This window comes from Coccinella septempunctata, chromosome 4 (assembly GCF_907165205.1).
Source record: "Coccinella septempunctata chromosome 4, icCocSept1.1, whole genome shotgun sequence".
Lineage (NCBI taxonomy): Eukaryota > Metazoa > Arthropoda > Insecta > Coleoptera > Coccinellidae > Coccinella > Coccinella septempunctata.
This window is the reverse complement of record NC_058192.1, coordinates 5174675-6328107: the sequence shown is the minus strand read 5'-3', so window position 1 is coordinate 6328107 and position 1153433 is coordinate 5174675. Positions and strand designations below refer to the sequence as shown.

Below are 1153433 nucleotides of genomic sequence, written 5' to 3'. Positions count from 1 at the left end.
CAAGGTGCGGATGATCTTGTACATCATACGGTCATTACACTCACACCAGTTGCACTGTTGAAGATGAGCAGGTCAGAGAGTCCAAGAGAGGTTACTTCCTCGTTAGTTCTTGCTGTTTCACGTCTACAAGAAGTAGAATACTGTATTCATTTCTATTTGGAGGTTTTTCATATTGATATATTTTCTCATGAAATTTATCTTGACGTTATAACCGTCAGATCACTCCTACTTCTGGAGTAGATCAAGAGATTATTACTTAAGAAAACACTGAAGTCTTCTGCCTGCTTTTTGTATGGATCCTTCGTGTAATCCTCTATAGGAGGGAAAACATTCTGCATTTCTTCATACATCTTTGTCTTTGCAAGGTTTAGACAGTTTTCTCGAAAACCTAATTGAGGGATTGAGTTGGTACCACATTATTATAGTCTTTGAGTAGAGAATAATTCTTGTTTAGCGTAAGAGAGGCTCATGGAGAATGTCCTCGCTTGAGTAATGTTTATTTACTGTGAAATTCTCAAAAACACACAAATTAAATGAATTGGACAAGAAGATATTTCTTCTTATTGCTTTCGCCTTGCAAAACCAGAGAAAACCTTCTGCTATCTCTTGACATTTTCTCACGAATGGAGAAGTTGGGCTCCTTTAAAAATTACACAGGGTTGATTATTGTCAACTGTCGATAACTGTCGAGTCTTATCTCGGTGAGTGAATTGAAAATTTCCGCAATCAACCTTCGAATCGACTGTGGTTTTTGTAGAAATGAGGAGCCTTCTTTTATCACTTCTCCAACTGTTTTCACTGATTGAAAACTGTTTTCACTGATTGAAAACAGTTCTGTGAACTATTCGCTCAATTATCAAAGTTGCTTGATTTCGTGATCATCAATGTTATGATTCAAATATCGCCTTTCTTCTCAGCAGTTACTTATACCAATATTTCCAGGCCTACCCTAAGTACGAGTTCAAATATGGCGTAGCAGATGGACACACAGGAGACCAAAAAACCCAGAGCGAAATACGTGACGGAGACGTTGTTAAAGGATCCTATTCTCTTGTAGAACCTGATGGTACCATCAGAACCGTATCCTACACTGCCGACGATCACAACGGGTTCAACGCTGTGGTGACACGTGCTGGTCACGCTTCTCATCCAGCTACTCCCATCGCAGTTGCCCAGAAGGTTATAGCAGCACCAGCCTACGCTGCAGCACCGGTAGCCCTTGGCCATGCCTATGCCGCCAGTCCCTTGACGTACTACAAAGGCTAAACAAAACGCAAATCAGTTCTATAATACGCCGCCTCAAGCCAGAAATGTGCAATATTGAAATAATATCTTCATGGGATATTATTTCAATATTGTGACTGAAAGGAAAATAAATCTTTGATATGGAAACTCATATTGAGGGAGAATATCATGACTTCGATTTCCAGATTCGCATTTCTGTTGCACTGCTTAATTTTCACTCTTGAATTTTATCGGTGTAAGGTGTATGTGATATTTGTCAAGCTGCATCTACAACTTACTTATTCTTTTACTCTGGTTTGATGTGCAGTGCTTCTGACCGCTTTGCCAAATGTTCTCTGGCTTTTATGTTATTGTATATATTATTTATCATTTTATATTATCCCATTATTGTTCTCATCTCTTCGCCATAAAATAAATGTGTTATTGATCAGCAGAAGAGTTTTTATTTCATGTTGTTGCTTGCCCCTTTCGCACTATTACTATTCAAAATATAAGGGATACTGAAATTTCATGATTAAACTTGAAATATGAACATAAAATAGCCGATAATTCTAATAGATAATACTGCCACTCTCACACTATCACTGAAGTCTACACACCTGAATGTAGCTGTATTGTGTTACTTGAAAAAGAAATTGAACTGATACGTTTGTATGATTTCAAATGAGTCTAAGTGACTGATCAACATATAAAGGAAATGAAACGAGTTCCCTCAACACCAATATTATTTCCTAACTGGTGGTACTTTAGCCTTAAACATATTTGACATTTTCGAATCTAAAAAGCGATCTTTTGTGTTTCAATATTTCTATTCAACTTCATGATCAATCTGCTTGTTTGTGAGAACATTGGGTCTGCCTAATTTTTGTAGGAACTACAATCCACCACATTCGAAACGAAATGCAATTGGCATAATAAATCGAACGCAACCTTATAGTTCTCATGCAGTAGCCTCCTATATTCGTTGTACGTAATTTCATTACTTCGATTCACTCAACCCAAGAAAGGACATATCACAGATCGCATTCTGCAATTTTCCGGCAACTAACATGCAGAATTATATAATATAATTTACCGACGAATAGAGAGAACTCGGCTACAATAAAATTCACCCATGCATGGCCATTTTACGTACTTCCGGAAGTTCTTCGTATACGTATTGCAAAATCGATACGTTTGCTAGGTTGGAATTTGAAATTTCGTATACTTTTTAGCTGCTTCGAACTGAGCAACTGAATTCATAACGAAATATTGTTTAGGCAACAATAACAAGTGTGGTTCAATTTCAACAAGAACTATTCTATTATTTCATTTTTATATGATACATTGAGAAGCATACGAGGTATTTGAGTGTTGTTATTCATCTTTGAATATGATGAAGAGTTGGTATCAATAAATGAGTTGAGGGGTAGAGCTGTATGCAGTATAATATCCTGTAACTTGTCCTCCACGAAGATTGTTTTTCCCCAATTTCTAGAATTCCTATTAGAGCTAGCATATGGCATATTATGGATCACCTCCACAAGATAACCAATCATGCAAGTATTGCACAAGTTCTTAATGGTATCTAAAAGACCATAGAAAAACAACCACGACAGGTATCCAGAAAACAATTAATTACAAATTACACGTACCAAGTCCCAATAGCGAGAAAATAGGTTACCTAATTCGTCACAACCATAAAATCTAACTTAACGATTTACTTTTCCCATTGTCTCAAAACAGAGTTTGAGATTGTTTTTGACAAGGTCACATACTCCTGTCCCTAATAAGATCTTGAGCAATCAGGCGAATTCAAAACAAAGAGACGTAGAAGTGGATCTAGATCATTACGAAACTCTATCGAATGGCCGATGTATTCAGAATATTCAGATAATTAGTTAATGACTTCATTAATCGTGAATGTATGCATGAGGGAAGAACTTGGAGCCTGGAGACTAGTGCTCCAATCATCAATCTTGAAATATCATTAAACAATAGATGGAGAGATTAAATATTCTCGAAATGCCTAGGGCTTTCAGCTCCGTTCAAAGTTTCCTCATATCAGAAGCAGCCTGATCGAGTTAATGATGGAATAACGCATCTTGTAGGTCAAACATATGTTATCTTAAATTCTGACGGTCCAAATTTTTCCAATTTCCAATACTGGATCCACTTTACTTAGTATGCATATGGATTCTCTACTTCCCTAGCAAGCAATGAAGATAGTTTGCCCTATGAATTTTTATCGAATACCCTGTTAGAGTAGCCCTCTCCGAAGAGAGAATAGGGATAAAATTTGGCAGAAATGATAACCTTGTTGAAACACTCATAAATGTTTCCAACAAGATGTGATTGAACACTATTGATCTCACGTTTCTGAGAAAATCGAAAATGTTTGTTTGAACCAATAGAAGTCATTGTTTTTATTTTACACCCTCTTAAATGATTACCTCACCATAAAATTTATAATGAATGAATGTGTTTTAATTTTTTTGCCTAATTGGTCGAATAGGTGTTCTCGAACATTACCATCTATCAGAAATCGAGCTAAGAAAGCGCTGTGAGCTATTATTTAATAATTACAGCTGTAATTCTTTGGGCTGCCGCGTTCACAGTTGAACGAGCAAACAGCGTCAAAAATCTAGTAGGTGGTGATTTTAAGGAAGTCGGAAAAAATCTTCGTACACTTACGTTGATCTTACGATATCCAGACCTTGCTATTGTCGTAATGCACTTTCGAGTGTGCCTTGGGTTCATAATAGCCGAGTGCATTCAGATTTTTCTATAAGTAATCTTAGGTGAACGTTTGGGTGCATAATATATAAGGTTGGTGGGTCTGAGAGAGGAATCAGTATCTTCAAATAGCTCAAAAGTGAACAATCAAAATGATGGCTAAGGTGTGTAGTGCCTCCAGTACTCAGTTCTTATATTGGATTTACTTTCATCGTCGATTTGGAGAGGATGCTCATAAACTTGTTCTGGCAAATTTTCGAACAAAAATTCTTTTCCACATTCTCATTTCATAGGAAAATGTGTATTCCAAATTTTATATGGAGTGTTTTCCAGCAAGGGGTGCTAAAGTGCGAAGAAACGACTATCCCGATATTAAAAATATGTTTAGTGTAATTTTCGTCTTTTCAAACACTTTTTCGAAGAACCAAATGGATATTCAGTGATGTGATATTTCATTCTTCTTTTTCTTATGTTACCAATTTTTAATTTTTCTTGAGAATCTCTCGGATATTTCTTGAAAAAAGAACAAAACAGTGTTGAAATCACATTCATCTGGAGGAATCCTATAGTTCGAAGAAAAATATCCGATTTTGTAACAAAACAATTTGGATAAGTGAAATCCACACATCATTTCAGAAGTTTGAATTCAACAAATACTTATTATTTCAATCTCTAGTGAAAAACTATTTAAATTTCGTTTTTAGAACTTTCCTCTTCCCTAACTATCAAACGAAAACAAAAAATTCCATTGTTCCGGGTACAATTCAAACATTTTAATCAATACATGATTTTTTTCTGCAGATCCTTGTAGCATGTGCCTTTGTGGCCTACGTACAAGCAGGTTTCATAGGGGACAGTGGACATGGATCAGCTACATCTTATGCGAATGCTGAAGCAGCCTCCTACCATTCTGCTCCGGTGGAAGTGGCTGCACATTCTGTTTCTGTGGAAAAATCTGTGGATTACCACGTGAGTATAGTGTTTAAACTGAAACTGAATGATTCTTAAGTTGAGTCTTTTCGTACTTACAATTAGTTTTTCCCACACTTTTTAATCACAAGCTATTCATTTCATTACAGTTTTTTTACCTATTCTATAGATCGATTTCAAAGATTGTGGGCAAAACTCCCAGCTGTTCTCTTTCAAGCTGCCTCATTTGACTGAATGGGTGGAAATCAGCGACTTCATGATGAAGAAATTGGTTACATAAGCTCACTGCAAATTATGATTGACCTAATGCCGGGTATCTTTAAAGAGCTCTATTTGTAATAGGTTTATTTTATGCACTCGTGAATGCATAATCGTTTGCAGCAGCGCATAGCAAAATGACGGTTTTGATGAATTTACCAAGGAATTCGACCGCATTTACTACTTCTTGGTTCTCAGTGTAAAATACCCGGTGATAATTAGTCCTCGCGGCTATAGGATATAAACGAGTGACCGTTATTTAGACGGTGATAATGATCAAGAAGAAAAACAACCAATTTCACCCGCATAATGATCTTGACTTCATACAGAATGATGAGGAATTAATTTAACTAAAATATTGCGTAGAATATTTTAGTCTGTATGCTCTGGTTGAAATGGTCGATGAAACAGTTTTCAAGTTTCTCTAATTAATGTCTAATTTACATTTCACCTTCAATAATATTATTCTTCTTAAATTTATAATTTTTCAGGCATACCCTAAGTACGAATTCAACTATGGGGTAGGTGACGGTCACACCGGAGACCACAAATCACAAAAGGAAGAACGTGATGGTGATGTGGTCAAAGGCTCTTACTCCTTGGTTGAGCCTGATGGTACAATTAGAACCGTCCACTACACCGCTGATGACCACAACGGTTTCAACGCAATCGTTACCAGATCTGGCCATGCCATCCACCCACAGCCAATCAAAACGGTGATAGCTGAACCCGTGGCCGAACATGGAGGTTACGAACAAGGAGGCTACGAACATGGTTATGGACATTAGATCTCTCGTTGTTTAGACTGTTTTGTATGATTTAGTTGTAGATATGTACCTCATTCTTTCTTCGTTCATTTATATTTGTTCACTTATATCGTTCTCCATGTGTATATGCCATACTATTAGTATTTATTTTTATTATTAAAAGATTTATGAAAACTGACAGATTTCGTTCATTATTGATTCGTACCTCAGCAATTCTCCATCTCGTTTATTGTCTAACATCCTACCTTGCAACTGAATCGATGTTCATTCAATTTCGTTTTGGTAAATTAATTGGGAGGACTGTCAAATGTAATTTTCGACAAAACCTCATTTTTTCCGGATTCCTCTAATATTCTGAAGAAAATTTTTCAAGGGAAACAATGATATTGTCGAGCCTTTCATTTGCAACAATATACACCGTTAATATCAGCAGAAAAATTTCGAATTAATTACCCCTACTATGATTTAGGGAGTTTAAGCGTGAAGCACATTTTACAGTTACTTATACAACAAGTGAGTAGGTTTATTTCATCGAAAGAATGAAGATTTATATTATAACTCACGTGTTGTATGCAAACAGAATTTTATTCCATTTCGATTAGTATCCAAATGATAACAATCTCTAGAGAATTATCTAATTCATAAAATGACATAAAAGGTGTCATTTCGATTGATTGTTGCTAGGGTATTATTCAATCCATAGCAACAACAGCAAGATGACTTTTATAAACTCATGCCTCGTTTGGTATTTCTATGCTCATGCTCATGTTTTTTCATTTCACTGAATAGATAAACGTCAACTTACCCTTGTTGCTATGGGTTAAGAAATGGCGTCCTTAAACGTCAAAATGGAATGAAAAAAATTACTATTTCACCTCGTACTCCAACTGCAAAAATTATTAATCTCTTAAATTATGATAATAATAGAATTATCAAAAAGTGCTGTATAGAGGCTTGTCTTCAATGCTGAAATCACCATTCTTGAAACATCGAAAGCATTTTCCATACAATTTATCCCTTGAAGTATTACCACAATAAACTTCCATGAGCTTTCGATGCATTTTAGCTTCCCTTTTCTTCCGATTTAAGCAGAAAATTAAAACCTCCGGCAAAAAATGAAAGTGTAATCAGATCTCCTGTACATCAGCTGAAACTGAACATAGAAAACAATGAATTAACAATACGTAAACGTGAACCATATACATACATTATTTCGAAAAATTCATAATTCGAATCAATTACAAAAACCATATCAAAAAAGAGTTCAGACATGAAGGCATTTATGAGATAAAAATATTCTTAGGAACTATTTCGCATGTTTTGTTCACTATTCTGCATTGTTCATTTCATATAATCTTCATAATACAGTTCATTTTCGATTTTGAGCTTGCAGTAAATACCTAGATGATATAGAAGTGGAATAATTGAATTTATGTTCAATTATCTACTTCCACTTATTAGAAAAACATCCATTTCAAGGATTCAGTTCGTCCGTCCAACATAAATAATTGTATACTTGGTATTCCTGAACAGTGTTAGCAATTTATCACGTCTAGCTTTCCGTTTTTCTGTAAGAGTGATATGTTCCTCGTTTTAGAGAACAAAATGAGGAAAATTGCAAAATTTTACTACTTGTGAATTCATTGTAAGGTTGAGACACACTTTCTTCCGACATTTGATACAGTCGCGCTTGTATGAACGAGTGGCTAAGTTGATGATGCTTTCGGAAAAATACTTTTTCAACAAGCGTGCTCGTTCAGCCCTTTTCCCGCACGCATTTCAAGTTGCAAAAAGTCATTTTCCGAAACGGTGCGATAAAAAGACTGCTCTTTCTTTCCCGCACGAATATACGAAATAGCAGGAGTTTTTCCTGCACTGACATAATATAGAGAAAATTCAATTCTGTCATGTTTATATGTACCGAACGCCAACTATAAGATAACCATGGTGCATAAATATGAATTAATTCATTCAAACCATACCCTTAATATAGGTAATATAATAATGAAAAATATTCATGACCATTTCACACATTCTCTTCAATCAAGAACGATGTTTTATTTTCAGTGATACCCTGTATCATTGATATTGATACTCATATTCAGTATCTAAGCATTCATATCATTTTAAGGATAGAGGTTAATTAATAAGATCTAAATTGATTCAACCTTCCTCAAATGCAGACCAAAGACCCTGATAACAGAATCGATCGAATCTTTCAAATAATCGGTTCTCTTGATGATTTACACAATATCTGCTTATTAAAACAAGTTGTGAGGTAATTTTTGCTTTGTTTGCTTTGATCGAATAGCAATAATCGAATTAAATAATGTGGATGTTCGTGTTCTTATTGAAGCTGAATATTTCAAAGCAGTTATCATTCAAGATGATAAAACTATTTCAAAACGATTAGCTGCTTCTATGAGAAATATGAGTGAAGTTTTCTTGGTTTTTATACATCAAGTGTTTCTATAAATCAATAAATAGTTGAATAGAGATATAGAAGTGAAGTATATGAAAGTCGGAACTTTGAGGGTTTGAGGATAGAATCTTCCTTATTTTCTATATGCATCGTTTCACTGAGGAATGCAGTTCAAAAAACTCCTGAAATTACAATATTAAATGATGAAAATTCACATTTTTTTAATTTAGCATTCAGTGATATTAAAAATGTGTGAAAAATCACTCAGTGATGCAAAAATATGGAATAAAAAAATTTAATGAACTCTTGAAATCTAATGGGTGTTACATAGATAACTTATTCCAAGAATTCGTTAGAAATCCGTTGAAGATCATAAATAATCATCTCCATCAAATCATCGCAGTATTTCATGGATGAAATTCGGGCCAAATTAAGACCCCTTCTTCTGGTGCGTATGTGCATAACAATTGGTAAACCTCCGGTGACTTTTATTGCTTCTGTATGAAGATTTCGTATATAAAAGACACCATTTCCACAATAAAGCCAGTTTCACCAAACAATCCAAACAATCAACATTACCAAGTTATTCAGTATGTTCGTCAAGGTGTGTAATTTGGTTTCTGTGATTTCGTGCAATCGCGGAAACGGATTTGTGTGTTCACGGAATTTAGATTAATTGAGGAATTTAACTACTCGAAGAAGTCACTCGATATAAACTCTCTTTCGACCTGACAAAATTGCAAATAATATGCTAGATCTGATCGTATCGAAGCAATGCATTTTAAGTGCTGTTGCACATATCTATAATATTGTCGAGGTTTTATGTTATATATTTCCTGTTTTGATTCGCACATCTATTGATTCACTAAAAGTCCGATAGATATAAGTCGTCATTTATGAAGTCACTAAAGAATTACAACAATCTATATTCATTTTGCTTGAAAAAAATATAAGTAACTAAATGAAGTATTTTTATTGGCTACAATACATTATTGGCTTTACACTAACTTGGATTTGTGTAAATTTTAGAACTCAGATAGATAGGAAACAGAAGATGGAAACGCGAAAAATGATTTTCCAACTACTGTTTTTTTTTTCAGATCTTCGCAGTTTCAGTGTTGGTAGCAGTTGCCCAAGCCGGAATTCTGCACGGGGGAGCCACCAGCTATGCTCAAATATCATCTACTCCAGAGCATGGTCATGCATATAACGATGGCCATGCAGTAGATTATTATGTGAGTTGAACTAACACTCTTTACGCCTTGTTTGAGTTGTTCCATTTATTTTTTACAAATAATCCTATTGGAATAGAGGATAATAATTCTAGTCTCAAAATGAGTTCCATACGATTCTCTGAAAAACATTCACAACATATTTCAAAGAGTTTCTATATGCCCTGGTTGCAGAATGGCGAATGCGCCAGAAGTCCTGTAATGTTTTAAGTTTGATATATTGGAACATTTCCGGATATGCTCTTATAAGATTCAGTTTTTAAAATTGAAACTAATGGTACATTGATATAATAAGTTTCTAAACTGAACTGCACCTATAATTCTGATCGTATTCTTACAGAGCCACCCCAAATACGAATTCAACTACGGAGTGCAGGATCCCCACACTGGCGACCACAAATTCCAGCAGGAAACCCGCGATGGAGACGTTGTGAAAGGTTCTTACTCCCTTGTGGAACCCGATGGTACCACCAGAATTGTCCACTACACAGCCGATGACCACAATGGTTTCAACGCTGTTGTGGAGAAACAAGGACACCCCTTCCACTACTAATCCAATCTCGAACGAAGCATGCTGACTCTTTCATACTTGTATTCCTATTTATTTTTTGTATTCTGTTGAATAAAGGATGTTTATTTTTCTATTATTTCGCTTTATGAATGAAGGCAACAAAAACATATTCCTATGAACGAATGAAATGTGAAAAGTAGGTTCAAGAAAGGGATCAAACATCCAGTAAATGAACCTCTGAGGTCCTCCAGTTGATGAATGATTTTTTTAACATTTTACATTAAATTTCCATAATTTCTACATTCCTGGAGAGAGATAGCATTCAATATAAATGGTCGACAATGTTGGAATCAATGAAATAATTTTTCTTAATACATACATGCAGTGAAATATGAGATACTCCAAGAATAACCAATGAATACTGCACTAATAAGTTTTAAAACAAAAAATAATACTCCTTCGAATGAACTCGATCTAAATCCAAAGAATTTTACCTTATGTGCTTTTGAAAGTAAGTACTAACACTCATGGAAAGATTCAGAGTTCAACCTTAATATTTAGAAAAAGATCTAATATTTTCATCTTTATTTCCATAGGCTACGTTTTTGAGCTTTATTTTGCGACAATCCCAAAAATGCCATTCGACTGAGATCAATAATTTTTTCTGCTCAGCGATGGCTTGTTCAGAAGTCTTTTTTATTTTTGAAGAAAAAATATTTTTCTTCTCTTCAAAAATAATATCTCGGTAGAATCCAACCAGAAAAATGGGGAGTGTTAGACATGGATGAATTAGTTCGAACTGTATTCATAGGAAACTTCTCGTATATTACACCATAAATACATGCAAGTGCGTGCAAAAGATGACACCAATGATATTTTAGAATATATGTTATTATGGGATATGGTTACGTTGCACATGTAGTTAATAATGGGTATATGGAACAGTTATCATCCATTAATATAGAAATCGAACGAGAACTACGTGTAATGAATATTCTTCCTATCAATAAATCAATCGAATTCTTGATCATTAGAAATACAAAAGGCCAATGATCGAAGCCTGGCACTATGTTGATTATTCAAATTCAAAAAAATTAAGGCATTTAATCTTTGAATATCCCTTGCTTAGACACAGCTCATTGAATATTGGCACCTGAAAAACAATTTTTTATTTCTCTCTTAATTAAACTATTAAACTTGTACAGAAATTAAATTTGGCAGACATTCTATGAAAACAAAAAAGTGATCAAAAACAATTTTGGCGGTGTTTCCCTATAAAAAAGAATTACCCTGGAAAAAGGAAATAAATCGTTGTCGATGTCCTAATTGTCTGATCTGAGAATAAAATCTGTCCTATACCCTGAGATTAAAAATTTCTTTTCGGTTGGAATTTTTAGGCAACTAAGGAATCCCTAAGCAGTGTCTGCTCAAAAAAAAATTTATATGAAATACTCGAAATTTCTGACAAGGAAATTCCGCTTTGAGGTATTCGAATTCAAGCAGGGACCGAGAAATCTGCATCATCATAGTATTTTGATATCATATTATGAAAGTTCAAAGTATTTTATTGTCGAAATATGCCACCTACTAGCAATCAAAATCCAGTAAGATCCAGCAAGTAGAACACCATGACAATGCGTTTTTCGGTCTAATGATAAAATGGACCATATTATCGGCTCCATGACAATCTATTCCTCAGCTGTTCATAAGAGGCCCAACTGAGAGACTAAACTTGCGAAACTCATGAATCTTGCAGTCGAATTACATGATGTAAACGGATATACTGCCTCTTGATGGACGTGTTGTAATACCGATAAAGTGGCAAGCTGAAGTTTCAATGTCGCGGCCTTCGATGTGGGTCGTTTTTGGGGATACTCCTGCTTCCACCACCAGCCTTACGCAGGAATTCTTCGTAAAAGGATTCTCCTACTGGACGGTATAAAAGAATGCATGCCCGCAGTAAGAGGTATCAGTTTCGTTTGAAATCGAAGTGAAGTACAATCAGAATGTTCGCCAAGGTTCGTTAAGAATTGATTTTAAATTACTCAACTCACCACAGACGTCTTACCTGGAAATTAACTAAAATTACCCTTATTTGTTGCAGGTTCTTGCTGTATCTGCCCTTGTGGCTTTTGTTCAGGCTGGTCTCTTACCTGCTGGTCACGTAGATGAACATGCCGTGGACTATTATGTGAGTATACATCACACACATAAAACTTAGTTGTTATCGATATGAATAACTAAACATTTTTTTTTATTATCGATGCAGAAATCAGTTGGGAATATAAATGATTTTTTCAGGCTCACCCAAAATACGAATTCAACTACGGTGTCAAAGATGGACACACCGGTGACCAAAAATCTCAACACGAAGTACGTGACGGTGATGTAGTCAAAGGATCTTACTCCCTTGTTGAACCTGACGGTACCTTGAGAACTGTCCACTACACCGCTGATGACCACAACGGTTTCAACGCTGTCGTAGAGAAATCTGGACACGCTGTACACCCAGCTCAAGTTGCTCATGCCGTACCAGTTGTGCATGCCGCCCCTGTTGTACACGCCGCCCCTGTTGCCCATGCCCCTATCTACTACCACCATTAATTTCGTTGGAAAATGTGCAATTTTTGTTCTGTGAATATTTGTGATTTGTTGTTCTATTAAAATGTAAATATTTTTTCAAGTTATGGCTTTGATTTGTTGTTCATCCCTTTGGGGATCAATAGGTAGAAGGTGGATTTGCGGGTCAATATGCCCTTGAGTATTGATAACACACTTATGGAATCAGATATCGATTGAAATTTATTCTGGGAGGATTCTGCATTTCCTAATAAACTTTTTAGGGTTTTCACTCCCAATCTCTGAAACAAAATCAATTAAAAAATGAAATAAACGATTTGCTCCTGCGTAGATAGATAGATAGATGGATAAATCTTCTTTATTTCAAATCTTACAAAGATGTTAATATAAGAAATGAAATGACGTCAAAATTGTTGCACTAATTTGTTAGGAGCAAATCAACTAGAAAAAATTGTTGCCTGACAATGAACTGAAAATAAAGAACGTTGAAATTATAATTTTATATTGTAACGTTTCGGAGTCTATATCAGACTCCTTCATCAGACGAAAATCAATTTTCGAAAAACTGATGAAGGAGTCTGATATAGACTTCGTAGTAGATATAGAGTCAGTAATATAAATAAAATACGATAGCTATCTATAATGATTATTTTACAGAAGTAAGATGATGAAAAATAGATACTTCTGTCAACGGTAGTGTTCGAATTGTGAACCATCATAAGATAAGCATGCCAAGCATCGCGAGAACAAACAATGGCAAATTAATCATCGAAATATTTATTCAGCAATCCGTTATTTCAATCATAGAGGCTCAGGTTCACAAAATATAATGCATATTCAACGGTTGCTATGGTAACCCAGCCTATTTATAATTCAACAGAGAATCGAACAGAAGGAAAAAGTATTGAATTTTTTTCTCGTGTACCTTTCATGTGAATAGCAACATATGATACATTTTTGAAATCAGCAAAAAAAATGCAGCAAGATGAAAGAACTTTCAACTATAGTTTACTCTTGAAAAATCAGAAATTTCTGTCGTATCTCGAAAATGACTAGATCGAAAAATTTCTTAAAATCATATTCGAATTCCTCATAAAAAAGTGCCTGTAGAATGTAACAACGGATTTCGAATACGAGTTCAAATAAGCGAGTTATTCAGCTTCATTGAAAATGACAATTTCTCAACTTTCGTTCATAACTCAAAATCTATGACCGTTAGGCTGGATCTGTTTTCAGATTTGGAATAGTAAGGAGAAAAGAGCTCAAGAATGTGTCATCCGTTTTCTTCTAGCTGCTATAGTTCTCGAGATCCCTTCAGTAGACGATGAATTTTGCTCACCCTGTACTCCCTTTCAATGAATTACGAGAAATACATTTCTATGGCTAGTTCATTTTCTGCTTCATCTATTGGTATTCCTCGAAAAAGGCTGAACATTTTTCACTTCAATTCATAGTAAATTATAAGCTGTATTCGGGTTCTGCTTTCAGACAGTCCGAGAATGGTTCTAGAACTGCCCAGAGGATTTTATACTAGAGCGCAACAGTTTTGCGCAGTTTTAGAACAATTCTCGGACCGTCCAAAAGCCGAACCCGAATACAGCCAGCGTCTCTCCCAATGTATGACCATACTCTATACTTTTATACACAATTGAAAGTGATAAAAAATTTTAGACGAATGAACTGCGCTTATTATTTCCATTGAAGGGTCTTCACATGACGATGAGGGCCACTTCATTCAATTTATTACCACTTAAGTGTCGTAGGCGCCTACCTTCAATCTTCCAAGAAAAATGTACACGTGTACGCAGGTTAGCTTTGTGGCAATAGGGCCCATTATCTGAACCACATACGTCGACAGGAATTTGTCCGAAACGGTCAACGTGTTTTTATTGTCCTTTTTTGTATAAAGTAACCATTAAAGTCTCTTCCAATTCATTACCTCATTTATGGCGCGAAAACAATAATATGACATCATAATGTACAGTTCATTTATGGGTTCTTAATCTGAAGCTGACAAACATCCGTAAATTCTCAAGTTTGAAACGACGACCAACACATAGAAATATTGAGAATTATACGTTTGTACCTACATCTCTTCATCGCATAAATTCATATACCATCATATATGACTTTGGGAACATGTACAATTCATATAGATTCTATCGAATATTTCTAATCCCAAGAAAAAAAATTGTATTCGCTTTTATGAAATCGAAGTCTCAAGGTCCCATGAATGTGTATCAATTTTTGGCACATTTCCTCCACTCGTTATTGCAACGCAAGAATTCCCCGTGAAAGAATGCTGGGGGGTATAAAAGAATGCATACGGTAGTAAGAGGTATCAGTTTCAACAAGCACTAAGCGTGGAAACAATTACTGCAATGTTCGCTAAGGTGAGTCCACTTGAAATACTCGATGAGAAAAACTGTTCAAGAAGGGGAAATGAGAAATCGAAATGCCAAATGTATAATATCGTTCGTATTTTTGAAATTCTCCATTTGTCTTTCAGATTCTAGCCATCTCCGCCTTCGTGGCTTTCGTACAAGCTGGATTTGTGCCTGCAGGTCACTTAGCAGAAGAACATTCTGTAGATTATTACGTGAGTAAATTTTCCACTAATTTTAACGAGTACAAAATATTATTTTGCAAACATTACTACTTTGTAATGCAAGACCCTCATAACTTCCACACAGATCTATTCCAATTTAAAATCTTTCAGGCCCATCCAAAATACGAATTCAACTACGGTGTCAAAGATGGACACACCGGTGACCAAAAATCTCAACACGAAGTACGTGACGGTGATGTAGTAAAAGGATCCTACTCCCTTGTTGAACCTGACGGTACCTTGAGAACTGTCCACTACACCGCTGATGACCACAACGGTTTCAACGCTGTCGTAGAAAAATCTGGACACGCTGTACACCCAGCTCAAGTTGCTCATGCCGTACCAGTTGTGCATGCCGCCCCTGTTGTACACGCCGCCCCTGCTGCCCATGCCCCAATCTACTACCACCATTGATTTCGTCTAAAAATGTGCAATTTTTGTTTTGTGAATATATGTGATCTGTTGTATTATTAAAATGTAAATATTTATAAGTTTGAGTTTAATTTTTTTGCGATATTTCCATTTCATGTTATTCGTTTGTCAGCTTTTCGCAGACTTGGAGGAAATTAGACCTGTCTGCAGCACTATATTTCCTTGCTTCTTAACTAGTTGTGATATGAAATCGTTAAATTAATGCCTACAATGCCGTCAAACCTGGAATTTTTATGGTTTCCTTGACTAAGTGCAACCGGAGGTTATATAGTGATTGCGTAGCTTACGATATCATAGAAGCGGAAATATGACGAAAATTATTTCAGAATAAAATGGAGAAGCGACGGATGTTGAGCTATTGGTGACTTAATTAATTTTTGCTGGCCGTTACAGTTTTATATCGAAGACCGTAATAATAAAAATTGCAATATTGGATGTTTCACTGCGGTTTTCTCGCCAAAGCAGGATCATTGATGAATCGTTTGTGCGATTATGGATAATGTCCTGCATTTTGGAGATCTGAAATTCATCCATGAACATTTTCTGAAATTTTGGTCGATATTGTATACAGATGATTCCATCTGATTGAATGTACACAACGGAATTTTCCAATTAGGCTCATCATCCAATTAACGAATGTGAGTTGATTGTCAGGCTTTATTTGATTATCTGATAAAACAGGGGGTCCTTATAAACGACTGTAACATCGCAGTTGGTTTTCAATTATTCTGTGGTGCTTATAGAGTTTTGGACTAAATATCATTGGATTTCAAAATTGTACTACGATGTAACAATCTCATGGGGACATGTCATTCGTCTTAACAGTAACATTCTGAAATGGTGATCGATTGGTTTTTGTTGAGAAAGAGATGTGTTCTGTTGAATATTCTACTTCTTTTTAACATCCAAAACTGCTACATTAAATTCTTGTATAGGACTTAGTTTAACAAGGCTTTATCGACGAATCTACGTTTTCAAACTGCGAATTCATTATCCCTAACATCCTTGCATCCTGATCGATAGATTAGGGATACCTATTTTATAGAAAGATTACAAACATCGTACAAAATTTTGTTGTGTTGAATGCGCATCTTTCAAGGGCTGTAGATTGAATACAGCTAAAATATTGTCAAGAATGCCCTACACAAGATTGTCGAGCGCATTTTCTGGCACCCTGTATAGGGTGCCAATTAAAAAAAAGTGATTCTATGGCAGAATTTCAATATCTCCTCATTGATATTATGAATAATCATTAATTTCGTTTACAATCTATATAATTATGTGCCAAATGGTCGAATATTTTCAATTCGTATGAAGTAGAGCATTGTTAATATAATGCAGTTCAATATTAATATATTTGATGTACCAAAATTAATGCAACAAGGCCCCCTATTTCAGAGTTACAGCCCCTTGAATTCCACCCCTAAAAATTCATATTGTGGCCACTATTTAATGAAATAGTGTCTTAAGAGGGCGCCAAAATAGGTAGCGCTATGAGATAAAGCATTCAAGGATTTTAAATCTTGATTTAAATTGTTAGGGGCGAAATTCAAGCTGAGGTAAATCCGAAAGAAGGGAGAAAACTGAATAAAGGGGTCCCTCAATTTTGTCACTAGAATTTCTGACCAAATTGTATTGCATTCAAAGTAGTAATTCAAAGTAGCGTGCTGAAACTCGAACAAAAATTCCCAAAAAATCCTGAGTGTGGATTCTTTCTACATATACTACGTCAAATAGTTATTTAATTACACGCCTCATATATATTGACCTGCTTAATTTCAGGATTGAGCAACTCCCAGCAGTTGGCTCACAAGGAAACAATTGAGAGTAAAAATTCGAACGCCTCCAATATTTCATTATCAAGGACATCCGTAACTCGATCAATTTCGGACAAACCCCTCCTTTCTCCGTAGGAGCTGTTGAGAATGTAATTGTATTCTTACTTTTCACTATTCGGTATAAAAGAATGTATTTTCGAGCTTATTGAATCAGTTTCGAACACGTTCAAGCTACAGAACCACCAGTAAAATGTTCGCTAAGGTAGGTCCATCTTTTTGGATTTATTCGTTAAAAACATTCATCATTGGATTTTTTCCAGATCCTTGCAGTTTCTGCCTTCGTGGCTTTCGTCCAAGCTGGACTTTTGCCGTCTGCCCACTTGGTAGATGAACATGCTGTTGATTATTATGTGAGTGGATATTCTCGATCCTTGTTGCAGATCTCAATTTTAACTTCTTCGTAAACTTGAACGGATTTTTTTAACAGGCTCACCCAAAATACGAATTCAACTATGGCGTCAAGGACGAACACACTGGTGACCACAAAACCCAACACGAAGTACGTGATGGTGATGTAGTCAAAGGATCCTACTCCGTTGTTGAACCTGACGGTACCTTGAGAACTGTCCACTACACCGCTGATGACCACAACGGTTTCAACGCTGTCGTAGAAAAATCTGGACATGCTTCACACCCAGCTCAAGTTGCTCATGCCGTACCAGTTGTACATGCTGCTCCTGTTGTGCACTCTGCTCCAGTATACCATGCTGCTCCAGTTTACCAAGCTGCTCCAGTTTACCATCAGGCTGCCCCTGCTTACTACCATCACTGATTCAATTGTTCAAGAGATTCGATTTTGTTTTGTGAATATGATTTGTTTTGTTAATAAATGTAAATATTTTCCTTACGTTATCTTTTTTCTTATTCACACATGATGAATGTAAGGAGGGTTAAAGTTGTGAAGGTTTTTCACAGATCATCATACTGCTTGTTTCGAATATCAGCCGAAATAATGGATATAAAAAGATATACAGAACTTTTTCATCATCTACCACTAACAGAAATGAATGACCATTTCCATTCGATATTTGGCCGAAAGAAGCAATATCCCAGTCTACTCTGGTACCCATTGGAATAATGGGTACTGGGATATTGATTTTTTCGAATAAAAATCAACACCATTTCGGCTTTCTTTCTTAAAGTTAAAATTCAGTGGAATAAGTGAAAAATATCTGAGATCGAAGAGAAAATAAAGAGTACAAAATATTATTCAGATTTCAAACTTTGGCTAATGTTTACACCTAGAAGGTGATAAATGTTCTTCGTACCATCGCCAAAGAGCTAAAGATCAACCACAAAACATTTTTAAACCATTTGCATAAGGCTACATTCAAAAATAAGCTCAACGCCACACCAATTGGATCAAAAATCATGATGAATCGAATTTCTATATCTGCGCATCCATGGCGAAACGGAAGGAATTCGACCTATTCTTAGTTTTGGAGATTTTTAAGCCATCTTTTTAGGAATTTAGAGTATCGCCCAGAAAAATTATCATAGATCTGAATTCGAAAAACATTCCGTTTTAATTGAACACAACTTTTTGGGAATTTTTCGAAGGTCATTTTTCGAGTCGCTTATCTTCCAGGAAAATTATCATAAATATAAACGTGATACATATTCTAAAAAAGCAAATCTTCTTGTAATAAATCTCGAAGTTTTATCGAGCTCGGTGTCACCGTTCGATCTTGAGGATTTTTTTACTCACCCCACGTTTTTGGCAATTTTTCGACAAACGTATATCCCAGAAAAATGATCATAGATCTGAAGCTTATGCATATTCTAAAAGAGCAACTCTTCTAGTAAACAAATCTTGAAGTTTTATCAAGCTCGGTGTCACCGTTCGGTCTTGAGGATTTTTTTTTACTAGACCCATGTTTTTGGCAATTTTTCAAAGGTCGACAGGGGTAAAGTCCAGGAAAGCTCTGCTGCCCATTTGATGGGATTAGAAAGGAATGATTTATGATCAGTTGCATCCATTTTGAATTCAGATATCTAACTGTCAACGATTGAAGATAGCAATTGACCAGAAACGGCCAGAATTGGCCTACAGGAGAGGCATAACGCATAACGCATAACGCATTACCACACACTTTCCAGAAACTCCAGTAACTTGAGTGGGAAATTTGGATGCATCCACCATATAGTCCGGACCTGTCATCAAGCGATTACCATGCATCTCTTGTATTATAAAACTTAACCTTAGTGAAGAAAACTTGGAATCAAAAGAAGATTGTTAAAAGTGCTTACGAGAGTAAATACGGACCAATGCTTCTATAATTGGTGGCATTATGATGCTACCTTCAAAATGGCAATTGATTACACAGTAAACCGATGCATGTTCGACCTAAATCGAACAATCCAAAACATGTCAAATAGAGTCTTGAAGTTCACAAAAAATAATAGATTTTGTTCAGTTAAGGTGACCACTGTTTCAAAAACCAGCAGTACAAAATGGATTCTGCATTTTTCCATCGAACAAAAAGAACATGCACCATTTCGATTATTATTTCACAAATGACGAATGCTTTGCTGACCACGATTCTGTTCCACTTCCTCAAAACTGACCCCAATTTGTTCATGTCATAATTGATTCAGGGACATGCACGAGGGAAAAAATTCATATTCGCTGTAATTAATCCGTATTACTCACAGTTCGTGTCTTATTGATCCGAAGGTCAGGAATAATCGACCAATATCTCTCGAATACCGTTTGCCGAAGAACAAAGAGCAGATTTCCTCAAGGGTCAAATCCTCCATATATTATAATCCGTTTAGCACAATGGGAAAAAAGATTCTTGCGTGCGTATTTCTCAACTTCCTGCTTAAAATAATCAACGAATAATTATCGAGACAATGCGTCGATTCATCATAATTAAATCACCTCAAGAATTAGAATTGGCAATAAAATTTGGGTATCTTTTCCATCTGGCCCGGACGCATGCCGAAATCAGCCAATTTTCAGTTTCAAAATACTTTCAATGTTAACTCTTTGTTATCGGATGGTGGGTATATGGTTTTGCCTTCGATAGCGGGTGAACGTTGGAGCTTACATATAAAAGAACGCTCTGGTAATCACACAATCAGTTCAGTTTTGAATTCGATACTTGTCTTATCACAGTCATGTTCTCAAAGGTGTGTAATTGATAGTTCATGATTTATTTTTGACCCCATTCCGTTCAACGGGTGGGCAAATATAAAATCAACGTTTACCATCACAGATTATTTAAATTCAATTAAAATCGACATATTTTTTTATTCATTTTAGTAATCTGGTAGACATTTTTCTTAATAATGAAATAATAATTTACTTCAATAATTTCAGATCGTTGCCTTATCCGCCTTCGTGGCTTTCGCACAGGCTGGACTTCTTCCAGTGCACTCTGCTGCAACCTCTTATTCTTCCACCAACTTAGTGACATCTCACGGTTACGCTTCTCCTGTTGTGGCCCATGCTGCCCCAATATTGACACACGCCGCCCCATCTCTTGGATACGCTGCTGCTCCAGTACTCGCCCATGGATACGCTTCTGCTCCAGTTGTTGCCAAGGACTACTACGTAAGTATTCGGGAATTAAAAAATATCCCAATGGTGATAATATAAGCAATGCAGTAATGAAAAATCATCAGCAGAGATGAGTGGGATCTACATTCAGGAGAGCTCAGTGAACTTGATCTCTCCTGAAATAGAATTTCGTTGTGTTACACGTGTGGCATCATCCAAGATTTGAAGTATCATTGTAACCTCGGAGCATTCTTGATTTTCGTGGATAAAAATGTGTTACCTTTTCAGGCTCACCCTAAATACGAATTCAACTACGGAGTTCAAGACGGACACACTGGTGACAACAAGTCCCAACATGAAGTACGTGACGGCGATGTTGTGAAAGGATTTTACACCGTTGCTGAACCTGACGGTACCTTGAGAACTGTCCACTACACCGCTGACGACCACAATGGTTTCAACGCTGTTGTAGAAAAATCTGGACACGCTGTACATGCCGCTCCTGTTGTAGCCCATGCCTCTCCAGTCATCGCAGCTTCTCCTTACGCCAGTCATGGACTCTACCATCATTAGGGCCTAACATAATGTTCGTTGATTTTTGTTTCGGTTTGTAAATATGCTTGTTTGTGTTCATTTTGATTTTTACACCGAAAATATATATTTTTGATAGTCGTAGCCAACTGTTTTTATTTCTGTTCAAACATAACAATTCAAAGTCAGATCGTATAGTTAGAGTACTCTCTTGTCTAACTTGAGTGCTTGGTATAGGTTTTATCTACTTCACCCACTTGTAACTTTTGAAGTAATTGTGATAGCAAGAGGGGATTTGGACTAGAATTCATTACAACCGACTCAGCAATTCAAGACTCCATTCTAGATCTTTCTGAGGACGTCTTCACCATCGATATCAAATGTTCAGAGGTCGTGTATTCCAAGAGCTACTTCTACAGGGTTAGAACTATTTAGAGGGGAACTACAGGGATATCGAAAACCGTTAGAAATACTGGGTAGTTTAAATTACGAAAAAGTTGCGTTATCCAAAGATGAGTGGGTGGGTGTAAACAGTTCCCAAATATCTCAGATGGTTCCTGAGATATCTCGAAAAAACTGAAAATCAAGATTATCATTTTTTCTTCTTAACTCATTTGTTTCTGGAGATAACTACAAGAAATTCAGTGTGTAGTCATAATCCTATGTAGCGATTATACTGGTGAACTACTTTTTTTGTAATTTAAGCCACCCTTAATTTTTAACGGTTTTCGATATTCCTCAGTGTGTATATGGATTCTGACAAGACAGAGACGGATGAACAATCTGACATTATGTGTCAAAGTAAACAGACGCACGCGTATAATAAACATTCGCCATTGAAGAAGGTATATGTGAGTTTTTGTTTTGAGCTGAAATTAAAATATGGATATGGAATTACGATTAAGCAGCACATATAGTCTGCAGCTACTAAAATAATCGTGATTTTTCTCAACTAAGGGGATTTTTATAAGTAATCATGATCGAAGTTCATTATACCAAACATCTTAAAAAAAAGACTGACCATTACAAATCGGAATTGAAAAAGGACTCTTCTAAATGAATATTGTTTCGTACTATTTCAAATCGAGATTGATTCGAAACCAGAGTTACCCTTCTTTGGTCTAACCGATTATCCAAAAAAAAACATTCGATTTACTCATATTATTATCAGGATTATCAGGATATGAATTTTTCACATTTTATGCCTCGATAATCCGCTCTCAAAATGATTCTCATTATTTCCAAAGAAAAACCTGGAAAGAGCTTATATGGAACGAATAAATTACATATCTTCTTTTCTGTCTTTCTAACTGTTATAATTGCGAGTATCAGTTTCTTTGATTATAATGTGTCCATTTTCCCGAATTTACATAGGTACTCATTACCGAAAGAAAATAACAGATATACCTAGCAACTATATAATATATTTAGTCAATAAATAAATCAAATTTCTTTGTACATCATTGAATATTTCCACAATTTCTCCGAACAAAAAAGCCTTTCGTGTTCAGTAATGATGCAGACCGTATGTTGGGTAAGGTGCAGATACAATTAAAGGAGCAGCATGTGCCAAGGGAGCTGGATGTACAGCATGTCCACTTTTTTCAACAACAGCGTTGAATCCATTATGGTCATCAGCGGTGTAGTGGACTGTCCTCAAGGTACCATCAGGTTCTACAAGGGAATAGGACCCTTTCACCACATCACCATCGCGTACTTCATGCTGGGTTTTATGGTCACCAGTGTGTGGGTCTTTGACGCCATAGTTGAATTCGTATTTGGGGTAGGCCTTCGAAGTAAATTTAGAGTTGATTTCTAGTACAACAAATGATTTTTATATTCGTACTCACGTGATAGTCCTCCCCATGAGCTGGAGCGTAGGCGTATGATTTCGTCACTGCTGGTACAATATAACCATTTCCTACAAGGGGTACTCCATAGCTTTCGACCCCATATGATCCATAAGCAGCAGAAGGGTAGCTAGGTAGAAAACCGGCATTGGCAAAAGCCAAGAAAGCAGATAACGCAAGAACCTATAAAAAAGTAGTAACTGCATTGATTTGGCTAAATGATTGAATGAGAACATAATATTTCCTGCTTCATAAAACATATATGAAATATTATCCATCTACCAACCTTTCTGAACATTTTTCGATACTCTGCTGATAGAACGCTGAAGTGAACTGATTTTGAAGTAAAATGGAACGAACTTATATACATATATTTAAGACTTGAAAAAATTCAATTATTCAGCTGTAGGTCAACAATGAGCAGAGTTCGGAAGGATTTCGAAATTGCTTAAATAACCGCAAATTCCTCGGTTCTAATTATGATTTGAACTTGAGACTTGCATCATGATACACTGTTGAAATTATGTATGGTAGTGACGACAAATGAAATCATTGATGCTGATGTCTTTCTGAGTTTCTGAGTTGAGGGTAGTTTGGAGAAAGTCGTAGAAAAATTGACGCCAACTATGATGTTATATGTGAGGATCATTTACAAAGATCCTGGTATCCTCTAGACTCTTAGGATAACGTGAGCTGTTGGGTTTTTTTGGGTGCATCGCAATCTACGTGACATTTCAAGTTCTTAGGGACATCATCACGAACTTGAAATGGCAGTATAGTTTATTTCCTTTCTCCTTTGGATAAATTAAATTCTGTAGTACTTGTCTGGAAATACACCAAGTATATGTGCCATTATTTTAAATTTTTTGCTCAAGAAATAATATTGTAGCCCAAAATCTTGTGCTATCTATTGATAGTTAACATATCTTAGCGATTTCGTAGAACTACCAGTGGCGTAGCGAGCTTAACTCGCGCCCGGGGCACAATACCCTTCCAATTTTGAAATTATCCAGCAATTGTTTAGTTTTGTGAACCATTTGGCGCCCCTTTGTGAGTAGCGCCCGGTGCATGATGCCCCCCCTTGCCCCCCCCTCACTACGCCTCTGAGAACTACTTGAATATATTATTTGCTGACTGTCCAATTGCAAATCTGACCGGTCTCAAATTGATTAAAAAGTATGCATCTTTTAAAATCATCAATTATCACCGTCAAAAGTGAAAACTTCCATAAGTCATACGGCAGGAGCCAAAAATCTTACTCGAAAAATACTAACAACCGAAGACAAGACCCAATTAGAATCTAATATGCAAATATTCGCGCCAGCAAACAAGATGCATTGCGAAAACCGTATGTGTCGAATATTAATAAATCAAAATAGAGGAAAAACGACGAATTCAATTTATGGGGCAACCAGTCCAAACGGATATCTGTTTACAAGGTAAGTACTCCTTATGCGAAATATTCGCAGGCATATTTTCGATTTCGAAATCTTCTATCGTACTGTACGCATTGTTGAGCAGCAATTTTTGGACGAGATGCATGGTTTAAGTGAACGTTCTAAGCCGCTATAAAAGAAGGTTGTTGTGATAACAGTGGTCAGTTCAGTTTCGAATTGGATCCCCGTAGTATCACAGCAATGTTCTCAAAGGTAAGTGAGGGTGTAATCTTGTAATCAATAATTGAATTGATTTTCCCTTTTTGGGGGAGTTATACTTTATAAAAACCCAAATCTTTATTTCAGGTAATCGCAGTTACGGCCGTTTTGGCTCTGGCCAATGCTGGTTTCCTTCCCCTTCAACAAGCTTCGTCTTATGCTAGCACAAATTTGGTTGCGTCCGGTATTCATGGGTATGGAGCTCCAGTGATTGCTCAGAGTTACGCAGTTCCTGCTGTATCACATAGTGTTGACTACTATGTGAGTATACTCTATAAATTTTGCCCAGAAGAATCTATTTTTGGTTGGACACAAATCCTCAATTGCTCTGTCAATCTGCATTATCAAGATCAATTCGAAATTCCTGATTTTCACTTGTTTTTAGGCTCACCCCAAATACGAATTCAACTACGGAGTTCAAGATGGACACACTGGTGACCACAAGACCCAACACGAAGTACGTGATGGGGATGTAGTCAAGGGATCCTACTCCGTAGCTGAACCCGATGGTACCTTGAGAACTGTCCACTACACCGCTGATGACCACAACGGTTTTAACGCAGTGGTCACCAGATCTGGTCACGCTGTTCATGCAGCTCCTGTTGTCCATGCTGCTCCCATTGTTGCAAGTATCCCATATGCTTCCCATGGATTGTACCATTAGGAATAAGTCAAGGCTAGGAATTTACAAATCTGACGCTGTTTTGAGGCGCGTCATATGTTGTTTGAAGTTGTACAAATATTGTTTCAGAGAATGTTTTCAGTGAAAAGAAATAAAAGTCTTTTGACAAAAAAGAATGTTTCAACCTTAAGTTTCAAAGTGTACTCAAACATGAAAGACGAAAAGAAAATTCCAATTTCTCGAAAACAGGGTCAAAGAATCGAATATTTGGTATGATAATGAAGGGTTTCGAACCTTGAATAGATTACATATAATAATGGTCAAATTATCTGTGATATCACTCGCTATATCAGCCTGGTACTATTGAGAGCTCTGGGTTCATAATCAGGATTTCATCCCCTGGTGGAATTCAAGAAAAATGAAAGATATTCCGAAAAATTGAATATTTATCAAAATATTATCGATTCGTATAAAAATAAAAAATCTTCTATATACAAAACACTTGCATCCGAAAGTTCTATCTTCAGTCACCGTAAGACACTGGCTTCTCCCCTGTTTTATGAACAACAGCTCTGAACCCGTGAATTGGATCTGCCACGTACTCCACTGTACGAATGGAACCATCTGGTTCGACGAGGGAATATGAACCTTTAACTACGCCGTTTTCTCTCACTTCGTACTGTGTTTTTCTGTCCCCAGTTTTTTCATCTTCAACGCCATACTTGAATCTATAATCCGGGTTATCCTGAGAAGAAAATATCGAATTAGTGGAAATGATTAAAATTCCACCTGCAATGCATAAAATGCTGAGGAGAAATAAAGTGAACTTTCGTTAAATTCTTGGATAATTATTCCAGTTTATAGCAAAAATTATTGATTTATATTTCCAGCCATAAATTCACCATATTTGTCTCCAAAATGTTGGTTGCGTGAACGTTAATTCCATACAATTAAATTTTTTTTAACTCACGTGAATTCCAGAGTTATCTAGGTAATGTTGGAAGCTCTGCTCGTAATCGTTATTATAGTCATTTCTTGAACCCTGAGGATGTTCCTGATAGGCGTAGGAACTTCCTCCTGGAAAGGATGTGCCATACTGAGATGCACCATTTTGAGAGTCACCGTGGTGTCCTTCAGTTTGATATGGAATCTGATGAGTATTTTGCACGTGAGCAGTGGCGAAAGACGTTTCTAACTTCTTCTCGTTGCTGAGAATCTGGCTCAAGTAGCCTCCTCTAACACGGAGAACCACATAGCATATCACAGTCAACTGAAAAACATGAAAAATAAAAAATTAAACTTCACCCATTTTTCGCAGTACTGATCTTCATGAAAATTTCTTTTATCATGAAAAATATATGAATTGGTTCTAAAAAACCGATTTCGTAGAAAAGGAGCATTATAAGTTGCTTTTTGTATTTGAGATTAAACTCGTCAATGAAAAATTCTTCTACCTACCCTGAACAACATGTTTGTCGAAGTTCTCAAGTAACTACTGACGAATATTAAGGTCTACCTTCTTATATAGGTGTCTAATTGGACAAATTCACAAGGATGAGCATAAGAGCAATCAAAAATCTGTGTAGCAATGTACCATATACCCTGGGAATGAAACTGCATATAATGCAAACAACGGATTATTCTCCTCTAATCTAATTGTATTAATGAATAGAGAAATACTAAGTGGTTGTATCATGAATTAGTTCTCTTATTTGTTAAGAAACTAGACATTATATAAGTACTCGAAACAATAATGAATTGGCGAAATTTACCATTGTAAGTAAATGATCCGCACTTGAAATATCTCAAAATCATTTTACATCAAGATATTCGTTTCATAAGTCACTAACAAAGATGGGCAAGGTAAATGACAAGTATTTACATTGAAACCTGAATTTAATATTTAGTTGTAAGTTAACTACAATTAAGACCCTTTGAAACAATAAAATCTGTTATGAAAAATATAAAAACCTATTCAATGTTTCTGAATCATTAACAAACCTGTGAAGCAAAGATTGAATATTTTTCAATTCTAGGTTGGAAGCTCAGGCAGAAAATACACTTCCTCTATTGGTACCTGATGTCCTTTGAGTGTAATCTAAACCATAATCTTCAAATCATTCTTATGTAAACAACACCTACACCAGTCCCATATGAAGTTCCCAGAATCCTCAAGTTCAATGAAAACCTCCTTATTTTCCTAGCATCCTCATGAAAACATGTTTAACCAGCATTTCTCGCTTTGCATCCTCATAGTTGGGATGGTCGAGTTCAAGTTCAATAAAAGACATTTACCGAGAACTTAATTGAATGGTTTCAAATAAATTCTTCCGATCCTGTTCGTTTGACATTATCTTCTACGAGTTTGATGACCGGCTAAACCAGCATTTTTGCATCCTTATATTCAATAAATGGAGTTCAAGTTCGATATGATCCAAAACCAGAGTTTAATGAATATATGTAGTAGAAGATGAGGAATTTGAATCTGAAGTTATATTACGTATTTACCTGTGTTTACAGTTCCCATTTTTAGTGGCCCTTGAAAACTGGAATGGAGGAAATATTTGAAGAACTCAATAAGGTTTTTCTTCCCCGAGGAACGAAAATCACTTCTTCGGTCCATCAGAGATGCGGTCACATAGAGGTATTTCAACAAAATGTCCAGTTCTCTACTTTTACGGACAGCATCCAGTGAAATTTCATCTATCTTTATTCGGTTTCTCAACATTATACACACGCAAATTCTCCATAGTTTCAACATTGTCCGAGATAGATTGACAAATTATAATGGACATCATTTTACAATACAACATAAATTGTAATCTAATTAATGAATTCATATACAGATTCCGATATTTATCCGGGTCATTTTTGGTGGAGCACGTTGTTGCATAAGTAGTTTTGCCCAAAGCCTGGCTTGCGTTTCCAAGAAGTTGCGTTCCACTCGTCTTATCAAACATATAAAAAGAAATCGGGATCATTTCAGAATCAGTTTCAGCTGATAGTTCGAGCACCACAGAAATACAAAATGATTGGAAAAGTAAGTTCACTTATCGTGAATCCATAGATAGAATAGCCTAATCTAATTCATTATTTGTTCACAGGTATCGTTCCTCCTTTTCTTATCCTGTGCTGCAGCAGTTCCTCTTTTTGAGGCTTCAGCTCAATCATACTCCACACAAACAAAACACACAACAGTTCACACCGGGGCTGCTTTAGTCAGTCATGTAGCTCCTGTGACTGCAATTCAAGCTCCAGCCAACTCCTACTCTACAGTTACTTTTGGACACTCTGCTGTGCATGCTGCTCCAGCCATAGCATACTCTGCTCCAGTTGTGCATCACGCTCAAGTTTACCAATCTGCTCCAATCGTTCATGCTGCTCCTCTAGTCCACACTGCCCCTATTGTCCATACTGCTCCTCTAGTCCATACTGCTCCTATTGTCCACTCTGCTCCTCTCCTCCACACAGCCGTCCATTCCGTTCCAGTAGTCAAATACGAACAGGAACAATATGTAAGTTGAATTTTTCTTCTATTTCTCGACTTATCAAAACTAATTTATCGTGAATTACTCAGGCTCCAGCCAATTACCAATACAAATATGGAGTTGAGGACCACCACACCGGTGACATCAAGTCTCATGAAGAATCTCGTGAAGGTGACCTAGTCAAGGGTTCCTACTCCCTCCACGAAGCTGATGGTACCATCAGGACGGTACGTTACACCGCTGATAAGAACGGTTTCAACGCTGATGTGCAAAAATCCGGACATGCTGTAGTCAGTCATGCTGTTCCAACTAATACTTTAGTTGGTGTATTGCACCATTGATAATGTTATTTTTCTGTTGTTGTTGCAATTTTGTTTTTCCTGTATTGTGATTACTGTTTTTTATATCTTAATGTGAATAAAATTTGTTAAAGAATTAATTCGAGTTTTTCACTTCCCCACATGTTATGGATAGTTTCCTTCCAAAGCTTTCGGTTTCGAATATTCATAAAATATGATGGCATTTTTCAATTCCTCTCCAAAAATATTTGCTAAGGGAAATTATGGAAAAAAGTTTTTCATTCAGTATTTAGTCATAGTCTGAGATATTGAATTGATGTGAATATTCAGTTCTCTAGTTCAATTGAAACTTTGGAAACGCAGGCTTTACTTCTTATCAGAAAATGATATCAAAATACGAACTTCGAATTGACTTTGAATCTGAAGCAACACATTGCTGTATACATACTTAGTTTTTGTCTCAAATGAAGAAATTTACAGTCTTTCATTTCAGAGGTATAAATAGAACACGTTCATCATTGTCATTCTAGTCATCGAAAGTAAGACATCCATTTGATCACACCAAAATCATCATTAATACCACTAAAACTCGTTTCCACTTATGAATAAATGAATGAGCTTTGAGAAATATTGATACCAATACCATTTTTTCCGAATTGTATAAGAGTCAACCTTGACAACTGCTATACATAACCTAATTCATTTCCATCAGATTGAATGAAATTGGATTGAGGATTTGGCAAACTATTTCGTGTTTGATATATGCAGAAGTTCCATCTCATTTATAAGTACCTATTTTGAAACGATAGTCGATTAGTCTTATAACCAGCGCAAATTTTCTACAAAATTTGCATCAGATCTCTTCTATATCGAATAATAAAGTATTTACATATAATTCAAATAGCGAGTAATGATATTTCATATCAAAAAAGTGAAATTCGAATGGAATCATTACATTGGATTTTTGGATGATGAATTGATATATGTAAACTTGGAAAATTTCTGTTGTTCTCGTTAGAATTCAGCACCTATTCAAAAGCTGAAACTATTAATTGTAAAGTGTAAAGTAAGGACCATTTCTCTTTCAATGAGGTCTTGTGATCGAATAGACAGAGTGTCAAGGTAAGAAATCATAGAAAAGTTACCTACACCAATAACATTTCGTATCAAGAAAATCTGAAGATACTTATGAGATCTTATTTCGTTTCCATTCTTAACACTTTTATAGAAATTGCTTATTTCTATAGTGGGGTTCAAAAACTATCAATATCATCTGATACCAAAGACTATCTTAGCGTATTCTGAATGGGACACGGTTTTCGTAGAACAAAAAAAAAATTGATAATTCCATGAAAACTTATACTCTATAGTAGTCTATAGGAACCTCTGAAACAATCAAGTTAAAAATAAAACTTGTGGCAGTCAATATACTTGAATTTGAGGGTTGAGATCTGAAAATTTACCGTGTTTTCAATCATGCTACATGAATAAAATTGAAAGATAAGATTCTCTCTTTTCTGGATTCATCGTGGACATGGCATTTTTTATTGTAAATAACAATCTGTTATATTCGTTTTTCCAATTATATCTGCTCTGTTGGGTATATGGATAAATAGAAAATATTCACAGATCAACCATTTTGTCACTTGTGTATTCCATGATACTCCAGAGAACCCATTGAGAAAAAAATTGGGTTTCACTTATCTGAAAATGATATGAACTCATTTTTTTTAAATGATTTCAGGAACGTATACACAGTAGAAATTGAAGAATGATTATATAGAAGAAAACATCCTTAAACCTTAAAATTGAATAATAACCCAATCGACAGACAGGAATTATGAATTAATTAATAACTTATTCAGATAAGTGAGTCACCCATTGATGGATTTCGATATTCAAACAGGTCTTAAACTAGATTTTACATAACGCATTGCACACTCCATACTCCAGAGGTTCAATGTGAGCATTCCTCCTTTTAATGGTAGATATAAAAATCGTACAACCCAAAATTGAATCAGTTCGTGTCTAGAGATCCAGTGTACCTAAACCAATATGATCAGCAAAGTGAGTTGTTGTGAGAAACTTAGATATAAGTTGAATTGAAAAATACCCCAGGATGAATTGGAATACTTTGAAGTTTTTTTCGTTGAAGAATACAATGATGTTGATCGGCTCCTGGCATTCAATAATCATTACAAAGAAGCTTATTTCAAGACCGAATCTTAATAGAGTTTTTTCACAGATCTCCATCCTCTGCTTGGTAGCATGTGCAGCAGCTGTTCCAATCTTCGAACCTGCAGCTCAATCATACTCCACTGAAACTAAGCACACCACAGTGCACCACGGATCAGCACTTGTGAGTCATTTGGCTCCTGTTGCTGCAATTCATGCTCCAGCTAATTCCTATTCTTCTGTCACCTTTGGACACTCTGCTGTACAAGCTGCCCCAGCCTATGCCTACTCTGCCCCAGTTTACCACGCCGCTCCAGTTGTACATGCTGTTCCAGTGGTACACTCTGCTCCAGTGGTACATACCTCAGTCCATGCTGTTCCTGTTTTGAGGCACGTCGAAGAAGACAACTCCGTGAGTATAGGGAAACAACGAATGTCTGGAATAAAAATTTCATAATCGTATGTTTGCAGGCTCCAGCTCACTACCAATACAAATATGGAGTTGAAGACCACCACACTGGTGACATCAAATCCCAAGAAGAATCTCGTGATGGTGACGTAGTCAAGGGTTCCTACTCTCTCCACGAAGCTGACGGTACCATCAGGACTGTGAACTACTCAGCTGACAAGAATGGATTCAACGCAGACGTACAAAAGTCAGGACATGCTACTATCAGTCACGTACAGGCACCTAGTCATATCCTTGTGCAACATTGAGGTGTTATCGAAGATTCTTTACTGTTTTCGAAACGAATTCAATAGTGAAGGATGCTGCTATCCAATATGATCATCGTAGACGAGTAGAGAATGAATGATAAGCATATTGACATCATTAATTTTTCACTACTGATTTCGATTCAAATTGTAAATATGCCACTGCATTGTTGTTGTTATTACGCTGTTTTTGTTTTTTTCTGCTTTTATCAATAAAATTTTCAATATATTTTAATCTTTTTCTAACGACAGAAATGACCTGTAATTTCTACTACTGATAATAATTTTCAGAATTTGAATTGTGGAAATCATAAGTCGCATTCACGCACTCTAAAAATAGGTACAATTTTTATACCTATATTTTGGCGTAATGAATCGCATTCTTCCCATCATTCACCTAAACTATTTACAATTGGTAACTTTAAGAAAACTCCGCCATCATATAGTCTTAAGTCTCCAGACTATATGAAAAGCTTTATGACCAGAGCTTGTTTTGAACCCGTCACCTAAGAATTAATGACATTATTGCCGGAATTCATTAAAATTCAAATCCTCCATTATTCCCTTGAAAAACGACAGTTTTAAATTTTTGGGATATTGAATTTCTGCAACTGGGCCTCAGTCTAATGATACTTGTGAGAAATTCAATTCTTATTTCAATATTTGGACCATGTTAATTTAAATTCAGTATGATAATAAAGTAGACAGATACAGAAGACTATAACTGTAGTCTATTTCTATGTTTAGTGATTCCTGCAGATTTCATTCTTGACTCTCATCTCTGAATAGTGTCTAGGGAATTATCCAAAATGGAGATAATCTGTTAAGAATGTAGCTTCATTTAATAAGCAGTGAAACCTGAGATCACCAACATAGGTATTATTTTGGTGTTTGCATTTAACATCTGACATATTACAATAATTATTTGTGGCAAATGACAAAATGTAGAATAAACCTTCATTGCCTACTCTGGAATGATTTCCGAATGAGAATTGAAGAATTTTTCAGTGCTTGTTAAGTCATGCTGTGTCATGATATATTTAGAGCACAATTTTCAAAGGATTGATGATTTGGGATGAAGGTACAGCGGTTTTCACAAAATTTAATCGTTTGCTCAACAATTCGATAGTCACTAGATATCGAGAATGAAATGCTGAATCTTTCAGTTTTTGAATATATTGAAGAATTACCATTGATTATCATTGAATCATAATTTGATGCAAGTATAAGATTCTCATGACCGAATTACCGATTGCGAACAATCTAATATTGGTCCATCAATCAAGCATTGATTCCCTGATCAAGCTTTGTGAAACCGGCAATCCAGTGAACTACTTTTTCAGACGGTATTTCAAGAAACTTCCATTTCAATTGTTTCCAGGAGGGTGGAATGTCCAATATTCGTGTATGAAAACTTTAATAAGTTGGATACATTCAGATACTTCCAGAGCCCAGGAACAGTATAGCAACAGACAATTTGGCACCAAATTCCTTTCAACCAATATCGAATCTTCAGCTGCCGGAGAAAGTGGCGCACCTTACAATCATAATGTCGGAATACAATTCGTTAATGAAGGCAAGCTCTGATCTTGACATTGAACCGAAACTGTACCCGAATGCATGTTACTGAATTATTATGACATATTTTGGTGATAGTGGAGAATGTTGTCCATTATGTTAATGAATACATTCGCAGACGTTATTATTCATTGAGGCCATTTTTCGTTAAGCTCCATTTTTACATAAGACCCGAAGTGGTAAGATATGATTTAGGGATCAATATAAAGGTGGCAATTTGGATATCAAAATCATCAGTTCAGATCAAACGCTCAACTGTGTCGAATCTCATAATCAAAATGATCAGTAAGGTGAGAGTAATTAAATTTTAGCGACTAAGTTCTCGATTAAACCGTTGATATAGTGAATAAAGATAGTGGTGTAGCAAATAAATGATGATTTCACAGAAATAAATAAGTGATTTCTTTTTCCAGATTTCTTTCCTTGTCTTCGTGGCATGCGCTACTGCAATTCAAGTTTATGAACCATCAGCTCAATCATATTCTTCTCAAACCAAACACACCACAGTACACAGTGGTGCCACTCTTGTCAGTCACTTAGCTCCTGTTGCCGCTGTTCATGTTCCTGTACATGCTGTGCATGCTCCAGCTAGTTCCTACTCCACTGTCTCCTTTGGACACTCTTCAGTACAAGCTGCTCCTGCTATAGCTCACTCTGCTCCAGTTTATCATTATTCCCCAGTTTACCATAGTGTGCCAGTAGTACACTCTGCTCAGCTCATCCATGCCGTTTCTAACGAAAAACAGAATGAAGAAGAACACTATGTAAGTATTTTGTCTAAACATTGATTCAAAGGGGGGATCAATCACAAAAAACGTTCATAAGTTCATAAATTTCATTTTTTTTTAAGGCCCCAGCTCACTACCAATACAAATATGGAGTTGAAGACCACCACACTGGTGACATCAAATCCCAGGAAGAATCTCGTGATGGTGACGTAGTAAAGGGTTCCTACTCTCTCCACGAAGCTGACGGTACCATCAGGACTGTGAAATACTCAGCCGACAAAAATGGATTCAATGCTGACGTACAAAAGTCAGGACACGCTGTTGAAAGTCATGCAGCTCCAACTCATACTCTCCTTCATTTCTAGATCAATACGATAAGGCTGTGTTTACAATATTGTTACCTTGTTTTATGTGTTAAATTCTGATTGTTCTGTTTTATCTTTGAATAAATGTGTAGAATACAAAATCCAATTTTCATATATGGTACCTACTTTCTTCTCTGGAAAAAATGAATGTTCATCAACAACCAAAAATCTTGCTATAGAAACATTGTCATCGAACTATCTTGTTGAAAGAAACTCATTCTATAGGTTCTGTCTCCTGAACCTGAAAAATATTCGAAACACTAGGTATATTTTTCTTACATAAAAAACAGTCAATATTCTCTTCGTAGAATAAAGGCGTAATATATGACCAATAGCCATTATCATGATAAATTTTGAAGTTTCTTCTTTGAGATCAAAGGGACTTCAAAATTGATTTCAAAACTGTCTGTGAGGGAGTTTTTGAAAGCATATGGTTAAATTCAACCGGGAGTTATAAGCCAAACATAGCAAGGTGAACAAACTGTGGAAAATATACACGAAAAATGTCAAGAGATTTTTTTCCCTCCGACCATACAAGCGGTGGTTGGATGGTTTTTTCATCTTATCCTCAAAACTTGACGTAGAATCATGAATTCACGTTCTCCGAGGTATACTGCAGGTGTAGATTTCTGCCAGTCCGAGTTATGTAGTAGAATCATTCTTATATTCCACATATCTATTCAATATTACAAATAATTAACCAAAACCTCCATATATGATTATGAAGCGAGCACTTTAAGCACCACTCAAATTCGAACAATAGATTTTTTTATTCGTCTCATCAATACTATGAAAATCTCTATCCAAAAAAAACAAGAATATTTGGTTAATTCTTCCATTGCTATCGAGAACACTCAAATTTTCGATCAAAATTCAGAATCGGTGTAATATTTCAGTATTTTGATCACTAAATAATACGCACTGGTAATGATGTAGAATATCAAGTGTGATCAACTAATTCTCAATGAAAGAATTCATTCGAATTGATCCCAAACAATAGAAGAAAGCGAGAAACCACGGAGACATCAACGCCAGAGTAAGCGAGTTAATATTGTAATGTGAGAGATATATGAAAAATTAAGTCCCTAATACCAACTCTGGTTTTGGGATGTACAATTTAGGTCTATTGCTGCAAAAAAAATCTTTCCACATAACTGGGTGTCCTGTATACTCCTAGTAGGACTAGCTGATTACGGATTGACTATAAAAAATTGATTTCTGGCTTTCCCCAGAATGCTATATTATATAGGGTGATTTTCGAAACTCATGGAAATACTGAGACCCCCATCAAAGCCAAACTTATTGACGGAATTTATTGAAAATTGAGAGAAAATTGATTGGCACATACTGAGATCGAATCGGGTAGATATCAATTATTTCAATATTCCAGAGCCGGACTCATTAATCCTCATTTAAAGGGTTCGGCGTGAAAATATCACTTTGTACTTAGAATTTCCAATACCTAATTGTTTCGCTTTTTAGAACCTTAATTGAGCTTACATACGTAGTACGACTTGAAGTTGTCACATTTAGGTATAATTCTTTTTTATGAATTTTTGAAAAATTGAATTTATTCACATAACCCTTACAAACTGAGCAAAATTTAGGAGAAAGGAATAGAATAATGTATAGCTAGTCAGCATTCTACTCATAAAATCCACTTCTGGAGAGAAGAATTTTGAGCTTATTACGAAATTATACCAGGTATAGGCGGTAGTGTTCAACAAGATGGTATAATTAAGTTATTTCAGGCAACAATTCATTATAATAACTGTAACCTTGATAATGGCTTGCTATATGATACAGAAGTGGCCGAATATATGAAGTCGTTGCGAGATATTTCAGTGACAGTGAATTCTTAACGAGTAAATGGATATATACGCAGTGTTAATTATTTATTGGGGTCATTTTTCGTAAAACTGGCTCTTTACATAATACGACTTGAAATTAGATGGTAGGATATAGGTACAGAGCAAATAGAATTTCTTAAAGATATATAAAAAGGGATAGGACACCTCTTGAAATCAATTCAGTTCTGTGTCTCAACCAGCAACAGTAGCAAAGATGATCAGCAAAGTAAGAATAACACGAAAATCGTTACTATGAGCTTTTTCCGAAAACTGCGGAATTTTTCTCAACTTCACCGTACTTTTTTCCAGATCTCCATCCTATGCTTGGTAGCATGTGCTGCAGCTGTCCCAATCTTCGAACCTGCAGCTCAGTCATACTCCACTCAAACTAAGCATACCACAGTGCACCACGGATCAGCACTCGTGAGTCATTTGGCTCCTGTTGCTGCAATTCATGCTCCAGCTAATTCCTATTCTTCTGTCACCTTTGGACACTCTGCTGTACAAGCTGCCCCAGCCTATGCCTACTCTGCCCCTGTATACCACGCCGCTCCAGTTGTACATGCTGTTCCAGTTGTACACTCTGCTCCCGTAGTACATACCGCAGTCCATGCTGTTCCTGTTTTGAGGCACATCGAAGAAGACAACTACGTGAGTATAATGAAACAACGAATGTCTGGAATAAAATTTTCATAATCATATGTTCGCAGGCTCCAGCTCACTACCAATACAAATATGGAGTTGAAGACCACCACACTGGTGACATCAAATCCCAAGAAGAATCTCGTGATGGTGACGTAGTCAAGGGTTCCTACTCTCTCCACGAAGCTGACGGTACCATCAGGACTGTGAAATACACAGCTGACAAAAATGGATTCAACGCTGACGTGCAAAAGTCAGGACATGCTGTTGTTAGTCATGTGGCTCCATCCCACGCTATCTACACTTCCTTATTGCATCACTGAAAATCATGAACCTCACGTTTTCATGATATTGATTTGTAAATAGTCTTATTTTTCATTTTTCTCATTGAAGTCTATGTATATTTCACCTACTTCATTTCATCGTTATTTTCTTTCTTGTTATATGTTGTTTGTTTATGAAGTCCTGAATAAATTCTCTTGATTGTAACTTACCCTTTTCTCTGGAAACTGAATCCTCGGTTCTCTCTGCACTATTCAACCTCAGAGTTCAATCAATCGATATCGATATATTCTTCGATATAGCAGACAAGAATGTGACATTATCAAATAAACGACTCTGCTCTGAATCTATTTACTTTTCGAAATTATCGCATAATTTCAGCTTCCATGAAAAACTCTTTAGGAAATCGCAATGATGATAATTATAGAAGCATAGAAGAACTGTAAGTTTTGATCACCAGATTTTATTTAAGAAGGATGTTTCCAAACTGTTTCTTCCTTATCATTGAGATATACTCATAGAAAAGGTGCACTAGAACATTAAGATCGTTGACCTAGGAAGCATCTCAAGGATATGGAGCCAACTTCTTAACCATTGACCACTTTCATCGTTTTTCATCTTGAATTGAATATGTGGTTATGTGCTATGTATAGGAGAATACATATCCTACTGATCAAAAAAGAAACTCAACTTATGAGTTGATAGTTCACGAATAATAAACGATATATTTGAAGTAGCTTTCATTTTCGGTCGCCTGTCCTGTAGCTTCTCCTGGAGATGAATCTATAATATAGATTTTTTCGAGGAACAAAATCTACATCTACAAAAAATATCATAAATTTTTTATTAATCAGTTCAAGAGCTTTATTGTATGGAGAGATTGAACAAAATGATACAAGGAATGATGTAGTAATACCATCTCAACACATATTCAAACTAATTATGAACACTAAAACCGAGTTAGTTGGTTGCAATGAGTTAAATGAACTGAATGAGTAAATCTTCATAGTCACCCAAATTTTGACTCTTCATGCTTTGAAAGATACTGAACGAAGGATAAAAATATCCTTGCACTTGTTTTCAGACTTTCTTCTGTTGAAGGAGTTAAATCGATGAAATTCAAACGAAAAGCTGGATGCCAACCATAAAGATCATTTTAGCTCCACGGTTAAATTTTGAGGTCCAAGATATAGATACAGAAACAATATTATTCTCAAGTACATTCAAAGAATAATTATATACATAGTTCAATATTATTTGAATCGTAATATTCAGGGTAGGTACTGCCTGAGTACAATTCTGTGAAATATTCGAAGACAGTAGGAGATAAAATATAAAGGAATAGGTATAACGTACAAATAATAAAATGAATTTTGCTACAGACTGAAACGCTCGCAAAAACATTTGATATCTATTTTTATTACCTATCTAATTCAAATTGTAACTTTACAACGAAAAATTTGGTAATAGGGTGAGATTTACCAACTTCAAATACCTCTTGAGCGACCTTGAAAATTATCGGCTTGAGTTTCGGACGTAATAAATTATGAAAGAAGCCGGTGATAGTGAATTGAAAAGTAATGAGGTGAATTGTGTAGGTCCGAACGGAAATATGTGGGTCAGTTTTCATAAAGCTTGATTTTTACATAAGAATCATCTGAAGTGGATGAAAAGTGGTCAGAAGGAGGTACGAAATTACTGTTTTGGGATATAAAAAAGAAGAAACCCTTTTTCGAATCAGTTCAGACTTGCTACTCACCACCTTCACAACCAAAATGATCAGCAAAGTAAGGCACCTGCTTAAAATATCGTTACCATTAGATTCAAAGTCAATGAATATCCTAATTGAATCGATCAATTCAGTTTTCCTTGTCTACTCATAGAAGTGAATTCAATGATTATTAAGCGCTAACTGTATATGGCGTTTCTTTATAAAACTGCACGTAAAAATTATACATTCTTCAATTAATTCTACTGAATGTTCTATATTCATTCAGATTCAAAACCTATTTTTATGTTTTCACAATTATTTCCACAGATCTCAATCATCTGCTTGGTAGCCTATGCCTCAGCAGTTCCAATCTTTGAACCTTCAGCTCAAACATACTCCACTCAAACTAAACACACCACTGTCCACCATGGAGCAGCACTTGTGAGTCATTTGGCTCCTGTTGCTGCAATTCATGCTCCAGCTGATTCCTATTCCTCTGTCACCTTTGGACACTCTTCTGTTCAAGCTGCCCCAGCCTATGCCTACTCTGCCCCTGTATACCACGCCGCTCCAGTTGTACATGCTGTTCCAGTTGTACACTCTGCTTCCGTGGTACATACCTCAATCCATGCTGTTAATGTTTTGAGGCACATCGAAGAAGACAACTACGTGAGTATAGGGAAACAACGAATGTCTGGAATAAAAATTTCATAATCGTATGTTCGCAGGCTCCAGCTCATTACCAATACAAATATGGAGTTGAAGACCACCACACTGGTGACATCAAATCCCAAGAAGAATCTCGTGATGGTGACGTAGTCAAGGGTTCCTACTCTCTCCACGAAGCTGACGGTACCATCAGGACTGTGAAATACACAGCTGACAAAAATGGATTCAATGCTGACGTACAAAAGTCTGGACATGCTGTTGTTAGTCATGTGGCTCCATCTCACGCTATCTACACTTCCTTGTTGCATCATTGAAACTCATCAATTTCCCTAAGTTTTTTATTGTTATATCTTTTTAGTGCTATTGAAATGGAAGAGTGTTGAAATCCATAATCTACAAAAAGTATTTTTTGTACTTCACTGCCTCTATTTCAGTCTTCATTTTTTTCTTGTTATTTGTTATTTGTTCAAAAAATTTCTAATAAATTCTCCTAATTGTATCTATTCTTTGTTTTTCCCCAAAACTTAATCATTTTCTTCGTATTGTTAGGAGTTCAATCAATAGTTTTCATTACACTTTCATAAACCAAAACAAGTTATATCCTCCAGTTGCTTAATTTAGGCTTACATGCAATTTTTCATAGCAATGTATCATTGTATATTGAATAATAGAAGAGAGTGGTTGAATGAATAGCAGTAATATAAATGGAACAGGAAATTAATATAGTATTAAACGTATCCAATCGTTATTTCTGAACTTTCTTCATTTTTCAGTAGAGTATAGGTATAAAAAATGTATTGAAAAACTTTGAAATTGAACCAATTTTTTAATCAAGGGTTTCTTATATCCCAGAAACCTGCGTTGTAATCTTTCCCGAAACTACATATACATTTATTTAACTTCTTCACTGATGAAGCTTGTGGTCACCAATTCTTCTTCACAAAAAGAAATAAAACGATGACAAAAATCATCGTTTATTATATTATATTCAAAATACGATGATTTGAGAGAATACTGCGTGGTAGCTGAATTTGTTCTTATCGAAGAAACTTTGAAGTTGGTTCTGTAGTAGCCTTGAGTATTGAATACTCAAAGGTAGTAGGTAGGTACTCATAGAGATCATTGAAATATATGTTCTGTCTGAAACGAATGGCCTGATAGTTGAGACTTTAAACATCCCATAGGGGAAGATTACTTCTAATGCTGGAAAAATTATATTTGGCTGAAGTTTCAAGAATTGGATAAATTTCTTTGAACATTGGTCTATATTTCCACTCAACAATACAATTCATACTTGAACTTGACTCCACATGGCAGAAATTTCATCTGCTATCATCGTATCTATCTTACTGCTAACAACTTCAGACTTAAAACGTCATTTACCTCAAGAACTTCCATCTAGGGTCATGTCATGTTTTGAATTCTTTGGAGTTTTGAAAATGGGCAATAACTCGAAAAATTTATGTAAACAATAAGTTATGCCTGAGAATTTTAAGTGAAATGTATACCCCTCACCTCTATTGTTTTTTAATGTTTCACTCAAATGATTTATCACAAAATCCATTTCAGATTTGTTCATAGCATGGTGGACAATCCTCAAAAATACGATAAGTAAAATTTAAGGGGCTGTGAAACAACTATTGGAAGAGCAAATCATAAGGTAGATGAAAAGGTGAAATATGTATCAATTCTTGTAATTTGATCATTTTACAGAGCAAAAAGCTTCTCGAAATAGCTTTCACGTCATTCGAAAGTCTACTGAAATTAAAATTTTTCAAAAACAAATTCTTTACATCCCGTAATACGACAAAATTTCTCAACTTCGAATACCTCTTGATTATTGACCTTGAAAATCGCTTTTCGGCTATCGATCGTAATAAATTATGAAGTAAGCCGGCGATGTTGAATTGAAAAGCGGTGAGGTGAATTGTGTATATGTCCGAATGCAAATATGTGGGTCAGTTTTCTTAAAGCTTGAATTTTACATAATAGTCATTTGAAGTGGATGGAAGGTGTTCTGAAGGAGGAGCAATATTATCGTTGAGCATATAAAAAGAAAGAACCCCTTTTTCGAATCAGTTCAAAGTTGTTTCTCGACCGACCAAATTCACAGCAAAAATGATCAGCAAAGTGAGTTCTTGAGACGTTTAATTACTATATTGTTCAACTGAAATTAATCGAATGCATCAATTCCCACTACCTAGATCGGCATAGAAAAAATTTCTTGATATTTTTTGATTCTGATGAAGACTTGGAATATCTCATACATAATTCAATATTTTTAATTTTTTTTTTTTACAGATCTCTATCCTATGCTTGGTTGCATGTGCAGCAGCTGTTCCAATATTCGAACCTGCAGCTCAGTCATACTCCACTCAAACTAAGCATACCACAGTGCACCACGGATCAGCACTTGTGAGCCATTTGGCTCCAGTTGCTGCAATTCATGCTCCAGCTAATTCCTATTCTTCTGTCACCTTTGGACACTCTGCTGTTCAGGCTGCCCCAGTCTATGCCTACTCTGCCCCAGTATACCACGCCGCTCCAGTTGTACATGCTCTTCCAGTTGTACACTCTGCTCCCGTAGTACATACCGCAGTCCATGCTGTTCCTGTTTTGAGGCACATCGAAGAAGACAACTCCGTGAGTATAGGGAAACAACGAATGTCTGGAATAAAAATTTCATAATCGTATGTTTGCAGGCTCCAGCTCACTACCAATACAAATATGGAGTTGAAGACCACCACACTGGTGACATCAAATCCCAAGAAGAATCCCGTGATGGTGACGTAGTCAAGGGTTCCTACTCTCTCCACGAAGCTGACGGTACCATTAGGACTGTGAAATACTCAGCCGACAAAAATGGATTCAACGCAGACGTACAAAAGTCAGGACATGCTACTGTCAGTCACGTACAGGCACCTAGTCATATTCTTTTGCATCATTAGAATTGTTTAATTGTTCAGTAAATTTCTCTTCGAACTATTCAGTAGTGAAATATGAAGGCGTATGGATATTCCATCTTATTTCACTGCAAATTGTGAATATGCCATCTGTTATTTGTTGTTATTCTTATTCTGTTCACCATTTCTTTATTAAATAAATATTATTTTTTATAAGTCTGGTCTCCTTTCTAAAAAAAGCTGATATTCCTCCCATTTTCCATTTCTTTCATAGATTATATTAGTATTTACTATGATGACCGTACAAAACCTGCAGAATTCTTTTCCAAGAAGTTGGCTTGTTGGCTACCTCGATTTTGGCAATAAGTTCTTACAACATGCATTTATTTATCCATATTCTCTCATGTTATCGAAACCATAAGAAATTTTTAATGGAACTGGATTCGAACTGAATAGTAGGTTTTTGAGAGATTATTAGGTCAGAATACTAACTTAACTCACGCCTCACAGTGACATGTAACTTATTTAGTATTATTGAGCCAATCACTCTAATCTTAGACTAGACTTAGACTCTAATCTTAGACTATAGTCTAATTAAAATTCTTTCGCAAACAAATTTCGAGTTGGAAGCATGTTGTCAGAAAGAACTCCAGTTTAGAGATTGCGCAACACTGTGATGGGAGAGAAGAAATATCCATAGACAGCTACTTTTGAGTAGCCATTTATGAGCAAGCTTAGGTGTCGCATAGATTTATTGGATACTTTTATGCGGCTACTGAATTTCATCAAAAGGTGCTCTACTTTATTTGATCGGCAGTATCGGCACCGTTGGTTGAGTTATGCGAGCCCAAATAAGAGCGAAACCGGTAGGCAGAATACCTGGCAGACCGATTATTTTGATAGTCTTTGATTTGATAGCCTTATCTATGTTAAACTCAACCTATTCAAACATTGATGTTACGATTGGGATGAATGAATCAAACAACAATAATGAAGGAACCCAGATTAAAATAGATATATTTCATTGAATATGTTGTGTACATCTGTATTTTCAAGAGATCCTTGGTCGGTTATTTTATTTTACTTATATGCACCTATATAACATAAGTCTCATTGAAAACATATTTAAAATGAAGGTATATCAATTGAAATTCCTCGGTTTGAGTTGATACAAATTGATAATCAAGGTAATGTTTTTTCTGTGATATTTCATGAAATACTTCGTGTTAATATGTCGACTTTTTACTGTCTTTTAAATGAATGAAAGAGAAAGAAAGATTTCTTTCTGAAGTGAACTTTTGGATGGGACTTCAATAGCCTGATTTGGAATATTCCACGATGAATGAAGATTCAAGATCATAGTTAACTACATCACAACATTTGGTGCAAAATGCATACCCAAAACAAATATTTCAACAAAACATTCAAAAAATGAAGGAAAAATGAAAAATCTAAGTGAAAATAATACTGCCGAAAAATCTTTTACCTACCCTTATCAAAACATCTTATTTCCACAATCATCTGTTGAAAAATTCATCTCATTAAAAAAGGAAGTTCATACAAAATTCAAAAATTTCCAAAAATATCAGAAACAATCTGTGAACGATCTATAAAAATGTCCTTACTGGTCAGATGTACAAGATCTAATTATCATAACACCATTCCAGCTGATTGTGAATGGAAACGTGGGTTTGATTACAAATGTGGGTCGTTCTGAATGAAGCTTGATTTTACATAATATTCGTACTGGATTCTTTTGAAGGTGCACTGAAGGGGATATCAATCCTTCGACGATATAAAATGGTATGCATTCCTCTTATCAATCAGTCAGTTTTTCGTGAATCAACTGTGAAGACCAGAAAAATGTTCAGCAAAGTAAGACCCTCGTCAAAAAAATATTTTTCGATCGACAACTTATTTTCATTTTCAGATATCCCTGTTATGCTTGGTGGCATGTGCCTCTGCAGTACCAATTTTCGAACCATCAGCTCAGTCGTACTCCACCCAAACTAAACACACTACAATTCACACTGGTGCTGCCATCCTTGGTCACTTAGCTCCTGTTGCCGCTGTTCATGTTCCTGTACATGCTGTGCATGCTCCAGCTAGTTCCTACTCCACTGTCTCCTTTGGACACTCTTCAGTACAAGCTGCTCCTGCTTTAGCTCACTCTGCTCCAGTTTATCATTATTCCCCAGTTTACCATACTGTGCCAGTGGTACACTCTGCTCAGCTCATCCATGCCGTTTCTAACGAAAAACAGAATGAAGAAGAACACTATGTAAGTATTTTGTCTCAACATTGATTCAAAATACGAATGTACCACTAAAAATGTTCATAAATTCATAAATTCGAATTTTTTTCAAGGCCCCAGCTCACTACCAATACAAATATGGAGTTGAAGATCATCACACTGGTGACATCAAATCCCAGGAAGAATCTCGTGATGGTGATGTAGTAAAGGGTTCCTACTCTCTTCACGAAGCTGACGGTACCATCAGGACTGTGAAATACTCAGCCGACAAAAATGGATTCAATGCTGACGTACAAAAGTCAGGACACGCTGTTGAAAGTCATGCAGCTCCAACTCACACACTTCTTCATTTTTAGAGCACTATGATAATTAGGCTGAATTTTCATTGTTATTTTGTTTTATGAGTTGATTTCTATTGTTTCGTTTTTATATTCAATAAATTTCTATATAGTGAGACATTCTTTTTAATCCACCATCCTAAAGTTCCTACCGAAACATAGCTCTTCGTTGGTGGTTAAATGTGTCACCTATTTCAGAATAACGCAATCTTTTATGTACATTCCGTTCTGATAATAACAGACATAAATTCATTAACAAAAGTATTCGAACATAAGTTTGCAAAAAATTATGCAAATTGCGAAATATGCATCTGACAAAAATTGTGACATGTTCTACTATTGGTTATCACTCAATTTCTCTACTTATTATTATGAAATTTGAGAGAAATAATACAGGAGAATCTTCAAATATCAAAACCTCTGATCAAAAAGTTTTCATTTTCGACTAGGGAAGGTTAATAATAATTATTAAATTAATAATAAGAATTCAGGAATCTAAGTGTCCTCAAATACATAATTCCTCAAGTTCTTCTTCAAATTCATCGAGTTTGAAGTCGTAGTGAATAACTATATAGATATTTGAAAATATATTTTCACTTTTTGAAGTAGATCCTACATTTCTAAATACTCTCTTTGCAACAAACAGAGCACTCTAGGCCAAGCTAACGATCTAGCATATTTGAATTATACCTATTCAATTCAATAAGCTTTCACAATTTTTAGTTTATGTCTACCATGATTCCGCAGCTAATTTTATAAATCTGATGAGAAGATATAAATTTTCATTTCTATTCTCCAGATTTCGAAAGTGAACAGAAATTGATAAAAAATTGATGGACATCAGTAGATCGTGATGTTTTTAATCAGGTCTATCACTTATTCATTACGAAAGAGATAGCTACCGGAATGAATTATATTTATATATTCATACGTAAGGCCAAAATTATAAAATACGCCCATTAAATCAAACTATAACCTGGTCCAATGAAATATTACGTTCATTTCACTAATCCTATGCATAATTTCAACATTCCTCACATTGTCGTCAAAAATTTAGATTCAATTGTGAACTGCTACCTAATCAATCAATCAATAAGGGTATTTCAATAACTAATCAGGTCAATCATATCCTATAAAGGAGGCAATGATGTTACATAAAATTATTGATGCCTGAAGCATTTTTAAATTGCTGAAGCATTCTCAAGTGACTTATCAGCATCTAATTGGTCCACTGATTTGAAATGGAGAATAATGATCTGACTTCTGACCGATGAAGTGAAGAGTTCACAAGTCACCACAAGAATATTCTGTTCTTCAAACAATTGGCGTTGTGTAATAACTGTTGGAAATAGCAATATTCGGAAAGAATATATTATAAATCACAATACAAAAAATGACCAATAGGTAATAAGTAAATTTGTCTTTTTTGCATGCTACCATACAAAAAAGTGTGTACCTATTCTATTCGATCATTTCGATTATAGCACAGCTCGTGAAATGTGTTTCGATTTCTTCAATTACCTACAGGACCATTGAACCGTGAAGGTATCGCATTCGCTTTTTCTTCATTTCTGGTACGAAATTCTGTGGTTTCACCTCAATTTCAAGGTCGTAAGGACTCTTGCGAACTGTGATAATGAATAATAAAATTTTGTTGCAATTGAAAAAATGTAACATGATTTCGTATAAATACCACCCAAAATATTGAAATGATCAGTGTCAATTGAAACAGTATCAGTTCAACATGATCTCTAAGGTACGTCTTCCTATTTGAAAATACATAGGGAAGAATTTCCCTTGAATTTTATTATACTTCATTAATTGTAATAATTTCCCACGGATACTTGTGGTGTGGCAAATCAAAAAATGGCAGAAATGGAATTATTCTATAGTCAGTTTATTTCGAATTAAGAATTAATATTTACAAGTTAATGGCATCTAAACTAATCCACTCAGCTGTTCATTTGAGTTTTTCGGTCGAAAAAGAATTTCAAAAATGAAATTACCCACTATAATTCACAATTATGCTAATTCTCCCTGGTTTAGGAACCTGTTCATGTTATAACGACCAAATTGCATCTAGACCCTGTGTAGACATACCAATTTTCGTGTTATAATGGAGCATTTCGACATCGCTTTTGTACGAAAACCGCTAACCGGTAAATTAACATCATGAAATCGATCGAAAATGGTCAGAATGATAATATTTTGCTCTCACCTCGACTTATCCGTATCATAAATATGTCTCCAGGCCACAGACATGCTGGAAAACCAAAACCCCTTACCCTCAAAAGATGTAACGCTCGAAATAAAATGTATAGTACGAAAATTTTTAGTTTTCATCACTTTGTTTCAGGTTATTAGTGTTCTAGCTATTGCTGCATGCACAAATGCTGTGATTTATCCAGCAACCAGCTATAGCAACGTTTATAATACAGGAATACATGGAGCATATCCAGCGCCCATTTCTGCAGGATTGGTTGCGCCTTACGCAGGATATGGTAACAACGTTTATGGTTACGGAAAAAACCCCATCTATGAAAACGATTATGCTGTGAGTATATTAGCCCATTTGTGTTCACTGCCAAATAATAGTTTTAAACATCATTTATACAAAACAGAAGCATATCTTAAGTTAGCAAGCTATGAAAAAATACTTCTTTCTAGACATATCCCAAGTACCAATACGAATATGGAGTGAACGATCCACACACTGGAGACCACAAAACTCAGCATGAAATCAGGGATGGAGATTTGGTCAAAGGATCGTACTCAGTTGCTGATCCCGATGGTACCTTAAGAACTGTCCACTACACAGCTGACGACCATAACGGATTCAACGCTGTAGTAGAGAGACAAGGACACGCTGTACATCCTGCTGTTTATGGCAAAGCAGCATATGGTGCTTATGCTCCTTATGGTGGCTACTCAGGCTACGGCGCCCACGGAAGCTACGGCTACTATTGAAGATAACTTTTGGTTTTTTGTGAAAATTGTATATAGGGAATGTAGAAATTATAGATAAATGTATGAACTAATTAAGAGTTTGTTTCATTACCCAATATACTGCCATCGCGTTTCAAAAGAATTTCGAATAATGGAGCTGATGTGTGTATTACTTTTAGCTCTACGATGATTTTTCTAGGAGATACGAATGTCGAAATTTGCCTCCTCAAAAATGCCGATCCAAGTCGAATGCAATGTAGGGCTTCTGTCCATATATGACTCAAATGGCTCAGACTAATAGATTATTATGATAATTCATACTTTCAAATTGCCATGATTCCAATAAATTCATTACCTAATGAATTGAAATGTCGATTTTTTGAACAAGTGTAGGACATTCATCGGGTACCTAATTAGCTAAATTAGAAATTAGGACTATACGGGTAGGTATAAAAGCATCTGTGATTGATTGTCCGACATCACTACCACTGAATCAAATCTGATATCAACATAAGTTGTTTTACTCCATAAATTCAAAATGTTCAAATACGTAAGTAAATAAATGATTAACATTGTATATTTGATATAATATGGTGTGGTTATTCGGCTTCAGAAGTAATCATCCTAATTACATTTACAATAAAGCATAAAGCATAAAGCATATTATATTATCTTTCATCAACTTGCTCCTTATCTTCAAATTACGTAAGGGGTGTAGTAGCCCCCATAATCATAATATTATAGAATTTCGGAGACTATTAATTGTTAGTGCAAAGTGCTTTTATTTTCACATAACTACATCATCCATCGAAACAAATTTTTGCTGTATTGTTAGAAGAAATGGAACTGTAGACTGTAGCTGTTGGTTCTAGATAAATGCCAGATCCATTAATTGTTTTAACATACTCATCTTCTTCAGATCCTTTTAATTGCACTCGTTCTTGCAACTTCCAACGCGGGAATAATTGGATCAATAGGAATAGATAGCTACCACGGAGGCTATGGAAGTTATGGAGGCTATGGAAAATATGGAGGCTATGGAAATTATGGAGGCTATGGAAAATATGGCGGCTATGGAAATTATGGAGGCTATGGAAAATATGGCGGCTATGGAAATTATGGAGGCTATGGTGGTTATGGCAGCCATGATTATGGTTATGGGGATAGTTATAGTATATAGGAGGTGGAATCAGACTTGGAGATCATATCTGATGGAATCAGCTTGGGTGAAGCTATTCATTGCGGACACAAAGTTAAGGTTGTTGATTATTATATGAGCTACTATAAATAAAAATAATTGTTCTCAAAATCTACAGTGTGTCTTTGAAAAGTATTGATGAAAACCTACCATTAATTCACGGGAATATTCTCCATATGCTATTTGAAATTATCCTCAACTATATGTATACTTGCCATGAAAGGCATACAAATCTTCAATCGACTTGTGAACAGCTCTTTGAACAGAATTAGGTAGATTTTTACTTTAATAAGAACAGAAAATTTTCAAAACTATGATCCATCTATTAAGTTATTATCAATCATAAATAATTATTTTACTTTGCCGCACGTGACTACGGTTGAGAGAGCAGAACCCAAAAAATTTTTCGAAGTATACAATAAGAGTTCAGCGCAGAAAAGAATAGTGATGTTAAAGGTGCAAGGGATACCGAGGGTAAAAAAAAAATTCGAACTGTACTTAAATATTTATTTAAAAATTTCCTGCGATGCAAATTTCCAACTGATTTGAGATAAAAATCAAATATGCAAACATTGCTTAATATTGTAAACTTCGTTTTGTTCTTATGTCATCTAAAACAGCTTGCAGTTCTTCATCCTCAAATCTTCCTTCCAATGATGGAATAAGAGACTTAGCTTCCTCTGTACTTTCGGGACATAAGTTAGCTATAGCAGCCAATTCAAATTTGTGAAGTTTCTTCTGCATCAAGAGGCTGTTGAAAAAAATATCAATAGAAAATAATTTCTTCATTTCATCTTCCGAAATAATATGAAATCTATGAGTAAAGGGAGTCTGTTTGTAATTTCCCAATATATGACAATTTATGAGAGTAGATAATCACTAAACTACTCAAGACTTCTCTGTGGTGTGGTCAGATAGCAAACCCTTACTCACTTACGAACTGCTGATATAGTTTCTTTATTCTTGAACTTTCTGAAACGATTTGTGTAAGTTAAAGTCTTCATAAATACATCTGAGAATTCTTGTTCCTCCTCAGCTGACTCATTTTGGGCCTTCCTGTGCTCTAGTAACATGTGTACCTCAGAAATAAGAAGAGTTTCTGCATTCTCAAATTCTGAAATTATCAGGTAAATCAAACAGTATCGGGAAAAAACCTAATTTAAGGAATTAATAGAGAACCCCACAACAAAATGAATCTCTGGAATGTTTGAATTATATTCAAGTAAGGAAAACACAAAAAGTTAATAATAACACCCTTTGATATGGATGAACATTTCATCACATTCATATTTTCTAATTAGCGAAGATGGGTACTAGGATTTTATCTTCATTGATACTCACCATTCAAATGGGATAAAATACAAATAGGAAAATTGGAAATGAGAATTCCTCAGTTGATCAGCTTATATTTTGAATTCCATTAGGCAACATATTATCACACTTAAGTATCACAAAATATAAAATATAATAAAATATGTACATTGGGACAAGTTGAAATTTAAATACACCTTTTCAACTTTATGTATCAGTCATTTCTCCTTAGCAGTCTTATGGTTTGCTGATGAAGCCTTCCTCCACTAAGAAATCATATAGCTTTCTTGTTTTATTGACATCGATTTTCAATAATCTTCTAGCTGTCTGCAACTTCAGGTGACCCATCTTCTTATTCTCAGAAACTAATAGGTTTTTCAATTCAAAATATAATGTAGGTGCCAATCTAACATTCGAACAGAGATCTCTTTCTTTTATGGACAATTTTTCATATCCAGGCATTCCTAGGATATCTAACGGTGCAAATGTAGGTCTTCTTTTATTCACAAACATATCAGATGCTGCTGGAATAATTTGTGGTACTTGTTTCCAATTATATTTACTCTGTTTTTGAAAGAGTTTAAGGTCTTTTTTGTATTCTTCATGTTGGTTTTTCAGTTTTAGATACAGTTGGGCACCTCCCAAAGTTGTGATTCCCTTTGAACGAAAATCACAAAGTCTGGAATAAGAGAATTTCATAAGGAAATAATGAAAATTTATTCACATCAATGCATTACAGAATATTGTAGATTAATCAGAAAATTGTATTAGTTGTCACTGAGATTTTCATCTGGCTCTTTCAAGAATGGTTTCCAAATGGGAACATAAATATGATATACAGCTGTTGTTACAAACATCACAAAAACTGGATAATGCCTTCTGAATTTAGGGAAACTGTTTGTTCCCCATAATTTCATATTCATTGTATGTATCTGAATGTTGCAAGAATGAGAAATAACCTCTGCTCTTTTATGAATCGATCAATTTTGTCAATTTGAAGTATGAATGAGTGCTGTACTTTCAAAAACCACAGAAATCAACAACACAGAAGTTCAAATGTACTTCAAAATCTGACGAAATGGTGCAAATTTATTTTCTGATGAATTTTAATAGTCTCATACCCAAAGCTACAGAAATTTTTTCAAAATGAATTTTTAGCAGTTAGAATTTTCAACAGAGAAACTATTTATGATCAAAAATTCTATTTTTAAAACTTGGTTCCATGAAAATTCAAGGTTTGGCTGATATATTTAGTTGTTCACAGTTGAAGGAAATATTTCCATAGATTGTGGCACAATATTGAATGAATCAATGATGGAAAAGACTGAAATGAACTCATGACTTCAATATATACAGTTTAAAATTTGATTGTTCGATTAACTCACCTTGAGATATGCAATTTCAGTTCACCCACCCTGTGTAATCCTTCCATGAAAAACTCAAAATGTTCAGGTTCACATAGTTGCATAAATCTGATTAGTCTCATGTATACAGGTTTTGTGATTGTTACATCATATCTACTGAGCCAACTCATACATTTACGAATTAAAATTAATCCATGTTTTCTCATGATGGCTTTCCATCTTTGCCGTTCCCTTAATCGCCTATTGTAGCACTGAATAACAGCACACTGCATTTTTGTCAGTAACTCATAATGCGGATCAGATTCGTCTATAGGCTTCAGATTGGACAGCAAATCCTCGGCATTCCCATCATATTCGCATTCAAAGTCTGATCGAGCTGGATTGTAGCCAGCCAATGCACTATATCCATTAGTGTTAGGTTGGAACCGTGGAGGTTCTTCAGTATTATTTATTTTCAACCTATAAGGCACTATTGGTTCTGGGAACACAGCACTTTGTGTTTCTTCAATTTTCGGAAGAAGCTTTGACCCCTTTCTTTTGAGGTAAAAATAATCATAATGTTCTTTAATTTCTTTCACATTTCTTTTAGGTAATTCATTGGCTACTGAATTCCAATTTCCATACCTGAAAATCCAATTATTACTGTCTTATAAACCATTCCAAATGTCTTCTCTCGGAGTGGAAATAGTTTCAGTAGAGGCACGAAATTTAAATTGCAAACAGAATTTTATGTCTGTTGGAACAATTCAAAATAATCTTTCTCGAGCCTGTACCTATCATTGGTAGAATATTTTCACGACTATGGATATTTTAGAAGTGAACCTGTTTCCACTTCTTGTGAACATTTAATATCTTACCTCAACAGTGCTTTCAACATAGTCACTTCTTCTTTTGCTGTCCAATCGGAATTCTCAAACAATATAAAACTATCCTTCAGAATTTGGTAGTCGTGATCATTTTTATGAACAGAGAATTCAGCACCATTACAGAAACAATGGGAGCAAATAGGGATTCTACACTGTACGCAAAAGAAATAAGGCGCAATCAAATCGTTTAGACAGTTAGAGCAAGACGTTTTATATTCACTCGTTAGAAATTTTATCGATTCAGAATTATTTTTAAAATTCGATATTTTTGATGTGGGGTTCTCCTCTGAAATTACAAAACTCAAATAGTAACGAAAGTTTATGAACATATAATTTCTTCTGCGGGCCTACCTTTAGGGAATTGCAAATCGGCAGCATCTTCCTCAGTGAGATCAATCTGGGCGTGAGACATTGCTGAATGTAATTAATATTTGATTTACCAATAGGTATCTGAAAATATCTGTAGGAATGTATATCGAAACTCAATCGGCTTGATTGAGTACCTCAATTGGTCACTTATTCAGTATAATACAATGAAAATTACCAAGCAAACAAGGTCACAACTCAAAAGTTGAGGTTAGAATTCGCTGCAGATACAAAGTCAGTACATTTGCACTACTAACATCTTTGCTAATATCTTCTTCTTATTGATTTAGTCACAGAGCAAGTCTCTACTTTGATTCATCTTTATCTTCGAATGAAAATTAAAACTATATTCATAGTGAAAAACCGATAATGATGTCCAAGTCTTTATTTTATCTATATTTATCACTAAACTCTTAAAATTCTCACGTCAATTTCTTGTGCACAAATTTACTGTGAAAATGTTATATTTCCAGTGAATCACTCAATGCATAGTAGTATCCACGAAGAAAATCAGAAATGAATAAGCCGTTTTCAATATCTGAAAAAATGTTAATCACTGATGATATAAAAGTTTTTTTCTAATCAGGCACCTTTATAAGAAAAAGATGATTCAAGGCAGCTATTGGCCTCAGTTTCAACTTCACTGGTTGACCCAATGCTTCGAGAAACATTTTGAAGTTAATCCTCTCTCTTCTTTCTTTAATATTGTACCATTTACTGCTATAAACTTTCTCTGAAAGCTTGGAGCTCTACAATAATTCATTCTTTATTGATGATGACTTGTTTTCTTTCAACTCTTCACTTACCTCATGTTGTAGACGTTCTCCCAACAAGCACAAGGCAAAATAAGGAAAAATCCAAGCAGCAAGACATATCAATGAAAAAATATCATGGGTCTGAAAGTAAGAAAAACTAACTCTGCCGATACTGATAATTTTTTAGTTTTAATTCGGTAAGAGACAAAAGAATGAAAAAAAAGTGAAAATAACTCACCAAAACAATTTGATATGTATATAGCGCAATTATAACTGGCAAGAAAAGTTGCAATGGAAGATGGTCATAGCCAAGGCTGTTGTTCATAACACGGATGCATCTAAAATAATTGTAGGTGGAAAACTGGACCTCTTGTCCAATCAAGAAATAAGAGATGAGGGAGAATATTTGAATTATACTCACTCCACAATTTCGGCATGATATTTGATGAAAAAGATCAATTGTTCTCCTTCAAGTGGTTTTTCCCCTGAAGTATCATTAAAACGAAGAATCAATTTTTCGAGCTCGCGTATACGCATCAATGTCAGATAGCTTGTAGTCAATGGGCTAAAGATCAGAATCATAAAAACTGGCAAACGTGATGCTGAAAGATAAAGCATGCATATCCGTATGATGAGATGTATCAGCGGATAATCCATCTTGAAAAAGTACAATAATGGAACGTATGTTCCGCAAATGTAACCATAGTCTCCCTCGAATTCCGGATCGTAGCAGAAATCCTCTTTTAAATAAAGGGTAATAGAATGAATCGTTGTTCCAATTTTTGCGGAATAAAATGCACAGAAGCATAAAATATCCATTCTTCGCATAAATCCTCTGCTTCCCATCGGAGCTCCGTGTACATATTTTCTCATACGATCAATACTGATCATGTAGTTCTTTGCATTGCTGATAAATATTATAAACACCAGAACTGCGGTTAACATTTGCATCAGGTAAATGAGCGGAAAAAGAGGCTGTGGCCACAGGTTGCCTTCAATAAAAAATAAAATGACTAAAATGAGAATATTTCCTGGAGTTGGATTTCCCCGATTTGCTTCATCATATATTACTTTATTTCCAAGATTTTTTAGAATATTACTGCATTATAATCTGCAGGGTGAGCAATAATACAGACAAACTTGATATTCAAATTACTTTTATTTTCTCATAAATGCAGCAAATCATAGGGTGAACAGAAGTCTGACCTTTACCTAAAAACTTACGTGTGAATGCAACATACAGATATCCCACTGAACCAACTAAATAAGGTATTCCTCCCAGTATAAGAGGCAAAGAAAATTTCAAAATTCTACTGAAACTTAAAGAGAAAACATCTCCTACTGGCAAAACATAATTGTCCTGCAAAATTTGTCTCAATGTTGCCAGTAATGGCAAAATTTCACATTTGCCTTCTTCAGTAACCATTCCGATGACTGACTAAAGACGTGAATGAGTACAAATTGTTTGCTATCCACAAATTTTATTTGTAACATGCATTGAAAAGCAAGATGATGGATTGATAATTCATTGATTATATCATAAGAGAAATTGAGCGTTTTTAATTGGGAATTGATGAAGGCTCACTAATTGAAAACTATTATCTGATGTATTCGTTGTAAACATCGATTAATTAATCGAATAATATCTTCATTTCGTTTGTTTCCAACTCAATTAGTAACCTTATTGAATACTCAGGTTACATTTGAATATATCCCAAGTTATACAAAGTTCTAGTCGAAATGAGTATCGGCTAAAAATAGAGGAAAAGGATGAAATAATTCGTGAAGAATTTGGCGACCTGATTATAGCGAGAAATCTACTAGAATTTCAGGTAAAACACCATCTTGAACAAATAAAAACAATTGGATGGAGGTGACTGTTTCAAAGTGGAGGTATGCTGCAAAAAAGTATATAAAATTGGTGGAAATGAGTTATTTTCCCTATAATAAGGTGTATTAAAGAAGAATACGAAACTGCTTACATTCCTACCAAAAATGTGGATGAATATATCAGTTTTAAAATGCTAACTATCAAATGAAAAATCTGTTATTAAGTAGAGGTTGATCCTATAACGACAAGAGAAAGAAACAAATTCAGCAATCAGAAATACGGACAAAGCGACAAAGTAATATCTATTTCCTATTATCTACTGCTCAAGTATACCAAGAAAGTATATGTTCCTTTGAGTATCTGAAACGAAAATATATAAAACACGTTTCTACTTGTATCATAATTCATTTTTTAGTTACCTCGCTAAGGAGAATATTACTCATTTCTGAGCTTGGTTTCACCTTGATTCTCATCGGAAGTGCCAACTTTCCCATAAATAAATGGTATGTTTTCCTCAGTTTTACATCCATGTAATACCAAGGTATATCATTGAATTCTGTGTAGAGGGAGCTTCTCTGTATAAATATCAGTAATCAGTTGCCAGGACCAAAATTTTTCTATGCGATATTCTAATTTTTCCTCAAGAAAAACATATTTTATCCCATTTCATATTTGTCGAATAATTTTGTCACTGAGGTAGTACGCCATGAGGGAGAGTGCGAACTAGCTGTGTTGTCCTGGTCACTGTCACCAAAGATTCCTTGATTGCACTCAATTAGGAGTCGAAGATCATAATACATTCGTCGAGATGGATTTGGAACAGTGACAAGACTGCTACAGTGACTAGTGCACACTCACCCCAATTTTGTGAATATTGAAATAAGAACATTGATCACATTTATTTATTTTATGTAGTTACCTCAAATTCCAGATGTTCACCTAGTGAACAGAGGAATATTATAGACATAAACCAGGGTAAAAGAGCGAACAACGCTGCTGGATCTTTCTGCTGCAAATTATATATCAAGTAATCAATACAATAATTTTTTGAGATGCCAGACTCACGTTGATCAATTTGAACAAGTGAAGAGCAGTTAATACAGGCAAAAGCATGCGATATGGTAGGTGAATGTATCCCAAATCATTGTTCATTGCCTCTACGCAGCTGGAAAAAAAAGAATGTTTTTTTTAGGTGTGGTGTATGACGAGTGTACATAGAAATAGAATTATATCCACTCACTAAGAAATCTCTGCGTGGTACTTGATGAAAAATATAAGTTCCTCACGCTTTATCGTTTCATTACATCCACCTTCCTTAGTGTTTCGATGCAGCAATCGCTTAAGTTCCCTAATCCTGTATATCGAAAGATGGGTTGAGGTAACAGGTATCGCTGTTAAGACGAATAAAAGAGGAAAATAGAACAATGCCACAGCAATAAAGCATATCCACAAAAATATTACTCTTCCAAAGGTATTCATCCTTATCGGGTACCACAGTGGAAAAGGTAAGTTGCAGACATATCCGTCATCATCAGTAAGTCCTGTATTGGTACAAAAAGAGTTGTCGAATACCCTCAAAAATCCATAAAATAAGCATAGAACTCTAACTCCGTTGAATAATCTTGGTATAGTATAATCCAGTTTTTTGGATAAAACGATACATTGAGATGGTATGCCAAAAGCGAATGTATTCATTCGATCTATGTGGACAAGGAAGTTTCTCCAGTTATTCAACCACAGTAATAATATCATAATCATAATCAACATTTGCACCAGAAATATTATGGATTCAATTGGTTCAGGCCAAAGTGCTCCTTGAAAAAAAAACATATTCATATTATTCAATAACGAAGTTCCAACATACTGGTTTGGTTTATGTGTTGTAGGTATGTTGAATTTTACCACATTATTTTTCTATGTTTTTGAGAAAAGTTTCTACGTGTTTTTTGATGACAAGGCATATATCTAACGAAATAAGATTCACCAAACTATTGAATCGAAATGACATCAGTTCTGGCATGAAAGTGTTATCTTAACTTCATTCTCAGGAAATTTTAGGGAATGTCGCACATAAAATCAAATTCCCACAATTGTTTTCTATATTATACAAATAATGGATTCACTCACGTTTCAGTGTTATATAAATATGGCCAGCTATACCAACCAGAATAAAAGATCCGAAAAGGATTCCGGGTAAACAAAATTTCAAGAATAATTTCCAGTCGTACGTTTTCTCATCTTGAGGATAGGCATAATTAGCTTGTAAAATTTTTAGAAGAGATTTCAAAACACAGATTTTTTCAGTTTTTTTCTCTGGGAATGAAAACATGTTCGATTATGTGCTTGTATTCTTTGTTTGTCGTGGTTTTATACAGCGAGCCTCATAATTTATTCTAGTAGTGATTAAAATAAATGAAAATACATAAGAAAAATTCTTGTGTAACACATGTAACAAACATACTATATTCTCATACTTTAACGATAAATGGTAAATTGAAGATATCAATCAAAATAATGGCTTCCAATTTTTCAATTGAAACGTTTTCTTGTGACTTAGCTTTTGACGTTCCCAGTTTTTCAATTTCCGCTTTTTTCGGTAGGATCTGAATATAAATAAATATTCCATACTTATTTTTAGCCCAAGTTTCAATCGGAAAATATGCATTTTTCTTACTTGGTGTCAATTTGGAAAATTTCCTACATCTTTGCTTTCACAGCTGTTGTTTATGTTGTGACTGGCTGAAGTCGTTAATCAGATTTCGATCTAAAAATAGGAAAGATATATTTGAGGATCATTATTCGATATTCACCTTAATGAGGGAAATCTTTGAGCAGGAGAAATTCTTATAATTTTAAAGTAATATAGTTGAATTCAATAAGTAGGCAAGGATATTGTGTTATTGTGAAGTCATTATCATGCCATATTCCATGGATATTTATTTGGATGGAAAGAATTTCTGTGCCTTGAATTTGTGAAAGATAAGAATACGTAACATGGGACAGAAATATTTCATTCCTAGTGCTTGAATTGATTTTTAATTTCACTCATAAAGCAACACGGACTCAAAATTGCATTGTAGCGTTTATAAATTGAGTCAATGCCCAACTTTGAAGCTGGCTTAAAACGATGTGTTGGATACAAAGGCAAAGTTTGGTGAGGAACGTTTCAGGGTGATTGTTTCATATTATCAATCTACTTCACTGCTGTCAGAGAATATTCCCAACTTCCCAACTCCCAATCCTATTACAGATTACAAAAATCATAATGATCTTTTACTTTTCAGAGGCAGAGAATGTGCAGATATTGTTCAAACCGGAGAAACAGCTTCGTGAAAGGTATGGAAAAAACTACAACGATAATTCTACACAATTTAGAATTTTTTCTTTTGGTACTATCGCACCATCCGGTATTCACCGTAGGATTTTTACCCGATGTCCAGAAATTCACTGATATGAATACTGAATGGTACCTATGACACGTGTTCAAGTTCACTAGTAAATTTGCTCAGAATTGAAGCAAGATTTCAAGGAGATCGATGAGACGGAGAATCAGTCAATTATTACACAACTGACCTCGAAAGCCTGATGTGTCAGAGGCACCGTACGGATAAAACCTGATGAATAATTCTTCATCAGGTCGTCTTCGAGTAAAAACCGGATGCTGCGTAAGGAGTCTAAGAGGTCGAAAATCCTTGGGTTTTGGGCAGAAATTGTTTGTTTTCCTTTCAAAAGGGGCTGAAATTGTTAATACTTTAATTCTTTCCGTATCACCATTATTCAGAGTCTTGATGGTTAGTTCTCGTGCGGTTAATGCTGAAAGAATATAATTTATCGCTCGTCGGATTGTTACATAAACATGAATTTGATAAAGCGATAATTTTTCGCCTCGGTTCGAGTTCAAAATCAGCGTCGAACAATCAACCTCGTAAGCACTTTATTGACAAAGAATGAGACCTGGAATTATGCGATATCAAAGATAAACGTCTAATGGGAAGAAGTTTCGTCAATTAAATTGCCCGGATCAGTGCTTGATCGCACATAATTTATGATTATATGACAATAAATTCATTTGTTTTCAATTAACTTGACGTTGGCGACGCAGTTGCCGAAAGCTGCCGAAGGTGCTCGACTTTGTTCGTATCGCCGCGGCGCCAACTATACCAGTTTTCTTTCCGACCGTCTGTCGATAGGATGCGGGGCAATCTCGATAACCCGATAATTCGTTTGCGCTGAATTCACTCCCATTGGAAGATTATCCGGCTCGAAGGACCAAAATTTTGACGACCGGATACAACACGGCGCTACTTTCTGTGAACGTTCACCAAATGAAACGTTAGACTTTGAAAGTTCGATCGCGTTCATGGATATGCTGATGAGACGCGGTTTCTAATGTGTTTCATGTTAGTTCAATAAGATAACTTCGAAAAAATCCAGGAAATTGGTTTGGATCAGGTGAGTTTCTTGGCGAATGACGAAAGTCCTGTCGGTTCTGATTCGCGAAGTCGAATGTGGTCTGGAAAATATCGCTTATTTTAGAGCAGTTTGTTTGTAAACAACTAGGTTGATGACAGGCCACTTGATACATTGAAGCTCGTCCAGTATAAACGATAAAATTTATGTTCAATTCATGTCATCTCGAAAAACCGATTTGATTCAGCTCTTTGCATGTTTTGAACCAAAAAACTATTAGTCCTCCCAACAGAAGTAGAAAATATCCTGCTCCTCAAGCTTTTTATGGCTGATTTTCCATATTTCAATCGAATTAATGAAAAAAAGGAATAATTGATTAATTCATGATAAAAGTGAGAGACATATATTCACAGAGCCAAACTGTTAATTTGCTCTAATTATATGAATAGACATTCCACAAACTCTCGGTTATTAGACTCAATATGTTTAGCAAGAGAAATTATACTTCAAATATGAGATAACAAATGCACCAATTGCCAAGTAACAGTAATTGGTGATTAGGTAATTGGTAAAAACTGAAGGATTCATCTCATTCCAAACCCGCCGTCCTTGACAGGAATTGATCATATTTCAGAGTAATTCCATCAAAGATAAGCCAATGTCAATATTAGCATCGTAAAGCTCATTCAAATCTGTCTATATCAAATGCTTTTTGCTGGTGAAGAACTGAGCAGTAAAAGATTTTTCTGTACTAAACAAATAATATAAAAAGAAGCAAAATCAACATGAATGAATTTTGTTAGTTGATTATCCGAAACAAATTTATATTGATGCTAGAATAGAGTCATTCAGATATTCAACTACATTCCTGAATAGGAAAAACACTGTTTTAATAACATGTGGATGTTTCTCGTAAGAATTTATCTTCCTTTATCATGCCTTGAGGCTGAATCATTGATAACTTCTCTCGTTTCCAAACATCGATATTCACTGGAATATAAATGTTTGCTTGTATATTATTTATCATTTGATGATATTCGCTGAAGTAAGTTGCTACAGTGAGATAACACCATATCATTCATCCCAATTCAATGTATACGAGGGGCCACAATATTTGCATTATTCACACAACAGTTCATCGTTTCAATGAATAGATAAGTAACTTTTTGATTGTCTTCGAAATTTTAAAATGTGCGACTGGGAAACCACATATATTTATGTATGAGTCTAGGAAGTGCTCGACCTGCTTCGCCGATTGTTTATTTCTGGGAGTTTTGAGTATTGAAGAATGTGTCCTCAGGATGGGTGCTTATATTGTGCAAGAATCTCAACTTTGTACGGTTTACCGTTTGGGATGAACGATGATTAACAACAACAAGAGTTTATGCAATTGGAAATTAAGGTGGATACTTGAGAAGAACACGTGAAAATCCAACATAAAAAAACCGGAATCACATGATTTTGTCTTGATATACAGCCATGAAAGCTTTTATCAGTACGACATACATTGAGCGACATCACAATATGTCTCTGTCTCCTAAAGGTGTTTTAGACAGAATTCAAGGTATATGGATAAGAACGGCAATTAATTGACTCAGTTTTATTTGAAAATCCAAAGTGAATTGCCATTTCTACCCGCAATAATTCTGAGCAGCCATATTGTCTCTGCTGCAAAGCAATGAGTACCTAATTACCTACTTCCATAAATAATCGCCTAGCTCAATGCGGTCTCTTTTCACTGATAGATAATTGAGGATAACGTCTTTTGCCACCTTAATTATGAAACTGAATTGCACGACTCTCAACAGGATGAATTTTATACCACTACACTTCAGCTACCTGAAGAAGCCTTGTTTTGTTGATAGCGAAACACGTGTAGTGGTAAAAACTCCAACTGAGCTCAATATATTCACCCTCACCTTGTCTTTTTACTTTTGTCCTACCATATAATTACAAACTAAACAAAATTTCCATATCTCTCCCTTATGAGACTTGTTTAAATTCGATTCAATGTCTGATTGAAAAATAATCATCATTTTAAAATCTTTCATGAAGGATATAATTCACGTTTCCCGTTAAAATCAATCCTTTATCAGTTCGGTTATCGCACTTTACGTTATACAACTGTTTTAAAAAAAAAAACCATTCACTATGTGAAAAATCTCAGATAAAGGATGCACTATTGTTTGCTTGCAATAGTACTTATCTAGTGTCGATTATTGATAAGTCAGTTGACATTGATATTTGCAGCAACAAAAGCATTCACATGATGGCAACGGATATATGATATATATGATATATATGAGTTGTGGAACCAAAATACAAAGAATAATCTCCTACCTATATTAAATAGCAGTCCAGAGTACGGAAAATCCAACACATTTTGAAGGAAACGTTGGCTGTAGTTGTAATTCAAACTAATAATGTTCCACCATAAAATTCATGCATTAGATCTCGAATTTTCTGCGTATCGAGACATGCATTTTATATGCATCTCGATCGAAACAGAATTCCTTTCATAAATCACAAATTACCTATTTTTAAGTAACATCAATTCTAACTTGTCTCGAAATACATTACACTGACGCACATTTATAGGTGAAAGAGTATATTTTGAGGATTGATACGATGGAAATACTCCTGCAATGAGGAATAACACATTTATAGTCCACGAAAATCAACGCCTCGTAGGTTAAGTCGGAATTATTCAACTTTTAGATCGATTGTTTTAAATTCTTCGTTCACCGTTCACCGACCTGATCATTTCTTTATATATTCGCTATTTCATCGAGGCAAAGAGGACACAACTCGTTGGGAATCGACCTCAGGATCGATGACATTACATTGATGAACAATAAATCTAAACATTGAAACCTTGTTAATAATAAAAAAATTTCCATATCTTATAGAGGAATTTACACGTTCAATTCCACCCATATTCCAGATATAATTACCAACGGTATATACGAAAACCAATAACCCTATTCGAAATTGAAATTGCCGTATCCTGTTGCGCACGATAAAGACTGACACAATTATTTCCCATTCATATTCAGCGCCCGGAAAAATCAATACGAACAACTTAAGCGACGTTTTTCACGATATTAAAGAATTAACACCCGGGGGTTGAGTAAACGTCCAATCGATTAATTTCAATTTGCATTTCCATTTTGCTGCCCCGTTGATATGTATCAGATAACGGGTATATGATAGTCACAGTGAATTGGCCCCATTCTATTGCTGGCGCTGTTTCCATTATCGCAATTTTATCCGTTTCGAAAATCTATCCGGTAGCTGTATTCCGACCCTCATTCCCTTAAGTAATGCCGTACTCGATGTTTATTAATTCCAACAAATAAACCCTAATTTCGAACCCATCTAACAGGCACAACCAGGAAATACAAAAGTTTAAAGTGCGCCACAGAGGGTAAATCGAGAGGGCAATCCATCTGTCCTTTTATTTTCGTTCCTTCCCTTCCCTCGTTCATTGCTTGAAATATGCACATTTATGTTATTATCTGTACTAAATTTCGTTAGGAACGTACGATTCTTCTCCTCAAACACTTGGATTTCAAGCCCTGCATGTATTGCCACACCAGAAGTGGGCTTATATAGAAAGAGTAGTTACTAATCCAGTACTAAACTAGAACACATATCAGCCTGGAGGATAAAACTCTAGAACAGGTCGAGCTGTTCAAAAACTTGGGAAGCTTCATAAACTAGGGCTAACCTGGACACGGAAATACACAACCATATCAATTCGGCATCACGGGCATTCTGGAAGCTAAATGTCAGAGTGTTTCAAAATCACGACCTCAATCTGAAGACCAAGACAGCTGTTTACAAATCAGTCGTCCTGCCAACGCTTCTTTACGGAAGCGAAAGCTGGACGCCCTACAGGCGACATATTGAACAGCTTGAACAAACGCAACAACGTCATCTAAGACAGATAATGCACATCAGTTGGTTCCACAAAGTTTCGAATGCAGAAGTCTTGCAACGCGCTAGTTGTACAACAATTGAGACTCAAGTAACGAGGGCCCGACTCAGATGGAGCGGCCACTTTCTGAGGATGCAAGACACAAGACTCCCCAAAATAGCTCTGTATGGCGAATTTACAGAGGGAGACCGGAAACCAGGAGGCCAGCATAAGCGGTTTAAGGATAAACTACATAAATCCCTAAAATCAGTTAATGCCAATCATAACTGGGAACAACTAGCGTTAGACAGGTCACAGTGGAGGTCTTTGGTACACAGTTATAATGGAGACTCGAGAAGAATACAGCGGCGGCCAGAAATGCGGTTGGTGACTATCCATGCCCGGAGTGTGGAAGGATCTGTAGGTCACAGTTGGGTCTCTTCAGTCACAGAAGGGCTCACAGTCCCAATAAGCCCTAAGAAATTATAAGTCTGTTCTTTTTGTACATTTATATTTCATCAAAAAATGAAGATGTTTATAATTAAATATTTTTCCATAACTCCTCCCAAAAAATAATATTACTCTTCTTGTCCAAATGGGTAAATAGGTATTTGATTTTTTTTTGATTTGGAATTCTCCCTCACATCGAAACAAATGTCTTTTCGTCCCTTTCTATTTCGCGAAGTAAGGAAGGAAGGAAAATGAAGAAATAGCTTCATTTATACGAGGTTATCGATACCTACATAATGTTGACTGTTGTTTCTCCAACAGTTTTATTGTTGGAGGCGTATTAGTGGAAATCCTTTCTCCCATAAAATGAAAACGTATCAATTGGTACGAATTCCTTTTTTATTGGTCGATAGCGAAACAATATTCGAAGCAGAGATTATGAGAGGCTCTCCAAGTCAGAAAGTGGAGGAATACACGCTTTTGTTATAGAATATCTTTCAGGAATACTCGAGATCTACCAGTTACTTCAATTCTGATTCCATGTTGAACTTGATACGAGTTACGAATGTTTCTCTTTATTATATTTTTACCGGAAACATTCGAAGGCACTCATCTCATGTAATAACCATTCGTTCAGATTTGTAATCCAGCAAAGAGTATAAATATGTACTTATTTTTGATTGGATCTGACGGTGGAGCTATCATCATAATTTAATGAACCAAATTTCAGGTAGTTTAATGAATGTTTTGTTCAATGGTTGAATGTATTGTGCAAACACTCGAAAGTTCCAAAAAAATCTTCTGCCATATCTCAATTTATACAGTTTGGGGTCAAAGTAAATAGACAATCTATATACATACAAAAATTTGTCTAGTAGAACTGTGAGCTCGAAATTTTCATGAGCAGATACGTGTTTCTTCCTGGAAAGAGTGAATTTTCATTGAATATGATGTCAGAAACTATGGAAAAATATTATTTTTTTGCTGCCGTATTCTGAACTACTCACATGTGAACGTTTACGATCTGTATGATCAATAAAGCGGACAGGATTGCTGCCAGACTTCTTGTTTAAGTTCTCCGCGTCATTTACTCCCATGTTTAATAATTTAACTTGGCGAACGTACTGCTTCAGCCCTAAACTGAAGCAAATAATGTACCCACCTCCAATGTCTAATCTCGGAAACATGCACAAAGTACACGTTTCAATAATTAAGTTCGTAGCACTACGTCGACACTGAAGTGAATATGGTTGTCGCGGTAATTTGGTCCCCGATGATAAAATTCTTGAAACAATTTATACGAGTTGATATCTGCTTTGTTGTCCATACACAACAGGGTAAAGTTGATGTAAACTCTCTGTTGCGGGACAAATAATAGTGGGCAGTATGTTTAAAACTATTTCGAACAACAGAAGGACTTCTTCCTCTATTAATATAGTGACTAACCAAAGTTTCAGCAGTGCCTTGTTGCAATTGATATGGTGAAATAACCTATTATTTAACTGCTCGCCAATGATTAAGTTTTTCCCTTCAGAATAACCCAATTTCCTTTTGAAATATGAAGAGGTTTCAGCTTAGAATGACTATATTGCAAAAAATGATGTATTCACAGTTACTTCTTGGCATTCTCTCTGCATTTTTTCCTCCAAGAAATTAAGGAAATCTTACTCAATTTTTTGCCAAAAATGTGGTAAAAGTTCCCACATCTTTGGAAGCGTTTGAGGCTGTGTTCATCAAGGGCTCTTGGTTATTGGTTCCAAATGTCCAGGGGATTTTGGAGATAATTTCAGATGTGAATTATCCTGGTGGTCTCTAGCAGTAATCTATGTGGCAGAGCATAATCTTGCTATAATGCTGCGTGAAAAAATTAAGTCATCCTCAACTTTCGACAAGCAGTTTATATATTTACGTATATATACCTCTGAACTTTTAGCCTTTGGATGAACTCCTCTATTCATCACCAGGGTACAATACATCTCAAACAAACAAAAGTGACTTCAACTGGCAGAATCCTCAGGATAGAATAATTCTCCCATAGATAATTTCCATACACGAAGTGTATCCAGATATCGCGAACTCTATTTCGAATATTCGAATGGCAGCAGTAACATTTCGAACATTGATAACAAGTTATTGTGCTCGTTAAGAACAGCCTTGATGTGAATGTCTTCAGCGGTTCAGCTAGTCAAAGCCGATGCAGTTCAACTAAGGTCAAGGTCGTATCTTGTAATTATGCGAATGAGGTTGACTGCTTTCGATGGTTCCTTTCAGATGGATTGCCTCAAGTTGGAATTTAGCATTCTTCATGAACTGTGCTTTAGCTACCTTGTGGACGAGAAGAGATTGGTTAATTTCCATGTAGACTTTAATTTTTACCGCATAAACTGAATAAGTTGAATGAATTCCTTCAGTAGATGTGATGTAGTGTTGTTTCACTATACTACACTCTTAAAGATCGGATTATATCGAATAATTCAATAAAAACTTACTTAATCGTCTTGTCTATTGAAGTTTCTGTGATGAAAATAAGGATGCTGCTCAGTTTTCATTATTCACTAGAGTATGTATCTTCCATTCATCTGAAATATTCACACTAACACTCCAAATGTTTGTTTCAGCCGTTTCCTTTCAGGAACTACCCTTAAACTCCTTCAAAAGCCATAAATCTAAGACCAACCGATTTTTCTTGATCCGTAGGTACCATTAAATGGTGTTATCTCGGGTGTTATATACTCAAACTTGGGATTTTATCATCACTTCATAATGACGCTTAGGGAGAGAAATGAAATATAATATTTAATGGTTCCATTCGAATCGGTTCGAAGAGCTTTTACTGTGTGTTATTACGTTACGGTTATTTCATACTGGATCTGTTATTAGACTCCAGATGAAATATCTAATGAACAAATGTAGGAACTGAATGGTCTTTCTGAAAAAATTCATGAACACTTTTAATTGGAATGGAGTTTTTCAGCGAACAACTATTCTGAAGTTCGCCCACGAAATACGTATACATGACGAGCAAGAACCAATCAAGGAAACCTCATTAAAAAGATTTCCCAAAGCTGGAAAAACCATTTCATTAAAATCTGACACAAAGGGGATGAAACAAATAAATTCCATTTCATTTCACGCTCAAGATGTTCCTCGAAGACGGTTCAAAAGGATATAATGGAAAAATATTCATGAGCTAATGTACCTCGTCATCCTCACAAATATGATCGATAATGGCAAGTTACAGAGGTTTGTTTATACCGAATAATGTCGATCAATGTTCGGAGAAATGGAAATTTCGAGTAATGAAATTGTTTGCTATATAGGTAGTCTAGTATATCGCAACGAAGATAATTGATAAAATTTGTTCATTTTAGGTTGGCACTTGAAAAGAGGGTTTCAAGTTTTGTTTGTGTTTTGCTTAGCGTCTACTGGTAGAAATGAATGTTTCCCATTGGTTTTCTATCTCATGAATGCCCATAGAAAGCTATCGACAGATAAGAATATGAACGCCCACGAAAATTACCAGATTTCCCAATCGTTGTGAATCTCGAAGAAACTTCAATGCTTTTTGCCTTCGGACTACAAACGACTACGTCGAAAAAATCCCACAACTTGCTTCCTATGGGCATAATATACTATTAATTTTAATCATCGTGAAGATATTGAGAAATCCTCCAAAATATGAAACTATTTCACAGAAATTCTTCCCCCAGTGAAACCCTGAAAATTAAAAAACAGAGCTACATACTACCAACCGTATTTACATCATTCCTTGTTTCCCCTACTTAGGATCAATCTCTCTATGAAAGCAGACAAATATTGGAGAGTAAACTATCAAACTAAATTTTGTCAACACAACCGAACGTTCAAAGGGATGGGTTCGTGAAAATGAGTCGGTTCTGAGTGTCACACAAGTCAACTTTACATCGGGATTTTCCTAGTTTTCATCAAGTAACTTCGTCGAGCTTCCTAGCTGATGTTTCATCCCAGATCTCCCTCTAGAGACCACAAAATTCTTGGATAATTCAAATGATATTCGTATAAACCTGCAAACCTCTTCTGAACATGAGATTTTCGTCGGAGGTATTACGAATTACTTGAACCTTGCAATATTTCCCCCGACTCCATGGAAGTTCAGAACTAGGAGTTGAGCCGAATCAAACAATAAAGCTAGTTGGAGTAGTGCTGGTAGCCGTAAGTAAGGATTAAAACGAAAGAGCAGGAAATCGTAATTGACTTTGGTTAAACTAATCTAGCACAAATGTTACAAGCGGCTGTTGACATTAGAAAGGAATAAATTGAAGAGATGAGACTCCGTGCAACATCACCAACTTATAGTGGTTTCAAGGCGCTTGGAACATCGCTACATTTTTCGAGAGGCTTCTTAGAACATTCCCCTGAAATTGGGCAAATACCCTTTCTTCCTCCCAACAACAATTCATGAGATACCGTATAGGACCTAATAAATTTTGGGACGAAAAAACTTATCCAAATAACTGGGGAGTAAAACTTCAGCTTCCGCAAACTTCTAAAACCCTTCGGACATCAAATTCCTCGGGGAATTTGTGCTTTTGTAGGTAGGATAAAATCAGCACGAAAGTCACCTGCAATTAATCGTCGTAATAAATACTTCCGAAGATTTTCCTGATAACTCCTGGGTATCAAGTTGAAATGTCTTTCCCCTCAACTAACGAGGAGTTCTCGTGATCTAACAGATTACGATTTCGCAGAAGGTCAAGCGAATGAACTATTTGTTTCGGAAGGACTTCAAAACGGTTCTTATTCCCGTCATAAGATATAAGATGAAAAATACCGGATCGTTTGAATCTGACACAGATCAGAGGAATCGAATTCCATGAAAGATAAATCTATCTTATCACGAAATTTTATACCGTTCTTGTTTGGGAAGAATACAAAAGTTTCTGGTCAGTTAACATGACGAAAAATGGACAACTAGTAGCAGAGGTTATTACTGTTTTCATCAAATACCATTTGAAGCAGAAAAAGAATGAGACCTCATTAAAATATGTATGTAGATCTGGGTGTTTTTTTGAGTCCTTGCTGAGCAGTTCGAGAGATCAAGTGAGTTCAGAAATGTTTTAAATAGTAAGGACCGGAGTCATGTCAAGTTTGTATTTCACTCAAAAGCATTACATTGAATTCCCGGCATCTTAAAAATTTGGTCCCATTTAGGACTGAACAATTCAGTATTTTGCCACCTGGAAATAAAAAACTTCGTAATGCCATCTGGTGACGAATTGGATAGGCCAAATAAACCAACGATTCCCGAACAACGTGACTTGAATTTTTGCACTGAATTTTCCAGATATCACGATCTGTGTCCAAACTGTAATCATTCTAAATTTGGCCATCATTTCCCTTTATGGAATCGATCCTTAGACTCGTGCTTTAATTATATACCTAGCCGTGAGGTTTGAATCCAATCAAAGATATTGCCTCTAAATTGCACCAATACATCAAGAAAGGAACAGAACATTGTACTAGTATGAAACTACTTTAATTAGTTGACCATTTCAGACTACCAACTCCAATAATTGCCACTATAACAATTAAATATTCCAAATAGTCTTCCGAATGAACCTACGTTGAATTGATCAGACTCTATAATGAATTAATTCGGATGGGTGAATAAGAAGAGGAAGCATCTTTTGGGAATGGATTCGCGTACTTTTTCGCTATCAGTTGTTTGTACCTAGAATACCAGGAAGGAAATGTTGATTTTGTTTTTGAAGAGGAATTTTAATGATACTTAATTTTTTTCTCATATTTCCTGATTGCTTTAGAAATAATTATGGAATTAAGGTGGGAGTATTCATTAATTGCATGCTCAAACTCCACCTGATTTCTCGATACTTTGAATGAATGGTTATGTGCTAAAAAAAACCAGAAGTCAGTCAAAATGCAGATAGCACTGACGTAAAGTTGAGAATTCTCAACAGGGGATCAACCATCAAGACGTTTGAACCGTCCAAAGCTGCTTGGAGCCAAAAAATATTCTCCCAATACCCATCAAGATGAAAACATTATTAAATACCTAACAGTTGACACTTCTTTATAAAAAAACACCAGATTCTGACACAAGAAATGAAATATCTCTAAAAAAACGACCGAATATCATTCTCATCAACCCCGATTCAACCAGGGTCAGATCTCCCAGTTCCGCGAAGCTGACAATTGGGATCCAAGGGCGTACCCAGGATTTCAGCAAGAGGGGGGCAGCTCATACCTGAGAAGATGGTCGGTCGGGTATATTGAAACAAAAAATCATCAAAATTGACTAGATATATATATATATTAATTTAACAGTAATCTTCTCGGATTTGCCGAAAACTTGTCTATGATGGTCTTTTCAATAAACTCACTGTTTTCTTTTAAATAATTGCGATGTACGCTCATCAGACATAAACCTGTAAGCCTTTCTTCACCCATGGTGCTTCTAAGCCACGTTTTAACCCTTCGCAGCGTACTGAAGGACCGTTCTACGGTCGCCGTGGTGCATGGGATAGTGCTTAAAATAATCAATGCCTTTCTGACAGCAGGGTAAAAAATGTTGGTTTCGTTGAACAGATCAACTACTTCTATGTCCCTTAATTGATCATCTGTTAAAGCCTTCTTCACCCATAAATTATGCCAAAGGTTCAGTTCTCCGGTGATATCCAGGTTATAAAATTCTTGGAATGATTCTGCGTTCTTGTGTAAGTCTGTAATGCTGGTTTTGGTCATATACAAGGGATGTAGCTTACTTAAAGCAAACGCCGGAGTATTTTCTTGGGAGAATCGAATATTCAACGATGAAATGAGTGAATCAATGTATGGTATTATCAGGGAACGCCGCCAATATTCGTTATCATTGTCTGATGGCGGATTACTTCTATGTGTTTGCTTGTGAGCAAGACGTGGAATCGAAATTTCTATGTTCAAATCCATTGCAACAGCTCGGGCTCTTTGAAGCATTTCATCACTCATTCTATTAGGAAACTCGCGGTCATTTCTTAGAAATTTAAATTATACTGCGTCGCCAACAGTATACTATCTGGAGTGTTGTAAAATATATATTTAATTATAGATAAAAAAAATTTAAATCAAAATATCTGACTGTGAAGATATTCTTTTCCAACACTTTGCGCAGAGTAGGTAACACGTTTTATTTCCCACTTGCCAGGAAAATTAACGTTTATTTTATCTTCAAGGGGGGGGGCAGCTGCCCCCCCCTGCCCCTACCTGGGTACGCCCATGTTGGGATCCCTAAAAAATTCAATTTCCCCATATACCAAACTTCTTGTCGTTCATCAATTCCCCGCCGTCTACCAATACAAGCGCCCTTGCAGTCAGTTTTAATGAGATATCCTCTGCGTCTGGGAAATATCCAATGGAGAAATAAACTTCCTTCATTCATCATCCGGTATTTCGATCTGTATGAAAATCATTCATTTCCGGAATACTTCAGGGTACCTGGTGACCAAGATTCCCTTCCGGGTAATTTCGTTCGGAATCGATATGAAAGCGGAAATAGGGATTCCTCCCGATTTATTTGATGAATTTTTGAGTGTTATGAAATTCAATGCACATCAACAATAAGGAGCTGTAGTCCAATTGAAGCTGTGAGTTCAACACAAAGATATCTTTCACACCAATCTGGAATGAAATGTGCAAAATGAAGATTCATTTGCAAGATCTTTAGTGTAAGAAACAACAAGAGATTAAGTGTTGAAATTATTTTGCAAATTTTATTGTGTCCAGGGCATTGTTTGCACAGATGCATAGGATGCAGTAGATTTATATTTTTCAGGTGAATTTCTTTAAAAAGAGCCTGCCATCCATCCAGACATTCCTGCAATAATGTTTTTGATTTAATTTTTTTTGTATTGTGTCATTTTTCACATCGTACTCTCCATTGACCTTTCAATTGTTTCTGCCTCAATTTTCAATGTAAATGATAAAAAAATCTTGTGAGGAATATACATCTTTCCACACGAACAGCAAACTACATTATACGCAATTTCTTCAATTTATCATCATTCTATTCACATTTGTGGTATCGTTTTGCATTTCAGGCAATCTCTGTCTCGTATCTTGCGGTTACCTGATAGCATTGATAGGTGTTGCTACAACGTATTTGAAATAGAGAGTTAATTTGTTTACGCTGAAATTGAAATCTGAATATGTTGGTTCGACTATTGGAAATCTTGTGTTTTTATCTTATACCTACACTACTCAACGATTGATAGGGATTACTCCGCTACCATCGATTTATTTCAAGAATATTCTCTTCAATATGTTTATTTTGATCAGGTACCCGAGTATGTTTAATTGATACTCCTGATTTTTCTAGAAAAGAGTGGAGAGTTTCATAAAACAAAATTTTGAATCGAAAATATGAATAATTCTAGGTTTGTAATGAAATATCTGTCTTTTTTGCGAATCCTTTAATTAGAACATCACCAGATCCATCGAAAGACCCTAATTGAAAGCAAATAGAATCGAGTCAAAGCAGAATTCAGTGCACCAATTAGCGTGGTCGAAAACTGAAGTAAATTCACCACAACGTGTTAGAATCCCATTTGGCCAAGGAAGTTTTCATTAAACGTCACGTGGGTTTCCATAATTTATGAACTTCCACTGCTCCATCGGAACTGGGTGTTTTATGTACCAGCAGAATAACTTATTCACAAGGGTAGAGACATTGCACATCATAAGAATTTACCTTGCGGCGTTAACGTTGACGTTTCTACTTAAATTTACATGAATCACCATAACAAATTTCGGAATTTTCTAGCATTATGACTCGGCCTGTCTGATGAGGGGATTCTCTAATGAATTCACTCTCCTTTGCTGATGAGTAGCAAACAACTCAAGTTCATAAAAACACACATCAATTTGTGTAGGACGTCTTCATTGCTTGTCCACGGACAGTTTGATGTATTTTAATAAATTATTTCGTTTGGCGTGTACATTTGCCATTGCTTCAATTTAGATAAGACCCTTACTGTATATAATTTCAGTGAGCAGAGTCAAATTGGACTGATTCAGGTCTCTGGAGTTTCCAGTTGCCAGCGGAGCGAAGGCGTGGGGATTTAATTTTAATTTTGATAGTATGGAGTCAGTATTCTAGTGTCACATAGAAATGTCTCTCTGGAAAGAGATGAACAAATATGCGGCCTTAACTTTTCAGACAACCATGAATTTTAAGGTCTCACGTAAGCTACAGGAACTACAGCTTAGGGCTCTTTTTTGTCAGAGTGTAGGTCTACCAAAACCATATATGGTTTATCTACATCAAACAGCTTAGAGCCCTATTGCATGGCACCACAGGCAATGAAGTCTCCCAAGGATATTTCTTCTAAAGTTACTTCACATTCAGTCAGGATATGCTCAGACCTAAGTATAGTTGAAATGCAGCTAATTTATGCCTGCACTTCACAGATTACTCTATAATATCCATGTCCATAATATGGAAATTTTTCTTTTATATGGACTCCATATAAAAGAAAAATTTCATTTGTGAGTTGTCCAAGTATTGAGAAAAATTATCTGATTTTGAAGGATCACAGCCCTGAATCTTTTTTCTGTATAGTTGGGCTTTTCTGTGGTTTCTCTCTATATTTGACAGAGGCTCCACAGCGTCACTGAAACACAGATGTTGTTACGAATATTGGAATAAATTACCCGCTTCGAATACAAATTACGAGTACATAAAAGCTCATGACGGTTAATTTTGAGCTATTAAATCGTATACAACCTGTGCTCTTTCGGATACAGGTATAATTTGGCATTCGGAAATCCATTAAACTTTTCTGAAAATCGACGTGTCTTGAATGTGTAAAACGCCATAACCTGATGGTCTATTATGAGATGAGCCCCAAAAAACATATTCTATAATGTTCCAAACACATATATACCATATACACAAATATACCAGATTCAATGATTCAAGTTCCTTAATGAAGCAACAATCCACATACTTTTTGATCCTCGTTTTGATCGAAATAAGCAATTGCATTGTGTGATTTTAATCTCAGAATATTCATCTGTTGGCTTGTATATTCATATAAAAGTTAATGCATTTTGATTTTTGCTACAAAAAAAAGTATACTCCGAGAAACACAGAAAAGGCTGGAAGCTTCCAATTCGTCATGTATCAGAACTACTAGCTACTCTAAGTCAGGTATTCTTATATTTTCGTGGAAGTGGACTGAAATCGAAACGAGCTGTGAACACCAACATTTCTATCTAGAACGAAGCCCTCTAAATAAACGACTTCGATCAGTCCCTTCAAGAACAGGGAAAATGCGATCCCTAGAATACTATTTTCCAGTAAAAGCTTTCTTCTCTCCCCCACACAGAAAATACAGGTGTATTAACACCAACCTTTCGCCGGTTCACTCAGCACTCGTCTGTGGAAGGAATTGCAGCTGACATCAGTAAACCGCGTGACCTAGTGGTGTCGTACATAATATAAACCAAAAGGAAGGAAATCACAAACTTCGAAAGGGATTGTTCCGGCAGACTGGTACAGAGAAAAATTGAACCTTTCTCCGAGTTACATTCGAATATCGCAAATATGAATGGTAGCGGATTGAAATATACACAATGGAAATTCAATAGCCCCAAGAGAGGTTTGAGGCATATATGCGATTGAGAGTTGGGAAAAGCATAACCGTGTAGCAACGAGGAAAAGCAAATAGGTAGAATCAGGGCTCCTCATATGGGATCATCTAGTTTGGTTTTGAAGATGAATCCGGATACTGTTGTTTATTAAGGAAATTTCCTTCGCGATTCTATATCCAGGAAATAAGGACATTCGGATAGACTTCCACTAAACTTTCTTTGGAACAGTGATATAGTTCATTGGCCTTTATAAAAGCAGTAAGTTGGCCAAGGTAAAATTTTCCTAGCTTTTTGTAACTAACATGAAATAATGTCGTTTATGTCAACACGAAGTTTCCGCCAGAACAAGAAGATATAGCAAAGGCATAGACCTAATAAAGCGTGGACTGGCCTTGAGACAGAGAATATTGACCGAAGAATGAGAATACTTTTGGAGACTGTCAAAATAATGAGGTTAATCTTTGTTTACCTGCGTTCTATGTTATACACTGCGCAAAAAAATTAACGCACATTCTGAAAATCCCAATTTTAATGGAAGTTAACACTACATTGACTTTATAACTTATTTTTTATGTTCTCTCGGGAAGGTTTTGAACGAAACAAGACACATTAAATGAAAGAAAAATTCAGGATTTCACCGAATCTTATGTGAAAGAAGAGAAATGAACAATTTTCAAAATACTGAAATGCTGATAAGTGATTTAATACCATATAGTATTTCCACCTCTTGCGTTAATTACAGCTCGGCAACGACGGTTCATACTCAAAATGAGTGATCTTAAAATGTTCTGATCTAATCCTTCCAGATTTCTCCGAGTTGGATTCCTAAGTCATTAAGAGTAGCTGGATGATTTTCTGAACTTCTCAGTCTTCTATTGAGGTTGTCCCAAACCTGCTCAATCGGATCGAGATCTGGACTTCTTGCTGGCCATTCCATTCGAGAGACTTCAACCTCTTCAAGGTACTCCTGAACGATGCGCGTACGATGGCATTATCGTCCATAAAAATGAAATTTTCACCAATGTATAGGGCAAATGGCACTACATGCTCTTCAAGAATGTTCCTTATATACTTATCAGCATTCATAGCTCCATTATCAACGACCACTAGGTCTGTGCGAGCAGTCAAAGATATTCCACCCCATACCATAATCGATCCTCCGCCGAAACCAGTAGTATTCAGGAAATTGCACTGAGCATATCTTTCATGTGGACGTCTGTATACAAGGGAACGTCGATCACAATGGTAGAGGCATAATCTAGACTCATCTGTGAAGAGAACTCTTTCCCAATCGGCCTCTTCCCAATGGATATGCTCTCTCGCAAAATCCAAACTCGCCCTTCGATGGACTGGGTTAAGAGCTGGGCCTCTTGCCGCGACACGAGGCCTTATATTATATTCTCTGAGGCGATTTCTTATTGTCTGAGTGCTAATTTGCACCTCATGAGTTCGCTCAAGCTGAATTTGAAGGAGGCGAGCGGACATTCATACCTGTCTCCCTGAATCGCTGCAACACTTTGGACACACTTGTATGGGAAACTTCAAACCTTTCTGCAATTCTTGTGTATGTCCACCCTTCTTCTAGCAAAACTACCGCTTGGGCACATTCCTCTTGGGTCAAATTGCGTGTTTCGCGTTGCATAGCGATCGAGTGTAGAAAATAAAACGAAAGAAAAACTATTGATCACTAGAATTGATCGAGAACAACTGATTTTAGAATGGAGCCAATACATTCAAAATCTGATAATATCATCTTTTTTTTATTCCTGCTGGGAAAAAACATCTGTATTGAAGAAAACCGTTTAAAGTGGATAACATATGCATGCATAATTTTGATAAAAATAATTATCATTGAGAACACCTTCAGTTGTAGAATAAATTTGAGATTTCCATAATGTGCGTTAATGTTTTTGCGCAGTGTATTTTCAACTTTCGGCGATATTCGAAGTGATGTAAGCGATCTGCTATTTTTTGCGCAATAATTGTTCTTTACCAGTATTTTTTAAGAAAAAGGTCATTCAAAAAGTCAGATGGTATTTTGAAAGATGAGAAATCTGCCAGATTCCAAGTAAAGAGTACCTACTTTCGATATATATATTTCTACTCGACAGAATTTCCCGAATCTTGAAACCTGAACCCCGAAGATAAACATCCCGATATTCAAATTCAGATTGTCTGGTTCAGTAATACCATCCTCCTCGCCTGGGGCAATAATAAACTGAGTACCAAAACAATCCAATTTAATTAATGCTCAACATCCACACATCAACGTGTTTTACTGGGCCCGTAGGATAATGAGATACATTAACTGAAATTGAATGAAGAGGATTGAATAGATCTATTTCATTAGTAGAAGGAGGAATTCACTGGAATTACCTTCCCTTTCTCGTTATTGCGATGGACGATTTTATGTTTGACCTAAAGTCAGTTCAACCCTGCTACACCTTGAGCATTCCAGATTGGATTCGATGTCAACATGGGTGATTCGATGGCAAAATTCGGTTTTATTTGATATTTTTTGTCGAGCAGATAATAAGACCAGCTGTTCTGAACGAATTCTCACAAAAAATCCATGTTTTCCATCAAGACGACAAAAGCTTATTCTTTATATTTGTCCCTTCGGGAAAAGGAAAACCTATGTCACCCTGTTGGCGCCCCAAACAGAAATGGGAAGCAGAGAACAAAAGGATAGAATCGAATGAGGACGAAGGTCTAATATTCAGAAGACTGCAATAAAATACAGTTTCCAGAAAATAAGTTGGAAATATAATACTGGTACATGAATTCCTGGTCTCATCAGAGCTTTATTAGCTAGAATGAACTGCTCTGGCGAGAAATATTTTCTAGTTTTGAATAGATATCTCAGGTGAATCTACCATGTGTGCTACCCTCCAGACCGTAGAATTAACAGTCAGGAAAAGAAGATGTATGGACTCACCTGGTTGAAGCAGGTGATTCTCCATCATCGCCATTGTCATCTGGGTTTTCAAAGCATTGAATCGAGAATAAGGATTTGTTTGTTTCCTCGAAATCATCGTTCAAGGAATCGATTTGCACTCGTGCGCTCTTCCAAGAATCGGGAAAAACTTCTTGCTTTTATGGCATGTTGAACAATTTACAGATAACAAGTGTCAGCTCTGGTAAACACTCCTTGAACGGAATAGCAGTTATCCCGTCTTTTCTGATTTATTTCTTGGTATTAAGCTCATTGAACATCCGTGGTTTGAAGCATACATCCCTCAACCTTGATGAAATAGTTGGGAGGGTTGAAGGTTCCACTGCAGATGAGTCCAAAGTAGTGTTAGCAGTAATGGACTGAGCGAAAAGATCTGCATGGACTTTTGGCCTAGTTTCGAGGGAATGACCCTTTTTTTGATTTCTTTGAATATTGAATGTGGCTTTGTATTTCCAACAACAAAAATAGAAACTGCGAAAGAGAGAACAATTGTTATCATTAAACCTAAAGAACACATGTGAATAGGGTCTCGTAAGCGTTCAGTGTGGAAGGCATTTTCAAATTCTTCTGAACCCTTTCCAATGCTTGGCCTACTTTCTTTCGGTACATCAAAGGGATGTTTGTTTTGATGTGCACGAGATTGAAATGTTATCAGTCCTAGATAATTATGTCGAATCGATTCAAATCTTTTTGACTAATTGGCAAATTCGACAGAGTTTGAGCTTTGGTCAGGACGCCTCATTGATATAGATAAGTAGGTACTTGCTTTTTATGCAGGTTGTTCTATCACTATCCTAGGATATGAAGTGTATATAGGATTGTTTCATCTATTCCAAACAACCAAACACACGGAGCATTTCAAAATGAACTAGAAAATATGAAAAAAATTGTTTCTCGAAGACACGAAGATTTGGTATCAGAATATAGGTTTTCCAACACCACCTTATAAGTGAAGTTGAAGTATCACCAATAAGGAGACCTTCCTTTATCCCTCGAATTTCTTGCAATTTTCGCTTCACCCCAAATGGAATTGAGTAACAACCCTCCGGTCCTTCGCGATCAGATTCAATCATTTTAAATGCGCGTCTTTCATTTGAATCCTCCCGTACCTAAACAATTGATTCCACGGCAGCCCAGGAGTTATTTACGAAGAGTCCAAGGATAAATATAGGAGATGTTCAAGCTTGCGATCCGTTGAGATTCCCCCGGAAACTTCTCCCCATTCGTATTCCGCTCGAAAAACTGGCATCCCCAGAGATATTCCGAGTTTATCACGGTGATTGCGTAAAAGCAGGAACTCCCAGTCTCTCCACATATTCAGGAGTGTTCATTACCGACGAAAAGATCGTTGTGGGGAAGGAAGACTTGCGAGACTCTTGTTAACAGGAATTTATTCAACAATGTCTTCGCGCAGTTCTGAAGCATTGTTTCCTTGATACAATGTCGTTTCTTTCGGGGAAGGTGAAAAATAAATCGCTATTAATGTTTCTCTTTGTGTTCTAGAAGATGCCTGTGCGGCCTTTGGGATTATGGGCGGTATTTTTAATGGGTAGGGAGTAGAGAAGTTAGTAGAGGTCTCCAATGTATTGTATACTGTGGCGTTAAACGCATGAGGTCAAAGGATGACCTACCCTTACATTATTTTTCTTGAGTGGATTGTCGTTAGGCTTCAAAGGGAACAGTTTCATGTTTTCTTCGTGATCTGGTATCCTAATCTGATGTTTTCTCAGGAATAACTCGTCAGTGGATGTCTTTTAATGCCAATTCTTTTCGGTGCATTTGTTAGCCGAGTTATATATATATATATAAGATTTCCTCCGACAAATTCATGCAAAAAATTTGTTAACCATTGCAAACAGACTCTCTTTATATAATGATATATGTATATATATATAAGCATTTCGATCGCCATCGTTTTCTATCCCTCCATTCATCCTCAGCTATTGCTCTATCTCTCATTGTATTTTCTATGCCCTTCATCCATGATATTGCTGGTCTTCCTTTCTTTCTTCTATTTATTGGTGCATAATTGAGAGCTCTCTTCGGCCATCTCATGTTATCCATCCTCATTACGTGTCCATACCATATAAGCTGTCTCGTTTCTATTCGTTCAGAGGTGGTGTGAACTCTCTTTGATCTTCTTCTTATCTCTGCATTTGGGATATGTTCCAATCTAGACACCCTATTTGCTCTTCTGAGAAAGTCAACCTCCACAGTATCGATGCTCCTCTTGTTCTTTACGGATAACTGCCAGCACTCTGATCCATAAGTCATTATGGGCTCTACAATCACTCTGTAAATTGTCATCTTTGTATTCAAACTTATCTAACTGGACCAAAGTAGAGAATTTAATATTCGCACGCATTTCTTCCCCTGTTGAACCCTATATGCTATGTCGTTATCCGATGTTCCCTCTTTTGATATGATGCTTCCCAAGTATTTGTATTCTTTGCACGATCTTATCTCTCGCAGTTGTAAGCTGGGGTCTTCTTCTTCTTGTTCTCCTCCTATATGCAAGTACTCTGTTTTCTTCATATTTATGTTCAGCCCCCATTTTTCGTACTCTTCCTTAAGTTTTCTTAGCATATAGTCGATATCTTCTTCACAGTTCGCAATGATTACCTGGTCATCAGCAAAGAATAAGGTTGTTAAGCAGGATTCATCGATCTCTATTCCCATTTTGGAACATTTTCGTCTCCAATTTTCTAAGGCTTCTTGGATGTAAATTTTGAACAAAGTTGGCGAGAGACAACAATCCTGCTTCAGGCCCTTTGTGACTTTGAATGATTTTGATATCCTTTTTCCCATCTTAACAGCGCTCTGTAGGTTCTTATAAATGTTTTGTATTGCACGAATATACACTCCTCTCAGGCCAATCTTCGTTAGGCTTTCAAACAATTTGATCAAGGGCACTGTATCGTAGGCTTTTTCGAGATCTATGAACACGAGATGTGTGGACAAATTCCGGGCTTTCCTCTTTTCTATTATTTGTTGAAGTGTAAACAAATAATGATACAACAATCCAATATAAACATAAAATTATTGGGAAATAAATATGTTATGGATCAATTTCACCTGAAATGTTATGAATTTCTGTGTGAGTGCCTCTATTCGATAAAATATATCGAACGCATACGACGGTAATGCAAATAGCGGCAAATATTCACATTCAAAATTCAGAAAATGCTTTGGGGTCGTGCATCAGGATGGTGTGGGGCTAAACAGAGACAAATAGTGTCCCTGAAGTGTCGGAGTCGTTTATCATCCGCATCTATGAAAATGCACAACCGAAGTATCGACAAGAAGACTGAGCTCTACATATTTCATGGATGGAATTTGAATGAGATCCATACTCGGAGTTTCATCTCGGTGGATAATTTTTCTGGGTATATGTCAGGGACGAGCGTTAGCTGAAAGTAATTGTGACAGCCTGGGTATGTATCTGGGTGATTCCTGTTTATCGTTTCTCATCTACTCAGTGGCTGTCAGTAACATCAAGCTATGTTAGTGAGTTTGAAACTTACCCTAATTCATATTCAAACCTGTAGCCACTGTTGAAGCGAAAGGGAAGGATAAAAGAATAGAATGCTTAGTTAAGACAACAAATGTATTCATCTCATATGTTTTTTATCCATCTGTTTTAATGAGTTTGCGATATTCTAATTCTCTGCTGCTGATTAAGCTGACTAAACAAAGTTCATGAGCTGATAACCATGGTTATTAATACTTTAAAAACCAGTAGGAATAAAAATTTATGTATCCCGGAAAAATTCGTTAATCAAAAGTTATATCCTTTAATTTGCTCGTTAGAACTCAATCTGGTTTGTACGGTCCTGAAGTGAATAGAGACCGTTACAAACATCTCCTTTATTTCTGTCTCGTTGGATTCGCTCTTAATTTTCCAGTGATTTTCAGCTCGGCTTCCTTTCCGAGGCACTTTAGTCCGCATTTTTCAAATCGCTGCCAAAATGATTCGAACGTGAACAACGAGCTCAGCGAAAATACGTATTATTATCCCAGTTGTAATTCCCACAAAAAAAGAAAAACATTTTAATCGTAAAACATGGCGAAGTTCATTTTCACTGGTCTTGAAAATTTCGGTCATGTCATGACAAAACAAGTCTGACAGTTAAAGTGGTTGGGCATCTCGTTCATGCTGTAAACAATGTCACTCGCCTAATCCGTTACAAGCAGAGTTCAATCCCACATAACGTTGGGAAGTTGATAGACTAAATTTGCAAATGCTAATTCTTCCTGAATATTGATTGAATGTGTACAGGGTGGGCAGATTTCGATAGGATTGAATGGTAACTTTGTAACTGTAAGAGCTAGGGAGGAATGGACATTTCTGACCTCGATTTTCAAAATTTTCAGTTTATGTTTTACGTAGATTCTAAAAATGACCAAAAGTAGTTCGTCGTCATCCGTTGGGGGCCAATATTTGGGAAATATTGCCGCTAGACTTGTGAAAACCGAAGTATTGTAATAATAACATAGTGTCTAACATAATTTTCCTGTAAAATTAGCAAAAAACGTTGAAAGCCTTTCAAAATCTATCTTTGAAATGTGATTCAAATCAATCAGTAGAGTGTGAAGTGAATATGTGTAACGTTTCCTGTTAAACGAATAGGATATATTGGATAGCGTCTGGATATCCTGAGAAATCAATCATTTGAGGAATCAGTTTGATTGCAGAAGTACGGTAACTTCCAGTTCCCTATTTTTAACAAAAGTAAAAGCTCATCGTCTGGAATCGATAGTTAGCTCTTGTTGTTTTCTAAAAGCAAACTCGTGAAATTGGATTCGCTTTGTGTAGAGAGCATATTCAGTTTCGACTTATTTTATTTCACAGGCAGGGTAGAATTAACCGTTAAGAAAAGTGGGTTGTTACGTTCTGTGTAGCTTTCATCTCGTGGAATTTCATATTGAATTGAAAACGTGGAAGGTCATGCTAGGAATATAGAAGGGAGCAAAGGCTCAATTCTAGAATAAAGTTTTTGCAAGGATGGTATTTCATTTGGCTCCATTTTATTCTTCTAGTTGCCATATACCTTTAAAGGAAGGAAATTTGTAAAGAAAAAGAAATAAAGGATAATCACATCTATACGAAAGCTGAACTGCGAAAGAATTGTCGAAAAACTTTACAACCAACAATTTGAACCAAATGAGAACCCCAATGGAAATTGAAAATTCCATTTTCCTGCCTCTGAGTGTTATTACACAGGTACTTCGAATTTCAAGAATCCATCATGAACACAGAAAATATAATATTATTTTTTCTATATTTTACACTTTCAATTTCGATCATCAATAGATTCTATTTTTCACACAGCAGAGCCAGATGAAAAGCTTGTGTCGGTTTTCATTCTGTATATTGATGAAATCGGTTTCATTCAAGGATCAACAGAATGGTGGCTGAATGCAGAGCTGATTGGCAATTCATCAGGCATTCAGGGTTTGTAATAACAAGTCATAATTTTGGACGTGGCTCATTAATGATCTATTCAAATATCTGTGATAGCTTTTATATTTGCTGATTTTAGCCTAATAGAGAAATCTTAATTACTCTTATTTTCTTTTTCATTAGAACGTGATATCCAATAATTTTTGACGGTGTTCGTTATGATATAGCATTCCTGAGCTTGGAAGATTCTGAAATCTTAGAGAATCGATCCTCTCAAATAAAGAGAAAAACAAACTTCAGTAGGATTATGGCAAAAAATCTGCCAGCTACCATTTGGATCCACCAACTCCACCGAGATTAAAGGTCTGACAACGTAGACACGTACTTTTTTCTCATGCACACTATAAAAAAACGCCGGATCCGGAACGCAACTAATTAATGGAAAATCCTACGCTGCAAAAATCCTGATCCTGGAACAATTCACTCCCAAATGAACTGTATTTCATTCCGGATAAATTCAGATCTGAGATCGATCCGGCCATTTATCCAAATTATGCCGTTGCTTTTCAGGTAAAACTCTAGCTGGCACATTCAATCCTTTAAAAATGTTCGAAACCATTTGTTCCAACAAAAAACCCGAGTACGATGGATTGTGCCATTCGATGGAACCTGGCTTTCGTAATCATAATTCTGGCCCCCAACGCTGGGCGATAATGGGCCTCGACAGTGTAGAACGAACGGTCTTAGCACAAAGGGTTTGATGAGAACCGCATCACAGACGAAATTGCGAACAAAACGATCTGGAATGAATGTTCATTTCCGGACTGAACTCTTCTCGGGCAAGGATCATCCCATGTTTCGGGCTGGAATTGAAGGTCTCACAATGGGCCAGTCGAAAAAGGAATTCTGTAACGCCTTTAGTTGTGAATTTACACAAGATTTCGATGTATCTCGAACATATAAAATCCCCCAAATAAACCATTGATAACCGTTCATAAAAGACCAGCTTTGGACATTTCCGTTTTCGATCCTTTTGATGTGTAACATCACGCTGAAAAGGGCAGCATTCTATCACATTTACTTGTCCGATCGAAGCTTCTAGTCCTACATATGAGAAGGGGCTCTTCTTTTTGTGTTTTGGGGTCGATTTTCTCTGTTGAACCAAGCTGATCATCCTTGTGCATCTTAAGCAGTGTAGAGAATAATACTGAACCCCTAGGTACATCTATGCTCATACGCTGATTGCCAGAACGCACCTATCGTCAAGAAAACTCTCTATTAATACATACAAATGTTATTTTCTTTGAAATCTTGGTACTTGAGGAAGCAGATGAGAATCTTTTTCAGGATTTTTCGATGGTCAGGTTTCGAGTGGTTTTTCTCTCAATAAAAGTAACCGTAGATCGATATGTGATACATGTTCTGAAAGAGAAACTCTTCTAGTAATAACTCTGAGAATTTCATCTATTCCGGAGCAACTGTTCGGTCTTGACGAATTTTTAACTGGACCCATCTTTTTCAGGATTTTTCGATGGTCAGGTTTCGAGTGGTTTTTCTCTCAATAAAAGTAACCGTAGATGGAAATGTGATACATACTCTGAAAGAGCAACTCTTCTAATAATGAATCTGGGAATTTCATCCATCTCGGTGCAACCGTTCGTTCTTGACGAATTTTTAACTGAACCCATCATTTTCAGGATTTTTCGAAGGTCAGCTTTCGAGTGGTTTTTCTCTCAATAAAAGTAACCGTAGATGGAAATACGCAGATGAGAATCTGCGAAACGTCGTTGAGTATATACTGTAGAATTAATTTAGTTGTTTAATGCTCATTTTCCCATAAAATTCCCTCATCTTCATTGATAAAAATAACAACAACTTGCACATCGATCGTGATGCCTGAAATTCAGATACTCAACATTCCCCTTTTCAGTCTGATCTGACGAGGTTCGCACAATGCGTCAAGGGGTTCCTGCGAACCACAACACAGACGAGGTTGCGAACAAAACGAGCTGAAATGAGGTCGATTCCAGTGGTGAACCCTTTTGAGACTGAGGGTCATCCCTAGTTTCGATGCCGGTTTGGATACAGCCTCATAGAACGCAGGCCTAGAATATTTCGCGATGGCTTTGTTCCAGATTTCCTCCCACATGATTTACGCAGAGCGAAATATTTCGGTGGGGAAGGTAGGATTGTGGTGTCTATCCTTGTCACGTTGATCAAATTCGTCTTATCGATGCTTCATGCATGGGGGACGACAGAATCACGGCTTTATGGAAGTATGTGAAGCGTTTCCTTGGTGGGATTTGGTTATATAGGGTGTTTGGTGCTGTGAAATGATGAAATGGTATTCACTTTACCAGAAGGGTTCTCACTAGAAGTTCAAGAATAGTTAGAAGACATTCTGAGCACCTAAGTTTGAATCCTAGAATTGATAGAGTAACTCAGAGTCGGAAATATCTGAGTTCGTTTATTCCAAGAGTTACTATAATCATAGGGAAATATTTTATTACACTAGACCACCCGATGCTCAAGAGCCACAGCAGCCTTCATTATGTAATATTTGTGGTGACCATTGATTCGGTTGAAGAAAAATGCATTCTTGAGCTCAAGACAATAGAAAGAAGGTATTTCATCTCACTTTATCGCAGATAGATTGGATTTTTTCTTCTCACTTTTCTCTCAGGCATTCCCCTCCCTAAAATTCAAGATAACGGTCCCAGAGCAGTTCCGAAACGCTGTGATGGGAGAGAAGAAATGTACGCAGATATCTAATTTCGAGTAGCCAAGAGAAAGCTTTGATTGCTGAACGCCCGGTGTAAATTTATATAGTATTTCGATGCGGCTACTGGATTTGAACGAAAGGTCCTCTTCTTCAATTAGTCGGCATCGTTGTTTGAGTTATGCGATACTGACGAGCTCAAACAAGAGCGAAACCGGTCTATCGTTACTCTCCCTCGATGTTGGCACTTTCTCTTTGGTGTACCTGGGATGTAGATTTTTGCCGGACCAATTGGTTTGATTTTGAATATGTAATTTTGATTTTCTCTTCGTTTATCCACTCGGGAAAAGAGAAACTGATGTTTTCCCATCATGTGAGCTGGTCTCCATAAAGTCTCGAGAAAACATGTTGTTTATGTTTGGTTCTCTATCTCTTGAATCGTTCTATTTTGAGGTTCAATTCAACAGAACTCATTCCGCCATAATCAAGGATTGAGCGAAAACTTTTTGTGCATCTTCTCCTCTCCGAGAATGGAATTCTTCAGCGTTCAATCGAGCGACCATTTACAACGTGTCCAGAAGCCGTTTGGTCCACATTGTGAGGCGGCATCAGGCTATCGATCACCTTATATTTTTAGGCAGTAAGCCGGATATACGGTCTGAAATCACCGGGGACCGCAGAATCCCATGACCCTTGAAATGAGTGTCGGGGCTGACTGTGATGCTCGAAGCGTTTTGCATCGAAAATGTCGATACGCATTATCTTGTCGTTCGCGTTTAAGGGCGCAAATTTGGGTTTGGAATCCGGAAGTTTTCACTCCACGTCATCGGATAATGATTTCGCACTCATATTGGATTGGACGGCGAAGAGAAATTTGTCAGTTTTGGCTAAACAACCAAAATACGAGGGAACGAAGTTGGCTGGAAATGGAATTGGATGACATTAATTATCGGATATAGCTATGTGGAGCTGGCACCCCCAAATGAGGATTTTGAAACAAAAATTTCAGGGGCGTTTGTCCATCGTAGGTCCATGTTTGTCCATTCTTTTTTCATTTGTTCAGGTACCGTTGTAGAAATATTGGAAACGAACTTTTTTCGGTGCATTTTCTGAGCGGCTCAGCCAAATTGCGAAAACGATGATAAATATCGTTTTTCCAACGTTAGTCCACTTTTGTTCAACTCCTCTGGTAATAAATCTGAGAATTTCATCTATCTCGACGCAACCGTTCAGTCTTGACGAATTTTTAACTGAACCCATCTTTTTCAGGATTTTTCGAAGGTCAGATTTCGAGTGGTTTTTCCCTCAAAAAAAGTAACCGTAGATGGAAATGTGATACATATTCTGAAAGTGATGCTATTATAGTAATAAATCTGAAAATTTCATCCATCTTGGTGCAACCGTTCGTTCTTGAAGAATTTTTAAATGAACCCATCTTTTTCAGGATTTTTCGAAGGTCATCTTTCGAGTGGTTTTTCTTTCAATAAAAGTAACCGTATATAGAAATGTGATACATATTCTGAAAGAGAAACTCTTTTAGTAATAAATCTGAGAATTTCATCAATCTCGGCGCAACTGTTCTACCTTGACGAATTTTTAACTGAACCCATCTTTTTCAGGATTTTTCGAAGGTCAGATTTCGAGTGGTTTTTCCCTCAAAAAAAGTAACCGTAGATGGAAATGTGATACATATTCTGAAAGTGATGCTATTATAGTAATAAATCTGAAAATTTCATCCATCTTGGTGCAACCGTTCGTTCTTGAAGAATTTTTAAATGAACCCATCTTTTTCAGGATTTTTCGAAGGTCTGCTTTCGAGTGGTTTTTCTCTCAATAAAAGTAACCGCAGATGAAAATGTGATATATATTCTGGGAGAGGAACTATTCTAGTAATTAATCTGAGGATTTCATCCATGTCGACGCAACCGTTCGGTCTTGACAAATTTTTAAGTGAACCCATCTTTTTAAGGATTTCTCGAAGGTCAGCTTTCTAGTGGTTTTTCTCTCAATAGAAGTAACCGTAGATGGAAAAGTGATGCATATTCTGAAAGAGGAACTCCTCTTGTGATAAATCTAAATTAAAATCTTCTAATGAAATTTCCAATCGAGCACGCTAAAATTGTCAGTAATATCTAGTGAATTTTATACCGGTATCTTCCTGAAAAAATAACCTGGCAGTTGAACGCCTCTGATTGACGATATAATTAATTGAGTAGTCACTGAATGTATAGAAATAATAGTGAGAAAGTCTTTCATATCGTTTTTAACTAGATGAATAAATAATTTTTCAATCTAAACTTTTCTGCTCGAAAAGATTAACTTCAATCTTAGTCAACCGCCAGAGGCGTCGGAGTGAAGCCCCAAAAGCCCATCAAAATCACTTACACAGAGGTGCCAACAAGTTAATATGACGAAACCGCCATCCTAATTCGCCTATTCAACCATCCTCGCCGCAGGACTTGATTAAATAATGTATGGCATGGATTCAAGACATTGCTTTGAATAAATCCTTCCCAGCTTTGTAACACGAGTAGGCCGTTTTGCAAGACCTCAGGGTCCGACCCTTTCGAACAGAATTTAGGAGTCACAAACGGGAGTTCGAAGATGTTTATCGAATCATCGTTACAGAATATTTCATAATTCTACGTTTGTCGAACCATTGAAAAAAAATAAAAATTCTGACCCATTTTCCATTGACGAATACTTTTCTCTCTGGAAAAATGCAGATGATATCACTTTCGAAAGCTTATCTTCTTTCAGCTCTCAAACACCCATATTTTCACAGTAAATCACCAACATTCTGAGAGAATAATTCACTTTAGAGCTGACCTGGCGACTGAATTCTTCGCAGATTTTTCCATTGTCTAAGTTATATGAGTTTTCCCGAAAAACTCCAGCAGAATTACGACAGCTAATTTAATTTTCCTCTCTTTGGTGTCACAATCTCCAGGAGATTACCAATTAACATCGAATTACATGTTGGGGAGTGCTCCTTCCATTTCGTGATATGTTCTCTGGAATGAGAGCCTTTTAGCAAAAATATGTCCGAGTGAATTTTGTTACATTTAATTCGGTTATATTATTTTCAGGTCTGCACATTCAATTGAAGAAATATCAGATAATTCATTAAATAAAAAGGTTTTTTGAAAACGCAAAGTACCTCTGGCTAATGTAGCACGATTTTCCAACCTCAAGTTTCAAAGTTTTCGAAACAGCCCATCTCTGATCTCCGAATAAAATTTTCAGGTAGTAGATTTGTTTCATTCAGTGGTTTTTCTGGGGTTGTCAACGGTTTTCCACACTCCGCTTGTAATCCAGACTCCGACACACATTTTCATCAAAAGCACCATTCACAGCCCCTGAATCGTATTGGAACGAAACGAGAAAGGCGACCGAAACTTTTTTCCCTTTGAAAAGACGTGAATTGATGGCCGGTTTTATCCTTTGTCATTCGAGAATGTCTCTTTTGTGTACCATTGAATCTGAAGTATCGATTGAATGATTCGGAATCACTTTCATTGGAATGTGTGTTACTCTGCTCGAAATCTCAACGCAAAACACTTTCAAAATGTCCTTGATTACTTGACGATGAATTTTTTTAACCTTGATTTCATTTGCTTCCATTCCTGAGTAGATTCATAATATGTAACCAATATAAAATGATGAGAATCTAATTATGTTCTATGCTTACGGGTTAACGAATCATGAGGAATATTTAGCAGAGAATATGAACTATATGATTCTGCCAACGAGTTTGACAAAGCACTGTTCAAATAATATATTTCAGTGTACTCACTCATATTTAACGAAGACCGGCCAACCATGCGGAATTTGACCTCTCTAATTTCTTCTATTCTTCGCCAATGCAATGACGTCAGAAAAGCATTCATTCGTGAAAAATAACTTGCAACGACTCCACACAGAATGTTAGGTTGCTTCGGTACGGAAAATAGTTTTAACCAGTGCCCTTGGTGACGAATATCATAACCATAAAGAATATTGCTGGGAAATTCCAATTGGGATGACGATATTTCACTCAAAGTATTATCAATATGCTGTCTGGAAAAATAAAGCAATTGCTGGCGTACTTCATCGATCCAGGCTGGGTATATTCCCGGGAATTGGAAAGTTAAACCGTTCTGTACTTTTTTCATACCTTTAAGAACACCTTCGATAAATTGGATATGGTCTTGCATACCATACCGACGTTTCATCCTTATGTTTATACACTAAAAATAAGAACGAATTGAATTTTCCGGAATGGAATTTTCTAGTGTGTCGCTCTGGGAAATGAACACACGAGAGATGGCTTCAATTCATTATTTAGGCCAATTATATTTGTATGCTTGTTGAAACATGCCGCATATAGACAGCTGGAAAGTTCAAGTGGAAACAATAATATATGCCTGAGCTTTATGCACGGTGTAATTTGAATTTCCACCCTTTTTCTGCCAAATATAGACGCAGCGGACTACAAACGCATGCCTACAGAAAAAAATATGCATAATTATATTATATGAACTTCAAGGAAAAATGTAATGAGGCGATTTCCAAACAACCCTATTAAGTGAAAATAGTGACAGAAATTTCTCTTCTCATGTGAGATATAACTTTCATTTGTATACATTGACTGACATAAAATATCTTCAATAATTTACAGGGTGCTACAAATTGAAATCTTTTTTTTATTGTCATCAAGGTGGGTGCATTATAACATTGGGCTTCAGTTCTAAATCACATTCTTGATACAAATGAGTATTTGCAGTGGAGAAGATTAGGAAGAAGTACAGAATCTCTAGGAATTTAATCTGAGTGCTGACAGGAAATTGAAGTAGATAGGCCAATGACTGACGATGTCTTGCAAGCCAGACTACCTTGAAACCGGAACATTCCTCGTAAAGGTCACTGTTTCACTCTGTATCTAGTTCCTGATAATCAACATCGTACTGAACAAGTTGATGCTCGGTACTCCTCAAACGATGTACCTACTATAGTTTTTTTTCACTGGAGAACTTATTGGTTTGAAGCTCTTATTGAAAAATGAAACAAAATGTTGTCGCAAAGACACATCCTTTTAGCCAATCACAAAACTTCAGTGTTCTGTTAGGTAGGTATATCAAAAATAGCGTGATGTTGGGTTAGTCATTTTAGTTATAGTTATAGTTTGATTATATAGTGACCTAACGAGACATTATTGTTCTTGCCTATTTCATTGAGTTTCCTACGACACTCCCATATCAGCTTTGAGTCCATGACATGTTCAGTGCTTTGAAAGCGGCTTGACTATCAGAATGGTTCGCTATGTCACATCCTTGATAGAAACATCGTCGTCCACTTCTCCATTTATGGTTTCATGTCGGTTTCATGTATCTATACATGTAAAAGGGCATTGATGAACACGAATTTTATCCACTCTGATTACCTGATGCAACTGGAATATCCTTAGAATATTGTTTGTTGACGAGATATGCCGATTGTTATACGTGGCTCATAAACATAAATCGTTCAAGCATGATTATTCGCTCTAGTTGTCTTCACACAGAAATGATCTCACACCTTTGTATCCTCATCGTTTACTCAAATTAATTAGATCAATAGCAGTATACCGGCTAGTTGTATTATATTCCTCATTACACCAGTAACTGGTTCACTCCCACGGATATTAATATTAGTATATCAGGTTCTGTGGAAAATTGTTTTTGTAATAATAATCATGAAAATAATTTTCATCCTCCATCGATGGATAAATTGTTTATATTATCCGTTTCCTTGAGAATTATGACATTCGTTAATAACTTGTGACTTATGCATGGATCACTATTCAGTGGATTATCAAATATCGTTGTCAGAATCACAGACAGATGCTCCCAACATAGCCATATTGAAATGTCAGTAACAGTAGCTAGTATTGAGATATTAAAATGAATACCAATAGATATGATTGACAATTAAGTTAATATTCCACTAGCATATTATGACGCTTGGTTGTCATCTGCTTGAATGATACCCATCATTATATGTTCGTTTAATAATAGGCTATTCTTATAATGCCATCTATAATCATCAAATTCTGCTTTGCCTAGAATTAACAAACTCTACTTTTCGGATGTGCATGCATAAACTATTGAAAACATTGAAACACATGGATGTAGTGGTAAATATTCATTCTCATCACATAGTAATCCCTCAGAAAATATAGTTCATCATTTTGATGAAACATGTGTATGAATTGGAAACGAACTGAAAGTTTATACAAGGGGATGGTTTCCTAAATCGGATTGAGTTTTCATATAAAAAACTGCATCAGTTTATCCTTTTCGAAATAACCTAAACCGATTGGAATATAGAGAATGGTTTTGTTTTTTCTAGTTTTGTTTACAATAATTATCAATAGGGAAATGTAACTCTGTATAAATATAAAGAGTTATGTAATTTTCAACACAATTGTTTTTATTTAAACTCTTCTATTTGTGGAAAACTCATTTTGATACACATTTTCAACGATATTAAATATAAGACGACTGAATTCATATTTTGAAAGTCATTTCTATTATCCACACTACACCTATTTATAATTGAGGTTATCGCAAGCATACAAACTTTCTGTTCGTGAGTCGCACACATTTCCAAACCTTTCGAAGTGATTCCTTTCAAGCGAGATATATACTTCATTCAACTTTATTTTAGCAGTCGGTTGGCCATGGAAATTTGACACATTTCACTCTGTATAGTACGACAATGTGGGGTTATGAAGCTTGTCAAAACATTTTTGGGTTTGAAATCCACGCTATGTTGCCCGTTCTACGTAAAAGTTTCTGTTATTACGTAATTTATCACAATGTCGAATCTATTCGGAAAATATGTGACGAACATAAGTTTATACAAACTGATTAAAGGCATACCAAATCCAGTTATTTGCATGGAAAATACAAGAGATCAGTATAATATCATAATATGCACTAGCTTGAGGAGAGTTAATGTTCGTTATCTTCTTTGGCTTACATCATTTGTAGATTTCAAAAATACTAACTCGAAGATGAAATGCATATGATGCAGAGGTTGGGAATGGGTATCTCCCGAAGGAATCAACAGATAATAACAAGAATGTTAAATTCTTCAACAAAAATCATCTTGCATCAATATAAGTAAAAGGAGTTGAAGGAAATTTCAAGTTAAGATGCAACTTCACCGTTGAACAAAAATTTCACATGAATAAACAAGTAACAGGTCAACTTGCGCGTATTTGTGGCTATTCATCTTAATACATTGATGTAATTATAATAATTAGGTATTTATTAGTACCTTAAGACATTTTCATTGTATAGGACAAGTCAAATGAAAAATAGAAAAATCCATTTTAGGGAACTTATTCTCCGATGACATTTATCGAAAATCCTGTAGTAAACTTTTCGCAATAATTCACTCAAACATAAAATTCCGAAATGCTACCACTTTTTTGGGTGTCCCAATAGAAGGAAATTCTTTGTCATACTCTTCGTTCACAATCTTTCTGATTGTGGAAATATTCAGCTGAAATATAAGTCTTTTAGATTCATATAAATTCTCTTACATTGAATATGTTCGCTATCGTCTGACGTATTGTGGATTTTAGAATATCAGGGTATAACTATTTGAATGAGCGGACCTGAATTCTGAATAGCACTTCCTGAAACCCGGTCTCTTTTTTTTCAATCACTTTCGGCATTTTCGTAATGAAAATTGATATTAGTTGTGGCAACGGCGTTATGACATTAACGACATTTCATGAGTGCCAACCTAACTTCGTTCTAGTTACAAAAACTCGAGAAAATTATTTCATGGCCAACCGACTGCTAAAATAAATTTGAATGAAGTATACTTTCCCTTTGATACACTCGAATTTGATCTTCGAGATATTCAAAACACAAAAGTTAGAGGTATTAAGTGACTTTTCCATCTTTTCAATTCAACTTTTCCTCGAGGAAACGCGGGGAAGAATTCTTATTCATGGAAACGCTTTTCACTCCCTCAAGAGATATGAAAGTTGTTCGTTTGTTCGTGTAATTTATTCTCTGCGTATTCGGAATTTTCACGTGAGAAACATCACGCCATGGATAAACACTTCACTGGTGGAAGTTCTTTCTGATCGTTGGAAATGACGCTTTTACTAGGTTCTGGAAGAACTATGGAATTGAATACCAATGAAGAATTCATTAATTAAGCTTCAAGTAACAGTAATTCATTGCCTTTGTTAGCTTAGCTGCTGTGGCGCATTCGCCATTTTGTTTTATTATAATATACGACACTGAGATGGTCAGAGAAGTGGAGGGATGGAGAAAAATCGAGCTTTTACTTCTTATTCCATTGAGGCATTGAATTTCAAGCAACGAATTAATTAATACTGGAGCACTTTTCGTGAAAGTAATAACAAACTACTCAAATTGATTGAACGAGGAGGTATCCTTTTCCACGATGGTTTCCAACATCGATTCTGGCGCCTTTCAACAAGACCCCAACTTTTCGAACCGAATTCATAACATCTCCTCAGGTCTAGGATCTGAAGATTGGGTTAAATTGAATTATGCCCCGGACCTTATTAATTAGAGATATTCAACTACGAATGAATAGCCAGGGGTAAACTTTCGAGGGGATGCGTTACGTTTATATCAAATTATTCAGAGTGGCTGCCAGTTGAACGTCCCGGTACAGACGTGAAGCTACGGACGGAATGTCTAAATAAATCACTTTTCTCTATACCTTCGTCCTTCGCAGCGAACTGAAATTGGGAACATTCCAGCAGACAACTACGGCTGTGACATTCTATTACTTATTTAGTTTCAGTTTGTACGATTTGTCTTAATGGACTGAGAATTTCCAGTTGTCAGCAGAGGAGGAACTTTTAACACTATCAAGACAACATATTCTAACAATCTAGGAGTGATTTATTAAAGGGTCCCTCATTTGATATTGAAAACAAGTTACTTTAAATCGGATGTGCCTTAAACTTGTTTGGATGAAAGTTCCAATATATAATGAAAAAGTTATATACACTGCGTAAAAAAAATAACGCACATTATGGAAATCTCAAATTTATTCTACAACTGAAGGTGTGTGCCCAAGCGGTAGTTTTGCGAGAAGAAGGGTGGACATACACAAGAATTGCAGAAAGGTTTGGAGTTTCCCATACAAGTGTGTACAGAATGTTGCAGCGATTCAGAGAGACAGGTATGAATGTCTGAAGACCAGGACAGGGTAGACCACGGGTAACAACTGCCATTCAAGAACGTTACTTGAGAGTTTCTTCGTTGAGACAACGGTTTGCAACCGCTCGCCTCCTTCAAATTCAGCTTGAGCAAACTCATGAGGTGCAAATTAGCACTCAGACAATAAGAAATCGCCTCAGAGAATATGATTTAACCTCGTGTCGCGGCAAGAAGCCCAGCTCTTACCCCAGCCCATCGAAGAGCGCGTTTGGATTTTGCGAGAGAGCATATCTATTGGGAAGAGGCCGATTGGGAAAGAGTTCTCTTCACAGATGAGTCTAGATTCTGCCTCTACCATTGTGATCGACGTTTCCTTGTATACAGACGTCCACATGAAAGATATGCTCAGTGCAATTTCCTGAATACTACTGGTTTCGGGGGAGGATCGATTATGGTATGGGGTGGAATATCTTTGACTGCTCGCACAGACCTAGTGGTCGTTGATAATGGACCTATGAATGCTGATAAGTATATAAGGAACATTCTTGAAGAGCATGTAGTGCCATTTGCCCCATACATTGGTGAAAATTTCATTTTTATGGACGATAATGCCAGACCCATCGTGCGCGCATCGTTCAGGAGTACCATGAAGAGGTTGAAGTCTCTCGAATAGAATGGCCAGCAAGAAGTCCAGATCTCAATCCGATTGGTTTGGGACAACCTCAATAGAAGGCTGAGAAGTTCAGAAAATCATCCAGCTACTCTTAATGACTTAGGAATCCAACTCGGAGAAATCTGGAAAGGATTAGATCAGAACATTTTAAGATCACTCATTTTGAGTATGAACCGTCGTTGCCGAGCTGTAATTAACGCAAGGGGTGCAAATACCAAGTATTAAATCACTTATCAGCATTTCATTATTTTGAAAATTGTTCATTTCTCTTCTTTCACATAAGATTCGGTGAAATCCTGAATTTTTCTCCCATTTAATGTGTCTTGTTTCGTTCAAAACCTTCGCGAGAGAACATAAAAATAAGTTATAAAGTCAATGTAGAGTTAACTTTCATTAAAATTGAGATTTTCAGAATGTGCGTTAATTTTTTTGCGCAGTGTATTTCATTTTCCATTTATGGTGTAGAAAAGTATTTCTTATGACTAAATATTTGTACGATTCAAAGACTCACTCTGTATAGACTAAGAAACCATGAAATTGGAATATTAGCATGATGAAGCATCCTAGCATAACCAGTTCATGCAAGAAATTTACCCATTTGCTAATGCCAATCTGATACAATTTCAGTGAAACTACAAAAACCCATTTTGGGCACAACAAGAATATCTCCTCGCTTCAAACCCAGTCACATCGGATATCTTAGCGTAAACGAGAAGCTGGATTTTAATGAGTTTCCCCCCAGATCTCTATGAGAGGCAACATATTGAACCAATTCTGATCATTGCCGGCAAGATACCGGACCAATTTAAATTTCCGAAAGCCTGCCTGTGAATTCCTTCAAGCTCGCGGAGTATTAATGCTCGGTACAGCGCCATGAAAACTAATTGTTTCCGCTTCGAAAATACATTGTTTACACGGAATTTTCATCCCGAAATTAATGAACCATCACATTAATTGTGTGCTCTCATCCTGTTCGCCAATTTATGTCGAAGCACTAACAGCAGTTTCTGAATGGTTGTGATAGTCGAACGAAGCGATTTTTCGCCAGACAGTGAATCTTTCTCTTAGCCTGTTGGTTCACATGCTCTGACACAGACAATTGCAATAAAGAATGAAATCGAATCGACAGGGTATGCAATAATTTCACTCCTGGGTGAAGGTGAGGTGGCATCATGAGATTATTTTCTGCTCTGATTTTGCAAAAGGATATTGCGACATAGGGGTGCGAACGTTTGTCAACGACCTGGACGACCTGGGTCTCTTACCGCACCATGGTAATTACAATGAGCCCGGTATCAACAACAGTGACGTCATGACGTCTCTCCAGGCGTCCCCTTGGACGCCTAGGGCTTTGCCGACGTGTCCTGTTTAGTCGGTTCACTTCATTATCTTCTATATCTCCTATAACAGGAATCTTTGCATGGATTGACGAGATGATGGGGAGGAAACCAAAGAAATCGATTCTGAATTAGCTCTGTGTTCAAGACATCTTGGGGAATGATAAATAAATAAAGAGTTTATTATGTCAGGAAACTCAAAGAGGCGCTGGTTTGTGAATAATGATTTTAATAATTCAAACTGGATGAATATCCCGGAGTCGGCTTTTTTAAACTAATAATGTTGAAGTCTTTATGAATTATACTCCCAATTAATTTTAAGCTCGCGCACCCAAAAAGAAATATTGTTTGGCGAAAACTGAAGTACAGAAAAAATTGAATCAGCTTAGTTGCGATGGACAGACCAGTTCAATCTACTCGCTTCCGAAAATGGAGTTTTGCTATATTTCATTACATCTCCTTCTCCACCTGATCGTCTCTCTGTGAATATTGAAATTTGACTGGAATATTCAAAAAAATCGAGTTCCGATTCAATTAGACACTAGACCTATAGTATCAATATAAAATACATTCATCGTGATATAATTTGATTCCTATGACATTTGTTGGTTCACCGTTGTCGGTTCATATTACATGGATTGTCCAAAGTTACCGCAGCAATCTGAAGCCTCAACTATTTCATAGTTGAATGTTGAATTCGGTATTAATCATAATCAAAGCGTCGCCTATATCTCAAAATAACACATAATTTCACTTTGGTATTCGACAAACCACATTGTTCCGGACTAATTCAACCTGACTGCGAATGAACCATATACACATGATGAAATTATTGAATTCCCATAGCAAGCTCAAAATACAGAGCAGTTTGTTTCAACTACTGTGGAGTTCTCGGAAAACCAATCACATTCAAGCAAGATTGCATTGCTCAAACTAAAAACTCTCCTGTTATCAGAGATTTTTCATCCTTGCCAACATATTCAGTTCATAATGGGCTCAAATTAATTTTCTTTTTCGGGTAGTGAATAGGGGAGGTTTAGAGATTACATTCCACATTTTACTGCATTTCAACACGACACACGTTATATGTCGTGTTATAACTCGTGAATATTGAAACATCTGTATACCTGTTGAATTTTATCACGTGCCACATCAATTCTACACTCGACGATGACGTCAATTCGAATGACATTCCCAGGTATGCCCGCTCAAATATCCCTTTTCAAGGAATTCGTGATATCGTTGACTGGCTTGCTGTATTACAACATTATTATGTTCTTTGTATACTCTTATAGAGGTTTTTCATTGAATTGGGTCTTGGAACTTCGCAGACATGCAGCTAGTGATTCTAAAATCTATAGGTACAAACGATATGATAATAACACTGGCGTTGGGTTTTCCTGCACCTGTTTCTATTACAATTTGGTGTCGTAGTGCTCAATTTTTCTAAGATCAAAATTCATGGCCATGTTTCCAATGATTACAAGAGAGAAACTGTCACTAATCATCGTAATCTGACAGGATATGGCCTCCTACAACTAACAGTCCAGCTGAATGAACATTAATATATTTGTAGCTCAGGATTCTATGATTGATATATTTCCAATTAGTGATATACATACCATGAATCATATACCTCATTTATCATCATCATCATCATCATCGTTGCTGTATCCCGTTACCGGGAATGAATCTACAAAACAGACTTATAGTTTGATAGGGCTTATTGCGAATGTGTGCCCTCCTGTGACTGAAGAGACCCTACCGTGACCTACAGATCCTTCCACACTCCGGGCATGGATAGTCACCAACCAGATCTGGCCGCCGCTGTATTCTTCTCGAGTCTCTATTATAACTGTGCACCATAGTCCTCCACTGTGACCTGTCTAAGGCTAGTTGTTCCCAGTTATGATTTCCATTAACTCCTGGTTTCCGGGCTCCCTCTGTCAATTCGCCATACAGAGCTATTTTGGGGAGTCTTGTGTCTTGCATCCTCAGAATGTGGCCGCTCCATCTGAGTCGGGCCCTCGTTACTTGAGTCTCAATTGTTGTACAACTCGCGCGTTGCAAGACTTCTGCCTTCGAAACTTTGTGGAACCATCTGATGTGCATTATCTGTCTTAGATGACGTTGTTGCGTTAGTTCAAGCTGTTTAATATGTCGCCTGTAGGGCGTCCAGCTTTCGCTTCCGTAAAGAAGCGTTGGGAGGACGACTGCTTTGTAAACAGCTGTCTTGGTCTTCAGATTGAGGTCGTGATTTTGAAACACTCTGACCTTTAGCTTCCAGAATGCCCGTGATGCCGAATTGATACGGTTGTGTATTTCCGTGTCTAGATTAGCCCTAGTATTTATGAAGCTTCCCAAGTATTTGAACTGCTCGACCTGTTCTAGAGTTTCATTCTCCATGCTGATATGTGTTTGAAGGCTTTCTGGCGGACTTACCAGGATTTTGGTTTTGTCGATATTGAGTCTAAGGCCTAAAGCTTCGTATATTTGTTTATAACCTACCCATTGTCGAAGCCAGACTCTTGAAGCTCTAAATTCATCGATATTACCTACTTTTTCTCTAGGAAAAAACAAACCATGGTTTTTTCATGCAGACGTTAATAAATCTCACGTTCACTATCTTCCCTTTTATCAGATTTTCGATGATTAATTCAGAATCTCTTCATCATACTTTTCAAAACGCTTTCCCATTAACAGGATGTCGTTTATTGTGCTCCACCTTTTAAATATTGGCCATTTAGGATTTTATCTTCTCAAGTCTCAATTACGCCTTCTCGAGAACTTTTTTCTATTTGCTTTCATCCTTGATTTCACCTAAAAAATATTGAGGGAAAAAATCTCAACCCCACCGGTTTATCATAAATTCGACGATATTCTGAGATCAAAGTGGAAAACCTTCAAAACATACTGATAATATTTTTCTATATATTTTTTTCATTGAAATAAGAAGGATCTTCCATAGCAACGCAAACCAATAATTCTCCTGAAGGATATCTCGATTTTTTCGAAAGACATGTTTTATTCAAGGAGCAGAAAATGAGCATTTCTCTAAAAAAACTGAAAATAAATTCTCTCTAAAATATGACCTTCTTATTCGATGAAGAAGCTTCGAACGTCGTTCTAATGATCCCGCGGGAATGAAGTTGGAACTCGGGACTCCTTTGAAGTTGGTTTATGGGTGAAGTGGACGTGTTCGACGTTGCCATGTAATTTATACAGGGTTTCGTAAACGACGGTGGAAGTAATACAAGTAGGAAAATGTTGGTGACTTCGGAATATTAAGTTGCCGTACAGGAGTTTTGCACAAAATTAACTCGGTGTTTAATTGAGGAATCCAGGAAGGCTTATGAAGGAAACACTCATAGAACTGTGTCTTCTTCGAGGTTATGACGTATCACATCTTTTCAGAAGTAGGTATGATATTACGTTCGCAAATTCACATCGTTTTCACAAATTTTGTTTGCTAGGAGGAAATGCCGTTTTTTCTTCTGTGATGGTGGTATTACTCGCATCGTTAGATACGATATCTCATCAAAAACATTTTCAATTAAATGTTGCCTAGAAGAGACCGGTCAAAAAGTGATCAAATCCTATGTACAGGGTGGGCAAATTTCGATGTTTTAGCACTACAGCTTTTGAACCAGAGGAGATAGACAAAATCTGATACCCCATTCTCGTTCTCTTTTTCAGAGAAACTAACAAGAGTAGTAGTCATTTTTGGCCACCTTCTCTTGTTTTCGAGTTATAAGCGAAAATTGGAAAAATGGCGATTTCGAAATAAATTTATATCTCCGCTAATACTGATGATAGAGCTCTGAAACTGAAACATTATACAGGCACTTTTTTGAGTAGAATCCAGTGGCCTGCTTGCCTTTTTAGCAGGATTTTTAATTACGAAGCTATGACCCAAAGTTATGTTTTTTTAAATGGGAACACTAGATTTATGTGCAATTTTTTGAAAGCTTAATTTTTACTGATTTCAAAAATATATAACATCATATGGTTTGCATCGATATAAATAATAAAAAATGGTCAAAAACCTTTTTTTCTCAATATTTCTATGATTTCAACTTTTGATGAGCACAGAAAAATAGAGCTTCCTATAATAGGGCAGTCTCCTTCCGGAAATGTCATTATTTCTATGCTTTTTACCAATTTTCATGAAATTTGAATCTTGGAGAAATTGAGTAAGAAGCATAGAAATGAAAGGAATAATAGAAGGAGACTGTGGTAATAATAAGATGCTACATTTTTCTATTCTCAACGGAAGTTGAAACCATAGAAATATTGAGAAAAAAGGTTTTTGACCATTTTTTATTATTTATATTAATGCAAACCATATGATGTTATATATTTTTGAAATCAGTAAAAATTAAGCTTTCAAAAAATTGCACATAAATCTAGTGTTCCCATTTAAAAAAACATAACTTTGGGTCATAGCTTCGTAATTAAAAATCCTGCTGTAAAGGCAAGCACGCCACTGGATTCTACTCAAAAAAGTGCCTGTATAATGTTTTAGTTTCAGAGCTCTATCATCAGTATTAGCGGAGATATAAATTCATTTCGAAATCGCCATTTTTCCAATTTTCGCTTATAACTCGAAAACAAAAGAAGGTGGCCAAAAATGACAACTACTCTTGTTATTTTCTCTGAAAAAGAGAACGAGAATGGGGTATCAGATTTTGTCTATCTCCTCTGGTTCAAAAGCTGCAGTGCTAAAACATCGAAATTTGCCCACCCTGTACAGCCAAGCTTCTAACTCCACACCCCCTTACTCCACACCTTAATCAAAATATTCTATCACAATATCGCCAGTCTGAATCCAAAAATTACGATTTGATTCCAGACTGAGAATCATGCAATAATCACAGAATCATAGCCACATATTTTCTACATGAAAAATTTTCCGTGTATTCATAAAGAGTTGTGAAGATATGCACATCCAATGAGAACTGAACCGTTCGTTCTGTTCGAGTTTAATATGCCTTTGAAAAACTTTTCAGCGTTTCATCTGGTCACCGTTGAAAAAGCAGCATATGAAAGGTAAATGTCCAGTTTACACGATGCGATTGCTTCCTCTCAATTCACTTTGTTTCGTTTCCCTTTCGCTTTGAAGTGTTGGAATTGCCTTCTTGTTGGGAGCAATATTTCGTTTCATGTGGTTTTGATTCATTTGCTCTTCGGAAAATGTAAAAATTGTATGTTTTTCAGGTTTGAAATATGCTCCCACGTGCAAAGTGAAACTAAACGTTCTTATTTCGTGTATTTTCAAGTTGAAGCACATAAAAATAAAAGTCTCCCCTCTCAATTAGGTTCATTAGAGTGTTTTGACGTTACTTCATTTCGAAATACCCTAATATTCACTGCTTATTGTCATGAATTTCGAAATTGAATGAGAAGAACTGGAGCATTCGCCATTTTGTTGCTAGTCATCGAGATATTCAACAACTGGGCTAATTTGTAGGCATTAAATGACTCTGTAAAAGCTGTAAACTGACTGTAACAATATATGAATCTTGTTAGGTTAGAACGATGAATGTTAGATTAGTGAACTTCAATACCCTATAAATTCCAAACGAAGCATTTTTGGCCTATAGCTTATTGAAAAAATAGGGTTATTTTTCTATTTTGAATCCATGTACAACGTTCAACAAACTCACAAACTATAGCAGACTCATTGAATACAACCGAATGAAACCTTCGATATCCAGTAACTACCATCAGAATTGAATTACAGCATCTAATTTGCATCAACCGATATAACTGGCGTTGTTGTGGCAAATAATTCAGATAACATATCCGCGTCCAGTAATTTTATTGCAATTTATGGCTTGAGGTGAATAGGTACAGGGGGGGGGAGATGCACCAGATTTCATTACATTTACAGGCAACCGGGAATCTCTGGAATGAATGTGAGGATATGTCGAAAATAACGAATATTGATTCAATATTAGCACGATTATAAAAATTCCTTTTTTTAAATTTTAACTTTGCAGTCGGGGTGGACATCAAAGCATAGCCGAATAACCCTGTATATCAACCCCGTTAATCACGGTATTAAATTCGTGAGTCAGTGAGAGCCGTTCATTAATTCATCATTGCAGTATTATACGATTATGCTGGCACGGCTTAGCTTCCATTTGGGACAGATTGCTGTATCTACAACAAGCCGTAGATTTCCAAAACATGATCAAAGCCAAGCTCCTCGCCCTGAAAATTCAATTGGGAATTCAAAAAAGCGTCAGAATGAGGCGAGAACAGAAAAAAATCAATAGGTGACGAATCATAATTGAAAGAATATCAATAACAGAAATTTTCAATCAGAAGTCTTATCTTCTGTTGAACTTTGTTGCTAATTATGTGACTTCGAAGCGAAAATTAGTACTTTATTTATATTTGAAGAGCATTGGGCTATTCAACAGATTTCTTCATTTCAATCCTCCGTTAAACGGTGTTTATACCCTCAATTCACCTATGTATCAGAAATATCATTATACGCATTGATTGAAACTCTTCCCAAAACAACTGGTACAAAATTAATTGCCTTTTGATTTGAACATCAATCTATAATTCCAGAATTCATTGCAGCGGAAAAATAATCAACGAAATTGGAACAAAATGAGGAATTGACTAATTGATGAAATTAAAAAAATGAGGTTTCGATTCACAAAATATTCCGGTCCATATTAACTGAATCTACTCGCTGATGATATTTGCAAAGTACCTTCCCACGTATTTGATTTGGCAGCGCTGGCTGTTTTACCCGACATTCAATTCAGAAACGAAGGATCATCAAAGGGGCTCAGTTTTTCTGTAATTTACGAGTTTATAAGAGGTGGCTTGGCTCACTGTGATTTCAACTGAGAAACTGGCTTCTCTCACAATGTGAAAAAGTAAAAAATATTCGTATATTTAGAGCATTTATTAGAACTTGCCAAAGTGAAAAAAAATTTAGCTAAAGGAGGTAATAAACAAGACTAGGCTATCTTACTTGATGAAGTTTTAATTATTTGTATGTTATCCTGATTTCGAGAGTCTTCTCACTCTGTACAACGCATTCTGGAACCTGGAATAAGGCTAGCTATTTTCAAGAATCAACAGGTTCTGGTTGGGTATCGAAGAAAGATTAGAACATGAGATAATGAAAAAGAGGATCCGCAATTCAGTGCACAACACTGTCCCTCAAGCTCTAATCTACTGTGGATACAGCACAATCCACTTTTCCATCAATATTATCCTTTTCTCAATTGTTCAAAACTTTGAGGAATAACAATTATATTTTAAAACTAGTCTTTATTAGTCTTAACAGTATGTTTCAGTGATACCTTCCGAATAACTATATCAATTTTTTTTTCAGTTTCATGATGACCACACGACCCAACATGAACTCTTCTTCCTGGACCAACAGACCGACCAGCAAAGAGGCCGAATGGGGCTCATTTGTGCGATGAGCCTACGGCCTCGTTTCCCATGGACCTCCCAACGACGGTGCAAGTACACTTCAGCGTGGGGCCGCGCCACGAAATCGCGCTGTTTCGTTCTGACACGCCACTGGAGCAGATCAAGGGTGAGTTTCTTCCCAAAAACATTTTCCTCAGAGTTCACTTATAAAATACATAGAATGGCAGTCAATTAGCCAATCGGTGGACGATGAAGATAATAATGAGTAATAGCGTTCTCCGAAAGCGCTGACTGAAAGGCGCTGGCTGAAAGGCGTTGACTAAAAGGCGCTGGCTGGAAAGCACTGACTAAAAGGCGCTGACTGGAAAGCGCTAATTGAAAGGCGCTGACTGGAAGGCGTTGACTAAAAAGGCGCTGGCTGAAAAGCGCTGACTAAAAGGCGCTGGCTGGAAAGCGCTGGCTGAAAGGCGTTGACTGAAAGGCGCTGGCTGGAAAGCGCTGGCTGGAAAGCACTGACTGGAAGGTGCTGACTGGAAAGCGCTGATTGAAAGGCGCTGGCTGAAAGGCACTGGCTGTAAAGCGCTGATTGGAAGGCGCTGGATAAAAGGCGCTGACTGAAAGGCGCAGTCTAGAAAGCGCTGACTGAAAGGCGCTGGCTGAAAGGCGTTGACTGAAAAGTGCTAGCTGCAATTCTGATTGTTTATTATTTGCCTAATTGCGAATACCCTTTATAACTATTCTTTTTATCTATACACTCATCAAACAATAAATTCCTTCAAGTTTTTTTTTTTCAAGAAGTCATGTATCTCGCCGCTGTATCCGGATAAGTTTTATGTATAATGTTTTTGCCACATGTGTAAAAATTCCTCAGGTTTTTCCGCCAAATAGGCCCAGCTTGAAGTTATACGATCAGTAAATCTATACATGCTCCAATAAATAGGCAAAACGACGCCATTAACAGAACACCATAATTTTTTATGGATCCGATCCCAATTCTGATATAATGGTGACATGAATTCCTTGCTTCAAATCTGGGATGAGATATTCCATCGGTGACATTGCCACTACGAATCGTGACCATCATCATAAAAGGGGCCGATAAAGTTGTACTTTTCCTGTTTTGTCATAAATTGCGAATTGGGGATTCGTTTTCGTCAATTCTTCTTTCATATATAGTTAAATTTTATGATGCTTCATCAGAATGAAGCCTTGATCATGAAATCATATCTCGAATCGGCCATCGGCGTTTTTATCTCCTCTGAACAAAGAAAGGAAGAGGAGTTCCATCGATTCCACAATTGAGAGTTTTATGATTATTTATTTTCATCATCTGACCACTGTTATATTCCATGGCAACTATAGATGCCATGAAAAGATTGATTCCAGGACAAATTGAACCTCCTTGTTTTATTTTCGGATGAAAAACATCGTAAAAATATTAATGCTACACGACTTTGATCAATCAGCGGTGAAGTGAGAAGGTATTCGTCTCTAATGTATACAATGACGTGTCAAAAGAACTTCAATGGTTCTATTTGATGAAAAATCCGGCATTATCTTTCACGATTGAGTTTTTGATCACATGCCAGACGTATACCGACTTAAAAAAACTTAAAACTGAAAAGGGAGAAAAGTTACCTTTTCTACAATCAAAAAGTAACAGATGTCGATGGCGAATTGAACATACTGGGGAGATTTTTCGTCATTTCTGAAATGATAAATTTCCAAGTATTGCAGGTTGAATTCAGCAGGCCTCGTATACGAAAAATGAGCTCCAATAAAAACGCGAATTACTGGGTAATGCTCAGTTTTTCTCCCGGATGATTAGTAGCCGTCAGGGTTAAATTGGTGTGATTAGTTTCCATTAGTCTGATGTATTTCCATTGTCACTGTTTTTGTGGCATACCTTCGAAAAATTTCGTTTCGTTTTCTACTTCAGGTCAGTTAAAAATTCGTCAAGACCAAACGGTTGCACCGGGGCCAGAGATTTGTCGCTACAAGAATTGTTTTTTCAGAATATGTATCACATTTGGACCTGCGACGATTTTTCTGGGAGATACGTGAGTTGAAAGTTGACTTTAGAAAAATTCCCAAAACTACGAGGTTGCTTTTTGATCAGGTAGAAAACTATTTCTTTTAACTCATCGTTACTATTTCCACAGGGTATCATACTATTTGCTTTTGCTGTTGATTCTTCTCGGTTACAAATGACTGTTTTAATAATGTTGTGAAATGCATAGAACAAATAAATAATAACGAACAATTTATCATTGAACTAATAGTGAAAAATGTATTGTATTTACTGTATATTTGTGAATTGACGAGAAGTATGTGATAGCGAATACCAATTCCATTCGTCCAATTCTAGGTTCCGATGAACATTGATTGGCATCGCATAGATAAACATAACTGTATCGGCTCAAATTAAAATCCGAATAGGAGAACTGCCTTTGCGTCGGAACAGCGCCCCAATGTTTTAAAAATCAAACCAAATGTATGTTCAGGATCTGCAATATTGTGTATTTCGCATGCACAGATCTCCCAGGATTATTGGTGATGTTTTTGCATTGCACGTGTACTCTCTGATTGAATTGCTCCAACTTTTGCGGAACATTTTCCGAGTATGCAATAAAATGAAAGGATTCCCTACAATCATTTCTATAGAATAAGTCTCCTATGAAACAACAATCGTTTCCATAATCGCCATTTTTCAATATCCCCACGCAATGATAAAAAAAAAGTTATTTCACCATATTTTGTTGAAGAGAAATTTAATGGAACTAGACACATCATTCTGGTTTTTGTCTTCAGCATTGCCCTGTAAACTGCGGACAGTTTTTATTGAAATATATACCCGGTTTGCTGTGTCCAATGCAAAAATATATGGGGTCATATAGCCGTCGAAACTCGTAAATATGAATCAGCGCATGAGTCCTTCCTAAAATAAGTTCCTATAAATCCTCATGAAAGTGGGTATATAACAGGAACTACTACATCTACGGATCCTGCATTATGGAAACCCATTTGGATGGAACAATCAATTCAAAATCGCAGAACTCGGTGATCCGCAATATTTTTGAGAGGGCTGAAATCTAACAGGCTTAAAATTCTACCACATTCTTTGGTCCGGATATATTGTAATAATTTGTCACCCTTGAATATGGCTCCTGGGAATTCACGATATGTATATCCTTCTGCTAAAGACACTTTTCATATCTGTAAAAGTTATTCTATCGACGTTATAGCAAGTGAAGTGAGCTGTCTTGTTTAGTTTGAACAAGTTGTGCAGAAATTCGATGAAGGAAGAACACAGAAAACATGAGAAAAGGATCTTGAGTTATTCTTTCGAAACGAACGAGGATACGAGGTACATAGATGAGGGAAGAAAAGAGAAGACGAATTCCATGTAGACGAATGTTCATTCTCAACAACAACAACAATATCTTCAGCAAAGGAGACTGTTAATATCGGGTAGTTTGAAAAATAGAAGAATTTTCCAATTGAGCTGATTTCTTTCAGTGAACAAATGTGTCTGCAGTTATTTTATATGGGTCTAACCGTTTGAAAGCTTTCGTTGCAGGTGAACAAACTGTAGCCCTCAACATATTCAAAATTAATTCCTCATACTCTCAAATATTGACGGAGTTAATTATTCGACCTCTGCATTCCCGAGTACTCTGAATGCTCGGCTACATTCTCTTTCCATCGTTTATTCAACATCTTCGTAGAGCTTTGTCCCTCAGCATCCAGCGTCGTTATAATGCTCGAAAACGCACAAAATTTTCTGAAGCATAACTCCATTTAACGATGTATCCCTCGCGAGATATTTCCCCCTATATACCCCATTCGAATTGCTCCGATGATTTTCCGAAATATTCCTTTCGCCTGACCGAAAGGCATAATATGGCCATCGTTTTTTCGGTCCTGTGAGTTCATCTTTAATGTCATCTCCGTCAATTTCCAGTGCAGCGAGGACGTTCTCCCCAGGATGTTGTTGCTAACGGCTTGATCGTGGGAGTGAATGTAATATGCCTGAAATTTCTGATGTGAAACAGATTGGCGAATGCACTGAGTGTGTCAGGATTTTATTTTAGCTACCAATTCTGCGGAAATCGTGGAAAAATTCGAATATATTGTACCTATATAATACTACTATTTATTGATGTTTTTAGTTGAGTATTCAACTCTATTTACCTAATACTCAATGCTAATAATAAGATTGAAAGTTTCTCTATCTGACTTTCGATCGTATCAACTCAATCGATGACACTGGCAGTTTTTTTTTAGATCTATTCAGATCAGCAGCAGAAGCTGGTCCGAACGATATCCTTAAGCTGTACGACGTCGACGGCCATCTTCTGAATATCAGCCCTAGCCTTCCTTCCAACAAGTCCAGCAACCGTTACGTTTTGAAAGTGGTCGCAGCCAACGGCCTAGCAATGCTCGAAGAATCTGCAGGTAAAGTAGAGGGATTATGTAGTCAACAGAACTCTTTTCTGTCTGATTTCTGCTTCAAAATCTGAAAGAAATTCATTCATTTATTCTTATCTTGTTATATGAGGCAGAGATGGTCGGATGGTCGACTTTTTTCTTTTATCCCTCCTCATCTTATGTCAGGTTGAAGGAGAAGTTCAACGAGCAATCGTCAAAATTTTTATAAAACCTAAAGTACAGCAGTAGTTTGGTTTGATCTCATAGCAATCATATAATATTGAATAAACTTTATTTGATGTTTATTGAACTTCTTTGCGGCTTGCATTTGGCCACCTACTAATTTACTGGATAATACGATATTTTCGATAATGTTTGTTGTTTTTAGGTTCAACTTTAAAATCGTTGGAAGCTAGAATTTCAGCTATAGAAAGGCAACTGAAGTCTGATCTTCCTCTACCGCCGGCTGTTGAGGAACTCAAACGTCAAGTAGATGCTTTCAGAGAAAAACTAGAAACGTCAGAGAACCTGAGCTGGCTCGGTAAGTTTCTATACGATATAATTTTTTCTTGTTGTACAAAACTCGACATGTAGTGGTATTTATTGGGCGGCATTCGCCAGCCGTATTAAGGGAATCTTTTCCTATTGAGGGAAGAAGGTTTTCTTTCATTCACTAATTGTCAGATCTGACAGTTCTTTTTATCAAATAATCAATGGTTGAGTTCAGAAACCAGCCTTGTGAATATTCCACAAAACACTCAACACTCACACTGGGAACAAATTTCATTCAACAATAATTGGGAAAGCGCCGACTATCTAATCCAGGTGATATAAATTTATATTGTGTTTCAAAGTAAGTTTTTGACATAATTTGGGTTTTTTTCTGTGTTTTGTGATGGTTCCGTTACAGAACAGCATAGGCATAGAGACATGGACTGTGCTTTCCCATTCTATGTATGTATGAAATACGGTCAAAAAAAGTGACAGAAAGAAACTGAACATCGAGTATGCAGTTGTCTTTTTCTAGAATTTTGATTGGTCCACACTCACCTCTATATGAACAAAAAAGAGACAGGTAAATGCCCGATGATCATTTCTCACTTTCTATGAAATAGACAATTTCATGTTGGCATTGCTCAGTCCATGTCTCTATGTCTATGCAAAACAGCTACTGAATTGTCAAAGTTAGTTATCAAAAATCAAAAAGATGAAGAAAGGAGGTGCAATTTAGTATGTATACAATTCAGCAATCCGTCGGAAAGGTGATGACGTAGATGGAGACTAAAGTCGAACTAGAGGAAGAAGAACTTTAGCAGTTGACGTGTTCTGTGACACAAATGTAAGAACACAACCAGAAAAACTGCCAAATAACGTCAAAACTTCCCTTGAACATAGAATATAAATTTTATATCATCACATATCTGATAGTCGGCGCTTTTCCAAGGATTGAGGCACATTGAAAGCATATATGATGCTCGAAACTTTCAAACGGCAACGTACGGTTCGATAACTGGAGCACTTGCTCATGAAGCACCAACGGCAAAATTTTCTGATCCTTCTGAATTTTCAAGGGCTCGCTCTGTGCCGCCCCAATTATAACGCTGATCGACACATCAATTATCTATGGCCTTAGTCAAACACCCCGAGATTAAACGGCGCCCAGAATCCGCAAGAAAACGATAAATAATGCTTAGTAGCTTAATCAATTTTCTGTTTCCCAATAACCGAAATTACAATTGTGAGCCCAAGTGATCATATCAGAGCCGACAGGAAACGGTGATGATTACACAGCTCATGGTACGCTTTCAGTGTTCCAGTAATTACAAAAGGTTCGCTTTGATCTGTGAACACACGCATTATAATTACGAGTTCTCTGGTTGGTACACTCCATTAATTCCTCGGAAATCTTTGTGTCGTAGTGAAAGCGAGCTCTCAGGAGAAAACGTCAGAGGAACTTCTCTTTTAAGGGCGTCTCGGAAAGATGTAATTACGTTTAAGTTGCCGAATCAAAATTGTGTACCCACATTTCGCATTCAGTGTTCCATTGAACGTATTTTCATTCAAAGTGGTTTCGACGAGTTCAACCACCTGAATTACAACGAATTCGCGGTTACATTTGAGGGAATTAATTTTTCGACGAATCGATAAATGAATTGTTGAACCACGAATGAGAGTGTGGATGTCGTGCGGAATTCAATTTTGGCATAATTAAGATTGATTCGGCTCCCTTTGTTCAGCGCCTACGAAAAGCTTGTTGTATGCTCAAGCCACTCTGCCTTGGGCTAATTTCCAAGTATCGTGCCGAACTGCAGAACCAACTACCCCTTAAAACACCTTAACACGTAGAACATCCGATGTTGAAAGAATTCGAAAATCCAAACCATAAGACGCGCAAAAACTAGTCTACAAAGTCGCCAAAACAGCATTATCTTCGGATGATGTTGTTGCCCCTAGGATAACCCTTGATGGCGGTAAACTTCAACGTCTCAACTTTCACAATTACATCCCTGATCCCGGCGTGTCTTCCGATACTGCATCACCGATATTTCACAGCTTAAGCCAGAACCGTTTTGCTCTTCCGGATAAAACTCGGTTTATTCAATTTAGCTTCACATAATTACCAACGGGATCCCTTCTCTCCTGGAAATTGATAATGAAAGGAATTTATATGGGATAAAGCTTCGACGAATTCAGTTGAGCCGCTTTTGTGCGTAGTTTAAAGCCGAATTATAATTCGCAGAAAACCTGGCTTTTGAAGAAGAGAGGATTTCGAATCTTTCCAATCTGTGCGAAATTATGGAGGGTGAGCCGGTAAACTTTGATGTCTAATACCACAAAACGAATTGCAATTAGTCTTCTTAACGTTCGCTTTCATCGGCATAAGAACCTTCGAGCCTGGGGGGATATTTTCAAGTTATAAAAATCAGAATCAGATAAAAGGAACGTTTTTGAGAGAAATTATCCCTACATAGAGATATTTCCCCTCTGAATGTTGAGGATAAAGCGATAAAGACAGAATATCGTGACGTACCTACAGGATATTCCACCTGAAACGCTCTCTGTTTGTTTGAAGGGGGTATGATGAGCAAATCTTCAATTTTACGAATTTTTAGGAATCGTCAATTAAGTATATCTATTGATTCTAAAAAGGACCTTTAACGGTCATCAATAATGATAAAACTTTATCAGAATGACAAATGATGATCGTGTTATAACGACAAAGTTGTAATGACGAGCACTAATGATACCGTAAATGGTCCAAAATGAGGTCTGAAATTCAGTTCTATCGGTGAAAATATTAATTGGGAAATATTTGTGACAGCTCATGAGGATGAGAGGATCCTCATCAAAATACATTTCTTTCATATTTATTAGTGAAATCCACTGGATTCATCAGGCTTAAATTGATTATTTCAAGCTCTTCTTTTTCTTGGGTATGTAGAACAACTTTATTTAACTAACAAAGATCTTGCCAACGTCCCTTACCAAATCTACATCAGGGTTACACATTTGAGGAATACACTATACATTATATGTACAGAGGACAAAAAAGCCAGTACCTATCCATCAAAAAGATCGTCATTTTTCATCGGATCAAGAAAAACAACCTAAACCTTCCCGGTATAACTTCATCGACTGCTTCTCTAGAAAATTCAATTCTATTCCATTTCGAAATGTTTACATCGCTTAGGATTACATTGAAATGATGGCGAACAGATATTTCGAATTCGATCTACCTCCTAGAAAGCTTTCTCTTCGAGTAACCAAGTTGCATACAGCTTCACTTCCTTTGTAGCCTTTTTTGCGGAGAAAAATAGAATGGGCTGTCTTTTTGTCGATGTACTTATCCCTTGAAAGTTTTATGACGCGGAAAACATCGTCCTGAATAAGACTGCGAATAGGGATTCTTAATTCTAAAACACATTGTTATCAAATTGCTCTGAATATTCCTCGAAATTATGCAAATACATTTTTGTTTATATCTTCCAAGTGGTGGAAAGGATGCGATTTGCAATGGGGCAAGATGAGGAAGGATAAATAAATAATCTAGGCGTCATAAAAGATACAACGTCGGTAAATCTCTTGCTTGTTTCTGGAGGAAAATTTTCCCGAATACACTGAATTATGCATGGAAATGCAGGGTCCTGATGGAACGAGCAAAGATTAGATCCGTAGAACGGATAGAGAGATATATTTTCAGTATTAATAAGAAGGTAACCGTGTAATATGCATTCATAATTGACGAAGGAAAAAACGATGAAGAGTATATTGGATGTTTTATGGATAACGAAATCAGAAGAGTTTATTATTTGATCGACTCGGACTGTACTTGATTGAAGGTCATTTTCCAATTTGTATGATTCGATCATTGATATAAATTCCACAGGATGAGAACTGAATTTTATTGAACAAATCGAAGTCAATATCCTACTGAACTTCTGAAGTAACTGACTGAATTTGTTGGTGAACAAACAAGAAAAATGGCAAATTATCTCGATCGTAGGATATACGATAAATAATATTGCCCCTTGGTACTTGTATATGTATATGTATAAGACTAATACAAACGCTAAAATTTTTCCAGAAAATGCTTTCGAAATGTTCTCAATAAATCGAAACTATTCATTGTGAGAGCAACAGTATAGGATCTTTTGGTATTGCCTGCAATCACCAAGTATCAACATTATGTCAGGACTGAAAATAGTGCACTACTTTACGTATTCAATAGGGTAATTCAATAGGAAAATAGAAGTAGCTTCATGGCCAAACCACAAACATGAATACTTTCCCATTATATCTATAGAAAAAAGTTATCTATACAAAAATATTTAATTAATTCTAATTCCATATAACTGATGTTTTGTATAAAACGTTTTGGAAAAATTCGGCTGAACAGAATATGACTCATGCGATATTTTTCTCGGTGTTCAGTATAAAATTTTCCATGGAGAATAAATTGCACCGGTATCATATAGTGTGAGAAACGCGCAATTTAATATGAAACCTTGCTCCAAGCCATTTTGTGTTTTCTCGGACCAAATAATATGAGGAATATAAAATCTCGTTCGCTCCAGGAGAACGTTCAATGTACCTATTGTTGAAAAATACAAGAGACACCGCTACGGAAAATTGAGCATGCGAGGACGTAGCAATCACATTATATGTAATATGTACCTTCGTGGTGCTTGACAAAAATACCCATTTTTCCAAGGTGAAAATATTTCATGATTAACATACAAAGGATCAGAAAAATGGGGAAAATATGGTTTGGCAAGTGTAAGAAGAAAAGCAAATTGATGTTATTCTTACGAATCCTAGTGCATGGATACTAGGACCTTTGCTTTCAGCCCTATAAAACACTGTGAATAGAGTACAAAACTGTTTCACCATCTGACATAAGAACTACAATATTATTCAGTTTGAAGAATTCGCCATTTAAGAAATACGATCCAATAGGTACTATTCGAGCATCCTACACTAGAATAGTAGATATATAACCTTCTGGTTAACCCAATCTACTATTTTTTGTGTCGAGTGATGTTTCATCTGCGATCGGAGGCCTCAGATTAGAAATCATAATAGAATTTCGCATTTTCCTGAAAATAGCTCGGAATACAAATCCTTATAACATCAACCTCAATCTCCTAGAATATGTAAAACGCTACAGAAGGCGTGCTACTAATGCAGAATAGCGGGTTACTTAAATCTCGGCAACTTGATAAGCTCTTAAGATTCCGTGCCATGAAAACGTCCCCCATCGATTAAAAACGAGCGAAGAATTTACGAGGCTTCGATGGAGAATGGAAATTTTTTTTGCCCTCGGTTAGGGGAGCTAATGTGGCTTTTTCATTTATTAAAAGATTACCCAAAAAACTCTTCTTAATAGGAAATCAATCGAGAATACTAAATGAGTATCTAGATTGTAAACAACGATCCAAAATCTAGAAAAAAAATCGTCGAATTCATCACATTGAAGTATTCGACTCTATTTCCTGAAACTAAGCGATCGATGTTGATTCCAGGTTTTTATAAACAGCTTCCGGAACCCTTGTCGACCGAAGAATGCAGACGTTTGCAGTACCGCCGCAAGAGCGACTCCCTCAAGAAGAGAGTTAAACAAAATTTCATGAATATTTGGTGAGTATATGGAGTGGGTATCACACTGTGCGATAATTAAAATTCCGACCGAATGTTGATAATTTTAATTAAAACAAGCTTACGACCAAAACCCCTAGGGAATGTTCGTCATAAGCTGAGGTCTTAAAATGACGGATTTTTGTAGTTGCTGAGGTGTTGTGAAATTGACTCTTCGTGGAGTATTTTTAATTTTGTCATTCCCTAGTTTATATAAAAAAAGTTTAGGGGGTTTTGCAATGCTGCAGTAGGTATTATATAGACTCGAACGATTCTGGGAATTCCACTATTTCCACTTATTATGCCATGTTGTCCTCAATATCGGGGGTAACAAGCATGCTGATAAAAATCACACATGGATTATTCTTCGTGATATAATACTCGGACATTTTCTCGAATGTCAATCTGCTTTTTGAGTCCAGTATTCATTTTTATAATTTTCGGACAAAATTTGCTTGTTCTGTTATATATTAGATCACCCTCACTGCTCATAGTGGATTAAATCGGTGTCTAGGATCAGAAATTATTAAAAATGGAGCTGAAAAAAGGACTCATGTGCCAGCAAAATCGTAGAAACTATTCAGATGTTCGAAACAAACTTTCTGCGATGTCTGAGCGTTCTCAGGTTCTCAAGAGTTATTTATCTGATTATTACCAAATTTCCCTATAGGTACGCTATAACCTAATAAATTTCACGATGCTACAGTACCATAAGATCATGTTTTATTCTTTCAATGATATCTGGTACTATTCTCAATCTATTGTTTTCAATAGACAACGTGACTCGTCCCGACCACTCAAGTAATGAAAATTGTAATGTTTTATACCCATCGAGTCACCCTTTACGATATAGCTAAAAATATGTTGTCTTCAGTGATGCTGAGGTGGCTGAATCTGTGAGGCAATGGCTGCGCCTGCCAACGTTCGATGCTAGTCCATGGGAAGATGAAGAACTTCTACTGCTGTTACAAACCATGTTCCTGGAGTTCGATTTGTGTTCCAAGTTCGCCATAGATATAAGTACCCTGAGGAATTTCTTATACGAAGCCTACAAGAACTACAACGATGTCCCGTTTCATAATTTTCGGCATTCTTTCTGCGTTACTCAAATGGTAAGTTGAAATCTTCAGTACGCGAGGCTTGTACTTGTATTCACTGAATTCCTGTACGAATCTTCACGTATTTAGCTGTCTCCAGTTGATTTAGCTCGCGTCCCATTAATAGTAGGCACGATCCACTGTCGTTCCGATTCTCGAATTGCAATTAAAACGTTTTCCCTAATCATGTTACTCATGGAAAATCCACATCAATGTCCCAGGGAACATTTTATGCACCAAATGAAAGGGCAAGCAGCCCGCGATCAACCTGAGTGCTGGAATAATATCTGTCTTTCTGCAAATTAGAGAATTGAGTTGATGCGGCACATTCGGGAAGGCGGAGGGGTAATTTGGCTGTGGGATAATTGGGGTACCAAAACGCACCACAATTATGGTTACTCGAAATACCAACATTTCCGCAACGTTTTTTCCGCTGACTCGAAGTATCCAAGTGGGGATAACTGCGGGCTTAATTTCCCCCAAACCTTCCACTTTCTCATCATTTTATTTTTGTTTCACGCCGTCTACATCGGTAAGACTTTTTGGTTTTGGCTTTAGGCTGTCTCCTTACTCCTCGTTTTCACGAGATAAGGAAAATGTTGATTTTTTATAATTGTCATCCCTGTCCATTAGCTCAATTAACTTAATTAATAAGGGTTTTTCTATAGGAAAATGTTACGACTCGTCGTAATCGTAAGCCTGAAAGACAGACAAGATATGGCCAGTTTTCTTATTCATTTTCTTTTTAATCTTCACGGCTCAAAACTGTGAAATGTCAGAGAGGTTAACGATTTTTTCCATGCTTGATTTCAAAGGTAATAATCAAACAAAAAGGTTGAGATTGTGGTGGAGAAAAACATTCCATAAACGCCTGTTTCATCAAATTTTACCTGTGCCTCTTTTGCACATTTCACACGACTTTTGAAGGAGACATATATCTGTTTCCTCATATCTGCAAGAAGTTGAAGAGGTTTATTATTCTCGTAGGCTGGCTTCCTGCCAGTAGTTCCTCAAATGATGAATCGATAACCTCAATACAGCTCTTTCTCATGAGACCAGTTTTGTCTTTCTAGATATGCCAAATTTCAAAGTAGATATGTGAAATTTTTTGTTGAGACACCTCTAAAACCTCAAAAAATTGATTTCAATAAGCCTACGAAAGGTTTCACGATGAAAATATGTGGGTAATACGAAAATAATTAAAAGAAAAATCCATGTCTCGTAAGCAGTTCGACCTTGAATATACCGAAATAAAATCTGAGAGGCAGCCATCCTGAATCATATTCTTTTCAAGGAATCTCCACAAATTCATCATTTTCCCTCCACTCCTAATGAGAGTACTTCCAGCGATATTGCATATTCATTTTTATGATTTCTTTTCATTTTCATGCTCCACATCAACGAAGAATACCTGACATCAAGGGGATCTTCTCTTTTAAAGCATAATGATTATGTAAATTCTCGAGCACTGGAAAGTTTCTTGGAATGATCCAAAATCTCTCCAACTTTTATGAATATTAGAGAAGAGAATGATAAGAGAAAATAATAGAATGTTCTCATGTTCAAATATTATAGTCGCTTGCTGATCGTCTTCAATATTTAAATCAGATGTTTTCTACAAAATAGATGATCTCATGGCGAATGCTCCTTGCGAATTATGAGTATGAAGAGTTCAAAACAAAGCTGTTGGGTCTCCATTCTCCTTTTTTTAAAGTCCATTTTTGATCAACTTCTTCATGTATGAACTAATATGATTTGAATGAATTCATTATTTTGTTTTACCTTAAATCCAATGCGAGTACAATAATCGTTCTCGACAAGAATGATTCGCTTGCATAATCAGAATATCTATTTCCACAGATGTACTCAATATCCAGAAACGTCAATATACCAGATAAAATAGGCGATCTTGAACTCTTAATCCTACTCACTTCTTGCATTTGTCACGACCTCGATCATCCTGGCTACAACAACATCTACCAGATAAATGCCAAAACCGAATTAGCTATTAGATACAATGATATTTCACCGTTGGAGAACCACCATTGTAGTGTGGCTTTTCGGATATTGGAAAACGAGGAATGCAACATTTTCAAGTCGTTCAACAGCGAGGAATTCAAGCAGATCAGGGAAGGAATCATCAGGTGTATTCTGGCGACTGACATGGCTAGGCATAACGAGATTCTGACAAATTTCAAAGAAATCATTCCAGTATTTGACGTAAATGACAAATCACACGTTAATCTGGTGAGTACATTTACTATTTTATGACTGAAAGTGATTATAATTTTGAAATTTTTTTATAAAAGGCTATTTCCAGAATTATACTAAAGTCAAACTCACTTCTGGTAGTGGGCATAGAACGAATTCAATCAGGCCAATTAATTTTTGGCTTCTTCACATTTTCAATGGCTAGTACGTATTCTACAACTGAAGGAGAACCCACTAGCTGCTTACTCAGACTCCAATTAAACCCCAACTGATTATACAACCTTGAGTTCTCCCAACTCAGCAACGTTTCCAACCCATAATGAGTATGTTTATTCAGATAAACGCTAGGCCACAGCGATACGCCCAAGGTACAGCAAACCATGAAGCAACCGCATAGGAACCATTTCATATTCCTCTGTATGTTTTCATCCAGGAAACTGTTGATCCTGTCGATTGTTTCCTTGTACTCCTCCGGGGCCACTTTGGAGTGCAATTTTTGGGGTAATTCTGTGCTGAATCTGTTGTTCAAACCGAAAAGAACTATATTTCCATTTCCTTTGATGATGGTCGGTTCTTCTGTCAGGTAACTCAATTCGTCATGAAGGTTCATTGTGGGACGACTGGGTGAAGATATTCAGAAGGATTTATGTCATGTGTTTGCTTTTGACGTTTGATGACAGCTCCATTTCTAGTAAAGAGAGACATCGAGTATCTGATTAGGTTACCGTATGAGATTTTGAGGTAGTTAGGCACTTGATCATCAACTCCCAGAGATTGTGAACGCAGCAAAACACAATATCAATGAAATTGGTTTTCTTTTCGAATACTCCATTGGAGATTTTCAAGATCATGTTTCTCCCTCCATTTCCGAAATATTCTGGAAATGACCTTCGTATACCAGAGAACCATTAACTTTGCTTAATTTCTCAGCTATGCATGGTACTCATCAAAGTTTCGGATATTTCCAATGAAGCTAGACCAATGGAAGTTGCCGAGCCTTGGTTGGACAAACTACTCATGGAATTTTTCAAGCAGAGTGATGCGGAAAAACTCGAAGGTTTGCCAGTTACCCCCTTCATGGATAGAGATAAGATTACAAAACCATCTTCACAATGTTCCTTTATCGGCTTAGTTTTACTACCGCTGTTTGAAGCTCTCGGCGATCTTTTCCCAGAACTAGTTGTAAGTTTATCTCATTGAATTTGAGATCTGCTAATCCATAGTATGTTGGTTTAATTTTTCGGATTCGTAGGATCTCATAGTCCAGCCTGTAAGGGATGCCCTGGATTACTATCGTAGACTAAATGAGGCAACACGGGAAGAGAGACTCCACAGAAAGAGCATCGTTGCTGAATTGGCTGAGCAAAATACTCCCACTTCTCAGAGCTCCGACAGTTCTTCAACAGTAACCAAATCGTCCTCCAACACAAGTGTCAAAATGAAGAAAAGTTTGAGCTTTCAACAAAATCGTTCAAGGTATGTGAATTTCTTCTTCTCCTGGTGATCCATTATTGTGTTTCTGTTTTGAAATTATAGATCTCGATCTACCGACGAGGATCCAGAATTGAGCTTGGGCAGTGCCAACGCTCTCAACGACGGTCAGAGTCTAGAAGACGTGGCTGAGGACTCAGAAAGCGGAGACTCAGAAACGGCAACCGAGGTGGAGGTCTCGGAGAAGGCATTAAAGTTCAAAATTTCCACGGAAAGTAGTCTGGGGACCGGGAGGAAAAGTTATCCAGGTTCGCGCAAGGGAAGTCGGGAAAAAGTTCAAAACTTCAATAACTCCGATTTCGCTCGGATGATGCAGAGGGGAAAGCTACGCGCAGGCGCGTTGAGTTTCGATCAACATTGTTTGAGCAGCGGGAATAAGAAATTGTCTTTCGATCCTCCGGAGTTCCTAGATGAATACGCCATCATCCTCAAGAAGAAGTTCGAAGAGGGACTCTGTAATCAGTATGACGACGACGATGACGACGATGTGGCCAACTACCAAGAGTGCGTCCTGTCCAAGGAAACGCTGAACTTGAATAAGAGAAACTCCGAACATTCTGTCAAGTTATCCACGGGTTCGGAAGAAACTCGGAGTATCCTCAAATATTCGGAAAATATATACAGTAACTCAGATAAGTTGAGGATGAACAACTCCCAAATGATAGACTCCAAGTGCAACAGTGAAAATAATACTAGCGTAGAAACTGAAAGTCCCCAAAGACAGTCCGATAAAATTTTCTCAATAAACGATCAGAGTGACAAACTGAGTGAGATTAGTTTATCTGCCAAAGAGGAGAAGGAGCAAATAAACGATTGTGAAACAAAACCCAAATCTATATTCGCTAGATTCAGACAATTGACTGATAGACTGGGGTTTTCAGTGGACAAAGACCCAAAGAATAAATTAGCTAAAACTAATTCCTTGAAAAGCACAAGTACGCGAAACACTACACCTACTAAAGTTAAGAAACGAGTGGATACTTCAAAACCGTGTAGTAAGAGTCTCGAGGAGATCACTGAGAGGAGGGCCAGCACTCTACCCAAGATCAAGAAGACAGGAACGCATAAAAAAGGTTGGAGACTTCTGGGTATAGGAAGAGAAAAGGAATGTTGGGCTTCAGATGCCGCTGTAGACAAGCTCAAAACAGCCTGTTCGACAGATATGACTGACTTGATAACTACAACAGCATCCCAGCATAGTGTACTCGACAGTCCCAAAACCACTGAAGATATTCAACATTTTTCTAAATCTGTTTTAGAGAATAGGGAAGATGATTCTTCTTACAGTGACTCGAAGATGAATCAGAAATTCATTAACGCCCAGAATATTTCTGAAAAAGGTCCTTTCGTTGTGGCTACAAGCGATAAGGATCCCAGTTTTATTTGACATGAGTTGGAGTCCCCAGGGCGGGAGGGCTTCACTAGGTATATTTTCTGTCGGTGTTGCAAATACAAACCACAGTTTAGGGAAAATGTTTAGATAGTGCCAGATGTAATTTGGGGTATTTATGGTTGTTGACATAATGGATGTCTGTTGAAATATGTATTGTTAGATGATTTTTCCAGATGCCTACATGTGGCTATTCGATACAGGAATAAATCATATTAATGATCTCCTTTTCCTTTGCACTATTCAAAAGGTAAGCAGCGAATTCAAGGTGAGTTGAATATAATAAAAAATCTATATTAGGAATTGAATATGACAACATCACCTGATATTCTAGTCTCAAAATAAGACCTCCCTTTTCTTGGAAAGTTCGTTAATATGATTTATTACGTACCTCAAACTCACGTCTGCACCCAGAAAATTAATGAAAAAGTGAATTCAAAGTAGTTTCTCAAATTTCAAAAATGTTTCTTCCGATTACCTTATTTTCGAGTAGTATTGATACCACCTTGTTATCATTTGGTTGACATCCGTTTGCTAAAGCTTTCTCAATATCGAACTATCACCACATGAGTTTGATATGATCTGAGATGAAACAACAGAAATAGACTTATATTCAACTACCTCGTTTCTGATAAAATCTACTGGATTTCCCTTTCATTCTAAATGATTATTCTACTATACCAATTCTATTGAAGTGTTGCCAAATAATAGTTTGAAGTATTCGAGACGCACATATCCGTAAAGTAATTAAAGATATGGAGAAATCGAACGAAATAAAAAAAAATCAATTGAACTTATGATATTAAAAGATATCCACTGAACCAATAATTCTTCTTTCAATTTCCAAAAATGTGATTCTAGTCGATTGTCTATAGTTGTATATTTAATTTTATATTTAGGATTAGTGATTTAATTTGAAGATAATATAGATTGTATTTTCAGTACATTACTTCAGATATTATTTATGTGACGTAGTTTCTACAAATTGTATTTGTTGCGTTGAAAATCTCTCACAATCAGAAAATTCCGGTATTTCTTGAGATTAATCGGGATTCGTAAAATTGATATCAATGATATTCCCGTTCATAAATTATGAAAGACTCCCTTAATTTTATGCTTTACATTGATTCAGTTTCTTACTGAATCTAGATAGAATTAATACAATATATATTTATGACTAAAAAAATTTCTAAAGTGTTATAAGATATAGATTTAAATATATTCAAGAACAAATTTCACTTATGAAAAATTAAAATGTGATTTTTTGCCATAATTTTAATAATGCACTTTTACTGCTGAGCGGTATTCGTGACAACATCAAAACAAGGCTGAATATAGATGACTTTATATGTATAAATTGTTGTAATTTTGAATATATCGCATTTGAATTTCACTGAATTTTTCTGCATTCATGCTTGCATCATTATAGAAAAAACACAGTTTTCATGAAATGTGAAATAATCATGGTAACAGCCGGATTCCCTGATTTTCGGGAGAATTTCATGATGAACTCCATGTCCTTTTATCATTATCTCTCACTCACATCCCTTGCGTCCATTTAATAAAGGTAATATCATTCGAAATATAGATAAGCGATCCATTCGCTAGTTGTTCAGAAACATGTCATTCATGCGGAAATCATTTTCTTTCTGCTCACCTCTTAAATCTTTATAAATTTTTTCCTTACTCATTTCTTAATTTGGAGTCAAAGGTAGTAGGGTGACAATGTTCATTTTATCTCGTAATCATCAAACATGAATGAAAAGCCTATTCCCCACTAATTGAATACCAAGATGTATTCTCAAGCGATATATTTTCTTATCTTCATGTATCTATCACTAGCTCAGTACACCGAATCCAATCAAAATGAAATGTCCAAATATATTTTACTTTCCCAAATAGAGGCATGTCATGAAATAAGATCGAACTGGTAGCTCATATTTAGTGTAAGCAAATGTGAGCATGCTAATACTATGAATATGTAAATATATGGAATAAATGTGTACAAAGTAATGGAGATATTTATTTGGCTGAAAATTTTATAGGTCCCATTAATTAATGAAATTAGTATTATTTCTCCTAATAGACTTCTGGGCTGCTTCATTCTCTCTACCGTATATATTGATGTCGAACAAGTAAAATAAGTAAGTAATATCACGATACTATTACCAGGAAGTCAGTGAGAAATCCGTACATATCCATTGGATAGAAAATAACTTTAAAAAATGAGAAAATCATTTTTATTCAACCGAATGAGAAAAGATTCATCTTGAGAAATAATTCTCGTTGTCCTTCTGAGAGGTAATATCACTAATTATCCTAGAACCTACCTGTCGTCTAGACGGCGGATTGTCAAATTCGGGGTTCTGAATGAAAAAAAATGTGATTTCGATATTTATTCTTCGATAATATTACATTGGCACCTAATGAATAGCAGCCACCATTTTTAATGTTATTTACATCAATAACCTATTCGATAAATACAAACCTATCTATATTCATCGTTACAATGCAATTCAGTTTCAGTGTTTTTATTTTATCCGCTTTTTCCCGAAAAATATTAAATATTGAGCATATGGTATTAGTTAAAGCAGGGTAGGAGAAAGATGTATGATTTGTTGTCCTGCTGCCTCATAGGTTAAATTAATTCGATCAACGATATGAGCTGAAATCGTGGAAATTGGATAATGAGGCAGTAGGAGAGATCTATGTAGCTAATAATTAAGAAAATTTGAAATGAACACTGAGCTAAATTCGCAATGGATGATCAAAAAGGTGGTTTCAAGAAAGCAGGGAATTGCTAGCAGTATTTTCCCCCAATAGCTTGAATATTTGATATTCAGTTCTTTCGATTCTGTTTTGAGAATCGAATAATTGCTTTTCTTCTATTGGGTTAATTTGAGATAGTCACCCAGCAGTTGGGTATTCTCTATGAAGCTTAAATATAGTTGAGTCAACCAACTATCAACAAAATTCGCTCAATAACTGTTATTCACAAAATGTAAGTAGAAAACATTAACAATTTTACATTATGAATTGAACAAATTGTCGAAGAGTGCGTAAAATGCTTGTGCTAATGAATTGCACCTAGTTTATGAAATCGATAACACAGAGATAAGTGATAACATTTTACCCTCATTCTAAAAGATATAATAGTTTTAGATATTGTGTAAAAAATTCTTTATTTCTTCAACAATAGAGCACTAATTCCACACTTCAAGAAAATTGCAGTTTCTACCTAATGAAATATTGCATACAGACCTTCGAATGTTCTCGTTAGAAAGTTGGTTTTTATAACTTGAGTCTTAAACTCTGAATTAATTTTATATTTTTCTGAAACAATAAGGGTATGTGGTAATTATTCTGAAATTGGTGCTCCATTGGGAAATGCTCGCATAATTTGAAGGGTTCATTAGTGAATTTACCGACAAAACTTCATGATGGATAATTTCGAATTATCATATTCGGTGTTTACAAGTAATATAGCCATATGACCGTATGGTGCAAATAATGGAATACATCTAACATTCAATCAGCACAAAAACAAAAAATGTAATTGTGATATGAGTTGAAAGTGCCTCGTATATTTAACATACAAATCGAAAATGTCCGTCGTTTGTGAAAGGTCACAGTATTTCAGTTTCGTAAACCTTGTTAGTAGTACTAGAGTTATCTGTTTTTGAATCTTCACTATTTTTCGAGTTACTATTCGTATTTTTCGAAGCAGTTTTTGTGGAGACATTCGCCATCGTATTCGGTAAATTCGTGAGGGATCCAGTCATTTGAGAGGTGGTAAGATGTAGTCCCATTTTTTGAAGCAGGTTAGATTCGCTTCCTGTTTTTTTCAGGAGTGTATCAGGGGGTGGTGGTACCACTGCTGTATTGTTACTTCTCTGTAGCTGTTGCAACCTCGCGTACTGCTCCTGCAGAGCCTTCTGTTTCCTGAGGAGTTCCTGGTGACGTTGTTCCAACTCCTCTTTTCTGGTTTTCTTAGAGCCATCCTGGGAATTGACGCTTTCACAACTACTACTGTTACTCGCAGAGATTGCATCGCTATCGGATACTTGCAGAGTTTGAAGATTCGAACCAATGTTCCTGGGTAAAGTTTGAGCCTTCTCCTTTAGGATACCTCGACTCGCTATGTTCCTTCGAAGAGTGGATAAACCGAGGCTTTGCGTTGCTTGTTCAAACTGCGATTGGTAGGGCTTGTCCACCATATTCTGTACATTTTGGATGTGCTGAAGACCTGCGGCTGGAGATCTGGGGGGTAGATTCGGTGACGTGGGAGAGTTCAAGGGACTCTTTGAGCTCGTTCTTGGGGGTGGAGGAGGGGGTACTCGCTTCCCGGCGATCTGCTGGCTGAGGTCGGAATTTCTCTCTGGTAAAGGAGGCTTATTCTTCGTTAAGTCTCGTTGGATGGGTTGTATTGGTGGACTATTGTCTGTGTCCGATCCACTTGGATATGAATGTAAACGTCTTAAGCTACCGGTGGCTGTGCTCACTGTTAGGTTCTGTGTGCTTAGTAAGGTCGACGAATCAATGCTACCTTTTCTTCCTATCTCAGATACGTGCGGATGGTGGCTGCTAGGTGGGATACCTTTAACGGGTATTGCGGGGGGGTTAACGTCTTGAGGTATTTGGGTGCTCGTCAGGGTAGGGGGCTTTGAGAACGTTTGTAGTTCGTCTAGCAGAGCGTCGAGTGCGTTCTCTGGACGCTGGGAACAGTCGGAGCTGCTGTCTCCTCCTGAACTGATCGACCCCAAGCGTGAACAGGAAGGGAGCTGCGGAAAACAACTGAATTACAAAAGAATAGTGATTCTTGCAAATCACTAAAATCTTCTCATTTCCTTTAGATATCACACAAATGGATTGAAGGAAACGACAGTTTAAAAGGGGAACAACCAGCCTAAGGTAAAGCAAGTTAAATAAAGGCAATGGTCAAGGAGTTCATTCCACGAAAAAAGTAGCTAGGTATTCAAAAATGAAGTCTGTCACTCGACGAGAGGAAAGAAGTCATTGTGGTTACAAAGTTGCTAAACTCGAGCAGAATTTTTGATATCTCAGCAGCTTTAGGAAGAGTAGAGCTGTTATAATCACAACAAAGTTGCTCAATTTGATGAGGTTTGAATCTCTATTCCAGAGTAACAAAATTTCATTTCTTTCTGACTTTCTGACTCTATATTTTCCTTAGCAAGTCCACGAAATCAGTGACGATAAAGAAGTTAATACTTATTTTCAAAGGAAGATGTGCCTCAGTCTTTCAAGTATAAAGAAAAATTTGGAAATCATGACTACTAAATGAAATTAAAGACTCCTTCGTAAAAAAAAGTGTAAACAGAGGTATTGCTGATGTTTTCTTAAATTTCTTGATTAAGTTCAAAGGAGGTCGGACCAATAAGACAATGACTCTTTTTCTATTCATCGAATTGGGCAATTTTGTCATATTTTCGATCCTCTAGTTCATCTCGAATTGTAACCACCTTGTTGTATTTAAATTTATATGATTCATTTTATTCTTTTTGAATTCTCCAATTTCTATGTATGATCTGCAATGTTTCAGAGACAAACCGCATGCTTGACCAAAGTTATCAATTGTCTAAAATCATAAATGAATCGACGCACAGTATAAGGAACATTCCTTAGCTTACTCAAGCAAATCAATATTCAAACAGGCAAATATCAGTAGGTCGAACAATTGCTGATTGAACTATACATCGCAAAGTTCCTCGCACTCGGGTTCAAGCAGATGCGAAAGCAAAAAAAGATAGGATTGAGAAGCGAAAGTCATCATAACTATAGTATATATAGAAAATGATAAGATTCTGATGATCTTCGAAGGGACATGCAGGGCATGCATCCAAATAACATGCATCTTCAAGAAATGTCCTTCCCTTATAGTAAGGCTAAATGAGGCCAAAATCGGTTAACTACTGTCAATACGTCAGTTCAAAATACTTTAAGCGGAAGCTACAAACAACTCAAGCTACAGATTCTCATGTACTTATTTTTCAGTCTACGCAAAATTCTAATAGAGTGAAGTGATTCGAATAAGGCTCAAGAGTTTTGCTCAGTAGCCTTTGAATTTGAATATTTATATTTTGTTCTATATTGATAAGCTTTTTTATTCTTTATTCTTTTTCCGATGTTTTTCTTGTTGTGAACTTGATATTTGAACACTGAGTGTTCTCGGTATTCATGCAAATTCTTAGCATATTTTACTTCATCATTCAGCGAGTAGAATTAATCAAATGAAGCATATAGCACATTGAGTTTTTCCTTACATCCTGTATGATTCCAGGAAAAATAAAAAAAAACAGTTAAATTAAATTAATCAATTAATGACGGTTCGATAAAATAGGTGAAAGGGCTCATACAGATGTTTGAGTATGCATGTTTTATTCTTCATCGTATGATATTTCTTTGATATTTTCAGAGAACTCATCAAACATGCATGTCTTCTTAATGTCCTTACGCCTCCCAACGCATAATTAGTCACCAAAACCTTGAGAATATAGAACCACCCTTGAAAATAATAATCAGGGTGGCATTTCTCCCTTTGAGAGAAATTATACTGAGCAATAAAATAGTTGAAGAATTGAATGTTCAAAATTCGAAAGATTCTGGAAAATGGCATGTATTTATATAAATATTCAAATTCTCAACTTTCATTCAGTGACAGTGCCAAATTGACGGTGGTTAACTATTCCTACGGTTGAAAAATAAAATAAATGTGATAACGCAAAATTTACAAATGAAGCTCTGTAAATAAAAGCCATGAAGAAGTGATCAGTTTGAAAGCTGGAGTTAATATTGAATTGTTGAATTTGGTGGTGGGAAAATTCGTTTATTCGGATACTATTCACATTTCCAATGAGACCTTACTATAAGGAAAAGGAATAATAAATAATATACATTAACATTTCGAAACGTTATTTATTGGTCTTTCTGTTTTGGAATGAATAAAATAAAAATTATACGGGACATAGCTTCATTACAGCTAAAAGTATCTCTGAGACTTATTCATTCGTATATTCCACCACCACCACCATCTGAAAAAAAATCCACGCATAATTCGTGAGGTAAATTCAAATTTCTAATGTGCATTACTCAACGTAATTCTACCACAATGTCTGGAAATAATTTTCATTTTGTCATGCCAGCTCACAAAAACTACTCTTCATCTTTTGTACTTCCTACACACAAATGCGATTGTATACCTGAGGAGCATTTAGAACTTCGCGGATATGTATACAGTTCAATATTGGATGGTTAAACGACATAGGGTAGGTACATACATATCCTTCTCAAATATACTACCGCAAAACTAAAATATCAGGAAAACTTCCTCAAGATGAAGCCTGAAGAGATTTTTCAATGAGGCTTCACATACATTTTCATTCCATCGACTACTTTGAGTAACCTTTCATGAGGTTGGAATTTAGTTCAGCCGAGGCAGGATTGTGAATTGTATTAGACGACTTTATAGTACCTAAATTTGTCATTATCATAAGTATTTTAATATATACAAAGTCAGTTTCCTAAAAAGCCAAATGTCCAACTAAAATTTGGTTTACATACAGTCTGTGCATGGAAAAGAAGAAGTGAAGAGAAAAAGGTTTCAAAAATATTGGAAGTGAGTAGAGGTGAAAGCTTAGGCTATAATCGAATTAAGATGTTATGGAATTGGTGGTAGGGATATCAGTAACGGGCAACCATTCTTATCAAAAAAGTGACAGAAATGTTATGAATATTCAATTGATGATTGAAAACCCATACCCTTCATTAGCTGGATTAATATCATCCAATCAACTGACCAAATGTTTCACCCGAAAATCTACAAGATTCATTTGCCTGTGTTCTGTCAAATCAAAAAACAAGTTTTACGAGCGTGGAATCATGTCGTAACATGAACTATATTTATAGGTTCCGAACTAATGAAGGTATATTATAAAGACATATATTTCTGCGAAATGGTGCCGATGGTGCAATGAGAAGACCAATAAATTATCAAAATATCTCAAGGTTCAGGCTAAAATATCGAATGAACAGCTCCATATCAAGAACATTATCACGTACGACTCAGAAAAATAAATTGCAAGCATTATTTGAAAACGTAGAAATTTTTTACTCGTTAGTGGTAATAGCCTCCTTGAAGTTGGAGCTCCACTTCCAGTCATACTGAATAGAAATGAAAAAAAAAATTCAGTAATCCGTTAACAATTTCTAGGGAATAAGTTTCTGTTTGAGATTCTGTATCAACAGTATACGCGGTGTAAGAATGTAGCCACAGATGAAAACCAGCTCGATAATAACCAAATTCATTCTTAACTTTTATCCATATTTGATAAAATGGAATGGCAATATTATTTTTCTGTTAAATTTTCGACTTATTCTGAGGTAAAGATACTGACAATTAGTTCGATCTGGCTTTCATCTTTGTGTTTTTCGGATAAATTAGCTGCACATGGTACACCGCAAGAATTGCAAAAGTTGTGCATTCCAAGGGTATTCTTGTGTTATGTTGAGTGAAGAGGAATTTTTGAGGGGCTTCTAAATTGCGCTCTACAGCAAGATGAGCCTTTGCTCATGCACATACTTGTAAAAATACTCTTGATCGATAATTTTACCCCATTAAGATTCGTTCATGGATCGAAAACATATTCAAGAGATAATTTTCACAAATATGATTAGAAAGGTTGAGGCATATATAGCTAAGGTAACATTGGAAATGCTCATTACATTATATATCACCTCGTTTATCTGAAATAATTCTTGGTTAGAGCTATGCTGAAAAAGAATCAATTTATATAATAGATAGGTATCCTATAAATGATGCTACAGTTACCTGAAAAATTGTCATTGTCTGATATAAATTGATTCACGATTCACAAGGCATGCAATTAATCGTGTAAATCTGTACCTTGCTCTGCGTGGCTGAGCTTGGGGTGATTGGAGGAGTTTCAGAAACGGTGGGAGATAAGCGACCATCTCCTGTCGAATTCGAAGATGGTAACCTTTGTTCTTGAACACTCGCAAGCCTGAAAAATTCATGAAAACATGAGTTCACATATAAAATTAATTCAGAAATGATGTTTAAATATTCCTTTACCTTTTCAGCGTGACCAATGTACCAGTCAACTTTTTACAGCGACGTAGTGCACTTTCCAATCGTTCAGGCTCCTCCTTCAAGAACTTTTCTTCCCTAACCATTTTGTCCATTTCGGAATTCAGGAAACTCTTCATAGTGTCTTGAAGGTTCGGGAATCTGTTGTGTGATTTGGGACACATTTAGAAATAAAGCTAGTACATTATATAACGCCAGAGGAAAGGGGGAAGCTGCCTCACCTCGAGTCTCAAACCTTTTGAAATATAGTGTAAAACACGAAAATCACAAGACGGATTTGAGAGAGAGTATCGTTTTCCCATCCTTAGTAGGTATAAAGGCTGGTTGCTTTGCCCCTCCCTTCCCTGGCTGGCGAGGACCTTTAGTACAAACTTTCAATAATGATTTACCGAAGTTTCAAATCAGCCACTGTTTTCGAACTTTTGCTCAAGACAAGAGCCATATTTTCGACATCAGACATGTTCACCCGCGTCTTCCGATTGATAACGTTTCCTCTGAGTTCTTCGACTGTTGATTCAAGATCCGTTAAGTCCTTTTCTAGCCTGAGCATCTCCTGTTTGTACAAATCTTCTTCCCTAGATAATCGTATCCTTTCCTGGTCTGTCCCTGTGGAAATAAAATAAAGTAATTTATTCAGGGGTACTTCGACTTTTACTTTTATACAACAGACTCACCGGCTTGCCATATTTGATCCCCACCGGCCATCAGCATGGCCCTTATTTTAATGAAAGTGTCCCGGATGGTTTCTCTCACTGTGTGAGCTTGAGCCTGGGACATTCTCCTCAGATTCCGTACTTCGGCTCTCAGATCTTTCGCTTTCTTCTGCAAAGTGCGCAACTGATTGTACATTTCCGGTGTCAACTGGAGGTCCCTGTAGATATTTCGACTCTCGTATCCTGGCGATAGAGCAGACGGTTTAGGCGGAGGAGCTGGTTTCAATCTGGCATCACGATCTACGAAAAAAACACTATCAAATGAATCGGGGCGAACTGAATCCCATCATGATTCGATGAGCCTACATTCCCCAATAATTGGATCAGTACACCTACTCCTAAACGTTAACAGATTATTAAGATGAAGGAGAAGATGCCTCTGCTACTTCAGGGTGTAGGGTTTCGCCAAATTGATTCATTTGTATGATGTTTGTAGTCAAAATATCTAACTTCTGATATGCACACAATATTCAGGCAATTAGTTCGATGAAAATGATTAAATTCCTCAGTCAATCCTTATATGAATGGAAGGGATATGTTGCTGGGTAAGATAAGATGAATAATCTTCTAAGTTTAGCTAATTCATGCTAATCCTAGCAGAGGAATCTATGCCGAAAATCAGGACAATTTCTCTGTTCGGCATTCGGGTTACATAAGTCGAATTTTCGTAAACCTGAATAGAAGAATTGTACTCAACATCTTGCATCCTATACTACTGATTTTTCGATGACTACACGGGACACTTTTTTTACTCTACTCTTTAAATAGCACCTGATCTTACCCTGTGAAGACATCCGTGGCAGAGTTGAAGATTTGATTGCAGGCTTAGTAGGCTTAGAATCCGCTGAAATATATATTTTCGTTATGTTCACCAATGTTTTTTTTTCGATTTCATTTCAAAACGACAACAAATATATCTACGTTCAAAAAGCCTTGAAATAGCCTATATCATCTAAGTTACATGAGAACATTTCGTTTGTAGATGCAATTTTTCTCAAAATCTTGTTTTTACCTGCATGTTGCGGACTGTGCTGTTTCGGAGAATTCATATCAGGGGGCTCATCACTGAACGACACCGATTTTTCGAAAGAAACCGATTTATCTAAAACATAAGTTTCAATTAACAGTCTTGGAAACCAGGATAATATAAAAAAGAAATCTAGAATTCATTTTCCATCCGTTGTCAATATCTGAAAATGAAGTTTCACCAAGACTTTGATAGAACATCATAATCAAATTGAGATTCGAAAGAATTCAAGGGGGGGGGGTTATCATGCCTTTAGGATCTTTCTTCAAAATTCCTGTGATTCGAAATTGGAAAAGGGTGCTGTTAGAAATATTGTCGAAAAAAAACTCGCAACCACATGCTAGAATAACCCGTTTAAGATTTTCAAAAATTGAGTAACTGAAGTCCTGAAAGGAAAATATTCCAGAAAACCAAGCAATCTTCCTCTGATTTGACTGTTTACTTATGATTCGATTTTTTTGAATCTCGCTCGGTGAACCATTCAGTCGTATTTAGGGATGGATTTTCAGTTTGCACAAGAATTACGTTATATTGGGTAGTTCTTGAAATTTTGAGGGCAAAAACAATCAGCTAAGTTTTTTTGGAAGAAATAATTGGAGATTTTATATAATTCCGTCAATATTATTCAAAAAATGAATGTTAATCATTGCAGATGGTTTTCATCATTTCAGATTGAGATATTATCAATATGTGATGTTGATTCGTTTAATTTTGAAAGGATACCTGTTAAATTCGTTGAAAAAAAATTGAAAATAGTAATAATCTCCAGATGGAAAGAGGAAGTTATACCATATGAGAGCACGTGTCACTTCAAAGTAAAAATATCTCAAAAATAAATAGGGAATCTGAGGTTACCATAGTAAACATCAGTAAAATCGTCCTACATTCTAGAACTGGTAAGCAGTAGGGACTAGTTTAATGAAGAATCCATTCGCTTAAGCACCAATACATCTAAGAAGTTTAAGATAGTATACAGGGGGGGATCATGACATAAACACATGCCTAAAATGTATAAAAGTGAACTTACGACAGCCGCTTTTACCCAATTTGGGTGCTTTGCTGTCAGAGCGTAGAAACGTGTCATCTGCCAACATAGATAGAAATCAAATCGTTAATAATTTCTTGGATATTTAGTTTTTATGTTTGCGACAAGGTGATCTTTATGGATTCTACGGATCATACATTTATTAAGCTACATGCAGTCAAAACATTTACATTATGGCAATATCAACAGTAGATACATCCTAATTCGAGATGTAGTAAATTTTTCGGTCTTCTGAAATGTTCCAATCAAATATTTTGAAAAAGCATACCTGAGCATTTGGAAAAAACAATAACCATTTTCTTGAACTTTTTACATTATTATTTTTGAATAGAGGAGCAATAGTATTCATAATGAAATACTGGATTCAGTAAATGAAAGAGAATCCTCAAAATAACGTCTGATTCATCAAAATATAATAAATTTCAATCAATTATTATACGGCGAATGTGTATTGACGAAATAATCACAAAATTCAATTTCAGTATACTAAGTACTCAATACATCTATTACATGATTGTTGAACAATTCCAATGATGAGATTCCGTTCTAATTTCGCATTTTTCAACTTTCACAATTAGTGGAAATGAAGCTCCAAAATCAAAGTATAACACAACAGAGGTACACGAAATATATCGTCCTTGAATAACTGAACATAAGCAATACAAACCTGGTAAGGATGTTGAGCTAGCACTGGAACTCTTATCGAACTCATCTGATTCTGAAAATGGTGACCTTAGCAATCATGAACTAGCAAAAACAGTGCATTTCAACATTTGCCAGAGCATCCTCTCAACGAAGCAGGATTGGTACATGAGTGAGTGGATGATGTGAAAATATAACAACTAGGATATTTCGATAAATCATTTTCGACACATTCACTTTTATACATTATTCGACCAATGGGTTCGATCGAAATTTACTATCTAAGGATTTAACTGGATATTATAAGTTTGAATCCTGCAATCCAGTTGCATACCGTAATATGTATTAATTCAGTTCTCGACTATCTCCATGTTTTATTCATAAAGTATGTGTGATCTCCATGATGTTCATAAATGATAAACATGCTTTGAAACGAAATGAGTATAAGGGTGATCCAAACTATATATTCAGGAAAATTACCTCTTTTGTTAGTGGATTTACTGATGCTTTCTTTGTCTTCTTTCTCATATTCAATTGAGAGATTTCATATAAAACCCAAACATAATGAATAATCAACCGTATGCCAAAAAGTATTCACTAATAATAAGGCCTCTGCATCGAGCAAGAAGGATAGATATTGAAATGTGAATTATTACGCGAAGTTTTCTGATGCTGGCAAATTGAGAAACGAGAAAGAGAATTATACCTACACCTGAATGAAAATATGAAAATGAATAAAAGAGCTATTTGGTAAACTAGGAAAAAATAGGGTGTTATTATCTTTCAGAATCTAGAGAATGTCAATACTAACCGCTTCATCACCAAATTAATCTGCAGATACAATACCCTTATTAACTTCTACTTACTGCAATGGAGCGATGAACAAAAATGTCGGTTTTCTTATAACGTGGTCGATATCATGCTTCACTAGACCTACTGTTGAAAAAAACATGAAGATTGCGACTGATGCAATAGTTCGTGTGAAATTTTCGAAGTTTGATATGGATGTGAAAAGCAATCGTGGTTAAAAATTAAAAAGTCTTAATTCCAATCGTATGAAAATGAGGAATACCTCTATAGCCATCTCTTCCAGGAACTGTAAGATGGGAAGCAGGTTGGGTCAGTGCTTTCTGTACCAGCCCGGTCAAGTTGGCTAACTGTCTCTCCATATTTTCAACACGTATCCTGAAAGTTTTATTGGTCTATAGAGGAGTCAGATATAATCATTCTATAGACATCTCTAGGTCGACTAAAGCCAAAAAATATCTATGATTAGAAAGTTTCTATGTCACAAAACCAAGATAATTTGGATTGTTGGACATTTAATGGCTTAAAGTTAAAATAAGAAGAAATACCTGGTGGCATCATAAGCAGGAGTTGTGGCAGGTGAAACAAATGGTATCCTTGGAGGTGGTCTTGTACTGCCTGGTCCAGGTGGAAGCTTAACTCCATATAAAGAGTATGAATCTTCAAGAAGTTCCGTATCGCTGTTAAAAAAAATTTGTGATCATCGAATAACCAGATTTCAATCAACACAGGAATATCTAATTTTCTCTTGGTATATCGATCTTGTTAATAATGCATTTTTCACTTGGCCGACATTAGAACAATGTTATTTGTAATCTTCGAAAGAATTTGAAGCAAACACATTATCATATCGTTATTTAATATCTTTCATTATGCCGCATTTCCACACACTATTACAAGAATATCATTGTTTCATGAAATATTGAACGATATTTTATATATTCATTTTCTCAAGACGTAACCGAATAAATTTTTCATGGGCTAATGAGGAAGATTCGTTATCTACACCACAATAGATGTCAGATTAATGAAGCTGAAAAAATTGGGAAATATTGCGCAGGGTAATTTATAACTCGATGTAAACGGAAATCCTTCCTTCGTAACTCAGGACTATTAATCAAGTGTACTTTAGGGATAGGAGATTAAACTAATACTGAACCGAATTAACGTTAACCTTATAGAAATCCAGATATCTGTGAAGTTTTGTTCCTATGTTACAGACAGGGTGGGATTTGTTGATGCTCACCTAACTTCTTCATCTATAACCGGTGTTATTGACCCTGATCTTGTTCCATATTGACTATAATAAGGATCCTCATATCTCGAACCTCTCTCAGGAGACGACATATAACCATCTATGTAAATAAAGTATTAACATAGTACAAACTACAAGAATTTCTATCAGTTTAAAAAAATTACGATTCAACATTTCAACTGCACACACACTGGCAGAAGTGGGGTGGGGATATTATTGAAGATTCCATTCACACAATTTTAATGTCTCTAAAGCATGCTTGGCTCTCAAAAACTTTCACAGGACGTACATGCCTTTTTTCCAGTATAATTTCCCATACTATAATCAGTTGTAGTAGTTCACGCTAAACCAGAAACCAGTAAACAAAAACAAAACAAAATGAAGCAAGAAAAAATTATAAAATAAAAACTCATTATCTCAGTTGATTGGATGACCATTTGATGCTCACAAAACATTCAAATTTTGATGCATATCTTCAACATTAGATTCTCTAGGTGAACCTTAATGAAAGAGTACCTAATTCAATTGAAATTGTTGTTCCTTTCCCTCGCTATATTGATCATGATCAAAAGAAGTATCTCCCAATATGGTCGAATTTAATTTTCCAACTGAGATAATGCAATGTTGGTGGTTTAAACCCACCTGGAACGGTATAAAGTGGATTAGCAGGCCTTTGAAAGGGAGTGAACCGATCAGCAGGTCTAGGTTGACAATCAGACGGTCGTGGTGGACCAGTTGCATAGGCACGTTGAGGTTTTGGGGGAGCACCTTGCAAAAACACTCTATTTTATGATGAAATAATCTACAACGACAATTCTGATTAATGCAAATTCCTGACATCTTTGCCTCAGACATTCGAACAATCTAATCTGGTTATTTCATTACGGTAAGTATACCAGCACAGAATCAGTTCCACTGATTTTCTGGTTAAACGCTTTTTATTATGGTCTAGTACTAAATAGGTTCACTTATGTAACAATGGCTAAGCATTCATAATCTTATTGTCATGACGAAAATTAAACGATAATATACTTGAAGTATCTGAGAGAAAACATTAATTTATTCAAAAGAAACTGGACCCCCAGGATATTTTTTTTACATAGCGTTCTCACTCGTTTCCCTGTGGCATATGTTTACATCAAATTCGTCTAACCATGTGACAATCTTCAACCATCTGAAAATGCTATTGTGACGTCTAAGACGTGTAGTGGTAAGAAATTCATCTACAGTGAAGATGGTTCTACTGGTATCGTTTTGAAACCTGCTCCATGCCTCTGGCAAAGATATCATGAATCTATTCTACTTCAATTAAACGTGTTGAAACATAAAATCAACCCACAGATCATACCCTCCTACATAAATTTCAATGAAAGCCATTCCTCAAAGGATCGAAGAACAATGAAGGTCTTACCTGTGGGAAGGGGTTTCAACCGATCTGCCGGTATAGGCCCAGGTGTATATGTCCGAAGTAACGAAGCACCCCTAGGTAAACTCGTAGTCGATCCCATGTAATATGGAGCTTTGCTCGAACTACCCTGAAAATAATAAGGAAGTAGTAGGAAGTGTCCCAAAATTATAGATTCCATTCGAAATTCGAACTTAACGCATACAATAGACACTCTTAACTTGTTTTCTTCAAAATCGAATAATAAACAAGGATCTGAAAGAAGCCATCCCTCTTTTGTTTCATCAAAACGTTGTTTTTCCTTAATTTATTAAATTTGGGACAAATTTCAAACGCTCTGACAAACAAGTGGCACCTTTATCTACTATCTTGAATGGAAAACATCCACTATATCTATGGAAGATTGTTTTCAAATGAAAGGGTTTTGTAGCTTTTATCGAACACCTGAAGAAGAAAAAGGTCACCCTTTTTTCTAGAACAGACCTGGTTCCCAATCGAAAAAACATAGTTCAAGAATTTTGAATCAAAAACAAAATTTTCAATGACAAAAGACAAAATTAAGATTTCATCAAACTTGTGAATGATGAGATTGTACTCCTCACACTAGAAGAGGCGAACAACTCCTTAAAACAATTTTTTTCATGCTTTTTAGGTTGAGAAGTCATAAATACTTCGCATCAATTCGATAAAAACTATACTATTTCCTGTTTTTTCGCTTTTTATTACCTTTTTAGTTCGAGATTTAACTATGAGGTGTTGAGAGGAAAGAGAAAATTTATTGCGATGAAAAAGTTGCCCTTCAAACATAAATATGTCAGGGTATTCTGTAAACAAATTGAAAATTATTACACTTAATGGAGGAAACAGATTTTTTCTTGTTTTATGTCTCTTTGCTATTGCAGTCTTGTAATTTATCATAGTACCTATGTATTTTACTGTTGGAACAGAATGGGTTTGAAGAATGTGGAAGGTGAACCTCCCAAGATGAAAACAATTAGGTAGAACCTTCTTATCTGAATTTATGGCGCATAAATTTCGATCTCCTAGTCAACTGTCATGGGTTAGAGGAACCGCACTAATATTTAAAATGGGAACAACTGTTTATGCAAATTGAAATTGATGTGCGCCTTCAAATCTTCCAAGAAAATAGGGCACGTGCATGCATGCTGAAAAGCTTTCAGGATATAAAAAGTCTTTATCTTAACGATATTGTGTCCCTGCTTTAAATTTACATTTTTTTTAAATTAGATTAACAGGACTATATAAGTACTCCATCTCTTTCAACTTGACGATTCAATTGGGATTATTTAATGTAGTGTGATCTTTTTCATAAATAATTTATAATAGAACAGGAATAAATGTCAGCGTATCTGCTTCTGTCGGTAATTTTTTTCGAAAGTTAATAAGTTGATTTAGTGGATTTAAACAGGATATTTTGTTCTCGTATCCGATGTCATATATAAACGGACAAAAATTGTTAGAGTGAGTTGGTCGATATGCTGATAAGTTGTCAAGCATGATTTACATTCTAAAACTGGATATAAACAATTGAGGAACTTTTTCTGAATATTCAATATGAAAGGTCATGCTAAATTTCACTTGACAGGTCCGCCTAATCGAATAGAAAGTCAAGAGTCGAGGTTCTTCATCATTTTTTATGGAATTCCATTTTTCCTATGTGTGGGTCCCCACTGTCAGGAGAATAAAATCAACACATCCAGAAATGGACATAGTGTCATGAGAAATTTAAGGTTCGGAAGGAAAAATATTTTGGGTATTTGGGATCTTTGATCTTGGGTTGATAATCATCGATTGAGCGCAACAATGAAGGATATACCGAAAAGAAGTATGCAATATGTGTAAATCAAGTTTATATAACTCTTATGATAATGGATTACGAGCCTATATGAATTGGATTATTCCGAAACACTTTGGCAACGGCGAACACAGAACACAAAGAATCTTATCACAGAAAAGGAAATTGATGTCGATCGAAAGTGTTCCCATGGCTAAACATTCGTAACAGACCTCATGCTCCATGAAAAAAATATAATAATTATCGTTCATTACACGCGCACGCACTCAATCGAGTTAATAAACTGGTAGAAACAGTTCCGGCAGTATTTTTCTTACTTTTTCAAACAGATTCAATCATTAGCGAATGTTGATTTTGCGTGAAAAAAAGAGAAAGGCAATTTGAAGACATGATGAATTACACCATCGACTCTGGACAATTATTATTTCGGCATTTCTTGTACCAACTTATTGGGGTCCAAAGAATCGAGATAAATCAGATTTACGCATCGAATGAGGGGAGAAAGTAGAAAAAAATACTACCCACATCTTCGAAAAAAATTATTAATTTGAGCGGGTGTTGAAATATGTCTATTAAAATATAGGAACTCAAGAGTTAGTACATATAGGTATTGCAAGAACGATGCATTTGCGTAGAGTTTATAGCTATTGTTTCCCGAAGCCAATTGGTTTTATTTAGGTTTAGGTATTTTAAAAAACTTTTCAATTAGCCAATTATCCACCGCAATTGTGGTTTCCGGGCTTGTTAGGTATATCTTGGTGTTGTGTTGCTTTCTAGATAGGAATAGAGTAGTTCGGCGATATACTGTCACTATCTATTCGACCCAGCAGAGATCAAACTTCATTCCTGCAGATTTCTGAACAGACTCAGTAATATCGAAGAGGTAAATCTCTGTCAAAAACATCTCGAACAAGCTACAGATGAGGTAAGATTTTTTTATCTGAAACTTCTAACACTTGGGTATCTACTTATCTCCACTGAAATAAGTTTTCTTATATAACTGTTCCCAATTATAGATACATTTCATTTGAACTTGCTGAGATGGAGGTAAAGTTATTCATTTTGGTTTTTTCTCTCATGTCTCAATATAGGTTAAGTCTTTGACTAGATCAATTATTTTAACAGTAGATTATTGAGGTCAAAAGAAACACTTTCCGATTCGGCACTGATAAAACAATATAGCCATTTTAAGTTTTCATAATGAGCTATGCCACCCCTAGAAAAACAGAATTACTTTCAGAATAACTAGCTGAATCTGTGACAATACTCATCTGTGGATCGTTTAAACATAGTTGTATTCAGCCAAAGTACCCAATTTTTCAATTATCATAGATACTTTTTAATTTTTAACATAAAAAAACGGCGCATTATCCTAGAAAATATGAGGAATACTTTCATTTCACAAAACGTTCAAATATTCAATAGATAGCGTCTAACTTAGTTTCCAGGGTTGGGTTCTTGGAATTTTTGGTATTTTTTGGTACGTAATGGTTATAATGAGAAAACTGGAAGACGTGGGTGATATCTTCTGTTCGAAAAAGATTCATCAAATGAATGGAAAACTATATTCCGAAATTCATTCCAATCGATAAAACCCTTTGTGAGATGAAACTAAAAATAAATCACATTTGAATAAATCCCCCACGCATGATTTATGCATGCTCGACAAGGAGGTGATGGATGAATAGGAAATAAGAGAAATCCTGTGGTTCCCCTCCAATCGAAAATACCATCAAAATTTCAAGAATCAGGATATGGCACCGACCCAGTCACGAAAAGTGTGAAGAATTAGGATTCAGAGCCATCAAGAACATTGACGCATATATCGACTTTCATTGCCCACATAGTGACAGTACCTACATACATGTTTTTGAGGAACTCAGCTGGCAGTTTCAGCGGGCAATGTTACGTCAATAAAAAAAGGAGCTTACCGTACCACCATTCTCGTACCAATTGATAGGCACCTTAGTTATCTGGAAGTTGAATGGATATCGTATGCGATGTCGGATGTAAATGATACGTTCAGTGCATCAACCGGCTTTCTGTGGTTTTTCCGTGCGTGAAATGTAGTGATTTAGTTTTTTCAGGAAAACGCTCAAACTTTTCGTATTTTGATCTGAAGGTGAGTACATTTTATATCGTTAAATTATTCGAATAAAAAACTTCAATTATGTTGAAAGTATCCTAGATTTTATTTTACGAAGAATAAATCATTGAAATACCGTTTATATTTTGATGCAGTTGACACATTTGAATTTAGACAGGTGCATGAATGGGAGTCTGGTTTAGCGTGGTCCTATCGGTCCATAACTCTTAGAAATTTTGGTCTTGGGGAATGATTGAAACTTTGCCAGAATCAACAAAATTAGAGCATTGGCTGAAACTAGTTTTGACTATATGGAGTGGTCTAAAAGTGGTGTAACACACATCAGCCTCCTTTATATCTCTGAATCAACGTAGGCCACTTTTGTATCAACAGATCGATCACTGTATAATTTTTTTTACTTTCGATTCTTTTATACTGATCAGAGGCATGGTTTTTTGAAGAATATTCCATCAGAATTAAAAATTGGCGGCCTATTTGGTTGGGACGCCATCCATTAAAACACAGAGGGCGTTTCGAATTTCTTTCAGATTAAGAAAAAAATTTATTGTATGATAACTTCAGTGACGAAACGGGATATATCGAAGAAGAAATAGTAAAATGAAAAACAATCAAATTCCAGCTCTTCGATGGACCACACAGTCGGTATCTCAACACCTATGTGTCGAAAAATTACAATTTTAATTTTTCTTGGAGTTCTCCTCCGAAACTGTTACGGAACATATCGTAACGGAGTCTGGCAAAGCAGTCCCACGAATTCTCTGCTGACCAAGGTGCAGTTGACCCAAAAAGGATATATCCAGGTGAGGAATATCAGATTTTTCTCTTCAGTCTGAATTCAGAACTTTGTGAAGGAGAATTCAATGATATCTGTTTTTTTTTTCAGTTTTTGCGATACGTAGAAGATGTACCGTCAATGACTGAATACACTTTTTGCATTTGGATGAAAAGCTTTGATCTGTCACGCTCTCATCCCCTCTTATCGTATTCGAGTAAGTAAAAATTTTTTCAACTTGAGAATCATGGAAAGTTATGCAAATATTCATGACGGTCATGAACCACCCACTAGATTCAAAGCCTGTTTACCTTAGTTTCACTCAACTACATTGACGACGTTATATATTCCATTATATGCTTTCGTACTGATCTATATGTATATATTTTACCCTTATTTAGGTCTAACCTGCGTGGATAATTCATAACAATAATCCAACCATTTCTGGGCTTCACTTTATTACTCAGTAAATTCGGAAGTTCAGCATTTTTTTTTCTGTTGTAGTTATGTTGTCATTTTTGATCAAAGTAGGCAAACATATATAGTTCTTTACTGCACTTTCATCTTTTATCCTATCGTAGAAATAACCGAATGATATTCTAGATCGCATTTGTTAATTCAACCGAAAACTCTGACAAATAACGCAAACATGAAGGTTTCTGTCGTACACAATTCACTGCATAGTTAATTATGCATGTATGCCATTTGTTCCGATCGCTGTTAGTTGTTCATGCATTTCAATTTCGGAGAAAGTAGTAGATATAAGTTTGTTTCGTTTCAAGTCATTTCATTCAGATCAAACCACAATTCTGATATGAACGAATATAATAAGTAAAAGATGAGGATTTCAATATTTGAGACGGCCCAATTCTTAAATCGATGAATCATCAACTTTAAAGACCATGTCCAGTACCGTCTCGGAACAAGTTCATGATGTAATCGAAATTTAAGGGGCCTTCAAGGAATCGACTTAAGTAATGTTGGAACCTTCATTTGGTGAAAGCTGCAAAGAGAAAGATTTTTAGTTTGACACCCATCAAAAGAATCGTTAATGTTTTTTATTCTGCAATTCTGTTGAAGATGCATCGAAAGTATCTTGGGAGATGCATTGTTGAGTAAATCGATATGGATATAGTGAAAACTTCAACACTTAAGCTCTCAAGAAACAGAAAAGATCAGAAAAATGAAAGGGAATTGTTCAACAATAGAAGGGTTTTATGTTTATGCTAAGATAGTCTTCAATGAGTACAACCTTTCCATTTACATAAATTCAAATATTAATTTTAAGTAGATACCTACTTCCTTCATTTCCAGTTAACAGAGTAATGAGGTGAGAAATGACCACTAGAAATAATAAAATGGACTAGTCTCGCTGAAAACTGACAAGAGAAGGGAATTTTTGTAAAAACTCCTAACAACCAACTTGTTAATCAACGGTTGAGTAAGAAAATGAGGAATATTCATTTCAATTTTTTTCAGAACACGAGAAGGATCGACTTATAAGAGTCTGGATTTCTCCTAGAGGAAAATCTTTAAACTTAGAACTTCACGGCCGGCCTGTATTTGAAATTCCCACTAATTTCAAGGAGCATCGCTGGTATCACATTTGCCAATCGTGGGATTCAGGGTCTGCCACTTGGGAAGTTTTCATCAACGATAAGAAATTTAGAGGGCGTGCTCCAAAGGTAAATAATTCGGCCAAATACAAAGGCTTATTTGATATAACTTGGGATTTTCGTGCTTGAGTAAAGCAGTAAGCAATCGGTATTTAATTTATCCTTATTATTGGTCGAAAAATGTCACTTGTATTACTTTATTCAATATTCTGTCAATGATGAAGATTTACACAAGGAAATATTGACTTTAAAGAAGATTCCTGAGCTCAAACGAAATACTTTTTCTCCTCACCATTTTGTCCAATTTTGCTCAGTTGAAAAGACACAAGGTTTTGAAAATCTATAATCTATATTTTCCCATTATGAGAACTCAAAATGGGCTATATCTCTCCAACCAGACGGAATTGGAAAAAAATGGTGAACGATAAAAGTGTTTCTTTTGTTTTGACCTCAAGAATCAATAATTGTTGAAATATATGTACATGGTGGGCAAAATTCGTTGTCTACTGAGGGGATCACGAGAACTATGGAAGCTAGAAAAAAACAGATGGCACATTCTCGAGCTCTTTATTCATGACTGATCCAAATCTAAAAACAGATTCGGCCTATCATTATCAGATTTCGAGTTATGAACAAAAATTGAGATTTTGACGATTCCGAAAAGTTTTCATAACTTATTTGTCTTCGAAGTTATAGATCTGAAACTCAAACCTTCTTAGGCACTTTCATACGTAGAATCTACTGACAAAAGATTTTTTTCCAATTCAAAAATAAAAAATTCAATAAAAGTTTGCATTTAAAAAAATTAAAGTTCACCTAATGATTCGAAATGAACAAATATTTTGAGCTCATCGGTGGATTCTACGTAGAAAAGTGCCTGCAGACGATTCAAGTTTCAGGTTTGTAACTTCAAAGACAAGAAAGTTATGAGCACTTCACGAAATTGTCAAACTCAAAAACGAAGTATCGTAGGAGGCTGTGGTTTTCACCATTCTTTTTTTCTCCGAAAATGAGCACGGAAATGTGTCATCCGTTTTCTTCTAGCTGCTACAGCTCTCGAGATCCTCTCAGTAGACAACGAATTTTGCCTACCCTCTACAAGTCGAAGACATTCCTGAATATGCTTTCTTTTTTTTTAGTTGACCGGTCTGATCATCGAAGCTGGGGGTGATATTGTGGTCGCTCAGGAGTATACGGACTTCGATAAGGGTCTGGAAGATGGCATCGAAGGCCAAATATTCGGCTTCAACTTCGTTCTTTCCGCCACTTCGAAAATGCAGAACTACGGAAAATATTCGGAATCCCCTGCAACATCAATGGTTGGTTATCGAGGCCGTCGTTCATTTGAGCCTTCTAGATCTCGATACACTCCTTTCCGTCCGTCAGATATGAACGGGAAAACGCCCACTTTTCTGAATTTCCCTCTATCGTGGGAGAATTCCTACATGTCATCGTTGGAAAACATCCGTCACAGCAATATACCCCCGCAAAAACTACGAGTTCGGATTAATGCTCCGAAAATCGTCAAAATGAACCGTCCCAATGAGTTGTTTCAAACGTATTTGGCTACAGACCACGTAGCCGGAGGCAAAAAACCAGAATCGACTGGATTGATGCTGGTGGAAATGAGCAAAAATTGCAGAATTGGGAAAGGGGGGCCGTTGCGGGGAGAAAAAGTGTTGATAAATTGGGCGGAGACAAAAGTGCGCGTTTTTGGTGGTGCCATAGTGAAACATGTGGAACCATTTTGTTGAGGGAAGGATTCAGATGTAATTTATTGAACTGGTCCTGACAGAACGAATGTGAATTCAAAATCATTCAATAGCAGTCATTATTTCATGAAAGTATTTTTTGCATGCTTTAATTTAAGTAAATTATTGTAAATAGTATTAGAATTTTGTTTATAATGTTGAATTAATTGAATTAATTCTGAGCCTGGTAACGTTTTTCGTAACCTCATATGAAAGGTAGATTTTTGAGAAGAGACACACTTTTTTTCTATACCATTTCTTCCAATTCGGTCTTGATAAAAAGATACAATTTTAAGTTTTCATAATGAGCTGTGCCACCCCTAGAAAAACAAAATTAAATTCGGAATAACGAGCTAAATCTGTGACACTACACATCTATAGGTCTTTTAAACAGAGTTGTATTCAGCGAAAGTACCCAATTTTCCAAATTTCACAGACAATTATGCTAGAAAATATGAAGAATACTTTTATTTTACAAAACGTTTAAATCTTCATCAGATAGAGTCCAACTTAGTTTCAAGAGTTGGGTTCTTCGAATTTTTGGTATTCTTATGGTAAAATTGTAAAGAAAAAAAGTGTTTTTTTTGACCCCAAAAATCTACAGTCAAAATATTCGTACGAGTCAAAGACTCACCCTGTATTTATTGAGGTGAATTCATCGTAACTGTGATTAGATTATTTCGCTCAATCAAGTATCAACATAGATTGATATTGTAATAATAAACCTATAATATATTGTAGGTATATGATTATGTAGATATGTGTAAATATGTAATTAAAAATTAATACTTTATCAAACATTATTGCATCCGTTTTGGGTGGTGGAATATCTTTGAATGGGGAATTCTCCTCAATTTGGGTTATCACTCCATATGCAAGTTTAAACTGAATAATTATGAGTTTCATTCATGATTTTTTCAAATTCACCGCGGAAACCATTCAAAATCATCCTTCAAATATGGGGTTTTAAAATTTAAATCGCTTTGTGCGGAGTTTACGATTTGGCAACTGCGCATACAAGACAATGAAAAGAACAATGTCCGATCAGCTTGTTTATAAAATAACAGCTGTTGATCAACAGGTGCGTACTTACTGGCGAGCTTCAACTCCAACCGGCCATAAAAATCCCATAAAATTTTACGATCTTCCTCGTTCGTCGCAGACTTCATAGACAGCCATCTTTGTCTATCTCATCAAGATAATGTGTTTGTTGTCCCTTATTATCAAGGCATATCTGAGTCGAGGTTGCCAGCTTGTGCAATTCTCACAAAACACTTTAAATACCCATTTTTATTTTTCATTTTGAAGTGCTTCAAATAATTTTTTTTGGGAAACGGTTGAAATGGTTATTTCAAAATGTGATGTTTCAAAGATATTCAATCAAAAATACATCATTTTCGTCAGAAGGAGAGTAAATTAGATGTAGCTAAGCAGGGAGAAGATTTCTTGTCCCAAAACTTTTCATTTTTGAAAGCCCATATCTCTGAAGCTATGGACATGTTTTCGGAAAAGGAATCTCCTGCTGCATCTTCAATAAACACCGTGTATTATATCAAATACTAAGTCAAAGTTTCACTATCTACTGAATATGCTGCATTTTAGTTTTTTTCTGAATCGATCCACTTGGGGTTTTGTTGAATCTGGGACACAAAATGTCTGTACATCCCTCGTAGAACTGGAACCTAGATGATTCCTATGCAAGTACCCAAAAAAATTCAATTTAAACTTTGGCCGTTATACAGTCAAGACCTCCGCCAAGAGTACGTTCCAACGGAAATCATTTCCATTCGGAGGAGCTTCATAATTCGATTTTCCATCCAAGGGGCCGTCATAATTGAATCTCAACATGAAAGGTCACGCCTAGGGCGGATATAAGGACTAATGATGCCTTCGGAAATAAAATAGCTAAGCCATGAACCGTTCCACGGACTCCTAGAATAGCAAATACGCCATTGGAACTTTGTATTGCGATAACAATGTAAAACCTTGGGAAACGCTTGACGTCGACAGGGTGCTAATAACCTGATCGATTGTCAGAAGGTTTGTTTCAATAGATACCCCAATAATAGGCCTGCCTGACAAGTGTGTACGGGAGGTGACATTCAGGTGCAAATTCGGCCCTACGTTTTTTCGGGCAAGGAATCACCTCCTGTCATTTTTCCCCATCTTCGGTGAACACTCTGTATGTGTTATGTGTACAGCTCAAATCAGTAGGTATTAAATACTTGGGAAACTCCAACTCAGAAGGTTTAACTTGATGTTAATTGTTAGAAAATTCAATTTATTTTCTTACTTATTATGGGAGATGGAAACTAGGATCCACCAAATTACAGAATATTGTGGAAGATCACCAGGGCCGTTCCTCGTCAGCTCAAGATTTTGCCGCCCCTATGCCTACACTATAAGTAAAGAAAAGACGCAGAAAACTAAAAATCGCATACTGATTAATTTTCCAAAATACTGATCCTAGAAAAAATCTAATTGCATATTCCTGATCTACGACCTTGAATTAGTTAGAAGAATGACCCGGGTCGATATAACGAAATGAATAATTTTTTGTTCGGATTAATTCGGTGCTGGAGCGGGGGTAAAAAACACAAAGGAACAAACGGAATTATTCGATTTTTTTTATTTTTCGAACTTTATCGACCTGGGTCATTTTTTTGACTAATTCGAGGTCGCAGATTACGAATATGTATCAAGATTCTTTCTAAGATCAGTATTTTAGAAAATAAATCACTTTCAGTGAAAAATTTCGAAAAAATTGATCGACTTTGAGGAGCTGTATCAGCCAGAAAAATGGCACTAGACATATGCTGATTTTTTGACGATATATTGATCCTTCACGAATAGAAAAATCTAATTCCCATTCACCTAACGCCAACAGTTTAGATTTTATAAGTTCCAAAATTTCGAATTTTCCATCGACCATAACTTGAAAATTAATCCTTTCAGCAGAATTCTGTTTGCATATTCGTGATGTACGCCCTAGATTCAGTAAATACTCCAGTTTTGGTGGAAATTGGGAAGATCAAAAATTTTTCAAATTTTTCATGCATATGTATGGAAAAATTGCGATTTTTTTGAAAAATATTTTTTGTCTCCGATCGAAACCAAATTTATACTGTCGACTAATTCGAGGGCGAAGATAACGAATATGCAAACAGATATTTAAAAAAAAATTATTTTTCAAGTTATGTTCGATGAAAAATTGGAAAATTTGGATATTCGCGGAAAAAATCATGAAATCCAAACTGTCAGCAATAAATGAATGAAAATTGGAATTTTCTATTTGCAAAGGATGCATCTATCATAGAAAAAATCAGCATATGTCTAGTTCTCTTTTTCTGGCTGCTACAGCTCCTCAAATTTGACCAATTATTTCGAAATTTTCCACGTAAAGTGATTTATTCCCCAAAATATTGATCCTAAAAAAAATCTAATTGCATATTCCTGATCTACGACTTCGAATTAGTCAAAAAAAATAACTCCGGTCGACATAGCTAACTGAATAATTTCGGTGGTAGAGCGCGCGCGGGTAAACACAAGAAGCAGATGACATTCTTCTGAATCCAATTTTTTTTATTTTTCGAACTCTATCGACCGTGATCAGTATTTTGACTAATTCGAGGTCGTAGATCAAGAATATGCAATTAGATTTCTCCAAGGATTGGAATTTTAAGAAATAAATCACTTTTAGTGAAAAATTTCGAAAAAATTGGTCAAATTTGAAGAGCCGTAGCAGCCAGAAAAGAGGCACTGAACATGAGGTGATTTTTTTGGTGATAAATTGGTTCTTTGGAAATAGAAAAAACCAACTGTGATTCACCTACCGCAAACAGTTCAGATTTTATGATTTTTTTCGCGAAGGTCCAAAATTTCGAATTTTTCATCGGCCATAACTTGAAAACAAACTCTTTCAGCGAAATTCTGCTTGCATATTCGTGATCTACGCCCTCGATTTAGTAAATAGTTCAATTTAAGTGGAAATCGCGGACATCGAAAATTTTTCAAACTTTCCATACATATGCATGGAAAAATTACGAATTTTTGAAAAAAATTTTTGGTCTCCGATCAAAACCAAATTTATACTGTCGACTAATTCGAGGGCGAAGATAACGAATATGCAAACAGATATTTTTTTAAAAATTTATTTTTCAAGTTATGGTCGACGAAAAATTGGAAAATGTGGACCTTCGCAGAAAAAATCATAAGATCTGAACTGTTCGTGGTAGATGAATGAAAGTTAGAATTTTCGATTTGCGAAGGATCCATCTATCATCAAAAAATCAGCATATGTCTAATTCTTTTTTTCTGGCTGCCACAGTTCCACAAAGTTGACCAATGTTTTCGAAATTTTCCACGTAAAGTGATTTATTTCCCAAAATACTGATCCTAGAAAAAATCTAATGGCATATTCGTAATCTACGATCTCGAATTAGTCAATGAAATGACCCGGGTCGATATATTTTGTACTATTTAACGAAAAGTTGGGGCACGCGCTGCACCCCCGCTAAGAACGATCCTGGAGATCACCAGAGAATTTATGGTGGGCTTATGAAACCTCTGTAGAACTAAGACTTAAGAGTGAAGAATTATTGGCAAGTTTATCCACACCAGTTTGCCATCATTGCGAATATTTTTGAATAAAACAGGTTGACGTTTCGAAGGGTTTTTTTCTCTGATCAGTTGGCAAATTACGGGACCATTTTTCAGCCTGTTCATCCCTCGAAGAAGTCGAATGTACCAATACCACAACTCCAAAGAAAAAAATTCCATTCCAACTTCCATACTCGATATTGAAAAATTTAAGAAAAAAACAATTAATTGAATTCGGTGAGCTCCCGGACCTGGGGAGCGTCAAATGGCGTCATCGCCATGGCGTGGCACCGGTGTCAGCCACGAAAATGTGGCGCAGACTTCACAGCTGAGCGAATTTCCAGTGTATGCAGCTTATTCCGCACGTTGAGATTCCCGCGCTGGGCCAGTCATGGGAAGCACCGAGGAGGAAGGTTTGTTTATCGATCGCTATTCCGAATACGCCGTGGCCGAAGGCATGGAGGCGTGCTTCACCGCATTCGATAAAGACTGGTAAGCAGAACACAGAAATTATTGTTGCTTCTTTCAAGTCCTGTAGTCCATATTGTTCAATTTTATTGTATTCTCGTTTGGTTCGCACATTTCCACTCAGCTGTCACCGAACTGTCAAACTCATCACGTATATCCGGGATTCACCGGTTGGAGGATTTTTGAAAACTGGCTCGTTTATGTGTGAAACAGATAAAAACTATTTTTTGGTCCTGTCACATCCAATAACTCTTCATTTTCCACATGTTTTGGAATTTATTCATTCATTTTACTTTAACTCAATATATTTCCAAAACCACAAAGAACATAGTTTTCTTTATCAGCTATCCACTAGAAATTATGCGATTTAAAGCCAAGAAATTTTGTACCTACCAATATCGAACGATATCCAACAAATAAATGATGGAATATGAATAAAAAAATTTCGAAAAAAATCCAGGAGGATTAAAGAATAGAAGGCATAGTCGAAGCCTGGAATATTTTGAGAATCCCTAGGTTGGTGCCAACAGAAGATGAAGGAGTCAGGAGTCAGGCAACCTTTCTTACTACAAGGTTGTGGAATACCATTCGCGTCAAAATTGGATATATCTATTTGAAACTTGGAACAGAGGTCCATGAGGTGCAAAAATTTATCAGTTTAAAATTATCGATGAGTTCTTATCTTCACTCGCCAACTCAATAATTTCAACTCTTGAATTATTATATTAAAAGTATAATTAATATTTTAAAGTACTTGAAATTTCCTACCAATTTACACAGAAATCGAATATTCCGATAGAAACCAACCTGGTCACCTTTCTCCATAGATATGAGTAGAATGCTTTGAACTCATATTCTTACCTACTCTATTCGTTCATAGATGGCTGTCTCATGAGTGCGATGAATTTATTGCATTTTCAAAAACTTCACGATCTCACTGCATAGATCGAAAGATTCAAGCCTGAAAACCCGTATGTTTCCTCATTTCACAGGTTAAAACTCGTTTTATCGATAGCTAATGTAGAAACTATCAACCTATGAAAAATGTTAGGACAACATTAGAACTCTTCGCCGAGGAAGCACTAATATAAGAAATATCTCAATTTTCAACAAGGCAACAAAATATTAGTCAATTTTCGTATAATTCAATAAAATCCTCCAGTCATTGTTATTCTGGGAGTGCTTAATTGTCTGATCAACAATTTGCCAGAAAAAAATAGTAGTATCATAGCAATATAATATTGATCAAGCCTTCTGAACTTGTTAATCAATCAATTTGTAACCTATGCTAGATTATCTGTTAGATTTCTTTTTGTTAATCGGTTGTTGATTTCTCCCAATTAGTTTTTTCTGCGATGAAAAAAATCTGTCTCATATAAACGGAACTAGGCATAATCAGGAACAATTATCATTATGTTCGAAAGAACAGAGAGAATGATGACCCAGGATAATATCTACGAGGATCCATCAGAATGGAAATTATGTAAATTTCGCTCGGAAGTTCAGTTTTTACAGTAGGTAATCGCAGCAATGTATCTGATGGGCTTTATAAACATATCCTCGATTCGTAAATCACGTGCTTATGTAAAATAGTTTGTAACTAATTTGTGTTGTTATGATATAAAAAGTAGAGTTTGAACATGCGCCCTTTTATTTTCCCTTTTCGATACCTTGGAGGAATCCGGACATAATGATGACAAACTGCTCAAAATCATGAACGAAATGGTTGAGTGAAAAGAATATGTCAAAACGCTTGGAAAGGGTCGGATGAAGTTCTTCAACTTCTGAATCAAGTTTTTCTCAGCATTTAGCTCCAACAAATGGATAATTCACTGAACCTTCTCCTACTCCAATTCAGATATTTTTTTTCGACATATCGACCCATGTTTCCTGACGTGAAAAGAAAAATTTAATAAATGAAAACTTCTTAAAGAATGTTTTCTGTTGCAGTGATGACAACCTCAATCTTAAGGAATTCGAAACATTATGCAGAGCCCTTTTCCGAAATGGCAAAGATGAGAGCTATGACATCGATCGAAATCATTTGGAAGGAATCTTTGAAGTGTTCGATAAAAATGGTAACGGACTAATAGACAGGGAAGAATTCGCCACTTGCTGGAATGACTGGATAAAGATAGTAAGTCGTAGATGATGCCACTTATCGTCCGTCTTTGTACACCAAGGAAATTAGACAGAAAAGTTCACTGCAAAAATTTTCCGAAATTTTTTTCAGATTGTCAAACCGGTCTCCGCGGTGGTCATGGTGGATGTGCAGAACGACTTCATATCGGGCAGTCTCGACGTTCGAAAATGTCCGGCAAGTCAGAACGGCGAGGAAATCATAGAACCCATCAACAATCTACTGGAGACGGTGCAGTTCGAGGCCATCTTCTACTCTCTGGACTGGCATCCGATCGACCACGTATCCTTCATCGAAAACGTGCACAACAGACCGATCCACGAATCCAGTCCCGTGACTGCTGACAACGCCAAGGTTTTCGACACAGTCATCTTCGACGGCGATCCACCCATCAAGCAGAGGCTGTGGCCGAAACACTGCGTCCAAAACTCCTGGGGTGCTGAACTGCACAAGAATCTCAAAGTAAGTGGCATTCACAAGAAGCGTTTCGACATCAGCATTCTTGACACTATCAGTCTGATTCTTCTTTGCCGTGAGGCTTAGATCAGGTTGGGACTCGAATATTGTTCTTTTGTTCGAAGATTGCACCTGCAGTTCAGAGTAGAGAACATCTTAGGTGTCACAACCTTCAACTCTTCGAAATAAGGATAAATCAGACATCTTGTTCAAAAACTGTATGACCAAGGGTTGAACTTTTCCCAGGTAGTTAGAATTGGTGATTTAAGAGCAAGTCCAGTCGTCTCTTATCAACATATATAAAGACCAATTTATGTTATGTTTGAAGCTACTGTTCATCATCCCCTAAATTCACTCATTCATAACTTTTCAGGTAGCAATTTATGTTATGTTTGAAGCTACTGTTCATCATCCCCTAAATTCACTCATTCATAACTTTTCAGGTAGCCGAAAATGCTATAAAGATATACAAGGGCACAAACCCAGACATCGATTCGTATTCCGTTTTTTGGGACAATATGAAATTGTCTGACACAAAGTTGGATGCACACCTCAGAGCAAATAAGATAACAGATGTTTATATTTGTGGCTTGGCCTACGACGTCTGTGTTGGTGAGTATCAATATAGATTGGCTATAACTTCGATTTCTCGAATTCAAGACAATGATTTCGTGGAAATGTACCGACTAAACTTTTCCCATTATTACTATATTTTCTGTGGAAAATCTAGATAATTTTCTATGTGTTCAACAATGGCATAATGCCGAAATTTTCCCACCGGTATGCAATAATCCAGAAACATCAACGAAATACGAAAAGTCAGCAGGATAACGTCTTTGAATCGCGTCCAATTTCAGGAGCAACAGCAGCTGATGCCTTGTCAAGCGGTTACCGAACCATCCTGATGGAAGATTGCTGTCGAGGTGTAGACCTCCTGAGTATGGAGCAAACGAAACAACACGTCCTAGGCAATCATGGGGTGGTCGTGAGTTCCAAGGATGTGGCAGATATGGTCTCCGGTAAAAACAGGAGACCCGAATTGGGATACCAATTGGCGATGACCTTGAAGAAGAGAATTTAGAGAAATTTAGATAGTTTGCCTGATAGCCTATCGATGTCGAGCCAAGTTAGGATCATCAGTATTCTTATTCAAGTATTATAGTTTAATATTTTCTTATCCTTTAGTGAGATTGTGAAGATTTTCGATGCATTTTTCTTGTTATATTTATTTGAGTAGTTCCTGCAGTTGTTTTCGCGTGGGGAATATTTTGGTTAATGTTTGAGTTGTGAACTGTCTTCTGCTCAATAGAATAATAACGAAAGATGAAGCAATAAAATTGTTCGAGGAATTACTACACTAAACCTTTATTTCTGTTAATCTATTGACATGTATGGATGGAATCAGAATTCCGAGGTTTGTTAACTATAGTATTTAGTATATTTCACAACAAAAAGCTGTGAGAATTTTCAGCTGGAAGAAGTGGTTTAATATTAATGAAATAATGATCACCGGTACTCCAACTAACAAAATAATGAAGGCGCAAATTGTTATGTGATAAATTCATATCCACTCTCTGCCGGAAATAATCATCTGCATAACTCAATCAGCTCGTAGGTAGATATATTGAATGGCTGGATGTGATTCAATTTATTCAGTTTCAGTCGAACCACTTAAAGTGGCCGCATTCATCGAAAATTTCATGTTGATGAATTCCTATCGAATTAAATCGCTGAAATATGTTTTGATAATGAAATTCTTACTTTCCACATTCAAAAATCCGCTTTCTACCTCAAATCCCACATGTTTTATTCAGTGAAAAGAATTTATACTGTGATATCCTACTACCCAATCCAATTAGAAGATACCTATTTTCATTCGAAAAAAAAAATTGATGTATGGGTATCTTTCTGACTTAGGATGAAGCAGAAGCGTTGTTATTCTGAAGTATTTTGAATCGATATTTGCTACCCTAGCCTAGGACTTCATCGTGGAATTTTTTGGTTTAGTGCTTGTATACACAATTATACCTTCCTTATTTCCTTCCGAAACAATGTTCGTATCAATGAATACACCCATAATCTACAACCAGAACTGTTTTTCCACAATGAAAACTCTCTAAAGTGAACTCAAAACCTAAAATATCAGTAGAACCCTGAAAAAGTCTACAAGGCCTCAATTTCATAAGTTTTTGACCTTCGACTTTCAAGGGAGATCTACGCATACATTCATTCTAAGAAGGAGTTCCTTATCTCGATTTGGAAGGATAGGTAGGTTATTTCCCAATTGGTCTGCGTATTGCGAAATTCATAACTTTTATGATTTATCAGTCACAAATTACATCATTGATTAATCTGATCTCAGACGAGGTTACTTCGAAATTCAAGGAAACTGGGTGGATGAAAACAAAAGAGATCCGCCACAGCCACTGGGTATATGACGGTAATTCGGCATTCAAAGCACAAAGTCACGAGAAAAATGACATATCTGCGTGGGAGTGAAAAGAGTTCGAAGGTGAGATGAGTATGTGAACCGTTCAGTTCACGCTCAGTATGAATATTATATAATTATAGTTAGGAGGTGCTTACTGATCTTGTCATGACCAATTCATGCCACTGTCAATCAACTAACAAAAGTACGAGAACTAGATACTTTCGATTACTCATGGTATTCGCCCATTTCGAAAGAACTCTGAAAATATTAATTAAGTTGAGTGTTGCCAATAGAAGAATGTCAATTACGTACATAATAACATGATATACCTTAACGGAACATTCCGATATCTGATAACGAGAAAATACACCTATCAATTAAGAAGTTTATAATAATAATCGGCAAATCCTTATAAATCACCAATTCCGAATGTTGAAGGAGTGTTTATAGGCATTTAGTCAACCGATTCGCAATACAAACCAAAATAAATATATATCATCGATACACATTTTCATAGCTATGAAAAGAGTGCTGAACACATAATGTTCATTATTACAAAAATTGATGAAACATTAGCAGGTAATATGGGTAAATATTGTGAAAATTGGAAAATACGTTGTGCACAATTTAAAATGTTCATTTTCTATCTGAAATAGTCATTCAAGACAACCAGCTATTCGCCAACCCACTAAATGTTTATATTTATACCACAAAAGATACTTCAAGTTGCTGTAACTTGTAACTGAAGCTACAGTTACTTCAAGCAAACGTCAAACGTTATATACTAGACTAGATCATAAGTGTATGGAATACATACTAAGAAATTCCAATTTCTATTTATCTATTGGTTCGATGGTGAAATATTGGCCAGCTTTTTCCTGGTTTCCTGGCTTGCTCTAAAACCCCGAATCGCAGTTGTTATGGATGAATCCAACAAAAATGGTTTCAAATTTTTATATGACATGCTTATGAAAGAGGGCTCCTTTCACTGACAAACATGAATTTCAATGCATAAAGCCCCATTTCTTTCCTATATAACCTCAACCATCTTGCGAGAAATAGAATATCAAGAGTGCGTCTCTTTCTAAATATCCGTGAGTCTATCATAAGAATTTTGCATTATAAATTTGCCAGACTAGTCTGGCAATTCATCATCTGGTTCCTGGTATAATTTATGCGAATATTCAAATCAAAGAGATATTTTTCTCTCTCATCTCAGAAATAGCGGAATGAGAATATAAAATGGAGTAAATGCCATATGGTGCCTAAGCCAACAATCTGCATAGAAGACTCAGGAATGTCTTTTTCTTTGCTGCGGAGACATTTCAAACTCTATGAACAAATGTCGATATCATCCTGTACGAATCCTTTGTGTATACCCTCTCTTTGAATCTTCATACACAATTCGAATGATACGAAAGGTTAAATTGAAACTATTCTGTCTGCATCTTCCAACAGCAACTTCAGCTGACGTTTCGACCTACAAGAAATATAAGGAGCGGTGCTATCGCAACCTACGATGACAATTCCAGACGTTAAACATCCAATTAAAAACCAGAATAGGCTAGACAAGAACATTTTAATCTTCAGTTGCATAACGCAGAACGCAATGTGTCGAATCGACTAGAATGATACGCAAATACACCTTTCACCAGAATTCATAACGAAAATGGGAATTCTCGTGAATTTATCCATTGATTCGACGACATGGTTCCTCGACCCAATCCATTGGATAACCAAATAATAAGTTATGTAATGTAGGCAGACGTGTGCGATCCCGTTACTTCGAAAGTAGTTCAGCTGTCGTGCCACATCCTCCGTTTTTGTAACGAAGTGAAAATCGATATGCGAAAAATTCCGCCATAAAGCTCCCTCAAACATCTGTCAACTCAGGCCGACAAATGAGAAGTTGCACAGGTCAGGCAGTTCCTCTAGAATTTCTCAGATGAGGCTCTCTACATTGAAAGTTGAGATTTCAGGATCAATGCTGAAAAATCCAATGACCAAGCATCATAATATTGACTCTCTGAGGGAACTTTTGACTGCTGTACGACGATCACTAAAACTTCTTGAAAAACGCCTGTTGACCAATGGATTACTGCCAGAAAATAATTATATGAGACCTCTGGAAATATCCTGCAACTGCTACTGGTTCTTTTAATTATAAAAGAGCCAAATCAAAGAAGAATATGCACATGTATCAAAAGAGTTATTTCTTGATATATTTATTTGACTCTTCACTACTTTATCTTATTATTCGCAGGAAGAAATCTGTATAAAATAGGAAAATACCGCTCTGACACTGAATGAGTTTGAAATCATCAGTAATAAAACGCTAGAGAAAATGATGTCAAAATTAAGCTAGGTTCAACCTTGAACTTGGCTTGAAAATGGACTGCTCAACCAGGCCTTGATGTAGGATATGGTGAGATCTGCTATAAGGATTACGTTGCCAGCCCTAAGATTTTTGACAGGTTTTCAGATCTCCGACAAAGCTTTTATTTAAAATTGTGCAGAGACGCTATTTTTCGCACATTTTTACACCGATCAATAATATTGCCCTGAAGCTCTTCGAATTCCTTCAAGTTGTAATATCATGAGGCCAACTTAGGAAATCTCACTCCAATTCATGTTCCAAATAAACATTATCATTACGGAAACTGGGACAGCCATACCGAATATTATAGCGAAATCGATTCTTGCAGCACAGATCATAAAAAGCGATCGATTCCTCAACATCCCTGTCCGTTGTCTCAATGACAAAATGGAGATGCCATTAAAATTACTCTTAGGTATCTTTACGGGTTATTCATTTCCATTTTAAATCGGTTGAGAATACGAAAGTGGTATGTATTGTCGAATCAAACCACTTTTACTACAGCCTGAGGGGGAATTATAAATTCGCATAATGCAACTCACCTGTGCGAGCTGTCGGAAATTTCATTCTGCTTACCTGAAAAGAAATGACATCGATTAATAAGGACAAAAGCATTCGAAAGTTTGTGTACGGATATCAGAGGAATATGCCAAAAAACAATTGAAAGGATGGCGTTTTAAGAAAACTAAACGTATTATTGTTCTGAAAATTTATTAACGACTGGCAGGCTAATTTCGTAGCACTGTAAATTGGCTGTTTACCAGATCCGGTCTCGTTGTCAACATTGACGGTAGCAGAAATCCAACAGAATAAGTGAAATGATAGGAGACATAAGATCCTTTCGTTTGCATAAAAAGTGTAGCACTTTTCTACACTCGATTTGATTTACACTAGTGTAGAAGAGGTGTAATTCATCTACACCTCCTTTTGACTAGGTCCAATCAGCAAACGAATACTAAAATCGAGTGTAGAAAAGTGCTACACTTTTTATGCAAAAGAAAGGCACTAGTATATTTGGCTTTTTAAGCTACATCATCTGGAGAAACAAGCATGATCACTGAAGAGATGATGCGAAAACTTGACATCATAATTCCAGGAATGTTGAAGAGCCTCAACTCCTACAGGACTATGTCCTTAAAAAAGGGGGAAAAAAGGATAAATGATAATTTCGAGATACCTTGAAAATACACAGGATATTCCAATTAGGTTGATTTCAATTTAAGTAGGAGCGTAGCTAAAAATATTGTAGATCGATCCGACAATCCAATTTTCAGAACAATCATTCATTGCTTTTTCTCAAAACCCCTCATAGGCCTTCTACCCCGAGAGACACTCTGTTTTGTAAACATCATTACTCGTATCATTATATCCTTGAATTTAATCTTCCTCCCTTCACAATTTAAGTTTCCTTGAAATTCATGGGGCAATTTATTCATCAATTAATCTCTTGTGCGATACGAAAGAACATTTCCAGTAATTAATCAGACTGTGATGGGACGGGGACCATTCAAATTGAACCATACATTTTCCGCTATCTCTGATTATTTCCAACATTTTTGGATGATGCGTTTACCAATAGGAAATGAAGCATTGTTTGCAAATCCCACTCGGAGCGTTATGGAAAAGATTAATATATTGGAGCACCAGAAAAGATGTTAGCATCTTGAATGAATGAAAGTTAGTAGTAATAAGATTGGGAAATAACATGTATTGATTGTGTGATTTATCGTGAAATGAACACCCTGTATTTCTTCACCCATCCATGTTCTAATTTATTCCTGTGGTAATCATATAATTTATAAGAATCCAATGATCTCTTTCAATGATGATGGATGTTAATATAGTGATGTTATAGTTAATGACCATTCTCGTAACTCCAAACAAACAATAATATAATTTGCTTATTCGTTTCCTCTTCCGAGCTAGAGGAAACGATATAATTCCATTACTGAGGAAGCTCCAGTTGACTGATAATGATAGCGAGAATCGAAAAGTCTTAATTAACGAGATCCGACAAATACCAAAGCACTAATGAAATTCCATCGATTTCTCATAAAGATCTACTCACGAGACCATCGATGGCGTAACTCCCATTGACTAGAAGGTATTCAGACTATGGATCTATTTCCAAAAGGACGGGGATCTCAAGAAACCATATAATGTATGCCGACGATATTGGTCAATCAGTCAGTCGGTTCAAATATCTCTTCGGATAAGAACTGAGGTAAATCAAGAAAGGAAAGTGATCCCCACTAGTACCTTCCACACACAAGTGGCGTTGAAATTACACAATTCGTAATCTGAAGAAAACGGGAAGCAAGAACTCCAGTTGATTTCTTCAGTTTATCACATTCGGGCGGTTTGTGAGAGCTTTCCCAGCTCAAGTTGGTGCCAACTCGTTATTGGATTGTTTTGACTTGAATGTAAGTGCTTTACTGATATGAGAATAATAACTAATCAATCGAATTATTATTTGAATGAAAGAATATGAGAAACTAATTGGTTTTTACTTAAAATTTATTGTGAATTTGTGAAGAGGGAGATAAAAATTTGAATTAATTAAAAATTATTCAATTCAATGCAATTCTGGGAAGTAGGTAGATAGCTTATTTGCACCAGAGTGGGTTCGAAGGAATATAAGGAAATTATACTTGGAACTATCACTGCTAGGCCTTCCAGTTATACAATAAATGCATGTCAATTATGAATAGAAAAAGCAACCGACCAAGAATGAATGGCATCGGAGACACGACAAGAATAATTCAATATATAATGTCCCTATTACAAGGAATTTAAATTAATAGAATGAAAGCGTTTATAAATCTCCAGAATTAACAATTCTGACAAAACGTTCGGATAGTGAAAGTTATTTTCGCGTGTTCGAGAATATATTGTTGTAATTATAATTTGGTCATTATAACAACCTCGTTCCTTTTTAGGATGAAATCTGCCAAACTGTCGATTTGACGCCGAGATAATACAAAGTGAAATTTTAGAAAAGATGTTGCTACAAGTCACCTCACTCGTTTTGGCGGTTGTTTTCCACCTAGCCAACTGTATTCAGCAGGACGACTGGCAGCCCTTCCAGCCAATATCACAGAGCTATGGCGGTATTTCAGCTCAAGATTACCAGCAGCAAGCCCCTGGTGGCCAATGTGAAATATTCAAGGTCGGTTTCACGCAGGACCTTTATTTCCAGTATGTTCAGTACAAAACCGAGATGCCAGATTTGAAGGAATTCACCCTCTGTTTCTGGAGTAAATTCACGAATCACTCCAACGATCACCCATTGTTCTCCTACGCAGGTTAGTTAACCTAATTATAATGATATCTTCATATAGGAAACGGTAAAACTCGGTGAGTAAATGTTTCACCAGTTTCTGTACTTGAAGAGGCGTCTTTTACCTTTTAACCAAATGCTAAAACTCTCAACATCTGAAATGATCGACTTGACAATGAAACGATATCGTTTGATCTTCACTCGAGCGAGCAGAAATTAATTTACTGCTGATGGTATTGTTTTAGTTGCTTGCTGTGATCTATAAATATTATCTCAGAACTTGTTTGTCTCAATTAGTGGCAACTTCAGCTGAAAATTGAATGAGTCAACTCCTCATAGAAATCCGCAACGTTTTACGTCTTCCAGAACTAAGGATAGGACAATTAAAACATATAATTGTCAGATAACAGAAGAAAAGAGCGGATGACAGCAATGCTCAATTTCAATGACTCCTCCCAAATTTCTGTCAACATTCAAAAGGTCAAACAAGTCATGCCCTAGAATAAACTTCTCTAAATATCAAGCTGTGACCAGCCCTTATACAACCTCTCTTTCTGACACCCTATTTCTTGAATTAAGAAAGTTCTTTTCAAAGTGCGAAGCTGAAATCTGGAAATCGCTCATCTCCACCTTAATGTAAATCGAAATCCGAACTTGTCTCATCCTCCGAAATGAAAAAACCGAATTATTGGCCCTCCATCGTCGATTCCTCAGATGCGAATGTCAACACCAGTCTAACTATACATCTGGCTGGGTAATCCTAATAAGGGCCGACCAATATTTAAATTCTGCCCGTGAAACGTCTGGGTGAGAATCTAATAATGGAGGAGAGATAGACCCCTGGATAAGGCAGTGGGTAGTTTCCGATTGCTCCACGACTGACGGGTTTTTCCAGACTTTAGTTACGGACGCCTGATAATGATTTTCCAAGAGAACTCGCCCAGCACTTGAAATGTCTTGTTTTCCCGATATTGGATTTCAGAATGACGCTCTCGTGAAGGTAATAATCAATTGGTGTCGCGATAACACTAGAAGAAAATGTATTCGTAGAAGAAACTATTGATTATGCCCGGATCTGGGATAAATTGTTTGAAAGGATCATTTCAATTTATCCTGGGGAATGTGAGTTGCCTCAAGCATGTAAAACTATTCATGGAGTTGGAATTCTATGCTAGAATACTATGGATTAAAAAAACGGTTTTTTGGTCCACTCAGCTGGGGATTGAATGGCATCCATCGAAATAAACATCCTATTCGGTTTAAAAGTCAAAGAAGGTTACAGAGCTAACATTGAAAGTAAGATATTATAATTATGCCTCAATTATTATATGTAATTATTCATATGATGACTACATCGGGAGTTTTTTCTTGATCAGACGCGTGTTGGCACTGGCAACAGTTCGCGAAGAGAACCACAAACTCTGAAAAAACAAGTAAATCATGGAAAAACTAGCAATACCTCAAAAAAAAAGAAGATTAGTTTTTTTAGTTTATTCTTTTTATTTCAGCAAAGATTTCTTGATGCTCCAAGTCATATTACTCAAAGATTATATAGAGTTAGGTTACTCTATAATCTTTGATATTACTGAATGCATTCAATTCACACTGTGAAGAATGGAGGATTGGAATAGGAATTCGCATGAATACTTATTATCTTCAATGTTAAACTTCATTATAGGAATATTTGAAAAATTTCAGTATGACAATCCAAATTCAATCAGCGATCGGCAGTTTGTGATCCTCGAATAATTTAGCAAACTTTAGATGTCAATTTGAGTAAAATAGTGGCTCTTCGCCTCTCAAAGATAAAGATATACATTATAAGATGAAGCGAAATTTCAAGGAAACAATTTCCCATTTTCTCGGTAACGTACTTCGTATTGAGCCTGCACAAACAAGAGGTAAGTACATCATTGATGGCGAGGGGCAGTAAAATAAATCCGAGCTACTCGGTTTCATTACCCAAATGGTACGTTTTATTGGGGAAACAATAAAATCTTTTATTGCTACAGGTTAGTGCGCGTTACTGTAGAAGCTGTTTCGCTTTCATAAACTTCCTGCGTGGTTCAGGTTTGCTTCCTTTCATCAACTCAAGTTGCAATGTTCAAAAAGGCTACTTATATCAGTTACTTAACTCCGATGTTTCACTTTCTATCGGTTATCCTTGAAAACGATTTTCTGTCATTATATTTAATGACATGAATATTCCGGTCGTACTTTTGGTCTTTTTTCCGTTAATGACGGATTATGAAGTTTGCGGTATCAATTTCATTCATTATGCAACGCGCACGGACATACAGAATGAATGGAGTTTTCTGCGGTGGTTGTAGTTATTGGGGTATGATATACTTTCATTAAGATCTAATTACGATATTGTTATAATTAGACAGATCATAGTTCAAGATATCTCCTGACCTATTTCGATACGAAATCCAATGTCAAGTGTATAATTCTGTTATGGTTATTTTTCGTAGTTCAACCACAATGATGTCGAGAGTTGTGAATTGAACTGAGGGTGATTTGCTTTATATACCACGAAATTTAATCGACTTTTTGGAAATTTTTCAAAGGTCTACTTTCGAGTGTGCGTATCTCCCAGGAAAATCATCATAGAGCCTTATGTGATACATATTCTAAAATTGCCTCTCGTCTAGTAATAAATCTCGAAATTTCATTGACCTCGGAGCAACTGTCCGGTCTTGAAGAATATTTTACTGACCCCATCCTTTTCGGACTTTTTCGAAGTCATATTTTGACACGCAATCATCTACCTTTGCTAACAACACATTGAATTCCAACTGTCCATGTTTCGTGATGTATTTCCGGTTCCAACCGACCTCTATGATCATAGATTTCCATATCGTAATCACGAAATTCAATCAAAAGCTCTCGGCGATGGCTAGACCATACAAACTCTGTCCTAACCACCATACATTTCCAGTTGACGGACAACCACGTGCCATATACTCCTGGATAGCCAACACGGAGCGATCCAGCTACTTCAGTATGTCCGTGGAGGGTCATACATTCTACCGTCTGAATTATCCACTCAGGCTGAACAAATGGTATCACACTTGCCAGAGTTGGAACGGCAAGACCGGAGAATGGCAAATATGGGTGAATGCGGAGAGAGTGGGACGTGGATTCCACAATAGGGTGAGTACATTTCCTTGTTTCGGGTTCATCCGGTCATCGCGATGACGGGAAATAAATAATTTATGAATGAACGCCTAATTGCCCCCGTTTCTACGTCAGAAAGGTCGGCTTAGCCCCGAAATAGCAAGACGAAATCCATCGGGAAGGTAACTCCGTTAACGATTTTTTTGACCTGATTTTTATACGGTAGGGGAAAGGATATCATTTAGGTGACTTTCATAAGAATTGGTTGATTCGAATACATTGTATTTTAGACTGTGTTAGCCTTCCTCCTCTAAGAATCCATGTACAAAGACTTAAGACCACATGCATTGGGCAATCTAATCTAAGCTCCTCAATCCTCATCCTTCATCATGATGTGTTGTGACTCGTACTAGTCTACTAGACCAAATGCTACCCCTGTTTACAACAGAGAAGGAGACCATACCGAAATACTGTAGGTACATTATGTTCTCCATGTTCAACTTCCATTCCCCTGTCGTTTTCACTTGGGGATGCAAATTTCTGGAATATCTATACATCGGAATATCGACATACCTTGTTAAGTAATGGACTTCGTTGCCTTCAATATCGTATAGTGTCATTCGATATACTGCATGGAAGAACAGAATAAGAAGTAGCCTATAAATATCTCAAGGCTTCGAAAAAATTTGGGATGTTTCTACAGCCCCCTTCTTCCAGTTTTTCTAAACTCCCCTAACCTTACAAAATGAAACCGAAACCGAAATGTATCTTAACCTAAGCTTACTTCACGTGCGAGTTCACGTATCTGAATTCTGAATAGAGTCATTCATTAATCAATGGTTCCAAACAATCACATAAATTGCAATACGAAGCTCTCCTGCATGAATTGAATTGAACCGTTTTATCAGAGTTATCAGAGATCGCATGATCTGCAACAGTTAGATGTCTGACGGATCGCAAAGACTCGAATATTGGTTTATGATGAGTCTTGGCACTTTGTTGCCATTTTGCACGAAGGGAATAACTGTAATTATTGTTCCCTGAAGTTTCCTCATTGATCCTATAGATTCAAATGATATCAATATCTGATAACGACACAAATTTATTCATCCATCATTTTGTTTTTGTTTCGCAGTTGGTAGGAAGCAAAATACCAGGAGGTGGAATTGCAATCAGTGGACAGGGCCAAACCCAACTCGGAGGAGGCTTCCAAGAAGGTGCTCAAGCTCCAAAAGGTAACGTAATTCCTAGAGATTTTCCATACCTAAACTACATGTAATATTTTTAAAACGAACACGGAAATTATCCAATCTTCTAATCGTCGAAGAAGTTGTAACATATCGAGAGAAGTTTTCCTTCAAATTACCTACCTACGATCTCAATTATAGAAATGCATTCGTCCACTTTTCCGTATTCAATTGCCGTTGGAACCGTCTAAAGTAAAAGTGAGTAGCTCGAGCCGAAAGATAAATCACGTAGGTACCTAACTATCTACTCCAATTCGCGATCAACATTTTTAAACCGCAAATTGAGTCTTGCTATCATAATTGCAGTCCTCGGCCGTAATAAGGATCGGAAAGATATTGCATTCTCCTCTTCCGAGTCTTAATTACAGCACTATCACGACAATGAGGAATGATAGTAGAGCATTTCCTACAATCTGTTAAACGTCTAGACCATTTCTCTTCCAGCTCACTTCGTGCTGTGAATAATTTGAGGAAGTGTGTAGAGTGCTCTCAATTCAACAAAAAATTGCCTGAATTGAATTCATTACCACAATTTCAGTTCCGATTGTCTAGAATCTGGATGGAGGAAAGAAAATACAATTATAAATTCTAATTAAGAAATTAATTCAGAGATGGTTTCGATCTTAACAGAGTAAACTACGAAAGAACTGGTCACATTTTGCTCACTAATGCAAACAAGGTTTTTTACATCGATTAGATTTAATAGTATTTTTCAAAAATCCTACGCTTTCATAGTTCCGAAACATGTTTGATACATTTCTCTATCTCTATCAGTTCTAAATTTGTCTAATTTTCTGTTAACTATGTTTTTTCTTGGCTATAATAGAAAATTGTTTTTGTTTAACTCTTCGTCATTCGGTAATGAAAATTATATAAGTCAAAGAAGTCTTTCCCCATGTTCAGTTAATTCTTCACTTGTCCCAATTAGTATTTTTCCTTAGCAGGTGAATGCAAGTGACCACAAAATCTCATTCTATCAACTTTTTAGGATCTGGAGGGATGCTGGGAGAGATCACGATGGTCCAGCTCTATAACGTGGCTCTCACAGCCGGTAAGGCACATAAGGATCACAAGCACCATCACGCCCATCAATTCGACCACGATGGAGCTCCGATAACCACAACGCCAAAACCGACCACACCACCCAGTCAAACCCTTCCTCAGCACCCTCTTCTGACCGGAGGTCAGTTGAACCGTGGACTCAGGCTCAATTTGGCTGGTGGTCAACAACCACAACTCATTCCAGTACCCGGCCAAAATTACAACGCTCAGTACGTCAACGGACAATTCGTGGAAAGCATTGTTGCCAAACAGTTCCAGTCAGGAAAAGGACCACAGGCTCAATATGTGCAGATACCACAACAGCAACAGGTACTTTTGCAGTCGTCGCAGTTACAACAGGGAGGACAGCTGTTGTTGCCAACAGATGGAGGGTCTTACTCCTCCCAGTCGTTGTCCTTCGGAGATAGTCCAGTGATTGGTGCCAGCATCATCCATTCCGCGGCCAAACGCGACACCTCACAGAAGAGCAAGAGGGAAATCATCCTGGCTGGAGGTACCATCTTGGACGGCAGTCTTGGAGCTGACGAAATATATTCGCAGAGTCTGCTCGAAGGTTTAGCTGGCATTGGGGACAACCAACCGATTCTCAACCTACAGAAACAGAGCGAAGAGAGGGAACCGGCAGAGGCGGAGGTTAAGGCGGTGATGAACGTGTGTAGTGGATGTGAGGAGGAACCTTTCGAGAAGGCGCTAGTGTTCGGTTGGAGGACTGTGGCGAAGAAGTTATATTCTGGTGCCTTCTACCTTCCCGCAGTTCCGCAGTGCAAGGCGTTCTAGTATTGTAGCCCAAGAATTGTGTTGTTGAGTTTTCTATTTTTATACGGATAATTTATTGTAGGTTTTTAGTCTAATTAATATACATTAAACCAATCATGTGTTTCGAATATGACCTGTTGCCTTACGCTGTTAGCTATAGAGCTGAGTGGTCTACCAGTGGATGGTTCACTCGATGACTACTAGCATATTACATTCAGCGAAAAGTGGTCTACCAAAAAATCTTGAAACCCTTCTGAAATTTTCATAGTCTTCAATTATATTCTGAGAATAGTAGAGTTTTCCATCACTGGCTTGGTCAGCATCTACTCGAGATGCTGACGATCTTTCTTTCGGCATCCTCAGTAATGGTGGATTGCTAGATGGTGTTAAGCATCTAAATATCTTTTAATTATTGGCTTATACTCCCCTGCTCTCGAAAAGATTATAGAAATTTCGTGGTAGAGGACTTGATTTCCAGGGAAGCTGGACGATCTCGAAAACTATACAGGTCGAGCGATAAAAACTTGTCCACATTTCTAATTATGAAATAAAAACATTTCCTTACCTTGCTTTTGTGTATGTGTTGGTGCTGATATTCCGAGTCGAATTCCGGTTCGGAGAAGTAGCTTGGATCCTCAAAATGGCCGACCCCACCGGCTATTCCGATACCCGCCATGGGTAAACCACCCGATACGTCAGCTGATTCGAACAAGCGCAACACTGATCGGTCGCGTATTTCACGTAAATGGGACCTGAAAAGAAGAAATATAAGGTAAGTTGAAAGGAATAAGACATCTGGTTCTGGAAAACATGCACTCTAAAGGAGACTATGATGATGTTTGATCAAGAGATTTACAGCCCCATATTTATGTTAAATCATAGCACATTTTGATCTCATATTCGAAATGATATCCACTATAATACAAGGTGACAATTTGAAAACTTGTCAGGCCAATTATGTAGCGACAAGAATGTTTTCAGAGAAAATTTTTATTCGGAGGGGGACATATTTTGAGCAGAATTGTAAGCCGAAATCTCCTCAACCCTAGGTGTAGGGGCTATCACCCCTAAATTCTTCATAGGGAATAGAGGGTCCTAGAGGGTCCCCTACACCTAAGATTGAGGAGATTTTGGCTTACAATTCTGCTAGAAACATGTCTCCCTCCGAATAAAAATTGACCTGTACCGGCAATTTCTCTGGAAACATCCTTGTCGATACATAATTGGCCTGGCAAGTTTTCAAATTGTCAGCCCCTGTAACTGCTTCAAGGACTGAATAAAAATTTGCAAACCATAGTATTTATGTAGAGGGTCAAGTGATATATCAATTGAGGTATAGCTCACCCCCTATTCCCTATTGAGAATTTAGGAGTGATAGATTCTACACCTAGGGTTGAAAGGAGATTACGGCTTACAATTCTGTTCAAAATATGTCCCCCTACGAAAATAAATTGACCTGTTCCGGCATTTTCTCTGAAAACATCCTTGTCGTGACATAATTGGACTGGCAAGTTTTCAAATTGACACCCTGTATATTGATAGGAGATTCTGCGCCTATCTTCAGCTATCAAAAAGACGTGGAAATGAACCCACAAAGAAGATATCAGAAATGCAACATAGCGATAAACACATACTCCAACTGAAGAAAAATGAACAAATCAATTTGACGAAATATTACATTGTTCACTGATTTCTTCTTGTTTTCACTCCCTTTTTTCTGTGAGTGATGTGATTCTAAGATGGAAAAAGCAGAAGATGTTATGTTTCAATTCAAATGATTCCATTCCATATAAATGTGTCAGTTCATTATCTTCCTGAAAGCTTATTAAGATAAGTACCTACTTAAAATTTGAAGCTACAAAAGAATGAGTCATACTAAAAGTGTGAGAGTATCATATTTAATCTTAATCCTACAACATCGAAATGTACGGTTTGACTACGTATATGTAGGCACACTTGATTGAATAAATACGAACCAATCGATAACACTGTGGACTAAATTATTCAGGGCGACTTTACCAATACAAATTGGGGGCATTCTCGTTATGAAGTACTGGCACAAGGAACTCATTTCGAGCATGAAATTGGAGATAACGAGAATGTACGAAGGACAGCTTGGAGCCCTGCGATATTTCCCAAAATCGATGTTCCATTAAATTAGCGACATGACAAAAATCCATACCGGCAAGAACGGTTTCATAAAACTCGATCCCTCCCAACGTAAGCGTATCAAACTTCCATTGTAAACAGATTTCAAGTTCGAGAGTTTGGGGAAATATTGCCAACCAATTCTCCGATCTTTTTTCCACACTTTTTCCCTCTCGAGAAATCAAACCGGGAAGTTCCTCGGCTACGGTAATCCACATAGTGATAAACTCTAACTTCTGGAGCAGACCGAATTCATGAATATTTTCAAGCGTCATTAATGAAAATGCGGTTTCCATTGGAGGCAGTAAATTCGTTTCGTTCCATAGTTTCTCCGACATAGAGTGTGAGAAGGAATCGGGAATAAAGCTTTGGTAACTGAATGGGGATGCATATCGAATAGAGTTTTATTTTATCTGCGAAATCTTTCACTACGTTGTCAGTTCATTGAGAGACGAACAATCTCATCTGTTGATCTGTTCTCTTTTTTTTGCCGTAGAGTGGTCAGTAATGTCGAATAGTAATCTCCGGTTATTGTTCTACCCTTATCCAAAAAATCAATCATGATTACTCCATGAAAATCCCAAAAAACTGAAGCAAGAACTTTTCCAGCAGATTTTTGGACACGAAACATCTTAGGTTTTGGAGAACCAGACTGTCGCTATTCCATCAATTGTTGCTTTGTTTCTGGATCGTAAAAATATACCCAAGTCTCATCCATAGTAACAATTCGGTTCAAGAAGTCTACATCGTTTTCAAATCGAGCACAGATCGAACGCGATGCTTCTATCATTGCACGCTTTCGGTCAACATTCAAACATTTGGGGATTCATTTTGCAGAAATTTTTCTCATGTCCAAATTGACGTGAACCATATGATGAACGCGATGAAATATGAAATATTCAGTGCTTCTGATATCCGTTTCAGCCCAATTCGACGGTCTGATAAAATCATGTCATGGACTGCAACGATATTTTCGGGGACTGACACAGAAACTGGCCTTCCCGATCGGTCATCATCTTCAATGGAAAATTCACCTCTTTTGAAGCTTGCAGTCCAATTTGTCACGGTCGTATAGAAAGGCCATTGATCACCAAGGGTATTAAGCATATCTTCGTAAATCTGCTTACCTCTTAACCCTTTTAAATACAGGTACTTGATGATGGCTCGATTTTCGATTTTCACAATTTCGGTGGACATCTTCTTTCTTTTAATTTATTGCATAATTCTGGTTTACTTTTAGACCTCAAACTTCACACTGATACTTCTGATGAGTTATTGTTCGTTGCTATGGTAACGCAATATTTTTTTATGCATGGAACTGGTCTAGGCTTACTAGATATCAACACATCCCCGTACGTCATCAGTATCAGTACCTTGAGACTATAGTGGCAATACAAACCAACAAATTATATCTCCTTCCATTAACAACAATTCTCAACTGAATAAAAATAGATATTCTGCCCTTGTAGTATAACGTTTCGTTTCTATTATAAATATTCCTTCCTATCGTTAATGAAGACAAGCCTGCGGATATGTTTACAAGTTCACGTTGATGCTGTCAGAAGGAAAGGCAAAACTCTTGAGTCTAATCTATTTTTACCAGATTCTTGATTGATTTGTACTCCAGTTTCTATAAATATCTTTTCTTAAACATCACAAGTAGACAGTTTATGCTTCCGGAAGAGGTGTTCAGGTTCAGACATATTAAAATGTTGTGGTTTCGTAAGAAATCTACTCTGAGATTTGTTTTGCTTTCAGTCAAAACATCAGAAACAACCTAGTCTTTGGACGAATAATATTTTATAAGCCTTTCGGTCTCGATCTGAGACAATTACAAGATGTTGTAACAAGATAGACCGTTCTTTTCACCATTTTCCAGAGAATCAACGGTATTGAAGTCTGGGAAATGATCTGGTCTGCCTAATACTTTGAATTTGAAATTCTCCATATAGAGAAAGGAAATTGGCTCTGAAATGAAGTTTCAGAGTTTTTTTGGTGGTTTCTGAGGAAGAACTACTTGTGTGAATGGTTCTAAAAATGCATCTATGTCAAAAAATTTTGATGAAAAGATTGGATTCATATCCAACAGAGTGGGCGAAGGGTAAAAACACTCACCGTAAATCCTCCAGCTCGTAGAACATATCCTTGGAAGAATCGTGGATGTAAATTTTAACGTTTGGCGAATCCAAATATTCCATCGTTAGCTGCTTGGGAAAGGACCTCACGAACAGGGCCTTCACGGTATCGATGGAGGTGATTTCGTTAGGTAGAAGCGCCCGTTTCGTCTCGTTCCGATATTGGAGAAATACCAGGCCTGGAAGAGAAGCGGAATACGATTAGGTGAACTTTGAACCCCGCCAGATAGTTGGGGTCGTTAGCACATTCGTGAATTAAATAAAAATCTCTTTCCGGGTGATAGAACGGGGTTTTATGTTCGCCCCGAAGCGAGCGATAGATCGAAATGTGAGTTGGAGCTCCGACGATAGTGAATTTTTTTGTCCATAGATTCTAGATTCTGATCTACCGAAGGAATTCAGCTTCGAAAAGAGTTTTGTTATTTTCTTTTTTCTCTGTTGATATGATTTACCTCAAGGATGTTAGGTGCCAGACATTTGAAAAGTATTCAAACAAAAGACCTAAGCTCATTGTTAATTTTCTTGAGCGCTCCTTCCACTCGAGAATATTTCCCTTTTCAATTTAGCAGAAAATACTTCCATGAGGAGGATATAGGTATTATATATAATGTAATAAATAGACTTTGTGACTAGTTCAAATTCGCGGTATGATTCCTACGAACTGCATTTTTATACAAGGTGAGTCTTTGTTTGATTTTTTTCATTTGGTTACTCTCTTCATATACTTCTCCCATAAAATTGCATGGTCTTCTAGTCTGATTTTTTTTCAGTGGAATCAACTGGATAATCTTGGGTCAGTTGTCGAAGGCAAACTCCATTTTCCACGCAGATCACTAATTACAAATTCCCTGATATTTTGTTAAAAACATATCACATTTTGATACAAAATTTACATAATTTGTCCTCTGAATAAGAATCAGCGAATCCTAATCCTATCAATTTTTGTCCTTCTCAACTTCGATGTGATCGGTTACAAAGAACGTGAGAGGGGGTTGGGATGGGGTAAATCTATATTAGCCAAGACTCACCCTGCATATTCAGTAGACATGGATATCGTGGGTCATGATGTTGAAGTGACTCAGCTTGGGGGAATAAGAAACCAATTCAATAAATAAGTTAGGAAAAGAACACTATTTATCAGAAGAACAGATAAAAAAGGCAGTAGTGCTAAACGATTTCTTCACCCTGAATTTTCTCTCTTCTAGTTGTGCTCAGCATATTTTTATCAAAGCTTTGTCCTTTCCAATCGAAGACACTCGAATCGAGTATATCCCTTATTTTTTTCACGACTTGTTTCATAATCAAATTAATCTGTTAGCTTCCTTTAGTGAGATTTATGGTAGAACTAAGGAAGCTTTAAAATTGAAGAGACTTTGAGTTTCATTATGAAACCGGCCGCTATTATTTTCAAGGGGTGAATCAAAATTTTACTCACCTAACGGCCTTTCTAAGGTTTTGCTAGGTGTTCGAACAACTGGCAACGAACTTCTCTGTTTTCCTCCTCTCCTGAAACCCGTGGAACTTGTCTCCACTTCCGACATTATCCCAGGATCATCGTCGAAGAGCATGGCGTTGGAGGATTTTCCATATCCGCAGGGTTGACCCTGAAAAAAATATAATACCCCAAATGATATCAACTAAGCTACTAAGTAAATTTAGAAGAACCTATTTGGATTTTTATCTATTTTGGAGTGATTTGTCACTCTGATTGACTACCCTCCACTACTAGTGCTTGGAAATTCTACATTCTCATTAGGGTTCTGTAATCACCTCTTCGAGAAGGGGTCCGTTCAGATTTTCGACACTTCTCAGCAGTATCCTGAGGCTTAGTGGATTTCGTCCGTCGAAACGTAAGGGAAAAGAAGTTTCGGCCAGTTTCACAGCCGCCCTACCGTTTCCTAGATCCGTTAACGACGTGGTTCTTCTCGAATGAGCCAGGGGGGCAGATTTATGGTCACAATGTAATTTAACTTGACGCGATTGCTTTTTATCTACTTCATCAGCTAACGAGCCCGATTTCCGGCTGTTAGAATCCTCCTTGGCTGTCGAAGGAGACTCCATGTTTTGGTGAAATTGGAAGTTCGCAATCACAAAGTTTAACCACACAGAAAAAAGATACCTACTTATTTTTATGACAATCAATTCGCATCTGCTTTTACCTTTCCTTCACAATTTTACCCATTCCGCTAGAGGCATTGTCTAAATACTACGTTTCATACCAAGCTCATTGATACACATAATATCAACCTTCATAAGTCCATGGACCACCACTAGACCACGATTTTTTTTCAAATATTCGTTATTTCAGACTTGGTTGAACATTTCGGAGCCTCTAATAATGTTCTATATTTCTTCCAGAGAAAAATATTCGAACAGATGAGTAGCACTGGTTCACTACTGGCAAAATTTCAAGGATCGGGATTGCTATACGAAAAATATATTATTTTTCTTCCATAGAATGGCCACTTCATGAATGAAATTGAACCAACTAAATGATTTTCTAGCTATTTTTTTCAACCTTACACGGTATTGAACCTGAGGCCAAATGTGATGACTGCATACTACTGAATTTTCGATATGGGACTGATTCACTCGGAAAAGAACTAAAAATTGAAGACTAATGTAAATAATTTCGAAGTTGTAGGTAAATATTGAACTAATTTCCAATATATTTCACATGGAAAAGCTCGAAACAGTTTTCGGTCTTAGTACAAGGTTGTCAGTGGTCCAGGATTCCTTGATCTATCCATCTGGAGCATAATTCACTTTTCTTGATGATTTTCATGAGGACGAAACACGTAACTACAAAACAAATTCCTGTGTCCGCCAGTGCTACTCTGCACCACTTGCATTTCCCTAGTATAAACTCAATGAAATTGCCTGTACGTAAATTTGAATATCGATCAATTTTTGCCTAGCCACCGAATCGAGAATTAAAATTCCACTGCAGCACCGTAATGTATGCACTTAAAGTACATGCTCCACTTGGTCAAGATTAGACACTTCGAAATGAAACACACATGACGTGTTGCACTTGAGTAGTTGAATGGAACTGAATATGAAATAATGATAGTAATGGGACAGTGGGAATGTCATAAAATTGTAGATGTGTCCGTTATACGGGAATTAATTGAATCCAACTATGTGTTTTATGTGACATCACTCGAGTAATTAGCGCCGGAAGTATTGTGAAGTTGGAAATTTCACAGTTCAAATTTTCTATTTCCCTTCTGATCCACTACTGCTAACTCCTGAAACGATTTCCAGACTAGGAATCGGTTTAAATTATGACCCTCGTAGATATTGATGCAAGTAGATTAATAACAGCCTTGAAACTATTTGCAGCACATTGTAAAATGAATATTTTTTAAGCGTTGAATTAAGAACTATTCTCTCAATATAAATTTGCCCAGAATAATCGATGGGATCAGACACAAAATTTTCAATACAACAGGTGGAATATTAAACTCTGCTTGTTTGTGCCTGCCAATAACCAGAGGTCAATATTTGTGGTGTTTGATGAAGGTTTCACTTTGCCATATTTAACGTTAAAAGCTATCAATAAATATGATTCCACATCATATCAATGATCGTTTCAATTTGAGTATGGTCGTGATTATGATTTCAACCTTTGAGTGAACGCATTAAAATTATGCACAGAAATGAATTATTGACCTCTCATTCCAAAACTGAATCAAAAAATGCGAAAATCTGAACGAACACAACATGAAGATTCTCTTTTCATATGTTTCCATTTTGATGCTAACTCGAAGAAACAGATCATCTGTAATTTTCGGAAATTTTTGAAATTATTGAAATTATTGAATTATTTCTCCAGATGATTTTGTTGTTTGCTCGTGAACTCAATAGGTCCAGCATCTGATGATGTTCAGATTCTGGAAACTACACTGCGCAAAAAAATTAACGCACATTCTGAAAATCTCAATTTTAATGAAAGTTAACTCTACATTGAAGGTTTTGAACGAAACAAGACACATTAAATGGAAGAAAAATTCAGGATTTCACGGAATCTTATGTGAAAGAAGAGAAATGAACAATTTTCAAAATACTGAAATGCTGATAAGTGGTTTCATACTTGGTATTCCCACCCCTTGCGTTAATTACAGCTCGGCAACGACGGTTCATACTCAAAATGGGCGATCTTAAAATGTTCTGATCTAATCCTTCCCAGATTTCTCCGAGTTGGATTCCTAAGATATTAAGAGTAGCTGGATGATTTTCTGAACTTCTCAGCCTTCTATTGAGGTTGTCCCAAACCTGCTCAATCGGATTGAGATCTGGACTTCTTGCTGGCCATTCCATTCGAGAGACTTCAACCTCTTCAAGGTACTCCTGAATGATGCGCGCACGATGGGGTCTGGCATTATCGTCCATAAAAATGAAATTTTCACCAATGTATTGGGCAAATGGCACTACATGCTCTTCAAAAATGTTCCTTGTATACTTATCAGCATTCATGGATCCATTATCAACGACCACTAGGTCTGTGCGAGCAGTCAAAGATATTCCACCCCATACCATAATCGATCCTCCCCCGAAATTGCCCTGAGCATATCTTTCATGTGGACTTCTGTATACAAGGGAACGTCGATCACAATGGTAGAGGCAGAATCTAGACTCAGCTGTGAAGAGAACTCTTTCCCAATCGGCCTCTTCCCAATGGATATGCTCTCTCGCAAAATCCAAATGCGCCCTTCGATGGGCTGGGGTAAGAGCTGGACCTCTTGCCGCGACACGAGGCCTTGAATCATATTCTCTGAGGCGATTTCTTATTGTCTGAGTGCTAATTTGCACCTCATGAGTTTGCTCAAGCTGAATTTGAAAGAGGCGAGCGGTTGCAAACCGTTGTCTCAACGAAGAAACTCTCAAGTAACGTTCTTGAATGGCAGTTGTTACCCGTGGTCTACCCTGTCCTGGTATTCGGACATTCATACCTGTCTCCCTGAATCGCTTCAACATTCTGGACACACTTGTATGGGAAACTACAAACCTTTCTGCAATTCTTGTGTATGTCCACATTTCTTCTCGCAAAACTACCGCTTGGGCTCATTCCTCTTGGGTCAAATTGCGTGTTTCGCGTTGCATAGCGATCGAGTGTAGAAAATCAAACGAAAGAAAAACTATTGATCACTAGTATTGATCGAGAATAACTGATTTTAGAATGGAGCCAATACATTCAAAATCTGATAATATCTTCTTTTTTTATTCCTGCTGGGAAAAAACATTTGTATTGAAGAAAACCGTTGAAAGTGGATACACCTTCAGTTGTAGAATAAATTTGAGATTTCCATAATGTGCGTTAATTTTTTTACGCAGTGTATTAAAAGCCTCTTATTGCGAACCTTCTCGATTGTTCGACACCAGCTTTAAATCATTTAAGAGAGATAAATATAGCGTAATGAAATTAGACTAGAGGCTATAAGAAACATTTACTACTTCTTTGAGCGGAGAGTAAAGCTCGCCATCTAATTCAAGTGAAAATACATCGCTTTTTCTCATTTATGCATACCTCAAGATCCATGGTTCTCGAGAGTGGACCACCCTGGACGGACATTCCAAAATATTGTTGGTCCCCACCCAAGGTATGACGTCGAGGATCGTCCCTCCTGTTGCTACGAGTTCTTCCTCTCACCTCACCTTCATTATCACTTCGACCTGCAAAAAATTTGATAAAATTCAATATAAAATGAAAAAAATTCTAAATTGAGGTACCGAAAAACACTAGTAGGCCGAGGTGTAACATGAATTCTAATAATAAAGTCTCGTTCTATAATTTTCGAATCATTTTGAGTGTATTTTTTCAGTAAATCGATATGATTTCTATCGAATTCGTCTAATACAGGAAGCTTCTACTAGAATCAATAATTGCATTATACTCTTCCCGTTGAACGTCAGTTTTGATGGATTACTAGATCCAGAAAGTAAACCTGGTAATTGATGACCCAGAAAATCGGTGATCTAGGAAGAACCCACCAGAAAAACTCAATTACGATAAGGGCAATCATTACGTTAAGACATTTCGATTAAGCTTTATTTGATGAGGTTTGATAGACGTATATGGCAAAAAAAAATGCTTATTGTGTGTCATGTATTGTCTGCCAAGGATTCTCTAATGTCAGATCACTGAAAATTCACTTGTGAGACCCTTCAAAAATGCAATTTCGTTCTAAAACAATGCTGGAATTGTCTTAAGAGGAAGAATACATCGAGTTAGCTGTTCTTCCATTATTTCCCTGTTCTATGTCCATTTCAGAATCCTCAGCGTGAAGTTTCATACCCCAAAACGTACTTAAAATGGCAGATTCTTACAAGTTTACTATCATAATAAAAATTTCGAAAGGTGGAAGTCATATGAGAAGGTTATTATACAGTATGCAATAAAGGAGTAGTTGATGAGCTCATTTGACTTTCATGCCCCAAACGTTCCACTCAGAACTAGGGGATGGAAGTCATAAAACAATTTCATTGTGCCATAAAGAGTGGCAATCCTCGTAGAGAAAATTTATATCACATAGTTATAATCCCGATAAGCCTTCGTTTGGCTATAAACTTTTCAGGATGAACATCTTCTGATTCAGATCGACTATCCTCAAAGCTGGAATTAATTTATTCATAGAAAAATACGTGAATATTAAAAGAGAAAGAAAGACAGAAAGATCCCTTGATACCTATTTAGGATATTATTTGATGATTTGCCTTCATCACCTGCTGTGTTACCAAAATCAAAAACGTAGAATGTTAATCATCAAATCACAAACATTATTTTCTACAATAGTGGCAGAAAAATTGAAAATTTCGTGACAGCTGATATGATTTATTCAATAAAGAAACTCAGATGCACTTTTCGACATAATACAGTGTCTTTATAGAAACTTCCTTCTATATTGATGTGAGATCATGAGACATTTGAATATGATTCCTATGTTTCTCTCGGCGAAACTTTATCTCTCTTATTTCTTCTAGATTTGGACTTCCCATTTAAACTTTTAGCCATCCACTCGATGCAGTAATAATCAGTGGTGGTCAGATGCTCATACATTTGTTGTGACATATTTTTTTTACTCGATTCAATTGAAGAGTTTTGCTTTTGGTCAATTTCTCTCACAGCAATTTCGTTGCTCCTCATAACCTCATTTTCAGGCTTCGATTTCCTCTTTCTCGCTGTTTTCGACTTCACGAGATGCCTTGAATGATTTTTCACTCTAGGCTCTTCAATGCTTCTCATTCTGTCCAACGCGCACTGGTCCAAATTTAGAGTAGCGATTTTTCTAGATGAAGTGTAGTTGACAAGCTTCGATCTTTTCTTCTGCGTACTATTCGATGTTTTGAGCATCTTTTTGGCATCCTCCGCGCAGTTTCTTTTTCCTTCAGCAGAAACGGTTTCGTTCAAAGATATAAAAGATATGAGTGATACGTTACTTTTGACCAGAAGGTCGGAATCTTCCATCAGTTCTTTAAGAGTCTTGGGAAATATTTCCCTAATAGGCATTACCCTGCTATGATTGGGAAGCAACTTCAGCTTTGGTATTTTAGTGTATTTTAGAGGGGTTGGAAATTCCCTGGCAATCATTATTGAGAATTTTGGATGCCTATTTGAATAAAAAAATACTCTGACTTATGTCAACCTGTGACATGAGTGAATTCTCAGTCGATATTTTTTGAAAGACAAACGCTCTGAATACTGCAAGTATTGTAAATGAAAATTTTATTTATAAAACAAAAAAATAATTAAGAAATACTTCAATGGAATTCTTGTGTTTGTCCCAGAATGTATCACCCCCAAAACGACTACTAGTTCCAGAATTCTAATAACCCTTTCGGATTTCTCATTAATTAAAATCCAACACGTTGTGCTATTTTAATGACAGACATCATGAAGACATCCCACCAATGGAGACGGTCAAGTTCAGGCATAATAAAATTAGATTCTCAGTTCGAACAGTTCATAGAGAAACTGTGTCATGAACAGAAATATAAAATAGTGTGAGCTAGACGCGTTGCTATGTAATATTGAATTTCAGAGATTGTCCTTAAAAAAATAATGAGACTCTCTTTTCGTGTTATGTTTTTTTTTTAACCCATGTCGAATTTACTTTTCTGTATTACTACACTATATGCTTAACGTATTCCATGGATGAATTGAAAATGTTAAACCTCGGAGCGATATTATGAAATTTGAAAATTTGCCAGAAACTTTATTTACGATTTCTAAATTTAATTGTCATGAGAAACTCTTTCATTTCCGAATATACGAGTGACCCATTTCGAACATCAAGGGGATTATAGAACTCTAACGGAAGATCGCTTTGCAAACTAAATGGATTTCATTAATTTTCGTTCTTTTTATCCAGAGCAGTACAATTTTTCTTTGTTCATTCGTTTCATAAATGAACGATTGCTATTATAATTGGAAATTGTGTAACGAACTAGAAGCTTGTTCTCCTATCCAGTTTCATTGTCTGTAAAATCAGTTCAGCCCGTCCAACTACTGATGAACATTCAGTGATTGAAAGATTGAATCATCAAAAAGTCTCCCATACAGTGCGGTAGGATTTTTGAACTTGATACTGCATAAATCTGTACTCCCAGTATGAATATTTAACTTTCATTTTATTTTTTGAGGATATGTGAACATTATCTAGATATTTCAAACCTTTTTTTCACGCTGTGTTATGTGTTTGCAAAAAAAAAGTATAATTATTGTAGATACCCTATTTATTTCTGTTTTCAAGGAGAATTTTCAGGTTGCTCCTATTGCTCAAAACATAATCGAAATGTCTTCAGAATTAGACAATTGATGACACCTCTCTGGAATTGAGAAGAATAAGCTGTTAACATAACGTTATCATAAATATGGAATATAAAACCAATTCCCCAAGCCAACAAAGCTACGTTTAGAAAACTTTCTACATTGTTTATTTTTATATTTCCGACTAGAAGGTACACAGGAACATAAAGTGTAAGTGTAATGGGAATTCCTTCTTCTTGCACTTCCACTTGATTGGTTGAACCCTTTTTGTTTATATTATCTGCGGCGTAATGAATAAAACAGAAGACTGCAGACGTACACGACCGTTGCTCACATTTGGTCTATGTTATTTATCGCTTCTTCCAGTTCTTGTTCCGCTCAACCTCGTCCACCCCTCTTGCTATCGACTGAAATATTCAGGAGGGGGAATTGGCCCAAATTTTTTTATTGGGACATGAATTATAGGGAAGTATGTGATAAATAAATCGTTTTTATGATTCCTTCAGAAATAGAAGCAGAATAAACTAGATAGCTTTTTGAATAATCAGAAAATAACCTGAGCTTTCATCCCCCAAGATCGAAATCTGTACAGAGAACATCATTTTCTGTTTTTCTGCATGAAAAATCATCAAATTTTCATTTTTGAAGAATATCTATCGAATTCAATACATCAGCGTAAATGTATTTTATATATTATGAAATAAACATAGTAAAAACCATCAATAATATATTTTCAGATTAAAATCAATCTTCATTTCAATTGAAAAAAAGTGTTTAAGGAGTGTATTTTGAATCATCTGCGTTGAAATATGTATTCCAGTATTTGTCTTCTACGATGTAATCTATGTCACCTTTGATATGGTTTCGCAGATTCTTCATAATCTAAATATTGGATAATCTCAAAATTTTTTGTATGATTCTCCTCCTATGACTTCAAGTTTGCGCTTATAAATGTGTAAACAAGGAAAATTCACGATACTTGTAATCCTGCAATTATTCATTAAGTCATGCAGTGAGACTGAATCAAGGCAGATACAGCTATTTTTCGTAGGGGTGGGGGGGTTAATCATCTAGATAAACTTTGACGTAAAGTATGGACTTTCGTCTTTCAGATATGTATTACTTCTAGCTCTACGATGATTTTTCTAGGCGAAACGCTTGTCGAAAAATTCCAAAAAAGATGGGGTCACTTAAAAATTCATCAGGAGCACACAGATGCAACGAGGTCAATGAAATTTCAAGATTTATCACTAAAAGAGCTCCTCTTTCAGAATATGTTCAATTTTCAGCTCTACGATGATTTTTCTGGAAGATACGCGACTCGAAAGTTGACCTCCGAAAAATTCCCAAAAAGTTGGGTTCAGTTAAATCTTCCTCAAGACCGAACGGTTGCGCCGTGGTGGATGGAATGTTGAGATTCATTACTAGAAGGGTTGGTGATTGATATTTTAGAAACGTCTTCGAAATTGTTCAGAAAATAATTAAAAAAAAAAACTTTTTATGCCCATATCCCCGAAAATCTTTTTAATTTCAACAGAATGGAACTCGAAACTAATACAATCGTTATTCCAACTCCAGAAATGTGGTTTTAATTATCAATTTGTCGAACGCTCAACTCAATTGAAGAGACGACAATTCAAATACAATTTATAGCACTGAAGACAACATTGTATACTCCTTGAAAAGACCTCGAATTCTTGTCGAATATCACTCCCTATCAAATCGAATTAAATTATCCCCTCCCCTCTGGGGGGAGAACACGAGGAAGGATACTCAATGAAAAAATCGACCTACCCCACTGTCCGGAAACACAAAATTTCCAACAAATTCCCGACGTAGAAAAATCACAACAAAACCACCGTCAACAATAATCTCGTGTTATTAGTCCAACACTACCGATCACAACTCGCACCCATTTTCAGAGCGAACTCACGAAAACTAAGCGTGTAGTTAATTCTAGGCGTACAGAGATGAGTAAGCGTCGCGTAAGCGTGGTCATGAAAAGCCGGCGGACACGGACGGCTGGCGTCGCGGCGCCCTCAAACGCGGAACCGAAGGAGACGTAAAAATTGGGGGCATGTCGCTTCTTAAAACGCACACCTCGCGCACGCCCCATGTCAATTCGAGTATTACTACTTCGTATGTCGATATGTGGGGTTATTTCCACCTCACTTTTAGTCTGGATGCTTTTACTATCGATATTTCACATTTCACCCCTCTGCCATTAGTTATTCCTCGACGTACACGTGATACGTGAAGTCGTCTGTGTCACTAGGGCTCATTATCACATCAATGGTGTGCAGTAGGGTCAACGTGGCTATTCAACAATGAACGTTTCGTTTGTTCTTATTAAAATGAGGCCAATGAACATCAATGCGGAAAAAAACTAAACCTCCACACTTCCACATCGAAGAGAAACAAGGTAGAAGAAGAATACCGTCATGGGTAGAATTGGCCTTATGTATAGGTACTCTATTCATTTTCATTTTAGCAGTCGGTTGGCCATGGAATTTGACACATTTCACTCTGTATAGTAGGAAAATGTGGGGTTATGACGCTTGTCAAAACATTTTTGGGTTTTAAATCAACGCTATGTTGCATGTTGCCCACTCTACGTAAAAGTTTCTGTTATTACGTATTTTATCACAATGTCGAATCTCTTCGGAAAATATGTGACGAACATAATTGAAGTTTAAACAAACTGATTGAAGGCATACCAAATCCAGTTATTCTCATGGAAAATACAAGAGATCAGTATAATATCATAATATGCACTAGCTTGAGGAGAGTTAATGTTCGTCATCTTCTTTGGCTGAAGTTTGAATACATTAAATCAGTTGTAGATTTCAAAAATATTAACCCGAAGATGAAATGCATATGATGCAGTGGTTGGGAATGGGTATCTCCCGAAGGAATTAACATATAATTACAAGAATGTTAAATTCTTCAACAAAAAATCATCTTGCAATATAAGTAAAAGGAATTAAAGTAAGTTTCAAGTCAACATGAACTTCACCTTTGAACAAAAATTTCACATGAATAAACAATTAACAGGACAACTGGCGCGTATTTGTGGCTGTTCATCTCAATACATTGATATAATAATTAGGTATTTGTTGTCAAATGAAAAATAGAAAAATCAATTTTCGGAACTTATTCTACGTTCTACGATGACATTCATCGAAAATCCTGTGGTAAACTTTTCGCATTAATTCACTCAAACATAAAATTCTCAAATGCCACCACTTTTTTGGGTCTCCCAATAGAAGGAAATTCTTTGTCATCCTCTTCATTCACAATCATTCTGATTGTGGAAATACTCAGCTGAAATATAAGTCGTTTAGATTCAGATGAAACATCTCATTCTCTTACATTGAATATGTTCGCTATCGTCTGACGTACTGTGGATTTTAAAATATCAGGGTATACTGGGTATAACTATTTGAATGAGCGGACTTGAATTCTAAATAGCACTTCCTGAAACCCTGTCTCATTTTTCAATCACTTTCGGCATTTTCCCCATAAAAATTGATATTAGTTGTGGCAACGGCGTTATAACATTAACGACATTTCATGAGTGCCAACCTTACTCCGTTCTTGTTACAAAAACTTGAGAAAATTATGTCATGGCCAACCGACTGCTAAAATAAATGTGAATGGAGTATAGATACATAAATTTCGAAGCTCATGATTGCTGATTGTCAAAAGTATGGAGTAAATGTGTATTCCGATTTTGAATCTGCTACCATCAACACTAAAAATAGGAAAGGATTTTCATTGGATGAAGGGTAAACTAAGAATAGTGTAGATAAAAAGAATAATACTCATTATGATATTCCGTGTTTTCTTCCCGGTTATTTTATTCATAACAATCCTAATTTCTACACGAAGTTAGAGTTCATGAGCTATCTCACGTTCATGCAATTTTTCCTTTGAACTAATTTTCTCTTAGCCTCGCTAGATTGGATTCCTGAGGAATAAAATTCATTTGCATATAATTTTTACTCACCTCCATCGCTACTGAATCCTCTTCCGGATTTGCTGTCTGAATTCCATTCTTCCTCTGGAATGTAATAAGAAAATATATTATCTACATGAATGTATCATTGTGCATAAATTCTTCAAGCAAAATTCAGATTGGCGCCATTTCTATTGAAACTCTCTAGTAGCCATCTAGTTATTGCAAGAAGAAAATTGAAGAATGTGTGTACATCAAGTACACCCTGTCTCAATAATAATATCAATCATCAATGGAAAACGATAGATATTAATATTCGCATCACTCTCGAAGATATGTTTCTGTACGAACAACTCTAGTTCGTATAGTAAATAAAAAAGTTTTGAATGTTGCCATAACTCACCCCCATCTCTTCCAATTTTCCGTTTCTTCTTCGAACCGGAACTTTGTTTTTGATTTGCATTCTTATCACTTTTCTCCTTGTCCTTATCCTTATTCTTCCACCTTATCAGCATGGCCGAACGATGTTGAGCTCACTAAGTACGTGAAGAATTCATTCTCACTGTAAAAATTACCATTATGACTGCTCTAAATTGCCAACAGCTATTCGTACACTATCATGTGCTATTTTTTCTACAATTATTGAATTTGATTCACATAGTTCACATTCTCAGTTTCAAAATTCGCATTTTTGGTCCCTTCATCCGAATTTTGAATAGGAGGAAGCTGCCATAATAATTATTTAATATTTCTGGATGAATCATCAATATGAATCTACTCTTGTGGGAAAATTTGAACTGAAACAACATGCCCTTCTGGCTTATCAGGGATCAAATCGGTCACGCTACTCGGAAGAAAACATAATTCTCAAATCGATAGAGTTGATAGCTCTCGTAGAAACCTTCTAGTTGTTGTTATCTTTCCCATGGAATCCTGAGTTTTATTAAAAATCTTTGAAATTTTGGAACATTCATTCATTTCCAAGGCCTAATATAGATTTAAGTATGCATAGACAAAAAAGTACCTGATACCACTGGTCAAACAGCCGATAGATCTCAAGTGGCTGCATGTTAGCAAACGGCTGCTAACTTCACACCGGTACTTTTTGTATCTGCAGATAATTTATAACCGAGAAATTTAGACAGAAATTGAGTGAAACATATAGTCAAGTGTTAAATTTCCCTTATTAGTGTAGAAACAATGTTTCACCATGAGATTAGCGAGGAATCAATGTCGAGAATCATCTTTTTTAGAAGATTTCCTCCAATTGAAAGAAGCGACCGTACTATGTGAGTTCGAAACTGAAAACAAATAGAACTCTATATTTCTCTTCCAAATAGAAACAGGAGTTATGGATCCGTTAAACTTGACTGTTTGCGAACTAAACTTCAAGAGTCCAAACTTCAGAAGGCACTCAACAAACATTGAGACCATCAGATAGACATCCTACAAGATGGCACTATTTAAAAACATCAAGTAATTCGAAGTAACCTTCACTTATACCAGAGAAAAGTGCCTTAAAAATGGCAATCTCGTAAATTGATAATCCCTATCTTCAGCTCAGTATCTCTTAATTTTATTTAGTTGAAAATGCTGCATCAAATAATGCCAAAGGGATTTGTGAAACAAAAGGAACTATTTCGATCCCTTGTGTATCTTTACACTATATAACATGGTTCTTCCACTTGGAGAGAAGGGTTGTGGGTTAGGTTTTTCAAGTATTGAAGGTTGAAGGTGGTTGCAAGTCAAAAATTAATATTCATACCCCCTGGTAGTGTTATTCACTACGAAACATGGAAAATTTCAATTTTACATGGACCTGCCTGAGCTTTTTCTTCTCTATGGAAGTCATAGGTATTATGAAATTTATTGCACACTTTTGAGTCTCGATATAAGTCTTTATACAAGGGCAACTGACTTTTCTCATTGAAGCCGCTATGGATATTTTGAACCAGGAATTTTAGAATCCTTCTCGAACCGAGGAAAGTTTTTAATTTCAGTACCAATGTGAATTGTTTCACAGAAAATGAAAAATGAAAATTTAATTTTCATGGGGTCATTTTGTAATATTGAAAATATCTCGAAATTGTTTTTATTTTGATATTTTCAACTTGCGGGTTGAAAGGTCAGTATTTCATCTAGATATTGGAGATGATAGTCCAGGAAAAGACACAAAAAGTTTGGTTAGCTACATATCAACAGCAACGTAGTTTTTCTTGCATCAAAAACCAAAGGGTACTCACAGAACACACAGAAAAAACCTTTTTGATCCGCGAATATACTGTCTGCCGAAAACCGCCACTACATGTCGAAATCACTTAGTTATTCCACGTATAACACGAACATCATCAGAGGTTATTAATGCAAAAGTATCCGGAAAATTTAAGGGAAAACGCGAAGGCTAAGGACGATACCTATCCTGAGTTTCCCACTACATCCAGCATCCCTTTTGACGTAACAGAAGGAATCGATAGGAGCGCTCTCGGCTGCTAACGTTCATTTCGTGAACCAAGGGGGTGAACGCCCCAGTTATACACGCCCTTTAGCGAAGATCCGGGAAAATATATTATTTTCTAATCATCGCATCGAGATGGTCTTCGATGGGAAAAATATCGGAATTATTTTCCGCAATTTCACCACTTTTCAATGCAGGCACCGTGGGAAATTAAACGGACCGTTTTGTACTCCTATCGACATATTTCCCTCCCGATTTCCTTCGTTAGAGATGGTGCTTGCGTGGATAGCTAAATGTAGTGATGTTATAATTCGAATTAAAAATAATCGTTAATCCGATTATTGATATAATCGGCATCATCCGATTATTGAAATCGAGAATTCGAATGAAAAATAACCTGATTACAGAACCTAACTTTAACCGTGTTGCATCGTTACATGGAGATTATGGAGAAATCGGTGAATGAAATAACCTGAAATCTAAAACATTTGGATTTTGGGCCTCGGCACAAGGGTGTAGAGAATCGGGCAGCTGTGAATGTAGATTCTAGAGCTCATGTAAAGGTTGTTAATGGGCATTTAAGTCTTATTACTTCTTTTAACAGGCGTGAACTAAGACATTTCTCATCTCGGAATTTATTATTCGGAATTGAACGGAAATTAAAACTTCTTTCATTTCCGACTGTATTCAATGATATTTTCGGTAGAACTTGGTCTACTGTCAATGACGATAATTGAATGGCAAATCGGTCATTCTACCGATAATAATGAGGTAGGAAGAAATGAAAAAAACTCTTTATTTTGGATGCTAAATTCAAAACATCAGTAATAAAACTAATTGATATTGCAGTCCGGTCCTTACCGAGCTTCGAAACTCGATCGAGATAGTTTCGTTTCGAAAACATTCAAATTATGAGATGAATTCGAATGTCTGCTCGACAATCTGCTGCAACCCCACCGTCACCATTTGAATGCTCGATTCTTAGGTTTCAGGTTATTTTTAATTCGAATGATCATTCGATTATTGAGATCATTCGAATCGCCATAATCCGATTATTGAAATCATCCGATTATGAACAACACTAGCTAAATGTGGGATAACATTTTTCTGCTTGTTTATTCAGGAAATGGGATTATTGGGAACAACCTTCTTCTTGTTGATGTATTAGATGGTTTGTGGGGGGATATACTACTGCATCTTATCTTGGGATTTGAAAGAATTATTGTTTCAAATTAGGATGAATACAAGTAGAGTTATTATATTTATATTATAGAGACACCACATCATAACAGATTTTACCATTATGCCATTATGCTGGCAGTGTTTTCCTGAATTACTATATGAGTTGACATCGTTGATTTTGTAATTATACCCTCAAATATTAACGAAAATGGACAAAGCAAAAAAGTGTTTTCGAATGGGAATTAACTATGCAACAAAATTCAACTGGCAGATAGGCAGATTTGTGCTACATCCCATAATACAACTTTGAAAAGGAGCTTTTGGGGAGGATTTTCTACTTATGCAGGATAATTCCCTACAGCATACTATCAAAAATATCTTGAAGCCGAAGGATGAGAGTGTACTATATATACTGGCACTTTCTTCCTACCCTTAATTCTATCGAACCTTTGGGGGAATTGGAAGTATCATGGAACGCATGCCTTGATGATTTCGTATTTGCTTCTAGGCAAACAGTGAAAGGTAGTTTATCCATTAAATTTTATTTTGTTTCTGATTCTTTCAAACGTTGCTGCTAAAGAATTAGGCTTCTTATTTCAAACTATGGTGTTTCCTCCTTGAATTATTTTCTAAATATCACTCGCTGTAATGAATTCTGCTAATAAATATTTCGAAATGAGACGGTACTCTTCTAATACCAAAAAACATCTCTTGAATGATATAGATCGTTTCAGTTCAATTTTTCTTGGTATTTTTTAATCGAATATTAGATACAAACTGAGTCAGTACATTCAACTGTTGGCTATTTTATAACAGATACTCAGATAGATTTTGCTAACCAATACTGGCTCTTGCAGTATTTTTTCTTAATTTTAATCAATTGAAAAAAATTATTACATCATTACCTGTTCTAAAATTCACATCATTCTCATTTTTGGTGGATGCGCAAAACGCCGTGAATTTACAGAATGATAACAAATTCAGTTAGTGATTGAAACTGGGTCATTCATTCGGACAAGCTCTGAAATTTTTTTTCGATATTTTGTTCAGAAGAATCGGTAACTGAGAAAAGTGTGGTTAAAAAAAGACGTAAGGATATACAAATATTTTATTGAATTAAAATAAATAAAGATGAAGCCATTACTGAACATTAATTCACATAAATAACTTATTTACAATTTCTACATTTCTACCCAGGATACAAACAACATATAAAATGGAAATCACTGGATCTTGGATACACATAATCATTTCTCAATATAACTCTGCATTACAAAAATACTCTATGTATATATTTACAGCCAAAATTGGAATAATTTTTTTGAGGAATAAACTGTGAAAAGCAACAATAACATAAGCATCGAAGATCGTATGGATTCATAGATATAATTTCAGATATTAAGTATAAAAAAGTGCATGATTATGTTTTCTGATTAAAACCTGACAGTTATCAGATAACAGGATATTGCTTTACTCAGACTTCGGACTCGGAACAAAAGCTTAGGTTTAATTGAAATTGCACAAAAAATCAGACTGCTTCTCCACTATACTGATTCATTGACCACCTCTAGAAGAAATAAAAAGTCATGTAAAAACTGTACAAGAAGTCAAGTGGACTGAACTCACCCTAGTTTGCGATCGAAATTCAAAACAACTTATTGAAATCAATATCTGAAGAGTGACATAAAAATTTGTATATGTGAAGATCTTCGAATTTGAACCTGAAGGAACTACAAGGCAAGCATAATAGTTTAAGAACATTCATCATATAACAGCAAATTGTTTTATTTCTTTTTCTTCTTCGAAGAATTATTTTTTTTCGAATTCGTGCTCTTATCGTTGGGCATCACCTTTCCACTTGGTGGTAGAGGGGGAAGGGGTCTTACTGAACCCCTGGAGGAATGCATCTGAGGAATTTCATTCTGCATTTCAATGTGGCTATCATGAAGCTGGTAGTTGTTATGCCTTCGATACAACATGTCATTGCTACTCGCTGTTAACCTTGTACCTCTCCTAAAACTCGTAGGAGAAGTTGGTAATTCCTGTAATTGACCCATGAGGACTCCACTCGCTTGTATTCCACCCTCCATAGCTCCAACATCATGAATTCGACCATACATATCACAGACTTTGTTTCTTACGGTTACTTGTTTGGGCCTGGAAGCATATAAGGGCTCTGGAATATTGGGATTGTTGTTTACTGTATAACCGTAAGGTGAACCAACGAAATCGTTGCGATAACCTATGTGCTGACCATAAATATTATCAGTAATCAGAATTTCTCGTCTAGGAGATATTCGGCTCTGACCCACCGGTGGACGGTTATCTCTAACAACATTATTGGGTTGATACTTTCTGTTTCCTCCATACTGAGTCGCATAACCGTATGGAGGCTCTGGTAATTGTATGGATTCATGTCTTGTCAATCTGGGTACAGGTCTGTTTCGTAGATCTGGTTGACGTGCTGAATTCGCCTGAGCGTTCCTCAAATTCTCCATCTCTTGTCTGCTGAGAGTTCTGTAGTAACGTCCACCATACACAGCTTCTGAGTCTGAGTTATAATTAGCCGGTCTCACCATCTGCGATCGCCCAGCGTAACCATACAAATTCTGCCCGTATATTGAATCCGTATCCGAATTGTAGTGGTTTCTCACGACTTGATTTTGACCATATATAACTTGATGCTGCTGCAATGGAGCCTGTTGGGGAGGCAGAAAAACATCGTCTTCCAATGGTGCGTTGTTACCAAGTTTCTCCAGCCTCCTCTGTGGAGGACTCCTCGTGAAACCATTCTTAGTAGGCCAGGCTTCGACGTTGGCTGGTTGTTGCGAATTCGAAAAGCTGACCTTTTTGTTCGTTTGCATTGTCTGAGGAGCACTACCGCCACCAGTCAAGCTGCCTCTACGAAAGATCGGTTTGTATGTTCCATAATCCCCGTTGGTCTGTCTTTGAATGTTCGAGTTTCGTGAAGATGAAATTTGGGAGTTTCTAGCTGGCAAATATCCGTATATATTTCTGTCTTGCATGTGATACGCAACGGTGTTAGTTTCTGGAATTGCCATCTTGAGAACGTTAACGTTTTGTTGATGTTCGAAGGGTTGGTGTTGTCTGGGATTCCTCGGTACACTGGAACTCCTTCTACTTCGATTTTCTTCAAGTCCTCGAGATCTTCTGGTAAGAATTGGATCCTCGGCGTATCCTCTCTGGGAAAAATGTAGTTGTGACAAGTATATCTCGTAATCTTCCTGCTCTTTTATCTTCTTTATTTCTTTCCAGTAATAAGCCTCTACACTCTTTCTTATCTCATCTTTATTAGGTGAAGATGGAGATTTATTGACGTTGCTTTGGGATCCATTTCTTCTAACCACTGGATGCTTTTGTCTCAACTCAACATCTGGAGAAGGTTGTGGAAACATTCCAGGTTGTGGAGAAGCACAATTCACTTCCAACATTTTAGTTGGAGGTAATGGAGAGAGAGTCATTGAAGACCTAGGACTGGTCAACAATGTACCTCTCGGGGAAGACGTCGGATTCGAGTAAGAGTCCTTGTTGATCCTTCCAGTCCGACTGGGCGTCCGTTCTGGTGATTCCTCATGAGAAATGTTCTGTAACGTTTGTTTGATCTGGTCCAGTTCTTCGTTCAATTTTTGACTGTTCTCTTCGAATTTTTCACGCAGGGCGTTCAACGCCTGGCAAGTTTTGTTATCTGGAGTAGACTCTGCTTGGGGATTGAACGATTGTTCCTGTGAACTAGGTCGGGGTTGAGCTCCAGAAGGGCTGGGGGTACTTTCTGGTTTTTTATCACTCGAGTTTGTATTTTTAAGAAGCTCTGTGGCGATTATCTTCTCTGTACTGATACGAGAAGTAGGCAGCGGGGATTTCAGTCTCGGTTGTAAGGGAGTGGTATCCCTGTTGGAAGGTAGGCGTAGCTTGGAACCTTCCAAAGATGGCGATCGGGGTGATCTTGGAATTGGTGATTGCGTTTTTCTGGAATCTTGCGATGTTAATGTCGACGTACGATTCGAATTACATTTCCTGGTTTGGTCTATCGCATCAAAAACAGTCCCATATATGTCCATGACCTCTGGACGAGCCTTATCTTCAATGTCAAGGGTTACAGTGGTATCGTTAGGTTTACCATCAGGTTCCTCCTTTTCATTATGATATGGATTTGGAAGTGGTCGTCCAGAATTAATCGGTAGTCTGGCCCTAGGTTTCACAATGTTCACTGGCTGATAAGTATCTGTTGCCCTTGGAGGAGTATCCCTTCGAAAAGAATCGTTCCTCACTATCTTTGACCTTTCCATTCCGTTATTATCTCTTTTTAACTGTTGTAGTTCAGCCTGAGCAATCAGAGCATTCTGGTAAGTATTGAACCTTTCAGATTCCATCGTACTAGTGGTGGAAGAACTTGTATCGATGTATTTAATAACATTAGCGTGTTGTACACTCGGTTCGTTTTGATTTGGTGGAACTCCATTTTTCAGTTTCCCCAAATCTTCATCGGGGTTTTCGAAACTCTGCCGAATTTTGTTGAACCTATTGATGTGATTATTTGCATACCGCATCAGTACTTCTGGTGGGGGATCTTCCTCGATGTTTTTAGGAGGAAGCGGTTTACTCTCGTAACCTTTTTCTCTTTTGTAATGATCACAGCCTACTGTATGCCTTTGGGGAGTATTTCTGATGAACGAATTGCTATGGGTTTCGTTCTGGTAATTGTCAACATAGTCAGAACTCGGGGAATTGTTAACATCTGGTTCCTTCACTTTCTTCTTTTTATCTTTTCCGAAGAATGACACGGAGAACAGTTTTCGAAAACTGTTGGTTCGTTTTTTGTCTTTCTTCCTTGTGTTATCCATTATGAAATTCGACAATTCTTTTTCGATTTTATCGACAGTATCCACCGATTCCGATCTCAGGACACATGGCACGTAATCCACATACTCTTCTTCACTGTGCTTATCTTCCCTTGCTCTGAACCTAGAGTTCGTTCGGTTCGTCCTGTTTTCTTTGCTGGATCTTCTATGGAAATTACTGAATAGTTCGAACCTCCCCAAACTCAAGGTACTCAATCTAGGATTCGGATTTTTGTGGAGTTTCGAATAAGCTGACCTGTTGATGGCGGTATTTTTATCATTCCTCAAAATCACGATATCTTCCTCTTCGTTTCCTCTGGTAGCATGGTCCTCTGACCCGTTCACGTCAATTGTGATTTCTGTTTTGTATATGGGACTTTTGTCGTCGAGTGGCAGGTGTGCATCGTCAGGCGGTACTTCTTCATTTCCGTTATTCTTTTCACTGGTGTTTTCGGTGCCAGTCATTGTCAATGGATAGAGTGGCCAAGGTCTCCTGAAACAAGAAACGTTTATTTAGTACTGTGAGACTTCGGTAAATATTAGAGCTACGTTTGTTTCGGCGAAGAAAAGAAAACAATGGGAGTTTAGTCAATATTGTGGAGTCAAATCGAGCATATTTGCATATTTGTTCATTATTTTCAACAGTGGATATTAGGACCGGAGTAGAAAGAATTGAAAATGAATAAATATTTGTAATTCCCTTTTCGAAATCCATTGATTATTTTCGAATGGATTACAACCTTCAACTCCTTAAAAAGATGATAAACTGGACATTACTAACGTTCTTAAAACTAGGCATCCGACAAAATGCAGCTTGCGGGTTAAAAAATAGAATAGTTTTTTGAATATTATAGTCTATGAACCCACTGTTCGTTTCTATCTTCCTATCAAAACGTAATAATATTTCTTCACCAAAATTATGAATCCGAGTTGAAATTTACATCGGAATTTGAAGTAAACAAAGTAATATTCCTCGAACTATGTTCGTAATATATGGTCACGTAGGAATTCTAGCATAACATGTATCAGCTCTTACGCATTTGTTCAACTGAATGTGCTCGTGAAAATTTCAATGTTGAGATAGAAGGACCCTTAGATTTCTTCATTCAGTCGAATGAAAAATTCCGTCAAGCGTTCAGATGTTCACGACACATCAGAAAACCGTTTCAGGGACAAAGACACTCAAGTCTGGGTATAGATTCAGAGTGCTGTGTTTTATATTGAACAGAAGAACACATAAACAGAGCCAAACTACTCACTAACAATTATAAATTGAAGCACCTTGCAACACCACTAGCACGACTTTGGCGAAAATTCACGGACAGTAATTCTGTAAAAGTCGATAGAACCAAGTTTATTCGAGATAAAACTGATAAGATAAGGAGGTGAAATTATTGACATACGTATGAATTCGATTAGGGCATATATGTATATCGACATTAGTCACTGACGACACAAATCTACCTTTCTGAAAAAGCTTATCTGAAAAATCGAGACTGCGAAGTGGGGAAGGTACAAAAGCGCTCATATTCTGAGAAAATATCTTTCGAAGGATGGAAAACAACTTATTTTAATTCGATCCAAATGATGAAGAATTAAGATTAGATCTCTAGATGTGTGAAATGAGGTATCCACTGAATTATTTATTGCCTAGATGATATCTGACTGCTACCAACCTCAATAATAGATAGTTAATATCAATTTTTATCACAAAACAGAAAACTTTCTTGTTAATTTTCAATTGATCTGGTGGAAGACACAAGAAAAGCACTTTTCACTAAGAGATTTCACAAAAAAATGGATATTCATCCAACGAAAACTTCGATATTACACAAGCCATTACGAGATTATAAAACATGAATTATTCAAGAGAAAATGGAAGCTTTTACTGCATAGCATTCGTAATACTGTTATCGGAACCTTTAATGACAGAAAGTTGTCCTGATATTATTAATGTGCTACAGTGATATTCTCTAAACATTTTGAGAAGATTCCATATCGTGGTTTCTTTACGTATTCAAGAAAAACACAATCTTTTGGAAGAGGAAAACACCAAAGTAACTACGAATCTATATATATACTTAAAATAATGTGTCATATCAACAGCGAAAATATATTATTTCATTATCAAACTCACTATATACCTACACCTATTTATAATGATTTATAATATGAGTGAGGAAATCAATATCACTATTCGATTGCAGTTTTTCCACTTAAATGAAGTGTTTAAAATGAACAGTAACTTGACCTGAAACACAGTGACAGCGACTATAAATTCTAGTGGAGTAACAAATCTTCTGAAAACAATTTCTATTCAAAAATATTGAACTCAGGGAGGGTAGATGAACATGTTTGAAAAATTCTGAAGAATTCCTTTTGTTACAAAGTATAAAAGATGATGAAATTTTCCTGATAATCCAAAGCAATTTTGTTGTTCAATTTGAGAAAATCTCTCAATAATGCTTACACCTAATACAATTTTCTTCTGAGAAAAAACCCTACGGCCTGTGATAAAATTAGCAACCAAAGGTGTCAAATATACAATTGGCCACCCCGTTTTGTGCAGCAGTCTGACAGGTAAATTTATACCTGTAGTACTTCGACGGTGCTGTAAACTCAAATGGTATGCGGTGACAATAACTCTGTGAAACGTGTGGTTAAAGATGCTTAAGAAGAAGTGGGCGAAGCAATCTTGGCCGACAACAGCCTTTCAAGCTCGGGAAACAGTATAATGCACATGAATCGATTGTTGAAGATTCAACATATCGAATGTGTGTTTAACATTCTAGGCACATAACCTTGTATCACGTTGATATGTGCCATAGCACAGAAGGAAATTTTTCTGAATAAGTCGAGCAAAATGTTATATGAGGTGATTTTTCTGCCGCCCAACTCACCTAAATACATATTTGTATAATATCCTTCGAATTCAAATTGCTTTATAAATATTCTGTATTGAAGTTGGTAGGTACCTGTAATTGAAAAATAATATTTATCTTTGATCCCTATTCACGTTTATAATTATATCCCCTTCCATTTCTGATGTTGGTGCTCATTCCCATTACCAAGTTGCATGATTATTGATGCTGAATAATTATGCAATTGTAGAATTATTCATTTCGTCATGATGATTATCCATTTTCAGAACTCAATCTCGCAAATTCTGTCTCAATGCAGATATATTTTCGGAAATCCTCGTTTAAGCAGAAGGAATATTGAAAAATTTGAATGGAAGCATTCTCTGCAATTCTGCAAATGACATTTTCTGAATTTAAACCGCGATTGAAACAGATTCTTCTCAGTAATTTTTCACCACAAAAGGAATACACCGATAAATTTGGTCAATGTTCAAAAATTCAAAAAGAGGTTTCTATTAATTCGATACGAGCATCATTTCTTGGAAAAATTTGAAATTTATCTAGTCTACACTATATTGGATTCACATTTCCCAACTCAAATTCGTGTTTAGTAATCGAAATTCAAATATACGAAACTTAATCCTTGATATGGGTAATCTCCATAAATTATATAAACAAATATTTATCTTTCTTCGACTCACGTGTTCTCTACATACACAAAAATGTTCTACAGTTCTCGACAGATAAGTAAATTAATAATGAACTGGTTTTAATGTAGTTGCCACCTCAATAACGCATTTCGTAAGAATAGCGTCATAACTAATTCCTGAACTCCAAGCACGTCTCAGAAGATTACGGGAAGATTTTTTTTCGATGAGTAAGGAAAATAATAGAATGGTTAGGAATGCGGACTGGGAACAAATCAATATGGACTAGATTAAGTAACACATTATGAGTCAGCTACAGAGGGGACTCCGAGTTAAAAAGTCGACTTAGCGATGTGACCCTTGAGCTTTTCAGTATTCCAGTTAGCTATTACACGTTATGTCTGGGCTCTTGAGATGATTATTGTAAACATACACATTTCTTCGTGAGTCGAGGAGCTACATTGTTGATGAAGCTGTCTCTCTTTCTCTCACTACAATGTCTTAACCAGTTAAGTAGTAAGTTTTCCACACATTGCCTTCAATAAGCATATTTCTTCTCATACAAAATATAACAGGAGAACGCTGCAGTAAAAATTAAATCAAGATTTGAATGTCTACCTACATCTTTTCATCTAGGCCCATTCGGCAAAAATGGAACTAGAAAAAGTATTTCAAGAATCTACCGTTGATATTTACACACGTTCAAATACGATGCTAGAAATTCTTGTAATACGTAGAACCTGTGTATTTTAATTCGAGAGAATCAAATTTGTTGATCGTTCAACAATCATCATTGATCTGGAAGGGAAAGAAATGCTTAACGTACATGAAGAATAAGGTCTTTCTTTCTTGAATCGATTTCTGTCATTTCTTTCACTCACCTCGAGAATATCTCCAATAGAATGTGAATCACACAGTAAAAAACTGAATGAAATTCACAGTTAATGCCTGATTCAGAACAGCATTCCAACATAACTTACATTTCTTTCGCATAGAATTCGAACAGAGCAGCAACGTAAAAACAGTTTCTATCGATTGAGGTAAATAGACTCGGAAATAGGATAGCTACCAGTAAATTAGTTCTACAAAAAAAAATTCGATTCTCGTTCTCAAGGTTTCGCTGTCGATGGACAAATGCAAGTACACGATTCGTCTCACAATTTTGACCCAAAATTCCTAGATAATACATATAATACTTGAATAAATATTAAGTTGAATTGGCTTCTCCAGAGTTAATGCTACTCAGAACTGTTATTACCTGGGTATATCGATTGTAATATGACCTTTTCCCTTCTTCGAATGACGTCCACGGGTAATTTCAAAATTGCGACAATAAAAATACGATCATAAATGAGATGGAACGTGCCAAAAACCAGCTGAAACTACTTAGGCACTTAGGGATACCCAGTAGAACAATCTCAATATTTGTACTTCCCCACCTTATTAGCATGAAGCCGACAAAACATCGTAAATCATTGTCCGAGAAAAAACAAAGATTTATGAACGGCAAGAAATTTTTTATACAAGCCTAGAAGAAAGGTGCGTCATGTTAGGTGGACGAATCTTGGTAGGTAATAGTACAGTAGGTATTTATTTCCAGGCCCTCGCCCCACACTGAAACAGCTGCCCGGGTAGATTTAGTACGATCATCAATTAAATTTATTGCTTTCTTCCTGTTGTCTGATGGACTTGAGAATGGGATGTATTTCAATGCATGAATGATTTTCAAGAAATCGATACACATACCGCAGCCTGATTTATTTTATGCTAATACAAAAAGACAGATTGATATACTTTTTGTTACAAAAATGTATCACCTTACAGTTGCTTCCTTTCAATTCACATCATATTATTGAATACGATGAAGTAGAGGATGTCCCTTGTTGGATTTCAAGTAACAAAACGTCTTATTAATTACTGAGGGAAATAACCATAATGTTTGAGATTTGTTCAACACTATTTACGAATACCATAAAAAACTTTTCGGTGTGAGAACCTTCAAATTCCAAATATTTACTTGGAATCAATTGAGATTTCGTTTTTATCGAGGTTTTTATGGACCTATCGTTAAATTTGAATAAGGTCAAAAACAGACCACTCATTCAATTTCACCAAATAAACCGTGTGATTATTGACCTTTCATGATGTAGGTAACCTCATGTGTTTATTATCAATAAATTTATTCGAAATACAGCCAGACATAGCGTGGTACCTACACGGAATTTCCACTAGAACTACAAAATTATACACCAATAATATCAATAACGTGGAACTAATTTCACTTTGATTCTTCAATTCGAACCTCCTGTTCCCGTTTTCAGGGAAAATACACAAATTTCAATGAATAAAATAGTAATTATTACATTCCCTAGCCTTTAGGTTTCCAGAAAATTATTTTGATTCAATATTTTGAAAAAATAAGGATATAGAGTAGGTTTTTGAAATATTATTAATTGTTGGTTCAATGCAATACATTATTGATAGCTTTAAATGTATAGATAATCGAGATTTTAGTTTTCAGTATTGTCTTTCAATCAAAATTGAAAATTGGACATGTCGAATCTTGCTCAGAATCGTGGAACCCACAAATTGCGTGTTTTTAGAGAGATTTTTTTACCACACCGCCACAGGTAATAACAGTTTGATAGCTTTCAGGTAAACTCTAATACAAAGGGGATAACGAAATATTTTTCCAGCAGTTAGGAAGAACCATTTTGGGACTCTGTTAATGAGACGTTTTATTTTATTGAAATCGTTTTTTTTAAATCAAGGAAAACTGTGGAAATTTCAGGAATGATTATAATTATTTCATAATGTGTTCCGAAAGTGTATTATTAAAAATAATTCGATAACACACATTGAAATTTTGTAAGCTTTTCAATAACCGCATATTTTTGCTCATTCGATATTGAAAGATTCGATATTTTGGAATCAAAAAATAACTCTTTAGTTTTAAAAGGAAAAATACCAATGAGGTATATGGACACTGAAAAACCATTCGAATAATGATGTTTTTTGGTCAATGGACGAATTTAATTGCTCTATAATTGACTAATTATGAAAATAATTGACTTTACAGGAATAAATATAAAATTGTGTACTGAATATGAGCTCTTTGGTTTCTCTATGTATCAATATAAAAATTGGGTCGACTGAACTCACCATTTTCGTAGATGTAGTGGTGCTTTCACGAATAATGAAAACAAATACTGCAACGAGCCGGTCCGTCAGTTCTCGCTATATGTTCGACCTTCGTAAAATTGGTAATCCTTAGCACAAATAACGAGGTACTAGTGCACATCCAACAATATTTACGTCGCAATTGAACAGGGCCAACAGAGGCACTCTTTGTTAACGCACCAAGATTCACAGCACCAAACCAATCTTTGTTCAATAGCACTGTCACCTAGCTCACACTTGCTTGTGATTTTACCGAGATTGCTGTTGGTACTTAGTTCGATCCGTTGAAAATTGAGATCTGCATTAACAGCGTACTTCGATTACACGTGATGTGGGGCGACTAAGCCAGTTTCTTACTTGAGACCTGAGAGAGAGAATAGGAACTGAAAGCTTAATAGGTTCGGGTACCTCTAGATCTACCAGCTGTGCGGGTACAATCTTCGCGTTGCCTAAGGGCTTTAAAAAGATTCCTTCCTTTGCGGGGATACAGTGTGTTATAAATAACCGTTGCGATTTCTTGGATGGTCCTTAAATTCCCGAGTCGTGAGGAGTATTCTTATATGGCGCTTTATCATGCTTGATTGGATTGTTTACTATTCAGAGTTAATTGTTATTGAATTGTCCCCTATTAAGATATCGAAAAAATCTCTTTGATGTGGCGAGTAAACATGTCTCATTGTTATGTAGATCACTGCCACTAGTCAGATATTTCTATTTTTACTATAATAATATAATAATCGGATGCTGATCCGATAGAGCGATAAATTTGGTATAAATTCACCATATATTATCAAAGGTGCGTGTACACGACTATTATTTATTGATATAGGTACACTTTCACCCAATACTCATATCTTAAACACCTTATTTTCAAGTTTAGTGCATACAAACTGTTTCAAGAATAAAAGTATATTGAATTGCCACCCCCACCGCTTCTTTTATGTTTCGTGTAATATTTTTCATTGTTATAATAAAACACCACTGTTTTTTTTTCGAATAAATATTATTTCTAATATTGTCCCTCCCCCATCCATGAAAAAAATTGATATGTCGAACTTTTTTCACGGTATGCTATGTTCGATTCAAGAAGTATGATGCATTCATCTGCTTGTCTTCATGCAAGTCTCAATTTTACAATAAACCTTTGATAATTAACCAAATCACCTGGGTAAGAAGACATGAAATTCCAGTGTAAATGATGTTATATACCTATTCTGCATATTCAAATTCACTCTTCATAATGTTGTCGCTGATTTGAATTCAATGTAATAAGTACTAACCTTTTTGTATTATAATTTCTTCAAAATCGGTAAAAAAAATCCTCAATCAAAAGAATTTTATTTTCGAATTCGGATTTTCAATAAGTGAAATATTAAAAAATGTCTAGCTAATTCATGAAATTCTGATTTGAAAGTATGTACGACTCTTTCAATTGAATTTTCGAGTAAAAAATTTACCTCTCATTACAAAGTATAAAAATTTCTACTGAAGGGCGAAAATGTCGAGATTTATTATTGAAAATAATTAACCAAAATCAGTTCTATTCAAGTGAAAAAGCGAAAATATTTTTGTGGCATTCCTTTTCTCACGACTATGGGCATCTTATCAATAATCCGTCGGATAACAATATTTTATCTGAAAATAATTTGTTTCAAACTTATCACATAGTATACCTTGGAGTTACTGATAAAAATAAAAACTATTCAGAATTCTCCCATGGGTTTTGAAGTGACTGAAAGACGTAATAGATATTTCTGTCAATTGTGGCTTGGATATACTATGTAAAATAAAATCTCAACTCAAGATCTACAAGATCACACCTAAAAAGAAAGGAGGGGCAGGAAAATGAGATATTCATTTCAATTTATTCCATATTTATTGTCTTGAGTTATTGAAAATGCTTAATATATAATGAAGAGTTAATTACACTTTATTATCAGAAGGCATTTTTATTCGCTACTTAAAGAAAATAATTTAAACATAATTTAAGTTCCGAAATAGGATAAAAATTTAAAAATTTGATTAAACATTTCCGCTTCCACGGATGAACGGAATGAAATCTCAACAAAATTCAAGTAACAAAATAAAATTTCACGAATATCCTGTCGATAAAATAATACAAAAATCAAGTGTAACAAAAATACAGCAACAAGCACGAACTGAATCAATTGTATTTAGCACCAATATAAAGATAAAAATTAATCTTTCTCAAAAGTACAAATCTTGGACCGTCACTTTTGATATCCCTCTCGAGGTTGGTATACAATAGTTTTCAATATTAGAATTTCATTCTAATCTATCACTAAAATGGCACGAATCTTAAATGTACATTGTATATTTATTTAATTATACAAAAATAACTATAAAGGGACCAGAAAAATGGCAGTTGAAAAATATACAGAACAGAAATGGAGCATTTAAACTTATGTAAGAACGAAAGCCTTAGAATAATTAGCTTATAGAAATAGTCATAAAAACAATAAAATGAACACAGACAGAGTGAACACTCAATTGGATCAAGAAATATAAAGATCTGCTCTACAAAAAAAAGTGGACTGCCTAATAAAGTATTCAGTTTGTGAAATTATCTTCTTCCTGATCGTCATGAGAATATATTCCTTCGTATCTGAAATAAAAAATACGCATTAAAATTGGGTAGATCCTGTAATCCTTACATGTTTCATATGAAAGAAAAACGGAGGCAGTTCAACAGAACATCGTTTTCTCAAAAAATCAGCCGAAGCCGTCAGAATCTGAAAAAAATTTGAATTCCCCGAAAACTCAACCACGTTTTCTCATTTTTTTCCACTCCTGTGGGCTTTCACCTACTTTTCCGGACTCATTTCAGTTTCTACAGTTTTTCGCAATGGTGTGGGAAATTGAAACTTCAGAATCTAAAATGAGTGAAGGAAAATAGAGAAAATATGACGAACAAAGAATTGAAATATAACTAGATTCATTCTTTCAGAACGTATGAGGCTGAGTGTAAACTATCCAGTGAAATGAATATCATTTTCAATAGGTAGTCAAGGTTGTAAATGTAAATAAAAGATGTGATAAAGCAACAACTCAGGTATCGTTTCTCATGCGTATATATTACCCTTACCTTATTCAATTATCCAGTCCATTGCAATGCATTTTAATACAAAATAGCATCAGTCGATATTTACTTACAATATTTACATGAATACCTAACGCTAATTCTCCAAAACATATCGTGGAAGAAATATGGACATGATTCATTTTCTCTTTCTTCCCATACAATGTCAGATATTCAAAGTAGGTAGGTAGGTACTTCATATATAATATTATGACCAACACAAATATAATTATTCTATCTCTGATGAATTCCGACTTCTTGTAGCCTGTACAGCTTTGAATGAATAGTGGAGATCGTCCTAACTTATTGTTATAAAATAAATAGTTTTTATGAATAATCGACATAATGATCACAAAACTTTGTGCGTAATTGGTTCATTAAGTCTCGAAAAATCTCTACATCATCTGCTTTTGACTTCAGCCAAAAAAAAGTCAAAAAAGACCTATACCCTGTCTGTTTACCACATACGACGGATAAAATACGTATCGTTTGGAGATTTCTTCCACGATACCGTCATCAGAATATGATTATCAGATAATGCATTAGTCTAAACCAAAATAATACTGTACCATATGAGAATTCTCTCTTACCACAAAAAAGTAATCACACTTTTTACTATAAGACTGGAAGAACATTTCAGTATTGTGAAAAAAAAGTATTATTAAAAATATAAAATTAGACGAATGCATTAACTGCTATAATAACAGCATAACATTTTCATAGGCTTGAGCTTCATTTAGATATCGCATCAATAATCTTCAAATAAATCAACTCTTAGTTAAAATAACATCGTAATCAACGATTGATATGTCATGATATTGTCTAGAATATGTTATAGTTAAAGTCACTGCAGTCAAAGACTAAAAAATAATATCACAAATATGAAATAATGAAGTCTACGATTTTTCGTCAGATGTCCTTGACTGTTGGATGGTTTGGGATGGATTATATTTACTGGAGGGGGCTCTACAAACTCATCGAACTGATCAGGATCTGCGAAAATTAGTGAGGACGGAATCCATCGTCTTGCGAAAAGAATGTGGGGAAACAAATTAATATTTTCCATAATTTCAACGAATCGGTTAAGATTCATATTATGATCTTCGTTCGAAAATTTTCTAAATACATATCGAAAATATAATGAATCAAGCAGCAGTAATTCTACGCCCAATAATCATGAACTAGCGAGCTAGCAATTTAATTACCACCTTATACCTTGAGCACTTCCATAAACCAGTATACACCTCAACTTATTAAAAAAAATAATCTTATTCTTACCTCGAACAAGCTTTGACGTTAAGACCAGAAATTGCTCTTCGACCAAGATCGATTTGTTGACTTCCTTGCAATTCAAAGTTATGTATGCATCCTTCGAATCCGTTTCTGTATCTATTTGCAGTCATGAAGTTTATATCAGGCGTGCCACCCAAGTAGATGTTTCCCCTACAGTTAAGGGACGTGGCACTTCCAACCGAGATGTCACTCTGGGTATATTGACGATCTATTTCTATAGAACCGGACTTTCCTCGTCGCTTAAGGATCACCAAATGCCTTTCGCCATCGTTAACTTTGACCTCGTTGTTGTATATGATTGCGGGGCCAGAACCCAAATCGTAGCTGAATTGTAAGTTGCCATTTTCCACTAAAAGAAGATTGAAGTTGAAGGTTCGAGAAAAACAACAGAAACGGAATATAAAACTGTTGGAGATGACTTACAAGATAAGGCCAAATAATCTTGTCCTTGTGCATCTTGGTTTGGAGATTGTCCATGCCATAAAATGAGACCATTCGAGCTGTTGGTTGATAGTTCTAAAGCTATCACTTCTTCTTCATTCTCGCTCTGGTGTGGCAGCATATCCCTGCCAAACTCCAAATATCCGTTGCCATCAAAGTGGGCATCAGTCTTTAATTCAGCTCCTGAAAGTATGAACATTTGAATATACTTGATCAGCTTCACTCCATTTATTGAAAATGAATTGAATGCTTACTTTGTTCACAGTTTGTACCAGTGAATCCAAGAGGACAGTCACAGGAGTAGTTAGTGGTGTTTCCTTTACAAGCACCATTATTTTGACAGGGTTTCAGATAATCGCATTGGTTGGGAGCCGCTTCACAGTCTTTTCCGCTAAATAAAAGAAAAAACATCACTGAGTTCAGGCAATCTTTATCATTATGCAGAATTACCTATATCCATTCACGCAATTGCATCGGTATTGAGTGGGGGACAAGGGCATGCAGATTCCATCATTTCTGCAAGGGCTGCTTGAACAACCCGTCTCGTGGTAGTTGTAAGGGGTGGGTGACGATCTTTCGTTGTCGATGTAATTATTGTTAACGTCGTTATTGTCGCGAACAACACTACTACAATCTTGGATATTCGACGAATCCACTGCAGACTGAATCATGTGTATTTCAGTGCCACCAATATTCACCTGTGAATCCGATTTACAGATTAACTATTGCTATGAAACAAATGAATAAAAATAACGTACATCGGATATGCAACCTCCGAATCCAGACGAAACGCCAACTCCTTCATTCACTTTAACCTTCTGCTTATCAACACCTCCCACATAAAGGTAAGTTAAGAGATTAGGCGTTTTGTTATTTCCTGGCGATCTTTCAACAACTGGAGCATCACCACTAACTATCAATCTTCCTTCACTCAGACTTCTACTAGCTGTCACAGCCACCCATTCTCCCACATTGATCTGCCGCGGGCTTCGTATTACAGTAGGCCCTGGAATTCACCATTATCCAACAAAATTATCGCCAAATCAACAAACCAAATACTTTAACCAACAACTTTTTTTTGGTTAAGGTATAATGCTCACCGTTTCCTACATCGAATCTGAACTCAACGTGTTGATCCTTCATGGTCAAACTTGCGAAGTCTCCATAGCCCTCCTCAGTTTCTCCACAGTACAGCAAAACACCGTCTTCGGTACTGTTGGGCTTGAATTTCATGGAATATTTGAGTCGCCTTTGTTTTGGTACACTGTAGGCAATGAAGGCATTCTTATTGAAAGCTGGTTGATCAATCTGGATCTCCCTTTCACATCGTGGGCCAGTTTTTCCCATGGGGCACATACATTCAAAGCCTTCTTCATTGTCAACGCATCTGCCGGTTCCGCAAGAATCTATAAAAGGGTACCATGAAAATACTCAAAGGAATTATGAAAAGTCACAGCTAAAATAGTACTCTTTTCTGGTTGACCTCGACTTACATGGGGAGCAAGCTTCACCCTTCAGTTTGTTACACGTGGCCCCACTGAAGCCAGAATGGCAAATGCATACATATCCCTCGTTCGTTAATGATTCTTGACAAACACCCTTGTTCTGACACCGATTCTCTGAACAAGTCTCACAGTTAGTGACCCCCTCTTTTTCTATGGCATCTCTTACTATATCTTGTACAGCATGTCCCATCTTGAATCGACTTATGCATCCTGTAATGGACCAAAAACAATGCAATCATGAATATCCTTCCAATTCACCAATAATGTTTCAGAGCTACATCATGAAATTCAGATCAACTAACCTACAAATCCTGTGTCCATCTCAACTTCCGGTGATATTCTGTCGAATCTTGGTACACCACCCAAATATAAGTTTTCTCTAAGGTCCAATCCAATGAATTTTCCATCAGCAATAGCTGTATGTGGTCCTTCTCCGTCAACATACATTGTAACTGTGAAAAAAAATTGGTGAAAGTCTTTGTTATTGTAAATATATTAGTATATCTGAATTATTCACTCCATTTCCATCAACTGCTGACCTTTCTTTCTGTTCCTGACAATTTTAACTGTATGCCATTGGCCGATTGAAATTGGAGCACTTCTGATTGTGGTGACTGAATAGCCTAAATTATATTTGAATACTGGAGATCCTTCCACTAATGAGAGTGAAATGAAGTCACCACCACGTTCTCCCAGTTTGTTTCCATTGTACAATATCAAGCCTACAAATTTAATCAGGGTTGTAAAATCCATCTGAAGAAAGATCCATCAATTATATTACCATCTTCCCTTTCTGGTTTGAAGGATATTTCGAAACTGAATTGTATGTAAGGATCCATGAGCGTTGGAAGAGCAATATAACTAACTGGTGCTTGTGAAAAGTATGGGACAATGCCTGTTATGACTAGTATTACCGGTACTTCAACGGACCTGTAGTTGTCTTTGGCTGAACACAAATAAGCTCCGGCATCAGAGCTTGACAGATCATTCAACTGAATGGTTCTCTAAAAAATTACATTGGCTCAGAAAAATTTGATTAATTGAGTCATAAAACTCAATTATGTTTTCGGTTTTTTTATTCTCCTTACCGAGTTGGGATCAATGTATCTTGGCAACTCTCCACCAGCTTTGGACCAAACATAAGTGATTGGTTCTTGAAGATTTGTTCGGCATTCTAGTACAACACCGGAACCTTTAGGGGCTATCTTAGTCTCTACTTCAGTTTTGGAGTTAGAGTTATCCTCTGTAAAATAAAAGTTATTTTTCTTTATCTCAGACGCCAATCAAAATGTACACATCACCAACCTATGATTTGGAGGTTGTAGTCCTTATGATAAACTCCTTGGTAACCCTGTGCTTCACATCTGTAAACTCCAGCATTTTCCTGTTTCAATTTCAAAATTCTCAAAGTGCCGCCAACGCTCTGGACGTTATCATCTAACCATCCAGAAGGTTTGGACCAAGTTGTGATTGCGCCTGGCTGATTGCTCTGACAATGTATATCAATATCTTCGCCAATTCTGTACTCCCTTTCGGGTGGTGAAATATTCAACATAGGTTGATTCATTTCTGGTGGTGACACTGCAAAAACAAATATCATTCAGAGTATGCAATGAATTAGAGGTTATAAAGCCCCAGAAAAAAGAACTCAAGGGAAATTATTCGACATATTCTGGTCTCCTCAGTAGATTCAACAAAAATTGATTGTTCTGGTTGTATAGAATTCAGAAGATGTCAAATTTCCCATTGAACTGATACTACTAATTTCAAAATTGAGACCCAAGGTGAATTCCGCTCTGAAGAGATCACAAAATCTAGAGATTTGGGGGAAGAAAAGCTTAGTAGGAACATTACACAACAATATTAGTAAAATTCAATATATGATATATACACGCTAAAGAGTAGATAACACAAAAAGGCTTCTATGTAAGCAATATAATGTGTGATGAATACAAGATCCTTATTCAATCTCGTAAAAGGCTTCAATTCTGTTTTACCTTTACGAGCTTCTACCCATATTCGAGTAACAGATAGATTTATACAGTTTTATACATAGGAAAAATGCGAATAGTACATTTTTCTAAGCATATTTCTTGTTCAATATAGTAAATTGTAGAAGTACAAGAAGGAATTTTTCTCGGAAAGCTAAAGCTGTATATTTACAAAAAGTTTTTGGAGGTTATTGCACATTGGTACCTAGGTACTCATTATAGACAGCACGCACTCACTTAAACCTGCTGTAGGAGATTGAAGAGCTATTGTATATTTGTATATTACATAATGGTAATGGTCTTTTGAGATGAGGAATCCAACATTTTAGAGCACATTCGAAACTTTTCATGCCAGTTTGATCAGAAAAAAAGTGAAGTCGCCCATACTTGCATAATAGATACAGGTTGTTTCGCATTTGAATACAATAATTCGAGGGGCACAGTCCTTGAGTAATTTTGAGGCGGAAAGAGAAAAATTGAAGCGGATTTTCATTTATGTGAACTTTCTGCCTTAAAATTACTCAGGGAATTATTGTATTGAATTATGAAACCCTGTATATATAAGATAGAACAAAAGTAATATTTTTATGCATTTGCTGAATGTCATCAAACAAGCACTGCTACATCTCATTTACTGAAAGAATTGAAGAGATCCGATGATATCGTCAGAGGCTTATGAAGATCAATCCCAGCACCACATGGAATGTAAGACAGGATACACGAAAGAGCAGCTAGCCTAAAAAACAGGTAAAGCTTCTATCAATTGACAAACCCCGTCGATATCTCGCTTTGCATTCCACTTCGTCACTTCCATCGGTACAGTCGTCTCTTCCATCGCAGATTTTCTTGTAGGATATACAGTTGAAATTCCTACATTGCCATTGGTCAGGTGAGCAAACCCATGGCGCATCTAACATACACACAGTAATGGTAACTCATATGTATTTTCTCATCGAAAAAGACATGAAATTTGTTATTGTTTTCCAAGGATATCTTTCAAGTTCTATTGACCACTAACAATTCTGAATAATTGTATTATTTGATGATGCACGTAAAATAACGAAAAATTGATGTAATATATAAATTTCAAATGCAGTTTTACCTGTTACTATGAGGTCCACAAAATCTTTTGCGTAACCAGCGATCTCACAATAATACCTTCCTTCGTTTGATGGTTGTGCATTATTAATTTGTAAGTTCCTTTCTGGAGTTATGTATGAGTTTTGTGGAAGAGGCGCATTTTCTTTGGACCAACGGATATCACCGCTGGTGCTGTTCTCAATTTGACATTGCAGTGTGACAGAAGATCCTACAGGAACCACAGGAGATTTGTTGATGGCTGTAATTGATGGCCTGTATCTGGTTTCTGAAAAGTCAATATTTCACCATCGAATAGTATTTCTCGGAGAAATTTGAATCTGCATACCTTGAACGAAAACGTCTGCAACTGCATCTGCTTCACCAGCTGAGTTTACTGCTGTACAACGGTATCTTCCAGCGTCGCTGAGTTTGATGTTATTGAATTGTAAGAGACCATTCCTTACACTGACTGATGATGGGAATTCTCGCCCCATAGGGGACCAAGTAATTGTTATGGGTTGTTGGCCAGTAGCGCTGCACTGAATGTAGGCATTAGCGCCAGGTTGTACTACTTGTCTCTTTGGTTCCAGTGTTATATTAGGAGGTGCTAGAAGAGAGAATAAATATAAGGCAAGACATTTTTTCGAGTTTCATCTGCGAAAATCTCAGTTCATACCCAGTCAAAAACTTACATATGACATCTAAATATGCATTCAAGGTGAATAATAGTTGTCCTGTTGATCTCCTTGTACCCAAACAGCTGTATAAACCCTTGGCCGATTCCTGGACATTATCGATAAACAATGTTCCTCCACGTACGAACGCATTTTCCGGTAATGGTGAATTATTTGCTCTCACCCATTTGGTATCCACTTGTTCTAAGCCTGTTGAAACCAATTTCATGTAAAATATCGGAAATTTTAGGAAACGCAAGTTTTTACCGTTGTTGAGAGGAGCAATAGAGCATCTCAGTTCTGCCTGTGTACCTTCCGGAGCTGTATATTTATTGACGTCCTTGTCATTTCCGGAAGGAATCAAATCTCTGTAGCCATTACCTGATGTAGCATCTTCACCTGAAATATTGAGTTCAAAAACTGATCTTTTATACAGAGTGCTAATGGGAGATATTCACAATGATTCCTCAGTTATGGAATATTTGAGAATTTTTGCTGCAAGTTTTTTTGTGTGCAAATATTCAAATATAGCCTAGATTTAAAATCTGATTTGCCTACTTTAGAGGCAATAGTCAGATAAAACGAACGGCCTATTGAAATTGAATTATTGGATTTTTCAAAGTAACTCACCTTTCTGACTTCGATTCCCTATATCAATGATTGTTTGAAAAATCAAGTTAATATTTTGTTGAAATGTAAAAGAGATACTAAGGGATTATTATTTTTATATCTTTATGAACTTTTTGTGCACTGAAATATAGTAGAAAATAGTTATTACCGGTAATGTCACCTCTTGTTGGTAGAGACTCCAAAAATAGCTGAATTTGTGTTTGAGTAGTTCCTGCATCACTAGTAGCTTGACAAATATAAACGCCTTCGTCATTTCTTGTTAGCTGTCTGAATTGGAGCACAGCATAATCCCTTCTGAGAGAAGGCGCAGAACCGCTATAAATAAAGGTCATAAAAACTAGGAAACATAGATTATGAGCGGAACATACCTTATTATAGATGCGGCGGGATATTTGGACCACGAAACAGATGGCGCAGGTGAACCACTAGCCATACATTGAATCGTTAGAGGTTCTCCGATCCTTCTGTAAATGACTTTCTCGTTCGGTTCAATTCGAATTTCTGGAGGAGTTTGGACGTAAATGCTAGCCAAGGCTGAAACTGTTCCAGCTTCATTTTCCGCAGTGCAAATGTATTCTCCCTCATCGTTCTTGGATACCCTGTTGAACCTTAGGGTTCCCCTTTGGAGCTGCTCAACATCTCTTCCTAGAGGCATGCCATTTCTTCTACCCCACATCACTCTAGCAGGACTTCCCCCTTCTGTGATACATTCCAAATCAATTGAGTGGCCTTCAATAACGTTCTGTGTCGAATTTGGGTAAATTCTAACGATAGGAACCATGCCCCCTGAAGATAAGAAAAAAAATATACCTAGTGAACCACTGAGATCTTGAAAGATCCAGTTTTACTCACTGGTGACTGAAACAGTAACGTGAGCACGTGCCAACCCCTTAGAATTGACGGCTACGCAAACGTAAGTACCAACATCAGATTCATCGGCGTTTCTTATGTATAACACCGAACCAATTTGTTCCACATGATCCGTCATACTCCTGTCTACTCTGGTCCATTGTATGGTTGGTGTGGGTGAACCATATGCATCGCATCTCAACTCTGCTGATGACCCTCTGGAGATACTGAGTGTTTCTGGTGCTACTCTGACTGTTGGAAACTCTCTGGAACGTATTGAATAGACTATATGTTGCTCGAGGAAGAAATGTTTTCCTTACCCTTCACTTTCAATTACTTCAACGATAGCTGAGCCTTGGCCTGATGCTCCAGAAGAATCAGTAAGAGTACAGACGTAGACGCCAGAATCTTGTTGATTTGCGTTAGACACCATGAGTAAGCCCCCTTCTTCTCGGGCGTTGTATGGTAGACGACCGTTTTCTTTGCTCCATCTCGCGTTTTGATAGTTTTGAGACAGACATCTCAGACTGAATGATTGTCCGGAAGTGACCCTTACAGAGGATGGTTCGATAGTTACTTGAACAAGACTGCCAATTCTTACATCTACATCGAAAGTTGCTGTATCAGATCCGTATGGATTCTCAGCGATACAATTATAACGTCCAGCGTCTGACAAGGTTGCCTCGTCAATTCTGAAGATGCCGTTCTCGAAGTAGTGCTAAATGAAAAATAGATAAATGAGACTGCAAAACGTGCGAATCGAAAAACTTTAAAAAGCAGTTAGATTAACCATTGGCCTACTCTGCTGACATCAGCTTATCTTTGAATGAACATACCCTTGGATTCAATAACTGATTATCTGCGCGTTGTAAAATGAAGTTGGGGGTAGGATTTCCTGATGCTGCACATTGGACTTCTATTCTCTGTCCCTCTTTGACATCCACATAGGGGTTGTTGACCACGACTCGAGGACGAACAGGAGCTGACGCTGAAAGAATCATCAAATCAGGATATTTTCGGTAACACCTCAAAAAAATTTTGTCAATATATTCAGATATGTACCTGAACTCTCACGTAAAAATTTAATTGCTGCTTAGGGCTTTTTATTTCATTCTTGAAAATCCCTTATGAGAGGCAAAGAGTTATTGGCATACTTTGATGAACTTACTTATCAAAGCAACTCAGCCAAACAAGCAAGACCTTCAACGAAAAATCAGAATAAAGCGAAAGTAGCTCTCTTATTTACCCAAAACGAATGAATGAGACTCACGAATTTCTACAATTCTAGTATATTTATAAGAACTGGCCGGGAACTGAAGTTTGTGTTCATTTACCTGATTTGTTCAATGCAGAAAGCGAAATTTCTGAGAAAGGCATGAAACAAAGGGAAATTTTTGAGAAATGATTAGTAGATAATTTACGTGGAATCAGAAAGATACTCACTGCCTACTGTGACTGTCACATCTTTTGTAACGATGGAATAACCATCCTGAGCTTCACAAATGTATCTGCCAGAGTCAGAGACCTTTAGGTTGGTGATGATGAGGATGCCTCTTCCATCATCTATTGCAGTTTCTGGTAGAGGGCCACCGTCTTTGGTCCAGTGAATTAATGCAGGCTAAAGAAAGAGATATAAGAAATGAAAAAAGTGCTATTCGTAAGGGGTAATCAAAGAAATTTCGCTATTGAGCAGTTGGCCCCAAATAATTTGAATGAAATAGGCTGCGGTTGAAATAAACTACAGAATTTCAAGTTATGCTTCACATTGTTCGAAGAAGAAAACGTTTGTTATCCTTACCACACGAAAACCTAAGAAAATGGTGGATAAATCATTTCACACTACGATATAAAACTTACACTTTGTGTCCTGTAAGATATTGCTGAGCAATTGAGACGCAAAGTGCTTCCAATCTCGAAAATCCTAATATTTGGGGCAGTTACAGTTACATTGATAGTGACTGGGGGCCTGTTGCTTGAACCACCGTTAGTATCAGTGGTATTTTGCTCGCCTAAAACAGTTATAAAAAAAATTAGGAAAATTTACATTGATGAAAATTGATCTGAATCAACTGATCGTTATTCAATTTTTCATGATCATTCATTTATCCCTTATTAAGCAACACTCGTGTGCTATTAGAAACATTTTATGCAACCGCGAGTATAATTAGTATTATTTCTTGAATTCACTTGACAATAGTACAATCTTTTAATAGGCTGGTCTATTATGACGATGGGGAATAATTGAATAACGATCTAACCAGAACATTGAAGTGCACTGACGAAGATTGCTAAGGTGTTCAACTTTATACTTTGTTGAATCAAAGATATAGTTTTTACTAGGACTAAACATTTATGTTAGTACCAGTGAGTTAGTATATGGAAGGTAAATTTCGTAAGCATATAAATAAGTAGTTAGGGTGCTTTTCAGTTCCAAGTAGGGTACATATAGAAAGGATTTTATTACTGAGACAGAAAATTAGTAAACAAGATATACCTATATTTTCTCTACACTATGTCCGCTTTTCAATTACCACATGAAGGATGAGTGGTCACCACAAATAAATTAGATTTACTTCACAATTAGGTACAAATCTAATACACTGATTAACGTACATATAGATTTTTAGAGACTTCGCCAGCCTACGGTGGACAATATACATTAAGATTTTAAAACAAAAGCCTCCTTGATCTAAAAATATAGTCAAACCTCTTCCGAGCGGCGAGATCAACGTTGAAATCAAGCCTACAATGTTATTTTCCTTCGTTCTGAGCAGGCATTGGACAATGTGGGGACTGCAATCAACAGTGGAGGTCCACTTGATATATGGCTCATAAGTTACTTCCCTGACAGTTCCATATTCCATAACGCTTAATTGTAAGAAGTCCTGATGCGTGTAGTTACAACTAAATGATACCACTGTACCTTCTGGTTTGACCACATTTTGTGGTTTCATCTCGATTTTTACACCTTCATCAATTAAAAATGTATGAAAGGTTTGCTAATGCAACGGAAATGATGGTTTTTCCATGTTTGTCAAATGGAAAGAGATCATTGATGAATTGCTATCACACCAATTCAGGTCGATTCACCATATATGTACCTACATATCAGTATATCAATTTTTTTCGAATTGGTTTAATATTCAGTTGTTTTAGGTGAATATATTATATAACCTTATCTGTCACTCAGATGATTTGGCGAAGTTAATCTCAATCTGATTACCCGAGAAGTATGTACTATCGATTCTGGTTCGAGAGCTACAATGAAATCATCTATATTCGATGAATTGTATACATATTCGGTTGATTTTTAACTCCATACACTGGCAGAACATGTTTTAAATTAAATATTTTAGTAGTCCTGGACCAATTGAACATACATGCAATTCATTCGATTCAAACATGCTTTTAATGGAACATTGCGAAAAATTTGGTAAATTTCAGAAATGAAAATTCAGACAGGCAGATGAATGAAGCTTATCGATCGAGCAATGGTTAACCCGGATTCTGTAGAACATGACGAACATGTTTCTGGAAGGTAAATAACTTTAAGCTTTTCTGAATTCAGGACTCCAATCCACAGAATTAATATGGGGTACTTCATTTCTGAATTCAAATTTCAGTAAAAGGTTTATAATCAAGACTTACCGAAATTCTCGCATCTACTGCCTGTATAACCTTGGGTACAATGACATACGACATAGTTGTCGGGACCCATGCTACATCCATGGGCATTTTCAGTACATGGACATCGGACGCAGGTGCCTAAACGACTTCCAGATGTATCTTCCACATCTCTGTAGTATCCTAGTACACAAGATTCGCAAGAGGTTCCTTCATACCCTAGAGGGCATCGACACATTTCGACGTTAGTTGCTGTCCCCTTTGATGTACTAGGTTCGATGGCGGTGTCCAAAGTAACATCGCTTATTGACGATGACTGGGTCGAGTCAGTCGGTTGTGCCCTTATGAGTATTTCTCTAACATTCGACAAAGCAATCATGATGTCTTCTCGAGATGCAGGTCGGGGTCCAGCCATTCTGTCCAGTCGTTGCCATCCTTCTGATGCACTCAAGGTAACAGAGATTTTCTGAAAAATATTGATAAAGAAGTAGAAAGCAAACGAAATAGGCAAAGTTGAAGTGTCATGTGGAATGAGAGTGATGATATTGAAATGCTAATTATTTTTGTTCTTCATGCTAAAAGTTTACTCACATTCTGAATACCGGGAGTCAAAGGAACCGGATTGGTCCAATAAATAGTCAGTTTCTCTCCAACTATTATGACGTCTTGATCTTGTATGGGTCTACCACGACCATATTCTTCGAACCTCTGACGGAACTCCAACTTGCCACCGTACGACCTGATCTGATTTCCAGTTAGAATTTGTGGCATGGACCAGTACAACCTGGATTCGCCAGGTCCGAATCTGTAGGAAATTTCGTTGATTGCGAAGTTGAATTGGAAATTGTCCGTGATCCTCCTCTGTAAGTTTCTGTAAGAAGAATTAAAAAATTCAGTGATAGCATTCCCGCCAGGAATATGAAACCTCTATCCTGTACAACTGTCAACACTTCTGCTCAAACCCGAACCCCTTTGTGGGCTTGAGCAAGACCAATATAACGTAACGATCAAATAGCAATAGAAATCTCTCCTGAGAAACACTCCTTGACTCACAAAAACCACAATATTTGTGGTGCCTTTACTGATCGTGAAAGCTTCTGAAACTGACACAAGAGCTCTGTGTAATTGCGGGACACTGTCGGTAAAAATATCTTTTGCTCCGCATAAGAAAGTCATCAGATGAGACATACAGATTCTGTAGATTGGAAAAATAAACAGCTGAGCATATATAGGATGCAAGATCCAGAACCGACGTGCTTATAAACCATACATATTAGCAAGCCAGTGCTGGATCCTTATGAAGTAACAGCCAAGGCTGTTTCTATAGTAAAACTAAAAAACCAAGAAGTCACAGTGCTGAAAGACTGAGCTAAGTTGAACGTCACCGATTCAATACTAATAATAATAATAGCATTCCCAAGAGTCATCAATTACTCCAGAATGATGCTGACTATATATGGGTTACTTACTGATCAGTTAGAGTGAATCCATGATTATTTTGATCCAAGATTTGTGTGGGAATTTGTTCAATGAACAGATTACTCTCACTGCATTCCCTTGCCACTCCAGAACAGAAGCAAGTTTGGCAACCTTCAACGTTGTTAAAACTCAATCCAAAAGTGCCTGGACGACATCTATCACACAAATTTCCTTGGACGTTTTGCTGGAAAATTGAAAATAATCATTTGAAGTTTATTTATACTTGTAGGTAATTGAATGATGATATATTATCAACTATATTGAACTTACTTTACAACTGCACACTCCGTTGTAGCAGTCATTTGATAATGAACCTCTAGGATCGCACTGGCAGGTTCCTTCTCTGTATCGGCATGGTATGCCTTTCTGAGGATCACCTTCATAGCCTGGTAAGCATTTTTCACAATATCTTCCTGTGGTATGATCTCTGCAATTCTGTAGATTCCAAAAAGAACGTAAGTCACAAAATTGAACAGGCTCTTCGATGACAAGAAACTTACGATACATTCTCCAGTTTCTGGATGACATTCGTTGGAGTGTCCATTGCAGCTGCAGGGTTCGCAAATACCTAGATATAGTCCATTCACACCACGAGTATATCCAAGTGCACAATCTTCACAAGATGATCCTTTGTATCCTTCGGGACAGTAGCATTGTTCAACTGCAGAAGCTCTTTCTGGCGATCCTGTGTTCCGGACATTGGCAGTGTCCAAAGATACCGACACAAGTCTGCGATAAAAAAGAATCTTCATTGTACGAATTTATACGATTCAAGTCAATTTTGATTTAGAAGTTTGGTCTATGTATTATATTCATTCAATTTGTGATGAAGTTGAATAATGACAAACTTACGCTGCCTCCATTGTGTTTGTAGTGTAAGTTGCCTTTATATATATGGCCTTCAAGTCAGCCAATGCCATCAGGAAATGTTCTCTGTCAGCTACTTGTCCATCACTTCTCTGCCAGTATTGTTCTAATAATGGAACGATAAAGGTTTGAGCCTCGTTACTCGGTGGAGATTGTTCTTTAGCATAATACAATAAATCGATGTGGTTTTTCTGGAAAATTAACGTTTTCTGTGGAATTAATGCGAAAAAAATGGGAAATATGAGCTTACGCTGATAAGTTGAACGTCAGCCGCAGAATTTCTGGAACTTTGACCTCCAGGCAAAGGTACATGTTTCAAGGTGTACCTAAGGAAACCTCCGTACGATGTCAACTTGTTTCCTAGATACCTTGGAGGCAATGACCAATAGAAGACATTCTGCGATGAGAATGAGCTGTAAAGAATTTGTCGTGTTTGGGAGTCTAGTTGGATTCCGTCAGTTATTGCAGTATCCCTGTCATCTATATCAACAATGGAGAAGTCGTTGGTTGAGCTAGTGAATGCTGAGCTTAACTGCAAAAAAATCATGAGTATGAATTCTGAATCTTCGCATAAAAGTAACGAAATAAATGCACCTTCTAATTCTTTCCTTCATAAAAATCATTGACTCTATTTATCTAGATATATGAGGCTTACCTGATCTCTGTACCAAGTGGAGCTGACACACTGAGACGAAACGCCCATACAAAAGCAGGAGATACATCCAAATTGATTCTCAACGCTAAGATCGAATGTTTTAGGTTTACATTGGTTGCAAGTTGGTCCATCAACATTATCCTGAACAGGAAATTATTTCTCTCAAGATGCATTCCAATACAGACTATTTACTATTCAACTGGTAGCATGCAAAACACAACTCCTACCTTGCAGTTACATTTCCCATCAATAGGATATGCTTCTTTAGATCCAGCTTTGCTGCAGAGCTCTTGAGGTCGAGGCCTGCAGGAATCCCCAGGTACTGTTGGGTCACCTTCATAGCCAGCACTGCATTGTTCGCAGCGTCTACCAGAGTAACCTATAGGACAATCGCATACGGCGTCACCATCTGGGCCAAGATAACATGTCCTTCCAAACCTAAAATAGCACAAAATTCACAGTTTTGAAGTAGTTTGAAACTTGTCTGATACTCACTGATTCGAAGGATTAGTTAGAGGACATGGACAAGTCTGACAATCTATTCCGCGTTCAGGATCACCATAGGTACCGGGTGGACATTCTTTTTTCGCTTTGTAGCACTGTCCAAGCCAGGGTCCATTACTTTGTCTTTCGTAACCGTCATCACATCTCTACAAGGAGGAAGAATTTGAAAATTTATATAAGAGAACACTTCTTTTTAATATTACTTCACAAGATAGTCCTGAATATCCCACAGGGCATGTACATTCTTCAACATAGGATGCTGCTCCTAAATTGTTGTCAGGCACGGCCGCAGATTCCATTACTATATTAGACAGGGTTGTATTCAGTGCACCTTCGTTGTACTGCAGTTTTATCAGGAGGTTATTGATGTTTGCCAAGGCCATCATGATTTCCTCTCTGGTAGCTACCCTTTCAGGGGCATTATCTGACTTGATCACCCATTCACCTTCAAAGAACCTAACAGCTCTATTTTCATCTCTGTAACTTTCCGGCGCTTGTCTGCTCTGGTGAAGAAGGACATAGTTGTTTCCCTAAAATTTCAAAAACTCAAGATTTCTGCAGAAATACTGGTGGAATTTTCTCACAGTTAGAATGACATCTGGTCCAGGAACTTCATAGGCTCTGTTGCCATGATTCACGGTGTACCTAAGATAAGCACCGTAACTCTTGAGTTGGTTGCCATGGTAATTTTCTGGCATTGCGAAATATGGAACGAGGTTGGGCTGGATTGGTTCAGCTGAAGGCAAGTAACTGTTAACTCCCTGTAGGCCTACCGGGGTGAGTTGAGGTGCAGAATTCCTGTAAATTGGTTCATCCCTTATTGACACCGCTCCAGTAATAGGGTCTACTCTAACTCCCATGATTTTCAGGTTGTCGAATGGTGGTTGATACTGAAAGAATTATCATGATTACATTAGAGTTTACTGCTTTCAGCATGTTTTATTTGAAATAAGGTGCGAACTCACATGATAAATGAAGAGGTCTGCAGACCTACATTGACCACCGTGTCCGAAACAGAAACACTTGATACATTCTGCCTCAGACCGGGCATCGCTATTGAAATATCCTGGTCGGCAGACATTCTCAGTCTTAACCATCAATATTGTGTCGGGACTTGCGAATGTGGTTCCTTTGATGTTGATAGATTCGCAAGAATAGGCTCCTTGGTCTTCAGGCTGAATGTTTGGACAGGATAGAGTACCGACTCCATCAATGCTGGTAGTTCGACATTTTGCCGGTATGTGTCCCCAGTTACGTCTCCAATTTATCAAGGGAACAGGTACACCCACAGCTGTACATGAAATTTCGAAGAGATCTCCAATAGATAATGTTACCATAGGTGGTGCTGGTCTGGATATGACAGGTTTGGCTGAAAGGCAATTAATTGAAACATTCATTTAAAATTTTCAAACAGAATCAGCTACCCCAGCAAAAGCACTCAACTGGGGAAAATTATAATAAATATTCTATAGCAGAATGGCGGCACTTACAGCATCCTATTTCATCACTTCCATCCACGCAGTCTCTTTCCAAGTCACACTGGAAACTCTTGGGGATGCACTGGTTGTTCGAATGACATGCGAAATGGTGATAGGAGCACATCGATCCCGGTGGATTGGGTTCACATTCTTTTTCATCAGAGCCGTCTAAACAGTCGTCGTCTCCATCGCATTTCCAAGTCTTCAGGATGCATCGTTTGTTCGCACACCTGAATTCGTTCGGTTCACAGCCGTTGGGTTCTGAAGAAAAAGTGAATTTATTCTGGGAACTAAAGGGAATTATTCACCAACTCATGAGCAGAGGTTTTTACTTACTGCAACGTAATTCATCAGAGCCATCGGTGCAATCTCTGTTTCCGTCACAAACAGCATCTTTCGGGATGCAATCACCATTTGAACAGGTAGCTTCGGATGCTGCACAGGCTGTTGGTGGTCGCGTAGGTGGTGGAACCCCTGAAATATAACAGTTGAGGTTTAGTGAACTGTCAGTGGCGCTGCTTCTAAGGAATGGAATTCGGGCTATATAGCAAAGACTCGAGTGAAAATAGCAAGCCTATCCTAATCTGATATTGAGATTATACGCGATCACTTACCAACAAATCATTAAGGAAGCAAACAGAGATATGAAGATTAGTTGAAATGAACTCAGATTCTTCAATATACTATACCTATTCCTCTATACTCTGTATCAACAGGTGGTAGGACTCCATATTTAATGAGCGAAGATTGCAGTTTACCTCCCTTAGATGTTTTGGCTAATCCAGTAGCAGAAACGAGGAAAAATAATTCAAATTGTGTGTGTTTGGTATTCGAGACCCCATGATTAAAAGGAAACTTACGCGACGCTTGGCAATTAGGGGAGAAAATACTTCAACCAAAAGACTACTTACATCTTTCAACAGTCAACTGTACTCTGACTGACGCATTCTTTGCGGTGGGAGGATATCCAACTGCTTCGCAAATGTAATCTCCACTGTGTTCCACTTTGATGTTGGGCATTTCCAAGCGACCTCTGTTATCCTTGGATCCCGGCGGGAGTGGTAGGCCATTTGGTCTGGTCCACCGTACGGGTGCGCGTACAGGTCCCTCATCCCTGCATTGGAATACTACCTCTCGATCTGGATAAACATGGATAGGAGCGTTCAAATATTGGAATGTCCTTTCGCATTATTTATTCACGTTTACATCTAAAGCATTTCAGGCGCGTTGAAATTAGTCTCGAGGTTGCATGATGGGTGATTATAAAAAATAAAATGATTCTCATACAGGGTGTCCGAACTGAAACATATAAATCCTCCCCACACACGCGACATTGATTTTTTTCAAACCTTATTGACCCGAAAATTCATGTTTGGAGTAACACTGGTCGAATGACCCAATCTTTCCGAGTATACCAATGAGAGCATCTGGAAGAGTGATTTTTAAGAAATCAATGAATAGTTGGAAGGTTTGGCGTGTTTTTTGGGGACACCCTCTACAATATAAATGATGAGGTTTTATGTTCGTTCTTTATGTGGAAGTGTGGCTTGTTTTTTCAATTTTTGATAATACGAACTGCGGTAATTTTCATCCTGATGAAGATTAAGTTACGATATCTACGAAATTCAGCAAAACTTTGTAAAAGTGAATGATCCTTGTAGCAAAAATCTTTTTGCACATTCTCAATTTACACCCCACAATTAGTCAACAGCATAAATTCGGTTCCGATCGGAGCACAAAATTTTTTTCAGAAAATCGCAATTTTTCCATAAATGGAAAATTTGGTAAAAAATCACATCTACCAGATCGCCACCAAAACTGATCCAGTGAATGAATCGAGGACGTAGATTACGAATGTGCAAACAGAATTTTTTAAGTTATGGTCGATTCGAAATTTTGTACCTTCTAGGAAAAAAGTCCGAAAAAAAATATTTATCGGGGTATATCGACCCAAATTATATTTCTGAATAATTCGAGGTTGTATATTATGAATATGCAATTAGTTTCCTTTTACGAGAGAGTTTTTTGGGAAATAAATCAGTTTTCGTGAAAAATTTCAAATTTTTTTTTCAAATTTGAGGTGCTGTAGCAACCATACGAATAGCACTGGACGAATGCTGATTTTTTTGCTTTCAGATTGATTCTTTATGAATAAAAAGGTTCAATTTTTATCCACCTGCCGCAAACAGTTTAGATTTTATGATTTTTTCTGCAAAGGTGCAAAATCTCAAATTTTCCATCGACCGTAACTTGAAAAATAATCCTTGTAGCAGAAATCTGTTTGCATATTCGTAATCTACGCCCTCGTATCATCCAGCAGTATAAATTTCATTACGATCGGAGCACAAAATTTTTTTTCGGAAAATCGCAATTTTTCCATACATATGTATGGAAAATTTGGCAAAAAATCATATTTCTCTGATCGCCACCAAAATTGAATCACTTACTAATTCGAGGGCGTAGATTACGAATATGCAAACAGAATTCTGCTGAAACGATTATTTTTTATGTTATGGTCGATGGAAAATTCGAAATTTTGGACCTTCGCGGAAAAAATCATAAAATTCGAACTGTTCGCGGTAGGTGAATGAAACTTGAATCTTATTATTTGCAAAAGAACAATCTATGGGTGACAAAATCAGCATATGTCCAGTGCTATTTTTTTGGGGAGCTACAACTCTTTAAATTTGACAAAATTTTTCAAAATTTTCCTCAAAAAATTATTTATTTCCCAAAATACTAATGTTGGAGGAAAACTGAATAAATATTCTTAATCTACAATTTCGAAGCTATACAAAAAATGACCCGGGTCGATATAGCTCGAAAAAAAAAATTCTGACCGGTCGCTAGATTGATCCTTTACGAATAGAAAGGTCAAAGGGGATAATCCTGAGTATTCCTGAGTGTTGCAGTTGATTGAGTTGCAGTTTCACTCTCAATGTGCTTGTGATCAATGTTATCGTGTTACAACTTATGTTGAGCTTTAGTAATTTAGCTTTCTAGTGAAGCTTCCTTTATTCGTTTTCAACGAAGAATTATTTGTGGAGCTTATCATTATGACCTGTATCAATCAGCTTGATGAGGGAATCAAGAACTCTGTGTTGAAAAAGTGTTGGATGTTCATTGGAAACATTTCACTTACAAAATTTTTCGAATTCAAACCAGGCCATAATCACGTGAATTTAATTGGTATGTTGTGATATATCGGTAATATTCGTTATTGCATTCGAATTATGCTAGCGTGAGTACTTGGTTACTCAATTAATATGATCGTGAAAGTAAAGGCGTTTAATATTTTACAGCCTCATTAAGGGATCATATAGTCATTTACTCACCACTCTTGTATACGTCTGCATCGAAAAATGAGTAAAAATAATTAGATAGGATAACACAGACATCAAGATATTATATAAAAATATAATGAAAAATTCATTGAATGTATGAGTACTCACTTTCTCTGATTGATTGGGAAGTTGGATACGTCCTCAAATCAAGTCTAGCTGAAAAATATCATAACTTTATTTAAACGCATTCGAGAACAAAACCAATATGAATAAAAAATATGAGATACAGAGTAATAACATTTTTTCATGTGACAGATAGTTGATCAAGTATTTCACTTACCACAATCAGTCTCATCAGACATATCAGAGCAATCAGGTGGCCCATCGCAAACTTGCGAGTATGGCACACATTGGTTTCCAGATCTACATTGGAAGTAGCCAGTTGGGCATCTTGATGGAGGAGTTGGCGGTGGTTCTGTGGGAGGATTTGGGGGCTCAGTAGGACAATTTCGTTCATCTGAACCATCACTACAATCTCTACGATTGTTACATCTTAAAGAGCCATCAATACATTGTCCATTCTCACAAAGAAACTGATCGAAGGTGCATCCTAACGAAACGTAAAAAATAAAAAAAAATAATAATAAACGAAACTGAATCTCATTCTCGTCCACTAGTACAAAAATCTGAATATCCAAATTATGAAATTAAACAGAATTTGCGTGCATATGAACCAAAATGAGAGTCATCGACAAAACTATAAAAGTGCATTCAAATCAAATATAACATGCAGAAAAACAACAGATTATAGGACTGTTGAATGTATAAACCAGATAACCTATCCATTACGACAATACAAAAATCATCCATACGTAGCGAGATATTATTCATGTATTTCCTCAATGAAATAGAACAGGAATTGATTACAAAATCAACACACTACCTACAATAAAAATATTCGATTTTTTTTAGATATTCGATTGATCGTAAATTTCTGATAACATCCATGCCTGATCATCATAAAGTTTTTACTTTGTTAATAGTTATCACTATGTCCATGGAAAAATTCCTTATGAACAAAATACTAATGGTTGAAAACTACATGTAATGAATATTTACAAATTTGCAGCTACTCCATGTTGGCGTTGAATGTAAGGGTAAAATTGATAGTCCAAATTCAACAAAAATGTATTTCCGGCAGCTTAATGGTTCTCATTTTTTTCGAATCAATACCTTTTTGGTATTAACCATTTAATTCTTTGGCACGCTACTTATTATATTCACGGTCTTCAGAGAAGCACCAAATCTTTCATGAATCATCAAAAAAAGACACCTATCTTATCGTTATCAATGGATGGATTACAATTTTACCCTTGCCTACATACACTATACGCCAAAATCTACGGAACATTTATTTATCACACAATTAATGTAATTTCTAACCGAGGCAGTTTTGTTCATCAGAAAAATCTCGGCAGTCGTAGAAATTATCACATCGTAGTGCAAATTCTATACAGGTACCATCGGTGCATTGGAACCAATCGAGCCCGGCACATATCCCTGGCCAAAAAGGCCCAAACAAAAATTTAAGTAATTTAAATTCTCCTCTTTTCAGTGTTTATTTGGAAATATGCTAACATCTAACCCTATGTAGGTACAAATAGTTCATTCGGGATGTCAAAAATGAATAAAAGCGAATTGATACTTATTAATTACAGAAAATTATGTCAATACAGTATATTTGAACGATATATTATCAGGATAATTAATGATGCCTGTGTATTTCAAAAAACATTGCGGTGTGAATGTGTAGAGAAGCATAAAAAATATGGGCATTCTAAGATTAAAACGAAGAATCATCTTAATCCTAAATAATGGAATTCTTGAATGGAACTTTGGAATAATTCACTTCCAGGAAATTCTCTAATAGAGGACAAAACAATTCCCGTACTGTCTTGTTCTCATAAATAAAGCTCCAATAATAGTAATAATTGCAATAAAAGAACTCTAAATGTAATTCATCAGAAAATTTCACTGAATACGCAGTGTTAACAGAAAATTTCTTCCATATCAACGTTTGAGCTCCGAGACAAACTCCATGTAAGAGCATTGACCATCTAAGTCGTGCAAGATGATTCGATTTGAAACATTTCTCAGAAGAGACATGCCTAGGTTCATTTTCAATTCCACGATTTCGGATTGTTCGGATAAGGTAAGCAAATATGTGGATGAAGAATGAAGGATTGAGTTTATGTGAATTTATCAAGTACCCATACATAAGAAAGAGTAAGAAAAGACAACGATCACATTCACTTTCATTTTGTCCATTGAGAATATTGTTTTATAATTGGCTTGAAGGTTTTTGCTCCGAGAAAACAAGAAGGTGTTGAAATGCGAAGGGTTCATCGTTAAAGGATAATTGATTGAGCGATTGGAGATGATCTGATTATTTTTCCTATATGGATATTTTATCAGCCCATCTCAAACATTTCAAAGCGAATCTCTGCAGAAATATGGCGCATTTTAGAAAAAAATTGTGGAAAGCTAAAGAAAAATAACAGTCATACGTGTAAAAGCGGAAAATACTCGGGGGATACTAAAAATAAATAGAAAAAAGAGTGTGAAATGACATCTTCAAAATTTAGGAATTTGACTTTCATAACCAAGAGGATAATATTGAATTCACCAACAATAAAAATCAACTTACGACAATCTTCCTCGTCCGTTCTATCTCTACAGTCAGGTTTGCCATCGCACTGTAAGGAGATGGGGATACAACTTCCATCTCCGCAGATGAATTCTGAGGATGAACAACGTTTCGACTGGCAGTTGTACTCATCAGAACCGTCCGAACAATCGCGTCTTGAGTCGCAGACCCTGTTCTTTGGTATGCACTGGTCGTTCTCGCACTGGTATTCGTCTTCCCGGCATGAAGCTTTCGAACGAAAATTATAATAAAACAAAAAATATATAAAACAGTTTATATCATAGGCGTAAACATTTTCTCAATTTGTGAATTGATTTACTGGAGTAAAAATTATGGATTTGCTTCTTATTGAGGGTGAAATACATAATGTATCTGTTTGACAGTTATCAAAACCTTAATTCAGTGAAATTTCTCAACTGGTTGAAAGCAAATATTTAGTTTGACGACCCAAAAGCATCAGCCACACAGATTATATCTCCAATCCATCTAATAACATGAATTTTTTATGGAGTAAAGTTGTTGTCTCAGGAAACAGACAAATGATGAATAAACACTCCGTATTATTTTGTTTATTGAGAGAAATTCACAGTTAATAATTCAATGGGGGCATATATTGATCAGCTCAGTCATTGGGAGGGAAAATATGAAATCTTTGGATTTTAAGAAAGGAGATCATCAGTGAAAATATATTCTTGTGGAAAGGGATGAAGGCATGAAGGGAAAATTTATCTTATACGATATAAAAATCGATTGCTTTCCCAACACATATATTCGTAATAATGAAATCGTACGAACATAAGGGAACAATAAAAATACTTACGACAATCGTTTTCGTCTGAACCATCATCACATTCATTTTGTCCATTACACTTCAAATAATCCGGTATACAGGATCCATCCGAACAGGTGAACTCGTTTTGACTACATCGTGCTAAAAATCAGAGCGATATAATATGTGGGATCAGCAAAAACTGATTAACAGTAATTTGAGAAAGTCTAAAGAATCACTCATGTTATTAGTAGAAAATTAGTCTATAACACTTTTATGTTCATATGTCTCAAACAACAATAGTGGAGGATAATAATTCATTCGAAGATAATAGATTTCTTCTTTTGTATGGCGAAAGAAGAATAACAGGGGCAAAAAAATGCAAAATTAGTTATGAAATAAATCCAAAACATACAGAATATAACAATATCAATTACGAAAAAGAAAACTATAGCATAATACTGAAAAATGGGATCCTGAATGCTGGAGAATTGGAGATAAATAAAATGATACACGAACCCAAAAATCCCAAAATATATACAGGATTTTTCGCAGAAAAGTTCAATATGAATTTCAAATGGAAAATTCTTGAAACTGATTTGTTGGTAAAATTTTAATAAAACCAGAATGAAATAGAGGACTTGGGAGGTTTCCATACCTACAACACTTCTTCTTAACCATTATCGAAGGATTATTTTTAATATTAGTTTCTAACTACATGTGCAAATCTAACTACTTTCGAAATGGTGCAAAAGGCAGTAACTTAATGGATTCAAATTCTGATGAATAGGTACAATAGAAAAATTAAACTATCATCTAGATATGTACCTGTGATGCTGCGCTGTACTGACTGACACATTAAACCATCAGTACTACAGACAAACATCACTAGGTATTTCGATTTAATAGATATGAAAGGTTTTATGGCAATTCCTTAAGGAAAAATGATGTCGTTATTTGAAAATTGATGCTAGAATCCATATGAGTTACAAATCGCAGGAATGAAATTCAGTGAAGTCGTTAATTGATAGAGATGTCTACGAGCTGCATCAGACAGACAAGGTAGTTTAATTTTTTCGACCTACTGGTGTTCGAAATGCAATCTTTTTCGTCGGAGCCATCATTACAATCAGCATAACCGTCGCATTTTTGTTTTGGGTCCAGACATAAGCCATCAGTGCAGCGGAAAAGCCCACCGGGACATGAGAATACTGTGCGAAAACGGAAAATTTAGTATTGAAAAGATGGTTCTGCAAGGGAAGTGGAAAATTTCAAGCCAAACAAATTACAATTTCATGTGAGCAGTTATAGATTGATTATCAGAATTTTTATTGAAAATTTCCACTTCTACTCTCCAATTATTCCTTGACACTTGAGTTCTTCTTCTTGGATATCCTTTCTCGGAGAAGCAAAGAGAATTAGGAGTTGACAAAAACTGACAATTTTCAAACAGCAAGTAAGTAAGCAGTTATCACTTTTCAAGGGGTCCGTGAAGTTAGCGAAAAGTTTAAAGCACTAATTCTGAAACTGTGTTAAATATGTAGTGCCTAATTAGTGCCTATTAGTGCCATATAAATCTTTGACAGCACCATTGTCGTTTTTGAGAAATTGATAATTCAAGTTCTTGGTGCTGATTTCACGCTCAGCACCAAGATTGGCGGCCTAAGTCGTATGTGTGTGAGCCGCTTTAGGTAATAATAAAATGACGCACTGACGACGAATCTATTGCAGAGAATGACTCGCATACCGCTCCATAGATGGCTACGTGGTATCAAAACAGATATTTTCGTGTAACTCAAAAACTACAATGGTGCTGTCAAAGATTTATACGGCACTAATAGGCACTAATTAGGCACTAAATATTTAACATACAAAATCAAATCGTCAAATCAAGCATGAGTTGATTGCAAACATATTCTAGTTTCAAACATCAATCAGAGAAAAAAGATTGTTTGAATTATCCTGAGAAAGGATTCCAGAACACCATAAACATACCGCAATCTCTCTCATCCGAACCATCTTTACAATCGATTCTCGAGTCACATCTGAGAAATTCTTCGATGCAATCGCCATTAGCACACTTGAACTGACTTGGACTGCACGTTTCGCATTCAGATTCATCTGAACCATCTGAACAATCGAATATTCTGTCGCATTTCTTTCCGTAAACGCATGATCCATCCTTACACTTAATTTCCCCATAGGCACATGAAGCGGATGCTGTTCGAAAAATGAAATAACATGATCTCAAAAGTACAAATGGATGGTGGAATGATTCTTGGACCAATGGATGTTGATGGATAGCCCTTCAGTAGATTATTCAGTTGACAAAATGTGAACAGCAAAAACATTAAAATTGTGAAGTTGTTCCACTATTTTATCTTGACTGAATGATCTACTGATCAAAACACTAGGAGTAGGTGAATATACATAGTAAAATATCTACACAACTACACTACTACCAATCAAATAGTAGATGGTTTCCAATCTACGAAACCAAAACATTCAAAACCATACAAAATAATACCGAAAAACATGGAACTACCAGAAATTACCTTCGAAGAATACATACCGTTGTAATCTTCGTAATTTAAATCATCATTACAGTTAATTTCATCGGTTTTGTCAGTACAGTCCGGTATCCCATCGCAACGATATGTTGAGTCGACGCAAGTATCATCGTGGCATTTGAATTCGTTCAAGGCGCATGATGTGTCGACTGTTTCCATTTTGAAAGCATGCGCAGAAAAGCAGAAGCATTGTGGAATATGTGAAAAAATATTTTCGAATTCTTCCATGTAAACGAATTGTATTGATATCGAACAATAACGATTAGGGATGGCACCTGCTTTCGACGACTACAAAATATATGGTAAAAATTAGGCGCCTTTCCTCCCAGAGGGATTTTAAGACTGAATACTTCTTATCGAAAGAGGTCAGCAGTTGATTGAAAGATGGTCGACTCCTCTTGACCTAATTCCTCAGTATGCATCTTTAAACTTACCAAATACCTAATGGATTATAGAGATGAATCGAAGAGGCCATGACAAGATATTGAGAACATCCTTAATACGAAGTCTTATCATGTTGACAAGGCGTTGAAGAAAAGGAAGTATTCTACCACCTTATCCAAATATCGCCAATATCAAACAGAAGAGTTTACTCTTTAGAACTGCTGCTCTTTTTCCAATTGGTTTCACTTGAAAATAAACATGAGAGTCCAGATCTCTTTCAAATTTAGTATTGGTATTGAGCCTTCAATGGTGCAATCGATAAGATTTCATGCCGAAACTTTTCAAGAGCACCCAAGTGGCTGAAAATTGATATGGTCCTGCGATTTGTTGCAGTAAGTCGAAAATAACTATTTCCGCTCTGCATTTCTCTTTCTGTGACCTTCCCTACCTGAACCCTCTCTAATATATGCCTGATACCAAGGCATCATCGTCGATTGATGAAATAGTAGCCTTTTCTAGGCACTGCACTGCAACCTTGAGGTTTTTTGTGATTTCCATCAGAGCTGTTTCAACGCCATACCATCCTACAGAGCTCGTCCTCAAGTTTCAGAGTTTAAATGAACTCCAGTGTCTGGCATGGCTTGAGGGAGGTTAAATCCTTGTATTTACCAAAGCATTTTAGCATCATTGGCCAGTTTCTGGTAGACCTATCCTCATGAGGTGCTTGCTTCCTAAGGCAGCAATGTCTGCCAGGAAGCCAATAAGAAGTTGAAGCAAATTTTAGTGATATCCAGATACTTTCAGATCTAACCCTTGACGATTCCTTCAGAGAGTATCTCGTTCGCTTCATTCTTTTGAACCTTTCTTTTGCTGCTGCATTTTCTTGTTGGTTCCGGTTATGCGAGTTATGCGAGAGACTTATGGTTGGTGACAGAGGCTCACTGAGGTATTGTGGGGATCATTTGACAAAAAAACGTCAATTTATGCCCATATGCCCCGACTTATTTGAGGCGGGCTTAACATTAAATCAACTCATATAACTAATACAGAGATAATTAAGCCTCAAAGTTAAACATGCCTCAGATAAGTCAGTGCGAATGGGCATAAATGAAATTTCGATCAATTGCTGCCTTTCAATAATGAAATATTATCACCAAATCTGATGGGGAATGCCTAGAGGTTATCTTTATTTTCGTACTCATCAAGCTATTTTTGTATATCACATGTTGCAGTCTGAATTGCTTTTGCAAATAGCTCACGTATTCCATCAATTGAAAAAATCTGCTTATTCGTTCCCATCATTATCTACATTCTATATTTAAAAAAAATATCGATTGAACTATAACGAATTGCGCTGCTCGTAGCACAAACTCAGTATCTATGCACAAATCCGTTATATTCTTAGAGAGTCAAGAAAAACCTACCAGGAGGAGGATACGGTTGGCAATTATCTTCATCGCTACCGCTCGGGCAATCGACAATACCATTGCACCTTTTATAACCCATGATACAATAACCTTCGGCACATTCAAACTCGCTGCTCTCGCATCTTCTTCCCGCATCTGATGATAAAATGATGAAGAATTTCAGTAAAAATCTAATTGACTAGTTTGACCACGTGCAGTTAGTTTCGATTGTTTCCACCAACCCGCATTCTATTCATTGTTATGTGAGTGTCTTCCCTCAATCGTTATCACAAAGTATGACCAATTGTTCCTAGCATTCCGGAATTAAACATGCCTTATATTTTATTCATCGTTAACCCTCACTTAACATGCCGCACATGGAAGAAGTTCATCCATCAGTTGGTAACTGACATAAGTATTCAATCGTGCACGTCAAAAATTGTCAGTATGAATGTTTTAGGGCTCGCCCTGTATATTCAACCTCCACATTAATAAGGCAAGGCATCATGCGTTTTTTTCTGAATAAGTCTATACAGAGTTGTTAAGAAGTAACGCGAAAGATTCAAATTTTCGGTATTTACCTACTATTATAAGGAAGATTCGAATTATGTGCTTCACTTTTTACTCACTCTGTATATGTTCATATTGAGGTTAGTAGGAGTTATGATAAGAGACATTGGGACTGATTGAAGTAGAGAAAAGTCACCAACCATCAATTGATAAATAAAAAGTAGCTTTATTGACAGTACAAGTGCTCATTTGCTAAAAGAAAAAGAATTATGCAAATTTTGAACAGACATTCCGATACGAAATACTGAAAATTTTATCAAAAATGTATGGAGAAAACGGTATAAATTCTGAATAACTGAATCAACTCTGATATCATTGAACCAATCGAATTCCCATATATAGGTACTCAAAATAAGAGGAAAAACTTTAGAAAATTATCATTTCTTCGAGAAAAAAAATCAAACTGGTTATGTGATCTGTGGTAGTTGTAAAAGATCTTTTCAGTGCCTTTTCAATACTAAAATCCCAAACATGAAAAAACCTCTCAATTTCAATATCGAGCAATTTATCAATTGATGGAAGTATTTATACTGAAGAAGTATTTTACCTGTAAGATTGCTGGCTTGACCACAGTGTCTTTCATCACTGCGATCTTGACAGTCGAATTTTCCGTCACAATGTCTACTTTTTGGAATGCATAAGAAATTATCATGGCATTTCCAAAAACCTGGCACGCATACTAAGTTGTGACCTGCATGCGTCATCCACATGGCAAAAACATGCAAGCATATAAAAACAAGCAAATAATCATGGAGAAAATCATGCAATTTTCCCTATAAATTCGGGAACCTATGTTTGGTGGATGAAATTCCATTGGAAAATTCGAATTTTGCGAATCGATTCGAATTATTTCTCAGAAAAATTAAGTATAAATTTCTATAACTATAGGGAATTGGATTTCCCACACATAAATCTATGGATAAAATGGATTGCTGCCTTATTATAGGAAAATAATAGTGTGAAGCATCCTGAATAGATTTTAACTGATGCGTTGGTCAATTTTCCCACTAGTATAGAAAATATCTGTCATTGTTTCATACAAGCAATATGTGGTATTACACAAACTGAAGTATATAATCAGTGAATTGTATTTAGGGTAACTCTTGTATAAAAACTCACTGTACTCAACTATATATCATTAGGAAAATTTTATTTGGAAATTTCAGATCAATAAATATGTGTATACTGAAGCTTTGAAGATGATTTTCCACATTTCTATTGATTTGGTTATCCCATTTCAGATATTTCAGACACCAAACATAATATCAGCTGAAGCATATATTTTACAAAGCCTTATTACGCATTTTTATATCAAAATTTACAACTCTTGCTAACATTGTCCAATAAATTACCAAAATAAAAAATACAAATAAAATATCCAACGCATAAAAAAAATCATTGAAAAGAAAAAGGAAATAAGATTTATAGAGTATTTATCCTTGAACTTCGAGGAGAAAAACAAGAAAGAGTACAGTGGAGATATGGAATAAAAACAAGAAATTCTTTCGAATAACGTAGTAGACAAGTAGGAAAGTGTCAGAAGAATCACATAAGAATAGATCATGAAACGTCAAAGAGAGAAGAAGAGTGAACACAGTAAGATGCCCATTAGACAAAATAAAAACGAAAAAATCAACAGAGTAATAGTCGACGACAACTGATCTTACCATTGCAAGACTTTTCATCACTACCATCTTCACAATCACGCCTTCTATCACAACGTTGTCCAACGGGTATACATTGACCATTTGTGCATTTGAACTCATCATTTCTGCATTTTGCTGGACCGCATAAAACACAAGGTGAATTGAGGAAAAAACTGATTTAAAAAAATTGATACGAAACGTCTTTTTTTTTCGAAAAATGAATGATACTCAAGCAGAGGATGCGTATTTAGGTTTTCACTCTGTAACATTATACGATGAAGCGAATACCTTGAATACTTTTGGTATTTTCAGATTAAATTACAAAAAAAACGATTCCTCAATCAGTTTTATCTAATTCAAAAAGAGAAATATCAACTAACCACATGATGCTTCATCCTCTGCAGCAGAACAATCAGCTCTACCATCACATCTTTGGGAAAGATTGATGCAGGTACCATTTTCACATTTAAATTCGTCTATTCTACATTGGTCGCAACCGACTTCGTCTGAATTGTCTGTACAGTCTCTCACAGAATTGCATCTGTAGGATCTTTGGATGCACATTCCATTAGAACAGCGCCATTCATCTGCTGTGCATGGTTTTATGCCTATTCCGAAGAGAAGCGTTTTGGGATGAGTTTTATCGTTTGCGAAAGACACTCTCTTCGTCATTTGAGATAAAGAACGATTAGATAGATTCTTATAATTCGAAATTACATCAACTGGGATGAAAACTTGATTTTTATATAAAAAAAAAACTGAATTTATTGATGAAGAACATTGATATATTCCTCCAAACTATTTTAACCTAATATGGCATACCCCGAGTAGGTGAAATTTTTCTCATGGACTTATTTCATTATTAGTAAATTTGATATAAATACTTATTCATTATCTCAGAATGAGGAAAGAGGCTCTTTTCTCTAGATCGTAAACCTGAACCTTATAACCAGACCAACAATTTTTTATTGTGGGTAGTAATGAACCACCACCGAAGCCACCCAGTAATTTTCGAATCTACCAAAATTAAACCCTTTAAAAGCAAAAATTTCATACTAGCACAATTGTCTTCGTCTGAACCATCTTGACAATTGTGGATGCCGTCGCATCTCTGCTGAGGAGGTATACAGAAGCCATTTGCACAATGGAAATCGTCCAGAAGGCATGCTGAAAATTGAATATAAGTCGACCTTTGATCGGATTTGAAATCGAAAAGGAAGAGTTAGCTGTGAAGAATGGAGATTATCGACAACAAAAATGTATGGAGAGAACTATAGAAATCGATGGTAACGGTTTCTCATCTCGGTGGGATACAATCCTGGAAATAATATTATCACAAACGTCAACACCCCTCAAAATCAAAACGAAACTTTCTGTACAAACATAATATATGAGCAATTTCTTTTTAGATATATTTTGAACATAAATTTTTCGACATTAATGAATCATCCGATAAACTAACCGTAGATTCAGTATCTCTGATTTATTCTACTTCACTTTTTTTTTAACCTTCCGTTTCCAAGATTGAGCCCACTGTCACCTTGAGAAAGCTTTTTTTATTATAGCATAGAGATTATGAAATCTGAGAGAGAAAGTTCAGCGGACAGATATTTCGATGTTCGGATTTGGACTAGGAAGAACTACAGATGAAATATTTCATGAAGGTGCAGATACAATGATGAAGATACGGCTTCAACTGTATTCTGAGAACACTTACGACATTTCTTCTCATCTGATCGGTCTCGACAATCATATTTTCTATCGCATTTGGCAGCTAGAGGAATACATTTACCATCTCCACAAGCGAATTGGCCTGAGCTACATCCAGCTATAGATTTCGAACATGCAAAATAGTGCAACGTTTTAACGGAATTCATTCACAATTCGGTAAGCTTGGCAGCAGCTAGTTATATGTAAGCATTTTTTGTGCCTGGACGAGATTTTATTTGACACTAACTAAGACTATTCTATTCAAAAAAGCATATATAAAATGAGTTTTGCACATGAAACAAAGAAATTTGAACTTTTTATAGTTTTCGATGAATTTTTAGTTTCTGTAACAACTCATATTGGCAACATACTATTTCTCCAGGTACAAGATAAAAAAGAAGCAATAATTTTTTTTAAATATTGAATGTACATAAATAAATTCATCGTGCAGTTATTTGCAAACAATCGTGGATAAATCAAAAATGCTACGCATAAAATGCATACAAGCACATTCAGCCAAAACAAAAATAATAATTTGCACGTTATTCATGCTAGTGCATAAACCAATTAAACGAAATACATTGACAAAAATTATAAATTTACCTGGACAATTCAACTCGTCTTCACCATTGGGACAGTCTGACCGTCTATCACATTTCTGATACCCGTTTATACAACTCCTATCGTCACACTGGAACTGTCCGGAAATACACTGTGATACTGAAAAAAAAAACGGCTTGAATTTCTTATACACTGGCTAGAAACGAAATGGTGAAAGCGCCGGTACTGAATTGTATTCACATCAATATTTCCGTTTTCATTGATTTTTATTTATTCCGAGAAAAGTATAGACTGTATCGAAATTTTGCAATTTTTCTCCAGAATTGAATGAGCAACCATAAGAGAATTTTATTTTTCGAAAATCTATCCCACGAAGACTATTTTCGAAGGAAAATCATAAGGGGTTGTTATTTTCAACCTCTAATAATGAAGTTATGAGATCTGAAAAAATGGTGTTAGTAACATCCACTTAGTGCTTCATATTATGTATAGTTTTATGATTCGGTGTTTTTCAGAACCCGTAAAAAAAATTGAAAACTGTCAACGCGTCATCGCCTTCCAAAGGCTGTATCTTGAAAGGGAGGTCGATTTCGAAAAAAATTTATAGGAACTACCCCTGCTTATTTTCATCGAGGAATCATCTCCCTAAGTCCTTCGCAATTGTTTACAGACACCCTGTATATTAGGATGTTAAAAAATGAGGGACCCGCATTCATTTTTATAAAACGCTATACCATGATCACCTCCGAATATTTCAGCCTCTATACCAATTCAGTATTCATAAATTCATAGATACCTGTCCGCAAATAAACCGGGCAGGTAGCGTGCGATGATTTCCAACTTGTCAAAACCTATTACGACGATCGAATTGACCCATTATGGTTTTAATTAACTTCTCCATCATTAATTGAAACAATATATTCGTGGATCCGGCCTCCGATTATCATATAACTCGGCTGGCTAATAGTTGATTTTCACGCCACGTCATCCCACAATGCTAGCCTGCCCAGAACGCAATTCATTAAAAATTCGTTTATGCATAATATTCGGATGATAAATAATAGGAGCGAAAAGGACGAGAGACCTTCCGTGCTTGGTACCAGTCGGATTTCTCAGCGGAGGCATGTTCTGCGGGCTCATAGCACGAATTGTTGACTTACTGGATGGTCACGAAGTATCTGATGAGCCCTCATTTTGTCCTTTCTGCCGTAGGACCTATTTTCACAGCACACATGCTTGAGCTTTTCGACTTATTCCTGTGCTGCTTAGTATACAGACAGATAAACTGGATCCAAACCTGAAGGTGGCTACTTTTGTGATCTACACTGCGCAAAAAAATTAACGCACATTATGGAAATCTCAAATTTATTCTACAACTGAAGGTGTTCTCAATGATAATTATTTTTATCAGAATTATGCATGCATATGTTATCCTCTTTCAACGGTTTTCTTCAATACAGATGTTTTTTCCCATCAGGAATAAAAAAAGATGATATTATCAGATTCTGAATGTATTGGCTCCATTCTAAAATAAGTGTGTCCAGAATGTTGCAGCGATTCAGGGAGACAGGTATGAATGTCCGAAGACCAGGACAGGGTAGACCACGGATGACAACTGCCATTCAAGAACGTTACTTGAGAGTTTCTTCGTTGAGACAACGGTTTGCGACCGCTCGCCTCCTTCAAATTCGAGCTTGAGCAAACTCATGAGGTGCAAATTAGCACTCAGACAATAAGAAATCGCCTCAGAGAATATGATTTAAGGCCTCGTGTCGCGGCAAGAGGCCCAGCTCTTACCCCAGCCCATGGAAGGGCGCGTTTGGATTTTGCGAGAGAGCATATCCATTGGGAAGAGGCCGATTGGGAAAGAGTTCTCTTCACAGATGAGTCTAGATTCTGCCTCTACCATTGTGATCGACGTTCCTTTGTATACAGACGTCCACATGAAAGATATGCTCAGTGCAATTTCCTGAATACTACTGGTTTCGGGGGAGGATCGATTATGGTATGGGGTGGAATATCTTTGACTGCTCGCACAGACCTAGTGGTCGTTGATAATGGAGCTATGAATGCTGATAAGTGTATAAGAAACATTCTTGAAGAGCATGTGCCATTTGACCCATACATTGGAGAAAATTTCATTTTTATGGACGATAATGCCAGACCCCATCGTGCGCGCATCGTTCAGGAGTACCTTGAAGAGGTTGAAGTCTCTCGAATGGAATGGCCAGCAAGAAGTCCAGATCTCAATCCGATTGAGCAGGTTTGCGACAATCTCAATAGAAGTTCAGAAAATCATCCAGCTACTCTAAATGACTTAGGAATCCAACTCGAAGAAATCTGGGAAGGATTAGATCAGAAAATTTTAAGATCACTCATTTTGAGTATGAACCGTCGTTGCCGAGCTGTAATTAACGCAAGGGGTGGAAATACCAAGTATTAAATCACTTATCAGCATTTCAGTATTTTGAAAATTGTTCATTTCTCTTCTTTCACATAAGATTCGGTGAAATCCTGAATTTTTATTCGATTTAATGTGTCTTGTTTCGTTCAAAACCATACCGAGAGAACATAAAAAATAAGTTATAAAGTCAATGTAGAGTTAACTTTCATTAAAATTGAGATTTTCAGAATGTGCGTTAATTTTTTTGCGCAGTGTATTTGAGATTCTACTGAGAATTGCGGTAGAGCAGGAAACACCACCGAATATCTGCTCAATTTAATTTCTGTAATTTCTTCATCAAATCAGGGGCTGCTCAAAAAATTATATGAAAGACCCACACTGATCTTCAACAACTATTCATTTACAGTCTCTATATTTTCCCTGGGCCTGCAGGATTGGATAGATTATGAGGATAATTATTAATTACATAATCTACTAACAGCTTGAATTGAGGGTCAGTTGCTGATTCACAACTGAATATCAGACACGCCTTCTCAATTTCTCACTAAATATTTCCATATTTCAAGTTGAAGCTCTATAAGGAATCGCTTGAGAAGAATCGTGAAAATTTTGAGGAAGATTCTGCACCCGAATCAACTGAAATCAGAGGACACCGATTGATCCGCCACGTCGATTTTTAATCAAATCAGTGTGACGTGAATTGATCCAAGAATTTCCATCAGAAATTCACTCCACACCTCCGCTTCAAATCTCTAGGAATACGTCAGCCTGATATTGGAGGCCAATCGGTTGTATTGCATTACATGATTCGATATTCGGCCGATTCGTAGAGAACACGGGTCTTTGTGTTATACGATAACGGTAGGAAGAAGCGAACTGCTTGAGTTATATTACCCCACAGTGTAACACCTATCTCTACGATAGAATTCGATGAACTTGTATTTCCAAAGGGCCGTGCAACGAGTGTTTCTCAGGTTTTCTGAAATATCCGACACCATCCAGGAACAAACGGTGTAGAAACAGGTTTTTGCAGGCCTCCTACACGTCCTCTGCACTTTTCCCAATTCAACGAGGTCGAGTTGCAAATTGGTGAATGCGCTAGAAATAAATTCTATTCGCCGAGGTTGTTCTTGGATTACCACGTGCATCTATAACTCCCACTATTGAATTCAATAAGCCCTCGAACCTATGTATACCAAAAAAAGCTTCTATCTGTATCCCAGATTCAATTTCTGAGAACAAACAGCTTTTCACTCCCTCGGTTATCGATATATGTAAGCTATTTGTTCTCCGAACAAAAAACGGAGGGAAAAAATTGTCACCAAATATGTACGTAACGTAATACCAACACCCTGCACCATTCACATGATCTGATGAATAGATCTCATTCGAACTGCCCAGCCAGCGTACCGAGCAAAACGAAACGAGATCTGGTGTCGTATTTTTATATCAGATAAATAGCTGGTTATTCACTGTCAATACTTTTAACTGCATTTAACGGGAAAGCGATTTTTACCGATAAATATCTCCGCCGTTAAAATATTACGCTCATAAATAACTAATAATAACGAATTAAACCAGTTGACCATTTAAAACCGTTGTGCATTGTAGTGTTTCGAGCGGAATGAATGACTTGGTCATATACCGATCAATATGTGAGCATATGCTTCCTATACGAATTCTACTAATGAATGACAGAAACAGATCATCTATTTTTCGACTATTTGATATGTTTTTCCTGTAGGGCCCATCAAAATCGATTTTGCTGGACGAATGTATGATGGGCATATGAAAATAATTCACGATGTGTCCGAATTCGAAAATCAGTTGTTCAATATTATGTTATTTCTCCACTAGACGCTGGCTTAGGTCTCCTATTAACCCAAAATGATTGGGATTTCTTTCTCGGAAAATACATTTATCGATATTTTAGTTTATAAGTTCCTCTAATCAAACCCAATATCAACAAATTGGCTATTTTCTATCCGAATATACGTATAGGAAAAAATATTTTCAAATCCAGTAGCCTTGAACAAAATCTAGATTAACAAGTGCCCTGCTTAAAATTCTCTAACCACAATATTTTGTTCGAAAAAAAGGGCAGAATGAATAAATGATAATAAAGAAATCTTCGATCTTTTCTGGATTTTTCTTCTTGTTGATAGAGTTGGCTACAGTTTCTGGGAAAACTTCTAGGTAGATCTATGAGGTCCTTGTTATGGTGAAATATCAGATCAGAGCTGATCTGAAGCTATCGATATTATGTTATTTATGTGTTCATCCAATTCATGTTATTGGTATGCTTCAATCTTCTCATCAAATATTCTTTCAGTTGATCCTGGGAGCAATTTTAACAAGTAAACATCGGATTATATTTTGTTTATTTAATATTCATTCATGATGGAAATATTATCGCTTTCAGATGACAAATGTCATGAGTCTTCGTCTGTATGATCTCAAAGGAATGCAGTGTAATGATGATACCACAAAGTCTGCTAAATGTGTCATGATGATGAATCTGAATTTTTGCAAATGATTATTCCCATAATGATTTCATCATATGCATAACAAGTGCTTGTTTTAATGTCATCTGAATGCACAGACAAATCTCATTACTAGTAACGTCTGCATTCCTTAATTTATTGTTTTGTTGCTACATATGAGGCCATGAACAATGTGCGTCTCTGATGGGTGGGTTCAAAATAAGAACGCTCAGTAATTCTAGTAATGATCAGGTGATAAAAATCGGCAAGTTTCGCCATTGAGTCAAATATTTTTTCAATTTCATTTGATGATTTTAAAAGGCGTATTCATAATATGTTCCCCCTGTATCCACTCGTTTAACATGGTCCCTAAATAGAGGTTCTCTTTGGTTTTTTAGTCATTCCAACTCAAAACAATTTTTGATTGTTTCCTACTTTCACTAGGAATTGTCTATATTACTGTCCTAAAACTAATCCTTTTGGGGCTTTAAGCGCTCCTTTCTCATAATAAGAAATATACCCAGTGGTATATAAATTCAGTGGAATTAATATCGGAATACTACCAGATGTCATATTCCTCAATAATCCACTGAAAAACCTATCTATAGCACTCGATGGGAAGTGCCTGATACTGCAAATGGGAGCTGATGACTACATCATCCAACTACTAATGGAATCATTTAATATGTAATTAATATTTCATCCACTCGATATGTAGGTGGCTTATCGGTATATGTCGGCGTATATAAAGAACCTTTTTGTCAATCTCACTCAAAGTCTCCCGGTTTATAATCTACTTCCCAACATGGGATAATCATATGGTTCATATTGAAGTGCGGTGTGCAGTTTGATCAAAGAGAGATTGCGTTTAAAATTATTGCGTAACTATGACGTGAACTAAGCACCATCCTTCGTACTTGGAGTAAGGTTATCAATCAGCGAGTTAAACTATGTGTTTGCGAGACTGAATTTATCAAGTTCCCACTAAATGGCAAACTATAACAATTACGTTAGAATTAGGTAAAAATATCGCATATCTAAAACAATTCTGTTATTCGAATAATAACCAAAGTAGGCAATGGAATTTTGAGGACTGAAGTTGAGATTCGGTGTGAGAATACTCAGCCTGGATGTACAGGATGTCAAAAAAAATATCCAGTGAGGAGATCTCGAAATTTCTTTACCTAGAGTTTGGGACATCCTGTACGTTCACTCTGAGTATTCTCACACCGAATCTCAGGCTTCAAAATGTTGTCTACTTGATGAATTATACGAATTCTTGATAATGGTTCTTCCACTTCAAGTATGAGAGAAAATATCGAATCGAGACAATCTAAAACAATTTCTCTCCTGCTGAAATAAAGCGTTACTATGAGAATTCGATATGACAACCTTGAATTTCATAAATTGTTGCTCCATCGGACGGTGAAGTTCACCGTAAACAATTTGCTACACTTCAGTTTGTTTCTCGCCCAGCTCGTGAAAGGCTACTTTCGTAAATTGGCAGAGTGATTGAATCATTCCCCAGAGAAAATCAGTGACCTTTCTAATCTCCCCATCCGTTTTTGTTCGAGATTTCCTCACCAATTTTCACTGGCGACATACGTTTGCCCAAATCACTATTGCCTTCCTAGAATTTCGTATCTCATCGACGCTGGATGAATGCATTGGAGTGATAAATCAATAGAAATCAGATATTCACTAACCTCAAAAAACAGAAACTTTGAAAACGAAACTGACCTACGGTTTCTAGCTCCACATGTTTGGTTAGTCAGAAAAATTTATCAATATGAACTGAAATTATTATTGACTTCAGGAGCATAATGCAATTCATAAGTTTGAAATGTTTTCCGAATATCAAATGTGCTCCATTTCAATTTAAAATCAGTTTGAGACGTGTTATGACTACATTGATGAGGTATGATTTTGATATGCTCAATTTATTCGACAGGAAGGAATTATCAGACTGGTTTCTTGAATGAAATGCTCTAGCTCATTCTTATTTATGTACAAAAAATCTCTCAGTATCAACCGTTTCAGTCTTTTCTGTTTCAGAACATGTGATAGACCCTTGAGAGTAACATTTGGACAATCCTCGATAATCAAATGCGTTAAACTCCCCTTCAGATGTTCCAGTGCTGCAATGGCCTCATCCTCAATATATGAACAGTTCCTAAGGATAACCTCTCTAATATTTAAACATCCTTTCAAATGCGGAAAACCGTGATGACTAATTGAGGAATTTGTAGCATCCATCCCTTCAATATACTTCTTCGTACGTTCAGGTGGTAAGAGATTGTAATCGGTAATATATTCAGTATCGCCTAACCATCTGACAGAACCTCCATTTTTCAGTATCCATTCTGCACATACTCTGTCTGGTCCCAACATTTTTCGTCTCTCTTCGTCTACTTGATTGAATGATAATGTGATAAAGTGGAACAGATTTCTTCTAGATGTGAACCGCCTTAGGGGATGCTTGGAGATGAAATTGACCAACATTTCAATTCGCGTCAAAATTGACACTCAATCACTGATAACAGAATCAATGTAATAATTGGACAAAATGTGTAGATCGATACAAGTTCCTGTCAGCATAGAATGATCCCTTTTCACTAACTATGCCAGTGGGCGTTTATTATTCCAAATAATATTTTTTTTTATCAAATATAAAGGAAAATCGTATGAAAGTGAAGTGAATTCTTCGTTGGATCATATTTTCTTCTAAAACCTTTCCACGTGCCCTATAAATTCTCCCTTATACGAACGTTGTTTACAATTCATATAAACGATCATAATCTATTCCAGAAGCGTCCAATAAAATCCAATAAGAATTGCGATTCAACACGTCCAAAGCTTTAAAGTGTATTTCCAATGATTCCATTGAATTCGAATAACCACGAACGAAAGAAATCAAGCTGCGGGTTCACATTTGGTCCAGCGATTCGTCGAATAATTTCAGCTTTTGCAGTTGGTAAGTGAACTCTGCCGATTAATGAGGAAACTTGAGCGTCTACACTAATTGTAGGATATTTTCGTTCATCTCTGAGCTATCATTTTTTGGGTAACCCTAGAATACTCAGGGGTCTAATTATTACTCTCGTTTTGTGCTAATGATCTTGGTGTATATTTCAAGGGTTGAAAAAAATGGAAGCTGAGCCAAGAAGCAATTAGAAATGGTAATAACCCACAGTTCAATCGATGCCAAAGAATAATTTACAAATTTCATTCTATCACAATTTCCATCGAATGAAGTGTAACAGGAGTAGGAGCAAATTCGTATTTAATGTGTCCACTCGAAAATCTACTCATTTGCTAGTCCTTAACTCTTCAAATAAAAATCACGAAGATACTTATGATGAAAAAATTACGTAAAAGTACTTCACTCTACTCTATAATACCACTTGTTGATTTAATTCGATCGGTTCCTTTGAAGTTGATGAAGCTTTTTAAGGACTTTGGAAGACTGTATATTCGAGAGAATGATTCATCAAATGACGTTCCTTTGTAAACAAACCTGCCCTGTGTAAATTTGAAACTTTGCTATACTTAGAGTTCATTCGCAGGAGGACAGAATTTCTATATAGTTTACCTTATATCTTCCCTCGCAGTATAAATAGACGCACTCAGCCCTTGGAACGTCTTCAAAGCAGGAATATATTAGGTATTAAATAGGTTAGCGCAGAATGAATGTCATTTGTGAGATAGTTTTCACAGATGTAGCATAGTTGACAGTCGTTAACTGGGGAGAGATAATAGGCAATTCCATAACTGGATTTACCTCAATCGAAAACTAGAATACACCTCCTCTAATATATATGTGAACCACCATGACTAAAACAGGTTAATTTCTTCATATTATTTAAATATTCGTATGAAATTGTGTGAAGTAAAAGAAATACAGTGTCATAAAAAAATTGCTCTTTACCCAACGGCGAAGTTTATTCATAAATCTCCAAAAAAAAGGAAAAATAGAGCAACGAATGTTTCACGATATACCCTGTTTCGTAAACACTTCATAAAAGCATTTTCGTGAATGAGCAAAAATGAAAAGGGAGGGACATAATTAGGCAATGAAAATTTTTACCTCTGGAATTAGGTTCGAATAAAAAGTTTATGAGACGAAAGAGAATGCACGATCACAGTTTCGACTGAAAAGAGGCTTTGATAACGGAATATCGTTTCATTAAAATTTTAAGGCGACTCATTTGCGACGAAATGAAAACCCTCCGACAATGAATATCGAATTATCATGTAAGCATGTCAATGTGTAACAGGCACATTGTATCATTTTGGAACGACAAATTCAGCTGGGAAGTTTTTTTTTACAGGCAGATTTTTTAAACGAAGCTGTCCGACTGACGTATGTCCTGTATGCTCTACGGTAAGATATGATGATTTGAAATTTTCATTAGGAAGGAATTGCTAATATTAGGAATGGAAAAAAATCGGTAGGAATCCCCACATGAAATGAAATCTATTCATTCTTACAGTTATACTAATTTTACATAGAAATCTGTACAACAATTATCAATGAAAGAGTAGACATTCAACACTTATCAGAAAAAGCTGCTAATATTTCACTAGAATGGAGGATATACAATTATGTTGAAATGGAATGAGGAGTTGGCGCTTAAAATATGAAATCTGATAAATAATCCTTTGTTTGCTAAATACGCACACATGTAAATGTCACTCATATTTAATAGACCACGGAAAAACGTGGATATAAGAGATCGCAAAGGCGATAGCAAAGCTAGAGTTGCACATTTATGACAACGTTGAATACGTTGCTTCCATTGGGGATTTAAATGATAAAATCTGTATACGCTCTGCTGAATATTTATCTATAAAACTTCTGAATGATAGTAGGAGGAAGTAAGTTTTCCTCGTGTATGTCGTGATGTTTTGTTATGTCAGATATGTTTGACGTCGAGGAATATACAGGGTGTATGAATAGTTTCAAAAGAATTCAAGGGGCGATGACGTCGTGGGTTTTTAAAATACTTAGTCTTTTTTTATTAGAAAACAGAAAGACTGAAATTGAGCGGCCATTCTATGAGGAGAGAAAGTAATGAAGTAAAATTTGGTTGACCTGTACCCAAGTTTATAATGGCGACTTTTTTATATCAAAGATGCATGTTACGAACATGATACAAATATGATTAATTTGATGGAAATGGTGGTGAACTGCTGCAGGTACGTTCGTCAATATTTCCAATAACGAAAGTGTTGAGTAAATGATCGATCACTTCCCACTAGTGACTGACCACGAAAGTTGGATAGTTTCATGAAACTTAAATGAACTGGTTATGATAAAGTTACAACGTTATTTCAATTAATGCAGAAATATGTTACAACAAGAGATTGAACTTTGAACTCACTACTTATGGGAATATTCGAATATCTCTTTTGTAAAATATGCTGAAAACTATAAGTGTTTCTTAGTCAGAATGCATGCGAATTTCAGAGCTGTTTCAATGGATTTATTTTTGGAACTTTGCATCTAACCGAACGTGACATAATCATTATTTTGTTACCATTATTCGTTGAGTACTTCGCGAGTTCAGAGAAATTCATTATTATTTTTATTACTGACGTACTTATCGTTGTAATTTTCATGGGTACATTTTTGAGAACGAGGACGTTCAAGTATTTCTATCATATTATTTGAAAAAAAAACTAAAAACTTCACTTCCCATGGTGGCAGTTCTAAAATGCTCAGCAGTACAATATCAATATCGATAATTGTCATTCAAAAACGTGATTTTTGACAATGCATTAAGGATATGGAATTGTTAATCATACGGAAATTCACAACAATCAACGTAAAATGAGGACCATCCTTTTCACACCATGTACACCGAAAAAAAAAAATCACAATTCATACAGGGATTAATGTTAATCGCCGGCAATATTCAACGTGAAACACGATAAATCTGGAACCCACCCAGAATCAACCCCTTTGACAGCCGGAAAACAAACGTCAACCGAAAATAAATTTTTAATCACGGTGAGAGCGTCAACACCGACATGAAAGTTGGCAATTAAAAAGGAGCATAATGATTATGATTCGCCGTTTGTTGATTGCTCCTAATCGGGGCAGTTTCGAGGAAATTGAGGTGGAGCGAACGCCAAACAGAACGTTCCGAATGTTGGATCTTAAACCCACAGTTTATACTTCGTAACATCGGCACGAGAACACTTCTAATGAATTTATAGGAGTAATTGCTTATTGACACAGCGGGGTAATGTTTTTCGTACACGCGAAGTCGGTTTTGCAGAAGAATCATTAGTCATTTGACTATATGGATTCATCAACAGTTTGTGCGATCGTTTTTTTATTGAGTGTTAGAAATTGGCTCTTCTAATGCACTCCATCTTCTTCGGAATTTTTCGAAAAACTTCGCGCATCATCCAGAAGAGTCATAGTAGAGCTAAAAATGATATATAGAGTCATTCGGGGCAACTGTGCGCACTTTTGCCTTTCAAGCCATACCCTGTTTCAAATGTTGAAGCTAGGAAAATTAAAACATATTCATAAGATAGAGAATTTTCTAATCTATAAGAAAACATCAAAAAGCAAACAAACAAAAACGTTTTCTTTCCGCAAAAAAGAATTTAATAGAGAAAGTCGGAGTGCGTTCACATGCCCCGTATTGCGGGTAAGTGTGCGCACCCTCACGGGGTAAGTGAACGCAGTGCTTAGTGAACCACACAATCAAAACAAATTACAAAATAATGTCATCAAAATATTACAATATTAGAGAAATGCTGTTTATTGTCAATACAGAAGCGCCTTTTTACAAGCAGTGCATTATTGTTCGTGACACAATTCTTGGTGAACACAACACTTGATACATTCCCCTGTTGGTGGCTCTTCATATTTTTCTGAACAAATAGGACAATATTGATCGAGTCTTAACCAAGAAAATCAACAATGTCATAATTTAATCCTCACTGAACTAATGCCCATATAATAATTCTATGCGCACACATTCCTCAGTAAGTCAAAATTTGAATTGACGTTCTTATAGAGTTGAGCAGCTAAGAGAACCTAAAATTTTTTATTGTATATTTAGATAAATATGCCCATGATCGAATAAAATATTGTTTAACACCGAGGGACTCGGAACTTGGACCTGGCAGAATGTGGAGAGATGCTAAAAATTAACAAGAAAACTAGTGAATTTGATTGATTGCAAATAAAAAGTTAAAGAAACGTCGCACGGCGCACTCTTATGAAAAACTAATTTGGCGATTCTGAGCCCTTGCTTCACCCAAATGAACACCCTCTTTCATACATTGCATAGTCGAGATAAACGCACTGCGCACACTTACCCACTGCGCTCAGTTACCCCGAATGACTCTATTCTGAAAGGGCTCTTCTTCTTCTATGCAGATATTGGATCTCATTAGGACTCAGCGATGAAAACATCCATGCGATCACAGAACGGAAACTTTGAATATTTGTTTACTATCAAACAGTGAAAGCCATCATCAATAGATATGTAGTTATAACTACAGCTCTCCAGAAATTGCAAAATGGCGAATGCGCACAATTGACGCGGTATACTTTATCTGAAACTTTAGTATATATCTATATAAGATATAGAGCAATAGAGGGATATTTGAAGTATTAGGGGTTACTCAGGTTGCCACTTTGCAGACGAAGTAAGAAATATTCGAAATATCAACAACAGAAAATGGATAAGAAGAGAACACATAGAACAATATGCAGTACCTGTATCCATTACATTCAGTAATACCAATGCCTCCTATTCTTCAATTCACGATTTGCCGACATTCAAGAAAGATTTACGTAGCTTCACATGCTCTATTGATGTCAAGAAGTTAGAATTCATACTTCTAATACATCTTTAGTCGATTCGAAAAAATTTTATTCATTAAGAAAGTTGATATCTGGAGTTTGACAATGGCACTATTCTCTTCAGCTTTCGAAGAATGCTTTATCTTATGTATCATTTAAACTGCCACAGACTCGACCCATATTTTATCAATTTGATATAGCCCAAGTTTAGAATCCAAACGACTTTTAACATAATTTATGGCGTAATTCAAAATTTCAGCATTCGTGAGCTGTCACAGTCCGCAATCAGCAATTTAGCTAAACTCGTAACGTTGTTGTCGGCGATTTTTTTCGTCGATATTTAGTATCCGTACGGAAGATCAGGGAAGTGTTCGTGATGTGAAAAAGAAGGATCCACCAAACGAGCAATTCGAATCAATTTCGACGTTCGACTGGATGAAATAAGAAAAGTATATTTATGTTATTACGAAGTCATTTATAACGCTACTAAAAACGGAGCGAGGGTTGCTCAGAGTCGCATACCATTCAGGGAATATCGCAGACAGACACGATATGGATCATCATGGTTCATTAGCATAATGGCGGACTTTTCACAAAACAAATGTTGGAGCTTCTACTTCACGGTCTATCAACATTTGCTCGGTGGATGGTCTGAGATGGAAAACCCGTGGGACAGAAACGACAGCCTTATGCTACTATGAAAAATTCCTGGAAATCATGTCTCGATTTTGATACACAACAAGTCTCGTTGAACCGAGGGATAATCACCCCTAAAAATCATCCCAACTCTTCGTAAGATTCAAATTTTGAGCTGAAAACTCTATTCTCTGAAAACTTGCAGTGTTTATCACACATCAGTAAACAAACCTGTATATCATTGAATATATCGACTGAACAAAAGTACTCCGCTATACCACAATACGTTTTTCTGAATTCCCTTGACGTGAAGCTAATACTGTCGTGAAACAGGAACAAAGAAACCAGGAGATCTCTGGATTACGCATCGAACAATTGTTCCCACTGCCGACTACACGTAGAGAAAAACCCGGCAGCTTTGTCTTCTGCAAGCGTTGGCCATTTTCAATTTGTCGATAAAAATGAACAGCGGAATGTGTGCACCGTTTCCAGCAGGAAGGTGGAAAAAAAAAGCCGGAAACTGGTCTACCTCTTACGGAAGTTCACGTCGAAAAGACCGCAGGCAGTCGTCCGAAATGACTTGTTATGGACTGGCCCTTCGAAACTTTCGCTTTGGGCGCAGAAGGGGAAATACAAAACAAATCAACTAATTGTCAACGCCGGCAAGGCGTGCAAGTGAAGGAGAAAATATCAAAAGAAATGGTCACTTCGATAGGAGGCTTTGTTGTGGCCTCTACTACGCTACCTCGAGCAATTGACACAAACGAGGCATTCGTTTTCAGTCGATTGAAGATATAAAAGGGAAGTACTGTATCCGAATTCTGAAATTCAAAAAATGTTTTGATGATTAGGCCACTGTATTATTTTGAATGCGATATAAACTTAGCAGAAAATAGAGAGGAACACCTAAAATATTGCCTGAGTTGACTGTCTGTAGCATTCGACGTTACTTTGCGGTGAGAATTGATTTTCACCTTGTTCTAGTGATTCAAATCCTAAATCACGAATTTTTGCATGGAAACATGAGATTTGTGTACAGGGGCGTTGTCCTGCAAAAACAAAACACCTTTGGATAGCCTTCAGCGACTTTTCTCTTCAATTTTTTCCCGTAGAGTGGTCAGTAATGTCGAATAGTAATCTCCGGTTATTGTTCTACCCTTATCCAAAAAATCAATCATGATTACTCCATGGCAATCCAAAAAAACTGAAGCAAGAATTTTTCCAGCTGATTTTTGGACACGAAACTTCTTAGGTCTTGGAGTACGAGAGTGTCGCCATTCCATCGATTGTTGCTTTGTTTCTGGATCGTAGTAATGTACCCAAGTCGTATCCATAGTGACAATTCGGTTTAAGAAGTCTACATCGTTTTCAGATCGAGCGCGATGCTTCTACCCTTGCACACCTTTTGGTCAACATTCAAACATTTGGGGATCCATTTTGCATCAAATTTTCTCATGTCCAAATTGACGTGAACGCGTTCGTATGAAATATTCAGTGCTTCAGATATCCGTTTTAGCACATTTCGACGGTCTGATAAAATCATGTCATGAACTGGATCGATATTTTCGGGTACTGACACAGAAACTGGCCTTCCCGATCGGTCATCATCTTCAATGAAAAATTTACCTCTTTTGAAGATTGAAGTCCAATTTTTCACGGTCGCATACGAAGGGCATTGATCACCAAGGGTAGCATATTTTCGTAAATCTGCTTACCTCTTAACCTTTTTAAATACAGGTACTTGATGATGGCTCGATACTCCAATTTTTCGATTTTCACAATTTCGGTGGACATCTTTTTTCTTTGAATTTATTGCGTAACTCTGGTTCACTTTTTTGACCTCAAACTACACAGTGACACTTCTAATGAGTTATTGTTCGTTGCTATGGTAACGTTATATTTTTTTTTATACATGGAACTGGTCTAGGTTAAATAGATATAAATACATCCTCGTGTTGTAGTATGTGAGTGCAAGACAGTCGTTTTTCAGCGATTAATTCAGGAAGAGTAGAGGGCCTTACAAAGTTTTTCGTGATGCCACTTTCGGATACATGTAACTTCAACGTTTTCTTGGAGTTGTTTTTTTTTCTTCAAGTAACTAAAGCAGGATATCTTTTTTTCGAGCTCTTCTTGTTGTACAGGTTGTGAATATAGGAAAGCGGAAAATTTCTGTTTTTTTGGCTAAGATTTTGAAAATAGTGAGGTCCTTACAAAGTTCTTGTTTGTTTCTCTTTGTGCTTAGTGAATTATTAGGTCAATCCTCTGGACATCTGCCTGAACTGGATCAAGGATATGATCAACAGTATTGACGTACATAAGGGGTAATTCGGTTAAAAATTATTCAACTTAATTCGTAGTAATTTGCTACTAGATCCCCATTGGTTTGAGTTCGATGAAAAATGGCCTATTTTGTCAAACAACTATTATGACTATCCTGAGAAATCAAATTTTCTACAACCACACAAAGAATCGATGGCAGATAAAGTGCTCCCACGAAAGATGCCTGTTTTCCTCCATATTTTCCAGCACAATAAATCCTCACTTATGTTTCCTCTGACGACACACTACAAAATGATATTTGCATACTATATGGCTTTATGGCATGGCGCGTTATGAAATAAATGTAATCTAAATTTGCTCAAAGGGGAAAATATTAGTCCCATTCAGGTTCGGAAAAGTGAATTCCGCCATGAAGCGCCTATAAACAAGGAAAATCGATATCGTTCCGGTTTTAGTGGGCCAAATAACAGTAACGGAATAAATTTGTTGTTAAAAGGTATACATACGTAGGTACATATTATTGTGGGTATTGAAATTCGCTCGGAGAGCCGGGTTTTCTCGTCTATTCTTTGATTCCTCGAATTCAGCCCGGGGTACAGTCACGTTCATGGCGTTTTGTTATTGCCTCGGTTGCTTCTTTTTCCACCGTGAACCTCGTAATTCATCAAGATCCGCGGATTACAATTTTCATGAATGCTGGTTTGCCGACATAGGAAAGTATGAAATTCCTAGTGTTTTTGTTCGGAAATGTGTTTGGTTAATTCCTAGACAAACCTTCGGCATCCAGTACGTGGTTTCTTGGATCGAGAAAAGGGATTCACATAAATTCTGGGAAATGCAAAATATGATCGAAATTTCTAACCCAGATGATTAGCACGCTTCTTTTCGGGCTATTTTATGGGATAATTCACAGGCAGATTTGTTTGTTTTTCATTGTGTTGATGAATGTGGAAACAGGCCTTTTGTCAGAAACAGCTGCAAATGAATAGATCAAATGCTGAAAATTCCATACAAAGGTTGTTATTATGCCGAATTTTTCCTTCAACAGATTTCGCGTAAAAGCCTGGAAGCTGAGGCATTGTTTCCAAACATAAAATCCACGTGTTTCAAAAGATAATCTGTGGAAATTTCAATAGATTCAATAGATCAACTCCACTGATACTAGTTAAGCGTAGATCTGACAAATCATCATTATTATTTCACGTTTTAGTAGATTGCACTGCACACTTTCCTGGATATTCTCAGCTTGGCCACATAGGCTAATTAATAATATCTATCTTGTTTAAGGCGCAGATTTGACATCTGAGGAGATTCGGTAACATAAGTTCGTTTGCCATCGTCGAAAAAATCCACTTATCCTTTCATTCACTGAGATGAAAGAATCCGACTTTGAAATTCCTCTAATTCCTCCGCATTTTCCATATCCTCAAGCTGAAACGCACCGAAAAGATACGCATGAAAAATACTACTTACTCTTCGGTATAAGAGTAGGAAGAAGTAGCATATTTATTATTGACTCGGCAAATACCGTTAGATATCTCAGCGCACTCATAAATCTAATTTTTGATGTGCCTTCCTTAAGACGAAGTTCCGGGAACTTTGATCCATTCTTCGACGAGACAAGCCGAGTAGATCCATTTATGGGGGAAGATGTATCTTGAGCTTTTCCGTAGGCATAACTCCATTTGTAAATGGGTCAATTACATTTCGGGAACAGAGCGTATGAGGTTGGGTGGGGGTGAGATGTTACAATGACACATTAGCGATGCAGCTTCTCTGGAATGTAGCGGAGGTTATCGCAAGGAAGGATTACAGGTAAAATCGGAATTCTTGAACTTGTCAATAGAAATCTACCTTGATCCCAAGACTAATAAACATCGTTTTAGCGTCTAGAATTCGTATTCGTTATTTCGAAACGAATTTGCATCGTTATTTCTCCTCAGAGTTTTGGCTACAAGTGTAACAAACCTGGATGATAACAAACGTGAGGTGTTAACGTTGCTATGCAACTAGTGTGAAATGACATTTCGACGTTTATTCAACGTTAAATAATAAACTGCTCTACATGAGTTAGGGATATTGACTTAAATTGCAAAAAAATATAGTTAGAATACAATTTTTGTGATGAAAATTCATATTAATATGATTTCAAGTTGCAAATTAATTTTAGCCTGTAGGTCTGCAGCGTATACAGGGTGGTTAAGAAAAATCGACTAAAATAACGAAATTTTATCCCCAGAGAATCCAAGCATTTTAGGACTATCAATACAATGTATGGCCTCCACGGGCATCAATAACAGCTTGATCTCCTTTGCATACTACACACGATGTTGTTGAATATTTCTTGAGTAACATAAATGGGACAGAAGCTCTCTCAGATCATTCAAGGATTCTGGGGTAGATGATTATCTAATCTTCTTTGGAGCATACCCCATGCATGTTCTATGGAATTCAAATCTGGTGAGTGCGGAGGTATTGGTAAATGTGGTATACCAAGCTCCTCGCGCGCATTCTCAACTATGGCTGCACGGTGCGGTCTAGCGTTATCGTCTAGAAATTGAAAAGTTTCACCAATAGCAGCGTGAAAATTTGCCACAACATTGTCAATGACATGCTCCCTATAGTGTAAGGCGGTCATATTCCCAGGACAAATGTGTAGATCTGTGCGCCGTGCGCCCGTTGAAACATATTCCGGCAGATATCATAACAATACCCCCCGGAATGAATGGACTTCTTGGACATAGCGACGATTCCGGGGTATGCGTGGGATAGTCCATACCCTTATTCATAGAGAATCTGAAAATCGTTCATATCTGGATTCATCAGTGAAAAGGACACTACGCCATTGATCGTTCCAATTGATATGCCCATTCCAGTCTTTGACGGTTATGGTCACGTGTTAATGGAACTCTACAACCTATATTCACCTCTCCCAAACGTCGTCTGATTTTCGATGGAAACTTGGACCCCATCTACATAGTGAAGAGTATTCCGTAGTATTTTACACGTAGATGTAGGGTTTCTTCTCGCCGAAACGGTGATGAAACGATCCTGAGCAGGTGTTGTTCTTCGTCGCCCACCAAGCCTTGGTCTTTCCAACACAGAACCTGTCTCCCTGAACCTATTCCAAAGTCGAAATATCACACTTTGGCTGACTTGGAGCCTTTCCGCTACAACAACCTGAGTTAGGCCATCCTGTAGCATTCCGATAGCCCTATTAGCCACAGCGCTCGTTAATTTACGTCTTGGCATTTTCATGAAGTATATGCAAAGTACCAAACTTCAGAAAAAAGGCGACCAGATCGACGAAATGTCTCATACTGATTTTTATCGGATCGATTCAAGTTGTTATTGAGTTTTAAATGATTTTACAGCGATTTTCTCGAAGATTACATACTTTTAAAAACGATTGAATACGATATCCCTTACTCTTGTGGAGCAGTTTAGTTGCGTTACTTGAAAAGTGCAATGTTTTTCTTACATACCTGTTTTTATTGGTATAGCTAGTGAGAATTATTTCTTGGTGATCGGTTTATAAGAAGAAGTAACATTCAGACCCCGCTGGCGCTGACCTGATGGGGCACGAGCCGCAAAGGAAGAAATTACGTAACGACTTGTTGGCCGCGCTGGGCATCAGCACATACGTGCTATTTTATCAGAAGCCGGCAAAGACAGCCGGCGAATACCATCGGGGAAGTGCGAAGAAATCAGTGGAACAGTTCAAAGGTTCCGTGGACGCACGTTGGTTTACAGTAATCGAGTTTGTCGCGGCTTGCATTTGTCATTCCCCCAGGAGGAGGATATACCCGCTCCGTGTCCTTCCTCGAAGAGCTTTTTTCATCGTTATTCCATTCGTTGCCGCCTCGATCTGACCCAAAGAAACTCGATTTCTTTATGGAGTACGTCGGCAAGAAATGTTTCTCGTCGTCGCCTTTTGTATTCAAATCGGTTTTTGTGTTTTACATTGTCCATTTGAAATTAATCTTGTTTGCGGCTGGACCCTCCGGTGTATCAATTCGAATGGATAGTTTCGAAAAAACTACCAATTCCGTGGGAGATTTACGGTCCTCAATAGGGTTGAATGAAGGCTGACTTGTTGTGGGGTACCTCGGAAAGGTCGCCTCCTTGATGTCCTTTATTCCACCACATGAAAGGTTTTTCCTGAGTTAGTAACGTCAAGATCTTGAAGTTTAACCAGATCTTCCTTAAATTTTTTTAATTGCCTACTCGTTGAAAATTGCTTTTCAGGTCCAGGGCTGCTCAAAAATTTATATGACAGACCCACAATATTTTTTTAACAAGGAATCGCCCCTCCAATTTTATGGCAACTATTCATTTACACCCTGCACAAGAAACGACTAAATATCATCAGATTTAGTTGACCAACAGGGTATTTGAGATAGAACAGAATGAAGCTCTTCGGCCTCAGCGAGAAACCTCGGCTTAGATTCAGTGATCCTTAATTTACATAGATTCCATTCCAATACTCTGTATTGTTATGATAACTGAGGGTAAATTCAAACATTGGCAAGGAGATAGAAAAAATAGACATATTATTATATTTCTCTCGGTTATAATTTCCTCCTGAAGATTTTCAATAAAATGTATGATCAAAGGAAAACTGAATCAAAATGTGATTTATCAATAGATACTCAGTTTCTCTATGGATAAATTCATGATTCAAACAAATGTTTACTTCATACAAGATCACTCCTGAACTTGAAATATTCATAAATTAAATTCGCTTGCAAACATTCTTACAAACTTGGATCATTGAGAATCTATAGGAAGGACATTTTCTGCGGAACTGAAACGTCTGTAGTTGTTTATAATTATAGCACCTGTAGGTGTTTCTGCATCTATTGAATCTTCGAAGGAGGTGGATAATTTCATGCTGCACCCACGGTGTATTGATTATCCACTGATAGCGAACTGCGAAGGTACTGTTATGATCCTCAATATTTCATTTAAAAAAAAACTATTATCCGCACTGGTGGGTATGTACATGGGAAAAACACGTCGTTAGAGATCAAATAAAGTTGGAGGTTGTTCGTTAGAAACGATCGAATAATTTTGCCGATATTTACTGAAATCAAATCCAAATATTGACGTATATACACTCAAGAGTATTAATTTTACTACAACTCCTTGTTGTTCAAAATATACTAGATTCTTTGTATAAAATAAAGCTTTTATTGTTTCTTGCTCACAGAAGAGTAGAACCAAAGTCAATTGCAGGTTACATGTTCTCGAGGTATGCCAAAGACACTCAATTCTGCTTCAAAGTGTCTGCAGATACTACAGCTGGAGCAAAACTGGTCAGAACTTTCATTATTGAATTTTATCAGTATCAACCGCATCAACAGAATAAGTTTTGATTGAATTTTGAATATCAAAGAGTTAAAATATGGTCTACGGTTAAGACAAAATTTATTTAGATGCACTGCATCCATGAATCGCAGAAATATCTGTTATGTTTCGATTGATTCTTTTCCCGAAGACGTGTCATGTTAGGGAGTATTGGAAATCCATTCGGATTGAAGCAGATATATATTTGTCCGTCTACCAGTCACTGGAGAGTTGTCTACCTGCGGACTTTTCGAACGCTATCTTTGCTTAGTTTTGCATTCTCTTCAAAATATCCACAGCGTCGGCGACTTTTCTCCGAACCTTATCGTTTTGTCGTTCGTTACAGTGCAGAATAACATTGATATGCTCTCCTTGAGCAACAATGAAATAATTAATCAGGCATACTTCGAAAAAAATTCAGGCATCGTCTTTTTTGATCCTGATTCAATAAATAAAAATGCTGTCTTGTTCCTGAGCTCTTATCGAAGTAATAGAATATTCAATTGTTGGCTGCTGAAAGGTATTTTATCCTAATCCAAGTTTTATTAACGAAAAACAAGTAAATTCATCGAAAATTTGGTATATGCCTACCAAGTCGTCCACGAACACTTCTCTTGCTTATAATCCGAAAAAAGTTTTGATAACAGAAGGAGATGTTCAAGAATTATTTGATATCTATGATTATGACACTCAAATCAGTACAGATTAAAAATGTTATAGTGTCGTATTGCCAGTTAAAAAGTGCCTGCAGAAAATTTTTATATATTTTCGGAAATAAAGAAGTTATGGCACATTTTCAAAATCAATAAAATATGAAAATTTGGTTATATCTTTGAGACAAATGAAAATAAATATCGTGAAACGGTTTCCACTAATAGACTTCTCACGAAAATCGAGCCCATCAGGACACCTTTCAACGTTTTTCCCTACCTAGTCTAGAAGTACTAGAAGCAGCCAAAAACAAGCAATTTGGGATATTCTGTACAGTTTTTTTTTCAACGTTCGCCGAGCAACCACGAAAAATGAAATGAGTAAAATTCCAACAATCAAGATTAATTGCTTCTACGAGCGCTTCAGATTCATTAGTAATGTCACGATCAGAAGTAGATTAAGGCGGTTAATTTGTCAGCCGCGAGATATACGCAAGTTAGCGTTTCCATATTCATCCCAATTAACCCGATTTGGACGTGGCGGCTTACATCAGAAGTACAGAATTTATTTGTCATTTCGAAATAGATTGCCACCACATTGTTGATAATTTCATTAGTCAAAATGACCAAATAGAAGACCCTGCGCCGATTGATCAACCTTTAAACAATTCATATTCAACTATCTCTACTTATCTACTATCTTCATTAGCCAAAATTCTCAGTTTGATGTGAAAGAGGATGTCAACAATTCCTAAGATAGCTCCAATAAAGCGTAGGAAATCCCAGAAAAGTCAAAGCATCCAAACGCAACTGAAAACTGAAGGTTTTGGGATCACTGTGCCTCGTCAGTACAGTGTAGCGCTAAAATTATTATTATTATGGTATCCTAAACGAAATGAAGGCGACGTTTTGAGAATTCTCAACCCGATGCGCCACCTATCCCGTAAATACTGAACCAAAACCTCGCTTTCTCTGCAGTTTTCTACACCAATTCATGGCTCCCAAATTTGGCAACGTCACTTTAACAAGGGGATTCGATCTTAGGACCACAGTCGGTCGGGGAATAACAGTGAATTGTAGTTTCCATCAAAATTGATATTTCCGACGAAGATGGACACCATTGTCCATGCTCCATCTGGAGGACATTCCATATAACGAAATTCTACAATTTTGAGTAACCCCCCATTGAAAATGTGAGAATAAAGGCAAAGTGGCCAACCTCGTCGATAAATACCTATTTCACAATCATTTCTAACGGATAAACCGATGATATTTGGCAGATTATCGGCAATCGACAAACAATGCCCATAAATCAAACAGCGGCCAATAAAGTTCGAAATCAATTGGAATCAAGTACCTGGGCATTCACACCCAAGCTAACTCCTGCATACCGATCACTCTCGATAATCGTTCTATTTATAATGTTCATGTGTATTGATTTATTTTTAGTACATTGACCATAAATGAGCTCATTGAACAGTATAAAAGGAAAACGGCATGTCCTTGGGAGTTGTTTTAGAGAAGGGGCGACAGTTATGTCATCTCTATTCCGAAATTGATCAAACTGAAAGAGGTCCTGCGATCATAATTACCATATGAATTATCCATATGGTAATGTGGCGATCCAATGATCCATTCATCAATCCACAGACTGATTACTCATTCAGATACATCGGATCGAACAGTAAGAAGATGGAAACAAAAATCCAGGTCAAAAAGATATGAATGAAGAGATGTATTGTTTTTTTGCAAATGAAATGAATAATCATTACTTGAACAGTTTCAGATAAAAGTCATTTGTCTGATTGAAATATTGAAATGCAATCGATAAATAATCCAATAGGTATAATAAACGAATCTTCTTTTTCCTCTTCTATATTTTCACACAACTAATGGATAACATCTCAATCTCAATCATTGAGTCATGGATTCAAAAATGGATCTTAAAAAATAAAATAATCATTTTCCTAGATTTTACAACATATATAAGAAAAAAGTCAGTAGAGCTATCACTTAGGTATTACTGACCAACAAAATTAATCCCAACAATATGCTCTATTGTCTGTTATGATGAACTGAAGATTCAAACATGGATGACACAGATTTGAGATTGATGTGATGCTATCCAAGGGTGTTTGGGGCTGCTCAAAAAAGTAGAAATTAATTTCTGCTCAGCTGGAATGATTGACGATCGCTTGTGGGAATAAAATTACGGTATTTTATCTTTTTATTGCCTCCGTCCAAACACATTCAGCAAGATTCATTTCATTTCTCTGAAATATTTGGAGTTTCTTGGAAGGTCATCGCTAATAATTAATCTTCTCTTCTTGCTAGTCGAAGAATGTGAAAAAATCCTAATGGTAACATTTTTATGGTAGAATTTTCTCGAACGGTGCATCTATGTTTTCCAAAGAGATGCACAACAGCACAAATCACAGTTTAATCTATTTTCTCAATAATCATATTTTTATTTCCTGAATATTGGATATATGTATGACTATTGTCGCTTTGTTCTAGTAATATTCAAGGGACAAACTTACCTGCCTGCTGCAGAAATAATGAAATGACGATGGTTTGGTAAACTAGAAGCATTTGGTCTTTGGTCTTCATGCTGATCGAATTGAAGAAATTTTTCTATCTCGAAATTTTACGATGCGTCCATTGTTGTTTTTTTCTGTTGGTAAAAAGGGCAGTTATGGATTGACTTCAGTCGGTAAGACTTCTCACCAATCTCAGTATACCTATGCTTTATTATGGCTCCAGTGAATATATCAAGTTTTTTGTTCATCGCGGAAGAAATCAGTGAATGTCTAGTGGCTAGTTATAGGATTTACTCAAAACGTATATGCCAGAATTAGGGGTGAAAAATTCTTTTCGATAATAACAAATGTTCGTCTTGAAGGTAGTGATACTGGTTAAAATATTGGCGGACTCCAATTTCAAGCAAAGCATACGAGTATATCTGTTGACGAATGTAACTAGGAAAGCTTCAAGAAGAGAGCAAGTTTTTTCTTTACTTTAACAAGGACACACTGTAATTTTTTCAGTGTTTGTGCAAGGTTTGGTGAAAATATATTCGCAGCTCTTCTTGATGCTGCGATCTCTATATCACGAAGTGTAATTCCTACATGATTGCGAATATTTTGATCCATTGTGGTATGGGCTTGTTGATGTGGGTTTCAAAACAAACATGCGAAGCTATCAGAACGAACGTGCGTTCGATATTAGGGGAAAATTGCCGGCAATTTCGACCCTTAACGGAGATTCATAGTTCGACCATCTTTTCCACAAATGCCCACACGGAAAATCCCGATAACGCAACAATAACAGTGCGGCGTACAGAAATTCGGCAAGTGTCACTCGTAATTCATGTATTATCAAGTTATCCTAGAGCGCTTGATTCGCACCCCTCCCGACTTGAGTAATTTTACCACCCCAATTTGTCAAGTTACAGAAGCGTAATTCGACCCAGGCCGCAACCTTATTCAAATTGGTTAATCTAAGGCACTGTACCTTCGGAACACAATAATATGAAACAGCATCCATTAAATTTCTATATTAGCATATATACTCATTTGCTTAGAATTACAAGTTTATGTTGCCCGTGTAAACAAGATAGAGGCAATTTACGTTGCTTTCTCGAATGACATGCAGTGAATGGAGCCGAATTAAAATATGTAAGTTATATTAGAGCTAATGGAATAAACATCAAACTGTAGCCATTATTATCTCAACGTTTTCCAAGCGAAGAAAAAATTGTGGATGAGACCGAAGGATGCTGAGTGGTAATTTTATATGGGTTGGGATGGAATAAGGTGGAGAAAATGGAGTATGGAAAATACATGTTCCAATATACATCGAGGTGTAGGTATAGTTTCCAAATTCTACCAAAACTTTTTGCGTAAAAATAGAGAAACTGATGATCCTATATCATCATTCTGCAACAAATTTTTTCCTACTTCTCACACTAGTTATTTATAGGTTTAACTTGAAGCAGATGCCAAATATACGTGATTGCTTCAGGTTAAATGATTAAAAACTAACTCATTAGCTAACAAAAAGTCCTACAGAGCTTCATCTACACTAATAAATAGAATTGGAGTGCCTGTAATTTTCGAATATTTGATTTTTTATGTTATTTGCAAGTGACCTAATCAACCCTCTGTCTTTTTTCTGGGATAATGGTATAAAGAATGATTTATTTGGAGGAGTAAACAAGTTTTGAACGTGGAAGAAAATACGTGCTTGCAGGAAGAGAAATGCTATCAATTGTGCAATAATAAATCAGAGAATCTCAATATTTTCTCAGTGGATACCTGAGTAGTAAAATATTAAATTAACGGAATATATCGAAAATATTCCAGTACACTATTTCTGGAGAACTCTTTCTCTTTCTACATGTCCATAAATCAATTGAAGGCTATGCTTGACATATAACTTGAGCACATTCGTCTTTCGAGAAGTACGCGTCCCATATTACTCCTAATTAATGAATATTCGGATTATAGAGATTCTTATTAGAATTTATGTTCATTTATACGTTTCTCTTAGATGTCCAGGAAGGCATTCTCCGTTCCATAGGGAATATCATATGAAGAACAGAAATTCCTTCATCAATTGAGACTATTGTTTGTTGGTTTAGATCTGCGTCATCTAAAAATTGGTTTCATTAGCTCATGGTCGAGTATAAAATAAGTAATTGTCCTTTGTCTGACCCCTTTCGTGGTTCCTATTAATAATCGGAATAGATTATCGGAAATTATACGTTCTCTGATCACGACAAATTTGAAAACATTTTTCCAATAGTTCACGTCCAAAGCAAAACTATTGAAACAGCTTCGAAAACGATTGGGCTGTTATTTTAGAGAATAATGCAATTCTGTTAGTCAGTCCAGTGGAAAAGACTCTAATGGTGGTTTTGTGCGGAGTTCCTAAGAAGTAAGACCTATGAAAGGAGCAATCCTTTTGGCAGATCGCGTTCACGTGGTCATCGTCTGTCAACTAGATTTTGATTTGTTTTTTCCATATTGTTTTATCCTTGATATTATCATTTAAACATCTAGGGGAAACGATAAATTAAATGGAACAATTTGTTACAGTTTCTAAGCCCGTTAATTCGACCAGAGTAGTTCAGTCAGAAAACGTTGGACGAATGAAAAGTACACAAACAGAAATAATGCTTTTTGTGATGTTAATCTGCGAAGAATTATCATAACTAATTGTGGAAGAATTATCCGTGATGAGGTTCAGATAAGCATCTGCCGGTGAACTACATCTAGGAAATCTATTTCGAATGTCAAACAAATCCGTAACTTAACCCTGAAATAGTTTGGTGTCTAGTGCCAGCTGTTCGAATAGTACACATGGAAAACGATAATGGCAATGGAAAAATGCTTTTCAGGTGTGATTTAGAATGTAGCAATTTAATATTTGTGTACATACGTGCGTTATCGATACCTCCTTTGCTATTTTTCTGACTGAAATGAATAGAATAGTTGTGTTCTTGCCAAGGCTCGCAGATCTACTGAATACAGCAGGAGAGGTCGTATTTATATTGAATTTTTCAAAATGTATGATGTATCCTTGAGTCGAAAAGAAGGTAGGATACAAAATCTAGGTTGGTATTTCATATTTTCTTGAACTTTCTGAGCCGAAATAGATATTTCAAATTATCAGTAGAGAACGTTGTCTTGCGAAAAGCGAAAAGCCATTAAAAGATGGCTTTCCTCAAAGTTCCAGAGTGGAAAGTGTTGTTAGGCTGTACCTGTTGTTTCAAGAATGATTGATTAATAATTAAAAGACGGCGATAATTGATCCTTGGACTTTTTTTGGATTATCCAACTGCCCGATCCAGAACAGATGATGGCAAATATCAAACATAAGAACAGATTCACCCTCAAAAAAAGATAACGGTTTCAAAATCTTATCTACATTGTTTGAGACTTTAACTTTAATTCGTTTTGAAAGTCAAATCCAACTGACTGAACTTGGAAATTATTCATAAATATTTTTAATTATCCGGGTAGCTGAATTGAATTATAGGGGATATGCGAATAATGGGTTGTTTGTTATACGAATTATATAGGTTTAGAAATTGAATTAGCAACTAGTCCTATGATTATGATTTCCAGTTTCAACCCAGACTGAAATTGTTGATTTGATAAGTCAGAAAATTATATAATTATAGGCTAACCACCAAAGCTTTGTAGGGCCAGTAGATATTGGATCATTTTAATAATTCAAAAATCTTGTCTTTCGCTCAAAGGGAAATTTTGTTGTCTGAAATTCCTCCTAGATTTTTCACATGCTTCAAAAATTTCACTTGTGACTTTGTGGGTTTAGGTGAAGTGACCCTGAGTGTATCTCTCAACTTTTGTTGATGTTGATATTTGTGTAGGCAATGAAAAGACAATGATTGTTACTGCGCTATTTTGGCTTCTTCTTCAAGAAGCCATTTCTCAAAATGCTGGTAATTTCCGATATGAAACTTGTATCGAAGCTAGGCTGAATATCAGCTTCAATAATGATCACGAATACGTATACATATTCAATATCCACAGAAGAAGGACATGAATATTCATTCATCACAAGATGAAAATAGAAGGAAAAAATTCTTGATTGCAAAGAATTAGTATTATATTCGTTATTCACTGAATGAAAACAAATTCTGAAAGGTGGACTTGAGACGATTTTAAACGAATATCAGTATAAGGAATCAGGCCAATAATTGAAGTAATATCATTTCATGCTATAGCCTTCTCTTATTTTTCTAATCTCCTTATTCAATGTGAGTAGGCAGCACAGAAGATTAACAAGAAAATTACCTTTTTCGTCTACATGGACATATCCAACACAACACTGTTTTACTATTTGATTTTCAATTACCATCTAACCAATTCGAAATGCATGGAATAATTGATAGGATACATTGGTCAAAAGCCGTACTTTCTGTCCCGAAAAGGTCAATAGACAATTCCTTAAAAAGTGAGCAAGTACAATGAAACAAACTGCCAGTCTCATGCAAATGAGTGAGGCCAACCCAGATAGGTATACCTGATGCGTGGGTGTTATTTAGTCTGCACGAAATAATTGCCGGATTCAATTCCGATTATCTTGATGCGGAAAGAGAGGGGAAACAAGAGTGAAATTAATACCTAAATTTCGAAGGGCAAGCATTGAACTAATCTTAATACAATCTTAATATAATTTTAGCAGTTTTTCTACATTCACATGATTAAATGTTTCATCGATACAATAAAACACGAAATACACCAAAATATCGAGATTATAAAGAACATGCAAACTTTTTATTTTCAGCTAGTAAATGCATGGTTTTCTCATGTTATAAATTATCAGTATGAATCTATCGATTCCGTCCATTTCAGGGATACATCCCCGTGAAAACGAATTTTCATCGCCCGATTTGATTTAATGACTAATGAGTGGTTCTTTGATCTCAAAATAGCGGAAACCAAAAAGGTCATTGGTAATCAGGCGAAAGAGGTACGTGGGAGTCCAACCAGGACCGTATGAATTGATTGCGTCATATGGAGGGTTAATTGTATTATATTATAGCGATCCTGTTCTATCATGAACGTCAATCCTTCGTGGAAATATAGCTGATGGACAGAAATATTTAACTCCTGAAATTATCTATCATCGATCTTTTCAGGATCGTCTCGAAGTAAGTAATAGTTTGATGTAAATTGTTAAGAAGAGTTGAAGGAATGAATTCTTCATAACCTCGTCTTGCATATTCTATAAGGCTACAGATAGAATATGTAGTAGCCATAGCTTTGCGGAGAGAGCTTATACTTATAAACAAGAGGTTTCATTATTGTTTCGGTTTATGGAAACGCGTTTTCCTGGTGAAAAATAGTTTGATTTTCATAGATTAATAGATTTTTCATCGATAATGATGACAAATGTCCTCTACAGAATAACCTTGAGGACCTTCACTGCATTTACATTTATTTTAGCAGTCGGTTGGTCATGAAATAATTTTCTCAAGTTTTTGTAACTAGAACGGAGTAAGGTTGGCACTCATGAAAGATTGTGAATGAAGAGGATGACAAAGAATTTCCTTCTATTGGGAGAGCCCAAAAAGTGGTGGCATTTGAGAATTTTATGTTTGAATGAATTAATGCGAAAAGTTTACTACAGGATTTTCGATTAATGTCATAGTGGAATAAGTTCCCGAAAATTGATTTTTCTATTTTTCATTTGACTTGTTCTATACATCGTGAATGTCTTAATACCTAATTATTATTATTATATCACTGTATTGAGGTGAACAGTCAAAAATACGCGCCAGTTGTCTTGGTAATTGTTTATTCATGTGAAATTTATGTTCAAAAGTTCATCTTGACTTGAAACTTCAATTCCTTTTACTTATATTGATGCAAGATGATTTTTGTTGAAGAATTAAACATTCTTGTAATTATCTGTTGATTCCTTCGGGAGATACCCATTCCCAACCACTGGATCATATGCATTTCATCTTCGTGTTAATAATTTTGAAATCTACAACTGATGTAACGTATTCAAACTTTAGCCAAAGAAGATAACGAACATTAACTCTCCTCAAGCTAGTGCATATTATGATATTATACTGATCTCTTGTATTTTCCATGCAAATAACTGGATTTGGTATGCCTTGAATCAGTTTGTATTGACTTCAATTATGTTCGTCACTTATTTTCCGAAGAGATTCGACATTGTGATGAAATACGTAATAACAGACTCTTTTACGTAGAACGGGCAACATAGAGTTGATTTAAAACCCAAAAATGTTTTGACAAGCGTCATAACCCCACATTTTCGTACTATACAGAGTGAAATGTGTCAAATTTCCATGGCCAACCGACTGCTAAAATGAAAGTAAATGGAGTATATAATATTTCCTGTTCAAAACAGGATCAGTTGCTTGTTATTTTGAATAGGGAACTCGCTTTTGAATAATTCTGTATGAGTTTTTCCAACACAATGTGTGCAATAATGTTCACTGAGCCAGGTTCATTTTCGTGCATTCCCAACACCTAAAAAAAAGACAGAAAGTAGCATATGGTCGTCAAGCTTGAGTTTTTTCGTCAAGTGAACTTCCTAAACCTTCATTAGATAGCCTTGTGCAAAAAACGTTTGAGAAATGACCATTTGAGTTGTTAGGGTGTTCATCTTTTCATTTTTTCGATGGCATACTTTCAAATTGTCATCTGTCAAAAATGACAGGTTATAATTTGGCAGCCGCCGAAACAGCTGGATTTTCCCAAGGAAATACATATGTTATAATTTGGAAGGTAATTTATGGAGCATTCTGAATTCCGAAAAAAAAGCTAAAATAAACAATAGTCCATCATCTCTATTTCGAAAATTGTACCATATTGCTCTGCATCCGCCAAACCGTTACATCAAACATTTATAACGTGAACATTACGACTTATTGAAACATCGAGGCGAATCAATTACCAGGATTTGTTTAACTTATTCTCCTTCGTTCAGCATCCGTTATAATTGTTTGGAATTTGCGCGGATTTAATTCGGCTAAACAAAGAGGTCCGCAGACAAACCGAATAAATGTTTATCGTTTCGGCCAATGAATGATTCGTTGAAATTAACCCCGGTATTGATACTGTCCAACCCGATGTCACGTCCATATTTGGGCATAATTGAAACCTGAAATTAGGTATATTAGATCACGTATCCAGATTTGATCGATATATTGGGTATTTGGGAATACTGATTCGTATTTGCCCTATTATGCTCATGACATAGGCAAGAACAATTTGGCTCAGATAAAGCGTTAGTGGTTTTGATCTCAGCGAGTAGACAATGGGGGCTGGCTGAATGGTAAACAAAGCTATCTCTCATGCTGGCACATAAAGTAGCCATATACTCCTCCTGTTATGGGTCCAACTATGGAGGCAATTGATTCCTACTCCTACTTATCATCGTTTAAAATTCGTTATTTTCAAACAGGAATCTAGAAGAATGAAAACAACCTCAACTATCTCGAAAACTCAATATTTTCAACGATAAATATAAGGAAGCACCATGAGCAACCACAAATTGAAATTCATTTAATATATTTATGATATTTTCAGTAGTTACTGAATAAACACCAAAAATTATTCGAAACACTCGAAATATATCATGACGCTATAATTTTATGAGCTATGAATTTAACGATAATGGACGATTGTTGTATTTTAATATCACAATTTCCATTGAATCTACCCCAATTAATGAAATATGGAAATTGAAGGGCCAAACTGATAGGGAAGTTGGAGGTGAACTAAATATTTTGTTCGGTGTTTTTACATTTGTTTCTCTCCTGTTTCTTGTCTCCAATTCAAAGTAATGTAATGATAATAGCGTGATTTGAAATTCAGCTATGAGGTTATCCTGAACTGAAGCTCTTTCTAGATCTATTAATTTTCATTCTGCGTACATTATCGATAGTTGAATTTTTACATATTCTCCATAGTCTTATGAAACTCATTAAAAATACTGTGGACCAATTCTTCGAATATAAGAATGGCGTGACTTGAATAACACAGAATTGGTTGTCGTGAGCTTTATCTCAATATCTCAATTCTGAAAGAACTTTTATCTCTTGGAAGAGAATGTAGTTTCCGAATATTTTTTATTGACCTCCAATAAATCTGGGGTAATATTGATTCGATAGCAATACTTCATCTAATTTTCAGCGTTCGGTTCAGCTACAATTCAGAAAAGCATATTGAATAAGTGTGCTTCATCAGCGAAAAACAATAAAACATGAAAATACGGAAAAATAAGCATTATATCCATCCCTTCAGGGATGGATTCTGAGAATCACACAAGGAATTACCTGACAAACTTTTTCTGAGGATTAACATCCTGTATATGACGTGGTTTTTTCATTAGAAGCAATTTCATTCAATTTTTAAATCCAGACTCGAAAAATATTTTCCCTGAAATTAATACTGTACTAGGATTCTCCAAAGGTATCCAGAACACTTGCTGAGAGTTTCTAGTTTTATTTCTGGTAGGTTGTTTGAGTGGGATGATTAATATCCAATTTGGAGAAACTTCGCATTATATTTCCGATGCAGACTTACTCCAATAACCACCAAGAATGAAAAAGGTGGTGAGATCAGCTGAAATCTAGAATATATATTCTTTGGGTGCTTGCTGTGTGGGCCTTCCAACTAGATTTCATAGTAACAATAGTGTAAATTACGGAAATGTTCTCCTATCGAACAATCTAGCGTTATCAAGGTAAATATTTGGTCAAAAATTCGTATAAACAAGATTATGTTTGAACAATCCGAACTTAATTGTGTCACTGGTTCACCTGAGATTTGAGCCATAATAAAGCATATTATGCGTATTGGTGAAAATCCAATAATGAAAAAATAGGCATATTTACCTACGAATCTAACCGAATCTCGTCAGCTCCATAAAAACGAAAGAAAAAACAAAACAGTCCAAGAACGAACACGAAATCACAAAAATCAAAATCTGAAGGATTTTTTCCACGAAACAAAAATTGAATCGGCGTGAAAATGCGGTGTTTTCTCTCGGCAGGACCGCAGAAAAGCGCAACAGTTGGCTGTTGGGACTTGTCGTGAACTTCGGGCAGTTGTTCGCGGCCGCTTGCGACTGAATGGAGCGGAGCAGGTTGAGTTTCTGTTATACTACGTCCGCCGATTGAAAGCGGGTTCAAGCGCACATCGCAAAGTGCGTAAAGCTCGTCCTCTTTGGGCTCTTCTAAAAATGCGCTTTATCCCGTGTCCATTTCCTCATCCAGAGGGCGGAGAAAGACTGCTGGTAGTTTTCAGAAAGTTTTTATCCCGATTCAGTGGGAAAACAGGATTTCATAAGGCCGAAATTTCCATTCGATCCAGATTCACAGTATATATTAAACGACCAGTTGAAAAACTCACGATGCGGATGTAAGGAAAGCTCTTGACAGTAAATGTTATTTTGACTCGACGTTTTTCTCGTTCATGCTGATTTCAAACTGACGAACCAACTAAGAAGGTAGTTTCCGAAATATTCGATAACGTTGTCAAGGAACGCCTTCCAATAAAAAAAGGATTAACGCTCAGAATAGAGTCCGAGAAGGATGCCAAGGATCTTCAGCCAAATATGTGATTGCTTTTCATGTCTTCTGAAAATCTAGAATGGATGCATTTTCACATCTCCTCGAAAGATTCGTACACACACTGCGCAAAAAAATTAACGCACATTCTGAAAATCTCAATTTCAATGAAAGTTAACTCTACATTGACTTTATAACTTATTTTTTATGTTCTCTCGGGAAGGTTTTGAACGAAACAAGACACATTAAATGGAAGAAAAATTCAGGATTTCACCGAATCTTATGTGAAAGAAGAGAAATGAACAATTTTCAAAATACTGAAATGCAGATAAGTGATTTAATACTTGGTATTTCCACCCCTTGCGTTAATCACAGCTCGGCAACGACGGTTCATACTCAAAATGAGTGATCTTGAAATGTTCTGATCTAATCCTTCCCAGATTTCTCCGAGTTGGATTCCTAAGTCATTATGAGTAGCTGGATGATTTTCTGAACTTCTCAGTTGTCCCAAACCTGCTCAATCAGATTGAGATCTGGACTTCTTGCTGGCCCTTCCATTCGAGAGACTTCAACCTCTTCAAGGTACTCCTGAACGATGCGCGCACGATGGGGTCTGGCATTATCGTCCATAAATATGAAATTTTCACCAATATATGGGGCAAATGGCACTACATGCTCTTCAAGAATGTTCCTTATATACTTATCAGAATTCATAGCTCCATTATCAACGACCACTAGGTCTGTGCTAGCAGTCAAAGATATTCCACCCCGTACCATAATCGATCCTCCCCCGATACCAGTAGTATTCAGGATGTTGCACTGAGCATATCTTTCATGTGGACGTCTGTATACAAGGGAACGTCGATCACAATGGTAGAGGCGGAATCTAGACTCATCTGTGAAGAGAACTCTTTCCCAATCGGCCTCTTTCTTCCCAATGGATATGCTCTCTCGCAAAATCCAAACGCGCCCTTCCATGGGCTGGGGTAAGAGCTGGGCCTCTTGCCGCGACACGAGGCCTTAAATCATATTCTCTGAGGCGATTTCTTATTGTCTGAGTGCTAATTTGCACCTCATGAGTTTGCTCAAGCTGAATTTGAAGGAGGCGAGCGGTTGCAAACCGTTGTCTCAACGAAGAAACTCTCAAGTAACGTTCTTGAATGGCAGTTGTTACCCGTGGTCTACCCTGTCCTGGTCTTCGGACATTCATACCTGTCTCCCTGAATCGCTGCAACATTCTGGACACACTTGTATGGACATTGTGTATGTCCAATGTCCACCCTTCTTCTCGCAAAACTACCGCTTGGGCACATTCCTCTTGGGTCAAATTGCGTGTTTCGCGTTGCATAATGATCGAGTGTAGAAAATCAGACGAAAGAAAAACTATTGATCACTAGAATTGATCGAGAACAACTGGTTTTAGAATGGAGCCAATACATTCAAAATCTGATAATATCATCTTTTTTTATTCCTGCTTGGAAAAAACATCTGTATTGAAGAAAACCGTTGAAAGTGGATAAAATATGCATGCATAATTCTGATAAAAATAATTATCATTGAGAACACCTTCAGTTGTAGGATAAATTTGAGATTTCCATAATGTGCGTTAATTTTTTTGCGCAGTGTATTTGGCATGTGAAAATTCAGTTTTTTCGAGAAGTTCTATCCTGAATTGATAAATCATCATCAGTCCTATAAATCATTTGAATATTGATTCTAGTAGGTATTTCATCATTGCTCCACTATATACCAGTATTTATCAAGCAAACAACAACTACCTATATATTTTTTAAAGAAAAAAGAAAGATTCTTCTTATATGCGATCATTATTTCAGTCTTGAATGTAAATGAATAAACACTAACGGAATTTCGTCCTGTTTCAACGAATTAACTAGATTCTGATACTTTTTATGGCGGAGTTAAATCAGTTTCATCCCAGCGTATCTAAGGCTTAACTCTGTAGCACGAAAATTTCCTCTTCTTACTTTATGACATACATAGGCGGCCGTTCATTAATTTTCGATCAAATCACTCATTTCATTTTATAGTCCATTGTTCTGTAAGTCCGGATTGATAGTTGTTCCTTCAAATCCAAACCTATTGCAGAAGAAGGCAATTGTTTAACATACAAAGGATGGTTTTTGCCGATTCCTTCAAAATTGATCTGTCTGATACTTTATCGCTGAAATATCTTCCTATGAAGAAAATACTTCATTGGGTAATGATGCCGTAATTCTTCAGACTTCCAGAAGAGAGATATTCACATACATCTGGTGATGCATAAATGAGAAAAATCTATATTATATTCCTCACTTCCAAGCCTCTTTTTGGATATCACTATCTTATTTCCCAGATGATTGAGCACCCATCAAATCAAATTTTGACCTGAATGGAAGGAAACAAACAGTTTGAAAATCGTGGAAAAGAATCGTATAATACGGAACGTGTTGAACTCAGTCATTCCAACAATGACGTAGGAATTCTCTCATTCAGCAACATTTATTTCTGTATTTTATTAAAAGGTAAGTGTACATGACTGAATAACGAGTTGGAAATATCCTCTTTACTCACGAATCAATATTTCCTGAATGCGTTCGACAAGTACTTACGCTCGTCTATAAATAGTGGCACGATTGATGCTTGAAGTGATAGGACTTTCATCCAGAAAAATAAAGGTATGAAAAATTATATCACAGCGGTGGGTGAATGGGCCATATTTCTGATATTTTGTGTTAGCTATTCTCCGTTCGTATAAATAGCATGGATATTAAGCAGGATCTAAAGTGCCGACTATTAATTCATTCCCTAGGCGTCTTAATATGCAATCTAATGTTTTTCATTAGGAGCTACAGTATTCTTAACCCATTTTCTCCGATTTCACAACTGGAGGTACAATTATAATTGAATCAATCGAAGGAATAATATCAAAACCCTACATGTGCTGAGGAATGATAATTATTTTTCCATCAATAGCTTTATACCCATTATAAATAATTCAATTATCTAGTATCTACTCTTTGTAAAAATCAGAGAATGGATTATGCTATATTTCGAGATACATTAAATCGAACTTTTACGAACATGACACATATTCAGAAGGCGAGATTTTTCTATCAATGTGAGGAAACAAATCCATTTGCAATTCTAGTGAGAATTCAAAGATAGGTACAGTTATCTCGATTACTGCACTATGTTGTTCGAACCTCTACCTTTTCCCAGTTGGCATGCGTTAGTATTGTGCATTACCGAAACAAAACGTTGGATGACTCTTCTATTTTTAATACCGCATGCATGAATCATTCATTACTCCAAAATCGACGGTATAAAAATGATCTAATATAAGTACCTCCATACAATGAAATGATTTCATCCTATCGTTAAATATTTCGGAGATTTAATAAATATTCACAGAGGTGACATCATCCAGTAAAGAACAATGATCGAATTTCCGTAATTTCGAAATTGTTTCCGTTCAACTTATCGGAAATAATGAGGTAGAATAACAAAAACATTGGGATTTTCACACAAGGATCCATTATTAATGTTTTTCGTTATTTCGAATATTTTTTCCACATATGTAATTAAGTTTGTAAATGGAAGTATGTTAGAATAGCTTTCGTTGAGTAGTTGCAAACAAAGATCTTGCTGAGTTATTTTGTTAATGAAAAATTTCAGGCGTTTTCTATCCAAAAAAAAATTTTAAAAATAGAAACATTTCTATCTCTTTAAGTAAATGACAATATAATTGATTGGCCATATAGTTAGCAGTTTTACCATTCTGTTCTTCGATTTCATCGAGTGTTTCCATCAATGGCCACAAATTAAGTAGAAGTAAACGTTTTAGTCCGATGAGAAAAAAGATAAATCCACTCGTAATATTCCTGATGGGTTTGTATAGGACAGATAACGAGCTAGACATGGAAATCGATGGGCCTAATCGCGTGCTACAGTGCTACCACCATAGGTGAGACTTTTCAGCGACATAAAAATGTAATAATGCTAATGTTTCAGAGATAATCTTTCCCAAGTACCTGTAATTCATATAATTTCCTGAGTGTGTTTTATAGATCGTGCTAGTTATAAGTTGGAAGGACAGGTGGAAAATGCATTTTTTATGCCTCTTCTGATTCGGTCACGACAATTCTACCTATGATAAATTGCGTTTTTGACATCAAAGTCGGAATACTTTTTCTTCCTTTCATATCTCAATGGACTCACACGTGTTTCATGAAGTAAAATGTCAATGTCACTTTGGAAACTGGAGAGTAAAAAACCAACCCAGTATAATTCAAGATTTTTTCAATGCCAACTGTCAAAATTGTTCCCTCTTGTTGAAATAATAGATAACACAATATGAAACAAAATATATTTTATGTCAAACTATCAGTCATCTGTCACCTGCCTCTGGTTTACCAAAACGTCTAATGTTGCCGATGTGAAGAACCCTGTATAGAAATCACACATTATAATGGCAGCATCGATAATGTCTTCAAAGGAACGCTGAAATATCTGCACTTGACATTTCAGTTATAACTAGACTAAGGTCCTGTTGTTTAGCGTAAAAAGTAGCGGAAATTGATTTTTTGAACGACAAGTCGTTTCTAATTTACTTCAAAAATTGAACAATCGACGGTCCATTCTGCGTGGGCTGCTCTTGTAATTCCTTCAAAATTCTAAACCCCGACGCAGTAGGTTATTGATTGGAAAACTTTTTTTACGTCGAGTTTCTTTTCTACTTAGAATAAAGCGCATAATTACTTTTTATCATTATATGCACTTGTCAATGTAATACGTCTCTGAATTTTTCTGCAATTCATCCAGAAATATCGATATATAATGTAATGTACTATTCCTGCCAATACACCTTGAAAAAATCATTACAATTTTATGATTTATTCTCTATTTTTCTCTAATCAACATGAAAGTATTGGTGTTTTCTCATCTTGCTCCTACTTCTAATTATTTCCATCAAGTTCTCACATTTTACAGAGAATATATAGGTACAACATAAAATATTCCACATTATATTAGAATATCTGATGAATATCAAGAAAATTGGGTTATCTCTTGATAAAACCAATACATTATTCGACGTTTTAAGAGAGAATAGATCAGATAACATGGTGGGTTTTTTGTTGATGCTCTTAGGGGATTATGTAGGGGACATTAATCCTGAGTGTTCGACATTCATCAAAAATTTCGGGTAATTGAATGATACTCATACATATTTATGAAGCACAGTATGGTAAAGGGCCAGAAAAATTCAAAAAATCGTGAGGTCCTTCTTCGTTTGATTCAAAATCTGATTTTATCCAACAATATTCACAAATGGGTCTCTCAAAGTCTGTCACGAAGTATTTTGCTTTCTCATGCATTTTCCAATGCATTTTGGGAGGTGATCAATCAACAAAGTTTTGGTGTAAAGATCATATTGCCCTAGTCTCAATGTGAGGACATGTTATTCTCTCTGACAGTTCGAAATTATACAGCCAAAGAATATAAAGAAACAGAATCGTGGTTTCGAATTCCGTGAAATAATTACCAATTTTAAGAGCATTATTAAAACATTTTATACGTGAAACATAATAGGAACGGATAGATTTAAGATTCGAAACCTGATGTAGCAATTAATTGATGATGTGATTCCATCTGTATATCCTCATCTTGATAGTGCAATTTCCATTAGATTCTCTGTGAGCTCAGACCCACAGTTATCCAGTACTGATTGGAAAATTGAATCTCAGTAAATGAGTAGAATATTTCAACGGAACTTAGCATTCCAATCCGGAGATAAAGTCCTGAAACGCATTTTCCAACATCACTACTTATTTGTTGAAAGAGCTCAACCCACCAATATCACGTATGGAAAAACGGGAATATAATGAATTGCAACAAATTATCATTGAACAAAAGTCGATCGTAAATCATCAGCAAGTATTCAAATCAAACGGCATAATAAAATGCCACGATCTTTTCCTGTTCGTAACGATCTCGATTTGTCTTTTAGAATAAATATTACCGACGTTCAGAAATTCAACACCCATTCGGAATTGTAATGTTTGTGTACTTACGGATCGAAAATGCAGTGGGAATAAATGATTAGACTAACCAGACTATAGCGAATGTAATTATTTTATTCGTTGGGTGGCAATCTCATTATGATTCTGATGCTCTCTAAACGTTTGTATAAATAAGACAGGCATATCATGCAGATCTGTTTCGAGGGGACTGTGACCTGATTCGCATATGTTTTGGTGATTTAGTATCCTATATATTAATTTGAGAATGTGTAATACACTGGGCAAAAAAATTAACGCACATTATGGAAATCTCAAACTCATTCTACAACTGAAGGTGTTCTCAATGATAATTATTTTTATCAGAATTATGCATGCATATGTTATGCACTTTCAACGGTTTTCTTCAATACAGTTTTTTTCCAGCAGGAATAAAAAAAGATGATATTATCAGATTTTGAATGTATTGGCTCCATTCTAAAATCAGTTGTTCTCGATCAATTCTAGTGCTCAAGAGTTTTTCTTTCGTTTGATTCTTTACACTCGATCGCTATGCAACGTGAAACACGCAATTTGAGACAAGAGGAATGTGCCCAAGCGGTAGTTTTGCGAGAAGAAGGGTGGACATACACAAGAATTGCAGAAAGGTTTGGAGTTTCCCATACAAGTGTTTCCAGAATGTTGCAGCGATTCAGGGAGACAGGTATGAATGTCCGAAGACCAGGACAGGGTAGACCACGGGTAACAACTGCCATTCAAAAACGTTACTTGAGAGTTTCTTCGTTGAGACAACGGTTTGCAACCGCTCGCCTCCTTCAAATTCAGCTTGAGCAAACTCATGAGGTGCAAATTAGCACTCAGACAATAAGAAATCGCCTCAATCATCTTTGACTGCTCGCACAGACCTAGTGGTCGTTGATAATGAAGCTATGAATGCTGATAAGTATATAAGAAACATTCTTGAAGAGCATGTAGTGCCATTTGCCCCATACATTGGTGAAAATTTCATTTTTATTCACGATAATGCCAGACCCCATTAGAAGGAAGGATTAGATCAGAACATTTTAAGATCACTCATTTTGAGTATGAACCGTCGTTGCCGAGCTGTAATTAACGCAAGGGGTGGAAATACCAAGTATTAAATCACTTATCAGCATTTCAGTATTTTGAAAATAGTTCATTTCTCTTCTTTCACATATGATTCGGTGAAATCCTGAATTTTTCTTCCATTTAATGTGTCTTGTTTCGTTCAAAACCTTCCTGAGAGAACATACAAAATAAGTTATAAAGTCAATGTAGAGTTAACTTTCATTAAAATTGAGATTTTCAGAATGTGCGTTAATTTTTTTGCGCAGTGTATATACTCGTATGAACATTAAATTTTCTAGAACCAGAAGATTATGAGTTTGACTTTTTCTATAGCAACTACCAAACTTTATATCAGTACAGTATTCAATTAACTCAATCCCATTTAACCATCAGCACACTTCTCAGTTAAATAATTGAGTAAAATCAAATGAAAGTGGAACGAAGTTTCCTCAAAGACACTTATTCAAAAGAGAAGAAGCAATAATTTCAATTATCATATCGATAAGATGTTCAATGTACGTAAACCTGAACCGCTGTATACCAACGATAACATCCAAGAAGAAACTGTGCTTCTTTTAGCGATAATGAAAAATAGCTTACACTCGGCTCGTCGAGACTATGAGGAACTCCAGTGGGGCCAACCCCGAGGAAATGAATTAATTCAACCAAAGCGAATTTGAAACGCTGAAGAGGATTCTTGCACACCACTCGAATTGTTGAGCATCGAGTATCAAGTTTTTTGCATAATTTAACGGGGAATCGATTTGTTGTAGTTTACCGACTGCGGCCGAGGCAACTTGAGGGTTCAAATAAGGGAGAAAAAGTTGCTTAGTTGGATAATATGACAGCAGATTTATTTTCGTCCCCTTAATTTTGCGATTTTTCCACTACAATAATTTTCATATAATGTATTTCATGTTCATACGAGTACTTATCGTGATTTTGAATTGTCATCAGTGATCATTCTTTCAATTCAATGAAAAATCTAAGAGAAAACTTACCTTGGAAATTTCATCGAAACAGAGTGATGAGGATATTTGAATCTTACCTGAAATGAAAAAAAATGGTTAGAAATTATTAGCTAAAAACCCTGTTCAACATTCTTGATTAGGATCACGTATATAAATTCCCCTTGATTCTTGGACTTTGAAGATTGCAATTTCCAGTGTCTATAGATAGAATATTCTGACTTTAACTAAAAATTCAAATTAGAAAAATTGAACATTTTATGCAAAGTTGTAATAATTGTGATTTCTCCACTATATCAGTTCGAAAACTCATCCTTTTTCAATATCTTGAGAAACAGTTTAGGATCGATCATCAACTAATCCCATCATAGCCATAGTTGCTTATAATTAAATTGAGTTAGCGAAAAATTCGATTTCCTATTTGATAGATACGCCCACCTCTCTCTTTCGACCACTTCATCATAGCTGTGAGCTAAAACCTGTCTAATGAATGTTATTGATTAGTTTGATGACCTCTGATCGAGTATAATTTCAGAGCATTTTTCCGCAGTTCACCATTCATAGTTGAACTGGAGCCGATACAGCATCATCTACTTATCGATGCCCAATTAATATTCCGATATGCCTTTAAAACTCGACAGAAATTCCTCTAGATGAAACGTCCGACTATTTGTTTGGTCGATCTTGTTCACTGGCAAATTGGAATTTAGTGTATAGTGTGTAATTTCAATCATAAAGAGTAAAGCTGTTTCGGTATGGCTACAGGGAGGTTAAATAGTTGATAGAATGTTGATTAACAGATATTTCCAGTCAAAATTCAACCATTTCTTGTTATCATTCGCAAAACATCGACCTTTGTATCAATCGGGTAGGAGTATCTGACATTCTACACATCGTATAACACAGTTGTTGATGGACATCGATGTTACGATGTTATCTTTCGAATCGGACAGAAATTCCCATCACACGTCTCTTCATAAAGCATTCAATCAATTCTATTTTCGATCTTTATTGCATATTCCTCACACGTTGTATTACCATGGTGAAAACACATTGTTTACAGTTGGAAAATTACGTAAGACAAGGTGGAAGTACCTTTCTACCCAAAAAGTATCCGATCCTCTATTTTTATTCCTATTACATTACTGGCTCCTACCCAGAGTATTTATAAATTCGAGTTGTATTACTAGATTTGATTCCCACTCATAAAATGTATCGGAATTTGCCCCTGTTACTCACAAATACATAAACGAAACAAAGATGTTGTGTTAGTGTCAGGGAAGCAGACATTTGAAGGAGGCACACGGGGAAGAAGAATTTCGATGTGTTTCAAAATGGAATACAAAATGTCATCGCACTATATATTGGCATTTCCATCATTATTATTCGTTTTAGCCAACGTTAGCGTGAAATTATTGATGGTGGAAAATTCATTGTAGATTTATTGGCTATTTCCATCATAAATTCTCAATCGTCAATAATTTCATGTCAACAACTGGAAGAAGAAATCATTTGTTTTGTAATTGTATGTCAGCGAGTTAAATTATCAATTGGTGCATCAGGATGCTGCGACAAATAAATGGAAAAGTACCAAGTAACATCGATCAAAATTTCGCATTGCTTTTATAGAAAATTATACTTTTGTAGAAAAATAAAGACTATAAAATATTTCAAATTATTTGAGAGAAGTTAGAAGTATGCTTCCATTATTTCCAACCTTCAAAACCAGGGGATTTATTGATTCACTCGATTGATATGCTGAATTTCATCGATTGATCTTCAGCAGTTTCTCAATTCGTTAGTAATTGATTTTAATGTACGAAATAGATGAAAGTTGCTCAAATTTGCAATTAAAATTAACATGACTCTTGATATTTGCTCAAGTTTGGGTCAATTGAAAATCTAAGATGACAAATAATATTGCTTCTTCCTTATTAGTATTTATAACGTATTTATAACGTCAGTAAATGAATCAAGATGGCGTGAGTGGAATGGATGCATTGTTCTCACTAATCCTAGACAAGGGTGGATATTTCTAATTTTGGTTATCCTTTAGCAAATGGAAAATGCATTCAAGATTGTCGAGAATGACACTAAACTTGTAAACAGAGGCATAAATTGGGGTTGATTCTCGGATCCACTTCCAAGAATGCCAATTTTACTACGAGTGTTACATTCTTTCTCCACAGAAATAGAAATGCTTGGTTATTTCTAGATTTGAAGATTCCCTGGTTCGGATATATCGAAATGGGGTATTTCGAACGAAAAGTAACCTTCTAAAAGTCATATTTGCTTAACTCGAGGACCTCTGGACAATGAACATACGTAGACTTCAAAATAGTGAAAAAATCTGTCTGCCTTCCCTTCAGATCTTTTTTCAGGAGTTGAATAATTGAAAATACCTTAAGGTACAGATCTAACAATATCATAATTATGTATCCCTAGCTCGTGAAGATTCACATATCATAATTCAAATACAATGTAGCACGTTAAGAATGTTCATTTTCATTTTATTACTTTTATATATCGTGACTCATTTATTTATTGTGAAATTTTTTATCGGTTCATAAAAGTCAGTCACGCAATGGTATAAGTTCGTCCTCAATTGATTATTTTCATGGTAACTACAATTCATGTTTCTGTAACTTCATCTAAGGATTGTTAAGGCTTGGGTGAATGAATGAATTCGTATTTTTCGCTTCATTTCATTTTTTGAAGACCTTTCTTCGTTGAGAAGCAGCCAGTGTGTTTCTTATATGATTAAACCACTTAATTCAGATCCAAATTTTATTATTCCAGTCGCTGGGAGGGCCTAGTAGCTGTGTAGATGAAAAAAGTGATAAAATTTTCGTATCCAATTAAAATCGATAAAGGGTACGGTACTAAAAATAACTCAGACAATGAGTAAAATGCTAATATATCACCAATTCAAGATCACGAAGATTGATGGAAATAAAATCAGAAATATTCCACAGAATTAGAGTCGACAATTTATTGACCTCTGAGTAAGACTAATCTAAATAGAATCGGTGCAGTCGGAGTCTGCGGTTTGTATATTTCCTCTGATTCGTGAAGTACCACAAAACATTGCTTCATTTCCACATCTACAGGAGTACAATGGTGTTGAATTATCGAAATAAATTTATGGTTTTGGGCTGTGATATCGATATGGGTCCATTGACACCCTTTAATGTTATTTGAATGGTTCCTCTTCATATTTAACGATTCTTGAAATAGTTTGAATGATGTACTTCTGACCTGAGATGAAAAATATGCGTAAAATTTATCTTGATAATGTTTTTTGATTTAATAATTTGTCATCAAGAATTATTAATTATAGTCGATGAACTGGATCTTCTAATATTAAAAATCATGAACTGAAGAACTGCTCGAATATCTATATCTATTTCCATACCATTCATTTTCCGATGGCAGTTAAATCTTTCAATACCTGTTCCTCCAGCCCCAAAAGTGAGAAAATGATGAAAAATCGTGGACACTGGATGTTCATCACCTGACAATATGTCACCGATGTTACGATTCATAAATATTGAGCTTGAACGGATGCCAAACTTCGGTAGATTGTTTGTTAATCATTTTAATGGCGAATGAACGTAAGAACGCGAAGCGTGTTCCCTGTTTCTATCGAGTGGAATTTTAAGCGATGATACAAACCATTATTTGAAGATGCTGTTGTAATTGGTCTCAATTTCGAACCTATTTCGATGCATGAGCTCATAAAAAGTACGGAGATGGATGGGCTAGAATAAAGTGGATATTTTGAAGCTTCTGTAATAATGCGTAAACACAAGATGTGCGTTTCACGGATAACTGAAAACTCATCTGAAAAATGCTTCTTTCGACGTATGGTCGTCGAAATTTCTGCAAGATACCCTCCGACTAATATGCATTTTCAAATAATTCTACGAGTTCCTTACGTGCATGAGTTAAATAGTTGTAATCAGAAACAATGAAAAATTAGATGGCTAGAGAGCTCTAAAGATCGGTTCCTTCCAAATCAGTCAATTGTCAACTCTTTTCGTGGAAGTACTCAACGAAAAACCATGTCTGTTTAGCCCTGGAATCAAAGGGAATGAAGGAGCCAAGAATATAGACAGAAGACAACTCCAAAAAAAAAACTACAAGAAAGAGTTTTAGGAGAAGGAAAAAATATTGACGTTTCAAAAGCGACAACATTAAGAAACACTTTACGAATGTGATAATAATCTCGAGGCATACATTTTGACATTCATTAGTTGTTTTCTGAAATTATGATATTGAAGATGACGATCTTGGAGGAGATTTCAGAGTACCCGGTGATTATCGTTATCGCGGAAGGATTCCTCTGTAATCCCAGAAGAGGTAATGAGGATGCGTTGATGTTGCCGCAACGGCAAGTGTGACAGATTAGATAATTCAGACATACCCCTGAAATTAATACGACTATCAGTCATGGTTTCAAAGACTGGAGGCCATGTATTACAATTACAAACAGAGTTGGCGGTAGATCGTGACTATCATGACATTAAGTGGTTCGAAATGATGTATTGTCTTATTTGAAGAAACGAATAAATCAGCGGGTACGATGAACCTAAAATTGCAGTTGTGCGTTCTTTATTCAAATTCCAAATGATGATCATGTTGGGGACGAAAACGTGAGCCGTCTTAAACTAATGATATGGTGACATCCAAAAAGGTCGTTCTTTCTAAATTACCTATCTTATAGGTTGAGGCTGATGCCGAGTCAAATTATTGGCATTACCTGGAGCAATTCAAGCGAAATCTTCAGAGAGTTCAACGTCATTTCCGCAAATAATTCAATTTTCTACTCTCATAATTAAAGTGATCTAAACTAAAAGATTAACTAGTTTTTAAGAGCCAAATGAAGATTTTCATTCTTACTCGATTCCAAGGGTTTATTATTAGGAATGAGATAAATCCTAAATGATTGGTAAAATTGTATCTCTGTTTAAAGCTCTCATTACTGACAATTGGCCTGTAAACATCAACTAAATGTGCGATTTCAAACCTTCTAGGCAGGCAGAGTCCATAAAATAAATTATTGCACCAAACTCATTACGATCACTGGATGCGACAAAACAGCGTTATAATTCTTGAAATTTATTCGTTTTGCTCTTTCAATATAATAGTTCAATTCGTCTCGATTTGCATAGCACATTAACCTATATGGGGACATGTCTATTTTTATTCAATTTTAATGATTCTGGACCCAGCTCTTCTACATTTGTATTGAATGAGTTAATAGGTTTTATATAATAACACAGATGGCGAAGATATCAATAGACAAAATTAGAACAAAAGTGGTTTTGCATTGCGCTGATGACAGCTACGACAATTGGTCGGTTTTTGATGTGTATGCAGACAGATATGAACTCCGATGATGTAAGCTCATAAAAGTTCTAGCAGTGTGGTCCTGTCTCACCATGTGACAATTACTTCAATTGTATAGATTCAACTCTGATACAGTTCTAATTATTGGAGGGAAAACTGAGACATTCAATATTGATGAAAAACTCGATATCATTGTTGTGCTGTTCGTAAACATTCGATGAAGATGAAAATTGAGAAGATATCCATTTATATTCCTCAAGTTTGATATGGGTAATGATTTATTTCAACAGTATGTTTCTGAACAATCTCCACCTAGATTTGAAGGCTTTAAACTCTTTCTTGAAGGTACATTTTCCTATACCAAATCAAGAAGAGATTGTGCTCCTTCCCTAGCATTGGCCTCTTCATTTCCTTTGGTTCCAGTATAAACAGCCTGAATTGTATGCCATATTTTACAGCGAAGTGATCAGTTTAAGGTAAAAATAGGCCTAATGATAGGCGATAGGCGAGCGCGGGTTGCATAGAACATTCTTGTAAATCAAACTTTTTGAATTATTCGAACGATTTCAACCCTGGTGATTTTTTCGACTAAATCGAGGTCGTAGATTACGAATATGCAATTAGATTTGTTCTAGGATCAGTGATTTCGTAAAAAAAATTACTTTTCATAGAAAAATAGGAAAAATATTGGGCATCTTTGAGGAGCTGTAGCAGACAGGAAAGAGGCACTGGACATAAGTTTATTTTTTTGTGATAGACTGGTTCTTTGCGAATGGAAAAAACGACATTTTATTCATCTACGGCGAACAGTTCAGTTTTTATGATTTTTTCCGCGAAGGTCCAAAATTTTCGATTTTCCATTGACCATAACTTGAAAAATAAATTTTTAAAAAAATATCTGTTTGCATATTCGTGTTCTACACCCTCAAATTAGTGTACAGTAGAAATTTGGTTCGGATCGGAGACAAAAAATATTTTTCAAAAAATCGCAATTTTTTCCATACATGGAAAAATTGAAAAATTTTCGATCTCTCCGATTTCCACGAAAATTGGTGTATTTACTAAATCGAGGGCGTAGATTACGAATCTGCAAACAGAATTTCGTTGAAAGGATTAGTTTTCAAGCTATGGTCCATAGAAAATCGGAAATTTTGGACTTTCGTGGAAAATTTTTTAAAATCTGAACGTTTCGTACTAGATGAATGAATTTCTGATTCTTCATTGACCGTAACTTGATGAATAATTTGTTTTTAAATATCTGTTTGCATATTCGTATCTTACGCACTCGAATTAGTGTACAGAATAAATTTTGAAAATTGGAAAAATATTGGTCAACTTCGAGGAGATGTAGCAGACAGGAAAGTGGCACTGAGTATCAGCTGATAGAATAATTGTCGAAATTTCCGAACAGTCGAGAACTTTACGCAAACTGGATTCGGAATCTTGAACTGAAACGCAAAACTGAGGGTGACCCATAAAATTAATTCAAATCTCCATAACATCCAGCGAGCAAGCTGCATAAACTGACACTATAATCTGTAGCTAACTCCAGTTCACCGTCACAACTTAATCAGACATGATTACAAGAGTGTCGTTTATGCGAAAGATCCTCTGTGATTTCTTATGACGAACAAAGCCGTAATCAGGACAGTACCCCAAATAGTTCTTCGCATGGCGTCGAAAAAAGCAAATTAGAATAAGTCTGCCTCGTACGATGCCCTGATAGCAAGAATGAATATTCAGATGTAATTTGCATCTCGAGAGTCGACGAGTAACCCCACTACTGTCACGATTATATGTACAAAAGAACTCGTGTTGCATAGACGCTGCGAGGAATGTTCACGGTCAATAGCAAATTTTTTCGCGTCCCAAAACAGCCATTAGATGAGGTTCCCGTCTTTGTGCTCAAGGAAGCTCGATACATTGTATTCATTCATTTGGGATGAGGCTGCTGACAAAGTGCAGCGGAAAATGCTGCCAAATATATCCACATATAGGGTGATACTCATCTGATATATTCTCAGGGGAACAGTTTCTGACAAGATCAAGTGCGTTATATTTTGATTTTCATGAAAATGTTTCCCAAATTTTTGTTGGACCATTTGAAACATTTCTACTTCTAGTTTCATGCAATTTAATTTTCATTCAATCCCTAGTAACTGCACAAAATATGATGCCAGGACTAAAAATTCTGTAGGGTCCCCATCCGCAAACACAACAATGGATCCAACGGCAAATCCTGCGTAGAGGGCCTCAGCCAAAATATCCTATAGTAGAGGCCCTCCCATAAACGCAAGGAATCGAGAAACTTTGATTTCTCACTGAAGGCGGTAATCTAGAGGAATATTTTGTTTCCTCCAGCTGCCTTTGATAAAACACACGGAATTCTCCAAAATCGTACTACTTTCTTTTGTACATAAAATCCTGCCACAAATCAGGAATAGCCCAAATGTATTCAAAAGTCCAGCCCCGTCAAAGGTCCTATACGAGGGCATAAGCCAAAAACTCTACAGATGACCAAGCCAAGAATCCAGAAGTGGAGGACAGCCAAGAATCTTGTACAAGGGGGCCTCATCCAAAAATCCTGCTGAAGGTGTTCAAGAAATGTTGAGTTCGAGTTGGTTTTTCGAAATGAGTTTTTTTTTCGATTATTGGAAATTCAAAGCACCATACCACTTCCGTGGTATGGTTGGACTTCTACAAAAGTCCAAGCCAAAAATTCCACATAAGAAGCCCTAGAAATTTTGGGTGAGTCAACCGGATACTCGAATAAATTTTCATTTGTATACCTAGTTTTGACTTCTACGAAATACACCGAATTCTAAACAGAACCTTACTACTCAAATAATTAGAGTATAGCTGAAAACTTCTTACAATGAATTTGTTCAGCCAAAAATATTATGATGGCCCAACCAAAAAATCCTACGGCTGGATTAGTGGGGCCTCAGCCAAAAATGCTATAGGCTGGATCAGTGGGGCCTCAGCCAAAAATCCTACAGGGATCTCATTTCAAAATCCAGCAGTAGATCCCAGCCTATCCTGGGGGCCTCATCCAAAAATCCTGTGGTTGATGAAATATTGAATTCGCCAAAGATTGAGATACTCTTAGTTTGGTGCAGATAAGTTCAACGAAATATCGTGATTTTTTCTTTAGATTGTGCAAAATCGCGTCACAAACGGGAGAACATGCGGAAAAGTAATTTTCCCCATTGAAACTTGAAAGGAAATAAAAACGAGATACGGCAAAATATCCTCGGCAAAATCAGATAATTTACACAGAATATCATCTGTAGCGGGGTAGAGATTGTAATGTGGATGAAGTATGATTACATTCCGGGCGTAGTACTACCCACTCCGCAGGGTGGCACAATAGGGGGTGGAGTTGTGGCGACAAATCACTGTTCGCCTCGCTTTCGGAAGTTAATGTACCTCAGCCTGGCATATTACTTAGTTCCAGTCGTTAATATTTTACTAACCTTATTCGCAAATACAGTTTCATATTGTGGAAATGAAAGGACGTCTTTTTTACTGTTATACCGCCGGATCCGGTCACTCATTAACGCTGCTACTACGATGCGGTTCAGTTTAATGTCGAACGAGGAAACAAAGCATGAGATTTCGTTGTAGCAGAGACAACGAAAGTGGAAAAATTCAACTGAGACCATTTTGTTTCAATGTTGAATTGAACTGGCTAGGAAGATAACTGAAATTTTTATCTAGTTTTCCTTTTCAATCCTTTGGGAAATAATATTGATTGCATCTACATGCTTAAGAAGATCAATTGCAATGTTCCCAGTTTCAATTCAAGACCTTGAACTAACACCCATAATATGGGTGGTAGTAGTAACTTCATCGATATTCTTGATCAAAAAGGGTTCTCATTTGATAAATTCTTTTTGTTTGGAAACTCAATTTAATGCCCTATTATCTTGTGAGGGGCTGAACTGTTAGATATTGAACATACAGGGTGCAAATGAATAGTTACGAACGAATTCAAGGGGTAATTTCTGCTAAAAAAAAAGTGGGCCTTTCATATGATATTTCTTCCTGAACAGCCCTTGCTTAGAGACAGCTTCCTGTTGATGGCATCAATTTTATCTTTTTTTATCTCCACTCTTTGGGAGAGTGAAGACAATTTTTTTTTCCCGCTCCCAAAGGATTTCAGCTCAATTTCATTTGGTTTTTTGGTTTCTAAGGAAAACATGGAAAATTGCTTTTATGATGCATTCTTTTAAAAGCTTTTTCTAAGCAGTGGTTGCTCAGAAAAATATATTCAATTGGCCCACGATTTTTCACAAGGAATCACCCCTCAAATTTTTTCGCAGCTTTTCATTCAAACCCTGTATATCATTTCCATAATCATTGAGCAGATTTTCTAGTTGTAGTAAAGCAGAACGTTCCTTGAGAAATGACACATCCAGGAGGTACTATTCAAAGCAGATATATTTCCCCAAATGAAAATAAACAGAATTGGTTAGGTAGATTCGAATCAAGAAAACTCTTCCTGTTCGGAAACCAATTTTTACTCGATAAATTGATACTTGGGACAGGTAATTATGATCTATGCTTTCTCTAAACCTGAATTATGTTAACAAAGTTTGATTTGAACGACCAAATTCAAAAACAGCCCTCTCTCGTTCAGAATCCAAGTCAGGAATGATGCAGGAAATCTGAAATCCTAGTAAAGAAGGAAACCGAGGATTTAACATCGCAATCTTTCACGTCTGCGAACCAACATTCTCATTGATCAGGAGAAAACACAGATGGAGCCACAGGGTTGATTTTGTCCAACTTTCGATTTCGAACGAGACAAAACGTTGTAACGCATGCTCATCGTCAATACATATTCAATTAGAATATTACCCCTTATTTTCACTTTGATTTATAATTTTGGGTACAATTTCAACATATCATGAAAAATTCAACAATTTAAAATTGCTGGGTCCACGCAACTTACCTTCTATTTCATGTACACAGTTGTCTTCGTCAGTGCCATCGAAGCAGTCTCTGGTTCCATCACATTTTTTGTTGGACAAAAAGCACTTGGTGCCGTCACAATGGAAAGCATCTCCGCTACAAGCTGAAAGAGAAAGAAGGAATATTTTTCAGAAAATATTTGCTAAACAATGCTGATCATTATTTTTCCTTGTATGAATAATATGAAGCGGGAAGATCAAAATATAAATTGCTGACAAAAATGATGTTCACTTCATCCCTACTCAAGTACCTACATGAGTAAGATATCAGTTATATTTTTCTAGAAAAACTAACACTAACTCAGGAATGTCATAAATATTGACTCCAAACGGAAGAAATAAGGTTTGTGTTTGATTATATTAACCCCACAATTAGACCATTCATTCATACAGACCACAATCATAAACAGTAGATGCAGTTTTCCTAATTAATTCTATTTATAGTTCAATGTTAATGAGTACGGAAAACCTAGAAGTCAATTTTCTACACAATAATATTTGGGGAAAACTATATATACTATATAAACTGTATAGGCTACTTTTTTTTCTCCTATTTAAATGAGTCTAGAAGAGATCTAGAGATCTATTCGATGCCTTCTCAAAAATTGGTGCAAATAGAAGCATTGAGTTGGAGATTCAAAGATACAAGTTAATGTTAATCTACAGCACAATTTATAGCTTTGCATACTACATATAGAGTTTTTCTTGAATTGAATTTTCCATAATTCTCTCATTATTAATCGACATTGAGAATTTCATACTTACTTGAGCACTCTTGCTCATCAGTCTGATCATGACAATCTGGTGTACCATCGCATCGTTGTTTTGCCTGGATGCATCTAGTTAAATCACAGCTGAATTCACCACTGGTACAATCTGAAATCGATGTTGAAAGATTAGATGATAAAATAAATGGACAGAACCATTCGATAAGCACAATGCCAAAAATAATTAATTTTTCTCTTCTCACCAATCTATAGCTTCAATTACCCTACACAAATTTGATGGCAGATTCATGATTAATTATGTTGTGTATAGAGTAATAAAATATCTTCAGCTAGTTATTAAAACTAAATACATTACTTTCAGATAGATTATAAACATTTTCTGCTTGTGTATTTGAGAAGAGTAGATACAATCTATCGACATTCTTGAAGGTTAAAAATCGATACAAACATTGCGATATTAAATCAGTCACAATTGCTGCAGATAAAATACGTGTTAATCGATGCATTTCTCTACGTTTTTTTATTGAATTATTGCAACAAAGCGATCGTATTAAAGCTGAGCTCTTCACACCCATAATTGTTTGGTCATCATTTCCATTTTTCCTGTGAAACTGTTTTTTCCATTCAGGATTGGAGCTTAAAACAAGCTTCAAGTAATGACACACACCATTGCATAAAAGCTCATTAATCATCATCACTCAATAAATAACAGTGTTAGCAAAAAGGTTGTCAATCAAAGCGACTTCCACACATGGAATTATTAGACCACCACCATCAAAAAGTTAGTTCTGAGCATGTACCAGGTTGACAATTTTCCTCATCTGCTCCATCGTTACAATCTCTGACTCCGTCGCAAACCTGATCAGAGCAGATGATTCGTGAACCATCTGAGCATGGTTGGGCATCATCTGCCCTGCAATTTCCTTCTCCGCTACCTTCGAAGCTGGGTTCAGTGGTCGTGCTAGAGGTTGTGGTTATTGGAGGTTCCGTTGTGGTCGTTGTGGAGGTTGTCGTTGACGTTGTGGTTGTTGTAGTGGTAGTAGGAATTTCTGTTTATTGAACACAGATTGACAAAGGAGAAACATAGAGTCCAACATGTTAATCATCGAGGATAAGACGTAACATAAAGGTTAAACATAAAAAATAACGTAAACATAAAAAAATTAATGTGAAACAATGGGTTTGAAAAATGAAATAATATTCAACTAAAAAAAACATACCACATCCCTCTTCATCCGAACTGTCTGAACAATCGTTTATACCGTTGCATCGGGAAGTTGCATTGAAGCATCCTCCGCTTAGACAGGGTATTTCGTATTCTTGACATGTGCGATGTACTACACGAAAAAACAGAACAAAAAATAAGAGAAAATATAAAAAAAACATGGAGAAAAATTTGGTAACCAAATTAAAATATATGCTATGGTAACAACACCATCTCCGATTTCTCAATGTATTTCCTTCTTCGGAAACGATATTCAACAATAACCTGAACATTAAGATGGGGGTCATGTTGAAACCTTGTTAGCTTCTTCTTTTCCCCAATAAAACGGTATTTCTTTCAGCATCCTGATTAATAGTGGATGGCTAGTTCGTACCATTTGTGAATATTTATATCGGTGAGTCTGAATGTCATATTCATGTTTAAGTAAAAGATATGAAAAAACTGGGACAGCGCATATAAACTAGAGACTTTCATAGAACATTTTCGAATGAAAGATGTATAAGGCTTGGCTGCACAGTATGAAGGCTTAGAGATGTGCCATTACCATCAAATTTGAAGAAATTGAACTCGTCTGTTAGTGCTTCATAGCGGCCAATCCTACGTTTCTCACGAAGATGGTCCAGCAGGATGTTTTTGAGCTGGTCATCTGCAGTTGGTGGCGTGCTAATTCCCAAGTCAAGGATGACTCTCGATGTGAAAGGATCTGACGGCCGTTTCCTGTAAAAAATACAAAAATTGATCAATTTGATATCGAAAATGAACAAATTGGAATCTTAAGGTGAATAGTACCTAAATAGAGGGTTAATTTAATAAACATAATCTAGACTTAGCATAAATATGTAAATATTCTATAAGCTATTGAATATCAATATCCTTATGTTTATTAAAAAGTATCTAGGTATATCTATGTCAGCATTGTAAGCTTGCGAGAATAGTTTGGACAATACAGACAAGAGGCTCATAATAGTGAAGAAATTTTCGTTGCCTGAGAAGCCTGTACAGGGTGGGCAAAATTCGTTGTCTGCTGAGGAGATCTCGAGAACTACAACACTAACCAAAAAATTAGTAATCGAATTTCAAATTTAAAAATTTGCTTTTTTCACTCCTCAATCTTCTATCATCAAAAGAAATCAATCGGTGCGACTAGCTAGGAGGACTGTTGTTGTATGGTTCAAGATTTTTTATCAAATTTCATCAAACTTCTCATAGTAGGCATTTCTCGAGAAAAAGACTAGACAAAGGATGGGTGGAATTTTCAATGAAAATTTTTTCTGTGTGAATTTCAGAGTTTATAATTCTTTACTTGCTCTATTCCCAAGGTTAATTATTGGAAATAACAAGTATACTACTTATGACTTATTCGAAGTCCATACAATAATACATTTTTTCTTTCGTATGAATCAATCCATTTAGACGTCACGAATATACTGATTATTTTCAGAAAAAAGTACTTATAATTGAAAGAAAAATATACAGAAACATGTTTTAATTCTGAACTGAAAGTTCTCAAGCAAAAATTTCGCCTTAAACGCTCTGAATATAGTCCAAACAAGTGACCACTGCGGAGACTTCAACGCCAGGTTAGGAGAGTAACTGACTACCGAATTCATTCAAGTCTCTGAGCGTCAAATTACCTACATCATCAACTGCGCGTTCAATATAAAATTAGGTTGATTAAATATTGAAAGGATGATCGATTATACCCTATACAAACGTCCACTTGCAAGATACCATTCACCAAATTTCTCATCCTTACATAAAAGAGGGCGTGCACCAGGTTCTCAAGTGGAACATCGCCTAAATTGGTCATAGTTACGCCTTTCCTCGATGAATCAGACGGTTTGTGAGTTATGTAGAAATTAGTGTCATCGAAACGCATCAAGTAGATTTTAAAGGTGAGGTTACTGACCAAACGGGTCTTCTCCGTCTGAACGGATTATGAGATAACGCAGCGTCTGACTTCTGTGGAATAATTTGCAGACTATTTTATGCGCTAACGGGGAAAAGATATTGGTCCGAGATGATTTTATGTAAGGAGGAATAGGTATCTATATGTACCTACTCGTAATTTAGATATATATTACTCCTTAAGATTCTTGGATCTCTCCGTAGATAAGTAGCTCAGCACTCGAGAATTCATCGCAATTCTTGAATTTCATTAAAAAAATAGTACTTTTTTGTTGCCCAACTAACATCAAGAATATTGTTGTTGAATATCGGAAAGAAGTTTCACCCTTCTGAACAAAACAATCATCAATAATTATATATGCTTTTTTCACACGAATGAATGTTGTAAAGCCTCAGTAATTGGCTCCATCCAAATAAATTCAAATCAAAATGTATGCATAATATCTCATTTTTCATAACTGAAATGGGTAAATACTTACTGAATATTGATAACAGATAGTGAACTGATTCCTGGAGTTGACTCATATATATCTTCGATTGCAGCCTTGATATGATCAGAAAATTCGTTATATTCAAAGCTGTTACGATCATTGTATTGTTTAATGAATGGCTCTCTGACAACCAGGGTGATGCGGTAGTAACCTGAAAAATATGTACCTTAAGATTTGTCATAAACGAAACAAAAATCATTGAACAAGACGCAGTGCAATTCAATGAATTGAAATTATTATAAACAAAATTTCAATAATAGAAAAGAGAGAAGATGAAAATTAATCGACAGAAATGTGATTACATTTAGATTTTGATTAAAACCTTTACTGATTATCAAAACACGCACTTTACATAGCATCAATGATAGAATATTGTAGATTTTCTCTTAAGGATTTTTCTTCTATACATTTTATATCACTGTCACTGTAGCATCTAAAAGAAACATCATAGGTACGCCTGATATCACTGATTATTGACTCAATAATGCATAGGTACGCCTGATATCACTGATTATTGACTCAATAATGCAATTTTCACAGGAACCTATTTAAAAGTAGCAATTCCTACCACTTACTGATATTTCAGTTTTTAAGTTTCAATAGCTCTGTGTTAAAATACATGGTATTAATGAATAGTTATAGCAACTTTCAATTATTTTCGTGGCTGTGAATAAAAAACTTCTTGACTCCCATCTTAATTTCTAAAGTTTCTAGCTTAATCATAGTGGCAAAAAAGTGCGCAACTCACCCTTAACATCTGATGGCTTAACAGTAGGGATTATTTCAGGGGTAGTAGTTTCTCCATCTCCAGAAGATCTTTCACCGGAACCATATAGGTCATCTTCATCATCATTGTCTTCAGGAAAGCTAAGAAAGAAAATCATAAATCAAATTACTCGAGTAGATATATGAAAAATTTTCATTGGTGAAAGGAATTTTCTGTTTCATCTAAAAACGAGGAAACTCCATATTTTGAGCATATGAATGGATAATACAGGGAGAAACATTCGCTGGTATTTTGAATACAACCTATCTTAAACCCACCTGGGAAGGGGTCTTCTAGTGGTTGTTGTCTCCTGAAAAATACAATACTAGTGAAAATTTCATTTCATTTCATTGTGTAATAATCGTTAGTAGATAGGTAGGTACACTCTCTAATCAATTACACTAGCGCTGTTTGATTTGACTCAATTGAAAAATTAATAATGCCGAAAAAAGGTTTCAAGTTGATGCATTGAAGATTATGAACACAAGCCATTATAGATACTTCTCAAAATTCACATTATGGGTGAGTATTTCTAAAAGCATACTACTTCACAACAAATTTTATACATGGTTATTTCAAATGGGCATTTTTGCTGCTACGATTTCCACTTACATCCAACCTATCTGTATTGTATATATCATATCGAGGAGAAGAACTTGGAAAATTAACAAGTGGAGGTAATGTATTGGCTGGTACTGGAGCAGGTTGTGGAAAATTATCCTAAAATTCAAGAAAAACAAAGGAGTAGCATTTGTATGTAGTTACTGGAATCACCTCTTAAACTGATGGAAATATCTTTAACATATTCAACTGCCTTCGAAATCTTTTGTGAAAAATAATTTATTTTTTCGTTATCCAATCCGAAGAATCCATTACTTCTCGAATAAATAAAAGATATCACTTGATTCTAAGATAGGTAGAAATTCCTTCAGGCAAAATTCGTAATTTGTAGTGATATGGCTCAGAAAATTGTAAATACTAACCTCATTGTTCGGTCCAATGTTCCTATTATTCTGAAAAAAGTAAATATGTCAGAAATCTCGAAACATAGTCATGTGAGATAAAAATTTTACACTAGTAAATGAATAATGATTACGGCTAAATCAAAAGGAGAAGAATTATTCTAATATACAAATATAGAATAATTGTTAGTAAATAATCACTAAAAATTATCATAGGGAGTTCAATCATTAGGTACAAACAATTTAATACCAAGGTTATTAGTGGAAGAAATGAATACAGAGTTGATTTCCTTTTGAATATTCATCTCTTTTTTCTCATTTTGAAATAATCTCATGATCGTTCTTCTGTTCATAATACCGATGATCAATTGATGTGAAAAACAATTTTTTAATTTACTGAGATATCACACACAATATAAAACCCAATGACGATATAAAACCCAACTTACACTTGTTGTAATTTCAATGGTCTCCAGAGTTTGCGTTGTTTCACTAGGGGCACTGGTCGTTGTAGTTGTTACACTTACTATGGGAGTAGTAGCCTATAAAATTTGATAATTTCTTTCTGATTTACGGTCGAGTTCATTGATGAAACCAATTTTGTGATTAGGAAAAGAAAGGAGTGAAAGCCAATGAAGCGTTACCCTCTGGAAAGCTTGTAGACAAGGCGAAAGCTGCTTCTTTTGCATTCAAGATAATTTGGAAGTTACGAATCAATCTTTTCCGTTTTCTATGCGTTTTCTCAGCGGTCCTTATGTTGAAATTGAAGTTTTAACTCTGCACATTGAAGGAGGCCGCAAAATCGATTATATGTATACTACTAGTCAAATGACACTGTTTACGTAGTGTCTCCAAAACCACAATAATGAAGGCTCCTGTGTGGTTTTTGTATAAAAAAACATTAAAACCCATAAAATCATTGCCTATGTTGGGTCAGCTGCTTGAAGGTTTCTATGAGGTTTATCTTACCTATGAATGTGTACCAAAGATAAAAAAACTATAAAGAATGTACCATACATTCTCAATCATTACCATTGCATAAGGATAATGTCATTTTGAACTTGATGATGATCTATAGCGAAATATATATTGCGAAGTATTATAGTAATGTAAAAGAATTGGAAAGAATGGAAAAGTATCAAGACGCAAATGCATTGTGGAAAAAAATGAAGAAAAGTATAGAATATTTCAATGCTGGTGATCCTGTAGAGCCCACCTGATATAATCTACAAATGAATATGCCCAAGTGATGATAGACACAATAGAATGGTTGAAAACCCTAGATGCAGTTCATATTCAAAAGTTGGCCGAGTTATATATGAGTTCAATGGATTACAAAACAAAATGAGAGTAAGATTTGCTGAAGAGTACCCAATTTGTTGAAACAGATTAACTCACGGTGGGATACTCTGTAGTTGTAGTTTCGGAACTGAAAAAGCTACCAAATAATCCACCTCCAAAGATGCCCGACTCTTTTTCGGTTGTAGTTTCTGTCGATGATTGCTCTGTAGTTGTTGTAGTGTTGGATTCTTCAGTATCCTAGAAGATTCAAATTGGGTAATTTCTAACGATTATGGATATAAGGAATTAACCAGGCGCCCGGTGTCAATTGGGCAAAATTTTTTCATATTTGTAGACCTTGCAATCAATTTAATCGTTTTTGGATCACCAAAATACCTTCTAGAAATCTTTATATGTTCTCAAACGAGTTTAACAATCTTGAATATTGTAAGATCTATCTCTACCTTCAGCTTGATGAGACTGGATGCATGTTCAATATCACTTACGCTTTCTATCACTGTAGTATTACCAAGAGAAAACCAAGGACTTCCACCCAACCAAGAAGAACCACCATCGAAATAAGTTGGTGCTGGTGTTGTTTCTGAAAATACCTCGACCTCATTTGACCCCTGGAAATTCCGGAAAATCTCAAATATCGCCAGAATTAACGAAAACTTCCCCCAATTAATGACATGAGTGATTTCCACTACCTCCACAGATTTTGAAGGCAGCTATTCGATCTGATGAATGATCTACGCTACGAATATAAAGCTTCAACTGGTGTATATAGAGTATGTATATGATTTGATGAAATAAACCTTGATAGAATGGATTGAGAAAATTGATGTTTGAATGCGTTTCCTCGTAATGAAAACGACTGAGAGGAAATAATTTTAACGAAAGTTAAAAGTGGAAAATGGATTTTAAACGAATTCATCCCAATCCTGCTCACTTACTGGTATATCGTCTATCTGTTGCTGTTCTTGTGAATTACTACGTTCGGTAGTTTTACTCGAATCGGTAAACCAACTAAAAAGATTGGTTGATGGTTGTTCTTTAGAGGAATTTCTCGTGTCATCTTCAGAAACCTAAAATATGGGCCATGAGTGCACGGAAATGAAAATTATTTCGGAATCCAGGATTTCAACGCTGGAAAAAAATCTCATATTTTAAGCTGGCGAAGTCGCTTACATAGTTATCCATCTCCCTATTGAATGGAGAGAAGAGCGAAAATCCAGATCCAGAGGAAACACTTTCTGTTGAAGTGGAAGGTACTGACGTTGTTTCGGACTGAAAATAATCGAGATATCTGTAAATTCTCATTAGAATTTCCCAGTACCAAAATTAGGCTTGATTTGACCATCATGCACCTGAAGGATTGTTACTCAATTCCATGAAACCAGATGAAGTTTACAAAAATTCAACTTTTTCTGTACAATACAGAAAATGAAACCAGAGGTTTAGCATGAAATGAAATTATACGGAATATGTTGTGAAGACTGAGATGTTTTAGAATCATTAGAATTATATCGAATGATTGAGATGAACTCGGTATATATATGAAGCGTCCTACTTCAACTTAGGATCTACCCACTTGAAAATACTAAGTGTGATGAACGTATTTTCAAAAAAGTTAAATTCAAAAGTATTAAACGGATCAGTAATGATTCAAACATGCGTCCATTTCTGAGTAGAGCCCAAACACTCCATAATTCCAATGATGGGTTAATGGATAAACCTACTGCTAGAATGAATCGTCAGACTAAGCCTCAACATTACACCAAAAGACAAGGGGACCACTTACAGAAGGTGCATCGACATTTCTTGCCTGAAGTGTGAACCAATTAGGTTTCAAAGTGAACCAATTTCCACCTAAACTATTTACTTTACGCTCTGTCGTACTTTCCTCTAATCTTCTCGTAGTTTCTGGAACGGTAGATCGAAGAATTTCTGTTGTATCATCCATATCAGAAATAACTTGTTGCTGATCCTATAATTTTTTCAAACTCCGCTAATATCAGCATCATGAAACCAGAACTACCTACTCTTAGGCGAAAAGCTCGTGAGTGATCATGTTGAATGAATTGATTAGAATCCTGAGATACTACAAGAGTTATCTTCCAAATGGGGATGAAATTCGAATATTGTTCACCAATCACACCCTCTAAATACTATGGCCCTAAGGTTCTTCAAATTGCTATCCCTTAACCGAGTATAGTACGAGACCACAAGCAATCAGATTTTTATATGGAGGCTATTAACTATTGATACAATCGAGTTATTAATTTGCTGGATAATAAATTAGTATTGCTGGACTAGATTATCTTCATGTAACCGTTGGAGTCCAACGTTGAATGAAGTGTTCTATGAGAGATTAATAATGGTTTCAATATACTGCAGGAGGAGGTGACAAGAATAATTTCAACCCCTCAAATGGATATCAATATTAATGAAATACTTCTCAACCACAAAAGCATCCAATTTCGTGAAAGCAAGAGAGGAAACTTGAGACATAACCATAGTAGTGAAAAATAAAGCTTCATTTCAAAAACAATTAATCATACACATAAAATTCCAATATAAAGAACTCTATTAGAGAGAAGATACTTAGGATGAACGCAAAGAAGGTTCACACTGAGTTTTAAACATGAAAAAAGTATTAATTTAAAGCTATGTTCGGATTGAGCCTGTGAACATATGTAAAAGATTTCCTCTCATTTGCCCACTGGTTAATCGAATTGAAAAATAATGCCAAACTCCAAATCCTCCCAGACTTACAGGTACTTCGGTAATACTTGGTTGAAGTGTCAACCAAGATGGTTTCAATGTGAACCAAGGACCACCAAAAAGACTAGATTGTGTTGTCGTAGAAACTTCTGGCGTTTGATTGTCTAACGTAAGAACACCCTGAAATAAACATGGATCTAGATAATATTCAGATTATATCCAGTCCCTTCCCAACTTGAACCTTCGTTATCCTTAAAATTGTCATTATTCCAACGTTTCTTGGATGATATAGTAGAATAATGAGGTTGTTATGTATTGGCGCAGTTTGATAGAAAGGTTTCGGAGATTCTTCAACTTGAATGGCGCTTCTTGCTCCTAGAGCATCCCCGTTTTCGCTATGTTTATTTCAATCGATTCAGTGTCTCATTTATGAACCGGAAAATTATAATCATATCAACTCTTCGAGATGTAGGGATCGTTAAAATAGTCATTATTAAACAGGCAAAGGTGGGGTACAAGATAATCATATGTTATTAAGTAGGTGTAAACAACATTAAGGAGTTGCAATTAGATTGTTAAGTATAGATAGGAGACTACTACATGAAGTCGCAAATTCTAGTTATTATCTACACTTGACTTACATTTGCGACAGTGGTGGTGGAAACATCATAATTGTCGGTTTCCTATAAGTGTGAAGTTTATGATTTGAGTACAAATAAAATAACAGAATTGAAAATTGAAAAAATATCTGGAAAATTCAGAGTTTAACTTAAATTTCTCCCCTAGGTATGTCCTTATCATAATTCTACCAAAATTTCGGGATTTTGGATGTGAATTAATCCAAATACTATCTTCAATAAAATAATGTTGAATATACTGCTCCACAAAAGTTAAGGAACTTCAGAAATTCAGAGTGTTTCAAAAGAAGTTCTCTTCCACTATTTTACCTGTCATTTTGTTATCGATGGAAATTTAGAAGCGAAATTTTAGGGTCAGATAGTGCTCGATGAGATCTTCAACATGAGCTATCGTAACACCCCTCATCCCTATTCAAAATCAAGGGGTTGTGCTCACCCCCTTCAGGGGTTTGCAGTTTTTCGGAGATGCAAATAGCAGAAAATTTGTTCTCCCTTGAATCAGAAAATGATGAGATTTTCCATATTTTCCTTTTAAAGCCGGAATATTGAGGTTTTGAGTATTCGTTGGACCACACTGTATAAAAAATTATTAGTTGCCTAAATATTAATTTTAATATAATCATTTCCTCTCAGTGAAACATTTCTGATGTCACTGAGATGGGTAGGGTATCGATTTTTTGAGCTGACTCGTGAAAATTGCAAAAATTTCGAAAAACGCTCGTGTAGAACATGAGAGTCCACAAGAAACTTCTGTTTGAAGTCTCATATTGTTTTTAGAGACCTCCAAATACCTCTCTAAGGATCAATTAATGTCGGAAAGTATAAAAAATCTCTAAATCGTGGATTGCCACCACCAAACTCCGCCTTGAAACTTACTTCATACTCATCTTCATCTACGTCGCCATCCTCATCATCATTATCCTGTAAAAACAAAAAAGGAATTAACATTGGCGTTAATTTCGTCGACATCATAAAGCAGCCCTCGTGAGGCAAAGTGACTCATAACGGCTATTTATAAAACGCTTCGGATTAATTTATTCCCGCTTTTTCCTTTTTTCGATCTTGGAGTTGACAGCGGAGCCAGTAAAATACTGAAAATGTTGCCTTTCTTTATCGTTTATGTCGCCGAACATGGAGTGCGGATGCTAGGTTAGTGTTACTTCAAAGCATTAGTAGCGATATTTTTCGATATGGTGACGAATTTTGAGGTTCTTTAGCCGTTATTTTCGGGTTCGTGAAGCAAGCGGACAAAACAGGAACTAAAACATGCACTATATGTAGATGGTTGAGTCATTCTGAAAATTTGTCAACTGGAGCACCACAGGACTCTAATTCACCACTAAATTCATGAGTTTCAATTCATGAGGATCAATATAATGAAGCCCAAAACCTGGAAATTCATTGTCATATTTGTTTTGGAAGTTACGAAATTTGGGAAAGGACCATAAATCCATCATGTTGATTGTAGTCAAAATGAACCAACGTAATGGTGCATTATCTTCTTGGAAAACTCCTGGATGCACATGCCTTTCCACAAAAGATTTTATACTTCTCATACATGCAAGGCCATCATGCATGACTGGATTTATCACCCAAGATAATGTTATTCCATTAAGCCCTTCTCTACACCAAGTCAGTCGATCACTTCAGTGCTTAGGAGTCAGAAAAACTGATCGCATTTTAGTTTTGACTGGTTACTAATGAATTCATTAATACTGGGTGTTCCGCTTTCTATGCCACCTTGATTCGATAACATTTTCACGAAGTCAAGATGATTGAAACAAACAATTCCTTCGCAGGTTAGTTACCACATTCATTTTGCTAGACTCAACTATCCACATTCAAGCTGTAATTAACTAATTCACTCATGAAAACTACATGTATACCTTATATTCATCGTCTTCCCCTTCACCTTCATCCTGGAATAGAAGTTTAAAATGTGTTATAATGAAGATGAATGAAAGATTAAAGTCAATCTTACAAAAAATTACTTTGTTGAAATTTTTACTGGAGATATTATAAAATGACTGCTCCACGCACCAGTTGGTATAAAATTTACTTTGATGTTTGCCTGGATAGTCAGAAATAACTAATTGACAGGTTTCTATACGTTTCGATACACTGTGAAAGATTACCTATTCCTCTGGTCTAATTTAGCTATACCCTTTCCACTTCAACAACACTATAATAGATATAACACCTCCTTCTTTTATAGGGTGATAAATAATTCATTTATTTCATTACAAAAAAAATTTCATTGAAATATCAGCAAACTTGATACAAAACTGGAGGAAGTTGAGTTAATTGAATAATTTACTCACAATATTATCGTCTTCTCCATTTCCGTAATCTTCATCTTCATCTTCTTTTTCTTCGGATTGTCTTTTGTCTGCCTGCCTCTTCCTAATATGTCTTTTATGACTTGGTAATGCTGAAGATGGTCTTGATTTTCCTAAGAAACTGTCTATATTTCTCTTCAGTCTGGTTAAACTGCCAAGGAGCCAATGTTGGTCATCTTCCACAGGCATATGCCTTTCTTGTCTTCGCCGCACTGTATGATGTTGAGTATTTTCTATATCTATTGATTTTTGTTGGTCTAGACTATCAAAAATTAGATCCGAATCCGCCTGTAAAAATATTAAATAAATTAGGAAAGAGCTCATAGGTAATATATAAGTATTTTTTTTATAATGAACGACTATTTTGTGAATGAAAGGTACTGTTTTTCTTTCGGAATGCGTTGTAATAAAACAGCAATGAAAAATCCATGAATTCACTCAAACACTAAACCTTTTTTCTGATCTGCTAAACTCCCCATCTCTCGTACTCTCACCATTGAGCTTGAGATGGAATTAAGGTTGTTAAATTCACAACTAAAAACCGATTTTTCAGAAAGGAAAAATGTCATTATTCGGACCATTACAAGTTTAAATCTTCCGAAGCAGATCTGAATTTCAAACATCGCAATACAACCACTTAACGTTCATGAAATTGTAGTGGAAACTTGTCCGATTGAATAATAGATTGATTTTGTAGACTATCAGATTCCGAAAGGGTTTAATAGTTAGTAATCAGCGTCTAATAAATCACAAGCATCTGTTTAACCACAATATTTTATGGAGTCGAATACGCGCAGCATCCCGATTGACGGCCTGTTATTGAATTGAATTACAAATAGAGCTTGTGATGCTGATCCATCATTCGATTAACAGAAATTGTACACTTGCTGGTTAGTGTTTCTGTCTTGTTCGGAGGAAAATGGGATTGACACCGGTTTTGCATCATTCAAGCTCTAACTCACAGTTCGGAAAACATTTTTTGAAAATTAATTCTTCGCACAGCAATTTTATACACTCGTTGCTGGTTGAACAGTTTTTACTACCGAAATAATGCGAAAAATGAAAGGGCAATAAATTTATTTTATTTTCTCGATTTTAAGAGGTGTTTTTGATGATCGAAGATTCTTCTAAAGCCTGCTTCATCGAAGAATCGAATGTGAATAAATTTTCACTTTTAATAATGAAGAAAACTATTTCATATATTTTGACAGACTAGAAAATTAGTCGTTATTGAATGAAATGATCGAATTAAAGTATAATTGAATCTTTCTGTGCATACCAGGACAATGTCAGGTCCGTAATTCGAACGATCTTTGAAACCGAAATTTGCATAAAATGTGATACCAGCTATAAGTTCAAGATTAACCGAAGAACCCCGAAGAATTGCGGGCTAGAAACTTCGGCAAATTTGTTTTCAAACAAAATGTTCGCCACGCCGCCAGAATTTTAAATATGAATCATAGGTCATCACTAATATAAGACGTCGGCGGAACTTGGAGGATGTTAAGCCCTCTCTCGTGCGTGGTTTGCCGATAAATTACCGAAAATAATCCCCCGGAAATGGGAGTTGCAGCATGATTTGGGCGCCGATATTGACTCGACTCCCAATCATTGTAGCATTTGGAAAAATTCGCGGAAGAGTGGACATGCATCACAAATGACAGTACAAAATCAAAATGTTAATTATTTTGTGATGAGAAATAGGCTTGTTCTTCTTAGTATCCAAAGATCTCAACTGGTGAACTCTCTTCCAGGGCCGTTCCTAGGGTTTTTTTGTTCCTAGGGTAGTTTTTTTGTTTGAATTTATTTTTCGAACTATATCGACCCGGGTCATTTTTTTTTCACTAATTCGAAGTCGTAGATTACGAATATGCAATTAGATTTTTCCTAGGATCAGTACTTTAGGAAATAAATTACCTACTTTTAGTGAAAAATTTCGAAAAAATTGGTGAACTTTGAGCAACTCTAGTAGCCAGAAAAGAGGCACTGGACATATTCTGATTTTTTCGATGATAGACTGATCCTTTACGAATAAAAAAATCTAACTTTCATTCACCTAACGCGAACAGTTCAGATTTTATGATTTTTTCCGCGAAGGTCCAAAATTTCGAAGTTTCCATCCACCATAACTTGAAAACTAATCCCTTCAGCAAAATTCTGATTGCATATTCGTGATTTACGCCCTCGAATTAAGGAATACTCCAGTTTTGGTGGAAATTGGGAAGATCGAAAATTTTTCGAATTTTCCATACATATGCATGGAAAAATTGCGATTTTTTGAAAAAAATTTTTGCTCTCCGATCGAAACCAAATTTCTGTCGACTAATTCGAGGGTAAAGATAGCGAATATGCAAACAGATATTTTTTAAAAAATTTATTTTTCAAGTTATGGTACATGAAAAATTGGAAAATTTGGACCTTCGCGGAAAAAATCATGAAATCTAAACTGTTGGCGGTACATGAATGAAAATTAAAATTTTCTATTCGCAAAAGATCCATCTATCATCAAAAAAATCAGCATATATCTATTTTTCTTTTTCTGGCTGCTACAGCTCCACAAATTTTTTCGAAATTTTCCACTAAAAGTGATTTAATTCCTACAATACTGATCCTACAAAAAATCTAATGGCATTATCGTAATCTACGATCTCTAATTAGTCAATGAAATAATCTTGGTCGATATATTTTCTTCTATTTAATAAAACGGGACCGCACTACCGCGCGGCCGCCCGCTTGCGGCGCACGCGCTGCACCCCCGCTGGGAAGGGTCCTGCCTGATCACGTGATACAATGTGCGCTTGTGTGACAACATGTGAACATGGTACCAGAGGGAGCCGAGTATTTTCGATCCCCTATTGAGCCTTCTTTCGATATTTTCTAATTTTCAAGACAAGAAGTTTGTCATGAAGGCAAGAATTCTTCTCATGTCGACCCTATCCACGAGCTCCTGTGGTCATATCTCATATCACAATAAATATTCTTACGAATTTCCCAAAAATTCCGAAAACTGGACAAACTTTATGAATCGTGGAAATCATTAAAATGATGATATGATATAATCAGTATGTCATTATGACAGCCAAGATGGCGGGCAATTCAAATTGAGCGCTCAAATTGAAACGCCCTTCATAAAACTCGCCCAAGTTGTCTCAAGGAACGTTCATCTTGAACGTCATGTCATATATCCCCCGTAATTCCTGGTCACAATTGGATTTAAAACGATGATATCGATGTATATCGCTTGAATGGTCCGTGTCGCATCAGTGAAACTAACCGCATCTCCACCATAACTTTATATCAGAATGATATCATCTCGATAGAGTTTCCTCGGCATGCTTGGGTTTGCCAACAGAATATTCTGGATATTTCACGTTCTCCAGAGCCAGAGAGAAATTTCGGAATAACATTAGCGACGGAGTATAATGAACGAATTACTTGTACATAACGTGAATTCAGATGACACCATTAAGATCTCAAGTTGCTACATAAGTCGTGTCTGATTGAAAGTCTTGGTGTATGTGCGGGAAATGAGAAATGAAGGCCTGCGAGGGCCCAAACTGGCCTCAAATTCTTTAAATAAAGAGAAAAAAAATCGCGCATACTACTCAAAGAAGTATGTTCCTCAAATTTGGTAGTTAGTACTGTGGCACCTTTCATGTTTGTCAGTTCGAGCAGAGAAACTTAAGTCAATAGGTGCCTTAAACAGAAGTTTCGTCTATATTTTCAAACTTTCTCGATGCTCATCCAGAGTTTCACGAGTTAAAAATAGTGAAAACAGCAAAACACATAACAAAGAATGGAGAAAATATAACCAAAATAGGTACCTACACATATGCCAACTCTAAACGATTGAGAACAAAGATGAGAAAATATCACAGTCAATAACGTTAAACAGAGAATACATCTTTGTCCTACAGCTATACATAATATATATGATAAGCTGTACATAACTACTACCCAATTTCTTTAGATCTCATAACTTTAATATTAGAAGTCGAAAATAACAACCCCTTATGATTTTCCTTCAAAAATTGTTTTCGTGGGATATATTTTCGAAAAATAAAATTCCCTTATGGTTTACCGTTCAATTCTGGAGATAAAAAGTCTCTTGCAAAATTTTGATACAGTCGCTACTTTTCTCGGAATAAATAAAAACTTACAAGCAGTCCTGATCACTATTCATTCCATTTCATCGTATAAGGGTTCCATAAAATGACTACCTCCCGCTTATACATGCATCAACTCTGCCTCATAGACCTACGTACACTTCTTGAAGTTTTTATTTATTCCGAGAAAAGTATCGACTGTATCAAAATTTTGCAAGAGACTTTTTTTCTCCAGAATTGAATGAGAAACAATAGGAGAATTTTATTTTTTCAAAATCTACCCCACGACAGCAATTTTTGAACAAAAATCATTAGGGGTTGTTATTTTCAACCCCTAATAATAAAGTTATGAGATCTGAAAAAATTTAATAAGTAACATCTACTTAGTGCTTCATATTATGTATATTTTCATGACTCAGTGTTCTTTAGAACCCGTAAAAAAATTCAAAACTGTCAACTCGTCATCGCCTTCCAAAGGCTGTATCTTGTAAGGGAGGTCGATTTCGGAAAAAATTTATATGAACTACCCCTGCTCATTTTCATCGAGGAATCATCTTCTTCGTCCTTCGTATTTGTTTACAGACCCTAATTACCGACAGAATAATTACCTGCCCTCGTGAAACAGAATGGCGAATGCGCCGATACCAGAAGTTTCTTCATCTCATATATTTCTTTATTTTCTGATGATGTTTCTATAGAGTCTATCCTTCGAGTTGGCACATAAGCTAGCAGGTCTTATAGTTCACAGTTGACATGAGAGACGAAATATTTCCTATTCATTTCAGCATCAACTACTCTGTTCTGGGATTTTTTCGAGTTAATAGGGGGATATCACGGTGCCTGCTGGACGGAAGCGTGAAGTCGTTGAAAATAGCGCGGACGTGCTCGGAATGCTGAGCTGATATCTTCGCCCAGATTCTCAAACTAAGATGCATTTGTGCCTGTCGGGATATCAAGGATAATTATGACAAGTCGCGAGTCATATCCTAACAAAGCTATTACGACGGTTCATTCGGCGAAGGGATGTTTCTAGGGGTTACAGCGCTTAAAAAAATTAATTTCGTGAGCTTTACATTGGTTTGGGGTACTTCTTATATTAGAAGACGTGAAGCTCTGCCATGAATATGTGTCATTGCACTAAGAAAATTATCATTAGTTCACCATGTGTAGAGTTCTCAAATGGAAAAAGGACGAATTTCCCAAATTTATAACTAGAAGAGTTGCTCTTTCAGAATATGTATCACTTTTAGATCTACGATAATTTTCCTGAAAGATAAACGACTCGCAAGATGACCTTCGAAAAATTCCCAAAAAAATGGGTTCAGTTAAAACTTCCTCAAGAACGAATAGTTATGCCGAGATGGATGAAATTCCCAGATTTTCAACTAGAAGAGTTGCTCTTTCAGAATATGTATCACATTTAGATCTACGATGATTTTCCTGGAAGAAAAATCACTCTAAAGATGACCTTCGAAAAATTCCCAAAAAGTTGGGTTCAGTTAAAACTTCCTCAAGACCGAATAGTTATGCCGAGATGGATGAAATTCTCAGATTTATAACTAGAAGAGTTACTCTTTCAGAATATGTATTATGTTCAGATCTACGATGATTTCTCTGAAAGGAAAATTACTCGAAAGATGACCTTGGAAAATTCCCAAAAAGTTGGGTTCAGTTAAAACTTCCTCAAGATCGAACGGTTATGCCGAGATGGATGAAATTCTCAGATTAATAACTAGAACAGTTGCTCTTTCAGAATATGTATCACGTTCAGATCTACGATGATTTTCCTGGTAGCAAAATTACTCTGAAGATGACCTTCGAAAAATTCCCAAAAAATTGGGTTCAGTTAAAACTTCCTCAAGATCGAACAGTTATGCTGAAATGGATGAAATTTTCAGATTTATAACTAGAAGAGTTGCTCTTTCAGAATATGTATCACGTTTGAATCTATGATGATTTTCCTGGAAGAAAAATTACTCTAAAGATGACCTTCGAAAAGTTCCAAAAAAATTGGGTTCAGTAGAGACTTTCTCAAGATCGAACGGTTGCGCCGAGATGGATGAAATGTCGTGATCTATCACTAACAAGGTTGCTTTTTCAGAGTATATACCACGTTTAAATCTACTATGATTTTTCCTCTAGATACAACCTAACTAGAAAGTTGAATGATGGAATAATTAAAAATTAGATTTTCTTGTGAACAGCCAGCAATTTTCCTGGAACCATGATTTACAACGACAAATCGCAAAATTTCTAATTGTTCAGCTCCTATTCCTCTCCGATTCTTCAGATCCACCAAGTGCACGTCTCGTCAACAGAGAATGGGAAGGAAGTAGTTATTTCTCTGCGAATTCCACAGTACAATTCAATTTTTCATAAATATCTAAGAAGGTTCGTAAGCCCGCTCAAGTATTCCGTGTGCGAGTGCAGAATTCGAAAATCCGCAACGTCAAAAAGCTAACTTTGTAATATGAACATCATAAGGATGCCAGAACACACCGCCATACATATAATGCAAGGCCAGTCCTGAATATTTAGGTTATGATATCTAGCGGTATAGGAGGATTTCTGCGACATATTCCTGTTGGGACGTGACAATTTATTTTTTATCCGAACGCGCTATATGTAACTCTTGTCTCGAATTCTTTATCATTTCATTACCAGAACTATGTTTGCTGATAAAAGTTTCAGTGACCTAGCAGATGGTACATATTTCACGTAAAAGGCTTTAGGTTACAACTCAACCACTATACACATGTATTATTCATTGCTTTGTAGAGCAATTATGACGATTGTTATCTAGAAAGGAAAGGATTGGTTCCAATTCATTCATTTTTATACCTTCCGAATAGCATTACGTTGAAGTTTTCTTGAATTCGCGATTTTCAATGACTTTTCAAACTCCACATACAGTCCCACAAAATTGGTGTTTTCTGAAGAGAAAACAGAAATTTATACAATGTATACAATGAGAATCAACGAGAGTTACAAATAATCTTCTACTGCTAAATATAATAATTGAAACTGCAATGTTTTCCAACTACCGGAACAGCTTTTACTCAAAATTCCTAATTTAAGACGATGATGATAGTATTTTCAATGCATCATCTGTAGCGTGTTACTTTCAACTCTCCAAAGAACATAAATCAATTTTTTCTCGTAAGGGATCGAATAACGCGGCTGTGAAAATAACAAGGCACATCATGCTCATATTGCTACATTAATAAACCTGCAACATCGTCTTGGTATGTTATGAGTATGCTCAAAACGTTTACATTCGATAAAATAATAATCGGCTAGTGTTTATGTTGCCTTGTGAATTTGTCCGTTTTCGAAATCTGCGAGCTTTCTAGTTTATCGAACTTTCAGTATAAATATCCGCCATGGCTGAAAATAATGTTGCACAAAGAGCTGGGGGTATTCGTATTACTTTCACTCTTACTCACGTCTATTTAAATATGTGTGTCAATGTTAGGACTCGTTTCAGCGAGTCAGGGATACTTTGAGATCCAAATTGTTGCCTTCGTTTCAGTACCGCTATTTTCATGTCGTTGGGGAGCTAGTTTTTGATCACTCTGACTGGAGAGATCGAGTTCAGTCTTTTAGTTCATTATTCCCAATAATGAATCTCTTGAATGGGCACAAAAATAATTATGAGTCCCCCTGAAACTTTCACGATTTCCTTTTGGAATAGGTTGGTTTCAAAAAACGAATGAAAGGACAGAAGGACAGCTAGCTTTTATTATTTTCGAATCCAGAAATGCCCCAACAAAATATTCCTGACTCGATCTCGTACTTTGAAAGAGATCACAAGATTCATTTACTAGAAATCCACGGTTATGTTAGGTTTTGTTTGGTGGGGAGTATCCTGTGATGGGATTACACATCCCCATGCAGTCCAAAACTGCTCCCTCTAAGGAAAAAAGGGTAGACAGAGGTCTGAGAATTTGTTCAAATGCCAAAAATGAAAGAAACCGCATTTGTAAGTATCATATTTCAATCCAGATTGAAAAAATATCTTTTGCAAGCCCTCTTGAAAAAACAAACGTCAAATTCAAAAGAGGCGAATTGAGATATCATATGCATTTTTTGCATGACATTAATTATTTTACTTGAGGATGTTTCAATGGTACGATCATTGTGCTGCAACTGCTCAGAGCTTTATCGAATTAATGTGGTAATTGAGTGTAAATGAGGAGGAGTTATGAATCAATTCATTAGCATTAATCGATGTGATGAAAACTCAACTCATAGGATGTATAATAAATAATAGTGAGAAGATTTTATCGAAAGCTTCAATTGTGTCACCAGACAATCATAATAAAATGAAATTTATTGTTGTTTGTGAAATCTGAAGGACTGTTTCTACTTTGGGAACTCCAACCGAACCGAAAATTACAAGGAGGGCTTCACTAACATAGTTCCCTAGCCTAAAAAAGAAAAATCAGCAGGATTCTCTGAAACCAAAGCCCACAAATAATGAAGCTGCTGAGTTCGGGGGTCGATCATATTCCAGATATAATCATCAATCGCATGTGAGATTCATTTTCCTCAAAACTGCCAAATTAATGTTGCTCGGAAGAGTTTGCCAGCAAGTTCTCGGTTCTGTTACTTCCATGAAAAACGCGTTCCCCGCATGAAAAGCAATTATTATTACACAACCGACACCGGAGTAGAAGATCAAATTTAGTCGGAGGCGGCAGGTATATACTTCATAATTTATAATTTCACCAAACTATCAAAGTAATTATGAGAAGTATCACATTAGCAGCCCGGGCCTAGACCCACATCTCTAGAAGTGGTTCGAAGTTAACTCAATTAAAGACTCTCCTTTACTTTTATTCCACTACGCCATACATTAACATATAGATAACAGAGGTATTGAATGCCCTCTAGGAGGCCAAAAAAGCTTTCAGAAATTATCGTATTTGAAGCAATCACAGAGGACCATCAACAACAAACAGAAATTTTGAAGGGTTCATTTGACCTTTTGAACTTTGAAATGTACCTACTTCGTCCAGTAATATACAGTTATAGTTGTTTTTATTGTACAAGTTTTATACATATTCCCAGATATCTAAACAATCAATTTTTATACGATCCATAAGTTGAGAAACTGATACCAGCTGGTTCATTCGCGAACCTCTATTTCATCGTTTTTTTTTCTATATTGATAATTTCAGTTGTAGACTGAATTTACACAATCAAAATATCACTCTTTCTCTATCCTCACTTCAATAGCCACGCAAGATGTCTTCAACCTAGCATATCTCGCCAAATATTCGTTGAAAAATTATGCTGACCATAGATTAACTTAATTAATCTATGATGTTTACGCTGTCATTTCACTCAGGAAGAATACAATAATATTACCCGAGCAAAGCTGTAGGTTTTAGCTAGTTTTCCACATTTTTCTTTATATGAAATTATAAAATGAAACATCGAAGGATCGCCAAAATTGAGATTTCCTTGTTGGCATGTTTTCAGAGTGTCCGAATAGTTCGCATCATAGAACTAAAAGGACAGAAATTTGATACCAGCCCGAAGTAAAGAATGATGTACTACCGTTTACGGAAGAAAATAGACAGATGACAAATGGGGTAAATTCAGCGTCGAAAGATCAATGTCGTGCAAAAAACCTCTCAGGCACGAATAGACAGTTTCACTTCTCGCTATTCCCAATAACGCTGCGATTTCATGAGAAATGAATCTGAGGCGAGGGCTATATTTTTCAAATAGTTTTTTGTTAATTTTGAACTTCGAAGTGGTTCTTCCAATACACGGGAAGGCTAGCACGAAAGAGCCAGAATTTCAACTTAAGACAAATTCCCCTAACTTCTACTCAAAGATTTTTCACGCACTAACTGTATGTAGAATAGACGAGGAAGAAAACAATTCAGGTTTGATCATAAAATGCTTTCGATTCATCATCAAATATTCATGGCTGATTCCATAAAAACTCATATTTGAACGCAAGCAGTTGAAGTCCTTATGTCATGGAGAAAATCGATACATTTTTCATTGCAAGGATATACCTACACCAGTCATTTTTCCTCAAGGAAAAATGTGAAGGGGAATGTTAGCAATTCAGTCAACTCACTTCGGGACTCTTTCAACAATTTCTGATTTGGCATACAAACCTCATCATTACATTGAAAACTCTATGATACAGTATGTATCATACATAGCAAAAGTTCAGTTGAAGCCTCCTGTAGTGTCAAAGATTACCTGCAACAAAGAAAAAGATTTTGTTAGGTCAGAACATAAATAAAGTTTTCAACATAAATAACTATGAATTGATAATTGACTGGATAATTTATATGAATGAAATCTCCATTCATTTTCTTATTTTCGTTTTCACGCCTAGAAAATGTCAATAACTGTGACTGTAACAGTTGTACTGGTAGCAGTTTGGATTAATTGAAAGCGTATTTAGAGGTATGTAGGTATTAAGAAAACTCGTGAACTTGATTTAAATAAAAAATAAGCGTAGCGGAACTCTGAACCTATACAATATCCTTAAGGAGGAGCCTCCTGAATTTTCCGGTGGCTCTCAGGCGCCTTAGACCGCCTCTGCCTCCATGTAAGTGGCAGTGCACACTTATTTTATGTAAGGAATTTCATACGAGATTCTCCACATCATTTTGGAAGTATAAGAATAAAATTATATGAGGTGGCGTTGAAAGAGGCTTCACTTCAGGTCTCTTTTCCACTCAAAATGTTATATTTTGAGTGGAAAAGGAGATGAGAATGTTCTGGATGCGATAGTGACGCAATGGACCAGTACACTTCGTTCAATGGCTCTACCTTTGGAAAGACTATCGAAGTAGCGATAACAGCTAACCATATCTAGTCAGAGCAACACATTTCGGGAAACCGAATTTCATTAGGCTAATTAGTTGGAGGTAATGTAACGCCAACGGTGTGCTACCGTCGCTCTGCTAAAGTTCGTCGGGGTATCATATTCTACTAGCATGGGTTTCCAGTGATTAGCCGCATTGAGAGTTAATTTAAAATAAGTGAGGTTGCAGAGAGAAAACACTGGGATCTCAGCTTCACGACCTTCCTCCAACCCTGGAACAACGGAGGATGTGGATATCGCCTGTAATTTTCACCTAATATTCGATATCATGAAAACGAAAATTTCACTTATACAGATGAGGGCAATCAGGTCGGGAGTTCCAATAAGTTGTGGACTTGAAGATTCGTTTGGCACAATGGCTGTTCCAGGAGTAATTTTGGGGAGTGGGGGGCATAATTTTATATTTGAAATTCTGTAAGGTGTTTGTTGATATACATACGTATATCTTTATAATTATTGTACTGTCTATATGATATATGATTGAAAGAAAACTACTACAAAACTTATTCTTATTTAGAGAGGTAAATAAAATCTTTTTTCCATATTAGTGTCATGGGGGCCATAGCCACTGGAACTGGCCTTGCTTTGAAAAAGGATCATTCAATAAAAAACAACACAATATCAAACCAAATCAGGAACAAATCGAAAAGGTGATCTGAAAGCCCAAAAATTAATTCCCATATCCATATCTAAATAGCTTTCATAAGCTACCCCAATGCTCTCAAACTATTCAAATTCAGTTTGCATGGAAACCAATACCGAGATTTTCCGATGAAATTAGATTTACGAGATATTGTAGATTAAAACCACATTCCAATTTGATTTATTTAATACGGAGTATCAATCGAGGTATAAACAATGTTTTCGGAATTCAATACAGGAATTGTTCGATAATTTGACGGAATTACAAAATATCGTTTCCATATAGAAATTTCTACAGTATATGGATGATTGATTGTTCATGGAAATGACATCAATATAGGCTTTCCATAAATGGGATAGAAAGGACGCAAAATTCATATTTTTTGTAACATAATGAGGACGAAAATACCTATCTGATCTCAGACAGCTCGAGAATTAGCATGATTGCACAATATTTCTTCTGAAACTTCACCTTGTAGGTGTGCTATGTCTGATGGAAGCAGGGGAGATGTTTCCACTATATTAAGCACATATTAATGTTTGTTTCTTCACTCCTTCTCACTCTTGCTCATAAGCGGAAGCAGGAAATTGAGAATTATATGATTTTAGTTTCGATATCACAATAGTATATTCAGGTGTATGCTTTCCTCATTTTTCGAGTTGTGTTTCACAATTTTCTACCTTCAGAATTAGTCAATTTGATTCAAGAGCTATAAGAATATCGTTTTTACATGAAATGGAACAATTTCTTCAGTTAGTTTGTAGCAGATTTCGAGAGACTCACGTTTGTCTCAAAACATGAACATGAGAACGGAATATTTATTTTTCGTTCTCGATTCAAGGTTTTCTTATTGGGAATAATAACTCAAAATCGGTTAGGAACGTGCATAATATGAAGAGTCTACAAACGCCACAATACACTGTTACTTTATTTGGGCGTGAGGATTTATTTTATGATGTCATTGTTCGACGTACTCATTCCGTCATTCAGTTTGGTCATAAAGTGGAACAATAGTCATAATGAAGTTGTGAAATGGAACGGGAATGCAACAAGTAGTAGGGTCCCTTGGAGTCGAGCACGCAGTTCAGCGTGTTCTGGCATTTACCACTGATGAAGTATGCAGGGTTCTCCCCAATTTCGTTTTCCGTTTTTATTCGCTTTAATTCGATTCTGCTTATTAGAAGATTTCATTTGATTACATACGGGAGTGGGGCCTGGATTCAATCATGCGAAAGCTGTGAACGGGAAGATGAAAAAATCCGAAATATTTCGTTTATTTAGGAGGTAGAGATGATAGGGCTGGCATGTTAATATTCCGGAAAATTCGCACACCAGCCATCATTGACTTGTTCATTATTCCGGACAATTCTTCAAAAGTCGGAATCAAACGAAAAATATTTTTGCGTCTCCGAAAGCCAGCCAAAACAGGACTTATGTCCACGAAGGTTTTGCTGTGAATTCATTCTCAATTGCTTCCATATATGGCCAAACACAGTCAACGAATGAACAGAAAGGCCAGAATTGATCAACAAGAGATATCGAGGAACTGCATTAATATTCCAAACGAAAATATTTCGGCAATTAAAACTTAGTATATGTATAGTCATCAGTCATAGGTGATGTCACATCCCATAAATTCAAAGACGCAATACTAGTAGTTTCGAGAGAAGTTGAAAACGTTAATCATCTCATTGTACCTCTCAAACGAATAAATAATGATGAATGAATTAACGAGTGAAAAACTATTCCTATCCCTATTTCCATTGAGCATTCAAAAATATTCGCTGAAGCAAGAAAAGTTACGAATTAATTGAAAATATCAATAGAGTGTCATTCATTAGTTCCCCAAAGAAAACAAATGTTACCTATATATTCAAAATAGCTTAAACAATAGTAGATGTTAGGTAATGCAAAATTCGTGTAATTTTTCTCAGTGGGTAGTTCTGAACACTTTGTAGCACACGTCTTTTAAAATTTCCTAAGACTTGTTTCCAAGGACAACAGTTTCAAATTCACAAGAAATGTTGATTACATTTACAAATGATACCTGGGAGGAAATAAAAGTGCCATAATCCCATAAAAATATTTCATGACGTCATATGTCGAAAGAAGTTCAATGCTAGGAGGAATTAGATCTTGTTGTTTGGGTCGTAAATGTTGCTATTCGAATTAATTAATGATAATGATTTCATCTGAATGACATTGAGTAGTCATTCGAAATGAAAAATACGAAAAAGTTGCGAGGAAGATCTCTTCCTCGAAGTTCAAGCAATACGTCAAGTGAAATTTCTCCAGAAAAAACAAAAACACGCTTGGTTTTGAGATATCATGCTCAAAACTCCCGGAGAGGATCATGCGTATTATTCTTTTCTTATATGTTTTTATGTTCAACAATCAAATGTTGGATTTGAATAATCCGAAGATTCTGATGATGGAGTCTGATGTTTTGAAGATATGAATTGAGAATTAAAACTATTCTATCGAATGAATATTGGGCTTAGCTGCTCACTTTTACAGAAGGGCTAATAATAAACTTGAATTTTCTATTATTTTTCCTCGTGCTTCAAATGCCTGAAGAGAAAATACATGAACAGATTGAAGATAAATGTTTTCTAACACTAGGAGTTATTTCCCTAGATTCACAGACCACAATAATTTCAGTGATAAACGATTCCAAGAATCTCTGGCTTTTTAAAAGCTCATTTTACCACGCAGTTAATAATATGATTATTTACTAAGTGATTAATCTGTATTTTACATAATTTAAATCTTTTCATTGAAAACAATTCTTTGCGCAACATTTTGTAACCCAGGACAAGGTATCACGATGTTAAACACCCAACTATAATCAATTTGCAAATTACAATAAATTGATGATCTAATGCATAATGAATTCAACTATATGGAAATGAATAGGTGTATAGGTGATCAATGAAAGTTCATCTGGTTTTTCTCAATGAAATCCTTCGTAGCGATAGGATGGTGTCTTAATTCGAAATCCTTCCTCTTAGACTCTCTATAAATTTTACCATCTAATTGAAACGCCCACCAGATACATATTTCCACGTATTATTCGTTCAAAATTGGTGAAATGAAAGAAATTGGTGCGGAGTCAACGAGTCAATCTCGAAAAGGATATTTTCCTCACCGTTATCGAGAAAACTGCCACCTGTATTTCCAACAATCAAGTTTCCGATGAAAAATCTCGACAGTTCATGATTTATCATTCGGAAAAATTAATATGGAAACGAAAAACAAATTCGGGGTGTTTTCCTCCCTACGTAGACCAGAATCGGTCACGGACAATCCGTGTTGAGGGAGGAAGAACAATACGTGGAGGAAATTCACACCGACACACCATCCGAGTGAAGAACAGCTGTTGGTGAACGAAACAATAAATCCAATATGACTTGGTAGTGCGGAAGTTGTGCAGATTTAATGAGATTTCTTATAGGTTCCGCGATATAGGAATAGCAATATCGATTCCAAAGTTTCTACACTGATGATTTTCTAAAGAGTTAAAGAGTGTAAAAGTTAGGGGGATAGCAGGAGGCTTTCTGGCAACCTATGGCTATTGTGAGGCGTGAAATATCGTTTGAATTTTCGATTGGAGATTGCGGTGCATGTCTACTGTCCTCCACAGTCTGTCCTTCTACGAAAATTTCCTTGAAACAAATGCCAACAGAATAAGGAAATGATTTTCTGAAATCAAATGTTTATTTTCGTTATTTTGCACGGATTTTTCTAATTCATTGACAAAAACCTTTACATATTTTACACAATACTCATTGATGTCAATAAAGAAACCCAGGAAGAGACTTCCAATGCCAATATAATACTAAAATCTGGTTATATCACCTCATTTTTGATACAGGCATTTTTTCATGATACACTGCGCAAAAAAATTAACGCACATTCTGAAAATCTCAATTTTAATGAAAGTTAACTCTACATTGACTTTATAACTTATTTTTTATGTTCTCTCGGGAAGGTTTTGAACGAAACAAGACACATTAAATGGAAGAAAAATTCAGGATTTCACCGAATCTTATGTGAAAGAAGAGAAATGAACAATTTTCAAAATACTGAAATGCTGATGAGTGATTTAATACTTGGTATTTCCACCCCTTGCGTTAATTACAGCTCGGCAACGACGGTTCATACTCAAAATGAGTGATCTTAAAATGTTCTGATCTAATCCTTCCCAGATTTCTCCGAGTTGGATTCCTAAGTCATTAAGAGTAGCTGGATGATTTTCTGAACTTCTCAGCCTTCTATTGAGGTTGTCCCAAACCTGCTCAATCGGATTGAGATCTGGACTTCCTGCTGGTCATTCCATTCGAGAGACTTCAACCTCTTCAAGGTACTCCTGAACGATGCGCGCACGATGGGGTCTGGCATTATCGTCCATAAAAATGAAATTTTCACCAATGTATGGGGCAAATGGCACTACATGCTCTTCAAGAATGTTCCTTATATACTTGTCAGCATTCATAGCTCCATTATCAACGACCACTAGGTCTGTGCGAGCAGTCAAAGATATTCCACCCCATACCATAATCGATCCTCCCCCGAAACCAGTAGTATTCAGGAAATTGCACTGAGCATAACTTTCATCTGGACGTCTGTATACAAGGGAACGTCGATCACAATGGTAGAGGCAGAATCTAGACTCATCTGTGAAGAGAACTCTTTCCCAATCGGCCTCTTCCCAATGGATATGATCTCTCGCAAAATCCAAACGCGCCCTTCGATGGGCTAGGGTAAGAGCTGTGCCTCTTGCCGCGACACGAGGCCTTAACTCATATTCTCTGAGGCGATTTCTTATTGTCTGAGTGCTAATTTGCACCTCATGAGTTTGCTCAAGCTGAATTTGAAGGAGGCGAGCGGTTGCAAACCGTTGTCTCAACGAAGAAACTCTCAAGTAACGTTCTTGAATGGCAGTTGTTACCCGTGGTCTACCCTGTCCTGGTTTTCGGTCATATATACCTGTCTCCCTGAATCGCTGCAACATTCTGGACACATTTGTATGGGAAACTCCAAACCTTTCTGCAATTCTTGTGTATGTCCACCCTTCTTCTCACAAAACTACCGCTTGGGTACATTCCTCTTGGGTCAAATTGCGTGTTTCGCGTTGCATAGCGATCGAGTGTAGAAAATCAAACAAAAGAAAAACTATTGATCTCTAGAATTGATCGAGAACAACTGATTTTAGAATGGAGCCAATACATTCAAAATCTGATAATATCATCTTTTTTTATTCCTGCTGGGAAAAAACATCTGTATTGAAGAAAACCGTTGAAAGTGGATAACATATGCATGCATAATTCTGATAAAAATAATTATCATTGAGAACACCTTCAGTTGTAGAATAAATTTGAGATTTCCATATTGTGCGTTAATTTTTTTGCGCAGTGTATATTTCAACTCTTTTTCTTCGAAGCAATCGCAAACGCCTCCCAGAAAATAAATTATTGTATCGGTGCTATCAACATCGAAGAAATATTCAATTCTCTCCACCAATCCCTAGTGCAGAAATCCGAGTTCAGAACACATTATTCAAGAGTACGCTGAAACCGGTCAGCAAACATTAAAACTCCTTTAATTATTGCAGTCACGCCTGAAGTTTATCTCGGAATATTTTTTCATGGAGGTAATGCATCTTTCATTCGTAAAGTACATTTTTCGACTGCAGATGGCATCAACCTTTCGTACTATGATTCTTCCTCTTGTTTGCACTTCCATTTGGTAGAATTAAGACTTTGATTTAACGCCCACCGCCTCTTGAGAACTTATAGAAGAATGAGAATCGCTAAGTTCAGGAGGCAGTTTGGTTTCTCGATCATTTGATTTTGCAGGATTTTTCAATCGAAGGTTCTATTTTTATTTGTAGAAAAAAATACACATAGGGCACTTGCTGTCATGTGTATTCCCAGCTCATTGAGTGAGATTTTAATGCTGATCGAATTTTAAGATTAGGGATTGTGCTACCCATCACCTTAGAAGCAAGTTGCAAGTTGCTGCTGTCCCATTTTATAAAATATATCAATTTAGCAGAACCGTAAAGTCTTTCGTGACCTTCCACAGATACGTCGATACAGTGGATGAATACGATATGAAATTCAATACTCTGAAACCGAAGGTGATTTTTTTTCCACAGACGACCAGACTGTATCAATCAAAGAATCATCTTTCATCAGTTCGAAAATAGTTCTGATAAACAGTCGAACGAAATTTAATGATCCGTGGTTTGACTTTAAGACCGCCAGGATTCGCTATCGCTTTCGCTAGAATTCATTAACTATAGTAACATGATCTCATTCTGCTTCTGTCCGACAATTTTACAGCTTCCTAACCAGGTTTCTACATAAACAATACTATGTGAAAATATACAAAAGCGGTTTGTTAAACTGGTAGATATTCTCATAAAATCCCGATGAATAAGCCATTTAGCCGAATATATCAATGAGATATTCTGAATGAAATTTTCGCTACATTACAGACAAGGTTTATTATGATAATCACCTATTTCATTACTTTTATAAATGTTCTCATAACTAGGTAATGTCATAACAAGGCTGATGAGTTCACTCAACTGAGTTCAGATACTGATATGTCTTCCTCAAATGAAAAAACATATCCATACCCGGAAAAAAGGAGGAAAAAGGAAACATTCGAAAATTCAACAGACCCGTTGGTTTTAATCGGTTTCCTTGAATACTTTCCTTTTTATGACTGAAGCTTAGGGGTTCGAAATGAATTATTTCTATAGTTTTGTTCTTAATGTTATCTGAAGGTCATTGGTTTGCATTTTTTTGTTTTTTTTTTACTATTTCTTGATTCTTATTTGAAACTTTTTTTATGTTTAACCACCATTTCATGTTTAAATGAATTGAGATGTATTTATGTCGAAAGTAGTGAGATATTGTCTGGACGGTGTTGTTGATCTAAAAACATTTAGTTCCTATTGTACGTGGTGACCTCAAGTAACTCTTACCCCCACGACAACACCTTATTATTTATTGAGCCATTAAACGAATCACATGACAGTGTGACGTGCGTTTTTAATGAGGGTAAAAAGTTCAGAAAGAGTGGAATCTTGACTCCGTCTGCACAGAGCAGCAGAGAGAAAGAGGTATTAAACATCGTCGAGTACACTCCAGGTTTCAGCAGCTTGTGTACATCCCACTCGAAATAATCTGCATGGACTTAACGCACCCTGTGTTCCACGGAGTTTCCGCTTTTGTAATCCCACTTATATCCGACTACCCAAAAGTCATGACGATGTCTTCATAGTCGGTTAAATCACAGACTTAACGATCGCATTCATGGAAAAAAGTGCAAAGAAGTTCAAGGGGGGGCCAGAACCGCGTAATTAGGTGGAAGGAGAATTTTAATTCCGGCTCTGGAAATGGACCTTTCTGGTGGATTAGGAGGAATTCCCCGTTGTGACTTTCGGTCAGCCATCGGGTAAATACAGGATGAATGTTTTATTGATTCAATAGCGAGCTTCTCTCACCAGATTAAATACTTTCCTCATTTTACATTCCCTCAGTTTCCCTCAGTTGCTATCAAAACTCCAATAGGAAATGAGCAATGGTAATTGTTTCATCTTTTCTTCCCTCATCAATCAGTACCCGAAACAGGAAAGTTCTCAAAACACCTCAAAAACGTTATGGCCATGAAAATGCATAAAAAGTGAAATTCGAAGTTTTTCGATTAATTTCATCGTTTTTTACCATCAATTCCAAAAGCTTTTATGAGAATTTCTCCTACGTATTTCAATACATGGAATTTACGCTTTTCCTCAAAAATATTTCATGAATTCCAATGTGAAAGGGTTCATCCGTAATTCCGAAAACATTTCCACTTGACACAAGATCCTTATCGATCCATTAATGTTAGATATAGAATGATGAAAACACGTGAAATGCGGGAAATTCGATCAGAACATCGAATCCAGTTTCCGAAAAATGAAATGAGAGGTTTTCGAAAAAATGCTGAACGAGCTTTTAAGCCTACATCAAATCGTATGAATCAATATTCAGCTTTCGTTCATTCGGAGTATTTTAATGCATTGGTAGGTTAGTGTTGAGTTTCAAGTCGAAAAGTGGAACCTGACTCATACAAAAAAATTCAAAACAAGTACGTTGACTTAAATTGGGAAAATCGAAAAATTGGAATATCCAGCCATCACCAAGCAGATGCCCTTGTTTGAAGGGTTTAAAAGTTGGGCAAATTTACGACCGTGAAAAATTGGATTCCAATCTTCAAAAGAGATAGATTTTACATCAAAGATGATGAGTATCAGGAAGGCCAGTACCTGAATCCGTCTAGAAAAATATCAATACAGGGCCAAAACCAATATCTGAAAAGAAACTATATTTTTCGTATGTGGAATCATAAATTATTTTGTTTGCTCTTATAGAAGGCTTAGAATTTTACACCTTACGTGAAGAGCAAGAGAGAAATTCACATTTCCGCAGTTTCAAAGCTGGAATGAGTACGGAAAAGTAAGTAAAAACTCAAGGGAGGAAAAGATTTTCTTCACGCGACACCAAGAGTCGGAACCGAATAATGAGCACGATAGAAAATTAAATCTGGCGAATTCCGTCAGGAACAGGTAATATCCATCTCGCGGAAATTTCGGATGTTATTGTACAATTCAACGTGGAGTATGCATGCGTTTTATGAGCACTAACAGCCGACTCTGAAGCACGACTCAGCACTAAATTGGCTAGATGAGAGCATTCAAATCTGAGTTTTGTATCATACAGGAATGTCTCAGAGACATGGAAAACACTTCCTCCGGTTCTACTTGTCAAAGTGGTCTAGTTATCGTTTTTTGACGCCTGAAATCTAAATGTTCACGACAGTGAAAATGCGTTTCTCACTGGGTATTAGAGACTTATCCTCAATAGAACTTCTAACACACGTTTTATGTAACTCTTGAAATATGTTCGTGTAGTCTTGTTTTTTATATGGATCATTCAACATTCAATTAAGGATGAACTTACAGAGAAAATCATGGAGAAATTCATATTCTAGCTACTGGAGTTCAAAATATTGAGTCTTATGAGGAAACATAACGATAACATAATCGTCAAATTGATATTTTCATTTGTGCTTTCAGGTCTCGAAACTTTTGTCTCAATACCACCAATTCCTGGAATACTTGTCCCAAATTCAAATCCATATAAAATTATTATTGTTTCCACCTATAAATGTACCCATACCATAATATTCATGACCATTTGCTGCGTTCAAGGAAATCTAGTACGGCGCCAATAGTCCAATTGTTTCAGAGTTTTATTGCTGTCTGATGTCATTCTTCTCTATTTAAAAATATATGACGCTCACAGACGAATGTGATCTGCATTTTGTGGTTCAAAAACATAAATTTAGAACAACGTGAAAATATTCCCAATCATAATCACTTGTGTCCATACTTTTTTTACGAGTCTGCGAAGTGGAATATGCGAAGAGAAGCTCGGATTTCATAGGAATGTTTAATTTATGGGTCTTCGAAGAACTGAGACTACATCACAAAGGAACATAATTCGAGGAAGGAGATTTTATCGACCTGAAATCCTATTTTTTCAATATATCCTTTTCATCTGAGGGCAACGCTAAAAGCCCGCTCAAAAAACCCAAATATTTTGGGTGTTCAGGTGATCTATCTTGTATCTGGTCGTCTATAATCCGTATTTTACGACTTTGACATTTTTTTACAAAAGAATATGTTCCCTTGCTAACCAAACATAATTTTTCTGATCTAGGAATTTTGTGGAATGAAATTATCGTTTAGTGAAAAAAAACACTGAATATTTTGAGAATTCAAAGCAAAATATCTCACCAATGAATCATTTTCAATGTTAATATCCCCAGCACATTATACCTAAATATAATTTATTCTGGTCTTGATGCACAGAATTGAAATCACAATGTCAACGAAGACCTATTAAATCTGTTGACTCAAAACATTCCTTCAACAATGAACTTTTCGATTTTATGCCTACGCTCCAACCCACGAACATACGCATTTATGTGAGAAGACACGGGATAATTATTATAATTTGATCTTTTGTCGCGCCACAATTCAATTTCAAGAAATTAACATTGGAATGTAAAAATAATGAAAAAGTATAAGATACAATATAAGTAAGCCAAATCAACACCCATCAAAACCATTTGAAATGTCTACGAAATAATATGATCTTTATAATTTTGGTAGAGTTGTGTGCTGAAAGGAAATCATTCTACAGTATATAGGTAAACGAAGACTACTACTACTAAATAGCATCATGAATGAAACGTTAAGAATTAGAAACATAAGAATGGGGCCCAGTAGAGCCAGTGCTAAATACGTATTTCACAATCGCAAGATAATTTTAGGAATAGTCCATAAAACGTTATCTCCGAAATATTCAACAGACCGTAAAAGTCGTACAGTACATGTTCCTAACATATATCACATACTCGTATATTTATATCCAAGCCAAATTATCTAAATTCGCTAAAGCAAACCATAATATCCTTGAATACGAAGATGAATTATTCATACGTCATGGGAATACTACTCCACTCACTGTGAAGATCCAAGAAATAACACTGAAATGTTGCTTTCTTATGCAGAAGTCCTAGAGAAGTATGACACGGAGATTTATCTCCTCTTGCCCTACTGTAACATACCACCCTAATCATATCAATAGAAATTAATGTTAATCTACAATCATAGAATGATATAGTTATCGTTATCAAAAACCTTCGCTAACCTGAGTACCTAATGTAGTTTTTTTATTTGTTTTATGAAACTGCAGCTATTTTTCACTTTCTGTCAATATGAATTTTCCGATTCGGTTTTCATGAAGTGACTCATCTTGGGAAATGAATGGTGGTGTTTCCAAAGCGTATTTTCATGCTTGATTACTAACAAAATCCTGATGGAATGCAGTATCTGCTGCCAAAGAATTTGTACGTTGAATACCGTCCATACCTCGTGTTTATCTACGAAATGAATGAACTAGAATTCATTTCCCGTATTATAAAATGAAGTTTCTTTTCGATTCGGAAGATGGAGTAAGTGGATGTGGAGAGGTCAATAGTAGATTAACCTAAAATTGTATATAAATCCTCTGCATCAACTTCAGGAGTACCATTTTTCCCATTATCTTGACTAACTTTCCAGCGAATGTAAATAAACGAATATAACATTACCCTAATTTTTCACACAGTCATTTCTGAGAGTTATGAATCAGACCTTGAAGAGGTCATAAATCGTCGAAACAAAGCGGAATATGGAAAAATCCACGACTGAGAGGTATTCAATCTACAGAATACCTTTTATGGAGTAACCGTATGGGACAATGATCTGAGATTTATAGACGCCTACTGGCATCTCTTGTCAGGGAACATGGATAATAAAAATCTATTATTAAACTGAAGAAAAGATTTCCGGATCATACATTCGCTCACTCCGCGATGTGTCATTGTTTCACATTCGAATTTATCGAAGTGTCTAGATATAATATCTCGAGCGGAGAAATTCAGATTTGCCTTTTAGATCGAATAGTCGAACGTTATATGATAAATGGAATGAAAATAGCAGATGAAATGAGGTATAAGGTTTGTTTTCAGAGCAGTAAAACGGTCTGGTACTATCGAAAGAATAATGGTCTGAAATTGGGGCATTTGAGAAGAATTCTCCAGGCAAATCTTAAATTCTGAAAAGTAAACTGGAATCACAGATTGGATTGAGCTCGCTCACGTTAAGAATAGATACACATAATGTTGCATATAAATCCCACTCCTATTGCAGTCTTCTGGAAGAAGATACTCAAATTTGTGTGTTGGCTAACACTGATAATAATTTATTTATGTCAAGAAACATTAATATCGTCACATATCTGAATAAAAGCACTTCAAGGTCTGAATTCTGTATTGGGGACTAAATATTTGAAATTATATCACGATATCTTCGTTTATTGATGTTCAGTTTCTGTCAGCTCAGCAAATTCGGATTTCGAGAGAAAAATGATGACGTTAGATTGCTTTGCCTAAGACTAAAGCACCTTTGACTTCAACAGATCTGATCCATTCCTAAATTGCTATGTCTACTTGTTCAGTTTCAGTTCTCTATGAGTTGTACAACTATAATATACGTCTCTTCGGTCAATATAGTGGGATGGTAGTGAAAACATCGACCTCTGGACGCTTTGATGTGTGTTTGTCCACCGTCTGGCGTCATCACCCTAAACCATCAGTATTCAAGTATACGAACATACAGTAATTGCCAATGTCCTACTCCGAATATAGGTTACCAACTTGATTAGAGCAGGTATGGAATCTGAGACATGCCAGCTTGAATAAATGAGTTTTTTCCGATATGATTTACTTTGAAATTATCATAAATTGAGAGTTCAGACGATTCAGAGTGATCTGAGAAGAACAGAGGAACCTTTGAAAAATCTTATATTTGGAAAATATTCATTACTTCCCATGAAGTTTCTAAGCTTCTCATTTGTGCATTTTATTTCACTTTTCTAGGGCTTTCAATCATAGTACAACTTTAGTCTTATGTCTCAGATCCTGCTAAATATCATTTATGTATTTAGATTCCTTGCAAATTTCAAATTTTCTCGATCTAACATGTCTTATCTGAATTCTATAATTTTCGAGTTATTTTTACTGAAACTTTTCACCCAGATTTTGTTCGATATTGTAGTTTTCAGGGATTGCATAAATCATTGTTCGACTACAATCAGGATAAAGAGACTGGAATCAGTAAATCAACATTATGAACTGAATTTCAACATAATCCAAGGATAGCTAGAGCCGGCGCTTCAATAAATTAAATCTGTATCTTAAGTGTATACTGTTAGCGCCTTATATGGTCCATACGTAAATTTCCAATGGATATACGCTCATGTATCTGAATATAAATTTCATTCAATTACGTAAATCGGGTCATGAAGAGAAGAGAATGTTCGTTACAGATATTATTAATTTCTTGGTGAACGTTCCACGAGATAACAGAAAATTCTTCGTAAGTTCGAGTTGAAAGATTTCAAGAATTCTGAAATTATAGCCTGGCTAGTCACAAAAAAATTTATTCTGATTCCTGGTTTCTAAGAGGTAAATTGAAAATGGCTTTTCAGGTGCCACCTGTATCTAAGCATGGCGTCAAAAAAATATATGATTTTTTGACAAGTAATCACCCCTTTAAATTAACTATTCAATTACACCCTATATAAACTCAGATCCTTCCATTTTGATGTTTCACTTGAACAGAATTGGTTATCACCACATTACGAATATATTATCATTATAGATGTGGGGATTGAGTGGAATTGAGCTCGAAGAGGTTTACAAACGTACAATTTGAGACATTTCAGATAAGACAACCAGTCCTTGGACCATTGATGTAACCGAAGTGATGCATTTATAGGCGGACGATACACGATAAGGGGACCATTTTAGTTCCCTGTTTGATAAAAATTAATCATCATTGCGTGCTATTATGATCAATCTGCCGACACAATTTATGATTGTTTCTTTATTATACTTAAATCCATTTGGGGCATCGTTTTCATATATGATTTTAAGAAAAGAGGAATGTAGCTTAATTCTAAGCTAGGAACATCGCATACTTGTAGTTTCCAGATTGGAAATATTATCATCTACAAGGCAAATGACCTCTTGCCTTATGCTTCCTGAAGAACTACTCATATATCTTAGCAATTTTTCACTATTCGGATGATTGTATAAAAATTTCTTGTTCATGAAAAAATTCTTAATTTTGTCTGTTTTTTGCCTACTCCTGATTGTTCTCGTTGATGGAGCTTTAATAATATACTTTGACATTGTTTTCATAATAACTTATAGGCGTCTTATATCACTGTAATCTACTGTTTATTCGTGAATAATCTTGAGACTTTCATACTTATATCTTCAGTCAGATTTCAATTCAACATATAAACCATTTCTCAACGATGAAAGCATTATGTACCGAAATAATAACTTTCCAATAAATAATCCTCTTAAATTTCAACATACAAGCACGATTTCGTTATTCAAAAATGCAATTATCCTTGAAATTCACACAGTCCGTTATACAAATTCGACATTATTGACTGTTTTACGACCATAAGGCGTCAATTTCCATCCGCAAGGGCAAACCACAGGCTGAATCTAGGCGTACTCAAAGTTCACCCAATTCATTTCGGTTATACTCAAGCGTTTTCATAATAAATACGGAAATTATGCCAATTACAACGATCTGTTTGAACGCACTTGGAATATTATATTAACGGTTAACAAAAGCGGCGTATGGAACGCCCTAAAGGTTATCGTGTTTGAAAGGCCTAATCTCTTGATATCTAAAACATAATCGATAAGAATCTTCGAATTTGTAGCCTTGTAGATGAAAATAAAAGAGGACCATCAAATTATAAGGGGAAACCGAAATGATGAACCTAAATTCAAAGCTCGTGCAACTTCGATCTGGTATGGTGAGAAAAACTCAGGTAGATAATTTGAATCGTTAACACTTTTGTTGAATAACGAGATTCAGATCCTTATCTAGAACCTTATAACATGTAATAACTTCCAAAATGAAGTGAGATAATTTTATAAGTAGTGCACGTTCAAATTATTCATTTTTTCAATGGAATAAATTCCACATCTGAATTAACCCCCAAAGATATGAATACAAGGAAAAAGAAACTAATTTTCAAATCTAAACAACTTTAATTCAGTTGAATATTTTAATTCTGTTCTGTTGAGGATCTGTTTCCAGAAAATTTGAGATAAAACACTGTTGTCTATTATTTATATCTATCTATATATTTATTAGGTATATAAATCCTTGAATCTTTGAAGAAATTCATTGAGATCAGAAAGTGGTGGTTAGTAAAAATTGTTTGTCTAGTACCATTAGGGAAATTTCAGGGTTTCTCTAATTTTTTCCTGCTGATTCCTCAGGTGCAAGATTGAAAACAATTCATCAAGACCAAGACACATGAAGTGACAGATCAAAGAGAGGATACCCATTCACAATCATATAGTGGGCGCTTTTCGGAGAACGGCATTTTCGATGAGCAAAAAAAAATAATTATTGCCTTTCCGAACTCCGACTAAGATGTCTGGAGGTCATTCCTCCACCACAGGAACAGTTGAAGCAGCGGTACGACCAGAATATATATATGCAATTTTATGGCCACCCAACATGGCTGGCTCGCCACATCCTCAGACAAGGCAGCTCGGTTGAACGGTATTACAGAATTAATATGTGGATCACATTTTGGTGCCAAAAATAGAATCGGAGTGATGCAATGTGAAATATTAATCACCATTGATCCGAAATGGTATAATTCACAACTGACAACATGTATTTATTATAGACGAACACCGATACAGTTGTAACATGTTGGCCATGGCGAAACTGTAGGAATTATTCGTGCAAATAATCTATTCCCATGATTTGATTGCAGAATGTTCATCCTAGAATATCCATTTGATGAGGTTAGCATCGAAATTTATCCTTGCTCTCACTCACTTCATTCTCTGAAAGCCTGTACAGACTTGTCTAAACAATGTTGTAATTGTGCAGCAGGTACGTGCCTGAACCCTAAAGATATACAGAGTGGCATTGATATATTTCACCGATTATTCCCAGTTTGAAAGAGTAGTGGATAACTCAACCACATAAAATTGAAATACCTACGTTGAGCAAATTTTCAAACAAAAATGCCTAAAATATGCTTAAAAATTAACAAAAAGAGTTTCATTAATAGGAGGAAGCTGCTGATAAAAATAGTACCTATAGACGCCAAAGATCAACCAATGTGTATAAGCTTCTAACAAAGACTTCTTTCAATTCATGATTTCCGGAGTTAAAAAGTTATATTTCCTCGGTAAAGGTTCTACGAGTTAATGAGACTGATTGGCAGACTCAATTACAGATTTTGGAACACATCCACAACTCACTCTAGTTCGGAAAAGGACTTTAACAAGAAATGGTTCAACACCTGACATGTTAAGGCATATATATGTTGTGAGTTCACCTGTTATGAATCAATTAGTGATCTCACTATTGCGTGAAATATGTTATGGAATTATGCCAACAGTTTCAATAGGAAAAAAATGGTAGGTTAACCTAGAAATTAGTGTGATCCCGAACATCATAATATTTTCGTAGTTTTTTCCGTAATCAAATAAGAATGAGTAGCCAATATAGCTTCTTCTTCTTTCTAGCAAATTGATCTATCGTGAGAAGGTTTTAAATGATGTAGAAAAAAACAGCCAAATATTCTAAACCAAACAAAGTGAAGGCAGATTTCTGGAGCAGTTAAAGGGGTATTATTTATGTGTTTTTTGTCATTTAATAGATGTCATTACTGGAGATTAACAGGTTATAAACGAGGAAGTCTAGGCCCTTCAAATAAAATTCGATAAAGGTCCCAGTAGAATTGGAATTTGATTAAGAATCTCATGCGTTCACTGAAATCCGATCGTTTTAAAAACGAATTGAAAATGAACTCGTAAATAAGTTACCAGCTCAATCATACTCCGCTAACAGTGTTACCCGTCTCAGAGGGATCAGTAAGCACACGGAATCTCCATGTTCAATCGATCCAATAAGCTATTCAGCTTGTATATTTGTTCATTCTTGCACCCCAACGTATCATGTATATGTAAACGAAACCCCAAACAATATTGATCAGATCTTAATCCTCTACTATTATATCAACTTACGGAAACTTGATTTGTGATATTATTCACTCTCTGCATCTAAAAAGCACCCTTAAAAATATCCGGGAACGCAATATATACAGAGTGTTTTGGGTCACGATAGTGGAGTTTTAGGAAATAGGTTGATATGAAGACTTTTCTATATTGCGACCTATATATGGAATCACACGGACACCCTGTACATAGGAAACTAGGACAATCAGCTGAAAGGACCAACACATTATTATGAATGGAAAATATGAATCCTTCCATGCTTAAATTTAAACAAACAAATCCAATGTTCGGAAGTTGCGAATAGTTTTAAAGAGACCATCAATCAAATCAGATTGTCTACTGATTAGAATCTGGAACCTTTCCATATGAGATCAATTATGGTGAATTAGGCCAAGTTGTCACTTTTGTAGGAAAAGATTTTTCTCTCAATTATTTTTATGAATTGTTACAATGGGAACTTCTATTCGTATTTTGAAGAAATCTGTGAGTTTTACTTTGAAGTTTCTTCTTTAAAGAGCGACTCTCTGTTTCCTGCATTTAATAAAAACTTGTATCTAACCTGTGATTTGAAGGCTACAAAACGTTCAGTCAGTATATACGGTAAGTAAAAATTCACCGAAGAATAATGTTTATTTCTATCAATAATGAAGATAACATTATACAGATTAACGGATATACATATAACTAATATAATATATGCTATAATTCCGAAGAACCTTATCGCAGTTATCGATTGGCAGTAGAGGCACCAATACAAATAATTTGTGAAAAATTGAGGAACATCTAATAGTAAATCATGATAAAGATGTCAGGAAGAATGACATTATTTGTTGCCAGTTTGTTGTTTAATGTATTCTTCAAGCTATTGGCTCTGAAGTGCATAATTATTACAAGCAATTGAAAATCAATTTCTCCTTCTGGGCATCATCGATTATTGATGTATTCAATACGATAACGTGGAAGCTCTGTTATGAGGATTGTTGATTTTAATATTTCAAGGAGTTTGATTCAAGTCTTCGAATCCCCAAAGTTATTTTTTTCCTTTCAATTAAAAAAAAACATTGAGTATTATGAATAAGGTTTCATTTATACTTCAAACTAATAATGTATTCCTTGTTTGTGTACATTGAAGAAGCTTTTTACAAACTTATTGAAGTCTTTTGAAAAAATAGATAGAAAAACTTTTCATTTCATAATATTGTTCATATTGTTTCACAAATATGAAATGAATCGAATGTCAAATTTGAAACTGTAGAATTTAACCTCGGAAAAACTCATTTACACAGGCCTGCTCCATTCTTTCAACACTTCATCTCCATTATAACACTCAGTGAAGGGAATTCTTTATGGCTCAAGATTAATTTATATGTGCAAAATCATTCGATTGAGAATAAAAGGATCTAATTATAGAAAATATGTCAGGAACTAAAAATACAGAGCATTAATTTAAAAACCTCTACTCAACACGAACTGTTATGTATAAACGAAATGAAGCTTGGAACACTTGGTGGATATCACTCATTCCAAATAAATACCTCTAACTAAATAAACTTCCTTCGATATCTGACCTCAAAAGAATCGCAATCATTTCGGAATTGTATCGAAATTTGCAAAAATAACACATTCTCAAAGATCTCATTTGATTTATAATCTAGGAAATTGCAATCTCATTTTTAAATGCCAGAATAAGGTTCACATCTCGCCTATAATGAAACATACCATTCTGGTGGAAATCAATTGTAGATACGTGAATATTGATCAGTTCTGACATGAATATTGAGTCACTGATTAAAACTTCATACCCCAACCTTAATGGTTTCAATTGGCATCAATATACTTTGAAAGAATTTCATCATATGGTGGTTCAAAATTAATGGTATGTGCGCTATGGAGGTTAAAAAGTAGGTCTCGTATATAAACCAAATGAACAACACTGCAGAAAAACAATTGAAGAAGGGACACTTATCCTTAATTGACAATACAAATCAAGATAATTCATTATTCGGATCAAGACGCTTCAACAATTAAAATGATCATCTAAATTCATTGATCCAATTATAGAGAAGAGTACTCTTGTTTTTAATTAAATTCTCCCTGCCATAGTAAATCAATAACTAGATAACAACGTGAAAAATTATCTCGGATATTATTTGAGTTTTTCTTTTCGTCATTTTGACAATAACCTAAATATAAATTGGATTAATTAATTTCGTGCTCAAGGGTCTTGAGAACAATATAAATAGGCAGCACATTGAAAAAATGGTGAAGCATTATGACTTTCTGTAAGCCAAATTTTGTGCAATGCCAACCCGAAGTTTGACCAAGTGCCAGGCACAAAATTTATAATGGTGATAAAAGTAATTCACAGAACTTGATCATTCTCCCGAATCGGATCTCTATGGTAGTGAAACTTGTCTCATTTGAAAGAATTTACGAACACATCACGATGTCAAAAATCAAAATGATGGGGAAATAAATTAAAAAACCATGAATGTCGCTAAATCTTCCAGTGGTTTCGTCGAGTACATCTACGATAGTCAACTGATAGCAATGGTGGCTGAAGAAGACACATGCGTGGGATTTCTGCTGGCAGGTCAGAAGAAGTAGTTCGATTTAAGTTACAGCTTTCATCCTTCTGAGAAGGCATTCACAAGGTGAAAGATGGAAGTTCATTTCATACACTTAGTAACATTGGAAGTATTACCTCCAGGATGTCTTGTTGTTACATCATGAATGGAAAGATTTGGAGTAAATCATTGAGCTCTGTGGTCCGCCTTGGTTGACCAGTTGGTCTTCTTGGTATTCCTTTGCCCATAAATTATTAGATGGGTGTAACACTTACAATGTCACTGAGTATTTAGCAACTGTAGTGTTGGAAACAGCTATGAATCGAACGAATTCTACACCAATTGGAAATCTAATCAAACCTCTGAAAAGGCAGCTATTTTTGAAATCCATTTCTCACTTTAGTTAAACTATCCTGATGAATGATGAATTCTAATCAGAATTAGACAATCAGCATAAAGAATCAAATATAATGAAAGAATGAAGTTCTTTTCTGGTAACCATTAATGAATTTGACGAAGATTATCAAACCCTTGCAAAAACACGAATGAAGGATATCCCAAACGTCTCGTCTGAGCTGCACCAAAAGCAACAGGTGTCTGACGTAATAATTAATTACGATTAATATCGCTGCACTCGTTTTTAACCCGGTCTCGCCGGTCAAACCAGAATCATGATCCAATTAAAAGGATCCTGATAACTCAACACCCCCAGCTCCATAAATACCCTCGATGCGTGTGGTATATGATAGGACAGAAGGTATAGTAGACTCCTTCGTACCTGGAAGGACAATGGACCCATACGGTCATTCAAATTGAACGCATTGCCCTGACTTGTGACATTTATATCGCTACATACGAGGGATAGTCCGGCCAGATGCTGCGCTAGAACATGAATTTGAAAGTTTTCGACTCCTGTGGGGTCAACTGCCGGAAATGAAAGGATATGCCGAGTAACGAGGAACGGAGAGGGGCAATATTCGATTGAGTTTTCTCCATCCTGATATAGCAGAAGGAAACCTGGATGATATCAATTTATTTCTTTCGCGTACCTCAATTACTCTTCACACCATTGGTTTTTCGAAACCAACAGTTTTTTGTGTGGGTAGAAGGAAGAAAGGAGAGATATTCTGGTTCAAAATTCAAGAGAAATTGTGCACTGATGCAGAAAGAAAGAAAAACTACTGCGATTCAAGTTCTCGGCTTGCTCAGTTAAAAAAATTCACTTTGAGGCCTATCTCACGAAAAAATCGACTATGTGTTGAAAATTTCGTGACTGACTTACTTAATTCTCACGCATTTGCCATTTTACTAATACAGTACCAACATCCTCTCCAGGACCTTGTACAATATGACTAAGCCAAGTAATTTGTTCCGTAATAATAATTATCAACCGGAGGGTAAATATATAAATTAGTGATTAACACCAAGACTAAACTCGCACTTGCGTCAATGAGTTGAAACAAAAAATTAACTTGGGTGAAAAGTTCCATGGGAGCTGTCACATTATTCTTCATGAATATCAATTTATGACCGTGTGTACATCTGCTAACTAGACACATTGAGTGCGACGTGTAAATGCTACTCTTTCACATCACAATGTTGCAAATTTTGTGATGCAATTTGACCCTAACTTTTATGCGCCCATGCAAAAAGGTAGCGAATTGGCATGTATGACTTTCTCAATAGTTGTAATTCGCTAGCTAGAATACAGGAACTCACATACGCTACTGTAACTTCATTTCAACTTCTGCTAATTGATCGAAATACGAAATTCAAGAAGAATCGAAATCTATAATCGATTATTTTTTCCAGCAGGAATCGGTCAACGTACCAAGAAAAACGAACTGAATTTCGCAGTTGTCGGCGATGATGCCACGCAAGAAGAGATCATGGGACACATGAACAGATTCATCTTAAGAGAGGACATCGCTATAATCTTGGTGACGTATGGCGCTGCGGCCAAAATCAAGAATTTCCTGCTGGAATACGAGAGCTTCCTACCTGTGATACTGGAAATTCCTTCCAAGTACCACCCGTACGATCCTGCTGAAGATTTCATCATGACAAAACTCATAGATAAATACAGCGAAGACGAACAACGCAGGCCAAGCTTATCGAAAAGCTGATTTCATGAATTTGATGGAGAAAATGGTGTTTTCATAATATCGGTTCGCTAAATATAATTATCCCCAATCACTCGTTTATTCAATGGTATATCTGCGAAGTATTTCCCACCCTTGTTCTCTATTTGAATTTTAGACCAACGAATTGGGGATTTCCTCGTTGAATATTTGGAATAATTCGTTGAGATGAATCAAACACAGCTTCCCTTCATCCGCATACTTCTCAGCTCAAGACTTGGAGGGTAAAGTCAACGAACTCTGACCGAGGATCTCAATGAGCGCAAGAGTCTTCGCAATGCACCAGGCATTTTCGAAATGTGGTACCAATAAATGAGGAATACTGGCTGCCCCGTTTCTTTCGCTCACTGAAATATTGAACGAGGATAGCAGTTACAGTTACTGCGAATTCTTGTACTACTTCATTATTGATAAGTTCGAAACTGGAAACATTCAGGTGATAAACTGATTTATTTATAGTTTTATTACCCTTTGTTTCGTCAGTGGTACGAAATGAATAATTATAGTTTTAGCGAAATCGTTATCCTAACGAATAACTCGACTGATACGCAATTCGAGTAGAAAGGTGTTTTGATCCCCTAAAATAGAACAAAGGATAGCGAAGTAGCTAGGAATGAATTCGCAGAATGTTCTTATAATAAAAAAACATGATTTTCCTTGAGGAACTCAAGGGAAACGCCAAAATAGTGCACTCAATCCAGATATCCAAGTATATAGTCACTTTGGTCTTTGATCTTCCAATCGATGCTTTTAATTTTTCTAAATATAATTTCGATAGAGTATATATTTGGTTGTGAGACAATGAAATTCTCATCTGTGTGACTGAAGTTCCTATCGAATCAATGGAGATACTGATTGGTTTTTATCGATGCAAAAATCATTCTATCAAAACCCCATCACAAAAATAACAAATAATTTTCACAAATATAGTATGTAGCCTCTATTCTTTAGGTGCAAAAGTTATCAACTCACTTATTGTCAAAAAGAAAGTGAAAGACTAATGTAATCTCCTAACTTCAGTGGTGATGTAAGTTCAGAATGTAATCTACAGGTCAAATATTGAGAAGCTTTTGTCAATTTTGATTTGAATATTCTGAAATATAATTTATTGAAATGCTTTGGGCCTCGGACAGATCCCTGCGGTACACCCACATCAATATTTCTCAATTATCGCAACAAACCCTTCTTTCTGAAGATTACATGCGTGAATAATTCAAACATCTCTCCAAGAAGCTGCATGGATGAAGCAATCGAGCATTAAAGATAATATCAATGCAAATTATGAACGCTATCGAAAATGAGGGTAATGTCCATGATTCAACAATTCAAGAATAGAAAACCAATCTATCGTATTAGATAAGAGACTAGCTCGTTTGTTTACTTTATCTGGTGCGTAACAATCTCCAGCTTTTAAGACTCATTATCGTTTAATTTCACACTTACCTCTTAATTGACTTATGATATTGAAACAATGGGAAGTGAAAATAAATACTTCTTGTTATTTATTGGTTTTACCTTGATTCCCTACTATGATGGTGAAAGAAATAGAATTTCAATGTTGAGGTGGAAGCACCTTCCAGTGATTTTTTTCGAAATTTGAATCAATATGAGAGGATCAACAGAATATATCATCAATTCTAAAAATAGAAATTTCCGACGCTCAATTTCGTCGAAGACAATTTGCAGAGCACTTATTAATGAACTTGTAAATGAGACTCCAGAATGACCATAGCTATTGTAGTCTGCAGCTGAAATTAATCTAATTAACACATTTGAGTGTTGATGAGGACACTTCTCAGACCGCCCAGTGAAGTTCGATATAACTACTGTCTGTCCGTGTTGAAATGTTCCCTCATGTACTTATCAGACGAATGGGGATAACCAAGAGATGACCTGAATAAAATCTTGGAATCATGTCCATCCGTCCCATAGCATTTATCAGCAGTCTTTATGATTATGACCGTTGAAATTACAGGAGTGTGTCTGGCTTCACATCGAAATAAGCGTTTAAAGTTCTCTCGATTATAACGAGATCAGAGAGCTAATAAATAAGATGGTTATCATAAAAACATCGCGGATGAAGGTACAATAAATTCGAATTTCTCAATGCAATTGTACACGACACTCCCCATATGCTTTTCGGACTTTTACTTTCGTAAAAGCTTGGTACTGTTCACAAATTGAAAATACAAACGTTCAGGGATAAAATAGCTGGATAATTCTGAAAATTTGGATCTTTGATTTTTGCCAGGAGGCCCACTGAATTTAATGCACACAGGAGTTTTATGATAGGTGAAATCTCACAGTGCTACTAGGAGACCTTAACCTATTTTCAATCGATAGAACAGAAGTGATACATGAAGAAATCAAAAACACAAAATTTCCTGTTCTACCTTATTATCTAACCCCTAAGTCCTCTAAGCTTCCCCAATGAAAGGCATGAAATTCATTTCTTCTCAGAGAGTAAAATACCACTTTGCAGATTTATAATCTGGTACAGTATTTCGAACTATATCACCTTCAATTTTATAAATTATATAAAGAGGATTATACTGAATCTTCAGTTGAGTATACTGCTCAATCCCACCCAAATATTCTGCCTTGCTCAGCCTCATCTACAACTCATTTTAAGACGCATCAAAGTAATTTTAAAGAAATTGCTAACCGTAACCGTGTAATTTTCCGAAAATCCCATATAATCTCAAAAGACCGATCTAGATGCATCCGATTTTACGAAGTTTATTGCATAACTGAAAACTGGTTGAGCACTTTGTTTTAAATTCAATGTCATAACGGGTTTTCAGTGAAAAGGAGGCCCCTTCATGCCTCTTCACCATGTATAAGTACCTACATAAACGCGAGAGAAAGTCTATAGGTGGAGTGCATTACCTGCCTGAATTTCGTAAACAGCCAATTTTGGCACTTGGCACTTGGCACTTGGCCATTAAGAATTCAATTTAAACCGTTAGATGAATAAGATCGATGGGGAATATAGTAATTCGACAAGCGTTCAGCATGAAGCTCTCTTTCAGCTGATGTTTCTATCGAAAATAAAGGACTGAAACTCGGCAGGTCATGGTAGGAAAGGAGCTTTGGATTATTGCAGCAAATTAAACATTTCAACGGTTAAAAAACTACAAATGCCTTTTAATCTGTAGAAAAAGAATTTGAAGTTGGATTATACCCTTTGATAATGGAGACTGGATTAAAAAATACGTGGAATCAATTGAATTTTGAGTAGGCCTATCCAATGTAAATTTTGCGTGAAACTGAGGATTATATGGGAGTATTTTTGGTCCATTATATCTGTGAATTAACATTGGAATGGGGCAGGAAAAAAAATTTCCAGTTTTCTTTTCGTTGTGGTGAAATGTTATTCAAAATTCCAAATCGTGAATCCTACCTTCATCAATCCTTCCGCATTTTTACAAGCTCAACGTTGAATATCGTGCGTTGCATTAAGTTGAAACGACAAAGCGCAGGAAGGACCAGGAATTGGATTTCGTCCTGCATTGTCAGGACAAATGTGCCCTATCCTAATAGACTTGATTGATGTCAAACGGTCACTTACGAAGAACTGGGTTAATGTTCCATGTGGATCCAGAAGAATTTCCATTGCGAATTATGAAATATGATATTTTCGTCCAGATCACACTCTCCTAATGAAAAATACGAGGAAAAATACGTCGAGCAGGACCTGAATTGGATGATTCGTTTCAATTGTTGACAATTAACGTCTAGACTAATTTATAATTGGTGTGAATCAGTTAATCGGACATCTATCAATAAACACCCCCATGAGATATCTTCTTGGACTTCTCAACCCCCCAGTAGACAAATATCGAAGGATGAAAAGCAGGTGTAACATATGTTACTCTATGTACTTAAATCCCTTGCACGTCTACAAAGCATGAATTATTTGTTCCTGTCCCAGCAATAAGTCTTTTGCGATGTGAAACTTTGTTAGATTAATTTTCTAGCTAGCAGCATATTACTCAAATCATACTTCGCTTCCTTATCGATTATCTACTATCCATTCAACCTCAGATTCTCTCCCTTCAGCAACTTCATTTTGTGGTGCTTCCAAGCCAAGTTGTTTGTTAGGATATAATTACACACTGGTTACCTTCACCTTGTAAACTACTTATTTGGAGGGACGTTCTATAAGAAGCCGCAGTGTTCATTATGCAACTCTTTAATCTTTCAATCAATAGGAAAAGCAAACCTTAGAAGATGCCATCTTCCAATATGATGAAGGCGCCCTAACAAATGTAAGTGTGTGGGGTTGAGTTGTCTTAGATCATTTATGAATTGCTAGTTTCTTTCTTCCTTTTATTTCTAGAAACGAGAGCGTTTTCATTAGGCCTAAATATACCTACATATATATATTTTACTTCTTTCCACTGTTACTGTCACTTGCTATCGAAAATAGGAGTCTCCTAATTTTGTCTCTGTAACCAGATGTTGTTGCAGTAATTCCGGGACACCCTGTATATCAAAAGGCGGTCCCCACATTTCGGCTTATATAGGTAATGCGGTTTTATCACTTTCCTTGCTCGATACTGATCTATGATGTGACAAAATCGTCAACTGCCAATTCTGAAAACAGAGGATGTGCGTCTTGGGATTGATAGTGTTTTGTTTGATTTGTGGTCGAACAGAACGGATCTGAAGAACTGGTTCAGCTCTGAATGTGAGTCACAAAGTCAACTGCCTTATGGAGATCCCAAGAGCAAATATTTCCCTTGAAAGAAAAAGGCAATCTTGACTCGTGTTAAAAATGTTACCTATATATCTCAAGTCAATGAACTCATTTATGATTAGATAAGATAACTTTTATGCCCGAGAAACACGACTAATTTCACAAAGCGTCTCGTATGATACATTTTTGCTTATTCGGATTTATATTCTGGTTGTGGAAATGTTTCGGTTGCATCGAGTGAAATTATCGCACACTCTCAATAGATAGCTTCTCTCTGCGACTGAAGACTGTCCTAGCTTGCAAGAAATATTGCAATGGTCCAATGAATTTCCACCTTGGTTTCAGAATATCTGAAACAGATTATTTTTTCCTTCCGAATATCTTGAAAAGAATTATCTAGAAAGTGTAGTTGTCGCAAGTGGAGGATTCAAAGTTTGAATTAGAATGTGCAGAAATAGAAAGTTACTTTGCTCAGTTCAAAAAATTGGATCCATTCTAGGATTTTGATTCGCAACGTCATGTATGGTTCCTTCACAATGACTATATGATGAAGGACATACTAGAATGTATTGATATCTAGTTAGCCTAGACCAGTTCCATGCATAAAAAAATATTGCGGTACCATAGCTGCAAAATGGATCCCCAAATGTTTGAATGTTGACCAAAAGCGTGCAAGGGTAGAAGCATCGCGTTCGATGGAGATTTGGCTCCATCCGACTATCATCTCTTTCCTCAATTGAAAAAAAGTTTAAAAGGTCGTAAATTTTCTTCCAACGAGGAGGTAATAAAAGCTGTGGAGGTCTGGTTTGCAGAGCAAGAAGAAATATTTTTTTTTAAAGGTCGGGAGACATTGCAGGTTCGCTGTAATAAATGTATCCAATTAAGAGGAGAATTATATGTTGAGTAATAAAATATTTTGACATTGAAATTTTGTTTGGTTCTATAGTAGGCTAAGAATTTTTCAATACATCCTCGTATACTTTGTTCCCTGCATTTAATGACCGAAATATTCATCGAAACAAGAATGTAAAATGCTTCAACTCGTTGTAATAACGAGTACTGCAAAAATGCTGGTTATGTATTCGTCATCAATCTGAAATTCGAACACCCTAACTGAATATTCGCAATCGAAACTTGATCCGATAAAATGTGTTGTGTCTATAAATCGAGAGAATTATTCGAACATTTTCCAGGTTCGTGAACCCTCGAAAGCGTTGTGAACCAGGAATCATTATAAAATGAAACGATTGGAAAAAAATAGGTACCTGAAAAATAGTAAATCAGAAACTACTCGTACTAAATTGATGAAATTTGGAAAAACATTTTACCATCTGACTCTTGCTAAATTCGTATTTGTATTCGAGTATACAAAGTTTGAATTTAATCTTACGTTCCTAAAAGTTTTCGTATAATCTGAGAGAGTGGTGAAGGATTCCTTCTTCGGCATTGAAATGCCGATTGTCCTAGTGGTTATCTTCACTGTTTCAATTCAATAAGCCTTATCACACATATATTTGAATTCGGTATTATCGATAAGACGTGCCACAATTATTTGATGTATAGTATTTCGTCCAATATTTACTCTAAAGTATCATACATTCTTAATTGTTGTCAATCAATAAATGTCAGGAGTATCAATGAAAATTATTGCCCAATATTGACCGAAACAGGCAGAAAAAGATAGTCTAGAATCGTGACCATCTGGAGATAATTCGGTAAAAATAGGTTCTTCCAAATTTTGCCACTATTATCGTCCAATTCTTATCTTCGATTCTAACAAGGTCGGTATTTTCAAACGAATCTTGAAAAATTTATCGCTCGAGTAAAAGTTCAGATGACAAATTAAATGGGCCCTATCGACAACCGAAATTGGATGATGATATGCATAATCCCTCATTTTTCAAAAAATGATGTGATTGTGAATATAAGTTCATTCATTAGTTCAACGAGACTGAAACAAATTAACAAATATGAGCGTGACTAGGATTTGACTGAAAGTATTTCGATGTGTTTTCTGGAGTGGATTTCAAAGGTCATCCATTTGCGACGTCGAAAGCTTTGAAGAGAATAAGGCAGCAAGTCTTTGATGAATTGATTTAGCTGGAACAATTTGAACTACCAATGTGCAGCTTTTCAGAAGTTCAGAATAAACTTTCAATGCAATTTCTACTGAAGTCAATGACTTATTCCGAATTTGATATTGTGCAATACATAAACAGATATTTGAATCGTAAACTTCCTGCAGTGCCATCGATGGAGACAATGAGTATGTAAGCTGATACAATACACCGTCTATAAACTGTTTCTCACGAAATACGCAAGTTTCAGAATAGCGATGACCTGATCACCGGTCTGTCGATAATAATAATACTGTATTTTTAGATTCAAATAACTCCAACATGATATAATAAAATCTCGATTTCCTACTTCCGGATTTCTGTACATGAATGGGATTTTTCGAAGTGTACAGAGTGAGTCTTTGACTGGTACAAATATTTTAACAGTAGATTTCTTGAGGTCAAAAGAAACACTTTTTTCCTATATCATCAGATAGCGTCCAACATAGTTTCAAGAGTTGGATTCTTTGAATTTTTGGTATTTTTATGGTACGTAATGGTCATAATGAGAAAACTGGAACACGTGGGTGATATCTTGTATTCGAAAAAGATTCACGAAATAAATGAAAAACTATATTCCGAAAATCTTTTCATTCGATGAAACCGTTTGTGGAATAGAACTGAAAATAACATTTTTTATGGTTTTTCAACAACCTGTATCTTTTAAACCTAGCCGATTCGGAAAAAATGGTACAGGAAAAAGTGTTTATTTTGACCACAAGAATCTACTATTAGTGAGTCAAAAACCACCCTGTTGGTACCCTTCGATTCGAGAAGAAGGAATAGAAATATGTTTCTAGAAAAACCAAATTTGAATTCACCGTTCCAAAAATTAAGAATTATTGATGAATTGTTAATATGACAGGTGGGTAAAGGTACCCACCATTTGGAGACAAATCAAAGCCGAGGAACAAATTCTGTGTTAAAAATAAATTGGAATTATTGGTTATAACGACTCTGATCGATATAACATGAAGATTCTAGCAGCCAATGAGTATTGGAAATCCAAAGAGGGATAGATTCCATATCCAATAATTGCTACACATAAACCGTGAAGCCTATAAATTACATATACGTCCCATATACCTGCACTATTGTTTTTATCAATCGTAAGCTGGAAACTCGTTAGGCGACAGGAAACTATACACTTTATTACCCTCTTTGAATATTGCGTCGAATTCCAAAAAACCATTACGAAACAAAAGTGACCAGAAATTCTATGTGCCTTTTTGCACCATCACGTTAATTATTGCATATCATAAATCGTCCTGAGGAACGAGGATAAATGTACTGGCAAACTACTAGAAAAAATTGAACAGAGAACGTTCGGGCACTAGTCGGTTAGTTTTGGTCAAATGACGAAATTAATTTCGAAAAAAGTCCCGTGAATTGATTCAGAGGAGACGGTCCTGTGAAGACATGTTCAATCAATATCCGCTGGATGGACGATATTTTAGTTTTGCAGAAATCACTTCATGATTAATGGTTCTATGAGCTTTAATGCCTCAATAATTATAGGTTTTTGGTGAAGTTATGTTTATAGGCACTCTTTCAGTGTACCCAGTCAGAATGGGTTATACAATATTTATCTAGGACAGGAAAAACGATTCAGTACAACATTATCTTGACATCAAATTGTTGAATCCATTCCAATGAGGATCGTTACTTTACGTTGAAGAATCGTTTTATCTATTTATCGGGCGTTTTGTGATAAATGTCTCGAAATGGCGTATTCACCTTTATGAATAATTATGACAATTTGTTAACTGATGAGGTGGATAGAAAACAGAAAGCGTTAAGTTTATTTTACTTATAATCGTATGTACCTGAGTTTCGATCATCTCCAAACAGAGCATGAGCGGTTTGATGGATTAGAATAGAACACAACCTACATACTTTTGAGTAACTCAATACGCACTTCCAATTTGTGCACTAGTGCGAAAATGTAAAAAGGCAAATTTGTTTCTCCCAACAATTTCTAGGGAAAAGTCTATTTACCCCACTAGAGCGAAATTGGAAATAAGAAATAATTTTGTATCGGTATTGATAAGTCAGACAGAACTCATTGAGTACCTATTTTGAGCTGCAGATCGGTAAACCTTAGTATAGAATATCTCAAATCCCAAAATTCTCTGAAGATCAGGAAAAAATCATAAAAGTGCTCGAAACTTCATTTCACCTAAAATTATTCTTTTTACCTCACTCTTCTTTATTGACTTCGAAAGTTCAAGTAGTCACCTTGAATATTCTTTCTCTTTCTGATTTTGCGTCAATCTTGGAGCTTATAAACTTGTAATTTATTAACCATTGTTGTAGAATTATAGGTTCGAACTTGTTACCCTTCATATTCCAGCTTTTTTATGTTGGTTTATCTCTATTTTTCATCCTTATACATATCAACCATATCTTCTAACGAAAAATATTTGAAAAGAGTGAATTCAATTACAAATTTCATTAAAAGGGCGTTGTACTTTTGTGGAAGCCGCCAGAAACAGCCATTTTATATGAAGTGAATATAGCCTTTGAATTCTGACTAATAATTATCAATTTGATGCAGCATATAGACGAATGTTGAACTGAATTTGAGATGAAGTGATGAGATGGACATTCGAATCAATCAGCCATAAAACATTTTCGCTAATTATTTTAATCAATAGATACATCCGAACAATATTTCACAGAATTCTGGATATCTGAAATATCCATACCTATTATTATTTATGATTATAATTTTATTATGGAATCCATATCAATGCAATATGGAGGAGTAAAATTATTAATTATTGGGCGTTAATTTTTCCCAGAAAATCCGTTCATGCATCAGCCATCTAACTAATTCTGAAATTCGAGGACTGACTACTATTTATCGAATATCCATAACGATTCCTCCATCTATGCTATGTTTAGAATTCCATCGTTTATTACAACGAATCTCTCGACTATTTCTGATTTTCCAACGCAATATTTCCTGATTGAATTAAAGCTCATCGAATTCATGCTATACTCGGTAACTGAAATTAGGTGGGTTCTTTTAGAAAAAACTATAATTTCTTCCGAATTCGTGGAAGTATACGGGCATCACCAAAGTTTTATATACCAAGTCGACTGGCAAGAGATTGAGCGGAAATGTTGAAATATTAAGTTTGCTCTTGGAAAATATTTGTTCGTGATTTCCGTCAAATTATTTGATATATACGAATGATTCAAGAAGGTCTGAAATCTTCACTTTGGTCTTTCATTCTGAATTATTAGTGGTGGACGAAAAATTGTCCATGGTGAAATCGAAAATAATAACGGGGAGTGTATTGTTTTGAGCGCCTAAAACATTTCCCCCGCTTTTTAACGTGAATTATCATTCAGTTTTGGAAAAAAAACCAATGTGTGCATGTGAATGGCCGATTTTTCGAGTGAATCATCTTGGATCCAAGCCATCCCGCCCACATCAATATTCAAGACACGTCCAGGAGTATTCTTTTGCCATTTTTCATGCTATAATAATAAGTGATCCCTTCTGTCGGAGTTAATATGAAACTTTAATTTCATCGATCTTCGTAAACGATGATCGTAAAGTTTATTAGCATGGTTACACATAAAATATCATTATAAAATTTTTTATTCTCATTGGAGGATTAAATAATGAAGTCTTTCATTCATAACATCACGTACACGCTCACGTGTCCCTCCTTTTAAGGACTTTCAATTCGGGATTCATCTCATGAATGATTTATATGCATATAAACTTTCTCGAAAATAGCCAGAGCCACTTGGACATTTCTCGAAGTTCGTGCCAAATGAGAGAGGTATAAATTAATCAGTTGTCATACTCTATGAGGAAAAAGTCATCAGGGTTTATTCAGGAGAGTGCAAAATAGTAGTTCGGGTGTAAATGAGAAAAATAAGCAAGTCCCACAATATGTATGATGAATGCAGAGAAGCTAGGAGAAAATTTTCTTGTAGAAGGCTTTTACGCGAAGATCAACTACAATCCCACAAAAAAAACTGCAGACAATGATTTCAAATGACATTCGGAAGAGCCCAAGCTTTGATTTACATATCAGTTTTGTTATGAGTATTCTGTTCCTGAAAAACCAGCCTATCTTGAAAAATCATGATTAGCTTCTTGATCACAGAACTAAATTAATTTCATTTGAAATTTCGAAAAATTTGCAGTAAATGATATTTTTCAATTTGAAACCTTTTATTCGCGATATGAAAATGAAAACTGTCGATGATATTCGTTCGACATAATATTCCTTACAATGAAATGGCATTTTACACACATAATTTGGTTAGATTCCAATTTTTTTTTGTCCACATCTATCTTCCGAAATAATTTGTTTTTTTAATCGATTTGTTTCGATTATTCATGGTGAATAAAAACTGGAAACAATTCCAGTGTCTATACCCGCCACCATAAATGTAATGATATCATAATCATATCTACGAAGGAAATTGGTTTTAGGACTCAATACAGAAAACAGGGCAGGGCTGGCTTACGATAGCCGATGGCCTCCAAAGTCCGAATAGAAGGAAATCATCTTTGATTTTTGTTTTTGAACGTCTACAGTAAAAAATGATCTAACACTGTTCCGCAATGTTTTTATCGCTTGAAAAAGTTGGAATATAACGACCCCTATTCAACATTCACACTTGGCAGCCAAATATAGTTTCCTAAAATGTATTCCCTTTCATGTCTTGCCTCTTATGGTACCGTAGTTATAAAAATATACATATAATGCTGCACCTTAAGTTAACGTAACATATGCGCTACATTTTGGCCAACAGTATAATATATGCGACGTACTATGTTGGTGCTTTTATGTTAGAATATTCACTTCCGTACGTGAGGTGAAAAGATTGCCGGTTTGCGATTCGTAATATTTATTACGTGCAAAGAATTTATTATTTGTGTTTGGGCTTTCGATGACATAATGCTTTGTCGTATTCGGTGGAGAGAATATCGATATGTTACCACTGATTTTGTAGACATCTTCTCTTATTTATACCCTACTCGGTCACAATCGTCGAAGCCGTGCTGATTTTTATATGGGGGACAATCGAAAATGAAGCTCGTCCACACTGGGTGAGAATTGTCAACGACCACATAGAAATTGGCATTAACAGAATGGATTGGCTCGCTGCCTCTTCAGACTAAAATTGTATTGAGAATATCTGGTCAGCAATATCACGACACCGCTCATCTTACCCACCGCAGACATTACAACAGCTCGCCATTACTTTGACGGATCTTTGGCAAAACATTCCTCAGAGTTTCATTGATAACCTCATTGGCACAATGCTGAAGGGATTGAAAGCACTATGAAGAGCTAAAGAAGGCCTCCTCCTGATATTACACCTTGATTTCAAGTTGTTTGCAACAGAAGGAACCCCTTTTGAACCTGCAGATTCCATGCACCAGGTAGTATATTTATTTTGTTCATTTCTCTTCTAACTATTTTGTCGCTCTAAAACCGTCTTGGTTACTATTGCCATTTCAGGTTAACCAGATGTAGACACCTAATCAACAGTTGAATGACTGACAATTTAATTTTTCTAGGATTACCTACAAACAGGAAGTGAAGAATTGGCAGTCATAAATCCGTAAAAATAATTCACTTCCTGAACTTCTAAAATTAGATTCTCGAATATTAAAAGACACATATATCTGAAAATTCAAGGTCTTTCTCAAAATAATTGGATTCGATTCATCAAATTGAAATTAATGTGATTTCTGGAAGGATAAAGATCTGTATTGCCCAAAACTACAAAAGGTGTAAGTGAATTCGTATTTAAATAGTTCATCGGAAGACTGGATTCAGCAAATGTTGCATTTCCGATGGTTTCAATGGAAGTATTAACGCAGGAATTTTTTTCTGGAGTTTCCCACTTGGAAAACTGTTCTGAGTTTTTCGAACAGAATTTCCTAGTGAACACAGGATTTTCCAAAGATAAATTTTCATTAAATATCGCACTATCCTTTGTAAATTAGACCGTGTGTTTTATATTTATATACACGAGATTTCACATAACGAAACGAGATGCAATTTCTTCAGTTTCAGAAGCCTCTTGGGGATCCAATAACCCCCAAAAGAAAGGGTTCACAATCGAGACTATAAAATTTTCATTATTGGAAATTTTATTTCCGACAGAATTTTACGGACAGCATAATTCGCTTTTGATATTGGGTATCGAATATCCCTCGGTTACTCGAACAGAAGCATATTCGAACTGGAGGTTATTTATTTCAGAAGATGGGCTTACTTGGACTTCAAACCATGAGCCTTGAATAATATAATCGGTGGGATATGCAAAACGCGCTAAAAAAGTTCACGATCAAGAACAACGGAGCTATATTAATTATTTTTTACTCCCAACACAAAAAACGTACATGTACATTAGGAACTTCAATCGTTTTATTTCAATTACAATGATTTATTACGAAAGTTAGGACACCATAATGGTCAAAAGGTCGAAAGTTATCGAAATGGTGACATCCACGTAATAATTCGTATCGTCAGCGTGTAATTTAAACGAATAAATTGTATTTTCGTAATTTGAATCAAACAGCACTTGACCTATCTCTCGGAGGTGCACCAAATCGATAAAAAATTATTTTGATGCCCGAAAATATATAAAAGGTTCACTCAGACATAAACTAACATGTTGAGTGTTGAAGAAAATGTCCTTGCTTTTTTGTCAATGAAAGTATTGGACTGTATTCAGAAAGCAAACCTGTCAAAGTTTGATCAGGCATGGAAAACACGCACATTGATATCTATAACTCTTTTATCATCATTCGAGATCAGAGTAGTTTCTCTCGTTTAATTTCGAAATTTTATATTTAGGGTAGATAAAACTTCAGGGTCATTCCAACACTTATGAAGGTCTATTCAAGATTATATTAATACTATTTTCAAAGTTTGCTTCATGTGTCTGATAGCATTGCAGTATCAATAATCAAAACATAAGCAATCGCAATAGCTGTGAATTAGTTGAAACTTTTGTTCAATACAGCAGACACTATATTATCAATCTCATCACCGAAAAAACCCAATATGAACTCCACTTTTTCAAGAATTAGATTTCCTGCATTTCGTCAATAAGGTTTCTGACATTTTGGGCCAAGAGTCAAAGCGTGGCCCTCATTCGACTGAGTTTCTTGAGTTACCTGAGGGAGACTGAGTGAATGGCAAGATTTTTCAATAGAATCTTCATGTCGCAAAACCTGGACCGTGAAAATAATATCAAATAAATAAATACTCACATCTGGAGGAATTTTGACATCTTACATTCTTCTAGATACGCCCCTGCTCGCAATGATGCGAATCAGACGCTTTTCGCTCTATGGTGTCTGTCCCAAAATATTTCTTCTACGAATATTCCATGCGAAAAATAAGAATCGATTATATTTTAGAACCGGAGTCTATTGTTCCTAAAAGACCCGAAAAAACTGCATCCTTTCAAAGGTGTGCATTGTATTCGACCACCTGTCATCCAAAGTTCTAGACGATAGAATCTGGTGAATGCACCTGAATATAAATCTTCTAGAAACGTTCCTTATGTGGAAAGAAAAGCCATAAGAGAGTTTTGTGACAATAATACACATGTAATATAAATGTGTTGCCAAAAAGTAATTTATTGGAAACTCAAAGTTTTAACGACTTAATATGACATGAAGCATACTCCCAATTTATTGCTTTCAAAATCATAAATTATGTGAATTGTTATTCTTGATGCCCATATATTAAATTCAAGAAGTTTCAATAAATGCAAAGTGGTATATTGCTATACCGACTGCGACTGGAAAATGAAGAATTGCGAATTGCAACAAATTGATACGCTTATGTCATAGATTACCATTCTTTCTAGACCAGTGAGCAATTCAATGACAATAGAGTCCCTGCAATTAGCATACCCACAGCATATTTAATTATTCATTTCACCAAAATAGTTATAAATATCTCTTACACATTTTCAGTGGCATTGCTGATGGAATCGATAAACAATTTTAGATGTTTTCATAGTAGGTACTTATTAGTTCGAAAGTTACATCAATGGAGATTTGGATCAATACATTTTGATGCGTTGATGAATTATTTGTGGAATTCAGACCAGATTTCGAATGTTAACATAAAGCAGAGTTTATTCGCTCTCATTCATCTGCTACAGACATAGGTACCTACCTACAGGACATAATTCTATTGCAGAATTTGCTGACCACATTGAAAATACTGAATGATAACTAACAACAACTATTTTCATTTAACAATACTGGAATACGTATGTGTCAGCGTAACATTGATGAAATATATTCAATGGGGTCATTTTTCATTTGGCAAAGTATGCTTTTATTCACTTCATATATATGTGATTGAATTTGAATAGCAGTTTATTTTACGTATTCAAAATTCCATTACATTCTAAAATGAGATCGCAGATTGAGATGTGATCTTGACGTCTCAAGTGTTTCAAGCCAAACATCTTTAAGACATTCTCACAAGTTGAGATCTGACTATTAATACGGTCCTACAACTTTCATGCGAAACTATGGAAGAGTTGTCACATAAAAGTTGTTCTGTTTGAATCAATTTTGAATAATTTAACAGGCCAACTAAATTGTATACAGGGTGGCAATACAAAGTTACGTTTCTTATGATCAAACACCCTTTCATTCATTCAACATTTTAGTCGAGCTTGAAAAGACGAATTTTATGAGTCTGTGTGTTACCATATTTTGAAAATTCATGATTTTCTCTTGCTTTTTCAAATGGGATATACTACACGGACAAGCTGAAGCTGTAAGTCATGAATTTGTCTTTTTAAGCTTTACCCAAATGTCATATACTTATAGGGGCTGTTAATTTTCAAAAAAATATAACTTTTTATTACCACCTTGCATACAATTCAGTTTGATACATTGTATTATTGAATTCTTGGAGACTTTTACTGTACCTCCTACAGTTTCACATATAAGGTATGGTCTTTTTCAGGCGGACACCCTGTAATAATATTTTGGAAGTATGGGACAATCAAAATTTCGAATCCAGTGCACTTATAATCGTGAATTAAAATGGAAATTACTTGCAATCCTGAATGTTACATTCATTCAATAAATTAAACCAAAAATAATGTCATGTTATAGTTGGAGTAGGTGCATTTTAAAATAACAACTTTGTCATTTTTCAACATTATAAATTCTTGGGAATAGGAAAACATAGTTTTGCTGTCAAGTCGCGGTCTAAAAATAATCCGGGATTGTGAGGTGAAGTAGACAAGGTGAATTCGGAAAAACCGAACGATTGAATGCCGCAAAAAGGCTTAATTTTCATTTTCAGCCGTGAAAATTCGAATTTGGAACTTGCGGCGCGAGGTGCGCACCACACAGCAGCGCGTAAAAGCGAAAAGCCCATCTAATAGCCCAGATTCAAATCGAAAATAATGCGAAAGGAACTTTTGATACCTTATTTGATTCGGCTGAACCCAGATCGGCCACAACGAGCAAAAAAGTCACTAACAAACACAACCACAATAATCGGGGCATGTCAGTCCTGAGTGCGCCCATTTTCATAGGCATTTTCCGCGCGGTTCACAAGAATCTCATCTGAAACCGTCGCGCCGGATTTCCTCTCAAGTAACTGGACCAAGATGCTGTCCTACCAATGTTGGCGCGAGAGTCGAGACACTGAATGCCGGCTAACCAAACACATGTGCTTGTCTGCCTTTTACCGTACTTTGTTCCGCGTCAGTTTACAGCTGCGTATTGAAGACTGGCTGCATAGGATTCTTTTAATGTGATAGTTGATACCCTATTATATACACATATATACATATCTTCAATAGAGTATATACATGAATGAAATCATTTTTATTTCGATACAATTCGATAAACGTCATCGCAGGACCAATAGATAAGTGCGGTTCATTGCTCTCAATAAGAGACGAATATTGGCTGATTTGGTCAACTTTCGACCAAGGAGCTTTGTTCTCCATCTATAGTTGACCCGCAACTTCTTCAGCCTACATCACATCAATTTACGGGCTTCAACTTGCTGTAACACATGTTGATTAACTGTCAATTGAATTCATTGCTGAAAGTGATAAAACCGAATTAGTCCATCTGAAGACGTTATTATTCTCGCCCAAATGAGGCAACTCTCCAACTTTGATGACTCCTCCATACCCAAAAAATAACTCATTGAAAACGTTGAACAGTCCTTCAACATCAGAGTTACAGTGTTACAGCACATTTTCATATTGCAATTTCTTTACTTCTGCAAAATTTTGTAACTTTCCTTGGAATTCAGAAGTGAGAATTCCTTCTCTCAGTCGAGAGTTGTTGTTCCATTTAAGGATCTACTTATTGGCTATTTGCTATTTACATATATCATTTTGGTCCTTTCGGCAAGCATTGACCAGCCGTCTTCAGGGATTCTCTTGTATTTAATTGAAGAAATTAATAGTCAGTTACACATCATTTGGAAGAACTTTTTCGAGAAAATCCTCACTACAGATTGTCAAGAAAAACGAAACTTTAAGAAAAAAATCAGGTATCCTGCAGCTGTTCGAATCTAATTCGTAAAAATGGTTATACTTGATACAAAAAACTCGGAAAATAATGAATAAAATTAAAGTGGTCTCCGCATCACTGACACTATCAAATATGAAATAAGTGAAGGAATATGGTCGTAGAAAAAATGATGCTGCTATTGCTTCTTTGCTTCTAACTCATGCATGAAGTGCGATAGAAGCAAAGAAGCAATAGTAGCATTATATATAAAGTGGGGAAAAGTGTCACTTTTGATAGTGAGTGCGATATTAGTGTTATCTGGCGAGATTTTTTATGTTTTCTACGGTCTCCAATGAAATTTTGCCTAAGTCTTCATGTCGGTACTCTACTACCATTAACTTTTCAGTTTCAATTGAATCGGCTCTTTTCCCAACGATGAAACTCAGGTACCTACGATGGGTATAGCCGAAACTTCAATAATTGAGAATTTGTAGTAATTTTGCTCGATTCTTTCGCAGAGTTCATTACTCTCAATGGGAACTTAAATTATATCAGTTTCCTTCATGAGTTCACAGCATTGTCCTTCATTTTAATAGCAGACTGTTTCACGATAGAGGTATCAATTTAACTCGTATTTTATAGTTTTTGTAACCACACGAAATTTAGGATTGTATAGTCATGATGTCACTTTAATTGAACCAATATCTGAAAAAGTAGCCCGGCATTAAACTTGACAGATTCTATTTCATCAGATAGAGAAGAAAATCGTGAATCATCGCTATATTTAACATAGTAAATAACAAAATATTTTTTTATTTCCTTCTAATGTATTTGCCGATTAGTATCGAGATTCGTTAACTTAATAGGTCTAATTATTGCTTTACGTAAGATATTATTGACTTTTATTCTACTCCTTTACCAGTTGAATGTAGTGAAATGTATAAATTATTCTCATTCGATGAAAAGTTAGTTCGTGCGTTTATGATAAATCAATATTATTCCGCATAGATGGGAGAATCTTCACTATAGACTACAGCTCTCATTGAAGTGAAAGAAACTGATCTTACACCAGTATTAGAATAATAAAATGAACTGAAAATGAAGTTGGTTTGATCCCTTGAATGAAAAATGCCAACAGTGATGTGCAATACTCCGTTCTCTGGTTCTATACACAGGATATTTAAAAAGAGAGTCGTTTTTGTTAACAGAAGATTAACTTCGTCAAAATTAACGATTTACCAAAAGTCGCCTATATAAATATGCAAAATGGCGGAGTTAAGATCTCCTCCAATTTAATGGTATTTGAAATTTCACCTGTGGAAGGCGAGGTCAGCCGCGGGAAAATGAAACAGATGACTGAACCCAGAGACATTAATATGTCTCTGGTTCAACCTAGGTTGATTTTCATCCCTACATCGAAATCAATATTTTGTCAAAAATGTATCAGGCATTAGTTAAACGAAAAATCGACGTTTATGAAACAGGCATTTATAGTTGATATTTTGTTGGAGTTGCAGTTCAAGCAACCCTTTTGGCTGTCGTTGATAGAACTTTTGTATGGCAAACAACTTCGAAATCCATAGTCGATTTTTTAACTTTCTTCCCACTGGACAATGATTGAAAGCCTTTTTTATGCCTTTTTCTCGAAATTAAGTGACCTTATGTTCCCTTAGTTTAAACATTGTATGAGGATTGTAATGGTTTGTTTTGAGAAGCAATTAGTGGATCAATTGAGAGGTTAATGAATTGAACCCAAATTTTACAAAGTCATATATTTAAATTTTATCACATCATGAATTACATTCACTTTATGTTAAACAGCTTAAAATTAATGTAACAGTAAACTTATTTTATTCAAGATATCTCGAAATTTCTCAATATTCCCCACGAAGAAAACAGTCGTAACTTCTGTTTATTTCGAGGTGCATCAATCAAATTAGCTTTAGAACGCTATTATTATTCTCAAAGCATTTCGTACCACTCCAACATTTCCCCTGCACTTAGCTGAGAAGAACTGACCGAGGAGAATAAAATGAAATTTCGATAGTCACTGAGTGACCTGCAAAAATGTTTACACTAAAACAATATTTGGCAATATAGAGTATTCTCAAAATAACGTAAATATTTCTTAACCTACAACGTAACATAAGCACCAATCAATAGGTGTGATTTCCATATAGAATTCTTTTAATCAGAGGATGGTAAATATGAAGCCCGCCCCTCTACCCAGACTCCTTTTTCAATTGGTGATGGACACATGAATATATTCGTTTCATTTTTATGACTAGATAAGCAGTACTAAAGATTCAAACTGAAGACTTGGAAAACAAATGTCAGAAGTTTAGTGAAGTAAATAATGAGACGAAATTTCTTATTTTATAATGACCCTTGGAGACACATTGAGAGTTCTTTTATTTCAAATCGAAGCTCTAAGTTATCCCAGCTGATATTCATTAACACTAAATTCCTAACCTCCATTTCTCTAAAACATAGCTCAGTCCAGGAAAAGAAAAAATTCGACAGAGATAAAATGTCAAATATGTTAAATTCATTCTTATGTAGATTCACCAAAATTCTTCAAGAAACACTATGGGCAACACCTGGAAACATGTTGTATCATATCGGTTTCAGTACTTGATATACTCCAACAAAAAATTCTTCACACTATTAATCTTAATTACTTCCACTGAAACTGGGTGTTCTGATAATAAACTCTAGAATGTTAAGTGCACTAGGATTTTTCCATTAATTTCATGTCTGAAGTCGTAAATTTTCATGTTTTATTCTCAAAACAAAACAAAATAATAAAAGCCTCTAAACAATTAACAAAAGTTGACCAAATTGTTGATTAGGTCTCAGTGTTTTCTTTCTTCCCTTAAAATTGAAAAAAAAAACATGTTCTCATAACGTCATTCACACCAAAGCTTTCTTGATAAAGAAAAATTTTGGAACAATTATAATTTTAGTTAGAAATATATCTCCCGATCTGAAATCATACCCAGAAGTTAGAACAAAGAAATCACTCGTTTATACATTACGATTTTGATTACGATTACCACTTGATGATGAAGCAACATTATTATGTATTTGCACCTCTAATGAATCTAGGAAAGAATCTGAATAGTCTCTAGGGTCAGAAGAATCATCACTGCTGCTACTATGTAAATCCCCGTTGATGCTGTGATGATCGGATGCCATTACCAGAGCATGAGCAGTAGTACTTAATTGAGATACTGAACGTTGGGCCCTTAGTATTGGATTTTCAGTTTGATGAGTAAATGTTCCACCCTGTGTTCCTCTATTGGATGAGTTTATCAATGGTGCTGTATCATCTGTCTCAGACTCGCTGTCACTGTAGTGTTGAGATTCATTTTCAGCAAACACTTTGCGTTTACAAATGGGACAAACCCTTCGATTCTTTGTTAGCCAGGGATCAATGCATTTTGTATGGTACACTGAAAATAATAATTCAAAATTTCACCATAACAGCATGTTGGCCTTGTCAATCACCATAATCCTGCCCAAAATAAGCTGGATAACGTCAAAATTGCAAATAGCAGGGTGTATTTGTAGCATAATTGATGAATGAAAATCTAACGATATATGATAATGGCACCTTACCATGATTGCAAGGAAGTACTCTCAATTTTTCCCCTTCGATAAAATCATCTAAGCATATAGCACATGTCTCATAAGGGTCGCCCTTCTGATATTTCTTGGTTGGAATTTTATTCAAGGAGGATGTAGGTAATCTATGTCTTCTTTGCCTTCTGCGATCTTTTATACATTTAACTATCTGCAAAATAATATAAAGATTAAAATTTTTTCATTTAGTAACAATATACACCATTTTATAAGAAGATCGGCGAACATAAAATATTCTCCATTTCTCAATGTTTTCAGATTGAAAAAATCTTCTAAAGAAATGTAGAGGATGTGGATGAACATTTTTGTTAGACACTTACCATAAAAATAATCATAACAATGAAACAAACAGCAACAACTATGGCAAAGGGAATAAGAAGGTGGGTTTTAATATTAAAGGGCGATTCAGCTGTGATGACAAGAAAATATTCTGGATTGGCATAGTATTGTTTCAGAGTCTCGCCTGAAAATAAAAGATTCATTTCAATGTTTCGTCAGAAAAAGATGCCATATCCTGTACATGACAGTCTGGGGAAAAAGCTTACCACTTTCTTGGCTCACGAAAACTGACGGAATGTCGATGTCAGTTTTATTTTCCGCGTACATCGGAATAAGCTGCTCAGAGTTTACATTGTGAACGATGAGAGCCTTATATCCGGCAGCCTGGGCCATACGCACTTTTTGTTCAAACGAACAATTTTTTTCTTGGGTGTACCTCGGGACTATCAAGATCCATTTCCCAGTTTCATTCTCCGGAGGTATAGAAGGTGGTACAGGTTTGACTGGGGTGCAGCCATGCTCGGGGTCAGCTATTTCTAATATACCTCTCACAACTGGAAAAAATATGTGCATTGGGCAAATAAAATTGAACTGAGTGAAAAGTGGCCATAATAGTACATCACTTTTCCTAAATTTATACCACTCGAATTCCCTTTTACCTCCGAAGTCTACACAGGATGATTGATTATAAATCAATCAATGACCTTTTTTTTGTGTCACTGTATGTGAAAAAAATTCATACAAAAGTTTTGTAATTCAAATTGAATTTTTCTAAAAAAACTCGCGCGCTACTGTAACGTGGCTTGTGACCGAGTACTTCCGATCTACTAATGCGCCTCCTTCAAAGAGTAACAACTTCTTACTCCTTGCCACTTTAGCTATATCTTAAATGCATCAGTAAGTAAATAACACAAAAATAAAATATTACGAAATGGACATTCAAATCAATCTTAATAAGCGAGATTTTTTTTCCAAATGAATATTTTTTTCTTTAATATTGCAAAACATTATTTGGAGAAGAATGTGCGGCCGTCTTACGTGATTCATTAATTTCAAATCGATCAATTTTGCATGAATATTTATCGCCTTCATTTAGCGTTGTGTAAGAAGTTATAAAAAGATTTATGATTTCTTATCTTTCGGTTGTTATTGATTACTTGGTGCATTGTCTGCTTTTGTTATCCTTCGAATCAAGGTTGAATAATACTTTTTGAAATTAGTTGACACGTGATAAAACCTATTTTTTTTGGTCTTGCTAAGTATTTCCTTCCCTAGAAACCCCAAACAAATAAGATAATAAATGATTTGCTCTCACTGGGTGGTGTGGCTTGTACTGAGAAAACTGAATTCAAACAAAACAAAAACAACGCAATTTCAACAATGTATTAATCATCCCATATCAAATGCAACTTATTGCACTATTTTCAGTTACAAGCACATTCTTGAAATTATTGGCTGAAAGTAATTCTTGATTTGCATGCAAAATGTTCTGGAATTTAAAACATGACATCCAACTATTTAAACACCTTATATAGAAGGTTGTATACTGGCAGAGTTATCACAAATATTCACAACAATTTGGAATATGCAGACAACAAAAACAACTATCCTCAATATTGTAATTAAAAATAGATGACAGACATGGAAAAAAATCCAATGAACCAATGTAATAAAAATGAAAAGAGTAACTCCGAAATATTAAGTATAATATGGCAATCTTTACCTCCATCAGAAAGCCTAGGACCAAAAGTTGCTGGTACGTCCTCGAACTGTTGGAAGTAGAATTGAGAGTCCTGAAAAATATAACTCAATTATGTGTTACCAAGTAGAATGCTTGAAATAATTCACACACATTGAATTACAACAAAACATTCACATGATTTGCATAAATAAAACAATGTTATGATGTGTTTGTATTACATTAAACTATCAACATTTGGAAAGAACCTATCAGATATCACATCCATAATATACATTATTAATTATACAGGGCATACTTACAAATTTGATTGCATAAATTTCACCCTCACAGATATACGAGAGATACAAGAGAATATAAGAAACGACCACTACAGCATTTTTGTACATTTTTGATTTTTTCTCTTCACATTACATGAACATATTAAAAAAACTGGCACCAGAACTTTGATACTCTCTGAATCTTTTCATATAGTACAATATATTCGACAAGCTTACAAAAGTAATAATTAACGCAATTTATCTAATTGATAACATTATTTATAATGCCTACAGATGTCAAAATGTATGACTGATCTGACAACCTTCAAGAGTTATTTTACTGCGACACAGCACGGATTAAAGTTTTCCCAAAGAAAAATTTATGATGGGTGTCATTTTCTTTCGTATAGTTTAATGGCTATCACTGTGGGGAAAATACGATTTAATTTAATCTGAAATACCGATTCTAGGAAAACAATGTATCTCCTTCCTTTTGTCAAATTACCAATCTAACCAAAATTCAAACATGTGATTTCTGTCCGATGTCAATCCAGTTCTTCTTTATGAAAGATTATCCGTTCCTCTTTGATTTTGATTATCCATTTCAAATCTTGAGTGATGGTTTTTTTATCTTAATGGTATGTAGGTCGTAAGGTATAAACGCTAAATATATTAAAAAACGATTAACGGTCTGCAAATCAAATTCAAATTGAATTTGGAACATTCTATGTTGTTTCTTCTTTCTTCCGAAATTCCCATAGAAATATAAAAAATAAATAAATAAATAATAGAGGTTACCTCAAATTTAAAAATTAGGGTCTTATCTTCGATGAACAACAATTAGAGCAATATATATTAGGAAAATGTTCCTACCTGAATGATAAGACTGATAAGATCTACTTTATGTACTTTTTAATACCTGGCCAGATTATAAATGCTCGAAGAAAATGTTGAAAATTCATATATTCTAACAAAATGTTCAAGACTATCAAGAGAACTAAAGAAATAGTAATATTTGCAGGATGTATGTTAATATGTAAGATTCATCAACTTAGATTATACGGAGGTTACATTATTTGTTTTGTAGTGTTATTTATAATCTCCAAATTCATTGGTAGAAGAGACAGTGGCTCAATAGATAATGAGGAATTCTCCCTAGTAGATAGTACTTTAGATATAAAAAATAATGAGCAAATGCTGTTGGCAGCTGCAAAAAGAATTCAAGAATTGGAAGAAAAAATTGCAATCCTTGAAAAACAAATACCAAGAATTTATCCTGACGTTAGATATTTAAATTACTTGTCTCGGAAAAGAATCTTAGTGAGTTTTGTTGAAAAAAAGTGAGTTTTTACTAATTTGATTCTCTGGCAACAATTTATTTGTAGATAACAGGAGGGGCTGGCTTTGTAGGATCTCATTTAGTTGATAAATTGATGAAGGAAGGACATGAAGTTATTGTTGTTGATAATTTTTTCACTGGTAGAAAACAAAACATTGAACACTGGATAGGTCATGAGAATTTTGAAATGATACATCATGATATTGTCCACCCACTTTATATTGAAGTAGATGAAATTTATCATTTAGCAAGCCCTGCAAGTCCACCACATTATATGCAAAATCCAGTGAAAACTATAAAGACTAATACTGTTGGGACCATAAATATCTTAGGCATGTTTGTAAATATTCATGTGATGCAATATTTATTTAACTTTTTTCACCAGGTTTGGCTCGGAGGGTCAATGCTAAAGTTTTGATTGCAAGTACGTCTGAGGTATATGGAGATCCAGATATTCACCCTCAACCTGAAACCTACTGGGGACATGTTAATCCAATTGGTGAGAGGTTTTAGATTTGTTTTTATATTATTCACTGAAATTGTTTCATCAGGCCCAAGAGCTTGCTACGATGAAGGAAAAAGAATCTCTGAAACCTTGACATATGCTTATGCACAACAAGAGAACATGCAAGTTAGGGTTGCAAGAATATTCAATACTTATGGTCCTCGTATGCATATGAATGATGGGAGAGTTGTTTCAAATTTTATACTCCAAGCACTGAAAAGTGAAGTGATCTCGGTAAAACTGGCCTAATTGGAAATTTGACAATGTATCTAATAATATTAATTTTCAGATATATGGATCTGGAGATCAAACAAGATCATTTCAATATATAACTGATTTGGTAGAAGGATTAGTGCTCCTGATGAATTCAAACTTCACACAGCCTGTGAATCTGGGTAATCCCGTAGAACATACGATAAAAGGTACAATGAATATTTGAAATTAGGATCATAAGAATTTATATCGATAATATATTAGAATCGAATATTGAAGTACCATTTGACAATAGTTAATTTTTTTCAGAATTTGCAGAAATAATCAAAGATCTTGTTGGAGGTAACAGTAAAATTGTTCATATAGCAGGAGTACAAGATGATCCACAAAGGAGAAAACCAGATATAAATAGAGCCAAAAAGTATTTGAATTGGGAACCAAAAGTGAATTTAGGTATTGGCCTCCAGAAAACTGTGACCTACTTCAAAGAGGAACTGAGAAAGTTTAGGCATTCACAGAGGAGCAAATTTGTGAAGACCTGAGTAATAAACCTTTTTGCAATGTTTAAACCGAAGCTAGGTTAATATAATGAGTCTTTTTGTATGCAATTTATTTTTAATTTAATGGAAAAATTGAATTTTAGCAATTCACATCTCAAGTTCAGGAATGTTACTATTATTATGACACTTAAAAAACTATTTCGATGAATGTTTTAAAGAATCTTCACATTTTTTTGCCTGGTGCCTTCAACAATCTTAATTTGTATGATAAATTATTTGCATTTTGTCTGAAACTTGTAATATACAAATCCTTTTTGTAAATATATATTAGAAAAATTACCATTTATATATTTTTTCCACTAGAATAATATTCCAAGTCTTACCCTCCTCTCCTCTAAAACACCAAGATCTTCAACAGCATATATTGAAATTTTGGGTAAATTTTAGTAGAATGATGCTTCTATGGGATTTTTTCAATGAAATGGATAAGAAACTATTTTTCTGGGATAAAGAAAAATGATTTAACTTTTCAAACTTTTATTATTGGATCTTAACATTTAAATGGATGATGGATACAGCATCTGAAAGAAAAAATTTTTATTTAGAGACATGTTAAAAAAATAAAAGACGAGTTTTTTATGTTTTGATTTCTCAGTATCATTGTTTCCTCAATAGAATTAGGGTTTCAAATGTCTTAAAGCATCATATAGAATAATCTCATTTTCATCAACTACTGGGACAAGAAATAATGGAGCATAACAGTAGGTACTATTTTTTGCAGTATCAAGAGTTGTAAGTATGTATCTCACCAAATAGATTATCACAAGATAAAATAATCAAGAAGGCATGAAATCTACTCCAATTGAAAGCAAGCTCAAAGAATTTATGCAAAAGTATTTTAAGAAACTAACCTATAAAGCAAAACAATGGGATAATTGAAAATAGTAGTTCAAAATATATTCTTATTGAATTCATCCCAGTAGTAATGAAATAATTAAATGACCGATGATTTGAAATTGACTCTCAGGTCTTATTACCACTTTAAGAAACAATAATAATACTTACAATTCTAATACGATGTCCCATAGCTTTTGCAGGTAGGTTTCTATTGAACTTAGCCCTTACTGCTCCACTTGTACCATGAGGCCTGGTTACTTTACCCCATATTGCCCTGACCTTAGATTTCACAGATTTTGGCTTTCCGGGAACACAGGTCTTGTTTTTGGCTTTATAGACATATACACATTTTTTGCCTACATAAAACCAACTGTCTTGCTTAGCTGAAGTTCCTTCTACTTTGAGGAGAGCAGTGTTCTCATGTTGATTCCTCAAACCACGTTTGTATCCAGTGAAAATAGCTTTAGCATATAACCTTCCATGCCTCTTTTTAACTCTCCTGTTTTTTACCACTGCTGTTTTTTCTCCAGCAGGAGCTTTTTCGGTTTTCTTCTCTACTTTTGGTGCTTTCGCCATTTCTGCTGAAATGAGAATCAATGTTAAATTCAATACTCACTCTTCATCTAGAATCATCACAAAATATGGGATTGCTAAAATCTACTAATTGGCCAAAATTTGTAGATAGAGGATAAATTTAGAACTTCACGGTCGTATTGTCGCGAAAAAGGAAATATAAATGAAGAAATTACTGAATTTAAAAACACATACCGACCTACCTATTGACAGATTGAAAGAGAAGTTTTCTTGAGCTAGCGTGATGAACTTTTGCGGTTAAATGACAGAATAATCATAGAATATTATTCTTTATTTTTCGGGTTTCAACCTTCTACACAAAAGTGAGAAATACGAAGGTTTTTATTATTATTCTTTTTTATTACTATTATTTTCCATCTCAACGAAAAACTTACCCGATTCTCGAAAAATCAAAACTTCTCTATTTGTATCAAAGCTGTAAGATGAGAAAGGGTCTCTTGTGTGTTCTGTGGTGAAAGCTAAGCACTACGTTCATGCACAACCTTCAAAGACGAGGAAGAATTTTTTTCAAATTTGATTAGATTTTATTTTTACCTTCCTAATCTATGAAAATGAATGTTTTCAATCCCGAGTCAATATTTTGTTTAATTATTATATTCCATTCCTTTTTATAGTTGTTCGTATTTAAAACAATGAAATTCTTCGACGATGACCTAGATTTTTGGCTGCATCATACAGAAGTGTAGCTCTGCTTGTAAGCCCATTTGATATTGGTACAGTGCGTCAAGTAGCGCTTCACCCATCAACCTTCAAAACTCTATAAACTAGACGACAAATTTTCCTGAATTCATGTTTCAATAAATTCAATGAATATATCTGCCCACATAATTTTTCAATAAATGAGGTGTTTTGTGAATATAAATTATTTATTGAGAAGTAAAATATGTACAATTCCTTAATTCAGATTTTCAACGACGTTTTTTCCATTCTTCTGAGAATTTGGAAATACTAAATCAATATTTATTCATACTTTGGATAGATTTAAAAAAAATCAATGATACTGGAAGTATTTACACTATTTTACACCAATAATTCAAGATATGGATTCTTTATATTCATCATTTCAATCAACAAAAAAGCTAAGAGCTAAATATATAAATAAATCAACAAAAAATAACTATAATTTTTCAATTGATTTCAGTTTGTTTCAGTCACTTTACACTATCACTTTCACAAAAAAAAATTGTGATAAAAATAAGCATACAAAATTCACTCTTAATCGAAGTGGAATTTGAATTGGAAAGGACTACCATGAAAATGTTGGAAATGGAAATTTGGCATTCCACCTTTTCCTGATTCCGGATCTAAGGGATCTTCCCCCATATCAAATTGTTTTCTCTTCTCCTCATCTGTCAGTACCTGAAGAAAAAATGAAAAAATAACTATCAGGTGCGAGAAAAAGCATGAAAAACAAAGAGGATGGAAAATATCCACAAACTCACCTCTTTAGCGGCTGCAATATCGACGAATTTCTTTTCTGCAATTTTTTTCATTTTCTCATCGTTTGTGTAATTATCTGGATGCCATTTCTGTGCCATTTTTCTGTAAGCCTTCACAATTTCTTTTTTTGTGGCAGAACGTTTTACACCTAAAATTTTGTAATAATCCCTTTTTTCTGATTGTTTCTGCCTTTGTTCTGCTTTTCTAAGTCCTTCTTTTCCTTTTTCGTTGTGCTGATCAATCTCTAGTACTCGTCTGCAAAAAAATAAATACTATTCATGAAATGCCTACATTTATAATAGAAAATAATTTCGCCCCAAATATCCTGCATCCTTATTAATAATGATAAAAATGGAGTGTCTATTTGTAATTTTCAGATGTCACTTATTTTGAGTTTTTTGGCAAAAGATAACACGGTAGAGTAGAATTGAGTAGAGTAGAGCAGACCATACCTATAATCTCTTATTGCATCATCATACATTTCAGTCTGAAGGTAAGCTTCTGCTCTATTCAAATAAATATCTGTATCCTCTACAAGTTCTAGAGCATCACTGCAAAGTTTAATGGCATCATCAGATTGTTCACTTTCTGTGTAACAGGAACAAAGTAATTTCTTTCCTTCAAATATTATATTAGGGACTTCCTTCTCGTTCTTCAGGATTTTTTCAGCATTTGAGATGCAGTCAGTATAATCTTTATTCTCCAAACTGGTTTGTGCCTCTATAAAAAAAAAATATATGAAATATATAAGTACAAAAAAATGCTCTCACTTAATTTTTTCAGATGATTCGATTCAAATCTCACCTGTGAAAAATTTCTCAATTTTTTTCACTTTCTTATAGAACGGAAAACATTCCTTGTGATCTGGATCTAATTTTAAACACTCTCTTATACTTTTCAAGGATTCAGTGGCCTGTCCTACTTTGTATAAAAGCTTAGATAAGCTGAGAAAGCCTTCAGTATTATCACTTTGTAATTTTGTTGTCGTCTTTATGTCTGAAATAGCGGCCATGTAATCATTATTGGCTAAATGCATTTCTGCCCTGAGTTCATACAGTGATGATGCCCATGGACTTGTTTCTAATGCTTCTGTAATAAGCTGTATGGCATTTGCATAATCATCATGACCATAATAATATTCTGCAGCTTTTTTACGTTCCTTTGCTGGTTCTATCCTTTGCAGATATTCATTAGCCTCTGCATTGTAAGGGTCAGTCCTTAACTGAAAATTTCAGATTGACAATACCTAAACTGCAATACCACCATAATAAATTTTCAAGGTGTTCTTTTATATATGCTCACACCTCACAGAAGTTAACGATTCTATCAATAACTATCACTTACCACATTATAAAAATCTAATTGTGCCATGTCATAATTGGCTTGCTTCAAATGTATCAATCCCCTATTCATTTTGGCTGGGGTGAAATCTGGATTCAAATCTAATACTCTGTCCAAGTCATTGAGTGCATTTTTTGCCTTACCTAAGGCTAAATAAACAGTGCCCCGTTTAAAATAAGTGAGGTAATTTTTGGGATCCCCATCTGGAATTAGAGTTGACAAAAATAGCTCATAATAGAAGTTTACACAAGATAAACAATTCGTTACTCACCTACAGCTGAATGATAATGAATAAGAGCATCTGAAAGTTGACCCCTAGCTAGATATTCTTTGCCTAATTCTAAATGCCTGTTGATTTCAGATTGACTCACTCCCTCCGAAACTGCAAAGAAACGAAATCATTGAAAATAAAATTCAAACGTTATTTGAAAAACGCCTACCATTCACAAAAAATTTCAAAAGTATCAATGCTACACAAGGTGATAATTTGAACCAAAGACTTGTATAAACTTCCATCCCCTTATTGTTTACAAAATCTAACATGTTCCCGAAGTAATTGTAGTTATTTCATCTACTCAAACACATATCATTTACGAGGAAAAAATGATCTTTCTAGAGTGTTACAAATACATATTTCTAAAATTGTCAATTATGACACAACACGACAGCAATGAGGGTTATTCGTGGGACCGTGTGATTGGTCCAGCACATCAAACACGTCTGCGCTATAAATTGCGCACTGCGGATAATTTTATAATTACCATTCATTCAAATTTGCAGATTTGGAAAATCTCTACCTTAACCTATTTTTTGATTAATAAATATTAAGGAAAAAATTTAATTTGTGATCTTCAGGATCAGACAGTCGAGAAATTAGAATAAATATGGAATATAGTAAAAGACACTATTCTAATTTCAGAATGAAAAGGATTTTGCGAATAGTTTTGTGGCTGTATAATTAATATCATTTGGTCCAACGTTTTCGCCAGAAAAGAACTAAATAACAGAAAATGGAAAAGAAATAGACATAAAATGCTTCAATCATTATTCTTCGTTTTCTGACAACTGCTGATGAGGTGTGAATTTATGTCGTTATATAATTTCAAATTAACACGAAAGTTTGAACGTGCTTGCTCTAGGCCCATCAATTAACACTAGCCAAGCAATACAAATCCGAACTACTCTTGTTGAAACCCCTCGGAATGAAAATTCAATATAGAAAAACGAAGACCAGCGTCAGAAATGAGTGGTAAATTTCGGTTTTCATGACATAGGTAATTCACTAGATGAGCAAAATCTTCCACTATCTGTGTGTTCTAGTATTAAAAGTTGCAAAGTTTATTAAACCAGAAATATTGCGTAGAAAATACCATAGCTATCTTTTCGCTGTAGATGGCTGTGCCTCAAAGATTATCTTTGCTGTGCCTGAACAATTTTGGAACACATAATACTGCAATAAGTCTGAATCATGTATTGAGGGTAGACTGCCAAACTCATGATTCCTGAATATGTATTTCCAAATATCAAGCATTTTCCAGGACGAAGCTTAATGCTCAATTTTGGAAATATGGATGATGACACAGAATAGGGAGTTGGAATTTAAGGCACCGAGAATATTTATACGATTCTCCTTCAATTCGAGATAAATGTAAGTGAAATTTGTAACTATATATACATCGATAGATTCAGATTAACTCTCTTATTTTTTCTTCTTTCTTCAACTTATCACTCTTCCTTAATTCTGACAACTACAGCTCAGAATTATCATGCCCTTGGAGCATTGAACTGAAAGGATTTTTTTAGCGCATGTAGGTATTCAAAAAATTCTTTGAAAAAATAACTTTTATTCTAAGTAAGAAGTGTAGGAACATAGCATTTAGAAAAAATTTTCAACATTCGGATCATTGGATCAAAAGTATCTATTTCCGTTCAGAGATTTCCCTAGCAATTTTCTGGGTGACATGGTCACTCCATTTCTTAAATGGAAGTTCATTATAAAATGGCATGTACTTCCTGTTATTTGCCACAGTGCAATATAAGTTAAGTGTCTAATATGCATTCTATTAATGCAAACCTACTTAAGTTGACTGTAATTTAGTATTATTTACGCATCAGATCCTTAAAGCCTAGAGCTGCAATAAGTTTACCTACTCCAAAACAACTTGTTTCAAATCCTAATGAAACGAAACGGTTTTTTGGAGATACAGATGTTATTTGAAAAAACATTTTGACTTTGAAATATGATATTTCTTATGATATTTTCCATATCAAATATATTTTATGTTTCAGTGGATTGCCTCATCTGAAACTTTATGTTCATGTTTTAGTGTGATTTAGAAAGATTTACTTTATCAATCTTCCTCATGAAGCCTTCGTCAGTTACTATATTGATGGTTTTCAGAAATGCATAATTAGAATTAACCATAAACAAATTATAACCCGATGAAATTTTTAGGTTTCTTTATTAACGCCCAAACAGTTTACAAGTTTAGCGTTATCACAATGTGGTTTAGTTTTTTTATTTAAAGTTTATATGGTGTCAATGAATCTATTTTCGACACGATTGTATGTTTCAATTTTTAGAGTTATCAAAGACTTGTTCATTCTATTCAACATGATTTACCGATGTACGTATTTATTCTCTTGAAGAATTTTTTTTAAATTACTATAATCAACATTCATTGTAGTGACAGTAGTGGATAGGATATCCAATTGGAATTAAACCAGGAACTCAAGTAATGATTTACCAACCAGTTCATTAGAAAACATCGATTGATTTAGCTAATTATACATTCATATCGTATTATTAATCTCTATACTTAATGGATCCAATTGACATTCCATTCAATTTGTTCGACTTCTTATGAAACTTATTAAACGCACTAGCATTTTCATCGATTTACGTAGCTGTATGTTATGATTGATTGAAAAAATTGATTAGGTACGTTAAATTCGAATGGGTTCTATAAGTTTTCATGATTTTTTCCTCAATTATTTTCCATTGACAGCACAAGGTTATACACAAATTGAATTAATGGCGTTTCTTGAATTTTTTGAATTCGTTTCCTCTAAACTAGAATCACCGATATGAAAAGCATGAAATATCGAAACTGGATCTATATAGGGATAAGGCTAAATAGGGAAAGCCTATCCTGGATGAAACTTTTTCTGACAATTGCTTCCTTCAAGATAATCTGATCTCTTCATTACACATTTCTTTGCTGTCATGATTTCTGCGAATATATTGAGTATTTAAGGATCTGGACATGTTTTGTTTGTGTCCTGTATTCTAAAGTGAATAAATAATTTAAAAATTTCCGACTGAATACTGCAATTGCTTTGATGTGCTGTAATAAGAAAAAGCCCTCATCATTATTGAGAAAAACACTCAATTGTATTGGGAAAAAATGTTAGATGGCCATGTGCATCAAATTGAAATTTTGTTTCAGCAATTACGATCGGAATTATTCTGTGACATGAATGTTACTTAACAATAATTAATAACGAAAAATAAATATGATGCCATCGATACCGAACATTAGCACGGAATGTTGGCATGTGGTAGGTATATACATACCTAATTGTTTAGACAAATGAAAAAGTCATTCTCTACCTTTGTTATGTATCCATTGTGTTACAACCCATTACACGAATTAACGACCCATTCATCTGCAAAATTGTTTGTTGTTGAGTTTTAATCACATTCCTGTGTGTCCAAAATTTGCGCAGTATTTTCCTCAACATGATCAAAGAACAGCAGCTCTTCTCTGTAGGTCTGCTTCAGTTGCGATTTTTTTATAATTCTTTGCGAGCTGATCTTACCATTTTTATTTGAAACGTCCTAGTTGATGGTTGCCATTGGGATTTCGAAATATTTTCCACTTGTAATACCTTCTAATTCCAAACATTCCTTTTGCATAATTTAATCTTCTGAATCTTTCTACCCACTGACCCACTCACTGTCTCTCATCTATTCATTTATCTTTATATCGAAATTATAAATTCACTTGTAACGGTTATCGCCGTCATTGAGCGTGAAAGAGTAAGCGAAATGAATTTTTGTTTTAGTTTATTCCTTGTTGCCTTTCATTACAAGGCCTACTTCGACATAACTGTGGTTCGATTGAATTAAAAAGATTGATGTGAAGCCTACTACGTCGTGATCTCAAATTGGTCAATTTTTATAGAAGAAATTGTTTTCCAGAAATTTGCCAGTTAAGTACTGATTTGAAAAAAAATAGGATTCCTAGTAGTTTTGTCAAATAGCATTAGAGAATATGAATTAGATTTCATAATAATGGGTTTGAATATGTTTAGTTTCAATACCTAGAAGTCAATAAAAGTGTTTGGAGAGAAAAAGATTCCATTTTAATATTGTGAAGAGGTTCGGAATTTTTTATCTCCAGGATCATAAAACATAAGCTCAACATTTCCATAAATCAACATTATTGTACCTTCATCTGGTGGAGTTAGAAAATTTGACGTCAGCGAGTAAGATTGCCAAAATAACACATAAAAAAAAAGCGTAATTCAAAAACCTGTTTTTGAAGTTGAATAACAAACAACAGTGCCGTGCTTACGTTTAAGCCCAAATTATTCTTGTTAATACTTGAATTAAATGAACGCTAGATTTTCAACTGGTTTAATTATTGTATTGATTAATATTGTTTTGTTATTTTTTACTTTTCCAATAAAGTTTTGGTAGAGCCATATTTCGATATTTCGATTATTTCATCACTTCCCTTCTATATTTAATAACTACGTTTGAATATTTTTTTTTGAATAGTGTTAATTGCTTCCACAAAAATAAAAAGTATTTTGTTTTGAAAGAAAAAATATCAATGTGGTCGACTTTTAAACTGGCAGTTTTAGTGCTTCAAAGCCAAATACTATCAACAATTTAATGTAATACTTGGTAGAATTATGGCCAGTTGGGAAGTTGATCACACTGAAATGCTTTTCCCCACGAAAGTGAAAATACACATCCATACTTACCTTCCCAAGCACTCGATTGATATTTCTGAAAAATCACAGACGGAAAATACTCCTCTACACATATACTTCGCCGTAAGATTGTATCTACAAAAAGATAAATAAATAAAATATCACTCTTTTGTACTTCTTCAAATTATTCCATACCAGAATATAAGCATATGAAATCAAATGAAATGTCAACCACTAATATTTTTAATATAACTTGTTATTCAGATTCATTGAGCAATACTTCATATTTGACCTCTTTTTTCTCCTCATAATCATATCTTCCAAACTGCAAATTATTTCATAATCCTAACGATATCTTTCGGGGGATATTTTATCTCAATAAATCGATCACCTACGCCCCTGTTGGTTATAAAGAAGGTACGGGTAACAGTAACATACCCACTCGAAATTGGTCAAACATCCTTTTTGACCTTCTGGTTGGTCAATTGATTGCCTTGAATCTTCGGTTCAGAGCTATGAGTTTTGGAGATTGGATTCAAAGCGATTTACGTCTCTATAGTTTAAAAAAGTTGAGTGTCTCGTGAAGATATTCGCCTATACTGTCGAATGTAGATGAGCAAAATCTCAATTGTTGTGAAATGACTCGCTATGACTCGGGTATATCACTAAAAAATTATAAATACCAAAAAAATCTGTATCTCACAAACCAACCGCTACGTAGCGAAATGATATTTCAGAGTCAAGGGCTACTTTCCAAATTGATTGCTTATACATTCTGGAAATATTGGCAATTTTTTTTTTTTTGGTAGTCGAATGAGTGACTGCCTTGCTATAATTTCGCATTTGAACAAGCGCGCAGAAGCTCCTGAAATCACGTCTGTGGTTTTCATACTTCTAATCAAGAAATTTAGCCTCCAAATTTATAGATTTCTTCATCACTTTTCACGTTTCATTTGTAATACTTATAAGGGTATGAGCCTGAAATTCACGTCCATAATTATAAACTATATTTGGGACAGTTATTCATTTAGTCATCAACCAGTCCAAATCTGGCAGAAACAGGGTTTATGAAAGTTCATCATCTGTAAAATTATGAAACCAACCCGTTGAATATTTATAATTCAGCTACTGCAACAAGTTTTGGGAAATTCAACTGTTTCTGTGGTCAAACCAAGCTATTGCTATATATAATAGAATGGCAGAAGAAGCAAGTTCTATGGTTGCAGTTCATTTTTCAGCTCAAATCGACAAAATATTCTTGACTTTCTTTGAAAAAAACAGACAGAAAGTCCTGATATGGAATATGTATTTCATATGAAAGTCAAATACCTGGGGAAAACATTTCTCTTCGTGAATAACGATAAGTTCCTTTCCCATCATTTCACTAGCTGAACAACTTATGAATTTTTAGGATATTTCTTCGGGTAAAGGTCAAAGCGTTTATCGGCGAAGAGTTCGGAAATAATTATAAAGAAATTACAACCTCGTTTTATTTTCGTTGAAAGAGGATATTAAGCGACTTCCGTTGCATATCAATTTGTCTGAAAATGACACATTACATTATCAAGTTAGATGACTGTGAAATGCTGAATGGAAAAATAATCCGTTAGATTCCCGTACAATTAAGGGAAATCATCAGATTATATTTATTGTAATTATTCGTCTTTCAATAACTTATTGTTCTTTTCGAATGACATAACGTAACATAACCATAAAATTACCTTCACAGTGTTTTTCCAGTTCAGGGAAGTTTTTCCTTTAATTGAGAATTTCCAGTGTACAAAGCTGGAGTAGGTACACTCAATTCTTTCCACTATTATTCATTTAAAAAGTATGAGTAGAATCAACCAAAACAGAAAGATATCAAGGAATTGAATAGAAAACACAGGGAAGGATAGATTCAACAGAAGATGATTCTAAATTGTAATTATAGAATATAGATTTTCATCCAGTATCGGTCATAGCAATTAAAAGATAAATATAGATTCTTGAAACTGATGATTATTATTTAATTATTTTCTCCTAAACTGGGCCAGATATTTGAAATTTTGGTATGAAAATAAAGGATTTCGTACACGCTGAATCTATTGCAAGCAATTTCGAAAGCCTATCTACAATAGTTTAGATCACCTATTTGCTTCTCTGTCTAAATACCAGGAGGTTCTATAACTCTCCTATGATATGGAGTGCATAGAATTTGTTTTGAAGATTCTAGAAAATCAAACAGTTGATGATTCAATAGAGAATTGCACTCCAGAAAGCTCTTCGAAGTCAACTGGAAAATGAAAAGTGGAAAAACAAAAAAAATTATTTTCTCCTAAACAGTGTCAGATTTTGGAAAGTTTGTTATGAAAATAAAGGTTTTCGAACACGCTGAATCTATTGAATGCAATTTCGAAAGCCTATCTCCAATAGTTTAAATTTTCACTCTGGAAATGGCATTTTTCAAAAATTGCCATTTTCAATCTGCGATATCTCCTGTTATATTCGTCTGATCCAATTGGGATTTTCGGTTATATAATCAGCGTTGCCTAGGCTTCCACCCTAGTATGAAAACTCGATTTCGAAAATATCGATTTTTAGGTCAAAAATGAGCAAGGGGTTAGACCCCCCTAAAATCACCTATTCGCTACTCTGTCTAAAAATCAGGATGTTCTATTACTCTCCTAGGATATGGAGTGCATAGAATTTGTTCTGAAGATTCTAGAAAACCAAACAGTTGATGATTCAATAGAGAATTGCACTCCAGAGAGCTCTTCGAAGTCAACTCGAAAATGAAAAATGGAAAAACAAAAAAAATTATTTTCTCCTAAACAGTGCCAGATTTTGGAAAATTTGGTATAAAAATATAGGTTTTCGAACACGCTGAATCTATTAAAGGCAATTTCGAAAGCTTATCTCCGTCCGTTCAGATTTTCACTTCGGAAATGGCATTTTTCAAAAATTGCAATTTTCAATCTGCGATATCTCCTGTTATATTCGTCTGATCCAATTGGGATTTTCGGTTATATCATCAGCGTTGCCTAGGCTTCCACCCTAGCACAAAAACCTGATTTCGAAAATCTCGAGTTTTTAGGTCAAAAATGAGCAAGGGAAATGGCATTTTTCAAAAATTGCAATTTTCAATCTGCGATATCTCCTGTTATATTCGTCTGATCCAATTGGGATTTTCGGTTATATAATCGGCGTTGCCTAGGCGTCCACCCTAGCACAAAAACTCGATTTCGAAAATCTCGATTTTTTAGGTCAAAAATGAGCAAGGGGTTAGACCCCCCTAAAATCACCTATTTGCTACTCTGTCTAAAAATCAGGATGTTCTATTACTCTCCTAGGATATGGAGTGCATAGAATTTGTTTTGAAGATTCTAGAAAAACAAACAGTTGATGATTCAATAGAGAATTGCACTCCAGAGAGCTCTTCGAAGTCAACTCGAAAATGAAAAGTGGAAAAACAAAAAAAAAAATTTTCTCTTAAACAGTGCCAGATTTTGGAAAGTTTGGTATGAAAATATAGGTTTTCGAACACGCTGAATCTATTGAAGGCAATTTCGAAAGCCTATCTCCGTTCGTTTAGATTTTCACTCTGGAAATGGCATTTTTCAAAAATTGCAATTTTCAATCTGCGATATCTCCTGTTATATTCGTCTGATCCAATTGGGATTTTCGGTTATATAATCAGCGTTGCCTAGGCTTCTACCCTACCACAAAAACTCGATTTCGAAAATCTCGATTTTTTAGGTCAAAAATGAGCAAGGGGTTAGACCCCCCTAAAATCACCTATTTGCTACTCTGTCTAAAAATCAGGATGTTCTATTACTCTCCTAGGATATGGAGTGCATAGAATTTGTTTTGAAGATTCTAAAAAACCAAATAGTTGATGATTCAATAGAGAATTGCACTCCAGAGAGCTCTTCGAAGTCAACTCGAAAATGAAAAGTGGAAAAACAAAAAAAATTATTTTCTCCTAAACAGTGTCAGATTTTGGAAAGTTTGGTATGAAAATATAGGTTTTCGAACATGCTGAATCTATTGAAGGCAATTTCGAAAGCCTATCTCCGTTCGTTTAGATTTTCACTCTGGAAATGGCATTTTTCAAAAATTGCAATTTTCAATCTGCGATATCTCCTGTTATATTCGTCTGATCCAATTGGGATTTTCGGTTATATCATCAGCGTTGCCTAGGCTTCCACCCTAGCACAAAAACCTGATTTCGAAAATCTCGAGTTTTTAGGTCAAAAATGAGCAAGGGAAATGGCATTTTTCAAAAATTGCAATTTTCAATCTGCGATATCTCCTGTTATATTCGTCTGATCCAATTGGGATTTTCGGTTATATAATCGGCGTTGCCTAGGCGTCCACCCTAGCACAAAAACTCGATTTCGAAAATCTCGATTTTTCAGGTCAAAAATGAGCAAGGGGTTAGACCCCCCTAAAATCACCTATTTGCTACTCTGTCTAAAAATCAGGATGTTCTATTACTCTCCTAGGATATGGAGTGCATAGAATTTGTTTAAAAGATTCTAGAAAACCAAACAGTTGATGATTCAATAGAGAATTGCACTCCAGAGAGCTCTTCGAAGTCAACTCGAAAATGAAAATTGGAAAAACAAAAAAAATTATTTTCTCCTAAACAGTGCCAGATTTTGGAAAGTTTGGTATGAAAATATAGGTTTTCGAACACGCTGAATCTATTGAAGGTAATTCAATAGAGAATTGCACTCCAGAGAGCTCTTCGAAGTCAACTCGAAAATGAAAAGTGGAAAAACAAAAAAAATTATTTTCTCCTAAACAGTGTCAGATTTTGGAAAGTTTGGTATGAAAATATAGGTTTTCGAACATGCTGAATCTATTGAAGGCAATTTCGAAAGCCTATCTCCGTTCGTTTAGATTTTCACTCTGGAAATGGCATTTTTCAAAAATTGCAATTTTCAATCTGCGATATCTCCTGTTATATTCGTCTGATCCAATTGGGATTTTCGGTTATATAATCAGCGTTGCCTAGGCTTCCACCCTAGTACAAAAACTCGATTTCGAAAATCTCGATTTTTTAGGTCAAAAATGAGCAAGGGGTTAGACCCCCCTAAAATCACCTATTTGCTACTCTGTCTGAAAATCAGGATGTTCTATTACTCTCCTAGGATATGGAGTGCATGGAATTTGTTTTGAAGATTCTAGAAAACCAAACAGCTGATGATTCAGTAGAGAATTGCACTGCAGAGAGCTCTTCGAAGTCAACTCGAAAATGAAAAGTGGAAAAACAAAAAAAATTATTTTCTCCTAAACAGTGTCAGATTTTGGGAAGTTTGGTATGAAAATATAGGTTTTCGAACACGCTGAATCTATTGAATGCAATTTCGAAAGCCTATCGCCGTTCGTTTAGATTTTCACTTTGGAAATGGCATTTTTCAAAAATTGCAATTTTCAATCTGCGATATCTCCTGTTATATTCGTCTAATCCAATTGGGATTTTCGGTTATATAATCGGCGTTGCCTAGGCTTCCTCCCTAGCACAAAAACTCGATTTCGAAAATCTCGATTTTTTTAGGTCAAAAATGAGCAAGGGGTTAGACCCCCCTAAAATCACCTATTTGCTACTCTGTCTAAAAATCAGGATGTTCTATTACTCTCCTAGGATATGGAGTGCATAGAATTTGTTTGAAAGATTCTAGAAAACCAAACAGTTGATGATTCAATAGAGAATTGCACTCCAGAGAGCTCTTCGAAGTCAACTCGAAAATGAAAAGTGGAAAAACAAAAAAAAAAATTTTCTCCTAAACAGTGCCAGATTTTGGAAAGTTTGGTATGAAAATATAGGTTTTCGAACACGCTGAATCTATTGAAGGCAATTTCGAAAGCCTATCTCCGTTCGTTTAGATTTTCACTCTGGAAATGGCATTTTTCAAAAATTGCAATTTTCAATCTGCGACATCTCCTGTTATATTCGTCTGATCCAATTTGGATTTTCGGTTATATAATCAGCGTTGCCTAGGCTTCCACCCTAGCACAAAAACTCGATTTCGAAAATCTCGATTTTTTAGGTCAAAAATGAGCAAGGGGTTAGACCCCCCTAAAATCACCTATTTGCTACTCTGTCTGAAAATCAGGATGTTCTATTACTCTCCTAGGATATGGAGTGCATAGAATTTGTTTTGAAGATTCTAGAAAACCAAACAGTTGATGATTCAGTAGAGAATTGCACTCCAGAGAGCTCTTCGAAGTCAACTCGAAAATGAAAAGTGGAAAAACAAAAAAAATTATTTTCTCCTAAACAGTGTCAGATTTTGGGAAGTTTGGTATGAAAATATAGGTTTTCGAACACGCTGAATCTATTGAATGCAATTTCGAAAGCCTATCGCCGTTCGTTTAGATTTTCACTTTGGAAATGGCATTTTTCAAAAATTGCAATTTTCAATCTGCGATATCTCCTGTTATATTCGTCTGATCCAATTGGGATTTTCGGTTATATAATCGGCGTTGCCTAGGCTTCCTCCCTAGCACAAAAACTCGATTTCGAAAATCTCGATTTTTTAGGTCAAAAATGAGCAAGGGGTTAGACCCCCCTAAAATCACCTCTTTGCTACTCTGTCTAAAAATCAGGATGTTCTATTACTCTCCTAGGATATGGAGTGCATAGAATTTGTTTAAAAGATTCTAGAAAACCAAACAAATGATGATTCAATAGAGAATTGCACTCCAGAGAGCTCTTCGAAGTCAACTCGAAAATGAAAAGTGGAAAAACAAAAAAAATTATTTTCTCCTAAACAGTGCCAGATTTTGGAAAGTTTGGTATGAAAATATAGGTTTTCGAACACGCTGAATCTATTGAAGGCAATTTCGAAAGCCTATCTCCGTTCGTTTAGATTTTCACTCTAGAAATGGCATTTTTCAAAAATTGCAATTTTCAATCTGCGATATCTCCTGTTATATTCGTCTGATCCAATTTGGATTTTCGGTTATATAATCGGCGTTGCCTAGGCGTCCACCCTAGCACAAAAACTCGATTTCGAAAATCTCGATTTTTTAGGTCAAAAATGAGCAAGAGGTTAGACCCCCCTAAAATCACCTATTTGCTACTCTGTCTAAAAATCAGGATGTTCTATTACTCTCCTAGGATATGGAGTGCATAGAATTTGTTTAAAAGATTCTAGAAAACCAAACAGTTGATGATTCAATAGAGAATTGCACTCCAGAGAGCTCTTCGAAGTCAACTCGAAAATGAAAAGTGGAAAAACAAAAAAAATTATTTTCTCCTAAACAGTGAAAGATTTTGGAAAGTTTGGTATGAAAATATAGGTTTTCGAACACGCTGAATCTATTGAAGGCAATTTCGAAAGCCTATCTCCGTTCGTTTAGATTTTCACTCTGGAAATGGCATTTTTCAAAAATTGCAATTTTCAATCTGCGATATCTCCTGTTATATTCGTCTGATCCAATTGGGATTTTCGGTTATATAATCAGCGTTGCCTAGGCTTCCACCCTAGTACAAAAACTCGATTTCGAAAATCTCGATTTTTTAGGTCAAAAATGAGCAAGGGGTTAGACCCCCCTAAAATCACCTATTTGCTACTCTGTCTGAAAATCAGGATGTTCTATTACTCTCCTAGGATATGGGGTGCATAGAATTTGTTTTGAAGATTCTAGAAACCAAACAGTTGATGATTCAGTAGAGAATTGCACTCCAGAGAGCTCTTCGAAGTCAACTCGAAAATGAAAAGTGGAAAAACAAAAAAAATTATTTTCTCCTAAACAGTGCCAGATTTTGGAAAGTTTGGTATGAAAATATAGGTTTTCGAACACGCTGAATCTATTGAAGGCAATTTCGAAAGCCTATCTCCGTTCGTTTAGATTTTCACTCTGGAAATGGCATTTTTCAAAAATTGCAATTTTCAATCTGCGATATCTCCTGTTATATTCGTCTGATCCAATTGGGATTTTCGCTTATATAATCGGCGTTGCCTAGGCGTCCACCCTAGCACAAAAACTCGATTTCGAAAATCTCGATTTTTTAGGTCAAAAATGAGCAAAGGGTTAGACCCCCCTAAAATCACCTATTTGCTACTCTGTCTAAAAATCAGGATGTTCTATTACTCTCCTAGGATATGGAGTGCATAGAATTTGTTTAAAAGATTCTAGAAAACCAAACAGTTGATGATTCAATAGAGAATTGCACTCCAGAGAGCTCTTCGAAGTCAACTCGAAAATGAAAAGTGGAAAAACAAAAAAAATTGTTTTCTCCTAAACAGTGCCAGATTTTGGAAAGTTTGGTATGAAAATATAGGTTTTCGAACACGCTGAATCTATTGAAGGCAATTTCGAAAGCCTATCTCCGTTCGTTTAGATTTTCACTCTGGAAATGGCATTTTTCAAAAATTGCAATTTTCAATCTGCGATATCTCCTGTTATATTCGTCTGATCCAATTGGGATTTTCGGTTATATAATCAGCGTTGCCTAGGCTTCCACCCCAGTACAAAAACTCGATTTCGAAAATCTCGATTTTTCAGGTCAAAAATGAGCAAGGGGTTAGACCCCCCTAAAATCACCTATTTGCTACTCTGTCTGAAAATCAGGATGTTCTATTACTCTCCTAGGATATGGAGTGCATAGAATTTGTTTTGAAGATTCTAGAAAACCAAACAGTTGATGATTCAGTAGAGAATTGCACTCCAGAGAGCTCTTCGAAGTCAACTCGAAAATGAAAAGTGGAAAAACAAAAAAAATTATTTTCTCCTAAACAGTGTCAGATTTTGGGAAGTTTGGTATGAAAATATAGGTTTTCGAACACGCTGAATCTATTGAATGCAATTTCGAAAGCCTATCGCCGTTCGTTTAGATTTTCACTTTGGAAATGGCATTTTTCAAAAATTGCAATTTTCAATCTGCGATATCTCCTGTTATATTCGTCTGATCCAATTGGGATTTTCGGTTATATAATCGGCGTTGCCTAGGCTTCCTCCCTAGCACAAAAACTCGATTTCGAAAAATCTCGATTTTTTAGGTCAAAAATGAGCAAGGGGTTAGACCCCCCTAAAATCACCTATTTGCTACTCTGTCTAAAAATCAGGATGTTCTATTACTCTCCTAGGATATGGAGTGCATAGAATTTGTTTTAAAGATTCTAGAAAACCAAACAGTTGATGATTCAATAGAGAATTGCACTCCAGAGAGCTCTTCGAAGTCAACTCGAAAATGAAAAGTGGAAAAACAAAAAAAATTATTTTCTCCTAAACAGTGCCAGATTTTGGAAAGTTTGGTATGAAAATATAGGTTTTCGTACACGCTGAATCTATTGAAGGCAATGTCGAAAGCCTATCTCCGTTCGTTTAGATTTTCACTCTGGAAATGGCATTTTTCAAAAATTGCAATTTTCAATCTGCGATATCTCCTGTTATATTCGTCTGATCCAATTGGGATTTTCGGTTATATAATCAGCGTTGCCTAGGCTTCCACCCTAGCACAAAAACTCGATTTCGAAAATCTCGATTTTTTAGGTCAAAAATGAGCAAGGGGTTAGACCCCCCTAAAATCACCTATTTGCTACTCTGTCTAAAAATCAGGATGTTCTATTACTCTCCTAGGATATGGAGTGCATAGAATTTGTTTTGAAGATTCTAGAAAACCAAACAGTTGATGATTCAATAGAGAATTGCACTCCAGAGAGCTCTTCGAAGTCAACTCGAAAATGAAAAGTGGAAAAACAAAAAAAATTATTTTCTCCTAAACAGTGTCAGGTTTTGGAAAGTTTGGTATGAAAATATAGGATTTCGAACACGCTGAATCTATTGAAGGCAATTTCGAAAGCCTATTTATGTTCGTTTAGATTTTCACTCTGGAAATGGCATTTTTCAAAAATTGCAATTTTCAATCTGCGATATCTCCTGTTATATTCGTCTGATCCAATTGGGATATTCGGTTATATAATCGGCGTTGCCTAGGCTTCCTCCCTAGCACAAAAACTCGATTTCGAAAATCTCGATTTTTTAGGTCAAAAATGAGCAAGGGGTTAGACCCCCCTAAAATCACCTATTTGCTACTCTGTCTAAAAATCAGGATGTTCTATTACTCTCCTAGGATATGGAGTGCATAGAATTTGTTTTAAAGATTCTAGAAAACCAAACAGTTGATGATTCAATAGAGAATTGCACTCCAGAGAGCTCTTCGAAGTCAACTCGAAAATGAAAAGTGGAAAAACAAAAAAAATTATTTTCTCCTAAACAGTGCCAGATTTTGGGAAGTTTGGTATGAAAATATAGGTTTTCGAACACGCTGAATCTATTGAAGGCAATTTCGAAAGCCTATCTCCGTTCGTTTAGATTTTCACTCTGGAAATGGCATTTTTCAAAAATTGCAATTTTCAATCTGCGATATCTCCTGTTATATTCGTCTGATCCAATTGGGATTTTCGGTTATATAATCAGCGTTGCCTAGGCTTCCACCCTAGCACAAAAACTCGATTTCGAAAATCTCGATTTTTTAGGTCAAAAATGAGCAAGGGGTTAGACCCCCCTAAAATCACCTATTTGCTACTCTGTCTAAAAATCAGGATGTTCCATTACTCTCCTAGGATATGGAGTGCATAGAATTTGTTTTGAAGATTCTAGAAAACCAAACAGTTGATGAGTCAGTAGAGAATTGCACTCCAGAGAGCTCTTCGAAGTCAATTCGAAAATGAAAAGTGGAAAAACAAAAAAAAATTATTTTCTCCTAAACAGTGCCAGATTTTGGAAAGTTTGGTATGAAAATATAGGTTTTCGAACACGCTGAATCTATTGAAGGCAATTTCGAAAGCCTATCTCCGTTCGTTTAGATTTTCACTCTGGAAATGGCATTTTTCAAAAATTGCAATTTTCAATCTGCGATATCTCCTGTTATATTCGTCTGATCCAATTGGGATTTTCGGTTATATAATCGGCGTTGCCTAGGCTTCCACCCTAGCACAAAAACTCGATTTCGAAAATCTCGATTTTTTAGGTCAAAAATGAGCAAGGGGTTAGACCCCCCTAAAATCACCTATTTGCTACTCTGTCTAAAAATCAGGATGTTCTATTACTCTCCTAGGATATGGAGTGCATAGAATTTGTTTTGAAGATTCTAGAAAACCAAACAGTTGATGAGTCAGTAGAGAATTGCACTCCAGAGAGCTCTTCGAAGTCAACTCGAAAATGAAAAGTGGAAAAACAAAAAAAAATTATTTTCTCCTAAACAGTGCCAGATTTTGGAAAGTTTGGTATGAAAATATAGGTTTTCGAACACGCTGAATCTATTGAAGGCAATTTCGAAAGCCTATCTCCGTTCGTTTAGATTTTCACTCTGGAAATGGCATTTTTCAAAAATTGCAATTTTCAATCTGCGATATCTCCTGTTATATTCGTCTGATCCAATTGGGATTTTCGGTTATATAATCGGCGTTGCCTAGGCTTCCACCCTAGCACAAAAACTCGATTTCGAAAATCTCGATTTTTTAGGTCAAAAATGAGCAAGGGGTTAGACCCCCCTAAAATCACCTATTTGCTACTCTGTCTAAAAATCAGGATGTTCTATTACTCTCCTAGGATATGGAGTGCATAGAATTTGTTTTGAAGATTCTAGAAAACCAAACAGTTGATGATTCAATAGAGAATTGCACTCCAGAGAGCTCTTCGAAGTCAACTCGAAAATGAAAAGTGGAAAAACAAAAAAAATTATTTTCTCCTAAACAGTGTCAGATTTTGGAATGTTTGGTATGAAAATAGAGGATTTCGAACACGCTGAATCTATTGAAGGCAATTTCGAAAGCCTATCTCCGTTCGTTTAGATTTTCACTCTGGAAATGGCATTTTTCAAAAATTGCAATTTTCAATCTGCGATATCTCCTGTTATATTCGTCTGATCCAATTGGGATTTTCGGTTATATAATCGGCGTTGCCTAGGCTTCCACCCTAGCACAAAAACTCGATTTCGAAAATCTCGATTTTTTAGGTCAAAAATGAGCAAGGGGTTAGACCCCCCTAAAATCACCTATTTGCTACTCTGTCTAAAAATCAGGATGTTCTATTACTCTCCTAGGATATGGAGTACATAGAATTTGTTTTGAAGATTCTAGAAAACCAAACAGTTGATGATTCAATAGAGAATTGCACTCCAGAGAGCTCTTCGAAGTCAACTCGAAAATGAAAAGTGGAAAAACAAAAAAAATTATTTTCTCCTAAACAGTGTCAGGTTTTGGAAAGTTTGGTATGAAAATATAGGATTTCGAACACGCTGAATCTATTGAAGGCAATTTCGAAAGCCTATTTATGTTCGTTTAGATTTTCACTTTGAAAATGGCATTTTTCAAAAATTGCAATTTTCAATCTGCGATATCTCCTGTTATATTCGTCTGATCCAATTGGGATTTTCGGTTATATAATCAGCGTTGCCTAGGCTTTCGAATACGCTCAATCTGTTGCCAGCAATTCCGACAGCCTATCCGCCTCCGTTTAGATTTACATCGGTGAAATGGCATTTTTCACAAATTGCTATTTTTTTTTCTTATACTTGGTCAGATTTTCGAAAATTTGTCATAAAAATGTAGGTTTCCGAACACGCTGAATCAATTGCAAGCAATTTCTTTTTACGAGATAATACATTTTTTCGATTTTCCTTTTTTTAATTTGAAGGACTCTCTGGAGTGCAAATCTCTATAAGGAAGTCTTTCATAACAAATTAGTATTTCGAAGAAGTATTATTTCATCTTTACGAACTCGAACTTTCTATACCAGCAGTTGCGTTGTCATCTCTTACATAGTATCGATGTAATTATTAGCATATATCTGGTGAAAGTGGTGGCTTTAAGGCGGGAACCAAGTTCATTCACCGGTGCAAAAAACCCAACTCATTATTTCCAAGAATACATCGAAATAAATAAATCAGTCTATCTTGGTTCTAAACTTGATGACTTATTAGGAAAAGTGGGAAAATATTCACCCTGAAAATGTCGATTGACTTTTCAAAACAATCAGCTTTTATGTTCATGGGGTAGTTTATCCCCTATTCAATATAAAATTACCACGTTCCATTGTGTACTATGCACCAAAAGTAATAGACAGGTTTCTAGAAGATTTCACAGATCAAGCAAAAATTTTGTAGCCCTAGATGTAGCATGTAGATGTATTCCCATGAGGAAATGGGTATCCTGTGATCATAAACACATTTACTGTCTATACATGAACTACAGATTTTTGTCTCATACAAGGTAAAGCAATTTTTCAGATATACCTACAATAATATAAATTTTTGGCAAATATATTAATTTATGGTAATGATCAATCACAAAGTTTATTATTGACCTCTGGGAACAGACATCAAAATAAGATCATTAGAATTTAAGCATTGTGTTTCTTCGGGAATATTAATCGGTTGATGGAGAAAATAGGAGATAAACTCCCTCGATTGAATTCTTATAATTAGATTTTAATTGCAACTTCATTGGATACGATTCATATGTATTCAACAGATCTCTCCAAAAGATACATAATAACTAGATTATGTGGGAGAGTTATCTTGAAACGAATTTGTATAAGTTTTATAGATTTCAACAATATCCTTTAATTCCAATGTTTAGTCACGGTTTATTATTAGATTTCTTTGAAATATCATATGTTCAGAAATTTTTCCTATCGTTTCGACTCAATTATGTTACAATTATAAATTGACGTATGAGTTCAGACAAGACAATATCGAAAAAAAGTGTTGTTGAGTAGTCACAAAATTTCTGTGATCACACAGCTTATCGAATGTTTTGAAAGGTATTTATAAAGTAATTAATTCCTGATATCACAATTTCCTGGCATGTTTTGGAAAGAATGTCCACTGTCAACCTTCAATCCGAATGGAGAATTGGTCATGTTTTTGATTTAGAATAAACATTTCGGAATCGGGAAAAAATTCCTCTTCAACCTTTCATTTTTGCGCGATTGTGTATATCATTTCGACCAAAAGACTGTAAAGTTCGAGTTTTGAGTCGAAAATTGTCCCCAATGGGTTCTACTATTGAGTAGAGAATACTTGCGAAAAAATTTGAGGTGTGATTCCTTGTCAAACAAGAGTGTGGATCTTTCATATGATTTTTTATTAGAGCAACCCCTAATTAGAGACAGCCCGTTATAGATGACACCTAAAAAGCAATTTTTCCTTCGAATCCACAAAACTGACAGATATGAAATTGAGCAGACATTCTGTGGCTGCGAGAGGGCAATAAAAAAAATTTGGCGGTGTTCCAGCCTGTACGACCCAAGCTACGCTTTGCCATTTCAATAGTTTCTAACAAAAAAACAATTTATATAATAGACCCTTATTTTTTTGAAAAGGTACCACCCCTCAAATTCGCCGATTTTTCTGTTTGCAGGATCATCACTTCGTTCGAAAAAGGAAGTAATCCAGAGCGTTCTATTCGGTATAAAAATATAAACAAGTTCCTCCGCTTGACATCAAAACATTATTGATGGAAATTTTCAGAACGAAAATGACAACCTATAACGTTGCTTAAGATTCCGACTTGTTTACTCCAAGTTGGCTGTCACAATACCTAGTACCTACGAGCAAATCGAATCTATAAAAAACGAAATGCTACAGCATTTAGAACGTAGGCAATCATTAAATTTCGGACGATCTTTGGCTCCTCGCTAATGATATGATCGACACAACGTAGGCATTATTCTTTATCATTAGGACCAGAAAAGTCACTTTTTTGAAACGAATATGCGAACAAATTCGACGCAATTTTGCCCTGGGTTCTTTGACACTTTCAGAGATACAAGCAGCGGACATCCTACTCAATTTATGTGGTCTCTGCTCATACCCCTTTTCGAAAAAATTCATTTTAAAAGCGCCATTATGGAATTAGAAGGTCATGGTGAGATGAGTTGTCGGGATATTAAAATTTACGTCACCGTTGGTATTTGCATAATTGGTTGAATATTTCATATACCTAATTCATGATATATTGATATATTATATATTAATGCTTCCTTATAAAAACTTCCTCAAATATCTATTTCCTCAAAAATTACCCTTTTACATTCCAGTTATCTACCTTTCCACTTTAATATCTGTTCTGTATCATTATTATTTATTTGATTAAACTAAAGAAATTTCTAAAATTATGGTGGATTTGGACCATTTAAAGGAACAGCAGCAATTTTTTAAAAGACACACATTTCTTCATCAACATGTCCATTCCAAGCGTCCAACCACATGCAAATGAATGAATTTTCTATATGTCTATAGAATATAATTCTTACTGAATGAGATAAGTGCTAATAAATGGATTTTTTCAATCAAATATTGTATTCTTTTAGAGATAAAACAAATTAATATAAACTGTTGGGTTCAAGACCCATGCAAATTTCGTTTTGTTTGCATTTTCTATCCATTAAAGTGAAGGAGATTTCCTACGCTATTATAATTTTACGATGTACATAATAAGAGTTATGGATAAGCAACATTGACCCCAAAAATTGTTGATTAGAACAATTTCTATTCTCTTTCTCAAAGTCCGCTGGAAAGGTACAAGGTTGATGAACTCTGTGTAATTGAAATTGAAGAAAAAGATACATGAAAATTGATTACATTATAATGCATCGAACACCTATTTTTCTGGGGTTCTGGACTTCAAAATTACCTCTACATATGCATAATGTAATATTTCGATTCAAACTAACATAAGTATCGGCCACACCAATTCAGTATTTTGATTTACTCGTTATTGTAATACAGTTTGAAATTTTGATGTTTGCCAGAAGCCCCCTCATTCAGATGTGATATTGTAACTGTAGGTTTCCCTAAAATTTTCAATATTCTTTGTTCTTCAAATATTGTGATTGAAAGTTCTAAGAATTTTTTTTTTCGAATAAGAAAAATGAGGTTCTATTTTCTTCATGAAATTGGTATACTGTACCTACTTCATAGTTGTCGGGTTGCATTTGGGATTTAAGTCATAGCCATGCCATTCTCAATACTCGTGTATATTCCCTTCATCGATGCCATCATAAAAACTCAAATGATAATATTGGTTATATAGTGACGATCAATCAGCATTCCTTACAATTGCTTCTGCATATAATGATTCATATCAAATTCCACAAAACGATCTATAATTCAATGATTCATTCTCATGAAGCGGAATGGAGTATCACAACTTATAGGTATTTTTTTGCTATACATCATGCTTGATCGAACTCCATTTTGCAGATGGTTGAAAGGAAGTAATTCTGCCACCATAAATATAATTGAAAATGGGGAAAGGTGGAAGTATTTACAATTACAATTTGACCCAACAGAAATATTGCTATCTAGTCTGTTACCACCAGATAGTTTGCAATAAATTATTATCAAACGTTTCCGTTCGCCTTATAATATCGCTCAGAGGTAGACAGGAAAGTTTAGGATGAAAATAGAGGTTTTCGAACACGCTGAATCCTTTGCGAGTGAGATTAAAAGCCTATCCCTCTTCGTTCAGATTTTCATTGCTGAAATGGTCAAAACAAAATGTTTTTTTGTGTCCGATTTCCGATTCCAAGGGTTCATTATCGGATATAATTCAACAAAGTATCAGGATATTCAAAACTTCGAAAGAATGTTAATTAAAAATCTCCAATAAAGTTTGGACCTTCAATACAGTGATTGGTAATAAAATGAAAAATGGACATAAAAATTGCACTGCTACTATTATCCCATTCTTTATGATGTAATGGTCCGATTTAAAAACGTAGTTACTAAAGTGTCAACCGTATAATATGTTGTTTTCCTAAAGATCCAGTTCATATTTATGGCTTTTAAACACTCGCATGCCTGTTGAAGCTTCCCACGGCTACAGTGTTTTCTTGAAAAAAGGTCTGGGTTCTGGGAACAATAATTTATTAATAATATAAAGCATGAAATGAGATTATTATTCCCACAATTGTGCCCTGAGTATTGACTCGATTGAATATAAAACTCCCACAGTTAATCTATTTTTATTGACTATCATCAGTATCATTCTTCGGACTGTTTTTATCAAAAAGCGCTTGGCATTCTTTCATTCGATAAAAAGCCTCAGTTCTTCATTGTTATATAAAACAGATTAGCATGAAACACACAGAAAGTATTATAATTCTCAGCCAATTCTCGTACATCCCTGAGAATTAATTTTTTGCTGAAGAATATTTTTGAAATCACTCTTAGTCATCCAAAGGGAATTAATTTTTCGAATTTGTGAATCCGTATAAAATGATAATTGCTAGTCCAAAAAAAAATTACTTAATTACTTTATTTCAGGTCTATTTTAAATCAAACATTTCCTAACATCTATTAGTTTTAACTTCGGTTCTCTACCATTTGTTGGGATGAAGCATAATTTTGACCTATTTATCAAAGTTTCCATTTCAGTTTCTTTCAGGTAATTCTGTTCTGAGAACGTCAGTAAAAAAATAAAAGCTGCCAAATAACAAAACAAGCTTGATTGTCTATCACTGCTAGTTTTAGGATAACGTAGATAAGATATTTTATAACATATCGCATGCATTTTGCAGAGTTATTCATTGTTAGCATCGAATTTGCGACATGACTATGGTGGTTGAATCATTTCTTCCTAATATTCATTTCACCTATTCTCCTTCAATTCTCTAAGGCTGACATATGAAGATCTCCAGGTCATTTCAAGCCATTCACGAGAAAAATTTCAATATTTCTACTTCGTTTAGCATTTTTTCATAATACGTATCCTTCTTTATAATTGTCTAGGATCAATTCCTGCAGAAAAAATCAATAATTCAATGAAACTTTCAATTGCAAATATCTTGCAACTCTATACTATAAGAATGCCTATAATTGTTGTCTTTTATTGCCTTTAATCGATAGACTGCATCATTCAATTATCGTGGAAGGTGGAAGATCCGTCTAAAACACTCTTTATTGATATACCAATGAAGAATGGACAATAATTGTTTAATTGCGTAGGAATAGAACGAAAAATTCATGTTTATAACCAGAAACATCTTCGCAGTTTGAGATACGTCCGGTTTTCGTCTTATTTTGTTACGTAATAAAACTGTAAACTGAAATGATACTACACTTTATCATTTCTGACGATCGCATCGCTAACAACCATCTTTTGATTTATTTCTAATCCCACTATCATCAAGTCACGAATCACACACCTACTCAGATATATTTCACTCTGTACATTACGTAAAATTTGCCCAACAATGTTTTCAGGAGTTTTCAGATTTCTGAAAACTGATATTCTGGTTTTTACAAATTTGAAACATTTGAATTGATGTTTCGTTGCCATTTTCTGAACTGAGAAATGCAGATGAATATTGTTTTCAATATTATCAATGTTGTAACTGTCGGACGAAAGGTTTCCCAATAACATGTTTTATTTAGATTCAGCGAAACGACTTTATGGAATGATATTCACGTTTATGATGATGGAAAATTATCATTAAAAGAAGTGCTTTTGGAAAATTGTAATCTAAAGCTGCATATATGAATTTTGCTAAATTATCTTAGGAGAGTCTGTTTTTTACAATGGTATTGAAAGCAAAAAAATGTGAGGAAGAGCTCAATGACTTTTTGATATTAAAATATGTAATCCTCAATTAGAACAGCACATTCTGGAATTTTATTGTGATTTTTCAAAGAATGTCGAAACTTCTTGTATCTACTCAATACAACCTGAGTTTGGAATATCGCTCTAATGATTTTTTGAGCTCTATTGCTTTTGCATGCCTTCTTTGGGAAAAATAAGTTCGATCGCATTAAATTTTCCAAATATTGCAGCTGTCCCTGCTACAATCTGAATCTGCTTCTGAATCAACTTGCCTATTTCTATTGATGTCACCAAATGTATCTCTAGGTTGCAAATAAAAGAAAGAGCAAACAACCACACCCAATATTCAGGTAGAATGAACGATATGTCCACAAATTTTGGAGAAATAACGAGAGCCCTGTTGAAAAAATAAAAATTTAATTCGTCTTTTTGAGTGAAAAAGAGCAGGTGGCGTATACTAGGTACACCAATTCAAGATGTTTCACCTGATAACAATGGCACTTCCTTTATCCTCTTTCTTTATAAGTGTCCAACATAGATTTAGGAAGTACAAGGCGGCATAATCATAAACCGTGTAGTCTAACGTATTTCGTCAGAGGTATCTTGTTGATTCAACACCTAGTTGAAAGTTCTTGTAGGAGTCAGGCGGTTGATAATAAATAAGTGACTCTACTCATTACAACAAAGTTACAGGGGGTGTACGATTAGTATCTCCCCCGAATTGAGCATGCATTATTATTAAGTGTCAAATATTCGGAATTTTAGTATGGAAATATAGGTTTCCGAACACGCTGAATCCATTGCAGGCATTTTCGAAAGCCTATCTCCCTTCGTTTAGATTTTCATCTTGGAAATGGCATTTTTCAAAAATTGCAAGTTTCAATCTGCGATATCTCCTGTTGAATTCCTCTGATCCAATTGGGATTTCCGGTTTTATAATCAGTGTTGCCTAGGCTTCCACCCTAGCACAAAAACTCGATTTCGAAAATGAGCAAGGGGTTAGACCCCCCTAAAATGACCTACTTTCTACTCTGAATTTCAGGATGTTATATTACTGTCCTAGGATATGGGGTGTAGAGAATTTGTTTTGAAGATTCCAGAAAACCTAACAGCAATTTCGAAAGCCTATCTCCGTTAGTTTAGATTTTCATCTTGGAAATGGCATTTTTCAAAAATTGCAATTTTCAATCTGCGATATCTCTTGTTATATTCGTCTGATCCAATTGGGATTTTCGGTTATATAATCAGCGTTGCCTAGGCTTCCACCCTAGCATAAAAACTCGAATTCGAAAATCCCGATTTTTTTGGTCAAAAATGAGCAAGGGGTTAGACCCCCCTGAAATCACCCATTTGCTACTCTGTCTAAAATTCAGGATGTTCTATTACTCTCCTAGGATATGGAGTGCATAGAATTTGTTTTGAAGATTCTAGAAAACCAAACAGTTAATTATTCAATAGAGAATTGCACTCCAGAGAGCTCTTCGAAGTCAACTCGAAAATGAAAAGTGAAAAAACAAAAAAACTTATTTTCTCCTAAACAGTGTCAGATTTTGGAAAGTTTGGTATAAAAATGAAGGTTCTCGAACACGCTGAATCTATTGCAAGCAATTTCGAAAGCCTATCTCCGTTAGTTTAGATTTTCATCTTGGAAATGGCATTTTTCAAAAATTGCAATTTTCAATCTGCGATATCTCCTGTTATATTCGTCTGATCCAATTGGGATTTTCGGTTATATAATCAGCGTTGCCTAGGCTTCCACCCTAGCATAAAAACTCGAATTCGAAAATCCCGATTTTTTTGGTCAAAAATGAGCAAGGGGTTAGACCCCCCTGAAATCACCTATTTGCTACTCTGTCTAAAATTCAGGATGTTCTATTACTCTCCTAGGATATGGAGTGCATAGAATTTGTTTTGAAGATTCTAGAAAACCAAACAGTTGATTATTCAATAGAGAATTGCACTCCAGAGAGCTCTTCGAAGTCAACTCGAAAATGAAAAGTGGAAAAACAAAAAAAATTATTTTCTCCTAAACAGTGTCAGAGTTTGGAAAGTTTGGTATGAAAATATAGGTTTTCGAACACGCTGAATCTATTGAAGGCAATTTCGAAAGCCTATCTCTGTTCGTTCAGATTTTCACTTCAGAAATGGCATTTTTCAAAAATTGCAATTTTCAATCTGCGATATCTCGTGTTATATTCGTCTGATCCAATTGGGATTTTCAGTTATATAATCAGCGTTGCCTAGGCTTCCACCCTAGCACAAAAACTTGATTTTGAAAATCTCGATTTTTCAGGTCAAAAATGAGCAAGGGGTTAGACCCCCCTAAAATCACCTATTTGCTACTCTGTCTAAAAATCAGGATGTTCAATTACTCTCCTAGGATATGGAGTGCATAGAACTTGTTTTGAAGATTCTAGAAAACCGAACAGTTGATGATTCAATAGAGAATTGCACTCCAGAGAGCTCTTCGAAGTCAACTCGAAAATGAAAAGTGGAAAAACAAAAAAAATTATTTTCTCCTAAACAGTGTCAGAGTTTGGAAAGTTTGGTATGAAAATATAGGTTTTCGAACACGCTGAATCTATTGAAGGCAATTTCGAAAGCCTATCTCCGTTCGTTTAGATTTTCACTCTGGAAATGGCATTTTTCAAAAATTCCAAATTTCACTTGAGAATTCGTCAAGACCGAACGGTTGCGCCGAGATGGATGAACTTCTCAGATTTTTTACTAGCAGAATTGCTCTATCAGAATATGTATCACATGTAGATCAACGATAATTATCCTGGAAGAAAAACTACTCGAAAGCTGACCTTCGAAAAATTCCCAAAAAGTTGGGTTCAGTTAAAACTTCCTCAAGACCGAACGGTTGGGCCGGTGTGGATGAAATGTCGAAATTTATCACTAGAAAGGTTGTTCTTTTAGTTTTTAGTTAGTATCACGTTTAAATCTACTATGATTTTTTTCTGCAAGATACCTAACTCAAAATTTGAAAAATGGAAAATTTCAAAATTTTCTGGTAAACAGTATTAGATATCCGAAAGTTTGGTACGCAAATATAGGTTTTCGAACACGCTAAATCTATTGCGAGCAATCTCGAAAGCCTATTCCTCTTAGTTTAGAATTAAATCGCCGAACTGGCTTTTTTGGAAAATTGCAAATTTCCATCTGCGATATCTCCTGATCAAATTGGGATTTCCGGTTATAATAAATCAGCTATTCTTCATATTTTATCGAATGATGCGCTGTTCTCAAGTAATTTGATATTACTTATATCTTATCTTATATCTTTGAAATTCCAAAAATGGGGTATTTAGGGTAAGTGCAACTCCGTAAGATTCTCAAATGTGTAGTGTGTAGTGGCATAGATCCAGGTTGTTTTTCTGAGGGAAATTTTAAACTACAACTCAAGATGGCTGCAACTTTTTATCTAGGCCGGAAAGGAGAAAACAGTAAGGGAAAAAAGTGTTTCTTTTGAACTCAAGGCTCTATAGTTAAAATATATGTACCAGTCAAAGACTTACTCTGTTGGTATCATAATATATTACAACAAGTTAAGACAACGTTTTAACACAGAAATTTTCAGTGAAGATCTATTTACCTGTCACCCTGTACGAGTTTTTGCGACCTGGCCCTCGTACCTAGCCAGATGCACCTGCGTCTTCCCCAGACGTTCAATCTAATATCCCCGTGTACATCAAGTGTATACCTACCGGAAAGGAAACCTAGTTGTGGGTTTCACATTCTCCGACGGCACCGGCTTCGAAATTCTGAATCGAATCGACAGTTGGTAGTAAACTGTTACTAGTGCTGGAGTCGCGTTCATTGGGCATCATCTCCGAAGCGCACCACGGAACGGGTTTCTTGTTTGTGTTATTTCTCTCGCTATAGTCTTCGTAGTGTCTCTTCTGCTCCCGACATCTTTCGATTATTGTGATTGTTCTGTTGATCTAGACCTTTTGGATTATTATCGCAACAATAAAGTAAGTGAAGGTTCCCTTTGTTTACGTGTAATCTTGACTGTTTCGGCGAGAAATTCCTTGTATAGGTGTGACTAGCGATCAGGTTGTCGGAGGTGTGGATGTTGAAACAGAACAGACAGCTGACTTCGATCTGCAGAAGTGGTGGTCCGTTCTTGTTTCTCTACGCTCGATTTCGTCCCAATCGAATTTTACAGAAAACCAAAGTGAAATGAAACAAAATCTATTCACTTTTGATTCTCATATATCCTCTAATGTATGTATTCTACACGACTCTGCGTTTTATTCATTTTTTTGTCGTCAAAGTAGGTAACAGTTTATCGGTTTGAGTGCGAAGCATTTCCACAACATTTTTCTAACTCGTCTGAGTGAAGCATCACATATTGGTGTTGTTTGTTGTGTGCAATAGTGTGCATACTTCGGGTTTCAATAGATTAATGAATTCCGCTTGCAACAGGTTGAATCTTGCAATAATGTCATTTCCAGTTAGATTCCTGATTGATTCTTAGGACATACGGATCATTTAGAATAACAGATGTCTTGTAGTGTAGTTAAGAATTCAACAGCGAATGAAATTGTTGATGTGGAATCAATCGTATTTTTCTTAAAAACGTTGATTGGATACCAGACTCATTTATATGTAGGTATGACTAAGCACACAAATTCGAGATTGTTTTTCGTCCATTTCTTCCTCGAAAATGGTAATAACCTGCTTTCGATTTATTCAGGATAATGTTTTTGTCGTATCAGTTGGAAAACTGAAAAAAAATTAAATTTGTTTAAGGTAGATACATTTTGTGATTCAATTTATTCATGTGTTCAAATGAAATCATCTGGATCATCTTCAATTATATCCGTTTTTATGAATAAGTATTCATATTCATCGTGATTCAAATTCCACGAGTATGAAGAATTGCATTTTGGCTATTTCTTCTCAGAATTTCTATACCTATTGAAATTTTCCTCTTAATATAAGGTCTCAACTGAAATCTACGGAAAAACTTATTGAGATCTTTTTGAAATATCATATTTCTGTGAAGAAAATGTGATCTTCTTATGTGAGTTGAAACTATAAGTTTCAAAAATGAAAATAGGCATTTTTTTCAGATTGGATTGATTTAAATCAGTTTATTATTGAAGTATCCGTTTTATCAGAAGGGGGATTTAATGATCTATACAAAATTCAATAAAAAAAACTAAAAATAATTTTATTTATTGATTATCTACTACCACTTCTAGATTCATTCTAGTTCCCCAACTAATTCTATGATTTACAGACTATTTCCGCAACTCATTTAAGCATTAATAAGTTGAATTTTTCACATCAAATATTCCGAAATGCAAAAATAATGCTTATTTATGCTGTTGTCTTAACATAGTTTGAAAATTGACGCATAAATTGATCGGTATCCAAGCCAACAGAAGTGTAGGAAGTCAAGTTTACGAACCCTGAACAGATTCGATGAACTGCTTAATAAGTGGTAGAACTAAAAACTCTAGTCCATTACTAACGACATCGTTCCAGGAAATAACTTTTTTCTCTGAGCTTCGGCAAAATTAACAATACCTACATATCCAGTTGAAATTTTCAACGCTGATTCACGACTTAATAGATGATCCAATTATTCGTAATAATGATTAATTTCGTGTCTGCATTACGTTATTACTCTCTGGCTAGGTATATCATTTCGAAGGTGCTCTGCGTGTTGGTATTTCCTTCAGGATTCCGCTTACCAGATGGCCTATGCATAGGATCTGATCAAATACTGCAGTTCAAAAAGAATTTCAACTTTTCGAACAATTACAAGACATGATCACCTGAAGATGCACTTATGATGGCGAAACAAAGAATCCATCCGTTGATGTTTGAATTCAGAGCTTGTATTCGACATTTTTGAGTCCTCAAAATGTTTTGTACAATATAAAGTAGGTATAGGAAATGGATATGGACATACCTATTGCATTTTAAGCTTTTCTGTAGATTGAAGTAGCAAATGCTTGCATGGATTCTCTTTTGAATGGTGTTAGGAAGAATCTTCTTTTTGAGTAGATATTTCGTCCCAGGCCTCTGTTGATCTTTTTTGAAATACCAGTTTTCCAGTCAATGGTGACTTTAATGTGAGATCCTCACAGTTTTGACAGGTGCTTCTTCACAATTTAGAACTTTCCATTGCAGAAGCTACAAGTGGATTCAACTTCGATATGAATTCTATTAAAGTTAATTTATTTCTATGAATATTATAATCAACCCCCAAATGCATCAATATTGATTAGTGTAATTGTTTCTTTTATTCTAATGAATATGATAAAGTTCTTTGAAAAACAGATATAATATTGGTGCAGTTTATAACGAATCATCAATATATCTATCACTAATGAAGTTTCAAATCTCGATCTCATATCGTTGTCCTTTACTTCTCATTTAGTGATAGTGAATATGAAGTTATATTATCTCATATACAACAACTCTTCTAGTTGCATTGAACTGAGTTGAAATTGATATTAAATGAACTAGAAAATTACTTTGGTGATAATTGCTGAAACTGAAACTATTTTAGTGATTCATTCGATCATTTTCTTCATTACTCTATCGAACATCGTAATAAGCAACAGTTTGGTAATTGTGTGTTTGTGTGAGAACAATTATTTTCCTTTTATATTCAGAGGGTAAGGTTTGCAATGAAAAATTCCCCGCTTGAATTCATTTCCACACAATTTCATTCAAAACAAAACACATCTTGTTGAACTTCAATAACTTCTACCGTAGGCAAATACATAATTATGTCATTATCATTTATGTATTCAATTATAGTTCTCGCTTAGAAGTACCATCTTACTCAAAAAGGATCATTGCATGGACTCAGAAAAAATAATATCAAATTGAAATGTGATTACTCAATGTAGGTATTATTTTTGTGCCTAAAGCAAACAACAAGTACAATAGCTTAAAATATTTATCATTTTACCAAAGCGTGTACTATTCAAGATCAATCGATGCTCAATAAATATTTGCTTTTATGGCGTAGCCATTCCATTCACTCTTTTTATGAAAGAAGAAACATAACTGGATTTCTAAACCTGAGGAAAGTTGAAATTCTACTCTTATATTTGAATATTAATTTATGAGTTTCACCTGAAATCGCGTATGCGTTTTGTATATTTTCATTTAATGAATCAATAGAAATAAATTTCAGAAAAAAGCTCATTTTTTCTCGGAATGAAAATGAAGGTATAAAAATTGAGTATGATATCTCACATACAGCTTCTCGATTTAACCTTCATCCCCACCACTTCACGGTGAACCTTGACAATGGCATTACCCCCACTTATTCAGGATCAAGATTATCCTTGCAACCTTTATTAATTTTATTCCGTTATTTGGCAACACTATTCAGTTTTTATCTTCATCTCGACGAACAAGCTACATGAAATTAACCTTCCGATAGTTACTGAAAAAAGTTGGTGAATCCTGAGGCAATGAGCATTATAATTTCTTGGAGTGAGTATGGACTATGTAGAATTTCCAATATGTTGCTGATGAAAGAGATACGGAACATAAGACGATTAGTTGAAAATTTGAAAAAATAAATTGTAATAGAATAGGTTTTCATCTCATAGTTCGAAATGATTAATGGAAAAAGATATCCTACTGTACGATTCAAGATTAGGGATGAAGCTTAGAAAATTTCAAGACATTGAGTAGATAGATATCACTCAGTATTGAGGTTTTAAACCAAGGAAACTCTTGGAATATTCGTACTGAATTTTAGATGTTATGTTAATTCTTTATCCATCCTTATTCGAATTTAAAACAAGTTTCGTATGCTGTGGAAGACAAATGAGAAGTTTTACGGTTTCCTTGACCCTGCCCGAGCCCTACTGTCGACAAAAGTGAGGATTTATTTGTTTCATCCTAGGTTATTTCCTTGTTTTGAAGACACTTTCCGCGTCTTCATATTTCATGGTCGAAAAATTAAATTAAACATCATAATAGGACTTCTGGTAATAAGGATCTTATCTCAAACATAAGTTGGGATGATATTTACTTGGGGTTCACATCAACAATAACGAGGAGAATGTTAATAATTGTGGTGTACTCTAGATGAACGTGATTCGGTTCGAATAATAAATCATAATCAATTCATTGAACTGTTGTTATTAGATAAGGAATTTATTTGATATTGAACACAATTTTACATGACGATTCTTGTTTTAATCATCTTCCAATAGGTATTAAGGAAATGAGGATTTTTCAGAATGAAAGGAGTAGCCATTTGAATCTTTGATTGTAAATAGGCTCAAGATTATTGATGTTATTCATATATATTATCGCGAATGATAAGAATTTGGAGGCCCTGAAATGGCAATAATAATTTGATTAGTTCAGAATTAGTTCCCAGAGATTAGTGAATTCGAAGTTTTGATTTATTTTGTGTGTTTTCGAAAATAATAATCAATAATCCCCTCAAAGGAACACTAAATTATCCGAACCATAGATTTCTGGCAGAGCTGTCTAGAACTTGACTGTCCTCCCTAAAATAACCTAATATCAATTGTTGAGCAGTGTATTCCATACTTAACATGATGAATTCGAATTATTCCACTGCAGGAGAGGATTGAGTAATAAGGATATATCTAGATTTTTTGAACCATTCTTCCATCTCAAGTACATTGTTGTGTTCCTATTAAAATAATTTTCTTGATACGCTCAAGTTCATATCGAAGTCACGATCTGTCTATTTAACGAAGTTATCTACAGCCGATGTGTAGGTGTTTAAGACCCCACTTCGATATCTGCAATGAGGTTATGTTTCAAACAATGGAAAAGGAACTCATGCGTCTTTTTTCAAGTTTCAAGTCACGTTATCGAGAATGAGAATGAAATTGAAACTTTGTACAGGACGGTCTATCCTCTCTACTGCTTAACTCTAGAGACCAATTTCTGTAGGTGTTATTCAGGTTATTGAGTGCATCGGAGTGAATCGGGTAGTAATTATGATCATTTTTCCTCTCGTCTGTTATAATTTGATTTAATTGAGCTACCAAAATTGAAATATGTTTATAGTGTTCTGGAACATCGTATGGGATGACCTAGAAGGCTATTTAATGGTGAACCCAGAGAAGTCATTTGGGTATACGAGGATTTTCAATTTGATTTCAAGGTTGATTTACGCTCACTAATTGTCCTCAACATACAGAGCCAGCCAAAAGTGTGAAGCAAAATTCATACCTTCGAATTTCATTTGAAATTCTCCGCGTTTTGAGATAGATATATAAAACCCTTTGAGTCTCATCCCTTTTAAGGAAGGCTGGTCAATTTTGAATCAAAACTTCATTTAAATCTAGTAACTATTTCCTGTTTCAAATGACTGGGTTCGTAACTTTGCCTTATTACTACTTTCATTATATACTCACATTCAATGACAATTCAGAATAGCATTTTTCAAGTAAAGGAAATAGAGTGCTGGGAATTATATTCCTAACCCTTTTTTTCTCTGTCTGTTTCTTCCTTTGTGAGACACGAAGTATACATTCAATTAATTACGAGATTAATTAGAACCTGGGAAACTTCTAGCACACACATGTATCTATGTATAAAAATAAAGAAAAATGAAATACCTACATTGGTATATTACATAAGAGAAATTATGACTTGCTAGTTGACAACATTTCATTTCTTTGTCCATAGCGAAGGATAAATAAATGAAGAATTATATAATGATAGAATACAAGCAAACAAATTCTGTTGGCTTACTTCTATCAGCCATATTCCATATAAATATTCATGAGCTACCTGCAATAAAAATAGACGTGAGTAGGTATGTAACAAGAAGTAACATTAAGCAGTCATTCTATTCCAAAAAGAGAAAATTTTCGAAACAATTTCAATGTCGAACGTGCTCGCCATAGGAACTAGAGTCACTATGCCAGAATTCGAATTTCTCATTTCCTAATACCTAATGCAGATATTACAGCATTCGAATTTTTCATTTTCTTATACCTAATGCAGATATTACAGCTTCAATTCAAGAAAATCCTGTCGAACTCTCAGGATTCCCGATAAACCTCAATTCATTTTCATAATAAATATTTATATAACAATAAACGCCTGTACCGTTAGGGACAAGAATTTGTTTGTCCACTGATAATAGAAGCAAACTCACTGAACTGTGGGTTATTATTAAATCTCACAATAGGTTTGTTTGGTCAGAAAACATAAACCACCGTTTTGTGCACTCTGCCAAATGTAATGTATCCGCATCTCATGTTCACGGTGGAAAAACAGCTATTTCATGCATAAGGTGGTTCTGAATAACAACATTTTCCTAAAGCTTCTGTACTTCCGGTAAAGTAAGAAATTCTGTGTTGATTCCAAAGATATTACACACTTGCAATATCCTTGGTTGATCTGCTTTGGATTTTGACAAATAGAATCCAGAGGATCGAAAAGGATGAATAGTAAGGAAAGCAGATAGAATGTTTTGTTTGGTTACATTTTAATGAATACATAGCCTCTTTCAGATTTGCGGTAAGCCATGAATTTTATTTTGGGATTACACTCAAGGTTTCTGCATTGTCTGGGTAACCATGATTATTGTTTTTTGTCTAACCATAATTTATTCGAAAATCCATCGTTGATTATTGCCTGCTGAAGAGAATACCAATTTTTTTACACGAAAGCTTTTCTGGATTCATAAAGTCTAGCTCAATAACTCTTTTTGCACGTTACAAATAGACATAATCGAACTCTCTAGATATTTTTCAAGAAATTCATCTAATGCAGGAGAAGCTGTTTGATGATACTGGATTATTAAGAGTCTTGTTTACTCCGGCAAAATTCAAATCTTAAACCACTCCTGGGAGCGGGTTTTCTCCTAGTAATCAACTGGAATGCTCCAGCCTAAGAGGTTCTAGGAACATAAAAGAGAATTAAGATAATAATGAAAAGATAACCTGTGCTTCTTTATTTGTACAATTCCTATCATATAAAAGAAGGTACTCAAAATTCCGTTGTTGCATCACTTATAACAGTCACTTCTTTCAAAGTCTGTCGCAGTTCCTTGCCTGCTGATAAACTGTTTATCTCGTGTTGAAATTTTTGAATGCCGAAAGACCACCTGTATGTCCCAATAACATAAACTCGGTTATCGTAGTTTTATTTTCGTTGAAATTTATAATTTCAGGAGGGCATATTCAAAACTTCTTGGGAGCATGTTCTTGAATTCACTCCATTATTTCAAAATGTATACCCCACATCTTTATGGGACCCCCCTTCGTTAGTACCTCCAATTTAGGAACAGCCTGTGTAAACAGGTTTATTTGAGGAGGTATTATATTTTTGTGGATAGGTGTTTTATTCATAAATAAATATGAATTCGATTCAGAATATAGGTAGCTCAAAAAATGATGTTCGAAATTCAGGAAATCCGATTTCTACCAAGGAAGTTTTATTTTAGTACCACACTTGCTGAATTCATTCAACGAACTATCATACAAATCAGGCAAATTCATGACCTGCATACATCTCCATAAGGCGACGAAAATGCGGTTTTAAAATTGAATTATTCACGACTTGTCGAGCGTTTTCTATTTATTGAAAAACGAATTAAATGAAATGAATACAGAGCTTTCAGTTTTATTCTTGGAATGCAAATAATTCTTACCCCCAGTTTGTCAATGATTAATTGAGATATTCTAAAGGTAGAAGTTTCACCACCTCTAATTGAACAATGTGTTTTTTTCAATTTGAGTACCTATGTCATATTTTCCACTTCATAGAAGGAAGATCTCTATATTCCAGTTTGTACACATATTATCCTTATGAATCTTTCACCTGGTGAAGATAAGACAGAATAAATAACGTCTGAATTATTTCTAAAAATACGAGCGACAATCAATGCCTAAAATATTATGCGAAAAGAAAATATTTGTTTTGAATTCCATGCTAATAATCATTGACAATTAGATTCACCTCTGGAGAAATTTCATTGACTTTATTTGGTCAGACTGTGAATAATGAGGTGCTGTTTGCGAAGGTATTTACCTACTACTATTATGATGTATAATATTCACATGTATTAAGTAGGTACAATGAATATAAATTGCGAGGTAACACAATTTTAATCTTTTAATAGTGTCACACTGATTCAAATCCTAATTTCCTCGGAGCAGATCAAACCGATGTTTGTGAAAGAAAATATTGTTGATGTCAATGAATTTTATGGACACTTATTAATTGTATTAACAGGTGTTTTTGATATCAAGTTTCAAGTCCATGTCAGTTAAATATAACTTTTGTTATTTTTGTATTAGATATTCCACATAAACAGATTAATTTTTAAGTTATGGTCTATCAGCTCATTGGGGAAATGTAAATAAAAACTTTTCTCTATATTTCTGAATGGAAAAATTCATTTGTTATAATCAACTGGTGTTAATATGAAAGATGCTAAATTGATAGATGATAAAGGAACAAATGTATTTCCCAGTGTGGTTCAATAGTGGTATAGCATACAGCATAGTTGAATATTTTCCTAGAAAGAAGATTGTTTCCTCATTTCCGCATCCGTTTCCTATAGCTAGTTGCAAAATCCATCTTAATGAGGTCAAGTTACAAAACCACCACGTTTTATGTTGGTTTTTCGTTGATAATAATTAACTATAAGATATAATATTATCTCATACTATTCCTGGAAAGTCCTGGTAGCTGTAGCTATCGCATTTCCTGAAAAATGCATTCTCTTCTCTATTCCTTATAAGTTCGTTGATCTGGAAATTGATAATATATTGAATTATACTATTCAGACAGATATGAGGTGGGGATTTTTGTCCAGGACCTAAACCACCTGCCACCTGCTATTCCTTATTTATATTTTTTTACCGGAAATTAAAAAAAATACCCTCCACCCATCCTAGAGGGTGCAGGAAAAACTACTCAATTCAGCATGAAATGTTGCGTAATTTAAAATAAGAATTGACCTGTTTGAGCTTTTTCCACAAAATGGTATATAGCAAGGATATGAATTTCGAGCGTTAGGTATTTCTTACTCACTCTGTAGATTACCTTTCACTGTAGAAGATCTTACATGTATAAGCCATTACTTCTCAGCCGGATTTGAAGATTCACTTGTCAATCCTAGAAAAAAACAAAGCTTAATTATCAAGTAATCGAACCTACTTATAAAATACGCATACCAGGTCGTAAATGAAAAAATTGAGTAGGAACTCTGAAATCATGACGATGAAAGTACCTACGGAATGGAAGGTCACTCTGAACAGGCATGTTTTCTGGATGTTTCCTCGTTGTAAGTGTTGAAATGTCATGTATTTTTTCAGTGATTTGTGTCCAATGTGATCGTAATCATTGTTTTTTTTTTTTTCATTACAAAACGCTCCTATTTCTCAGCTACTTTTGTGCGAAATTATTCATTAGAACATGAGAATGTACTTTGCTGTATAACAAATCGCAAATTATTCCATTTCCCTGTTACACAAATCCTAAAATATATTTTCAAGATACTTTATTATTATGATTATCCTAAAGATAAGAGTTAGGTGTTTCTGATCGATTATATTGGTATCTAATTACATGAAACAATGGACTCATTAAAGAGATGTTCCTATGATGACAGTTTTCACATTATCTATTGAAGAAAAGTAAAAAACTTTACCTTCATTACACCTGTTAAACAGTGGACCATGAAATATTGCGCTAAGTATATTAAACAAACGTTAATGTTCTGCGAATGACGCAAGAAATATTCATTCTTAATTAGGTAAAGGTACACATTTCCTGATAAAATTTACAAACATATCCAGCTGAATGGTTCAATAAATCAGGAATCAAATAAACCATGTTAAATTCTCGACTTAATTTTTGCAAATTGTTCTTTCGTCTTCGTTTACTAGGTATTGAGAGTTGTAAGATAGTTGATTTCTGTATATCAAATTTTATTGAGATGTAGATGTCAGATTAATATAACTTGTATATAGGGGGAGCTGTACCATCAGACAGCGCTCATAAGAATTGTAAAAGGCAGAAATATCATGAGACATACTCGAACAGTCAGATTAAGATATAACATGTTAAAGCATGACGAAAGGAATATGTAGTGCGTCAAACTTTTCGTATTATGAAGGAAATTATTCCAGAAAAACGAAAAATATATAATATGTCCGTTTTCTCAAGCCCAACTCACTAAAATCAGTTTTTCTTTACAAGTTTTCTCCGAAGGAGCTGAGAACTGATGCTCCAAGGATTTGCAAAATCCTATTTCGTTAATTCCTCGACTTGACACAACCGGTATTTACGTTTAAAGTTTGCATTCTTTACCCGATTCGTTAAGCTAATAAAAATTGTTTTCCTTTCAGACAAGCAACACGGTTGACGTCACAAGGAAGCTGAACCCCGAAACATAATGTAACAAATCTCTGGAGGACCTGAGGCTATAGTTAAAATTCCGATAAGTTCGTAATCTTTGGACGTTGTTGTGATGTGAAGTTTGGAACCCTAGTGAAGCACCAACCACCTTGAATCACCGGAAACCTCGGTCTAGTCTTATTTCCGGCTATTGAAACGTTTCAGTGAACAGTGACATCTCGGGTATTCGAACTTTTAAAAAAATGTCGCCTACTGACGAGACTATCGAGGATGAGATCGACGCTGCCCTACTGGATTCGATGAAAAACGGCAAGAGGGTGCCTTCAATCGAGGCCTTGAACAGCGAGATGCCATCCAGGGAGTACCAGAGGGACAAGGGCAAGAAAATCATCAGGATTTTCCTGAACAAACTGAGACTGAGGAGGTGCGCCAGTGCCACTATTTCGAGGCCCGATCCTACCTACAAAGTGGCCTATCTCGGCAACGTCGTAACCGGTTGGGCTAAAGGTGAGATGATCTCATATTCATCTTTTTTTCTAAATGGTCACTAAGAAACGCCTTTGAGGCACTGATTTATTCTATCAGTTGCTCAGAATCTATGCGGAATCCGAATTTGCATTTGAGCGAAGTGGCTTGTTTTTACTGTAAGCGTATAATTTTGTAGTACTCCGTTAGTTTCATTGAAATTCCAAATTAAAATAAAATATTTGACCTTTGTTCTCGAGTTGATTGAATCTGTTTTGTGAGAAATATTGGGGAAATGATTTTTCCAGAGAAACCAAGTAGCTTTGGACTTACTAAAGTAGGTACTTTAGCAAAACACATACATTCATAAGGACATATTTACTGGTCAATTTTGCATAAGAAAACATTCATTTGAAGAATGATTTTTAATTGATTTAAGATCTTATCTCGTGAAAAATTTGCCAAGAACGTTTGATAATTTCCTTTCGAAATCTCATCAGATATGTGTCTTCTAGATACGAAGGATACGAGACTATATGTTGTTACAAAAATATGCAAATACTCACCACTCTCAGCTTCTTTCACATTTTGCAACAAAAAGTACCATACTTTATGCTCCCGGCCATAATTATATTATCTAATAAGCCTCGCTACCCATAACATTAAATTATTCTTCGGTGTCCATAAACTAATGCCTTTCATTAAGACCAGAATTTCCTGGAATTGGTTTCTAAAACATTACTTCCACGTCTTATGGCGATGATAATTATATGCTTATAGACATCAAACCAAACAGCCAGAAATAAAAAAAATATTATCGAACTGTTTGGATGTCAGTTCGCATTTATGTTGTGTAATTTTTTGTTTTGGGTATTTGCATAAATTGACGATTCTTTTAGCATAATCTCAAGGATTCGGTATCGTCCTGAACGTTGTTATCTTTCGAAACCGTGAGATAATGTCTAGCGATATTAATTGGTTGCGAAGCTCAGTTATGGCAACGAAAGAAAATTCTGTGAAGTTTTTACTTTTTTTTTTCGTTGAATTAATTTAACCAAAAAAGCTGAAGTCCCAGATATTTTTTTAGTGCCTTATATCTACTTTGTTTCTTCATTTGAGTTTTGAAAACAGGACAGTAATAGCAAACTCAAAATTTGATATTATACAAGAAAATTGTGAAATTGAGTATGTATATAAATAAAGCGATGAAATTCTGAAAATCAACCCAAATCAAACGATGAAACAACCCTATAAAGTAGTGAATTCTTAGTGCTGAAATTATGATGTCAGAGAAAAATCAAATTGCAGTATACACATCATCCTGACATAAATTTCTTTCAATAAGTATCAGATCTAGATAGTGCTGGAAATATTAAATATCGACAGGCATATTAAGTTTAACTCGTGCATAGAGGTTCACCTTCATGCAGGCTTAAAATCTACAAAAATTCAAAATTGTTGAGTCAATGAATGAAACATCTCGAATACTCTATTTCACATCGTTACAGTTACTCAAAATGAATAATTCCAAGGTTTTGCCAAATTTAATCAAGAAAATGGAACAATTAAATTAAAATTGCCTTGATTGGTTATAGAATTAGATGATTTATCTGTTTTCGTTAGTATGATTTCCTGAGTTGAATGAAATACTGAAGTATAATTGGCAAACATCCAGAATATCTCACGTCGGTTCTGTAAATTTTGAAGGATTGTTCAAATTCAGAACCACACTGGCCATATCCACCCAAGTAACTTATCTAAAGTTATAAGGCTGCCAGAAAAAAATATTTCAGAAATATGAAAACTACTGGGAAAACTACTATGAAGTAGCAGTTTAATATAAACAATGAAGTATCATTATAGCAATACATATCTACGTCTTTGTACTTCATCTAACATTCTAGGATGTAAATATATTCATGCAGAGAAAGTGTGGGAAAATCTCTGTTGGTTAGTCTGCAAATGTGAAGAATGCGCTTGTCATTTGTTGAACTCTTGTTCTTGAGAAATTTTCACAAGGATTTCAGAAGCGAATGGCTATTATTCGAAAATGAAGCCAATGTAAAGGTTTCGCTTCAATTATTTTGAAAAGTAAAAAGAGAAGAAATTCGAGTAAGTCATATTATGCCTCACATACTCATCTATACCTACTTGTTTCGAGTACAATTTGCTTAAATCTATCTTCCATAGTTATATGCTAATGTTTCATTTTGGTTCCAAAAGTATTCACAAGCACCTCATATATAAAATTCGGCAGTCGTATTTTTTTATAGGCCTTTCAACCCATGAGATACCATAAGTATGTTTAATTGCTAATTAAGGAGCTCATTCGAATGTATTTAATGGATTTCTGCTTACTAACAATGAATCGTTTTTCTGTTGATAACTTAATGGGAGTGAAAACGTGATAAAAATATGTGTGATAGGGCCTTGAAATGACTGTGATGATAATAGAAGAATGAGAATAAAATTATGAATACATAGAAACGACTGAAAGTAAGACCACTCCGAATTTTGTTCTAGAAAAACAGTGAACTCGAGTATCAAAAATCACATACCCATCACAAGTTCATGCCAAAAATATCTTGAACTTATGCATCTACTTCTTGTATACAACGCAATCCTTCAACATAAATACTCATATAAATATTTCGGCAAGCTCATTTGATGATGAACCATTATATCGAGTGATTCTTGAAACATTTTTTCCAATTTTTACACATATCGACTGTATTTATTTTCATAAATTGATTTCGATCTCTTTATTCATAAACCCCATCCGAGGAAACCTGAAACACAGAGAGGGATTGATTATTTTCCTTTGTTATATTCATTATGCGAGGTAATGAAGCAAAAGTAGCACTTAATCAAATTTGCTAGAAACGTGCTGTTTCTGCTAAGGTCAGCATATTCACCAGAGGAAATGGAAAACTGCCTCAAAGCACGCAACTACAATTGGGATTTCCATATCGTGAAAATGGGAAATTGGGTTCACACGAGCACGAGTAGAGTCCACGATATTCGTAAATTTTTGTGAAATATCTATAATAATTTACAATAGCAATATTTAGGTATTATAAGCAATGAACAATGAACCCATGCAACAACTGTTCAAGAAAACATAAAATTCTTGCACCTACATACTTATATGAAACAATTGTTCAGAATTATGAAAACACCCAAAGAAACATTATCTACAAAAAGAGACGCATTTTCTGATAAAATGACCATTTCCTTAAGGGGATTACTTCCTTTTACAACGATTTAAAAATAGATTGTGCAATTTAACAAAGTCATGCAGCCGTTCGAATTACGTTAGCTATGATTATCATTATCTTTTATTGAATTATTCACTGATTACCAGACGTTCAAACAAAATGGGTCAAATACCCATTAGGAAGCTGTGCAAATAAACTGTTGCTTGAGCTGTTCAGACTGTGGTCTTAGAATTACAGAATGAGTCCACTTGATGAAATATAAATGACAACTATGTAACAAAAAATAATACACAACGTTGCGCATTTCAAGCTTAGGTAAATAAGTTTCGAAAAATCAGTTTCCAATTTTCAAAAAAGACGGAAAAACTAACGTTCGAGTATGTACTCTAGGTGTTATAGGTAAATAAATGAGTTTTCGTGAATTTCACTTCTCAACTCCCATTGAAAATTATTATTGAACATGAAGTGAGTAAACCTATTTCCCTTTTATGCTCATAATTGCATACTGATAAACTCGTCAACAAAACTGTCGAGGAAATGTTGGTAAAATGAAAAATGGTGGTTTTTTCGGTCTCAAAGAAACAATAACAATATTGTATACTTACCTATTCTTTAAACTTTGGTTTTTTCGATTCATAAAGAAGCAAAATTTAATTTCAATTCGAAATGTGGTTTTTGATTATCCCTTGTTTATCATGTAGTTACTCGAAAGATCCACCCATAAAATAAGTATATAGGAACAAATCAGGACATTTATAGAGGTTAAATATGCAGAGAAAGTTACCGTGAACTTCCTACAGCTATTCCATCTTTATTTCATGCAGGTATTACAAAACAATTAACATGACGAAGACTATAATAATACGCATAATTTTATATCGAACTGGTTCTTGAATACCTGCAGCACTACCCTGCTTCCATATGTCCATATGTGGACAACTTGATCTAAACATGAACTCATAAGAGACCACCTATGACTGGCTGTATAGGCCTATTTTAGTATATAGAGACATTTGATTTGCTGTGCAGAATTTCATCGTATCTGTGAGAGTTCACATCAATTTTTGATTTGCAATACCAAAAAATGTCATCCATGGAAAGATTTGTGATGACGAATGAATGTCACATTTATTATATCTCGAAAGCAAGTTCCTTCATGTTGTTGCCTGATGGTAATGAATCCAACATAACCAGTATGGACATAGGAAAACACTCATAAACCACAGAATCATAACTTCGAAGAATTGAGTTGTTGAAAAAAGTGCTGGTAAACTGGGTTTACCTCAATTGTGAACCTACCTCATTTCTATCGCATTGTTTTAAAACAATGCGAGTAATTATAACGTTATTCGAGTTACATAAACAACGACATTAGTATAGTTAATTAGTTGTAACTGTTATAGGAAATGCATGTATGTCCCAACTGCGTTTTGCCTTTTCAGGGTCGGTAAAAAGAAAGAAAAAAACGGGAAAAGTAGATAACAGAATTATTCTACTCCAGTTAATTGAAAAATCGAGCAAATAATTCTAAATTATTTCCTTCTCTTTTAGTTCTTATTGAGCTGTGCATATAGAAATAGAGAATTTAGAGTATGTATTTGGAATTGAAGAATTCTCAAAGAAGCAGTAGCAGTGCTTACGGAAAAATTAAGGATTCTAGAATTTTACATGCAATAAAGGAAGCTGCAGATACTTGATGATATTTCTCAATTTATTCTGTGGTATTAATTAATGATAAATGTTGATTTTCCACTGGTTAGTCCTGTATAATGAGAAAATGATACTGTTGATAGGAATATAAGAACCTAGGTATTCGTAAAATCGTGCTTTCCATCTATTAAATTCATCTGACGAACCAATCATTCTATACTTTACAGGAAAAATGGATTTCCAAAGTAAAATGACGATATTTACATTTCTTTTGAAAAATATTGAATCGTTTCAATAATTTTAAATGCTTTCAATAATTATGCCTACTGATTCTAATTTCCATACTATTTAATCTTAAAATGAACATGGTCTCGATGAAGTCATTAAAACTGTCGAATCCGAGTAAAATACCGTAATATATGTGGGCGAACCTATAGGTGCAGTTGATTAACATAACATTGATGAACGTCATTGAACTAACGCTTCAGTTAAGGTTCAATCATTTTAATTTTTTCCAATACCCCTGGTTGGTATTTTTTAAACCTTTTGACCATTCCTTCGGTAGCCTCAAAATTAAAGCTTGTTCCTTATTTAATGAGTTAGATGGCTCTTTTCGTAGAAAGACCATAATAATGCTCAATGGAGCAGTGCTTGAATAATTATCTTACATTATACAAATAATAGTGATTGACTTGCCTTTGGGGAAAAGTTTTTCTTGTAGATCAAGGTTTGTAATGTCACATTTGGAAAATTATACCTCCACCGATTGAGCAGAGAAGTGTTGAGATCGGCATGTTCAATGTCTCTGAAAATTGCAACCGCTAAATTGCAGTAATTACAGGGTCGTTAAGGAATCTTTAACAGTCATTTTGGAACACCGGTTATTTAATTCCTCAACCCATTTCCTCACTCTATTAATTACCTAGTGCGGAGGTTGTCTACAAAAGACATCACAAAGCCTATCAATATTCATACTATCCACTATATTCGGATTTTTTTGTTTCAACGGAAGCTGGATCTAGTTGAAGGACAGGAAAAAAAGATTATGATACGAAATAGTTCAGTGGGTCACGGTTCGCAAAATCTGTATGCAGATATTCAGATTGTATTCACATTGGATGCCAGTTAATGTTTGATGGAATCTGTATAGATTTCACTTTCTCGCGTGACTTTGAAACTGGGTGAATAAATGAATAATTTCATGATGAAGACTTGTCTACCATACCCTTCAATCGTTGTTATTTATGTCCCAATTATGTACCTGAATTGATCTCGATAAAAAACTCATATTTCCTCAAATGTCAGAATTTAAATTTGGGAGGAATTTGATATTGTATGGCTGAAAGAGTGGGTAATCTAGCTAGAGATGTACCTAACCCCTATTTCTAGAACTTATAAGTGTGTCTTTATTTTACTTCGACAACATATTGTTGATATTGTTTCCTCTCCATTTCAAGTTATTTCTTTCTTTACAGGTGACGGTTGTGTCGAAAAGCCTCTAGCAACACTATGGCGCAACTACACTCATTCCTCCAGACCTGAAGTCAGGATGACCTTAGCAGTGAGCAATGGCGGACTAAAAGCAACTACCAAAGATCATGGACTCACAGAATACTGGGCTCACCGTCTCACATATTGCGCAGCACCAGACCAGTTTCCCAGGTTATTCTGTTGGGTATACAGACATGAAGGCCGAAGGTTACGCCACGAACTACGATGTCACGCTGTCCTATGTTCAACACCCTCTATGGCGAAAAAAATAGAAGGTGAACTGAATCAAGCATTAGCAGTGGCCCTTACAGAATTCCGCAGAGACAAAATATCCAGACAGAATGCAAGGTTATCGCTCGCCAATTCGGTTTACGACAACCCAACGATACCCAGACGAAAGATTCTTCTGAGCACGGGTTCTCACAGCTACAGGCCACCCTTGGAACGCTCCAAGTCCGCTCCGAAACTGACCATGATCGAGGAGTCCATCCTGGAGGAGGAAGAAGAAGCGGCAGGGTCAAGAATGGACTACGTTAAGATCTTACGACACCACGACAGCGCCAGCTGTCTCTTCGACAAACGAAAACACATATACAGGGACATCGGAAGGAAATGCAAATCCTTCACTGTAGTACCTGTCAACGAAGCCTGTGATGAAGAAACTAGTGATAAGGAAACCCTCTCTAGAACCATATGTCATCAACCTGACATAACGGAGAATTTAAACGATTCGATCAAGAGTAACGAAGCGAAGACCGACTTGATTCTCGACAGTTTGCTGGAGAATCAAATGAAGAATGATCTATTAGAATCCTGCGAGAGGGCATGGTATAGCGCCCTTGGAGACAAACCTGACCTTATACCTCCAGACAGTGACGAAGGTTCACTCTCCAGTGGATGCGAGTCTGCTAGCACTGTGAATTCTGAAGTCGACCCAGTCTTCTTTCACGCCATAGAAGAATCTTCGATACCGGAAGAAGATGAAACCTCTAAACCGGACAAAAGAAAGACTGAATTAGATTTTAAAGTGGGATGTAGTGTCTTAGCGAGGGTAAGAAGTTTCGAATCAGGCAGTACAGACAGTTTGAAGTGTCGAATTTTCAATAACAACCTGTACAGCAATAATATACCGGCGAATGATGAAGTTTCTTTGGTACCTGTTGGTGAGACCCATTCGGATTTCAGTTCTTTGAAAGTGTTCAAAAAGAAAACAATGCTACCGAAAAGTTTGACGATTGAACCGAGGGATTCAAAGGGAGAAGAAGATGCGGCTAGTTCTTACAGCGATGAAAGTGGATATGAAGAAGAAGAACCTGCTAGTCCTGTTGCCAACATCATTTCAGTCTAAATCCCAAGTTTATGTATCAAGAAATTCAGTGGCTTCATCTTTAGAAGAATAAAGAGAGAGATTCAGTTATCTCGCTTGTTGACTCGTTGTTTCTCTGTTGAATTTCAAAGATTTAATACATGCTTGTTAATGTAACATGCTATTAGTATCAACCAAATATTAGATTCTTAATATACGAATACTGAAAACAAAATCTTCGAATATTACGTTTAAAATAGTCTTCTTTATATGATACTTGTAGGTGTATTTCCGAATATCGAACTTACTATAAAATATGTAGATATTTTGATTCCCCAGTTTCGTTTCAACATTCCCTTCGACTAAAGCAGTGGAAAAAAGATTTTCGATTGTCTCAGTAGATGATCATTTTACTATGTAAAATAAATTTTTGAAGATTGTTCGCTAATGTAAGAGTAAATATTGTACAAATGTAAATATAATTCACAGAAATTTATTTCATGAAGGATGTTATTTGTGATTCGAGAAGGTATTGTGAATATGCAATAAAAATTGAATTAGGAATTTGGTTTTTTAATTCTTCGTTCTCAATTTTGGTCATTGCATGCTAACATGAGTCAGTGTCTCAAATATCTTTATCGCAAGGATTCGTTTATCAGTTCATCAGTGGTAAAGGGACAAAGGATATTATCTTGAATCTCGGCTAGTCAAACTTTTTCCACTTCGTTTGCTGCTTATAAAAACATGAATATCAGTAGTATGAATAGTGTTAAACAGACGTACTCTATTCCAAATGTTTATTTATTATTGAAATATACCGCTGTTTTAAATCTGATTCTATTTTGCCACCACAGCTGTGGAAAAATAGTCCTCATAAATAGATCGTGATCAATCCACTATATTACTTTTAAAAAATACATCGCTTTCGTTACATTTTTTCGTCGAAAGTCATATTTACATCTCATTATGTCTTTTCATGTTGCTTATGCGGGTATTTGTTTTTCTTCACCAACACTCGTAGCACCGGATGCAGCAGACGTAGTGTCATCTGGTTCTGGGGCACAAACCAAAGATGGATATCTCCTTTGGAGCTCTTGTCTGTATTTAGGATGGCTGAAAAAAATTCAATAAATTTCGTTCTTTTAATAATGATAGCCGTTAGAGAAATTACCTGATACCGTATACGATGGGGTTGTAAACTGCATTAGCTTTCGCGAAGAGCGAACACCAGATGGTAGCTAATGGACTTATTTTGGCACCTTCGAAAATGCCAGTGTAGTTCGTGACTAGGTATGGAGTCCATGCGAAAAACCATAAGGTTATAGTCATCAGGGCTATTTTGGCCAATTTACACTCCGCACTCGTCTGAGAAGCTTCAGATGACCTCAGTGACGCCACATTCATCTTTTTGGCTTGTTCTCTCATGGATTTTTCGTGAGCGGCCACAGCCTTGAATTAAAACCGTCGAATTTTTATGAGTTTCGTGAAAACCATGTTTCTATAGTTGAAATAACCATCGGCGTACATAGCTTACCTGCACGATAAACCAATATGAATAGATGATGGTGAAGAGGGGAAGGAAGTATACGAAGAATGAATAGACCAAAATGTAGCTCTTACTCAGCCACGATTGTGTGAGGTAATCAGTTCCGCAAGCGGTCATATTGCCCTCAGGTACGTACCTATAAAAAATGATATTTAAATAAAATCAGAAATATGAACTTATTCTCCATTAATTTTCTCAAATTTTGGTGTGCTATAGGCCCTAATAACCCTCATTTGGTTTGGGTTTTTCTCACTCTCACCTGTTCCATCCAAACATAGGTGCCGCTGTCCAAACACCAGCCATAGCCCAAATCAGCAAAATCCTGAGCATGGCCGTTTTCTTTGTCAGTGGTTTAGCACTCAATCCCTTAACAATAACATTATATCGATCGAGAGCGATGAAGGTCATGGTCCAGATGGATGCACAGCCAAATAACGAGCCAAACATACCATATAGTTCGCAGAAGAGTGGACCTATAACGAACAATGGAATCACAATGAGTGCGATGACGATGGTGTTGATTTTTCCTCACCTAATACCCATGTCTCATAGTAGCAGTTGATCACCATAGGAGCTGACATTGTAAACATCATCAGAAAGTCAGAAAAAGCCAAGTTCACTACCAGTAAGTTGGAAGGAGTCCGCAAAGATTTAGCGCCGCAAAAGATGTTTATGACCATGCCGTTGCCCATGACCGATACGAACCCAAGTACTCCTATGACGAACCCAAGGAGTCCGTGCCAAAGGGGGTTCATGGGTGGAAATTGATACCAGTGAGGGTGTACCATGTGGAGCATGTCAGGAAGGACCTTGTCTACGACTGTGAGATTACCGCCAAAGCCACCGCTTCGGTGAACGGACCATGGAAAGCTCGGTTCTCCCATCATAGACAATTATCCCTGAAAAAATCAAAACGCCTGGGAAACATCCGACACCTAGACAGTCAATAATTTTGATCAAAGCTTGATTGACGCCTTTGACGAAAGTCGTTTATGGCGTTAATTTTCTTGCAACATTGTAACTTCTAATTTTCTCTATCACAACTAAAATAACTTCTATATTTTTCAATTTCTAATCTTGTACCAAACCAATATGCAAAAAAGAGCCTCGAAAGAGAAAAAAGGAGATGGGGTAATAAAATTATAAGCACTGAAGGTTGAAAGCTAAAAAGCTCGTAGTAGTCTTATGACTACTCAAGTATTTTACGTTATGTACTTTATTTCAATATTTTTTCAGAGGAACCTTTCGCAAATCTAGGATGAAAATTCAGCGGTATACTCACTAGTCAATCACAGATGTTGAAAAACGGCAAAAGGGCAGAATTTCAGTCTGTTTACATGAAAAACTAGAATAAGGTAGTCCGCTAAGTTTTGCGTCTCAAACTTTACTGCAAATTGGCTTCTTTTTATAAGGAGATGTTCTTTATAAGGAATATTTGTAATTTAATAAGAATTAATCCTATGAATTTAACTTCTTAGAATTGCTAGGGATTCTTCAGAATTCAATATGGAAATTATTGCTTCGAAGTCTGAACTCTTCAAGGTCAAGAACGAGGGATTATTTTCATTACGCAGATCCTTTACCGAACCGTGCAAATTTTATATATTGACTGTGTATCCGAACTTTTCAATTTTTTGCCAAAAGTTATATTTCATTGAAGGTTTATACCATGCAAAATTCGAACAGTTTCAGTCAAAGGAAAGAAATTGTAATTGTATGGATCTAGATAGCATACGTATTTTGTGTACCCTAAAAAAAAAATGAAAATGTTCGTCTATTATGATGCGGAGAGAAATTTCTTGTGAATTTCGTAGAAAGAATATCACATTATGTTGGTTTCCCTCATTCCCACGACTCCTACGAAGATAAATTCTATGCGAAAGAACGAACTGGAGTGTGAAGGTTGCAAAATGGCGGATGCTCTATCTTGAAAACTTTCCATACAAATTGTCGACAAATTTTTCTCATGAATTTCCTTTTTCACAATTATCCTTGTTGAAGAGGCATCATCCTGGCTGGAAAGCACGATAGAATAAATACGCACATAGAGCGCAGTGCAGATATATTGTCTGCAAAATGTGAGTTAGAAGTAAGGTAAGAAAGCGAGTATAATAAAGTGGTGTGAAGGAACAATCAGAAATTTTTTATGAGTAGAAGACTGATATTTCGGCATATTCAGAAATTTTTTATTTCGTATGAATTCTCAGTCTTCATTGCGTATTGTAGTATTCACTACAAAAAATCAAATAATGCGCGTTCAAAAAAATTGCTCATTTAACTTTTTGAATATTTAATGCTTCATGGAATATTATATTCATGTTATTTTCTTTTTTCCTTATAAAACTTTCCAAATTTTCGAACAGAATTGTGGCCTAATTTTCGATTTGTAATTTATTATTTGTAAATCCCGCCGTCCAAAAATGGCAAGTTTCCTGTTAAAAACTCTATTCCTATTGGATATATCAAAGCGACGACAGCGTCCTCTATTGAACTAATTTTGATAGTACGCATGATCCAAAGCTCGCTGGCGTCCCTGTTCCCCTGTTCGGTGTTCGCAAAAGGAAGAAGTTCTTCCATTTTTGTTCTGCTCAGGTGTTGTGTTGTTTTGACTGTACTGCCGGTGTTCATCTTTGGTTTTAATTGTATATTTGGTAAGTACAAGATTTTTGCCCCAAATTTTCAACTGGACATCCATTTTTTCTGGAAACCGAGCATTTCTCTGATTATTCAATTGAAAACTTGGCTATTGATCGATTTCAAGCGGTATGTATATTTCGAGACGAATTCACTCAGAGCTCAAAATTGAAACGCAATTTCCGTAGTTCTTCCAAAGTAATCGTTATTCAAACATAATTTCACATTGCGGTACTAGAAAATTTTTTACGAATCTGATTATGAAAGTTTAAGGTTAGCATCATTTTTCCGACATGTTTAATTTAAAATCGATTTTATAAATGGCAAATTACTATTGATTTTACTTATTATTATAATGGCATTCAGAATCTTCTGAAATTGTTAACCCTTTTCTTCGCCAGCACGATGACGCTTCACGCTGTGATTTCAGTGCAATGACCTCTGAAGTCTGAATTTCTTGCATATCTAAGGTTTCATCGTATAATTCAATCGGTTCTAATTATCAACTGAAAGATTCGCTATTATGATAGTTCCTGGATTCGATGATAAACTCATTCGATTGTTCATGGACATGAAGTTTTTTAATACTTACCACATTTTTTCATAGATAAACAAAATGTCTGAAGAAGTATCAGCTGATCAAGTACAATCAAATGCTGGCGGTCCATCAGGTCCAAAGCAGGGTGGTCCACCTGGTGGCAGAGGTGGCGGCTTCAGAGGCCGTGGGGGTTTTGGTGGAGGAAGAGGTGGACCTAGAGGAGCACCAGGTCGTGGAGGTTTCATGAGGGGACGGTATGTTGGTTATCTGCTACTAATTCTGACTGATTCTTGATTTAATAACCCAGTCGATTGCTTATGATTATTATCATCAAACTATTTGCAGTGGAGGCCCTGGCGGACCTCGTGGAGGAGGTATGATGAGAGGAGCAGGCGGTAGAGGTGGTGGTGGCTTCAGAGGTCGTGGTGGTCCCGGAGGCGGTCGGTTTCCCCCAGGAGGTAATAACATTATGGAGATCTGTTCATTCCACCAACCATTGAGTTCTGACAAAATATTAATGATGTGTTGTGAAGGGCTTAAGTATAACCTCATTTTGTTGCAGGTCCTGGAGCTATATCAGAAGGTGGACCAGGTGGAGATAACAATGGCCAAGGGGGATATGGAGGTATGAGAGGAGGTCCACGAGGTGGAAGTGGTTTCCGTGGTGGTCGTGGTGGCCCTAGTGGTGGAAGTAGGGGAGGTCCCGGTGGTGGACGTGGAGGACCTGGAGGGCCACGAGGTGGACCAGGAGGGTTCCGTGGAGGTAGAGGTGGACCAGGTCTTGGTAGCCGTGGAGGACTTGGTGGTGGACCAAGAGGGGGTGGTAGAGGAGGAATGGGAATGAATGATAAGAGAGGACCACCTGGAGGTGGCATGGGCGGAGGTCCCGGTATCAAAAGGCCCAGATATGACAATGGTCAAACACAGAATGGATCTGGTGGTGGATACCAGTGAGTTTCAAGTCTTTTTGAACTGTTGTTTCTGCGAAATGTTGGTTAATGCTTAGGATTTATTGATTATTTTCATTGCAGGCAAGGATACCAAGCACCACAAAGTGGCAGTGGGTATGGATCCCAACAGAGTGGAGGGTACCAACAACAGTCATACCAACAACCACAATACGGAAATAGCCAGCAAAGTGGTGGTTATGGTAGTACAGGTGGTGGATACGGGGCACAAAATTCATACGATCAATCAGGTTATGCCACTGCTTCTTACCAGCAAGGTGGCGCCAGTGGTTATGGTCAAGATAACTCAGGATATGCTTCTGGAGGCTATGGAACAGCGCCGGTCGCCGATTACGGACAGTCCGGAGGGTACAACACCGGTGGTTACAACAGTCAGCAAGGTTACGATGACAGAAGTCAAGGTTATGCTTCCACAGGCTATGGTGAGTGGCAATATTAATAGATCCTTGTTAGATGGCCGTCATTCATTTCAACGAGTACAATGCCTGATACACAATTGAATAAATTCGTTGAAGTAATTGATTATGTGATTACTGTATTTCCATAAAAAAGTGGAATATTAATTTTTTAAAATAATTTTTTACCAAATAGATGATTTACAAATTACAAGGAGAATTCAATTATTTTATCCTATTCTCTTTTGGATGTTCAGTTTTTACTACTCTAAAAAGATATTTTTGTTGGATAAGTAACAAAAAGTATTTATGATATTGGAACAACAAAATAAGAAAATTGAAGTTGAAAAACAAAGTGAAACATTAAGAATATAAAGCAAAATTACAAATCACTTGAATATCCAATTAATTACAAAAGCGTGAAAAATAATTTTGACATCAACCCAAAGGTTACCACCAGTAGAAAATGCCTTTTATACAAGGAAAAATCTTACTAATACTTTGAAGCAGCCTTACTCTTTAAAGAGTCAAGGCCTTATATCTATCATTAATTGAGTTTCCCTATCCATATTTTCAGGTTCAGCAAACCAGGGTAGACGGTTCTAAAATATTTAAGTCGTTAATCCCAAAACACAGGGTTTTATTGCAATATTTGCAATTTTAAACATGAACAAGAATGGACGAAATTTAATTGATAACTTGGATAATTTTCCTTTTTCTTTTATTTATAGTCTATGTGTAGAAATAAGTGACAAGATGTGAAAGGACAAATTTTTCAAGAACAGATCTGAAATCGTTCGGATGGTGCACATTCTCGATCAGTATTTATTTTACTTCTGAAATGAGCCCACATAATTATCGTCTAAATAAGATTTTCAATGTGTACATAATTTACGTTAAAAGAATAAATTTTCCTTTTGTTGTGATACAAATCTTATTTTATAGAAGTAGTTATTTGATTTAATGTATACAAGTATTATTTAAACTGTAGAACTTTCATTTCTGCAAATCGAAATATGAATCAGACCTGAAAATTATCCAGCACCATTGTATAGACAGGATGAAAAATAAAATTGATTGATTTGAGAATACAATTATTGAATAAGAAATAACCCCGTTCAGCTTGGACATTCGAAAGCAAAAGAACGAAAAATATTAATTTTTTATGAAGTGTGATCATAAACTTTTTATTTGAATCGAATACTTCCCGCGCCTTCAAGTCACCAAAAAAGTCGAAACAAAAACTGCACAACAGTAATCAAGGTATGGAAGTTTTGATTGATATACAGGGTGTCCATTCAAAGTTTACGGAGAAATGTTTATTGGATCGGTTTCAAATTTTATACAAGGACATTTTGCAGATGAACCTTCCTTTGCAACAATTTATGATGTTTATGAACATCCCTGTATGAACTTAATCACATTTTTCAGTGTTTTTCAAATTCTATATTAATTTTATGTAGCATTCCTTCTAGCTGTGTTGAGTAGTTTCAGAATTCGCAAATCCTCGAAAATATTTCTAACAAGAAGGCTTGTTTGCCTAATGTCTTTTTACAAAATTTCAAACAGGTCTAATTTACATTTGTATATGAACTTCTAATCAGTACTTCCGATGGGACACCCTCAATAATATATTTTAGCATGTACTTTAAAATCTAAAGAAAACATGAGCAGTGAGAAAATTCAATAATATTCAAATCATTACCAGTTGCATTATGTAATATTCAACGCTCACTTCCTAAGCAAAATGACTAGTTTTTATGGGCTGTGGAAATGAAGAATTTCGATTGAGACAAAAATATTGTCAAAGTGCAAAGGCATGGAAAAATCTTGAAACAAGGACCAAATTATAAATGAGTATCTCCATGCAGTGAACAATTGCAATAATTTTTAAGTCACACATGAACTTCAATTTGAGTATTACGATGGGACAAAATACATACGCCTAGAACTATAATCAAATCATTCTTTGAGACGATTTGTAAAGACACAGGAGGATTTTCTGGAGTTAATGAATTTACATAAGAGGATATCAAAAAAAGGTTTCAGGAGAAAAAACAGTAATACTCATTCAATATCTTCTGGAAAAAATTATTGAAGAATGAAAAAAACTTATTCAAAAGTATTTTATCTGATAAAATACTATGTATCTTGAAGAAAAAGTAAGTATAAAGCAACGACTTAATACAGGGGGCTAGAAGCAATATCCGTTTATTCAAAGAATTTAAAGAAGCCCAAAATCCTATTAAGTCTTTGAGTTCCTTTACTATTTAATCAATTAGAAATTTATAAAATGTAGGTATATGTTTTGAATTAACTTGAAAAACGATGAAAAAACACTTTCTTACAAATATATTTTTGAAACAAATACCTACCGTTGAATTGACTAACTATATAAGATTTCTGTTGATGAAAAGTCATTCAGTGATACAAACTAAGAAGTGAACATGAAATAAAATTGAGAAAATCAAATATCTGATAAACTACATTGCTGGACCTACACATAATTACAAAGGCAAAAATCGGAAATAAATGCTTAGGTAATGTATCATTCAAATTGTTTTCACTGTGGTAAACCTTTATTATTTATTTTAAAAATCGAGAAATAGTTGTTGGCAATTTTGCATGTAGACGAACTTTCGAGCGATGCTATTTTGATACTTCTGCAAACACGATTCGAGTTTTAACAATGTTTTCTTTTCCTTTGCTGACGGTTTTTCGGAATGTGTTTTTAATTCGATTTTGATTTTTAGGTTGAACAAGAGTGTCCCGACTCTGGAGCCCGGAGCAGGGATGGAGGATGATCAGGGTAATTGATAACTATCTCTTTCAGGTTCAGTAAGTAATTTGATACTACCAAAATTGGGGAAATATTGGTATATTCATATTTGATATTCAACATCTGCCAATTGGGACAAATTTAAGAAATTGAAGAGTCAACTTGTTGCTACTACACATATTGTGGTGTATGGGTACACTCAAGTGTTACACAGCATTATTTACCTGGTTTTCTTAGAATCTTTTCAATGCTTCCTATCAAAAAAGCTCTTCCAAACTTGAGTAACAATAGGGGCAAAAATGATCTAACCGTACCGTAAGGAATAAAAAAAATTAAGGAAATAGTGGGTAAAGGACACATATTTGGTACATTTGAAAAAAATCATTTAAAATGCCTGAGGCTTGTTGACTGGAAACCAATTCTGGAATTTTTTGCCTTCAATTTCAGATTGAGTTAAATGAGTTTTTCTTTTTTTTTTTTCAAAAAATTCTCAGCTTTTTTCAGATGATGGTATTTTAGTACTATAGTACATACATACTACAAAACCCTTTTCGAACGAAACTCCTCTATGAAATGTATTGAACGAAAATATAGAGTACAACATTGAATTTTGTTTTTACTCATTTCTTACCTATTTTCTCCTTCGTTTTTGATATGCTAAGATTCTAAAAAAGTAAAGTATTCCCTTAAAATTAAACTTAATTATTATCCACAATTGCTGCATAAAGTGGTCATAATCTATCCATTTCCATCACTTGTGATTAATGAGCCATTTCAAAAATAATAGTGGATAAAGTATGATATTCTACTCCCGTATTATTCACTTGAATGATTTACAATGGGACGAAATCATCCGCTTGCTTATGAAAAATCCCATAATTGAAAATATACTATCATAACTTGACACACTGTGTCAGATCATTGATTAATTCCTTTTTTTTAACAACCACATGTAGGTTATTTTTATCTTTGATCTGTCGTTGAAGCTTCACTAAATCCATCTGATCAGCATCAGAGAATTTGAATAAAATTTGTTGTTTTTGTCGATCTCTGAATAGGGAAAACAAAGGTTAAGGAAGATATTAAAGTCTTGAAATAATATTTAAGTAATTTTATTTTTAAAATCTCCTTGAATTCAAGGTTTGCAAGTGAACAATCTTAGAAGATTATAAATTTCCATGTATACAATCTGGAAAATGGTAGGAAAATATTCCATAACAAAATTTACATCGCAATGCTAATCTTGTAGATGGTTAAAATGGCTTTTTTTGTTTAGGGAGAAACGCTAATCGCATTTAAATAAATAAATAAAACGCTTAACCTGAAATCTGTACATTCTTGAGAAACTGGAAATGAAAGATACGACTGTCAATTAGGTTGAAAATGATTTTCAACATTATAAGTACCAAAAAATGCGGATATTGTTCAAAACTAAACTTCTAATTTCTAGTGGCAGATTAACGTAATGTGAATGAGCAATTGTCGGAATATTGAACTGAAATTTTCGCCACTAACAAATGGTGTTGAAGTACATAATCAGAATTTCAATTTATGAATACGTTCTTGAAAAAACCTATTAAAAACTGAAATTATCTGTTTCAAAATAGACCTGCTATCTAATAATTAGTCCTATTGTCTGAAAATGTACTCCTATCATTTCTATCTTGTCAGTTGTCAGCAGGCCCATTGTGAATTCTTCTTGGTTTATTCATTATGCTTTAAGAGCTTTCATCAGACCATCAGTGGACATGGATTTTGGTCTTTCAATGGGTAAACCAAGGGCACGGTCCCAAACAAGGGAGGACAATACACCAAGAGCTCTGGATACTCCAAAGAGTACGGTGTAGTAGTTCATTTCTTTAAGACCATAATACTGAAAACAAAAATTGATATTACAGCAAACTATCTCAATTTAAATAGAATTGGAAGCAAGTGCGAGTGACCTACCTGCAAAAGTACACCGGAATGGGCATCTACATTAGGCCAGGGGTTCTTAACTTTGCCCAATTCCAAAAGTATTGGGGGCACAACTTTGTAGACGTTCGATACCAACTGAAAAATAAATTCAAATATTGATTGAGTTCCCTACAAAAATTGAATGCACTAACCTGGAATAAGGGATCATTGGGAAGATGTTTAAGAGCAAATTCTCTCTGACAGGTGTACCTAGGATCAGTCTTCCTTAGTACGGCATGTCCATAACCAGGTACAACCTGTCCAGACTTGAGAGTTTTCCAAATGAAATCTTTGAGTTGATCTTCAGTGGCTTTATCTCCAACCTGTTGTCGCAGCTTTTGCAACCAAACCAACACCTGCAATATTTAAACTGTAAACACTGAAGTTAATCGATGAACAAAAATGTCTACCTCTTGGTTTGCGAGACCGTGAAGTGGCCCGGCCAACCCATTCATACCAGCAGCGAAAGAAAGGTAAGGATCGCTTAGTGCAGACCCAACCAAATGCACTGTGTGAGCTGATACATTTCCACCTTCATGATCACTGTGAACAAAAGAAAATTCAAAACTTGAAAGGGCGCCTTCTACTTGCCAGCATACCTGTGAATTGTCAGGTATAGTCTCATTAGTTCAATGAATTCAGGGTTATCGTATCCCAACATGGTGGTGAAGTTATGACTCCAATCCTTGGATGTGTCGATAGCTCCAATGCCAGAGCCCTCTCTGAAGGTGTTCCTGTAAATGGTGGCTGCCACAACTGGTAGCTTTGCAATGAGATCCATAGCATCTTCATAGGTGTATTCCCAGTATTTTGACTTGTGGACGCCACTGGCGTATGCCTTAGCGAATTTACTCTCGCTGTTCAGTACGGTCATAGCTGCTGAGAGTTGAGACATTGGGTGAACATTTGATGGTAGGTTATTCAAGAGGGTGACCACATGGGATGGAAGTTCTGCGCGTTCAGCCCACTCCTTGGATATTGCTTTCACCTATAATTAATATACATAACTTACTCAAGTCCAACCTCTTCAGTCAACAGTTTTCTTACCTGTGCCTCAGTAGGTACATCTCCAGTTATCAAAAGCCAGAACAACCCTTCGGGAAGGGGTTCCTCACCACCAGGAGCTTTAGGGAGGAGCTTCTGGCATTCAGGGATACTGAAACCTCTGAACCTGATACCTTCATCAGGATCCAAAACTGAGGTCTCGCATACCAACCCCTTGATTCCACGCATACCTCCGTACATCATGTCGACTGTTACTTCACCTACTTTGGTGTTTCCATGGTTTTTTCGGAAATTTTTCACCCTTTCTTGTTCTTTGGGTATTTTTGCGGCGAGGATAGCTTTGAGATCGGTGGAGGCATCGCTAAGTTGGCGCAAGATACTTGATGCTTGGGAAAGTTTCTGTGAATAAGAAATGCCTCTTTTAGAACCTACTCAATATGACAAAGGAGTGATTTTCTGGTTAAGGTTCATGGTAAAAACTAACAACGTTCGGAATCTCTTCAGGCTTTCAGTTGAAGCCTGAAACGATGGGAGATATTTATTTAAATGTTTGAGATAGAAAGAAAAACTGAAATGAGAAAAGATATCGTAACATAAAATATTCTTTATACTCATGACATTTCGTGATGTGCTTTTCTCATTCCAGTTTTTCTTTGTATCGCATACAATGTTATTTCAAATTCCTGCCGTTTGGCATCCGCATATTAAATACTGAACCAATCGCTCTAGGAAATCGAAAAGGCCGGCGACCTTGGCAATGGCGGCTCTGCCATGAGAGCACATGAGCACGTGAACCCCCAAACAAAGTAACGTAAAATCAAATTTCCTCTCTTAACTAACCAATAAATTACCGTTCTTAAGTTACAATATTATTTTGTACCTATAGTACCTATAGTATCTATTTATGAATAAAATACGAACATGACCCAGCGACGAAGACTTAGCAGTGCTTTTCTCTACTCTTGCCGTCCACATACGTCGGTCGCACGTGCGAACGAGTGGGAGGGGTTTACGACGAATTGCTAGACAATTTTTATGAGCCGTCGGAGGGGGATGTACGCCGTTTTAACTGAAGCAGGAGCACAACTTCGCTGTGCACAAACGGTGAAATCTACGGAGATCACGTTCGGACTATTTATCCCTCGACACGCGACGTAATTCATTAGGTGAAGTAGAAATTATACGTTCATTGTTTGCATTATGAATGCTACAAAATTTGCTGTGGAATTTTTAAAACAAAATTTTAATTCTTTGAGTTATGAAGAAAAACTCCACGTTAAAAAAAATGGTAGACGAAAACCTGCACGGCATTACTTTTTTGCGCAGACAAATTTGAACAGTATAAAAACCGTTTTCCAATACAGCATTTAGATACAACAGTGGACGCATATCCATTTTTTGATAAAATTAGGTTGAAAACCAAATTATAGATTATTTACAGAAGACCTGATTTCAGAAATCTTAGCGGTGCTCTCAATTTGTTAAAACTTTTCATTAAAAATAACCTATTACTGATATTTTCTGCCACTTTTTCCCTACTTCAAATACTTGTGGCAATTCCGATGACGACAGCTGAAATAGAAAGAAGTTTTTCAACATTGAAGAGAATTAAGACTTTTTCAAGAAGTTCGATGAATGAAGAAAGACTTACGGCACTAGCGATGCTTTCTATAGAAAAAAATTTATTGAAAATTACAAAATTTTAACGATGTGGTTATAGATAAGTTCGCTGCAAAGAAGGAAAGAAGAATGGATTTCATTTTCAAACACTGTACAGAATGGTGAACAATTATGTAAATTCGTGAACCTTTCTCATTCAATAAAATCATTGGATTTTTTAATTTTGTGAACCTCTGCCTCTTAGGCCCACGAGCCGCCACTGGACCTTGGTACTTCGGCCTTTTATGTTCAGAATAGATATTCCCAAGGTGCTAGAATTTTTGTTGCATCCAAAAGTCGAAGGTTGATGAATATAGCTTTGGGGCGCCACGAATATTTTTTATTTACGCCTGTAGACGTGCTTCTCCTGTTAAAATTAGAACAAGAATTAGCTTTCTGGATGTATTCTCCACTTATATATAGAACATACGCAAATCTGGCGTGGACTTTTGAATTTTGACATTAATTATTATCGTTCAATTCGAATTCGGATAAACAAATTTCAGATGAACTGGGAACTATACAAATGATAGCGTGATAAAATTGACCTCCACTTGTGTTGCATTACACACATTACATGATGGTCTAAGTGAAAACTAATCGAAGGATTTACCATGATAAAATAATGGTATGATTACAGAAGACATACGAGTGGAAAGAGACGACAACGAACAGAATTTTGTAATACAAGGTGCTCATACGTACCACAGTTGAGAACCTCATTTTACTCGAACCACTTATAATAAATTGGAAAATGACATTTTGATGACGACCCTTATTTTTTTAACATTCTGTTCTGTGATTCGGAGGAAATGGGATCGGGACATGAATCATGAATTTTGCAGGAACCGTTATTTCACAGACATCCCAAGAAAAAACACTCTTTGATTCAATCTTCCTTAAATGAGCTCTTCAATAGGCACACGTTAGACCTTGAGGCTACAAACCTCATAAAAAAATCCACTTTCATTTTTTTAGCCTGTCTGTATTTGAGTACCTACTCTTATACCAGATTCAAATTATAACTCAGAAATTTAAACCATAGAGTAATAACTAATAACGAGCATTAAAAATTATTCAAATAAGCTATGGAATTTCAAGGTATAGTAAAAACAAAGAGCAACAACTCTTGTTACTCTTTGGTAAAAACATTTGAAAATCCTTAATTTTCCAATATAAAAAACATCATTCAAAGATATTTGTATTTTATTACAAGCGAGAAAGTATGTGCAGCATATAACCATGCCGTTTATTTTTAGAATCTTTGAGAGGCCAGTCCAGCCCTGTACTAAATCTGTCTTATAGTTTTTGATAATGACCGTGAATTTCAAGTGGTTACTTGACCTCGATTTCCTTTTCTTTTAGTGAACACATTTCAGGACTGGTGCATAAGAGAATTTCATTCCCGGGGTTAAATTTAAATATTGTGGTAACTTGTGGTCAACAAGTACAATGAGGCGGAGTAAAAGTACATCTATGATAATTATTCAACGAATTACGTAACATTTTTTACCGGTATATATCACCTTATCATCTATACTCTATACCTATAGCGTCAGAATGAAATACGTAAATAATACCTATCTGAATTCACACATGTGATCTAACAACGTAGGTACTCACGATCGAAATTACCTGGCATTATTCTTATCATTTTATCTTTGGGTATGTGAATAATTGCACAGCAATCTCCAATTATGAATGCTGATTAGTTCAACTTATCTCAAATAACTCTCATTTGAGAAGAATATACCTATATTTGACTCGAATAGTTTTCCGATAAAAGAGATGGATGTTTTTCAACGTCCTTTTTACCTGATATCCTCTCTCCTAGGGATAGGGTGTTCATGGAGAACAAAGTATTCCAGGTAGTAAGGCACGACAAAATACTACAGAAGGATAATAATGTTTATTCCCTGATCCTGAATTTCAATTTAGTTTTCTAGTAATATTTTCACTAATTATTAAACAGCAAGTCTACCTTTCACTAATCATATAAGGAACAATCGAAATTTGTATCGAAGCGAGTAACATTTTTTTCTAATGAACATAATCTGCACACTGCTTTCACCTACTTCTAATTGTTATATCACTTTTCAATATAAGTATGCTATATGAAATTTTAATGATTCTTTTTATGTCTGCAAGTATTTGTTTTCGAACTCATTAACTAATATAAGTGAACTGGATTTAACGCTTATCAGAAAATTAAGTGCGACATTTCATCGAAATGGCCAAAGTATTGGAAAATTCGTTTATCGTTAACACGCCCGCTTGATTGATGCTCGATGCAATATCATGTCGATTTTTTGAGGTCATACTGAACGTGTCCTTTACGTAATCTAGGATACTGAAGTGAATAAATAACAAATACATAGTTCGAACCATATTTTCCTAGCCCAGCCGGCGAATTTCGCTAAATAATGAATTGTTGGAATACCAATGAAACTCAATGAGAGTAGACACGTAGAATCCTTGGGCAAATAATAATGATAGCGTGCAGTACTTCATGTCTATTCTCATTATCTAAATTTGTACTATTATCTTCCTTTGTGACCTACAGAATCTTTTGTTAATAGGCTGGGACAAGGCTTAGTTTCAACTATCTACCATAGAGAACTTGTCTCTGCTATCTACTTTATTGAAGCTTGTGAAAACTTTTCCAATTTTTCTGTAGGGCGAATATTTCAGCAACAAGCACGAGGTTCATGTTTCCATGGACTTGAACTCTGGAATTCACAATATTCGACTCATTCGAGTCTTTCGTTAGATCCCCTTTCCGGGAGTTCTACAATATTTCTCGCAACTTTGTTCAGACTAAGATTCCCAGATACTAGTATATATGCTAGATAGACCCAATTTCAAATCATTTGAAAGAAGAATAATATTTATCAGATTTTCCGTTTTCCTTTCTCTGCAATTGAACATTCTTCACAACTTATAACAAATTGAATACGCTATCGTCAGTTTTTCCCCCATTTTAATTCATTTGGAATAGAACTAAAGTCAAGGTCTCCATATTCAACGATTCGGCAGACACTCAAGCCAGAAGTGGATCGTGTTGAATACCTCAAAATCAAGTTTATGGAAGCTATGCGGTGTAGATTTCCTCAAAGCATAAGGAAAATTGATTTTCTTTGTCACTAAATGAGTTAGTGGAATCACTGACTAATGTGAAAATGTTATTAAAAATCAAGACACGAAAATGCTGATACTGATACTGTTGCATTACTACAATTATATCATAAAGTAAATGAGACATCGTGACTGAAACTTTGTAACCTGGTTACGTATCTGATATCGAATGTAATTTATAGGTTAAACATTTAATTTTTGGACTCGCAGGTGACTGCGATCTGGATTATGTAATGGTTTTTAAAAACATGAACGAGGATTCGAAATTCGCAGAGGAGGAACTCTTTCCCATGAATCAAAAAATGAAGAAAAGGTGTTTTCTGAATGATTATGTTAAAATTATGATGGTGAGAATTTATTGGTCACTTACCCCACATTCAAGAAATTTGATGCCAGATCTGTGAAATAAAGTGGCCATTTTTATATAGGAGTTGTTTTGCAAAATATTGCTGGACTATTTTTCAGTCAAAGCACAACTATTCCCGCTTGACACGCAACCAACCAAAATGTTCACTTTTGAGCACCCACCTCTACTGAAACCGTTTCTCGGACCTTTGCCGACTTTGGTTCGGGACTTCGAGAATGAAATGGAAGACGATTAAAAAGTGATAAGGCTAATGATAATGTTTCGTAGTAAGGAATGTATAATAATTAATAGAATATTCATTAAGAAACATTCATACAAGTTTCTCATTTCCTATCCAGCTTTTTCTACAAAATGATTGATCGATTTGCATTTTTGAAAATTATTTTCAATTTTCAAAGGAACATACCTCTATCTTGTCATTTACACTTGACAGCTTCGCCTTGTTGACACTGACAGGACAGGTGACAAAAGTTACAAAATTGAAGGAATCGATTCGTTGCTTGTGGCGAAATTGATCGTGTTTTTTAGCATAACTTTCTGCTATTCTGCTTTCTGTTTCTTGGAGTTCACTTTTTATGAAGTCATCGACCTCATAAGCGGAACAATTCCAGAGAGGTGACTCACTAACATTTGGAAATACAATCAGTAGTAAAACGAACCTACCATCCAATAGCTGTTCAAGCGCTTATAAAAACTCAAGTTGTGATTCTCCACATAAGAAACCAGATGGAAACACTAATTTCTTGTGATACGTTTGTTGTCTTACCTCCTCATACAAAAAATGGAGTGGTTTTTGGAAAAAATTCAGATAGGCCAAATGGGGAGGTGCAGGAAGTTGTGTATTACCCTGCTTCTGAATCTTCAGATTCAGTTAAAGTGAGTTCGAAAATTATATCTTGGATTGATATATCTACAACTGGTAATTTGTTGTAGTGTACCTATATTGAAGTTGAATCAGGTGGGCCTACAAAAGCTGTTATTTTGAGTAAACCAAATTGGATGTGGGGTGCAGAAATGGGGGCAAATGAATGTGGAGTAGCCATTGGAAATGAAGCTATTTGGACAACTGACAATGAAGGAGATCATGATCCTTCTGTGAAAAGGCTCTTGGGAATGGATTTAGTTAGGTATGAATATTTTCTTTCTGTTTTAAAATGGTGGATGCGCTTTTTGCAGCATTGATTAACAATTTGATTCACCAATTTTTCTAATTATGAGTACTCTGAAAAACAGGTTGGGACTAGAAAGAAGTTCAGATGCTGAGGAGGCCTTAAAAGTTATAACAAGCCTTTTAGAGAAATATGGACAAGGAGGGCCTTGTTCTGTAAGTGATGAAGGTTTTTGTTACCACAATTCGTTCTTGATAGCTGATCCTAAAAATGCCTGGGTACTAGAAACATCAGGAAAACATTGGGTGGCACATCAAGTGAAAAGTAAGAGAAATCATTTTTTTGATTGTCAAAAATGAAAATTTCTACCTTCAGGTGGATTTTATAACATTTCTAATGTGATATCTATAACAACTAATATAGATAGAAAATCTGAAGGTATTGAAGAGTATGCTAAATCGAAAGGATTGTGGGATGGTCAGGTAACACAGAAACTACACACTACACTACACAATAATTTATATGTACAAGAAGAAATACGATGAAAAAATTTTAATTTCAGGGCGAGTTTAACTTTTGTGAAGCTTTTAGTGGTGATAAAAAACCAGGTGATGCAAGATATCTTGCAGGCAAAAAGCTTTTAGAGAAATTGACAAACTCAAATAATTTCAAAGAGGTAGATATGTTCAAAGTTTTACGTGACACTAATTCAGAAATTTGTCGACCTTGCACAGCCCCATTTCCAACTCAAGGAAGCCAGGTATGATCGATTAAATTGCAGTGCAATACAGAACATGAAAATCGCCTATTTACAGGTTTCTGTGCTCGGTGATAATAAGCCTAGCGTTCATTGGTTTACTGCAACACCTGATGCCTCTAACTCCGTATTTAAGCCTTTTGTTTTCACCCCTAATGCTAAAATATCAAAACATACTGTTTGTCCTGAGAATGATGTAAGTATAAAAAACATTAATAACAATAGAACATTTTGACTAAACTGAAACTATAAAATTTTAAAATGGATTCAACCAATCTGGTTTTTCATACTGATAAAAATGATAATAATATAGAAGAAGTTTATTACTTTATGATTTTCGCTTCTGGATTTCAATCTGTTGGTTTCTTTTTTCTTAGAAAATGGCACCACACACTCTCTATTCTTTACATTCAGAAGCTTTCAAAAAAGGCTCTGATGTGAAGGCACTGTTGAGGAATATGGAACTCAATTGTGTGAATGAACTAGAATCAGTATTAGAAAATGTCAAAGAAGACCTATCTGAATTGGATGAACTTCTGAAAGATTGTGTAGAAACAGAAGTTAAATTTTACCGTTAATTCGAAAGCAGGTATAAGTTGCATTGCAAGGGGAAGAGACACATTGGATTTTTTATTTACCAGGAATAATATATCATCATCTTTTATCAGAGTATAAATTTCTAATGTGTCCTTTTGAATTTGGCTCCAGTACAATATTATCTATGAAGAATGTAAGCTTAAACAGTTGCTTGATATTTCAATTTTTCATTCAGATTGGAGGTGAAAAACTAAATTGATTTGATCAGAGTTTTTCCAGCAACTCTCATATAAGTATAACATATTTAGAAATACGCTGAAATTTATTATATTACTGAAATATTATTAGAATGTTTTCTATTTATATCATAAACTTACTCATAATTTGCTGAGTAACAATTAATAAATAGAGCACAAATTTTACTGAAATGCAAAATTTTAAAAAAAGAACTGATGTTGACACAATAGAAAAGGCTCAATCACCACACTATAATTGAATTTAGGCTCTTCTTGTTCAGATGATTTTCTGAATATTAGATGTAGTCAAGTTTTGTGATGGAAAATTTTCAGAATGATAATAATTTGTTCATTTGAATATCTTGTGATTTGGTTAAGGTTAGTGTGACCATATTTAGTTGAATTTTTAAGTATTTTATATACTATTATTGTGATATTTTAAGACCATATTTTATTTTTGATAGGAAACAATATAAATTTTATTTATTTCATTAGTTGAGAGATAATTTATAGACATATTCCTTCATTTGGTTCTTATGGATTTGAGAATTGATGAATAATGTGAAATAATGTATGCACATCAATATGAACGTAACTACCACATACCTTATATCGTTTGAGAGTCCAATATAGGTACATGCTTAGTATTTTTATTTGCGATGGCAGTAAACATCATGTTTGAAGAGTTCAGATTGGATACATGATCTGAATTATGCGTATTTTACTTTAATTAATCAATTCGCTTGTATTGTCTCAGATGGCATGAATAAAAATTAATGAGAATATCTGTTGTTTTCTTCATTTCATGCTGGCTTGGACGTAGATGGATATTTTAGGCCCCACCTCCAGTATTCTCAGTGGCCCTCTTTCACAGATGTTCTGTAATTCTACAGATATTAAAGATTCTAACTGGTGGAGTCTACAGGTTCTTTCTGAACAAACTCCTTGACATGAAAGTTTAATATATCTGGTGCTCTTATTGTTTCAAAATTGTGGCGATCTGTTGTAATGTCTGCGGTGGGTCTGGTAAACAGTGTAATTGATGTGACATTGTAGACCAGATATTCAATTGGTCTGGAAAGTCAAAAGGTATTTCGTCGTGCATTTCATCCGCGTTGAACACCAAGTTATTGAGGCTATATTATGGAAACAATAAATCATTAAATAGTCTCGTAATTAAAGGACAGACATCAATAATAAATGATAAACACTCTTTTTTTATTTGTATTATTTTGTACATCAAACTCACATTTATGAACAAGGATTAATAAGGTAAATGATACACCTACCAAAATATGGGTCTTCTATTGGACAGTGTTGTATACACATAAGTTGTAGCCTTGTGTATTAAACTATTCTTTTATTACTCAAGGTTAGTATCTAAAATGAAGAAATCGATACAAAATTTATGACATAAGATTTTCTGTTGAATTAAGTGAATCCTGAATTCAACATTTTGTTCAAAGTGTCCCTCACTTTTTTATATATAGGTAAGACGAATATTAACAGGTGAAATAAATATTTTGAAATGGTTCAAATTGAACAATTTACCCGATACAACTGAAAACATTCGAACAAAAATAAAAATTTCAAATCAATCTTTCATTTTATCAAACATTCTTCACAAATTCCTGATTTCTGAAAACTAAAACTTAAGAAGTCGTAAAAGTAGAGTGTCCGTTTCACTTTGTCGGTTATCTGTTTTCTGTTCATCTACCGCAAGTGGGAAGATTCACTCTGAAGAACACATTTAGTTCTATCAGACTGGCCAATATCAGAAAAATGGCGTACATCAGGAGACAAATTCTTCCTACTCTTTTGTCCAGTTGAAATTTGTTGAGATAAAACGTTAAATACAGAAGGAGCAGCGTGGATAGAAGAGATATGGCGCTGTATTCTATCCCGGCAGAATTGATTCCCACCTGAAAAAAGATTGACTAAAAATTGGGGCAGATATCGTTGAGGAATTCCTATAAAATATTTTTGCAACAATACTATAGCAACAATACATATATAGCTTTTCAACAAATTTGCTTTTTGTAAATAGGTATAACGTTATCATTTCTTTAAAGATGCGCTACAAAGATTTAGCATTTCCAAAGTACCTACCGATTCAAAATATATCTATTTTATATTATTTTATTGCTCACCCAATGTTTATCAGCAATAGTTGGCAAAAATGTTGCCTTGATGAACCAAGGTAATCCCAAGCAGAGCAGAATATCGAAGGTATTAGATCCAATAGAGTTACTTATTCCCATGGAACCATGACCTATGAAAATTTCAGGATATAATTGATTGAAATTGATAATTGAATACTATATTACCTTGTTTGGACACAATTACACTTGATACAGCCTCTGGTACACTTGTTCCTGCTGCTAAGAATGTGATACCCATTACAGAGTCTGGTATTCTCAAAGTATCTCCTGTTAAAAAAAAACCGCAATATTTAAACCGAGTTTGATTTGTGAACTGGGTGCTCACCTATGATAGTGATCATCCAAGCCACTAAATATGATAATGATCCAATCCATATGATACACATCATGAAGGTAAGAGGAAACCACGTTTTGAATCTTGGTTTTTCACAATCTGGAATGGTGAAGAGGAAAACTAGATGAATCGGCCATGTAAGAATCCATGTCATCTAGAAAATAAGCAGAAATATGAGTTGGCAACAATTTTTCGGGTTAGCTGAAGCCAAAAATGCACTTTTCAGATAAAAAATCACAAAACGTGAAAGACCAGAAATGCTAGAAGAAATTAATAATCTGCTGAGAATACCTAATGAAACTTTCATGAGTTTAATAAAAATAGCAATAATCTCGAAAAGTACGGATCTGGCAACGATTTCAAATGATCTCCACCAGCCTGTAGATCAAAAAAAGAAGCATCGTTACCTGTGTGAATTTTCCTCGTCCGCTTGGCCATTTCCACAAAGAATGGGGCTCTTCCTCAGTCATAGTTAACGATACTTTATTATTATCTTTGTCCACCTCCATCTGATCATTCAGGCCCAGTTTTATTGAGCCATTCTGATGTCGGGGAGATACATCTTCTTCGCCCTTTATTTTCACTACTTGAATATCCACATTTTGTTCGTCATTTGATAGTGTATGTCCTTCTTTATGCTGCTTCAGAGGAAGTTGAGCTTCAGCTAACTCTGAGAAGAATAATACTGTAAAATCTTCCATCCGAATTTAGAAAGAAATACTTACCAGCGGATTTAGGATCATAAGAACGGTTTGAGTGCTTTCGTGATTGTGAAAAACGTCCTAAAAGTGAATGAAAAGTGATAGAAGATATTGCTACGAAGAATTTGAATACATGCATCCAGTCCAGTCAAATCAGAAATCAGAATATACGCTTTACTCGTCATGCATGTAGAGAAGGCTTATTAATTGGCCTACGTCAGGGAATCTCCACTTAAAAAACAACTAACAACTTGCCAATGAAGCATGTATTCTGAATTTTTCACTGAAACTCGGATTCAATAAATACACTATTCTTTTTTCTTGCCGTCCGTCTTATGATTCAAAATTAGACCATTTTCATTCACAAACTCCTTAATTTGACTGTCCTATTATAGAGGAATAAAGAGATGAAGATCTTGATGCCATCCAAACCTTACCTCTAGCGAATTTCTGTATCGATTTGTCGAAATACATTATGAGAATGTAGACTATGTACAGCAAAACGAGTGTCAACGCTTCATACCATTCAACTCTTTCGTCGTGTATTATACAGATGAGCAGAGAAACAGTTATTCCATAGGCCAAACAGTCTCTGGTCAATGGCCACCAATCTAAGGGTACGACTTTCACCCCACACTGAAAATAAAAGCAATTTTTATGGGTTTCCAAGTGGTAGCTTCGCCACTTGAGCGAATAATGAATATTGTAAGTAATGCTACTTACCATGCCTGCACCTATGCCACAACATGCAGCTACAGCTAGTATATTGAAAACTGCTGAACCAACAATTGTCCCTACACCTATATCTCCTTCTGTGATGAAGGTTCCGATGACATTCACGAAAAGTTCAGGTGCAGAAGTTGCAGCAGCCATAAAAGTAGCACCTGCTACATCTGCTGACATATTCAAAGCTGAAAGAAAAGAAAGATAGAAAAGAATCTAAAAAAAAACTTGAGAGAAAATTGAATTATTTCAAAATCAGAAGCTGAAAGAACACAAAGGAACAGTCGTTTTGACGATTGGTATTGCAATGTTATGTTTACAGTTTAGGAGCTAAGGTTTCATACGTACCATGACATATTTTCTCTACTGCTGGTACAAAATATTTATCACAGACTACAGCTAAAGCAACGAACAAATAAAGTGATAATAAAACATGGACCGCCACCCCTCCATCCCTCCTCTGTTTTTCTGTGAAGAAATCTCTAGGAAAGTCGTCTATTGCCGGTGGGGTACAATTAAGTCCTGAAAAAAAAGTTCGTTCAAAGAAATGACATCAATACATCCAATTTTTGGCGTATTTTGTCTATTTTTAACTTCAAGGACCTGTTGCTTGTACCGTTCGGTCTTGAAGATTTTTTAACGTACCCCATATTTTTCGGGATTTTTCGAAGGACAACTTTCGTATATAATATATGCTATATATTTGGTAGAAATCTACTTTGAAACCTATTCATATTTGAAGAGGAAAACAAAATCATTTTTCGATATTTGAAAAAATATTTCGCTCAAGTTCTCCAAGGGGGGCCCAATGGCCCTCCCACTGGAACCACCTCGTGTGAATGTCGTCCGTGAGAGTAAAAACCTACAAAACCTTGCAGACATTCAGTCCATCTTTCTTTTGTAAACTTTAATCGGAGGGAGCATCCAAATATTTCGCGTTATTCAACAGTTTACATCAAACTTTGTTCTTGACTGTTGATGAAGAAGTCCCTCGACTTAATAGTCGCAATCTTGATTATACACTTGCGTTGCAGTAAAACGAGCATTTTAAGTGGTGCCAAAGCGGCTTGCTCCATTCATCAAATCGTAATCAACTTTTTACTGAATGATTATCTTTTTGATGTCCATCCCGATTCGACATATAAACGGAAGAAAATGATTATTTTCAACAAAGTAAAAGTGTTATGTGGGGGCGTCATCACGCAGCAATTAGGTACAAACTAACCTAATAATTCAATAAAAATAATGGTGCCTCAAAACGTATTGTATTTATTATTTCTTAAGCTCACTGTTCGGAACTTGAGATATGCCTGTGTGGGAGAAGTAATATGAATAGGTTAATTAAGGCGTCCCCTTCTTATTTCATTCAGTATTTACACTATTTACGATGACAAACTCTGATATTCGAACAATATGAAGGGAAAAGTGTATTTTCTTACATATCGGTGGTTTAAGGTCCTCGCTTAGCGTTTTCGCTTTATTCCCTTGGCACAATGAAATAATTATGATACTCAGTCGACAACAATAGACGTACCTACTGGAAATAACAAGTGTTTGAAATATTTAGATTCAGATTAAGTAAAAATATAGTCATCTTTGCCCATAATCAAGAAAACTTCACATGAAATATACAGAATAGCAAAAAGTGCGAAATTTTTCAAATAATTCTTGCGATCAACTTTCAATGTTTTTTCCATTTATCAAATATTTGACCTATCTTAATATGGTTGCAAAATGGTGAATGCTCTTTTCGCTTCATTATCTAACGTGAACCAAACTTATAATTTCATTTTATAGACGTATGTAGTCCTTCAAGAATGGCAAGTCAGGAATCTAGTTATTGTAACTGTTGAAGAAATCGAGAATTGTGAAATAAAATTCGCATCTTAGTATAGACAGAAATGTGGAAGGTCTGGCGTTGAGATTTAAATATTCCGAGATTGTACTGCCATAATTGGAAAGTAACTATTCTCGTGAACGTGATGTGAATATTTGAACCATTATTCCATTAACCTGGTTCTTGAACCGAGCTGAAAAATCACTATGAGATTTCGCATATGCTAAAATACCTATGTACCAAATTCACTGATTTCCGAGGGTAAAAAAAGACCATTTTTAGGGTCGAAATTTGGGGGGCTATAAATGAGAGAGGGGCCTCCTGGCAAAAACCAAAAATTTCTGTAAATTTTGAATCGAGAATTTGTGAAAAGGGGAACCTCAAGCATCTAGTTTTTTCTTCGAAGTCTTGGCTCTAATTTCCAGTGAAAAATTTCACAATCCACGTTTGAGATACGCAGATTGCTAAAATTGAGTGGAAAAATCTGAAATTTTCATACAAAATGAGTATATTTTGAGAATTGAAAAAAAAATTATAATTATGTGTAACTTTCATAATCTTGAAGATGATAAGAGGTGACTGAGATTTTTTTATTTTATATAGGTGGTACTATAAGGTAGTTTAGATATAACAAATCAATGTGTGTAACTAATTGAGAATAAAACAAGGGAAATTTTCAGATTGAAAAAGAGATTTTAACCAATCAGGTTTGATTTTCATTTCTAATAAAAGTCTTTGACCCATATCATAATCATTTAACATACCTTTAACCGAAAAATACATTGCTGACTTTCGATCCTTTCAGAGAATGAATAATAATTCAAATCACGATTCACACATTTACATTTTTCCCATCATTTATTTGCAATATTCTCGAGAATAGAGTGAGAACTGAAGCAAGCAAATTTTGTCAACTGAGCTACCGATCACGACTCGAAATAAACCAATGTGTGATTGAATAAAATTTCATCCTTCTGTTCGACAGTCTATTACGGGATTTCCACTAACAAGTTAATTGTTATTATGCCTCAGATGTACTTAGGAGAAACGCATAATACTACACGAAATGAACGACCAGTTTCACTATTTAGTAGCAGCGTTAAATGCTGCACGAAATCGAAGGATTTATCGCAATACTTTTGAGCTTTTCAATCTTATTTTCGTGAGTTCTATACCAGTTGACAAAATAATATTCATTGCACGAATTACAAAAATTCGTGCAAACTTGCGTCCGTTAAATGATTATCGAAATAATCAATAAAAATAACGTTGGCCTCCAATAGTACTCAATATATCCGAACACGTTGAGTAGAACCAGGAATTAACTTGAAAAAATCACAGGATATCCTCAAGTATCGTGATTGATATCGTTCAAGTCGTCAGACTAAAACCACTAGAGAACTTATCGTTATTAGAAATTAGTTGGATTGAAACATTGTTTATGACGACAGAAAATTGAGTATTTAGATGTCCTAACTGCCTGGAACCGCCTCTTTCTTATCCTATTATGGTCCACACCACACCCTACATTTTTTTTATGCTCAGGAAGTAGTGAATATTTGTTTTTCCACTGATTGGAAGTGGTCTTCCACATCTAATGAGTAGTTTCCATCAAGACGTATATATTTTTTCAGGAGCACAACTGAAAAATCTGGTGATCTCAAACCTTTCTCCGGAATGAGAAAAAAGAATTCTATTGTGCTTGAACTAGACTCCTAAAAGTCTTCAATTATACCTTGATCTGTATCGTAATCATCCTATTTGTAAGTACCTAATTCAGAAAAACAATTTTGTCACACACGTGAACTGAGGTCTTTGACCTTTTCTTTAACCTTGCGGAAGTGCCTTAAATTTATTTCATATGACCTTAATGATGATAACCACTCAGCGAAAATCTGTTGAATGGAAACTCATCCACAAGATGGAATAAGAAGAAATTGGAAGAGTGTCTTCGATCATTTCACTAGTTAGTAATATGAAAATTGAAATTTGTTGGTATGGAATTTGACTTATGATCCCAGATTAATAAAAAAAGAGTTTTGAGCCTGTATTTGGCCGTTATGAAAAAGGCTAAATTTTTAAACTAAATTTAAAAGAATTTTTATGATTATTTTCCCACCGATGTAATCCAAACCGTGAGATTTATATTAGGCAAAAGATTCTTCACTTTCATCAATATCATAATTGTTGATCAGTTCATCTACATCGAATGAAAAAAAAAAAACGATCTGACTTGTTGCCTGATGAATATCTTAATGAATCTTTGTCATATTAGGGTATCACTACCACTCTCAAAGTAAATTATATTTTCAATCTTCCAAAACATAGTTTTCAACATCAACAAGTTGGCGTACCCATGTTTAACTGATGCGACTAGTTGAATCGAACCTGAGTTATGGATGAAATTCTCCATCAAAATTTTGATTTTATGAGTTTATGGTGATGCGCAGGTAAAAGAAATTTTGGCATATTTTTTTCCTAGTAAATTTCTTGTTGAAATCCGTTGTCACAAATAGAAGGCGCATATAAAAGGCACAAGTAGAATGGGAGGTTAGAATGAACGAGTAAAATGCTCAGGCAGAAAGCAGAGTACAACTTTTGTAGTTGTCTGTTACAGAATACAAGAGTTGATTGAATGCCTTGAAAATAATTTTTATGATTTTTTCGAATTTAGAAGAAATATTTTGATTTCTGCTAGGAGTCACAAAAAACCTTTCTGTTCTCTTGAAAATAAAGTTACTTTTACTTTTGAAATCATAAATCAAGAGAATTTATCTGTTTGAAGACAGAAACTCTGACTCTGATTATATTCTTAGGTGGGCTAAACCTTGTATTTCAGCTTGTTGTTAAGAATCATTAACGTCTTGTTCATACTCACAAATATTTACCTATTATTTGTCTCCTCATTAATGCCCGTTTACACCGTCTTATTTGAGACAGGCTTAATGTTAACTTATTTCAGTGATTGGTGATTGCTATGGCAACTGCTATAGAAATCAGATAAATAAGTAAGCCTTAACGTTAAGCCTGCTTTGAATAAGGCGGTGCAAACAGGCATTAGTGGTTACCGCTATAAATTCAAAATTTGAGTAAGAACTATTATGAATTTGTAATACCTAGGACGACTTGTGAAGTAAAGATTGCGGAAACGGACATCTACTTCGATGTCAGTATTTTTTTTTGGGATTGAATTGAAAAAATGCGAAGGTTTTACTTTTTGGGATCAAAATGCATCCCTAAAATTCCACACAGAAGATTTCTATGCCGAAGCGGAGGACTACAAGCAGCTTAAAACATACCCAATCATTCACTTATTCAATTGTGCTACGTGATTAACTTAGTTTAATCGTGTAGCCATTCAGCCGAATGAAAACTAATCCAGAAATGCCTAATGGCTCGTTCAAAACCGGATACGGGAAAAATCGAAGCGAACTCAATGATCTCACCTGCTGCCAACGTTTCGAAATCCATTTTTCTGCACCTTCAGGACGATTGTTATCACGCACTATGTTCCCCCCGCGTTGACGCATACGTGGTCTTCATTTGTTCGCAGCATGGACTTCACTGAGACAATTTGACGTGAGGCAATTCTGCTGTGTATTTACTGGACTGTTCATTCGGAGGATCCATTGTCATATTTGGTGTCATTATTATTCTATGTCCTGTGTCATTCCAGTAATTTTCTATTGTAAACAATGGCCTATTGAGAGGAATTCTGAAAGAGGTCCATTCCGAGCGGACGCTTAACTGTACGGGCTGTTTTTTTTAACTGGCAGAAGTGAGACCTCCTCCATAACACATCTGATATGGTTACCAATAATTATCTTCGTGGAAAACCACGAAAAATGATTTCGAAATCAACTATAAAAATACATCAGGTTTGCGTTTGGATCTTCCAAAAAATCATTAATTTTAGGGCATGTAACTACAAGGAAGTAACAGATAGTATTTCTATGAGTAGGTTCAACTTCGAACATGGTTATTCTTTCAACTTGAAGGATGCAGTGAATCCATCAAGAGAATATCGATAATTTTGACGGTGCTTCAAACATCCTAGTTACATGATTACGAATGGCTAGTAGAGGTTAATTTAAAGAATTCTCTTCAAGAAAAGTTCTTCGAAGAAACTTTATTTTTTAATTTTTCAAACCCCCACTGCATGAGATAGATTTTAAATCATTACGAAACAAGCCGAGAAGAACTACTAGTAAATAGCCTTAGGCATTACTTTTTGAGGTGAATTCTTCAAGGATGTTCTTTTTACTTTTACCACAGAAGAATTCTTTTTTAAATCTGAATGGGATTTGTGTGGAGATATAGTAGACTAGATAACCATGGGTTCCTCCTCATTTGATCTTATGATCTCAGGTCCTATCTGCAACAGAATTATGAAAAAAAAATGATTATAAAGAAAGGTTTGAAATATCAATTGTCGAAATAAGAAAAATATATATTAGTGTGAATTAACTACACACAACGCAAATATGTGGGGATTAGTGTCTTGTAGAAGATGATATAAATCTGGACACCTCAAGAGTTTCTCTATCTCAGGTAAGTCAATATTTTTTGATCATCTATCAATTGTTTCTTGTCAGATTCTAAAACTTCCACAATAGGAAAGATTACTTATCAAAGATAGCAAGGTGGTATTTATTTTATCATATACCTCTTCTACACAGTGTTTCTGTAGACTGTGGAGCTTAACTGTCGTGTTTTTCGAGAGATTACACTTCATAAAGTGGAATCGGGTAAAAATTTCATGCTATACAGCTGACAGTGGAATTCAAAGTGTGGTATGGCAATGTTGCTTAGGACTAAGAAAACTCGAATCGTTTTAAGTGTTAAAATAATCGCTTTCTTGTCAGTGACAATATTTTATTCGTTATTGAATATCTTCAATGAAGACAATTATGAGGAAAATTCACGTGAGTAATTTTGAAATTTTTATGATGATTCGGTGTAGTTGGGCCTTCATTGATGTGAGAAGACAATCATTAAATATCTATATCTTGCAATGTGGATGAAATACTGTCGTTCCTTCTAAGCCAGATATCTTCATTAAAGTGTTTTTTTCCACAGGTGTATCACGTCATTTGTTAGCCGTACCCGAGGGTCAAAATTGTACACCGGCAGCCATTTTCGACTTTCCTCCTGATGGTTTCACCAGACAACAGAGACAGCAAGGATGGGTTCTGGTCCATGCGGGAATAGCAACATATTTATTCATTTTATTGGCTATAGTGTGCGATGATTATTTCGTCCCAGCCATTAAGAGATTTTGCGATAGTGAGTGCTTTTTGATCGAAAATGAGGATTAAATATCCATAAGGTGTATGTAGGTACCGGAAAATTTCCAGTATTTGAGGAATTGAGTAAATATTTATCTCCTTCATTTCGTAATGATATCTCGATGAGGATACGACCATTGTGTGTTGTTGATGTTCTTGGAAATCATGATTTTCACGAGGAAATGATATCAAATATCAAGATTTATTCAGATGAACACTGACGTGTTTTTCTACCTCATCAAAATAATTGTTCAGATGTACCGAAAAACAATTTCTGGCATCCCTTAAACCTAAGCTTGTCTCAGTAACACATTGTATCTTTGATCTGCCGATAAAAATGGAATTTGGTGTGAAATAATTCCATATTTCAATATTTTCCAGGCCTAGAAATGTCGGAGGATATTGCTGGAGCCACGTTTATGGCAACTGCAAGTTCCAGTCCGGAACTTTTCATCAATTGCGTTGGTACTTTCGTAACTGAAGGGGATTTGGGAGTTGGCACTATAGTGGGATCCGCAGTGTTCAATATTTTAGCAGTACCAGCATGCTGTGGGCTCTTCGCAAACATGGTAACGAGTATTTTTCTTTAGCACTTCAAAATGAGGAAGAAATATTCCAATTTAATTCAAGTTTTTGTCGAATTATTGATTTGGAGGGGGAATTTTTCAGTATAAAAGAGTAACATAAAAGTGAGGGTATTTTACATTTTTTCAAGTGCATATTTCATCGAATGAACCTTTCTATTGTTAGATTTTCAGATCAAAAGATAGCAAAGCTGATCCTTCTTGTACCACTCGAAATAGGCAGTGAAGTCAGGACCGTTCTTAGCGGGGGTGCAGCGCGTGCCACGTACGCTGGCGGCCATCAAAGGGGGCGGCAGCCGCGCTGTAGTGCGGTCCTGTTTCGTTAAATACTACAAAATATATCGACCCGGATCATTTCATCGGCTAATTCGAGTTCGTAGATTACGAATATGTCATTAGACCTTTGTAGGATCAGTATTTTAGGAAATAAATCTTTTTTAGTGGAAAATTTCGAAAAAATTGGACAACTTTGAGGAGCTGTAACAGCCAGAAAAAAAGGGATAGACATATGTTGATTTTTTTGATGATAGATGGATCCTTTGCATATGGAAAATTCTAATTTTTATGCATCTACCGCGAACGGTTCAGATTTAATGATTTTTTCCGCGAAGATTTTCAAATTTTTCATCAACCATAACTTGAAAAATAATTTTTTTTTCAAATATCTGTTTGCATATTCGTTATCTACGTCCTCGAATTAGTCGACAGTATAAATTTGGTTTTGATCGGAGACCAAAAATATTTTTCAAAAAATCGCAATTTTTCCATACATATGCATGGAAAAATTGGAAAAATTTTCGATCTTCCCGATTTCCACCAAAATTGGGTTATTTACTAAATCGAGGGCGTAGATTACGAATATGCAAACAGAATTTTCCTGAAAGGATTAGTTTTCAAGTTATGGTCGATGGAAAATTCGAAATTCTGGACCTTCTCAGAAAAAATCATAAAATCTGAACTGTTCGCGGTAGGTGAATGAAAGTTAGTTTTTCCTATTTGCAAAGAACCAGTCTATCACCAAAAGAATCTTCATATGTCCAGTGCCTCTTTTCTGGCTGCTATAGCTCCTCAAAGTTGACTAATTTTTTCGAAATTTTTCACTAAAAAAGATTTATTTCCTAAAATACTAATTCTAGGAAAAATCTAATTGCATATTCGTAATCTTCGACCTCGAATTAGTCAAAATAATGAACCGGGTCGATTTAATTCGAAAAATAAAAAAAAAAGAATAATGTTTTTGATACTTTGTGAACGTTGATTTGTGAGCTTCCATAATTATAATTTATAATTTTCAGGTTATGGACTTGGACTGGTGGCCGATCACAAGAGACAGTATTATTTATGGAACTGCCGTCGTTCTTCTCATATCAGTTTTATACGATGGAAGGGTTTATGTTTATGAAGCTCTTACTTTGGTCCTTTTTTATACTCTTTACATATTTAGTAAGTTTTTTCCTTTGGGCATTTCCAAGTCTGATTGTTTTTACAACAGTATCATCTGTGGCTTCGATGATCAAATTTCTATTATTTCAATACGATATAATGCAGTGAAAATGCAATAAATTTTTTCAGTAATGTATTTCAATGGAAGCATCAGTGCTATAGCAACGAGGGCATTGAGAAAAATTCAGAGAAAGAGACGTTATACAGAAATATCAAGAGAAACTGAACCACTTCTGTCCAAGAATGGCATCACTGGTTCCAAATGCAATGTATCGAATTGTATCTGCGAAGCAGATATATCCTTAAAAGACTGCGAAGAATTAGGTGAGCAAGTTTTCTTCGAGCGAGTATTTCGTTGATAACATGTTGAATCTGAGGAATTTTATTCGTACATCTCGACGCTTATGTGGAAATATTCGGTCTTTAGGTTTGAATCAACGAACATAACTTTGTAGATTTTTTCATACCGGAATCTTATGATTCACATAATTGAAATCGTATCTGAATGCTAAATTTGAAGATAAAGATATCACAGTCAGGAAAAAGTCATCAGGACTTTGACCAGACCACATCATAACCACAGACTGATGGTCTAGAACACACTTGGAGGGGGGCAGAATAGGAGTTTTGATCAAAGGACTCCTCCTTCTAGATGGAAACTAGTACATCTGTTTGAGGCAATTAACTAGATGCCTCTCGTGCCCGCGATTTTTGCTTACACGTTTTACGCACACTCACTACCTGTGTATTTCACTCACGCAGCCCATTCTGCCTGCTCATTCTATCCGTTCATTCTACCCCACTTTCGATCCGCTTCTTCTATCCGCGCCTTCTATCCGCGCCTTCTATCCACGCCTTCTATCTGCGCCTTCCATCCGCGCCTTCTATCCGCACCTTCAATCCGCGCCCTCCATCCGCTCCTTCTATCCGCACCTTCTATCCGTGCCTTCTATCCGCGCCTTCTATCCGCGCCTTCTATCTGCGGCTTCTGTCCGCGCCTTCTATCTGCGCCTTCTATCCGCGCTATCTATCCGCGCCTTCTATCCGCGCCTTCTATCCAGGACCTTTAGCCCCACCTTCTATCTGCGTCTTCTATCCGCGAAATCTATTGCGTCTTCTATCCGCGAAATCTATGCGCGCCATTTATCCGCGCCTTCAATCCGCGTCTTCTAACGCGCCTTTTATCATCAATGAAGTTCAATTCCATGGCGGATTTTCATAGATGATGCTCTGTATATCGATATTAATCTGCCAGCTTAGTATTCAACGCATACAATTTTTTTTTCAGAGGAATCGACCAATATTTGGGAATGGCCCAGAGAGGAATCGGCTTCAGGGAAATGCTGGTGGATTTTCACCTGGCCAATTTCCTTTGTCCTCTATCTGACAACGCCGGATTGTAGAAAATATCCCAAGTTATTCGTTTTCACATTCCTGATGTGCATAATTTGGATAGGTTTAACGTCATACCTTGTTGCTTGGCTGATAACAGCTATAGGTGAGTGTTTCTACAGAATTTCACTACTGAATTTTGAAGTACCACACTTCAAATGCTATACTCAATGCAGTATTCAAATAATTTAAATTCATTGACCTGGGAAGGTCGCGATGCAAGCATTCATATCATTTCTACTACTTTCTGGCTAAGGGTTTTCACCCTCTATTTCTAATGCCAAAATAAAGGAACCGTAAAACGAGAATTAGCAGACCGTCCAAAATGGAAAAGTTCCATAATCTCTGAGATTGTTGAGTCCTGAGTCTGTTGGTTGCCCAATTTTCAATGAACAATTTCGTTTTGTAGGTGACACCCTGAATATACCAGATTCCGTCATGGGTCTCACTTTCTTAGCAGCTGGAACAAGTGTGCCAGAGGCAGTATCAAGTGTTATTGTCACAAATCAAGGTATTGTCAAGACTATGTGTGATAGGACTTCGAAAAACCTATTTTATTATTTATTTAAGGTCACGGCGCAATGGGAATCAGCAGTTCCATTGGCTCTAACACCTTCGATATACTACTTTGTCTTGGTATACCATGGTTCATCAAAACAGCTTTTTATCCAACAGTTCCTCATCGTCATTGGATAAAAATAAATTCTTCTGGTATCACCTACAGTGCAGTTTCATTATTATCCACGTTGGTTTTGTTCTATGGCGGACTTTATATGAACAAATTCAGGTGAGTGAATATTTTTTTTTGGGGTATTTTTTTAAGCCAAAAAACTTAATTTGAGTCGGTGGTTTCTTTTGTCTCTTTTTTTTTGGTTTTCAACTGACGATATATTTTTTTGCAGACTGGATTGGAAGATTGGTTTAGGTTGTCTTGCTCTATATGGCGGATTTTTGACAATGGCTTCTCTTATTGAGCTCAACGTTTTCTTTCCAGTGAATCCACCAACATGTGACCGATAGAAACATCACAGTTCCTTCAAATTCGATTATAAATTTTCGGAGTATAATCTTTCACAATGTAAATAAAATACTGACAAACTTCCGTTTTATTTTATACTCAAAAAAACTCCTTTCCCTTTAAAATAGACTCTTGTCAATGTGTTTCCATTATCCATATCGCCTAAAATGAAAGATAGGCGAAGAAATATGCAAGGTGAATTCGAAAAATGATGTATTATGATTGCCACCTTTAATTTATTCAACCAGTTTATGTTCAGAATTAACGCACTGAGGTAGGAAAAAATGCCAGAGAATATTCTACTGAATAATTTCAAAAATGGCGGATGCCAAACAAAAAGTGAGAGTTTTGTGAAGGTGAAGGAAAAAACATTTTAGTATTTATTTTTATTAAGATGTCATCTTGAATCGGCTTGTAACTTATGGTGAGTGGTGAGTGAAAAAGCTTTAAAAATTAGGAAGATCAATATACTATCTATTTACTTAAAAAAACTAGTGTGTTCAATGAAGGCTACACTGAAATGATAAACACTTAAAAAAATTAAATAATAAGAAATCCGCATACTTTCAGTGGGTACTCGAAAAGTGAAAAAAGATGCAAAAAGTTTTCTATTGAGTATAATACTTCTTTGAAAAAGTATTAGAAACTGTTGAACAAAACACCCGATTCATTATCAAATTTCATCATTTAAGTTCCAGTATTTTATGAAATATACAATATTTCCTGAATATAATGAACCAAATATGCATATGCAATGATCATCATTAAAGGATGGAGTATTTTATTCAATCTTTTGCTGCTTCTTCTCATTGTACTTTTACATAACGAAATCATACCTGTCTTTCAAAAATTTTGAAAATTCCACCTATTTTTAGTGCTTCTTAAGGAAATCAAATCGATATTTTTTGTCCATGCAAGCAAATTTCGTTTTCTGGTAGGCAATCCTCCCAGTATTTGGCATCGTGTGTATATATCATCTCTTATTTCTGAGAATTTAATGCGATATATCACACATCTGATAATGAGAGAGAATCGACAAAACTGTTTGTTTTATTAATAACAATAGTTATAATTGTATGTAAAGGTGAAAAAGGTGGCGGGAGAGGAATAAATGAAATGATTCAACTGATAATGAAATTGTAATCTCCTTATTGAGTTGCTGATTTATTACTTCCTCTGGTCCATTTCATTCCTGAAAAGGATGAAATCAAGGAAATAAAAAGCAGTTTTTGAGTTTGGTATTTTTTAGTGATAATCATGGATTTGTGGGCTGTCAAGGTAGGTATTCTTCTTTTCTTCATAATGTTTACTTTATATTCAATATAGAAACGTAAGAGAAAAATTATACAGAACTAGAATACATACTCTACACATAGCTAGTGAAATTTGCTCGTATTGTGAAAAATATTTTGTTGTTTGAATACATTTTCGGAATAACTCAGATATCTGGAAATCTCATCAACTAGGTATCTTCTACAGCTGTAGTTTTTATTTAGAGTCCAGGTAAATTCATGAAAATGCTAAAAATTATATTAAACCAAAAGATTGATTTCTCAATTCTCTACAATAACACCTCTAAGTATGTATGTATACTATACTTCTGTATATATACCTGCACTATTTGCATTTAATTATTATTTTCGTTCATGTCCAAGAGATATCGTATTTGAATTCAGGTCCTTTGTAATCTATTCAGCCGTTATTTGAAATAAAGTTATGGATGTGTAGGAATCCCGATATAATTCAAAATTTTGTAATTCTCTGGGGATTAGGCTGGATATTCGAATGATGAAAATTAGCATAAATTCCTGATAAAAATAATTCCTTTTTAGCCAACAATACAATAGATGCATTCCTCTCTATATTTTCGTCTGAATCATCGTAACTTATCATAATTTAATCTACGGTTCAAACCAACCGATCTGTACCGATACTGTCTGGAAGTCCATAGATTATAAATATAAAGCCACCAATACTCAGGTGATCAAGATCAATATAATTTTTCTCGTTATAAAGATGAAATTCCGTACAATGAAAAAAGTTGCAATATTTTTCCAGATAACACTATCCTATCTTGATTTCGGTTTTATGGTATTACTGAATTGTTTCATGAGAAAATAGTAGAATTCGTTTGTTTCTAGGTTTGTACCTTGTTCTAGGTTTGTAACTTGTTTTCCGTCAATGTTCTTTTCTAATATTGGTTGATTCTTTAATGAAATGGTATACCTGTTCTTCGAAGTTAGCATAATTATCATTCCGATATTTATTTTCTTTACTACTCCGATTCGTACAAATAATGATATCATCTGTAATCATGTTTTCCCGAATAGTTAGCATGTGTAGGATGTGTGTTGTACTTTTCCAAAATCTCCTAGTCCATTGGGAATCTACGTAGCAAAATGTGAACAAAGTTGATACAGTGATTAACATAGGGACGCAGAAATTTTTTATGTAAATATGTGAAAAGGATAATCCCAAAGATCTTGAAATTAAAAACGTCTGAGCTATGTAAAACATGACACGATCGCTTGATTCATCCGAAATTTTCATTCTCAACAAAAGAAAAAAAGTAGTAAATTGAGAATTAACTCGTATTGGAATTTTTCAAAATATGACTAGTCCACGAAACATACGGTATACAAGTCACGTTTGATCATCTTATACTATTGAGTAATACAAGGAATGTTGGTGAATATTTGTGGTGAATAATAATATCTAATAAGTGATTTGTAATGTAATATCGTGTTTGACGTATAAGACTTGGATTTTCTCGATTGATTTGAAAAACTAAGAATTATATAATTGGAATACACACCACATTCTGCTAAAATAATAGATGAAGAATCCCATTTTGAATGTTAGTTTCGTATTTCTATTCGTTTAGATAAGTTCAATTATGTGAGAATAACCAATGTGTTTAGTGTTTATTGTGATTGTCACATCTCTCTCAGTAAGAATTATGGTCAAAATCAATCGATTTAAGAATAATCCAAATATCACATAACATAAGATTATAATTACCTACCTACAATTGTTTACTTCTAAAATAAATTACAAATATATTTGTGTCATAAATACTTGTAAACATAAAAAATGCGAATCTTTTCCAACCAATATGGGTCAAGTTCCTACGATAGGATTGTCCTATCTTCAGATGCTCATGCGATGATAATAAGAAATTTCAACCTTGATCATTATCATTTCATCTGATAAAATTCATTTCCGATAAAATGAAAAATGAATCATTCAATTAGGAAACGATGCTAATAAAATCTTCTCTAAACGAATGAGTCCAATTAGGAAAATAATTGAATACATTTCCAAACTTCAAACTATTCAAAAAATTTCACAACGAAAGCAAAATGATTTTTACAGGACCGTAAAGTTTGGATCTAGAAGGTCCTGTGTTAATGGGGATACCTTGTATGAGTATATACTAGTAGAAATAACAATTTCTAACCAGATCAATTTTAGTTAACTTCAATTTTATGTTTTGTTTTTTAGATTTCGTCGTTCAATCAGTTCTTCAGTGAATGTTTAGAGGATGGTTCAGTTTAATTCAAAAAGGTTTTTTCCTCCATATAATTTGAGAACCGATTCAAGTGCTCTATAATTCATTTGGAATATTTGATAAGTGGGTGAAAATAGCGAAACTGCAGATCGATTGTTTAGGGAGAGAATATGACTATGAATATACCTGTCTGGGTGATAGCGTTGTTCGTATCAATTTTATGGAGAGGAAGTTTAGGAAAAGCTATTCATCAAGGTGAGTGGAGAATTTTGTATTTTGAACTTGAAGAGCAAAGAGACAATCTGTGAGTCTAACAGTTATATTCAACTCTAACTTAATAATGCGCGAATGAACTTTTGAAAACAGAACAATTTTTTTTCCTCATCTTAATTGGGTAATCTTTCAATAATCAAAGAAAAATTGATCTAAAATTGGAATTTTCAATTGTCTTCTCTTTTCTATATTCACTGTTCAGGTTTTCATTGTGGAAACCACCGCATTTTACAAAATTTTGATTGTCATTCTGATTTAAATTGATTTCGTAGAAAAAATTTAATGTTTGATGGACGATTATAACAACCAAGAATTTTTGAAATCACTTCACTTGTTTCGCTATTGAAACAGCATCATCAAGTTAGTGGATTTAAAAAATTGTACCTATTCGTGTTGAAGATACACGATAATGTTCTTGTAGTGCAAATCGTTTAATTCGAGTTCATTTTCTCATTGATTTTGGTTGAATGACCACTTGGAATGTGACATTCGTACAATTTGTATGTCTGTGTATTATTGTCCTCGAAATTTGGCTGCTCCATAGCGAAAGACCAAGGTCAATTTCTAACGATCAGAGTTTTAATTTGGAATTTTAATTAAAGGCTGAAAAAGGGCTAGCCAACAGTCTGAAATAACGTGTTCTATATTCCGAAGATTTGGCACATTCTAGTTAGCGAAATCTGACGATGTGATAATGAAAATTATGTTACTTGTTGCTGGCTAGATCTATTTTTATTATGGCACCACATTGTTCGTAAGCAAGGCTAATAATGTAGACAGTATCATTTCAACTCTCAAGGAGAATTGAATGAAAGCAAACTGATGCTACAAATTTTTAGGTACAGATGAGTTCAGCATGGAAAGAAAGAGAGGCAGAATGTGAATGCCAACTTAGCCCTCTAAAGCTGAATTCTTCAATGTGTGCTTTATATTATTTTGGTGATAATATTTCCTTGGTAGAAGAGCTTTTCAGCAAAGCCTCTCAAAATATTCGGATTGAAAATATTCGACTTTGAAAGTAGAACCTCTCCATTCCATGAATATCACCGCCACAAAATAGTTGTAGTGTGGTGATATAAAACGTTTCTGATTGTTCGGAAAATGTTGAATAAAGATTTTATTATACTGAAGCACATGCAACTTATTTTGTTTGAAATTCGTTTGATTCATCCAATCCATTCTATATCAAATACTTCTGACAGGTTTTGCACATTGAAACCAACGCCAATAAATACTTAGAAAAAGATTTAGAATTTCAGTTTTGAAAATTAAAACACGGAAATAACCATCCTCAAAGAATTCCGGTCAAAACAAGTCTTGTTAAAATGAGAAATTCCCTTTCTAATCCATTGCTGAAAAGGTCCTTCCATTGAAATTGCTCCAACTGGATAGTCTACCGCCCTATATATATATATTTACGTATTGTTTTATACCTCAACTTTATTTAAAGTTAGAAAATCTGAATGAGCCAAAATTCAGCCTGCGCATTATGAACAAAACCAGACAGGTGTTAGACGTTCTGTAATGATTCGATACATTCTTTGGGAAATTAGAAAATCAGTTCTCATTTACCAATTGGAAAACTCTATAGTACTCAGTATAGTATATCAAAACAATAAGACAGATTGATAAGTGATTTTTTCTTTAGTTTAAGTTTTGCCTTTAGGTAAGTACAGAAAAATGTTTGCAGTGGTACTTGTAAATCAAAGTTATAAAAGATTACAAAAGGAATTTTATTTTTAAATGCATATCACCAGCAAAGTTTTTATTTAAATAAACAGTTTTCAACACAAAAAGTAATGTTACTAACTCATGCCCACATGTTGTCATTTTTGAATTCGAAATATGAGAAAATCAAAAAAGGAACGCCCCCGGGTGGGCTCGAACCACCAACCTTTCGGTTAACAGCCGAACGCGCTAGCCGATTGCGCCACGGAGGCTCATGTTTGTTGAGAAACTTTGGATGTACATACCTGTGAAAGGTCACAACTGCGATAACTATTATAGTGGATAATCTAAACCTTTTTTTCTTATGAATTCGTGTGATTGAGTTGATTTCATAAAATTTTTCTAGTTTCAAATCACCTAAGTGGCTTTAGTGTCACCTACAGTAACTTCATAATCTTTTAGATGGCAATGTTCAAGAATCAACACTATTCTACAAATTCTTACCAATTACCGAGTGTTCTACAAAACACAAATATTTTTTTACAGATTTGACATACTACAACTCATCGCCCTCTATCTCGACCAATTTTTCAACAATAATTTTCAACTATCAACCCCTACCTGCGGATACGAAGAACTACCCTTCACGATACAACGTTTATAGATCAGCAGAAAGGTTGAATGATAACCAGTCACAAAGTGATACACCTATCATAACGATTTTGGAAAACCAGACATGTTCAGACTCCTCAGAAGATTTTCCTCATGTTTTTTCCGTGGAAGAATTAAGAAGTTGGGCAATTATCCCTGTGATATTAGTTGGAATATATTGTTTCACCATATTAGCTATCATCTGTGATAAATACTTCTTGCCGTGCATGGAAATTCTTTGTGATGTGTTTAACTTAACCCAAGTGAGTATATTTGCAATAATTTTCCTATCAATTATGTATTTTCCATGTTTCCATGATATTTCTGCAACATTGAGGGTAATTTCTTTGAGTTATTTCGTATGAAATATAATTTGGGATGTTGATTAAAAAGAATCGAAAGGAAAGTGGTGAAAATGTTCGAATAATTTTCTACGCAGTCGAGCTAATTGCCAATTCATATCTATTATTAGATAATGAAAAATGATGTCCTGAATTCGATTGGTATTTATTCACCTGCTGTTTACTCTGTAACCTACCACACAGCCCTTGAATGTTCCACATTAATTCGCTGAAATGGTCCATGAAAATGATATCCCTCAAAGTTCAACACCAATTCGAATTCATAATCTAGGATTTATATGCACTTAATTTGTAAAATTGAAAAGATTCGTTTTCTAAACATTTGTTGGATTATGTGATTGTGTCGGTATTCATACTTATAGATATACAAACATCTAAATGATACACTTTTTATACAAAATGTAATTAGGCATTCATAGTAGATTACAGATCTAAGAGTAACTTCTTGGTATACATTATTTGCACTGTACTGAATCGTGTCCTTAAAATTATATAAGGAAAGATCCTCAGACAGCTATTCTATTAGATTCACAAGTGAAAATATAAAATTTAAAATTATTCGTAATCGATATGTTGAAGAGACTATTCGAAAATGCAGATTATCGTATGTATTCTAGCTGGAAGAATGTTTGTTCAGATATCGATTGTTCGCAAATAAATGGAGCAATTAAAGGATATTTAGCTTCAAGTCCTAACGATAAGGTTTTGAAGTGGCTCGAGCATCCTTGAGCTAAGTCTAATGCGTCTTTTTTCTGAAGGTTACAGACAGGTTATTGCCCCTGTCTGATATTTTCGAATGTATGCAATTTTTCTCAATACTGTGATTTTTCAGGATGTAGCCGCAGCCACTTTCATGTCCATAGCTACGTCTACCCCTGAATTATTTGTAAATATAATAGGAACTTTTATAACGGAGTCTGATTTAGGTGTAGGAACTATTGTGGGTTCTTCTCTGTTCAACGCCCTCGGGGTAGCAGCTATTGGTGGCCTAGCAGCATCTCAGGTATGTTTTTCATGGACTTCGAATAAATTAAACACAGATACGTAAGTCTATGGAAAGACTGTTTTATATTTTTGATTCCTGCACATTTTAATCGTAAAAAATTATTCTCAAATTAATTTTTCAGCCAATCCAGTTAGATTGGTGGCCATTAACAAGAGATGTGATAATCTACATATGCGCAGTATTCCTCTTAGTCTTAATAACATGGGATGGTTACATCTTCTGGTACGAAGGGTTCATTCTGTTCGTCGTTTATTTCCTCTACTTCACCGTGATGTACAACAACACAAGAATCTCAAACTATATCTCAAAATTCCTCCCGAAGAGAAATGATCAAACAAGCGATTGCGATGAAGCGAGTATCAAAAAAGACTCCATAAGCACAAGCGACCGAAAAGTATCAACTGTTTCCCCATATGGTTCTTATATGGAGGATGCACACCACAGGCAATCTCAACAGAATTTCAAGAATTTTCAATCAACCACCTTAAGCACGATTCAGATAAAAGACCATGAGAAGGGTATGGCCACTATTGAGGAGAAGAACGAAGAGAAGACAAACGACGAAGGTAGGCGTTTCAAAGATGGCTGAATTGGTATATTGATCATGTTTTTTCAGATGAACTGCCTTGGTTTGTGTTTCCAAAGGATGCAAGTACCACTGTTAAATGTTTATGGGTTTATTTGTTCCCAATCAAATGCTTTTTACATATCTTTCTTCCCGATCCTCGAAAACACCCGAATTTGTATCCACTGATATTCGTGATGTGTATCGTGTCCATTGGTATTAATTCATATGTCGTTTCTTGGATGATAACATTGATAGGTAAGACAACACCTTCTATCTGCCTGATTAAGAATAAAATTGTCGAATTTGAACCTTTATTTCTAGGAACTACCTTCAGAATTCCAGATGCTGTGCTTGGATTCACATTTCTGGCTGCTGGTGGATGCTTACCAGAATCAATATCTATTACAATAATGTCCAGAAGAGGTACGAAGAGCTAACTTATTGCCTCATCCTGAATCTTTACTAGTATTACCGTGTTCGCAATTTTTTAACGTTTTTATATCGTGCTCCATTTTTTTCAAACAGTGGCAAACTTTCGATAACTCTTATACCTTAAAAGCTAATTCAGCCAATATTATATATAACAGTAGTGGCTCGTAAAAATTTGAAACATTGCTGACTTTTTAAATACTCTTGTCTCTTTGTACCAAGCTTATCTCAACTTTTTTTGCTTAGGTGAAGGATCAATGGGTGTGTCAAATTCACTTGGAGCCAACACAATGAATATATTGATGTCCTTGGGTTTACCCTGGTTTCTCAAAACTATAATGATGGGCACCAACAAGAATTCTTTCATAAGAATTGAATCTGGAATCATAGAATACACCATAGTAGCACTGATCGGTGTGGCAGTCGTATTATTTATTACACTTTATTTAAACAAATTCCAGTTGAGAAAAAGAGTAGGTGTGATATTAAGTTTAGTGTATTTTGTTTGTATTTCGTTGGCGATTGTGTCTGAACTATTGACTAGAGAACATTGCTGACGAATAGTTCATCCACCATTTAAAGAGGTTTACTTACTTCTTCAAATGTAAGGATTTAGGTTAATGAAATTTTTTTCGATGTTTTCCCTTCCCGAAATTGTAATCAATTTAATTGAAGTATTGATTGGTATTTCAAATGAATTGGATTTGGATCCAGTTAAACCTAATATAGAAATTGCTTTACCAAATCAAACTACATAGTTAATTAGAGATAGGTATACAATATGAATGTTTTTTCCTTGAGTAATTATGTATTATTTCTAGTATTTTTACTTTTCTTCGATGATTAACAATATTTTTTGTACTTTCAAATGTGATTTTCATTTGAATTTTGATATTATTTCGCGATAAATTAATTTTTTTAATTTTTGTATAGTTGGACAAGTTTTGAACCAGGAGTTTCCTGTTGGAATCAGACAAGTTTCAGCCTTGTAGAATTTGAATGAATGAAGTGAATTTTAGCATAATTTACCCTGTACCTTCTTGTAGATATGTGAGATAATCCTTCCAAGTATATAGTACCTATATCGCAATTTTTCTCATTTCTTCTATGAAGAAAATAAAAGAGTTTACCTGATATTTAATTTCATTCCTCGTTTCTTCATGTGACTGTACTGTAATCTATAATGTCGAACAAGAAAAAATATTTATGAAAATTGGTTTATTGTACTGGTTTATGAAAATTTAAAATCGAGCTCTTATAATTCATTACTTTCTTCCCCATTTGAATATCATAGACTAAACGAATAGCCGTCTTTCTGCACCTTCCTATACAATGCTATATATTCGTTGGAAGAGCGAATCTTGGGTAATATGAATTTTTCACAGAATTACTCCTTATCCATGAATTCATTGAGTTCTTTGCAATTCAACTTTTTCAAAAACGCGATCACAAACGAAAAACAATTGAAATTGTCTTCATCGTAATTTTCTGAACGCCACATAGGATCAGCATACACAACAGCCAATGGACTATCCCAGTGACTTCTCCAGACCTCTGAACTTTTGTAGACTACGATTGACTGATTCCAATCCTGGGTGCAGTTTTTTCGTAAACCTCCTGAATCGTATTCGTGAACTGCGCCTCTGCTATCGGTCACGCCGATGTGTAGATTTTTGTTGTAATTGTAATTCCTGAAAAAAAAATTCCATATGAACAAGTGAATATGTGAACTTCTCGGTGTGACTTACTCTAGAAACGTTCCAGTTGTCGATTTGATGACGATCGAACATGGGTATTGTCCAGCTTTGACAAATGGATGCGGTAACCTGTCAGAAAATATGCGAAAATATAAATTTGCAGGTGAATCTTTTCAAAGGACATTTTAACATGAAGCGTTAAGTTGTTTCTTATATAGGCACCTTTCTTTGAAAATGTTCATTCCATTTCAAATGAATCTTTGGAACAGAATTTTTTTATAAAATGTTCAGAAGGTTTATTCCTAATAAGCATCTCTTTTTATTATCTATGGAGAGTCAAATAACAAAATTCAGATGTTGAAATAAAAATACAATGCGTGAAGAAGAATTTATTTAAGGATTGCATGGAAAATTCGTATTTATCGATTCATTAAATATCATATCTAAACGCAAAGGAACAGAAAATCTTCTTTTGTCTTAACTTTTTTGATTGTCGAATCATTGAGTATAAAACCCATTGAGTTCAATACTCAATGGCCTAATGGAATATACGATAATAACATACCTGAAAGGAATATCCTCCACAGGAATAAGGGACAAAGAAAAGTGGCACAGTGGACATACTTCAGGCAAATCGAAGCAAAAAATTGTCCCACAATGTTTAAAACAAAGAATTTGCCGATCCATGCCATCCATGCTAGATGAAATATACTGCTGCTACGCCACTGGTGAAGACTTCAGTTCAATCAAATGCTTATTACAGTAGCGTCATAATAAACAACACAGTTTTCGAAATGGATTGAAAAATTTGCCTAACGGTAGCACTAAAACTCGTATGAAATATATTTTGAGGCTTTACGTCACTTCTGTTCTCTCTTCAATCATCAATTTAAGTTGATTCCAGAGACAAACTCTTCTCTTAGTTCTCTTTGTTGATTGTTAGAAATAGGCACTTTCTCTAAGGAAATAGGATAATGTGGACTCCATCGATGGCGCATGTGCTCCTTTTTATATGTTTCAGTGGTTGCAGATATTCATTCATTATTATACAGGAAACAGTTTTAGGTAGAGGGGATTGTGAGAAGTTAAAGAAATAAATAAAAGGTGTTTGAAAAATTATGCTAGACTAATTTAATATTGAAAAATCACCTGTTGATTGAATTATAGTGATGTCCTTTTTAGATAGAATATAATTAAATTATTCTTTATTCAGGATGATTCGAGAGAAAAATCACAAGTTTTTTTTCGAAATTGCTTCTAATTATTAAAATGTCACATTATATGATGAAATAAATTATTTTACAAGTTTTTCTTAATTAATTTCTAGGAAAACGACGCATGTGTTCAGGGCATGAAGTAGGTCTGAAACATATTTTGTAAATATATAGGTTTTTCAAGTAAAAATATTTCCAATTTGAACCTACCGCAGGTGATTCCTTGTACCAACACTTCATCACCTCAAAAACTGTGTTGCAAGGGTTGGAGCCTCCTGAGAAGAATAAGGGGTACTTCAGTTTATTCAAGTCATCATTTAGAGGAAAGTCTCATATGCATGTTGGTTTTTTTTTTTGCGATATGGTCTCAACTATCAAGTTCAGCTTTGAGGAATAAAAAGATCAGAGATCAGGAAGAATTGTTGAAAAATGGAAATACTGGATAAACGTACTAAAGGAGACATAAATGTTATACATCATTTGGACACTGGATAAACTCACTTAATTTTGAGCACTTCCTCACTGCTGGACCAGCCTCAGCCTGCATATCAGCAGGAAGAACAGCTAAAGCAGCTTCGGGATCTACTACACCTTCTTCATCAACCTAAAAAAATATTTGAAGAAATATTTATTAACGAAATGGATTTTTAGAAAATAACTTCAAGTTACTCAAGTGTTCAGAAACATTTTATTCAGTGTATATACGAAAAATGAGAAGGTACTCACTATAGCCATTTGATCCAGAAGGCATTTGGAGTAACACATCAGTTTCTCATCCTCAGCAAAATCCCCATTTTGTGCTTTGGTGATCAAACCTGAAGACAGGCATTGTTAAGGGATATTAAAAAAAAAATACTCATATTCACCTTCGTCTACTCCAACTTCACCAACGCAAGTATTATGTAGATTATTAATTAGATCCTGCATCTCTTCGTCTAGACCCTGAAAAAATAGTTCTCTGAATTTTTTGAAACTACACACATGGAAATACTCCAACTCACCGAAGTATATGCTAAAAATGATACTAAAAGTACAAAAACACGTTGTCGCATTTTAAAGACCGTTCAACGAAGTGGATTTACAACTGAATTGTAAATGCGAACAAAAATCATTTATACCAAAAAATTGTCATTGAGTGAGGTATAAATGATATAGTTCGAATAAGAAAATTTCACAAAACGGGGGCAAACCTATGATCAATTGGGAAACAAGTTGTTATTTGTTTCAAGTCGTGCGTGTAAATACACATTTGAATATCATTCTCATGATTCTATTTCCGCTGTAACCAAGAAACTGAATGAAATGCAGTGTTTTTCATTGATAGGAAGATATCTCATTCTTGCCAAGAAGTGGTGGACTGAAGTCGAAGAAAATCCTCATTCGAAATATTCGAATGTTTCAAATCAATTTCTCGAATACTATGAGGATAAGGTACTCTGGTGACAACATTACCTTTATGGGAACATTATCGTTTTTTTACAAAATTTCTTCGATCTATCTTTTGAAGCTTTGGAGTGAAAGCCTGGCTAATGAACAGGCAGATTTGTATTAGTTATCCCTCAAAATTAGTTTTTCTCAAAATGTTAAAAGATCCGATATCGAGTCTTTAGATTTTTCAAAATCACAGATATTCCTTATCGGAACCCACCCACACGAAGTTAGCCAGATGTAGGTGGTTCCGGCGCAAACGCGAGCCTTTGACATAAAATACGAAAACGATGTTCGGCTCCGTAAATTCCGGAAAATCAATAGTAGTGTTGTTACTCTGCTGCAGTTTTCCCGACCTTAGTAAGTGCTCTTTTGGTAACATTTATATTTTGTCATTGAATCATACCAACAGTTTCCGCTTGCACTGACTACAATCTACCCAATAATTCGAATTCGTTCGGATAATGTAAGTTATTTAGCGGGTTTTCTCTATCGGCTTTTCCCCTCCTTACAGGGCGTATTTTGGAAATCTGTTGGGGGTTTTCTGGAAAAGTACGTTGTTGTTTCATCATTGGAGACTGCGAGAAGAGAGAAAACAAGTGAACACTCGAATACAACTCGTTTTCTATCGAAAAATATGGTGGGATATTGAGAATTGGATCAAATGAATTGGAAAATTCTTTTATCTTGAATATCAGTAAAAATTAACGTTTGAACAGCTGTTTCGAATTGAATGTGGAATTTTCGATTTTATGAACATCTTGGAAGTATAATTTTCTCTCCAACATATTGTTAGTATTAAAGACCGTTGTCTACTGAATTAATATAGGAAAATATCATCATTCTCATCTCGAAAAATGTGCAGTTACTTTCGAATTTCATATTTTTTATTTGTACCCCACAAATTTCGTGGAAAATAATAATAATTTACCTGGTTTATATCGGGGTACAGTTTTGGAAGTATAAATTTATGCTACATACTCACTATCCATATACTCTAGATAATTCTGAATGGAATTTTAATCCTGCGTTGTTTTCAGTATTCAGTAGAAACATTTTATAAGATCAAGATTCATATCACGTGCCTCTATATTGGGCGAAATTATTGTCAATAATTCCATTACTTCAAGTCGCACTTAATTGTTGTTATGATACGAAAGTTGCAAAAACCTGTTGTACAGAAAAGCGAAAAGTCTATCCTGTGAATCTAATCATTCAATAGATTACAGGCCCATTACAGATGATGCGCATGTAAAATGATAATGAAAATAGGTTATGTTGGAATATCCCGGATGGAGTATAAATTTGAACTTCCTAGAATCGCGCTCATTATTAATTTTACATCAGTACTAAATTATAGACGGATGGATCTCAAATCGTTGATTTGTTACGAGAGTATGGAACAGAAATTAACTCAAAATTATTGGGAGAGAGAATTTATGCTTTCGGAATCGATAATTCTTCACTGCAGCAATGCGCGCTATTCACACAGATTGTATAAATGAAAAATTACAAACTACCCGCCGAAAAAAAATTGTTGACAGTTCTTGACGGGTTTCAGTGGAATAAGTACCTATCGAAGGACAAAATTGTCTATATGTGTATTTATTTGTATTGACAATAGGTATCCTGGTTCACACGCATCTAGGAGCTACGGTTTTCGAGGAAAATACTCGACGTCAAACTAGATGAATTGTTTTTCCGACCATAAATTATTCATTGTTGGAAATAATCCGTAATGAATTTTCTCTATATTCCATAAATTCTTATCTGATTCTGCCCAAATCGTCACTCAAATACTAAAATGCCCATTAAAGATTATTACTTTGACGTCAACTGTTTCGCTTATAAGTGTCATTCGTGCGATATCTGAAAACGGCAATTTTCCAGGTTGGAAAAATGCGTGCCAAATTTATTATATCGCGACCGTCAGAATGATATTGACATTTTTATTTCGCTTCTCGCGTAAACTAGATCGATGGACCAGAAGACTCAGTCTCGACCTGAGTATGGATCCGTCTCATGGCATTTTTCAAATGCCAATGCTCTTATGCTCATTTTTGAATGGAGTTAAATGATCAATGAAATTTTAGTCAGACCCCACAGAAAAAATTGCTTAGTTCTCTGAAATGACCACTGAGTATTTACGTGAAAATATGGGTTTTCGAAAACGCTAGATTTTCATCTTGGAAATGGCATTTTTCATAAATTGCAAATTCCACTTGAGAATTCGTCAAGACCGAACGGTTGCGCCGAGATGAATGAAATCTTCAGATTTATCACAAGAAGAGTTGCTCTTTCAGAATACGTATAACAATCGGATGTACGATGATTTTCCTGGAAGATAAATCACTCCAAAGATGACCTTCGAAAAATTCCCAAAAAGTTGGGTTCAGTTAAAACTTCCTAAAGATCGAACGGTTATGACGAGATGGATGAAATTCTCAGATTCTTAACTAGATGAGATGCTCTTTCAGAATATGTACCATATTTAGATCTACGATAATTATCTTGGAAGAAATTTGACCTTCGAAAAATGCTAAATAGGTTGGGTTCAGTTAAAACTTTCTCAAGACCGAACGGTTGCGCCGAAATGAATGAAATTCTTAGATTTATCACTAGAAGGGTTGCTCTTTTTTTTCATGCAGAATCACCCCCTGAGACCCCTGAAGTTTGTCGCACTCATTCACCAACACCCTGTCGACTAACATCGTGCATTCTTGCCTTCTCATCTTAGAACATACTGTTCCAGAACTTTGGAAAAATATGAAATAAAGCTGTTGTGAAGCCTCTGCTAAAATACACCCTTTCTTCTTCAGGTAACCAAAATTCACACGAATGGTGAGAGTGAAAGACGAAGCTGTGCTACGACCAAATGTCAACGCGAAGCCACCTGTAACCCACCAGCAACCGATGAATCAGAACCACATCCTCAAACCCTGCAACAACCAGAATCACCTGCATCACCACCACAAGATCTACCACCATTACACGTATTATCACCAATATTCGGCCGGCCAATCGGAGTCGGACCTCCTGTCTGGCGTCACCGGGGAGTCAACGACCCCAAAGTTTTATTTCGGGCCCGGTTTCGAACCCCAGACGTCGGGAACATGTTCGGTGCACGGCCAGCCGAACGGGGATGAAACCAAGAACTCCGAGTATGTTGTGTTTTTTCACGTCAATCCGGGTGTGACTATAAGCTTCCAGATTGGTGACACGACCGAGGTGCTGAGAGGTGAGTCGGACCATGCTGTCAGCTGAAAAATGAGATTTGATATTTTTTTCATTGAAAGAAGGCAGTAGCGGACTATACAGGGTGAGTCTTTGACTCGTACAGATATTTTAAGGGTAGATTCTTGAAGTCAAAAGAAACACTTTTTTCCTTTACCATTTTTTCCGAATCGGCTCGGTTTAAAATATACAGGCTGTTGAAAAACCATTTGTTTTGTTAGGGCTGGCACAGCTCATTATGAAAACTTAAAATGGTATAGGAAAAAAGTGTTTCTTTTGACCTCAAGAATCTACTATTAAAATATTTGTACGAGTCAAAGTCTCGCTTTTTATAATGTAACTTGGGGAGTAAAGCACATCTGGACCCCTCATACATGAAGTTGGGTAGCATATAATAGGCGTTTTTTATTTGAATTCAAAGGAACTGAGCAGCAAATAAAATGATAGAGTTTCATCAAGAGGTGCAAAGCATCCTTGGTCTTTATTGCAATGGCATAGAATATTTTTTCATTTCTCTTTCTCTTGAAGGGGATTTGGGATGTAAAGCAGAAGAAAATCTGGGAATAGTATTGGGCCTTTTTTCGATGTTCAGTAATATTTCAGGTCACTACCTTGGGAAGTTTGTGGAAATATAAAATATCTTTTATTATTTAGATTCTAGCCATAACTTTGACGTTTCTTCTTTGATGTTCGATTTTCTCCAATGGCGTACCTTAAACACCATATTTGGTCTATGTGTAACTTTTTTCAATCTTCGTCTCCTCTCATATTTCAAATTTCAATCTGCTGTTATATTCGTCTGATTCAATTGGGATTTTCGGTTATATAATCAGCGTTGCCTAGGCTTCCACCCTAGCACAAAAACTCGATTTCGAAAATCTCGATTTTTTAGGTCAAAAATGAGCAAGGGGTTAGACCCCCCTAAAATCACCTATTTGCTACTCTGTCTGAAAATCAGGATGTTCTATTACTCTCCTAGGATATGGAGTGCAAAGAATTTGTTTTGAAGATTCTAGAAAACCAAACAGTTTATTCAATAGAGAATTGCACTCCAGAGAGCTCTTCGAAGTCAACTGGAAAATGAAAAGTGGAAAAACAAAAAAAATTATTTTCTCCTGAACAGTGTCAGATTTTGGAAAGTTTGGTATGAAAATATAGGTTTTCGAACACGCTGAATCTATTGAAGGCAATTTCGAAAGCCTATCTCCGTTCGTTTAGATTTTCACTTTGGAAATGGCATTTTTCAAAAATTGCAATTTTCAATTTGCGATATCTCCTGTTATATTCGTCTGATCCAATTGGGATTTTCGGTTATTTAATCAGCGTTGCCTAGGCTTCCACCCTAGCACAAAAACTCGATTACGAAAATCTCGATTTTTTAGGTCAAAAATGAGCAAGGGTTTAGACCCCCCTAAAATCACCTATTTGCTACTCTGTCTAAAAATCAGGATGTTCTATTACTCTCCTAGGATATGGAGTGCAAAGAATTTGTTCCGAAAATTGTAGGAAACCAAACAGTTGATGCTTCAATAGAGAATTGTACTCCGGAGAGCTCTTCGAAGTCAACTGGAAAATGAAAAGTGGAAAAACAAAGAAAATTATTTTCTCCTAAACAGTGTCAGATTTTGGAAAGTTTGGTATGAAAATATAGGTTCTCGAACACGCTGAATCTATTGAAGGCAATTTCGAAAGCCTATTTCCGTTCGTTCAGATTTTCACTTTGGAAATGGCATTTTTCAAAAATTGCAATTTTCAATCTGCGATATCTCCTGTTATATTCGTCTGATTCAATTGGAATTTTCGGTTATATAATCAGCGTTGCCTAGGCTTCCACCCTAGCACAAAAACTCGATTTCGAAAATCTCGATTTTTTAGGTCAAAAATGAACAAGGGGTTAGACCCCCCTAAAATCACCTATTTGCTACTCTGTCTAAAAATCAGGATGTTCTATTACTCTCCTAGGATATGGAGTGCAAAGAATTTGTTCCGAAGATTGTAGGAAACCAAACAGTTGATGCTTCAATAGAGAATTGCACTCCGGAGAGCTCTTCGAAGTCAACTGGAAAATGAAAAGTGGAAAAACAAAAAAAATTATTTTCTCCTAAACAGTGTCAGATTTTGGAAAGTTTGGTATGAAAATATAGGTTTTCAAACACGCTGAATCTATTGAAGGCAATTTCGAAAGCCTATCTCCGTTCGTTTAGATTTTCACTTTGGAAATGGCATTTTTCAAAAATTGCAATTTTCAATCTGCGATATCTCCTGTTATATTCGTCTGATCCAATTGGGATTTTCGGTTATTTAATCAGCGTTGCCTAGGCTTCCACCCCAGCACAAAAACTCGATTTCGAAAATCTCGATTTTTAGTATTGCATTCTAGAAAGCCCTTCAAAGTGAAAATGAAAAATGGAAAAACCAGAAATTCGATTTTCTCCTAAACAGTGTTAGATATCCGAAAGTTTGCAATGAAAATTTAGGTTTTCGAATACGCTGAATCTATTCCAAGCAATTTGAAAACTCAGCAAAAAAAACCATTCAGTCGAAGCTGAATATATTTGAAAATCACTTCCTTGATATGAAAAATTGGTATGTTTATAAATGATTGGTTGTTTTTTCATTGATATATTGGTCTTACTCATTGAGTGGGTACCTGAAGTTTAAAAGTAAAAGCTAAATCATTTTATCGCTACCTGGCCCAATCCCATAAATCCGAATGGTTTCCTACCGAATCAAAATTGCGATTTTTATCCATTTCCTGTGGATATCGTTCATTGAAACTACCACTGAATTGTAGTAGCCCAATCCGTTGATAAGACCTGATGAATAAGGAATTGTTGAAAACCAAAATTGAACTTATTCATGAATTATTGCACCGTAAAACTTCGTTACAAATCATCAGTATTCTCCGACACGTCATACCATTCCATTCTCCGAGCCGAACGCGGGATCGGGTGGTTCCGTCAATACGATCGAGTAAACTGTTTCTAATTCAGAAATTCTTCAGAGTCTCAGCTACGACGTATAGTAGTGATGTGTGTTCGTACGTTAGTTGTGTTTCGATAAGTCTTTTTGTTTACGTGTCAAATAAGTAACTATGTTTATCAGTGAAACACTAGTTACTTGGATTGATTGAGAAAATCTAAGGGTGAGGTTACTTAACCACCATTGCTGTTTGGTTTTTGACGTTTGGTTGTTGACTTAGTAGCTTTTTTACGATTACTATCATAACCTAAATCCTGAATGAGCTAGATCCGGGTGAATTGAATTGATTGAACAACACTAATTTTGATACGTTTTTTGATTTGATCAACGATTTATGATACTCTCTCTTTCCAAACTGATGGCTTATGTGTAATTGATCGTAATATGTTGATTGTTGGGAATGGGACTAGTCTGCGAAGAATTTGATGGTAAAAGGAAGGTAATGGTTGGAAATGCGTATGACTGAGGTCGTTGGCTTCTTTTAAAAACTGTTCCCGTTTCTCTGTTGAATTTGCCCCCAAGCACTGGCTGCTATCGAATTAAAAGACTTATGGAAGGTGGAATGTGTTCTTCAAAAACTTTTCGATAGTTTTGTAGCCAAAATATTTTTCCATTTGGGAATGTTTTAACTTTAACTTCGTTTTACATAGAGTAAATTGTTTCTCTGGTTTCATTTCGAATCATTTCAAATTGAAATGGTAAACTGAGATTGACTTCCTTCAAATAATCCAAAAACTTTTTATTACCATTTTTTATTTCAGTATAATTTTGAGTAGACAGTGGGCAATTATTGATAAGTTTTCCGAACAAAGGAAAACTAAACTTCGAATTGTGTATTTCACTATTCAGCGATACAAAGTTCAAGATAAAAACAAAATTGAAAAATCTACCAAAATGGAATAACAAAACTGTCAGTATTCAGATGTTAATTGCATATGTTGAAATTAATTGTATTGTGATGTTCGTACTGTCAGGTTTCGGAAAAAAAAACCGTTTTTTTTCTATTATCCCTTTGGTATATTTAACATTTGGAGATAACAAGTTGAAGTTTTCGATTTGTGTTATCTGAAAAACATTATGTATGTTCTTAATGATTGGCATGAGAATTGCTGATATACACATACTTTATTTTACTTTTGCTTTCGTTTTGAATTATAAGAAAAACATAAACCGTTAATTGATTGAGAAAAATTGATTAAACTGTGCATTAGCATCTAAACAAGTGGATATCGAAAATATGGTAGATTGATGTTCGGTGAAATGGTTGGAAGAGTTTGGAAAAAACAAATAAGTACCTAACTAGTTAAAGATGTGGGGTTTTCATTAGATCATTTCGAATATTGTCGAATGTTATTACATGCATTAAAAAAATTCTGAAGTCAATTTCGATAGTTGAGGTTGTTTTGGAATTTCACGTCAACTGTCAGAATTTCACAGCCTACTCGACCGAGAATTTTTTCAAACACTTTGTTTGTTACATATGTCCTTTCAGCTGAGGGGAAACAGTAATACAAAGAGTTTCACCCTCAGGAATGTACTATATCAATATTCGTGAAACTTTGTGACTGCTACGAGGTCAGACAAAATTATTGGGTACCCCCGAAGATTTTATCATGTCTAGGGAACAACGAACCTATTGTAACCCTAAGGACACCCTCAGATTCTTCTATAGAAACGTTATCCTATCGATCGGTGTCTTGGAAGCTTCTGGCGAAAGTATGAATGGCGGACGCCTCTGTTGTACACATACGGACCACCCTGTGTTCGCTGAAGAAGTCGGTGTATGGGAATCCGACCAAGTGGAATGCCGCCTTTGGCTTCTGAACGGGATATTCCGTTCGGAAGATACCTATGGAATGTGTCATCTTCTCAGGTATCTTCGCGATGTCACCTATGCAATTTCTTCTAGGAAGATTGCGGAGACAGAGCTGGGAAACACACAGAAGTTGACTTTGGGGTCTGAATTCAAGTTGTCAGAATGGAAAACAATAAATAAAGGAGTGAAGTACACTCAATCTTATATTATTTGTCTGCTTTTATCAGCCAGTAGAGGTTAGGTCCTTTGTTGTATCACATTTTTCAGAAAAACTAATCGCTTTCTCGAACAGTTTTGAAGCAAGGTGTTTGAATGAAAAAAATAACGGTGATTTAAAGTGCCAGTCATAACGAATCAAAGTTATGATGGATCAAAACTCATGAGAATGAATAATTATGTTTCCAAATTGACTATAGTGGAGCTAGGGTTGATTTCTAGCAGCAAAAACAGTTCTGATTGTGGGGTGAGGAGACAATAGACCTTGAGGACGCAGTGCAACGTAACCCCCTTCAAAATCGAGAATCTAGGGTTGATTTCTTCGATAACAAAAATGGAACAGTTGTGCCTGTAGGTATAAGATTGACGTCATGAGTCAAGAGTTCTGCTGGCTATGCTTAGGAAAATTGACAAGTCGAAAAAAGGTGCCTTGCCATTATACTGTGAGTTTATCTTCACTCAACCCATTTTAAACGTTTGAAAGTTGAGGAGATGGTATTCCCATATTTCCCATTTTCTCTATCGACATTCTTCCGTACCAGATGAGCCATTTACCATAATTTTCCGGAACAATCCACTGAATTGATTCATAAAATTACATTGGCACGAATCGTTTCAAACCAATTCTGCAATTTCGATGAAATTGCGAAAAGTTGTTATATTTTATAACGTTATATTTCCATTTCGAGCTGACCTTTATCGTTTTGTTCGAAATCTGTCGGTGGAAAAAACTGATGCATTACGTTTAAACCATAATTTCCCATGAATTATTTAGGCTACTCCTAAATCGAATGTAATTCAAAAGTATTTTTATTTTTTGCTTCATGTCGAATAATCATATTTCCCGGATCTATATGATTAAAAATAAACTCTCATATTCATCGAGGAAATTGTTTGTTTTTTTCCCGATTTGAAATAAACCTTTGATCATTCACGAGCTCGAGCAGCTGATAAGATGCATTAGATGACTCTCCTACTTTGTGCAAGATCTGAATAGGACTTTAATTTCGTCTCAGACTAGATATATTGAATATTGAATACGATTTCACCATATGATATGATCTACGTGTGAAATCTTGTTCCTCTGTAAGAACTCAAGAAGTTTTGGTTTTGCCTTTGCGCTCGTGTATTTCATGTGAATTTTCCAAATTTTGCAAATGCAATTCTTCTACTTATTATTTCGTGTGATATTTTGAACGAAATTTTCGAGTCTACACACACACCCATAACACTCTTTAAAATTTTACTTCCACCTCGATAGTATATATTGTGGAGATGAATATTATAAACATGAAAACAAAGGAATGGGTCAGATTTTCCTAGAGATCAATGTCAATCGATTTCTCATGGAAAACTGAAGCAACTTTCCAACAAATACGTCGATGATTCATCTTATTGTTTGCAGGAAACGGTGGATGAAGATTTTTATAATTCACTTTAATCTATCCATATCAAAACGTAAACACTCGAAATGTGCATGAGGTTGGCGCGGAAATTAAATTTCGTTATCAATATTTTACCATGGATGGTGATGATGATCACCTCCAAATGAGGGGGTTTCCCTAAAACGAAACGTTTCAGTGCTACCAACAGCAAAAATGTGTGTGATCACCGTAGCCTCAGAATGAATGGAAAATACGTGGAAAAACACGAAAAAACGTTAAGGGTCTTATGTATTTTTATGAATTCACGTTTTTGGCCAAAAGTTGGAATATTTCGCCACTGCTTCGTCAAATTTGCAGCGTTGCCCGAATTACAGTCAAAGTGCAGGACGGATATCGCCAATTTTTTCAACCTGGTAACGCGATCATAATAACAACACTCGAATATTCGAAGTCCTTCGAACATTCCCCTCCAAACCAAACGAAAACAATTCCAAGAAGCCCTATATCGACTATATGCATCGAGCGTTCGAAAAAGTATTTAATTTAATGCAACCGGTTCGTTGAGATCGGCTAAATCAGCGTTGTCGGTTATCGGAATTGCATTGATAAACATTCACTTGGCCGGGGAAACCCCGTTAGTTTGTGAATTGCGATGCCAGAGGTCGCTGTAACCATTGCTGTTAAAAATTCGTCAAAACCAAGCGGTTGCACTAAGGTCCGTGGAATTTTTATAGGATATTCTTGAGTAGTTTATCTAAACTGTGTATCATGGTCGATACATAGCAATGAATTGAATCGACTAAGATTTTTTGTCTAGAAAATGCCAGAAAACTACATATTTCCAGCCTTCCTTTCCTATTGGGTTTTTTCAGTCACTAAAATGAGCTGGAAAGAAAAAATCTAACCCTGTTTTGAAATTTTCATATCATCATCTTTAATATAGCTTCTCACAAAATTCGTTTTTTGACCCAAAAACAAAAATCTCCTGTTTACTGGTTTTTCCGAATATTCCGAAAAGATTCTCTATAAAAGTTGCAGCGTTTTTGAAAACCTAAATTTTTGGGCATCCATGGAATTGTCCATACTCGATGCCAAGTACAGACTGGAACAAAAACTAAAAGAAATGTTTTCTGGTGTGATTGCTCTATTCCTTTACTCCTGATAATAACTGGGTGGTATACATGTCCAAGAAGCAAATCGCCCACAATACAAATCTCATATTATTTGACCTCTCGTCGATAACGATACAGTTAATCATAACACAGCTGTAAATCATATTTCATTCCATGATTTCTAGGGACCTCATTTACGTTGCACTTATTTCCGTTTGAACAATAGGGAAAAGATCCATTCAATGTAATAGCATTGTAAAATGAGGAAGTACCAAATGGTCCATGACCATAACCACAACTTTTAATATTAATGTTTCGTGTTGCTGGTTCTCTTTTCTGGTTAGTAGAATATGGTAATCTGTTCATTCATACGCTGTATAAAAAGAAGAAAAATATCTAAGTAACATAAAAGAATGCACCCTCAATTTGTTACATTGAAACATTACCGAGAACATTACCCACTGTCCCTATAGAGTCATTCGGAACAACTGTACTTATGCCTTTCAAGCCATACCCTGTTTCAAATGTTGAAGCTAGGAAAATTAAATTATATTCATAAGATAGAGAATTTTCTAATCTATAAAAAATCATCAAAGAGCAAACAAACAAAATCGTTTTTTTTTCCGCAAAAAAAATTTAATAGTGAAAGTCGGAGTGCGTTCACATACCCCGTATTGCGGGTAAGTGTGGGCACCCTCACGGGGTAGGTGGACGCAGTGCTTAGTGAACCACACAATCAAAACAAATTACAAAATAATGACATCAAAATGTTACAATATTAGAGAAATGCTGTTTATTGTCAATACAGAAGCGCCTATTACAAGCACTGCATTACCTATTGTTCGTGCCACCATTCCTGGTGAACACAATACTTGATACATTCCCCTGTTGGTGGCTCTTCATATTTTTCTGAACAAATAGGACAATACTGATCGAGTCTTAACTAAGAAAATCAACAATGTCATAATTTATTCCTCACTGAACTAATGCCCATATAATGAATCTATGCGCACACTTTTCCCAGTAAGCCAAAATTTGAATTGACGTTCGTATAGAGTTGAGCAGCTAAGAGAACCTAAAATTTTTCATTATATATTTAGATTAATATGCGTATGATCGAATTAAATATAGTTTAACACTATCGGACTCGGAACTCGGACCTGGCAGAATTTGCAGAGATACTAAAAACTAACAAGAAATCTAGTGAATTTGGTTGATTGCATATAAAAAGTTAACGAAACGTCGCAGGGCGCACTACTATGAAAAACTTATTTGGTGATTCTGCGCCTTTGCTTCACCCAAATGAACCCCTCTTTCATACATTCCATAGTCGAGATATACGCACTGCGCACACTTACCCTCTGCGCTCAGTTACCCCGAATGACTCTATTACTTATAACCTGTTACCTCAATCTACCTTTGACGATATACTTGGCATTGGATCAAAACGAATAAAATGTTGAAATAGAATTTTGTAGAGATTTTTTCGCAGCTGTTAATACTCGATGTTTACAGGAGTGAATTAAATGATTATCTCTTTATTATTCACTCGTTCATATTCTCCTATCGCTCAATCCTTTAATTCCCTAATAGTATTATCATTTCACGCTTTTATTATTGTCGGAGATACGCGTATTTCTACGACGCACCATACATCACATCGACAACTTCCTGGTGGGCGATGACGTTCATATCACAGGAACTATGGCCCTCTGAACCTTACCGACAGCTTTTATTCCAACCTCTGAACTCGATGCGAGTACACAAACTCGAAAGAGTCAATCGGAATTGTTCAGTTAATTTGTGCATAAGTAACGAATTGTTTTGTCAGACTGCTCGTCATGGTCTGGCTTGAATTCTCAACTCCTTTGCTTGGGAGGGGAATGGGCTCGGAATTTTTCGTCAGTTCTTTCCGAAATGCCAGAAGATGGAACGACCTTTATGGCGACACAACTCGTTTTCAACAAGGTCATCTATAATCCTCCATGACTAGACCCGACGATGTCCAGATGAAAAATATAAATGAGCTAATGATTTTTTGCCCCGCCACCTATCCTTAGAAGATCACGTATCTCGAGCTTCAACTCCTGGGGCCTAACATATTTAAGCCTTTACCACGTTTTATAAGACACGTTGTATAGTGCACGTGCGAAATCGTGGGTGATTTAAGTTAGTAAGTCAAAGCTTAACTGGAAAATGGTTTCAGAGTTATAGGCATCTGAATTTTTTTAATATCGATTTTGAAGCGTACAGAAGCACAGTGTTTTTCTCATATTTTTGTGAAAAATTGGCTTTTTACAAAATTTCTGATCTGCATTGAAACCTTTTCCAAAACACGCTGAGATTTTTCTAGTTGATTAGGAAATAAAAGTATTATTTTTGTTCACAAATCAAACATTAGCTACGAGGTTGTATTGATATCTAGTAAGCCTAGACCAGTTCCATGCATAAAAAAAATATTACGTTACCATAGCAACGAAGAACAACTCATTAGAAGTGTCACTGTGAAGTTTGAGATCAAAAAAGGAAACCAGAGTTACGCAATAAATAAAAAAAAGATGTCCACCGAAATTGTGAAAATCAAAAAAATGGAGTATCGAGCCATCATCAAGTATGTACCTGTATTTAAAAGGGTTAAGAGGTAAGCAGATTTACGAAGATATGCTTAACACCCTTGGTGATCAATGTCCTTCGAATGCGACCGTGAAAAATTGGACTGCAAGCTTCAAAAGAGGTAAATTTTCCATGGAAGGCCAGTTTCAGTGTCAGTCCCCGAAAATATCGATGCAGTTCATGACATGATTTTATCAGACCGTCGAATTGGGCTAAAACGGATATCTGAAGCACTGAATATTTCATACGAACGCTTTCATCATATAGTTCACGTCAATTTGGACATGAGAAAAATTGCTGCAAAATGGATCCCCAAATGTTTGAATGTTGACCAAAAGCGTGCAAGGGTAGAAGCATCGCGTTCGATCTGTGTTCGATTTGAAAACGATGTTGACTTCTTAAACCGAATTGTTACTATGGATGAGACTTGGGTACATTTCTGCGATCCAGAAACAAAGCAACAATCGATGGAATGGCGACACTCTGGTTCTCCAAGACATAAGAAGTTTCGTGTCCAAAAATCTGCTGGAAAAGTTCTTGCTTCAGTTTTTTGGGATTGCCATGGAGTAGATAATCATGATTGATTTTTTGGATAAGGTTGGAACAATAACCGGAGATTACTATTCGACATTTCTGATCTCTCTACGGGAAAAAATTAAAGAGAAAAGACGCGGAAAGCTATCTAAAGGTATTTTGTTTTTGCAGGACAACGACCCTGCATAAAAATCTCATGTTACCATGCAAAAGATTCGTGATTTAGGGTTTCACCCCCCTTATTCACCAGATTTTGGCTCCATCCGACTATCATCTCTTTCCTCAACTGAAAAAAAGTTTAAAAGGTCCTAAATTTTCTTCCAAGGAGGAGGTAATAAAAGCTGTGGAGGTTTGGTTTGCAGAGCAAGAAGAAACATTTTTTTTAAAGGTCTAGAGACGTTGCAGGTTCGCTGTAATAAATGTATCCAATTAAGAGGAGAATATGTTGAGTAATAAAATATTTTGACATTGAAATTTTGGTTCTATAGTAGGCTAAGAATTTTTCAATATATCCTCGTACTTATAGCTGTTCTTATTTCGTATTCTTTGAGAAAGGTACTCAATCTATAAGATATTATGTCTACTCCACCTCTGAATTCAAACTTTTTTCGGCAAAATCAATGGTAGAACTGTAATCAAACTCTACGATCTATTGCTTCACTTCTGTGTTTCTACTTATCGATTTTCTCCGTAATTCCACTGGAAATAGATTATTTTTAATTTCAGTTAAGAGATTTTCCAGATCTTATATAGATTTTTTTTAATTGTTCCGAGAATCCACGATTACGAATACAACTCGTTATCTTATCCTGTACGCTTAACATTTGTTGCTTATTCAATGCAACTCTTTTCAATTTCAAATCACCGATTAGGCAAAGTTTTGTGTTTCTATAATAACTGGAGCAATATTTGTCGATACATTGGCCAGATTACATTCATTTGCATAAATCCATAAATTCGTAGATATTATTGTGTTTGTTGGAGGGAAATGAGCACGTTTATTTTGACTTCACTGGAGTTTTTCGTCCACCTAGTGTGATTGACATCGAAGATGATTATAACTCTCAGATTGTTGAAATATTCTAGTAGCACTCAATTTTTGGGGAAGAATGAATTGAAAATTCAATTTTGAACTAATTTTTCAAGTCTTCCATTTCGTCCGATTCGTGATATTTTGCGAAATGATGTTGAGGTCACGTATGAATTGTTTCTTCGAACAGTAAACCACTTCGGGAAAGCATTATTCTTGCGAAATTGTCGAAACTATAACATTCTCTTCTGTATTGTTCCAGGGTGACTCAGAGCCCATATTTCATCATACGTTCGACAGGTAATAAAGTCCATGATTTATAGGAAGTTGTTATAGAATGTGAGCGTTTACATCTCTTAAAGATTGAAAGGAATGTGATTTGCCACGTCTATTTCCCATTCAAATTCACCATCAGTCGTGATATCGCGCTAAAATGATCCATTTGGAGGAGTTCATTCCTAATTTTGGCATTGTTGCATGTGCTGATGATGTAATTGTTCTAGTCCACACAATAGGTACAATTTAGTAACATTATCCATGTACCCTAAGCAAAGAGACCTGCATACAGACTACCACAATGCAATTTGCGTTAAGTTTGTATATTCAAACACCAAGAAAATTGCAAATATCCTAACGTAAGGTGGAACTGCAGCATGTTAGGAAGAATATCGACGTTATATTTAATGGAGATCCTTCTTTCTGGTTTTCAGTCAAAATTCACGATTGTGGTTCAACTCTTTATTGTACTGCCTTGATGATGGATATGTATGACCAAAATTCGGCCAGTACAATGTAGAGTTGAACTACAATAGTGAATTTTGGCATGATAAAGATCATTCAACGTAAAATTTTGTTAATCCATCTATTACTCGAATTCATTTCCTAAATAGCAGTGCTTCAACGTTTTGATGACATTTCGGAAGGTTGAAAAAGGGTGTTCGAAAATGCAACCGAGCTACTGACATAATAACTGACAACGTATCTTTTTAATTAATACAGATTTGAGATTGTTATTTTCGGTAAATTACAATCTGTCAGGGCAGATGATAATTCTGGTCATAATTGATTGTGGAGCATCGATAAATATTTATATCCAATTATGAACCTCATCATTCATTCAACTAGTGAACCATCTCTTTCATGAGAATAATAATAAACACTTTTTGAAATAATTTCGGCTGCTTCAAGCATTGTTCAGACGACAATTACTTAGTGAAATTTTTTCCCAAAATATTGTCAAAAATTTTTGAAACTTTGTTGCGTTCATTTTCCTCGGAGAAAATCCAGGTCTTTCCTACTGTAACTCTTCACCGAAAATTACTAGAATCTTCAGGGTGTTCTTTGTCTAACTTAGTTGGAGATTGGGTCTGATCGGCATCCTAGATGAAGATTTCTCCCGATAATCATCTCCAATTCTCCTTGTTTCCCCCCTATGTTGTCAAGGTCCCGGCGCCTGTTTTCCGTCAGTTGCGCCCCAGCTCCTACGCTAAGTACCCACGGAGGAGGCATCGGCGAGAGTACAATAAACTCCTGTTTACTGGACCTTGAAGCAATAACCTGTCCTACCAGTATAAAACGTTCTCGATTTTTAAAATCCAGAATTCTTGGCCGATTCTGCCGTTTCTTTGGTCGTACGAACCCGACCCTGGCTATTTGACGAGTAAAACCAGAAATTTGAATATTTACACGAGTATTGTTCGTCGAAAAAATCTGGATGCTTTCGGAAACTAAACGCGATGTTGATTTTTCTCGTTTGAATGCTGGTTTTTCCGCGAATCACTCTATAGGTTGAAAATAACTGAACAACATCCGTATTTCTGAATTTGCAAGTATCTGACCCGTTTAGATCTGGGTTTATTTATTGATTTTGCTACCTTTGCTGCGGGTTTCACAAGATATTGATTGTTCGAACAACCGTTCGACAATACTCAGGATTTCGTATTCAAATCACCGAAATATTTGTCGAATAAGGAAAATATGATGATCAGGAATTGAAAATCAGCAAATGGATCTTTAGCCATCATGATTTTATGCAACAGCAAAATCTCCACAAATCTAGGTGATAGTCCTGTCGCTTCTCAGGTTGCTGGTTCGAATCTTGCTCAAGTCTTTAACTTTTTTCGCTAGTCTGCAGGATAATGAAGATGGGAAACATGTGAGGAAGAAATCTCTGAGGTAACAATAATTTGAAGAGGAATAGTTAGGCATAGGGAGTCGAAGAAATTTTTGTGCCTCGAGATATAATCCTATCAGATTAACAGCAACGAATCTTTCAAAAAAGTCGAGGATCGTTATTAAAAAAAATGATGCTCATCGATAGGTTGGAGGTAAGAGAAAGCTGAAGAGCTTTACTCCGTTTTTCCCTCTAGAATGGGGAATTCTCCTCAATTTGGGTTATCACAGCATATGCAAGTTTAAACTGAATAATTATGAGTTTCATTCATGAATTTTTCAAATGCACCTCGGAAACTATTCATAATCATTCTTCAAATATGAGGTTTTAAAATTTAAATCGCTTCGTTTCTAGTTTACGATTTGGCAACAGCGCCTACTAGAAAAAGAACAATGGCTTAAAAAATTATAAAATAACAGCTGTTGATTTACGTCCATCATAAGGCACGTACTCACTGGCGAGCCTCAACAACAACCGGCCTTAAAAATCCCATAAAATTTTACGACCTTCCTCATTCGTCGCAGACTTCATAGACAGCCATCTTTGTCCATCTCATCAAGATAGTGTATTTGTTGTCCTTTATTTATTATCAACGCATATTTCAGTCGATGTTGCCAACTTGTGCAATAGGAACGAAACGCTTTAAATTTTGAGCACCCATTTTCATTTTTCATTTTTAAGTACTTAAAATAATTTTTTTTGGGAAACGGTTGAAATGGTTATTTCAAAATGTGACGTTTCAAAGATTTTCAATAAAAAATACATCATTTTCGTCAGAAGAATATAGAATATACCTCCGAGCCAATAAGTGGCGTTTTTCCGAGCCGTCTCTGGCCGTTGGGGCACGACATAGGTAAACAAAATAACCAGGCGAAAATGCGCATTCCGAGTAAGTTCGTAACCATTATAATTTAGTGGTAGGGCGGTGGGATTGACGCTGAAAAATCAACGTTCAAGAAATCAGAGGGCAAAGCCTTGCGCTCTGCCAATATTGATTGAATCGGTCAGGTTATTCACCTTTCAAAATACTTTTCACTCTGATCGGAGCATCAACGAAGGCATGTCTCATCAAATTCATTTGGTTCATACAAAGATGAATGAAAGTATCAATTCATTTATTTTTGTAACTGTGATTTTCATTTCAGGTTACTCATTAATACTAAATGGTGAAAATTAACATGGAAGATACTGCATTAATAATAATGTCTGACAAATAATGACAAAATAATCAGTTGGTATTGGAGTTTCAAATTACCCATAAAATGTTGCAATTTGTATTGAATTGCCTATCAAATCAGCACCCTCATCTGAAATGAACCTATATTACCTAACGTTGCCATATGGCAAGTCGATAATTGGTGATTTTTGTCATTAAACTCGCAATTTGTTGCTGGTGTCCTTATCGGTAATCACTAAATTTAACAATAATTCAATCATCCAATGGACCGAAGCAATTCAGAACTCCTATGTCAAAAGAACACAGATTGCAGAAACAAACTTGATTCTGTTATATGTGCATAAAAATAATTCGAAGGAGCGCATCTATCTTGTGAGATCTTTAATAATTTTTTATTATCGAAAATAATGAAATTATTTATGCATCAAGTATGAAAAACTGTCTATTATAGTCGTGCCTGCAAATTGATTTCGGATATTTTCAGATGGTTATTTTTTTCAACTTGCTAACTCAAATTTATTGTTATTTTTCTGAAACGATTGATTTATTATGCACTGTACTTGTTTGGATGTTCCGCATGGTTGAAGTTTGGGAGTTACAACACAATTCGCCTACATAAGTGAGCTTTACAATCATTCTTTTCATTTTTGAACAACCATCAGCACAGGAAAGAGAGAGACATGCACCATCGACACATTTTTACATGCTTATAATTTCCATTTATGCTTTTCCATTTGTTTGCACATCAATTCATTCATTTTTGTTTTGTTTCATCCACAGCCATACAACACAAGCAGAGTCAGTTTGCACCGTCCATTTTTTCAGTGTATAAGTGTTTAGTGTAGTGCGCCGACAAGTCCTAAGTGTTCTCGAATTCAGTGTTCCTTTCCTGTTTGAGACGTCGTGAAGATTCGGTCAATCATAGATCCTTCTAGAGAACAAACGCTCGAACAGGGTGATATGGTGGCTAATCAGAGTGTAGATCATCAGGAGAATGCCGAAATGTATTGTGCCCCTCCACCACATCATGCCTTTGGCGAATATTACGACAATTCATTCTTTATGGCCAATCCTACATGTATTCATAGGGAGTTTGGTGAGATTTTTATTTTTCGGAATGATTGGTGGTGGTTTGGGTTTCATCTCTGTGTGAATTCAAGAAAAAAAGTTGGGAGGATTTGAGATGCTATATCATAACATATACTTGTACACTGCGCAAAAAAATTAACGCACATTATGGAAATCTCAAATTTATTCTACAACTGAAGGTGTTCTCAATGATAATTATTTTTATCAGAATTATGCATGCATATGTTATCCACTTTCAACGGTTTTCTTCAATACAGATGTTTTTTCCCAGCAGGAATAATAAAAGATGATATTATCAGATTTTGAATGTATCTATTGGCTCCATTCTAAAATCAGTTGTTCTCGATCAATTCTAGTGATCAGTAGTTTTTCTTTCGTTTGATTTTCTACACTCGATCGCTATGCAACGCGAAACACGCAATTTGACCCAAGAGGAATGTGCCCAAGCGGTAGTTTTGCGAGAAGAAGGGTGGACATACACAAGAATTGCAGAAAGGTTTGGAGTTTCCCATACAAGTGTGTCCAGAATGTTGCAGCGATTCAAGAACGTTACTTGAGAGTTTCTTCGTTGAGACAACGGTTTGCAACCGCTCGCCTCCTTCAAATTCAGCTTGAGCAAACTCATGAGGTGCAAATTAGCACTCAGACAATAAGAAATCGCCTCAGAGAATATGATTTAAGGCCTCGTGTCGCGGCAAGAGGCCCAGCTCTTACCCCAGCCCATGGAAGGGTGCGTTTGGATTTTGCGAGAGAGCATATCCATTGGGAAGAGGCCGATTGGGAAAGAGTTCTCTTCACAGATGAGTCTAGATTATGCCTCTTCCATTGTGATCGACGTTCCCTTGTATACAGACGTCCACATGAAAGATATGCTCAGTGCAATTTCCTGAATACTACTGGTTTCGGGGGAGGAACGATTATGGTATGGGGTGGAATATGACTGCTCTCACAGACCTAGTGGTCGTTGATAATGGAGCTATGAATGCTGATAAGTTAATAAGGAACATTCTTGAAGAGCATGTAGTGCCATTTGCCCCTTACATTGGTGAAAATTTCATTTTTATGGACGATAATGCCAGACCCCATGGTGCGCGCATCGTTCAGGAGTACCTTGAAGAGGTTGACGTCTCTCGAATGGAATGGCCAGCAAGAAGTCCAGATCTCAATCCGATTGAGCAGGTTTGGGGCAACCTCAATAAAAGGTTGAGAAGTTCAGAAAATCATCCAGCTACTCTTAATGACTTAGGAATCCAACTCTGAGAAATCTGGGAAGGATTAAATCAGAACATTTTAAGATCACTCATTTTGAGTATGAACCGTCGTTGCCGAGCTGTAATTAACGCGAGGGGTGGAAATACCAAGTATTAAATAACTTATCAGCATTTCAGTATTTTGAAAATTGTTCATTTCTCTTCTTTCACATAAGATTCGGTGATATCCTGAATTTTTCTTCCATTTAAAGTGTTTTAACTTTCATTAAAATTGAGATTTTCAGAATGTGCGTTTATTTTTTTTGCGCAGTGTATGTAGGTAGACTTCTAATCCAGCTAACTGGGGTGACCTATGTACCAGATGTCTTAAAATACATTTTTTGCAAATTTATCAAGACAAAAAATACTGGCAAGTCCTTCATTTTCAAAACACCCGGTTGTTTTAAAATTTAAACTTTAAAAATTATAGTATCACTCGTAGTATCATCATATTAATAGCCTCCATTCATTCAATAACAAAATTCTTATGACGTCTTAACGTGATATTAATAGACATTGATTATTATTGACAATCATAGAGTTCAAATCGATATAGCGTTCTTTGGTCAAAAATCAAAAAATTTGGTAACTAGACATCTGATATCTAGGTTTCACTGGCGTATATGGAAATTCAATTATAATCATAAAATAAAAAGTTAATCTGAAAAGAAACCTGGAATAGGTTTTCGATATTTTTCCCATAAGGAAATTTTCGAAATGAGTGAGAGTTGAGGTATTTTGAAAAAAGTGCGTATACGCTATATACTAAGTGATACGCTGAACAGCCAGACTTTATCGTTCACGGCCTCGGCAAGGAAGTAATTAAAAGATACGACTTCCGTAGAGATCGCCGTTTTAGAATAATTTGAGTGGGTGTTGATGCTCACCGCAAATCATCGCAGTTTTGTTCTGCATGATTGCTTTTATTGTGGGATTAGTTTTTTCACCTCAGCACAAGATTCATTCGCTTTGAGTGAAAATTAGCTCAAAAAGGGTCAATTATTTTCAGCTACAACTCTCTAACGTCCAGTTTCATAATCAAATTTAAAGTCACTTTAAGCTTAAAGCTTCCTTTAATGTCATTTTTAGTAGGGTTAAAGGAAGCTTTAAAATTAAAGGGACTTTAGGTTTGATTATGAAACCGGCCGTTAGTCGTGTTTCTTCTGACAACTATGCTCACAATTCTTGTGGGGATGAAATACACTGCTCAACAATTTAAAAGGATTACTAATGAAATCGAAAATGAAATTCATTTTTAAGCGGCTTTTCAAGTTATCTGGAACATTCCTTATACATATGTTCTCTTAGCAAAAACTGGGATGTTTTATGTAGATGACACAGCGATAAAAATAGCTCTGATGGGAAGGCTCAAGGTCACAGTACAACCCCTATTAAAATCTTCAATTTACACGTATAAGGTACAAATTAACGGCTTTTGGATCGAATGATTGGGCGATGCTGGCATTAACTGTAAATATCATAATTATTTAATCGTTTTCCATTCACTAAGAGAAGGAGAGAACGAAATCAAATGTCACTCGTATAAAAATAAATCCATGAGTTTGATCCTGCATAAAATTATGTAATTTCAAGGTTGTCTATGGCCGTTGATTATGGAAAATATGCACCCATAGTTGCTATGCAGTATCGGAAGCTTTTTCATCGTTAATCTTTTCGAAAACGAACTTTGGCTAACAGGTGTTCGAAAAACGACTGGCTTCCATGGTATTTACAAAATAATATGGAAATGAATGTGGAATTTCTGCATATCGAGATAAACTTTAATGTCATTCGCATTAATCAGTGCTATTTATCGATACATACATCGATGTTATGTTATTCGAATTCTGTTTCGTTAATGAGGGTTTGATGGATGACCCTTGAGGAATGCGAGCTGCTGCATTCGATTTTAATTCATATTCGTGACCTGGATCTCCGGTTATAACTAGAACCTTGTGATTTTCTGAATTAACCCTATTCATGTTATCGCAAATCAACGCGTTTTCGTTTTGCACAGGAAGTGCTCCAAATCGCACCGAGAAGAAACTTCCTGCGATTATTTCGTAGTTTTAATGAATTATTTCGGTAACGCAAGGACATGATTGTATCGAATCCTGCAAACGAGACAATTTTCACAAAAAATGCAATGATGATGAAAATTGGGGTCTTTTAAATTTATAATTCACATGGCATTTGAGCAGAAATATTGATTCTGGCTTGTATACTTTGATATTTAAAATGGAAGGAGTTTCCTTATTTGGCAGGTGGGTTTTTATCTTGAGGATACATCTTGCCATCTAATGGACAGGTTCATTTCATCAATAAATCTGAAGAAAAAGTGCAATGGTGTTGAATCTGGGCTCTTGCAATGCCTCCTCCTAGGAGAATGTTAATCCAAAAAGCCACACATCTGCTCAATTTAATTTCTGTCAGTATTCTGGGACCCTATTTGGTCCCTTGAATCTTGTCACAAGTCACAACACTTCGCATATGATCCCCCAAAAATATTACTCTGTTTACGTTTCTGCCCACAAAGCATAAAGTTACGTTCAGACTAAGTGTATATTTTTCCATAACCTCACAATTATAATAATTGGTAAATCGCAGTTTGCTTAATTGATAATGATAACCCGATAAAAATTATCGCCGTGGCCACTTTCATGAATGTTTTTTTTATAATAATAATGATAACAAAGTATGCATGATGACAGCGATTCAGCGGATTCTGATAACAGATTTCGCTGAAAGTGTTATAAATTGCATTAATGCCTAGATACTCGAATAAATTTCTGATTTTTATCAAAATTTCCGTTTCCAAGTCTAAAGTATGTGGCAGCTCATTGCAATTTGTTGGATACTCTCAAATTAAACCACAATACTCTCTTAAGTCCTTGTTTCATTATATAAACCTTCTTTTACCATACCTTAAGCCTCTACCACGACAAAATATCGAATATAAGTAATTCGTGATCAAGTACCATTCGAAATGGACATATTTTGAGGAATAAAACGGGACTGTCCATTCCTGATTAATATTTTATCAGGATTATTAAAAATTAAATTATACTATTGAGCTTGATACGAGGCTTGATATCTTGATGTAAAATTTGCATCGTGACACAGCTGAAAAATATCAATTTTTCTATTTGCAATAAAAGAACCTGTATTTTACTACTCTATACAGGGTGATAGATCGTAAAAGCTGCGAACCAATATTTTTTCCCAAATAAAAAATATACGATCATATTTTTGGTCGTTGTTTATCGTTGTTCCTAAAGTTTCCGAAAGTCAACGGCTGGCTGACCGAGCCAAGGACGCGCAGATTCCATTCACCGCCTCCTGGATCGTTCACCCATGCCGAAAACAACCATCACATCGTTTGAAAGTCTGCAATACGTATTGCCCACACTTTCATTGGATTATTTTCCGCGATACATTCGATAATCAGTTAGAATTACCATTTTAACAGGCCGCGTTTCGTATTCCGGCGTTCTCCATATGAAGAATGGCCCAGTATCAATTTTCGATTGAGAAAAATGACCATCGTTCATCATCTGGTTTAATTTGGGACGTGACGAATTGTTTCGAAGCAGAACTGAGGCTGATTGGAGATGTAGAATTAGGATTTTCATCATGAATTAACAAGTTGAGCTAATATCATACACTGTACGATGTAAAATAATCTGTTCTCTCTATAGCAGTAAACACCTGATGTGATCTATGTGGCACTGCTTCATCGTTCAGAATATCCTCGACTAAACATAACCAACAAAATACATATTAAACTATCATTCCCATTAACATAGCACTGACACTGTGGAAATTAAGTTTATCTTCATTTAATTCCTCAATTTTCAATAATTTTCATACTAAGTGTCATTCTATGTGTTCTTCCATAACTGAATTACATTTTCTCATATCTGGCACTAAAGAATGCCGCCTTTTTCCTGTGCATTAGTACCTTTGATAAGGACGATATCCTTTTTACGAAGAACCCACCAATTTCACAATCCCCCCTCCGCCTATAGCCTGTCAATCACAATCACAGATACAAGGCAACAAATTATAGCATCCGTTTCCGCTCAGTGCTGGGTGTCGTGAAATAAAGGAGACGAAAGATACAGCTAGAAAAAAAGAATTCATTAGCTCCTTGAAATATACGAAATTTTGGTGAAATTGCTCGAGAATCTATAGCGAATTCTATTGGTGGAACTATAACTATAGTACCTTTCGTCTCTTCAGAGATTGAATAGATTCTGGAAGTTCTATTTATGATCTTCTATCAGCAACAGTTCATTTAAGCTGAAACCACACCGATGGTGTTCAGTTCTCAACAAAAACCTTGAACCTTGAAAATTTCAGGTAGGAAGGTTGGGGACGTAGATACAGGAGTAAATGAGTTTCTTGCAGTTGGGGGGCCACCATAGCAAGAAACTCAAGCAAATTGGGCAATTAATCCTTCAATAGCTGCATTCATTGCTGGCTAGGTACTCTATTTATAAGTTGGTTCTCCCAACCAACAAGACAATGCAAGGGAACATTCATGATTGATCCTCGCCTGTTTTTCCACTCTTATCAACCCATTGTCGTAAAAAATTTAAGAGCGAGCGAACATTTTCATTCCTTTACGTCACAATTTAATGCTCAGAGTGTAGATAGGGTAGCTTTGTTGCCTTATGTCATGGGAAAATGTCTTTACGACATTCTATTGTGTAACAAATTGATTGGCTTGAATAATATCAATTGTGATAATTCCATGTGAATTCCCCTTTCGAGCAAATCGCATAAAGACACATTTCACACTTGAAGATAAATGGTGAATGTCGTTTCCATATAAGATAAAAATAGTGGAATAAGCAAGCAGCGTAGCTATCGACTATTTGCAAATCCCTATGGACATGTCAGTGGCCGATAAACGCGAATGCAACATTACATGTTCATACTGTGAATTCCATATACGCCCAGAATGTCAGCGGGTGCGTTTTACTGAATGAAATCTTCTATATTGCGCTCTGTTGGCCTGAGCAATGAATCATCGTTTTAATAATCATGAGTGTGGTTGCAAGATTCATTTGACTCATTTCTAATTTGTGAGTTGTAGATGACTTAATTTAATAGTTGTTTCGAGGCTTTGACATCGTTATGTATTTGGATTTTCGATAGTCGGTTGTTAGATACAGCTGCCTTTGTCTTTTCGATGTTGTACTATTACTTGCGATTTCCATATCTCACCAACACATGAGCCTGTGATTGATTGTGATGTTATACGAATGTGTCTTGTATGAGTCACTAGCTGATCCATCCCAGCTCTCACTATTTTGGAATTAATTAAGAATGAGCTATCTCTCATGTTTTCGTCTTTATCGGAAAATTTTTTGAAGCATACAATATGAACGCTTTCTCTCTCTTTCACAACTTTCAGGTAGAACACTCAAAGTACTTCTTCAAGATTCTAATAGCTCCTGTGGAAACGAAAAATTACATCTGTGACATGGTTTAGTTGAACAAGCGGAATGAAGCTTTCTATTTGTGGAGTTTTAGAATCCGTTTTGGGATTTTGCATGCAATTTTTTCATCAATATAAAGATGGAATAATGAATTTTTAACAGTGAAAACTAGAACCAATTTAGGGCGATTTCAAATGTCTCCTTTCCATTCATTCTTAGAATATCCTTGAATATCGAATAGTTTCTGGTATCTCATCCATTGCCGATAAAACAGTTACATTCCTGCTCGAAACGCATAAGGATTGAAGTTTTGCGTCCCATTTGTATGCTCCACCGGTAAACAAACATTCTGTCTTCCTGAACAATTACCAAGGAACGTGGACTACAATCTTTCAATTCAGACATCAGAGTCACCTCGTTTCATTATTGACATACGTTAATCATTTTCGAATTCAATCATGATAAATAGGTAAGACCTATCCTGTAGAATTGTGAAATAAGTTTGAAGCTAAAGAATCGGTGAGTTTGAGATTCAGACGGAGGTAATCGTATAGAATAGAGAGGACATTGAATTGGTACAGAAAAAGAAGATTACAACTATCGTTTCTGTTAAATACTACTTCGATTCATTGGATGAGGTGAGGCAGTATTGTGACGATTGTCAGGTTTCTGTTGATAGGTTGACAGCTGAGATCGGCCTTATAAAGGTACATGAAAATTTTTATATATTTTCCCCTAATTTGTGACCTAACTTGAAGCCACAATAACATGAAACAATTTCGAAAAGTCTTGGGGAGCTTTATGGGACGTGTCTTCCACAAGCAAATAATCAAATCGATTAATGTTAAACATCGAATCTATACCAAAATGTAATTCTTTTTCAGGACCAGTCACTGTTCCTATGGTATCAACGAATACTTCTCCACCTATCGCCATGCCGGTGACAGTTCCTGCAGGTCATGTTGTCCAACAAATCGTTGATGAAAATGGCACTTTGAGACATGTCATACTGTCCCCACAGCCGCCAGGGATGGTCAGCTTACAAACTCATTCTCAGGCCTACGTAAGTACTTTCTTCTGGCAACCGTTGAAAAGTATTTGTTCGAATTTCCATGTAGGTAATCTCCCCTGAACGTTTTTTTTTTTACAATGGCTCACCAGTATCTATATCAGCTGAGTTTGAAATTTCAGAAGTTTCTCAGATGAATTTCCAACTTCGTGACTTCCCTTTGTTAATAAATAATTATTTGCGAAAGTGAATAATCAACCAATCAAATGAATTCGAAATCGAAATATTATGCACTATGATGAACAATAAAAAAAAAACAAGGACGAAGAACACGTTACAAGGCTGTAGTGGAGTCAACTCTTCAAGTTGATCCAGGAAAATCCATTGTTATTTAGAAGCATAGCGCATCGGTTGGGGCAATTCACAAGGTTTACGACTCTGAGGAATGTCGATAATTAAACAAAAGGATGGAGCGTGTTAATGGGCATTGGAGTCAGTTAAATTCTGAAGGAGTGTTATTACTGGTCGTGAAAAAGCCCATTCAAAAGTTGATACTCGTCCTAACTACGCGTACATCGAAATATTATTGCATTTCAGAGAATCTCCATATCATCAATCGGAGTTGAATATCCGGGAGGTTTTCTTGATCTTTTGAATGTTTCTGGCTTAATATGAGCTAGAAAGCGATTTTCGAAGCTCTACGAATGAATGAATTTCACCAGAGATGATTCAAGAAGTGATTTAAGCCCCCCGACTGGAGTAATGTATCCAGTTTCACTCCAGGAAGACGAACTTTGGAGAAATCGTGCATGCAGTTTAACGACGTATCTCCTTCGATATCAGTCGTCTTGAACAACGCAAAAAGAACAAGAAACCGTACGCCCAGAGTATGTCGTATACTCACCATGTTGCTTTATGCGATATAGATCACCCACGCTATATGCAAAGCACGAGACATGAAATCGGAAAAACGTCACATAAAAACGGTTCTCAGTTCTATGAATACTGATGTGACGAATTGCATTCGAAGGTTTTTAAATAGGGGTTTCAAGGCGGCCATTCAAAACAACAGATAATAAACATACTATATTATATAAGTCCATTTTTCACATTTCTGTAGGTTCAAGCACCTAAGAATATATAGCAAGAACCAGCTGTCCTATAGTGTATAGAAATGGGTTTTGGAATATATTCTAGAGCGTTTGTACTCTATGCAATTGTACGCTTCTCAGTAATATGAAAAATGAACCTATCCTGTACGAAAAGGCTGTAAAAATCCCAGACTCGCCCTGTATATTATAGTCGTATAAGAGAGAAAGATAACCTTGTTTGATTTAATCGAATTTAAATTTTTATTTGTGTCGTTGAGTTTTTATAAGGTTTTGATGAGATAATATAAATGGTTTTACGCATACGTATAATAGCCCTATCTCAACATTAATCTGCTTGAGGCAACCATTACACGGTTTACTAATGAGTCTCGACGATATAGGATATCCCTTGAACAAACAAAACGTTGACAGTCCCATAAGTCGTTGCTGATTCTGACGTATTGAAGGTGGAATAAAAACGTCAGTTTTGGAGGTTTTATAGCCCGCTCTGAATAAATTAGCATTCCCGCTCTCGAAGGCCTTTTGAGTGCGTCATTAGGGAAAGTTCCGAGCAATTAGTGGATTCCTCGTGATTTATTATTCATTCGGTTGTTTTTCTGGTGGCATATAGCTAGTAGCCATATGGCAAATAGGATTACGATATCTAATCAGTCGAAGTTATTTCTTGGTCGGCTTTCCAACACCGATCCATTTCTTCTGGTTTATTATTCCTGATGATTAATCGTATGAAAATAGTGTATGAGCCAAATTGTTCGAACTTTCGCGCACATTCATTAGCTGGTGATTTAATTGAGTTTTTATCGAAAAACAAGATTCTCAAAATGTGCCTAGAGAAAAGTACTGTTGTTTTAAGCCATATTTTGGCGATTAAGCGTCTTAATCGATGTCTTAAAGCGTCTTTAAGCGTGACGTCATTAATTTTGTTGTCGCAAAAATAGAATATCGCTGATGGTTGAATCATCTGTCGTTGTCATTAGACAGCGAATCGAATTGTGAATTTTTCAATTTCTGTTCTTTGGCTATTATTTGGAAAATATTTATTTATTCTAAATGATAATGCAGAAACTGCATTATTGGCAATAAAAGCACTCTTCCCTAGTAGGAATTCAAATCAAATTCGATATAAACAACATATTCTCCCTTCTTCTTTATATTACCTCTTTCCGCTTGAGACGTTCTGTGCTTAAGACGACACAGGCCAGAGACAAGATGACTCTATGACACAGGCGCTCTCCACAGACCGCCAGGTTCCACTCTACTCTACTCTGTAATCTGTGCCAGGTTCCGCTTAAAGCGTCTTAAAGACTGACGTCATGACTTATTCGCTCGAATAGCACCGCTTAAAGACGCTTCACGCGTCTTAATCGCGAAAATATGGCTTTAATCCTAGGTCACCTTCACCAGACTTCAACAGACAACAGAATTGACAGTGATTCCAAGGAGATGGATAAAAAAGCTTCTAGCTTAAGCACCAGATCCTCCATCATGAAGTTTTTTCTATATTCAGACTCGCTGCTACTCCAGACCAAAATTTTATTGTACATGTCAAATTAGACACACCAATAGTGTTTAGGCAGACATTGGAAAAGTAGAGACATCTTGAGTACTCTGTATGTAATATTTAATACAGGGTGACAATTCAAAAACTTGCCAGGTCAATTATGTCGCAACAAGGATGTTTTCAGAGAAAATGCCTCAACAGGTCAATTTTTATTCGGAGGGGGACATATTTTCAGCAGAATTGTGAGCCGAAATCTCCTTAACCCTAGGTGTAGGGGCTATCACCACTAAATTCTCAATAGGGAATAGGGGGTGAGCTATATCTTAATTGAAAGATCACTTGTCCCTCTACATGTATATTATGGTTTGCAAGTTTTTATTGATTCCTTGAAAAAGTTACAGGAGGTGACAATTTGAAAACTTGCCAGGCCAATTATGTCTCGACAAGGATGTTTTCGAAGAAAAAGCCGAAACGGGTCAATTTTTAAAGGGAGGGGGACATATTTTGAGTAAAATTGTAAGCCGAAATCTCCTCAAACCTAGGTGTAGGGGCTATCACCCCTAAATTGTTCATACGGAATAGAGGGTGAGCTAAACCTCAATTGGAAGACAATATGTCCCTCTATATTTTGCAAACTGTGGTGTTCATGTAGATGGACATACATATTGTCTTCCAACTGAGGTAGAGCTCACCTTCTATTCCCTATTAAGAATTTAAGGGTGACAACCCCTACACCTGAGATTGAGGAGATTTTGGTTACAATTCTGCTAGAAATATGTCCCCTTCGAATAAAAATTGACCTGTTCCTGCTTTTTCTTTGAAGACATCCTTGTCAAGACATAATTGGCCTGGCAAGTTTCCAAATTGTCACCTCCTGTAACTCTTTCAAGGAATCAATAAAATTTTGTATTTATGTAGAGGGACAAGTGATCTTTCAATTGAGGTATAGCTCACCCTCTACTCTCTATTGAGAATTTAGGGGTGATAGCTCCTACACCTACGGTTGAGGAGATTTCGGCTTACAATTCTGCTCAAAATATGTCCCCCTCCCTTTAAAAATTGACCTGTTCCGGCATTTTCTCTGAAATCACCCTTGTCGTGACATAATTGGACTGGCAAAATTGTCAAATTGTCACCCTGTATAGACAGCCATGGCAAATCATTCCTTAAAATTTCCTTGATAACCTTTTCTATATCAAACCTTGATTTCAAGGTGTAACAGTAACATAAGAAACCTTTTTTAGGCCTGCAGACCTCGCCAGGTATAATCCTTATTTTGTTCATTTCTCTATAATGTTTTTGCTCTTGAGTAGTCTTGAGGGCAACTATCTATAGATAGTTTTTGAGCTCATAGGCCTCCTGCTGCGATGCTCTAATTAGGTCTGCCGAAAAATCTTCCAGTTCGATGCTCCGGTAGCAAGAATCGATGGAAATGCACACGAACACTTCTCGATCGCTTTGGGCATCCCTACTTCCGTTATCGCAGTCGTCCGCCCCCAGCACGTTACGTGGAACAGAATCGATACCCGACGGGGGAACTGTTGGACCGATTCTACGAATTACGGCATAGGTTGAAAAACGATACCTATGCAATTTTGCGCTGCAGAAAACACTTTCACTGACCTAGGCCGGACGACGACGACGGTGAACGTGTATGGAATGTGAGCAGCACCTTTCCTATAGCTGGAACTGGGGGTTAGGCTCGTAGCTAGAGAGCACTTGGACGGTGACCTGTAACAGGGCTGGCTGATTGGAGGTTGGAAAGTAGATCGTTTCTTCGGAGAACTGACTCCGAAGTTGTTTTACTGTTGTTTGCATTCGTGCATGTTCCAATACAAACGGTGTATTGGATCGTGTGGCTCTTGATGAAGTACACTGACAGTTTCTGAAGCTTTTGTTGGTGTAGCATTAAATTCCCTTCATAAATTTTCTCTGTGAATCGGTCAGTTTTTATATCGGGGACCAAAAGTCGATAATTCACAAATTCAAGTTTCGTAAAAGGCCCATGTAATCATCAATTTAATTAATTGATCGATTGAAGTTGGCTGCAATAGGTATTTGCAAATGCAGCAGATCTGACAGAGTACTGACGAATACAGATGTTGGAACTGGAAATTCCGATGAGTCAAGTGAAGAGTAACGTTGACCGAGGAAACTAAAAATTTACATTTTGTTAATTTGTGAATCATATGTATCGTCTTTGTTATGGTTATTAGATCTAGGAATTACTCTAATCTAATGGACTCTAAGGAAGGCATGAATTTTTTGGCGATATAGCACGTTTGGTTGATAGTATTTCGAATTTTCGTACAAATTATTGTGTTATGAGTAATACACATCGGATCGACTTTAAAGTGCTGGAAATGTTTATATGAATAGGAATTCACCTACTTATTTCTAGGAGGAAGTTACCTACAGTTCTTGGGGATATCTTGGGGTCAAAGAAAAACTTTTCGATGTAATTTTTTTATATCAGTGCTGTTGGAGAAAACTCAAACTCAAAAATTCAAAAATGAATTATCATCGTCACAAAAACCGAAAAGAATTATCAAAACGAAATCATTATGTTATCTTCAATGGATACAAACAATGGATATTCCATTATATTTCTTAGAAATCTATGTATTTCATAGTTCGAAAGATTTTCTGGTAAACATCAGTCTTATAATTCTTTTTGTTCCTCCCAATAACCCAAACATATCCTTCGAATTCATAATCAGGAAAGATTCAATCGTGGGAGTTTATCCAATCTTACAATTACTCGAAATAAAGCTTGTGACAGTAATGTTTTTCACCATGCATCCAATCTCTACCCTAGAAGTATAAAACCTTAGGAAAAATTGAAATTCTGAAAAAAAAATCATGGTCAAAGACTCACCCTGTATAAACTCACAGCGGGTTTCATAAAACTTCGATTGTCCTATCAACGATTTGACAGTCCCTCGATTTCTGAAACGAAATCAATGAAACACTTTCATTTCTGAATATATTGAAGAAGTAGTAGGGATTGAGAATCATAGAATGTATAAAGGTCATAATTTAATGCGAGAATGATATTCTGAATGATCACGACTGAATTATCGATTGAAAACAAATTGTAAATCAAGCTGCAATTTCTCAAAGTATGCGACTATGCATAGAGGTGATATGAAACTTTGACAATATCACAGAACGCATAGTTGAGGCGTTCTGTGACGGAACCATAAATATAATGAACTTGTCCATTGAGAATGGACGTTTGTCAACCTTGTTAATAATAGAAAAAACTCTTTCAATGGAAACATATTTTTTTTTTCATTATATTTGTGCCTTTTGGTTGCTTTCATCATTTCACAATCCTTGGAATGTCTCCGGCTTATCTTATTTTCTTATTTATTTTCATGGTGAGTTTTGACATTATTCAGGCGTTTTTTCCGTGTTTTGTTCATTATATTTATGGTTTCATTCATAGACTGATAATGTATGCTTTATTAGACTATCACAGAACACCTTGTGTTCTGTGATGAAACCATAGTTTAATAAAGCATACATTGTCAGTCTATGAATGAAACCATAAATATAATGAACGAAACACGAAAAAACGCCTGTATTTGAGAGCCGGAGACATTCCAAGGATTGTGAAATGATTAAAGCAACCCGAAGGCACAAATACGTTTACATTGAAAGAGCTTTTTCTATTATTTACAAGGTTGGAAAACGTTCCTGAACTCGTCCATTGAGTTGTCATCATTTATACCATATAAACATCTATGTTCTTATTATACATCGATGTTGATCTGTCACTATTTGCACCCCTATGTCGAAGATACCTCTGAACAGAGGGGAATTTTAAAATCTAGGCTAACAAGAACGTTTCTTCGATTTTCAGGCGAACGACACGAACGGCAGTTCCAACCAAAGACACTACCAAACCATTCCGCCTCATCCGAACTACGGGAATCCTCTGCACCACACCCAGATCCCCCCGCCGAGCCTTCAGTCCGGCGCCCCCAGCCCCCAGCTGATGGGCCACAGCTCGCCCCCGCCGCCCCACAATCAGACCTACTACAAGGACGAGCGCGCCCAGAGGCAGCACTACAAGCTGAAGAAGAAACTGTACGACAAGCAGATAAAGGGCGAGCCGCCCAACCAGCCGATGGCGGGTAACGACGGTTATATCGGCCAGAACAATCTGCTGCTCTGCAACAATTCTGCGGAGAAGAAGGCGGGCGGTAACAGCGTCGAGACGTCGGAGGACGGCGAGGAGAGCAGCGTCCAGGACGACGAGGATGCCGTTAGGTTGATTACGGAGATATTGTCGTCAATTGAAGCGCCGCTGGTGAGTTGATTTGAAAAAAAAAGGTGTAAAGCGAATTGCGAAATGGCGAATGCGCCAGAAGGTCAACTGGTTTAACCGGGCGCGAAAGAAACCTAGTGTCGCGCCCAGGTTACAATCTCGGTACTGAAACCCCATGGGGAAAGATTGATAGTTTTGATGTTTACCAAACGGGGATGTTTAAACAAATCGACGATGGCAGAATCAACCGTCTGACGTATCTTACGAATCAGGCATTTCGGGTAGATGTCACTCGAGGAAAAAACGTTTTATGACATTCAGGGATGCAGCGCTTGGACCGCACGCGGTCGGCCGTCAGAAGGGGCGGCAACCGCGCGGTAGTGCGGCCCCGTTTCGTTAAATAGTGCAAAATATATCGACCCGGGGCATTTCGTTGACTAATTCGAAGTCGTAGATTACGAATATGCAATTAGATTTTTTGTAGGGTCGGTATATTAGGAAATAAATCACTTTTAGTGGGAAATTTCGAAAAAATCGGTCAACTTTGAGGAGCTGTAGCAGCCAGAAAAAGGGAAGTAGACATATGTTGATTTTTTTGACGATAGATGGATCCTTTGCAAATAGAAAATTCTAATTTTCATTTATCTACCGCGAGCAGTTTAGATTTTATGATTTTTTCCGCGAAGATCCAAATTTGCAAATTTTTCATCGGCCATAACTTGAAAAATAAATTTTTAAAAAAATATCTGTTTGCATATTTGTCATCTACGTCCTCGAATTAGTCGACAGTATAAATTTGGTTTTGATCGGGGACCAAAAATATTTTTCGAAAAATCCAAATTTTTCCATACATATGCATGGAAAATTTGAAAATTTTTCGATCTCCCCGATTTCCACCAAAATTTGACTGTTTATTTAATCGAGGGCCTAGATCACGAATATGCAAACAGAATTTTGCTGAAAAGATTAGTTTTCAAGTTATGGCCGATGGAAAATTCGAAATTTTGGACCTTCGCGGAAAAAATCATAAAATCTAAACTGTTCGCGGTAGGTGGATGAAAGTTATTTTTTTTTATTCGTAAAAAACCAATCTAACACACAAAAAATCAGCATATGTGCAGTGCCTCTTTTCTGACCGCTACAACTCTTCAAAGTTGACAAATTTTTTCGAAATTTTCCACTTAAAATGATTTATTTCCTAAAATACTGATCCTAGGAAAAATCTAATTGCATATTCGTAATCTGCGACCTCGAATCAGTCATAATATTGACCCGGGTCGATATAGTTCGAAAAATTAAAAAAAAATCGGATTTAGAATAAAATTTCGTTTGCTACTTGCGTTTACCCGCGCTCCACCACCGAAGTCCAAACAAAAAATTATTCATTTAGCTATATCGACCCGGGACATTTCACTGACTAATTCGAGAGAAAGAAGTCGCAAATGCTCAAATCATATGAGCCAATCTACGACCCTTCTCAGTCACCCTGGGAAATGAGAGAATAAAAAGCATTCTTTACCATAAAAAAAACGGAACTTACTTGTTCTCCCAATAAAATTGACTTGTGGCAGCTGTTTTCAAATTGGAAATACATACTTTCAACTGCCCATAAAGAAAATCACAGGGTCTCAAATCACAAGAATGTGTCACAAACTTATTTCGACGAAGATTGATTGATATACCCACTCCCATAGCTTGTGCATTCAAACAAAATCATATTTTGTTATTTGCCAATCGAACACCAAAAAGCTCGAGGAAGTAAAATAAAGTTTTACCCTTCTCTAGTATCAGCATGTGTAGCAAAATAGCTTCTGGATCCTTTCCATTCCATAAGAGCTAGATTCGTTCATTTTTCGACCTGTCTGCAGTATGCTAACGAACGTATACATTTAATGAGGAAATCTAATAAAATTCCACAATTTTCTCTCCGTTATATACAAACAATTTTCAACCTTATTCATCAGTCTCCCCTATCGGATCGTGTACGCTCACGTAAATCGTAAACAAGTCTGCGCGCCTACATTCTACATAATTAATTCGTTTTCTCGGAATGCGCACGATACCCGGAATCCTTCGGCGTTAATTTCGAGATTTGTCTCTCCCGTCGGCTACGTCAAACGGATCTCGGAAAAGCTAGTTTTGATCGAATACGCGAAGTCTGTTCCTATCGGAGAGTTCGATTGTGAAATTTCCAGAAATCGCAGCCGCCAAGGCTGGGCGAGAATCCGCACAAAGAATCTTTTTGTTCATACACGATGGAGGTTCACTCTGCACAGTCGTATCCTGAGGAATAAGAAGTGAGCGCCTAAAGGTGGACTCGCTTATTTGTTCATTCCAAGCTTCGCCTGAACTATGTTAAGTCTTATGTCTCTGCGAGTATCTTAAGCTAGGTACAGACATGCAACAGAAGTTCTCTAACAATGTGGTCGTTGCCGGTGGCCTGAAAACCCTATGGAACGTCGTCCAGACCTTCATACAGCACTGTCTTCGTACTGTGTGGTGCCTACGTCTGAAACTGGCCTTACTTTACGAAGTTCTGTTACATGTATAGGTACTCCATTCACTTTTATTTTAGCACTCGGTTGGCCATGGAAATTTGACACATTACACTCTGTATACTACGAACCTGAACAAGATCCACCACCTAGCTGGCATCGCTCCCCCTGCCATCCGTAGGGAAGCAGCTGCACTCAAAGAACGATTCAAAGCAGCAGAATCTGAACGCCACCCCCTACACAGTGTCCAACCGGCCCCTCAGCGACTAAAATCAAGGCGAAGCTTCCTGAGATCGACAGAAGATCACGAGGAACCTAAAACCAGAGTAGACCTTTGGGGGAAGACCTCAAACCAACATTGGATGAAGCCGAGTGAAGAACTGGCACCGGGAGGCAGTGAAAACTGGGAGATCTGGAAGGCGCTAAACAGACTGCGGACGGACACGGCGAGATCGAGAGATACCCTAAATAAGTGGGGCTACCCTGTGGACTCCAGACTGTGCGATTGTGGAGAACTGCAAACCACGCAACATATGTACACTTGCCCACTGTGCCCTGCTAGATGTACCATAGAGGACCTTGTGGCAGCGAAGCCGAACGCAATTGACGTCGCCCGATTCTGGGCAAAAAATGTTTAGCCCTACTATACTTTATTACTGTACTTATTATATGACTATGCTTATTATGTTACAATACTTATTATATATGATGCTTCTGACACGAATAAATAAATACTACGAAAATGTGAGGTTATGAAGCTTGTCAAAACATTTTTGGGTTTTAAATCAACGCTATGTTGTCCGTTCTACGTAAAAGTTTCTGTTATTACGTATTTCATCACAATGTCGAATCTCTTCGGAAAATATATGACGAACATAGTTGAAGTTTATACAAACTGATTGAAGGCATACCAAATCCAGTTATTTGCATGGAAAATTCAAGAGATCAGTATAATATTATAATATGCACTAGCTTGAGGAGAATTAATGTTTGTTATCTTTTTTGGCTAAAGTTTGAATACGTTACATCAGTTGTAGATTTCAAAAATATCAACCCGAAGATGAAATGCATATGATGCAGTGGTTGGGAATGGGTATCTCCCGAAGGAATTAACAGATAATTACAAGAATGTCAAATTCTTCAACAAAAATCATCTTGCATCAATATAAGTGCAAGGAATTAAAGGAAGTTTCAAGTCGAGATGAACTTTTGAACAAAAATTTCACATGAATTAACAATTAACAGGACAACTGGCGCGTATTTGTGGCTGTTCATCTCAATACATCGATATAATAATAATAATTAGGTATTTATTTGTACCTTAAGACATTTACAATGTATAGGACAAGTCAAATGAAAATTAGAAAAATCAATTTTAGGGCACTTATTCTACGATGACATTCATCGAAAATCCTGTAGTAAACTTTTCGCATCAATTCACTCAAACATAAAATTATCAAATGCCACCACTTTTTTGGGTCTCCCAATAGAAGGAAATTGTCATCCTCTTCATTCACAATCTTTCTGATTGTGGAAATATTTAGCTGAAATATAAATCGTTTAGATTCAGATGAAACATAATATAAATTCTCTTACATTGAATATGTTCGCTACTGTCTGACGTATTATTTCATGGCCAACCGACTGCTAAAATAAATGTGAATGGAGTATATGTAACCAGTTCTACAATTTAATGGATAGGAAATAGGAGATCAAACTGTTTCCGCTCATTCGGCAAGAAACTTACGATATAACGTCTTACACCTAACAATACCAATAATCAACGGTATCGAAAGAGTATAGGAAAGAGGCATTTCCCTTCTTCCCTATCGCCTTTTCGATTTCGTTGCGCCCGAAACGATCTTCAATTTACAACCTAACCTAACCTAACCTAACCTAACCTAACAATTCCAATAATCAACGGTATCGAAAGAGTATAGGAAAGAGGCATTTCCCTTCTTCCCTATCGCCTTTTCGATTTCGTTGCGCCCGAAACGATCTTCAATTTACAACCTCTCAACGTCAAATCTCCGATAGATATTTATTTCGTTAATGCACGTTACTGATACACTGTGATTCGATTTAGACTGGCGAAACTGCGAATATCGTCAGTCCGCTCTCTCTGTGCAAACAATTATTGATGGTTTATTTATTGATCTGGAATATTTGATTTAGAGTTCCGTGAACTCTGGTAGTCTCGGTCGGTACCACTGTGTTTCTTCGAAGTTGTCGAGTTTCACTGCAATCGCGATCAACCGAAACTTGATCAATTGTGTGTTCACAGCAAGGGTCGATCATCGACGCATGATCAATGTTTTTCCGAACGATCTTTTTTACGACAATAGTCGAAGGAGTAGACAGAGATTACTGTGACGATCAGTAAAATTGTACTTGTGGTAAGTTGTCCCAATGAAGTGTTCAACAAAACTTTACCAATGGGTCCAATTATCCTTCTGCTAAAAAAGATTTGAAGAAACAAAGGACCAGGTGATTCGAAAAAATCGTTCTTGGCTAAATGTAAAATCTTTTTATGAATCACCTTGTTAGAAAAAGTTATCGGTACATGATAATGCTACATTAAGCCCCTTCGAACGAATTATTTTTTAAGTCCGAAGCAACAATACCCCAACAAAGAAGAAAACTGCTTTCAAAACTAGTATTTTTTTAAGAGGAGTTTATACCACGGGACTTTTTCGCCATCCTTATAAGGCGTAAAGGGGGAAATACTACCAGAACACTTGAACGATAAGTTACGAATACATATTACAATAGTTTCCACTTTCGTCTAAAAGATGGCAGCACTTAACGAACGTTTTTTTCAATTTCACTAGGATACGAATTGTAGCCAATGGCGAGACTTTTCGATGAATTTTTTCATGTGGAAATTCATAGAAGAGATAATTTTACCTCGGAAAGTTAATGACATTAATGAATACTTGGTTCTTCAATGAGAAATTTTTTTTATTTTTGTTTTTGTTTGACGAATAAAGAAATTTCTGACTTTCCGAGATGACGAACTGATTGAATTGAATTATAATGAAAACCCCATATAAATTAGTGGTTTTTGACGTGAGATATTCATTTTCTCTTTTTGAAATGACCACTAAAACGGTGCAGACCCCTCTTAGGAGTCAATAACCTTGGATGGAGCTACATTCTTTCCTCTTAATCCTTCTTCTACCAATCCTTGAATTTTTTTTATGGTTTCGCATAAACCATCGCGATTTGGGAAGAACGGAATCCAGTGGAAGTCTTCGCGTTTGCATAATTCTAGTTTCCGTTGGATCGCGTCCTATCCCTTTCGAAATCGCCGATCAATTACGCCGTACAGGAAAGCGAATCTTCCGATCGCCGAGATTTTTCGCGATTGTATTCGAATAATAACGCCGGCTTTCTTTTTTCCGCATTTCGAGCGGACGATCGAGGCACGCTCAGGTGCATTCGGATCTGGCCCGCGTACCGGACAACATCCTACTTTCACCTTGCATCTGTAACAACAACAACAACAACGCGAAGACGGGGACGTCTGGGTTTCGCACCGATCTGCAGTCCTTTCACCAGGATCCAGCCGCGATGCTGCTGACGATGTCGAAATTTCTTTCGGTTGCGAAAAAATCGTCGGCATTTGAAAAATCGTTGATGACTTCATCGCTTCTTTCACCTGGCAGTCGTTGAACTCGATTAACATTCAGGATAATTGACGCCTGTGCGTCCGTGGTTCCCTTCTACAGTTGTTGTAGTTATCGTGTAGAGTTGATCTTTGATGAGGCTGACTTCGAGCCTAAAGAAAAACTTTCGGAATCGTTCTCTGTTTGTGCAAAATAAACAGAGATATAATGCCCCCTTTAGTATAGTATAGTATAGTGAGAAGGGGTTACAGTTCACTGCGACCTTAAGGTCTATTGTGCCCCCTAACAGAGCTGTTTTCATCGCGCCCTTTACAGCTCGCCTTCCAGATCCAGAGATCTGATGAAATCCAATATCTGGGATGGCTTCAACGAGGATAATTCCCCACTCCTACAAGTTTCTCGTCCAAAGCACTCTCTCCTTTGGCTTGCAATGGCAAAGCATTCCGTAACCAGGTGAATGGGAGTTTCCTCCTCCTCCCCACAGAATCTACACTCGTCAGTGTCCGACAAACCCATTCTCAACAGATGCTTTTTTAGGCGACAATGTCCCGTGAGAAAGCCAGTGAGTAGGTGTAGTTGGTTCTTACTGAGATCCAGATATTTTTTGGATCTAGCAGTTTCAAAGTTCCGGAAGAACTTTTTGGAGTGATCCATTCCTGGGAGATTCCGCCAGAGTTTTTCCCTTTCGGCTTTCTCCTTCTCCATAAACTCCTTCTTGTAGGTGCATTTTCCTATACCACAGAAGGGTTCTGGGCCAGTGAGTGGCGTTTGTGCGCTCTCTCTGGCAAGTGTATTGGCCTTCTCGTTTCCTACGATTCCCGAGTGACCGGGAACCCAGATTAAAGAGACCTTATTCTTCTTGCCTACATCATTGAGTTTATTCCGGCACTCCCAAATCAGCTTTGAATCAATGACTTAGGAGCTCAGTGCCTTTACGGCAGCTTGACTATCTGTATGAATAGCTATATCACACTTCTGATAGTTTCTTTTTAGATTTACATCTAGGCATCTTTCGATTGCTAGTATTTCCGTTTGAAGGACGCTTGTACAGGAGCCTAACGATAGTGCACACTTGGTAATGCCCCCTATGAGTTCAACTGAAGATCAATGTCAGGCTGCCGATGATACAAGATTCTAGAGCCGATCTTGTGCAGTCATTCATTCATTGCTGTATCCCGTTACCGGAAATGAATCTACAAAAAGACAAAGAAAAAAACAAAAGGTGCAAACAGACTTGTAATTTCTTAGGGCTAATTGCGACTGTGTACCCTCTTGGGACCGTGACCTGCAGATCCTTCCACACTCAGGGCTTGGATAGTCACCAACCAGATCTGGCCGACGCTGTATCCTTCTCGAGTCTCCATTATAACAGTGCACCAAAGACTTCCATTGTGACCTGTCCAACGCTAGTTGTTCCCAGCTATGATTGGCATTAACTGATTTTAGGGATTGATGTAGTATTCTTCAATTTGTCATCCAATTATTTAGATAAAATGCAAAGAATTGTAAATAGGGGCATGAGAATAGTTTTAAAATGTGGCAGGAGGACCCCAATCAGACTGATGTTGGAGGCCCTCAATTTGATGAGTGTTAGGCAGAGGATCCTCTTCAGAACCTTGGATTTGATTCATAAGATAAAACTCAACATGCAACCAAATTATTTATCAGAGAAAATAACATATGTTTCACATATTCATCATCACGATACAAGGTCCAGAGACAATTTTTTTGTGGATACTTACTACTTCGATGACAGGATCCACTTTGGTGAGGGGCCTAGTCTGTTACAATGAGCTACCTCATGCGATTAGAGATTCAATTAATTATAGGTCTTTCAGGAAGTTACTGATTGCACACATACGGGAGCATTTCTGATTTGAATTAATTTTATTTCTTTTTTTTCTGTTGTAACTAGTGTTTTTCACTAAATAAAGAGTTATTATTATTATTATCCCTAAACCGCTTATACTGGCCTCCTGGTTTTCGGGCTCCCTCCGTCAATTCGCCATACAGAGCTATTTTGGGGAGTCTTGTGTCTTGCATCCTCAGAATGTGGCCGCTCCATCTGAGTCGGGCCCTCGTTACTTGAGTCTCAGTTGTTGTACAACTCGCGCATTGCAAGACTTCTGCATTCGAAACTTTGTGGAACCATCTGATGTGCATTATCTGTCTTAGATGACGTTGTTGCGTTTGTTCAAGCTGTTTAATATGTCGCCTTTAGGGCTTCCAGCTTTCGCTTCCGTAAAGAAGCGTTGGGAGAGCTTTGTAAGCAGCTGTCTTGGTCTACAGATTGAGGTCGTGATTTTGAAACACTCGGACCTTTAGCTTCCAGAATGCCCGTGATGCCGAATTGATAGGGTTGTGTATTTCCGTGTCTATTTTAGCCCTAGTATTTATGAAGCTTCCCAAGTATTCGAACTGCTCGACCTGTTCTAGAGTTTCATTCTCCAAGCTGATATGTGTTTAGAGGCTTTCTGGCGGACTTACCAGGATTTTGGTTCTGTCGATATTGAGTCTAAGGCCTAAAGCTTCGTATATATGTTTATAGGTGTTCTGCATTATCTGTAGATCCTCTGGGCTGCTAGCCATAAGTGCGCAGTCGTCTGCATATTGAAGTTCCGTGATAAACTTTGAACGGGTTTTTGCTCTGAGGCGCTTCAGGTTAAATAGGCCTCCATCCTCCATCTGAATCTTTTTCCAACACCTCTTACAGGCATACTCATGTCAGCAATTATCTAGACAGCAATGGCGAAAATATTGAACAGTAAAGATTCCACAGAGTTGGTTAAGAAATGGTCGGTTGTAGAGCCATTATGCTGTATTCTAGCGGTGTTGTTGGTATGAAGGCTTTTACACACTTCTAAGAATTTTTCGGGTAATCCAAGGCGTCCCATGATTCCGGCCTTCGCCGGTTTATATCTCCCGGGGATCGAATAGATAGCGAAAATAACTCGCATTTTTCATACATACTTGGGCGAGACTGATCGGACCATGATGGAATCGGGGAATTTGAAGAAAAAAAGCAGTTATACATTATTAATTATAAAAGATAAGATAATCAACATAATGCCTTCCCATAAAATTGAGGTTGAGCGATGAAAATTCACAAAATACCTTCCTACTCTAGAATTTCTGTACCATTGCAAATATACTGCGCAAAAAAATTAACGCACATTATGGAAATCTCAAATTTATTCTACAACTAAAGGTGTTCTCAATGATAATTATTTTTATCAGAATTATGCATGCATATGTTATCCACTTTCAACGGTTTTCTTCAATACAGATGTTTTTTCCCAGCAGAATTAAAGAAAGATGATATCAGATTTTGAATGTATTGGCTCCATTCTAAAATCAGTTGTTCTCGATCAATTCTAGTGATCAATAGTTTTTCTTTCGTTTGATTTTCTACACTCGATCGCTATGCAACGCGAAACACGCAATTTGACCCAAGAAGAATGTGCCCAAGCGGTAGTTTTGCGAGAAGAAGGGTGGACATACACAAGAGTTGCAGAAAGGTTTGGAGTTTCTCATAAAAGTGTGTCAAGAATGTTGCAGCGATTCAGGGAGACAGGTATGAATGTCCGAAGACCAGGACAGGGTACACTGAACGTTACTTGCGAGTTTCTTCGTTGAGAAAACAGTTTGCAATCGCTCGCCTCCTTCAAATTCAGCTTGAGCAAACTCATGAGGTAGCACTCAGACAATAAGAAATCGCCTCAGAGAATATGATTTAAGGCCTCGTGTCGCGGCAAGAGGCCCAGCTCTTACCCCAGCCCATCGAAGGGCGCGTTTGGATTTTGCGAGAGAGCATTGGGAAAGAGGCCGTTTGGGAAAGAGTTCTCTTCACAGGTGAGTCTAGATTCTGCCTCTACCATTGTGATCGACGTTCCCTTGTATACAGACGTCTACATGAAAGATATGCTCAGTGCAATTTCCTGAATACTACTGGTTTCGGGGGAGGATCGATTATGGTATGGGGTGGAATAACTTTGACTGCCTAGTGGTCGTTGATAATGGACCTATGAATGCTGATAAGTATATAAGGAACATTCTTGAAGAGCATGTAGTGCCATTCGCCCCATACATTGGTGAAAATTTCATTTTTATGGACGATAATGCCAGACCCCATCGTGCGCGCATCGTTCAGTAGTACCTTGAAAAGGTTGAAGTCTCTCGAATGGAATGGCCAGCAAGAAGTCCAGATCTCAATCTGATTGAGCAGGTTTGGGACAACCTCAATAGAAGGCTGAGAAGTTCAGAAAATCATCCAGCTACTCTTTATGACTTAGTATTTTGAAAATTGTTCATTTCTATTCTTTCACATAAAATTCGGTGAATTCCTGAATTTTTCTCCCATTTAATGTGTCTTGTTTCGTTCAAAACCTTCCCGAGAGAACATAAAAAATAAGTTATAAAGTCAATGTAGAGTTAACTTTCATTAAAATTGAGATTTTCAGAATGTGCGCAGTGTATTATAGAAAAGTATATACCTTTAATTGAATCACTATTGGGGAGACGAGAATGAGATTATACGAAATACAACAGTAGATGCCAATAATAAACTTCCTTTATTAAAAAAAAAATCCAATTTTGTTATGGGAAGTCGATTGTTGGAAAAGTGCAATAACATCATTTCCTGATGAACCGCGTCCAATCTTTGATTATCTAACTCAATTAGAACGTGAAAACGTTCCTCGCTCAATCTGCATAATTCCTATTTAATAATTAACCGCAGCCAGTTTCCGCGAAAGACGCTCATTGGGAGACGGAAATTTTCCCACGAATTAGATCGCAGGCAGTTGAGAAAAAAAGAGAAAATTTATGAATTTCTCGTTCGAATAACAGCGGAGTCAATAACCGGATGGAATATTATCCGTACTGATGTAAAAATGGACATATCTAGAGTCAACTATTTATACAGAGCGTATCCTTGAAAAAGTGTTATTGTGAGTTATATCTCACTGATTTTGGGCATATAGTGTTTCATTGATACGATGATCATTGCATACCATAAAAATACCAGAATTTCAAAGAACCCTACTCTGGAAACCGAGTTGAGTCGTGAAATCCGAAAAATTGGGCACTGAATGCAACTCTCCTCGAAGGATTCACAGATGTGTAGTGTCTAGTGTCATAGATTTGGAGTGGGTCTCATAAAATTTTGATTGCTCGATCAACGATATTACAGACACTCGGTTTCCAAAACGAATTCACTGAAACTTTTTCATTTCTGAATATTTTGAAGGAGAAGAATCTAAGAATCATTAAATGGACGTATAGATATAGATCATAATGTGATGCGTGAATGATATTCTGAATGCCCATTATTGAATTATCGATTGGAAACAATTTGTCGTTTATTTGTCAATCAAGCGTTGATTCTCCGATCAAGCTTTCCGTGAAACCTTGTTATTCTGATGGGAATTTTGTTTTCCCAAGGATGGCATAGCTTATTATGAATGATTACCTTATATTTTTATCTATGCCGAAGGAAAAAAGCGTTTCTACTGTTGATATATGTATACGAGTCAGACACACCATGTAGATGGTGAAAAATGGAAAACATTTCAACGTTTAGATCTCCAGAATTGATAAAAATCGATTATGGGCAAAGAAGTAGGAGCTTAAATGGTTTAAAAAAGGCATTGTACAGGGTGGGCAAAATTCGTTGTATACTGAGGGGATTTCGAGAACTATAAGGACTAGAAGCACTCTTTCAGAGAAACAAAGAATGGTGGAAACCGTAGCCTCCTACGATTCTTCATTTTTGAGTAATTAGCGAAAAATGAGATTTTGACGATTTCGAAAATTTCTCATAACTTTTTTTTTACTTTGAAGTTACGGATCTGAAACTTGTACCTTCGTAGGCACTTTCAAACGTAGGATCTATTGACAAAAGATTTTTTTCCAATTCAAAAATAACAAATTCAATAAAAGTTTGCATTTAAAAAAACGAAAGTAAGCCTAATGATTCGAAATGAAAAATATGCTGGGCTCGTCACTGAATTCTACGTTAAAAAGTGCCTGTAGAAGGTTCAAGTTTCAGATCTGTAATCTCGAAGAGAAAAAAGTTATGAACACTTTTCGAAATCGCCAAATTTCATTTTTTGCTAATAACTCAAAAACGAAGAATAGTAGGAGGCTACGGTTTAAACCATTCTGTGTTCCTTTGAAAAGGAGCCAGGAAATGTGTCATCTGTTTCCTTCAAGCTCTTATAGTTCTCCAGATCCCATCAACGAGATCGAATTTGTACAATTGAGTTTTGAAGAGATTTTCAACTGGATGCTGTTAATGCTTCTGTAGTCAAATTTTTTTTGGGAGTTATTATAGGTCAGAATTTATGAATTTTTGTGCTGAGGCTGTATGGGGCGTCTCCTCTGACACGTCACGATATGATTTTTTAGTGGATGTGCCGTTTTCCCTTCGAATAGGATTAATCGAACGAAGAAATTGTCTTGCAGGTTCTCGACTTGGGCTCGCGTAGCGCCTTACTACAATGGGCGCCCCCTGTGCTCGTCACGGACGCGGCCGAGGGCGACGACGCCGCCGCCGACATATCAGAAGCGGACCTGACCTACGAAGTCCTCCTGAGCGACAAGAGCAAGGAGATGAAGTTCAAATCCATATACAAGGGTCCCTCGCTGTCTTGCAGGATACAGGACCTGAAGCCCGGTCAGGAATACTCTGTCTGCGTCCAAGTGCACTACGGCGAGCTGCAGGGATCGGCCACAGATCCCATTGTGAAGTTCGTTACGCCTCCTTGCGAGCCAGATAAACCACCGACGCCTAAGTTGGTACACAATACGAAGAACACTCTTCAGGTAGGTTTATAAGGTATAAGATATGACAAAACACCACTTCAATTTCCTCCAGATCAGTTGGCAATGCTTCAGTTTTCTGATGAACCTTTTTTCCTCGATACTCTACGAGGCTCAAGCTACATCTTGATTTGGCAGCACGTGAACTGAGTGAATTTCATTTGACTAACTCTGTTTCATGATTTTATCTATTGGAAACGAAGGGCTAAAACGAACTTTAATGAAATTCGCAGATAAGGTGGAGTGCAGTGACTGACAACGGTTCTCCAATTCAGAGTTACATTCTAGAATGCGATGACGGTAGTGGAGAATTCGTGGAAGTGTACAAGAGCAAAGGTAGACAGCACACCCTCCTAAAACTGCGACCTTCCACTGCCTACAACTTACGGTTGGCTGCTGTCAACGAAATCGGCAAGAGTCCTTATTCCGAAATTGTGACGTATTCCACAGCGGATAACCCTCCGAGTCAGCCTCAACCGCCAACTCTAGTTGAAGCCACGCCCACCAGTCTTCATCTGCAATGGATCAAGAGGTTCAAAGATAACGAGTTCATCTTGCAGTTGGACAATCCCGCCAATGACTATGGTGAGATTTGCTTTCAGTATGTTGGTTGATTGGCATTTTAACGTCATTTCATTTTGGTCATAGGTTTCATGAACGTTTACAATGGTAGTGAGGCCCATTATCTATGCACCCGACTCCAACACTTTACGAATTATAAGTTCCGTTTACGCGCCCAGAACACCTCGGGTTATTCCCCCTGGTCTTCGGAAGTCCAGTATGCCACCCAACCTGACAGACCATCAGCTCCTTCGAAGCCAACGGTCAAAGGCAGGATACAGGCCTATTCCTTCAAACTACAATGGGACGCACCGACGCAAACTGGCGGATCGGAAATCGAAAAATACATTTTAGAGGTCAATTCTGGCAGTGGGTATAGGACAGTCTATACTGGCAAGGAAGTGGAAGCAGTCTGTGATAAATTAACTCCTGGTGAGTGTTCTAGCATTTTTACAACGAGGGTCCAGTTTTAAATACATCTTTGTTAAAAGGAACCACATATCAGTTGAGAGTGTGTTGCACAAGTAGAGGTGGCGTCAGCAACTACTCTGACCCATGTACAGTGACGACAGATGCCATACCGCCCAGTCAGTGTCCACCACCTGAGCTGACGCAGAAACCAAAGCCTGAGTCGATGAGTCTCGCTTGGAGCGAGCCCGATTATAATGGCGGTGCCCCAGTCTTGGAGTACGAGGTGGAGATGTGCGATTCGGAGGGAAATTGTTGTCTAGTCCACAAGAATAAGGGCATGAAGTGCGTCGTCGAAGGATTGAGTCCGGGATGTGAATATAGGTTCAAGGTGAGAAAATAATTCAATCACTATAGACTTTAGACTGTCATACAAGTACTTCCTCTATTCCAGGTCCGTGCAATCAATAGGATAGGACGTAGTCCGTGGTCGGATGAATTAGTTGCCACCAGTGGGGCGGCTCCCCCATGCCAACTATTTCCTCCTACCTTAAGTGTAAAGTCTTCCCACGTAGTACATGTAGAATGGAGAGAACCAAGGTGTAATGGCGCTCCTATCAAAGAATACAGGCTGGAAATGAATAGGTAAAAGACGAAATTTGCTAAGGCTACACAACCTTTTCGATTAATCCTCAATTCAGTGTACCCATTCTTTGTTTTTACTTTCCTTGCAGAACTGAACCAGAGAAAGCCTTCGAACCGGTGTACGAAGGTTTGGACTTACAATACGAGGTCAAGAATTTGATTCCAGCAACTTCTTACGACTTCAGGGTATTGGCTGTTAACTCCGCTGGTCCAAGTAAATTTTCAGAAATCTCAACTGTGACAACGCCAGCCTCAACTCCGTCAGCAGTCGTTTTCACTAAACATTCCTCAACCCCCACTACCATTAGTCTTCATTGGAACGAGCCATCAAATAACGGATCGGAAATAACAGGGTATAACATTGAAATAGGTGAGTTCCTACTTGCGCTTTCATGGAAATATTGTTCGAGCTCTCTCTGTCATCTCTTTGGTTTGTTTTTCCTAACGTTTTGTCAATCTGCAGCATCAAGAATTTCAAGTTTACAGTTAGGGTATAATATATTATCATTTTCTGACTTCTGTGGACATTTTACATAGCGTATTGCTTGTGCGGAGTTCTACTACGATCTATAGTTTTGTTCAGGGCGAGATTTTGAACCATCTGGTCGCGTCAATACTTTTAGGTTCTAGAAATTGGATGGAGGTAGAATCGTCATAAATAAACTTTCTTTCGCAGGTGATAGACACATACCGATTGAAGCACCAGCTTCGTTCTATGAGATTACCTCTCTTCAGTGTAACACATCATACAAAATTAGAATGCAAGCTATCAACAGCATAGGAAACGGACCCTATTCTTCCATTTTAAGGGTCGCAACACTCAAATTTCCTCCATCACCTCCGAAGCTGCACTGTGTTGGAATTGGTCATAATTATCTGAAATTGAAGTGGGGCGAGGGAAAGAACTTAGATTATTTGCAATATTGCGTCGAGGTCCTGAATCCTAGGTTGAAGGAGTACCAATGTGTTTACAGAGGTAGGTGTCACTTCATAGAAATATGTCGATTTAAAATTTCGAACTATGAATTTCCTATTTTTTCCCAGGTCCACAATTAACATGTAAAGTCAATAAACTACAAGAACTTACCACCTACAAATTCAGGATCAATGCCTCTAACGATCTAGGTGTGGGAGATTTCTCCCAAGAATACGAGTTCACCACAAGTGTTTCGCCTCCTTCTATACTGAAAGCTCCAAAAATAGTTGAAATTGAAGATAGAACCTGCACACTAGAATGGCTTCCAGGCAAAAATACCTTCACAGACTCTCTACTTTACGAAGTTCAATTATGTAGGAATAATGAAAATTTCACAAGGGTAATAAAAACATCCAGAATATCTCAGTTAATCCTTTTATCTCTTTCATTTAGGGATTAAAATCATATCTGGTTTCAATTTTTTAGGTATATAGAGGTCCAGACTTGAAATATCAGATCAGGGACTTGAGGGAAGAAACAAAATATAGTGCAAGGGTTTGTTCTGTGAGATTAGCAGCTTCTGGTGAATTGGAAGGACCTTTCTCCCCTGTTATCAATTTTACTATACCCTCTAGCAAAACTCCCGAACAGAAAGTCACGACGACCACATCAACAACTGTGACACATCAAAATAAAAATAAGAACGTAATACAACAGTTGAAAACCAGATTGAATTTCAGAACAATGTCTGAAAGACAACGTGTGTTCGCATATGCTGTTCTGTTCACAATAATCGGGATACTTCTGGCTGTAATGTCTGTCACCTTATATGATTACAAATGAAACGATATCATTCATGAAGGAGAAGAGATTTCTCAACCTTTTCAATTCCTACAATGACTAATGAGGTAATCAGAATCGATGCTTTTTATGGTAATATTAGAGGTCCAAAATATTTAGTTTCTTGTAGTTTTTATACATGAATGTATGGCTGGTGCTATTAATATATTTTGAATAAACTAGGGTAAGTGTGAGATATTTGATGATCTTCATGGAACAAAAATTGACGGTTGAGAGGGTTCACTTAATTCCGGTTTTGAAAAAATTTATGTTTGATTTGGGTTTTTCCATCATTCATTATATGGGAATCAGAAACATGTGTTCTTTCGAAAAATCATTGAATATACCACACCAATTATGTCTAATGAATGTTATCTGATTATCTGTATAAAGTTTTAGATATTTTAAATTTATTTGCTATAGAACCTTATAGCGACTATTTCATAGTTAGAGAATCTTCATTCCAAAAATTACATAAGAATCTTATTTCATCTGGAAAAATGGCGCGAACCAAGAAAAAACTTGAAAAATTTAGGACTACTGCAAATTATTGACTAGTCATTGGGAATCATACTTTGAAAAATAAGAAAATTGTGCATTCACTCACCAAAGAAACCACTCTAACTCTGAAATTAGATCCTGGTGTTGAATTTCTTCTCATAATAATCTCTATTATATGTTGGTATTTGCAATTTTATTACTACTAATCATAACTCAATTAATGGAATTATTTATATTCTTTCCTGAAAATAAATGATTTGTCATAAAAATCGACTTCAAATATCTGCAGATTTCATCTTTGTTGTTACTTTGATAAATTAATAACATTGACACTGATGAGGTTAATTTGTTTCCAGAAGAGAAATCTATAAATCCTGAAAAGCACTGAGCCAATATTTTCCAATGTTACTTGTATTTTTTTATTTTTCAGAGTCTCTTCTTATTTTTGTATACGCAATTGCAACGAGTAACTAATTTGTCCTTGAATGTAAATGTCTTGTTGTTCTTCATTGATGGTATTCTTTCGCAAGTACGATGTCAGTTTTCCTAGTGATGAAAAAATATATAAATATATTTTTATATTACATGCTTGACAAATTTTCCATAGGTATTTATATTTATATTGAATGAAATTATTTTTTTGTAGCTGATTGTCTAGATACTCTAAAGAATTTTTTGGAATCTTATTATATTTATGGCCTTGAACAGTGATGCTACTACGAAAAAGTTAATGAATTTTTAGCAAAATTTAAATCAATGTGCAATAAAGCCTTGGTATCCAATGATGAAAGTAGAACCAACCAGAAATCAGTATTAATTAATATCCAATAAATGGTCGGAATTAACTTAGAACTAAGGAACCTATCTGTATTTCCTATAACAATTTTGTAACTTTTTGCTTCGTCATGTTGGTTCTTATTTCTAAATCAAATTGTGTATAGTTTTTAGCAAATATAGTTGAATTATGCGAATAACATAAATAATATTTTATTTGACTTGTACTATTACCATGTTTATATAAATACATTGTTAATCATTATGGCTATTCAATATGATTTTTTTCAAATTTTATGTAGTATTTGTGAACGTCCTATCGAAGTTACGTAAGCAAAGATTTATTATGATGTTATGAAATACTTACATGAATTACATAATTATATTTTATCTACCTTATTCGTGTTTTAATTCGAACCTTTTTTTGGCAAAAATGCGAAGTTCCACGCTACGATGTGGGAGACAGCGGTGGGATCTGTTGAGGAACATCAGGCATTTAGAAAATCAACGCAAAGACTGCAGAGAAGAGAAGGGGGGTTATGGTGCCTACAGATTACTCTGACGTGACGTGGGACCACGTCCTAATGCGCATGATTACAAAATATATCATACAGTTTTCCTATTGATGATGGACTGCCCAGCTTGCTCACTGCATCGAGTGTATGTCTGGGCAGAAATGTCCTAGACAACTATCCTCCATCAAACAACCAGATGACGATCTGGAGTAGCTTTGTAATGCTCTGCCGGATATTTTTGACCAATTTGTCCCAAATTTCATAAATTACTGTCCCATCTAAAGAATGCCTCGATAATCGTGAGGGACCAATCGACTAGTAGCTTCAAGGAGATTTTGTTATTCAAACCAAGAATTTGTCATATTTTCATTGAAATTTTTAAAATTCATTTCTGAAAAACAAACCATCAAAATGAACATTTTCGCTTTTAAAGCGAATACTCCTGAATTAAATTGATGGAAGGTCGATGAGGAGTGTACTTAAAACGCTTTGATATCCTTCATAGGATATCATATAGGTTTGTACCTATAGTTTCAAGAATGACCAAATATAAAACCCACCAATTGTTTCCTTAAAAGTACTCAAACAATCGAAAAATGCCTATTCTATTCCCATTTCCCCTTGTTTTGTTGGTGCTGACGAAAAAGACGAAAAATACCAGGATTTCGAGAAAAATTTTATTATTAAACGATACAATAATTATATAACTTCGAAGAGATCCTAAAATTATAATTTTGGCAAGTACTATACAGATATTTCCTGAATTTGCACCCTCTTTTTCACTGTAGCGTTCGAAATGCTACTCGATGTCCTCACTGGAGGGAGTGGTTTCTCTTTTTTCGTGGTGTTTTGGCCTTCAGGTGGGCCCCTGGTGAGTGTTGAATATCTCGGTGGCATCTCATTGTTTTGCTTCGAATTCTGATCGGGAGAATCGGGAGAAATTCCTTGCTGACAACTCATATCCGACGATGTTGGTATGGAGTTCAATTGTATGGAGCAGTTTTCATCCCTCCTGCGTTTATCCCTCTGGTAATAAATACCGGCATATATTAACATGTTGAGCACCAGAAGGAGGCATCCGACCCCCACAGTTACCCCCAAGGCGGCAGTGTAGCTGTAATAATTTCGGGAAGCTAATTGTTGGAGAATTTCCTCATTGTCTTCATCCTCATCTGTAACAAATTTACATCTTTATACCTTCTTATTTCTCAATTACGTGTTCCATCATTTTATCAACTAACTTTCACCTAGATGGATGAAATTCCCAAATTTATCACTAGAAGAGTTGCTTTTTCAGAATATGTATCACATTTTCATCTACGGTTACTTTTATTGAGAGATAAACGACTCGAAAGCTGACCTTCGAAAAATCCTGAAAAAGCTGGGTCAGTTAAAAATTCGTCAAGACCGAACGGTTGCGCCGAGATGGATGAAATTCTCAGTTTTATTACTAGAAGAGTTGCGCTTTCAGAATATGTATAACATTTCCATTTACGTTTATTTTTATTGAGATATAAACGACTCGAAATCTGACCTTCGAAAAATCCTGAAAAAGATGGGTTCAGTTGAAAAATCGTTCAGACCAAACGGTCGCAACGAGTTAAATGAAATTTCGAGACACTAAACAATTGTGCTCTCCCTTCCCACCCCCGAAAAATAAACTCCTGGAACCGCCACTGCCGATAATATTAAGAAAACCATTTGTAGAGGCTTTTCTGGAAGGGTGGTCTACTTACCCTCACTTATATCTAGTTTGCCCCCAATCTCATTTTCGGTGGTACTGGAAATACATTCTGTGCTATCGCCTTCATTTCCACTTGCAACGTTAGCATGTGAATCTGTCATCGGGGCAGGAAACAGTGGTGGTGGCATATGAGACAGGGATTCTGGCCTCACAGGACCTGCAAAAAACAAGAATACATGAAATATACTTATTTAGGACTATCGTATTTTAAATAGGGGAAAAAGAACTCAAATATTAATTTTTTCAGAAAAACTGGCCCCCCTACAGGCCATTAAATATTTTTTATCACCCTAATCAACGTATTTCATTAGCGAAGAGGCGCTGAATTTTACGATTTTTCCATCTGACTTTTGTTGTGTACGGCATTGTGTAGTAATCATAATAAATGATAGGAAATAAACAATTTCATTAATTGCCTGACGAAAACACGCCTGAAATTAATAGCTTTTCCTTCTTTCCCTAAACTGCGTACTTTCCAGCTGGCAAAGATTATGAAATTGGGGCTATATTTATAACTTTCCACGAGGATCTCTTTGAAGTTGCTCATTTAATTACGCCCTTTAATTCTTTCCTTCACTACACGGGCTGGAAAAATGGTTTTCTATGGGTTTGGAAGAAGCTTTCTTGTTTTATTTTTATCTCCATGATAACTTCAGTACTTAATTTACAAATTCAAGTTATGTAGGGCAAACTTTTAAATACCTCATCCATATTCAACTTAACGACTTTTTCTATACAAAAAACACCGATATTCGCCGAAAATATTATCCATCATCGCACAAGTATCACCTACAAATTGGGGAAACCGAAAGTGGCCGTCTAAAAGAATTTTCCGGTGAATTGGTAGCAACTATCCCATTACTGGAGATTTCTTTCCTGGAGCATTCTTTACGTACGTCAATACAGCGAGAAAAAACACTCAAATCCAATTTTGAACGTACGGCTTGTTTACCCACAGTCCCCTGAATTTATCGGTGCCTCTTTTTGATTGAACTTTGTTCTTTTCTCGGCCAGAAACAAGAGCTTTTAAACCGATTGAAAAGCGTTAATCAAATAAACCGAGCTTTCGAATTTCGCAGAAGGACTTTATGAAGTTGAAATGTTTGTTCTGGAAGAAGCTTTTAATCGAACACTATGTGTGGAAAAATTAGTCTTGTGCGAATTTTTATACGATTTTTGGCATTGATATCTGAACAAATTACGTTTTGAGTGGCTAACGTGAGATGCTGCAATGAAACTCTAGCAAAATGATGTGGAAATAATTTGGTTGACTTCTTATCAGATCAAATTGGCCATTGAAGCTTTCCAGAGAACAATTCTGTTCCCATTTCGTTTGATTTTAAATAGGTTGAGCAGCAATGATCTAATTTGGAAAATCGTTTTGGTTATATTCTAATATAATAATCAACAAACCCAATTTCCTATTCAAATTTCAACAGTTGAGATGGCTGTGCAAAGGGGTGAATGCTGTGGTAATTTCCATTTCAAAAGAGACGAAAATTAGCATTTCCGAGTGATTTTCGTAAATTACATCCACAAGAATCTGTGTTCTTCTTGTAACGTTACTAGATATTTGTTTTTTTTTTTTGATACGCAATATGAAATGTGAATATTTAAATTCAGGGAATGAAAATTGTTTGAAGTGCCTCCATCCCCACGATTTCTGCTGGCTCTAGTGACTATTAAACTAGTCCCTTGCAGAACGCAGATTCTGGATAAGTAAGGAAAGATCATATATGCACCACTCTAACTCCGGATGCCTATCAGTGTTCTGCACGAGGAGCAGGAAGTGATATTGGGCGAAAATTGAACCATTCCATCGGCTGCATAGCTCGCGAAATGGGGTAATAAGGTCTTATCTACAGATATTTCGAATTTACGGAATGAACTGTAAACACTTGTTCGATTTAGTAGCGTATTTGGTACCGAGCTGATGGTATATCATACCAGAAATACGTTCTGAATAGGGATGGGAGAATATGGAAATATCCATGATAACGACTGATTGTTGTTTTCCAATTTTGTTCTTTAACACTTCAATTGTTCACGGAAAATTCAACTAAGAACCGAGAAATGTTTGGCAAATAGGGACTCATTCATGAGGCATAACAATTAACTGTTCTCATTGTCTTATCTATCGAATTATTGAAGGAATCGTTATTAGCATAAATATGGATCGGAAAGAATTGTCTGTAGCCTAAATTTACATTCACTGCGTTAAAGCTCAACCTTTTCAACAAATTGGGACATCAAAGCTTCAAAATCAACTCTTCAACTATTAAACCATATATCATGAACCTAAGTGAAGAAGAAATGTTTGAATGAATAGATCGTGTTTTGTGATGATGAACTAATTAACATTTATTAGATACACGCTCACAATTTCAATCATCGCGGTTTATTCGCTTCTCGAAAGGGTGAATTCCAACCCTTTATGAAATAAGATTTTTCCTTGACCATTCAATTAGGTTCATTTCGTTACTTTCAACATCCAAGTGGAGCAATACTCACCAGCGTAAAAATGAGGTTCCCTCTCGTGGAAATGATGGTGCCTCATGCTCACATCATCCCCTGGTTGATGAAGTTGCGGAATCAAATTCAACCAGACAGCCATCTTGTGGCCCCGGTAATGACTTCTCATTTTCGGCTTGGAAGCTGGAAATGGAAAATGAAATAAATGAGACAGGGGAATGTGAGCGAGTGAACTTCAGCCAGAAGTTATTAAATATAAGATCTTTTTCAACGTTTCAGTTTCCATTATTAACAGGGATTCCCATAATACGCTTTTGAAGCTCCTGAATTCACGTCTAGATTCTATCATCGCAGAATTATGGGTGCTGGGTTTTATTGTCCACAAGTGAAAAAGTATAATCGGTGACATGGAAATCCTAACACTTAGAAGGGGTTGGTTAGTCGGTAACGAAAGTGAATGAAGTTATTACATTAATAGTGGCTGGTTTTTCACACCCCATATCTCGAGAGGGGTGCATATTTGATTCCATGTTTCGTCTCGAAATATCGACGTTTTCTGGAAAGGAATCTCCTTGGGAAGTGAATGTTTGGATGGAAAATAGCTGAATATTTGGTATGTTGTGGATTTTGAAGACAGAAAACTTCAATTTGATTAATTTTAAACCAACATCTGTGACTTCTCTGATGAGAGTTGTGAATATAATTCATCCCAGACGGACAACTATCTTAATTGATATACGATAATTCTGTAAATGTCAGATTTGGGCTCAGAAACCTTGATACAACCCATCGTAAGGGGTTTAAAATTTCATTCTTTGACATATCTCAATACCACGCCTTGCCCCACACTTAAAGAGCATAAGATGGAGTGTTCGAATCCCACGATATTGTAAAGACTCATTTTTCACGAATATCAATCAATCAGTTGAGCTAATGGAGTGCCTGTTATCGTCCACCCTTGAATTATAGTGGTGGAAATCGATACACGACAATGTCTGAGCGATAGGTGCTTTGGGAAAACTTGTCGGGTGTGAGGTTTCTTTCCGTTAGATAGAAAAATATGATGAGATCATGGGAACTTTGTGTGGGTGAAGTTTCAGGTTCAGTAATATCATTTCAAAACGCGAAGAATTCCGATTAAAATTTCAGTTCGTTCAGGGTGCCTGAAATTTCACAAAAATAATCCAAAAGGCGCAAACATCACATTAAAATTAAAAATGAACTGTCCGTCCTGAAAGAAAGCTCTATTGTTTACTGGATTTCGGAGTCCACGGCATTTTGGGTTGAGGGTAGACGCACCCTGACACAGAAGCAATTCATCATACCCCGAAGAATGGGGGTATAACATGAAGTACAGGAGTAGGTACGTAACATTATCCTGTGTTCTACGTGCACCTCGTTCAACTTTTTTTTTATGCCGCAATGCCTACTGAAAAATAATGGGAGTAATTTGGGTCCGGTGAAAGAGTGATGACTTGTCCGGAAAGATTTATCATCTTCGGTAATGCCGAGCGGAAAATCGATTGTTTTCGTTATTTACATAATCGAGGACACTTTCTCAAGTGGGCCGTTATAATTTATAGCGGCAGTTCCTTGAGCCAGATGTATACTGAGTGACGTAGGAAAGAGAGAACACTCAGTATTAATTAATTTATTAGAGACAATTTCTAGGATGAGAATCTATTTACGGTACGATTTCTCTCAAATTTAAATCGAATACTTACTTATCCTCAAGACATAGCACAAAATTGTTCTGAAAAATTCATGAATAAGGGGTGACACTTGTACATATTTGATTATTTGAAATCTGATTTCAAACCCCCTTGATGCTTTTGATTCTTCTCAATATTATCTATTTTTCGAACAGAAATAAGCTACAGTATTTATTCCAGGAAAATCACTGGACTCTTTGTGGAAATACAAACATTTCCTAGTTCTCATTCCTACTGCAAATTAAACAATGTTGACTTAATTACATCAATAATTCTGTCGAGAATTCTCTTTCTGGACAACATTCCAAGATACAGCTAGAGAAACCCTTGATGAATTGAGTCTAACTATCGCATAATGTCAATGGAGATGGTTAGAAGAGAAATCATTATATCAAGGTTGTAGATAGCTGCTCTCTTATCGATATTTAGTTATTGTTCAAACTACTCCAGGTTCAAAATTTGAAATTTTTGTTCGAAATCATTTTATATTTAAAATGGGAACAACGAAGAACAGATTTCTGTGAAATTCCGGAATCGATTTCAAATGGCCTGTGATCGGATATAACACGTGACTAGAGAAAAACTCACTTATCTGTTCGCAAATGTTCAATTGGAATGAATTCGGTTCAACACTATTTATTTTAATGTCTCTTATGGTGTTTTAAAAATCAATAAGGGAATTATGCATCTGTTATAAAAAATATAAAGTCCAAATATCGATCGTCACCATGCGATATATCAATGAATGACATCAATGTATATAACTACGATATTTATCAATGACAATAGTACGACGAATTCCTGAAATTTGCCATCCCTAACTATCGGTTTCTGTTGAAGCCCCTGCAGAATATCAGGAAGCGGTTTGATGTGTTTGGACAACCGTCGAAAATGCTGTTTACATAGGAAATTAAGCCGTCAAACTTTGATAGATCATAGGGAATCGCTTAAAATAGACGTATAATCGAAACATGAGGCGTGATATAAATTTTATGTAACATTCTCAATTTTCAGCCGTCAACGAGGACGTTCTAACAGCTCATGGGATTTTTCGACAAACACTATAAGTTCTATGTGAATTTATTATTATTTATTTGTAGTATACGTCCACATCAGCAGGGTTTTCATCGAAAACTGCTGATATTAAGTCCATGAAATTTGCTAATCAATGCCGAGTACCAAGAAACAACGAATTTTATGGGTATATACTGTTTCGATGGTGCTTAATATGATATTTTTCATCGATTGAGAATAGTATCGTAAATAATACGGGTGCAGGGGAAATGCATAATTCATGTGAGTTGAAAATTATACTTTTTTTCGCCAATCCCATAAAACGAAACATTTCGTCATTGTCCCTGCTTGTTAAACTGAATCGATGACCAATCCTAACTTCATTGTTCTATGTGCAGCAGTATCTCATTACCGATAATATGGTAATGACTAAATTGTATTATCCGATGCGGTAATGAAGTCGCGAACATGGAAAGCAATTAATCATCAGACTATTCAAATCACAAACAATTAGGAATAAACCGTTTTTAATTATGTCATGAGAAAAACTGAATAATGCTAAACTATCATGGACCTCTCCGTTCTCAGGATATTGTGGCCAGCCAAGCAAGATATGTTTTATTCTACATTAATATCTTTGATTTCCATCTTCTAACTAGATCTGCTGATCCAAATTTCATAAATAACAGGACAAAGGTGAGTCAAATCGACCTGGGAAATTGTGAAATCCTTATCAGCAGGTTATCGATTTCCCCAATTAATTAACCAGGTCATATCACAGCAGGTATATCAGTTATAATATGATTAATCTGTTAATCTGAATTCAGGTTCACTGAGATAGCTTTCGAGGTCCATCACATGGAAATTATATAAGTCATGACCCATTTTTAAGACTTCATGTGTGCAGAAAATTTTAATCTGACATCCTTTACTTGCAATTATACCTCTTGGATCGTAAAACATGATGTTTTTTCGAAATTATCTCAAAATAAGGACACAGTTGAGATACCCTAACAAGAAAATCACTGTATCCGAATAATGGTTCCGACAAATAGTTTTTCCTGTATCCATTATTGGTCTGGTTAAGGATGTTGTTAAATAAGTTTGATGAAGAATATATTTTTATTCATTTTTCGCGTTTTTCCCTTTTTGGTTATTCCAGAGATAGTTTCAGGGACAAATTAATCGAAAAACTTTTGTGAAAGTTGGAATTTAAGTTGAGGAGTTCAGGAACGGAAGAAAAATTTATTTTTCGATGAACTCTTTGAAGATTTGAATAGAGAAAGGTAGAAAATATTGACGGAAACGAGAAGAAGAAAACTCGTCGCGGTATAAACAATATCTCTCGGGAGATGTTGCTAATCAAATTTCTGTTTGTCTCGTGTTCGTTCGATGAGTACCACTCAGTATGTAAATTGTAGGAACGAATTCAATCCACCGTCCGCAGTTCGTCAGTGGATCAAATTTTTATGAGAATTTCATTATTCACAATGAAGGGGTTCAGAGCACGAGTTTCCTGTTCCGTAAGGAAATAAATGGGTGTTTTGTAATTGGTGGATTCTCGAGCTTCAATCTAAAACGTCCTGCTTCGTGTTCCTAGGGAATTGAATGAATGAAACTCACTTATGCTGAGATAATATTGGGTGCTGACTTCATAGGGATCCCAAGAGATGCTCTTATACCTAGTTTTCTCTTTGACGGTACCATAATCGGGCACGTCCTTATTTACAGTTCCGCATCCATTGGGATCTCCGCATTTGGCGAAGTTGCTGAAGAAGTTGAGCAGAGCCTCTGAAACTCCCATGTCTTGTCTGGTGAAGTTCTGAGGGAAGAACGGATGACCGCCAACCAGTGGCATGCCGAGTATGTAGATTAAGTCTTCACCTCTCACACTGCCGAGCCTCTGCAAAGGAGAATATTACAGTGGAGTAGTTGAAAACATCCCAAGAAGTTTCATTATCATTATAATTCTTTTATATACATAATGAGTCAGAATATGACCAAAAATTGTTGTTCCTCTCATTATGAGGCACCTCATATATTCTAAGATGCGATTTTTTGCAAGTTGCGCCAACTTCGTTAAAAAAAATAATAATATTACGCTAACGAACAAAAAGTAGCTTTCAAAACTCCAACATATTTTACTGTGCAATTTGTCCATCACTTCTCCAAATAATCTCTTCTTAAACTTTCACACTTCTCCCATATATTTCGAAAAATTATACCGAAAAATTCAATAATTCTCCGAATACAGGTTTGATATATTAAACTCCGACCATATTCCTCTGAGTACAACTCTATTCTTATCTCTTCTTTCGGAAGTTTTTCAAGTGGGCTGCATGTGGGAAATATATGGGAAAAATATCAAACTTTTTGCAGAAAGTTATTTCGGTTGAATGATGTGAATTATAATATCGGAAGGGAGAAGTTAGTGCTTTCATTCCCTGGCGATTTAAATTTGCAAGGGAAAACATTCTAACTTTTCTCTCTTGGAGGTTTTGAAGAATGTATCGCCTAGGTTTGTTCGTTTTTGAGACGTGATGTGGAATACTCTCCACTACCATTGGCTATCTGTACTATAAGGTAGATTCAGCAATTATTGGTGAACGAATATTCACACTAAAGTCTCCAAAAAATACTATACTATATCTGTGGAAAATTTTGTTAAATTTTTTCATCAAGCTGAAGGAAACTATGGTATTTCAGTTATTTCAATCCTTTTATGAGCTAACTTATTTAGTTTGAACAGTTGTGAAAAGAATCCCTGTTTTTCTAGATAGCTCATTTTGATTAATTTCACAAGCTTTTTCATAAAGCTTATCTCTGAACCTAAGAATCCAGAAGGTATTCCAGACATTCATCAATTTTCGTCAAGAAGGGAAAGAGTTGTAAACAAATAGCTCCAAACGAAAATGAACATTTAATTTCGTGATTGATGTTGCGAAGTTGAGAGCGTAATTAATTAGAGGGACAAGTGGAAATCTTGATGAAAAAGTTTGAAGAATGAAAATTGCTAATGAGTTTTATCTTGTACTTTGCATTCTTTCATGACTAATTCGAAAGTTATTCATCATTTCCTCATCAAAAGTTTCCTTCTTTCTTTTTATAATTCTGTGAAAACTTGAAAACGATAAAGTTCATCATACGCCTATTTTTTGGTCGTCTCACAATGATTGATCATCATATTCCATTTTAATTTTCAAAAATAGAGTAACGATTTGGAAATCTTATGCTTGTTGGAAAAAAGTTGTTGAGAATAAAGTGAAAGTTCTTACTGAGGGAGGATAGGTAATGATAACGACGAAAATGAACCAGGAGAACACCAACATTTTTTTTCTATTGCCTTCTCGCTCACATAGAATGTGAACAGGGCACTGCTGAAAAGGATCGCTAAGGAATGTCACACCTTGATTTTTTTCGCAACTTTTACATCCTGTATAGAAGTTACGCAATGACATAAAAGTTCCACATTTCATCCATGTTTGCATTTTTTTGCGTTATCAGTAGCGCTTTCGCCATCTTGCAATCGCTGAACTGTCTTGGCTCTATGCTCTATTGAATGCAACCTTTTGCGAAATCTTCGAGCTATGGAGGTTTACTTGATCCTAGTAATCACAGAAAATTCTACGTTCTAAAAACCTATTCATATAGGGGTCATAATATGATTCAGTTATCCTAATTTCAGAAAGATTGAAAATACAACATTCTAGGGGGAATTCAATTTTCTAGTTAAGTGAGTAAAGATTGCCTCTTATTCACGCCCGAGCTAACCCTTGTTATCTGACGTTTTTACTGTCAATTCAATATTTCCGTCGCCACTTATCCAAACCTCAAATTAAACTCATTATCCCTCTGACGCACAGCATAATTAACAGGAAAGTTCAACTGGAATGTCCATAGTAATGCCTACATGAGTGCTCACATAAAATACTGAAATTCAACTCTCTGAGCCCTAATTTGCGGGATAAAACTCGAGAATGCTAAATTGCCAAAAGTTGTTAACTCGAATAACAGTCTGTAGACCTTATAAATTCAGTATGTGGGAAATTCGTTCAAGCATATAACTAGGTTAACATATACATGAAGAATAATCAATAAGTGAATCCAAAAAATTATGTTATGCATCCGGTCATCCATTCTTGTAAATTATTCAAAGTAGAAATATCGAATTATCCATTCCGAAAATAGATATACCATTAAGTATACACACAGCTATGCTTGATCCTATTTTACGAGATATAGCTTTCAACAAATCCCCGTTCTATATCATACGAAAGATGTTTGAGATGCGAAAGCTGAAGGGATTGAAATTTAACAATGGGGGCACAAAATGTGCTATACGAAAGTTTCAGAGTTGAAGGTAATTCAATCTGTTATATGTTCCATAAAACGAGATTATGAATTCACCATGGAACAGAGCAATATTCATACGCTCTGCCGAATGAGAATGTCTGTTTCATGCAGTGTCCTCAAGGGACTAGTTTCAGAGGAACCTTTAGATTATAAGCACGTATCTGTCCATATAATTTCTTCATATTTACATTTACAATTATCGTGATTCTTACTGACAATCGAGAAGGTACAACAGAATTTGGATATGGATTATTGAGCATTAATAATAATAAACGAAAATACTTGATTGATTGTAGATAACTCAAACTTCTTCATCCTTAGTTCTTTTAATGCCGAGGATGATTTGGTCATTTATGGATTTATTCATCAACCCTTTTCGATAGTTACGAAAGGATTGAACTGAGAACAGTTATAGTGGAATCTCCAAATTTAATTTGGATGATGGTATCCCCAAAATAGGTTGAAAAAATTCAATGGCATATTTTACGTCGAAAAATAGGTCGAATATTTCATATGAACTTCTTCGGCCTAATTTCGGGACACCCTGTATAAAGCTCTGAGGTTTTGTCTCTAGCGAATGGCTAATCTTGATATGGCTCATGCTTTTTTCTCTAGAAAGGCCATAAACAACCTTGCCCTTTTCTTTCATCTCCTCTGTCCAGACGAAAAACACGTTTATCTCTGGATTCAGCCATAAATTGAATTTTCCCACGTGTTTATATTTTTCTGTACAATCCGCAAGGTGCTCCCCTAAGGGGCCAAATTAGGCTTGAAAGATGAGTCATCGCGGATCTCGGAATGAATATCGGACTCGACAGCTTCAGATTTCCCCAAGGCGTGTGTGAAGATAAGAATTTCGTCTGTGCAGTTTTTCACAGAGAGCATCTCTACCTTAGGAGAACGCCCATCGTCTACCCCTCGCGCCCCCTAACCCACATTAAACGTCAGAATCTCAATATTGACCCAACTAAACAGCTTCGAGTCTTCGTCGACGGCTCCTTTTCCTCCCGTAGGAAAATGTTGCTCCGGTGTAGACATAAATTATTTTTCCCTTTTATTCCTGGGACGTAGCCTGGGAATATATTGGATGAAATGTTGCCTCTGTTTTGAATGGAAGAGATAAAATGGGCTTCGCTGATGATATAACACTAGCATTAGTCAAGATAACGGCTCTCGTAGTCCTGGTACTGACGCTTTCCTTTTCAATTTTCGACAATAGGAAAACCAGCGCTGAATGTACTCAAGAGATTATCATTGCGGTATATGCAGGATTATACGGAGTGGTGCACATGGAAAAATCCACCTAGAATCGGATAAAGATGAGGGAGGTCGATCTTTATTTCAAGGAGGTTTTTCGATTGTACCAGCAGGAATGTACGAGGATGTATTGATATCTAGTTAGCCTAGATCAGTTCCATGCAGAAAAAAAAAATTCGTTACCATAGCAACGAACAATAACTCATTACAAGTGTCAATGTATCAGTGTCAGTGTATCCAGCCAACATCAAGTACCTGTATTCAAAAGGGTTAAGAGGTACGCAGATTTACGAAGATATGCTTAATACCCTTGGTGATCAATGTCCTTCGTATGCGACCGTGAAAAATTGGACTGCAAGCTTCAGAAGAGGTAAATTTTCCATTGAAGATAATGACCGATCGGGAAGGCCAGTTTCTGTGTCAGTCCCCGAAAATATCGATGCAGTTCATGACGATTTTATCAGACCGTCGAATTGGGCTAACACGGATATCTGAATGTTTCATACGAACGCGTTCATTATATAGTTCACGTCAATTTGAACATGAGAAAAATTGCTGCAAGATGGATACACAAATGTTTGAATGTTGGCCAAAAGCGTGCAAGGGTAGAAGCATCGCTTTCGATCTCTGCTTGATTTGAAAGGTTGTAGACTTCTTAAACCAAATTGTTACTATAGATGAGACTTGGGTACATTTCTGCGATCCAGAAACAGAGCAACAATCGATGGAATGGCGACACTCCGGTTCTCCAAGTCCTAAGAAGTTTCGTGTCCAAAAATCTGCTGGAAAAGTTCTTGCTTCAGTTTTTTGGGATTGCCATGGAGTAATCATAATTGATTTTTTGGATAAGGGTAGAACAATAACCGTTGATTACTATTCGATATAACTGACCACTGTACGGGAAGAAATTAAAGAGAAAAGACGCGGAAAGCTATCTAAAGTTGTTTTGTTTCTGCAGGACAACACCCTGCACACAAATATCATGTTGCCATGCGAAAGATTCATGATTTAGGGTTTGAATTACTAGAACACCCCCCTTATTCACCAGATTTGGCCCCATCCGACTATCATCTCTTTTCTCAACTGAAAAAAAATTTGAAAGGTAGTGAATTTTCTTCCAACGAGGAGGTAATAAAAGCTGTGGAGGTCTCTGGTTTGCAGAGCAAGAAGAAAATTTTTTTTGAAAGGTCTAGAGACGTTGCAGTTTCACTGTGATAAATGTATCTAATTAAGAGGAGAATATGTTGAGTAATAAAATATTTCGATATTGAAATTTTGTTTGGTTCTATAGTAGGCTAAGAATTTTTCAATATATCCTCATACGTACCCTTAATGATTTTCTTATTCAGATTCAGTTTCAGAGGACTGGAAAATGACACAAATTCAAGATTAAAAAATAACTACAACACTTTCTGATTCTCTTCTCTGCAATATTTATTGAGATGTATACCAGATGTACACTAGAATATAGTTCTTTGTGTGATGAACTCATATTGAGAGTGCTACAACCCTTTAAGTGTCTAACGATTATCTTCAGTTATATTTTAAGTGTTGTATCACCCTTAATTAGCGATTTCGGCCAAGACTTCATTAGACCAAGACTCGTGTTCTATCATCCTCTGGAAATTTCTTTCCCCCTTACATTTTGGGTAAACTAAGAACTTCTTTACGTTTTAATCTTCTGAAATTGTCCCCAGAAGCCGCTTCTTCCATTCGCTCTATTATATTCGCATCGAGAGTCTGTGAATGTCTGCATATTCACCTGACAGAACCCACCATCCAGATTGAATTGATTAACCTCCTCCCCATAGTTGAAATATATCGCGATTAATAATATTTCCACGCATTCGAGTGTCTTGAATAGGTTCCCCATTCCTTTATCCACAAGACGGCCTTTGTTGCAGATCAAAGAGGGATCGATATCCATCATATAAATTGCGGATTAGCTATCGCCATATCCAGTGACGTATAAATTCGTACCGAATTTATGCTCGACTGATATCGAATTCGAATTGTCGATTGAAATATTAGGGATATAACCGTTCCGGGTGTAGGTAACGCTTTGGAGGATCGCTCAAACTAAAGGTAGGATCCGATGGGATTAATGGGGATGTAGACGTGAGGGGAGGTAGCGGACCTGCTACAATGGACCAATGCAAACGCGGCTGTAGAAGCCGAAGATCATGGAAACGGAGTTTTTTCGGCCGGGAATGTGCATATTCCGGACGGCGTACATAAATTCATTCAGTTCTTTATGTTTGACCCATTAGCCGTTCGGATTGTACATTATCCTAGGTAATCCCCAAAAATGGTCGGTGTGAGCGATACTGTTTATTTGGTGCTGAAAAAGCCGAACTAAGTAGAAAATATTGGAATGATATTCCGAATGAAATTCTCCCTAATCCTTCTTTTTCTGCGGCATTAATAAAAATGACATGCCTTGTTCAGTCTAATTTGGTATTAACGTGCATGTCATATCAATGCTAATGAGGCATTAACGTTTATGTAAAATTAACGGATAGGCGGTATCAACGAACATGGGGTATTAACGGATATGTGGTATTAACGGATATGTGGTATTAACGGATATGTGGTATTAACGGATATGTGGTATTAACGGGCATGCTGTATTAACGGACATGATGTATTAACGGACATACAGTTTTAAAATACATGATGTATTAACGGATATACTTCTTTGGCGCACCTGTAGTATTAACGCACACGCGGCATCAACACGTATGCCATACGATAGGCATTTCATATCGAGGCAGTTGAGTGCGCACGAGGTATAAATTTTCTCGCGAATAACTCTCTAAATTCGGAAAGATTACTGGCATTTTGAGTGATAATGGCGCAGTGACTGCGTACGAACGCGTCGAAGGGACCGTAACGAAATTGTGCACCATCAATTCGAAAATCGGCCAATCGTGTTGCCGATTTCCTTCACTCCTGTTCTTTCTTCGAGGCGAAGCGAAATCATCCGGAAGCTGATTGCAAATTCCACGGCACCGACAGAAATTCTTCCCGGTTTGCGGTGCAAACACGCGAACAGCTAGAGCTACTACCTCCTCGGGAATCGGTTCTTGCGATAGAAACGTCGAACGTGTCTTTGACTCTCGCATCTTATCCGGAAAATATTTAGTATCGGCTGCTCTATTGAAAAGGGGCCGTAACACGTGCGAAATATATACGGTCGGGATTTTCGGGAGGCCGTAAACTGTGAACGGGAAAACTGTACTGGAATAATTTATTGCGACGGATAAAACCAGGATACCTGACGTTATTTCGATGTCGCCTAGTCGATTCTGCCAGTGGCTAGGTGAATTATACTATGTCGCTATACGATGTGCGTCCGTAGCTTGGTGGTTAGAAAGTCGGCTCAGTTAATTGCAACCGCAAGGTACTGAGTTCGATCCCGAGCTAGGGAAGGAATTTTCTAGTGGATACGAGTACGGGCCACCATTCTTGGTGGGGTTAAAATTAACAGTGCTGTGCCTAAGTGGCGTTAAGTGGCGTAAGGACACTGTAGCAAAGCATACACAGAACACAACTGGTTCCTCGAACTCGTACAAGCTCACGGAGCTTCTGAGGGGTACTTCGGTACCCCTCAGGATGATATAATAATATAATATACAATTGGATCATATACATCTATTTCTAGGATGAAAATGAATTATTACCTGCGGGTAATCCCCCTCCTTGGTCTGGTAACCGAAATGAAAAAAATACGTCTTGGCCCCCCTTCTCGCGTGCAAATACCCCACATGCACTAGAGGCGCCACTGTATGACCGTCACTCAAGGCCTCCATCGTGCTGTCGCGCACATTTATAGGATGCTGGATGGGCTTATCCCAGTCCGTGTATTCGTTTCGAACAGCCGAAAAAATCTCGTTCAGGTGATACACATAGGTGTTCCGAATGTAGGTCCTCAATATCCGGTTGCGTTGGTCTTCCTCGAAACCGTACTGTATGTCGTTCGCGTTAAAGTCGTTGTAAGATTCGGTAGTTGTCACTCCGATCATCACTTCACTCGTTATGAACGTTTCCGATGAGTGTTCCATCGCGTATAGGGGGTCCGGGGCCCTCTCGTCGATGGGGAGTGTGGGTGCGATGCGAGGGACGAAACGGACTTCCTCCAGCTGGACGTCCATGAGCTCTTCGAGACTCCTGTGGGAAAAGTATAATTTTGAGTCTTCATACGAAATCTTCCAACGTTCACCGTTACATCAAAATTTTTCTGGAAGATAAGCGACTCGAAAGAGGACCTTCGAAAAATTTCCAAAAAGTTGGGTTCAGTTAAAACATCCTCAAGACCGAACGGTTATGCCGAGATGGATGAAATTCTCAGATTCTTAACTGGAAGACTTCCTCTTTTAGTATATGTATCACGTTTAGATCTACAATAATTTTCCTGGAAGATAAGTTACTCTAAAGGTGACCTTCGAAAAATGTCCAAAAAGTTGGGTTCAGTTAAAACATCCTCAAGACCGAACGGTTATGCCGAGATGGATGAAATTCTCAGATTCTTAACTTGAAGACTTCCTCTTTCAGTATATATATCACGTTTAGATCTACGATAATTTTCCTGGAAGATAAGTTACTCTAAAGATGACCTTCGAAAAATGCCCAAAAAGTTGGGTTCAGTTGAAACTTCCTCAAGATCGAACAGTTATGCTGAGATGGATGAAATTCTCAGATTCTTAACTTGAAGAGTTGCTCTTTCAGAATATATATCACGTTTAGATCTACGATAATTTTCCTGGAAGATAAGTTACTCTAAAGATGACCTTCGAAAAATGACCAAAAAGTTGGGCTCAGTTAAAACTTCGTCAAGATCGAACGGTTACGCCGAAATGGATGAAGTTCTCAGATTTGTTACTAGAAGAGTTTCTCTTTTAGAATCTGTATCACGTTTAGATCTACGATAAATTTCCTGGAAGAGAAACTACTCGAAAGATGACCTTCGAAAAATTCCCGTGACTTTTTCATTAGGATTATAGCAAATGAACTCTATTAGGTATATAACTTCATTCATAATTCGAATTCAAATATTTTTATAACTCCATGAGATAAACCGAAGCAGGTATAGTATCAAGTTTTCTTGTTGAAATACGAATCCTGAGGTTCCTTCAAGCTATGTAGAAAAAACACTCGAAAGGCTATTTGTTCCTATTCATCAACGAAATTAATAATGTAAAAGAACATAAGCAGCTTAACACACTTCAAGTCGTGAATTATTTGTACACCTTGTCAGGCATTCTCTAATCCATCTTTTGTTTCGAAATAGATTTAAATTATTAAAAGACTACTACAGAATGCATCAAGCAGTAGGCAGTTTATTGCAACCTGAAAGCAGTTTTTCGGAAAATTCATAACCACGATGAAAAGTTTTTGTGGTTTGGGCCTACTAGAATATGTGGTGCTCTGAGTGGGATGCAGCGTTGCTTATTCAGTTTTCATTAGCGCCCGGAGAAGTTAATGTAGATTTGATTTCAATGAAAATTTACTAATCTCGCTATACTATTAAGTTTGATGTTACGTTCCGGAAACTTTTCTCTCTGTTGCTCGTTGATATCTAGTTCGAAAAACAAATTCAGACAAATTCATTTTGAAGAATGAGAGAAAAGTGGTCACCTGGATTTCAAACAATGAGTAATATCCTCCTCCTCGTTAGTCTTATTCACTGATATGCATCCAGTTTGTCGGCCAATGTTTAGCCTAATGGACTCTCCACTGTGTGACGTTGCCCATGGGCTCAGAGCACTTCCACTCAATAATATCACGCGATTGAAAAGACCTGAAACAAACATCTTGTAATGCAATTTAATGTCACGAGATATTTATCGTGAAAGGTCCTATATGACGTGGAATCATTTGATTCTTGCTCTTTTTTCACCTCTTAATGTTCTGTCTCGAGAAAGAAAGGACAAGGTGAAAATACAAGATGGCAGGAAAAAAATTCCATTACGGCGCAGACAGATACGGTCAAGTATGTTTAGGGAACGCAAGGTTTTTCACCCCCTGTTAGGTTTTCCCAGCTTGCTTCTGAAGACAATGCGCTTCTTGTCTGGACCTTGGAAGGAGGAGATGGTGAAAGAGAGATTGATAATGACACGAGTCTCACCTTTTATAAATTTTATATTTGGAGCCATTCGATAGTTGGCCAACATCAACCAAAACAAGAAATTGCTGGGCATTTTCTGGGCTGTATTATTAATATATTCATTCTTCACATCGGCGTCTGAAGAATTACTATCTAGTATTATAACGAGTTTAGTGCTTTTCTGAACTCAATACAGGAAATTTAAATAAATTGCACTTTCTGCTTCATGGAGTGGAAATTCGGAAGAACTGGCCCATTTATGAAGTCCTTAAACAAGTGATGAATAGAAATTCTTCTTCTTTTCTAGCAGATTATGACAGAGTTAACTTTACAAGTCAACAATGCATGTAAAAAAATTTAATTCATAACGTTATGTATTATGCACATATTTTTCTTATCCAATGTGATGAAAAGCAGAAAAAAAAGTGTGTCAGTATTTCAGGGTGGATATTTTGAATCATCCCGATCGTTCCAACATCGGTAGCATTAATCAAACCATCGTAATCATATTTCTGAAGCACTCATCAATTCTACGTTGATCATCAATAGCACAAAGCGCAGATTTATGTGTATCAGAGCATGATTAATTTACCTAATTATGATAATGTTCGTTTGGACTGCGATGTGTTTGATTGGATGTGTTTCAGCTGGAAACAACGGAAGAAACATAAATAATAACTCAACGTTTGTGCCGTTCACAATGAGTTGGTACATGTTCACCTCCTGTCTTTTATTGGTAGAAATACAGTAACGAACGATAATGAATCTACCCAAACAAATGGACATCATTGATCCAGAGCCGCTTTGTTTTCTCGCTGTGTTAGGCTCAGAACTTCCACGCATTGCGAAATGATGTTATAGAGCATTTTTAACAAAACAATAAAGCTGAGTTCGATCAATTCGTTTTGCCAGAGTATTTCTATTTCGAGTAAGAAATAATGAATGTGAGTTTGAATCTCTCTGTTTGATAAGATGGTGAAAATAGGAAAGGAGAAATAATGAACTATATGATTTTGTGACACAGCACAATTAATAATTTTTTTCACAGCACGCAAATTGGTCGTACATTATTGGGAACATATTCTGACGCCGTGAGTTGCTGAATTTAGGGTCACGATTTGGTCATTAGAGGAATTTTTTTCAACATAAATATTCATCGGATTTTATTGGGACTCAAAAATAGATGTATGTATTCTAATTTTCGTTGAATTAATTTCTACCTGTAACGCGAGTGTGAATTCGTGTCCAAAATGCTTTTCACTAGCGAAAATCGATATGAAAGATGCAAAATGGCGAATGCGATGGTCCTAACATTAAAGAAATTTTCGTTGCATGACATTAAGTTCTAAAGAGATCAGTGAATATCGTAGATTCAAAAGTAGGTGCCTTATCAATACAATGGATCAACTGCTGCAAAAACCTTCAAGAGGCTCTGAGCAATTTTAAAAAGTATGTGTCAGTAGTGATGAAAATATCTGTTATTGATTATTTTCTGGGCTTTTCTGCATTGTGGAGTCTTGGGCAGTTTTTCAGGTTTGCCAATGGAATCGAGGTATCTAAGATCAACTGCAGATGGGAATCCAGCTCTAATAAAATGGATTTTTCAAAAAAATAGAACATATTTTCCTCGAGACGGATCTGTCCTGGGATATCATTCATCTTTCAGTTGGTTTGTTTTTCCATTTCGCTGTTCATTCGAAGAAAGAGGGATCTGGGTGGAACTTTGTTAATTGTTCGTTTGTTTTCCTGCAGTTTCCGAGTATCGAATGACTCCTTTTATAGGGCCTGATTTACTTCCCCGACAATATGGGAGAACAAGAGGATCCTCAACATTTTATCGGAAATTTGCAGTGGAACGAGAGTGCTTCCATAGGAACCAACTGTTAAGTGCCAAGTAAATCGAAATTCAACGGAAAATCGTTCAATGGAAATGGGGATTTCTTATCGGATAAACTGGCGATGCTTTATTGACGGAACTGTTGTAAATAAGCGAAGAGGAACCTGGTGTTGTTGGTTTTTTTAAATTGTGAAGCATCAGAGCCATACTGATCGATATAGAAAAAGTAACATTCCTTTGGAGTTTGTAGAAATTACAATGGGTAGAATTGGAATCAGACGCCTTAATCAAGCACTAGAAGTACAAAAATTGTCACATGTGTTAGACGTCCAATTGAACACTCAGAGATTTCTACTCTCTTTTCTTTTCTCTCTTTATTTTGTCCGTTTTATGTAGAGTCATTCGGGGCAACTGTGCGCACTTTTGCCTTTCAAGTCGTACCCTGTTTCAAATGTTGAAACTAGGAATATTAAAGCATATTCATAAGATAGAGAATTTTCTAATCTATAAGAAAACATCAAAACGCAAACAAACAAAAACGTTTTTTCTCCGCAAAAAAGAATTTAATAGAGAAAGTCGGAGTGCGTTCACATGCCCCGTATTGCGGGTAAGTGTGCGCACCCTCACGGGGTAAGTGAACGCAGTGCTTAGTGAACCACACAATCAAAACAAATTACAAAATAATGTCATCAAAATGTTACAAAATTAAAGAAATGCTGTTTATTGTCAATACAGAAGCGCCTTTTTTCAAGCAGTGCATTATTGTTCGTGCCACAATTCTTGGTGAACACAACCCTTGATACATTCCCCTGTTGGTGGCTCTTCATATTTTTCTGAACAAGTAGGACAATATTGATCGAGTCTTTACCAAGAAAATCTACAATGCCATAATTTATTCCTCACTGAACTAATGCCCATATAATGAATCTATGCGCACACTTACCCGCGCACTCTTTCCCCAGTAAGCCAAAATTTGAAATGACGTTCTTATAGAGTTGAGCAGCTAAGAGAACCTAAAATTTTTTATTATATATTTAGATTAATATGCCCATGATCGAATAAAATATTGTTTAACAGTGAGGGACTCGGAACTTAAACCTGGCAGAATGTGCAGAGATGCTAAAAATTAACAAGAAAACTAGTGAATTTGATTGATTGCAAATAAAAAGTTAAAGAAACGTGGCACGGCGCACTCCTATGAAAAACTAATATGGCGATTCTGCGCCCTTGCTTCAACCAAATGAACCCCTCTTTCATACATTGCATAGTCGAGATATACGCACTGCGCACTCTTACCCACTGCGCTCAGTTACCCCGAATGACTCTATTCGTTTTGTCTTTGAATAATTTGTTGCTTTTTTGTCTAGTTGGCCCGTATTTAACTGTAAACAAGCACAAGCACAAAAGATGAATTTAAGCTTCATAAGATTCTGTATGCGAATTAAAAATTTCTATAATGATAATTACCTTTCGAACTTGGAGCTACCAGTAGAAAATTCGCCAAAGCGGCGCCAGTGTCATGTCCCACTAAAATTATTCTGTTGGGATCTCCACCAAATGAAGCAATGTTCAATTTAACCCAACGGAGCGCCATGTCGATATCCTTCACTGCTAAATTACCCCCGCTGTTGGATGAAGAACGACTTCTTCCGACGTCGGGGGTGGGTCTTGTCCTCAGAAGGCCTGAAATCAGAGACGTAATGAAAATTAATATTTTCTGGTTTCATACCGGAGTTTGATACCACACCTAGCCCTATCTAGATCTTCCACAGAAAGGGATTTAAAATTCCTCTACCATTTAGCTTTGAATCGACCAGTCCAGAAATTCTCCAGAGAATTTTCCAATTTTCAAGCAGCTTTCATCGGAGTCACAAAATACCTCTATATTGGCTTGATTTGAACGAATGGTTGATTGCAGAGCATATATACGAATAAATATTCCACAACGAATATATTCTGTACAATGAATGGAGCAATTAGGCGTGGCATTGTTATATGTTCACGTCTGAATAACCCAAGATTAACGCAACTCGACACACTTTATGGTGGGTTAAGTACCTTATTACCTTATTCGATTTAAGACCCCAGCAGTTGTTAACTCGGTTCACTTTATGTGCGAAATTAAAACAGAAAGGGCACATAAAGATGCTATGTGAGCTGCTTGGAAATCACGGCTTTCCGAATGCGTTTTGCACTGGGTAGCTTATTTAGTCATCTCTTGTCTGGGATTTTCGTTTGTGTGAAGATTTTTAGAAAGAAAAGTATTTGTCAACTCCTACTTGCATAGAAATTGTTTTGATGATTCTAGAAAACCAAACAGTTGATGATTCAATAGAGAATCGCACACTAGAGAGCTCTGCGAAGTCAACTCGAAAATGAAAAGTGGAATATCAAAAAAAAACTATTTTCTCCAAAACAGGGCCAGATATTCGAAATTTTTGTATTGAATTATAGGTTTTCGAATACGCTGAATCTATTGCGAGCAATTTCGAAAGCCTATATTCCTTAGTTTAGATTTTCATCTTGGAAATGGCATTTTTCAAAAATTGCAAATTTCAATCTGCGATATCTCCTGTTATATTCGTCTGATCTAATTGGGATTTTCGGTTATATAATCAGCGTTGCCTAGGCTTCCACCCTAGCACAAAAACTCGATTTCGAAAATCTCGATTTTTTGGGTCAAAAATGAGCAAGGGGTTAGACCCCCCTAAAATGACATATTTGCTACTCTGTCTGAAAATCTGGATGTTCTTTTACTGTCTTAGGATATGGAGTGCATAGAATTTGTTCTGAAGATTCTAGAAAACTAAACAGTTGATGATTCAATAGAGAATTGCACTCCAGAGAGCTCTTCAAAGTCAACTTGAAAATGAAAGGTGGAAAAACAAAAAAATATATTTTCTCCTAAACTGAGCCAGATATTCGAAATTTTGGTATGAAAATATTAGTTTTCGAATACGCTGAATCTATTGCGAGCAATTTCGACAGCCTATCTCCCTTCGTTTAGATCTTCTTCTTGGAAATGGCATATTTCTAAAATTGCGAATTTCAATTGAGAATTCGTCAAGACCGAACGGTCGTGCAGAAATGGATGAAATTCTCAGATTTATCATTAAAAGAGTTGCTCTTTCAGAATATGTATAACATTCGGATCTACGATGATTTTCCTGGAAGATAATTCACTCGAAAGGTGATCTTCAAAAATTCCCAAAAAGATGGGGTTAGTTGAAACTTCCTCAAGACCGAACGGTTGTGCCGAAATGGATGAAATTGTCAGATTTATAACTAGAAGAGTTGCTCTTTGAGAGAATGTATCACATTCGGATCTACGATGATTTTCCTGGAAGATAATCGTCTTGAAATTTGACCTTCGTAAAATTCCCAAAAAGATGGGGTCGACCAAGCCCCTAAGGATGTTCTCAACACGATTCATATGAATGAGTAGGGTAGAGAGCAATAATAAGAAAAATTAAACTTGATTACCCTAGTTTCTAATGCTTGGAAGCCAGTCCTTGAGAAATCGGAAGTAAAACGACGCCCCAAAACAGTAGACCGGAATCAGCACCTGCCACAACTTCATCAGACAAGTTGACAAATCAATAGAACAAAACCGAACACCACAGCAAGTTATCAGTAAATACATTCCACTTACCAAGGATGCCCAGTCGATAATTCACGGTGACCACAATGACATGACCGTAGCTGGATAGGACGCTGCCGTCGTATGGATTGCCGGCGCCGAATTCGAAGCTCTCGCCGTGTACAAAAACCATCACCGAATAGGGGGCCTCCAGACCTCGATTGCCTGAAATTGAACAAGATTAATATCACTCGTTAATTCCGGGACTATCCTGACAATGTTTGAGCCGGCTAATACCGCCCGAAACGAAAAAGTTTCTGATTAAATTCGCGCGAATGCCGCTCGCAACTTTTCTAATTTTTGCCTGTGCACGTCCGATACAGCGGAATCTAGTTTTACGCTCGCAAATTCGAAGAGAGATAATGGCGACGATGGAGGTGATGCCCAATATCAGAAACGAGCAAAGAATCTTTCAACATTTTCTATATGTGCTCTATTTGAAAATTTTTGATGACATGGGAACAGAAAAATTAAATTTTTCAGTCGGGATTTTAGAGAAGTCAGTTCTGAATTGAATATTCAGTTATAAGTTGCGATTCTGTTAATTGAAAATAGAAAGTTTATGTAAAAACTTCAAGCTATACTAACAATCACGATATGGCATCCACAAGCAAGACGTTAGCTGGAGCAAGAAGAGATTCTTCTCTTCAAGTTTAAAAAAACAATGATCCAAATATGTTGGATGTTCTGTTGAATATGAAACAAAATATAGACAGAAAATTTGAAGAACAATCTATGACATTGAAGAAAATGCTTTACAAATGCGAAAAGAAAATAAAGAATATGCAGACAGAATGAAAAAGAAAACAAGAACAACTACAGAAGCAATGGTAGAAACAGCAGTAAGACGAAATCAGGAAGAATTGAAATTTACAGAACACAATTTCCATTATTCATCTTATGTTTTGCGTGTATTAGTCATTCGGGGTAACTGAGCGCAGTGGGTAAGTGTGCGCAGTGCGTATATCTCGACTATGCAATGTATGAAAGAGGGGTTCATTTGGGTGAAGCAAGGGCGCAGAATCGCCATATTAGTTTTTCATAGGAGTGCGCCGTGCGACGTTTCGTTAACTTTTTATATGCAATCAACCAAATTCACTAGATTTCTTGTTAGTTTTTAGCATCTCTGCAAATTTTGCCAGGTCCAAGTTCCGAGTCCCTAAGTGTTAAACAATATTTTATTCGATCATGCGCATATTAATCTAAACATATAATAAAAAATTTTAGGTTCTCTTAGCTGTTCAACTCTATAAGAACTTCAATTCAAATTTCGGCTTATTGGGGAAAGTGTGCGCGGGTAAGTGTGCGCATAGATTCATTATATGGGCATTAGTTCAGTGAGGAATAAATTATGACATTGTTCATTTTCTTGGTTAAGACTCGATCAATATTATCCTATTTGTTCAGAAAAACATGAAGAGCCACCAACAGGGGAATCAAGTGTTGTGTTCACCAAGAATTGTGGCACGAACAATAATGCACTGCTTGTAAAAAGGCGCTTCTGTATTGACAATAAACAGCATTTCTCTAATATTGTAACATTTTGATGACATTATTTTGTAATTTGTTTTGATTATGTGTTTCACTAAGCACTGCGTTCACTTACCCCGTGAGGATGCGCACACTTACCTCCAATACGGGGCATGTGAACGCACTCCTACTTTGTCTATTAAATTCTTTTTTGCGGAAAGAAAACGTTTTTGTTTGATTGCTTTTTGATGTTTTCTTATAGATTAGAAAATTCTCTATCTTATGAATATGTTTTAATTTTCCTAGCTTCAACATTTGAAACAAGATATGGCTTGAAAGTCACAAGTGCGAACAGTTGCCCCGAATGACTCTATGCATATTTATTCTGAATAACAGCGGCTTCTATTTGGTACTCTCGTTATTCAGCGTTTCATTCTCATTTGATAAATTTTGGATTTATGGACCTTTCATCATCATTTCATCTGAGATTCGGGATTCCCGAGCGAAACTATTGTCCAAGTTCTCCCCAGAACCAGCTGGGCCATACATTCCGTGCCAAAACCCAAGCTCGTAGTCCAGACCTGCCCCTGCTCTAGGACGTGGTCAATAAATTAGACTCTCCTAATTTTGGAGAGGCCCTCATCCTGCACTAATTGCACAAGATAAACTGACACCGTTCATAAATCGATTCGCGGGAGTGTTTTTGTCACTGAAACGGTTCGATTCTAGGAGTCCCGGAGTTCGGGAACCGAATGTACCTTTGAATTATCGAACTATGAGTTCGTTCATGCCGGCGAAAAGCTGAATTGCCCGAACTAATTATGAAGTAGTTTTTACGCGGAGTTTGTAGATCGCTTTCACGCCATTGTGTTGAAGTGGCCAGAGGGGCTAAACAGTATTGGGTCGATAGTTTGGCCTACGGGAATGTTCCTGTGCATTTGAATACTTCCAGGGGCGTAGCTACCGCGGTATCAGCGGTATCAGTGATACGGGGCCCCCAAGCTTTAGGGGCCCCCGAATGTCTGTAAGCAAAAAATTCCTAAAAATGTTATCCAAAACCTCTTACAGGTTTTACAAGAGCATTTTTGAAAATAACTGCTAAGACAACCATTCATTTCAAATTTTAAAATCCCGTTCATTACACCGAATTTATCATTCAGATAGATATGAATACTTAAAATGTGAAATTCAGAAAATTCGTGCCATCAAAGAACTTTTAAAATTAGTCCTGATAAAATTCAATATCCTTGCATCCAGTTTTCCGGACGTTATTACTACACGCAACCGCTGAAAGGAGTTTTTCAAAACTAAAACTCATAAAAAATTATCTGAGGACTTCTATGGGACAGGAACGGCTTTCAGACATGTCGTTATTGTCAATAGAGGGGGAACAACTTAAAAAACTGAAATCGTCATCAGCTATGGCTGACTTGATAAATAGATTTGCTGAAATAAAGGCTAGAAAAGTGTATCTTTAATTATTTGTATTGTTTGTTTATTATTTGTTTGTTTATCATTTTATGTTGTTTGTATATTATTTTATATTGTTTGTATGTTATTTGTTTGTATATTATTTCGCTCCCAGCACCAAGTATGAGTTAGAAGTTTTAATTATAAGTACATATAATCATTTCGATACTAATCGAACATTTTTTGCTACTTTTATTTTTACTTCACCCTTCCTTAGGGCCCCTCAACACATTTTGATACAGGGCCCCCCTAAGGCAAGCTACGCCACTGAATACTTCTGCAGGTTCATTGATCAACAATGAATGGTGTAATGGCTGCAGGATCATTCAAAACGAGTGCAACTAAATATTGTGAGGGGGAACAATGCTTTCAACGAATACTGAGGAAATTAACAACGGTTTTCATGTCTATGAATTATTAGAAGGTGCCTGTATATCATCCAAATTAGTTTAAACCAAGCATGAGAAGGTGTCAGCTTCGGATCTAAGTTCATCAAGTTAATTAAGATATAACATACGTAGAGATTTCTATTTCTGTGACTAGGTTTGTCGTAAACATTGTTCCAATTGTGATTCCCCCAAAGTTTGCTGAAAATAAACATGAAAATACACACCGAATACAGTAGCGTAAAAATGTTCCAAGCGGAAATGACCTCAACATCAATTTAGCAGCAAATGAAAACACGTTCATTCATATTAAAACACGAGAGAGAGAGAGAGAGAGAAATAATAACGGCATATATGAGGACTCGACTGAATTGGTTTCAGACTTTCCAATTTTCAGTTTACAGTCAATATCTGAAAATTTCTGGAATGTTATTGGCAGACTAGGCTTGTTGTCCTTAACTGCTTTATGGGATTCAGTTTTTCATATAATTTCCATTGTTGACTTACTTAGGAAGTCTACTCTGATAGGTCTGATACATGTTCTATTTGAACTCAATTTGTGTAGACTAATATACAAAAAATGAAGCCCTATCGCATCTCCCTTATAACCCCTATCCCTATCGTTAGGTCCAGTTCAAACGGGAGCACACAGCCTGCAGAACCTTTATTTAATCATCGTTTTGACCATCGTCCATTTGCACCCAAGCGTTCGCTTATTCCCAAACAGCAGTGTTACAATCATCCTTTATGCTGACCTGCGAAATTGATTGATTCGAACGTTTAGTAGTAGGCCATAGCCAGGTTTTGTCCCCCGCGTCAGATTCTGCAGTAAAAACAGGCTTCACTGTAGAATTGGGATGTTCCAGGGGTCGGGATGATCCAGATCAATCATTTCTGTCGGGAATGGGGGGTACCCCTGATCACCGCGTTCATTTGTTTTCATTTGTTTGATTGTAAGTCGGAGACTTGGGGCTGATCAGAATGAGGAAGATGGATTGTTGCTAATCGTGGGGGTTGTGTTTGATGCTAATTGGAAAAAATTGTGATCAGGTGTAGTGGAGAGAGTTTAAGCACAATCTGTCATTCAGTTTGTCTCCAGTGCTCGATTTTGCACTCTTCAAAACCACCTTCTTCCTGTCAGTAGGGTAAAAAAGAGAAATCTTTCCTGTAATCGATGGATCTTAAATATTATTTTGAATAACTTGGAAAAGATACAATCTTGATATACACAAGAATTGCAGAAAGGTTTGGAGTTTCCCATACAAGTGTGTCCAGAATGTTGCAGCGATTCAGGGAGGCAGGTATGAATGTCCGAAGACCAGGACAGGTAGACCACGGGTAACAACTGCCATTCAAGAACGTTACTTGAGAGTTTCTTCGTTGAGACAACGGTTTGCAACCGCTCGCCTCCTTCAAATTCAGCTTGAGCAAACTCATGAGGTGCAAATTAGCACTCAGACAATAAGAAATCGCCTCAGAGAATATGATTTAAGGCCTCGTGTCGCGCCAAGAGGCCCAGCTCTTACCCCAGTCCATCGAAGGGCATATCCATTGGGAAGAGGCCGATTGGGAAAGAGTTCTCTTCACAGATGAGTCTAGATTCTGCCTCTACCATTGTGATCGACGTTCCCTTGTATACAGACGTCCACATGAAAGATATGCTCAGTGCAATTTCCTGAATACTACTGGTTTCGGGGGAGGATCGATTATGGTATGGGGTGGAATATCTTTGACTGCTCGCACAGACCTAGTGGTCGTTGATAATGGAGCTATGGATGTTGATAAGTATATAAGGAACATTCTTGAAGAGCATGTAGAGCTATTTGCCCAATACATTGGTGAAAATTTCATTTTTATGGACGATAATGCTAGACCCCATCGTGCGCGCATCGTTCAGGAGTACCTTGAAGAGGTTGAAGTCTCTCGAATGGAATGGCCAGCAAGAAGTCCAGATCTCAATCCGATTGAGCAGGTTTGGGACAACCTCAATAGAAGACTGAGAAGTTCAGAAAATCATCCAGCTACTCTTAATGACTTAGGAATCCAACTCGGAGAAATCTGGGAAGGATTAGATCAGAACATTTTAAGATCACTCATATTGAGTATGAACCCTTGTTGCCGAGCTGTAATTAACGCAAGGGGTGGAAATACCAAGTATTAAATCACTTATCAGCATTTCAGTATTTTGAAAATTTTTCATTTCTCTTCTTTCACATAAGATTCGGTGAAATCCTGAATTTTTCTTCCATTTAATGTGTCTTGTTTCGTTCAAAACCTTCCCGAGAGAACATAAAAAATAAGTTATAAAGTCAATGTAGAATTTACTTTCATTAACATTGAGATTCTCAGAATGTGCGTTAATTTTTTTGCGCAGTGTATAATAGCCCCATTTTTTTCTGTATAGTACTCACCACTACCAGGTATATACATGTTGAGGAATAAGCAATCTTCAGACTGTTTTTCTAGGAGGGGAAGTAGTTTTTTCAAGTAATTGTATCTGCCCTTAGGCATATGCTGAAGGGCTGCTGTTCTGTTAGTCAAATCCGGAAACCTTTGGGGACAAACAGCACCAAACGTATCCGCTAATCGGGTTCCAGACCAAGGCAAAGGGGGTTGTGGTGGTTCAAACCTAAAAAAAAAAATAATTTTATGCATACTCAATATTCCACTTGATATTATTGATAAATATATGAAATATGTATTTTTCCATCCGATCCATAACGCATCAGTGAGTTAATCGATCAAAAATTACCTCAGTTTCCCGACAGGTGGCGCAGCGTAGGGAACTCCCCTGAAAACCTCCACCGGCTCCAGGTGTCTAGAATTCAGTTCCAGAATGATCCCCCTTATACCTCCTGACTGCGTGTCGACAATTCTGGAACTGTACCGAAGGCTTGAAGAAGCCTGTCTGAAGCAGAGCACCAGGAGTAGATGAACTGAAAGCACTAAGGTGGCGGTCCTGCTGGAGTATAGGGGTAGCATGGTTTGCCCGAGCGACGTTTTCGCTTGTGCATCACTCCAGTTTCTTTGGCCTCTTGCGAAGCATCTACTTCAGGAGATCACCCTATTTCTTGCTCTGAAAACAATTTAAACGACATTAATTCGAGCGAGAGTGTAGGAGCAGAATGATTATTGAAAAACACCTCCAAATGGGGCGGGGGATAAAATGAAGTTTGAAACTATTTATATTTAGAAGAATGTAATTCAACCTTGCTATTCCCAGAGAGAATAAACTAGAGTTCTTCAGAATCGAAGATTATCCAGTAAATGTATGCATTTGAATTATGGATGAACCTTGCTAAAACAGAACTTGAGAAATCAGTTATCTCTCATAGTTTTGAATTTTAAACAAGTGGGTACACGAAGATATACTATAAAAACAACGCTATTCGTATTGCTTGTGGCTTTCCTTCGGCAAAATATTCAACCCAGGAGCTCAACAGTCTGGTAAACACACTACGTCTTCGTCATCATTTTCCACTTCATCTTTTCCCTTGTCTGGTGTTTTTGTTCGGAACCACCGGGGATCTACTTGTTGTTAGGGATGTAGTATAAATTATCCTTAATGTAATCTCAAGGCTGAGATTAATCGAATACGTTATGATATAGTGTGGAACTGCTGGATCTCGGTGTGACGTAGGTCGAGTGCATGCAGTGTCAAAATACGCTATTAATATTCAGAATCCCACGCGAGCTCAACGTGAAGATGCATTGTAATTATAAGATGAAGGGGCGAAGTTTATTCGGGGTGAAATTGCGCCATATTGTGACATTCCTAGTATTGTGTCCATTATAACGTATTCTGCTTGAGCATGAGCGAGTGGCTTATGTGCGAATATTGCGGTTACGTTGGTAATTCTGCGAGATAGTCGTTTATTATCGATTGGTGGAACAGTAGGTATACTGCAATCACATTTATTTTAGCAGTCGGTTGGCCATGAAATAATTTTCTCAAGTGTTTGTAACTAGAACGGAGTAAGGTTGGCACTCATGAAATGTCGTTAATGTCATAACGCCGTTGCCACAACTTATATCAATTTTTAATTCGAAAATGCCGAAAGTGATTGAAAAAAGAGACAGGGTTTCAGGAAGTGCTATTTAGAATTCAGGTCCGCTCGTTCAAATAGTTATACCCTGATATTCTAAAATCCACAATACGTCAGACGGTAGCGAACATATTCAATGTAGGAGAATTTATATAATGTTTCATCTGAATCTAAACGACTTATATTTCAGCTGGATATTTCCGCAGTCAGAAAAATTGTGAATGAAGAGGATGACAAAGAATTTCCTTCTATTGGGAGACCCAAAAAAGTGGTGGCATTTGAGAATTTTATGTTTGAGTGAATTAATGCCAAAAGTTTACTACAGGATTTTCGATGAATGTCATCGTAGAATAAGTTCCCGAAAATTGATTTTTCTATTTTTCATTTGACTTGTCCTATACATTGTGAATGTCTTAAGGTATCAATAAATACCTAATTATTATTATTATATCAATGTATTAAGATGAACAGCCACAAATACGCGTCAGTTGTCCTGTTAATTGTTTATTCATGTGAAATTTTTGTTCAAAGGTGAAGTTCATCTTGACTTGAAACTTCCTTTAATTCCTTTTACTTATATTGATGCAAAATGATTTTTGTTGAAGAATTTAACATTCTTGTAATTATCTGTTTATTCCTTCGGGAGATACCCATTCCCAACCACTGCATCATATGCATTTCATCTTCTGATTAATATTTCTGAAATCTACAACTGATGTAACGTATTCGAACTTCAGCCAAAGAAGATAACGAACATTAACTCTCCTCAAGCTAGTGCATATTATGATGTTATACTGATCTCTTGTATTTTCCATGCAAATAACTGGATTTGGTATGCCTTCAATCAGTTTGTATAAACTTCAATTATGTTCGTCACATATTTTCCGAAGAGGTTCGACATTGTGATAAAATAAGTAATAACAGAAACTTTTACGAAAAACGGACAACATAGCGTTGATTTAAAACCCAAAAATGTTTTGACAAGCGTCATAACCCCACATTTTCGTACTATACAGAGTGAAATGTGTCAAATTTCCATGGCCAACCGACTACTGAAATAAAGGAGAATGGAGTATTGTTCCAGGAACGTAGCCAATATACTGCTCCACATAAATTAAGGAGATTCTGAGAGTGTTTCGAAAGTTTTAATCATTTTTTTTTTAATATGAGAAGTCTGAATGTTCACTCACATATCTCGATCAGATTGTTGAAGCAGCCTTAATCATTTTCTTCCAAGAAAGAAAGCTTCTAAATAGAAAATAGAAGATATACCATATCTCTTTATGATGCTCATTTTTGTTCGCTCCAAGCTAAGTTGAAAATGATGATTTCAAGAGCATTCTTTGTCAAAAAATGCATGCTTCATATTACTGGAGAGTCTGGATGAAAATTTAATAACTCTTTGGATGTAGAATAAACGAGCAATTTGTGATGAATGCAAACTTTTCAGGGCTCCTCTTCGCTTGGAACAAAACTCGTTGAAACCTTTTCTGTAGTGCTTCATGTATGTGTGCTCGAATTCAAAAAGAGCTCAGACCTAATCCATGTAATTTTCGACCCTTCCCATCGAGGAGCTTTTTAATTCGGGAACAAAAACTGTCCGCGGTGCTCCTTTCCGGATAAGCCGGAAATCCCGGAATAAAAAGAGATAATAACTGTCCGCGATTATAAATTAGAGTAAGCCAATTAAAAGCATCTGCCTCTTAATTGCAATAAATACAGGCTGCCGAACAACTAGAGGTGTCCTAGCGCAAACTGGGCGAGGCATTTGAGCGTCTCGATTCTCTAGAAGTTACACAAATGACTTTTTTAAATTGTTCCATCCGCCAACTTCGGGATTTGTGAGGGAATCATAAAGTTTTTAATTGGCTACAGTTGGAAAACACGGTTGGTTTGGCCGGAGATGGGGCTGAATTAAAATTTTCGACCAGAGATCCTGCGCGGATAATAGGTCATCCTGCCTCGTTTTTCGGTGCAGTTTTCCGTGTTTATGACGTAAATACTGTTTCAATTGTTCACCGCGTGACATCAAGAATTATTACAAGGTACACAATTATTGTGTACAATTTCTGTGGCATGTATGATAGTGCGATCGTCCCTTAACTGATAACGGAGATAACGTATTGTGAAAACCGAGAATTACATTTAAAGTTCATGCTCATGATGGACATCATGGGGTTCATTTCATTCTACACGTTCTATTATGTTGCATCAAAATGAATACTGCAGAAGTTATGTCGAAGGATTGTCAGAACATGGAGAAAATGAAATAATTCAATTAAAATTCCTTGTTTTTCGAACGGTTAACTTCTTGCTGCATTGAAGTTCGCACTTTGGTCGAAATTGTTGAGGATTTCCTCGAAGAACAGTCTCAAAGAAAAAACTAGAAATTATACCAGACTTAACAGGGTTGCATCTATCCAAAAAACTGTAATAATTTGAAAGAAAAATGTGATATTTCCATTAGCTCGTAGGTTCTTGAGTGATTCGCCTTCAAACATTATCATTTCATTGAATTAACCCATGATTAAACTATGAACTGAATCACGTGAAGATGGTATTGCTATCATAGTCAAAATCTAATTAATTTCGTAGATTATCTTTTCAGTTAGGTTGATCAAATTCATCTTTACCTTATAATATTATCAGACTATTTTAGGTCTGTCAAATCCCAAAATAGTTAAACAGAAAATAATTTTTGGTATTCGAAGATTTATTATTGAATTGCACAAAGTATGTTAATATCAATGGATTTCTGTTTTAATAACATGTTGATTAAATAGAAAATTGATTGAATTCTGGTGCAGTGATTGGGTTCAACGTTGATATGACTTTCAATTTGTTCATATCGAAATGGTATTAATTGTAGGGGATACAAAGAACAATAGTTTCCATGTTTCCTAAATTGCTTTTCCTATAACTGCGGTAGTTATTCAATACCAGGTTCCAAAACGTACTGTTAATGACACAGAGCCAGGATTTTACTTGGAATGGCGCAGAAATATACGTAACATTTTCTAGAAAATAGCAATTGAAACAATTCATTGAATAGGGGTACTGAGAATTTGTTGAAGGCCTCAGGGGAGAACTACCTTCCAAAAGGAAAAACTTTTCTCCAATTTATGCTGTTGCAAATGAGAAATTATGTACTGAGTTGTCAATACAAGCATGGTCATGATTATATACAGTGCTATTACAGTTGTTCTTTTTTTAAGTTTAATTCTTCTATATTTATTTGATTCTATTTGAACAAAATCGAAAAAACCTCTTTCCACCTAGTATATTTCGTGAATATGTAATATGTCATGTCACATGGCTGAATATGATATTCTGAAAGATTTGTCTCTGGATGATAGCAGAGTCCTACGAAAAATCTGAAAAACCTTAACTGCAGTCCCGTATTCAAAGAAATACAACTATATATTCCTGTCCCGAACAAAGTATACGAATACTGCCCTGCATCGGCAGAAGTTCTTCCTCCATCGGGCACAATCTAGTTGTGCTAGCCCTGGATTTAATCTAGGATTCCCGTTTTTCGCCGTTTATTTTGTAGAAGCGTTCAAATGCACACACTCGCCCACTATCGAAGAAAGGGGAAAAAACATGGCAGAATTCCCCAGTGGTCGAAGAGTTTAGATAACGATTCTGTATTCGGTTCTGCTCTCAAACAACGCTATCTGGAAATTCGTGTTGATAGTTAACAACATGAAGAAAAGAACCCACCCATCCGCAGATTATCGAATGGGTCTGATGGTTCGCTTTCGTTCCATCAATCTGCCTGGAAATCCCTTTGACTACAGATCATTATTTGTCCTGATTTTCCCTATTCACTCGTGCTTCGCAGAGTCTCGAATTCAATTCGATGAAAAACCTTCTTAAGATTTTCGAGAGAAATTTACAAACTTTTTCAACATCATAAGTTAGACCTTCTGGTGACTTCCCGCTAATTGCGAAATTCGGCAAATATTCACCTAGAAACGAAGAAATGGTTCCCCATCATGTGCCCCAGACAGGGTGAAAATCTGGAAGTTAAGTCATTATTTTTTCTAGAGGTAATTACGTTCGCTTTTGAGCCCACCTCATGATAATTCCATTTCCGACCTCTCCACTTTGGAATCAAAGGAAAAAGGGGCCTAGCAGGCGCGATAGAATCTCTCGCTTTAGAGGCACAAGAGATGAATTAATCTTCATGTTTAACAGGAGCGCCCTCGACATCACAACATCCGACACTGCGGCATCGCTCTCGGGAGTATGAGAGCAACGATCATTAAAGATATCAGAATTTCCCTAAACTCACTGAAATTATTTCATGACAATAGAAACCAATTTACTTCGAAAATATCGAAACTTTTGCTGAATAATGTGGGCATTTATAGAGACTAGTGCATTGCCCCCAGAAATTTCATAAGAAAATGCCTGTCTGCAAGCTATTTCTTCTTCATATCTATTTGCTCCATTATTTGAAAAATGAGCGTAATTTTCCACAACAATTGCGAGTAACTTCGAAAGCTTATCTCCCTTCGTTTAGGTTTTCATCTTGGAAATGGCATTTTTAAAAAATTGAAATTTTCAATCTGCGATATCTCTTGTTATATTCGTCTGATCGAATTTGGATTTCCGGTTATATAATCAGTGTTTCCTAGCACAAAAACTGGATTTCGAATATCTCGATTTTTTTGGTCAAAAATGAGCAAGGGGTAGACCCCCCCTAAAATCACCTATTTGCTACTCTGTCTAAAAATTAGGATGCTCTATTACTATCCTAGGATATGGAGTGCATAGAATTTGTTTTGAAGATTCTAAAAAACCAAACAGTTGATCATTCAATAGAGAATTGCACTCTAGAGAGCTCTTCGAAGTCAACTCGAAAATGAAAAGTGGAAAAACAAAAAAAATTATTTTCTCCTGAAAAGTGCCAGATATTTGAAATTTTGGTATGGAAATATAGGTTTTCGAACCCGCTGAATCCATTGCGAGCAATTTCGAAAGCCTATCTCCCTTCGTTCAGATTTTCATCTTGGAAATGGCATTTTTTTCAAAAATTGCAATTTTCAATCTGCGATATCTCCTGTTATATTCGTCTGATCCAATTGGGATTTCCGGTTATACAATCAGCGTTGCCTAGGCTTCCACCCTAGCACAAAAACTCGATTTCGAAAATCTCGATTTTTTTGGTCAAAAATGAGCAAGGGGTAGACCCCCCCTAAAATCACCTATTTGCTACTCTGTCTAAAAATCAGGATGCTCTATTACTATCCTAGGATATGGAGTGCATAGAATTTGTTTTGAAGATTCTAAAAAACCAAACAGTTGATGATTCAATAGAGAATGGCACTCTAGAGAGCTCTTCGAAGTCAACTCGAAAATGAAAAGTGGAAAAACAAAAAAAATTATTTTCTCCTAAACAGTGCCCGATATTTGAAATTTTGGTATGGAAATATAGGTTTTCGAACACGCTGAATCCATTGCGAGCAGTTTCGAAAGCCTATCTCCCTTCGTTTAGATTTTCATCTTGGAAATGGCATTTTTTTCAAAAATTGCAATTTTCAATCTGCGATATCTCCTGTTATATTCGTCTGATCCAATTGGGATTTCCGGTTATACAATCAGCGTTGCCTAGGCTTCCACCCTAGTACAAAAACTCGATTTCGAAAATCTCGATTTTTTTGGTCAAAAATGAGCAAGGGGTAGACCCCCCCTAAAATCACCTATTTGCTACTCTGTCTAAAAATCAGGATGCTCTATTACTATCCTAGGATATGGAGTGCATAGAATTTGTTTTGAAGATTCTAAAAAACCAAACAGTTGATGATTCAATAGAGAATTGCACTCTAGAGAGCTCTTCGAAGTCAACTCGAAAATGAAAAGTGGAAAAACAAAAAAAATTATTTTCTCCTAAACAGTGCCAGATATTTGAAATTTTGGTATGGAAATATAGGTTTTCGAACACGCTGAATCCATTGCGAGCAATTTCGAAAGCCTATCTCCCTTCGTTTAGATTTTCATCTTGGAAATGGCATTTTTTTCAAAAATTGCAATTTTCAATCTGCGATATCTCCTGCTATATTCGTCTGATTCAATTGGGATTTCCGATTATATAATCAGCGTTGCCTAGGCTTCCACCCTAGCATAAAAACTCGATTTCGAAAATCTCGATTTTTTTGGTCAAAAATGAGCAAGGGGTAGACCCCCCCTAAAATCACCTATTTGCTACTCTGTCTAAAAATCAGGATGCTCTATTACTATCCTAGGATATGGAGTGCATAGATTTTGTTTTGAAGATTCTATAAAACCAAACAGTTGATGATTCAATAGAGAATTGCACTCTAGAGAGCTCTTCGAAGTCAACTCGAAAATGAAAAGTGGAAAAACAAAAAAAATTATTTTCTCCTAAACAGTGCCAGATATTTGAAATTTCGGTATGGAAATATAGGTTTTCGAACACGCTGAATCCATTGCGAGCAATTTCGAAAGCCTATCTCCCTTCGTTTAGATTTTCATCTTGGAAATGGCATTTTTTTCAAAAATTGCAATTTTCAATTTGCGATATCTCCTGTTATATTCGTCTGATTCAATTGGGATTTCCGATTATATAATCAGCGTTGCCTAGGCTTCTACCCTAGCACAAAAACTCGATTTCGAAAACCTCGATTTTTTTGGTCAAAAATGAGCAAGGGGTAGACCCCCCCTAAAATCACCTATTTGCTACTCTGTCTAAAAATCAGGATGCTCTATTACTATCCTAAGATATGGAGTGCATAGAATTTGTTTTGAAGATTCTAAAAAACCAAACAGTTGATGATTCAATAGAGAATTGCACTCCAGAGAGCTCTTCGAAGTCAACTCGAAAATGAAAAGTGGAAAAACAAAAAAAATTATTTTCTCCTAAACAGTGCCAGATATTTGAAATTCTGGTATGGAAATATGGGTTTTCGAACACGCTGAATCCATTGCGAGCAATTTCGAAAGCCTATCTCCCTTCGTTTAGATTTTCATCTTGGAAATGGCATTTTTTTCAAAAATTGCAATTTTCAATCTGCGATATCTCCTGCTATATTCGTCTGATTCAATTGGGATTTCCGATTATATAATCAGCGTTGCCTAGGCTTCCACCCTAGCATAAAAACTCGATTTCGAAAATCTCGATTTTTTTGGTCAAAAATGAGCAAGGGTAGACCCCCCCTAAAATCACCTATTTGCTACTCTGTCTAAAAGTCAGGATGCTCTATTACTATCCTAGGATATGGAGTGCATAGAATTTGTTTTGAAGATTCTATAAAACCAAACAGTTGATGATTCAATAGAGAATTGCACTCTAGAGAGCTCTTCGAAGTCAACTCGAAAATGAAAAGTGGAAAAACAAAAAAAAATATTTTCTCCTAAACAGTGCCAGATATTTGAAATTTTGGTATGGAAATATAGGTTTTCGAACACGCTGAATCCATTGCGAGCAATTTCGAAAGCCTATGGCATTTTTTTCAAAAATTGCAATTTTCAATCTGCGATATCTCCTGTTATATTCGTATGATCCAATTGGGATTTCCGGTTATATAATCAGCGTTGCCTAGGCTTCCACCCTAGCAGAAAAACTCGATTTCGAAATTCTCGATTTTTTGGTTAAAATTGAGCAAGGATTTAGACCCCCTAAAATGACCTATTTGCTTCTCTGTCTGAAAATCAGGATGTTCTATTGCCGTCCCAGGTATGGAGGAACAGTTGATGATTCAATAGAGAATTGCACTTCAGAGAACTCGAAGAAGGAGTCAACTCGAAAATGAAAAGTGGAAAAGCAAAAAAAAATATTTTCTCCTAAACTGGGCCGGATATTTGAAATTTTGGTATGAAAATATAGGTTTTCGTACCCGTTAAATCTTTTGTGACTACAACAAGAATCATTCCGTATATAGATCCTGAAAATCTCAGGAATGTACAAATTTTCACTCAATTCCCTCAAACAGTTTCAGCAGAAATTAAAAATAACTGTTCAACGTCAAATTGCAAATGTGCCCAAAAATGATGACATAATGAACGAATCCAGCCATGAATTCACGTTGTCCTGGCATGAATTCAATCGCTTTTAATTATCATCGCACATCTCCTTGACTCCGTCAATAAATTCGTCATCCATTAATTTGAATTCGTTCGTATGCCCCTGTGCTGAAGTGAAATCGAATATGAATTTTGAAATTTCACTAAACATTATGGAATGCATAATTCACTTCTCGGTGGAAAAATAAATAAACGAACTCGTGAACAAATTTGTCGACGCGTATATAATTAGTCTATGGAATGAATCCGGTCAGATAAATATTCATTTTATCGGACCCGATAATATTTGAATCCAATAAAGGAACTTGTTCATGGATAGCGATGTCATTAATAATGAATAAACGAATATTCAATTCAGGAATGATGTAGCTGATTGTTTAAATTGCAATATGAAATTGAATGGAATTTAGTCTATAAAAGGTTTCGAAATTACACAGCTATATCTTTTTGATGGAATTAACCACCTATACTGACAATACCATCTTTTCAATTTGTTCGCAAAGTTCAAATTGCAAATGATTAACCATTATTGTAATTGAAAAAGAAAAACCATCTTGAATTCTGTCAGATCCAAACCAATCATTGAAAATTTTCAAAAGAAAGTGGCATAACAAAGCCAACACGCTACGAAAATATTCGTTCACTGAATGAGGAACAAAATTTATTGTCCATACCCTATTACGACCTACTTTTATTATGCTCGTGCACCCTCTTCTCAGGATATCACAGGTGGAGAAGTTGTTGGTTTTTTATGAAAAAGGCCTGCTAGTAAAACCGATGTTTACCTTATCCCTTGTCCCTAGGGCCCTTAGGGGTACCTCTAAGCTGGCCACTTTCCTGCCCCTGCTACGCTTGAAAGTTTTATTTTCATTTCATATTTTCCAATCTCTTGTATCGTTCTGGAAGAAGTTAGCAAATTCCGATAGATTCGAATCCATTCTGGAAATCGAATAAGATGTGCGAGAAATTTGTTATAAATTGAAAGTCGACTGATTTAATAAGGTCCATCTTTTCCAGGAAAAGAGGATCAATGGTCCTTCAATTCATTCATTCAGTGCTGCATCCCGTTACCGGTAATGAATCTGCAAAAAGACATAAAAAAAGACTTCATTTCTTAGGGCTAATTGCGACTGTGTGCTCTCCTGAGACTGAAGAGACCCAACCGTGACCTACAGATCCTACCACACTCCGGGCATGGATAGTCACCAACCAGATCTGGCCGCCGCTGTATTCTTCTCGAGTCTCCATCATAGATGTGGACCATAGACCTAAACTGTGACCTGTCTAACGCTAGTTGTTCCCAGTTATGATTGGCATTAACTGATTTTTAGGGATTGATGTAGTGTATCCTTAAACCGCTTATACTGGCCTCCTGGTTTCCGGGCTCCCTCTGTGAATTCGCCATATAGAGCTGTTTTGGGGAGTCTTGTGTCTTGCATCCTCAGAATGTGGCCTCTCCATCTGAGTAGGGCCCTCGTTACTTGAGTCTCAATTGTTGTACAACTCGCGCGTTGCAAGACTTCTGCATTCGAAACTTTGTGAAACCATCTGATGTGCATTATCTGTCTTAGATGACGTTGTTGCGTTTGTTCAAGCTGTTTAATATGTCGCCTGTAGGGCGTCCAGCTTTCGCTTCCTTAAAGAAGCGTTGGGAGGACGACTGCTTTGTAAACAGCTGTCTTGGTCTTCAGATTGAGGTCGTGATTTGAAACACTCTGACCTTTAGCTTCCAGAATGCCTGTGATGCCGACTAAATACGGTTGTGTATTTTCGTATCTAGGTTAGCCCTAGTATTTATGAAGCTTCCCAAGTATTTGAACTGCTCGACCTGTTCTAGAGTTTCATTCTCCAGGCTGATATGTGTTTGAAGTCTTTCTGGCGGACTTACCATGATTTTGGTTTTGTCGATATTGAGTCTAAGGCCTAAAGCTTTGTATATATCTTTATAGGTGTTCAGCATTATCTGTAGATCCTCTGGGCTGTTAACGATAAGTGCGCAGTCGTCTGCATATTGAAGTTCCGTGATAAACTTTGAACGGGTTTTTGCTCTGAGGCGCTTCAGGTTATAAAGGCCTCCATCAAATCTGAATCTTATTCCAACACCTTTTACAGGCATACTCATGTTAGCAATTATCGAGACAGCTATGGCGAAAATATTGAACAGTAAAGGCGCTAACACGCACCCTTGTTTTATTCCAGAGTTGGTTAAGAAATGGTCGGTTGTAGAGAAATTGAGCTGTATTCTAGTGGTGTTGTTGGTATGAAGGCTTTTACACACTGCTAGGAATTTTTCGCTTACTCCAAGGCGTCCCATGATTTTCCACAGCGCTCTCCGATTCACCGAGTCGATGGCCTTGCTTAAATCGATGTAGGCTGTATAGATCCTTGATTGTTGTTCACGGGCCTTCTCTTGCAGCTGTCGCAGTGTGAAAATTAGGTCCACCTTACCTCGATTTGGTCGAAAGCCGCACTGGGATTCAGATCAGACCACCCCTGTCGAAATGGCAAGAAATACTCCTGCAAAAGATGACATCCAAACTGCTGTTCCATTCAAATCTTGTCCTCGTACTGGAATGTCCTGTCCATAGGTGAGCAGTTATGTCGAATTCAGAGGCAACTCGAAGATAAGGCACTAATTAGAAGAGAATTCGGTATGAATACGAATTCGCCGGAACAAAGCCTCGGATGCTGATAGGTAAAACGGGATAACAACTCATTCCTATTCGGCTCCGGCTAGGTTGAGGAGCTGACGTCAACAATCAAATTCCGAGCGAATAGCACTTAACATCCCCAAGTCCAGCGCTGATTCCGACATTGAATAATACTGGAGCAGTCGAGTCGTTATTTCAGATGTTCTTTTCGAGATTTTTCCAATACGATAAAATATGGATGTTTCGCTATAGTATCCTCGAAGGAAATCCAATTACGACGGAATTCGCTGAATATTCCGCTGACGGATACACTTGAATCATCAGACCTCATTGAATATTTAATTGCGAGTTCTGGAGTTACAATGAAATATTTTATTGAGAGGAATCTGTAGGTTCTTCCTCCTGTAAGAGTTCCTTACTCAAACGAAGAGTGGAATGACATTATTCATTCGCTATTTTTGTTGGACCGTCCCGAAGAGAAGAATTTATTGAAATTGAGGAATTTCGTGGAAGTCAAGGGAAATTTTCAATACAATTTGGTTCATTATTGGCAAAAATAGAATTAGGAAGAGAAACTCCTTCCCGAATATTTTCAACCTTCAGTTTGGAGACATGGAAATTAAAGATAAAATATTTAAATTTCGAAACTTGTGGCACTCTTCAAGATATTCTAGTATGTAATCCATTATGTAATCATTTCTATCGTTTTTTGTGATAGATTTTCCAATGGACTGTCGAATGAAAGAAACGCGAAAGCTGCCATACTAACAAAATAGCGGAAAAAGAGTGATTAATTCAGCTAAATTTACATTCTATTACATTCATATAATAGAGAACAAAGGTATACAGGAATGTGGGGTGATACAATGAAATGAACATTAATTGATTCAATTCCACGCATGATAAATCCTATTTGGTTTCGCGTTTTTCTATACTGATATCTATGTAATTTTGTGAAGCTTTTGATGTCGCTGCATTTTCCATATTAAATCAATTATTGAATGAGAACCGGAAGGTTTTTTTGAATTCTAGAGAATGATACAGTTGAAAATTATTTCCAACAATTCTTCATTTAAATGTATTTTCGGCAATATACCTAGTAATAGTCTGATTTGAGAAAGAAGCCAACGATTCAATAGTTGTGGATGCATTTATGATAACTCCTCTCATAGTCCATCATGCTCTGATATCAGAACTCAAGAGGCTCAACACTTATGCTTGGTTGTATAAAGTTTCATCGTGGTAGCTTTTTTAAATCATGAGCTTTCAGAATATCATTCTGGAATCGAATTATAGTATCTACAGCAACACCAATAAGATAATGCACTACAACATGTTGCCAAAATTACATTGACTCGTTTTGAATCAAGTCGATTTGTTGCTTGGCCCCCTAGATCTCCGGGTCTTTCATCCATAGGACATCATGAGAAGAAGATTACTTCGTTCACCCCATCCTCCACAGTCTCTAGATACCTCACGATAAAATCGACCATTTTGAAAGTATGTCCTGAAGTGTTGTTGAGTGCATGAGACTTTGTGGAGGTCCAAAACATCATGAATTTTTTCCATTTTTCCAACAATTGGATTATAGGTCACAAATTTTTATCGATCACTTATCAACCCTTAGACACATGTATACAGAAAGTTGATTAAATAAATCCATTAATACTGTACTGAGTGTTCTATTTTCCACGTCACTTAGTTTATCTTTTTCACATTTTCATCAAATAAAGACCAAATAAATTCACAGAGTGGGCCCTTTAGGTGAAAGCGATGGAGTGTCATCATGAAAATCTCTCATAATGAGATAATTAGCCCAATTTCCACTCGCCAAAAACAGCAAGAAAAACTCAAGTCTCACTTTAGCGTTGGTCAAAGGGGCCTCTTCAATCGTATCATCGGCAGCAACTTTGGCACAAAGGGGGCTTAATTGGAGAAGAAACAAATGAATACCTGCGAATAATATAACATCTGGTCGTTTCTAAGGGAGACTGCCACAGACCACCAACGGCACGAAAAGCAATAACACTCCCGGAGCAATATGGCCGTTATCATTCGAACCTTAATTAGAACTTTTGATCTCGGCGCCGGAGTCTTTCCCTACGCGTGGAGGTTGAAAACGATCCCACCTTGTTCGGCGAAATATCCGGCTTGTTCTTGCGAACTTGCTTTCGGGACAATTGGAATTTTTTAATGGGAGAAATACGCCTCTTGAGCGGCTTTGTCTTTGTGTTCAGGGAAATGGATCCGAGACTTCCATATTGTCGTGTTTGTTATATAAACAACTCGTTCATGCAAAAGATGGGAACTTGGATAGCGGCTGCTTTCTTCAATATCCCCGAAATTGAACTAGATCGAGCGGGATTTCAGGGGTGGAGTTGCGGTGGAAAGAATTCAGATTTTCCTTCACTTTTTCACGTTCTCTTGAACTGAATCTTCCCAGATTCCCAACAGACTGGGAAAATGCATATACCCAAGAAGTCTATCCTGTTTGTTGGAGTATCAACAAAACAATCGGCTGAAGTTTCACCAGGACCACGTTAAAGATATTTCAGAATCCATTCATATTCCGCATTTGGCGTGCCGGTACGAATCTTAAGGGTGGCAGCGTCCCTCAGTCGTTGGCTAACCTGATAAAAGAAGAAGACACAAGAAGTCCCCTGGCTCGGGATTGAATTATGTGAGTGGATCTATTTGTATACACACCGCATGACGAGACGGAGGGCAAAAAGGAGCAAAAACAGTGACAGGAAGACGGAGCAGAGTTTAATGGAGGCGGTGACCTCGGAGGTGGGGGAGGGGGGGTTAGCTCAGACAGCCGTTGTCATTTTGGGGTATGAATAAATTTATTGGGCGAATATGGGGTTTTTCCCAAGTTTACGGCACGGTGGCAAGTGGAATGGATAGCTGTGAGATCGAGGGAGTGATGCAATCCAAGCAATTAGCCTCTTCTCCTTTGATTTGAAGGTATTGTACCATTTGTTCTTGTTCTTCCTTCTGTTAAAGAAAAAAAGTAATCTTTGTAAACACCCTGTATTCAGGAATGTTCGTACAAGATTCATTTATTCTTATACGAGGATATATTGAAAAATTCTCAGCCTACTATAGAACCAAACAAAATTTCAATGTCAAAATATTTTATTACTCAACATAGTCTCCTCTTGATTAGATACATTTATTACAGCCAACCTGCAACGTCTCTAGACCTTTCAAGAAAAATGTTTCTTCTTGCTCTGCAAACCAGACCTCTACAGCTTTTATTACCTCCTCGTTGGAAGAAAATTTACGATCTTTTAAACTTTTTTTCAGTTGAGGAAAGAGATGATAGTCGGATGGAGCCAAATCTGGTGAATAAGGGGGGTGTTCTAGTAATTCAAACCCTAAATCACGAATTTTTTGCATGGCAACATGAGATTTGTATTGAGGGGCGTTGTCCTGCAAAATCAAAAAACCTTTGGATAGCTTTCCGCGTCTTTCCTCTTTAATTTTCTCCCGTAGAGTGGTCAGTAATGTACAATCATGATTACTCCATGGCAATCCCAAAAAACTGAAGCAAGAACTTTTCCGGCAGATTTTTGGACACGAAATTTCTTAGGTCGTGCAGAACCAGAGTGTCGCCATTCCATCGATTGTTGCTTTGTTTCTGGATCATAGAAATGTACCCAAGTCTCATCCATAGTAACAATTCGGTTCAAGAAGTCTATATCGTTTTTAAATCGAGCATAGATCGAACGCCATGCTTCTACCCTTGCAGGCTTTTGGTCAACATTCAAACATTTGCGGATCCATTTGGCAGCAATTTTTCTCATGTCCAAATTGACGTGAACTATACGATGAACGAGTTCGTATGAAATATTCAGTGCTTCAGATATCGGTTTCAGCCCAATTCGACGGTTAGTTAAAATCATGTCATGAACTGCATCGATATTTTCGGGGACTGACACAGAAACTGGCCTTCCCGATCGGTCATCATCTTCAATGAAAAATTTACCTCTTTTGAAGCTTGCAGTCCAATTTTTCACGGTCGCATACGAAGGACATTGATAACCAAGGGTATTAAGCATATCTTCGTAAATCTGCTTACCTCTTAACCCTTATAAATACAGGTACTTGATGATTGCTCGATACTCCAATTTTTCGATTCTCACAATTTCGGTGGACATCTTCTTTCTTTTAATTTATTGCGTAACTCTGGTTTACTTTTTTGATCTCAAACTTCTCACTGACACTTCTGATGAGTTATTGTTCGTTGCTATGGTAACGCAATATTTTTTTATGCATGGAACTGGTCTAGGCTAACTAGATATCAATTCATCCTCGTATTAATTCAAGTCTCCTCAAACACTGTTTGAGGTCATAATTACTAGAGATCAATGGCGTGCGGTATATCTTTCCGAAGTGGATAATTTCATTTCTAGATTAACATATTCCCCGGACAATCCCAGACCCAAATCATGCAGACAAGCCGTTCCCGAACTTTCCACGTAGTATAGCTCCCAGCAAATACCAATCGAATAAACCTCCTTCCGTAGGACAACCCAATAAATTCCGAACGGATCAGGAGTATCGTCCGAAATTTGCAAAACTAGCCGTAGGGTGCGGTAGGAACTTTTCCCGCAGCCGCAGAATCCTATTCACTATTTATTGAGTTCATCCGAAGCATAGAATTTCAATTAAAGCTCAGGAAGTTTAACGTCATATTGACGGTTTCCACGTTGCTTACTCTCGTTCGAACCACTTAGTTCTCTAGCTGAGTACAATTCGGATAATTCACTTTTCCAGGTACTCAACATCTCAGTTGCATTGCTAACAGAGTAAATTTCAGAGCAGGATTTGTTTTACATAGTTACCTGTTGATTTTCATCTTCGGACTTCGGGAAACTCTGTTGAGTTTTCTCGATGTTCTTCATGAAGTATTCAAATCGAAATAGCAGACCCCATTTTGAGCTTAGAAAAGCATTCTATGAAATTGAGCATCCAGTTCTGATATTTCTTGCCGAAGAGAAAATCAGTACCTACAATATTTTTATCTAGGATGGCTGGAATCCCAAGACAAATTGAATTGACGAAGTGTATTTTTACCTGGTCAGAAGTTTCCATACCATAAGGTCGTTGTTGATTCTTTCTACAAAACAGAGGAAATGTAATTCTAACAAGAGTAAATGAGCTTTAAATTACACCCTCTAGTGAACAAAGCCAACAGTGCGTAATCCAAGCAACCAGGGGGGGACAAAGCTTTGAAACAAAATACGTTTTCGTTCGAACAAACAGCAAATACGACATGCTTGCGTGGCAAAAGTAGAGGACACGAAACTCCGACTAGGTTATGAATAGAATTCGGGATTCTGTTATCAAGAAAAGTGAGAGCCGGAGGAATTTGCTACAGATGCCGTCTCTTAGGTGGGAGAGAAACAAAGAAGCTGGGAAAACAAGAGATAAATGGATGTGAGACATTGGTAAATCGGAAGTTGGAGAACGGAAGAATTTTCTAACTTATAAGTAGTTCCGAACTAGAAGGAAAATATTATTCCTAAGTATGCAAAACTCTTGTTTACTCTTCCTAATGGATTCCGGGTAAATGATAATTTTTAGCTTTCGCTTCCGTTGCATCTCATCACACCGAATGGTTTAGTCCGATAAATTTATGGAAAATTTGTTTGGTCTATGCGTCATTATTCAGAGCTTGTTTTCATATTGTAATTGCAATTTATAGTTAGCACAGGATTCTCTATCGAATATTCGAAAGAATAGATATGAATTTTTGAATATACTATCCCGAAAAAAAATCATCTGCCACAGCTATGCTATTTGCTGAATAGATTTTTCAAATGTAGTGTTTTCTAAGAAACAAACATCGCTTGACTTATTTTCGATCTAATTCTAATCGCATTCAGCCTGATTACACTATTGAGAAACTTCTGGATGAATAGAGCCGTCGAATTTGGAGTGATATGAATTCACACTCCAAGTACTTGAGTTACTCCATAATCGTCAAACGCTGGGAGATTGGCTGGAATATAGTAATGTGAGATTTTGTATTTCAGTCGCGTTCGCGCTTTACATACCATTCCATAAAACTTTCATTCCAGGAATATTAATCAGAATATTCAATTTTCTCGACAGTATTAGCATCCGAAGTAAGATTGAACAGAACACGTTTGAGCGTTATACTCTGTGAGATCCTGCACTAACTACACATATGCACAGACCGCGTATTTTGGAAATGACAGGCATAGATTGAGACAGAAATATAGGATGTGGTTCACTCACTTCGTGAGTGGATTCCCTATAAACACAAGGTGGGTTTGGTCTATAAGTACTTCTTCGGAGGAGGGAACAATTCGAAATTTTTATTTTTTTCTCATGAACTTATGGTAGCATCGAGAAGAAATTTTGCAGAAAAGATTGTTGAAACAAACATAACTGAATTTCTCAAGCCTCTACTGTACCTATGAGAAGTTGAAATATCCAACTTGTGTGTTTTTGATTTGTGGGACATCAAATAATATTTTTAGGTTTGATATGATTGAATTTCACCTTTGGTAGGTGAAGAAATTATTGAACCAGTAGTATAAGCTCATCATCATCACTCATTCATTGCTGAATCTCGTTACCGAGTATAAATCTACAAAAAGACAAAATACCGGACTATTGGTGCGATCAGATTTATGATTTCTTAGGGCAACTTGCGACTGTGTGCCTTCCTGTGACTGAAGAGACCCAACCGTGTCCTACAGATCCTTCCACACTCTGGGCATGGATAGCCACCAACCAGATCTGACCGCCGCTGTATTCTTCTCGAGTCTTCATAATAGCTGTGGACCAAAGATCTCCACTGTGATCTGTCTAACGCTGGTTGTTCCCAGTTATGATTGGCATTAACTGATTTTAGGGATTGATGCAGTATATCCTTGAACCGTTTATACTGGCCTCCTGGTTTCCGGGCTCCCTCTGCGAATTCGCCGTACAGAGCTATTTTGGGAAGTCTTGTGTCTTGCATCCTCAGAATGTGGCCGCTCCATCTGAGTCGGGCCCTCGTTACTTGAGTCTCAATTGTTATACAACTCGCGAACTGCAAGACTTCTGCAATTGAAACTTTGTGGAACCATCTGATGTGCATTATTTGTCTTAGATGACGTTGTTGCGTTTGTTCAGGCTGTTTGATGTTTCGCTTGTAGGTAGTCCAGCTTCCGCTTCCGCAGAAAAGCGTTGGGAAGACTACAGCATTGTAAACAGCTGTCTTGGTCTACAGATTGAGGTCGTGATTTTGAAACACTCTGTCCTTTAGCTTCCAGAATGCCTGTGATGCCGAATTGATACGGTTGTGTATTTCCGTGTCCAGGTTAGCCCTTAGCTTCCCAAGTATTTGAACTGCTCGACCTGTTTTAGAGTTTCATCCTCCAGGCTGATATCTGTTTGAAGGTTTTCTGGCTGACTTACCAGGATTTTGGTTTTGTCAATGTTGGGTATGAGGCCTAAAGCTTCGTATATATATTTATAGGTGTTCAACATTATCTGTAGATAGTATAGGCTCAGTACCCAGCAGGAACGAACCTAACCACCCCTAAAATCTTGCCTAAATTTCAAGGGATTCCATACGTGTGAATCCAACTTCCATTTCCGAATACGCAACCCTTAACGAAACAGCAACCCGTATGGAGGTAACCCAGCCTCTATCGATCGTTCTCCAGCTTAATCGGTGAGCATCTGCGGGACAATATTATTCTTATTAGCAGGGATGCTGGGCGCAAAGTGGAGATGGTTGCTAATCGAGTTGCGAGCGTGTACCTCAGCGTCCGAACCCAGGCAAGTCTGAATTCGACAGAATAGCACGCTGAAAAGGCCAATATCCAACTACCTATTCAACATGTAGCCGTGGACGCTCAGCAAGTAATCTGGGAATTAAGTCGGTACGTGATATTGCGAGTAATCGGATTTAAGATAACGCCCTCTCAATGCCTCCAAAAAATGCGGTTTTCCCGAGGAATTAGGTCAACAACCCTTCGTTGAGAAATATCTGCACTATTGTTAGAGGACCAACCGATTCATACAAAAATCATTCTTGAAAGTTCTCAAATGCAACACTAAAAGCATCAGTGACACTTTGCAACGACTTGTTTTGCATCTGAGCAGGGTGCAGTCTGCTTAATGTATACGCCGGCATGTTTTCCATAGGAAACCTCTTCTCCAGAGGGGTGATGATAGAATCCAGGAAAGGAATAACCAAAAATCTCATCCTAGCAGCTGGTTGGTTGCTGCTATGAATTTGTCTTTCTACAGTCCGAGGCAATGACTCCAATTCTTTTTCTAGACCGAGCTTTTCGGCGATTGAATAGGCATCTTTCATTATTTCGTCAGTTACTTTTTCAGCATCACAACGGTGGCATTTGATCTGATTCTGATCTGATTTGATTTGATTGTAGAATTTTTTGGTTCTATCTAAACAAGAATATCATTTTGTATATTCTTTTGATTGATTATCATTGCTTGTTTTGAATCCAGGTGCTGAACTTCAAACCAGTCATGAGAGCAACAAGAATTCATTGACTTGAAGGGTGTCCTGTTGGACATCAGAATCATAATCCACTGGCTAAATATTCAGAAATTAAATATCATAATTTAGAATTCACAGAACGGTTAAATCGAGAAAGACTTTAAGCCCAGTAATTCACTTTGATGATATTGGAATGAGAGCATCAGAGGAAATGAAAACTTCCATACTAAAACAGATCACGACACGATTGAAAGTTTATACGATTACGAACACAAAAGCTTTATGAACTCTTTAATTTTAAAATAAACGGCTTATTTCATAAAATTTTCATGTCGTCCTCTTCCGTAACTCACTTTTAATATCAGGGAGGAAAAACAAATAGACGTTTGGTTTATCACAGCACTTGTTGACACTTTTAATTCGTTAATGATGCTTCTGCTCCTTGGAAAGTAACCTTTCTGTTAATTCAATTCCCAAAGCAAATTTTTTTATTGTAGGTACATCCGGACAATTACGGAGTTGCCATTTCTTTGTTCTTCCATGGCCGTGTATATATTCCCCCAAGCAATAAATTCCTCTCGCTAAATGTCGACAAGAATGTATGATGCCAGCTTTTCATCCGAATCACCAATTCATGCCTTCGCCTATTTCATCTTCATTTACATGGGAAGTGCCGGAATCGATACACCCTAAGGTGAACTCTATTCGGGACAAAGGTAACAACAAAAACAAGAATGAATAATACATGTCTAATCCCCGAAAGCTCGAGTAGAACGGAAAAAATCCCATCTGACTTCAACGCCGAGGATGGAGCGCGTAGCCAGGGTTTTAGCGAGCAATTTTTCGTTTGCAGCGAGCTTTGCGGTCCAGATCCTCATAATTATTCGGTTGAACAAATCATTGAATTCTCTTGATGTTTTTCGCGTTAAGTTTTTTCGTTCGAAACATAATTAATGGGGATGATGCAAATTCGTTCGAGTAATTACACAGATCTGAATGAAATTTGATTCAATTATGTAAATAAGAAGATAGCGAGGACAACTTCAAAACTGAGGGACAATAATGAGGATAATGAGGAATAGAGCAAACTGTCGTATGCACATGTTTTCAATTTCTTTAAACTGATGAAAGTCTATAAATATTTTATGTCGCAGTTAATTTTTTCATGATATCCAGTGAAATGGTCTAACTAGGTGAAATACCGTGTTGTGAGGGTCAAACTGTTTGTGTTTAAAGAGGTATTAAAAGTTCTCCCGAATAGAAACTATTATCACATTTGTGGGTATGTAAACTTTGATAAAGGCATCATGTGTGTAAAGCTCCTCTTGTGCAGATAGGCTACTCTACGTAACAAATAAAATATATTAGCACATAAAACTGGAATTACCCTAGCTTACGAGCTGTACGTGAGTTGGAACATTATACGATTATTGTTGAGAACTCTGCTGCTTTCCCCTGCCACACTTTTCATATCACAGCTTTCCACCCCTCAACTCTGCAACTGAATGAGTTGATTCCATAACTTTTATTGAGATTCAGGAGTTTTAAATTGGCTCGTGCTTTCCAAGTTTGAAACCTTCGCATCCTAACATTTTCCACCAATTTGTCAAGTTGGAGAATGGGGCCAGGATTAGAGTGAGTTGCCAATTAGTTGCTGAACACCGTTTATATGTTGATTTAAGATTTGAAACTGCACTTGATCATTCAGTTTTATCTTCATTGTGGTATTCTCGATTAGAGAGACAACTCTCTGCTCCCATTTAATCAAGGAATCCAAATTTGGAGAGCTGTTTTTCATTCATCATGTTTCTGCTGGTACTGTGGTACTTCAAATCACATCGAGCATATCATTCAATTCTTTTTCCCCCAGGAGTGTTTTTTTCAATTAATACTATATTTGAAAAAGATTTGTCTTTTCTATATAGGTATCCTTCGATTGGCTTACATGAGAAGAAGAGTTAATAAATGATTCGTTTCCTAATAGATAAAATATGGAAATACTTTTGCTTCTTGTTTTAATTGTGCAAGGGTTCTCGGTGGGAGCAATCATGGTACATTTCTTCCAGTGGGGGTCATTTCATGCTCCTGCTGTGAAGAATGTACAGAATTATAGTAAGAAATCCTCCCAAATGAAATATTGGCATTCGGAAGTTGCTAGATTTCCAAATTATTCAGTGGAATAAAGACTGCATATAGATGAATTGAATATAAATGCAGAAAATGATGAGTAGGTATTCGCTCCATAAATTGTGAAGCTTGGATGAATTCACCTTGGTCCCTGAATGAAATATCGAGGAAAATACATTCCCATACCTAACCGATTTCAGAATTATTACGGCCATTCATTCGCTACCTACGTTACTTCTACGTGACATAACCGTGATTTCTATCATTCCAGCAAATCCTTTTTTATTCCAGGACGAAATAAAACAAGGAAGGCCTGACCCACATCCAAATCAGCCCGCTCTAAATGTCAATTCGAGTTTCGTCCAAGAAACTGAGCGACCTATAAAGATTTATGGGGGATCCAGCGGCGTAGGTTACCAGAAAAATACATTGAAGCGGCCGACCACAAAAGAGAACTCCAGAGTTGATCAAAAATGTCGAAGATGTGATGAAGAAGGTTTACGAACCCCTGTTCGGGTTTTATCTTAAGTAGTTAGAAAAAAATCTATTTTTATAGGGTTTAAATAATAATAGAATCATTCCGGGCAACTGTGCGCACTTTTGCCTTTCAAGCCATACCCTGTTTAAAATGTTGAAGCTAGGAAAATTAAAAGATATTCATAAGATAGAGAATTTTCCAATCTATAAGAAAACATCAAAAAGCAAACAAACAAAGACGTTTTCTTTCCGCAAAAAAGAATTTAATAGAGAAAGTGCGTTCACATGCCCCGTATTGCGGGTAAGTGTGCGCACCCTCACGGGGTAAGTGAACGCAGTGCTTAGTGAACCACAGAATCAAAACAAATTACAAAATAATGTCATCAAAATGTTACAATATTAGAGAAATGCTGTTTATTGTCAGTACAGAAGCGCCTTTTTACAAGCAGTGCATTATTGTTGGTGCCACAATTCTTGCTGAACACAACACTTGATACATTCCCCTGTTGGTGGCTCTTCATATTTTTCTGAACAAATAGGACAATATTGATCGAGTCTTAACCAAGAAAATCAACAATGTCATAATTTATTCCTCACTGAACTAATGACCATATAATGAATCTATGCGCACACTTACCCGCGCACACTTTCCCCAGTAAGCCAAAATTTGAATTGACGTTCTTATAGAGTTGAGCAGCTAAGAGAACCTAAAATTTTTTATTATATATTTAGATTAATATGCCCATGATCGAATAAAATATTGTTTAACACTGAGGGACTCCTAACTTGGACCTGGCAGAATGTGCAGAGATGGAACTGGTCTCAACAAAGTCGATATTCAAATTCAATACAAGGAATAGAATTCGAAATTCGCGCCCTTCAATTATAAAACAGAAAACTGTAATCAAATAGTTCTGTATTGACAGAACGTTTTCAGCGCCATCTCATTGTCAAATGTGGCAAAAACAAGCCAAAATGTAGTCGATTTTCAGTACTAGAGATATGATGGCGTTTTTTATCTTTCTATTCTTTAATCTTTGGTTTGTAGTATGAACGTTTATAACTCCGTGATCTACTTGACGACGAATTTTTTTTTGAACTCTCGTTGTAAGTAAAGATAAACATTCCGACGTCGATTTTGGTCAGCCAAAACATTCGTCATTTTTATCAATTTCAACGGTTGCAAAATATCCGAAGATCATCCAGAACGACAAAATGCTGTCGAATATTGCTCATCTGAATTCAATCAACATCTCGTAAAGGCCCGAGAGGCCTTAGCTGAAATCTTCCGTCTACCCTTTCCTGAATCTCCATAATTAGATAGGACAGCCCATCAAGCCCGGTCCTATAGCTCGAATCTTCCGACGAAAATAGCTACGGCGCAGAGATTTAAATTATTTACAAGTGCGAAAACGTTATACACTTCAACGAAATAACGTATTTCGCCAGTTTGCGGGGCTGCGGGCAGAAGGCCCCGGTGAAGGGTGCCTATCGAATAATTCACAGCATCTGGCGTATCTGGAATGCGAACGTGAAGGCCCATCTAATTGCGAATCACGTCATGTATGTCGGCCACGCAGAATCTGGGGACGACAATCTTTTAGTACTTACCGATTTCCGTTCAAAAGGTTCCGAAATGGATATGAAAGTGGGTACTTGAACTTCCCCCTTTGGGCTCCGTCCTTTGGAATCGGTTATGAATTTTCTTCCACGAGGCATCTAGCCGATATTTTCCAGAAAAGGACGGGGTTATTGGAGCTCGGATCCACTGCCATGTCAGTCGGTTAATGGATTCAAATTCACGTTCCAAGAAAATCTTCTACATTGATTTATTTGATTTCAAATTTCTTATATTTTATGTCTTTTGACACAGCATGAGAATCAAGTTAACCATATATGATGTCCCAAAATTAATGGTTTACAATCCACAACTGTTTACAAAGCAGTGGTCCTCCCAACGCTTCTTTATGGAAGCGAAAGCTAGACGCCCTACAGGCGACATATTAAATAGCTTGAACAAACGCAACAACGTCATCTAAGACAAATAATGCACATCAGATGGTTCCACAAAGTTTCAAATGCAGAAGTCTTGCAACGCGCGAGTTGTACAACAATTGAGACTCAAGTAACGAGGGCCCGACTCAGATGGAGCGGCCACATTCTGAGGATGCAAGACACAAGACTCCCCAAAATAGCTGTATGGCGAATTCACTGAGGGAGCCCGGAAACCAGGGGGCCAGTATAAGCGGTTTAAGGATATACTGCATCAATCCCTAAAATCAGTTAATGCCAATCATAACTGGAAACAACTAGCGTTAGACAGGTCACAGTGGAGGTCTTTGGTACACAGTTACAATGGAGAATCGAGAAGTATACAGCGGCGGCCAGATCTGGTTGGTGACTATCCAGGCCCTGAGGATCTGCAGGTAACGGTTGGGTCTCTTTAGTCACAGGAGGGCACACAGTCGCAACTAGCCCTAAGAAATTGCAAGTCTGTTCGCATTTTTTTTCTTCTTTTTGTAGATTTATTCCCGCTAACGGGATACAGCAATGGAATGGAATGGTCTACAATCCACCACCATATTTTAAGATTCTGGCAAGGTGATTCGGCTATCGTAGGTTTAAATAACTTTTTTCTCGACTTTTATTCAATCTTCCTATATTCAGTTTGAATACTGTTTGATGATCAAAAGTCTTCGTATCAATTCTTCTGAAAATTAAGGAGATTCATAGAATAGAATCTCTAGAATCAACAGATTTTTTCTTCATCTCCTCCAATATCCTATTGAATTAAAATCAGTCGATATGTTTGGAAAATAATAAGACAATGTTATTCTGTACTCACTCTCCTCTAAAGAAGATTTGGTGCCTTTTAACAGAGAAGAGCCAACTACGGTGTAAATTATTTCCTTGCATCGAGTTTTATGCTAGTAAAGAAGTTGAGAGAATTCCAGACCAGAAGTAGAAATCTAGAGTCAAGAGAAGCAGCTATTTGAACCTGCAGAGGCAACCAAAGCAAGGTCTAAAATCGTTTCCCAATTTACAGCGTATGCTTCACCGGTGTGTTGTCTGGTACACGCTACTGACCTGCGCAGATGGACCTCTTCAGTGCTCCTCTTCAGTGTGTATAGCTTGCATAATGAACACCACTTTTAGTTCAAGTACCTTAAAATTCCTTCTCTTGAGTGACAATAGATTTCCACTTCGGGTCCAGAAATCTCTCAGCTCTTTTACTTATGTCTCAGATCTTCTGAAAAGACTTCTATTTTCCGTCTCTCCAAGAGAATGCAAAAATGTTACAGTCTCTTGTAGTATAGTGGAAATCATTGGCCATATTTCATGGATTCAATTACATCAAATGAAAGATCAACAATTAAAACCCGAATAGGAGAGTGGAATGATTTTAACTAACCATGTGAATTATCAAGGCTATTCAACTCTACCATAGAGTTTTTCCTGTAGAAATCACTTCACAAAATCCAGAAATCTGATAATTACTCTTCACCCCGATGTGCCAATTTCTCCCCGCTGAAGTGTCACCGTGTAAACAGAAATGATTACCACCCACGCCCTTTCATCCCTTCGAGATCGATAAAATGGCGAGTCTCCTTAAATTTTTTACGCTGAGCAGAAAAACCGCAACACCAGAGACCGGTCCAAAGGTCTCTTTCGGGTCGTTCGGGCCTCGAACAATACAATATATCCCCTGCCGGTCCCCTTTCCATTTAATTGTTCCCTTTGAATTATGAGAACGGCAAAATTCGAACTTTGGACCTAATTAAGTTAATGAAGAACGGTTAACTTTTCAATCGTTCCGAAGCAATTAGGAAAGGACCAGAATGGTCAGAGAGAAGTATGATGTAGCGATCTCATCGCTGAAGTGTTTTTGCAGCGACAAGCTGTCAAATTTCGTGCAATTATCTGGAAAATTCTTTATTTTTGATGGATGGAAAAATGAGCTTTCTTTCTCATACAGAAACCCATTTATTAAACCCATATTGTAACCAAAGATGAGGTGAATTGAAACTTTTAAGAATATTCCTATGATCCACCAGACAAAGTAATATTATAATATCCTCTCGAGCTGTTCGTAGAATTGATCGCCTCAAAGCGCGAGATAAGTTTGAAGAGCAACGTCTTGTTTTATCTTACATCAGCTTCTTCCTTTACCATAATTTACTCAACGCACTATCCTTTCGTATGCGCTTCCATTGCGAGGTATTTCCAATTCCCTATCTTCAGGTCTGTTCCTATATCTTCTATCCCACTTTTTCCGAACAAACGAAGCCACTTCTGAGAGAATCGGGATTTTCTGGACGGATTCGATAAAACAAGAAGTGGAACAAATCATCGGGATAGCGTAAACAAGATGGGATAGACTACGGAATCCTCGATTCTACATTTTATTGCGACAATCTTTTTTACCAGGTCTCCGGGGGATACGTTAGTTTCTGACTAAAGCAGCGTTCTGTATTATTTGATCGTCAAATCAGATATACTCCATTCACTTTTATTTCAGCACTCGGTTGGACATGGAAATTTGACACATTTCACTCTGTATAGTACGAAAATGTGGGGTTATGACGTTTGTCAAAACATTTTTGGGTTTTAAATCAACGCTATGTTGCCCGTTCTACGTAAAAGTTTCTGTTATTACGTATTTTATCACAATGTCGAATCTCTTCGGAAAATATGTGACGAACCTAATTGAAGTTCATACAAACTGATTGAAGGCATACCAAATCCTGTTATTTGCATGGAAAATACAAGAGATCAGTATAATATCATAATATGCACTAGCTTGAGGAGAGTAAAGTTAATGTTCGTTATCTTCTTTGGCTAAAGTTTAAATGCGTTACATCAGTTGTAGATTTCAAAAATATTAACCCGAAGATTAAATGCATATGATGCAGTGGTTGGGAATGGGTATCTCCCGAAGGAATTAACAGATAATTATAAGAATGTTAAATTCTTCAACAAAAATCATCTTGCATCAATATAAGTAAAAAGAATTGAAGGAAGTTTCGAGTCAAGATGAACTTCACCTTTGAACAAAAATTTGACATGAATAAACAATTAACAGGACAACTGGCGCGTATTTGTGGGTGTTCATCTTAATACATTGATATAATAATAATGATTATGTATTTATTGGTACCTTGTGACATTCACAATGTATAGGACAAGTCAAATAAAAATCAATATTCGGGAACTATTCTACGATGACAGTCATCGAAAATCCTATAGTAAACTTTTCGCATTAATTCACTCAAACATGAAATTACCGAATGCCACCACTCTTTTGGGTCTCCCAATAGAAGGAAATTCTTCGTCATCCTCTTCATTCACAATCTTTCTGATTGTGGAAATATTCAGCTGAAATATAAGTCGTTTAGATTCAGATGAAACATTATATAAATTCTCTTACATTGAATATGTTCGCTACCGACTGACGTATTGTGGATTTTATAATATCAGGGTATAACTATTTGTATGAGCGGACCTGAATTCTAATTAGAATTTCGTGAAACCCTGTCTCTTTTTTCAATCACTTTCGGCATTTTCGTAATAAAAATCAATATTAGTTGTGGCAACGGCGTTACGACATTAACGATATTTCATGAGTGCCAACTGCTAAAATAAATGTGAATGGAGTATACGACATTTGCAAAAAGGGGAAGGAACAGGACAGGAAGAAAACACTTGTGCAGTTTTCACCTTCATACTTAATGCAAAACTGTTCAAAATGTGCGAATGAATGTAGAATCAAGAAGCAAAGACGAAACTGTCCTATCCAAAAAAATACTCATAAATGTTTATAATCTACAGCTGGGTGCATTCCTCTGAAATATTCATTTATTAAATATCACATTCACCAAGAAAAATTAATAGAGATGAGTTTTTTCCTCAACTGATGAAAACCCAATTCAAAAATATTCATTCACTGCAATCCGTGACACGAAAAACCTTTTAGGCGATGTAGAATCATCAATACCACAGGATTATCGAATGTGGCTGAAGAATAGTTTCCAATATCAGTTCCAATTAACAAAACCACTCCATAAAGGGCAAATATTTGGACAATTAGTCTAGTTTCCATATGAATTATCTCCATATGAATAATGCAGATCATTCTCATTTGAAAATCGCAGTCAGGCAATGGTAGATGTTCATCCATGAAAAATTTTAGGTTGGATTGTTAAAAATAAAGTGGATTTCTCATTTTCTGTGCTCGATTCCAAAAACTAAATAAAACTGAAACAACATGTTGACTTCAGTTCATATTGCCGAATCACCAGCAAGAACTTCCTTCTCCCTACTGATATCTATGAAGGCCGATGAAAAGAGAAGAAAGCAATGGAAAGGAGACTCCAGCAAATGTTAACTTTAACGCAATAATGAGCTGAGAGATCCTCGGAGTTCTAATACCGTTGGAATAACTGCAGATTTCGTTCATTGTTATAAGAGAGGCATTGACATAGCAAATCGGATCAGGGGAAAGAATGTCTATTAGGGGACTAATCTTTACTTTGGAAGGAAAAACGAGTGGACTTAATTGGATATTAACTATAATTAAGATTCTCTCTCTCGCTGCTTTTATATTTGGTTTCGCAACGGTGACTTCATTTGCAGCCTTTTCCTGGGAATTTTTTCATGGCAAAATAGTTCTTCTTATCTCAATCGTTAGAGTCATTCGGGGCAACTGTGCGCACTTTTGCCTTTCAAGCCATACCCTGTTTCAAATGTTGAAGCTAGGAAAATTAAAACATATTCATAAAATAGAGAATTTTCTAATCTATAATAAACCATCAAAAAGCAAACAAACATAAACATTTTTTTCCGCAAAAAAACATTTAATAGTGAAAGTCGGAGTGCGTTCACATGCCCCGTATTGCGGGTAAGTGTGCGCACCCTCACGGGGTAAGTGAACGCAGTGCTTAGTGAACCACACAATCAAAAAAAATTACAAAATAATATCATCAAAATGTTACAATAGAAAATGCTGTTTATTGTCAATACAGAAGCGCCTTTTTATAAGCTCTGCATTATTGTTCGTGCCACAATTCCTGGTGAACACAACACTTGATACATTCCCCTGTTGGTGGCTCTTCGTATTTTTCTGAACAAATAGGACAATATTGATCGAGTCTTAACCAAGAAAATCAACAATGTCATAATTTATTCCTCACTGAACTAATGCCCATATAATGAATCTATGCGCACACTTACCCGCGCACACTTTCCCCAGTAAGCCAAAATTTGAATTGACGTTCTTATAGAGTTGAGCAGCTAAGAGAACCTAAAATTTTTTTTATTATATATTTAGATTAATATGCCCATAAACGAATAAAATATTGTTTAACACTGAGAGACTCGGAACTTGGACCTGGCAGAACGTGCAGAGATGCTAAAAATTAACAAGAAAACTAGTGAATTTGATTGATTGCAAATAAAAAGTTAAAGAAACGTGGCACGGCGCACTCCTATGAAAAACTAATATGGCGATTCTGCGCCCTTGCTTCACCCAAATGAACCCCTCTTTCATACATTGCATAGTCGAGATATACGCACTGCGCACACTTACCCACTGCGCTCAGTTACCCCGAATGACTCTAACAAAAATTTGGAAATTTCCTCACCTGGAGGATCATTCATTTCACTCATTTTCAACCTGATGAAGGATAAAAAAGTTCGTTTACATTTATTATTCTGCCCGTCCGCAAGGCTTGAAGCTATATGGAGATGAGTTCATAGACCCAGATAAAAAACCTTATATAGAAAGCCTTCTATGACATGCCTTCAGTTGGTCTGACCTGAGGATCCATCGTAAGAAGCAATCAAAAAACCATTTCAAATAAAACCAAAGTACCCAAATAAAAATGTGACTGTGGAAAAAATGTAGCCGACGTAAAATCCCCAAAATTTTTTTTCCAATTCGAAACGATACAACTCGTGTTAACCCTCGATTTTTCCACCATTCGCTTCATATTCCATGATATGACAACACCGATCACTTCATTATAGAAGCGACGTGAACTGAAAAGATATCTGGAATCGGGAATCAGTAGGCTCTTTGTTGGCACCCCAAATTCAATTTGACCTTCATCGTTTGTTCGGATTTTCAATACAAAGGGAAAAATCGGGTAACGGAAAACAAATCTTCAGCGACATAACCGGCGGCGGTGGAAAAGATTAAATTAAAATTTGAACTGAAAGGAAAATTCTGGGGCTATTACAATTTTTAGGACCCCGCCATGAATATGATTGAAGATGAGGAGGATAAGGCCGGGAAATTTTTATGGCATCCTCGAGAGATTATGGAAGGAAAATATGGATTCCTAGAGATAACGATCACCTTTCTTAATAGCTCATAAAGTCTTCTGATCAACTACTGATGAAACTCACAGCGTTCAAGATTCAATTCAATTTGTGAGCAGTTATTTTAGCTTATCGAACTATTAACAATAAACTTGAATTTGATCTTGCATGATTGATTGAAATCACGCTGAAACATGTGGAATATTTTGGCATCATATGTGCCAACACTACCGACCCTATTCAACTACAGACCATTAAAAAATTCATGCTGCTCATTTAACGAATAGAATTACATGGTGAGCTATTCGCAATCATCGCTATTATTTGTTTCATTCTGCATCTGTTGGTTTCATTATGGACATTTGTGTGCTGCTCCGATTAAATCATCACGTATTCAGTTATTAATAATATTCCGTATAAAGGGCTGTCGTTATTTGAAATCCATGTTTGGGTCTTTGAGTTGGCCTGATACTAATAGATATAGGGAAATTAATAATAGTTATAATCAGAGCGATACCAACAATCTTCTATCATGTCATGGATCATAATTAATTGAAAGTGAAGCATGAATTTTCTATCATGCTCTTCTCAAAAGGCGACAGTTTTATCGTTATAGATTATAGGGAACAAAATACTTTCATCATTTATAATTCGTATCAAATATGAATTCAGTAGTTGAAATGACTTATCGTTAACTGCAGTGTTTGAAGGGAGCTGTGCTGTTATCGGGAATGATGGTAGAAATTAATACTCGGCCAAAATAAAAGCCAATTTCCTATTTTATCATATATTGAACAGCATGGTCCATGCAAAATAACATTTAATAGCTTATTGGATTAGGGTCGGTACGCAATAACCATTCAGAACATATATATTGGTGCTGCCCAATTAAATCTTATAGATTGAGTGATAAAGAACATTTTATGATAATTGTATATTCTGATTCATTGTTTATCAACTGTAGAACGGATCTTTGGTTCGCAAAATATCCCTAAATAGGGGCATGCAAGCTGTAGTAGTAATATTTTCAATTACACAACAACTCTTCAAAGAATATGACCTACTTATGGTTTTAACCATTGTTGATTTCAATTTCCGAAATTTTTCCTACTGCTAGTAAACTGCCTCTACATAATGCATCTCTTGCTGATAGATTTTCCTCTCCTGATTCAATGATTCTTCAATTTTTGGTGAGAGTCATTGAATTACTCAAAGACAAATCTGTAAGTATCAATCGGAAGTTTATCCTTCAATTTCGAGCATCGAATTCCTAGTTAAAGGACCTCTCAACGGGCAACATTCATTCAATTATATAATTTCCTACCTAATGTTGGATTTTGGACCTATTAGAGATGTTAAACATTCCTGAATAATTGGTTTAATAGGTGGATCGTGTCTACCTACCGCCATTCCTCTATCATCCTATCAACGGTTAGTTGGGCTTTCGATAATCCTTCATTAAAACTAAAGGTCATCTCGTTCATGTATAGGACCCCGCAGTAGGACGCACTCGACAGTGCGAAAGTGGATAGGATATTGACATAATAGTGCAGTTGCCTCTCAAACGATAACAAATTGTGGAATAAGAATTTTACTTACGAATTTGCATATACGAGGATATATTGAAAAATTCTTAGCCTAGTATAGAACCAAACAAAATTTCAATGTCGAAATAATTTATTCCTCAACATATTCTACTCTTAATTGGATACATTTATTACAGCGAACGTCTCTAGACCTTTCAAAAAAATTTTTCTTCTTGATCTGCAAACCAGACCTCCACAGCTTTCATTACCTCCTCGTTGGAAGAAAATTTACGACCTTTTAAACTTTTTTTCATTTGAGGAAAGAGATGATAGTCGGATGGAGCCGAATCTGGTGGATAAGGGGGGTGTTCTAGTAATTCAAACTCTAAATCACGGAATTTTTGCATGGCAATATGAGATTTGTGTGCGGGGGCGTTGTCCTGCAAAAACAAAACACCTTCTGAGAGCTTTCCGCGTCTTTTCTCTTTAATTTTTTTCCCGTAGAGTTGCCAGTAATGTCAAATAGTAATCTCCGGTTATTGTTCTACCCTTATCTAAAAAACCAATCATGATATCTCCATGGCAATAGCAAAAAACTGAAGCAAGAACTTTTCCAGCAGATTTTTGGACACGAAACTTCTAAGGTCTTGGAGAACCAGAGTTTCGCCATTCCATCGATTGTTGCTTTGTTTCTGTATCGTAAAAATGTACTCAAGTCTCATCCATAGTAATAATTCGGTTTAAGAAGTCTACATCGTTTTCAAATCGAGTACAGATCGAACGCGATGCTTCTACCCTTGCACGCTTTTGGTCAACATTCAAACATTTGGGGATCCATTTTGCAGCAATTTTTCTCATGTCCAAATTGAAGTGAACTATATGATGAAAGCGTTCCTATGGAATATTCAGTGCTTCAGATATCCGTTTTAGCCCAATTTGATGGTCTGATAAAATCAAGTCATGAACTGAACCTAGTGGAAAGTACGGAAAGCACAGATCTTGTGGTCATTTTCCCTGATCTCTGAATTGTCGGATTTCGTTGAAGAATTAAAACGTCGCAGCATATTTCCAGATTTCACGAAATTTTTCGTAGATCCCCTATTTGTGTACTTCCATCCCGAATGCAAATTTTCCGGTGGCCATATGGAAATTCGGAGGAGAGACACATAAATGGACGCAATCCGAAAGGATCCTTCAAACGCGGAAGAAATTATACGACGCCAAATCCAAAACACATTTCCGCATGAAAATTCACATGTTGAGCGGCACTCCGGAGCCTTTATCTTCCAAATATTAATTGGAAGTCGACATCTAGTTTCGGCTCGGAATTAACAAGTTTCCTCGGGCAGAACTGTATTCAATTTGGTTTTAATGTGGAAAGTTTGGGAGTTCACCTCCATCCACGCTCTGGGAACGGACATAAACGTATGGCAAGTCTCCATCCGTTTGTTTGCTGCAACAGAGAATGCTGTCGGACGCGATTGCCTGGGTACCCTGTGGAGACCTTTTGCAACATTCATTCATGCAGCCTGGTTGAAAAAGTTATGGTCTTGTTTTGCGCAGTGTCGCCGGGATGCATGCAGGGAAATAAGGGTTTCGTGTGATTGTACTCCAGTATATATTTATTGCTTCCTTTTCATGGAAAATATGGGTGGATATTAAATTGCCACTCTTGCAGCTCTTTCAGATGTACGTTACTCTTCGTAATGTAACGTGTGAGCTGAAACGTGCATGGTTTCTAGGATGTGAGGAATTCTCTATATCTATAATGATGCTCTACGATTGTTCAGAATTTCAGATGTAACGGAGTATATTTCACCGCATGGAGGGACAAATAGAACGGTTGAAGACATAAGTCTCTGTGGAAATGGAGAAGAGTGCGCACAAAATCATGATTATTATTTTTGTTCCATGTTCTAACCCGCATCAAAGCTGAATCAGCCTACTTTCTGTAAAAAAGGCATTCTAACAACCGATATGGTCATTTAGTGTACCACGAATCATGACTCTTGTAATTTTCCCATTATTAGGTCAATTAAACATTTTGATCAAGCCCCATTTATTAAATATTCGAAAGAATGTCATCGAACAAAGAATTGAAATTTTACCAAAATTCTTGACATGGAGTGTGAATCACTACGAATGTCTTTCAACCAGCTTAAGTCACTTCAATTTGAAGCTTCCTTTAGTTTCACTTTTTAGTAGAACCAATGGCTTTAGCTTCAAATGTAATGGAACTTCAAAACTGACTATGAAGGTGGCAGTTCTACTGATAATAACTGACATTTACTCCACTTTTGATGCTTCACAACACCAGATGGTTTGCGATAGTCCATTAAAGCACATACGGACTATAGAAAATATCATACACCTACAAAACATCACTTCCTTGTATGTTTTTCAATTGAGCCATCAAGTGTCATGAGGACCATATTTTGTATGTGTGCTTGTAATACGCAAAAATACACCTCTATACATGGTATGTACAGGAATACTGAATATTGAGAATTTCAGGTCATTTCTAAAATCCATATGCTCCAGAATAAGTCTGTTTCTCGAAGATTTTTAGCTGTATTGCTCTACTTTTCCTATTTTCATTCGATTCCTTTATAATGCAATAATTTTCAGAAGCCCTCAGAATAAGAAAAAATGATTTTCTTGATTCTGTATTTCCAATTAACCATCCTGACAACCTTGAGCATTGTTCCATCTCATCGCACCAGTGAGATAACTCAATATTCTCGATTCATTGGCTCTTTTATATTGCGCTTAGAATGCAACGAAAGAAAACACCGCTTTGTTAAAACGAATCTTACACCTCAACGAACATTATTAATTTTCCTTAGGAATTGGAGTAATCACCAGAAGCGTTTGAAAAGGAACTTAAAACGGTCTATTGAGCGAAAAAATAATGAGTGGATCTGAAGTATAACGTAGCTTGATTTTTAACGTTTTTAAGCTCCCTATTTGAAGCTTAAGAGATAAGGATTTATGAAATAAAAATGTTCAATGTGAACAACTTGCTTTGATGTTATTACTCGTTTAGCAGAAAAAATCACAAAACCACCGATCAGCCGACTGGGACTAGGATATAATGAATTCGCTGCCAGGAAGAATCCGTGTTTTTTGCGTTCAAGAATTTTCCTGATCTCTGCAAGACGGGGGCGTTTCTTAATCGGCCTCTGTTGAGTTTTTTCATTGTCCGTCCGGACATAAATCAATGCTTGCGTTAATTAATCCGGGAAGTGAGCGTTCATTTCAACGAAATTAAAATTTTGAATTATGGAGCTTATTCTCTCTCTAAAGCGTAAGTTATTATATGATCTCCCGAGAATACGGTGGATGTTCGAGCCGTTTCCGGTTCACCCTGATGGTTTCGGGGTGATTTATATCGAGATAATGAATTATTATAGCATCTCACCTGCGCAGGTGACCGCAATCCGGTTCAGATTGAAAAATTTAAAAAAGGTCTATCTCAGAGGAAAAAAAAACAAGTAATAAGTTCATTGGGAGCTTCAGAGTAGGTATACATTATCAGTTGAGGATAAGTGAGAAACATAATAAGATGAAAAATTGAATAAATTGTCTTCTTTTCATTCTGTTATTTTCCTCCGTATATCTTCCGTTTTATGGAGATGAAAGACACGGAATATGTTGTCGATTGATAAACAACTCTGAAGTGCCCTAATTGTCCTAATATATTCCGTCAGAAAGTGAAGCAATCAATCATTCAACACCCGATCAACAGCTCCAGTTATGAAAAATATATTCCACATCGAAAAGACATCCTTCCCCCATCAGTTTTTAGATCAATCATTCCAATGTTATCCTGAAAGTGCTCCTTCAGTCGAACGATATTCGTGGCAGCACGGAATTAATGTAGCAGAAACATCAATAATATGAAGAGAATTATCTGGTACGAAACTTTCTCGAGTGCTCTTGAAACTCTGATATGGCTATCATATTCAGGCACGAACTTCGTTGGTTAAAGCCGAGTGTAATGCTTCCTGGCAGAAGACATTGGAAACCAAAGTATATCAAGAAACCATCCTCTTGAATATGAGGTCTGTTATATGAGATTTTTCTCAATTATCTAACAAAATAGAGAGATTTCCTATAAAAATTTCGAAGTTTTCTAATATCCGTCGAAATTCAATCACACATCGTCAAATTGGGTGACTTTATGTCCAAGAAACATCCTGAACACCGCACAATAACAGGAAAAGTTTCCTTCTAAACGATCGCTCAACTCGCTTCATATCCTTTCCTGAAATCGGAAATCTTGGTCAATATTCAGGCAAGAAGTTCGGTTGTTTATATCGGATAAGTTCAGGCCCTAAGAAATATTTTGTAAATTGGATAATATCGAGGGGGTTCTCCTTTGAACGTTCAATTCTCCCATTGATTGGATTAAGAAAATTCCATTGTGTCGCAAAGTTTACGCAAATTATGAAAAGTTATAAGCTAAACGATTAAGACTTTGTTAGGTTTATTTTCAGGCAGATTAAAGATAATAAACCAGGGTTGACTCAATTTTGGGTTTTTGAGATAACGGAGATAATGCTTCATAATCTACTCAAAGAGAATAAACTTTCTCAATAAAATATCTTACTTCCCCCCTCCAGGGTTCGTTATAATTTTTATATCACTATAAAATTTGCAGAGAAATTTTTATATCAAGAAGTTTTTCTGCAAATTATATAAAAATAATTTTTTATGATTTGATGCAGAATTATTATACATTTTTGTGTGATTTGGAAGCTGCAACTCGTAGGATTCATTATCACCCCATATTCCCATCTTTTTTAGCATTCATTGAGCTTCAACAAATACGTCAAAAATTCATATAGAGTGTTATTCAATCAGAAAAATATTTCCATCAGAACAAATCGAAAAGATTGGGGAATCTGAACTCCCAGATGTCATTCATTCATCCCTATCCCAAATTGGATTATTACTCTTTCATATACCGTTCCTATCTCATCATTTTTTCATTCCTTCTCTGAACGCAGAATCGCCCTCCAAAAACCTGAAGTTTGGAACTTATGTCCGACGTCCATATTTCATCTTATCCAGCAGACTCAATAGATCAAAACTTGGTAATTTCCCAATAAATTTATAACGAGACTGTAAAAGCAGGGAAATTTCCCCCCACTGATTTATCGAATTGAGTCCATCAACTTTATCCATTCTTCGGGCCACCAGCCAATTCTTAGTACTCCTTATGGCTTCATTTTTCAGAAATTGATTTACGATACAGCACTCGAAAAAAAATTCCCCCTTTCCTACTGCTTCGAGGTATTTAATATACCTCGAATGAACCGAGAACTTGTTCCATAAGTAGGTTCATTTCAAGGAGAAGTTAGCAGAATTTCCATTCGTCTATGGTGCTCTGTCATAACTGTGTGAGTCAATTCAATTCTTTTAAGGGTTTAAAGATGGTGAAAATGCGCAAGGTTTTTCACTTACTTTTACCATCTTTGACAGAACATTTTGGACCCGATGATTCATCGCAATGTATCGAAACACATTAGATCTCAATTTAATAAATTCATACATATTATTAACTCTTTAGACTGCATCTTTACGATTTATTCCGTTATTTTCAGTGTGAAGGATTGAAATATCATAAAGTGAAGATAACTGTAAGTTATTTCACTGCAGCATTCTCGGTTCGCTTGTTCCTGCAGCTTGTAAGTAGTTAAACTAAGCCGTTTCTAGACCACTCGAAATTATTCTTAAATTCAGAAGAACGAGAAAAGTCACGTCTCTCCTGGTTAATCAAATATCAATTTGTTTCTCGAAAACGAGGCTCTCGTGGGCATCAATATTCAATTACAAAATTCTTCTAAGGTGCCGCTGAATTGGTTCATTATTGAATCCATATCTAGACGTGCCGCTTTCAAATATGCAGATTCTCTCATCCGAACAACAAGGCTCAATCCCCCGTCGCTGAATGTTGGGAACCGTCAAGCAGAATTCTCATCCTTACTCTTCAACATTGTCTACGCTAAGCTCAAAGGAAGAACATGGTATAGATTTGCATTCCTTATTCAAATCATCCGACTAAACCATCGCTCACCTTCGTCGCTTCTATTCCATAACAACCTCCGTGTCCCGAAAGTTCTTTCATCTGAATAATATTATTCTTTTTACGGACAACTCGGGCGTTGCGGGACGTGGAAATTTGGCACCTATATTCGGAAAAAAGTTTTCACTTTTTCGGCGATTCGCTCGGTCTGGTTGAATCCACATATAATTTTCTGTGGAATTGTATGGAGAATTTTTCTGAACTGAAATAACGTATTACATTATCTAGCGTCTGTAGCTTGGTGGTTAGAGAGTCGGCTCGGTATAATGTAACCGCAAGGTACTGAGTTCGATCCCGGGATAGGGAGGAAATTTTCTAGTGGATACGTGTACAGTCCACCGTTCGCTGTTGGGTTAAAATTAACAGTGCTGTGCCTTAGTGGCGTAAGGACACTGTAACAAAGCATACACAGAACACAACTGGTTCTCCGAACGCGTACAAGCTCACGGAGCTTCTGAGGGGTACTTCAGTACCTACGGAGAATCAGGATAATATAATAACGGTGAATGCTTCGGATTGGGGTTTAACACGTCGTTTCAATCAAGGGAATTCATCCATAAGTTTCCCAATTTGGCGTTGATTGCAAGCTTATATCCAAAACTGCCCTTTGTTGGAAACTCATAAACTGCGGCTCGAAGAAAACCTTCCTAATGGTGCCAATAAATTCAGGTTCCGACAGAAACATAATCTCTGAACCGAACGTCAACAACTGCGCCTAAACCACCAATATCCCCGTGAAGTAATCCGAGGCCATCGTTCAAGTTTCACCATTCGAGAGGCGTAATCAAAAGGCACGTCGCCGATACGGTTTATTTTTTTCCTGCACATCCATTACCCATTTCAGCGGAGTAATGGCAGACGATTTTTCGTTATATTTCGCATTCATAAATGCGATACGGCTCCGACGTCTCGAACAAACGATGGGTGTAATGTATCCGGGAACAGGGATGGCGTTTTTGGGGATTGAATCCCTGATTCGGTCGGAAATCGATAGGTTTTCGCTTTTAATCACAGTCGGGCTTTGTTTGTGCAGACTTTGCGGCGAACGGCGTTTGATTACACGATGGTTCTTTCTAATTGAAGGCCATCTGCAAAAATTAAACGAAATCATAGTTCAGTAACGGATTTTTGTGCCTAAGGCCCAATTTTATCGAGAGACTGAAGTGAAGATCACGTCCTTGGTTGTTCATGCTGAGTATTTTGACAGGAGCTATGACAGGTGGTGAAGAACAAGATTAGGCTGAACTAAATGAACGAAGATAATAAAATAGGTTCGTTAAAACTGAGCTATGTATATTCACTTACCAAGTTCACTCAGTATTCTTCTTTATACGTTTATTCAGCCTTGAGAAAGTTCGAGTCTACGAACGAAAAGTTGACATTTAGTTCAGCATAGTCTTGTTCTTCATTACCTGTCCTAGCTATTGTTTGTCTATGGCTCCTGTCAAGAGATTAGAGGAGGAGAGAAATTCACCGATTTATGTCGATGCCGCATCATAACTTCAGTTGAAATTTAGTGTCTCTGCGTTCTGTGGTTTCAGCATAGACATAGAGATATGGACTGTGCCTTCCCTTTCTATCTATGCATGAAATACGGTCAAAAAAAGTGACAGAGAGAAATGCACGTCGAGCATGCAGTTGTCTTCTTCTAGAATTTTGATTGGTCCACACTAACCTCTATGTGAACAAAAAAGAGATAGATAAATGCCCGACGATCATTTCTCTCTTTCTATAAAAAAGACAATTTCATGCTGACATTGCTCAGTCCATGCCTCTATGTCTATGGGTTTCTGTACCCTCTTCACTGCTAAAACGAATTTTTTTGCATTTTAATCTGAGTTTAAGGAAGCAGTGTTCATCACCGTTTGGTGAAATAGGCACTTAATCGTCATCGTATTCATCGTATAATAATAGCCTAACCTTAAAAATGAAACCACTCATTGCGTTGGCTAACCTAACATAACCTAAGGTGAGCTAACCTAAACTGTACCCTTTCAGTTCTTTCTTCAGATTGTTGTCATGAATTTATGAGTTAACGCCACACTGAGTCAGAAAAACAATAAGGAAAAGAAAACTGTCTTTGTTCTTTGGAGAATTAAAAGTTGCCGAGAGCAGTAGAGAAGCTATACCAATTCTAGACCAGCGGTGACAATTTTGTAAAGAATTGCAAACCGTAAGTGATACCTATTCGTAGATGTTGAATGTTACACTGCGTTATGAAGAATTATTGTGCTGCCCATCAAAGCTGTTTTGTCGCTATGTCGACTTCAGCTCGCCATCCAGTTCCAGACTAATGAAGTCCAGTATCTAGGATTGTTTCAAAGAGGTTATCTTCTCGCTCGCTCCTGAAGGTGTCAATTCCAAAGCATTTTTACGTTGGTTTGCAAAGGCGAGGCTTTCTGTCACCAAGTGATCTGTACTCGTCAGTTATTGCTCGAGCCATTGTCATTAGGTGCTTCCTGATGCAATAATACCATGTGAAGAATCCTGTGGGAAGGTTGAGGATATTCTTGCTAAGATCCATATAAAATCGCAGTGTTAAAGTTCCCAATGATCTTGGGATGGATTTATCCTAAAATTTTCGTGTAGGGACATTTTCCTATACCACATAAAGCTTCCTAGCCGATGAAAGGAGTTTGTGCTCCATTCCTGGCAAGTGTATTGGCCACTTCATTTCCTTTGATCCCCGGGACACCGGAAATCCAGGCTATACAGACCTTGTTAGTCTTCCCTAATTCGTTAAGTTTGCTTCGACACTCCAATACCATCTAAGAATAGATGAGTGCAAACTTCCTACTTTGTCAAAATGTATCGTTTCGTCACATTTTTGACTGTGTCCCATGTCTTATTCATTTGTTAATGAGAGTTTATTATACGAAGAGAAAAAGTGTGGAAAAATCAATAATGTATCATGTGTCAGGTTCAAAGATCCGACTCCAGAATACATCTGTTCCGCCCCTGTTTCGCACACGCAAGCCCGAACGTAGAGGTTGATGCTTTGTTCTCCAGAATTCGGTTACCGAAATCCTAGGAACCCGTATAAATATGGATAAAACCCCGGAGTCCAATACGAATATTTCAAATTCATCTGATTGCTGGATTAGGATCCGATATTTCCGTTTCAATGGAGATTAAATTCGGGTTATTATTCCCAGATCTGAATGAATGAAGATTAATTCCGCATATATCCTTTGTGAGGAAGCACCCATATATATCTCGGTAATCTCGTAAAACTAGTTTACGATGATACGGATCGGATCGTCCCATATTTCCAGGTGGATGTTATGAAATTTTTCGGATATTGCGGTTGAACACGGCATAATTTGATTCGGAAACAGTTTCTCATAATTTTGAGAGGCACGTCTGGACCCAGCTGTATATCTCACCCCAATATCAATATACTAAGTGGCACCAGTAATACCTGGAATCACTTTCAGTAAACTGGTACATATATTTCATGAGGTAAAATGAATGATTGATCAGTTTTTCATCGGAAAACAATTCAGTAGCAACTGCAAACCTAGATTTATTCTTTGTCCATTAGGGGAAATGTGAATTTTCAGGTTAGCTTAGTTGGACTCTGCAAAGATATTAGGTACACAAATAATAATATCTTTGCTACTTAAATACTACCACAAGAATGATTGCCGACCTATTTTACCGCAACTGTAACCTAGTGTTCTTAATGTTATGTCTCTTAGTATATTTCCTGGGGAACCCCATCTGGAGCTGCCTGTATTTAATATCCCAATCATGATATTTTGTTGGATCTGTGTTTAATAACAGGGATCATTTACCTGCGGTAATGTTAACTTCATCCGATAAACAGAAGACTTCATGCATAAGACACACGGCTCTATGCTCATATAAAGTGATAGAGTTCATGAGGAGTCTATTAAGCTGCATCTAGACGACCTATTTTATCGTCAATATATGGTACAATAATTGATATTATATCATGATACTACCGTCTGAAGATCATATCAAGCGGAATATGGCCTCTATTGAGAGTTGAATCCATATTGCAGGATAGACTGAATATGACTTCGGCAATATTGGAAATTAGTGCTGCAGAAAAATGTAGGTGATGGAAGGAACGTCTCCAAGTACCTTTTTATTATTTTAAGACATTTTTATCGAAAACTGAAAGTATACATTCGAGTAATTCAAAATCAATAAAGTAACTTTTTCGATATGACAAAATGGATAATATGAAGTTGAAGAATCACTGAAATGACATAAAAATAAAATATATGGCACATGAATTGGCAACGTGCCTATCCAATAAATGCAGCATTACGGTTTATTTCAGTACTTTCGTCTGATTCTGGTCATTCGATTTACGATGACCGTTTAATGACTGAAAGAGCTGTAACGCTGGAATGGATTTCCATTGTATTCCGAAAACGTTTATGTGCGAGCAAAATTGAATGATATTATCTGATTTCTGGGAAGAAGATATACTGAATTCTACAGAGAGGTCGAAGCGACATTGATTGTGGATTTCTGTGAATTCGGGACGTAGGTATATGCTTAAGAACCGTTATTATAATATTTGGACATTTGTTTCTGGGAAAGGCACACTTATGACATACAGTTGTTGCCCAAAGCAATGTTCTAAGAATCTGGTGTAGAACCTCCAGGGCTGTCTTAACAAGATGAACTGCAAATGAGGTGAATTTAATATGAATTGTTACCCACCCTCTTTGAAACCGCCTTACGTTGCTCATCAACTGGCAAACAGCATTTCAGCAAATTATATCGAAGTTTATAATACATAAACAAGATGGAGAAAGGGTTTAATTAATTCAATCGAGCACTGCTGAGACGAAACGAGGTTGAAAAGCTGGTTAGAGATACTAAAATGTTCAATTTGAACCGACACCAGAGTATATTTAGTTGAAATTCCTGTTTTTCCAGAACATAATGAAAGGTTGAAGAGTTTCATAGCAAAAACCTCCAATTAAAAATATGAAAAATCAAGGTTTGAATAACTAGTGTTCAAGGCATGCATTCGATAAGAAAATTTATGAAATGACAAATGCCAAACATTCCTACTAGCGAAAAGCTTAAAATCAACCAGATGATCAAATTAGATAACAATGCAAACTAATCACAACAATTCAATGGTCCCTCGAAACGGATTCGCATATATGGATTGTTTCACTCCCAATTATTATTCTGGAGATGTGATATAGAATTGCGAAATGAGACTGTAATAAGTCACTTGTCTATCCTCAATGGACTACAAATGGGGTAGGAACCCAACAAAAGTTACAACAATGTGGCGGCCAACAAAATAGGATATATTCTGCGGCATACGTCTGTTCGAGCGTTGATAGTAATTTGTGCCCAGGACAAGTTCAGTGCCACGTTTTCGATATTGTGCAGAAGTACAGTGCTGGAATACGGCAGAGGGCAGAGGAGGCAGTGGCGTGTATGAATTTTGAACCAGGAATAATAATTCATCATAATGTTTGTAAAGGGTGGAGAGATTTTTGATATGTGTAATACGGATAGTCCATTGATGTCTGATTTTACCCATAAGTTCATTTTTGCAATGTATTTTTTTTTCTTTATCTATATTTCATAAAATTTATAATTGAGCCATATTGAGTTCCTCAGTTGAAGAAGAAGATTGAATCAAAACCTTAGCAGGATTAGAGTCAACGTTCTACATATGTTGAAAGTGATTTTCGATTAGAAGGAAAATTCTGTCTCCAAATTTCTTATTCAACACGTTTTCCTTAGTTCAAGATAAAAAATATCGAAGGATTTGGATATCCTGATAAAAACTCACACTCCTCATCTTTCTGCAAAAGCTCGATATGCATCATCATAGCTCTTATCATTTTCGAGAGTATTCAAATAAAAAGTTTACATTTACTTTCTTGATTTCACCAAATAAACTGAGGATCTCTTGTTTCGCTACCTCACTAAAACCAAGGAATCAAATCTCAGTCCAAATCACACCATTCTACACCACTGGTTGACTTAATCTATTTGCTTGTTCCCGCGTTATTACTTGTCGTCCAACATTGAATCTGAGACCGCATTGCAGAAGTGGAGGCATAAGTCGATGCAATTTCGTCAGTTTCTCAAGCGGGTGTTTCATGTCTTCCAATTAAAAATTTCGTAACGGAGCAATCGATTCCTTCGGAATCTATACGAGGAAACTGCATAGGGCAAGGATATTGGACGACTCGTCTGGAAAAATGGAGATATTGGAGGTTTTATTGGCAAATTGGCACTTCGGTATGTGAGGGTCTATGGAAACTATTGGTTTTCCAGTCGATATACTTTAAAAATATACTGGAGTTGATAATTCGTTGAAAAGCTGTTGAAAATTCAGCAACCCACTGCGCAAAATACTAAAATAATCTTCATATATACAGGGAGGATCATTAATAATTCATCTCAAACTTTATAGATCAAAATGTATCTCATGTATGAATTGCAGGGCTTTTATTCAAAAAATACTTTTTCTACAAGCGTGCGCGTTCAACCTTTTTCCCGCACGCATTCCAAGTTGCAAAGAGTCACTTTCCCAAAACGTGCGGGAAAAACGCCTGCTATTCCTTTCCCGCACGCATTTGCGTGCGGGAATGGATTAGCAGGGGTTTTTCCCGCACGCAAATATTATAGAGTAGATTAAATTCTATCATGTTTCTATGCCTAGAACGTCAACGATAGGAAACCCATAGTAATGACATGCAGAATTACGTCTGTCATTATATATGAATTAATCAAATGAGATATGATCTGTTTCGTGAAATGGATATATTTATATATTTCAAGCGCTTGTAGAAAAAAATATTGTTCCTAACTCTTGCGTAAAGTGTCTTGCCCGCACTCAACTGCGAAAGTATCACTTTCCGCAATTGATAGGAAAATAACTATTCCCTTGTTCCATCAAACCTCAAACTGCCGAACTTTTTCCATTTTTCAAATCCTCAACCAACGCCAGAAATAATTTCCGCCCCCTTCTGTCATTCTCCCGTTCGCAAAGTCAACACCTGAAACCCCCGTCGACCAATCGTTCATCCCGATTGCCGAAACGTGACCTAGGATAGTTCCTGAACCGTCACCCTTCCCCGGGGAAAATTAAATTGGATCGGAATTAAAATATAAAAACCTCTCGGGCGAGAAATGGTCACTTCGCGTCACGGTCAACGAACCCGTGTGCAGAGGGCGGAATAAATACGTCACGGATGATCGGCGGATTTTTCACCCGCATCTGTGAAAAATCTACATTGGTCCTCAACAATTGAATCCAATCGAGTAAACTGACCCCCAGTGTTTTCCGCATGATTACGTCCCTCAATTTCGTTGGAAATTCTCCGGAGGACTATTTTCCATTGTTTCCCGACGATTATTGCTCGGGCGGCACGATTTCGAGGTTATAATTTGCGTAAAAACCACCCCAACGAGCTCGACATGTTGTTTCTCATTATTTGAAGAGGGCAGGTTCATACGAATCGGGCAATATTGCCCGAAATTCATCAAATATATTTTTATACCACAACAAAAAAAACTTTTTTTTTCCGCGAAGAAAAATTCTATAGTGAAAGTCGGAGTGCGTTCACATGCCCCGAATTGCGGGTAAGTGTGCGCACCCTCAAGGGGTAAGTGAACGCAGTGCTTAGTGAACCACACAATCAAAACAAATTACAAAATAATGTCATCAAAATGTTACAATATTAGAGGAATGCTGTTTATTGTTAATACAGAAGCGCCTTTTTACAAGCACTGCATTATTGTTCGTACCACCATTCCAGGTGAACACAACACTTGATACATTCCCCTGTTGGTGGCTCTTCATATTTTTCTGAAAAAATAGGACAATATTGATCGAGTCTTAACCAAGAAAATCAACAATGTCATAATTTATTCCTCATTGAACTAATGCCCATATAATGAATCTATGCGAACACTTACCCGAGCACACTTTCCCCAGTAAGTCAAAATTTGAATTGACGTTCTTATAGAGTTAAGCAGCTAAGAGAACCTAAAATTTTTTATTATATATTTAGATTAATATGCGCATGATCGAATAAAATATTGTTTAACACTGTCGGACTCGGAACTTGGACCTGGCAGAATTTGCAGAGATACTAAAAATTAACAAGAAAACTAATGAATTTGATTGATTGCAAATAAGAAGTTAACGAAACGTTGCACGGCGCACTTCTATGAAAAACTAATTTGGTGATTCTGCGCCCTTGCTTCACCCAAATGAACCCATCTTTCATACATTGCATAGTCGAGATATACGCACTGCGCACACTTACCCTCTGCGCTCAGTTACCCCGAATGGCTCTATAGGATCATAAGACCTAAGTTCTTGTATCTCAGGAGTAACATCAGAACCTCCATTAAATACTGCCCTGAAATTCTATGTCACACAAACTAAATCACTAGAAAAATTCTTTTAAATTTAAAGCCCCTTCAGTCCTGATAAAAAGAGAAACTGATGGAAGCTGTAAATTAAAGAGACTTGATCCTGTGATCTTCATCTCAATGAATTTGTTATTCAGCACAAAAACGATCTTGAATTCAATAGAGATTCCATGAAAATATCGAATAGAACCTTCAAGTCCATTCAAATACAATGATATCAGTAATACGAAAACCCTTAGTCAGCGATGAAGTAAAATACGGATAGTGCATTCGCCATTTTGCAACTTTCAAAAATCTATAACCTTATTTTGTCAAAGCTTTTATGTCATATATTCCAAAGATTGTTTGGACAAATTGGATCGGCATTGGTCTGAAAAACGTCATGTTATGCTCGATATAGTGATTGAAAGTTTTGTGTAGGTATATTCTGAAAAATCGATAATGTTAAGAATTCAATTTCAACACAACGAAACTCGGTATTAATCGGCATTTCAATACTTTCCGCTCATGAATTCCCCGTACTAATCGAGAATTCAGGAACTAATTCCCAAGAAGTTCCATTGAAATGGCCATGAATTGGCTGCCGGTATTACATATCCAATTTGTAGCTGGGCGATTTTCTACTGCGTTCATTTCTTCGGGAACACAATGGTTTCCAAGTTAATTTACTGTGCAAACTATTTACTCAGTTGATTCTGAACGTCTGCAGGCGATCCTGGGCTTGCCGATGAAATATCGGCAATAATATTGAAAATGGAAACTCAGAAAAACAATTATCCAAACTGTGATAGCGTAGGAGCGGCAGTAGTAGTATAACGCAGTAGCATGAAATATTTGAAGAGGAATGAGAATTCCCAATATCGAAGCGTAGAGGATCTGATGTTGGGATTTGGCTGCATCCTCCGTCAACTTGTTTATTTATCGATGTTTACGAGATACTCGTTTCATTTTACCATTACACAATGGGCTCACAGATAGATCAGTTGGAACTGTTATTGCAAAAACCGAGGCGTTCACACAATTGGACTTTTTGGAAATGAATGAAAACCCTGTCATTCACAAGTTGACGATGTTCGATTACAGTTTATGCAAAAAAAATACGGGAATTGCTACTTAAGTTTTGATTTAAATATGGCAATAGATTCAATATGTTTGTAATGTTTGCAGATAATTCAAAGACTCGTACGTTCGTCAAAAGTTAAAACAACAGAAGTGTGCTGTTTAACTACCTATGGACAACACAAAATGCCCTGAAAAATATCATTAATTATAGAAGATACATACAAGAGTTGATTATCGAATCATGGGATAAGGAAGCATCTTCAATATTCTCTTTTTACAGTCACTTTCTATACTTAAGGCCACTACAGGTCCCTTCAGGCTTCCATTGCAACATAAAACATACCATGGTGGTGAGGTTAACACAGCTAGAATGAATATTCGGTCGTGAATGCTGTCCTCAAGTAACATTTTCACCGAGAACAGATTTTCAGTAAAAAATTTCATTCAAAGCAAGGAACTTCAGGACCAAATCTTTCTATGTGAAGTTCTGATAAATTATTAAAACGAACGAATGAAATATCAGATCGGAATCGTCGAAAACGTTCAAGTTACATTCGATTCTTGTTTATTCGGACCCTTTCCATTCTGTCCATTTCTGATCATATGGAATGACGAGAGTAGGGCAGACTAACCGCAATATCGACAATTTGTGAGAATGAAATTCCGGTGGTCCTGGTGGAATCAGAGGGGAGTTGATCTCTTGTTGAATTACAAATCTGACCGAACGACTGAATTGATCCAGCTTTTAGTTCCAGACGGACGAACCATATTACGGTTTGGGAGAATTCAACTTTTCGAGGGTTTCCTTTTTCACAGCAGGAAATATGGATGAAAAATGGTAACTTTGTATACCCATCCATACTCTTTTACCTCAAATTTCAATTTTACATGGAAACCTAGCGAAATGCAGCTCCAAATATTGAATCAAGAGGAGATGGTGAGAACCTGATAAAACATACTGCCGCTTTGAAACGTTTTGTGGCAGAAATCAAACCTCAGTGTTCTCGGTTTACTCATATCACATATCCTTCATCAAAATTTTCGATATTTTTTGTGGCTGCATTCTCCACAAATGAAGTATATCTGGCAAACTTCCACATGGGGTAGCAGATGAAAGCAATAAAAATAAGTGTTGCGTTTAATTCAGTTAGGACGCTTAAGAATTACTTTCATTTCTATCTAACCTTAATCACTTTCTCCTCCAGAAACACCTTCCCACAAACAATGAAGAAAACCGATGCGAACCATCATCTGTCTAATGAAAACAAACTGAAAAAATACACTGTCCGATTCACGCCATTCAAGTCACCTGAACCAATCCTTGGAGCAATAATCTGCTCGTCGATAAACTGTGAAACTGAAAGTCCTCCGTCCATTAAGCAGAGTAAAAGAAAATCGTTTTCCTGAGCCCCCAAACTTTACTCCTAATCGGATCATCACCGAAAGCTCTCATCCTGCGACCCCAAGACCCGGATTTCAGTTGATTACGAATCTGTGAAAATAATGAAATGATTTCTGTTTAATTCACCGGATGGACCCTTTTCAGCTTGGTCCTGGAGGTTCAGTGTCCATCATAGATGATCTCAATAGGGTTTTTCTCGCCTCCTGGCAATTGAGTGGAAATACCAGTAGGATGAATGGCCATGGAAAGCACAGAATGTAGAAATTGACAGAAAAATAGTTTCACAACCTCTATTTCCGCAAGGAACTAGTTTGTGTATCCAATTCATCATTATAGGGTCCCAAAGTAAGACGCCCACTACACCTTCGTCGTTTTAGAGCAGGCGTTTAAGAGTAGGTGGGCACAGCATCCACTTCAAATAGGGAGCACAGAGCACGCTGGCAGCAGTGGGCTGAGGATAACCTCAATTTGACAGTCGAAAATTGGAGTCAGTGTTTATTCATCAATGAGTCTGGATTTCGTTTGGTCAACTCTCCTGTTAGGAGAGAAAGAAGTCGAAGATATTCAGCACAACAGCTCTTGGAGAAGGTGTGACGCCTCTGGTCACCTGATTATTCTCCAGAATGCTGGATATCATAGCATGCTCTCCAACCCCTCGCCGTTTGAATTCATCTCGATGTTCCCCATTTCCCCGTCCTTTGTAGCAAACCAGATTTGTCATAGTCTCAGGTTACGACTCTCCACATATTCATCTAGGAGACAATGGGGTGTCGGATAAATTGAAAACAATCAAATCTAAATTATGCCCGAATCTAGGGCCGCTGTCCCAAGACGTATCTCAATATAGCGTAGGTCCTCGACAACAACAATTGTTCGCATAATTTCGAGATTATTATGTCATATTCAGGGCCCGTCGCCATTCCATGGAGAATACCTCAATCTGTCAGCCGAACTGCGGATGAATTGCTAACACACCGGGTGGTATCTGATGCTGGGTGAGGGTGAGCAAACGACAGAAATGATCGATGGAAAGAGCTAGCAAGATAGTGTTGTTGGTTGATGATTAGCTCATTACCTTGTTAGAAGGGAGGTATAATTGCATCTTCGTATAGTTTCACATGTCAGTCAACCCCTGTCGGCGTTTCCCGTTTGATATGAGGGTAAAACCTCAGATACCAAGACTGTATTATTATTTGTTAACGTAAACATTTTCCCGTTACTGTTTTCCGTTACAGGAAGGGTTTATTAAATAGGGTTGCTGACTTCACAAAGACTTTGATGATGGGAAATACAAGCACTGAATCATATGTCTTCATGAAATATATTCCTGAAGCAATAAGACAATGTTGCGAATTAAACACAACTTCGTTATGAAAACTTTTGACTCATAATCACCAATAACAACAGAAAAAGATAACCAAACAGAAACACAATGTTTCCAACTCTCTTGAAGCCACCAAAAATTCTTCTTCTCGTTGTTCTGCCTCTGTACTACTACCACTATCAATATTTCACATATTTTTCTCGATATTGGAAGCTGATTGAGTTCGCTTTTGACTTCCTCATGTTGGTACAAGTTTCCGGCTTAACGAAGCTGTCAAGACCAGCTCTCTAGACGGTCGTGACATTTCTAATTGAAATTAGTTTGTAAGTTACTGACTTACGTTCAATTCGGCTAATTATAGAATTGCTGTAGAGTTGACGCTGTAGTTTACCAATTACAAGTTGAACTCCTTCGCCCATAATATCTGCAATTTCCTGATATAAAAGTGCCTTTCCGATTTCTGCTATTTAGGATCTCATTCATCTGATAGCTTCTCTGACCACCAATCGATACGGAATTATTGGAGAGTCGATGTAACGTTCAAGAAAATACTGATCATCAGTGAACCTCTATCCTATTCAGGAAGATATGGCTTATCCTAACTGGGCATCGGGCAAACTCTGCTGAATAACACTCGATTTCGAGGAAATCCATGAAAATTGAAGGTTGAATATCATTCTGTTCTTTCCATTTTCAATCTGTTTCTGGGTCAGGTGAAAGTTGAATATTCATACTTGATTTGTTTTAATCTTCTTCAATTATGTTTTTGATTTCAACAGATGGGATTATGAATTTTGTTCATCAACGATGTTTCTTTGCGTTTTCTTCCTTCGTATCAGACAAGGGTTCGATCTAGTTTTCCTTAGTTAGTCTGGCTCTTTCAAGTACCTATTTCCTTGGGGTAGCCTTTTTTTCTGGGGTATGTTCGGTGATGTTTTTATTTCTTATCTTCATCCGTTTTCGTTGGAAGATCATCATTATGTTTCTTTTCGAAAAGCAGAACTTTTTATACAACCAGCAGCATTTCGTTTTGATTTCTACTGAACCTGAATCTAACTACAAATTCTGATAATTCTAGTTTTTTATAGCATAGCAGTAGAAGCATTTAATGAAAGTTGCAAAGAATTGAAAGAGATCACTGGAACGTGACGATTATGAAAAACTGGTTACAGGATTTTTCCCTACACCTATAATTTCAGTTGATCATTCACTCATGGACATAATCTGAGATGAACTAACTATTATGTTGGGTGTGTAACGAGAAGGAAAATCTAGAATCTCCCTGCTAATTATTCGTATAATTCATCAAACTGACACTATAATTACAGCATCCAAAATTACTCCAGGAACTATGGAAGCAATACGTTTCCTTTGAACTAAGAGATAAGTACATCATTCCAGACAGCTAACGAAGCACAATTCGAGCCTCAGTTGAGAATTGTTACTCGTTTTCGATCGAATTATTCGCAAATCAACCCAGCCCTCGGCCTTCGAAATATCGTTTGAGATCACAGGCGAGGGGGTGAATTAAATGCCCCAATCAGTGTTTGTGGAGACGATTCACCCTGAATAATACAAATAGACGGTTCGGTTGCTGAGATCGTCAGCAGTAAAATTTCTGCTGTTCTGGATTCTTCCCAGCGATCCAATAATAGACAACGGATTGAACCCGACAGACTTTGGGGCAAATCGGAATGATCTGGGGAAATTCTCTCTACCTCACCCCCAATCGTATCCCCTCTGGACCGTGAAGCTGTGATGCCCAATTAATTGTGATTTTGGTTTATTATTCCGCGTGATGGGCTTTGGAAAAAGGTCCAAAATCAGCTCTTTCTACTGAAAGATTATTCACCTTTGTGCATCATTAGAGTCATTCGGGGTAACTGAGCGCAGTGGGTAAGTGTGCGCAGTGCGTATATCTCGACTATGCAATGTATGAAAGAAGAGTTCATTTGGGTGAAGCAAGGGCGCAGAATCCCCAGATTAGTTTTTCATGGGGTGCGCCGTGCGACGTTTCGTTAACTTTTTATTTGCAATCAATCAAATTCACTAGTTTTCTTGTTAATTTTCAGCATCTCTGCAAATTCTGCCAGGTCCAAGTTCCGAGTCCTACAGTGTTAAACAATATTTTATTCGATCATGGGCATATTAATCTAAATATATAATAAAAAATTTTAGGTTCTCTTAGCTGCTCAACTCTATAAGAACGTCAATTCAAATTTTGGCTTACTGGGGAAAGTGTGCGCGGGTAAGTGTGCGCATAGGTTCATTATATGGGCATTAGTTCAGTGAGGAATAAATTATGACATTGTTGATTTTCTTGGTTAAGACTCGATCAATATTGTCCTATTTGTTCGGAAAAATATGAAGAGCCACCAACAGGGGAATGTATCAAGTGTTGTGTTCACCAAGAATTGTGGCACGAACAATAATGCAGTGCTTATAAAAAGGCGCTTCTGTATTGACAATAAACAGTATTTCTTTAATATTGAAACATTTTGATGACATTATTTTGTAATTTGTTTTGATTGTGTGGTTCACTAAGAACTGCATTCACTTACCCCGTGAGGGTGCGCACACTTACCCGCAATAAGGGGCATGTGAACGCACTACGACTTTCACCATTAAATTTCTTTTTGCAGAAAGAAAACGTTTTTGTTTGTTGGCTTTTTGATGTTTTTTTATAGATTAGAAAATTCTCTATCTTATGAATATGTTTTAATTTTCCTAGCTTCAACATTTGAAACAGGGTATGGCTTGAAAGGCAAAAGTGCGCACAGTTGCCCCGAATGACTCTACTCCGAAAACTCTGAAGCCATATTCCAGGTAAGAAATCCTCAGATGACGATTATATAGAGAAGCTGTAACGATACTGCGGTATAAACGAAGACAGGACGGAAGTAATGGGATGGTGTTAAGGGATATCACAGAATTACAGCCATGAAACTAAGAAATATCGTTCAAACCCAGCTCCTCAAAGATTAATAGCTCCCGAGACTTACGAACACCTGAAACTCATTTGTACATTATTCAGGGGCCCTGCGAATCTAACTCTGAAAATATTTCAGCGAATGAAACACGTTAGGGGATTTTTAGCAGCTTCGAGGTAAGAAATAGGGCGTCATTTATCTCGACGTTCTGAAGTCGAATCCTATCAGGTCGGTCTGCCTCTCGTGGCAGGTTAATCGATTGTTCAATTACTGGTCCATCGAGAAAACAGGCAGCTAATGTGGAATCCTTGTTTCTAAATTAGAGATTCAATCTTAACCCCACTTTGTAGGAATTAGCGTTAAGTAGTTATGGCCGAAGTGCAGTTTCTGGTGATGATGTTCCTTCGATTGCTCCTTTTTTGCGTAAAATTCTCCGGCACTAATGATACTCCGGGACATCGGGCGTCAGGGCGGTCCGAAAAATCCTCGTTTTCAACAGATAACGCTCTCCCCATTAAAACGGAGTAATTTGCCAAAAACATTTCATTTCAGTCCCGTTTCTCATGATAATATTTTTCTCGTATTTCATCGGAGATAACTCCGGGAATTGGGGACGACAAATAGCATTCATTAAAATACTTCGTTAACCGGCGAAATTTCTCTTATACTGAATCTTTTTCTTTGAAAGTTAATATCACCACCCAATGTCTCTAGCAATTATTCTGTTTGCAAGTTTGGTTAAAATACTATTATTGATGTAATTCCCAATTGTTTCTCAAACAACAGATAATGAACGAACTGAAAATGAAAAAAAGGAATATTATAACGTATACAGAGTGAGTAAAAAGTAACGCACAAAATAAATTCATCCGGCGTTTACTATTGTGTGGACGAATGCTCGAAAAAGTCCATGTTTATTTCAAATTACACAATATTTCCTGTGTTTCAGGAATGTTCATGCAACATGAGATGGAGGGTAGTTGTAATGGCAACTGTGTTTGGAACCATTAAACATTACCAGCGTATGTTCGGTATTGAATCAATAATGAAATATTATGCACTCGTTATTTTTTGCAACATCACCGCGCCTCTAGAAGAAAAAGAAATTCTCTTGCGAATTCTATGACCAAAGCATTTCTAATTTTTGATTCGTCCGTCATTTTCTCCGAGGCAAATGAATTGAATTTCTTGAAAACTGTTAAATCCTTAGAAAAACCATTAAATTAGGAAACAAATCTAACTTTTGACGAAGTAAAATAATAATAGATACTGTGCAATGAAATTCAACATCTTCTATAACAAGAATAAACTGAAAACAGACCTACTAGTATGTTAATATAAACTTTTTGACTCGTAATGATGCTCAGATTAATCTCCTCAAATACAGGGTGTCTGTAAACAAATGAGTAGGACTCAGGGAGATGATTCCTTGATGAAAATAAGCAGGGGTAGTTCCTATAGATTTTTTCGAAATCGCTCCCTTTCAAGATACAGCCTTTGGAAGGCGATGACGGGTTGACAGTTTTTGATTTTTTTTACGGGTTCTAAAAAACACTGAGTCATAGAACTATACATAATATGAAGCACTAAGTAGATGCTACTTAGAGTCATTCGGGGTAATTGAGCGCAGTGGGTAAGTGTGCGCAGTGCGTATATCTCGACTATGCAATGTATGAAAGAGGGGTTCATTTGGGTGAAGCAAGGGCGCAGAATCGCCATATTAGTTTTTCATAGGAGTGCGCCGTGCCACGTTTCTTTAACTTTTTATTTGCAATCAATCAAATTCACTAGTTTTCTTGTTAATTTTTAGCATCTCTGCACATTCTGCCAGGTCCAAGTTCCGAGTCTCTCAGTGTTAAACAATATTTTATTCGATCATGGGCATATTAATCTAAATATTTAATAAAAAATATTTCAGGTTCTCTTAGCTGCTCAACTCTATAAGAACGTCAATTCAAATTTTGGCTTACTGGGGAAAGTGTGCGCGGGTAAGTGTGCGCATAGATTCATTATATGGTTCTATTCTATTCTAATATTGTAACATTTTGATGACATTATTTTGTAATTTGTTTTGATTGTGTGGTTCACTAAGCACTGCTTTCACTTACCCCGTGAGGGGGCGCACACTTACCCGCAATACGGGGCAAGTGAACGCACTCCGACTTTCTCTATTAAATTCTTTTTTTCGGAAAGAAAACGTTTTTGTTTGTTTGCTTTTTGATGTTTTCTTATAGATTAGAAAATTCTCTTTCTTATGAATATGTTTTAATTTTCCTAGCTTCAACATTTGAAACAGGGTATGGCTTGAAAGGCAAAAGTGCGCACAGTTGCCCCGAATGACTCCACACAATTTTATAGATCTCATAACTTTATTATTAGAGGTTGAAAATATGGTCGAGGAATCATCTCCCCAAGTCCTTCGCATTTGTTTGCAGACACCCCGTATGGACATAAAATGGACAATGCATTTCCATCTTTATTTTCTGCCAATTTTTGAAATCTGATGAGGAATTTGGGGCGTGTGTTTGAGTCCAAGCATGACGATGTCGGTGAAGAGAATCATAGTCATGGTAATTCCCCAACTCGCACCATACATCACAAACTACAGCCATCAGAAGAAGTGTACTTTGAACTCACACTCACATAAATTGCGAGGATATCTCTCTGACCCGAAAAAAGGCCGTATTATGTTTGAGCCCGGAAAAGAATGTGGTAAAATCTCCCTTAGGTGCCAGAGCCGATATTACAGATTGTGAAAGTTCAGAAAGCGCGACCCGCATTGGGGGGATGCATTGCATGAATATTTCCCGCGTCTCTGCCATCTGCGAATTACCATTCCAGGTCCAGGCACCGTGAAATCCTGAGACATTCTCACTTGGATGAGGCAAGATGAGTTTTATGACATCCTCTGTGTTTTGGGCGGACATTTCATAACATTATAGATCATGGGGCTGTGGGAATAGGGATCTATTGGGATGGCGATGATTTCGTATCTTGATGGGGGATATCTCTTCTGGCTTGTCGCCAATGTTTTATATTCAGAATTCCTATCCCTTTCCACGAGGATTATCTCATTGTAATGAGGAAAGCAGTAGTCGTTAAGGCTCTCCATCTCCTATCGATCCCTAAGGTTTATGATACTGATTGTAAAAGAGTCGTGATCTACACTTGTTTTTCTGGGATTTTTGGAATTACAACATACTATACAGGGTGAACATTTGACTCGTACTAATATTATAACAGTAGAATCATGAGGTCGAAACACTTTTTTCCTATACCAATTTTTCCGAATCAGCTCGGTTTGAGAGATACAGGCTGGTGAAAAACCATAAAAAAAAGATTATCTCGCAAACGGTTTTATCGAAGGAAATGAATTTCGGAATATAGTTCTTCATTTATTTGATGAGTCTTTTTCGAACACAAGATATCACCCACGTAATCCAGTTTTCCCCTTATGACCATTACGTACTATAAATGTGCCAAAAATTCAAAGAAATATGTAGTGTCATAGACTAAGCTTGTTATTCTGAAGGGAATTTTGTTTCTCCAGGGTTGGCACAGCTCGTTATGCAAACTCAAAATGGGTATATATTGTTATCAGGGCCGTATCGGAAAAAAATGTTATTTGAAAGAAGTGTTTCTTTTGACCTCAAAAATTATTTGTTAAAAAATTTTTGGATATCGATTGAAATTTATTTTGGGAGGATTTTGCATCTCTTCATAAACTTTTTAGGGTTTTCACTCCCAATCTCTGAAACAAAATGAATTAAGAATGAAATCAACGATTTGCTCCTGCGTAAATTCTTGCACTAATTTGTCAGGAGCAAATTAACTAGAAAAAATTGTTGCCTGACAATGAACTCAAAATAAATAACGTTGAAATTATAATTCTTTGTAACGTTTCGGAGTCTATATCAGACTCCTTCATCAGACGAAAAAATCTACTTTTGAAAATCTTCTGAATTGTCGCTTTTTGTCTGACATTAATTGTCAACACACAGAAACAGAGACTGCACAGAAACGTTGATTCATTTAATTTTGAAATTACCGGATGACAGTTCCTTCTTTGGTAAATTGATCCAAATATGATCTATTCCTACCGAACAATTTGCCAAATTATTATCTTGATCTAATAGAATACACGTAGACTCTCTAATTTTTCGTTTAAAATGGTCTGATTCTGTCATTAAAATTTTAGTGTTGTCCCAATCCGGTAATTTCAAAATTAAATGAATCAACGTTTCTGTGCAGTCTCTGTTTCTGTGTGTTGACAATTAATGTCAGACAAAAAGCGACAATTCAGAAGATTTTCAAAAGTAGATTTTTTCGTCTGATGAAGGAGTCTGATATAGACTCCGAAACGTTACAAAGAATTATAATTTCAACGTTATTTATTTTGAGTTCATTGTCAGGCAACAATTTTTTCTAGTTAATTTGCTCCTGACAAGAATTTACGCAGGAGCAAATCGTTGATTTCATTTTTAATTCATTTTGTTTCAGAGATTGGGAGTTTTACTAATCAGAGTCTGATCTTGTATGTGACAAAGCATTTTTCAAAGACTTCTCTGTTCTTCCTGACATAACCTTCGGACGTACGGATCACCTATTTCATGAAAATTTCCTTCTATTACGTCCGCGTCACGCCCATTCACCATCACATTGAAAACTCCCCAGTTTCCAACGTTTTTCGGTACAGTTTTTATCTGTAAAAGACAGTGGATCTCATTTTCAATCCAATGACTGGGGAGAAATGGATTTTTCCAGCGACTAATTTCTAACAGTTTAGGCAGATAACTGCAGATAGCTGGAAGTGTCTTAAAGAGTTGGGATGAAGTGGAAAAACTATTATCGTTCCTGATTTTCCAACCGAGAAGCCAAATCCGGTATCTGCTCCCCCTGCTAATGGTCTGATAAGTGACCTATCGATTAAGGACAGTATCCAACGAGAGGAATTGTAAGGAAATTGTGGTAGAGATACCATTTTCTTTGCTCGAATTCCCGAATTTCCCGAACCAGAATCAAAGTTGGAAGATGCTATCAGAAGAAGAATTCTAAATGTAAGTGGGTCTATGTATAATATGAACAAACAACAATAAAATATACACTCAGATAGAATTTTATCTTCCACGTGTAAAAAACAGCAAAAAGTTTATCTCGCTTTCATTCGAAGCGAAGCGAAGCCGTAACGCTACCAGAGGTTGCCACATTTTTTATTCGATTATTGAAAACACGGACTAAGTCGCTTATTCGCAGAGACCGTTAGTAGAAAGGACGAAATTTACTGTTCCACTGTTTCCCGGGGCCTTTCCGACGTTTTTTATATAAATAACCAACCGTTCCTAACCGAAAGCACTTAGCTACCACGGCGATACTAATAAAATTTAGGTGTCCAGGAAAACGGGGAAAATATAGTGCCAGGAATCGCGTCGCTTCCCAGACATACACCTTCGTCCTTGCTCGGAAAAATAAACAAGTCGGGATATATTGGGATAGGGAAAACTTTCGAGTCGAAACTTGAGCTCGAAGAGGTTTTGGAATTTCGATCTGAGAAGGGCTAAAACAAGTCCACTCGAGAATCGTCGGTGGCGATGAAATTGGAATACTGAAAAAGGTGCAAAACTATGAATCTGTGGGACCACTGAATATTAATCGCGTATTTGAATTCCTTGAAAATTGTTACACCGTCAGAAAGCCCATTCAATTGGAAAACTCATCGAACAATAAACTTTTTGGCAGATTCAATTCAATTCAATCAGAATGGAATTCGTGTAATCTCTTTTAAAGATTTGATTACTGATCCTTCAAAAAAAGTTCCTGGCTTTGATCTTCCTAGAAAAATTTGGTGTACACTAAATCGACTGAGGACTGGCCATGGTCGGTTTAATAGCATGCTCTTTAGGTGGAATGCTGTTGATAGTCCAATATGTGAGTGTGGTGCAGAAGAAGAAACTATAGACCACTTGGTGAAGAGTTGTAGAATATATCATTTTCAGGGTGGTTTCGAAGGCATTCATTCGGTGACCGATTCTTTTTTGAGGTGGGTTACAAATTTCAAAATTAATTAATGAGATATATAAAATTCAATACCCCTCTCGTTTTATTCTTTCTTTTTTGTTTTCAGATTATACTTCGTCAACCATCATAGTAGAAAGAAACGGAGGAAATTTTTGGATTTTTTGCTATGATGTCCTTCAATATAATAATTTCAGCTTATTCTTTACACAAATACATCGTCATTACACTTGTACTGGCCAACAGAGAGTTTTTTCTGAGGTTTTTATCTTATTTTTTCTTGTATCATACGAAGATATGTATGGTACCCCGTTGACATTTTTCCTCTGCTTACACTGAGATCTGGAACAAGGTTTTTAGGATCTGTCTCTTGTTGTCATTTCTTTACACCCGCTTCATTGGTTTTCAGATTGTAAAAGTTTGTAACACTCTTTTTCAAAAGAATATATATATAATGTTAGAATGAATGTAACCTATCAGATCCTTTTTTTGTAAGGATAGGAAGATCCGAATGTTCTCCAGACTACCGACCCAATTTTGGTGAAATTAAAACAGAATATTCCCCACACATATCTCCTCAGAAAATTTCTGCCTTTTTTGTCTTCATGAATAAATTTCTCCATGTTAAGATATGGTAGATAGGATACTCCAACTGAATTCGTTTCAGTTTTCGTCTCGCTTCCTCTTCTCGTGATTTAATAGACGCGTATTTATTATGCGCATAGAAATACATATCTTTCGATGGAATTCTCGTTTGAAAAAATGGAGGGTCTCAGACCGGATTATATTCAGATTTATACTAGTATTACTCGATTCAGACATGGAATTATTCGGGAAGACATATTTTATCTGGAAGACATCAGAAAAACTATATCACTCAAAAGTTTGCCTATATGGTGAATGAATTTCAGTTGATCGAATATTTCTGTTGCGGTTTTCCCACATTTTTTGAATATTTCTCCTGGGGAAAGTTCATGCAATTCCACAACATCCCTCATTCAATAATGAAGAGTTACTCACCAAGAAAAGGCAGTCACTGGTCGGGAAAACCCAGCCAACAGTCTGAAACAAGAAACAGTCCTTTATCAAGCGAACCATTTATAATAATTCGAAAACATTCGTAGACCCACTATTTATCCCGGAAAAATCCGAAGACTTACAATTAATCACCAGCGAGTAGTTAATGAGAAAATAGGGCAATGGGGGAAAATACAAAAACGGAGGAAAGAGTGGAACCGAGTCGACATTTTCCCTATACGTAAACGCTATACATTTTCCCCGAATGTATATTCGGGACTGGAGTGTCAGTAACAAATGATTTTCTCGGTTTATACATTTGAGAAATTAGAAAGAGTAGCAGGGGCACGTTGCTGAATGAAATACATTTCTTCGTGTAATGGATCTGAAGGGAAAATACAGTAGGCATTTCGGAACTGTGTTATCTGGCATCTCGTCCTCTGATAAGTTTTTTTAGATTGGGAGTGTTCACTCATTCATTCATACATTGCTGTATCCCGTTGCCGGGAATGAATCTACAAAAAGACCAAAAAAAGGTAAAAAAGAAAAAGAAAAGAAGAAAAAAGTGCGAACAGACTTATAATTTTTCAGGGCTAATTGCGACTGTGTGCTCTCCTGTGACTGTAGAGACCCAACCGTGACCTACAGATCCTACCACATTCCGGGCATGTATAGTCACCAACCAGATCTGGCCGCCGCTGTATCCTTCTCGAGTCTCCATTATAACTGTGTACCAAGGACCTCCACTGTGACCTGTCTAACGCTAGTTGTTTCCAGTTATGATTGGCATTAACTGATTTTAGGGATTGATGTAGTGTATCCTTAAACCGCTTATACTGGCCTCCTGGTTTCCGGGCTCCCTCAGTGAATTCACCATATAAAGCTATTTTGGGGAGTCTTGTGTCTTGCATCCTCAGAATGTGGCCGCTCCATCTGAGTCGATCCCTCGTTACTTGAGTCTCAATTGTCGTACAACTCGCGCGTTGCAAGACTTCTGCATTCGAAACTTTGTGGAACCATCTGATGTGCATTATCTGTCTTAGATGACGTTGTTGCGTTTGTTCAAGCTGTTTGATATGTCGCCTGTAGGGCGTCCAGCTTTCGCTTCCGTAAAGAAGCGTTGGGAGGACCACTGCTATGTAAACAACTGTTTTGGTCTTCAGATTGAGGTCGTGATTTTGAAACACTCTGTCCTTTAGCTTCCAAAATGCCCGTGATGACGAATTGATACGGTTTTGTATTTCCGTGTCTAGGTTAGCCCTAGTATTTATGAAGCTTCCCAAGTATCTGAACTGCTCGACCTGTTCTGGAGTTTCATTCTCCAGGCTGATATCTGTTTGAAGGCTCTCTGGCGGACTTACCAGGATTTTGGTTTTTTCGATATTGAGTCTAAGGCCTAAAGCTTCCGATATATGTTTATAGGTGTCCAACATTATCTGTAGATCCTCTGAGCTGCTAGCGATAAGTGAACAGTCGTCTGCATATTGAAGTTCAGTGATGAACTTGGTACGGGTTTTTGCTCTGAGGCGCTTCAGGTTAAACAGGCCCCCATCAAATCTGAATCTTATCCCAACACCTCTTACGGGCATACTCATGTCAGCAAGGTCCATAGAAACACTTTTTTCCTATAACATTTTTCTAATTCGGCTCTGACAAAAAGATATAACCATTTTAAATTTTCATAATGAGCTGTACCAAACTAACCTTCAGAATTACTAGCTGAATCTATGACACTACACATCAGTGGATCTTTTGAAAATAATTGCATTCGCGCAAAGTACTAAATTTTTCGAATTTCTTTGATATTTTTTATTTTTGAACATCAAATTACCTGAAAACGATGCATTATACGAAAAAATCTACTCCTAAAACATTTGTACGAGTCAAAGACTTGTGTGTTACCAAGAACATAGCTTTTAGCAGGGCCTTCATTTGTAATTATGTGTAATTATAAAACTCCACCAATGCGCTACTATCAGAATTGTTTATATTATGTTGAATACTCGAATAACTAATTAAAGAGCTTCTGATTTGTACCATTTGAGATGATGATCTGTTGAGGAAGAGATTCTACGTAGGCATCATGAAAATTCATATAGTTCCATCGGTGAACTTTGGAATTTGGATCTTTTCGACTACATCCCGATGGAAAGGATTGAAATGACTTGATAATGAGCGTTTCGGATGGTTGTGGGTAAAACTTCCCTCATATCCTAAATATCCTTTCCCTCGGAGCGTAAACATCGGAACAATCTCAAGAATACAAGGAATGGAGATGTAATCACCGAAAGTTCAGAATGAAATCTCCGACATTCCATCCAGCTTCTCAGGAGAACTTCATCTCCTCCCTCCGGAATATCCGGGAAACTTTTTCAATTTCATACCGAATAATTACCAGGGACCGATTGACTGATCAGCATATTCGTATTTATGAAAATTCCTTCGATTCCTTCCAATCGAGAAAAGTTATTTTCGGTACACTAACTGTGCCAATTCACGATCCATGTGCTAAATGGCTGCGTAACTTTGACTTTTTCCATCTCTGAGTTAGACGGGGTTACGTCTGCTCTGATTATGCACATAAAAAGTTTCGTACTGTTATCCGATGGTCCACCCTCGGACAATGCCCCTGAATAAACAAGGGTTACTGTGTAATTTCCCATGTTTGATGACATTCATCACTGCATTTTTCCGTAAATTGGACTGCGTGAGCATGAACTGTTTAATTTACCATAGACTATAGTGAGAGCTGAAAGATTGTGCACATGAAGGTGTCATTCACTCAAGAAAACCAGTTCAGAACTGATTCCCAACTATACTGCATTCACATTTATTTTAGCGGTCGGTTGGCCATGAAATAACTTTTTCAAGTTTTTGTAACTAGAACGGAGTAAGGCTGGCACTCATGAAATGTCGTTAATGTCATAACGCCGTTGCCACAACTTATATCAATTAATATTACGAAAATGCCGAAAGTGATTGAAAAAAGAGACAGGGTTTCAGAAAGTGCTATTTAGGATTCAGGTCCGCTCATTCAAATAGTTATACCCTGATATTTTAAAATCCACAATACGTCAGACGGTAGCGAACATATTCAATGTAAGAGAATAGAGAATTTATATGATGTTTCATCTGAATCTAAACGACTTATATTTCAGCTGAATATTTCCACAATCAGAAAGATTGTGAATGAAGAGGATGACAAAGAATTTCCTTCTATTAGGAGACCCAAAAAAGTGGTGGCATTTGAGAATTTGATGTTTGAGTGAATTAATGCGAAAAGTTTACTACAGGATTTTCGATGAATGTCATCGTAGAATAAGTTCCCGAAAATTGATTTTTCTATTTTTCATTTGACTTGTAAATGTCTTAAGGTACCAATAAATACCTAATTATATTATCATTATATCAATGTATTAAGATGAAATACGCCAGTTGTGCTGTTAATTGTTTATTCATGTGAAATTATTGTTCAAAAGTGAAGTTCATCTTGACTTGACACTTCCTTTAATTCCTTTTACTTAATACATTGATGCAAGATTATTTTTGTTGAAGAATTCAACATTCTTGTGATTATCTGTCAATTCCTTCGGGAGATACCTATTCCCAACCACTGCATCATATGCATTTCATCTTCGGGTGAATACTTTTGAAATCTACAACTGATGTAACGTATTCAAACTTTAGTCAAAGAAAATAACGAACATTAACTCTCCTTAAGCTGGTACATATTATGATATTATACTGATCTCTTGTATTTTTCATGCAAATAACTGTTTTTGGTATGCCTTCATCAGTTTGTATAAACTTCAATTATATTCGTCACATATTTTTCGAAGAGATTCGACATTGTGATAAAATACGTAATAACAGAAACTTTTACGTAGAACGGGCAACAGTGTTGATTTAAAACCCAAAAATGTTTTGACAAGCTTCATAACCCCAAATTTTCGTACTATACAAAGTGAAATGTGTCCAATTTCCATAGCCAACCCAGTGCTAAAATCAAAGGAATGGAGTACACGGTATCACATTAGATAGGTAAAAACGTTGAAAGGAATCCTGTGCTCGATTTTCGTGAAAAGTCCATTACTGTAAACCGTTTCACGATATCTTCATTTGTCTTGAAGATATAATCAAATTTTGATATTTTGTCGTCTTAGAAAATGTGCCATAACTTCTTCGTTTTCGAAGATATCTAAAAACGACAAAAACATCCTACAGCCACTTCTTCAAAGGAATACATTATACTTCACTCATAACTTGAAATCTGTCCTCAAAATAATTTGCTCTTGTCATCCTTTTCATTCGTTTTTAATCCTGTTCCAGGTTCTTTCCGTTTACCCTCAGACAACGTTTCAATGCTCTGGCTATTTCATTAACCCCCCAGGTGAAATGATACCGACTATAATGAACGACTTCCGAAATTACATTTAAAATATTCGAATACTTTCACATCAGAATTTAATTAATAGATCACAAAGTACCCCGGCTCCTTTTTCGGACCCCTTTGCCGGAAAGCTTGACGAAATTATGAAATTCCTACACCGTTTCCACCAGGTACATGATTGATCCTGAAGCGTGGTGCTCAATTACAGGTCGCGAGCTATTAACTTATGCGGGTAACACTTTTTGCGGATACCGGGAACGTTCTAACGAGGGCGCAGCTTTTGTGGCAGTCTTTAGGGCCAATTTTGAGCCGGGGAAATGCCGCTCATCTGATACTGATGAGGATATTCAAAGGACGAACGTCAAGAGAATAAAGCCGAAACACTCGAGCGTGCAGAATCATTCATTTATGCCTTTTTCTTTATTCGGTGCAGAAGTGTGTAATTTCCGCTGCTGCATTCGGATATTTCTGGAGCTTTTGACGCAACTTTGATATTTTGTCGGGCTTCAAAATGTACTTCAATATGTGAGAGGGAGACTGGGACAAATACCAAGTAGATTATTGGAACCTACTTTAAAATTTGAAACACGATACCGAGGTAATTCAATTGCATCTCAGTGAAGATATTTACTGGGTTTTTATCATTTTGCTAAAAAAAAAGGTAGAGGTTTAAAAGGATGTACACAAATCACTACATAACATAAGGAGTTTTCCCTTCAAATAGCCAGAACTTATCGTTGGTTTCAAACACGTTAATTCTCCGGTCTGTAACGTTCGAACAATTCTAAGGCTGAAGATTATTTCCAATTAATGGTAGCGCACGGCGATGCATTATAATTGATGCTGATTAATCTGCAATTGGGGATGAGTTATAGGGTGATTCATCTTTCATTAACATCTATTACCCATTTGCAGAATCGATTTGATTAATTTATGTTGATGTATACACGGACTGGGCCCGCACATACATTAACTGAAATTTGCAATTCACAAGTACTATAAGGCGAGACACAGTCGATTCGTCAGAAATCGATCAGTGTTCGATTTTGACGAGAACCACACGTATTGGAATGAGAATTATGGTGGCAAAATATAATAACAGGAACATGCATATAACACGCATAAAAATGTTCAGCTATAAAAACATCAGATGAAGACAAAGCCATATGTTTACTAAACGAATCAAAGGAAGTTTCAAGTCAAGATGAACTTCACCGTTGAACAAAAATTTCACATGAATAAACAATTAACAGGACAACTGGCGCGTATTTGTGGCTGTTCATCTTATTATATTGATATAATAATAATTAAGTATTTATTGGTACCTTAAGACATTTACAATGTATAAGACAAGTCAAATGAAAAATAGAAAAATCAATTTTCGGGAACTCATTCTACGATGACATTGATCGAAAATCCTGTAGTAAACTTTTCGCATTAATTCACTCAAACATAAAATTCTCAAATGCCACCACTTTTTTGGGTCTCCTAATAAAAAGAAATTCTTCGTCATCCTCTTCATTCACAATCTTTCTGATTGGGGAAATATTCAGCTGAAATATGAATCGTTTAGATTCGGATGAAACAGTTTATATAAATTCTCTTACAATGAATATGTTCGCTACCGTCTGACGTATTGTGGATTTTAGAATATCAGCATATAACTATTTAAATGAGCGGACCTGAATTGTAAATAGCACTTCCTGAAACCCTATCTATTTTTTCAATCACTTTCGGAAAATTTTGCCGAACATATCTATTTCTTCAATATCATCGCATATTTTCAAGACTTGAATAATTTTTTGGTAGAATCTGAGAACCACGTCCAAACACCTTCAAAATTCCGTGTTCTACTCGACGATCAATATTTCAGAACACAAATTATCTGACTTAATGCTACTGAAAACTGATCGTTAAATGCAATAGATGTTCCAACCCATCCTTCATAGAATAAACAGTAGTTTCGTTCATAATTTACTCCCCCATTGTTTCTACTAAGGATTCCATGAAAAAATGGCGTACCTATACCAATTTGTTTGCTCAATGTCATGAGATGAGGATCAAAACCAGAAACTTTCCGGATTTAAATTCATGAGACCTTCAGCACGTCCCAAAACTTCATCAATAACCACTTATAGTATCCATTCAATTATTCGAATCGTAGCACCAAATCCCTCCCCTTGATTTCCAATTCAGAATCGAGTTATAATTGCACTTCTTCAGCAGTCACTCATCAATTAAACTTTTGTTCCTCGCCACCGTATAAACAGAATATCCCACTCCACTTCGCAACTTTTCTGTGCTCCATTTCAATTATCCCGCACTCGGGATATTTCCTCAAATCTCCCCGGAAAAGCCACGGCTTCTCGGCATCTGATAAAGCAACCCAAAATTAAAATAGACGGAAAAGGGTTTCGCCCGCGTCATTTCTGAGGGCTTGGACAAGCACGTGATCCTATCTAACAGCAATTTATTCTGCCTCTAGGTCGTGGAGAGAGTGAGGCGTTTTGCAGTCGTCAGCTTCGTGTTGAGTCAGACGGAAAATATCCTCCAACAATTGAATTTATCCGGTTTCTAGGATTCCCTGCCCATTAACCCATCAGCCGTCGTGTTGGCTAAAATTTCACCATCTTGGAGAGATATGTCGACGGCTTGGCTTTCACACCCTAATATTGCACGATAGTGGTCCCTTGTCGTTGACAACAGTTCGAACGTTGTTTGCAGAAACCAAAAAATACAACATCTCCATTCCTCCATCCAAGTGTATCAAATGCCTGTATAACAGTAACAAGAATATGTTCTATTTGTGAGTGCAAAAGACACCACATTAGAGAAACCAAAGACTGAAGAATCCAAGCTTATCAAACATGCCTGGGAAGAGAACCAATATTAAATGAGAAGAAGTTTCCATGATTTGGTTGGAGGAAGAAAAACCTTAAAGAGAAAGGATTTATATCTATAACTCCAAATTCAATCTTGGTCTGAAGAAGAAGAATACTTGGCTGCAGTAGTAAAATCAGAATTAAAGAGGATTCCTTAAACTCAGCGAAAAATTTTTGATTTAATTCATTAATATTAGGAATGCATTCGAATTTTGCCAAAGAAATTTCAGAAACTTCAAGATAGTAGAAATAAAATGAAAGAAAACCCAGTAAACTTTGAAAAACAAGAGTGATGGTGAAAGCAGCCCAAATAATCATAACACAAGAACTTATTTGTCTGCATATTTTAGACCTATCCTGGCTTCGTCCAAAACTCTTTCAATTTTGCCGCTCCAACCGCCCTAACAACAGCAGCTACTCCATTGCTTTTGTCTGGATAGTTGTGGTTCACTTAGTTGACTCCTCCCAAGCAATGGGGCAAAATTTTTCCTGATAATATCCAACGAGACTCTTATTCTTGATGCTGGAAGAAATCGTATGGTTCTGGAAGACTTGTTTTATTTGAGCCAAAAGAAGATGAACGACCACGCATGAAAATAAATCCACTCCACATGAATAAAAAAACCAGAGATACATCACCCTTGAATTACACAAATTTCCACCCACTTTGTATCAACTTATACGGAAGATCCAGATAAAAAGAAAGAAACTCCATAAAACTGGGAAAAAAACCGATAAGACTGTGTTTTTCCCCGCATAATAGTTGGTTGAGAATATTGATATTTATGTGGCCAGCTCGCAAACTAGGGAGGGGTCAGCCGCATTATTTATTGGTTTTTCTCTGCTCTCTGTCCGGATTCGTATGTTGCTTTATTTACGGATTCGAGAGAAGCGTCAAAGTGAGCCCAGAAAGATCAGTTCACACAGTTATGTTGGAAGTATAATATTTTGCATTAACTGAAAGCGTTTGTTGATCCAGTCATTTCTCAAAACAGAACCAATTTGTACTCCTTAATTATGCAGTAAAAGTGGCTCGATTTGAAATAAACATGGACCTGTTCCAGCATTATTGTGAAAAGTAAATACCGAAGATATTAATTTTGTTCTTAACTTTTTCATGACTCTTCGAAATCCTTTCTATTCACTACTCAGAATAAACTCCTGGCCAGAAATTTGCTTCTGAGTATATCGTCAGGATGATTCAAAAATGCAAATACAAAATGTGGAAATGGTCAGAAGTAACGTCGAAGCATTCAATTTGAAACAGGAAGGACTTATGCTTCTGTATTTCCGTATTTTTTGCTCGATCTTAGTCAGCGAAGCAGGAATATCTTGCGGGACCAGATTTTTACGAGAATGAAAAAGGATAAGCGCCATAATTCACGAGAAATCCTCAATTCTCTACAGGAATACTGTACCGTGCCTTCGAAATTTATTTCTCGGCCCCCAGACTTCCTCAAGGGAGGTTCCTTTGCGGTGTGTCATGGGAGTTGTCGGTCTCTCTACAAATTTATGTGAATAATTATTTGAGACCGCTTCCGTTAACTGTTCATGATAGGCGATTAATTGCAATAAGGAACTTTCAAACTGTTGGCACTTCCCCTAAAAGCGATGATCATTCCAGAAACGGTTCGAGAAATTTTGGTATTTCCAGGCATCAATTTCGACAAAATATTTCGTCGACAAGAAAAAAACGTACCGAACCAATAACATGTCACTGAGTATTTGGAATTCAAAAAGTTAAATCCGTCTTTTTTAACTCTACATTTACATAGGATATGTCGGACCTTCAAGCGAAATATAAATCACAACTTTCAAATTTCCCGGAATATTCCTAGCATGAAATAGTCACTAAACTGTTCGATTCCTTCCAGGACCTGTACTTTTCCATTTGCCGGATGGATGGTTTCCAGGAGTTGGGAAAACCACGGAAATAGCGTCGGAAAAAAAAGGAGACGAAAATGGGACGATGGAAATGGAATATTCCGGATTCCGAGATTTATAGGAGGAAAATATAACTATAAAAGTTATTTTAGAATCAGTTCTGCTGAGGCACTTATGAAGGCAATATTTTAGCACTAAAATATGGCGCTTTGGTGGGTAACAACGTATTTTCTAGCGTATGGTTATGCTTAACTCCATTGAAGACAGTTCCCGGAATTTGATGACTTGATTTCGTGGTTCGCGCTCTTGGATGTAGATTTTAAGAGAACAAATATTTCACTCTATTTCTAGAGTAACCATCACACTATAAATGTGCCTGTTGCAACTCAGATTAGCCCATACTTCGAAAGAAAAATGCAAACTCATACTGAGTATCCACATGAATTCATAATGTAATGAAACATGCACCAACTATGTAGGTAGTTTCTTGAGAAAAGTCAAAGATACAGTTGAGCGCATTCGCCATTTTGCATTCATAGATATTGATCGTTTGAATTATAGGTAAATCAAACCTATTCGAGAGAATTTAGCTATTATCTCTTCTCTATTCTCTATTCGATTAATCATTCATTCGAAAACGTAGTAATAAAACTTTCAAGACGACATGATTCCAGGTAAGGGAAGAACGTAACTTCTACCAGCATCATTTATTCAGTAAAACCAGCGCACCGACTCCTAAGTCATCATTACGCCAACTTGCTATATTCATAAATTCTGTATTTTGATGAAAGGACACCGTGAATCCGAGACGCACCAATAGAAGCATCGAACCTCTGAATCGATACCTTTAACGGATCGTGTATGAAGCTTGGGGGCGTAAAACTTATACGATAACATATATTTTCGTATCAACATGAGTGACATGAAGCTGTTTACCTTTCAAGGCCCAGACGATAAGCGAGTGATTAGAAGGTGGGTTGCGCCGGGGACATGAAAACAAGCAGGAGTCGACATCTATTTTCACTATCTCCGGAGCTAAATGATAAATAATTCTGAGATGATCATTCGTTATGACCGGATTCTCGAGTAATCATACTTTTCTTAGATGAGTTATCTGTTTGTAGTATTTTTAACTAGGAAACCTTGTGGTGGTATCAGCTAAGAACTATACTCCATTCACTTTTATTTTAGCGTTCGGTTGGCCATGGAAGTTTGACACATTTCACTCTGTATAGTACGAAAATGTAGGGTTATGATGCTTGTCAAGACATTTTTGGGTTTTAAATCAACGCTATGTTGCCCGTTGTACGTAAAAGTTTCTGTTATTACGTACTTAATCGCAATGTCGAATCTCTCCAGAAAATATGTGACGAACATAATTGAAGTTTATACAAACTGATTGAAGGCATACCAAATCCAGTTATTTGCATAGAAAATACAAGAGATCAGTATAATATCATAATATGCACTAGCTTGAGGAGAGTTAATGTGCGTTATCTTCTTTGGCTAAAGTTTGAATACGTTACATCAGTTGTAGATTTCAAAAATGTTAACCCGAAGATGAAAAGCATATGTTGAGTGGTTGGGAATGGGTATCTCCCGAAGGAATCAACAGATAATTACAAGGATGATAAATTCTTCAACAAAAATCATCTTGCATCAATATGAATAAAAGGAATTAAAGGAAGTTTCAATCAAGATGAACTTCACCTTTGAACAAAAATTTCACATGAATAAACAATTAGCAGGACAACTGGCGCGTATTTGTGGCTGTTCATCGTAATGCATTGATATAATAATAATAATTAGGTATTTATTGGTACCTTAAGACATTCACAATGTATAGGACAAGTGAAATGAAAAATAGAAAAATCAATTTTCGGGAACTTATTCTACGATGACATTCATCGAAAAACCTGTAGTAAACTTTTCGCATTAATTCACTCAAACATGAAATTCTCAAATGCCACCACTTTTTTGGGTCTCCCAATAGAAGGAAATTCTTTGTCATCCTCTTCATTCACAATCTTTCTGATTGTGGAAATATTCAGCTGAAATATATGTCGTTTAGATTCAGATGAAACATTATATAAATTCTCTTACATTGAATATGTTCCCTACCGTCTGACGTATTGTGGGTTTTAGAATATCAGGGTATAACTATTTGAATGAGCAGACCTGAATTCTAAAAAGCACTTCCTGAAACCCTGTCTCTTTTTTCAATCACTTCCGGCATTTTCGTAATAAAAATTGATATTAGTTGTGGCAACGGCGTTATGACATTAACGACATTTCATGAGTGCCAACCTTACTCCGTTCTAGTTACAAAAACTTGAGAAAATTATTTCATAGCCAACCGACTGCTAAAATAAATGTGAATGCAGTATACGTTATGAGACACAACATAAATATGGTATATAATTGGCGAATCCAAAAATTACGAAACTACTTTGTCAGTACTGCAAATTCAAAACAAGTTTTGTTTCTTATGTTTTTTCTTATCTCACGTTGTCCAACAAAGTATTATAATTATTATTTGGATAAGTTATATTGGGATTATTGTCTGGGTTTCTGAATAGAAATATTGATTCTGAAAAAATTTAGACGATTTAGAAATACAATTTCATAATTTTCATACTTCCAAATGAATGCTTTTTCTCATCTGTAGATCCATGAGCTGAATCATATTTATGTCTCTTGAGATTTCAGTATGAGGAATACCTATATCATAACATGGAATTGAAATACTTTACATAGAAACTTCACAAACTCAGTATATGCTACTTCAACATTATTAACTAGGTTTAATCCAAGAAAGAATCTGTGAAATAATAGGATTTTGTGTCTAGGTACAGTGGATCACCAATATCATCGCTCGATTTTATTCCACAATTCATCCCTTTCAAATGAAGTATTTCCAAAGAATGTTGATCTTTTTTACGAAACTAAATCAATCAATTCACCTCCGATATTTCCGATAAATATCTTGATTTACTAGAAAAACTTTGTGAGGCCGTACAAATCTCGAAAAGAGTACTGACAAACGTCAAAGTTTGTTTTCATTTCGCAGCGCCCTCAACGGTAATTGGATTCGCGATTCTGTGGTTTTCCCCTGGACACGTGGAACCGGCCCTCAAATTACGAAATAAAATTTTTCCAATATATCCCGAATAATCCACAATTGATTGGGCCGTCATAACGTCCGTCAACGCGGCATTAAGGACCTGGGTTCGCGCCGGGAAATTCTTAAATGAGTTGCAAGTGGGCCGAACGGTTCAACTCAGAGTTTCCGTATGGCAGTTCGCAGTTTAGGAATCCGCTTATGAATCCCAGGGTGAAAGGCAGCACTGATTACTGCTTGAGGCCCGGGGCGTGGGCCGCCAGAGCCAGGGGGCCCTAGAGTGACATCGCACGAAAAGTACGGTTGGATGTAATTTCGTTGGAGGTTTCTCTTTTCAAAAGTTCGTTATGGGCTGCGAATCGACTGGAATTGCTCCGAGAGGTGGCGGCTTGAAGTGCTTTCGGAGGAAATAAATGCGGCCACGTAACGGAGGAAATGCAAATAGGTGTGTGCATGCCCGTATGTGCAGAGAAAACGATGCCGACAATCGAACGAACGCGCATGGTCTCGTTGCAAAAAATTCGATTACTCCCGTTTGAAATTGGATTGCGCTATTCATTCTTGAACGCTGGCTCAATACGGTTCCTCCTTGAATTAAAACGAGACCAACAGTTGTGAGGAAGACTCTCGTTACATATGTATACACTGCGCAAAAAAATTAACGCACATTATGGAAATCTCAAATTTATTCTACAACTGAAGGTGTTCTCAATGATAATTATTTTTAACAAAATTATGCATGCATATGTTATCCACTTTCAACGGTTTTCTTCAATACAGATGTTTTTTACCAGCAGGAATTAAAAAAGATGATATTATCAGATTTTGAATGTATTGGCTACATTCTAAAACCAGTTGTTCTCGATCAATTCTAGTGATCAATAGTTTTTCTTTCGTTTGATTTTCTACACTCGATCGCTATGCAATGCGAAACACGCAATTTGACCCAAGAGGAATGAGCCCAAGTGGTAGTTTTGCGAGAAGAAGGGTGGACATACACAAGAATTGCAGAAAGGTTTGGAGTTTCCCATACAAGTGTGTCCAGAGTGTTGCAGCGATTCAGGGAGACAGGTATGAATGTCCGAAGATCAGGACAGGGTAGACCACGGGTAACAACTGCCATTCAAGAACGTTACTTGAGAGTTTCTTCGTTGGGACAACGGTTTGCAACCGCTCGCCTCCTTCAAATTCAGCTTGAGCAAACTCATGAGGTGCAAATTAGCACTCAGACAATAAGAAATCGCCTCAGAGAATATGATTTAAGGCCTCGTGTCGCGGCAAGAGGCCCAGCTCTTACCCCAGCCCATCGAAGGGCGCGTTTGGATTTTGAGAGAGAGTATATCCATTGGGAAGAGGCCGATTGGGAAAGAGTTCTCTTCACAGATGAGTGTAGATTCTGCCTCTGCCATTGTGATCGACGTTCCCTTGTATACAGACGTCCACATGAAAGATATGCTCAGTGCAATTTCCTGAATACTACTGGTTTCGGGGGAGGATCGATTATGGTATGGGGTGGAATATCTTTGAGTGCTCGCACAGACCTAGTGGTCGTTGATAATGGAACTATGAATGCTGATAAGTATATAAGGAACATTCTTGAAGAGCATGTAGTGCCATTTGCCCCATACATTGGTGAAAATTTCATTTTTATGGACGATAATGCCAGACCCCATCGTGCGTGCATCGTTCAGGAGTACCTTGAAGAGGTTGAAGTCTCTCGAATGAAATGCCAGCAAGAAGTCCAGATCTCAATCCGATTGAGCAGGTTTGGGACAACCTCAATAGAAGGCTGAGAAGTTCAAGAAATCATCCAGCTACTCTTAATGACTTAGGAATCCAACTCGGAGAAATCTGGGAAGGATTAGATCAGAACATTTTAAGATCACTCATTTTGAGTATGAACCGTCGTTGCCGAGGTGGAAATACCAAGTATTAAATCACTTATCAGCATTTCAGTATTTTGAAAATTGTTCATTTCTCTTCTTTCACATAAGATTTGGTGAAATCCTGAATTTTTCTTCCATTTAATGTGTCTTGTTTCGTCCAAAACCTTCCCGAGAGAACACAAAAAATAAGTTATAAAGTCAATGTAGAGTTAACTTTCATTTAAATTGAGATTTTCCGAATGTGCATTAATTTTTTTGAGCAGTGTATAAAAGAGAGCATATTTTTGAACTGATTCAATAAAAAAACTGACACGAGAATGTGACAATAAAACTTGGAATTGGAATAGATTCAGTAAGTCTGCACCTCTGTCTGAACATCAGGTTGTCCCAGGATATGGAGTACAGAGAAGTTGTTTTGTAGATTCCAGAAAACCAAACTGTTCATTATTCAATAGGGAATTGCATTCCAGAGTGCCCTTCAAAGTGATCTTTTTCTTGACCGCATCTTTTTGGGGATTTTTCGAAGGTCAGCTTTCGACACACGTAATCATCTTATATTTAAATGTGATGAATATTCCGAAAGAGCAACTCTTCTAGTTCCAATTTTCGAAATTTCATCGACCTCGACTGTGTTTCACTCCGTAAAAGCCTGCATGGTAACAATTCATTCCGGACGTACACAATAGCCGTTTGCCACTGCGTTTGGCCCAGTGCCAGAATCATTCAGATTTCTCCCCTGTGATTCGTAAACACACTGTGAAAATGAAGCTCTCAGCCACATACGAACATCCACCTCAGGATATGCTAAACATCCTGGAAATCAACAAATATTTGTTCATAATCTTCATTCCCCATCACAAAGGGAGTGCTCTGTAATCTTCTGGCAGTAGTAATTTTCATTTTGATAATTGCTTTGCTTAATGTAGCTTGTTTTCCATATTCGACCCCATTTGAATTGCGATGCATCTCTCCGGGGAGACGTATCTTGAACTTCCGCGTTCTTCCATACCATCAAGTGCAAGGTACATAATTGCTTTGTCATTACCAGAGTGTTGAATTCTGAGAGGTTTTTTCGGAGAGACGAATTAATTGAAAAGGTTGATATTGTTCCCTTACTATGTACTAGCTTTATTGCATCTCTGCAGCATATTGAACACAGGCCATTGCTCTTGTATGAGCATCAGAATTGATATCCCATGAGAAATAAAAATCTAGCAAACTATTCTCAAAAATAAAAACTTTACCTAACTTTCAATAGTCTCGTTCCTTGTTTCAGTTTACCAACCCGAGACAAGATATTAATTCGACCGAGATCTAGATGAAATTTCTCACCTGATAATCTCCAGAGTGTACCTAACGTTCGATTAAATTTGCGCGAATACTTGCGGAAACTTTGGCAATTTAGTCCGATGAAATACGCGAACTGCTCTAATTTGTAATTGAAAACTACTCCGGTATGTGGGAAGTTCCTCCTTCCGTTTTATAAGATTATCAGGGAGGTGAACGCGGAGAAAACACCTGCATCATAATGTGCGAAGAGAAATTGCATTCTGCATCTGATCGCGTCTATGATCATTGAAATATTGCCGAAGTATATCGGTATTTTCAAATTTGGGTCTTATTTCCAAACAGATCTGTGTTGAATCAAAGAATTCCGTTCACTAATAGAATATTCCATGTACCGTTAAATGCTTGAGACTTATTTATCTTACGCTCGAAAGATTAAGAGAGGATTAACTTGTTATGATTAACTCCTCATTAACTCCGTGTTTGTTCGAGAAGGAAAGAAGCCATATTTCATTATCCTTAATCCATAAAAACTCATTAAAGAAAGGTTGGATGAAGTGCTCTATACTTCATTCAAGAGAATCCTTTAGTAGGTACCTCATCTATTATAATGAACTGCATAGATGAAAAGAGTATTATCAGTATGAAAAAAACTCTAACAAAATATATCATTCTATTTTCGATTTCCATATGAGCTGAGAAGGGATTCGAAGTAATCATCAATCAGTGAATACACTTTTTCATCTTTATCTTATCCCTTTACTAAGTAGGTACATTAATTGATATTCTACTGAAGAAAATTATTTTTGATGAAATAATCACTATCCATCAGGGAACAAAGATCAAAATTGAAATTTGAAAGAAAAAATATAAGTCGATGAATTTTTTATAGAGAAAATAAAGGATAATGCCTTCATTCCCTTAGATAATAAACTAAGGACACCATTTTCCTTCTCGAACATTAACGAATACCGGAACTGTTTCTTCCTAGCTCGCTCGCATTCAATGAATAACAGTTGAAACTAACAGACAGTTGCAAACTTCGTGTTAACTACTGAGCCGACTTATAACCAACTGTCGAAGTTACATTCATTCTCTACCCTCTGCAAACTAGTATATTTGACAAAAACAAAGCGCAGGAAACCTGTTGGAATCTGAGATAAAAGTGGTTTCCTATTTTGGACCCGCACTTTGAAACTGAAAATTGGTCAGTTATTCGTACGTTGCTCAGAAAATCCTTTCGTATCCAGCGTTGCCCTCTTCAATCAAATCACCGAAAATATTTGAGAGATCTACGGAAAATACGATTATTCATGAGGTAGGCTTTGATTGCAATAAGAGAAGAAGTAACAGAACTCCATCAAACCAAATGAAGTTGGCAGTTCAATCAAACATTTGCTTTGTCGGCACATAATCAGTCAATCCATAATTTTGTTTCGAGAATTTAATGGCTCATTATTTTTACAGTTTGTGATCGATGAAAATTCAGTTCTTTTCATCAATCTGAATTGCCAATTCATGAGTTATTGCGAATTAAAGTCTAATACTATTTGATAACAAATTTATATGCAACAAAAACATCGATCACGTTATATATAAATATTTTGAAACGATATTTTCCATGTTTTAATCGGAGTAACAGAGAAAATCTGTTCTTCCCATTGTCAATTGAGGTGGACAGCCACTTCTATAGTAAAAATTCCCATGGAAGCATTGAAATAATTCAACTCAATTGTATCTAAAGATAATAGATTCGTAGAATAATTGCTCCAATGGAATACGATTCATGATAAAAAGTAAACGAATAATGAACATAAAAACAGAAAGTGAGAGACCATTCCCTATTTAGATCCTATCTATGAATCACAGTGACTTTTATAGACTCTTTTATACTTAATCTAATCTATAACTTCTTGGTCATGAACTGAATGGCCACATTTACTATCCGGCTTTCTTCACATCTCCACAGAGGGGAGATGAAGATACGACCTTACCGAGAACAACTTTTCCTCAAAACCCACCGGAATTTTCACTTAAAACCGGAATTGATGCACGTTGCTCTTGGTGTAGGAAGACCGTTATTTCTAATCAGTTACCCCGAACACTCTAGAAGCATCTCCTAAAAACTTGATGAACTTCCGATCCCCAAAATAACCGCCCTCTTCACACCACAATACCGCGAATAACAATCTTAGCGAGATCCAGTCCAAACTTTAAGCATTAAGCCCTTCTATTCATCGTAAACTACACTATATAGTTTCGACACACCGTCAGAGGTGTTGGGGCTACCAAAGTTACACACGGCAGAATTTATGGTGCAAATCGTTAATTACGACGCTGTGCTGGAAGTAATTCGAAGTCTACACTGAATCATAATTATTTCGCGACTCTGAGGTGGCAGGCTTGAAGGCAGTACCTGGGAATAATGTTCCAATTTCGGACATTCGCCTGATATGGACGATCACCGAAATCAGCACATGCTGGGCCCTTGATTGATCCATTTACAAGTAAACTGCTCCACATGAGTTAAGGATATTGACTTAAATTGCAAAAAAATATAGTTAAAATAAGATTTTGTGATGAAAATTCATATAAATATGATTTCAAGTTGCAAATTAAATTTAGCTTGTAGGTCTGCAGCGTATAACAGGGTAGTTAAGAAAAATCGAGTAAAATAACGAAATTTTATTCCCAGAGAATTCAAGCATTTTAAGACTATCAATACAATGTATGGCATCCACGGCCATCAATAACAGCTTGAAATCTTCTTTGCGTACTACACACGAAGTTGTTGAACATTTCTTGAGGAATTTGGTTCCATAAACGGGGCAGAAGCTCTATCAGATCATTTAAGGATTCTGGGGTAGGTTGATGATTATCTAATCTTCTTTGGAGCATATCACATGCATGTTCTATGCAATTCAAAGCTGGTGAGTGCGGAGGTATTGGTAAATGTGGAATACCAAGCTCCTCGCGCGCATTCTCAACTATGGCTGCACGGTGCGGTCTAGCGTTATCGTCTAGAAATTGAAAAATTTCACCAATAGCAGCGTGAAAATTTGGCACAACATCGTCAATGACATGCTCCCTATAGTGTGAGGCGGTCATATTCCCAGGACAAATGGGTATGCGTGGGATTGTCCATACCCTTATTCTTCGAGAATCTGAAAATCATCCATATCTGGATTCATCAGTGAAAAGGGCACTAAGCCATTGATCGTTCCAATTGATATGTTGCCTTGCCCATTCCAGTCTTTGACGCTTATGGTCACGTGTTAATGGAACTCCCCTTAATGGACGTCTAGAGCCTAGGTTCACCTCTCTTAAATGTCGTCTGATGGTTTCGATGGAAACTTGGACCCCAGCTGCATGTTGAAGAGTATTCCGTAGAATTCTACACGTAGATGTAGGGTTTCTTCTCGCCGAAACGGTGATGAAACGATCCTGAGCAGGTGTTGTATTTCATCGCCCACCAAGCCTTGGTCTTTCCAACACGAAACCTGTCTCACTGAACCTATTCCAAGTCGAGATATCACACTTTGGCTGACTTGGAGCCTTTCCGCTACAACAACCTGAGTTATGCCACCCTGTAGCATTTCGATAGCCCTATTAGCCTCAGCGTTTGTTAATTTACGTCTTGGCATTTTTAGAAAACTCGTTTCAAATCGAAGCCGTTGATAAACTGACTTTATTTCAAAATAAGAACATTCATGAAGCATATGCAAAGAACCAAACTTCAGAAAAAAGGCGACCAGATTGACGAAATGTCTTATACTGATTTTTATTGGATCGTTTCAAGTTGCTATTGAGTTTTAAATGATTTTACACCAATTTTCTCGAAGATTACGTACTTTTAAAAACGATTGAATACGATATCCCTAACTCTTGTGGATTATACCCTACCTTCTTGGGTTTTAATTGGAAAAAATCCCTACTACATCAAAAATAATACATATATGTACTTACATATAAAACCACTCTTAAAAATGTGAACCATTCGACTGATTGGGATGTTTTCAACGCCAAAAATTCCTCAGTTTCTTGCATTTCATTAACTTCTTGGTTGTTCGACATTTTTAAACAAATGGTTGAAGAACAAGCGGAGGAGAATGATTATGTGGATCATAATTTTCCGATAATCATAAAGTGTCAAAGCTACCAATCCTCAAAAAAGCATTCTTGCTTTGGAAACATTGCAAACAGTCCGGGATTATAACATAAAATATGCATAGATTATAATATGTAAGGTATTGGGAAACTGGACCAAATATTCGCCATGAGTCCCAGAAACATGAAATATATCAGTGGAAATGCTGATTCTGACCGAACCGAACAACAAATCCCCAATATGAAGAACCTTCTGGACGTAACACGAATTCATCACATTTCAAAAGGTTCGACTTGGTCGCCATATACAGGCAAGAATAAATAGAATTTTTCGGCGCAATCCGGCTGCCTTTCACATGAAAGGAATTCAAATTCATCCGGAGAGATGATGAAATATGGGGGGATTCACACTGACTGCGGTTATTCACTAAATTGCCCTACGTTGGAGAGCAGGAAAAATGCATCACTTGGGATATCAGATTTGACGGAGTAGGCGGGGAAATGACGGATTACCCAGCGTGAAATCTAGTGAAAGCACCAGCAGATCCACTGGTTTAGCGGCTCTTACAGAGCCGTGGTTATGTCAACGACAAGCGGAAATATAAAAAATATACGCCTCCATTCACGTAGACCAAATCAAGATCTCGATTCAAGTACAATAATTTCCCAACGAAAAGCTATTGAAATTATAGAAACTCTTGAGTGAGAGTCACAATTTGATTTTTAGTGGAAAAATCACCACTTTATTTGTGGGAAATGACTCCCGTGCAGTGTCCCTAAAGTATTTTCATATTCGCATTTCGATATGTCTAGTTACTTAATAGTATTTTCCTTCTATCAACTTTGTTTCAAATATAATTATATGTTGATTGATTGAAGCTATCAATTCACTAATTTTGATTAAAATCCTTCTCTATAATTAAAATTGTGGCTGAAAATGTCCCCCACTCTGCTCTTAACTAAAAATATATCTTCTTCTTCATCCTACTCACCTGTTAGCTCAATCAGGAATAGATATTTGAAAAACAATATTTTTCCAATGAGGCCATGGGAAAATATCAAAATATCACATAGTTAAAATCGCACAATCTTGGAGGAAATTACTTTTAGGCCCGGTACTTTTACTTTCGAATAAATTTTATTCAGTGTGAATAAGTATGTGTCAAATAATTTCCTAACTGAAGCTTAGAACATAGATCTATGTTCTAAGATCTGAAGGATACTTTATTTCGGTGATTTCAGATGAAATTATTTGACGAATAACTATTCTATGAAAGCACAGTATACTGCTTTCCATTGATTAATGTAAAATAAGACACCGCATTGTAGAAATTGTCATAATTCCAACTAGAAAGCAAATATTTCGTGAAAATCACACAAAGAATAACCATACATCCAGAATCTAAAAATTCTACCAATAATGACGTATCGACATTCGATGTATGTCCAATTAACTCTTATTATTAAGTTTCTATGACAAATTTATTCGATGAATAACGCTATCTGAAACATAGAACTATAAAGATAGATAGGCATAGAATTATGTGATATGAAAGTGAAAAGACAGCATTTTTACTTATCCTACTAATAAGTAGGAAGTATCTATCGAATAAATTGATTTATTCGCATGTGAAATTACCGGGCCTTAGACGCAAAATATCGAGTCTCCCGAATATTTTCAATACCTTCCTCTATCACTTTCAGGAATTTCCGACAGAGGAGCCTCAATCTCATTATTACCTCATTAACTCCAATAAAAATCCTGTCTGATGAGAAACTTCACCCCGTCTCACCTGGGATACCATTTAGTTGATGAATATTGATTGCCGCACCCAAGTAATAGGAGACCGATTATAAAATTCAACTTTCGTGAAAATCAGAAAAGCGCCTCCCCAACCTAGAGCGTGATGGGTACCCAGTTTTTTGAATGACAGCCCCACCTCGAAGTCTTCAAGACGCTAATTTCCCAGTTCGCAGCTGCGAAGTTATGAAACGGGACACGCTGAAGATTGATGCGAAAAGAAATGCAGAATGATCGGTTTTGAATTGATGGATTTATGTTATGCTAAGTCAGAACGGGGTCTAATCCACCCTTTTCATTTCGGAACGATGAACAAATCCGAATGAATATGATTGAATCTGATTATTTTGTGTGAATGGTTATGCGGGAGTTGAATGAATAGTTGAAATGGTAATTCAACAAATAAACTGATGTCTTTTTTCAAAATCGTATGATATGTGGCAACGTAGACACCATCCAGTTGAGATGAAAGCCGAAAAGAAATTCGTAGAGTTTCCTCTTATAACATTTTCAACATCGTTGCTTGACTCTGGGATTCTCTTTGGTCGACCAAACACCAAACACTACCCATTGCAAACAAAACACATCGCGAAACAGTACTTTGGAAATATTGATGATCTACAGCAAGTCTAGTCTACAGTCCAGAACGCTATCTTGTCAGTTTTGCTGGAAAATGGTACAGTAAAAGCTGAACATAACATCAAACACATAAAATCGACCTTCCAAATTCCATAGCCTATTTGACGACCTATTTTTATGAGCGTTATATCTATACAGAAAACTGCGAACAAGAGTATGATGCAAAATGGCGAATGCGCCGGTCTTGACATCATAATAATACGCACTGGATAGATTCGGATTATTGACTGAACCAATTAATTTGAAATGAACTACATGCATGTTAGAAAATCATAATCCTCATTATGATATTAGTGAACGAATAGAATGAGCATTTTGTGAACATGGCAGTATCTTCTGATTCGATACAAAAAAACGATGTTGATTATGACGCAATATTCTCTGTGTGGAATGCTGGCACAAATCATCTCCCCAATCGTACTTCCCCAATTCTGCGGAATAACCAACCTGATTAAGGTTACACAATTTATTTGCGGCAAAAAATATTCCATTGCCTCTCATAATTCGCAATTTCTCACATGTTCTGACCCTTTTATCACCAATTATGTTTCGCCTGATTCCTTTCCCATCTAACAAGCTGCCCTGGATTTCGTTCTCCGGCGAAATAAGCGGGGTTCCACGCAGATTGATTAACAAGTTGTCCAAATAACTCGGGGTTTTCTTATGTTACGAAAAATAGGAGCCGGAATTGAAGTCCGCTCACGTCTGGCACTCCACAAAGAAACCCCAAGAAAATGCCCCTGGAAGTCACGTTCCGGATCTGGTCAGCATAGGTAAACTTGTAACGATTTATTTCCTCTGGCGAACACCCCTGTAAGTATCGATTCGAAAAAAATGAATGGAACCAAATAATTTTTTGGCACGTTCAAGTTCACAGGATTTTGAACGCTAAGCTCCACCAAAAAATCGATAAGTTTTCAATCAAAAACGCAAACTGGACAGTTTAGCTCGAGAATGGTACAGTACAAGCTAAGAATTACACAGAATATCGTCCCCCAATTTCCATAGCCTACTTGACGAGAAGTTTTTTGAACTCCTCACGTTACGAACCTCGACAATAATTGATATACTCCATTCACATTTATTTTAGCAGTCGGTTGGCCATGAAATAATTTTCTCAAGTTTTTGTTTCTGGGACGGAGTAAGGTTGGCACTCATGAAATGTCGTCAATGTCATAACGCCGTTGCCAAAACTAATATCAATTTTTATTACGAAAATGCCGAAATTGATTGAAAAAAAGAGACAGGGTTTCAGTAAGTGCTATTTAGAATTCGGGTCCGCTCATTCAAATAGTTATACCCTGATATTCTAAAATCCACAATACGTCAGACGGTAGCGAACATATTCAATGTAAGAGAATTTATAGAATGATTCATCTGAATCTAAACGACTTATATTTCAGCTGAATATTTCCACAATCAGAAAGATTGTTAATGAAGGGGATGACAAAGAATTTCCTGCTATTGGGAGACCCAAAAAAGTGGTGGCATTTGAGAATTTTATGTTTGAGTGAATTAATGCGAAAAGTTTACTACAGGATTTTCGATTAATGTCATCGTAGAATAAGTTCCCGAAAATTGATTTTTCTATTTTTCATTTGACTTGTCCTATACATTGTAAATGTCTTGAGGTGCCAGTAAATACCTAATTATTATTGTTATATCAATGCATTAAGATGAGCAGCCACAAAGACGAGCCAGTTGTCGTGTTAATTGTTTATTCATGTGAAATTTTTGTTCAAAGATGAAGTTCATCTTGACTTGAAACTTCCTTCAATTCCTTTTACTTATATTGATGCAAGATGATTTTTGTTGAATAATTTAACACTCTTGTAATTATCTGTTAATTCCTTCGGGAGATACCCATTCCCAACCACTTAATCATATGCATTTCATCTTCGGATTAGTATTTTTTAAATCTACAACTGATGTAACGTATTCAAACTTTAGCCAAAGAAGATAACAAACATTAACTCTCCTCAATCTAGTGCATATTATAATATTAAACTGATCTCTTGTATTTTAAATACAAATAACTAGATTTGATATACCTTCAATCAGTTTGTATAAACTTCAATTATGTTCGTCACATATTTTCCGAAGAGATTCGACATTGTGATAAAATACGTAATAACAGAAACTTTTACGTACAACGGGCAACATAGCGTTGATTTAAAACCCAAAAATATTTTGACAAGCGTCATAACCCCACATTTTCGTATTATACAGAGTGAAATGTATCAAATTTCCATGGCCAACCGAGTGCTAAAATAAAAGTGAAGTAAGTATAGTTGCATATCATTTTTACTTACCACAAGACCTCGAGTTTTGTGTTCCTCTGAGTTGTAGTTCCTCTTGTTGCGATCGATAAATCACCTCATATTTTGACTCTTCCCATCCACATCCAATTTTTGAAGGAAATATCCCTCTTTTCATGCTCTCTGACTCTCGTTATTCTCACTATAGAAATCGCAAAGGACGCAGCAAACTCCTCCAGTCCACCCGATGAAGTCCATTCATTTCCGAAATTTCCTTGACATTAGGCAATTCGCCTTTGTTCGTTGGACTGGAAAAAGGCATAGTATATTCCCGGCGCACATTCCCTCGCATCTGCCCTCCACCGGACCGAATTTTTAATATGTCCCCACATGTTGCTCCTGCCCTAGTTTTAATTCGGATTTTTCATTTCCTGTTCCTCAATTCCAGCCTACGGTTGACCTCCCCGCCCACTTTCCCGGAAAACTCGCCCTACCATTTATCCATAACACGAATTTAATTTCGGAGAACATTATTAGTGCCGGAATGAGTCAGCGCGTTTTTTTTTTCCTGCTTCCTGCGGATCGGACGTACGTGGAGAACAATTCCCAGCAGGACGCTGGAGAATGTTGAGACTGTAGAATCACCTGTGTTGAATTAATTGTTGAATTTCCGTTTCGCCACCTAATTGGAAGGTAATGTTGAAAAAATCCTGAAACTGCGGACAATTGCTCGTTGAAAACGTTGGCTTAATGGCTAAGGGAAATATTTTACTGCTGATAAATTACTGGGAAATGCCTTCCCACGAAATAATAAGAGAGTTATGAGTTTTCGTTCCACACAAGTTTTTTTGATGAGTCATAAGCTCCAGGAAACGAAAGATGAAATCCGTAATAACCATCATTCGGGGATATTACTTCAAACGAGATGGGAATTGAAAATAACGTTGAATCTCCTTTCAAGAAACGATAAAACCTGTGGGATTCCACGTTAGGAAATCATAATACGAATATTCGGAGAATTCATAACAAAATAACGTTGAAAATTGAATTTCTAAAAACCTATTGAGGAAAAAACATATCAGCTTACCATATTTCAAAACAGATACAGCATAAGCCAAAAATGCTCATTTTTATACTTCATTCAAATTTATTTTAGCAGTCGGTTGGCCATGAAATAATTTTCTCAAGTTTTTGTTACTAGAACGAAGTTAGGTTGGCACTCATGGAATGTCGTTAATGTCATAACGCCGTTGCCACAATTAATATCAATTTTTATTACGAAAATGCCGAAAGTGATTGAAAAAATAGACAGGGTTTCAGGAAGTGCTATTTAGAATTCAGGTCCGCTCATTCAAATAGTTATCCCCTGATATTCTAAAATCCACAATACGTCAGACGGTAGAGAATTTATATAAACTGTTTCTTCTGAATCTAAACGACTTATATTTCAGCTGAATATTTCCACAATAAGAAAGATTGTGAATGAAGAGGATGACAAAGAATTTCCTTCTATTGGAAGAGGAAGAACCAAAAAAGGGGTGGCATTTGAGAATTTTATGTTTGAGTGAATTAATGCGAAAAGTTTACTACAGGATTTTCGATAAATGTCATCGAAGAATAAGTTCCCTAAAATGGAATTTTCTATTTTACATATGACTTGTCCTATACAATGTAAATGTCTTAAGGTACTAATAAATACCTAATTATTATTATTACATCAATGTTTTAAGATGAATAGCTAGAAATACGCGCAAGTTGCCCTGTTACTTGTTTATTCATGTGAAATTTTTGTTCAGAGGTGAAGTTCATCTTAACTTGAAACTTCCTTCAATTCCTCTTACTTATATTGATGGAGGATGATTTTTGTTGAAGAATTTAACATTCTTGTAATTATGTGTTAATTCCTTCGGGAGATACCCATTACCAACCACTGTATCATATGTGTTCCGTTTTCTAATTCAAGATCGTAGTATCAAGGGTTCAGTTGCTATAGATACAATAAAAAAAAGAGGAGAGTACACAAGATTTTGTCTAGAGCAGTAAAATTGTAGAGCTTCGAAGAATAAACGTTCTGCTTATAAAAGAAATAGTCTTTATTACTTGAAATTGTACATTTTTGGCGACCGTGACAGGACACATTCAAGACACACATTCAAGTAAGAATTATGGATAAGGCAAAGAAAGCAAGAACAGTACACCGAAGAATTTTCACAAAAATCTACAATAATATTGAAAGCCGGATTTCCAATGGGAATTTTAATAGTGATGAAGTTAAAGCGGCTTTTCAAGTTCTGGAGAGTAAATATGAAGAGATCAGGACCTTAGACAAGGAGGTGTTTAACTTCATGATAGAAGAAAATATGAGTGACACCGATATTGAAACAGACTGTGATAGTGTGGAAGAATATTCATTGAAATTCAATGTTATAAAAGAAAGATTTTCATCTTCCACAGAAAAGGTTCGCGAAATATCTTCCTCAGAAGGCGAAGTTGGTACGCTCCAAAGAAAATTTAAGCTTCCACAGATAGAGTTGAAAAAGTTTGGTGGTGATGTTCGAGATTGGCTGCATTTTTGGGGATTATTTAAGAAACTAGATGAAGATCCCACCATGGACAATGAGGAGAAATTTCAGTACCTAATTCTATCGACAATACCTAAGTCAAGAGCAAGAACTGTCGTGGAGAGTTTTCCACCCACCTTCGAGAATTATCCTAAGGCAATTGAGGCTCTGAAGTCCCGGTTCGGAAGAGAAGAACTCCTTATTGAATTATATATAAGAGATTTGATAGGATTACTAACATCAAACACAAAGTCCCTGTCAATGTTATATGACAAGTTGGAATGTCAGTTGAGAGCTCTTGAATCACTGGGAATCACATCAGATAAATGTTCAGCCATGTTATTTCCATTGGTAGAATCCTGTCTTCCTGAGGAGCTCTTGCGGATATGGCAGCGTTCGTATTCGGCAGATACAGCGGCAGCGAAATCTCAAGACAAAGTGAAGAAACTTATGGATTTTATAAGGAATGAAGTTGAGAATGAAGAGAAAGTTTCAATGGCGAAGTCAGGAGTAGGATCTGCCAGGGCGAAGGAACAGAAGAAGATGATGACGACAGAAAACAACAAAGCAACTCCATATACAGCTTCTGAACTCGTGACCACAAATAACGAAGTTGTTTCTTGTATTTTTTGCGGACGTTCAGAGCATAAGAGTTTTGAATGTTCGAATTCACAAGGTATTTCTCTTTCTGATAAAAAACAGCTCATTTTAAAAAAGGGATACTGTTTCATATGTCTCAGACGTGGTCATACTGCCAAGAAATGTAAAGTTCACATGAGATGTGAAAAATGTCGAAAAAGGCATTACTTGGTGATGTGTCCAATGACAGACGTTAATTCAAAACTTCCAACGAACGAGTCTAGTGCTTGTAAGGAAAATTCATTGACTAGTCTCACTCGAACAACGAGAGTTTTTTTACAAACACTCGTAGTTATTCTCAGAGGAAGTAAGGGGTTTGAACGCCGAGGCAGAGTTTTAATTGATACAGGTTCTCAAAGATCTTATGTCTTGAAACGTACAGCGAAAGAATTAGGATTACCAGTTCAGTGTGAGGAAACAATTATTCACTGTTTATTTGGGGGTTTGAATACAGGTGAAAGCAGTCACAATTCATATCGAATATTTTTGTGCGATTTGGATAGAAAATATTTTTGCAATTTCCTTACTTTAGACCAGGAGAGAATTTGTGGTAGAATCGGTTCCGTGTGTCAAAGTTCTCTAGTAGAAAATTTATTGAATAATGATGTGATCATAAGGGACGATGAGGCACTCGAAGTAGAAATTTTAATAGGGGCAGATGTTGCTGGTAAATTATTGACAGGTAAAATTATTCAGTTACCTTCAGGAATTACAGCAATTGAAACGTTTTTGGGTTGGACTCTGATGGGAAAAAATAATGTTTCAAATTTCGATCAAACTTCAACTGGTAATGTTATGTATAGTACTTCAATGCTTGTAGATGATTTGAAAATCAAGGATTTATGGGATTTGGATATTTTAGGTATTAGGGATCCAGTTGAATCAAAATCTAGAGAAGAGATGGAGCAAGCAGCATTGAGGCATTTTAAAGAAACTGTAGCAGTTGAATCTGATGGTAGATATGTTGTTCATCTTCCTTGGATCGAAGGACATCCACCGCTTCCATCAAATTACAAATTGGCTGTTCGTAGACTCAATTTTACAATTAGTAAGCTGATGAAAGATGGGTATTACTCAAAGTATGAAGATGTGTTCAAAGATTGGTTGTCTGAAGGTATCATTGAAAAAGTTTTCCACGGGGAGACTGGTATTAGTGGTCATTATTTACCTCACAGGCCAGTATTGAAGATGAATAGTACTACTCCAGTTCGACCAGTTTTTGATGCATCTGCGCATGAGAAACACAGTCCTTCTTTGAATAGTTGTTTGGAAAAGGGCATGAATTTAATTGAGCAGATTCCTTCAATTTTATTCCGATTCAGATTTAGAAAATACGGTGTTGTTGCTGATATTAAAAAGGCATTCCTTCAGATAGGTTTGAGTGAGTCTGAACGGGATTATTTAAGATTTTTGTGGAAGGAACCTGATGGTAACTTATGTGTGTTCAGGCATCGTCGAGTAGTGTTTGGAGTAATAAGTAGCCCATTTCTTTTAGGTGCTGTAATTCAATACCATTTACAGAAAGAATTGGAGATTTCTTTGAGAGACAAGTGTTCCTTTTCATGTTATGTTATAGAAAAGCTCATGAATAGTTTCTACGTTGATAACTGTGTAACCAGTGTAGATAGTGAGGAGGAACTTTTGAATTTCATTTCGAGAGCTAAAGATATAATGAGTAAAGCTAAATTTGATTTGCGAGGGTGGGAGCATAATAGTTCTTTTTACCCATCTGATAGAATCGACAGTATTACTAATGTACTTGGTTTACTATGGGATAGAGAGGAAGATACATTAGCCATAAATTCCAGTAACTGGGGCAATCTGAAGTTTGAGAAAATAACTAAAAGAACTATTTTATCGATAGCACATAGAGTATTTGACCCTATTGGTTTTACTTGTCCCGTAACTGTTTACCCCAAATTGTTGTTACAGCTCACATGGAAAGAGAAAATTGGTTGGGATGATGAGTTGGATGGATCAATCAAGAGTGAATTTCTGAAGTGGTTCGAAGGAATATCATATTTGTCTTCAATAAGAATCCCTCGATACTTTTCAGCTTACAAGAATAGCAGATGGTTGAAACTAGAAATTCATATATTTTGTGATGCATCTCAATCTTCTTATGCTGCTGTTTCCTTCTTGCGAATTCAGACGGAATCGGGCGTTGTTGTTCAGTTGCTTCAAGCTAAGTCCAAAGTTGCTCCTTTGAAAAAGATGTCTATACCGCGTTTAGAACTCATTGCGGCGACGATTGGATCGCGTCTAGTTAGAAATTTATATGAATCGAATGTTTTCCATGATGCTGAATATTATTTTTGGACAGATTCTTCTACAGTATTAGGTTGGATTAGACAAGACCAACAGTCGCCTATATTTGTTCGTAACAGAGTCGATGAAATTTTGAAAGTTTCTTCAAAGGAACAATGGAGATTTGTTCCAGGGTCTATGAATCCTGCTGATTTACCTTCCAGAGGATGCACAGCTAAAAAATTGTTAGATTCTGCATGGTGGGAGGGACCTGAATGGTTGAGGTATTCAGCAAGTTATTGGCCAACAGATAGTTTCTGCTATGACGAGGAGTTAGTAGCACGAGAGAAGAAAAAGTTTACCATTTCTTGCGTTGTTAATAGCAATACTGATGACTGGTATTATAAATATTTTTCAGTATTCCACAAAACAGTCTACATGTTGGGGTGGATTAGAAGATTCCTTCATAATTGTAGGTACCCTAACGATAAACATTGTGGATTTTTATCAGTTGAAGAGATAAATGATGCAGAATTGGTTATTTTTAGATTGATTCAGCATGATTCATTTAGTACTTTGAATGATGCTATAAAGAGTTTGTTTCCTTTTAAGGATGAATCGGGTGTTTTGAGAATAAGAACTAAGTTGGTAAATCTTGAAGATAGTTTTGACTTTCGGTATCCAATTGTTCTTCCCAAGCATCCCTTAGTAGTGAGATTGATACGCGAAGAACATGAAAGAGCTTGCCACGTAGGTGTTCAAGGATTGTTGTGTCGGCTGAGAGAAAAATATTGGATTATTGGTGGACGTAAAACGGTGAGATCGGTTATTTCCAAATGTGTGATATGTAAAAGGTTTATGAGTAAAAGATTGGAAACACTACCTAGTGCACTACCTGAAGATCGTGTTAGGGATGTTTCGGTTTTTGAGGTGATCGGAATTGATCTAACTGGACCTGTCCATTTGAGAGACGGCCGGAAAGCTTGGATTGCTGTTTTCACCTGTGCCGTATATCGAGCAATTCACCTGGAATTGTTAACATCTCTTTCGACCGAAATATTCATACAATCTCTTCGTCGTTTTATTGCTAGAAGGGGTCGTCCAAAAATTATTTATTCTGACAATGGGACTAATTTTGTAGGAGCTTATAATATGTTCAAGAGTTTGGATTGGTCCATTGTGACAAAATTTTGTTCTTTGGAGAGGATCATATGGAAGTTTAATCCTCCAGCTGCTCCTTGGTGGGGTGGATTTTGGGAAAGGTTGATTCGTATATTGAAAAATTTATTACGTAGAACTCTAGGAAAGGCTTCTTTGAACTTCGAAGAAATGTTTACAGTATTGTGTGATTGTGAAGCAGTAATTAATAGTAGACCTATAACTTTTTTGTCTGATTCTGTTGACGATTTATGTCCTTTGACTCCAGCTATGTTCATTCAAGATATAAAGGAAATTGGTGTTAACGATTGCGATGTTGTCGAGTGTAGTAAATTGACCAGACGTGCAAAATACAGGCAAAAGTTAGGTGAACAACTGAGGAAAAGGTTTCGAATTGAGTATCTTGGTCAATTGAAACATCATTTCAAAACACAATCCGTGAGACAGTTGAAAGTTGGGGAGGTTGTATTGGTTGGAAATGATAATTCCAAAAGAGGAGATTGGCCATTAGCTTGTGTTACGGAATTATTTCCTGGTAAGGATGGTTCGGTAAGATTGGTACGTTTACGTACAAGTGCAGGAGAAATTCTTCGGTCAGTTCAAAGAATTTTTCCATTAGAATTAGACTCGTATGAGGAAGAAACAGAAATATCCAATATCAAAGATAAAGAGCATGAAACTCAGGTATCAGAAAGAGCAGATAACATTTTGAGTCGAATATTCAGAACTCGAAAAGGTTGTCAAACAGTCAAAAAATGTTCGGGTTAACTTTGTCATTTGTAGTTTTTAATTGTTCAAACGAATGTTGCTATTTCATGAAAGTTTATAAAATAGCAAGGTGGGAGAATGTTCCGTTTTCTAATTCAAGATCGTAGTATCAAGGGTTCAGTTGCTATAGATACAATAAAAAAAAGAGGAGAGTACACAAGATTTTGTCTAGAGCAGTAAAATTGTAGAGCTTCGAAGAATAAACGTTCTGCTTATAAAAGAAATAGTCTTTATTACTTGAAATTGTACAATATGCATTTCATCATTGGGTTAATATTTTTGAAATCTACAACTGATGTAGCGTATTCAAACTTCAGCCAAAGAAGATAACGAACATAAACTCTCCTCAAGCTAGTGCATATTATGATGTTTTACTGATCTGTTGTATTTTCCATGTAATTAACTGGATTTGGTATGCCTTCAATCAGTTTGTATAAACTTCAATTATGTTCGTCACATATTTTCCGAAGAGATTCGATATTCTGATGAAATACGTAATAACAGAAACTTCTACGTAGAACGGGCAACATAGCGTTGATCAAAAACCCAAAAATGTTTTGACAAGCGTCATAACCCCACATTTTCGTACTATACAGAGTGAAATGTGTCAAATTTCCATGGCCAACCGACTGCTAAAATAAAAGTAAATGAAGTATACGTAATTCAATTGCAACATGGAATGTTTGAGAAGCTCTCTATTCATATAACCAGGGTCAACAAACTATTTCTCGTCAAAATCTTCATTTTGTGTGATTCTCAGAATGTCTGTGAAACTGGTCAGGAACGCCATTTGGACTGATGGTTAACATTTTGCCATATCTTCAAACCAGCAACTTTCTCAATAACACATACATCTTATAACAAGAACAACCCGAAATATTTTTCAATTCACATTCCCATCGTCCCTCCGCATCAGCATTCCATTTGGATCATGGGTCTTGAGTTCATATTTATATTCTCGCCACACTGTATGCCTAGGAGGAATTCAAAGTGGAAACGAGTAACTACAAACCGGAAAAATCTAGCAAGAATTGCTCGCCTATCCACATGTCACCTATAACGAACCCGAAGTTTCCTTTTATTCGGAAAGTTCTCCGCTGAGGGAAATTTAATTTCGAATTTCCATCTATCTGGTAACTACGTCACGGGACGTTTTATTAAAGAGTGCCAAAAAAATGAACATGCGATCATCCTCTCCGTAACATTTTTCAATATTTTCTTACTTTTCAGTTTGTGGATGAGAAGTATTGACCTTGCTCGAGTGTTTCATGTATGTTACAACATTTATGAGGGCTTACTCACGTGAATTTGACAAGAAAACCTTGTATTTTACGAGAAGATGATATCCAGGCAGTTTCTGAATTTCATTACACTCTTGAGCAAAGATTAAAGAGAACCTAACCTAACCTAACCTAACTCTATAATCTTTGCTCTTGAGCATTGAATATTTCGACCACACTGTGTTGGACCGAAAGGACTGAACCTCAAATTCTTCTCGAAATCTAACCTAACCTAGCCTAACCTAACCTAACTCTATAATCTTTGCCCTTGAGCATTGAATATTTCGACCGAATATTTCGACCGAAAGGACTGAACCTCAAATTCTTCTCGAAATCTTTTTCTATAGTATCTCCTTCGTATTTTCTTTTTTTTTGAGCGATTTCTTCAAACGAAACGAAAAGTTGCCCTAATGAAGCAGCAGGAAATCACTTCTACTGAATCGAAAAACGCCCTCAAAGGAAACGATGTGGCATGTTTCATATTGTAAGTTAAAACGAATAGAGCTCGGAAAGAAATTAGATCCGCAACCCCTCCCTTGGCATTCTTCAGAAGGGCATCGATAAGATTCAATACGTATCATTCAAATATCGTAAATCCAAGAAATATCTACTTTATATTCAGAATGGGAACAGCTCCACTCGAAATACGTATATCGATATTACCATGGCATCCTAGCTATCTTTTCAATAGGGAAGTGTGCCTTTAAAAGCCGACAGAAAATTTCTTATACGAGGAATAGAAGGTTATAAAGGAACATCGATATGGATTCTTTCCACTTCTCAGTTTGGTATTTCCCTTGAAGAATTATCAATATGTTATTGATACTTTCGGACAGCTTGGCTTTCGAGGGTGGTCAGTTGAAATCTCAATTCCCACACAGGAAAATAGGATAAAAGCCTATCATTTTTCATTATATGAACCAGTATATCATGCCCTAATGAAAATCTTTCTCAACGTCAATAAAACATTTAGATAGCCATAACTTTAACCAATACTCCGATATGAGTACGTAATTTTCTAAAGAACTTGTACCTACTTATCTATATTTCCAATATAAAATCACATAAAAAACCCATGCTGGAGAGCTGCACAAAGTCCACAAAGTATAACCCAAAGAGATTTTTATCCCGTTGAGCTGCACAAAAATGAAAATTCAGGCAGAATCCAGGGAGAAACAACGCCAGCTGTTGAATCCTGTTGTTCTGTCATCATGACGAGGATCACGAATACGGGGAACATGCAATTAGCATGATGGGAATTTCAGATCCTCTGACCTAACAACCTGGAATTATACGGAGTTGCAGTTATCAATTTCAATCCCATTACCTGTCGACAGCACGCCAATGAGATTCGACATCCCACATCTGAATACAGATAAAAGGGAATAGGTATTATTGATCTCTGGCAATAGGTGAAGGTGGAAACAAATTAACAAGTCTGCACCTTTGATGGAACATTCCGATGGAAAGTACAAACTGCATTACACCTAACCTTTCCGTGGATGATTATACTAATTCCATTACTTGAATTGGAAGAGTTACGTTTACAAAATTCGCCATGGACCATGGAAACAGAAACAAGCTTAAGGAAAGACAACCTAGAGAAGGAAAGCTCTCAAAATTTTACTCTATTGGATCAGAAGAATCTTCAGTTTGGTAGAATCAGCGAATCTACCTGAAACTGAACCCTTTCTGGGGTAGTTCAGAGAAGCAATCTTCCCTTCAACCACAAACCGTCCCTCTAATATCCTATGCACTTATTCCAATGCAGTAGATGCCCAACGGTATATTTTTATAACATCCCCTCCGAAGAGAGACTAAACAAAAGTGCAGATAACCGCATACCTTCCAAATCCTCATGAAAATTCAGGAACGATGTAAACGAACATTTATTATTTCATCGTTTGTGCGGTCCAACGCAGAACACTGCTGGTTCATCCCCTTGAACAACGCTCTACACAACCATTCGTTCTATTGGGAATAGAGTGCATTAAATGTAATCGTCGAGAGCTTAATAATTCATACGGTATATCAATTGTAAAGTGTATCAATATAGAATCCATGCTTGCGTCCGATGAATTATTCATGAGATATATTTGTGTAGATGTTGTTGACAGAGGATATGTTCGAAACACAATTTCGAGTTATAACGTCACGAAGTATCAGTTGACATGAGGGGTATTTGGGTGGTTTTGCATCATAATTAATGTACTCAATAAAAGTCATAAATGACCTTCGTTTCCTCCACTGATTTAGCTGCAAGCGATTCATTTTTGAAACACCTGAGAAGTTATCGAATTTATTGGTCTACCAAGGTGGTATACTCTACGAATTATGCAATAATAGTACTAAGTATAGCCGGAAATTTACCCTCCTATCCAAGGCCAGTAAATGTCTCCCAAAGATTCTCCTACTCTACAAGGATGATGACCTTTACTCACGTTGGTCTACTTTCAAATCAACTATTCAAATCACGATATACTTCTCGCAAAAAAAATCGACTTGGTTCTCAGAGATTATAGATAAAAAAGATAATTTTCCTTCACTTTCATTATATCCCATAACCCTTTTCCTTCCCCTGAGTACGTGATATTTCGAGCCATTCAAATCCATAATTCAACTCCTATTGTACGGTGAAATTGATGGCTGAAAAACGGGAAATTGAAATATACCGGAAGTGTGATATATCGATGTTTCACTCCAAGCATTCTGATGTATCTCATCTCCCGTTCCACCCACCTACCTGTTCCAGGATTCGAATCGTGCAGATATGGGCCACGTATATGTTACACATAGCTCGTCTAATGCTGATCCATCCCGAGGGATCAGATCCTATCGGTGCAATAAACAATATTGTTTTTGTGCTGAGCAATGGGATGAGGGGAAAACGATTCCGGATGAAAAAGGAATTTTCGCGGCTGTATAACTGGGGGAAAAGCTATCTTCTACCTTTTCCAAATACAGGGTGAACTAATAAAACACTTCGTTACTCAAAGTCAGAAGTCAGACTTTTTGAAGTGATTCGAAGACACATAAATAAGACCAGAGGTGTGGATATTTCCAACTCTTTCACATTTGTTCATTCATTTCAAATATGAACTTTTGAAAAGAGTCCGAAAAAAATTATAATAACTTCAGATAAATTTCTGTCTAGAAGAAAAAAGCCGCTTCATTCACAGTAGGCACGAAAATCCTGAGACTTACCCATAATCGTCAAATTGAGGAAAAACTCATTCCATGAATCTAATATCGCCCTCCCAAAAGAACCGCAAATATGAAATACTGAGCACACTTCATTAAATACAAAAGCGTTGACAAGCGTGACCAATATTTCGATTTTCTCTTCCATTTAAGCTTCTATCTTTTCATAATATTTATTGTTATGTCCTTTCAGCGTTTGCTGTCTTATTCTTAAGCGATTTCTTTCTGGATGCTCTCAGACTTTAGATGCTTTCAGTGAACGGCCCTTTCCCTGCCGTCGTATTTTGAAGAATAATTCACCTTTTTATACCCAGATGCTGACCATACACGTTCAGGTTTGCGTGCTAAATAAATCGGTATAAATCAGCACAGCGTTTTTCAAAGATAACTGCGAGATTAAAATCATTTATAGAGAATGTATTTTTTTCGTGGTTCTCTCTTTTGGTGGTGGTTATTGAGGTTCATTATTGGTAATAATAAACCAAAAGCCAACCTACATATTCATCGAATTGAATAATCATTTCCACTCAACTGAAAGCGGATATTAAGCGATAATGATAATTCCTTCTGAACCCGTTGACAAACGTTGATTGTACATTTATGACCCACAAGCATTGTAGGAATTTTAAATTCGAATTTGCTGGTGATTGTTAGCACCACGTATCTGCATGCAAATTCGAATGAATTTTCTGCTATTATTTGGAGCTATCGAAAGGTTGTTCAATATATTCGCAGTAATTTGTGACAATGGCCTAGCTGCCCTAGCTGCTGACATGTTATAATGTGGAATTATTACTGTTTGCTGAACGTTTTGCGTTGGGATCAGCCATCAGAGGAATAATTTAGGGTGATCATATTCTTGGCGTGAAGTGGGTTCTATATAAGCAGATGCATGAGGATAATCGTATGGGTGGAGACTCAATTTTCAATAATGAAATAAAGGAATGAAGATATTAAGATAAGAAAGTGGAAATATGAATCTCTTGTTTGATGATATCAATTGATATTCGTCATTTGAAATAACAAGGACATGATATACTCTGAGCATACTTTTGTACTTGATATTGAGATATTTCTAGAGGTTTTAAATGAAAATGATATTAGTGAGTTAACCAAAACTTGAATTCCAAACCAACGAGTAAAAGATAGAATAAGACTATTATTGCGATGATACACTTCAAGATAAAAACAAATTAAGTCTTATCCAAACTAGCATAACTATAAGATTTCGAAATATTCATCAGTTTATTCTTGATTAGTTTAGCTGATATTCACAAGAGTTCAGAATTCTGAGTAGAATTGTATCGATTGACAACCTACCAATTGAGTAGTTGTTACGTTTGAAAAAATACCAATTGGATCGCATCTTAAAGTATAGGGGATTCTTGCATAAAACGAGGTTCTCCACTCTTCAAGCGCATTAAGTTCTTTTTCGTTGCATACAAATAGACGAATATTTGGACGAGGGTTCTGTAGTGGAAATCCGAGGAAACTCGATCGAACCATACGTCTCGTTTTGTAAGTAAATTGCCTTCAAATCTAACGGCGGCCATGCATCCTCGAAACGAAATAGTTCTCCATTTTGTTTTCCATGACACAAAAAAAAATATTGGAGCAAAATCTTCTTATGCAAGAATTCAATTAAAGTCGAGTATCATTCTGCCCTCCCTTCCCAACTAACGTCGAAGAAACATGGAGAAAGACTAATTCTTATATCGGCTTCAGTTCTCTTTTAATTGAAATCAAATTCAGTTTCAGACAATCTGAGCAATATATTTATGCATTTATCTCATTAATTCAGATTAAGGGTGTTTCAACCCTCAAAAGCCCATCTCATAAAAATAATGAAAAGTTCTGTAGCTTCATGTAAAGTATGGAAAGAATAAATTCTTTGTGGGGCATATAACTGTCTTTTCTATGAAATTTGAAGGGCATATATCAGAAGAAATGGGAATATATTACATAATATATTGTTTAGAATTCAGCATTGAATAGGTCAATCTCAAACTGCAGGGGAAAATTGAAAAAACCCTAGTTGTTCATATTCAAATCATCATTGAAGTCCTGTGAACTCTTTTAATAAAAAATATTGAAGTTTTCATTGTTGGGAATTAAATAATATGAGATTCGAATGTAGTCTACATTTTGTTCAGTTGCAAAATGGTGAATGCGTCGGGACAAAATTAGTCGTATTTTACTTTTGACTTAAGTTTGAAGAACAAAAAACTGTTTATTTATACTGAGGTTAGGTATAAAGGTTTCGTCAAAGAATTAGACTAATGGATTCCAGAGATATGGATTGAAATAAATATGTGGTAATTACCACGTATCCCAATTCAAATCATTTATGAAATATAATATATTAAAGATTCATGATTATTTTTATCTTCGTTTCTTCTATTTCAATCCACCTTTGCCTAGCTTTTTGATCCTTTTTTCGAAACAGTCGAAATATGTTTATGTTCAATTTTTTTCCTTCATTAGACTGATGATTCAGTTCGAATTGAATGATGTGAAACGATAAGTATTCATGTCTGCTTCAGACAACTTTGTTAGAGCACATCATAGCTTTTTCAACATCAAATTAAGAGATAATAAATTTCGCTACAGATAATATCTGTTCTATACTGCTCCAGTCAGTATCCAGGGGGTAAATCTCGAGCATTTTCATGCCTCAGTAATTCTATCAAAGGTTAATTCGACAATGTCGGTTGGGTACGTTAGCAGACTCCTTCGCTAATTCCTTCTCTTGATCTTCCAATTCTGTCTCTTCTAATGGGTTTTCTTTACACTGGCGGTTAGAATTGAATGTACATCATCAATTGTCAAGTTTATTTTGTAATATACCTAGGTAATATAAATTGAGATCATTCACCTTTTTTGAATGTAATTTTCTTTCAGAAATGGGAAGAAAATGAGCTGATACTTCACGTTTTTCAGTTAGTAAAATGAGCTTCACAACCCTGACATCAATTAAAATAATAACACACTCACCTGATATTTCCAGATTAAAGTTTTCTGTTAAATTATTTCACAATTTCACGTTTCATCAACAGATCTCTTATAAATTTCTGGTTTCCATACGAGCACTAAGGATTCGAACTATCACCGGCTAAGAATCGCTATGACGTCAGCTCAGGTTAAGAACCGAAGCAGCACTGAACATTGAACACTGAAACAAACCTCTGAATCGTTGGGGGTGGTCACAGCATTGGGGAGTGGAGTCTGGGGGTGAAGGGTTTCGAGAATTTTCGATCCAAAACTTAGCGGAACCTCAGGATCGACTACAGCCCTACTAAACTTCCATAAGGTGTTTGAAAATTCAGAAGATAGCTACTTATTTGTTTCTACACGATGAAACTTTTCAGATTCATATGTTTGAATGCAGCTGGTTGCAAAATGGCGGATGAACTTGAAGTGTGTTCGAAAAATGCCCTATAGTTCTTGAAAGATCTCCTAGAATCTTTGTTGAATGTTAGGAGAAAACTCACATATAAAATGAGGTGACGGATTTATTGACAGATGACACGGGTAGCAAACTTAACTTAGAACATAGATCTGTGTTCTAAGGTTGCAAAATGGCGAATGAATTATTCAGGCGATCCAGATGACACTTCTTCTAAGAAACAGATGATCAACAAACTTTGGCTTTCTACTATATTTTCATCAATACAAGGCCTATTTCCTTTTACCTCTTTGGAGAGAAGACAGGTAAATAATTGATACAAAATTTTCCATAATTTGAAAACTCTTCAGCCAGTGCTTTGAATGACTTTTTTCATAGAATATATTCTTGAATATTGTATAATAGTTAAACTTACAAAGGATTTCAAATAATTCTATATTAAGAAGTAACTTTAGAATGTTACATTTGTTATTCGACAATACTAAAACATTACGAGATGGGGACACCAATTAAAAGAGCGTAAAAATTAGCTTCCACTTAACAGTTGAAAACAAAAGATGCGAGAGAAGAGAGATGTAATTTTGGCCAATATATTCCTTTTGAAAATCGGGGTAGAAATTGTGCCATCCATTTTTTCCTAGCTCTCAAGGGTTACAGAGCTACCGTTCATTCCCATTGAATTTCTTGCACTCTGTACAGTGTTTAAATGCTTTATTTCCAACATACTTCATCTTTTGATTCATCTCAAAGTGATTTATTTCTAAATGTATCAAAAATATAAATAACGTTCTTAATTCTAGAAAGAGTTGATCATTCTGAAAATTTTGTTCAGTACGTACAAAACCATTGATCTCCTCATCCTCCAAAACGCACCTCGAATGCCAACCCTGTACTGTATATCCTTCGATAACATCGTGAGTTCAACACTGAATCAAGTCCTGCTCGACCCGAACGGCATCAATGAGGCCGCGGAGAAAAAGTGTCAATCTCTCACTCCGAAAACCTGGATCACGTATAACTCTTTTTCCCTAGCGAAAAGGGGGTTCGGAGGATCGATCATCCCCCCAGCTCCTCGCGGTCCATAGTCCATAAATGTACGAGACGACGGTTCCCGTTCAGCTGGCCGCAAGTAAACCTGACGCATTTAACGCGGATCCTCGAGACCCCAAATATGTCCATCAGGCCATGCAGGTCCGACATAAGGTATGACCCTCATCCTCTCCGGAGAGATTCGTTGCCTCCGCGGCATGACAGTGGGATTGACCGTGACTGATGTAGCATAATGTTGCAGAGGGTGTCATTAAGTTGTTTCAGGGAACCAACGATGTTTCTCGAGGAAAATTGGCATTTTTGGGTTAACTACAGGGTGTCTCGAGGAAGTTATTCTTTGATCTGAACTTCAGGTAGGTACCTGTACCTGAGAGGGTCGAACAGTTTAATTCCTATAAAAAACTGTTGATGAAAACTGTCTCAGAGACCAAGCCATCTTAGCAACCAAGAGGCCAAGAAAAGAACCTTTTTCTGGTGCAGGAAAATGTACCTAAAAGAAAGAGGTTCAGGAGAAGGAAAAACCCGAAGGAGTATTACTCTGGAGGAATCTTTCAAGACTGGAACACTTCAAAAAGTCCCTTGAGAATATTAATCTTGGAAGATCTAAGAAGTATTTGGATCTTACCAAGATTATACCACACCTCCTTACTGGATTCAATATCGACAAGACCAAAATCCTGGTAAGTCCGCCAGAAAGCCTTCAAACAGATATCAGCCTGGAGAATGAAACTCTAGAACAGGTCGAGCAGTTCAAATACTTGGGAAGCTTCATAAATACTAGGGCTAATCTAGACACGGAAATACAAAACCGTATCAATTCGGTATCACGGGCATTCTGGAAGCTAAAAGACAGAGTGTTTCAAAATCACGACCTTAATCTGAAGACCAAGACAGCTGTTTACAAAGCAGTGGTCCTCCCAATGCTTCTTTACGGAAGCGAAAGCTGGACGCCCTACGGGCGATATATTAAACAGGTTGAACAAATGCAACAACGTCATCTAAGACAGATAATGCACATCAGATGGTTTCACAAAGTTTCGAATGCAGAAGTCTTGCAACGGGCGAGTTGTACAACAATTGAGACTCGAATAACGAAGGCCCGACTCAGATGGAGCGGCCACATTCTGAGGATGCAAGACACAAGACTCCCCAAAATAGCTCTATATGGCGAATTCACTGAGGGAGCCCGGAAACCAGGAGGCCAGTATAAGCGGTTTAAGGATACACTTCATCAATCCCTAAAATTAGTTAATGCCAATCATAACTGGGAACAACTTGCGTTAGACAGGTCACAGTGGAGGTCTTTGGTACACAGTTATAATGGAGAATCGAGAAGGATACAGCGGCGGCCAGATCTGGTTGGTGACTATACATGCCCTGAGTGTGGAAGGATTTGCAGGTCACGGTTGGGTCTCTTTAGTCACAGGAGGGCACACAGTCGCAACTAGCCCTAAGAAGTTACAAGTCTGTTCGCAATTTTTTTTTAATTTTTTTTTTTCGTAGATTTATTCCCGGTAACGGGATACAGCAGTGGAATGGAATACTGGATTCCTTATGGGGATAGTCTCTTCAGAAAGGACCTAATGAGGATAGGTCTAGCAAGGACGAAGAGTGCAGATTCTGTGGGGAGGAGGATAAAACTCCAAATCACCTGGTAACAGGATCCACGCCATTGCTAGCCAACGCAAAAAAGAATGCTTCCGAGAAACTCGAAGTAATCCACCCCAGATACAAGGGTTCATTATAACTCTGGAACTGACTTCGAAGGTAATCTTTCACATTTATCTGGTTTTCCAAATTAAAAATTAGATGAAAATTGCAGTTTCACCTTAACTGAATTGAAAGTTCCAATGAAAAAACTGATTCACTCTGCGGAAAGACCTATGATAATGTTCAGCAACTAGTCATTTTCCCCAGGTGTTGAAGGACCTTGGGGGCTCGCCCCTCAATTACCACGCATAACTCGTTTACTGATTTACCCATGCATAGTTATAGCAGTCCGCTCTTCCTGGGATTAACGTGAAATTTCATTAGATTAATTGTATAATAGACAAGATTCGGACCGTTCAATCCAAGCCGTAGTGTCGGCAATGAAACTCAATGGGATTAAAGTATCCTTACCTGTAAAGTCCGAACCTTCTCCATGAACGGAACAGCGATTCGAAGGAATCCAATTCGCTCCTGACGTTAACGCACTGTTCTGCCATGGCGTGGCTCTGGAAAATCATACGCATCGTTGCAACGGAAATGACTGTGCCATGAACGTAATCAGGCATTGCTGGGATCTTCCTCGGCCATCAATATTGCAAATCAAATACAGATTAGACAAGGAATATGTTGGAATTACTGGATGCGTTGGTGAAATCTGTTGGCGGCATTGATTGGTTAGGTGGGCGAATCCAGATGACAGAGATATTGCTGATTGTTGGTTAATGTACCGGGATGATCAGTCAGAGGAAGATGACAGAGTGAATAATAGTTGCTATGCTATGAAAAATCTGCCGTTATTCCTAAGAATAACTTTGTAGGTACTTATAATTGAAACATGGACGTTTTCTTGGTAGTAGTTGGTAAGTGGATGTCGATATAACTGAAATTACTAGTAGGGAATAAATCTTCATTGCTTGTCTGTGAAAGGGCAAACAGACGTTTCAATTTGACAGTACAATAAGGAAAAAAGCAAACGTCTCTTCGTTACCTTGCTTTACAGATGAAAAACACAGGGTGTGGAACAAAAACTCTTCTTTGGCTATGTACAGTTGGAGTTGGAGTTGATGGTTCATCAGAATGAAGCAAATTATTTTTCATCATGAACACTTTCGAATGTACCAGTCATAACCACGCGTTTTTGATGTAGCCTTTCATAACGTTTCACAAAGAACCAATTGGGTATTTTCCTGAATTTCAAAATATATGTCACTGAAATCCTTATAACTCAAATATATCGAAATATATTTTCTTCGAATTTTATCATATTGCATTTTGTCTGTATTCACTTACGTCAATCCGACCATCGAGTCAAAAATGGTCATGAAAGTTTTTTGGTCAACATAGACGTAATAAATATCAAGTTTTGTGATCACATTTGACAAGAAAAACAAACAATGACACAAAATGTCATAGGTTTTAAGAAGGTATAGACACAGATTACAGAAACAATTTTATGTATTCTGTGGATATATTCTTGATCGGTTCCACTGTTGTCGAATTAACAAAAATTAGTAGACTTTAGTAAAAGCATTCTACGTCACAAGCTTTCACATATATTCGAATGTTTACTCTGTTTCGAAGGGTGTATTTTTGAAATTTCTGAATTTTGAAGCGAATCTTTCACGTATTGGATAACTAATGGGAAAGAGTTTCCATGAATAATCTTAAATTCGAAACTTGCCCATTCCCGTAAGCCCCATGGGTCATGTTTAAATTATTTTCCCAAATTAATGCAGATTTCCATGAATGATAACATATATTTCACTCCTCCCAGCAATAAATCTTAGATGCCAAAAAAAATTTGAAGAATTGCAGCAACAATTTTATGGTTTGATGAAAAATTACAGTATGGTACATTTCTCTGATGCACGAAATATCTCCAATTCACAATGCAGTTTTGGATTAATCTGGGTAAATCATGCACAAATAAATACTATCATTGGAACAGTATCTCTTAATAACAGCTCCATTAAATTGCATGTCAACAAAACCTGGAGGGAACGATTTCCTTTTTGTGCCCAATTTTCTCAAATTAATAGCCTATAGATTGTAGTGCAGTGTATTGATCAGTTGAAATAAGGGTGAAAACTGACAACTATGAGAAATTATTATACCTTCGATTTGGGCAACTTGAAATTCCTCCAACTGTGAAATACCTCCATCACATTAAATCATCGAATCTGTTTCAGTAGGTAAAATAGTAGGCGAAGGGTGCAACCCCAATTTCCGGAATGGCGACCCCGTCACCAAGATGGCCGGATAACCTTCTTTCATATGAAGAATTCATTCGCCCCATCAGTTCCGTCTGTCGGGGATGGCACAACGGGTTGTAAAATAAAAACGTCCTTTCCGGTAACGTCAGGCACTTTGTCTAGGAACCAGGTCTGGGGTTTTCCGGAACACAGACGACCCGGGCAAGAACCGGGGGAGGGAGGGGGACGAATTCATTGGACTGCTGTAAATATAATTTTTCACCACTGTGCATAAACAGCCGAGGCAACATCAAGTATAAATCCGGGAAATCTAGACCATAACAGCGTCCTGTTCGGACAGTTTACGGCAGTTTTATTAATTTTCTATTCTGGCACAACTGCAGTTCTCTCCTTGTTTGATTTATCATTTCCGATACTGAAACGAAATGATGACCTCCTGGAATTTTCAAAGTTTACGTTTTGAGAATCGGTATCTACACAAAATAAATCAACTCCTACGTGAGAATCAGATTTTTTTCAAACATTGAAACCCCCTACAATGTCACCAGCAGAGAGAATTACCCAAATTTCTGATTCCATTCGAGACTGGGGTTTTATCAGAAGTCATACAATTTTCAAGTTATCCCTGTTCCCGACATTCGATATTTGGTCATCAATTGACTATGAGCCTTGCGAATAAAGTTTTCCCATCACGCTTAAACAGAGTGAGCCGTCTATAAATAAGGCCGAAGTTAGCGCCTACTTCGACAGTAAAAGGCCGGATTCTTGCCGGTCTAGTTACCATATAAAAGCAACTGCAGTAAATTCGACCAAACATTTATTCTGGGCGTCGTAAAAAAAAGTTTCGGGAATCGATAGCGAATAGATCGGACCACTGGTTGCGTTTTTTGCCTTGTTTTTTCCCTATTGGGGGAGAATTTAACACAGAGCCCGCAGGAATCCTTTGTTCTGAAGTTTCAAGGATGCTCCTACGTTGAAAATAACGCAGAAGCGGATCATAAAACAGCTTCCTCTCAAAACAATCGCATTTCCATGGAAATTTCGCCTGTGAGAGGATGCTCCTGAATGGGGAAAAATTTAGGATGTTTGAATTGTCACATCATAACAGATCTCAGGATGATTTCGTTTGATTTTTTCATCTCGACAAAGGTGAGAATGATGCATAATCGTTGATTAGGATCAACTGCACACTAGTGGAATAAGTGTGGGAGAAATTTTTAAGGTCGTAAAAGCATAATCTCATACACCATGGAAATGGCATTTTTCAATAATTGCAATTTTAAATCAGCGATATCTCCTGGTATATTCCTCTGATCCAATTGGGTTTTCCGGTTTTATTATCAGCATTGCTAAGGCTTCCATTCAAGCATAAAAATTCGATTTCGAAAATCTCGATTTTTTGGGTCAAAAATGAGCAAGGGGTTAGACCCCCCTAAAATGACCTATTTTCTACTCTGTCTGAAAGTCAGGATGTTCTATTACTGTCTTATGATATGGAGTGCATAGAATTTGTTTTGGAGATTCTTGAAAACTAAACAGTTGATGATTCAATAGAGAATTGCACTCCAGAGAGCTCTTCGAAGTCAACTCGAAAATGAAAATTGGAAAAACAAAAAAAATTATTTCCTCCTAAACTGGGCCAGATAGTTGAAATTTTGATATGAAAATATAGGTTTTCGAACACGCTGAATTTATTGCGAGCAATTTGGAAAGATTATCTCCCTTCGTTAAGATTTTCATTTAGGAAATGGCATTTTTCAAAAATTACGAATTTCACTTGAGGATTCGTCAAGACCGAACGGTTGCGCCGAGATGGGTGAGCTTCTCAGATTTTTCCCTAGAAGAATTGCTCTATCAGAATATGTATCACATTTAGATCTACCATGATTTTCCTGGAAAAAAAACTTCTCGAAAGCCGACCTTCGAAAAATTCCCAAAAAATTGGGTTCAGTTAAAACTTCCTCAAGACCGAACGGTTGCACCGAGATGGGTGAGCTTCTCAGATTTTTTACTAGAAGAATTGCTCTACCAGAATGTGTATCACATTCAGATCTACTATGATTATCCTGGAAGAAAAACTTCTACAAAGCTGACCTTCGAAAAAGAATCCCCTCTTCCACCGAATAAAATTGGGTTATCAGCGTAGTATAGCCATCTGTTCGAATAAACAACCTGTATTTTTGTTTACCTACACTACTCACTCATTCAGTCTGAAACGAATAAATTCAGTGCTATTGTTGTGTTAGACATTACCAGTTTTTCATGAAAACCCTCAAATGTACAACCATTAGATTAGATGTCCAATCATTTACCTTGAGAAATCTCAGCATTTTTCCCTCGATCTCTACCCTCTTTACTATTTCTTTCTCCGATGTCTGAACGTATTATACTTATACAAATGTCTGAAGGAGAAAAGTGCTCCACTTTATCCATTCATTCTGATCGCAACAATTTCCCCAGCCTTCTCTGTTTCGCGTTGCGACATATAGTAGGAATATGTTGTTTTTTATTTATACAGGATTTTGGCAACATGTATGGTTACTATGAATGGGAGAATATTCAACTACAGAATATTCTAATCAATTTCTTATCAATACAGATTTTGTCCTATTCATTAATTCATTACTTGAAACTGATCTGACCTTTTGACATGCTTATCAACTTGTTAATTTCGTTTTACTGCATGCAGTGATAGTAAATCAAAAATCGACTAAATTCCTGTGAAGAGAACTTGAATATTTTGATTCTATCCTATTTTTCTTATCAATTTATAAACTCAAACTACCTGAACTGAATACATTTGTACTCTACTCTACGATTTGAATGAAGATTATGATTATCTGTGCTGAAATCCTACATGTGCTTTCATCTTTCTTATATTCTATTCGTAATTGGGCAGTGCATCTATCTCACAACAAATTAAGATTGTGTTCAATCAATTTTATCTGTGGATCCTCATAAACTGGTATGAAAATAATTTCATATTATCATGACATCATTTTTTCGAGAAAAACTCTGTTTATTTGATGTTTCAAAACCTGTGGGGAGAAAACATGCGCTCATTCAAGCAACACAGGATATTTTAAAAGCAAATATATGTAAAACAATGATTCAATTTCATACACGATTCGAAAAAAACCCTTTCATTAATTCATTTGTTTTATAACTCCGATGCTTTCATCGGATGTAAATAAATTAACCGGCCTTTGTACATTAAATTCCAGAAATTGCAGCAATGAAAATTTTAATATTCATTAGGTTTTTCTCCCATTTCTGATTTGCGAGCATGAAAAATGCTCCATCAAACGCATAAATGAGGAATGAAAGCACATCATGAAATAAACGGAAGCAATTTTCACTTCGCAGGACGTATGTAAAATCTGTAGCCCCTTCGAATCTGACAATAGAATAGAATAATTGAGATTGATAAGTATATTGATGAAGCAGGTGAAAAAGGTTTGTTATTGTTACAGAGGGATACTGATGTTTGTGATTATGAAAACCTGTTTCCTCAGGTGGATGTAGTATCTTTTAACCTCGAATTCATATTGATAATATATAGGGTGTGATTGAAGAGTGGAAAAATTTATGAGGTGATTCCTTCCAAAAAATAGTGTTTATCTTTCATATCAATTTTTCAGCAGCACAAATTGCTCATGTTGAATTCATTTACAACAAAATGATACTAATTAAAATAAACTGCTCAGCTTTCCTACTACTACTGAAGATAAACCCTCCAACCTCTGCTATTTCTTTTGAAAATATTTAGTTCTTTTCTATCGAATAGAATATCTTGTTGGCGAAAAACAACGCATGTCTGAAACAAAAGCGATCTCTTCTTATAACACCAAAAATTAATGTTCTACATACATATATAATGAAAAACAAACAAAAGCTCCGATTGATTTATTACACCTATTTCAACGAAACCCATGTCGGGAAGAGTTATGGCTGAGAGATGGTTGATTCAGATTGTGGTGGAGTAAAAGCTTCGGAAAAGAATGGAAAATAATCCAGGTTAACGACCTGTGCAACCCTGTTCTTCTCGCTTATTAATTGAATCATCGTTTGATGTATACCAATCCGAAACAGGTATAAAAAAAGATCAAAAAGAAGGTCACGTTATTACTCCAAATAATACTTTACTGAATATTTTGTCATCGTTTATGAGTGACGGATTTTTCTGTGTATAGAAATGTGTTTATCTGAATTCTTCTGCAAAAGCGGCTGTGGCTTTATAAAAGCCAAATTGCTATCACATCATTTTTGAACCGACTTGTACAAATTCATCCAGATATTTAAGATAAAGTGCCTGGACACTTGACTGATGTTTATTCTTTCATCTCAAAAACTGAACTTGGAACGTTTGTAAGGAGTTAAACCCAAAAAATAATTCTATATGGAGTAACTCTTAACTTTTTGTTCGTAGTGCAGGTTTTCGAATAAACACTATCTTTCTCAAACCCTCTGTACGAAATGAAGAAAATATCAATTAAACCCTCAAAAATATAAAATAGTGTTACCAAAATGAATGCAATGAAAAAAATAAATACAACCTCAATATTTGAAGAAGCTTAACAGTGGAAATATTGTTCTTTCATTAAATAGTGAAAACCTAAGGTTGAAATAATTCTAGTGGTCCTTCACAATGTCGAACTAAGTGAAAAATAAAACACAAATATCACAAAAAAATATATTGATGAAAATATTCAACTGAAATATCATGTACCTATTTATAATAAAATTTCACAAAAATTTGATTGATATTAAACGAAACGATTCAAAATGAGTTGAATTTCAAACATCTGACCCTATTGGCTTCAGCATCAATTCATGAACCTGAAAAGACAATAATACTAAATTCTAGACAGAAAAAATTGAAAAAAATCTACCTGAACGTGTGGCGGAGTTGATAAAGCATAAACTACAGCATGGCTGACGTCTTCAGGATTCAAAGCTGCATTTTCCAACTCTGTATCGTTAATTTCCTGAATTTCCGCACCAGAAGCTTGGAATATTTCTGTGGATCTCACTAGTCCTGGGCTTATGCTCTGAAATTGGGATTATCTATGAAGATTGCCCGCTTCTATCAATTTCACATTTCGAATGCAAATAACCCCATCTTGTTATGAGTTCAATCTCTTTCAAGAATAAAAATTTGATTGGAATATTCAGCGCATAAAATTTTTTTGAGTATTATTCAATCTACCGCCTAGGTGAACGCTAAATTCTGGAATTTAAGTTCCCAATGGAAACATTTGCATACTGATTGAAAAATATGCTTTTAATCCTAAAAGAATCCATAGTTCTACTTACCGTTACTTTAATCTTGGTATCTGCTTTCAATTCTATCCTTAGCGATTCTGTCAGTGCAGTTACAGCGTATTTGGATGCTGGATAAACATTTTCTCCAACGTAACCTATTGGCCTATGTCCAGCCACGCTGTTTATATGAATTATATGACCATTAATCTTGTGCTTCTTCATGCTTCTCACTGCTTCCCTAGTAGCGGTGCAGAGAGCTATCCGCAGTCAGAATGACAAAATTATATGAATTTTTCACGGATTATGAGAACAATCGAATAAAAACTCGCGACATCTTACCAATAACATTGATTTCAAAAGTTTTCCTCCATTTTTCTACGTCACCATCGCACAAAGTTGTGTCTTCGAATACGCCCGCATTATTGACCATTATACTAACAGGACCGTACTCTTCGTCAATTTTTTTGAAAGCATCAGTTATCTGCTTAGTTTGAGTGACGTCCACCTTCATACCATGCAGAGAACCTTTCTTCGTTTTCAATTTATCAGCGAGGGCTTCGATACGCTCAACTCTTCTTGCAAGTCCAATTACCTGTGAGTAATATCAATCTTATTTTGGTTTTGAATTGTTGGCTTAAAGCTTTTTTCATTTTGCAAAGCCTGGATAGGTCCGATATAACAACTGAAATTTTACTCATAGAAGAAATAATTGTTTGCAATGGATTAGTTTTACATCGATAATAAAACGATAATATTTGCAAAAAATCATCACCACGTAAGCCAAAAACAATTCATTCTGGTTTTCAATATCTAATGTAGTTAATTGAAAATCATATGAGACCTAATCGTTTGCAAAATCTGAATATTTCATCTGACCTTAACTCCATGTTCGACCAGGTGTTCTGCAATAGAAGCTCCTATGCCAGCACTGGCTCCTGTTACAACAGCTATTTTTCCTGACCATCTCTCCATTGAAGGGGCCATAGTGGCAGAACAGCCGAAAGTCAGGAATAAAATCGGTAATAACAATGTTCCCAAGTTCACTTGTCGCGATCTGTGTTTGAGCTCTGGAATGATATCTCAACTTACTCAAACAATGGACAAATATTTCCATTGCAGCAACAAGCCGATCTCTGTCTCAAGGTCAAAAAGGCCGTAGGAGACCAGTCATGCTGAATTGTTAATTCCCCAAATATAATATTCTTGTTTCCCTGAATACTATGAGCAGATATGGAGCAGGGACGTAGTAGTCATTTATCGAAGATCAAATATGTGGAAAATACTCATTCAAAGTAGGAAGAAGTTCAAATAGACGAAATTTGACAATTCATCAATTTTTTCTCGAAGTAGAACCTCCTACGTGAAGGGAAGCAGATAATATATAGGAGGATTAAAGTGTGATATCAGTCTGTTCAAAAAAAGACTCAATCAATACATACTAGTTTCATTAAACGAAAATACAAAACATTATCATTGAATCTAATGATAGGAGGAGGTATGTGTTCAAAAATTTTTCTACTCATTACTAGAATTTGTAGAAATCCAGTTTAACTATTTATTTTTCATTAAGTAGGTAGAACTTCTGCCATAATTAATTAAAGTTATTAAATGGTTGACTCAGACTTACGAAAACAAATCCAACTTTCAATTCTGATCATTTTTGTACTGTAAACCAACAGGATCCTTTGCGAACATGCAACACACTTATGAAATGCCAAGGTTTGTTTGAAAACACTGGCAGAAATGAAACCACAATCGTTATTGTGATCAGTAACCACATGTATGTTATCGTTTGAAAATTTATCTGAGATTGCATTAAAAAAACACTTCTTTTGGTTTGTTAGGGCGATAGTTTCAACTGTCATTCCTCATAAAAAATACGAAAATGGATATGGATATCCGGTATATTCCAAACATAAGAATTTCATTCTAAAGTTAAAATATTCCCAATGCATCATTTTATAAAATTCCTGATTCTCATTATCCTTCAATCAATTTTTCTTCTACTGATGAAAATAAAATGAATCTTAGAATAAATTCTTTTTTATTCAATTTTACAGCTGACAATATAAATAGCAATTTATTCCATACATTCAATTTACCTTCCTTTCATACGTCTGAACCTGTAGTCCTCAAAATTATATCATGAACCTGTAATGAATATTTTCCTCAAAGTTATCAATGATACTAGTGTAAAATTACCTGAACATGGGGAGGAGTATTCAAAACGTAAAGAACTGCTTCACTTATATCCTTAGGTGTAAGTGCTTCACCAAAATCTACGTTGGCCATCTCTGAGCCAGACGCTTCGAAAATTTCTGTATTTTTGACGAGCCCTGGACTGATACTCTGAAAACCAAAAACATTATTCACTCATATAATCCTGCTCCAAAAAGATTATAGAAAAAACGAAATTCTAATAGAATCATCATACCGTGACTTTAATCTTGGTGCCTTTCTTCACTAACTCATTCCTCCAAGAATTTGTTAAGGCAGTCACAGCATGCTTAGAAGCAGGATAAACATTTTCTCCAAGAAAATCCACTGGTCTGTGGCCAACGACACTATTCAAATGAATTATGTGGCCATCTATGTTGTGCTTCATCATACTAGCCACTGATTCTTTCGTAGCCGTACAAAGACCTGGAAAAAGAAATTCTCTGAAATTCACTCGAGTATAAAAGGGAAAAATTTTATAAGGTTTAAATGAATATTTATTTCATGAACTGTATGCTCGGGTTTCACCATCAATATAAAATGGGTTCTCAACTTGTTAGTTTCCACCTATTTCCTAAAGTTGTAGGTACTAGAAATGAAAAAAATCTCACTGTGTTACCTAAAACATTAACTTCGAAAGTGTCCCTCCATTTTTTGATATCTCCATCGATCAGGGACGTATTTGCGAAAATCCCAGCACTATTCACTAGTATGTGTATTGGACCATATTCTCGTTCAATTCTTTCGAAGGCTCTGATGATATCATCCGTTTTGGTCATGTCCACTTGAATTCCATAAAGTGTGCCACTATGTATTTGTAGTCTCTCAGCTAGATTTTCCATGCGTTCCATTCTTCTGGAAAGTCCAACCACCTATAATTTAGGATTTATCATCTTAATTTCATCATCTATCTTAATTTTAATTGTTTCACTAATTGTGATTTTCATATTTTACTATTTCTGACCCTCAGTCCTCTCTGCACAAGGTGTTCAGCGATGGAAGCACCAATTCCAGAACTTGCTCCAGTCACAACAGCAAGTTTTCCAATCCATCTCTCCATTTTTACCAAGTAGGTTTTCGATAAATGAACCAGAATAATGATCTCAAAGAACCATTTCAAACCTGTAATATTATAGTGAATCAGTGAAAATTCTATGTCTAGATGTAGGTATAATTTAGTGCATCAGATCACGTCATAAAAAATAGTTTTTATTATTGTCCGAAACCAAAATAATTAAATTAAAAAAAAACTCCTAATTCGGGAATTCAAATTATCAATACAATACTTTCTCTACTCACCATGAAACTGTTCCTAGTTCGATGCAGATCTTCGTATTAATTGATTTCCGAATTAGTATATCTGTGAGTTTTGAAATATATGTTTTCAGTCAACGATATTCAACACATTTCATTCAACCAAAAAAAAGTGTCTCCACATGAATGGCGATATACAGGTGTTCCCATACACAGAATTAGAAGCATGCTCCTAAGAGAAAGTAGAACTGAACTACCTGATTTTTCACTGGAGTGTGTTATTAAAACTACACAGGTTTCGCTATAATGAAAGCATCTTCAGATAAACTTCAGAAGTATCAAATATAAGTAATGAGGAACTTTCAACAACATCTGATTTCCTCATCAAGAGATCTCATCATTATTTGATTCATCATAGCATACTTCATATCAACGATGAAGACGAGAATAATAAAATAGTCAAGAATTATACGCAAATCATTATTCCTTCTGAAAACCTTAAGCTTTTTGCGGTATCCAACAAAAAAACAACTCACCCTTCAATTTCAAGACGCGAGTAACCCTCAAAATCCTCATTTTTCCGCGTTCAACAAGATGAGAAACAGAAAACTCAGCCAAAACGAGCATTCCTGGAACAATTCACTCCATCCTATCGAATTCAAATATTTCCATCCAACATTAAAGTTCATTATACTTTCATGAAGACAAGACATTTTTACTTTGTTCTCGAACCCCCTTGCCTCCTCAAGGACTCCACATCAAAGCCGTATCCTCGGGCGTAGCAATGTCTTCGGCAGATTCAATCCCTCTGAGACAGCATTCATTTCTTCCGCAGTTCCTGTTGCCGACATATGAGAGCCGCCAGCGTAGGTAAGGAATCCTCACCTTCGAGAATGGGATTATGTTAAATATATCAACGTCCCTAGTCTTTTAATTAAACGGAGCCATAATGTATCCTATTAGTTTCACGAAACTCACACAGGGCGCCTTTCCGAGCCTAATTGCGTATCAAGGTGTAACAAGACTCCATATCTGCTGAAAAAGGATTAAATCATGTCTGTCTAGATGAATGGGAATATATACCTTAACGATTTTGTAACGCTCCCCACTGCTGGCCAATCACCAATCCTACCCCTGAATTTGTACAGCTTCCAGAAGTAATTTCCTGCCAAAAATTACGATGCACACTACTCAACAATCTTCCATCTATTTACTTCGGGAATGTTTCCTTATAAATTGAAAACATTGAGAAATTTTAGTCCTGAGAACAGAGGAAACAGATAAATGAATAGAAAATTGAGTCTCGATAAAGCTAGTACTTTTTGGTCTCCAAAAGATCGTCTCAACCATTTCACTCCTCCAGGCAAAATTCGTGAAATTTTGGGGCAAATTTTCCGTCTTCGTCAAGTTACCTCAGTTAAGGCTATGCTAAATATATCAACGTCACAGTCTTTCAATTAACCTGAGCCTATTAGTTTCGCGCATTTCACACGCAACCCTTTTCTTGGCCTAATTGCGCATCAAGGAGAAACATGATTCCAGATTTTGCCGAATAAGGATTAAATTATGTCTCACTAAGTGAATTTCGTCAGAATAGAAATATTTGCATTATTCAGTATCCGGAGTCAGGAATGTATTTATTTGACACAGATTGGGCGTGAAAGGGATGAGGAAATGTGGGGGTGCAGGGTTGAGCCAGAGGAGTGGAATTGAGAGGCTGAAATAATTATAATCATGCCTAATTGGTGCTGAATATTAAATTCAGATTTATGGGAATGTGCATGTTGGGCTGAAGCTACTCATTGATCCAGTAGAAAGCTGGTGAAGTGCGTAGACTTGAGACGCTCTCACAAAAAAAAAATAATATGAAAGACTCTAGAATGGTACAATATTTTATCCCATATCACCTCTATTTCTTGAAAAATTGTATAATGATCATATCGAAGAATCAACTGTAAAAAAAACCTACCTATGTACAAGTCAAAGATTCACCCTGTCTGTATACCATCAAAATTTCATCTCAACCGTAGTACTTGTAGAATTCTTGAAAATTCATGAAGGATAATTAACAACAGATGGGGATATCCACAGAAGTTACTTGTAGAATAAATTATATTTTGAACATCGTAGTTTTTTCCGAAGAAAACGTCATTTTTCACGCCTTAGTGCGTAGATACGGATGAACAATTCTGTACATCACATTCTGAACGTATTCCTCAACAGTCCCATAAATACTTTGTACCTTTTTTGTAACACCACGCCAGCTTCACTGTAAATAAAATGAAAATAAAAGGTGTAAAAACAAAAAAAATTATTTTCTCCTAAACAGTGTCAGATATTCAAAAGTTTGGTATGAAAATATGGGTTTTTGAACAGGCTGACTCTATTGCGAGCAATTTTGAAAGCTTATCACCCTTCGTTTAGATTTTCATCTTGGAAATGGCATTTTTCAAAAATTGCAAATTTCAATCTGCTATATCTCCTCTTATATTCATCTGATCCAATTAGGATTTTCGGTTCTATAATCAGCGTTGACTAGGCTTCCACCCTAGCATAAAAACACGATTTCGAAAATCTCGATTTTTTGGGTCAAAAATGAGCAAGGAGTTAGACCCCCCTAAAATGACCTATTGGCTACTCTGTCTGAAAATCTGGATGTTCTTTTACTGTCTTAGGATATGAAGTGCATTGAAGTTGATTTGAAGATTCTAGAAAACCAAACAGTTGATGATTCAATAGAGAATTGCACTCCACAGAGCACTTCGAAGTCAACTCGAAATTGAAAACTGGATAAACAAAAAAAATTATTTTCTCCTGAACAATGCCAGACATTTGAAATTTTGGTATGGAAATACAGGTTTTCGAACACGCTGAATCCATTGCGAGCAATTTCGAAAGCCTATCTCCCTTCGTTCAGATTTTCATCTTGGAAATGGCATTTTTCAAAAATTGCAATTTTCAATCTGCGATATCTCCTGGTATATTCGTCTGATCCAATTGGGATTTCCGATTATATAATCAGCGTTGCCTAGGCTTCCACCCTAGCACAAAAACTCGATTTCGAAAATCTCAATTTTTTTGGTCAAAAATGAGCAAGGGGTTAGACCCCCCTAAAATCACCTATTTGCTACTCTGTCTAAAAATCAGGATGCTCTATTACTTTCCTAGGATATGGAGTACATAAAATTTGTTTTGAAGATTCCATAAAACCAAACAGTTGATGATTCAATAGAGAATTGCACTCTAGAGAGCTCTTCGAAGTCAACTCGAAAATGAAATGTGGAAAAACAAAAAAAAATATTTTCTCCTAAACAATGCCAGATATTTGAAATTTTGGTATGGATATATAGGTTTTCGAACACGCTGAATCCATTGCGAGCAATTTCGAAAGCCTATCTCCCTTCGTTTAGATTTTCATCTTGGAAATGGCATTTTTCAAAAATTGCAATTTTCAATCTGCGATATCTCCTGGTATATTCGTCTGATCCAATTGGGATTTCCGGTTATATAATCAACGTTGCCTAGGCTTCCACCCTAGCACAAAAACTCGATTTCGAAAATCTCGATTTTTTTGGTCAAAAATGAGCAAGGGGTTAGACCCCCCTAAAATCACCTATTTGCTACTCTGTCTGAAAATCAGGATGCTCTATTACTCTCCTAGGATATGGAGTGCATAAAATTTGTTTTGAAGATTCTAAAAAACGAAACAGTTGATGATTCAATAGAGAATTGCACTCCACAGAGCTCATCGAAGTCAACTCGAAAATGAAAACTGGAAAAACAAAAAAAATTATTTTCTCCTAAACAGTGCCAGATATTTTGAATTTTGGTATGGAAATATAGTTTTTCGAACACGCTGAATCCATTGCGAGTAATTTTGAAAGCCTATCTCCCTTCGTTTAGATTTTCATCTTGGAAATGGCATTTTTCAAAAATTGCAATTTTCAATCTGCGATATCTCCTGTTATATTCGTCTGATCCAATTGGGATTTTCGATTATATAATCAGCGTTGCCTAGGCTTCCACCTTAGCACAAAAACTCGATTTCGAAAATCTCGATTTTTTTCGTCAAAAATGAGCAAGGGGTTAGACCCCCCTAAAATCACCTATTTGCTACTCTGTCTAAAAATCAGAATGCTCTATTACTTTCCTAGGATATGGAGTGCATAGAATTTGTTTTGAAGATTCTATAAAACCAAACAGTTGATGATTCAATAGAGAATTGCACTCCACAGAGCTCTTCGAAGTCAACTCGAAAATGAAAACTGGAAAAACAAAAAAAATTATTTTCTCCTAAACAGTGCCAGATATTTGAAATTTTGGTATGGAAATATAGTTTTTCGAACACGCTGAATCCATTGCGAGTAATTTCGAAAGCCTATCTCCCTTCGTTTAGATTTTCATCTTGGAAATGGCATTTTTCAAAAATTGCAATTTTCAATCTGCGATATCTCCTGGTATATTCGTCTGATCCAATTGGGATTTTCGGTTATATAATCAGCGTTGCCTAGGCTTCCACCCTAGCACAAAAACTCGATTTCGAAAATCTCGATTTTTTTGGTCAAAAATGAGCAAGGGGTTAGACCCCCCTAAAATCACCTATTTGCTACTCTGTCTAAAAATCAGAATGCTCTATTACTTTCCTAGGATATGGAGTGCATAGAATTTGTTTTGAAGATTCTATAAAACCAAACAGTTGATGATTCAATAGAGAATTGCACTCCACAGAGCTCTTCGAAGTCAACTCGAAAATGAAAACTGGAAAAACAAAAAAAATTATTTTCTCCTAAACAGTGCCAGATATTTGAAATTTTGGTATGGAAATATAGGTTTTCGAACACGCTGAATCCATTGCGAGCAATTTCGAAAGCCTATCTCCTTTCATTTCGATTTTCATTTCGGAAATGGAATTTTTCAAAAATTGCGAATTTCACTTGAGAATTCGTCAAGACCGAACGGTTCCGCTGAAATGGATGAAATTCTCAGATTTATTACTAGAAGAGTTGCTCTTTCAGAATATGTATCACGTTCAGATCTACTATAATTTTCCTGGAAGATAAACGACTCGAAAGATGACCTTCGAAAAATTTCCAAAAAGATGGGGTCAGTTAAAAATTCGTCAAGACTGAACTGTTGTACAGAAGTCGATGAAATTTCGAGATTTATTACTAGATACTAGATTACAGATAGATCTGAAATAATGTAACTGAACTCACAACTAGCGAAAACAGAATCCCCTCTTCTACCGAAGAGTAAATTATATTTCGAACTGCGTAGTTTTTTCCGCAGAAAACTTCATTTTGTGCGCCTTAGTGCGTAGATACGGTTGAAAAAATCTGTACATCACATTCTGAACGTATTCTCCATCAGTTCCATAAATACTTTGTACCTTTTTTGTTACACCACGCCAGCTTCACCGTAAATAGGATGTGGGAATATATGTGACCACCCTATGATAATAAAATTTCCGCACATTTCCTCGGATTCTTTTCTCGCCTCGTGAACTGAAAACATATACGACAATAATCGTAAATCCAGCAGGGTCTCCTCTCATTCGTGAAAGAACGTGGAGGAAGCGCCTTCCTCCAGTTGGATGCAAGTATTCCAAGCTTCCCCTTTAATTTTCTTGCATATATATCCTCATTAAGATAATAGATCCCATTCGGGAGGCTTTTCTGGCGGGAACAATGCTTTTATGATTCCTGGAAAACCTGAGTTGTAAGTGGGTTATTTTACGTTGCAGGAATAATTGATTCCTATTTCCTGTTTCCACCCTCGAATGAGGGTTATTATGGAGTAGAATGTAGTTCGTGGAAGTGTATCAGGATGTTTTCATCTGATTCTCAGAGACGTTGAAGCTCCTTATGTTCATTCTTTTTGTGTCTGTTGATTTTATTGGGATCAATACTGGGAGAGGTGGAATGAAAAATGCCCCACTTTGTTATTTACAAAAATACAAGAAAAACATTTTTTTTATTTTAATATTTGAGCTGTGTATATTGATGAATTGGACTAGACTATGCGTGGTAAACACTTCAACTTCTGAAAGGCGCTACAATTATTTCAAGCCCTCTATAAGATTTTTCTTATATGGTACCAAACAGACACTTGTTAAAGTTTCAGATTCAACAAGTTCCATGCGAATGTGGAAGTATGGAAGTCAAATTGATATGCACAACGACATCATACTCCGACGTGAGAATTATTTTATTTCATGTTGTATAAGTTCGATTTTGTGTGTTCTATTTATTGACGATAGTCGTCACCTTCCTGGGAAACTGACATTATGAATACCTGAACGACTTCAACTCGAAAGCATTGTCTTTCCAGAATATAAATTGATGTTTATGGAACTTTACGGGAGGGAGATTGAAAGCTCCAAGAAACTCATTAAAATTTCATTTTTATTTTTCCGTTAATCCATATTGTGTATCATTCAGTTCCCGAGATAATTTTCAATTTATTCTTGCCGATTTAGATGCAAAAATTGGAGTCCCCTTTCTGAGCCTTCGTTCGCGAAGCAGTGTTCCCCGATATGAGATGGGCAGACCCCTGAATGATTGCTATTTTGGGCTTGCGGAACTTTGCATTCATGAATCAGATTATTCGAGAAATGTTTATCTGGGTGAAATTGAAACTGATGAGTTTCAGATTGTCGAGATGGATAATTCGCAATTTAGAATTTGGGGTAGAGATATTTCTTTCAATGCACTTTTCTCCAGACCCTCGATATCCTAATTGTACCTTATATTTAATTTCTGTTACATATCATATATTCCCTATCTGGAAATATCGATCGTATATTAAGAATTAATTCAGAGGCATACCACACGCCGATATATTATCAACATATATTACGATCTGAATGGACGAATTCAGGAACTCGCAACATTACAAGGTTGCCAACCTTGTAAATAATAGAAAAAACTCTTTCATTGGAAACGTATTTTTTTTTATATATTTGTGCCTTCCGGTTGCTTTCATCATTTTACAATACTTGGAATGTCCCCGGCTCTCAAATCCAAGTGATATAAAATAAAATTTATATTGAATTTTCATGGTTAGTTTTGACATTATTTAGGCGTTTTTTTTTCGTGTTTCGTGCATGATATTTATGGTTTCATCCATAGACCAATAATTTATTTATTATTTGACTATGGTTTAATCACAGAACACATTAATAGTTGAGGGGTTCTGTGATGAAAGCATAGTCTAATAATAAATAAATTATTAGTCTGTGGATGAAACCATAAATATAATGCACGAAACACGAAAAAAACGCCTAAATAATGTCAAAACTCACCTTGAAAATTTCATATAAATTTTCTTTTATATCACCTGGATCTGAGAGCCGGGGACATTCCAAGGATTGCAACCGAAAGGCACAAATATAATTTTGAAAAAATACGTTTCCACTGAAAGAGTTTTTTTTATTATTTACAAGGTTGGCCAACGTTCCTGAACTCGTCCATTGAACTCTTAGAACATAGATACATGGAATGGACATTCAGTGCTAGAAATGAATGTTTCGTAGTACAGACATTCGATGTTTCTCTGTCTAGTACGATACTAAGGCAGTGGCGTTAAACTGAAAAATTTACATACTTCCTATACCGTGGTGATGTTAGCTCCCGGCCGGCCAGCTCCAAAACGACTATTCCACCACGGTCAATGCCGTATCTACCGTATCGATGCTGCAATCGATTAATTTTTTCCCCCATTTAGAATAGGATGCTGAAGCGAATGACTAAATATATGCAGAGAAGGATGAACTGATTTCAAATAACGTTTTTCTCTCCTTCTATTCGCAATATTTGAACTCCAAGGATCAAAATAATCCATTATACTGTCTATAACGAAGCGCATGTTTCTCTGTCAGTTTGAAATGGCCGGCCAAGAAAATTGATATAAAGCGTGTATAGAGAAATGTTTCAGATATACTAGGAAAAATTCTCGTTTCATTCTGACACTTCTAGACCCCCAGCTCCAAGAATCGAAACGAACCTATATTCTGTCTGTCACGGAGCGTATGTTCCCCATTTTTTTCGATAGTTTAAAATGGCCGGCCAAGGAAATTGATATAAAGGGTGTATAGAGGAATGTTTCAGATGTACTAGGAAAAATTTTCGTTTCATTCTGACACTTCTAGACCCCCAGCTCCAAGAATCGAAACGAACCTATATTCTGTCTGTCACGGAGCGTATGTTCCCCATTTTTTTTCGATAGTTTAAAATGGCCGGCCAAGGAAATTGATATAAAGGGTGTATAGAGGAATGTTTCAGATGTACTAGGAAAAATTTTCGTTTCATTCTGACACTTCTAGACCCCCAGCTCCAAGAATCGAAACGAACCTATATTCTGTCTGTCACGGAGCGTATGTTCCCCATTTTTTTTCGATAGTTTAAAATGGCCGGCCAAGGAAATTGATATAAAGGGTGTATAGAGGAATGTTTCAGATATACTAGGAAAAATTTTCGTTTCATTCTGACACTTCTAGACCCCCAGCTCCAAGAATCGAAACGAACCTATATTCTGTCTGTCACGGAGCGTATGTTCCCCATTTTTTTTCGATAGTTTAAAATGGCCGGCCAAGGAAATTGATATAAAGGGTGTATAGAGGAATGTTTCAGATGTACTAGGAAAAATTTTCGTTTCATTCTGACTCTTCTAGACCCCCAGCTCCAAGAATCGAAACGAACCTATATTCTGTCTGTCACGGAGCGTATGTTCCCCATTTTTTTTCGATAGTTTAAAATGGCCGGCCAAGGAAATTGATATAAAGGGTGTATAGAGGAATGTTTCAGATATACTAGGAAAAATTTTCGTTTCATTCTGACACTTCTAGACCCCCAGCTCCAAGAATCGAAACGAACCTATATTCTGTCTGTCACGGAGCGTATGTTCCCCATTTTTTTTCGATAGTTTAAAATGGCCGGCCAAGGAAATTGATATAAAGGGTGTATAGAGGAATGTTTCAGATGTACTAGGAAAAATTTTCGTTTCATTCTGACACTTCTAGACCCCCAGCTCCAAGAATCGAAACGAACCTATATTCTGGCTATTACGGAGCGGATGTTCCCCATTTTTTTTCGATAGTTTAAAATGGCCGGCCAAGGAAATTGATATAAAGGGTGTATAGAGGAATGTTTCAGATATACTAGGAAAAATTTTCGTTTCATTCTGACACTTCTAGACCCCCAGCTCCAAGAATCGAAACGAACCTATATTCTGGCTATTACGGAGCGGATGTTCCCCATTTTTTTTCGATAGTTTAAAATGGCCGGCCAAGGAAATTGATATAAAGGGTGTATAGAGGAATGTCTCAGATATACTAGGAAAAATTTTCGTTTCATTCTGACACTTCTAGACCCCCAGCTCCAAGAATCGAAACGAACCTATATTCTGTCTGTCACGGAGCGGATGTTCCCCATTTTTTTTCGATAGTTTAAAATGGCCGGCCAAGGAAATTGATATAAAGGATGTATAGAGGAATGTTTCAGATATACTAGGAAAAATTTTCGTTTCATTCTGACACTTCTAGACCCCCAGCTCCAAGAATCGAAACGAACCTATATTCTGGCTATTACGGAGCGGATGTTCCCCATTTTTTTTCGATAGTTTAAAATGGCCGGCCAAGGAAATTGATATAAAGGGTGTATAGAGGAATGTCTCAGATATACTAGGAAAAATTTTCGTTTCATTCTGACACTTCTAGACCCCCAGCTCCAAGAATCGAAACGAACCTATATTCTGTCTGTCACGGAGCGGATGTTCCCCATTTTTTTTCGATAGTTTAAAATGGCCGGCCAAGGAAATTGATATAAAGGGTGTATAGAGGAATGTTTCAGATGTACTAGGAAAAATTTTCGTTTCATTCTGACACTTCTAGACCCCCAGCTCCAAGAATCGAAACGAACCTATATTCTGGCTATTACGGAGCGGATGTTCCCCATTTTTTTTCGATAGTTTAAAATGGCCGGCCAAGGAAATTGATATAAAGGGTGTATAGAGGAATGTTTCAGATATACTAGGAAAAATTTTCGTTTCATTCTGACACTTCTAGACCCCCAGCTCCAAGAATCGAAACGAACCTATATTCTGTCTGTCACGGAGCGTATGTTCCCCATTTTTTTTCGATAGTTTAAAATGGCCGGCCAAGGAAATTGATATAAAGGGTGTATAGAGGAATGTTTCAGATGTACTAGGAAAAATTTTCGTTTCATTCTGACACTTCTAGACCCCCAGCTCCAAGAATCGAAACCACCTATATTCTGTCTATGATCTACATATCCTTCATTTCGTCAGGACTATGGAAAAGAGAAGTTCTATCATTAGCATACCTATTACATATTTCGAATAAAAATAACTGAATAATCAACTTTGAGTAAATTTCCAAAATAAATCCTTCTTTGCATATTGATGGATTTGACGGAATATGGTGATAAATGAAAATTGAGATAATACAATTTAACTTTTATAGAGTTCATTACAAAAAAAAGAAGTAAAAAGTAACTGACTGCATCAGAGTAACAATAGAGAAAAAAAACATATTTATATATAATAAAAGTAACATTTAAAAATATTTTTCTTTAAAATAAGTCAACAATGAAAAATAAAATATGTAGAAACTCAAAAATGAAAATATTCGATATAGAAATGTTTATATAAAAGTGATGATATATTCAATCCTTTATCCATTCTTGCAAACATCACAAACGAAGTATATTCCCAGTGAGGGCATCTCAAAATTTTTATTCCTGTGTTGAATGCATCTAATATGTATAAATCTCAAGCACATTTCACACATAAGAGAAATATCCTCCGAATTTTCAGAATTACCGCAATATAAACAGGAGTCTTTCATATCACTAGATCTCGTGATTAATAATTTTTTTAGGTATGTCCTATACTGGTTTGGATCAAACATAATATCTGGATCAATATTATGTATTATGCACGACGCATAATAGATCACATATACCCCACAGTTGTAATCATCGTGCTGAAGAGGAATATCGTGTTTGGAAGATATTTTCAGGTCGGCATTCACGTCGCTATTGAACTTTTTGTTATATTTCACCAAAAATGAAATCATGCGCTGCATGAATTCTTGGCCATTATTGAGACCTGATGGATCCATATATAGAAAATTTTTCGTTTTCAAATCTATATAGACTAAAACCCAGTGATTATTATTCTGGTTAAATGGCATTAAAATCTTCGAGTCCTTTTTCAATTGAGGAAATAACGGAGAAATGAGACGCTTCTCCTGAAAAATTTCTCTGCTGAACTCATCTCCTATCACAACGAAATCAGATGATAATGAATCACAAATGAAAATTTCTAAGCAGAACACTATCAAGCTGCCATCCAACCAGGAATTCATTTTATCGGCAGACATTTCAGGTATGTTCAATCTTTCGAATGAATCGTTGTACAAATATTTGAGATGAACAGCTTGACGTTCAATAAAATTATATTTTGCAACAACGTATGCCGTATTCCTCCGTTTTGCATAATATTCATGGTCATCTATCAAATAGTTATTCAAAAATGAATAACGCTTATACGTGTCATCTGCAGGAGAATTTTTTGATTTACAAAATTTATTTGAATATCTTCCTTTATAGTAGGTGTGATTGCTCCTCACTCTTTTCGACCATTTTTCCTCACAGACAAGATTCTTCTTACGTTTTTTGGTCGCACATTTATTTTTGTCGATGTCAAATTTATGGAGCTTATATATTCCTAATACATATTTTCTCACTTTTCTTATGAATCTGGAACATTTCAGCCTATGGTGATTATTTAGAATATTATTCTTCAAAATTCCAAAATAGCTTTCGATTGGTGCATTGCAAGACCTTTCGCCAATGATCATTGAAGTCCACAATGGTAGATATGTAACATACCTTTCTAAAATATCATTCAGGAAGGTGGGGTTATAATAGGGATTTGCTTCTTCTACCCCATCATTACAAATGGTCTTCAATAAATTATTCCGCCTATTTTCGTATTCTATATAAAATTTAGATTTTTTATATTGTGATTTTGGGTTTTGGTCACGTATAATTGAGTTTCTAATTTTCGTACACTCCGAGATCGTATCCTCCTCAACACTTTTAACATACAATATCTGTCGACTCAGTTCAGCAAGTTTTTTCTCTGCGTAATCCACAGATATACCCTTATACTTTGAACTTGTTAAAACAACCAAATTATCGAACCATATTTCAAACTCTTGTTTGGTTTTCATATTGAAACAAGAAGCGAAACTTTCTTTCAGGATATATTTGACGTTTTCGCCCGTTTCGGCAAATTTTTTGTTGACTAATGTTGATAAAATCTTCATCATATGAGCGCAGCACAAACTTATATGGGTCATATTAGCGCAGCAATTTTCATCACCCACAATATAGTCGTAAGTGTGGTTGATGTAGGTTATGAGCGACATCTCATTAAATGACAAACATACTGCATTTATTTCGGCCATACTGAAATCAGTCACTACTCGATCGCAAATTGGCCATGTGTTACTGTAAGAACACCAATAAGTCCTGAAATTGTTTAACCATCCCTGAATGGCGGAAATATCATGTCGCGAAGATATGAAATCAGACACAGAACATACATTTCTGGATATTTCTTCACCTAACTGTATTACTAATGAGTACAGAAGAATACGTTTTTCATCTGCTGTGCAGTTAGGCTGACGAATGACAGTGCCAGTTGCATCTAAAAACAATGTTATTTTTTTATTCTTGCTTCTTTTGACCCTCGATTTGATCATTTCCATTTGTTCCTTGCTGTGTAAATAGGCTAACATCGGCTCACCGGTTTGCTGGATATAATTACGATTTTGTCTTCTCATTAGGTGTAAATCAATAAGATCATCATCGTTTCTGTCCAATTGCTGCAGCATTTCTGACCTTATTTTTTTAAAAACATGTTTGGACTTTATATTTTGTAAGTTGTTTTGTCCTAATAACTTGGAGTTAGCTTTTACGGTTGAATCAATCAACATAGACAATGGTTTTTCATTCGCATATTTTTGTCCAATCAATTTTCTTTCTATTCCCTTAACGTGTCTGGTCAGTTGCATTTTATGATTGAAATTCCTAGAAGAACTACTAACTTTGAATAGGAGACCTTTGTCATATTTCACTGACAGATCACATTTAATGACAAATGTTTTGCAAAGGCTATGGCTGCAATAAGCATATATCGATAAATATTCGCAGTTTTTCTTGAACCAATATTTTTTTACATTTATGGTGCATGTATTATTAACAAACTGGAATATCTTCGATTTCAATACAAATACATAAGTTCCTTCTTTGAGGATGTTATTTGAACGATCGTAAATATCTTCCCATTCCTCTAGTGATAAAAAAAAATCACCTTCTGCTAAAGGACACAAAAATTTTCTTGTTGAGTCTTTTTTTGTTTGAGAAGGTTCACATAAAATTTCAACATTACTTGTCTCAACATTTTCGTTGATACTGCCGAGAGGAAGTATGTTGAGTATTTCTTGTTTCTTATATACTTCATCAAAAATATGCTTCACCGTAATTGGGACGTCGATTTCATCGTCAGTAACTCTGATGCTTTTGGTACTTTCATTTGAAAATCTTGATAGACTCAATTCCTTCGATTCATCTAAATCATTACTGGATATTACATGCAAAAGGTTGCTGCAATTTGAACTTGCAGCTATCACTTCGAAACAATCTTTCAAATTATTAGAATTTCTTTTCAGAATTCGCTTGATATTCTTCCTATAATAATAATGGTCAGCACCATAAAAATGTTTCGCTGCATTTTTTATGATTTCACTATCAATTGATAAGGAAGTAGCATTTTCATAATCGATTTTTAAATCTGAAAAATACTTGGCTAACTCCCTTTTGTCAATAACTTTGCGTTTCGCTTTAATTTCTCCACAGAATGGTTGCATTTTGGATGACATAAATACCATATACTTAGATGATGAGATAAAGCAGATATACCTACTTTTTATTTATGTTGTGGAAATATCCAACAATGGTAATAAAGTCGATTGGAGGATTGTTTTTAAATTGTCTCTGTCAATATAGGGGAACTTCGTGTATTTCATTCAAACCATTAAAAACCTACAAAAAAAGAGTTCAGAAGAATTCGAATGAATGAATTGATTAAGTATAATAAGAAGCTTTCCTTATGAGTGCATGCCATTTTCACGAAGTCTTTACACCCTATCAGCGTAGGGATTTCATTCGAATTATTATATTTCATATAATATCAATGCCAGCTCACCTTTTTGAAATGTATTAATAGGTAGTGAACCATTAAATAACCTAAGATAGTCCAGCTGTTTCATATAACTGCACTCAATTGTTTAGGCCTATCAAAAAAAATCCACAATTCAATTGAAAGAAGATACGTATTGTAATTTTTGGAAGCGATTGTCGAAGACAATTGGGATATACGATATACCTAAAAGATTCTTCTGAAACTGGATTTAAAAAACTTCGAGTCCGCGTGCGTAGAGAAGTAGTTTTTATAAACATTTGAGGGTACTATAGGGCAACAAGTGCATCTAATCCATCCCTCCTCCTACTCCCAGTTGCCATCGCTTTTAGGGCTGGCTGTTGATATGGCGTACTTCTAGCTGTCTGGTGCCTGGTCGATAAGGGCGTTCCCGTCACTGGGGGGTCCAATCTCTAACTTAATAATAACTTAATTCTGCGGATACCGTACATACTTGAAGTGCTTGTCATCTATTTTGGATGAGAGCTGTAGCTGAATGTGCCAATGTCTGATGATACCAAACAGTATTATTCTCTTTGATGATACGGCAGAACTTCATAGTCCATCGCCGTTCTGGTATCTTTCACTTCATTCTACTATCCGCACTATTCCTCAATTTTATCTCCATGGCCGACCATTGAGAAAATCCGATAAATCAAGGATAACATTCACTGAATCGTGTCAGAATGAAACGAAAATTATCCTCAGTACATCTGAAACATTCCTCTATACACCCTTTATATCAATTTCCTTGGCCGGCCATTTTAAACTATCGAAAAAAAATGGGGAACATACGCTCCGTGACAGACAGAATATAGGTTCGTTTCGATTCTTGGAGCTGGGGGTCTAGAAGTGTCAGAATGAAACGAAAATTTTTCCTAGTATATCTGAAACATTCCTCTATACATTCTTTATATCAATTTCCTTGGCCGGCCATTTTAAACTATCGAAAAAAAATGGGGAACATACGCTCCGTGACAGACAGAATATAGGTTCGTTTCGATTCTTGGAGCTGGGGGTCTAGAAGTGTCAGAATGAAACGAAAATTTTTCCTAGTACATCTGAAACATTCTTCTATACACCCTTTATATCAATTTCCTTGGCCGGCCATTTTAAACTATCGAAAAAAAATGGGGAACATACGCTCCGTGACAGACAGAATATAGGTTCGTTTCGATTCTTGGAGCTGGGGGTCTAGAAGTGTCAGAATGAAACGAGAATTTTTCCTAGTATATCTGAAACATTTCTCTATACACGCTTTATATCAATTTCCTTGGCCGGCCATTTTAAACTATCGAAAAAAAATGGGGAACATACGCTCCGTGACAGACAGAATATAGGTTCGTTTCGATTCTTGGAGCTGGGGGTCTAGAAGTGTCAGAATGAAACGAAAATTTTTCCTAGTATATCTGAGACATTCCTCTATACACTCTTTATATCAATTTCCTTGGCCGGCCATTTTAAACTATCGAAAAAAAATGGGGAACATCCGCTCCGTAATAGCCAGAATATAGGTTCGTTTCGATTCTTGGAGCTGGGGGTCTAGAAGTGTCAGAATGAAACGAAAATTTTTCCTAGTATATCTGAAACATTCCTCTATACACCCTTTATATCAATTTTCTTGGCCGGCCATTTTAAACTATCGAAAAAAAATGGGGAACATACGCTCCGTGACAGACAGAATATAGGTTCGTTTCGATTCTTGGAGCTGGGGGTCTAGAAGTGTCAGAATGAAACGAAAATTTTTCCTTGTATATCTGAAACATTCCTCTATACACTTTTTATATCAATTTTCTTGGCCGGCCATTTTAAACTATCGAAAAAAAATGGGGAACATACGCTCCGTGACAGACAGAATATAGGTTCGTTTCGATTCTTGGAGCTGGGGGTCTAGAAGTGTCAGAATGAAACGAAAATTTTTCCTAGTATATCTGAAACATTCCTCTATACACCCTTTATATCAATTTTCTTGGCCGGCCATTTTAAACTATCGAAAAAAAATGGGGAACATCCGCTCCGTAATAGCCAGAATATAGGTTCGTTTCGATTCTTGGAGCTGGGGGTCTAGAAGTGTCAGAATGAAACGAAAATTTTTCCTAGTACATCTGAGACATTCCTCTATACACCCTTTATATCAATTTCCTTGGCCGGCCATTTTAAACTATCGAAAAAAAATGGGGAACATCCGCTCCGTAATAGCCAGAATATAGGTTCGTTTCGATTCTTGGAGCTGGGGGTCTAGAAGTGTCAGAATGAAACGAAAATTTTTCCTAGTTCATCTGAAACATTCCTCTATACACCCTTTATATCAATTTCCTTGGCCGGCCATTTTAAACTATCGAAAAAAAATGGGGAACATACGCTCCGTGACAGACAGAATATAGGTTCGTTTCGATTCTTGGAGCTGGGGGTCTAGAAGTGTCAGAATGAAACGAGAATTTTTCCTAGTATATCTGAAACATTTCTCTATACACGCTTTATATCAATTTCCTTGGCCGGCCATTTTAAACTATCGAAAAAAAATGGGGAACATACGCTCCGTGACAGACAGAATATAGGTTCGTTTCGATTCTTGGAGCTGGGGGTCTAGAAGTGTCAGAATGAAACGAAAATTTTTCCTAGTATATCTGAGACATTCCTCTATACACCCTTTATATCAATTTCCTTGGCCGGCCATTTTAAACTATCGAAAAAAAATGGGGAACATCCGCTCCGTAATAGCCAGAATATAGGTTCGTTTCGATTCTTGGAGCTGGGGGTCTAGAAGTGTCAGAATGAAACGAAAATTTTTCCTAGTATATCTGAAACATTTCTCTATACACGCTTTATATCAATTTCCTTGGCCGGCCATTTTAAACTATCGAAAAAAAATGGGGAACATACGCTCCGTGACAGACAGAATATAGGTTCGTTTCGATTCTTGGAGCTGGGGGTCTAGAAGTGTCAGAATGAAACGAAAATTTTTCCTAGTATATCTGAAACATTCCTCTATTCACCCTTCATATCAATTTCCTTGGCCGGCCATTTTAAACTATCGAAAAAAAATGGGGAACATACGCTCCGTGACAGACAGAATATAGGTTCGTTTCGATTCTTGGAGCTGGGGGTCTAGAAGTGTCAGAATGAAACGAAAATTTTTCCTAGTATATCTGAAACATTCCTCTATACACCCTTTATATCAATTTCCTTGGCCGGCCATTTTAAACTATCGAAAAAAAATGGGGAACATACGCTCCGTGACAGACAGAATATAGGTTCGTTTCGATTCTTGGAGCTGGGGGTCTAGAAGTGTCAGAATGAAACGAAAATTTTTCCTAGTATATCTGAAACATTCCTCTATACATTCTTTATATCAATTTCCTTGGCCGGCCATTTTAAACTATCGAAAAAAAATGGGGAACATACGCTCCGTGACAGACAGAATATAGGTTCGTTTCGATTCTTGGAGCTGGGGGTCTAGAAGTGTCAGAATGAAACGAAAATTTTTCCTAGTACATCTGAAACATTCTTCTATACACCCTTTATATCAATTTCCTTGGCCGGCCATTTTAAACTATCGAAAAAAAATGGGGAACATACGCTCCGTGACAGACAGAATATAGGTTCGTTTCGATTCTTGGAGCTGGGGGTCTAGAAGTGTCAGAATGAAACGAGAATTTTTCCTAGTATATCTGAAACATTTCTCTATACACGCTTTATATCAATTTCCTTGGCCGGCCATTTTAAACTATCGAAAAAAAATGGGGAACATACGCTCCGTGACAGACAGAATATAGGTTCGTTTCGATTCTTGGAGCTGGGGGTCTAGAAGTGTCAGAATGAAACGAAAATTTTTCCTAGTATATCTGAAACATTCCTCTATACATTCTTTATATCAATTTCCTTGGCCGGCCATTTTAAACTATCGAAAAAAAATGGGGAACATACGCTCCGTGACAGACAGAATATAGGTTCGTTTCGATTCTTGGAGCTGGGGGTCTAGAAGTGTCAGAATGAAACGAAAATTTTTCCTAGTATATCTGAGACATTCCTCTATACACTCTTTATATCAATTTCCTTGGCCGGCCATTTTAAACTATCGAAAAAAAATGGGGAACATCCGCTCCGTAATAGCCAGAATATAGGTTCGTTTCGATTCTTGGAGCTGGGGGTCTAGAAGTGTCAGAATGAAACGAAAATTTTTCCTAGTATATCTGAAACATTCCTCTATACACCCTTTATATCAATTTTCTTGGCCGGCCATTTTAAACTATCGAAAAAAAATGGGGAACATACGCTCCGTGACAGACAGAATATAGGTTCGTTTCGATTCTTGGAGCTGGGGGTCTAGAAGTGTCAGAATGAAACGAAAATTTTTCCTTGTATATCTGAAACATTCCTCTATACACTTTTTATATCAATTTTCTTGGCCGGCCATTTTAAACTATCGAAAAAAAATGGGGAACATACGCTCCGTGACAGACAGAATATAGGTTCGTTTCGATTCTTGGAGCTGGGGGTCTAGAAGTGTCAGAATGAAACGAAAATTTTTCCTAGTATATCTGAAACATTCCTCTATACACCCTTTATATCAATTTTCTTGGCCGGCCATTTTAAACTATCGAAAAAAAATGGGGAACATACGCTCCGTGACAGACAGAATATAGGTTCGTTTCGATTCTTGGAGCTGGGGGTCTAGAAGTGTCAGAATGAAACGAAAATTTTTCCTAGTATATCTGAAACATTCCTCTATACACCCTTTATATCAATTTTCTTGGCCGGCCATTTTAAACTATCGAAAAAAAATGGGGAACATACGCTCCGTGACAGACAGAATATAGGTTCGTTTCGATTCTTGGAGCTGGGGGTCTAGAAGTGTCAGAATGAAACGAAAATTTTTCCTAGTACATCTGAATCATTCCTCTATACACCCTTTATATCAATTTCCTTGGCCGGCCATTTTAAACCATCGAAAAAAAATGGGGAACATACGCTCCGTGACAGACAGAATATAGGTTCGTTTCGATTCTTGGAGCTGGGGGTCTAGAAGTGTCAGAATGAAACGAGAATTTTTCCTAGTATATCTGAAACATTTCTCTATACACGCTTCATATCAATTTTCTTGGCCGGCCATTTCAAACTGACAGAGAAACATGCGCTTCGTTATAGACAGTATAATGGATTATTTTGATCCTTGGAGTTCAAATATTGCGAATAGAAGGAGAGAAAAACGTTATTTGAAATCAGTTCATCCTTCTCTGCATATATTTAGTCATTCGCTTCAGCATCCTATTCTAAATGGGGGAAAAAATTAATCGATTGCAGCATCGATACGGTAGATACGGCATTGACCGTGGTGGAATAGTCGTTTTGGAGCTGGCCGGCCGGGAGCTAACATCACCACGGTACTTCCTATATATTCGTACTGAAAATTGGTGTGACACTGATCTCCGAAACAAATGTCTCAATTGTGATTGGCGACACTAAGCAACTATCTCACTCCAGTCTTTGGAATGTTTATTTTCCATTCCATGTATCTACATGGGCGCCCGCAGGGGGGGGCCAGGGGGGGCCGCGGCCCCCCCTGAGATTCTGATAGACAGCGTTAGAGAAATTTTTCTTTCAGTACAACTAATCGTAGATGATATTTTGCCCCCCCTGAGAAAAATTTCTGCGGGTTTCTGCGGGCGCCCATGTGTATCTATGTTCTAAGATTGAACTAGCCATCATCAAGACAACTGAATGGAGAACGTTCCACCGAAAAAGAGCAGATGCTGACCATGGTTTCGGTCTCATTTGACCTCGTCAGAGCAACACAGCTCCTTTTCCGATGGAAAAACGCTTGGGAATGATGGACCCTAACTAAATACTAGTAGTACCTTCTGAGTATTATCGAGAAGTACTCAAGCGCCATCCAGTATGAAACGAGATCAGGTTCAATCTTCCCCAGATCGAAACCCAGACGAAGACAATGTCCTATACTTCCTCCAATTCAGTACGCTGGCCTGCTTATTGCAAACAACATGCGTGTAAGAATTGAGAAGGTGGGAGCACGTTCAGTGCACGGCAGAATTGATGCCAGGCTTAAAATAATGACTTCCATTGCTAGAGTTACGAGGCATTCCACCCTGTCGTGATAGAGAATCAAAAATTCACTAAATCCACACAGTTAAAACAGAAAATTAAATTCGTTTCCTGCTGAAAGTTACATCCCAAATCAATATTCAAGCCCGATCTAGACTGAATTCAATGCGGCACAGTTAAACCCCCCAAATAGCAGATAACGATATTACGTATAATGGCCAAATAGAAAAGAATGACATGGTGAATCCAGGGTATATCTCAGCACAGGCGACATCCTCAGGTTATTTGGCCAACTATATCGCACAGTAACAGTTGCGCTTCCCTCTGGGGGCATCCCGCTCCAGGTCTGTCGGAAGATAAAGCGACAAAGATAATTTGTCTAGTTTTTTCCCCTCCAATGTGTGGCTCTAGGATCCACCCAACGTCCTTTTTCCTTTTTCCTGAATAAACGACCCGGGAGTATGGATACCGATGCAGGCACGTATTCAATGGAAAACCAGCTATTTGTGATTTTATATGACGCAGATTGAACGAAGAACATTCATCCCGTGCTGTCTTCTCCGAGCAGCTTTCTACCCATATGCATCATCGTTATTTGGAACATTGATATTTTGTCAATCTAAAGTGAACAAAAAGATTATAAGTCCTCACCAATTCATACTCAATAATGTGTGATCAAAAAATTCGTCGATTTTTAACTTTATCAAATTAGCGAGGATCCTTTCGATTTATAACGTTTTTGCATAGACCAGTTCCATACATAAAAAAAATATTGCGTTACCATAGCAACGAACAAAAACTCATTAGAAGTGTCAGTGTGAAGTTTGAGGTCGAAAAAGTAAACCAGAGTTACGCAATACATTAAAAGAAAGAAGATATCCATGGAAATTGTGAAAATCGAAAAATTGGAGTATCGAGCCAACATCAAGTACCTGTATTTAAAAGGTTTAAGAGGAAAGCAGAAATACGAATATATGCTTAATACCATTAGTGATCTATGTATTTCGTATGCGACCATGAAAAATTGGACTGCAAGCTTCAAAAGAGGTAAATTTTCTATGGAAGATGATGACCGATCGGGAAAGCCAGTTTTTGTGTTAGTCCCCGAAAATATCAATGCAGTTCATAACATGACCGTCGAATTGGGCTAAAACGAATATCTGAAGCACTGAATATTTCATACGAACGCTTTCATCATATAGTTCACGTCAATTTGGACATGGAAAAAATTAATGCAAAATGGATCCCCAAATGTTTGAATGTTGATCAAAAGCGTGCAAGGGTAGAAGCATCGCTTTCGATCTGTGTTCGATTTGTAAACGATGTAGACTTCTTAAACCGAATTGTTACTATTGTTGGGAGTTGGGTACATTTCTATGATCCAGAAACAAAGCCACAATCGATGGAATGATGACACTCTGGTTCTCCAAGACCTAAGACTTTTCGTGTCCAAAATTCTGCTGGAAAAGTTCTTGCTTCAGTTTTTTGGGATTGCCATGGAGTAAACATGATTGATTTTTTGGATAAGGGTAGAACAATAACCGGAGATTACTATTCGACATAACTGACTACTCTACGGGAAAAAATTAAAGAAAAAAGGCGCGGAAAGCTATCCAAAGGTGTTTTTTTTTTGCTGGACAACGCCCCTGCACGCAAATCTCATGTTGCCATGCCAAAAATTCGTGATTTGTGGTTTGACTTACTAGAACACCTCCCTTATTCACCAGATTTGGCTCCATGCGACTATCATCTCTTTCCTCAACTGAAAAAAAGTTTAGAAGGTCGTAAATTTTCTTCCAACTAGGAGGTATTAAAAGCTGTGGAGGTCTGATTTGCAGAGCAGGAAGAAACATTTTTTTTGAAAGGCCTAGAAACGTTGCAGGTTCGCTGTGATAAATGTATCCAATTAAGAGGAGAATATGTTGAGTAATAAAATATTTTAACATTGAAATTTTGTTTGGTTCCACAGTAGGCTAATAATTTTCCAATATATCCTCGTAATTCACCGTTTTCAGTTTAATTATGCATGGATTTTCATCAAATATTGGCCATATCAATTCAACATTGAAATTCTTACTGTTATTTATTCATGACTGAAATAAGAACCATTTTTCCACATAATTGTCCATCTGGCAATCTCAGTTAAGCTAAGAAGAAATTATTTAAAAAAAAATTCAAGCAAGTGATGAAAAACAACTCATCGTCAATTCAACCTGACCCTGCACCCTGCTCTGAACCATTCCTCGTTATGTACTCTTCCCACTATAGTGGGAGAAGAGGCTATTCAGCTCGAAAAAACGACATCGACCAAAGCTTGAGAGTGTTCTCACGTAATATCTCTAAGCTGTTGCGAAGCACTCGAAGATAAAAAAAATATAATTAGGTATTGAAGCAACGACATGTTTGCAATCTCTCCTCAAGCACGGCAGTTCCAATGGAACAATAGAATCCCAAACAATGAGTCTTGTGTGTGAGAACGTTGATTGTCGAAGGATGAAAATTGCAGTGTTGGAAATTCGATGTTGTAGTATCGTTATGCGGGTGAAATATTAAAACCAACTGAGAGTGTGTTCAGCAGAAATGGTAGAATGTTGGAGATTGATTCATGCTGGGAATTTTCTATCGGGGATAACATAATTATGACCATATTGCAAACTCCACTCCAAATAAAACTGGGGAAAACATATCAGAGTATCTACAGACGATTGATCAACTACGTGTACAATAATTATCTTTCAGATTTGAGCTAGAAAGTTGTGATGTACATTCTGATGTGTTGCTAAGGCAGTAAAACCTTCAACTCTTCAAATAGGGTATGAACTTTATAATCCTGACACAAATATACTCCCTGTATAATTCTGTTAATTAGATGGCTGATCAGTGTAAATTTTTAAGAAATTTTAGGTGTATTTCAGGTATATTTATAACGGCCAAAATTTCTGTTTCCAGAGTTCGCAAAGTAAACGCTAGTCTAAATCTTCATCCATTTCGGCAACTCCAAATATTTGATGAAGGTTGAAACCATGAAAGTTCAGTCATTGCTCGTTCGCAGAGCAACAAACAGGCGCATTGTTTTCCCATCCATTCAAAATTCATTCCACAAGGTTAACAAGAAGTGGCGAAGAACCACTCAAAAGTAACGAGCCTAAAACGTGTGCATCATCCATCTTTCATTTCGGAAAGCGAAAATAACGATTATTTCAGAGACCATTATCCGAGGAGAACTTCGTTAGGTTAAACATACAGCAACTTCCACGCTCCCCCAAATATTTCCAAATCCGAAACAAAATTATTTCCCGGCCTTTGTTATTCATAAGAAGTTTACCCTTGCTCGCCATCGTCGTCTTGTAAAGATACACGTGTTGCCGTCTTCTGCGTCTGCCTCCACAGCATCCCATCTCGTACTATTTTACTAATGAACAATAAAACACTTGATGTATTTCGCTGAGTCGAAACTTGGAGTTCGTTTGCTTGGGAGGGAACGCTTCTAATTTCTTCCCATTGTAGGCGTTGTTTATGGTAGGGCGTAAATTTGAGGTTGCATTGGCTTTGTTCACTTGAAAATCTAACACATGAAAGACGGGAGGCCATCCGTTTGAATAGAGAGAATCATTTATTCTCTATCTTGGTAGACTACTTAAGAAAATGGATTGCTTCACTCGTTTCAAAGTGATTAAATTAGCCTGTTTGAAATCGAAGCGGAGGATTTCAGGAGTTGCTACTCAACTAGTGAGTTTCAAGTTTCTTCTCGACAAAGCTAGTTTTCATTCTTGACGTCAATGGAAGGATAACTTGATTTGGAAGTGCTGATGAAGACTGATGGAAACTGCGCCAATTATAAGTAGTCAGATTACTTATACGCCAATTTGTAACTTTGATATTCGGGAAAATAACGAAGAATTTCCGAGAGATCATTTCCTCACTCCAAAAGATTTCACGAAGTTAACAAATTGGACTGCTCGTCAAGAGTTCAGGATATTAGAATTTGTGTTTTGAGATTAAATTAATAAGATTTCAAAGGAAGAATACAATATTTGATTTCTTTAATTTTTCGTGCAGCCAAAATCATTGATATGTATAAAGCATGATCCTCTAGATGAGATAATTCAATCTCGTGCAGTACATACGGATAAGAGGTCAAGAACAATCATTAACACCACCGATAAATCATCATTGACTGCGTGTTTGAGAGCAGCGAGTGCATCCCTGCCTAGCCGTCAGACAAACGCAAGTTATGTCAATTGATTTCCTGCGGTTTACCATTACATCTCTGTCAGATCATCATCCATCATCCGACAGTTCCTACTTCCTCAAGTCTAACGGATACTGTGTTATCCAACAGTGGTTTCAGGATCTTACGTATTTACGCAACAACACCATATTGACGGATTTATATCCAATAGTTGGTCCACATAACTAGCCTATAGAGTGTTCAGATTGAAAAAATTCAGCAAATATTGTTGATTTCCAAAGTATTCGATGTTTTTCGTCTTCGGTAACAATTATTTGTCTGTATCGTTAGTTCTCAGTGAAAATCAATACTGAATTTCAAAAGAGAGATGTACTTTTGTAGCAAAGATTCAAAAATGAAAATGCATGAAAAATATTCGTAGCAATTCAAATGCGGATGCTGAATAGAATTAACTTTTCCCATTTCGTTCTGAATTTCTCGTCAAGCAAATATAATGAAATGGTGTTCTAGGACACGTAGTTTTCTCTTGAACCGAAAACGTATTAAAGTTGTTAGAAACTCTCCAACTCAACATATTTCCCTGAAGCGCATCCAAATCTAAATCAGCTAACCGACCAAGATCTCGATGAATCATTTTGTGGGTTGTTTTGTAAAGCAATGAATTTCGCACATAACTCTGATAGATTTCGAACTCTAGAACTATCCTAATTACTACTACAACTACGTAAAGCGTTTAAATAATTCAGGATAACTTATTAATGAATTATTTCCCGGAATGGGGACACTTCTAAACTTCTGTACAGAGAAAACAAAGGAAAATCTTATGTTTGTGCTTCAGACCACGCGAAGGAAGAGAAAACTTACAAGTCATCCCAAGTTTCATTAAGTTCTACAGATTCTCGTCTATGTTGTATAATATGACTGTTTCATTCTTTTAGATGCAGTTTTATTTCATATAACTTCACCGAATAGCTCAAGGACAGGAAAAATGTGATTACAGAAGTTTTCGAATAGGACTCGATGTTTACTCACATTTACAGAACAAATGAGAAACTGATTTACAATCGCAAAACCCATTTTATTGTGCCCCTTCAGCCACCCTAATAAATTCATATTCAACTGCTGTCAAATCGTGGAATATTCCCAATTCAATGAATGATTGTCTTCCGGTCTGTGGACACTCACTTGAATTTGTCAGGGAGATTTTTGTGTTTAGTCTGTGTCAGAAATAACCAACAAAACTTTGATGGTACAGTTTTGAATTATACGAGCAGTTTCATGAAATATAATATCAAGGTGAAAAATATCAAGGCAGTATGCAGGAGTTGTGACTAGTGCATTCGCCATTTTGCAATATATTATAAATCTAATAATTTGTTTCGTGGCTAATCATCACGACAATATTATGAGTACGAAGAATCACAAAAAATTCTATTCGGATTATTTTATTGTGGAACAAATACATTGAGATCGAATTGATTGAAGCTAACGTGATCATTTGGTACAGTCGAAGAGTGCTTGGTAAGGCCTTTCCTAACCTAAAAATCTCTGATGTGGTGGCATCATTGTGCTTAAGCAAATCCTGCTGGATCATAGACTATCAATATATAGTTTAGAGGACACGCAAGGCTCTCAGTAAGGTGGAGAATGCAAATGCATCACTTCTCCTTCGTTTACTTCTGCTTTGACCTACCTAACACGGTAATCGTTCCTGATCCATCCCCTTAGGAAAGAACTGTTCCATTTTGATTGATGATTCTGCATGTCCTGTCATCAAAGCAGGTCTACGATAATAATTAAGGGATCTTGTTCGAGAGTTGGATTGTGGTAAGTATTCCAACACATCCTATATGGAACAGGTTCAATAAGAACCGAAAGCGTGGCATTCTAGGTTCACACGAAACGAAACAGAGGATTTTAATGTTTACTTGTTTATTTTCCAGTTTCGAATAGCAAAAGGGGTAGAGAGATTACATGGGAACTTACAGAATACACAAGGATTAAATATGATAATTTATTGTTAAGATTAGGAGGAACAATCTGGGCCGTGTTGTAGTGCGATGCTTTGTACTTCGTATTTGATCATTCCTAAGTCAAATATTGGATTAAGGAGTTAAGGCAGCACTTCCGCCAACATTACTAGAGTCGAAAATTGTAATTTCCACCATGTATGAATGCAGAATGGCGCAAGTGATCCTCCCAGTGCAACTGTGGCGAGAGCTTGGACTTTAGTTTCGAAATTTATGAACATCCTGCGATAATCAACTTGTAGAACTCATTCCATATAACTTTCAGGGCCTGTGGATGAGCTGGTGGACAAGCAATGTTTTTGATTGATGAAGAATCTGCTGTATCTATTGATTCTTTCCATGAATCTGGCTGTTAGAACCGCAAACGACTCCAAACACGATGTGAAACGAATTATTTTCAGTCAGCTACGTCCCAGTATACTCAAGATAATATACTTCAACCCTTGTGGAAGTGATGACCTAAAAATACAGGTTTGAAAGCCTTTCGCAGCTCAAACGTTTGCGAATATGCATGACCCAACCCGTCGAAAATATGCAAAATAATATCACAGATCATAGGAGCGTGTAATTTTAATTAAATACTCACTGCACTGGGGACAGTTTGTGGATTGCGGTATGCCAGATTAGGCACGGTCCAAAACGCAGAGAGAAACGCATTACACCAGACTTCAACCCCAGCACTTTGACCGTATGGGGCAGCATTCAGAAAATGTTAACTGCCTGGGACTCTCATCTAGAGAAGTCACTAAATCGGAGTTTGGATGGGTGCTTCCGAAATGTTATTTTTGATTATGCGCCTTTTGATCAGGGCAATATGGAGTTTGGAAGGAAATTTTGGTGAGATTATTATAGACTACCAATCTATTGAATATGATAAAAGAATATTGAGTTTTGTAGTCAAAAAGCGTAGGTCCTTGTCTTTGTCCTCTAAAAAAATCCAGTTAAAGTTGAAGTTCCCACTGTTTTCTTTCAGTCTTTTCCTTCTCCTGAAACTCGTATTTTAATAGGATAGATATTTTCATTATTTGAAATCTAGGGCAGATCTTCCTGACAAATCTGCTTCGGATAAACATCCACGTCCGCCTGCAACTTCGATCTATTAAAATGCATCCGTTCCATAAAAAGTTCCTGAAAAACTCCATCTCGTATAATACTGCTTTCCGTTCACAATTTCCTCCTCTGAAAATCACGAACCTCTTCCCTTAATCAAGCACTCTGCATCCAAAACACACTGAACTCTCTGTCGACTACATATGTCTCAGATAGAAAAACAAACCTGCTTGGCAGAACCGAATAAAGGAGGAAGAAGAAAAATGTGATACGTTATACTTTTCTCGTGTTATAATACGTTTCCGTCACGTAGACCGTACACTAAATACAGAACCTGACACGATCCATTCCTCTTACTGGATCTATACAAAGGAACTGGTCAGCTGTATCTTTTCTGTATTCCTTTTGTCGAATACGAGCTGGTGGACATATTTGTGGATTTTATATAAAAACTGACAAAAATTTCATGGAGGGTTGGGGAAATGGCCAGAGCAGTAGGATATTCTCTTTGTCGTTCAATCTACGACAATATACAGGTTCAATTGAAAAAGTGAAGGTTTGTTTGTATATTCCCCAGATTTTTGTTCGTCAATGGAATGAAAAACTACAATTAACCATGAAACCTAAATATAAATCTACGAAGCGAAGTTTCAATTGCTGGAAGATGAGAAGACTGATTTGATTTTCAAAAATTCCTCGAACCGTTTACAATTTTTCACATTATGGACTAGCAAACCTTGCTAGTGCAAAGAAAAGCTCTATCGGATGAGTGAGTCAGAAGTTTTAAGCATATTCAAGGGACGTTCACTGAATTTTTATAGAGAGATACATTCAGACTCCTCTGTACAATCAGGAAAATGAGTCAGCATCAATATTAACATTCACACCGAGTTCTTTCCACTTTCTCCCCAGCACAAAAATGTTTCCTCGGTTTCCAGAACGAGCGTATTCAGATTTACAGATGCAATCAGCAAAGTTTAAAAATCAATACACCCCTATGAAGATACACTCAGTTTCCTTCAATCAATACCTATTCCGGAATGTATCACCATCGGAAACTAATGTTCATTAAAAAAGTCCAATCACAGGATAAAATTGAAAATTTTTGCTGTCCACTGCAGCACGAAAAGCCAACTTTCAAGGTTCAAAAGGGATATCGGAAGGAATCGAGCGATTTCAAGAACTTTTTCATCCCATAAACTCCAGAAGGGGGTGTAAAAAATCCAGTCTAATCATCTGAAGCTTTAAAAGTCACTCTCGTAGGAAAAAAGACAAATATCTTAATCAAATTCGCTATTTCAATTTGGAGTTGAATGGGGGAGAACGAAAACGAAGTTTATAAGGATTCCGCTAAATGAAAAGTTAAAGGAGGTCATTTTTCTCCAATGCAGGAAAGCCAGACTTCGGATTTCCACAACCTCATTCCTTTCGGAAGGTATTTTATCCTGAAGAAATCTTCATTATTCTTCATCAAGTATTCGGAATGTAGCCTGAGAGAATATATCTACAAAACTTCATTCGCTTGGTTTCTTATTCTGTAGGGGAATTTATTTTCAAATAGATCAGTGAACGAATATTTTGGGAATTATTTTTCATCGAACTCCTATAAAAACAACTCAGATAAGGAGTTCCATAGAGAAATGAACGAATATATCTTCAAATTCGCCGACAGATGAAGACAGTTTCAAAATAAATGTAAAATTGATTTTTGTGCAATTTTTGCTGTCCCCAAAGTAATAACAGATCTTATTCAATAACAACCACGACTTTGAGCAAATGTAGAATGTGATTTTTGTCTCAATTTCTATATCAACAACCCTGATGCCTAGAATCAATTAGTGTAGTGTAATTATTGATTTTTCTAAATGAGGATACATGAAAAATGCTTTGCATGAGGCTGGAAAAATCCAGTAGACTATAAAAAATTGATGTGAATATCAATTTCCATCCGGAATAAATTTGCTATTCAGAGTCATCAAGCATTCTAGGAAAATGCAACCGCAAAAATAATGGCTCGAACTTACACCAATTTGGGGTGAAATGCATATTTTTCAATACGAAACAATAACGCTATACCATGCCTATATTTTCATTCAATCAAATGGCCATTACAGAGAAAGCTCGTTGTTTTGCTATAAAAATGTTACAGTCCCGCACTTTCATTGTTTCCGGCCATTTTTTGTGCTTTATAGGATTTATCGAAATCGTAGCGTTATAATTCGCATACGCATATACACAGCGGCAACAATTCATCTCACCGAAATGTGTTATGCCAATATTTACATTCAATTTATTTTTATAGTTTTGATCACGATATTTCTGGAAACTTCGTGATTTTGAAATTTAAAATAAGCCTTTCATGTCAATGAATTACACCATTTGTTTCATCTCACTCACTCACTGTACAACCCATAGACATATTAATAATAATAAGTCTATGGCACAACCTAGGTTATCTATGGTGTTGATGTTGCCAATATAAATGAAGTTTCAAATGGAAAATATCTTAGAACATAGAATATTCTATATTCTAAGGAAAATATTACGTGAACTTAGCATTTGGTATCAAGTCTGAAAGATAGCCGCAAAAGTTCATAGTAGAAGCTCGTAACTATATAATTTGCCATCTGGTCGCCTTGTGAAAGACTCATACAAAGAAGATAATAATCGACGAAACCTGCAAAATATAAATTAGTTTCAAACAGCATAATATTCAATTACTTCCCAGAAGCGTTCAGATAATGAAGTAGAAATCTCCTTGCTTGGCGTTCATGAAATTATAACTTTGCACTTGGCGTTTGTTTTTCGAGCATTCGTTATTCCCCATTTCATCTCTAGCTGCTGAAACGCCGCCTGCGAAATGAAGATTTCATGTTGGCAAAAAACTAACTCGAAAGGTATCCTGAGAGAGGAAAACAAAATAAATTCACGTTATAGCCTCTACAACGCAGTGGAAAGTGTATAATTTCCGGCCACTTTTGTTTCTAGCGATTTTCCGCTACAGTTCATTCCTTTCAGATCCATTTCAGCTACCCCTTATAATAATGCACTCATTTATTTACTACTTGATTCATTGTCATGGCGAGGTGGTGGGTGTCAACAAAGGGTGCCTCCTCACGCTCAGAAGCTTCGCGATACTGATAACTTTGGAATCGTTTGATGTCTTGAAAAAAATTCTCCTTCATCTCGCGATATTGGAAAAGTCGACGCAATATTGCAAAGGGGAAACGTTCATGTTTCATAGAATACGTATTGTGAGAATTGTCCCTGGATTGGTCTGATTCGGATTCTTGGAATAGCTCAAAGGCACTTGCACTGACTGAGCAAGAAAGATTCCATAATTTAGCACGTAAAATAGGTAGATAATATTCCGTGTCTTCTAACACAAGATGTTTCGACGAAATATCCAACTAAATGAGCACTCTCCATAAAACTCTTGTTGATTTTACCGGGAAAAACGAAGTATGATCTGAGAATTCCATAGACGCTTGACTCCGTCTCTAAAGTTTCGCTAAATTATCTTTGACCTTAAATAAATACCATCTTCTACTTCCAAGAAAACTTAACTATTCCAATAAATTTTCTTTCGATTGAGGAAAACTCCCGACTGCAGTACACAGGCGGAAGTTATCGGATAAGTATTCATTCTAAAGTTCGAACTTTCTGTTAGAGAACTTGGGTCAATAAAAATGAACCTTGAAAACTTCTAATTCTAATTACCAGAAGGGAATGAGAATAACTAACACTCCCCAAACACGAATGTTGAGCTTGCTATTGATCCCCTTGGTAATTACACAGGAGTCTAACAAATTCTCAAGATTTAGTAGGGTTCGACAGTATACAGGGCGAGTCTTTGACTTGTACATATAAAACACTTTTTCATTCAACATATTTTCCTATTCGTCCTAGACATATTTCATAATGAGCTATGCCACCACTAGAAATAGATGCAGATGCTGAGCCATTTAATCTACTCACCTAAGGAGTTTTCTATAAGGTATAGAAATACCGAGAAAGTAGATTCAATTTGGCCTGAGCAACGAAAGGTTCATTCAATCGAGTTTTCAATATACCACTGTAAAATTCAACATGTTAAATGAACGGAAAAGAATAAATCTATCCAGAACTAGGTCGAAAACATCTGGAGTCCACATGAAAGAGTAAAGGGGTCAGGCAAATCTAGGTGGATATGTGCTGAGTGGAAAAGAAAAACGAATACTATCAAAAATTATTCAGGTGGAAAAATTCTTCACATTTTTTTTCTTCATTTTTCAATATTCTCGTATAACTAACCTTTTTTACATATGGGATAACAGTGGTTATCGTTTCTAGATGTTTTTCGTCGTATTAGGATGTGATTCGATCTGGTCTTCGTGAATTATTTTGTCCTCCATAACGTAAAATCGTTTTAATGAGAATGTTCTCTCATCTGTCGTCTTCTCTGATAGAAGAAATCCAAGATGCCATATCATGAACGCTTTTAGCTATACCGATCTAGTTTCGTTTGTAATGTACATCCCTGTATTCTTTGGCTTTCTGTGAATCGCTGTTCGAGGAATTCCACTTTTCTCGTAAAAGAGTAGGCACATCGAGGCTTTCCTCGATTTTTATTTTATTGTTTTCTTCTATTTCTACGGTGGATTTGATAGAATCTGTTGTTGTTGAGCTATTCTAGGAACTCGATTTCCTTTCCATGTTGCTAATTATAAAAGTGTCATCCACGACAAAGAAGTACAGTGAGCTGACTGTACTTGCTTGAAATCTTTTGATGAACTATTTCTGAGCTGACCGTTAGAGAATTTCCTGTGAAATTGATTGCCTGTTCATATTTTCTCGGAACTGTTTCTCACTGTAAAAGAGAACCTCGAATTCCTGTGAAGTTTCCATTCCTGGCGGTTGATATTCAGTATCTAACGAACCTCAGCGTGTATGTAGGTAGAGCACAGCTTCCATTTTTCCCGAAGATTCAATTTGGAAGGACAAGGCATAAATATTTATGTGCACCTCCATCTGCATACCATTAAGGTTACACGGAAGTACACCACAATGTCCACAATAGATTTGCATACTCTAGTTCCTTCGTTTCGTATCAACTTTTTGATTTCACTTAAATAGGTAATTTTCAGAAGGAAAGCACTAATGAATGTTGTTTGCTACGTATTTGAATCAAATAATATCAATAACTATTGATGACAGCTTCAAATTCTGGTCAGATTGAAAAGTAAAGTCTCAAATTCGAATTCAAAGGACTAAATATGTATCATTTGGGAGGATTTGATACGAAAGGATCATCTCAATTCCACAAAACCGTTAGGTGCTTTTGTTTTTCCATTGCGGAGAACCTGTAAAACCATTTTTTACGACACCATCAAATATATATGTCCAGTTTCGCTTCATTCGAATGTGGACAATAAAATATCCATCGCCGAAAACAGAGTTATGTCTTGGAGTTAATATGTTCCTTCGGGAATATTTTATAACAGGGAGCGTTGAAGGAATACGTACTTATTTGAAGGCAAGAAAGTGAACTGCTTACATTCAGGTACATTGTATACTATATCAGAGACTATATGTTGGAGATTGGTTGAATGTCATCTATCTTTTTATTTTCGCTCGATTTGAACATGGCAGTCCTATTTACTCGAGCACTTCTTCAGAGATGGCCCTATTTGATTCCTAATTGGGGGTTCTTGATAGTCTAAGAATGGCCTCATGGGCTAATCTATCTATCACAAGATAAAGAGCTGTGATAACTGTAGTGATCTTCAAGGCCCAAGTTGGGCATATTTTCATAGCTCCAGTGATACCAACACAGGCTAACTTTTTCGCCATTTAGTAATAGAACAAAGAAACAGTTTTTTTTCAAAACGAAGCAGATAACTTATAAGATACATGGGATAGGTACCCTGTTTTGGATAAAGACAGTTTTTTTAGTTTTATGCATTGCGATATTGTGTAGTTAGTGTAATTTAAGCATACACCCTCTCTGAGCAACGACAGTTTTACATCTAAAATTTTCTTTTGGCATATTTTAATCTCTCAATAATTGATTATCAATTACCATAAATTTTCATCCGTACGAACGAATACCGACAATAAAAAAGTTCCAGTTTTCGGCAAAATAATCCATAGATCAGTCTGTGAACAAATCCTTCTGTTCGAAAACTTCACGAGCATATTCCCTTCCGAATCATAATTTATGTATTTGTTATATCAGCTCATACCTTTGAATTCTCCTGAATACTAATACCCCAAAATAAATCACTGATATTCCTTCGGTACATTGAGCACAAACGCAGCAGTCGCCTCCTTTCCAAAACCTTTTCCGTCTCTCATCCTATCTTTATCAAAGTTTGTATAGATCGAGGTACTTACCCACCATTTAACCCTATATTTCTATTACCGAACTCTCGTAGGAACTCGCCTCAGGAATATAAACGCCAACTCTCCGCGTGTAGGATAGGCAGTTTTGTCGTGCCGCGTGGAATATTGATGATCCTGTCACCTTCAGCGGATTGTTCGGGATTCGAATTTGGAGGCTATATACCGCAAGGGTTTTCTGCCTCTTCATCGAAAAGAAGAATCGATTAATTCGACAGCTGCGTCATTATCTCAGTTACAAGTTATTCTTGCAACGAGGCTTGTGAAAAGGTCCCATCTGATAAAGACAAAACTGATGAGTTTTAATAGTAGCAATCTTCGAAGCTCACAGAGAATGACCTAAGAGAGATTGTATTTTTGTCAAAACTCTCAAAATACTTATTTATGTACCAAGGACAAGAATCTCTATATTTCTGATAATGATAACCGAGGCGCAGCCGAGGCTAGGCGCAGGCTGGAAAGTAGACAGTTTTTTGCCGAGGTGCATATCAAACATTTTCGTCTACTCCAATATCCAATAATTGGAAATTTTTATTAATTTCAGTCGACATCGTTGACTCAAACTGCCTACGCAACTATATTATCAAATAAAATCTCCTAAAAACATAATAATATTGACAATAATCATATAATTTTCTTGTATGTACAAGCTCAACACAATTTTCAAACATACAATGTCAACTATCCAACTTCCTCAGTATATTGTTTGCCAATTTTGATTAACATCGGAAAATTTGAATTCATTTTCTTCGTTATTTGACCAGTTAACTAGGAAAATAATATTAATTAATATGAAAAGCCTATAGAGTTGAATTTCCATCGATTTCCTCGAACAATGCATACAATGACCATGTTTTTTGATTCTTCTCCCTATCAGAATCCTGCCAGCCCTCTTGCTATTTGCCCCAAATAGTTCCCTCTTTGGGTGTCATCTGTAACTAGGGGAGCTTTTCCAGAGCTTCCAGGAAGCCGCCAACTTTTCGTTATCGATCCCAGATGTCCTTAAGTCCATTCCATTGTGCAACACGGAACTCAATAGTCTGCAATGCAACTACAGTGATTCGCTTCGACAAAGAATTAAACCATAGGGGTTCCGCAGGAAACGAGGAAATCTTGTGACAAGGCATTACTAATCGAATATGCTAGTGGAAAGTGATTTTGGCGTTGATAGTTCAGTATTCAACACTTGAGAATTGGCTTGAATGGAAATGAAAATCATTGTGTAAAAATCGTGGGTGAGTAGCTCGAAAAAGGAATTTCATTTTGGCACACTGATCAATAGGGGTTTATAGAAATGGAAATTTTCCATCTGATGAGATAGGTTTCATTTCAAAGGGGATTTTTGCATTTGGAATATTAATATTTTTCACCAAAAATTATGCGGGAATTTATACGCGTCGCTACATTTAATCATTGTATTCAATAAAGAAACAAAAAGCGTCAAAAAAACCCAATTCTGTTCAAGAATATCATCCGGGCTTAGAACCCATATCTCTTCACAAACTCGAAAAAGAATTTCTGAGCATTACAATATCTTCAATTGTCTCATTTTCTACATTATGAAAAAAAAATCCTGGTGCATTCACCAATTTGCAACCATGATGCTTTACTGGTAATTCATTATCTATTAGGTGTTATGAATTCTTTGGAAATTTCCTTTCCTCTGAAATACAAATAAATTTTTCGACCTGAAACTAGCTATTGCTATTGCTCGAATTCTTCAAAAATGCCATCGCTGGTTTGCTGTTTTAACAAAAGGTACAAACAGCAGGATTACAAAAAGCTAACCATTCGATATGGCAGAGAATTTGATCATTTACCTATCTCACCATCTGAAATATAGTATGCAGATAATTAACGCATTCCAACTATGACTGGATGTTCCTAATTTTATATTAATTTTCACTCAATTCCATAATGATTTTACCCATAAAGAAACGCCAAGATAGAATTTTTTTTTCGAGTCTCAAATAAGTGTATTCAGAGAAGGAATGTCAAGGGTGCTTGATCAGCATCGAAATTGAGGGGGTACATTTTTCAGGTTTTGCGATGGACTGGGTTTACGACGGTGTAAACACCACGGTACCGAGGAACGCTGGACCAGAATGCGCAGCTTACATGAATCCGACATGGAGGAAGATAGAGACAACTTTTTTGCTTCTGTTCGCTATCAAACTCTTCGATTGGAGTCGCAAAAGAATCAGCCTTTCTCCAATGGTTTACGAAAAGAGGGAGATGAGAAATTCGAAGATATTACTCCTCGTCGTCATGTGTGTCATATGGGGGATGGAAATAGGGTACAAGTTTTCATCAAGAACTGTGATATACCTTCTCAATCCCTGTCATGTTACAACTGCGATTCAGGTAGACTTCTCAACTGTTTAAATATTCATAGTCTTTCACCTCACATTTCGTCGGAAATAAAATTTCAAATTTAAAACATCTCATGTTTCCAAGCTATAGTTCAAGGTTTTGATACATTCAACACTCGCCAGATGCAGCCTTTTTGGGAATTAACAAAAGTGCTGTTAAGTGTAAAAATTCTCCTTCATTTTAAAGCCAGTGGTTGAAAAAGATTGAAAGAAGATTCGTTCCGAAATATTAATAAAAAAATTCCTAAGAAAAGAACGCAAGCATAAAATTCATTTTTGCGACCCAAATTTTTTGGGTCCACCTTCTAGTATCAATATGTATATTCTATATCCTTGAATAGATTCAGTTGTGGTCATTTTTGTTTCAGATTTATTTGCTGGCCGCTGCACCTAGTAAACTTACTACGGCTATTTTTCGAGTCCACATGAATCTTTTAAATGGTCCATTATTAGCTTTTCTTTTTCCCGAAACCGACACAAGAATTGTAAGTTTATTTATGGAATTTTGTTAAGACCATGACCCCAATATTAGAGAAACAGAATATAAGGAATCATTTCAAAATCCCTATTTATTGTCATTCTTTAAGCGAATTATCAAATAATAATCTAATATTCTTGTTTCTCAATTGTCATTAATTATTATTATTATGAACTGTTATTTTTAACTTTCGATGTTTGAAGTTGCCCTTAGAGACTGCTATCTATTGGATACAGCATGGAATGATGTTTGTTGTGCCTTACTATCTGTTGTTTCTTAGAGGTAAAATTCTGACGAAATAAGGAAATTATGATTTCAATCCATTATTTTCCAGGTCCATACAATACCGAGGACCTATTCGATTTCAGTTGGAGTGCGTTCAGTTATAGCATCAATATGATATATCACTTCGGTATTCTACAAACTATTTCGATTGTAAGTAAAGAGTTGCGTCAGTCTAACATAGTTCGGTCCAAACTGTATGATCTAATTAAAACTAAAATGACCTCATCGATTGATCCAGCCAAGTAGGGCAACAATAAATGTTTTTTCCCACTATTTACAGTGGGGAAATAAGCGAAAAACGAAAAGAATAGGCGTAGACAAGTAGATATAATTTGAGCGCCTATAGCTACGCCCTTGGAAGGCCCCTCAAAGGCCGTTACAGAAAATGAAACTGACTTTCCTTATGGATTTCCTTATTAACTGAAAATTTTACTTTTCACAGCCAACAGAAGTAAATCTCAACCACATGTTGTGTCCAGCGATTTTGGATCCATTCGATAGTCAATTATATAGGATCTGCGGTGTGTTTCATCAAGCTTTTTTATGCCCATTCATGTGTAAGTTCGTTTGTGTTACCTCTAAATTCTGCTCGGTGGCATCGGAGATGAATAAATCTAAGGATATGGTGATACCAGTGGCGGATAACAAGAAACAGATGGAAGTAGAGAAAATTGACTAATTCGGATTAAACTATAATAGCTACTTAGGTATATGAGGAGATCCGCGACTATGGAATGTAGGAATAACGTTCACAATACTTGTCCTTATCGACAATATATGCAGAAACTTCAAATAGTTTAAATAATACAATATCATGAAAATGACACTACATTATAAGCGTTATTTATAGAATAATAGCATTATCAAATGAGCAGAAGAATAAATTGAATATTTTGAACATTTTTTCAGTTAATATTAAAATATTACTCAATATGAACACTCTATGAGAATTCACATTCATCATCTCATGAGAAATATTTAGACTTCGTTTCAGTCTTTGAAGCGAAGAAATCTTTTTCTCATTTGGCCTTGTGGGCCTTTTACCGATGCAATTTCATTTCACCAAACCAATCAAAATCGGTTCAAAATAAATACTTATTTCTTCGAGCACAATTATTGTAAATGGAGTAAGTACCAATTTGGTGTCTAGAAACGGGGGTGTAGCGAGGTGATCAACCAATATGGCCAACGCCTTGCTACGGCTTTGTTAAGAAAACCGAATTCTAAATGTAGATCTGAAAATTTACCACCTAAAGCAATAAATTGTAAATAATCAGTTAATACCTAATGAAAATCTTTATAATAGTGTTATGTTTTAATTAAATTTTATGATCAGAAATAGTATTCTTTTCTTTTTGAATCGAAAAGATGTGAGAAACCTTGTATCAGTTTATGACGGTTGTGAACAGATAAGTCTTTAGTGCGCTGTCTTATCGCGACTAGAGGGAGCATCAGGATTTTGAGCCAATAAAAGATATAAGTACATGGTATTGTGTATATTTACAAGAATAAAATGAAGCAACAATAACAAACATCTCATCTTGCTATTGACACTTCAGAGAACGGTATGATTCATCTAGAGGTAGAAAAAAGGGTACAAAAATTCAAATAACGAATAATTGGCACCATTTATAATAAAATGGCGATTAAAATGTACTTATTAAAACACAACACATGATGTGAATAAGATAAATAAATATATAATCAGTAAGAAATAAAAGTTACAAAAACCAGGATATTCGTCCCACAGGATTTTTAAATAATTATTGGTCTTCTATTACATAAAATCAAAAAAATTTGATAAAAATAAATTATCACAGCATCAATTAAAATCACAAATAACAAACAATAAACTGAAAATCCCATTAATTACTCTTCAGGTTCAAACTGGTTTCTGATTTTCGAGGAAATTGGCGGCAAAATTAAGAAAAAAATTTCCAAGCATGATTATCTCAATTTGTCGTTGTATCAAAAATCATAGTGAATCAAATACGATTAACGGCAGTACACACTATTCAATACGAAGACTTCGTACTTCAGATACAGTTGGGTACTCGCTTATAAATGAAATTTACTTAGAAAAAATTAAATTTGAAGTATGAAGTCCCTCACATATTAGCCTATCGAGAAATTCAATTTAATGAAAAGGAGTGCCCAACCATTTTGGTGCTGAATTTCATCAAAAAGGATACTTCTTATTTCTTATACTAATTTCAACTAAATATATTATTATTAGGGATACTTATGTACAATACTCGAGACTTTTAATGGACAGGTAACTTAAGTTTTCAACGATGGAACTTTGGTAAAAGTACAAAATTTGCATTATTTTTTAAGATAGGGTAGTGATAAGTGCTTTCCCCCCAAAAAAATGTAATTCAACTCAATAATGAATTTGTGCAAGTTTTCAATAAAAAAATCAAAAAAAGTTGATATTTATGAATATCATTGAAATTTGTGTTAGTGCTGTTAATTTTGCAGGAAAATTTGTTTTCTGCTTCTGAATGGCTTAACTATTTTCACTTGTTTGTGGTTCATAACACTGTATAAGTTTTGAGGGGGTAAAAACTGTCAATCCTGCTGACTGCGCCCGAAAGTATGTCTCATAAAATTGGCAAAAAGAATTTTACTCACACGAAGCACATTTTTCATCTTTCTACACATTCTATAGAAATAATATTGTAAAATATTGCTCGTGGCTTTGAGACTCATTTTGATTAAAATTATACTTCCATCATCCTCAATGAAAAATGCACTGCTTCCCATATATTGCATAATGATAAAAAATATGCAAATAAATTCAAAAAAAGTAAAACATCAAATAAAAATTCAGTTGCATAATGTGAAAAAGTTCCCATAAAAGCACTTCACGGTTGGGAGAACTTACATTTAAAAACAAAAACATCTAGGGGAAAAACAATCATCCTTAAATCACCTCATTGCATTTTCTCATGTTTCAATACAACTGAAACGTCTCGTAAATTTGTTTTTCCATTGGAAAAAACTTATTCTAGTGAGAGAAAATGCAGGAGATTTGGAACATATTGTGGACAAATTTCAGAGCACAAATTTCTCTGGAAGCTCATGAAGAATTTGCCAGTTTTTGTTGTCTTTTTTTTCACATTACTCATTTTTTAATCTATTTCTTCATAGAAAAACAGTGAAATTTGGAGATTCAAATGTCTTATAATTCAAATCAGTTTAAAATTGTGTGCTGGTGTTCATACTTGTACAAAAATTGATAGAATAATTCACATAATATATTATTATGAGCTATATTTCGAAGATTTGTTCTGTTTTGGTTGAAGAAGTTAATCAATGGTAATTTAATCCAAAGAAATGAAGTCAATCAGTAGCGTTTTCAAAGCTAAAAGAATTTGTAAATGTGAGATAGGAATTTTGAAATTGTATTAACTTTACACTGTGTATCTACAAACTTTGGGTGGGCCAACATCTAACAAAATTATGCTGATAGTGTCATATAGAATTGAATTATATGAGTAAATAAATTTTTCAGCCAATTCGAATTTGGAGGTTCTCAAAAACTGCCAAATACTACATTTTGCATTCATTGCATAAATTATTTCAGCTTATTACTGGAAAATCCTTACTATATAAACACTTCCACATGTCTTCAAGAGAAGAAAGTTATTTTCTTTAATATCACATGGGCAAACCGAACTGACCTTTAATTCCATCTTGTATCAGACATGTTTCTCTCTAAACAGCTTTAGTAATTCTGAGCATTCGGCTCATAGAAAAGCAATGTTAGCCATCTAAAGGAGGCCCTAAGTATACCATTGATACTTCTGTGTTGCCATAAACAGCAGAGACAGTTGGGTACAGCTTTTTATCAGGTAATCCTGAAAATAATATTATATCCCAATGTATTGCAAGCCATAGTATAGTTTTTCACAAATTGAGTTTTATACGTAAATCTATACATACCTCTGAAAGCCACTCCCAAAAATTCATAGTTTTTTTCGAAAGATAAGGTATTATCATCACAGTCTAAAATAACTCTGATTCTTTCTCCAACCTACAATTTTTAAGTGAGAAATGGACAAATGCACTCGTAAATTTCAAGTTAACAAACCTGGTATTTTGGTGCATTGTTCAACAGAGGATAATTGCCCTGAGCATCCCCATTATGTAAAAGATGATTATCCACCAAATTCCAACCCCAGCTCTGGTCATCGGCTCCTAATAATGCCACATACCCATGGCATTGTAAAGGAGAATCTTTAGTAGCTATGCCTATAACAGCAACTGTCCCTAAGGGTCCTTCCCAAATAACTTCCCAAGCATGTCTACCATGTCTAAACCCAATTTTGCCTGAAGAGAAAGCAGTTTTGAAAATTGGAAATGATCATTGAAATTAAACAGTATACTATGGACTATGTTCATAAAGTATTCTGACCTCTTGCAGCATCAGTACTTTGGGCTACTGGATTCCGATGCAGTGTGAACCCATTTGGCTTAATATAAATGTTTCTAGAGCAATCATTTGGGTTCCATGCATGATGAAATGCACGCAGTTTCGCTTTATAGGTAGGTACCGAGGACAATAAATCTGATTTTAAGGCTTCTTCAGCAAGTTTCCTAATGCAGTGTAACCTCCATACATCATTATTTTCGTCATTCAGGAATTCATACCATCTTTTACAAACTAAGGAACAATTCCGTAGATCATGTAAAGATAAATATGAAAAAATAACTTCTAATACATTATCGTGAAGACTGATTATTCCATCCATTTCCGAGAATTATAAACCTATATTTTCATTTTATTATCTAGGAACCATCACTGAGATTTAATGGTTTCTGTATTTGGCATTTTGACGTTATCTATCCGATCTACCGCAAATCACTCGACCGCAGTTTTTCTATCTTAACCAGTAGGTGATAAATTTTCTTTAACAACAGCCAACCAATTGAGAATTAAAATCTAGCTGTTCGAAATTAAAAAAGAATGAAGAAGTCACAGTTTTCAAGCTTCTACCAAAGACCAGGGTCTGGTTCCAGCGAGTAACGCGTATGATGACCTTTAGATGGAAAATCAGTTTTCCTCGCCGAGAAGGAAAATCTCTGGTTTTCCCGACCTAACCTTAAAAATCAAATGTCTAGGAAAGGAATGTCAAATATGTCAAATCGTACGGCTCTCGCTCCTTTTTTTGATTGCTGTCCAATAGAATATTCATTTGATTCACAATTTTAAATTTCGCACAATTTGTAATGTGAACAACAAGACAAATAATTTGAAACTGTTTCATAAATATCTTTTACAGTTAGATTCTGCAAACTCCAAATTAATGGAACATTTACTGAGGGGAAAATTCCGGTGAGTGAAGAGTTAAGGTTAAAAGTTTTAATATCTTAAATAGAGAATCATCTAATTGAAAATTTCTTTAGCCGTGTGGTTATAAATACAAGCAACTTTCGAAAATATGGACAACACAATGTCAACAGTAATAGAGTCTGCTTACTATGGACAGGTAGAATTTTGGAAAGAAGTATTCCTCGATCTATATTTTACTCTAAAAATCAGAGAAGAGAATATGGAATGTTTGTTGTAAGAGCTCTCAGAGGAGTCTTGAAAATTAGGTACTTATTACTGGGTGGTGCTGTTGCTGGAGGCAGCGCCTTGAATCAGGTACTACCGGAAGTAATCAATCCTTGCAAATATTTTAAAAAGAACAATTCATCTGTATAATGTCCTTGTACAAACTTGCGAAGAGATCCAACATTAGTTGGCTACTCCTGGTGGGACACCCTGTATAGTTCTTTAGCCTGAATTATTTTTTCAGAAATACCAAGAATGGAGGGATGGTTTACCAGATTTAAAGTGGCTAAATGATGTCCTACCAGACAATAATCGGTGGCAAGAATGGAGAGGATCTCTTGTAGATATGAAAGATAATATCAAGAATAACATTGAAATTGGTTAGCACAAAAATTCAATTTGAAAGTTGATAATTTGTTTTATTTTTTGATATTTCAGATCCAAGACTCAAAGCTTTAACGGAAGCAAAATATAAGGACTTCAAAAACTGGTTTGATCAGAGATTAGAAGATGCTATACAAGCAGCTGAACAAAGTGAATCGAATACATCTAACATTCAAGGTAACATGAAGCAAGGCATCTCTGAGTACATTCTTTCTCAATTTCCATCCATTATTCAGAAGGTAAAAGATTAGATTCCAATTGAAATTCTATCCCACTTTCACTTACCACGAAATTCTTTCAATTCACTCAAATGATTTTTATTTACTGATTTTTATTTTTTCTTAGGATATCACCAGAATCTTTTGCTGATTATAGATAGATTGTACTCGGGTATGATGCAAATTGATACTTACCTTCTTCATGTTTCTATAAATACATGATTTTCAGAAGTAAAAAAGGAATTCAAGGATAAAACTACAGTTTATGCTAAACCATTTACACAAGATGATAAGTCAAAGAAATCAGAACAGGAGCGACTCAATAATTTACAAGATGAAATGATGCTCACACAGATCAAGTATCAAAAAGAGTTGGAAAAATTGGAGAAGGAAAATAAAGAATTACGCAAACAAAATCTATTGTTGAGGCAAGGAAAAAAACCGCTCACAAGGAAAGTGAAGAGGAGCCTGATTGATATGTACAGTGAAGTGCTGGATGAGTTAGCTGATTTTGATAGTGGATATAATACTCAAGATCAATTACCAAGGGTGGTTGTTGTCGGTGATCAGAGTAGTGGCAAAACCTCAGTTTTGGAAATGATTGCCCAGGCTAGAATTTTCCCAAGGGGGGCAGGAGAAATGATGACCAGGTAGATTATACAGTTACTTCAACTTTTTCAATTTTCACATATTCTTTTTTTCCCCTCATGTTCCATTCGTTCTATGTCTAATTCTTTCAGAGCGCCAGTAAAAGTAACTTTGTCAGAAGGTCCATATCATGTAGCCCAATTCAGGGACTCTAATAGAGAATTTGATTTAACCAAAGAAAGTGATTTAGCAGAACTAAGACATGAGGTTGAATTGAGGATGAGGAATAGTGTAAGAGGAGGAAAAACTGTGTCTAATGAAGTTATCTCCATGACTGTAAAAGGTATTGTTGTCTCTGCAATATAAGGGATGATGATCAACCACACAAATATCATCCACATGATAAACTCTTGACCCATGTTTCACTTCATATTTAACTTAAATTAAACTTCCACTTCTGGTGTAATCAGAAGCACCATCAAGACAAGATTTTAGTTGAAATATGAACCACAAATTTTCAGAAAAAAATCTCAATTAGTTCTCTAGATATTACTAGTGGACACTTTGCATGAAACACCCTGTATATCTTGAGGTATATTTTTCACATGTGATTTCTCTAGGTCCTGGAATACAAAGGATGGTTCTGGTGGATTTGCCAGGTATAATTTCAGTGAGTTGATATTTTACTTATGTACTTTGATCAATATATCTTTACACCTATTGAGTATAAAGAATGTGAACAGAAAATTGTGTGAGACTAATAATTAGGTTTTCCTTTCAAAAATAGACACAAACTACAGATATGGCTTCAGACACAAGGGAATGCATCAAACAGATGACTCAAGCCTATATGAATAACCCAAATGCAATCATATTATGCATACAGGATGGCTCAGTTGATGCTGAAAGGAGTAATGTTACAGATTTGGTTGCTTCTTGTGATCCAAGTGGTAAAAGAACCATTTTTGTATTGACTAAAGTTGATTTGGCAGAAGAAAATTTGGCTAATCCTGACAGGGTATTATATTAAATGTTTCATTCAGTAACTGGAACTAACAAAAACACCTTTCAGATAAGGAAAATTTTATCTGGAAAACTATTTCCAATGAAAGCTTTAGGATATTTTGCTGTAGTGACAGGAAGGGGTAGAAAAGATGATTCCATTCAAACTATCAAAGATTATGAAGAAACTTTTTTCACAAGTTCAAAACTTTTCAAGTAAGAAAACCAACTTTCACTTTATAATGATGACAATGAAAGTAGCATGAGTTCTTTGCTTCAGTTTTGTGATGAAATGAGGATTCAATTTTTATAACAATTTTGTTAAGACCCTTCTTTCAACACAGTTTTCATTGTGATGGTGCAATCTATTACTCAGTCCACTATGATTAAAATTTAGGTTTCAAGTTTCAAAATCATAGCTTGTTACAATAAAAATCATCTTGTATGATCAATATTATACTGCTGTATGTAACTATTGATAATTCTGATTCATTCATAACATTAGGGATGGAGTCGTAAGATCAACCCAAGTTACAACCAGAAATTTGAGTTTAGCTGTCGCCGACTGTTTTTGGAAAATGGTGAAGGAAACCGTGGAACAGCAAGCGGATGCGTTTAAAGCCAGACGTTTCAACTTAGAAACCGAATGGAAAAACAATTTTCCGAGGTTACGGGAACTCGATAGGGACGAGTTATTCGAGAAAGCTCGATCGGAAATCCTAGATGAAATTGTAAATCTGTCCCAAGTTAGTCCAAAACAATGGGAGGAAGTCTTAACCACTAGAATATGGCACAATATGTCTGATAAAGTTTTTGAGAATATCTACTTACCAGCCGCCCAAACTGGAAGTTCAGGTGAGATTTGTAAATGTTTGTTGGAAGTGCCACATGTTATTTCAATTATTTTTTATAGAAACCTTCAACACAGCGATTGATATCAAACTGCGACAATGGGCTGAGCAAAGTCTTCCTCTAGAATCGGTTGAGTCGGGTTGGCAAACCTTAGAGTCTGAATTCTTGAAGTTCTTCGACAAGGCCAAGAGTACCCCAGATCATGATGATATATTCGATAAACTCAAGGAAGCTGTTGTTAATGAAGCGATGATTAGGCACACTTGGGAAAGTAAAGCTTCGGAAATGTTGAGAATTATTCAGTTGAACACTCTAGAGGATAGAACTATAGGAGATAAAAGGGATTGGGATGCTGCTGTTAAATTTTTGGAAAGTAGCATTAAGGACAAATTGAAGCAAAGTGAGGGGATTTTAAAAGAACTCATCGGACCATCAACTAAAGAAAGATGGTTGTATTGGCAGTATCAAACTGATGTACAGTCGAGAAGGAATTTTGTTAAATCAGAAATAGACAAAATCCTTTACTCTAACGAGGTAGTGATGCTTTAATATCAAAAACAAAAGACATATTTTTCACTTTGTAGTAAGATTCAAATCAGGATTCATTAATCATTTTTCAATATTTCAGAATCATCCACCCGATCTGAGCTACGATGAATTGACTGTAATAAAAAATAATGTAGGTAGAAATAATGTGGAAGTGGATAATGATTTCATCAGGGAAGTGTGGGAGCCTGTTTACCGCCGGCATTTCCTTCATAAGGCTCTAGGTAGAGCTTATGACTGCAGGAAAGCCTTCTATCTATACCACCAACAAATGGAATCTGATTGTGGCGACGTAGTATTATTCCATAGAATCCAACAGATGGTTAAAGTTACGGCAAATGCTCTTAGACAACAAATTACGAACAGAGAAGCTAGAAGGTTAGACAAGGAAATCAAAGAAGTTCTTGAAGAGTATAGCCAAGATTCAAATAAAAAAGAAACATTATTAATTGGCAGAAGAGTTACTTTAGCTGAAGAATTAAGTAAGTTTGGAAAAAAAGATTAAATAACAGGACTCTACATTTGATTTTTTCATCTTTTTCAGAGAGGGTGCGACAGATTCAAGAAAAGCTTGAAGAATTCATTCAAGCACTTAACAAAGAGAAATAGAGCTAGTCTTAAATTTAAGGTCAAATGATATTCAAATAATTAAGGTGTAATCAGAAATATTTTTTCCATCCAAATGATCATGTAATTTGTTTCAATTTAATTGTTACTGTTATGAAATTGGCTTTTTACATTCATCATAATATTCATATTTCTTTCAGAATAAAAATTTTGATGTGTTAAATAAATTCATTAAACAGTCATTTGTTTTTTTTTACTCTTAGGAGATTACATTTACATTTTAATAGATATTTCAATAAAAATTTACCTGCACCGTAATTTAAAATTCGCTTTTTTTCAAAGTGGATAAATTTTAACTAGCAGAAGTCTGCGTTCAGAGACATTTCAACATTGAAGAGAGGCAATTTTTGCCTTTATTTGAGCTCATCAGTTGAAACCCATAATATTTAAATCAAGTTATGTTTCTTTTACCAAAATAGACTAAATATCTAGCTGTTCAATTGTCCAACTTTCAAGAAGGAAAAAAAACCAGTAATTCAGTGTTTTTTTTTTTATTTATAAATCCATATAACTATTAATGGGTTTTGGCTGCTAACCTCTTGTCTCTTTCTTCAGCAATGGACAATTTAATACCCTTTCCTCTTGGTAGAGAAACAAAAGCTTTGCTTCCTTTTCCAATGATGAAGACATTGTTCAACCTTGAAAAGAAATAATATTAAAATAATTTGCCAAGTCAAATTAATGTTTTTAAAATGACATCCTTCAAGAAAATGAACAGAAAGGTTCGTGATGAAAGAAAGGTTGACAAACTTACCTAGTAGCAAAAGTATGGCCATTGGCATCTTTAATGTGTACAATGTCGAAGGAACCTGGATGACGTTCTCTGTTCATAACTGTACCAACACGTCCCAAGTTACGGCCTCCAGTGATCATACACAAATTACCAGAATCGAATTTTATGAAGTCTAGGATTTTTGAGGTGGCGATTTCAAGTTGAATGGAGTCATTAACCTTGATCAGAGGGTCAGGGTAACGGATAGTTCTTCCGTCATGGGTAACCAAAAATGGAATACCTTTAGGTCCTGTTTGAACCCTCCTTACTTTGCAGAGCTTGTACTGAAATTGAAAACAATATTAAGCATATAGCCCACTAGAATAGAATATAAAATAATCACCTTAGCTTCCTCAGCAGTGATACGGTGGATTGTGAATCTACCTTTAACATCATAAATAAGCCTGAAGTATTCACCAGTTTTTTCAATGGTTACAACATCTAAAAAAAAAAAAAAATTGTACAGATTAAATATACATGGTTACATTACCGTCCTACTTCCATCAAACATTGACCAATAATTCACATATAACCCATTCAACTAAAATTTAACATTTCAAACTAATATTTCAGGAAAATAATTGAATTTATATAGAAGCAGCTGAACAAATTATGAGACTCTAAATATAGTTACACCAGACAGTTTCTAATAGTTAGAAACATAAAATAAGCAGACTTTCAAATTCAAGGATTCAGTTATTAGGATGCATTTCTCAACTTACCCATAAATCCAGCTGGGTAGTTGGGGTCAGTACGCACTTTATTATCAACTTTAATTAACCTTTGTTTCACTATTTTGGTTACTTCACAATTGGTCAAAGCATACTTCAGCCTGTTTCTCAAGAATATAACCAAAGGAAGTGATTCCCTCAATTTGTGGGGACCAGTGGAAGGTCTTGGTGCAAAAACACCACCCAATTTGTCCAACATCCATGCTTTCGGGGCGTTCAAACGCTTCAAATGTTTCTTAGGTCCTCGAGCCTATAAACAAGAAATTCATTATATTCATGAATATACAATAATTGTAGTATAACTCTAAAATTTTAAATGATGAATAAAAAAGCTCAAATTAACCTAACCCTCAAGTAAATAAAGCAAACTTGAAAAGGGACATCGAACAGAATTAATATGAAAATATATATGCAGATAGATAGAATGAAAACATTAATTTACCATTTTCGATGAGAATTAAGAAAAAAACTAACAAATACAAAGATTAACTTAGAATACCACAAACTTTCTCACACTTACCATCTTGAATTCCGAAATTCCATCAAAGAAGGAAGGACTATGACAACTGACAGAGACTCATGCTTCGACCACAAAGTATTAGGTTTTGTCTCTTCTTCTTCAATAGTACTGCATGGCCTTGTTCTTCAGGTGATTTGAATTAAAATGATCTCAATAATTAATAACAATTTTTTAATGCGATTGGTATGTCAAAATTATATGTTGTCATAGCGCTCTTCTTTATAATTTGTTATAAAAGAATAAGCATAAATCAACCCTTTGGTAGTGTTCTGTGGGTAGCGATTCCTCTCCTCTTTGTAATGATATTTTCATCGTTATTTACGAAAACTGTTGAAAATGAAAATTTACAATCGTATCATAAAAACTTTTCATGATGCTTTTCCCAGTGAACCCATGGGTTATTATATAGATTTTCGTTTGAATCAGGGGCGCATCCACGGGGGGTACTGGGGGTAATTACCCCTCCAGAAAAGAGTTTTCCTGAATAAATCTAGGAGAGCTAGAATCAATCAAATCCCTCCTCGCTTTCGCTCATTACTTACGTCAGTCCTGATAAACTTGCCGAATACCCCTCCCAAAATCAGACTCTGGATGCGCCACTGTTTTGAATGAAACAACTATGCAACAAATAAATTCTTTATGTAACAAAACAAAAAAGAACATATCATTAATATATTTACAATAGATTCTTGTATATATTATCAAGAATAAATAAAAATTATTCAGCCATAGGGGTAAAACGAACACATAAAAAAAATGTTTTTCATGTCATCATGATAAAATTTTGTTTTTGGATCTTAGTTTCTCAATTAATTTTCTCCTAGGGTTCACCTCTTCATTTGAATCTTTCAAAGGACTAGTATAGACATCCTGAAATGCAAATTAAACATTAATTTGTGCACAATAAATGAAAAAATGTTTGAATTGAATAATTCAATTCATTATAAATATAGCATTAAATTAATATTGGACATAAACTCTCTGCTAAGTTGTGAAACAAAAAAGGCATCAGAGAAAGCAGTTACTGAACCTTGAAAATGAAGAGTTCTTTAGAATTATCCACGGTAATATAAATCAACAAATATATACCTGAAATTTGCAATTAGCTACATGTTTAGCATGTCCCTCCTGAACCAACAAATCATTCAATGTTTTCAGAGGCATACTCATGACAGAAATATAAATGTGAAGTATATGTTCTTTTTTATCTAGAATTTTGGCAAATATCTGTTTTGAAATCACCATCTCCTTAAATCTACGAATACTTTGCTCAGACCATGTACATCTCTCTTTTGCTTCAATTCCAGCTAAACTTGTTTCCACTGCTTGAGCAGGTATGGTACAAAATTCTTTAAACAAATACCAAATTCTTTCTCTTGGTAAATTAGTAACAGTTCCATAGTCTATGAGATATACCTTAACATGTCCCCCTATCTCATGGAGAAGATCGACAATCAGAGCTCTCTGAAATTCATTCAGAGTATGAACAACACAGTAAAGCCCAACTTCAAGTAGAAACTCAGGAATGAGATATTTTGCTTTATTTTCCTTGTAAAAAATTTGCATAGAATTCATCATTTTATTTAAAAGACCATCATTTTTATAAATCCAAAATTTACTAGGATTGTATATTTCACTTATAACTATCTGAATGGTATTTCCTATGCCATATTCATCAAGTGAATTATTTTCCACAACTTCTCCTAATTTGAGAGCATCCTGTGGTATTGAATCTGTATGAATTTCCCAATCTTTAGATTTCACAGCTTTTATTAATGAAAGATCTACTGGTTTTGGCATGACCTTTGATATACTCATTACTTCATTACCTTTAACTATTTGATCTTTATTCAATGGGGGATTTTCTTTATCATAAAGTTTGAAGTCATAATCTGACTCCATCTCATAATAGAAAATGTTTTCCAAATGTATGCAGAGGCTAATTAATCGATCAAATCCATACTTTTGAAATTCCAGGTTTTTAGAATACCTTTTTTTATATAAAGAGAGCAGTTCAGTACAACGTATTCCAGATGGGTATAACTTAATTAGCTCTTTCAATCTGCTCTGGACTTCAGAAGGCACTTTTTTTATTTCGCCTTCAAAACTTATAATATCATCACTTTTGTTAATACAATCTCTTAAGACTGTTGTCAAATTCTTTGATTTGAGTTCATTTTTGTTCATTTCATTTCGATTTCTTAACCTACTTAATTTCAATTTCTCAAATCTTGATGGAGAAGAAGAGCTTTGCTTCTCAATACTGGATTCTTCTTTATTGACATTTTCTGGCATATGTTTTGATAAACTGGGAACTCTCTCACATTTGATGGGTAAACTTTGAGAAAAAGGAACTGACACCACAATATCCTGAACATAACCATAAGATGATGTAGAACTATTTCCTTCACTATCAAAAGCATTACTTGATTTTTCATCAAAACTCAAGTCTATCCTAGGCGTATTATTCTCTAATTGTTTTGTTAATAAAGGAACTTTCACATCTCTTGGTAGCAATGGTCTCGGAAAAGGTGATAATATGTTAACACCATTAAAACAACTCTGAGGTGATGCTGGTTTTCCCACATCATATTTGACATTATTGAATTTTATTAAATCATTTCCACGAAGGTCAGCATTTGTCTTGCTAGGATGGCATTTCAACTGATGATCCTGAAGCACACTTTTTCTAGCTGCATGAGCATTTTTGCCTTTACTTGGTTTTTTCTGTTTCATCACCATATCGTTAACATGAGCAACCTTTTCAGTAATAATCAAGGTAACTTCTGATTCAAATGATGAACCATTTACTCTTAAAACATCAGGTATAGAATGTAACAGGTGAAGTAATGAATTATACCCTAATTCCTTGAAAGGGATACCACGTCCTTCAAGAGACCTATAATCCTTGTTCAAACTTGACACTGTTACTTTAACTGGAGCTGATACTAAAAGACTTCTAAGAATTTTCTTAACTTCTTCTAATTGTGCCATATCAATGTCAGTAGCCGAGACAAGTTGTCTCTGGTCAGTAGAATGACGATTATAAAATCAGATAAACACTTAACATTCGTTATAACGCATAAATTTGGCTCCTTTAAAAAGTATTGTGAATTTAATAAATAAACAGATTGCTTTTACGATTTTTGATGTGTGCATAGAACTCTCCAAAAACATAACCAAACTTTTTTTTTGCTTTCTGATCACAGATTACATATTTGTTTTTTACTTTCTCTTCTATGGCCTCCAACCATTCAACCGCCGCACCCAGCGATCTTCGAGCCACCTGATGGCGAAGTTTATAGACGCGATAAGTAGGTTCTTTTGCATTGAGATCGTTCGATAATGTTTTCGTGTCATTAAATTTTTAATTTTCTCGGTATAGCTGCTCCTGATTATTCCCTAACATCCTCGTGTATTAAAATTCAATACTCAATGCTATGGAGGCTCAATACCTCCATACTCAATGTTAATATTCAACGATGTCAACGAAAATCATTCTGATATAAAATATAGATCGTTGAAATTTTTTCTCCTCATTCCTCCGCAATTAATTAAAATTCTGCTCTTCAATATTTCAAAATATCACTGCTCCCACTTTATATTTTGCTAGTTGAAAAGACACCAAAGAATTTGCACTCATTTATTGTTGTTTGGAACGTTCCAAGAAAATGAGAGGTGTGTGGTGAATTTTTAATAATGAATCAGAGGCGGAACAATGGATTTTGCCTTACATATGATGTGAAGTAGACAGAAAATCAACATTTTGTGATTTATAACGGTTAACGTAAAACATTTATACCAATAAACTTCTTCGTTAGAAAAGCTTGAAACTCAGCTCTAAGTCGTTGGAAGCCCCTCTTGCAATGAAAAATGATTGGCGAAAAATTTTCTCTAAATAACGCATTACTGATCAATGACCAAAAAATATTCGTCTTATTGTAGAAATCGATCAACAAACCGGAAATTGCGATTATATACGGCTTCTTTATTTGTTCGTCAGAGGATATCTACACAATAGTATTATTTGACAATTATTTTCTTCCTCCTAGGTGTGGTTAGAACGTTAATCGATTTAATTCTGAGGCTACAGCATGTTGAGCATAATGAAATCTGTTTACTTTGAAAGCGTTCAGATTTCACTTTATCGCTGCGACAATGTTATGTATGGTCTTTTTCACCTCCCGTTTGTGATGGTTTTTAGCGAGAAGAAATGTTTATACAGAACCTGTATTCTAGGCATTTCGAAAAATGATAAATATCACTAATATCTGAAAAATTCAGGAGAAAAATCTAACTTATGTATCCAAGAGCGGATCAGTAGACATCATTTTTTAAATCTGCAAACCTATATGTTCATAGATGTTTTGAGTGGAAATTATGAATAACTGTGCTTATATGAGGTTCCCAAACTCCCAACAATTCGCTAGTACCTTCGTATTTCAAGCATTGTTGCTTTTCGTTCATTCGAATTCAAAGCCATAAAGTGAGTTGAGTTTCTTTTGCCCCAAAGCACTTCCTCGTGGGTCGCCATGTTCATTATAGATCAAAACACTGAAAGAAATTATATATGTTCTCTTACTCATCATTTTATGACGGATAATTTTCCGTAGAAAACTTTCTATTTCAGCGGTTGGACGTACCTATGTTATCTCCTCCAGTTGAACTTTGTGAACGATAGGATATAATTATTTAAATCGAAGAACAGAGAAGTTTTGTCGTCATAGACGTCGATTCATATGAAAAAATGTAAGACTGATTATTGGAAAAGGTGCTGAAACTGCACAATATCATTATACTGTATGTGTATACAGAGTTTTGATTGCCTGTATAAAGGAAAGTCATAAGATGAAAAAGTGCGACGAAATTTTGAAAAACTAACGATGTTTACCCATATTTTATGTAAAGAGTACACATTTTTCAAATACTCAGTTCCTGGGCTCCATAGCTTTCGTATGAAAGTAAATACATATCGACTATACTGCTTATAAATTCGATTAACTTCCATCAGAAAGTCAGCGAATTCCAAGATCGTGTTCGAACTGCATCACGTTTATTTCCATCCCACACTAAAAGTACGTATCATATAATAAATAAGTTAAATTGACATTCGAAGCGACTCAATAAAAGTTGGAACACGAGAAGAGTTCTTGAGATTGAAGAGTTGATGTAGGTAAGTCAATGCCACGGTGAAGATGGTATTAATAACCTTCTCGCAAGGTTGGCGAATTTGAAATAGAGTGATCTTCATATTGCGGATGTTATTGGATAGTACTCTTGCCTCGAAAGTGAGGGAGTTACAATTTGTAAGCAGCATTGGACGAGTTCGGCGTCTGGATGGGTGATCGTTCTGTTTATGAATTTGAACAAGGACGTGTGAGCAATTCTCTTTTTGTTCGATTAAAGAAGTGTATAGGGGTGATCAATATCCATTCCAGAATTACAGCCATTTACACTATTAGGAGAAAATGTGCAGTCAGTAATGACTGATTTATATTCTATCAAAATAGTTGAAGACAATTTGAATAGTCAACAAACTTGGGTTTTGAAGTGAGCTAGATTTTGCAGTTCTGCGTAATTCAAGGGTAATTTATAGTAAATGAAAGCAGCATCATTACCTTATTGTACAAGAATGGGAAAAACGTTCATATTTTCTAATACAATTAAGCCTATTTGATGAAAGGAATCTCACTCGCCGTCAGAAGGATCGCACGATCTGTTAAGTTGATTATCACGAGCAATAATAATCAGATCATCCATTCATCATCAATTTGGTGTCAAGATCAGAAGTGAACGAAGATCATATGAATGGAAAGAAGCTTTTTCACCTTGAAAATTTCGATGATCCTTTCGATTCCCCATCGAAAAAGGAAAAAATCGATGGTACTACTACGACTAGCCTTCTTTAAATCATTTAGGGACAACCAATTGACCATTCTACGAGAGGTGTAATTCACTTCTGACTAAGTGGTCAATTAATTATAGATATCAAAGGAGTTAGTGTTAGGAGCAATGTTGACGAGAGATTATTTTGCAAAGGTGAAGGTACTTACAAGTAATTAAGGAATCTTCTAGATTTCCTTGGAATAATTTGTTGAATGCATTTTGTGTACTCTTCATTTCATGTCCAACTTGTGATAAAGGTATGAACAGATTATCTTCGAATTAATTGTGTAGGAAATTTTTACTTTATATGAAGAAAAACTCACGATAGCTGTGATGAAAGAATGGGTCTATATTTTTGAGGAGAGATTTTGGTAAGTTGGGGCTATGGTTTCCTAAACATCTTTCTAAGATGCCTACACAGACTGGCCACTAGTCTGACAGAAGCTTCACACGTTATTTCATCATTTCAACATGAAAATGTTTAAAAGAAAAACAATTGGGCAGTAGATTTCTGATTTAAAGGGAAGAGAATACAACTTGTCTGCCCTTTTTTATAAGAAATCAACCTGGAGGAGAAGCATGACCCCTAATAGGGTTAGGAGATGTTCCTATACCTCAGATTGCAGATCTCAACGTGTTCATCTGACCATATTTACTCCTTTCTCTATAAAAAAATTGCTTTCGACATTTCCATTCTGAAGGAGTGGAAAAAAGGTCTAATAACATGCAACATATTTTTCCAATTTTCAAAAACTAAAAGCATATTTTCGCAGTTTGTCAGTTGTCTCAACCAAACCGTTGCATAAGTTATAAAGTTGGCAATATACTGCCACGATCAAAAACACGAAATCTCGATTCGAACCATTACGTTCAATAATGATGAACATCCAAGAGTTTTGCAAGATCAAATTCAACACTTCACGAAATATCTGAGCAGGGTCTCCCCATTTCCTGACATGTTGTCATTAGACAATATACATACATTTACAATTAAACGATGGACTGGCAACCATAAAGGAAGTAATGGGCTAATTACATGGTATATTATTATGCATAATACTATTGTTGTTACTTTAACATCAAGCAATTAATGCATTTCTTCAGCTTGATGTTAGGAAATCGTTCAGTTTAGAATAGCTGGGAAAAAGAATATTCCAGAGTATTTCTCTACGAATGCATTAATCTCCATTTCAACTTTCTTGAGCAAGTTCAAGAGTGTCACGCATCATCATGGCTGAGAGTACTTTTTTTAACAGCTCAGAAAATCGACGAACATCCTCTCTCGTTCATTATTTTTTCATTATTTTAGTTGTACTCTTCCTTGACGATTATTCAACGAAATTCTTGTAGTCGATAACTGATATTTCTGAAAATTACGTTTTGTCAATATTCGAAGGTTTATTGCTAGAACTCAGGGGAGAAGCATACTAAATCTCAGTATTTCATAATAGCGCTGAATATATCGAATTAAATTTCCAGTGAGTGGCAAATAATTTCAAGGATTCTTCGATGGGATATTGTAGTACCAGGATATTAATTTTTTTTTTTCGTTGCATAAAACGATGATGTAACATTATTCGTTAGGGATTACAAACACTCCATTTAGGCATTCATCATTCCTTAATATAACACTCAAGTTGGGGCATGTACTACTAAACCATAATTTAATCGTTGCATATATTTTTTCCGAAAATCGTTAATTTTTTTATCTTTTTATTTTGATTTTTATACCTTCATTCAACCATTATTAAATATATCAGTTTAACCTTTCTATATTACAGAAGGGATGGCATATTTTTCTATATTATTTCGAAAAGTGAAGATGCCCACAAATATATGCCTTCTGCAGTAATGAAATATTCAAAAAGTTCAGATTCTTACTGTCGATTCGAATGAAGACCATGTTCTGAACCGATTGTCAAGTTTTTTCTGAGTAATCTTATTTGTATATTTGAATATACGAATTAAAGATGATTTAAAAAAGACTCTGAAAAAGCTGAGCTGAGTTTCAAGTCATACATTTACCGAAATATTTTTGCTTTGGAGGGAAAAACTTAATAGATATATTCTTGATCTTTGAGACACCTTTTCATATTTGGGGTACCTACACACTATTTTTAGGGATATAGGCGTCAAAACGTTGTGATGCTTGTAACATTCTCCATTCGATGCTAGGAGTCTTATGAAAGGGGATAGAAGATAGAAATTCCACACCATCAAGCATTAAATTATGAAGGAAACAAGTGGAAAATCTGAAGGAAAGTTAATGATTATGTTTTCCATAGTCGCATTTTAAATATTAATTTTTTAAATTACCCGATGGTTTAACTTTATACCAATTATACCCTTCTTAACGCGGTATCATCGTGTACCATGGTTGTTGGTCAAATGTCAGCATGGCCAGAGGATACCAACGTTGGAGGCCCCATAGTCTCAAAACTAGGTTATGGATTGTGGGGGGCTCACAACGAAGCTATATACACTTGTCTGCCAGACAGACTGACAGTGTAGACAGTGTTTCTCCACAGTAACCATTGAACTTAAAAACTGGTAAGTCAAAGACCATCAAAGCATCCTCCATACCTGACGAGTACGCATCTCGCCGGAGAGATTTAATTCCCAGCTTCTTCTGGTTTTCTAGAATTCACCTATTCGATTTCGGGTTTTCAGAATTTGAGGGTTGTGTTATGTTCTTGTGACAAAATCATTGAGGTACGCTCTTTTCCTACGTGAGTATAGCAGTTCCTTTTTAAAACCCGTTTCTTCTTTTACAATGGAAAAGTAACCGGTGCGGATCTGAAGAGTTATTGGTTTTATTAAAAGTGTGTTGGTCGGTCATCGATGATTGAAGATACAGTTAAGCAGCAGTGGCGTACGAAGTGTTCTGTGTTGTGTTTTTCGAATAAATTTGTCCAGAATTGTGGATTTTAGGTACATGATAATTATTTGATGTTTTTCCAAAAAATTAATTTGATATTTGGAGTTTAACGGGAAAGGCATTATTCAAAAATAGCTTTGTGTTGATTTTCAACCTATTGTTTTAAATTCAATGTGATTCAATGCTGGAAAGTAGCATTATTCAATCGTCATTAGTTTTTCAGTTGATTTTCCGAACTTTTCGTGGAGGAGCTTTTGAGAAATCGAATTCAGATGAAATCTCGAAAAACTCACCCCAGGACTTACCGAAGACAATATTTATGACTTAGCATATTGAATAGAGACCAGTTTCTCGAAGCTTAAGACACAACAACCTTTAGAGTCTAGATCTAGCTACTTGTCGGATTTGTATCGTTTATTTTTCAGTTTTGAAGATCTAGATGTCACTTTTACATCAAAGTATAATATCAGTCACTGTTTTCTCCAATAATTCTCAATCGCAAGATATAGCATTGATTCTGTTGTTCCAATTGAAGATTATCGAATTCTTGAACAGACAATCATAGTTTTATGAAATTTAAAGTAGGCATTCAGAAATTTAGTGGGATGTATATTTTACTCATGTAGATTTTATCAACTGTTAAAGTGATAAAATTATTGCCTGATAATCAATGTTTGTAGGGCAAAATTCGATGGTTTTGTTTTGAATGGTAGCCATGAGAGCTAAGAAAAAATATGTGTCATATTTTCGAATTCGATTTTCACTGGCCAAACCACATACCTCTATGAGTTTAAACTAATTTCTTAGCTCTTCAAATAGGTCTCGTAAGTTTCAGTAATGTGCAAAAACAAATGTAACTGTAAAGGCACTGTTCGAGGCAGAATTCAGCGGCGTAGTCAAAGTTTTCTTCAATCTACCACAGTGATATAATGGTAACTTTTTTTAATGGTAAATTTGAATTAGGCAAACTTCTACATACAATAAATTTAGTATAGTTTGTACTCTCAGATGTTGGCCTCAAAGGAGCAAGAATTTTGTAGTTGGCGATTCTTCCTACACTTTCTTGATGGGATTATTATCCAAGGGTACTTTCTGTCAGCTGCCTTTTTTCCAAATTGGGCAAGGGCTTTTTAAGTTGTGATACTTCTCGCATGCTTATCAAGTCTATTGACCTATGTATGTTTTTTATTCGAGAATTGTATTCTTTGTTAAGTTTTCTACAGAATGGTCGATTTCATAGTTGGCTCTGATGGAAACTATCCCTTTCGAACGAGAAATTTCCCATGTCTGTCAATGACCGGTACTTTCAGTACTTACAATGAAAAGGCCGCTTACGCAATGCCAATTTCCACGAGGTAATCAGTAAAAGTACCAGCATTCAACCGTAAATTATTCTTTTCATAAACGCACGTTTAAATCGTGTATTGTTCACGACGTACAATATGATTACCTACCCATTTTGAAATCGACAGATCCACAATATTCACATCAATGGACGCTGGTCATGATTCAATTGTTGCGCTGGTGATGGTTCGCCAAAAATGGTTAAAGGTTTGAGTTGATGATGTTGCTCTTTAATGATCTGAGATTCAGGAATAGAATTGTTCTCACGATAAGCGTTCACTTATACTTTGGGGTTACATAAGGAAGGATCCTAGGCAATTTATATCTAGTAGTTGGTATAGACGGACAAATTTCTCCTTTGTTCTTCGGAAACTTGTCACAAAACAGGTGAAAATTTCAAGGACTGCGTCAATTTTTTCCGAAGATTTATTTCAGGAAGGAATTTTAAGAACTCTCTTTCCAGTTAACATAATATGAAATGAGGAAGGAGCAACATAGACGAAATTTTATATGGAAAGGATCCATATAAAATTTCGTTGACAATCCAAATTTCAATCAATCCCTTATGGAATGATACAATTTTGAAACTATTTTGAAGCCACAGAAATACCGGTTACTTTTTACGTACGTCTCATCAACACTTTGAATGAAATGTTTGCACTAATTCACAATTAAATCAATTATATTACATCCCTTTGTTGAAGATCCATATTGCTCTTTAGATTTGCGCTTAGTTTGAGCAAATTGAAGATTGCGACATAACCACAGTTTCTACCTACCTAAGTTAATGGACTATGGATGGTACCATCGCTATTACGGAATTACTTAGTTCGACTGTTAGCAGTGGTCAGTTAACCAGCCTAATGCATCTGCTGCAATGGTTATTGGGAAATTCGGCTATCTACCTATGCAAGTTACTCAATAAGATAATGGCTTGGCATCAAGGCAGCATATTCCTTGATAGGAAAGCACATTTGTCGAACCGTGAAGAAAGTAAAGGTTGCCACAAAGATTCTCTTTCTCGGCATAAAATACAACTTATGCATACCTCTGGGAGTTAGAATTAATCTTAATAGTACCAATTGAAAAACGGGTAATTGGATGTTGGAGAAGATGTTTCTAGAGGTGAAAGTGTATAAATAACATGTCCTGGAAATTCCTTCTTATGGAATAAAGTGGACGCACCGGTTAGAGCAAAAAATTTCACTTCTACTTTGCATTATTCAACAACGCACTTCTTGAATGAGAATGTGATGCAGTCCATTGAAGAGGAAGTCATAAATATTTATCGTGATCGGTAATTGAACCACCTATCATGATGAGGATGTTTCTTTTCAGCTGCCTCAAGTACTTTTAAAATGTTTAGTTGCTGAAAATATAAAAATTGAGATAATTGGAATATTTTATTAAGCACATTAAAATATTACTTCGATATTCATGTTATCTGTTGAGGAGTTTATTTAGGGCAGAAAATATTTCAAGTTGTAATAGGTTATTCTCTACTCTATAAGAGGAAACAAATATTGAGATAGAAGCATTTCTAAATTCATCTAGAAAAATTAGGTTTACATTCGAGAAATTAGAGTTGGGCAAACTCCTAAAGATACAAATATAGTAATGAAAATAAAACCATAGCACATTAGAAAAAACGAAGGAAACACATTTCCTTTTTGACAAAATAAGGACTCAGGGATTTGACTCATATATTTTGAAAACGGTTGTGTGTATCTCCGATTTTGAAATATCGTTTCATTTTCACTAAGATCTGATTTAATCAACTTTGAATCATTCGCTGTTCATCAGATGCCAATATTGGTATGAAACTACTTCTTTTCTCCTAGTTTATGGTTATTGTTGCCCATCATCATCATATTTTGTGTTGGGATTAAGCTTGTTGAAAAATCTCGGTTGGTTCTACATCATAGTTTTCTACCATCATCGTTTATGTCAGGAAAGTAAAAGCAGCATGTTATATGACGATCGATAAATCACAACTATTACACTGATGGCCCCTCTTTCACCCTCACTTCTAACTTTCATATACTTTCATTGTGAAACTTTCAATCAGGATCGAACTCACAAATACGTGTTGATTCTTCGAATCATCTTTGACTTATTGTAAATTATTTCAAAAATTTCCTGTAAATGTATCGCTTAAAAAGAACCTTATCTAGCTAGAGCAAATTCCATGATTTCAGTTTTATAAATCATTTCGCTAGTCCAACTTCTTCAGTATCTCCTTCATTTGGTTGATCTACCTGTATGATTTATAGCATTTGCTTGCTAAAAATCATAGGGAAATGAATATTTCATGAGAATTGAACATTACACTTTTTCTGCAGAAAATAAATAACATTGCTCCTAATTACTTTTGAATTTCACCATTGTTAAACCCATTTTTGTTTAATAATGATCAACAATACGGTAATAACTTACTTCATCATTGTATAAGGACAACTCTTGTGGTACCTAGTCTATCTACAAGAACAGTTCATAACTTCGAAAACCAATTCTCTCAGTACTTCTGAGGAATTTGGTTTTTGGTATTGGAAAATTATAACTTTACCCATTGCTCACTCCTCTATGACATCTGAAAGACTCCAAGGGGTCTATGCAAACGATTTCACCTTCAATTTCCGCTTTCTAAAAAGTGGTTCCCCAAATCCGAACAACCAAAACGTGGGCGACGAATAACCATACCATATGGTATTGTTTGGTATTCCGTGTCAAGTGCAGGTCTGGTATTTACCTGGCCCGGTTCAGAGAGCTGCTTCCGGTTGATCTAGGTCACCATGTGACCTTAGGCGATCATACTTTCACGGTCAATCGGTCGCTAACGTGAATGCCCGAAGATGAAGAGGATCAGAAGAAACTGATCTTTTTGGTTAATCATTCCCGTTGAAAACCTTCCAGCCATGGTAACGAGCGTTTGAGAAATGCTTATTCAAGTATGCTTTTTGGGAATTCTTCGGAGGTCAACTTTCGACAAGCGTATATCTCTCAAAAAAAACATTTTAGAACTAAATGTGATAAATATTCCGAAAGAGCAACTCTTTTAGTGACAAATCTCGAAATTTCATGGAGCTCAATGCAACCGTTCGGTCCTGAGGAATTTTTAACTGACCCTATCTTTTTGGGAATTTTTCGTCAACTTTGGAGGCGCGTATTTCTCAGAAAAATCATCGTACATTCAAATGTGATACATATTATGAAAGAACGTCTCTTCTAGTAATAAATCTCGGAATTTCATCGACCTCGGTGTCACCGTTCGGTCTTCAGGAATTTTCAACTGACCCCATTTTTTGTTGCAGAACAAAATGTTGAAGCAATTGCTTCTACTAGCCATAGGAGGCACAGTAGTTTTGGCACAGAGAAGATTAGCCCTACCTGATCCAAGGAGTTGTTCAAACAGTGAGTGTTATGATTTTTTCTCCAAAAATATTTATCAGTAACAAATTCTTGAAGGTAGATACATTTTTCACTGAATTCATAAATTTCATCGAGTTCAGAGAAATCATTTCGAGTACTTTGTGAAAGACGAATTTTGAAGCTGCAAAATGACATAATTAATCGGTACATAAAATTTATAAACGTCCTGGACAAACTTTCAACTTCAAAATATCTTGATCACTTCTTCAATAACGACTATAATTTGCATAGACATAAAGCAATTCTTTTCTGCGTCCTATATGTCTAAAACCTCAAGATATGCTTGCGAAATCTCATTATAAAGTGATATAAATCGAAAAGTGTAATAGTAAATAAGTGTAATTATTAATGTAGCGACAATTGAAGTAATCCTTTTAATGCATTCTCCGGTCAGACAACTTGATCCTAATTCACAGTGAAGTAACGTTGCATTATCTTTAATATGTCATGCGAAAGGAGATTGCTAAGAAGAAAATCGCCTATGAGATGTCGTCATAGGAAAATAATCATTACAATACCTTCAGTGAAAGATGTTACAACTCACTTACAGAGCTTTTGTAATAGGGGTCTCAGGTTGGAGGAGTTGGATTTCATAATTCTTGAAAACTGCATTCATTTCATTTGCATTGTCTAGTTGATTTCCTCCTAGCACCAATTGAATCACAAAAAGTTTTTTCTTGTGACAGGCTATTGTCAGTATCTTTTAAATGTTCTAGGCAGTATATCATCCACTTATTACTTCAATCAGCAAAATGCCTTGCTTAATTATGATATCTTTAATATCCTCTGATCTTTGTCATAATTGGAAATGTGCTATTTGTACTTGATTTCACCATGTTATTTCCAATTCTTTTATTTTTTATCAAGAGGGAATTTGTAAATATACTTGTGCCATAGTTTTATCACCTTTGGGTACAGTTCCAAACTGCCAACAATTAGGTTCAGAAAAAGGATCGAATTACTATCATTTTCCTTGGAGAAATTGCAATAAAATAATTATTAAACACTTCCACAAGGTAATGAAGGTTCTAAAATAGTTATTCGAATGATGAAGAATTTCTAAGAGAGATTTTCATTATTGTTGTTTATACTGTTATGTTTTATGACTTCAATTTCACAGCAGAGTGTGAAATATCAGAGTGAGGAATTCTATATTCGAATGTTCAATAGGTGCATTCTCCATTTTGATAAAAGTCTAGCATTATATTAATGAAATTTATGTTTCTCAGGGGTGAGACATGCCACCTACAGAGACGCCCGTGGAGTAACACACTCATACTTCTTCAGTTGGGAGCACGCACCAACAAGGGGGTTGGAAGTTGATTGGTTGGACGCACGTAACATTTGCAGACGCCATTGTATGGACGCCGTTTCCTTGGAAACTCCTCAAGAAAATGAGTTCGTCAAGCAGAGGATTGCTCGTGGTAATGTCAGGTAAGTCTGACATCACAAATCACAATGTATTCAAATGCATTTATGAATGAAAAACTTCACTTTGTGATCGGATTCCCCAACCAAAAATAGAAATAGTTTGACATACAATTTTTTCTCTAATTTTCATCCACTGTTCAAAAAAACATAGGTTTATCGAAATGAGGTCAAAATTAATATCTTTCATCATTGTCAAAAAGTTATATACCAAAATTGGCCAATCAACTCATTTACAATGTTGACTTTAAAGGTACATCTGGACTTCTGGAAGGAAATGTAACTTCGCTGGTTGTGACAGACCCGACCTCCAACCACAAAACATAAACGGATGGTTCTGGTCTGGTTCAGGTGCCAAAATTGGACCTACTACCCAAAGAAACTCTGGAGATTGGAGTAGCACTGGAGGATTTGGACAAGCTCAACCTGATAACAGAGAGGCTGCCCAAGTATGTTCTAGATTAGGTTGTAGGGTAGACAGAGCAGGGCAGGGAACTGCTCTAGAGTATCTTAAAAAAATAATTAAAATAGTACGAGTACGAGTATCAACTGTAAAGTAGTTTATAGTCTATATAGTTTATCCGATTGCTTATTATCAGTAATATATACTAGTGAATTTTGACAGTCCTCAGAACGTACCTATGTCGTCAATATGGTACTCACGAGCATCTATTACTGAGTAACCCATTGGAGTACTCAAGTACCATTTAATCGAGTACTGTCCTGCTCTAGGCGTAGAAAAATCATGCAATGCCTCCGGAAGATCATGAATTTAGTCCATTTGAACAAATAAATTGACGCAAGAACATGTTTCAGGGTAACGATGAATCCTGCCTATCCATCTTGAACAACTTCTATAACGATGGTATCAAATGGCACGATGTAGCCTGTCATCACGTCAAACCCTTCGTTTGCGAGGACAGCGAGGAACTTCTCAACTTTGTGGCATCCAGAAACCCTGGCATCAGATTGTAAATACCGGAATCGACAGATGTTCTCATCAATTCAAAATCCAGTCCTTCATAACCTTCCTCTCCTGAAAAATCCCATCCTGTGAAATTCCAGCGTCCTGCTTCTTCTATTTATTTCTGAATTTATTATTGCATCTTGTGAATATTTGCTTTCATTCATAGTTTTTAGGTAATTATTATCATATGGAATAAATTATATTTTAATAATAAAAAAATCATTGAATATGTTTTATCTTGGTAATATTCACATAATTATGTCTGAAATATTTTATGAGGACTCTATGAGTGACTTATACCTACCTGAAAATGCACTAGATTGAGTTGTACTAACTAGATACAAGAATTATTCGAATATTAAATTGCTGTGACCGATATTGAATGAAAATCCATTATTAAATTCATGGATTACACTCACCCACCTTAATAAATGAAGTGAAACATGAGGTAACACAGTTTTTAGTTGAAAGAAAGGAAAAGGATAAAAAAAGATCTCTATACAATGTTATTATACATCTATGCAAAAAATTGCTTCGAAAACAAGGGAAGATAAACCGATACTGACCGAATTCTTATCTGACCAAGATCAATGTGTTGATTCAACGATCAATACCAATACAATGAACCAGAATTTCCATATATGAGAAAAAAGTTGAATTAAACTCATAAAACTTGAAATATGCAATGCTACACTTTTTCTTTTCATCCAGTGGCTTAACATCAATTGGTTTTTGAGTAGGTAGGTGTATTCATTACGCTTTGTTTCTGTTTTTTCGAAATTTTTTTAAAATAATCAATTTCCAAAAATGGTGGATTCACTTTCGATATAACCCTTTGGCTAGAGTCATAATAATGCAGAAGTTATCGATATCTATTTCTGAATTAAAGATACATTTTCAGCATCATACACCCTGGACATTATCATTTCTTGTGATAGAATAATCATATTTATTCAAAAATCACAAGTGCCATTTATGTGTTACTATTTGAATAAATGCAAATTTATCATGAGAATTTTTAAGGCATAATTAGGAGAATCTACTGATTTGAAGTTGTTATGAAAAACTTTCATATAATTCATACCTACTTGACACGATTCCGAAAAAATTTATTTGCGGAACTTTTTACGTCTCGTAAGGATTCAAAATTACTTTGCTACTTAGTGGGACAGAAGTTCATCAATCAATCCTTCTGGAAATATTTGCCCTGGTTTTTATTTCTACAGCCTTGTCGGCAAATCATTCATTCAAACACAGGAACCATAACTTTCAATCAATGTTTCCACATCAAAACGAACAATGCGACAATTCCCCATCAGTATCACAAAATACCCAATTAAAATAGGAGAGTCTCTCTATTCATACATATTTCAGTGGCTGTGTCACAGCTGAGAATTGTGAGATTCTTTACGCAGACATTCGATTGAGGATAGAGAATTTATGTATATGTGTATTAACAGTATCAACATAACTCATTTTTTTTCGAATCCATGAATATGAATAATTATTGATAGACGTGATTTTATCATACTATTTTAACGCAGCAGATGTGTGATCTGATTTATTCAATGAATTCACTGCATAATGCCTCATGAGATCATTTTCTATTATTTTAAATTCCAACACATTTAGTGATGATCATTATTTTTATCATCGAAGAAAACACAATATGAAGCTATGCATGGAATGTATCCTTTATAATTACAATTGTTATAAGCCGAACAATAATGAATAGATAGTATGAAAATTATAGGTAGAATTTATTCAAATTTCTTGATATCATTCAGTCTCAATTATTTGCCATTAATATTCAAATTATACTAATTCGAAAATTACTTTATTCAAAATCAGAAACACCCACAAAATCGCTACTTGTGTGATTAATTTTGAAATCTGTTTTGAATTTTAGAATTGCTGTTTTTTCCAGAACCATTTTTCAACCGTCTCTCACGAAATATTCAGGTGGACAGTTACATATGATACATTTTTGAAATCAGCTCAAGATTTGCAGTAAGATAAAAGAACCTTCAACTATAGTTTACATTTGAAAAATCAGAAAGCCTTGAGGGTGACTAGATCGAAAAATTTAATAAAAGTACGAGTTGAAACAAGCGAGTAATTCAGCATTGAAAATGGCGATTTCTCAATATTTATTCATAACTCAAAATCTAGAAATGATAGACAGTTTCTGTTTTCAGATTTGGATTAGTCAAGAAAAACGAGAAGAATATGTCTATAGTTCTCGAGGTCCCCAAGCTATACAACGAATTTTGCCCACCCTGTACCAGCTAGATATGTTGGATATAATGTAAAGTTCAACGACTCAAAAGAGGTATGCGGATACTTTGCCAATTTCATTATATACTGTAAACATAGACGATGTTAAGGCATGAATAGATTAATCAAGGTTTTTTTCAATCAGTGGAGAACTAAAATAGCATGAGGAACACCAAATTCCTAGATAATATATATGATGTTTGCATTCGAGGAAAATGGATTTTTGTACATAGCAACAGTAAAACAGATCTCCATTTTACCTCCGAAAACGTAAAGGTATCGGAAATGTTTAATTTTTGGAGGATAAGATGAGAAACAGTTCTGCATTGCAATAACGGTCTTAATTTCATTCTCCTTGGACAGTACGAACTTGAAGACCAACATAAACTCATGATTTTTAAAAAAAAATTAACCTAAACCCTACAGGCTTTTTCGAAATTCGGCGAAAAACTTGTTGTAGATGGGATTTCATACCGAATTCCAACATTATTGGTGTAATTATAGCACCTGGATCTAGTGGATCATCACCACCGTCAAATTTCAATTTATTCATTAGTCAGTGATGATCAAAATCGTTCGGCATTATTGAGGTGTGAGCCAAAAAGGTGAAATTCTTCTGAGTAGGCGTGTAAACCTTGAAAATGTAAAACAGTTCAAGTTCGAATCAAGGTGTGTTGGAAGAAACGGCATTTTTAATTAATTATGAAACATCATTAGTTGCGAAAACACTGATAACGTTATCAGACAGCAATATTTTGATACTGTTACATAATTATGAAAACAGTCTAATTAAACATACACTGTGAAGGATACGTCCTCCAGTGCTAGCCTGGTGGAGCTCCCAAAAAGACAATCAGCAGACCATAAACTCCGAATACTCCCCCCAACAATGATGTACTTACGATAGACTCAGCCTGTGCTCTATTCTCCAATACACAAATGCGTTTCTATAGCCAGGCTCGCAGGTTTCGTATCTCGTAGAACTGCCGGCTATGTGCTTTCAGCTACAATGAGCTAGTTTCGCGAAGTCGAGTTTTTTCCGATAGGATCTGCCAAACAATAAATTGTTCCAGAGTTCAAAAGACTTTCTCTCAGAACGTTCAACCTAATCTCGTCCCTTGGCATGTTGTGATCATCTCCTTCGAAAAACTATGGTTTTGGTCGTGGATGAAAAGGTTGCCATGATTTCTTCAAGCAGACGGAGCCTCGTGAACATGTTAGTTTTAGTATTTGCCTTAATGATTAGTGCCGGTGAGTTTTCTATTTTCATACATCATTAGGTAGGATAATCCACATTGTGTACCAGCGAAGTGGCTAATAGTTATGTAATTTGAATGTATTTCTCATGATCCCTAGAAAAACATCCTAATCATATTACGACAACATATTCCTCGTTTTGTTTTGAGCTTATTGTAGGTAAATCTTAAATTGATTCAAATTGTTCAAAGCTCTTTCGAAAATAAAAACCCCCAAATGGTTTTGTCAGCTTAAAAAGTTGTCTCTATCCTCCTCCAAAACCTGTGGTTATTTCAAGATAATTTCAGAGCTGTATGGCTCAGAAACCAATAACTTTTAGGAGAAACTTCAAAACTCTAGAACGGCGTCTTGATTCAATTCTCTAAAATTCGGAAAGAATACTTCTTTCCAATATTTCCCAACTACCTAAGCTTAAAATCTGGGTCAAACAAACTTAATCCAACTTCTCAGATGATGTCATAAAACAAACTTTTTGCATGGACCTGTATGCATAGTGACGCAAAGATGATGATGACAAAAACCTAATTTGAATTTGGAATTTATATTAGTTTTATGCAAAACAATGTTTTCACTTCAGAAGCATAGTTATATACGTATATAGCCACTATTTCATCTTCTGAAATAATAATGATTTGAAGCCTTTGAACTGTATCGATTCTCGAAATAAGCAAAGCAAAGAGGCTTTACAGTATTCAGGAATGAAAATTGTAGATAGTTTTATAGAGTAAGTTTTTCATTATAGCACCTGGAATACACTCCATCTTAATTTTATTCCAAGATTAATACTACCCCTCTCAATTTATGCTTGTTTTCGAAAAACTCCCTCGCTCTACTGTATTGACAATTTCTTGATTAAACTACTGAATAGAATTTATTTCAAGTTCCCGCACATCCAGTTCATCAGCTCTTCTTCAAAATAGCTTTATTATTTCTGGTGTTTTCATGAACGAGAATTTATACAATACACAAAGACCAGGAAGTATAGAAACGAGTGATATTCATGTCAGAAATGATCATCTGATACCAGATACTGCAACCTATTTTGGCTCCGATGAAATTATTATTATACTTATTAATCCTAGATAATTTCAGCAAATTTCAATAGTGCTCCTAGTTATTCTCAATCATTAATTTTAATTGGACAACAATAAACATAATTATGTTATTTTGTTTGCTATAATTATGTCGAAAACGGATGAAATATTATTTACCTAATTTTACCAAAAAATCACAAGTCAACAGTTGTTATCACGTTGGAATGTTTATCAGAAATTGCGTGCAAACTAATTTTGAATGTGTGTCTTAGAGAAAAAGGGTTATTGAGTAAATCAAAACAGTTGAAGAATACCGAAGCAAGAGTGTAAAGGGTTAAATGCGAAAAAATGTAAGAAGTGGTTTCGTTATCAAAAAATAGTGTGCATAGATTTTTCTTCTTTTATTATAAAGAATCCTACAGATAGACTCTTGTTTACGAAGCTCTAAAAAACGAATAATTGAGGTGTATAGAAAAAACTTTCGTTATTTCAACTTTCAACAATTTTATTTCGATGAATAATTACATTGAAATAAGTAGACTTAGCAAGTCCTTCAATCGATTTTTTAACCCTTCTGTTCCTAGAACAGCATGAATTGACCACATTGCCTTGAAAAATAATATCTGTGTCTACATTTATAACTGCATTAATACCTACTTGCGTTCAGACTTTGGATTTAAAACATATATTTCTTAATGACGATTCAATACGCATACTGCACGAGTTAAGCTTTTTCCGTAGAGACATGAAATTACATATGAATTACCGCTTATTTACAAATCAGAAAGATTGTGAGTTTATTTACTGAACCACTTCAGAAGCTGTTTCAACTATAAAAGGTTTTATGCAATTATTGTTCCGTTCTCTGAATTGATGATTCTTTTCGCTGATTCCTCTCAATCAACTATAAAAAAAGGCATCCCTTCCTTACTTGTCCTAATTGTGTAACCACTCCCTTGGTGATCTCCTTTTCATTGGATCACAATCGTAAATTTGAAATTCAATAGGAAACAACTGTTGGATATAGAATTTTAATTAAGTGAAAGAATACGGAAGAAAGCCAAGACAGCCATCGACAAAAATACGAATCTTTGAAACAGGTGTACTCAAATAAAATAATGGTCAACCGAAGCATTACTACAATGGGGAACCTTGGTGCCGAAAAAAAGTACAACTGGCCTTCGAATGTTCGAATTATAGCACCATTAAGCGTTGTCGATAATGATAAACGTTCAATATACATCGAAACTGACGAAGAACACGTTGCCTGAAATGGATGAATGAACTTCATGATGTTTCATTACATGTTAGGGGATCATAATTTACAATCATGAATAAGATCATTGATGTGCAGCCTCCATACAAGTTGCTTGCGAAATGGAAAGATCGTTGACTTGCAGTTTGCAGTTTCGTTCTGAGAAACCATAAGAATTTTGCTGATTTGAATAAATCAAAGTTGGAGAGAAAAACTATCGACCTGAGCAACTGTAATCGACTGTTGCCAAACTTCTGCCCTCACATCTATCGAATACATCTTTTAAAAGGATCAAAATAATAAGATAAATCATCATTTATGATCAATAGAATGATTTCCTCTTCAAACGAAGATTTTTGATTCAAAACCTTCCCCAAATAGTTCTTATAATAAACATAAAATAATAAGTGAATTAATATGCCAGATCTCGAAATGAGATTTCCATATTCGAAGGTAATTTTTCAGCAAAATCCGAATACAACCATTCAATAAATCGCTCGATTAAACATTAATTACGAAGTTAATTGCTAGTTGGTCAAGATACGATATAGGAATTAGTCGAGTAATTGCATCAAAGGTAATTCAGTTGATATAAAAACGCTGCTATTGTTCAGATCATTGAATAAGACATCTATCATCCGCATTCAATATTCCAATAAAACTGTTATGGTAGTCCAGATTCAACAACTAGCCTCAATGCTGCAAACTCGACCAAAAATAGAAGATACGTGAAAAATATTCATATTTATGGGAGCCAAGAAGAATGCAGAATAATACTAGTTGAGATTTATTATATCACTCTATTTTAAGCGTTTAAGACACTTTATGGTCTGCAGAAAATATGACGAGGTCAGGAAGTAATCTGAAACATTCATGTTCTAATTTATAGTTCAACAACATGATTTCCTGACCTTTATTCAACAAATATTAATAAAAGTATACGAATAAGCTATTCAGTCGATTCTGTATTTCTGTGAACTATATCAAGTCAATTTCTTACCAGCCTGTATATAATTTTTATAATATTATTATAGAGAATTATCAGTTTTATTCATTCTATTTCTGCTTTCGATAAAATACTGTTTGCTTGTTCGAATTTCGGTATCTATCTATTTTTAGAGGAGGTTTCATGTGATTTTTATTGCCATTTTATGTTATTCCGATTCTCTTTGAAAATTCATGTGGCCGGTCTCGTTTTCTGTTTATGTTCAAATTTATTTTCGTATAATTCATTAATATCCCATGACATATTATATTTTCCACGATATTTGTTGTTCTGAACTGAAGAGTTCCAATTAGTATTCTTATAGGATGAAAAACTGTATAAAATGAACTCTATACCCTACTTCACTCGAATCTGTTCTACTCTATTGATGTACTTTACCTGTTTAGTAGTCGAAACAATTGGACTGTGATCTATTCCCGAATAACCAATATTTTTGAGTCCTTGGGCTTATTAGCACGTTAACTGAACGTTAGTGAAAAATTAGTGTGATATTACTAAACCTACTGGAAAAATGCTTGAGCTAGATTCAATATCTTAAAAAATTCAATGACCGTATAGTATTCTGTTATATCTGATCATATTCTTGGAATATCACGTTTAGATCTACGGTAATTTTGGTGAAAGATAATCTACTCGAAAGATGACCTTCGAAAAATTCCCAAAATGTTGGGTTCAGTTAAATCTTCCTCAAGACCGAACGGTTATGCCGAGATGGATGAAATTCTCAGATTCTTAGCTAGAAAAGTTGCTCTTTCAGTATATGTATTACTTTTAGATCCACGATAATTTTCCTGGAAGATAAATTGTTCTAAAGATGACCTTCGAAAAATGCCCAAAAAGTTGAGTTCAGTTAAAACTTCCTCAAGACCGAACGGTTGCGCCGAGATGGATGAAATTATCAGATTAATTACTAGAAGAGTTGCTCTTTCAGTATATGTATCACGTTCAGATCTACGATAATTTTCCTGCAAGATAAATCAGTCTAAAGATGACCTCCGAAAAATGCCCAAAAAGTTGGGTTCAGTTAAAACTTCCTCAAGATCGAACGGTTATGCCGAGATGGATGAAATTCTCAGATTCTTAACTAGAAGAGTTGCTCTTTCGGTATATGTATCATGTTTAGATCTACGATAATTTTCCTGGAAGATAAATTACTCTAAAGATGACCTTCGAAAAATGCCCAAAAAGGTGGGTTCAGTTGAAAATTCCTCAAGATCGAACGGTTATGCCAAAATGGATGAAATTCTCAGATTTATTACTGGAGGGTTGCCCTTTCAGAATATGTATCACGTTTACATCTACGATAATTTTCCTGGAAGATAATTTACTCGAAAAATGACCTTCGAAAGTTTCCCAAAAAAATGGGTTCAGTTTAAACTTTCTCAAGACCGAACGGTTGTGCCGAAATGGATGAAATTCTCAGATTTATTATAAGAACAGTTATTCTTTCAGAATATGTATCACGTTTTGAAAAAATTACCTTAAAAAAAATCGAATACAAAACTTAATCTCTCAAATTCTGATAGACAGCGCTCATAATTCAAAGCGTCCAAATGAATGGGTTGGTCAATAACATCGTCGATAGGAATCTTCAACATCATTCGAATTATGCCAGTTGTCAGCCACAAATCTGGACTAACGTCTGTTTTATTTTAGTTTCGTTTCCATTTGAAAGTTCAGGGACGAAGATCACTGGTATTCCCCTCAATATTAACAGAAATAATTTAGGATATCATCTTAATGCCGAATTTTTAAATGCCTTTTAACACAGTTAATTATAGCTCGAAACGATGATACGATGCTGGGTTTCGATTATTTCCCGACACTTCAAAACTCACGATCTGTGATTTATCAGATCGAGATATTGCTCAAAATTCCAATCCACAGTTTTGAAAATCAGATATTTCTGCTTCATTCAAGCCTTCGATAATAATCAGGTGTTAGGAGAATTTTATGGCCGATTTTTCACACGATTAGAGCTTTATTCATTTTTCGGGGAAACAAATTAACAGCTCGAAGGTATGTAATAACATAACGATAAGGAATCGTGATAATCTTTCATGGCACGATTTGAAACATAACAATATCGAAAGAACAAGGACAAATTTGGCCATTATTCAAATCCAGATAATTTATAGACTTCGATGAATAATGAGTTCAATCATCTCAAGTAAAAATCATACTCCCTTGCACGAAATAAGTTTACTAGAGGTTTTCAGAACCTTCGGAAATCTTTTTAGATCTTGTTGAAGATTTCAACACTCATTTTCTACTGAATATTCATGACAATATCACAAAGCAATAAAATACGGAGATTTCTAATTAAATCTGAAATTCTGTGAGATTGAATTAGTATGAGTCGTATAAATAATCTGAATTATGTTGCTTCGCTGACCACCCACACATTTTATCAATCGTTTCTATTAAGACATATTTCAAAAGCACCGTTGAAAAAATTTTCCGGGAGTGTTCAAAATATTCCTTCATCATTTGTTGTGAGGAATTGCGAGTTTAATTTTACGCTTCAATGCATAATTTGCTGTAGATAAATAATAGTATTGTTGGAACAGTGCGGAATGAATTGGATCAAATTAAGTTTACTGCTTATAAACTTCATATTTATAATGACTTATCATTTTCCCAGATATCTACGCAGGCGATGTTTCTTGATCAGCAATAAAATCTTCAGAAAATTCCAAGGTGGACAATTTTTGCGTTCGTGGCTTTTAATTAAAGCCACTAAATATCCAAATGTTCATAAAGTTTATTGTTGCATATTATTACTAACGAAAAATTTCCATTTATCGATTATCAATTGCTCTATTCATCATTCTCAATTAGAATAGACTCACGCTATTTCATTTCAGCCACTGAACGAATGCTTGACCAGACCATCAGTCTCTTCAAACACATGGGATAATCTTGTTCAATTTCATCGGAATCTATCAGATAATTTTTTCAGATACGCATTCGACAACTTACTCTAGAGGATTTATCGTAAAATTTCAAAAATGTTCCCCTACAATATTCTCAAAAGATATCTGAAAGCACTCCACTTCTTTTCCATACTTTCATTTAACGTTTTCGTTATTTAATTATGGAATATATCATATAAAGTATAGGCGATTATATTAATAAACCTGCTGACATCCAAGATTCTTATCTGAGTTTATCTAATAGTATTCTTATGGTAATATGGTTATGTTACAAACTGTTTTTTTTTTTCAGAAAGCCAGGCCAAAAGAAGCTCTGCCTGCTCGCTGGAATTTTCATTGATCGGTTCCAAATGCTATTATTTCAGCAAGGAAAGCATCAGTTGGAGCGATGCTTATTACCAATGCTTGGGTAAAAATAGCTCGTTGGCCATTCTGGACAGTGCAAAAGAGGATAGGCGAATGAGAAGCTACATGAAACGTCATACGAAGAGTAAGTGACGTAGCAAAAGTGTTCTTTGAGATGTTTCAGGAAAACTGTGTCGATACCCTATAGTTTTCGATTTTTTTGGACGGAAATACATTTTTCTCCCAAAAAATTAGAGCAAAATATTGTAACGAAATTTTTCTGAAAAATTGCCTCTCCATTCAGTCTCATATACCTACACATCAAGTATCCTGTTAGAAGACATACTCTGCATGCTACTTCACTCGTTATAGGCCTGATGAAAGACCTCCAAATTTAAATTATTCAATACAAATTTCTGATTATATTTTCCAATCACACCACCAAATAATATTGCGGGTACTTTATACTTCCAAATAGAGGATCCATCCATTATTTTTAGAAACCATTAACTATTATTTCAATTCCTTTTCAACTTGAAATAAATCATGATTTGATTATATAATTAATCAATAAATCGTAATAAATGTAGGATATCATTATTATAGTTCAATCTGTTACCCCAACAAATCAAAAAAAAACTTCCCATTGACTTGATACTGAGAATTTCGACATCCAACAATTTTTTTCAGCTAGAAAAATTAATTTTTATTGGAACTCAACTAGAATAAAGTGTTTCTCTATTTATGAGTTCCTATCAAAATCAATAATATGTAGGTTTATTCATCCAAGCTGTTGAGGCTAAGTGCAAATTCAAACGCGTATATGGCGTGTGATAACAGGTTTCACAAATAAATATGTATGTATTCTTCATTTCCTTCATATCACTTATCTGTTATAAGTGCGTACATGAAAATGTGCGAACCAAGAATAGTGCATTGATATCAGGGATTACTGAAATTGACCCAAAAACACAATTTGCCAATTTATTTGTAAACTTCATCACTTTGCAGTTTATCTGTGTGAATTAAACAAAAATTGATTTAACAAGATCCCCTTGAGATGATGCAGACATAAAAAAATATTGATGATAAGGTGTCTAGCGTTAAATTGATATATCGCTCGAAATTGAGTTGGAAAAATGGATGCATCTAAGAAATTATTGGAGATAAGATAAAGAGTTAGAATGAGAAAGTATTGCGGAAATGTAAATTTGGTTCATTAAATTGAACTTAAAAGAGATTATTCGATATAGAGTTTGGAACACCAGACATACTTTTTTTTCAGTTTCTGCTCGAATTACATTAATTTAGAATTGAATTTCCTCTCTTGAAAGGGTTCAGATATTCGTATTAAATATTTCCCTTCACAGCCCTCGGTGGGAAAAACCATTGGATTGGAGGTAAATATGATTGGAGGAATTCAAAATGGGTTTGGGCTGAAACTGGAAAGCAAGTCACGTTGAAGACCATTCCCAGAATCTTACCGACAAACACCATGTTGCTGCATTGGTCTTGCTTAATCATGGATTCCAGTCGACTGAACAAGTAAAGTAATTTTCCCAAATATATTTTGATCTTGATCGAAGGAGTCATCCATTGAATTAATTAGCAGATTCATTCAACAGTTCTTTTAACTTTCAACTCATTTTTCTTAACCAAACTGTTTGAAAATTTGTTTTAATTACAAATTCTTCCCCTACTTTTCCATTTCAACATCAATTTTTTTCAGGTTATCTTCCAACAGCTGTCCACAACAGAACTACTTTATCTGCCAAAAGAATCCCAGAATTCCCATAGGCAGGAGAAAAACATTCAATATTAAAATTTGTAGAAAATCAGCCGAGCAACTGACTGAAAATCAAAAGAACAAATGCCTTAGATTGGTTGGAGGCTATGGTGGTGTCACGTTCCAGAATGTTCCTGCTGCTATAAGTGAGTAGTGTAACAGAAAAACATTAAATATCATTTTTCACTACTAGCTACTGATATAAAGGAGCTACAGATCCTCCTAGGAAAAATCTAATTACATATTCCTAATCTACGACCTCGAATTAGTCAAAAAAATGACCCTGGTTGATATCGTTCAAAAAATAAAAAAATTTTGATTTGAAAAAATTTTCGAAGGTCCAAAATTTCCGATTTTTCATCGACCATAACTTGATAAATAAATTTTTAAAAAAATATCTGTTTGCATATTCGTGTTCTACGCCCTCGAATTAGTGTACAGTATTAATTTGGTTTTGATCGGAGACCAAAAATATTTTTCAAAAAATCGCAATTTTTCCATACATATGTATGGAAAATCTGAAAAATATTCGATCTCTCCGATTTCCTCCAAAACTGGAGTATTTACTAAATCGAGGGCGTAGATTACGAATATGCAAACAGAATTCTGCTGAAAGGATTAGCTTTCAAGTTATGGTTGATGGAAAATTGGAAATTTTGGTCCTTCGCGGAAAAAATCATAAAATCTGGATTGTAAGCGCAAATAACCAATCTATCACCAAAAAATCAGCTTATGTCCATTGCCTCTTTTCTGTCTGCTACAGCTCCTCAAAGTTAACCAAATATTTCGAAATTTTCCTGTAAAAGTGATTTTTTTATATGATTAGAGTCTAAGCTTATAATTGAAAATGATGATTCATTTGTTCATATTTGCCGCTAAGTTCATTTAAATGAAATACTGTCCTCAAAACGATCAAATACCCTGTATCTAGGTACCCTCCAGATCTTCAACTTCAAAAAAACTAACGTATCTTCTGAATTAGTTGAAGTTTGAGTATTAATGAATATTCTCAATAGGCAATATTCTTGAGTCTTTAGCTCTTGGAGGTGTCAGCGATCGGATTCTAACTAGTTCCTGAAGATAATTTTCATATTTGGAATGATTCTGGATTCCAAATAGAAGAAATATAGATGTTGTCCTCTCAAGATGTCCATGACACTAAAATGCCACTTTAAATTTCAGAACGATAGATGTCAGGAATACGTGTTTTGTCAACATAAATAATTCTTATCGAGAATTCGGATACTTTTTAATGCGTTTATTATTCTGATCAGTTCAGTCCGAAAGTTTGGATGAATTGAATGTTGATGAATTTCCAATGATTCTAGATAAAATGTTGAAAAAGGGGCAGCATTGTTTAACGCATTGAATTTAACGACATCAAAAGACATGGAGAGAAATAGATCTTATTGCAATACAATTTCGAAATCAGTTAGGTACGGATTAAAATTTTAGAAAACTCACTTCATCAGGTACCTATGTCAAACAAATCACAAAGATGTTGATTTATTCTTCCTGTATACCATTTTCAAAAGATAAATCATTATCATTCTTTTGAATCAAGTTGACGTACCTCATGTACGTTCATGATACATGAACAAATATTCTCTTGAATAACTAATATTCTACGTTTCAAAACATATCTAATGTTAGAAGTCTCAATGTTTGCCAACCTTCTAGTGAAGGTTTATCCACCTTCAATTTATGTAGTTAGTTCTAATCTTCATGATCTTTTTCAGTACAGTCTCCAAAACCCACTGCCAAGAATGTTAAGGAATATGTTTGTCCGTCCAATATGTTCGTAATAAAAAATAGGTGTTATTACTTCAGCCACGAAAAACTGAACTGGAACGATGCTTATTGGGCTTGTAGGGACAACAAGACGTATTTAGCTGTAGTTTTGAACAAGGTACAGGATAAAATGTTGAGGGAGTTCCTGAATATGGGTTTTGTGGGTGAGTTGAAGGGAGAGGATGCTAAAAAATGACCCAAAGAAATCGATATTTTCTAACACTTGAGGAGCTGGTCTACAACAATTGATAACTATGAACCATATGGATTATTTCTCCCAAGAAAACCTTTTTTCTCTAAATCTCAAGCATGCTGACTTTCTTTCCTCTTCTCTCAATAATTCATTATTCAATTTTCACTTACATTTTCCTTATCCAAATAATTTCATATTTTCGAAACTTGTAGGACAGCGGGAGAGATGGCTAGGTGGTCTCTATGACTGGAAACAGAGGAGATGGTTGTGGGCCAATTCAGGAACACCCCTTAAATATCACGGATTTCCTTCCAAGAATAACACGGGTACCAGATATGAATGGAAAAGCATCACCCTGGATCCTTATTTAGGTTACAAGTGAGGCTTTGAGTTCATTTTTATAGGGAAACTTATTTGATCAACTTCCTCGATGATTTTTTTTTATTTCAGGTGGAATGCACGATTAAGAACTGAAGAGAAATATTTCATTTGCCAAAAAAAGGCGAAAACGATAGCGAAATTAGGAGACTTCAACACAGGTGAAGATTAACTTTTGCTACTGAATGAAATTAATTAATTGAAGCTCACCATTTCATTCGGTTCTTTATATTGTTTGTTTCAGCATTATATTGAATTTCAGGAGATAACTCAAACGAAGTATCTGATGAAGACAGCTCAGAAACAAACAATGAATCGAACAAAAAATTAACGAGAAAGCTGGAGACAAAATACCAAACATAGGAATCAGTACTACACACATACACATCGTCCCCCTAAACTAAACCTATAACTATAAATAAAGTATTATTTTTATAGAATACCTTTCTTGTTTTAAAGTTTATGGAATCAATCTGAACCGAAAATTTATCGAAGATTACTTGCTCAAAAGGTAATATCGAGTATTATCCGCAATCTCATAATTGGTAGAAGAACATTCAATCTCAACAGATGCGCATGCACCATTTTGTTCCTCACCGCACTGAACTCTCAAAAAATAGAATTGATATTTCTTGTGACACTCAATCCGTCAGATTATACAAAATGAATACTACCCCTTTTTTTAAATATATCGAGAGTAGAGATAGAGATACACAGACTAAGAGCCAGTTTTTCAATGAATTTTTGTTTTGCCCTCATTCTAAAACCTTCGTTAATTCTTATTAAAATGAAACTGAAGGAAGCTTTGATATTAAAGGGGCATTTTGATTATGAAACTGGCCGTTACTGTTGTCCTCTAGTTCCAGATTTTCGAAAATTTAGAGAGAACACATTCTCAAAAGCATATTTTTCACCACGTGACTTCAATTCTATCGATCTCGCATTGAATTTCATGTCGTAAAATGATATGGGATGGAAATTTTATTCACCGATTTTGTTCGGAAAAAACTACTTACATTCTCTAAGTACTACAATTTGTTCAACATTTTGTTTCAATCCTTTCTTCTGTGTTGATATTTTTCCATTCAGGTACATGGAAGAAAATTAAGTACCGAATTTCCAGATGACAAAGGAAAAGAAGATGTGATTTCATGACGATATATTGCAAAAATAATCTTTTCAATAAATTAAAATTACACTCACAACTTCACAAAAACAGTGGGGAAATGGCAACAGAAAAACTTCATATTTTATAAAAAAGAAATATCATCAACATCCGTTGACATACTGACTCAATAATACTCTGAAATGAGTCAGATAAGAAATATTTCTAACATTTAAAAAAGTACATGAATACAAAAAATAAATTCAGCAGTATTTATCTACAGATGAATATTTACAATACTATGGGTATTTTTCAGAACAGTCACCTATTCCGCAGCAGAGAACGTCAACGTAAATAGCTATTATATTAATATTGGTGTAGTGATACTTTTTTTGAATATAAGTACAAAATTTCAATTCACTGAAATGCAAAACGGTATCAAGAATTGCATAGGGTAATAATACTGCAAGAACAGAGTATAATACTTCATATCTGTTGCGAAATAATGAGAAAGCCTTCCTTCAGTTCTTCTGTATAAAACTATATTCCTCAACTATAGGGTTCGGATACAAAGAATTTGTCATTTTTGCATCTTCGTTATATATTTCATACTTGATAGTTTCCATCGGGCTACTCTTTTCATCTGTGGAGCTTGTGGAGTTGGGTCCAGCATATTTTGGCCTGTGTAACAGAATCGTGGTGTTATTTATCTTCTTCTTTTTATTCTTCCTTCTTCTCTTCGGCCTTGAAGGTATGATTGGGGCATCATTCTGGTTCGCCAAGCCCAAATCCCCAGAATATTCTTTCAGATTTGCTGGGACATCCCTGATCTCATTATTGATAAGCAAAATATCGTTCGAATGTTTGTCTGGGTCCTCTATCCTCCTTATTACTTTGGATTTCGTATGGCAAATGTAAGGTTTACTCTCCAAGCAAGGCCTCGTATTCCACCTACGAATACATGGTAATTTTTAATTCATTCAGTCGAATGCGGTCATCAATTTTTTTCTAAATGGCGATTTAAAATTCGAATGAATCACTATGCAATCACATCACGTACAAGCTTGGTATGAAATCACCATTCTTAGTTGCACAATCTTGTAGAGATGTAGTATAGAGAGATTTCTCTCAGGACAAGAAAGTTCGTTGATTTTTGATTAATTTCTGAAACATACGTCACTGGAAACTATTGATTTGAATTTCAATTCAAATTCTCTTTCAGAAATACTATGATATTGCGAAAAACATTATGTGTGCTTTGGATCATACATTCTAATATTGTTTACATTTGTTCGAATTGGTCCCTAAAAAATAGCGTCAAAGCTATGATGATTAAACAATTGAAAAATTCGAAATCGGCCATTTCTTAAAACGACACGTATACTAATTCATAAGAAAAATCATGCATACATGTCTGAGAAGCATTAATAAAATTTGAAGCACTTACTCATATTTCACAGCCGGGTCCATAATAATACAGTGCCACTTCTGACTTTCTGTGAAATTCTGCGAATGAAATCCTTGATAAATGAGGGGTTTACCAGTTGTGGCCCAAAGCCATTTCATCTTCTTCCAGTTATACATTCCACCTATCCATCTTTCATGAATAGCTGAAAAAATTATCAACAAAGTAAAATTTTCCGTTTTGACCCCATTGAGTTTGAAAAGAACGAAATATATTATTGGATAATCGTAATTTATTGATTTTCAACTGACTTCATTTATCGGTTCAGTGTCAATTAAATCGCTCATTACTAGTACAAATACTTCCAACAATATCAGATATCCATAACCATCTTTATGTGGTCACTCCCAGGACATATTTCAATTTTAATTAAGGAATAATTCACGAGTTTACTCTATTCAAATTATACCATATAACGATGAAAATGCATGAATATTTCGAGAATGAAAGATTTATAGAGCTGCATGGAGAAAGCCGTAGTCTACATATGGCGTTATTAGAGAAAGAACCATTGCAACAACTTGGTCAATGAAATCTCTGTACTAGTAGTTGTAAATAATACATGAAATTCAAAAGAAATATAAATTTGAATACTCAATAAAAATAATAATATACGAATACATGTATGTACATACATAAATATTGAATATTCAAATGGGATAAGGATTATGCATGTTTGTACGCATGTAGTAAAAGACTATTATTATTCGCCAATAAGTGAATGAATATCTCACGAAAAATTTTCTTCACAAAATACAAAAATGAATAGTTGCGAAAAATAGGGAGTTTTTTTAGTGTACCTATTGATTTACAACCCGTATATGTAGATCACAATCCCAAAAAATAATCTTCTTGGATATTTATGATTTGAATTTAAAGACGCTTCACAAGAGCGGTTCACTATGAACTATTTAATCACTTTTCTTGTTTATTCTATCGGCGAATGAACCTCTAATCGCTATCTCCATACAGTTTCAACAACGATCATAAGGATTATGCAAATCAGTGCCTTATGACCATCCGATTACTGTACCGATCGTGATTTGAGTATTAAATATTCCTTATAGTTTAAATATCACATCAATCTGTGGAAAAGAGTCAGGAGGAATTAAAGGTGTATTTAATTGATTTTAATGAGGTAGCATAAAAAACAAACTGAAGGTCGAAGAAATAGGTAAGTTTCTGAATGAAAAATTGAAAAATCTACCTGAGAAGTGCGGAGAACATATAATTTTATTATTACAGCATTTTAAAATCCACTACCATCATTGTAGTACGCCAAAATTATACATTCGACAAGGAAAATAGTATATTTTCCATGAATTGCTTAATAAAAAAGAGTTTTCCCTCACCATGTGTTGGTCTACTCAAAATTTTCCTTATCCTCCTATCCTGATTTGCAGTCTTGATTATAGCTATACTACTCTGTTTGTCTTGGCACTTGTGTATAGCTTGCTGCCATGTAGCAGAGTTTTTACTGAAGAAATAACACCTCCTTCCAACTCTCACGAAGTGTTTTGGGCAGACGTAAGTCTTTTTTACTGGTGCAACAGAATTCGTGCTATTTTGGGCAATAACCGCTGTGAATTATTGATATAATATTAATATGCAGGGTTAGCTACTCTTCTTAGATGTTTCTATAGAATTGAACACTCTTATACTGAAAGATTTTACTAATTTAGGGATAGGATGGTTAGATAGGATGAGATATAATGGAATATATTCCTACCTGTGAATATCGATAATATAATGAGGGCACCCTTCATCGTATCACATGGAAATTTCAATTAACTCGCCAGACCTTCTTAGAACTCTACCTTTCAAAATATACACCATTACCGGGGGTTGTTCAAGGGCAAACTGAAAAAGAGTTGAAGTTAGTGTGAATCTTGAAAAGTGATGATGATCAGAGGGAATATGAAGAGCCTCGGATTTTTTTATGGTGACTTTTATCGGCTGATTGGTCATTCACAATCGTTTATTCGCTGCTCAAAGAGTACTTAGGAAGAGGAGAATGTTCTTAATACCCATAAGGATGAATACCTTCCCCACCTGGATCAATCAGTCTAACTGTAAAACGTAATTTTTAAAGAAATCTATCTACATGCGCTTTTAAAATCACATTGCCATGGAAATTACAGGTTTGCTTGCTTTCAAAATGGGAAGTACTCAAGATGAGGCGGTACCTCTGGGCATTTTAATTCGAGGGTGTATTATCAATTATACATCAGCCGAATCAGCTTGTTTCCCATGCACTCTTGAATGCAACTTTGTGTTCCGGGTAATTTACAATTTTCATCAACTCGCCAACTATCTTGATGAAGATTTAGTAGAATGATACCTAAATCCTATATCATAACATAACATTCCTCAAATTCGTTTATTATTTTTCCCAATCTTCATCAGCAAAAGTTGACGGTTTTCGTATATGAATGAATCCTTTTATTTTTAGTATTGAACTCCGAGCAGGTATGTTTGAATGTCAAACCCATTAATTTGCTGTCAACCCAACTATTCATTCAGGAAAATGGGACAAGGAATCTGCTTCGATTTTATTTCTATTTTCAATCTATACCCTTAAGAACGTGGTTCATTAGTAATCTGTATAAGAATAGAATAGTTAACATTCATTGTCAAATTTGTAAGAGTTGAAATCAACCAATTAATCTCCCCCTCCCACATGTATGAAACTCCAGAATGATGTTGACTAAACGACAACAATATTCATGAGAGAATTTCATAAAAAATGTGTTTCTCTTTTCATTTGTAAACTCAACTCAGACTTACTTACAATATACTGAATAGAATATGTGAATTGACGGATTTTTTTCGGGAAAGTTTTACACAATACAACTACATATATATATATGAATATATATTTTCAAGAGGCTAATTCATGAAATTTCTCCAATTGGAAGATACACCATTCGACAAGTACCTAATATTTCATCCGAACACAACACGATAAATCATTTATATTCAACCTTGGGGATATATTACATCTATCTCAGATTAATTAGATTCAATAAAAGTGACACTTTCCTGAGACAAATGCCGAATAGAAGGGATAAGTAATAAGATCAGCTGAAATAATATTTATGACTTTAAGTAGATGTGATTTATTGATGGAACCTCATCATCTGGATCGTTTGAGAATGATTCGGAATGGCGTAATACTAAATTCGAAAACTGGGATGTCTGAGATCTGCAGAACTCTACATCAAATCAATAAATAGCTAACCTTGTGATGAATGAATTGATTCTGATTGTTTCCGGTAAAATACCGCCTTCAACAGTTAACAAAATCAATTTATTCAGACGAACTGATTGAGGTTCACCAATCAATAAGTAACATCCTGAGGGTAATCTTGAAAATAAATAAGGAGTCAATTGATCGATCGATTGTTGAAGTGGATGCTCAATCGATTTGGAGTGTGGGAATTGTTTGCAATTAACCCATTTTTAATGAGCATATATTGGACCTCATATTGTATCACAGGAGGGAGGAGTTAAGATGAAGAAACAACTATTATGTTCGCAATGATGACTTCATCCCAAAATTATTTTTAATGTCGAAAAACAAAAGGAGTTTCCAATGAGAGTTTCACTTATTCATAAGCTATCTGTTTTATGTATAGCAATAAAAATTATTCGTTCTATAATAGGGTTGAAATGGATTCATCTACTGGTCCTCTCAAATTCATCTCATATAAGCTTTTATTATCAATTGATGGTATTTATAAAGATGTGCTTATTGGGGGAATGGAGATGATTAATGAAACATAAAATTTTGTATTCGTTTCTGACTGTGGATATTCTGTGGTGACATCATATAACACTTTTTGGGATTCCTTGGAACTATGCACTCAGAAAAGTATTCTGTGAGTTCTTTATTGGCTTTCTTATATTCGATTTCAATCGAACTCGATAGAAATTTGTCTCTCAAATGGTTTTTCAAATAACAAACTCTTTTTCAAGAACTCGTTAGATTCTCCAAACTGCTATTATTCCATTAAAAAAAAACGGAGTATAAAAATCGTTAGGTATTGTACACATCTGAAAAATTTAAACCACTAGTACTCATTTCAATCTCGCTAATAAAATGATTCTCTGAATAAATATTTCAAAATGTTCAAACTCAAATATCAATTTGAGCATATTATGCTGAATTTAAACTATCAATTATCCAGGATTTCTCCACCATTTTGAGCTCGCTGGAATGAATAATCATCACTCAAATTAGAAGACAACCGTAAGTACAGTTATTCAACCAGATCAAACTTATGAATAGTAAAACAAACTTGTTTGTGGTATCTATTTTCACAAATTCGGGATTATTGAAAAAACACATCGTCCGATGAGAGGTTACTGTAGATGAGCGAACTGGTTTTCAAATATTTCAGTAAAAACTTTTATTTTTCCACCTTTCACACCTGTTTGTCTCCTGTTGAATAATTTGGCTCCATTTATCATTGTGACATTCGAAGGATGATATCATTAGTAGTAATGTGTTATCAAATTCCGCTTAAATAATGGAAAGAAGAAAAATTCTGTATGCATTAACAGTGATCCAATGATTTCAAGCATTCCTATGAATAGAATATTTTCCTAATATATAAGAGGTACAAGCGTTGCGAACGTAAAAATACTGAGTCGTTAGCAAATTCTTATTCGTGGAATAGAAAAAGATAAGGAATGAAATCAAGAGAATACTAGCATTTTCCAGATTCGTTGAAATTGAATAAATGGACTTATGTTACTTCAGAAATCAAATCTCTAGAGTAAAGCACTAAGTTACTCTTACTCATTCAGAGAATTGATGACGACAATGTGTCAAATTCGATTGATACAGACGACAATATTTGTGTTGGCAATCGAAGTGTTAAATATTCTATTGGAACCTATATAGTGTATAGAGTCATTCGGGGCAACTGTGCGCACTTTTGCCTTTCAAGCCATACCCTGTTTCAAATGTTGAAGCTAGGAAAATTAAAACATATTCATAAGATAGAGAATTTTCTAATCTATAAGAAAACATCAAAAAGCAAACAAACACAAACGTTTTCTTTCCGCAAAAAAGAATTTAATAGAGAAAGTCGCAGTGCGTACACATGCCCCGTATTGCGGGTAAGTGTGCGCACCCTCACGGGGTAAGTGAACGCAGTGCTTAGTGAACCACACAATCAAAACAAATTACAAAATGATGTCATCACATTGTTACAATATTAGAGAAATGCTGTTTATTGTCAATACAGAAGCGCTTTTTTACAAGCAGAGCATTATTGTTCGTGCCACAATTCTTGGTGAACACAACACTTGATACATTCCCCTGTTGGTGGCTCTTCATATTTTTCTGAACAAATAGGACAATATTGATCGAGTCTTAACCAAGAAAATCAACAATGTCATAATTTATTCCTCACAGAAGTAATGTCCATATAATGAATCTATGCGCACACTTACCCGCGCACACTTTCCCCAAAAAGCCAGAATTTGAATTGACGTTCTTATAGAGTTGAGCAGCTAAGAGAACCTAAAATTTTTTAATATATATTTAGATTAATATGCCCATGATCGAATAAAATATTGTTTAACACTGAGGGACTCGGAACTTGGACCTGGCAGAATTTGCAGAGATGCTAAAAATTAACAAGAAAACTAGTGAATTTGATTGATTGCAAATAAAATGTTAAAGAAACGTGGCACGGCGCACTCCTATGAAAAACTAATATGGCGATTCTGCGCCCTTGCTTCACCCAAATGAACCCCTCTTTCATACATTGCATAGTCGAGATATACGCACTGCGCACACTTACCCACTGCGCTCAGTTACCCCGAATGACTCTATGCATATTTTAGGAATGAGATATTTCTCTCCTTTTAGTCAGTTTCAGTTTGATTTTCAGAGAGTACAGATCCAACTTCGTTAAATTAAGTATACGAATCGTTCAAAGTGCGTTTCATTGAAGAAAAACCTATCCTGAACCAATAGTTTCATTTGCCAAATATGTATCTATATGCAGCTACATATGTTCAGGCATTCAAATCTTTTCATTCCTCCTTTTAATAAAGGAATCAAATTTAGATGTGAAGTTCAAATTGGGTTCAAATGTTAAATACCAATTAACAGACCATTATGGTAACTAAGATCGAATAAAGTCATTGACACTTATATACAGTTGGGTATAGATTTCGAACTATCGATAAACAAGAATATGTTCCGAATGGTTCTTGGGAAGTAGATCAATCTATTTCATTGCTTCAAGTTCACAATTCAAGTGAAAACTGTAATTTCTTAAGATTTCGCAATATTGCATTTCATTCCATAAATTTTATTTTTAACCCATGATCCACTAGAGAAGATATGTTGACTACGAAATAATGACCCATCACAAACAAGTTATGTATTTGTATCTTTTAATCAGCATAGAAGAAGACAAAATCGTTGTTTACAATGTTTATAAAACTTTCAAATTATATATGATCGCGAAATTTCTCGATTTCTTCTAATGAGCTGTCTTCTGCTAGGTCCTTGGAGATTCCAGAATTTTATTAGCATTTAATGTGGGCGTTGATGATTTATCACGAATATTTTAAAATATACATTCCTAGGTGAATGTGATATCTCATCCTTAAAAATGAAGAAGTCTTCGTTGAACATGAAAGGTGATGATATCTTGAAGCGAATATCTTAAGAATATAATGAAAAAATTTTGCAATTTCATTCATCTCCCAGAAACAGATTGATGAAAGAAAAACTATCTAAGAAGTATCAACTTATTTTTTCGTAACTCACAAGGTTTCCAATTCACCTCAAATGTAGCACAATTTTAGGGCTCCATTTCATGAATGAAAGCGAATAGCGATTCTCAAATTGATCTTCACTTGCTTGCCCTTTCAAGAATTGCAGTAAGATGCAAATTGAAACCAAGGCCGAAAGCAGTAATGGAAATTACCCATTAATGAGCTGCTTAGAGACTGATCTTCATTATTTTATGCAGAACTTGATGAAAGTAATTTAGTAATTAGAAATATATACATGGTAATATGTATTGAGAGTTTTTTACATTCCTCAATACGTCTCATACGTATCAAGCTTTCAAAATTGTTATTTCCGTACACTCGTTAACGAATACTGTTTTTGAATTTATGTTTTCACTTCTTCATCTGAAAACCCCTTCAGAATAGCTCTTTCATGCGTTGAGTGAAGAAAGGCATTCTTGGAAGCTGTTAAAATAGTTTATGGTCTACTTGTGGAGTAAAAGTTCAGAAGGCGATCTTTGGGTTCAGTCGTTATTTCGGCTTTTATGTGTTTATGCAATTTGAATTTCAATGAATCTCTGAACAGGGTCCACAAATTCAAACCGCAATAATTTGTCCAGTCGATAAAGGGAGGTCATCTTGGGATCCTTTTCAATTCTGCAGGAACTCGTCGGAATGCGAATATTGATTTATAACATGAATCAGGCATTAAAAAAGAAGCTTGGTAAAAATCTTCTTACCTACTCTATGTTCCGCTATATGTGAATTGGACGAAAGAGGGAAAAGAATCATTGATATTCCTACAAAGTGAATTTATGCTGAAATACCAATAATTAAATGTTTTCACTTGACAAAGGTTACTACATTACATGCGTTTTTCGGCAACAATACAATTCTTGTGGATAAACATCGGTTTTAACGTTTTATATCTAGTAATTTTTGAAACTCAGTGAATGTCATAAAATATCGACTATCCTTACTCCAAATAAGTTGTTTCTCATCAACTATTGGATTCTCAATAATGAAACAAAAAATGAATTCTGGCGCAGAGTATGGCGACAAAGTCCAATGTGACAAAAATGTGTTTAGGTTTGCAGCAAATATTAATGTTGTCCCTCAATGGCAACCGTTTGAAAAAAATTGCGAACGTATCGAAAAATTCTTCGTGTAACTCTATGAACGCTTGAACTTGTTCTGTTGTGCATGCACATTTTGAAGATTATATTCTAAAGTTCACATTTTGTATACCTAAAGATAAAACTGACAGCACCTTATCCGAATAACTATTACAGACTCTCAGCGAAAACCATTATATCGAATGGTGAGTTGTGTCTTTGACGAAAGTACAGTGTGTTTCATTTGGGAAGGTCACTGGATTTTGTGACGTAATCATAGAGCAAAATTAAAGAGTGATCCATCAGTAGAAAGTATTTTTTCAAGGGATTTCGAAATGTGTCATCTACGAAAATAATTTGTTCAATCCCTCGATTATGTTCAATGTTGAAAAACCATAGTTCGAAGAAGGAAATATTTCATTTAAAAAATAATAAACATTGATGATCATTCTGCTACTCTGCCAAAAGCAAAATATCGCTTCAGCACCCACAACATCAACTACCAATCCTTTTCCTGTGATTCTACTATCTTCGTCGTGATCAAGAACCAACTGTAGGAAATATGGAGTAAATTACATGGTGATACCGGTTAACGTGAGTCATATTCCCTTTTGTGGATGCCCAGACAGTCACACAATGCAGGTTGGATCCATAAACCTATTAATACGTCTTTCTGCATATAATATCGACTGGAGTTACATGTTTGAGCGAGCGTAGGTTATAAAACGAAACCCTTCATCTTCTCAAAAATGTATGGAAATAATGAAATTCGAAACTAAACGATCAATTAATTGATATGGCGATTTAGTATACCTAAATCTGAGAAAATTAAGACAAATTAGTCTTGTACATACAGAGAAATGGGTAGAGCCTTCACAACCTAAATGCATTTTAACTTTGCGGTATTTTTACAACCTCGGCCGAAGTTGTTTTTGCCTGGTAGACCTTTCGTAAAATCAACACAGGGTTGTATTAAGGACAACTTTCTCCAGAACGGTGGAGGATTGCAGTCAGAATAATTCAGTATACACTGAAATGAAATTATTCTTCATTAATACCAACTTTCTCTGAAAAACAGCAGTAGCGATTGTTTCTTGAAAGTTCCTTTGTTGACCCATATTCAACTGCCATGAATTCTAAACGAGCAATCATAAAATTCGTTACTTTTCGCTCATATAATCGGTATATCGGCATCAGACAATATCCAGTCTTACTGGCATTAAATATAGTGATGATGAATGAGAATTTTTCAGTAGCTGCTAACATAAACGAGTGGATACTAGAATCATAGCATGGTGAATATTATCTCATACAAGTTTATTATCATTGAGTATTAATACTCAATCTAAATGGTATTCAGTCGAGTCCATAAGTAAGTAAAATTATCCACCCGTGAAAAAATTTGGCTTTATAGTTCATATTGTCAGTCATCTTCAAATATTTCTCAACACTCCATCCGATAGGTTAGGTTGATGATTAATAGTTCTGTTTGTTTCTATTGTCAAACAGGAGGAAAGAGTAATCTCTGCTACTGTCAAGTTTTCATCGCATGATTTCAATGCTGTAATGTTTATATGCCGCCACTTAATCAGATTTTAAATACTCATATTCCTACTTTCATGAATTTCGGAATATTGAAGTATACAAAGCAGTCTGTTTTTCGTTTCCTCTTGAATTTTGAAATCTGGGCTATATAGCGTGTGCGATATCGAATTATAACATAGGTTCTTTCAGTTTCCCATATAAAAACAAACTTAGCACCGGAAACTTAGCCCGAATGATTCCAAGTGATGTGTGATGTATCTCTATAATAATATTTAGAATCAATTCATATATTTCGGAAAAACATATCCTTCAACTTTCATATTTGTCTATGGTTATAGTTTCCTGTGATTTTCCGCATTGCTCGTCATAAAAACGCGTTTGAAGGAACGTTTCCAATACTACCATACGCACTGAAGGACAAACTGAAAATAATTTTATTATTACCGTAAAATTACCAACGATATTTAGTTTCAAGACTTTCAAGGCGGATGATTACACAATGTTGCTTTTAAAATTAATGATTCCATATAATATTTTCGCCAAGAGCGTATGAAATGAGTAGGTATCAAATATTTCTTACCGTTTAACTGTTTGGCAAGAAATTTTGTTTGGACACGTACGTATATAGTATCCTAACAAACAAGAAAAAAGTTTTCACGTTTTTGGGAATAGTCCAAAGGCAATTCTGAGCTTCCTTTCATTCTCAATGGTCAAAAAATTAAATTTTCTCCAGAAAGTCCACTTTATGTTTTAAATACGTTGATGAAGGGCATAAAAGGGTCCCTATACAATTCTTCAACAAACTTGGCTACCCGAAAATCAAGAGATCGATTGATTTAAAAAAATTTAAAGCTACTGCCGAATCAGTTTCCTTCATAAGAACTTTTTCCAGTCTCATCTGGAATTGAAAAAAATATTCGAAAAAATATCTAGTTAGAAATTATATCTTCAATGGTGTAAACACGCAAAAGATACCAAGTACACAGTCCATATAAAGTAGAGTATCCTATTTTTCTAGCAAAATTAATTTATCTAGGAACAAAATGAATTTCTCATGAAAAGTGTACCTAATCCTTGTAACAATTTCTTATCTGATAAGCGTAAGTTCATCATTTGATTTTTTCCGAAAATTATTTGCAGGACCATTCAACCGAGATAATATGAGAAAACGATTCATTTAAATATTGTTACCTATAAAAGTGTCGTAAAAGTTGATACGTGAATGTGAAGAAAAATCAATTCTGAACTGAATTTCAATTGATACTTCTCATAAGTTGCCAAATTCTCAGTGATTTTAGAATCATATTTCATTTTGGACCCAAACCAACTCGATTACTGACTCGAGCGTGTTTGTACTTGCTATATACCATTGAAACAAATAGGACAATTACCTTACCCAACGTCATCATTCGTAACAATACGAACGATAATTATAATCATGTTACTACTCAAGATATTATTCTGGATTTATTCAGCACTTCAAACTACTAGTAGGACCGAGTAGAATGTTCAATTCGGTAACCAATTTTTTTTAATATCTATATTCTAGTTAATCGAATTAGTACTCGGATAAACAGAGTCACTAAATAATAATCTTTACTCTATCTTAACTATTATTCGTAATTTTACTATTCGCGAGATAATGCCTAATGCTCATTCGATTATTTAATATTCCGTGGGATTTTAAAAGATTATAAGCTGATAAAATTTAATAGTTGAAAACTGAAGCACCAAAATACTCAATGAGGAAGTATTGGCCTTATCTTTGAATTTTGAAAAGCATCAAAACATTCTCACTTTAGATAAACAGATGAAGATTAGGAAATAATTTGACTTCACAAGTCGAGGGAATTTGATAAAAAATGCCTAGGAAAAATATTTTTCTCCTTCTCTTGCTTTATACATGCGATCATTCATACAATGGACACTTTCCATTGATGTATAGTTTTCTCTATATAACAGGAAATCAAAATGAAGGCTTTCTAAACCAACAAAAGCAAGAAGAAATTTCTGTCAATTTCCTGCAGAGTTTTTAGGTGTTGAGTGTTGTTCAATTAGGTATCAGAATATTCAATATTAAACACTCGAATGCGAAATAATTTATAATATCAGGATCAATATTTCGTCTCCTGCGAACAAAATGATATCATGGTTCTTAATCATTCTTGCGTCTATAATAATTCACAAGTGGTGATTTATCGAACTGGTGAAATATCATTCCAGATAAATCAGAGAATGTTTACCGAAATCGTCCATTATTATAATCCATGGAAAATAATTTGCAAGTCAAATTCCACTGAAAGGAAAATAGAAGATTTGCAGGAAGTTATTTAATCTGATAATCCCTAACTTCAAAAGGACCTCTCGGGATCATGAATATAACTTATTCATGCATTCTATTGATGAGTTTCTGAAGTTCCTTTCGTTTCCTTTTCATGAAAAGATTCTAGCCAATCTGTGTTGAATGAAAATGACTATGAAAATTCAGGAATCTATACTTTATTGACATTTGGAATGATAATATTAAAACATGCTTGCGGATGCATTGATCCAATACACCTAATTTCCATAGAAAAAATTTCATGATGTGAAGAGGAAAATTCAATTCTCACCTTCCGAAGCTTTCTGTCAAAAAAATTCCCATCCAGAAACCATTCTCAATTCACATCAAACGTATCTATAATCGAAGAAATTCGATATGGATCTAACATGCATTTCCTCAAGTGCAAAAACACAATTTTCACACGGAGATAAAAATAGAATGTGAGCTAATAGTGGATTGTAGGTTAACAATCATATCAATTCTCGTATTTCTATTTGAATGAATGAAATTTACAATGAGCATCAAGGAGTGACTAGAATATTGAATTTTTGAAGAGCGCGGAAATTTTATATACATTTTTGTGGTAAAATACTTATTAATTTAATATTTTTTTCTCAGATACAATAAACGGTTGAATCTTGAGTATTTTTGAGTGAGAATTATTTGAAAATTATCGAAAATCAAGAATTGGAATGAATGCTAATTAACTATTTCGAATATATCGAAAATAAAAGGTGTATCATTCGGCCAGGACAGAATTTTCAGAAAATAAACTATTTCTCACCTATTTTCCGAACGAAAACGTCGAAACTGGGCACGTTCGAAAATTGTGATCCGAATCGAACCTTCAGAATCTGATATGGGGCTCTTGATTCAATTTGACCGCTAACTATTTCAATCACTGCCGCGAATGTTTTACCGGCGCGGGCTTACGACTCTTACGAGAAGCACAATTCGTGAACTGAACCGAACTAAAAGTAAACCACGCTGGTGAAGCGAAAAATTCCCGTAGACTGGCAGGCTGCAAGTCTTGAACGGGACATCAGGAGACTGCGATTTGAATACTTGCCATTTCTAAAACGTTATGATTTTTCATTCATGTAAACAGGTCGAATAAGAAGCATGGATCAAGAGTCAACACTGAAACGTTGAAACCGAATTCAGGTTGTCCTCTGTCCTAACTTTCCAATAATCAGTCTTCTTGAAATATTTCGAATTTTCAGATATGTAGATTCATATTTTCAGGCTTCAGAATATTATATAACTAATTCATTTCTCATCAAGATCGAATTAACCAAATACCTGAGTGATACTAGAACGTAAATCCTCCAAACCATAAAACAGAAGTTTTATCTACTTATCGATTTATGAAGAATAATCTGTCATTTTAGTAAATGTAAACTCATGCAGTAAACAGTGTTAATTCAAGTATGTAAGTCACATTTTGCCAAAATTTTATCACTATAGCATCAAAACTAATCATAAATGGATATTCACAAAGATACACAGAATAGTCAATGTTTCAATTCTATTCATCCATCTCAATTCGATATAAGTATCGAAATAAACTATGTAGATATGTACCAACCTACTTTCAATTATAGTAACTGAAGAATTCGAAATCGAATATAGCTCATTAGTGCGAAAACAGCCTATCATATTAAAAAAAAAAACGATTTTGGAGAAAGTTTGAATTCCCAAAATATCGAGTTGTGAAATTAAGGGTGCAAAATGGTGAATGCGCGAGAATTTTCCTTAAACTACATGCCTACTACACTTTCAACGTTTAATAACCGTCTATTGAATTGAATGATGGAATTTGTCGAGATTTGTATTCCTTGATTAAACTCTATTAGTTATTAGTGTGGCATGGCAATGAAATGGATATTTCAGTATGGCATACCTACAAAACTCTCAGCGATTTTTTCATGCTCGATTCTGAAGGTTTCATAAGAAATGAAATTTTCAATCAAATGTTTAAAAATAACAAAAGTATAAAAAAGGATCCTCTACAGATTTTTCATACGATAATCTGCCTAATATTTCAAAGTTCTATTCAGAATTACATCATCCACTATATGTCCACAAGCACTGGATATTTTTTGATGAATTAATTAATAATGAGTAAGGATTATGAAACAAGGGTTCAAATTAGTGTGAAGCAATAAACATGACATCACTGATCTGATCCCAACAGTCGCAAACTGTTCGAAATATTGTGTAAATGTAATGAAAGGTACACACAATACCGTTTTCATGCTCGAAAACTGGTAAACCCAACATTGTATAATTTTGTGACATTGAATATTTCGGACAGATATTTAACGGTAATATTACTTATTCCAGTAATTATTTTAAATTGTCGTTTACGGACAATTAAAGTAGAGGTACCTAGTTTTAGGGACTGGATCTGTCAACGCAATTGATCGATCGATTCATTTGTGGGTCAAATGTTTAAGACGAAAGAAGGATTTAAAATACCTTGGATTCGTTTTGTATTCGATAAAAGTGGATATTTTTCAAGGAAATTCATAATATGATCGATAAGAGAAGGAGATTGAAGGTATACAACGAAATATGAAAGTAAAAGAAGCACACACCTTCCAATCTATCATTCGAATTTCAATTCAAACTCATGAATAATACAGTAAGAAGAGTTGAGATTCTATTAATTTTCACTATTCAATACCTATCATTAATTTTTCTTTAGCGGAACTTTGTAGGGAAGTAGGTAGAATTTAGGTACACTTTGCTTGTTCTGAAAGACAATCAATAATTGATTCCTTAATCCAGCACTGTACTATTTCCCCAAAGACTTTGATAGAATCGAACGCGTTGGTTCAAATCTGAAATCTCATATCGTGCATGAACAATATAGGTAGGTACATAATCTAGAGTTTTGTAGAAATTATTAAATTTAAATTGAGAGGTAGTCAACTCATCGCAAAAAAATTTACGGATATAATCATCTTTCCTTTCGGAGATATATGGTTCATATGAACATACTCCTAACGTTGATTGAAGTATACTTCAATTAACGCTCCTATGCTTTTCAGTTCATTCGTAAGATAATGTAAAAATCTGCTCCTTGAATGCAGATCGGTTGGTGAAAGAGATACCTATTGCAAATGTCGCCTCAAGAATCGCTTAAGGCAAATAATAATGATAGGTTATCATCTTCCATAAGCCTTGATATATTCAGTCAATTTGCGAAATTTATTCTTCCCACCCTATCATTAAACTATCTCTTTCATGTCAGTAATTATTGTGGTATTGATTAAATACATCTCTGTATGACTCTGAAAATAAATGGCCTTGTTGGTGATCTAGGTACCCGCATGTTCCAAAACAATGAAAGAGTTCGAACTGCGAACATTTTTTCTGGATCATAACCGCGTGTGTTATATTATTTTTTGTGGAAAAATCTCCGAATTCAGACACAATTTTCATATTCATAGTGATATCAAAGATTAATCTTCGTAAAGAGTCAGATATCCAAATATGTTTTATTCATAATTGTTGGAGATACCTCGTTGTTGACACCAAATATGAAAAAAACTACATTGGCTGGTGTTGGACTCATTGTGATGTGCTCTTGACTCTAGCTTCCGAAGAAAAAGAGTTAGGGACTTGAAAATTTAATTTTTTTTATAGCTCCTTTGTCACAAGGAAAAACAGAACCAAAACACGAGAACAATTTGCATGTATACAAAATTTTACTCGAATATAAAAACGCAGAGCTCGATGAAGTGCAGTTAATTGAATAGAAATAATATCAAATTTCTGGATCTTAACATTGAGTATAAACTAATTGGTTTAATGATCAATATGATATTACACAATGTAGGAAAATTTTAGTTTGCTTTGAGTGGCGCCATCGTAATTACTGCTTTTATGCTGGTTTGATATATAAATTGTGTGTTTTGAAGCCTTGAAGGAATTATTATGAAAAATACCTACTTTGTGTTAAAGATTCTTTTGCTTAGATCATTTAATTGTTTATTCATATGAAATATGTAATTCACATATATTATAGGTAAGTACTAATAATAAGGGAATTGTTCTAAATGATAATATGAGGTACTTCGTACTTCCATCAAATTATTGTCAATTAAGCCCGAAGGGATTGCTCCACCTAAGTGGATTAGTTTTAGTTTTCAACAGGGCATTATGAAAAATTCAATGGTTTGTTTATCTAGCTTGGGGGATATACCTATAGTGGTCAAACTAAATCATAGGCAAAGCTGATTTATTCATAACTGAAATTGGCTTGGCTATTTACAATATTTACAATAGTACATTTTGTAGAATATTCTATAATTTGTTATATCTCAACAAATATTAAGCCGATCCAAAGGCCTTATGTAATGTTTTTGCTTCTCTAATTGAGAGTGGCTTCAGACCAAACCCAACTATTCTTGGTTCATGCTCTAAATCTCTCAGTTCATTCAGTTTATCTTTTATGGAATTTTGAAGACCCGTAATATCATCTTGAGACTTTTCTATTTCTGAAATAAAATAATGAAAACATAATACCTAGGTCATTGCTAGTGGAGTACCTTTTCTCAGAAAAATGAGACATTCCTGTCTCGGCCTCTGAATATATACGGAACCTTCTTTCATCCACACAGTACGTTCATCTGAATGTTCAATCGCTCTCAGAGCTTCTCTGAATTTATTTTGGGCATTCGACAGCTCCAACTTCATATCTTTCAATGTTAAAATATCTTGAGCTACTGTTTCTACTTCTTTTAAGTAGGTGTAAGACTTCTGGGTTTCAACATCAAAAGATTCCATTTTTCATTTATAATTAAGCATGAAGTTAAAAAATTATAAACTGAAAAAAACAGTTATTAATGTTCACAGTGTAGATGTTAGAGGTTAATTTTATTATTTATTATGATCACGGATTAATGATAGGTTAGTACGGTTCATAGAGAAAAAAGATCCTGCCTTTGTCTATGGTACGGAGTTCTGTGCTTGTTCTATGCTCACAGGTTCTGTGATTGTAGATGCTCCGCTGCCAATTGCCAAGCACAATAAAATAAAAGAAGGAGAAAAAGATTCTGTGACTGTTAGTGTCTTTTTGGTTATGTTCACAAAAACAGATCACAAGTACTCTACTTTGAAAAACGACAAAAATCAATCTGGTACTAAATACAATCATTTGAAGAAGTAAAAATGTCTCTAGCCGATGAATTATTGGCAGATTTAGAAGAGAACGATGAACAAATTGATGAAGAAGTGCAAGATGCAGATATAGAAGAATTTGAAGTCAAACCAGACATAAAGGAAATTGAAAAGTTTGAACAAAACACTACACAAATTAAATCAGTCCGGGAATTATGTACCTTAAGAGATTCTGAAAGGTTGTTCAATGTTATACAACAAATCGAAGAATATCAACTGAAACCCCGTAAAAATAACGATATCATAGGTCCAGTAGAGTCAGATCCGGAATATCAGCTAATTGTAGAAGCTAATAATGTAGCAGCAGAAATTGATAATGAAATCATAACAATTCATAAGTTTGTTAGAGATAAATATCAAAAAAGGTTTCCAGAGTTAGACTCCCTTGTTGTTAGTCCATTAGAATATGTACGAACTGTGAAAGAATTAGGTAATGATCTTGATCAAGCAAAAAATAATGAAATATTACTCCAGTTCTTGACCCAAGCCACAATTATGGTGGTCTCAGTAACAGCATCAACTACTCAAGGAACATTGCTGACTGACGTTGAAAAGAAACAGATTGATGAAGCTTGTGATATGGCAGTTGAATTGAACAATATAAAATTGAAAATATATGAATATGTTGAAAGTAGAATGGCATTTATTGCGCCAAACATGTCAATAATTCTTGGGGCATCCATTGCTGCAAAAATGATGGGTATAGCTGGAGGTTTAACTAAGCTTTCCAAAATACCAGCTTGTAATGTTCTCTTATTGGGCCAACAAAAAAAAACATTATCAGGATTTTCTCAGGCAAATATGCTTCCTCATACAGGATTTGTCTATTTCACTGAAATTGTTCAAAATACTCCACCAGATCTGAGGAGGAAAGCTGCTACACTAGTATCAAACAAATGTGCATTAGCAGCAAGGGTGGATGCTTCCCATGGATACCCTGATGGCAGTATTGGCAGGCAATTGAGGGATGAGATTGAACGTAAATTAGACAAGCTTCTTGAACCACCACCGGTTAAATTCATTAAACCTCTTCCAAAACCAATAGATCAGTCTAGAAAAAAGCGTGGTGGAAAAAGAGTTCGCAAGATGAAGGAAAGATATGCAATGACAGAGTTCAGGAAACATGCGAATCGGATGAACTTTGCTGATATTGAAGAAGATGCCTATCAGGAAGATTTGGGATACACAAGAGGAACCATTGGGAAAACTGGTACTGGTAGAATCAGATTACCACAGGTAGATGAAAAAACTAAAGTTCGAATTTCAAAAACTCTACAAAAGAATCTACAGAAGCAACAAATTTGGGGTGGTAATACTACAGTGAAAAAGCAAATTTCTGGTACTGCTTCTAGTGTCGCTTTCACACCTCTACAGGGTCTAGAGATTGTCAATCCTCAAGCTGCAGAAGTGAAAGTGAATGAAGCGAATGCTAAATATTTCTCAAATACTTCAGGTTTTTTGAAGTTGGAAAAGAGTTAAGAGAATTGACATTATTTTGATTAACTTGATATATTTCAAGTGAGCAAATCTTGAATATATATTCCCAATAATTTTTTTGTACATAATATACTATCATAATATAAAAAAAATGTGATGGAATTGTGTTTTAATAACAGAAAACTCCTATATTTTTGGATATAAAACAGCAACACCCTCGGGCTGAAACTAAAAAAAGAAGGACCAAAGAGAAAGGACTAGTAGTAGCAAAAGTAACAATTTTTACTCTTTGCTAGTAGATCAAATAATCTATTCTATTCATTCTATGATCCATAATCAGCTGATATTTTGTACAGCTGACTGAAGTAAATAAAAATAGAATATTGCTGGAGCTGGATTGAAGTGACAATATTTTTAGGCAATAGTCTTCAATTTCTGAAAATTTCAATTCTTTCTTACTACTTTGTACTAAATTTTTCTACTTCTAGACTGTCTTTGTTGCCATGCCAGTAAGTCAATGGATGACAGCATGAATATAGAGCAGTTTTTGAAAATTTCGAACTATGAAAATACTGTGAAACAACTAGATGTGTATTATGGAATTGGTGGGAAAACTTTCTTCTTATATATTTCATCAAACTAAAGAACGTCTTATATTTGTAGTTAAAAGGCAACTACTCAGATACCAATGCCCTATTACAGGCCTATTTCCTGTGTTATCAATAGATACAGAAGTTGGAAGTATAAGAGATAGTATATATTGTGCAGCAGCAGTATGGGGCTTATATCAAGCATACAGGTTTGTTTTTTTTTTCTTTAAATAGAGTGCGGATGGCATTTCAAATGAACAATTTATTCTGAATTTAGAAGAATAGATGATGATCGTGGAAAATCCTATGAATTAGGTCAGTCAGCAGTCAAATGTATGAGAGGAGTACTCGAGTGCTGGATAAAACAGTCAAAAAAGATAGAACTTTTCAAGAAACAGCAGTGTAAGAATCACGCCTTACATGTAAAATTTCATCTGATCACTGGCAATGAAGTTTATGATGATGAATCTTACAATCACCTGCAAATAGATGTTATTTCTATTTATCTGCTGTTTCTAGTTCAGATGATTTCTTCAGGTTTGCAAATAATTTACACTCAAGTGAGTATATTATCGGAATATTTTGACAAGGCAAAAGTAAAACAAAAATTTTGATAAAGGATGAAGTGGCTTTCGTTCAAAATCTAGTCTATTATGTAGAGAGAGCATATCGTACACCTGACTATGGTATGTGGGAAAGAGGTACCAAATATAATGATGGTAGTCCTGATATACATGCCAGTTCTATCGGTTTTGCCAAAGCTGCTCTTGAGGCTATCAATGGATGCAATTTATTTGGAGAAAAAGGTGCTTCATGGAGTGTTATTTATGTTGATATTGATGCCCATAATAGGAATAGAAGTATTTTTGAAACAATGCTACCAAGAGAGTCATCTTCTAAGGTATATGTTGTAATACTCTATTTTAGTTCCCTAGATAAACAAATGCATGATTTTATAGGATGTAGATGCAGCTCTGTTAGCAACTATATCTTTTCCTGCATTTGCAACTCATGAGGATATATTATATAGTGAAACAAAAAGTAGGGTACTAAGAAAACTGAAAGGAAAATACGGTTTCAAGAGATATATAAGAGATGGTTATAAGACTGTTAATGAAGACCCCAACAGAAGGTTGGTGTACTTCAATTTTTATACATTTTCAGTACTGAAATAGATAATTTCCTAACAAGTGCATGAAGTGATACTTTATGCATGAGTTCTCCATTTTCCTTCAACCATGTCGGTTCCTAAAGTATCATTTTTACCGATTCTTCCCGCTCGGAAAAAATAGCTGTCTACCAATAGCTGAAAAAAAATTCACTTTCCGGCTCTTTTGCAGTTGTAGAAATTTTTTTTCCAGATATTACAAAAAAGGAGAATTGAAGAACTTTGAAAATATAGAATGTGAGTGGCCACTTTTCTATATCTTTATGATCATAGATGGGGTTTTCAAGGCTCTACCGGATCAAATTATAGAATATCAGGAATTACTGAAATCCAGAATTCATTTAGACTCGAATGGAGGTATGAAAATGAATTTTTATTGTGTGAAAAGTATCAAAATTATTATACTCAGGTGTAATTTATGGCTTTTCCAGATCCAATAATTCCGATGTACTTTTATATTGCCAAAGAGGATATTGAAATTGAAAAATCCAAACCTTATTCCACTGAACGTAAACCTTGCTCTGAGCCAGGAATATTTCTCTGGGGACAAGCTATGTTCATTCTTGCACAATTATTGACTGCAGGTCTTCTGCATATCAATGAATTAGATCCAATTCGTAGGTACTTGCCATCGTACAACCGTCCCAGAAAAGCAGGGAGGTATTCAGCTTTTCAAGTAAGTTTTTTATAATCTCGGTAACAAAAAATACAACATTCATGGATGACTCAACAGATTAAACTGGCTCTAAATTACATCGAACATTCCATGTAACAAGATTGGGATGTCATACAGATTTTTTGCACTTACAGAAAAATGTAATTATTGAAATTTACTCATTGAAACTTTTCCTGTTCGCAATGGAACTGGGGATGACTAACAAACTCATGAAATTCGAATTTTATGATAAGCTCAAGCATGCTTTTTCAAGCAATGAATTTCAAGACAGGTTTGAACTTTTGATTGTGCCTTTTAAATGTATTTTACAACTGTAGTTTCTGGCAGGTAAATGTTTTGCTTTTTATCAATATTCACTTTGATGCTTATTAGTTGTTGCTTAATAATTTTTTTGCTGGAGCTGAAGACATGTATATAGATTTTTTTTCTCACTTTACGGCTTAAATTTCCTCGTATTTCAAGTACGATTTTTCTGCCTTATGGATCTGGCCAAATTATCTGCTTTTCGTATTTTGCTGGTTCTTTCACATTATCCTGATAACTATCTCTGTTTTAATGGGCAAATGAAAACATCACATCTAAACCATTTAGGCGCACCAATTGGCATTACTAAAACTTTTAACATCACACCTTTTTTCCACATTACAACAACCATTTACTTCAAAACAAATCAGCTTTAGTCATGAGTTGTCAGTGAAGTATTTATGAGCTTTTTGCTGTTTATTTTTCAGGCAAAACTTCATGTAAGTATTGAAAATAAGAGAGGCTTTTTGTGTATGGTACTTCATTACCGTGCTAAACTATGTTTCAACGAGTGAATTGAAAGTAATAACATGTTGTACTATCTTTCAATAAAAAACTATAACTTTCAATTATATGAGAGCAATTGAATTCCTGTTCTTCACAACGAAGGCAACAAGGCTAGATGAAATGTAAATATTTTTTGACCTAGCTTGTCATGTATGCATTTTTTCTTCGTTTTGATTAAATGTTCTCTACTGTTATGCAAAATAAAATATTTCTTTAGGGTACAGCAACAGACTTAGTAGTTCAAATAGTTCTTATTGCTGAGTCTATGAGACTTCAAGCTATGATGGCAACCTATGGTATTCAGACTCAAACTCCCCATGAGGTGGAGCCAGTACAAATATGGTCCTCGACTCAATTAGTCAAGGTGTATGAAAATTTGGGGGTGAACAGTAAGCTGAATTTGAAGGGCCGCCCTGTGAGACCAATAGGCAGCTTAGGAACCAGCAAAGTATGTGAAAAATTTACCAATCTGAAAATAGTAGTCATATTTTCTTATCTTTCATTGCTGATCATCCTTCAGGTTTACAGAGTTTGTGGATCTACAGTACTCTGCTACCCTTTAATTTTCGAAGTGTCCGATTTTTACCTGTATCGAGATATGGCCCTTTTAATCGATGATATCAAAACTGAACTGCAATTCGTTGGGAAGTACTGGAGATTATCTGGAAGGCCCACGGTTTGTCTACTCATCAGGGAAGAGCACATGCGTGATCCGCAGTTCAAAAAGATGCTAGATCTTTTGGCTATGCTGAAGAAGGGGCATTGCGATGGAGTAAAAGTGAGAATAGGCAGATTGCAAAATCTAATTTCAAGTTCTTGTGTCGGTGAGTTCAAATTGAAATTCTTGTTTGAAATGGATGTTCAATATATCAAACAATATGTGATCTTGTGATCTTTCTTTTAGAGCATCTAGATTTCATGAATATGCTGGAATTACCCGAAGATCCTTCATACAAGCACTTCAAACAATTGGAGCATGATTATATAGGGTACCAGAGCTTAACAGATGTTCCAAGAGTTTTGAATTATTCAGATGAAGCTAATGATTATTCTGTGAGTGAACTGGCTATTGTTAACAAACTGCAATTAGATTCCCAATATCCCAATTCTCTGTCTTCTTTAAGATGGTCTTATGAATTTTTCAGAACTTTGCCCATAAATCCACCCTTGAAATATTAGAAGCAATAAAATATGAAGACAGTCTTTATGCCAAATCGCAACTCTTTGGATTCCTCCTCAAAAAAGAAGGGAAAATGTATAAAGTACAAGAGTGCACAGTGGAAGAACATTTGCTCAATTTGTATCATCAAGCTGGATGCTACAGGCATTGGGCAGCTGTAAGATATACCAGTAGCTTGCTGCATCACACAGTTGATTCCATCAGTCCCTTCATAACAGCTCTTCTTGTCCATGGCAAACAGGTATCTTCCGTATTTTAAAGCATTAGGGTTCATTGCCAAAATTTTTCTAGAACTATTTTAATATGGATCCTGTTACAGCTCACTGTTGGTGTAATAGGACAAGAGGAAACTGTCTTTGACAAACCCATGACTCCAGGTGAAATACAAAGTATTGTCTATAAGACGATCCAACCATACGATATCATACAAGCGGTATTACAACAGGAAATTACCCTGTACTGTGGAAGATTAATCTCCACAAATCCCGAGTTATTCAAAGGCATTCTTAAAATAAGGATTGGTTGGGTGTTGGAAGCGATGAAAATCTATTTGAGAATACTCAATTCTTCTAAGAAACTCGAGGAGCATAGTCCTTATGAAGTGAGGAAGTTATTACATCAAGTACTTTCCATCCAGGATTGGGATGGTACAGACCAGTGAGTATCACAATCAATCTATTTATATCTACTTCATGGCTTACTATTTCAGGTTAACTTTTCAACAGCGGAGGCAATTAGAAGGATGCCTATGTAGAGTACCTCAGCATTTTTATCGGCAAGTTTGGGATATTTTGAACAAGACGTTGCAAGGTATAAAATTCATGGGTAAAACGCTGCTTCAGCAACCAACACTATCCGATATGACGAAATCAGAGCTAAGTTTTTCACTGTTAGTTGAAGAGGTAATATCCAATAAAACTAATTTTTTCCTTTGTTTTCATTTTATCCTTTCAGATGTTGAATTATATTCAGTTGGCTGAATACCGTCAAATCGTAGTGGAGCTACTGACTATAGTATCTACAATTTTATCGAGAAATCCAGAATTGATATTCAACCAAACTTTGGATCTGGAACAATTGGTGATAGATGCAAACCTTATGTATGCTAAGGTTGGTTCACGACCCAGATTGATCTCAATCTTTAATGTAATAATATTACACTGAACTGTTTTTTTTCAGGATAATAATCTTCAAGAGAACGGGAATTATTTGTTGGATATTTCCTATTCTCAGTCAACTCGATATTTGGCTAGAGCTGTAGTTAATACTCTACTCAAAGGAGCTTCCCTGAAAGAAAATTTAGGAAATGAAGATGGATCTTGCAGAGTGTCTTAATCTAAGTGTATTATTGTAGTGCTGCAATACTGATTTCAATAAATTTTATTCATGGTTGCTTATGTCTTTTCAATCAAAGCCATTTCTCAGTATATTTGTCGGTCTTTAACCAGAATGTGTGATAAGAATAGCATTCCTGGATGAGAACCTAGCTATGACAGATTCTAAATCGTTTAACTAGAGTATATTCATGATAAAACTCAAATTTACATAATTTCTTTCTGAAAATGTTGATAAAGTTAAAAATCTGTTTTCTGGTTGAAATGGATGCTGCTAGAATTGGATTCGTTACATATTTTATCACAAGAAGAGTTGCTTTTTCAGAATATATAACATTCGGATCTACGATGATTTTCCTGGAAGATACGCCACTCGAAATTTGACCTTCGAAAAATTCACAAAAATTTTACAGGGGAGGAGAGTATTTGTTTATACTCCCCTCCCCGTCTGGGGGAGGGGAGTATAAACAAATAACTAACCTAAAACCTGTATGTCATCATGAATGATAACGAAGGTGTAATAAAAATCCGTTTTATTTCCAAGGAAAAAGGGTAAGAATATATATTATGAGAAATTCATCCAAGAGCGGTTGATAACACAGTTTTTGTATTAATTTTAGTTTCGCCCTTCCTGACGATCTCCACGAAGTGCCCGTAAATATTGATGAAAAATCGTTAACTGAAAATCTTAACAAGTTATTGAAAAAATCACATGTCGATTATAAAAAACCTCTAGATTTCAGTTTCATTATAGGAGGCGAATTATTGAAAACCACCCTAGGAGAATATTTAAATAAGAATTCGCTTTCAACCGAATCTAGACTAGATATTGAATATATCCATAGAAAACCCCCCGAATTCGAAGATTCCATTTTACATGAAGACTGGATATCCGGTATACATGCATGTGCTGGAAAATGGTAACTGAATGAATGAACACCTTTTGTAGCAATGGTCTGATTTGATTGAATTGATGATACGAATGAGATTTATCTACATAAATCACATTGTTTTTTTTAATAATTCATAATATTCCATTATTGTAGGATTTTGACTGGTTGTTATGACCAAGCAGTGTATATATGGAATTCAGATGGAAAACCTATAGTTTCACTAGAAAATCATTCCAATATTGTTAAAGATGTTAAGTGGATCAGCAAAGATGATCCTCAGAAAGGATTTGTTAGTGTGTCATATGACTTTACAGCAATTTTATGGCACTGGGAAGAAGGTACAACAAATGCCAAACCTACCTCAATCCTTAAAGGTCACTCTGGAGGAATAGACTGTGTGGCTGTCAGTCCAAATACTCAGAAGTTGGTTACTGGTAGTAGGGATACAGCTCTCAAAGTATGGTCAGCAAGTTTGGAAGATGAAGAAGAACCTGCATCAAAAAAGAGCAGGAATGAAGCCCTAGTAAATGTAAGGAATCAAATCTATACATTGGAGGGCCATAAAGAGGCAATATCTTCAGTACAGTGGATGGATGACTGTAATATCATTACAAGTTCCATGGATCATACTGTAAAAGTGTGGGATGTTGATGTAAGTATTTTGTACCCCTTTTCATCACAAAAGACCTCTTTAACTACTTGATTTTACATTCATTAAAGATACAAAGAAGTTAATGCAATTATTAAGTTTCTCAAGTGTTTTTAATGGTATCTTGTTTGTTTTTGATCGGTCTCTTTTTTTTTCAGGTAAATAGTATTAAAAATGAGATTGTAGGACAAAAGGCCATCCTCTCCGCAAGTTGGTCCCCTTTAACAAATAGTCTGCTCACCACTTCTGCTGATCAATATATCCGGTTATTTGATCTAAGATCTAACGAAAGTGCCTCTTGTAAGTCCTCATTTATATCCCATACTAATTGGGTGAGTTCAGTTGATTGGAGCCCACATAGTGAACATTTGTTCATTTCGGGAGGCTATGATAGTAAGGTCAAGATATGGGATACAAGAAATCCAAAGGCTTCTTTGTATGATCTCCAGGGTCATGATGGCCAAGTTTTGAAAGTTAACTGGTCCAACGAGAATCATCTCTTCTCAGGGGGTACAGATAATTATGTATATATAAACAAATATACTGTTTAATTTGAAAATGATATAATTTTGTAAATAAAAAATATTTATTGATATTTTGTTTTATTTATGGCTTAACACCGCTCGAAGGGGAGTAATACATTTTTTGACTATGCTACGGCGTGCATGGGCCGAATGTAACACAATACAATGCCACATTCAAGCTTTGTACTTGTATGACTAGAGCATTCATCAGACTTTAGTACTCTACCAACGCAAACTTTCCCTGCATATCTTCAAGTGCTGTATTAATGAACTTCCTTTTCTGCACTCCATTGATCCACGATTCTCCCTATATATAGTTCTTACCTGCTTGGATCGTTTTATTCGAAAAAGCACAATTTGACATTAGAGCGCATCCGCCAATCTTTGTACAAGTGGAAGGTACCCTTCAAATGACCGACGTTCAACAATGAGCTTTTGAAGAACGACAAAAGATGTGACTGCTTTGTTTCGGATGTATGTGTGGTCGCAGTATTTGTCTCCTCTTGGTTTTTTGATTCATTATCTTGTATAGTAGCATATATTGAGTATTAAATATGTATATACTCAACGACAGTTAGTAGTGAACCTTTGGGAATTCAAACAGTCTCTTTTGGTTTCTAGAAATCTCTAATTGAGATAGATTCATAAAACATGAAAAATGTGATTCTGAATGATTTATTGCCTAGGAATACCGAGATTCGAACTCATCATCAGATGTGAAAATCAAAAACATCGAGCCTGAGTTGAAAATTGTTCCATTATTAACGTTATGGTGTTAAATTTACTCCGATTTCACTCGAATCCATGGTTTAGAAAATATTGATTATATGTGTTTTTCTTCAATTTTCAACCGTCAACATTGGTCGATATATAGGAGCAAAAAGCTCCTGATTCACTGTATGATTGAACTAATTTTTGTGCAGATTTCATCCATTGTCTCCAGAGCATATTTATATTTTCATATGGCATATAGTTGTTGATATTTATATCAGTAAATGGGCGTAAGCGACTCGTATTCAAAATATTTTCCTCAATCCACAAAAACAGTCACGTATACAGCCACGAGGTGGAAGAGGGTCTTTTTCTGATGACGGTATTCGTTCTGAACGAAAGTTCGGGTCATCATAAAAAGAAGAAATAGTAGAATCCCCTATGAAAAAGATTTTTTTGTAGTCCCGTTTCAGTTTGGAAAGTGCACTTTCCCACACTAGTGTTTCGTTCAACGCAGTACCTTACAGAAGAGTACCTATTACTTTCCGCACTTTAGTTTTGATTTTAGTCGAAATTATAAGTTATTTATTAACATATCCACAAAAACACCCTTCCAACATGACTATGATCAAATACGATATGTATTTGGTCTCACCAAAGCGTCTAAATTCTCCTACTCTGTATGCCACAAACAGACAAACACGCACCCGAAGGATCACAACTTATAACGGCCCCTTTTTGCGACAGGGGTTGAAAAAACACCCCATAAATTCTGCCAAATCCCCCTCTGTCTTTATGGAATGTGGCTGACGCCGGCGGCAGGTCAACCTGAGCGTGGCGGCGTAGTTATCCCTCCCCTGCGCTCCCCGCCCGCCCCTTGCTTACACAGTCTGGTGATTACGTGCTTGCCGCCCCGACCACCCGCCGCCCCCAACCCCTAGCGACCCCCATTGTTAAGCGATGGTCCCGTGCTTGCGCTCGCCCGTGTAAATGATCCTGGATCGCGTCTATATCCTTATCCTTGGTTATATCACGTCGCGTTTACCCTTCTCCATCCCTTCGATCTATGGGCGCCTATGTGCGGTTGATAGCGGTGGGTGTATGGGATCTGGAAATTTTCAATGTCGAAGAAAAAGCTGAAAATTTCACACCTCTATAGGTTCCTCCAATGAAGCTAGATACACCCACTTTTAATTTAAACTGAGTATTTGTAAGTTTAGATCAAGATATGCGGAAGACTCTTCAATAATATCTGAGAGTGGTACACGATGGTAAAATCGAAGGAATTTATGAAATTGGGAATATTAAAAATTTTACAACTCAATGATCTTTGATTTTTTACATTGAAATAAGTTATTTTCCTAAATTCTTTGGGAAAGTATCAGTTTTCAATTTTTCTACGACTATGTGCCTTTACCTACTCCCGCACTCATTGTCAGTTTTCGAAAGCGAGTTTCTGTTCGGTTGTAGGCGGAAAATGATTTTTCCCGCACTAATAATGAGTGAATAATTGAACATCGTGAAGGGTTGTAGGAAAAATAATGTTCCTCATAGCTTATGCATAAAGTGTCTTTCTCGCACGATACTGCCGTTAACCGAACGATGCTAAAGTGTACTACATATCTATAATATAAAATACATAACTATGTTAGACCTGAGTTTTTAGAAATCTTGTGAGTGAGAAATTTATATTTATAAAGCGTGTCGACAATTTTCTCATCCTATCTAGCTGTTAATTTGGGATTCGGGAAGCTGTGAAGAAGCCGATCTTGTGTGACGGCTGTGCTCTTGCTCTGCCACCCCCATATGTATATGCAGCGATTCTACTCCCTACTAACTACAGGAGACGTTTAGCAACTTCTTGTTGAGGTAAAGATTAATTTTACCAACACACTAATTGCTAAAATTCGCAATTGGCTTCTAACCGTATGTTAAACTCGTGACGATTAATCCACAATTGATACTACACCTGTTTTTTGAATGCATGCAGTAGGTATATACAGAGTGAGTAAAAAGTAACGCACAAAATTCATATCTTCGATATTACCCAACTTTTCTGGTTGATAGGGGAGATTTTCATGCACTCTAAACAAATTTTAAGTGACGACCATAACTTTTTGTGCCAGAAATGGATAGAAATTGGTGAGGTTTTTTTTTTTATTTTTGACTAACGATCTCAAATTTTCTATCTATATTTCGATGAATCGCTCGAAGTACGCACTTTATATAAGAGGTCATTGATATTTTGAGCAGTTATCGAAAAAATGAAATATTATCTGATAAAAATCTCACAATTAGAAAAATAACACGTAGGAATATCCTCCCATAATGGAAAACGTGTTGATAAAAAACCCCATCTATACGAAACAAAACGTCTATCCATTTCTGGCATAAATATGTTTGCAATTTCAGAAACTCAACCACCATCCACCCCTCGCAGAGGGTACATGTCCTCAAAGAAACATGAAAAGTTGCGTAATTTAGAATAAAAATCGAACTGTTCAAGCATTCTACTACAAAAGAGTAAATACCCTGTATGTTCACACTCCTCGGTTTAATTCCCCCAATAAGTTAGGAGCTAAAAGAAAAATCACAGAAGAACTTGAGAAGAAAAGTCTGACTCGAAAACAGAAGGATGCAGCAGAAAATCAAGTACATTAAGTACTTGGATGAAACCCTTTGGCTCAACGATAGAATATTATAAAATTTAGGTGACAAATAATCAGGATACGTGAGTGTAATCTTTCGTATCGAGACTCCTCAACCTTCCCAACACCTCCCCGTTTTCCGATCATCAGATCCGTAACTTCGCAATAGAGCAATCAATCACGAATCCGGCTAATTATAATTCCCTGATGCGAAACGAAAAACGAGGGGATTTGGACCTGGAGGCGTAGCCGGCCGCTTCCGCAGCCCGACCGGATAAATTCATATTTCAGGCGAGAGAGCGGCAAAGCCGTAAAGCCCTCCGGCCTAACGGGGACCAGCTTTGCCGATAAATGAGCAATAATTCCGGGCACCGTCTCACCGACGTCATGTACAAATAGGACGCCCGAAACCGACGTCTACGTTGGCGATGCAGCCAGCAACGCTATGTGGACGGCCGTCGTGGCGCGTGTCTGACGCGTCGTGTCTCTAACAAGCAACCCACTAGGCGCCCCGCTATAACCGCACTGCAGCGGTTCTCAAACGTTTCCCCTGTTTCGTTGATTGGGGGGTTTTGGAGACGTTAAATTGCTTAATTGGCCGATTTTCCGGGCTCGGTTTGACGAGGTAAGGTTGGGTAGTACTTGTTCAAACTCCACTAAGGGCACTGAGTCTTTTTTTACATAATTTCCGGTAGTAAACGGCGAAATATGTGTTCACGAGAAGAGATCAGGGAGAGATTAGAGGCTTGTCGCAGCCAATTTATTTTTTTTGGCAAAATAATATCCCCATGAGCTCATACCAAATGCCTAAGTATAGCAGTGGACGAAAACTATATAGCTACTGTCCTGTCATCAAACACCCTCCGAAAATCAGGAGGTTTTATTGCTGTCCTAGGATATGGAGTGCATTACAGTTGTTTTGAAGGTTCTAGAAAACCAAACAGTTGATGATTCAATAGAGCATTGCACTCCAGAGAGCTCTTCGAAGTCAACTCGAAAATGAAAAGTGGAAAAACAAAAAAAATTATTTTCTCCTAAACAGTGTCAGATTGTGGAAAGTTTGGTATGAAAATATAAGTTTTCGAATACGCTGAATCTATTGAAGGCAATTTCGAAAGCCTATCTCTGTTCGTTTAGATTTTCACTTTGGAAATGGCATTTTTCAGAAATTGCAATTTTCAATCTGCGATATCTCCTGTTATATTCGTCTGATCCAATTGGGATTTTCGGTTATATAATCAGTGTTGCCTAGGCTTCCACCCTAGCACAAAAACTCGATTTTGAAAATCTCGATTTTTTAGGTCAAAAATGAGCAAGGGGTTAGACCCCCCTAAAATCACATATTTGCTAATCTGTCTAAAAATCAGGATGTTCTATTACTCTCCTAGGATATGGAGTGCATAGAATTAGTTCTGAAGATTCTAGAAAACCAAACAGTTGATGATTCAATAGAGAATTGCACTCCAGAGACCTCTTCGAAGTCAACTCGAAAATGAAAAGTGGAAAAACAAAAAAAATTATTTTCTCCTAAACAGTGTCAGATTTTGGAAAGTTTGGTATGAAAATATAGGTTTTCAAACACGCTGAATCTATTGAAGGCAATTTCGAAAGCCTATCTCTGTTCGTTTAGATTTTCACTTTGGAAATGGCATTTTTCAAAAATTCCAATTTTCAATCTGCGATATCTCCTGTTATATTCGTCTGATCCAATTGGGATTTTCGGTTATATAATCAGTGTTGCCTAGGCTTCCACCGTAGCACAAAAACTCGATTTTGAAAATCTCGATTTTTTAGGTCAAAAATGAGCAAGGGGTTAGACCCCCCTAAAATCACCTATTTGCTACTCTGTCTAAAAATCAGGATGTTCTATTACTCTCCTAGGATATGGAATGCATAGAATTAGTTTTGAAGATTCTAGAAAACCAAACAGTTGATGATTCAATAGAGAATTGCACTCCAGAGACCTCTTCGAAGTCAACTCGAAAATAAAAAGTGGAAAAACAAAAAAAATTATTTTCTCCTAAACAGTGTCAGATTGTGGAAAGTTTGGTATGAAAATATAGGTTTTCGAACACGCTGAATCTATAGAAGGCAATTTCGAAAGCCTACCTCCGTTCGTTTAGATTTTCACTTCGGAAATGGCATTTTTCAGAAATTGCAATTTTCAATCTGCGATATCTCCTGTTATATTCGTCTGATCCAATTGGCATTTTCGGTTATATAATCAGTGTTGCCTAGGCTTCCACCCTAGCACAAAAACTCGATTTCGAAAATCTCGATTTTTTAGGTCAAAAATGAGCAAGGGGTTAGACCCCCCTAAAATCACCTATTTGCTACTCTGTCTAAAAATCAGGATGTTCTATTACTCTCCTAGGATATGGAGTGCATAGAATTAGTTCTGAAGATTCTAGAAAACCAAACAGTTGATGATTCAATAGAGAATTGCACTCCAGAGACCTCTTCAAAGTCAACTCGAAAATGAAAAGTGGAAAAACAAAAAAAATTATTTTCTCCTAAACAGTGTCAGATTTTGGAAAGTTTGGTATGAAAATATAGGTTTTCGAACACGCTGAATCTATTGAAGGCAATTTCGAAAGCCTATCTCTATTCGTTTAGATTTTCACTTTGGAAATGGCATTTTTCAAAAATTCCAATTTTCAATCTGCGATATCTCCTGTTATATTCGTCTGATCCAATTGAGATTTTCGGTTATATAATCAGTGTTGCCTAGGCTTCCACCCTAGCACAAAAACTCGATTTCGAAAATCTCGATTTTTTAGGTCAAAAATGAGCAAGGGGTTAGACCCCCCTAAAATCACCTATTTGCTACTCTGTCTAAAAATCAGGATGTTCTATTACTCTCCTAGGATATGGAGTGCATAGAATTAGTTCTGAAGATTCTAGAAAACCAAACAGTTGATGATTCAATAGAGAATTGCACTCCAGAGACCTCTTCGAAGTCAACTCGAAAATGAAAAGTGGAAAAACAAAAAAAATTATTTTCTCCTAAACAGTGTCAGATTTTGGAAAGTTTGGTATGAAAATATAGGTTTTCGAACACGCTGAATCTATTGAAGGCAATTTCGAAAGCCTATCTCTGTTCGTTTAGATTTTCACTTTGGAAATGGCATTTTTCAAAAATTGCAATTTTCAATCTGCGATATCTCCTGTTATATTCGTCTGATCCAATTGGGATTTTCGGTTATATAATCAGCGTTGCCTAGGCTTCCGCCCTAGCATAAAAACTCGATTTCGAAAATCTCGATTTTTTAGGTCAAAAATGAGCAAGGGGTTAGACCCCCCTAAAATCACCTATTTGCTACTCTGTCTAAAAATCAGGATGTTCTATTACTCTCCTAGGATATGGAGTGCATAGAATTAGTTTTGAAGATTCTATAAAACCAAACAGTTGATGATTCAATAGAGAATTGCACTCCAGAGACCTCTTCGAAGTCAACTCGAAAATGAAAAGTGGAAAAACAAAAAAAAATATTTTCTCCTAAACAGTGTCAGATTTTGGAAAGTTTGGTATGAAAATATAGGTTTTCGAACACGCTGAATCTATTGAAGGCAATTTCGAAAGCCTATCTCCGTTCGTTTAGATTTTCACTCTGGAAATGGCATTTTTCAAAAATTGCTAATTTCACTTGAGAATTCGTCAAGACCGAACGTTATTATAGTTTCTCTTTCAGAATATACGCATAACATTCGGATCTACGATGATTTTCCCGGAAGATACATGCCACACGAAATTTGTTCTTCGAAAAATTCCCGAAAAGATGGGATCAGCTAAAACTTCCTCAAGACCGAACGGTTGATCCGAGATGGGTGAAATCTTGAAATTTATCATAAGAAGAGATGCTATTTCAGAATATGCGTATCAGTTTTAGATCTATGATAATTTTCCTGGAAGATAAACGACTCGCAAGATGACCTTCGAAAAATTCCTAAAAAAATGGGTTCAGTTAAAACTTCCTCAAGATCCAACGGTTAAGCCGAATAGATTAAATTCTCAGATTCTCGACTAGAAGAGTTGCTCTTTCAGTATATGTATCACGTTTGGATCTACTATAATTTTCCTGGAAGATAAATTACTCTAAAGATGACCTTCGAAAAATTCCCAAAAAGTTGGGTTCAGTTAAAACTTCCTCAAGACCGAACGGTTGTGCCAATCTGCGATATCTCCTGTTAAATTCATCTGATCGAATTGGGGTTACCTGTTATACAGGGTGTGGCGTGATGAATGGATAATATGATACCTCCAGGTAGAGGACTTTAGAGCGGTTCAGAAAAATATGTTTTATGTCCAGTAAAAGTTCCTCGGTTTTCGAGATATTCGACACAATACTGCAGTTCATTATAATCAAAGAGTATTAGTTGAAACTCTCTGAAACTGGAAGGCGAGCTGTTAGATGACACAGTGTGACAGCTCAGATGGGAGGGAGCCTGTGAAGTCACAATAGACTCAGGGATTTCACCCATTTGATACCATGAATGATACATTAGAACATAATTTTTCAATTCACCTGGTCGGAATCTCGAATTATCGAAATCAGAATTCGTTCATCTACGTTTTCCGTGATTAGGTCCTCTTACTCGCCAAATTTGAAGTCTGACGTTTCGTTCATTCAAGAAAATGTAAAAGACGATGTGAGAAACGGGCACGATCACACGAAGTTTTTGTTTGAAACCCTAAAAATTGTTGAAATAATACAATTTTATTATACTGGGAATTCTTATCCTGTGTTCAGTTCAAATGGGAATGAATAGAGCTGGTGAGAATGCAGAATAGAGCAATTTCCATTCTCAGGAGACGTTCTCATCCATTTTGTCGAAGACCCACAACGTAATGAACAAAATAATCGTTTCATTTCACCCTTCGGAAAATTTCCGATGATTATCCAGAACATTTTGACATTCGCAGATCGGATCTGTTGGTGTGATGTGGCGGTGTCGGCACGCGACTAAAACGACCCCCTCCTTCCCCGCCGCCCCCAGGCCACCCGGCACCGTGCCACCGCACGCGCCGCCCGCCCTTGCAGCACCGTCCGCGCGCGACCCGCCAACACATCTCTCGCCCACTTGCCCGCGGTATCTCGCCTCCTGACGGTCACACACCGCCTCCAGACGTCGCAACGAACTTACGGGATATCGCGTCTCCGTCAGTTCTCGCACCATCAGCCGTCGGAAAAGTGTACGTCGTCATCTCGGCATTCTCAGCCGATACTCGCGATATCCAGTGTCCACTCCCGATCGAAAATAGAATGACCGCCAAAAACAAACGACCATCAGAGCCTAGACGCGCCAACAAGCCGCTGATGGAGAAGAGGAGACGGGCTCGCATCAACCAGAGCCTGGCAGCCCTGAAGACCCTCATCCTGGACTCGGCCAAAGCCGAGAAGACCAAACACTCGAAACTGGAAAAAGCGGACATCCTAGAACTCACGGTGCGTCATTTCCAACGACACAGAAGTCTGGACGTCAAAGGTGTGAACCAGTACAAAGCAGGCTACTCCGACTGCGTCAAAGAAGTCCAGAGGTACTTGGAAACCCCAGACGTCCAAACCATGACCATCATAGATGCCGGTATCCGCCAGAGGTTGCTACGGCACCTCGAAGGTTGCATCACAGAAGTCGACATGGATCTTCGGCCGCCTCCACCCATAGAAGAACGTCTTCAACCAGAAGAGAACAACAACGAGAATGAGAAGAACCATCAAAGTAAAGAAGAAAAAGTTAAGACTGACGGAAATTACGTTTTGCTCCTTCCAGAGCACTACCTACAGCTAGCCAACGCTCTAGGTGTTAATATAAAGCACCAAGAAGAGCCTTCTCCCCCTTCTGCCTCCCATCACCAAGTGAATGAAGTGGTGCGAAAAGAACCTGATGGTAGATTAGACGGGAGTGTGAATTTGGTTAAAAATATGGACAGTATGTGGAGGCCTTGGTAATTTCGATGTTTCTGTTTTCATGGTTGTTAATTTGTTGCTAGATTTTTTAGACAATCTAAAATTGTGAATTATTGGAGATATGTTATTGATATTTGATTATTTATTTGTGGTGATGAATATATGGATGATACTTTTGCAATATAAAATTTTATTAGAAAACAAATTTCGATTCATTGAAGGACACCATACATAATGAGTCGTATGCATAAAGAAGAGTATTTGTTTTTACTATAATACTATCTTGGTCAGTTGCTTATAAAATGTATAATGTATCATGAAAAATATGGAAATTGAAAGTTTCTGCAATAGAATCGTTTTTAGATTTTGTAACAAAATGATAAACGATCTGTGAAAAAAATTTTAACTAGAAAAAGTAAAAAAGTATTACCTGATATTTCACATTCCAAATGGGAATTAATTTGAAAAAACAAATTCTATGAATATATCACAATTTTTTACCGTATTCTTCGATTAGTTTGGACATTAGGTATATATTTCAGTTTACTATTACCATCCAATCGGTCGATGGCCATTTGTAACAATGTTTACAATAAACCACTTTTATTATTATTATTATCCAATGGTTTGGAACATATAAAACTGACTCTATCAGGAAAACACGTGATTTTTCATTCTTCCATAGAAAGATATATTATATTATTATTATACATAATTGGTTTATGCATTCCTGGTCTTAGTAACAAGAAATTAGGATGTTTTCGATATCTTAACTCCCATCCTCAGATTGACAAATTCAGCACTATAAAATTTTCTAAACAACATGACTACAACCTAAACGCTGCAAATAATGCACATCTTTGCGGAGAAAAAAATATGATTACCATCTGAGAATACGTTTCAAGCTCTGGAATCAGATCTCTTGATTGTAAAGAATGAGATAAATTATCATCGCAACATTTCAACACGGGTAATTTTGTGTGCAGAGTACTCATTGTAGGTTTTTTTTTAGCAAGAAAGAAATACATATATAAAAATATTTTATGAGCGTACTTAGAAATCTATCCCAAGGGGTAATAATTTCACATGTAAGTATTGTATGTTGTCATTATTCTCAAAAAGGGCAACAATACACTGTGTATTGTCTTGTCTCTTCGATATTTAGGAACTGTTTCACCTGTAGAGGTTTGATTTCATGATTATAAGGAAAAATTGGAAAATGAGTTTGAGAAATTTCTATTTTTTTTCCATTCATAGCTACGCAATCCACCCACTAGATGTCTATTGCTATCATAACGTTTTCTTCCCTATGCGCATCCACCAAAAATATTATTTATCGGAATCACTTTTAATTATAAATTTCGCCAGCCTAAAGATGATTTTGGATTCCTGCTTTAAACTCTTTAACTACCCTTCTTCAATAAACAATTGCAACCTTAATAATCATTCAAATGTTATATTTATTATTACTATTGCAAAGCTCTTTTACACTATAAAAATTGAAAAATGTCATTTTTTATTTTTCAACATTCTGCTAACAATTCGATCTCGATTTTCAAGCCTATTCAAACAGTTGAGGCCATCATTTGCTGCTCTTTGTTTTGCAATTTCGGCCAGCGATTGGAAAGTATATGGTTCCCAACAAGCTAACTCAGATAAAGCTTTTCTATTGAGCATTATGTTCTCCCTTGCTAAACTTTCTCTGAATGTATAATAATCAATGCCATGTTCTTCACATCCTGCACGTACTCTAGTATCCCATAGCTAGAAAATTCTGTTTCAGCGGTACCTAGCCAATAGCCATTGCGTTACTACTTACGTCCCCCATATCTAACTTTTTGAGTTTTCTTCCTTTAGTAGAATATACCAAGGCACGATGAACGTTTCTTATAGCAATACTATAGCAATTTCGTCGTCTTCCAACATAATGCTAAAAAAGAGAGGCATTGAAAAATGATAATAATTACAAATGGAATACATACAGCAGCTAGTTTGAAAATTTTTCGCTTTCTCCAGAACTCATCAGGGCCTCTAGATCTTATATAATTTACTAATGAAGTGAATACCATTTTAATTCTTAATTAAAATAGGACCAGAATTGATTAGGTTAGTTCGATCTGTTGACAGTAGAATGTAATCTGTGATTCATCTCCTGATTTTTATGGTAAACCAATATGAAATGAATATGAATTATGATAGGAATGGTATTTTTTCAAATTAACACTTCCTTATTACATTCTAACAAATCCTTTTAACACTTTTCCATCCATTATACGACCAGACGGATCAGACCTTCAATATACAAACATCAGTAGATTCGATGACCAAATCTGACATGTATGTCAAACATATGTCGACTTGACAACTTGACATATGTGTTGGATATTTCCATATTTTCATCAACTAGTCAAATGTAATTTATAAATATTAGAATTATAAATAAACAACAACCGAATTTCGTTATAATATTATTATAACACAATGGAAATACTTCCAGGTAGTTGGTGATTGTGTAGAATGCATTGAAACTATAGTTGTTTTGTAAATTTGTTGGTTTTTCGGTGTTTTATCGTAGATAAGAAAATGGGTATGCATCTTTGTGTTCGTTTAGAGTGAAATGATTTATTTTTCTAGGCAGGTAATGTAAAAACTAATTTAATTTTTAGAGGGTGTGAATGCAAATTTTAAGAAAGGTCCCGGACTTTATGAATTTTTAGTGGAAGCTGAATTGCAACATTATTTCAATAGTTTCAAGTAAGTGCTCTAGAAATCTTTATGTCTAGTTGAGGGCTTATTTTTGGTTCGCCAAATGACTACTGAAGATTATTTCGTACATAATGTGAATTGTATACGTACATCATTTCGATGGAATGAGGAATAGATACCGGTAGTTGATCTGGAAGATGGGTTTTCATTGCAGATTTTGTTTTTCAGAAATAACCTTAAAATTACACATCCGTCACAACTAAAATTCACTATAGAAGGAGATCTGATAGAAATGGGAATGTCAAAACCTGAGATAAGAAGACTGCGAAAATATTATGAGAAACACTTCCCACACAACTACCTTTCGAAATTTAAAAAATTGCTCACTCAGAAAAAACAAGAATACTCAAATACTGAATCCTGCCTCTTGAGCAACACAGACTCTATGACACTATCTAGAGCTCCTAAAGTATCCAGTAAACACATTATACCAGCTGCTAGTATATCAATCAATAAAGAGTTAGGAATGGGGGAATTTGGAGTAGTGCAGCAAGGAGTTTGGTGTAATGAGGGAGAAAGGATACAGGTAATTTTATATCTTTTAGCTTCAACTTCAGTTTTCAATTTATTGCACTGGGACAAAAAGATATTCTATCACCATCAGTGGAAGACATCACTAGTGTTGCATAATCATCGATTTTATACCATTAGAAACATGGTGGTTGCCACATTTCCAAAATTTTCCTTCCTTCATCAAGTAGAATCATTTATTGAGAATCAACATGTGTTTCAGGTTGCGATAAAGTGTTTATCGAAAGATAGAATGCAGAGCAATATGGTGGAATTTCTCAAGGAAGCATCAATAATGCATAATATAGACCATCCGAATATTGTTAGATTTTTTGGAGTTGTTCTGCCCAATATCGAAGGAAGTTTGATGTTGGTGACTGAACTAGCACCTTTGAGATCACTTCTAGAATGTTTGAAGGAGCCATCTTTGAGGTCAAGTTTTCCTGTCTTGACTTTGTGTGATTTTGCATATCAGATTGTTGATGGAATGACATATTTGGAGGCAAATAGATTGATTCACAGGTAAGTTCTGCTGCTTAAAATGTTTTATCTATGCCAGGTGAAGAAAGCATTAAGAGAAGATATGTTTTTGTTTTCACTTCCATTTATGTGACTAAGTTGTTTTTTTTTAGGGATTTAGCGGCTAGAAACATATTGGTATTCTCCAAAAACAAAGTGAAAATATCAGATTTTGGATTGAGTCGTGCATTGGGCCAAGGAAAGGATTACTACCAGACTAATTTCAATGTAAATTTGAAGCTCCCTATTGCTTGGTGCGCCCCAGAATGTATAACCTATCTTCGTTTCACATCTGCAAGTGATGTATGGGCTTTTGGGGTAAGAAATCTTCAAGAAAAACACTTCTTTAAAAACAGAGGCAGCAAAGTTTCAATCAGTTTGTCCCATTCCTTCGGGATACTTTAAAGCATAATTTTCTTATTCAAGGTTACACTATGGGAAATGTTTTCTTATGGTTTTCAACCATGGGCAGCCTTAACTGGGCAACAAATATTAGAGGCAATAGATGAACCCAACTTCCAAAGATTGGAACAGCCAGAATGTTGCCCCATTGATCATTATAATCTAATGTTAGACTGTTGGAGACATGAAGCCTCCCAAAGGCCTCGATTTGCTGATATTGGACCAATTTTGGCTGAATGTAGACCAGAGCAAGTTCAGACAAAAGTTGCGGCATCTGAAGGACCTCATATGCTTTCTTTTAGAGTGGGTGATGTTATAACAGTTTTAGACAAAAAGTGAGAACAACAGATGGTATGAAAGAGTTTAGACAGAATATTAATTGATAATTCTTGCAGGACACACAGTCCTTTGTGGAAAGGAATTACTGTAAGTGGGAAGACTGGCCTATTCGATCCTAGCAATTTGGTTACATACCTAGGGAACGATCTACCCAGTTCCTCTTTTATGAGAACAGAGAGCACCAGGTCTTCGCAAAGGAGAAAATTGAGAAGTGAAATGATCAGTGCACCTCAAGGGGACTTCAAGCACACAGGTCATGTTGGCTTAGATGGGGCTTACTTTGGAGATTTGGCATTTTTAGGTGGATCTAAGGGCAATGTAAGTGATTCTTCCTTATTGCAAAGGATGAACCTACATTTTGGAACAATTTTTAGTATGGTTCAGTACCAACACAAGTTGTAGCGCCATACAGACCTCATAAAGATCTTGAAGCTGCTCCTTTGCTAGAAGACCACATACCAGTACCAGCGCCACTTCAAGACCACGAGTACCATGAGATCAGCGATGAGGAAACTTCCCATAGTCCACATCTGGACCTCGGGCCGTCCCTTCTCGCCGAAATGGAGATGATGTTCACTTCTCTAGGTCAACAGAACAGTTCCATCGATCACGAGGGGTCCAATAGGAGTAATGAACTCAGGGAAAAATTGAACAACACGAAGAAGAAGCAAGTAAGAGGTGTTTGAAATTTGATGTGGGGTTCAAAAAATTTTCACGACATATTTTCAGGCTACAATAAAACCGATATCGGCTCACGACCAGAAAACTTTAGACACGGCCATTGCTATGGCCAATGAAATAACGACTAGGTCTATGTCCGCGCCAGCACCAACTACCCCAGCCTCCCCGAGCAAGAAGAAATTCAGTTTTCGATTTCCCTCCGTATCGGACCCTGATAAACATGTGGAGAAGAGGAATTTTTCTGAAGAAGCATTGTCAACATCTGATTTACAGGTAATTCAGGGACTAGAATTAATTTCAGATAACGAGTGATATTGTGAAGTGAGAAAAAAACTGAGGGGTAATGATTCAGCTTGTTTCCAGATAAAAATCGAGCCTTTCAAGCTTTTTTCTCGTTTCTGGTCATCATAAAGAATCTTGATTTTATTCTATACTTTTGGCTTGCACTGTTGTGAACGATATCATACCAAATTTTTAGTATTTCATCCAGTTTGGAGATAATTCCTTTTTGAAAGTTGCAACTTCTTACTTATGAAACAGTTTTTGACACATACTAACACTTTTCGTATTCATTTTGTCCCCCTTCACTCTCGATTCACCTTCTGTTTTTTCTTTTATTTAATTTTTTCCTGGAAGACATTCATGAACTCCCCCACCTCCCACACTCAAGAACTTCCGAAACAGCTACGTCTCCCCCTGTGGGACAAAGCGTCCGCGGAGTTCTATTTCGCCAAATCGCGAGAACTCTTATCCCGTCCATTCCCTCTGTCCACCAACGCACCTCACAGCTCGTGCAAGAACTTGTCGGACATAGAGAACGATTTCATGCACGACAACCTGGGCTTCGAGGGACACTTCGAAAACCTGTCTTTCGAAGACGAGTTGCCCAGAAGGCAGCGATTCGCTTACAGGGATCGGACCCTGACTAAATCGGAGAATATGGCGAGGAAGACCTACGATCCTAGGTTCAGGAACGAGCATAATAGGAATTCCGGGAGGAATGCCCCCTTGCCCGGTTTCAATTTTACTGGCTCTCAATTCATCGAGGCCTCCTACGTTTACTATAAGACTGATAACTTATTAGATAACAGTTTTAACCCCCGAAGTCACGAGAAAAAGGCTGAAGTCGCCGTAGACGGTTTTAGACCGCGCACTTTAAGCTACAGCGATACCATGCAAGACGGCAATTTTCCCAGGAGAAACGGTAGAAGTATACGCGATCGGAATCGTAGGAGGCAGAGCTACAACCCCAGGGTCTACGACTCGTCCTCGAGCGAAAGCGACTGTATCAGCGTGGGGTCGGTAGATTTAGATTGGCGCAGGCGCAGGAGACTTTCCCGTCATTCCGGTTCCAACAGCAGCATCCGATCGGAGATGATCAAGAAATCCACCAATCCTTTCCTGAAACCAAATTTTTCCTTGAAAATGATGGGAAGGTCGCCCCCGCCCAGTAACAGTATATTGAGCGGCCTGTCGCCTACTTCGGTGTCGAGATGCCAAAAAAATTCGTCAAATTCGTCCAGCTCTGATTCAAGTTTGTAATCTGAGATTCGTTAATTTTAAGGTAGTCGAAAACTTAACGTTTCATATGGAACAATCATCTCAACATCAAGCAGTCGTTATTTTTAGAGCAAACATAATTTCACTGAGACAAGTATGAGTTTGGTATAAATCGGCGAAGAAATTTTTTTAGATTCATTTTTATGAAACCAACTCTTTAAGAAATGGAAAATATGTAGACTCTGAACTAATGATATTTTTCTTGAAATAAGTATTGATGTTTGCTCTGAAGATAAATCGAATCTTTTGATCTATTTTGTTTTGAAAGTAATTAGGTAGAGGCTTCAATGAATATTAAGTCGTCGGGAAAATATCTCTCTTAAGTCTCACAGACAGGGAGGAAACGATGAAGGACGGGATAATTATTTTTTCTACTAGAAATATTTTTATTACTCACGAATAGAGACTACTCGAATTCAAACATTATAATTTCCTATGAAAACCTAATAAACAATTTAAAAAAGGTTCATCCTAAGCTACCAGAAAGTTCTTGAACTCCCGACATAACTCTTCTTTAGTTTTCTTCAACACCTCATTTTGTTCCTTGTATTTTTATTTCGCTTTTTTTTTGTTCATTTCTACCCCTAGTCGAAGGTTACACAGGAAGCTCAGCTCGCTTACCAAGAACTAGTGGAAAATCCCAACAGCGATGTTCCACAGGTAAGAATCCTTCAGTTACTTTTATAGGGCAGAAATGAGAAACTCATTTTAGATGATGGTTACCAATCCCCTTCGTATAATTAGATCGGGGCAACTTCCAGTCGTTAACAATACTCGAGTTAGGTCTGCAAGCGTAACAAGCACTCTCCCTCCGAAAATCAGTGATATAGCTCGAAGTTCTATACCGGAAAACTTGAATGGAAATCCTAAAGGTGAGTTTTTGATCCAGAATACACTGCTCAACAATTGATATGGATCACGCTTAGCTTTTTAATGATTTGCTGAATTTTCTAAGAAACTTCATGCTTTTCTGGAAAAGTAACAATAATCAACTACGTACTAAAGAAAAAACATCTTAAAGCCAATAATCCTGAAATAATTTGATGGAAGGACAGTAATCCCCATCAATTGTTGAGAAGTGTATTTTATCAGGTTAAATAGAGAGATTTGTGTTTTTTTGAGTGTTAATATGATAAATTACAGTCTCAATTTTGATTCCCTTGCAGAACAACAACCACATCAAACAGCCACGTTAGGAAGGCATTCAATGATGCGAAGCAATAGTTCCTATTCTGAACAGACCAGTTCGAAAGAAGATAATCCCATTCCCTTACCACCAAGAGATAAAAACAAAGCTCTCCTGACCGCCAAACCGAGACACACTCGAAAACATCCGCTAATAATACCCCCAACGAGCTTCCAGGCCACCCTAGATAAAGTGAATTGCGCGGGAAAACCGCCTATTTCCCAAACAAATCCGTTCGTTAGGACAAAATCATCGGAGCCTGTTTACTCTAACAATGTACAAGGTATGATCGAGAAAAACTCGGATTCGGTGCATTTTGAGGAGCAGATCGAATCCAATTTGAATGCCCTCGACGAAATACCTTCGGAAACGGATGTGGTAGACGGGGTTTCCGAAGATTTCGGTAGGATGAAAACGGAAGACGATGGAGGTTTGACTCACCATGTGAGTTGCGAGGATTTGCTCAAGTTTGCCAACACAAAACCCCTGTCTAGGACCAGAGGAAATGATTCGGACGAAGTGAGGATCATGTCTAAAGTATTGGGGAAGAATGTAAGTAACTACAGTTATAGTCTGTACATAAATAAAAAAAGTAAAAAAATATTCGCTATTTCATTTATTGCAGGTGAGCACGGAAAAATGTTTGGAGGCCCTGGATCACTCAGATTGGGATGTTATGAGGGCTATAAAAATTTTGAAGTTGCAAAATGTAGTTACTGCTGACCTAAGAACTTGTTATAACGCACTCGAAAATTCCGCTTGGGATGTAGCAAAAGGAGCACAATATATTTTGCAACAAGATGGTGAAGTTACTCAAGTTTAAATATTCTTTCTTATATTCGACCCATTTTGAATTGCAAAATTATCTTGCCATAGGAATCTATTCTTGAAAGCTTTAAATTTTCTTGTTTTTTTGTTGGTCCACTCTATACGCAATTTTCAACAATTTTTGAGTATTGTTGGTATTCGTTATAGTGGATCAATAAATTATTTTCTCTTATCCTTCATCTAATAACATTATTAGAGCATGCCCTTTTCGAAACCAAAGCAATTTTGATCAAATGTCAATATGATAAATTATTTCTACTGCAAGCACAATCTCTTGATGCAGTGTGAAATTTTGGAGCTCCTTTATTATTTTTGACTTACTATTATGTACTTACTAAAGATATTTTAATTTAATGAATCCAAAAAAAAATTAGTTCCTGATTTGTGTTATCAAATTGAAATTTAATGTACATATACATATTTTTTCAAATCTTAATTCGTCGTCCATTGTCTTGAATACCATTGTCAAATGATGGAAGATAGTTGAGAAGTTTTGACTGTTTTATTTTGTTAGAATCTCATTTACATTTACTTGGATTGTACAATGAATTTCATGCTATCGACATTTTCTCAAATATTTTATGTTACTAACATATTATAAGTGAATAATTTATATTATCTATATTACAATTTTATACATAACTATTGGTAACTTCTTGACTTTTATTCACCTTCCCAATTTCATCAGTAGGAAATTTTTCTAAGGAATTTTCTTGGAAATTAAAAGGTAAAGATGAATAATCTTTATTGATTACTTGAACAACATCTTAAGATTCTTTTGAAAGTTTAGTTTGCATTAAATCGTAGTTAGTAGAAGTTATATAAAGAATTTTTTTTTATCAGTATTGTCAATTGGAGCGATAGACTAACTTTCATTTATTGTGCATCAAAATTTAAAATCTTCATTTGAGATCACTTAAGATTTCAGAATTCCATCAAATAAGATGGCCCCGAATAAAAGGTAATCCAGTACCCACTTTATTTTGGTAATCACAGTACTGTTGCCCAAAAAAATTCAGCAAAGTTATTTCTTCAATGAAAATTCTTTGCTTGAAGAACATCCAACTTGCAATGGTGTATCCAATAATAGATATCGGATTCAACAAGATTATCTGAAAATTTAAAAAACATGTATTTCTTGTTTTCATATTCATTATAATGCAAAGCAATACTAATTTTAATAAAAATTGAAAATTTGATAATCATCAATTGACTTCAATCTCTATTCTGCCAATTGATTCCTTCTATCGGTATATCCCACTAACCTGAGTACCAATGGACCAATAAAACCATCCTACATAACTGGGGTGTCTGAATAAACTGTAAACTCCTGAAGTTACTAAGACATGGTCCTCAGCTTTTTCATACTGTACCTGTTACACGAATCATATACATAAAATAGATACACAAACACTAGTATCAAACATACCAAATGATTAAAGTTGGTACCAGCGTTTAACATAGCAGTCTTTCTCAACAGCTCTCCAGCAATACATATAGCACAACCAAAATATGAAATAATAAAATAACTCTTCAAGCCTGAAACAAATAATAAAGCATATCCATTTATGCAACACCCATGAGAAATGCCTTATGAGCTGTTCATTGTTACAAAATGCCTACTCACTTGGCCAAAAATATGTTTCAGTGAAGAATTCTATCCAAGAGAATGTAGCAGCAAAAATATACTCTGGACTATGATTGATAACGAATGAATTTGTTGATACTAATTTCGGACTGATAAGTGCTAATACTAAAAATTCTGAGTAGTGAAAGATGGACATAATGCACATGTAAACTCCAAAGTTTTCGTAATTGGGTGGTGTACCAAGCTTGACATAAGTACCAATAGCAAATACACATCCCAGAAACGAAGCTCTAATAGCGATCTGAAATCAAAGATATTTCCAAAAAGAATCGACAAATATATACACATTCTTACCTGGTAGTCATACTCCTTGTATATGAGATTTATCGAAATGAATATGAAAATTGAAGAGCAAGTGAAAATGAAAATGTTACTGAGTAGAAATGATATCCCATACCATAAGTTCAAAAATGCGATCGATAAGAATATAGCACAAGATCCTATAAAACTGACTAGCGCTACATTTGCTTCCCTGCTGAGAATCATGTTTCATCATTAAAATAATATAATACTTTCAGAGAAGCATGTACACATATTTTCCCTCAGTATTACCTGGGCTCAAATCAAAACAATAAACAATGAATGAGGTTATGTGCCCCTTCGGAAGTGTCAGTTTGACAGAATTTTTTTTAAAAAGAAACCATTTTTTACTAGTTCTATAGTTTTCCGTACAGATGGCGGCACGGTTAAAATCACATTTCATCTTAAATAATGTTTTATTGTCCTTTTTGAAGAATCAAATCAATCAAAATATATACTCATTGAGCGCCCTTCATATAGTTGTTAGAGGCAACAATATTGTCACTAGCCACACGAAACGTGATATCTTGACCTTCAATCCAGTTCTAGACACAAAACTGTGTCGGTTTCTGTAGAGATGGCGCCACGCTATTTTGCATTCAAAGGGTATGCTCCCAGTGTTCTCCTATATTCAATGATCAAATTTTTTTCAAATCAAAATTCAACTGTAATTATTTCCACTTTATTGTGATTGGAATATAATCTCTTAAGCAATATTTTAGTCTTAAAGAATTAGCTGGAATAAAAAATTATAGATCCTATGAAATATATGCTCTAAATTTTTCACCTAATGCACAAAGGATGAATTGATTCTCATTATCTCCATTAAATCAAAATATCTTCGAAAATGAACAATTTTAAACAGTAATAAATTATGGATTGGACAGTCTTTCATAACATTTCTTTCATAATACTTAAGGATGAACAAAAAACTATTTTCTCAACTTTATAAATGGTGGATTTACATAAAAAATACACAAAAAATCAATTTGTAAACATACACTCAACAAAGTTCTTCCGATATATGAATAGAAGCGCAAATCGGATACAAAGAAACCAAGGAAGACATTGTTTAAATGTATCAAATCCACAAGTTTAAAAAAATTTAATTGTTCATTTTATTCACTTTGAACTAAAACATTCAATATCTAACATTCCAATAACACATTAAATTTATCATAAGCATATTTCATTTTTTCGTAGAGACCAGTTGAACAACCATTTTTCTCAATAGAAGAAAACCTGAATGTACGGAATGATTTGTCGTCATCTATATAAGTTACTGCAGCCATGAGGGGGCACAAAATGATTTTCGTGTGGTCTGTGAAGTTGAACTGAAACAAAATGGAAAGAAACGTTGAGAGCCCATTTCTTAAATGCCACTCCATTTGTCAATTCTACTTTTTGATTTATTTTTTTATTTATCTTAAATAATTTGTTGAAAATCTACCTGTACTGTGCCGTTTGTGAGTTGCATGAGGACTCCAGATGTGGACCTACACCACTGATGTAAATGGGGAGTTCTCGTCATTGTGTCGGCTTCTTTCACTTCATCAGCACCAGTCTTTATTAAATGTTCCCGCATATAGCGGCTAAAGTATGTGAGAAGTTTGATTTTTTTCTCATATTGTGCAGGATAATTTTCTAGGGTCATGTAAACTTCTACTCCCTGTCGGTCAACATAGTGAACATTTCTGTGGAGAGAGAAAAGATATATGTTTTAAAGGAAAAATTTCATAAATATGCTTGCTCACATTTGATTAGGTAACATTATCAGTTTTGTCATATCATTAAACATAACTCCCACACTTTCATCTGACAGTTGATAGCCGAATCCGTATTTATCTGAATAGTCAACCCATTTTGAAATCCAAATTATTGGCTGAGCGGCAGGATCCGACATTTCATCCAAGAATTTTTCTTTTCTGGCGGGCTTGGTTTTCAAAACCTGAAAATATCAATAGAAAATATTGAATAAAAATTTATCAACTCTCCATTCATCCATTAAGTTGATTGGAACAAACATAAGTTTCTTTTTTTTTTAAATAAACCAAATATATTTTTATGCAGATTCCAACAACCTGCGGTGACTACAAAGGAGCAAATTTCTGATACCTTTCCGATCATATTCCTGAGAATAATGAAGTTTTCCTTTGCATTGAAAGTATTTGCATTTCCAGCATTGCCCGCTGCTGCAATAGAGTTGTGAATGTCTTTCTGAGGAGAAGTTATCATAGGTTCCCCTGCAAAAAAAAATTTTATGCTAGAATTCATTTACAACCATTGAATTTGTGAACAAAATTAACAAACCTGCATTAGCAGAAGTAAGTTCAGACAATGGTTTACGGTTTCCACTTTCCATCTGGTTGAATCTTGGCTCCATAATCAGTGAACTCACTGGTAAAACAGTGGGACAATATCCTGATGTAATAAACTCGTGATGTGATAACTGTTGAACTTTTGGTCGAAGTTTAGGATCTTGTTGTAGCATCGCCATTATCATATGTTTGGCAGCAGGCTGAACTAATTTAGGGATGCTATAAAAAAATTATAAGAACAATAATAGTGGTAAGAATACAAGGTAAGAGTTGGTCAAATAAAAAACTGAATTCTACATACCTATATTCGCATTTTTTTATTCTTTCATAAGTCTCCTTCAATTTCGTTGTTTCAAAGGGAGGTTTGCCAATCAACAGAGTATACATTATGCAACCTACTGACCATATATCAACCTCGAAGGAATGACCCTTTCTATTCAATATTTCTGGAGCAATATAATTTGGGGTTCCACAAAGGGTCTTTTTACGTTCACCATCATATTCTATCTTAGCAGCTAAACCAAAATCTCCTATTTTAACATGTAGTTCATCATCTAAGAACAAATTTCCTAATTTCAGATCCCGATGGATAATTCTACGCTCATGTAGATATGTAACTCCGTGGAGTATTTGTTTCATGTAATATCTAGTTTCAGGCTCTGTGAGGGCCTTTCTCCTCTTGTGGAGTTCCATCATTGACTGAAAGTTGGAACTGTCATTAAAGCATAGTTGGATTTAGTATTAGAGATGAGAAAAAAATGGTTTCTTATGTTGTTTTGAAGAATTCCATAAATATAAATAAAGGAAAACTCACTCTTTTTCTACATAATTCTAGGACAATATAAATATTGAATTGGTCCTCGAAGAATCCATAGAATCCAACAATGTTTTTGTGGCGAAGAGATTGATGAATCTGAATTTCTTGAGTTATTTTTTCCTTCTGGTTTTCCTTAACCATAAGCTTTTTTGATACTATTTTTCCAGCATATGTTTGGTTTGTAGAAGAATTTACAATTTCATAACAGTTTGCAAAACCTCCCTAAAACAAAAATTCTTCTAAGATGGCTTCTAGTTTAACAAATGCAAATTGTATTGTTTGACCGTGAATTAAATCAAGAAATATATTTAGTAAGTGAATTGTTCACCATGGCTTTGAACTTTTTCAACAATTTCCATACTCATGAAAATTTGAAATTCAAAACGAAATCCCAACTTATAAACTACACTCTATCCCAAAGAAACTCATTTGTTTCAAAAACATGTATTTTGTATTAAATATTCATACTTGACCTCAAGGATAGGAAATTTAACATTATTTTCATCTTTGTTTTGCCTCCACAGATTAGTCGGTAAGATTTGAACAACGAAACTTACACAATGGTTATAAAATTTATTAATCACACAATATTCATTACTCGTTTTGTTAATATATGAAAGCGTAAACATTGGATACCAATGTACCTCTCATTCAAATTCTCATTCAATATGTATTTAAAAATGAGCTTCAAATGAATTCACACATCAAACTGACAAAAAAATCTACATGCTACATCCCTAATAACTGAGAACTATTTGTATTCATAGATATGGTTAGACTCTTTGGTGCTGATTAGATTGATTGTGTTGAATTCTGGGTAATGTTGCATAAATCGATCATTATTAGTGCCTCAATGGTGTTGTGTTGAGTATAAAACTATGAAACACGTCCATAATGGTCGCTAGGATGATAGATAATTTGTGAGCTTTTTAAATGAAAAATACCATGCTGGAGTCCAATAGATCACTTCTACATAACAATTTAAATGTAGCAAGATTACATCGGTGATAAACCACATGATTAAGTCGTATATAACAGATGTAAGTGCACTCACCCTCCCAAAGAACTCCCTTTTTTTGTAGATCGTTTTCGTATTCGCATCATACATAATTTCCGGTATTTGATTACTGTTTTTATCATCTTTGGGCATTTTTAAAAATCTTACGAATTAACAGATAAAACAACAATAAACTACAACTAATAACAACTATTCATACAGCTTTTGGACACAACGGTTTCGTTTCGACCCGGAGCAAGAGCAAACCGTCTTGGCAGTTAAATGAAGTTTCAAAAAGTTTGCTGCTATTGGTGGAAATTTTTCGAAAGCAACGCAGGTGATTGGCTGGGAACAAATTTGCCGGTAATGTCACAGAAAAAAAGTCAGAACCTTGAACAATTTGCCACTTTTCATATTTTATAGTGAATTAATTCTTGCATGCAATAGCATCCCTCTTTGGATTGCAAAACCAAATATCTCAACAAATTGAAAACTTGTAAATATAGTTCATATTTGACAATTAATCTGTTAATGCAGCCGAGCCCTTTAAAAGGAGAGACAGCTTGAGCACTTGCGTCAAAATGACACTTAACCTGGTTTCCTTTTAAGGTTAGTATTTTTCTTATGGAAATTTAAATTTGAGATAGTTTATTTTCGGAAAATGCCTTCTAATGCTGTTGTATTAGCTCCAATCTTCACAAGAATACTTGCTAGATTTCCGCAGCAGCTTAATTTCTGCTTCGCTTATGGATCAGCGGTGAAAAAACAGCTCACAAATAATTCAAAAAATAATATGATTGATCTGATATTTTGCGTAGATAACTCTTCTAAATGGCATGAATTAAACATTAAGCAGAACCCTTCGCACTACAGTGGTTTGAAATATTTTGGACATAACTTCATATCTAAGTTCCAAGAAAATTTCGGTGCAAAAATATATTTCAATACTTTGGTTCCCATTGAAGGGGTAATGATAAAGTATGGTGTTATATCAACAAAAGATTTGATCACAGATTTACTGGAATGGTCTGATATATATCTTGCAGGAAGACTTCATAAACCTGTGGAAGTTTTGAAAAATACATCCAATTCAGAATTAATAACTGCACTACAGTTGAATTTACAATCTGCAGTTCATTCTGCCTTACTTATGCTTCCTGAATCATTTACAGAGTATGAATTTTACCACATGTTATCAAACCTTAGTTATGCTGGTGACTTTAGAATGATAATAGGTGAAAAAAAAAATAAAGTTGAAAATATTGTGAAACCTCAATTAAAATCGTTCAGGCAATTATATAAGCCTATTCTAAAAACACTGTCAGATTATGTTGATTTCCCAAACTTGAAAAAAGATCAGTCGACTGGAGAAGATTCTGTCCAGAATAAAATACCGACAATATGTTCTCAAGACATAAGCCCATTAGCTAAATTACATCATTTGAACCAACTACCTAGATGGCCTCAGAAGGCTTTAACAAGATTATGGAATCGAGGGAGTTTAAGACAAGATACAGAAGATGTTTTACGTGCTATAGCTTATGATCCTGATTGTAATGAAATTGTATTCAAATGTATCAATCAAATTGTTTGGAAATCCTCAATCAGTCAAAGTGTGAAAGGAGTAGCAACAGCTGGAATTTTCAAAAGTGTGCAATATAGCAGCAAGAAGCTTAGTAAAATGATAATTTAGAAGTTTTAGAAAGTGAGTACTTGCTCTGATTATCAGAGCAAATATATAAGAGAATATTCTTAATATAAAGAACGCCCAAAACATGATTGAAAAATAATGTCTAGTCAAGAGTACTACTCAATCATGAGTTTAGTTCATCTATTCCATTATACCTCATATTTATAACAATGATTTAATGTCTCGATGGTTAACAATAGCTTATTATTATTTGGTACTCATATTCATTTAATAATATGTCAATTTTATCATATGTGTATGTAATTGTAAAGTTTCCAATTTTTTTAATAGATAAATCCATAAAATTTTTGGAATTTTTTTGCTAACCGAAACACCAGAATTCCATTTTTTTAGGGACGTATCACAATATCTTGTTATAGGTATAATCAATGAATATATTCACACTTTTATGAGCTGCTAACTTATTGATGGGAAAATATCCAATGAAGCAGGGTCCCAAAAAGTCCTTCCACCATAAAAATTGTTGCCATCATGATTGAAAATTAAATTTATAAGTTGGTTGAGTTGCTTGAAACAGATTTAATTGAAAACATACTAATGAGATTCATTTTGCTTTGATTGATTCCAGATTTAACAGTCCACATAAATATTGATTTAGTTTTAAGTTATTAAGTATTGAAATGGAGGATACCAAGAAAAAAATATATGGTCCAGTATTACCAGCTACTTCAAGTGCCAAACAAGAATCTTTCGAAGATAACAGCTCAGAAACTAAAGTATCCAAGGAAGAAAAACCAGCAAGCACCCAAGCCTATGGTCCAGCATTACCGCCTCATTTACAAAAAGTGAATGAACCTGTAGTTGCTTCGATAGGGCCCTCTCTTCCGCCACATTTGCGAGAGAAATTGAAAGAGGAAGCACCAGATGAAAATTTTGATAATGAATCTAGTGAAGAGGATGACATATATGGGCCTGTATTACCCGGACAAGAATTGAAGTCGAAAAGTGCAATTGCTTTAGAAGAAAGAGCCCTTGAAATGAAATTGAGTCAGCTAAATCCAGAAGAACAGAAGAAGGAACGAGAAGAGTGGATGATTGAATTACCAACAGTTAGCGCGAGTAAATTAGGATTAGGACCAAGGCAGTTCAGACCTAACGCCGGTCCAGATATGTCTGATAGGTAGAAATCATTACAATTCATATGACACATAAAGAATTTCTAAAAAAATTGTCTTTTACAAATTACATCACATCTATTTCAATTTTGTTATATTTCTAGATCTTTGTGGACAAACACTCCAAATGAAAAAAAACAAAAGAAAGCAGACTCTCGGGATTTGAGAAGAGAAATGGAAAGTTCTGAACTTAGAAAGAGGGATAAGGAACAAGAAAAAATGGCCAAAAAACACAAGAGAGAAAGTGAAAGTCTAGTGGAGCTTCATCAAAAGAAACAGAAGAAAGACAAGGTTAGGACAAGGAATTGAATTAATTAATTAATGGTTTCCTAAGTATCTATCTGAATTTTACCATGTTTATTCTGTTCTTCCTCAGGGGGACGGTCCGAAAGAAAGGGTACCTTTCAATAGGGAAACTGACTTGCAAGTAAATAGATTTGACGAGGCACAAAAAGCAGCTGTATTGAAGAAGGCACAACTATTGGATGACAGATTTTCCTCAGGCAAAACCAAGTATTTATAGTCTTTTCATATATAAGTATGAGGATGAGATAAAAATATAAACAATAGGTAATTTTAAGCTTATTTTATTAATTTCAAGAATAAACAAAATAAAAACAGTGTTTACCAACTCCACAACCATAGTTTACTTCACACAGTTTTTATTCACAGTTTGTTTAAATAATTTTGTTCATTTCTGTAACTTTTCCTCTCTTTTCTTGAGATTTCTATCGTGGCGTCTTTTCATCTCAAGTATTTCTTTCATTTCTTCTTTATCTTCATTCTATAGATTTGGCAAAATATTTTTAAGAAGGATTGATACAAATACAGATGAATTAAACCAAAAAAAAATAATTATGAGGTAAGAAAATAAGTCAAAACTTACCGATTGATTCAATCTAAGAACAAGTGCTCTTCGACCATCTGACATGGGTTGAGAATAAACCATCAACTGTTTCAATCTTTCTTCAGGACTAACACCTCTTTCAACTACCAGAACAATTCGAGCCCACTAAAAAAAACATACTTGGAATAGTTCTTCATTTAAGGATTTATGTGAATACTTGTCTTTGCCATTCATTTCGAGTTTCTGCTATCTTCTGATAGGTATTTCCCATCATCGCAATCAACATGTTTATCAACAAGATGGAAACGATCACCATAAACATTACAAAGAGAAACTAAAGTATAATAAAAAGTTATTAGTTTCATGAGATTTAGGCACTATATCACTTTGGGCAGCCTGTTATTACCTTCGCTAAAATTTCGTGTTCTGTTTTTTCGAAGGCCCCATAGTAATCACCGAAATTCGTCATTGACATCAGAAACATGGCCATTATTGATTCAATCGGTGTAGACATTGGATTTGTTGCTGAATCGTCAACATCATCTGGGGTCAGTGGATTGTCATAAGAAAGAAATATCAAATAGAAAGCTAAAAAAAAAGTTTCGCGATTAAGGGATAGTGGCATACAGCGAAATTGTACCTTGTGAAAATCCCATAACGAAGACCAAATATATGGTTGCAAATCTGATCAAATCTCCCATCACCATTCTGTAAATCATAACAACAAATGGTCCAACAGTTTTGAAACCTCTGGAAAATAAATGTAGTGATCAAAGAATGAAATTAGGTTTAGTGTGAATATGCATATGAACCATAACAGTATTATATCGTTTTTCTAATTACACAAATACGAGATATATTGCATGGGAGTTATACTGGATCTCTGATTTCATTGTTTTCAATACAAAAAAAAAAAATGTTTTGTGATAAGATACCTGCAGAAAAACAAAAAATAAGGAGCTGTTGTGAGCATAATGATGACTGCAATGAAGTCTTCGAATTCGTCTTGACAGGCTAATCTTAACCAAGGTACAATTTGCATGAGAATGCAGGAAAAGAGGAACATCACCCTTGATGGTGCCGTCATCTGCAAAATGGCATATTTTACTTCTAGATATTTATTTGTGAAAATTTTTGGCTGCAATTTGCCAGACAAATACACTACTCAACAATTGATAGCTCCTGTGAAATTTAAACAAATCATTCCATAGATACACTGAAGACTTTCTCTTCATTCAATTTTTTCTCTCTGTTATTCAAAATTTGTCGTTTTTCAACTTATTTTATATTTCTATTCTTGTTGAGCAGTGAATATGTTCACAATTCAAGCAAATAGTACATAATCACAACTTTGTTTCCGTATTAGGCGTACCAAATTCTCGAAAAACATTCTTAATCCCAAAAATCTCGCTTCTCTTACAGCAGCTGCAAGGTAACTGAATGCGCCAATTGTCATTGCAACTTCGCAGAAGAATCTTATTTGCGACTCCCTAGCTGACAAATCCATCAATCTACATTCCTCTTGTAAATTCTCCCACCATTCTTCCATATCCACATTGCCATCATCTTTTATGCCTTAAAATGATCTCATACATTAATTTTGAGAAATCCTAAGGCACCTAAGCTTACCTACCTTTTGTTAAGGTGAGGTTTTCAATCTTGAAGTCAATTATGGTATGGTTCAAGAGATTGGTAGGATGGTTCGTTGAATTCATCGACTTGTTTGATGTTTGATGATGTTGCATGGGAGGTCCAGGTCTCAAAGTGAAGGCTACCAAAGATATCAAGAAATAAAACGCAAACGTGAAGAATTGCCTATAAAATTTAAATTTTACGAATGTGTTCCATTTCGTTTTCAACAAGTCTATCAGAACCCCATCCAAAAGCTCCAAATGTTCGTCTTTGTCCTGAAGAGCAGGGTAAATTGAAACAAAATGAAAACATTTATACTAAATTTCACTTACACCAAAAACAACCAAATTTAAAGCCGACACTTTACTGATTCTTCCAGTTTCTACATCAATAGTATCAATTTGTGATAAAGGATAAGCGGCACAAGTAATGCTACCTATGAAAGAATATTTGAAAAACCACATATCTTGCGGGAATAAAAATTACCTACCAATTTGCCAGTAGATTTCCCTCTCTATATTCAAAATGTGAAAGAATATTTCTACTCTAGCCAGTTTAGCTGATAATGTGAGAGGTGTTAACTGCAAAACATTCCTAATGGAAAGCTTCGCTCCAACTTCGTATGCCATGTCAAAAGCTTCCTGAAAATTCGTATAGTTTTTTTCAATTGAATTGAATATTGAGGAAAAACTTACGAGTTTTTCATAAATGACTAAAAGGTGAAGCACGGTGTTTCCATTGGTGTCTTGAGCGTTGGGATCCGCGCCTTTAGCTAATATGAGCCTGAAAGATTCCTCTTGCCCTAAACATGCAGCAAAGGTTAACGGATATTCACCCCAATAGACGTATCTGTAAAAAATCGAAATTTAGGAATGATTCAGCCTGGAAAACTTTTCTGTTATTTAGCCTTACCCTTCGTAATTGGTTTCCGGGCAAACGTTTACCCATTCATGGGTTAAGGAATCTGTTCTTGAGGATTTCTGGTCTTCTGGACACATGAAATTTCCAAAACAACGTTCTTGGAAGTTGACCCCGGAGCCCAAGAGAAATTTAACCATTCCAGGATCTTCATTCACTATCGCAATATGAAGCACATTTTCCCCTGAAAGTAATTGGTGAATTCTCTGTGTATCTAGTCCATTAAGACAACAAGGAAAAATGGAGAGGAAAAACCTTCATTATGTATTTGATTGGGTTCTACCCTTATACCCTCACCATAATATTCATCTGACATGTAAATATCATTTATCAGTCTGGGGTAAAATCGAAGAAGTCTCTTGGCGAGGTCAGCATGCAAGGAAGTTGCATTCAGGAGACATAAATGTAAAATTGTTTCGCCAACTGCTCCTCTCTCCTTTATTTTCCAGCAAACGTGCCTGTAGAGATGCGGATCTGAAAATAAAAACCTCGGAAATATATATCTTGAGTTCTTTAAATTCAAACATTATTCACTTTTGCGGTATTCTTCTTCTGTAACTTCTGGTGCGTTTTCATTTATTTCATAATCTTCCGGATTCTCCATTGCCCGTAAAGGGGGCAGCTGAAAGCAGAAAAAATTATCAGTGATCATACAGTCGTCAGACTTTCTACTCACCAATTTATGACGTCCTCTCTCAGCGTTTCTCAGTAAAACTAGATCCACAATTGGAAAATAACGCCCTTGTCCTTTATTGTAAAGAAATTGTTCAACCTGCAGGGAAAAAGTTTTCTGTGAAGATAATGCTTAAAATATTTGTTGGTTGGTGGTGTGAGAATTTCCACATTTGTGATAACATTTCATTTTTATCAGTTTTATGGAGCACCCATCAAATTTTCTAGCAACTATCCATTTACACTCTGTATAATGGTCCTTATACAATGGTATAACATACCTGTTCTATTTTTATACCTTACCTACCTTGGTTTTTATGGCATGATCTATTTCAGCGTACTGTTTGTTTTGTGCAGCTCTTTTCATGAGCTCAACAAGTAGACCACCACCTAAAGAAGTTCATCATTACCTTGTCAATTATTGACCACTTCAATTATACCTTTTAAATTACATAATTTATAAATGGCTTGCATAGAAGCCCCAGCTTGTTTTTTAACACCACTGGTAACATTACTCTCTGTATTTCCCATTTTTGAATAAATGAAACAGGAGTATCACCAAAAATTTGCTATTTATTTTTTATCTATAAACTTATTGATCAAACTCTGTTGCATTGCAACAGAATGTGTTATTGATCCAATATTTCATTCTTCAGGTTATCATTTTAAATGAAAATATGTTTACAATTATAAGCATGCTTATTTGGTGAAGAATGTTCGGGATTATTATAATAAACCACTAAACTATTTTCAGCAATTTATTTTTGCAAACAATAATAAGGTAAGATATAACTGTATAAAAAATAAAAAGTCAGCAATACAATCTGAATAAAAAAAAAATAATCACAAGTCAGATCTTTCACTTCTTTCCCCTTCCTTTAGCCTTCGGATTCTGCTTGGAAGTGGATGCCTTAGCAGTTTCTTTCTTATTTTGAGATTTCGATTTCGGCTTAGCCTTAATGAGATTATCGTTTTCTATAGTATCCTCGGTTTCTGAGGTTTCATCCATTTCATCGTCATTGAGTTCATTGTCATCATACAATGCAGAAGTTTTTTTCTTTGAAACACCTGTGTTTGCTGAGTATGAAAATATTGGAACCTCCTTATTGTACAATCTTGTGAAAGCCGCTTTAACCTGCATCAAAAAGTTGTTATTTTATAGTTGTAGAAAGAATATTATTGATAGTACCTTTGATTCAACTCCGTCCATCAAATTTTTCTGTTTGGGGCTATTACATACTTCCACCAAATTATCCAAATCTTCTCGAAGTAACTGGTAAGTTTTCATGACCTCGACAGCATCTGATACACCCTCCAATCCTCTCCTCTTCAAGGGAGTCACAATTGAGGTTAGCAAAGCTTTTGAATAGTCTAAACTCATTGCAAGTAGACCTCCAGATGTTCTAAAATACAAAATTGTTCATGTTCCATCTGAATTTAGAAAGATTCCAGACTTACTGTATTCGAGTATGTGAAGATAATTCGTTGGTCATTCTCTTTATTTTATTTCTTTTCGAGTTTTTACCCAACCACGATGGAAAATCAATGGCTCCCGTGAAATGACCGCTCATGTAATGGCCAGGTAAAACGGATGAATATATTGCTTGTAAATCCAAAAGGGACCAATTGTTCGATTCCCTAATTTTTTTGTCTATACTTGCACCCATACTGATGGCTTCAGCTGCAGCTGCCACTTGTCTCATTGTTAGCTTCCTGAAATTGAAATATGAGATGATACATTGATGAAATTTTATGTAAAATTGTCTTGGTCTACGTTAAACAACTCACTTGTCTACATGAGGCTGAACTTTCAGGTAATTCTCTTGAACAAATAAGGGGCCCATACTATAGTCGTAGAAGAAAAGCCTAGATTTATCAATTAAGGTCATATCTTTCTGGTCAGGTTCGTTGAATACCATTTTACACACTTGCCAAGGGCCTAGAATTGTATCTTTTTTGGCATTAGCAGAATCTTTCTGGGCCTGCTCCAGACTTATTGCCACGTCTAAATTGGACAACATGGAAAGTTGGTTTAAGGTTTGCCGTATGTCACATGTTGTTCCATTAATGATTTCATTGGCTATTTGAGGGTTGACTTTGATGCCTTCTTTGCAACATATCGACATAACGAAGCCCTGAAAATATTTTGTTGGATTACATGTGAATGATCATGTAAAATTTTAACTAACTAGGATTTGCTGAGGTTTTGGTTTCTCGAATCTTAAATCGAAACAATAGTTGGCTAGAGTCTTCATTTTTTGATGGTTTCTATCATTACACATACAGATTATAGGTATTTTGGATGTTTTTATGAGACTTATAAGTTCTTGCATGCCACCACGATCTTCATTTCCAGCCATACCATCAACTTCATCCATCAATATTACTCTCTTATGGTCAAGACCTGAAATGAAACACTATAAAAATTCCATGTTCCTGCTGAAAAAAAATTAATTTACTGACCCGCACTGTGGATGTTGAAAGATGCTATGTTTTGAGAATTCAAAGCTGTTGCAACTTCATTTTGGAGTAATTTTTTACTTCTGGTATCGGAGGCATTAAATTCTACAATATCGTAACCTAGACTTTCCGCTACTAAAGTGGCAGTGGTTGTTTTTCCTGAGAATGGTGAAGACAAAATAGTTTTAGACTGAATTTTATCAAGAAGCCAAGAATACTAACCAACTCCAGGTGGACCACTCAGCAAAGCACACTTGAAGTATCCTCCATCATTAGTTTTATCCCAAGGCTTGGGTTGAACAATTTTTTTCTGTTTTCTCAACCTTTCATTCATATGCCAACATTCCAGCCATTTTTTCAATCTATTCATGTTGCTGTTGCTTGTTTGTTGCCCAACAATCTGTTTCAAATCTTTTGGTTTATACTTTTCTGACAATGAGACATTGTTATTATCAGCCTCTTGGTTTTCAGCTTTATTTTCTGGTAGTTTTTTAGGAACCTTTGCTTCTTCATTGTTTTCATTTTTTTTGCTATCAATCTTTGCTTCTTTCTTTTCTTGTACCTTCAAATTGATTTCACTAGTATTATTCTGTTTCTTATCAATTGATTTCAGATCTGAGTCTTTTCTTATGTTAGCTTCTTTTGGTTGGACTGTTTCTTCACTTTCATTTGATACAAATGAGTCATTAATACCAGCGTCTTCAAAGCTAGATAATTTACAGGTCACAGTATATTTCTTAGGCATTCCTGACTTTTGCAATATCATATCTAACAGTTCGTCTTCTGATATAGTTGGAATTTTATAGTTCTCAGCTTTCTGAAGTTTGGTTGGCCCTGGCTCTTCTCCAACAACAACATAATTGACTTTCTCTATTAAAAATGAAAAACGTTACTTTTCTTTCCCCTCCTGAACTTGAAATATCCCACAAAGCAACTATTTTTGAAGATCCAAACATGTACATATTTGACTACAAAAAATATACATTCTGCACTTACTTGAAACATTGTGAACCACGTTTCCACCATGTTCTTTAACCAAATTCTCAAACTCTTCTGATTCCAATGAATCTAGAACCCCTGTTCTTAGAAAAACTAATTTTGACAGACAATCAGGTTTGCCCTAAAATAATTGAAAATATTGAACGCTTCAAGAAATGAATCAGGCATCCAAAGACATGTAAATTAAGAGGTATTTGCTACATCATGGATTTCAAACTATGTATGTATAACAGTGAACAGTGTTGAAATACCTTTGGGAGTTCTTTACATCCATGATTCTTTGGTCCCCCTCTGTTGAGATATTGTTGATACTGCATGGCACAATATTTCCTCTTTTCATAACGGTCTTGATCATCAAAACCTGAATCTGTATGACCAAGCTTAATTTTTTTACTCTTACTTGGTGTGTCATCTGTAAGATATTCAAGAAGTTTTTGAATATGAATGAATAGATAAGATTTCAGGCATATTTTAATACTTGAAAAAATTAATAATAATCAACTGACCTTCATCATGTTTGATTGGTCTCTTTTTCGGTAGTTTTTCTGTATGTGTTGAAGAAGTTTCTTGATTAGAAATGTCTATAGATGACGTTGATTTATAATCATCAGAATTAATTATGCTTTTTTCAACCTTTTTCCCTTTTGGGCTCTCATGCAAAGCACCTTCAATGGTTTTGTCTAAAATATCTTCATTTTGTAGGAAAATATCATCATCCAGATCAATTAGTGTTTTTTCGAAATCTTTGTCCTCATGAACCCCTAGCTCAGTTTTAACTTTTTTACTTTTCTTAGCAGTTGGTTCAGGTTCAGGAGGTTTAACAGCAGTTTTTATATTCGACTGGTTAACTTTTCTACTGAAAATATCTGAAATACTGACAGGTTTAAGTCCTTCTTTATTTTGGGCTTTGGTCAACTTTCCAATATGTTTTGTTTTAGAATCATCTTCAGAATCAGAACTTATTTGCAGCTTTCTTTTTTTAATATTGCCTTTATCTGGTGTTGGATTAATGAAGTCTGTATCTTCATCACTGTCACTAAGTGCTTTTTTTGAAACATTGCTAAGTTTTTTCAAATTGACAGATTTAGGGGATGTTTTTTTATCCGAATCACCTACTTTAGGTTTTATTTTCTCAGAAGTCTTCTTAGCATCTTTAGTTATAGCAGATCTCTTCACTTCTTTCATAGATGCAACATCCGAGTCTGATTCAGAAGAAAATAGTCTACTCTTTTTTTTATCAAGTTGCTTTTTTTCATCTCTCTGAGACTTTTTCACAGACGCTATGTCTGAGTCGGAATCAGAAGATATAACTTCAATTTTTTTACTCTGTATTTTGTTTTTCGAATCATATTTGCTACCATTTCTTGAATTGGAAGATTTTGAAGACTTATCTGGTTTTTTTTCTATTATCTTTCCCTTTGATGATTCTTCTCCTGAGCTTTTTATTTTATGTTTAAGTGTTTGTTCTGAATCTTTAGCATCCAACTTTTCTTGAATTTTAGTTTTCGTGAGCGGTTTGAAGAAACTTCTTATATCCTAAATACATAATTAGTGTGATTAAAACGTGCAAATATCGAAACCATATTTTACCTTAGGCATAATGTTGATTAATTCTGAAGCTTTATGAATATGGGAAGTGAAGGGTTGAATTAGAACGTTGTTTTTATTTAACACAACAAACAAATAATAAACAATAATTCTGAAAATACTAAAGTATATTATTTTTTAACAGTTTTCACAATGTTTTGGAATTCAGGCGCCCAAATTGCAATTTAAATATTTGAACTACCGTTTTGAAGGGAAATTTTGTCAAGAAAATGACAGGATAGCAAGTCAATAGGGGAATCTCATCTTCTCAAAAATATTTTCTTTTGGCTAAAGCAGAAATTAATCCTCAAAAATTTCATCACCAGCCCTTAAAGTGCAAAGAAATAAGGAATGTTAAAAAAATGCAATGTACCCTTAGAAGGCCAAATGAACAAAAAATAGTGGATGTTCTGTGTTGGTAGTATGCAAAGATATCTTTGGTAGTATGTTATTCATCTAGGTTAAAAAATCCAAAACCAACAGACCAAAAGCAAAATTTAATTTTTAATCAAAACAATGAGAATATCACTTCTAAATCGCATATTAAAATCAAATAAATGTAATTGTTTGAGTAGCCAATTCAAGAAGATTGATAGGGTTGTCTCACTGAACGCTCCAATTATAAGACGAAATGAATCGACTGTACATAACATAGACCTTAACGATTTTAACGAAATAAAATTGAAAAATGTTTCTCTCAACAAATATTTGAGCAAAATTGAAGATAGATATAAGTTTCTGTCATACAACAGTGATAGTAAATGTAAAAAAGAAATCGATGAATTGCTTCCAATAATAAATTGTATAAATCAAAGGAACGAAATTTTGAAAAATATAAAAAGTTTGAAAGAGCTTGAAGACGACAATGATCCAGCGCTTAAAGATTTAATCAAGTCAGATTTGCAAGAATATGTAAAAGCCTTGAAGAATGCAGAAGAAGAGCTAGTTAGTACTTTATTTACCGATTCTCCAGAAGATCAATGTAAAGAAATAATATTTGAAATCAACTCTGGGGTTGGTGGCCAAGAGGCCATGCTTTTTGCAAAAGAATTGTTTGAAATGTATAAAAATTTTGCAATTTACAAAGGAAAGTAGAACCATATGATTGTAATGTCTTGTGAAACATTGAAACAATCAAATGAGTCCACATAAAATAAAAGTTTTTTTATGTTTAGGTTGGAAGCTTGAGGTAGCAGAATATGCTGAAACAGATCTAGGAGGTATAAGGCATGGCTCTTTATTGATTTCTGGTGAAGATGTGTTCAAACTCATGAAATATGAAGCAGGGGTTCACAGGGTACAAAGAATACCTTCTACTGAAAAAGGGGGAAGGATACATACAAGCACAGTTTCAATATTGGCTCTACCCCAACCCACAGATATACAAATAAATATAGATCAAAAAGATTTGAGAATTGAAACCAAGAGAGCAAGTGGTGCTGGTGGGCAACATGTGAATACAACAGATAGTGCTGTAAGAATAACTCATCTACCTACAGGTAAATGAGATTCTCAATAGGTTCTTGTTTAGTTTGTTGTGATTTCCATTATCTTTGTACTTTTTCATAGTTGAGTCATAATAATGATTTTTTTCAGGAGTAAGTGTTGAATGCCAAGTTGATAGGTCACAGGTCAAAAACAGGAGGATAGCGATGACTAAACTCAGAACACTTTTATATCAAAGGGAACTAGATTCTCAAACAGCAAAGATTGATTCAACTAAAAAGAGCCAAGTACGCACGAATTTCAGAAATGAAAAAATTAGGACATATAATTTTAATCAAGATAGGATAACTGATCATAGATTACAAGGAAATGTACATAATTTGAAAGGATTTCTGGAAGGTAATGAAGCACTGGAAGAATTGTTAATGAAATTGGATTCTTATTATAAATATGAAAAATTGTTCCAAAAAGTGAATGAAATAAACAGTTAAAAATTGTTTGAAATGTATTATTCGATCTATCTCTGAAACATCACTTGTAAATAGTGTGTTTGTGTTTTTAAGTTTTTCCAAATGTTAGTAAGTCCAACCTTACAAAATGAGAAGGATAATTTCCCTCAAGATAACTGTCTATGTCTATAATACAAGAAGAAGAAATTATTTTCGTTGAAACTAACCTTTTTGTGAACTATTTATTATTTCAATTTAAAAATTAAAATAGAATCTTCAAAATTTCAAGATGATAATTAGAACACCAACTACACTTGTTCAGAAAAAATTCACTCGAAGTCTAAGTAAATATATTAATCCAGATCGATCCGCAAAAGCAATTCGACAAAAGTTCCTTGATTATTTTATTAAAGATTGCAATCATCACTTTGTTCGTTCAAGTCCTGTTGTACCCTACTGTGATCCTTCTGTTGCATTTGTGAATGCTGGAATGAATCAATTCAAAAGTATATTTGTTGGTCATCAAGAACCTAAATATAAGAAAGTTGCAAATTCACAAAAATGCATCAGAGTTGGAGGAAAGCATAATGATTTAAATGTTGTTGGCTCAGATGGTTATCATCATACCTTTTTCGAAATGTTAGGAAACTGGTCATTTGGAGATTACTTCAAGGCGGAAGCTTGCGAATTGGCCTGGAAGTTGTTACTGGATGTTTATAAAATACCAAGCGATAGACTTTATGTTACATATTTCAAAGGTGATGAAGAATTAAAGATTGAAGAAGATTTAGAAACCAAAGAAATTTGGCGGTCAATTGGCGTTAGCACTGATAGGATCATCCCATTTGGGATGAGTGATAATTTTTGGGAAATGGGAGAAGTTGGCCCTTGTGGTCCTTGTACAGAAATTCATTATGATCATTTAATTGGATCTGAGAATAGGTCTAGCTTAATTAACAAAGGCCTTTTTGATCTCACAGAGCTTTGGAATATTGTTTTCATCGAATATAATAGGAATCAGGATGGTACTATTTCTATTTTACCTAAGAAACACGTGGACACAGGAATGGGCTTTGAAAGACTAACTGCAATACTACAGAATAAAACCAGTAATTACGATACAGATAATTTCGATTACCTTATAAAAGCAGTCGAAAAAATTTGTTCTAAAATAGATAGATACAAAGGTATGTATGGAGAGCAAGACTGGAACAACTTGGATACCTCCTATAGAATTTTAGCAGATCATTCAAGAATGGTTACAGCTTCTTTAGCTGATGGAATTATTCCAGAGCAGAATCAGAAATTAAGAAGAATATTGAGAAAATGTTTTTGTATCAGTACTGATGTTTTTCAAAGGGAAGGGTTAGTAAAGGAATTATCCAATTATGTTGTTGATAGTTTAGGTCCTGTTTACCCAGAAATGGAGAGGAATATTGCATACATCCACCAAATTATAGATTATGAAGAAGAAGTATATAGAGACCTACAAAGAAGTGCTCAAAGTGAATGGGGAGAATTACTTAAACAAAATGAGAATTTGAAATTTTTGGACGTTCTTGAAGCCCCTAGTCTAATTCCTGCATATAAAGATTTGATGAAGTTGAAACCTAAGGAAATAAATGGAGAAATAGCTTTTAAGTTATATGATACTTTTGGTTTAGATCGTTCTTCAATAGATAAATTAGCAAGGTCTTTGGGTCTTCCATTTGAAGAAAAAGAATTGCAATTGGAATTAGAGAAAGCTAAAAAAAGGAGTAAGCAAAAAACAGCAATCAAAATCAATACATTATTATATCAGTTTCAGAAAGAATCCGTCCCTAAAACTTGTGATACTTCAAAATATAATTTTAGTAAGCTTAAAGATAATTATGTATTCGAACCTCTACATGTGAAGGTATTAAGAATTATACATCATGATGAAATTGTGAAAAAAATAGGTCCTGATACATTTTGTAGTTTACTTCTGGATAAAACGAATTTATATAGCGAAGCAGGAGGTCAAGTGAGTGATCGAGGTACAATTCAGTTTGAAAAAGCTGTTTTCATCGTAGCGGAAACAGAAAATTTGAATTCTTATATATTACATAAAGGATTCCTCAAATGTAAAGGTACTTATAGTTTATGTGTTGATTCTGTTGGTACACTCTCAGTTGATGAAGAAAACAGAATGAGTATTATGAGGAATCATACAGCTACTCATTTATTAAACTCTGTACTGAAACAACTGAAGGGGGCTACCTGCCAAAAGTCAAGTAAAGTAACTGAGGATTTTCTGAATCTTGATGTTGGAATATTTGGGCCCAAGCTAACCACCCATGATATTGAAGAAGTGGAATACAAAATAAACAGCATAATTTCTAAGAGATTGGAAGTTGTTACTAGTGAAATCAACAGTCAAAAATTATTGGAATATGATGATATCATAACAGTTCCTGGTGAGGTATATCCAGAGGAGAGTTTGAGATTAGTTGAAATAAAAGAAAATGATGAGGTAATTTCAAGAGAACCCTGCTGTGGTACCCATGTTTTCAACACTTCTGACATAGGAAATATTTCTATAATAAAAATGAAATCATTGGGTAGAAGCACAGTGTCTTTAAGTGCTGTAACAGGATTGAAATCAAAAATAGCCACTGAGAATGCCTCAGAAATTTCTGATGAAGTTAGTATGCTTCAAAAGACAGTTTCAGAAAATATAGACAAACCGGATGTCTTGAACATTGCTGTTGCTTCATTGAGGAACAAAGTAATTGCATCAGAAACTCTCATGCCAATTTATATCAAACAGAAATGTCTCAAAGATTTGGATGATATCAGCAAACGAGTCAAGAATATAGCTAAAGTAACTTTGAATGAATTTATTGATATGGAAATGCAAAATGTTTTGGATTCTAAAGTGCAGACTACAAATTCAAACAAGCAATATATAATCCACTACCTTAGGACTTCAATGATATTAGAAAATGTTCCTTTGCAGAGAGCTACAAAAATGTGCAAAAATATTCCGGTTATGGTGATCTCATATACTGATAATATTGTCCAAGCTAGGTGTTGTGTTCCAAAACAATTTTGTACAGAAAATTTCACAGCTGATAAGTGGTTGAAGGAGAGTGTGGTGAAAGTTTTTGATGGATATGTTATGAATGTGAAAGGACAAAGTGAAAAACTTGTGTGTAATATGAAACCTAAAAGGGTTAATATTCAAGACTGGGATTTTCTTCTTAAACATAGTATGTCAGCCGCACAAGAATTTGTAGAAAGATATTTGTAAAATTGTAAATAAAAATATATGATATATTAATGTTTTTGTTTATTATTTATTTTTCATTCCTTCCACAGAAAGCGCAGTTCTCTTGTTCTCTTTTTTCTTGGGATTCAAGTTCATCTTCAAGACACCTGGTGGCGAAATTAACAAACTAAAATCAACAAAGTTGGTGAAGAGGTGAAGACATGTTTTGCTTTGAGTTCATACATTTATGTGCGAGAATGATTCTAATACTAATGTTTTACTATCTTTATTTGAAATACAACTTCCATGCATTCATAAATACATAACTAATAAATGCAAAACAGCATAAACCTACTTGTCACGTTATTATATTTCGCCGCCAGGTGTCTGGAAGAAGAACTTTAAATGCCAATTCGATAATAGACTTTAAATATTCTTAAAAAAGTAACATTAATAATTACTGAATAATATTTTGAGTAAAACAATGCTGATAGTTGAATAGTGAATCGGAGACTATTGAGATTGAGATTTCTTAAAATATTTTTTTTTCTTTTGTTGGTATCAAAGATTATAGACTCTTTGGTTGGTATTAGTTATTTGCTAGGTAACGAGCGAGTCGACCAATGAAAACATAATCAAGAATTCAAATGTCGTAAACGTCAAATATTCATATCAGGTGGTAACGTCTTTGAAACGGTTGTTATTTATTTGAATGAAAATTACTTTATTGATGAGGTAATTCAACTTTTCGAGGTTTTTTTAATGTGTCGTGTTTTTTGAAAAAGGGACTATGGCGGACAGCGACAGCAACAATATAAAACAAATCAATACAGATCTTTCCAAAGTTCAGTTGGACGAAACGTAAGTAACTGCATTTACCAAATCTTGTGAATCCTCATTGTTTGAAATTGCTATGTTGTAGTTGGTTTGTGATTTTTTCTTTATGTATTTCATGTGGCTTATTCTGGCATACTATAATACGGATCGAGTATGACGAATGTGTATCATGGTATACACATATACAACATACTAGAAGTCCACGTTAATCTTTAACTATGCATTACATTTGAATGGATAAACATGAGCGTACATTTTCATTGCGATTAATATAATCTGAGTGAGGAATCCTACATATGTTTTAGAGCCTTACCCTAAAGCCAGCACCCTTTTCGAATGAAGAAGAAATATTCAGAGATGAAAAGTAATTTTTGATATAAAAATGAAATCCTACCACAGTGATGTTAGGTGAAGGGGAAGAATCGAATATAAATACAATTTTTATAGTTACCAGATCTCATTGATGTACCCTGTATATAATGAGTAAATTGTGGCACTCTCAGAAGCTCTGATATGCTCCGAAAGGAAGTCGGAATGAACCCCTGTCCTAATTTCCAATCTGCCAGTAGGTTTTGTTAGATATTGATTGATGAAGATCCACTCTCGGTGTAGTCCTACTGAAATTCAATAGGAAGAGCAGCAGTAGCACCAGAATGGTCTACTTTCAATAGTATCTTCGGGATTTCATAGTATAACAAGATTACTGTTGATTTGTTTGAAGGAGTTGTTTGTTTATTCTTTACTTAAGTATTTATTTGGTTTTACGAATGCCCGTCAGATACCTGTTGATTCTCTTTTCAAGAAACATTGCAGTATTTGAGAGAATACAAAATATTCACAAATTTGAATAGACGTAGTCCTCAACCCTTTCTCTGCACCCAAGTGGAAAATTATTCCCCTGTTTATATTTAGCGAGACTTGCGGATATAAGTGTATTCTATTGAAAAATCTGACCTCCCTCTTGTTTTCTATTTATTAACTATTCATCCAGAGGGGCAAATGCGTATACAATGTATATGATTGTCTGAAAACCGATGTCCCTACAGAGGGACAGATACAGTGAAAGGGGTAATTACTTCGGAGGGCTGAATTACAATACAAAGTTTCAGTGTTACAATAGCATCTAGAGGTAGTTTTACTAAGAATGTAAGACTCATAAATCATTAGGTGGGTGAATGTAGAAATATATTAAGTGTTATGAAATTACACTACTTTTGCTGTAGAATTATTCTGAAGTACATCTAGTTGGTTGTCTGTTGTCCCCAAAAGCGTGCTAGGAGGTTTTTACGAATTCGGTAACTGATGATCTTTGATTGGATTATTTTGTTTGTGTCGAGGAAATTCAAATTCGAGGGCAAACTATGTCAGAAGCCTCTTGAAATTAGCTTTCCCAAATAACGTCAGAATTCGCTAGAGAAAAATTTGACTTTTCTCCAGCATAGTTGAACTACATGTTATGATGAATAATTTCCTGAAACATTGTTCGTTGAGCTTCAAATTCGTGAAAAATATGAATTTTTGGAAAATGTCTGGTCCATATTAGAGGGTTTTTCGTGGAAAATGCAGCTATACGGTTCCTCGAAGGATATTTTGTGGGTTTTGAAGTTCCATTGCCTTCGAAAGGATTGCTTAAATATTTTTCAAAGAAATTTCTGAAATACGGAGTCATTTTTTCGAATATTTTTTGTTGAAGAAATTTCACACAGCGGTTTTGTTCCCTCACAAGGACTGGAAAGAATATGCTTGGTCTCTCGGTTTTTTTGTATAATTTTTCACAGCTACAGCTCGGTCTCAAGGATCGGAAAAATACTCAACCTCAAGAATCGTTCGGTAACCGTATTCTCATCCATAAATCGCTGTTCATCCTGTTGAGAAACGCGTTCGACGCGCATCCTGGTCCCTTTAACAAATCTCTATTTGCTACTCGTTCCAGAATCCCGCGCGTCCCCGTTGTATCAGACTCGCGTTCGATGTTTCCCGTCGGAAAATTGTTGATTTTTATAAGTACGTGTCCGAGTGTTTATATCGCGTTATCGTAAATGGAAACCCGCAGGAAAAACTGCAAATTTGTGTCGGTAGGATTCCGTTTATTCCCGTTCTTTTTTATAACCCGCGTTTACCAGTGCTAAAGACCATAATATTGTGCCCGTATAAAGGGGGGACGTGTTAAAATGTCATATTTCGGTTTCACGAACTACGTCAGCCCTCCAAAGAGCCCGGTAGAGGGTAGGAAATCGCCAATAAGGTCGCCCATCATCCCGTTCAAGTGAGTGTTGCGAAGTTGGCAGATTTTCGACTGAGAAGTGAACTTTCAGGATCTTGAGGCTGTATCGATTTTAATCTAGTCGAAGTAGGAAAATTATGAAGGCATTGGGATACCTTGTAAATTAAACGCTTATTTTTTACTTCGGTATATTTGCAACGCAGCGAATTTTATACGTTTGTTTATTATTTTCGGAAGTATTCTTTCGGATAATCAATTTTTTGTTTCTGCTCTAAATAGCTTTAGAAAAAAATATAACATCTGGAAATTCTCAGTCTTCGTTTTCAGCCAAAAAACTCCGATCCACCCTTTCTGATTGAGGAAATGACAAAAATTAAGGGGTTTAACGAAAAATAAACTCGTTCGGGTAAAGTTGAACTTACTTGAGTAGGTATAGGAGGCAATAAAAAAATTTGGTGGTGTTCCCTTGTGATGTCAGCATCATATCCTCCTAGTAGGTAAATTTAAGTTCGGACAATATTGGAACTTATACGACTTACGCTACGCACCTGTTGATAATTTTTTTCGCGAAAAACGCCCCTTTCAAGAGATTCCAAGAGACCTCATATGCTCAAAATGAATCAAGCTATCAAAAATTTATTTCTCAATGATGAAGAGATCTACCATCTTTAAATTTTCGCTGTTTGGGTTGTTTCCAAGACAAATTTGCGGGAAAAGGGTAAAGGGTGGGCGTTCTGAAAAAAAGTCATTCCTTTTCTCAAAGTGAATTAATTTGTGGTGACTTGCATCATGGATCTCATTTCGATAGGAAGGAATTTGTATTCTTTATCCTTGACGTAACAATACAGCCTAATTTTCATCGCGTTCGGAATTAAACTATTCCAAATTGAATTCCATACTATACTGCTCGAAAGGAAAATATATGATCATTATTTTCCTGGAATGAGTTCGGTTTTAAATATTGTTCGGAATTCGATTATTCGATAGTAGAGTAATAGAGTTCGATTAAATTCAATTTAATGAAATTTAAAGCGAATTACTTCAGTAATTCAGAAAGAATGAATTTCTTGAAGACCCAGGTTGAAGATTGTTGTTAATTACATCAGAAACTGACGAAACCTGAAGCAGCACAGGCTGACTTTGTTTAGAAACTTACATAGTTGCTTGGAAATGTGATATTCGAAAGATATGTGTCGACTTCATCATATTTGTCATTGCATTTTTAGTAGTTTCGCTTGAATGCGCATTTTTTATCTTTGGAATTCATGGGGATGTTTAGAAAAAAATAAAATTCATTGTTTGCCATTCCAACGAAAAATTAAAAATGATTCGCTTTTATTCGAATTCAGTTTTTCGAATAATCCTCTAATGAATCTAGATATTTCGCCTTCGAGGAACGTATTTGCCGTCATTTTGAATGTATTTAATTAATGACTAAGGTATATTACTGAGCTTTGGCATAATTGTTCGATAGTGTCAGACAGTAAATATTATTATATACTGAGATGTTTAGAGCACCAATAATTGATTCATTTTATCACTTTTCATGTCGAATACCCGATAACCATTCGTTTTATTGATCTTTACCTCACCCAGTTGAAAAGAATCCACAAAAAATCTAGAAAACATAATGTCTGAGTGTTCTCACAAAAAAAAAATAGCGAATTATGTCGTCAAAAAATTTAATGGAGTATTTTTTTTCCTTTAATGTCACTGTGTACCTAATTTATTCACCATGACAGATCATTTGGAAACTTTCATTTCGATAATCAACAAAACTCTCATGCAATGAAAATTGAAATACACCGTCTCAGTGTCATCTCAATTTCTCTTCTAACGTGCGTTCAAAAAAATTCGTCGTCAAGTAGGCTATGGAATTTAGTAGGTTGATTTTCTGTGACTGAACGTAATTCTTTTCTTACATCACACTCATCAGTCATCACAGCCAAATGTAAACATTGATGACATTAACCTATTTATCGTAATTTTGTATGAAAAGGCAATTTCTCAGAAAAAATTACTTGCACATTCAATAATGATTTATTAGCATTTTTTCATTGAATTAGATTACAAGAATCCAAATAATCTGAGGCGATTGGAAAAATTAACCTGAGTTCATAAGTCAAAGACATGAATCTTGAACGAATCGAGTATTATGGTTTTTGTACTTACAATTATGTGAAAAGGTTGTACCTATAACAGTAGGTAATAGAAATAAATCACACTAAGAACCTCAGAATATGTTTATTTCTCAATGAATAAAATATTGAATTGACGCTGACAGTGAAAATCCATAACCAGAGGCAGTCTCTGCCATAACTGAAGAAACTGAATTATAGGATTTTCATTACAATGAGTTTCACGTTCAAGAGTTCTATATAATTAAAGTAGCTGTTGGAAATGTCCTCCTCTTTGCTCCAAACACTTCTCACATCTTCTTTTGAGAGATTCAAAGACATTATTCAATATAAAAGGATCATCGTTAATTAGATGAATTTTTTCAATGATCCTAGTCTTGAGTTCGTCCAGATTAGAAATAGGTGATTGGAAGATAGAATTCTTCAAATGAGGCCATAAGAAGAAATCACATGGTGTAAGATCACACGATCTTGGAGGAAATTCATTTTCAGTATTGAGGCTAATCAGTCGATCCTGAAAAATATTCCTTAGTGTAGCCAATGTTTCTACAGCTGTGTGTGCTCTGGCTCCATCTTGTTGAAAATAACTATTTGACCATTCTTCGAAATTTAATTCAGCTATAAAAGGCATGATAATATCCTCTTTATAGCGTTCTGCTGTTAAAGTTCCGTCAAAGAAAATAGGTCCAACAATTCTTCTCTGACTGATAGCACACCAAACTCCAATTTTCTGAGAATGAAGTGGTGTCTCAATGTAAAAATTTTCCGGTTTTTGACTGCTCCACATTCTCATATTTTGGGAGTTGACATATCCAGAAAGATGAAACCAGGCTTCGACGGAGAAGAAAACTTTATTCAGGTTATCGATGAATTCGTTTAGAAACCACTGACAGAAGGCCATTCTACGAGGGTAATCAACTTCTTCAATCTTCTGATAACATGTCAATCTATAAGGATACAAATTGATGTCTTCTTTCAAAATTTTGTGACATGTACCAACAGAGAGTCCAGCTAGTTGAGATAAAACCCGAACAGAGGTTTGTGGAGCTTCTGTCATCACATTCTCAACATTTTCGATTAACTCGGGTGTTCTCTTCTTTGGTCGACCACTTCCTTTTTTTCTTTGAACGCTACCTGTTTCACGAAAAACGCTCACACATCGCGAAACAGTACTCTGGAAAGATTGGTAATCTACAGCAACGTTGGGATACTCGATCCTGAAGTCGCTGAGACATTTCTCAACAGAATATTTCCACTCGCCTTCTATTTTCTCCCCATTTCTGAAGTAGGATTCAATAATGAATGCTTTTTGTACGTCGGTAAAAACCATCTTTATTATTTGGTAATTTTAATTTAACAACAATCCAAAACGCTAACTTGACAGCTAACCTGTAATAATAATAGAGCACAAGCTAAGAACTACGTTTAGATACGCAATATCGAGGTTTGAAATTCCATAGCCTACTTGACGACGAATTTTTTTGAACGCACGTTATATCGATATGTCAAATTGATATCTCAATTGATAAATCGGTTCAACTTCAGTGTCAACTGGTAACGTCTACGGTCGATATCATATTCTTTACAATTACCACATATTCAGCGCATCCTACGATAAAACAACCAATTTAAGGCGTGACATATTCATACCATTCCTCGCCATAAAAGTTCACGACGAAATAGATTGCTTCAATTGCTTATTTACATTTGAAAATGAAGTTATATCGTCATAAGTGTAGCCTACATAGCAACGAGTCAGAGACATCTGAAACAGTAGCGCATTGAGTAGCGTATGATCGATTTATCAGCTATAGCAGCCATAAAAAAGGATTTTTTCCGCTAAGGTCCAAATTTTCGAATTTTCCATCTACCATAACTTTAAAAATAATCCTTTCAGTAAAATTCTGTTTGCATAATCGTGATCTACGCCCTTGATATGATAAATGGCTCAATTTTGGTTGCGATCGGGAAAATTGAATTTTTTTCAAATTTTCCATACATAGTATGGAAAAAATTGCGATTTTTTGAAAAATATTTTTGTGCTCCGATCGAAACCAAATTCATACTGTTGACTGATTCGAGGGCGTAGATAATGAATATGCAAAAAGAATTTTGCTGAAAGGGTTATTTTTCAAGTTATGATCGATGGAAAATACAAATTTTGGACCTTCGCGAAAAAATCATAAAACCTAAATTGTTCGCGGTAGGTGAATAAAGATTGGACCTTTCCATTCGCAAAGGATCAATCTATCACTAAAAAAATCTGTATATGTCCAGAGTATTTTCCTTGGGTGCTACAGTTCTTCAAAGTTGAGCAATTTTTTCGAAATTTTTCAGAAAAAGTGATTTATTTCCCAAAATACTGATCGTGGAAAAAATCTCATTGCATAGTCGTAATCTACGACCTCGAATTAGTCAAAAAAATGACCCGGGTCCATATAGCAAGAAGAATAATTTTTTTTATTTTCGTTGGAGAAGTGGGTATGAAATTATTCCGAAAAAAATTATTTTCGAGCTATATCGACCCGGGTAATTTTTTATATCGATTCGATGTCGTAGATTACGAATATGCAATCAGATTTTTTTCTAGGATAAGTATTTTGGGGAATAAATCAACTTTTGTGAAAAATTTCCGAAAAATTGGTAAAATTTGAAGAGCTGTAGCAGCTAGAAAAGAAGCACTGGCCATATGCTAATTTTTTTGCTGATATATTGATCCTTTGCGAATAGGAAAGTCCAACTTTCATTCACCTACCGCGAACAGTTCAGATTTTATGATTTTTTTCGCGAAGGTCCTAATTTTCCGATTTTTTATCGACCATAACTTGAAAAATAAATTTTTAAAAAAATATCTGTTTGCATATTCGTTATCTTCGCCCTCGAATCAGTCAACAGTATAAATTTGGTTTCGATCAGAGACCGAAAATATTTTTCAAAAAAATCGCAATTTTTTCCATGCATATGTATGGAAAATTTGAAAAAAAGTCAATTTTCCCGATTGTTACCAAAATTGAACCATTTACCAAATCGAGGGCGTAGATCACGAATATGCAAGCAGAATTTTGCTCAGAGTATTATTGGCTCTGCAAAGATGACCAATTTTTTCGAAATTTTCAACAAAAAGTGATATCAGCTGTTTGTCGAGTTTTCCTGTACCATACGGCTCTAAAAATCAATAACTAATATTCGTTTACACCTTGTATATTTCACTGCATATCTCTGGATGTTGATTATTGCGTTACGTTTGATTATACATATTCATATCTCATACATATAGCCCGAATATCCCGTTCAACATTTAGTTCCTGCGATTAGTGATTCAGTGAGCTTTAATTTAATGAACTGTTGCCCTTTTTCAATGTCGAAACCGCTTCATGTAGCAGCCGTAAGTATAATGAGAGATAAGTGGAACATTATGCTCTATTATGCCGTTTTCACGGCACTAACACAGTAATTTCAATTTTCAATGCGGGACCAGTGGACTCTAGTCGAATTTTTTCCATACATTACAATTCTCGCGTTTACGGGTGTTCCAGGGGTCAAGTTCCCCTCTTCGAAACTCTCAAAATACCGGATAATTACCGTTTAGTTAGCGATCTCTTCCCCGGTTCCTCGTTATTAGCCATGGATGAAAATTTGATTGACGTAAATTGATTGTGTACAATCTTCACTCGTCGATTTGTTCATTGAACGGCTTTGTATTACCATATAACTCGCATTTACCTACACACAGTCGGGAATATGGAGGCGCATTTTTGCATTTATAACGGTTTACGTTTTGTATTATCGAGAAAGGAGATGGATTGTGTTTTCTAACATACCGCGCTGGATTGAAACTTCATGGTCAAACCCTAGCCTAGGACTTAATATCAAGTGGGTTTGATTTCGGAACTCCCTGTAGAGTATGACGGGCCAATTATAATGCGAACTGTTTTTATCGTCAGATCGGAAGTTTTGGACTTACCCTAAACTGTCCTCAGTTTGTCAGCTCTCACTTCTTAACACCGAAGTGTATATTGTAGATTTTCAAGGGTTGCGTTGCACTGCGACCTAAAGATCTACATATTTTGCCCCCCATCAGAGCTGTTTTCTCTCCCTCTCTCTCGCCATTCAGTTTTTCGTCCAAAGCATTTTGTAGGCTGCCAATGGCTAGGTATTTCTCTCCACAGAAACTGCGCTCAAGAAATACTTCGTCGTTAGTTGTTTTTATGGTAGTTTTAGTGTTATTTTTAAAGGTTCCACTACAGTGCTCTGTCTGAATTCGGCAATAGGTCATCTACTGTTGGTTTGAGCGGTTATTCAGGGAGTTACTACCGCTCAAAACTATTAAAACTTCAAAACTTCTCCTATGATAGAAATTTGCTGCTGAAAACCTAGTTCTCCGAAAACTTGGAGTGTTTACCAAAAGAAAAAGGGTTCACTTGGGACCTGATGCACTAAACTACTCTGCAAAATTTCACTTTGCAGTTTTTGATTCTCAAATAAAGTACGTTGCACCAAAAATAAGTTGAAAAAAAAAAGGATGAAACCCTTCAAATTAAATTTCCGCTCAATTCAAATTTGACAAAATTCAGAGTAGAATGTTGCGTAGTGGTTTGGTGCAACTGGTCCCTGCTCTAGTTCTCTGAAATGTCTCATCCAAACTGTTTTCAAGCAAAAGGTCCTGAAAAGATAGAAAACACTGACGCATTTTTCAATTTCTTCAAACACTAGGCGGAAGACTCTATTTTTCTGTTCAGAATAATAAAGTACTTTTCATATATCGAAAATTTCGAGGACATATTTCTTGCCCTTATAATTTTTCCAAGGGAAACCTGACAAAAGTTCTCATTTTTGAGGCAGCATATTTGAAAAACTTATTCTTCACGAAATGTTAACGTTTCGAGCTAGGAATAAGCTCTCTCATTTTTTCCGCATCTTTAGTATACGCCCTGTAGAGATACCAATAGCTTTGATTCGATGTGGAGTATAATTTTTTACTCTTTTTATACAACCCACCAATGCAGTTATACAAATATTTAATTTCATGATTTTTTACGCGTCCCTGAGCACTTGCCTACTTTGCCTCATGATAATCCGCCTCTGAGTAATTCTTATTTTTTTTGATTATTTACACAATACCAGAATTCGCATGCCGAATCCAAAACAGATTCGGACTCTGTCAATCATCGGAATCTGGACCGTTTATTGGAGTACGTCAAAGCGGATGATCCAACGTCTGCATGCAGGTGACATACACAATCAAACAAACGACAGGAGGAAGCAATAATAATAATAAGCGAAGAACGTTCCCCTCTAGACCTCTATTTTTAGCATCGAAACGCCCCAGACTTGACGTGATGCCACTTCCCGTGCACGCAGCCCTCGGTTTTTCATCTCGGAAATTTCTCCCGAGGATCATCACTACTATCTTATGACTTTGTTTAAATGTTGCCCATATTTTCGAATTCTTGGTGAAATCGTTTATGGGCTAAACTACCCCGGCGATTCTTTGTTCTTTTATGGAATCCACCTTTTCGATTTGCTTTGATAAACCATAATGTAGTTTTGAGAATTATTTGGAAAAAAGAATTTTTTTCGGAGCCAAGCAGCCTTGAGCGAGATGAGTACCTGGATGGTGTATCGCCCTTGTTATGGATTCGAAGCAGCGCGCAGAAGCTCCTGACTTCACGTCAGTGCTTCATTAATTTGTTTGGGTTAGAGTTCCATCATAAGCCTAATTTTGAACTACAGAGGTAGAATTTGTCGCTTGAAAACGGTAAAGAGTTTCGTAGAATTCAAAATGCTTCGATAGTTTCTCACTATAAGCGATAGTGGTGTGTGTTTTCCGGTGCTTTAGATAACCCAATCGATATCTTACGATTTTTCAGTCAATATTTACATTCGTTTATGGAACAGCCTTTACGTAGACCGAATATTCAACAAATGGATTCATGTATCTTCTCGACCAGTTGATGAACACTGAAATGAATCATTTTATTATGGAAGAAAAAGGAATGTGTAGCAGTAGTTTCAATTGTTGTTGTATAAATCAGTCTTTCTGCTTGACATTCGACCCTTCTTTCTATCGATGTTTACTTTACGATCGAATTGTTAACAGCTTATCGCATAGATGGTAATGAAAGTCCAGATTTTTGACATGGCAGTTTTATGATATCTCATAGAGCTGCCATGCTAACTAATTTTGGTGGTGGACCCATTTTTTACTGGACCACAATGCGTCAAAGTGAGTTGAGGAAGTCGTACTTGGAAATAAAGTTCTTTGTCATGTCACGAAGTGATCATAATAAATCACCTATATTTTTGCGCAATTCACTGATTGTCTGTCAAACATTTATTAACGCTTGTGATTGAGCCATTATTCAATGGTCTATCAAACTTAAGGGTCACAGAAATAATCTCTCTGCAATCATGGTAAAGTATAGTATCCTACTTGCATTTTACGGCTATTATTCTCTTGGAAACCTCATCCTTACCTAATTTACGTCAAATGTATATCTCTTCTAGAAAAACGCCACAATTTTTTTTCTACTTTTGTCTCAGCATCTGTGCAGCTGTCTGTTGGTGCGGTCGCAGAATTAGCCGCAGAAATAACCATTTCTCGCTCCTGACTGAATTAGTGCGAATATATTACGCACGGATATAACTAATTAGGCCCGTTGCTTTGTTTATTGATGTTCTCATTTTTTTTCCTTCTCTGTTGCAGGACGAGCCCCAGCCAATTGAACGAGGTCTCGACATGTCCAGACTTCACGTTTTCAAGTGAGTGAATTTAACGCTTAAGGTTAAGATTTCTATTCTCGGCCCGTTGAATTGGACCTAATTGATATTATTGACTCGCGGAAAACGGCAATACGTCCATTTGATGCCTCTCGAAAGGACACCACATGGTCTGCTATCATCAACAGAGAAATCTCCTGTGGATACTAGGTTTTTCTAATGTCACAGAGTATGTTGGACGATGAAAGATAACTAGGATGAACGAACTCTTATTGATCGGTAATATTCCTTTCGGCACATATACCAGATTATTTGTAAACAAATCGTTCTTTCAATCCTCATCAACCAATACCGTAATATTCTCGATAAACATTTACATACGATGCTACACCAATTTATCTTTCCCCATTATTTATCGCTCAATTTTTCGAGGCAATCTGTGCATACAACAACCTGTGACCCCAGCTGTAACATCTGGATCGGCGATCAGACCAATCGGCCTATCCTATTTCTATCCCCTGGATAGCTTATTCGTTTATTCACAACAAATAACGCACAAGCGGCGCTTCGTGGTCTAGACTCAAAAATCGGTGATCCAACACGGTTGCGTAATCCTTTCGATACTACTACACCACACGAGAATAAGCTGAGTAAGACCGCTATTTTTACGTTGCGACAATTAAAGGTCGAGCAACTTGGGGCAAAGTGGTCGAACGAGGGCACAGGGAGGGGGATTTTGTTCTTCCAAGACATCAAAGGATGTCTTAATTGAGTTGGAACGTTGATGTGGCGTTTAGAAAGAGCACAAAGGGAAGCTACATGGTGATGCTTGTACGTAAGCCAGGTCGGTTTTGTCAAGTGACGAATGGGCCTTCAGCTTGTGATAGTACTCTGGCGTTCCGATCCGATGAACTGGATATTCTCAGCGGATTTGGAAAAATCATATGTGTTTCGTTGCTTCTGTACATCCAAATTATCACCAAAGTAAATTGGGGAATATTGAAACTGAATATTGAAGGAAAATTATTGAACATTACGAGAAAGGAGTGATACTTCTTCGATTAACTCACTCAACAACATGAAAGATTTTTTTAGAAGGTTATGTGTTCGTTGAATCCTATTCATGCTCTGGCTTTTTATGTTGAGACTCTCCAGCCTTCAATTTAGAAGAATACCAACATTATTTGCCTCTTCTTTCTATCGTTATCAACCACTTTTTGTCTCTCTACCATCACTCTCTCTAATCTAATCTCCCATTTCCCCTGTCATACACTCCCATACTCCATCACTATCACTTAACTACTTTCCCTCCCCAAATCAATCCCTCTCTACTTTCCCCTCCATACCATCTTATCATCACTATCACTTACCTACTACTACTCCTCCCAATCTCTCTCTCTACTTTAGTCTCTCTACCATCACTCTCTCCAATCAAATCAGCTATTTCCCTTGTCGTACACTCCACAACTATCACTTACCTACTAATCTTCCTCCCACTCTCTCTCTACTTTGTCTATCCACCATCAATCTCTCTTGTATATTCTCCCATTTCTCCTGTCATACTCTCTTGTACTCCAGCAATATCACTTACCTCCTCCCAATCTCTCTCTACTTCCATCTCTCTACCATCACTCTCTCTAATCTATTCTCCCATTTCTCCTGTCATACACTCTTACACTCCACCACTATCACTTAGATACAATTCTTCCTCCCAATCTCTCTATACTTCCATCTCTGTACTATCACTCTCTCTAATATATTCTCCCATTTCTCCTGTCATACACTCTTACACTCCACAACTATCACTTACCTACTAATCTTCCTCCCAATCTCTCTCTACTTTTGTCTCTCCACCATCAATCTCTCTAGTATATTCTTCCATTTCTCCTGTCATACTCTCTTATACTCCAGCTATCATTTACCTCATCCCAATCTCTCTCTACTTCCATCTCTCTACCATCACTCTATCTAATCTATTCTCCCATTTCTCCTGTCATACTCTCTCATACTCCAGCACTATCACTTACCTCGTCCCAATCTCTCTCTACCATCACTCTCTCTAATCTATTCTCCCATTTCTCCTGTCATACACTCTTACACTCCACCATTATCACTTAGATACAATTCTTCCTCACAATCTCTCTATACTTCCATCTCCTGACCATCACTCTCTCTGATATATTCTCCCATTTCTCCTGTCATACGCTCATACACTCCACCACTATCACTTATCTACAAATCTTCCTCCCAATATATCTACACTTCCATCTCTGTACTTTCACTCTCTCTAATATATTCTCCCATTTCTCCTGTCATACACTCTTACACTCCACCATTATCACTTAGATATAATTCTTCCTCCCAATCTCTCTATACTTCCATCTCCTGACCATCACTCTCTCTGATATATTCTCCCATTTCTCCTGTCATACGCTCATACACTCCACCACTATCACTTATCTACAAATCTTCCTCCCAATATATCTACACTTCCATCTCTGTACTATCACTCTCTCTAATATATTCTCCCATTTCTCCTGTCATACACTCTTACATACTCTACACCATTATCACTTATCTACTAATCCTTATCCCAATCTCTCTCTACTTCCATCTCTACCATCACTCTCTCTAATCTATTCTCCCATTTCTCCTGTCATACACTCACACACTTACCTACTAACCCTCCCTCCAATCTTCCTCTATACCTTCAGCTCTCTACAGTCTCTGCCATCAGTCTCTCTAATATACCGTGGCAACAATCCCTGTCATAAACTCTCGACCATTACATCTTTACTCTTTCCCATCAACCCTCTCCAATTTCTTTCATTCTGTCTCTCTTTACACACCCTGGTATGTGGGATGGCCAAAAAAGCGCCGAAGAAAAAGAATTTCCTCATTCGCAGAACTGCAGAAATCCATCAATTGATCCTCGCGTAGATTTTCTCAAAGCCGTTCCAGATTTTTCGACGATTCGAATTCCCGACGTGCTCGTATCGGATATTTTGGCGAGCCACCTCGAGAGTGACGTAAACGCTGAGCGAAATCTGTCGGGGATCGTTTTTCTTTTCGTGCGATAATAAACGTCGTTGTCCAAGGTCGACGTTGCGTTTCACAAGTCGATCTTTTCTCAATGGACGATTAGCGGATCGGAGAGCTTTGGCAATTTAGTTTAAATGGGGCCCCCTGGATCGTATCGAAAAATTGAGCACAACATATTTTCGTGTTATTTCGGATCGGGAAAAATTCCAGGATGGACCATTGCCAGCTCGGGATTTTACGACTCATTTCTAGACGTTGTAAATAAAATTATGCGCGGGTATAACGTGTGCTTTGTAAAATATGGCGTCTGTTTTATTGAGTTTAGGTGGAAATTTCTCGACCGCGAAGACTCTGAATGAAGTCTTGGTGGGGTGATTGAAAGCGAACAAAAACAAACTTTATCGTTTTGCTCAATGTATCAAATATGTACTTTTGGTACGTGAAGGGCAAAATGTTAGTAATAAAATTATCTATAATTAAAGAAAATAACATTCGAATCCCTCAAAATCAGTTTTTGAATGTTTCTGATGGATTCAAGGTAAGGCTTATGATGACGAAAAGACGAAGAATTTGCCAGACTAGGCAAAGACCAAAGATTACCTACCAATCTACAATAATTTCTTGGTCCATTCAAACCGACGTCGAAGACGATGCTTCTAAGTCGCTCTTGGATTAGCGCCAAACAAAAATTTTCACTTCCTTCGGGATCACACATCTGATACCTGGCGCTCTATTTCTGGATCAGATCAAATGAATTGTTAGCATCAATCATTAGAGGGAGCTCGTTGTTTTGGTGAAAAACAACGAAAAAGTTGAACGACACGAGCAGCAGAAAAACACGCTGATTACGTGCTAGAAATGAATGGGAATTTATAACTTGTCCGCTATTTATTTCGAATCATCTACTCTGTAACTCTACTCATTTGTTAGACGAATCGATGTCGAGTAAAAAGAGATCTTTTTGCCCTTAAATTGAAGCTAAGCAAACTATTCCAGATTTTTTGACTAGAAACTGTACTATCGGTAGCTTGCAGTTACTACTTGCTAATGTAGTGATTTTCCTGCATTCATAGGCCCGGTACTTTCACCTTCGAATAAATTTTATTCAATATCTATGTATTCAATATCAATAAGTATCTGTCAAATAATTTCCTGAAGGATACCTTATTTCGGTGCTTTCAGATCATAGACATATAGTCTCTATGTCTATGTTTCAGATGAAATTATTTATTTGACGAAAAACAATTCTATGAAAACACGGTTTACTACTTTTCACTGATTAATGTAAAATAAGACACATCATTGTGGAAATTGTCATAATTCGAACTAGAAAGCAAATGTTTCGTGAAAATCACACGAAGAATAACCATACATCCAGAATCTAAAAAATTCAACCTATTATGACGTACCGACATTCGATCTATGACAAATAAAATCTAATTAACGAGTTTCAATGACAGATTTATTCGATGAATAACACTGTTTGAAAGTGAAAAGACTGCATTTTTACTTATCCTTAGAATAAGACTTATCTATCGAATAAATTTAGTTATTCGCACGTGAAAGTACCGGGCCTTAGTCAAAATAAAAAAGCTGCGTTTCAAGAACTGTATTTTTGTGTCTGTCAGAGTCTCAGACATGCCCAATTTCATTGGATCAAACTTTTCAATTGGTAAAAGTGGGATTTATGCATTTCGTCTATTGGTAACGGACCTCTGTCCACAGAAAAACAGCCTCTCCCATCCGTCACCATTCCCAATCGTCAAGAAGCGCCTATTTCAAGATCAAAATGTCACACGTTCAAACTTGAATCAATTTCGGCGACACACATCATAAATTCGGCGTGCCCAAAACAAAGACGGGTCAATCGGGACCAAAATTGCACCAATCAACATCGCACAGTCAGTTACTCATCAGATCTAGGAGGAGATCGCAATTATCGAATCTCGGAACCGACATATAAAATAATATAATTGTCAAATTTGGTTAATGCATCGCTTCGCGAGAACAATAGAAGAAGGGCCCGCGATTCTCAATAGGACCGGCCCGGAAGAATATGGATCCCAATCTCGTTAAGGCGGTCATCAAAAACAACGTGATGGACAGACATTCGGGGGTTTATAATTCGAAGAGTTCCATGGTCTCGCTATCGTCCGTAGACGACGACGATGGTGGAAGGTCTTACAGTGAAGTATTTCTTAGGTTTTTGTTCTTTTGGTTTTTTTTTAGATAGTTTGAATGACTCACTTCGTACTTATGAACCTTCATAACTGTCGACAACCATCCATCGATACGTTTTTTGTAGAGAATTCTACGATCTACAATCTTCATTTTCTAGTAGCTCTAAACCATTTCAGAGATTTTAGCAGAAGCCTAACGGAGTACCTCTAGTATTTGGGCTTAGGGAAAAACCCCAGTAAAAAAACACTTTCTCCTCGTCAGTGTAGTGGAATGTAAGAAATGGAGAGATATATTATACTGAAGGACACCTCTCACTACCTAAATTGATTCTCCCGTCTAAAAAAAAAAGAAAATTCAGAGAGTACACTTCAAGTTACCAGAAATAGAACCAGAAATCTTAAATAGAAAGCCGGAAAATGTAAAATTATGAAATTGTATGCGATTTAGTGCCATCCAAATGAAGCTAATAATTTTTGTTTGAAATATAGTTGTCCTTCATTCATAGTTTCATGTTACAGATTCTCTGATGAGATCCCCGGATGGGCCCATGAGGGGCAGGTCGGTGAAGGAGTTCGAAGAACAGCTGGCGGCCCTGAAAAAGGAGAACTTCAATTTGAAAATCCGTATCTATTTTTTGGAGGAACGCATGGGCGCCAACTTCAACCTGGACAAGGAGAATATACTCAAGAAGAATGTTGAATTGATGGTGAGTACAACTTGATTGACCTACCAATCTTGAACAAAATTCTAATCGATATATCTACTTTTCTGTCCCTTGAATCTGTCAAATTATTCCTTTCTTTAGATGGATGTCAATGAATTATCTTTTACGAGTGAGATCTGGTAAATTGAACAATTGTTGAGCAGTCTATGTTGTTCCTATTTCCCGAGCAGGAAGACATAAAAACTCCGATGGAACAAATCGATGTGTAGGGTTTACCGTCCATATTTTATGGATGATTTCTGCCGAGTGATAAAAATAAACGAGACTTTCGGATTTCGGTCCAGAACCCAAGATTTTTATCATCCGGTCGCATCTCCGAACCCTCATTTACCGGACCGTTTAGCACGTTCGGAAAATTCAAAGAATGATCGCGGAAGTCTAGCATAGACGCGTACTCACCTAAATTTCACAATCGCATTCTTGGAAGGCCCACGCGTCTGGAATTATCGCGTCCCTCCGAATGTTTCCAAGACAGCCACCAGTCTTGATGGAAATATCATTTGGAAACAGCACAGGAAGTGCCGATGATATTTCCTCCTCCGTCCATTTGGCAGTTTTGACGTCTCACACATAATCCATTCGTTTATAACGGAGTTTCGTGTTTCAAGATTAAAATGAAAGAATATTCGAATTCATTGATACGTTTCATCTCATGAGGTTAATTTAGGATTAATTCATGGCATTTTGAACACTGCACGTAAAGTTTTCTCTATTTCTTCATTCAATCAGGTTTTTCTCGTAACTTTTTTCAATATTTGAAGTTCAGCAACTCGCGCTTCAAATATAGGTTCATTTCTTCTTGTGGCAGATGGAAAATTATCAGACTAAACCAACGAGGTGTATCACCTTGTTGTAGTTTGTAGGTCTATGCCATATTTGATCGAGAAACCCGTAATATAAGAGTACACATGTGCGCAGATGATGTATACCGTTTTTTCCGCTCTTCCAGGTCGAGATCGAAAGTCTGAAGAAAGAGCTGCAAGAGAAACATGACCTCCTCTGTCAGGCGGTCAAAGCGATGGACTTGGAAGAGGACGAGTTCAAGAAGAACGCTCATGCCAAAAACGAAGAGATCATGGCCCTCAAGCAAGAAGTCGAAGAGCTCAAGCAGCAAGTCCAAGTAAGAAGCTACCAAATAGAGTTTATGAACTATTCAAAACGATTTTGTTTTCAGGATGGAAAGTACGAGAACGACAACGATTCTTCGCATAAAAGTTACCACTCCGAACCTCTATTCTTTTCGTCCAAAATTGGTTCGATGTCCGATTCTAGCAGCAAGGTGAGGATGCTGCAGGAGAGGATAGCTATATTGGAAAATGAGGTGAGAATCGATTTTTGTCGATAAACGTAGAAATTATTCGATATATACCCATTAAAACTTTTTCCATGCTCTCATACGGACCTGTAAGAGAGTAGAACATCCCTAGTTAACTTCTGATACTGAAATATGAACGTTTTTCTTTGGTGTATGTGAAGATTGAAAACTTTGCTTTTTTCCAGCTGGTGCAGGAAAAAGAAAACAGCGCATCGCTACAGATGATAGTAGACCAAGCAGATTTAATAAACACCAAGTACGAGGTATTGCAAGAAGAATCGACAAAGAAAGACGAGACCATAAACGGACTGAGGAAGGAATTGAGCGCCGCTACAGATTCCCTCGGCAAGCTATCCGCGCAACTGAAAGAACTGGAAAAATCCAGGGACGACTTCAGGATGGAAACCCAGAAACTGTCCAGACTCCTGTTGGAGAAATCCAAGGCGGCCGAGGAATCGGAAGAACACATCGCGGAAATGAAGAGGAAATACGCAGGCCTCAAGGTCGAATACGAGAGGGAGAGGCAGAAATACGATAGGACGAAGTTCGTGAGCGACATGAGGGTTACGGAGCTGGAGGAGGACCTGGAGAAGCAGAGGACGCGCGTGCAGGACCTCCAAAAGAAACTGGCCGCGACCGGTCAGGAACTGAAAGAGAACCAAAACCTCCTGGTGCCGAAAAGCCGAAACGGCAGGTCGATAGCGACAAATACTGACTGTGATAATGTTTCAGTTCCGAACACAGCAACATCTCCAGGAGTACCGCAAGAGAATGCACTACGCAATGCACTAGATTCCAGGTCGCCTTCAAAATCACCAGTTGCAACCAAAACATTCGACTTCGACCTCATCTACAAGATATTGACACCACTCACATTCAAGACCAAACCACAGGTTGGTACATGCAAGTTATATCTGACGATTCTGCAGTCATTTTTCACCAAAAAAGTTCCTGAAGAATATGGTCCAATTTTCTTCCCTCGAGTGTCTTAAACATGACATTTATTTAATTTTTTTTCAGTTACTTAAGCAGTTAGAAGAGCTGAAGAACACGCTATCCGCGTCCGAACAGAAGATCGTTCGGCTGAAGGCCCAAGAACTCAAGGCCTGCGCCCTCCTGAAGAACCTGATGCAATATCATAAAACGGCCGAGGAACAGAATCAAATACACAAGGAGAGGATAATGAAGCTCGAGAAGGAACTTGAAGGGGTCGTTTCCAAGCCGGAAGGAGCTCAGTCCAACATCAGAACACAAGAGGTACAGAAATCTAAGTCTAAAATTAAAAAAATTAGTGTGGGCACAAACCGCAACTTTCGCTCTTGACAAAGTTCTGCTTATGCTTCTTTTGCATGCGCTTTCTGTTCAGCTCAGCTCACGATGGCTTCAAAACGTCGCAATCCATCAGTTTTCGTGAAATTAATTGATACAATCGTAATGAACGTTTCTGACGCTGATAATTTTCATGTCGTTTTGCAAATTTTAACTCTTCTTGTGATTTATTGATCCATTTTCGGTGAAATGATATAGGAAGTTACAATAACATTAGCCGGACAACTCATTTTCATTTTGGTTCAAGCTTTTTCGCACGACTTGCGTTTTTTCGACTTTCACACAGATTTTAACTGAGTACTTAATTAGAATATAGCAACAGTCGAAGTTTTTCTCTGCACGTAACTTCAGTTATAAGTTCATGATCCTAAAAACCAATAGTCATTTTTGACGAATCATTCTACTTTGTATTAAAATAAATTGTCAATAAAAATGAAATATTGTATAGTGATTTTAACAATGAATTGAATGGAATTTGTACTAACTGATGAACATGTAAATTAGAAATTTCGCTGTGGATTCATCCTTCGTTCATGAACATTTATGAAATATTCAATTGAAATGACTCTTAATAAATTATCTGAAGAACTCCACAACTTTCAGGAGGTTTTCCACTTCTATAAATTATTTCATTCCTTTAAGAACTGAGATTTCAGTCCACCGGTATAAATGGAGAATCACTCAATACTCATCAGATGAATGATCAGTTGATCCATGCTTATGCGCAATTTTCTGTGATAAAAATGAAAAATTGTGGACTTTTTCTTATCAAACATACAAGGTGTTTCACGCAATTGTCCACTAGAACTATCTAGAGAACCGAATTAATTTTTTTTTTCTGAAAATTGTGGATCATAATGAATTGTTGGGATCTGCTGAATAATCTCTTCCTGGTCAAGGCAAAATTTGTTATTTCAAATAGGACACTCTATATTTCATAACATTTTTTTATTCTCCACAAATTTTGCGGATAATCCAAAAATGTAATAAAATATAGGGTAAATATTTTGTTGATCCTCGTCATTAATTATGATCAACAAATTCGAACAAAAATCTCATTTGGTTCTCTATTAATGGTGGACACCTTGCGTCGAACGCCCTGTAGTTATGGAAGAAAATAAATCACACATTTTTGTACATGCAAGAATTTTTATTCAAAATGGACTTGCAAATGAAAATGGGCCATCTTGAAATTTGCTATAAATAACGCGGATACTTACAAACGCTATTTATAACGCCCCAATATTCATTTGCACCAGTCGTGGTTTGAACTACAAATAGACATATTTCAATGAGTGGCTTAGAATCCGTTCTTGAATTTCGATAAAGGTCCCGGAAAGGTGTGGTTTGTAATTGTTCGTATTTTTGTAATTTTTATATTGCCTAACACGTTAACAAGGTAAAAACAAATATGTATCATCCTCATCTCACATGTAGGTTTTGTAGTGATTGATAAATAATAAAAGCATGCCGATTTAGATTTGGTTTTATTTAGCGCTTATCCCTTCGCTTTCGTTGTTCTCTTTTAAATTCTGTTAACACTTAATGAATATTTGATTTTTATTAGAAAGTGGATTGTTCCAAGGAAGAAAAAGAGTACCAGGCATTGATCCAAGAGTTGGAGAACAAATTACAGGTTCGTTTCTCGCTTATTACAAATATAATTAAATAAACTTTGACATTTCTTTCGTAACTTGTAAAGAAGAAAAACGTCTTTTCAAAATTTCATTTTCATCTTCAATTTGAAGTGAGCTTTCAAATTTTGACAATGCCAATTCACACGTCGATAAACGAGAATGAAAATAGTCGGAATTTAATTCATTTCAATGAATTTTCAGATACTGGAGTTGACTTTGAAGGAGAAAGATATCCACATCCAATATATCGAAGCTCGCAATCTGGAATTACAGAATAACATACAGGCCAAAGAGAAAGATCTGATTGATTTGGAGAGCAGTATGTCATCACAAACGCCGGGAACTGAGAAGTCGAAGGAAATATCGGAAAATACTTATTCAAAATTATTCGAAGAGAAGAACAAAGAAATCGAGAAGTTGAATGAAGAACTTAGAAAGAGGACTCATGATTTACAGTCTGTGGTCAACCAGGAATTATGGCAAAAAAATAGGGAAATTGAGAAATTACAAACGAAATTTACCCAGCTGTTGGAGAACAAGGAGAAGGAAATGATTGAGCTCAAGGAAAGTTTTTCGACCTTGTCAACCAACTTGAACGAGTTGAGGAATGAGAACGAAGAGAAACATATCGAAAATACAAACTTGAAAATTGACATATCTGATTTGAAACTCCAATTGCAGTTATTGAGGGAGAAGATTGGGGAAATAGGATTAATTTCGGACGATAGACTGGAAGTTGAGATTATAATCTCCAGTTTGGATGAAATGAAGAACATTCAGAAGCAACTCGAAGAGGTGAAGCTTGAGAAGGAAACTCTAACACAGAGAATCAACGAATTGGAAGGTACCGTTCAGATATATGAAGGATCTACTCATCTACTACCACGAGAAGCTGAAATTGAAAAATTGAGGAAAAATCTGAAAACAAGTGAAGATTTGAGGATGCAAACCACCGAAGTTTGTCATATTTTGAGGACGCAGCTGGAAGAATTGGCGGTATTCTTGGACTCGCTGATGAAGCAAAAATCTGTACTAGGATTTTTAGGATCTTCCCAGAATAGAAAACTGAGAGAGGCTGTGGAGCATAGCCTGGATCTGTCGAAATCGTTGAACATCAGTTTGTCCATGAATCCAGAACAGAGTCTGATGCAGCTCTCCAACATAACCGCCCTGTTGAATTGTTCCGATATATCCAACAGAACCGATAGCAATCGCTATTCCTTCAGTATAATGCCGGACCAAGCTACCCTCACCTATCAAAGTCATTTATTCAGGGTCGAAGACGACAATCAAGACCAACAAAAATCTTTCACTGTGAAAAGCCTGGAAGATCAAATCCAGATGCTTCAACGCGAACTGAACATGAAGAACATAGAGTTGAACCGTTACAGACGCGAATCCAGAAACGGCAAGGAGTTGAGGCTGTCTCACAGTAAGCCAAGAATATCGCCGAGCAAGCTGAAAAATTCCATAACGCTCAGGAGCGAGCAACACGATTCGGAATCTGAGGCATGGTCGGAACCAGATGTTAACGTTTCAAAGGCAAGAATTGGGTTGTTCAAGGAAGATAAGATTGCTGGAATTCATGAAATCCATTCCAGTGATTCCACGGACGAGAGTCTGACTCAGTTGGACTATAAACGTGCAGACATTTTAAACGAGTGTCAGGTCACTATAACTAAATTGAGTAAACAAGTTCAGGATCTGCAGGCCAAACTTCAGGAGAAAGAAAGTAATTATATCGAGCTGCAGGAGGCAAACGATGCGACCAACACGCTCAAAGAAGAAAATGAATTCCTTCAGGTCAAAGCGGGAGAACTGGAAAACGAGCTCAAAACGGCCAAATCTGAATTGGAACGTGTAAACGAAAGGAAGCTTGAAATCGAGGAAAAACTAGATTCTCTCACACTTCAAATCCATCAGTTAGAAAAGTCCGAAAAAGAACTGGTAGATTCCCATAACGTCAAAAATAAGGAGCTTTGCGACAAGATAAATAAGATGGAAGTTGAGAGGGACCAGTTGGTGAACATGGCGACCGAATATGCCAATATGACTGAAACGTCCAGACAAGAAATCATCCAACTGGAGAACAAATTGACGAAACTCTCAATAGAGAAGGAAAATTTGGAAGTCAACCTGAAGAAAGAATACGATGATAATTTGATGAGAGAAGTTAAAAATGTGGAAAAACACTTGACCGACAAGATTCGGGAAACCGAGTTAAAGGCCGTCGAACAAATTAATGAGATGACTAAAAAGATTTCAGAATTAACTGAAAATTACACAACGAATTACGTGAGGAAGTCGGAAATCGTGGAGAAAATCAACGAAATTGAAGCCTTGAATTTGGAATTGAACGTATTGAGGGAAGCATTGGAAGACTCTAAAAAATCGGCGAAGCTTAGTGAACTGGTCGAAAAAAGTATGAAAGAAGAGATTAATGGTTTGCAGGCGAAAGTCAATCGGGTTGAAGCTCAATTTGCTGAAGCTGTTAAAGAAAAAGATAGATTGAAAAAAGAGTTGGTAGATGAGTGTAGAAAGAGGGCAGAACTCGAAAGAAAGTACGCTGAGATAGAAAAAGAAATGTTGTCGTTGAGAGACTCTTATGACAAAGATGTAACTATGTTGCACGGCTACAGGTCGAAGCTAGAGCTGAAAGTGAGCGAATTAGAGTTCAGCAATGCAGATCTACACAACAGATTGGCGAAACTTCAGTCAGAATTGAACGAGCAATGTCGTTCTGTCTCACCGCCAGTTGTTGACGTCAACAGATCAGTACCGATCAATCAAGTTCCTCCCTACAGTCGACAAATTTCGAACAATTCTCAGAGTTACGTTTCTGAGGATGAGGTTAAGGCCAGGGGCGTTTTCTCCATTGTTGTTCCTCAGAAATCCTTCGATTCAGAGAGAATAGAATCGAATGCTTCCCCGGATTTGGGAATCGAGAGCGATCAGGGGAGGTTTTCGAGCCTTGAGGTGGTACAAGGTCAAGTTTCAAGGCCATTACAGCAAACCCTCGAGATAGCAGAATCCATGAACAATTTATTGGATGGAGATAATAATTCCTTACAAGGGTCAACATGTGGTAAGTTTCACCTTTAGTTTTCTGCCAATATAATTTCTGTTGTTTAATTGAGATGAATATTTTACTACATCTGGTTATTAATTTTCAGATAACAAATCCTGCCATCAGAAATCGTTAGAATTGTTCCAGGAGAACAACAATTTGAAGAAAAAATTATTGAAGACACGGAAGGCCCTTGAGGATACAGTGACACAGCTTACGCTAGCTAACCAACGTAAAAAATTGGTTGAAAAAAATATTTGCCGACAAATACATAAGACAAGTCAAGTTTTACGCGAAGCTAAAGCCAATCTTGACTCGGGTTCTGAGACTGACTTTCATAAAAAATAAATATGTGTATTTTTGTTTGATACTGTTGTTTTTAGGTCATATTTTTGGAATGTGATATTTCCTAATTTTAATCGCCTACTTAAATTTTAGTATAGTTTAACTCATTCTGATAGATTTATGATAGGAGATGGAAGGTATTATTTTCGGAACTATTGTGATACAGAATGAAGATAATGTACATTTTTCAGAGTATGTATATAAAGAAAGTTGAAATAGATTTTTTTGATTTTTTTATCCAGGTTGTTTCATTCAAATGCTTCCCTTCTTATTTCTCATGCCACTTTTGGGCTATGAGTGCGCTATTGTTGAAAACCCTTTTCGTATGTTCAGAACTCTAAGAAGAATGTTTCATTTTACACTAAAGCTTCTTGACTTGAGTTGTGATTATTAATAATTATTAATAAGTAAAATCTGAAATTGACAATACTTCCATAAGACGATACACAATCCTGCGTATGTCTTGCAATTGAAAATCTTGCATAGTCGTTGGCTACCATAGGGCAGGCAAGCAGGCAAAGCGTTTCGTAGACCTGGTGTGTGCTAAAGTTCTCTTGCCCTACAGCAACTCATAATTTTGACATTTGATTAGATGAGTGCCCAAGAAGATATAGAAAGGAGGTGTCATTCAGCTCAAAGTCGATTGGAAGGGCGACTGGTAAGGTCAAGCTCACTGACAGACTTCTGTTCGTTAGCAGTGGCGTAGCAATGTAGACAATGGGTAAAAATAGTTTTGTAGTATATACTGTCTTCCTAAGAACTCAGCAAGCAATCAAAGGATCATCATCAATCAATAGAACGAATATGCGTCTCAGTTCCGTTCTTAGGAAGGCTGTATAAACCCACTATAAGACGGAGATTAGCCCCATTGCCAGATAGCCTTCTCGCCTTCTTTATTTTAAAGAAGGCTGCAAGTTGAAGGCCATTAATAAAAGGATCGGGTTGAGTATGTTTGACGATTTGATGATGACGGCTGTGGAAAACTCTTATTATGGTAGACGTTTGACCATTTGGAGGATGTTTGATTATCACATGGTCGATCAATTAGTTGTCGTCATCTGCCACGGTTGTATGAGCTTACCGCTTACCATTCATACCTTATTGCACGCCCAGTAGCAATAAGCGTAGGAAACTCCGCTTGCAACACCAAAATACATTACAGCCTCCTCAGGAAGTACTTGGAATAGCTTAGCGCTTGGGAGTGATGGTGGTCTCAAAATTAAAATACGAGGCTATTAAACTCATGTTGCAGTAATTTTCAACTATAAAGATAAACGTTTTCATTGAGCGCCGTCCAAATTTAAAGTCATCAATCCGTTTTTCATTCTGAAATCCATCGATTCCGCTATATTTCTTCCAATATTCAAATTGATTAGAGCAATGAAAACATGCACAATCGATCGAGGTTGTTGATCGACAGAGGTGTTAAAGGTAAAGCGTCCTGATCGATGCATTAATTATGTAGGTGGGCCATCGGCAACAGGCAAATCTAGACGGTAAGAAGCCGTTACGTTAGCGCTCATGCAGGAGACTAGTTTTCATTTTCCTTTATTCCACGCTTAGTTATTTAAGTTGGCTGGGAGAGCGAGCGCGCAAAAGCAATTCAATTTCAACACGTTCGGAAGTCGAGTTCAGTCGGTTTCTGACAGTTTCCGATTCACCTGTTGTAATTCGAATAAGTTTTCCATTAGTTTGAAAGTCGCTCATTTTCACCGACAATTGTTGTTTTGTTCGTAGGTGAAGTGTTATTTAGTAGTAATCTGTGATTTTTCATTCACGTTGTGGAAAAAATCTGTGGAAATCAAGATTTTTCCCTGCGAGCTATATCATGGAGAATGAAAATGGGTTCCGGAACAAATATCCCAATCATAATAACGACAGTAAATGGCAGTCCTTCCAGAAAACCTTATACGATTCAAGCAAAAACGAATTTTTAGGGAGAACTCCCAAAAGTTGGGGTAAGTTCATAAGTTTATCAATTGCATCCAAGTATCTTCCGTAGTGACCATTCTTTCAGAATTCACTGAGGAAAATTCTTTGTTTTTGTGATTCTATATTGTATAATTTCCTACAACCGATTTGAAAAACTCAAAAAATAAACATAACCTTCAAAATTGTTGTCATTGTTCGCATTTTTACCGAATGCGAAATGTGAATTTGATTGATTGAACCATTTTATGTTGAGTTATTGCACGTTCCCTTTATTCGGAATTTACATTTTATATTCTAAATATAACTACCGAATAATTTTGAGCCCGAAATAGATTGCGGTTTGGGAGTAGAGTATCAATGAATCATTGAATATGAATACCCAAGCGCGGTTTTTAATTTTCTCGAAAGTAAAAACATTTCTGAGTTTCCGCATAACATTCAACACTAAAACGCGAAAAACATTCAACTTCATGTAAAATGAAATAAGCAAAAGTTAAAAATTGAATCTATAGTACAGGTATACATCTCGTAGAGTTCTCAACGAAAAACTTCGATATTTGGAATAAATTTTCCTGTTGCGAGAGTTACAGCTATATGGCCCATGCGTATTGAGAAATTATTGTTTTTTATTCGCAGGATAATAATTATTCAACAATAGTTTTAGATGCCTCTGTGGCCCTAATAATTCGACAGGAGAGTCGAATTATGGTCTTACAATATCATATTTGACATTTTTTTATGTTTGTGTGATTTTTTTTTTGCTATCGACTCATAATGAAACTCTCTATTGGGGCTCAAAGCATTAAATGACGAAGTTCAATTTGTTATTTTGACTCTTGGTATTTGAAAATTGAGGGATTTACCCAGCATCGAAAAAATTATTAGGAACAAATTTAAATTAGAATTCCGAAATGAAAACCAAAACATTCCCTATCTGATCAGTCAACGTTATCAAATTCTTAATTCGCACTCGATAATCTGTTCCCCTATCGTATTTCCTATGATACCATTACACTTTCACTGGCCCGGATGCTATTTCGTGGGAACATTATGCTCATTACGTAATATCTGATGGGTACGTCAATGACATCCACGTACAAAAGTCCTTTTGGGCGATAATCATGTTTAGATGAATGCAAAATACTGAAAAAAAATCGAAACCTACGTTTTCCAGAAATACGATAATCGATAATCATAGAATTATAATGAAAGTTTTGTTTTTCATTATTACCGAATATTATAGAGTAGTTTCTACTAATCTGTGATTATTACCTAGTCTATGATTCATCTTCTGTGATTTTCGAAAATCCTGGAAAGGTGCGTTGATCTGTTCTTATTCATTTTACCAAATCGTAAACTGGGTGAATTTTAGGGATGGATGATAGTAATGTAATGTAATGAAACAAAGATCCTGAAGAATTGTTATTTCTAGAGCGCTCTAGTCAAGAAATAATTAAAGTTTGTAGCTTTGCATCCATCAGTATCAGAATTACCAAAGAAATATATGAATTTCAACAGAATATGTCTAGTTCCTTAAATTGGAAAACTGATTCAAGAAACCAGAACTCCTGCCACGTGTAAGTGAATGTTGATATTTGTCATTATCGTATTCACGTCATGCACACAAGAAAACCGCAGAAAACCAACTTCGTTGATTTGACATGTGATATGTAAATTCACTTTGAAATTATCACATGGATATAATTCATTATCTTGGGAAAACTATTTGAGATCAGGGTTCACTTGCATTCATTAATAAAATAACACTCTCACTTGCCATTTTTCCAAACTCTTTGAGCAAATACTTCTATCTATGCCTTGTCTAGTCGTATATAGAGACATTGAACACACTATTTCCTCGAACTGCAATGCATGGAGCAGAAAGAATTGCACTTCTTTTGAAGATGAATATAAATAAGTAACGAATATAAACATACTCTCCTCAAATAAGATATGGATGAAAGAAAATCTTGAATACCTACCCGAAAAAATTCATATCATGTTAGTTGTTATTTTTTCAAAAGAGTCAAAAGAGAAATTCTAAATAAATAATATGAAGTGAGTGTACAAGTTAGAAACTTGGTGTTTATCGAATTCACTAGGAAATTGTTTCTTCCCACAAAAAATAAATATTTCGCTATCTCAATAAATAGGTACCTAATGAATCAGGTCAATAATCTTTTATTTGTGTAGCGATGCACATTTTCTAATGATTAGGATCATGAGTTACGTGAATATTTCGAGATAAGCAACATTGTAAAATCATAATGGTACACCGATACTGAACACGATTGTCACAATTTTTTCTTCACGTGGTAAACAGAAGAAATTCATAATTATTTCTCATGCATTCATCATGTTTTTGATAAATTATTTTTATGTTGGGTTCTGCAACCTTGATATGGTATCAATGATTATTGTTTCATTGAATGATTGTAAAGTTATTCGTATACAATTATTATACACGTGTAATTGATAACTTCAGAAGTTGATCAATCGGTTGGATGAAGATAACATAGTAACTTAAGTTAATGAGTAGAAAAGTTAAAAGAAGAGATAGTCAACAGTTTACATAATAAACTGCCTGATCCATTTCCATTTCTGGTGGTATTCTAGATATTATTCCATTATTCGAAAACCGCTGATGCAAAGAATTTCAGATCCAAAAACTGGAGCAAAAACTGTACACCCAAAGCTACAGTTTGCTTTCTTCAAATGTGCTATACGACCATTTTCCCCTAAACTTGTACTCTGTTGAAAATCAAGTCAAAATTAGGAATTTTTTGGGTCCTTTATTTTTTCCACTAGTGCCCTTTCTTCCAGAGCATTTTTCAACGAATACCAATAATTGAAATATCGGTCGATCAATTTGATAACGAAGAAGGAAATCTAATGACATAATTTTTATTCACACACGTATTAATGATACGATACGTGAATAATTGATTGTTTCCTGTGTTCTGGAAAACCCGTAATGCAATACCATAACTCAAGGCAATATTGAGCCAGAGTTCGTCTGAACTTATTCCCTAACGACGATAACGAACAGTTCCAGTAGGGATGAAGATATGGATTCGGTTCTTGCTGGTTTGAATCGGTTAGAATTCGATCGAAATGACGTGAGGGTTGGTTTTCGACTCTCCTCCAACGTGTGACAACAAGGGGTGGCTAGCTCGATAATCATAGGTTGTAAAGCTGCCCGAAGAAAAATGAATATCTCAACTAAATTACAAGATGCTGGAAATAAAGAATAACCTGTGTACATGGAATGTACACTGTGAAAAGCGTCTAACATAACAGCACAATTTCCTCACTGTTATTAGATACTCGTGTGTTCCCTCTCGTTAAATGTTATCGATGTTTGAGTTGATGAGGAGAACAAGCTATGTGTTGTTCCTAATTAGGATGTTTCAGATAAAACGATACATATCGTTTCCAAAAGTGAACAACGGTTAGATGTTCGTGTGGTCCGATCTATAACGAGATTGAAACGGCGTGTAAATCAAATTATATCGATTCGACCACAAACCGGCACTTATATTAATCTCGTTAACGTGACTACGGCAGACAAAGCTCGTGAAATGAAAATGATGTTTTGTAATTGAGTTACATTAACTGGACACCGAGTTTGATGTCTTGCTATTAGTTTTTATTTCTCATTCTTGCCTTATTATGCCTGGAATAATTGAGGAGTAAAGTGCTAATCAGAAAAATATCGCTTTGCTACGGCTATGAAGATTGGCTTAGGTACTCAACTATTTTTTATTTCAAAATTCAGTAAAGAAGCTAAGAACGGTTGATGGAATTTCGAGATTTATTACTAGAAGAGCTGCTCTTTCAGATCAAATTTGGATTTGCGATGATTTTCCTGGGAGATACACGTGTCGAAACTTTCAGTTAAAACTTCCTCAAGATTGAACGGTTATGCCGAGATGGATGAAATTCTCAGATTTATTACTAGAAGAGTCGCTCTTTCAGAATATGTATCATGTTCAGATCTACGATAATTTTCCTGGAAGATAACTCATTCTAAAGATGACCTTCGAAAAATTCCCAAAAAAGGTCAGTTAAAAGTTTGTCAAGACGTCAAGGTTGCACAGAGCTCTATGAAATTTCGAGATTTATCACTAGAAGAGTTGCTCTTTGAGATCTCGAGAGAAATATTTTTTCGAATATCGAAAAATGATCTTATTTGTCCCTTCAAATAAGAATAAGTTTCAAACATTGAGCCTATATTACAATTATAAAGAAAGATATACCTATTTTATATCAATAAACATCTTACAGAATTTCAAATATAATACTATTGCCCCCCCAAAATCACTCCTGGAACCGCCACTGCTCAAAAATTGAAGTAGATATTCGAATGAAATATGTATATGGATAGTTTGCCTATGCGGTAGTGAATCCTTAGTTTATCATTATTTAGGTGTACATTTACTTGAAACACCGTGACAAAGTGTGTTGGACACGAATATGTAAGTGGAGGAAAAATTGGGGACTACTCTGGAAAATGAGCAAATAATTCCAGGTGTTCGCATTAGTGTCATAAATCATTCAGTCTCTTTCTTTTCATTTTTATGTAGTTTTAATAATATGGATCCCCTTCGCAACCAAAAGGTGCTTCTGATTTTCATTTTCATCTAGTTAGGAACTCGTGAAATATTCATATTCAAAGAATCCAACCTCCCTTCATCTTTGAATTGCTAAAAAATAAGGAATTTCGGAATATTTTTTTAGGTCAAGTGTTAAAGCAGCTCTGCTTTTTCGTCACTTTTAATGTTGAATATTCATCAGATATTGTTATTCTTGTTGCAGGCGTATTCCTTGAAAACGAATGAACAGAATTGAATAATCGTTTTTTTTTTTAATTCAGAAGCCCATTCTGCTCTTATCATTTATCCCATGACGCACGCACCCTATTCGAATTTCAAAGTTTCAGTTGGTTTATGAGGAGGTGAAATGTCCTAATAGATCCGCCTCTGGAGAACAGAATTGATTTGTATGAGCGACTATAGCCTATAATATGTCATACTGATAATTACATACGCAACTGGGAAATCATCTCACAAAGATTTTGTTATCAAGTTCACCTTTTGTCTGAATTCCAGGTCAGCTGTTGGTCTTCTACGTAATATTTTACGCCATATTAGCAGCCCTTTTCGCGATCTGTATGCAAGGTCTGATGGCGACCATCGATGATGTCGAGCCAAAATGGACACAGGCCGATAGTTTGATAGGAGTTAATCCAGGTTTGGGCTTCAGACCCTTGCCGGCGAAAACGGAAGACGGTGCCTTGATTTGGTACAGCGACCAGAATGCAACGACTGGTCAGAGGTGGATAGATCTACTCGACAAGTTCCTGGAACGTAAGTGATGCTTGAATTGGCTTTTCGAAAATCAAAATATAGAACCCACCCATCACCATGTTCCTAATATAGAAGAAACTTTTATGAAATCGTATCTACAGGAGCCCCATCATTTTCCAGGTCCCAGGGTTGAAGACAGATCTGATTTGGGTCACTTTAGGTCAGGTCCATCGCGTTCTATCGACAGTAGTTTAACAGATAAGTAGGAAAGGGCCCCATATTAATAAAATGTGAAATTTATAATGAGAAAAACGAGAAAAAAAAAAAACGATAGGGGAATGAAATTGCATCGATGATTCCTCAACCCTCAGTTGATTTGAGGGTTTAACGTGAGCTCCCGTCGCGTTCCTCTATTTAGGTCATCATAGGCGAAGAATAGTCTCACGTCTATTTCAATTACATACATGAAAATCAACTCGGTGTTTCTGAGTCCTCACAAGCTTTTATCATTAAAAAGGGCGCAAAACCCCCTGTTGAATATTTCGTATGAGGAACTAACGTTTGTCACGAAACCTAGATATTAGAATGCTCTCCCCGACTGATTACTCAGGCAAACTGGCCTTTATAGGTCATTTCTGGGGTGTGATAGAGGCAACGAACTGAGTACTGATTATTGTCTTTTCGATATCTTCGAAACAGCCGATTGTTTCGCAGCTTCGTTGGAAGCATTAATCATCAGTTATTTCAGTATCAGAACAAATGTTGTCATTCCTTTTCTATAGGCTCCATTCAGATAATTCCATTCATATCGTTGTCACTATTCAGTCAGCGAAAATACACGTTGATTGTAAAGAAAGTTTTCGAAGTGTAGACTATAACGTTCATGTATAGTTAACCGAGCAGGTCTACGCAAACTTTGGTCGAGTTTTAGTATATGAGGTGTGGGGAAGCAATCAAAGTTTATTGGTCCCTTTCACAGAATTAGTTCTCAATACGCTTTTTAGTGTTCTGTTCTCTCCTCCCCCTTTCTCTTCTCATCTGCATTTCCTCACGCTTTTTTTCAGCTTTGTCGAGAATACAAATTTTCCCCATTCGGCTGGGACACCCTCTGTATCAATAAAATCATATTTTCAGCATATGAAGCAGATACGACTGGAAAAAATATGGTTCCCTGCGATTACGACATGAAACCGGATAAGAGCAGCGTGTGTATAGTGAATACCACCTTATTTAGTCATTGTGCAGCCGATAAGGGATACGGATACGGAACAGGATCGCCATGCGTGTTTTTGAAACTGAATAGGGTGAGTCCTTTAGAATTCGTATGGAGATTCGCAGGTGGGATAAATGGAGATGGACCTCATTCAGCGCAAATTGAACTATTCAGATGTCTTGTACTGGAAATTAGAAGGGACAGCTGCATTGGTACCTACAAAACATTTTTATTCGTACAGCACTTCATGAATACGTCAACTACAAAGATGATCATTTGGAAAATTTGATACCATAATGATGAAGAATTTCTTTTTTATTTAAACTTCCGAGCCAAAAATGTTCGTCGATAAAAGAACCGAAATATCATTATGCGATCAGTACAGGAAGCAGTAATTGACATAGGGGACGACAATTATCTTGTTTTGATCTTATGATGGTTGGTTTTTTTTTCTGTCTACAACCATCAATTACACTTGATTGATTTCATTTCCTTTCCAATTTCCTTACGAAGTGAATCTATTTGCGGATGTTATCGTATCGATTGGTGTTTATATTTCAATTTACTTTTACAAGCAGGGGGCATCTTTTATTAATATACACATGAGGTTAGAAACACTGTAGTTTTTGCCCAGGAAACTATTGTGACATTAATGCTAAGATTGCTAAGGAAGGTTCAGATAAAATATTTCACTTTGCAAAACTAGTGAAGTATATTTTGAATACTTTTTTTCAGATTTGGGGTTGGGAACCAGATTATTATAAAGAACCTATAGCAGGAATGCCATTAGAACTTGAAACTGCCATAAATGGGGTAAGGTTATGATTCAAATCTATTATTTAAATATTCGACATATGCATGAATCGAATCGTTCAGCCATTCCTATAAAAAAATTATTTCTTGCTAACATGTTTACATAAGAATACACTTCAAGTGAGCCAGTTAGGACCATAAAGTAAACTAACGGGTGTTTTCTGTGGTTAGGACGACAGCCAGCAAACCGTTGACTCGATAGACAGTAATGTTCACACTATCCAGTTTTGACGAATCGTGATTAACGACTATTCAGTTCAAACGTGGTGAAAGATCCAACGCCACTTGACTGAAGAAGAACCTAGTGCAATCTGACATCTGACTTGCGCAGAGCTTCGTGAATATTCTTAGACCACTTGACTTCAAATAAACGATTCGTTATAAATATAAAGGATGATACGGCAAAAAGACGAACCATCGTCGTTTGAACGGATTGTAACTGTTTCAAAGATTAAAGTAATAAATGCATCATTTAATCAGTCCGCGGTTTCTGTTGAAGTTGGCTTTTGTTAATGTCGATCTAGTTCTCGGGACCAAAAAGTATAAACATTGATTTCGGGTGTGATTGTACTGATGTGAGCTTGAAACCATCGTAGTGGATTAAATCATTTTGATTTTTTTTGAGATGTTCTAGATTCGGCTTTTGATTAGCTCGCTGGATCAGACAACGATTCTTCGAAATTACAGTAACAGCTAGTGTAATTACCAATTTGTAAATTGTCCTACTCCAATTCCTCTTCAATTCATTGCAATTAACAGATGAGATTTAACGAAGATATTAAAAGAATTGTTCATTGAAGGTGAAAGAGCATAACAGTGAACAAATATTGAAATAAAATCGGAGAATTGTTGTTGCCTTACGAATTTCTTCGGTTCTTATTCCTTCAGACTCCGATAGAAAAACGGGAGAACATCTGGATCAGCTGCGAGGGGGAGGGCCCCGCCGATAAGGAAAACATCAAACAGTTCGAGTACTTTCCCCATCAAGGTTTTCCTGGATACTTTTATCCATTTCGTAATGTCAAGAATTATCTCAGCCCTCTGATCGCCGTCAGGGTCGTCAATCCTACACGTGAGTATTTGAATTATTAGGATGATATATATACACTACTCAAAAATTCAAGTGGATATTCGAGAGAAAAGATTGATTTTAACTACAACTTTCCAACCCAAAGAGATAGAGGAAAATGAATGCCGTTATTGCGGTTACTTTTTCTCCGGAAATTGATAATCGCATCAACTGCATTTCCTGCATCTTCTTATGAACAGATAAAACTTAATGTTAGCTCAGCAAGAAAACCTCTTGAATCAAAAATTTTCTTATTTTTTTCAGCGAACGTTGTAGTGAACATCGAATGCAGAGCATGGGCGAAAAATATAGAATACGTTAGCGGCAACCTAAACAGGGAAGGTTCGGTACACTTTGAAATAATGGTGGATTCGAAGGCGAATTTCAACGACACAAAAACTGAAAATTGAAAAGGGTAAAAATGAAATTTTTATTTAATTCATTTATTTATTTTCATTTCAATTCACGAGAAAGCCGTTCATTTCAGCCATTTTCAGCTTAGGAGTTGTGAATTTGTTGTTGTCTTTTTTGTTTAGAATAGTTGAAGTGTATTGAGATAACCGTGGGTTTTTTTTTTAAAATCCGAAAAGACAAAATTTATTTACTACTTGTATGTACTTAATATGCTTTAATTTTATTTATTTTCTGAGTCGATCTCAACCTTAACATTGTTTCGTGAGTGTATTATTATCGTTAAATGTTTTTTTATACGTTATACAGAGTATCCACGAGTCATACATGCTTATTAGATGCTTTTCATGTACATATGTTATTTAAAATATATGATGTTATGGATATTATTCTGGATATGTTCAATTTGCTACTGTGACTAAAAATCTACTGTATGAAGGAATTGATTAATTGTGTAGACTGTAGTACGTTAAATATTCAAAATTGAGGAGTGTGCCTCGAGGTTCATAAATTTGAGTTTTCGCTTTGTTTTTATCTTTGGAAAGACCACACTTATATTTCTGTTGAAAAGTTCACTTCTATTTGAGTAAATGTATAATGAACTTGAAGCTGTTATTATAACATCGAAAGTGACCTTAAATAGTTATTTTTGCAAGTATTAGATTCAATTTAAATGAACTTTCGATATTAAATTTGTGAAATGAGGTATTTATGTCGATGTGAGATAATCAATTCACTGAATATTGTTGTAAGGTGGAATATATTATGAAAATAAAATGTACAAATTTCTTCGATGAACACCACTGTTCATCCTGCAATGGAGTCGCCATTCTTTCAATATGCTTCTAGAGGTTTCAGAATATTTTCTACCACAGGAATTGATGGGAAATGGAAATGAAGAAACCAATTAAAGTAGTGGAATTGTAATTTTTATTTATGGAATAATATCAATTATGAGGGTTAACAATGACAGAAATTTTCGGTTAATGCGTTTGCTAAGGAGATAAATTTGTGTTAATTTCTGGTGCAAATTCCGCGAATCGTGATCAGAATTCGAGATTTTGGATTAATGATATGAGCGTTGGTATTTTCTCATGAGATTCCATATTTAGCAAAAAATCAATTCGAATAATGTACATTTATAATAAATACAATTTGAATCGGTAATATATACCTATGTAACAATATAGCAACAAATATTTTGTTTAACGTATTAATATATCATCTGCCAAATTTGCTTCGTTACCACTTATCAATATGTTTCCAAAATTTTTCTGGTTCCAACGTAAATTATACAAACATACCTACATCGAATTCGTAAACAATGTACATGTTGGGTATCTTAAAAGTACTTGGTCTCAATGATAAGGAAGGGTGTCCCTAGATTTTTTTTGCCGATCTCGAAACGCTCAAGTTACGGTAAAGGGGATAAATATACTCTGTATAGTCCTTGAAAATGGGAATGTTAGTTCAAAAAAGCTTCTGGAAAATTCGCAGTCAAGTAGGCAACGCCAACTCGACAACAATTCGTAGTCAAGTAGGCGACGACGAAATCTTGACATTTGACGTTTTCTGTTAGAATTTCGAATGCAAAACGTCAAATTCCATAGCCTCCTTTTTTATTGAGGATTCTTTGGAAATATTTCGAAATGACGGCAATATAAATGGCGGATCTCTTTCTCGTGAAGATAGAATAAAATGAAATTTCATTCTATCTTCACTGGAGGAGTTCATAACCTTTTGCCTTGAACTGCACTCCTCTGGTCGTTATGTACTGTAGACGTTCAGTTATATTGTCATTATATTCCCAAAAACATTCAATATCAACGGAAAAATCGAGTTTTGTATCCCCTTTACCCAAGACCGTATCGAGTACAATTTTGAATGTTGGTATTCACATTATATTCAGGGGACAAATAAATACAGAGGTACGCCACACTGAACCTTGAGGCTGCCCTATAAAAATCTAGTTAGCTTATCTATACTCTCATAAAAGGTAATGGTGACAGGGCTATTGAACATGGCAGTAGTTCTTCTTCATAAGCCTGTACATTTATCAACACTAACCTTTCCAAGATGAAATATGACCGTAATTCAGTTGAAAAAAATCCTTGTATTGTTCGGTATTATGCAGTCGTGTGAATTTCAAATTTATGTACAATACTAAAACTACGATTTTGCATAAATCACATCATGAGGAATATATTCCAAAAAAAAATAAAAATTCGATATTGTCGAATACACAATGATCTCACAAATCAATGTTCAGAATCTGGTTCTCTCGTAATTCCGAAATTCAAAATTCAATCAGTGTTTCTCCACTGGAAGACTTAATGATAGTGAACGAAAACCATTGCAGACAGACGTACAAGAACGGAGAGATTCAGCGTTTGCCATTTTGATGGATGTAATAATTGCATGATCTCGCCATATCGAGTTCATTTGAAGTTATGGGAGAACTTCTCAGAAGAATTTTAGTTAGCATGTTCCTGCACTAACCTTGGTCCCCGTCGTTCTTCCTGCTGAATCGTTATTCTTTGCGACGTTCGGATCTACTAATTCTTATCATGAATAACGTCCACATCAGGTATCAGGTAATATTCGGGTGAAAAACTTGGAAACTAGCAAGTTTTTTCTTCTTCTCAGAAGATTCACGTTTAAAATGAAGATTAAAAGAAGATGTTGGTGCAATATGATGTGGACATTATTGTCTTTTATAGAATAATTGAATAGGTTAAGAAAGATAAAGTCATGAGTGTTGAAGGATGGATATCAATATTGAAGGAAAATAAACGGCGTGCAGAAAAATAATTCAATTCCGAAAAATTATGTCTCCACGCGGGACTCGAACCCTTGACCCCTTGATTGCCCTTCAAATGCTTTGACCACTGAGCCACCAGAGGACACGAATTCCAAGCGCAAACTAGGAGGACCGACCGCTTCTCAAGAATTTAATGTTAGTAGTGTCACCTTAGCAACTTTTTGTGTGTTCTGGGACAGTTAGAAAGGTAAGGAAACAATTTTCACTTTCAATGACCATTATGGTCCTCTCTGCAAATTTTGCTAAATGGAGACAATGTTAAGGGTAGTAATAGATAGATAGAGGATCTTGATGATCCCTTCTAACTGACCCAGAACACCTTGAACCATTGAAAGTTTGTAGGGTGACATTATTAACATTCATTCACCCAATACGCTGCAGTTTCATATCAGCTTCCATGCTTCTTCAGGCTACAGAAGATATCGATACTCGGATGACAAAAATGGAAGTTAAAAGTAAACTGCTAGACAAATCATGAAATTACTTTTCGTTTCAAGGCAATTCTTGAGAAATGGTTCTCCTAGTTTGCGATTGGAATCTGAGTTCTCTGGTGGCTCAGAGGTCAGAGCATATAATCGGAAATCAATAGGACACAGGTTCGAGTCCACCTCGGTGAAGTGTACTTTTTCGGAACTCAATAAGATTTTTGCAGGCCGGTGATCTTCTTTCAATGTTTTACAGACAGACATCAAACACTGCTTATATCAATTTTGTCGCGATAACATCTTCGAACTCATTCACCGAATCCTCCAAAAAAAAAAAAAAAAAAACATTGATCTTCACTCACGTACTTGGGGAAATATCTGAACGTATCAATTGGAATTTCAACAGGCAGTCGATGCTGTCCGTTAGGATACAAATTCATCAGTGTCTAGTACAAACCTCGAGTCATCACCCTTGATAAAATTAACGAATCATTCGTATTACCGAGGAAAGAGATGAATTGCCACATATTTTCTTAGTGTAGCAAAAGATATTACAGAAAAGCGAAGGTTAGTCCCGACGCGAGGAGTCTCGATGCTTTCATCCCTCGTCTCTGCGGGAACATTTCGAGCACAGGAATTTCATTGTAGGAAGTCATATCACGAAATTTGCCGCCTTCACTACACGATGTACTGCACGAACTCGTACTGGTTCCAGACGTGGTAAGGCAGCGCGTTTTGTTGTTAAATGATGCTCTCCCTGTTCCTCTCGTTGTCCTCCAGACTGCTCGTGGACCGCGAGCAGCATATCTGCATCTCGATCTCGGCCAAGCGGTTCTGCAGTTCCCACTGCTGCTGGTTGAGCTTCACGCTCATCGCCGTGTTTTCCGCCTCCACGGTGTGCAGTCTCTCCCTCAGCCTCTTTATTTCGGACTCCAGGGCCTCGTGGGAACCGAGCAGCGGTGTCGTGGCACCCGACACCAACTGCGTCATGCTGTCGCACTGCATCGTGGTACCTGGAAAGAATCGCAGAGGTGACTATAGCTATGGAATACTTAGAAAAAATTGGAATATATTTTTAGATTAGTTGGGCGCATAAGCTTTTCTTGTGACATAGTTGCCCTTGCCATATAATATTTTTATTGACCCCCTCATCTGCAAGGGAAAGCTGGAAAATGTAGGTACTGTGCTCAATGGATTTTTCAAAGAACTAATAAGAAGTCGATTATCGAAAGAGCTGGTTATCTCGAGTTGAAGACAAACCGTAATGGAGTAATATAAAGGTGGGTGTATTCGCATTTCGGAATCAAAACATGTCTCAACGTAAATTACGTGCAAAATGTATCGTTCTGAAGATAAAACGATCAAGAATTGAGTAACAATCAAGACATTAATTGTTGTTCAAGACCTTCGAGGAGAAATTTTTTAAATGGGTTTTTTCAGTTATTTTGTCGACGTTTCCATGGCACTGTAGCTTTTGTTATACTAGACATGCGATCATTTAATCAGAAACGTTCCCTAATTTCAATATCGGTGCACTCGAAGCTCATAAATATGCAGTGTTGATTTTTCTATGAGGGCATGATGCCCGCTATTTTTTAAGTTGACGCAAGCCTTGATAAGAGGATTTCTGTTGAATCGATGTTTACATTTATTAATTTTTTAAGTCTCAAAATCCCCCACGAACTCCGTATATCTTTATTCTAGAGAGAGGGGAACTACATCTGGTCATAAGTAGGACAAAGCTTCATACATTCTCCTTAGAAGATGTGGTAGCCTAATGAGGTAGAAAAAGCAGTGCAATGTGCAAAATAAACATTTTTTCATGAAAGAACAAGAACTGTAGGTAAAACATGAAGTGAGGAAACATATTCTCGAAGCGAGTGCTTGATAAAGGATAAAGAATATTTCACTCATTCAGTGTGGGTAGGAAGGATGTGATTTTCTGTTTGTGACAAGTGCAGAGTGGCGGGTGTTATCTCATGGAAAGAGAGAAGATGAAAAGTAAAACATGAAAAAGGGAATATTTGGGGAATATTGTTTACCCGATCTAGGCTGAGACACTGGAGTGTGATGACTTCTCTCGCTACTGGTCGATCTTGCAGGACTGTCTGGGCATACGGTGCAGGGAGTGGGAGAATCCATGTAAGATCTTTGGAAAGCTGATGGTGTGAAGCCCACTAGCACGGGTTGCAGAAGCATGTCTTCTAGTGGTATTTTTCCTTTGGACTCGACGAGGCCGGGTGTGGACTGACTTCTACCCATAGCAGCTGAAACGCAATTGTTCGTCTCAAAGTGTTATCATTTTCGAGATATCTCCCAAAAAAGGAATATTCAGAGAAATGGGGATCGCTTGAAGAATTTCGCTAAGGAAATCGTGAAACCAGTTCGCCGAATAGTGGTAAAACAGATAGATATTGAATTTGTAATAATCTTTATCACAAGGGATGGTCCTTAAACACATTTATCCTTTTTTATATTCCCTTTCCCCTATCCCTTCTTCTGTAATACGTTCTGGACTATATTTAGTCCAGCAGAGTAAGAGTAGTATGATTTGTAATTTCTCGAAAAAAATCACCTTCGCGCAAGCAGCAATTGCTAGGAGTAGTTGGACCTCTGTGAAATTTGATTTTAGCAGTGTCTTTCGAAAGCGGGAATAATAAGAAATGTATAAAATTCAGTAAATTGTAAAAAGAAACTTTTCACTTATTATTTTCTAATGAAGCGTTTTTGATGCACGAAAAAAACATTAACTGTCCCCTGAAATTTTTGATTTACATCAAGACAGGTGTAGATTCCGAAGAGCGAATACAGAAAAATTCGTCCTTCAGAGAAAAGTCTACAAAATTCAGCAGAAATATCGAGTGTCACCTGAAAATCAACATCTCGTCAATCTTCTTATTCAGAAGATGATTTTTCCATTGAGAAAATCTTTTGGGAGTAGTCTAACGGCTAATGGCCACAATATTACACAAAAAACTCTTTTTTACTATTAAAATATCAAATACATCGAATCAATGTTAAAATTAGGAGTGCAGTGAAAGATGAAACAAGAACGAAATCTTTGGCAGTAAACCAATGTGTAAAACTGCAGCGTTTACTCATTCCTGGATGCCCTAGAGATCCCATTCCTTAAGTTGCAGATAATTTGCGTTGAGTGCTTTCGGTGCAGCATAAACATAGATTTTAATCCGAAGACATTTGCCTTAGCATTTTCCATTCCGTCTTGAATTTAAAGGGAATTCATTCGAATTTCTCAAAGTTAGAATATTCTCTTGTACTCATCTGGAAATCGTTAGAAGATTTTTCGAATTACTGATCTACCAAACAGCAATTTCCTAAATGAAATACCTTGATCCAATTCCCGAATGCTCAGGATAATACGCACACACGAACGAACCCTATCTAGATTCAATTTTGCAACTTTCCAGTAAGCCGCGAAAGATCTCTTACCGTATCTGGATGAAATGAATCGGGACCTAGAGTGAAAGAAAACACAAATATTCTTACTGTAAATATTTGGATTTACATAAGGGGATGACTGAATAAGGAAGCTCGCCAGCCTCACTGGAAGATATTTATGTAAATATTATAGAGCGTAAGCATGAAAGAGAAATAGATGTTTGAGGAGAAGAATAAGGTTGATCCCTCACTGTAACAATGCGGGTGGAAGAAATTGGGATGAAATATACCTTGTGGAAAAACGGATGGTTTTATCGCGTCCCTCCTGCAATCGACTATGAAAAAATATAACTTTGCTGAAAATTTTAAGATTTAGGCTTCGAGGCTCATAGTTTCTGGACAAAAATATTCGATATCTAGTTGAGGAATGGACATAAAATATTCGATCATTTAGATGTAGGTATAACCGATTTTGTGCGAAAAGAGAACGTTTTATTTTATATATACCTGAATTTAGAACACTGTTGAAAAATCTCATGTTCACAGTCCACTCACCTTTTTCTAGAGGGGCCCTCTTGTATTTCTCCAATCGTTTCACAGCAATAGCTTCCAGTCTAACCCTGGCCGCAGGATATTCTTTGAGGACGTCCCACATATCCTTTTTACTTAAAACGAAAAGATCGCTGTAACCGACAGATCTAACGCTGGCCGTTCTTCGATTACCTGAAAAAGACTCGTATTGAGAGAACGGGAAGCGTACAAAAGGGGCTATCTCTTCTGGAAACAACAAATATGTGTCGAGATTTTAGACAAAAAAATGGGATTCGCTAGGAATGAAGAAATAATGCTCATATTGCGGTCCTTGCTTGATATAATTAAGAATTTGAAGCCTTTCCATCATTCAAATAAAAATATATCAGTGAATGCAGAATACTTCAATCAAAATACGTTGAATAACAATTAGAGTAAGGGTGAAGGCTGCATATTGGGGTTATACTGAATTGTTTATCGAAAAAGAATAGTAAACATTCGTTTATTATTATTAATCGTTTATCACGAACGAAAATTAACTTGCTTTACGTGCAACACCTTTTGCTTTAGTTCATCTTATAAGAATGGGTAATAAATCTGAAAATATTTTTTGGTTCCATGCAAATTATATTCCGACGTTCACCAACATTTTTATATTGAATCAAATGTAACAATTCAGTAGTTTCTTCTGAATATCGGAGTATAATTTGATAAATGCGATATACATATTGAAAAAGGGTTGACAAATAGAAGCCAGGCAGGAAGGGGTAAGTAAAAATCTGAATATATCAACACAGGGTTTTGATGAGAGATTATGTTATATGTAGAACATTACACTTGAATGCTGGATGCACACGAACAAAAACACAATTTCAAATAAATCTTCTCATCTCATCATTACCCCATTCAGCGAATTTCATCAAAACATGCTTAGATTCATTGTTGGGTTATTCATCACAGTATTTGAACATGCAAAGTAGATAAGGGGTTATAACCTCCTGCTGGCTGATATTTACCAAGGTTTTTACCTGCCGTGCCCATGTTCAAAATAGAAATCTCTCCAAAATAACTGCCCGCCTTTAGCGTTGCTAGGACAGTCCTACCATTATCAGCAACTACTTGCAGCCTGCCTCTGTTAACTATGTACATCTCTTTACCTACTTCCCCTGCAAAAGAAAGAATGTGACGAAGACTGAATGATCTATCATAACACATCTAAAAAATATGTGTTCGTCATGCGATTCTATGTCGACACTACATCATTTTTGGTATTTCTATGATTTTTGGCATCGAATTGTCAGTATTCTGATCAGAAATTGTTCGCACATTTCCGATGAAGAAATACATCGGCTATTTCGATCATGAATGCGACCTACCAACAACTGTCGAAAGTTGCGTACTGGACTTGCCGCCCTATCTGCCGAAACAAAAAACGTGGTTCCTCTCCTTGCGGAAATTTTTCATAGTGGACGAAGAAAGCCTGAAAGCCAAGAGGTTCTTCCGGAGCTACGCTTCGGTGCGAGCAGAAAAAAGGAGACACGCATCGGGCGCGCACCCTAGAATAATACACCCGTTCAGCAAATGCGCCATTCAAAGAGAAAAGATCATTTGTCTGCTCTGGATGACTTCCCTGCTGCTCGATCCCGTGAGGATATCCTTCTTCATGACCTGCGACAACTCCCACATGCTCTTCAAGATACAATGGACGCTGGACACCGTGTTCTTCCTCAACGTCATCATGTCCTGCTTCGTTGGTTACTGTTCCCCTTTGACGAAAGAGATAATACTATCCCCGAAGAAGATAATAAAAAATAGGATGTTCAGTTTCTTCATACCAGAAACACTGGCTTGTTTACCGGTTAAAGAAGTTGCGGTCGCAATTGCTGGAATAAATCAGAGGAAATCAAGGATCACCGCTTTGTGCGCATTGCGATGTTTTCGGATCATGAGGCTGCTGGATATGATAAGATATCTGACGGAGATGCTGGAGGACCTCAACATTCCAGAGTCCGTAAGCACGTTGGGCATAGTTTTCCTGATGGCGTTCTACTTGATCCATTGGTTGGCGTGTACGTTGTACTTTGTTTCTATCTGCTACTACACCTGGGAGGATCTTCCCCTTGAGTCTTGGCTTTTTGACAGTAGCGAAGGACCTGACGCCATACACGCACTTATGTGCTCTGGAACCACCAAGAACTTCTACGATCTTTACGTTCTGGTGTTCATACGAGCGACGTGTCACTTTTTTGGAGCGAGCGAGGGGTATCGACCAATTACTCTCACGATAGAGAAATTAGCATGTTCCTTCGTCATCATTATAGGTTTCATCTACTGCAAATACGCGATGGCCAAGGTACTCGAACTGTTCGGTTCGGTGAACATATCGGAGAGCAAATACGAAGAGTTGATCCACCAAGTGACCGAGTACGTGAGATCGAAAAACATATCGGACAGTCTGAAGAAACGTCTGATAACGTACTACGAGTACAAGTTCCAAAAGAAATTTTTCAAGGAAGAGGAGATTCTGTCGACGTTCTCGGAACATCTCCGGTGCGAGGTCACCCTGTATACCTGCAAAAACGTATTGGACAGAGTGCCCTTGTTCTACGGAATGTCCAGGTCGTCCCTCGGCAGCATAATCGGCTTCATGCAGAGAGAGATCTATCTTCCAAACGATGTGGTTTTGAAGTACGGAGAGCCCCTCCTCAAAATGTTCTGGGTGTCCCACGGTACTCTGGCAGTTTACTTCGGACCGGACTCCGTCGAAATATTGCATTTCGAAGATGGGGATCATTTCGGCGATCTTTCGATCACGAAGAGGGGAGGATTTGCCACACTATCGATAGTGGCACTGGAGATAACGGAGATATTCACCATTTCTAGGAAGGATATAAGGCACTGTACCACATTCTTGAAGGAGATGAGCGAGAAAGTTTTGAGGGTGGGAAAGGATAAGGCGCAATTGTATCAGTTGTTAGCCGGGATGATGAAACACGAGGAGTCTCAGAACAGGGTACTGGCTGATTTACGAAAAGGCAGAATTTTGGAGAAGGATAGATGGAGAAAGAGGAGGAAGACGTTAATGTTAAGACGATGATGTTTTCATTATTACTTTGTTGTTTGGTTGGTTCAGTTTATAAATAAAAACAGTTATCGATTAATGAATAAACAGACATTAAAAGGAGGACAGCTGTTTCGTTGAGAAATTTTTGGAATAATATCCCGAACCAACAATATTTGCTACTAATTTCTCACTAGAAGAAATTTTTCGAACCACAGTTTCAGAAAATCGTATATTACATAGGATAATTCATTGTGGAGAAATGAAATGAAAATTTATACGATCTACGATAAGATTGTTTCGAAACTTATACGATTTTCTAAGAATTGTTGCCATATTTCAGCAAATACCCGTATACTACGTTCACAATCAAATCAGGAAACGCCAAAGGAATAAATAATTAGGGGATGGTTGAATTATGAGGCATATTTCAACCCAACCTATTATTGGCAACGAGTTCACAAATACGTACGATTTGTAATCGTTACCTAATTGCTGTTTGGGGATTTAATGAACTCAAACCCCGCTCTGATCGTAATGGCTTGAAATTAGGCTCATATGTACATATGTTATCAGCTTGTGGTATGAAGGTAGGATGCAATTGAATGGACATATTTTTACAAAAATCTCCCTGAGAAGTTTTCAAAACGTTTTCATAATTTACGCATACTCAGTCAAGTTGTATTGACGCAATGATTATGCAAGAGCTCATTGAAGTTGATTACTGAATAAGTGAATGCTGAATTTTCCAGCAAAACCACCTTGAACGATGGTGCCCCTTTCTACCTTTATGTCCGCTTTTGGGGATCTGAGAAGCCACACTTGGTGCTCAAAAAATAAATGCCTCTAAAACGTGTGATGTTTGGTGCAACTTTTGTGTTGGACGTATTGTTGGTACTTCTTTGAAAATAAGGCTTTTCAAACTGTTGCAGAGATCGATGTCATGTGTTCTCGACAAGCTGAGTCGAAAGCAGACTACAATCTTAAAAAAATGGTTGAGAATGAATCTTACTCACCTTTTCGGCAAATATAATCTCCTGGAGAAAACAAAACCGGCCTAAGCCTTAGCACCAATTCGCATAGAAAACCCGCTTCGGTATTTTGGAATATTTCTACACGTTTCAAAGTATCTAAATGAACGTTGATAGCTATCTCGGCTTTGAGTTTATCTGGAAGACACGATACGGCTTTTTCTTCGTCCGAACACTTTTGGGTGAGCCACAGATAGTCAAACCACTTGATCACTTTAACTTGCAGATGGTTGGGCACCCTCCTCATCCGCATGTACGTCTTCACGCCGTCCAGTTTAGCTGTAACAATAAAAGAAATCAACTCCACACTATTCAGTTAGATATAAATAGCATAAAGATGGACGTTTGCACAAATCTTGATCGCGAAATCAAGAGATTGATTGGCCGATTCATTTCAAATCGATAATGCAGCTATAAAATTTCCCAAGATATCATTGCTGCTTAATATTCAGTCTGAACGTCAAAAAACTATCCCACGGTTGATCAGTCAGTCGAAGTTTTGGGTAAGGTTTGAAATAAGGACCAAGAGAAATCAAGGAATAATTAAATTCGAATAATCAAGCTTGAATGACATATTATGTAAAATTGAGGAGCCAAAAATAATTTCCAAGTGAATTTCAGCCTATATCTAGATGTCTAATTAGGCAGAACTTCATGAAACGGAATATTATATCAAGCTTGAAGCGAGTTAGACATCAAGTAGTTAGCCACGAATTTCAGTCATCTATTTCCATTATTCGATTATCTTTAAGAGGCTGAAAGATACAGATTCTGGGGTGAAATAAAGTTTACTCATTTTTCAATTTGAAACTGCCTTCAATAAAAAAAATCGCTGGAGTCGAGCAATTTGCTAAATTGGCGGGCAAGTTTGCAATTTCATCTGCGTAAGATCACATTTCGTTGGTTAAAAAGTTTTCGGAAGTGGAGAATTTCTTGTACATTACTTCCTTCTGAACGTCGAGAAAAATCCAAATTCTAATATTTCAAGATTCGCGTCGATATATCATGTCTACCCCGACGTATATTGCACTCGAATGATGTGAAACATGCTCTTAATAATACGCATTGGATTTTTTTTCGACAACCCTCGCTAGACTTTCCTAACGGCACGGCTTTCAGAAGGCAAGTTGCCCTCGAAATGGATTCGGAACAATCGAGAATGAAAGACATGGAAAATTCATTCTTTCGAATCTTCAATTTTCCGAATTTCCCTCGATTCGATGCGAAATTGTGGAGAGACGCAAGAGATTTCCGAACCCCCTACGCTGTTGAGGCGTATTCGGTAAATTGATCATGAAGGTGCACCTCTGCACGTCAATATTCTAAAGAAAAAAAAATAGAATCGATAGTTTTTATCGATTTCGAGGATTTTTTTTTGCGTTCTTCGGTTCAAATTTTTAAAGGTTCTCATCCAACATTTTCAAGTGTACCTCTCAATATTGAACACTAAGAAAGCTGGAAAAGGCTTTTCCTTCATAATCAGAGTAAAACTAGATTCTTAATTTGAAAACGTTCTCCCAAGTGTGTTATTTCCAATTTTCAAAGTTGTAAAACAATCGATTGTACTGAAAAGTTAGGTTATTGCAGATCGAAGAACCATTTGCCTTTCAAATTCAATCCATAAGTAGTTTCAGTAAAAAAGTAACTCTCTAAGACTTACTGTAGGTGAAATTCATGCCTTATAATGTGGTTGCAAAATGGCGTATGCGCTGTTATAAAATTGCAATTTTTCCTACTAGCATTCACAATGGTCTTTGACAGATTTTCTTACAACAAAATGTACTAAAAGTGTTCGCCATGAACCATGAAAGAATTTCTAATATCTGCATCCTTTTCTGATGTGTAATCACTTGAGCTCACTTGGCATTTATAGTTTTCCATTTTCCCCACATCTCCGCGAGTAAAATTCTTTCATTAAGCAGAAGTTGAAGGTTATTGACATCATATAAATCTGTTGTTCGAATGGGAAAACAAAATTTTAACGAGCCATAAAACTAACTCGAACGAAAAACGCATTAAATTTGAATGAAATGAGTTTATTTTCATTCTAGATCATGCCAGGAGCTGCTCCAACTGAAATCCCAACTTTTTACGAGTCACTTCGTACCGGTATACATAGTAAGCGTATGATAGAAAATTTAATCGTGAAAATTCCATTACGGAAGGCATTTCCCGACCATCAAACACTGTTATAAGATGCCCCGGAAGGGTGAAAAGCGATGAAGAAATCCAAACGGGAATTTTTATGCTTAATTCATATTCATCGAGTTGGAGAGTTCCTTGACACCATTCCATCTGAGAGAAACTTTTTTCGCACTCTTTTGAACTGTTTTCGTCGAAGAGGAACGTTTGCTATACGAAAATTCCTGGCCATCTCACTTAGATGGAATTCTCCATCGAATTTCTACATTATAATGTTATAATTTTTCATGATTTATAAATAAATACCCAGATTTAGTGCAGGTGTGGTGATATTTCATTACATTTCAAACTTAAAATGATTGATAGGAACTAAGGATCATATTTAACCTTTTGGAATATGATCAGTAGTTTTTAATAAAAATCACTTATAATTCTAACAAAACATCTTGAATAATCTCAAAAGCAAGACACAAAACTATAGATTTCTTCGATTCAGAATATATTTTTTGAAGATTAATTGAAAGCATAACTTTTCGAATCCGTCCCTGCCTTAAAGAGAAAATGGATCATTTCCATACGTTGACAATGCCGTTTCTCAAGAAATAAAATAACAGATAGTAATTTACGGACATGGAAGTTATTATGAATTCACATTGTTTTCATTTTCTTCGGAATTTCCATCCTGAACCGTCCCTGTACTTCAGAATGGTGCCCTTTACCCGGTATCTTGGCGCTTGGAGCCGTCTGGCTTTTGTCCCCTATTTATGTGTTTTGCCAGGATTTCTCCTGCACTCTTGGGCATTATCCCGAACAGCGCCAAATATTCATTGGTTGGAGAGGTCATGCAGTTTAACGTTCTATTTTCAAGGATCTCCCCCCAAAACGATGCATGTTTTCATCGGAACTATTTTGCATGGTGGGGATTCCGAAGTTATGGTGATGCCAATGGGGTTTTTCACCGACCTCCGTACTGGATATTACGTTGTTTATTCGTGGAGCAAGAAACAGAAACTTTCGGAGATTTTTGGTCTAAAAGGGTGCTTCATCATAATGTTTTTATGACGGACTTTTTCGTCTCAGCAACGAAGTTCTTAGTTCTTAGGTCGCTGTAGTTGAACGGAAGGAAGATCCTCATTCATTATAGCGACCGCAAACGTTGAAAATGAGCGTATCCCCCTTCGTTCGGGTAGTTTATAGACTTTCGCACCATATAGAACTGAAAACAACACCCTAAATCATATTTCGAAGGGAAATATACGTTTCAATATAGATGTGAAATGTGGAATAGGCAGAAATCAGAAATAGTTTCTGTTTTTTCCTACTAATTCCTCAGTTGAAACAAAACAAATAAAATATAACTAGGTAGAAATAGAACGACAAATTATAAAATAAAATGAGCTGGATTTTCACTCTCATTTTTCTTCCGCATTATTATGTAACACGATGAACCTTTTTGCTGGAACTCAGGAGTTTTAACCTTCAATCACTTATGTCCAAAATATCTCAAATAGTTTTCCAACTCGAATAGAAAGTTGTTTCAGCTAAACTAGTCTTGAGCGCATTCGCCATTCTGCAACGAAGGATTTACCTAGATGAAATATGACAGCAGTGTTCAAGTTGGAAGCGACGTGACAATGGATATGAATTATTAGAGTGATTCCACTTCTTCATTATTCACTATCATGAGTTTGACTCCATCTATAGGACCTCCAATATCCTGTGTGTGCAGTTAAGAAGCTTCAGGTATATAACTACCGACAGAAGGTAATTATACATTTTATTTCGTCACCCTGAACCATAAACCACCCAATGCAAACAATCCACTACATATGTCCACCCCTGTATTGGCTCACAATGGAGCACAGGAACAGAAATAGCAGAATTACCCTCCTTTACTCGATCGATGGCTCTGTGGTCTAAAAATAGCGCGTCCTATATTAGACTCCGCCATTCCAGCACTAACTGGGATACCCGATGACATTGACTTTTCCCACAGGAATGAGAGGGTCTTCTTCGGCGCTCTCCTTCCAAAAGACGCAGCGATGATGCGGATAGAGATATCGTTGTTCTGCATGCCATCCGATGTTGATTGCGGAGGAATTGGTATTGCTGAACATTAAAGGGTTGGTGAAGGGACCGCGAGATAGCCAAAAGATTAATTTTCATAGGGGTCGTAAGAGTCTGAATCATTATAAGTTCACCACTACACACAGGTCTATTACTGCCCTGAACTATTTCAGAACCGAAACAGGTCTATGCACATTCCAGTTCGGAACTAATCAAAAGTTCGAGGAAAAGGAGATGCAGAATATTACCTCAGTCATTATTTGAGCAATGAATTATTCACACGTTTTTTTAAAACATTGAATTATCTGTACCAGATGAGCCTCTGACTCGTACAAATATTTTAACAGTAGGTTATTGAGGTTAAAGGAAACACTTTTTTCCTTTACTATTTTTTTCCGAATCAGCCCGGTTTAAGAGATACAGTCTGTTGAAAAACCATAAAAAAAGTTTGTTTAGTTCTGTCTCATAAACGGTTTTGTCAAATGAAATAAATTTCGGAATACAGTTTTACATTAATTTGATGAATCTCTTTCGAGAACAAAATTTCGCCCACGTCTTCTAGTTTTATCATTATGACCATTAATACCGAATATTCAGAGAATCCAACTCTCGAAACTAAGTTGGACGCTATCTAATACTTGAACGTTTAGTAAAATAATAGTATTCTTCATATTTTCTCGTAAAATGCGCCGTTTTCGAGTAATTTGATGTTCAAAAATAGAAAACTATCTGTGATATTCGAAAAATTGGGCATTTTGGATCAATACAACTCTTTTTAAAAAATCCACAGTTGTGTAGTGTCCCAGAGTTAGCTAACTAGCTAAATCTAGCTAGCAAAATCACCTTCAGAATAACTATTCTGAAGGTGATTTTGCTTCACCAGGGGTGGGACAGCTCATTATGAATACTCAAAGTAGCCAATCTTTTATCAGGGCCGAATCGGAAAAATGGTAGGTATAGAAAAAAAGTGTTTCTGTTGACTTTAAGAACCTACTGTTAAAATATTTGTTCGAGTCAAATACTCACTCTGTATATTGAACTTGGGACGTTCAAAGTCGTGTTTCCATGGTTATTTCAGAGACAGTTAAAAAAGTTAGATGTGGAAAACCCCACTGAAAACTATTGCAGTCTAATCTACGGTTGATTTTGCACCGACTGCTCTGCTTTCATGAGACAGGCCGAGGGAATACGATTTGATATTTCAATTTCACACGTAACGATAAGGCATCGAAAATGATATCGTATCAGATTTAAACTGAAGCCCCCGAGGTTTATTGCCATGTACGGACGATATAGCTTGGCGATAAGATCAATTTAGGCATCGACTGAGCGAATGCAATTCTAGATTCATATTCCGATACGAAATGTGCAGGCTGTTTGCATGGTTCGATTTCACGTTCAATTCGTTGAATTTCATACATAGATTCATCATTCTCAGATGCGATTTCACAAGCAGCCTACCCCATCCCCGCCAACATTTCAAAATCGAATAATTACAGAACATCGGAGGTAATTTATGAAAAACATAATTCTCGATTGAACTACCATCATTCGATTAGAAAATGAATGAACTTATGGAGAAAACAAGAGAATGAATCACCCAATAGTTCGAGACTTGGAAGGTAAATATTTTCGTCAAATACCCTAGTGATTGATGCGGGGCATAATATTGGGAATGCGTGAAATACGGTGTAATAACAGCAACGTTGATGGAAATATTAATGAACACCAGTGCCAATCAATCGATCCATCTGTAGGAGAGCACGGTCTGGTCCAATTTTCATTTCCGCCCATATTGCCCATCAAAAAATAGACCCACTCCGAAATTTGAAGAATGGCCCACATGAAATTGACGCATTTACAAGGATCGATGATGAATTACTCACGTCCAATCCTAAAATAACATGGAAACGATATTCGACACAATACCGATTCGAATGGAAATCCAAAGTTCGTACGTATTGATCAGGGAAGGATTGACTGCGAAATTTCAAATGAAACGAGTCTGAGCAGCACTTATCGTGATTCACATCATTACACAATCATTTTACTATTGTGGAAGATGATGAATAGGGTTGATTTTCAATGGCAGCCGTTGTTAATGATGACCATGTTTCAAATTGTCGGTGAATGAGAGGATAGTTGATGTTAAACGAACTCGTATAAATTCGAAAGAGAATATGCATCTTTTTCGTTATGAAATATTCATCAATTCACCTTATTAGAAGAAAATATGTAAATCAATAGTTGCTAAAAAATGTGACGGGTTATTCCTTGTTGAAAAATACCGTGGTTTGTTCATATGAAAATTTTCGACCAGCTCCTGCCAAGATACAGCCTCCCAAAGATGGCACCATAAAAGCAATTTTTAATTTTTTCTCAGAAACCAGGAAACTGACTGAAATAAAATTGAGCAGATATTATATGATAGCAAGAAGGCCATTGAAACAAATTTTGATGATGTTTCCCTAAAATATCAGCATGATATCCGGCCTTTTTTGATTGACTTCTAGCTCAGTTTCATTTGTGTCAGTCTTCTGGTTTCTAAGAAAAAAATTGTGAATTGCTTTTCACCATATCATCAGCTATATTTAGGAAGGCTGCTCAAAAAATATATATGAAAAACCGACACTATTTTGTCACAAGAAATTAGCCATCAAATTTTTTCGTAACTATTCATTTACACTCATGAATTTCTTTCTATACATACAGTTGGTAGATTTTCATCTACCAGTAGTACCTCAGACACCTTCATGAACGACGTTAATAAAAGTATATTTCACCACTCAGATGTGAACATCTGAATTGAAGCAGGCAAGTAATTATTCAGGCTACATAAATTATTCTTCCCCTCGCCATTATTCTTAAAAACACCGAGACTATTTCATGTAACCGTAGAACAAAAGAGTTTATTTTTCTGTTGAAAAGCCACAATGGAGGATTGTGAAAAAAACGCCGGAGTGTATCTGTTAAAAATGAATGAGCCCCTGCACGCTTATGGGATCAGTATACGTGTTTTCATTCACGATTCTACACCAGCAGGAGAAAGAAAGGAAATTGGTAGAATGTAGCGCAATCGGAGGATGTTAAACGAAGTCCCTAAATTATTTATCGTTATGTTCTCCCTCTTGACGCAACACCAATAGGGGTTCTGCAGAAGGGAATAATGTAGGGTTCTGAGATAAATTCACAAACAGGCAGCATTGGACACCTGCGCAACCTACTGCAGTACGTTGACGTAGCCAATTTTCATCTCTCATCCCGCGAATCCTATCCCGTAACGCCAGGGGAATATTGTGTATTTCATAGTTTAATGAATTCCATAATGTACAGAGTTGACGCGGTTCGAAATTCGTATCCGGTACACTGTCGCGTCCATAAAAAATATCTCGATTAGGTCGTTTGAATATCCATTTGGGAAAATGAACGGATTTTGCTTTTTCCGATAGGATGTGAACATATCCCCGAAAGTTTTATTCCATCGGGGCATTTTCAGGAACATCGATTCGGAATGTGATGAACTCGAATAGATGAATAACATTGTTTTTATAGTTTTATCTATGAAAGCAATAAGGGAAGGTTTGCTTACATCGTGCACAAAAAATTGTAAAACACCAATCTGGATGAATTTTCACTATATTCTTTCTTTATCTAAATGATATACAGGGTGAGTTGCAGTGCGCCAGTGGTCGATAATTCTTTAACATTTCGGACTGGAATTATTCTTGACATTATAGAATGGTCCCAAAGTCATGAAACACGATAACATCCCGCTTTTTCAAGCGAAAATACCAATTCTTATGTCATATTTTGAATCTAAGTGAAATTCTGACTCTGAAATACTCCAATTGTCATATTTTATTGAAATTTATTGTCTGTTAGAATAGTGGGTAGACGCTGAATAGCTTTCTGATCTGGGACTTATTTTTCCATGCCAAAATAAATCAACATTCAAGAAATAGTTGGCGTGCACAAACTGGATGGATATCTAGAGAAGAAACAATAGGGATTTCTTGCTAACGAAAAAACCTTCATCGAACCACCAAAAACTTGGAGCTTTTTAACAACGCAATCTATGTTTTCTCCACTGCCCACACTCTAATTGACAGAAACGTGTATCATGTATCACCACTACGATATAGCATCAATCATCGGTCCATGGCCTCGGGTAAAACCTCCCTCGTTTCTACGTGTCAATTCACTCTGAAGAGGCTGTTAGCGTTTTATCACCGTATCCCTAGTTCATTTCGTAGGTCCTGTACAAGTTTGTCTCCCCTTCAGTGTATCCTGATAGGCATATTCGTTATTCGTCCTCGTTTTTGAAGTGAATTCCACTTTTCTTTATTCAAAATGAAAACTCCCCAAACATCCCCAAATTGACAGCTACTTTATAATTGAATCATCTTAATGAATTGTGACGTGGCAATTGCAAACTGGCCTTATATGGGCCAGCTGCCTCTACCATAGACATATAGACTCTCTATGTCTCTATATGACATAGATACACAGATAAATCTCTGTGATCTCTACCTTCACAGAGGAATTTCTGTGATCTCTACCTTCACAGAGGAATCTCTGTGATCTCTCCCTATTCCACTGATGATACTCGATGAATCTCGTAGATATTTTTTTAAACTGAACGTGAGGTGAAATCCTCTTGAATTTATAGCATAACAGGCCTCTCACCTCTCGAAACTTGAAAAAAATCAATTGTTTGCAAAGTACAAGACGAATGGGCAGACTGCGGCAGCATCGCGTCTTCGAAAATAAAACCAGAGAAAACCTCTGATATTAATCGTTCTCTTGGCATCCGCATTGTCTTTCCGAGGACGTGAAGTGTGATTCACAGGATAAGTGTGTTCCAAAAACCCGTTAAAGCGATGGTTCGGTGATATTTTTTGATCTCATTCGTCATTACGCCCCAGTTCTCGATTACAGCTCCTAAGGATGATTATCTAGCGCATTAACGTACTTTCAATGGCCTCTCAAGCTCCTCATTTTTATTATGATGATAAAGTGTAAGTGCACTCATTCGAACTCGACGTAGTATTTTCTACGTGGATTAATGTTTGTTTGAACTTGATTTTAGACCGGCAATGCTGAAAATACTGCTCGCTGGATTGTTATTTCACTAATCTCTACTTTGAACCTCTCCAATATTCTCTCTAGTAAGTTTTGCCGTTCTGAGAGCTTCTAGTTTACAATTATGATTTAGTACGATTTCGAATTTTCATTACAATATTTGGGTCCTTTCAGTTCGCAGTGGATAGAAGGTGTAAGTTAAGATGATCATCGAAAGATGATTACCAAGAAGAAGACCAATAGAATATCGATGAGAAAATCGCATTTTAAGTGAAATTCCTCAAGGTTTTAAGAAAAAATAATGATACACCCTCACTGTTCATAACGAATAACTGAATATTCGAAATTTAACAACCACGTCCATTCGAAGCTTTCCGAGGAATTCCAACAATAATGCCTCAACTCCCTCCCCCTTAGGCAGATCCAGAACAAGGGGAAGTTCTCCAGAGGAGACTCATGGTATAAAAACACTGCTAATTAACGATTATATGTTCTTGCGTAGACATTAATGATTCATCTCTTATCAGCCTTCTTCGTTCTGAAGTAACTTGATGACACTTAATTTCAGATTTCAGTACGGTAACAAGAGGAAAGTTGAGGTAATTAGAGACTGTAACATTCTACTGCTCCAATTAGCTCGACACTGAATAACCGTTCAATTGAGCTAATCTTCTGGCAGAGTTACAGCTCGAAAAGATGAGAATTAGAGGAAGTTGGGAACTTTGGAATTTGATACTGATAGTTGTCTTTTGCGTTCTCTCTGGAAGAAAGGGGAAGTCTCCTGAATTTTGAATTTATTCTATTGAAATTCTTGATTTTCGTTTATGTTCCTGAATTTTTAGTCAGATACTTTTCATTCCTATTCCGTTTGAAGAATTTGTTCAAATCGTGCTAGCCAAAACATTGGTGATTGAATTTTAGATAGAATATTCTCTTGATGAAAAAAATATTGGTGAAAATTGATGTCCAGTTTGGAATTTGACACACTTGGGCATTTTCTAGACAAGAGAATGCATTAACTCATGAAAAGGAAAGCTGTAGGGTACTTTATGTAAAATCACTCTCATTACCAAAATCCACTAAAAGCTTGAAATAGAATTGTTTTGGATCATGTGATTTTTTCGACAGCATCATTACTAATCAAAACAGAAATCAAAAAACCTTTTCGATATATATTCAAGTGTAAAATGGATTACAAGTTATACCCAAGTAGAGTTAAATTGGCACGTTTTATGAAAAAAAGTCATATGCTATCATGAATACTGCAATGTCTATGACAGCTGAAGTAAAGTTGATGATGAGAGAGTTTAATACCAGTGACAAAACTGATGCTGGGAGTTTAATTTTGGTAGCATTTCACTTGACCAAGAATGAAGAACTTTTTTCGAATTTTTCTTCTAGATTCGCTGGCTCAAAGATTATACTCAAAAATGTGAGTAATGAAATATCCAGAACTGATCAAGAAAAACGTGAATTATTCAAACACCAGATCCGATTTTATTCCTTTCCTCCATACTATATCCCATAGGAAAAAATCCCACCTACACAGGTGATGCGTGCAATTTTTGGGATATACCCGAGGATCAACAAACCGAAACTTTCACAGCCATGGAGATAAGTTCAAAAGGCATATTGCTTATTCAAATAGGATAAGATTCCGAAGGAGACTGGCAATCCCCGCTTCAGCGGATCTAGAATAATACTTCTCCCTTTTTCGAGGTTTGGAAACGGTTGGAACTTGGGGGGAAAGAGCCACCCCCGGGTTCACTTCATTCATTCGGATGGGAAAACTGCAAACCTTTCAACCACGCCGCCCCCTCACGCGGTCGCCTAGGAGTGCCCGTAAAAAGCGAAGAGCTCGGAGGAAATTGATATGTCTTACAACAGGTTATCACGTTTTTGTTGACGGGTCGGTTGCTATTTCTTCTACTTACGCGAGGCTTTCTTTCGATTCGGAGATGCGAACGGTGTAGCTGGGGAGTTGCGGGATTTCGAAATTCGTGCTGGAGTGCTGGGAATTTTTTGTTGGGACATAAAATTCCCTTTGAAATGTCCTCTCGGATGGTTTTACTTCCAGCGTGTTTCATTAGGAATTGTTCACAGATAGGCACTGTTTTGGAATCGTATAGCCACTCCAAACACAAATCGATTAATCCAAAGGCTTGAAAAAATATATTGTTTCTATTTGGGTTAAGATTTGTCCCATAGTGGTAGTTCATTTTGGTGATTTCAGAAAGTTTAGACTTCAGTCCTTAATATTCAGTTCATATCGCTTAAAAGTTCACGCAGAAACCTTGTTTTTAACTGTGTTGAATATGTTGCATTATGTGTTAACTCAACAACATTTACTAGAGGTTTTAGTTTTCTTCATTAATTGTACACAAAATGCATCGAATGCTTGTGGAACTTTTGGTGACAATGCTTCATAAATCATGAAGAAAACTTCGGAATAGAGTAGCCTGTTAAAAAAACCTTCAATTATACACTGAAAATTATGTAAGTTGCACATCTGTTCTTCTACTGTAGAGTCATTCGGGGCAACTGTGCGCACTTTTGCCTTTCAAGCCATACCCTGTTTCAAATGTTGAAGCTAGGAAAATTAAAACATATTCATAAGATAGAGAATTTTCTAATCTATAAAAAACATCAAAAAGCAAACAAACAAAAACGTTTTCTTTCCGCAAAAAAGAATTTAATAGAGAAAGTCGGAGTGCGTTCACATGCCCCGTATTGGGCACCCTCACGGGGTAAGTGAACGCAGTGCTTAGTGAACCACACAATCAAAACAAATTACAAAATAATGTCATCAAAATGTTACAATTATAGAGAAATGCTGTTTATTGTCAATACAGAAGCGCCTTTTTACAAGCAGTGCATTATTGTTCGTGCCACAATGGGGTATTTTCCTAAATTTCAAAATATATATCAACGAAATCCTCATATCTCAAATATATGGAAAAGTATTTTTTTTCTATTTTAACAGTTGTATTTTGCCTGTTTTTAATTACGGAAATTCACATCGTGGAGGCATTCTCCCAGAAACATTCTACGTCACTTTTACAATCCGGCATCGTTGGAACACTCATCAATGTTTCTCATCAAATTTTCTGATCTCCATATATTATTGCGTCTATGGTTGTGTATTGCCATCAATGACTCTCATCAATGATAAAATATTATTGAGTCTATGGTTGTTTATTGTCAGTTAATATTCGATCTTCCTTGGGCTGTTATTGTTGATGAAAGAAGGCATTGCTGATATATTTTATAGGTTCCTAAAGTCATCAATATGAAAAAGTTTACAGGTGGTAAATTTTCACTGCTTGCTTTTGAAAAATTCGACTCCATTTCCACAAGTTATAACAATCTGACAAGAACGTTTAAAACAATGTCAGAAACTGTCATCGGTTTCAGGAAGATATAATTCTGTATCTTGGAACATAAATACATAAATGCATTTATGTTCCAAGTTCTATATAATATCCTCTTGATCAGTTCCGATGTTGTCGAATTCACAAAAATTACTAGACTCTAGTAAAGGCATTCTACGTCACAAGCTCTCACAAATTTTTTTTCAAAGGCTATATTTTTTTTCCTACTGAATTTTGAGTGGAACCTTATATGTGGTGACTTACCAATGGAAAATGGTTTCCAAAAATAATTTTTAATTCTTTTTTTGAGTTTTAGGAAAATACCCCATTCTTGGTGAACACAACACTTGATACATTCCCCTGTTGGTGGCTCTTCATATTTTTCTGAACAAATAGGACAATATTGATCGAGTCTTAACCAAGAAAATCAACAATGTCATAATTTATTCCTCACTGAACTAATGCCCATATAACGAATCTATGCGCACACTTACCGGCGCACACTTTCCCCAGTAAGCCAAAATTTGAATTGACGTTCTTATAGAGTTAAGCAGCTAAGAGAACCTAAAATTTTTTATTATATATTCAGATTAATATGCCCATGATCGAATAAAATATTGTTTAACACTGAGGGACTCGGAACTTGGACCTGGCAGAATGTGCAGAGATGCTAAAAATTAACAAGAAAACTAGTGAATATGATTGATTGCAAATAAAAAGTTAAAGAAACGTGGCACGGCGCACTCCTATGAAAAACTAATATGGCGATTCTGCGCCCTTGCTTCACCCAAATGAACCCCTCTTTCATACATTGCATAGTCTAAATATACGCACTGCGCACACTTACCCACTGCGCTCAGTTACCCCGAATGACTCTATTAACTGTAGAAGAACTTCTACTGTATCAACAGTAGAAGAACAGAAACATTGATCCTCGAAAATCCCAAACACAAGGGATGAAATTCATCCGAAATATGGCGTATTGACAAAAATTAAATTATAATTGTTCGACAAAAACAGAACGCATTAGCTGCTGGTTATTTAAGTTAATAACTGAAACATTGTGTGTTATTTCGCATGTTTTCGATAGTTTGAATTCCAGTGATGCATTTTTATACGAAATTTATGGATTTTAAAATGAAACGGATGTTCGAATCGGTTTTTCACACAATAAGATCTCCACTCAATTTCTTTCCTATAAGTACCAATCTTTGCGTATTTCAGATTATATTTCACCTCAAAATTTCAAAACTACCTATTATTCTAATCCAATAATCTTCAGTGGAATTCAAGATGTGGAAAATGTGTCACGTTATTGCATTGAATAGAAGGGAGATTAGGCATTCAGTTATTGTAAAGTAGAACAATTTCATCATTTCATATTCGTCATCATGCCATATTTCGAATGAATTTTTCCTGTCCTATTTGTGATTTTCCAGGATCGATGGATCAATTCTGTGTCTGTACCTACATTTTAACTTTCAAGAGAATTCCTTAGGTATTTTTTATCTATCAGGCTATAATAATTCGTTATGTCATAGTTTTACTGATAGAATATATAAGATACATTTGCAGCATCTCAAATTGTAGACTGGCTAAAATTCGAACCTTTCATTTACTAAGGATAAATATTATGCGACATTTAGCTGTCCTGCCTCAGCGAGTAAACCATCTTGTCGTCATTATCCCAGACTGACAAACAACGTTCTTAATGACTCACACAAAAAAAATTTTGAGAGTATTAATTCTCTAGTTCGTAATTAACTTCCCTACAACGAGGGATGGGAAGCCGGCAAAACATCGCGCACCCAAGTTTCGCAAGATGACCGAGGCTGTGCCATCAGTTTTCTCAACTGAGGTATTTAATTTTGCCCCATGCGGATACGGACTTGTGGTATCATTAATTATTCAATGAGTTCCGGTTTGAGAGCGAATCAACAAGTCCTTCGGTCCTGGGAGGTCCTGCGTAGAACCACCAACGGTTCGCGTTCGCCGAAATTTCAAACTCGACTTCTCGGCAGAACTGGGACGGATATTATTGTGAAGTTTATGGGAGGTCCAGTTTAATTCATTAAGAATGAATAAATTCGCTGGTGGCCCCGAGAAAATTGTTTCCCCGCAAACTTTGACCCTCGTGAATGTTTGCACTTGGACCAACTTTCCGAGTAATGCTAATGAGAAATTCTGCAGAAACTTTTCCGTTCGATATGCGTAGTCTTCTGAAGAACGACATACTCTCCTTTTTCTCCGCACGGAAGAATTCACATAAAAATCTAACGAACCATTTGATTACGAAGATGTTTTGATATCTAGTTAGTCTAGGCCAGTTCCATATTGCGTTACCATGACAACGAACAATAACTCATTAGAAGTGTCAGTGTGAAGTTTGAGGTCAAAAAAGTAAACCAGAGTTACGCAGTAAATTAAAAGAAAGAAGATGTCCACCGAAATTGTGAAAATCGAAAAATTGGAGTATCGAGCCATCATCAAGAACCTGTATTTGAAAGGTTTAAGAGGTAAGCAGATTTACGAAGATATGCTTAATACCCTTGGTGATCAATGTCCTACGTATGCGACCGTGAAAAATTAGACTGCAAGCTTCAAAAGTGGTAAATTTTCCATTGAAGATGATGACCGATCGGAAAGGCCAGTTTCTGTGTCAGTCTCTGAAAATATCGATGCAGTTCATGACATGATTTTATCAGACCGTCGAATTGGGCTAAAACGGATATCTGAATGTTTCATACGAACGCGTTCATTATATAGTTCAAGTCAATTTGGGCATGAGAAAAATTGCTGCAAAATGGATACCCAGATGTTTGAATGTTGACCAAAAGCGTGCAAGGGTAGAAGCATCGCGTTCGATCTGTGCTCGATTTGAAAACGATGTAGACTTCTTAAACCGAATTATTACTATGGATGAGACTTGAGTACATTTTTACGATACAGAAACAAAGCAACAATCGATGGAATGGCGACACTCTGGTTCTCCGAGACCTAAGAAGTTTCGTGTCCAAAAATCTGCTGGAAGAGTTCTTGCTTCAGTTTCTTGGGATTGCCATGGAGTAATCATGATTGATTTTTTGGATAAGGGTAGAACAATAACCGGAGATTACTATTCAACATCACTGAGACCTCTACAGGAAAAAATTAAAGAGGAAAGACGCGGAAGGCTAAAGGTGTTTTGTTTTTGCAGGACAACGCCCCTGCACACAAATCTCATGTTGCCATGAAAAAAATTCGTGATTTAGGGTTTGAATTACTAGAACACCCCCATTTTTTACCAGACTTAGCTCCATCCGACTATCATCTCTTTCCTCAACTGAAAAAAAGTTTAAAAGGTCGTAAATTTTCTTCCAACGAAGAGGTAATAAAAGCTGTGGAGGTCTGGTTTGCAGAGCAAGAAGAAACATTTGTTTTGAAAGGTCTAGAGACGTTGCAGGTTCGCTGTAATAAATGTATCCAATTAGAGGAGAATTTGTTGAGTAATAAAATATTTTCACATTGAAATTTTGTTTAGTTCTATAGTAGACTAAGAATTTTTCAATATATCCTCGTATATAGGTGATAAGCTAAGGGAGGGACCAAATTTTAAAGCGCATTCGCCAGTTTGCAACCACGAGGTTTGTTACTGCAACTAATTAATGTTTTCCGTAATTTCCGAATCGCTTGCTCGCTGTTTTAAGATTCCATCCAATATATGTAAATCTAATTTTTTCGCGTAACATATGCTGGAGGATTGCACGGATGTCGTTAAGCCAGTATTCATATGGCTCTCGTCCGATGAACTACAGACCAATTTTCCCGTATAATATTAATTTTCTTCGAATAATCCACGAATTCGAACCTCAGCTAAAGTGACTATTTCGCGAGTGAGTGCCTAGACGAAGAATTCAGCCGTACTGTGAAGCCGCAGGTAGGCAGAAGTCGGTACTCCAGCATTCGCTTTTCTGCTCTTGCATTTTGCATATTTTCATTTTCATTTTTTCGGTCCTTCATTTTCAAAGGCCCTTGCCGTGCCAAGGTTCTTTAGTATTTACTGATATCGAAGAGGCCTCTACTACTACCAAATAGAAAAATGAATTTACATTGTACTAAGGCTTTTTTGTCCTCTGATACCGTGAAGAAAGCAAAAACATAGAACGAATATTATTGTTGAATCGCCAACAAAGCTACACTGATAGAAACCGTTGCTTTCGCCATTTTGTAACCACATGATATTGAAAATAAATTAATCTATCGGCTGATGATTGATTTATTGAAAAACCACATAGACTCACCTTGAAATTCCTTCCTGGCCGCCGAAACGGACGTGACAATATTAGCCACGTGACCCAGCACAGTGGCGAACAGAAGCAGTCCGAAAAGAAGCTGCGCTATCACGAACATGTACTCGACTTTGTTCCTAGGCCTCGGCAGGTCGCCGATCGTGGTCAAAGCCAGCGTGCACCAATAATAACTCTGCAGGTACGCTTTCACGTGATCAGTACTGTCCGCGTCACTGTACACCCAATTTTTAGAGCCGAAGCCGTCATTTTTAATGATAAGATGGAACAGGCACCCGTTCCAATGGAATATAACTAGGAGGTAGTGGATCAGGCTGGAGGAACGGAAGAGGTTGGGGTAGTTCGTGTGACGTTCTGTCCGGTCCATGAAAGCCCAAAACCGATAGATTTTCACCAGTCGGAACATGCGCAAGACCGAGTTGAAACCGACGGACAGATACAGGAAGTCCAGGGGTAGGAGACATAGGCAGTCGATGTAGAAGGTGGTCGAGTTCACGTAGTGGTTGCGCAGCTTCACCGCGTCCGTTTGAAGCACCCCGTCCTCCAGGTACCCGGTGCGGAAGTGGAACAGGATGTCCATGAGATAGAGGAAGTCCGCCAGGTAGTCCAGACAGAACCAGACGAGGATGGTGTGCTCTGGAATTTTTTTGATTCGAGTCATTCTATGTGCGGATTGAAGAAGATCGAATTGAAAAATTTAATGTGCAGGGTGTCCTGAGTTCGATGCTCACTGAAAGCATGTCGAGAAATATAAAACTTTCTTTTTTTGGAATAGTCTCACAGTCCTTGAGATGATCTCGGTGAGAGTCGAATTTGATACATGACAGAGCTGTGTGTCTTTGTTGAAGGTCGATATTCTGCGTCTAAAAGTAAAAGCTACTATGTTAAAAAGGAAACACTGCATTGAATACCAAGCCATTATACACTGCGCAAAAAAATTAACGCACATTCTGAAAATCTCAATTTTAATGAAAGTTAACTCTACGTTGACTTTATAACTTATTTTTTATGTTCTCTCGGGAAGGTTTTGAACGAAACAAGACACATTAAATGGAAGAAAAATTCAGGATTTCAACGAATCTTATGTGAAGAAGAGAAATGAAAAATTTTCAAAATACTGAAATGCTGATAAGTTATTTAATACTTGGTATCTCCACCCCTTGCGTTAATTACAGCTCGGCAATGACGGTTCATACTCAAAATGAGTGATCTTAAAATGTTTTGATCTAATCCTTCCGAGATTTCTCTGAGTTGGACTCCTAAGTCATTAAGAGTAGCTGGATGATTTTCTGAACTTCTCAGCCTTCTATTGAGGTTGTCCCAAACCTGCTCAATCGGATTGAGATCTGGACTCCAAGGTACTCCTGAACGATGCGCGCACGATGGGGTCTGGCATTATCGTCCATAAAAATGAAATTTTCACCAATGTATGGGGCAAATGGAACTACATGCTCTTTAAGAATGTTCCTCATATACTTATCAGCATTCATAGCTCCATTATCAACGACCACTAGGTCTGTGCGAGCAGTCAAAGATAATCCACCCCATACCATAATCGATCCTCCCCCGAAACCAGTAGTATTCAGGAAATTGCACTGAGCATATCTTTCATGTGGACGTCTGTACACAAGGGAACGTCGATCACAATGGTAGAGGCAGAATCTAGACTCATCTGTGAAGAAAACTCTTTTCCAATCGGCCTCTTCCCAATGGATATGCTCTCTCGCAAAATCAAACGCGCCCTTCGATGGGCTGGGGTAAGAGCTGGGCCTCTTGCCGCGACACGAGGCCTTAAATCATATTCTCTGAGGCGATTTCTTATTGTCTGTGTGCTAATTTGCACCTCATGAGTTTGCTCAAGCTGACTTTGAAGGAGGCGAGCGGTTGCAAACCGTTGTCTCAACGAAGAAACTCTCAAGTAACGTTCTTGAATGGCAGTTGTTACCCGTGGTCTACCCTGTCCTGGTCTTCGAACATTCATACCTGTCTCCCTGAATCGCTGCAATATTCTAGACACACTTGTATGGAAAACTCCAAACCTTTCTGCAATTCTTTTGTATGTCCACCCTTCTTCTCGCAAAACTACCGCTTGGGCACATTCCTCTTGGGTCAAATTGCGTGTTTCGCGTTGCATAGCGATCGAGTGTGGAAAATCAAACGAAAGAAAACTATTGATCACTAGAATTGATCGAGAACAACTGATTTTAGAATGGAGCCAATACATTCAAAATCTGATAATATCATCTTTTTTTATTCCTGCTGGGAAAAAACATTTGTATTGAAGAAAAGTGGATAACATATGCATGTATAATTCTGATAAAAATAATTATCATTGAGAACACCTTCAGTTGTAGAATAAATTTGAGATTCCCATAATGTGCGTTAATTTTTTTGCGCAGTGTATTCTGTTTATTGATTTTCCTCTTTTATTCGTATGATTGTTCTCCAGAAATAACAACCATCCAATTGTTCAGTTGTGTACCGCTCCTACAGGCAAATCAGAAAGTTCCAAGCCTAAGCCAATACCATCAATCTTCTCCGCTTAAAATCATTCCACCTTCATCAACTTCTAGTCAGAGCTATTATGCAGAATAATTCGAATGGTCTAAATTCATGCATCAAGTTGATGGGCGATTTACCTCCAGCCTCCAGGCGCCAATTCAAACCGTTGTTACGCTAAACTGATTAATTTCAATCGTTTCAGTGACAACTCATTCGTCTCCCTCCACAGGTTATCTACCAATTACCGGGCTAATTAAACAATCTTCGTCTTCGACGATATCGAGATGCCGCATTGCTATCTTGGCAATAAGCATCTAACGGGATATCGCAAGGAAAATTGAAATTTTGTTCGGAGTTCGAAGACTGCAATTTGACGAATTATCCGGTTGATTATGCATCGACAATTTGGAAACAATCGGGTTATCCAATCTGTGGAAGTCGCGCACTTCGGATTTTACTGTCGATTTGAGTATATCCGGAAAATGGCGGTTTTCGCTGAAGTTGACAGATGTCGTTTTATTTGATTTAAGTACAAGTGTGCCTGCTCGTTTCCCAGAGATCCTCCTCATACGGTTTTGGTTGATTCGCAAGTTTCCAAATAGGTCGAATATTCCACAAGCGACGGGGTGTACTTAAGGTATATTGCATTCACATTTATTTTAGCAGTCGGTTGGCCATGAAATAATTATCTGAAGTTTTTGTAACTAGAACAGAGTAAGGTTGGCACTCATGAAATGTCGTCAATGCCACAACGCCGTTGCCACAACTAATATCAATTTTTATTACGAAAATGCCGAAAGTGATTGAAAAAACAGACAGGGTTTCAGAAAGTGCCATTTAGAATTCAGGTACGTTTATTCAAATAGTTATATCCTGATATTCTGAAATCCACAATACATCAGACGGTAGCGAACATATTCAATGAAAGAGAATAGAGAATTTATATAATGTTTCATCTGAATCTAAACGACTTATATTTCAGCTGAATATTTCCACAGTCAGAAAGATTGTGAATGAAGAGGATGACAAAGAATTTCCTTCTATTGGGAGACCCAAAAAAGTGGTGGCATTTGAGAATTTTATGTTTGAGTGAATCAATGCGAAAAGTTTACTACAGGATTTTCGATGAATGTCATCGTAGAATAAGTTCTCGAAAATTGATTCTTCTATTTTATTTGACTTGTCCCATACATTGTAAATGTCTTAAGGTACCAATAAATACCTAATTATTATTATTATATCAATGATGATATAATTCATCTGAATTATATTCAGATGAACAGCCACAAATACGCGCCAGTTGAACTGTTAATTGTTTATCATGCGAAATTTTTGTTCAAAAGTGAAGTTTATCTTGACTTGAAACTTCCTTTAATCCCTTTTTCTTATATTGATGCAAGATGATTTTTGTTGAAGAATTTAACATTTTTGTAATTATCTGTTAATTCCTTCGAGAGATAATCATTCCCAACCACTGCAAAATATGCATTTTATCTTCGGGTTAATATTTTTGAAATCTACAACTGATGTAACGTATTCAAACTTTAGCCAAAGAAGATATCATGATATTATACTGATCTCTTGTATTTTCCATGCAAATAACTGGATTTGGTATACCTTCAATCAGTTTGAATAAACTTCAATTATGTTCGTCACATATTTTCCGAAAAGCTTCGACATTGTGATAAAATACGTAATAACAGAAACTTTTACGTAGGAAGGGCAACATAGTGTTGATTTAAAACCCAAAAATGTTTTGACAAGCGTCATAACCCCACATTTTCGTACTATACGGAGTAAAATGTGTCAAATTTCCATGGCCAACCCAATGCTACAATATAAGTGAATGGAGAATAGTTCCTTACATTTATAATGAGCCGCTGCGTTGCAATTACAATCGACGACTTTCGATCGTAATGTGAGTGAACAAAGTAACAAAATAAGGCATGTTTAAAATGGATAAAATCTGTATCTACTTACTGTCGATTTCCCGAAAGGCAAAACGGTAAATGATGACCCAAAAATTGTACAGGAAGGCGAACGACACTACCATAGACCAGTAGTAGCAAAGTCTTCCAGCTGGGTCAAAAACGAACGACCAATTCGATGATCCCTTCCTCAAGCGGGAGTTGTAGGAGTCCACCCTCCTCAATCCGTATCGACTGAAAGAGAAACTGGTTCTGTAATTCGTAAAATTATAGCAATCTGCCCGATGCCCGACATGTAGTAACACCGTTCAAAAAATCGACTCAGCTCACCTTTCTGTGCCGTTACAGCTACTGGTCGAGTTCAGGTGGTTCGATGAGGGTGGATTGGTGCCAGCAGTCGAGCCAGGGGCTGTTCGCCAGGCGCCCAGTAGCGGAGCTTCCCCCGACGACGCTAACGCTACGCTAGAAGGCAGTTTTAACCTGTTTCTCAAATCTTTCCTCCTCGATTTTCTGGATAGGTCTAGTTCGCTAGCAGCCGATCCGACGTTGGCAGCCCTGTTCACGTACGGTGCCGAGATGCTGTCGTGAGAGGACGAGAAGTAATGCGTTGGCGGATGGTGCTGATAACTGTGGTGGTAGCTGTCCGGGGGGCGGTTTGGGGTCTTTGACATTCCTAGCTTACAGCCGACAAGGTCTGGAAGATATAGATATAGTACTAGTAGATTTGAACACTTGTATCTATCGGTACACGATTATGGTAAAGTAATTTAAATCCTTGTGCCTCTAAAGATCGTTGCTACACAATCTAACTTGTGATGTCCAAGCAATGGTAACAGGCACCAAAACAGTTATACCTTTCAAACTGACCTTTCGAAGGTCGATTCTGGACACCCGTATCTCAAAGAGAAGTTCTTGTAGGGCTTAATGTAATACACATTCTAAAAGAGCAACTCCTCTAGTAATAAATCCCGACATTTCATTTTCCTCGATGCAACCGTTCGGTCTTGACAAATTTTTAACTTCCGACACACGTATCTTTCAGAAAAATCATCGTAGATCTAAATGTGATACCGATTCTAAAAGAGCAACTCTTCAGAAAGGTATCATTTCATATCGCTCTCAAATTTCTACCAAAACCTTGATTTTTACTGATTATATGTTAACTAAACACCATTTGTGGGAGGTTTAAGTTTTCAACTTTAATTGGAAGACAAGTACAGCTGAAATATATCGAATGCACTTGGAAGTTTATAGTAACAATGCGTTAGACGATTCAAGGATGGTGATTTCAGCGTTGAAGACAAGTCTCTCTGGACAAAAAAAAGACAAAGAATTGGGGGCTGCTGAAAAGTTGCAATTGGGGGTGACATCTTCGATAAATCCCTCATTTTACGGGATTAATCTGAATTCAATGTATCCTATACGCAAAAAAACTCAATAATGCTCCAGATAAAAGACAAAATGATTTCCTACGGACGACCAGCTCAACAAATAAAAGGATCTTCGATATTGAAGGGACTGGGAGAAGGATTACTATCGTGATAGATAGAAGAAGTAAAGGAAGTGACAGGACAATCAATGCACCGGAAAACAAACACTGGGTAGGGTAGGGTACCATCCAATGAAATAAATACAAAGAGTCCTTCAAATGTATTAGACAAAGCATATTATCTTCAGCAATTTCACTTGATACTAGCTCTTAAAACTTTTTTCACATCTTAAACGGGCTTTCATAATCAAACCTAAAGTCGCTTCACTTTTAAAGCTTCCTTTAACCCTACTAAAAATGACAGTAAAGGAAGCTTTGAGCTTAAAGTGAAGTTAGATTCGATTATGAAACTGGACGTTATATACATATAAAAAAATTGATTCCAAATGACAAGGTATTTGGGCACACAAGAAAAATGAAGAGAAAGACACGAAATATTTTATCCCAAGCGTTAATAAAAGACTATCAGTTGATTCAGTACGTGCTGGAAGTGATAAGGAAAGCTATCATTAGTAATTCGGAGTCCTTGACCCATCTTCAAAAAGCAACAATAAACAAATTGCTGATTATTCTGCAGTAGTACTTGACAAATAGAAGATTTTTTGTAAAATTGGGAAACAGGCATATTAAAAAGATTTCGAGACACAGTGACCTCGAGGCTGAGATATCTGGGATAAGATCCTCTGGAGTGTGAAAGCCACAGGGCTTAAATCACACATTTTCTTGTCGATAAAAAAAATTCAAAAGTGAACAAACGTGAGCATTCTGCTATAAAAATAGACAAAAGTCAGAGAAGTAACACAGCTACTTGTATCTAACATTTGTTAGACCCCATTTAAATCAATTCACAGCCAGATATGCCATTCGCGCGACAGATAATACGAGCGGCGGAAAGTTTAATTCATTCGAATGGAACTTCGGTTATCACCCCGGAGGTGAATTTTTCCTGGGCGACACGATCCCTACAGCATACCGAACAAACCCATCGTCTTCGAAGCGTAGCGACTCTATCGGCACGAACGCAAGTTATGGAAAAACTTTCGGTTTGTTTATGATTTTCCGCGCCATTATTCGGAAACAGATTATCCGACTTCGGGGGTTCGGAGGGGTCGGCCGACGTCCGGGAACGGGGAAAATTGATTCCGCGCGAACTAGGGGTGGGTTATCGATAGGTTAAACGTCGACGCTGGGCTCCGGTTGAAACTGACCGATGTTCAATTCAGTCTTTTACTCTGAAAATTGATTTATGGAAAATAAAGGTTGAAGTAAAAACGAAAAGGGAAGATTCCTCAAGTAATTTCAAGAAAAAAAGTCCCACAAACATGGGATCGGTTTTTTTCTCTTAGTATCTACACTCTACAAGATATTCAACTGAAATTTGACTTAGAGTCATTCGGGGCAACTCTGTGCACTTTTGCCTTTCAAGCCATACCCTGTTTCAAATGTTGAAGCTAGGAAAATTAAAACATATTCATGAGATAGAGAATTTTCTAATCTATGAAAAAACATCAAAAAGCAAACAAACAAAAACGTTTTCTTTCCGCAAAAAAGAATTTAGAAGAGGAAGTCGGAGTGCGTTCACTGCCCCGTATTGCGGGTAAGTGTGCGCACCCTCACGGGGTAAGTGAACGCAGTGCTTTGTGAACCACACAATCAAAACAAATTACAAAATAATGTCATCAAAATGTTACAATATTAGAGAAATGCTGTTTATTGTCAATGCAGGAGCGCCTTTTTACAAGCAGTGCATTATTATTGTTCGTGCCACAATTCTTGGTGAACACAACACTTGATACATTCCCCTGTTGGTGGCTCTTCATATTTTTCTGAACAAATAGGACAATATTGATCGAGTCTTACCAAGAAAATCAACAATGTCATAATTTATTCCTCACTGAACTAATGCCCTTATAATGAATCTATGCGCACACTTACCCGCGCACACTTTCCCCAGTAAGCCAAAATTTGAATTGACGTTCTTATAGAGTTAAGCAGCTAAGAGAACCCAATTTTTTTATTATATATTTAGATTAATATGAGCACGATAGAATAAAAAATTGTTTAACACTGAGGGACTCGGAACTTGGACCTGGCAGAATTTGCAGAGTTGCTAAAAATCAACAAGAAAACTAGTGAATTTGATTGATTGCAAATAAAAAGTTAAAGAAACGTGGCACGGCTCACTCCTATAAAAAACTAATATGGCGATTCTGCGCCCGTGCTTCACCCAAATGAACCCCTCTTTCATACATTGCATAGTCGAGATATACGCACTGCGCACACTTACCCACTGCGCTCAGTTACCCCGAATGACTCTAGATCTTACAATTGGGAGTTTACGCCATGTGACATGCCAATTTGATAGCACTATCCACTGTTTTCTTGCAGAACTTTTTTTTGGTGAACCACTGTTGATTTGAAAAAATGTAGAAATAAGCTTTATTGTTATACTAAACTTTATGATCTCTTGCAGTTTCGTCGTATCTGCTTCAGATTTCGAGAAAAAAAATTCGAACGATTTTCTCGAAATCCTCAGAAAAATCCAAATTGTCATAAAAATTCAGTGGTGACTCAATTCATTGTTAGTTTTGACATGTCAAATCAAACTTTCTGTTTAAAATCTTGTAGAGTGTAAATACTTGTATAGGAAAAAAATTATAACTTTAACACCCTATATCTCGAAAACGAATCGTCTGTTGTCCCATGTTTATGAGACTTTTTTTCTTGGAATTACTCAAGGAATCTCCTCTTTTCGTTTGTACCTCAAATTTAGGAACACCCTGTATACGCATATCGCTTTGACGATTATTGTCGTCGACGTTCTTCACACATCCCTAGTCGGCGTTGAATCGCAAAGATTCGGGAGGGGACTTTCAATTTGTCGAAGTAATTCATGGAAGCCATTCCGAGATGGGAAGGAGCTAATTTGTGTTCATTCCGATATAGATTAGTTCGAGATATCTGTCATTTCCAAACCTGAACAATTTGGACCAAGTACGTCGTGTTTAACATGGGCTTCCTTCCGCATAGTGGGGTAATTAAGAATCCTATGAATAACCCATTAATATTGACGGAGTTAGTTCCACGTCTATCCACTAGAAAACGAAACGATTTTGTTCCTAAGGAAATAGGCACAATTGAAGGGGTGAGATGTTTACTGTAGTGAAAATAATGATAAGGGTGAGTGGTATTATACTTGGTAGGTACAAGAATCATACCTAGCAAGCTCTGCCTGGAAACAGACTTGAGCCTACCATGGATGCTGTCCGTTGACTTATGATGGACAGCTAAGGGTTGAGCAGACTGCACCGGAGATGATACATTGAGGCGTGAACCACTCGAATTCAAACGTTCGCCAACCATGCATCCGCCTCCACTCGTGATGATTCCTGAAAGAAAAAAAATCGTTATTTCTTGCCATTCATCATCGATAACTGGATACATTGTGGTTCCCATAGGACTGCGTCATTCCAGGAGCGGTTCAGTGAGATTGTTATTGTGAGAAATGGTAACATACGAGGATATATTGAAAAATTCTTAGCCTACGATAGAACCAAACAAAATTTCAATGTCAAAACATTTTATTACTCAACATATTCTCCTCTTAATTGAATACATTTATTACAGCGAACCTGCAACGTCTCTAGACCTTTCAAAAAAAATGTTTCCTCTTGCTCTGCAAACCAGATCTCCACAGCTTTTATTACCACCTCGTTGGAAGAGAATTTACGACAATTGAAACTTTTTTTCAGTTGAGGAAAGAGATGAGCCAAATCTGGTGAATAAAGGGGGTGTTCTAGTAATTCAAACCCTAAATCACGAATTTTTTGTATGGCAACATGAGATTTGTGTGCAGTGACGTTGTCCTGCAAAAACAAAACACCTTAGGATAGCTTTCCGCGTCTTCTCTCTTTATATTTTTCCCGTAGAATGGTCAGTAATATCGAATAGTAATCTCCGGTTATTGTTCTACCCTTATCCAAAAAATCAATCATGATTACTCCATGGCAATCCCAAAAAACTGAAGCAAGAACTTTTCCAGCAGATTTTTGGACACGAAACTTCTTAGGTCTTGGAGAACCAGAGTATCACCATTCCATCGATTGTTCCTTTGCTTCTGGATCGTAGAAATGTAACCAAGTCTCATCCATATAGTAACTATTCGGTTTAAGAAGTCTACAAGTTTTCAAATCGAGCACAGATCGAACGCGATGCTTCTACCCTTGCACGCTTTCGGTAAACATTCAAACATTTGGGGATCCATTTTGCAGCAATTTTTCTCATGCCCAAATTGACTTGAACTATATGATGAACTCGTTCGTATGGAATATTCAGTGCTTCAGATATCCGTTTTAGCCCAATTCGACGGTCTGATAAAATCATGTCATGAACTGTATCGATATTACGACACAGAAACTGGCCTTCCCGATCGGTCATCATCTTCAATAGAAAATTTACCTCTTTTGAAGCTTGCAGTCCAATTTTTCATGGTGGCATACGAAGGATATTGATCACCGAGCATATCTTCGTAAATTTGCTTACCTCTTAACCCTTTAAAAGGGTTCTTATGATGGCTCTATACTCCAATTTTTGATTTTCACAATTTCGGTGGACATCTCCTTTCTTTTAATTTATTGCGTAACTCTGGTTTACTTTTCTGACCTCAAACCTCACACTGACACTGTAATGAGTTATTGTTCGTTGCTATGGTAACGCAATATTTTTTTTATGCATGGAACTGGTCTAGGCTAACTAGATACTTATTAATACATCCTCGTAGGCATCTAGCAGAGTCAATCCATCAAACTTTTAGCCCTGAAAATTCCAAAACCCCCCGCTCTTTTTTTATAGTGTTTACATATGGAGATCGTTCTTGGCCAATTTCGGCGTGTTTGGATAAATGGAAATTCTCTCGTTCCTTGTATCAAGGAGTCATTTCCATGTAACTCTTTTTCTGGTCGAAACAGCGTGGATATTTACCGCGAAATTAATTATTTGCAAAGTATACGCGAAAAAAAAACACGTACCTCATCAGAGCGGGCGGGCAATAACAATTGTCCCAGTTTCGCGATGTTTTCCGAAAGATCTAAACGAGTGTGATAGATTCACTTTTGTTTTCGCAGCGCGATGGAAATCGTTTCCATTAGCATATTCACTTTGTTAGCAATTTTTCTGAAAGCTTCACTCTGCATTTTCGTTTCGGCAGTGTACATCGGTCCGATTCGTTTCGGCTTTTCTCTCTCTCTCATTCAATTTACGAATGGATGATATTTGCTTAGTGATTCTGGAGCGGCATGGTATGAGAGGGTTCTCATTTACTCAGCCGATAGGAAAATTTTCGACCTTTTCCATACGGTATTTCAACTCTTTCGGAAGCGTTTTGCTTTTCGCGGTCCATTCGATGAAAAAAAAAAATAGGTTAAGAAAGAAAGTGCCGTGGTGAATACAATTTCTGAACGCATCTCGGTGGGTGTTATTCACTGCGCAAAAAAATTAACGCACATTATGGAAATCTCAAATTTATTCTACAACTGAAGGTGTTCTCAATGATAATAATTATTTTTATCAGAATTATGCATGCATATGTTATCCACTTTCAACGGTTTTCTTCAATACAGATGTTTTTTCCCAGCCAGAATAAAAAAGATGATATTATTAGATTTTGAATGTATTGGCTCCATTCTAAAACCAGTTGTTCTCGATCAATTCTAGTGATCAATAGTTTTTCTTTCGTTTGATTTTCTACACTCGATCGCTATGCAACGCGAAACACGCAATTTGACTCAAGAGGAATGTGCCCAAGCGGTAGTTTTGCGAGAATAAGGGTGGACATACACAAGAATTGCAGAAAGGTTTGGAGTTTCCCCATACAAGTGTTTCCAGAATGTTGCAGCGATTCAGGGAGACAGGTATGAATGTCCGAAGACCAGGACTGGGTAGACCACGGGTAACAACTGCCATTCAAGAACGTTACTTGAGAGTTTCTTCGTTGAGACAACGGTTTGCAACCGCTCGCCTCCTTCAAATTCAGCTTGAGCAAACTCATGAGGTGCAAATTAGCACTCGGACAATAAGAAATCGCCTCAGAGAATATAATTTAAGGCCTCGTGTCGCGGCAAGAAGCCCAGCTCTTACCCCAGCCCATCGAAGGGCGCGTTTGGATTTTGCGAGAGAGCATATCCATTGGGAAGAGGCCGATTGGGAAAGAGTTCTCTTCACAGATGAGTCTAGATTCTGCCTCTACCATTGTGATCGACGTTCCCTTGTATACAGACGTCCACATGAAAGATATGCTCAGTGCAATTTCCTGAATACTACTGGTTTCGGGGGAGGATCGATTATGGTATGGGGTGGAATATCTTTGACAGCTCGCACAGACCTAGTGGTCGTTGATAATGGAGCTATGAATGTTGATAAGTATATAAGGAACATTCTTGAAGAGCATGTAGTGCCATTTGCCCATACATTGGTGAAAATTTCATTTTTATGGACGATAATGCCAGACCCCATCGTGCGCGCATCGTTCAAGAGTACCTTGAAGAGGTTGAAGTCTCTCGAATAGAATGGCCAGCAAGAAGTCCAGATCTCAATCCGATCGAGCAGGTTTGGGACAACCTCAATAGAAGACTGAGAAGTTCAGAAAATCATCCAGCTACTCTTAATGACTTAGGAATCCAACTCGGAGAAATCTGGGAAGTATTAGATCAGAACATTTCAAGATCACTCATTTTGAGTATGAACCATCGTTGCCGAGCTGTAATTAACGCAAGGGGTGGAAATACCAAGTATCACTTATCAGCATTTCAGTATTTTGAAAATTGTTCATTTCTCTTCTTCACATAAGATTCGTTGAAATCCTGAATTTTTCTTCCATTTAATGTGTCTTGTTTCGTTCAAAACCTTCCTGAGAGAACATAAAAAATAAGTTATAAAGTCAATGTAGAGTTAACTTTCATTAAAATTGAGATTTTCAGAATGTGCGTTAATTTTTTTAAGCAGTGTATTTTCCGCACGCATTAATCTGATTGAATAATGAGGTATCTATATCGTATTTAAAATTGATCAAGACCAGATATGGGTTGTAACAAAGCCCACATATCGTGTAACAGGTGCTCTAATAGACAGCTCGGTCGAAGTATCTTTTCTCCTAATCGTGTTCGTAATCAAATTTGATTCAATGAGCAGGGGGGTAACCACAATACGTCATACTGATAATGATAGATGCCTTACGGGATGTAGGATCGTAAATAACAATCTCGGTCTCGGCTTACAGCGTATCCCTCTTCGGTACGTTTTCGATTAAACGGACTCCGGCTTATGCATTACCGCGAAAAATATACGCAACCGCAATTTAATTCCAACATTCGCGAAACTTTTTAAAATCCGTCCGGATTTCCGAGCGGCGTGATAGATCTTCAAATTCGACGGCCCCGCGGGACAGGGGTCGGTGAAACTTCATTCCGATATCGGGAAGGTAGGTGCGGAAAGTTTGACGTTTTGATAGAATCAATACTTGTCATGGTTCATTATTTTATACGAGCAGTTATCGAACGAATATTCAGCTATTGGGAATAGATATTTGTTTGCTTAGTTTAAAAAGAAATGTGTTTCACTGTTATTAATTCCTCATTTCATTGGGTCAAAAATGAGCAAGGGTTTAGACACCCCTAAAATTACATATGTTCTTCTCTGTCTCTGTCAGGGTGTAATATTACTGTTCTAGGATATACAGTGGATAGAAGTTGTTCTGTATATTCCAGAAAACCAAACAGTTCATAATTCATTAGAGAATTTAGTTACTCCAGAGAGCCCTTCAAAGTGACCTCGGAAATGAAAAACAAAAAAATTATTTTCTCGTAAATAGTGTCGGATATTTGAAAGTTTGGTATGAAAATATAGGTTTTCGAACCCGCTGAATCTATTGCGAGGAACTCCGATAACCTATCTCTTTTCGTTTAGATTTTCATCTCTGAAATGGCATTTTTCGAAAATTGCAATTTTCAAACATCGATATCTCCTGTTATATTTGTCTGATCCAATTGGGATTTCCGGTTATATAATCAGTGTTGCCTAGGCTTCCACCCTAGCACAAAAACTCGATTTCGAAAATCTCGAATTTTTTGGTCAAAAATGAGCAAGGGGGTAAGACCCCCCTAAAATCACCTATTTGCTACTCTGTCTAAAAATTTGGATGTTCTATTACTGTCCTAGGATATGGAGTGCATATAATTTGTTTCGAAGATTCTAGAAAACCAAACAGTTGATGATTCAATAGAAAATTGCACTCCAGAGAGCTCTTCGAAGTCAACTCGGAAATGAAAAGTGGAAAAACAAAAAAAATTATTTTCTCCTAAACCGTGTCAGATATTGGAAAGTTTGGTATGAAAATAAAGGTTTTCGAACAGGCTGAATCCATTGCGAAGAAATCTGAAAGCCTTTCTCCCTTTGTTTAGATTTTCATCTTGGAAATGGCATTTTTCAAAAATTGCAAATTTCAATCTGCGATATCTCCTGTTCTATTCGTCTGATCCAATTGGGATTTCCGGTTATATAATCAGTGTTGCCTAGGCTTCCACCCTAGCACAAAAACTCGATTTCGAAAATCTCGATTTTTTTGGTCAAAAATGAGCAAGGGTTTAGACCCCCCTAAAATCACCTATTTGCTACTCTGTCTAAAAATCAGGATGTTCTATTACTGTCCTAGGATATGGAGTGCATGAAATTTGTTTTGAAGATTCTAGAAAACCAAACAGTTGATGATTCAATAGAGAATTGCACTCTGGAGAGCTCTTCGAAGTCAACTCGAAAATGAAGAGTGGAAAAACAAAAAAAATTATTTTCTCCTAAACCGTGTCAGATATTGGAAAGTTTGGTATGAAAATAAAGGTTTTCGAACACGCTGAATCCATTGCGAGCAATTTCAAAAGCCTATCTCCCTTCGTTTAGATTTTCATCTTGGAAATGGCATTTTTCAAAAATTGCAAATTTCAATCTGCGATATCTCCTGTTATATTCGTCTGATACAATTGGGATTTCCGGTTATATAATCAGTGTTGCCTAGGCTTTCACCCTAGCACAAAAACTCGATTTCGAAAATCTCGATTTTTTTTGGTCAAAAATGAGCAAGGGGTTAGACCCCCCCTAAAATCACCTATTTGCTACTCTGTCTAAAAATCAGGTTGCTCTATTACTCTCCTAGGATATGGAGTGCATAAAATTTGGTTTGAAGATTCTAAAAAACCAAACAGTTGATGATTCAATAGAGAATTGCACTCCAGAGAGCTCTTCGAAGTCAACTCGGAAATGAAAAGTGGAAAAACAAAAAAAATTATTTTCTCCTAAACCGTGTCAGATATTGGAAAGTTTGGTATGAAAATAAAGGTTTTCGAACACGCTGAATCCATTGCGAGGAAATCCGAAAGCCTATCTCCCTTTGTTTAGATTTTCATCTCGGAAATTGCATTTTTCAAAAATTACAAATTTCAAACTGCGATATCTCCTGTTATATTCCTCCGATCCGATTGAGATCCCCGGTTCTATAATCAGCGTTGCCAAGGCTATCATCCTAGCACAAAAACTCGATTTCGAAAATCTCGATTTTTTGGGTCAAAAATGAGCAAGGGGTTAGACCCCCCTAAAACGACCTATTTGCTCCTCTGTCTGAAAATCAGAGTATCCTATTACCATCCTAGGATATGGAGTGCATAAAAGTTGTTTTGTAGATACGAGAAAACAAAACAGTTGATGATTCGATAGAGAATTGCACTCTAGAGAGCCCTTCAAAGTGAACTCGAAAATGAAAAATGGAAAAACGAAAAAAATTATTTACTCTGAAACAGCGTCCGATTTTCGAAAGTTTGGTATGAAAATATAGGTTTTTGAACACGCTGAATCTATTGCGATCAATTTCGAGAGCCTATATCCCTTCGTTTAGATTTTCATCTTGGAAATGGCATTTTTCAAAAATTGCAAATTTCAATCTGCGATATCTCCTGTTATATTCGTCTGATCCAATTGGGTTTTCCGTTTCTATAATCAGCGTTGCCTAGGCTTTCACCCTGGCACAAAAACTCGATGTCAAAAATCTCGTTTTTTTTTATCGAAAATGAGCTATTTGCTACTCTATCTGATAATCAGGATGTTCTATTACTGTTCTAGAATATGGAGAGCATAGAAGTTGTTTTGTAGATTCGAGAAAACCAAACAGTTGACTCTCTAGAGAGCCTTTTAACTCTAAAATGAAAAATTGAAAAAATTATCGTGGAAATCGAAGAAACTCAAGCTTGTGGTTGTGTTCCTAATCATAATCCGAACCTAAACTGTCCTATACCTAAACAATTGAAAAAATGATTAATTTGGTTCTTCGTTATGATGAACAAGTCTAAAAACATTTTAACGACCGCGTGATCGTACTCGCAAGCGGTTGACATAAACCGAGTTTGGAACTAGTGGAGTTCCATATAATCAAGATAAAAACATCAGACTAAAACTCACTAACCAACCCGTAGAAGTTTCGTATAAATACAATTTGTGCAAAGGCGGTTTCGGATTCGGATCCAGCAGTCACTATAACTGTCTCAAATGAGACGTAATTGTGAAACTGGAATAAGTAAATGAAGTGTGCAATGCTTCTATTTCGTTCATTTGTTCCAATTGAATACCGCATGGCCGATTCACACTATTTCGTTGAAGCCGCAGATGCGACCAAAGAGGAAGATAATGTGAAAATAGCGTGTTGGAAGATGCCCACTGGCTATTTTTCTACGATATGTTGCAGGAGAGATCAAAGGTGAACATCTTTTGATGTACTATCGTTTTCTTCACCCTCAGATGAGCATTATAGATACACTGCTTGGGACAAAGATAAAATCAATTAAATAATTCTCAAGACCGAACGGCTGCATCGAACTCCATAGAATTTTCAGATTTATTACTAGAAGAGTTGCTCTTTCAGAATATGTATTACATTTCCATCTACGGTTATTGTTATTGACAGATAATCCACTCGAAAGGTGACTATCGAAAAATTTCCAAAAAGATGGAATCAATTAAAAAATTGTCAAGACCGAAAGGTTGCATCGAGCTCCATAAAATTCTCAGATTTATTACTAGAAGAGTTGCTTTTTCAGAATATATACAACATTTTCATTTACGGTTATTGTTTTTGGCAGATAATCCACTCGTTATCAAATTTGAAATTTATAATGAGCAGTAGGAAAGAGGAGAATTTCGATGACTTCATTACTGCGTCCTTCGTTGTAGTTAAATCGAAAACATAGAACTTACCTAGTTGTCGAACAGGTCGAAAAGAATAGTTTTTCTTGCGCACGCGCGAAGATGATAATTAGACTCGAGTCAAAAAAACCTTAACGACGTAGACTTAAATGTAACTGTTGGAAGGCTAGCATTTAATTGGAACTAGACGAGTTTTCTACTATGAAATAAAACGTTCCGAACAACGAGAAGTATCGGAGTCAAACGTGGCCGACTCCGCAAAAATGCATTGCGCAATTAATTACCTTTTTCGTAACGGTAATTAGCGAAGTGGTAAGTATTCTCATGCTCACGCTTCGGATAATTGGGAATACTCCGAAGGTAATTGGAAAAGTTCTCGGAAAGGTCGGCTAGGTAACGTTGCTTTGAGCCTTATTCGGCGTTTAATAAAATCCAGCATAAAAGTCCGTTTGGAAGTGAGAAGTTGGGAATATAATTAGAATACAAGGTATTTCGCAATAAATTATCACCCGCTCAGTGCGGACGTCAAATTGAATAAAGCTCTCTCTGGGAACGGGGCGTGAAAAGTTGGAAACGACGGTGTTCTTGGGAATTTATGAACTCTGATAATGGTCAGTTGGAGAGCGAATTCTAATTTTAACGCTCTTCTGTTGAGTGCCGGATTCACCTTATCGTGAGGGTGTTTAGCGGTCTTGAAAACAAAGCAAATGCGATGATTCGTCGGTTTGGGGTGTGATAATGTCGATCTTGAAGATCCTGAGGATCCCATTATATCGAGATGGTTAATTTGGGAGTGCTTATTTCATAGCTCTGATGAATAACAACAGTCATGTAAAATTGATTCACATATACGTTCTTGACTTGTTTTAAGTATTCAAAAACGCGTGGTCACCAAGAAAGACTAAATTTTCATGTAGACTCTGTGGCTTCCAACCTTAGAGTCATTCGGGGCAACTGTGCGTACTTTTGCCTCTAAAGCCATACCCTGTTTCAAATGTTGAAGCTAGGAAAATTAAAACATATTCATAAGATAGAGGGTTTTCTAATCTATAAAAAAACATCAAAAAGCAAACAAACAAAAATTTTTTCTTTCCGCAAAAAAGAATTTAATAGAGAAAGTGTGCGCACCCTTACGGGGTAAGTGAACGCAGTGCTTTGTGAACCACTCAATCAAAACAAATTACAAAATAATGTCATCAAAATGTGACAATATAAGAGAAATGCTGTTTATTGTCAATACAGAAGTGCCTTTTTACAAGCAGTGCATTATTGTTCGTGCCACAATTCTTGGTGAACACAACATTTGATACATTCCCCTGTTGGTGACTCTTCATATTTTTCTGAACAAATAGGACAATATTGATCGAGTCTTAACCAAGAAAATCAACAATGTCATAATTTATTCCTCACTGAACTAATGACCATATAATGAATCTATGCGCACACTTACCCGCGCACACTTTCCCCAGTAGGCCAAAATTTGAATTGACGTTCTTATAGAGTTGAGCAGCTAAGAGAACCTAAATTTTTTTATTATATATTGAGATTAATATGCCCATGAACGAATGAAATATTGTTTAACACTGAGGGACTCGGAACTTGGACCTGGCAGAATTTGCAGGGATGATAAAAATTAACAAGAAAACTAGTGAATTTGATTGATTGCAAATAAAAAGTTAACGAAACGTCGCACGGCGCATTGCTATAAATAACTAATATGGCGATTCTGCGCCCTTGCTTCACCCAAATAAACCCTTCATACATTGCATAGTCGAGATATACGCACTGCGCACACTTACCCCGAATGACTCTATATCAATTTCTGCTAGACTTTTGTTGTTCTGTGATACACTACTTTTATGTCTCTTAGGAAATTCGATCATTTTCGATATCAAACCTCTCTGATATAGGCAGTTTCTTTGATTCCATGTGCCTATAATCTATCGGCTTTTTTTTCATTCCTAACAAAAACCTAAGCATTCTTCACAAGACTCGATGAAACTTTGCTTTTTTTTTTGTATTTCAACTTCAACGTTCACTCAATCAATCTCTTGAAGAATTTTACAGCAAATTGTTGCGATGCAACCCAGAAAATGTGCTCAGAAACCAACTAGTTCTTTCAGAAAAATGTATTATGTCTTTGGAATCCAGTAAGTACCTGATGAAGTCATATTCAAGGATTAGATGATTTTTCAGTTGCATGAGAACCTCTCTCATTTCATGTTAGCTGTCAAACAGTTTTGACATTATTGTTCAGAAAAAATTTCCATTTGATCGCGCGCCATTCAACACAACAATGTTGTGGAATTAAGTTGAAAATAATTCTGTTTGCAAAATCATATTGGTGAAATTTTCTTTCCAAAGGTGGAGCGATTGATTTATGTCGACATTTCTGCAACTGTGGAACAACTAGAAGCCAATAATCAAGCCGAAACTGACGATTTAAGGTCACCCACAAGTTAAAGTACTCAAAAATCAGACTGATCGAATGGACCATGTTTCTGGCAGCCTTGGTGGACTATTGCCCAAAATTATATCCAGGCAATGAATGGCATGGAATATTCGGGAGATTTCAATAGAAAAAATGATTGAAACCACATTTTTGCTTCCTTTTTTCATCACCAAAAGTTCAACTCTTGCGCCTATAACATATAAAGGAAACAAAAAAATAACTTCCTATTAAATAGGCGGTGGTCAATGTTCCGAATTCATTCACTGTGATTCAGGTTTCCCTCCATCATTACACGAATATTCGAGGCCCTGTACTGAGAAATACGGATTTGGAACCCATTCACTATTTCCATTAGCTTTCGGGTTCGAATTTTACCTGGTCATCGCGCTTTTCGAATACTTGCGATACACAACGTTTTCCAATTAAAATTCCTCATTCACCATCAACCCCAGTTTTAGTGTTATGAATATGGAGGCAAAGAAACATATTGCGTAGCGCAAGAGAGGGACACGCATCTGAAATGCGTATAATTCGTTATTTTCTGTGACCTATTTCTGCCGGTAATGCAGAGAGAGACTTTCCCTCACGTTCCTCTGCGGACGTGCCCCCGGCTCCTTCCGGAAAATACTCCAGCAGCGCCTGAATGAAATCATCGAGATCCCTCTAATTTTCTCGCAAAGCCTCATGTTTTGTATCGTCGTCCAAATCGCCCTGATGAAACAATTAGGTAGGGAAAAGTTTCCGGGATTTTTCGCAGTGTCTGCGGAGTAAACAACTTGATCGTGAACCCTAAGATTCTTCCGAAATTGAGGCATCTTCAAAACACAAATGTTGCGAAATCTCGTCTAGAACAATGTTAAAAATCGCTCTTCATACACTAAGCTTTGGATGTGCCATATCAATAAAGAATTTTCGGAGCCACACTTGAAATTTTTCAGCTTTAGTTTTGAAACATTTCGATTTCTAAAAGCCAATGATATTTGTCTGTACTGGTCCTATTAATCCTAAACAGATGCTTAATAGCATGAACTTTCATCGATATGTCAACTTTTCAATGAAATCACAGACTTTTTTGTAAAAAACACTAGGATTTAAAACCGTCGCATTCGCCATTTTGCTACTGGTAAGTTCGGTAAACAGGTCAAAATAAACTGCTCTACATGTGAAGCACTCAAACGCATACGACACCCCCGAAAAAAAATTCTGTTGAGATTCATTGTGCACTTTCGAGAATTTCAATTATCGTCAATCAGGCAAAATTATTTTCGTTTTGGTTCCTGGTTCTGTCTTCTTAGTGGAAACTGAATGATAGGGCCAATTTTTATATACCACAATGCTTAGGAACCACAAAAAAATCCGAACCGATGAAAGAAGTTTATGGACCTTTCACGGCACAGAAAACATAGGTACTTGATTTACTTTATCGGCAAGTGTATCCCTTCATTTCCTTTCACTCCCGAATGACCGGGAAACCAATCTTGTTTTTCTTGCTTCTTTCGTCGAGTTGATCAAAAGATAGTAGACGACCTGACAACAAAATTCGCTTAATGTCCAAAATTCCAAATGAAATATAGGTTTGTAATGATAATCGGTTCATACAACTTCTAAGAAATAATAAACTGCTCCACATGACTTAGGGATATTCACTTAAATTGCAAAAAAATATAGTTGAAATAGGATTTTTGAGATGTAAATTTATATTAATATGATTTCAAGTGGCAAATTAATTTTAGCCTGTAGGTTTGCAGCGTATACAGGGTGGTTAATAAAAATCGAGTGAAATAAAGAAATTTTATTCCCAGAGAATTCGAGCATTTTAAGACATCAATACAATGTATGGCCTCCACGGGCATTAATAACAGCTTGACATCTTCTTTGCATACTACACACGAGGTTGTTGAACATTTCTTGAGGAATTTGGTTCCATAAACAGGGCAGAAGCTCTCTCAGATCTCAGGGTAGGTTGATGATTATCTAATCTTCTTTGGAGCATATCCCATGCATTTTCTATGCGATTCAAATCTGGTGAGTGCGGAGGTATTGGTAAATGTGGAATACCAAGCTCCTCGCGCGCATTCTCAACTATGGCTGCACGGTGCGGTCTAGCGTTATCGTCTAGAAATTGAAAAGTTTCACCAATAGCAGCGTGAAAATTTGGTACAACATTGTGAATGACATGCTCCCTATAGTGTAAGGCGGTCATATTCCCAGGACAAATGTGTAGATCTGTGCGCCCGTTGAAACATATCCCGGCCCATACCATAACACTACCCCCTCGGAATGGATGGATTTCTTGGACATAGCGACGATTACGGGGTATGCGTGGGATTGTCCATACCCTTGTTCTTCGAGAATCTGAAAATCTTCCATATCTGGATTCATCAGTGAAAAGGACACTACGCCATCGATCGTTCTAATTGATATGTTGCCTTGCCCATTCCAGTCTTTGACGCTTATGGTCACGTGTTAATAGAACTTCTCTTAATGGCGTCTAGAACCTAGATTCACCTCTCTCAAACGTCATCTGATAGTTTCGATGGAAACTTGGACCCCATCTGCATTTTTAAGAATTTTCCGTAGATGTAGGGTTTCTTCTCGCCGAAACGGTGATGAAACGATCCTGAGCAGATGCTGTTTTTCGTCGCTCACCAAGCCTTGGTCTTTCTAACACGGAACCTGTCTCCCTGAACCTATTCCAAAGTCGAGATATCACACTTTGGCTGACTTGGAGCCTTTCCGCTACAAATACCTGAGTTACGCCAGCCTGTAGCATTCCGATAGCCCTATTAGCCTCAGCGTTTGTTAATTTATGTCTTGGCATTTTCAGAAAACTCGTTTCAAATCGAAGCCGTTGTTAAACTGACTTCATTTCAAAATAAGAACATTCATGAAGTATATGCAAAGAACCAAACTTCAGAAAAAAGGCGACCAGATTGACGAAATGTCTCATACTGATTTTTATTGGATCGATTCAAGTTGTTGTTGAGTTTTAAATGATTTTACAGCGATTTTCTCGAAGATTATATACTTTTAAAAACGATTGAATACGATATCCCTAACTCTTGTGGAGCAGTATGTATAGATTTTAATGGATAATTATTGTAATAATAATTAAAATTTTATTTGCAACTCCTTTTCTCCATTCATCCAGCCATGAACTCGATATAGCCACTCAAATCACAACGACTACACTTCATTTAATTTACAAATTGCTCGGCCTTTCTTATTAAAGTCTACGGTAACAATCTTCCGACAGCCTTTGATCCTCTCGAGTCCATCGAAGCGGATAATCCCTACCGCAAAAATTGCAACGTAAACTCAATTTCCGATGCAGAAATTCGAAGGTTGAGATGCATCGATGTTTTTTCGATATTTCCCCGAATATCGCTTCAACATCCTTCCGAACGTATTGTAAGGACCACTACGGGAACCATATTTGCATATTACAAAAAGGTTCGAAGGGAAATCCATTAGAATGAGCAGAACGTCGCTGTTACAGGCAATATTACGAAAATAAAACGTCCATATGGCTGATAGCGCAAAGAAGAGGTCTCCTGTGTCCTTTGATGATGAACAAATTCGTGTGGGTGGAATGAGCAGGGAAGAGGAGTTTAAAAGGTTGCCTGCTGAAAAGTGGAATATTCAGATCCTTCAGCAGAGATCGGGGGATTTTCAGGCTAGAGATCCAATTCAGTACCAATGTGCATTATTCACTTTAAAATTTAATGAGAAAATGCTAGGTTACTCTTTTCGCAGTAGGCTATGGAATTTTCCTGGTGGATTTTGTGTGTCACACGTGATTCTTAGCTTGTAGCATCACCTTATCCTCAAAATGAAAATATGCTACATATTAGTAACTTTAACCTGTAGTATAATGTTCGATAAAATGATCATTTAAAAAATACGATCTTAATGGTGAAGTGAAAACTAAGCACTACGTTACTATAAGTAACGATCGAACAAAAATTTAATGGTGAAAAACACTATTTAGGAGCCAGTGCCCATAAAAATCATGAAATTAAGAAGAATTATGCTATATTAAGGTCTCAGCATGAAGGTACATAAATATTAGAGAGTTTTTGAGCTCCCATCTTTTAGAAACTCAAATTGCTCCGAGTTTTGTGTAAACAAATGACAATGATTCGTTACTTCTCGTTACAAATCAACAGAACTGTTCTACTCTGGCAAAAATTAAGACAAACAACAGACCAGGACCAGGAATTAACAACCTAACGAGAGGACTTCAAAAGACGGAACGTTGTTGAAGTAAATTTCGCTTTATCTCGAGATCAGCGGGAACAAGAACGTAGCTTCGTCAATAGAAAATTTCATTAAGCTCCTTCATTCAGTTAATAAATCAAAAATTGAAGGGCTGTCAGTGCGAATTCAAAAGGGGAACTTAGACGTTCACTTCGAAGCTTGGTCACGCTCTGTTTCTTCCTTTCACTTTGAATTTTATGTGGTAGGTTGTTAATCTACTTGTACGGACCACTAATTCGCTAACATGTCTGCTGAGGCCTTGAATCATCGTGACGAGAAAGATATGCAAAACCTGCATGGATCCTCAACACTGTTCGCGGTGGTGGAGAATGTAAGAATCAATTTTCGGTACTTTGCTATCTGGAGGATTTCCCGGAAACTTTCGAGGATATTTGCATATAAATTGGTATGAGAATTAGGAAGAATCCGACAATTATCCCGCTAACTCCCCAATAAGAAGAACGTAGTTAAGGGTGCGGGTAGGTAAGAAAAATATTTCTATTTAACTTTATGGGAAACTGGAAAGGAACGCCATTAGATACTGATCTTTGAAAGAAGAATTGAAAAATCACCGCTCTCACAGATTATAGAAAAAATTACTTGAATGAATCATGAATCATTCAGATATAATTCGTAATTATTGTATTCAAGAAAAAGTGTTTCATCTACACTGCGCAAAAAAATGAATGCACATTATGGAAATCTCAAATTTATTCTACAACTGAAGGTGTTCTCAATGATCATTATTTTTATCAGAGTTATGCATGCATATGTTATCCACTTTCAACTATTTTCTTCAATACAGATGTTTTTTCCCAGCAGGAATAAAAAAGATGATATTATCAGATTTGGAATGTATTGGCTCCATTCTAAAATCAGTTGTTCTCGATCAATTCTAGTGATCAATAGTTTTTCTTTCGTTTCATTTTCTACACTCGATTGCTATGCAACGCGAAACACGCAATTTGACCCAAGAGGAATGTGCCCAAGCGGTAGTTTTGCGAGAGGAAGGGTGGACATACACAAGAATTGCAGAAAGGTTTGGAGTTTCCCATACAAGTGTGTCCAGAATGTTGCAGCGATTCAGGGAGACTGGTATGAATGTCCGAAGACCAGGACAGGGTAGACCACGGGTAACAACTGCCATTCAAGAACGTTACTTGAGAGTTTCTTCGTTGAGACAACGGTTTACAACCGCTCGCCTCCTTCAAATTCAGCATGAGCAAACTCATGAGGTGCAAATTAGCACTCAGACAATAAGAAATCGCCTCAGAGAATATGATTTAAGGCCTCGTGTCGCGGCAAGAGGCCCAGCTCTTACCCCAGCCCATCGAAAGGCGCGTTTGGATTTTGCGAGAGAGCATATCCATTGGGAAGAGGCCGATTGGAAAAGAGTTTTCTTCACAGATGAGTCTAGATTCTGCCTCTACCATTGTGATCGACGTTCCCTTGTATACAGACGTCCACATGAAAGATATGCTCAGTGCAATTTCCTGAATACTACTGGTTTCGGGGGAGGATCGATTATGGTATGGGGTGGAATATCTTTGACTGCTCGCACAGACCTAGTGGTCGTAGATAATAGAGCTATGAATGCTGATAAGTATATAAGGAACATTCTTGAAGAGCATGTAGTGCCATGTGCCCCATACATTGGTGAAAATTTAATTTTTATGGACGATAATGCAAGACCCCATCGTGCGCGCATTGTTCAGGAGTACCTTGAAGAGGTTGAAGTCTCTCTAATGGAATGGCCAGCAAGAATTCCAGATCTCAATCGGATTGAGCAGGTTAGGGGCAACCTCAATAGAAGGCTGAGAAGTTCAAAAAAATCATCCAGTTACTCTTAATGACTTAGGAATCCAACTCGGAGAAATCTGGGAAGTATTAGATCAGAACATTTTAAGATCACTCATTTTGAGTATGAACCGTCGTTGCCGAGCTGTAATTAACGCAAGGGGTGGCAATACCGAGTATTAAATCACTTATCAGCAATTCAGTATTTTGAAAATTGTTCATTTCTCTTCTTTCACATAAGATTCAGTGAAATCCTGAATTTTTCTTCCATTTAATGTGTCTTGTTTCGTTCAAAACCTTCCCGAGAGAACATAAAAAATAAGTTATAAAGTCAATGTAAAGTTAACTTTCATTAAAATTGAGATTTTCAGTATGAAAAATTTTTTTGCGCAGTGTGAAATAAATCTAGAATAACCTTCAGCACAAACGAAATATCTTGAACACGAAAAACAAGCAAAACCACGATATCAAGTATCAGCAATAATTTTCCCAAGAAAATAAAAAACTAACATGAACTCTTAGAGTAAATTTCGAACGTTTTGATCAACTCTTTTCATCCTCGTGAATAGTTTTATTGATTGAATGATGGTTGAAGAAAAAATGGGACTGATTCATTCAAAACTTATGCACAAATGTAATTTTTTGACTATATTGAATTGATTTTGTTCTGAACTTGGAGAAGCTATATCTACTACGCTTCAGTTGTTGTATTTTGCTTTATGTGTATCGTATAATCAAAAAGTACATATTTTATCTTTTTATCAGCTTAATTTAATTGTTGCCCCGTAATTGAAAACTTCGCAGATCCGTTTTATTTTCTACAGTTCGTTCGCCGGCTGAACAGGGGCTGAGCGCGGGTGCACAAACTTATAAACGGGACATCGCTCTCTATTTAATTAGATCTTTATTGCTGATCGCCAAGTCGGCAACGCTGCAGTCGGGGTGGCGGAACAAATCCCCTAGCGATAAACCTCCAATATCCGGATCTTATCCGGTGTTCCCACTACTGGCTGCTCCTCCAGCATTTCGCCAGATTGAACCGTATTTTCTATAATTCTTCCCTTAAAGATTTTTCCCTCTCTCCCGGCCGGTTCGATTTCGGATACCCGGAAAAATCTGGATGAATTTATTTTTGATGAGGATTAGGCAGGGTTTCAAGCCTACAGCCTACAAGGTTATAAGGCGGTTAGAAACCGCCCACGCATATTGAACTCTTCTCACTGGGACGCGTTTTTGGTGGGCGCTTCGTGATTGTAACTTTCTCGATCACAATAAAATGCGCTCCGAGGAATTCACAATGAACCCTCTATGGAAATGCCTTCTTTCATGTACAGTGTGCTCGCTGGAATAAGACATTATAACCTTACATGCCAAACTTTGGTAGTTAATGAACAAAATGTTAAAGTTTTTCTGGATAATTCAATACCCAATTGTTACTCGTGTATACCGAGGAGGGCAATTCAAAGCTCCTTTTTTTAAAATGGGACGCCCTATATTTCATTCGACATGTACCACTACCTTTAGGGTTAAATATACTGAATTGATTTTTCGAATTAAAAGGAAAAAACAATTATCCCGTTTTATTTTGCTCATAATTTCCATATAAATAATGAAATTCGAACCCTTGACTTCTGTTCTAGAAAGACTCTGCTTTTTCAGGTCATTTTTCAGGGGATTTCAAATCCTCATATGCGAAATTTGGCAGTACCTACTCATTTTACAGAAAACCTAAATGGATCTTTTAATCGGAATATTTCCTCATTTTTCCTCATATTCATGTATTGTTGTCCACGAAAAAGTATCTCTCATGTAATTCTTATAGTCGCTCCTATTCAGAAGTTTGAAAGATGCTCAGGTTTCCCTCATGAGAAAGCATCAGAAGTTGTGAATTGATTTCTATTCCGCGCACACAAAGAGCCTCAACAGAAGCAATTACTACATGGTAATTCGATATTCCCCAGGAAATTGAGCAGGATTTGGGTCTGTATGGTCGCTTGTTGTAGATGTGAACATCTTAAGGACAGGGAGAGGGTTGAGGATTATTGTATAAATTAAGACCCTTCAGCCGAAAACCCTCACCTTCGTCCTTCGAAAGTTATGCGTTACTCAAGTAGAGCATTGACGTCAAGGCAAAAACATTTTCGAAGCCATTATAACTGCTATATCCTGTGTGTATATATTCCTAAATCGACCGCTTTCCAAATATTTCCCTCGATGCGAGAGGCGGAGTTTTAATTCTTTATCTGAAATCCACTTGTTTTAAAGTGAAAATATCAGAGGAGGTCATATTTTTTCGTTTTCTATTCAAGAAGTCCAGTATTGAAAAATATGAATCAAAATTACTATTAACTGAAATTTTCCGCAATGAAATTTATATCAAATGAAGGTAACTTTGTTCCAGTTGACAAACATTCAAGGTAACAACTCATAGTTATTTTTCTTGTTACCAGCGCATACGCCATTTTGCACCATAGTTTCAAACCTGTAAACAATATGAATTTTCTCTGACTGCTGTCTTGACGAGATTTGGACCTACAATACCTACTTTTCAATAATCCACTGTGACGATTAGCTATAAAACATAAAGTGATCAATCAAAATTGGTCATACAATCCTTGCTAATGGGAATAACTTTTATATAGGGTAGAGTAATTTAATATTTCATTATATAGATACCCTTTTGTCTTCTTGAGTTCGAAACCATACTTTTTTCATCCTCAATTTTCACCCCCCATATATTATTTACCGTTTTAGATCCTCTGGACCTTCAAAACCGATCAGACCTTAATATACATTCGTCAGCGCTACCTCCAAGATTAAATCAATTTTTCACCAACGTAAAATATCTCCCCAGTCCTCATCTGCCTCGCAGGTCCTTAGCGATTTATGTTCCAACAAATTTCACGACAGGATGATGAAATACGGAACTTGTTAGAGGATCAAATATTACGAGAATCGCCCGCAAAATAAATATGTTGGGACTGGGGGCCTTTGTCTCTATCTTCGAAAAAAAGCAATTTTCTGGAAGGAGGAAATGATCAAATTTATCACACGGAAGATTGACGGCGACGGAAGATGGCGCGTTTATTTTTCCCAGCCTGAATTCTAGTGATATCGGTTCCAGCATTAATTCGTTTTCTAAGGAGAAAATTATGTCATATACAACAACGAATTTTTTCATGTGCATTGGGACAAGCTTAATCAAATCTTAAAAGCATAAAATACTTATGAATAGAACTAATTGTAATGAATACATCAATACTGCGTATTCTGTTTTCTATACCACTTACTATACCTTCTTATACCATTGTCCATATGCCACAAACTCACCCAGCGTTAATTCACTCAATTCAATGCATCAAGATTTCCGACAGGTATAATATGATTCAAAACGGACTAGGTGCTGTGTATTGTATTCAACTTGGAACAATTTTTTTTGTAGTCTGATAACCGTCTTATGGTAATTAGTTTAAATCATATCTGAAGGATCTTCGTCCTGGAATGCCATGTTTGACATACCTCAAGGAAGGATTTATGTCCATTAAATTCATGCTGGATGATAAATACTAGTGCTGGATCACAAACAGGATTAATTAATATATCAGTGAGATTACTGTCACAGTTGATCCATTCGAGAAACCTCAACTCCTACGTCACGGCATTAAATTGAATTCAACTTTCAAAATTAACTGAGAGATGACGAAAAATGATCTGCTACACTTACAAATGAATATAGAAAGTTGGATTCTTGGAATAAACGAAATGCGTGAAAAGCCAGAAGATCATTATGGATGAAATTTCGAATTTGATGAATCGATTTCAGAAATATGATAGGTTCAATGTTTTTTCTCAATTTTTCACCCTCAAATCGTGTCGACATGAGCCAAAATCTGAGTTTTTGGGTAATTTGATGTCCAAAAATAAAAAATATCTGTCATATTCGGAAAACTAGGCCCTATGGCCACAGAGTTGCATGCAACTCCACCATAGACCTATAAAACATAATTAATATGTCTATGAACTCCACAGATCTGTAGTGTCATAGATTTTGATTGTTATTCTGCAGCATAGACATAGTCTCTAGGTCTATGTTCTGAGGGGAATTTTGTTTCCCCAGGAGTGGCGTAGCTCATTATGAAAACTTTAAATGGCTATATCTTTTTATCAGGGCCGATGTGGAAAAAATGGCATGGGAAAAAAGTGTTTCTTTCGACCTCAAGAATCTACTGTTAAAATATTTGTACGAGTCCAAGATTCACCCCGTATAAGTATCGAATTTCACGCCTGTGGATCCCCTTCTCACCGAACGCGATAATTGAATATAAATTTTCTCATCGCTGGCCGTTCATCTTCGGCAGAGATCCTTCGTCGTCAGGGCAAACAGAACGCTCATAAAACGCCAAGTCGAAAACACTCTCCTGCGTCGGATTATCGTTCTTCTGGGGGAAAGGGTGTCTTCCAAGTAGAAACGAGAGGCTCCATAGAAATTTCTGGATGGCTCGAGTTGGAGCGAAGATCGTTTTGCTCCTTTAACGTTTCAGATTAAAATTCATGCACTGCCGGTGACGTCAGCTGTCCGCATAACAGCGCGAGGGATGAACCACCCCCGGAGCTTTGTCTGGAAAGCCGGAAGATTCGGGGACACACGGAGGACTTCAAACATTCGAAAACAATTGAAAATTAGGGTATGGACTGGGACGCCGAATAATTGGCGCGGTAAATATGTGAAAGATTAGGTGTATACAAAGGGAATAAGGATCCGGAAGGGAAAACTAGCCTTGGGATGAGCTTTCGTACGGAGTTGGTCAATGTTTGGACTGGGTTTGATTGGACGACGTAGATTTTGCAAGCAGCTTCATGTTAACCACTTTTCAGACTTCGTAAATATTGCCGGTAAACACTAACCCATTATCATGTGCAGGTAATTCAAAAAATGTAACTGGAAATTTTGAATTGTTTATTGTAGTTCAGTTTCATTCGAAATTCAGATTTTTCAATTGGATTTCAGATACCGTATCACGTAATTCAAATATACGGGTATTTTCACGATGAACGTACGCATTTATCTGAACTTTTCCAATATTATGACAGTAAATATTTCCAATCGAGTTAACTAATGAAATATTCAATCGCACCGTACCAGTATTTATTTATTTTGTTTACGGTTTCAACCTGAATCTGTGAAGAGGCAAACTACCGATAGAATATTCATAGTAATTCTAATCATTAGATGTCCCATTCATTCTATTATTGAAGATAATGGCAAATCAATATTCAATTAGATTTCGGTGAAAACCCATTCTGCTAATTCAATCAGTTGGATTCTTCGGCAAATTATGAAAACTTGTTCGGTCGCTAATTAATGGTTGATTGTGTATCGGCTATATCTCTGTCCACTTGACATTATTGAACATAACCAGTCGTGGGATTTTCGGTGACCTTATATCCTTGTCAGAAGTTGTGTCTCAGAAGAGAACTCAAATTTTCATAAATGGACGTGGAAAATAAAACGTTCAGCTGAAAGTCGTCAATTTAAAAGTCGAACCCTTTTTCATTGATTGAGTCCTTGACTCGTACAAATAAACTGCTCGACAGAAGTTAGGGATATCATATTCAATCGTTTTTAAAAGCATGTAATCTTCGAGAAAATCGCTGTAAAATCATTTAAAACTCAACAACTTGAATCGATCCAATAAAAATCAGTATGAGACATTTCGTCAATATGGTCGCCTTTTTTCTGAAGTTTGGTTCTTTGCATACGCTTCATGAATTTTGAAATGAAGTCAGTTTATCAAAATCGCTGTAAAATCATTTAAAACTCAATAACAACTTGAATAGATCCAATAAAAATCAGTATGAGACATTTCTTCAATCTGGTCGCCTTTTTTCTGAAGTTTGGTTCTTTGCATACGCTTCATGAATTTTGAAATGGAGTCAGTTTATCAACGGCTTCGATATGAAACGAGTTTTCTGAAAATGCCAAGACGTAAATTAAAAAACGTTGAGGCTAATAGGGCTATCGGAATGCTACAGGGTGGTCTAACTCAGGTTGTTGTAGCGGAAAGGCTCCAAGTCAGCCAAAGTGTGATATCTCGACTTTGGAATAGGTTCAGGGAGACAGGTTTCGTGTTGTAAAGACCATAAGTGTCAAAGACTGGAATGGGCAAGGCAACATATCAATTGCAATGGCGGAGTGTCCTTTTCACTGATGAATCCAGATATGGACGATTTTCAGATTCTCGAAAAATAAGGGTATGGACAATTCTACGCATACCCCATAATCGTCGCTATGTCCAAGAAGTCCATCCATTCCGAGGGGGTAGTGTTATGGTATGGGCCGGGATATGTTTCAACGGGCGCACAGATCTACACATTTGTCCTGGGAATATGACCGCCTTACACTATAGGGAGCATGTCATTGACAATGTTGTGATAAATTTTTACGCTGCTATTGGTGAAACTTTTAAATTTCTAGACGATAACGCTAGACTGCACCGTGCAGCCATAGTTGAGAAGCACGCGAGGATCTTAGTATTCCACATTTACCAATACCTTCGCACTCACCAGATTTGAATTACATAGAACATGCATGGGATATGCTCAGAAGAAGATTAGATAATCATCAACCTACCCCAGAATCCTTAAATGATCTGAGAGAGCTTAAAATGCTTGAATTCTCTGGGAACAAAATTTCGTTATTTTACTCGATTTTTCTTAACCACCCTGTGTACGCTGCAGACCTACAGGCTGAAATCAATTTGCAGTTTGAAATCATATTAATATGAATTTTCATCAAAAAAATCTTATTTTAACTTTATTTTTTTACAATTTAAGTCAATATCCCTAACTCATGTGGAGCAGTTTATCTAGTCGTTCGTCTGGGGATGATCCATGGAGAGCCACCATTTGAATGCAGAACGACTTTGGGTTGAATTTCCTCAGTTTTAACTTAACGTACCTAATATTTATTTACTGGTTTGTTTCTTTTGACCTCATGAATCTAGTGTTAAAATATTTGTACGAGACTCACCCTATATATAATTTCTTTGTGGGGTTTCAAAACCTGACTTTATGGCACATATCCTGCTCTTTTAAAGCTTAGTCTCCAGTGTGGTCACACAGATTTTTTTTGATATGTTGATTGAATCGAAATAAAGTATTCAGATTAATTTCCTGTTCTTCGCCTCCTACACCCTGCGCGATCCATTTATAACGATCATAACACCTGGTTCAGAGAAATGAAACCTCTCTCACTTTGTTTCCTTTTCTTATTCAACTCTAACAAGGTTAAACCTAATATTTATAATCTATTATCTACCCTCTATCCCGAATGTTAGAAGGCACCTTACCTGGTACAAGTCTGGGTCCATTAATAGTCGACAGAGGTCCGCTACCGTACTTGACGTGCAACGGATCCGCGTTGCTGCTGACCACAGCTATCTCGTCCAACTCGTGGCTGTCGCTCGTGCTCAGACCGCCATGGTGACCGCAGAGACGACCTACAGAACTGTCGTGCGACTGTTTCCTCCCGCGCCAACTCAGCACCAACCGTTTAGCAGTAGACATCACGCCATCGTGCCGGGAAAAGGTACGGAAATCCTACCCCGTCGAATGAAGGCTGTTAGTCATCCCCTGGTGAGGTACGAGGTGCGTAGGAGTTGCCGTAGTAGCCATCGGACGGGTTGCGGAGGAATGTGAAGGTGAAGGCTGCTTCAAGCGATGTTCGGTCTGCAAAATGCGTTCTGGGTTAGGTTTTCAAAATAAGTATACAAATATCTTTAATCCATTTAAAAATTATTGGACTATCGCAAGCATTCGATGCATTTCAGCTGTACTTTTCTTCCAATTAAAGCAAAAAATTAAACCTCCCCCAAACGCTGTTCAGTTAACACCTAATCTTTCATACTCAGCACAGTAAAAAACAAAGTTTTTGTATCAAATTCAAAGCGATGTGAACTTAATATCATGGACTGATATCTAACCTCTCTGAAACAACCAGAATCAGCTTCTTGAGACTTAATAACAGTCATGCAGAGCCAATTTTTTTGAACGTACCGAACTCATGTTCACCTCCAGCATGTAGGTAAATTCAAAACCCTTCTCTCAATAGAGTCATTCGGGGTAACTGAGCGCAGTGGGTAAGTGTGCGCAGTGCGTATATCTCGACTATGCAATGTATGAAAGAAGGGTTCATTTGGATGAAGCAAGGGCGCAGAATCGCCATATTAGTTTTTCATAGGAGTGCGCCGTGCCACATTTCTTTAACTTTTTATTTGCAATCAATCAAATTTACTAGTTTTTTTGTTAATTTTTAGCATCTCTGCACATTCTGCCAGATCCAAGTTCCGAGTCCCTCAGTGTTAAACAATATTTTATTCGATCATGGGCATATTAATCTAAATATATAATAAAACATTTTAGGTTCTCTTAGCTCTATAACTCTATAAGAACGTCAATTCAAATTTTGGCTTACTGGGGAAAGTGTGCGCGGGTAAGTGTGCGCATAGATTCATTATATGGGCATTTGTTCAGTGAAGAATAAATTATGACATTGTTGATTTTCTTGGTTAAGACTCGATCAATATTGTCCTATTTGTTCAGAAAAATATGAAGAGCCACCAACAGGGGAATGTATCAAGTGTTGTGTTCACCAAGAATTGTGGCACGAACAATAATGCACTGATTGTAAAAAGGCGCTTCTGTATTGAAAATAAACAGCATTTCTCTAATATTGTAACATTTTGAGGACATTATTTTGTAATTTGTTTTGATTGTGTGGTTCACTAAGCACTGCGTTCACTTACCCCGTGAGTGTGCGCACACTTACCCGCATTACGGGGCAAGTGAACGCACTCCGACTTTACCTATAAAATTTTTTTTTGCGGAAAGAAAACAATTTTGTTTGTCTGCTTCTTGATGTTTTCTTATAGATTAGAAAATTCTCTATCCTATGAATATGTTTTAATTTTCCTAGCTTCAACATTTGAAACAGGGTATGGCTTGAAAGGCAAAAGTGCGCACAGTTGCCCCGAATCACTATACCGAACCCTCCCATTTCTAGGGTTTTAAAGCTTGCCATTGAGTACAATCGATTCACAGGTGGTAAGTGAAGTGACAACCTTCCGTTACGATGAGTTAACGAGAGTTCCCTTGTGTATCGGAGGCAATCACATGCCGCTAAACAAGTAACTTATCAGATTCCGCAGGATTAGGTTCATCCACTCTATCATACGATGAACAAGCTCCACAGGCATATAATCTTACTTCACCGAGGAAATATTGATACACAGAGCTGAATTAAAATTAAATCACGAATAGCTGAGATATAACAGGAAAGGATTGCGTCTCCATGGATTGTTAAAAAAACACAAGGTCATAAATTTTTTGAATTTACAGAATACACAATACGTTAATATAGATTTTTTTCTCTGCATAGAAGGACAGTCTTGCGAATAATTTCAACTATCGATTAGTTATAACTGCCTATTCCAGAAATGGACTTTTTCCAAGTCCCACCCTGCTCATATTTTATTGCCCAGGCGTGGCTGAGCCATAGTGGACATTTATCTTTTACGTGGATTTGGTCTCAAAATTTGCAGAGCTTGACATAGATCCTCATATTATATTTATGGCCAGAATGAACGCCTTCGCTTATTACCCTCATCTCCGATGGGATATTTTACGATGCAAACATAAAATAATAGTGGTGCTACGGAAAAGTTATTGACGTACACGTCAATATCGAGCTACAGTTGGGGCTTGCAACAATCAATGAAAATTTTATTGGTATTTTATTCTGGCAAAGTAAGATCCGTTTTGAGTACGAGAGTGAACGATCCATAAACAAAATCGTTATTTTATGTTATTTATCCTTTTCGGTACTAACCAGAATATTCACAACCATTGGTTGAGTATTATTAAACTAGAGAGAAAAAGAGAGCACTGAGTTTTGGAAGGGAAGGTGACAGTTCTTGAAGAGATTGTTCCGGAAATTGAGCTATTTAGAAATTACAGAAAATTTCACTGCTTTCTGTTCTTTCTTTGCACATTTCAATTTGAAACTGCATCAGAATTTAGTACGATAGGATTTTCGTTTCAGTTTTGATTTGGGCATTATTTCGTAGCTAGAAAACATGACAAAAACATCAAACTATGAAAAAATCACTTTCGGTTTAAGTCGAAAAGAACGTACTACCCTTCTAATCAATTACCAAGCTCCGTTTCTAACTATCAGAAAACAATTCTGAACTGGTATGCTCAGAACCAAACCTTCACATACAGCATTCCTAACCTTAATCCACCTAGCAAGTTCCGAATATCTCAATTTCGGCATAAACTCGTCCAGAATGCGAAACATTTTGCCACGTATGTGAACATGCATTCAGTAATCGAATATTCGGAATGTTTCCAATACCTGCCAGGATATTTTGCTCGGTAATCCAAATTATATGAAAATACGGAGTCTGGATATAATCCGGAAGAATAATAATCATCTTTCATTTCGATATCGAAATTGATTTCAGTAGAGTTGATTCACGATATAACAGCCTGCGCATTCGCCATTTTGAAACAACAAATCATCGCGCAGATTTCTTAGGAAACTTTATAGAGTGTGCAAATTATCTGTGGCCACATTTCTACAGGCAATTTGCAAAGAAAAAATTGTTTCAAATCTCTTTCCTTCTAAAGGAACTTCATAGCAGAAGTTATTGTTACAAAGTGCCTGTAGAATTGGGTTTTTAGTTAAAAAATAGGTATTTTAGCCCATGTTAGAAGTGTCATAAATGAATGTATTCTGTGAAAATAAGCTTGAAACTTTTAGCCCCACTCCAGGTGCTGATATTTAGATGCATAAGACCCATTGATATAAATGTAATGAATACGAATAAGTTAAGGTTAATCGATCTAATTCTGAGTCATATGTATCAATCGTGCGGCTCCTTCCACCCATCTTCCTTCCTCATAAAAAATGTAAGACAAGAGTGAAAATTTCATGGGCAGAAAGCGATGGATTCACCTCCGATCACAGAATACGAGCAAAATGAAATTCAACATCTCGTTCGTTTTCAATAACGTCGGGAAGGGAATGCCGTTCGTTGCTCCTCTGAGAAAAGCCCTTCGTATAACCATTCCAATCATGGAATATCATCTCTGATGCCCCCCTTTGTTCCGAGTCATTTGGGAATCATTTCCCGACCTCCGAAAACGTGGCATTGAGCTCTTCCACCGAATGGGTTGTTAACAGATACGGGAATGAATAATATCCATTCCGTTTGAACACTACTGATTCCTGATCACTCCTTAAGAGGCGATAGAACAATGGAAACGTTCAAAACTACAGGAGCTTTTACAATTTTAACAACAGTGCGATGGATATGTGGGAATTCCTTAATTGAAGGCCTTCCAGGATGAATTTTAAGTATACGTTGGTGCATGTGTTGAGTAAAGCTGATAGAAGAACCGATGCGATGATGTTCACTAACAAATCAGTCAGGAAGACGAAATTTCACGTCTTACGATTGACTCCTGTCAATCCTCGTCGTTTTTCGCCAAAAACAAATGGATTGATTCGATTACGATGTGTACGAAAGAAACATTTAAAAAAAATCATACATTTTGATCCGATTCTTTCTCAATTCATAATCTTCAAATTATAATATTGATTGACTAGGTTTCTTCTGGTTTGGTCATTGAACGTTAAACGTACGCAACATCTTGTCGACTAAAATTGCAATGCGGCAGCGGGAAGTAAATGAGATTCACATCAAGCAGGAAACTTGAGTTTGGCGGCATCAAGTTGCACGAAACTTGAAATAGGATTATCATCAACATCCATCTTATCATAAAGTTTCTAACAAGGGTGCAGTTTACGCCAAATAAAAGGATGTTAAACCTTCAACACTTTGACATCATCAGTATGCATGCAGATTTTCGGTCCATTAAATGAATGACTCATCGTTTACACAAAAAATCCACTATTTTAAAGCGGATATAGTAAAGATTTATAGATGGCGTCCTTTTTGGCCATTTTCCTTCAAAATATCTACATATACGCTACATTTCATCAAACGATTATGTAAGAACGATAAAATACCAAATTATTTCACATTAACCTTCTTTCAAGATAAGGATAAATACAGTTATTGTTGGTATCCCCATGTTAAGTAGTAAGTAATGAAAATTCTCACCTTGTAGTCCATTAAACGTATATAACTGCTTTCGAACTAATGGAAGAATTTCGAATTTTCTTCAAATGCATTACTTTATTGGATGTTTCACCAAAGAGGAACCCTACTCTTTGGTTTCACAGATGTAGATGAACCGACATAGAAAAAATAATGACACACATCAAGAAACGTTCATCGAATACTTGATTTCTGAGACTTTTCATTTAGTCTTGTCGACACCACATTTGTAGAGCTTCTAAATCTTTCATCTCGTCTTTGCTTTAAAAGCCTCCACACAAATACCTCGGAAATCACAGATACTCAAAAAAAAAAACTCTGTGGAAACAAAAAACATGCTTAAAACGCCCCGGATATAACGACGAAGAGAAGATGGAATTCGATAGTATTGTCGAACAATCAAATCTCTCAAATAGCACAAAGACGTTGAAATTATGGATTTCAAATCCTCTTGCAATCCGAGCTTTCAGCTTTATGCAGGAAGTTACACGATGACAAGCTGAACCCTGCTCAAATTCAGATCGAATAGAATTCAGGTGAGTTAGAAGAAAACATTGATGAATCTGATAACTTTTTTTCGAATATATTCATATTGAAAATTACGTGGGAGGTTGATATTTTGTTGACATTAGTTCACTAGAACATCAGCTCATAATTCCTTTCCCTACTTGATGAATATTGATGAAAGCTCTGTAAAAATAATGATATTATTCTCGAGAAAAAGTGCTGAGTGTCATGAAGTCTTCTCGAAACGGCTGATATTGCCTCCATAGGAAAAGGTATAGTTTGAAGGGCATCTAAAGATCTCCAAGCACTTTGAGAATATATAAACTTCATAATCTGAATGACTTGCCAATTTTCGCCCCTTGTAAGTGTACTCTGTTCAAGAGCTCTAGCGGGTAATTAATATTTTTCATGGAAATATGTAGAAGAGGTATGAAGGTTCCAGTTTGCGTTAACTTGATGATGAAAAATGATGTTGAATTTAAAGATAGCATAGAGAATGTTGAATATTCTATGCGAATTTTATAGTTGGTACGAAAAGTAAGCAGAGAATTCAGTGAAGTATGAGTTCTGATACCTGGATAAAAGTATATTGTTATGTTATATACTCTCAGAGAAGTTTTGGTTAAAGTGAAGAAAACAATTTTGAACTTTCGTCAACCATTATTAACAGTAAGTCATTTAATTTTTCATACACTGCGATACTGCGGAATATAGATCAACCTTTACAATCATGAAGTGGGATAAACTAGTACCAATCTTTGTTTTCGACTTGAAAATAATACAATTTTCTTTCGTTGGTTTAATCCAAGCGAACGTATTCTTTTTGGAGTGTTTCTTTTATTTCGGAGTCATGAGATACTCAACTACTCTTAATTTTCAAGAGTCATAAAATTTTCGAATTTTATCTCTCATTCAACGATAGAACAGAGGCTACCAAAGTTCACCCTAAGGTTTCAGAGGTGCTCATCGAACAGGTGTCTGTATGGATGCACATATCTTGGCAACATATGATTGAATGAAGGATTTTTTTTCCAATGCCGTGTTCTGTTGTGAACTTCAACGCTTGAATATTAGGAAAAGGATTTATTCATTTAGAATTTTCAATTCCAAGGGATATAAATATTTTTCTTGCATCGGATAAGCGAAAAAAAAAACTGTCTGGATAGAATCTTCTCTAGAAGCATCTGCAGTATGATCTGGTGCTCAGAGGTTTCTAATGTTATCGAATAGCTACGATTTCAGTAGGAGAATCGTTGAAAAAACGAAGGCTCATGGTTATGACCGATGACCGCAGTGGAGACCGAATTAATACTCACAGGAACCACATTTAATCCTGTCGGAAGGCTCGGACCATGCACCGGACTGTTCGTTGAGTACGAAAAATCACGCGGTTCACACGCACATCACCAACAGGTCCAATCCGATAGGCACATTTGTCACCAAAACCATGGGCATCAGGCAATCATTGATAATGTGGTGGTGATCTTGCAGGACTGGTCGACAACCCTGCCGTCAGCAGCTGCCGCGGTTTCACTGCGGCGTCAAGATAATAGGGGCGCAGACTCCGAGATCTCCAGCTTTGTCTGCCGGGACCCAAGATGAGAAGCGGGTACGGGGGATGCCTGGATGCTGGAAAACAAGGAAAATGCGAAAACTGCACCGTCGTTCGATCAGCAGGATTTGCCGGAGTTTGGCCGCGTGCTCCGCCGATTTTTTATCGGTTAAAGTAACTGTTAACCGTTAAATCAGTTCATGATGTTGACTTTAGTTGTCGGGGGCTATAATGAAGTAAAGCAGTCCTGTTTTCATGGCCCGGATACGGATGGGAGTTGAGAAAACTATCTTTATTGTTTCTGCATAATTTGCCAGAGTTCCGGCGTATTCTCAGTCGATTTTTCAGCGTTTTTAAATTCATTATTCTCTGTTAAATCAACTCGCGATGTTGACTTTCGTTGCTGGGTCCGGTGAAAAATATGAAAATTCTGTTTTTGATGCCTGATGGTTACTGGAGAAAGATGTGAATGAAAACTGTATCTTCCATGTTTCCTCGTGAAATTGTCTGGTTTTCAGCGGATTCGCGTGTAGTTTAGTAGCAATAGGTACTCATACAATGAATCAATTCGAAATAAACAAAAGTTTGAATTACATGATTCCTCATCAATCTGATTTGGGAAATGTCAGAACTGTGAAAAATCCCCTTTCATTATTGGTAACGATGAATTTAACAATTATAGGTGCTTTTCCCATAGGAAACAATGAATATGTACCGAATTTCGATTCTTTCAAGTCTGTGAATACTCAAACAATGACATCTTGAACTACCTCTCAGAGTGTCTTATAAGCTGAAAATAACATTGAACTCAATAAAGTAAAGTTCTCTATTGAGTTCAATGGAAAATAAAAGACTGACACAAAATGGAGTGTCAAAAGTGATATCGGTTTATTTTCTACAATTTGCTCTGAAATAGATTATAAGAAAATAATGAAATATGAATAATCTGATCCTATTAATATATTTTGCAGCTTGATATTTCAATAAATTCAATTTTCCAAGATGGTTCAACTAATCATACATAGACAAGGTATATTACGCGTAGTAGAATTACTAAGTCATCACTGAATATGAAACAAAATGATGTAAACGACAGTAGCATGAGGTAATTCAGAGTTTTTGAGTCATCCTGGAATGGCTGGATGTGGAACACGCTATAAAGAGGATTTTCCGGAATTCAACAGATTCAGTGGCTGAGGGTGAGTGAAGAACAATTCTCAAATTGATTTTTTCCAAGATTTATAAACGCTCTGAATTGGATCCTGCGAAGGACAGGTCCAGAAAATTATAACATCTATTGCTTCACGTTGGCGCATTCGCCATTTTGTAGTAACAATACCTATGAGATATGTTAATAAACAGAAATATCGTATCTATTTATGCAATGACACAATAATTTTGTTCAACTATTCCATAGCGATGAATGACCGTTCGCGTTCATTCGAAATAGACACAACTAACCGAAAAAAATTCGTGAAAATGTAGGGAAATAACTAATGTTCTAAAAGAAAGATGCTCCATTCGAATTTTTATTAAGTCGATTACTGTTTTCAGGAAATTGTACACTTTCGGTGAAGGATTTATCTGAACTTTATGAAAATCGGTTGCAAAGACAAATATGAAGAAAATTTAGTGGCAATCAACCTCAATCATTATATGCAACGATCAAACGTTTCTTTCTTGCAAAATTTTAAATAATAGGTATACCTTCCAGTACTAACAAACATTCGCCAATAAGACTGCGAAAATATTCGTTATTCAATGTAAATCACCGATACTCGCTTCCAATTCTTGAAATACATCGACCCAAAGTTTCCACATCTTTAGGTTCATTCTCACTTTTTTCATTCATTCGACAGCGTGTAGTCTTACCAGATTTTTTTAGTTGTTCACAGGCTAGAGTACTTTTCGCGCCAGAGTCCATATAAGTAGAATCACACGGTTAAAGATAAGCAATTTACTTACGCTTTTGTTAGGTCCGCTTTGCGAAAAGAGAGAATTTAGTCGAAAGACAGAATAGTGCGAGGAAAAAAACAAACCTACATTTGTGCATCTAGGTTTATTTCAGACAATTATTACTTTATGTACATCATATAAATTATGTGATGTCTACAGAAAGTACAAATAATGTTTAAGGCCTCTACTGGCTTGGACAGTTATATATGAAAGTTAGACAGTAAATAATTCGTTATTTACATGCATGTCAGTAACATAAAAATCTTCCAACTTCTTGTATGCCTTCGAATAAAGAATATTCTCAATTTATATATTTACGCGGGTACTGAATAAAAAACAAACACCACTTTAACCACAAAACAAAAACTGTTTGTTTCGATGTGTCGAATTGGTGTTTGATATATCCTCAAAATAAGTAGTTCAGTAATAAAGGGACTACAAGATTTAACTTTTTTTTTTTTAAAGCTGGAAATAATGGAAATCAGGATTGATACTATTTACAAACAAATTATCTGGTCCCCCACTTGTCGAAAATAATCTGCAGCTTCAATATCCAACTTGAATGGTTACAATCCAGAAAATTATTTCCATCTTTTCAGCCTTTGAATAGATTGATCAGAACAATGAAATACAATCAAGGTCCAAAAGTTGAAAAGAATGTTCGGAAAATGGTTGGTTTAGCTGCAGAATAAAATGTTCAACTTTCTTGAAAATTTCCAACCTCTAAACTAATATCAACCTCCGAATTCAAGAGACATATTCAAATAATGAACAAATAAGATGATTTTTCTTGTGCATGTCATGTAAATCACTTAATATTGTGAATGAATCCCCAGAATAAACAATGAACGCAAAAAAGAAAACTACTTTTATTTTGAAGTGAATATCGGCATGTCCTAAAAAATTTTATTTTCCATCTTTTTGGCATTTTCATTTAGACAACATAATTGAGATACGAGGAATTTGGGATGTACAGAGTAGGTTTACACAAAAATACTTCCTAGCTATAATAAAAATATGATCGCAATAGCATTGCGAATTAGCTGGATCATACCTTAGTGCTTACCTAAAATAATTAGTAACAATAACAAGAATAAAAGAAATCTGTAATGTTCTAAAAAATCAAAAAGTAGAATAATTAAAACTCGACAAATAATGTCTAATAAGCGTGTACAGTCCATATTTACAAAATAAGTTTCAATGGCACCATATGATTCCATTTTTCAACAAGACAAGTTCAAATTGAACCCAAAATTTTGTTCACTTTTTTACAAATTCATAGTTAAAAATATATTTAAAATAAGTAGTCCTATTTCAAAAAATAAGACCAAATATTCAGGCACATATTGATCTTAAATTTTTAATACTTGTATAAATTTTATACATTTTGCTTTCCCTCTCTTCAGTAAAAAATAAATATAAATATTATATGAAATTATCGAGATTAAGATATACATCGAATTTTCAGTGATATTTCACATGTGATTTCAAAATTGAGATATGCAGCATTACGTGAATGGAAACATGAATCCATGTGATACGGATGAAAGCTATAGATAATCTCATTGCTCGCCACAATATTAAAAAAAAAACTGGTTTGGAATAAATACTATCCCCATGTGTTTTACAAAATCCGACAGGTCCAAACTGTATATAAAGTTACAGTAGCTCATTTACATTCGGTAAAAATTTTGGATCCAAATAGGTTCCACAAGCTCAATTTTAATGAGGAAGTGAGTCAATACTGTCAAAAAGTTGGTGATGAATCCTTCTGAAAAAACATTTTTCTACTTCCTCTTTTCTAGCATATATCAAATTACCTCCTTTTATTTCACTGATAATTTCAATTCATGATAAAAAACGAAAAAAGGTAGAAATTCATCAGATTTAGAACTTTCCTCAACTATAATCCAGGAACTAGAGAATAGAATGAAAATCCACAAAGTGTGAATTTTTAATTAAACATGAAAATATAACAATATCTATATAAATGCTATAAAATGAAAAACTCAATAATAAAATGAACAATTCAATAATAGCTTCAATGATTCAACAAGAAATTCTAGCTAACAAGAAACTTTTGAAAATGAAGTACTCACAAGTTGAAGAATTTCATTCTTTCATTAGCTCTTTCCTCCTTGAAAATATAACCACCAAATGTACCATTAGGTGTAAAAATATTCTACCATTCTTAATCGAATAACTGAAAGCACCAATGGCTGAAGTACTGATAATGTAAAAATACATATAAATATGAATATATAAATATATAAAAATATACAGGACAATATTTCAATCTTTGTGCATAATGACTCCCTCAAAGAATTTTTCATGGTCTAAGATATAAAATACAAATAATCCCAGGATGTTTCTCCCTTTTTTTTCCATTAATGATAAAATTATTTGAATAAATACAAGGATAAGACTGAAGTTAACCGATCAATATATTGTTTCCTTTCATTTTCACATTTTCCATTGAGACTGGAAAAATAGCAGTCCTTTTTCATTACTACAATTGTTTCAATATCAAATTTCCTTGTAACTAGAAGAAATCCATTTAAAAAAAGAGGATTAAAATAAGTAACTGCATTAAGTGCACTTTTCACTTGAATTCAGATTCATAATTCTGTATCATTTCGGGCATCATCCAAATAATTCACATTTTTACCACATGAAAACTTGTCTAACTCAGCAACTGAAACTTTTCAAGATTGCAATATGCTGTTTTACGTCCATTTTCTCCAAATAATAAGCTCGTCGAAGTATATGAGAGAGCCGTTAGAATACACAAAAAACAATAATTTTTGTGATTATCACTGAAAAAATGATCGATCTTTTAAAGTAAAAATATTTGTACATGAGCAAAATTCAATGGAAACATTTCATTTCCTATAAGAAATCAAAGAGATCTGCTAATCCCTCTGACGGATCCATACTGAAATTATAATCTGTCTGTATGAAGGTTTCCAAAGGTACAAAAGGCTCTGCACACAACAAGGGATCCACCAATCCTGAAAAAAAGATGATACAAAACCTGATAATATCACTCCGGCCTAATGGCCATCAACCAGAGAGCAAATACGGAATTCAAATACAGGTGCTTAAATATTTTAGAATTCGAAATCATCGGCACTTCATATTTATGTTAATATTCAAGCAAGAAACTTTTGGGCATCCTGGCAGAACCTAACCTAACTTGATTAAAAAAAAAATCTAACCTATCCTGAAAAAAATTTCACCATAAAAAAAGTTAGTTGTCATAAAATCGAAAACCTTCATACACAATTCATGTTACTTCCCATATTATTTTTCAGTGTTCTGCCCCACTAACAAATATATGCCATCATCAGCAACAAACCTGTTCACATTGCACCAAAGCAACAGAAATTTCTTAAAGTTAGTCGATAAACGTTAACACATTGAGCTGAATCCCATGGTGCTATGACCTGGAAAGCCCGCATGGGATTCAACGCAACAAATCAACATGGAAGCGGTTAGTAGTCAACTTGTTAGTTGCAGCATAAAGCAGAAAAAATATTTTATTATTTCGACAAAGCTTAGGGACCAGCACAGAAATTCATAGAAGCAAGATGTGAGCGCATAGCTAGAACTCTGTCTGTGATGTGATTGAACACACACAGGTCACAGACATAGTTCCAGAATGCATCCACGAAGATTTGAAGCAGTTTATATACAGTACTTACATAAATATTATCACTATCAACATAATTTCATTGAACCGAATTCCTTACAAGTAGGAAACAATAACCGTAAGTTCAAGATTCAAAACTAATTTGACAATTCAAATTTTTTCAAGTTGCCAAAGTTCGAGTATTTATTATTACCTTCAAACCTGTGTAAAATGTTCCCAAAGCACAACCGAACAAGGTCCTATCATAATAGTACTCACCAGTTTGTGGCAATTCATTATGTGGAATTATCTGCGGTATCAGTTGATTATCTACAGAACCGCCGCTCATGAACTGGGTATTTTCAGTCTGAGCTCTTGAAGTAGAGGCGTAAGTATCCAAACTACCCATTATAGGGGATAAGTTCAGAGGAGAAAAGTTCAAATTAGAAGAAGCCGTTGCAGTATTAGCTGGACTGAATTTCAGTACTTTCTGAGCTGAAGATTTTGATGTACCAGCATCAGAATCTTTACTGAACGACAGACTCCGACACACCTGCAAAAAATTTATTTCGATGAACTTTATAGCTTATTTGTCCATCAGGAAAGATTTGGTCAGTACAGAAGTAGATATAATTTTCGGCAGTTGATTTGAAAGACACAATCCAATTCTTTGGATAAAATGGCTGAAGTTCAAAAAATTTTGGAAAACTCATTGTAACAAGGTGATAAGTTCAAAGACCTACTGGAAATACATGCATATTCTTTTGAAAACAAGAAGAAAAATCCACTAATATCCAAGCACTTAATGCACCCAATTATGTTTGGCCTAAGACTGTCATAGATACAATCCTTACAGATGGGTATAGAAGATGGGCAACAATCAAGTTATTCTTACGATTAATAATATTTTTACAATGTCTAGAAATACAACAGTATGTGCAGAAGAAACAAATAGAATAAAAGTTGAAAGTAAAATAAATGGGAAGACTTTCATGTGCAAACTGAAAGGTCAGTTCCAATTCAGTAGGATGTATGGGATTCTATTTTCATGCAAATGAGCTAGATAATAGTACACATTCTCCCCTCTAGTAACAGAAAAGAATAACCCTTCGAAACAAAACACAACCAAAGCTTACCTGGGAGGAAATAGGTTTATGAAGTAAAGGACTTTCCAGCAGAGGAACTGGTGGCGTGAGAATATTGAATAATCCAGGACTAAGCTTTACATCTTTCAAAACTGGATCTATAGGAGGCACTGGCTTAGGTTTATGATGAGTCACATTCTCTGGACACAAGAAAACTTCTATTTCATCACTTGAACTCTTCATCATAATGCAATATTTATCTTCTGTTTCTGTAGGTACTTGCAGTTGAGTATTTGGTGGCGCTTTGATAGCCATAACTGTTTTATGTTTGAATTTTGAGATCGACCTCAAATCTTGATACGTAACGTAACCATATTTGTCATCATTTAAATTTCTCAACTCTGTTTCTGCAGATTGAATCATCCTATCTAATTCATTTTCTTGATTTTCTAATTCTTCCAACTCAGAAGTGAGTTTGGCATAATTGTTCCCCCGAAAACTCCCACCTTTCCACTGGATGTTATTTTTAGACTTTTTTTCTACTATACCTATTCCTTCTAAGACATTAGTGATATCATATATCCTTCTTTTTTGTACATTTAATTCCATTGAAGCTTTGTTTAGATCTACAACGCCATTTGGGGACATTTCCAATAAAATAGAAAACTTTTTAGTTAAAAGTCCTAAGGAAGTGTAGTACCTAGTGTTCTGTTTGACCGGTGTCTGTTTCTTTGGCTTTTTGGGAGGTGGAGCTTTGAATTCATGTTTATAAGGTACTATATAATGTTGGGATTCTAAATTAAGTTTTCTTTTGACCGGAGGTGCTGCACATGGTATATTCGAAGAGATAACCTGGTTCTGTGGAGTTGCACCATATCCATGATCTATTAAATGGGGGCTAGGTGTGAACTCACTTTTAACTGTAGGACTAAACTCATTCTTCACTTCTTGCTTTATAATGTTCATATCAGGAGTGGATGCCACTATTTTATAACCTCTTGGGCTTTCATGTCTGCGTATTATTCTCTTCATTATTTGATTAATCAGAATTTCATCAACATTGGAAATGTTTTATCGATCCTAATATTCTATTGTGCACTACCAAATCACCCAGAACTTCCTCCTATCCAAACCAAAAACCTGGAGAAAATTTTATACTCGCTATAGAAGTAGGTCTGGCCTAATATAAATTGAATTTATATATTCTTGAAGCATAAGGGGCTTGGGTTTCAAGAACGAATTAAAAAAGCTAACACCTATTCTTAATACTCATACAAGCTTCTTATTCGCATGAAAATTTTTTATAAGGACGACAAATAAAATAATTTTATAAAATGAAATCTAACCTAAGTAAATGTCATGGACTTTCTGCGTAAAAAAATAGATAATTGTTATGTTATTATGAAAAATAAGTGAAGGAATACTGAATGGTAGCTGCGTGGAATATATTATATACGAACTGAACCTGAATTTCAAAAAATTATCGAGAAAAGCGGAAGTACATTTTTGGTCACAACGATCAGCAGAAGTTTATGCAATAATTTGCGGAACGTGCAATGTTCTTAACCTACTCTTGGGAGACCAAAAGCACATGAACAAAAATATGATTGACAAATTTAATTTTTTAAACCCCCCGCAGCTTCACTCATCAATCTAGTTTATACACCTATCAGTTTTATGACAGTTGTTTCAACTCTACTGAAGCAAATGTTTAATTGTTTAATTCGAATTGATTCACATACCTTTGATTCTTATTGGAGTTCATTGATTAGATGATATTCCGAGATATATTTTTAACCTGGACAAAAAGTTCACTACGAAAAACTCGGCAATTCCTGGGGCAAGTTGCATTTAACCCATCTACATACCCATATTTAGGGAGGGAATATTTGTTACCTCAAAATACATTCAAAATGACAGAGAAAATGAATCAGCTTTGAATCATGAATATGCGAAAGTGTTTTCCTCCCATTACAGTAAAAAAGACAAAGAAATTGTATGTATAAATATAAATAAACGATAGAAAATTAACGCCTTCTTCTACTTGAACCGCCATGGCAATCCGAGAAAACTAACGAAATACACCAAAATCCTTCAATTAAAATCTTACCTTTTCGAAAAATATGTATTCCACGGTTTCACTTTATATATTTAATTCATAAAATATAAATTATACCGACAGGATTTAGCAAAAATACTACATGTTCGTAGTCATCCAAAATGGTTTCCAAGCCACTTTGTACAAAGCAGCTGGAGGAACTTGGACTTGAATGAGCTCGGAAAGCATCGAAATATATTAAATTCCAAAAATTAATAACGATTCACATTCTACAGGATTTGAGGAATCCACTGAACCTATTTTAATAAAGAAAAGCCGACGATTAAACGCGTAAATAAATCGAGAATGAACCCAATTTTCAGCCACTATTCGTCCTGCACCATATAAACGGACACCTCTAACGAAAACATCTGCCATCTGTAGCGAACATTGGCGCGAAGTTAGGCGCAGGCGCCAGGAGTGTCTAGCAGGGAATACAACAGATGACTATCATATGATTTTGTTTTGAAAATTTCCTGAAAATCTTATTTATAAATAACAAAAATATTCATTTCCAAAGGAACTCCATCAAGCTCCTCATAACGGCAATTCCATCTCAACAAATGAACGATTTCCGTTGATGTGGCATTTTCATCCATAGACAATTTAACCTTTCTGCAACAAATTGTTTTCCCTGGCGCAGTTCTGCGTGGCGGTTAACTCGAATAAATGAGAGAATTACATTACATAATTATTATCTCACACTCAAAACCTACCAAACTGATTCAGTAACCGATTAAAATATCCATTAACTAGAGGAATGTTAAGAATCATTTACACATGGAAATATATTACATTCAAAGAAAATTTTCCTCAGCCTTAATTAATTCAAACGTTTCATCAACATGTTGTTTAATCTTGCATAATTATGAAGTCCAGACCAGACCCCAGGACATCCTTCCTTTACTAATCCGGTCATCAAAAAAATTAAAAATTCGATTGTTAGAAATCTCTAAGCTAATGACCAATATCATTCCATCCTCATTGATTTAGTAAGAAAGTATTCTCATAACTTATTTTAGAAAAAAGTTGCCACCTCAATGAATCAGATGTTCGCTTCCCCAGGAAAGATCAAGATCCCCCATAAATCCTTAACCCACCAACAAGGCTGTAAGTCCCTCTTTCATTCATATAATTTAACAGAAACTTAACGGTGCGAAAGAGGATCTCCAGGTAAAAGAATCTTTTGAACACAATGTAGTCACTTCCGAAGTTTTAACGGTTTCGGCCAATAAAAATTGAATTTTATTACGATTGCCTGTATTGTGATTCAGAATTTTCCTGCATTCGTTTCGGGATCAATGGTTCTAACGTTCAGCTGGTTCGAACAGAAATTGAAGCTATCTGAATGTACGAAAAATTCTCCCATATTGATTTTCGAACGCAACATACAATTTCTGGCGATGACTAAAATTTTTCTGGACACAAAATATACCTACTGGTTTTTGACCTACAAACTACGACTAGGCATAATTATCCCATAAGGTCTAGTTAATTTTTCTTCAATTCTGATCCAAAATTGTCAATAGAAGCCGAAATTAAGAAATATTTTATGCGAAGTTTAGCAATCTGAAATTTCCAGTATTTTCCGATAGTATGAGTGGTTGGCTGACGGATGAATTTTTTAAATCCTTTTTCGAAATAAATATTTATTCATCGATTCGTCAATCGAAACTTCGATTGACACTGAATATTTACATCTTGTCTTGCGACGCTTTTAAAATTAGATTGTTGCAATGCAACAACTAAAGGACGTAGTAGGGGGCCACCTGTGTCGAACTTCGATATTTCACACCATGGTTTCGCTCTTATTTGAGCTCATCAAAGCAATACAACTCTCTTCCACCCATGATAGAACCATAGACATAGAGAATGCATTCCCTAATCAGCCCTGAAGTAAATATTGGCAGAAAGATGGCCGGTAGTTGTCTTTTTCTGAAATTTTGATTGGTCCACAATCACCTCTATATCCCCAGAAAACAAAGATTATGGCAGTTTCGTAGCTTTTTCTCTTTCTACAGAGTAGACACTTTCCTCAGTCCATGGATAGAATGCCTTAATATGTAGGCATTATCTTTTTGGTTATTTTTCGATAATAATTACCTTGTTATCACACTAGCTAATATCAGTTTCTCTCATTTGATTCCTCCGTTTAATGAAGTTTTCCCTCACAAAAGGAATTTATGAAATATCCTTTGGTTCTGCCACCAGTACGTCCAAATTGAAATTTGCGCAAGATTTTCGTAGAAAGTGAAATAGTAAGAATATGAAAAATCCATTTAGAATTATTATTTATTTATACTACTGTGGTAAAAAATAATAAAATCGAAATACATTATTATACATTTTGATATATCCAATAAACCTAACATGCATTTGATAATCAATTAAATATACACATCCATAAAACAGATCGAATAATAAATATAAATATACAGCCGTAAATCCACAGAGAGCCATCTAATGTGAACAACTTAAGTGATCCCCGTCCAGCTACCACTACAAAGAGGCAACAAATATGCCACCATTAAAGTACAAATGATGAAACGATCGGAATAACGCTTGTTCCAATTCAAAATTTAATAAAATACATACTTTACAATTTTACATCTCAAAGGATTAAAGAAAAATGAAACGGCTCATTATACAGATTTTCTTTACACATGTATTTTACAGTATACAAAGGTGATATAACCAAAAGGAATTTACACTTTACAACAGTTTTAGTATCTTTACATCAGTCTGAGGCCACTTTTCCATCTTGATCCGATCGGCCAATTTTAGGTTAGCAACCTTATTCCCCCTCACCGCTTGTCAAAAGGTTCCGTAGATTGATTTTCCATAATTCTCTCTTTTAAAAGTATCCTTTATTTCCCTTAGAAATAACCTTTAAATTTACTCATAATGAAGGAGTTAAATAATACCTAGAGTAATTTGAAATACTTAATAATATAGAAGTTATCACAATGTTCAGTTTCAAATGATCCAATAAAAGCAAGAATTAATTACAAGCCTATTTATGTTGGAAATTATATCTTTTATACATGTTCTGATAAGTATTTTCACTTTGTACAAAAATTTTGAATATATCTCTCAATAATCTTGAATTCAAAGATCAATGGCACCATTGTGTTTTGTTAAAATTTATATACAAATATATTTTCAATAGAATCTGAATGGTACAAACAAATATGTCGATATAATCAGGGAAAATCAATGTTAGGGAACCTTTCAAGTTCTTACAAGAGAAATGTATAACAATTTTTCTAAGTACAAAAGAATTATTTTACAATATTACACTATTAAACACTGTCTCAAATTTGTTTGTGAAAAAATTCAACACATATATACACATATCACCAAAGCGGTTCAGGAGAAACGGCATTATCAGTTATCTCTAATAAGTGCAAAAATGTTCAAGTTATCTTGCGAATAGCTGTTTTTGGAAATTTATAAACGAAACTATATTACATATAATACAAAATCTTCTTGTTCTATTTACACTTACCAAAGATGACTGGAGAGGTGTCCTAATTTAATCAATCCACCCAAAAAAATTTCAAAGTTGTAAATGGCAAACAAATCGAAAAAAAAATCATAACGTATGGTAATCAAATATACTGGGTTTTGTTCATGGTCCAATAGGCAAAGAGAGGGTTAGAGGTGAAGTTTTCATATTTTTTTAGAAAAAAAATTGTCATTAATATTGTTTTTTCAAGACTTCTGGCTCCTGAATGAATCAATTTTTTTTGTATTATAATGTTCTTCCATTTCAAAATGATGTGAAAAAGATTAGTCACTAACCTTCAACGAAAGTAGATACAGGATGGTTGTTAATGCTGATTGGTCAATATAGAGCGTAGCTGCTAAAATTAAACTTAAAGTTAGGATTCAAAGTTAATTCGAAATAATTTCTCACCCTCTCCTTGTGAGAAAACTTCTCAAACCCATTTTACTAACCTTATTTGGAGTGTTTATACAGGGTGTCCCCCAGGATGTTCAAGGAGAAATAACGGGATATGTTTGAAATTTTGTACAAAGATATAAGGCGAATGGATATTCTTAAAAATATTAGCAAGGATTTATGACTTCCTGTTATACCGAAAATGAAAACATCTATTTCTAAAATTTCAAAATACATTCTATGATGTAATAATATAGTGTTAAAATAAGCTAGATGATTTCCATTTCCTGTACAATAGAAAGTCATGTATTGTTGCAAAAATTTTAAAAAAGGACAATGTGCCGATAACTTTGTCCAAATTTCAAACATTCAACCAGTATATTCTAAAGGTTACACCCTGTATATGTAACACATCCGAAAGAAACTTTCAAATGACAATAAAGACATTCTAAAGTATGTATGAAATAATCGAGAAGTGCATTTGGAACCTGTCAAGTCAAACCTCTTTCTGATCTTTCAATTCACCTATTTTTTCAAGTGACCGACCTAAGCCATATTGGATAAAGCAATTGGGTGAACTGTTACACTAATTGTCGTGTACCAAATTGAGATAGATATTACAGATGTTCATGTCAGGGAATAAATTTCAAAACACATATAACATGATTAGTGAAATTATAAACACACCACATACAGTTTATATAAATGCCTTTGAATCAACTAATTCATCAATTTACGGTTTACGATTGGAATTTATGAGAGAACTGTACAATTATTACAATACAATTACATTTTACAATTTTAATACTAGACCCAATAAAAAAGGTGCTCTTTCAAATTCTACATTTATTTATAAATTCACTAAGAATAATCGTTCCAATATTTTCGACTAATGTTCTGCTAAATATCGAGGAAAAATTTGATCAGTATATGCCTTAAAGCATCAGGAAAGAAATGTCGCCTTTTAAAAATTGGATGTGTACTGTCTCCGATCACGAGAAGTCTCTGGACTGCTAGCAAAAAAATTTGGGCACTCTGTATATAATGTTACCGATCTGTTTCTTTTTTTTTTACACGAAAAAAGCCCCCCATATGAAGAAAAAAATTTTAATTCTCTAACCTCAAAAATACCCAGAAATACAAGAAAATTGTCATACTAACCGCGAAACAAAAACACCTATAGAGTTTTTCAACTAACGATTTTATATTTAGGGCATATATTGATATATTGATTAAAGTTGAAATTGAAATTTCTAACACTCAGTTTACCACATGTCCAAAATAAACAGCAATAATTCGAGAAATCAAATGTAATTTTCGGGAAAAAAAGGGGGATATTGTTGTAAACTGAGAATAAATGGTGTCTAAATATTCAGAGAAATGTCTAAACTACATAGTTAAATGCAAATTTCAAGTATAAATGCAAATAACAAAGCGAAACTGCCAATAGCTGAAAAAATCTTAAGACTTCATCTCTGGGCAAAGTTATTCATGAAATTTCTTGCGTGTTTAGAGAATAGCAAAATCATAATCGATTCGAATTTCAAGATCAGCAATTATTGTTAAATTTCAAAGTTTTGAAAAATTTCTGTTAGAAAATATTTATGGTTGTTTCCTGAGAACTATCACGAAATTGTGAAAGAGAAACAGAATCATCAGCGAAGATGATGATAGTCAGAACCTGCATAGCTAAATAATTCGTTCAGTTTTTTTTTATATGTACAATTCCTGGAAAATAGAAATTTTGAAATTAAGCGGCACCAGTTTTTAAAATAGTAGGTAGGATCGATTGGAGATGAATCCAGTGAGATTCATAACTTAAAAATTTTTACAACCTTGATGATGAATAAAGAAATAACGTGCACAATTCTTAAATTTTGATAGGTATATCATCATTCCCGAAACAAATCACTCTCACCAAAGATTTACAGAAACTTTAGTGTTAAATTGATCAAAAATAATTATCTCAATATTGAAATCTGGGGGAATGAGTATATGAATGAACCAAAGTCAAGAAATGTGCTTTCTTCATCACAAAATCATATAAATTACAACTATAATACAAAAAACTATTCACTAATGTGTACAGGATATTTCATCGAATAAACTAAACTTAACAATATTCTTCATACGGTAAAATCATTATGAAATTATTTAAATATGAAAATGAAAGAAATAAAATGAAAAAAATACTGAAAAATCTGTGCAAAAAAAAGCGTAATTACATGACACATGATTTTGGGAAATTGGAAATAATCAAAAACACGAAAGAACCAAATGTGAAAATTTCAATGGCGAAATTTAAAGAACGCCGTTGGTCGGAGGACCAATCGGGCCGAGTTCTCCTCCGATAGAGCCCATCGACCCTGGGGCTTTCATGAAGTATTTTTCAAGTTTGGCAATAATGTGCTTGCCATAAGTGTACTTCTTCAAGGAGTTCAAGTGGGGTCGTATCTTGTGCATCAATACTTTCCTCTGTGTTGGTTCACTGACGTCTATCATCTTTTGCACTACATAGTTAGCATATTGATCCTTCATCATAACATGGAGAGCGCTGAAAAGCAAGAGGATAATTAGTAGTTCTGTGCTGAAGACCTCAATTGTAAATATTTCAAAATGTTGTCTTTTGATTCAAACTACTCACTTATCGTTAAATCCGCAAACCTCTTCGATGAGAAGAGCGCGCTCTGCTCTTGTAGCGTGGGTGACGCATTTCTCGACCACGTTGCTGGCAAATTTATGTTGACTCAGCATGAGGACTTTTCCCCTAACACTGGTTATCAGTTGCGATTTGTCTTCCGGTTTACCATGTTCTGCAAGAAAGGACTCATTGTAGTCTACGAAAATCTCGCGAAAATTAAGGTACATACCCAACACGTGCTGAATGACATAGTTGCCAAATTGATCCTGGATCAGTTGTTCGGTGTGCTGATGCAACTCGGCCAAGATGGGAGCAGTCTGTTCTTGTGTACAATGTTCCAATATACGTTGAATTACACGACATCCGTAGGGATGGGTGGATAGAGTGTAGACTTGTCCAGAGAATGATTGGATAATGAACTGAAACAAATATTACACATCGTGCTACTTAATAGTGCTAGTTGCAAGAAAATTGAGAAAAATTGTTTGTGTGGTATTGAATATTGAAAAAAAAATATGTAAAGGCATCCCGCTCTCTTGAGACCTAGTACATCTACAAAATCCTTTCTTTTGGAGCTGGAGGAAAAGTTTGACTTCGTATGTGGGGGTTAAAGCATTTTTTGGACAAAGTAGACCATACTGCAAACCAGAGCAATTCTGCAGCATCTATGTGTTGGGCTTAGAAAGACCATTTTCTGCTGTTACCACCGCTTTCATAGGTGAAAACTCAATATTTTCCAATTTATTGTAACCATAGCGAAAGATACTAAGATATGAGCGATAAACTAACCTGCAATGCGTTAGGATCGACACATTCGATGCATTTCTGCACCACGTGATTTCCGTTCTGATCTTTCACGCATTTCAATACATGACCGTCCAACTCCCTCACGATCTCTTGCTGTTGTTCGGGCGGTATAGATTCCAGAGCTTTCTGTATAACCCTGCAGCCGTACATCTGTAAGGCCAGAGGCAGAACGTGTCCCCTAACTTTCTGCGCCAACGTGGTCTTCTGCTCTTGAGTGCCGAACTCGAAGAATTTCTGAATCACATAATTTCCGAACACGTCGGTCATGAGATTGTAAGCGGCGGACAGGATCTCGTTGAAGACCATCTGTTTCTCTGCGGCAGTCGCCCTCTCCAGTTTCTGCTGGATGAAACGAGATCCATGTTGGTCCTGGGAGAATTCTACTATATGGTTGGCCAAGTCTCTGCAAAAACAAAAAAATATTGCTTTGACATATTTTCTTAAAAAGTGCGGAAAAACTCTTCAAACAAAACTAACCTCAGCTGCAAGTTAGGATATCTGTTATTCCTGAAATCTTCCAGGAGCCTTGATCTTCCCTGCGGCCCCTTGTCCAAGGTGCTCGGAACAGCAGCCAGAGAATTGTTAATTTTCGTGAACAGCGAGCTCGTCGATCCGAACATCGTATTGGCTGTTAAACCTGCCGCAACTGAATTCCTGTATTTCGCTTCCGCCCCCGGTGCGGCAGACATAACCCTCGATGCTACCAGACCGCCAAGTTGTAGAGACGGCGCTGGCGGCGGTGTCAAGCTTCCCGTCAACGGACTTGGACTGCTCCCGATGTTGTATGATGTCGGCCATTTCTGTCTGTAGTCTAAAGATGGCGAGAAAGCAGAAGTATTGCGATCGAACGAATCTCGTCTACCCGATGATGATGTGTTCAAACCCAAGCCTGGAGATTAAGAGAAATTAATATGCGATGAAATTATTCGCATATAATATTTTAGGACCTACAATATGTTAATTGAGATGCTGCTAGAATAGGTTTAGTGGAAAAACTTTCGATGAAATATTTCCGAAAGCGATTTTAGTACCAGAGAAAGCAACCCTACCTGAATGGAGAGATGAAGTGGTAGCAGTTGATCCCAAATTTCCAAGCGAGGAACTTCCGAAAGCAGCTGAAGGAGGAGCCGCATGAAGAGCTGGGAAAAGCCCGGAACCAACACCCTGTGCCACACCTGCCCGTCAACCAACACATAGTTAGTAAAATTCACACCAATTGTCATTTTTGTTACGATGCAATGATCACAAACTTAATATGTACAAAACGTGAAATAATATAATGCTACGGACAAACATGCAAATGTTATGTATGATTTATTCATATAAATGATTTTTTTTCTAATTATATACAGAGCGGGTGTTTGATTAGTGTGGGTATTTCAACAGAATTCTTCTCATCGAGAAAAACTTTCTCAATCTCTTTCACCCAGAGAGAAAAAAAAGTACAATCAGTGGATGAAAAATACTGAAAGTTGAATACAAAAACCTACTTCGATAATTGTATAAGGAATGATGTACTTATTATTTATCCAATGTACATACATCTGATAATTTTGAAATCTCCTAGTGTTGCCTAAATATTTTTTGTACAAATTTTTACATATACCCCTACTAAGGTACTCACTTGTGTAATAATCGTAAATATCAAGGAATTCAGAAAAAGATAAACCTAAAACAATTGAACTCATTTTAATGATTTTTATCCCAACAAAGCCACTTCGATAATCAAAATCCAATGGTTTGTTCACCATAATTCATTGATACATGTCGACTGGGGTTGATTTATATTAACATTTTTTTATGAATATGTACAAATCATACATTAAATATATATGTCAATTTTATATACACGTATCATCAGTTGAAAAAGAATTAAGCTTACCTCCCAAAGTACCTCCATTTACGGAAGTATTAACGTTAGCATTGTAAAGGCTCTGAGGTGTATTGGAATAGAGAGAAGCTCCAGCAGGAGTTTGTCTATTAGCCTGTGGTTGTACTAGCACAGGTGCAGGGCTCACTAAACGCATAGGAGTGCCATTGCGCATAGCAGCGCCTTGTGCCATAATAATAGGTGTATTCTGATCGTAGTAAGGGAGAATGTAACCGCCTGGTACTTGTGGCTGTAAAAACGACATTATTTACAAATCGGGATGGTTTTTACAATGGAATACCTGAAGATTAGGTCAAGATAAACAGTTATACCAGTATGAATGCTGGTAATTTATATGAACAATTCAATGTTAAAGGGAAAACATAGATTTACATTTTTCTACATTGCCCATAACTATGTACAAGAGTCGAACAAGGCTGTACATAACTCAATATGTAACAATAAAATAGACTAAAGGAAATTTTCCGACAAAAGTAGAGCAGAGATCATTATGGGTTTTCAGCTTTAGCCATCAAAATTGCAGCTTGAACAAGAGAAAGTTGTGTGAGCAGCTCATGTTGTGGTTGATAGAATTATAGACGTTTTACGACTCTGTTCAGTTTTTAGCTGTTAGTTTTTTTGAATAGGTTGTTTGCTGCTAGCATAAAACCCCATTTGATCTCACTCCAAGACATAACGTTCGAAAAATTCTTACCTGCACTTGTTGCTGGGCCTCTGCGGTACCGTTGGGTGTGATGGGCCTTCTTGGTCCATTGCTAGCTCCTTGCTGTATCAAGTTGGCCGGTGCGGGATACACCCACGGGCCTACTCCGTAATATTGGGGCACTCCTGTGGTGATTAAGTAGGGTTGATCTTGCTGGGGGTTCAGCACGTACGGCGGCTGTGGAAAAGCGGCTTGCTGTTGTTGCGCCAGGTACTGTTGCTGCTGCTGTTGCAGCAGCTGCAACTGGGCAGCGTTGGGCGTCTGCGCTTGGGTTTGTTGAGATCTGAACAGTTGCTGAAAAGAGAAGGAAACAATCAATTTGAGTTGATTTGAGATTTTTTATTTCAACGATTATTTCAACTGAACGATAAAAGATTTCATGAGTCGAAGAAACGTCGCTGAGAGAAGAAAATAGTTCACTATATCGTTGTTCTTCAATAGTTTGAAGCACTGAGGCATTATATTGAAAGTGCTAGTGACATAGATCATTGAGAAAGTGCCAGTATTGCTACTGTATTTTTACCCAAATTTTACGAAAGGTAAGATTGTGTGGACAACTTTCAACAAGAAGAAAACTGTGGTGAGAGAAATGAAACGTTGAGAATTGTCCACGGTGCAAGATAATGTGAAAAAAAGATTCACTTTAAAAAACACCCTGTTCAATTTCCCGGATATTTTAGTAACGAAAGCTCTCATCATCATAACCATACTTGACAACCATCAAACAGGCTCCATGCACCGGAACGAAGGCGATGAAAATTCAACAGATTCGCCAGTTATTGTCAGTTGGTTAGTGGGCTGTAAGAAAACGCTCTCCATAGAAGGGGAACAAGGATGTCTTTATGTCTCACCCAGTTCTACTAGAGCGCATAATAATCGAACGAGCTGCTTCTCTCGATCATTAGGCGAGAAATGGTACGTGATAAAATGGTTAGAAACGGACGATTTTCACCTTTCACCGCGCCTAATTGACAGTTCAAATCCATTTTTACAAGGAAAATATACTTTCATACTCCACCGGAGTACAGAAAGAGATGTTCTTTAGCAAAGAAAAGACGGGATCAGTTGGATTGGACACTTTCATCGTAGAACTTGGTAAGAACTTATCTCGAACGTGAAATTCAGATCAATTGGAATCTGCAAAAACGAACAACTCCGCCTTTCGATTACTTCTAACACCATCATTATTTAATCGCTTAGTCGACATCTCATTTTCGTTCTGCTTTCAAACTAACAATGAGATTGCGGCCGGTTTCGTAACAGAAAAACGTTCATTTCATAGTATTCGAAGATAGAATGGAATTTTTTCAGATGGTACTACGAAAAACCGAGGGGATTATTATGCTTTGTTTCATGGGAAATTGTTTCCGAATAGAGCAGCAAAAAACGACAAGCATAAATCTCGAATTTCAGTGCCACATGTTGCCTCGATAGCCCGAGAAGGTAAAATAGGTTTAAGAATACCTAATTGAAAACTTGATTGTCGAATTCTTTTGATTGTCTACTCGCTCCCCTAGAATGCCAGCTCAGCTTATTTTCGATAAGATTGACATGCACAATTTGGAGTTTTGTGATCATAATTGTCACACATAGTTTTTTTGCCTCTCATGTCATGCCTATGCCTGAAGTGGGGTCAATCCGAAATGCACAATACAGGTTGGCGTCAGTTTGACAAAAAAGAGGTTAGCACGATCACAACCAGGAGTGGGTAGTGACGATTTGACTCATAGACAGAAGCGTTTTTGGCCTCTGTATTTACAAAAATCATTTCATCATCGTTTTAAAGGCAAATTGTTCCTTGAAGGTGGATCTCGTGGCCTGCTAGTCAAGTTGAGTCATTCAACTAGACCAAGCTGAAAAATTCGAACCGTCTAGGCGTACAAATTTCCTTTAGGTCCACCAGAAACGCGTTAGTTTGTGATAACGGTATCTCGTCCGCGAAGAAATTCTTCCATGGACAAGCACCAACAAGGATCGTTGACACCGAGTCCCACTTCTTCGGATGGGCACCACGCACAGTTCGCCTTTTTCAACATTACACTCAAAATGAGGTTACGGCTACGAGGAGACTTCGAAACGCGGCTATCCACCGCGAGATCTGCATTCTAATTCGAAAGTATAATGCGGATTGATAATGCTTCGGTTCGAAATTGCATATTCGAGCATTAGCCGCGATACATGGCGATATCCAATTCAAAATTCGCCATAAATAAACATTATCCGTCGATTCGTAAGCATTAGGCGAGAAAGAGCATAGAATTGTTAACGATGGAAGGAAGACGCAGATATTGGAGCGAGTGAAATGCATTCACTCATAAATAATAAATAATACATAATGTGCTCGGAAAAGCTGAATCATTTAGACTAGCACAATAAGTTGCCTCACAAATTCTACAGACTACAATCGAGAGTCTTGGAGGTACTTTCCACGAGATGAGCTTGAAGTATTTCATACATTTCCTTCACCATCAACAATACGACGAAAAATAAATAAGGTGCCGTAAATTCCAACGTTTAAACGTTGTGAAACTTAAAGCTCTTTACCAAAGTTAAATAACCAAACAGATTAATTGAGAACAACCGCACTGAATGTTGTGAATCAACTTACGAAATACTATCTTCGATATTACGTTACGTCGCAATTTGACCTCTGCTTCAAGATCAAGGTGTCTCGAAATGAGTGAAGAGCGACAATATTCCATTCACCTAGATTTACTCGAGACCGGTCTCACCTTATATTCTTTCTCACGAACGAGAAATATCCATAGGTTGTTGACTTTACGACGGGCATTCAGTTGCGAGCTCAAAACGACCGTGACAGATGGTAGAGCCGGAAAATAAGCGGTTAGATGATGATGGCACGGTAAGCAAACCAATAGAAAGTCGTTCATATACAAAACGACAACAAAAAACGAGAATACAGATAGATAACAGAATTAGTAATATCGTGAGTTCAGAGTGAAACACTTTCTTTCCTACAAGACTACTACTGGGGTACCCCAGGGTTCGGGATTTGGACCTATCCTTTTCCTCTTCTATGTCTGCAGTTTCGACACCAAGATTTGGTTTCCTAACCAAATAAATCTCAAGACCAACCTGTTCGAAAACCGCCAAACACGCTTCTCCTCGAGTATACCTCAACCCTATTCCAGTGTAATAAAAATAATAAGATATGAACGCTTAGTACGCGTCATTTTACGAGTGTAGATAATGGGATAGTCTGCTTGGGAGATATAAAACGTCGTGCGGTCCGAAAATCTGAGTCAAAGTCAAGCTGTAAACTAGTCGTAACTCTTCTGGAAGGTCGCGGTCTCAGACAACCGCCAATATCCCTCGGCACTTGAAGAAGAAATAAAAGACATTAAAATGCGGCGACATTCAAACCTGAACACGACGTCCCATCTGTATATACGACATTTTCTCATTTAACATCATAGATCTCTCTACACAACGTAATAGTCTTCTTTTTTATTAATTTTAACCTCGACTGACAATCCCTACAGGCGTCTTCCAGTGAAATATGAGCGGCAGTCATAGACACTTCACTCCTTAAAGTTTCTCGATTTCACGGTTAGAAAAATGATATTCGAAAGGAAAGGAAGGATATCATTTCTGAAGAACCTTGTCTGATTTAGATAAAAGAGATTTATATCACTGGTCGTAAAGAGAAAATTGAGGCATAACCTCAAAATCAATTCCAAAAACTGGATATATCAGATTCTTGATGAAATAATGTAGTTACGAACCTAGGGAAATAATAAAAAATGCATCAAATATTCCATAAATAAAGAATTCTCGAGTTTTCTCCAACGATTTCGAATTAGTTATATCCATCGCTTCTATTCGTACAGATCTCGTGATAGAATTCAATAGATACCGGAATAGAAAGAGGACCTTCAAGTATGTGCATGAATAATGAATGAGATAAATTTTAAGACAACCCGTAGCAAAACAGTATAATAAAACGATATGGAAACGAAGACAAAACGGGAGATTCGAATTCGGATAAGAATGGACGGGGAAGAATAAGCCAAGAATCTTTTTCTGCGCATAAGAAGATGCGAATGAAATTTTGTATGCAATTCTCAGACGCAACAGAATTTCGAAGTCGGTATGCAGGAGGGAAATTCCTTCGGATTTTATGCATGCAATTCTTCCCTCTGAAATAAGGGATCAATATTTAGTTTTACAGAGTTTCCGAGCTCCCTGGCGAGATTCACAAATTACTCTTAGGAACAGATTTCTTTTTGAATTATCATATAAAGTAGAGATACCCGAGCGGCCGATTCAGCTGCGTATTTCGCTAATTTGAATATGACGAAAAAACTGGGGAATTAACCTGATACCTGGAGGAATAAAGGCCACAACAGTGCCCTTTAACTTGAGAGAAACATTTTTTGTAAGGGGAGAGGACTTTTTCGTTCAATTATGTGTCGTTCTCACCGAGGAAAAGAAAGGATCTTGGCTCCACTCCATAGAAGCGACTGAGATTAAAAGGCGTGATTCTCAGCGTATCTGGAGGATTTGAGACTTGTATTAAAAACTCTACTCTGTCTGAGATGCCGGCAATAAGCCGATCGATTTTGGAATTCATTTGATTCGCCTTTTCATAGTCCCCCTACTACTATTTTTTTTTGTGTATCCTCGCAATTCCTTAAAGTGAAGATCCGTATGATTCATCACCACCCTAGCTCTCCTGTCCATCAGTTTCCATCTTCCTGTTCGTGATATGGAAGCTCGGAAGGCTGACGTGCCCATGTCCGCTTTTCATTCATCAACTTCGTATAGGAAATCCGAAAGAATTTCGTTAGGTATTATCGATCCCCTTTCCACTCGACGATATTTGAAACTCGCCCCAACGAACGTTCAGTCTAGATCAAGCTGAAGGGAGCTTGAAGAGAATATAAAAGTTCCACTATGTTGGCCAAGCGTTTGGCTGGCTGCCGACCTGTTATTACCACCATAAGCAATCCTCCATTTGAACAGTTTAATTTCAACTATTACATAAACGTTCCTTCGTTGACTTGGATTAAAATATTTGTAGTTGTAAGAATGGAAACTTTCTAGGCACTAGTCATAAGATACATTTTCAAGAGATACCTATAATTTTTTTCTTGCCTGATACCAAAGATCCTTATGAGGAATGGTAAATCGATAAAGTTTTCCGCAATCTATTCGACATGCTGAAGAGAATTGTCGAGAAAAGCTCGGCTAAGCTTGAAGATGGTCTGGCAAACTTTATAAATCACAGACAGTTCAAATAATTGCGAATTGTGGCAGTAGGTACTCCAACTTTTCCACATCCTGACATTCTCGTCCTTTATTGAAACCGAGCATCTTAGTCGGAACTGCTTAGGTATTGTTTTTGACCTTATATGGGAGGGAAGTCTGTGTATACTCAAGAAGTGGATCAATTAACGGTAAAGTCCGGAGAAGGTCGTTGCACCAGGTGTATTTGTTCGTGAATTCTTAAAGGCAGTTCGTTGGAGTTCAACGTTCAGACGCCAACAACACGTTTCAACCAATAATGATTCGAAATACTCTTTCATCAGTGATGATGTAAGAAAGCACATCCAATGCCACAAGAATGTGTATCATTCCGAAAGATTAATACAAAAAAATTCTGCATATTTTTTTTTTTTAGAGAACCAGCACGCCTTGTATCTAAATTTGACTGGCCGATATGTTTTTTTGCTTCACCTCATGATTTTTCAGCCACGAAATGAGCAGAAAACCCAAAAGAAAAATTCAGCTCAATTTTCAACAAAAAGCCTGGACTGGAAACGTTCTTATCAACAATTCTACTTCTTCAACGAGAGCTGTCGGCGACCCCCTTTTCCAGTTACTGAATACTGAATGCTTTCTTTCAGATTCTCGCTGAAAAAAAGCCCGTAGCCGCTAGCTTCAATATCGCGGTATTTTTTTCAGACTCCCGCGACCTGAAAGCACGCCCGCGTTAATGATGGCGCATTGTCTTCGGCATCGTAACCCACTTGTCATGTTTCCGAGCCGCCATCCGCCGTGCAGCGAGATTTATGTGCGGGGAAATATCGCGAAGTGCACCTGTGGCTCGACAGACGCCGATTTCGAATGTCTCTCCCTATTCGCGTTCGTTCGGATTCGCGCACAAACTCCCCCGGCGCGATCGACAGGTTAGGAGGGTGGTCGGACGCGAAAGTTTCATTTCCAATGATAATAAATCTCCGGAATCGAACACGAAAGTATAAAACGCACGCTGACGGTCTTAAGTTTTCGTTTCGCAGAATAGAACAAACACTTTATAATTCTTGAGTTCTAAAGCTGTTGGAATATTTCAATTCCTCATGGCCCGAATCAAAACTAAACAAAAAATGAGCGAAACTCCAACATGCCAACTAAATCCAACCAACTAACTCGGGCCTGCTAACTAATCCCAACCAACTAACCCGAACTTGCTAACTAAACCCAACCAACTTGGACCTGCCAAGGAAATCCAAATAACTAACTCAGACCTGCTAACTAAACCCAACCAACTAACTCAGACCTGCTAACTAAACCCAACCAACTAACTCGGACTTGCAACTAAACCCAACCAACTAACTTGGACCTGCCAGGTAAACCCAAATAACTAACTCAGACCTGCCAGGTAAACCCAAATAACTACAGTAGAATCCATTTATTATGACGCCGGCTATATTGACCAATCGCTTATTATGACGCAATTGCAGTGTTAAGTTTGGTTTCATTCAAAACTCCTTACAACAGGGTTCGGATTTAATGACTTCGCTTATAATGACATGTCGCTTACAATGACATGATTTCAGATACAACAACATTATTTGTAGAAAATTTATCCGGTTATAGTGACATCTCGATCGTTTTCTCAAGCCACCCCACCCCTTTTCATGCGACGAGGTTTGATACGATACGAGATATATCAGATTTTTTTGTAAAAACGAAAAAGTTCTTCATATTTAGCTGATAATTTTAAATTTTTTCAATAAAGGAAACATATAATTTGTCGTTTTTCTCTCAAATTGAATCCATAAAAAATATCATCAATTTTACTTTTTGTGACTTCCGGTTATTATGACGTGTTTTTCATTTCCCCTCAATGTCATTATAAGCGGATTCTACTGTAACTCGAACCTGCTAACTAAACCCAACAAACTAACTCGGACTTCCAACTAAACCCAACCAACTTGGACCTGCCAAGTAAATCCAAATAACTAACTCAGACCTGCTAACTAAACCCAACCAACGAACTCGGACCTGCTAACTAAACCCAAACAACTAATTCGGACTTGCAACTAAACCCAACCAACTAACTCAGACCTGCTAACTAAACCCAACCAACTAACTCGGACTTGCAACTAAACCCAACCAACTAACTCGGACTTGCAACTAAACCCAACCAACTTGGACCTGCCAAGTAAATCCAAATAACTAACTCAGACCTGCTAACTAAACCCAACCAACTAACTCGGACCTGCTAACTAAACCCAACCAACTAACTCGGACTTGCAACTAAACCCAACCAACTTGGACCTGCCAAGTAAACCCAAATAACTAACTCAGACCTGCTAACTAAACCCAACCAACTAACTCGGACCTGCTAACTAAACCCAACCAACTAACTCGGACTTGCAACTAAACCCAACCAACTTGAACCTGCCAAGTAAACCCAAATAACTAACTCAGACCTGCTAACTAAACCCAACCAACTAACTCGGACCTGCTAACTAAACCCAACCAAACAAGTCGGACCTGCCAACTAAACCCAACCAACTAACTCAATCCTATCAATTAACCCTCAACTAACTCCTTCACGATACTTTTCGTTCACAACATCCTGAACTGAGAAAATTGTTGAGTCTGCCGTCCAAGAGGAAACTCTGCAAAAATGAGATAGGAAAACTTGAAATTCGCAGGCAAACTAATAATCGCGAGACACTAGGACCTCCCAACAACAAAATCAAGTCACTTCGACGATATTTTCTATTTTCCAGCAGCCCGGGATAAAAACACTACAACAGCGAATGGCGGAGGAAATACGATAATACATCACGTGTATGCAGGCGTTCGATTTTTCGATCTTCCAAATGGAAAAGGACGATATTCGGCAGTAATGCCATTTCAAAGTCCAATTTCCCATGTGACAGTTACCGCTCGTACGAGGCGTGGGAGGGGGTCGCAAGAAGTGTTCGCGTATTTCGACATCCAGCATCGAGTTTTGCAGTACGTCCAAAATCCCGGACGTCCCGAACAGACAACGTGAATAGCCCCAGTAATTCGGCATAGCAACAAGGAAATTTCGGCGTGTTTGCTCGGTCTAGTCGGATCCGACGACCTCACGGACGCAGCAGGTTAGGATGCGTCGACAGGAAAATGTCCTGTCCTCGTCGATAAGTCATATTTGGGGACGAGATTGGTTTCGTATTTCGGGCCTACCTCCCAATGAGTCGTGAAAAATTGCCCTTTCATGCGAATGTGGGATTGATGCTTCCGAGGATGAGGTAGGGTTCATCTTGGCATCGAATTAGAAGAGAGATTTTCCTCCGGTAGGGTCCAGGATAATTTGGCACTATTCATACTTCGGCAAACCAACAAGTCATCTGAAAAAGCTAGATTTCGACCCCTTGGAAAGCTAGAGCAGTGAATTGAAATATTTTAGGGGTCCTTGAAAAATTTCGTCTTCAAGTTGACTGTAATTTCTATATTTGGAGTTCAAAATTCCGCGATATAAAAAACGAAATTACGATTTTAATAATTACCCTTTCCGGCCACGGTCATGATACGACATATCGAAATTGGACGTTTAAAATTATGTCGATTGTGTGCAGTAGAAAAGTTATATGATGTGTAACGAATCCGTCAATATATCTTTTGTTCGGAGTCATCGGTTCGGAACATTTGAAGGAACGAGTAAAAACAAAACGAACGGCAATAAATCGAACGATTTGAAAAAGCCAATTCCATTTGGATAAAAACGGTATCGTGAGATCCGCTCAGATTGAAATTTCACAAGAGGCCTGCGAGGCGCATTCGCCATATCGCAACCAAATCTTTATCGTATCCTATCTCTTCGCGCTGTGGCTAAATTATCTCGTCTTTGGCGTTTGTCACAGTATTCAGATCTATCTTGGATGATTAATTTACTTTTCCACGGATGTGTCACCACTGTCTGTGTAGTGTAAAAATTAGCCATTATAATAATTGCAGATATTTGGCTGGAGAATGGCGAATGCAACTGAAACACGCCATTTTTCAGGGACGTTACTTGTTTCATTTCGATAAATAGGAAAATTGGGAAGAAAAAGTCTCGAAACTAGCCGTCAATTCTACAACAATGACAGTGGGATTAAAGGACCATTAAGTTCGTTCCTAATATGTTTATTTTTCTAGTGCGGAATATCTGCTATAAAATGCGATATCAACTTTATCCAACGCAAGTTCCTGAATCTGTATATGAACTTATTTTTGAAATAATGACAATAACGAATCAGGGAAAACGAACACGTCCTGATTTTCCGGGAAAATGCGTCAGGAAATCCCCGGTGATTTCAAGTTTTCACACGATGTTAATTTTTCGGTATCCACTTCCATGAATATCGCAGATTCGTCCTGAATGGGCGATGAAATTTTAATAATTCGATTACAGGGGGGGACACGCGTACGATGATGAATCGGAGTTAATGACTGCGTAGCCGGTATACGTAAACCAAAAGAATTTTGTTCAAACAGCGCGGATCATGAATCATGCAGGACATGATGCTGCAAATGATATTGGAAGTACAAATTAGTTCGGTGCGTTTTAATTGAATGGCTTTGACTGAGGCAGCTGATTTTGGTGGTTAGACATCAGTCCATAATATTAAGTTCATATCGTTCCAAATTTCATACAAAAACCTTGTTTTGAACATTATTTGAGAGAGGCTTTGGTTCTCTGGTTTGAATTGGATACATTACCTGATGAATATCCGAATCAAACGCAAAGAGCTCCAGAAAAACATGAAAAATGTCGCGTTTCAAATTCACCATTTCAATTTTTTCAATAACATTTCAAATCCTACATGGAAAAGGAAAGTAAATTCAGGGATTTCGATTTCGTTCAGATAAAATTTGTTTTCATATTCCAATTCGGGACGTTTCACAGATAATTTACGATTCGTGAACTCGTCAAATCGCTTTGTGGACCCTTCCATTATCGAAAAAGTGTTAATAAACACCCGGAAATAGAATTTTCCGCCACGTCGACCAGCCCCCGGAAAGAGTCATGTCGTCAGGCTACTACGTTGTTGTTTTTATTAACTAAAAATTGGATTTAGTACCTTGTCCATTAAAGACCCCCTTCGAAGTTTTCCTTTTAGCGTCTCAGTTTTCCTACAAGTGAAAGGAAATTTCCGGAATTGGATTCCGAACGGAAACGGGGCTGGGTAGAGGGGGCGGTTAAGTATTCCTAGGATATTGGGGGAGGCGGCGGGGTAAGGGGGTCATCGAGTTCGCAGACGGGTTTTTCACTTGATCGATTTATTAATTGAAAATATTTAGTTTACCACCTGAACGCGTTTTCGGCCCTTTTAATGCGAAAATTTCAATACTAATCCCGGAATTCAATACCAAAACTCGTAGATCTTCTGTTTTGATGAAATGGTAGCTATGTTTGACGAAACTGCGAAGTGATTTCGATAAGAAAGTAAAGGATGTCGTTTGTTCACACGACCAGTTTTTGAAAAAAACGCAAATCTAGACTCGATTGTCTCAGAGGGGAAATTTCAATTTTATGTAAATCATGAAAGTATGCAATCGAATGTATGTTGCTGTGTTGCTAAATTGTATTTCTTCAGGTGAATTTATTTGTGACATTATAATCTATTGCCGTTCAACTTCGACAACTTGTATGTTTTCTCTACAGAAGGAGCTTTTCAAGGTCCTATATTTATAGTCCTATATTTCGATCCTTATTGTATGTCCCAATAGTTATGAATCATCATGTATATTATCATTCAATGCTTACTAACAATATTTCCTGAAAATAATGAGAATAACAGTCCTTAGGAAATGGTCAACAAGTTTTATTCCACCAATTTATTGAAGGTAGACAGTACAAAGAGTTTTGCTGCAAAACGCAAGATCCCAACTGGTTATATCTTATTATTATTTGTTTAGGCCACAGTTGCTGCACTTCAAGATCAATTCAGTCGAGAAATGTCTCGTCTCGACGATGAAATATCAAGTTTCGTCTCAAAATCGAGACTCTCGTGGGCATCAGTATTCATATTTGATAAAGCAGAGTTCATAAAATGGACAGATACAGCCCAGAACAACATTTGGTGTTTGGCTTAATTAAAAAACTAGAACTAGAGTAGGCCTCACCAGATATTAAACCTTGATACCAAGGTGCTTCCACATAATCCGCGATATCTGTCTACAGTCCGTCATTTTCATATTCGCCACCCTCCAATCATACCCCAACCCTCTTCGTTTCATCATTTCCTTCCCAGATGAAATCGAGACAATCCACGTCTGGAAGTCATCTCTCGGATTTTTCGCCCGAACCCACCGCGCTCTTTTTTACGATTGAGGTTTTCCACCCCCTACCCCCTACGTCCCGGTTCATCATCCCCCGTCGGCGTCGTGTCGCGAACGACTTCGTCTTCCTCCCATAGGGCCTCGCCCGTTGTGGGTGCCGCCGTCGCCGTCTTTTCAACCTTCCAACCCCCCAACCCCCCCCAAATCGCCTCATTACATTTGAATAATCAACCCCCTCTTCTGTCGGGAAATCAAACGGGAGCGAATTTAGCCTTGACGCCGGCTCGTCTTTTTACGGGATTCTCGGAATTGCGAGGGTATGTATCGTTAATTCTTCGCGATAACATCGGGGTTTCGTCGGAATGAACTGCTCCGGGGGAGTCGATGTACTGCGATGTAAGACGATTATTTAAATTGGGGTTCGTTCGGAAATGTGATGTTTTCAAGGGGGGTTGTTAGTCCGACACAACGGTTATCGCTCGGACTTAATGTTGGAGAATGGCTGGAAAGTATGGGGATATTTACGAATTTGGGGAGAAGAAAGGGGCTGGTCCTGTTTTACGTAACGAGAAAAGCAGCTAATTACCGAAGGGGGAGGGCTTTTTCACGTTATCCACAAGGAACCTGAGTAAGTAGTGGTGGATACTTGTGTGACATTGAAAAAATGGGAAAGCACTGACCAAGGTGGATAATTGCAGTCAGTAGGCTCAAAAAAAGGTCCTTCTGTTTCAAACTCCTCGAAATCAAGACTTAATATTTGTTGAGGGACTCATCTAACTCTTCGTGGTGCTCTTGGCATTGTGTTAAATGAGGTTATAGTTAGAAGTTTGAGGAATGTTTTGCCAAATGTCCGTCAAAGCATTGGCGAGCTGTTGTAATGTCTGCGGTGGGCCAGGTAAGCGGTATAATTGCTGAGACATTGCAGACCACACATGTTCAATACAATTTTTTTCTGGAGAGGCAGCAGGCAACCCATTTCTTTCAAGCCATGCATTTCTATCCGGTCGTTGACCATTCTGACCCGGTGTAAACGAGTACTATAGTTGAAGGCTGACGCAAACGAAACCAAAATAGGTTCTACAATCAAATCACGATGCCTCACCTCTGTCGTGTTTTCATTAATTAGGATAAAATGATCTGTGAGCCCATTGAATCAAACGCACACTGAGCCACCACCGAAAAGTTTTGTTGGCATCATGAAACATTTATTATACCGTTGACACCGTTTTCGCCACACCAACATTCAATCATCAAACTCATACAAGCGAAACCTAGATTAGGCATGGTCTCCATCTATGCGAAAGCCCAAATGATAACCCACATGCAAATATTTCACAAGATATGAAGCCTACACTTGCCACTTTTTGAGCAGCGTTTCTTATTTCTGTTACTGAGTACATAATTTCCTTTTAATCTTCTTTTCAACTAGATAAGTCCTTCCAGAAGTAAATTGGGTAAACACAATTCATTCGAATATTCTTTCAACATAAACTTTAATGTAAATTGGTTATTGTGTCCTCCACGGTTGAACCAAAAAGGGGGTTTTTCTGTATGTTATTGTCATCTTTGGTGTCTACGAAACGTAGACAAATATATTTTAAGAGTTCTTCGGCGTTTGTCCTTGTTCTCCCCTTTTTGATTAACTTTAATGTTTATTATCCAAGTATTCAGTTTTTTCTGTAATTTACCCAGTTCAAAACGAAGGTGGGGTGCTGCCGATTTCGGACGTTTATTATTGGAAACGTTTCGTCTCGACGCGTCAAATCTTCCGTGAATACAGTCGAAATTACATTACAGATCAAGACCGGCGAACGAAACGAAAAACTAGAGGAAGAAACAACGGAGATACCAGATTAATTTGTGACCACCGCGCTCCCGGTCGACGGACCATAACGCGATTTTGTTCACAAATAATCTGCGCTAATGGATTTATGTGTTTCGTCCGGACTAGTTCGTCTTACGCTTCGTCGCCTCCATCATCCCGCTTTCCATCGGACACTTTCGCCCGCGAATATTCCCAATAGAAAACGCACAAAGGGGCATCGGAGTGTATCGACCGATGCCCGTCCGCGGCCTGCTTTCTAATTCGCGGATCAGACGAAATATGCACGAAAAAAATTGAAATAAACCGATGTTATCGGTTTATTCCGAAGATTGGTAAAAAAATAAAGTCTACGGTGTATTAATCTTCGAAAGTTGATCCCCATCGGAATAATTCCACCAGGTACTCCCCATTATTTTTTCAGGTCAGATAATATACGTAGTTAGCAATTATAATTGTTATGGAAAAGTGCCCGTACGTGATAGCGAGTATATCATGAATATTCATGAATTACGACAATAGAAATTCGTTAACATCGTTCGTAGCGTGTTTGGAAGAAGCTCACGGTATTCGAAATGTCAATGTATGTTAATTGAAGAAAAAGGTGTTTTCTCAAATGTAAAAAAAAACAATGTCACTTCGTATATGTAGTCCTTTATCCCTAATCCTTTTTGAATTCGACCATCGAATAGAAAATCCTCAAAGTTTTCTGTGTCCATCCTAATTTAATGAAAGGAACCCACCGATCCTCGTTGAAACAATCAAAAGATCAGTGGTTTGTTGAAAAAATATGAACATCCACGTCAAAATCCATTTTTTTGTAACGTTCGCCAAATACGTCGTCTCTTCACGTATCAGATTGATCTAGATCTTTTTTTTTTGTGACGTCTGAAACGACGCCTACCCAAGTGAAACTTCAACAAAACACGATAACCCCGACCTCGACATTTAAAACACAAGACTAGGAACTCTCATGTTTCTGACACATTGCCCACTCCAAAACGTAAGGTGCTGTGAAATACTGCGCCAACTGGATCCTGAAGAGCAATAAATAATTTTTGTCTCTTATACGAGCGAAACTTCGACCTTCGAAGACGCCTAGGTTACACGAGGATTTATGTCACTCGCACTCGGCTCAGGTGAAACTTTGCGGATCGTTACGTGTGTGTCTATTCTGGAGATTCCTCTCGTGGAAATTATGGTACCGACGGAGGATGGATCCTGTAAACAGTATGCCTTTGGTGAGAAAGCATTGGCATGCCAGAAGATCCACTTTTACGGGTCAATTCCCCCTGAAAAACCGTAATAATAACTATCGACGAGTTTAATCAGCACTTCTCACACCTGTCTGTGATCAGTGCTAACCTCACTTTGTCAGACTGACATAGATTGTTTACATTTATGATTTGTAAACGTCAAAAAACTTTTATTTCCGAAGCTTTTTCCTTTCCCATCTGCCCCTTGCTTGGCTCGCTCTGTATCATATGATCCCACCTTACGAAATTAGTACATTCCAACGACTAAGAAAATCTTCGCAGTATATGGGCAATGAAAATGCCGATCACACCCGTCGAGAATTTCATCGAAAGATGTTGTAAAACTGCCGAAAAACAATTATGTAATCATCCAGATCCCCTCCAATAAAAAAAGTTCTCAACGTGAAAATTACAAGAGTAAAGCATGAAACAGTGCTTTAGGATGAATTTTTCAGTGTTCATAGAGATTTCAAGCCGGAAAAAACTTCTGAAAACTCGACAGGCTCGTATTCCAAGAACGGATTCAGAGATTTTTTTCCTCGGTCGATGTCGTGTAAAGTTATAACGATGTTTTGCAACAACCTACGTCCACGTATAAACAAACCGAAGAATGAAATGTAAATTTCCATGATTTATGCGCGTCTCCTCTTAGGGGGAAACTAATCCAAAGTACGTCCGACAGATATTATAAAATCGAATTATTATTACGGGACGTGTGGGACGATGCAGAAAGAAGGAGCAGCCTTGTCTATTTGCCGTTTAATTTGGATCAGTTTTCCACCTTGAAACCGAACGTGGGTTGGGGTATTTGCTACAGATATTGCTCAATTGAATGAGTTAATAACGATCCGTGGATGGTTGAACGATGCCGAAATCTCTTTGTTTATCGAGCCTCTTGATTTCAACTTATATCATCGTGGAAAACATTTCTTATGAACCCAATTTTCGGAGTGAATTCATCGTCATCGTCATAAATCGGATAGGAGAGCAAGAATGCCAATTAATCAACCGAAATCTGGGCTTTACGTAGCAGGAGCAAAATGTCCCAGAATCATTAATAATAATGAAGTGAAAATGATCAATCGAACGTTTCGCTGTACGAAAGTGAAGAGCGAGATACGAGAATGGACAGCAAGAGGACAAAAAGCTCGAATGCGTTAACGAGGGTTATCCTTCGTCAAATTTCAAAAGGGAAACTGATGGCCAACTGGCAACTCCAAAGGAGAGGCCTGACAACCGCCAGTTCGGAAGGGGTATAGACGTCAATCGGAGAGGCCAGAAAGCGAACAAATATTTGCTTTCCAGAAGGGGATTATACTCGATTTTGCATTATGATTCATTGGATGCCTATCGAGGACGAGCAGTTTCGGTCAACTGTTTAGATGATGAAATGGGGAGCCTGTCTTTCAGACAGCAACATCGACCACAAAATAATTTTCAAAATACTGATTCTCAGCTCAAGATTACCAGATTCAGAACTAGGGTAACTGTGGTAAACACACACCGTTCTCTTGGCACATTCGGTTGAAAATACCTGACTATTCTGCCAATTGACTACTGGAAGTGATAAAAATAAAAAGGGCAAATTTCTTGTAAAACAATGTGGGTCTTTGTGAGCTGGGCATTCTATTCGACAGCGGAATCAATAGATCGATCGAGTTCAGTCCAAAAAAGGATAATACAAGTAACGAACCTTACGATCAATATCGAAAACATCCAGCGTTACATGCCCCGTCCAAACCGTTGACATTCGACGGAATTTGACGTCGATCCAAGTGTGTCGCGCCCATTACTCAGATTTCTTTCGCCGCTAACGGACAAGTCGGGTTCTTCATTAAACGCGGCGACATTAAGTGATCGTTAAATCATCCATTTTGGCTTGTTTGTCTTGTTTATTACGTATTACCTGGCCAGCGTCGCCGCTCCCACAAATCAAACGGTCCACTAAATCTCCGCGGGACTTTTGAAAATACGGCCGAAACGAAGGGGGGGAGTAATAAAGTCAAGAGATGACACACACAAAGTTGCATCCGGAGATGAAACGCTCTATTCGCGGCCCGAGGACGACTCGAAAATACAAAAGATCATTTTCGATCTCTCGCATGAAATTACACGGCGAATCTAGAATGTCGTTTCGTTCGGCAATATTGTTTCGGAATCGGGCTGTTTGGATGAAACTTCAGCTCGAGATTCAGACACGATTGGGATCTTTATTTTGTTTACAGTTTCCAAGAAGCGCGAGGGAGAATTATTATCTCCAACAAGGAGAACTGAATCTAGGTAACCACATTCGTCAAAGTGAGGCTTCTTTCACACCATCCGGTTTGTACCGTCAGGTTTTTGCCCGAAGACGACACGATGAAAAGTTATTCTTGAGGTTTTATCGTACGAAGTTCTACATTTTGCGTAATGCGTTGATCCGTTGATCGATTGACATTAATTTCGAAATGAAAAACAAACTCTAGCACCAGAGTTGTCCAATATACTCCAGTATCTGGGGAGGACTTCAAGGAGGATGTCTTTGGTTTCTGATAAAGCTATTCTCATCATATGAGTCAACTATGTCCTGTAAGGCGACTCTCACTGAGATCCAAACAATTTTTAGATCTTAGTTTTAAACTTCCGAAGGTACTTTATAGAGTGGTCCATTCCTGAAAGATTCTGCCAGTGTTCCACCTTCGTTTTTCCTTCGTTTCCTTTTTCTACAAAAGCTCTTCCTTATAGATCAATTCTCCTATGCCACATATAGTTTTTAGGCAAGTAAGTGGCTTTAATGTTCTCTTTCAGGTAAGCGTGTTGGTCTTTTTGTTAACTTTGATTTCTAAGTGACCAAGAATCCATATGAGAGACTTTTTTGTTCTTGCCGTTGAACTTTCTTCGGCACTCCCATAGTCCAATATACTCCAGTATCTGGGGAGGACTTCAAGGAGGATGACTTTAAGTTTCTGATAAAGCTATTCGCAACATATGAGGCAACAATGTCCTGTAAGGAGACTCTCACTGACATCCAAACAATTTTTAGATCTTAGTTTTAAAATTCCGAAGGAACTTTATAGAGTGGTCCATTCCTGAAAGATTCTGCAAGTGTTTCACCTTCTTTTTTCCTCATTTTCCTTTTTCTCCAAAAACTTTTCCTTATAGATAAATTCTCCTATCCACATATAGTTTTTAGGCGAGTAAGTGGCTTTCATGCTCTCTTTCAGGTAAGCGTGTTGGCCTTTTCGTTACCTTTGATTTCTAAGTCACCAAGAATCCATATGAGAGACTTTTTTGTTCTTGCCGTTGAACTTTCTTCGGCACTCCCATAGTCCAATATACTCCAGTATCTGGGAAGGGCTTCAAGGAGGATGACTTTAAGTTTCTGATGAAGCTATTCTCATCATATGAGGCAACAATGTCCTGTAAGGAGACTCTCACTGAGATCCAAACAATTTTTAGATCTTAGTTTTAAAATTCCGAAGGAACTTTATAGAGTGTTCCACTCCTTAAAGATTCTGCCAGTGTTCCGCTTTCGTTTCCCTTTTCTCCAAAAACTCTTCCTTATAGATCAATTCTCCTATGCCACCTATAGTTTTTAGGCAAGTAAGTGGCTTTCATGCTCTCTTTCAGGTGAGCGTGTTGGTCTTTTCGTTACCTTTGATTTCTAAGTGACCAAGAATCCATATGAGAGACTTTTTTGTTCTTGCCGTTGAACTTTCTTCGGCACTCCCATAGTCCAATATACTCCAGTATCTGGGGAGGACTTCAAGGAGGATGACTTTAAGTTTCTGATAAAGCTATTCGCAACATATGAGGCAACAATGTCCTGTAAGGAGACTCTCACTGACATCCAAACAATTTTTAGATCTTAGTATTGAAATTCCGAAGGAACTTTATAGAGTGATCCATTCCTGAAAGATTCTGCCAGTGTTCCACCTTCGTTTCCTTCTTCTCCAAAAACTCTTCCTTATTCTCCTATGCCACATATCTATAGTTTTTAGGCAAGTAAGTGGCTTTCTTGCTCTCTTTCAGGTAAGCGTATTGGCCTTTTCGTTACCTTTGATTTCTAAGTGACCAAGAATCCATATGAAAGACCTTTTCGTTCTTGCCGTTGAATTTTCTTCGGCACTCCCATATCAGTTTTTAGTCGATGACACAGGAGTTCAGCGTTTCGATACTATCAGAGTCACTATGTCACATTCTTGATAGTTTCTGCTCATGCTAGTGAGCAATGTTGCTCATGTGCTCTTAAAATACAGCAATTTAAACACGGCAAATTAAGAATGAAACGATGGGACAGCTTTCATCCCATCGCCGTCAAAATGATAGATCTACCAGCACCTCCGTGAAAATCCCCGCAAAAAGTAATGAAGACGATCCTCAATCAAAAAAACAAGGTCGCTACGTCCAGAATAAGACCTCCCCGAAAATCTGGCCGAAACGTTAATAACCCAAAGCCGCGCGCGATTTATGCGGCAAAACTTGGACGATCCGAGCGCACCTGAGGTAGCGAAATCGCGAGATTAAATTAAAATTCCGCGAGATCTGTTGTCCGTTTGACCCCCGGGTACATTTCTCGGAGTTTTCAATTGGCCCAAAGTTTGAGCGCGGTTCGAAATAAATTCGATAATAAACCCACTTTCGTAGACAGAGAGAGAAAAGTGGTTTCTTTGCAGCCGAGAGACGAGCGGTTCCTTTCTACGACGGACGGAATTTCGATCCTGCAGGAGCGGCGTTCCTGCGGGATTCCTGCCTCGGGCGTTTGCCAAGTTTCGGGCGCTTCCAGTTTGGGAGGCCGTACTGACCGGTTTTTTTTTCTCATCGCACAAAGCACAAAGGCTCGGTTTCGTACGGATGGCAGTTGTGGCGAAATCGTCATCTGGAGATGGATTTTCCGACGAGATTTTTATGGGGTTGAGATGCCCCTAGGCTTCTACTGAAAGAGAAGATCTCTAAGGATCTCCACAGCAGGATGTGGAGAAGAAATGATATTCGGTTAGGATACAACGGACATTATGATCCATCTCCGTAAACTGTCAGAATTTCAGGAGGAAGCTCATGTTTTTTCCACTTGATCGAGCTCCATTTGATGAGCCAAAAAACGTGAACTATCTTCGCGCATAAACCACAGATGGAATGATAGCGTCCTGGAGATGCAGCCATCCAGTTTTTAGCCTATGAAAACAGCATTTTCGTACAACCTAATAAAATTTACTGCCAATCCATCTTCTCATAGCTCCCATTTATGGCCGATTAAATTCCGAGATTATATGACCCGAGATTTATATCTATCCGAATGGATGCCAATAAATTCGAAACAATTGTTTCGAAGGTAAATCGACACCATAAATTTCACGACGCATCTGTGAAATCTCCGGATCATTTTCAATACAGCGCGAGAGTATGCAGGCGTAGTTGACAATTCCGGAGAGTGAAAATGGTTGTTTACATGGTAAAACACCATAAAAGGTAACAACAAAGTTCAAGTCGGCGAATTTCTACATAATGGATGCCGATGCACTGAAGGAAAGAATGTCTACGATTAAGTAAACAAAGAACAATGGCATACACTTATTGCCCTAATTTCTACACACTTATCATAACATTTAGCAACTGTAACGCAAGTTTACAATGGTGAACCTGCATTTCTGCATTATGGGTAAAGAAGGAAATTAATAATTTGTTGAAAAAACATTTTATGAGTTTCTGCAATGAGTCGACTAACTGGAGACTATTTCGACAATCGGCTATCCAAAACGAAATTGAAAAAATTGCAGACGTGAGAAAGCCTCGAACCTTTCAACTGCCCTAACCTTACCTCCAGAAGGTTGAATTTTCAAAGGTTCTAACTCTCTAACAGATTGAAGTCTGTCTGTCAAGATAGCGATACTTTGACCCTTCTATTATTGATAAACTTATCGGAAAACTCCTATACAAAATCGAATATACTTCTTAACCTAACTGCCGGAACGTGAAGGGTTTCATTCCTCCAAAAAAAAACCTTTATTTCGAAGGTTTCCGCTTCAATAAACGTCAAGCTGGGCTTGACTGATTTGTAGCTAGATCCGGAGTACCGAAGTAAATAATTACATCAGCAGGATGTGTATCCATGTGTAAGGATGCTCTTTAATGATCAGATATCGTCTCAGAGGGTCCAGAGCAGCCTCTGTTCCATAAATAGTATAGCCCCATTTTCAGCAAAATCAAAACAGCCAATTCATGATAAAAATACGCGAATGTAAAATGAAAACATCGATTGTTACATCACGAGAAACGTAGGTACAAGAAATTCCACTTTGCAGTGGAAATGTGATGAGGTGTATTTTTATCTTTGCAACTTTTATACTTTACCCAGAAGAAGACTATTGACACAGGAACGTGAACTCACCTGAAATAAAAGATGAGAATATTAAAATAAGATCGAAAGATCGGTTGATGAATTGGATGTGACGTTAATGCTACAAGTTACATATCTACACTAATAAATAATAATCATTGATGAATCAATCGACAGAGTGGCAATTTCACTTTGTGCTGATGGTCAGCGCGTCAACAATAATAGATTGGTTCATGGTCGGTTCTAGATTGGAACAATGAATCGATCGAACGATGAGATGATTGAATTTCAGGGGACTGAAACGACATTTTTCCAGTCCCCGCCGGAGGATTGTTGCTATTAATCCTACTCTCGATACACTCGAGGATAAAAGGAGGAAGAAAACACAGGCGAGAACGGGAATTATCAATCTTCCTTCGATAAGGTCTTTTATCAGCGTCATGAAAGTAAATAATGGATCGTTGTGTCGTTTATTATTTCAGTTTTCCACAAAAACCACTTGCGGTTCTATGAACAACAGCTCCGGAGTCACTGTGAATAGAAGCAGTTGTGGAAATTCCCATGTTGGACGATTTTCGAGATTTGACCGATTGTTTTCCAACTTACGGCTTAGGAAGAACAGCTTGTTCGAAATCACAATCCTCAAAATTATCAATGGGCTCGAAATTAAATACGTCATCATCGTGGATGATCCTTCGAGGGTTTGTAGTTGTCAATCCATAATTTGCCCCATCTAACGAAACCATTCATCCGAATTCTAAAACGGATTACACCTGGGCAACTTCCAATGAATAGGGTATGAATTGGGACGAATGTTTAATTGAATTTAGATGAGGAAGGATGGAAATAGACCCTTGAATCCTTTTACAGAACGGCGTTAAAAAATAGCTGTTTTAACTAGATGGACATAACCTTATTTAATTTCATTTTTATTTTCAAGTTTTCCCTTCTTCAGTTCATTGTCAGCTTAATGTTTATCATGTGAAATCATGGTGTACAAAAAAAATGAGCATTCATTCTCACGGCATCAAGCACATATGGGGTCCAACCATATATTCACACCATCGATGAACATGTGGTCATCAAGGCTTCAAGATTACATTACGTTTTATTTTTAGAAGGTGGTGAATGCCTTTTAAAAGTAATGTGAAAAACTCGTAGCTACCGAATATTTCACGTCAAAACTCTTTAGATTTTTCAAAGATGAAGGCTTCGTGATCTGCATCATTTTTTATATACCGTTGTTGTTAGGTAACGATCCGTGAGAAATCAAGAGTTCAAGGTAACGGTTTATAGAATAACTGTACAAAATGAAGAATTTCAGGAGTGAATGACACCGCGAAAAGAAATTCTTTTTGAGAGATGATAGATTAAAACCCATTCGTAATAGAAAGAACGTGCTTGTATAGATCGCATATTCTTGTTCATTATTTTTTGAAATTACACTGCCGTAGGTATGATTTCATTATCTTCATTCATTTTTTCGTTGAAGGCAGAATTATCCCAAGAATGTTCGAGAGGTTTTTATAGTGGGTATCAGAACAGCTTGTAGAATAACGCTCCAGAGGAAGCGGTCCCTTTGAAGGTTTGCCTTCAAAAGACAAGCAGTAGACTGCTGAAAAACTTGTAGAGTCATTCGGGGTAACTGAGCGCAGTGGGTAAGTGTGCGCAGTGCGTATATCTCGACTATGCAATTAATGAAAGAGGGGTTCATTTGGGTGAAGCAAGGGCGCAGAATCCCCAAATTAATTTTTCATAGGAGTGCGCCGTGCGACGTTTCGTTAACTTCTTATTTGCAATCAATTAAATTCACTAGTTTTCTTGTTAATTTTCAGCATCTCTGCAAATTCTGCCAGGTCCAAGTTCCGACTCTGACAGTCTTAAACAATATTTTATTCGATCATGGGCATATTAATCTATATATATATAATGAAAAATTTTAGGTTCTCTTAGCTGCTCAACTCTATAAGAACGTCAATTCAAATTTTGGCTTACTGGGGAAAGTGTGCGCGGGTAAGTGTGCGCATAGATTCATTATATGGGCATTAGTTCAGTGAGGAATAAATTATGACATTATTGATTTTCTTGGTTAAGACTTGATCAATATTGTCCTATTTTTTCAGAAAAATATGAAGAGCCACCAATAGGGGAATGTATCAAGTGTTGTGTTCACCAAGAATTGTGGCACGAACAATAATGCACTGCTTGTAAAAAGGCGCTTCTGTATTGACAATAAACAGCATTTCTCTAATATTGTAACATTTTGATGACATTATTTTGTAATTTGTTTTGATTGTGTGGTTCACTAAGCACTGCGTTCACTTACCCCGTGAGGGTGCGCACACTTACCCGCAATACGGGGCATGTGAACGCACTCCGACTTTCACCATTAAATTTCTTTTTGCGGAAAGAAAAACGTTTTTGTTTGTTGGCTTTTTGATGTTTTTTTATAGATTAGAAAATTCTCTATCTTATGAATATGTTTTAATTTTCCTAGATTCAACATTTGAAACAGGGTATTGGCTTGAAAGGCAAAAGTGCGCACAGTTGCCCCGAATGACTCTATATGTATTGATGTATTGAGTCTGTGTCTACATACAGTTGATCTGCCTGAAATGACAACAGTATAAGCATGACTGCTTGAGAACGACAACATTGTAGGAAAATGAACAAAATGCAGATTCTACCTGGTGGATGCTTAAAAAAGGTTCCTTCTTATAGAAACACCTTTGAATCGAGGTTTAATATTAGATGCAGCTTCTTTCAGCTCTTCGTAGTACTCTTAATTTATTCAGAATCGTGTCAATGAGGTTATCAATGAAAGTTTGAAGAATGTTTTGTCAAATGTCCCTCAAAGCATTGACGACCTGTTTTAATGTCTGTAGTGGGTCAGATAAGCGGTGTAATTGCTGTGACATCACAGGCCAGGCATGTTCAAAATAGTGTTCTGGAGAAGCGGCAGCCCAATCCATTTGGAGAATGATAATTTTGGAGGGAAATTGTCGTCGTTTGACATAAAATTGACTGTGATGGCTGTCGCAGAGAGATCACGCAGACTTACATCGATTAACGGTACGAAAAACATAAACTCGTGCAAGAATGAGTTATTTTCGCACATCTTGTCGTAGTAAATATCAGAAATGACCGATTATACGACAGCGAAAGCAATTTCATAAACTCCCCGCACGGAAGAGTGAATAAAATCTGATCTTATTAAGATGTCATGCCCAAAACGCCGGTCCCATTAAATTTTCCAACAACAATGGGAAAGTTTTCCCGCAATACTGTCGCCCGGGTGTCAATTTAACGTCCGTTTCGGTAAACCAATTCTCCCCCGCTCCCAAAGACCGATTTTTCGCTCAAATTCCGCCGAGAAGGAGATACCGAAATTCAGGGTCCGACGATTATTCGCTCAGAATCGCACCGACGCGACGGGGGGATTTTAATCCGATGACATTCCGACCGCCCCGAATTCTGGGAGCGGGAGAATTTTCCCGGCATTGTGGAAAGCGACGCCGCGGCCCGCGGCGGCATTTTCCAAAGGTCAATTGGCCCTTCGGATCGACATTACGAGTCCGTGATATTTCGTGCCCCGGGGAGCCCTCGGGACGTTTCGCATCGCGAACAAACGCGATATTTGGACGTTTCCATCCCCCTCCGATAGGGTATGACGTCTGTGAACTTTTCCGCCGATTTCCTTCGGGGGGCGATCGCTTTATTAGGATCTACCGCTACAGGATTATCAGTTACGATGCTCCTCTCGAGGACGGGGAATTTTCGATTTATCCTTCGATGTCCTTCGATTGTATCCTTCCGAAAATGAACAGAATCAATGAAGCCACTCTACGAGTTAGATATTATGATAATAAACTGTATTTCCAAATGAAACCGTAGTATAAAATGGAAACAGTGTCAAACAAAACCCAATTCAATAATGGTCAAGTTTCCTAAAACTCCAAAATCGAATTTAAAATTATTTATGGAAACCCTTTTCCATTAGTTATCCAACACGTAAAAGATTCGCTTCAAAATTAAGATATTTCAGAAATATACCCTTCGAAACTCCGAGTATGTAAAGGCTTGTGACGTAGAATGCCTTCACTAAAGTCTAGTAATTTTTGTTATTGCAGCTGATCAAGAAGATATAGAATTCTATATCCACACATTTCAAAAAATTGTTTCTGTAATCTGTGTCTATACATTCTTAAAAACGATGACCTTTTGTGTCATTGTTTGATATTTCTATGCACTGTTTGTGTTCCTTGTCAAAGGTGATCACCAAACTTGATATTTTTTGAGTCTATGATGATCATAAAACTTTCATGACTTTTGATTCGACGGGCGTTGCCGGATTGTGAAAATGACTTAGAATTTTCATAACAGAGCACTTCTGAAATCAGAATTTTCGTAAGTGAATACAGATAAAACGCAATATGTTAAAATTCTAAAAAAATATATTTCGATATATTTGAGTTATAAGGATTTCAATGACATATATTTTGAAATTTAGGAAAATACCCCATTCTAATGGCTTAAATGCGTTCTTCTTGAATATTGACAAGTTTGTTTCTGCTCTCAGTTCTGGTGAGATCTTGTTCAGGTACCACAGCAATATTTCGGTCCATGCTCAGTTCTAGTCAATCTGTGCTAAGGAAACTTCAATTGTGTTGGCCTGGCGAGTTAGGTTCTGTCTTTATCCACAGATTTTCCAGTACGTCTGAAATGCAGTTTGATACTCAACACAGTAAGAAGTTTTTGTTGTATGTGGTTTCAAAAGTTCAGGGATGTTTAGTTGAAAGATTGTTGCACTGCACTTTGAAGTTAAATCTGATTGTCCCCGATCAGAGCTGTTCTAGCCACTACGTTGTCTACAGCTCGCCCTCCAATGGGGATTTCTTCTCAATTTGGGTTATCACAGCATATGCAAGTTCAAACTGAGAAATTATTAGTTTCATCAATGAATTTTTCAAATGCACCTCGGAAACTATTCAAAATCATTCTTCAAATATGAGGTTTTGAAATTTAAATCGCTTCGTTTCAAGTTTACAACTTGGCAACAGCGCCTACTAGAAAATAAAAAGAACAATGGATTGTTTATGAAATAACAGCTGTAGAGTTACAGCCATAATAAGGCCCGTACTCACTGGCAAGCCCCAACTGCAACCGGCCATAAAAATTTTACGACTTTCCTTGTTCAGACTTCATAGACATCCATTTTTGTCTATCTCATCAAGATAATGCATTTGTTGTCCTTTATTATCAAGGCATATTTCAGTCGATGTTGCCAGCTTGTGCAATTCTTACAAAACGATTCAAACTTTAAATACCCATTTGTATTTTCATTTTTTTTTTTTTGGGGAAACGGTTGAAATGGCTATTTCAAAATGGGACATTTCAAAGATATTTTATCAAAAATACATGTTTTTGGTCAGAAGGAGTATTCCCTATTCCGGAGTTTTTAGACTCTCAGTATCTGGTTAGTTTCAAAGAGGTTATCCCATCCAAAGCATTCAGTCACCAGGTGTTCAGGAGTCTTACTCATTCCCACACAATTCGTCAGTTTCTCCTAGACTATTCTCATTAGATGCTTGCCTCTGTCGACAATGCCATGTAATAAATCCATTAAGGAAGTGTAGCATATTCTTGCTAAGAATCTTGGAATTCCCAAGGAACTTTTTGGAATGATCCATCCTCGGAAACTTTTTCCTTCTACTGAAACTCCTTCTTGTACGTATATTTAGGGTTCCGAGTTTGTACTTCTTTCATGGCTAATATATTGACCACTTCATTCCTTTGATCCCCGAGTGAATCGGAAACCACACTAAACACCCCCATCGAATTTCATTGGCATAAATTCCAACCCTATTTCTGACGCTTACCGAGTCGTTTTTCATCCCGAAATTCCTTTGGTGTTTATTTATCTTTGACTTTCTCCCCGTATAAAAACCTTTCTCCTCTCGTCTTCCTCCACTCCTTGGCAGTAACGCCATGCGGCATTAAATCTCTAATTTCGCTCGGGGGACCTGTTTATATCGGCTTATAACCCGAACCATCCAATTTCCTGGCGTTCCTCGAAAAAATAACCCAGTCGTTAGGATATGAAATTAGCCCATCCCTTCGGAGCGCGATCGATAACGTGAATGTGAAAATTAAACTGAAAGCCAATTTACAAATGGCAAAGGGCGGGAAATTGCGTCTAGCTGATGACTTTTCTATATTTAGCGACGACCCAACGCGATTTCTTTTCGCCCTGCTGCCGTGCTGTCCCCGCTAGAAGAAAATCCCAATTGAGTTCAATTGTTTCTAATAAATTTCGAAACTGCCCGCATACGAGCCCGTCCATTAATTGAACGGACGATATTCCAGACATTGCTAATCAAAGGGGGGTCACGAGGCTCCAGCACACTGCGCAACAATACGGGAACTCCGATACCGGACTCCCTCGGCGTGAAAACCACCCGAATGCGATAATTTAATTGTTTCTTATAATGACGAACGAGCGCCCGAGGGACCCACATTTCTGAAAAACGCTTATTCGAATTAATTGAACTCTGATGAATCACGATGCGACCGGTCGATATTCATCCGACGACATCGTTTGCGCAGGATGAATTTCAGAAAATTGTTATTTATCCCTTTCATCTTTCGTTGTTCGGGCGGCTAACAAGTTTGTACGTCCTAATAAGGCACGATGATGTTCCGTTGAGAGCATCCCTGAAAACGTACTGGAAAATGCAAAATTTCTTGGAGTTCGATTGTATAGATCAACCCTTCTTTTTGTTTTCTTCATTCGTGTAACGAATCGTAGATGATGCAGTTTTTTGTGCTACTTTTTCCGAAGAAATTCATTTTTCAGGGTGACCTGTTCACGTGAGTCACTGTAAATTGTATGAAGCTGCTATTACTCGTCTTCATTCATTGCTGTATCCCGTTACCGAGAATAAATCTACAAAAAGAAGAAAAAAACAGAACAGACTTGTAATTTCCTAGTGCTAGTTGCGACTGTGTGCCCTCCTGTGACTAAAGAGACCCAACCGTGACCTGCAGATCCTTCCACACTCAGGGCATGGATAGTCACCAACCAGATCTGGCCGCCGCTGTATCCTTCTCGATTCTCCACTATAACTGTGTACCAAAGACCTCCACTGTGACCTGTCCAACGCTAGTTGTTCCCAGTTATGATTGGCATTAACTGATTTTTAGGGATGGATGTAGTGTATCCTTAAACCGCTTATACTGGCCTCCTGGTTTCCGGGCTCTCTCTGTGAATTCGCCAGACAGAGCTATTTAGGGGAGTCTTGTGTCTTGCATCCTCAGAATGTGGCCGTTCCATCTGAGTCGGGCCCTCGTTACTTGAGTCTCAACTGTTGTACAACTCGCGCGCTGCAAGACTTCTGCATTCGAAACTTTGTGGAACCATCTGATGTGCATTATCTGTCTTAGATGACGTTGTTGCGTTTGTTCAAGCTGTTTAATGTGTCGCCTGTAGGGCGTCCAGCTTTCGCTTCCGTAAAGAAGCGTTGGGAGGACCACTGCCTTGTAAACAGCTGTCTTGGTCTTCAGATTGAGGTCGTGATTTTGAAACACTCTATCCTTTAGCTTCCAGAATGCCCGTGACCTGTTTACGTGAGTCACTGTAAATTGTATGAAGCTGCTATTACTCGTCTTGTAGAAACGGCAACCGATGGATCATATCGTTAAGCCATGTAAATCAAGCTAGGAAGTTTTCTGGGGCCCATCTATTATAAAATGTGATAGTGACACTTGGAACTCTTTAAATGTCAGTGTTGGACCTCTTCGATTGATGGAATTATCGTTGAAGGCCCCAACAGTAATCATCATAAAAGTCCCAACCTCCCTAATACTCTTTCATGGTCCGTAAACCTTGATGGAACCTCTCACCTTGTTCTTCATTAATTTTATCCAGATTTTCTGGAATCACTCTAAATACGAGTAAAAGAAGTGGATTTTCAGGAACTATTGCACCCAAACTCTTGTAATGCACTCAACCAGCTCATTTTGGACTGAATTCAAGCAGTTTTAGAGAGGTCTGATGACGACAATGCCGTTATGACGAAGCGATAGTCGAACAACAAGAAAATATACCGTAGTATGCTTGATAAATATGAAAACCGCGTTAACTCACTCAAAACTTGAAAACAAGAGCTGTTGGAGAAACATCGTTACCATATCCGAAAAATACAAATCGAAACTATAGATTTACGTGTATGGCAAGTAGACAATTCAATATAGACCGAGATAAAACGTATTTCCGCATAGAGGTGTCGTCAATTCTATTATATCCGATGATACTGAAAGAAAAAGCTGAGGAACTGTGAAAGCAGGTGACAATCAAATTCTCAACCTCCACTTGACTACCAAAGGAATTCGAGAACCGCGAAAACCTCCAGAATACGAAATTCTGTAAGAAATTCGATGCATATTTCTTTCCTTTTCGTTCACCGCTTTCCTTGGATTGAAAATAATTCACTTCCGAGGTTGCAAATTCAGAGAATCATGAATTGGAGTGAAAGACATTGGGGGATCAACTCGAATACCTGTTGATGGTTGGCTCGATAAGCTCCACGAATCGGAAAATCAGAAAAATCCTCATTCATTTTGACCTCAACGACGGTCTATTCGTTGATTCTCAGAGCAAACATCTTGTCCCTTTTCTAAACAACGTCGTTAGAGCAGAGTCAACACTGCGAGAAGCTGCATGACTTCAAGAATTTAAAACTAACGAGTTTCCACCATTCGTAACATTAACGCTGCGAGCAAGTCGATTAAACTTTCATCAACACGTCAGCAGATTTTCGTCGAAACAATAAAGCTTTCCCGGCAGGTTCGCTGAATAATCTGACCTTGTGGCATAAACACCCAATTGATATTGATGAGGCTTTGTTTTGCAATATTCAACGCGTCATGTAAATAAGACGCTGATCTATGCAGATCCGAAACCCTCCCGTAGGCCCTTCCGTCCGAAATTCCACAACAAACAATCCGATCGACAGTTTTAAAAGCGATCGGGTTCAAGGCGTGAAAAATTATGCGAATTTATGCGGAATTTTAGTTACTTCGTACCGAATTCAAACAAAATAGGAAGACTCGAATGACACAAGGACGGTGTCACGTTACGACAGGAAACTACGTCGACAAGTGAATCGACGACGAACTTATTTTTCACAATTGTTTCAGGATGGTGAGAGATTATCATATCGGAAAACTGGTAGGTCAGAACGGTTCTGAAAGTAGGATTTGAATCATCTTTATTCATAAATGTACACCTTTTGATTATAATATGACCCTGTAACCTAGAATTATTAATTTTATTCTGATGTTCATAGATGTGGTAGGCATATTTCAAATATCCTAGTTTTGTATAGTGAGTAAGTTTTTATAAAAACGCTGAAATAAAGCTCCATCATATTGTGGGTTTTCATAATTTCGAACCGTTTTCAATTGCAGCAGAACAACGTAGGAGCTTTGATTAGTAAAAATTAGAGTATAAAAGAATTTTAGTACCTCACTCCCGGAAGTATTACCGGATTAAATAAGGAGTGTTCGTGAAACGCTTAAACGAGAATTTTATTACACTACGTTAATCAACCTTTGCAAAACAGAACTGAAAGACGTGACCCAGAGAAAATATGTGATGAAGTAAAAAGATGGATAGTTTCATTACAGTCTTCTCGGATTTTACAGCTACAACAGAGAATAAAAATTGTAATTCGATGGTAATGGGAGCGTTCTCGATTAATTACAACCAAATTTTATCCTTTCCTGAATTGTGAGAGAGAGAATAATTCATCACATTTTGTTATACTTAGATCTTGTTAAACTTTTCAAATAAACAATATTATTTTTGGATTGCTACTGTAGAGGAAATCTTGTCGACAAGAAAAATTTCGTCATCTATTCTTGGCACTACATTTGAATTAATTTCAAAACAAAGAGTCATTGGGAAATATGTTCCACGGGTTTTTCAATTCCTGATACATTTTTTTATTGTTTGGCAGATTTCAATAGGAAAAGCTTTGGAAGATATGGTGTCAGGATTATAAAAGCCACTCTCATAATAGAATGCCTTCTTTAATCTTACTAAAAATAAAGCTAAAGGGAGCTTTCAAATTGAAAATACGGGCATTAGAAATGTATACAAACACTTACAATTTGCGCTTTGAGATCCTTGGTGCATATCGGCGACAACCATTGATGAATATTGATATATCTCTTTGGGATGATCTTCAAACAAGTGGCCGTTTGTGAATAGTCCAAAATGGCAGCAGGCGCCTGTATCGGCGAGCCTGCCTCTTGTAGCACCACCATTTCCAAACAATTTAACGCACAATTTCAACTGGACCGAAAAATGTCAACACATCGCACAATAGGGAAACCAATAATAGATTTATTTTTGTCTATACAGAGTTAAATTCTTCTCAGTTCCAAACAAGTATCATCCTTTGAAAAATAATGCGAATTTTTCAACTGGTATCAGTCATATTTAAGGCACCTATAATTGGCTTATTGGAAGCCAATTTTCCAAGTCAGACCGTTGAAAAAATATCTTCGCTATTCGAACAATGTTCGTAAGTCACTATTTGCGGTGAATCAAACTGCGAAGCTGTAAATAAACAAGATTGATGTAAGGGAGAGCGGTCTATTGGTCAGTCTGAACACGTTCTTTTGCGGCAAAGTGAAAAATATCACTGTCGTTTATCCGACAGACAAGAAGTAATTCGCTATCTACGTAATAATCTGCAGTATTGTTAAGTAACGAAGTGAGGTCGATATTGGGTCAATGAAGTCTATTCACGATGTGAATCGACTAAGAACCTATTCGCGCAGTTCCACGATGAATCACAAGTAATTGAGGATATTCTCCTTGCCTAAACTCAAATTTTAATTACATGCATTTTCAGTGTAATACAAATCGCTATAATAAACTCATTTTTGGAGACTCAAATTATTTGCTATGAGAATATAAATCTAGTTGTTCATATTCGAGAAGCATTCATGAACTATTTTGTGCAGTATTTTCCCCCCTATCAGGAAATAAAATTCACAAAAACCTCAGAAGATCCTTCGTGTGTCACTAGAGGAAAATAAAAATTCCAGCAAACGTCTTATCTTCTACGCCCATGACAAGAGCTGAAAATTTCCTCATAAAACCTCACGCTGCGGTCAGGAAGTCGAAGAAAACTTCCTAACGATTGCTCAAATCGCATTCCTTCCTATATGGAACAGCGCGGAATAAAAATGAAATTAGACGATGACTTATTTCGTTCTTCATCAACTCCATCGAACGTAGATATTGAAATAACGATGACGAAAAATTGACTTATCGAATAGTCGATTTACTGCATGAGAATCTAATACTGGAATGGATCGTAACGGAAAAAATAAAATATACAGGGCGGCTCCAAATCAAGTTAAATATATAGGCAGTGTATAGTTTCACTCTTGCCTTGACTTATATGCGATAGTTTTTGGGAAGAATTCTTAACGACAGACAACAGGCAGAATTTGACATCCAAGTCTCCAGACGTGACAGATAATGGATCGAAACTTTCACAAAACATCGCCTGTTGAAGTGTGACAGACCTAATAAGAAACTTACTTCGTAGTAGAGAGATCTAAGGGAACATAGACAAGAAAATGAATCGAATACAATACCGAGATGATACAGAAACACAACACCTGATACGGTGTGTTTATTTAGGCCTACAGACCCCTCAGAACCCTACGCCTACATCAACCAACGATTGCGAGGGATGGAAATGATTAATTCGGCTTTCTCCCCAACCACGGAAATCCGCATCGAACGCTTCATCCCTCTCTTCAATTCACGCCAAGTTAAACCGCAACACTTTATAAAATATCGAAAGTTAACGTCGAGACGCTTTCGAATTCAACCGAACACCCCCCCGGGGGTGAAATAACCCGAACCGTCTATATCGTTCCTTTGCACCTGTCCGTGATTCCAAAGCCTACTAATTCCGCTCGAAGCGCAATAAAACGCAATTCGTCGAATTGTATCTGAATGCGCCACGGCGCCCGGCGTTAGGGCAGGTTCACACGTTGCCATAGCGTCGGATGAGTTCGCTCGTATAAATGAATCCGTTCATTTCCGCCCCGATTTCTGAATAGGAAATTTGGGCTGCGAACTATCGCAAACTGTAGCCCTGTCGGTGTTCCTTATGTATTCTGTCAAAAGGATGTTTAGATTTGAATGGTGTAAACTGTAGAGCTTTCGCAGAACTGCAACTTCAAGGTCTACTCAGCTTCCCTTTCAGAGAGAGCTCGGCACTACACTATCTCAATCTCGTCCTTCTTCACTGAGTTCTAATGAAATCCATTATCTGGGATAGCTCCTCGCTCCTGCAAGTTTTTCGTCAAAGGTATTTTTTCCCCTCAACTAGCAATAGAGAGGCATTCTGTCACCAGTTGATCTGGGGTCTCATCCTCCTACCACAGAGTCTACTAGACCCATTCTCAGTAGGCGCTTCTTAAGGCGACAATGCCTTTTTGCTTGGATCCAGATACCTCTTGGATCTAAGTATTAAAGTTCCCAAGGACCTCTCTTATAGGTACATGTTCCTATACCACAGAAGGTCCGAGGCCAAAGAAAGAAGGTTCTACTCCTTTGAAATTCTGAGTAATTCAGATATTGTTTCCGCATATCTCAAGTTACTGTTACAATTTGGATTCAACGTTTGAACTTACTATGTTTTTCATATTTTTAGCGAATTTTATTCATTAGTTGTAAGATTTTATGGACGCCAAACTTTCTAGTCTCGTTTGCATCTCTAGCTTCTCAGCATTTCTTCACTTTGATTCGGATATATACAGGGTGAGTGTTTGACTCATTAAAATCTTTGAACAGTAGATTCTTGAGGTCAAAAGAAGCACTTCTTTCCTATACCATCCTTCCGATTGAGTCCGATAAAAAGAGATAGCCATTTCAAGTTTTCATAATGAGCTATGCCACCCCTTGAGGAACAAAATTCCTCTCAGAATTTCTAGGTAAGTCTGTGACACGACGCATCTGTGGATCTTTCAAACAGGGTTGTATTCAGCAAAGTACCCAAATTATCGAATTACTCGAAAACGGCGCATTGTACGAGAAAATATGAAGAATACTTTCAATTTACAAATATGAAGAATACGTTTTTTCTCAAAACGTTCAAATATTCATTGGATAGTGTCCAACTTAGTTTCAAGAGTTGGGTTCTTTGAATATTTGGTATTTTTATGGTCCTTAATGGTCATAATGAGAAAACTGGAAGACGTGGGTAATATTTTGTGTTCGGAAGAGTTCCATCCAATAAATGACAAACTATATGCCGAAATTCATCCCATTCGATAAAACCGTTCGTGAAAGAACTAAAAATAAAATTTTTTATGGTTTTTCAACAGCCTGTATCTTTTAAACCGAGCCGATTCGGAAAAATTGTTAAGGGAAAAAAGTGTTTCTGTTGACCTCATGAATCTACTGTTAAAATATTTGTACGAGTCAAAGACAGGGTGAGTATAATTCTAGTCACAAACCGTCGCCTTGGACGTGAACGGGTCTAATCCACTGAATATAAATTTCGAGTAAAACACATTTGAACTTTTTTCGCTCTAAAAAATCATCAACGCCTAGATCACAACTATAGAATTTAAGTCTCAGATTGTCAAATGTGGGTTACTACTTTAAACTACTATTGAATATTTCAAATCAGCCCTGTAGAAAACAGGTCCAAGCTGCTAGGTTCTATTCACTTAAAAAATTGTTGTTTAGATCATACATAGATCTTTAGGCAATATATGTCATTGAAATCCTTATAACTCAAATATATCGAAATATATTTTTTTAGAATTTTAACATATTGCGTTTTGTCTGTATTCACTTACGAAAATTCTGATTTCAGAAGTGCTCTCTTATGAACATACTACGTCATTTTCACAATCCGGCAACGCCCGTCGAATCAATAAAGGTCATGAAAGTTTTATGATCATCATAGAATTAATAAATATCAAGTTTGTTGATCACATTTGACAAGGAAAACAAACAGTGCATAGAAATATCAAACAATGACACAAAATGTCATCGTTTTTAAGAATATATAGACACAGATTACAGAAACAATTTCTTGAAATGTGTGGATATAGAATTCTATATCTTCTTGATCAGTTCCACTGTTGTCTAATCAACAAGAATTACTAGACTTTAGTAAAGGCATTCTACGTCACAAGCTTTTACATACTCGAAGATTCGAAGGGTATATTTCTGAAATTTCTTAATTTTGAAGCGAATCTTTTACGTGTTGGATAACTAATGGAAAAGGGTTTCCATAAATAATTTTAAATCCGATTTTGGAGTTTTAGGAAACTTGCCCATTATGTTAGAACTCAACGAATAAGCTACAAATTGATTGAATGTCTTCACTACTACAAAATTTGAGCTTTTTTGAAGTTGTCTACAGTTCTAACTCAGAAAACCTGAAACTGTGGTTTAGACCCATTCACGTTCAAGGCGACGAAACCTGAGAAATTGTTGAACATTCCAAAGACAGGTCGAAGAACCCTCACGACTGCCACAGATCTCCTCGGGAAAAAAAATCAAATGGCCAAATTCCGTGATCGCATCATCCCCAGTCATATATAGAGATCTTCGCGATACCGTTTTTATTCTTTTTCCAACCCAGGATGAAATATCGTCCTTCCCGTTCCCCGATAAATTCCACTTCGCCCACCCCGAAAAATAAAAAGAGAGATAGGGAGAAAAAACGACGCTTTCCGTGCCACCTTCGGGTTTTCGACACGCCAAACTCGCTATTAACTAAAGCACAAGTTTTCGGACACGGCATCCGCGCCGCGCGTATCTAAATTGCAAATTGTCTGGTTTTGCCGTTCGACGAAAACCCATTCGGCCGGGCCTTCAGAGACGCGAAGTGTCGGGAACCGGCACGTCAGCCGAAAAGTTCGAGCGAGAGCCGCCAAACTGGATATACTCCAGACGTCGCCGCGTTCGCGGGGGTGGTTTATACGTACGCGAGGGTTCGGATTTTGCCACTGTAAACACGGATTTGCGAATCGCGAAAAGGCAATATCGGCAACACTTTCAGAGACATCGTGAACCGATGAAAGGAAACGTATGTTGCCATTTTTGTTTGTATGTTTGTTTTACGAGAGGAGAACCCTGCGATATTACGCTGATACAAGGGTGGAGGGTTTTGGGGGGATGAGCTAATGACGCAGTATTTCCTCCAGCAATATTGGTCGATACTTTTACCCTTTACAGTATTGCTAATACTGGAAGTTTCGATATACAAACTTTCATCATTGCAACTCGAACTTAGAGAAAAAATATTAGGTAGATGGTTGTTGTGATGGATATCTAGCGAACAATTTCAAATCTTTGTTCGATGAGAAGGTAACATTTCGCACTGAAAGTTCCCTTTGCTGTTTTTGTAAGGTTATAGTTATAGTTATAGTGTGAAGGGGTTACAGTTCACTGCGACCTTAAGGTCTATTGTGCCCCCTAACAGAGCTGTTTTCATTGCGCCCTTTACAGCTCGCCTTCCAGATCCAGAGATCTGATGAAATCCAATATCTGGGACGGCTTCAACGAGGATAATTCCCCACTCCTACAAGTTTCTCGTCCAAAGCACTCTTTCCTTTGGCTTGCAATGGCAAAGCATTCCGTAACCAGGTGAATAGGAGTTTCCTCCTCCTCCCCACAGAATCTACACTCGTCAGTGTCCGACAAACCCATTCTCAACAGATGCTTCTTTAGGCGACAATGTCCTGTGAGAAAGCCAGTGAGTAGGTGTAGTTGGTTCTTACTGAGATCCAGATATTTTTTGGATCCAGCAGTTTCAAAGTTCCGAAGGAACTTTTTGGAGTGATCCATTCCTGGGAGATTCCGCCAGAGTTTTTCCCTTTCGGCTTTCTCCTTCTCCATAAACTCCTTCTTGTAGGTGCATTTTCCTATACCACAGAAGGGTTCTGGGCCAGTGAGTGGCGTTTGTGCGCTCTCTCTGGCAAGTTTATTGGCCTTCTCGTTTCCTACGATTCCCGAGTGACCGGGAACCCAGATTTTGTAAGGTTACAGTTAGAACAGAATAGAAGTCAGATTTGGTGAAGGCCTATTTAACCTGAAACGCCTCAGAGCCAAAACCCGTTCAAAGTTTATCACGGAACTTCAGACGACTGCGCACTTATCGCTTGCAGCCCAGAGGATCTACAGATAATGCTGGACACCTATAAACATATATACGAAGCTTTAGGCCCTAGACTCAATATCGACAAAACCAAAATCCTGTAAGTCCGCCAGAAAGCCTTCAAACACATATCAGCCTGGAGAATGAAACTCTAGAACAGGTCGAGCAATTCAAATACTTGGGAAGCTTCATAAATACTAGGGCTAACCTAGACACGGAAATACACAACCGTATCAATTCGGCATCACGGGCATTCTGGAAGCTGAAGATCAGAGTGTTTCAAAATCACGACCTCAATCTGAAGACCAAGACAGCTGTTTACAAAGCAGTCGTCCTCCCAAGGATTCTTTAAGGAAGCGAAAGCAGGACGCCCTACAGGCGACATACTTAACAGCTTGAACAAACGCAACAACGTCATCTAAGACAGATAATGCACATCAGATGGTTATAAAAAGTTTCGAATGCAGTCTTGCAACGCGCGAGTTTTACAACAATTGAGACTCAAGTAACGAGGGCCCGACTCAGATGGAGCGGCCACATTCTTAGGATGCAAGACACAAGCTCCCCAAAATAGCTCTGTATAGCGCATTTACAGAGGGAGCCCGGAAACCAGGAGGCCAGTATAAGCGGTTTAAGGATACACTACATCAATCCCTAAAATCAGTTAATGCCAATCATAACTGGGAACAACTAGCGTTAGACAGGTCATAGTGGAGGTCCTTGGTACACAGTTATAATGGAGACTCGAGAAGGATACAGCGGCGTCCAGATCTGGTTGGTGACTATCCATGCCCGGAGTGTGGAAGGAGGGCACACAGTCGCAATTAGCCCTAAGAAATTATAAGTCTGTCCCTTTTTTTATGTATTTTTGTAGATTTATTTCCGGTAACGGGACGCAGCAATGAATGAACGAATGAAGAAGTTAAAATGAGGGATAAGCAACTGAAAGAGTGAATGGTGTTGATGAACCTTAATGAAAGGAAGAAGAATGGATTTCCTCACGTGAAGAGCAAGAAGAATATTTATCAAGTGCATGCTATATTCGATGTGAATTTCATTAGGTTATCTCTAACATTTCCAAGAAAAAACAGTTTTCCTAAAGATTTCCTCAAAATACTATTTTATGGGTTGAAATTTTATTTTCAAATTTCAACATAGCGATTAAATCATAATTTTCACCGTTATTTCACCTCACAAATTCACAGGTGAACAATAGCGTTGTTGATCGCCATTCACTCAAATACTCTGAGTAATATCTCCAATCTTCTTGGCACAACGAATCCTAAAACGCCAAAAATTCATCATCATCACTACGCTTGATGAAGCGCTGCAAAATCAATAGACTTCATTGACTCCAACTCTGTTTGTTCTACGAACGTGAACCGTCAAAAGTACGTGTTCCCGACTGAAGTGAAATCATTGAGCAAATAATTGCGAATTATCGTGACTAACTGGTATGCGTCTTCGAAATCCGAAAAAGGATCTTTGGGGGAAAAACAATGCGGGGACATTCCTGATGAGCGATCATCTCAGCATGTGCAACAGGTGGCGCGGTTCTGGAGTGCGGAAACGATATCCAGAAGTGTGATCTGATCGAAAAACTGGCTGGAATCGTGATCTGGATTAATCTCGCCGTATAAAATGATGTGGTTGTGTTAGATTTTCACCCAACTCGACGTGTTTGGCGTATGTTATTATTCGGTATGCAAATTTCGGACATTTTTGAAGTACCGGTTGTCTTAATCAATTATTCCAATCTCATGCGAGATAAATACAAGTCGTGTTGAGGAAAAAGAGGCACGGGCAGGGCAGATCTAATTTATTCGAAAAATGCCCTTTCAATTTCACGGTTTCCTTAATTGATATAGATATACAGGAGGACTCTCGAGTCGAACAAATTTTCATTTATAAACTTCGAAGATTTACTCTAAATTGCACAACACTCTCTTACTTCACCCAGCTAAGGTGTTGAATGGTGTTTATGCGTTCATTATGTGCCAAATTTCGAATAAAAATATTTTCCTCTCTTCTGGTATTTTTTCCACAATTTCGGCTCCCACTGTATACTACACTACTTCTTCCAGATATGAATCACTCGTTATTAACAGAATCATTTCATCTTTTCTTGAATTCGGCATAAAGCGCGTATCTATATACTTAACCAACCGAGAAAAAGTTTCTCAACAGAAATGACGGACACGCAGCGAACAATACCATTAAATTTCCCAAACGCACAACCTCGTCCGTCACAACTATTAAGGAGTTCTCGGAACGAATGAAGTTCATTACGTCGTTAATGAGCATTTAATTGTTCGTAAAGAATTCGGCTTCTTCTCTACGTTCAGAATGGGACAGCGGATTGATGCTTTTCTCCAGTTTCAGGATCCTTCGTTAGTTTGTGAGGATATCGACGAATTTTCGACCCAAAATTCCACCCAAATCCCAGCTGGCGTCGAAAGGGTTGAGCGATGCTTTTCAGGCTGGCCGAAATTAAGAGCGTAAGGGGAAAAACCGTTTTCGCACATTGATTGAAACATGGGCGATAATTTGGAAACCTTTTCATGATGGATGAGTTTGGTTATCGTAGTTTGTTCCAGGATATTTCTAAAACATGTTGCTGGAACAACGTCTTCGAAATGATTGAGCATTGATACATTTCTGGTCAAACTAGCACTTGGTGCATTAGAATTAATTATTATTATTATATTATCCTGATTTTTCCCCCTCAGAAATTTCGAAGTTGTGATCTGCGATCTTTCTCTAATCGAGTAAAATAGGGTTGCAAGAGAATTCGATAGTCAATCTAAGACATTCAAGTGAGCAATAATCATTCTCCATCTCTCGAATGAAAGATAAATGAATCATCTGGAAAATTATGGTTTTACTGCAGAATTTAAAAATGATTTCACAAGAATTTCACGAGCCAGAAATATTCTGATCGGGATCAAATGAAGCACAAAACCAGAGAAAGGAAATTATAAAATTTCGACATAATTTGTGGTGAAAATAAAGAAAGGAAGAAGTAGGTAACCATTACTCGAATCTCAACTCCACCAGAGTAATCCCGCATTCTAATTACCACTAATGATGGAAAATTGATATTTCTAAGCTCTTTACCCCCTCAAAACAACATGTTTCTCTTGGAGCAAACATAGGTATCAATACCCGAGAATTTCGATATCTGAAGAATGATCATTAAAAATTAATGGGGAAATTTCGACGAATATAGAATTTTCCTCTCCGGGATTCGACGAATCCGACGTTCTTCATCGTTCAGAGTAAATTTCATTAGATTCGACTATATCAGTGAGCGCTGCTTATACGGATCAAAAATTTCCTTATCGCTCGACTCAGGAACATCCCCGGGGTTGAAAAGACGACGGGGGAACGAGATCGCGATCGTTTTTCTTCCTTCGAAGACCAATTCGAATCTTACGTCAATCGCAGAATCCGGCAGGGATAAACAAACAAAAAAATCACACAGTCGTCGTCACTTTCTGCGATCACATCGGGGAAAAAAGTGCCGCGACGTCCGACGACCTTGTAACGCACAAACACAAGTCGGAAAACAACGGAAAGGGGTGAAAAAAGAGCCGTCGGAAACAAAAAAACGGAGACGACGATACGGCTGCAGGTCCTCCACCGGAGTAGTACGACGGTAAGACCGCGGAAACGAAAACACAAAGCACCCGCTGGCGGAATGCGCGTAACTGAAAGAAGCTCGCCGCTGGTCGCAGCGGAATATTCGTCGGCGGGCTACGGCTGCGCGAGCTCTTTACGGCCGGAGTGCTTCTCGTAATCCCATCATTTTCACCGGAACCGAATCGAGACGGGGGTCGTTTTCTCGAACCATTCCGCAGGAAAAACAGAAACAATCCGGGTAGAGCTACGCGTTTCCCCTTTTCCATCCATAATTCCACGGTATCCTAAGGAATAATGGACGAATGGCCCAACGCTGAACGTTTTAGCTGACGTCCGCACACAAGAATCGCTCCGAAGAAGTTTCTCCAACATTAACATAATGTATTTTATGCAGCAGCGCGCTGTAAAATACACTTTATCGGAGGGTTTTGCGGGGGTGAAGTTATGGCTGACCCATACGGATCTTCCGCTGGGTAAAGTCAAGTAAAAAAAATATTGTGTTCACGAAATGCTCGCTCTCGACCTCGTCATTTTACACGAGGTAGTTGTGATGCTCTTTTCAACGAAGAGCTTTTTCCTATCATGAAGAAGATAACTGATAAGGCCTACATAATAACTTCTATTTAATATTTCTAATATAAATCTTGTAAGAGTTCAAATTTCAAAAACGAGACACAAAATGGAGAGCCTTTTGTACGAGTATAAGACTCTTTTCTCTATTTCAGTCATTTTCATCAGGATTCATCATTTTCTTTGAGTATATCACTTCGATTCTCCAACATTAACATAATGTATTTTATGCAGCAGCGCGCTGTAAAATACACTTTATCGGAAGGTTTTGCGGGGGTGAAGTTATGGCTGACCCATAAGGATCTTGCGCTGGGTAAAGTCAAGTAAAAAAATATTGTGTTCACGAAATGCTCGCTCTCGACCTCGTCATTTTACACGAGGTAGTTGTGATGCTCTTTTCAACGAAGAGCTTTTTCCTATCATGAAGAAGATAACTGATAAGGCCTACATAATAACTTCTATTTGATATTTCTGATATAAATCTTGTAAGAGTTCAAATTACAAAAACGAGACACAAAATGGCGAGAATTTTGTACGAGTAAGAGACTCTTTTCTCCATTTCATTCAGGATTCATCATTTTCTTTGAGTATATCACTTCGATTTTTCGTCGAAATATGAAGACTGTCAACACTGTTCGATTGTCATCCCTTTAAACCCAATTAATGACAGAGGTACAGGGATAAACGATACTGAAAACATATACAGGGTGTTCCATGAACATTGCAAACAAAAAAGTAGTTGGGTATTCAATGCCAACTAATCACTTTTGGGGTACCAATGTTTACAAAATGGATTCGATCAAGTATCTCAAGTCATTTCGAAAATATCGAGAAATTCGTTATTTATTTGGAAAACGTTCAACGTCCTGTATCTTGGAAACGAAGCATTTCTGCACAAAGGCTCACAGGACCTTTCATACTTCAAAAATCTCAAAGAACCCTATCCTGAATTTTTTCGCAATGATGTACCTAGTATGTAAATTATTTGAAGCAGATTCGAAAATAAAAACTCTTAGGATGATTTTTTACCAAATGCCTCATACATTCCAAGTGATTTTCAAAAAGAAACTCCACGGATTCAACTTTTGGAATCAGAGAATTATTATTGTGTATGCGGAAAAAAATGTATGTATCAAAAATCTTATTTTTTTTCTCTACAAATTGAAGGAACGTCCAATACCGGATCCGAGACCATAAGAACCATCAATCTTTAGCGATCCACGTTAGAGGGGGCCCCCTTTCTACGGTACCCACGGAGTTCATCGGTGTTGAACGAGATCGAGCGTACAAGAAGTAGAGGACCGCTTTGCTCCGGTCACCGCTCCATTACGATGGGGAGTCATCCACCTCTCTCCGCTCTTCGTCGGCGAGTCTTCGACCACCACATATCCGTGTTCCCCGAATTCGTCATTACGACGGGCATGTGAGGTAATCGGTTTTTGTCGATAACAGTATTCGGTGCCGTTCTTTGACACCGATCACTGGAGCACACTCAACAAGTTCTAATGAAGTAATTAGACTGATGGAAATGGCAAATACACCGATGATCTTAGCGTAAACACCGATCGATCGTTGCATTCCACTGTGGGCGATCAATTCGGGTATTAATTCTCGATAATTATGTCGCATAACTATTGTTACTCCGGTTCGAAGGACCAATGAAGTGAACCATGTGAATTCCTCCACCTAATCGCTAACGTTTCTATTGAACATTTACAGAGGGACGATTTTAGTTACATGACGCGTTTTAGCGAGTCCTAACGTTTCCCATTGGTGAAGAAAATGATCGGGGGACATATCGAAATGACCGCAACATTAATTACTAGACACACAGTAAAAACCCCGAATCAAATGTTTGTAGGTCGTCATCTCCATTTCGCGTATCGCGTTTCAATCAAATTCGGTCGGTAATCATTCCAGTAGATAATACGGAATATATACGAGGGCGTTATTCAAAGGTAGTATCGAATTGCGTCCGCCATTTAACCTAACCCAGTTTTCTGCGTTTGAAAAGTTATCCATCGAGTCCAAACAACCTCAAATTAACCCGATTCTAGTAGATTTGTACATTGTACATTCGAGGAGGTTTCATTCCCCACATAAACTATATCTACTCATCGTTTTAAGTTGGACCCATTCTCATAAGGTAGGTACTTCCTGGGGCGACAATGTCCTATAAAGCAGTGGGGGTATATTCTTCCAAGATCCAGATACTCATCATCACCCAACGCAGTATTATTTGGTTACATCCCCAACCCAAGTCTTTCCGGGTTTCTGCAGCTCATCAATGTGCTTTTCTAAGAGAAACCTCAGCATCCTTGCTCCTCAGAAGCTTGCTATCTAGGGCTATTCCCAGAATTCTCAACTTCAGACTCTCTACGATGTCTCCATTTAGATAAAGGGACCTCATAGCTGGTTTCGAGTAAATGAGACTGTGGTCTTGGTTGGGTTAATGTTTAGCCTAATGTTTGCCTGCAAATTTTAAGATGCTCCTACCCGAAAATGATTAATTTTGAAGGTGTCAATTTGAGCAGTTCTTTCGAGTCGATTCTTAATTCCCTCAACAAATCGTGAATTGAGAGGCGAGCGGTGCGTTGCAACTTCCCGAAACCGGCTTGTTTAAAATCGTGTATCTAATGAGTCCGCAATTCATTAGACCCAAAGGGGCTAGGGATTCGGAATTAAGGCACGTAGTGGGGACATTAATAAAGGCGACAAAACGTTCCGAATGTTCAACGCAACTCCCGGCGTAATATTTGAATGGATCGCTTAATTTCTTGGATAAACGCGGAATTTTGAGACGGCGTCGCTTGTTAATCATAGGGTTCGCCGGAAGAGAAGAGCCCCGGGCAGAATTAAAATCGTAATTTCAATTGTGGAATTCGCCAAAAGTGAATTCGTCGTAATTGAATGGTGTGTTACTCAATTATTCGCAGATATTGTAATGATTCGAGAGAATGAAGTTGGTGGATTCAAGCTTGGTATCAAGTGCATCTACAGAAAAGGTGGATTGATCTTCTGGTCTACTAGTTCATAGTAAATTTCGTACTGTTTAAAAAACTCTTCCAGGAATGTGCACAAAGACCGTTAGAGTCATTCGGGGTAACTGAGCGCAGTGGGTAAGTGTGCGCAGTGCGTATATCTCGACTATGCAATGTATGAAAGAGGGGTTCATTTGGGTGAAGCAAGTTCGCAGAATCGCCAAATTAGTTTTTCACAGGAGTGCGCCGTGCCACGTTTCTTCAACTTTTTATTTGCAATCAATCAAATTCGCTAGTTTTCTTGTTAATTTTTAGCATCTCTGCAAATTCTGCCAGGTCCAAGTTCCGAGTACGACAGTGTTAAACAATATTTTATGCGATTATGGGCATATTAATCTAAATATATAATAAAAAATTTTATGTTCTCTTAGCTGCTCAACTCTATAAGAACGTCAATTCAAATTTTGGCTTACTGGGGAAAGTGTGCGCGGGTAAGTGTGCGCATAGATTCATTATATGGGCATTAGTTCAGTGAGGAATAAATTATGACATTGTTGATTTTCTTGGTTAAGACTCGATCAATATTGTCCTATTTGTTCAGAAAAATATGAAGAGCCACCAACAGGGGAATGTATCAAGTGTTGTGTTCACCAAGAATTGTGGCACGAACAATAATGCACTGCTTGTAAAAAGGCGCTTCTGTATTGACAATAAACAGCATTTCTCTAATATTGTAACATTTTGTTGACATTATTTTGTAATTTGTTTTGATTGTGTGGTTCACTAAGCACTGAGTTCACTTACCCCGTGAGGGTGCGCACACTTACCCGCAATACGGGGCATGTGAACGCACTCCGACTTTCACCATTAAATTTCTTTTTGCGGAAAGAAAACGTTTTTGTTTGTTGGCTTTTTGATGTTTTTTTATAAATTAGAAAATTCTCTATCTTATGAATATGTTTTAATTTTCCTAGCTTCAACATTTGAAACAGCGTATGGCTTGAAAGGCAAAAGTGCGCACAGTTGCCCCGAATGACTCTATGGAGAAGAATAGCTACTTCCAATTGGAGAAACTACTGTCAGTAGTTCAATCCATCTCAACCTAGATTCTCGATGAGAATTTCATAACATATTCCATATTTGTTCCTGAATTTTCTCACAAATTATCAGCTGAAGTTATACAGCTATATAAGCAGTCAGTCATAAATTCATTTTCACGTTTTCATATCCATAACAAATGACATTTGAAGTCGAAATGTCAATGATATAAGATCGCAACTCCGAATACCCTAATTATATGTCGGTTGAGTAATGAAAAGCCTCATTGTTTATTGACCACAAGGCACAGTGAATCATCAATGTAAGACTCCCGGTTCGTGATTCACCTAAAAGTCCTTGGTTATGTTGCCCGTTTGCTCACTGGAAGAACAACGAAAGACGTTTCCTGCAATAGTCAGAAAAATAATCGAGTTGAATTTGTGGTTTATATTCAATATTGCCAAAATTCGTTTGGTTATGATCGAAGGGATCAGCGTATTTTTCAAAATTACACTGAAAAAATTGCAGTGTACAGAAAAGTTAATAACAGATATCCCTGCGTCCAGAATTTTACCGAAGAAGGATAAAAAAACATCTAAAAAAATTTCATAGATAAAAGAGTAAATTATGACTTAGTTTCTAATTGGCCAGTTGCAAAATCAATTTCAAAGTACTTAGATACCTTCAATTTTGAAGCTTCTTTTAGTCCTACTCAGAAACGATAAACTGAAGGGAGCTTAAGGGTGAAGACACTTTAAAGTTGGTTATAAAACTGACTGTGAGACACGATATGAGGGGGATCATTCTGCCCAAATATCTGATCGATAGTAATTGAGAAGTAGAGATGCAGATATTTGCATGAGATGGTATTATTAGAAAAAAAATTCGGCAGGTGTCATTATAGAGCCAAGTATCAAAAATCTGTATGTTAGGAAATAATGGAAAATTATACTTTATGACCCAAGAGGAAGCTTCCAAAAACTTCTGAGTTATAAACCATTGCGCATTCGCCAATTTGCAATAAATAGTTATACTTCATTCAAATTTATTTTAGCAGTCGGTTGGCCATGAAATAATTTTCTCAAGTTTTTGCAACTAGAACGAAGTTAAGTTGGCACTCATGAAATGTCGTTAATGTCATAACGCCGTTGCCACAACTAATATCAATTAATATTACAAAAGTGCCGAAAGTGATTGAAAAAAGGGACAGGGTTTCAGGAAGTGCTATTTAGAATTCAGGTCCGCTCATTCAAATAGTTATACCCTGATGTTCTAAAATCCACAATACGTCAGACGGTAGCGAACATATTCAATGTAAGAGAATTTATATAATGTTTCATCTGGATCTTAAAGACTTATATTTCAGCTGAATATTTCCACAATCAGAAAGATTGTGAATAAAGAGGATGACAAAGAATTTCCTTCTATTGGGACACCTAAAAAAGTGGTGGCATTTGAGAATTTTATGTTTGAGTGAATTAATGCGAAAAGTTTACTACAGGATTTTCGATAAATGTCATCGGAGAATAAGTTCCCTAAAATGGATTTTTCTATTTTTCATTTGACTTGTCCTATACAATGTAAATGTCTTAAGGTACCTACTAATAAATACCTAATTATTATTACATCGATGTATTAAGATGAATAGCCACAAATACGCGCAAGTTGCCCTGTTACTTGTTTATTCATGTGAAATTTTTGTTCAACGGTGAAGTTGCATCTTAACTTGAAACTTCCTTCAATTCCTTTTACTTATATTGATGCAAGATGATTTTTCTTGAAGAATTTACCATTCTTGTAATTATCTGTTAATTCCTTCGGGAGATACCCATTCCCAACCACTGCATCATATGCATTTCATCTTCGGATTAATATTTTTGAAATCTACATAGTAGATGTAAGCCAAAGAAAATAACGAACATTAACTCTCATCAAGCTAGTGCATATTATGATATTATACTGATCTGTTGTATTTTCCATGCAAATAACTGGATTTGGTATGCCTTAAAACATTTTCTATAAACTTCAATAATGTTCGTCACATATTTTCCGAAGAGATTCGACATTGTGATAAAATACGTAATAACAGAAACTTTTACGTAGAACGGGCAACATAGCGTTGATTTAAAACCCAAAAATGTTTTGACAAGCTTCATAACCCCACATTTTCGTACTATACAGAGTGAAATGTGTCAAATTTCCATGGCCAACCGACTGCTGAAATAAAATTGAATGAAGTATAGATAATTACAACGTTATTTAATCTCCTGTTCAATTACTCTAATAAAACAGCGGCATATCGATAAGTCCCGAAAAACATTGAATTATTACCCGAAATAACAAACCAAAACACAGCTCTCGATAACCGAGATCGCGTTGGGCAAGCTCCGAACCCAGAAAAAAGACCCTGTTGATCATTTCGCCAACGCGTCCATTATTTCAGCGACGCGGCGACGTCGATTTTCGACGGCGTACGGGAAAAGGACGTCCGATCGATTTTCCTCCGACTCTATTGTTCCGCGAAAACACGGGCTATAAAAAACCGCCACGATAGTCGAGAGATGAAGGCGCCAATTCCGTTGACAAATGGGAGGTGGGTATGGGGGGAGGCGTCGGGACGTTATCGGCGAGCATATGGCGTAGGGATTGTTTATCCGTATGAATGAATTCCGAAAAGTTTGCGATGCCATATGCGGCTCGTTAAAAACGTCGCGTGTTTCGCGAGTACGTGTGTACACATACGGCGGGTTATCTGTTGACCGAACACACAATGTCGTACATGTAGGGAAGGTTATATCTCTCTGTTGGTATAGCCGATGACCTTAGATCGTCGCCGAATACAACAAATTCCACTTAGCGAGAGTGAGATACGAATTATCCTATTGGCACAATGTAGCGAGTTCAAAAACTTCCCAAAAATTCATTGACATACTTGATTCTCCCCAATAAACATTCTCTCAAATAATGACAACAGAACAAACAAGTGTTCCAAGATGTGAAAGAAAACGTTTGACAATACATTGTTTCACAGAATGGCGAATGCGGTGGTTCATGAATCTCTGAATTCTCGAAATAAAAAAAATTCTGACTCAGTTCATGATTTTAGTGTCCCTAAAAAACCTCTAAACTGTTCTATCATAGATTCATCGACAGAAGAGATTTTAGCCTCGGTTTTCATTATGACTTTTTAAGGCGAATCTACCAGTAAAGAGGTGCATCTCCTGGTCCACTATACTCCATTCACTTTTATTTTAGCAGTCGGTTGGCCATGGAAATTTGACACATTTCACTCTGTATAGTACGAAAATGTGGGGTTATAACGCTTGTCGAAACATTTTTAGGTTTTGAATCAACGCTATGTTTACGTTCTACGTAAAAGTTTCTGTTATTACGTATTTTATCACAATGTCGAATCTCTTCGGAAAATATGTGACGAACATAATTGAAGCTTATACAAACTGATTGAAGGCATACCAAATTCAGTTATTTGCATGGAAAATACAAGTATACTATCATAATATGCACTAACTTGGGGAGAGTTAATGTTCGTTATCTTCTTTGGCTAAAGCTTGAATACTTAACATCAGTTGTAGATTTCAAAAATATTAACCCGAAGATGAAATGCATATGATGCAGTGGTTGGGAATGGGTATCTCCAGAAGGAATTAACAGATAATTACAAGAATGTTAAATTCTTGAACAAAAATCATCTCGCATCAATATAAATAAAAGGAATTAATGGAAGTTTCAAGTCAAGATGAACTTCACCTTTGAACAAAAATTTCACATGAATAAACAATTAGCAGGACAACTGGCGCGTATTTGTGACATCTTAATGCATTGATATAATCATAATAATTAGGTATTTATTGGTACCTTAAGACATTTACAATGTATAGGACAAGTCAAATGAAAAATAGAAAAATCAATCTTCGGGAACTTATTCTACGATGACATTCATCGAAAATCCTGTAGTAAACTTTTTGCGTTAATTCACTCAAATGCCACCACATTTTTGGGTCTCCCAATAGAAGGAAATTCTTTGTCATCCTCTCCATTCACAATCTTTCTGATTGTGAAAATATTCAGCTGAAATGTAAGTCGTTTAGATTCAGATGAAACATTATATTAATTCTCTTATATTGAATATGTTCGCTACCGTCTGACGTATTGTGGATTTTAGAATATCAGGGTATAACTATTTGAATGAGCAGACCTGAATTCTAAATAGCACTTCCTGAAACCCTGTCTCTTTTTCAATAACTTTCGGCATTTTCGTAATAAAAATTGATGTTAGTTGTGGCAACGGCGTTATGACATTGACGACATTTCATGAGTGCCAACCTTATTCCGTTCTAGTTACAAAAACTTCAGAAAATTATTTCATGGCCAACCGACTGCTAAAATGAATGTGAATGCAGTATAGTAGGTTGTTTCAAAAACGTCGGCGATTTAAAAGATTGTCGAGTATGAAAAAATTTGGTACTTATTCAAGCCACAGAAATGACAATTTTTACTGAACAACCGATTTGTCTGCGCAAAAATACCTTTTGTCACCACTCCATCAACATCCTAGGCAGCTTTTATATCAGGACCTACCGTTTCGCGATATCTGGCGTCAATTTGTCACACGAAATGTGAGCGAGTTCAACGTCATAAAAAATAACTATCGAGATCGATGTGGCAGGGGAATGCATTCGACATCCATACGTAAATAATTCATCATAAGCGATGGATGTTGTTTATCGGGAACATAATAAAAGGTTTCCCCCAGTACGAATAAACAAATTTCGTGCTTCAAACTAGGGCGGATTAGGGATGTCGAGGATAAAACATGATATGAAGGACATTTTTAAATCGAAAAGACGTTTGTTATTTCTAAGACGAAGAAGCTGAACGAAAGCGCAAAATGATAAGTCTGCTTTCCAGAAATTCATCCTTGATACTGGAGTCAAATCCGCAAAAACCTGACAATTGAGCCCTCATGTGGAAAGAATCATTTATTTACTTCATTTTCATCAAGTAATAACTGCAGTAGAATCCGGAAATCGTGAACCAAAGTAGTTTTCAATAATATTCGTTCATAACGAAAAATAAAACACAGTCTCAGTGGGAAATTCATTCCTGAATGGCCAAAACTAGAGCTTCATTTATCTTTTTCAAGCCATCGAATCATTTTCGAGTTCTACAAAAAAACATCCCCAATAAACGATACACCAAAATGAAAAGAGAATAATCACCAACATAAAATTGCGAAAAAAATCTCGAGTAGTCGGTAAGGATCAGAGTCTTCTAGGATTTCATTCGTTAAATTCTCCGTATGAGGGACTTTCAGAGAGGTCCCCGGAAAGTAGGTGAACCGTAAAACGGATTGCATGTAATACATCGCTAATGGCTTACCGAGTGAGTGCAAAAACGCATTAGGAGACGATTGGAAGCAATCTTCCACCGTAGGGCCCGTTATCCCCGACGGGAAAAGTTACCATTATGTCGGTTCCTCTATCGGCCCTTACGTCGGCCAAACGCCAAGGTTACCGTGCCAGAGAGAGAATAGTTGCCGGGATCAGGAAGGCATCCTATTTGCGGGCTAATCAATTATTGAATGTACCTCGGGATAATGCATATGGGGGTATGGATAAAAAGAAATTTCCTTTGGAACTGATAGGGAGGAGTTTCAGTGACGGATTCACTATGGACTTCCATCGCCAACAGTGGTAATTTTCGATTAATATCAATTAAAACATTCACAAAGGCGTCCGCATAATTGATTCTTTCCAACATTCAACAAACGACGCCGAGAAACGAATTAATCAAACAATCAATATACACTGCCGGAATGAATAATGATCGAAATGGTATAGCTTCCCCTAATTAGCGACCTGAATAAATTGAAACGGGGTTATATGGAGAACTACAAATGCAGCACAATCGAAAACACGGCTGGGCGAATATGGCCGTTTGTAATGCCTCGATTATGGAACGAAAGGAACGATAAACTGAAACAATTCGGTCGACGCGACTGAATTAATCCAATTTGGGGATTTTCTCATTTGCATATTCACGTTGAACGCGATGTTGTGCGTTGATAAAACTGATCGGAACTTGATGATTTTCGAATACAATTCGACGCCAATACGCACGTGTTTGCCAAAAACCTGCAGCATTCGAACCAAAACCAATGGAAGAGAATAGAGTAGATCGAGATAACACTGACGTCCCACGTTTCATAAGAAGAATAAAATATGAAACTAGTTCGGAATGAAGGTCAGAATTAGGAATGGTTGAAATCAAGGGCGAAAGGGGAAGGATATGTGTCACATTTGGATCTACGATTTTTCTGGGATAAACGCGTGTTGCGTTGACCTTCCAAAAATTACCAAAAAGATGGGGACAGTTAGAAATTTCTCAAGACCGAACGGTTGATTGAAATTTCGAGATTTGTCACAAGAAGAGTTGCTCTTTGTATCACATTTATATCAACGATTTTTCAATAGTACCTAAAGATATACCGACTTCATATCAACAAAAACCTATAAAATCATCATCATCACTCTGGAACCGCCACTGGTTGGAAACGGACGTTTTTAGTTGAAATGGTTGGAGCCGGATTTTCTAATTTGTAATAATTGGAGTCAGAATTTTTTATTTGAAATGGTGGAGTCAGAATTTTTCTATAGAAATAGTTGGAGCCATTATTAATTTGGAATGGCTGGAGTCAGAATTTCTGGTTTGAAATGGTTGAGTCAGACAGTATAACAAAAACAATTCGACGATCCTTTCCATCAATAACTCCGACATGAACACCTCAATTTCTCGGAAATACCAAGCTATGTACCAGATTTTGTAATTTATAATGGTTGGAGTCAGAATTTTTTATTTGAAATGGTTAAGTCACTTTTCAATTCGAAATGGTGGAGTCAGAATTTTTCATTTGAACCAGCTGGGACCATTTTTAATTTGGAATGGCTGGAGTCAGAATTTCTGATTTAAAATGGTCGATTCAGAAAGTATCGCAAACACAATTCGACGATTCTACCATCCAATGTAACTCATCCATCAATAACTCCTATACCAAAAATTCACTCCGACATAAACACCTCAATTTCTCGGAAATACCAAGCTATGTACCAGATTTTGTAATTTATAATGGTTGGAGTCAGAATTTTTTATTTGAAATGGTTAAGTCACTTTTCAATTCGAAATGGTGGAGTCAGAATTTTTCATTTGAACCAGCTGGGATCATTTTTAATTTGGAATGGCTGGAGTCAGAATTTCTGATTTAAAATGGTCGATTCAGAAAGTATCGCCAACACAATTCGACGATTCTACGATCCAATGTAACTCATCCATCAATAACTCCTATAACAAAGATTCACTCCGACATGAACACCTCAATTTCCAGGAAATGCCAAGCTATGAAGCTAGATTTTGTAATTTGTAATGGTCGGAGTCAGAATTTTTTATTTGAAATGGTTAAGCGACTTTTCAATTTGGAATGGCTGGAGTCAGAATTTCTGATTTGAAATGGTTGAGTTAGAAAGTATCGCAAAAACAATTCGACGATTCTTCCATGCTATATAACTCATCCATCAATAACTCATATGCCAAAGATTTACTCCGACGTGAACACCTCAATTGCTCGGAAATGCCAAGCTATAAATCTCCAAGTATCGAACGTATTTTCCATTTCCAAGTTCGGGAAAAGTTTAAAACTGCGAATACGGGTGATCGATATTGCTAGTTTGATATTTAGCTCTATCGTATCGTGACGTATTTCACTCAACCTCTGGGAATTAATCGGGAAAGATGAATTTCAGGAAGAAATCCCATATGGGGCTATTTACATTTAAATTCCTCGTGGATAGGCTCATACCAGGCGTACGATCCACTTACTACGCTGAATTTTCTCTCGTAGAAAGAATATCATCGAATAAACGATCGGGAATAAATCATACGATTCCGATGACCTTCCCAACAATATCAGAACCGAATGAATTCATACCCGGGGCCACAATAGAACGCAGCCTGTGCCGAATATAGAGACGAGGTAGTAAAAATCGAGGGAGAATCAATTTTTTTTTCTCACGTCACCCCTTTCCATTCGATATTGGAGAGAGCGAGGTAGGGGCGGCTTGGGGGACCATTACCAGGAAGGCATCCGTTCCGACGATGCGACGGTGTGTTGGATTTACACCGCTCCTTATCTGACTGGGGGAGCGGTCGACAGGCACTCCCAGGGAGGGAGAGGGCACGTCGCACGCGATCTGACGTGACTGCGGTCTCTTCGCTTTGTGTTCCAAACACCGTAGGTACATTAATTAAAATATATCATTCGCCGTTTTTCAGGGTGTCACACCGTGGAGAATATTCGAAATGGGAGTTTCAATTACTGCGGGCTCGTGTTCCACTGTACGTGAAAATGTTGAGAACGAGGGAAACTAGAAATGGGGAATGGAGGAATCATCCCAAGAAGCAGAAGGTTGTAGTAGTACATGACATCAGTCTATTGCTAAGCAATTGGCCCTTCATCGTATTGGTTTACAAAATGATATTCAGAATTGTGTATACACTTCCATATATCATTATAGAAAATATACAATAATTTAAAATTATCCTGCTCAATTCGAGAGAAACTGAATTTTCAACAGCGTGGGACTATTATTATTGAATTCTGGATAGAGTACCTCTTCGAGCAATAATTGGCTACATGGATTTAAAAAAATCCAGTTTGAATTTATTCTCAGACCGTCTATATTCGAGAGGAAACTTACTCTCTGCACTTGAATAGAATTTTCAGTTTGCTGTACATACCATGTGGAGAGGAGTATGTCTGCGTATTACACATACACAAAATATGGTCCTCATGACATGTAATGTCTTAAAAGCTTAACTGACAGAAACTATGTATTTAAAAGGGCTAAGAGGTAAGCAGATTTACGAAGATATGCTTAATACCCTTGGTGATCAATGTCCTTCGTATGCGACCGTGAAAAATTGGACTGCAAGCTTTAAAACAGGTAAATTTTCCATTGAAGATGATGACCGATAGGGAAGGCCAGTTTCTGTGTCAGTGCTCGAAAATATCGATGCAGTTCATGACAAGATTTGATCAGACCGTCGAATTGTGCTAAAACGGATATCTGAAACACTGAATATTTCTCATCACATAGTTCACGTCAATTTGGACATGAGAAAATTGCTGCAAAATGGATCCCCCAATGTTTGAATGTTGACCAAAAGCGTGCAAGGGTAGAAGCATCGTGTTCGATCTGTGCTCGATTTGAAAACGATGTAGACTTCTTAAACCGAATTGTTACTATGGATGAGACTTGGGTACATTTCTATGATCCAGAAACAAAGCAACAATCGATGGAATGGCGACACTCTGGTTCTTCAAGACCTAAGAAGTTTCGTGTCCAAAAATCTGCTGGAAAAGTTCTTGCTTCATTTTTTGTGTTTGATCATGATTGATTTTTTGGATAAGGGTAGAACAATAACCGGAGATTACTGTTCGACATTACTGACCAATCTACGGGAAAAAATTAAAGAGAAAAGAAGCGGAAAGCTATCCAAAGATGTTTTGTTTTTGGAGAACAACGCCACTGCACACAAATCTCATGTTGCCATGCAAAAAATTCGTATTTTAGGATTTGAATTACTAGAACAGCCCTCTTATTCACCAGATTTGGCTCCATGCGACTATCATTTCTTTACTCAACTGAAAAAACTGAAAAAATAATTCAAAAGGTGAATTTTCTTCCAACGAGGAGGTAATAAGAGCTGTGGAGGTCTGGTTTGCAGAGCAAGAAGAAATATTTTTTTTGAAAGGACTACAGACGTTGCAGGTTCGCTGTAACAATAAATGTATCCAATCAAGAGGAGAATAAATATTTTGACATTAAAATTTTGTTTGGTTCTATAGTAGCCTAACAATTTTTCAATATATCCTCGTATCATTTTCCCTAGCTCAAATTTTATGTCTATCATTTTCATCACTATCAAATTCTCATCGCAGATGTTTTTTTTTTTCGGGAATCCAACCTACTGTGGGAACCGCGCCATTAAATATTCAACCGACAAGGGAAAATTCTTTCATATCTAGCCAACCGACGTTTTCAGAGTTCAACTATTCCAACTCTGTGATTAAATCATTATCCTATTGTAAACCATATTTGCGCATTCCATATTTTCCCAGTATAGTCAAGCGGAGATTCTTCTATCGCGCGATGATTTACAGTACAAACTTTGCTCAACGTGTACGCCTTGAACCGAAACACGACTCGTTCAACGAACTTGGTCTCATTGTTATTAGATCTGCTTTTTAGTTCCTTGCTTCGCTGCTTTCTTTCAAGGTTGCCTCTTTTTTTTTTGTATCGTACTTTTCTAGCTTCCCCCTTTTCGGAGAAGTTTTCCTAGCGAGCGTATTTCCACGGGAATAATAACGATTCCTTCTTGAAATTCACCGTCCCAGTATAACTTACAATTCAAAGTAAGAGCCATCGTAACTCAACCGAAACTTTTGTTCGGGCTTCTCGAAGTACTCCGGAGCAGCCTCTGGTAAAGGTGTTGGTTAATTAACATTTCAATAAGAGCCAGGAGGTTATGGGAATTCATAAAATTATATATTAGCTGTGATAAGAAACGTCGGGAGGCATTAATTTTGTGGTTCGTAAAATTAACTCTTACGATATCACAACGTGGAGTATGCTGTTGTATATTATAATTGCACCTCATTGATGTAACCTATTAGATCATTGAAAATGTTTCAGAAATTTCATTTCATTCAAATTAGAAACAGAAAAACACTTGGCCAACGACAGTTATAGCTCAGTCACGAAAAAACTCGAATTTATTTCGTGTTTTACCAATCAAGGTAGGGATCCATTTATTGCGACAAACTCCACAAAAATGCCTTTCAAAAACACATACAAAAAAAACTCTATCCCTTTCACGACCAAATTTTTAGACGTGCTCGAGTAAAGCTTAAAAACCTTCAGTTCATCAGCCGATTTTTTCATCCAGCACACGAATCTGTGTTTCTCATTAAATAACTGTTCTTCACGCAGCTAATAATTCCAAATTTAATAACACAAGAACCATCGTTGGTGAATCTTCCGTACAATGTAGATCATCAATGTTTATTAAAAGTTTCATGAAGTCAACTAATTGCATTCTCATATTTCCTTCTCAATTTTCCAGCCCTTATAATGAGTTGATTAGACGTGAGTCGAATAGCCGTTGTCAGATTAGCCTTAATTTTATTGGTAAATAAATTGAACATACCCAAATCAAGGACAGAATACTAGACGTGAAATTGACGACCCTATAATCGTTTCTCGCCATCGGAGAGCATCGAAAATATCAGAAATAGCATGCGTTCAATAATAAATTATGTTCATTACAATAGGTCGACAACCTAATCAAGTTTAATGAATCCAAGTGGTAGAGACACGATCCAGGAGTCACAATTATTGCACCTACCGTTATGTAGTAATTTTATCGTGTATGTTCCACGGAAAATATGATTTCTAGTTGCAGAACACCATCATTTACGATGGTCGACGAACTTCCATGAGGTGCAGAAAAAATCCTACAGTAGAACGAATTGGGTCTAATATAATTATTGTTCTTGTTGCATTTTCTCAAATTACGGCATTGTACCTCCGATTCTAGATGAAGGAATATGAAAATTGATATTTTCGAAATCAATAATCTCGCAAATTTTGAATTAGACAGAAAGAAATAATGTTCCATGTTTTAAAACCGATCATATCGATTTAGAATTCGAATGAAGCACTGGAAAGATCCCATTCACATACAGCAAATTTTACGACGAAACGAATGCTGAAATTTCAAAGTGTTCATGTGCGAATTCATCTGTTTCATGTTTTGGTTTCCTTCTCCGCGCTCCACCAATAAAAGCGCGATTAATTTCATGCTTCATTTTCCGCACGTCGCATTTCCCGTCCAAACAATGAAGTTTCGTTGACGATTTGTAGTGTGGATAGTTGGCAGTCGGCCAATATCATTCTTTATTTCTTGTTTAGATCGCTGTCGGGTTCGGAAATGATGTCCCGTAACGCATTCCATGTGATGTTTGGCTTCTCGGGAAGCAAACAGGCCAAGATCAGTAAAATGATGTATATTGTATACCCTTGCAATGGATGGAAATATCTAAAATCGTTCGAGTTCAGGCTTTAGCCTGAATGATCTGTAACTCTACTTCGCACAGCATACTCCTTTGAAGGAAAGTAATATGTTCGCTAGGTTCTATGCCATTTCAACTACACCAAGATTCCATCTTCTTGCAATAGGGAACCGGGTCAATTGAAAGGTAGAAATGATCAAGCATTATAATGGAGAAGTTCCCTACATGTTGGCCAACCTAGAAAAAGGTCTTAAAGGTCTACTAACCGGGAATGATTGCTTTCTAACGAAACCTACTTCATTCTTTCCGCAATGATCAAATACATTTATGAAATTCTACCGAGCTTTCTAGAGTTTACTGAAAAATTTTCAAAACCTCGATTGCTGATTGGTTGAAATTTATGTTGGTATTAATACCTCTTGTAACAATTGACATATTTCATTGACAAATGTCACTTTTACTGATATATATATATATAATATTAATATTGTCAATGTGCTGTATAGCTTACAAAATACAAGAAAACAAGAATGCGTTCAAGCAAAGATTGTGCACATAACCAAAACTTTGCCCATAACCTAACAGATTACTTTTTTCTTCTTGACATTTGCCAACGAAACATGTCAATTGTCACAAGAAGTAGTAATACCAACATAAATTTTAACCAGTCAGCAATCGAGGTTATGAAAATCTTTTTTTCTCTTCAACAGTAAACTCTAGAAAGCTCGGTAGAATTTCATGATTATATTTGATCATTGCGGAAAGAATGAAGTAGGTTTCTTTGGGAAGCAATCATTTCCCGTTGGTAGACCTTTTAGACCTTTTTCTAGGTTGGCCAACATGTAGGGAACTCCTCCATTGAATTACAAATACCAAATATATGTATTTGTATTTCAATTACGTATTTTAATAACAGGTAATTCAAATACTGTTCTACTCCGCCCATGGGCAGTTCCAAAGGTCAAATAAAGGTTTTCAAAAGAACGACGATTGAAGTTGTTCGCTCTTGTTTTTCTCCAGAGATGAAGGTTGGGATAACACTGGAGGTCTTATGATTGAAATCTCCGCCCTGTTTCATTACTGGACGGACGGAGGAAAAAGGAAAACATTTCGTACTTCATAATCCAAAGGTCACTTAATTCGAATACCATAAAAAGATACGGCAAACAACGGGAATGGCTTTAATTGAAGTCCGGGAAACCTCCGCGATGAAAGCATATGCGGATGAAACATTCCATTATTAACATCGAATGCGAATAACTTCAACACAACATTTTTCATCTAAGAATTTAATTTAGTTCCTATTTCTAGGAAACGACAAAATTCCATTCCTCGAATTCTAGAAATATACGACTCTAAAAACTAATGAGAGGAAGAAAAATGCAATTCAACTTCTACAACAACAATTCGGTCACTTCTGGAAATTATTCAGTTCAAAAATAGAACCTTGAAGAGTACCCCCACACAGACGCAAAACCAAAATACCTCTTTTACCGACATATATCCAAACCGATCCTGAACAAACTACCCCTTTAACGCCAAGCCGCGAAATGAATCATTTCCAGACAACCCCGTCGAAACGAGGGGCTACAGAGAGAGTCGAGCTCCCGGGCACGACTGCCTGGCCAAACCACCACGCACCGTCATCACTCCATTATAACGCGCCTAACAACACGGGATTAATTGGAAAAAGCCCCCCAGTTACGCGGGCGGGGGTTACATAAACGAGGTGAGCCGATATAATTACGAGATATCGATCCTCGGGCGTCAATCTGTCACTTTATAGCCCGCGTCCCGACGACGCCAAATTAATTTATTTTCTTTGCATTCGCACTTAATTGGGAGTTCGCCCTCCGCCGAGCCCCCACCTCACCAACCCCCTACCCCTTATCCGACTAACCCTATACATTTCAATCCAATCAAATGAGCATTAAGTGTTTTCCGGATTGGAGGAGGTCGATGGGGTTGGATGGGCCTTAGGCCCAACATAAAATTGGGGTTAATAGGCAGATTATCGATGAGCAGTAAATTGGACAATTCGACCAAGTGGGTGTTTTATTTTGGAGCACGAGGGATTGGATTGTTGAAAGTTTGGAGAGATTAGATTGTAGCCCTCAAGACTTTATTTTCACCAAGGAGTCTCCATGCTCTGCTGGTCCATCAATATTGACAACTCTCATTTGAACGCCATATTGTGAAAGAAGCTTTTGCTCGATTTGTTTTCAGCATATTACAACCACAAATCCTTCAGAAAGAGGATAATATTGCCATTACTGACGTCCTAGGCATCTAGGAACCCCAGCTGGTCCCTGAGGCAACAATATCTAAAACTCAACATCAGCAATACTTTTTGAGAAAACCTTCAAGCACTGCTACCTATTAGAGACATTTCTTTCGATTATCTAATTGCCACTCCGTCATTTTTCCATCGACCGAAAGAAAAACGTGCAAAATCTCACCTGTACATCGAAGTTGTGCTGCTGTTGCTGCTGCTGCAACACCGCGTTGTCCACCTGGTGACTCTGGGGCGGCGGAGGGTAGCCCTGGTGCTGCTGCTGGTCGTACGTGTTCGGAGGGGGCTGCTCCGTGAAGTGTTCGAATTGCTGATTCACCGATTCGGCAAGTGTCACGCCCAGGTGAGGAGTCATGTGTGGCGGTAGATGGTGGGCCATGTGCTGGGGCAGCTGCTCCTGAGGTTTCATGACGACGATGCTGGGGTCCAGAATGCTATTTTTGCTCAGTTCCTCTTCGGCGGGGGATGGTTGTCTACTTCCGGGCGTCCTACTGCAATACGAAGATCTACTTGAGATTAGAATTCTCGGAATTGCTGCATTTTACATAGAATGTTTCATAATTGAGAATTTTGTTCGAGAAATTTGACAGGATTGCAAAGAGTTAACTTCTTCATTTGGAAGAAGTTAATATAATTAATTGTAAATAAGAATTCTTAATCATTATAATTCATTTTTGCCCCATCAGCCAAAATAGGAGAATTTAAAGAAACCGAAACGACTCCTAGCGACATCTCTCATATCCAGCCCGAAACATAGTTGCTCCTCGCTCGTCACTACAGAACCCTCCATTCCCGTCGCGTAATGAACACCGTAGATGGCGCCACGAATAACCGTAGAAACCATCTCCGCCGCAACCTAACCCAACACGAAAACCTTGAACCTTCCACAATAGATGGCATTACGCTAGACGGCGGAAAATAGCCAAACGCGTGCTCCTAGGTCATAGGAGGGGAGTCGTCACCTTGGTTACCAACGCCACGGCTCCACCACCTTTATTTTATGCGAGATACATTGCGTCATGTCAATGACTTCGTCCAAGGTGGGTGACGAGACCTTGAAACGATGTCAAAAAGCGGAAACGACGTTTTGAGAGTCGGAGGCTCACTGCAGAAGAAGTTGGAGAACACCCCAGTAGGTGTCAGTTCTGCCAAAAAAATCTCCTTGCATGAGAAATGCTTTTAAATCGATCAAAATGTCATAGTTTGAGGAGAGTTCAAAGCCTGGCCTGAATCTACTGTATGGTAGGGACACAATGATAATCCTGCCTAAGATTCAGCTTAGTAAAATAACATTCACGTGCGTCGAGCAATTTTTTCCAGATATCTTATGCCAGAATGTAGAATTGTTTTCACACTTTTGTTTACCATTCTGAATTAGCAATCGGTGGATGGTTGGCAGACTTTTCAATTCCGTTGACCGATTTAGAAACGTGTGTGCGCACCCACGTCTTCACGCTTATTACGCACAGACTGAACTATCGGCCTTTCGAAAGTCCATGAGCCCTACGATAAATATTCAACGGAACGAATTCGCCAAAATGGGAAATATTTGCGAATTCGGTTACTGGGATAGTTTGCGGATCGAGGGTCAATTCGATAATTAGCGAAATCCAATCAATTTTTTCATTACGACCCATTCATATCCCGTCAATTTATTGCGGCAATTCCGTACTGAAAATTTTTACGTATTTCAACCTTCAGTAATCGTTGCGTCCGCGATAGATCGATAAAGAAAAGGTAGTAAACAAATAGGTTGATCGACTATCTGCGAGTAGATCGCAAACATCCGGTATGGAGTAGTCAGCGTATAAAGAATCACCGCGCATCGCGGTGATATCAACATTTTTATCATTGGGAAAGGGAGAAGAAATGTTATTGTCAATTTTCGATAACTTCGATGGTAATCTAGGGAAGACGTTTGCAGAGGAGCCAGATGGATCGAAGATGGTGAATCGGAAGATTCAGACATAATCGGAAATTCAATACCAGCCGGAAATTCCGCGATATATGCACAGAGCAGAGGTTCACCACGTCTAAAAGGTAAGGGATGTTCCACTGAAAATTGGATGATTACAAGACAGTATAGTTCTGTTTGTGGGAACCGTTACTTCACTGGAAGTTCAAAAGATGACACTACATAATTTCTGCGAGCATGAGAAGCGTGTTTCTCTCATATATCGAGCATTCGTAAACCACAGAATTCTGGAAATTGATTCTGTAATAGTAAGCACTGAAGAAAAACATGGTGGGAGGACAAGTAAAACTCAAACCAATTCTCGATTCTTCGGTATCGTGTAAGATAGGATTGGAAGTGTTGAAAAAAGACGTATATTTCTTCAAGCAATGTTTTTCCCTGCATGAGATTTTAGTCATTCAATGATGGTTGTTGACTCAGCGGTTAAAACACCGACCACCCTCGAGCATAGCTCAGAGCATTAACATTTTCAACTCAAATCCTCTTATGGACAGTTAAAGTCGATGTATTGTGGAAAAACGAACCTGTGCATGAAGCTTTATGGCGTTTTTCACGTGATAACTCGAGCAATTCTCTCACAGAGTAGGACATCGTCATTTTACGAACTAGGCTTTGCTCAAATGACCATTGGTAATGTAAACGACGACCTCTAATCGAATTGAGCGTCCAACATTTAGAAAACCCTACGAATTTTAGCGTTACGACAGTTTCTGTTCACGGCGTTTATCGGAATAATAATAACTACCGATTAAAAAATTATTTCGTAATGACGGCCGTTTTTATTGTTGTACACGACGGGTATAAAAACCGTTCAAGGTGGAAAATCGTGTGTGTGTGTGTTAATGCACAGAGGGCCAAGGTCGAGGACGTACGTAAAGACAAAACGAGAGCAGGCCGGTCGAGCGCATCAGAGCAGGCGACATTGGAGCTAGCGGGGTAATCATTCCGTGTCGAAATCCTCGAATATAATACGTATAGCACACATCTCGACGATACACCTAAGTATGCTCGCTTCAAGAATAATCATCGGCATCTCGGGAGGCCTCAGAAAATCGAAATTATGTTGGTAATAGCCTATTCAGCAAGGTTTTGAGTGGCGGAATTCAGGTTGGTAATGGGGATAAATGCAGAGTCATAGAGCAATTACGTATAAGTTTATGCACCGACCGAAGGTATTCTGAATTTCGCACTGTTGTTTATATTCTTGGTTTAATCGAACGCTGATCCATTTGCTCTGATCCAGAATGTTTCTTAGGTTAACGTATATATTTTATTTCTATGATTTAAACTACAGAAATCATTACATCTCTCGTGGTCAGATATTGAGCTGCGTCTAGACTTCAAGGCCTGTTTCGACGTCCATAATTCTCGAAGCGAGCAGACACGTTTTCATTTTCTAAAGATATTCAGGGAGAATCTGGACTCGCAGACGATGGAAGCGTAAAATAAACGTCAATCGATCGAACGCATTATAAAGACCACAATATCGAGCATTCCGGTCGCTGCGGAAGAAGTGATTTATGGCCATCATTCGTTATGTACCCGATGGGTTGGTGTGCGGGTAATTGGTTGAATGGCTATCTTGAAACTTTTTCATTCGGTACAAACAATACTCGCTACCTGACGAGGAAGCAATAAAACTTATCCAAATTATGAACGTTCTAGGAGTGCTTAAGGTAAAAAGAGTTGAAGGAGCCAAAAAATTGAAACTCTCGGATTCTGAATGAGAAAAATGGACCAATCTGCCAGAATCTTTGAAACATCAAAACGAAATTGAAAGGAAGACTTTCAAAAGGTTTTGTGGAGGAAATCGTGCAAGTGCTTCCACTGATAAGGCCTAAGAACATCGGAATACCGATGCATTTTCGAAATTTCGATGCGTGACGATCAGTGGAGACACTTTTCAGAGTAACAAGTGAAAGCGTTGAAGTTCCCCATCAAAATATTTTCGTTTCAAATGAATAATTCTGACTATACAGTCTGAATTCTGAGATACAAGTCAGAATTCCGACTTTAAAGTTGGAACTATGAGAAACGAGTAAAAATTACGACTATAGATTTGTAATTCTGAGATTTAAGTCAGAAATTCTAACTTGTGTCTCAGAATTCCAATATTGCGTCGAAATTCTGACTTGCATCTCTCATAATTACTACTTTTGAGCAAAAATTCTGACTGATAGCTCACAATTTTGGCTTTACATTGGAAATTATGACATACATCTCAAAATTCCAACTTGCAAGTCGAAATTTCGACTGGTTTCTCAGAATTACAACTTTCAAGTACGAATCCCGACTTCTGCCTTAGAATTCCGACTTGCACGTCGATTCTGAGTCGTATCTCCCAAAATTCCTACCTCCAAGTAGAAATTTTGACTTTAATTTCAGAATACATATCACAATTTTCAAGATCGGCATTCTGTCTTTTATCTGAAAATTTCGACTTGCAAATCGAAATAGTAACTTGTGGCCCTGAAAATTCCAACTTCAACATCGATATTCTGAATTGCATATCTCAGAACTCCTAGTCTTAAGTCGAAATTCTAACTTGTATCTCAGAATTTGAGTTTAGAACTAGGTATTCTGACATGCTTCTCTGAATTCCGACTGGCAAATCGAAATTGTGACATTATCCCTCAGAATTTCTACTTGCAAGTCGATATTTTGAGTCGTATCTCTCAGAAATTCAACTCTGAAGACGGAATTCTGACTCGTATCTCAGAATTTCAGTTTTAAACTAGCAATTCTGGCATGCTTCTCAAAATTCCGACTGTCAAATAGAAATTCTGACATTTTCCTTCAGAATTTCTACTTGTAAGTCGATATTTTGAATCGTTTCTCTCAGAAATCCAACTTTTAAGTCGAAACTCTGACACTTGACTCTGACCAAGTCGAAATTCTGGCACGTATCTCAGAATTTCAGTTTTAAACTAGGAATTCTGACATGCTTCTCCGAATTCCGATTGGCAAATAGAAATTCTGACATTATCCCTCAGAATTTCTACTTGAAAGTCGATACTTTGAGTCGTTTCTCTCAGAAATCCAACATTTAAGTCGGAACTCTCACTTGCGTCTCAGAATTACGACTTGCAAGTCGAAATTCTGGCTCGTATCTCAGAATTTCAACTTCAGTAGAAAATATGACTTGTATCTATCAGACTTCCGACTGATACATATCGAAACAAAATATCCCAGCAGCACTTCAACGCTTTCGTAGAACCCAGAAACGGACAATCTTTTCAGAAAATCATCCAGAACTTACTTGAATCCTTTCTCCTCCTCGGACATCTGTCCGTTCTGCATGACCTGTCCATTGACTTCAACCTCTTTCGGGCTCTGCGGTTTGTCCTTGTCCTTTTCGTCCAGGTGGAGAGCTCTCATTCTCGGTTCCAAACCGGAGATGTCTTTGTTGGTCGGCGACGTGCCCAGAACATACTCGACCATCTTCACTCCCAAACCAGCTCCGTTATCGGACCCGCGGGGCGACAGTATGCTTCCTGTGTCTCCTCCGGGAAAACCGCCTCTTCGGTTGATGAGGGACGCTGACATGGGATGTTCTACTGGAAGAAGGGACGGTATGAGAATCGACAAGGACAATTTCAAACAAAAATCTTCAAAATCATGATTGAAATTACAGGAAGAGATTAGAAGAGCTCTTGCGTGAAGACAGGAGCTTTAGCACGATTGTTTAAATTCATATCCAGAGGGATCAACTATCCAGATACTGTACAGGGTATCCTTGACAGTTTGATTTTGGCTGTTCCTGTTTCTTTCGAGACCTGAGCTCGATTTTCGTGAAAAGTTCATTAGTGGATACCACCTCACGATATCCTTATTTGTCTTGGAGATATAACCAAATTTTGATATTTTTTTTCGGTTGAAAATGTTTCATAATTTCTTTATTTTCGAAAATATTTAAAAACTTTCTATAGGCCTTTTTAACTGGAAATACGACCACTTCAATATGACATTTCTACACAAAGATATGCGAGTTATGTTAATTGTTAAACCAGCCAAATTTACAAAGTCTGGAATATGGAAAGTGTAGGAGAGCTTCTGTGAGCCCAGATTTATTGGGATGAAACTCCCAATTATGTTTTTATGAATAATTTAACTTTTGTGTTTCAGAATCATTGGGAAAAATCGATGTTTTTAGTTTGTAATCTAACTGAAACAGTGTTCTACTTTTGAAAGCGTGACACTGGCAAATCGTCGAAAGGAACACCTCATCATCCATTTGCCATGAGTTCGAATAAAACAGTCGTAACAGTACATTGATAGGGAGATCAGAGCGGTGACCTATGTTCGTAACGAACTTGCGGGACTACCACGCACAAATTAAATACAATGCCTTGTTACCTCCAACAAAATTTCTGATGTTACGTCCTACTTTTATATGTGAGAAGTAAACTTTATGATTATTTTTTCGGGGAGTCAGATTTGAAAGAGACACGACTTGTTTACTGTTGATAATTCACGTATTTCGTGTATTTTTTTTTATGGCTACTCGAAATGTTGCCGTAAAAACCTTGGACTATTTTACGATTGAACCATGTTAAAACCACTACGAAATCCTTGTTCAATGGAATTTCAACAATATGAACATATCGAAGAATGGATTCCTAAGGAAATTCTGATCTCAGATGCTTCGTATAAATTCACTCTGGATACAAAATTCGGTATTCAGAAATAATAGATAAAATAAAAGATTTTCAGTTGAATGTTCTACGGATTATTTTTTCTTGAATATTTAATTCTTCAATCATTTACTTCTAGTAAGAAGATTGACCTATTCTAGGATAATAGCATAGATACTACCCAAGAAAATTTGTGATCACAGATTTTTATACCCTCCATATCTGACACGTGAAAGGTGACAGATGTCAGACATTTGAAAGGTGACAGATGCCTGGCATGTGAGAGGTGACAGGGTGAAAGGTTTTTCTTTTCGCCAAAGGTTTCGTCAAGTTAAAAGGCACGTAGTATGCCATGATTCTTCTTTCAATTATTAAAGAAAGTACGACAAAAACATCGATGCGAAAAATCAGCACCAAGCCCACCCTGGTCATCCAGAGGTTGAAAACATTCTGTGACGAATTACTTGGCTGAAAACGACCAAATCCTCTAATCATACAGCAGCCATCCCTTTTTTTTTTTCTAAAAAAAAAGGCGCGTTATCGCCCGAGCTTCGGGGGGTACGCCACCCCTTTCGGCACCATGCGATAATTCCCCGTCCCCTCGGCCGGCTGGAAGGTGGAGAGGAAAAAAAAAAGAGCGCGCGCGGCAGCTCGAAGCACGGATTTTGCCGCTCTGCGGATGGGCGTGCCGGGCGTCGGCATCGTTCGGTCCGATGACGCCGGCGTCTGTTGCCCGGGCAACCACCCCGGCGACTCGCCGAATTCGGTTCCCGAAATCGGCACGCGGGCTCTGCCCGGCTTTTTCCCGCGGTTGCCGTGTCCGCGGGCGATCTTACAACATCTATACGATTTTTCGATAGTCCCCAAAATCGGGCTATTTGAAGAACGAAGGCTGGACGACAAATGTTAACAAATCTACAATCAAGGAATAAAGTCCACCTTCCTGACGTTACTGTCGCATACAGGTTAACGTCAGTTTGACTAAAGTGAGGTTAACACTAGGCTTGTTGAAACAATATGGATACATCAATATATCGATATTTTCAGTTCGATATAACGATCTTTTTGGGCGATACTTCACCTTGGAGATACAGGAGTCACAACAATAATTAAATTATCAATATTTTTCATAGTTGTTCTTCATTCGATAGAGATTGTGTCTGCTGTTTGGTATTTATTTAATGATGTTGCATGAATCCTAAGAACGACAATAACCTGTTTGAAAAATATCGATAGTGATATTTCTACTAAAATGATCGATACTTTTTTTCATTTCCGACATCCCTGGTTAGAATCGATGGCACACAGGGATGGGTAGTACCGATTCTACTCACACAGCGAAGAAGAGTATTTATGGCCTCGGTATTCACGAAATTAATTTCATTAAGGTTCTTCAAGGCAAATCTGCGGGAAAATGTTAATCTGGTGGCTTACTAATAGCGTACTAAACTATGACTACAAGTCCTTTAGACTCTTTCATACCGTTTAACTCGGGCAAAATCGGGGCTTAAGCTAGTTCATGAATAAATTGTTCACCGCAATAATTATCCAAACAGGATTCTCGTTAACTCTTTATTTTTAATTCCGATTATTTTATACGCTCGGCTTGCTTTCTGCTAAAGTTAGCACAAAGCGATGTATTTGACCCCCGCAAAATATACGGCTGAACAGACTGCACCTTCCTCCCCGGACTCGACCACTCACACCTCCTCTAACGAGTCGCCACTGTCCTGCAGGACATTGGAATTAACGTCGACATGATGTTCTTCCGACGATCGGGTACAAGAAAATTGATCACGAAATTTGTTGATTTCCCGAACGATCCGGCAACATCGCTCGACTTTCCTTTTCGCTCCTTCGCTACGCGACGACGACGGCTACGACGACGTCGGTCGCTGTCAACGACACGGCGCGGGTTCCTCCGAGATTATTACGGCTGCGATCAATTTGTCCCGCGTGTTTACGTTACACGGTTAGGGAAAAAACAATTTTGTGGTGAGAATTCGGAAAGAGATCGCGATATTTCGGAAGATGATACCAAATTATTACCTCCAATTATAAGTTCCACCTTCATGGGTCGATTCACCTTAAAAAAACATGAAATAAATACCCAGGCCTAAAAAGCTGTATGAGTCAAAGCGGTACTACCCACCCCTGTCTGTGATCGGTGCTAACCTCACTTAACATTCGAAACAAACGTCAGGCGGCAGTTTATTCTGTGATCGTGGATCTGTTCACATTTGCGCTTGATATATTCCTTGAATCCACTCGGTGTTAACGAAATTAGTATAAATCGAATAGCCGGTCATGATTTCTCCCCTTTCCGGTCGATTTGCCTTAAAAAATCATAATGAAATGAATTTCATAAACGCCGGGGCCAAAAACACCATTGTTCGTTATCGATGAGTTGAATTGATACTACCCACCCCTGTCTGTGATAGCCTGTACTCGAAAGAAATGTCAGGCGGAAGTTTATTCTGTGATCGTCAATTTGTTTACATTTGCGGTTTGTAAATTCCAAACATTCCTACATTTTCTCTCCTTGCCTCTACATTAGATGCTTATGAAAATAGTATAAACCGAATAGCAGGCCAGGACAAGGAATGATTTGCCCTAAAAAAAACCAAAATGAATTTCATGAATACGAAGCCAAAAATACCACTCATCGATGGGTTGAAAAGGTACTACCCACCCCTTGCTGTGATCGGTTTGTCAGTTCTGTCAAATTGACGTAAGATAAGCGTCAAAAACATAGACATAGAGACTATGTCTATGGTCAAAAATCACATCTTCCCATAGACATAGAGTCTATATGTCTATGCATCTTCCCTCGTCAACTCTGTGCTAACCGCTCGATTATAGCTGTCATTTTTGTATATTTCAATTTATGCCAAATATGCAGATTTTCAACGTATATTTTGAACTAATCAGCCTTTCAGGTTGAAAGTTGCGTGAAAGATCTATGAAGAATACTCGGAAGAATATAAGTGGGAAACTCACCTGGTGCTGCCCAAGTGGGGTCTCTCCACACACCCCCATCGTGATGATTCAGATGGTTCAATGCAAGCGATTTCGCATCTTTTCCTTCGAGGCCCCATAACTTTTTGGCCGCAGGAGCGATCTGCAACAAAGAGTAGATTTTTAAAGTACATATTTTTCTTTTCGTTCAACCGACGCATCTTCCGGACTTGGTGGATGATCTGGCGAATTTCATAAAGGTCCGAATAATTAGCGTCTAATTGAAATGCTCGCGCCTCCATTCCAGATGACCCCGACAATAAGTTTCCGCTCAAGTGAGCCCTCGCCTGTCCACCAGATAGATAATGATAATTGAGATCGATATGATCGCGAATTCGAAATATCTCACCGGTATAGAGAATGACGTCCTTGAGTCGGACGTAGGCAAAACTGCCGGAGTTCACTCAACCGATTTCATGGTCGTCTACTAGTTGTCCCGGTTCTTCGCTTCACTTCGAGACCATCTTGTACTCCACGCACCATTGTGTATACCATGGCTATTTTCTACAATGCCCGGAGTACAACAAAGTGGTTCGGTCTGAGAAATATTTCGTTTTGATTTATCGAAATCTCGCTTTAGCACGAAAGGGAAGTTTGAGGAAAGAATGCATGAGTATAGCAACAGATTACCATAATCCAGGAATACATTTGTCGAAGTACATAATGGCAGTGAGAAAAAAAATTAGAATATCATACATTTCGAAAATAAGACCATGGCTGATGAATGATTCATTATTGTTTAATCGACGAATTATTCAATCCTGAGATTATGAATGTATCAAAGAAGGAGAAATTGATGAAAAACACAATAAAGTTGTATTCTTTTCGTTTACTGGCAAAACGGGAAAGCCACAAGCAGTGCTAGACATTACTTAGGGTAAAAATTACTTAACAGCTGGTTTATCTCATTTCAAGTCAACCTGATTCGAGAGTTTCCATATCCAAAATTGGAGTATTTGCTAGTATGCAAACAGAATTTTGCTGAATCATTAGTTTTCAGGAAAATCGGAAATTTCAGACCTTCGGGGAAAAAATCATTAAATCCTAAACTGTTCGCGTTGGATGAAAAAATTGTGTTTTTTTCTATTCACAAAGAACCAATCTATCACCAAAAAAAACAGCTTATATCCAGTGCCTCTTTTCTGGCTGCTGCAGCTCCTCAAAGTTGACGAATTTTTTCGAAATTTTCCACTAAAAGTGATAGTACTGATCCTAAAAAAATCTAATTGCATATTCGTGATCTACGATCTCGAATTAGATGGTGAAATGACGCGGGTCAATACAGCTTAAAAAATAAATTTTTGTTCGGATAACTTCTTCATCTTTCGCTTCCGAAAAAAAAATTTCCATTTATCTATATCGACCCGGGTCATTTCTCTTACTAATTCGCGTTCGTAGATCACGAATATGCAATTAGTTTTGTTGTAGGATCAGTATTTTGGGGAGAAAATTACTTTTAGTGGAATATTTCGAAAAAATCGGTCAACTTTGAGGAGCTGTAGCAGCCAGAAAAGTGGCACTAGACATAAGCTGATATTTTTTGGTGATAGATTGGTTCTTCGTGAATAGAAAAAACTATATTTCATTCATCTACTGCGAACAGTTTAGTTTTTATGAATTTTTTCGCGAAGGTCCAAAATTTCCAATTTTCTATCGACCATTACTTGAAAAATAAATGTTTAAAAAAATATCTGTTCAGATATTCGCGTTCTACACCCTCGAATTAGTGTACAATATGAATTTGGTTTCGATCGGAGACCAAAAAAATTTTTCAAAAAAATCGAAATTTTTCCATGCATATGTATGGAAAATTTGAAAAATTTTCGATCTCCCCGATTCTCACCAAAATTGAAATATTCACTGAATTGAGGGCGTAGATTACGAATATGCAAAAAGAATTTCGCTGAAAGGATTATTTTTCAAGTTATGGTCGATGGAAAATGAGAAATTTGGGTCCTTCGCGGAAAAAATTATAAAATCTAAACTGTTCGCGGTAGATGAATGAAAGTTGGTTTTTTTCTATTCTTAAAGAGCCAATCTATCACCAAAAAAGTCAGCTTATGTCCAGTGCCTCTTCTCTGGCTGCTACAGCTCCTCAAAGCTGACCAATTTTTTCGAAAATTTGCACTTGAAGTGATTTTTCTCCCAAAGAACTGATCCTAGGAAAAATCTAATTGCACATTCGTAATCTACGACCTCGAATCAATCTAGAAAATGACCCGGGTTGAAACCAATCGAAAAATAAAAAAGTTACAAGAATTTCGTTTGCAACGCGCGCTCACCATCGTGTTTACCGGCGCTTCAGTTATGTTATGCATAAAATTCCGTTCAGGAAAATCTATGCTAGATCAAAATTGAACCACCGATACAGACACAATATCTTTAACAGCTGATAATTCACAGCAATATCAACTCGAATATACAATTCTTATATTATGTTGATCAGTAATAGAGCGACTCGTATTTTTCTGAAGATACCGATATTCCAGTTGCCGATACACGGTCAATTATTAATTTCGATAACGTACAATCGCCTCAATCGAAAAAATTATCGTTTAAAATTACATAAAAACAAACTGACGGAAAATTGGAATCATTATTGTCAAAACTAGAAATATTGACAGTAAATTTGCATGAAACACGTGCATCAGTTAGGTCTGTTAAATTTCTCCCATTTTTCGTCAAACTGTTATCCTCCGTTTCAAGTAACATTCCACATTTCAAAGACTGCATCAGCCTTAAATTTCGAACAATTACAATTCTCTCAGGTAGATGAAATAGCAGGTGCGCCACTGGGTCCATCGACTCTTCGAAGTGCCCTTTTCGAAACGGGTCCAAAATTCATTTTAGAATAGTCAGTCAAGCAACCCCCATCGATCGAGATAAATCATCGTAACTGTCACATCTAATTGCCCCAAACATCAATTCCCAATTTCGACTTTCTCGTCAGATTAGTGAAGGACAATTCTCGGAATTCGAAGTGGCTCTATTTCTGGAGTTGCCGAACCAAATCCTAAAATGTTGACTAAAATTTTACAGTGCTTCCTCAAAATGAGGGGGATGGAACACGTGTACGTAACGTCGTTTCATAGTCTAGTGCTGGAAAACGGAAATTATCGAACAATACTGAATCTGAAACAATGACTCATTTATACAAAATACCGTGAAACTTTCGCTATCCTAACCTCACCTAAGCAAACAATAGTTATCTTGCAGGTGAAAAACAAACGGCATCTCTTTGCCAAATACATATTTTTCGTTTACGAGTTGAAGGACGTGATTTGAAAAATTCGCAGCATCATTGGTAATATAAAAATAACATCTGGGCAGTATTCCGGACCCGGTCGAAATTTACGTCAAGTCACGGTGGTTGGTGTCTTCGTCAATACGCCGCTTTAAGCCACGAGCGGGTGAATAAACAATCGGGAAACGACCACGGCAAGGGTAGTCGTAGTAGGTTGCGTTAATAAACCCCCAAACCCGAACCACCATGGCTACCTGAACGTTGTAAACAGTATACAATAACAAAGCCACTAAACCTGTTGCTCCCACGAAAAAAAAAACAATGAAAACATCTTAATAAATCAGATTCATACACGTCGGGCATGTGTCCGTACACGCTGTATACAAAATAAACTGGCCTAGCGATATACAGGTAGAAAACAAATAGTTACCATATCCGGACCCATATCTTTCATAATATTCACTCCGGTTTGTTGAACATAACAAAAACTTGTAATCCTGAGAGCACTTGGAACCACTAAAACTGCAAAATTTCAAATGTGCGACTGCGGCGGCTCTACGCGAACTATAGCTATACTTACAAACGTACGAATTTCTTTTGTTCGGACACGCCACGAAACATCGAACACAAGTTACTGCGTCCAACTGAACGAGGCGAGGAACAAAGAAACGAGGGGGGTGCTGCGCGTGCGCCCGGTCGCGAGGTGGAGGAAGGTGCACGGCCGGCCGAGGCGCAAACGAAAAACGAAGGCCGATAAGCGACGAAACGAAGGGGATCGGCTTGTTTACAGCCGGTTGGGTTGTGTCTACCCGACGGAAAATATCCGGGGATTCCGGGGCGACGTTGCCGGTACGTCGGCTGAGAGATGACCGGAAAAACGTGTGAAAAACGCTTCGGAAAAGTCTGTTGTTCATTGTACATCCACTCTAATGATACGGATACAAATTATTCATGGAGAGAGGAGTTGGGCGTAATAAAAATGATCACATGAACTTCTAATGAATCTAAAAAGACAGTTTAGTTGTTATTTCAGAATTTGTTTTGGGTGTTGTCATTTCTGTGAATCAATTTATTTCCCTTTGAGTATTTTATATTCTATGTTATATCCTGACAGACATCGATGATCTGAGTTTTGACAATCTATGTCAGAATAAATTTCAATCGAAATCTATGTCAGATTGTGGCATATAGGTTAACGTCAATTTGACACCCCGCTCTGTGACAACGATCACAGAGCGGGGTGTTTTACATCGATTCGAACATACATAGAGCGTAAAATACTGTTTTCGGTAATTTTATTATGATTTTTTTAGGCTGATCTACACACAAGGTGGATCTTCGAGTCATATACTAAGAAAGCGGAAGAGATGCATAATGAGTCATTGTGCTTTTCTTCAAAATTCAATAAATATCTTCTTTTCAATTCGAACTTATCATGTACTAGGTTACATATTTCATCCTAACCCTGCGTATATTTCAAAAAGAATAGTCTGATGAGTGTCGACGTTTTCTCACCCACTACCCATAACCTCGAGTTATTGGTAACCATAATACCCCCGCACATGCCCGGTTTCTGATCTCGTTCAATAAACAACAAGTTCGAAAACTTTAAAGAATAGATAAACTGTCGTTAACTTTGAGGAGATTCCTGAGAAGGTTTTCACTCAAACAACTGTGGCTTTCTGGAGATTAATCCATCCAGTATCCTTCCACTAATCCTTCATCACTTGATCTGAGGTTATTGGGAGCCTCAGCAACTGAAATTACCAGTTATCGGTCCATTAAGTTTTTCGAATAGATTAACTTCCAATAAGACACCGGGCAACAAGCGTTTATACATTTGATGCCGCGTATAGACCAAATCTCGAACGCCAATGATCGTAAATACTATCGAATATGCCAATTAGCGACGTGATTCGAAAAGATTTGTAGCGTCGAAGTTATCCACATAGTGTTAGGTTGGAAACCGTTGGATGAAGTTCGGTGACACTTTCAATGCCAGGAAATCCTTACACCAGAACAAACATCCCTTTGTCATTGATGTACCAAGTCTCGAACCGTTGGAAACTGTTCGGATGGATTTGGCAGATTCTTACACCGAATCTCTGCTCACATTTGCGTGATCAAACTTCATTGTGAACAAGAGCCAAGACAAGTAAACTGCGATTTTATGCTAATTCCAAGAGTCTGGCGCAAATGCTTTTGGAATGATTTTTTTTTTAAGGTTCGCTTCTCGATGTTCAACTTTAAAACTGAGTCGATCCGAGTTGAAAGCTGTGGACTGTTATTGGACAGTACTCGATTTTTCTACCAAATACAATCGATTCAATGAATCCGTTTTTTTCCAACTTTTATATGCTTTGTTGAACAACGTGAGATCTAATATCCGTTTCAGCCGAATTTTCCCACGTCCAGTTCCGTAAAAGTAGTCAGTTATCGAAATTGAAGATAACAACTTCCACTTACACTATTCACAGAACACATTCGAATTGCCTATTCAGAAACCAGGAATCAGAAGTATGCTGAAATCGATAGGTTCATGCGATATATCGATATAGAAAATACCATTTCTGAATGACTAGCCAACATAAAACTCACATCATGTATTATTATGGAAATGCATATTTTCAACCCTCAAAATAGGTCGATCAGAGCCAAGAGCTATGAGAAGCGTTACTGCTTCTGGGAACAAAAGCCTTTTTTTCCAATTGGACTTCATCCAACTCTTTTTTTGAAATCTTGAAAATTTTAAGATTATTATTGAAGATAATGAATCGAAAATCTCAACCCAAAATTGTGTCATGGGAAAGTTGAAAAAATCCGATATTGTTCTTACATCATCGATCGAGTTGCAAAGAAAATAGAAAGATAACTCATCTATGGTAAACGTGATTTTTTCATTCTAATTTTTTGTTACTGTTCACAGGAAAACTGTGATGTGAAAGTCAATCCGAAATGCCTTATTAGGCATTTCGAATGACGTCACTTGAGGGGCAAACAGACCATCATGACGTTCATGATCACAAAACTTGGCATTATCCGCGACAATATCGTCCACAATAGTCAGTTTTCTATCATACGGCACTTTCATATCATCACTGAAGGATAAATAATGTTCACTGAGCGGCATTCTCTCAGAAAATTGATAAGGATTGATAAAAACCACTCGAAATCTCAACAACATGAACCTAATCAACAATAATTGTGTGTGCCCCTCAATGGTCCTGTCAAAGTCAGCTGATCTGAAATCTGTGATTCAAGATTTACATTCGCGCTTCGTGAATGTCAAAAATCTTGATTTTCTCAATCCTCTTCAGGTCATTTCTGATTTGGCTACAGGAGTATTCGACTTCTGTTTGGATATTTTCGAGATCGGCGAAATGTAGCGCCTCAATTTTATTTTTGTTCACACATTTGAGTTTAATAAATCGAGAAACTCACCTGCTGGGGGAGCTGCCTGAAAGGCAACTGCTGGGCCAGAGTCTGGGGCATATACTGCGGTGGATGGATAGACATACCGCTTTGAATTTGGTTGACGTTGGAAATATTAGACATGTAAACAAGGTGCTCCTGGGGAATGTTTTTGCTCTGTTCGAAATCGTACAAACCTGTAGACATGCCACTAGAACCCATATAAGGAGTAACGTTAGTGGGAGTGGTCACTTTAGAATTGACCGGATATTTCCACTTGTCTGGATTCTGAAAACAAACATAGAATTCTGTTGGTCGGTATGTAAAAACCTCAAAAAAAAAGTAAAAATAAATTTATCGGATTGAAACAATGAAAAGAAAAACAAATTTGATGTGATTAAAATGGAAAAAAAGGATAATATGAATTCTCCACTAGATAATTGACATTATCAGTCACTGATAAGGTAGAAGATTATTTCTGAGCGGGCTTACTGAAGAGAAAAGTTAAAGAATTATATAAAGAAATGAAAAAACACTCTCTCTTCTAAAGTCTATTATGAGTGTGCATAATGTGACCATCTGATGGTACCTTCAAGAATAATCATAATGTGATCTTCTATCCTGTTATATAACTTTGTGTGGACGAAAATACTTGAAACATTAAAAACTATAACAAAATATGCATGTATCAATGCGCAAGGAAAAAACTTCTTAAGAGGCTCCATTATCGTGCATTCACAAAATAGGAGAGTGTCAGGAACATACAGAAGTATAATCAGTCACAATTTGCATTCGAATCATTCACATCCACAACAAATCAATCATCAATGCAAGTGTTAGTATATCTACTATTCGAGTTGTTAAAAATTAATAACTAACATCTATTATACTGTCGTCTCCAGCCATATTTGCCCAACGTAGTTGTTTTGGTGCAAATGTTGGAAATTCCGGATCATGAGGACGTTGAAAGACATAGCCAACTGAAGCATCATCTTGAGTTCTTTGAGGTCCTCTTTCCATTTCTAATTTTAAAACTTCATCTCCTTCACCACTACCCAACCACTTCATTTGGGTCCTTTAAATAAAAATTCCCAAATTAACACTGACTGTGTGGAGAATCATAACCGATAGTTTGAAACAAAATTGATCAAGCAGGCCCTTCAGTGAAGCTTCAACGCGGGTGTCACTTACCGAAATGAGACATTTTGGGTAATTAAGTTAAATGATGTTTATGACATTTGGTGGACGGCTTTGTTTTACGAAGTTATCTCCACTTCGAACTATTAGTGGCAATATTTTCAAAGAAAAAAGACCTATTTTGTGGCAAATTGATGCTACTATCTGACATTTGTTTACAACAATGACATTTCATATTCCCGGTCACAAACAAACTGGCAATGGCGAAGGCAACTAATAATACAGAATGAATACTACCCATATAATACTCACTACAATTCAATTTTACAAAGAATAAAGTCACAATACATACCTATATGAATTTCAGTAGCGCTATAGGCTCAAACACAGGGTAATTACGCAGATTTCGATATTTTGGGATCCAAGAGCCAGCCGCCGATTTTGTTAGATATCCTCTTATACGGCGACTCCAATGATGTATCACCAATCAACAGAAGATTTCGTATTCACAACACAAAATATTATCACTAACTATACAATAAACTATTTACAATGTACAATATTTGTAGTGAGAATTATTTACGCCATTTATACAAGTTGATTTTCGTAGATTTAAAAATGACAGAACACCCAAATCAAATCACTCGCCATTTTAAAACTTGTTCGGATGCGTGCGCATGTAAAACAACGGTTCGGTGCTTTTAGGGGTAAAACTGTAAAATGGTGTCATCCATTGTTCTTTTATTATTATTTCCTGAGACTAGGATAATGCGCCAGGATAATGTTAGTTAATAATTCCATTTATCATTCATATTAGAATAGAGAGAAAAAAATTAAGTGCTCATTGAATTTCGATGAACCTTGTGCAGAACCATCTAGTAGTATAAGAGCGAACTAAGAACTACAGTAGAAATATTTTGTGAAAACCATGAATTAATTTAATTCATTTCATATCACTTCACGAGGTGAATACGATGAGTATAAATTTTTCCTTCTTAATAATATTGATGAAAAGTTATAACAAGAATCATGGAATTTAGTCATATTAAAAATTGAACACTCTACCATGGGCGTAGAAAAGATCATGCAGCCGGGCTCTGCCCCCCAAAAACATTAAAGAAACAACCTAATTTTATAACATATGTAATGTTTTATCAGCAGGCTGGCTGTCCCCTAGAAGAATTGCTAGCCAATTCCATTGCAAACACATCAGTCATTAGAAGTATCAATCAGATCCACAATGATAGGGGAAAATCTTTAGATTTTCTGGATGGAGTGGAAAGAGAAAATAAATCATATATATGTGTTGTACTCTGAGTTTTAATATATTCAATTATTTTACATTCATATTTGAAAAAAAATCCAAATGAAGGGTCATACTCTGAATTGAAGAAAATCATATCACACTGATATTGCAGGACATAATATGTATAGAATTAGTAATGGGAGTATTCAGAGCCCCAATATTTGCACCATCACTTTCTATACCTCCAAACATAATCAATTCTGAATTTCCTTCTATTAGAGTATACAATATGGTTTCTTGTGGACCCTTGTTGAAACTTTTAGGTGTCAACCATGTCACATACGGCTTTTCTTCTGTTGCATGTTCCAAATCAAGAACATAAAGTCCTAGGGAATGCTTAGACCGGTTCTGTTTTCTCTTTGCTTCAGCTTGTCTTCGTGCATAATGAATTTTTCTCCTGCTCAAGTCAGCAAGAAACATTTTGTTGTGATTTGGTAACATCTTTGGTGGAGCTAAATCATCCAACATTTCTCCATATGATTCTTGCTCAATTCTCGCCGGTCCCCTATTCAACTAGAAAAATTAACTGATGATGAACAAATCTGTTTACTTGAGAGCTTAATGAAATAAACTGGACAATATCCATACCAGAGGAATAGGTGGCTCATTTGAATTGGGAAACCTCAAAGTTCCCCATTTACCATTAACATTATCATCTAAATCAGGCTGTTTACTAGTAGATGGACCATCTTTACTGTATTCAGGATGGCTTCGGGAGGTATTCAAAGGAAAAATTGTATCTGTTTGTATTCTATTGAGAACTACAACTTTGTCATCCACCTGTTGAACTCAAAACTATTATTTATCATCAACATTTCAGAGAATGAATATTTCTTTCACAATCATTATATTGGAAAAACCATTTTTGAATATTATATCATACCTTACAGCCAGGATTGCTCCAAATATTCTTAGGTTTATTTGCTTTACCCTTGATCTCAACAGGAATCCATTTCCATTCATTTTCATTAGACATATTCAGAATCCATGCATCCCAAAAATCACTGTGGGTACCTCCCGAACCCCCAAGAATCAATATATTCTCACCATTTAAAACTATTTGAGTTTGACCAAATCGGCAATCTGGCTTTCTTCGGCCTAAATAATTTCATTGACTACTATAATAGCAGAACATCGAAAATGAAAAACTATCTTTTCTCACCATGTACATCTTGTTTGACCCAAGTCCAATTATTCAAATTCAATTTCCATACGTCATTTGATTTTTCACATTCTACACTATCCTCTCTTTTTATAAGGCCCCCAAATACTATCATATTATTATTTAAAACTGATATGGAATGTCCAGCCATAGGTGGAGGTTTGAGTGATGTTTCAACAGCATTCCAGTGATTATTTTGTATATCATAAACATGCAGTTCATTGAAAAGATGACAACTTTGGTATAAGGGATAAGAAGGAGGATAAGTCCAACCTCCAAATAGCACTATAGGACAAGGAAAAAGTAATAAAAAGAATTGGTAGATTATTTTTGCTAGCATCTTACCCAATGTATTATTGTAATTCACAAGAGAGCTGCATGCTTTGGGAGAAGGGTAGGTTCCTGTTGCAAGGGGCCTTATCCATTCTCTCTTTGATAAGTCATATTTCCACAAGTCATTAAAAGTAGTCATCGAGCAAGTACATCCTCCAAATATATACATAGAGTTATCATGAAATGTAGCAGCATGAGAATATCTCCTTCCGATACATCTATTGCTTTCAGATGGCTCATAAGTATTCCAGTTAACATTGAAATTGGCAATACATTTATTGAGATTCCTCTTTCTGATTTTGACAACATCTTGAAAAATAATATACTCACTATGAAATCCACTCGACGGGATAAATGTAAGATATTGTTCAAGATGAAAAAATTGTAGGTTAGATATTACTTACTTCTTACATATTTTCTCCATTGCTTAGAGACAGACATACAAGAATGTAGATCCTCGTAAGGTGAAACTAAAGATAAAATATACTCAAGTATCTCATCAGGCAAGTCGTAAATAGTTGCCATTCCAAAAAACTTAATTTTGTTTATATTCTCAAAGAGTTCAACAACAGATACAGACAACAGACAGAACAAAACACCATTTGTTTTGACAAGAGCTCATAGAACATAAACAGAGGAATTGATAAATGTTAAACTTTCCGAGAAGAAAGAACTAATCAAGTGGAAGGGTTATTTTACACAGGTATGTCTGTTGGTTTCTATATCATGAAATTTAAACTATTATCAATCTGAGGGCAAAGATTATAGAGTTATAACTCTATAAGAGAAAAATGAAGAGTGATCTATGGCCAAAGGCCAAAACAATATAGGTTATAATTTCTAGGTTAATCTGTGATTCGAACCAAACAAAAACACAAAAATAGTTATAAAATTAAAATGTCACATAATGAAAATTTAAAAAACCAGCCCACTCCTGGAGAAGGATTGCGATCGCTTAAAACTACAGGTGTCTTTAGAGCCATCAATTTTGAACTTTATGTGAAACCAGTATGTATACGATTTCAGAACTTAACTTTGATTTAATGATTTTTTTTCAGAATTTGGCTATAATGGGTATAGGATTAGTAGCTTTCACTGGTTGTCTTGGCTATATCGCTTATATGAGACAAAAATATGAATCCATGGGTTATTATTCTGCAATCGGTGATAATGGCAAAGAAGAGTTTGTTAAAAAAAAATCAAAATGGGACTAGGAAAATACCTTCAATAGTATAAATATTATGTTATGACCATCACATAGATAGTAAACAAGATTAACTTATACTTTTCTCAGTCAAGGTCAAGATGTATATCAGGTCCCAATTTTAAGCTATTATAATTTACTGAATGAAAATTCATCTTCAATAGTAGAACTGGTTTATTTAACTTATTAATTACTAAACTGAGATCATTCAGTTTGTTGCTGAAAACCTTCCAGAAGAATTATTCATTTTATTACATAACACTAAGTTGTTAATATGAGGATGTGTTGGGAAAAATAAACTGTTTTTTTTGTTATTTATATTCAATAATTTCCATTCAACTGGGGAAGATGAAAGGAAATGCAATTGACACTACCAGCATATACCTATACATCAGTAGTCAGAATAAAATTATGAAAACAGGATAATAAAATGCATAACAGTATTCTTGTAGATCCTAAAAAAATAAATACTTTAAAGTGAAAATACCTTTCATATAATGTGAAAAGTATCCACAGGGTTCACTGAAATATTTCATGTTCATATTCTGCTTTAAGAATAATCATCAGTATCATCATCTAAAGGTAACACAGAGCCTACTTGTTGAGCTGCAGCAGCGGCTTGGATTTGTTCCCACTGCTGTTGCTCAGCAAATGCTTGTTCTTGACGAGCTTTAGCAAACAATTCTTGTTGTTGTCTCAATAATTCTTCTTCAGGTATGCCTAAATTTTCAAGTCTGGTGCTTTGCCGTCTTCTTTTAGCTGCTACAGCTTTACAATCCTTCAAAACAGCTTCTGCCTCAGCCTGATAGTCAGAAAACCCTAGTTTTTCCAGAGCTAGAAATTGATTTGGAAACAGAGTAAATAACAGTGCAAGTTAGTTGAATGATTGAGATTGACTATACAAAACATTAAGCTGTACTGTAACATAGTCACTAATAGTTCAGAATTGATCACAGATACTACATGTGGTTAAAGCTTAATTATTTGTACTTTTTCAATGGCCTCATTTTTCAAAACATGCAAGTAAATGTTAATCTCCTACTCAACTTGGTTATCTCTAAGGTTGCATTCACAAACTTACTGTGAGTACGCTATGATAACCCTAAAGCGACTAAAAACAGAGTATTTCTTCCTCCGAATATGCTCTGAAAGCATGGTCATACTCATACTCAACTCTCATAGTTAGTTTGTTAAAGCGACTTGAGAGAGAAATATTGACACAAAACAAGCAAAAAGGAAAGACTAGACAACTTGTAAACGAAACTTACCCATTAAGACATGTTTTGCATTTATAGTCTTTTTATGTAGCTGATTACAGATTTCGTTAGCCTCTGAACTCAGGAGATGAATAAATTCTGTACAACAATTCAGAATCAGCTCTCTAGCTTCGTTAGCAATTCTCACGGAGGGCACTAGTTCTTTGATCATCTTATTTATACTAGCTCTAGGAAGAGTAAGTTCATCATCTTCAGTGTTAGCGTTTCCCGAAGGATTTGATAATGACATTTTTCTTCGTTGGAATGGATAAATTTTCTTCTGATATGTTTCTGGACAATGTTTTTAAAATTTGCAACATTACACCAAAAAGTCAAAGATCCCTCTTTGACATTTGACAACATCGAAGAGATAACATTGCTGTCATAAAGTATTCGTCTTTTTTTTTTCAACCACTAATTAATTTGCATATTCTTGAAAATAATTTTTCAATATTTATATCTCATCAAATAAACGTACAACACCATTATTTTAAAACATAACTATTTTTTAAATGTTCAATGACAGGATTCCTCTTTGACTAACCTAACCTAACTATATAATCATTGTTTTTGTTTACCTTTGACCAGAAATTCGAATAACATTTATGTTTTTCGTGAAGATGCAGGCGTAGAGCAAAATGAAAATTTCGTTAAAATATGGAATATTTTCTGAAAGTAAAAAAAATTCCGCCTCAAAATATAGTGATGCGCTTAGCTAACAGACAAATATTTGGAGCTAAAAAATCTGGTACACATTTTCATACGGCAAGACAGTTCTATCAGAATATATTCCCCAATTTCACCATTATAAATGTTGAAAAACCACCTTGCTTCCTCCGAAAGTTCAGTCCAGATGGAAAACTGTGCATTGCATTTTCTGCCGATCAAACATATTTGGAAGTTTATACCTATCAAGGGGCTGCAGCAGCTGCAGATTTGCTACATTATGTCAATGAGAGTAGAAACTATCAGAAAATAACCGAGATAAAGAGCCGAATATTTGACAGATTTTTCAAGGTTTTTTTATGAACTCTTATGCATACTTGAATCATAGCAATTTTTTTTAGTTAAAATACAGTATATCTGTTTCTCAAGGAAGTGAACAATTAAATAGGGAATGTAGTTTATTCAGTGAAGACGGTAGATATGTAATTATTGGTTCTGCAGCTTTCATACCTGAGGAAATAAGACCACATTTTTATGAGATTTATACAAACAATGAAGCTATTACTCCAAATCTTAAGTATGTTCCTTATTTTCTAAGATAATTGTCTATTCTCATTCTATATAACATTTTACAGGTCACCACTGGAAGATTATACTTTATATCTGATAGATTTACATACTGGGAAACTATGTGATACTAGGCAATTTAAAGTGGATAAAATTTACTTATCACATAATCAAGGACTCTACTTGTACAAAGACACTTTAGCAGTACTTTCAGTTCAACATCAGAGTATTCATATTTTTCAAATATTAGAAGGAATGTTTGTAAATATTAAGACTATTGGTCGTTTCTGTTTTGAAGATGATCATTATATTTACTCCTCTGTTTATCCTCATGAAAGAGCATTTCGAGAAACTTCAATCAATTCACTGAAGCACAGAATACATACCTTTCTTTATAATCGTGCTAAGACAATGGGGCCCAGTGAACTCAGGAAATTCTACTATTTTTTTGATATCATTCATTCATTGAGAATATGGAAGATGCAACTCTTAGATGAAAATCATTTAATGTTGAAATACACAACGGAGGATGCAGTTACTATGAAAATTGCGGATGGAAACAGCCAACCAGCCTTTTTTGTTGTGTTCAATATTATCGAGTGCAAGGTTATTGCTGTTTATGAGAATACTTCCAGAAAATTATTGGAGTTGTTTGAGGATTTTTGTGATTCTTTCAGGAACATCAATGTATACTGTGATACTCATTTTACATGCAGCCCATCAAACAATCTCTATGCGAAACTTCTACAGCAAAGGTGAAAAAACCCAACGAGGTTTTTTTAATTTTCAACTTTCATGCATACTTTCAGGTTCAAGCAGACCATAATAAATGCAAAATTCGGTGGAAGGAATGAAGCAACTAAAAGAATCTTGGCACAGTTACCAATAAGTGCGCAGTCATATAGTTCCTCGCCATATCTAGATTTCTCATTATTCAGTTATGATGATAAGTGGGTTTCTGTACTGGAAAGGCCAAAAGCTTGGGGAGAACATCCAATAAGGTGAACCTATAGACACAGTATTAAGAAAAGCCACATTTAACAACTGATTGACTAGTTTCAAATTATTCTTAGCTTCTATTTATTAGCTGTACATATGATAATGATTATTCTTGGTCTACAGGTTTTATGCTAGAGATTCTGGTTTCCTTAAATTCAGGATATACGCTGGGACTATGGGTCGGAGTTTGCTGCCATCAACTCGTAGATTGGTGGCTTTCACTTTCCACCCCACTGATCCATTTGCAATTTCTGTGCAAAGGACTAATGCGGAATATATTGTTAACTTTCATATTGCCTGTGATAGTGTGAATTCTTCTTTATACGATGAAAGTGATGAATATGGTGATGTTCATGTACTGAATTTTTTTCAGTAATCTTGTATTATTTTTAAAAACTGATTCTGAATCATTTATAACTTTAATGTCTTAGGTTTAATGATAACAAAAAAGAAATGATTTAAAATATATTCGTTTGTAGTTCAATTTCTCCAAGTATTCATTCCTATGAAATAAATGGTATTTTTCTCATGAAACGGAAGAAATTCTGAATAACTCTCCCCCAACTTTTGAAGCTTTTTGGATAGTATCAGGTCATGCCCATCATACCGAAAAGATTTAAAAGAATCGAATTGTTTTTAACATTCCAAAAATTGAACAGTTGATGAATCAGGGATGAATTCGATTTTCGAAATCGTTGTCGGAAATTCGAAAGTATAGATTCGAAAATATAGATTTTCGACCACGCGGAATCGATTGGACACAAAATGGAAAGCCTATCTCCCTTGGTCTAGATTTTCATCTGCTAAGTTCAATCATAAAGTCTCATTGGAATTCCCGAATATTTGGCTCAAAAATTACCATTACCAATGGGGTGTTCTATTACTATCCTCATTATATACTGGAAATAAAAATACTAGTATCTCCGCGAACACCAATAGGAATCAATAAATCAATAGGCATATTTGTGCCTGAAAAATACTCATAGCAACCGTCTCCAAAGCGATGACACAAATATTTGAAACAGCGCAAAATTAAAGTTAAAGAAGCACCGAAATTATTCCAAAGATGAACGATATCGAAAGTATAATTTTGCTAGATACTAGCGGGTCTTAATTAACGACTGAATTTTCAGGAAAATCATTAGAAAAACACATCGACGATTTAGAACTTTCCCATTTGAGTCTCGAAAATGACAGTGACGGCTATTTCGCCACAGTTATCGGAAATATTGAAGATGTAATTATGGAGGATGATTTTTCGAAATTATTAACGAGTTTTATGGACAAACATTGGAGGGAATTCGAAGATGCCGAGGAAAATAAATTGATCTACACGGATATATTCAAGGAATATTTAGAAACGATCGAGAAGTATATTGAAGAAAAACTGAGAAAGAACATCGCCGGTTTCGATATGAACATTTTTGAGAATGAGCTCAAGTATGTATGAAAAATATTTGTAGGCATAAACAAAGATTATAGTTAGGTACTCTATAATCTTTGGGTACCTAAAACTAAGATGTCAAAACCATCTTTGATCTTTGGTATAGCTTTAGAAATTTTAGAGGTATTACAAAAGAGCAACCTATTTGGTATAACAATGCAAGTACGCGGTTTTCATTGATAGGGTGGGCATAAGGAGCTCCAGAAGTTCAAACCCTGGGGAATCACGCACCTCACTGGAAAGCACCCTTTCAATTTGGAAATTTTTAGGGTTTAAACTGCCCTATGAAGGGGTTTCAGCGAATAATAATAAGCAACTGAAAATCCGTAGCGATTCTGATTGAAACTTAATGAATTAAAATTATTTAGTTGCTGTCTAATTTTCAAATTTTTGAAGAACTTATTTCCTAAACAGAAGATCCTATTTGCTTCATCTTGCATGAAGACATAATAAGGAAGGATTTGAAATAACACTCGATCAAAATGAGGGCTCAGAGAAACATCACTTTATTCAATAAACCAAAAATATTTACAGGAAAAGGGAAAACGAGCTGGATGGACAAATATTCGAAATTTTGGACACTTTTTCCAATTTCGAAGCCTTCAAGAGTATGCTTTTAGATTATCGAAATGTGAGATGATTAAATTTTAGAATTAAATTTTTATTTGGTTTTCAAAACATTGTTTTCAGATGAAAATGGGACATTCTGTCGATTTTTCCATGGACATCTCAGTCAAAAAATATATGATTGAAATGGAATCCGAAGAAACTGGTGTACTTTGAGTAAAAAAATATGAATTTGCAAATTTTTAATTCCATTCAATGCATTAAAATTTCCATTTGTACTAATCTACTGTTTGTATCTCCTGGCATTCGATAAGGCAATAATCCAGTGAAATCGGTGAGAATTTTCGCTTGCTGCCTCAAATAAGTCAGTTGCTGGAAAAGAATAGCACATAAACATAATGTATCATTGACTGCAAAGTGTCTAAAAACTCACATTTTCGGAAGCATCATTTTTGAATTTGGAAGGTAAGTACTCGTTTCCTTTCAACTTCTGATATTGTGCAAAAAGCATATTCATGGTGGCCAATATAACATCTGGTATAACTTTGCAGAGTTCTATGCTCAATCTGTCAAATCCTTTAACCCTTTCCTCGAATTCATGTGACTGCAAGGGTATTAATTGGATATCTCCCAAAGTCTGAAAAATTTTCGATACACAATCAAACGCTCAGGTTGTTGAAATCACAGTGTAATTTTCACATACTTTCAATGCCAAATTATACTGCTTGGAATGATAATAATCGAAAAATGTGAGCAAATCTTTCAGTTTCAAGAAGGAGATAACAATATTAGTCGAACTTCGGTATCCTTCCCTCTCGTAACGCTCTGCCAATTCATTCGATTTCTGCTGCAGCCTGTCCCTCAAAGAACCTGCTTGGGCGGGTAACTGAACCACTTGGGAAAGCAGGGAACATAACAAATTCAAAGTCATTTCCTGCATCTGAAAAAATTTGGCGATTTGAGAAAAATAGTATTAAAGCAATATCCTGTCTTACGTTTGCAACGTCGTATAGTTCTATTGCATCTTCGAATAGGCCTTTTTTGCAGAGAGCGTCAGCAGTTATCTCTGCTATATTTTCAGCTGTTATAGAGGAAGAGTTGAATTGATCCACCAGTCCTTTGCTCCTTATTCCATTCCTTTGAACTTTTCCAAGTATTTGTTCGTAGGACTTTGTTTCTAATGCTAAATCTTTAGTGCATATTTTGAAGAGGTTTACTCCGTCAGAATCATTTATATTCCTCAAAATGTAGAAATAATGCAGCGCTTCATTTAGGCAAACCATTTCGAATTTTTTCACATAGATGAGGATGAGGCGAGCTATATTCAAACGGCGCGCAGGTTTTGGGTCCATCGGATCAATGCTGACTAAATGGAAAAATCAGGATAATTCAAGCATTCCTTGAATTTAATCGGGAATACTCACTCAGTGGAGCACTAGGATCATAAGGGCCACCTAATAGATACAACTCTTTCAGAGCAATGGCCATATGAACGCTATGAACTTTGTATCTTTCAATTCTAGCAAGAAATTCAAGAGCTGCTTCAAATTGGCCTGTTAATAGAAGTACTTGGAAATAGAGATGAGGTTGGTTAGAAGCATCGTAATGAGATTCCCCATATTCTTCCAATATCATTCTCTGTGAATGACAGTAACAATTTAAAATATAGACATCCATGTTATGAAGGATTTTAAAACATAAAATCATTCAAAAAACAACATTGTGAAAGTGAAAATATGCAAAAGACAATAAATTCAATAAAAGAGGTGCAATCTTTGAAAACATAAATGTCACCTGTAATTCTTCGTATTTGATATGATCTTCTTTGTCATAATCAGTCCTGACAAGACTTAATTTGAGCCAGAGGTAGTCATCTGCAGTTCTAGCAACTTCAGAATGTTCATCAACAATATCACAACATCCCAAAACGGACCAGATTATTCTTTTAAAAGGATCTGTTTCATTACGGACTGTTCTTCGATAGGCAAATCTGGAAGATTATTAAATAATAGATCTGCATTTTATCAGTCACTGTAGAATCGTTGGTAGACTGCCAGTATTGGTTATAATGAATTCTCGTGTGAAATAGAAATTTTGAAGTTTAATTGAATAATGGAATGAAACTCACCTAACACTACTTTCTAATTTAGCATAATCAGCAGGTGGTGCATTATTGATTTTAGCTTGCAATATATTGATTATCTCTCGAAAATCTGAATTGTGCCTTTTCAAGCAATAAATAGCTGCATTTAAGTCGCCAGCCCTAAGACAATAATAAACCATTGGCCAAATTGGCCGATCTTCAATTGTACCATCATTTAGACCATAATATTCCCCCTGTAGACGAATTCCAACAAAACTTTTAACTAAATGGTAGGTACCAGGTATTCCACCTCGAAGAGCCATAGTTAAATTTTCATTTATGATATTATTCATATAAGTTTTGTATCTAAAAATAATAATTTTTTTCATTGAAATAAAATTAGTTACAACTACAACCAAATATTGAAAAAATTACAAACCTATCCTCCAAATATTTCTTTCCCCTATTTACTAAAGCATTTATCACAGGTTTAGAATACCTATTTTTGATTGGATCATCGGAATGGGGAAATGGTGGTAGATCAATCATATACTTCAGCATTTCCCACATATCCTTCACTTTCTGAAATCATATGTGTTAGCCCATGCTAAAGCACCAATCAATCAACTTACTGCATCTTTGAATTCCTGGGATATCTTAGTGAAAACCGAAACCAAGTCTTGTTGAGGTGAATTCTTAGTCACATTACCATTATACTCAATGATCTTGGAAGCATACAATGTTTCACTGGTACCTAAAAATGGTGTTGTAGGTGGTGTTGCATCCATAAATATACTTTTATTGCTCCCAAGTTCTAAGAAGGATCCTGATGGGGCTATCATAGAATGTAGAATTTTACGTTTTTCCTGTTTCCATTCTCCAGCTTGGTGCTCCCAAGCATTTTCGTACACAGATTTCAAGCACTTCAAATAGTAAATATTAATTGAAGAATTTAATAAAGACTAAAAATGCACATACTGAACTATAACCAGATTCAACAACATTCAAAATGCAGTTTCGAACTTCATTTTCCAACAAACTACTGAGGTCCAAGTCTTCAACAGGTTCAATAGGTTCAAAAGTTCTTTTGGTACTTATAGATTCCAATTTCTGAACAATTTTTGGCAAATCTATACCCTTGGATCCCAATAATAAATTCCTGAAAATATTGCGGCATAGCTTAAAATAATATTTGAGTTAAGCAAATAAATACGCTTGAATGTCCTTAGCTCCAGTTTGTGCTACTCTGCTGTATAGTTCATTAGACGCTTCCAAAACTTGTCGTAAAGATCTCTCGACTTTGGGTAATTCACTAGTTCCTTCCAAATTTGTTGTTAGTTTTTCTGCCTCTTGCAGAAGCTCGGAAAAATCAGACATCTTTTTGGAAAATTTTCAAACGGTCAAATTTATACGTTTTCCGCTATAACCTCAAAAAACAACCTCATGCACAGAGAAGTATAAGACAGTGACAGATGACTGTTTTCATTAATATCACAATATGATCTTAGTTTTTGTTTATAACGTGCGTTCAAAAAAAATCGTCGTCAAGTAGGCTATGAAATTTTGAAGGCTGATGTTCGGTGGCTGAACGTATGTCTTTCCTTGAATTACTTCATCTTCCCAAAATGTAAACAATGATGACATTAACCTATATATCGTAATTTTGTATGGAAAGGCACTTTTCAGAAAAGGTTACCTGTAAATTTCACCCAACGTTCGAAAAGCATTTCTTTCATTGAGTAAGATGACAAGAATCCAAACAATCTGAGGCGGTTAGAAAAGTTCTTCGTAAAAATTTTAACCGTCCACTATTTTCATACGTAAGAGACATGAATCTTGAATTGATCGTGGTAGTATGTTTTTTTGTAAGAAGGTTCTAGTTACTTCAGTCATATGAATAAATCACAGTAAGATTCTCAATAATATGTTTATTAATTCTCTATAAATATCGAATTGATTCAGTCATTACTGAAAATCCATGACTAAACTAAAAGAACTGAATTACATGAAAATAGCTATTGGACAATTTATTAAAATTCAATTCAGCTATAAAAAGGCATGATGCTTTCTCCTTCATAACGTTCTGCTATTGAAGTTCCATAAAAGAAAGTAGGTCCACATTTTGTCTTTGACTGAAGCATACTGTCAGTATGCATCAGTTCAGTATGATACTGAACTCCAATTTTTCTCGGATGCTACAAGGTTAGGTAATCACAACCTTTTCAGTTTTCTGATAACATGTCAATCTTTATGGAAACAAATGGATATCTTTTTTTTTAAAAGGGGGGGAAAAGCCAACGGATACTCCATCCACTTGAGATAAAATATGAAGAGAGGTTTGTCGAGCTTCTGTCACCATGTTTTCATTATAACTGAACTCTAGAGTTTTCTTATTTGGTATACCACTCCTTTTTTGTTTGAACATACCTGTTTCATCAACACATCGCAAAACAGTACAATGGAAAAATTCATTCTTAATAATCAACAGCAACATAGGCTTCAATGAAGTCGCCGGAACAGAATATTTCCATTTTCCTTCAATTTTCTTTCCAATTTTGAAGTAGAATTCAATAGTAAAAGTCTTTCACACGTCCGTAAAAACCATCTTTATAATTTGCCGATAATTTTAATTCAACAACAACCCAAAATGCTAAAATGACAGTTCACCTGGGAAATAGTAAAGCACGAGCTAAGAATTACGTTTAGACACGAAATATCGACGTTCAAAATTCCATAGCCTACTTGACGACGAATTTTTTTGAACGCACGTTATAAAATAAACGAAAATCCACATTTGCCTATATGAAATGAGTACTGCGAGAAATTTTGAGTATCATTACTCTAAAAATTATTGAGTGTGGCTTTGTAAGTTCATGTTCTTAGCGTATGGTCCGTATATACACATTTGGTAACCGAAAGCAAAGAGGAACAAGAGATTTCACTCCTCGAATTTAGTTCCCGAGTCTATGTCGATGGTGGGGCGACCTTGCAATGCTTTGCCCCGGACCAATTTCCCACTTGCCTTTTAGTTTCGAGGGAGCCAATCAGATCGCAGGAATTTCGAATGGCCAATCAGATTGAAGATTCAGTCGAACAGAATCAGCTGGTCTCGTGTTTTGATTGTCAAATTGAAAGCAAATAATTCTTGGTTAAAAGTGTTTTCGTAATCCAATATTTTCATTAGAATGAAGAATAATTTATGAATTTATGAATAATATCGATAAATAGGCCACTCCAACCCGCTGTCAGATAGATATCAAAATAGAATTGTGGAGGATTAACAGGTGTTGTGTACGTAAATAAAACAAATAAATCATATAATTAGGAATATTATTGTTATTTTAGTTAATATACGTACATTGAATTAGCATTAAATTCTTCGAGTGAGGAATTTCACTTGTAATGTCGTCCACAATTTTTGTGAGGTTAGAAGGTTGGAATGGCTTCGATTCGTAAGAGTTTCAATCATTTTCTTCATAATTCAACAGACAATCATACTGACAATATCAATGTTTCTAGAGGATAGTTCGTGATAATTTAAAATTCAGAAAATAATAATCTGTTCCGTCTGCTAGGTTATGTTTGAATATTTCGAATTTGACATAAGGGACTCCGCCCATTTCTGCTCAAGGTCAAAGTAACACGCAGCGTCATAATAGTAGAGTGAAATCTCTTGTTCCTCTTTGCCGAAAGTTACCAGAGCGGTTACTCTGGTGACAGATATTGAACTGAATTGTCAGGAATTCGACATTTACGGACCGCCCACTTACTAACCAGAAGAAACCAAAATGTATATACGGACCATACGCTTAGTTTCTAAACTAGTGCTTAGCATAGAACACATAGAACAGTGCTTAGCTTGTACCATCATATAATTCAAATAGTGGCGGGAAAAAGCTAACATGCCATTTACATGAACCTCCAGCCAAATAAACTTCTATTAGATAAATACAATCAATTCTGGCCAAATCCGATGCCCCAAATATTTAATGATTTTGAGGAAAAGTTAGGAAATGATACTGAAAAAGCTGAGCACTACGTTCAAGCATCGCAAAACAGAGATATATCTCTATAGCTTTGACCGCACAGCACCGAATTCAAAATTCCGTAGCTGTATAGCTATGCTATACCTTCTTCGATATTTTGTGGAATATTTATGCTAATTTCCACTGGAAGATGGTGAAACATGATATCAATTCAAATGCGAACACAAGAAATATTGGTATTTTGCAAATAATAATCTATTTTTTGTATATTGCTTGTATATGAGCACATTGCTAACTGCGTCTTCCTTTGTTCATGAACTAGATAGAGAATTGCATGTTTGAAAATGCTATTAATAAATAAATATCGATTATTTTCATAACCTAGAAAGGGGTGAATAATAAGGTATTTTGAGATAGTGTTATTACTATATTTCATATGAACAATATTATATATGTATTTAAAATGAAGGTGTAGCCTACTCGAATGGGGAAGGTTGTTCAAGAATACTCACAAATATTTACCCATGGACTATAAATTGGTTCATTTATGAAGAAAGGAATAGGTAGGCATATTTTGAATACAATTCAAGTGTTGATATTTTTGAATGCAAAAAAATTATCTCCTGCTTGAAAACCCTTATCGAACGTATTCAAACAAGAAAAATTAAAAATTCATTTCCTAGAAATCCTGAAATTATCCCTTCAATATGAATGATTCTTACGTATATAAATTCTTTTGTTAATTTTAATTTTGAGTCCCCTCCGTTAATTGATTTTTTTTTTTGAGTCCTTCTGATAAAGGTGGAGTCGAGACTAGACGCAGAAGTAATCTGTGACGTTCAAAAACCAAGACGTCACTAAATGTGACGTCACGAAACTGCAATTTTCGCGAGTAGGCGTTTAATCTGACGTCGCGGCGCTAGGCGTCGATCCAATGATTTCAAAGAACAAGCGTCAAATCTGGAGCACATGTATCTATAGCAACGAAACTAGGAGAGGCAGAATACGTTCAGTCATGTCGGCGGACGCTACCTAGAGACGTCGCGACGTCTATAAAACTAGATCGATCGTTCCTAAAACAAATGTTCAATCCTTGATTATCTCACCTGTTTAGAGAAACGAGTGGCGTGAGATGTTAGGTTTAAACATGGGGTGGATTAGTAAGGAAGACTTATCTGGAGAAAAAGGGAAGTTATTAGACGTAAATGATCACGAGATCGAAGATGGTGAGTTATCGTCGAAGAAGAAGAAAAATTTTTGGGAAATTCTGGTGTTCTTCCAATTTTCGGATCATTATTTCCATTAAAAAAAATTAGTACTTCAATCTCAAATGTTTTGCGAAATGAAATCTCTACTATAGATTCTCTGCAGATATCTAAACCAGCAATTTCCCATTTCAGCTTTTCAATTCTACACCTTTTCCAAAGGTTATTTCAGCATGTTCAAACAAATCTTGAAGGTTTCGAAATTATTTCTCAAAAACTGGTTTGATGTCAAAATGCTGTTTCAGAATTGTTTCGTCACGCATATAACTCAGCCTCTTTGGCTTACAGAAAAAACTAGCATCAGTTCCTTCAATGAAACGGTCATGGCAAAGATTTTTTTCTTTTCTTGATTTTCCGTCTCTTGTAAGCTTTTGCATCCGAGAATTTAATATTACGAGGAATTCCGACGAAGGCAACGCTTATTTTCAAGATGCAATAAATCTGTATTGGCATAGATTGATCTGAAATTTCGACATATTTATATCACCTTTTCATTCCAAAATGTATCTCGGCGCTCCGATTGGAATACTTATTTCAAAGATCTCATCTCAATTATTTTTCGTCACTCCCTCATCATGATGTAATAGAAATCGTTTTTAAATCGCTGTAAATTATCCGTGACGTCAATCGAATCTATCTAGATGTTCCATTGAGTGATTTATTCCTCGTCTTTCAAAGTGGGTTTATTTTGAATCTTAGCGAATTGGATTTATTTCAGGCTTTACATCAAGTTCGAGGAAAATCGATAAATTTGGTGATAGATATAAATGAATCGACTCATCTGTCTTAGGATTAAAAAAAGTTTCAAGTGTAAGATATCTTGGTGATTTCTGTGATATCACCCGAGAACCACTTGAAGAAGTAACCAAGATTAACTATGTCTTCAATATTTTATCGATCAAAAACTGTCTGCCTCATTTATTTTATTAATATTTTTCGAGAAAAATATATACTGTTGATCTATTGTTGAAAGTAATGAAACGAAAATATAAGTTGTTATGTCATTCAACAAAGAGGATTTTTGCAGATGCCCTCGACCATGTCAGAAAGAACTTGGGCGAATCGAACTGTTCCGATAGAATGGCTGACAATGATTTGATTTTTTTGAAAGGCTTGATGGATAGTCCAATATTGAAGAACATAGTCAAGGTGAGTCGTTTTTATCATTTATAGGTAAGGAACTACACATTTTATTGAGCTTATGAGGTTAGAGATTTCTCAGTTCGTTGAGAAGCCCATCTTATACAAACGGACGGGTTGTATCGAGGCCTATACAGGGTAGTACGCCACCTGTCGACAGGTAAGCGGATGACTCTTTATACCTTAGTAGAAACCTGTTATACTGACAGAAACGCCACTTGTGGGGAGTCGCCACACACGCGTTCGTGTGCCTATTTCCTATGAGATTTTCATTTTTCTTGAATACCGTAATGTCTGGCACCCTTAGGCCAGTTGTTCTATACTTAGTATTACAGCATTCTCACGTCAGAAGGGGGCTCATAGCTTGTTCTGTCCAGCTTTGTAGAGTATCTCTGGTAGTCAGCTATCATAAAGCCGTTTCTACACTGTAAGAGATGAGTAAATAAAAGATAAAGCCTACATTCTTCTAATCTAGTCGTTCTGGTTGTCCCTGGTTAACTGTATGTTCATAAAACCTGTTGAATTTGAACCAGGATTAATCATATGACTAAGACAGGACACATTCTTGAAAATTCAACATTTTTCGATAGGGAGATACGGATAAAATATCCTGGGGATGATACCCTAGACACCTGTCGTTATCCACATCAGGTCAGGACGTTGAGCGTACCTGTCCCCCGCTATCTATTCCGACTTTAAAGTCACTACCTACGCCCCCCTACCATCGAAACCTTTGTTTCCAGTTTCCACCTTTCACACATCACAATTCTAGAACCCATTGGTACAAGCAACCGTTGCGAAGCACGTATCAAAGCTAATCACTCCTATTAAATAGTCCGCAGTGTACCTTTTGTTTGTAACGTAACTTTTTCTAGTCCATCGATCGGGCATAAGCGGAACCCTTCAGGTTTGCACAGTTCGACGAACAAATCCAACCCGTTATTTTCGATTTGCGATCAATTTCTGGTGTTGTCGAGTGGTCAACCTGTTCGCGAAGTGACGTCATTCTGGTTCTATTACCATTTTGGAGATTTAAATTTTCGATAACAGGTGAATATGTGGAAAATTATCATTTTTCTATTGGGTGCTCGGGGAGGTTTTTCCCTAGCGAATTCCTGATGAGTTTATTCTTGTGAATCATGGTTTCCTCTTTTCTGCTCCGGGCCACACCTGTAAAGGTGTTGGTGATGGGAGTTCATGAGAAGCATCTACAAACAAGCGTGCCCGAATAGAATTTTTCCAGCGTTGTTGTACACATCGCGGGAATTTTTCTCTTGAATTATTTTTTAATCATAAATTGGAAATCTTGATATTTGCCTCACCGAAAGTTTTGTGGTACAAACGTTTTTCTTTATTCGGGAACGCTTTTAGGTACCTATAATTAGAAAGTTTGTTGTTTGTGAATTGGTAAGGTGGATTCAGATTCATCATTTCATATCTCTTTCTACTGTATTATAATATGTTAACAAAGTTTCTTTTTGCTATGTCTACTTCTTCATGGTTCATTCCATTATTATATTTTACCTCTAGAATAAGTTCAGGTATTTTTAGATTCAATTCGAAAAGTTCTTCTTCATTTCACAATTTTAACATACTTAGTAGTCAATACAGAAAGCTCCAAATATTTCGTTTTCTCGTGAAAAATTGTATAATCCCTTTTCAGGCGGCTAAGAATTATTTCTTGTCGCTCTTTACTAAGAATATCAAAGAATTTTGAACTCGATTGTCATTCTTATTGATGCTTCCTCAATTCTTATTAAAATTTCAAGAACCTTACGTTTCTGAACCCGTAGAAATGATTGTAATTTGCAAAATGAGAAAATTTCGAGTTTTCCAATAACTTCATTACACAAATTCGATTTCAAATGATCTTAGAACTCTAGAAAATGCCTTAATTTCAGAATGAGTAGAAAATATTATCTACCTCATACGAATCATCGAGTTAATCGTTCTTTGAGGGCTCCCAAATACCGATAATTAGCGTTAATAGACGTTCAAGTGCCGTCTTGAATGTAGTTGAAACAATTTGCTTCACCTCTGCACGTATATAGAGCTTGAATTCATTCATTCTGAGTCATTTTATTCAATTAATGAGTGACCACAGTAGACCAACTGATTCGTGCTATAGCTGCCTGGATAGCGTGGTGGAAAAAACCCAAGCACGATGTTTGATTATATTTCGCACGTTTATCATATCATTACACGAAATATTTGTATTCATGAATAAAACTTTTTTGACGTACATTCATCATTTTTATCATCATTTTCTATTTTTTGTTATCAGTTGGTTACACTCACGTTTTTGATTCCAATCCGTTAGTTTTATGTTATTAATAGTTTAGGTCAATTCGATAATGCACATATGCATCTCTCTGCATGCATGATGAGCATGTTGAGATGTAAAGTTTCTTGCCAATTGCTTCTCTCTAAGGTACAATGTGCAGAGAGTAGAAATGCGGAATTCTCTGTCTTCTGTGGATATCTGTCAATCTTGAATCGATTGACTGATATCCAAATCGTTTGGTATTTCTATATATGTCCAAATAGAAAAATTTTCGTTTGAAGTATCCTCATTGAGGATTAATTTAATTGAATTTCTACACTCTCAGGAAGTCTTAATTCTTCCAAATTTTTCGAGACTTCCGAGTCATCCATGGACATAACACCAATTAGCTTCTTTGAAATTGATTCATTCTCTTATGAATAATTTCCTGGACTGTTTTCCAACAGCTGTTGAAGAATATTTTCACTTCCTTCCAGGAATAACTTATCGCCTTCCTGGAAATTTGTTTTTGGATCTGTAACACCTCCCGCTAAACCTCTTTCATTCACTTGCAGTGAGCAGATACTATTACTGACGGTTTTGAACTCTGCTCCAGCAATGATTCATTGTCTGCAATTATTTTGGATATGATTATCCGAAATATGATCGGCCTGCATTTGATAATAAACAAGTTATTGTTCACTATTCTTTATAATTGGATAATTGCTAAATCCGAGGAAGTTCCAAGGTTATGTTGTGAAAAGTCAGCATTGTCTTTTCGTTTGTTTGTTATTATTTTATATGATAACGAAGCGATTTTCGTTTGTTGCCCTAGTCTCGGTTCCCACACCAGGTATCCTCCACATAATAGAATGACTAATTCATAAGGGAATATGGTTTTTAATCGGAAGTTAAAAAAATGATACGATTGTTCGACTTATTTTTCCTATGTGAACTATCCAAAAATAGAAAAAAGTTTGGGAAGGAACATTTCCATGAAACGTTCTTGGATTAAAATTATAGCGAACTTTGAATGTCAGTCTTTGTCGATGGGTTATTGTGATGATTTTTGCGAAAACAAAATTTCATCTCATATTTTTTGTGAAGAAACAAAGTGCCACAAGCACTCATTTTTTGGATAACAAGTTGATGAAGTTTTTGGGATGAAGAAATCATCCCTTCCGGGTGTTTCACTTCAAATGTCACTGGGTATATATCTGATTACATGTAGGAGCAGCCACACAATCTTGTCGCGTTCATTGTACTCCTGTGAGGTCACTATAAACTGCAATGACTAACGCTACATCGTAATGAAAACTTAATGTAGGTCATCGATTCATGTTACTTAGGTACATTCATTCTATAAAATGAATTCGCGCGAAACATAGGAAGAATGCATGAAAGTGCATAAGGCAATGAAAGTTCACATGGAGTATTGGTTCTCAGTGAAATATTTACAAAAAAGATAATTAGAACCCCGTGACACAATATAAAACTTGCATAAGGAAAAATATCAATCAAAGCAATTTTCCGATACGTCAATACAAGAAACTGGTCGATTTTCCACATAAAAACGCATCTCAATACCGTTTTCAGGTACAAGATCGACTAGAGGAGCCCCCTTGTCTCCCGAAGCCAGTATCGACAGATACCAAGGACCTGTTCAAGGAGCTCCTGATCCGATGTAACATTTCCAGGACTCGAGAAGCAAGAGAATTGTCCGCTTTACTCGGCAAGCCGCACTTCAAAGCCCTCCTAGAAATACACGATGATGTAGCGAAATGCCTATCAGATCCAGACAGGAGTAACAGAAAACAGGAACCCGTAGATGTTAAAGTAGAAACTCCATCGGAAATCAAGGAAATCACAGGAGAGATGATGCGAATGGTGGGAATTAGGAAGAAGGGGAACGAACCACTTGGCTTAACGGTTGGTTGATACGAATCTGTATTCTTTCTCCTAGAAGTTTTATCTCAATATGTGATCTCACATTTAGACAGAAAAGAGCGCTTGAAAAATATCTCAGATTCTTATATTCGTGATACAAAAGAAGCTGGAATGACAACATCAAAATTCTCTTTTCCACCTAAAAACTGCTATTTTCCTCATTTCTTTCAGATACAAGTGAACGAGAATGAAAATCTGGTCATAGCGAGGATTATCGAAGGTGGCATGATAGAAAAGCAAGGCCTGCTGCACGTAGGAGATGTTATTTTAGAAGTGAACGGAATACCAGTGAAAACACCTGAAGATCTCCAGAGTGAAATAGCAAAGAGCAACGAATCAGTCACGCTGAAAGTTGGCCAAAGCAGCCCAGAAACTCACGCTGCCTTGGTTAACTCGAACGGCTATAAAAATGGCACTCTCAAGAGATCCACGGTATGTACTTACTCCTGAATAACTTTGATGGTTGGACAAACATCAATGTAGACATATTGGCATTGGAAATACAGAGGTTACTTGACTTGCTTCCAATTCTGGTTACTTTCTTGCCCTTCTACCTCTCCTTATTGACACCCTTGATCAGCATTTGCTAGAATGTCATCTTCTAAGAGACCAATCATCATAAAATACGTTTAGCGATGATTCTGTTAACCAATGAGCAACGTTTTGGTTCTCTACTACAGTGAAATGTAGATCAAAAACGCTGGAAGTCTTGGGTGCTTCAATGATGAATTTTTTTTTCTATTGCAATTTGGAGACTTGCAGCCTCTTTCACCTAAACCTACCCCTTCTTTTCGCAGTGTTTCATGAGAGCCCTCTTCGAGTATGACCCCCAAGAGGACACCCTTCTGCCCTGCAAAGAGATAGGTCTGCCATTCGAGAGGGGAGACATCCTCCAGATCGTCGACCAAAGAGACCCCAACTGGTGGCAGGCGAAGAAGGTCGATGGTAATGGTTCCACCGGTCTCATCCCCTCCTTGGAGTTGGAGGAGAGGAGGAAGGCCTTCGTACCTCCAGAGGCGGATTTCGTGCACAAGATCAGCATCTGCGGCGCCAGGATATCCAAGAAGAAGAAGAAGATCATATATAAGTCGAAGAGCAACGGAGATTTCGACAAGGCCGATCTTCTGTTGTACGAGGAAGTGACGCGAATGCCGCCTTTCAAAAGAAAGACGTTGTGTTTGATTGGTGCTCAGGGTGTGGGGAAGAGGACGTTGAAAAATAGACTGATAAACAGTGACCCGGACAAATTTGGAGGCGTTATACCACGTAAGTTGATACTTAAGTTTTATCACCAGTGGAAAAACCTTACTTCTTTTCCATAGAACACTTCTTGTACGAAAAAGTTTAATTCCTAAAACTGGGTACCACCAGTATTTTTTTCGATTGGTTTATTCTCACTCCCATAGAATGTATGCTCAATTTCATTCCTCTCAGTTTTCTGGTTTCTACGACACTGATTTCATATCTGATGAATTGAAACTTTTCCTAGTTCCATAAAAATAACAAAATGAATTGTGTAATCACTTTATCCTCTAATTATTAGTGAGGAATACAAGCAATCTCTTACAGAAATCCTCTTATGACTGCTGGCATGAATAGAACTCATTCAGAATCCAAGCACAGCCTTTTTAATTCATAGATCAATGTTTATGCCTTTTTAATTCACCGGAAATTGCTACGTAATGAAATCCGCTTTTATAGCTGAAATCTACCTACTCTATTTTCCCCTGAACATTTTTCGCATTTCTCGATCCTGTATTTGTCCTCTGAAAATGTTCACTGTCCCCGACGTTCTTCAAGGAATTTCCAAGAAATTAGTTGCGAAAATCTTTCTTCCTTTTCATTTTTCATAAAATTTATTATTTGGAAAATGAAAGTTTTGATATAACATGCTTTTCATCATTTGAAAAAGAGTGATAATATCCTTGTTTGTGGGTCATATAAACAAGGATAACGTGTGCTATTTTTTCAATTAATTCTATTTGTCAGACACTTCACGGCCTCCCAGAGTGTTGGAAGAGAATGGTCAAAGCTACTGGTTCATAGATAGAGAAACAATGGAAGAAGATATCAAGAACAACAAATTCTTAGAATATGGAGAACACAATGGTCATCTCTATGGAACCCACTTGGATTCGATCAGAGACGTTATCAAGCAGGTAAGTGAAAAAAACGTCCAACTCTCCCTTAAAAACTACTTATAAAAAATATGATTGAATTGAACTTTTTTCAGGGTAAAATGTGTATCCTCGATTGCAGTCCTCTAGCCCTGAAAATCTTGCATAACAGTTCGGAATTTCTGCCCTACGTGATTTTCATAGCTGCCCCTGGTATGGAGCAGCTGAAGACGCTTTACGATGCCGCAACCATAGGCAGAAGCACCAATAGCTTGAGATATTCTAGTCGAAATTTATCAACGAGGAACTTGTCGACCAGGAACTTATCGGTACGTGAAATTTTCAACGTTATATTTCATAAAAGTCTTGGGTCTGTTATTTGTATATATTTTTATGAACATTTTTGGCCCATTTTTCTATGATCCTACGTTTTTTCACAGTTTGACCGACAGTCTTCGATTAGATACAGTTCGAGGAGAGCTAGAACATTGGAGTCGTTGGCGTCATTATATGAGGTAAGTTTCCTCGTAAGTATTTGGGTTTGTTAGTGAGTTTTCCAATCTGAAATTCAGGAGGAAGATTTGAGGAGGTCGCTGGAGGAGAGTGCAAGCATGCAGAGGACTTACGATAAATACATAAACCAGGTGGTTGTTAATAACGATTTCGATGTTACATTCCGGCAGATCGTAGAAGCTTTGGATACGTTGACAACGGAACATCAGTGGGTCCCGGTCAATTGGATTTATTAAAACTTCGAGTCTCACATGAAATTTTTCTTTCGGAAATGGGTACCCTTTTGCTTTCCTTTTTACATGAGCTACGCAAGTTTGCCTTCGCTAAGACGCTTCTGGATCAGATATTTTCGGTTAGAATATAGATTTATTGTATAAAATATTAAAGAGAGGATTTAAAAGTGATATATGCTTTTTGTATGATTTTACACAGTATTAAATTAACTGCCTTATGAATGTGCTTAGATATTTTGATATGAATTCATCGAAAATGATGGAGTTTTAGTATTAATATTCTTTTCAAGTTTTTTAACGGTTTTTTCTTTCGAATCAAACGTTGTTGAAATATTTCGAGTTCGAAATCTTATTTAACCATATAATTCTCAAAAAATATAGTTGAATATGCTATAAATGAAGTTTATAGTTGTGCGATATTAGGGTAGAAGTTTATAATATTATTTTTGACACTGAGAGGTTCATTTAATAGACTAGTTGTATTGAAAATCTTAATTTTTTGCTTATTTTTAAGTTGTAAATTCTATGGGATAGTATATTTGTACATATTGGCTATTCCATAGCAAACAGAAACTCTGAAAGCAGCTAAATATCGTGTTTGGGTATCTTACAGAAGATTTCCCGGACATGATTGTACATATTAACATTAGTATTGTATATTTTTTAAGGTATCTTTGTTGATTTCATTGAGTTATTGTACTATATAAGTTGTCTAGTAAAAATTTGCAATAAAATGATTTATTAGTGTTATGCAGCATAGTACAAATTAATCACATCGAAGAAATCTTAACAGTCGATTATTATATGGAAGTATCACATGCTATAAATAATTTTATATTATTGTACTATATTTTATAATTGTGTTTTGAAAATTAACTTTCTTTCGAGTTAATATTCATTCATGGAACTTATGGAAGCAAGCGAGTATTTAGGTTTAGGTATAGTAGATAACCGAATTTCATAACTGTTTGGTGCTACTATTTAGTTTTAAGTAGAAATCTATCTTTGCAAAATTAACCCTGCACAATTTTGAGATCAACTCCGAACTTTTGTTCATATAGAATATTATCTATTTTATATTATGTGAACCAAAGTTGGAATCTATATAAATATGTACTTGTATTTTTTTTTCAAAATATTGTGTTGAAGAATTGTTTTAATATTCGGTATTATATTTAGAGTCAGCGTAATTCAATGCAAAATATAAAAGGACTTTTCCATTTATTATTATATATAAAGCCTATCATATTATCTTCATTATCGTTAAGAGACATGTCAATTACGCGTGTACGAGAGTATTATGAAAAGCCTTTTCTGTATAAATACTGTACAATGAAAATTAAACTGCATATAGTCTTAGGACAGAATTGTATATTGAGTTTTTGCTACAGCTTTACATACGTGTAGTTTTGTAAGTATCACATCACTTTTATTAATCATTTTATATGAACGTTTATCTTTAAGACATTGCTTATTTTATAATATGTTGTTTATATTTTTATTAGCCTTATTTGAAGCCGTCCAAATGTTCAGGGATTTGTTTTTTTAAACTCTCTGTTTACATTAAATGTATTATAATTTTATTTTTCATCATTTTATTTCTATGTAATGGAGAAATAATTTTTAAATAAAATTTTGTTGTATTTGAAGTTATCATTTATTTCTGGTTCGTCATCTTACACCAAAATTCCAAATATTCAACATTACTGATAGTAAGCATGTTACAACGCTTTAGAGCGAAAATTCTCCTAAAACTACAAAAAACTTGAAAATGATTCTTTAAATACCTGGATGACCTTGATGAAAAGATTCTGAGAACCAACGTTCAAAAATAATTTAAAATCAAGCGAAGATCGGTGAGTTAAAAAATCGAATGAATAAATTTTGTGTAAAAACGTGGTTGTCCATCAGATTTCTACTGGATGATAACAACTCCAAAGTATCATAGTTCCACACTGAGAGATTAAATATGATAAACCAATTAAGATAACTCCAGTGCAACACTGAATATATCAGGGCGTTCCGACAAGAACTTCAACTCGAGAGTTTTCAATGCCTGTGAGTTGTATCCCATACTTAAATTACTAATGTTCAGCGTTTATCCAATTTTCATATTAGTATCCCCAAGTCGAATAAATGAGACATGATTTCATACTACATGCGTCATCCCATCTACCTTTCCATACGTTTTCCTAACCGAATTGTCCAAATTTGGGATATTGAATGCAGTTGTCATGTATTTTTGGTAAGCCCCCTGTACTTCCACTAATTCAGCTTAACAACGTCCGACACTCGAATCGCATAAACAGTCCTAGGAGAGTTACGAATGGATTTGTTTCCGTTATGTGTTTAATACGTTCTATTTAACAAAAAAATCCCAACACAGAATGACCAGAGAACAGGAAGGGGTAAGGAGCAGGAGGGCCCAAAGTGTTACCCGTGCAGAAGAAATACAGGCTGTTGAGAAAAAAGTCAGATATTCTCAACCAGATAAGCCGTAAGTAATTCAGAATATAGTCTATATACATCTATATCTGATTGAACCATCATTCCTTGGAAAATGCGATGAAAAAACTGAATTTAATTCAAACGAATTGAAATATTTCACAGTAATTATTTCAAGCATGTAGAAATGGAAGATGTAACATCTCCGCGATCATATATTTCTCATCGCTGCTATTTCTCGTTCGTTTACATTTAATTTTCATGGAAATAATAAATGATACAAGTTGAATTCTAAATGGGTTCATTCACATCGTATTTATATCCCTAAAACCATAAGCAGGGTCTTCTTTATAGCGTGACAAATTTAATTCTTTACCTTTCTTATAAGGAATTCATTAACCTAGAGGAGAAATACTAATATCATGATTCATCGTTCTTGTCCGCAACTCCAAGTATTAATGCGTGCAAGTTTGGTTGCATAGGATACATCTTCCAAAAATTAAGTTTTCTTTCAGCCGTCGGAGTTTTTCACCTCGTGTATGAAAAATTGTAATTGTAGAATCAGAACTCTCATTAAAGCAGGAGCTGATTTTGTATTATCATCATCATGATGGGTATCCCAGGTGGCGACGCTCCAAAGAAAGTTTGGAGAACCAGATCAATATAAAATTATTATTCTTGTTCAAATCCTATTCAACTTCGTCCACTTCAGATGAGGATTCAATTCATTACCTTGTCATTGGTTGCTGAATAATTGATTCTCATAATGAAATTTATTCATTCAGTATACCTGAATATAAGAAATAAAATATAGATGTCTACGTATCGCTATTGCTACAAGAAATTATGTGTAATACGTGCAAAAGCTCACTCAACAAACGACATTTAAATTATAAAAAATTATCAATTATTCACTTGATAATTGCATAATCGAGATAATGAAAATTTTTTATATGGTTTATTATGAGAATAATCTTTGAAATTCGAAATATAAATTTACTCAACCTTATATCAACGATTCAAGTTTGCAATTGAAATTTGTCGAATAGTTTGACTGTTTTTCAGAGTTTGAAATGACGAATAATAGACAACGCAACCTTGGCGATAATGCATAAACAATTGAGTGTCCACAATAATAACAACTATCAGCATTATTTGCTCTGAAAAATCATCAGGACGGAATAACGCAGTAAAAGATGAAAAATAAAGTGATCATTTCAGTCAGGAAATTTTCGTTTTCCTTCAAAACTGAACATTCAAAACACCCTTTCACGGATTTTTTCTTTCGTATAAATATTGTACGAACTTTTCAGATGTCACAGACCAAGAGATTCCCTGTTCTCGTGGACGTCGGGATTCAAAAATTTCACGGGATTCGTGAACTGGGCTTTCCTCTTACTAACCATGGGAAGTGTAAGACTGTTACTAGAAAATTTTATAAAGTGGGTATGAAATGCTGAGAGGAGTTTTTGACCTTCATTTTGTAAAATTGCAGATACGGTATTAGAGTGGATCCCCTGCAATGGATTTACGTGTTAACAGGTCTGAACGATGGCGGAAATGGACACCCCGCTATTGTTTTGATACTTTGTAAGAATCTTGAATAAAAAAATATAGAAAATAAAACTAATTTTGAATTTTCAGATTCCATAGTTCCTATCACAACATGTCTGCTTGTTGAAAAGGGTTTGTCAGTGGTAAGTATTGATGAAACATTTGACTCCATGCTTCATACACTTTTTTGCATAAACTTGTTCAATTTTTATCATTGATAGATTTTATGAAAGTGCTTCCTTGTTTTCCAGGAAATTATACCGCACATGTTAGGGATGCTTACCCATATCTTCAATTTAATAGTTCTAATTATGCTCCCCATGGTAGTAATACATTTGAAAGAGGGATTCAACTTAGGTAAAGTGAAACGGTTGTTATATCGAAAATTAGTTATTTAATTCCATATTTTCAGTTGGCGCGTCTGTTGTAACATCCTTTTATACAGTTTTATTTTTGAAATTGTGGTCCTACATTCAAGTGAATATGTGGTGCCGTAGCACTCATCAGAAGAAAAGGAATACATTGAGGAGATCTTCGGCATCTTTCAGTACGATATCCAGGTGTAAGTAGATATCAAAGCAACTTGATAATTGTAGATCTCTATATGATGTCTCCATTTAGAGAGAGGGATCTTATAGCTGGAATTATCAATTTAATATATTCGATTTTTTCAGCTGCAGACAACAGCCTAGATTCGTCTTCGGAAAAATTAGAAACCAAGGAAACGCAACTGGTACAATATCCAGACAACCTCAATCTGAGAGATATGTTTTACTTTTTATGTGCACCAACGCTATGTTACGAGCTCAATTTTCCAAGAACGGAGAGAATAAGGAAGAGGTTCCTCATAAAACGGATTTTCGAAGTGGTCGCCGGCACTCAGATAGTGTTCTGCGTGATTCAGCAATATATGATTCCGTCAATAATCAATTCTTTGATTCCATTCAGCAATATGGATATTACTCAAACGACGGAGCGGCTTTTAAAGCTAGCGGTAAGCGGGTTATCCAGAAAACATACAACTTCTCTCAAAATTTTCGATTCATACTGTTTTTTTTTGCAGATACCTAACCACCTCACGTGGCTGATTTTCTTTTACATTACATTCCATTCCTACTTGAATCTGATAGGTGAACTATTGCAATTTGCCGATAGAAACTTCTACGCGGATTGGTGGAATGCAAATAACATCGATACATTCTGGAGAAACTGGAATTTGCCAGTACACAGATGGGCTGTTAGACATTTATATTTGCCTATAGTCGAAATGGGTTTCAACAAGTCACTCGCCGGTGTATCAGTGTTCTTCTTGAGTGCCTTCTTCCATGAATACATGGTAAGTTTATCGATATGTGGAGTGAGATGAATCATAATTTGTTAAATTTCAGGTAAGTGTCCCACTTAAGACGTATAAAATTTGGGCGTTCACTGGTATGATGGCCCAAATACCACTCTCGTCTTTCGCCAACAAAGTGGAGAAAAGATTTGGACCACGATGGGGCAATCTCATCGTGTGGTCCTCACTCATTCTCGGACAACCACTTTGTATAATGATGTACTACCACGACTATGTTGTAACCCATTACGGAGAGTCTCTCTTAGAAGAATATGGACACATCTGAATAGAAACAAAGTCCATAAATCGTTACCATATCAAGCAAACGATTAATGTTTTACTCATGATTCAAGAACGATAACAATGAAGATATTTTATCGTTGTACAGAAATACTGCATATCTTGAAATTTAAATGCAAATTTCATAATCCTATTATTTTATACAAATTTTTGTACTTAGATTTAATGGAATTGTAATACAAAGAACTGTTATATGTACGAAAATAAATATATTTCAAACTGTTGATGAATTTTTGTATTCACTTTCAGAAAATTCCCATGGGTTTTATTGTGCATCTTAGCATTATCAAAAAAATCATTATAGACTACCTGCCCTAGAAGAAATTTTTAATTTTAGAGGTATGTAGATCGTAAAATAAAAGAACAGGGTAGACAAAAAAAAATTATACCCAACAGGACCAATTTTTATGATTATTTATTTCAACCCAATGTGACAGTAACATGTGCTCATCGTGAATTTTTACAACACATTTGCAAATATAAGCTTATATAACTTTCTTATAACCTATCACTTAAAAATCATTGCAATTCCATAAATTTCTCCATGTGCAGATTCTTCTAATCCAGAAAGTAAAACTACTAGGTACATTTGAGCAATAAATATGGCAAATCAAAGAAATTTTTTTTATTAGTTTTCTTCTAACAACAATAATACCATAATGTGAGCCTTTTAACTGCCATTATATTGTTGGTTAAGACTGGTAATACTAAAATTAATTCAATCAAATTGTGTAAATATTGACTTTTTCAATAAATCAGGCATCAAAATTAATGAGTGAAATGAGCTTGTTGAAACTTTGGCGGATTTATTTCAGTTAAAATCTTTCTAAAAATTCAAAAATTGGTCTAGAACTCGAACTCTTAATATAATATACAATGATCACAATATAAAGCCGAAACAGTTAATTCTCAACTTTTTCTTCATTATCGTTTAAACTAGGACCAGTCTCATTTTCTGAACTACTAATTGGCTGTGTATGCACTGAATTGTTGTGATCATGATGTGTTTTCTTCTTCTTTATATGACCTTTACAATGTTCGCATTCGTCATCGGAATCTGATGATGAAGAACTGCTAGTACTGTCTTCATCTATACTACGAGGTTTTGTGTATATACAACAACCTGAAAATTTTAAACTATTTTGTGTTCCGACAACCCAAATATTACAGAAGGTTTCTGATACAGCTTCATGACAGCCTTGTTATTGAAACACTTATATGACTTTCATCAAAATAGGTTTCATGAAGCAATAAACATGTTTAGCTATAACATTAACTATTCTGGTTCTTTTTTTGTTTATCCAAGATGTTATAGCAAAACAGTTTAAGTTATTTATAAGGCTCTATCTGATGACATAAATTGTAAATATAAATGAAATTTCAACTCACATTTTGATTTCTTTCTGTTCATATTCTCATTGTCCACGGTTTCAGTAGACCACTGAACTTTCTTATCTGTTGCTGGCTTTCTTAAACGTAAACGTAAAGTTGCCACTTCAGAACTCTGAAATAATTTATGAACGAAATGAAACCTGTTAAACTCGCAATACTTAACCGAAATATTTCAGGTGGACTGTTTTGTTTCCTTTGGAAAGCAGATTGTTTTCAGATTACATTTATTCATAAGTGTTTGGTACATTGATACTAGAATATGAGAAAAACCAAAGTTCATGTTATATTTTTATTATTCTTCAAAATATTGTACATTTGGAAATAGAATTATTTTTTCCCGGCATTTCAGATGCATATTTCCTCTACAAATGATACATAATATAAAAAATAAGAATTTTCTGAAGGTACTTTTTTTTAAATTTTTCAACAGGAATAAATATATTCATACATTTTTTAATACCTACTCCTAATGAACGATGCCCAGATGTTTCTGTAGAATAAAAAACATTACTGAATTACGTTTTTTCTTTTCAAATAATCAATCTTTTCCTCATCATAATTCAAACAATTTTTCAAAACATCTTCAGTATGTTCGCCCAGCAGAGGTGGAGGAGATCTGACTTCATTAAGCCCATCACTGTATTTAACTGGAGGCCCAACAACTTTAATTTCGCCAGTTTTAGGATGATTGAGAGTTTGCACCAAATCTATAGCTTTCAAATGAGGATCAGAAAAAACATCTCTCAATGTATTCACTGGTCCACAAGGAAAGGAACTTCCAGCAAATATTTCCATCCATTCTTTATTTGTCTTTGTACACAATACTTTCTCTAAAATTTCCAGTAATTCATCTCGATGCTTAACACGTAAAACATTTGTTTTATATTTTGGATCACTACTCAGATCATTCATTCCAATTTTTTTGCAAAGATTTTGGAACTGAAGATCAGATCCTGCTCCAATTGTTAAGTAGCCATCAAGAGTTTTGAACATTTGGTATGGTACTAAACTTTCATGTGCTGTGCCCCATCTTTGGGCTTCTTTACCACCATTCAAATAATTTGATCCTATGTTAATCAGACTTGCAATTTGTGTGGAGAAAAGATCACAATCAATTTTTTGCCCTTTTCCTGTTTTTGTTCTGTGAATCAAAGCTGCTAAAATGGCTCCTTGTGCGTACAACCCAGTTGCTAAATCAGTAACCGCAACCCCAACTTTTACTGGCTCACCATCAATGGGTCCAGTGATATTCAGGAGACCCCCCACAGATTGGGCAATAACATCATATCCTGGTCGTTTCATATAAGGCCCTTTAGATCCATATCCACTTATGGAACAATAAATGAGTTGAGGGGCAATATTTTTCAAATCATTATAACCAAGTTTCAAATTGTCTAATGTTCCTGGAACATAATTTTCTACAAGGATATCGGCAGATTTCGCTAAATCATAAATGATTTCTTTTCCTTCAGCAGATTTCAAATCGACACAGACACTTTTTTTATTTCTGTTGACCGCCACAAAATAGCAACTTTCTGTAGTATTGTTGATAAAAGGTGGCCCCCATTTCCTAGCTTCATCACCTGAGCCTGGCTTCTCAATTTTAATGACTTCTGCACCTAGATCACCCAAAATCATGGAACAAAAGGGTCCGGCTATTATTCGTGTCATATCAATGATTCTCACACCACCCAAAATATTGTGAGCAGAATTGCAGTAAAAGCTATGACCTTTCATCATTGCTATTTTTGAATTATGCAAAATATGCAAATGTTTGATTGTAAATTTGTTGATAAAATTCATTACGAGTTCGTAATTGAAATCAAGGCGAATGTACAACTTGATGAACAAAAGAATCGTAATCTTCAGATAAGTTTATGCAAATAAACAGTGTTCTTCATAGGAGGGCAAAATAAATGTGTCAACATACCTGATCCGGTTCAGTTTCAACGATTGTAACAGAGGTAGTCTGCTGCTGCATTCCTGTATTTTGTGGGGATGGCATTGAATCTGCCATGATTTGATCAGAGTGCAGAATATTACTCAGTTGAAAAATTAGCGCTTTTTCATCTATATGCTTTTATTCTTCAATTTTTATTTATTTTACTTGGGGGAACTAAAATAATTTTTCAAAACATGACGTTTTTCTGACGTTCTTTGACAACAAAAAGCTTGACAGTTTGTTGTTTGTTTTATTGTAACTACTGATCTGCATTTTAACTAAGAGATCAGTTTCAAATTTGAAACTGAGACGCCGAATATACGAAGTCTTAGGTTGATCTTGCTTTAAAAAGAAGTTGCCTGGAAATTTTGAAGTAAAAATTTTCCGCAATATTTCGCAGCTTTTCACAAATTTTCATTAAACTTTTAGAGTTCAATGAAAGAAGAAGAATTGATAGGTGACAATTTTTAGTTCAGTTGCAAGTAGCTTTAAGAAAAGTTTGGCTTGATTTCAAATTTGAAATAAACAATGATGAAGGACCATATGGATTTTCGAATTGGTTTTTATTTACGGAACAAACTTTATCATACTCCCATTATTCTAAATTTGTAAATAACAAAAATGTACATAAATATGAAGATAATAAAATCCAAAGAACCCCAGTCGTTGCCATGGAGTTACATTGATATAAACAATCATTTCCGTCCGCTTTTATCTCAGTGCCCGCCAATATATCTAATTGAATGAAAATGAGCTCTTCCCCACAGGAACATTTACTTCAGGGAAGCGTTGTCAGAAAAACGAAAGAAAAATTTGATAGTTTCTTGAAAGATGCATTACAGGAATCATCACATACGAGTCCAAAAGAACATACCGAAGCTAAAACATCAAAAACGTTCGTTTCTGTTCAAAACATAAATGAACCAAGCGAAGAAGAAAAGAGAGAGTTCATCCTCAACAAATTTTTTGAAAATAGCACTTCATCACATGGAGAAAATGAAGGTAAACCAATACCTAAACCAAGGACCAAATTGAGATCGAACAATGCTAGAAATACAACTTTATCGCCACATTCGAGCAATGAAACTTTTAGAATCAATAAACCTAGAGAGATTTCTAGAGAAGGCAAAAGTCAATCTAGTGGATCTTCTGCATCTAGTACAAATACATACAAAGTGTCCTCGCCAAAGATTGTTAATGCTCCAAACGATGAATCATCTAGCCATAAAACTTTTAGAATTTCGAAGGATGTAGTGCCTAAAATTGGTGATATTATAATACATGAGAAAGATAGTGTCTCAAAAATAGTTGATGTGAAAGTGAAAAATGATATTAATATTCCAATCTCAAGAGAAACTGCCTCTGAAAGTAGATCCAATTCTTCAGATTCACAAAAGTTTTCTGGTGATAAAAGCAATACTTACTCAAAAACAAATGGAGACCTCGAGAATGAACCTAGTACAAGTAATTATCCACCACCAAAAGATGAAAAGGTTGTGAATAATGTATTGAATATAACGATTCATAAAACAGATAAACTACAACTCAATTCTTTTGTTATTCATCCTGTGGTGAAAATTCATATAGTAGATATACATACTGGGAGGTACTTTCCGAAAAATCATAAGAGATCAGTTACATACCCCCCTGAGGATAACTTAGATCATTTAGCTCCAATAATGACCCACCCATATAGTTTACAAGAAAAACGATCTTTGATACCTTCTTGGGAAGAAACTATTCTAATTTATGAAGATTATTCTTATATTGTTGACCAAAAAGAGAATATTATCATTTTTTTTGAGCTATTGGATTTCCTTCCTATGCCATTAATCAACAATAAAACAAAAGGATGGCATAGGATAGCATTCGCATTTTTGAAAGTATCAGGAAAAAATAATGTTTTGAATTTCAACAAAAACATGAGACTTCAGTTGTATCACTCTACCAGTAAAAATGAAGATGTCAGGAAATGCTCTATTTGGGAAACATGGAACAAAGGCCGGCTTTTAAAATATCCTTCGAGTTTGTATGTATCTATAACAATCAATGAATTGAAAGATAAATCATCAGCCAGTCTAAGGTGCTTGCTTCCTTTGGAGAAAGAAATAGAAGATAATTCCAAGACTGTTAAAGAAATCACTTTGGAAAATAGTAGCATGAAAACAGATGTGAATTCATTGCTCAAAAATACTTTAGTTTCAAATCAAGAATGGAAAACAACCAGGAAAGAAATTACAAAGCTGCCAAATGAATGCTTAGCTCATTTCGAAACTGCAAAAGAAGGATGCTTTACACTGAGATTTAATAATAATGGATCTCTTTTGGCCTGTGCCTTGAAATTGAATAATGTTTACTGTATAGTGATTTTTTCAATGGTTACCTTCGAGCAAGTTTGTTATCTACCTGGTCATCAGGATCTAATTTATTCCATACAGTGGTCTCCAGATGATTCTTTGATAATAGCTTGCTCTGGAGATTGTTCAGTTTCAGTATGGGATGTGAATAAAGTTTCTTTTTTACAAATTCTGCCACATCCAAACTTTGTATACACTAATGATATGAGCAGTAATCTTATAGTGACAGGTTGTTATGACACGAAAGTGAGGGTGTGGAGTAATGAAGGACTTCTGACAAAATACTTTTTGAACCAAGAGCTTGAGGGCCATAAGGGATACATCACAAGTTTGTTACTGAAAAGAAGTTGTGATACAATTTTATCTTCCGACTCCCTTGGAGTTATTATAGAATGGTATAAGCAGAAGAGCATGTGGGTGCTACACAAAAAAATCAACATTTTGGGTCTGGAAGGAATTACAATAAACCAAATAGAATTTATGGCAAAGGGAAAGAGACTTCTTGTTCATTCTAGAGATAATATATTAAGAATTATTGATTTAGAATCTTCAGTAGTTATACACTGGTTACAAGGAGGATTGAATACTAGATTTCATACTTCTTGCTCTATTTCTCCATGTGGTAATTATGTCATTGCAGGAAGTGAAAATTCCTCAGTCAATATTTGGAAAGTGAAAACTGGAAAATTTGTTGGAAGTTTAATTCCTTACAAGAATAAAGGGGTTACTATTCATGCTTTACAATTCCATCCAAAAGATAATATTATAGCAGTTGGCAGTTTCGGAGATGATTTACCCGTATTATTGTTTGGGTATAATGAAAAGAATAAAGAATGTGAAATTGATCTGAGATTGGTGGCAGAAAAGAAAAAAAATATGAGTGAGACAGAAAGGTTCAAAAAAGATACATCGAAAAGTGATCAAAATAATCTTCATTTCCAGAGTGTTTTAGATAAATTTGATAAATTGATGATGAGAAAACTGAAATGAATAAAATAAAAATACCGATTTGAAATTATCCTGAATATAAGGTTAAAATGAAAGAGAATATTTTTAATAATTTTTATAATGGTTTAGCCTACAGAGTGATACAGTAGATTTGTTATTTCCCAGAGCGAAATAACCACTATTAGGTGAAAAATTGAGAACATTGACGTTTCCAAATTTAGTTTGAAAGGATGGAAAATTTTTGAATGTATTACATGAGCCTATATGGTATAACTTAACAGAATTAGGAATGTCAACTGATGCATACCCTAAAATTTCAGAGGTGGAGTTAAAGGCCAGTGAAGAAATTTTTGTTGTCAAGTTCATTACAGCTTTCTCCGGTTTTGGGGTTTCATTTTGATATATACAATGGGTGTCATATAGATTGACTACTCCTTGAGCTGATCCTGCAGCTAAAAACCTATTTGAAGGTGAAACAGCTAATGTTGTACCTTGTAAACATCCTTCATCAATAAATTTATGTTTTACTTTTCTCATATTCACATCAAATATTGTGATTTCTCCAGAAGTACTGTGGGCATAAAGTAAATCATTTTCAAAACCAAATGAGAGGGCTGTGACATCATCGTTCTGTTTTAAAATACCAACTTTTTCTTTAGTTTTTGTTGACAACAAGTGGATTTCTCCCCATTTGCCTGCTACAGCTAACAAACTTTGATCTGATGAAATGGTGAACTTTTTACATGTTGTTAATCCAGGAGGTAAACGAAATTTTGTGGATTTTGCAGCCATGAGATCAAAACAATGAATGTATGGATGCCTAGATCCAAAAATCACTTCATGCTTATTCTCAACTATCTTAGCACAAAATATAGGAAAATTTTGAAAATTTATACTGTGCAACTTAATATTCTTCTTTCCACTGACTGCATAAAGTGTAGCAATTCCACTCTGCCCTGCAACGAGTGCTACAGTTGATTCATGTAAAAATTCAATTGAGTTGATGTAAGGACCTTCATTGTACGTTTCACAATTTAAATGTCTTATTTCTTTATATTCCAGAACAGATGGAGGCAAATGGAGAGACCGTTGCTTTTTAGTAAAACCACAAGTTTGTAAAATTTCATCATCTTCATCGGAATCCTCTTCCGGTTTGTTTAACCTCGCCCATTTAGGACGTGAATGTATTGACTCGAATTTATGTTGAAGTAATTTCATATACTTATTAGATCTGTCATTGATTCCACCTTCTGGTAATTTCCTTTTTTGAGCATTTAAAGCTCGTCCAACAGTTATTTCACTATCTTCATCTGTCCATGCTTGTACACAATTTGTTTCACTATCGGTCTCACCAATTCCTGAATCTTTGTGTGAATCAACATGTTCTTCAGCTTCCTCCAAACTCTTCAAGAATGATGTGGAACCGCCAAACAAAATTTTATCGAGAAGTTCTTCCTCGGCCATTTCAAAACTTTTAACAGAGAACTTGTCTATTTGCTATAACCTCAAAAATTATTTCAAAATTTACACTCCCAATCACAGAACACAAATGATTAGGTAGTCTATGATCAAAGACCAAGGGTCACAGAACATTCAGCGCAAATAAATACTGTCATTAGTGTCATTCCTTGTGATCATAGACCGAATGAAGATTACTTGGCTTCTTTTTTTCACACAAGTTGTTGATCTAATGCGTGACCTATTAGCAATATTATCAGCTGAAATTTTTCCATAATGGTACCGTCTGAAGAACTATTGAATAAAAGATTATAATTTTGATTGAAAAAGCAGTAGAAAGATAAATGTTGTTAGAATGACATTAATGATCAAAGAGGATGACAGATAAGTTTTTCAAATGTCAGTATGTCAATTTTTTTTTGTCATTCTAAAATAAATGGAAAGTGTTGATAATTATTAATTAGTTTATTTGTTCATGAAATGGCAACAATTAATGAAAATGATCAATCAATAGAGTCATCTTTATGTAGACTTTGTGCTCATGTGAATCAAAACGGAAGTTACATTTTTTCAGAAGAAATAGAACAGAATCTGAGTGCTTTGATAAACAAATACCTTCCTTTAAAGGTTCAGAATCTCAGGATCTTTGATTTAAAGGAGACTCATTTTTTATTTGTAGGTAGAAAATGATGGAAAGTTTCCAGACAGAATATGTCCAGGGTGTGAAATTCAACTGGAGGCAACAAAATTATTTTTTGATCTTATTATTGATGGACAGAATCAGCTGAAGTCAGTATATGATGGTTTGAAAACAATGGAAATAGTTCAATTGGAAGATCTCCAAAATATAAGTTCAAAGACGGGAACATTAGAAGTGCATTCTGTTGAAACTGGGGAAAAATATTTCATTCAGAGTGAGTGAATAAAGAATGAGAGGTAGTTATATATGTAACTCATTGCCTCATTCTAAAATTTCAAGCTTGTCATTTATTAGTTCCCCATCATATAAATTTATTTGAATTCTGAATGATTACCGATTACCTTAAAGTGGTTAAGACCTGAAAATGTACAACTTTATGGAAAAACTTCTGAGGAGATTTTAAATGGCCACTATTATACATAATGAATATTATGGATGATGAAATCTTCATTTCTAGTCATGGATAACACATTACAAGATGGTCCTTTGTACTCAAGTGATCATGAAATGTTGAGGAATATGAATATATTGAAAAAAGAAAAACGAAAAAGAGGTAGGCCCAGGAAGCAACCAATAGATAATAGCAATGAAGAAAGTATTAAGAGTAATTGTACCAATGGGACTGTAGAAGATGGAAAAAGGCATCGTAAAGTACCTGCCAGATTCTCAGAAACAGTACAGGTTTGTTGTCACACTTCTCATTATATTGATTTTATTGCTGCTGTAAGATATTGGAATTTTCATATTTGATTTGAAGGGAGAAGAGTTAGATGATATTTTACGTAAGGAGGGCATTGAAGAGGAAGATTTAGAATCTGAGATTCCTATGAAATTAGATACAGAAGTTATAGGAAGAGTTGAGGATCAAAACGGAGAAAAATTAGAAGAGGCGGTGATAGTTACAAGGGTAATAAATGGAAATAGACTTAAAAGAAGTGGTGTGTATTCAAACATTTTCAATTATATCTAGCATTTAAATCTTATATAATTTATTTTGTATAGCCATTCCAAGAAGAAGACGAAGGAGAAAATTCAAATGTGTCCATTGCTTAGAAGAATTTAAAAATTATCGAAGATTGAAGATGCACATGAATGAGATACATAAGGATGAGGATAAAAATGTAGAGGATGCAACTAGTGAAATTGTCAGCTTGGAGGCGATAGAAGAAAAAAGTGAGAATGAAGAAAATTCTTCACCCAATTTATTAGAAACATGCTTGAAAACTGAATTTGAAGTATCCAATGAAATGCCTACAAGTAATGATAAGAAATCATTCAGTTGCAATCAGTGTGATGATATCTACAGCAACGAGTCAGATTTAACACTACATTTGGAGAGTAAACATCAGGTTGAAAAAAAATTCAAATGTCAAGAATGTAACAAGTCTTTTGCTTATGCAAAGACTTTTGAAGTGCACCAGCAAAGGCACAAAAAAGGAATATTTTCTTGTGAGGTAGGCTATTTTTATATTTTCATGATTTCTGTATACTGATTTTTCGAAACTGAATTAAAGGAACTTGATTCAAGTTACTGAAGCGTTTAATGTATATAAGGAAAATGTACATACCATACATTCAAACCCAATTGTTAGAAAACAAAAAGATATTGCCCAATTTATATAACCTAGAAGTTTTGTATGTCTAATTTATCAAGTAGATATCGAACAATCCATTGAACTTACTGAAAATCAATCTGAATTACCAAAATTTGATTAATTGAGCTTTGAGTATACTTAAATAACATCCTTCATCAGCAAATTCATTTAATTCAATACGTAGAATCATTCTAATTTGGATATTACCAATTTCAAGACTAGAAATACATTTAAACATTCTTCGAATGCATGTTAATTAATGTTATTCAAATTTACTGGTATTTCAACTTCTCCCTTGTATCCATTGTGGGGAATTTTTTCCAAGAAGGTTTTGTAGTCATCTGGTAAATTGGACTCTTTGGCTCCCTCTAAGATGGTCTTCAGATAAACATAAGAAGGTTGTCTGTCGTGCGGTAAATCTTCGATTTTTTCTACTGCCTCGGGATTATTTGTTTGAATGTACACCCTGCAAAATTTTATTTCTCCACTTGGAGTTTCTACATCCACAGTAACCGGAGTGTAATGCACTGGTACACTCTCCTGTTTATCTGTAAGAGAATTTTAAAATATCTATAGTCAGTTTATCCAGAAATCAAAAAAATCTCCTGGTGCATATACTCACCTAATGTTTCCATGTGTTCCTTATTCAGCGTCCAAAGTGCACCCCAAACGTGAGTTCCCTCCTTCTTAGTAATTGTAGCGACAGCACCTTTCCATTTATTGGAGTACGTATTGAAATCTAAACTGTAATTCTTGAGTTTCGCAATTCCGGCTCTCTCAGCACTGGGGTTTTTGATATGTATCCTCTGTTCCAGCAGATTACTACCGTAGGCAAAATATAGAAATTTGTCGTCGGCTCTTGACATATTAAACAGAAATGGATATTCTAGGAGAATCAATAGGTGCAACATATGCGGCTTCTATACTGGGATGAAACAGTCTGTTTTTCCTGTTTTTTATATAAAACATATTCAGTTGTTTTTTGACAAGTAGACTAATCATTTTTAATAATAAATGTGTTATTTTCGACCACAGTATTTCCTGTTTATAACGTGCGTTCAAAAAAATTCGTCGTCAAGTAGGCTATGGAATTTAGTAGGTTGATTTTCTGTGACTGAACGTAATTCTTTCCTTACATCACACTCATCCTCATCAGTCATGACAGCCAAATGTAAACATTGATGACATTAACCTATTTATCGTAATTTTGTATGAAAAGGCAATTTCTCAGAAAAAATTACTTGCACATTCAATAATGATTTATTAGCATTTTTTCATTGAATGAGATTACAAGAATCCAAATAATCTGAGGCGATTGGAAAAATTAACCTGAGTTCATAAGTCAAAGATATGAATCTTGAACGAATCGAGTATTATGGTTTTTGTACTCACAATTATGTGAAAAGGTTGTACCTATAACAGTAGGTAATAGAAATAAATCACACTAAGAACCTCAGAATATGTTTATTTCTCAATGAATAAAATATTGAATTGACGCTGACAGTGAAAATCCATAACCAGAGGCAGTCTCTGCCATAACTGAAGAAACTGAATTATAGGATTTTCATTACAATGAGTTTCACGTTTAAGAGTTCTATATAATTAAAGTAGCTGTTGGAAATGTCCTCCTCTTTGCTCCAAACACTTCTCACATCTTCTTTTGAGAGATTCAAAGACATTATTCAATATAAAAGGATCATCGTTAATTAGATGAATTTTTTCAATGATCCTCGTCTTGAGTTCGTCCAGATTAGAAATAGGTGATTGGAAGATAGAATTCTTCAAATGAGGCCATAAGAAGAAATCACATGGTGTAAGATCACACGATCTTGGAGGAAATTCATTTTCAGTATTGACGCTAATGAGTCGATCCTGAAAAATATTCCTTAGTGTAGCCAATGTTTCTACAGCTGTGTGTGCTCTGGCTCCATCTTGTTGAAAATAACTATATGACCATTCTTCGAAATTTAATTCAGCTATAAAAGGCATGATAATATCCTCTTTATAGCGTTCTGCTGTTAAAGTTCCGTCAAAGAAAATAGGTCCAACAATTCTTCTCTGACTGATAGCACACCAAACTCCAATTTTCTGAGAATGAAGTGGTGTCTCAATGTAAAAATTTTCTGGTTTTTGACTGCTCCACATTCTCATATTTTGGGAGTTGACATATCCAGAAAGATGAAACCAGGCTTCGTCGGAGAAGAAAACTTTATTCAGGTTATCGATGAATTCGTTTAGAAACCACTGACAGAAGGCCATTCTACGAGGGTAATCAACTTCTTCAATCTTCTGATAACATGTCAATCTATAAGGATACAAATTGATGTCTTCTTTCAAAATTGTGTGACATGTACCAACAGAGACTCCAGCTAGTTGAGATAAAACCCGAACAGAGGTTCGTGGAGCTTCTGTCATAACATTCTCAACATTTTCGATTAATTCGGGTGTTCTCTTCTTTGGTCGACCACTTCCTTTTTTTCTTTGAACGCTACCTGTTTCACGAAAAACGCTCACACATCGCGAAACAGTACTCTGGAAAGATTGGTAATCTACAGCAACGTTGGGATACTCGATCCTGAAGTCGCTGAGACATTTCTCAACAGAATATTTCCACTCGCCATCTATTTTCTCCCCATTTCTGAAGTAGGATTCAATAATGAATGCTTTTTGTACGTCGGTAAAAACCATCTTTATTATTTGCTGGTAATTTTAATTTAACAACAATCCAAAACGCTAACTTGACAGCTAACCTGTAATAATAATAGAGCACAAGCTAAGAACTACGTTTAGATACGCAATATCGACGTTTGAAATTCCATAGCCTACTTGACGACGAATTTTTTTGAACGCACGTTATTTTGTGCGAATCGGCGTTTGTGGTTCTGAGAGGTGATTTCGATTATTTTATGGTTTCAATGATTTCAAATGGCGTTTTAAAAAATTCAAATTACCGCGCTAAAAGGAATTTTCACTTTAACATCATTTCTTCCTTTAGGTTTGTCAGAAAAAATTCAATCACGCGAGTAGCCTGATTTATCACCGCAATTCAGAACACAACAACGGGAAAAGGTTCGTATGTAACAAGTGCAATAAAATATTCAAACATCGTCAGCTGCTGCAACGACACCAGTTGGTTCATACAGAAGAAAGGCCCTATAAATGCACCATGTGTTCCTCAGCTTTCAAAACTAAAACGAACCTCATGAGTCATAATTCCATACACACGGGAGAAAAGAACTATGTTTGTTCTGATTGTGGTCAGACTTTTGCTCATAAAACTTCCCTGAAACTACACATGCGATGGCACTCGGGGGAAAAACCTTTCAGTTGCGAGATTTGCGAGAAGAAATTCTCACAGAAAGGCAACCTTATGGAACATATGAGAATCCATACTGGTGAGTTTTTGACCTAACCTAGCCTGTTGAATTGTTTCAATATCGCATTCCATTTCCATTCCTATTATTCATAATTCAACAAAAGTATTAAATAAATAATATCTTTGGTATTTATCATGCACACTCCACAAAGGGTAAAGGGTGTTTGTTACTTTTTACTCCCTCTGTAAATGAGTATAATTTCCTGTTCATGCAGAATCTTGAAAATTTCACTCATTACAGGCGAAAAGCCCTTCTGTTGTGAGTTGTGCGGCCGGGGCTTCACCACATCCTCTCAGCTGAAGTTGCACATCAAACGACACACAGGGGAAAGACCGTGGAAATGTGAATATTGTACGAAATCATTCTTACATAAAGACACTTGGAAGGAGCATTGTAGGAGGCATACGAATGACAGACCATTCAAATGCGAATTATGCGACAAAGCATTCCATGCCATGTATTGTTTGAAGAAACACATGAGATATCATACCGGTGAGAAGCCGCATTCTTGCGAAATTTGCCTGAAAGGTAGTTACTTTTATTTAACAAACTGAAAAGATGGCGAATGGAATTATATGAGTGCTATCGTTTTCAGGGTTTTCAGATCTCTCAAATTTGGCCAAACATAGAAAAATACACGATCCAAAACCCAAGGAAAACCAGGATGTGTCGATGGTCAATGCTGAAACTGATAATTTACTTTATGTGTATTATGAAACGCCCAAAGAACAAGACATAGAAGTGCCTTTGGTTGGTTTGGCGCCTGCTCAGTCGGAAGTCGTTATTGGTAGTGATCAGGACATTCTCAACTTCAAGGGGGACTCTATGCACATTCAGCAACTCATTGACCAAGAGGGGAATCCCTTGAGTTTGAATACTCAAGATGGACAACAAATAAACGTGGTGACAAGTATAACCAATGGGGAGGAAAAGTTGCAAGGATTGTTACCTGACGGTACGTTAGTTGCTCTGGATTTGCAGGATTCCAAAGTTGAAAACATGAAAGTAAGTACTGGTTTTTGAGTAATAGCGATATTTTCAATACAAAATCAGTGCCAGTTTATTAAATCTACCGATCTTCTGATCTACGTGAAGGTACATCTATTTTTATTCATTGTTTGTGCCTTTTTTTTCAGTCATTAACCCCATAAAACTCTTTAATTTCGACACACAATTCATTACAGGTACTTGTAGATCATGTTGAGGAGGAGACCACCATCTCACATTTACTTCTGGATGGAAATATGGCATTTTTAAGTGATAATATCAGTAAGACTGGAGACGAAATACTGGTTTCAGATCAATCAAACATTTGTTTCGTTACATATGACCCAAATACCGAAAATATACAATGAAATCACAAACAGTTTAAAAATACTCTTGGTTATTGAAGTGTTACCTTGGAATTCTATAAATAAGAATTAATGATGTATGCAATTTCAAATTCATTTTAACTTAGTTAATTTTTTGTTAAATGTGAACTAGTGAATATAAATATATATATATATAAAGGCATAAAAATACTAATTGCAAGACGCAAATAGCAGATGTGAAATATTTCTCTCCAATACGTAGGTGAACTGTTCCAAAAAAATAACTAGCTCAGGAATTTCTTACATTCAATGTACATTAAAATATTAATTTCATGATGTAAATGTCACCTTATTGCTCATTTATTTATTGATCAAATTCTTTACTGAACTTGTCTCAAATATCGATTTTTATGAAGATGATTGAAATTATATCGCATATTTCCATTTTTAAAGAGACTTAATTGTCGAAATAAAATAAGGAATAACAAAAACTCCAAGATGTTTCTTTTATCCCTTCCTTCTTTAAGTTGCATGCAAAATCACTATTGTTTATTTCACTTTAACGCATTATATTCCTTCAGCTCTCTTTATGGAATAATTTATCTCTTCTGCAAGATTCCCATAGGTTTATTCCATCAGTTCCTCACGAGGAAAAGGGAAGTATTATTCAATTCAAAAACTTTATAAAAACAACTATAAGTTTTATTTCAGATCATATACAAACATGTATAACATTTTGAAGAATCAACTCTATCCGAACAATGTTCTCAAATAATCTGTACGGAGAATAAATCATACTATTTCCTACTTTATTGTACTTGGAAACCCTATAAAAAATTTATCAAATTTAAATTTTCACCGACGAATAAGAAAGAAATTGAAATCCTTTGCATCACTTCAATTTTCAAAAAATAAAATAGGGCAGAAATATTAAAACACTAATAAATGAGATCGGCTCGCACTTAATATGTGAATATCAGATACACAAATTTATAACTGCGATTTTCAGTCGTTCAATGAGTACATTGTAGCTATGTATGGTACTTGTTAACTCGAGCTCTTGCATAATTACAAGATTTATAAAAATTCGACAAGTTAATTACTATTAAATAATAATGAATGAAACAAAATACGTCAAATACGAAATAAAACGAATCAAAGAATCGGTTCAAAAACAACGAAGTCAATATTTAAGATGTATATGTAGAACTCAAAGCTAAGGTACACCTCTTGAGGATTCAAAGACAGAAACTATAGCTTCAATCAGTCCCGCTACAAATTCACCTTCATCTGGATATTCAATTTTTATATCCAATTTTTGTACTTCGTGAGAAAAAGAGGTGGAATTAAGCACCATCACAATATTTCTAATCGTAAAAACTTATGTAATGTCGAAGGTAAAGGTAATTGAGGAATATCTAAAGGATTAACTAATCTTCTGATTCTAATTCTACACATATCTTTTAACGATAATGTGGTACACATAAATTCATGAAAACATTTTTGCTTAGCATTCATTTTATCAACCGGAATAGAGTTTTTCGGTCGATCCTTAAAATTTTTAATATCAAAACCTGAGTATAAAAGCAACTTGATTGGTGCCGGAGTTCTAGAATGCTTCATCGAGGAACTCATGTAATCAAAGCGGTCCGTTTCGTGCCTAAAATTTACATTCATACCAGTCCTTATTAAATAACAAGCAGCAGGGTCGTTTTTGTGCAGGAAGGAATAATAGAGAGCATCAAAGCCCCAGTTACACCTTTTATATATATCAGCACCATACTTTAGAAAGATATCTATATATTCCTTGACAAGATCTGCATCCATTATTTGATACATGCTTATGTGTAAGGGTGTTATTCCAGAAATACCCTGTGTACTGTTTGGATTGGCTCCTGAAAATGTATGAAAGTTGCAGTTATGGAAAAAGCCAAACTTAATGTTTCAATTGTTTCCTTCAATTTTTAGATGAAATCAACAAGATATATCTGGTTTATTTACCTTTTTCCAGTAGAAACTTAACTATCTCGAAGTTTCTATACTCTACAGCACACATGAGAGCTGTATTTCCCTTGCTATCCCTTGTTTCTAATCTTGCTCCCCCATCTAACAGACTCTTAACTATATCTATCTGATCATACTTAGCTGCATGATGTAGTAAATTCAAGCTTTCACAGATCCTGGCCCCATTTTCAACTAAAGCTTTGGTAATTTTAGCATTTTTTACAAAAACTGCTTTTTTCAGAGCAGTAAATCCTCGGTCATCTTCATAATTCACTCGAACTTTATTTCTCAAGAGTAGTTCAACTACCTCATAATGATTGCATGAAGTAGCTAACATCAATGTGCTTTGCCCTTCATAATCTAAGGCATTTATGTCACTTTTTGCTTCCAGAAGAGTTGATACCATTTTGGTTATACCTCTCATGCATGCATAATGTAGTGGTGTTTGGCCTTCTTGGTCCCTTGAATCTACAGTTGCCCCCAAACGCAATAATAAGTTTATCATTTCATTATTGTCTCTTAGCGCTGCTATGTGTAGTGGGGTTTTTAAGGTACGATCCACTTGGTTGCAATGCAAATCTTTGAATGTTGCTAAAAGATACTCAACCATATCTAACTTATCACAAGCAACAGCATAATGTAAGGCATTCTTTCCATATTTATCAATTTGTGAAATATTTCCACAAGGGTCTAATTCATAGGTGTATTTTTTATCATGACTCACTCCAACATTCAAATTACTGTAATGACATCCAACATTTGAAAGGTCTCTCATGGGGAGCTTTTTAGATGGATCAATTGTTCTTAATCGCTTGGGAGATATCTGTTTTCCACATGCACTTTGCCGTTCTAATATTGTTTTCAAGATTTGCAAATTTCCAAGTTTTACAGCAACACATGCTATCGTTGTGCCATTTTTACATACCTTGTGGACATCCATATGTTCTGCAAAAAATTAACAATACTCAAGATTCTCTCAAGAAATAACTAATACTGAAAAATACATATTAGGTGCTACTGAACTAACCTTGATACATTGTTAAGGCCTCCATCAACTTAGCCTTATCAACAGAAATCAAAGCTTCCATAATAGCTTCATTCTCCGGAGAGAACTGCTCCGGAGGAAAACGATACATAGACATGGCATTTATTTTTGAATAAATTCACCTTTACAGAAAAAATCCTTTATATTAATGTTGGAAAGTATTAATGGAAGCGATTGAACAAAAAATAAAGGCAGAGACTCTGATGAAGGTATGGGTAACAAATAATTCTGGAAAGCAAAGATTATAATCTTAGGCTGAGAAGCAAGATCGTTGTAAAAGGACCAAACAAAGATTTTGGACCAAAGGCTCTTTGAAAAAAGAATAAACACAGCATAGAAATAAGCTTACAGAGCTTTTTCATAGATAAACTTACCTTTTGCTTTTTCTTCACATTCGTGACATTTTGACACTACACCATCATAGAATAGAAAGCAGCTCAGATGAAGAAAGGGAGCTTGCAATCTGAATGGTCTTAAAAATTAAAACCGAAACATTCTTAATAAAAACGAAGAGTAACAAGTTTATACTCTTTTGTCAAATGTAACATTGTTTACTAAAATTGTTTGATCATATTTGTGATTTCTTCAGAACGGAAATCAAGATTGACACTCATTCAATGATCAATTTCTGAGATAAGTAATTATACATGTACATAAATTGGCAAAAATGTATCAATCATCTCTATACTATGTATGATTTCGCTACCACATAAGCGAAATTACAAGAATTTTATGCGATTTGCAGTAATGCATACGAAAATTCATCATTCGATTCGACAAAGGCTTCAATATATTGTAAGAGCCGCTTGCTACTATGCTAAATTAGTAGATTTTTTTTTGGCCCCAACACAAAGTGTAATTTCCATTGAATACTCAGTTTTGTTCGTTAGACATTCATTATTCAGAATAATTATTGAGTCTGTTGTGAAGTGAAACGACAGTACGTTCTAATGTGAATTATGCCGTGTATTTTCATATTCAAATTTTTGGAGTCTCTTGTCAGACGCTATTCTGAAGAGGCCCATGTTTATTTAGTAACGATTCCGTTCTTATCAGATCAAGCATAGCACTTTTTCGGGTGTCTACCTAATCGCATTAACATAACTTTGGTGGTATTACAAATGTTTTATTTATTCCCTTATATATGTTGATTTCAAGACCGATAATGTCTTTTGATGAATGTATACTAAGTGCTAACAGATTGTTGTAGGTAGTAAATTGGAGTTATTCATGTTTCATATCGTGATTATATTGATAAGGATGGAAATGAAATCCCACAAAAAGGTTATTCAAAATAGAGTGTGAAGAATAGAGCAATAATGTACATTTCTCTTCTGCAAATTCAATAGAATTTGTTATTATTCGTGAATATGAAGGATAGCCTTGTAGTTTTGAAAATACTAGTCCTTCGTCCTTCGTCATGGAACAAGTAGTAAGCACTGGAAGTATTGAGATCACGATATTCTGTTATTTTAGTCGAAATATTGATTCATACAATCAAAATGTACAAAATGTAATATACAAAGTTGCAAAATGGCGAAAGCACAGGTACATTTTATCAATTCATTCTGGGAGATTGCCAGGTGTATTTCAGAAATGGTCAACTTAGTTATTGTTATTGTTATTGAATTGGTTGTTGAAGGTTTGTTGCTAGTGGTCCACTGAAATTTGTGAATATCTTTTTTCATTTACACTTTACTTGATATTTCTCTCTGACATTGGTCAATTTTCATGTCATCATAGAGTTAACAATTTAACACATATCTGTCAATAATTCTCGATCGTACAGTTAATAATAATAATAATAGAGATTATAATATAATGGACATTGAAATGGATATTTCATAAAAATATCACTGCTTTCGTTCAGTGTTTTCTTCCCTTTTCTTTGTGGAACTTAATCAACATCCACCATCATCAGGAACACACAAGCTTCACAATGATAACAGGTGGATATGGATTCCAGAGGTGCCACCTAATTAAAGCCGAAAACAGAACAGAATCAGGTAGTAAAAGTGAAACCAAAAATTCGAAACGCAATAAGGCACACGTTTGGTGGGTCCATCTCGTATCATTTAATGAAACAACAACTGTTGTCTCCGAGACCGGTATGGTCGCATCACAGATGGTCAAGGCACGTGATGTAAAATGCTCCTATCAATTATCTGACTGGCCAATTAAGGGAATGGACCCCATAAATATCATTAGGTTTTTCTGGAATGCCGGTCATTTCATTAGGTGGGCTCTTTTATGATGAAACGAATAGGGAGGTTCTAAGGGGATAACACATATGGTGGACTGATGGATTGAAACTCTTTTTCAAATTCACTTTCGGCTATCTACCTTTTAATTGTTTTTAGACATGATTGAGTGGACTGTATTTGTTAGAGTTCACTGCACCTATTTGTGAATTATCGATTGGAGGACGAAAATATTTTCACCAAAATACCTGTTTTTGATGTAAGAGTGATTTGAACGTCCATCTCATTGTGATTATTATCTATAAGTATATCAAACCATCAGAATAATGCTTACCGAATATTTCTATATGACTAAGCCTTTTTGATAAGAGTCTTCTGTTTAACGTTTAACTCAGCCAGAAAAACGAAATTCAAAGCCGAGAACTACTTATTGTTTTCAGATAAAAACCCGTGGTGTGAACACGAAAGGAGCTTTATGGAATAACAACTAAATAATAAATAATTCAGGGTAATGGTATCAGGATAATGTTCTATAGTGCTCACACAGAACTGAGTGTAGAAAGTTTCAAAATGAAGGAAACATTGCTTCGATGCTGTTTAAATAAATTTATAGATGCATTTCTAGGCAGAAGGATGAAAATAATGTAAAAGTACAATAAAGTTCCCGATGCTGTTGAATATATTAATGATATGAATAACCCCCAACGTATGAAGACCTTGAAACTAATTAGTGGTAATTTCTATAGTATAGATGCATAGAAGAATATTTTGAAAAATGAAGCTTTCACAGGTTTCATCTCATTTTAGCAAAATGGTTATTTGAATAACTTATATTCGATGACACGTCCTATAAACATTGTGAAAATGATATCAGTTATTGTTACACATTACATAATATATTATTATGAAATTCGTAAGAAAATTCATCACACAGAAATAAAACCAGTCCAGTGAACATTTGTGATCCTACATGACAGTGGAAGGAACTGGATATCTGTGAACCGATAAGAGTGAGATGCAAAAAATTTTCTTTACAACTTTGTTGATTAGTTGATCCACTCAGTTCTTTAGTTGATTCCGTTTTCGACTGATGTATTCCACGAAAATCTACACATATCATCTTTCATACAGTTCCAGATAGATTGTATCTCCAAATAAACTGAGACAAAAATCAGGATAGACTCAAATTGATCGTCACCCTTTCAAAGTAAGTGACATATGACTTGAGTTTGTACCAAAAGGCTGCAGTTTATGTACGGGAATAACGAGAATGTAAAAATTCTTTCAATAGGAATGAAATGGAACTAAGGTAGAAGAAGAGGAGTTCTGTGCAGCGTATAATAAATACCTTAGTGGGTGTTGTGTGATTTAAACAAATCGCACGAAGGTGTGGGCTACACCTGACTGACGACGAAGATGCCGACAGAGCAACGGCCCCAGATTCACCTGAGTCTCCAGACTAGTTTGATGGACCACAAGTTGAACGTTCTTCACGTTCGAAACGCTGGAAATTCATTCAAAATCGCACCGAAAATTGATATCTCCACATGATTTTCTCTAGGACAGTTGGACCTATCGAGATTATTGCCCTAGGTAAGGTTGATCTTGTTTTTATAAGATTTTTTCATAGAAATTCAGAATCATAGCATTCGTATTCAACGTTACACTTATCAAAAAATGATGAAAATACAGAACAAAGAGATCTACAAAAATCAGAGAGAAAATGAGAGAAACTGACTGCCAAAATTTATGAAAGCTCATCATTTTCTTGTTTATAATACGACATTGTTCAACCTTTAAACGTTTTAGAGGGAATCAATTAAAAAATAGCGAAGGTGGCATGCATTTTATCGCGTGGGTCAAATTCCCTCTAATCACATCTATCGCCCAACTTTTTCACCAGATTCGGTCCCGATTTAAAAAAAATCGCTTCGAAGAAATTTAAATTCACATTGTTTTTCGCCCATCGACTCCATAAATCAGAATTTGTGGAATGACTTGAAGACTGCCAAGTGTCTGAATAGGTGTTTCCACAACATATTAATTACCAAAAGTATCATCTTAATACTCTTTGAAATTATTCTGTTGTGGCAACAGAATATACATGGTGAGTCGCACAAATATTTCAGCAGTGGATTTTTACTCATTCTGTATAATATTCGAGCAAGGCGAACTTACAGTACCGCTTCACTGCCACCAAAGTTCACTTACCAGATCCTGGTAGTGGATTGTGCGACCCAAGAAATCAAGAAGTCGAATCTCTCCAACGGCTCGGACTCATTAGCGATATTTTTATAATCGATCGTTTGCCGATAACATAAATCGATCTAACATCGACCTGACTCAATAACTCAGATCGAGTTACAGGTGAAGCATAAACTTGACTTTTTACATCTGAAATCAGTCCTTCGTGTAATCGAATGATTAATTTTTGTTGGATTTGTGCCTAACGCGAATTTCTAAACCGGCTGTGTGGTCGACAACCGTTACTCGGGCGTAAAATAATATCACTATAGGAGCGGGAGCGAAAAGATGTAGAACAGAATTGACGCGTTTTTTTCAAAATCATATTTCTCTCCATAGTTGCAGCAGAAAGGCTCTTTTTCTATGAACTAAAAGGCTAGCGAAACATCGAGATCAAGATGCCGCGTTTTAAGGGTAGCTAGATGGCAAAATCGAGTCACAACTGTGTCAAAGTACTTCAATATTCAAAACAAATAACTATTTCAACAAATGGTTGTTTCCTATCCTGACCATTCCTAGAAATATTCACTTTTAAAAAAGCTCTCGGTTGGCCATGGAAATTTGACACATTCCACCATTAAGAAAATTATTTCATAGCCAACCGAGTGCTTTCATAAACGTGAACCTTAAATGCTGCCATATTGTTAAATTTTAATCTATTTATGCCGAAGACCGAACATTCGTTACCAGATAAAAATCTAACCTCACCATTTCGTGGAATTAAACGATGCCTTCCCCGCATTTATTCAAATTGATTGGACTTTCAGTATTCCACCATAAGCTACAGTACGTTACTCTTGGTTAATTAGCCCATGCACCACCGACTCCCACCTAAAACCGCCATAGCACACACGACGATGGTGTTTTGTTCCGGGTGGTAGATTCCGGTAAAGTGCGGAGTGTGCCGCGATCGTGTACGCCAGGTGACACCTGACATTTCACTATTCTGTTAGCTCGTGCAAGAGCCTTCGTCAAAGGATACGGCAGGGCTTTGTTTTTGGGGAGGTTTTCAGTCATGTGTCTGCATAGGGGTGATATGGTACAATTGCGCTCGGAACAGGGATGTACGGTTTTAATTTGAATTAATATAGCGGGGTAATTAGGGCTGGTGGGCATATGTGAAGCCTGAATACCACCGGAGATGTATTAGAACGAGAATTGGTATAGTCCTGTTGAAGATTATCATCAAAGAGAGCTATACTTTTCTGTTTCTATTGTTTTGTTTACTTCCAAAGAGATCTCTGGAAAGACGAAGTCTAATATTCATTTGGGAGATAGACCAAAAAGGCGAAAATTGTTCTGTATTTCGCCTCTCACAGAAGAAACGATATTTTTTCCCAAATAGGTACACAAGTTGTCCTGTAAAGCTTGCTCAATATTAGAACTAACGATAGAAGACGTTATTACTGTAGAAATCTCACCGTTTTTGGGAGAATGCATTTTTAATTTTCGGCAAATGGCTACCACACCCTTAATTTTTGACTTCTAAGTCCACAGATTGAGACTAGTTCAAATACATTTACTGCTGAAAATTACTGACGACTTTCCAAGAAATGGAGTCTCAAAGAATTCTTTGAGACACACCAATCAGTCGATCAATCTCGAAATTGAGATATTTTGTTTTGCAAATGGCTCTACTCCATAAAAAAATCTCTTCTACTCGACATGATTCACAGAGGGATGTTGTGGTTGCTGGACGTAAAAATTCCTGCACAGTCTTTTTGCTTTCTTGATTTTTCGCTTCTGATATCTTTGGAGAGTCTCGAAGAAGATAAGATTACAAAATATAAGATTCAAGAAGAAATTGGAGGGATTTGAATGTTCTGTTTCTTGCAGAAACTAGTAGGCATAAGAGTTGTTTGAGTGCCTATTTCTGCTTCCTCAAATGATACTTCAGTACCTACTGCTAGATGGTTACATGGTACATGGTCAGAAATGACCCTTTATATAGAAATAAGAGTAAGATATGTAGGGTCACCTATCGTTTCATTCCTCCTATGGGTTATTTGTGATGAACTTTATCCCCATATATCTATATTTCTAATTGTGTAGAATTGTTGTCACTTTTTGTTTCGAAATTTCGCTTTTGATAGGAGTAAATGGCGACCAAATTAAAAATAATACCAGAGAGATTTGCAAACATTTCCCAGTCCTATCCTGAAGTGAGTGTGCACCATTCTGCACTTAGCGTAACCCATCATGAGTGTAGTTGGTGGTGCATCCCTTAAGAAGACCCAACGACTTTTCATGGTCGCTGCCCTCCAAAGTAACAGGTGGTGTCAGTTTCAGTTCAACCATGTCCATGGCATTACAGATAAGGCGGCGGTCGTGTGCCGGACAACGCGCGGAAATTCTAATTTCCTAATTATAAAATGTAGGAAAAGACCTTATGGAAAAGGTGTAGGTTCGCTGTGCTTGAAAGCTTTCACAGGAAGACATAGGCAGGTGATTGCGAATGGAAAGGAAGTTGGTAGTTATTTCACTTTGGAAATTGTGCTATACATTCTTACGTGTCACGGGTCATGTTGCTGGTTTTCATTTGGATACAAACAAAATGAGTTATTGTGGCATTAAGTATTCGTGAATAATTGGCGCATCTGAAATTCGTGCCAGGTTTGAATTCTTCGGATTGTGCCTACCAGTCACAAGGTTCGGGTTCTCACCTTAGTTGTTCCAAGTCTTGTCTCATTTTGAGGTAGTTTCGAGTAGTTTTTCTTCCAGGAAAATGATCGTAGATCTAAACGTTATACATTTTCTGAAAGAGCAACTCTTCTTGTTGAGAATCTGAGAATTTCATCCATCTCGGCATAACCGTTCGATCTTGAGGAAGTTTTAACTGAACCCAACTTTTGGGCATTTTTCGGAAGTCATCTTCAGAGTAGTTTATCTTCCAGGAAAATCATCGTAGATCTGAACGTGATACATATTCTGAAAGAGCAACTCCTATAGTTAAGATTCTGAGAATTTCATTCATTTCGGCACAACTGTTCGGTCTTGAGGAAGTTTTAACTGAACCCAACTTTTTGGGCATTTTTCGAAGGTCATCTTTAGAGTAGTTTATCTTCCAGAAAAATCATCGTAGATCTGAACGTGATACATATTCTGAAAGAGCAACTCCTATGGTTGAGATTCTGAGAATTTCATTCATTTCGGCACAACTGTTCGGTCTTGAGGAAGTTTTAACTGAACCCAACTTTTTGGGCATTTATCGAAGGTCATCTTTAGAGTAGTTTATCTTCCAGAAAAATCATCGTAGATCTGAACGTGATACATATTCTGAAAGAGCAACTCCTATAGTTAAGATTCTGAGAATTTCATTCATTTCGGCACAACTGTTCGGTCTTGAGGAAGGTTTAACTGAACCCAACTTTTTGGGCATTTTTCGAAGGTCATCTTTAGAGTAGTTTATCTTCCAGGAAAATCATCGTAGATCTGAACGTGATACATATTCTGAAGGAGCAACTCTTCTAGTTAAGATTCTGAAAACTTCATCCATTTCGACACAACCGTTCGGTCTTGAGAAAGTTTCAACTGAACCCAACTTTTTGGGAATTTTTCGAAGGTCATCTTTAGAGTGATTTTTCTTCTAGGAAAATTATCGTAGATCTAAACATTATACATATTCTGAAAGAGCAACTCTTCTAGTTAAGATTCTGAGAATTTCATCCATCTCGGCATAACCGTTCGATCTTGAGGAAGCTTTAACTGAACTCAACTTTTTGGGCACTTTTCGAAGGTCTCCTTTAGAGTAATTTATCCTCTAGGAAAATTACAGTTCCACTGTTCGGCAAAATACTTAAGAAACCAAACAGTTTCTTCATATTCCAACAGCAGTTTCTTGAAGTCAGAAGAAGGTGGCAATCTGTAGATAAATCAATAGTTTCCGTAGACAGTGATACCAATTACGAAGAATTATCGATTTTTCACAGTCAATTCTTAATTTTAATGTCGCTTTAATGCCAATGCCAGTTTTTCACTCCGCGTTTCTTCACAAAATTCTCGGTTTCCGACCTAGACTTCTAGAGAAAGTTATTCGGCTTACGCAACAGCGGTGGTGGAACCCTTCACAAATCGGGCTTTGTTCCAGAACAATTGTTCGAAATTGCGAGTTGAACTAATACAGAAAAATCTGTGGCAAACGAACTATTGACCAAGATTAATGAATAGATATTATAAATACGTCGCTAATAAACACCTTTATGACTACATTCATGAATAGGTCGAGCCAGATCGTGAAGAAAGTGGCACCAGCAGATGGCGTAACATCTACACAGAATCGGGCAAAGTGCTCTGAATCATGCCGATCATTATGCTCTAATTAGAAAAAAATCGGAATGAGGCCAGAGGCCCGGAGTTCTTCTTTGATGGGTATCGATTCGCTCTACACAGTGTCCCAACTGAAACACTCAAGAGGATGTATTGATATCTAGTTAGCCTAGACCAGTTCCATGCATAAAAAAAATATTGCGGTACCATAGTGTGAACTTTGAGGCCAAAAAGTAAACTAGAGATCCGTCATAAATTGAAAGAAAGAAGATGTCCACCGAAATTGTCAAAATGCAAAATTGGACTATCGAGCCATCATCAAGTACCTGTATTTAAGAGTTAAGAGGTAAGTAGATTTACGAAGATATGCTTAGTACCCTTGGCGATCAATGTCTTTCGTATGCGACCGTGAAAAATTGGACTGTAAGCTTCAAAAGAGGTGAATTTTCCATTGAAGATGATGACCGATCGGGAAGGCCAGTTTCTGTGTCAGTCCCCGAAAATATCGATGCAGTTCATGACATGACTTTATCAGACTGTCGAATTGGGCTAAAACGGATATCTGAAGCACTGAATATTTCATACGAACGCATTCATCATATTGTTCACGTCAATTTGGACATGAGAAAAATTTCTGCAAAATGGATCCCCAAATGTTTGAATGTTGACCAAAAGCGTGCAAGGGTAGAAGCATCGCGTTCGATCAGTGCTCGATTTGAAAACGATGTAGACTTCTTAAACCGAATTGTTACTATGGATGAGACTTGGGTACATTTCTACGATCCAGAAACAAAGCAACAATCGATGAAATAACGACACTCTGGTTCTCCAAGACATAAGAAGTTTCGTGTCCAAAAATTTGCTGGAAAAGTTCTTGCTTTAGTTTTTTGGGATTGCTATGGAGTAATCATGATAGATTTTTTGGATAAGGGTAGAACAATATCCGGAGATTACTATTCGACATTACTTAGCACTCTACGGAAACAAATTAGGGAGAAAAGACGCGGAAAGCTATCCAAAGGTGTTTTGTTTTGCAGGACAACGCCCCTGCACACAAATTTCATGTTGCCATGCAAAAAATTTATGATTTAGGGTTTGAATCACTAGAATACCCCCCTTATTCACCAGATTTGACTCCATTCGACTATCATCTCTTTCCTCAACTGAAAAAAAGTTTAAAAGGTCGTGAATTTTCTTCCAACGAGGGAGTAATAAGAGCTGTGGAGGTCTGGTTTGTAGAGCAAGAAGAAACATTTTTTGGAAAGGTATAGAGACGTTGCAGGTTCGCTGTAATAAATGTATCCAATTAAGAGGAGAATACGTTGAGTAATAAAATATTTTGACATTGAAATTTGGTCCCCTGATTCGACCCTGGTCCCATTAAGATCTGATAATGATGCTGGAGCGATGGATCTATTCTTTCTCCTTTCTTTCCTCGATGCCGTGGCGCCCACACGCGAGTGACTCTCTGACCTGTTTGCCCTCTGCTCTCACAACAGGTGAACGCTCAAGGTGTAAATCAGATGCAGATTTAGATATCCCACCGAAAACAGATGAAAAGATGAACATACCATAAATGTTGTAATAACATTTTATACAATCTCGTTCTCGGGCAGAACGAGACACTGCTGGTCCGAAATTAACACCAGATCGGATTACCTATACGAACTTGGAAAGTAAATGTCGTCAATTGATTGAGTACATTTCGTATGCGGTCCAGCCGTATTTGGACATAAGTGTTTTTACCGGGCATCAATAAGAGATAACTTGATTCCTGTTGGTTTTATTGTTATTTGATGGAAAAAGAAAGTGGTTGAATGCTGGTTTCAGCTACGGATTTAACTACAAGTTTTTCGGAGTATTATCCTCTATTTTTATATATTTCTTTAATCGCGTCACTTTGTCAACACGAAGAACGTTGATCTATATAGATTCTATAGACCTTTAGCTTTGGATGTCGTAAAAGCTCAGGTGGAATCATCTCAATAAAAACTCGGCGACTGTTTCTGAGTAAGTGCCCGAAAATATAGATGCTATGATTTTATCAGACCGTCGAATTGGGCTAAAACGGATATCTGAAGCACTAAATATTTCATACGAACGCGTTCATCATATAGTTCACGTCAATTTGGACATGAGAAAAATTGCTGCAAAGTAAATCTCCAAATGTTTGAATGTTGACCAAAAGCGTTCAAGGGTAGATGCATTGCGTTCGATGTGTGCTCGCCTTTAAAAACGATGTAGACTTCTTAAACCGAATTGTTACTATGGATAAGACTTGGGTGCATTTCTACGATCCAGAAACAAGGCAGCAATCGATGGAATGGCGACACTCTGGTTCTCCAAGACCTAAGAAGTTTCGTGTCCAAAAATCTACAGGAAGAGTTCTTGCTTCAGTTTATTGGGATTGCCATGTAGTAATCATGATTGATTTTTTGGATAATGGTAGAACAATAACCGGAGATTACTATTCGACATAACTGACCACTCTACGGAAAAAAATTAAGGAGAAAAGACGCGGAAAGCTATACAAAGGTGTTTTGTTTTAGCAGGACAACGCCCCTGCACACAAATCTCATGTTGCCATGCAAAAAATTCGTGATTTAGGGTTTGAATTACTAGAACACCCCCTCATTCACCAGATTTGGCTCCATCCGACTATCATCCCTTTCCTCAACTGAAAAAAGTTTAAAAGGTAGTATATTTTCTTCCAACGAGGAGGTAATGAAAGCTGTAGTGGTCTGGTTTGCAGAGCTAGAAGAAAAATTTGTTTTGAAAGGTCTAAAGACGTTACAGGTTTGCTGTAATAAATGTATCCAATTAAGAGGAGAATGTGTGGAGTAATAAAATATTTTGACATTGAAATTTTGTTCGGTTCTATAGTATGCTAAGAATTTTTCAATATATCTTCGTATATCTATTTTCAATTCTCAGAACTATTACAGGAGTAGTTAGGGTGTCTTGTAGGGTTTTTTTTTGAAGATCGCTTCATTATTCCCAACTCATATGAAGAAATCCTGCTAAATTCAAACAACGCGGAAGATTAGTAAATCTCTGGACCCTGGATCTGCGTTCAAGCCGTAATTTCTCCTCTCAAAGACGTAGGACTATCAAAGAGACCTAGAGTTCACGACTTCAATACATAAACCCATATAAACAAACAATAAGTGGTAACAATAGACACTGACTAGGTCGGTGTGGGACGTTCTTTTTTCTAGGTGGAAACGGGTCAGTCTCGGAGCCAGGAGCGGCGTTTCCTGGAAGCATCAACTGAATCCTACGACACTACGGCCACAATAAATACTTTTATCGGCCAAAGACATAGTGCGGGAGATCGGATCGGTATTGAACGGATAAATGGAGCAATTAGGTCTAGATTGCCATTATTTGCGTTATGTATGGCCGAGAGACTGAACGCAAAGAGAAAGAAGTCCTTCATTTGAGATACACGCAAACATTTTGGGGGAATGACAACATCGCTGGCTTCCTTGAAAGATCTTTGAAGTTTTATGAATTTCAAGTGGATTTATTCAGCTGGAAAATAGTTTAAATACAGGGTGATTCAAAACGGAAAAGAAATCCAGAAAATAGAGATATTACACACGATTGTAATGGAATGCTAAAAGATGTTAAGACCATTTCTATTGTCGAAAATATCAGTCATGCAGGAAGCTGTACTGTTAGGGTCGGCAAGAACTGTACTCAAGTACGTGGGTAATGCAGAAGAACGTGGAAAAGAACACCATCCAGAAGTGCGGGAAGATCAGGAATCCAACCGACATACATACGAGGATATATTGAAAAATTCTTAGCCTACTATGAAACATTTATTACAGCGAACCTGAAACATCCCTAAGCCTTTCAAAAAAAATGGTTCTTCTTGCTCTGCAAACCAAACCTCCACAGCTTTTATTACCTCCTCGTTGGATGAAAATTTACGACCTTTTAAACTTTTTTTTCAGTTGAGGAAAGAGATGATAGTCTGATGGAGCCAAATCTGGTGAATAAGGGGGGTGTTCTAGTATTTCAAACATTAAATCACGAATTTTTTGCATCGCAACATGAGATTTGTGTGCAGTGGCGTTGTCCTGCAAAAACAAAACACCTTTGGATAGCTTTCCGCGTCTTTTCTCTTTAATTTTATCCCGCAGAGTGGTCAGTAATGTCAAAGAGTAATCTCCGGTTATTGTTCTACCCTTATCCAAAAAATCAATTATGATGGCAAATCCAAAAAACTGAAGCAAGATCTTTTCCAGCAGATTTTTGGACACGAAACTTCTGAGGTCTTGGAGAACCAGAGTGTCGCCATTCCATCGATTGTTGCTTTGTTTCTGGATCGTAGAAATATACCCAAGTCTGATCAATAGTAACAATTCGGTTTAAGAAGTCTACATCGTATTCAAATAGAGCACAGATCGAACGCGATGCTTCTACCCTTGTACGCTTTTGGTCAACATTCAAACATTTGGGGATCTATTTTCCAGCAATTTTTCTCATGTCCAAATTGACGTGAACTATATTATGACGAACGAGTTCGTATGAAATATTGAGTGCTTCATATATCCTTTTTCTCCTAATTCGTCGGTCTGATAAAATCATGTCATGAACTGCATCGATATTTTCGTGGACTGATACAGAAACTGGCCTTCACGATGGGTCATCATCTTCAATGGAAAATTTACCTCTTTTGAAGCTTGCAGTCCAATTTTTTACGGTCGCATACGAAGGACATGGATGAGCAAGGGTATTAAGCATATCTTCGTAAATCTGCTTACCTCTTGACCCTTTTAAATACAGGTACTTGATGATGGATCGATACTCCAATTTTCGATTTTCACAATTTCGGTGGACATCTTCTTTCTTTTAATTCATTGCGTAACTCTGGTTTACTTCTTTGACCTCAAACTTCACACTGACATTTTAACGTTATATTTTTTTATGCATGGAACTGGTCTAGGATAACTAGATATCAATACATCATCGTAGTTGGGGAGGAAACCAACATCATGAGCCTGAAAACCAGGAAAGGGCTCCATTAAAGCCTTATCCTTTTGATATCTGAGTTATCTGGTGTAGGTGAATGTTCCTCTGAAGGGGAGTGTGAAAGCAGCAAGGCTAAAGTGTTAATATGACAATTAATCAATTAATTTCGTCTTTATCCACCTGAAAATCAATATCAACACTCGTAGATTGTTTGATATAATTAAGTCTGTATTGTATAAAAATCATTCTGTTTTCTCCTTATAGAAACTCGACAGAACTGTGGGTAACCTTTAAATTCCGCGTGCTGTTTCCCAGTTCCGTCTTCATTCGATCAAAATCGACTCGAGCCGACACGGAAACAATACGAGTTGATTAAAAAGAACTATAAGGGATACTTCTCGGATAATAAAGCACCTCTCCAATCGGAATTGGAACCGTTAAAAATGTACACGATTAGCAATCGATAGATCTGACACCGTCAGCGATCTCCACGTAGTGATACTTGTGGTTTATGATCGATGCTCTCGACCTAGAATGTCTCGAGGAGATATCTGGATCGCATTTTGGGGGCGGTAAGTCTCTCGATTATGAAAATATTTGAACGAGAACGTTCCTCCATTATTCATGGCCGAAGTATCTCCCGGACTGCTTTCACGGAGTGGATTTTTATCGGCACCGGGACTTGTCTCGGGCCGAGGTACTTCATGAAATTGAGCTAGACAATGTCAGATTAGAATATTAATGGTATGGATATAGGTAGTGTCTTATATGATTAGCATACCTCGATGATAATTCTCTATCTTAGGTGTGTATTAGAGTATGAATTCGCTAGACGCCGATCTATCTCATTTCTATAGAACGCCGCTAATTAGGCACAATGGTTTATTGTATCAATGTCGCACTATCTTCCTATTTTCTCCGAGTCAATGGCTCGAATCTTGGCGAGGTTGAGGTTTTTTCGACAAATGTGGAGTATTCATATACAGAAAGTGGGACGCTATGGTCTTAGGGAATGTTGGAAATTCTCTCTAAAGTATTAGTATCGTTATTACAGATTTTCCTGAGTTTTGATTCGATTAAATCTTTTCCTTATCGAGAAAAAAATTGAAGATGTCTACAACTCAGAAAACTGAAAATACGCAAACTAACCTGAAAATTTCAAGAGAATTAGGTTTCCACCCCAAATGGTAATTTTTCTAGAAGTTATGGTGGTTTTAAGAGATGGCAACCCCTTGAGACACCACTGAAACAAACAGTAGGCTGATAACCCAATTTTTCTGTTAGAATGATGAGGTACTATCTTGGCATCACCTTACAAAAGTTAAACCCGATAATCAATATAAACTGCTCCACATAAGTTAGGGATATTGACTTAAATTGCAAAAAAATATAGTTAAAATAAGATTTTTGTGATGAAAATTTATATTAATATGATTTCAAGTTGCAAATTAATTTTAGCCCGTAGGTTTGCAGCGTATACAGGGTGGTTAAGAAAAATCGATTAAAATAACGAAATTTTATTCCCAGAGAATTCGAGCATTTTAAGACCATCAATACAATGTATTATTATGGCCTCCACGGGCATCAATAACAGCTTGACATCTTCTTTGCATACTACACACGAGGTTGTTGAACATTTCTTGAGGAATTTGGTTCCATAAACGGGGCAGAAGCTCTCTCAGATCATTTAAGGATTCTGGGGTAGGTTGATGATTATCTAATCTTCCTTGGAGCATATCCCATGCATGTTCTATGCAATTCAAATCTGGTGAGCGCGGAGGTATTGGTAAATGTGGAATACCAAGCTTCTCGTGCGCATTCTCAACTAAGGCTGCACGGTGCGGTCTAGCTTTATCGAAATTGAAAAGTTTCACCAATAGCAGCGTGAAAATTTGGTACAAAATTGTTAATGACATGCTACCTATAGTGTAAGGCGGTCATATTCCCAGGACAAATGTGTAGATCTGTGCGCCCGTTGAAACATATTCCGGCCCATACCATAACTCTGCCCCTTCGGAATGGATGGACTTCTTGGAGATAGCGACGATTACGGGGTATGCGTGGGATTGTCCATACCTTTATTCTTCGAGAATCTGAAAATCGTCCTTATCTGGATTCATCAGTGAAAAGGACACTACGCCATTGATCGTTCCAATTGATATATTGCCTTGCCCATTCCAGTCTTTGACGCTTATGGTCACGTGTTAATGGAACTCCTCTTAATGGACGTATAGAACCTAGATTCACCTCTCTCGAACGTCGTCTGATGATTTCGATGGAAACTTGGACCCCATCTGCATTTTGAGGAGTATTCCGTAGCATTTTTCACGTAGATGTAGGGTTTCTTCTCGCCAAAACGGTGATGAAACGATCCTGAGCAGGTGTTTTTTTCGTCGCCCATCAAGCCTTGGTCTTTCCAACACTGGACCTGTCTCCCTGAACCTAATCCAAAGTCGAAATATCAAACTTTTGCTGACTTGGAGCCTTCCCGCTACAACAACCTGAGTTGGGCCACCCTGTAGCTTTCCGATAGCCCTATTAGCCTCAGCGTTTGTTAATTTACGTCTTGGCATTATCAGAAAACTCGTTTCAAATCGAAGCCGTTGATAAACTGACTTCATTTCAAAATATGAACATTCATGAAGTATATGCAAAGAACCAAACTTCAGAAAAAAGGCGACCAAATGGACGAAATGTCTCATACTGATTTTTATTGGTTCAATTCAAGTTGTTAATGAGTTTTAAATGATTTTACAGCGATTTTCTCCAAGATTACGTACTTTTAAAAACGATTGAATACGATATCCCTAACTCTTGTGGAGCAGTTTAAAAATCCCAGTACTGCATTAATATTCTGGTTTAGGTCCACAAGATTCTCATTATTTTGTCTGAATTTTTTTTGAGCAGTACTTTCGTGTTGGCTTCTGAAAAAAATCTCTTAAAAAGTATGTCGATCCACGTGTACCTTTCTTTTTACGAGTGTACCTCTGTATATATATCTTAACCTTTCACCACTTTCGAGACAAAGTTGCGTTCTTCAACAAACAGCGTACATTCAGTACACCAGGAACATCTTTGTGTGGTCGAAACGGACCTTATCAGCCGTGGCATCATCTATTTGGCCATTAAAACATCAAGAAACCTCTGGCATTTCACATATGCGCCGTGTAGGCGATCTACCCTGAATTCATCAATGTCACCGTGGCCTCCTATGGTGTGTCATGTAGTGCAGAAAATGAGACGGTCAAGTGTAGGTAAATGTAAATATCTCGTTTACGGACTCGGGAAGTCGACCAGTGGTGCGCCGAGGTGTATTTGCCTCTTGATTTACTTTCATTTTACATCTAGTCACTGTCGTTAAATGAGGTAATAGGGATCATCCATCATGCGGACGGGTGGGTATGATCACTTCTTTATTTCTATGAAATATCGTGTTTTCTGGATTACCTGCTGAACCTCCTGTTTATGCTCCGATGAAATTTTGAACTTGGCGGATTAATTCTCTTCAGCTAAAGGATATTGTTGGTCTCATCCTATAAAAGTTGTCACTTGACTGCAGTTCTTACATATTTTATTCCTAATACGTTTTTCGTACGTATAGTTTTAAGCAAAGTATAAGTACATGATCTACCTCTCACTTCATGAGCGTACAGGTTGCTTGGGATGACCCATAAGCAATTGTGACATCCTTACCTGATCTGGTGGTCCTCTACAGAGCAACTAGAAACCCTAAACAAACAATAGTGGAAGGAACTACGCCACTACGCCCATGAGGATGCTATTACACCTGCCTCCTCCTCACAGCCTAATACGACAGCGAGGAGAGACAACACTTCACGATTTAGCTCTGGCTTGTTTTTGGATCTATCCTGCTCCTAGCTTAAATGCATGAAAACTGAGTTGGCAGTGATAAAGACAAACTCGAACAGGAATTCCAGCGTCCTGCAAACAAACTGAGATGATTCAGACACAAGTATATTCATCTACTCCTAATTGGGTGACTCTTGAAAGCATTCCGATTAGGAGTTCGATAAAATTCTTATAAAAAGTCAAGCTGTCATAAGATCTTTGTCTACTGACAATTGCAACATGGTCCAAGTGCTTGAGTGCAGATTTACTCTCTCTGGCTTAGGATACCCATTATCTGGATATCAAGAGGCAACGAAAAATCAGGTGTGCTTTCCAAAAAGGACACTTGGTCTGAAACCAATCAAAGATCTCTTATAGCTTATACCTTCACTGAACACTGCAGAGTCAAAGCACACCTACACAAACTTGTGTAGTTCTATGAAAGTATTGGGTTGATGAGGTTAATACTCAGTGATGAAACTCTATGTAGACTTTGCCTAGGAGAGGACGAGAATTGTGGGAATATTCTTCGAGACTGTCCTGATACAGACAGGGTAAAATTTGATGCGTTTGGTACGTTGAAGTTGACTCTTGAGGAGTTTAGAAAGCATTATGCCTTCTCCACAACATCTGCTGTCATATAACATTGGAAATTCGTAATTTTCGATGGTTCTTCTCTGGTTTGTAGCTTCAAACCCGCGTTTGTTTGTATCAAAAGGTCCTCAATGGAAATTATTTCGGCGGTATCCGGATTCACCTGTACGTACGTGTAATTATCCACCGTTATGGTGGCCGGGCACCGCGGAATCGAAAGTACCTATACGCCTATTCCGGTCACCTGTTTCCTTCTGTGACATTCCTCGATTCTTCCTACACCACCGAAATGAAAAATCGAGCAGCTGTCACCGAGGCTATTTCTGACGGGGGATGGACGAATCGAACGAAAAATCGTAATTACAGAGCGCCGGGTATCCATTCTGTATGTCAGCGATGTCAATATGGGGATGCATTTCCGCAGTGGTGCGAATTGGGGTAATTTTTCAGGTGGGTTACCGGCTACCGCCCGTCGAGGTTATCTGTGGTTGGGACAACGACCTATTACTGTCGATATGTCACTTCAAGGGACGCTTGCCAACCTTATAAAACCTTTCCAAAACATTTGAATCGTATTTTTATACATTTTAATTGTGTACCTTTCGGTTGCCTTGATTATTTAACAATTAATGATATGAAATTTATTCTGCTGTGTTTTCAAGGAAATTTTTGACATCTTGCTGTAGTTTTCTCTGGTTTTGTTCTTACATTTATGGTTTCGTCACAGAACACCTCAACTACTGAAGTGTATCGAAGCTTCATATCAACAATGAAGAACGAACATTCGAACAGTTGGTAGCGCTCTTCATTTCGTTCATTATTAAAGAACGATAGCACCAGTGGAAGACAAAAAGTAGTTCATCCATTCATCTCGCAATAAAAATTCTGAGTAAAACGCCATTTGACACATGTCTTTTGTGCAGAAGAGCCTTGTCATCAATGTTCAATTATCGGCTCACATGTTTCGATCGTTAGAAAATGAAACGCCATCTGGGGTAGGAATCTGTAGGGGGTGGGTACACAAAATCGTGGATAGAAACGCATTTATACCTGAAACATTGGATAATTGATAATTGCTCTCATGAATGAAGAACGTTTATGACAAATTTTAAGAGAAATTGTTGGGAAAACTTTGGCTTGTTCATCAGATCTACTATACAGGGTGGAGCAAATTCGGTCTCTTGACTTTTTGCTGTACGAGGCACCGTTTTCGGTAAAAAAAATAAAACACATTCTCATGCATGAAGAAATCGCCAAAATTTGATATGGTAGGTAACATAATAATAATAAGACTATTTTTGTGAACGCTTTCTTCATGCATGAGAATGTGTTTAATTTTTTTAACCGAAAACGGTGCCTCGTTCAGCAAAAAGTCAAGAGACCGAATTTGCTTTAAATCAAATAAGGATTTGAATAGTAATTTTTATTGTCGGAAAAACTAGTGGCGTATCATTTTTTCACCTGAAAATATTCAGTCTCGCTGCAGTACGGACGCCACTGGTAGAATAGAAAAGAAATGATATTATGCAAAAAGTGCTCCTTGACGCTCAAAACCTATGTCTCAAATTTCATAAAAATATTTCAAGCAGTGTGAAAGTTATTAATAAAAAACATTTTTCTTTCTATAATTTTAACACCCTGTATCTCGGAGAGGAAACATTTCTCGACATATGTTTATATGACAAACTAGGGCTTATTTTTGATTTAGAATACGTGGTTAAAATTTCTTGGTTACGATCTGGACCACCCTGTATAGGTAGATTCAATACACTTTGTATTCAGAGGAGTTTATTACTTGTCGTCAGTGATGGTGTGGCTCAGAATTGGGGGATCCTAAAACTGAATAACATGGTATGGTAAGTTCCTAGTTTAGTTATGGATTTTCATCGAGTGTTCGAAACAGGTTGATCTAAATAACGCTGCCATACACTTTCGTAAAATTTGTGCTCGATTGGACATTGCAAATATCGCAAGATTCGAATCAGCCCAACACGAACAAGTGAAGTTGAATAGGAGCATGTAATAATAATTGTTTTCTGCGTCTATTCCATGTCGAAACTCCTACCTGTTCTGAATTTCTCAAGGTAGACACAAAGAAATCAGATAATCGGAATAGACCCAGCCTAAAAGCGACCCCATTGTAATAACCCATACACCCGCAACGCCCGAGGCGCTGATACCATTACATAAATTTCACATCTGCGATAATCCAATTAATAAATGATTCATCTAAAACGGATAAAAGGCACCTAAGTCGTGTCGTAAACGTGTCGCAACCGCCTAAATGATATATAGATCGAACGTAAATTACATCTATGCTTTCTGTTACCCAACTCTGTGATCAGGGCAGAGTGAAAACTGAAGCGATCCGAATCGGATCCACGTTGTAGGAATGGCTGTGGAATTCTGATATGTCGCCCAGATACTGGCGAAGCAGCGTACCCGAAAAGCGTTTTTTGATTGATATTAATGGTCGCAATGAGAATCATTCTTGGTTCGGGAATGGCTGGAGTGTGCCGAAGATGCTGCGTTTATGATCACACCGATAGAATACCGATAAGGAAGAAGTAGATTCTACATAAAACAGTTCAATTTTCAGATCTGTAACTTCAAAGACAAAAAAGTTATGAGAACTTTCAGAAATCGTCAAGTTGTCAATTTTTGCTGATAACTCGAAAACGAAGGATCGTAGGAGGCTACAGTTTTCAGCATTCTTTGTTTCTCTGACCAAAATCCTTCATTTCTTCGACGGTCCCACTACACGAGGTCGCTTTGCCATGATCCATCTTTCGAGTCCATTTCATTATCTCACGATTTGAAAAATCACAACCATTAAATCAGGTGTAAGTGTCGCGGGGCATTGTTGACTGATATTAACTTACACTCGGCCTTCGTAACGGGAAAAGACCACACACCTGGCTTAGAAATTCACCTTGTTTTCAACCAACAGACAGTTATTATTGTTTGATATCTGATAAGGGCAGTCCGAACGGTATGAGCACTAATATATGGCTCAAATTGCTACGGATCCAGCCATTATCATGTTCGTATGCGACTTGGCGAACGCTCGTACTGGATATAACATTCCTTTCCATTGTCTATGCGATGATTTTTAAGCCGTTTTGCACTCGTTTCAATGATAAACTGGAAGATTTTAGATAATCTGTGCACGAGGCGTTTAGGTCTAACGTGGAGCCAATACTCCATTCATATTTATTTTAGCAGTCTGTTGGCCATGAAATAATTTTCTCAAGTTTTTGTAACTGGAACGGAGTAAGGTTGGCACTAATGAAATGTCGTTAATGTCATAACGCCGTTGCGTTATCACCTATTATTACGAAAATGCCGAAAGTGATTGAAAAAAGAGACAGGGTTTCAGGAAGTGCTATTTAGAATTCAGGTCCGCTCATTCAAATAGTTATACCCTGTTATTCTAAAATCCACAATACGTCAGACGGTAACGAACATATTCAATGTAAGAGAATTTATATAATGTTTCATCTGAATCTTAAATTGTGAATGAAGAGGATGACAAAGAATTTCCTTCTATTGGGAGACCCAAAAAAGTGGTGGCATTTGTGAATTTTATATTTGAGTGAATTAATACGAAAAGTTTACTACAGGATTTTCGATTAATGTCATCGTAGAATAAGTTCCCCAAAATTGATTTTTCTATTTTTAATTTGACTTGTCCTATACATTATAAATGTCTTAAGGTATCAATAAATACCTAATTATTATTAATATATCAATGTATTAAGATGAACAGCCACAAATACGCGCCAGTTGTCCTGCTAATTGTTTATTCATGTGAAATTTTTGTTCAAATGTGAAGTTCTTTTTGACTTGAAACTTCCTTCTTCTACTTCTATTCTTCTACTTATATTGATGCAAGATGATTTTTGTTGAAGAATTTAACATTCTTGTAATTATCTGTTAATTCCTTCGGGAGATGCCCATTCCCAAACACTGCATCATATGCATTTCATCTTCGGATTAATATTTTTGAAATCTACAACTGATGTAACGTATTCAAACTTAAGCTATAGAAGATAACGAACATTAACTCTCCTCAGTCCTCAAGCTAGTGCATATTATGATATTACACTGATCTCTTGTATTTTCCATGCAAATAATGGATTTGGTATGCCTTCAATCAGTTTGTATAAACTTCAATTATGTTCGTCACATATTTTCTGAAGAGATTCGACATTGTGATAAAATACATAATAACAGAAACTTTCACGTAGAACCGGCAACATAGCGTTGATTTAAAACCCAAAAATGTTTTGACAAGCGTCATAACCCCACATTTTCGTACTATACAGAGTGAAATGTGTCAAATTTCCATGGCCAACCGACTGCTAAAATAAAAGTGAATGGAGTATAGATAAATTCGGTATGAAGGGTGCTTCGAAAAGAGAGCAAGATTGTTTTTGTGTGCCATTTTGGCTGTCACGATGACACATTGATTAAGTCATGACTAAGATCATCTAATCAAGATTATGGCGTTCATATTCTGGGAAAGCAAAACTATCAAGAGTGAACGTAAAAAAAACCTGCTGTTTAACCAGGATAGTGCCCAGTGTCACAATCCCTAGAAATTACTACTACTACTAGATTTTTGGCGACTTAAAAAGATGGTCCAGTGAAAGTAACCTGGCCCAAATGAAGAGATTGCAGAAACTGGGGTCTATTTTGAAAGCAAAGATAAATCGCTTCACACAAAGGGCATCGAAAATTCTCTTGAAGCAGAGTACGTTGCTGAGTAATCTTAAATTTCCAAGAAAATTCGATTTTCCTAGTTAGACTGGAGACTTATTGGGAGATGTGTCAGATATGTCACTACTAGTCTTTGACGAAGATCCTCTAAAGACATCTATAGTCGTAGAAACAAGTTTTCTTCTAGGACCTAGAATCCTTTCGAGGCTAGATGTAGCTGGTAGTTCGTACAAGCTTCTGTCGGCGCTGAACAGATACGAGGTGGCCACTTTACCCGGTGAGTATGGTCGTGTCTAATTGCTCGGTGTAACTCATGACAGACCGCAGAACAAAATAGTTGAAAATGGAAGTACCTGCTCCACACCCAGTTTGCACTAACAAGTTACCGGGCAGCTCATTGTTCTTCGGCCCATTTTGCCCCGTGGACACAATGAATCACCCACACCGGCTGAGTTTTCGCTTTGGAAAGCGCCGTGCCAGAGACGCAGACAACGTACTTTGATAGTAATTATCCTATAAACCTGGCGGCTGTTTATTTGCAACCATAAAAATAAATCAGAGACAGACAGCCACGGTCTGAATTCAATACCAACTTCCTTATTTACGACAACAAAGCATTTAGGTTACGTACGTTACGTACTGGCATCGAACTGAGCTGTATGAATATTAAGAACTGCATACATAGATGGTCATACACCATTGACACCGATCTGTTTGTGGCCGACGCTGGCTGCGCAAGTAGCCACGGGGATCAGAGCGAATGCATCCTAGATGATTAGCAGGATATGCATAAAGATTGCTTTATAAGGAAGTAGCGGAAAAATTATTACGATGATTCTACATGTTTTTCAGTAAAAAGGTAGGTTATTTTAGGAGATATTTCCACAAAACTGGTGTTAAAACCCTGTATAACAGAAAGAGCTAGTGAAGTAGTACGAAATACGAGGATATATTGAAAAATTCTTAGCTTACTATAGAACCAAACAAAATTTCAATGTCAAAATATTTTATTACTCAACATATTCTCCTTTTTATTGGATACATTCATTACAGCGAACCTGCAACGTCTCTAGACCTTTTAAAAAATGTTTCTTCTTGCTCTGCAAACCAGACCTCCACAGCCTTTATTACCTCCTCGTTGAAAGAAAATTTACGACCTTTTAAACTTTTTTTAAGTTGAGGAAAGAGATGATAGTTGGATGGAGCCAAATCAAGAGAATAAGGGGGATGTTCTAGTAATTCAAAGCCTAAATCACAAATTCATTTTTTGCATGGGAACATGAGATTTGTCTGCAGGGGCGTTGTTCTGCAAAAACAAAACACCTTTGGATAGCTTTCCCCATCTTTTCTCTTCAATTTCTTCGCGTAGAGTGGTCAATAATGTCGAATAGTAATCTCCGGTTATTGTTCTACCCATATCCAAAAAATCAATCATGATTACTCCATGGCAAATCCAAAAAACTGAAGCAAGATCTTTTCCAGCAGATTTTTGGACACGAAACTTCTTAGGTCTTGAAGGACCAGAGTGACGCCCTTCCATCGATTGTTGCTTTGTTTCTGGATCGTAGAAATGTACCCAAGTCTCATCCATAGTAACAATTCGGTTCAAGAAGTCTACATCGTTTTTAAAATCGAGCACAGATCAAACTCGATGCTTCTACCCTTGCACGCTTTTGGTCAACATTCAAACGTTTGGGGATCCATTTTGCAGGAATTTCTCTTATGTCCAAATTTACGTGAACTATATGATGAACACGTTCGTATGAAATATTCAGTGCTTCAGATATCCGTTTTAGTCCAATTCGACGGTCTAATGAAATCATGTCATGATCTGCATCGATATTTTCGGGGACTGACACAGAAACTGGCCTTCCCGATCGGCCATCATCTTCAATGGAAAATTTACCTCTTCTGAGGCTTGCAGTCCAATTTTTCACGATCGCATACGAAAGACATTGATCACCAAGGGTATTAAGCATATCTTCGTAAATCTGCTTACCTCTTAACCCTTTTAAATAAAGGTATTTGATGAAGGCTCGATACTCCAATTTTCCGATTTTCACAATTTCGGTGGACGTCTTCTTTTTTTTAATTTATTGCGTAACTTTGGTTTACTTTTTTTGACCTCAAACTTCACACTGACACTTCTAATGAGTTATTGTTCGTTGATTTGGTAACGCAATATTTTTTTTTATGCTTGGAACTGGTCTAGGCTAACTAGATATCAATACATCCTCGTATCATTGGGACACTGTGTAGAGCGAATCGATACCCATCAAAGAAGAACTCCGGGCCTCTGGCCTCATTCCGATTTTTTTCTAATTAGAGCATAATGATCGGCATGATTCAGAGCACTTTGCCCGATTCTGTGTAGATGTTACGCCATCTGCATTTTTTCGAAACTTTCAGTCCTACAGGAGATATGATCGAAAAACTGCGAAAACGCCCACAATTAAGCCCACCCCTACCTACTTAAGCCTAACTTAAGTAGATACCAAATAGTGTTAGGGATTTTTAGTTGTGATAGAATTAGTGGAAGGATACTGGATGGATTCATCTCTAGAAATCAATCCGTTATCTGATTGATAGTTGTCAAAACACATCTGATATCAAAAACTCACACGAAATTAAAGATAGTTTATCCATTCGTTATAGTTTTTGAACTATTCGCTAAATGATGATTATTGAACGAGTTCACATCCAAAATTCTGATTCATATAATGGTTTCCAATGGCCCTTCTACGCCTTCGCACTAATCTTAGTAGGCTTCGGACTCTTCGGAGATGAAAACAGTGGTGGATCTGGGCGACATCCTGTAATATACGTACTATAGAATATCGTGCCAAGCGAACATAAAATATCCGAACGGAAGTCCATATCATATAAAATAGATTTCACCGAACGATAGCTACCAGATCGATTAACTTCTTTCGATCGCTGGTACCATCGGAGGGGTCCACCTGTGCCGTCGAGTGTGGGTGCAATTGTTCGACTTTCGCTCCATATTCCTCTCCGCTAGCGACTCCTTTCAGCGTTTCGAACTCTGATTTCTCCTACGCGAGATGAGGATGATCGGAAAGTGATACAACATCGCTCGGGTTTTCCGAAATTTCAAATTTCGTTCCTACAGTGTCAATTCTGGATTGGAGGCGTCTAAATTTATAATTTCGCTGTATTGAGAACACCGTATTCCATTATTTTCTATTTTGTGATCAAGCCGCATAGAGCCACGAACTGATGTTTCCCGATTTCTTCAAAAAATCATCGTGTTATGACCTGTCGACTACATCTTTTTGGGAATTTGTCGTAGGTCGTCTTCAGAGTGATTTATCTTCTAGGAAAATCATCGTAGATCTGAACGTGATACATATTCTGAAAGAGCAACTCTTCTAGTTGAGAATCTGAGAATTTCATCCATCTCGGCATAACCGTTCGATCTTGAGGAAGTTTTAACTGAACCCAATTTTTTGAGCATTTTTCGAAGGTCAATTTTAGAGTGATTTATCTTCCAGGAAAATTATCGTACATCTAAACGTTATACATATACTGAAAGAGCAACTTTTCTAGTTGTGAATCTGAGAATTTAATCTTTTTCGGCTTAACCGTTCGATCTTGAGAAAGTTTTAACGGAACCCAACTTTTTGGGCATTTTTCGAAGGCCATCTTAAGAGTAATTTATCTTCCAGAAAAATTATCGTGGACCTAAACGTGATACATATTCTGAAAAAGCAACTCTTCTAGTAACAAATCTGAGAATTTCATCCATCTCGGCATAACCGTTCGATCTTGAGGAAGATTTAACTGAACCCAACTTTTTGGGCATTTTTCGGAGGTCATCTTTAGAGTGATTTATCTTCCAGGAAAATTATCGTAGATCTGAACGCGATAAATATACTGAAAGAGCAACTCTTCTATTTAAGAATCTGAGAATTGCATCCATCACGGCATAACCGTTCGATCTTGAGGAAGTTTTAACTGAACCCAACTTTTTGGGAATTTTTCGAAAGCCATCTTTAGAGTAATTTATCTTCCAGAAAAATTATCGTGGACCTAAACGTGATACATATTCTGAAAGAGCAACTCTTCTAGTAACAAATCTGAGAATTTCATCCATCTCGGCATAACCGTTCGATCTTGAGGAAGATTTAACTGAACCCAACTTTTTGGGCATTTTTCGGAGGTCATCTTTAGAGTGATTTATCTTCCAGGAAAATTATCGTAGATCTGAACGTGATACATATTCTGAAAGAACAACTCTTCTAGTAACAAATCTCAGAATGTCATCGAAGTCGATGCCACTGTTTGGTCTTGACGTATTTTTTAGTGACCCCATCTTTTTGGCAATTTGACTGAGGTCAACTTTCCTCAGTCCGCCACTGATGTCACTCCGGTTTCCAGAGCAGTCTCAATTCGCAAAACTCCTACAACCTACCCTGTCCATCCTCGGAGTATATATCTTCGCCGACAAATAATATTGTACGATACCAGTCATTCTTGAATATTTCACAACGACCGTAGTCGGCATTGTACCCGGTTCATTTGCATGATCTTTTTGTCTTTTTGCCTTACATCTTCGACGTTCGGGATCAAAAAGTCATCAAACCGAAGTACATAAACCTACTTAAAGGTTTATGGCTGCCATTTTGGGTCAAACATGATTGTATATGTAAGCTCATCTTGTCTGGTTCCGTGAAAGAGGATGGAGGACCATTTTGCTGAACGTTTTGTGACTGTACCTATGTGAAACGGATTCCAGGGATTAAAAGAGAGATTCTGTACGGTGCAGCCGTTTATTTCAGGTGACAAGGTGCTTGAACACAAAGAAGTGATCGATCAAATTCCAATGTCATAATCATAAGAAATAAACGTGATTATTTCCTTCAAGTACTTTCATCCAAATTTTGTCTGAAGTAGGCTATGGAATTTTGAATGTTCTGTGACTGAACGTATTTTTTTCCAACAGTGTGGCCTCGAAGCAAAAATGGATATATCATATGATATTCCGAACGAAATGAAAACTGAACTCTCTCACCTGTAAATTCCATTATCGTTAATGAAATCAGGGAGGTAGACGATCATCCGCATATTTTAATACAACAATCGGACACAAACATCCCATATTGAATATTCAAGGCTCAAATTAAAATATTTCGGAAACGTTTACGGCATTAAGAGAGCGATAAAAAACCGATAAAGTACATGACCAGGTGTAACACTGCAGGTACACCGATTTCTTGTACCTTACTCTTTTGTAACACGAACCCTTGTATGAGAATTTTGAACGGTACTAACGAGATGTACAGGGCTGGATTTCAGCAGTCGATCGCTTGGTTCACAAGGGCAAAAATGGTGCAAATTGCCTGATGAGAACAAATTACATATTGCAATAAATATTTCCCATATACCTGAGTATAGAGTTATATTTTTTATTACACTGAATTCTGATAACTTTGGGGTTGTTTTTGAAATTAATATACAGGTATTTCAATACCTGTAAAATACTCCTCTTTGCCGACGATCTCAAAATTTACTTCAGAATCAATGACTATAATGATTGTATAACCCTACAGAGAGAACTATGTAAATTTGAGGAATTCTGTAAAAGGAGCGGACTCATACTGAACTTGAGTAAATGTCAGGTGGTTTCTCTAACAAGAAATAAAAATATTATTCTCTTTCCCTACTCAATTCAAGACGTCGTGCTTGGTCGTTCAACTCATGTGAAAGATCTGGGAGTCGTATTTGATTCTAAGCTCAAATTTGATTTACATATCGACCATGTCACCTCATCCTGTAACGTGTTGCTGGGGTTTATACTGAGACAGAGCCAATGGTTTTCTGACCGAAGAACTGCAGTTATTCTCTACTATAATTACGTTTTCAGTAGACTCAATTTTGCCTCTTGTGTTTGGAGTCCCAAATACGACGTATACATAAACCGTCTCGAGAAAATTCAAAGAAGGTTCCTCCGCACTTTGGGGTACAGATACAACTTGAGTCTGACTCGGGGAGATCCCAGTAACTACTCCACTAGATTGAAGTTTTTTAACATGATAAGCCTCGGTGATCGCAGAGTTGTTGGCGATATTGTTTTTGTCTCTAAATTGTTGAGCAATCGTGTAGACTCTCAAGACATCACTGGGCTGATTAACTTGCATGCGCCAATTCGAAGATGTAGATACCCGGAAACCTTCCATCTACCTTTAACGCACACCAACATCGCGAAAAATTCCCCTATTTCCAGGATGCTGCGTCACTGCAATCATCTAAAAGATCAAATCGATGTATTTTTCCAAAGTGAAAAAACCTTGAAAAATTCACTCAAAAGGGCTTTTCTATCCCGCTATTGAGTTGCCTCACCTCTGGCTCTACATCTGCTATTTTTCTTTTTTTTCTTTGTTCCAATCTTTCACTTATTATTAGGTATATATATTGGGTATTAGTAATAGGGCACTTTTGTTGATTTTTTGTATTATTACTTTGTGAACACTGATTTGGGTATTGGGTTACCTGTTTGTGTTCCTTGTGAATAAATAAATAAATAAATAATAAATAATAATAGTTGTTGATGGGCGTTCTTCTTGTTCTACTTGAACTTCTGAAATATATCTTGTGGTAGCACTGGGTTTGGAGTTATTTTTTCAAACATTTTCATGTCTTTTTGTGATTTATAATTTTGGATTTCATCTATTATGTTTCGTAATGAGTTTTTCAGATTTAGGAAAGTTTTATTTCAAATAGCCCGTTTATTTGGCAGCTGTCACATTAAAGACTGTCATTTCTTGACAGTTGACAATTGAACATTATGTCATTTATAGAGATGGAACGATATATCCTTCAACAGCGGAAATTCTTAAAATGAACCACGAAAACGACGAAGATTTTGCTGAAACATTTCGTAGAGAAAACGGGTTGTTTTTCGATTATATTCTGCAGCTGTTTCAACAATGTAAGAGACTTAATATCAGCGAATTAAATACTTTTTACAGTACTAGTCTTTATTCTGGAATAAATTCAGTAGGTCGAAGATAGTAAAATCTCTCTGAGAGGTCGATTAGTATTTTGAATTGCACCCTTCGTAGTGCAAGAAAATGTTATGCGGTTTGTCCCAAATTTGAGTTATTACATACTGTTAAACATGCGTATCGAATGTCCAATTCTTATTTCATAATACTTGAACAGTACGGCGGTTTGTCGATACAGAGCAATTCTTAGATGCGTTGGAGAACACGCTTATCGTCATATATAGTGATCTTTCTTGGTTTCATTCAAATCAGTGAAACCCGAAGAAGGTGAAACGAGATCTTCGCGAATATCCGAGCCATAAAACTCAATATGCGACCCCATTTTTGGAGCCATCTCTTCTTATTAGTACGTAAAAATTGACGCTGATTGCGATTTAACAGCCGTAATTTTAATTATTCACTGCGAAACAGCAGGTAAATGATATCAGTGCCAGTCGATTGGGTACTTTGATATATCAAAAACACCTTTCCTCGAATTTACACGAGGTTTATTATATTTTAGTACAATGTTGTACTGCACTTTTACACTTGGCATTAAATAACAGTTACTGTCCGTGAGGAATTTCCTTAAGGTATTTATGTACCTATACATATTTTAATGTCAACCTGTTATTTATGCTGAGAGGGATTTTTCAGCATAATGGAGGATGAGGCATTCCACTCTGCAACAATAAAATGCATCATATCGTTGCACAAGTTAATTTAAGGAGGTAATAACTGTGGTCTCTCATGGATGCTTTCAGAAACTGCTACCAGAAATGTTCCGAGAATGAGAAATTATTTTAAATTGGCAGTTTCTGAAATATTCCTCAGAAACACCTTTGAAGATCGATCGTAAATGCACTGCTCAAAAATTGAAGTGGACCATTTGCAGCCATGTAATGTATAGAGAAATAAAAGAACCATTTTTTTGTATCTGTTCTGTTAACCTCCATAAAATGGCAATAGTAAGCGACAATATAGTGGTGAAATGGACAGGTCGATAGGTATTTGTTCAACATTTCTTGTCAAACAAGACAATTAAATGAATATTAGTATCGTATCGAGCTAACATTAGCGAGGGTAAAATATAACCTATCGATTCATTGAAAACTTCCTGTTCCCACCCTGTAGGATCTACTTCCCTACTCAACCTGTTCACTTCCTTCCCATAGGACCGAAACAAAGAATTCTTCAAGTCGAGAACTTGCCAAACACACATACCATAAGTAGGCATTTCTCTCTGTCTCTCTTGTCGCTCTCATATGAATGGCTACCTGTTTGACAAAAGAAGCAACCTCCTGTGCAACTTTATACATGGGAATCGCTACAAATATTGGGTTACACACCCTTTTTCACAATTGCGTTTATTAACAATTCGGCAAAATCCCATGGAAAAGGACCTGTTCAAGACGATCATCATGGGAACTTTCGTTTTTCAGCAGAATTCCAGAAAATAATAACGAAACGGATTATTTGGTACTTGAATGATGGGATATTTCAAGGCTGGAGTCGATTCCATTGAAGCTGATCTGAATTCTGACTGTTTATCCCATTTGACTCAAAATCGAACCTGAGAGTATAAGGATCAACTAGAATATAAATAAAAACTGATTCAAACAAGCCTCCTGTTGCTACTTACTTACTTGCTTAGTTTTCGAGGAAGAAGTGGCCATTTTTCCTTTCTGCTTTCGATCTCTGATCTAGATAACTTAATGAGTCACCAAAGAAATTCAAACACAGTGCGATTCTCAGAAAACAACCGAGCGACCCATCCAGAACCAACATGTTCAAATATATTCGAATAAATACCAGTCAGGTCAATAGTCAATAAATTATTTATTCTGTTTAGTCCATCATGATCTTGGAACGTGTTGATAGATAAGAGAAATGTGCCGATAAGAATGTTGTCATTCTTGCACTTGGTGAAGGTTGAATTTTGACGGGCCATCTGAACAAATTAGGGACAATGCGGAGGTAAGATAAGGGCTCTAGATGTGTTCACGACGATAAAAGATGGCTTGAAGGTGCAAACATTGTAAATCATAACAGATATTTTATCTTTATCAATATCGTAGTGGGTATTCGAGTGTTTGCAAATTCTCTGAAGCCTAAACGAGGGTGAAATTTTGGAATGAATTGAACTGGTAAGGTATGAGCTCATCTTAAAACTTTTCAAGAGTGCTCAATACTCGAAGATACAACTGAAGATATTAGCCAGCTTTTATAAACCGAATCCCTCCAGAAAAACAAAGAGTATCAACATTGATTTGCTGACGCGAATCGACGTCTCTCGAAATTTTTGACTCGCCCTGTATATCTGCAGAGACCGAATTCATTTCGAGTAACAATCACGGGTGGATGGCGAAAATGACCTAGAAATAATCTCTGGAGAGCTTTGGGCAAGTCGTAAAATATTGGATGACCGTTGCCTCATTGGAAGGTATAAAAGTTAATTTATGTCCATGTCTAAAAGGCATTCGCAGTTCGCAGTTTTATTAAGTTATCGAATGACATTATTAAAAAGCCGTTTAATAAAATGGCCGGATTGAAATAGACGCTGAGTAGAGGTAGATACACCAAACGAAAGTTCATATTTGTTCTCTGAATTCAATTGAGAAAATATTGATTAGTCTACTAATCCAGATATTGGTTCACAGGTATGAATTTTTCATAGCTCTCCTAAAACTTGTAGACTCAACACTGGCGGCTTTCAATACGATGCGAATCACGTTCAACATCCGATTAACATCAACAATAATGTTAATCTGCAGCCATTGTATTCTCATCATGTTAACAAATAACCTGCAGTGTAAATTCTCCTGTGAAACTCAAAATTTTCGGTCACTCGATACTTTTCCACTTTCTCTACCCGACAAACAAACAAAAAAACCTCACCTGCATCATTTCGTTGCTAGGAAAGGCCAAGGCGAGAGGTTCCCATCTTTCAAGTATCCAAAGATCACGACAGCTACCTGTATAACAGAATCCCGCAACGGGCCACTCTATTAACTGATGGGAATCGTCACAAATACTCGGTTACACACCCTTTTATTTCGATTCTCACCCTAACAATTACACATTAGGATATGGAGAGATGACGGTCAGAGATCCCGGGAAGAGAACTTGTCGCTCATGAATATAATATGGGCTTTTGTGTCTTCATAGATTTGTTACGTTGTAGACGTTCCGTATCTGGACCTGAAACTTGTATTTCTGTGCGTTATGTAGATCGTTCCAGTGGTTAGAGAATAGGAGATGGACGAGATGTACTGATTTGACAAGATTTCAGATTGAGATCGTGGACTTCTTTAGAAAATTAGGACCCTTTCAAAAATGGACGTAAAAAATTTAAGTAGCATGGACTAGTTCTTTGAAAATTCATGTAGATACACGAGTTCCCAACAGGCTTTTTTTAGTTTGAATGTTTAAGGTTCTGTAACTTGGTTAGTTCAGATGGCACCCTATATCCTACACCGCAATATGTGGAATCTCCGTAAAATTTTGACAAAGTTGACGGGACCAATACCAATACAAACGTTCGAAAGCTGGGTGAAGAGCCTTGAAGAAGCTCAGGGGGAACATACGAGGATATATTGAAAAATTCTTAGCCTACTTTAGAACCAAACAAAATTTCAATGTCAAACTCAACATATTCTCTTCTTAATTGGATACATTTATTACAGCGAACCTGCAACGTAGACCTTTCAAAAAAAAAATTTTCTTCTTGCTCTGCAAACCAGACCTCCACAGCTTTCAATACCCCCTCGTTGGAAGAAATTTCACGACATTTAAACTTTTTTTCAGTTGAGGAGGAGGTGTGTGCGATGTTTTTTTTTTGTGAGTAGGTAAAAACATTTTGTAGACTCAGACGCCTGAGAGAGCAGGCCCACAGGATTGTTTATAAAACGTTTTTCCTCTCACTTTTCAGGAAGTTTTTTCTTGAATCGTTTCATGCATTAAATCACCTCTCTTCTAGCCAAAGAGTTGAATAATCTCAAGCGATAACCGCCGAATAGCAATAGCATACCTGAGATTATACTGCAGAGCAGCTTTCTTAGCAATGGAAATTCCATATATCAGAGGCTAGACCTGAAAGTTTATGACAGCTTAGCATAACATTTCACTTTTGAAAACGATTCATTGTGTTCGCGAATTAGCATAAAATATTCGAAACCGATCACCTGACGCGATAAAATTAGCGCATTTTCACTGAAAGGTCACCTATTCATCTAGTACACAGAATTGAACCGCATTATTTTCAGGATTATTCCAAAGTGCAATAACCTGATATGAATTCACTTTTTCGAATTCGTTATCAGTTTTTATAGTTTGCATAAAACGTGAAATTGAAGTGCACTTTGAGGCCAAACTTTCGAGATTTTTATCAGTTCAAACATGATCATCGTTTGATGTCTTGCATAGATGTTATAACTTATCATAATCTTCACAATAATAAAAGTTTTTTCAATGAAACGATCCACGCAGGTAACACTCAAAAACGGGGTTACAGTGTAGAAAGAGAGAGAGGAAGAGTAGTTACTACTACTTGAAGGTCTTGAGCCAAAACTCTCAGGGAAAGCTTCTGATGGTGGCAGGGAGATCCAACGTTTGGATGCTAGGATGCTGTAGCTATAAAAGTGCCTATAGATGATTCAGCTGTTCAGCGAGTATTTCTGGCAGGTTCTGGCCGAAGGATCTGTCAGACACCCTCAAAACAAATGTCCTCTACAGCCTGCGAATATTCTCTCGAAAAACACCGCATTTCACGAAACTTCACGCTCTCATCCTCACGCTATCTGCGAGCCGAACAAACCGCCGATCCAATTAGACCGATAGTCGCAGTTTCAATAGGATAATCAATAATAATTGGTCCCTTCGGTCCTGCAAGGAACAAGTTAACGGTTCTAGCGTCTTGCTTTCTTGTTCGGGGGTCAACATTGGTCATGCGGTGATACGGTAAGCTTCTCTCTTATCTCAAGACGGGAATCTCGAGATTTCGAGTCTTGAGACAGCCTGTCAACTTTTATCCGGTGAAATGCAGTTGCACGCCTCCACTGAGTCGAGTTACGCGCGAAATTTTGACGGAATGACAGTTGGACGTGTTTTGAACCCCGATTGAACATTCACGTAACAACACGGCGAACGCTGCATCGGTTTTCTGGGAAATATCCAACTTCTGAGGCTTCTTAAGCTGGCCATTCACGATGAAGCGAAGATGAATATTTACACAGCATTTATATACGAGTGGACTTATGAAGTAAACTACTCTGTAATCTGTGAGTAAACGGCTTGAGCTCGACAGAATCGATAGCTTGATCGTGAATCTCCCTGTATTTTGGACGTGTGCCGACTTGGAACAGTTTTTTTGAATTATCTCCTCTCCTGGGCTTCAAATGGTTTTCGCATTCATTAGAAAAGTTGTAGAGCATAACATCGTCTACAAATTTTGTTCGAAGCAATTTTTTCTACGTTTGAACGTTTTTGAGATATATGGCGATAAATGTACGTTAGACAGGGTTTCTATATTGACCTTGGCCGAATGTGTGGCTAAGCCTCTAACTCGAAAACGGTTAAGAGTATGTATAATTGCTTCAGCCAAAAGTTGTATAGAATTTTATTATCTCCAACTTCAATTATGAATACAGAAACGATTAGAGGTAGAGGAAGGGACAAATTTTGAAAAAATGCCTTGTTATCCCGATTCAGCATCGTCGGCTCCCCAACAACAATAGATTGCTCGGTATTGAAACGAAGGTATTGTTGATTCGAATCATAGACGTGTGGTCATAGATGATGACTGAACTTGGATATGAATTTTGACGATTTTTATATTCGATTCTGATTTGGAGAGATTGATGAATAGGCACAGAGTGTTGTTGCTGCAAGAGCCATCTGCACAAACCAGACATGAGTACCGAGAGAGAAAGAGACACGTCTCCGCATAAGAAATGTGAAATCCGCGCGCGGTTTGTCCCGTGTGTGCGATACTTCGCGTGCACTTTGGCAAAGGTCACTAGGCAAGGTCGTTCGCCGCATTTTGGCAACACCTCCGCATGCAGCCTCTCGATCTGGGACGGTCCGTGGCAAATGCAGATCCGAACGGTAGATAAGGGGTATCGTTAAATTGCGTTGTCACGATTTTCGATTTACACGAAAATTCCGAAAGAAACTGCCAAACTTATTTGGGACGCCGGCCCGGGGGGGTGGTGCGGGAATCGGGTGGGAGGGTTACGAAACGAAATGTCTGTTTCATGAGGAAGTCCGGGTATACGCGACTGATGGAGTGGATCTGGCGTGTACCACACTGCCGAAAGAGTAGCTACCAAGAATCGGGGAATTAAACACAAAATATACCAATAGTTGGGAGCCGAAGAGGGAAATTCGGGATTTACTCGAGCTTGTCAGATTAATATAAGGCGACATATCTTGGACCCTGTAGAGTACCTTTATCAAATATCAGACCTGTATATAGGGGGAATTGTCTAGGACAGCTTGTCAGAATAGTAAAAAAAAAAACGATCATTGTACATACTCGAGCGTGTCAGATTGAGATATACAGGGTGTGGCGTAATGAATGGATAATATGGAGCCTGCAGGTAGAGGACCCTATGGCGGTTCAGAAAAATATATTTTACGTTTAGTAAAAGTGCCTTGGTTTTCGAGATATTGGAGATTTTCGAAAATTCAAGAGAATTACAACCTTCGCCACTCGTTTTGCAGGCAAGACTCCAAATGAAGGAATTTTTTCAAACTGTTTTTTGGATAGTATTCCTGTATAGATGATCTATCGAATATAATTCATTACTTTCGAGGCGCATGAATAGTTCTTCATGAAAAAAAGATCTAACTCAACTTTTCCGTTTTGCTAATTTTTTTTTCATAAGTTCAACCTAGCGCGGTGTAAAAAATAATATGGTTACCTGAGAGCCAATGCAAGAAAAAACATGCCAGTTTCATTGAGATTCCGAAATGGTATAATTCTCTGTATTCTCAGCATTTAATACAAAATAAATTCCTGATGCAATCAGTTGAGGCCTAGTTTAATGTAAACCGTGTTTCTAAAATTTTTATCAGCTAATATGAGAAATGCAGCAGAATGAAGGAATCGTCTATAAGAAGGTATAGAGCATTATCTGAAGCTCATGGTGGCCTCTTAGAGAATCTTTTGTGATATTTAATTCAAGGAAACGATACTTATTTTAAAATTGTTGATATCTATGCAATAAAGCTATGATTCATTAGAAAGTGTAGACTTTAGAGCATGTATCAGAACTGATGGTGGCCAATTTAAGCATCATTTTTGATTTGTGAAACTTTATTCAATGAAACGATATTGTAAAATTGTTATTTTTCTCGTAATAAAAATTACCTAATTTTCTTTTCTTAATTACAAAAGTGCTAAAATTCACTTCGTTACATGAAATTCGCTTAACAACTATTAACTTTATAACTATAGGGCTTAATAATGAAAGAATACGAGGGAAAAAAACCAATTTTAAAATATTGTTTAATTGAATCGAGTTTTACTAAAAGTGTTCAAAGTGTGCATCAGATGCTCTACAACTTCTTATGAATAATTGCTTTATTCTGCTTGCAAGTCTCATTTCAGTTGCTAAAAATTGAAGAAAAAGGCTTACGTCAAACTCTGCCTTGACTCATTGTAATAGAAATTTATTTTGTATTTAATGCTGAAAATAGAGTGAATTATACCATTTCAGAATCTCAGTGAAACAGGCATGTTTTCTCTTGCTTTAGCACTCAGATAACCATATTATTTTTCACACCACGCTGGGTTGAACTTAAGGAAAAAAATAAGCAAAACGGAAAATTTGAGTTAATTCTTTTATTTAGGAAAAACTATTCATGCGCCTCAAAAATAATAATTCACATTCGATAGTGCATCTATCCAGGAATACTATCCAAAAAACAGTTTGAAAAAATTTCTTCATTTGGAGTCTTGCCTTCAAAAAGAATGGCGAAAGGTGTGAAATTCTTGAATTTTCGAAAATCTCGAATATCTCGAAAACCAAGGCACTTTTACTAAAAGTAAAATATATTTTTCTGAACCGCCATAGGGTCCTCTACCTGCAGGCTCCATATTATCCATTCATTACGCCACACCCTGTATGTGGTTAATTACATGTTGAAAAGTATATATTCTCTTAATCTGACAATTTAAGCGTGTCGAAAATGTGTGGGAGGGCGCCAAAGTTGCAAAAAAAACCTTACGTGTACATTCTCGGGCGTGGTGGCATTTTTTCTTATTTTGAAGCCAATGATTCAAGAATAACGGAAAAAATATAATCTGACAGTTTTAGCAAGCCGAAAAAATAATAATTGGCCATAAAGGTCACAAAAATCGTTTTTTTTGAATTATCTCCTCTCCTGAGCTTCAAATCTTTTTCGCATTCATTATAAAAGTTGTAGAGCATAACATTTTCTACAAATTTTGTCGTGAGCAATTTTTTCTACGTTCAAAGGTTTTTGAGATATATGGCGATTAATGCGAGTTGTTTAGCGATACATTGAAGCGAAAATTCACTCGTTGGAAAATAGTCACATCCTAAGGTTCAGTCAGAGACATTAATAAAATTTTCGTGACTAATTTCGAAATTGTCATCATAGAAATACCTTGTCATTCTGACAATTGGATCAATGTAGATTAGACTGGGATTCTATATTGACCTTGCCCTTTCGCATGTGTGGCTAAGCTCTTCGTCCCTATCGCCCTCTAACTCCAAAACGGTTGAGAGTATGTAAAATTGCTTCAGATAAAAGTTGTGTAGAATTTAATTATCTACAACTTTCATAATGAATACAAAAACGATTAGAGGTATAGGCAGGGGAATATTCGAAAAAAAATCATTTTTATCATCTTCAAAGTGTCAGATCAAGAAAACCCCCCTGAATAGTGTCAGATTAATGGTTCAACACGTCTAAAACACCGAGATTAACCATCTGTATGAAAATCTGACACGCTCGAGTATGTACAAGTAACGATTTTTTTTTTAATTTTTCAAGGACTGCTGTGACCTTCCGTCACGTCCAAATTGTCAGTCTTTTGAAGAGTAGCTTCCTTTGGGTACAATTAACATATCCTCCAAAAATCTGGGGGCATATACAGTATCTTAACTGACACGCTCGAGTATGTACACCTGACGATTTTTTTTTACATCTTTGAGACCCCGCAGAAGCTTTCTCCACCGCTGAAAGTGCATACATCATAGAACCTTTTTTTCTTTATACCATCTAATCTTCAAAATCCACAAGGTCGCCACGACGCTCGAGTATATCCCGATTTAGCATCGTCGGCTCCCCAACTACAAGGGGCAGTTTTCTGGGTGACTTAGTATATGTAATGAACAACTTTCTAACAGTATTCGGTACAGATGTGGAATCAACAATAGACGTAAGGTGAACAAGTATAATTCTCTCAGACATATGAAAAATAGCCCAAGTTTAACTAGGTATAACTTGTATTTTGACCCCTAGATGCAAAGCCTTATTTTTCGCTCTTATAACACTGCCACAGGGTACATTTTTTCCATCTCTTCTTGTTGTACAAGGTGCGAATGTAAGACAATCAAAAATTTCCGTTTTTTTTTAAGAACTTGGGAATATTAATTGTACAACAAGAAGAGCTTGAAAAAAAATTACTCTGTGCCAGTGGCAAATAGGCGAAGGATAAGGCTTTGCATCTCAGGATTTGAATGAAACATCATCAAAGCAGAGTCGAAGTTATAGCTTGTCAAACATGGGCAAATTTTTAGGTGACCCCCCTCATTTGCTCTTTAGTTTATTCTAACGAGACTATCATCCTTCCTAGCTATGAATTAACACCAAAACACGGCTCGTTTGAAACGGAGGACCACTCATCTACCACTCAGTCAGACGCCTGACAACTGAATAGTGGCAGATACCTCAATTCATCCCGTAATGGACTCCGCAAGCAAAAACAATAATGATTTATAAATATTGGATCGGTCAGACGGAACGCAACGTTTAACAATTTTATTACCAATGATTATTATACGAGTGTAACAATGCGAGGTGTGTCGATTCACGAATACACCTTGAATGAGATAACAAGTGGCGCCAGCTATATCTAGTCATCTAAGAATGAGATATAGAGGTAGCTGGCCAACTTTGCAAGACGGTAGGAGAACGCCGAGAACGCGAGTAGTTTAATAAACTGCCGATAATCTGGTCAAAGGGAATGCTTCCATTCCGCGATCGAAGAAGGCTGTTTTTGAGATATAAATCAAAATTCAATATGGAGTGTAAAATGTTCAAAATGTTGAACCCTTCCTCCAAACGAACCATGTATTCATTACTGAGGACTATCGATGAAAATGTAGACATCACGATTTTAATGATGGATAATCATCCTCAAGTTATTTTCATAAAGATCAGGAAGGGAGTGCAAAATGGCGTATGCGCGAGCAGATTTTCACAATTTCTTCACAAGCCCCAGACTCAGAATGCATATAGGTAATCGAAGATCATTTTGACCATGTAATGACCCAATTGACGCCACTGCTTCCATTTCTCATTTTGCCCAATTGTCTTGTCTTCGCGATAATGATTTATATCGAGTATAAATACGACGTGGGTTTCGGACTGTACAAGTTTTTAATTGTTATGCAAATGTCTAGCGGAAAATGTAAACGGTGCTTTACCGAGAATTCATGTTTGTCTGATGTATTCGTGAAACTTTAAAATGAAAATCAGGCTCACTGGGTCTCGTTCTTCGTGTTATTAATATATTCTTTCGCCAGCTATTTATGTTCGTAGCATTACCGGAGTTTGAATTGTTAATCGCTGGGCACCGTTTTGCTCCCACTAGTAATTTACCTATGTGTTTCTTAAGGTCAAGAAAATGTTACATCATCGGGCTGTTCGCAACTTGAATGAGTTTTTTGTTTGGTTGGACTATAATACCCTCACACACACAGCTAATTTCTTACCAAAAATCCATGTAACATTTCTTGCCTGAATCTTTTGCCTAATAGAGAGTTTTTACATGAGATTTTCTTCTAAATACCATGCATCTAGCAATTTTCTTGATTCCCAGTCAGATCTTGCAAATCCAAGATATCCTAGTCAAAATTCAAAATGAAATGAAACGTAACTTTCAAACTTTTCATGGTACTTTTCTATGTCTACTCTTTTCTTTATATCTAAACATCAGGATCGCAATAAAGAATAGTTAAATTGATAGATAACTGTCATTTATTGCGGACTAAATCGCTATCGACCTTGGGTCCTTCAGCTTTTCTTACATTTCCGATATTAACAAAAAAAAACAATAGTAGTTTAGTTTTAAATTCCAAATGAATTATATAGAGTCTGAAATGGGTGCTTTCTTGAAGAGAGGCAATAGATCACCTTGTAGTCTAAATTTTCAACAAATTTGGTTAGTAGGGCATCCAAAAGTTCGTGAAATAAACGAGCTGAAGTCTCTTTAGCACCTTCAACATTTGTTAAATTGAGGGTGTGTGCGAAACTTTATTGGAATTGTGTAGCAATTAGAATGGGTAAAAGATCAGTCACCATTTCTGACCCTGCATATCAGCAAAATTGTATTTTTTTGTCTAAAATTTTAACAATGTGGTGTTTCCTTTAATCCTGATATATTTGAAGACCACTAGTGAAGTTTGTTATGTAATTCCTAGGAGATAATCTTGTACACAGCCTGTAAATCTTGGAACTTCTACACACCCTTCTTCTTCGCTCAAGTATGACCTGAATATGAGCCTGCTCGAACGGAGCGGCATAATGACCAGGCTAAGTTATTATTATTATTCCTGCTCATTCAAGTATCTCACGAGTCACTTCCGACAGATTAGATCACCAAGAACCTTTCAAACGGAAGCCCATTTCTTACGATTTTAATTCGTATCATTATTTAGGGCAGCAAGTACTGTGCCTATATGAAACCGCATTCATACACCCTGAATCGCATTCAATTATGACTCATATAGCGTTCTCGTTCCTTGGTCCTTTGAACCCGTTCGACCTTCGTCAAGAGCATAGCTGTCATCTAATGGACGCATCTAGATTGTGCCGAGTGACATCGAAACACCAAATCATAATTGGGGTATTTTATGATTTTTAATGTGGGGGTGGCAGGGGTTAGTCGGCTTCAGGGGTAGGTCAACACATAGATCATCGTTCAAAGGACAATATTTATGAAAATTTGCTGGCAAGTGAATTCACGCATACTCCCTACATACTTTGTTTAAATGGAACTATTCCGTATTCGTGTGAACAAAGTTTGGTGGAAATATTTCGAAAAAAAGAAAAATAAATCATATTCTAATCAAACAACATGTGATTTCATTTCCTCAGGACTAATGAGAATGGAAACGAAAACAATTTGAGAAGAGTTCAATTTATTCTGGTGTTATAATAATTATATAAATAATTAAATATCTAGTATCTGGTATAAGTAAACACATATCAACTCCAAACATTAAAATATACAGGGCCAGTCTTTGACTCTCGTACAAACATTTTAACAGTAGATTCTTGAGGTAAAAACAAACACTTTTTTTCATCATTTTTTCCGAATCGTCTCGTTTTGAAAGATAGAGGCTGTTGAAAACCAATAAAAAATTATTTTAGGTCTATCTCACAAACGGTTTCATCGTATAAAATGAATTTCGGAATATATATTTTCAGTTATTTGATTAATCTTTTCCGAATACAAGATATCACCTACGTCTTTCAGTTTTCTCATTAGGTACCATAAAAATACCAAAAATTCAAAGAACCCAACTCTTGAAATTAAGTTTGATGCTATATAATGAGTATTTGAGCGTTTTGTAAAATGAAAGTATTCTTCATATTTCTTGGTATGTATAATGCGCCATTTTCGAGTAATTTGACATTGAAAAATAAAAAATATCTGTGAAAATCGAAAAATTTGGTAATTTGAGCGAATGCAACTCTTTTTAAAAGATCTACAGATGTGAAGTGTCACAGATTTAGCTAGTTATTCTGAAGGTAACTTTGTTTTTTCAGCAGTGGTACAGCTCATTATGAAAATTTAAAATGGATATATCTTTATCTGTAAGAGCCAAAGACACCTCCAGAGATTCGAAGAAAGAACCTAGTGAAATTATTTCATCAACTTCCCGAACACAACAATATGAAAGATAGATAATTGTACGGTCCGTATCAGGTAAGTGAGCTTTATCTCTCGCGATTAGCATAAATTTTCGTTACGTTTGCCTATAAGGTTATAGCCTTATCTGCGATTGCCATAAATTATCGATAGCCAGCCGAGTAAATGTCCGATTGCTCTATATTTCGAAATAATTTCTTTATCTGCTAGAAATTGACTGAATTATATTTATATTATACCTGTTCGTAATATATAAGGCGAATTCGAATACTGTCGATTAATCTGAGTCCACTCCCACACCGCGAATAGGTACAGTTAGAATTCCCTGGTCAGTAGTTCTGTTCGGTGAGCTCCACTGGTTTTAAAATTCACCACGTATTTTTCGGATTTGTGTTCTATATATTTCTAAAAGCTGTTATTTGTTGAGCGATAATATTTTTCAATCGATATACCTGTTCTTGATAGCGCACTAGTTTGTTAGTTAGTATCTAATGGTGGTTTTATTTTTGAGATTTATGTCGACGCTAGATCAGGAACTGGGTATAGAAGTGGTTCTTGTTCTGTCTCGATGAAAAATTGAGGTGAACTTAATTCGATCCAATATATCAGGCGTCTTCTAGATTCAATCCTGTGTCGATCCAAATCGATTGCGATCCAGTTGAGATTATACTCAGTGACGTTAGAAGAAGTAATGCAGGGATAATACACTGCGCAAAAAAATTAACGCACATTCTGAAAATCTCAATTTTAATGAAAGTTAACTCTACATTGACTTTATAACTTATTTTTATGATCTCTCGGGAAGGTTTTGAACGAAACAAGACACATTAAATGGAAAAAAAATTCAGGATTTCACCGAATCTTATGTGAAAGAAGAGAAATGAACAATTTTCAAAATACTGAAATGCTGATAAGTGATTTAATACTTGGTATTTCCACCCCTTGCGTAAATTACAGCTCGGCAACCACGGTTCATACTCAAAATGAGTGATCTTAAAATGTTCTGATCTAATCCTTCCCAGATTTCTCCGAGTTGGATTCCTAAGTCATTAAGAGTAGCTGGATGATTTTCTGAACTTCTCAGCCTTCTATTGAGGTTGTCCCAAACCTGCTCAATCGGATTGAGATCTGGACTTCTTGCTGGCCATTCCATTCGAGAGACTTCAGCCTCTTCAAGGTACTCCTGAACGATGCGCGCACGATGGGGTCTGGCATTATCGCCCATAAAAATGAAATTTTCACCAATGTATGGGGCAAATGGCACAACATGCTCTTCAAGAATGTTCCTTATATACTTATCAGCATTCATAGCTCCATTATCAACGACCACTAGGTCTGTGCGAGCAGTCAAAGATATTCCACCCCATACCATAATCGATCCTCCCCCGAAACCAGTAGTATTCAGAGAATTTCACTGAGCATATCTTCCATGTTGACGTCTGTATACAAGGGAACGTCGGTCTTAATGGTAGAGGTAGAATCTAGACTCATCTGTGAAGAGAACTCTTTCCCAATCGGCGTCTTCCCAATGGATTTGCTCTCTCGCAAAATCCAAACGCGCCCTTCGATGGGCTGGGGTAAGAGCTGAAGATATAGAGAGAATGGTATTCTCTGAGGCGATTTCTTATTGTCTGAGTGCTAATTTGCACCTCATGAGTTTGCTCAAGCTGAATTCGAAGGAGGCGAGTGGTTGCAAACCGTTGTCTCAACGAAGAAACTCTCAAGTAACGTTCTTGAATGGCAGTTGTTACCCGTGGTCTACCCTGTCCTGGTCTTCGGACATTCATACCTGTCTCCCTGAATCGCTGCAACATTCGGGACACACTTGTATTGTAAACTCCAAACCTTTCTGCAATTCTTGTGTATGTCCACCCTTCTTCTCGCAAAACTACCGCTTGGGCACATTCCTCTTGGGTCAAATTGCGTGTTTCGCATTGCATAGCGATCGAGTGTAGAAAATCAAACGAAAGAAAAACTATTGATCACTAGAATTGATCGAGAACAACTGATTCTGTCACTAGGTTCCAGTTCCATCCTCCTCTTAACAGAATCAACACTTGTCAGTTTCTGCTAGAACCATTCTCATTAAATGCGACAAGGTTCTGTAAGGAGGTGTAGTACCTATATATCCAGATACTTCCTAGATATCTAATGTCACTGAGTATATGGATGCTCACCAGGGAAATTATCAAATGAATTCGTTCGATTTTAAGCGTTCGACAGACCTCTTTCACTGGTGGTTATTTATCGATCAAAAATATTTTCTTACGAAAATCCATTAGTGTTCGACAACTCGTTCAACGGACACTAACCGCTAATTTGTCATTTTTTATACAAGGAACAATTAATATTTTTATGTACGGGGCGTGAGAAGTACAAGGAATAAAATGTGGATTTATGTTCTGTGCCAACTGAAGCACGCACAAGAAGCGAGAGAATTAAATTCGAAATGAGCGCTGATAAAACGGTTGTATATACCTAATGAGTTCTTCGGAAGTCTCTTCGAGAACGTCAAAACAGTAAAAGGTGAGGATGGAATGCACATTTTGCTCCTTCGAGAACTATTCAATTCGAGAATTCATTTATAGGGCCTGTTCCGATATTGCTGGTTTTACTGGCCCGCAATCGAATAACAATAGAACTCGAACGACTGGGCAAATAGGCATCGTCTCTGAAATACTGACAGTACTGTTCAGGAATATCGGAACAGACGGTTAATGTCACTTAAGCAGTTAGTCACATTCAGTTTTTTTGTTGTAAATATGCTGAGACATCAGGCACTATTTTTGTGGAAGAAATTGTTATATGGCTGGTCCCAAATTTGAGATAATTTCTAAATGGTGGTCCAATAAACATATACCTCTTGACCTCCAATTTTGAACTTCCTGAATAACTATTTCAATGGGATGAATCAGAATCCCTTTCAAATGAGGTATCACTAACCTCAAATTATAGGGGTTGCCTTTGTAACACTAAGGGATGAAGCGATACGGTTTTGAATCTGATTTTTGATGTTGTGCCCCTAGAACCAAAAATTGAAGTTTCTGAGCATTCTGCCGACCTATAATTTCGTTTTCAATGGAAATATTCCTGGAAATTCTTTACATACTTATTCTAAATTACAGAATACGAGGATATATTGAAAAATTCTTAGCCTACTATAGAACCAAATAAAATTTCAATGTCAAAATATTTTATCACTCAACATATTCTCCTCTCAATTGGATACATTTAATACAGTGAACTTACAACGTCTCTAGACCTCAAAAAAACGTTTCTTCTTGTTCTGCAAACCAGACCTCTACAGCTTTCATTACCTCCTCGTTGGAAGAAAATTTACGACCTTTTAAACTCTTTTTCAGTTGAGGTAAGAGATGATAGTCGGATGAAGTCAAATCTTGTGAATAAGGGGTGTGTTCTAGTAATTCAAACCCTAAATCACGAATTGTTTGCACGGCAACATGAGATTTGTGTGCAGGGGCGTTGTCCTGCGAAAACAAAACATCTTTGGATAGCTTTCCGCGTCTTTTCTCTTTAATTTTTTTCCGGTAGAGTGGTCAGTAATGTCGAATGATAATCTCCCATTATTGTTCTACCCTTCTCCAAAAAACCAACCATGATTACTCCATGTCAATCCCAAAAAATCAAAGCAAGAATTTTTCCTGCAGATTTTTGGACAAGAAACTTCTTAGGTCTTGGAGAACGAGAGTGTCGCCATTCCATCGATTGTTGCTTTGTTTCTGGATCGTAGAAATGTACCCAAGTCTCATCCATAGTTACAACTTGGTTCAAGAAGTTCTACATCGTTTTCAAATCGAACGCGATGCTTCTACCCTTGCACGCTCTTGGTCAACATTCAAACATTTGGGCATCCATTTAAATACAGGTACTTGATGATGGCCTGATACTCCTTTTTTTCGATTTTCACAGTTTCGGCGCACATTTTCTTTTTTTTAATTCATTGCGTAGCTCTGGTTTACTTTTTTGACCTCAAATTTCACACTGACACTTCTAATGAGTTTTTGTTCGTTGCTATGGCAGCGCAATATTTTTTCAATGCATGGTACTGGTCTAGGCTGAATAGATATCAATGTACTGTGTGTAACTTAGTTAAATTATACATCTCTAATGTATTAACTGTCAGGTACTTATTTTTTTTCGAGTAACTATGATATCTTTGAATTATTGTGTTATAATATTATGTCCTTGATAGTTATCAATGAATTCAAAGCATGGAAAGAACATAATAGTTTATGGTACGATAAAACCTTATTAATTCAACACGCACTTAAGCCGGCGAATCGGAGAGACATCCAAACATCCCGCAGCGTCATCTCCTCTGCCACCGGAGGATGTATCCGCCCACGTTTTTTCATTTAGAGCCACCCAATTTAAATCAACCTTGCTTACCTCCATGACATCCGATACTCTTTTCCGGAGCAGCGGAGACGCAATGGGAGCCACAGATTTGTTTGCGTTAGGTGTTCCAGATTATGGACCAGACCGAACGCGGTCGTCGTTTGAAAATCGATAGAAAAGGGTGACGGCCCCATTGGTCGATTGTACCGGGCCCAGCGAAGATGTGGAACAAGTGGCAAAAACAAATGCAGCCGTTTCCGTTAATCTGATGAGGGTTCCATATACTCTTATATAAAATAAACATATTTCAAATCTAGTTGACGCGGCGTAAGGTGGCACGGTGCTGGAGATCTAATGAACACATGTGATTTGGTGAGATTCTCTGGCTCGAAAGATACATATTCATTGCTGTATCCCGTTGCCGGGAATTAATCTACAAAAAGACCAGAAAAGGAAAAAAAAAGAAAAAGAAAAGAAAAAGATAAAAAAGAAAAAGAAAAGGAAATAAAAGCGCGAACAGACTTATAATTTTTCAGGGCTAATTGCGACCATTATAACTGTGTACCAAAGATCTCCTCTGTGACCTGTCTAATGCTAGTTGTTCCCAGTTATGATTGGCATTAATTGATTTTAGGGATTGATGTAGTGTATCCTTAAACCGCTTGTACTGGCCTCCTGGTTTCCGGGCTCCCTCAGTGAATTCGCCATATAGAGCTATTTTGGGGAGTCTTGTGTCTTGCATCCTCAGAATGTGGCCGCTCCATCTGAGTCGGGCCCTCGTTACTTAAGTCTCAATTGTTGTACAACTCGCGCGTTGCAAGACTTCTGAATTCGAAACTTTGTGGAACCATCTGATGTGCATTATCTGTCTTAGATAACGTTGTCGCATTTGTTCAAGCTGTTTAATATGTCGTCTGTAGGGCGTCTAGCTTTCGCTTCCGTAAAGAAGCGTTTGGAAGAACACTGCTTTGTAAACAGCTGTCTTGGTCTTCATTACTCTTCGGCTAAAAGCGAAAAAGGAATACGCATTGGAATACCGAAGTTTTTATGCTTCATTCTTGATTGATCTTCCCCCATTTAGTTGGTCAAATAAATGAGGGAATTGGCAGAGCTAAAATTAAATTTTTTGATTTATTCTTCTACCAAAGTGTAGCAAAATTCATACAGGGTGTCCTCGAAATTGTCTTGTCGTTTCATCTCAGAATCCGGTTATCCTACAATCACTGAATTTGGTACACAGAATTTTTATTTTATGCGAAATCTCATAGTGCTAGTTATTTTGGTGATGGACCCCTTCACGACACTCTCTTCTGGGCCACAATGTCTTTGGAACTACCAAACATTAAGCACGTATTTTAACTCCGCGAAAATTGTGTAGGAAAGCCAAATCAATTGAAAAACTTTCTTGTCTTTTGCAATTTTCTCATGAAACGCAGGATTCTTGGGAAAAACGAAATTGCAAATAGATTCAGAACAGTTTCCAGGCTGCAGTAACTGATCCAGGGACGAAGAGAGAATAAATGATCGGGTAATTTCCTGCTATGCTTAGCGTTTCCGAAAAATGATCATCCCAAGGTGGTGTCAATGGAATCCGGTTCTGAAAATCCGGCCAATAAACCATTTTAAATACGAAATAATACCTGCTGTAGGTGGCCACATATATATACGACCACGATGAAAATAAAGCGATTATCCAGTGATGGATAGGCGAGCTCGAGAGCCTCCTTCATTTCTTTCCTCGATTCCTGGCTCGCTTCGTTTTTATGGTGTCCGCGAGATGGACAATTTACGATAATATGTATTAACTTGATATACTCGACGAGTCGAGAATATTGGAGAAATATTCGTTATTTTGCGAGGTATACAGCAGGTTTCACAAGACTTTGATTGTCCGATCAACGATTTGACAGTCACGCGATTTCTAATACGAAATCACTGAAATCTTTTCATCTCTGAATATATCGAAGAAGTAGCAATTGAGAATGGACGTATGAACATCATAATTTGATGCGTGAATGATATTCTGAAGGATCATAACTGAATTATCGATTGAAAACAAATTGACGTCGTTTCGTCAATCAAGCGTTGATTTCCCGATCAAGCTTTATGAAACCCGGGGTTAGTCTATTCATTCTGCTCCACAGAAGTTGAGGGAGTTCAGAAATTTTATGATCGTTTAGAAAATTGCCTAGTTTTGGCTACCAAATGTTCATTTATGAGAAATCTAATGTTACTCTCTCACATCTTAGGACGTTTTTGTGGTTTGAGTTTATAATCTGTTCTTACAATCTGAAAATCCGTTTTGCAAAAATGCCTAAACGAAAACTTAATGCGAATGAAGCCAAAAAATCTGTCGGTTATTGTTCTTCCCTTATCCAAAAAACCAATGATTACTCCATGTCAATCCCAAAAAACCAAAGCAAGAATTTTTCCTGCAGATTTTTGGACACGAAACTTCTTAGGTCTTGGAGAACCAGAGTGTCGCCATGTACCCAAGTCTCATCCATAGTAACACTTCGGTTTAAGAAGTCTACATCGTTTTCAAATCGAGCACAGATCGAACACGATGCTTCTACCCTTGCACGCTTTTGGTCAACATTCAAACATTTGGAGATCCATTTTGTAGCAATTTTTCTCATGTTCATATTGACGTGAATTATATGATGAACGCGTTCGTATGAAATAATCAGGGCTTCAGATATCCGTTTTAGCCGAATTCGACGGTCTGATAAAATTATGTCATGAACTGTATCGATATTTTCGGGGACTGACACAGAAACTGGCCTTCCCGATCCGTCATCATCTTCAATGGAAAATTTACCTCTTTTGAAGCTTGCAGTCCAATTTTTCACGGTCGCATACGAAGGACATTGATCGCCAAGGGTATTAAGCATATCTTCGTAAATCTGCTTACCTCTTAACCCTTTCAAATAGGTACTTGATGATGGCTTGATACTCGGTGGACATCTTCTTTCTTTTGGTTTATTGCTTAACTGGTTTACTTGTCCAAGTATCTGCTGGAAAAGTTCTTGCTTCTGATTTTTGGGAGTGCCATGGAGTACTCATGATTGATTTTTTGGATTAGGGCAGAAAAATGACCGGAGATTACTATTCGACTTTACTGACCACTTCAAGGGAAAAAATCAAAGAGAAAAGACGCGGAAAGCTATCCAAAAGTGTTTTGTTTTTGCAGGACAACGCCCCTGTACACAAATTTCATGTTGCCATGCAAAACATTCGTGATTTAGGTTTTGAATTACTAGAACACCCCCCTTATTCACCAGATTTGGCTCCATCCGATTATCATCTCTTTCCTCAACTGAAAAAAAGTTCAAAAGGTTGTAAATTTTCATCCAACGAGGAGGTAATAAAAGCTGTTGAGGTCTGGCTTGCAGAGCAAGAAGAAACATTTTTTTTGAAAGGTCTAGAGACGTTGCAGGTTCGGTGTAATAAAAATTTTTGTTTGGTTCTATAGTAGGCTAAGAATTTTTCAATATATCCTCGCATTTCCCGCGTTAAAATTCACAGCATTATGAAATCGTATAAATGTTCTGCACCTGATGTCTGCTTCACTACGTTCTCGTATATCTGCACTTAAATTTATTATTTGCCGACATATTCTGAGAAATTATTACACTTTCGCTTCGACAAAGCCTGAGTCACTTTGTTTTGAAAAATGCATCGACAGAGAAAACTCCGATGTACAAATGGAATTGATGTCCGTTCAGAGAAAGTACGAAACGGTGATAATAAGTATGATTAATTGGGTTGCATGCTAATAGATTGTTTTCGTAGTGGACGAATAACATCGATGAATTAATTGGGGAATTGTCCAATAAGTCGTCAGATTCTGCAGAAAAATATGTATTACTTAAAATGTTTAACCATTCCCTCTAATATGAGGAAAGAAATGATGGTTCAACCACATACCACTATGCAAACCTCAAGATCCTCCTCTGAATTGATTCTTCAAACATCGAGAGAAATGTAGGTACTCGATTGTGTTGCATCGTATAAGAGCCTGTTCTGCTTTCGCAAGTTGACGAAGTGAAAAATTACGTTCAAGAATCAATAATTGAGGTCAGGAGTCACCACATTTCAATTTGGACCGAAATCAGATAAAGAATCGGTTCTAGGACTGTTTTCTATCGGTTTATCGGCGATCTGGACCGGCCTTTCAAATTTGTTTTATATGATTTATGTCTTTCTCTTGTAATAAGCGAACGGAAAAAGTGGCACCTGTTGCTTGCGTTATTATGTGGGTGCCGCAGAATATTCGACCGTTATGATACAGTAGTGATCACGACTTTTCGAAAAGGTTATTTAACTTCAATTAAAACGGAGGTGCACCCGAAAAAATTTTGTAACGATCGCAAGGTTAGGCAACGTATATAGAGCAGTTCTCGACACATTTAATATATCACGATGTTATGATAACTTTTGCAAATTACTGGTATTTTGTAAGATGCCTATCGAATCAAGGGCTAGGCATACTGATATCAGATCGATTCATAACAATTCTCTCATTCATGAAGCTGTCGCACTTCATTTGCTGCCGAATTCGACTGTAGAGTCATTCGGGGCAACTGTGCGCACTTTTGCCTTTCAAGCCATACCCTGTTTCAAATGTTGAAGCTAGGAAAATTAAAACATATTCATAAGATAGAGAATTTTCTAATCTATAAAAAAACATCAAAAAGCCAACAAACAAAAACGTTTTCTTTCCGCAAAAAGAAATTTAATGGTGAAAGTCGGAGTGCGTTCACATGCCCCGTATTGCGGGTAAGTGTGCGCACCCTGACGGGGTAAGTGAACGCAACGGGATACAGCAATGAATGAATGAATGAATGAATGAAGTGAACGCAGTGCTTAGTGAACCACACAATCAAAACAAATTACAAAATAATGTCATCAAAATGTTACAATATTAGAGAAATGCTGTTTATTGTCAAAACAGAAGCGCCTTTTTATAAGCACTACATTATTGTTCGTGCCACAATTCCTGGTGAACACAACACTTGATACATTCCCCTGTTGGTGGCTCTTCATATTTTTCTGAACAAATAGGACAATATTGATCGAGTCTTAACCAAGAAAATTAACAATGTCATCATTTATTCTTCATTGAACTAATGCCCATATAATGAATCTATGCGCACACTTACCCGCGCACACTTTCCCCAGTAAGCCAAAATTTGAATTGACGTTCTTATAGAGTTGAGCAGCTAAGAGAACCTCAAATTTTTTATTATATATTCAAATTAATATGCCCATGATCGAATAAAATATTGTTTAACACTGAGGGACTCGGAACTTGGACCTGGCAGAATCTGCAGAGATGCTAAAAATTAACAAGAAATCTAGTGAATTTGATTGATTGCAAATAAAAAGTTAACGAAACGTCGCACGGCGCACTCCTATGAAAAACCAATTTGGCGATTCTGCGCCCTTGCTTCACCCAAATGAACCCCTCTTTCATACATTGCATATTCGAGATATACGCACTGCGCACACTTACCCACTGCGCTCAGTTACCCCGAATGACTCTAAAGCCCGTTTGCAACAGCCGAGAATTCTCTAGAAAATTTACTGGAGATTTCATGCGCCGTGAATTATTTATCGTTGCATACGCAATTTCGGTAGAATTCTCTGTTCAGTTGCATACAAAATAATCTCTGCCGTTTTCTTGCGAGAATTTTGTAGAGCTCGGCTGTTGCAAACGGGCTTCAAAAGAAGATAATACTAACAAATGTGATCTTCAATTCTGTCTTCAGATTGTGGTCTCGCATTCCCTTCTGGGAAAGAAAACGAAGAATGTACAGAGTGATCGTTCCGTCATAATTTCGGGTGTACGGTGCTGCCAAATCTTCAGAACGCCTTTTGCAGATTTCGGGCACGGCTTTCATTATACCCGAGATCGTAAATGTCGTAAGTTAATATCGAAATATCCGAAACGTATAATAAAAACCCTCAAAAATAATTACCGTGTACAATAAAATGGGCGGTTCTGCCGACGCATAAATATTCGAAATATTCATCGACGTTTTTCGCTCATTTTCATTTTTATGCCTTTCGAGAAGTGATCATTGAGGTTCGGTTTGTGACGGACAAAGTATTCAGGCTCGCAGAGGAACGTATTGATGATTGAGTCATGTCAGTTATTCGCACAATGCCTATTTTGAAATGGATCCAAATTTCGAATTGAAATGATTTATATTGAAGGAATTTTGAAGCCAGTTCAACACAGGCATTCCAATTATAAAAAGGACCCATGGACCCATGAGCAAAAATTTATATTGACTTGTTTTTTTGTATTTTGTTGCATTTTCCTGAATGAATATTATTATTATTATTATTACATTATTCGGGCCGAATCGAAAAAAAATGGTATAAAAAAAGTGTTTCTTTTGATCCCAAGAATCTACTGTTAAAATATTTGTACGAGTCAAAGTCTCACCCTGTATATCAATCATGAAATTGGTACTTTAGTTCTGTTATATTTTTGTTAAAGTTTGAAGATCAGAAAAATCTGTGAATTCTCTCGAATCATTCTTCTTAATACTTGAAGGTCTCGAAGGTTTTGACGAAAAATCAGAAATCACAAACAGGACGACATCCTTATTGCTTCTTATTGTCATCAGGCATCAACAATGAAAAATGGCTACGTCAATCCGTCAGGATCACTGAAATCGCAGCATTTTTTCGACTAGCAACCGTAAAAAACGAACCTCGAATTGTCCCACTTTATTACGTAATCTCCCATTCAAACCATCTTCACAAATAACCGGTAGATGCCCCATATACGTATATCTATATGCTGGACCGAAATATATACGAATAAAAAGATCCTCGGATATAGACTTAAGACTCATCTTCCTCCCATCGACGGATCGAGCTACCTGCTGCATCCGGCCTGGATTGTCTGTCTGTCTGGAACACATCTCCGAGTGATTTACTCCCTGCACCACCGCGTGTTCTGCCCAGATGTGCACACTCACTTTGTTTTCATTTCCTGCACCTTATCGGGCACGTTGCCCCATTCCTCCCCTCTATAGGCTAGCCTTTCGTGTTTCGTTCAAGCCTCGAGCGGCGAATTAATGAATGTCAAAAAGGGTCCAGACGTCTTCGGATGATAAGTACGTGGTTTGATGGAAATCACTGCTCGTTCAGCAATCACTTCCGAAATATCTTGATCATCTCAAATCTACCCCACTGGTCTCTATTATATTCTATTCGGTTTAGCAAACGATTCAATGATGTCAGCAATCGGATTGCAGCATCGATGCCAGACTGTCAATACCAACCTTTTGTTACTGTACGTGGTTTCCCAAAGACAAAGACATTGATCACCAAGGGTATTGAGCATATCTCCGTAAATTTGCTTATCTCTTAACCCTTTTAAACACAGGTACTTGATGATGACTCTATACTCAAAGTTTTCGATTTTCACAATTTCGGTGGACATCTTTTTTCTTTTAATTCATTGCGTAACTCTGATTTACTTTTCTGACCTCAAACTTCACACTGACACTTCTAATGAGTTACTGTGAATTGACCTTGTGATTTGAGATCGTGTGACTTCTTCCTGCGAAGTTTTCTTAGGTCTACGGTCATAATACGAGGACAGAGTCAGGATAATTTGAAGTAATCAGATTCGCTGTCAACAGCAAAGTTGTACAGCCCATTTGTCTGATATAATTTCCGAAATACCATTGTAATTAATGTATCTTTCGAACAAAATTGAAACATTTCGAAATCTCGAGGCTGATATTGAATTTTCAGCGGAAAAAAAACCGTGCCAGACCTGCAAATCCGAGATCTTCGTGTCGCATCAAGAATTACGGATCTCCCGTTAGTTTTCATCGAAATATTCCCCACATGAACGTATCTGTGATACAATCATCTCAGATCGTATCGGCCGCGTCCGCCTGTCTCGCGTTAAAGAAGAAATAAATAAACAGACGGACATTGTTGGGACAGCAGATTACCGACAGATCGGAATTAGATCTCTTCAGTTCTTTTCGTGATGGCCCAGAGCGATCTGGATGTTTTGGAGCTATTTCGACCATATTTCAAACGCGAGAAAGGCCGTATCGGAAAATAAAAACCGTTCAGGAATTCACGACTGACTTTGGCGTTTGTTGGATGCTCCTAAATTCGATACCGTTGCTTCCTCGCAAAAACGGACGTTTTTGTAGAAAGCTGAAATATCTGGCCCGGCAAAAAGTCCGCAGGAATCTATCGGAATTGGCGCAAAAGTTCAAAATCGAGGGCAGACGTCGATAGAAATAGATCTCAGATACTCCTAAAAACGTTGTCCACTTCTTAGGTGACATACGATGGGAATTTCTTATTATTGTTCGTGAAAACTTTAAAACTTATCCAAAAATTAATCTTTGAAGTCTCAGTTCTTCAATATAGATGTACCTTAGACAATTATTTTGTTAGTTGTTTTATATTCAGGCACACCCTGCACCATCACAGCTCGCAGATATAAGATAGAGCACTCACAGATTGCCCTGATAAAACTACATTAATTCTGAAGCTTGCTTATGAATAATATGAATTTTTTTGCGCATCTGGAAGCAGCTGAAAGGGAAGCTTCTGAAATATGGGAGATGCTCACATCACGATCATGTCATAATTTATTTATTTATAATGTTTTTTACCAATACTTTGAATTTTGAATAGACTATTGGAAATAATGTTTCTGACAGGCCCTTCTAGAAGATTATGAGAGATCATTTTTTGTTTCGGAATATCAATGGATTTATTTCAGGAGATAATTAGAGAGTAATTAGGACATTTTGATTGAATTATTAGTATTTTCCCAGAATTTTTGTGGACTCACTACGTATATGTGAAATCTTTCCTTGTAAAATTTGGTTTGTTCAGTTAGACGCTTCTTTGGAGAGTTTAGTAGCCTATCGATTCCGGCCAAAATCATTCGAGCAGTTTCTATTCTAGCAAAAAAGTTCGCTCTCTTCCCTTTAGGGTTACATCTTCTCTTTTAGAACTTTATGGCAGAAATTTTTCCAATAATAAATGGTATACAGGGTGAGTCTTTGAGTCGTACACGTTTTTTAGTAGTAGATTCTTGAGGTCAAAAGAAACACTTCCTTCATCTTAAGTTTTCATAATGAACTGTGCCACCCCTAGAGAAACAAAATTTCCTTCAGAATAGCAAGCAAAATCTCTGACACTACACACTGTGGATCTTGTAAACAGAGTTGTATGCAGCCGAAGTACCCAATTTTTCAAATTTCACAACTACCTACTTTTTAATTTTTGAACATCAATTTGGAAAATATGAGGAATACTTTTATTTCACAAAACTTTCAAATATTCATTGGTTAGGGTCCAACCTAGTTTCAAAAGAGTTGGGTTCTTTGAATTTTTGGTATTTTTATGGTCCTTAATGGTCATAATGAGAAAACTGGAAGACGTGGGTGATATATCTTGTTTTCGAAAAAAATCATCAATTAAATGAAAAACTATATTCTGAAATTCTTTTCATTCGATGAAACCGTTTGTGAGATAGAACTAAAATTCTTTTTTTATGGTTTTTCAATAGCCTGTATCTTTTAAACCGAGCCCAATCGGAAAAAATGGTAAAGGAAAAAGGTGTTTCTTTTGACCTCAAGAATCTACTGTTAATATTTGTACGAGTCAAAGACTCACCCTTTAAAGAGCCTGACCAAAATCAAACATAGGGGTGTCCCAATTTTGTTGGATTAATTTCGGGAATTCCTTTGAATGAACTGTTTTTCTATGGGTACCTACATAGAGTCATTCGGGGCAACTGTGCGCACTTTTGCCTTTCAAGCCATATCCTGTTTCAAATGTTGAAGCTAGGAAAATTAAAACATACTCATAAGATAGAGAATTTTCTAATCTATAAAAAAACATCAAAAAGCCAACAAATCAAAAACGTTTTCTTTCCGCAAAAAGAAATTTAATGGTGAAAGTCGGAGTGCGTTCACATGCCCCGTATTGCTGGTAAGTGTGCGCACCCTCACGGGGTAAGTGAACGCAGTGCTTAGTGAACCACACAATCAAAACAAATTACAAAATAATGTCATCAAAATGTTACAATATTAGAGAAATGCTGTTTATTGTCAATACAGAAGCGCCTTTTTACAAGCACTGCATTATTGTTCGTGCCACCATTCCTGGTGAACACACAATACTTGATAAATTCCCCTGTCGGTGGCTCTTCATATTTTTCCGAACAAATAGGACAATATTGATCGAGTCTTAACCAAAAAAATCAACAATGACATAATTTATTCCTCACTGAACTAATGCCCATATAATGAATCTATGCGCACACTTTCCCCAGTAAGCCAAAATGTGAATTGACGTTCTTATAAAGTTGAGCAGCTAAGAGAACCTAAAATTTTTTATTATATATTTATATTAACCCATAATAACCTAGTGTTACACATATGTAACGCAAATTTCACTGGCAAATCTATTTTATTTCTCAGTAACTGTAGCTTTTAGCGTTACCTTTATGTAACACCATTTTTCTCAAACAAAAACCATACAATTTTCAAACAGAAATTGAGTTGTTTTTGTCTTGTACACTCTATAAAGAATGTTTATTCGATTAGAATAGTGATCATAACTCAGGTTATTAAGGGTTAATATGCCCATGATCGAATAAAATATTTTTTAACACTGTCGGACTCGGAATTTGGACCTGGCAGAATTTGCAGAGAAGCTGAAAATTAACAAGAAAACTAGTGAATTTGATTGATTGCAAATAAAAAGTTAAAGAAACGTGGCACAGCGCACTCCTATGAAAAACTAATATGGTGATTCTGCGTCCTTGCTTCACCCAAATGAACCCCTCTTTCATACATTGCATAGTCGAGATATACGCAGTGCGCACACTTACCCACTGCGCTCAGTTACCCCGAATGACTCTACTAGGCAGTAGGCACATGTTCAAAATAACTACTCACCTTATAACTGTAGGATTTCCCATAAAATGGAGTCAATTAAGAATATCATTCATATCTGAACTAACAAAGTTGTTTTTCGATCACCCTATATCCAAGAGATTAAAGAAATTAAAAAGAAGACTCATATTTCCAGATATTTCAAAGACTAGAAGAGACAAACTATCAAAAAATTCGTAAAATTTCAAAAACTCAACTCAATTCTCTACATTTTTGTCTATCTGGACAGGAGTACCTACGAGAAACACCCCAAGTAATTCGGGACACCCTGTATGTGGAATGATAATCTCACGGATCGGTGGGATGTCATCGATTCGCAAAAATCGATCCACCTTGCCGATGCTGCGCCAGGTCGAGGCGCGGTCCAAGAATTTTTATCGTCGTCATCTGAAAAAGATACGGCACACGCAGAGTGGCCTCAGACAAAGAGCGAGAATATCCGAGTTTTATTTATTCACCCGGATTTGCATACAATAGAATATACATGGACATTTTCATACTCCACCAAAATACGGCGGTTGGCCCAGAAAGTAACTGTACTTGAACTGGTGGGGCACGGGCGGTTCACGACCTTATGGCTTATTCAAAATGTGACCCCAAGCATGAGGAAATTTAAGACAAAGCCCCGACGATAAGTTACAGGTGGACAATGTGTCGTTATATAAAGACCGATTTGCATACGGGATGATTCATTTTTCCTGCGCCGAATGAGGTTGAACGATTTCGAAATGCGCTTATGAATATTGGCAACGTATAAAGACGGGAAATTAATTTCGAAGTTTGGACTCTACCCGAACACTTCATGAATAAACTGCTCCACAAGAGTTAGGGATATCGTATTCAATCGTTTTTAAAAGTATGTAATCTTCGAGAAAATCGCTGTAAAATCATTTAAAACTCAATAACAACTTGAATCGATCCAATAAAAATCAGTATGAGACATTTCGTCAATCTGGTCGCCTTTTTTCTGAAGTTTGGTTCTTTGCATATGCTTCATGAATGTTTTTAATTTGAAATGAAGTTAGTTCATCAACGGCTTCGATTTGAAACGAGTTTTCTGAAAATGCCAAGACGTAAACTAACAAACGCTGAGGCTAATAGGGCTATCGGAATGCTACAGGGTCGCCTTACTCAGGTTGTTGTAGCGGAAAGCCTCCAAGTCAGCCAAAGTGTGATATCCCGACTTTGGAATAGGTTCAGGGAGACAGGTTCCGTGTTGGAAAGAACAAGGCTTGGTGGGCGACGAAAAAAAACACCTGCTTAGGATCGTTTCACCACCGTTTCGGCGAAAAGAAACCCTACATCTACGTGTAGAATGCTACGGAATACTCTTCAAAATGCAGATGGGGTCCAAGTTTCCATCGAAACCATCAGATGACGTTTGGGAGAGGTGAATCTAGGTTCTAGACGTCCATTAAGAGGAGTTCCATTAGCACGTGACCATAAGCGTCAAAGACTGGAATAGGCAAGGCAACATATCAATTGGAACGATCAATGGCGTAGTGTCCTTTTCACTGATGAATCCAGATATGGACGATTTTCAGATTCTCGAAGAATAAGGGTATGGACAATCCCACGCATACCCCGTAATTGTCGCTATGTCCAAGAAGTCCATCCATTCCGAAGGGGTAGTGTTATGATATGGGTCGGGATATGTTTCAACGGGCGCACAGATCTACACATTTGTTCTGGGAATATGACCGCCTTACTATATAGGGAACATGTCATTGACAATGTTGTGTCAAATTTTCACGCTGCTATTGGTGAAACTTTTCAATTTCTAGACGATAACGCTAGACCGCACCGTGCAGCCATAGTTGAGAATGCGCGCGAGGAGCTTGGTATTCCACATTTACCAATACCTCCGCACTTAACAGATTTGAATTGCATAGAACATGCATGGGATATGCTCCAAAGAAGATAAGATAATCATCAACCTACCCCAGAATCCTAAAATGATCCGAGAGAGCTTCTGCCCCGTTTTTGGAACCAAATTCCTCAAGAAATGTTCAACAACCCCGTCTGTAGTATGCAAAGATGTCAAGCTGTTATTGATGCCCGTTGAGGCCATACATTATATTGATAGTCTTAAAATGCTTGAATTCTCTGTATACGCTACAGACCTACAGGCTAAAATTAATTTGCAACTTGAAATCATATTGATATGAATTTTCATCACAAAAATCTTATTTTAACAATATTTTTTTGCAATTCATGTCAATATCCCTAACTCATATGGAGCAGTTTATCTAGTCGTTCTTCTGGGTATCCATGGAGAGCCACCAGCCACCAGAACGACTTTGGGTTGAATTTCCTCAGTTTTAAGTTAACGTACCTAACATTTATTTACCGTTTTTTTTCTTTTGACCTCATGAGTCTACTGTTAAAATATTTGTACGAGTCTCACCCTATATATAATTTCTTTGTGGAGTTTTGAAACCTGACTTTATGGCACATATCCTGCTCTTTTAAAGCTTAGTCTCCAGTGTGCTCGCACAGATTTTTCCTGTCGGTTATTTTGGTATCTTCATTGTTGAATCCAGCGAATAGGACGTGTTGATTGAATCGAAATAAAGTATTCAGATTAATTTCCTGTTCTTCGCCTCCTACACCCTGCGCGATCCTTTATAACGATCATAACACCTGGTTCAGAGAAATGGAACCTCTCTCACTTTGTTTCTTTTCCTTATTCAACTCTAACAAGGTTAATCCTGAAATATATCGAAGACATTTCCTACCGGCCAAACCTGACATCATTCCACGTATTCTAGAGTGCTGCATTGAATGGAGATGATGAGGAAGTACGCCATGTTCATTACAAATGTTCGAGAGGACCAAAGTTTCGATGCTGTATTTACTTGGTCATTCACAATTATGCATTACTTGATAAGATGTGTTTTATTTCATTATTCATTCAGTAGGTTATGGAAATTGGAATAGCGCAAATCTGAGGAATGTCCCATAAATAAAATATCTTCTTGACAGTTCTGCAAAATGATTTGCCATCTCGGTTGAATTGGTGAACTCGATTCACGTATGTTGGTGCGTCTTGAGACGATGACAACACTTATTTGTTCTTCGGGCAGCTATTTGAGTTTCACTTGAACCCAATCTACAAAAATAAATAAATAGATACGAAAACAAATACCGGAATACAATTCGATACGATCTACCCTGTTTGTCCGATATCCAACAGACTTAAATATGTATTTCTCGTACGGGAACCTTTGCATTGATCTCTGCCAAGTTCATGGTCAGCTGATAAGAGCGGATTCTTGAGAAAGTGCAAATTGTCGGTCTTAATCTGCGATACCTACATTCTGAACAACATCGCACCAAAGCCAAGGTCTATTCCACGGAACACTGACAGCAAGAAGAGGTACGAGCTTGTCCCGATAAAAGTCAACATGGGTGACATGGGAATGAGTGAATTTCAATTGACGAAGTTTATGGGTACTTTCTACTGAGTGGACTGATGGATTTTCTACTTTATACTCGCCTCTGTAATTTTCAACAATTATTTTTGAGTCTTGGCGATGATAGAGGGTTTTTAATCAGAGCACACTGAATGAATTTGAGGCCCGCAGTGAAAATTATATTACTTCTCTACAAAAGTTAAGGAAAAGAAATTTTGAGGCCATTTCAAGTTTTCCTCTTTTTTACTAATTTTCCAAATACGTATGAGAAAGAAGTCGTTGTGTTGACACACCTATCTAACAAGCCGATCTTGTGCAGATGTGGTAGATCTTGGGCGTCCACTTCTCTTTCGGTTTCGACTTCGGTAGTGGAGCGCGGGTAAACACAAGTAGCAGACGAAATTATTCTAAATCCGAATTTTTTTATTTTTCGAACTATATCGACCCGGGTCATTTTTTTGGCTAATTCGATGTCGTAGATTACGAATATGCAACTAGATTTTTCTTAGGATCAGTATTTTAGGAAATAAATCACTTTTAGTGAAAAATTTCGAAAAAATTCGTCAACTTTGAGGAGCTGCAGCAGGCAGAAAAGAGCCACTACACATATGCAAATGGAAAAATTCAAATTTTATTCACCTACCGTAAACAGTTCAGATTTAATGTTTTTTTCCGCGAAGGTCCAAATTTTCAAATTTTCCATCAAACATAACTTGAAAAGTAATCCTTTCAGCGAAATTCTGTTGGCATATTCGTGATCTACGCCCTCGATTTAATAGATAGTTCAATTTTGGTGGAAATCAGGGAGATCGAAAAATTTTCGAATTTTCCATGCATGGAAAAATTTCAATTTTTTCGAAAAATATTTTTGGTCTCCGATCGGAACCAAATTTATACTGCTGACTAATTTGAGGGCGAAGATGACGAATATGCAAACAGATATTTTTAAAAAAATTTATTATTCAAGTTATGGCCGATGAAAAATCGGAAAATTTGGACCTTCGCGGAAAAAATCATAAAATCTAAGCTGTTCGCGGTAGATGAATGAAAATTGGAATTTTCCATTTGCAAAGGATCCATCTGTCATCGAAAAAATCAGCATATCTGTAATTTCCTATTTCTGGCTGCTACAGCTCCTCAAAGTTGATCAATTTTTTCGAAAATTTCCACTTAAAGTGATTTATTTCCTAAAATACTTATCCTATAAGAAATCTAATTGCATATTCGTAATCAAGAGGTACTGGACATGCGCTGATTTTTTTGGAGATAGATTGTTTCTTTGCAAATAGGAAAAACCTATTTTCATTCACCTACAGCGAATAGTTCAGATTTTATGATTTTTCCGCGAAGGTCCAAAATTTCGAATGTTCCATCGTCCATAACTTGAAAAGTAACCCTTTCAGCGAAATTCTGTTGGCATATTCGTGATCTACGCCCTCGAATTAATAAATAGTCCAATTTTGGTGGAAATCAGGGAGATCGAAAAATTTTCGAATTTTCCATACAATATGCATGGAAAAATTTCAATTTTTTCGAAAAATATTTTTGGTCTCCGATCGGAACCAAATTTATGCTGCTGACTAATTTGAGGGCGAAGATGACGAATATGCAAACAGATATTTTCAAAAAAATTTATTTTTCAAGTTATGGCCGATGAAATATCGGAAAATTTGGACCTTCGCGGAAAAAATCATAAAATCTAAACTGTTCGCGATAGATGAATGAAAAATGAAATTTTCTATTTGCAAAGGATCCATCTGTCATCAAAAAATCAGCATTTGTCTAATTTTCTTTTTCTGGCTGCTACAGCTCCTCAAAGTTCACGAATTTTTTCGAAAATTTCCACTTAAAGTGATTTATTTCCTAAAATACTTATCCTATAAGAAATATAATTGCATATTCGTAATCAAGAGGTACTGGACATGCGATTTTTTTGGAGATAGATTGTTTCTTTGCAAATAGAAAAAAACAACTTTCATTCACCTACAGCGAACAGTTCAAATTTTATGATTTTTCCGCGAAGGTCCAAAATTTCGAATATTCCATCGACCATAACTCGAAAACTAATCCTTTCGGCAAAATTCTGTTTGCATATTCGTGATCTACGCCCTCGATTTAATAAATAGTCCGATTTTGGTGGAAATCAGGGAGATCGAAAAATTTTCGAATTTTCCATACATATATGCATGGAAAAATTTCAATTTTTTCGAAAAATATTTTTGGTCTCCGATCGGAACCAAATTTATACTGTCGACTAATTCGAGGGCGAAGATGACGAATATGCAAAGAGATATTTAAAAAAAAATTATTTTTCAAGTTATGGCCGATGAAAAATCGGAAAACTTGGACCTTCGCGGAAAAAAATATAAAATCTAAGCTGTTGGCGATAGATGAAGGAAAATTGGAATTTTCCATTTGCAAAGGATCCATCTGTCATAAAAAAAAACAGCATATGTCTAATTCACTTTTTCTGGCTGCTACAGCTCCTCAAAGTTGACCAATTTTTTCGAAAATTTCCACTTAAAGTGAATTTATTTCCTAAAATACTGATCCATCATGAAATCTAATTGCATATTCTTAATCTACAATCTTGAATTAGTCAATGAAATAACCCTGTTCGATATATTTTGTTATATTCTGATGACCGCCCGCTTGCGGGGCACGCGCAGCACCCCCTCTAAGAACGGCCCTGAAAATGTTCCGTAATCAACGAGGAAATGCTTCAAAGACTAATTAATGTATCCAATTTTCGGCCGGACGAACAAATCATCTGCGATATCAATTCCCCAATTAAAAATCATAACCCACTAAGAGGATTTGTCTGTACTACACTATCTCGAAAAAAATAACTTCCACTCAATATCCCGTTTCTCGACGATCACCATCTAGCCCGCCATAATTCTCACAGCTAAAACCCATCCTCCCAATAATGGATTTATCCGAGGCATCATAGTGTTCGCTGTATAAGCGGATTTCGGAGACGATACGAAATAGATCTCTGTTACTTTGTCGTGATCGCCGCGGGCGATCTGGTCCCTTTCATGAAAATTCGGCCATATTTCAAAATCGGCATAGAGGTCCTCCGATATTTGGAATCATTAAGAGTGCACGATTTTACCCCGGTTAGTGCACCTGTCAGCGATGACCTGGTTCGGCTATTGTTCCCACAACCTGCTCATTTTCACGTCTCTCTAATGCCGGACATTTCCACCAATCCAGATTGATGAATAATTTCTCACGATCAACGATGCAGCAACGATCGACGTCGGGTATTTGTTGCATAATGGGTAGGCTATAGATCGAGGAAGGCTATGAATCTAAACTTCAAAAAAAGGACATCATTCGAATGGTAAATATACTGCCCCACAAGAGTTAGGGATATCGTATTCAATCGTTTTTAAAAGTATGTAATCTTCGAGAAAATGGCTGTAAGATTATTCAAAACTCAATAACAACTTGAATCGATCCAATAAAAATCAGTATGAGACATTTCGTCAATCTGGTCGCCTTTTTTCTGAAGTTTGGTTCTTTGCATATCCTTCATGAATGTTCTTATTTTGAAATGAAGTCAGTTTATGAACGGCTTCGATTTGAAACGAGTTTTCTGAAAATGCCAGACGTAAATTAACAAACGCTGAGGCTAATAGGGCTATCGGAATGCTACAGGGTGGCCTAACTCAGTTTGTTGTAGCGGAAAGGCTCCAAGTCAGCCAAAGTGTGATATCTCGACTTTGGAATAGGTTCAGGGAGACAGGTTCCGTGTTGGAAAGACCAAGGCTTGGTGGGCGAGAAGAAACCCTACATCTATGTGTAGAAATGCTACGGAATACTCTTCAAAATGCAGATGGGGTCCAAGTTTCCATCGAAACCATCAGACGACGTTTGAGAGAGGGTTCTAGACGTCCATTAAGAGGAGTTCCATTAACACGTGACCATAAGCGTCAAAGAGTGGAATGGGCAAGGCAACATATCAGTTGGAACGATCAATGGCGTAGTGTCCTTTTCACTATCTGAATCCAGATATGGACTATTTTCAGATTCTCGAAGAATAAGTGTATGGACAATCCCACGCATACCCCGTAATCGTCGCTATGTCCAAGAAGTCCATCCATTCCCAGGGGGTAGTGTTATGGTATGGGTCGGGATATGATTCAACGGGCGCACAGATCTACACATTTGTCTTGGGAATATGACCGCCTTACACTATAGGGAGCATGTCATTGACAATGTTGTGCCAAATTTTCACGCTGCTATTGGTGAAACTTTTCAGTTTCTTGACGATAACGCTAGACCGCACCGTGCAGCCATAGTTGAGAATGCGCGCGAGGAGCTTGGTATTCCATATTTACCAATACCTCCGCACTCACCAGATCTGAATTGCATAGAACATGCATGGGATATGCTCCAAAGAAGATTAGATAATCATCAACCTACCCCAGAATCCTTAAATGATCTGAGAGAGCTTCTGCCCCGTTTATGGAACCAAATTCCTCAAGAAATGTTCAACAACCTCGTGTGTAGTATGCAAAGAAGATGTCAAGCTGTTATTGATGCCCGTGGAGGCCATACATAAAATAGACTTTTTTTCTCCAGAATCGAATGGGAGACCATGAAAGAATTTTATTTTTCGAAATTCTATCCCACGAAAACAATTTTTGAAGGAAAATCATAAAGGGTTGTCATTCTCAACCCCTAATAATAAAGTTATGAGATCTAAAAAAATTGTGTAAGTAACATCTACTTAGTGCTTCATATTATGTATAGTTTAATGACTCAGTTATCGATTGAAATTTATTTTGGGAGGATTTTGCATCTCTTCACAAACCTTTTAGGGCTTTCACTCCCAATCTCTGAAACAAAATTAATTAAAAATGAAATCAACGATTTGCTCCTGCGTGAATTCTTGCACTAATTTGTCAGGAGCAAATTAACTAGAAAAAATTGTTGCCTGACAATGAACTCAAAATAAATAACGTTGAAACTATAATTCTTCGTAACGTTTCGGAGTCTATATCAGACTCCTTCGTCTGACAATTAATGTCAGACAAAAAGCGACAATTCCAGAAGATTTTCAAAAGTAGATTTTTTCGTCTGATGAAGGAGTCTGATATAGACTCCGAAACGTTACGAAGAATTATAGTTTCAACGTTATTTATTTTGAGTTCATTGTCAGGCAGCAATTTTTTCTAGTTAATTTGCTCCTGACAAATTAGTGCAAGAATTCACGCAGGAGCAAATCGTTGATTTCATTTTTAATTAATTTTGTTTCAGAGATTGGGAGTGAAAGCCCTAAAAGGTTTGTGAATTAATGACTCAGTGTTTTTTAGAACCCGTAAAAAAAATTAGAAACTGTCAACTCGTCATCGCCTTCCAAAAGCTGTATCTTGGAAGGCAGGTCGATTTCAAAAAAAATTTATACGAACTACCCCTGCTTATTTTTATCGAGGAATCATTTCCCTAAGTCCTTCGCATTTGTTTACAGAGACCCTGTATATGTGAATCCTCTGTTTTCAAGATCGGATAGAGGCTATAAATCATTTACTTTTTCCTTTTCTCCTCTTCTATTTTGTTTCGGAAAGACAAGATCTTACAGTGTTGAAGTTGAAGTAACTTTTAAGAGTAGGTAATCTGTTTTCTGAGACATAATTCGAACGGATAACCAATATGATTATTATCGATTGCGCTTATGGAAATAAACAGATTTATAAAGTAGGTATATATACCTCCCGACTTAATCCCTTCAATTACGATGTCATATATATATACCGTTTAGGTTGGAACCAATTCGAAACGATACCTCAGTCAGTAGGAGGTTCTCCGTCATTTTATTACAGCCGATGCGTATGTATTTGCATAACATCAACATATAAGGTGACCAAACTGGTTAGAATATCGATTTGAAAATCAGTCAGATTAATGCTCGTATGCGTATTCAGTAAAAGTTGGTTGAAATTTTCATTTCTTTTTGTTTCGACTCCCAAAAGTATGGAAATGTATGCTAATTGATGATGAAAGTGGTCGCAGTATGGCAATTGGTGCTTGTTCTTTAACATGATATTTAATCAATGCTTGTTCAAGGATTATGTTTGTTTTGTTGTGTCTCTCACATTGACGGAACCTTCCTAATGAAATGCAACCGGCGATTAATTTAAATCACAAATCGAATACTGAAATTCATTATTCTATGCTTTGTTCATACATAAACCCTCATCAAAGGCACTCTTTCTCATTATTGGAAGTAATAAATTATCAATTGATGAACAAGAACAAAATTTAAGGGGGTAAATTTAAAGTTTTCTTTTATTTTCATCTTCATCTTCCTGCAAATGCTCCGTTAATATTGCAAAACATAAACAATAAAAGAAATAAACCTAAGCAAATTGTTTTTTGAATTAATTTTTCGAAGATTTGAGTGACTACTTTAATTGATGTCGACCCTGAAGGCCAGATTCCTGTTACGTCAATGCACTTGATGCGGTTCGGGGTAGCTCACATAAATCTCAATAGATATCGCTACGTGCTCGAGTTATTGGTCCAAAACGGACAACAATAAGGGAGAAATTCGAATATTTTGAATGAGAATTTCAATATTTTGAATTTGTTCATGTATTCAGTACCTACCTAGATATCTTCTTGTGTTTACAATAGAAGAATTTTTTTCTCCTTTCATTCTCTCAATCTCAATATTCAAAAATAAAAAATAAACTTTTGTTAAAAAATTATCAATAGTATTTTGAAAACTAGGAATCGGCATATTGTTTTTCAACACTTATTTTTAATATTATATAGTGTACAAAATCCATTATAATGCAAGGAAATGTAGGATATACAGAATGTGGACTAAAAATTCGTATGAACTCATGTTTTTAATGATATGAACTGCGGAGGATTTTCAATAAGCTTATTCTTCCTTTCAAATATTTATGAGCATACTCTTTATTCATGACTCTTATGAATTCTAGAGCTGAATGAAATTCTGTATATGATTTCTGATTATCGTTTATTTCACGAGCAGAAAACACACAAAACACGAGAATAATAAATATTTCCTGTTACCTACCACTTCATGAAATCGGATGCCTATAAGTATCAAATCCGCACCCAACCCCAACAGCCCATATGAAATATGTAAATCTGGTTCCCATTCTTCAAAACGTAAAGGTGCATTACCTTTTTCCATCCCCTAATAACGGACTCTATACCCGACATTTAGGGAACAATATCCTTATGTATAAATTTCATTCAAGAGGTACCAGTTTTTATTCGATATATGGGTTGAATTTGTGGGATTGAAGGGTACCTTTGTCACGGTAATTTTCAGCCCCATCTGTCTCGTATACGAGTATAGAACGGACGGTGGTATTTTTTGTACGAAATTTTTTGTAAAAGGTGGTGGGAAAAATGTTCGTGTTGAATTAAACGAGGTGGTAAATATTGAAAATAACATTTTAATAATAGATCTTCAATATATCTTGATAAGGCACTATCAAATGGCAATATGTACACTAGGGAGGAAATTTTGCTCCCCTGACTAGAACAATCATTTCGATAATATATAAAATAAATAACTAAAAATTAATACTGTACAACGTATTTACAAGATTAAACTGACTAAATTTGAACTCGCATTCGGATATTTACAAAAACGTTGTTTCCAAAAGAAAAAAAAAAACTTATAATCTTTAAAATAAACTCGTTATGTACAACGAAAAATTTCAATAAGTTATATATCAAAGCTCTGTATGAAATTCAGTCTGACTATCAAGGCACACACTTTCGGAATTTGTACTTTGCGACTTGGGCCCTTACAGGATTAGTACATTTTCTCTGAAGGCATACGCATCAGGTTCGGGTTTCCCAAGCAACCACCTTCGGCGTGTTTGGTCAGCAGGGACATCCTGGAGAAGGTCTTGTTGCACGTCTTGCACGAGTACTTCTTCACCTCGGAGTGCGTCTGCAGATGGGCCCTTAGGTTGGACCTGTCGGCGAACGCCCTGTTGCAGTGGGTGCACGAAAAAGGTTTCTCTCCGGTGTGGGTGCGGATGTGTCCCTGCAAAAGCCAGGGGCGAGAGAAGGCCTTTCCGCAAATCTCGCACTTGCAGGGCAGGGTGTGCGTCCTGATGTGCATCTTGAGGGCGCCCAGGGAAACGTACACCTTCTCGCAGTACTTGCAGTTGAAGACCTTCTTGGGACCGTCCCCGGCGGCGCAGTGGAACTGGCGGTGTTTGGAGAGCCCGGAGAAGGTGGAGTAGCTCTTTCCGCAGTCCGGGCACTGGTGGCGGTTGGCCTGGCGACCCTTGTCGCTGATTTCCGGAGGCGGCGAAGCCGTTGACGAATTTGGACTCAGAGACGATTGGTCGCTGTAGGGTGGCGGTTTGATGGCCAGCGGTATCAAGGGGTGAGTAGGTTGGTGCGGGGGTGACAGGGAGCTGTCGCTGTAGGGCGATGTGGACCTCATCACGTACTCGTGGTGGTGGTATCCGTATGGCATGAATCCGTAAGGGTAAGGCGGCGCTGCCACGCTGTTGTGCCAGGTCTGGGGAGCGTATTCTGGGCTCAAGGAGGCTGGGTGATAAGGGATGGGGTGGTAGATCGCTGGAGGTGACGGCGATGAGACTGGGGAGGTTGAGGGGTAGTCGAAGTACGGTGGGGGTGTGCTGGTACTGGTACTACTGGTCGGACTTGGCAGACATGGGGAACTCGAAGATGAAATCTGTCCAGGTTTGCTGAGATCCTTGGGTTTCGTGCTCAGATCTTCAGGTTCATCTATAAAGAAAGATGAATTTAGTGACGATGTTCGACATGAAAGAATTTCTAATACTGACAAAACCGAATTGAAAAATTGGGACCAAAGAAAATCGTCTAGAATTCAACCTACCTTTAATGTCATCAACGATGTAGACGGGCCTCTTCTTCAGCGGGCAATTCGAATAATTCTTCGCCATCATGGACACAGGCATAGTAATATCCAAGGGGAAAAATGAAAATTCACAAAACTGTTATACGTAAAATCCAAGTCTCACTGACGATCAACGAACGTGTCTTGTTCACTGAACCAACTGAAACGAACTGACAGTTGCACATTCACGGTCGGTGGTACGACGGTATTCTGGGTTCCTGGGTCCGGTCCACCGGGTGATATAGCCTCATCCCCACCGCGCGGCACACGTGCCCCAGGTCCAATAGAACCGATAGCGGAACTGGCCCGGCCAATGGGAGAGCGGCGTCGAGTAGGGAAAACACAGGTGTGAGTGTTGCTTCCGAAAGGAATAGATTATCATCGTGTTTTGTTTATGTTCGGTAGGTGTAGAGATGGTATGTAATTTCGTAATTTAATTGAGGAGGTTGTTGAGGAATGACCGATTGGAGGAATCGGCTACTTGAGAGTAGCGACGTACGGTTGGGAGGATGATCGTGCGCGTAATTGGAGATATCGACGATGGGTCAAGATAGAAACTGTTCGGGTTTATTGTGACGTTTTGACAGATTCGATTTTTGGTTTATTCGCAGATGCATAAAATCGAAAAAGGTATAGGTACCTACTCTGATGAGTACTCACGAAGAAATTTTACATGGTACCTATACTCCATTCAAATTCATTTTAGCAGTCGGTTGGCCATGAAATAATTTTTTCAAGTTTTTGTAACTAGAACGGTGTAAGGTTGGCACTCATGAAATTTCGTTAATGTCATAACGCCGTTGCCACAACTAATATCAATTTTTATTACGAAAATGCCGAAAGTAATTGAAAAAAGAGACAGGGTTTCAGGAAGTGCTATTTAGAATTAAGGTCCGCTCATTCAAATATTTATTTATACCCTGATATTCTAAAATCCACAATACATCAGACGGTAGCGAACATATTCTATGTAAGAGAATTTATATAATGTTTCATCTGGATCTAAACGACTTATATTTCAGCTGAATATTTCCACAATCACAAAGATTGTGAATGAAGAGGATGATAAAGAATTTCCTTCTGTTGGGAGACCCAAAAGAGTGGTGGCATTTGAGAATTTTATATTTGCGTGAAATAATGCGAAAAGTTTACTACAGGATTTTCGATGAATGTCATCGTAGAGTAAGTTCCCGAAAATTGATTTTTCTATTTTTCATTTGACTCGTCCTATACATTGTAAATGTCTTAAGGTACCAATAAATACCTAATTCTTATTATTATATCAATGTATTGAGATGAACAGCCACAAATACGCACCAGTTGTCCTGTTAATTGTTTATTCATGTGAAAGTTTTGTTCTAAGTTCATCTTGACTTGAAACTTCCTTCAATTCCTTTTACTTATATCGATTCAAGATGATTTTCGTTGAAGAATTTAACATTCTTGTAATTATCTGTTAATTCCTTCGGGAGATACCCATTCCCAACCACTGCATCATATGCATTTCATCTTCGGGTTATTATATTTGAAATCTACAACTGATGTAACATATTCAAACTTTAGCCAAAGAAGATAACGAACATTAACTCTCCTCAAGCTAGTGCATATTATGATATTATACTGATCTCTTGTATTTTCCATGCAAATAACTGGATTTGGTATGCCTTCAATCAGTTTGTATAAACTTCAATTATGCTCGTCACATATTTTCCGAAGAGATTCGACATTATGATAAAATACGTAATAACAGAAACTTTTACGTAGAACGGGCAACATAGCGTTGATTTAAAACCCAAAAATGTTCTCAAGGTCGACAGATAGAAGAGTCACAGATTTAGATGGATATTCTGAAGATTATTTTGTTTTTCAAGTTCCAGATACAGCAAATTATGAAAACTCAAAATAGCTGTATCTTTTTATCAGGTCCGAATCGGGAAAAATGGTACAGAAAAAAAGGATTTCTTTTGACCTAAAAAATGAACTGTTAAAATATTTGTACAAGTCTAAGACTGACCCTGTATAAACATTGCGAAAATATTCAGGACCTATTATTGTTATTTGAATGCATTTTATTACCTAGATCAAAAATATCTTCGAATCACAAGATTTATTGAAGATGGCCATCAAAATATCTCAAGTCATTTCTAAAATATCGAGAAATTATGTAAAAAACATGTTACACTCTGTATATTGGGAACGAAGCATTCCCAACAACACATTTCCGATTCAATGCAAATAACTCAGAGACTGCATTTCCTGAATTTATTCTCAATGTTCATGGAACACTATGTATGATCAAGTGGGTCACGTAAATGTCAAATTAAACTCATTTTTGTATTTTAATTGATCCCAATCTATATTTTTATTATTAGTTTTGTGCCAAAAATATGAATCTCCTGAAACTAAAGCATCCATTGAGAAATTTCAAAAGTAACTAGGTGTTTTCTTTTTTTTTTTTCATAAGATGAGCAACTCTAAATAACTACTTATGCTGAATGCGAAGAAGATTCGATTACTACCTAGACATAATAGATCTACTACTATTATGAGTCTCAGTTCAAAACAAAAATGATTCATTAGGTACCTATGCAATTAACGGAATTACATTATAGGTTCGTAATGTCAAACACTTTTCGCATTTCTCACAAACGATTTATACGCAAAATAACATTTCTGAGATAAGGGTGGTAAATATTTGTCAAGACCTCAGAGCCACGATACCTACTATAAACAACTTTCCATAGGTACTTAAACGGTCTTGTACAAGAAGAAGGGTACAACAATTTCAATGAGTAAGTAATAGATAATAAAAGAAGGTAGTTGCAGATGATCGAAACCGATAAGAAAACGTAGATAACCTAAATGTTACAATAGGTACAATACTCTTAGATATATTTGTCTTTCACCTTCCTTTTGAGAACCTGTAAGAGTAGGTACCTACCGTTATCGAGACCGTAATGAAAAAGTTCTTAGAAGTGAAACAACTATTGGGATATTGTTCCCCGATGTAATTTTCCTAAAATCCAGTTAAAAATCACATCAGGGTTGAGAAGAGGCAAAATCTTAGGCACATTCCAGCATATCCTACGTTATACCTACACACGCTTTATGTTGAAGGGCATAATTATATAAAATCCTCCACGCCATTCAGCGTTTTATTTCGATAATTTTTATCGACGTCATAATTTCAACTCAACGCCAATTTCACGCGACAGTCCAACAATACATCTATCGCCATTCCAATAAGATAATTTGTTTATGGCAATAAAATGACCATACATTTATTCGAAAATCGAGGTTGGAGATTAAGAGCCAAGTCGAACGTTAATATGTATTAAATGTCAGCGTATTTATTGACACTAAATCTAAATGGAAATGGTAGAAATAATATCAGGTGTATGTATACTCTAATAATATGTAACACCGGCACATATATAATACGATGATGCATTTCGAAGAAGTCCATATCGACGAACCGTGATTGTGTCCGAGTTTTATGACTCGATTTTTATGGCAGGTTGTTCGAAGGATGAGATATGGTCTCTCGTTGACTCGAAAAGTGATGCTTCACCTTGCATATATGATTTTCTATGCAGGATGTATTGATATCTAGTTAGCCTAGACCAGTTCCATGCATAAAAAATATTGCGTTACTATAGCAACGAACAATAACTCATTAAAAGTGTCAGTGTGAAGTTTGAGGTCAAAAAAGTAAACCAGAGTTGAGATGTCAACAGAAATTGTGAAAATCGAAAAATTGGAGTATCGTACCTGTATTCAAAAGGGTTAAGAGGTAAGCAGATTTACGAAGATATGCTTAATACTCTTGGCGATTAATGACCTTCGTATGTATATCTTGAAAAATTGGACTGCAAGCTTCAAAAAAGGTGAATTTTCCAGTGGAAATGATGACCGATCGAGAAGCCCAGCTTCTGTGTCTGTCCACGGAAATATCGATGAAGTTCATGACATGATTTTATCAGACCGTCGAATTCGGCTAAAACGGATATCTGAAGCACTGAATATTTCATACGAACGCGTTCATCATATAGTTCACGTCAATTTGGACTTGAGAAAAATTGCTGCAAAATGGATCCCCACATGTTTGAATGTTGACCAAAAGCGTGCAAGGGTAGAAGCATCGCATTCGATCTGTGCTCGATTTGAAAACGATGTAGACTTCTTAAACCGAATTGTTACTATGGATGGGACTTGGGTACATTTCTACGATCCAGAAACAAAGCAACAATCGATGGAATGGCGACACTCTGGTTCTCCAAGACCTAAGAAATTTCGTGTCCAAAAATCTGCTGGAAAGTTCTTGCTTCAGTTACTATTCGACATTACTGACCACTCTACGGGAAAAATCAAAGAGAAAAGACGCGGAAAGCTATCCAAATGTGTTTTGTTTTTGCAGAACAACGCCCGTGCATATACAAATCTCATGTTGCCATTCAAAAAATTCGTGATTTAGGGTTTGAATTACTAGAACACCCCCCTTATTCACCAAATTTGGCTGCATCCGACTATCATCTCCTTCCTCAGCTGAAAAAAGTTTAAAAGGTCGTAAATTTTCTTCAAACGAGGAGGTCATAAAAGCTGTGAAGGTCTGGTTTGCAGAGCAAGAAGAAACGTCTAGATCAGAAAGGTCTAGAGATGTGCAGGTTCGCTGTAATATATGTATCCAAGAGTAGAATATGCTGAGTAATGAAGTATTTTGACATTGAAATTTTGTTTGGTTCTATAGTGGGCTAAGAATTTTTCAATATATCCTCGTGTATGATATGGAAATGTTCTTCCTTCAATTTTTTCGTGTTGATCATGAAGTACATACTTTGTTTCTACAGCTCAACATGTTCCTCGGCTGCAATTCGGAATGGAAACTTTGTAAATAGTACCTAAATTTACAGCAATATCTATACTCATTATAAGAATCAAAAAACAATGACTAGACTCCAAACTGAGATAACTTATGCCATTAGTGGCGCTCAATATATCATAGGCCAATTTCCAATTTCTCAAAACCAATTTTCGCTTTCGCCAGATACGATCAGACCACCTTAACGCACCTTCAAAAGGGTTCTAACCCACTACCGAAATTTCCAGTTCCTCATAAACGAGAGGTCCGCAAATTACAGATACAAATCGGCGATAATTTCGGCCAACACCTATCCCGTCAAAGGGCCAGAGCAGTTTCTAACGAAGAGAGGCAGGTGATGCGAGTCTATCTGTTCGGACGATGAGAGGCGCAATCATAATCTCGTTCGATGATCTGCGTGAAAACGATGAGTGGGCAATTTTCAACGGTAGTCAGAAATGAAAATTTAATTTGGAAGTTATCGATCCGAAAAGATAGGATTGGTAATGGAGAAGGTGGGTTCGATATCCATCCATTAATATAATATGGGAGTCTACCTACGTTGAGGGTTTATATAGTTGAGTTCTTCTATCTGGGTGATGATTGCCACTTCTGGATGATTTTATTTCGAATTCAGACCATCTCCAGATCGTGATTTTTAGGTCGAGATTTAATTATTCATATTATTAGTCAGACAGAAAAAAATTTGGGTTTGCTGGAAACACTCTGTCAAGTTCCAACTCGAGTACCCTGTGCTGAATCAGAGACAGTGAAAAAACTTCCAATTTTCAGACATTTTTCGGTTTTTCGCTCATAACTTCTTCACTAAGCGGTTTTTTATCAAATCGGTCAGGTTCAAAGTTGTAGAGCATTAAATTTCCTACAATTCTGTGTACATGAACTTTTCTTGAACCTAATATTAACCGCGATACAGCTCATGAAATTTCGAAAGAATTTTCTATTTTCTATTTTCTATTGGCTTTTCTTGTATCTCTGAAGATCAAGGACAAACAGATCACAGCAGACTTTATTCCAACAAGTGAACTTCGTAAAACAATCGGTCGAACTGAGGACATTGTAGGTACAAGTATAGACTAGCCCCTTTTCCCATGTGTACTCAATACTCAATGTTTCAATGTAATGTCATTGATGAAGGGTTCTTGTTACATAGTGTGGTTTGGATGCTGAAGGGTGAATTAAAATCCAAGGGGATCCAAGTCAAGCAGGCAGTACAAGACGCTGATCTGCTGAGGGCATACTATTCCTGCTCAAGATAAGTGGGTGCATTACCATACCACTACACCCTTTTGAATTGGAAAGAAGAAGGTGATACAGATGTATCAGTTCAGTAGAATCCTGTCCTCCCCGATATATTGTAGATTTTCTAGAAATCCTAGTCAATTCAAGCTCAAATTGATTTCAGCCTCTTGATGTACACATCACAAAAACAACTACTTGGTCAGGCCACTATAGAACTGATAGAGGGCTAAGCCTTTTTGGCAATTTTTTGATCTGCATGTATCTCGATATTAGGTTCAGGAAAAAAGTTTATACTTTCGAAATTGTAGCAAATTCAAAGCCCTATAACTTATCGATCAAAAACCGCTTATTTCAAAAGTTATGATCGAAAAACCGAAAAAAGTTCAATGATTTTGTTAGCACAGGCCCTTCGCATAGCTTGACCGAGACAGCATCCCCGAACAATTTGTTACATATCCACTGCACAATAAGTACTACAAGAATATTAGATCTAATAGAAGGATCTCATAGAATATTATGCAGACTGGATATGTGATTTCTTTGCGAAATGAAGAAAATCTTCAAACACATACATGCAGATTATGTCAACATGTTTTGTATTGCAATTCCATCATTTCCTTATGATTTTTTGACTTCCTTTGGGGTTCAGAACTAGATTTTTGAAATGAACAAATTTCGAAGCGACATTTCTATAAAATTTCCTGAAAAAATTGGAGTAGAGTATCATGCTCATATCTCAACTTCCTACTATCCTGTTTTCTCTAGATTTAAAATTGTTCAGAGCCAGCCATTTACTAACATACTCCACACAACCTCAAATTTCATCCTGAGGATCCTCATGGTTCTCCTGTTCTTCTGCCAATGAACACCACAGCTTTTTTTGGTTAATCCCTACGTTCGTAGTTCTTAGGTCTCATTTTCTAGGGAAAATGCATGAGTGCATTATTATACCTACCTTTCATGATGCAACGAAAAACTGCTCCTTTAATGAAACGCCTCTATCATCATCGTAACAGTTGAATTACCATCAAGAACAAGAGGCCAACCGACATTCCTCTGCAGCAGAAGGCTACATATACATATACAGGAAGACCTTAAAACGCCCAACAATGACTGGGAGGAAAAGGAAACAGAAAAAATTAATTAATATAGGGGATCCCAAATATAGTACAGACTCCGAACGTGAAAAAACCTGCTCGAATCATCTTTCGAAATCTAGCCGTGCCATACCTCAACACATGCGGAGTTGGACCCTCCCCGGGTACACCGGGGCGGAAAGGGAGGGTATATTCGGAGGGTGCCGTACCGGCCTAACGGTCTCCCGATGTAGCAGCTGCCCTCGCACGCGTGCCTCCGATCCGATCCCTTATTCCAGGGCCCTTTGTGCGCCGGTATATATGCACCTTGTGCCTTACCATACATCTTGCACTTTGCCTTTTCGCTATTATATTCGCAGGGTTGAATCTCGACGTAGGTATATACGGTGGGTAAACGATGAAAAACATAACTATTTGTTTGGCTGAATGGCGTTTGTTGGATGCACCTTGAAAAGGGCGCCAATTCACGGGTGCCAAAGCCGAAGGTTCCTCCGTCAACGATATTCCTAGGTGAAATCTTCGGAATCAAGATCGCATTCCGCCTCCCAAGACTGCTGCGTGAAGAAGTTTTCATCGAATCGCTAAACGTGGATCCTGACGATCTCAATTTTTAGTGAACGTGAAAATCAACCGAAATGAAAGGTAATATTTGGCAGGTGATCATTTCAAAAGCCTTCAGAAAGTCACTGTTGATTATTGGAAATGCTTCATACGAATTGGTGTCGTGTTACTTTTTGGAATTAGCGAATCGGAGACATGGAAAGCTATGGAGGAGGTTATAATTTCTTTCCTGTTCGGTCGCAAAGATTCAGTTTCGGAATAACGAAGAAGTTAGCAAGAGCTAACTATTTTTGCGGATATTTATTTCTAGAAGAGGTTGCTCTTTTGGAATATGTATCATATGATACATACGAGGATATATTGAAAAATTCTTAGCCTACTATAGAACCAAACAAAATTTCAATGTCGAAATATTCTATTACTCAATTTATTCTCCTCTTAATTGGATACATTTATGACAGCGAACCTGCAACGTCTCTAGACCTTTCAAAAAAAATGTTTCTTCTTGCTCTGCAAACTAGACCTTCACAGCTTTTAGGACCTCCTCGTTGGAAGAAAATTTACGACCTTTTAAACTTATTTTCAGTTGAGGAAAGAGATGACAGTCGGATAGAGCCAAATCTGTTGAAATAAGGGGAGTGTTCTAGTAATGCAAACCATAAATCAAGAATTTTTTGCATGGCAACATGAGATTTGTGTGCAGGAGCGTTATCCTGCAAAAACAAAACAACCTTTGGATAGCTTTCCGCGTCTTTTCTCTTTAATTTTTTCCCGTAGAGTGGTCAGTAATGTCGAATAGTAATCTCCGGTTATTGTTCTACCTTCAGCAATTGTTCTACCTTCAACAGTATCAGCACTCATCTTCAGCAGTGAAAGTATTCGAATGAGACTAGATTTATACACAGCTTTTTCATTTCCCTGAAAGTAAAGAGCTGCAAAATGAATATATCGAGTAGGTCACCATTTTTGGACAGAGAAAAGACTGAAGAAAGGCATCTCTTTTTCTTAAAAGTTTTGAATAATGGATTTCTATCCAGTATTGGCCAGATCAATTGATAATATCTTCTTTTGATAACATAAAAAGTCGGTAAGTTTGCAACAAATCTTTGCCATGCCATTCTCCGTTCAATATCCATTTCATTTTGCATTTTTACAGAAGGATAGCTTCGAAGAACCCATACTTACTGATATTTCATTTAAATATGCATAAATCTCGTTGTCATGAAGGATTTATGTTCATCACAACATTTTCTGCTAACAAAAATGAATCAATAAGCATCATGGAATTCCTGCAGCATATGTAGAGCGTTTTATTCGAAGTCAAAGACCTGTATGAAGATCGATTTTCTTGCCGCTTCTCGCCCCTCAATAAACTTTTTTTTTCTTCAACTGGGTAACACGTATTTGCCCACCGTTCGTGATTCAAGACCAGTTTGTTCATCAGTCAAGTTTAGCAGTAGATTTTGAATGGATTTTCAAGGGGAAAAGAACACCTGTGTCCATTATAAATTCTTTGGTTTGCTCGCTCAAAACTCTGCCATATGGACGGAACAGGTTCATCAGAATGGGTTTTTACAAGCCGGAGATTAAAACTTGTCACCCTAGAAACCGTGAAAAAATCATCCAGATTCGCCAGGTGAAGTTTGTGTGTTGTTTTACGGGGAGTACTGGAAGGCCAGACGTGCCAAGTCGATGTTTTCTGATGTTTCACCGTAAAACACGGTGTGAAATTATGGCAGATGGACTGTTCTGATGTTACTCAGTAGATTTCAAGGTTTTCACTTCAAATGATATCGACATTTGGTGAAACAATAAAAAGTTGCCATATGAATATTTGTCGAACAAAATTCACTGAAATACTGAAGAAAAATATTGGCTAAAAATGCACACACTAATAATAATCTACCTAATACTTCAGTAACAGAAATTAAATTAGTTGTAGCATAGGCATTGACATGAAGAAGAAAGAACCTCAAGAATCTTTCAAAGACCATAAAGGAATTCTGTTAAACATTACAAACGAATTATGTTTACCCATTTCAGATATTGTCTAAAATTTGATTCAATGCTGGGATTACCTGACCCTCATTTTGCCTAATGACCTGAATAGATATGCCCTCTTCTGAAAGATCTCAACACCATAAAACCACTAACCCCTAGAAGGTTTTTCTCAGTTTGAAAGGTGGTAATTACTATATTTCTACGAAACTCGAATCGCTATTCTCAGTCGACAATGACAAAATGATAAGAAAGCAATTACCTACTCTCATACCTTCCTAGGTAGCTTGTTTAGTTCCCAAAATATAGAAATTGTCCCCATATTTCAAACAAAACAATACCGAAACAGTCAGTTGAAAACAGGGCTTTAAAATGACATTTTTGAGGATTTTTCGTTGAATTGAAACGTCAAAAGAATATTTGGAAATTTTGTTTATTTTTTAATGATCTTCACGAAATTTTGCAGAAAAATGCAATACTACACTGCGCAAAAAAATTAACGCACATTATGGAAATCTCAAATTTATTCTACAACTGAAGGTGTTCTCAATGATAATTATTTTTCGGGGGAGGATCGATTATGGTATGGGGTAGAATATCTTTGACTGCTCGCACAGAGTATATAAGGAACATTCTTGAAGAGCATGTAGTGCCATTTGCCCCATATATTGGTGAAAATTTCATTTTTATGGAGGATAATGCCAGACCCCATCGTGCGCGCATCGTTCAGGAGTACCTTGAAGAGGTTGAAGTCTCTCGAATGGAATAGCCAGCAAGAAGTCCAGATCTCAATCCGATTGAGCAGGTTTGGGACAACCTCAATAGAAGGCTGAGAAGTTCAGAAAATCATCCAGTTACTCTTAATGACTTAGGAATCCAACTCGGAGAAATCTGGGAAGGATTAGATCAGAACATTTTAAGATCACTCATTTTGAGTACGAACCGTCGTTGCCGAGATGTAATTAACGCAAGGGGTGGAAATACCAAGTATTAAATCACTTATCAGCATTTCAGTATTTTGAAAATTGTTCATTTCTCTTCTTTCACATAAGAATTGGTGAGATCCTGAATTTTTCTTCCATTTAATGTGTCTTGTTTCGTTCAAAACCTTCCCGAGAGAACATAAAAAATAAGTTATGAAGTCAATGTAGAATTAACTTTCATTAAAATTGAGATTTTCAGAATGTGCGTTAATTTTTTTGCGCAGTGTATATTCAACCTTAGGAAATCGACTTGTCTATAACAGTCTTGACAACAATTTTTTTTGACGCTCATTATGGAATGGACTCTGGCTGGACCGCTGTTCTCATTGGAAGGATATTCAAAAATACATTGACAACAAATACCCAACCCTTCCAATACTGGAAAACCAACCCTTGGCGATTAGTCCATAAATGCTAAGATACAAATCAAATTATACGTTCGAATTCGAACACATGCCATTCCGTAACCGAAATTCTAACTTTCAAACGTGGAATCTGCGCCCTGGAATAATGGCAGGTTCAGGTACGACACAATAAGGCCGAGGACCGACAGAGTTCCGGGACCAGATGCAATTCCAACGACAAGGCACGGGATACCCCACTGTAATTGTTAAGATGGGCCCCATCTGCCCTGCAAAGGTGTCTGCAGCTACCTTCGGACGGGAGTCGCTCGTTTCTGGTTTTATTTCGTCACCCCTTGTCATCCGATAGCCGGTACTTTGCTAGGAATCTGCGTTTAATGATTAGCAGGGGCGGACTCGGAGGATTTTGGGCCGTCGGGGTGGATGTGTGGCACGCGTACATACCTGGGGGTATTCTCGATCACAGGGATTATCCAGTAGAACATAAAATGAAGTTTAATAAAAGTATTTCTTGTATAATGCGCCGGTTTTGAGTGATTTGATATTGAAAAAGAAAAGATATCTGTGAAATTCGAAAAATTGGGTATTTTGGCTGAGATTAACTCTGCTTAAAAGAACCAAAATGTGTAGAGTCAGAGATTGAGCTTATGGAAATTTTGTTTTTTCAGATATATCCTTTTATCTAGGCAAAAATTTTACTGTAGAAATATATGTACAAGTCAAAGACAAGCCATTTATATTTCCCAAATGTGTTTTACATTACTCTGCTGCAGAAAATTATGTTTCATTGCTTTGTTTACAACTTGAACTGAAGAGAAATACACTTCAACGTGAAGAAAACTTTAACCATCTGCTTATAAATTGTAACCGTCATAAATATTCAGAGAATCAAACTTACAAGGAATCAATCAAGAAGTCCCATAGTTACTCTAAAGGGTCTAGATGAACTTGAGGAGAATTTCGAGACTTCTTCGTATATTTGTTGAAAATTGTTCCTGTTACGGGCCTGCAGTGGCAGCGTTTTGTACGGTGGACTTATTATATATTATTATGTAGTATAGAGATGGTTGCTGTTATGGGCATTCATAACATCTGACTTATAATAATAAATCGTTTTCTAGTTGTTCAGCTTATAATTAACCAGGTGAAAATTACACGACTGCAATGGTTGTAAAGATTTCTACGGCGGAGTTTTTATGTTTTCATCGTAGCGAAGTTGGACGTCTTCATATCGGGCGGTTACTGATGAAAAGGTGGTGAGATTTATGAGAAACGTGGAAAAGGGGTTGGTTGGTGCAAAAGTGTTTTTATTGGCGCCTGCTGGGAGTATATTGATGTTCAGCTACATTGTAGAGGAGTTTGGAGAAATACCTAAACGTAAATTGTGTAAAAGGCCACAAAGGCATGTCGGGGTTAAAATATTTCATAGGTTGTCAAGAGATTCAAAGAACAGAGGTATAAAAGCTTTAACGAAGGAAGAAGGATTGAAGGATATTCGTGAAAAAAGTTTTCATTTCAAACTTTCCAATTCCACATCTGTTTATTTTTCATAAATAATTCAAGTTTCAGATTACATTTTATCGGTACAAAAATATACCTTCTTTTGTTCTCATATACTCAGCTCAAATTTAGTAGAATGGCTGTATAGTCTGTTGCTGGTGATCGTGATATTATTACACAGGCCAACAAAATGAAAAAAAAAATTGGTGCCGGAAATCTAACATCTGATTTTAGATGTTTTTAATGTGCTGATTCCAAAAATGCCACCAGATTTTTTCTATCAGCTCTAGTTTCTGAGATACACGTTACAGGTTAAATGGTATATTTTATTTTTATTGACAGTTCAAAACGTAGTTTAAAATGTGTTCTTTTACATAACGGTAACAAATATGGCTCAATTCCTATTGGTCATTCTACTACCATGAAGGAAGAATATGAAACAATAGCATTAGTTTTGAGAAAAATTAAATACGAAGAACATCAGTGGTCAATTTGTGTTGATTCAAAAATGATTAACTTCCTCCTTGAACAGCAGAGTGGTTATACAAAATATCCTTGTTTTTTGTGCCTTTGGGACAGCAGAGCTAAAAATGAGCACTGGGTTAACAAAAATTGGCCTTCAAGAGATGTCATGATTGAAGGTATACAAAACGTGATCAACGAACCTTAGGTTTCAAGAGAAAAAATCTTACTTCCGCCCTTGCATATCAAGCTAGGCCTAATGAAGCAATTTGTGAAGGCTTTAAATCGAGATGGAAATTGTTTTGGGTATTTGTCACGTAAATTTCCTAGCATTAGCACGGAAAAACTAAAAGCTGGTATATTTGATGGTCCTCAAATAAGGCAACTTGTTAAAGATCCACAATTCACCACATCAATGAACGAGACTGAATCTAACGCTTGGAGTTCATTTGTTCAAGTAGTACAAAATTTTCTTGGCAATCATAAAGCAGAGAATTACGTAGAATTAGTGGAAACTATGCTTTCAAATTTTAATATTCTCGGCTGTAACATGAGTATAAAAGTTCACTACCTCCACAGCCACCTAGATCGTTTTCCAGAAAACTTAGGTGATTGTAGTGAAGAACAGGGGGAAAGATTCCATCAGGATATTAAAACTATGGAAGATCGTTATCAAGGACGATGGGATAGCCACATGATGGCGGACTACTGCTGGAGCCTTCAGCGAGACTGCCCTAGTAAACTCCATTCTAGAAAACCGTATAAAAGAAAATTTTTATGTGATTAGTGACTAATGTAATTATGTAAATTAAGTTTTTGCAATAAATACTTAAATCCATGTGTCTTTGTTTTTTTTTAACTGTCAATAGTAATATTATATATTATAACAGTTATAACGTAAATTATATACATAATTTTTTTGAAAAATCTCAAAAACTAGATCTGATAGACACAATCTGAGAACTTTTTTACATTCTGCATCCAAAAATTACTCAGGAACAGTTAACAAATCGCAGGCACCAAAATGTGTGTTGGCCTGTGTTATCAGAGCTGTAACCATTTGTAACAGATTATGTCATAGAGATTAGGGGGTGAAAAAAAACCAATTCATCCACGCAATCTTTATCAACTACTTCCTAGAGAACGGCGCCTTATATTTATAATATATTATACGGAAATTAATCCGAAAATGAGTAATATCGTCATGATTTCAGCACTCGGTTATGGTATAGTGGTTTCTATTTGTTCTGAAGTATATAGTGATTGATACACTGAGTCACTCTTCTATCTGTTTGAGTTCGTTATCTTTTACCTACTAAATCGAGTGCCAATACTCATTAAGATCTTCCTAAACATATCGGACATTAGTTGCTCAAGGTCTTCAGATAACTGTTTTATTTGTGAAATAGCGAAGAATTTGCTCGTTTATTTCCTCATTGAGTCTAATACGGATTACTTCCTCAAGATAAACTGAATTCGTGATAGAAATACCTACATAGAGATTTTGTCGATTAACAAAAATACATATTCAAAAGCTTCAATGACTATTAACTAATCCCTTGTCTAGCGATTTTTCTTCTGGCTTGTTAAAATTTCGGATTGAATAGTGTTTTCTTTGTGAAATGTATAAGTAAAACGAGAATTATTGTCAAGATATCGCATCAGTTGTAGAGTACAGAGGTTTAATCTTAATAACCTTCCAGTGTCCAGAATGCCATAATTCAATTTGCTCAAATTGCCGGTATATCTCGGTGAACATTATCTGAAATTACTTGACTCAACATTTCAACCACCCGTTCTGTATCAGTTCAGGTCTATTCAGCTGATAGCTATGCAAATCGCTGAGCAAACAACTGTGGGCCGTGCTGATCATCATCCTCATCGTGCAAGACCTTACGGGAAACGATGGCAAAACTATGACTAACTTAGTGCAAACATCGATTCAGGCGCACACAGGAAGCCCTGCGAAATTGTTAATACGGATCCATTGATCAAGTCGTCTAGAAAACGACTTTCACAGTCGTTCGCGACAGGGCCGTATTCGCCCCTTTCGAAATTGATGATACTCGGAGTTTTTCACCAGAAAATTAGTGTGCTTTACGGAGGAGACATTTGAGACGCTACATTTTATACACTTGTTGACGCCAATGTTCAAATTTCAAAAAATCCAATGCGCTCTAGAATGTACAGATGAAGTTTTATGAGCAAACATTGGTGAGACGAGAGGGTGGTCAGCGGTATTGCATAGAAATGCGAAGCATCATCCGAATAGATTGCCTTCTCCCTCTCCAGACCGAAATTCTATCGAGCATTTCTGGTCTGCAAAGTCAAAGCAATTAAACCACTTACCTGACCCACCTCACACATTACGAGAGTTCGCCAATACTTTGATAGTCTTTCATCGATAAGCACATTGCAGCAATGCTGAATAGAGTAAGAGGATGCTTCACCCTATATTAAACCTTGATTTTAGACCGTTTGCAACAGAAATAAACTTTTCTAAGCCTCTGTAGACTCCACATGGCAAAATTTAGTTTTCTTTGGTTTCTCTACCATGTTTTCGCTTCAAAACAGTCTTGTCTAATGTTGCCATTTAAGGAAGATTAACCGTATAGTTCAGTATATTTCAACTGTAGATTCCTTAGGTGAAAAAAAAAACACTTGTTACCTTTACCATAAAAAAGGTTCAATCGAATGAAATAAATTTCGGAATATAGTTTTTCATTTATTTAATGAATCTTTTTCGATTACAAGATATCAACCACGTCTTCAAGTTTTCTCATTGTGCTAATTACGTAGGTACCATGAAATAAGAAAAGCTCAAAGAACCCAACTTTTGAAACTAATGGGGACGATATATATTGACCATTTGAACGTTTTGTGAAATAAAAGTATTCCTCATATTTTCTCGTATAATGCGCCGTTTTCGAGTAATTGGATGTTCAAAAATTGAAAAGTATCTGAGAAATTTGAGCTATTAAGTAGCTACTTTGGCTGAATACAAATCTGTTTAAAAGATCCACAGATATCAAGTCTCACAGATTTAGCTAGTTATTCTGAAGGTAATTTTGTTTTTTCAGGGTGGGCATTATATGAAAACTCAAAATTGCTATATCTTTTTATCAGGGCCGAATCGGAAATAATGGTATAGGAAAAAAGTGTTTCTTTTGACCTCAAGAATCTACTGTTTCAATATTTGTACCTGTCAAAGACTAACTCTGTACATTATTTCATACTCATATTCCAATTATGCAATTTTAGAGGAGGGCATATCAATCCTAGTAGGTTTAGCCGAGATCCGACCCTGCGCTAGAACCGGCTTATTAAGAATCGTAGGGTGCCTTGCCTTGGCGAGCACAAAGTTCAAACCAGGTGTGTCTGAACTTGCTGCCGACCTGATTTCAAGTTCATACCAGGTGCCACTACAAAAATAAACCACAAGCAGCAGCACCCTTCCACTCGCTTTTTTTATCAATCCGTTGCGAGCAGAGATTTGGTTCTAAAGAGTCCAAATCTGACAAACAAAGAATGATCGGTGGTTTGCTGGATGCCAGCAGCCGACGATGCGTTCTTGTTTTACGAGTTAACGATATCATCGCATTAGCCGAGAAATAATTAATGGGTTGATGGTATCGGTGGTGTGTTTTACAAATGGAATTAATTTCCTTCCCGTTGTCTGATGGAATCGATTGATTTTTTTTTTGCTCTCTCGATCTCGATGCCGTTGAGTTGAGTGATTGAGGAGCGAACGGTTTAATGCGATCTCGTTATGTGGTGGCTTCGTATGGTTGGTGAATAACGCGTGGCAAATCGATTCAGTACTATATGGGACGGTTTCAAGAATGCGGCACGATCGGTTCTGGAAGCTCTGGATGGTGCCACGTGTTCTTCCGGTCTGTGACAGGGAGGTGGAGTCATAGACCAGTAGTTGATCTATGTATAGACTGAGGGTAACTCGACTTTCAAGATTTAAGTCTCCGGGAACTGAATATCATACACAGGAGAGTTTTACCCGCAATTTTCGCTTCTATAGATGGTTCCCCAAACTCGTGCAAGCTCCTTGAAGGTATACTACCTTTGTAACTATGAGAATCAGGATGATAAGACATAATAAAAATTTTCCATTGAAGATGATGACCGATCGGGAAGGCCAGTATCTGTGTCAGTCCCCGAAAATATCGATGCAGTTCATGACATGATTTTATCATCTCCAAATGTTTGAATGTTGTCCAAAAGCGTGCAAGGGTAGAAGCATCGCGTTCGATCTGTGCTCGATTTGAAAACGATGTAGACTTCTTAAACCGAACTGTTACTATGGATGAGACTTGGGTACATTTCTACAATGCAGAAACAAAGCAACAATCGATGGAATGGCGACACTCTAGTTCTCCAATACCTAAGAAGTTTCGTGTCTAAAAATCTGCTGGAAAAGTTCTTGCTTCAGTTTTTTGGGATTGCCATGGAGTAATCATGATTGATTTTTTGGATAAGGGTAGAACAATAACCGGAGATTACTATTCAACATCACTGAGACCTCTACAGGAAAAAATTAAAGAGGAAAGACGCGGAAAGCTATCGAAAGGTGTTTCGTTTTTGCAGGACAACGCCCCTGCACACAAATCTCATGTTGCCATGCAAAAAATTCGTGATTTAGGGTTTGAATTACTAGAACACCCTCCTTATTCAACAGATTTAGCTCCTTCCGGCTATCATTTCTTTCCTCAACTGAAAAAAAGTTCAAAAGGTCGTAAATTTTCTTTCAACGAGGAGGTAACGAAAGCTGTGGAGGTCTGGTTTGCAGAGCAAGAAGAAAAATTTTTTTTGAAAGGTCTAGAGACGTTGCAGGTTCGCTGTAATAAATGTATCCAATTAAGAGGAGAATATGTTGAGAAGTTAAATATTTTGACATTGAAATTTTGTTTGTTTCTATAGTAGGCTAAGATTTTTCAATATATCCTCGTACATGTGAGAATCCCTGTGTTTGTCCTTGCATAACTCCCAAACCAGAAGTCAGATTTCGATGGGAATTTCAGTACGATGATTTATTCAAGAAGATTTTCGTGTAATTATTTTTTCAAGGAATATTGCAATAAAAGGCAAGTTTGAGATGAAACCATTCTTTATATGATTATTTCAAATCAAATTCAACCCTCATCAAAGATATCACAGAAAATTGAATCACTTTAAAATGTCTATGTGAGTCTATGCCTAAAATTTTTTTGAGCTCCCACTTTTGAACCTGCCTAGAGCTGCATCTTACGTAGAAGTACCTCACCTACGATCTGTTCCCATATATTGCGGGTCTGCATTCCAGAACATCCTGAATGAATGAAGCTACATCTATCAATGAATCTCTACGCTTTTGTTACGTTTCGAAGAAACAATGCGTTACCTTGGCAGGTACGACATCACCAGTCGGAATGTTTTAGTCTGAAGGCAAATAGGCGGAGAACTCTGACTTCATCCATCGTTTTGTCGCCCTACTGTTACCAAATTTAGAATGGACCCTTCTCCCAAGACTACCGAAAATATGTTAGTTTCATTGATCTGCTTCCCGCGGTCCGCCTTGTATTGATGGCAGCTCCTTTAAGTCCTTCAACTTGAGGAATAGGGGAATCATTCTGAACTTTGATCATGGGGGAAATTCTTATCTTCTCAACGCATCAATTACGCTCGCAGCATGAGCGTAAACTCTGTAAATCATACGAGTGGAAAAACAACCTTCCCTACAAATCGAACCTTATAATTTTCTAAAATAAATTTCAAGTGTGAGAGCAATTGGCAAACTAAATTGATGATCTACTCTTCATTTTTTTTCTGTAGTTCCTGTGGACAATTCCGAATATGAGCCCTGATGAAGGCTCAAATGAAAAGGCGAAACTTCGTTCAATTAGCATCAATTAGTCATAACCTCAAACTGAAAAGTAGAAAAAGAATATGAGAATGATTATTTGAGATCAATAGCTTCCAAATCAAGCTCCAATAGGGGAAATTGTGTTTTATTCCAGCTCATGTCATTTGTACAGAGAATCCTTGAGATTTCCTCCTCAAACAATAGTTTGCATCTGTTTATTCACTTCGTACTTTTGGTGAAATCATAAACAATTATGGAAATTCGAAAAAAAATCATTAAAATCGAATTGGTGCATTCGTAAAACAACCGAATGATCTCCGTCCTAAAGGAGGCCCAAAATATTGACAGTGTATTATTTATCATCGTAAAATACTTTGTTGCCCAAACGAGAAAAGTGCCCCGATAATTGATTTCTCAAAGCCAACAAGCCCAAATTATAAACACCTTTACACCTTTCCAATTTTCACATATAATTCGACCATAAAGTACCTTTGTAACCTGAAATTACTATTATTACCCCTTTAGGAACAGAGAGGGCTAGGCTCTTAAAGCGATCCACAGACGTTCGGTATCGGTGTAATTATAGCATACAACTTACAACTGAATCTGTATTCCGATAGGAACAGGTTCAAATATTTCTGTTTGGACTTCCATATCTTATAGAGTGGTCCTGATTTTTCGAGAAGAGGAGCATCAGATGAAATTATTCACAAAACTAGTGTAATTCCTGTTTAAATTCACCTCTACAAACGTTTCCTTGCTTGCAATAATAACGTTTTTATGAAGTGTGCCAAATTAGCTCATTGTTTCATCATATTTTAAGTGTTGTGTTCAAAATCTTATCTATCATCTTTCACAGCATAAAATAAGACAAATTTATGAACCTAGTAATCGTCGACTGAGAAGCGACAAGGTGCATCAACTGTGGCATTCCCTGATGAAATTTTAAACACTCAGGCCCAGTTTCACAATATATGGTTAACCCAAAGTTATGTAGTGACCAATGGTTAAATCAAAAATTCTGTTTCACAAAGTGTGGTTTATCGTTTGACCTAAAGTAAACTTGTGGTCGACTTGACCCCGAAAATTTCATGAGTTAACTATGAGTTGCCTGGACATAGAAGTTTCGTGGCGTATGCTTTTCTGCATAGATAACATATTTTGAGTTCTGTCAGAGACAAGTCAGCATTTCTTCGGGAATACTGGTTAGGAAGCGTTTCACATTTATTGGGTGTTTATTAGTTATTATTTACGATTATCGTGGACGATTATGATGAAAACTCATAGTAGTGATGAGGAAACAGTGAGGCCCAGAACATTTGGAGCTAGGAGGAATTATTTTGAGTAGTATGTCGACCTGGATTTCTTCTGTAGATTCAGAAACACAGTGGAAAGGAAGGCAGTTGGAAGCTTGGAAGCGAAGAATCTCAGCTCCTTCAATGAGAATATTAAAAATAGGTGCAATGATGATGATTAAGTTCACAGCTTTTTACATAACATATCTTGTAATGAAAATGAAAGACAACCTCCTTCATGAGGAGAAGAAGAAGCAATGAATTCATATCAAAATGTTGCTGTGCCCCCTATAGGGGATCAAGAATTATTGTCAAATAATAGAACTAGAGGAACTAGACTGAATCTTATGAATAGTTATTATGCAAATATGTTAAATTAGAGTGGTGAAATTAGAATTTTTGAAATATATCAAAGCATCTCAATTCAAACTCAAATAATCAATAAAAATAGGCTTTTGTAGAATTGTTGAGGAAAACACCTAGATAGATTTAAATTATTCAAGGAACTTTAAGTTATAATTTCAAAACTCAATTTTGTTTGAATTTTTCAATAAAGTAATAATTTCTATTGGTCCAGCACAGTTGCACTGTTTTTTCTTATTTCGCACAAGAAAAAACGAACGCTTCATCTTCACTAAAATCAAAATCTAAACGAAAAATAACCTTTAGGCAATTATGAAACTCATATCAGCACAGAACATCAAACATTCATACGGTGCTCATACGTTTTATTCGTTTTCTGTCATACTCATAACAATTTCTATATTCTTAAGTTCTTGTTTCACAGAAATACGAAATGTCAGTAATAAATAACCCAAAAGTAGATCTATCGTACACGAAAAACATTACCAACCTTCAGAAAAAAATTTAAACCGATGGTCAAAAAACCATCACTCGTTTTTTTGTTGTGAAACGAGCATCTTTTTAAACCTTGGGTTAACTCAAAGGTAGTGGTTAATAAACCACCACTGGTTACCAATGATTGTGAAACTGGGCCTCAGAGTCCCAAAACTCGTAGTGTGATCATCAATTCACTTCTCAAAGGTTTATTATTAAATATAATAAGTCAAACCTGGTAGGCTAAACTCTTCCTTACATGATCGTCATGCCTGTGTGCAGATGTACATGTAGGAAGCATCTGTAGATTCCTACTCAAATCAATCTAAGCACCTACTATTAGAAATTATAGGTAGATAGGTACAACGATCGACTGCTTGCATCGATTAGATCTGCATGACTCATGATCAGTTTCGTAATAAAGCATAGGTGAGCATTGCCATATTGCGATTGGGTAAATTATGCAGATTTTAATTAATGCCCACCAATTTGTTTTGGCAGTCAGGTTGATCATACATTTATGTATGTGTGCGTTCGGTGTGGAATATTCATTGAGGAAAGTATTGAAAATGGAATTGTTGTAGGTTTTATACGGATGATCCGTTAAACTTCATTGAATCTATTTTCCAACAGTGATTGTGAATGGACATTTAGCTCAGTTCATCTTTGCCTCATCAAGATCAGATACTTTTCAGAAAACAACTATTGCATAACGCCCTGAATAAATTAATCACATAATTCGATTTCACTAAATCATGACATGAGACTAGATCACATTTTTCATGAACAAATTTATGTATCAAATGTACAAATGTTAATTTATGTCATATCAATTTATAGAAAAACTGAACGCGTCTCGTTTTGGGTTGGTCATCTTTCAAATAAGGAAAAACGCCTCACGATTTTGAACTTTGATTTTGGCACCAAACTGTGCGCGCTATATTGTACTCGTAACTAAGTTATGTGTCTTGTTTTCCAAATTTGGAAGACCGTTGTTTTATTTATAACACAATGGGTTCCCCGAAGATTTCTGTGGAAAGTGAAAGACTGATTTTTTATCCTGCTTCCTTTTCATTAAAAAGAGAATCAGTCAAGTTGGCATGTGGAAAAAATATTTATTTTCAATATACCTACAGCGAGCCTACTGACAAATGTTCGAATGTAACTCAGCTTTAATATTGCCGTTGGTTTGCAGGAAGGATTTGTCTTTGAGAGACTCTGTTTTCTTTGAAAGCTTCCTTAGGACAAAATTCTTTCCGTAGATGTTGATCCTGTGAAACTGATCAGTCTGCCGACATTCTCTCCAGCACTCAAGCTCATTGTGCACCTTTCAATATCCCATTATAATTCGAATACTGTCTGCCAGCTCCTCGACAAAACATCTCGGAATGTATCTAATTATTATGCTCGCATATATTTACGAAACATGCGACATAAAAGGGCTTAATCTTTTCGGAAATCTTTATGGGATACCGTCTTTGAATCTTCTGCTTGATGCGAGAGCACGAACTCTGAGATTGACGACTGATTTGTTCACTTGTTGGTTCATGTTTATGAATTTCTTGATAATTTGAATAAGAGGCCTATTTGAATGGAATTTTTTTTGTGAGGTCGGTATAGAGATCAGACTGTCTGCCCTGATACTTCCGACGTCGTTGTGAGAGGATAAGGAAATACGAAACGAAATGTGTCATTGTAAGATCAAGTCTCAATTCATCCTAATTTTTTTAATCCACTGTAGTAAGCGATTCTTTCGTCTTGTACCATTGTATAATTTTCTTATGGAATCTTTGTAATCGGAATTTTCTATCATTCTTTAGAGCTGTTTTTATACGTAAATATTCAACCTTTTTTATTCCAATTTTAATTCACTCCATCCATCTTAAATTCTCTGACACTCATGGTAAAATTTGGTTGATCTGATGGAAGGACGCCCTGTATTAAAAGAAGCTCTCAAGATTTCCCTGGTACCTGTGCCGTTCGAGGGTTTCATTCACACGAAAACACAATATCTTAGCCCTTAAACCCAAAAATCCCATAAGGACAATGCGTATGTGGAAAATACGAAATTCTTCGCACCTTCCATTTCACGCAATTTGAACTACATCAAAGCTGGAGCTGACTAATTCCGATTCGAAAGAGCTAAGAAGTATTTTCATTCCCATAATGAACTCAGGAATGTCATCTCTTTGCGTAAGTACAAGAGCGACCACAAAAGAACGGGTCGAGATTCAACAAATACACCTGTAGTTCCATTTTGCACAAAAAGATATTGATTTGCAGAGGAGCAGGTGTACCTTCCTCCACTTTACCTGCTTGCAGTGTGTCGGCGGGACCAAAAAAAATACACATACTTGAACTTCTTAGAATGTGGGAAATATGCCAAGGCTAGGTTTGAAAACACCCTTTCAAGACGGCTCATGGGCATGGATCTTGGATTCAGAGTGAAGTTGATATGAAAGGTTATGAGGAATTTATGAGTAGGTTCTTATACTTATATATTTATACCTACTAGTTTCTCCACAGTGTAGAGAATGAGTTCAGTTTTTTGTCGTAAATGTGCTCAGACAGGTCGATTACTATTTTGAATTACGCTATTTCAGATATATACAGGGTGGGCAAAATTCGTTGTCCACTGAGGGGATCTCGAGAACTATAGCAGCTAGAAGAAAACGGATGACACATTACTAGCTCTTTTTTCATGACTAATCCAAATCTGAAAACAGAATCGGCCTATCATTTTTGGATTTCGAGTTATAAACAAAAATTGAGATTTTGACGATTTCAAAAACTTATCATAACTTTTTTGTCTTTGAAGTTGCAGTTCTGAAACTTGAACCTTCTCAGGCACTTTCATACGTAGAATCTACTGACAAAAGATTTTTTTCCAATTCAAAAATAACAAATTCAATAAAAGTTTGCATTTAAAAAAATGAAATTTCACCTAATGATTCGAAATGAAAAAATATTTTGAGCTCATCAGTGGATTCTACGTGAAAAAGTGTAGAAGATTCAAGTTTAAGATTTGTAACTTAAAAGACAAAAAAGTTATGAGAACTTCACGATATCGTCAAACTCAAAAACGAAGTATCGTAGGAGGCTGCGGTTTTAACCATTCTTTGTTTCTCCGAAAAAGAGCTAGGAAATGTGTCATCCTAGCTGGTATAGTTCTCGATATCCTCTCAGTAGACAACGAATTTTGCCCACCCTGTACAGCGTGTCTCAAGCCATTGAAAATTTTGAATGGGCAATCTTGCTTGAATTTTTCTCAAATTTCGCTAAAAATGGTGCTCGTGAATATCTCTGAATTAAAAGAATTGTTTTCCAGAAGACTTGTAGTTTTGTCTTTTTGTTTAGCAAAATAATCATAATCATCATAGAAGCAAGATTAACAATTGATTATAAAAACTGTGTAAGAGTTGCTGAAGTGAATTTCAAATGCCATAACTTTTCCAGTTGATTTTATAGAAAGAAGACTTTCAATGAAAGTCAATACTTCAAAAAGGTCTTGAATCCTAAAAGATGTTATTTATGAAGAAGATCTTTATTTTGACTGGGAATGATTACTAAACATAACTTCATTATGTCGTAAAATGTTTGTGGATTGTCGATGTTAAATATGTCAGAATAAATAAGGTATTTGGGAAAGAGTTGAATCACTGAAAATAATGAGTACTCCTTGAAATTTCTAAGTCGATCCCGATTCCTCTGAGATGGCTGTAATCTACCACCAATCCTACGACCTGTTGCTCCATATTCCAGTATCCAGAACCGTGTTGCTCAACACAGTCACCGGTGTTTATTTCACAGATGATCTGGGCCAACCTCAGCTTGGACCACTCCGTTTTGTACGAACGAGCAACATTTCATTTGGACGAATGTACTCACTGTGCCCATTGTGATCCAGTGGAGTTCGAGGCGCTTCGTTGTTCTGAATAAATGGTTTAAAATATGCTTTGAACGCTGCCTTTCATCTCCGGATTGTTCGTAAAAGTAGACATTTACAAAAACCTGCGATATGCATCGAATTTCGTTCACTTTTCTAGCTTTGTATAGAGAAGGAACCTGTTCCGATGATTTTGTATTGAAAGAATGCGGTTGATGCTGTGCGGCGCTTGACAGAAAACTGATAGTAAAAAAGAACTCGGGTTCGTTTCACAGGTAAACCTCATTGTGTAACTCTAGATAGAACACTCGAAAAATTAAGGAAAAAATTCGTAGGCGAGCAGAAGCATAAAAAATGTATGTATATGAGTTAAATCAGCTTTGGATGTTGTGAAGTCATGAATAACCATCAAGTAGGTCAGAATGAGCAGGTAATTTTATTCCTTTTGAATACTCCATTGTGTTATTGTCCATGAAATCTTCCTAAAAAGTAAGATATCGGATAAAATTCATTTTGTGTGCCGGAGAAGAATTATTTTTCTATCCGAGCATGAAAACGAATGCTTTGAGACCAGGAGAAAATTCCTTCGAAGACCGAAAAAATATTATTTTTTAGCCAGGGAAGAAAAATTTGTCGATCAGGAGAAGAAATTTTTTTCAAGACGAAATATCCAATCTATTGTTGTCATAACTAAAAATTATGAAAACAAGATATTATATCTGTCATTCCTCAGGTTCAGGTGTCGATTTCAACTATCCTATAGCCCTTATTGTAACCTGATGCGATGCCATAAAACTATGAAGTGTTATTTTCGGGACACAGAAAACTATCTGAATGGCACCTCAGGTTTTTAATTATTGCTCATAAATCATGTGCATTTTAATCAGAAAGGTGGGCTACCGTGAATCAACAACATCTGTTTAGTCGCTACCTGAGCTTTAGAAAACACTGATGCGAATATGCCACCCCAGTGTTAATAAAAGCTGCAGAGGTACCAAATCGGTATTTTTCTCTGGACGCTCTGCCATTTCTACTAACCTTTTGATAGGAATCCAAGACGTTTGCATCTTCTTTTGAAACGATCTCTATTCTAATTGAACCAGAACATTAGTTTGGTGATTTAGAACTTTAGGGGTATATATTGAGGGTAAATATTGTTGAGAACCGCTGATATATCCAGATGAATTTTCAAAGACACAGTTGACACATCTGTCGGTATGGCACAAGCCTATTCTCATTCCCCACATATGCCATAATCGTAGACGAAACTCCAAAGCAGGTAAAATTCGACAGAAAGAAATTATGTAATAGGGAAAGTGATATCACGATCATTTAGCAGATCATCTTCATCTTTAATTCAATTTAGGCTTAAGACGAATTAGTAATCCTAATTTTTTATTCTTAAAGATATCAAATACATATGGTTAAAAAGATAATTAACAAACATGAAGTAATTCGAAAATGAGGAAATGAATAGCCAAATATAGGGATTAAAAGGGATGCTGATATGCTCATTGCTAATATCTCGGGCATCTAGGTATTCTAAATGTGGCAACATACGAGGATTCTCGAATATCCTTCTACGAATATCGAGTTTACTTTTGTACTTTTCTGCCCTTATATCCAGCGTTGTTTAAGATCGGTATAGAGCATTTTCTGCTCAGCTCACTTCCTTCTTGAATTGTGCAAGAATTCAAAGCACCATCTTTGTCCATTATCGTAGGAAATGACAGGTCTCTCCTTATCGAATCCAAACAGAAAATAAGGCACTATCGAAATGTTTGATATTCAGTTGTAGTACAAATATTGTCGCACGATCACCTGTGATATATTGGATTGACCTAAAATGGGGTGTCCAATAATGCCAATGATTGTGAACTTATCGATTCTTACGCGCCTCGTAGGTAGGATTGCATCTGCTTTTCGCTTTATTACGACAGCTGTCGACACACTAGTTCGGTGTGATTCGAAGGAATTTTGTGCGGCGTATCTTTAGATAAGCGGAGAAAAGACTTCAAGACGATGTTTCGGAATTTAGCCTTCATGAATCCATTCCGAAGAAAAAATCAGAGAGCTTAGAAGAAATACCGAAATGTTTAAGGGAAAGTCAAAGACACAGTAACTAATTAGGAGGTATGTACTGATGCAAAACTTCATAGGTATAGTTCAACAAGAAAATTAAAAGGAGGCATAACCTGGTATCTACTCACAGTTAAGAAAACCGAAGGTGTGACGGAAATTTCTGAAAGAAAAACAGGATAAGGTTGTGATCCTTCTTCGACCCAATGGAGGTTCGGTGGTGATTAATGACTGCTGAGAAAGCTGAAGAATGCTTGAAATTGTTGCATACATCGAACATAGGAATGAAACAATAACATATTGGACTCGTGGGTGTACTTTTATCTGCCCATCTGTGAAGGCTTGAACAAACATATTCCCCATGAGTTCCCGGTCCAGATCAAGGCTTGGCAAGCTAATATAATAGAGATATTACACGGGCAGACGCCGAGATCGTTGGAAAGCCATAGGTACATACCGTCCAGCATCGTTTTGCGCCACCCACACGCCCGTACCGTTAAAATTTCACCTGAGCCCAGAGCAGTTCAAAAATTTATGGGCAATTTCGACAGTTCGAAATGATATTGTTTCATCAAGTGCCCATGTACCTCGCTACTTCCTCGACGGGCCGTTCTGGGCAGTAAAACGCGGGGATATTGTGTCTCTTCGAAGAAACCAGCAGTTTGCGCGCTGTTTATTCGACCATTGCTTTTATTATTGTAAATAATTTGAATCAATTATAGGATAAATAGCCGGTGTGAGCGGGTGTGGCCAGGGGATTGAGAACCTGAAGTGGACGCCAGCACGACCAGAGGTGTACCCGGCGGATATTTTTAATCGGTACATCGAAAATATTAAAAAAAAAATGGAAATTTTACAAAGATTTTCAAAACCATCCGAATTTCCGATTGAACATTGAAGAAGAATCTGAAGGACACTAGCAATTCGATTTTTTAGTCACTAAATTTCGATATTTCTGAAATATGGAGGTGTCAGAAATGCACTTGATAAAATTGAAACGCCAAGAGATATATCGTTAAATTTTTCGATAAGTTCATTCTTTCGTCATTAACTAAAAAAAATAAGGTCATTTGCCTACTGTTTAGAGCCTACTACAATACCGCTACCAAAATACTTATTAAATAAAGGTTTGAAAAGGCTGAACTGTGTCATGTGTCATGTCAGATGATATTATCAGATTTTGAATGTATTGGCTCCATTCTAAAATCAGTTGTTCTCGATCAATTCAAGTGATCAATAGTTTTTCTTTCGTTTGATTTTCTACACTCGATCGCTATGCAAAGCGAAACACGCAATTTGACCCAAGAGGTAGTTTTGCGAGAAGAAGGGTGGACATACACAAGAATTGCAGAAAGATTTGGAGTTTCCCATACAAGTGTGTCCAGAATGTTGCAGCGATTCAGGGAGACAGGTATGAATGTCCGAATACCAGGACAGGGTAGACCACGGGAAACAACTGCCATTCAAGAACGTTACTTGAGAGTTTCTTCGTTGAGACAACGGTTTGCAACCGCTCGCCTCCTTCAAATTCAGCTTGAGCAAACTCATGAGGTGCAAATTAGCACTCGGACAATAAGAAATCGCCTCAGAGAATATGATTTAAGGCCTCGTGTCGCGGCAAGAGGTCCAGTTCTTAGCCCAGCCCATCGAAGGGCGCGTTTGGATTTTGCGAGAGACCATATCCATTGGGAAGAGGCCGATTGGGAAAGAGTTCTCTTCACAGATGAGTCTAGATTCTGCCTCTACCATTGTGATCGACGTTCCCTTGTATACAGACGTACACATGAAAGATATGCTCAGTGCAATTTCCTGAATACTACTGGTTTCGGGGGAGGATCGATTATGGTATGGGGTGGAATATCTTTGACTACTCGCACAGACCTAGTCTCGTTGATAATGGAGCTATGAATGCTGATAAGTATATAAGGAACATTCTTGAAGAGCATTTGCCCCATACATTGGTGAAAATTTCATTTTTATGGACGATAATGCCAGACCCCATCGTGCGCGCATCGTTCAGGAGTACCTTGAAGAGGTTGAAGTCTCTCGAATGGAATGGCCAGCAAGAAGTCCAGATCTCAATCCGATTGAGCAGGTTTGGGACAACCTCAATAGAAGGCTGAGAAGTTCAGAAAATCATCCAGCTACTCTTAATGACTTAGGAATCCAACTCGGAGAAATCTGGGAAGGATTAGATCAGAACATTTTAAGATCACTCATTTTGAGTATGAACCGTCGTTGCCGAGCTGTAATTAACGCAAGGGGTGGAAATACCTAGTATTAAATCACTTATCAGCATTTCAGTATTTTGAAAATTGTTCATTTCTCTTCTTTCACATAAGATTCGGTGAAATCCTGAATTTTTCTTCCATTTAATGTGTCTTGTTTCGTTCAAAACCTTTCCCGAGAGAACATAAAAAATAAGTTATAAAGTCAATGTAGAGTTAACTTTCATTAAAATTGAGATTTTCAGAATGT

General features: G+C 36.4%; 86 protein-coding genes, 1 long non-coding RNA gene and 1 other non-coding gene across 178 annotated transcripts in view; 45 read left to right on the top strand and 43 right to left on the bottom strand.

The window, feature by feature from the left end:
* Window positions 1–1643, top strand: part of LOC123312486 (cuticle protein 7-like) — a 4507-nt gene extending 2864 nt beyond the window's left edge. Inside the window, exon 3 of the mRNA XM_044896937.1 lies at window positions 943–1643. Within this exon, the coding sequence (XP_044752872.1) occupies window positions 943–1266 (324 nt within the window). The 3' untranslated portion in view covers window positions 1267–1643. The remainder of the gene's footprint in view (window positions 1–942) is intronic.
* A 2469-nt stretch (window positions 1644–4112) lies between these two features.
* LOC123310783 (cuticle protein 7-like) lies at window positions 4113–5936 on the top strand. The gene is made up of 3 exons (XM_044894431.1): window positions 4113–4124; window positions 4762–4929; window positions 5640–5936. The coding sequence occupies exons 1-3, from the start codon at window positions 4113–4115 to the stop codon at window positions 5934–5936; spliced, it is 477 nt and encodes a 158-aa protein (XP_044750366.1).
* Window positions 5937–8896: 2960 nt separating this feature from the next.
* LOC123310782 (cuticle protein-like) lies at window positions 8897–18310 on the top strand. The gene is made up of 8 exons (XM_044894430.1): window positions 8897–8941; window positions 9438–9572; window positions 9910–10112; window positions 12086–12098; window positions 12185–12271; window positions 12382–12666; window positions 15578–15656; window positions 18171–18310. The coding sequence occupies exons 1-8, from the start codon at window positions 8930–8932 to the stop codon at window positions 18308–18310; spliced, it is 954 nt and encodes a 317-aa protein (XP_044750365.1). The 5' UTR covers window positions 8897–8929.
* A 2330-nt stretch (window positions 18311–20640) lies between these two features.
* LOC123310781 (cuticle protein-like) lies at window positions 20641–25876 on the top strand. The gene is made up of 6 exons (XM_044894429.1): window positions 20641–20673; window positions 20864–21097; window positions 21332–21615; window positions 25019–25073; window positions 25167–25340; window positions 25465–25876. Exons 1-6 carry the CDS (start codon window positions 20662–20664, stop codon window positions 25741–25743), a joined length of 1038 nt encoding a protein of 345 aa, XP_044750364.1. The 5' UTR covers window positions 20641–20661; the 3' UTR covers window positions 25744–25876.
* On the bottom strand, window positions 22983–23740 carry LOC123312489 (cuticle protein 19-like). Its single transcript, XM_044896939.1, has 3 exons — window positions 23711–23740; window positions 23425–23607; window positions 22983–23363 (listed from the first exon to the last, which is right to left on the bottom strand). Exons 1-3 carry the CDS (start codon window positions 23720–23722, stop codon window positions 23082–23084), a joined length of 477 nt encoding a protein of 158 aa, XP_044752874.1. The 5' UTR covers window positions 23723–23740; the 3' UTR covers window positions 22983–23081.
* Window positions 25877–26135: 259 nt separating the features above from the next.
* Window positions 26136–27372, bottom strand: LOC123312484. 2 transcript variants are annotated; one of them, XM_044896935.1, is made up of 4 exons: window positions 27296–27372; window positions 27160–27233; window positions 26672–26971; window positions 26136–26446 (listed from the first exon to the last, which is right to left on the bottom strand). In XM_044896935.1, exons 2-4 carry the CDS (start codon window positions 27169–27171, stop codon window positions 26225–26227), a joined length of 534 nt encoding a protein of 177 aa, XP_044752870.1. In that variant the 5' UTR covers window positions 27172–27233; window positions 27296–27372; the 3' UTR covers window positions 26136–26224. The 2 variants fall into 2 exon arrangements, with proteins under 2 accessions (XP_044752870.1, XP_044752869.1); XM_044896934.1 differs by having other exon boundaries at window positions 27160–27358.
* A 1319-nt stretch (window positions 27373–28691) lies between these two features.
* On the top strand, window positions 28692–29530 carry LOC123310779 (cuticle protein 8-like). The gene is made up of 3 exons (XM_044894424.1): window positions 28692–28741; window positions 28806–29216; window positions 29279–29530. Exons 1-3 carry the CDS (start codon window positions 28730–28732, stop codon window positions 29528–29530), a joined length of 675 nt encoding a protein of 224 aa, XP_044750359.1. The 5' UTR covers window positions 28692–28729.
* Window positions 29531–31433: 1903 nt separating this feature from the next.
* Window positions 31434–40516, top strand: LOC123310776. Its single transcript, XM_044894420.1, has 7 exons — window positions 31434–31555; window positions 31734–32075; window positions 32135–32344; window positions 34369–34719; window positions 34806–34982; window positions 37208–37549; window positions 40262–40516. Exons 1-7 carry the CDS (start codon window positions 31544–31546, stop codon window positions 40514–40516), a joined length of 1689 nt encoding a protein of 562 aa, XP_044750355.1. The 5' UTR covers window positions 31434–31543.
* A 1804-nt stretch (window positions 40517–42320) lies between these two features.
* LOC123310775 (cuticle protein 8-like) lies at window positions 42321–43150 on the top strand. The gene is made up of 3 exons (XM_044894419.1): window positions 42321–42332; window positions 42504–42845; window positions 42905–43150. Exons 1-3 carry the CDS (start codon window positions 42321–42323, stop codon window positions 43148–43150), a joined length of 600 nt encoding a protein of 199 aa, XP_044750354.1.
* A 1057-nt stretch (window positions 43151–44207) lies between these two features.
* Window positions 44208–45799, top strand: LOC123312483 (cuticle protein 19-like). The gene is made up of 4 exons (XM_044896933.1): window positions 44208–44292; window positions 44773–44980; window positions 45036–45386; window positions 45473–45799. Exons 2-4 carry the CDS (start codon window positions 44906–44908, stop codon window positions 45713–45715), a joined length of 669 nt encoding a protein of 222 aa, XP_044752868.1. The 5' UTR covers window positions 44208–44292; window positions 44773–44905; the 3' UTR covers window positions 45716–45799.
* A 1544-nt stretch (window positions 45800–47343) lies between these two features.
* LOC123312485 (cuticle protein 7-like) lies at window positions 47344–48730 on the top strand. Its single transcript, XM_044896936.1, has 3 exons — window positions 47344–47453; window positions 48054–48251; window positions 48365–48730. Exons 1-3 carry the CDS (start codon window positions 47442–47444, stop codon window positions 48662–48664), a joined length of 510 nt encoding a protein of 169 aa, XP_044752871.1. The 5' UTR covers window positions 47344–47441; the 3' UTR covers window positions 48665–48730.
* Window positions 48731–49018: 288 nt separating this feature from the next.
* On the top strand, window positions 49019–49946 carry LOC123312490 (neuropeptide-like protein 31). The gene is made up of 2 exons (XM_044896940.1): window positions 49019–49193; window positions 49563–49946. The coding sequence occupies exons 1-2, from the start codon at window positions 49182–49184 to the stop codon at window positions 49821–49823; spliced, it is 273 nt and encodes a 90-aa protein (XP_044752875.1). The 5' UTR covers window positions 49019–49181; the 3' UTR covers window positions 49824–49946.
* Window positions 49947–50334: 388 nt separating this feature from the next.
* Window positions 50335–53994, bottom strand: LOC123312086 (DNA-directed RNA polymerase II subunit Rpb4-like). Of its 5 annotated transcripts, none has more exons than XM_044896313.1 (5): window positions 53927–53994; window positions 53734–53832; window positions 53374–53668; window positions 52538–53140; window positions 51233–51831 (listed from the first exon to the last, which is right to left on the bottom strand). In XM_044896313.1, exons 2-5 carry the CDS (start codon window positions 53792–53794, stop codon window positions 51390–51392), a joined length of 1401 nt encoding a protein of 466 aa, XP_044752248.1. In that variant the 5' UTR covers window positions 53795–53832; window positions 53927–53994; the 3' UTR covers window positions 51233–51389. The 5 variants fall into 5 exon arrangements, with proteins under 5 accessions (XP_044752251.1, XP_044752250.1, XP_044752249.1 ...); XM_044896312.1 differs by having other exon boundaries at window positions 53886–53987; XM_044896316.1 differs by lacking the exons at window positions 51233–51831; window positions 52538–53140; window positions 53374–53668 and adding exons at window positions 50335–50592; window positions 50775–50955 and having other exon boundaries at window positions 53927–53980.
* Window positions 53995–54127: 133 nt separating this feature from the next.
* On the bottom strand, window positions 54128–59182 carry LOC123311609 (odorant receptor 43a-like). Its single transcript, XM_044895662.1, has 10 exons — window positions 59009–59182; window positions 57575–58148; window positions 57400–57499; window positions 57254–57343; window positions 56754–56909; window positions 55728–56694; window positions 54742–55495; window positions 54555–54644; window positions 54339–54497; window positions 54128–54286 (listed from the first exon to the last, which is right to left on the bottom strand). Exons 2-6 carry the CDS (start codon window positions 58099–58101, stop codon window positions 56647–56649), a joined length of 921 nt encoding a protein of 306 aa, XP_044751597.1. The 5' UTR covers window positions 58102–58148; window positions 59009–59182; the 3' UTR covers window positions 54128–54286; window positions 54339–54497; window positions 54555–54644; window positions 54742–55495; window positions 55728–56646.
* A 1264-nt stretch (window positions 59183–60446) lies between these two features.
* Window positions 60447–122526, top strand: LOC123310916 (high affinity cGMP-specific 3',5'-cyclic phosphodiesterase 9A). The gene is made up of 10 exons (XM_044894627.1): window positions 60447–60786; window positions 105374–105583; window positions 109705–109875; window positions 110237–110389; window positions 115872–115986; window positions 116858–117095; window positions 118941–119327; window positions 120222–120473; window positions 120544–120767; window positions 120828–122526. The coding sequence occupies exons 2-10, from the start codon at window positions 105487–105489 to the stop codon at window positions 122167–122169; spliced, it is 2979 nt and encodes a 992-aa protein (XP_044750562.1). The 5' UTR covers window positions 60447–60786; window positions 105374–105486; the 3' UTR covers window positions 122170–122526.
* A 2029-nt stretch (window positions 122527–124555) lies between these two features.
* Window positions 124556–187593, bottom strand: LOC123310913 (coiled-coil domain-containing protein CG32809). Of its 17 annotated transcripts, XM_044894622.1 has the most exons (23): window positions 187443–187593; window positions 185603–185761; window positions 185251–185304; window positions 178002–178147; window positions 173907–174075; window positions 173500–173553; window positions 172452–172650; window positions 168754–168940; window positions 138197–138320; window positions 137428–137553; window positions 136777–136885; window positions 136079–136210; window positions 135796–135908; window positions 134749–134799; window positions 134064–134120; window positions 133022–133111; window positions 132791–132853; window positions 131971–132249; window positions 131686–131902; window positions 131282–131437; window positions 131093–131210; window positions 130301–130350; window positions 126720–126953 (listed from the first exon to the last, which is right to left on the bottom strand). In XM_044894622.1, exons 2-23 carry the CDS (start codon window positions 185712–185714, stop codon window positions 126857–126859), a joined length of 2703 nt encoding a protein of 900 aa, XP_044750557.1. In that variant the 5' UTR covers window positions 185715–185761; window positions 187443–187593; the 3' UTR covers window positions 126720–126856. The 17 variants fall into 17 exon arrangements, with proteins under 17 accessions (XP_044750543.1, XP_044750548.1, XP_044750545.1 ...); XM_044894608.1 differs by lacking the exon at window positions 130301–130350 and having other exon boundaries at window positions 124556–126953; window positions 187443–187587; XM_044894623.1 differs by lacking the exon at window positions 130301–130350 and having other exon boundaries at window positions 126818–126953; window positions 131018–131210; window positions 187443–187592.
* Window positions 141818–146464, top strand: LOC123310918. The gene is made up of 5 exons (XM_044894630.1): window positions 141818–142128; window positions 142733–142913; window positions 142997–143102; window positions 144365–144570; window positions 145641–146464. Exons 2-5 carry the CDS (start codon window positions 142740–142742, stop codon window positions 146253–146255), a joined length of 1101 nt encoding a protein of 366 aa, XP_044750565.1. The 5' UTR covers window positions 141818–142128; window positions 142733–142739; the 3' UTR covers window positions 146256–146464.
* LOC123310919 (nicotinamidase) lies at window positions 151147–155655 on the top strand. Its single transcript, XM_044894632.1, has 5 exons — window positions 151147–151343; window positions 153270–153456; window positions 153553–153921; window positions 154359–154527; window positions 154773–155655. Exons 1-5 carry the CDS (start codon window positions 151243–151245, stop codon window positions 154994–154996), a joined length of 1050 nt encoding a protein of 349 aa, XP_044750567.1. The 5' UTR covers window positions 151147–151242; the 3' UTR covers window positions 154997–155655.
* LOC123310917 lies at window positions 160906–168303 on the top strand. Of its 2 annotated transcripts, XM_044894628.1 has the most exons (5): window positions 160906–161146; window positions 161663–162028; window positions 164945–165159; window positions 166259–166358; window positions 167359–168303. In XM_044894628.1, the coding sequence occupies exons 2-5, from the start codon at window positions 161725–161727 to the stop codon at window positions 168207–168209; spliced, it is 1470 nt and encodes a 489-aa protein (XP_044750563.1). In that variant the 5' UTR covers window positions 160906–161146; window positions 161663–161724; the 3' UTR covers window positions 168210–168303. The 2 variants fall into 2 exon arrangements, with proteins under 2 accessions (XP_044750563.1, XP_044750564.1); XM_044894629.1 differs by lacking the exons at window positions 160906–161146; window positions 161663–162028 and adding an exon at window positions 164203–164341.
* Window positions 187594–189930: 2337 nt separating the features above from the next.
* On the bottom strand, window positions 189931–200759 carry LOC123310914. Of its 4 annotated transcripts, none has more exons than XR_006537410.1 (3): window positions 200366–200759; window positions 190463–194188; window positions 189931–190403 (listed from the first exon to the last, which is right to left on the bottom strand). XR_006537410.1 is itself a non-coding variant. In XM_044894626.1 (2 exons), the coding sequence occupies exon 2, from the start codon at window positions 194158–194160 to the stop codon at window positions 190621–190623; it is 3540 nt and encodes a 1179-aa protein (XP_044750561.1). In that variant the 5' UTR covers window positions 194161–194188; window positions 200366–200759; the 3' UTR covers window positions 189931–190620. The 4 variants fall into 4 exon arrangements, 1 of the variants encoding a protein (XP_044750561.1); XR_006537411.1 differs by lacking the exon at window positions 200366–200759 and adding an exon at window positions 194955–195082; XR_006537412.1 differs by lacking the exon at window positions 200366–200759 and adding an exon at window positions 194959–195064.
* A 1481-nt stretch (window positions 200760–202240) lies between these two features.
* On the bottom strand, window positions 202241–350973 carry LOC123311439 (basement membrane-specific heparan sulfate proteoglycan core protein). Of its 32 annotated transcripts, none has more exons than XM_044895392.1 (76): window positions 350690–350973; window positions 301328–301633; window positions 300893–300925; window positions 299883–299927; window positions 298420–298548; window positions 297446–297631; window positions 296833–296931; window positions 296598–296729; window positions 296148–296270; window positions 295759–295899; window positions 294810–294902; window positions 294382–294411; window positions 294011–294118; window positions 293677–293708; window positions 293381–293499; window positions 292621–292783; window positions 290778–290950; window positions 290229–290345; window positions 289809–290057; window positions 289046–289156; window positions 288262–288384; window positions 236203–236319; window positions 235607–235717; window positions 234946–235056; window positions 234270–234497; window positions 233911–234024; window positions 232791–232934; window positions 229309–229533; window positions 228399–228524; window positions 227365–227475; window positions 226545–226772; window positions 224178–224447; window positions 224006–224053; window positions 223889–223903; window positions 221465–221692; window positions 220890–221027; window positions 220566–220814; window positions 220041–220444; window positions 219660–219965; window positions 219279–219605; window positions 219067–219221; window positions 218799–219009; window positions 218572–218712; window positions 218167–218448; window positions 217902–218107; window positions 217550–217778; window positions 217320–217484; window positions 217040–217233; window positions 216162–216441; window positions 215595–216036; window positions 214654–214914; window positions 213804–213955; window positions 213390–213564; window positions 212783–212934; window positions 212267–212664; window positions 211950–212212; window positions 211466–211883; window positions 211246–211412; window positions 210735–210866; window positions 210486–210677; window positions 210140–210400; window positions 209816–210079; window positions 209486–209623; window positions 208028–208303; window positions 207811–207965; window positions 207504–207726; window positions 207262–207444; window positions 207025–207174; window positions 206711–206932; window positions 206318–206623; window positions 205976–206223; window positions 205668–205915; window positions 205472–205608; window positions 205200–205400; window positions 204762–205125; window positions 202241–203009 (listed from the first exon to the last, which is right to left on the bottom strand). In XM_044895392.1, exons 1-76 carry the CDS (start codon window positions 350801–350803, stop codon window positions 202955–202957), a joined length of 14172 nt encoding a protein of 4723 aa, XP_044751327.1. In that variant the 5' UTR covers window positions 350804–350973; the 3' UTR covers window positions 202241–202954. The 32 variants fall into 32 exon arrangements, with proteins under 32 accessions (XP_044751327.1, XP_044751328.1, XP_044751329.1 ...); XM_044895393.1 differs by lacking the exon at window positions 232791–232934 and adding an exon at window positions 231692–231829; XM_044895394.1 differs by lacking the exon at window positions 223889–223903.
* On the bottom strand, window positions 242972–243572 carry LOC123311441 (ATP synthase subunit s, mitochondrial-like). Its single transcript, XM_044895426.1, has one exon. The coding sequence runs from the start codon at window positions 243547–243549 to the stop codon at window positions 242983–242985; it is 567 nt and encodes a 188-aa protein (XP_044751361.1). The 5' UTR covers window positions 243550–243572; the 3' UTR covers window positions 242972–242982.
* On the top strand, window positions 332120–334465 carry LOC123311443 (V-type proton ATPase subunit F-like). Its single transcript, XM_044895427.1, has 2 exons — window positions 332120–332295; window positions 334085–334465. The coding sequence occupies exons 1-2, from the start codon at window positions 332190–332192 to the stop codon at window positions 334393–334395; spliced, it is 417 nt and encodes a 138-aa protein (XP_044751362.1). The 5' UTR covers window positions 332120–332189; the 3' UTR covers window positions 334396–334465.
* Window positions 350974–353493: 2520 nt separating the features above from the next.
* Window positions 353494–358146, bottom strand: LOC123310921 (E3 ubiquitin-protein ligase RNF13-like). The gene is made up of 6 exons (XM_044894634.1): window positions 357662–358146; window positions 357384–357453; window positions 355927–356214; window positions 355702–355844; window positions 355358–355532; window positions 353494–355191 (listed from the first exon to the last, which is right to left on the bottom strand). The coding sequence occupies exons 1-6, from the start codon at window positions 357746–357748 to the stop codon at window positions 354764–354766; spliced, it is 1191 nt and encodes a 396-aa protein (XP_044750569.1). The 5' UTR covers window positions 357749–358146; the 3' UTR covers window positions 353494–354763.
* A 241-nt stretch (window positions 358147–358387) lies between these two features.
* On the top strand, window positions 358388–360515 carry LOC123310920 (UDP-glucuronic acid decarboxylase 1). The gene is made up of 7 exons (XM_044894633.1): window positions 358388–358655; window positions 358707–358939; window positions 359005–359290; window positions 359344–359457; window positions 359510–359697; window positions 359753–359885; window positions 359986–360515. Exons 1-7 carry the CDS (start codon window positions 358595–358597, stop codon window positions 360216–360218), a joined length of 1248 nt encoding a protein of 415 aa, XP_044750568.1. The 5' UTR covers window positions 358388–358594; the 3' UTR covers window positions 360219–360515.
* A 181-nt stretch (window positions 360516–360696) lies between these two features.
* Window positions 360697–362024, bottom strand: LOC123310774 (60S ribosomal protein L35a). The gene is made up of 4 exons (XM_044894418.1): window positions 362012–362024; window positions 361850–361882; window positions 361242–361651; window positions 360697–360757 (listed from the first exon to the last, which is right to left on the bottom strand). Exons 1-4 carry the CDS (start codon window positions 362022–362024, stop codon window positions 360734–360736), a joined length of 480 nt encoding a protein of 159 aa, XP_044750353.1. The 3' UTR covers window positions 360697–360733.
* A 677-nt stretch (window positions 362025–362701) lies between these two features.
* LOC123312012 (dnaJ homolog subfamily C member 3) lies at window positions 362702–365145 on the bottom strand. The gene is made up of 7 exons (XM_044896182.1): window positions 364889–365145; window positions 364720–364830; window positions 364452–364651; window positions 363912–364329; window positions 363560–363827; window positions 363110–363362; window positions 362702–363026 (listed from the first exon to the last, which is right to left on the bottom strand). The coding sequence occupies exons 1-7, from the start codon at window positions 364989–364991 to the stop codon at window positions 362883–362885; spliced, it is 1497 nt and encodes a 498-aa protein (XP_044752117.1). The 5' UTR covers window positions 364992–365145; the 3' UTR covers window positions 362702–362882.
* Window positions 365146–391640: 26495 nt separating this feature from the next.
* Window positions 391641–410992, top strand: LOC123312476. 3 transcript variants are annotated; one of them, XM_044896922.1, is made up of 3 exons: window positions 391641–391920; window positions 402289–402805; window positions 409107–410992. In XM_044896922.1, the coding sequence occupies exons 2-3, from the start codon at window positions 402541–402543 to the stop codon at window positions 410468–410470; spliced, it is 1629 nt and encodes a 542-aa protein (XP_044752857.1). In that variant the 5' UTR covers window positions 391641–391920; window positions 402289–402540; the 3' UTR covers window positions 410471–410992. The 3 variants fall into 3 exon arrangements, with proteins under 3 accessions (XP_044752857.1, XP_044752858.1, XP_044752859.1); XM_044896923.1 differs by lacking the exon at window positions 391641–391920 and adding an exon at window positions 395290–395416; XM_044896924.1 differs by lacking the exon at window positions 391641–391920 and adding an exon at window positions 401204–401222.
* Window positions 410993–411310: 318 nt separating this feature from the next.
* On the bottom strand, window positions 411311–413386 carry LOC123312477 (rhodopsin). Its single transcript, XM_044896925.1, has 6 exons — window positions 413257–413386; window positions 412507–412873; window positions 412234–412447; window positions 411963–412110; window positions 411600–411877; window positions 411311–411541 (listed from the first exon to the last, which is right to left on the bottom strand). The coding sequence occupies exons 2-6, from the start codon at window positions 412859–412861 to the stop codon at window positions 411412–411414; spliced, it is 1125 nt and encodes a 374-aa protein (XP_044752860.1). The 5' UTR covers window positions 412862–412873; window positions 413257–413386; the 3' UTR covers window positions 411311–411411.
* A 1084-nt stretch (window positions 413387–414470) lies between these two features.
* LOC123311548 (glycine-rich cell wall structural protein 1.0-like) lies at window positions 414471–419636 on the top strand. 2 transcript variants are annotated; one of them, XM_044895585.1, is made up of 6 exons: window positions 414471–414625; window positions 415216–415400; window positions 415492–415604; window positions 415709–416096; window positions 416178–416536; window positions 419263–419636. In XM_044895585.1, the coding sequence occupies exons 2-6, from the start codon at window positions 415225–415227 to the stop codon at window positions 419265–419267; spliced, it is 1041 nt and encodes a 346-aa protein (XP_044751520.1). In that variant the 5' UTR covers window positions 414471–414625; window positions 415216–415224; the 3' UTR covers window positions 419268–419636. The 2 variants fall into 2 exon arrangements, with proteins under 2 accessions (XP_044751520.1, XP_044751519.1); XM_044895584.1 differs by lacking the exon at window positions 419263–419636 and adding an exon at window positions 417087–417598.
* A 750-nt stretch (window positions 419637–420386) lies between these two features.
* On the bottom strand, window positions 420387–427602 carry LOC123310901 (probable citrate synthase 2, mitochondrial). The gene is made up of 7 exons (XM_044894589.1): window positions 427414–427602; window positions 422292–422648; window positions 421844–422232; window positions 421655–421787; window positions 421397–421600; window positions 421236–421340; window positions 420387–421161 (listed from the first exon to the last, which is right to left on the bottom strand). Exons 1-7 carry the CDS (start codon window positions 427459–427461, stop codon window positions 421000–421002), a joined length of 1398 nt encoding a protein of 465 aa, XP_044750524.1. The 5' UTR covers window positions 427462–427602; the 3' UTR covers window positions 420387–420999.
* On the bottom strand, window positions 425804–427072 carry LOC123310903. The gene is made up of 2 exons (XR_006537409.1): window positions 426519–427072; window positions 425804–426465 (listed from the first exon to the last, which is right to left on the bottom strand). It is a non-coding gene; the product is annotated as an uncharacterized LOC123310903 (long non-coding RNA).
* A 269-nt stretch (window positions 427603–427871) lies between the features above and the next one.
* Window positions 427872–430832, top strand: LOC123310902 (secernin-3). The gene is made up of 7 exons (XM_044894590.1): window positions 427872–428286; window positions 428344–428537; window positions 428644–428843; window positions 428895–429001; window positions 429082–429279; window positions 429335–429472; window positions 429654–430832. The coding sequence occupies exons 1-7, from the start codon at window positions 428137–428139 to the stop codon at window positions 429852–429854; spliced, it is 1188 nt and encodes a 395-aa protein (XP_044750525.1). The 5' UTR covers window positions 427872–428136; the 3' UTR covers window positions 429855–430832.
* A 407-nt stretch (window positions 430833–431239) lies between these two features.
* LOC123311568 (sodium/potassium/calcium exchanger 3) lies at window positions 431240–439409 on the bottom strand. Of its 2 annotated transcripts, none has more exons than XM_044895604.1 (10): window positions 439253–439409; window positions 434318–434491; window positions 433970–434157; window positions 433684–433882; window positions 433271–433327; window positions 432953–433215; window positions 432537–432699; window positions 432377–432478; window positions 432200–432321; window positions 431240–431971 (listed from the first exon to the last, which is right to left on the bottom strand). In XM_044895604.1, the coding sequence occupies exons 1-10, from the start codon at window positions 439275–439277 to the stop codon at window positions 431759–431761; spliced, it is 1506 nt and encodes a 501-aa protein (XP_044751539.1). In that variant the 5' UTR covers window positions 439278–439409; the 3' UTR covers window positions 431240–431758. The 2 variants fall into 2 exon arrangements, with proteins under 2 accessions (XP_044751539.1, XP_044751540.1); XM_044895605.1 differs by lacking the exon at window positions 439253–439409 and adding an exon at window positions 436571–436798.
* Window positions 439410–440473: 1064 nt separating this feature from the next.
* LOC123311567 (sodium/potassium/calcium exchanger 3-like) lies at window positions 440474–445615 on the top strand. The gene is made up of 9 exons (XM_044895603.1): window positions 440474–440731; window positions 440886–441092; window positions 441476–441663; window positions 442974–443121; window positions 443251–443445; window positions 444410–444619; window positions 444923–445024; window positions 445084–445300; window positions 445416–445615. Exons 1-9 carry the CDS (start codon window positions 440602–440604, stop codon window positions 445531–445533), a joined length of 1515 nt encoding a protein of 504 aa, XP_044751538.1. The 5' UTR covers window positions 440474–440601; the 3' UTR covers window positions 445534–445615.
* Window positions 445616–446619: 1004 nt separating this feature from the next.
* Window positions 446620–455033, top strand: LOC123311592 (sodium/potassium/calcium exchanger 5-like). The gene is made up of 8 exons (XM_044895644.1): window positions 446620–446809; window positions 449036–449297; window positions 451530–451897; window positions 452829–452999; window positions 453124–453568; window positions 453619–453825; window positions 453892–453993; window positions 454246–455033. The coding sequence occupies exons 2-8, from the start codon at window positions 449213–449215 to the stop codon at window positions 454554–454556; spliced, it is 1689 nt and encodes a 562-aa protein (XP_044751579.1). The 5' UTR covers window positions 446620–446809; window positions 449036–449212; the 3' UTR covers window positions 454557–455033.
* Window positions 451182–451255, bottom strand: Trnan-guu. Its single transcript has one exon. It is a non-coding gene; the product is annotated as a tRNA-Asn (tRNA).
* Window positions 454740–456670, bottom strand: LOC123311593 (MKRN2 opposite strand protein). Its single transcript, XM_044895645.1, has 3 exons — window positions 456262–456670; window positions 455748–455825; window positions 454740–455690 (listed from the first exon to the last, which is right to left on the bottom strand). The coding sequence occupies exons 1-3, from the start codon at window positions 456390–456392 to the stop codon at window positions 455387–455389; spliced, it is 513 nt and encodes a 170-aa protein (XP_044751580.1). The 5' UTR covers window positions 456393–456670; the 3' UTR covers window positions 454740–455386.
* Window positions 456671–456934: 264 nt separating this feature from the next.
* Window positions 456935–464431, bottom strand: LOC123312416 (general odorant-binding protein 83a-like). Of its 4 annotated transcripts, none has more exons than XM_044896830.1 (6): window positions 464223–464431; window positions 457777–457852; window positions 457637–457725; window positions 457412–457514; window positions 457121–457185; window positions 456935–457058 (listed from the first exon to the last, which is right to left on the bottom strand). In XM_044896830.1, the coding sequence occupies exons 2-6, from the start codon at window positions 457835–457837 to the stop codon at window positions 457041–457043; spliced, it is 336 nt and encodes a 111-aa protein (XP_044752765.1). In that variant the 5' UTR covers window positions 457838–457852; window positions 464223–464431; the 3' UTR covers window positions 456935–457040. The 4 variants fall into 4 exon arrangements, with proteins under 4 accessions (XP_044752765.1, XP_044752763.1, XP_044752764.1 ...); XM_044896828.1 differs by having other exon boundaries at window positions 464263–464431; XM_044896829.1 differs by lacking the exon at window positions 464223–464431 and adding an exon at window positions 459324–459786.
* LOC123312415 (fibronectin type-III domain-containing protein 3a) lies at window positions 458584–510284 on the top strand. 4 transcript variants are annotated; one of them, XM_044896823.1, is made up of 13 exons: window positions 458584–458698; window positions 461158–461576; window positions 485281–485459; window positions 491887–492336; window positions 504884–505243; window positions 505474–505825; window positions 505889–506233; window positions 506293–506600; window positions 506664–506854; window positions 506944–507224; window positions 507531–507830; window positions 507899–508170; window positions 508257–510284. In XM_044896823.1, the coding sequence occupies exons 2-13, from the start codon at window positions 461177–461179 to the stop codon at window positions 508611–508613; spliced, it is 3795 nt and encodes a 1264-aa protein (XP_044752758.1). In that variant the 5' UTR covers window positions 458584–458698; window positions 461158–461176; the 3' UTR covers window positions 508614–510284. The 4 variants fall into 4 exon arrangements, with proteins under 4 accessions (XP_044752758.1, XP_044752759.1, XP_044752760.1 ...); XM_044896824.1 differs by lacking the exons at window positions 458584–458698; window positions 461158–461576 and adding exons at window positions 464570–464717; window positions 477391–477706; XM_044896825.1 differs by lacking the exons at window positions 458584–458698; window positions 461158–461576 and adding an exon at window positions 464583–464717.
* Window positions 510285–511063: 779 nt separating this feature from the next.
* LOC123312130 (neuroligin-1-like) lies at window positions 511064–644849 on the bottom strand. Of its 2 annotated transcripts, none has more exons than XM_044896371.1 (11): window positions 644475–644849; window positions 540614–540937; window positions 540273–540490; window positions 534548–534700; window positions 532363–532578; window positions 528590–528752; window positions 526636–527122; window positions 518966–519245; window positions 514656–514799; window positions 512137–512301; window positions 511064–511572 (listed from the first exon to the last, which is right to left on the bottom strand). In XM_044896371.1, the coding sequence occupies exons 2-11, from the start codon at window positions 540841–540843 to the stop codon at window positions 511145–511147; spliced, it is 2484 nt and encodes an 827-aa protein (XP_044752306.1). In that variant the 5' UTR covers window positions 540844–540937; window positions 644475–644849; the 3' UTR covers window positions 511064–511144. The 2 variants fall into 2 exon arrangements, with proteins under 2 accessions (XP_044752306.1, XP_044752307.1); XM_044896372.1 differs by lacking the exon at window positions 644475–644849 and adding an exon at window positions 601792–601837.
* On the top strand, window positions 628209–642388 carry LOC123310773. Its single transcript, XM_044894417.1, has 3 exons — window positions 628209–629280; window positions 630106–633197; window positions 642104–642388. Exons 1-3 carry the CDS (start codon window positions 628209–628211, stop codon window positions 642386–642388), a joined length of 4449 nt encoding a protein of 1482 aa, XP_044750352.1.
* Window positions 644850–649082: 4233 nt separating the features above from the next.
* Window positions 649083–693491, top strand: LOC123311395 (transmembrane protein 164). Of its 5 annotated transcripts, XM_044895306.1 has the most exons (8): window positions 649084–649241; window positions 661136–661207; window positions 689895–690252; window positions 691059–691381; window positions 691758–691874; window positions 692071–692149; window positions 692202–692302; window positions 692595–693491. In XM_044895306.1, the coding sequence occupies exons 4-8, from the start codon at window positions 691067–691069 to the stop codon at window positions 692829–692831; spliced, it is 849 nt and encodes a 282-aa protein (XP_044751241.1). In that variant the 5' UTR covers window positions 649084–649241; window positions 661136–661207; window positions 689895–690252; window positions 691059–691066; the 3' UTR covers window positions 692832–693491. The 5 variants fall into 5 exon arrangements, with proteins under 5 accessions (XP_044751239.1, XP_044751243.1, XP_044751241.1 ...); XM_044895304.1 differs by lacking the exon at window positions 689895–690252 and having other exon boundaries at window positions 649083–649241; XM_044895307.1 differs by lacking the exon at window positions 661136–661207 and having other exon boundaries at window positions 689974–690252.
* LOC123311394 (farnesol dehydrogenase-like) lies at window positions 650998–653326 on the bottom strand. Its single transcript, XM_044895303.1, has 6 exons — window positions 653169–653326; window positions 652418–652608; window positions 651881–652133; window positions 651593–651798; window positions 651169–651327; window positions 650998–651115 (listed from the first exon to the last, which is right to left on the bottom strand). The coding sequence occupies exons 1-6, from the start codon at window positions 653197–653199 to the stop codon at window positions 651074–651076; spliced, it is 882 nt and encodes a 293-aa protein (XP_044751238.1). The 5' UTR covers window positions 653200–653326; the 3' UTR covers window positions 650998–651073.
* LOC123311397 (farnesol dehydrogenase-like) lies at window positions 653569–655210 on the bottom strand. The gene is made up of 6 exons (XM_044895309.1): window positions 655058–655210; window positions 654723–654880; window positions 654378–654630; window positions 653976–654184; window positions 653744–653890; window positions 653569–653692 (listed from the first exon to the last, which is right to left on the bottom strand). Exons 2-6 carry the CDS (start codon window positions 654816–654818, stop codon window positions 653651–653653), a joined length of 747 nt encoding a protein of 248 aa, XP_044751244.1. The 5' UTR covers window positions 654819–654880; window positions 655058–655210; the 3' UTR covers window positions 653569–653650.
* Window positions 693492–693633: 142 nt separating the features above from the next.
* On the bottom strand, window positions 693634–697007 carry LOC123311018 (F-box/SPRY domain-containing protein 1). Its single transcript, XM_044894765.1, has 4 exons — window positions 696573–697007; window positions 696249–696487; window positions 696101–696191; window positions 693634–696015 (listed from the first exon to the last, which is right to left on the bottom strand). The coding sequence occupies exons 1-4, from the start codon at window positions 696907–696909 to the stop codon at window positions 695921–695923; spliced, it is 762 nt and encodes a 253-aa protein (XP_044750700.1). The 5' UTR covers window positions 696910–697007; the 3' UTR covers window positions 693634–695920.
* Window positions 697008–697279: 272 nt separating this feature from the next.
* LOC123311017 (dynamin-like 120 kDa protein, mitochondrial) lies at window positions 697280–702114 on the top strand. Of its 2 annotated transcripts, XM_044894763.1 has the most exons (14): window positions 697280–697493; window positions 697565–697805; window positions 697960–698095; window positions 698154–698276; window positions 698445–698489; window positions 698547–698967; window positions 699058–699248; window positions 699526–699575; window positions 699693–699923; window positions 699978–700123; window positions 700413–700762; window positions 700821–701293; window positions 701388–701787; window positions 701850–702114. In XM_044894763.1, the coding sequence occupies exons 1-14, from the start codon at window positions 697465–697467 to the stop codon at window positions 701912–701914; spliced, it is 2901 nt and encodes a 966-aa protein (XP_044750698.1). In that variant the 5' UTR covers window positions 697280–697464; the 3' UTR covers window positions 701915–702114. The 2 variants fall into 2 exon arrangements, with proteins under 2 accessions (XP_044750698.1, XP_044750699.1); XM_044894764.1 differs by lacking the exon at window positions 698445–698489.
* Window positions 702115–702407: 293 nt separating this feature from the next.
* LOC123311106 (40S ribosomal protein S4) lies at window positions 702408–704081 on the bottom strand. Of its 2 annotated transcripts, none has more exons than XM_044894888.1 (5): window positions 703956–704081; window positions 703427–703685; window positions 703048–703145; window positions 702687–702988; window positions 702408–702570 (listed from the first exon to the last, which is right to left on the bottom strand). In XM_044894888.1, exons 1-5 carry the CDS (start codon window positions 703956–703958, stop codon window positions 702447–702449), a joined length of 786 nt encoding a protein of 261 aa, XP_044750823.1. In that variant the 5' UTR covers window positions 703959–704081; the 3' UTR covers window positions 702408–702446. The 2 variants fall into 2 exon arrangements, with proteins under 2 accessions (XP_044750823.1, XP_044750824.1); XM_044894889.1 differs by having other exon boundaries at window positions 703878–703996.
* Window positions 704082–704577: 496 nt separating this feature from the next.
* On the bottom strand, window positions 704578–707130 carry LOC123312041 (tudor domain-containing protein 5-like). The gene is made up of 2 exons (XM_044896230.1): window positions 705045–707130; window positions 704578–704825 (listed from the first exon to the last, which is right to left on the bottom strand). The coding sequence occupies exons 1-2, from the start codon at window positions 706947–706949 to the stop codon at window positions 704727–704729; spliced, it is 2004 nt and encodes a 667-aa protein (XP_044752165.1). The 5' UTR covers window positions 706950–707130; the 3' UTR covers window positions 704578–704726.
* Window positions 707131–712304: 5174 nt separating this feature from the next.
* Window positions 712305–720121, top strand: LOC123311406. 3 transcript variants are annotated; one of them, XM_044895320.1, is made up of 5 exons: window positions 712305–712391; window positions 717375–717474; window positions 718722–718926; window positions 719174–719369; window positions 719737–720121. In XM_044895320.1, the coding sequence occupies exons 2-5, from the start codon at window positions 717381–717383 to the stop codon at window positions 719893–719895; spliced, it is 654 nt and encodes a 217-aa protein (XP_044751255.1). In that variant the 5' UTR covers window positions 712305–712391; window positions 717375–717380; the 3' UTR covers window positions 719896–720121. The 3 variants fall into 3 exon arrangements, with proteins under 3 accessions (XP_044751255.1, XP_044751257.1, XP_044751256.1); XM_044895322.1 differs by lacking the exon at window positions 712305–712391 and adding an exon at window positions 712551–712570; XM_044895321.1 differs by lacking the exon at window positions 712305–712391 and adding an exon at window positions 712654–712772.
* Window positions 720122–722971: 2850 nt separating this feature from the next.
* LOC123312142 lies at window positions 722972–734585 on the top strand. 2 transcript variants are annotated; one of them, XM_044896389.1, is made up of 8 exons: window positions 722972–723415; window positions 729945–730142; window positions 731368–731542; window positions 731727–731929; window positions 733523–733738; window positions 733980–734145; window positions 734218–734306; window positions 734408–734585. In XM_044896389.1, exons 1-8 carry the CDS (start codon window positions 723316–723318, stop codon window positions 734506–734508), a joined length of 1248 nt encoding a protein of 415 aa, XP_044752324.1. In that variant the 5' UTR covers window positions 722972–723315; the 3' UTR covers window positions 734509–734585. The 2 variants fall into 2 exon arrangements, with proteins under 2 accessions (XP_044752324.1, XP_044752325.1); XM_044896390.1 differs by having other exon boundaries at window positions 722974–723415; window positions 734390–734585.
* Window positions 734586–735289: 704 nt separating this feature from the next.
* On the bottom strand, window positions 735290–749516 carry LOC123312059. The gene is made up of 5 exons (XM_044896253.1): window positions 749245–749516; window positions 738445–738575; window positions 738068–738295; window positions 736698–736860; window positions 735290–736201 (listed from the first exon to the last, which is right to left on the bottom strand). The coding sequence occupies exons 2-5, from the start codon at window positions 738479–738481 to the stop codon at window positions 735772–735774; spliced, it is 858 nt and encodes a 285-aa protein (XP_044752188.1). The 5' UTR covers window positions 738482–738575; window positions 749245–749516; the 3' UTR covers window positions 735290–735771.
* Window positions 749517–752695: 3179 nt separating this feature from the next.
* LOC123311530 lies at window positions 752696–753373 on the bottom strand. Its single transcript, XM_044895561.1, has 2 exons — window positions 753020–753373; window positions 752696–752968 (listed from the first exon to the last, which is right to left on the bottom strand). The coding sequence occupies exons 1-2, from the start codon at window positions 753255–753257 to the stop codon at window positions 752802–752804; spliced, it is 405 nt and encodes a 134-aa protein (XP_044751496.1). The 5' UTR covers window positions 753258–753373; the 3' UTR covers window positions 752696–752801.
* A 230-nt stretch (window positions 753374–753603) lies between these two features.
* Window positions 753604–755244, top strand: LOC123311031 (U4/U6 small nuclear ribonucleoprotein Prp31). The gene has a single exon (XM_044894781.1). It carries the CDS (start codon window positions 753642–753644, stop codon window positions 755127–755129), a length of 1488 nt encoding a protein of 495 aa, XP_044750716.1. The 5' UTR covers window positions 753604–753641; the 3' UTR covers window positions 755130–755244.
* Window positions 755245–755444: 200 nt separating this feature from the next.
* Window positions 755445–760903, top strand: LOC123311753 (probable phosphorylase b kinase regulatory subunit beta). Of its 3 annotated transcripts, XM_044895827.1 has the most exons (16): window positions 755451–755692; window positions 755751–755886; window positions 755955–756237; window positions 756297–756578; window positions 756637–756809; window positions 757039–757202; window positions 757277–757521; window positions 758253–758264; window positions 758549–758779; window positions 758852–759155; window positions 759236–759384; window positions 759477–759752; window positions 759831–760168; window positions 760221–760413; window positions 760466–760621; window positions 760691–760903. In XM_044895827.1, exons 1-16 carry the CDS (start codon window positions 755605–755607, stop codon window positions 760844–760846), a joined length of 3186 nt encoding a protein of 1061 aa, XP_044751762.1. In that variant the 5' UTR covers window positions 755451–755604; the 3' UTR covers window positions 760847–760903. The 3 variants fall into 3 exon arrangements, with proteins under 3 accessions (XP_044751764.1, XP_044751762.1, XP_044751763.1); XM_044895828.1 differs by lacking the exon at window positions 758253–758264 and having other exon boundaries at window positions 755452–755692; XM_044895829.1 differs by lacking the exons at window positions 758253–758264; window positions 758549–758779; window positions 758852–759155; ... (4 more) ...; window positions 760466–760621; window positions 760691–760903 and adding an exon at window positions 757579–758003 and having other exon boundaries at window positions 755445–755692.
* A 385-nt stretch (window positions 760904–761288) lies between these two features.
* LOC123311279 (ribosome biogenesis protein WDR12 homolog) lies at window positions 761289–762982 on the top strand. Its single transcript, XM_044895161.1, has 4 exons — window positions 761289–761397; window positions 761466–761765; window positions 761892–762390; window positions 762546–762982. The coding sequence occupies exons 1-4, from the start codon at window positions 761345–761347 to the stop codon at window positions 762936–762938; spliced, it is 1245 nt and encodes a 414-aa protein (XP_044751096.1). The 5' UTR covers window positions 761289–761344; the 3' UTR covers window positions 762939–762982.
* An 8360-nt stretch (window positions 762983–771342) lies between these two features.
* On the top strand, window positions 771343–772372 carry LOC123311255 (transcription factor HES-4-like). The gene has a single exon (XM_044895106.1). The coding sequence runs from the start codon at window positions 771535–771537 to the stop codon at window positions 772219–772221; it is 687 nt and encodes a 228-aa protein (XP_044751041.1). The 5' UTR covers window positions 771343–771534; the 3' UTR covers window positions 772222–772372.
* A 1247-nt stretch (window positions 772373–773619) lies between these two features.
* On the bottom strand, window positions 773620–774321 carry LOC123311470 (39S ribosomal protein L20, mitochondrial). The gene is made up of 3 exons (XM_044895481.1): window positions 774162–774321; window positions 773999–774109; window positions 773620–773943 (listed from the first exon to the last, which is right to left on the bottom strand). The coding sequence occupies exons 1-3, from the start codon at window positions 774246–774248 to the stop codon at window positions 773689–773691; spliced, it is 453 nt and encodes a 150-aa protein (XP_044751416.1). The 5' UTR covers window positions 774249–774321; the 3' UTR covers window positions 773620–773688.
* Window positions 774322–774539: 218 nt separating this feature from the next.
* On the top strand, window positions 774540–781622 carry LOC123311033 (activated Cdc42 kinase-like). The gene is made up of 13 exons (XM_044894784.1): window positions 774540–774676; window positions 774846–774933; window positions 775114–775471; window positions 775679–775977; window positions 776088–776292; window positions 776401–776711; window positions 776772–777033; window positions 777090–777386; window positions 777445–777669; window positions 779545–779616; window positions 779669–779828; window positions 780123–780694; window positions 780768–781622. The coding sequence occupies exons 1-13, from the start codon at window positions 774661–774663 to the stop codon at window positions 780963–780965; spliced, it is 3063 nt and encodes a 1020-aa protein (XP_044750719.1). The 5' UTR covers window positions 774540–774660; the 3' UTR covers window positions 780966–781622.
* Window positions 781623–781698: 76 nt separating this feature from the next.
* Window positions 781699–783207, bottom strand: LOC123311034 (protein-S-isoprenylcysteine O-methyltransferase). Its single transcript, XM_044894785.1, has 5 exons — window positions 782913–783207; window positions 782598–782859; window positions 782400–782509; window positions 782236–782343; window positions 781699–782082 (listed from the first exon to the last, which is right to left on the bottom strand). The coding sequence occupies exons 1-5, from the start codon at window positions 783102–783104 to the stop codon at window positions 781906–781908; spliced, it is 849 nt and encodes a 282-aa protein (XP_044750720.1). The 5' UTR covers window positions 783105–783207; the 3' UTR covers window positions 781699–781905.
* An 801-nt stretch (window positions 783208–784008) lies between these two features.
* On the bottom strand, window positions 784009–787349 carry LOC123312468 (serine/threonine-protein kinase polo). The gene is made up of 8 exons (XM_044896914.1): window positions 787108–787349; window positions 786051–786275; window positions 785538–785935; window positions 785229–785455; window positions 785034–785161; window positions 784673–784866; window positions 784369–784612; window positions 784009–784252 (listed from the first exon to the last, which is right to left on the bottom strand). Exons 1-8 carry the CDS (start codon window positions 787201–787203, stop codon window positions 784067–784069), a joined length of 1698 nt encoding a protein of 565 aa, XP_044752849.1. The 5' UTR covers window positions 787204–787349; the 3' UTR covers window positions 784009–784066.
* Window positions 787350–787466: 117 nt separating this feature from the next.
* Window positions 787467–788799, top strand: LOC123312469 (phosphatidate cytidylyltransferase, mitochondrial). Its single transcript, XM_044896916.1, has one exon. The coding sequence runs from the start codon at window positions 787712–787714 to the stop codon at window positions 788741–788743; it is 1032 nt and encodes a 343-aa protein (XP_044752851.1). The 5' UTR covers window positions 787467–787711; the 3' UTR covers window positions 788744–788799.
* Window positions 788617–790456, top strand: LOC123312470 (GPALPP motifs-containing protein 1). Its single transcript, XM_044896917.1, has 4 exons — window positions 788617–788755; window positions 789330–789881; window positions 789981–790167; window positions 790253–790456. Exons 2-4 carry the CDS (start codon window positions 789382–789384, stop codon window positions 790397–790399), a joined length of 834 nt encoding a protein of 277 aa, XP_044752852.1. The 5' UTR covers window positions 788617–788755; window positions 789330–789381; the 3' UTR covers window positions 790400–790456.
* Window positions 790457–790536: 80 nt separating this feature from the next.
* LOC123312471 (transient receptor potential cation channel subfamily V member 5) lies at window positions 790537–794617 on the bottom strand. Its single transcript, XM_044896918.1, has 15 exons — window positions 794386–794617; window positions 794253–794335; window positions 793808–794045; window positions 793571–793747; window positions 793268–793457; window positions 792846–793204; window positions 792688–792791; window positions 792357–792630; window positions 792096–792289; window positions 791659–791810; window positions 791364–791473; window positions 791130–791311; window positions 790941–791057; window positions 790763–790888; window positions 790537–790660 (listed from the first exon to the last, which is right to left on the bottom strand). Exons 1-15 carry the CDS (start codon window positions 794474–794476, stop codon window positions 790568–790570), a joined length of 2490 nt encoding a protein of 829 aa, XP_044752853.1. The 5' UTR covers window positions 794477–794617; the 3' UTR covers window positions 790537–790567.
* Window positions 794618–794689: 72 nt separating this feature from the next.
* On the bottom strand, window positions 794690–799209 carry LOC123312467 (replication factor C subunit 1). Its single transcript, XM_044896913.1, has 11 exons — window positions 798995–799209; window positions 797911–798940; window positions 797656–797816; window positions 797402–797525; window positions 796628–797275; window positions 796409–796564; window positions 796135–796349; window positions 795734–796080; window positions 795404–795658; window positions 795135–795348; window positions 794690–795080 (listed from the first exon to the last, which is right to left on the bottom strand). The coding sequence occupies exons 1-11, from the start codon at window positions 799001–799003 to the stop codon at window positions 794805–794807; spliced, it is 3435 nt and encodes a 1144-aa protein (XP_044752848.1). The 5' UTR covers window positions 799004–799209; the 3' UTR covers window positions 794690–794804.
* A 237-nt stretch (window positions 799210–799446) lies between these two features.
* LOC123312466 (peptide chain release factor 1-like, mitochondrial) lies at window positions 799447–800934 on the top strand. The gene is made up of 3 exons (XM_044896912.1): window positions 799447–800078; window positions 800167–800490; window positions 800588–800934. The coding sequence occupies exons 1-3, from the start codon at window positions 799508–799510 to the stop codon at window positions 800926–800928; spliced, it is 1236 nt and encodes a 411-aa protein (XP_044752847.1). The 5' UTR covers window positions 799447–799507; the 3' UTR covers window positions 800929–800934.
* A 162-nt stretch (window positions 800935–801096) lies between these two features.
* LOC123311607 (alanine--tRNA ligase, mitochondrial) lies at window positions 801097–804192 on the top strand. Its single transcript, XM_044895660.1, has one exon. It carries the CDS (start codon window positions 801176–801178, stop codon window positions 804158–804160), a length of 2985 nt encoding a protein of 994 aa, XP_044751595.1. The 5' UTR covers window positions 801097–801175; the 3' UTR covers window positions 804161–804192.
* A 558-nt stretch (window positions 804193–804750) lies between these two features.
* LOC123310685 (centrosomin-like) lies at window positions 804751–829914 on the top strand. 3 transcript variants are annotated; one of them, XM_044894286.1, is made up of 10 exons: window positions 804751–804979; window positions 816024–816079; window positions 821779–821966; window positions 822934–823104; window positions 823159–823305; window positions 823485–824192; window positions 824320–824556; window positions 826196–826264; window positions 826467–829350; window positions 829439–829914. In XM_044894286.1, the coding sequence occupies exons 1-10, from the start codon at window positions 804909–804911 to the stop codon at window positions 829678–829680; spliced, it is 4773 nt and encodes a 1590-aa protein (XP_044750221.1). In that variant the 5' UTR covers window positions 804751–804908; the 3' UTR covers window positions 829681–829914. The 3 variants fall into 3 exon arrangements, with proteins under 3 accessions (XP_044750221.1, XP_044750219.1, XP_044750220.1); XM_044894284.1 differs by lacking the exon at window positions 804751–804979 and adding an exon at window positions 806862–807221; XM_044894285.1 differs by lacking the exons at window positions 804751–804979; window positions 816024–816079 and adding an exon at window positions 820881–821265.
* A 1328-nt stretch (window positions 829915–831242) lies between these two features.
* LOC123311860 (sodium/potassium-transporting ATPase subunit beta-1-like) lies at window positions 831243–841244 on the top strand. Its single transcript, XM_044895963.1, has 6 exons — window positions 831243–831635; window positions 836721–836978; window positions 838053–838222; window positions 838867–838944; window positions 839833–840016; window positions 840278–841244. Exons 1-6 carry the CDS (start codon window positions 831506–831508, stop codon window positions 840421–840423), a joined length of 966 nt encoding a protein of 321 aa, XP_044751898.1. The 5' UTR covers window positions 831243–831505; the 3' UTR covers window positions 840424–841244.
* Window positions 841245–842159: 915 nt separating this feature from the next.
* On the bottom strand, window positions 842160–908611 carry LOC123312000 (cyclic nucleotide-gated channel rod photoreceptor subunit alpha). Its single transcript, XM_044896167.1, has 11 exons — window positions 908312–908611; window positions 901653–902031; window positions 877778–877948; window positions 873401–873764; window positions 873123–873304; window positions 868635–869276; window positions 851678–851971; window positions 848617–848766; window positions 847625–847792; window positions 845713–845937; window positions 842160–844683 (listed from the first exon to the last, which is right to left on the bottom strand). The coding sequence occupies exons 2-11, from the start codon at window positions 901867–901869 to the stop codon at window positions 844412–844414; spliced, it is 2685 nt and encodes an 894-aa protein (XP_044752102.1). The 5' UTR covers window positions 901870–902031; window positions 908312–908611; the 3' UTR covers window positions 842160–844411.
* A 2743-nt stretch (window positions 908612–911354) lies between these two features.
* Window positions 911355–917695, bottom strand: LOC123311038 (transcription factor E2F2-like). Of its 2 annotated transcripts, XM_044894794.1 has the most exons (5): window positions 917330–917695; window positions 916962–917115; window positions 915271–916359; window positions 914414–914687; window positions 911355–913514 (listed from the first exon to the last, which is right to left on the bottom strand). In XM_044894794.1, the coding sequence occupies exons 3-5, from the start codon at window positions 916249–916251 to the stop codon at window positions 913393–913395; spliced, it is 1377 nt and encodes a 458-aa protein (XP_044750729.1). In that variant the 5' UTR covers window positions 916252–916359; window positions 916962–917115; window positions 917330–917695; the 3' UTR covers window positions 911355–913392. The 2 variants fall into 2 exon arrangements, with proteins under 2 accessions (XP_044750729.1, XP_044750728.1); XM_044894793.1 differs by lacking the exon at window positions 916962–917115.
* A 1896-nt stretch (window positions 917696–919591) lies between these two features.
* Window positions 919592–1005143, bottom strand: LOC123311230 (maternal protein pumilio-like). Of its 7 annotated transcripts, none has more exons than XM_044895071.1 (14): window positions 1004823–1005143; window positions 1004213–1004408; window positions 1003364–1003621; window positions 996661–996781; window positions 992286–992583; window positions 987218–987557; window positions 927255–927557; window positions 926552–926789; window positions 925719–925844; window positions 925147–925558; window positions 924652–925072; window positions 924092–924281; window positions 923866–924034; window positions 919592–923775 (listed from the first exon to the last, which is right to left on the bottom strand). In XM_044895071.1, the coding sequence occupies exons 2-14, from the start codon at window positions 1004399–1004401 to the stop codon at window positions 923523–923525; spliced, it is 3318 nt and encodes a 1105-aa protein (XP_044751006.1). In that variant the 5' UTR covers window positions 1004402–1004408; window positions 1004823–1005143; the 3' UTR covers window positions 919592–923522. The 7 variants fall into 7 exon arrangements, with proteins under 7 accessions (XP_044751006.1, XP_044751008.1, XP_044751007.1 ...); XM_044895073.1 differs by having other exon boundaries at window positions 987218–987542; XM_044895072.1 differs by having other exon boundaries at window positions 992286–992580.
* A 627-nt stretch (window positions 1005144–1005770) lies between these two features.
* LOC123311233 (F-box only protein 42) lies at window positions 1005771–1007929 on the bottom strand. The gene is made up of 6 exons (XM_044895081.1): window positions 1007676–1007929; window positions 1007284–1007580; window positions 1006939–1007223; window positions 1006660–1006874; window positions 1006365–1006556; window positions 1005771–1006289 (listed from the first exon to the last, which is right to left on the bottom strand). The coding sequence occupies exons 1-6, from the start codon at window positions 1007794–1007796 to the stop codon at window positions 1005867–1005869; spliced, it is 1533 nt and encodes a 510-aa protein (XP_044751016.1). The 5' UTR covers window positions 1007797–1007929; the 3' UTR covers window positions 1005771–1005866.
* Window positions 1007930–1008115: 186 nt separating this feature from the next.
* LOC123311236 (small integral membrane protein 8) lies at window positions 1008116–1008555 on the top strand. The gene is made up of 2 exons (XM_044895084.1): window positions 1008116–1008279; window positions 1008330–1008555. The coding sequence occupies exons 1-2, from the start codon at window positions 1008169–1008171 to the stop codon at window positions 1008483–1008485; spliced, it is 267 nt and encodes an 88-aa protein (XP_044751019.1). The 5' UTR covers window positions 1008116–1008168; the 3' UTR covers window positions 1008486–1008555.
* Window positions 1008556–1008695: 140 nt separating this feature from the next.
* On the bottom strand, window positions 1008696–1010077 carry LOC123311234 (protein Dr1). Its single transcript, XM_044895082.1, has 2 exons — window positions 1009744–1010077; window positions 1008696–1009309 (listed from the first exon to the last, which is right to left on the bottom strand). The coding sequence occupies exons 1-2, from the start codon at window positions 1009979–1009981 to the stop codon at window positions 1009026–1009028; spliced, it is 522 nt and encodes a 173-aa protein (XP_044751017.1). The 5' UTR covers window positions 1009982–1010077; the 3' UTR covers window positions 1008696–1009025.
* Window positions 1010078–1010309: 232 nt separating this feature from the next.
* LOC123311232 (DET1 homolog) lies at window positions 1010310–1012431 on the top strand. Its single transcript, XM_044895080.1, has 5 exons — window positions 1010310–1010748; window positions 1010799–1010974; window positions 1011033–1011719; window positions 1011774–1011965; window positions 1012087–1012431. The coding sequence occupies exons 1-5, from the start codon at window positions 1010389–1010391 to the stop codon at window positions 1012337–1012339; spliced, it is 1668 nt and encodes a 555-aa protein (XP_044751015.1). The 5' UTR covers window positions 1010310–1010388; the 3' UTR covers window positions 1012340–1012431.
* Window positions 1012432–1012927: 496 nt separating this feature from the next.
* Window positions 1012928–1014256, top strand: LOC123311235 (ADP-ribosylation factor-like protein 2-binding protein). The gene is made up of 4 exons (XM_044895083.1): window positions 1012928–1013045; window positions 1013097–1013403; window positions 1013942–1014038; window positions 1014098–1014256. Exons 1-4 carry the CDS (start codon window positions 1013030–1013032, stop codon window positions 1014188–1014190), a joined length of 513 nt encoding a protein of 170 aa, XP_044751018.1. The 5' UTR covers window positions 1012928–1013029; the 3' UTR covers window positions 1014191–1014256.
* Window positions 1014204–1017506, bottom strand: LOC123311231 (nuclear pore complex protein Nup93-like). The gene is made up of 11 exons (XM_044895079.1): window positions 1017271–1017506; window positions 1017036–1017216; window positions 1016690–1016980; window positions 1016497–1016639; window positions 1016103–1016423; window positions 1015769–1015964; window positions 1015399–1015612; window positions 1014970–1015340; window positions 1014678–1014914; window positions 1014408–1014611; window positions 1014204–1014346 (listed from the first exon to the last, which is right to left on the bottom strand). The coding sequence occupies exons 1-11, from the start codon at window positions 1017432–1017434 to the stop codon at window positions 1014227–1014229; spliced, it is 2442 nt and encodes an 813-aa protein (XP_044751014.1). The 5' UTR covers window positions 1017435–1017506; the 3' UTR covers window positions 1014204–1014226.
* A 3069-nt stretch (window positions 1017507–1020575) lies between these two features.
* Window positions 1020576–1031170, top strand: LOC123312598 (protein PALS2). Of its 2 annotated transcripts, none has more exons than XM_044897113.1 (9): window positions 1020576–1020606; window positions 1022336–1022457; window positions 1026308–1026640; window positions 1026830–1027090; window positions 1027456–1027924; window positions 1028648–1028817; window positions 1028892–1029104; window positions 1029216–1029290; window positions 1029348–1031170. In XM_044897113.1, the coding sequence occupies exons 1-9, from the start codon at window positions 1020591–1020593 to the stop codon at window positions 1029522–1029524; spliced, it is 1836 nt and encodes a 611-aa protein (XP_044753048.1). In that variant the 5' UTR covers window positions 1020576–1020590; the 3' UTR covers window positions 1029525–1031170. The 2 variants fall into 2 exon arrangements, with proteins under 2 accessions (XP_044753048.1, XP_044753047.1); XM_044897112.1 differs by lacking the exon at window positions 1020576–1020606 and adding an exon at window positions 1021060–1021269.
* Window positions 1031171–1031806: 636 nt separating this feature from the next.
* Window positions 1031807–1035380, top strand: LOC123312599 (diacylglycerol O-acyltransferase 1). Its single transcript, XM_044897114.1, has 9 exons — window positions 1031807–1032018; window positions 1033280–1033408; window positions 1033462–1033556; window positions 1033611–1033663; window positions 1033772–1033877; window positions 1033933–1034082; window positions 1034195–1034514; window positions 1034584–1034856; window positions 1034909–1035380. The coding sequence occupies exons 1-9, from the start codon at window positions 1031909–1031911 to the stop codon at window positions 1035140–1035142; spliced, it is 1470 nt and encodes a 489-aa protein (XP_044753049.1). The 5' UTR covers window positions 1031807–1031908; the 3' UTR covers window positions 1035143–1035380.
* Window positions 1035381–1035555: 175 nt separating this feature from the next.
* Window positions 1035556–1038722, bottom strand: LOC123312601 (E3 ubiquitin-protein ligase PPP1R11-like). Its single transcript, XM_044897116.1, has 3 exons — window positions 1038479–1038722; window positions 1036546–1036660; window positions 1035556–1036279 (listed from the first exon to the last, which is right to left on the bottom strand). Exons 1-3 carry the CDS (start codon window positions 1038563–1038565, stop codon window positions 1036059–1036061), a joined length of 423 nt encoding a protein of 140 aa, XP_044753051.1. The 5' UTR covers window positions 1038566–1038722; the 3' UTR covers window positions 1035556–1036058.
* LOC123312600 (succinate--hydroxymethylglutarate CoA-transferase) lies at window positions 1036865–1038472 on the bottom strand. The gene has a single exon (XM_044897115.1). The coding sequence runs from the start codon at window positions 1038349–1038351 to the stop codon at window positions 1037056–1037058; it is 1296 nt and encodes a 431-aa protein (XP_044753050.1). The 5' UTR covers window positions 1038352–1038472; the 3' UTR covers window positions 1036865–1037055.
* Window positions 1038723–1039002: 280 nt separating the features above from the next.
* Window positions 1039003–1041911, top strand: LOC123310760 (jouberin-like). Its single transcript, XM_044894403.1, has one exon. It carries the CDS (start codon window positions 1039234–1039236, stop codon window positions 1041835–1041837), a length of 2604 nt encoding a protein of 867 aa, XP_044750338.1. The 5' UTR covers window positions 1039003–1039233; the 3' UTR covers window positions 1041838–1041911.
* On the bottom strand, window positions 1041900–1043399 carry LOC123310762 (U3 small nucleolar RNA-associated protein 18 homolog). Its single transcript, XM_044894407.1, has one exon. It carries the CDS (start codon window positions 1043257–1043259, stop codon window positions 1041901–1041903), a length of 1359 nt encoding a protein of 452 aa, XP_044750342.1. The 5' UTR covers window positions 1043260–1043399; the 3' UTR covers window position 1041900.
* Window positions 1043400–1043554: 155 nt separating this feature from the next.
* LOC123310761 (oocyte zinc finger protein XlCOF6-like) lies at window positions 1043555–1050730 on the top strand. Of its 2 annotated transcripts, XM_044894404.1 has the most exons (9): window positions 1043555–1043880; window positions 1043933–1044167; window positions 1044411–1044634; window positions 1044711–1044891; window positions 1044956–1045407; window positions 1048544–1048943; window positions 1049166–1049453; window positions 1049521–1049930; window positions 1050110–1050730. In XM_044894404.1, exons 1-9 carry the CDS (start codon window positions 1043734–1043736, stop codon window positions 1050278–1050280), a joined length of 2508 nt encoding a protein of 835 aa, XP_044750339.1. In that variant the 5' UTR covers window positions 1043555–1043733; the 3' UTR covers window positions 1050281–1050730. The 2 variants fall into 2 exon arrangements, with proteins under 2 accessions (XP_044750339.1, XP_044750341.1); XM_044894406.1 differs by lacking the exon at window positions 1043555–1043880 and having other exon boundaries at window positions 1044027–1044189.
* Window positions 1045476–1046561, bottom strand: LOC123310763 (gamma-glutamylcyclotransferase-like). The gene is made up of 2 exons (XM_044894408.1): window positions 1046171–1046561; window positions 1045476–1046096 (listed from the first exon to the last, which is right to left on the bottom strand). The coding sequence occupies exons 1-2, from the start codon at window positions 1046457–1046459 to the stop codon at window positions 1045801–1045803; spliced, it is 585 nt and encodes a 194-aa protein (XP_044750343.1). The 5' UTR covers window positions 1046460–1046561; the 3' UTR covers window positions 1045476–1045800.
* A 192-nt stretch (window positions 1050731–1050922) lies between the features above and the next one.
* Window positions 1050923–1053711, bottom strand: LOC123312007 (ankyrin-1-like). Of its 2 annotated transcripts, XM_044896176.1 has the most exons (4): window positions 1053662–1053711; window positions 1053270–1053409; window positions 1052240–1053187; window positions 1050923–1052133 (listed from the first exon to the last, which is right to left on the bottom strand). In XM_044896176.1, the coding sequence occupies exons 2-4, from the start codon at window positions 1053382–1053384 to the stop codon at window positions 1051595–1051597; spliced, it is 1602 nt and encodes a 533-aa protein (XP_044752111.1). In that variant the 5' UTR covers window positions 1053385–1053409; window positions 1053662–1053711; the 3' UTR covers window positions 1050923–1051594. The 2 variants fall into 2 exon arrangements, with proteins under 2 accessions (XP_044752111.1, XP_044752110.1); XM_044896175.1 differs by lacking the exon at window positions 1053662–1053711 and having other exon boundaries at window positions 1053270–1053623.
* Window positions 1053712–1122452: 68741 nt separating this feature from the next.
* Window positions 1122453–1124144, bottom strand: LOC123311295 (protein snail homolog Sna-like). The gene is made up of 2 exons (XM_044895180.1): window positions 1123903–1124144; window positions 1122453–1123790 (listed from the first exon to the last, which is right to left on the bottom strand). Exons 1-2 carry the CDS (start codon window positions 1123982–1123984, stop codon window positions 1122838–1122840), a joined length of 1035 nt encoding a protein of 344 aa, XP_044751115.1. The 5' UTR covers window positions 1123985–1124144; the 3' UTR covers window positions 1122453–1122837.
* Window positions 1124145–1153433: the final 29289 nt, after the last annotated feature.

Excerpts from the sequence above, each read along its gene's own strand:
- LOC123312601 (XM_044897116.1), bottom strand. The coding sequence starts at position 1,038,565 with ATGGCAGATTCAATGCCATCCCCACAAAATACAGGAATGCAGCAGCAG. Across the intron at positions 1,036,661-1,038,478 it reads TTGAAACTGAACCGGATCAG|AGTTCTGAAGTGGCAACTTT; the intron begins GTATGTTGACAC and ends AAATTATTTCAG. Across the intron at positions 1,036,280-1,036,545 it reads GAACAGAAAGAAATCAAAAT|GTTGTTGTATATACACAAAA; the intron begins GTGAGTTGAAAT and ends TAAAATTTTCAG.
- LOC123312598 (XM_044897112.1), top strand. The coding sequence starts at position 1,021,176 with ATGTTAGGTTTAAACATGGGGTGGATTAGTAAGGAAGACTTATCTGGA. Across the intron at positions 1,026,641-1,026,829 it reads ACGAACCACTTGGCTTAACG|ATACAAGTGAACGAGAATGA; the intron begins GTTGGTTGATAC and ends CATTTCTTTCAG. Across the intron at positions 1,027,925-1,028,647 it reads ATTTGGAGGCGTTATACCAC|ACACTTCACGGCCTCCCAGA; the intron begins GTAAGTTGATAC and ends TCTATTTGTCAG.
- LOC123311609 (XM_044895662.1), bottom strand. The coding sequence starts at position 58,101 with ATGTTGATTATGATTATGATATTATTACTGTGGTTGAATAACTGGAGA. Across the intron at positions 57,500-57,574 it reads TACCACGCAGAGATTTCTTA|CTGCGTAGAGGCAATGAACA; the intron begins GTGAGTGGATAT and ends TTTTTTTTCCAG. Across the intron at positions 57,344-57,399 it reads ACTTGTTCAAATTGATCAAC|CAGAAAGATCCAGCAGCGTT; the intron begins GTGAGTCTGGCA and ends TATAATTTGCAG.
- LOC123311470 (XM_044895481.1), bottom strand. The coding sequence starts at position 774,248 with ATGGTATTCACTTCATTAGTAAATTATATAAGATCTAGAGGCCCTGAT. Across the intron at positions 774,110-774,161 it reads AAATTTTCAAACTAGCTGCT|CATTATGTTGGAAGACGACG; the intron begins GTATGTATTCCA and ends TCTCTTTTTTAG. Across the intron at positions 773,944-773,998 it reads AAAAGTTAGATATGGGGGAC|CTATGGGATACTAGAGTACG; the intron begins GTAAGTAGTAAC and ends AGAATTTTCTAG.
- LOC123311567 (XM_044895603.1), top strand. The coding sequence starts at position 440,602 with ATGGCAATGTTGCTTAGGACTAAGAAAACTCGAATCGTTTTAAGTGTT. Across the intron at positions 440,732-440,885 it reads CAATTATGAGGAAAATTCAC|GTGTATCACGTCATTTGTTA; the intron begins GTGAGTAATTTT and ends TTTTTTCCACAG. Across the intron at positions 444,620-444,922 it reads TTGGCTGATAACAGCTATAG|GTGACACCCTGAATATACCA; the intron begins GTGAGTGTTTCT and ends TTCGTTTTGTAG.
- LOC123311233 (XM_044895081.1), bottom strand. The coding sequence starts at position 1,007,796 with ATGGCAACTATTTACGACTTGCCTGATGAGATACTTGAGTATATTTTA. Across the intron at positions 1,007,581-1,007,675 it reads ATGGAGAAAATATGTAAGAA|ATGTTGTCAAAATCAGAAAG; the intron begins GTAAGTAATATC and ends TTATTTTTCAAG. Across the intron at positions 1,007,224-1,007,283 it reads GAATTACAATAATACATTGG|TGCTATTTGGAGGTTGGACT; the intron begins GTAAGATGCTAG and ends CTTGTCCTATAG.
- LOC123311106 (XM_044894888.1), bottom strand. Across the intron at positions 703,146-703,426 it reads CTACCCAGCTGGATTTATGG|ATGTTGTAACCATTGAAAAA; the intron begins GTAAGTTGAGAA and ends TTTTTTTTTTAG. Across the intron at positions 702,989-703,047 it reads TCACTGCTGAGGAAGCTAAG|TACAAGCTCTGCAAAGTAAG; the intron begins GTGATTATTTTA and ends TTTCAATTTCAG.
- LOC123312086 (XM_044896313.1), bottom strand. The coding sequence starts at position 53,794 with ATGTCTCACGCCCAGATTGATCTCACTGAGGAAGATGCTGCCGATTTG. Across the intron at positions 53,141-53,373 it reads ATGTTGAAAGCACTGTTGAG|GTATGGAAATTGGAATTCAG; the intron begins GTAAGATATTAA and ends TTGGATTTTCAG. Across the intron at positions 51,832-52,537 it reads CTGAAATTGCATATCTCAAG|ACTTTGTGATTTTCGTTCAA; the intron begins GTGAGTTAATCG and ends CTCTTATTCCAG.
- LOC123311441 (XM_044895426.1), bottom strand. The coding sequence starts at position 243,549 with ATGTTGGTCAATTTCATCTCCAAGCATCCCCTAAGGCGGTTCACATCT.
- LOC123311439 (XM_044895392.1), bottom strand. The coding sequence starts at position 350,803 with ATGCCTATGAAAATGGGCGCACTCAGGACTGACATGCCCCGATTATTG. Across the intron at positions 220,815-220,889 it reads CTCTGATGAATTACGTTGCA|AACCCAACGGCTGTGAACCG; the intron begins GTAAGTAAAAAC and ends CTTTTTCTTCAG. Across the intron at positions 212,935-213,389 it reads TGTGACAGTCACAGTAGGCA|CGTCAGCTCCTGTTCGTCCT; the intron begins GTGAGTATCTTT and ends TGATTCTTTCAG.
- LOC123312012 (XM_044896182.1), bottom strand. The coding sequence starts at position 364,991 with ATGTTAGATTTTGTAAACAATAAGGGGATGGAAGTTTATACAAGTCTT. Across the intron at positions 364,652-364,719 it reads TCATTATCATTCAGCTGTAG|ATGGGGATCCCAAAAATTAC; the intron begins GTGAGTAACGAA and ends CTCTAATTCCAG. Across the intron at positions 363,828-363,911 it reads AATTGAGAAATTTTTCACAG|AGGCACAAACCAGTTTGGAG; the intron begins GTGAGATTTGAA and ends TTTTTTTTATAG.
- LOC123312599 (XM_044897114.1), top strand. The coding sequence starts at position 1,031,909 with ATGACCAGAGAACAGGAAGGGGTAAGGAGCAGGAGGGCCCAAAGTGTT. Across the intron at positions 1,033,557-1,033,610 it reads CGCTATTGTTTTGATACTTT|ATTCCATAGTTCCTATCACA; the intron begins GTAAGAATCTTG and ends TTGAATTTTCAG. Across the intron at positions 1,034,515-1,034,583 it reads AGCGGCTTTTAAAGCTAGCG|ATACCTAACCACCTCACGTG; the intron begins GTAAGCGGGTTA and ends TTTTTTTTGCAG.
- LOC123312466 (XM_044896912.1), top strand. The coding sequence starts at position 799,508 with ATGAGAATATCACTTCTAAATCGCATATTAAAATCAAATAAATGTAAT. Across the intron at positions 800,079-800,166 it reads AAATTTTGCAATTTACAAAG|GTTGGAAGCTTGAGGTAGCA; the intron begins GAAAGTAGAACC and ends TTTTATGTTTAG. Across the intron at positions 800,491-800,587 it reads AATAACTCATCTACCTACAG|GAGTAAGTGTTGAATGCCAA; the intron begins GTAAATGAGATT and ends GATTTTTTTCAG.
- LOC123310781 (XM_044894429.1), top strand. Across the intron at positions 21,098-21,331 it reads TTGTTGCCAAGGACTACTAC|GCTCACCCTAAATACGAATT; the intron begins GTAAGTATTCGG and ends TTACCTTTTCAG. Across the intron at positions 25,074-25,166 it reads TCACAGCAATGTTCTCAAAG|GTAATCGCAGTTACGGCCGT; the intron begins GTAAGTGAGGGT and ends TCTTTATTTCAG.
- LOC123310901 (XM_044894589.1), bottom strand. The coding sequence starts at position 427,461 with ATGGCCACTTTATTTCACAGATCTGGCATCAAATTTCTTGAATGTGGG. Across the intron at positions 422,649-427,413 it reads TCAAATTTCTTGAATGTGGG|AAACTTTCCCAAGCATCAAG; the intron begins GTAAGTGACCAA and ends TCTTATTCACAG. Across the intron at positions 421,341-421,396 it reads CCAATGATCCCTTATTCCAG|TTGGTATCGAACGTCTACAA; the intron begins GTTAGTGCATTC and ends TTTATTTTTCAG.
- LOC123310783 (XM_044894431.1), top strand. Across the intron at positions 4,930-5,639 it reads AAAAATCTGTGGATTACCAC|GCATACCCTAAGTACGAATT; the intron begins GTGAGTATAGTG and ends ATAATTTTTCAG.
- LOC123311548 (XM_044895584.1), top strand. The coding sequence starts at position 415,225 with ATGTCTGAAGAAGTATCAGCTGATCAAGTACAATCAAATGCTGGCGGT. Across the intron at positions 415,401-415,491 it reads GGAGGTTTCATGAGGGGACG|TGGAGGCCCTGGCGGACCTC; the intron begins GTATGTTGGTTA and ends AACTATTTGCAG. Across the intron at positions 416,097-416,177 it reads GGATCTGGTGGTGGATACCA|GCAAGGATACCAAGCACCAC; the intron begins GTGAGTTTCAAG and ends TTTTCATTGCAG.
- LOC123311860 (XM_044895963.1), top strand. The coding sequence starts at position 831,506 with ATGGAGAATGAAAATGGGTTCCGGAACAAATATCCCAATCATAATAAC. Across the intron at positions 838,223-838,866 it reads TGTTTTTGAAACTGAATAGG|ATTTGGGGTTGGGAACCAGA; the intron begins GTGAGTCCTTTA and ends ACTTTTTTTCAG. Across the intron at positions 838,945-839,832 it reads TTGAAACTGCCATAAATGGG|ACTCCGATAGAAAAACGGGA; the intron begins GTAAGGTTATGA and ends TTATTCCTTCAG.
- LOC123311038 (XM_044894794.1), bottom strand. The coding sequence starts at position 916,251 with ATGAAGAGAATAATACGCAGACATGAAAGCCCAAGAGGTTATAAAATA. Across the intron at positions 914,688-915,270 it reads ATAAACCTATTTCCTCCCAG|GTGTGTCGGAGTCTGTCGTT; the intron begins GTAAGCTTTGGT and ends AATTTTTTGCAG. Across the intron at positions 913,515-914,413 it reads TAATGAATTGCCACAAACTG|GATTGGTGGATCCCTTGTTG; the intron begins GTGAGTACTATT and ends TCTTTTTTTCAG.
- LOC123311607 (XM_044895660.1), top strand. The coding sequence starts at position 801,176 with ATGATAATTAGAACACCAACTACACTTGTTCAGAAAAAATTCACTCGA.
- LOC123310782 (XM_044894430.1), top strand. Across the intron at positions 9,573-9,909 it reads GCCATGCAGTAGATTATTAT|AGCCACCCCAAATACGAATT; the intron begins GTGAGTTGAACT and ends GTATTCTTACAG. Across the intron at positions 15,657-18,170 it reads ACACGCCGCCCCTGCTGCCC|ACCCAGCTCAAGTTGCTCAT; the intron begins ATGCCCCAATCT and ends GACATGCTTCAC.
- LOC123311443 (XM_044895427.1), top strand. The coding sequence starts at position 332,190 with ATGAATGTCGCTAAATCTTCCAGTGGTTTCGTCGAGTACATCTACGAT. Across the intron at positions 332,296-334,084 it reads CGTGGGATTTCTGCTGGCAG|GAATCGGTCAACGTACCAAG; the intron begins GTCAGAAGAAGT and ends TTTTTCCAGCAG.
- LOC123311231 (XM_044895079.1), bottom strand. The coding sequence starts at position 1,017,434 with ATGTCTGATTTTTCCGAGCTTCTGCAAGAGGCAGAAAAACTAACAACA. Across the intron at positions 1,015,965-1,016,102 it reads AAATTAGAAAGTAGTGTTAG|ATTTGCCTATCGAAGAACAG; the intron begins GTGAGTTTCATT and ends ATAATCTTCCAG. Across the intron at positions 1,014,612-1,014,677 it reads AGTATAATTTGGCATTGAAA|ACTTTGGGAGATATCCAATT; the intron begins GTATGTGAAAAT and ends AAAATTTTTCAG.
- LOC123311530 (XM_044895561.1), bottom strand. The coding sequence starts at position 753,257 with ATGGAATCTTTTGATGTTGAAACCCAGAAGTCTTACACCTACTTAAAA. Across the intron at positions 752,969-753,019 it reads TCTCATTTTTCTGAGAAAAG|AAATAGAAAAGTCTCAAGAT; the intron begins GTACTCCACTAG and ends ATTTTATTTCAG.
- LOC123312600 (XM_044897115.1), bottom strand. The coding sequence starts at position 1,038,351 with ATGAATTTTATCAACAAATTTACAATCAAACATTTGCATATTTTGCAT.
- LOC123310773 (XM_044894417.1), top strand. The coding sequence starts at position 628,209 with ATGGATAAGGCAAAGAAAGCAAGAACAGTACACCGAAGAATTTTCACA. Across the intron at positions 629,281-630,105 it reads TGAATGTTCGAATTCACAAG|GTATTAGGGATCCAGTTGAA; the intron begins GTATTTCTCTTT and ends TGGATATTTTAG. Across the intron at positions 633,198-642,103 it reads TTCCTGGTAAGGATGGTTCG|AAAGAGTTGATCATTCTGAA; the intron begins GTAAGATTGGTA and ends TCTTAATTCTAG.
- LOC123310913 (XM_044894608.1), bottom strand. The coding sequence starts at position 185,714 with ATGCTGATAAGGTGGAAGAATAAGGATAAGGACAAGGAGAAAAGTGAT. Across the intron at positions 136,886-137,427 it reads TCCACTTTATACCGTTCCAG|ATGGTTATATGTCGTCTCCT; the intron begins GTGGGTTTAAAC and ends TTATTTACATAG. Across the intron at positions 131,438-131,685 it reads GTGGCTGATTTGAAACTTCG|ATTCCCGAACCTTCAAGACA; the intron begins GTAAATCATTAT and ends ATCACACAACAG.
- LOC123311236 (XM_044895084.1), top strand. The coding sequence starts at position 1,008,169 with ATGTCACATAATGAAAATTTAAAAAACCAGCCCACTCCTGGAGAAGGA. Across the intron at positions 1,008,280-1,008,329 it reads TTGAACTTTATGTGAAACCA|AATTTGGCTATAATGGGTAT; the intron begins GTATGTATACGA and ends ATTTTTTTTCAG.
- LOC123312471 (XM_044896918.1), bottom strand. The coding sequence starts at position 794,476 with ATGGGAAATACAGAGAGTAATGTTACCAGTGGTGTTAAAAAACAAGCT. Across the intron at positions 793,458-793,570 it reads CATGTCAGATGAATATTATG|GGGAAAATGTGCTTCATATT; the intron begins GTGAGGGTATAA and ends AATTACTTTCAG. Across the intron at positions 791,811-792,095 it reads GAATGTTTTTCGAGAATTTG|ATGACGGCACCATCAAGGGT; the intron begins GTACGCCTAATA and ends GCCATTTTGCAG.
- LOC123311592 (XM_044895644.1), top strand. The coding sequence starts at position 449,213 with ATGACTATGAATATACCTGTCTGGGTGATAGCGTTGTTCGTATCAATT. Across the intron at positions 453,000-453,123 it reads GTGGCCTAGCAGCATCTCAG|CCAATCCAGTTAGATTGGTG; the intron begins GTATGTTTTTCA and ends TTAATTTTTCAG. Across the intron at positions 453,569-453,618 it reads AGAGAAGACAAACGACGAAG|ATGAACTGCCTTGGTTTGTG; the intron begins GTAGGCGTTTCA and ends ATGTTTTTTCAG.
- LOC123312484 (XM_044896935.1), bottom strand. Across the intron at positions 26,447-26,671 it reads TAGATAACTCTGGAATTCAC|GATAACCCGGATTATAGATT; the intron begins GTGAGTTAAAAA and ends TTTTCTTCTCAG.
- LOC123311234 (XM_044895082.1), bottom strand. The coding sequence starts at position 1,009,981 with ATGTCATTATCAAATCCTTCGGGAAACGCTAACACTGAAGATGATGAA. Across the intron at positions 1,009,310-1,009,743 it reads TGCAAAACATGTCTTAATGG|CTCTGGAAAAACTAGGGTTT; the intron begins GTAAGTTTCGTT and ends ATCAATTTCTAG.
- LOC123310914 (XM_044894626.1), bottom strand. The coding sequence starts at position 194,160 with ATGACTGGCACCGAAAACACCAGTGAAAAGAATAACGGAAATGAAGAA.
- LOC123310775 (XM_044894419.1), top strand. Across the intron at positions 42,846-42,904 it reads ACATCGAAGAAGACAACTCC|GCTCCAGCTCACTACCAATA; the intron begins GTGAGTATAGGG and ends GTATGTTTGCAG.
- LOC123311279 (XM_044895161.1), top strand. The coding sequence starts at position 761,345 with ATGAATGATAACGAAGGTGTAATAAAAATCCGTTTTATTTCCAAGGAA. Across the intron at positions 761,398-761,465 it reads TTTATTTCCAAGGAAAAAGG|TTTCGCCCTTCCTGACGATC; the intron begins GTAAGAATATAT and ends TATTAATTTTAG. Across the intron at positions 762,391-762,545 it reads TAAAAGTGTGGGATGTTGAT|GTAAATAGTATTAAAAATGA; the intron begins GTAAGTATTTTG and ends TTTTTTTTTCAG.
- LOC123312483 (XM_044896933.1), top strand. The coding sequence starts at position 44,906 with ATGGTATGCATTCCTCTTATCAATCAGTCAGTTTTTCGTGAATCAACT. Across the intron at positions 44,981-45,035 it reads CCAGAAAAATGTTCAGCAAA|ATATCCCTGTTATGCTTGGT; the intron begins GTAAGACCCTCG and ends TTTCATTTTCAG. Across the intron at positions 45,387-45,472 it reads AGAATGAAGAAGAACACTAT|GCCCCAGCTCACTACCAATA; the intron begins GTAAGTATTTTG and ends ATTTTTTTCAAG.
- LOC123310685 (XM_044894284.1), top strand. The coding sequence starts at position 807,127 with ATGTCATATTTCGGTTTCACGAACTACGTCAGCCCTCCAAAGAGCCCG. Across the intron at positions 821,967-822,933 it reads AGAAGAATGTTGAATTGATG|GTCGAGATCGAAAGTCTGAA; the intron begins GTGAGTACAACT and ends CCGCTCTTCCAG. Across the intron at positions 829,351-829,438 it reads CTTACAAGGGTCAACATGTG|ATAACAAATCCTGCCATCAG; the intron begins GTAAGTTTCACC and ends ATTAATTTTCAG.
- LOC123310774 (XM_044894418.1), bottom strand. Across the intron at positions 361,652-361,849 it reads CTCTTTCAATCTGTCAATAG|AAATGGCGAAAGCACCAAAA; the intron begins GTAGGTCGGTAT and ends TCATTTCAGCAG. Across the intron at positions 360,758-361,241 it reads TGGGACATCGTATTAGAATT|ATGCTGTATCCATCATCCAT; the intron begins GTAAGTATTATT and ends TTTTTCTTTCAG.
- LOC123311295 (XM_044895180.1), bottom strand. The coding sequence starts at position 1,123,984 with ATGCCTGTGTCCATGATGGCGAAGAATTATTCGAATTGCCCGCTGAAG. Across the intron at positions 1,123,791-1,123,902 it reads CATCGTTGATGACATTAAAG|ATGAACCTGAAGATCTGAGC; the intron begins GTAGGTTGAATT and ends CTTTCTTTATAG.
- LOC123310763 (XM_044894408.1), bottom strand. The coding sequence starts at position 1,046,459 with ATGTTGCACCTATTGATTCTCCTAGAATATCCATTTCTGTTTAATATG. Across the intron at positions 1,046,097-1,046,170 it reads GGAACACATGGAAACATTAG|ATAAACAGGAGAGTGTACCA; the intron begins GTGAGTATATGC and ends ATTCTCTTACAG.
- LOC123312416 (XM_044896827.1), bottom strand. The coding sequence starts at position 457,962 with ATGCGACAACGTGTTTTTGTACTTTTAGTATCATTTTTAGCATATACT. Across the intron at positions 457,515-457,636 it reads TTCTGGATCAAATGGCTATA|GTTGATGAAGAAGGTGTAGT; the intron begins GTGAGTACCTTC and ends ATATTTTTTTAG. Across the intron at positions 457,186-457,411 it reads GAGGAAGTGCTCAAAATTAA|GAGGCTCCAACCCTTGCAAC; the intron begins GTGAGTTTATCC and ends TATTCTTCTCAG.
- LOC123310760 (XM_044894403.1), top strand. The coding sequence starts at position 1,039,234 with ATGAAAATGAGCTCTTCCCCACAGGAACATTTACTTCAGGGAAGCGTT.
- LOC123312142 (XM_044896389.1), top strand. The coding sequence starts at position 723,316 with ATGGTTTTGGTCGTGGATGAAAAGGTTGCCATGATTTCTTCAAGCAGA. Across the intron at positions 730,143-731,367 it reads CATGAAACGTCATACGAAGA|CCCTCGGTGGGAAAAACCAT; the intron begins GTAAGTGACGTA and ends TTCCCTTCACAG. Across the intron at positions 733,739-733,979 it reads CCTGAATATGGGTTTTGTGG|GACAGCGGGAGAGATGGCTA; the intron begins GTGAGTTGAAGG and ends CGAAACTTGTAG.
- LOC123312476 (XM_044896922.1), top strand. The coding sequence starts at position 402,541 with ATGTCGCCTACTGACGAGACTATCGAGGATGAGATCGACGCTGCCCTA. Across the intron at positions 402,806-409,106 it reads CGTAACCGGTTGGGCTAAAG|GTGACGGTTGTGTCGAAAAG; the intron begins GTGAGATGATCT and ends CTTTCTTTACAG.
- LOC123311232 (XM_044895080.1), top strand. The coding sequence starts at position 1,010,389 with ATGGAATATTTTCTGAAAGTAAAAAAAATTCCGCCTCAAAATATAGTG. Across the intron at positions 1,010,749-1,010,798 it reads TATTTGACAGATTTTTCAAG|TTAAAATACAGTATATCTGT; the intron begins GTTTTTTTATGA and ends AATTTTTTTTAG. Across the intron at positions 1,010,975-1,011,032 it reads GCTATTACTCCAAATCTTAA|GTCACCACTGGAAGATTATA; the intron begins GTATGTTCCTTA and ends AACATTTTACAG.
- LOC123310920 (XM_044894633.1), top strand. The coding sequence starts at position 358,595 with ATGTTCAAGACTATCAAGAGAACTAAAGAAATAGTAATATTTGCAGGA. Across the intron at positions 359,291-359,343 it reads TGGGACCATAAATATCTTAG|GTTTGGCTCGGAGGGTCAAT; the intron begins GCATGTTTGTAA and ends TTTTTTCACCAG. Across the intron at positions 359,698-359,752 it reads TGAAAAGTGAAGTGATCTCG|ATATATGGATCTGGAGATCA; the intron begins GTAAAACTGGCC and ends ATTAATTTTCAG.
- LOC123311017 (XM_044894763.1), top strand. The coding sequence starts at position 697,465 with ATGGAACATTTACTGAGGGGAAAATTCCG. Across the intron at positions 699,576-699,692 it reads ATTTGCCAGGTATAATTTCA|ACACAAACTACAGATATGGC; the intron begins GTGAGTTGATAT and ends TTTCAAAAATAG. Across the intron at positions 701,294-701,387 it reads AAATCCTTTACTCTAACGAG|AATCATCCACCCGATCTGAG; the intron begins GTAGTGATGCTT and ends TCAATATTTCAG.
- LOC123312485 (XM_044896936.1), top strand. Across the intron at positions 48,252-48,364 it reads TCTATGAAAACGATTATGCT|ACATATCCCAAGTACCAATA; the intron begins GTGAGTATATTA and ends ACTTCTTTCTAG.
- LOC123311031 (XM_044894781.1), top strand. The coding sequence starts at position 753,642 with ATGTCTCTAGCCGATGAATTATTGGCAGATTTAGAAGAGAACGATGAA.
- LOC123310918 (XM_044894630.1), top strand. The coding sequence starts at position 142,740 with ATGGACCACACAGTCGGTATCTCAACACCTATGTGTCGAAAAATTACA. Across the intron at positions 142,914-142,996 it reads CCCAAAAAGGATATATCCAG|TTTTTGCGATACGTAGAAGA; the intron begins GTGAGGAATATC and ends TTTTTTTTTCAG. Across the intron at positions 144,571-145,640 it reads TTAGAGGGCGTGCTCCAAAG|TTGACCGGTCTGATCATCGA; the intron begins GTAAATAATTCG and ends CTTTTTTTTTAG.
- LOC123311753 (XM_044895827.1), top strand. The coding sequence starts at position 755,605 with ATGGATGACAGCATGAATATAGAGCAGTTTTTGAAAATTTCGAACTAT. Across the intron at positions 758,780-758,851 it reads GCAGCTTAGGAACCAGCAAA|GTTTACAGAGTTTGTGGATC; the intron begins GTATGTGAAAAA and ends ATCATCCTTCAG. Across the intron at positions 759,156-759,235 it reads AATTTCAAGTTCTTGTGTCG|AGCATCTAGATTTCATGAAT; the intron begins GTGAGTTCAAAT and ends TCTTTCTTTTAG.
- LOC123311235 (XM_044895083.1), top strand. Across the intron at positions 1,013,404-1,013,941 it reads ATTTTTGAGAATGAGCTCAA|GAAAAGGGAAAACGAGCTGG; the intron begins GTATGTATGAAA and ends AAATATTTACAG. Across the intron at positions 1,014,039-1,014,097 it reads TGCTTTTAGATTATCGAAAT|ATGAAAATGGGACATTCTGT; the intron begins GTGAGATGATTA and ends CATTGTTTTCAG.
- LOC123310762 (XM_044894407.1), bottom strand. The coding sequence starts at position 1,043,259 with ATGGCCGAGGAAGAACTTCTCGATAAAATTTTGTTTGGCGGTTCCACA.
- LOC123312489 (XM_044896939.1), bottom strand. Across the intron at positions 23,364-23,424 it reads CTCATGGGGAGGACTATCAC|GCCTACCCCAAATACGAATT; the intron begins GTGAGTACGAAT and ends TTTACTTCGAAG.
- LOC123312467 (XM_044896913.1), bottom strand. Across the intron at positions 797,817-797,910 it reads ACCAATCAAACATGATGAAG|ATGACACACCAAGTAAGAGT; the intron begins GTCAGTTGATTA and ends AATATCTTACAG. Across the intron at positions 795,349-795,403 it reads TCTTCACATACTCGAATACA|AACATCTGGAGGTCTACTTG; the intron begins GTAAGTCTGGAA and ends TTTGTATTTTAG.
- LOC123312469 (XM_044896916.1), top strand. The coding sequence starts at position 787,712 with ATGCCTTCTAATGCTGTTGTATTAGCTCCAATCTTCACAAGAATACTT.
- LOC123312041 (XM_044896230.1), bottom strand. The coding sequence starts at position 706,949 with ATGGCACAATTAGAAGAAGTTAAGAAAATTCTTAGAAGTCTTTTAGTA. Across the intron at positions 704,826-705,044 it reads TAGCTAATTGCAAATTTCAG|GATGTCTATACTAGTCCTTT; the intron begins GTATATATTTGT and ends TTTGCATTTCAG.
- LOC123312130 (XM_044896371.1), bottom strand. The coding sequence starts at position 540,843 with ATGCTACCCCTATACTCCAGCAGGACCGCCACCTTAGTGCTTTCAGTT. Across the intron at positions 527,123-528,589 it reads ACTCATTGTTTGAAATCCAG|GAGTCTCGAAGAGCTCATGG; the intron begins GTGACCACTTTT and ends CTTTTCCCACAG. Across the intron at positions 512,302-514,655 it reads GGAACCTCATTTTTACGCTG|GTCCTGTGAGGCCAGAATCC; the intron begins GTGAGTATTGCT and ends TGTTTTTTGCAG.
- LOC123310921 (XM_044894634.1), bottom strand. The coding sequence starts at position 357,748 with ATGTACAAAAATGCTGTAGTGGTCGTTTCTTATATTCTCTTGTATCTC. Across the intron at positions 357,454-357,661 it reads AAATTTATGCAATCAAATTT|GACTCTCAATTCTACTTCCA; the intron begins GTAAGTATGCCC and ends TATATTTTTCAG. Across the intron at positions 355,192-355,357 it reads AGTACTTCCTTGCAATCATG|TGTACCATACAAAATGCATT; the intron begins GTAAGGTGCCAT and ends TATTATTTTCAG.
- LOC123310916 (XM_044894627.1), top strand. The coding sequence starts at position 105,487 with ATGGACCTCCCAACGACGGTGCAAGTACACTTCAGCGTGGGGCCGCGC. Across the intron at positions 105,584-109,704 it reads GCCACTGGAGCAGATCAAGG|ATCTATTCAGATCAGCAGCA; the intron begins GTGAGTTTCTTC and ends GTTTTTTTTTAG. Across the intron at positions 115,987-116,857 it reads CAAAATTTCATGAATATTTG|TGATGCTGAGGTGGCTGAAT; the intron begins GTGAGTATATGG and ends TGTTGTCTTCAG.
- LOC123311395 (XM_044895304.1), top strand. The coding sequence starts at position 661,150 with ATGCGAATGTGGAAGTATGGAAGTCAAATTGATATGCACAACGACATC. Across the intron at positions 661,208-691,058 it reads CAACGACATCATACTCCGAC|GTTTTGCGATGGACTGGGTT; the intron begins GTGAGAATTATT and ends TACATTTTTCAG. Across the intron at positions 691,382-691,757 it reads ATGTTACAACTGCGATTCAG|ATTTATTTGCTGGCCGCTGC; the intron begins GTAGACTTCTCA and ends TTTTTGTTTCAG.
- LOC123311230 (XM_044895071.1), bottom strand. The coding sequence starts at position 1,004,401 with ATGAAGTGGTTGGGTAGTGGTGAAGGAGATGAAGTTTTAAAATTAGAA. Across the intron at positions 924,282-924,651 it reads TCGATCCTAACGCATTGCAG|TTCATTATCCAATCATTCTC; the intron begins GTTAGTTTATCG and ends TATTTGTTTCAG. Across the intron at positions 924,035-924,091 it reads TGTCATTCAGCACGTGTTGG|AACATGGTAAACCGGAAGAC; the intron begins GTATGTACCTTA and ends CCTTTCTTGCAG.
- LOC123311394 (XM_044895303.1), bottom strand. The coding sequence starts at position 653,199 with ATGATCAGAATTGAAAGTTGGATTTGTTTTC. Across the intron at positions 652,609-653,168 it reads TGAAAGTTGGATTTGTTTTC|AGCTCAAACACAGATCGCGA; the intron begins GTAAGTCTGAGT and ends ATATCATTCCAG. Across the intron at positions 652,134-652,417 it reads TGGTCGAACATGGAGTTAAG|GTAATTGGACTTGCAAGAAG; the intron begins GTCAGATGAAAT and ends TATTACTCACAG.
- LOC123310902 (XM_044894590.1), top strand. The coding sequence starts at position 428,137 with ATGGAAACACTAATTTCTTGTGATACGTTTGTTGTCTTACCTCCTCAT. Across the intron at positions 428,538-428,643 it reads TTGGGAATGGATTTAGTTAG|GTTGGGACTAGAAAGAAGTT; the intron begins GTATGAATATTT and ends TCTGAAAAACAG. Across the intron at positions 428,844-428,894 it reads GGTGGCACATCAAGTGAAAA|GTGGATTTTATAACATTTCT; the intron begins GTAAGAGAAATC and ends TTCTACCTTCAG.
- LOC123311397 (XM_044895309.1), bottom strand. The coding sequence starts at position 654,818 with ATGGAGAGATGGATTGGAAAACTTGCTGTTGTGACTGGAGCAAGTTCT. Across the intron at positions 653,891-653,975 it reads GCACCAAGATTAAAGTCACG|AGTATCAGTCCAGGGCTCGT; the intron begins GTATGATGATTC and ends TTTGGTTTTCAG. Across the intron at positions 653,693-653,743 it reads ATACTCCTCCCCATGTTCAG|GTTCATGATATAATTTTGAG; the intron begins GTAATTTTACAC and ends TATTCATTACAG.
- LOC123311406 (XM_044895320.1), top strand. The coding sequence starts at position 717,381 with ATGTTGAAGCAATTGCTTCTACTAGCCATAGGAGGCACAGTAGTTTTG. Across the intron at positions 717,475-718,721 it reads TCCAAGGAGTTGTTCAAACA|GGGTGAGACATGCCACCTAC; the intron begins GTGAGTGTTATG and ends TATGTTTCTCAG. Across the intron at positions 719,370-719,736 it reads ATAACAGAGAGGCTGCCCAA|GGTAACGATGAATCCTGCCT; the intron begins GTATGTTCTAGA and ends AACATGTTTCAG.
- LOC123312000 (XM_044896167.1), bottom strand. The coding sequence starts at position 901,869 with ATGTCTACTGCTAAACGGTTGGTGCTGAGTTGGCGCGGGAGGAAACAG. Across the intron at positions 847,793-848,616 it reads CACGGCAGGTAAAAACCTTG|GTAATCGAAGAACGGCCAGC; the intron begins GTAAATATCAGC and ends AGTCTTTTTCAG. Across the intron at positions 845,938-847,624 it reads GAGGGCCCCTCTAGAAAAAG|CTGCTATGGGTAGAAGTCAG; the intron begins GTGAGTGGACTG and ends ATTGCGTTTCAG.
- LOC123310779 (XM_044894424.1), top strand. Across the intron at positions 29,217-29,278 it reads AATACGAACAGGAACAATAT|GCTCCAGCCAATTACCAATA; the intron begins GTAAGTTGAATT and ends TGAATTACTCAG.
- LOC123311018 (XM_044894765.1), bottom strand. The coding sequence starts at position 696,909 with ATGGATGGAATAATCAGTCTTCACGATAATGTATTAGAAGTTATTTTT. Across the intron at positions 696,488-696,572 it reads AAGTACTGATGCTGCAAGAG|GCAAAATTGGGTTTAGACAT; the intron begins GTCAGAATACTT and ends CTTTCTCTTCAG. Across the intron at positions 696,192-696,248 it reads ACAATGCACCAAAATACCAG|GTTGGAGAAAGAATCAGAGT; the intron begins GTTTGTTAACTT and ends TAAAAATTGTAG.
- LOC123311568 (XM_044895604.1), bottom strand. The coding sequence starts at position 439,277 with ATGGATTTCGAAACGTTGGCAGCAG. Across the intron at positions 433,328-433,683 it reads GATACAGAAATTCGCTAGAG|GACGTTTTTCACAATCACGA; the intron begins GTAAGGTTTGGA and ends ATTCACTTTTAG. Across the intron at positions 432,479-432,536 it reads TTGGATGATCACTATCATAG|GAGATACTTTGAGAATACCA; the intron begins GTGAGCACCCAG and ends TTTTTTTAACAG.
- LOC123311034 (XM_044894785.1), bottom strand. The coding sequence starts at position 783,104 with ATGATTCTCAGCAGGGAAGCAAATGTAGCGCTAGTCAGTTTTATAGGA. Across the intron at positions 782,860-782,912 it reads ACAAGGAGTATGACTACCAG|ATCGCTATTAGAGCTTCGTT; the intron begins GTAAGAATGTGT and ends CTTTGATTTCAG. Across the intron at positions 782,510-782,597 it reads TGAAACATATTTTTGGCCAA|GCTTGAAGAGTTATTTTATT; the intron begins GTGAGTAGGCAT and ends TATTTGTTTCAG.
- LOC123310917 (XM_044894628.1), top strand. The coding sequence starts at position 161,725 with ATGTTGCTACAAGTCACCTCACTCGTTTTGGCGGTTGTTTTCCACCTA. Across the intron at positions 165,160-166,258 it reads GACGTGGATTCCACAATAGG|TTGGTAGGAAGCAAAATACC; the intron begins GTGAGTACATTT and ends TTTGTTTCGCAG. Across the intron at positions 166,359-167,358 it reads AGGTGCTCAAGCTCCAAAAG|GATCTGGAGGGATGCTGGGA; the intron begins GTAACGTAATTC and ends TCAACTTTTTAG.
- LOC123312059 (XM_044896253.1), bottom strand. The coding sequence starts at position 738,481 with ATGAAGGGTGCCCTCATTATATTATCGATATTCACAG. Across the intron at positions 736,861-738,067 it reads TTTGAGTAGACCAACACATG|CTATTCATGAAAGATGGATA; the intron begins GTGAGGGAAAAC and ends TAATTTTTTCAG. Across the intron at positions 736,202-736,697 it reads GACCCGGCTGTGAAATATGA|GTGGAATACGAGGCCTTGCT; the intron begins GTAAGTGCTTCA and ends ATGTATTCGTAG.
- LOC123312468 (XM_044896914.1), bottom strand. The coding sequence starts at position 787,203 with ATGCCCAAAGATGATAAAAACAGTAATCAAATACCGGAAATTATGTAT. Across the intron at positions 786,276-787,107 it reads AAAGGGAGTTCTTTGGGAGG|GGAGGTTTTGCAAACTGTTA; the intron begins GTGAGTGCACTT and ends TTTTTGTTTTAG. Across the intron at positions 785,456-785,537 it reads ATAAAAAAATGCGAATATAG|CATCCCTAAATTAGTTCAGC; the intron begins GTATGTAGAATT and ends ATTTTTTTATAG.
- LOC123312477 (XM_044896925.1), bottom strand. The coding sequence starts at position 412,861 with ATGATGGGAGAACCGAGCTTTCCATGGTCCGTTCACCGAAGCGGTGGC. Across the intron at positions 412,111-412,233 it reads CCTATGTTTGGATGGAACAG|GTACGTACCTGAGGGCAATA; the intron begins GTGAGAGTGAGA and ends CATTTTTTATAG. Across the intron at positions 411,542-411,599 it reads CCCATCGTATACGGTATCAG|CCATCCTAAATACAGACAAG; the intron begins GTAATTTCTCTA and ends AATTTTTTTCAG.
- LOC123311593 (XM_044895645.1), bottom strand. The coding sequence starts at position 456,392 with ATGGATGGCATGGATCGGCAAATTCTTTGTTTTAAACATTGTGGGACA. Across the intron at positions 455,826-456,261 it reads GTGGAGGATATTCCTTTCAG|GTTACCGCATCCATTTGTCA; the intron begins GTATGTTATTAT and ends ATTTTCTGACAG. Across the intron at positions 455,691-455,747 it reads ACAACTGGAACGTTTCTAGA|GAATTACAATTACAACAAAA; the intron begins GTAAGTCACACC and ends TTTTTTTTTCAG.
- LOC123310776 (XM_044894420.1), top strand. Across the intron at positions 32,345-34,368 it reads GACATGCTACTATCAGTCAC|ATTTCTTTCCTTGTCTTCGT; the intron begins GTACAGGCACCT and ends TTCTTTTTCCAG. Across the intron at positions 37,550-40,261 it reads ACATCGAAGAAGACAACTAC|GCTCCAGCTCATTACCAATA; the intron begins GTGAGTATAATG and ends GTATGTTCGCAG.
- LOC123310761 (XM_044894404.1), top strand. The coding sequence starts at position 1,043,734 with ATGGCAACAATTAATGAAAATGATCAATCAATAGAGTCATCTTTATGT. Across the intron at positions 1,044,635-1,044,710 it reads GATTCTCAGAAACAGTACAG|GGAGAAGAGTTAGATGATAT; the intron begins GTTTGTTGTCAC and ends TTTGATTTGAAG. Across the intron at positions 1,049,454-1,049,520 it reads TTGCGAAATTTGCCTGAAAG|GGTTTTCAGATCTCTCAAAT; the intron begins GTAGTTACTTTT and ends TATCGTTTTCAG.
- LOC123310919 (XM_044894632.1), top strand. The coding sequence starts at position 151,243 with ATGGGAAGCACCGAGGAGGAAGGTTTGTTTATCGATCGCTATTCCGAA. Across the intron at positions 151,344-153,269 it reads ACCGCATTCGATAAAGACTG|TGATGACAACCTCAATCTTA; the intron begins GTAAGCAGAACA and ends TTTCTGTTGCAG. Across the intron at positions 154,528-154,772 it reads GGCCTACGACGTCTGTGTTG|GAGCAACAGCAGCTGATGCC; the intron begins GTGAGTATCAAT and ends GTCCAATTTCAG.
- LOC123312415 (XM_044896823.1), top strand. The coding sequence starts at position 461,177 with ATGGTGAGAGTGAAAGACGAAGCTGTGCTACGACCAAATGTCAACGCG. Across the intron at positions 506,855-506,943 it reads TACAGGCTGGAAATGAATAG|AACTGAACCAGAGAAAGCCT; the intron begins GTAAAAGACGAA and ends CTTTCCTTGCAG. Across the intron at positions 508,171-508,256 it reads ATAATGAAAATTTCACAAGG|GTATATAGAGGTCCAGACTT; the intron begins GTAATAAAAACA and ends TCAATTTTTTAG.
- LOC123311033 (XM_044894784.1), top strand. Across the intron at positions 776,712-776,771 it reads ATAACAGTTTTAGACAAAAA|GACACACAGTCCTTTGTGGA; the intron begins GTGAGAACAACA and ends TAATTCTTGCAG. Across the intron at positions 777,387-777,444 it reads ACAACACGAAGAAGAAGCAA|GCTACAATAAAACCGATATC; the intron begins GTAAGAGGTGTT and ends ACATATTTTCAG.
- LOC123312470 (XM_044896917.1), top strand. The coding sequence starts at position 789,382 with ATGGAGGATACCAAGAAAAAAATATATGGTCCAGTATTACCAGCTACT. Across the intron at positions 789,882-789,980 it reads GGTCCAGATATGTCTGATAG|ATCTTTGTGGACAAACACTC; the intron begins GTAGAAATCATT and ends TTATATTTCTAG. Across the intron at positions 790,168-790,252 it reads AGAAACAGAAGAAAGACAAG|GGGGACGGTCCGAAAGAAAG; the intron begins GTTAGGACAAGG and ends GTTCTTCCTCAG.
- LOC123311255 (XM_044895106.1), top strand. The coding sequence starts at position 771,535 with ATGACCGCCAAAAACAAACGACCATCAGAGCCTAGACGCGCCAACAAG.
- LOC123312007 (XM_044896176.1), bottom strand. The coding sequence starts at position 1,053,384 with ATGTCTATGTATCGTTTTCCTCCGGAGCAGTTCTCTCCGGAGAATGAA. Across the intron at positions 1,053,188-1,053,269 it reads GGCCTTAACAATGTATCAAG|AACATATGGATGTCCACAAG; the intron begins GTTAGTTCAGTA and ends AATTTTTTGCAG. Across the intron at positions 1,052,134-1,052,239 it reads TAAGTTTCTACTGGAAAAAG|GAGCCAATCCAAACAGTACA; the intron begins GTAAATAAACCA and ends ATACATTTTCAG.